General features: G+C 40.8%; 15 protein-coding genes, 5 long non-coding RNA genes and 2 pseudogenes across 58 annotated transcripts; 12 read left to right on the top strand and 10 right to left on the bottom strand.

Annotated features, from left to right (window-relative positions):
• The first annotated feature begins 4,331 nt into the window (after positions 1-4,331).
• MYO5C (myosin VC) lies at positions 4,332-99,530 on the top strand. 3 transcript variants are annotated; one of them, XM_049104235.1, is made up of 42 exons: positions 4,332-4,458; positions 15,128-15,238; positions 20,062-20,227; positions 20,804-20,948; positions 23,795-23,951; positions 25,734-25,877; positions 26,854-26,935; positions 28,499-28,606; positions 35,291-35,397; positions 38,605-38,870; positions 42,514-42,595; positions 43,968-44,108; positions 45,803-45,928; positions 48,163-48,246; positions 50,858-50,992; positions 51,421-51,518; positions 52,660-52,746; positions 53,225-53,336; positions 54,131-54,342; positions 56,504-56,669; positions 56,997-57,143; positions 59,003-59,167; positions 60,444-60,537; positions 62,889-62,952; positions 64,945-65,125; positions 67,221-67,314; positions 67,620-67,683; positions 67,770-67,850; positions 68,712-68,892; positions 69,652-69,774; positions 70,549-70,642; positions 71,302-71,365; positions 72,429-72,597; positions 76,219-76,306; positions 79,356-79,454; positions 80,715-80,869; positions 82,413-82,502; positions 85,112-85,262; positions 86,171-86,453; positions 95,901-96,075; positions 96,471-96,551; positions 98,096-99,530. In XM_049104235.1, exons 1-42 carry the CDS (start codon positions 4,432-4,434, stop codon positions 98,246-98,248), a joined length of 5,352 nt encoding a protein of 1,783 aa, XP_048960192.1. In that variant the 5' UTR covers positions 4,332-4,431; the 3' UTR covers positions 98,249-99,530. The 3 variants fall into 3 exon arrangements, with proteins under 3 accessions (XP_048960192.1, XP_025328553.1, XP_048960193.1); XM_025472768.3 differs by lacking the exon at positions 69,652-69,774; XM_049104236.1 differs by lacking the exons at positions 79,356-79,454; positions 80,715-80,869; positions 82,413-82,502; ... (3 more) ...; positions 96,471-96,551; positions 98,096-99,530 and adding an exon at positions 78,207-78,371.
• Positions 99,531-99,746: 216 nt separating this feature from the next.
• On the bottom strand, positions 99,747-109,355 carry LOC118352887 (uncharacterized). 2 transcript variants are annotated; one of them, XR_004810789.2, is made up of 3 exons: positions 108,539-109,355; positions 107,990-108,139; positions 99,747-99,983 (listed from the first exon to the last, which is right to left on the bottom strand). It is a non-coding gene; the product is annotated as an uncharacterized LOC118352887 (long non-coding RNA). The 2 variants fall into 2 exon arrangements; XR_004810790.2 differs by lacking the exon at positions 108,539-109,355 and adding an exon at positions 108,290-108,513.
• Positions 109,356-110,963: 1,608 nt separating this feature from the next.
• GNB5 (G protein subunit beta 5) lies at positions 110,964-153,045 on the top strand. 3 transcript variants are annotated; one of them, XM_035708804.2, is made up of 12 exons: positions 110,964-111,085; positions 111,495-111,606; positions 121,568-121,704; positions 124,731-124,772; positions 127,214-127,290; positions 131,454-131,586; positions 141,782-141,925; positions 143,858-143,949; positions 146,289-146,337; positions 148,284-148,380; positions 149,348-149,514; positions 150,823-153,045. In XM_035708804.2, the coding sequence occupies exons 2-12, from the start codon at positions 111,495-111,497 to the stop codon at positions 150,832-150,834; spliced, it is 1,062 nt and encodes a 353-aa protein (XP_035564697.1). In that variant the 5' UTR covers positions 110,964-111,085; the 3' UTR covers positions 150,835-153,045. The 3 variants fall into 3 exon arrangements, with proteins under 3 accessions (XP_035564697.1, XP_025328556.1, XP_025328557.1); XM_025472772.3 differs by lacking the exon at positions 110,964-111,085 and adding an exon at positions 113,468-113,510 and having other exon boundaries at positions 111,516-111,606; XM_025472771.3 differs by lacking the exon at positions 110,964-111,085 and having other exon boundaries at positions 111,395-111,606.
• Positions 153,046-172,011: 18,966 nt separating this feature from the next.
• LOC112675531 (T-complex protein 1 subunit delta-like) lies at positions 172,012-174,000 on the top strand (annotated as a pseudogene).
• Positions 174,001-217,238: 43,238 nt separating this feature from the next.
• Positions 217,239-229,137, bottom strand: LOC112675920 (uncharacterized). Its single transcript, XR_003146159.3, has 3 exons — positions 228,810-229,137; positions 219,620-219,777; positions 217,239-217,772 (listed from the first exon to the last, which is right to left on the bottom strand). It is a non-coding gene; the product is annotated as an uncharacterized LOC112675920 (long non-coding RNA).
• LOC112675919 (methylsterol monooxygenase 1-like) lies at positions 220,143-221,326 on the top strand. The gene has a single exon (XM_035708802.2). It carries the CDS (start codon positions 220,192-220,194, stop codon positions 221,068-221,070), a length of 879 nt encoding a protein of 292 aa, XP_035564695.1. The 5' UTR covers positions 220,143-220,191; the 3' UTR covers positions 221,071-221,326.
• Positions 229,138-250,483: 21,346 nt separating the features above from the next.
• Positions 250,484-286,685, bottom strand: MAPK6 (mitogen-activated protein kinase 6). 6 transcript variants are annotated; one of them, XM_035708800.2, is made up of 7 exons: positions 286,523-286,668; positions 274,956-275,027; positions 265,052-266,245; positions 263,201-263,345; positions 259,505-259,669; positions 254,970-255,171; positions 250,484-252,847 (listed from the first exon to the last, which is right to left on the bottom strand). In XM_035708800.2, exons 3-7 carry the CDS (start codon positions 265,604-265,606, stop codon positions 251,746-251,748), a joined length of 2,169 nt encoding a protein of 722 aa, XP_035564693.1. In that variant the 5' UTR covers positions 265,607-266,245; positions 274,956-275,027; positions 286,523-286,668; the 3' UTR covers positions 250,484-251,745. The 6 variants fall into 6 exon arrangements, with proteins under 6 accessions (XP_035564693.1, XP_025328560.1, XP_025328558.1 ...); XM_025472775.3 differs by lacking the exon at positions 286,523-286,668 and adding an exon at positions 285,805-286,042; XM_025472773.3 differs by lacking the exon at positions 274,956-275,027 and having other exon boundaries at positions 286,523-286,685.
• On the top strand, positions 286,573-307,268 carry LOC112675459 (translation initiation factor IF-2-like). Of its 3 annotated transcripts, XR_003145890.3 has the most exons (5): positions 286,720-287,955; positions 298,358-298,524; positions 298,890-298,997; positions 305,716-305,986; positions 306,879-307,268. XR_003145890.3 is itself a non-coding variant. In XM_049104233.1 (2 exons), the coding sequence occupies exon 1, from the start codon at positions 286,573-286,575 to the stop codon at positions 287,203-287,205; it is 633 nt and encodes a 210-aa protein (XP_048960190.1). In that variant the 3' UTR covers positions 287,206-287,955; positions 298,890-299,520. The 3 variants fall into 3 exon arrangements, 2 of the variants coding, with proteins under 2 accessions (XP_048960190.1, XP_048960191.1); XM_049104233.1 differs by lacking the exons at positions 298,358-298,524; positions 305,716-305,986; positions 306,879-307,268 and having other exon boundaries at positions 286,573-287,955; positions 298,890-299,520; XM_049104234.1 differs by lacking the exons at positions 298,890-298,997; positions 305,716-305,986; positions 306,879-307,268 and having other exon boundaries at positions 286,573-287,955; positions 298,358-298,866.
• Positions 307,269-333,276: 26,008 nt separating this feature from the next.
• On the bottom strand, positions 333,277-336,141 carry LOC112675532 (natural cytotoxicity triggering receptor 3 ligand 1-like). The gene has a single exon (XM_035708799.2). It carries the CDS (start codon positions 334,098-334,100, stop codon positions 333,303-333,305), a length of 798 nt encoding a protein of 265 aa, XP_035564692.2. The 5' UTR covers positions 334,101-336,141; the 3' UTR covers positions 333,277-333,302.
• A 22-nt stretch (positions 336,142-336,163) lies between these two features.
• Positions 336,164-372,789, top strand: LEO1 (LEO1 homolog, Paf1/RNA polymerase II complex component). Of its 2 annotated transcripts, XR_007407300.1 has the most exons (13): positions 336,164-336,424; positions 344,522-345,274; positions 347,492-347,596; positions 351,939-352,033; positions 353,017-353,162; positions 353,935-354,019; positions 359,767-359,861; positions 360,420-360,554; positions 361,665-361,800; positions 364,367-364,553; positions 366,462-366,559; positions 367,650-367,811; positions 372,565-372,789. XR_007407300.1 is itself a non-coding variant. In XM_025472777.3 (12 exons), exons 1-12 carry the CDS (start codon positions 336,367-336,369, stop codon positions 372,667-372,669), a joined length of 1,998 nt encoding a protein of 665 aa, XP_025328562.1. In that variant the 5' UTR covers positions 336,164-336,366; the 3' UTR covers positions 372,670-372,789. The 2 variants fall into 2 exon arrangements, 1 of the variants encoding a protein (XP_025328562.1); XM_025472777.3 differs by lacking the exon at positions 367,650-367,811.
• A 1,343-nt stretch (positions 372,790-374,132) lies between these two features.
• LOC112675923 (RNA polymerase-associated protein LEO1-like) lies at positions 374,133-389,540 on the top strand. The gene is made up of 10 exons (XM_025472779.3): positions 374,133-375,222; positions 377,299-377,401; positions 378,035-378,180; positions 378,865-378,949; positions 380,455-380,549; positions 381,038-381,172; positions 383,138-383,273; positions 384,213-384,372; positions 384,893-384,979; positions 389,048-389,540. The coding sequence occupies exons 2-9, from the start codon at positions 377,321-377,323 to the stop codon at positions 384,973-384,975; spliced, it is 921 nt and encodes a 306-aa protein (XP_025328564.1). The 5' UTR covers positions 374,133-375,222; positions 377,299-377,320; the 3' UTR covers positions 384,976-384,979; positions 389,048-389,540.
• A 3,396-nt stretch (positions 389,541-392,936) lies between these two features.
• On the bottom strand, positions 392,937-477,624 carry TMOD3 (tropomodulin 3). The gene is made up of 10 exons (XM_025472780.3): positions 477,486-477,624; positions 443,682-443,882; positions 438,632-438,788; positions 421,480-421,602; positions 419,594-419,683; positions 405,579-405,709; positions 403,859-403,966; positions 400,787-400,930; positions 399,610-399,754; positions 392,937-395,895 (listed from the first exon to the last, which is right to left on the bottom strand). The coding sequence occupies exons 2-10, from the start codon at positions 443,805-443,807 to the stop codon at positions 395,861-395,863; spliced, it is 1,059 nt and encodes a 352-aa protein (XP_025328565.1). The 5' UTR covers positions 443,808-443,882; positions 477,486-477,624; the 3' UTR covers positions 392,937-395,860.
• Positions 423,315-424,975, top strand: LOC118352886 (V-type proton ATPase subunit E 1-like; annotated as a pseudogene).
• A 7,961-nt stretch (positions 477,625-485,585) lies between the features above and the next one.
• TMOD2 (tropomodulin 2) lies at positions 485,586-561,303 on the bottom strand. Of its 2 annotated transcripts, none has more exons than XM_025472781.3 (10): positions 561,198-561,303; positions 530,663-530,857; positions 528,695-528,851; positions 524,033-524,155; positions 519,819-519,905; positions 515,360-515,490; positions 513,363-513,470; positions 505,678-505,821; positions 496,182-496,326; positions 485,586-494,277 (listed from the first exon to the last, which is right to left on the bottom strand). In XM_025472781.3, the coding sequence occupies exons 2-10, from the start codon at positions 530,786-530,788 to the stop codon at positions 494,243-494,245; spliced, it is 1,056 nt and encodes a 351-aa protein (XP_025328566.1). In that variant the 5' UTR covers positions 530,789-530,857; positions 561,198-561,303; the 3' UTR covers positions 485,586-494,242. The 2 variants fall into 2 exon arrangements, with proteins under 2 accessions (XP_025328566.1, XP_025328567.1); XM_025472782.3 differs by lacking the exon at positions 561,198-561,303 and adding an exon at positions 543,378-543,527.
• Positions 560,761-577,099, top strand: LYSMD2 (LysM domain containing 2). Of its 8 annotated transcripts, none has more exons than XR_007407299.1 (4): positions 560,771-561,177; positions 561,618-562,098; positions 562,515-562,672; positions 564,496-566,451. XR_007407299.1 is itself a non-coding variant. In XM_049104229.1 (3 exons), exons 1-3 carry the CDS (start codon positions 561,068-561,070, stop codon positions 566,637-566,639), a joined length of 759 nt encoding a protein of 252 aa, XP_048960186.1. In that variant the 5' UTR covers positions 560,761-561,067; the 3' UTR covers positions 566,640-566,681. The 8 variants fall into 8 exon arrangements, 6 of the variants coding, with proteins under 6 accessions (XP_048960186.1, XP_048960187.1, XP_025328568.1 ...); XR_007407298.1 differs by lacking the exon at positions 564,496-566,451 and adding an exon at positions 575,109-575,245 and having other exon boundaries at positions 560,772-561,177; positions 561,618-562,085; XM_049104229.1 differs by lacking the exons at positions 562,515-562,672; positions 564,496-566,451 and adding an exon at positions 566,472-566,681 and having other exon boundaries at positions 560,761-561,177.
• A 2,694-nt stretch (positions 577,100-579,793) lies between these two features.
• Positions 579,794-677,658, bottom strand: SCG3 (secretogranin III). 5 transcript variants are annotated; one of them, XM_035708795.2, is made up of 14 exons: positions 677,500-677,653; positions 677,245-677,299; positions 672,802-672,884; positions 612,136-612,335; positions 611,445-611,497; positions 610,835-610,880; positions 610,526-610,741; positions 605,443-605,585; positions 604,464-604,613; positions 601,867-602,044; positions 599,013-599,129; positions 596,641-596,724; positions 584,795-584,875; positions 579,794-580,375 (listed from the first exon to the last, which is right to left on the bottom strand). In XM_035708795.2, exons 3-14 carry the CDS (start codon positions 672,819-672,821, stop codon positions 580,257-580,259), a joined length of 1,407 nt encoding a protein of 468 aa, XP_035564688.1. In that variant the 5' UTR covers positions 672,822-672,884; positions 677,245-677,299; positions 677,500-677,653; the 3' UTR covers positions 579,794-580,256. The 5 variants fall into 5 exon arrangements, with proteins under 5 accessions (XP_035564688.1, XP_025328574.1, XP_025328575.1 ...); XM_049104228.1 differs by lacking the exon at positions 579,794-580,375 and adding an exon at positions 580,996-582,323 and having other exon boundaries at positions 677,500-677,658; XM_025472789.3 differs by lacking the exons at positions 672,802-672,884; positions 677,245-677,299; positions 677,500-677,653 and adding an exon at positions 594,846-594,977 and having other exon boundaries at positions 612,184-612,633.
• LOC118352885 (uncharacterized) lies at positions 675,161-677,123 on the top strand. The gene is made up of 3 exons (XR_004810786.2): positions 675,161-675,316; positions 675,986-676,066; positions 676,739-677,123. It is a non-coding gene; the product is annotated as an uncharacterized LOC118352885 (long non-coding RNA).
• A 232-nt stretch (positions 677,659-677,890) lies between the features above and the next one.
• On the top strand, positions 677,891-830,822 carry DMXL2 (Dmx like 2). The gene is given in 45 exon segments (XM_035708792.2): positions 677,891-678,352; positions 711,339-711,464; positions 713,914-713,985; positions 717,283-717,361; positions 718,158-718,293; positions 718,944-719,010; positions 743,411-743,589; positions 745,277-745,460; positions 748,506-748,680; positions 752,155-752,394; positions 753,048-753,319; positions 753,962-754,658; positions 754,981-755,102; positions 769,154-769,243; positions 771,411-771,528; positions 776,856-776,975; positions 780,224-780,451; positions 782,030-783,706; positions 786,655-786,765; positions 790,697-790,866; positions 794,195-794,292; positions 794,718-794,883; positions 796,145-796,409; positions 800,785-801,863; positions 802,251-802,442; positions 803,956-804,032; positions 807,748-807,878; positions 810,101-810,349; positions 812,521-812,699; positions 815,089-815,219; positions 815,756-815,841; positions 816,444-816,645; positions 817,481-817,598; positions 820,825-820,887; positions 821,652-821,708; positions 821,710-821,739; positions 821,815-821,936; positions 823,518-823,656; positions 824,327-824,387; positions 824,516-824,643; positions 825,166-825,243; positions 826,457-826,548; positions 827,195-827,247; positions 828,486-828,703; positions 829,410-830,822. Coding segments are annotated over 45 exon segments (9,174 nt in total). The 5' UTR covers positions 677,891-678,265; the 3' UTR covers positions 829,620-830,822.
• On the bottom strand, positions 818,748-837,696 carry LOC112675930 (uncharacterized). Of its 3 annotated transcripts, none has more exons than XR_003146165.3 (6): positions 837,342-837,695; positions 834,640-834,886; positions 834,329-834,437; positions 831,211-831,283; positions 828,431-829,537; positions 818,748-819,200 (listed from the first exon to the last, which is right to left on the bottom strand). It is a non-coding gene; the product is annotated as an uncharacterized LOC112675930 (long non-coding RNA). The 3 variants fall into 3 exon arrangements; XR_003146166.3 differs by having other exon boundaries at positions 834,329-834,434; XR_003146164.3 differs by lacking the exon at positions 834,640-834,886 and having other exon boundaries at positions 837,342-837,696.
• A 3,397-nt stretch (positions 837,697-841,093) lies between these two features.
• Positions 841,094-904,534, bottom strand: GLDN (gliomedin). The gene is made up of 10 exons (XM_025472792.3): positions 904,157-904,534; positions 872,914-872,965; positions 865,527-865,544; positions 865,070-865,177; positions 854,571-854,708; positions 852,757-852,885; positions 849,956-850,039; positions 849,733-849,858; positions 848,562-848,712; positions 841,094-845,507 (listed from the first exon to the last, which is right to left on the bottom strand). Exons 1-10 carry the CDS (start codon positions 904,517-904,519, stop codon positions 845,030-845,032), a joined length of 1,647 nt encoding a protein of 548 aa, XP_025328577.3. The 5' UTR covers positions 904,520-904,534; the 3' UTR covers positions 841,094-845,029.
• Positions 904,535-910,594: 6,060 nt separating this feature from the next.
• LOC112675933 (aromatase) lies at positions 910,595-1,034,376 on the top strand. 11 transcript variants are annotated; one of them, XM_025472794.3, is made up of 11 exons: positions 930,505-930,733; positions 970,608-970,849; positions 998,873-999,056; positions 1,004,727-1,004,877; positions 1,016,002-1,016,156; positions 1,019,951-1,020,127; positions 1,022,568-1,022,682; positions 1,026,585-1,026,699; positions 1,027,135-1,027,297; positions 1,028,754-1,028,995; positions 1,030,220-1,034,376. In XM_025472794.3, exons 3-11 carry the CDS (start codon positions 998,912-998,914, stop codon positions 1,030,466-1,030,468), a joined length of 1,512 nt encoding a protein of 503 aa, XP_025328579.1. In that variant the 5' UTR covers positions 930,505-930,733; positions 970,608-970,849; positions 998,873-998,911; the 3' UTR covers positions 1,030,469-1,034,376. The 11 variants fall into 11 exon arrangements, with proteins under 11 accessions (XP_035564682.1, XP_025328579.1, XP_025328580.1 ...); XM_049103985.1 differs by lacking the exon at positions 970,608-970,849 and adding an exon at positions 930,786-930,884 and having other exon boundaries at positions 930,546-930,573; XM_035708789.2 differs by lacking the exons at positions 930,505-930,733; positions 970,608-970,849 and adding an exon at positions 910,595-910,927.
• Positions 921,351-945,296, bottom strand: LOC112675935 (uncharacterized). Of its 2 annotated transcripts, none has more exons than XR_003146170.3 (9): positions 945,257-945,296; positions 943,142-943,209; positions 938,921-938,959; positions 937,651-937,751; positions 937,237-937,516; positions 932,213-932,626; positions 924,365-924,545; positions 923,394-923,596; positions 921,351-921,680 (listed from the first exon to the last, which is right to left on the bottom strand). It is a non-coding gene; the product is annotated as an uncharacterized LOC112675935 (long non-coding RNA). The 2 variants fall into 2 exon arrangements; XR_003146169.3 differs by lacking the exon at positions 921,351-921,680 and adding an exon at positions 921,727-922,172.
• Positions 1,034,377-1,127,763: the final 93,387 nt, after the last annotated feature.

The raw sequence follows: 1,127,763 nt of genomic DNA, 5'->3' as shown, positions 1-1,127,763 counted from the left end.
ATGAAATTGAAATTATAAGTTACCAAAATTTGTCAGGTGCAGTGAAAGCTGTGTTTAGAGGGAAATTTATAGCATTGAATGCTTGCAATAGAAAAGAAGAAAGGCCTATAATCAATCGTTTAAGCTTCTGAGGAAACTTAGGAAGGGAATATTAAATGCAAAGTAAGCAGAAGAAATAAAAATCAACAGAAATCAAAGACACCGAGGATAGAAAATCAAGAGAAAATAGATGAAACCAAAAGGTGGTTCTTTAAAAAATCAATAAGCCTCCAGCCAGTTTAATGGAAAAAGAGAAATGACCTACAGTAGATTAGTGGTTGTGTAGGGCTGGGAGGAGTTGGGTTTTGGGAATTGAGAGGATGGAGCCATAACCAAGAGACATGAAATTTCTTTTTGAGATGATGAAACTTAAAATTAACTGTGGTAATAGTTTAATCTGTGAATCTACTAAAAACCACTGGTACACTTAAAATGGGTGAAGCATATGCTATAATAATTATATCTCAATAAATTTTTTAAGTAGATTTTTGACTTCTGGTATGACAGACTGAGAAGCTCAGCAAATTCTCTCAATAAAGGAAGGACAACGCTGGACAAAAGTGTGAAAAACAATTCTAGGGCTCTAGAAATTGATGAACATCATACAACAAACTAGTAGTGTCTATTCATGAAAAGCCACTAACCTCTAAATAAGAACAGCATTTGTCTGACAACCTTGCTCAGGGCTGCTGCCATCATCCTCACCTCACCCAGCTCAGATAGTCTGGTAGTTCTACCAGAGTCCTGCAGGCTAGGAAAACCAGTGGCTTTGCCTTTGAAGGGGCTCACTTCAGTTGGAGTGGAGTGCAGTAAAACCCCTTACCCAGCAGTGATGCTAGTAATCTCAGAACTGTGAGAGAATACCTTTCTATTGTTTTAAGCCACCCAGTCTGTGGTTGTAGGAAAGTAACACAGTATTAATCTCAAGTATCTGTGATGAATTAAGATGCATATTTTCAGCCCTAGAGGAACCACTAGGAAATTAACTCAAGAAATAGAGTTCTTGGGGTGCCTGGGTGGCTCAGTAGTTGAGTGTCTGCCTTTGGCTTCGGTCTTGTTCCCGGGGTCCTGAGATTGAATCCCACATCAGACTCCGGCTCAGCGGAGAGCCTGCTTCTCGCTCTGCCTATGTCTCTGCCTCTCTCTCCATGTCTCTCATGAATAAATAAATAAAATCTTAAAAAAAATAGAGTTCTTTTAAAAGGTAGGGATTAAAACGGTGCGCGCGTGCACACACACACACACACAAACAATAAAAATCCCACTATCCTGAAACAGGAACAAAAGATAGCCATATAGAAAATAAAGACAATCATAACTCCAACCATACCAACAATTACATTAAATGTGAATGGATTATACACTTCTGTCACAAGGCAGAGATTGTGAGGTATATTACCACAAAGAGAAGGACTAAAATTTTAAAAACTGGCATTATCAAGTATTGATGAGGATATTAAGCAACTGAAACTTATACACTGTAGAAGTAAATTGAGGCAATTTTAATATTTTTTAAAAAGCCCCAACGTGGGGCTTAAATTTACAACTCCAAGATCAAGAGTCACATGCTCTACCGACTGAGCCAGCCAAGGCAATTTTTTTTTTAAATTAGCTATATCTAGGGGCACCTGGCTGGTGCAGGGGCTCCATCCCAGGACCCTGGAATCATGACCGGAGCCAAAGACAGTCACTTAACCAAATGAGCCACCCAGGTGCCCCTTTCCTACTCTACGTCTTGTCTTTTTTTTATGTTATTATTTTGGACAAGAGGTACATAACATTGAATTTACCATAATCCTCTTTTTGTGGCACCTATCACTGTTAGTCTGTGCAAGGCCCTTTAAAATTTTTTTGGTTCCTTCACTTTCTTTACTGTCAGTCTAATTTCTCTCAACCTCACAGATATTCACCCTTGCATACTTCATGATGATTTTGTATTTTATCATCCATTCTTTTTCTATGTACACTTTTGTCCATGAACAATATATAATATTGCAGTTTTTGCTAGTTTTAAAATATATATAAAGGCTTTTGCTATACATCTATTCAATATTGCTTTTTATATGTCTCTGAGTCAATAGAAGTAGATAACATCCATTCCTGCTGGCAGCTGTAGAGTATTATACCATATGCATATACTATTTATTCATCTCCCATTAATGGATATTGATGAATATCTCCTTTGATATATAGAACTGTGTTGATGAAGTTATGTGTTATGATGAAGATCTATTTAACTGTCTTGTTCATGACTGTGATAATTTATCTGCCTAAACTTATTTTCAATAAATATTCTCAAATTGCTCTCTAGAATGGCATCAGTATAGTTTCCACCAAGTTGTGTGAGCAAAAAATTCTAGTAAGCATTTGATGTTGTTCCACCCAAATATTTTTGCCAAACTGATGAGTATAAAGTGATATCTCTTTGTTTTCATTTGTATTTCTCTGGTTACTAATAAGGGTGACATCTCTTTATGTGCTAACATAAAGAGTGTTCCCATATGCAAATTGCCTATTAATTTCCTTGGTCAATTAAAAAAAATGGACTTACTGTCTCTTTTTAACCAGTTTACAGTAGTTTCATATGTATCTTAGATTAATATTATAGATGGTGGGATGTTAATCATTTGTTGGTTATTAAGTTGTATTTCCCAGGCCACTGCCTTTTTTTTTATGAATGGTGTCTTTCACTGAGCCAAAATCTTTCCTTTTGATAACCTCAAATTCATTATTTATATCTTCCTATGATTGTGTTACCCTGTATCTTAAGATATTCTTTCCTGGGCAGCCCTGGTGGCTTAGTGGTTTAGCACCACCTTCAGCCCAGGGCATGATCATGGAGACCCGGGGATCAAGTCCCACGTTGGGCTCCCTGCATGGAGCCTGCTTCTCCCTCTGCCTGTGTCTCTGCCTCTCTCTCTCTCTCTCTCTGTCTCTGTGTGTCTCTCATGAATAAATAAAATCTTTTTTAAAAAGATATTCTTTCCTAACCTAACATTTAAAAGCTGTTACCCTTCTTTTTTTTTTTTTTTTTTGTTAAGAACAGTACACTTTTAGGGATGCTTGGGTGGCTCACTCGGGTAAATGTCTGCCTTGGCCCTGGGATCAAGTCCTGCATTGGGCTCCTCGCTCCCTGCTCAGCGAGGAGTCTGTTTCTGTCTCTCCCTCTGCCTTCACTCCTCCCCCAGCTCATGGACTCTCTGTCAAATAAATAAATAAAATCATTTTTTAAAAAATATTATGGTTTTACCTTTAAGTTTTGATCATGAGTCTAACTGGAATTTATTTTTGGATACAGTATTTTCCATGGATTTGCTTGCACCACCCCCCCAACACACACACGATGGACCCATCTATTAAATAATCTTTTTTCTTCCCACTTTGATCCTTAAGGCCACCATATAATATGGGACCCTGCTGTTGGACTCCCTTCTGTCCCATTATTCATTTATTCATTCCCATACCAGTATCACACTATTTTAATGATGATTGATAGCTTTGTGATATCTCTTAATACATGGTAGAGCAAATCTCACCTCTTTGGTCTTTGTTTTGAAGATTGTCTTGGTTGTACATAAATTTTATTCCATATAAAATATAGAATCATTGTATAATTTTCCAAAAGTCCCTCTAGGATTTTTATCCCAATTATATTAAGTTTATACATTATCTTACTAACCAGGGTAGAACTGATACCTGTACAATATAAAATATTCCCATCCATGAAAATGGCATTCCCCCGACCCCAATTTACTCAGGCCTTCTTTTATGTCCTTGCAGAGAAATGTAAACGCTTTCTTCGCAAAGACCAAGCGCATTCCAAGAGGGAGTGGAATCTCTAGACACTGTATGTTCGTTGATGTTGTAAATGTCTTATTTTCCATCTCTCGATCGCATTTTCTAAATGATTATTGCTCACATAAAGGGAAATCACTCGGCTTTGTGTTTGATTTTGGACACGGTCCCCTGGATGTGCTCTCTTGCACGTTCCAGCAGTCTGTCGATTCTCGTGGACGTCTCTGCGGCAGTGGTCACAGCCTCGGCGCTCTCCAGGGAGCACGCGCGAACCAAGGAAGCTGCAACCGGGACGGGGGCGGCTCGCAACGCACCTGGGCCCCCCGCGCGGCTGAGCGCTCAGCAGCCCCGCCAGGTGGACCCACTGGGCCGCCCAGCCCCCGCCGCGGGGAGGCTCCCGCCCCAGCCAATCGCGGCGCGGACCCGCGGCCAGGCCGGGAGGGGCCAGTCCGCGACGTCCCTCCGCCGAGGCCGCTCGCCCGGGCGGGCGGGGAGTCCGCGGCTGGAGCGCTCCCGGCGGGATGGCCCGGCGCTGACCCCGCTGACCCCGGCCGCACGCCCCCCGCGGAGCCCCGAGCGGCCCGGCCTGCGCCGCCCATGGCGGGGGCCGCGCTGTACACGCAGGTACCTACGGGCGGGCGCGCGGCGGGGGGCGGGGGGCGGGGGGGGCGGTGCTGACCTACCTGGCGCCGGGCCGCGGGCGCACCTGGCGCGCTCGCCGCAGGAGGGGCCGCCGAGGGCCCGGGCGCCCCTCGGGATGGGAAGGCCCAGGGCGAGGGCCGCCGTCCCGGACCCGAGCTTCCCGGTGCCCAGGGATCGCGCGTCCGGCTCCCCAGCCAACAGGTGCAATCAGAGCTGCCCACGGAGACATAGAAATCTCAGATACCGGCCAGGTATAGCGCCCGTAATCTTCCTGAGCCTCCTCGGAGTCCCCTTGAACCAGCAGCTTAAGGATTCAAGATGCTTCCTGGAGTTCCTGGGTCTCCAGAACCGCCCGCAGGTGCACTGAAGTCCACCTGACACCCGAAGCTGCAGCTGCCTGGGCGTGTGAGGCCTGCTTCGCCCGTAGAAGTTAGGGCTTCTGTGAGTCCGGGGGTCACAGGCTCTTGACCGCACACTTAAGCGCTACTTTACAATTTATAAAGCACCTTTCACTTACATCCTGATTCGGGGAGTCACTCTAGAGCATTCCTTGGAAACCATCTCTTCCCCAGGCCCGAGGGCTCCACCCCTTGTACAGAAAGACAGCATTCTGGAGCCCAGGACCTTTAGAGATGAACTTGGCTAATTATTTGGATAAACAATAATTTGAAAGTGCTGGTCTGGCCCTTTTGGAAAAAAAAAAATCCATTTGAATAGCCACAAAGTCGATAGATCCTCTCACACCTCAGTGGAGTAAAAATCTATGGTTGCTAATATTCAGATGGATGAGGCTAGAATCTATCCAATTTCTTCTGACACATGTCCTCACTTTATTTTATTTTTTTTCTTACTTTATATTTAAAAGGACACTTTGCTATAAACGTCAGTATAAACGATAGTTGTAAATAAGCGTTTCGGTGGTTTAAGCAAGCTTTTTCCTTCTACTTTGCTAAATTAGTAATACAAATACAAATCATCCAAACATTACTGTGCCCTCTAACACATCTCCATTAACTAGGCTTCTAAATGGGCACTGTTTGAACTAAACTATTCTAGAATAGTTTACCGATGAGAATGCAAGCCATCAGATATCCAGCAAGTCTTCTGAGGTCTTCAGCTTACTGGAGGTAAAAGAAAATTTTGACAGAAAGAAATTCTTGGAAGATACTTTGGAGAACAGAAATTTGTTTATGATTAACATATTTTTTAGGTAACATTTTTTTCCAGACGCAAAAATACACAGGTGTAAGCATCTATATATCAAGTGCCTTACACTACAGATATTTTTAAATATCAACTAGATAGCAGGCATAATGTAGGAAAACCAATATGGAGGAGTTTTCTAGAGAAGAGCTTGGATGGACAGAGAATCTGAGAATCCCAGAGCCAGAAGGAGTGTTGTTGTAGGCTCCCAGAGCCTACCCACTTTGTGTCCATGTAGGCCCCTTTGTCCCAAGGCTGCCTCTTCCCTTCCAGGTGGTCAGTCAGCCCTCACGTTGTCAGTTCCAGAGGGGGAAGCTCCCCAGTTTGTAAGAGCTGCCTATGTAAATTTTAGAGAGCTTGCCTTCTTACTGAAACCAAGTCTAAGCCCTCTCCCTTGCTTCCCTACCACTTCCCCCCAACACTCCCAAGTCCACAAATCTAGCCATCTGGCCTAGAATGCCAGCACATTGGATTGGCTTAACTCAAAGTTCATGTCTAGGGAAACTTGGCCACCTTTATGCCAAGAAAAGTGATACTTCTCTGCACAGTCTTAGCCAGACAACATTTCAAAACAGTCTGAGACCCATTTCTGCACCAACGGGCAAATAATGGCTCTGTAGCAGGGTGATGAGTGGGCTGGTCACGTGTGACAGCCATACCTACCCATGCTCTCCAGGCTCCCCCATTCACTCAATTTACACGGCTGTTCCCTGTCTGCCCCCTGTCTAATCATCCTTCCTGTGTATGCCTGGAAGACAGCTATATTATCTCCCATAAAACATTTATTTAGCACTTTCTGTATATAAAACGTTGTGCTTAGGGGAGGTTAGAAAGATTTTAAGTGATGGTCTTGCTTCTCGGGGAGTTTTCTGATTAGTGAGAAATGTCAAATAATTCAGTCTACGGAAGCCCTGAAGTGATGGAGGAGGCTGCTGGGTGATAGAGCTAAGAAGGGAGGGTCATGGCAGCTGAAGAGTCAGTTCAGGGCTTTATACCCTGGTGAAGATTTTGAATGTGGGGAGACAGGATCAGGGGCTGTGTCTTAGGAAGTTGAGTATGCCAGCTGTGCCCATGGGACTCAGGTGAATTCTCAGATCATCCTAAGTGTCTGAGAAAGTGTTAGGGCTGCAGTATTGGACAGGGTGAATGGAGGCCAAATCCAGAGAGGCTGTGGAGGTAGGTGACAGTAGGACTGGACTGGGAGGAGGGAGGAGCCAAGGATGTCATGGATTTCAGGGTCTGGATGATTGAGAGCAGGGGGTGCCGTTGACACACTTAGGCATACCAGAAGGAGATCTTGGGAAATCAGGAGGCAAAGTCTGTCCCTGTGGGGTTGAGGTGGTAAAGGGGTTTCCAGGAGCAGGTGCCCTGGGTGGTGAGAGAGTTTTTGCAGGGGTCGGGCCAGAGTCTTCTGCCCCAAGGGTTGAAGCCCAGGCAGTGAGAGCCTCCACAAAGGAGAGAAGAGAGCCAAGACAGTTCACTGGGGAATAAAACTCTTCAGAGGAGCCCCGAGATGGAGCTATCACAAGGAGGAGGTGGCGGGAGAGCTGCCATGGGAGCCACAGGAAGAGAGGTTCTGAGAAAGAGGAGACTCCTGGGAGGAAGTGTGGTGAGAGTAGCAGCTGCTACCTGAGGAAGTGTAAAATGACCCTTCTCTTTCACAAGCTATTTGGCAACATGCCTTAGAAATATCGAGAGCATTTGACCCAGCAGTTCAAACTCTTTGAAATCTCTTTGAGAGAAACCGGTTTGACCATTCACTTTTGGAACCTCTCTGGAAGCTCCTGTCACTCTTAGACTCAGTGACCAGCCAAGAGATCCCGCCTCTGCCTCTCGCCACTGCCTGCCCACTCCTGCCTCAGCTGGTGCTCTGCAAACTTCTGGCCAGCCCTTGGTGCATTCCTGCCGCTTCAACACTCTGTGTACCTCAGCTTGCAGGGCTCCCTCTGCTTGAAATAACTGCTTTGTTCAGCAGCAAATTCCCACCTTCCAAATTCAATTTGAGCAGTGCCTCTTCTTTTTTAGTTTCAGAGGTAAAATTTAGTGATTCTTCAGTTGCATATAACACCCAGTGCTCCTTGCATCACATGCTCTCCTTAATGCCCATCCCCCCACCCACCATACCCCTCCCCTCCAGCCACCCTCAGTTTGTTCCCTATAGTTAAGAGTCTCTTATGGTTTGCCTCCCTCCTTCTCTGATTTTTGTCTTCCCTCCCTTCCCCTATGATCCTCTGTCTTGATCCTTAACTTCCACATATGAGTGAATTCATATGACAATTGTCTGTCTGATTGACTTACTTTGCTTAGCATAATACCCTCTAGTTCCAACTATATTGTTGCAAATGGTAAGATTTCAAAAAGAAATCAAAGGCATCCAAATCAGCAACGAAGACATCAAACCTCTCACTCTTCACAGATGACATGATACTCTATGTTAAAAATCCAAAAGACTCCACCCAAAAATTGCTAGAACTCACACAGCAGTTCAGCAAAGTGGCAAGATATAAAATCAATGCCCAGAAATCAGTCGCATTCCTACACACTAACAATGAGACTGAAGAAAGAGAAATTAAGGAATTGACCCTATTTATTATTGCACCAAAAAAACATAAGATACCTAGCAGGAGTGCCTCATCTGAGAAATCTTTACACGCAACTCCTCTTTCTGGGACCCTTTCACATAGACTTGTAAGCACTAGTTAACTCTGTCTCTCCCACTGACCAAGAGTTTCTAGAGAACAGAGAAAAGTAGGGGCTCAATAAACATTTGATGCATGCATGTGAATGTGTCTTTCTGCTTTCAGAAAGAGCTGTGGGCATGAAGAAGATGATGATGGTTACTTTTATCTTGCAGTCAGTGAGCACTTCTTACGGCTAGATGCCACCCTCAGGACTGTAGGTGCCTTCTATCATTTAATCTGAATTGACAAACGTTATGTGTAGATGATGTTATCCCAATTTTATGAATGGCCCAGATGGAATAAGTTGCCTAAGGTTAGGTAGAAGTGGAGGAGGAGCCAGGATTAAAAACCTATAGTGTTTCTTTTTTTAGATCTTATTTATTTATTTATTTATTTATTTATTCATTCATTCATTCATTCATTCATTCACTCATTCATTCATGAGAGACACACACACAGAGAGGCAGGCTCCATGCAGGGAGCCCGACATGGGACTTGATCCCAGGACTCCAGGATCACGCCCTAAGCCAAAGGCAGACGCTCAACCACTGAGCCGCCCAGCTGCCCTAAAAACCTATCTTCTTAATACTGCCCCCTACCTCAACTGTGGTTCAGCTGCATTTACCATCTTCCTCCTCTTCTCCACATTCACACAGAGGACTCGTGGAAAGGCCATCCACTTCATAGCTGTCTATTTGGTGTGTGTGTGTGGGGGGGGTTCATCTAAGAATTAGTGAAAGTGGTAAATGGGTGGTGAGGCAGAGAGCTCTGTGGCATGGCTCTAGAGATCTTTCTTAAATTGTTCAGGCTCATTTATCAGGACTCAGGTTATAACTGGTTTTAGCCACAGATTCACAGGTTATCTTTCAGTCACCTGTTTCTCTTGCTTGTGTATGAGAAACTCACAAGACCTCTTCAGGGAATTTGTGCCAAAACTCAGAGGTGCAAGGTCAGGAGAAGCAGTTCAAGGTCTCTGTATAAAATAAGGTCAAAGTTAAGTTTAATGGCTTTCCATTAGGCTATTTGAAAGAGTTTTTTGACTTCTATATATCATTAACAACTCTGGAAAATTAGATTTATCCATTGTATTACATATGGGTACTTCAAAAGAGTGAAAAAAAGATATAAAGACTAAAATACCAAGTTTAGTCTTTAACTGGTGCAACTAAACTACTGGGAATTTGAATTTTTGTTCAATAGATGTTTGTGGAGTGCTAGTTACGGGGAAGTCTGTGTCAGGTTCCAGGTTACAAAGGCAAGACTCTTGAAGTTCAAATGCCAGTGGGGGAGATGGGAAGGTACCCAGGAACCTGGGGAAGGGGCAGAGAAAGCTCTAAAGAGGAAGCATTCAATCCTATTTGGGGTGGAGGGTGACAGGGAAAGTGCCACCAAGGAGAGGAGTTAGTGAGCTAAGTCTTGACTGTTCAGAGTGGTTTACTCACTGGCAGCGACAGGAAGGATGGCATTGGGGGTAGAAGGAAGAGAGCCAGGGAAGAGTTTGGCATGTTCTAGAAACTTCTAGTAGATTGGGTGGCAGCTGGCAGAGGGTGGACCGAAGACGGAGGGGAGCCTGAGTAGAAAAACTGGCTAGGACAGTGGCTCCCCAGGCCTGGCTGTTCACCAGAATCTATAAGGCGGGGGGGGGGTGGGGGGGACTCTTAAAGCTTTCATCTTGCCATGGAAATTTTGATTCAGGTGTAGGTGAGGGAATGTGTACATCCACAGAAACCCGGTGCTTTGCCTGGTTGAGGAAGCACTCAGCAGACCATGGTGCGGGCAAGGGTGGGGAGCTGACGGGTGGCCATGGCAGTGGGGGGGGGGGGGGGGCATGGGGCAGACAGGTGAGACTTGTTTACGATGTAGGCTTCCCAGCACCTGCTGACCATTTGGTTGTTGGGGACGGAGGGAGGGAAGGTTGCTCGGCACAGTCCTGAGTTTGCTTTTTTAGATTTAATTTATTGATTCATGAGAGACAGAGAGAGAAAGGGAAGGAGACAGAGGCAGGGAGTCCCTGAGGTGGGACTCAATCCCGGGACCCTGGGATCACTTCCTGAGCCAAAGGCAGCCGCTTAACCAACTGAGCCACCCAGGTGCCCCCAGTCCTGGGTTTCTGACTTGACCACCCCGAGAACCGAGGAGGAGGGGTGGGTGTGGGGAAGACATAATGGTCATCAGAGCTTGGAATTTGCCAGCGGCCGAGGGCATGTGGGGGCTGCGTCTGGGAGCCCCTTGGAAATAGGGCCTAGAGCTGCTGAGATCTGGGCCGGGAAGTCACTGACGCTGCGGGCAGGGGACACTCCCTGGAGAAAGCCCGTGGGGAGGGGAGGCTGGGGGGCCTGGGCAGGGCCTGGAGGGCTGAGGGGCGAGGGGGACAGGGAGCCTGGTCCGGCTGCCCTGGCCGGGCTGAGCCAGAGGTGGAGGCTCCCTTCGTCCGAGAGCCAGAGCCGCAAGGACAAGGACGCAGGTGGGCACTTTGCTTCCTGGAGGGCCTGCGGGCCTGTGGCTGGGGCCGCGGGGAGGAGCCTGGGCGCGGGGGTCGGCATGTTCCCCAGGACATGTCGCTTCCTGAGGGCTCGCCTCACTGTCAAGCCTCCCTTGGCTTGGAAATTGGGGTCCGGCCGGCTCTCCCTGCACGGGACAGTATTGGCAGGCGAGGCCGGGCCGGGGCAGCAGCTGTGCTCCGCTGGCGGGCTCGGCGGGGGCGGGGGCGGGGGCGGGGGCTCTGCCGGGAGGCGCAGGCGCAGTCGCGGGGTGCCGGCCGCGGTCCCGCCGTCCGCGTGTCTGAGGCTGCCCGGAGCCCCCGCCCGCCCAGGCACTGCCCCGCGGGCCGGGATGCCCGGGAGGAGGGCGGGCCGCGCTGGGCGTAACTGCCATGCAACTGGGTAAACTTTGTCGTGTTTACTTACCAGGCTGGGTTCCAGTCACGGGGCCCTAAGTGCCGGCAGAGACACCAGGCCTGTAGGTGTGGGCGGCCTGGGGGGGGGGGGGGCACGAGGCCACTTGTGTTTCGCCCCGAGAAGCAGACTTGGTCCGTAAGTCCTGATACCGCCCTCCACTTACTACTGCTTTTGGCCGAAACGAGCCAGTGAGACAAATCAGCCTGGGTACACTCAAGGAGATGGTTGCGGTTGAGAGTTCAAGACTCCTTTCTTTCTTCTTCTTCTTCTTTTTTTTTTTTTTTAAGATTTTATTGGAGAGAGTGTGAGCAAGGGGAGCAGCAGAGGGAGAGGGAGAAGCAGACTCCCCACTGAGCTCGAGGCCTGACCCGGGCCTCCATCCCAGGGCCCTTAGACCATGACCTGAACCAAAGGCAGACGCTTAACAGACTGAGCCACCCTGGCGCCCCGAGAGTTCCAGATTCTTTGCAAAGCCAGACTCCTTGAATTAACAAGTAGTCCGAAGTAGGAGTTGCAGGCCCTGGCTCCATGGAGTCCTGGCTTTTGCGACGTGGTATGGTGTTTGGTGAGTTACCGCTCTGGGCTTAGGTTTTGCGGTCAGTGAGGCAAAAGGCTTGGATTGGCTCAGTGACTTTGACATTACTTCGCAGAACTCCCTGCTTCCCTGGGAGGATCCCGGGAACCTCAGCTGTAGCTCCCAGCTCAGAGCCTCCTCGGAACACCTCCACTCGGGCAGCCCCGGTGGCACAGCGGTTTAGCGCCTCCTGTGGCCCAGGGTGTGATCCTGGAGACCCGGGATCGAGTCCCACGTCGGGCTCCCAGCATGGAGCCTGCTTCTTTCTCTCTGTCTCTGAATGAAAAAAAAAAAAAAAAAAAAGGAACACCTCCACTCTTACCTGTTTTGTATGGTAGGCTGCCACCATTTCATTTGAAGTAAGCCTTCTGTGGCTTTAAGAACTTTGACGAACAACTTGGAGTAGACAATCTCCCAGGACCCCTTCAGTTCTAAAACTCTCTAGTGGCTGGGGCATCTGGGTGGCTCAGTCTGTTGAGTATCTGACTCTATCTCAGCTCAGGTCTTGATCTCAGGGTTGTGAGTTCGAGCCCCACACTGGACTTAAAGCCTACTTAAAAAAATAATAAAATAAAATTCTATAGTATCCAATTCTTGATACATTGGGATATTCCATAAATGATTTCAGCTTTATGAGGTTAGCAATATTTTTGATATTATACCTGAGGTAGAAAATGGTAGCCCACGGCAACAAGTATGTGTGGAGGGAGGGTGGGTGTGTCTGTGTGTTTATGAGGCTTCTGTTCACCTGTTTGCATGGACATGTGTACCTAAGTGCATATCGTTGCCCTCCAGGTCATTCTTCCATTTTCTCTGTCTGTTTGTCTGAAATCTTACCCATCCTATGACACATTTCAGCAAGCTCCTGCTCTCCCAGCTAGCTGGCCAGAATTAAAGCAACCCAAATAATTAGGAACTCATAATTGATACCCAGCCAATGATATATATATAGATAGATAGATATAGATATAGATATAATCTATCTGTGTATCTCTCTCTCTCTCTCTCTCTCTATATATATATATATATATATATATATATATATATTAAAGATTTTATTTATTCATGAGATACACAGAGAGAGGGAGAGACAGGCAGAGACAGGCAGAGGGAGAAGCAGGCTCCATGCAGGGAGCCCAACATGGGACTCGATCCTGAGTCTCCAGGATCATGCCCTGGGCCAAAAGCAGGCACTAAACCACTGAGCCACCCAGGGATCCCCTGTCCCAGCACTTTAAAGGGATTCATACAGAACATGCTCATTTGTGTAATGCTTCTTTGGTTCAGCCTAATATTTTGGAAATTCATTTACATTCTTGTCAGTAGTTGATTCTTTTTTATTGGTAAGTAATATTCCATTGTATGAATATACTACAATTTTGTTTTTGGTTTTTTAAAAAAGATTGTATTTATTCATGAGAGATATATATAGAGAGAGACACAAGCAGAGGGAGAAGCAGGCTCGATACAGGGAACCCGATTCAGGACTCGATCTTTGGACTCCAGGATCACGCCCTTAGCCGAACACAGATGCTCAACCACTGAGCGACTCAGGCATCCCTACCACAGTTTTGTCTTTTAATTCATTCTCATATTACTGGACATCTAGTCTGTTTCCAGTTTTGGGCCACTATGAATAAAGTAATATTAAGATTCATATACAAGTCTTTTTGTGGATGTGTATTTTGATATTTGCCTTTAAAGATTATTCTAATTATAAAAGAAATATATGTAAATTGTAGAAAATATATAGGACTAAGATGAGGGAAATTAAAATATCCTACTTTTATTGCTCAGAATATTTTTGTAACTGAAAACTGCTGAAGGTATAATCTTTCAACACAGGAATATTTCCTCAGGGTCAAGAGGTAGACCAGTAGCCCGATGAGCAGAGAGATGCAAATATGCACATCCGCACACTCAGCCACCAATTAGAGGTTGGCTGGATTAACAAGAGGACCATGATGACTGAGCAAATGCCTTTCCTTCTTGGGAACCCAGCACAGACACATAATAGATCCTTAGCGAGTATGTCATTGAATGAACGAATACGTGAATGGATGAGCAAACAGATGAACAGCCCTGCAGGACAGTGGGAGGAGGAGCAAGAGTAGTCTGTGCACGCTGGAGACAGGAGGGAGAGGAATTATTCGAGAGCCCTGTGACAGCTGCAGAGTACAAACAGGGCAGCCACCTTGTCTCTATCTCAAGCAGTATTCAGCTGCCACTGGGGAGTTCTGGAGAGTGAGACCCCCCCTTCCCAGGTGCGAGTGTGAATATTAGACACATGGGTCGGTCCACTAGGGCTGCCTTAACAGTAGACTACAGCCTGGGTGCTTAAGCAACAGATGCTTATGTTCTCACAGTTACGGAGGCTGAGAAGTCCAAGGGTGCAGACAGCTGCTTTCTCATTGTGTACTCACATGGTCTGTTTTGGTGCGAGCAGGTGGAAAGAGGGTGCACAGGAGCTCTCTAGTGTCTGTTCCTACAAGGACACTAATCCCATCAGATCAGGGCCTATGACCTCATTTAACCTTAATGACCTCTTAAAGACCCTATCTCCAAATTCAGTCACATTGGAGATTAAGGCTTCAACATATGAATTTGGGGCCAGGTGGAGGGGTGGGGGAGAGACACAATTCAGTACTTAGCAACGGGTTCTACCTGAAGACTTGTATACCAGCACTGAGCCACGTATTGCAATTGCCTGCTGGGAATTGAGCTCAGCAGCCGCATCTGGCCTTCCTGTTTCCCACAGCGAGGATCCTTGGCTCCTGACCAGTGCAGCAAGACTGAAATAACACTGCTGTGGCAATACTTCCATAGCATCTGGCAGAGCGCTTCCAACCACACATCCAATTTCACTTTCCAGCTGACCTGTGAAGTAGATATTGTACCCATTTTGTGGAGGAGAAAAGGCACGGGAAATTGTCTGGCCCAGAGCCCTAAAGCCCATCAGTGGGTGGTGAATCAAATCCCTCTGCTCCAATTCTCATAGACAGCATTCAGATCTCCCCATTGAAGGACTCATGATTTCCTTTCCATTCCCAGGCTTTCAGTTTTCAAGGTATACTTAGGAAGCTTTGGGAATTCCATTGCCTCTGAAATGAGGCAGCTAGGTCTGTGCATCACAGACACACTAAAGATTCCCTCATAAGCAAACATCAGGTCAAAGTATTCCTGTTGAAGGAACTGACTGAGGAGACAGAAAGAAATCTCCCTGAGTCTAACTATCTAATGGTCTGTGTTTTTGTTTCAAAGTGCTGAAATTAAGGCTGTTTTTTTCTGTTGGTCAGTACAACAGGGTATGGATTCCGGATGCTGAAGAAGTTTGGAAGTCTGCCGAAATAGCAAAAGACTACAGAGTTGGTGACAAAGTCCTGCGACTCTTGCTGGAGGATGGAACGGTGAGGGTCCTTGCTGGCTGTGGCTGCCACAATATATAAGGGGGAGGTTGGCCTGTATGTGGAGGGCAACATATGGTCCCATGGGAGTGACCAGCTGGTGCCGTGGACCCCCTCCTGTTTGTGCCACACCCCGGACACCGCCCTAATGAAAGCATCAAGTGCCCTGCATCCCTGGGCCTCTCTCTGGAATGAGACATAGGAAACAGATCTGTGCCCTGTGCTCATCACCAGGGTTCCAGCATGGCTGGGGGAATGCTGAAAAGTGATTCGCTATTTTGGTTTTGTGGGTCTCAGCATAGAGATTGGGTGAAGATGAGAAACGTGGAAGGAGACAGTTGGCACCCAACCTGGTAGAGAGAAACTTCAAGTTAGAAAGAGGAAGAGAGGTAGAAGAGGGAGATGGGAAATAGGAGGGTAGAGGAGAACAGAAGGAGGGACAATCTGTCCACAGGTGGATAGAAACAGGCAAGCACTGGGATCTTGAGGGGGGTGTGGCAGGATAATTAGGGAAGTGACAGGAGGTGGAACAGGAGGACGGGAACACCCACCTTTGTGTGACATCATGAGGAGCCTGTCAGTGCTGGTGTGGCTGGATCACGTCAGCGGTGCTTCCTGTGCTCCAGTGTGACTGTGAGCAGGGCCTCCCAAAGGCCAGATATGTCTTTTGGATTATCATCTCCAGAAGAATCTACCATGGCTTTAAGTATGAGTTGTCCTTTGCCCCCATAGCAATAATGACACCCCCCTGGATCCATAGCTAGGGTGACCTTACTTTTTAGAGTCAAGTCCCTGGATGCAGAAGTGGACCAAGGTTTCGTGTTCCATCTGGTTATTAAGAGTTGGTCCAGGGGGATCCCTGGGTGGCGCAGCGGTTTGGCGCCTGCCTTTGGCCCAGGGCGCGATCCTGGAGACCCAGGATCAAATCCCACATCGGGCTTCTGGTGCATGGAGCCTGCTTCTCCCTCTGCCTGTGTCTCTGCCTCTCTCTCTTTCTCTCTCTGTGACTATCATAAATAAATAAACATTTAAAAAAAAAAAAGAGTTGGTCCAGAGAATATCCTATGAATAGTAAAATGCTGGAACTTTCGAGTCATGCACATGGTCTCTGTAGAGACAGGACACAATATTTACAATCAACTGTCCTGGATTGGGGAGTCGTTTCCTGAGATCCTTGGAAGGGAGATGAGCATATGAGTGCAGCGATTAAGGGCACTTTCTCGAGAATCATACTATCTGGATTCAAAGCCGGCCTTGGCCCCTCACTAGCCTGTAACTGTGAGCCCCTGGGTTTCTTCACGGGCAAATTGGAGTTAATAACTGCAGGACGTGACAGGGATGCTGAAGACCCAATGAGATGATCTGTGCTTGCGTGTGTGCAGACTCCAGAGAGACCCGAAGGAGGATGCCCTGCTCGCATGCAGCATGTCCTTTCCCACCCGTGGTTGCTTACAGCCTTGTTGAGCACCTCCTGCTCACAGTCCAGGATCTCATTAGGAGTGGGTGGCTCCAGGGAGAAAAATCTCAGTACTGCATGCAGTGGCGGCTCAGTGGCGGCTCTCACTGCTTTAGTCATGTCAGCAGGGCTGCAGGTAGCGACATACCTGGCTCTGAACCCGAGCCCAGGGGAGGCAGGTAAGCAGGCAGGCAGCCAGATTGCTCCTCACCTTAGCCCTTCTCTTCCATGGAGGACAAAGCCTGTATTGTGCCTCCAACAGTTAATCTAATGTTCTTTACATTTTCTCCCCTTCCCCCAAAGGCTCTCCTGTTATTTCTCTCTGTGTCACTCATCCATAACACACACACACACACAGTGGCTCAACTGGAAAAGGAGGTTGTTGATTTAAAACAGATAACAGAAAAACTTGAGGAAAGAAAAATCCTATGTGAGTAGTACTTTTCTTGATTTTATTCTCAAAATAAAAATGTGTAGATTAACAATATTCTGTTTATCTTGGCCCAATCTTACACTGGTCACAAAAAATTAACTCAACATGAATTAAAGACTTCAACATAAGACCAGAAACCACAACACCCCTAGAAGAAAACATAGGAATGAAGCTCCTTGATGTGAGTCTTGGTGATCTTTTTGGATTTAACACCTAAAGCACACGCAACAAAATAAAAAATAAGCGGGTGTGACCACATCAAACCAAAAATCCTCTGTGCAGCAAAAGAAACTATCCACAAAGAGAAAAGGCAACCTACAGAAGGGGAAAAAGTATTTGCAAACCATATATTTGATAAGGCGGTATTATCCAAAATATACTCATCTGTGGAATTTAAGAAACAAAACAGATGAACATAGGGGAAGGGAAGGAAAATTAAATAAGATGAAAATTGAGAGGAAGGCAAACCATAACAGACACTGAACTCTAGGAAACAAACTGAGGGTTGCTAGAGAGGAGGTACGGGGCGGGGGAGGGGTTACTGGGTGATGGGTAGTAAGGAGGACACTTGATAAAATGAGCACTGAGTGTTATATGCAACTGATAAATCACTGAATTCTACCTCTGAAACTAACATAAAAAATGTTTAAAGTTTTAAAAAATAAAAATTGATGCTACTGGAAAAAAGAATTCTTAAAACTCAACACCAAAAAAACGAAACAAAGCAAACCTACAACAGTGAGAAAAATGGCCAAAGGACCTAAACAGACATTTTTCTGAAGAAGACCTATAGGTGGCCAACAGACACATGAAAAGGTGCTCAACATGACTAGTCATTGGGAAAATGCAAGTCAAAATCACCGTCTATATCACCTTGAGCCTCCTAGAATGGCCATCATCAAAAGGACCAAAAGTGACAAATGCTGGTGTGGATGTGGAGAAAAGGGAAGCCTGTGCCCTGTTGATGGGATTATAAATTGTACAGCCACTATCGATTATAAGTTGCACAGCTGCTACGGAAAACAGAATGGAGAACCCTCAAAAATTTTAAAATATAACTACCATATGATCCAACAGTTCCAGCTCTAGGGGATATACCCAAAAGAAACAAAAATACTAACTCAAAAAGGTTCCGCACCCTCATGTTTAGAGCAGCATTATTCACAATAATCAAGACATGGAAACCACCTAAGTGTCCATTGACAGATGAACGGATAAAGAAGTTGTCATGAATGTGTTTACATACAGTGGAATATTAGTCATCAAAAACAAACCCTAACATTTGTAACAACACATAATGGAACTTGAAGGTATTATTCTAGGTGAAATAAGCCAGAGAAAGACCGATACTGTATGATCTCACTTACATGTGGAATCTAACACACACACACACAACTCAGGAAAAAAAAGATCAGACTTCTGGTCACCAGTGGCCGGGGGTTGGGAGGGGGAATTGGAGGAAGGTGATCAAAAGATACAACTTCCAGTTATGAGTCCTAGGTGTGTCCTGCACAGTATGAGGGGTGTGGCCACACTGCTAGGAAGATTCAACCAAATCCTGAGAGTGCTCATCTCAAAGAGAAAAGTTTTTTTTTCTTTTTTTTCTTTCTCCCTTTTTTTTTTATTATAACACTATGAAATGATAGATGTTAGCTGAACCTTAATCATTTCATAGTATATGTAAATCAAATCATCATGTTGGATGCCTTAAAATTATACAATGCTATATATCAATTATTTCTCAAAACAGGGAAAAGTAATACTCTGGGGCACACCCACAAATATATTTACATTGAAAACAGAGCAGGCTGCTATGATCCAACCCCGTTGGCCTGGATTACTCGGAGCTGATCTCCTTAGGCCACGCAGACCAACCAAGTAACCAACAAACAAAACGCTGTCAGTGTTGATAGGAGGCATCATGACACATGCTTCAGGCCAGATCTGCACTAAGGATGTGACCTTGGACAAGGAGCTTAACCTCTCGGAAGGTGTCTGCTTAGCTTTAGTTAGGATAGTCATGCCCTCCTTGGAAGGCAGTTTGGGGGAGTGCTGAATACGTGGCAGAGGGCTTGCGCAGTGGGCAGCCAGGTCCCCTTGTGGGGCTCTTTCAGGATCAGGTATTAAAAGGAGGCAGCCTAGGAAAGTGGAGGGGAAACAAGCTCGCTGGGTGATCTTGCTCAAGTCACTTCCCTGAGCTGTGAAATGAAAGTGAAACAGAAGAGGTGGTCATAAGGTCCCTTGATATTCTGACATTTGGAGCCCAGGCATGTATGGTGCAGATCACCGCAAAGCTTGTTAACCTCGCCTTCATTCTGCTCAGGCAGCTACTTTCAGATGACTGGGCGAAATGCAGCCGAGGAGAGGCCGTCCGCAGCAAGTTACTCAGTCCAGGGTTGAGGGTGTTGGAACAGGCAGCCAGCCCTCAGCTACAGACAGGAGTCAGGAGGACCCAGGTCCTCTCAAAGAGAGACCATCATTCACATGGGCTCCTTTAGACACCTCTCACCACCCAGCAGAACCCTTTTGCAAACAAAACTTCTATGGCGCTCAGCATCTAAACTACATACAGGTGGAACCTGTGCAGTAGAATGGGGGATGGCAGGCCCAGGTCCCTGCCCATGTGGCTCCCTGTCACCTTTCACTGAGGCTCCAAGGAGATCCTGTAGCTCTGGGAACTCCTGGTCTGGTCCACCCAGTCTTTTCACAGATGAGAGAAGAAGGACCCAGAAAGGGTGAGTGACTTGCCTTAGGGCACACAGCCAATACCCTGGTCCCCTGGCTCCCATTTCCCAACAGTCCGATTTGGAGAATATTTTCTCTTTGCTATACCTGAGTTTGTTTTTCAGAGTGTCAAGGAGATAGGACAGAGGATGGGAGTTCAGAAACACCAAGAATCGTTTTCTTCCAGAACTTCAGTGTCATCTTTGTTCACAGGAGCTGGATTATTCCCTTGATCCAGAATCTCTGCCTCCACTTCGGAACCCTGACATCCTCGTGGGTGAGAATGACCTCACGGCCCTCAGCTACCTCCACGAGCCCGCAGTGCTCCACAATCTCAGAATCCGCTTTGCAGAATCCAAACTCATTTACACCTACAGTGGTAAGGAGAGCAATTCTAAGAGCAGAACAACCTAGAAACACCATGTTTGCTGTCTAGAGTGTCCTGAGTACATTTTATATCATGTTGACATTAGAAATGTCGGCTTCTGCCAAAATGTATATTCAGACCCAGACATTAGCCCAGGTTTCTAACAAGCACAGACATTTGACCTTCAAGAGTCTGTTGTAAACAGAAGTGTCTAGAGGTGGGGAGAATCTTTCACAAGAGTTAAGATCAGACTCCCCACAATAATATATCTGGATAAAGCTTGTGTTTGAGCGTCTCGCTGGATTTGATACATTAGTTACTTATTTGGGGCAATAATGTTATCATTATATTTACATTGATTGGAAAACCTGTTCTGTTTGAGGGCATTCCCATCCGTCACCTCATCCAACCCTGATAGTAGCCCAGAAATGTGGGTGGCAGCCAGGGAGCTGAGATTCAGAGCATTCCGTGACCTACCCAGAGTCACACGGCAGGTCTAGCGACCGGCAGAGCTGGGCTTGCTCCAAAGCACCTGGAGAAGCAGGTGACAGCAGGAACCCCAGCTCTGCATCGGACGTCTCTCCCCAGGAATCATTTTGGTGGCCATGAACCCTTACAAGCCGTTGCCGATCTACGGAGATGCCATCATCCACGCCTACAGCGGGCAGAACATGGGCGATATGGACCCGCACATATTCGCCGTGGCCGAAGAGGCATACAAGCAGATGGCCAGGTAGCCTCCTGCTGCCCGGGGCTTCCTTTTTCTGACTTTGCTGGGCCCTCACAGTGGAGGGGAGACATCTGGCACGCTCTCCTCAAGGTGACCATGAGACCCGAGGGGGACGCCTGGGAAAGCAGACCCCCCCATCCTGTAGTAGCAAAGGACCGTTTGTGTCACCTGTCTAGACCAGGTTTCCAGGTCTTTCTCCCTTCTAGGTCAAAAGTCAAACCCATCAATCTGGGAACAGCAGCCACTTCTTTTGTGGTGTGTTTAGTTGGAGGAATATGGATTTCTTCTCCACTGTGAGGTGTTCAAGCTCTTTCGCCCATCCAGATCAGCAAAATCTTAGGATGGATAAGCACAGGTTTCAGATGTAGGAGATTTGGAGTTTTATCCTAATTTTGGCCCCTGTTTTTTCTGTATGGCCTCGTGGAGTTCTCATTTTGCTAGCAAACATTTATGATAAGCCTCCTGTGGACCAGGCACCATGCACACATTCTTGTACATCATCTTGGGTGCCCTCAGACTAGCCTGTGATGGAGATGCCTGGGTAGTAAGCTGAGACTTGGGAGTCACCCACCCAAGGCCACCCAGCAAGCAGAGCTGGGATGGGTGCTCAGGTTTTTTGAAAAGTATGAAGAATGAAAACACCATTTTATCTCTGTAGACCCATTATGGTTGGCAAAAGAACTTTCCAGGCAAGGGTCTCCTTTAAGTCTTGCAACACTCCTGTGAAGTCATTTGAGCCGCCATCATTGCCCTCATTTCATGAATGCAAACCCCAGACACAGGGCCTGGACCTGCTGTTTACCACATCCTGGGCACAGCATCTGCGTTTCTCTGCCTTAGGGTCTTCATGTATGAGCCAGATACTTGGAGAGCACTCATTCTAGGTAATAAGGAAGAAATAATGGTGGCGTAAACAAGGATAGAAGTATATGGCTCTCTCCTGCAAAAAAGGCTGATGGGCTAATGGGCAGACTGGGACTAGCATGGCACCTCTACCAGTCGTCAGGGACCCAATGCCTTCTACATCCTCTGTCCCTGGAGTGAGACCTTCATCCTGAGGGCAAGCTAATACTTAGCCATCCCCTCCGTACTCTAGGTTATAGAGTGTCAGGGAAGTATGTGCCCCTCTTGGTTAAGGAGACTTCTTGGAAACCCCACAAAACACCTCTGCTCCCAGTTCATTGGTCAGGACCTGCTCACACGGCCATGTCTAGTAGCAAGCAAAGCTAGAACGTGTAGCCTTTCATGTGGGCAGCAGTGTGCCCACTAAAAATTGGGACGTTGTGTTTAAGAAGGAGGAAAATGATGAATGTTGAGTAGAGATTTACCAATTAATAACCAGTTACTTTGGTCTTTGCCACAGCAAGTTTCCTTCCAACTATAAAATACCTATGGTTCTGGGATTTGCCCTGGCTTCCTGTAGGTCTCCTGGGCATCTCCGTGATTGAAGTCCACGGCTCACTGTCTGATGGGCCAAGGCTGCTCCTGGTGTCACAATATGATCTCACTGGAGCTAGAGGGCTGAGCTAAGTTCAAGCTTAAAGAGCCTGTTTTCTCTTGAGGTCTAACTGTAATAGCACTGAATATGATGTAGGCTTATGTTGGACTTGCTGATGCTAAACTGGAAGTCAGAAGAGCCCAGCTTTAACCCGTCCCACTCCCTGTTCTGTCTGGCCAAGGGATACTGGGGGTGTCTGTCCCTTACCACCTTAGAGGGTTAGTTTTTTGGACCAGGAGCTCTATCTCTGAGGTTCTCCCAATGTTCACAGGGAGACTGCATGCCATGCATCCTAGGTCAAGTCACTTTACCTGTCTGTGTCACTATTGTACTCTTCTGTAAAATGGGTATATATGGCATAGGATTTTTTTTTCAAGGCCTAAAATAGAATGCTAAAAATTGTCACAGAATGGCTAGTATATAAGCAATGCTGGATACCTAGAACAGCATTATGATAAGATTCTATCATCATGTTATGAGATGAAAAGTTGAATACATTTTTTAAAGATCTGTAAATTATGTGGAACATGCTGGTTTACTGAACACATATGTTCCCAAGCATATTTTCAATAATCGCTCTCCAAATAATGCCTTTAAGATGTTTCGTGTTTATGTGGGGATACAGAGAGGAACTGGCCTCGGCCCGCGACACCTATCTTTAGAGACCTGCTTACAAGGATGGTGCAGGGCTAGCCTCTGGGAACTGGGGTTTTAGGAAGTTTCCTACCCTGCCTAGCTGGTGAGAGTGACTCACTGTACCTAAATTGTGTAAATGATGTAGTTCATGCTGAGCACCTGATTTCCTTCTGAGCATCGAGAATTTTGTTATGTGCTCAGCAGAGGATGCCTACACGACCTGGCCCCAGTGAAAACCTGGGCACCGAAACTCTGAAGAACTGCCCCCCACCCCCAGTAGACAGCACTTCCCGTATGTTGTCAGGAGATGCTGGAGGAATTAAGTGTTTATGCCCAGCTTCCTCTGGCTTTGCCCCACTCTGCCTTTCCCCTTGGCAAATTTACTCTGTATCTTTTGATATAATAAATCTTAGCCATGAGTGTGACTATGTGCTGAGTCCTGTGAGTCCTCCTACCTAGCAGATCACGGGCCTAGGAGAAGTCTTGGGGACCATTAACGTGGGGGACAGAGCAGGAAACGGAGTGGTGTGTTCAGCTTGATTACTTAGGAAAAAAGACTAGGAGGACATTCACTGGAATGTTAAAAAAGAGTTACCTTAGAGTAATGAAACAAAGTTTGTCTTCTTTCAGCTTGTCTGCATTTTTCTTCCTGAATACATATTGCCTTCTTGATAGGAAGAAACAAGCATTTTAAAAACTCTTTTATTTGCTTTAGAAACAATAAAAATCAGTCAATAATTGTAAGTGGGGAGTCAGGTGCTGGAAAGACAGTGTCCGCTCGCTACGCCATGAGGTACTTTGCCACCGTCAGCAAGTCCAGCAGTAACACTCATGTGGAGGACAAGGTTCTGGCGTCGAACCCCATAACTGAGGTATGTACCTGGCGGGGGTGGGGAGCAGGGTCACCGGCAACAGTGTGTGATGATGGAGAGGTGGGTTGATTTGTGTATGTGTTATCTCCCCTAACTGGAGTCACTTCCCTTTAAAGATCATGGAAGTGAGGGCAGGAAAGAGCCAGAAAGCCTGTTCTCTGCTGGGATTTGAAGGAGCTTGGGGTAGAGACTGCTGCTGACAAGGCTCTCTCCTCAATCTGCTGGGCTAGACAGCAGACTTCAGGAGTCCCCTGTCTGTGTTTCTATCCCAAAGGAAATCTCTTCAACCACTGACAACTGGTTCACTGAGACCAGTGGCATTTTCCAGCCAAGCGCACCAACTTTCACGAGCCAATCGTTAAATATTCAGGAATTTTTTTGCAAGCTGACTGTTAAACCTTTGGTAGTTTGACATCAATCATGGAGGGAATGTTTACACCTTACAGATTGGTAAATGCCACATATCAAGGCTCTTCCCTCTCCACTCCCTGAGAGCTGATCCATTAGCACAACGTTCATGAGGTCAGCAGTGTGGGTGAGGCCAGCCATGATAGTACTCTGGAGTAGGAGATGAGTAGGAGACAGCCCTCAAGGAGGTAGGGGCATCTGAAGGGCTCAGGGGGTGCCCACAGGCCAACTCTGACTGCTTTGCAAAATGGGGAAAGGATTGACTTAGATTTCTTTGGAAGCCTAGCAAAAAATTAAGACCATTAGATTCCTAGACCTCCTCTCTCTGTTTTCTCAAATCAAAATCATCAATGAATATTTATCAGGCCATCTGTCTTGTTTAAGCTGCTGTGCCAGATAATACAGGAAGTGATGGAAAAGAATACGACCCAGTCTCCAAGTCTCAAGACTCCTCCAACATAAACATACTTTAAAGTTAATGGAAACAATAAATCACAATCTGAGATAGCAGTAGAAAAGTCTGGAGGCACTGCCCAGTGGATAAATTTATGTGGTTATTTGTTTAGGGTTGGTCTCACCCACTAGATTGTAAGCTCCATAAAGGCAGGACCATGTCCACTGGGTTCACCTTTGCCACCCAAGCACGTGGCTCATAGCAGGGACTCGGTACATATATGTTGTCAGAAAGCATGATGAGCTGGGAAGGAAGTGCAATTTGTGTGCATGAGAAGGGTGTTTCCAGATGGAAAGTGCTCAGGAGTGGGGAGGGGATGAGTAGAAGAGAGACAGAATTTAAGAGTAGAAGTAAAAAGCAAAAGTCATGCCCAGCATATGGAAATTATGGGAGAGGGCAGTTTTTTGGCTAAGCGGAAGGTCTGAGTACAGAAGTAGTAAGAGATAAGGATAGAAATGGAGCTTGGATGAAGGATGTGTTCTTTTAATTGAGCATCTATGATATTCAGGGCGTGGATGTGTTGAGGTACTTTATATTATCTTAGGTAATCCTCCCAACTCTGCAAGTTGCATATAATTCCCATATTACACATAAAGAAATTGAGGCTTAGAAAGATGAAATAGCTTTTCTAGCGTTATACAGGTAGCAGAAAAGGAACCTGAGGCCATGAAGCATCAGAACTGGTGCTTTTTCTAATCCTGCCCAGTGTCTCCCAGCAAGACAGAAGAGAACTTTGAATGGCAGGCTGAGGATGTGCCATGTCCCCTGCGAGTTTTGGACTCTGCCCTCCTCACCCCCCTAACCTCCCTCCGCCAGTCAGACCTTTCCCCAGCATACAGGACTGGATTTTATTGAAACTGCTCCAATAGTGTTGATGCAAAAATCTTCTCAAATGCTATCGAGAAGCCTGTGTTTTGTAGGCTGTCGGAAATGCCAAGACGACCCGCAATGACAACAGTAGTCGGTTTGGGAAATACACAGAAATCAGTTTTGATGAGAGAAATCAAATTATAGGAGCCAACATGAGAACTTACCTGCTGGAGAAATCCAGAGTCGTCTTTCAAGTAAGGATAAAAAAAAATAATAGTTAAATTTCCTTTTCCCCAACTTTTAAAGTACTGTTTACATTTACATAGTCATTAGACAACCTGTGTTGCTCTGTGACAAAGAATAGAGTTTCCCCGGGATCCCTGGGTGGCGCAGCGGTTTGGCGCCTGCCTTTGGCCCGGGGCGTGATCCTGGAGACCCGGGATCGAATCCCACGTCGGGCTCCCTGCATGGAGCCTGCTCCTCCCTCTGCCTGTGTTTCTGCCTCTCTGTCTCTCTCTGTGTGACTATCATGAATAAAAAAAAAAAAAAAAAAAAAAAAAAAAAAGAATAGAGTTTCCTGTCTTTCATTTGCATTTTGGCTTATTTCTTTCTGTTTCTTAAAAACAAAAAATTGACAGATAGATGCAATATCAGTGGAGTGAGATGAATTATGACTTTTAATTTCAGACACTTAAAAGATACTTAGAGTTTTAACAATCAAGTCTGTCTTTTTTTTTTTTTTTTTTTAAGTCTGTCTTTCTAGAACACAAACACTCCTTGAAACAGACAAAGCTGTTAGACTGGCTTTCCTACCAGGAAGGGAATGGGCTTACAGCTAGTGGTGGGGAGTTAAAGAGAAGGGCTCTTCTGTCAGTAAAGTAGAGAAAATTCTCAAAGTTTTGGCCCAAGAGAGTAAGACTAAGCCTTGTACTGCAGGGAGTTTCTTAAAGTTTTCAACTAATACAAATTACATTATTCTCATTTCACAGAATGTTTTCATTTAATAACATTTTCTCTCGGGTCCTTATTTGGGAGGTGACCTTGAGCCAGCCTAGGGGGAACAGATTGGGTCACAGTGTTGTTGACCAGAGAAGAAACCCAGGTAAGTGTCAGTGTCTGTGGGAGTAGAATTGTCAGCCAGGTTAGCCACTTAAGACCCTTCCATTAAAAACCTCATATTTTTACTTGTAAAGAGCTGGTGTAACTTCAAGACTTTTCTTTATTTTACAGTCGGAAAATGAACGAAATTACCACATTTTTTATCAACTTTGTGCATCTGCACAGCAGTCGGAATTTAAACATCTTAAATTGGGTATGTGGTGTGTAATATATGGAAATGTCTCTCTTCTATCTAGGGGCTTAAATGCTAGGTTGATTTCTTCTTCTTTTTTTTAATATTTTATTTATTTATTCATGAGAGACACAGACTGAGAGAGAGAGAGAGAGGCAGAGACACAGGCAGAGGGAGAAGCAGGCTCCATGCAGGGAGCCCGATATGGGACTCAATCCTGGGACTCCAGGATCTCCAGGATCACTCCCCTGGCCCTAAGGCAGGCGCTAAACCACGGAGCCATCCAGGGATCCCTGATTACTTCTTCTTTTTTTTTTTTTTTTTAGTAATTGATTTATCTTTTTTTTATATATATATATTATTTATTTATTTATTCATAGAGACAGAGAGAGAGAGAGAGGCAGAGACACAGGCAGAGGGAGAAGCAGGCTTCATACAGAGAGCCTGACGTGGGACTTGATCCAGGGTCTCCAGGATCACGCCCTGGGCTGCAGGCGGCGCTAAACCGCTGCGCCACCGGGGCTGCCCTCTTCTTATAGTAATATCACTTTAAAAATATTCTGTCCAAAGACAGATACTTGGGTTTTGGGGGTGGAATTGATGCACCTAACTAAGGAGATAGAATGAGGGGCAGAGTGATTCCAGGAGAGGAGACCCTTCAACTCTAGGATTTTTTTTTCAAAGCTCATGGATGATGGTGGTCATCTAGCTAGAACCACCTGAATAAGGCCTCCCGACCACTGGGATTCGGTGCTGTAAATCCTTAAACTTTTATCTGAACTTCCCTTGGATGTATGTTTTCTAATATGTATGACGTATTTCCCTGTCTTCTGAGACAGAGTACCTCTATCATAATTTGAGCTTCCTTGATGACTCAAGGTCATTATTATTTATAGTTCTAACTACTCCCCATACTATAGGGACAGAACTATTTGTCCTTTAGTGCAAACAGCTTGATTCCTGTGCTGTCACAGCTCTCCTCTCTTGATTGCTTGTGCTGTGTTGGTAGAATTATCCAGCGTGTTGGAGTTGAATGAATATACTCCAATCCTGGAGAAGTTGCTTGCACTTGTGAAGAGTCTAAATTTCTTCAGATTTCGTATAAAGATAACAACCATGCCTGTCTACCAACCAGAATGTTAATAGTGAATTTGGAAGGACTTTCTAACCTATTATTCAAATCTTAGGTGTGCATAATCGTTATTCTCTTGCTTGTGGTGATGATTTCATTAGGGCATACATTTATCAAAACTCACCAAATTATACATCTTAACTAGGTACAGTTTACTCTGTGGTCAGTAAACCTCAGCCAAGCTGTACAAAATAGATATGGGAACAAAACCTATGAGCTTTGCAGTCAGACAGGCCTGTGTTTAAATTCTTGCCCTACATCAGCCTTGAGCAAGACACTTCACAACTTTGGGCCTTGGCTTCTGTGTCTGTAACAGAATTCTAAGGAAGAAAGGGAATAATGTGTGTCAAGTGCTTACTGTGGTGTATTCCATGTGAGCTTCTTGTCTTGCTTCTGCTAAACATATATGTACAAATTTCTGTGTCACAGACATGACAATCTTTTGATTTCAGGGAGTGCAGAAGAATTTAATTACACAAGAATGGGAGGCAGTACTGTCATTGAGGGTGTGAATGACAGAGCAGGCATGGTAGAGACCCAGAAGACCTTCACGCTGCTGGGTAAGTAGAAATATCCTGTGCAAGGTGTGGCCATTTTCTCTTTTAAAAAAGGGGGGGGGGCACCTGGGTGGCTCAGTCAGTTAAGCATCTGCCTTTGTCTCAGGTCATGATCCTGGGGTTTTGAGATCAAGTCCTGCATCGTTCATGTTCTCTATCTCACGTTTGCTCTCTCTCTCTCTCTCTCTCTCTCTCTGTCTCTCTCTTAAGTAAATAAATTAAATATTAAAAAAAAAAGAGTGAAAGGCAGGGATGCCCAACATGTGTGTGTTATAAAGACTCCTAATAAACTCTAGTCTTAGGATGTGCCAATCAGAATATATTTGAGGCCAAGGGGTCAAGACTATGCTTTTTCCTTAAAAGATCTAGAAATTAACTCCTTTGCCTTCAGGCCCACTGGTTTGCGGTGACAAACATGGGCTGTCAGCCTTGTGGGTGCTTTCAAGCTCCTCTGGGCCGACTTTGGAGAAGACTGGTGAATCAGCCCAGGAGGGTCCTGTTGACCCTAGTTGGCCTGATAAAATAGCGGACACTTACATGGAACTTACCATGTACCAGGTACCATCCTAAGCACTTCACTACCTGTATTAGCTTGTTTAATTTACAAGCACTTTATGAGGTAGACACTGGCATTTCCCCCTTTTTATAATAGGGAAATGGATGAGTTTCACTTTTTGTGTGTGGGAGGGGTGTGGGAAGATAGATAAAGAGAGAGAGATCGCAAGGGAGCATAAATGGTGGGGAGGAGCAGAGGGAGAAGGGGAGAATCCCAAGGAGATTGCCCACTGAGCACAGAGCCTGATATGGGACGACCCCATGGCCTGAGATCATGACCTGAGCCAAAATTAAGAGTCAGATGCTTAAACAACTGGGCACCCCTCTTACAACATTTTTATATAGAAAACAAAATATTGGATTGCTTGGTTCTTTTCCACCTTGCTTTTCTCACATGGAGCTCACGTTTGGGAAGTGTCTACCAAATGGCATTGATAAAAATTATCATCCACTTTCCCATAGTGTATCAGTATAGACCTTAACTCATAACTGTTAGTCAAAGCTTCCAATCAGTGTGAGACCACAGATTATTTTTCCATCTTATAGAAAATACTTATTTTACCAAGTTGTTTTCATTGTCGTGGCTTGGGTGACTATATTTAAATTAAAAAGACGAAGAATTTGAAGTTAAATATATCAGAGTAATCGGCAAGATTACTCCTCTGGACAATTGAGGATGAAACATTTGGATAATTGAGAATGAAAGCCAGTTGGTTTCCTAAGCAGAATTACCATCTGATTCTGCCCCTTCCAAATCGCTCCTCCTCCTTCTCCTCTTCTTCTTCTTTTCTTCTCCTCCTCCTCCTCCTCTCTCCCCCTCCCCTCCCTCTCCTCCTCCTCCTCCTCCTCCTCCTCCTCCTCTTCCTCCTTCTTTTTCTCTTATTAGGCTCCACACCTAGTGGAAGTGTAAGGCCTGAACTCATGCCTCTGAGATCAAGATCTGAGCTGAGATCAAGAGTCAGATGCTTAACTGAGTGAGCCAACCAGGTGACCACCCCCTTCCAAACCACTTTAAAGAGAAGGATGATTTAAACAGTTTATAATAATAAGGTAAACACTTTTGGTACTGATTAACATTTTCCTAAAATAGTTAAAGTCATAATTTTATCTTTCTATAATGTGCTCTAATGAGAGGGATGTGTATGAGGTGGGATCAAGCAGCCTAGCTCTGAAAGGCCCCAGGGGAACCTTCATCCACATGCCCTGTCCTCCTGACCATCCCTGCACTTCTGTCACTCTCTCCTGCCTCTATAGTGTTTCACCTCATGCCAAAATGATATAAGAGAAAGAGAGTAAGCTTTGGAAGTGATTCAAAACCTAATTGGCAGAACTCTACGGAGATTGCCCTTTCTGAGACTCAGTTTCCCAATCTATAGAATGGCCGTATTCCTTACCCACAAGGCTCTCATAATAACTGGTAAGGAAATGTGTGTGGAAAGCCCCTGGTACCAGGCTGAGCATGTAGCAGGAGCTTGCTAAGTATAACTGCCTGCCCTTGGTCTCTATTCCCTATTGTCCAAGCCCTAACCGTCCTTTGAGCAAAACCATCCCCTTCTCCATGAAGCCTTTCCTAATCTCTGGAAATCATCAGCACAATTTTTTGCACCGTCTTATACAAATTAGATCATTTGCACAAATGTCCACACCAGCTGGGCCAGGACGAGGATGAAGCAGGAGAGACAATCGGGATATGAACTTGAAGGAGGCATTCAGGTGCTCATCTCAGGGTCAGCCCCTGGCACCTAGCTCGCCTCACCTGGCCCAGCCTTGCACACCTGGCCTAGATGTTTTGACAAAGCCTTCCAAAGCCTTATGGGGAGGTAGAGTAAAACAATCTACTGCCTCTGTGGTAGGAGCCCCATTCTCTGTAGGCTTCTTTCTCACATAGGCTGATATGGTTAGATATCAGCCTATGTGAGAAATGGCTGGTTTCTCACATATGATATGTGATATGTGATATGGTTAGAAGTACTGGGGGCTGGGCGGGCATCTCTCTCCACACGGACTTCCTCGCAGAACACTGGTCTCAGTTGTGCCATGTTGTGGCTGGCTTCTCCCAGAGCCAGCTACAGTAGGCTCTGGAGGAATCTGTCAGACTTTTTATGAACCAGCCTCAGAAGTCAGGCAGCATCACTACTGCCATGTGCTAATGGTCAAAAGCTCAGACTCATACATAACTCACTGTGAGGGACTGCACAGAGCATGAGCCCTGGGAGGGTGGTATGCTGGGGGCCTCTTTGGACAGTAGCCCCCATGCCAAGCTATTAGGCATATGGTGAGGATTATGAGATAATGTCTACAGTGGTTAATGGGGCGCCTGGGTGGCTCAGTTGATTGGACAGTCGACTCTTGATTTCAGCTCAGGTCATGATCTCACGGTCCTGGGATTGAGCCAGGCATCAGGCTCCCTGCTCAGTGGAGAGTCTGCTTGAGGATTCTCCCTCCCTCTCCCTCGGCCCCCTCCCCATGCATGTATGCAAACGCTCTCTCCTCAAATAAATAAATTTAAAAAAATAATAAAGTGATTTATGAGCTATGACATGCTGTATCAATATGAGAGATCAGTATATATTTAATGAAAACATGACTTCACTGCATGAATCACTAAAAATTGTCCTAGACCAGAGGTCAGCAGATTGCTGCCTGTTTTTGTAAATAAAGTTTTATTGGAACATAGACACTCATTTGTTTAAGTATGGTCTATGGCTGTTTTCATGCATTGGTGGTGGAAGGGCTGAGTAATTGTGATATAGACTATACAGCCTCCAAAGCCTGACAAGAAAACATTGACTGTCCTGTATCTTGATGATAGAGAGAGAGTAGTTGATGGATTCCTTAGAATTTTCTTACAATGTGTGAAGTTTCATGGATGGACTTCATGAAGCCATCTTAGCTTCGCCCCTATGTGTCTCGACATGGAAGTCCCCCGGTGATGCATGCCAGACCAAGAAATTTGAGTAGACTGCAGAGGTCCATTTATTGTCGTGGAGAGGAACCGGGTGACCTCACTGTGACTTTGAGATTACCATCACCCTGTGATCTCCACAGCCAATGACCTCATTCTGTGTGTGGTTTTCATGGTCTTTAAACCTGTGCCATACAACACAGCCACAAGTGAGTGCATTTCATTTTAATTAAAATGAAATAACCTTAAAAAATCAGTGCTCATAAGCACATATGGCAAAATAGCCCCCATATTGGACAGCACAAATACAGAACATTGTCTTCACGTCAGAAAGTTCTAAACAATAGTGCTTCCCCTAACAATGTGAGAATGTGCTGTACTGCCTGCCCTGCTGGCCGTGTCCTCTCGTTTGTGTCTCAGTGTTCTCTTTCTTAGCTGGAGATCTCTAGGGGAGACTGCCTAACTTGAATTAGGTACACTTATAGCATATTCGGGCAGACCACCCTTTTTAAAAATCTAATTGCTAGATAAGTACTTGGTTGATCTGTCCATTGCTGTGGTTTGTTATGGAGCTAGGATAGAGAAATTAGTGGCAAGGTCATCTGGTTCAGTATGCAAACCCATTTCTCCACATACCCAGGAAATAGACCTCTGGAGTCTGCTCAGATTCCTTTGCTTGGCATGAGGTTGTCAGGGAGCCTCCATGTTATGCACAAGGGGGTGAAGGTAGGATGGCTTCATGAACCTCACAGGTCTTTTCACATATTGTGGTGGTGGCTGGCATTAAACTGTTTAGCTATGACATGCTCAGGGTGACCTAACCCTTCTATGCCTTAGTTTCCCCCTCCATAAAATGGGGACCATAATGAAGCTTGCTTCATATGGTTGTTGTAAGCATTAGATGAGATGATACATGGAGAGTACTGGAGTACAGGGTTCCATTTGCTTTCCCTTCCAGTTCTGCTCCTAAGACACCTTAGCTAGTCATGGAATTACCCCCTGAGGAAGCAGAAGGGGATAACTTTGACCAAAAGCTCCTTTCCTTTGTTCGCTGTCTCTCATTTAATTTGCCCTCTGATCCTTGCCTGGCCATTTAATCTCTGACAGAAAGAACACCCTAGAAGGAATCACACTTAGCCTGGAACTCAAGCTCAAGGTACTTGACCATTGTACTTCATATTGAAATCAAACTCAGGCCAGCAGTGCTTTTGCATGACCTTGTCTCACTAAAGAGAATTACTCCACTAAGATCTTTTTATTTTTATTTTGTAAGATTTTATTTATTTATTTGACAGAGAGAGAGAGAGAGAAAGAGCACAAGAAGGGGTAGAGGAAAGGGAAAGGGAAGGGGTAGAGGGAAAGGGGTAGAGGTAGAGGGAAAGCAGACTCCCCACTGAGCAGCCCTCCCCGCCCCAACACAGAGCTCAATCCCAGGACCCTGGGTTCATGACCTGAGCGGAAGGCAGACGCTTAACCCACTGAACCACCCAAGCACCCCTCCACCAAGATCTTAAATTCTCTCACATCATTGCTTTGGAGTTATTTCACTTTCGTGGGTTCTGGAAGGCATGGTATAGTTAAGTGATTTAATTATAGACCAATGACGTAGTGAGTAGGAATGCTGAACCAAAGATTCCCAAAGGGCATGTTTTTCATTGCTTTTCCTCCTCACTTACCTGCCAGTTATCATGCTGGTGGCCTATGGAGAGGGTGGGGGGTCGGGGTGTAGGTGGAGCTGGGGGCTGATTTCTGTTAGAGGCATCTGTCCTTGAAACAGAGGTGTTAGCTCCAAATGGGAAGACAGAAAATGCCTGGACTCAGCCTGAGCTGGAGTCTTCCATATATTTTTGGTTTGATTTCATTTGATCTTTGAAGGAGATAAGACTCTCTAAGTTCTGAAATTATTTAAGAACCTGACCTAGCTACTACCAAAAGAATCCAGATATCCCCAAGTGAGAAGCAGAGGGTGGCTGTGGCAGCTCTTCCTCAGCATTTAGGGCCTGCTGCTTTTTGCTTGGGGGAAGGGGGAGGGCATCACAGGTGTCCGTGACAGCTGCACTTCCCACGCAGACCAGGGAGCAGGGACATCTACATGAAGGAGCCTCCCCCACCCTCCGAGGATATCTCCACGCTCCACAAGGCTCTGCAGTGTCAGCACGAGTCGGTGCCTCGCCCCACCCACCACACTCCTGCTCTGCGGTCCTGATCTAGCAAAGCCCAGCTCACAACTGGCAGGTTCCCTATTGTGATTTATGGGTCTTAGACACAAAGTCCTTCCTAGTAGCTAGTGTGGTTTATTTTTGGCTCCAGGACATGTGCCCATGCCCCATGGTGACTGAATATGTTATATATTCATAATTTATATGCCACCTGCAACAGCCAGGGTCCCAATGGGAAATACAGGGGCCATTTAAATTAGGATAGAAGGAGGAGGGTTTATCTATGAAAGGACCAACTACAAAGATGTGGGCAGGTCTAGGGGAGCTATAAGGGGCAGTAGGGAGCCAGGGTCAGCAGCAGAGCTGTTCGCTGCTTTTCACCATTTGGGCATGGAGGTATCGCTGGAGCCAGAAAGGAGGGTTGAGGAAAGTGAGCACCAGACCAGGAACAGTGACCTGTCAGTTGGCAACACTGACAACCTGAAGCAACTTTGCAGGGAGAGAAACCTCTCTAGTGCTTCTCTCCTCCCAATCCTGCTCTCCTGCAGGAGGTCCTCATGGGTCACACCCACCCAGAGGCCAGAGGATATGAGAGCCCATGGCCTTGATGCAGACAGTATAGCCCCCCTGGGGCAGAGAGCAGCATGCGGAGCTGCAGGGGCAAATGGAATCCATCTGGCACCCCACCACTAGAATTCAAGGAATTCAAGAAAAATAAAACAAAACAGAAAACCCAGAGTGAAAATAAAGGAAGCACATCACATAGAATAAACGAGACCTGACATGAGATGGTGATGTGGGTATGAATTCTTGTGTTGCACTTCTAGCAGCGATGGCAAAAGGGGAAACCTAGTGGGCTGTCGAATCCACATGTTGTGTCATCACAAGTCAAAGTGGCAAGGATGGTGAACCGGATTCTCTCCAGGGGCTGCTTCACGTTCCTGTCCCTGCTCTTGGCACAGACGGTTCTAGAGTGTCCTGAAAGAATTCAGATGCTATCTTACTAGTGATTAAGTAAGGGAAGACATGCAGTAATCCTAATCTGGAAATTTTTTTTTTTTTTTTCAGGTTTCAAGGAGGATTTTCAGATGGATGTTTTTAAGATCCTGGCAGCCATCCTGCATCTGGGCAATGTGCAGGTCACAGCAGTGGGCAACGAGAGGTCCTCAGTTAGCGTAAGACGCTGGCTTGTTTTTACCTTCCTGTGTTCAGAGGGTCACCCGTAAGGCATCTCATGGTTACCCTGCTTCTGCATTTTAGCACCAGGCCCACTGGGTCTTCTGGGGAGACCAGTTGTCAGGAGCAAGGAAGCAAAGAGTAAAGTGACTGGCTTGTAAGAGTAAAAATTCTTCCCCTTGTAATAGTAGAGAAGGGGAAAATACATTCTCTGTGTTTTTCTTTCATTGAGTAAATTTTACTAAGTACTTGCTTTGTGCCAAGCCCTGTTGCAAGCTCTGGAGAAACAGTAGTGAACAAAACCAGACAAGAAGTGCTTCATGGTGCTCATGATCTGGGGGTAGGAGGTGGAGAGGAGGAGACACGAGCACCACTTATGGGCTCTGGCCACTGGTGATGGCCATTAGAAAGGAAAATGAAGCGGAGTCGGGGGTACAGAGGGGCTGTGTCTTTTGTGTAGAGCATTCAGAGAAAGCCTTGCTGGTACAGTGGCGGTGGGCAGAGGCCTGACGATGAGAAGGTGAACTGTGCCTGTATTGGGGTGGGGAGAAAACATTCAAAGTAGAGGGAATAGCAAGTGCAGAGGCCCTCAAGCAGAAGGTGTTATTTAACAAATAGAAAAAATGTCAGGATAGCCAAAGAGGAGTGAGTGAAAGAAAGGGTGATAGATGAGGCCAGAAGATGTGTGGGGGTGAGGAGAGGGTGAGGTCATGTAGGGCCCTCAGGACACTGGATATTTTGAGCAGAAAGGACACCTCCCACCTCCTGACACTTGCCCACATCAGGCACCCATTGTGCTGACTCTGTCTCTCTGGAAATATATTCCCATGTAAATTTGTGACAGATTTTTTTTTTAATTTAATGAACACAGGTTAAGTTTATATGTGTGTCTCTTTGACGGAATCATGGAAAAGTAATCCTCAGTAGGGGCATGTGTCTGGTTCTTCTCATAAATAGCCACGCAAAGAAGAAAATAACACATAGTAAAAAATGCTTCTAAGGAATACCAGATCACCTGACGTTTCAAGCTTTATGTATCTCTCTCTCTCTCTCTCTCTCTCTCTCTATATATATATATATATATATATATATATATATATATATATATATATATATCTGGTCAACTCCCCTGACCATAACAAAATACCAAAGGCTGGGTGGCTTCAACAACAGAACTTTATTTTCTCACAGTCCTGGAGGCTGGAAGTTCTAGATCAGGGGAACAGCATGGTTGAGTTCTTGGTGAGGTTTCTCTTCCTGGCTTGCAAACATCCCCTTGCTTGCTGGGTCCTTGCAATAGAGAGAGGGACAGAGAGAGCTCCGGTCTCTTCCTCTCCTTAGAAAGGCATTAATCCCATTGTGAGGGCCCTACCTCATGGCATCATCTAGACCTAAGCACCTCCCAAAGGCCCCACTCCAAACACCATCACATTGGAGGTTAGGGCTTCAACATATAAATTTTGGGAGGAAGTGTTCAGTTCATAGTATAACGATACCTGTTTTCCTGTGCCCAAAGGAAATTCAGTGGGAATGGTAGATAATTTGGTACACTGGTCATTTTCCAGCTCTCTAGAACCTGCAGTTCAGGGAAGAGAAAGAACCAAACAGAGTGGATGGAGGATGTGGGCTTTGGCTCAGTGCTTCAGTCCTGTTGTCCTGTGACCAGGAAGTAATCCTCCTCCCTCTCCTCAAGCACTCACACTAAGTGCCCCCCACCACCACTACCCCCCCAGCCCCGTGTCCATCCCTCACCCAGTTGGTCAGTTTGCATGGGACTGGGAGGTTCTGGGAGGGGGGGACAGTAGGCCTGGATAGGAGCCTGGTGTGCATGTGGTGGTGGTTCTCCCTCTGTGCCTTCTCGATTACCTCCAAGAAACGGGTTTCTACCTTTGTTCTTCTCAAACTCCATAGACTGAAGGTATGATTTCCACCCAACAAATGCCCTTGCACCGATCTCTGTTCCATGAAGTTTGTTATGAAGGTAGTATTTTGGAGGAGGAGTTAAAAATGATAGACTAAAAATCCTTTGTCTATCAATCTGAGGAGACAAATTCTCTGAAAAAGATGTAGAATCTTGAGAGCAAATTACCAGTTCTGTAATGAGTGGTCCTATCTTTGCAACATACATACCATTGATTTGCATCGGAAACTTGAAATATCGAGCAAGCCCAATCTAGCTGAAGTCATTTTTTAAAGAATTGTTGCCCCTTACCCTTCCCCCTGCAGCTGCACTTGTACCTGAATGTTTTGGACTCAGATGGTTTAGTTCCTTCTTAGAAGGAAGAAAACCCATGGCTCTGCCTGTCTGTTCCCCAGTGAAGAGGTCAGGCATGTGAATACAAGCTTTGTGTTCTTGAGATGTTGGTCAGAAGGGGTGTAGGTGAGCAGCAAGGAGGCGGCAGGACTTTTTTAGATTGTTTGCTCTACTGTAATCTGATGCTTTTTAAATGCAACCTCATGGCTTTCCCATTGGCTGTGATGGTTTCTACAGATCAGCCTTCCCCGGGAACTTCCCTTGCCCAAGGGGAACGATTGTGCTCAGTCACAGGGGTCACATCTCCTTGCCATGTGACAAGGACTCCTTGCCCATGCGAGCTCAAGACAAAGAGGAACAGACCTCTCCTTGTCTCTGACCAGTGGGGCAGCTCTCATGCCCCAGCTGGGAGAGACGCAAGATTCACTTTGTGTGTCCAAAAAGTCTTCCACACATTCCTCCTCAGTTGAGAGGCCAGCTCTGTTAAAGGAGCCCCACTGTCAGGTTCTCTGACAATGACATCTATGTACCTCAGGGCTGGACCACCCACACAAACCCTGACCACACAGGTAGGGACAGGGTGAGTGACCATGCTGGCAGGTGGTCTGAGCATGTTACAAAGGGAAGAGCAGAGCCTTGAGGCTGTGTCCACATGCAGAGGAAGGGGAGGGTTGCATCTGTGGCCTTACTCACTGCTGATGTTCTTTGGCCAGAATGAAACCCCAGGTGGGATGCAGTCCAGAACTCCCTGGCATCATCATAGCCATGCCTTGATGCAGGCTCCATGCCGCTGCGGCCCTCCTGCTTTCCTCTGAGGCCTGGTCATTCTCAAGCCAGCTCATCCTTGTCTCTGGCACAGGCCTGGATGGATGCCCAGGGGCCCCTGCCGGGTGGGCTGCTGCTGGGTTAGAGGGCCAGACACCCCTGATGGGGCTTGTGCTTGTGTTTGAAGGAGGATGACAGGCACCTGGAGGTGTTCTGTGAGCTCCTGGGCCTGGAGAGGAGCAAAATTGCTCAGTGGCTGTGCAATCGCAAAATCATCACAACCTCCGAGACGGTGGTGAAGCCCATGACCAGGCCCCAGGCCATCAACGCCAGGGACGCACTGGCCAAAAAGATCTACGCTCACCTGTTCGACTTCATTGTGGAGAGAATTAACCAAGCGTTGCAGTTTTCAGGCAAGCAGCACACTTTTATTGGTGTTTTGGACATTTATGGGTAAGATTCTCTTCTGTGAGCCTGTCTTTCCTCATTGAAATGTCAAATGCCCATTATTTTTAGATCATTTTGTTCTGGTTTCTCATTTGTGTTTCACATGATCAGAAAGATGGTGGTGTCTGTGTTTGCACTTGTGGATGTTAGGTTCCGTCCCCTGGGCTACAGTGTGCTTATGTAGAGCAGGTTACATAGATGCTGAACTAACAGTGACCTGCACCAAGAGGCTTCTGTGCTGGGTGGTCCCCACGCACTTTCTGCCTCTCTAGCAGAGGCGAAACAACCAAGGCTTACATGCAGAAGTGTGTTGGCCGTTGCTCAGCTGGTGGTAGAGCCCATGTCTGGTTCTCTGCAGAGGCCTCATGAGGGGGTGGAGCCCTGACACAACTCTCCCATTTCAAAGGGGCCAAATGACAGCCCCAGACATCCTGTGCCCTGCCTGTGCTCACAGGGTCAGAGGTGGGCGCAAAGCCAGGGCTCTGACAGCCAGCTTCGCACACCAGAATCCTCTTCCATTCTCGGACCCCAGCCCTTCTCCAGCTGGCGTAATACCATTGAGGACAAAGTTCTCACCACACTGGAGTTGCTCTTCCTCCTCTTTGCCTGGTCCTCCTTTTTCTAAATCCAAGGCCACATGTGTGCCCAAGATGCTTATAGCATCCCCAGATGGCATGAGTGAGGGCAGGCCAGCGTGGAGGCAGGTTCTCAGGCTTCTTGGTGCTCAGGCTTTTGTTTGTCAACAGCTGCCTTCAGATGCTCAACGCTTCACCCCTCCCAGGACCAGTCCTGGTTTCTCAGGCAGATCATTCCATTCAAGGTGTCCCCCTCAGCCTGGAGTGTGTTCCCTCCCACCCAGTGAGCAGTAGGCCAACCCCTCCTCCCCGTACAAAGGGGAGAGCCCCCACAGCAGATGGGCCGTGATGATGCTGTTGAACTTTTACCCAGGTGCAGAGAATCGGCTTTCCCATAGCTGTGTAATGTGAGACAGTGCCTCAAGGGAGGTACTTTGTTTAATTTAGATTCTGAGTTAATACATGTGACTCCCAATTAATAGCGTATGTCAACAGTTCTAAAATATTGATACGTTACTGGGATAGTCTAGTAAATGATTTACCTTGTCTTGTGCTACAAAGAGGATTTGAGGAGCCAGTGAGAATCTAAGTAGACTTTTAAAAAGAAATAGTCTTTTTAAACAATGGTCTCTATTATTGGTAGAGTTACATGATTGCTATAGTATTCTGTTCTTTTCTGTGTTTTTAAATGTCTTAAAAATAAACAGTCCTCTAAGGATATATTATTCCATTCAGTCAACACCTATTTAAGTGCCAGACATGTGATGGGTGGGATTGATAAACAGAATAGGCATATGGCCCATGTCTTTTTGGGACTTAAATTTTAGTAGAGAAAGCCGGCAGGCAATTAGAGATTGGGATGGTTCTTGTGATGGGAATAAGTAGAGAGCAGATGGATGTGCCAGAGATAACGGGGGCCAGGGGAGAGAGGAGGCAGCTGAGTACACGAAGTGAGTGAGGAGTCAGGCAGGCAGGAGTCAGATCCATGAAGCCTGGAGGCCAATGGGATAAGGAATTCGAAGTTTTGGTTAAGTGAGCAAACCTGAGACAGTAACTAAATTTATAAGAACATGCTTAGAGTAGACCTTAAATTAAAATTTTAAAATTAAAATCCTCTTCAAAAACGCTAAAGGTTGAGTGCTTGCTGCCATGTCAGAACTAACAGGCCCCTCTAAAAGAATGAGGTCCTTTCTGAGTGCTGCTGCTGCTGCCTGGGGTGAACCCTTTCAGGCCTCTCCCCATCTGGCATGTTCCTGTGGATCAGCCCCGGCTCACGCACGCCAGGCAGCTTTTGAGAGAACTGGGCTCAGTTGGACCTGGAAATACAGCAGCCTCAAAGGAGAAGTTACGAGCACTGAAAATGATGACAGGCAAAGCTGTGAGCCTTGAGGTTTCGGCTCAGAACAACATGAAACCTTGTGGTTCCCCAGCCAGTTGGCGTCTACGTGCCGTGCACCCAGAGTGAGCAAGGCCCAGGGCTGGGGGTCGGGACCCGGAGAGGGAGTGCTGTGGCACCACTGTGTGGCCCCAAGAAAGTCACAAGACCTCTCCAAACCTCGTTTCTGCCTCTGTAAGCTGGGGCCCCTCGCGCAGGGTTATGATGAACTTCAAATGGAAAAAATTGTGAAGGCATCTTAAGAACCATAAGCATCATTCACACGTGAAGTGTTGTAATAGCTAATGTGCTTCTGGCATTTTAGGTCCAAGATTTAGGTCCTTCCGTGGGTTTTGAATTTCAGATCTGAGGGCCCGTTTTTGGAAGAAGGAGTATGTAAGAGGACAGGAAAATAATTGATATTTGATATTCCACCTCTGCTCTAGAAAGCCTCCCCTTTGGCCCTGGCTGTGGGCCGTGGAGCACCACGAGGCCCTCTGGACTCACCCCCAGCCCGAGCTATGTGGGTTCTACTCCTGCTTTGAGTCACCCTGGAGCTGTCTAGAGCACCATCCAGGTCCTTAACCCACTCAGAAATTCCTACCTGAGCCAACCTGGGTTAGTCAAGTGGGATTCCCAGGGAACCGCGGTTGGAGCCAGCAGGAACCACTCACGATTAGAGCCATTAAGAACCAAGGCTTTGGAGACCCCAGAGCTGGGGTCAAAATGCTTGTCTGGTACCGCTTGCTGCTGTTGGCCTCTGGCTGTCAGGTGTGACGAGGGGTCCTGCTGGTCCCGCGCCCTGCGCGTCAGGGTTAAGTGAGGTGGCGGAGCACCAAGCCCGATACCTGCAGCGCTCAGCTTCCTCCTGGCAGGAGCGTTCACCTGGCTGTAGAGTGAGAGAGTTCACGCGCCAGTTCACATTCCCAGCTTCCTTGGGGGTCGGGCGGTCTCACAGCCAGCCCAGTGCTAGTCCTGGTCGCGGCCAGGAGCTGAGCGACAGCTGCCCCGGGGGACAGCCCTGCTTGTGGCCCACGCACCGCTCACGGCAGCGCTGCCTCCACCTGCTTCCTGTTTCTCTCACCACCTGCCTCCTCCCAGGCCCTGGGTTTGCAACTCTAGAGACAAGTATTCAAAGTCTGAAAATAGACGCCTTGGCGTCTGCTGTGCTGTAGGCTCTTTACTGACCTTGCCCTTGTCTTCCAAACCCTGAAGCCAGGCCGTGGGGAGGCAGAGCTGTGCCGCCCCTCACTCAGCAGAGTGGGGAGCAGCGGCCTTGTCCGCCCCCCCAACCCCCCAAGCACAGGTGCTGTGAGCAGGCAGGTTCTCCACTGAGTCCGACACTCCCTGCGTGACCTCAGGCATGCTTCGTGACCTCTCGCAGCTTTAGCTCCTCATCCACAAAGAGAGTAATTGTTTGTGGGCGCTGTTATGTGAAGCAAACAGCCCACTGTGACCAGCCTGTCATGAGGCCGCCTCAGGGTAGGCGTTTTGTACACACCAGATTCCTTCCAGAGGCCGCCTGGAAAAAGATGATTTATAAACTGCCAGGATATTAAAACCAGAAGCTATGAAGCGTAGTTAAAACTTGCAGAAAACAGCCAACTTTTAAACTATGAAGTTTGTCAAAAAATGCTTATCTGTAAACAAATGCATGTGCCCTGCACGGATGTTTTAACTTGTTCAAACCATATTTCAGTTTTGAAACCTTTGATGTGAACAGCTTTGAACAGTTTTGCATCAATTACGCTAATGAGAAGCTGCAGCAGCAGTTTAACCTGGTAGGTGACTCTTCCGCCTTCTTGAAACTTGGTTCTCAGCCCTGCGTGTGCACCACGGCCTCTCCTCAGGAGCCCCACGCTGGGTCACTGCACCACCTTGTGGCCCTGTCTTGAAATCACACCTTCCCAGCCTATTCCATCCTGTTCTAGCCGCCTGGCATGAGCTCAGCCGAGTCCATCACCTGCCTACACCTGCTCACAGACCCTCTGAGCAGCAGGACCAAATGCTGGAGTTTCCTGAAGGCCCCAGGACCTTGCAAGCCTCTTTATGTTTGTACCTGCTCCCCTCTGTGCCATAACCCACCGGCTCCTGTCCTTTCCCCATCCCTTCTTCTTGATCTGGCAAATTCCTGCTCATCTGTTGAAATTCAGCTTCTCTCAAACAATTCCTGAGGAAAAAATAGTATGACATCATGGAGAGCATGGACTTTTGCTCAAAGAGAACTGGCTTTGACTCTCTGCTCTCCCGCCTTCTTCTTCTGAGACCTCAGGCTCAGAACCTCAGTTTCTTCTTTTGGAAAAACAAGTCACTGGTATCCGCCTGCCTAATATTGTTATGAGGAGTAGACCTAACATTGAATCATAGTAAGTGTTTCTTTTCTTTCCTTTTCTGCACTTTAGAATTAATCCATGTATAACATTAAATTTCACCCCATTGCAAATTTATGTTTTGTTAGCATTCTCAAGGATTCCCTAGAAGTTTAGTATTTCATAACTACAAGTAAAGCTTATTCCAGGTAGATATGCTGCATGACTCACCTGAAGTCACCCCACCATCCTTTGCATTCCCCTCCGCCCCCATCACTACTCTGCTCTCTCTGGCTTGTGTAAGAGTCATGTTTCACAACCTCCGATTGGGCTTCTGTGGTGGCAGAGGGATCTTCTGTGGGAGGCTTTCTCCTTGCTACCCCTTCTCTCCCCACCACTTGCAGTTAGGATGAGCCCAAGCCAGATCTCTGGGGAGCCTCCCTGGCACCCTTATGGCCTGAACTAGTCATGAACAAAGTTGTCCACGTGTTGGCTTCTGACACTGTCCTCACAGCCAGCATTCTCAGGCAGGCTGGCTCCCACCCAGCCCTAGAGGCTGCATCTGTCTTGGAAAGCGGCAGTGCTGTGAGCAGGGAGGGGTTGCAGGACCACCCTGAGTGGGCTCCGTGTTGGAGGCAACAGGATGTGGGGTCCCACTCAGACCAGGTGGGAGGATCATGTCAGGAACTCTGCATCATCCATCATGGGTATCTGCACCTCAAAGTCTTCCCTAAACATTACAAAACAGTCAGGTATCTGTGTTTTCCAAATGCTCACGTCCTGGACTTTGGAAGCACACTTTAATGTTCTGTTTTATTTACTCTATTAATTTCTGGATTTCCAGCATGTCTTTAAACTTGAACAAGAAGAATACATGAAGGAAGATATCCCTTGGACGCTGATAGATTTTTATGACAATCAACCAGTTATTGACCTGATTGAAGCAAAAATGGGTATTTTGGAACTACTGGATGAAGAATGCTTGGTAACTTAAATTTTTTTGTTGTTGTTCAACTTCTGCATAGTAACAGATGAGAATATTACAAACTGGATGTGTGTGTGTGTGTGTGTGTGTGTGTGTGTGTGTGTGTGTGAATTCCTGACATGTTACCCAATTGATGATGTTAATGTTGGGATAGCAGTCCATAGTAGGAACCCCAGAGGGCCAGCTGAGCTTCCCACCCTCTTCATGTGTAGCCCACCTTTAGGTACTGTGCACAACATCTCAGGTCATGTCCAGCAAGGAGAAGCCCTTTGAGGCTGTCCAAGGCGTATGTAGAATGGAAGTGAAAATAGCAGGTAACCTCATACCACTTGTTAATGACTAACAAGAATTGAGTTTTATTTCCTCTTTCTTGTGAGTCATCCACTGGGAGGTGTAGCTGAAAAATCAGTATCATACAATTCAAGAGAAGAGGTCTCTAGTTCTCCTGTTATTATCTCCCTCTAGGAAGAGCCACCTTTACAGTGGGCCAGCCTAGCAGTGTCCCTCATGGGGTCACAGGGACAAATAATCCCCGGGAAAGTACTCGTTTTTTGGTTTGAAGATTGTATTTTGGGGTGTTATGTGTAAGTGATGACTCAGTGAATTGGTTTCTACTCTAGATACCAATATGGCACTGTATGTTCACTAAAATTTAAATTAAAAGAAATAAATTATCCCCAAACTTGGTGGTTTAACATAAAAATAAATAAATATTTTTAAAGATTATATTATGATGTTTAAACATAGGTTTAGTTTCCTTTTCCAGAGATTTATTTCTTTAAAAAAAAAAGTAAAAAAAAAAAAAAGTCATAATGTTGAAGACTAACTGGCCTTTCTCCCTGAAATTCTCAATTCTACACTTTTTCTCACAGATTATCCTTTCTGGTACTGCCCGTGTTTCAGCCCCTGGAGTGATACAAGATTAAAGGGCTGGCAGCAGGGCTAAGCATTCTGGAATGATCTAGTGAGGGCAGGGTGCACAGGCCAAGGCAGCCTCTAGGAAATATTTGTACCTCCTCTACACAGATGTTCGCTAGGTGATCACTATCACAGAGCAGCATGCAGGAGTCATTTGGACACAATGGGGTATTCACTGACCCGGGGCTGAATATCACTGATTGCTTCCATATCACCAGTATGAAGAACAAGTTTTGCAACTAGCTTTGTTTGAGGAAGTGGTTATTCAATAGCCTGTAAAATGGGAAAAAAAAAAAAAAAAAAAAAAAAAGCTATTTTCCTGAGACGGAGGCGAGGTGGGGAGCACTACATTTAGGTTATTCGCCTTTCCCCATCCAACTGAGAACAGAACTCACATTCATGTAATGGAATCTATGCTATTTTTTCCCCTAAACCTTTTAGACTTCTTTGGGAAGAAATAATAGGAATACTGCCACTTTGCAAAAATAAATTTCTTCACTCTTGAGTCACTCTATGTCCATTTCCTTCTAGTTTATAACATTTTGTTCTTCTAAAAGGGCATCAATATGTCTGTTTAAATGACACTCTAAAGACTGTTGGGATCAAGGACAGACGTGTACCTTGAGCTGCTCTATAGAAAGGAGCCGCAGATGTAAGCAGCTCACTCTGAGGCATCAGTTCACCTTGGTTTGTCAGAATTAGAACTTTTCTGTGCCTCTATTAATCTCTCATCTCTACTTTTCTTCCCTACTATTTGGTTTGCTTTTCTCTTGCAGTTACCACAAGGAACTGATGAAAACTGGCTTCAAAAGCTATATAATAATTTTGTCAACAAGAACTCTTTGTTCGAAAAACCCAGAATGTCAAATACATCCTTTATCATCCAGCACTTTGCTGACAAGGTACAGTGAGGGTCTGGAGCAGTGCTGTCTTCCCTGGAGCTGGTGTGGTTTCCTAGGTGCAGCTAGAAGCCGGGGACTTCTCTGGCCAGATTCAAGCACACTTGGCACGTAGCTGTGATGAAGGATACGTGTGCATGTGTTTAACAGTTTTTAATTTGTTTTTATTACAAAATATGAATTTCAGCTGTACTGCTTTAAAGATAAGTCTGCTGCTAGTAGACCTCATTTCTGATTTTGGCTTTACCGTGAATTCATTAGTGTCTTATCAGTTTTTTTCCTCTATGAAATTGTCCTCAAAACAGCATAATTGTTTTCTATAATGAAAGCTATATCTTTTTTTTTTTTTTGAGGTTTTCTTTCTTTATTACATTGTGGTATATGTTTTACAGTGGTAACATAGGCTGGCCCAAGATGTTGCTTTTTCTAGGTGATCTTTATTTTCTTCTTTATAGATCTATTATTCTTTATTAAACATGTGACTTTAATAAAAAGAAGAAGTTATTTTAAAATTACATTACAGAAAGCTTAGGAAAGAGGGAAAAAAGAAAAATCACCATCACCACTTGCCATAAACATATGTTTCATTTTGTTTTCCTTCCCTAAGAAACTCCTGCCCTTAGCAGTTGGGTGTCACCCTAGGGGCCTGGTCAGTGCCTTGGGATCATGGGAACAGTGCTAGTGCTGGGAGTCAGAGTATTCATTGTGACTGAGATGGCAGGGGAGGGGACAACAAGCTAGAAATTCTGTGATGAACTTTGTGGACTAGAGGAGCACTGTAAAAACCTGGTAGCATTATTGATTCCTGCAAAGATGCATATGAAGTGAATGATAATATCTGAGGTTATATTTTCTAGTTGTTGTCTTTTGCAATTCCACAGCTGGGATCCCATGGGGGAAAGCAGGGGAAAAAAGGTATCAGACTTTCCCATACACATATGGGATTTACTTCAAGACCCTCTTCATGGTACTTGGTTTCTGCACATTTAATTCTCTCACCCCTGGCACTTCTAAGAAGAACCTCTTCAAAGCAGCATTTTGGGTGGACTGCAGGTTGGTAGGGAGAAACCACACGCACTGTGAGATTAACTTAGGTTCTCAATTTACTTAGCCAGGGAAATACAATGATTTTGAAAGTGAGACGGCTGTGCTTAGATGCAACAAGTCAGCACATTTTCCCGCAGCCCCCAGAGCTCCCAAGAGAGGCACCTGTGACTGTGCCCACAGATGGTCTCCCTGGATCAGGCCAGCTCTACATTATTATATCTTTGCCCTTTTAAACCAGAGGCTCACACCACCAGCCTGGAAGAATCTATACAGCAATCCAAGGTCTTCATTCACCAGGGAGTGTTTACACACAGCCAGAGTTCCTGGTTCTTAACCCAAACTCTGCACAGCAAGGACCCTTCCTCACTTAAGGGAACAAAGCAAAGTACTTGCCCATGGGTCTGTGAGCACTCTCTCTGCCTCCAGATTCCAGAATCTGCTAAAAGCCTGTTGATGAACAGTCATTAAAATTTTATTTTAGATGTGTTTTCTAACCTATGAAAAATATATATCACATAATAAACTATGTAACCCAGAGGCATAAACTTTTGGAGTTTGAATATTTAAGCAACTACCCTGGATATGTTGTTTGAGGGGTTCAAGAAGCCTCATGGATCAGAAAGGGTTGTGTGGAGTTTTTCGAAGCCAAATTCAAGCAGTGCAAACATTTACCCACTATACTTGATTCTAAGGGCTTCAGTGGCCCTTGAACACTCTGCGATCAAATGGTCAGATATTCTTTCTACCATATTAATGCTATTTAGGGAAATATTTCTGTTTGAACACAAAGGGCAACACTGAGGTTTTTTCCTCCTCCTGATGGCTTCAAAGGCAGAGTGAACCCCAAGCCAGTTCTTAGACTTATGTGTGTATTGACTGCACATATCGCAGGGAATGACCGGTCACCTGTGGCTAGAGGGAACCCATAGGTGAATACCGAGTGATCAGTGGCTAGTGAAAAATCCAGGATTGGGAAAGCCTGGCTCTTTCCATCAGATGACATATTCCCAGCTTTGAAGGTTTTATATAAATGATTTGCTGTAAAAAACAGAAACTGAATCTCTTTTTAGAAGATTGCCTTTTTAGCTCCTTCATTAGTCATTGTTGAAAAAGAAAAAGAGAAAAACTATGATATTTAGATGCTGTTTGCTTTTCTTCTTTGGAAATAATTAAATCCTTTCTCTACATAGGTAGAATATAAATGTGAAGGTTTCCTTGAAAAGAACAGAGATACCGTCTATGACATGTTGGTTGAAACCCTGAGAGCAAGCAAGGTTGGTAAGGTCCCTAAGAGGTAATTAATGTTATTCCTTATGTAACTTGACACGGACCTAGATGTTCATCAGGAAAGAGTAAGAAGTATGTGGGCGTGTGTACTGTCTTACAGTGGCAACCTGTAGCTCAGACATAGAAAAATAACTGTTTTGGAATTGGGACTAAAATATGTATCAAGCTTCTGAAAGCATCCAAATAATTATTCATTAGATACAAAATCAGAAATCAAATGTGTGGATACCAGAAAGGAAAGATAGCTAATATATAACCAGTTAAAGAGCCACAGTTCACATTTGATTCATTCATCCACAGATATTTATGGAGCACCTACCATGTGCCATCACTGGTCCTAGATTCCTGATGCAGCAGTGAACAAGGCAGTCAGGGTTCCTGCCCTCGTGAAGCTCACGTTCTAGAGGGAGTAACATACCCTAACCACATAAGTGGCAATGGCAGGTAGTGCTAAGCACATAAAAGAAACCAGGGCAACACAAGGAGAGGGTGACCTGGGGAAAAGGGTGCTGGTTCTGATGTGCAAGCTCCCTGAACCCACAGTTCTTTATGAGAAGTAGTGTCACCAAAGGAATAACTTCTGTTTTTTTCTTTTCCTCTTCGAACATTTCCTTATTAACATTTGAAAATAAGAATATTCCATACGTGGGACGCCTGGGTGGCTCAGCAGTTTAGCAAGTGCCTTGGGCCCAGGGCGTGATCCTGGAGTCCCAGGATCGAGTCCCACATCAGGCTCCCTGCATGGAGCCTGCTTCTCCCTCTGCCTGTGTCTTTGCACCTCTCTCTCTCTCTCTCTCTCTCTGTCTCTGTCTCTCATGAATAGATAGATAGATAGATAGATAGATAGATAGATAGATAGATAGATAATCTTTAAAAAAGAATATTCCATACACGAGCCTTCATTTTGTAAATATTTGGTTAGATTGTACTTATTTTTCTTTTGTATGTATGTGTTTTTTAAGATTTTATTTATTTATTCATGAGAGAAACACACAGAGAGAGAGAGAGAGGCAGAGACATAGGCAGAGAGAGAAGCAGGCTCCATGCAGGGAGCCTGATATGGGACTCAATCTCGGGTCTCCAGGATCACGCCCTGGACTGAAGGCGGTGCTAAACCGATGAGCCACCGGGATTGCCCTATTTTTCTTTTTCTTTAAAAGATCCTTGATCCTAGTGTATGTTCTCATTCATTTGGGGAATATAAATAATAGTGAAAGGGAATATAAGGGAAGGGAGAAGAAATGTGTGGGAAATATCAGAAAGTGAGACAGAACATAAAGACTCCTAACTCTGGGAAACAAACTAGGGGTGGTGGAAGGGGACAAGGGAGGGGGGTGGGGGTGAGTGGGTGACGGGCACTGAGGGGGGCACTTGACGGGATGAGCACTGGGTGTTATTCTGTATGTTGGTAAATTGAACACCAAGAAAAATTATTTTATCAAAAAAAAAAAAGATCCTTGATCCTTTGTTGATATTCAAGTATTTTGACAATTTCCCATATAAGCATGAGCATTTCTACTAACAGTCATAAGTAAGTCATAAGCATGACAACTTCAGTTATTAAAACCAATTTATGTTAGAGAATTCAATGTGGAAGTGGCCTGCATCTTGTGTACAAAATTAGTTGATCTAATTCACCAATTGCTTACTCGTCCCCAAGCATACCCTGGGGTCCAGTCTAGAAGATGGATGCAGATCACATGAAAGCACGGATGAGTCTCTGCTCAGCACAAAGGTTCTCAGAGGCGTGGGACATTCAGATCCACTGGTTTCACAGCCAGACATACAAGGATTCATTAGACAGGGATTTTCCCCCCACAGGAGATTGTCAGTGTCTGATTTAAAGGAAAAAAATGAATTTAACTCTAAGCAGATAAGACATTTAAAGAAGTAATTGATGCATGATAGAAAGTAATGAGTATCTTAGAAGACACTCACAAGTAAAGGATTTTTTCACTTAGAAGAAATCGGAATTAATTTGCGTTGAGCACAATTTTTTTTACTTTTTTTTTTAACATTAGTCTAAGCAAGTGCCAGAGATGGAGCTAGAAAATATTTTTTTTAGATTATTTATTTATTTATTTATTTATTCATGATAGTCACAGAGAGAGGAGAGAGAGGCAGAGACACAGGCAGAGGGAGAAGCAGGTTCCATGCGGGGAGCCCGACGTGGGACTCCATCCCGGGTCTCCAGGATCACACTGTAGGCTGAAGGCAGGCGCTTAACCGCTGAGCCACCCAGGGATCCCCTAGAAAATATTTTAATAGAACCCTGAATGATGGGTAGAGTTTGGATGTGCAGGGATGAAAATGTGAGGTAGGAGGGAGGAGATTCCTGGTGTAGAAACAGCATACAGACCCAGGTACCCACATAGACATTTGCACAGATTTACCCTCTGTTCATATTCCTGGAAAGAAGCCATGTGTCATCCGGAGGAAGGACAGTCCCCTTCTGGGATTCAGATTTGGCTGTAGAGATTGGTTGAGACTGCTGACCTCATCTTACCTGGGGTTGTAGTGGCCATTTACGTGGTTTGCATCAGCTGATAACTGTGAGTGAACACCTTTGGACATTAGAATCCTCTCTGTTCTTTCCAGTTTCATCTCTGTGCCAACTTTTTTCGAGAAAATCCGGTTCCTCCTTCCCCTTTTGGTTCAGCGATCACAGTTAAATCTGCAAAGCCACTTGTCAAGCCAAACAACAAGCAGTTCCGGACCACAGTGGGGAGCAAGGTACCCAGAAAGTATCTGAGGGTGAGGGGGCCTGGGGCCTAGGCCAGACCACCCCCGGGAGCCAGGCCACAGTAGTGCCCATCTTCCAGGCCTGGACATGGGCACTGAGCTGCTTCACATCCAGTACATATGGAAGTACAAAGAAAGGCCACAGTTCATCATCATCACACCTCAGCCTTCAATGTTACATGCACCTGAGCAAACCACATGTTTGCTAAGTTCCCTGCTATTTGGGATAATTGGATATAGGATATGCTAATAATCATAGTCATGGATTGAAATCTTTCATAATAGATGTTGAGACATGAAGAAGTTAACTTTTCTTCTTAATTTACCAATGTTGGGCCTTCCTTTTTTTTTTTTTTTTTTGGCCTCGATCTAAGCATCAAATTTCAACATGACATCTGTTCTCTGACCTTGTTTCCTAGTTCCGCGGCTCTCTGTACTTGCTCATGGAAACCCTCAATGCAACCACACCCCACTATGTCCGATGCATCAAGCCAAACGATGAGAAATTACCCTTTGAGTAAGTGTTCCTATGCAGTAGAGGGAAAACACCAAGGAGGTCATTTCTGTCACAATGTTGGAGAATTTGCTTATAATTCTCTTGCACTTCACTGTTTCTGGGTTTTTTAATGATTCAGAGCAACCCCATCCTTTACATAAACTGTTAGCCAGCACAGTGCCTCTAAGGAGGCTAAACCAGCTTGTCTCCAGGATGAAGCAAAGGGGCTAGCTCTGAAAGAATAGTCTGCAACTAAGGTTTGTGCAACTGAGAAAGCCAGAGCGTTTCCTAAGTTCTAAGAATAATTTGTGTATAGCATGGTGACTATAGTTAATAACACTCTATTGTGTGTTTGAAAGTTACTATGAGAGTAGATCCTAAAGGTCCTCATCACAAGAAAGAAACTGTTGTAACTATGTATGGTGATGAGTGTGATCCAGACTTACTGTGATTGTTTCACAACATGCACAAGTACCGTGTCACTGTGTTGTACACCTCAAGCTACTATGATCCTGCCTTTCGATGATAACTCAGTAAGAAAGAAAATGTGTTTTTTTAAAGGAAGGTGGTAGAGGAACAGAGGTTTCACCCTCAAATACAGCATGAGATGAGACTTGCTCTCCGGGGCCCCCAGGAAAGCCCCCAGACTAGGAGTGGGCGTTGCAGTGTCTTTGAGCTGGCTAGAGCTGAGAGGGGTCTGAGGAGTGTGCACGGTCCCTGGAGGTGGTGAATATGTGTGGGGGTGCCCACCAGGGGCTCAGACCTCAGCCAGGGGGTGTCCCATAAAGGTGATTCTAGCATCAGATGGGCACTAGGACGACGCAGGCGGGAATGTTTCTTCCGCTCTGGGTGTCATGCGAAGCTGACATGCATCAGCTTGTCACCGAAGGCCATTCCCCGCGAAGTCTCCCTGCTTCTGCTCTCTGAATCTGTCCTTTCCCCACCACTTCAGTCAGCTTCCCAAACTCTTCGCAGAGCTGCTGTTCTCATCTCCCCTGCAACAGGTGTCCGTGGAGTAGCTGCTGGGTGCCTGGTGTGGGGGTCCCAGAGGCGGACCCCACTCCCCCGGGGCGCACACTCCCGGCGGCTCTGCTGCGCTGCTCATGGGCATGTTTGTCTGTCATCATGGCTAACACGCATCCTAACACACATCTTCTTTCAGGTTCGACTCCAAAAGGATTGTTCAGCAGCTGCGAGCCTGTGGCGTTTTAGAAACGATTCGCATTAGCGCGCAGAGCTACCCTTCCAGGTTCACTGTCACTCCTTGCTTCCGGGCCGGTGGGGTGGGGAGGGGGGATCTTCCCAACTTCAGGCCTCCTGAGAACCAAGGGAGCGGCTGCCAGACTTTTTGTTAGATACTTGCATAAGATGCCCCCAAGATGCCCCCCAAGATTTTTCCCACTGTGCTTAGGGCGACCGGTGGCGGTGTGAGGGATGGGGGCCCCCCCGACCACCCCATCCCCCATTTCCACTGCCAGTGACTGTCTCCAGCTGCCTCCCCACTGCTCCTGGGAGAGGGAGCTGAAGGGGGGTACAGCACAATTGGTGAGGCGAGTGTTAGCAGAAATACTGCACGGGGAACACACAGGTGTACTCAGGGCGAGGTCAAAGGTCAGCACCATCACCCCACCAACTCCACCCCACCCCCACCCCATCAGCAGTGGGATCCACAGACAGGCCACACTTCCTCACTGCCACGCCGCCTCAGATCCTGTTTGACTTTACAGGTGGACATACATCGAATTCTACAGTCGCTACGGTGTGCTCATGACCAAACAGGAGCTTTCATTTGGTGATAAAAAGGAAGTGTGCAAAGTGGTTTTACACAGGCTCATCCAGGTCAGTCTTGCTCAGCTTTTCGAATGACGGGCTCTTATGAAGATGCCCACCTTCCAAATATGTTTCCCTACCTGCCTGCCTCAGGAAGTATTGCCATGAATGCCAAAGAAGAAAGAAAATATGCCCCAAACATTTGTGTGCTGAGATCAGAGCAGACACATGGGCGTACCATCTCCTGAGAGCAGGTGTCACCATAAGGGACCCAGACTCAAGCTCTGACCTCCACTACAGTCCTCCTCTCCTATGTTGTCTTCCCACGATCTAAGGAGCTTTGATGGACCTGGCTTAGAGCACCTGGTCAACTGACATGTCTCTACCCCAGGGGGGTCCCAGACAGGGCACTCTGTGTGGATTTGGGTCATTGCTGCAGCAATGAGTTGTGATCAGAAGGAAGTGGGGATGGTGGTACCATGGCCAGAAAAGGGGTGGTGAAGACAAACCGAAATGAAGACAGAAGCCAGGCCTTTCTAGGGTCTACTCTAATTGTAGAAACCACACATGAGAAGCTGAAGCTCCCCAGTGGCCCAACTAAGAATCACCAAGCATGCACACACCCCTGTCACCTCACAGACAGATCCCTGGACCTCAAGTCCATTTCTTCCCCCAGTGGCTTTAAACAGACATCCCAAAAAATAAATTTTGGGGTCATGATCAGAATTTTTCTGTTTTATGTCAAGGAACAGATGCATCAAAATAACAATGTTTTGGTGTCTTCGAATCTCTAAGCATCTTTTCCAAATACTATAGAAACTCTGAAAGATTTTATTTCTGATTCTCTCATTTTTCTCTTCCAGGATTCTAATCAATACCAGTTTGGTAAAACCAAAATTTTCTTCAGAGCAGGACAAGTGGCCTATTTAGAGAAACTCCGACTGGATAAGCTCAGGCAGAGTTGTGTTGTGATACAAAAGCACATCCGTGGCTGGCTCCAGAGAAAAAAGTTCCTCCGAGAAAGACAAGCTGCCTTGACTATCCAGCAGTACTTCCGGGGCCAGCAAACTGTGAGGTATGCTGGAGCCAAGAAGGGGCAGAAGCGGTGAGGCTCTCTTGACCTCTCACCTCAGGGGGAGGGGCTTGTCAAGGACAAATGGCCTTTGTCCTTGAGAGCCACAGGTGTGTGTGTGGGTGCCCTCCCATGGCGGCCAGGAGCCTGGAGATGAGAAGGTCATGTCCTTAGGGCATGTAGTGCTGACTCTGCCTCCCATTCCAATGGCAGAGATGACACTTAGGACCCTGAAGAGAGGAAGCTCCCATCAAGGTTTTGCTGAAGAAAGTCAGAACCTCAGTGAGACCAGGTAGAGGGACTGGACCCCTTTTCTGTGAGAACTTAAAATGCCTAAGACAATCAGGGTCCTGGTGAAGCCCCTAAGTTAAGACACCATGAGTAGCCACTGGCCAGCCTACCTGCAGATCGTGGGCTGGGAGGTTGGGGGGCAGGTCACACCTGAGGGGATCCCTGGCAAGGCTCTGCAAGCAAGCACAGAGCACCTCCCAAGGGGATGGCTGAGTGGAGGGCAGTCCTACCCCTCACTGAGTGCCCCCAAGAGGCTATGCTGGGCTGGCCAGTGAGACAGTATGCTCCGCGGACAGCACCGTGTGCTAGTGTGTGTCTGCACTGCCTCCTCCTTGGCTGCTGTGAGGATAGCTGAGAAGGCAGCTGTGTAAGGCTCAGGCTGTATCCCTGAACCTGACCTCTTCCTGAGCTTGAGGCCTAACCTCCAGCAACATCTGGGCTTCTTTATGCCTTCTTCTCAGCATGCTCCAAACTGGGCCTGCCATTCCACCCCAGGGGACCATCGTACCGTATCCGCAGCCAGTCTTGGCCTCCCATGCCCTGGGCCAGTCAACAGCAGCAGTCTCCAGGGCAGGAAAACCCAGGGCTATCTTCCTGCCCAACTCATGCCCCCTTTCTGTCTGGGAATCGCCATGACCGGACAGTTCTCCCCCTGCTTGCCTCTTGTGTCTGTCCCATCATTCCATTCCCACCCCCCTGCCCTAGATTAGGCCTCCACCAGCGCTTGCCTCATGGTCCCATAGCACAGCCTCCCCCTGCTGCCTGTCTTCCTAAAGCAGGCAGGGCCTGGTGGAGCCACTTGCCCTCAATGCCTCCAGTGACCCCTGTTTCCTACACTTAGTCTTTGACAGTGTTCAAGGCCCTCCATGGCCTAGGTGCATTCGTAGGGATGGAAGGTCTGGGAGGACCAGAACCTTTCTTACACCATAGTTGGCATTCACTAAATATATTTTTAAAATAACAAACGGTCTCTATTTTTCCAACCTCGCTATTTTTTTTCATGTGTCTTATATTCTGACAGTTACAGACAAATTCTCTTTTTCTGAATATTTCAGGCATTGTTAACCCTCTGTGTGTTCACTGGTCCTCAACTTGAAATGTCTTTTCCAACCTTCCACTGTTTACAGAAATTCCACTTTTCCACCAAGGGCCGGCTCACAAGCAGAATGATAGTTCTCTAAGACCTCTCTCACAGATCTTTTAGTAGTTATTTTATTTTTCCTCTTATCCCACCTGGCCATTTATAAGTCTGTCTGCTATGTGAAGTTGTTAACGCTGAAGGTAAGAACTTAACCTTCACCTCCAGTCCTTTAAATAGGACTTGACAAGCCTTTTCTGTAGGAGCCGAATATTTGGGCTTTGGGGGCCTTGCAGTTTCTCACAGGTATTCAACTCTGCTGTTATAAGCCATGGGTATTGTCCAAATACTAGGTGTAGCCATGTCCCTATAACGCTGGACAACACAGGTGGAAGGCTGGAAGGTCCCCAGGTAGTTTGCCAACCCCTGATCTAGAGCCTCTGGCGTGATTTCCCACAAGGCTGAATGAGCAAGTGCGATGCCAAAGCCCAGTTTTGTTTTCACATATGTGAGTGACGGTGGATTTATCGCCCTGGATGTGAAGAGTGTGTCAGCTGCCATGTTGTTCCCCTGGGCTGGAGCAGATCCACGTTCAGATCAGGGTGAAAAGGAGAGGTGATGAGAATGACTTCCAGTGGGCATTAGAGTCCATAGGTTTAGAGTTTAATGGGTAGATTTGCAAAACATTTGAATATTCCTCAGTGAAAAGGAAAAATGCTGTGCAAGCTCATCACTGTGCCCTAGAAGTCAGTGCTCTGTGGGTAACAGATTGACTCTGCACCCTTTTTAACCAAGGAAAGCTGTTACGGCCACAGCCTTGAAAGAAGCATGGGCAGCCATAATCATCCAGAAGTACTGCCGTGGGTATCTCGTCCGCAATTTGTACCAGCTGATTCGCGTGGCCACCATCACCATCCAGGCCTACACCCGAGGACTCCTAGCAAGGAGGAGGTATCGAAAGGTATGGCCGAGACCCCACACTTTCTTAGGCACGGGTTCCCCAGGGCTCCCCAGGTTATTTTTCACCAGTCACAGTGACTCATTGGTTTTCTGCGTGGAGACCTTCATAGACAGTAAGGAGACCTGTCTGTTCATATATGTCCGCCACAAGTAGGTTTGGTTATTATTTCAAAGCTCTAGGTATAGTGCGACTCTGGGGATTGATTACATGAAATTTGTATTTTACGCCGTGAGAATATTTTGGTAGTTGAATCTCTCAACGTTGGAGGAGTTGATGAGAGAAACAATTGGAAAGCCAATGTGCATTTCATAAAATCTTGTTTTGAAGATGCTGGAGGAACACAAGGCAGTGATCCTTCAGAAATATGCACGAGCGTGGCTGGCCAGACGCAGATTCCAGAGTATCCGACGATTCGTGCTCAACATTCAGCTTACTTACAGGGTCCAGCGTTTGCAGAAAAAGCTAGAAGATCAGGTAGGTGTTCCTAATGCATCTCTCATATGCACTTTTTCTAACAGATGTATTTTGTCCTGGGCCAATTCCTTAGCGAATGGGCTTAAGATTTATGCCTGTATCAAATAGTTTACCTGGACCACTTGATCTAGAAGACAGAAGTACACTGTAAAGGGCTACTACATGTTGTTGTATAGGTTGTACACTGCACAAGGGCAGCTGCCCAAGAGTATAGGTGGGGCTGAAATCCAGCCATGCTTGCTTTGGCCAAACCACGTGTCCCGGTACAAAGCTGGGCTGCCTTGAGGCAGGGGTGCCTTTTCCTCATCTGCACAAAGATGTCTGCATGCCATGCCAGGCTCCCTCAGGACTGTGTGCTCAGAGGAGTTGTTACTTTCTAATTTGCCCAACAGTCTATATGGTCTAACTGCAGCCCTGCCAGTCTTGGGGAGAGGGCTCATACTGTTCCCACCGGTAGGAAACAAAATCCACATGCTCTTAGCCCATGGGGAAGGGCTACATGCAGTACCCAGATCTCTAAAACTCATTCCTGGACCTGTCCCAAATAATACCAAGGTTCTCCCAGGGTAAGCTTGAATCAGCCACAAGTGGTGATGCAGGAGTCCTTAGTAAGTGGACAAATGTGCAAAAAATTGCTGCAGGTTTTGATGCAGTTTCTCCTTTATTGTGCTCTTGGGTGACAGGCCTGCATGTTACGTGGCTTGTGTAAAACAGCACCGAAAAACTTCCATGAGAGCTGGGAATGGGGCCCCTGGGGGCCCCAATGCTGCCTGAGCTCCATTCTAGGTATTTTCATTTGCTAAGGCTGCCATAACTGCCACAGCCTACGAGGCCTACACAACAGACATTTCTTTTGCCATGGTTCTGGAGGCTAGAAGGCCAAGGTCAAGGTGTTGGCAGAGGGGCTTTCCTAATGAGTTGTCTTTCCTTGACTTGCAGGTGGCAGTCTACTCTCTATGTGTCTTGATCTGTGTCCTGATTTCTTTTTTTTTTTTTTTTAAGATTTTATTTACTCATTTGACAGAGCAGGGGGTCGGGAACAAGCAGCAGAGGGTGAGGGAGAGGGAGAAGCAGGTTCCCCCCACACACAGAATAGGGAGCCCAATGTGGGACTTGATCCTGGGACCCCGGAGTCACAACCTGAGCTGCAGGCAGACACTAAGCCAACTGAACCACCCAGGCACCCCCCTAATGTCCTCGTCCTCCTCCTCCTCCTTCTTCTTCTTTTTAAAAGATTTTATTTATTCATGAGAGACACACAGAGAGAGGTAGAGACATTGGCAGAGGGAGAAGCAGGCTCCCCAAGAGGAGCCGGATGTGGACTCAATCCCAGGACCCCGGGATCACAGCACGAGCTAAAGGCAGACACTCAACCACTGAGCCATGCAAGTGCCCCCTCCTCAATCTCTTCTTATAAGGACAACAGTCATTCTGGATTAGGGCCCACTGATATGACATTGACTCATTTTACCTTAATTTTGGATTTAAAGACCCTATCTCTAAATATAGCCATATTCTGAAGGACTGAGTATTATGACTATAATATATGAATTTGGGAGGTACAGGGGATACAGTTCATCCCATAGCACTAGGGTTGTCTTGGAGCTCCAGGATCAGGCTGGTCCCACACCGAAAATGCCATCAGCCCAAGAAGTTTGCCAGACCACATCTGCCTCGCTATTTACCCTGGGATGAAAATGCTCATATGTGCCATTGTAATGATAAATGTGATCAGTATAAGTAAAGCTCTGATAGATTTAGATACCATGTCAAAGGTTGTAAGAGGCAAATGGAGCAGCTTCTTTATTTTGGATAAACCTCTTAACATCTGCTGGTTTGTTTTTTTTTTTTTCCTCTAGAACAAAGAAAACCACGGGCTGGTAGAGAAGCTGACCAGCCTGGCCGCTCTTCGGGCCAGTGACACGGAGAAGATTCAGAAACTGGAATCAGAGCTGGACAGAGCAGCTACCCATAGGCACAATTATGAGGAGAAGGGGAAGAAATACAAGGCTGCCATGGAAGAGGTCTGTGCTCGTTGTGATTATGGAAATACATGCAAGTCTTTCCTTGCAAGAGGTCAGGTCACAGCATTTTCCCACAAAGCAGATTTCTGCACAACAGATCAAATTTTGCTATCAGCTTCCATAACCAAAGGAAGCCTACCTTTCAGGGGAGGGGGGATCAGAGGCCTAGAGTCTGGGGGAAGAGGAGGAGGCTCATGCTTTAAGATGCACAACATAAGGTTTCCTCTTTTTTCAACTATGATGAAGTGATGAAAGCCCCTCCCTGGCTAGATGCTTCTTTCTCTTCTGGGATGATCTTGGTCCCCTGTCACTTGTCCATCTGGTGTGTGCCCTGAAGTATCTTCCCCAGAACAGCAGTGCAAAGTTTGGGGCGGGTTTTCATCTCTGTGGTGTAGTAGGATGAACAGTTGACAGATATCAGATGTCCTAGGCTCAAATCTTATCTTTGCTGCCATCTGGTTGGGCAAGCTTGGGCAAGCCACTTACCCTCTCTGATGTAAAATGGGAATAGCAAAAAGGAACCGACAGAGTCGTCGTTAGGATAAAATAGACAAAATAATTTAGCCAAGTGCCTACCACAGAGGCCTGCACCAGTGTGAGCTACTGTGTTCTGAAGCGGCAGGATTTACTACCCTCCATTCTCTGGTACTTTCCAGAGTCCTACAGCACCCAGGTTTGTGGCAGCCTGGAGCCCCAGGGCACCCTCCCCAACCCACACTGCCAGTCGCCAACCATCAGACCCAGCAGATGCTTTGCCAGGAGAACTAAAATAATAGAGCTTCTGTCATGATCGCACATCCTTCCTAAGTAGCAATACTCTTAACGTTCTCACCAAGCAGTTCTTTGATGACGTACAAAAAGAAGAACAACTGAGAATGTACGAAACCTAGTTTACCTTAAAGCTATTGAGTCTGCCTCTACTCCATTTTATATCATAAATTATTTATACCTATTAAATATATAAATACCTTGGCTATTGAAAAGCTTCCAGAAAAGATAGAGGCATTTTCTTGACTTTGAGGAGACCTTGGATTTGGTTCTTCCTCCTTGACTTTGGCCATTTCTGGACCAAGATGAGAACTAGTGTCTGCTTGAAGTCACAGGGAGCCCTTCTGTGTGAGATGGAATGCAGCATCCTGTGGTGGGCCGGCGCTGGCTGTCATCCATGATAGGAGCTGAGATGGATGGATGCATGGATGGATAGATAAAAATGCATCAAGGCTGTGGTGACAAAACTTGAACTTTTTTAAAAAGCTTCTTTTCCTCCCTTCACTAGAAATTGGCAAAGCTTCAGAAGCATAATTCAGAACTGGAAATACAAAAAGAGCAAATAGAGCTGCAGCTCCGAGAGAAGACTGAAGAGCTAAAAGGTAGAGCCCAAGGTGGCCCGATGCATGCTTCCATGTGCTCACCTGTCCAGGCATTCAGGAAATAACTAATGGGTGTGAATTGAGTTTTAGGTAGAATCCAGAATCTGTCATGTACTCATGAGAGTACAGTGAAATGAGATCATTTTTTGCCTCACAGAGAACAACTATATTTAAGTTGTGATAACTTTACCCTACAGACTCTTCTGCTTTATTTCCATCTTTTGTCAGATAGCTCAGCAATCGCTGCCTCAGAACCACCAGGGCCATTTGCAAAATATAGATGGTTGGGCCATAAGCCTGGAGCTCTTCCACCAGGAGACGGGGTGAGGGATGTGTCTGTGTATGGTACCGCCAGGGTGGTTCACACATCTATATTTAAAAAAAAAAAAATTTAGTGATCCTGATACACAGGATCCTCTGCTCTGGTTCCCCCTCCTCTGCTACTGCCCTGGCTCTGAGTGAAGGCCCTGCTGAGCACTTGAGCCATATCACCCTGGGCTCTCAGATGCAGACCCTGGGAACCAGCGGTATCACTTTCATTCAGGGGTGTGGAGCAGGCCCCCTTAGCCTACCTCTGTCCATCCGTAGATTTCCAACTCAAATTCTAATTGCAAGTGCTTGCTAAATCCCAATAGGAGCAGGAACCTGATGGTTCCTGACCAGATGGTTTAAATTGCCACATTTGATTATCTGTCCTGTCCAGAGATCTTTTCTGTAAGCTCTGATGGGGCGACAGGGTCGTGGGAGTTCAGGCCTGGGGATCTAGCGCACACCTTAGGCCCAGCAGGCAGGATTCAGGAACCCTAGGGGTTCAGGTCAGAGTATGGGAGAAACACATCAGTAGGAGGAAATTAACATCCTGAGTCCCGGCCAGCAGAACAGGAAAGGCTGTCCAGATAGTGCCAAGCCTGGGAGTAACCTCCAGCTACAGATAATCACACCCTGCAGCCAGTCTCAGAGGACTGATGATGTGAGTGGGGAGGAACACATGGAGTCAGAGGTCTCTGAGTAAACCTCAGACCTGAATTAGGGAAGCACTTGCCCACCTCTAACTTTTTTATTACAATATACTGCTCCTGAGTATATTTGTGCTTTCTTATAACTTTAAGTGGTTTTTCCTCACAAGAAAACTTAAATTCCTACAAGCGTGTCCTAAAAATTACATATTTGACAGCAATGACATGGTTGAGTCCATAATTTGATATTTCCTTCTAAAAAGTACCTGGAGGCTTTTAAACCCCTGTTTATAAACTGCTTATCCTGTGAGTCTCCCTACACATGGCCAACAGTGTTTTGTGAAAAGTACCAGCCTTCGCTTACCCTGTGACCTAAGGGATGTTCTCACACATTCCCCCTTTTTGAGATCCCAACATGGACACCATCCCATTGCTCCTGGGAAGAAAGTCACATTTGAGCAGCTCTTTCACCCCTTGGTAAATGGCCTGAGATGCAAGCATCAGAACTGAAGCCAATTCTGTGAGTGAATTAAAAATTGAAATTACATCAAATATGCGGGCTTCTAAATTAAAGCTTAAGCATTTTCCTAGTTTTTTTCTGGCTGACTCATGACATTCTGAGGCAGTCATTTTGATTCAGTGACATTTGATATCTATTTGACAAACTAATACCATTGGCCTTTTTTTTTTTTTTAATCAAGTAATTCAGGGCAGCTTTCATCACCTCCTCCCTGGGCTTCCCTCTGTGGTGGGATTCAGAAATGAGGTAGAGGTCAAGGATGAGGTATCAACTAAATACAAATAGAGATGTCAGGCTTTGATGGGTTACCCCCATTTTCAAGGGCACCTGTTGTGTGTAGATATGCTGGGAAAATGGGGCTGTCACGTCTTCAGAATGACCAGACCCCCAGCGATTATTGCCTGGCTGTCCAATGTCACCTCAACCTCACTCTGTTGTTAGAGACTCTTATACTAAAATGCACCAGCAGCTTTGTCATACTACCCTGTCCACAGATGAAGACAGACACACTTTATTATTTTCTTGGTTATCATGAATGAGTGGTTCGCAGCCAAGAGACCACTCTGGTTCCCCTCTCCTCATCAGGGGACATGTTTGGTGGTCACAGTGGTAAGACACCAGAGCTGCTGCCCAGCGTCCCACACTGCACAGGACAGCCCCCTCTCCACAACAAAGTATTGTCCAGTCTGAAGCATCAACAGTGCCAGGACTGAAACCCTGTCGTAAACTGGCCATTTTCTTCCTAAAACGTTTCTGTGTACTTTTTAATAATAATAATAATAATAATAATAATAATAATAATACATATATATGTATATGAAAACATCAAGGCATTGGTTTGCAGATATATTTCAAAAAACATTCTCTTTTCACAGGAAAAATGGATGATCTCACCAAGCAGCTCTTTGATGACGTACAAAAAGAAGAACAACAGAGAATGTACGAAACCTAGTTTGCCTCAGAGCTATTGCATCTGTCTCTACTCTTTTATATGTTGCCTCTCAGCTTGCAGATAGCAGGTCACAGATACAGGAAAGCTGGGGCAGGAGATGGGGTGTGTGTGAATGTTTTTAGGAAGTGAGAGACTCACATGTGTGAGAGCTGAGTCCCGCAGGGTGCACCTTTCAGACAGCACAGGTTCTGCAGCTGTGGGCGGTGGGCCCCTGGGAACTTCTGGCTTTCCCTTCATTGCTCAGACAGAAAAGGTCAGGCCCTGCTGTCCCTTTCAGCTTCCATCAAGTCCAAGCAGTAAAATTATTGCCTTGAAAATAAGCTTTCCTCCCTCCCCTGTGTGTTGTGTCTGTTAACTTGACTCTTGCCCCAGACAATAAGGGATGGAACCCACCTCACGATAGTAAAGGCAGGTTCCCAGGACCTTGTACTGCACCTGCCCCACCTTTCCTGTCTCAGTACCAAATTCTGTTAATCTGCAAAGACTGCAGTCTACACTCCCTTCTCTTCAAGAGTCAACGCAAAGCTTTTAGATCTCAAAGGAGGGATGCATGGCAGGGTGCTGGGGAAATACAAAATATTCCTGGCACATTTCTGTTGTCTAGAAGGCTCAGGGCTAGGTGGTAGGATATACAGCTTCCCTGTGCATTTAGTTGGCAGGAGAGCCTGGATCTTAGTAAGGAGCTGGATACCAAAACATTAGTGGAGAGAATGTAACTGAAGAGCATCAAGAGTTGACAGATACGTGTTTCCTGGTCCTGTGTGAGTAGGAGATTTTGCTCGTCACCTTGAAAATTTTATTTTTCAGTGAACTCTCAACTCTAGGAGAGGAGCTCAGTTCTTGGCTCAGTTCACTGTGACCTGGGGCCACTTGGGAACAATTATTTCAGGAAGGGGTTTGGAGAGGCAGGCTGAGGCCAGGTCACTTTGAGTTTCTTGCAGTCCTCATCAGCATTCATCTGTAGCTTGGTCTGATCCCGGGTCAGCTGACTCGAGACATTTTAGCACCTGTCACAACCCTCAACGGGCCTCCAGATGCCTGAAGTCTGTGTGTGACTCCCAACCAAAGTAGGTACAAGTCTGAGATTCTTTCGACATAGACTTCTGGTTGCGGTTTGCTTCTTTAAAGATGCTTTACTGGCCTCTTAGGAGCACAAAGTTGAGAAGCTTGTTAATATCTACAAAAGGAAACACAGACCTGCTGGGAATGTGACCCCCTTCCTGGGGGCTCTCCCTTTGTGCTATGTAAGTCAGTCATAAATGAACTGAGATGACAGCCTAGCAAGTAGAGTGGTGATCATAAAAACTGCTGGAGTCCCTAGGACTGCTTCTGTTCTGCTGGCCCCTCTGGGTTATGTAGGGCTGGTCTGGGTCATGTCTCTCTTTGGTTATTTTCTTCATCAGTCATCCCATATTTAATTGAGCAGCTGTCTCACAAGGAATTGGGTTTCCCTGGACTTTGGGGCACCTGGATTTGCTGCAGTTTATTGCAGAATGTTAGAAGGGCTGGCTCCTTTGACAGGTTAAATGGCTGTATTAACTTATTTAGGACCCAGTCAAACCCTTCTAGGATCCTTGGAACTCGGCAGGGGCTAGCACTTGGCAGAATGTGCCAAGGTCTTTGCCAAGGGAAGGGGCTCCTCCAAGAGACCACAGGGAACCACACAGAACTAGGGTGGCTTCTGGAGTGGAGTATCCCAACCCCACTGAGTCTTTGAGTTCAGCCTCCCTATCCTGTGTTTCCTCTGTGTGACCATAGTAGAGCCACATTTCTCAGAAGGTATAAAAAAATTTCTGTAACCTAAGGGGACAGGCAACAGTCAGCTAAAAATAAGGCCATTGTCTATTGGAAGGGTCACAGTGGATCCTAATTACATGTCTCCTTTCCGAGTCTCTTATTTTCAAGATGATGTATGGTTCTAATTCATGGTTAAGACTTGAGAAATTCTGAATTAGTTATTTCTTTTCTTTTGCTCCTAGACTTCTTGAAAAAAGTTTTGAACTGAAAACACAAGACTATGAGAAGCAGATCTGGTCTTTGAAAGAAGACATTCAAGCTCTCAAAGAGGAGAAAATGCACTTGCATCATCAACTAGAGGAAGAACGTGTCACCTCAGATGGCTTAAAGGGGGAGGTGGCCCAACTGAGAAAGCAGGCAAAGGTAGAAGGGGCTTTTCACTTGCAGATGAGCTCCCTGGCTCCGGTGGTCTTTGAGCCTCACGGAGGGAGCAGTTTCACACTCCCACAGGATCAGACATTTAAGAGCATCTGTGTAAAGGCCACAGTCAAAACGACCCTGATTCCTTCAGTTCTTCCAAGGATGAACTCCCAAGTTGCCTTTGACTTACCAATAGTTGCTTTTCATATTTTAAAAGTCCACTTTCTAACTCTTTTGAAATTATATGAATATGGTTTATGAAGTTATTCAAATATGTTTACCTAGAGAACATTTTCAAATTAAATTATAAATTGATTGTGAATCATTATTATACATTCCATCATGTTATATTTCTATAAATACCCGTATTAAAATTAAATTACCTTGTTATCAGAATCTTTTGTTTTAAGTTATTATCAGAAAATCCACAATAGTAATGATCCATGCTTGGACAATCGAGGCTTAACTGAATTCCTTCCCTACCAGGAAACACAAACTCGAATGTCCCTCTATTCTTCAATGCAAAACATTTCGGTATAAATTTGGAAAGCTTGTAAGCTTCCACTAAATAAATGAATTGCATGTTAGTAGAATATTAGCAAGATCATGTAAATATTCTCTGTAAATGTCATGGAATACCCACACGTGACTTAGAAGAACTTTAGGAATCACATCTGGGTCACCTCTTGACTTCACAAGAGAGCTGTCTATCTTCTCTGGGCCAGTTTCCTATTGTTTAAAAGAAGGAGTTCGGGGGATGCCTGGGTGGCTCAGTGGTTGAGTGTCTGCCTTCTGCTCAGGGTGTGATCCTGGAGTCCTGGGATAAGTCCTGGGATCGAGTCCCACATCAGGCTCCCTGCATGGAGCCTGCTTCCCCCTCTGCCTGTGTCTCTGCCTCTTTCTCTCTCTCTCTCTCTGTCTCTCATGAATAAATAAATAAAATCTTTGAAAAAAAAAAAAAAAAAGAAGGAGTTTGGACCGTGGGACCAAGGAGGACCACATATTGCTCTGACTGCTTCACTCTCAGGAGTCCCGTGAGGCTAGCATCGCATCATCTGACTAGTCTACATCTTGGGACATCACACAGCTGCTCTTGGAATGAGGCACCACTACTTGTAACTCACTTCGTCTTGGTAGCTAAAACTGTGGTCCAAACTCTCTGATGTGGTATATTAAGATTAGTCTGATTTTCACAGAAAATAAACATAATCAGTCTATAAGTACGTGCATGTATGACTTGGAACATTTGCTGAAACATTACCAAGAGCAGGGGTTTTGGATCGGACAGTCCTGGGGCCCCGTCAGCCCTGAGCATGCCATCTCACCTTCTGTAGCCCCAGTTTTCTCATCCATAAATTATCACCCCATCACCATGTGGCCTGTTATAAGGATTAGGTGATGTACCTAAAGTGATCGGTAAATTCAGTTAAATCTCCCTCTCATCCTCTGACGAAACTGGAGCTGTAGCCCTTAAACACTGAGACTGAGAAAAGATTAAGGAGGGCTTATTTCCCCACTGCATATCCCTCAATGCTATGAAAACACACACCTGTGATCCCTACTCAGGCTGACCTCACAAGGTAAATAAAGCAGAATACAACCTCTTCCCCACACCCTGTGCTCCCCCTCAGGACACCTAGTCGCACCCTCACAGCCAACTCCCAACCTCCTGGGTACCCCTGGCTCTGCTGTTGTGCCACATGTAAACCTGGCGGGAGCCCACACCCAATATTACGACAGTGGTGGCTTGCCCACATCCCTGCATCCAAGAGTTCATCATACAGTGAAAGAGAATTTAGCCTCTTCTGTTGGGCCCCTTTCCTCCCCACCCCACCCCAAAACTTAGTAATATCCTTTACAGAGTAAGGATATTAATTCTATTGCTGCAACCAACTATATCTGGGAATAAGTTACAATATTTTGAGCTGTTAAATATGCTTCAAGGCTACACTGTGTGGGCAGTGAAGTTTTAACAAGATTTTAACTGGGTGATGATGTCTTGGATAGACACACAATACCATAATAGTGTTCTCTTTGTCTGACATAAGCCATAATAGCTATTTTTTCTTCACCCGGTATGGTCATTGCTGTGATACAGACAATCTCTGAGTTTGAAAAGGAGATAGAGCTACTTCAGACACAGAAGATCGATGTTGAGAAACATGTGCAATCACAGAAACGGGAAATGAGAGGTAAGAAAAATATGAGTCATTGAGCCCATGGGTGCAGAAACAAGTTTATTACAGGTGTCACTGCTAAGGAAATGTATCCCTTGGTGTGAGCCTGGTTGGCTTGCTGTTTGGTTGGACATGTGGTAGGTTGAATAGCTGCTTGACTTCATAGCTGATAGGTTGGTTGGCTGATTGGTTGAATAGTTGTTAAGTTAGCTGTTGGTATGGTTAGCTGGACACTCTGCGTGAAATCTAGAGAACTAGGAATGGGAGAAGAGAAATCATGCAAAACTGTAATTTATACCAGTTCTGCCTTTTCCTCTCAGAAAAGATGTCTGAGATCACCAAACAACTTCTTGAAAGCTATGACATTGAAGATGTTAGAAGCAGGTAATCATTTTTGCGTTACCAGACATTTAGAAACATGTAGCACAGGAGTGAGATGATAGATTTTCTTACCCTTCCTTATTTTCCAGGCTCTCGTTGGAAGATTTGGAACATTTAAATGAGGATGGAGAACTTTGGTTTGCTTATGAAGGACTAAAGAAAGCAACACAGTGAGAAACTCCCCCCAGGGTTCTTTTTGCTTTTCAGAGATGATAGATACAGGAAAGTAACGAGTTTATCTTCCACAGATTTGACGCAGAGGAAACTCCTTATGGTGGGATGATCCAGTAATTACTGGAAATATTTCAAGAAATAAGTAATGAGTTTAATAATGAAAAAAAATATTTTTAGGGCAAACTTCCAAGTCCTAAAACCTGTAATCTGTGCAGGGAAAACTGATTATATCAAATAAGTTAGCCAATGTTGCTATAGACATAGAACTATGTTTAATTTTAAGGAATTTGCTATAATCTTTTATATACAGACATTATTTTTCAGAGAAATTTCAGGTCCACAGCAAAATTTAGCAGAAAGTATAAGGATTTCTCAGAGGTATCCCTACACTCACCCCACATAACCAGTATCAGTATCCCCCACCAGAGTGATACATTTGTTAAAATTGATGAACATCGTTGATCTGTCATTATCACCTAGAATCAATAGTTTACTTCAGGGTTTATTGTTGGTGTTATACATTCTGTGAGTTTGACAGATGCATAATGAATGTATATTTACTATTGTTGCATCATACAAACATATTCTTAAACTATGAAAGTGTAATTTTAACGTGTCTAAAATTTCTTACTAACTGCCTGTTAGTGCCACATAATTCTTCCTAACTAGCTAGAAGAATTTTATAATTCTATGTACCTAAGTCCATAGCCTGTCACTATGTGTACATAAGTAAACTTTACGTCCTTAGCAGGGCCTAAATTGTGAATTTTCGTAACTACTGCACATGTACATGCTCACAGTCAGCCGCACAGCAAAATAAAGACTATGTGGTTCATTTCTGACCCCTCCCCTGACAGCGTCTTGGAGAGCCATTTCCAGTCCCAGAAGGATTGCTACGAAAAGGAGATCGAAGCTTTGAACTTCAAAGTGGTGCATCTAAGTCAAGAAATCAACCACCTGCAGAAATTATTTAGAGAAGAGACTGACATCAATGAAAGTATCCGTCATGAAGTTACCAGGCTAACATCAGAAAACATGGTATGGTCTCAGCCATGGGCCCCGGGTGGCCATGTAATGTAGCCATTATTCTAGAGATGCCATTTGTTAGTGGGATAAAATTCAGTTTCCTGGCAGTAAACAATGGATTAGAATGTTTTCTAGGAATGAAATAACTGAGTCAGAAGATAAAACTATAAAATTACCCTGGGATGGAGAGCACTTTGATTTGAGAGTGGGTTTATTTACCATAGGATGGGTTCAAATTCTGTGATGTGTGTGTGTGTGTGTATGTGTGTGTGTGTGTGTGTGTGTTTAAATCTGTGTATTTTAAGTCTAGCCCTAACACTGTGGAAAGTGACAAAAGAAACCCCAAACACTAAGGTAGAAGGAGAATTCCTGAGTGGGGCAGGTGTTCGGGCCCGTCTCTCTGCTTATTTTCTCAAGGACTTCTCTCTTCTGTGATGCCTATTCTTTCCCTGAGTTTGTCTCATCCTTTCTTTAACTCAAGCCTGCAGCCATGGAGAAATGCTATAGAAATCTCCTGACTCAAAGAACATCCCTTTCTTAACCCCACATCACCTATAGCCACCACCTGTTTCTTGGGGGCAGCTGGCCAGGCTTCTCAGGGGCCACCTCACAGCCACACCAATCTGTCATGTGCACCGTGTGCACTGACCAGCTGCCTGCACATGGCTGAGCCCAAAGCATCCCTTTCCACCTCCATCTTCTCCCTCAGCAACATCTGGTGACGTTAATCATTCCCTCTTCCTCCCTCCGGTTTGTTCTGTCGCCTTGCAGGATACCACGCTTTCCTACAGGTCCTCAGCCCACCTCCCTGGCTACCCCTTCTCAGCTTTCTTACCACTTCCTTCTCCTCTGCCTCGCCTGAGAATATTAGGACATCTCTGGGCTGTGTCACAGGTGAGGAGGTGTGACCCTGGGCGCAGCAGGCATGTGGAGCAGGAGTTAAGGACCTTGTCTTTTTTAATCCTTTGGTTGAAGCTTTAATGAGGACCAGTGCAGAACATGCACCCAAATACACAATCAAGCAAGTATTCTTCATGTACACTTCAGAGAGGCACAGGTGTTTTTTAACTTGGACAACACGGGTTTTAAAACTTGGACAACAGGAAAACTGTTTACCTGACTGAGGATGGGCAGGAGTGACGTTTACAGAAATATGCAGATAGATGAGGACAAACTGGATCATTCCAGACCTCTACGAAAAGAGCAGTGCACTACCTGAAATTCATAGGGCATGGAGGGGCCTCTTTGAGACAATATTCGATATTCGTGTTCCTAGATGAGGAGATGATGTTTCTGGGCCTGGGCCGAGGAGGCTGGCTCACCTCAGCAGAGCCCCCCACACCCTCCCAGAGAGTGTACTTCCTTCTCCCCCAGGAGACCTTGGTCTGGGTCGGTCAGGACCCAGACCATGGTCATAGCCGCGTGAGAACCACTCCCTCCAAACATGCTGGTATTGCTTGTGGCTCTATATAGATCTTGAAGTAAAAAGCCATTAATGCCAAACCAGTCTAACGCCTTGGCTGGCCCTGCTGCACAGCTATACCAGATGTTTCCACTCCCTGGGCTTAAGCACCTAGACAGTCTAGTTTACTTCTGAGTAGCTCTGAGGTTTTGAAGTTCATAGACAAAAGTGTTTTGCATTCAAATATTTATAATTCTTCTCTAAAGATGATCCCAGACTTTAAACAGCAAATTTCAGAGCTGGAGAAACAGAAGCAAGATCTGGAAACCCGCCTGAATGAACAAACAGAAAGCATGAAAGGTAACTGAAACTGTCATGAAACCACTTCTAGAAAATGGATTCTCATGTCCAGGAAATGACAGAGAAATCATTATACCCAGGGATCTCGAACTCTGGTTCTCCAGGGGCCCAACCAGGTGACATAAATGTGAAAAGAGGGCTTTTTGGAGGGGACTGTAAGGTACACAGCATTCAGAGGTGCAGCAGCCTCCAAGCTCCATTGATTGTTGCCATGTGGGACTATTGGCCCCAGTGTCACTTGATATTCCTATTTGTAAGGAAAAGCCAGAAATCCAGATTTTTATGTGAAATGTCACAATTTTGGGATTATAGCTTGGGAAATAGTTAAACATCGTTCAGAGGGCAGCTTGGGTGGCTCAGCGGTTTAGCGCTGCCTCAGCCCAGGGCCTGATCCTGGAGATCCGGGATCGAGTCCCATGTCGGGCTCCCTGCATGGAGCCTGCTTCTCCCTCTGCCTCTCTCTCTCTCTCTCTCTCTCTCTCTCTCTCTGTCTCTCTTGAATAAATAAATAAAATCTTAAAAAAATAAATAAACATTGTTCAGAGCAAACAAAACCTCATCCCAGGCAAGAAACAACTTAGGACTGTTGAAAAGCATGACCAAACCCAAATCAGACTGCCATATGGATCCCAAAGTCATGACAGCTCTTCTCACGACAGGAAAACTGGAAGAATTGTCTAATCAGTTGAACCGCAATCGAGAAGAGGAGGGAACACAAAGAAAGTAAGTGTTAACGTGTATGTTCTTCAAGTTCATGCTCATGTAATGCTTTTCTTTTCTGGAATTGTGGAAGATAACCAAGATATGTTAATAAGGCAAAAAAGCAAGGTGCTGATTGAGGTATATATTACCATTCAGATGTGAAAGAAAGAAACACATATGTACACACAACACACACACGCACACGGGAGAACATATAAGAATCAAAACATTGCTTGGTTCCAGGGAGGGTAATTGGATGGCTGGTACACAGGGAAGGCGAGAGAACTTACTTTTCACCGTGTACCCTCTTATTCCCTTAGAATGTTGTGCCGCACACAGGGATTGTGTGTTCAAAAAACTGATGAAATAAGATTGTGTGAGAGAGAACAGATTTTCTTATAGCAGACCATTTAGGATAAGGCTTGAAATCCATGTTCAGAGTCTTCACTGATAATCCCCTCAAATTTGCATCTTGACCAGCAGAGGGCCTGGTGCTGTGGTGGGGCCTTGCAACGAAGCTGTCTTGCTGCCAATTCACTGACATACTCACTTTGCAGAGTGATACATGGACGTCCTATGTCCTAGAGAGCATTTTTAGTCATGTGACTTTATTGGTAGGATGGGGATGAAATGAGGGCCCCAAACTGTAGGAAAGCGGTGAGACACAGTCTGGGATCTCTTTTGCAAGCTACTACTCCTCTTCTTTCTGACCCCTGACTTTTTGAGAGTCTGGTCCCCAGGCCTTTCACAAAGGAGATAATCACTGGGCTTGTGGTCATAAGGGTGTGAGTGGGCGTGGATGTCCAGGGGGAACAGTCAACATCCTTTGGCAGAATGGATGCAAGAATCTCTTAACAGGTTAGAGACACCGGTACAGTCGTGGACAATTTTATACCCAGCCAGCCCTGATCTTCACCCCCACGCCCCTGCTTCAAGGACATTGCTATTCAAGTACTATTCACGTTACACATAAATTGGCCAAAGGATTTTTCTGTCTTGAAAATAATCAGCGTTTGCTCTGACAATGAATGAGTGACTTGTCCATGATGGTCAAACGGATACCAAAATTTCCTCTTTTTCTCAGGACCATAGAGGCCCAAAATGAAATACACATCAAAGAGAAAGAGAAGCTGATCAGTAAGATTCAAGAAATGCAGGAGGCCAGCGAGCACTTGAAGAAACAATTTGAAACTGAAAGTGAAGTCAAGAGTACTTTCCGGCAGGAAGCGTCTCGTCTAACTGTGGAAAACAGGGTAAGAAGTTTTCCAACTTTTTTTTTTCAACTTGTTAATAGATGATATGTGCAGGTGTCACCAAAAGCGGGGAGGGACCACCTAAAACATATGATGAACAGCTATAGACCAAAAGCCACTTCCATCAGAGCAATCTGTGTCCCTATCTCAGCAGACAGGTGGCCTCTGATGTGGCAGCCTGCTGCCAGGGAGCCTTGGGGACTTTCACTGGCCTGACGAGGGGAGTGTCCGATAAAGCGAAGAGATGATAAGCAAAGAGATGAGCACTGTCCCATGAATGGCACCCATCGAGATGACGATGTTCTGGTCTAGAGCAAGCCTTTCCCTATTAAAGGGACATGTTTTGGGGCTATGCCCTCCCTACAATTTTTCTAGTCAAAATGTTCCTCTATGAAGTGACCATGATGGCAGATGACAAATGTTTTAAAACATTAAAGTCTTCGTCAAATTGTAAATGCCCTTGTCAAAATGAAACCGGTCGAGTCTAAGTCAGGCCCCAGCAATTCTTTTGGAATATTTTTGGTGCGTGAAGCACCACAGTGGTAGATGGGTCACTTTCCTGGGAGTTGGACATGCTCAGACTCCCTCCTGGCCTGGCGACCTCCAAGACTGTAACCAGAAAAGGACTCCCCAGGGCAATGGTCAGCAGCCTGGACAGGCCCACAGGCCTTACACTCTGTTGTCAGGGTGCCCCATTTCTTGTCTCACAGGAAAACCATGATAGGGTAAAATCATATCTTGTAGTATCAGGATTTAACTTTAAACGGGTAATTATATCCAAAGGAATCCAAAGAGTTTAACATTGAATAGAAAGTAACACAATTCCAGTCAGGGAGACCTAGATAATAAACATCTTTTTCTGAGGGGGCTACAACTTCCTTGGAGAATGGCCTCCTCAGGTCACACCAGATAAGCAACTGCCTGCTGAACTTGTGTGAGAGGCTGTCCTGCCTTCTGCACTGGTGCCTACGTGTAGGTCCCTGGAGTCTCAGCTGGAGCCAGTCGTAAGGGAGGAGGTAGGTAGGTGGCTCATGTATGTTGCACATCTTGTCCCATGTGAACATTTGCTCTCTCACCATGAGCATGTGGCTCTAGGTTTTGTCAGTCCCTGAGTTGTGTGGGATTCATGTGTTGGTTTCTGATGCTCCAGTGTCAGAGGAAGGTGCAGTGCAGTCCCATCCAGTGCCTTTCCTCAGGAGCCCCTCTGTGTGTATGGCTCTGTTCCCAGGCGGGACGAGGCAATGCTGCTGCTTCCACCATGCGCTTAGCTGGGGAACAATCATAGCAACGTGTTCATTCTAACCGAGTATTCCCAACCCAGTGAGTGACCTCAGTGTCATAAATGAACAGGTTAATACACAACAAAAGAATATAATTTCTGTATATTAGGTGGTGGATGCTACCCACAAATGAGACTTACCTGTGTTAGTTTCTAAGATCTACCATAACAATTACCACAAACTGGGTGGCTTAAAACAACAAAAATTTGTTCTCTCACAGTTGTGAAAAACAGAAGTCCAAATTCAAGGGGACAGCAGGGCCACACTCCTCCAAAATCTCTAGGGGAGAATCCTGCCTTGCTTCTTCCAGCTGCTGGTGGCTCCCACACCCCTTCATTTGTGGCAACATAACCCCAACCTCTGCCTGTGTCTTCATATGGCTGTGTCTCTCTCTGTCCTTTTCTGTCTATTAGAAGGAGACTAGATTTAGGATCCATCCCAATCCAGTATGATCTAATATTGATCCTTAGTTTAATTGCAACTCTAAAGACTCTATTTCTTTTTTTTTAATTTTTATTTATTTATGATAGTCACAGAGAGAGAGAGAGAGAGAGAGAGAGAGAGAGGCAGAGACACAGGCAGAGGGAGAAGCAGGCTCCATGCACCGGGAGCCCGACGTGGGATTTGATCCCAGGTCTCCAGGATCGCGCCCTGGGCCAAAGGCAGGCGCCAAACCGCTGCGCCACCCAGGGATCCCTAAAGACTCTATTTCTAAATAAGTTCACATTCTAGGGTTTTAGGTAGACATGAATTTTTGAGGAGACACTATTTGAACCACTACATAATTTTGGAGTCAAAGAAAAAATCCTTATTAAAAAAGGGAAAAAATTTAAAAAAATTTAAAAAAAGGGAAAAAATAGTGATCATCTCACCATTTATCAAAGAAATTCAAAATTAAAACTACATGTTATTGTTGCCCTTCAAGTTATAGAGATCTTATGGTGCCGGTGAAAATACCTGGCAGTGGGCACTGTCACACATGGTCTCCAGGGATAGCAATTGGCATTAACTTTCTCAGAGGTAATGTGGAGGCAAATAATATGAACCTTTGGATTCACATTCTTTTTGACTCAGTAATGCAATTTCTAATATCTTATTATCCTAAGTAATTAGATCTAGGAACAAAGATTTTTGTTCAGAGTGGCCATCACAGTAAAAAAATGCATGTCCAACAGTAGTGGGTAGAACAAGTTGTTGTATATCATATGACTTAGGTATTAAAATGACAGCTTGCGTATATTATCAATGACATGGGAATGTGTCCTCAGTATAATGAGAAAAATATAGAATTGAAAACTTCATATGCAGTATGATCACAATTCTATAAAATGTGCAGGTGCCAGATTAGAAAAGAAAGAAAGGAATGAAATCAAAATGTGAACAGTGGTTTCCTCCAGGTTCTTGTTGACTGGTAACTTTTATTTTTAGATGTATTTTAGGATGGACTGAGACAAGAGGGAAGAAACTGAAGTTCCTAACATGTTTAGCCAGAGACCCAGAATTGTAGCAGAGGAGAGGTGGCCAAAGAGTGGAAACAGCACAGTCTCCCTTGGCACCAAGAGTCCCCAGAGAGCCCGTGGCTGTAGTGGCTGTGCGTGGGACACTGTGGGATGAGAAGCCTGAATCCTTTCTGAGTCAAAGCCCTTGGAATTCAGAAAGAACCTAAACACTCTACCCTTTCTGAGAAATATTTGTAGGCATCCGGGACTCTGCTGGTTCTTGAGCCAAATTTAGCATGGGCAGGGCCACCCCTTTATCATGAAGGAAATGCAAAACCAGGACCCAAATCTCTAAAGTTTCTCTGCCTCAAGCTTCTGATATCCAGAGAACCCATTTTCACACATTCATATTTTTCAATTCTCTCTGACAGGCATTAATTTAAGGGAAAAATAGATCAAGATCAATATTGCATATCCATACAGTAGGATATTATTCAGTCACAACAAGGAATGAAGTCCTGATGCATGCTTGAAACTGATGAGCCTTGAAAACATTATACTAAGTGAAAGAAGCCAGACCCAAAAGGCCACATATTGTATGATTCCCCTTATGTTCAGTGTCCAGAAGAAGCAAATAATAACGAGTCAGAAAGTAGATTGGTGATTATCAAGGACAGGAGGGGACTAGGGAAATGTTACAGGTTTCTTTCTGGTGTGACAAAAGTGTTCCAGAATTAGATGATGGTGATGGTTGCCATCGTATAGCTGACTTTAGAAAAGCACTGAGTGTACACTTCAAATGAGTGAATTGCACGGTATATGAATTATAGCTTAATAAAGCTGTTACCAAAACACAGATTGATGCTTCTAAGCTAATGTCTTTGTTTGTTTTGAATCTGTAGGATCTTGAAGAAGAGTTAGACATGAAGGACAGAGTGATTAAGAAGCTACAAGATCAAGTCAAGACTCTAACCAAGACGATTGAAAAGGGTAGGAAAAATAACATTCTCTTTCCTACCTTTTGAACTGTTGGCTAAGGGTAGCACGCATTGTTTGTTTCCTGATGTGGCCCAGAGTCTCTGAAACTCAAAGGAATAATTCTCAACTGGGGAATGTGGGGGATGGGTTGAGGCTCAGTGATGGGCTAATGGAAAGATCTTTTGGCCAGAGGATAACTCACCAGCCCTCAGATAATTCCATATGCACTCATGTCATCTTAAGGGATGCCCTGTAATGAATACTTTTAATCTCTTCTGTGATTAACTCTCTCCTTTTAAAAATGAAACTGTGAACAAGTTTCAAATATAACTGCTTTGAAAGTCTCTTCCTCTCCCAGTTACATAGGATCAATATCTCCATTTCTATTAGAAGAGAGAAGAGATCTAAGAAGATAGACAGTAGTCCTGAACATGGACTGAACTTCACACTTTGAATGCCCTCATGAGCTCCTAAGAAAAGGACCCCATGCCTTTCTTTCCCTTGGCTGTTACTGAATCAGTGAACTTAGCGGACTTCTCTCTTCTACGCTCTTGATTCTTATTGCATATTGCTTCCTCTTCCTCCCAGTCTGGATCACTAAGGCTGTATCTCCAACTGTCTGCTTCTTTTTCTGCATTCATTTCTTTGAAGAGCTCCTTTATTGGTATTTATTCCACTCTCACTTCAATCTCAAAATATCCACCACCAACATGAGGATCCTTCTCCTTCAATAATTAATGATAAATGTCAGTCTGCCTCATGAGGGCAAGGACCATGTCTGTCCTTCCCAAGCCCCCATAGTGTCCCCATTGGAATGGATGGATGAACCACCATCTCAACACACGGACTTCCAAAATCTACCTCCCACCTCTCACCTCTTTTCCTGAGTCCTGGCTCCTTTTTGCCTCCAAAATACTTTCTTTGCCTTTCTATTACCTCTTCCAACCCCACGTGTCTAAAGTGGAATACATCAGCTTCCCTTCCTATATTAGTTATCTATTGTCATATAACAAACTATCTTGAAATTTAGCAACTTAAAACAATGCATACTTAGCAACACACAGATTCTGAGAGTCAAGAATGTGGGAGCAACTTAGCTGTGTGGTTCTCTGAGCACCATCAAGTCGTCAGTAGGGACACAGTCACCTCAGGGCTTAGTGGGCTGTAGCATCTGCTTCCAGGCTCAGCCACATGACTCTTGGTAGGAAGCCAACATCTTTTGAACTCTCCATAGGTGCCGTTCACTTCCAGAGTCCCTGCAAGAAACAAGTCCAGATACAAGTCACCACATTCAAGAATACCCAAAGTGTAATGTCCTTATCAGATGTGTCTGCTTTATTTGTTGTTCATCCAGGTCCAGATGCAGGGTACCAATCAGACATCATGCTTACCATAAACAGTATTGCTTAGTAAAACGGTTGACCTTCTACCTTTATTAGTCTCCAAGAGAAAAGAGCTAGTATGTTAGCAGGAAAAAAAATTTTTTTTTTTTTTTAAGCAGGAGAAATTCTTATAGAGTAATAAGGAAGTTCTGTTAACTCGCTACCTGTGCCACCTTCTTTTTCACCCACCAGACCCTACTCACCCTTCTCGGCCCAACTACTGTGCTGCCTCCTTGACTTGTTAAGAGTTCCAGCCACTTCTGTGTGAATTCTTACAGCCCCTGTATTAATTTCTTATGGCTGCTGTAACAAATCAACATAAAATTAGTGGCTTAACACAACACAGATTTGTTATCTTACAGTTCTGGAGGCCAGAAGTCCAATACGGTTTTCACAGAGTTAAAAATCAGTATGTCAGCAGGGCTGTGTTCCTTCTGGAGGCTTTTGGGGAGAGTCTTTTCACTTGTCTTTCCAGCTTCTAGAGCCCACCCACATTTCTTGGCTTATGCATCCCTTCCTCTCTCTTCCAGCTCAACAGTATAACATCTTCAAAATTTCTGACTCTTGGGATGCCTGGGTGGCTCAGTGGATGAGCATCTGCGTTTGGCTCAGGGCATGATCCCGGAGTCCCAGGATCGAGTCCCACATCGGGGTCCCTGCATGGAGCCTGCTTCTCCCTCTGCCTATGTCTCTGCCTCTCTCTGTGTGTCTCTCATGAATAAATAAAAATCTTTATAAAAAAAAATCTTTGACTCCTAACCTCTGTTTCTGTCATTATATCTCAGAGTGGACATGAATCTTTGGCGACCAGAGGGCAGACTCTGGCCCACCCAAAGATGTCCACATCCCAATCCCCAGCACTTATACAGCAAAGGAGATTTGCCAATGTGATTAAATTAAGGATCTTGCGATGGAGGAGATTACCCAGGCTTATTAGGTAGACCCAGTACAATCATAAGGGACCTTATAAAGAGTGGCAGGAGTGCCAGCATGAAAGAAGGCGATGTGACAACGGAAGCAGAAAGAGAGGGGGCCATGGTGATAGAAGCAGAGGTCAGAGTGATGTGGCCACAAGCCAGGGGATTTGGGCAGCCTCTGGAAGCTGAAAAAGGCAAGAAACGATTCTCCCCTAGAGCTTCCAGAACTCAGCTCTACTGACACTTTGATTTCAGTCCTTCATGTGAGATCCATTTCAGTCTTCTGAGCTCCTGCACTGTAAGATGGGAAAGTCTATGGTATCATAAGTCACCAAGTTTGTGGTAACTTGTTAAAGCACATAGGAAACTAATACAGCCCCCTTAGGATCCTGCAGTTTAGTACTTTTCTCACCAACTGTTTCATAATCTTGTTTCCTTGACTGTGGCATCAGTATCATGAAAACAGAAGCAGTATCTTGGCTTGCTTTCTCCACACTGTGCTGGATTCACACCAGCACTCATCAGGATCCCTTCAAGGATAACTTCACCTTTTTGGCAGCAGCTTTACTCATTGATATACTCGCAAACATGAATCACTACCAGAGGAATTCTTCAGGATTAATAAAGTTTCCATATACCTGAAAGCCACAAGCGTTCATGTGCCAGCCAGCTGGAATGGGGTGGGAAGACAGCATAGTCTCATTATAAAGCCTATGAAAGCTGTTTCTGTGAATTTAGCTGATTTTTTGCCTCTGCCTACAGGCAATGATGTGCACTTGACCTCAGGACCTAAGGAGTACCTTGGAATGCTGGAATACAAGACAGAAGATGAGGAGAAGCTCATTCAAAACCTCATTCTTGGTAGTGAGACCCGGAACTCTGAATGTTTGTCTGTCAGTCATTGCTACTGTCCTGGGTGGGGCGGTAGCTTCTCTTCCTCCACTGCTGCTTCTCCTAGCCCAGATCTTCTCAACCTCCGCACTAGTGACCAGATCATTCGTTGTTGGGGTTGGGGGGGGGGGCGGTGGCTATGCACTGTAGGATATTAAGTAGTGTCCTTGACTTCTACCCTCTAGAAACCAGTAACAACCTCTAGTCATGACAATAAAAACCATCTCCAGACACTGCCAAACATCCCAAGGGAGCCAGAATTGCCCTCAGTTAAGAAGTGCTGCCCTAACCCCTTCCAGAGTCTGATCATAGAACCCAGATAGGATACACATCCTCTCATTTTTGTGTCTTAGCACAGGAGCTATGGTGGAAGTAACTGTGACTCCTTGTTCCATTTGACTTCTGTTGAGAATTTTATTTGCGGGCAATATGATGGGGGCTTCCCAGCCACTCCTACAGGGATGTTCTAGTGTACACACAAGGGTTGGTGGTCTCAGAGCCAATCTTACTAGACTGTACCATGAAAATCACATGGTTTTCCAGTGGCAGAGAGAAAAGCTGCCTTTCTATCAGCTGGTCTCAAGATCTTAAAGCAGCAAAACAATGTGGAGCCTAACTTCCTCTTCTTCTAAGTGACCCCCTCCAGAGCACATGAGCACCTGTACCCTGTCCTTTCTACCCTCACTGGTGCACACCCATGGGGACTCTCCATTCCCCTGGTTTATGCAGCTGTGGGGAGGTTTGCTTACCTTAGTCCATTCTATGAAGTTTACCCCTCCTCCCCCTGCCATTCTCTTCTCCTTGAGGCCAGTGAGGCCTCCTCTGCAGGGCTATTAATGTATCTGTTTTCCTGATTCAAGGCAGGTGCATGTGATCACTGAGATCATATCCCTCATCATAGAGGCTGGAGTCAAGTGCATGGACTTGGGGTTTCTCCCTTACATTGGAGGTCTGAAATCCAGGGTCTCCATGCTAGGGAGAAGCACGAACTCCAACTAAAATTCAACCTTTTAAAAAAAGACAAAGTACTGTGCAAATGAGAAGTAAGAGGATCAGATGGTGCCGGTATATTTTTGCCAGGAAGAGCTAGACTAAATTCCTGAAAGAGTAAAGGCATCCCTAGGCACTCAGGTGTGCATCATGACAGGAAAGCAAATAAGCCCTGTCCTATGGTCAGAGGCTCCTTATGGGGAGAGCTCACGATGAGCTCATCAACCCTTTCTGTACCAGACCTGAAGCCTCGTGGTGTGGTGGTGAACATGATCCCAGGACTGCCAGCTCACATCCTGTTCATGTGTGTGCGCTACGCAGACTCCCTCAACGACGCCGGCATGCTCAAGTCCCTTATGAACAGCGCCATCAACGGCATCAAGCAGGTGGTTAAGGTAGGAATGCCTTTGATACTGGCCCTCGGTATTTTGGTTGCTTTCAGAACCCCTTAAGGATTCATCCTTGGCGCACCTCTGGTCTTCGGTGAAGCACGAGATACCTCAGACTAGGCTCAGTCAAAGAAGCCAAGCTGTTTGGAAGAAACAAGTTTGGTTAGGGATTCCCAAGGCTACAGATAGGCCAACAGAACTCAGAGCCTTACCTTGAAGACCACAACCTGGTAGCCATGACCCCCATCGCTCCTACCCCTTCAGGGTGTGAGATGCTGGGCCATGAGGATTCATTATTCGTCAGGAGTCAGGAGTAGAAAATTAACATTTGTCTGGTGTTGAGTGTTTTCTGGTAGCTATTTTCATGAGAGCCACCAGAGTGCCCTTGGAAAGGGCCCGCAGAAATTGATGTTTTCCCTGCCCATAATTTCACAAGATGGGTTTCCTTAGGGCATGCGTGCATTGTGCCCCAGGCCACAGGCACACAGCGTTTGCCTCATCTTGCTGCTCTGGAACGTATAAATATTTAGAAAGTAAAAGATGCACAGCGTGCAGAGTATAAATCCTTTCCCACCACCATCTCCCATCCTGGCTTCCCCAGTGACTCCCTGCCCTCTGCCTTTGTGGGGGTCCGGGACCTGACCCTCCAGCACACAGCACACTGACCTCCCCACTCCAGCACACAGCACACTAAAGCAGCCCCCACATATCGTGTAGTCTCTCTGCCTTTCCGACCCTACCCCGCGCCCCAACTGCCAGGGGGCTTGCTTACTCTGGCAGGCTCCACCGGGTCCTGCCATCTGGCTTCCACCCCTGTCACTCCACAGAAAGATAACCAGACATTCCTCCTGCTAAATCCAAGGGTTTTTCCTTAATTTTTGTCCTTCTCTAATGGACTGAAGCATTAGGCACGCTTCTTTGAAACTCTCCTGCTGCGTTCCTCAAGCCCCAGGACTTTCCCAGTTTTCCCCTTACCTCTGACCACCAGGCCTCTACCTTCTCTGTTCCTCTTCCTGCAGCCCCACAGCAGGGCTGTTCTCCCCAGTGGAGTCCTGGATTCCGAGCTCTTGTCTCTGCACCTCTTTCCTTCAAGGACAGCATTCTCCCCCCTTCTCAGGAGACTTTCTCAGCTGCCCTCTCTTGCCAGTGTCTTTCCACCCTCTGAGCTCTGGTATAACCCATGTACAGGTGCTCAGCCACCTGTTTCATCATGTCCCCTGGATATCATGTTATCAGTGACATTCCTCCTGGTCACAATGTGAACTCTGGGCTCATCTTTACCAGGCATTCCCGCAGTGCCTGCCTCAAGTTTCATAATAGGTGACATAACTTCTACAGAAATACTTTGCAAACCAGATCCTGCTAAATAAATGTAAGAGCTCATTGTTACACTATATACGTAATAAAACCTTTGGTGAATAAAAGAATTCACTTTGGTCAAAAGCCACCAGCTAACCCAAACAGGTAAGATACATCTGTTTTTGGCTCAAAGGTACCAGTAGTCATCAAATCCAACTCTTATCTTTTTTTTTTTTTTTCTTTTTTTAAGGAACATTTAGAAGACTTTGAGATGCTATCTTTTTGGCTTTCCAATACATGTCATTTTCTCAACTGCCTGAGGCAGTACAGTGGAGAAGAGGTACGGATATTTGCCTGCTCTGTGTTCTGTGCTGACTGCTGGTCTAGAACTTCCTTGTTAGCCAGAGCTCACCACAGGGAGTGGGGACATGCCTGGCTCCAGGGGCAGCCTCTGCTCCAGAGGGCTTCCTGGTTTCCTTCTTAGCCAGGAGGCCAACTTCACATCACTGTTGGACAGAAGTCACAGTCAGAAGACTTACGGAAAGAGGCCTGGACCATGGGCATGATACTAGGCCTCAGTTTCCCTTGAGTTTTAAATCAGTGAGGTAGGGGAGCCTGGGTGTCTTAGTCAGTTAAGCATCTGCCTTTGGTTCTTCAGAGCTCTTCTCTCTGCAGGATTCCAATCATTCCTCCACAATCTATATGTCCTTTGCCATTCTGACTCTGCTCCCAAGGGGCTAGCATCATAAAGGAATCCTCCCTCTTCAAATACCCACAGAACAAAATGTCATTGACCTGAAATAACAAAGTAGCTTTTAGGATTTTCACTGCCCTCCCAAATGTTTGTACCGTTAATGGTCCCACCAGCAGTGCAGGAAGTTTCCAGCGTCATACCTTCATCAACACTTGATATTGAAGTCATCTTAATTATTTACCAATCTCATTGCTATAAAATGGTACTGTGTTGACTTAAATTGCAATTATCTGATCACTAATGAGATCAGGAATCACTCCATGTAGGGGCACATACGTGGCTCAGTTGGTTGAGCATCAGACTCTTGGTTTCTACTCAGGTCTTGATCTCAGGGTCAAGAGATTGAGCCTACATAGGGCTCCGTGCTCAGCAGGGAGTCTGCTGGAGATTCTCTGTCTCTCTCTCTGCCCTTAACCCTGCTCATTCACACACACACACTTTCTCTAAAATAAATAAATCTTAAAAAAAAAAAAAAAGGAATCACTCCATGTGCTCACTGATCATTTGGGTTTCTGTTCAAATTGCCTACTGACGTCAGTTCTCCATTTTTTCAGAAGCTATTTTTTTAAAAGATTTTATTTATTTATTCATGAGAGACAGAGAGAGAGAGGCAGAGACACAGGCAGAGGGAGAAGCAGGCTCCCCACAAGGAGTGCAATGCAAGACTTGATCCTGGACCTCAGGATCACACCCTGAGCCAAAAGCAAGGTGCTCAACTGCTGAGCCACCCAGGTATCCCTTGACTTTTTTTTTTCTTATTGATTCATAGGAGATATTTACATATCACGGATAAACTGTGGCCTGTCTTATAATTTTCTTTATGGGGTATGTTATGCACAATTTCTGAACTGTGGTGTATCAATCCTATTCATTTATGATGTGTGTTTTAGTGTCTTGTTCAGGAAATTCTTCCCTGCCCTGAGATCATGAACTTATTTTCTTGATTTCTTCTGAACCTCTATAATTCAAATTTAGAGCTCACAATTATGTTTTTATCTATCCAGAATTGGTGTGATTATTTATTCCATTATGTGTGAGATAATGATTTCATATCTTCTTCCGGGTGGCTAGCCAATTGTCCCAAAAAAGGAAAAGTAAAACTAAATATAGAAGCAACTCTACTAGTACTATAGAACAAAAGGAGAAATAAGTAAAGAAAATCCAACTTTTGACTAAAAGGAATACCAAAAGAAGCAGGGGGCACAGCCCAGTCCATTTAAGACAAACCGGTATGTGTGAGACATTAATGAAAGAGGATATTATTCAATACCATTTATTTGCCCCCCCCATGTACTTTTCCCAGTCATGTTTTTTCAATTACTATATTTTCGTTTATATTTCAATGGTGCTTTTTCACCTCTGCCTCTTATCATTACATGCTCTTCTTAATGCTCTCTTTTTCTTTTATTGCTTTGAACATGTTGAACCTACTATATTAGTCTGATTGGGCTGTTATAATGAAATATCACAGACTACAAAGCTTTTAAACTACAGAAATTTATTTTCTCACAGTTCTAGAGGCCTGAAGTCTGAGACCAGGGTGCCAGCATGGCTGGTTCCTGGTGAGAGTTTTCTTCCTGGCTTGTGGATGGCTGCCTTCTCGCTGTGCCCTCACACAGCCTTGGTGCATGGGTGTGGAAAGAGATTGAGCACTCTGTGTCTCTTAATAAAGGGACACGAATCCTGACAGATTAGAGCTTCACACTTAGGACCTCTTTTGATCTGAATTACTTTATTACAGGCCCCTTCTCCAAATACAGCTGCACTGGAGGTGAGGGCTCCAACATATGAATTTGGGAGCATCACGAACATTTAGTCCATAACACACATTTTAAAAAATTTCAGATTGATCAATGTTCTATAATCATTAAGTCATGAATCTCATGCATTGCACCAGCTGACCTCTTACAGCTCTTTGTTTCTGTAGGTGCTTTGTAGGGTTTTTTGATGAGCTTCCATGGGAGTTGTCTTCCACTGTATTCTGTAGGTGCTGGGGGCACATATTTGTAGGGTGAGGAGGCAGTACAGTGACAGTTACTTATAGAAAATAAGTGGCACCACCAACATGAAGAATTCATTTGAGACATTAGGCTTTAAAGTATAAGAGCTGATTAGAACATCATTAGTAGAGATAGTATTTTAATTTCCTACATGTCTATATCATTCTAATATTTATATGCTCACATTACTTTCAGGAATTCATGAAGCTCAATAGTCCAAATCAGAATAAGAATTGCTTGAACAACTTTGACCTTTCAGAATACAGACAGATTCTTAGTGATGTGGCTATACGAATATATCATCGGTTCATTGTTGTAATGGAAAACAACATTCAGCCAATAATAGGTAAGAAAAGAATAGATGACCAAAAATATTTACGGTAGCACTGAGACCTTAAGAAAGTAAATAAAAAAAATAAAAAATAAATTAAAAAAGAAAGTAAATCCAGTATAAGGAATGTTTACAAAGAATATAATTTTAAAACCAGAAAAACTTAATTGTGTGAATGTCTACTTTTTAATTCTTTTTAACTGCTTGAAATGACTGCTTTATAAAAGTACATGGTTCATAGGGATGCCTGGGTGGCTCAGTGGTTGAGCGTCTGCCTTTGGCTCAGGGTGTGATCCTGGGATCCAGGATTGAGTCCTGCATCAGGCTCCTTGGGGGGGGGGGGGGGGGCAGGGGCCATGGGGGCCTGCTTCTCTTCTGCTTGTGTCTCTGCCTTTCTCTGTCTCTCATGAATAAATAAATAAAATCTTTTTTAGAAAAAAGTACATGACTCATAGTTTCCTACCTGTAAGGCTGATTCACCCTGAAGGGAAAGACTGGTGAGACCTGCTACTACTTATGTAGCTAATCTTAGGTCATGACTAAGTGTGTTTGAAATCTTAAAGTCCCCCTCAAATTCTTGTATACTTTCTTCAATTTTCTGAAGTTTAAGTACTTCAGGCTTTAAATGGTCCCAGACCATGAGTTATGATGTTAACCTGCTCCCTTTCCTGTGAAGTTGAAAGAAGAGGCGCTCCAAGCCTCCAAGCAGAGCTGCTGCCCTGTCCTAAGCAGCCCTGCCTTCCAGCCACCTCCTGCCCCACAAGCTCCCCAGTCCTGGATCCTCTCTCCCTGTCACAGCCGAGGCCCCTGCTAACCCTCACGGAAAATGTCCCACCTTAGAACAGACCCAAGAGAGCAATGGAAAATGTCCTCTGGTTGTCTCCACTGTGTGTGCAAGAAATGCTTGTGTTTTCCTGTCTTAGTGCCCGGCATGCTGGAGTACGAGAGCCTGCAGGGCATTTCTGGCCTGAAGCCCACAGGCTTCCGGAAGCGCTCGTCTAGCATAGACGACACGGACGCCTACACCATGACCTCCGTCCTGCAGCAGCTGAGCTACTTCTACAGCACCATGTGCCAGAACGGCCTGGACCCCGAGCTGGTGCGGCAGGCCGTGAAGCAGCTCTTCTTCTTGATCGGGGCAGTCACCCTGAACAGCCTCTTCCTGCGCAAGGACATGTGCTCCTGCAGGAAAGGGATGCAGATCAGGTAAGGCCCAGGCCGGGGGCCGCGGGGAAGAATGCTCTTGACCTCCAGGGCCGCACGCTGAGCCCCTGCACGGGCCGCGCTGCCAGGGTGCGGGGCCAGAGGCCTCTCAGGCCGGGACGATGAAGTCGCCAACAGGTGCTGCAGAGAAGAGCAACCAACGATCCTCGCGGACAAGTTAAGCCCAAGAGCTGTGCACTGAGCGATTTAACAGGGAGAAGGGCATTCCAGGCAAGGGGAAACGAGACGGGCAAAGGCACGTGGGGGAGCTGAGTGGGGTGCCCCCCTCCGGCTGTAGTAGGAAGCTCTGTCTGGATCAAGCAGAGATTTGCTTGGGGAGCAGCAGGACCAATGTCCCCAAGGACATGATGAGCCACACTTTTGGAGTGTGTCAACTTTTCTTGATCTCTTGGTTGGGGAAACACAAGCCCTGAGCTATCGTAAGAGTTAACGCTGCCACGTGACTAGGAAAAGACCATATATTTAAGATTTTGGTAATTTGAACAGGGATTTGATACCTGCGCGTGGCATGAGAAGCTGAGGTCATGTTGATGACAGTGATGTAAGGGGAGATGGCAAAGTACCTTAAGCCAAGAGATAAACGAGGCATCCATTAAACCATTTTAGCAATAATGAAGTTTGGAGTTGGACATCCCCACCACCAGGCTGGCGAATCCCAGGACACCAGGTTGTGGTTTTCAGATAAGAAGGAGTATTCTGAAGGGCTGGCCTTTGTGGATCTTTTTCTCATCCTTGAGAAAAGAAAGAATTTTATTTATTTCACAAGCTCCAAGCAGAAAGCCCTGTAGGCCTCTGAGGTAGGATTCAACCCTATTCAAAGTAAACCCGTAAACCTCAATGTGCCATTTGAGCCTTGACTAAGGCAATTCTCATTCCTTCTGTGGGTCTCCACAAGGGAGGATGGTCATGAGCAGGACACACGCCTCTAGGTCCTATGACAGCTGCCCAGGGGATAGGCCACATCTGTCCCCATAGGTGTTCAGCGCCGCCTTCTTTCACCAACTGAAAGTGGTCATCCGAGAAGTAATCCCCTTACACTGTGTTGCTCTGAGTAGCACATGAATTTGACAGAGATTTGTTCACTCAGATATTTATTAAGCTCCTGACATAAGCAAGGTCCATAAGGATTTGAGGTGGCTTTACAATGAAAAACAAGCCATGAAATAATAAGACATGAATACAAGTAGGAAATCAAGACCAAAGGGGGAAAAAATCATAAACACTGGACAGAGTGGCTTGAAAACTGTTTCTGGGCTTTCTGGCTGGCAGGACAGAATGCCAGACATTGTCAGCAACCTGGTCTTGTTGAGTCTGGTGAGCCAGGTATTCCCAGGGAAGAAAGAGATAAATACTGTCCTAATTACTTTTTTGTCCCTAGTCATGAATTATAAAAATAAGATTTTTAAAAAGATTTATTTATTTATTTATTCATGAGAGAGAGAGAGAGAGAGAGAGAGGCAGAGACAACAGGCAGAGGGAGAAGCAGGCTCCATGCAGTGAGCCTGATGTGGGACTCGATCCCGGGACTCCAGGATCATACCTTGGGCTGAAGGCAGCGCTAAACCACTGAGCCACCCAGGGATCCCTAAAAATAAGATTTCATGGGGAACTTTATCCCACAGTCTCTGCAGTAGCATTTTTACAGCAAGTTTCACTGCAGCTGTTTTGCTCAGTGATCTTTGATAAAAGCCCCCATAGGGTGACAGTTCTGTCAGGAACCAGAATAATGTGGCCCAAGGATATAACACTGCTTGCTGGACTAAGGGAACTAGAGAAGAACATGAAAGGCATTGATTTGGGCCTGAAAGGACAGATAGAATTTTAGGAGATGCAGACTTGGAGGAATGAGCACAAGCCTCAGTGAAGGAAAACTGATGGAGTTGAATGGAATGCCAGGGGGGTTCCAAAGAAAAAGTGGAATGCCAGCGTGAGCAAGGCGCACTCTAGTCTCTCAGCAGTCATAGCCACCACAGATTGGATTTTTTCCAAGAAGGCTTTAAACTTGGAATTCAATTTCTTTAATAGTCATAGGACTATTCAGGTTACATATCTCATCTTAGATGAGTTTTTTTTTTTTTTAAGGAATCAGCGTACTTCATCTAGTTGTTGAGTTTGTGTGTAGAACTATTAATGATATTTTCTTATTATTTTACTTTCTGCAGAATTTGCAGTGATATCCCTCCACTTACATTCCTATATTGGTAATCTGTGTCTTCTCTTTTTATCTTGATCCATCTTGCTAGAGATTTATCAATTTTACTGATGCTTTCAAATAACCAGTTTTTGCTTTCCCTGATTTTTCTCTATTTTAAAATTTTTAATTGATTTCTGATACTGTATTATTTCATTCCTTCTTCTTACTTTGGACTTATTTTGCTCTTTTTCTAGTTTCTTCAGGTAGAAGCATTGGTTATTGACTCTGAGAACTCTCTTTTCTAAGATAAGCATTTAATGCTATAAATTTCTCTCCAAGCACTAACTTTATCCCACCATTTTTGAGATGTTGTATTTTCATTTTTGTTGAATTGAAAATAATTTCTAACTTCCTTGGAGTCTTACTCTTTGACCTGTGGATCATTTAGAAGTATATGGTTTCATATCCAAGTATTCAGAGACTTTCTTGCTGCCTTTCTGTTACTGACTTTTAGTTTCATTCCATATGTTCAAGGAATGTATTCTGTTAGTCACACTCTTGGAAACAGAAGGTAGAATGGTTTTTGCCCAGGACTGAAGAGAGAGGGGAAAGGGGATGTGGTGTTCTATGGATATAGAGTTTAAGTCTACAAGATGAAAGAGTTCTGTTGCATAATGTGGTGCATACAGTTAAAACTTGTACCATACACTTAAAAATGTAAATTGGTAAATTTTATGTGTGTCTTTATCATAATAAAAAAAACATCTCAAGGTGCACGGAGGTTGAAAATGTACCATAGATTAAGACACCAGAGTCACCAACCATCCCACTTTGCCTGAGACTTTCCCAGGTTTATTTGTTAAATAAAAACTTCTAGGGGATCCTTGGGTGGCGCAGCGGTTTGGCGCCTGCCTTTGGCCCAGGGCGCGATCCTGGAGACCCGGGATCGAATCCCACGTCAGGCTCCCGGTGCATGGAGCCTGCTTCTCCCTCTGCCTGTGTCTCTGCCTCTCTCTCTCTCTCTCTCTCTCTCTCTCTCTCTGTGACTATCATAAATAAATTAAAAAATTAAAAAAAAAACTTCTAAATATTTTTACATTAAAAAAAACTTTGTATGATTTTAATTCTTTTTAAATTTATGAAGATTTGCTTTTATGACCCATAATATGGTCTGTTTTTGTGAATATTCCACATGCAGTTGAAAGGTATATTCTGCCATTGGGTGGAATGTTCTATAAATGTCAATTAGACCCATGGTTGATGGGTGTTGATGGTATCTTTCATTCCTGCTATATCCTTGATTTTCTGTGTATTAATTCTGTTGACTACTGAGAAGAGTAGAAGTCTCCAACTGTAATTTTGAATCATATGTTCTTTCAGTCTGTCAGTTTTTGCTCCATGTATTTTGAGGCTCTGTTGTTAGGTACATACACATTAAGAATCGTTATATCTGGGATGCTTGGGTGGCTCAGTGGTTAGGTGTCTGCCTTCGGCTCAGAGCATAATCCCGGGTGCAGGGTTCAAGTCCCATATCGGGCTCCCTGCAGGGAGCCTGCTTTTCTCTCTGTCCATCCTCTGCCCCTCTCTCTGTGTCTCTCATGAATACATAAATAAAATCTTAAAAAAAAGAAGACTCGTTATGTCTTCTTGGTGAGTTGACCATCCTAACGTTATATAGAGTCCTCCTTTATCCCTCTAATGGTAATCTTCTCTCCTCTGAAATCTACTTTATCTGAAAGCCTACTGTTTCTTTTGATTAGTGTTTTCATAGTGTATCTTTTCTCATCTTTTTTACTTTTAACCTACCTGTATCATATATGAAGTGACTTTCTTAGAGGCAGCATATATTAGGGTCTTGTTTTGGTTTGGGGGTTTTTTAAGCCAGTCTGACAATCTGTACTTCTTAATTGGGGTGTTTAGGCCATTTTAACTTAATGTAATTATTGATATGTTTAGATATAAGTCTACCATTTTATTATTTTCTACTTGCCTCTTCTGGTTTTTATTTCTCTGTTCTCCTTTCTCTGCCTTCTTTTGAGTTCTTTGAACATTTTTTGGTACCCCTTTTAAATTTATCTACTCTCAGGGTGCCCAGGTGGCTCAGTCAAAAGTTAAGTGTCAAACTCTGGATTTTGTCTGGTCATGATCTCAGTGTTGTGAGATGGAGCTCCATGATGGAGCCCCATGACAGGCTCTGCGCTGGATGTGGAACCTGCTTAAGATACTCTCTCTCTTTCCCTCTGCCCCTTCCCCTCTCTAAAAAAATTTATATACTGTGTTTTTACTATATATCTTTGTATTTTTAAAGTATTTTGTAGGATTACACTATATATATACTTAAGTTTTAAGTCTATTTATTTAGTTATTTTTAAGTTAGGCTCCGTGCCCAACATGGCACTTGAACTCACCACCCTGAGATCAAAACCTGAGCTGAAATCAAGAGGCAGATGCTTAACTGACTGAGCTACCCAGGTGCCCCTTATTCTATATTAGAATCATTATCTTAACCGTATCAAGTGGAATGTAGGAAGCTTACCATCACATAGGCCCCTTTTCCCTTTACATTATCGTTGTCTTATGTATTATATCTAGAGACATCAAAAATTCTGCTAGATAATGTTATAATTTTCATTTAAATAATCTAATATATTTTAAGATGCTCATTTGAAGAATTATTATATTTACCCACATATTTACCATGTCTGTTACTCCTTCATTCCTAATATTCCAAGTCTTATTTTTTCCTCAAAATCTCATTTTGGTGTCAGGAAGGTATCTTCTGCCTGAAGAAATTCTTTCGGGAGTCCTTATACAGCAGGTTCACTGGCAATACTTTGTTTTCTTTCATCTGAAAAGGTCTTCATTTCACCTTCATTCCTGAAGTATATTTTGTGATATAGAATTCTGGATTGACATTCAGTTTTATCATCACTTTAAAAACATGAAACATTTTCCATGGTTTCTGATGAGAAATGTCAGGTTATTTGAATTATTGTTTCTTTACGAGTAATGCATGATTTTTCTCTGATTGCTTTCATGATTTTTTTTTTGTCTTTGATTTTCCACAGTTTAATTAGGATGTGTTTGGGCGTGGATTTCTTTGGGTATGACCTATTTGAGATTCCCTGAGCTTTTTGAATCTGTAGGCTCATACATCTCACTAAATCTGGGAACTTTTCAGTCATTTCTTCAAATATTTTGTCTGTGCCACAATTTCTCCTTTCCCCTGGAACATCAATAACACAAATGTTAAATCTTCATTATTGTTCAGTGAGTCCATAAAGTTATGTTTATTTTATTAAGTTTTTTTCCCCTCTGTCTTTAGATTGAATCATCTCTCTTGACCGTTTACTCTGGCATCTCTATCCTGCTGTTGAGCCCACTAAGAGAGTTCTTTATTTTTGTTATCGTATTTTTCACTTCTAAAGTTTTTGTTTGGTTTTTCTTTATATCATTTTTTTCTCATCTGAGACTATCTTTACATTTATTTCAAGATAGTTTGTCTTTATTTTTTGGAGGATTTTTATGATAGCTTCTTTAAAGTCTTTATCAGATAATTCCAACTCTGTGTCATCTCAGAGCTGATATCTATTGATTGTCTTGTATGACACAAATTGAGATTTTCCTGGTTCTTCATATGCCAAGTAATTTTGAATTGTATCCTGGACACTTTTAATACTATACTATGAGACTTTGGGTCTTTCAGCCTTATGGAGAATGTTGCTATTTTTTATTAGATAATCCATTTGAGTTCAAGCTGCAAGTTCTGACCATCCTTAGTGGCTTGTCATTCTCATGTCAGTTTTCAAAGGCTTTGTTATGCTATTTGGTTCTGTCTCATGTGTGACACCTCATGGTCAGCTGAAACTCGGATGGTGCTCTGTCCCATTGTTTATTCCTCAAAGTCTATGTGAGCTGTTGAGGGTTAGATCCATGCATGGACCCAGGTGTGCACTAAGGAGTTCATGACCAACTTTAAGGGATTACTTTACCAAGCTCCTCCATCTCCAAAACACCCCTGATACTTTCCAGATCCCTGGGAATCCCCATTTTGGTCCTCCAGAAAACTGGGAATTTATTTAACCCACTATGTGGTGAACTTCCTGCAAATGTCTTCATCTGGGGCTAAGTGGTGGTGAAATAGAACAGTGGGGATTCACCCCCATTCTCTTGAACTATAGTTGCTCCATTTGGAGAAGGTTTTCCTGCCTCAGAATTTGAGCTCCTTACTGGACCCTGTGGACCACAGTGAAATTGTTTGGGGCTTAAACACAAAAAAGAAAAAGTAGAAAAAAGAAAAAAAGAGGATTTCTGCCCTCTCTTAAGAGCAGTAAGACCCATCTTTTCAGTCCCTCAACCCAGATCTAGAGGGCTCCTACTGGAGATCTTTATTGCCATCAGCACCACCTGCTGAGTTTCAGCTCCTTTGAGGTCAGGCTAATGAATAGTGGACAGAAAAAGCTAGTAAACTCACTATCCATTTGACAATACCTCAAATTCTGGTCTTCTTCCCCAATCTACCTTGTCCTGTTTACTTTTCAGAGTCCTCAAATAGCTGCTTCAGGCATTTTAGTAAGCTTTAATAGCTGCATTCAACGGGAGGGGCAAAGTAGAGTATGTTCTTACCAAGAACTGGAACTCCACCACTGATTTCTCCACCATTTTTTTTGAAGATTTTTATTTATTTATTCATGAGAGACACAGAGAGAGAAAGAGAGAGGCAGAGACACAGGCAGAGGGAGAAGCAGGCTCCAGGCAGGGAGCCCGATGTTGGACTCGATCCTGGATCTCCAGGATCACACCCTGGACTGAAGGCGGCACTAAACTGGTGGGCCACCAGGGCTGCCCTCTCCACTTTTTTTTAATTGAAGTATAATCAACATACAGTGTTATATTAGTTTCAGGTATACAATATAATGATCCAACAATTCTATACACTACGCAGTCATCATCAGGATGTGCTCTTAATCCCCTTTATCTATTTCATTCATCCTTCCACCCACCTCCCCCCTGACAACCATTAGTTTTGTTCTCTGTACTTAAGAATCTGTGTTTTTTTGTTTGTTTGTTTGTTTCTTTTTTCCTTTGTTCTGTTTCTCAAATTCCACATGTGAGTGAAATCATATGATATTCTTCAACTAACTTATTTCACTTAGCATTATACCTTCTAGGTCAATCCATGTTATTGCAAATGGCAAGATCTCATTCTTTTTTATGGCTGAGTAATATTCCATTGTATAGCTACACTACACCTTCTTTATCCATTCATCTATAGATGGACACCTGGGTTGCTTCCATATCTTGACTATTAAAAATAATGCTACAATAAACATAGGGGCGTATATAGGTTTTTGAATTAGTGTTTTCATTGTCTTTGAGTAAATACCCAGGAATGGAGTTACTAGATTATATTTCACTACTGATTTTTGAGTGGGAGAATTAACATGCTCAACATCCAGTTTAAGGAAGGACTATGGCAGGTTTATTTTTTTTTATGGCAGGTTTAAATAGTATGGATTAGAAGGGATAAGATGGGAGGCCCAATAGGAATCTATCATAATAGGAATCCAAAATAGTGGGACAAAACTGACAGTGTAAAAAAGGGAGGAAACCAATGGAAGATATGGTATCTCACATTCCTTACATCCCTGTGGAATATATCAATTCAGAATTATTGTCCCAGTGTTATAATCAAAGAGAAGACCCACATAGGGAGTGCTAATTTAGAAGGCCAGAGCTGGAAATGACCTTAGAGATCACTTGGTTCAACACTTAATTTTTTAAAGTTTATTTATTTGTCTCTATACCCAACGTGGGGCTTGAACCCATGACTCCAAGATCAAGAGTTGCATGCTCCTCCAACTGAGCCAGCCAGGTGCCCCTGGCTCAACACTCAATTTTTATTTATTTATTTATTTATTATTATTATTTTTTAACACTCAATTTTTAAAAGCAGCTTCATTGATAGATCATTTACATGCTGTACGGTTTATTAATTCTGTAAACTATATCTGTACAGTTCATTGGGTTTTGGTATATTTACAGAGTTGTGCAAACATCGCCATAATGTACTTTTAAAACATTTCTATCACTGCAAAAAGAAACCTTAAACCCATTAGCGGCATTCTTACCCCCTACCACATCTCACTTCCCCCGTCCCCTCTCCCTTAGGCGAGACAACCACAAATATATTTTCTTTCTCTATAGGTTTGTCTGTTCTGGACACTTTTATAAATGGAATCATAAAATGTGTTGTCTTTTGTGACTGGCTTCTTCACTTAGCATAATGTTTTCACAGTCCATCCACGTGGTAGCATGTATCAATACCTTATTCCTTCTTATTGATGAATAAATGTCCCACTGTATGGACATACCACAATTTGTATATCCATCAGTTGGTGAACATTTTGGGTTGTTTTCATTTTTTGGAAATTATGAGTAATGGCATAATGAACATTTCACTACTGATTTTTGAGTAGTGAAACATTGTGTGGATATGCTTTCAGTTCTCTTTTTTTTTTTTTTTTTTTTTCAGTTCTCTTAAGTATCTACCTAAAAGTGGAATTGCTGGGTCATGTCGCAGTTCTACGTTTTATGTTTTGAGGAACTGCCAACTGTTATCATTAGCAGCTCTACCATTTTACATTCCCACTAGCAACGTATGAGGGTTCTCAACACTCTCATTCACCCAGAGAGGTTCAGTAACTTTCCAAGCTCACACAAGTAGATTGGTGGAACTAAAACCATGCTTCTTAACTTGTAAACTTATGATAATTAGTGACAGACACAAGAATGAAAACCCCAGTGGACTGAATGAAAGCCTTCTATCAACTGGAAATTTTCTGTCAATTTAGGAAAACAGTTTTTTACACCAATATTAAGTCTTTAAATATCACTATGATTTTTTCCTTAAGTAGATTTTCAAATCTATTATTAAGTGTATTTTATTTTCCTTAAGTAGATTTTCAAATCTATTATTAAGGGTATTTTAATAGATCACTTTATAAATGATTGCAGTCACTGCTTTTTACTCAGATTTTCCCCCAAGTTTATTAGCTGGTATGACCCCTCACCCTAGACCATCAAGATCCTTAAAACCACGGATCATGAGAGCTAATCATCTGGTCCAACCTCCTGGTGTTACAAATGAAGAAACTGCTGGACCATGGTCCTAAGGTTCTCACTGAACCCGGGTACCCTCTTAGGACACACTGGGGTATTGGGCACCCTCTCCTGAAGTGGAAAGATCTCAGTGGGTCATCCACTATTGTCTGTTTCTCTGGCTTTTACTCCAGGTGCAATATCAGCTACTTAGAAGAATGGCTTAAGGATAAGAATTTGCAGAACAGCTTGGCCAAGGAAACTTTGGAACCTCTCTCTCAGGCAGCCTGGTTGCTTCAGGTCAAGAAGATCACAGACAGCGATGCCAAGGAGATCTATGAACGCTGCACCTCACTGTCTGCTGTGCAGGTGACCAGGCTGGTTAAGTGTGTCCCTGATCTTTGCCCTCTCTAGCTTAGCCAGCCATAGGATGTGTCTGAATCTCTGTGTGCTCTTTGGGGTGCACACAGATCTCCCATGAACCACCTTCTTATCTAATAAGCATTTATTTAATATTAACTTAGGACTTAAAAACAGGAAAATGTATATGATACATTTCCTGCCCACTGAACTCACAGATGTCTATATATGAGGGGAAGGAATGGGAGGAAGGAAAGAGGTTAGAGTACATGGTTCCTAAAGCCAAATTACTGTATCAAAAAACTACATGTGGTTCCCAATAGTTCCCAAACCATCTGAATCATTATTTCATGGACAGGCTTGTGATTTTTCATGGTCAACACCATCTTATGTGCTGTTCACAGATCATAAAGATCCTTAATTCATACACACCTATAGACGACTTCGAGAAAAGAGTGACTCCATCCTTTGTTCGCAAAGTACAGGTAAGATCCTTACGGATGTGCCTTTTAGTTTTCCATATAAGAAATTAAGAGGACACCTGAATGGCTCAGTCAGCTAAGTGTCCAATTCTTGATCTCAGCTCGGGTCTTGATCTCAGGCTTGTGATTTCAGGCCCCACGTTGGGCCCCACATGGGTGTGGAGCCTACTTTAAATGAATGAATGAATGAATGATTGATTGAATATTGAATTAACATTATAGAAATCTAAGATTAAAGTGCATTTACCAAACATGCACAAGAAAGGCACTTAGCAAAAGCAGCAGGAGTTCTCCCTGTCAAATACCCCAGTTTTCAGAACCCATTTTAGCCTCAGTGGGAGGAGAATGAAACACCACAACCATGATTCACCTGCTGTGTTCCTTCAGCATGTCTTATTTATCATCAATCTTCTTATTAGCACTGTGCAAGGGAGCAGAGGCTGAATGGAAAAACATAAACCCATTTGTCTTATTTTAATCCCTAAAGTATTTTCTCCAATCTGCTAAGGCATCAGTTCTCTGAGTTTGGTTCAAGGATCCTGTGGGTCCTTGAGACCCATTCAGGGGGTCTGCAAAGTCTTCCTTTTTCCAAATACATATGTGTGAAGCAGACTTTTCTTCATATACTTCAACCAAAACAACACATCACCATAGGTTGAATGCAGAAGTGGATACAAGATTCCACTGGTCTCATTAAGTCAGATGTTAAAAGATTTACAAAAATATAAAACAATACCACTTCCTACTAATTTTTTTTTGTTTTCAAAAATAGTTATTTTTCGATAAATGTTTACATGTGTTGGGTTTGTTACTTTAATGAATTCATATTTTAAATTATTGTCTTAATTACTAATATGGTGGGATCCCTGGGTGGCGCAGCGGTTTAGCGCCTGCCTTTGGCCCAGGGCGCGATCCTGGAGACCCGGGATCGAGTCCCACGTTGGGCTCCCTGCATGGAGCCTGCTTCTTCTCTGCCTATGTCTCTGCCTCTCTCTCTGTGTGACTATCATAAATAAATAAAATTTTTTTAAAAAAGAAAGTTATAAAAAAAATTACTAATATGGTAAATATCAGTAGTTATACCCACATTCACAAAAGCTCTTTGGAGTCCTCAATAATCTTTAAAGAGTTATAAAGGTGTCTTGAGACAAAAAAGTTCATAAACTACTGAACTAAAAAGAAGGATAACTGCTAGAAAGATTTACTACTTCAGATCTACTCATGTTTGGGCTTAGAATTATGCCACAAGATGATAAGAATAGAAAACAGATCCATTTACAGTCAGTCCCTCCTGTAGGAAATTAACATCTGAAGTGAAACAGAACACGAAAGTAAATATTCACAAGAGCTGATTGGAAATCCTGCGTAGACCATCTCACCATGGGACTGTGTTATCAAAAGGCTCTTTTGTGCATTCTCTCACATGATTTTGAAAGGAGCTTTTCAGTGAAGGTTGGGATGTGTTTTCCTTACTCTGAACTTCTAGATAGTCATAAAGCAGAATGCAATGGTCTCCGTATTCATTTTTCTTCTGGTTTTAATTTCAGGCTCTCCTAAATAGCCGAGAGGACTCGTCACAGCTGATGTTGGATACGAAATATCTCTTCCAAGTTACATTTCCTTTTACCCCCTCTCCACACGCTCTGGAAATGATCCAGATCCCCAGCAGTTTTAAGCTAGGCTTTCTCAATAGATTATAACAGGAGAAAAGAGAGTAAGTGTACTTTCCCCTCAGAAGCTATATGAAGATCAAATATGAGGGATGTGGTTTATTCATTGGAATGGGAATGCTTTGGGATGTGATGTGAGGAAGAAAATGGGAATTCTCCAAGATGGGCCACATCTCTTGTTCCCAGGGATGGTGTTGCCATTGTCATTTTGTAAGAGTTAACGTACGCCAGCTGGGGTTGTAAAGGCCACATCTACCTTAAGAATCACAACCAGCTTTTCTTGAAGTTCCTGGAAGGCCTGTATTTCCTTCCAGGTGCCTCTTGTCCTGCTCTGTCTTATGACAGGACTCCCCCAAGAGGAAGTATGATCTGAGGACACAGTGTCTCCTAAGTTTTCTAACATTTCTGTGAAGCCCAGGTACATTTATGAAGCCACAAGTAGGTTCCAGGGTTGGGTCTTCCAGGAGATAATCCCATTTGGGCCACAATGTCCTCTCACCCCATCCCTCCTGCCCAGGGTGGGTGGGGTGGGGCCCACTGGTGTTTTACTAAAAAACACTCCTGCATGAAAAAATATTTATAATTTCAGACCCCTCTAGTTTTTAAGAGAATATTCAATCTGAACTGAACTATATGAAGTATTTTATGTATATGTCTACCTAAAACAAATATATTATTAAAATTAATTGCCATGCCATTTATCATCTCTTCTGAAAGAACTTTTCTTTACATTTTATCTGCCAACGTATTTGCCATAACTTTCTTCATTGTTCATACAACGTCTTTAAAAACTAAGTTTTAAAAGACAACTTAAATGATTTTCTCTATCTTTTCAGCATTCAAATAGGTCCTTAAATTTTCCCATAAAAATAACTGAAGAACTATGTCAGTTCCTTCTTTTGAGAAACCAATGTTTCCCAAGTTTTATGGAAACTGACTATCCCTTGTCTCCCACCCACCCCATCTCCCTGCCTAAACCTTCTCTATCCTTCCTTTCAGAGCATACAATGTTATTTGACCAGCACTGCTAGCCTTTGGCCAGTGGCCCCAGTGCTCTTCTGTACCATTCCAAGAATCCCAACTGGCCCTATGCTTCTGACAGACTCACAGGCATTGGCTGTGATTCTGTAACACAGATACATATCTTAGGAGTAGAAATGATACTTGATTATGAAGCAACATCACCCTACTTATATGTAATGATATCTTTTCATATTATAAATGATTTAGTTCATTTAGATACATTATGTATGAAGAAATGAAAAGTGAACTTTTGAAATATTTTAATCAATAAAATAAATCACCAAATGAATTGGATCAGGTTCTTCTTTTTTTTTTTTTTAAAGTAGGCTTCACATCCTGCGTGGGGCTCAAACACACAACACTGAGATCAAGACCCGAGGTGAGATCAAGAGTCAGACGCTGTACTGACTGAGCCACCCAGGCGCCCTGCGTCAGTCAGATTCTTTTAATTGCTAGGAGACTACATTTTTATTAAGTGCACAACATTTATGACTTTTTTTAAGGATTGTATTCTTAAAGATGCTGGAATCTTTATTAGATACATAGTATCTCATAAAATATGTATAAACACTTTTAGAGGGGAAATAAATATGCCCCAAGTCCCGACCCAGGCTGTGTCTCCATGGGCTCCCCAACGGCGAGAGAAGGGGCCATCAGCAGAGACTTGGCTGGGTTTCTGATCGGCATCCGCAGACTTCTCTGTTGCCACGGAGCCAGGATAGTCAGAGGCTATAAAGAGAGACTGAGAGAATCACTGAATTTTAATCTGGGGGCACATGAAACACTTATCCGAGACTCGGACTTCAACTTGGACCAGACTCGAACCCTGAGGTTTTGTCTCACCCAGCTTTTATTAAGAGGGCTAGCAGATTGGCTATAGGAATGATCAGCTTTGAGAAGCAGAGAAAAGGTTGTTTACTTCAAAGGGTAGAACAGGCTATTCCCTCAAGGAGAGGGAGTGGAGGAACCGTATCTGGAGAACAGTGTGGCCAAGTCCCTCCCGTCCCACAGTGTGCCACGAGGGACGGGACCATGAGATTCAGTTCTCAGATAAGTTCCGCAGCTGGTTCCCTGTACTCTGTGCCCTTTCTCTGCTCCCCATCACCCTTCCTTTCCGGTTCCCATAAGTTGGGGCTGCCTGTTTTTCAACATGCACCCCGGGCTCTCAGCTGATAACATTGCCCATCTCCTTTGCTACCCTGTGAGCTCCTGGAGAGCAGCTCCACATCTTGCTCATCCCCTTGCTCATCTCGATGGGATGGGATGAGCTGCAGGAGCAAGATCCTATTAGAGGCAGCAGGATTGGCAGAGGGGGGTAGGGGGGTGGGGGGCGGAGGGTGGGGGGAGGGTGTTGGTCAGCCTGGGGAAGGAGCAGATCTTGTTTGGGAACAAGATGAGGGGGCCTGCAGAGGCAGAGAAAGTCATGCATGGAGAAGGGAGAGGAGCACGCATCTCCCATCCCCATCAGCCCCACAAAACTGAAGGTGGGAAGAATGGCCAAAACGAAGAGGTGCTGGTGGGACGAGGACTGAGCGGGCCCAGAAGAGTGCTGACTACAGTTAGGGGTGAATGTCAGAGTTGCTCAGTGGGGCAGAGCGTGGATTCATCAAGGCCAAACCTGCCAAGGCCAAACCTGCCAAGGCCGCCTCTTGCTGTGGAAGGAGAACAGCCTGTGAAACAGGTGGAGAGAGGTGCCGAGGGCGTCTGCTGTGGACGGGCAGGAGGTTGCCATCGGCAGTGAGTGCCCCTGGGAAGGGACAAAGCCTCTGAGCCTGGATGCCCAGATAAGGAGATTAGAGGTGCAGCTTCTGCTTTTGCACCTTCACCTTCATGCTGCAGCTCTGACTCCTCAGCTGGGGGCTCCGAGTGTTGACCCTGTGGAAGGTATGTATGTGCTAACAGTATATTAGCATACTCAGGCTTTCCTGCATGCTCACGTAAGTGTTTCGTGTGCACACACCAAGGTGCTAACTGGGCATTCTGTGAGGAGGGAGCATTGGTGAAGGATGGTGGTGGTGGTGAATCCGCATGTTGTAATTGCTCTACAACCCACATGGATTTCTTTCAAAATAATAGGAAGGTGTTTTGTTTTAAAAATACATTTCGTGTGGGGATGCCTGGGAGGCTCAGTGGTTGAGCGTCTGCCTTCAGAGTTCCGGAATCGAGTCCCACATCAGGCTCCCCACCTGCTTCTCCTTCTGCCTGTGTCTCTGCCTCTCTCTCTCTCTCTCTCTGTGTGTCTCTCGTGAATAAATAAATAAATGAGTAAATTAAAAAATATATTTAGTGTTAGCCTAAGGGGGAAAAATTAGGCATCTGTAAAAGTCATATAATCAGTTTAAAAAAATTGATCCAGGTAATACTTTACATGTCAATATAAGCCTCAGAATGCAGCTTATGGAATAGGAAGAGGATTTTTTTCTTTTTTAAATTTTTATTTTATTTTTTATTTAATCATGAAAGATACAGAGCAGGAGAGAGAGAGGCAGAGACACAGGCAGAGGGAGAAGCAGGCTCCATGCAGGGAGCCGGATGTGGGACTCGATCCCGGATCTCCAGGATAACGCCCTGGGCTGCAGGCGGCGCTAAACCGCTGTGCCACCCGGGCTGCCCGATTTCTTTCTTTTTTAAAGATTTATTCATTTTAGAGGGAGAGCAGAAGTGCATATGAGCCGGAGGAGGAGCAAAGGGAAAAGAGGAAAGAAAATCCCAAGCAGACCCACCTCCCCTCCCCAGCTCCCCTTTCCTGCTGAGTTTGGAGCCCTTCATGGGGCTGGATCTCAGACCATATTTATTGAGTATTGAGACTCAATATTTATTGAGTATATGAATGTCTGCATTTGTGAAGTGTCTGTTCAAAGTCTCATGTTTTAAAAATAATTTTTAATGGGATAACGCATATAAAACTCAGCATTTTGTTTATTTTAAAATTGATTAGAATGACTTATTTATCTTAGAGAGAGAGAGAGAGAGATTGAGAGAGTGCAGTGGGGAGGGTCAGAAGGAGAAGGACAGAGAGAATCACCAGCAGACTCCCCGCTGAGTGCAGAGCCTGATGTGGGGCTCGATCCCCGCCAACCTGAGATCATGACCCAAGTTGAAATCAAGAGTCAGATAACTAACTGACTGAAGCACCCAGATGCCCCAAAACTCAGCATTTTAAAGCACACATTTCAGTGGTTTTTAGTATATACACAATGATGTGCATTATCTAATTCCAGAGCATTTGCATCATCCCAGACAATAAACCTCATACCCATTAAGCTGTCACTTCCCATTCTCTCCTCCTCCAGTTTACTGGCAACTTCTAATTTACCTTTGATCTGTACGGATTTGCCTATCCTGGATATTTCATATAAATGGAGTCACAGTTAGTGGCCTTTTGTGTCTGGCTTATTTCACTTAGCATATGTGCAAGCTTCATCCATGTTGTAGCGTGGATCAGAACTGCATTCTTTTTTATTGCCAAATAACATTCTGTATGGATATACCACATTTTTGTTTATCTGTTTCTCAGTTGATGGATCTGTGCTGTTTCTACTTTGGGCTTAAATGCTGCTACAAACGTTCCTGTATAAGTTTTCATGTGAGCAGGTGTTTTCAGTTATATGAGCATATATACTTAGGAGTGGATTTGCTGGGTCATGTGGTGACAACTTTGTTCAACTTTTTTTTTTTTTTAAGATTTTTATTTATTTATTCATGAGAGACACAGAGAGGCGGAGACACAGGCAGAGGGAGAAGCAGGCTCCATGCAAGGAGCTCGATGTGGGACTCGATCCCAGGACCCCAGGATCATGACCTGTAACACCCAGACACTGAGCCACCCAGGCACCCCTCTGTTCAACTTTTTAAGTAACTGCCAAACTGTTTTCCACAGCAGCTGCACCATTTTACATTCCTGGCAGCAATTCATGGGGGTTGTTTTGCTCACTTTTAATTGGGTCAATAAAGCATTATTCTAAAAGTAAAATTTGATACCCTATATATTCAGTAATAAGAGGCTGGCTTAACAAATTATGATACTACACGGTACAGAGTAAAACTAAAGCTGTTACCAAAGAACAGTAGATCTAAGTAGATCAGGTAAGTACTAACAGAATAAATTAGGTGAAAAAAAGCAAATAGCTGACAGCCGTATTTGTGTAACTCACAAGCTTTATCTATGATGTTAGAAAAGTCTGGAAGAATATACAATACACCAAATCTAAATATGGAGAGAAAATGCGGAGCAGGTAGGAGGGACTTTGACTTCTGACTTTCTATCTTTCGTCTGTACTCTTATAAGAATATATATGGGGTGGTGGGGTTTTTGGTAACTTTAAAGTATATATTTAGGTAACACACTGCAAAGAAATTTCATGCTTGTCTTGGGGTTAGGGGAAGGTTTGATAAGTTCTAGGACTACTGTAGAACAACTTCATGTCAAGGCTTATTAAAATGCAGCATTTTTATCTTGTCAAAATGCTCATTGGAAGCATTTGTTCTAGCTGTTAGAAGTTCCTTCATCATAAAAAGGATTATTGACAATGAAGATAGTAGAATGCACTACGATGAAATTTGGCCACGATAGGGGGACCTGGGTGGTTCAGCAGTTGAGCATCTACCTTTGGCTCACGTTGTGATCCCAGGATCCTGGGATCGAGTCCCACATTGGGCTCCCTGCAGGCAGCTGGCCTCTCGTCTCTGCCTCTCACTCTGTGTCTCTCATGAATGAATAAATAAAATCTTTAAAAAAAATTTTGGCCATGACATAAATGCTAAATGAAAAACATCAGTATATAAAAAATATAAAACCTACTCTTGCATCTGCCAAAATGTGGACCAGGAGTCTCTCTGGGCAGTGGGATTATAGGTGATTATTTTCTTCCTTATGCCTTCTTTATTTTTTTTCCAGACTCTACAATGCCCATGTAGAATATTTATAGTTTTAAATATCGTAATACTTCAAATTTACTTTGTAGCTTGCCCATGCTTAACCAACCACATCTAAAATGCTAGCTGCATGAAGCAATTTAAGGTCAATATGTCTTAAGACTTGTGGTCTCTGTGAGAAAATGATGTTTTCTAAGAATACATAATGGCACAAATGGCACAACGTGCCATACACAATGGTAGACAAAAATACTAGTAAGCAAAAAACTAAAGTTCAAAATTGTATATGACATACAGTTCCAATTTTTTAAAAAAAGTATAAGCATATGTTTATGGAGACACTAGAAGAAAATGTAAATGTAAAATGTTAATCACTGTTAGTACAGGGCATGTAGGTGATTAATTTTCCTTCTTCACATCCTTCTGTTCCCAATTATTTATGATAAACATGTGCAGCTCTCATCGCTTGAAAAAGTTTAAAATTCAGTCTGGGAAGGAGAAGAGTGTCTCTCTCCAGATTTGGAATATTGGCGTTTTTTTCTCCTTCCCTTTTTCTTGCTCTCCCACAACTTCTAGCCATCCTTGGATTCCTTCTCCACTCAGCCCCAGCGTTCCTCTCACCTTCCGTTCCCACAGCTGCCACTCTGCCCAGAGCTCATCTCCTCTTCCCCAAAACATGATAACAATCTATTAACCTAGTCAATTTTCCTGCAGTACATTCTCTCTCTGACCTACTTCTGGAAGCACAAATGCTGGAATAATCCACTTGAATGACGTTGCTCCCTTGCTGAAAAACCCATGGCTCACCTTCCTAATGCTCTTACTTGCTGTCTTCAGCATGCCCTTGTGACTGGCAGGCGTGGACAGTGGGGGACATTACCAGGTCCTTGCCAAAGGCTAGGCTCCAGTGCCCAGGCCCTTTTGCTTGCTTGCTTTTTTCTCTCTTCTTTCTTACCTTTTGTTTTTAAAAATTTGTTTATTTATTCATGAGAGACACAGAGAGAGAGAAGCAGAGACATGGGCAGAGGGAGAAGTAGGTTCCCTGCAGGGAGCCTGATCAGGACTCGATCCCAGGACCCCAGGATCATGCCCTGAGCTGAAGGCAGATGCTCAACTACTGAGCCACCCAGGTGTCCCCCATTTTGCTTTCTTTAATTCATGTTTTATGAAAAGGCAGAACAGCCTGCTTGTGCCAGCTCCACGAGAAAGGTTGTAGAGTCCCACCACATAAAGGCCTCACTGCTGACCTTGAACGTATTTAATCCCGAGGCATGTCCTCGGCTACACCACCGATGTCTGCTTCCTTCCTAGGGTGGCTGTGAGCAGTCAGGGCAAGCACGCTGTGGTGGTTGGTCAGTAGCTGGTTTCCTTCTGATCTCTCATCCGTAAAGGACTATCCTCTACTCCCCTGTTCCTTAGAGATCTCATGAACTACTGCCCCTTTGTTGGAGGAGTTCAACCCAATTCATTCTCCCCATTCTTCCTCTAGTCCGATGGTGACATCTGTATGGTAGACATTCTCCCTTCAAGGTGTCCCCGCTGCTACCTGCCCTACAAATATGTTCCTCAGAAATTTGGCTTTCTTGAAATGTTCAGACCAGTGTCCCAAAGTCTCTTTGTGGGAGAGGGGACAAAACCATCCTCTACTAAGGGGGTCATTTCTTCAAACCCCGATGTGGCCCCCTCTTCGAAACACCTATTAAATTGGCTTGGTTACGATGGCTGGGCCCTCCCCCCTTTAACCTGCTTGTCGTCCTCTCCAACAGTAGCACTGCAATGTCTAGCCTCCCAGAAACTCAGAAGGCATCATAGACCTCTCCCCCTCCTTGTCCCCACACATCACCAAGTCTAGCTCCTTCTTTGTAAGCATGGTCAAATCCATCCTACATCATTGCTTCATGTAAGGCCTTCATCGTGCTCTGCCTGAAATGTGGTCACAGGCTCACCTCTGCTTTTTCCACAACTCCAGCCTCATCCCCCGCCCCTGCTGCCGCTGCTACCACAGCCACTCTCAGGGCAGCTTAACATCTATGGAGCACTCACTCTATTTCCTCCTTGAGCTAAGCTTTATGCACTTTTATAAATCCCCCAATGATCCTGTGACTGTGGATGTTAAGATCCCCATTTGATTGATTAGCAAAGATCCAGAGAGTTCGAATGACTTGCTCAAGTAGTGGCACCAGGATCTGGTCAGCCAGAGCTAGCACCCTCAGCCACCAGATGGTTTTGCTTCTGTAAGTTTACCTTCCCTTCAGTGGCCTGGGCCTGTCTGTTGACTTCGGGATGGACAGACAGGAGCCCTGGGTCTATGACTGTCAAATGTTTAATAAGTGGGATGTGTCCCTTGCAGAGAACCAATACTGTGTTTACTCAGCCTTACAATATTAGTTGAGATCAGGCTCTGCCATTTTCTAACTCTCTTCTTTACTCCAAATGTTTACCATCAGGGGAGGATTTTTTTTAAGTTTTAAACTGTAGTATCCATTATAATAATGCTCTCCACCGTGGAGCCCCACAGGATTAATATTGTGCTGCAGAGATCAATTGTGTCCATGTCTGTAACCTGCCAAAATAGCCAGTTAAATGGTAACCCCGGAAAACCTATTGTCTGATGCTTTCTTACTGATTAAATAAACAAGTTGGTGTTGACCCAGCACGTTGTAATAAATCAAAGGTTATAAATTAACTCATATACTTTATCCCACATGTAGAAAGGCTGAGCAACCATCGTGACCAAAGGAAGATGAGATTTTAAAAAGCTGTTTCTGTTGGCTTTTCTCATGCACCTACATCCCTTTCTCTCTCTCTCTCTTTCAGCCTCATTTTGGATAAAAAATGTGTGATCAGACCTTTCTCGTTAATGTGTTTGGCTCCTGTGACAAATGTTTCAAACAACGGGCTCTGAGACCCGTTTTCAAGAAATCTCAACAGCTCAGCTACTGTTCAACATGTGCAGAAATCGTAAGTGCCATTTAAAAAAAAAGTGGTTATCTGTTTTAAAATGATGTCTCATGTCAGGTTCCTGTGACAGAGGAGTTGCCATAAAATCAGCTTACAACCAAACATTTTCAGCACACTGAGGCTAAGTGAGGCAGTATAATAGCACGGTGGTTCAAGGTGTGGATTCTCTGACCTCCTGGGTTCAAATCCTAGCTATGTACCTAGGTGGCGGAGGTCAGTTTTCCCCTATATAAGATAGGAATACTAGCATTTGTCTCATAGGGTTTTGTCAGAATTAAATGAGTTCATTTGATAAAATATTTAAAACAGTACCCAGCACAGGCTGTGTTCAATGAACGTTTTAGCTATTGCTACTTTTTTAGTGCTAATGCTTCTTGCTACTGCTGTCTGTCTGCTAGGCAAACAACCAAGACAAAAGAGACTCTGGCAAACAAACAGCCTGGAAATGCCCCTCCAAAGGCCATGGTCCAGCTTTCCCTAGGAACAGCTCTATTGAAGACTGAACCCTACAGGGCTTCCCTAGTAGCCAAAGTTAAGTTCAAGGAAAAGTGTTCCTTAGGCCTAAGATTTCAGGGAGGACTAAGGACTGACTGAATATAAATCCTTATGTTTTTCAAAGAACACAAATCAGTCCTCACCAGAGGTGGTTACACACAGGCTTTATTCAGGTTTTGCAGCAAAATGCCCATAGAATGGCGGAAGCCCCAGAAATCAGTCCTTTCTCAAGAGTATTTGCAAAGCAGTAGTGCTAGGTATTATGGCTGAGCAGAGCCCTCACCTGGCCAAAAATGGTAAAACATGCTTCTCCAAAAGTCCAATTGGAAACCCCCAATTAGCCACACATTTTAAACAGCCCCCACCCCCCCACCCCCCAGCAAGGATTCTCTGCACAGTTCATGTCTCCATACCCACCGGCTCTTCCCCAGAGACCCCCGCCGGGGCTGCCTCCACACCAGACAGGCTTCATCCTCCAGTGAGCTGCCCCATCCTTCCTGGGAGGCTGTGGGGCACCTGCTGGCCAGGGTTCTGCACGCACAGGCTGGGAGGACCAGGCGCTGGTGCCTTGGGGCAGTACATCCATTAAAAAAAATAAAAATAAAAAATAAAAAATAAGAAAAAAGAGGAAAGGTGATTTTTTACATTTTATCCAACTGAAGAGGAAAAGGCAGTATTAATTCTCTTGGTCCCATTGTAACTCCTGATAGTAATTACATTTAAAAAAAATATCCCCGTGGGCAGCCTCGATGGCCCAGCGGTTTGGGGCCGCCTTCAGCCGGGGGTGTGATCCTGGAGACCCGGGATCGAGTCCCATGTCAGTCTCCCTGCATGGAGCCTGCTTCTCCCTCTGCCTGTGTCTCTCTCTCTCTCTCTCTCTGTGTCTGTCATGAATAAATAAATAAAATCTTAAAAAAATATATCACTGTAAAGCAAATGGCAAGTAAACAGCCCAGAGTGACATACAGGCTTTGGGACAGCATAATAATCCTGATATCACAAGATCAGGCTTAGTGTAATGGACTTCTCCCTGCAGCAAGCACATTGTGTTCTAAACATGGCTCTGCACATCGTCAAACAGAGGACGTTCAGTTCTTAAAATAAGCCTGTTTTCCGGTGGCCCTACCATCCTGGAGAAGTGCTATTTATTCATCTTAGCTCTTCTATTTTTTAAACAACTTCTGTGGACACAAGGAGCCCAGAGTCCCCATCGTCATATCCTGCAGCATCATAGATTCTTCCCAGGGCAGAGGCTCTGGCCTGGAGATATTTTCCAGGAAACTGTCACAGGCTATCTCCACAAGCACTTGAGGGTTCCCAATATTCATTCCCAACTATTCAGACACCCTGTTGTGGGTGAGACATCCAAATGACTGGTAGCTAATTTTTACCTGGGTGTTTGCAAACGTGTAGCCCCCAGTGGACCCTTTTCATGAACAGGGAACTGTAACTCCACCCCTGCCAAAATGTAGGAGACCTCAACTTTTCTCATTTCTAGCTTCCTTACCTATAAAAAAGTTAAAACCGAAGTACAGAAAGGCTCTTTGCAAACTTTCCCATCTATTAAGAAGTCGCATGGCCTTATCTCTAGATGGTAGACCCTTCAGAATGGAGGGTGTTTGGGATTTGTTTAACAGAGAGAACCTCAGAGGAGGGCACACACCAGTGTGAATCTCTGCTCACCCCAGATGACACACAGGCAGACCCTGAAGCAGGCACACATCCCATGATGGGCCATAAGGCATCACGAGGAAATGAGGAGAGGAGGCTATTGGGCTAGGCCTTCTGAGGTGACCCTGGTGAGAAGTGCCTCCCAGGACCTAGTGTTTCATTTAAATTACTTCATGTGAATTGCTCAAGTGTATCATGGAGCCTTAATAATAATGAGCAAATACTGTGTGTCAGGCACAGGTCTGAATGCCCTGCGTAGCCCCTGACGAGGCCTGAGATGTTATCCATTTACAGATAAGGAGCCTGATGCAGAGAAGTTAAGTAAATCACTCAAGGCCACACAACACAGCCTAGATTTATCCTCAGGCGATATGACCTAGCTACAACTTCTGCTCTTAAACTTTTGCTCTGCAAACTCTGAGGCAGATGTAATAGTTTTGCTTTTATAAATAGTTGTATATATCTAAGCATTTATATTTTATATTCATATTTTATATTTATTTTATTTTTAATTATATATTGCATATATTCTGTTTTATACATCCACTTAATGAACTAACATTAACTGAGTACCTACAATATACCAGTAATCATGCTAAATACTGAGAATAATTGATGAATGAACTTCTACTGATGGGAAGGGAAAGGGGAGCTGGTAGTTAATAGTATCTGCTATGATGGAGAAGCTGCTAAAAAGTTCATTCACATGATCTTATTTAATTCTCCTAATAGCCCTAGGAAGTAGATTTTCCAGCGAAGGAAACTGAGCTCAGAATCTAACCTCTAGACGACCATGTATAGATTAATACAGATTACTTCCAACTTTTCTTTGGTAAACAGCTGCCCAGGACAGCAAGTAGAAGCTGGATTCCTCAGGCAGGGAGGGGTGAGGACATACCCCCAAATCCTGTTTGGGAATGTTTGCTCTAGAGTTTTTTTTTTTTTTTTTTTAAGATTTTATTTATTTATTCATGAGAGACACAGAGAGAGGCAAAGAGAGAAGCAGGCTCCACGCCGGGAGCCCAGTGCGGGACTTGATCCCAGGACTCCAGGATCACGTCCTGAGCAGAGAGCAGACTCTTAACCGCTGAGCTACCCAGGCGTCCCATGCTCTAGAGTTTGTAACCTTAATCCACCTTCCCATTTTGCACACATGCACACATACACACATACATGCAAGGTCATGGACAGGCAAAAGGGAGAAGCAATGCGTTGGCTCCTCCACACTTAAGTCGCCAGGCATGTAGCTGAATGGAGCCACATTGTCTAGGTCCAAATCCTACCTTTACCTCTTTCTTGGGAGTGTGACTCAAGCAAATCATATAACCCTTCTGTGCCTCAGTGTCCTCATTTGTGAAATGGGGATAACAGTATCCATTCAGGGTGACTGTTGTGATTTATTAACGCAAAGTGCTTGGAACAGTGCCTGGCACCAGGACTTCTACGTAAGCGCACAGGGAGGCAAGTTTCGGGTTCGCTGGGGGGGAGCACCGGGGCTTCCCAGGACGAGGCCGGGTCTCCATCCGTGGTGCGGCCTGGGCCTCGCTGCCCGCTCCCCGCTCTCTGCGCTGCAGGAAGCAGCCGCGCCGCAGCCTACCAAGTCCCCCTGAGCGGAGACGGGTGCCGGGGACGCGGGCGCCAGGAAGGCCGTGCTCCGGGACCTCAGCGGCTCCCGGGGGCCGGGCAGTACGTGCGCGTCCTCCGCCAGGTCATCTCATCACCTCTGCGCCTCGGCTCTCCCGCCGGTGAAATGGGCACGACGCTCCCCGCTTCCCGGGGCGGGGTGCGCAGCAGCGCCACGGCGGGCATCGCCCTGGGCACGGCGCCGGGCGCGCGCGGCAGGTGCCCGGGCGGGGGCGCGGGGGGCGCGGGGGGGGGGGGGCGGCGGGCATCGCCCTGGGCACGGCGCCGGGCGGGGGTGCGGGGGCCGCGGGGGGCGCGGGGGGGCGCGCGAGGGGGGGCGGCGGGCATCGCCCTGGGCACGGCGCCGGGCGCGCGCGGCAGGTGCCCGGGCGGGGGCGCGGGGCCGCGGGGGGCGCGCAGGGCGGGGGGCCCACGGCGGGGGGGTTCGGCCGCCGCGGCCCCGCTCGCACCGCCCGCGTCAGCGCCGGAGGGCGGGGCCGCGGCGGGGCGAAGGCAGCCGGAGCCGCGCCGGGGGCCGCTCCCGCCCGCTCGCCGGCCAGGCCTCCGCCGCCCGCGCGCCCGCTCACCCGCGTCCCCGCTTCCCTCCCCGCCGCGTCCCGGCGCGAAGATGGCAACCGACGGGCTGCACGAGAACCAGACGCTGGCGTCGCTGAAGAGCGAGGCCGAGAGCCTCAAGGGCAAGCTGGAGGAGGAGCGGGCCAAGCTGCACGACGTGGAGCGTGAGTGCGGGCCGGGCGGGGGCTGCGCGCCGGGAGGCGGCCGAGGAAGCCAGGAGCCCCCGGGGAGCGGGCCGGGGCGGGAGCTGGGCCTGCGCCCGCCGCGGAGGGGCGCCCGGCCCCCGGCCCCCGGCCCCCGGCCCCCGGCCCCCGGCTCCCGGCCCCCGGCTCAGGGCGCGGGGCGAGGCGAGGGCTGCGGCCGCGGCCCTGGGGCCCGAGCCCGGCGGCCCCGGAGGCCCGGACGCCTTGCACAGGCCGGTCCGCTGGCCGAGGCCGCGCCGCCTCCGGGCGGGGGCGCGGGGGTGGGCCCCTGGCGGCCGCTGTCCCCACCCGCGGCGCCCACCTGGGGACCTCGGGACCTGTGCCCCTTGCCCTGCCTGGAGGATGCGAACCGACCGCGGCGGCGGGGGCGGCGGGGGCGGCGGGGGCGGGCTTTCTCCATCACTGTCGTGTGTGTTTTCTCAGTTTTGCTTTTACAAGGAGCCAGACTCTCAGTTAAAAAAAATCTCATTTTTCCAGTCTGCCCTCTTGGCTTGGGGGTGGAGACCCGGATGAGGGAAGAAGAGCAGAGCAGCTTTTACCAAATCCAATGACTTCGTTCCTTTAAGGCTATTTAAGAAGCTTTTGAATGGATGCGGGTGCGATTGGCAGAAGAGAGCAACAGCAGTCTTAAATAAACGTACTCATTGGCCACTAGATCATTCAGAAACCGCTCTGTGACTTTTATGAGTGAGCAATTAAATAGACAGGTGAAACGACTTGGTGGGACCAGCTTTCCTTTACTGTCAGATGGTTTGTCCCCAGCAGAGTTTGGGCTCAGGGCCAGACTTGGGGAAGTGGCTTTTACCTGCTTATCTTTCAGCTCTGAGAGTGGCAGCTCCCAGTTTGCTGAGCACAGCCTCCCCCATGGTACCCTCAGGCACTCCTGTGCATTGTGCTCCTACCATTCCTATTTGGTGCCACCCCTTTTAATTTCTATTTGGAGCAGAAACATGGGGTTCATGCTAGGTCCTTTAACGCCTGACTCCTCTCTTTGAAAATCACTTGATGGAAGCAGGTGACCTGAATCTAGAATGTGCTGTGCTTTGTAGGGACTTCCTTTAAATTAGACGTGCTAAACCCCAACATCATTTAGGGATGTGTCCAGCTACAATTAACTATAAACCCCAAATAAAGTAGCTAAGCAAATTGGGAGTTCTTTTCCTTATATAACAGGAAGAAGTGTAGGTGATCACCAGCTCTGGTCCAGCTGCTCAGCATGCCATCAGGGACCCACGCTCGAGTCTTTCTCCACCACCACCCTGAGAACATTGGCATTAGCCCTGTGATTATGATATGACCTCCACAGCTCCAAATATAACCTTTGTATCCAGGACAAGAAGGAGAAATATGGGCACCAGCCCCTGTTTCTCCTTCTTTTTTAAAATATTTTATTTATTCACGCGCGCGCGCGCGAGAGAGAGAGAGAGAGAGAGAAGCAGAAACATAGGCAGAGGGAGAAAAGCAGGTTTCCTGCAAAGAGCCTGATGCAGAACTTGATCCTGACCCCAGGATCACTCCCTGAGCCAAAGGCAGACGTTCAACTGCTGAGCCACGCACGCATCCCGTCTGTTTCTTCCTCTTATCAGAAAAGCAGAAGTCTTCCCCATCACCTCCTTTCTCCCAACAGATTTTGTACTTTATTGGCCAGAAATAGGTCACAAAGCTACTGCAATGAAGCTGGGAAAGAAAGAAGTGAGCTGGACACATTGTCACCCCCAAATAAAGCTGGCTTTCCGTTGTCAGGAAGCATTGTGGAACAGAGATTGGGAGGCACTGGACAAAGCCTGCCTCATTTCACTCTGCCATTTCCTACATTCTGCAGATGTTATCGATGATGCTGTGAGGGCGGTGTTGGCACCCCTGAGGTAGGTCTGAGTTCTGCATATTACAGGTGAGGAAACTGAGGCACAGCAAGGTGAAAGGACTTGCCAGAGGACTGCAGCCAGTAAGCAGTGGGACCAGGATTCCAGCCCAGACAGTCAGAACCTCAGCCCGGCCTCACTTCAACTTTGTGTCCAATCCTTTTGGGCCCTGTGCAGAGGAGGTTCCAGAAACTCCATCAGCTGGGCAGACTGCCTGCCTGGAGCCTCTCAGCCTTTTCTGTGACTTGGGAAATGGCTTTAAGGCAGAGAGATAGTCAGGATAGAGCTTTTCAGCAGGGAACCCCAGTCCTGCCAAGGATGTGATACCCTCAAAAGCCAGGGCCAGATTTTGGGCCCACAGTGGAAAGATCTATCCCCACCTGCATACAAATCAGAATTTTAGAGTCAACAAGACCAGCAGTCATGTGGCCATGATCCCCATTATTTCCCCTGCAGCTTCCCAGTGGCTTCGCCTCTACTTCAGTATAGTACCTTTGCTCCTTTGAGGCTCCTGTCACTCAAATGACATCTGTTTTCCCCTCCGCCATGCTGCTGGCTCCTGACCTCCCAGCCAGACTGCCTAGTTTCTTAAGGATTCGCCACATGGCTTGAGCCTTCCTTTTGACCTAAGCCCTGCCTCATCCCTGGTGTCTTCAGGGTTCACCAGGGGGACTTCCTCACACACTGGCCTCTCATTCCATCACAGTATCCTGGATCTCGTTAGCACTCAGAGATGCTCCTCCTCTGACCACACTGTCTCCTCCAGAGAGCTCCATGACCCATGATCACTGAGCTCCTCCCTGCCAGTCTCTCAGCCTTTTATTGAGCCTGTCATTTTTGCATTGTGGTGGTGTTAGACAGATGGCCCTGTAGGCCCTACATGAGCTGGGGAACCTTTTCAGGCCACAAGCTGAGATGGCCAAGTCATTCCAGATTGCCTGGGACTCTCAGTTTTAAAATGGAAGTTCCTACATTCTGAAAACCCCTGTAGTCCTTGGCAAACTGGGACAGTTGATCAGCCTTCCATTAGCTCTGACTTGCCCAAATTCTTGCCTAAGCACACAACAAAATAGCATGAACTTGGAGGAGAAGCAAACTTCATCCAACTCCACACCCTTGCCCCTTCAGCTCTCATCCCTTTGACCCTTAGACCAGCGTCCATACCGTTGGACCTTCATCCCCAAGTCAGACCCTTGACCAACATTAAGTAGAGGAATTGGCTTATATGGGTGGCCCAAGGGGAAGCCAACCTACACCAGACTCCATAGCCCCAGGCCCTGTGCCCCTGCCTTTCCCCTTACTCCTCCAGAGCTTCCTCCTTCTCCCTACATGTCTCCCCTCATTGCCTTCTGCTTACCTTCTGCCAAGGGTAAGTGTTCCCTTGCTTGATTGTAAGACATTTTAGAATTATGAGCCTATGGCTTGTATGTTTCCTATTGCTATTGTACAAATCTCCGTAAACACAGGACATTAAAGCAAATTAAATTTATTTTTTTATAGTTCTGGATGTCAGAATTCTAAACTGGGGTCAACAGGACTTCATTCCTTCTGGAAGCTTTAGGAGAGAGTCCCTTCCTTGCCTTTTTCAGCTTCCAGAGGCTGCCTGCAATTTTTGGCTTGTGGTCCCACATCCTCCGACCTCCTCTCTGTCATCACATCACCTACTTTGACTCTGCCTTCCTTGCCTCCCTCTTATACGGACACTTGTGATTACAGTGGGCCTACCTGTATAAACCAGGGTAATTAATCATCCTATCTCAAGACTCTTAATCACATCTGCAAAGCCCCTTTTGCCGTGTAAAGTACAGGCTCCAAGAATTAGGACATGGATGTCTTTGGAGGTCCTATCACACAGCTCTCAAAACTAGAAGGGTCTGACTGCTTTACCTTTAGTCCATAGGTGCAAAAAGTTTCCTTCTCCTCCCCACGACCTGTATGGGCAAGGAGACTGCTGAGCTCCAGGGAAGGGTTAAGGGGATGCCCTACGGTTCTGCAGCTACTCTAAGGAAAAATGGGGAGTAGACACCAGAGTTCAGGCTGCTAGGGTAGCTCTCCTTCTCACCCTGCTAGGCCATCTCAGGCAGTTGAGATTTACATTAAAAGGGGGAAAAATCCATGTGTGTGTATGAAAAGGTATCAATATTAATTTAAAAAGTCCCAAGCATATATATAACATGATCTCATTAGCTTAAACAAGGAATGCTGGTATATGCATTGAATTTGTGGCAGGATACATGAGAAACTAGTTACCTCTGGAGAGGGCCCAGCAGAGTGAGGGGAAGTAGAGATACCTTTTGCTTTATATCCATCTGTGCATTTACTGCTTTTATAATAAAAAAAAAATTATAAGAGTACTGGAATGGGAGTCAAGATCAAGAACAAAGAAGAGAATTCAACGTTACAGACTCTTTAACTTGAAATTAAACTGAAGAATGATCCAGAAAACAAGCTGAAAGCAGAGCAGGAGGCATGTGGTTTATTTCAGCCAACATGTATGGCAGCCTTATGGGGCTGTGGGGGGCTTCTTCCAGATTCCCAGCTTCATTGGGGCAGATTCTAATCTAGTCTAGGAACAAAGCAACTCAAAGAAGATTTATGTAGTTTCTCTAAGAACAAATGCAGATGAAATTTGGACAAGTCACAGGACTTATCAGATGCTATTCACTCTTCTATCTGTTCTAAATGAAACCTCGTGAAAAGTTTTGTTTTCAAAGGTTATATTATGGGCAGAGCCTTGAACTGTTCTGATTTTATGATGTAGCGAGAAATCGAGGAAAACTGAATTTCTGGATTAGTCTGAAGCAAATATATTGATTGACTTTTTCCATGTTCTAAGGAGATATGCTGCGTGTCCTGAAGCTAGAAGTGAGTTTCCCTATAACCTAATCCTCTCGCTGCTGCTCTTCCACATGCTGCCTGCAGCCATGAGAGGGAGCAGAAAGCAAACCTGCCTGGCTTTGGCTCTGCATTCATACCTGCACACCAGCTAGCTAATACAAGTGTCTCCAGGGTACCATCATAATAAACTTAATGCCCACTATAACAAATTTAGAAATATAGAAGGGGATCCCTGGGTGGCGCAGCGGTTTGGCGCCTGCCTTTGGCCCAGGGCGCGATCCTGGAGACCCGGGATCGAATCCCACGTCGGGCTCCCGATGCATGGAGCCTGCTTCTCCCTCTGCCTGTGTCTCTGCCTCTCTCTCTCTCTCTGTGACTATCATAAATAAATTAAAAAAAAAAAAAGAAGAAATATAGAAGAAAAGCCATTCATAACCCCACCACCCACAGGTGCTCACTTTTAATATTTTGAGGTATTTCGTAGCTTAGGATTTTATATTTGTGCATATTATTTGTGAGCATACTTTAAATTGCACTAGATTTAGAGTTGGAGCCTAATTTTAATTTAACACAACGGATTAAATAACTCCCATGTCATTTTACCATTCTTTTTAATGTCAGTATTTTGCAATAATTATATGGAGCCATGCAGTACTCCATCTGAAGGACTGTACCATAGCTTAGCCTATCCAGCTTTTAATTAGGGAATGCTGAGGAGACTTTTTCTGTGTGTAGCTAATGTATGTTTTGAAACAATTCCAAAATCTCAAGCACAAATGAGGTAATATGATTGCAGATGATTTCCTTCCCTCCAAATGTTTGTGGGTTTTGTTTCTATCCCATCCTATGCGATCCAGGGATAGAATCAGACACAATTTTTAAAATATTTGTATTTTTTAATTGAAGTATAGCTGACGCACAATGTTACATTAATTTCAGGTGTACAACAGTGATTTGACAACTCTGTGGGTTATGCTGTGCTCACCACAAGGGTGGCTACCATCTGTCACCATACAACTCTATACAATATCATTGACTGTATTCTGTCTGCTATCTCCTTCTATCCCCATGACTTTTTACTCCATAGTTGGAGTCCTGTATCTCCCACTCTTTACTCATCTTGTCCATCCGCCCACCTCCTCCCCTCTGGAGGCCATCAGTCTCTTCTCAGTATTTATGGGTCTGCTTCTGCTTTTTGTTTGTTTGTTTTGTTTTTTTTTAGATTCCACATGTAAATGAAATCATATGATATTTGTCTTTCTCTGTCTGACTTATTTCATCTAGCTTAATACCCTCTGGATCCATCCATGTTGTCATAAATTTTAAGATCCCATTCTTTTTTTACAAAACGTATGCCATTCTGTGTGTGTATATATATATATCTCACATCTTCTTTATCCGTTCATCTACCAATGGACACTTGGGTTGCAAAATGAGTTTTTTAGAATTAGCTTTGGATAATTTTTCATCCTTAATTCCTTAGATCTTCTACCAAATAGTGGCCATCAAAGACTATGTATTGGTGCAAAATTTGGAAGGCAGTTCAGCCTCCCCTTGCTTTTACTCCAATTCCTATGGATCCTTCAAAACCAGGTACCTGGGACATCTCCTCCTGATGGCACACCTGCCAGCAGGGTCAGCCATGTCACCTTTGGCTCCGTGACACCTCTGTCATTGCACTGCAGTTGTGATCTGTATGCAGGTCTGTCTGTCCCCTACAGATGGTGAGCGCAGGAAGAGCAGGGACTGTCTCATTCTTTTCTGTACCCAAGCATCCAGCATAGAACTTGGCATATACTAGGGGTTCTGGAGGCATCCTTCAGGCTCTTTAACTTAACAGATGTGAGATTTGCCAAATAGAAGCAGGATGGAGTGGGTTGGGAGTAAACCTATATATGAGAAAGGAAAATGCAGTGAGAATAAATAATTAGTAGCTGGGATGCGGTCAGATTCACATTATATAAGGAAGGCCCCATATCGGTTGGATGAGCCATCTTTTTAATTAATTTTTTTATTTTTGTGAGAAGAACATAAAACAGCTGTGGTTGTCCCAAGGCTGAATTGGGGAAAGCAGCAATAATATCAGTGTGATGTTTCAAACCAAAACACAATATGCTCACAGCTCTCAACTGGTTCACACTTAGGTAAATAGTCTATAAGAGTTTAGAGAAAAAAAAAAAGAGTTTAGAGAATTCACTATCTTTAAACTATATTCAGTATGTTTTTAAGAATGTATCTATGAAATACTAGTGTGCCATTTGTGGCAATAAATAATGCAATGTTTTAGCAGAAGTGATAGCATAATAACTGCACATTCATGTAGTACTTTTTTAAAAGATTTTATTTTTAAGTAACCTCTACATGCAGCGTGGGGCTTTACCTTATGACCCTGAGATCAAGAGTTGCATGCTCCACCAGCGGAGCCAGCCAGATGCCCTTCATATAATACCTTAGAGTTCAGCAAGTATTTTTTATAGTTTGGGTTTTCACAGAGACTTTTAACTTATTCACACTCATTTTCTTTTATCACACAAAAAAATGGGTTAACTAAATGAAACCAAGACTTCTTGGAGAAGTAGCTGATTCTAGGGCCAGAGCAGGGAAAGAACCTGAGCCTGGAATAAGAAGTGCTTAGAGAGATAGGGACATGTCAGAGGTCCTGGGTGCTTGCTTGATGGGGCTCCTATGGAGCAAATCGGGGACTAGTTGAGCATCAAAATAAATAATAATACTAAAGGATTATAACCCCTTGAATAAAGTGAGAATCCATGAACCCATCTAATATAGATGGATGAATAAATACATTGAAGAGGAGAGGAAGCTCCTTTTATTAGAAAGGCAACTAAAAATGCAGAGGGTATGATGGTATTAGGAAAATCACTTGCCAACTATCATTATAACCCATTCAGGCAAGAATCATTAACAGATGTTAAAACAGGATATTCAAGTTTGAAGAGTGACGGGGTATTTCTGTAGTCTCAGAGTACATCCCCACAGGACACTTTTTCATTACACAAGACAAAATGGTAACTCTCCACTGAGGAAACCTGGCAGACACCACCTCAACCAAATGGTCCGCGTGAACAGTGCCAGTGATAGGACCAACGGACAGCAGGTGCTTCCTGATGGGGCATGCTGGTGGGGACTCAGCATCAGTCTGTGGTGTACCTGCCAAGTACGCATCACCTGAATCTGATCTTGAGCAGACCAGCCCACACTGGGAAACTAAGTAGCTGGAAACTAAAGAAACATGACAATTGAATGCAGCACCTTGTCTTGGATTTTCTTTTGCTGTAAAGATATTATTGGGACAATGGAGAGTATCTCAGTAAAGTCCATAGATTGCACATAGCATTGTTTCAGTGTTAATTTTCTGACTTTGGTAATATATTATAGTTATGTAAGAGTTCCTTGTTTTTAGGAAATACACAATGCAGTGTTTAGAGAGAAGGAGGGAGGATTTCTGTGAAGGGGCGCTGTTGTCGTGGCCTTAAACCACAGTCCACCTCAATGTTCGTAGTGGCAATGTCCACAATAACCAAACTGTGGAAGGAGCCACAATGTCCTTCAACAGATGAATGGATTTTAGATGTGGTATATATGTATACAATGGAATATTACCCAACAGAAAGGATGAATACCTACCATTTACATTAACATGGATGGAACTGGAGGGTATTATGCTGAGTGAAATCAGTCAACTGAAGAAAGACCGCTATCATATGATTTCACTCATATGTGGAATGTAAGAAATAGTGAAAGGAACTATAAAGGAAAAGAGGGAAACTGAGTGGAGAAAAATTAGAGAGGAAGACAAACCATGAAAGACTCTTAACTCTGGGAAACAAAGAGTTGCAGAAGGGGAGGTGGGGGGAATGGGGTAACTGGGTGACGGGTACCAAGGAAAGCACTTGATGGGATGACCACTAGGTGTTATACTATGGGTTGGCAAATTGAATTTAAATTTTAAAAAATGAATTGAAGTAAAAACAAAACAAAACCACAGTCCAGTCTGGACCTCTCTGCCCTGTTTCTATGAGGGAAGTGGTACTTCCCCAGCAAGTTCCAGCAGCTCCCGGGAAGGAAGAGGATCAGCTGCCTTGCCTCCCACCACCCATGTTGTGCTGCTGTGCTAAGATACCACACCTTTCCTGGGGCTGTCCCTTGCCTCAAATGCCCCTTTTCCCTCCCCACCTGCCTAGGGAACAGCCCAGCTGGGAGGTTTGGAGGAGGAGAAGTGGAGGGGGTTGTTAGGTGCCCCAGTTTTTCCTTCTGGCACAGCCTTTAACCAGAGGGCAGGGGCACTGCCTCAGTTTCCTCACTTCTAGATGTGAGGCCAGGACTAGACGGTCTGTTCATGGGAACATGGCTCCTTCTGGTACTGCTCGGTGACAGACTCTAAGATAAGCCCTTGAAAGGTCTTCTTGATTCTCGGGGAAGAGGCCATAGGTCCAGCCCCTGAAAGATTCCTTTTTGGAGTGCCTCCCTGGTGTGGGTTGCTTGTGTAGATCATGTGTTTAGACTTCTAGAATATTGATCTCTACTGACACCATAAGTTTTCAGTAAACCCATGGGTGTACCATTTAGTGGCTGCCCCATTCATTCTTGCCTGCGGCATGTGAATAGAGCACCTTCATGTCCCAGGCCAGAGCTAGGTACGGGGGAATCACTTAGGATCTGTCAAGCAGCATGGGTGCACATTCTGGCACCTAATGGGACAGTTTTTGTAGAGTCACTTTTCCATGTGATTGGAAAGGTAGGTAAAAGAACCAGAAGCTGCAGCTTTACTCCCAGTTGGTTGTATGAACTTGTTTTAGCCAAAGAACCCCTGTGAGCCTCAGTCTCCTCACCTGCTAAATGGGGACAGTGGTCTCACTCTGCTGCTCGCCCTGCCCACCCCACAGAGCTGTAGCCCTCCAGTGGGAGAATTCTGTAGAGTGGAAGGAGGGAAGGAAGTCTATGTATATGAAGTAGTCTTGTTATAGATCTCTCAGCATACAGAGATGGAAATGCTTTGAAGATTGTAGGGTATTAAGCACAAAGACAGAATGACAGTGTTGTCTCTACCCTCTCCTGAGTTTAAGAGAGAGCGTTGTGAAAGTATAATAGTAAAAAGCAGGAAAATCTATGGCCACAAAGAAAGACCAGTGTCATCCCTTTGCCAGCATATGGCTCAGAATCTGGTCCTTGGTGACAGAACTGATTGTAGCTTGTCCTTCTAGTGCACCAGGTGGCCGAGCGGGTGGAAGCCCTGGGGCAGTTTGTCATGAAGACCAGAAGGACCCTCAAAGGCCATGGAAACAAAGTTCTCTGCATGGACTGGTGCAAAGATAAGAGAAGGATCGTGAGCTCATCCCAGGTATGTGGCACCTGCTCTGTGATGGTGAGCATGTGTCTAACTTTATAGCTAAAGAAGAAAGAGCACTTTCCTTTTCAAAAAACCTTTTTTTGCCCTTTATGACTGCTTATTCCCCACAGGATGTGAGCTAGCATAGTTAAGAATTCTTTGCATACTGTAGAATGTCAGTAACTTTAGATTTGGAGTTGGTAATAACTGAAACGTGAACTCTGTTTGAGAAACTATTCAAAATTATTTCTTCCTCGGCATTTTTCAGGGTTGTATTTGTGAATAAAACCATTTTTTTAGAAAGTGGGTTTTTTTTTAACCCAAAATTGAGCACATAAACGGCTGTGGCTTTGTTCAGTTTAAGAGTTCATCAATTTTTATGCCTTAAAGAACAAATGTAAGGTACATATTTTGTAGAGTATTGTTTTTTTCATTCATTTTATCTAGTTGACATAGTTTATTTTACATCTTATGTATTAGTGTTATCTATTGCTGCATAACAAATTACCCCCAAATTCAGCAATTAAAACCACAAATATTTATTATTTCACATGGTTTCCAAGAGCCAGGAATCTGGAGCAGCTTGTGTGGGTGGTTCTGGCTCAGAGAACCATGGGGGTGGTGACAGCCAGGATGGTGGTCAGGGCCGAGGTCATGGCACAGCTCGGCTAAGGCAGAAACTCACTTCCAAAATGGCTCGTTGGCCAGAAGCCCTAGTTCTTCAGCACGTGGACCTTTCCATTGGGCAGCTTACATGATCGTAGCCAGCCTTCCCCAGAGCAAGAGAGGGAGCCAGAGGCTGAAGCCATGAGTGACACTCCATCACTTCTGCTATGTTCTGCCAGTCACACAGACCAACCCCAAGACCACGAGGGATACAAAAGTATGGCTATCAGGAGGCTGTTATCACTGCTTGGTACTTTTTATGCCTATTTTGATGTAACATGAATTGAATATAAAATTATAAACTGAAGTCATAGATTTTTATGGCCAGTTTGGGCTCCCCCCATCCCTGCCTTCAGCCCCACTCTTCCAAAGGACCATTTGGGGTTTTTTATTAGCCCTTTTATATATAAAAACTGCATATTCTAAATAATCCACACACTCTAACGTCTATGTCAGCTTGTGTTTGATAAGGACAGGTTTCATTAGTCTCCTATATTACCCACAGATCTAATATGTCACTTTGTACTTGCTTTCTTTCATGTTCATAAAAAATTTTATCTCTTAGGTATTTGACCGCATTAAAAAGACACTGCGAAAGAGAATAAATCCCCACCACTCTGTCGCAAGCATTATTACTATTTTAGAGCATTTCTTTCCAGACTTTTTTTTTTTTATGAAGTGATTCTCAAGATATACATGTTGCTACCTAGCCTTTTTGACTTTCTTTATCCTTAAAAGTATAATATATGTTGGATTTTTCTGTCACTCGTGTACTGTTCTTATTAGGGAAGAGGAACACCACTGACATGCTCCATCCATCCACCTCTGCTATAGTGGGGTGGGTGTGGGAGGAAGCTGGAAACAGTAGGAACATTCTGGAGCAGACGCAGTGACTCAGAGCAGCCCTTCTCCCTTGAAGGCAGGAGATTAATCAGCCTGACTGCGTAGGTTAGGGCTTGGGTGGAGGCGGTCTCTCCAGGTACATGGGCTCCTGATGTATAAATCTGTGCTCGTGGAGAGGCCCACGTTTGGTTTTATGGCTGATTTTAGGCTCTTGGGTACCTTTTTCTCTCCCGTGAACACAGTGGGTGGGCAGTGGGACAGACAGGCAGGCAGTGTGGTGGAGGAAGACACCAAAGGGAACACCAACTTGGGCAATGCACTGAGTCAGTCCCCCGGCACAGCAGGCGAGGCTCCGGGTGTGGAGGACCCCAGGGTGCAAGCCTGAAGCTCCATCTCTGTTTTTCTGCTCTGTTACCTTAATCTACCCCATATGTTGTTGTGTTTGGGCGTTTAGTTAGAGAAATGAGACTGGAAGAACCAGTGTGCTTCGGAGTTTTGAAAGGCTCCAGATTGCCCACTCTGACTTTGTTTCTGGGCCCTTCAGCCACACACAGAGGGAATATGGAAATCTTCCAATAGATTATACAAAGAAAGCAACTGTGTCACTTTAGATAATCAGACCTTGCTTGTACCTCTAAGCGGCATCTCTTCTACCCTCACCTCATTGTTCAGATTTGGCTCCAAATGGCTTCAATGATTACAAAAACCAAGTCTGCCATGGAGGCTACAGAATCTTCCATATTCTTCCTCTGCCAGGCAGAGCCTGGGGGCCCAGACGACCTGCACACCATGTGCTGGGCAGGTGACAGCATTGTAGGGACCAGGGCCTGTGTGGATTTATCTCCAGTGGGTTTGTATTACACATAGATGACACCTTGGTGACTCCCCACAGCCCCAGTGTGGTCTGCAGCAGCAGTTACAATGGAGGTTGCATTGCCAACCCAGGCCTATCCTCTACAGGTTCCCACAAGGGATCCCTACCATGATAGATGTCGTTCTCACCATAGATGTGAAATGTCAGGGGAAGTTAGGCTGATCTCAGGCCCACACAGCTCCAAGAAGTGGGCTAGGAATGAGGGTGGGGCTCTGACACAGCCTGCAGGGAGCACAAGGCACAGTACCCAGGATGGCTAGTGGGGGTGGCGAGGAAGAAAGTAAGAGACCATTAGTTACCTGTCAAGTACCTGGAGATAATTTCAGGTTTGTCTCACCCCCATATAGCTTTTTGACAGGGTATGGTGGGTGATGACAATGTACCAACAATTAGGGCTTGGTTTCTAAATGGTATAGAAGTCTTTGTATTCCTATGATGAGTATAAAGTTGAGAACTGAGCCTTTAATCAGGCTGGACCATTCGGTCCCCCATTCACTCCCTATTTGTTCAAAGATAGGCTGGAGGGTGTTGATTACCCAGGTACTTCCCCTGGCTTTGTCCTGCACACTGCCCACCCAGACATGGCTCTTCTGAGCAGTTCTCACCTATAAGGACTGGCTGACAACTCCTGAGCAGTTTATTCTTTTCCCTCCAGGATGGGAAGGTGATCGTGTGGGATTCCTTCACTACTAACAAGGTAAGATATTGTTCCTGGTGCACTGAGTAGCACCCCAGAACCCCAGCCTTGTCCTCTTCCCCTCCAAATACCCCTAGTCATGGTCATCCTGCTTCTTGGGTGCCTGTCTGGGGACAGAAACCTCAGGAAGAGGCCCATCTGTGTTCAGATAGCTCAGCAGCCCATGGCAGTGTCGGTTCCTCTCCTGGGCTGAAGCCCCTCACCCGGGAAAGAGCATGCAGAGCCCCCAGAGAGGATGCTAGCACTAAAACCAGGCAGGCTGGCCTGGAAAGCTTGTCACCTTCACACGTGCATTTATTATTTTTCTTCTAAGTGATGGTAAGAGGTTCATGAATCCCCAGCTTTCTCTGCCCTCTGTGCCTTTGACCAGACTCTGTAGCACTGTGGACATGAGCCGACAGTGGTGGGGAAGTTGAGGGTGTAGGGGGGGTTGAGGTGACTGTCCAGTGATATCCAGGCAATCTGACCTGGGCGTGCTCAGTTCCAAACTGGACTTACATTTAGACTCTTAACTAAAGTGAAAGGCCAAAATCTATGTGTAGATGTGCTTACAAGCCTGCATCAGGTTGCCATTTGTAGTAACAACTATTGAGTATTAAATACTGATTCTGTCATTTACATATAAAGGTCTTCTTTATCGCTATATAAGACAGACCTCTATCTGCCTCAAACTGAACAGCATCCATATTCCGCATTACTGAATGTGTTTAGTTAAGTGTTGTGGTAGGCAGTTGCTACACAACCTGGTGGGGGGCGGTTCTGGGTGCCAGAACCATCTTTTGGAGCAGAGTCCCTAATGGTCAGGCCCCCGGGGAATAATAAAGATGGCAACTTAACAGTCTGCAAGGGGCTTTCCCATCCCGCACCTCCTTCCACGGAAGCCTGTGCTTCTCCCAGCGCACCTTAGCGTCCTCAGTAGTGTGTGGGGTTCTATTGCTACTGTTTAAGCCTTACATGCCATTGAGCACACACCGTCTGATTTCTGGGGAGCCGTGGTGTTGCCACTGTGGCCTCTGGCAGGAAACATAGTTATTACTTATAAGGAATGGGGCCTGGGGTGCCTTGTGGTGAGAGTGGCCATTTGCCACAGTGGATTATTCTTGGCATCTGAAAGGCTATAGACTATGTCAGAATTTCCACAAGCAGTATCAGGGCCTGTGTTTCTCCCACAAAAACACGGTGAATCATAACAGGAAAGAAGACAGGCACTCGAATGTACTTTAGGAATCATCGTCTCCCTTTACTGATGGTCTCCCCAGATGGCTGGCCTGGATGGGGCCATACATCTTGCTGGTGTTGGAACCAGGAACCAGGGTCCATGTTTCTCATGAAAATAAGACCACAGACTCAGAAGGTTTTACATTGTGGCTTTGTTGTTTGCCTGTTGGCATTCAGGAGAACGTGGTGACCCGACCACCAGCCAGGAGCAGGAACTGCCACACCTAGTTCTCATTGCTTCCAGTTACAGGTCCTCTATCACCTGTGAGCACAACTCAGGATCACTCTGCCCACCCCCTCCCCCACTCAGACCTTCCCAGGACTGCTTTCAGGGCCCATGGGGGACAGAGGCTCTTGTATACTCCCAAGGAAACAACACAACACATGTGTAGAATCATTTAAGAATAGATATTGAAAATAGGGGGAATCTAAGTAAATAAGGTAAAGCAAATAACTGAAGTGAAAATCAGACCTTTCAAAGAAGATGGGGCCCCCTATTCATTCAGAAGACCCGGGGGAGTATAACATTAAGAAATAAGTAGGGGTGCCTGGGTGGCTCTCTTTGTTGAGCATCTGACTCTTGGTTTCAGCTCAGGTTGTGATCTCATGGGTCGTGAGGTTGAGCCCCACAATGTAGGGGCTCCATGCTCAATGGGGAGTCTGCTTAAGGGTTCTGTTCCTCCCCCTGCTTGTTCTCTCTCTCTCTCTCTCTCTCTCTCTCTCTCACAAATAACTAAATCTTTCTAAAAAGAGTGAGGGCAGCCCGGGTGGCTCAGTGGTTTAGTACCTGCCTTTGGCCCAGGATATGATACTGGAGACCCCAGATCGAGTCCCACATTGGGCTCCCTGCATGGAGCCTGCTTCTCCCTCTGCCTGGGTCTCTGCCTCTCTCTCTCTCTGTCTCTCATGAGTAAATAAATAAAATCTTTTAAAAATTAATTAATTAATTAAAAAGAGTGAGAGAGAAATAAAATGTTACAAGTGTTGTTTTGCTGGCTGGGATTTTTAGCTCTCAGAATATATGACCTGCACTTTAGTTGATTATGAAGGGCTAAGTCTCCTCATCAGTCCCAAACTGATCTTCACCCCACACCACTGCCCTTTCAAATGGTAATGGGATTTAGCAGGAACTCCGTAATTTCATTTTGTGAAAAGTAAACTTTAATACATCTGTGAGGAAGCACTGCTCATTCCTTCTATGAAGCTTGCATTCTGTGTTTCAGGAGCACGCGGTCACTATGCCCTGCACATGGGTGATGGCCTGTGCGTACGCCCCGTCGGGATGTGCCATTGCATGTGGGTAAGTAGCAGCAGCTTTTCAGATCTCCCATTAGCCATAAAATACCATTTGATGGGCAAAAACAAGCAAACAAACAAGAACTTACTGTTTTTGCTGTTTACTGACTACGCGATGTGATGTGTTCAGTTCCTCCCTGAACTTCATGAAAGAAGAAACTACAAATGCTTATCTTCGGTACAGACCAAAGGTAGCTTGAGTTTCAAACCTGCCCCCTCTACTCTTGAATGCTGTTGGTGGGGACTATAAATTGATGCAAACATTTTGGAAAACATGTTGGTAATGTGTATCAGAAGCCTTGAAAAATTTATAACCTTTTATCTAGTGATTCCGCATCTAAGAACTTGTTTGAAAGGAATGACCCAAAATATAGAAATTCCATACAAGCAATAATATTGTAGCATTATTTAAAATTAAAAAAAAGAAGGGTGGGGAGGGATAGTGTGTCCATCAAAGGAAATCATTAAGTGAATTGTAGTACATGAGTTGAAGGGAATATTTTATACAACCATTAAAAAGGGAACTTCTTAGTTACAGTAAGTGAAAAGAACATCCAGGTTGCTAGGGAGATTGTGTTTTATTCCCTATTCTCCTAGAGCTCAGTTTAACAGAGTTGGCAGTGAGACCTGTAACTAACATAATTTTCTGTCCTTGTGTTAAACAATTCTGGAACCATCCAAAATGTCTCTACCATAGGTTCCCAGCCATGTTTAGAAAGGAGGCACTAACAAGTCTGTGATGACCAAAAACATCCAATAATAGTTCTTTGTGGATGATGGGACTATGGGGTTTTTCTCTTTTTTTTATAATTTTTGTAATTTTCTCTCTCTTTATAATTTTCCATCTTTAAAAATAAACATAGGGATCCCTGGGTGGCGCAGCGGTTTAGCGCCTGCCTTTGGCCCAGGGCGCGATCCTGGAGACCCGGGATTGAATCCCACTTCGGGCTCCCGGTGCATGGGGCTTGCTTCTCCCTCTGCCTATGTCTCTGCCTCTCTTTCTCTCTCTGTGTGACTATCATAAAAATAAAAAAATTAAAAAAAAAAGATTCTTTTAAAAAAAAATAAATAAATAAAATAAACATATTTATTTTTATAATCAGGAGAAAAAAGTTTCAAAAATCCAAAAATGAAAACCCTTGGTCTCCAAGCAAAACGTTTGGAGCCTTCTCCAACCAGAGTCACACCAGTGGTCATCCTCAACATCCCTCCCTTTTCGTGGATGTTTGGGGGCATCTTTCCATTCACTCCCCATTTGACAAGACCCTGTGTACCTTTGGAACCCATGTTCACACACATGTATTTTATATTTTCTAATTTTTTTAATAATTCAAAAGTAGGCTGTATTTCCATTTTATAACGGAATGGTAATATTTATATAAAATTCATTCCCATTTACTTCTTGTAATAATATGAGGTAAGCACAATAAAAGACACACATACACACATGATATATATAGATGTATATGTATTTATATATGCTACATATATAATACATTTAATTAGCTGTAGGTGTGTATATACACACATACACTAAGATAAGTGTAAGGGAGTTCGGCCAGCTGTATAGTTAGGAGACACAGTCCCCGCAAAACTTCTGCCACTTTAGATATCAGCCACAAATTTGGGAGTCCCCACAACCACCCTCAGGTTTGATAATTTGCTACAACAACCACAGAACTCAGGAAAGCGCTATAATACTTAGGCTCACAGTTTTAAAACAGTGAAAGGATACAAATTAGAACCAGCCAAAGGAAGAGGTGCACAGGACAGGGTCTAGGAGGGGTCTAAACCTAGAGCTTCCCATTGTCCCCTCCCTGTGGAGTCACGGACGGCATTACCTCCTGCCCACTACGCATGATGGTACACGGAGTATTATCAGCCAGGGAAACTCGCCTGAGTCTTTGGTGGCAAGAGTTTTTACTGGGCCTCAATCACATACTGCCTATGTGGCTGGCCGTCAGTCTCCAGTATGTCCTCGAGGTTTAGGCAAATATCTTTAGTTTCTTGTTCATCTGAGGAGGTCAGAACTCACCATGCATGTCCTGAAGCCCCCACCAAAAATCACACTGTTAGATTGTCTATTAGCCAAAGCTGTTCTCCGGGCAGGCAGGCCATTCCAGGGGCTCAGGGATGACCTCCCAGCAGCCAAGGATAAAAGCTGACCTCTCCTATGAGAGGACAGCTTTTCTTTTTTTTTTTTTTTTGACAAGCTTTAGATTTTATTTATAGTTTATACTTGAATGAGATCCATCTCCTCAAGTCTAGCTTAATGCTCCTTAGCTATAAATGATGGCTTCGTGTCTTTGGCCTGGGGGTCAGGAGAAATCAGTAAAAAAAAAAAAAAAAAAAAAAAAAAGAGCCATGAAGATGATTATTTTGCCCCAATGCATAAGAGATTTTTTTTCTCCTTGAAAGAAAGAGCCCTTACTCATTAGAAATAGTAAATACATTTTTAAATACTCTGGGATAATATGTTTCTAACTGGGCATTAATGGTAGCACATGCATAGAGTTGGAGGAGTTACATAATTTCTCAATATTTGATACTGAGATATCAGCTATCTGATCCTATATTACAAAAAGAATATATTGGGTAGATCCTTCTGCAATACGCAATGGATATATAACATAGTGACCAATGTCTTTATTGTTTTATATTTATTTTTTTAGAGAAAGCAAGGGGGGTAGGGGCAGAGGGAGAGAACCTCAAGCAGACTCCCCACTGATCACAGAGCCTGATGCAAGGATCCATCTCCTGAACCTGAGATCACGATCGGAGTGGAAATCAAGAGTCAGCCACTTAACTGACTGAACCCTCCAGACACCCCGTGAACAATGTCTTTAACAGTAGTTTGGAAAATGGTTCTGTCAGTTATTTCTTGCTTGAACCCAGTGGGAAAATTTTCATGAGGGCAGGGGACCAGCAGGGAAGAGAATAATTTGATAGGGCCCAGGTAGACAGGTTGTTGGTAACAGCATGGTGCAGAGTGAGAGCTCAGGGAGGAGGAATGGCTGTGCCTTCATCTCACTCATATCTGTCTCCTGGCCCCGGCATGTGATAGATGGTCAGTGCCTGCAATGACTGCCTCACAGCTTGTTAGGAAACAAAAGCAGAGGGAGCTCTGGGTGTAAATATTGGTGAAATATCAACAAACATTTAAAATATGGGGTCCACACATCGGGCTCCCGGTGCTTGGAGCCTGCTTCTCCCTCTGCCTGTGTCTCTGCCTCTCTCTCTCTCTCCGTGTGACTATCATGAATAAATAAATTTAAAAAAAATAAAATAAAATAAAATAAAATAAAATAATAAAATAAAATAAAATAAAATAAAATAAAATAATAAAATAAAATAAAATAAAATAAAATAAAATAAATAAAATAAAATAAAATAAATAAAATAAAATAAAATAATAAAATAAAATAAAATATGGGGTCCAGTGGATGAGAAAAGAGCATCAAAAACTAAATTGAGCAGGGGCGCCTGGGTGGCTCAGTTGATTAAGTGTCTGCCTTCAGCTTGGATCATAATTCCAGAGTCCTGAGATGGACCCCCAAGTCGGGCACCTTGCTCAAAAAGGTCCCTGCTTTTCCCTCTCCCTCTGCCCCTCCACCTCACTCATGCTGTCTCTTTCTCTCTCAAATAAGTAAAACCTTAAAAAAAGAAGAAGTGGCAGCTGCTATAAAAGCTGAATGCAACGTGTGAACCTTGATTGGGCCCTGGCTCCCAAGGACAATGGGGAAGATTGAATATGGATGGCTTATTACCTCCTGTTATGAAATTTGTGTTAGTTTTTTCAGATGTGATAATGATCCAGTGGCTACCTAGGAGAGTGTTCTTTTTTTTTAGAAGAGGTAAATTTGTGAATTAAAGTACTTAAATGTAACATGTCATGTCTGCATTTACCTTCAAATGGGTTCAGAATTTGCTGCCACAAATATGACAAAATGCTAAGTTAGTGAATATAGATTAAGGTATCTGGGTGCTCATTGTACTATTTTTTCTTTCAGTTTTACAATACATTTAAAATCTTCAAAGTTGGAGGAAAGCTTATAATATATGATGCAGCCAAGGGAAAACATTCTGAAAAGATTACATGAATGAGAAAGTATACATGTATTCCGTTCTCTTAAATTAGCATTTGACACTTTTTTCTTCCCATGCTAGTGGCTTGGATAATAAGTGTTCTGTGTATCCACTGACGTTTGACAAAAATGAAAACATGGCTGCCAAAAAGAAGTCTGTCGCGATGCACACCAACTACTTGTCGGCCTGCAGCTTCACCAACTCAGACATGCAGGTACGTTAAGAGGTCATGTGGTGGGTCAGCCTGCCAGAGAGCAAGGGAAGTGACAGAGAACTAAGGAGAGGGGTAGCAGGGAGAGGAAGCTTTCCAGTGTCCCTGTTTATTATTATTATTGTTGTTGTTATTATATCTTATTCAAGCATAGTTAACATATAGTGTTATATTAGCTTCACATGCACAGTATAGTGATTCAACAGTTCTATGCATTTCTCACTGCTCATCTTGATAAATGTGCTCTTAATCCCCTTTATCTATTTCACCTATCACTAGGTATTTACCCCAAAGATACAAATGGAGTGATCTGAAGGGGCACCTGCACCCCATAGTTTATAGCAGCAATGTCCACAATAGCCAAACTATGGGAAGAGCCCAGATGTCCATCGACAGATGAATGGATAAAGAAGATGTGGTATATATATATGTGTGTATTTATGTGGTATATATACATATATATATATGTATATATATATGTGTGTGTATATACATATATACACAATGGAATACTACTCAGCAATCAAAAAAATGAAATCTTGCCATTTGCAACAATGTGGATGGAACTGGAGGATATTTTGCTAAGTGAAATAAATCAGTCAGAGAAAGACAATTATATGATCTCATTCACATGTGGAATTTAAAACCAAGCAGAGGGTCATAGGGGAAGGGAGGGAAAAGTAAGATGAAATCAGAGAGGGAGACAAATCATAAGAGACAATCATAGGAAACAAACTGGGGGTTGCTGAAGGGTGGGGGCATGGGGTAAAAAAAATCATCAATAAAGAGTCTTTTTTGGCTTGTCTCTTCTTTTTTCTGTTTCTTAAATTCCATATGTGAGTGAAATCATATGGTATTTGTCTTTCTCTGACTTATTTCACTTACCATTATAATCTCTAGCTCCATCTATGTTTTTGCAAATGGCAAGATCTCATTCTTTTTTATGACTGAATAATATTCCAGTGTGTAAGTGTGTGTGTGTGTGTGTGTGTGTGTGTGTGTATCTATATATATATACCACATCTTTGTCCATTGATCTATGGATGGGCACCGGGGTTGCTTCCATAATTTGGCTATGATAAATAATGTTGCAACAAACATAGGGGTGCATACATCTTTCTTAATTAGTGTTTTTATATCCTTTGGGTAAAATACCCAGTAGTGGAATTACTGGTGAGGAACCTCCATATTCTTTTCCACTGTGGCTGCACTAATTTGCATTCCTACCAATAATACAAGAGGGTCCTTTTTTTCTACATCCTGGCCAACACTTGTTATTTCTTGTGTTTTGATACTAGCCTTTCTGACAGGTTGAGGTAATAGCTCATTGTAGTTTTCATTTGCATTCTCCTGACAATGAGTGATGTTGAACATCTTTTCACGCGTCTTTTGGCCATCTATATGTCTTCCTTGGAAAAATGTATATTCAAGTCCTCTGGCATTTTTAAATTGGATCATTTGCTTTTTTTGGTATTGAGTTGTGTAAGCTCTTTCTTTATTTTGGATATTAACCCCTTATCAAATATGTCATTTGCAAAATCTTTTCCCATTCAATAGGTGATCTTCCTGTTTTATTCATAGTTTTCTTCACTGTGCAAAAGTCTTTTATTTTGGTATAATCCCAATAGTTTAATTTTGCTTTTGTTTCCCTTGGTCAAAGAGACATATTTAGAAAAATGTTTATATGGCCAATGTCAAAGAAATGACTGCCTCTGTTTTCTTCGAGGAATTTTATGGTTTCAGCTCTCATGGTTAGGTCTTTAATTCATTTTGAATTTATTTTTTGTGTATGGTAGTTCAGTTTCGTTCTTTTGCATGTACCTGTCCAGTTTTCCCAACATCATTTGTTGAAGAGACTGTCTTTTTTCCATTGTATATTCTTGCCTACTTTACTATTGACTGTAAAAGCGTGGATTTATTTCTGGAATCTCTTCTGTTCCATTGAGCTATGTGTCTGTTTTTGTGCTAGTACCATAATTCTGTGATTGCTACAGCTTTGCAGTGTATTTTGAAATCTGGGGTTTCAGTTTTGTTCTTTCTCAAGATTGCTCTGGCTAATTTGTGGGGTCTTTTGTGGTTCCATACAAGTTTTAGGATTGTTTGTTCTAGTTCTATGAAAAATATTGTTGGTATTTTTTAATATTGTTAGTATTTTAATAGGGATTGGATTAAATCTGTAAAGTCCTTTGGCTATTGACATTTTGGCAATATTGGTTCTGGAGTATGGAATATCTTCCCATTTGTGTTGTCTTCAGTTTCTTTCATTGATGTTTTACAGTTTTCAGAGTATAGATCTATCACCTCCTTGGTTAAGTATATTCTTAAGTATTTTCTTCTTTTTGGTACAAGTTGTCCATGGGCTTATTTTCTTAATTTCTTTTCTGCTGCTTCATTATTAGTGTATAGAAATGCAACATATTTCTATGTATTAATTTTATATCCTGCAACTTCACTGAATACATTTATCAGTTCTAGTAGTTTCTTTGCTGGAATCTTTAGGGTTTTCTATATATGCTCTCATGTCATCTGTAAATAGTGACAACTTACCTTCTTCCTTACCAAATTAGATGCCTTTTCTTTCTTTTTCTTGTCTGATTGTTGTGGGTAGAACTTCCAGTACTATGTTGAGTAAAAGTGGTGAGAGTGGGCATCCTTGTCTTGTTCCTGATCTTAGAGGAAAAGCTCTCAGTTTGTCCCCATTGAATATGATGTTAGCTGTGGCTTTTTTATAGATGGCCTTATGTTGAGGTATGTTCTTTCTAAACCTGCTTCATTGAGAGTTTTTTATCATGAATAGATGTTGAATCTTGCCAAATGCTTTTTCTGCATCTACTGAGATGATCAAATGGTTTTTATCTTTTCTCTTGTTATGTGAGGTATCATGTTGATTGGTTTGTGAATATTGAACCACCCTGCATTCTGGAATAAATCCTATTTCATCATGGTGAATGATTTTTTAGTGTGTTGTTGAATTCAGTTTGCTAATATTTTGTTGAGGATTTTTTGCATCTACGTTCATCGGAGATATTGACCTGTAGTATTCTTTTGTGTGTGTGTGTGTCTGTCTGTCTTAATCTGGTTTTGGTATCAGGATAACCCAAGTTTTGTAGAATGAATTTGGGAGCTTTCCTAGGTTTTGGAACGGTTTAATTGAATAGGTATTAACTCTTCTCTAAATATTTGGTAGAATTCATCTGTGAAGTCATCTGGTCCTGGAATTTTGTTTTTTGGGAGTTTTTTTTTTTTTTAATTAGTGATTCAATTTCATTGCTAGTAACCAGTCTATTCAAATTTTCTATTTCTTCTTGATTCTGTTTTGGAAAGGGATGTGTTTCTAGGAATTTATCTGTTTCTTCTAGATTACCGAATTTGTTGGTATATAATTTTTCATAATATCCCTTATAATCCTTTGTGTTTCTCTAGTGTAAGCTTTATTTCTTCTTCTTTATTTCTGATTATTATTTAGAGTTCTCTTTCTTCTTTTTTTGATGAGTCTGGCTAAAGGTTTATCAATTTCGTTGATCTTTTCAAAGAACCAGCTCCTGGTTTCATCAACCTGTTCTATTGTTTTTTTAGTCTCTGTGTCACTTATTTCTTCTTCTTTTTTTTTAAGAATTTTATTTATGTATTTATGTATTTATGTATTTATGTATTTATGTATTTATTTATTTATTTATGAGAGAGAGAGAGAGAGAGGCAGAGACATAGGCAGAGGGAGAAGCAGGCTCCCTATGTAGATAGAACCCGATGTGGGACTCGATATGGAACTCGATCCCGGAACTCTGGGATCACGCCCCCAACTGAAGGCAGACTCTCAACCACTGAGCTACCCTGGTGTCCTGATTTCTTTAATCTTGTTATTTCCTCTCTTCTACTGGCTTTGGCTTTTGTTCTTTTCCTAGCTCCTTTAGGTGTAAGGTTAGGTTGTTTATTCAAGATATTCTTGCTTCTTGAGGTACACCTGTATTGCTATAATTTTCCTTCTTAGGACAGTTTTTGCTATATCGTAACAATTTTGGGCTGTTGTGTTTTTGTTTTCATTTGTATCCATGTATATTCTATTTCCTCTCTGATTTCATGGTTGACCCACCCATTATTTAGTGGTCTGTTATTTAGCTTCCATTGATTTGTGTTCTTTCCAGATGTTTTCTTGTGATTGTGCTCAACTGTTGTACTTGGAAAAGATGAATGATATGATTTCAGTTTTTTTTTTTTAATTTATTGAGACTTGTTTTGTAGCCTAACCTGTGATCTATTCTGGAGAATGTTCTTTGTGCACTTGAAAACAATGTGTATTCCGCTGTTTTTGGATGGAATATTCTAATGTATGTTAGGCTCATCTGGTCCAATGTGTCCCTCAAAGCCACCATCTCCTTGTTCATTTTCTGTCTGGATGATCCATCCACTGATGTAAGTGGAGTGTTAAAGTCCCATATTATTATTATTATTGTATAACTGTCGATTTCTCCCTTTGTGTCTGTTGGTAGTTGCTTTATCCATTTAGGTGCTCTATGTTAGGTGCATAGGTGTTTACAATCGTTATATCTTCTTGTTGGAGTTTTCTCTTTGTCATTATGTAGTGCCCTGCTTTATCTTTTGTTACAGTCTTTATTTTAAGGTCTACTTTGTGCAGTGTAAGTGTCTTTCTTAACAGGAGAGGTGTGCTCTAGCAGCTGGCTCTAAGAGGGAGCTCCCGTTGTTTCTCATTGGTTATTATTATTTTTAATAAGTCAAAAATGGGAAAAGTCAGGGCTATTAATAAGAGAGAGCTGAGATAAACTGCATACCACATTCAACATCCTCCTCTAATTTACTTGGTGGTTATGGGAGTGGAACAGAGAACCTTCTAAGGGGGTGGAGATGCCTATCTTTCAGTCTGAGCAGTGGCTGCAACATGCTTAAATGTGTAAAACTTGAATGAGCTGCTGAGCTCCAGAGTTGTGCACTTTATACACCTCATTGTACTTACTTTATACTCCTGTTTTAACAATGCCAAAAGAAAAAGCTTTCAATAGTAAATCTGTTCCCTACTTCGAATAAACTGCAAGGTGAAAACAGTAGAATTTTAACACTTTGACTAAGTTTTTTAACAAGTCATAAAAGGATCCTTAGTTTATTCATTCATATCTATTTAGCAAATCTTCGTAGGTGCCCACCACCCACATTGCCAGATACCGCCGGTTCTGGAGGTGGACTCGCTCACACTCAGTCTCTGTTCTCAGGACCTTCATGGAAACCATCTGTGATTAACAGCGGGGGAAGCTGAAAGTTCAGAACGGGAGGGGTGGTGGCAAACTTGCTGAAATGGCAAGCCTTGGAGAAAGGGGGTGTTGCCAGTGAAGTGTGAGGGCAGCCCAGTGGGAGACAGGCAGCCTGAGAGGTGGGCAGGGCCAGATCAAAGGGGCCCCTGAGTCGGCCTGACCCTCGAGATGGACAGGGAACCATTGCAGGAGCTGGGTCAGATTTGGGTTTCTTTTAAGGAGAGTATCTGAGTCAGATTAAAGCCTTCCATGGCCCACTCTGGTTTCAGCTGGCTGAGGTCAGAAGGGGAGGCGAGTCTCGTGGCAGGGAGACCAGGTGACTGGCTGTTTAATTGCTGAGCAGAAGGGTGTTCGGACTCGGTGTGCAGTGTTTGCACCTGTTGTTTGCGACCAGGATTCTCATAGACCTGGACGGTAGAGAGCACTGTGGCTGGGCTGGCTGCAGTGGCCAGAACCAGGTGTCTTTGGGTCCCAGGAGCAGCCAAAGTAACACAGAACATTTAGCCTGGATGAAGGAAGGCTCAGAGGGATGCAAGAACAATGAGTCTTCAGATATCTAAAGTCCCTCTGGTGGAGTCGCATCACCCTCACCCTGTGTTACCACAGGTGCTGGAGGTGGAGATCAAAAGGGCACCTGTAAGCTAGAAAGTGCTTTCCTGCAAAGCAGGAGCTAGCCCAGGGTAGAGGTGGCCCTGCTGGCTACCACCGTGCGGATGCACCCTGGAAGACAGAGCAGGGTGAAGGTCTTGGCTCAGGGTCAGGCAGCTGGGATGAAATCCCGGCTTCACTGTGTTCTAGCGGCTCAGTCCTGAACAAAGTTGGGTTTTTAAAAGATTTTCTTTATTTATTTATTCATGAGACACAGGCAGAGGGAGAAGCAGGCTCCCTGGGGGGAGCTCGATATAGGACTCGATCCCGGGTCTCCAGGATCACTCCCTGAGCTGAAGGCAGATAGGTGCTCAACTGCTGAGCCACCCAGGTGTCCCCTAAACAAGATTTTATTCTGTTTTTTTATTCTTGGTTTTGGGGTTTTTTGTTTTGTTTTTTCGTTTTGTTTTGGTAGGCGGCACAGCAAAGTTTATTGAGCAATAGTAAAGTTCATCAAGTGATAGAGCACAAAGCTCTCGAAGAGGGCGGGGACCCGAGAGGGTTGCCCTTATTCCGTTTCCTGTTTCTCACTTTCAAGAGACAATGGTAGCAAATTCTTCTCTCATAAGGTATTCTGAGGATTGAATGGGATGATTTGTGTAAAATGCTTAGGATAGCCCCTGGTAAATATCAATAAATGTTAGGTTTGATTACTTCATTATTATTATTATTTTAAAGATTTTATTTATTCATGAGAGACGCAAAGACACAGGCAGAGGGAGAAACAGGCTCCATGCAGGGAGCCCAACGTGGGACTCGATCCCGGGACTCCAGGATCATGCCCTGGGCTGAAGGCAGGCGCTAAACTGCTGAGCCACTCAGGGATCCCTGATTACTTTATTTATTTTTTTACTTTATTATTATTAATAATCATAGCTTCCTGGGTGATTCAGATGCATGGCCTGGTTTGGGTACCTTAATGAATCTTAAGTTTCCTTCCATTTTGATAATCAAGGATGGAAAAAGAAAAAGTCAAGAGGCTGTCGTAAGATTACAATGTTAGGCCTACAAATTTTTTTTTTTTTTTAGATATATATACCATTGTTTTTTTTGTTTCGTTTTTGTTTTTGTTTTTGTTTTTATGATAGTCACAGAGAGAGAGAGGCAGAGACAAAGGCAGAGGGAGAAGCAGGTTCCATGTACCGGGAGCCCAACGTGGGATTGTGGGATTCGATCCTGGGTCTCCAGGATCGCGCCCTGGGCCAAAGGCAGGCGCTAAACCGCTGCGCCACGCAGGGATCCCAAATTTTTTTTTTTTTAAGATTTTATTTATATGGGAGAGTGAGAGACTACAAGTAGGGGTGAGGGAGAGGGAGGAGCATACTCTCCACTGAGCAGGGAGCCCAATGCAGAGCTCAATCCCAGAACCCTGGGATCATGACCTGAGCTTACCCAACTGAGCCACCCAGGGGCCCTATAACCTACAAATTCTCTACATTCTGAGTAAATGACTGACAACGTGTTAGAAGTTCTGTTTAGTGCATTTATCGTGATGAGCATTTGGTTTTTAAACTCAATTTTTACTTGTAATGAAGATCACAAAAATATTAAGTTTTTAAAAATATTTCTTTACTATTTACTTATAACTTTTAAAAACCCTTCATTTCTTTGAAGAATATGGTATGGAAAATTTGCAAATTAAAGAGCTAAGCTGAGGTAATCATTTAAAGCAGATTGTTTGGATGTCCCAAAAAAGACTGGAGATTATTGGCTCTCTGCAAGTGTTAGGGCAGGAGTGGGTGTGGGCCAGGAGAGAGTAAAAGGAATTACAGTATATTATAAAATATAAGTACCCAAATTAAGACCCAGTCTAAGTCTTGTGTTTTCATAAGCTGCTTTTATAAGCCTGGGTGTACCCAGGCCAAGGTTTGAGGGAGTCCCACAAAACAGGAGCTTTGCAGCCTTGGAGATTCCTCAAATTTGAGAGCTGCTCCGGAGTGGGAGCTTTGAGAAGGGTCTTGGGGGCCACACCCAAGAAGCCTAAGCTCTCTGGAACTCATCTAGCTCTTGCTTCAGGGAGGAGCTCCAAAGTGGCTTCTTCTAGCTGCAAGGAGATTCTAGGCCTCCCCAGACTGCTGGCAGGCAGGAGGCACCAGGTCAGGGTGAGAGTAGATTCCTCTTCCTGAGTTGTGTTTCTCTCCTGCATAGAAAAAAAGATTCTTTGTAAGTACCTGTAAGAGACAAGGGAAGAGAACAGGAAGGAAGGAGAGAAGAGAAAACCAGGGATCCCTGGGTGGCTCAGCAGTTTAGCGCTTGCCTTCGGCTCGGGGCGTGATCCTGGGGTCCTGGGATCGAGTCCCAAGTTGGGCTCCTTGCATGGAGCCTGCTTCTCCCTCTGCCTGTGTCTCTGCCCCTCTCTCTCTCTCTCTCTCTCTCTCTCTCTCTCTCTCTGTCTCTCATGAATAAATAAATAAAATATTAAAAAAAAAAAAAAAGAAGAAAACCACCACCAGCAGGAGGGATTTGGAGGCGCAGTGCAGTCAGTGGGTGCGCTGAATGCTAGCAGTCCTTAAGCCTGGTGCTCATTTCCTCTCCTCAGCCATTGGTAATCTCCACTCACAGAGGGCTCTCTATGTGGCACTGACCCTACAAGAGCCTCTTCCTGTAGTCTTATCACCTCATCCAGGCCCTGTGAGCAGCAGGAAGGTGGGGGTGCAGGGAGGCTGTGCCATCAGCACCCCAGGCTCTGCAGTACCGCCAGCTGGGTCTGAGAGGCTAGGAGCCCTGCACCTCCTCTGCCTTTCCCTCAGCCCCACGAAGCTATGCTCAGCCTGAGCCCAAGCCTCACACACTGTGAGGCTGTGGCAAAAATTAAAACCCTAACTCCACCCGCTGAGCCTCTCCCCAGGCACTGCAGGCTTCCTCTCACTGTATGGCTGGCCCTTGTACTTGGAAGTTTGCAGAAGCTGTTTGAGGGCTGGCTGCACTGACCTGAGATACATTTTCCTAAAACCTGCCTTTGATCTTATCTTCTGGCTTAGAAGCTTCCCACAGCTCCATCTTGCCCGCGGGTCAGAGTCCTCCGACCTCTCGTTTTGTGCAGGCCTTCACCTGGCCAGCTCTCATGCATCCTTGGAGACCGGCCTGGATGTTGCCAGAGTGGGCTTGCTGTCCATCCCACGGGCCTGCCTGGATCTTAGCACTTCTCACTCTATCGTGATCTTGTCTGCTGAGATCCTCGGGAAAACGTGCTATCCGTCAGTGCCAACTTTCTTAGACCTACTGCAGTCAGGGAGAACCCCAACTTGACGATCTCCACAGCACCTCAAAATGAAGAAATCGAGGAAGAACACTTGGAGGGGTGGGGGGTCGAGGCTGGGTGATGTTAAGGTGTGTCTCTCAGGCAGGAAACTGGCAACGACATCACTAGCTTTTGATTGGTGAGCCCCGTTAGGTGGAGGTCCTGAAGTGAGTCTGGATGAGCAAGCTAATAGTCCTGGTTACGTTCTTTCATTTGGGTTCCCAGTCTTCCCTTGCAGGAGCAGGTATGTCCTGAAGCAAGCCGCTAGATTGTTTTCACTCGGTCTCGTGTTGCCTCGCAGAGCACCAGGAAAGTGTGCCTGGTCTCGGAATTAGGTCAGTATCAAGACAGCAGAGACCAAGGCACAATCTTTGTGCAAACGCTAACGAATGCCTATTAGCAGAGCACCTGGATGTCATCAGCACACTGCAAATGCTTGTTGAATCTCGGTGGCCCTAGGACCATCTAGGGCACTCCCCTGCTCCTAGGAGAAGCAACCACCGGAGCGCATGTCTAACAAAATGCTGCCTGACGGGGTCCAGTGCTGCCCCAGGCAGAGTCCCATGATTGGCACTGCCATCAGCTGAGGGTTAGTGAGAGCTGTGGGGACTCGGGCCCCACCCCAGATGCAATATTAGCAAGCAGCCCGGTGGCTGGGGAGCATATTGAGAGCTGAGAAGCACTAGAAGTGTCTGGCCTGCTCATGGGAGCTGAGCAAGTTCTGTCCAACAAACGTTCACAGAGTACTTCCTCCATGCCAGGCAGGCGCAGAGCTCTGCGGAGACAGCACAGAGGCCTTCTCGATTTCATACTCTGGAGGAGGACAGGCACATAAACACACATCTCGAGGACAGTGAGGGTGTCGTAAATGAACTTTTTTTCTTAGTACAGGAGAATATTTCTGTGCTTGGATCCAGATTTAGCAAAGCATGTGTCTGTGTGTGTGTTCCAAGAGCCTCCTTTTCCCCCTTCAAACTTCAGCATCAGAGTGACTTCCCCCAACAGAGGTCATAATGACAACGCTCTTGCTGTCCTTTTCTGTGGACAGATCCTGACAGCGAGCGGCGACGGGACATGCGCCCTGTGGGACGTGGAGAGCGGACAACTGCTGCAGAGCTTTCACGGGCACGGGGCTGACGTCCTGTGCTTGGACCTGGCCCCCTCAGAAACGGGCAACACCTTCGTATCTGGGGTAAAGACCCAAGGGAAATCCCTAGGGGCCCTTTGTCTCTGTGGGAGGATTATGTTGGCAGTTCTTGTCAAATTTAGGGGGTGGATCAGACATTTCTCTAGAAGGATTTGTCCTCCACTCACTATCACACCCACGGCAATGCCAGTGCTTAGTGGGTGGTTACAGTGCAGGGCTCTGAGGGTTCTCCTGTTCTGCTGCTGACATCCAGTCTACACTGGGATCTGGAATGTTCTCATGTGAATGCTGTGACTTGAGGTGCATATCTACCACATTTTAAAAGGTTATTCCTCAAGCAAATAGCAGAGTCAGCATCTGAAATCACTGGAGACGAGCCACAAGAGTACCAAGCCAGTCAGATGGCTGCCGAAGTGAGGCAGCATTGTGGTGTGATCCGGGCATGGGGCTTGTGGGACCCTGTCCCACCCTGCCCTGCCCCTGCCACTCACCGTCACCCTCCTACCCCAGGACACGGAGAGCAGAGAACATTTGAAGGCCACGGTGGCACAGAGGAACACTCCATCAGGATGCCTGAGTCCCAGCTTTACTACTTGACTAAATTTCCTCATCTGTAAATTGGGCGTGATGCAAAACAGTACTCCCACTCCCCCAGGATATGACGTGGAGTATACTAGGTGGGAGAGTTGACAATATGTTACGCAGATGTCAGAGGCCAGTATGTCTGTGGACAACCAGAAATAAGAATGGGGAACTGACCCAGCTGACCTGGCTCAGGTCCTCTGTCACTTTAGTCAGGAGGGAGGTGAGAGAGGACATGCGGACAGACCATTGTGTGGCATTTGCAGCTGGAGGACAGAAGGGCCCTTTGCTCCAAGCTGCCTAGGTCTTAGAGCTGAGCATCAGGTGAGGGCTGTGTGGCCTTTAATCAGCAGGAACCCCATTTTCTTCTTGGGTATTTGGCCCCATCTGCATATGTTTCATTTCCGTGCCTTTGAATAAGTGTATTTATCCCTCCTCAACTGCACTGTCTTTTCAAATTGTTGATATCATTGTAGATTCTATTGTGTCTTTCAGAGCACTGACCTCCGTTTGATTTAGTGTCCTTAAAAGATTTAAAGACACTCCTGATTGCTTTGTCCACATCCTCATTAAAGATAATCAGAGTGCTGAACCCCCACAGCGGGGACTTCTGAAAAGTCAGTTATGGTACTTCATCCCGCTCTTTGCAGCTGAAACCAGCAGCTTGAACACCAATTTTAAGCCATTACTTCTGTTTAGTGAGTCTGCATTATCCTACCCAAGCTGGATAACAGGATTGCTCTGCAGGAACTTGTCATATGCTCCTAGAACCATGATGGTATAATGTGAAAACCTCATGTTTATGATTCTCTGGGTCATGTCGGCAACCTAGAGAGGGTTTATAGGTAGTGAGGCAGAAGCCCAGGACGGTGACTTGTTAGGACACCCAGCTAACTGCTGGCGAGGTCATGACGCCCAGCCAGCATGCAGCAGAGGGCCCCTGGTGCTCTACCTTTGCTCAGGGCTGTCCCATACACCTGAGACAAAGCAGGGTGGTCCCACCGTGCACCCATTGTCTGCCTGCCCTTCCCCCTGGGCTTAGGGAGGCAGAGATAAGGAAAAGGGAGAAAGGGAAGGATAGAACAAAGAGAAAAGTGCCCAGGAGGAAAGCAAGGAGTCCTTGGAGGGTTTTGCACCCCTTGGAAAGGTGCAAAAGAAGAAAACATGCTGAAGGGGAAAGCTGGGTGCCCTCCCTTGCTCCCCCACACCCCAAGACATAGTCTCATCTTCTCAGGGCTTATCCGTTGAGGAAAGCAGCCTTAGGTGAAGCTAGTCTCAGAAATGCATCTTTTTGGCCAATGGGAGGTAAACAGCTCTGTTACATAATGAGAACTCGTGCTTGTCCGTAGACAGGCCTTGCAGTGGCCATAACTCTGGGTAACTTTGCATTTGTAGGGATGTGACAAGAAAGCCATGGTATGGGACATGCGCTCCGGCCAGTGCGTGCAGGCCTTTGAAACACACGAATCTGACATCAACAGTGTCCGGTCAGTGAGTAGAATATTCATGTAAATTCTCCATTCTGCTGGTGATCCCTGGTGTGGGGTAATGCTCAGCCCAGAACCCACATCCAGACTCCTTTTACTCGGCTGAGAGAGGTCTCCCCAGCAAGAAAGGCTGATTTGTGGTGGCCCTGACGGTGCTCCAGATCTCTTGGAGATATTTAATTTCATGCCACTCAGAGCAATTGATATTAACTTCTCTAAACAGAGTCAGTATTTCTCATTCATTTATTCAGTAAATACATATTGAGACTTATGTGCTAGACATTGTTCCAGGAACTTGTGAACAAGATAGAGAAGGTCTCTTACTTTCTTGCAGGAGATAAGACAAAATACAAATAAATAAATGTACAATTTAATTTAAGGTGGTGCTAAGTGCTAGGAGAGAAGTAAAACAGGCAGATGGGATGGGATGGGTTATTGCTTAGAATGGTCTGGGAAGGCCTCTCTGAGAAAGTGATGTTTGAAAGAGACAGGCTTGCACATAACTGGGTTAAAATGAGATGTGGAAGGACCTAACCAAAGGCCAGTTTGGGGGGTGGCTGACGTGGTCTCTGCTTTGCCTTTAAAAGATCACTCTGGCTACTGTTTGGAGAATAGACTGTAGGGAAGAAAGAATGGAAGTGTGATGACCAATTAGAAAGTTGTGTGAGTTCAAGAAAGAGGTGATGGTAGCTGGAACTAAGGAAGACATTGTGGAGACAGAAATGTCCAGAATGTGACATTTCTGAGATTTTACCCTAGCTGCAAGCTATCAAGTTAGGCTGCCACAGTTTCATGGATGCTAGTAGAAGACACAAAACTCCGGGGTTTGAGATGAAGGACAGTTTATTACTCCCAGCAGTGGCAATAGCCAGGGTATTGGCGTTTTTGTGCTCGTTGCCAGAACCCCAAATCCACAGGGTGAAATAGAGAGGACCAAATGACACCTGCACAGGCCAGAGTTTGCATTACAAGAGAAGGACCTTGAGCTTGGGAACCCAAACCATTCATAAGGGGCAGTAAGCAGTGATCCATTTACTAGGGCAGGGAAGACTGGAAGAAGTACAGGTAGGATGTGGTTATTGCACATGGTTCTGGAGCTCTGCTTTGGGACAGTTACATTTAAGATGCTTATCATACAAAAAAAAAAAAAGATGCTTATCATACAACCAAGTGGAGATGTTGAGTAGGTAGCAGGATGTATGCACTGGATCCAAGAGAGAAGCAAGGACTCGACATGTAAATTTGGAAGATGGCACTGTCAAGATAGTATTTGAAATAGAATCATCTAAGAAGTTTCATTATACTTAATGGGAAAGACACTAGACCTGTTCCCCTTAAAAGGAAGAACAAGAGAACAGTTCTTATTTACATTAACAACAGAAATGTTATGTTAGTAAGAACTTTCTAGGTCCTTGCCCTCAATTGTAGGATAGAGAAAAAGGGAAAAGACTATTACTTTTGGCAAATGTGCAGTAATTACCTAGAAAATCAAAGGAAATTAATACAGATAATAAATGAAGGCGGTACAATGCAGGACAGAATATAAAGCCACAAAAATAAACTAAACCCCTATATATTCACAGAATATAGTTTTAAAATGCACCATTCTCTCACTCATGCTGTTGCCCCTACCCTGACCCCACTTCCTCTAACATCCACTAGGTCTCAGTGTTGACTTCCCTTTCCCCAGGAAAAGGAGAAGACAATGTCTTCCCGAGAAGACAATGAACAGTAATAAGCATTAGTTGTTGAATGCTTTTCATTTGGCACCATGCCTAGGTCTTTGCCTATATGATTCGGTCTTTACAACAGGGAAAATGCATGAGCATCCTTGCTTTTCAAATGCAGAAACTGAGGCTGGGCAAGGTAAAGTCCCTCACCAGAGGTATCACGTGGAGGCAGGCAGTGGTCAGTGCAGAGGCTCTGTACATAAGGTTCCAGTATCTGTTCAGATGATCACTTTCTTATCCCCGAGCTGCCAAATCTCAGGAATGAGGGGTGTACTCAGTGGAAACCATGGTTACAGACCGCCTGCTCTGTGTTCAGTGCCTGGTGCAGATACACACATCATCTCAGTTACTCCTCACCAACGCTCTGCAAGGCCCCTACTTAAAAGGGGAGAAAACTAGAGGCCAGTGGGCCAGCCAGATGAGCCTCCCTTTCTGGCCTCTATGAAGAGTGGTCCTTATGTCCTTAGAAGTAGAGATTCAGATTCAGATTCCACAGGCCTGGCATGGGACAACCTTCCCAGGTGATTTCCAGATGATTCTGATAGGCACCCAGGATTGAGAATCACCACTCTAAATAAGGCTCTTTCTATCCAAACTTTCTCTCTGCAGGTACTACCCAAGTGGAGATGCCTTTGCTTCAGGATCAGATGATGCTACGGTATGTTTCTATGTTATGACAGCTTATCCTATTCCAAGAGAGAAGCAGGGGTGCCTGGGTGGCTCAATCAGTTAAGCATCTGCCTTCGGCTCAGGTCATGATCCTGGATCCTGGGATCCTGGGTTTGAGGCTCCTGGCTCAGCACTGTGCCTGCTACTCCCTCTTCCCCCATTTGTACTCTTTTGCATGTGTGCTCTCTCTCTCTCTCTCTAAAATAAATAATTTTTTTAAAAAAAAGAGATATGCAATGATCTAATTTTATTTTTCAAAATTAATGTTTTTTTTTATTATAGTAATAAAGTGAATTCATTTAGGCAAATGGTAGGGGATTAAAATACCTTAACCTCCCAACCCAAGAAAATCACAGTTGGGTGAATTCCTTTGTGTCTTTTTAATTTTTAAACAAAATGCTTTATAATTTGCTTTTGTCACTTAGCAATTGATTGTGAACATTTTCCTATGCCAATGTAGCCAATCTACATTGTATTTTCTTAGTGATTGAATAGTATTTCATGTTATGGAAATGCTGTTATGTACTTAACTAGTCAATTTTTAGACACTTGGGTTTTTCTAACTGTTAAGTGTTCAGATGATCACTTTCTTATCCCCGAGCTGCCAAATCTCAGGAATGAGGGGTGTACTCAGTGGAAACCATGGTTACAGACCGCATACAGTATAATTAATACTTTTGGAACTTATTTCTCCCATATCTCATCTGCCCTACATGTTCCTTTTGCTGTACCTCTATAGGCAGCCTGGGGAAAGTGGTTGGCTCAGGATTTGACGGAGGGAAGACAAATAAACTGAATTAATAAGATCTTTTTTAAAAATGAAAATGAAAATGTAAAACTTCCATATGTCAAAAAATGTATAACAAAATATAAAGGCATACATCTATGAAAAATTTTTGCCATCTATATGACCAAATTGAAATCCTTTAGATATGAATGGAGTTGGATAATCAATAAGATAAACACCCCAATTTTTAAAAAGGGGATAAAATGTAGACTTTTTACAACATGGGAGATCCAAAATGGCAAATCAACACCTGAAAAACATTTTCAGACCATCAGACCACCCATATTCCAATAAATGCAAGTTTAAGTGATAACTGCTCATTTAGATTAGCAGTGAAATGCTGCATTGTGGAGGTGATGTGGTCAAAGAGCTTGGAGTTAGGCCCATTGGTACCATTCTTTTGGAAAACAGTTTTGCCATATGATCCAAGAGCTTTCAAAACATCCCTATTCTTTGATCTGGCCATACTATTTCTTGAAACAGTTTTATTCTGCGGATTCTATTCCTTAACTATTCTAAGGAAAACATCAGAGATATGCATAAAGATATTTACCTAAGAATGGTCCCCCAAATTTTAGTTATAAAGGAGAAAAATTAGACATAATTAAAACTCTTAACAGGGTATGGTTAAACAGATTCTGATATATCCACATAAGAAATATTCAGCAACCATGTTAGTCATGTCTTTTTGAAGATTAATGAGAAAAATGCTCATAACCTGATGTTAATAGAAGTGATAAGGAAATACCCACTCCATTTAAATATATGCATGAAATGGAAGTAGACTGAAGGAAATAGCCTCGATGTGTAAGTAAATACCTCTAGGATTTGGGGTGATTTTTATTTAGGCATTTCTGAGTTTTTCTGAATTTTCTACTATGAGTATGTATCCTTTATCAGAAAAAAAGAGGTTTCATTTTCGGTTTTGATTCCTCTCCCAAATCTTCTGTATTTGCTGTTTCTTTGAATCTCCACTGATCCATGCCAATTAATAGGAATTGGAAGAAAATACTAGAGGAAGAAACCAGAGGTATTTCCCTCATCCTCCAACTACACAAGCCATAGGCACCTGCCTCTAGCCCTGTGGCCCTCTCTTCACCAACCTGGAGCCAGAATTAAGTGTTCCTTTATCTTCTCTGTCACCCCAGTGTCGTCTCTATGACCTCCGGGCAGACAGAGAGGTTGCCATCTATTCCAAAGAGAGTATCATATTTGGAGCATCCAGTGTGGACTTCTCCCTCAGTGGTAAGATTTTCTTTTAGAAGCTTCCCTGGGGCTGTAAGACAGGATATAAATGAAACCCAGCTTTCCATCAAGCTTTCCCTCAGCTGAACTTCCTGGGAGCCAATGTGTTAAGCAATCTGCATTTGCACTGGTTTTCTTCCACGAGCCCCCACCCCCACTTCACCGCACCTGAAGCGGCCTCCCCACTCCATTCATTTTACAGGAAATGAAGGCTGTGCCACCTAATGCTGTTCTTCAAGACAACGATGCATGAAACTTCACATCTGCAGAGCCATTCACTAGGCATTTCCTCCTCTGCCTTCCATTCTCCCCTTTTTCCCTGAAAAGGGACTTTTTCCAGCTGTAGGGGGAGTGAAGCAAGAGCCCTTTTCTCGATGCCTTGAAGCTCATGCCACCTGTGCCTCACAGCTGGGGATGCGGCTAGTAAGAGTTAGGGCAGCACAGATAGGAACATTCAGTTTCCCCAGACACAGCTCCCCAGGCTAAATCTGTGCTTTTAGGCATGCATGCTGCTGCTGCCTACAACATCTTTTGCCTCCCTTCTCTGCCTGGCAAACTCCTACTCAGCCCTCAAGAGCGAACTCATGTTACTTCCTGTGTAGTGCCCTCCTTGATTCCCCTTCCTCCATGAGCACATAGCATTGTACACACAGCTAAGCATTTCCAATACAGCCCTTATTACATGGTGTTACCATGTGTCCATTTTTTGTCTACTTGCCTGCCCACCACCACCCTCCACAAGGGACAGTAACCGTGCTCTCTTCTCAGAATCCCCAGGGCAAAGCATAATGCCTGGCACATAGCAGGCCCAAAATCACTGTTGATTGAATGAATGAATGAATGAATGAATGAATGAATGAATGAATGAGCGAGCAAGTGACTGCATGATCGCATGAGTGAAAGTCATGAAAAGAAAAACAGAAAGGGAAGAACTGGTTCAATAACCATCATATCCTCCTACTTTGAGGTCGCCTACTATTTGCTGGATACAACGATTATACCATCAATGTCTGGGATGTTCTTAAGGGGTCCCGAGTCTCCATCCTGTTTGGACATGAAAACCGAGTCAGCACTCTGCGAGTTTCCCCTGATGGGACTGCTTTTTGTTCAGGATCATGGGATCATACCCTAAGAGTAAGAGACACATTTTTTTATTTTACTGTGTGTGTGAGAGGAAGAGTGATTGGCCTTCTTAAAGCAGAGGCTCAGCGTAAACATGGGGCATGTCAGCCAGACAGTGCTCTAATTTCAGCTCATGGCCCCAGAACCGATCCATTGCCCCAGAGAGGTAGGGAGTCCCCCCATCAAGGCAGGTGTTCAAACTTGGTTAAATAACTATGTATCAGCATGTAATTGAAGTAATAATTGGGCCAGGTGACTCAAGCAGTTCCCATTGATCCTGAAAGTAGGATTCTTCTGATTCTATCTTGGGCAAACCACAGTGTCAATCTCACCTCTCAGTGGTGCAACCTTCTTATTCCATGGTGACACACCTTTGTGAGACCCACAGAGGGGCTTTAGGGAACTCATGAAGTCCCCAAAATTATAGGTCACATTTAATGTGTCCATTTTTCTGGGAAGAGTTGTCCTCATGGCTTTCATCAGATTCTCAAAGAGCTCTATGACCTTGTTGGATGTTGGCTCCTCATAAATAGCTCCAAAATAGCCTATTCATAAAGCAAAGTTTATTTCTTAAGTTTCTAAGTTTATTTCTTACCTCGGTGGGGACAGAGCACAAACTTGACAGTCTTAGTGGCCTCTCAGAATATAAGAACAAAGACATATGTTTAGGAGGTATGGGAAGGGGGGGTCTGGTTTAAGGCCAGATGCAGGGATTTAATTAGGATCGGACATTTGTGGAATAATAATTTTAAGATTGCTGGACACATAGTTAGGGGAGGAAGAGGATTTTGAAGACAGTCTTGAAAAGTAACCAGTCATTTGTTGATGCTCTGGGTAGGCCTGAGAAGTGAATGTCTTTTCTAAAAAGGGTAGTTTGAGTAGTCTACTCTTAGGATAAATAAAGGATTTTTGTGAGGTTCCTAAAACATACAACAAAGGTATCTGTGAATTCATCTTCCAGGGCAAGAGTTTCCTAAATCAGTAAAGTCACCTTAATGTACTCAGTGAGGTGTGTGGGTACAGATGGTTTAGGTGCTCAGCCTAGGAGTTACCAGTCCCTGGTAGGAAGGCCACAGATGCCCTGCAGATGATTCAGCAGAGCTAGGGGGAGAGGCAGGTCCAAAGAAGCACCTTTGAGTTGCCAGGAGTAAGGTGTTATGCATCCAAAATACGAGTGCTTTATTTTGGATGGGGCGTGTGTGTGTGTGTGTGTGTGTGTGTGTGTGTGTGTGTGTAAAACATTGTTTCTGTCTTTAAACTCAAGTTTCACAAGTCGTTAATTACTAAGGGACTAACAATTATCTGTTGGTGGCTTTGCAGGTCTGGGCTTAATCATCTCCTCGAGATGCACACGTAGGCACCTGAGAGTAGAATTTGAAATCGTCATATGTAAATAGTTCTTTCTTCTAGAGAATCTGAGGGTTATTGCAATGTAGATTACAGGAGCAACTCCACGGATGCAAGTTCACTCTGTGTCTCTGATATTCCTATTACGACTTCCACCCCTGGAAACACACCGGTGTGGGCCTTCAGCACTAGAACACCTTCAAGTACAGTGTTTTGCATTTTAAATGCTTTTTAAAATGTATCCATTTTTAAGGTTATTCTAATTATACAGTCTCAATGCATCCTATTACCAGTAGGATTCAGCATATAATACGTCCCCAGGACTTTCTTGAATCAGATTTGTTTTCAGAGCACTTTAGAATCTGATTCTCTCAGCGTGCACTGTGTCTTTTGGAAACTTCCTCTGGAAGTGCTGATCTCAGCGGACTATATGAGGCAGACCATGTTGATTGGTGATCTGTGATAGAAAATTCGTAATTGGACAAAATCCCTTTCTAAAAAAATATTTTTATTGTAAAATTTTCTTTTTCAGTCTCACATCTTTTTTCAGAGCAAACATTTCCTTCTGTGTGAACGGTCATAAATAGAGGAGAGAGATCCATCAAGTGGACAGGATGTTTGATTTATGAATTCCATGAGTGATGCGATGAATCGCTTGGACAGGATCCTTCCTGTCATTTGAGAGAAAAGCGGTTTGTGACACAAATGCTTCCCAGAGAAACCAAAACCTTTCTTGTGTGGGAACATAAGACAGTAAACCTACTTAAAAACCTGTTAGTAGTATTAGATGTATTAGAACTAGTAGTATCCACTCAGGCTACAGTAGATCATATCCATATGAAGCATATTCATATTTATTGCACTGAAAATATAATTACATACACAAATTAGTTGATAGGCCCCGAGTGATAATGTCTCTGTGTGTCTTAGATTGAGAAAAAATAACACAGAAAATACCTGTCTTTATTTGAAATTCAGCATTTCCTTCTGGAAGACACTACCTGTTTTTGTTAGGAGATTCCCTCTTTTCCTTGTTCTTAAGGTGTTGAGGCTTAATCTTTGTTTTAGCAAACCCCTCATTCATAAAGATAGCATGCATTACTTAGAGAAATAGAAAGTTGCCTCACACACCGAAAATCACTCCTGGTGGAGGCCTGCCCTGTGGGTGGTCTGGGGTCTTGTGGTGCCCCAGGGCTGTGTGTGCTAGTGCCCTGGGTCCTCCAGACCCCTCTCTTGTCCTAATTCTGGCCCTGCAAGCCAAGCCCAGGCCCTGCTGCTTAGAGAGGCCCTTCCAGAGCAGGAGCAGGGCATGGCCATCAGACAGGCCTGGATCTGGCTGGTGCTCCTGCAAACATCAGGATGTGTGCCAGGCCTACCCTCAAAACCACTTGTTCAGGTATCATAATGGGCCAGTCAGTCAAGAAACAGCCAGGCTAGCTTTTCCACCAATTCTTTTCAAGTAAATATAATGGTTAGATTCAGTCATTTGCCAAGCAAACATTTTACTGAGGGTTTTACTGTGCAGCACACCCTGGGGTAGAGAAATGTAAAAGGCTCCTGCTTGACTCCAAAGAGCCCAGAGGTGGGAGGGAGGTGGTCCACAGAGACCATTTCTCATCCACCTTCTTGATCATTCCCCAGTGGATCTCAGGCTGGGCAGGGGCTCAGGGATATGGACACAGGATCTCCCCAGCTCCTGCCAGCTGCTGAGAGAGTCAGCCCCCAGAGTGCACCTTATGGGATTCCCCAGCTCCACTCCCAGAACTCCCAGAGTTTGCTCCTGATCTCCTGGGTATGGGATCCCCTTCCCTCTCTCCTACTGACCCTTTAGTGTCTCTGCTCTCTGACCTGGACCTCCCACAAGTAAACGAAGATGGGACAAAGGAAAAGTCACCTAGACTAAAGGAAAGCAAATTCAATGGTACATGTTTGGAGAGGCAGAGAGCATCTTCAGTATATGTGCAAAAATGATCATAACTTTCCAATCAAAAAAGCTATGAAAAAAACTGTGAAGTATTCCCTAGAACACTCACTTATCCCCACTGGCAGTAAGCTACCTCCCTAGAAGTATTTGATTTTGTAGTGGGTGTTGTTTTAGCATTTATCGATGGAACACGTGGTTTGGAATATGCTACACCATGTGGGGCCTCTGGGGTAACTCCAGATAATAAATTGTATTTTGCATATTGAAAATAATGCTGAGTGGAGTCTTGTCATCGGTTTTTCTTCTTTCTGGAGGACTTGGGGGCAAACCTATGAAACCAGCTGCAGGGAAGGGTCCACACAGATGTGTCCTCAGGTGTGCACAGCCAGAGAAGAGAAGGGTTAGGCAGGAAGGGGAGTCAGATAAGGAGGAGTGTGGTGATGGGTATGTATGGGAAATACCTGTGAACCGAAATCAAGGCAGCTGCTTTGGAAGTGGGTGGCTGGCCCTGCAGAAGTGGGGCCGAGCTGCCGGCCCAACTCTGGAATGAGCCAAAGGTAGGCATTCCATATCCATGTCCCCCTTCCACCCCTTGCCCACCTCTATACCTTCCCTCGATTAGAAGGGGCAGCCCGGGTGGCTCAGCGGTTTAGCGCCGCCTTCAGCCCAGGGCCTGATCCTGGAGACCCGGGATGGAGTCCCACGTCGGGCTCCCTGCATGGAGCCTGCTTCTCCCGCTGCCTGTATCTCTGCCTCTCTCTCTCTCTCTCTCTCATAAATAAATAAAAAATCTTTAAAAAAAAAAAAAAAAGAAGTGGCTTCAAGACAGCAAAAAGGTCATAAAAGTGTTTGTACCCCGGACTCTCAGCTAAGCTAGAAGGTGGCACCACTGGCACTAGGACTCATCTGTAAGTTAGAAGGGGGCAGCACAGTGACAAAGGATGTGCGCCTACGTTCAGATCCAGCTGTCCCACTCTGATAGCATCTATGATATCTGACTCTCAGCCTCAGTTTCCTCGTGTGTGGAGGGACAGAGCTAAAATACATGAAGGCCCTACCTCAGCCTTTGGCTCATCTTCAGCAGGGGTTAGCTCCCTGCTTCCTGCCTTCTCCCTTCTTGCTCTCCCATGCCTACCCCCCATCTTCCCTATGTCCCTTTCCTTCCTCTTTCTTCCCCTCAGCCCTCATGCCGTCCTCCCTCCTTAAGCAGCCCCTATTCATGTATCCAATTAGTTATTATCATCAATTAGAGATTCATCTAGGCCAGTGGTTCGAGGTGTTGGGTCTTGATGAGCCCTCTACACTTTTAAAAATTATTGAGCTTTTGGTTATGTGGGTTATATCTATCAATATTTACCATATTAGAAATTAAAACTGAGGAAAATTGTAAGAGACAAGAACACAGACACACACATTCCATTGGTGAGGCTTTCCCCACATATTAGTAGGCTCTGGATAACTCCTCAGAGCATGAGAGTCTTAAAAAACGCACACAAAGAAAGAGTCAGTATTATTATGGAAGGAGTTTTGATCCTGGGCCCGCCCCCCCTCCCCTGAAGGGTTTTGGGTTGGGCCTCTACTTTGAAAACAGCTGATAGGGCTAATGAGCCCTTCCCAGGCACCCAGTGAAAAGTCCCTAAGGAGAGTAATACCCTTAAGGGAGCATGAACAAAAAGGGAGGGGTGGGGTTGAGGGTCATTCAGGAGAGGCCTTCAAAGGAGGTTCAGGCAGTGGGAAGGCACAGGTACCGGAGGCTGGAGACCAACTGGGGCCTGCGGACTGCTGAAAAGCTTTTCAGAAGAGGACACTTAGGATCCTGGGGTGAGCCCTGCAGACAGGTTTGATTAACTGGGCTTGGAGTTGGGGCCTTATTGCTGCCACCTGGCTTCCTCCCAAGTCGTGGAGAGCTGGCTGCGCAGGGATTTGTAGATCTGCCACCTCCCAAACTTACCTGCTGAGAAAACCACTCGGGTCAATTGCAGGTTAAAAATACAGGTCCTAGGGGGATCCCTGGGTGGCTCAGCGGTTTAGTGCCTGTCTTTGGCCCAGGGCGCGATCTTGGAGCCCCAGGATCGAGTCCCACGTTGGGCTCCCGGCATGGAACCTGTCTCTCCCTCTGCCTGTGTCTTTGCCTCTCTCTATGTCTATAATAAATATTAAAAAAAAAAAAATACAGGTCCTAGGGGTGCCTGGGTGGCTTAGTCAGTTAAGTGTCTGACTCTTGGTTTCAGCTCAGGTTTCAGGGTCCTGAGATTGAGCCCCAGCATAGGCTTCCCACTCAGTGAGGAGTCTGCTTCTCTCTCTCTGTCTGTCTCTCTCTCTCCATAAATAAATCTTAAAAAAAAATACAGGTCCTACAAATATAGATACAGTTCCTAGAGATCTGGACTGGGCAGGACTTGAAGTGGGCCAGGAATTCTGAGGAGGCAAGTTGGGGAAAAGTTCTCAGGGAATATTTTTGTCTCCATGGATCCTTTGTAAGAACGTGAGGTTAATCCATTCACCCTCTCACCTGTGCTAGGAGAGCACTGGGTTACTCTTCAAGGCAGACCACAGACCCGTTGCTCTCTAGATGGGACGTGGCTGGAGTGGGCTGGACTTCAGGACTGCTCATTCTCCACATGGCTGACTCATGGCCATTTCTGATGGCAAAAATGAAATGGATATGTTCATGTCATTGTAAAAAGAATGCAGACCCTCTAGTAAGGAGATGGGATCAGGAATGATGCTCTGGTTAATATAAATAACTATGAACAGCTAAATATCTAAGGTAAGAGCATTTACGCAAAGATTGTAACAGCAGAAAAATGCCTCTCTTTGAACCTATGGTTATGTAACCAATATACCACCGGTGAACACTTGACTTTTTCATAAACCAGGAACCATGAAGCAGAGGTCAACCTGTCCGTGCTCCCCAATAATAGGTGGCTTCACACCATAGGGTCTATACCCAAGAAAAATGAAAACATGCCCACACAGAAACTTGAACACAAATGTGCACAGTTGCCCAAAGTGGAACATCCCAAATGTTCACAACTGATGAATGGATGAGCAAACTGTGGCATAGTCATACGGTGGGGTATCATTTGGCAATAAAAAAGGAATGAGGTACTGATTCATGCCACATGGATGAACCTTGAAAAAAGTGTGCTAAGTGAAAGAAGCCAGATGCAAAGGAGTACACAGTATATGATTCCATTTATATGAAATATTCAGAATAGGCAAATCCACAGAGAGAGGAAATAGTTTGGTGGTTACATGGAGCTCAGGGTGGGATGAATGGGGAGGGGCTGCCAATGGGTATAGGATTTCCTTTGAGGTCATGGAATTAGTGATGATGGCTGCACAACTCTGGGAGTATACTAAAAACTGCCATTATAGACTTTGCAAGAGTGAATTTTATGGTTTGTGAATTCTATCAGAGTAATGCTGTTAAAAAATATATATGGAAAAATAGTAGGTAGTCTGTAGCTATTTTCCGTATTTTAAAAAACAAACCACCAGGGACGCCTGGGTGGCTCAGTGGTTGAGCATCAGCCTTCAGCTCAGGTTGTGATCCCAGAATCCAGGATCGAGTCCCGCATCGGGCTCCCCGCATGGAGCCTGCTTCTCCCTCTGCCTGCGTCTCTGCTTCTCTCTCTCAGTCTGTGTCTCTCATGAATAAATAAATCTTAAAAAAAAAAAAAAAACACCAAAACCTTCTGATTTTCAGTTAAAGGTAGGACAATGAGCATGGTAATCCTGGTTAGTTCATATTAATAATAAAAATTTCTCTGTAAAGAACTTTTCCGAAAAAAAAAAAAGAACTTTTCCTATGTGCCGAGCACTGTGCTAAGCGCCTTGCATCCTCCAACTCACATAATCCTTGTAACAGCTGTATGATGTAGACAGTTTATTACCTCCATTTTTTATGTAGGGAAATTGAGGCCAGGAGAGCTGAATAACTTGCTCGTGGCTGTACAGCTTCTAAGTGGCAGAGCTAGGATTTTAACCAAATCTGACTGCAAACTGCCTCCTTGCATTGTGTGGGTCAGAAATTCTGTGTAGAGGTTAATTTGTTCATTTGCTATTTGGTCCAACTGATAATTATTAAGAGTTAACCAATGGCAGGGCCAGATTTACCACTCACCACCAAACTACTCCAAATCTAAGAAAAAACTGTGCTTGTTGCTAAAATACAATGTTCAAAAAAGTAAAATCATGACTCTCTGGCAAATAAAATATGAACATATATCAAAACATTTAATTCAGGGAATCTGGGTGGCTCAGTGGTTGAGCATCTGCCTTTGGCTCGGGTCATGGGGTCATGATCCCAGGGTCCTGGTATCGAGTCCCTCATCAGGCTCCCTGCTTCTCCCTCTGCCTATGTCTCTGCCTCTCTCTCTGTGTCTCTCATGAATAAATAAAATCTTTTTAAAATTTTTTTAATTCCATAAGGAACCCATAAGATGTCAAACACAGTTAAAATGGGAGCTTAATGTAGGGAGATTCATATTCCTTCCTGATGAAATTCAGTTGGCTCACTATAAACTGCTGGTAGACCTGTCACCCAGCAGTACCAATGGCCATTTCAACCTCTGTAAAGAGAATTCCATCGTCGTCATACACTCTCCCTGCTGCCATGGCCTCTATGTTCACAGGGCCATAGGACAAGCACTGTGCTGGCTGGGTAAAGAAGCTCTCTGACACCCACAGAGCACAGCATTTTGTCTATCTGAGTAAGAGTCTGCTCTTAATCTGCACATGGGACGTGAATACCTTCAGTCTGTAACCATTCAGAGGGATCCAGCTACATACCTCTAAGATTCCTTTGTCACCAATCTTCCAATCTTGATCTTTTTAAGGCCCTGACCATCCAGCCAAACCATCAGCAATTCCCCAAGAGTCAATGCAGATAAGCACTCTGGCTATCTCTCACTCCAGACAAAGTGGACAGTCAAATCTCTGGCTTAAATCTCTGGCCCCTGCGAGGATTTTCCTTTACCAATGTCTTCACAGTCACCCCTGAGTGGGTCTGTTATGCTACAGCTGTCCACTTTCATGTGGTACCACCACATCATATAGGCCCATCCATAATCTAGGCTTGAGGTTTTTTTTTTAATTTTTATTTATTTATGATAGTCACAGAGAGAGAGAGAGAGAGGCAGAGACACAGGCAGAGGGAGAAGCAGGCTCCATGCACCGGGAGCCTGACGTGGGATTCGATCCCGGGTCTCCAGGATCGCGCCCCGGGCCAAAGGCAGGCGCCAAACCACTGCGCCACCCAGGGATCCCTAGGCTTGAGTTTTTCCTCTCTCAGTCCACTGATCATAAGCAATCCTTCAGAGGCCATAGGCATGGAATGAGGGAGGAGGCAAAGCAGTAAGAATTTGTGTTGCAGGGCTCTGAGCCACCTACTCATGCAATTTACTTGTGCCTAATGGACTCCCTGAGTTCAGTCCATTATATATAAATTATAAATATATATATATATATATATTTCCACTTGATGACAGATTGCTGCTGTGCATGCCCAGCCTTATGTCTGGGTAGGTCAGACAACATCCACATGCTGAAAGCTCAAGCTATATGGTCACCTGATATCCCATGATTAGCCATTCAGGCTCTACCATGATCCAGTAGCAAGTCAGAACCTGCTTCTTGAAAGGAGACTAGCTATTTGCAGAAGAGGACACAGATTTTCTTTGAAAATCCAGAGGTCTGTGCTGTAATTCTTCTACTGGTATTTGCTGGAGTCTCCATACGGGATCCCTGTTTGACACATCACATATCATTGCATCTGTTGGAGCAAAAGACCCAAGTGGGACAGCAGCTTGTACTACAGCCTAAACGTGCTGCAGAATGTTCTCTTGTTCTCCCCAATCCGCCGGCCTGTAGATGGTCTGAATTCACACACTCATATGTGGTGGATGTTGCCTCCAAAATCCAGAAGGACCTACCAAGGGTCTTGCCTCTTTTTTCTTATAGGTGATGCAAAGTTCACCAACTCATCTCTCACCCTGGGTGGGATATTTCAACATAGTCCAGACCACTGAACCCCCAGAATTTTCACTGCTGGTACGAGTTCTGTATTAGTGCGGGTCCAACCAGGAGAAAGAAGCCATAGAGTATCATGGACAGAGAAAGATTGGTATAAGAAGTATTAACTATAATAGAGGAATTGGCCAGTAAAATAAAGAGAATTCTAAGAAATACAGGAATGTATTTCTTAGAAGCAGCCATTATCCTGGAGCTGAGTACTCAACTATTCCCACTATAGTGATTATTAAACTCTGCTGTAGGGGGGCTTGTTTCATCACTAGAAGGCAGGGTTCTTGAGAGCAGGGGCCACATGCTAGTTCTCCCTTACATCTCCAGTGCTAACAGGTTCTGAATAAACGTGAGTGAATGAACAGCCTGCAGGAGAACACTCCGCAGCCGCAGGAGAAATATCCCAGATCCAAAGACAGGTATCTCCAGCACACACCTGGATGCTTCTGTCCAATCGAGAGACGCTGATAACCCTTACAAGGGAGTCGTCTGCGGAGGGCTGTGCGTAGCCTTTGTCAGTCTCTCTCTCTCTTTTTTTTTTTTTTTTTTTTTTTTAAGATTTTTATTCACTTGTGAGACGGGGGCGGGGGGCAGGCTCCATGCAGGGAGCCCGACGTGGGACTCGATCCCGGGTCTCTAGGATCACGCCCTGGGCTGAAGGCGGCGCTAAACCGCTGCGCCACCCGGGCTGCCCTGTCAGTCTCTTCTCAAGTGGAGGCAAAAGTCTAGCCCAACTTTCCAGACTGTCGCCTCCGGGTTCTTAGTCCCCAGGCGCAGGCTAACCACCCCCCCAAGTCCCAGTCTGTCTCTGAGGCCTCTGCGATCGCGCGCACGCCTCTGGGCCTGGCCTTTGCGGCCGGAACAGGTGCGGACGGGATTCCCATCAGAGGCTCTTCTCGGGACTTAGGAAAACAACTGCCCCGCGGAGCTGGGGCGGGGCGGCCCCTCCCCCCTCCCCCCTCCCCCCTCCCCGGCGGGGGCGCAGCCGGGCCTAGAAAGCCGGACGCGCTGAGCGAGCTGCTCGCCGACTACCTGCGGTCCTGCGCCCGGGAGCCCCGCGCCCCCGCGCCCTGGCCCGAGGAGGTGCGGCGGCGTCACCAGCGCTTCCCGGGGGAGCCGCGTGGAGCTGGTGGCCCGGCTGGAGCGGGAGATCCCCGCCCACCTGCAGGCCCTCAGCTGGGGCCGTGACGTGGCGCTCTTGACCTTCGCGGGGACCCCCCGGAGCCGGGCGAGTGGGAGGCCAGGGTCGGCCAGGCCCGCCGGCACCTGGTGGCCCTCCTCTGCCGCCGGCTCACAGGCCAGCACCGCGCCTGGCTGGAGGCGCACGACGGCTGGGTGAGCGCTGGGGGCGCGGGGGAGGGGGGCGCCCAGGTGCCCAGGTGCCCAGCACCCGGAGGGCCCTCGCCGTCCGTGTTCGCCCGGTTGGGGCATTCCTTTCAGCAGGAGGAGGACCCTTGGAAGTCTGGCTCTCCCCCTCCTGGTGGAGTGAGACAGAGACGGCCCTTGCTAGAAGGCTCTTATTAACCCGTTCCGGAGCGGCTGCGCGCCGCCTGGTTTGCACACTTCGGCCTTCCCCTGCGCGTCTTCAGGGCTTCAGGATGCACCCACGTTAGGTCTGGATGTTTGGCTCATAGAGAGATCCCCAAACTGGCGAAGTCAGCAGCGGGGGGGCCCTGGGCCAGGTGGATTCTTTCTCCTCTGCCTGTTAAGCCACCTTTGGAGAGACAGACCCCAGAACGCTGCAGGGTGGAGAGCACCAGCCTAAGTGTGAAAAGCCGTTCCCTTGCCCAGCCGCCAACACCTCTCAGGAAGAGCCAAAGCCAGAGGTGTTGGCGGGTGGGTGCAGGCACCCAGTGGTGGTACCGACTCAATGTTCCTTCACTTCTGTTCCATTGCACCCAACCCTTAATTGGGTGATAACCAGGTGCCCTGGCTTTCAGCTGTAGGTCGTTGATCTCTGTGGTCTAGACTAGAGGGGCAGGCCATTGCCCTGCAGCTCCTAAACCAATTTAATGATCAAGGAAAGCTCATCCTTCAGGAAGAGGGTAGCATGCCTCTTGGTTTCTGAGCTAGACTCCTGTTTCTTTACTCTTTTCCTTACTGGAGTTGAATCAAGGACCCACGTTGTAGAATAAATACGGCCAAAGTATTAAAATCAGCTATTAAAAAAGAAAATCCAGGGAATTAAGGAAGACACTACAGGAAATTTAGCCTCTTGTTGGCAGTTGGCCTCACCTGTCGTGATGAATTCAGCTCCACTTGTGGAGGAGAGGTAGTACCTGAATCAGAACCTTGACCTTATACCAACACGTTGAGGTATTAGCATTCTTCTTGGCCTGTGTGCTGTCCTTCAACCATCCAGGCCTGTGAACTCTAAGAACCAGACCTGAGCCATTGTCTTAAGTGGGCATTTGGCCTTTGAGGGCCCTCGGCACTTAAAGAGGAAATTGATTGGGAGGAGGTCATTTTTTTATTTCTCATTTTAACTAATTAACATTGACTAAGGAATCCTCCTTTAACATCAAGAAGCCCAGATTCCCCCAACTGAGTAAACTGGATAGGCCCACACCTCTCCTAGCTACAGTTAAAAATGCCACTATCTCAGGGCACCTGGGTGGCTCAGTGAGTTAATCCACCGACTGTTGAATTCAGTTTAGGTCCTGATCTCAAGGTTGTGAGATAGAGCCCCATGGGCGAGGCATGGAGCCTGCTGAAGATTCTCTCTCTCTCTCTCTCTCTCTTTCTCTCTCTCTCTCCCCCCCCCCTCCCTGAACACCCCCCTCCCCCGGGTTCCTTACTTTAAAAAAAAAAAAAAAAGCCACTCTCTGGACTTCCATTCCTTTCTTCTCCGTTTTTTCTGAATGGAGCTACTTGTTTTATTGCCTTAGGTGATCGTTTTCAACGTAGCGATTTGCCAGTTCCCCAAATGGCCTCTGCCTTTCCCTGGGAAAAGAATGTGATAGTCTACCTTCCTCTTAGTTTTTTTTTCTTTGAAATTTTGTTATTTTTACTTAAAATTTGGTATGTTAATTAAACAATGTTACTAATTTCAGATGTGCAATACAGTGATTGAAATGCGGGGTATGGGGCACCTTGGTAGTTCAGTGGTGGAGAGTCTGCCTTCCACTCAGGTCGTGATCCTGGGATCCTGGGATCCAGTCCCTCATAGGCTCTCCACAGGGAACCTGCTTCTCTCTCTGCCTATGTCTCTGCCTCTCTCTGTGTGTCTGTCATGAATAAATAAGTGAAATCTTAAAAAAAAAATGTGGGGTGTCTGGGTGGCTCAGTCAGTTGTCTACTTTCTGCTCGGGTCATGATCCCAGGGTCCTGGGATTGAACTGCCTTGGACTCCCTGCTCAGTGAGAAGCCTGCTTATCCCTCTGCCCCTCCACCCTACGCCCATTCATGCTCTCTCTCAAATCTAAAAACAATAATGAAAATCTGTAATGCTTCATGATTTAATTTGCCCATCTCCCCAGCCACCTCCCCTCTAGTTTTCTGTATAAGTCTATTTTTGCTCTTTTGTTCAGTTCTTTAGTTTTTTAGACTCCACATATCAATGAAATCATGCTTTTTGTCTCTGGCTTATTTAACTGCGGATAATGTCTTCTAGGTCCATCATGTTGTTGCAGATGGAAAGATCTCATTCTTCTTTATGGCTGAGTAATATTCTATTGTATAAATATATCCTATCTTTGTCCGTTCATCTATAAATGGACACTTGAGTTGTTTCATAGTTTGCCTATTGTATATACTGCTGTAATGAGCACAGGGGTGCATATTTCTTTTCAAATTAATGTTTTTGTTTTCTTCAGGTAAATACCCAGAAATTGAATTACCGGGTTGTATGATATTTCTACTTTAATTTTTTTTTTTTTTGAGGAACTGCCATAGTATCTTCTATAGTTGCTGCACCAATTTACATTCCCACCAATACTTCCCTTTTCTCCACATCTTCAACTCTTGTTATTTCTTGTATTTTGATACTAGACATTCTTACTGGTGTGAGATGACCTCCCATTGTGGTTTTGATTTACATTTCCCCTGATGATGAGTGATGTTGAGCATCTTGTCATGTGTCCATTGATCACACCTGTATATCTTTGGAGAAATGTCTGTTCAGGTCCTCTGCCCATTTTTAATCAGATATATTGGTGGGTAGGGAGGTTAGTATCCTCTTAGCTTTTGAAAAAAGTAAATCAAAAGATGAGTATTCTTGCTGTGACAAACTGTCTCCTATGTCCTTCTTTCCCCCATGTTGGATTACTTAAAAATCCTAACTCGGTTTCCTAAGTACAGGTTGCCTCTTGGTCAGTATTTACTTTTTCGACTCTTTAAATCCAGGAGTTGTCTTGCTGTTTAATTCAGAAGTTCGAGGGATCCCTGGGTGGCTCGGTGGTTAAGTGTCTGCCTTCAGCTCAGGGCGTGATCCTGGAGTCCCAGGATCGAGTCCCACATCAGGCTCCCTGCCTGTGTCTCTGCTTCTCTCTCTCTCTCTCTCTGTCTCTCATGAATAAATAAATCTTTTTAAAAAAATTCAGAAGTTCTAGTGCATCTTATTGAGTTCAGGTGTAGAGCATTCTGAAACTATCTAATTCCCTTCTCCTTCCCCCTTGTAGGATGGCTTTTGTCTCTTCTTCACACCCATGCTGCCATCTTCTTGGAAAAGACTACTGGTCAAGGTTCTTCTGTCATGCTTTGCCACAATGATCTTAATCTACTTCTGGAAAAGATTATCATGAGTTCTAAAATAATTAACCCATTTCTACCTGCCTGTGACCAGCCAACTGGATTTGAGATGTGAAAGAATAGAACAGAGTAAACCACCTTCTGAGACATTTTTACCTGCATTCATCTGAGGAGTCCTATGGTGATGATTCAGCCAGTGTTTTAACTGCTGGCAAGCTCTCAGAGGTATTAGGACAAAGGCGCAAGTGGCTCTTTGAGTGGGAGAAATGGATTCTACGGGTTCATTACTCTAAAGAATTGCAGTAGAAGCTACATTCTAGTGAGTAGGAAACCTGGTGCTTTTTGCTGCATTTGGATAAGAATGAATATGAATCTCTACCCACAGTTTTGTGTGCTACTGCTGACTCCTTTGTCAGGTTGGTTAGTCAGGGGTAGAATGCCAGAAGGCCTCCAAGTCCCAGTTTGACAAGGAATGTAATACTAAAAACTCAGATAAGGAATCCTTTCTCAATCCTTTGAAATCTAATTTCTGAGCCTACCTTTCTAGATTTTTATATATCAAGAATTTTTTTCTGACTTCAATAAATTGTTAAATATTCAAATTTTTAATAAACTTAAATATCTCTAAAAATTTTTGTTGGTTATCTTTGGGATTTAATAAGACTTTAAGAGTAACTTGAATTGATGAAAAGTTTCTTTGCTATTTCTTTAAATACAATACATATAATTCTTGATTTTATTTATTTTTAAAGATTTTATTTATTCATGAGAGACACAGAGGCAGAGACCTAGGCAGAGGGAGAAGCAGACTCCCTGCAGGGCGCCCAATGTAGGACTTGATCCTAGGACCCTGGAATCATGACCCAAGCCAAAGGGAGACCCTCAACCACTGAGCCACCCAGGCATCCCCAATTCTTGATTTTTAAACAATCAATACACAAGCTCATAAATAGTCCTTTACTTCCACCTTTTTTCTGCAGTCAACTGATAACCTGCAAGGTGTTGGAGAGGAAAACTTTAACTCTATGCTCTTAGAATCCCTGTGAATTTAGCAGTCCAAAGACAGATTGATGAGTGAAAAACATACAGATCTTACTTTGTTTTTATAGGAGACTTTATAGAAAAGTGAAAACTTCAAAGAAGTATGTAGATTTGGGGTTTATATACCATTTTAACAAAAAGTGATAAATTGTGAAGTAGACAAAAGAAAGGGGTTAGACTGGTAGGGGTAGTATATTGTGGGGAAAGTTACCAGAAAACTAATGTGGAAACTAATGGAAGAAAAAGGTTATTTTAGTCCAGTTTATACAGACTTCCCTTGGTATTGATTTCCATTTCCAGTGATGAGTGTTCCCTCCTCCTGGGGTAGGAGGACACCTTTCTCAAGGTACCTGGCTGGCTCAGTTGGTGGAATGTGTGACTTTTAATTTCGGTTGTGTGTTTGAACCCTATGTTGGGGATAGATATTTTATCACCTTCTTTTTTATTTAATTTCTGTTTTTACAGTTACATTCTACCCTTTTGTTGTATTTAATTTTATAATGTGTGTGTGTGTGTGCATGTGTATGAGTATTTTCTGTCTTTATAATTTGGGGATGCAGTTTCTTCCAAAAGAGCAAAATATATCCAGAATCTAGTGTATGGCTCTATTCTCTTCACCTGTCTGATCATGTTTGCTGTTTTGTTTTGTTTTTTCTTTTTTTGTTTTGTTAAAGCCTTTTTAAATTTTCATCTTTACAGTCACATTCTATCCTCTCAATGTATTTAATTTTATTTTTATATAAAAATGTTTTTTTCCCTACAACTTTGAGATATAATTTCTTCTAACTGACCAAAATACAATCAGTATATAGTGTTTTGTTCTGTTCACCTATTTACAGTTACATGCCATCCTTTCATTATACTTTTTTTGTACATAGAAGTTTTTCTTTCCTCTCTTCTTTCTTTCCTCTCTTCTTTCTTTCCTCTCTTCTTTCTTTCCTCTCTTCTTTCTTTCCTCTCTTCTTTCTTTCCTCTCTTCTTTCTTTCCTCTCTTCTTTCTTTCCTCTCTTCTTTCTTTCCTCTCTTCTTTCTTTCTTCTCTTCTTTCCTCTCCTCATGAGAGACACAAAGAGAGGCAGAGACCCAGGAAGAGGGAGAAGCAGACTCCATGCGGGGAGCCCAATGTGGAACTTGATCCCAGGTCTCCAGGATCATGGCCTGGACTAAAGGCAGCACTAAACTGCTGAGCCACCTAGGCTGCCCCAGTTTTTCTTTCATTACAGTTTTGGGACTTGTTTTCTAACAAATGGACCAAAATATACACAGGACCTAGTGTATTTCTCTATTCTGTTCACCTGTTTGATTATATCCTCTTGCACTCTTATTTTTTTCCTTTGGTTTTGGCTCTTATTTTTTTTAGTGTATATTTCTCTGGGGTTGTTGCCATTTTGTATTTTGTTTCCTTGTCCATCTATACTTATCCAGGTAGAATGACAAGATGAAAAAAATTCACCTCAAAAAGAACAAGAGGCAGTACTAACTGCCAGAGACTTAATCAGTATGAACATAAGTAAGATGTTAGAACTAGAGTTCAGAATGACAACTATAAAGATACTAGCAGGGCTTGAAAAAAGCATAGATGCTAGAGAATTCCTTTCTGGAGAAATAAAAACTAAAATCTAATCAAGTTGAAATAAAGACTATTAACAAGGGATGCAATAAAAAATGGAGGCTCTAACTGCTAGGATAAATGAGGCAGAAGAGAGAATTAATGATCCAGAAGACAAAATGATGGAGAATAAAGAAGCTGAGTAAAAGAGAACTACTGGATCACCAGGGGGAAAAAAAATCAAGAGATGAGTGATACCATAAAGTGAAACAATATTAGACTAATTGGGATCCCAGAAGAAGAGGAAAAAGAGGGGCAAAAGGTATATTGGAGCAAATTATAGCGGAGAACTGTCCTAATCTGGGGGAAGAAAACAGACATCCAAGTCAAGGAGGCATGAAGAACCCCCCCCATCAATAAAAATAGGTCAACACCCTAAATATAACAGTGAAATTTACAAATCTCAGACAAAGAGAAAATCCTGTAGGTCTGTATGAAACCCACAAGGGTTAGAAACATTAGACTGGCAGTTGACCTATCCACAGAGACCTGGCAGGCCAGAAAGGACTGGCATGATCTATTCAAGGTGTTAAATGAAAAAAACATGCAGCCAAGAAAAGTTTATCCAGCTAGGATCTCGTTCAAAATAGAAGAGGTAAAAAGCTTCCAGGATGAACAAAAACTAAAAGAATATGTGACAACCAAACCAGCCCTGCAAGAAATATTGAAAAGGATCCTTTAAGCAAAGAGCCCAAAAGAGACCAGGAAGGAACAGAGACAATATACAGAAACAGTGACTCTACAGTTAATAGAATGGCACTAAAGTCATATCATTCAATAGTTACTCTGATTGTAAATGGGCTAAATGCCCCAATCAAAAGGCACAGGGTATCAGATTGGATTAAAAAAAAAAAAAAGCAAGACCCATTGATGTGCTGTCTTCAAGAGACTCACTTTAGACCCTAAAACACCTCCAGATTTAAAGTGAAGGGTGGAAAACCATTTATCATGCTAATGGACATCAAAAGAAAGCTGAGGTGGCAATCCTTATATCAGACAAATTAGATTTCAGAACAGAGATAACAAAGACTGTAATAAGAACACTATATCATAACTAAAGGGTCTAACAAGATCTAGCAATTGTAAATATGCCACTAACATGGGAGCAGCCAGTTAAATGAGCCAATTAATAACAAGCACATCAATAATACAATAATAGTAAGGGACTTTGACACCGCACTAACTTCCATGGATGGATTATCTAGAAGATCAATAAGGAAACAAGGGCTTTGAATCACACTCTGGACCAGATGGACTTCAAAATATATTCAGAACATTCCATCCTTTTAAAAAAGATTTTATTCATGAGAAACACAGAGAGAGGCAGAGACAGGCAGAGGGAGAAGCAGGCTCCATGCAGGGAGCCTGATGTGGGACTCAATCTGGGGACTCTAGGATCATGCCCTGAACTGAAGGCAGACGCTCAACCACTGAGCCACCCAGGCAACCCAGAACATTCCATCCTAAAGCAACAGAATACACATTCTTCTTGAGTGCACATGGAACATTCTCTAGAATAGATCATATACTGGGTCACAAATCAGGTCACAACTAGTACCAAAAGAATGGGATTGTTCCATGCATATTATTAGACCACAAGGCTTTGAAAATGGAACTCAATCACAAGAGGAAGTTTGGAAAGAACTCAAATACATGGAGGCTAAAGAGCATCCTACTAAAGAATGAATGGGTCAACCAGGAAATTAAAAAAGAATTTTAGGGATCCCTGGGTGGCTCAGCGGTTTAGCGCCTGCCTTTGGCCCAGGGCGCAATCCTGGAGTCCCGGGATCGAGTCCCACATCAGGCTCCTGGCATGGAGCCTGCTTCTCCCTCCTCCTGTGTCTCTGCCTCTCTCTCTATGTCTATCATAAATAAATAAAAATAAATCTTTAAAAAAAATAAAAAAGAATTTTAAAAAGTCATGGAAACAAATGAAAATGAAAGCACAACTGTTCAAAACCTTTGGGATGCAGCAAAGGCAGTCCTAAGAGGGAAGTATATAGTAATAAAATCCCTTCTCAAGAAACAAAGTTCTCAAATGTACAACCTAACCTTACACCTAAAGGAACTAGAGAAAGAATAGCAAAGAAAGCCTAAACCTAGCAGGAGAAGAGAAGTAATAAACATTAGAGCAGGAATCAATGAAAATAGAAACCAAAAGAACAATAGAACATATCAACAAGATGAAGAGCTTGTTCTTTGAAAGAATAAGATTGACAAGCCCCTGGCCAGACTTGTCAAAAAGAGAAAAGATCCAAATAAAATCATGAAAGAGGAGAGATCACAACCAACACTGAAGAAACACAATTATAAGAACATATTATGAGCAACTATATGCCAACAAATTAGGAAATCTGAAAGAAATGGATGCATTCCTACAGATGCATAAATTACCAAAACTGAAACAGGAAGAAATAGAAAATCAGAGCAGACCCATAACCAGCAATGAAATTGAAGCAAAAACCTCCCAACAAAGAAGAGTCCAGGGCTGGATGGCTTCCAAGGGAATTCTACCAAACATTCAAAGAATAATATTGATTCTTCTGAAGCTATTTCAAAAAAATAGAAATGGGAGGGAAACTTCCAAACTCATTTTTTAAGGCCAGCATTACCTTGATCCCAAAACCAGACAAAGACCCCACCAAAAAGAATTACAGACCAATATCCCTGATGAACATGGATGCAAAAATTCTCATCACAATACTAGCCTAATATGATCCAACAGTACATTAAAAGATTATTCACCACAACCAAGTGGGATTTATTCCTGGGCTGTGAGGGTGGTTCAACATCCACAAATCAATCAATGTGATACACTACTTTAATAAAGGACAGGAACCATATAATCTTCTCAAAGATGCGGAAAAAGCATTTGACAAAGTACATCATCCTTTCTTGATTAAAACTTGTCACAGTGTAGAGATAGAGGAAACATAGATCGGTGTCATAAAAGTCATCTATGAAAAGCCCACGGTGAATATCATTCTCAATGGGGAAAAACTGAGGGCTTTTCCCTAAGGTTGGGGACATGGCAGGGATGTCCACTCTCACCACTGCTGTTCCACTTAGTACTAGAAGTCCTAGCCTCTGCAATCAGGCAACAAAAAGAAATGAAAGGTATCTAAATCGGCAAAGAAGTCAAATTCTCACTCTTTACAGATGACATGATACTCTGTATGGAAAACCCAATACTCAGCCCTAAAATTGCTAGAACTCCTACATGAATCCAGCAAAGTGGCAGAATGTAAAATCAATGCACAAAAATCAGTTGCATTTCTATGCACTAACAATGAGAAGAAAGAGAAATTAAGGAGTCAATCCCATTTATAATTGTGCCCCAAACCATAAGATACCTAGGAATACACCTAACCAAGGAGGCAAAGGATCTGTACTCAGAAAACTCACTAGTTTTCTGACAGTCATGACAGTCATGAAAAGAAATTGAAGAAGACACAAAGAAATAGAAAACTTTCCATGCTCATGGGTCAGAAGAACAAATATTATTAAAAAATGTCTATGCTACTTAGAGCAGCCTATACATTCAATGGAATCCCTATCAAAATACCATCAACTGGAACTGGAGGGTATGATACTGAATGAAATAAGTCAGTTGGAGAAGGACAAACATTATATGGTCTCATCCATTTGGGGAATATAAAAAATAGTGAAAAGGAATAAAGGGGAAAGGAGAGAAAATGAGTGGGAAATATCAGAGACGGAGACAGAACATGAGGGACTCCTAACTCTGGGAAACGAACAAGGGGTAGTAGAAAGGGAGGTGGGTGGGGGGTTGGGGTGACTGAGTGACAGGCACTGAGGGGGGCACTTGATGGGATGAGCACTGGGTGATATGCTATATGTAAGCAAATTGAACTCCAATAAAAAAAATTTTTAATACCATCTTATTTTACAGAGTTGGAACAAATAATCCTAAAATTTGTATAGAATCAGAAAAGACTCCAAATAGCCAAAGGATTGTTGAAAGGTGGCATCACAATTCTGGACTTCAAGTTCTATTACAAAGCTGTAATCCTCAAAACAGTATGGTACTGGCACAAAACCAGTCATATAGATCAATGGATAAAGAACCCAAAAATGGACCCTCAACTCTATGGTCAGCTACTCTTCAACAAAGCAGGAAAGAATATCCAATGGGAAAAAGTCTCTTCAATAAATGGTGTTGGGAAAATTGGACAGCCACAAGCAGAATGAAACTGGACCATTTCCTCGCACCACACAAAAATAGACTCAAAATGGATGAAAGACCTACATGTGAGACAGGAATCCATCAAAATCCTAGAAGAGAACACATGCAGAAATCTCTTTGACCTCAGCCACAGCAATTTCATCATGATAAAAAGCTTTTGCACAGCAAAGGGAACAGTCGACAAAACCAAAAGGGAGAAGAATGGGAGAAGATATTTGCAAATGGCACATCAGATAAAAGGCTAGTATCTAAAATCTATATAGAACTTATCAAACTCAACACCCAAAGAACAAATAATCCAATCAAGAAATGGGCAGAAGTCATGAACAGACATTTCTCCAAAGAAGACATACAGATGGCCAGCAGACACGTGAAAAAATGTTCACATCACTCAGCATCAGGGAAATACAAATCAAAACCACAATGAGATACCACTTCACACCAGTCAGAATGGCTAAAATGAACAAGTCAGGAAATGACAAACGTTGGCAAGGATGCAGAGAAAGGGGAACCAGCCCTCTTACACTGTTAGTGGGAATGCAAGCTGGTGCAGCAACTCTGGAATACAGAATGGAGATTCCTTAAAAAGTTGAAAATAGAGCTACCCTATGTATGACCCAGCAATTGCACTACTAGTTATTTACCCCAAAGATACAAATAGAGTGATCCGAAGGGACACCTGCACCCCAATGTTTATAGCAGCAATGTCCACAATAGCCAAACTATGGAAAGAACCCAGATGTCCATCAACAGATGAATGGATAAAGAAGATTTGGTATATATACACAATGGAATACTACTCAGCCATCAAAAAATGAAATCTTGCCATTTACAACAAAGTAGATGGAACTAGAGGGGATTATGCTAAGCAAAATAAGGCAGACGGAGAAAGACAAATACCATATGAGTTCATTCATATGTGGAATTTAAGAAATGAACCTAGGGGAAGGGAAGGAAAAATAAAATTGATGTGATGATCACTGGGTGTATATGCAACTGATAAATCACTAAATTCTACCTCTGAAACTAAAACAGCAGGGGGCATGGGCACCTGGATGGCTCAGTCAGTTAAGCACCCAAGCCCCCAACTCTTGGTTTTAACTCAGGTCATGATCTCAGGGTCATGAGATCAAGCTCCTCGTTGTGCTCTGTGCTGTGTGTGGAGCCTTCTTTAAAAAGTCTCTCTCTCTCTCTCTCTCTCTCTCTTTCCCTCCCTTTCCCTCCTCCCTTCCTCCCTCCTCTCCCCCCACTTCTGTACCTTCCCCCATCCCCAACTTGTGTGTACATGTGCTCTCTCTGTAAAAAAAACAAAATACCTTTCTCCTAGGAAATTTATGCCCTGGTTTTAGACAGAAAAGTAGAGGGCAGAGAGCTCCTCCTGTACATGCTATTTTTCAGTTGCCTTAAGCTCAAGATAATATGCAAAAATTTCATATTTTGGAGTGAAATGTTCTAATCTACATGGTTAACAGTGCATGCCATTATTCTGCAGCCAATTGGAACCCACACCCATCTGTCCTTTCTGAGCTCACCCAAACTCTCCAGGCTTACCATGTCCAAACAGTGGTGCTCTGGAATGGATGCTCCCCAGGGCTGCTAGCAGCTGCAGGAAAAGCACCTATGAGAACTGCAGAAGCCAACCCAAATTTACTTCAAGTTCTCCATGGTCAAAGCCATTGCCAATGCTATTAGAACAAGCCTAGGACAAAAAAAGATAAAAATAATTGACACAGGAAAGGTGATGTGACCATTACAAACGATGTCATCACTGTTCTGAAGCAAATGCAAGCATTATAACCCAACAGCCAGAATGCTGGCAGAGCTGTCTAAGGCTCAAGATAAAGTAGGACGTGGTACCACACTTATGATGATCATTGCTGGTTCTCTTAGATTCCTGTATGAAGCTTTTTCAGAAAGGGATTCATCCATAATTTCCAAGTCATTCCAGAAGGATTTGGAAAAGGGTATTGAAACCTTAACTCGTCTTGACCCGTGGAACTGAGTGACAGAGAAACTGTTAAAAAATGCAACCACTTCACTGAACTCAAACATTTTCTTCATGTTCAAGTCTGCTTTCCCCATTAAGTGGAAATGCAGTGAGGGAAGTGATGGACTTGGCTGCAGCTACTGGTGTAGAGGTTAGAGATACCAAACTAGTTAAGAAACCTCAAGGGTATTATGCCAAGTAAAGTAAGTCATATGGAGAAAAACAAATAATTATGATGTCTCTCCCAGGTGGAATCTAAAAAAAAAAAAATTTAAAAAACAACCTCATTGATAACCAGAATGGTAGTTGCCAGGGTCAGGGAATGGGGTGAATAGTGTTTTTGTTTTGTTTTGTTTTGTTTTGTTTTGTTCTGGTTTATTTTTATTTTTTTATTATTATTCTTTTAAGATTTATTTTTTTACTTGGGAGAGAGGGAATCTCAAGTAGATTCCCTGCTGAGCAGACTTCCTGCCAAGTGTGGAGCCCAGTGAGGGACTTGATTCCATGACCCTGAGATCATGACCTGAGCCAAAACCAAAGGTCAGACGTTCAACCAGTTGAGCCACCCAAGCACCCTAAGTTTATGTATTTAAGTAATCTCTACCCATGATATGAGGCTTGAATTTACAACCCTGAGATCAAGAATCTCATGTATAGTTATGTGTACAGTTTATGTACTTTATATAGCATATATATATATATGTATATATAATGAAATTGAGTGAGACAAATGATGACTACAAATGTAAAACAGCTGGTTGTCACCCAAAAGATGACCTAACCAGAGTTAAAAAGGCTAAGATTGGGCTTACTCAGTTTTCCTTATGTGCTCCCAAAACAGATAGGGATAATTACATAGTAATTTCCGATATGTCCAGATGGGCCCAATGCTAAGAAAGAAGAGAGCCTATATTCTAAATTTAGTGAAGCAAAATTTTTAAGCCGGATATAATGTTCTTATACAGAAGTTTATTCTTAAGAGATGCTGCTCTTAGTGATCTTGCATTACATTTCCTGAACAAAATGAAGATTACGGTGGCTAGAGATATTCAAAGAGAAGACACTGAAGTTCTCTGTAAGGCAACTGGAACCAACCCAGTTGTTTAATTTGACCAGTTCACTGGGGACATGTTGGATTTGGCTGAGCTAGCTGAGGGGATCAATTTAAGTGATTCTGGCAAACTGCTCAAAATCACTGGGAAAGAAGTTACAATTGTGCATGGTTCTAACAAATTGGTGATTGATGAAGCTGAGCGTTCCATTCACGATGCCCTATGTATCAATTGCTGTTTAGTGAAGCAAGAGCTCTTCTTGTGGGGAGTGGTGCTCCAGAGATAAAGTTGGCCCTATGGTTAACTGAATATTCATGAACATTGAGTGGTATAGAAAATTCTGTTGTGTTCTAATGCAGATGTAATGGAAGTCCTTCCAAGAACACTAGCTGAAACTGCTGGCCCGAATCCCGTTTCTGCAGTATTAGAATTAAGAAACTGGCATGCCCAAGGAGAAAAACTGTAGACATTAATGTCCAAAAAGGTGGTATTTTCAATGACTTTGAAATAACAGGTTGTCCAGCCTTCATTGGTTTCAGTCAGTGCACTTATCCTAGCAACCGAAACTGTCTGGAACATTGTACAAATCGATGACGTGGTAAACACTCAGTAATCTGGCTAACACTTGCTCACTTGGCATCATCATGGCCACTGACAGTGTGGTTGGAGTAGAAGACTGCCTTGGTGTTTCTTGTTCAGAAGACTCTTTCCAGGTCTTGGTCTTCCATTTGGCACTTGCTTGAAATGGTATTTATACACTTTAATGACAATACTAAATACTTGGTTTCAGAAAATAGTATGGTATCCCTCCAGGTCTTTTAGGCCATTATAAAAACTGGACCTGCTCTTTTGATTAGTCTTTTTTTTTTTTTTTTTTGAGAGAGAGAGAGGAGAGAGTACAAGCAATGGAGGTGAGGGTGCAGGCCAGAGGGAGAGGGGGGAGAATCCCAATCAGCCTCTACAGTCAGTGCAATGAAAGGTTACATTAACTCTCCAATAATGCAGAATGCACTAGGATGGAAGAACAAGACAGAGCTCCATGTTCTGAAGAGAAAGGGCTCATAAGACTAGTCAAGGGCGCCCGGGTGGCTCAGTCAGTTAGGCATCTGACTCTTGATTTTGGCTCGGGGTCACGGTCTCAGGGTCAGGCAATTGACCTGATGTAACCTTTCATTGCTTTGTATTTTAGGGTGTTTCTTCCCTATGACTATGAGAAACAGTGTCTCACTTTTTTTTTTTTTTTTTTTTTTTTGTGCATAGCCATGCATGACTATGTCTGTAGGAGAGACTCCTAGAGATTCTAAATCAGTTTATGTGTATTAAAAGCTGGCTACTACCAAATTATTATTTGAAATAGAGTCTATCTATCCACACTTATGCCAGGGTAGGGAATATTTAGCTCTTCACACTCTTGCCAGTATTAAATTTTCCTAAGTTTTTGCCTTTATGGCTTTTGGAGTTTGGGTCTTTTTAGGAAGGTCATCCTTGTCCCAAGATTATAAAGAAAATCTGTGTTTTGGGTCACCAAAGCAGTCTGTAATTCTTTAAGTATAGTATGAAGTAGGATTCACTTCTTCTAAGAGTTGAGGTAGATATTTCAGCATTGCAGGTAGATCATTTGCAAATATCTTCTCCTATTCAGTAGGTTGTCTTTGTTTTGTTGTTTCCCTTGCTGTGCAAAAGCTTTTCATTTTGATGTAGTCTCAGTAGTTTATTTTTGTTTTGTTCCTTTGCCTCAGGAGAAATACCTAGAAAAAGTTGGCATGGCCAGTGTCAGAGCAATTACTGCCTGCACACTCTTCTAGAATTTTTTTTGTAAGATTTATTTATTTATTTTAGAGAGCACACGTGCAAGTAGAAAGGGGAGGGGCAAAGGGAGATAGAATCCAAAGTCAACTCCCCACTGAGCATAGTGCCCAACTTGGGGTTTGATCTCATGACCAGAGATCATGACTTGAGCCAAAATCAAGAGTTGGACACAACCAACTGAGCTACCCAGGTGCCCCTTTTCTAGGATTTTTATGGTTTGAGGTCTCACATAAAGGTCTTCATTCCATTTTGAGTTTTTTTGTTTGTTTATGGTGTAGGAAAATAGTCCAGTTTCATTCTCTGCATGTAGCTGTCCAGTTTTCCCAACACCATTTATCAAAGGGCCTTTTTCCCATTGCATATCCCTGCCTCCTTTGTCATAAATTAATTGATCATATAATCATGGGTTTATTTCTAGGCTCTCTATTCTGTTCTGGTGATCATACTGTTTTGATTACTAAGCTTTTTTTTTAAGATTTTATTTATTTATTCATGAGACACAGAGAGAGAGAGTCAGAGACACAGAGGGAGAAGCAGGCTCCATGCAGGGAGCCTGACATGGGACTCGATCCCGGGTCTCCAGGATCAGGCCCTGGGCTGAAGGCGGTGCTAAACCACTGAGCCACCTGGGCTGCCCTGATTACTAAGCTTTATAATATATCTTAAAATCTGGGATTGTGATAGCTTCAGTTTTGTTCTTCTTGCTCAAGATTTCTTTGGCTATTTCCATGGTTCCACACAAATTTTAGAATTATTTGTTTTGTGAAAAATGCTGTTGTATTTTGATAGGGATTACATTAAATCTGTAGGATGCATTGGATAATGTGGACATTTTCACAGTATTTATTCTTCTAATCCATGAGCATAGAATATCTTTCCATATGTTTGTGTCATCTTCAATTTCTTTATCAGTGTTTTATAGTTTTCAGAGTACAGGTCCTTTACCTCCTTAGTTAAATTTATTCCTAGGTATTTTGGGTACAATTGTCTTAATTTTTCTTTACTACTTCATTATTAGCATATAGAAATGTAATTCATTTCTGTATATCGATTTTGTATCCTGCAACTTTACTGAATTGATTTATGAGTTCTTGTAGTTTTTTGGTGGAGTCTTTAAGGGTTTCTATATATAGTATCATGTCATCTGCAAATAGAATTATACTACTTCTTTACAATTTGGATACCTCTTATTTCTTATCTGATTGCTGTGGCTAGGACTTCCAGTTGTGGTAATAAAAGTGGTAAGAGTGGACATCTTTATCTCGTTCCTGAGCTTGGAGGAAAAGCTCTCAGTTTTTCATCATGGAGCATGATGTTAGCTGTGGGTTTTTCGTATAGGCCCTATATTATGTTATGTTTCCATAAACCTACTTTGTTGAGGGTTTTATTATGGTTAGATATTGTACTTGGTCAAATATTTTCCTGCATGTATTGAAGTAATCATATGGTTTTGATCTTTGTTGATGTGAAATACTATGTTGATTGATTTGCCAATATTGAACCACCCTTGCATCCTAGGAATAAATCCCACTTAATCTGGTGAATGATTTTTTTTTATGTATTATTGGATTTGGTTTGCTAATATTTTGTTGAGGAATTTTACATCTATATTCATGAGGGATGTTGGCCTGTAGTTCTCTTTTTTTGTAGTGTCTTTATCTGGTTTTGGCGTCTGGGTGACACTAGTCTTGTAGAATTAATTTGGAAATTTTCCTTCCTCTTCTATCTTTTGGAATATTTTGAGAAGAATAGGTATTAACTCTTCTTAAAATGTTTTGTACAATTCATCTCTGAAGCTATCTGGTCCTGGACTTCTCTGTTCATTGAAAGTTTTTTTGATTAGTGATTCAGTTTCATTCCTGGTAATCTGTCTGCTTAAATTTTCTGTTTCTTCCTGATGCAGTTTTGGGAGTGTATATGTTTCCAGGAATTTGTCCATTTCTTCTAGGTTGTCCAATATGTTGGCATATAATTCCTCATAATATTCTTATAATATTTCTCCTTTTTCATTTCTGACTTTGACTGTGTACTCATTTCCCCCTCCTCCCTTTCTCCCTGTAGGAGTCTAGCCTTTTGTTGATCTTTTCAGAGCACCAGCTCCTGGTTTCATTGATCAGGTTCTCTCTTTTTTTTTAAGTTTCTTTTTTTTTTTAAGAGTTTATTGACTTATTCATGAGAGACACAGAGAGGGAAACAGAGACATAGGCAGAGAGAGAAGCAGGCTCACTGTGGGGACCCCAATGTGGGACTCAACCATTGAGCCACCCCAAAGCCATTGTGTCCCTTTTTTAAAGTTTCTATTTCATTTATTTCTGCTCTAATCTTCTTTCCTTCTATTGGTTTTGGGTTTTGTTTGGATTAGGTTGTTGATTTGAGATTTTTCTTCTTCAAGTAGGCCCATGTTGTTATAAACTTCCTTCTTAGAATGAAGAAGGAACATCCTAAACATTTTGGGTTATTGTTTTTATTTTCATTTGTCTCTGTATATTTTTTATTTCTTTGATTTCTTGGTTGACCCATTCATTATTTAATAACATGTTGTCTGACAAAAATTTCCATATATTTGTGTTCTATATTTTTTTCTTGTGGTTGATTTTGAGTTTCATACCATTGTGCTTGGAAAAGATGAATGATACAACTTCATCTTTCTGAATTTGTTGAGACTTGTTTTGTGGCCTAACATGTGATGTACTGTGGTGAATGTTTTATGTGCACTCAAAAAGAATGTGTATTCTGCTGTTTTAGGATGGAATGTTTTGAATATATGTTAGATCCAACTGGTCCTTGTGTCATTAAAAGCTATTTCCTTGTTGATTTTGTTTAGATAATCTAACCATCGATGTAAATGGAGTGTTAAAGTGCCCTTCTATTATTGTGCTACTTCCAATTACTTCTGTCATGATGATTAACAGCTGCTTTACGTATTTGGGTGCTTCCATGTTGGGTGCATAAATATTTACAATCGCTTTGTCTTCTTGTTGGATTATTTCCTTTATGATTATGTAGTGTCCTTCTTTGTCTCTTGTTACAGTCTTTGTTTTAAAGCCTATTTGTCCAATATAAGTACTCCTACCCCAGGCTTCTTTTCCCCTCCATTTGCTTGATAAATGATTTTCCATCCTTTCACTTTTTTTTTTAAGATTTATTTGTTTAAGAGAGAGAGAGAGAATGAGAGTGCAGGGGGTGAGACGGGAGGGAGAGAGAATCCCAAGCAGACTGCCGATTGTAGAGCCTGACTCAGGGCTTGATCTCACAACCTTGAAATCATGACCTGAGCCACAAGCAAGAGTCAAACCCTTAACTGACTACACCACCAAGCACCACCCCTTCACTTTTTTAAAAAAGTTTTATTTATTAAGTAATCTCTACACTTAATGTGGGGCTCAAACTCATGACCCCAGGATCAAGAGTTGTGCACTCCTCCAACTGAGCCAGCCAAGCATTTCCATCCCTGTACTTTCAGTCTGATTATGACTTTAGGTCTGAAATTAGTCTTATAGACAGCATAGGTCTTGCTTTTTTTTAATCCATTCTATCACCCTATGTCTTCTGAGAGTTTAGTCCATTTGCATGTCAAGTAATTATTGATAGATGTGTACTTATTGCCATTTTGTTACTTGTTTATGATTATTTTTCTAGTTCTTCTCTGTTCCTTGTTCTCTTCTCTCATGGTTGACTGGATTTCTTTAGTGATATACTGGGATTCCTTTCTCTTTATTTTTTGCATATCTATTACCAGTTTTTGATTCATGGTTACCATTAGGTTGATATGTGTTATGCATATAACAGTCTACATTAAGTTGATAGTCATTTAAGTTTGAACCCATTCTAAAAGCACTAAATTTTTACTTTTCTCCCACACGTTTTTAGTATATGATGTGATACTTTATATCCTTTGATATTTTTGAAGCCCTTCACTGATTTTTATAAATATGCATTATTTTACTGCTTTTTGTACGTTGTACTTTTCTTTTATGCTCAAAGAGTGCCCTTTAACATTTCCTATAGGACTGCCCTAGTGGTGATGAATTCCTTCAACCTGTGTTTGGGAAACTTTTTATCTGTTCAACTATTCTGGATGGTAGCCTTCCTGGGTAGAGTATTCTTAGTTGAATTTTTTTTTTCCTTTCAGCACTTTAAACATATCATGCCACTCTCTTCTGGCCTACAAAGTTTCTGCTGGAAAAACAGATGATAGCCCTATAGGTTTTTCTTGTATGTAACTGATTTTTCTCTTGTTGATCATAAAATTCTCTTTTTAGCACTGCTTTTTGCCATTTTACTTACTATGTGTCTTGGTGTGGACCTCCTTAGGTTGATTTTGCTGGGGACTCTGTGCCTTCTGTATCTGGATTTGTTTGCTTCCCCAGATTTGGGACATTTTCAACTATTATTTCTTCAAAAATGTTTTCTACTCCCTTCACTCCCTCTTCCTCTTGCAGGATCCCTATATTGGAAACCTGTTAGCCAGGTTTGTGCAGGTCTATGAGAAGATACCTGGAGCCATTTTGGAGAAGTTGGGGATAAAAGGATGTTGGAGAGAGTAAGTGTGCAGTAGAGTGCAGGGGTGGGGCACACATTAGCAAGCTAAGTGGAGAGGTTTGTGCTACACTGGTTCCCATGGCTGTCCATGCACCTAGGCTTGAGGGGCAGGGGAGTTAAACAGTGCCCACTGGCTCTTCTGTTCTTGGAGAAGTCTCCTAAAGATCTCTGCCCCTCCAGTGCATGCTCTGAGATTAGTAAATAAATCTTCTTCCCCTATCCCCAGCCATTTTTCAAACTGCTACTTTTATGCTGTATCTTAGCAGGGTTGTTTATTATGCTCTCTCTTTAAAGGTGGAATCTCAGTTTCCTATCATCCTCCAGCTCTCCCAGAGCTGAGCCACTGATTTTTTTTTAAGGTTTTATTTATTTATTCATGAGAGACACAGACACAGTTTCCCTCTGAGACATAGGCAGAGAGAGAAGCAGTCTCCCAGCAGGAAGCCTGATGTAGGACCGGATCCCAGGACCCAGGGATCACGCCCTGAGCTGAAGGCAGACATTCAATCACTGAGCCACCCAGGTACCCCTGAGCCACTGATTTTTTTTTTTAATAGTTAAGAGATTTTATTCTAGTAGCTATAATTAAGTGCTTGTTTGTCAAAATGAAAACTGAAAACAGGTATACAAAACAGTTGATTACTAATCGTGTATTGAAAGCAGTAAGAGGTTCCACAACACCAAATAAACCAGTTTTGAGGACTTCCCCAAGATAAAGTTGAACAGCTCCAGCTTCTTCAGTGTTTATCAAAATACAAAAGTAAACAGTAGAGGTCGTCATTTCGATGGCCTTGACCCTTGCAGGCTGAGGGAGTGAAAGCATGTGTAGACAGGGGCTCCCAGGGCTCCGGGGGCTGAGGTGCTGGGATGACTGGCCTGCCCGCGAGCACTCCTGCTGGTGAGACCCCAGGCAACCCGGAGCAAGCCAGAGTGCCCACACTGCCCCCAGGGAGACCAGGGTCCCTCCGAGGGGTCCGTGAGCAGTGATGCAGCCCCCAACCCATCTCCTGGGTGGCCGTGTAAGCACAAGTACAAGCACAAACGCTAGGGGATGCAGGATGACCTGAGACCAGAGCGATCACAAGGACCCTATCGTGACCATGCAGAATGGACCGTGAGCCACTGATTTTTAAAGTTCCAGATGTTAGGCCCCTCAGGTTTTCAACGGCAAATTTATGGGACTCATCTTCCCAGTGCAGGTCTCGCATGTCTGGGGTGCCAGATGTGGGGTCTGCTCCTTTCCCTTCTCTCCCTCCTTTCCACAGACCATCTCCTGGGTCACGTTGGTTCCTGGCTACATCTCCACCCTTCCCAACATTTTTCCATGTGACCTCTTAGCCCTGGTAGAACACTTAGCCCTTAGCCTTAGTGTTCTACCAGTCTTTGGGTCATTTTGGGGGCTATTTACACTGATGTCAGTCTTATCTAGGTATATCATGGGGCAAGATGAGTTTAGGATCCTCCTACTTCACCATCTTTCCCAGAAATCTGTTGTTTTCTATTAATGTTCTCCATTCTTCTTCTAGAAGCTGTTCCCTGCCCCCATACTCCCTTATAACTTTAAAGCCACCTTCCACTTTCTTAACACATTTCAGTCTTACATACCAAATCCGGTTGCAACTCTGCTACCTAGAGTAACTAGTAAGATACTTGTCAGGGATATGTCCTTGTTGAAAAATCTTCCTGGGGTCCTCATGGCCTACCATGGAACCAGTCTAAACCCCCGAGAGAGCTTCCCCTCAATTCTCCCTAATATTCCTTCCTATCACGTTGTTCCATGGATTCATGTTATCTTTCCTCGCACTAATTTTTGTTCATGCCATTTCCCTTCTCATCCACCATCATCACTAGTTAAAATATTTCAATACCCAATTTAAATTTTATCTCTTCAGTGAATTTGCAAGAAACCATTTTCCCTCTTGATTCTAAGCAATCTTTGTTCTCCATGGTTCACTTAAATTGCTGCTTTGTATTGTCATTATTTCTTAGTACTTTCATTCCTTACTCTCATCTCCATCAAATGGGCTGTAAATTACTAAAAGAAGCACAAATTCCTGATGACTACTACTCTCCCCAATTCATTATCAACACAAAGGCAAGCATTTAAAGTTTCAGAATACTTAATAGTGAGACTTAATTAGCTTTTTTTTTCAAATTGAAGTATAATTGACATAGGGTATTACATTACTTTCAGGTGTACAAAATGATTCTATATATGTATGTATTCCAAAAAGATTGTCACACAAAGCCTAGTCAACATCCATCACCATACAGAAGTACAAAAAAAAAAAAAAACTTTTTTTTTTAATTTGAAGTTTTACTTTCCTAGCAGTTTTCAAATATGTAATACAGTACAGGCATAACTCGCTTTATGGTGCTTAACTTTATTGCATTTAATAGATGATGCGTCTCTTAAAAAATTGAACGTTTGTGGTAGCCCTGCCTTGAGCAACTCCATCCACACCATTTTCCCAGCAGCATTTGCTCACTTGATGTCTCTGTGTCACATTTTGGTAGTCCTCAAAGTATTTCAATCTTTTTCACTATTACTCTGTTTGTTCGGGTTGTCTGTGATCAGGGATTAGGACTCACGGAAAGGTCAAATGATGATTAACATTTTTTAGCAACAAAGTATTTTTAATCAAGGTGTATGCTATATTTTAGATCTAATACTGTTGGACACTTAATAGACTGCAGTACAAACATGACTTTTAATATGCAATGGAAAACAAATTTATTTGACTCACTTTATTGTAATATTCACATTATTGTGGTCACCTGGAGCTGAACTTGCACTATCTCCGAGGTATGCCTGAATTTTAACTATAGTTGCCATGTGTACAGAACATCCCCATGTCTTAATTATTTTATAATTGGCATTTTGTACCTTTTGACTATCTTGACCCATTTTGTTCACCCACACACCGCTCCCCCACCCATCCTGTGCCCAGTCTCTGGTAACAACCTGTATCTGTAAATTTTTTTCCTTTAAATTTCACATATAAGTGGGATCATAGGCTGTTTGTCTTTGTCTGACTTATTTCACTTATCATAATACCCTCTAGGTCCATCCATGTTGTCTCAAATGGAATGATCTCATCCTTCTTATGGATGCATAATATCCCAGGAGGCATGTATGTGTGTGTGTTTTTATCTATATATACAGATAGATATATGTATACATGTGAATCATATATTACATTTTCCTTCCCCATTTGTCTATTGATGGACACTTGAGATGCTTCCATAATTTGGATATTATATATAATGCTGCAGTGAACATAGGGGTGCATATATTTTTTTCAATTAGTGTTTTCATGTACTATAGGTAAGTATACAATAGTGGAATTACTGCATCATATGGTATTTTTAACTTTTTGAGGAACTTTCATACTGTTTTCTACAGTGGGTGTAACATTTTAGATTCCTACCAACAGTATACAAGTGTTCCTTTTTCTCCATATCCTTGCCAACACTTGCTAATTCATGTGTCTTTTAGCCGTTATGACAGGCGTGAGATGATATCTCAGTTTTGATTTGTATCTCCCTGATGAATGACGTTGAGCATCTTTTCACGTGTCTGTTGGCCATCTGTATGGCTTCTTTGAAAAAGTGTCCATGTTCTCTGCCCTTTTTGTAATTGGATTTTTAAAATATTTTTGGTGTTGAGTTGTAGAAGTTATTTTTATATTTTGGATACTAACCCCTTATTAGGTAAGTCATTTGCAAATATCTTCTCCCATTCAGTAAGTTGCCTTTTTGTTGTGTTGAGGGTTTGCTTTGCTCTGCCAAAGTATTTGGTATAATCCCAATAGTTTATTTTTGCTTTTGTTTCCCTTGCCTTAGGAGCTGTATCTAGAAAAGTGTTGCTATAACCAATTTCAGAGAAAATAACACCTGTGTTCTTTTCTAGGATGTTTATGGTTTCAGGTCTCACACTTAAGTCTTTAATTCATTTTCAGTTTATTTTTGTGTAAAGTGTAAGAAAGTGGTATAGGTTCATTCCTTTGCATGTAGCCATCCAGTTTTCCCAGCACCATTTGTTGAAAAGACCATCTTTTCCCTATTGCATATTATTGCCTCCTTTGTCATGAATAAATTGACCATATAATAATAGGTTTATTTCTGGGCCATCTATTCTGTTCTATTGATCTATGTGTCTGTTTTTGTGCCAGTACCATACTGTTTTGAGTATTATAGCTTTGTAGTATATCTTGAAATCTCAAGTTGTGATACATCCATCTTTGTTCTTTCTCAAAATCACTTTGGCTATTTGGGATCTTCTGTAATTCCATACAAACTTTAGCATTATTCTGATTTTGTGGGAAAAAAATGCTGTTGGTATTTTGGTAGGGTTTGCACTGAATCTGTAGATTGTTTTGGCTATAATGGAAATTTAACAATATTTTTCCAGTCTGTGAGCATAGAATATCTTTCTATTTCTGGCATTTTCAGTTTTTTTTCATCAGTGTTTTAAATTGCAGAGTAAAGTCTTTCACCTCTTTAATTAATTTTATCCCAAGTCATTTTATTCTTTTTGGTACAATTGCAGGTGGTATTTTTTTAATTTCTCTTTCTGCTACCTTGTTATTAGTGTATAGAAATGCTATTGATTTCTGAGTATTAGTTTTGTATACTACCACTTTACTTAATTCATTTATCACTTCTCATAGTTTTTTGGTGGAATCTTTAGGATTTTCTTTATATAGTATCATCCAGTCTACACATAGTGACAGTTTTACTTGTTCTTTACCACTATGGATGCACTTGATCTCTTCTCTGATAGCTGTGGCTAAGGCTTCCAATACTATGTTGAATAAAAATGGTGAGAGTGGACGTTCTTGTCTTATTCTTGTCCTTACAGAGAAAGCTCTCAGTTTTTCATCATTGTGTATTATGTTAGCTGTGGATTTTTCACATATGGTCTTTATTTTGTTGAGGTATGTTCTCTCTAACGCCACTTTGTTCAGAGTTTTATCATGAGTTGACATTGAATCCTGTCAAATACTTTTTCTGCATCATTTGAGATGATCCTATGATCTTAATACTTTGTTTTGTTGATGTGGTGTGTAACATTGTTTTTTTGCAAAGAGTGAACCATTTTTGCATTTCTGAAATGAATCCCACATGATCTATGGTGAATGATCTTTTTAATGTATCATTTTTTAAAAGATTTTATTTATTTATTCACAAGAGACACAGAGAGGCAGAAACATAGGCAGAGGGAGAAGCAGGCTCCCTGCAGGAGCTGGATGCAGGACTTGATCCCAGAACCCTGGGATCATGACCTGAGCCAAAGGCAGATGCTCAACCATTGAGCCACCCCGGTGCCCCTAGTGTATTATTGTATACAGTTGGCTTATATTTTGTTGATTTTTGCATCTATATTCTTTAGGGATATTGGGCTGTAGTTTTCTTTTCTTGTGATGTCTTTGGTTTTAGTTTCAGGGTAATGCCTCATGGAATGAATTTAGAAGCTTTCCTTACTCTTTTTCAAATAGTTTGAAAATAATAGGTATTAATTCTTCTTTAAATAAGTAGTAAAATTCACCTGTGAATCCATCTGGCCTTGGATTTTTTATTATTTTTTGGTAGTTTTTTCATTACCAATTAAATGTCATTATTAGTAATTAGTCTGTTCAGGTGGTCTATTTATTCCTGGTTCATTTTTGAAAGGTTGTATTTTTCTAGGAATTTCTCCATTTCTTCTAGGTTGTCTAATTTGTTGGCATAACATTTTTTATAATATTTTCATATAATCATTTGTATTTCTCTGGTGTCAGTTGTTACTTCTTTCTTTTCTAATTTCATTTATTTGGATCCTTTCTCTTTTTGTTATGAACCTGGCTAAGGGTTTATCAATTTTGCCCTCCCCCCACCTGTGCTCAATGGTTTCTTAAATTACACATATGAGTGAGATCACATGGTATTTGTCTTTCTCTGGCTGACTTATTTCTCTTAGGATTATATTCTATAGCTCAATCCAGTGTGGTTGCAAATGGCAAGATTCCATTCTTTTTATGGTTGAATAATATTCCATTGTGCATATATACCATATGTCCTTTATTCATTCATCAATTGATGCTTGGACTGCTCCCATGGTTTGACTATTGTAAATATGCTGCAATAAACATAGGGGTGCACGTATCCCTTTGAATTAGTGTTTTTGGGGTTTTTTTTACTAAATAGTAATCCAATTACTGGATTATAGGGTAATTCTATTTTTAATTTTTTGAGGAGCCTCCATTCTCTTTTCCACAGTGGCTGCAACAGTTGGCATTCCCACCAATAGTACAAGAAAGTTGCTTTTTCTCCACATCCTCGCCAATACTGGTTTCTTGTGTGTGTGTGTGTGTGTGTGTGTGTGTGTGTGTGCGTGTGTGCTTTTTTTTTTTTTACTTAAGCCATTCTAACAGGTATGAGGTGATATCTTGTTGTAGTTGCAATTTGCATGTCCTTGATAAGTGATGTTGAGCATCTTTTCATGTGCCTATTGGCTGACTATATGTCTCTGGAGAAATGCTTGTTTATGTCATCTGCCCATTTTTAAATGATTTGTTTTTTGGGATGTTGAATTTTTTTTTGGGGGGGGGATGTTGAATTTTTTAGTTCTTTATCTATTTTGAATACTAACCCTTTATTGGATATGTCATTTATAAATATCTTCTCTCATTCAGTTAGTTGTCTTTTAGTTTTGTTGATTGTTTCCTTTGCTTTGTGGAAACTTTATTTTGATGTAGTCCCAGTAGTTTATTTTTGGTTTATGTCCATTGCCTCAGGAAACATATATAGAAAAATGTTACTACAGCCAATGTCATAGCAATTATTGCCTGTGCTCTCTTCTAGGAGTTTTGTGATCTCAGATCTCACGTTTACATCTTTAATCCATTTGACTTTATTTTTGTGTATGGTGATAGGAAGTGATCCAGTTTCATCCTTTTGTATGTAGCTGTCCAGTTTTCCGAACATCATTTGTTGAAAGGACTATGTTTTTCCCATTGTATATTCATTCCTCTTTTGTTGAAGATTAATTGACCATATAGCTGTGGGTTATTTTGGGGTTTTATATTTTATTCCATTGATCCACATGTCTTTCTTAGGCCAATACCATACTGTTTTATATACTACCACTTTGTAATCTGGAATTGCGATACCTCCAGTTTTTGTTTGTTTTTCAAGATTGCTTTGAGTACTTGAGGTCTTTTGTGGTTCCATATAAATTTTAGGATTGTTTGTTCTGTGAAAAATGCTGTTGGTATTTGGATAAAGATTGCATTAAATCTGTAGATTGCTGGGCACCTGTGTGGCTCAGTTGTTGAGCATCTGTCTTTAGCTGAGGTCATGATCCTGGAGTCCTGGATCGAGTCCCACATCAGGCTCCCCACAGGGAGCCTGCTTCTCCCTCTGCCTATGTCTCTGCCTCTCTCTGTGTCTCTCATGAGTAAATTAAATCTCCAAAAAAAAATCTGTAGATTTCTTTGGATAGTATGTTCTTCCAATCCATGAGCACAGAATGGCTTTCCATTTCCTTGCACTGTTTTGAATTTCTTTCATCAGCATTTTATAGTTTTCAGAGTACAGGTCTTTTACCTCCTTAGTTAAATTTATTCTTTTTTTTTTTTTTTTTTTTTTTAGTTAAATTTATTCCTAGATATTTTATTGGTTTTGGTGTAATCGTAAATGGGATTGTTTGCTTAATTTCACTTTCTGTTCCTTCACTATTAGTGTGTAGAAGTGCAGCAGGTTATTGATTTTGTATTCATGACTTTACTGCGTTCTAATGGGTTTTTGGAGTCTTTGGGGTTTTCTATATATAGTTTCATGATATCTGCAAATAGAGTTTTACTACTACTTTACAAATTTGGATGCCTTTATTTCTTTATGTTGTTTAATTACTGTGGCTAGGACTTCCAGTATTGTGTGGAATAAAAGTGGTGAGAGTGGACATCTTTGTCTTATTTCCCATCTTAGAGGGAAAGCTCTCAGTTTTTCCTCATTGAGTATGATATTAGCTGTGAGTTTTTCATATATGACCTTTATCATGTTATGTTTAAACTTACCTTGTTGAGGGTTTTATCATGAAAGGATGTTATACTTGATCAAAGGCTTTTTCTTAAAAAAAAAAAAGGCTTTTTCTACATCTATTGAAGTGATCATATGGTTTTTATCCTTGTTGATATGAAGTATCATGTCGATTGATTTGCCAATATTGAACCATCCTTGCATTCTAGGAATAAATCCCACTTGATCATGGTGAATGATTTTTTAATGTATTTTGAGGTTCAGTTTGCTAGCATTTGGTTGAGGATTTTTACATCTATATTCATGAGGGATGTTGGCCTGTGTGGGTTTTGTTTTTTTTGTTTTGTTTTGTTTTGTTGTTGTTTTTGTGGTGTCTACCTGGTTTTGGTGTCTGGGTGATACTGGCCTTGTAGAATGAATTTAGAAGTTTTTATTCCTCCTCTGCTTTTGGAACAGTTTGGGAATAGGTATTAACTTTTAAAATATTTGATAGAATTCAGCTGTGAAGCTGTCTGGTCTTGGACTTTTGTTTTGGAGGAACTTTTATTATTATTATTACTGATTCCATTTAATTGCTGGTAATGGTCAGTTCAAATTTTCTCTTCCTGTTTTAGTTTTGGTAAGTTCTATGTTTCTAGGAGTTTATTTCTTTTCAGTTGTATAATTTGTTGGCATATAGGTTTTCATAATATTTTGTTACAATTGCTTGTATTTCTGTAGTGTTGGTTATTATTTCTCCTCTTTCATTTGTGATTTTAGTCCTCTCTCTCTCTCTACCTCTCTCTCTATTTAATGAGTTTGCCTAGAGGATTATCAATTTTGTTGGTCTTCTCAAAGAACCAGATCCTGGTTTCATTGATCTATTTTTTTAGATTATATATCATTTATTTCTGCTCTAATTTTATTATTTCCTTCCTTTTGTTGGGTTTAGGTTTTGTTTGTTCTTCCTCTAGCTCCTATTAGGTATAAACTTAGATTGTTTGAGATTTTTCTTGCTTCTTGAGGTAGGCCTGTGTTGCTCTAAACTTCCCTTTTAGTGCTGCTTTTACTGGATCTTAAAGATTTTGGGGCATTGTGTTTTCATTTCATTTGTTTCCATGTAATTTTTTATTTTTTGATATTTTTGGTTGACCCATTCATTGTTTAATAGCATCTTATTTAATTTACATGCATTTGTGTTCCTTCCAGATTTTTTTCTTGTGGTTGATTTCTAGTTTCATAGCATTGTGGTCAGAAATGATGCATGGTATGACTTTGAATTTTTAAAAATTTATTCAGACTTATTTTGTGGCCTAATATGAAATCTCTTCTGGATAATCTTCTATGTGTAGTTGAAAAGAACATGTATTCTGCTGTTTTAGAATGGAATGATCCCAGTATGTCTTGTTAAATCCATCCAGTCCAGAATATCATTCAAAGCCACCATTTCCTTGTTGATTTTCTGTTTGGGTGATTTGTCCATCGATGTATGTGGGATGTTAACATCCCCCTACTACTGTTGTGTTATTATCAATTATTTCCTTCATGTTTGTTATGAACTGATTTATGTATTTGGGCACTCCCATGTTGGGCGCATAATTATTTACAACTGTGATAACCTCTTACTGGATTGTCTCCTTTATGATTATATAGTGTCCTTTTATGTCTCCTGTTATATAGTCTTTGTTTTAAAGTCTATTTTTGTCCAATATAAGTATTGTTACCCCAGCTTTCTTTTGACATCTATTTGTATGATAAATGCTTTTCCATCCTCTCATTTTCAATTTGCAATTGTCTTTAGGTCTGAAATGAGTCTTGAAGGCAGCATTATGATGGATCTTGTTTTTTATTTACTTTGTCACCCTGTGCCTTTTGATTGGAGCATTTAGTCAGTTTACATTCAAAGTAATTATTGATAGATATGTACTTATTGCCATTTTATTACTTGTGGTTATTTCTATAGATTTTCTCTGATCCTTTCCTCTCTTGCTCTTTCATGGTTGATTGGCTTTCTTTAGTGATATACTTGGATTCCTTTATCTTTATTCTTTTTATATCTATTACTGGTTTTTCTTTTGTGGTTAACATTAGGTTTCTATATAACATCTTCAGCTTATAGCAGTCTATATTGATGGTTCTTAAATATGAATATCTTCTTTACTCATCTCCCTACTATGTGTTAGCTATATAGTGTCATACTTTACATCCTTTTATGAATCCCTTGACTGGCTCTTACAGAAACATTTACTTTTACTGTTTTTTTATTTCCTGTCTTTGTACTGTCACTTTTGGTCTTGCCTTTCCAAACAGTCCCCTTTCCTATTTCTTGCGGGGCTGGTTTAGTGGTCATGAACTCCTTTCATTTTTAAGATTTTATTTATTTATTCATGAGAGATGCACGGATACTGGGAGAAGCAGGCTCCTCACAGCCTGATACAGGACTTGATCCCAGACACAACATCATGGCCCTGAACCGAAGGCAGATGCTCAACCACTGAGCAATCCAGGTGTTCCTGAACTCCTTTCATTTTTGTCTGTGAAACTATTTTTCCTTCTATTGTGAATGATCTACTTGCTGAATAGAGTATTCTTGGTTGCAGATTTTTTCATGTCAGCATTTTCAGTATATCATGCCACTCCCTTCTGGTCTACAAAGTTACTGCTGAAAACTGCTGATAGCTTCATGGGTTTCCCTTGTATGTAATTGTTTTCTCTTCTCACTGCTTTTCTTTTTGCCATTTTAATTGCTATTTGTCTTGGTATGGACCTTCTTTGGTGATTTTGTTGGGGGCTCTCTGCCTTCTAGATCTGGATTTCTGTTTCCTTCCCCAGATTAGGGAAGTTTTCAGCTATTATTTTTAAATGAATTTTCTGTCCCCTTTCTCTCTTCTTCTAATATCCCTATAATGCAAATGTTACTACATTTGATCGAGTCAATCAGGCATGTTACTTGTATCTGTTTCACTTAGGTTTCTTGCTATGACTTGATCCTATTCTTTCATTTGGGACATATTTCTGTGTCTCCTCTTTTTGTCTCTGTGTCTGTTTCTCAGTGTTAGGAAAGCCAGCTACTTCTCTTGCTCTTAGCAATAGTAACCTTATGAGGAATAGGTCTAGTAATGCACTGTAGTGTCCCCTGTTCCCTAAGGCCTGGCACTTCAGAGAGTGTCTCCTATATGTACTGTGCTTGTGCTGCTCTTGAGTCTTGACATTTTCTTCCTCTGGTCTAGTTGTCTGCAGATGTTCTCTTTGCCTATTGTGGGCACTATTTGATTCCTAGCAGGGGAAAAGCACATTTTAACAAGGTGTGCAGTGGTATAGTTGTGAAATGTGACCTGCCTCCACCAGAACTGAGGTCCCACAAAATGCAAGGGTTGATAGGTGGTGCTGGTAGGGTTTGTATTGGTCTTCCAGGGTAGAGGGTCTGACTTTTTTTCTACCTTTTTTTTTCTTTTTTTAGTTTCTGTCATTCCTGCTCTGATCATTATTTCTTTTCCTCTACTCCCCCTGAACTTTGTTCTTTTTCTAGTTCCTTTAGCTTTAAGGTTAGATTATTTGGGCCTCTTTTTTTGTTGTTTTGAGTTAGGCCTGTATCACTATATATCTCCCTCTTAGAACTGCATTCTCTGTATCCTAAAGACGTTGGACCATTGTTTTCACTTTCATTTGCCTCCATGTATTTTTTATTTCTTTCTTTGATTGCCTCATTGAACCATTGATTGTTTAGTATCATGTTGTTTAGTCTCCCTATGTTTGTGTTTTTTCCAGTTCTTTTTTCCTGTGATTTATTTCTAGTTACCATTGTGATCAGAAAAGATAGATGGCATGACTTTAGTCTTCTTAAATTTATTGAAACTTGTTTTGTGGCCTAATATGCACTTTATTCTGGAGAACATTTCATGTGCAATTAAAAAGAATGTATTCAAAGACACTGTTTCCTTACTGATTTTCTGCCTCAATCATCTATCAATTGATAGAAATGGAGCTTTAAAGACTCCTACTAATACTATATTGCCATCAATTTCTCTTTATGTTCTGTTAATACTTGCTTTATGTATTGAAGCGCTCAGTATTGGGTGCATAAATATTTATAGTTGTTATATCCAATACTATCATTATAGTAATGCCCTTCTTTTTCTATTATTACAGTCCTTGTTTTAAAGTTGTTTATTTTTCCTGGTGCAACCACTCTAGAAAACAGTATGGAGGTTCCTCAAATAGTTAAAAATAACCACCCTATGATCCAGCAATTGCACTACTAGGTATTTACCCAAAGAATACAAAAATAGTAGCTCAAAAGTATACATACACCCTGATATTTATAGCAGCATATCTACAATAGCCAAAAATATTAAAACAGCCCAAGTGTCCATTAACTAATGAATGAATAAAGAAGATATGGTATATATTATATATTATATATATAATGGAATATATATTATATATATAATGGAATATTATTCAGCCATAAAGAATGAAACCTTTCTACTTGCAAGGACATGGAAGGAGCTAGAGAGTATTATGCTAAATGAAATAGGTTTAAAAAAGACAAATACCATATGATTTCACTCATAAGTGGAATTTAGGAACAAAACAAGCAAAGGAGGGACAAGCAGAAGAGAAGCAAACCAAGAAACAGACTCTTAACTATACAGAACAAACTGACAGTTACTAGTGGGGAGGTGGGTAGGGGATGGGTTAAATAGCTGATGGGGATTAAGGAGTGCACTTGTGATGAGCACCAGGTGTTGTATGGAAGTGTTGGATCTTTATATTGTACAGTAAATGTACTGTAGGCAGTATGTAGATGGGTCTTTTTTCTGTTCTACTACCCTATATTTTTGGATTAGAACACTTAGGTCATTTACATTTCAACTAAGTATTGATAGGTATATACTTATTGCCATTTTTTGTTGTGGTTTATGATTGTTTTTATAGTTCTTTGTTTCTTCTGCTCTTTTTCTTTGGATTGATGAGTTTCTATAGTGTTATGTTTGGCTTTCTTTATTTTTGTATCTATCATAGGCTTTGGGTTTGTGGTTACCATGAGGTTCATATATAACATCCTAAGTAAATAACAGTCTTTATTAATTTGATGGTCATTTCAGTGCAAACAAATTTTTTATTTTTTTAAGATTTATTTATTTGAGAGGGAACATGAGAGCACACACATGTGTGGGGGCGGGTGGCAGATGGAGAAGGGAGAGATCATCTTAAGCAGGCTCCACGCTCAATGTGAAGCCCCAGGTGAGGCTTGATCCCACAACCTCAACATCATGAACCCAACCAAAATGAAGAGTTGGATACTTAACCATGTGCACCATCCACTGCACCCCTCAAACAAATTCTTGGGAAAAAAAAAAAAAACAGCAAAAGAACATTTTTTAGCCCTTCTCTTGCCTTTTTTTATGTTATGTGTATGTTGTCATATTTTACATCTTTTTATTCATAATTTTATGTCTAATTATAGCCATTTTAGTTCCATTTAAAGAGGAAACATGTCTGATAAGTCTGATTTAGTGGTAATGAACTCTTATCTTTTGTCTGGGAAACTTTTTATCTTTCCTTCAAATCTTTTTTTTTTAAAGATCTTATTTATTCATGAGTGACAGAGAGAGAGGGAGAGACATAGGCAGAGGGAGAAGCAGGCTCCTCATAGGGAACCCAACTTGGGACTCGATCCCTAGACCTGGTATCACACCCTGAGCTGAAGGCAGACACTCAACCACTGAGCCACCCAGGTGTCCCTCTTTACTTCAAATCTTAATGATACTCTTGCCTGGTAACGTAGTCTTGATTGTAGAGTTTTTGTCTCACAACACTTTGAATATATCATGCCACTCTCTTCTGGCCCACAAATTTTCTCTTGGAAAATTAGCTGAAAGCCTTATAGACTGTCCCTTGCTGGTAAATACTCTTTTGCTGCTTTTACGATTCTCTTCATTTTTAACCTTCAGCATTTTAATTTTTATGTGCATGGTGTGGACTTCCTTGAGTTCATCTTGTTTGGAACCCTCTCTTGGAGTGGAGTATCTATTTTTTTTCCCTAGATTAGAGAATTTTTCAGTTCTTATTTCTTCAAATAAGCTTTCTGCATCTTTCTCTTTGTTCTTCCCCTGGGACCCATGTAATGCAAATGTTTGTTCACTTGAAGTCCAGAAGATCTCTTAATCTTCATTTTTTTAATTTTATCTTTGCTGTTTAGCTTGTGTGCTTTCCCTTAGATACACTCTTCTGCATCTTCTAATCTATTGATTCCAATATATATTGGAATCTATATTACAATATAGATTGTATTCTTCAACTCTGGTTCTTTGGAATATTTTCTACTTTTTCCTCCACCCCAGTAAGTATCTTTATGATCATTATTTTCAACTCTCTATCAGGCATATTATCTGTTTCATTTCTTTTTCTGGGGCTTTTTTCTTGTTCTTTCTTTTGGAGCATATTGCTCTATCTCCCTATTTTGCTTGACTTTCTACATTTGTCTCCATGAATTACGCAGAATGGCTACTTCTCTAAACTTGAAGGAGTATTGTCTTGTATATGGGTTTCCCCTCTGTAGACTGTGTGTGCTTGGTGACTGGCTGGCTGGCTGGAGCTGTGGCTGCATATGCTAGTTACTCTTTTAAACTGGTGCTTTTTACAGAAAGAAGAAAATATCATTAAAGAATAAGAAAAAAGAGGAAAAAAACATGACAAATTTTAAAAAGAAAAAATTTAAAAGAATTATTTTTTTTTTAAGTGACTTACCTTCTGTGCCCCAGCACTACAGAGATTATTATGAGCTATGGGCCCTGGGTTCACAGAAGTCACAAGTTCACTGTAAGTCAGACCTTTCTCAATTCTGGGTTTTTAAAGTGGAGTAGGGGAGGAAGCATCCTGCAGCTCGTCGGCCCTTTTAAACCACAGCTTTTTCTGTGTCTCAGCACAACTGAAGCTGGTGTGGGCTTGTGTGCCCTGGGCTCCCTGAGGTCCCAAGCTGACTGTGACATTGGACCAGCTGTTTGTGGTGTCCAGACCTTGCCCCACTCTAGGCTTTTAATGTGAAGTGAGAACATAAACCACGTTGTTCTCCAGTCCCTCTGATCTAGAGACCATTCCTGCAGCTCCTCTGCCACTTGACAGAGTTCTAGTGTTGCCTTTTTTATAATATGGCTTTTTTTTTCGGTGCCCAAGACAGAAGGATCTGTTCCTGGTCCCTTAGTACTGCCATTCAGAGTCCAGGGTGGGGATTCCTTTGGTTACCGTGTTTCCCTCTTGATGTTCTTTTGCCAGTCTATCTTTGGCCTTTTAATAACTGTTTAGTCAGCCCTCAGTTCTTCCCAGGAGGAACTGTTTTACTAACAGGTGTAATTTGGTGTGTTCTGTGGAGGATGTAAGCTGAGGGTCTTCATTTTGGATTAGAACTATACCACACATTTTTTTTAATCAGTTCATTCATAGATGGACATTTATCTTGTTTCCATGTCTTATCTATTGTAAATAATGTTGCAGTAAACATGGGGGTACATATCTTTTCTAGTTTTTTCATTTTCTTTGGCTGAAAACACACACATGGGATTGCTAGATCATACAGAGGTTCTATTTTTGTCAAGGAACCTCCATACTGTTTTTTTTTAATTTATTTTTTATTGGTGTTCAATTTACTAACATACAGAATAACACCCAGTGCCCGTCACCCATTCACTCCCACCCCCCGCCCTCCTCCCCTTCTACCACCCCTAGTTCGTTTCCCAGAGTTAGCAGTCTTTACGTTCTGTCTCCCTTTCTGATATTTCCCACACATTTCTTCTCCCTTCCCTTATATTCCCTTTCACTATTATTTATATTCCCCTCCATACTGTTTTCTAAAGTGGCTGCACCAATTTACATTTCCACCAGAAGTGCACAAGGATTCTCTTCTCTGCATGCACATCTTGTCTTTTTTTGATACTAACCATTTAAATAGGTGTGAGGTGATATCTCATTGTGGCTTTGATTTGTATTGCTCTGATAGTGAGGTTGAACATCTTTTCATGTGCTTACTGGCCAACTCTGTCTTTAGAAAAAATGTATTCACATCCTCTGCCAATTTGTTAATTGGATTTTTTTCTATTGTGTGAATTCTTTATATATTCTGGATATTAACCTTTTATCAGATACATGCTTTCCAAATATTTCCTCCCACTCTATATGTTTTCTTTTCATTTTGTTGATGGTTTCCTTTGCTGTGAAGCTTTCTAGTTTGATGTAGTCCTGTTTTATTTTTGCTTTAGTTAGCTTTGCTTTTGGTGTGGGCCAAATGTCAAAACTCATGGCCAGGACCTTTGTTACACAGCTTACCACTTATGTTTTCTTAGTTTTATGATTCCAGGCCCATTTGATTCTTTAATTTTGTGTATGGTCTAAGATGATGGCCCACATTCATTCTTTTGCATGCAGCTGTCCTTTTTTCCAACACACTAAATAGACTATCTCTCCCCTACTGTAGATGCTTGGCTTTTTTGTTGTAAATTAATTGACCATATATGCGTGGATTTATTTCTGGGCTACATGTATTATTCCATTGATTTGTCTGGTTTTTTTTGGTGTTTTATTTGAGAGAAAGCGTGCATGAACAGGGGGGATGGCAGGAGAGGGAGAAGCAGACTCCCTGCTGAGCACAGAGCCCAAAGTGGGGCTTGAGCCCAGTATTCTGGGATCATGACTTAAACCGAAGGCAGATGCCTGATTTTTTTTTTAATCAAAAGTGTGGCTGAAGATGAGGCATCTTAAAATAAGACTCAATGCAGATAGATACAGAAAACTACAAAATAAAATGTAATAGATTTGACTGCAACAGCTAAGTTGGCTTCTGATAGTCTATGCATAATGCTAATGAAGCACACAAATGATTGTGCATATCTTGCAATATGCCAAATACCTAACATTCATCTGCTTAGTACGCTCAGCCTTCCTGGCCTGCAGCCTATGCCCATGAGATCATGATCCCCAACCTCTAAAACTCAGAGTGAAAACTGTATTATTAGTCTACGAGGGCTGCCACAACAAAATAACATGGACTGGGTGCTGGAGGCTGAAGTCCAAGATCAAGGTGTCAGCAGCATGGTTTCTTCCAAGGCCTCTCTCCTTGGTTTGCAGATGGCCGTCTTCTGTGTCCTCACTGATGAGGAACAGAAGCAGGAAAATGTTTACCTTTAGCCCAGAAGGCTGACCTATAGCCTGCATAGTTGCAGTAAGGATCAAATAGGTGCTGGCTGCTATGGGTCTCATGACTGCCTGTACAGCTCACCCAGTTAATATCAAGCTAAATGATAAGCACCAAAGACATCTTGGGAAAATATTAAGAGTAGAAAATAAGACATTTAGGACTAATACTCCCTGCACATCCCCTTCCCCTTGTGCAACTAAGCATATAACCACCAGTTTCATGTAGCAAAAGTGCAGCAGCCTCATCTGCCAATGGGTCCCCATCCCCATGCTAGAATAAGAGTACCTTTTTGCCCTGAAAAAGTCTTGAGAATTCTTGACTGTTCGCTCCTGACCAACATCATTTTGGCATCCAACATGGGGCCTGTATTCTCATCTGGACTCTGAGTTTTGGTGTAAACTTGATGAGTACTTTCTCTTACTTTCATTTCCAAGGCTTTTCAAGGAGTAAGCTTGTATTTATTCATTTGAGAGGGTGGGGGAGGAGTCACAGAGGGGGAGAGAGGCAGAGAAGCAGAACTCTCTGCTGAGCATGGAGCCTGCTGCAGGATTCAATCCTAGGATCTAGAGAGATCATGACCTGAGCCAAAACCAAGAGTCAGAGGCTTAACCTACTGAGCCACCCAGGCGCCCCTTACTAGAATACTTTCATGTTAACTGTTTAGGCTGCAATCCTCCAGCCTGTGGCTGTTCTATGGAGAGGAACACCTGCCCTCTGACTAGAAGCTAGTCCGCCCACCAAAATGAGACCCATTATAATAATAATATTACTTGGCCACTAACTAAGCTAATAAACCCTCCTGCTCCTACTAGACCCAGGTTACCAGAGGAATCACAGGACATCCCTAACGAAGGAGACTTGGGCTCTCTCATTTCTCTACCTCGTAACAGACGCAGGTTACTCTTGTTATGGGGAATGGGACAGGACTTCTCCCTCATTCATTTCTTGAGTCAATGGCTATAATAATTGGAGCCAATTGTTTGTAGTTAGTCTACCGCAGGAGAGGATCTTAAGGAATATTCCCAAGCAGCTGCTACAACTCTTTTTCATTTCTGGGAAGTGCTGGTCTTCTCCAGCATGATTTGCACTACCTATATTCACTTTTTGTTGGTGCAGAAAAAAAACAAACGTGTCTGCTCATCTGTCTGAACTGACAAACTTTGGGCTTTTATCCACCTCCAGCCTTCCTGGTAGCACTTCACCTCTTTGCCTCCCTTCCCCCCACCCCTCCATTCCTGCACCACTATGGGTGCAGCCTGCATAACTGGCTCCTATACCATCTCAGTGTCTCCGACCCATCTTCCCCTCACTATCATGGAGCAAAGAACACCCCTCTCTGGACTTATACCCCTCACTTCAGGTTTCGCCACTAGGGTCCCTGCAAAATTTGACAATGGGGAGCAAATTGAGCTAAGTAGGTGTAACATACCTGGTATTTAAGATAGGTCTTTAGAGTTATCAGCAGTAAATATAATACTTTTATCCTACCAAGACTTACTAAAGGTCGAGTAAGCTCATTACCTCTATTGCAATTTATCAGCAAAAAAGATGGCTTAAAATGACAGTTAATTCTGTCTCATGAAGTTATCATGAGTAATTGTTAAGCTAGCTTACAAAATCTTTAGTAACCTGAAACTTTGAAGTTTTGCTTAGATGACCAATGGGGTTAAATTCATCAGCTAGCTAAATCTTCCCCAAGAGATACTGAAGCACTGATTACTGAACATGAGGTTTAGCTGCTTTTAGCTTCCTATTGCAGAGAAGCTGAGGATACTGGGGTCTGTTGGTAAACATGCTTTATTGAAAGATTGTACTGTGGAAAAACATGTTTTTAGAAATTATGAAATGCATCTATAAATTTGCTGATCTAAAGAATTCTGATGTAACAGTTCACAATGGGTTCCTGAATTTTCATTGGAGACTAAGGTCTCTAAGAGTTAAAATTCTAATGTAATTAAGACTGGTGAAAATCAGGAAAGCAAATCTGTATACAAGGAAAGATGTGTTTTTAATAGGAAAGATCTAAAGAAGGGGAATATATTTTGTTGAGGAAAAAAGGTAATTTTGTCCTAAAATGAGTTGGTTGTTTGGAAACAAAAGGCTTAGGACAAAATCTAAAAGCAAAGAAAGTTGTAGAAGGCTTGTGAAGGAAAAGCTTTAGAAAATAATTTTATGTATGGTCAGGACAGACTCAGAACTGAAACTTCTCAGTATTAAAGGAGGTAAGTAGGGACACCTGGATGGCTCAGCGGTTGAGCATCTGCCTTCGGTCCAGGGCGTGATCCCAGGGTCCTGGGATCGAGTTCTACATTGGGCTTTCCGCACGGAGCCTGCTTCTCCCTCTGCCTACGTCTCTGCGTCTGTCTCTCTTTGTGTGTCTCATGAATGAATAAATAAAATCTTAAAAAAAAAAAAACCTAACAGTTGTAGTAAAGTCTACAATTGTAGTAAGAGTCTATAGACTCTTACTGCCAGCTTGGGAAAGCAGATCATTATAGATCTTAAATGTAGAATGATCTATAATCCTGTCTAGACATGTGCTTTAAAACTTCCTGAGATGTTTGACAAACTCCGCCGCCCCCCCCCCAAGATTTGAAATGGTAAATGAAGTATTTTTGACTAATTAGGCTTGTTTATTTGGTATATTAAGTTAATTGGAAAGCCTGTCGAGGCAACAATGAAAAACCTTAGGTGGTTGTTATGTGGGTGAATGCTATAACTATTCTAGAAAATATATGAAATTCCTTAAGTTTTAGTATGTCCTAGTAAAAAGCCATTACTTCAGTTATTTCTTTGACATAACATTTCAATAATTTGATTTCCTTGTCAGTTGTATTATAATGAACATTCAGATCTTTAACCATGTCCATTTGAGGGGTTTGTGTGTTTCATTTATACATTTATAGTTTTTTTTTAAATTTATTTTAGAGAGAGCCCATGAGTGGGGTGGGGGGCGTGCAGAGGGAGAGAGAGAATCCTGAAGCTGACTCCCGCTGACTTGACTGCAGCGCTCAATGCGGTCCTCAGGACCCTGAGATCATGACCTGAGCCAAAATCAAAAGCCAGCCGCTGCTGACTGAGCCACCCAGGTACCCCTTATTTATAGTTATTCTGATACTCTTGCAAAATGTGTTTCATCTTTGAAGAGATTATTAAAGAACTGATGAATACAGGTTTTTGATATTTAAAAGTCTTAAAACTGAACTGGGTAAGAATTTCCAGAAATAATGGGAAAGCCACATTCAAAGAGAACAAAAATTAATAGGACTGAATGGTGGAAAATGGTAAAATATTCCTTTGTGAACAAATTGAAACATTTAGCTTCCCTCCCTCCCAAACCCTCCAGAATCTAGAAACTCTCAATGAACATTCTTTCTTCTGTGGCAATTACAGTTATTTGCATAACTTCAGTAAGACTGTTTTCCTTATAACAGGACACCATTTGGAAACATTGGTTACATTATCAAGGCTTTGATTGGGATGTCTTATTTGAGAGAGACATGCAAGGACTCAGATCTAGGGTCCAGATAGCTTTAAGGAATTAAGGTGGACTTTATGGAACCTACAGAGCCCCTTGGAAATGCTGGCCTGATACCTTGCTTGTAGCGTTCCCAGCCACCTTACTCCCTTCCTGGAAGGGATATTTTGGGGATCTAAAGAAGAGGAATTCACTCAGATCAACAGGTATTATAGGCAAGTCTGACAACCAGAATTTAGCTTGTCTCTGGCCTCAAGAGGCTATTAGAAGTTCAATCTAGAGATTCCTTAGAAGTTCCAGCAAGGATCTATATGATCAATCACTATTCTTGCTGACCTTATGTAAATAATTAGGCCAACCTCGTTGGCTCAGCAGTTTAGTGCTGCCTTCAGCCCAGGTTGTGACCCTGGAGTCTCAGGATCGAGTCCCATGTCGGGCTCCCTGCATGGAGCCTGCTTCTCCCTCTGCCTCTCTCTCTGTGTCTCTCATAAATAAATAAAATCTTAAAAAAAAAAAAAACTGGACTTCTTTTAACATGAATTAGTTTTATTTGGCTATTTCTGGAAAGAAGGGTGAATTTAGAAAGAAAAATCATGTTCCAATAATGTATCCTTATTGATTTTAGATTCTAGTTTTGTCTTTAAATGTTGTTTGTCTAAGCTAGACAACTTGAGATAGACTTCAGAGAGAAGTCATAGCTCATATGTAAACAATCTTCCTGCTTGTGACACTGTGGGGATAATAAAAGGGAAAAAATCATATACCCATAGGGTCCATTTTTTAAAAAAAATATTTTAAGTTTTATTTAAAATTAACATTATTGGTTTCAGAGGTAGAGGTAAGTGATTCATCAGTCTTATATAACACCCAGTGCTCATTACATCACATGCCCTCCTTAATGTTCATCACCCAGTTGCCCCATTCCCCCTACCACTTCCTAGGTAGATGATGATTTAAACAGCGGGACAAGGGGGTGGACTCCCCAACAACTGTATAACATCAGTTCTCTATGACTGGGATAACAAAATCGTTCCGTAAAAATCAGAGCGTATCCCACTCCATGGGGCTAACTATGAAATGGTGCAGATAATGGATGGCCCCACTTTCCTTAAAAACTGGATTGGAGAATGCACTCAGGGATGCCCTTCTCTCCGGAGACAAGTCATCTCCCACTTACCTGCAATTCCTCATTACTAGGATAAATTAAGGCTAGACATAGGCAAAGAGGGCTTCTTGATGGTCTTATCCCTCACCCATATTTGTCCCAGGAGGTACCTCTATTGATGTAAAATTACAAGTAGAGGCTTTAGCCAAGCATAAAGTAGAGGGGCCACTTTTAACCAAACCCAACATGAAGCCACCCACAAATTTGAAAAGTGGCCCTCTAAAACCTAATGGCCACTGCTAATCCTGACTGCAAATCAAAGAGGAAATTATTATGCTAATACTGAGACTCAGTGTTGTGTTTATAAATATCCCAGACAACTCTGCCAATGTATCCAAAGCTTCAGCGGACTTGCATACATACCATACCTAAATGGTGATTATTTTTTTTTTTTACAATGGACATAATAGTATACTGAACTACAACACCAGCCTTGCTAGATGTGTGGCTTACTGCTGATAGCAAGCACTTCAGGCCTCCCTTAATGGTTTTTCTCCATTACACAGTACAGATAAGCATTATTTGTATCCATACATGGCTGCTCTGATGCATCACCTAATACCAGCACATACAGGGATATTTCCATTACTAAAATAAAATGTTTCTTGCTGGCCTATGGAAAAAGTAAGAGGCCTTTCTCTTATCTTCAGGCTATCAAAATTTTAACTGAATATTCCAGCCCACAGACGGGCTCACAGCAATGATGGACAAGATTCATGTTCCATTGGTATGACCACCTGACATCTCTTTTTTTTTCTATCAAGTTTAGAAAATGTAATATGGCACATGAAAGCCCTTGATAAATGCACAATTTAGGCCTTAAGTGCCTCTCAAAATAGCATTATACTATTAAACACTGAAATGACTCAAATACATAAAGCTGTTCTACCAAATAGAATGACATTAGATGTTTTCATAGCAGCACCAGGAGGAACAGCTGCCGTTATTAGAGCAGAATGCTGTGTCTACATTCCAGATCCTAACCAAACTATAACAGTCACTTACTGATGTAAATAACAAATCGGTGCTCTTAAAGACCCGACATTGTCACTTAATGATTGGTTACAGACCTGGTTAGGAGGTGGACTAGGAAATAGAATGAGGGGGGAGGGGCAAGATGGCACAAGAGGAGGGTCCCCAAATCACCTGTCCCCACCAAATTACCTAGAAAACCTTCAAATTATCCTGAAAATCTATGGATTCGGCCTGAGAATTGAAGAGAGACCAGCTGGAACGCTACAGTGAGAAGAGTTCGCGCTTCTATCCAGGTAGGAAGACGGGGAGAAGGAAATAAAGGAACAAAAGGCCTCCAAGGGGGAGGGGCCCCGCGAGGAGCCGGGCTGAGGCCGGGGCGAGTGTCCCCAGGACAGGAGAGCCCCGTCCCGGAGACGCAGGAGCTGCACCGACCTTCCCGGGCGGAAAGGGGCTCGCGGGGAGGCGGAGCAGGACCCAGGAGGGCGGGGGTGACCTCGGGCTCCCGGGGACACTAACAGACACCTGCGCCCCGGGAGAGTGCGCCGAGCTCCCTAAGGGCTGCAGCGCGCACGGGGGACCCGGAGCAGCTCGGGGGGGCTCGGGGGCGGCTCCGCGGAGGGGGCTGCGGGGCGGGAGCAGCTCGGGGGGCTCGGGGGCGGCTCCGCGGAGGGGGCTGCGGGGCGGGAGCAGCTCGGGGGGCTCGGGGGCGGCTCCGCGGACGGGGCTGCGGGGCCGGAGCGCGAATCCAACAGCGCAGGCGCCGGAGCACAGGGCGCCGGACACAGCCCAGGATCCAGCCTCCCCCGGGACAGGCAGAGGCCGGGAGGGCCCAGGACAGCAAGGACGCTCCTGCCCCGAGCTGAGCAGATCAGAGGCCCCGCCCCGGAGCCTCCAGGCCCTGCAGACCGAGAGCTCTGGAGCTACTGCGGGGGCTGAATCCAGGGCTCCAGAGCTGGCCCTGCCACTGCGGTTGTTCCTCCAGGGGCCTCACGGGGTAAACAACCCCCACTGAGCCCTGCACCAGGCAGGGGCAGAGCAGTTCCCCCAACTGCTAACACCTGAAAATCAGCACAGCAGGCCCCTCCCCCAGAACACCAGCTAGACGGACAAGTTCCAGGAGAAGCCAAGGGACTTAAAGTACACAGAATCAGAAGATACATCCCCGTGGTTCTTTTGTTTGTTTTTTGTTTTGTTTTGTTTTGCTTTGCTTTTTGATTTGTTTCCTTCCCCCACCCTTTTTTTTTCCTTTCTTTTCTTTCTTTTTCTTTTCTTTTTTTTCTTTTTTCTCTTTCTCTTTTCTGTCCTCCTTTCTCTCCTCTCTTTTTCTCCTTTTCCCAATACAACTGGCTTTTGGCCACTCTGTACTGAGCAAAATGACTAGAAAGAAAACCTCACCTCAAAAGAAAGAATCAGAAACAGTCCTCTCTCCCACAGAGTTACAAAATCTGGATTACAATTCAATGTCAGAAAGCCAATTCAGAAGCACTATCATACAGCTACTGGTGGCTCTAGAAAAAAGCATAAAGGACTCAAGAGACTTCATGACTGCAGAATTTAGAGCTAATCAGGCAGAAATTAAAAATCAATTGAATGAGATGCAATCCAAACTAGAAGTCCTAACGACGAGGGTTAACGAGGTGGAAGAACGAGTGAGTGACGTAGAAGACAAGTTGATGGCAAAGTGGGAAACTGAGGAAAAAAGAGACAAACAAAAGACCATGAAGATAGATTAAGGGAAATAAACGACAGCCTGAGGAAGAAAAACCTACATTTAATTGGGGTTCCCAAGGGTGCCGAAAGGGACAGAGGGCCAGAATGTGTATTTGAACAAATCATAGCTGAAAACTTTCCTAATCTGGGCAGGGAAACAGACATTCAGATCCAGGAAATAGATTCCCCCCCTAAAATCAATAAAAACCGTTCAACACCTCGACATTTAATAGTGAAGCTTGCAAAATCCAAAGATAAGGAGAAGATCCTTAAAGCAGCAAGAGACAAGAAATCCCTGACTTTTATGGGGAGGAGTATTAGGGTAACAGCAGACCTCTCCACAGAGACCTGGCAGGCCAGAAAGTGCTGGCAGGATATATTCAGGGTCCTAAATGAGAAGAACATGCAACCAAGAATACTTTATCCAGCAAGGCTCTCATTCAAAATGGAAGGAGAGATAAAGAGCTTCCAAGACAGGCAGCAACTGAAAGAATATGTGGCCTCCAAACCAGCTCTGCAAGAAATTTTAAGGGGGACTCTTAAAATTCCCCTTTAAGGAGAAGTTCAGTGGAACAATCCACAAAAACAAGGACTGAATAGATATCATGATGACACTAAGCTCATATCTCTCAGTAGTAACTCTGAACGTGAACGGGCTTAATGACCCCATCAAAAGGCGCAGGGTTTCAGACTGGATAAAAAAGCAGGACCCATCTATTTGCTGTCTACAAGAGACTCATTTTAGACAGAAGGACACCTACAGCCTGAAAATAAAAGGTTGGAGAACGATTTACCATTCTAATGGTCCTCAAAAGAAAGCAGGAGTAGCCATCCTTATATCAGATAAACTAAAATTTACCCCGAAGACTGTAGTGAGAGATGAAGAGGGACACTATCTCATACTTAAAGGATATATCCAACAAAAGGACCTAACAATCCTCAATATATATGCCCCGAATGTGGGAGCTGCCAAATATATAAATCAATTATTAACCAAAGTGAAGAAATACTTAGATAATAATACACTTATACTTGGTGACTTCAATCTAGCTCTTTCTATACTGGATAGGTTTTCTAAGTACAACATATCCAAAGAAACGAGAGCTTTAAATGATACACTGGACCAGATGGATTTCACAGATATCTACAGAACTTTACATCCAAACTCAACTGAATACACATTCTTCTCAAGTGCACATGGAACTTTCTCCAGAATAGACCACATACTGGGTCACAAATTGGGTCTGAACCGATACCAAAAGATTGGGATCATCCCCTGCATATTCTCAGACCATAATGCCTTGAAATTAGAACGAAATCACAACAAGAAGTTTGGAAGGACCTCAAACACGTGGAGGTTAAGGACCATCCTGCTAAAAGATGAAAGGGTCAACCAGGAAATTAAGGAAGAATTAAAAAGATTCATGAAAACTAATGAGAATGAAGATACAACCGTTCAAAATCTTTGGGATGCAGCAAAAGAAGTCCTAAGGGGGAAATACATCGCAATACAAGCATCCATTCAAAAACTGGAAAGAACTCAAATACAAAAGCTAACCTTACACATAAAGGAGCTAGAGAAAAAACAGCAAATAGATCCTACACCCAGGATAAGAAGAGAGTTAATAAAGATTCGAGCAGAACTCAACAAAATCGAGACCAGAGGAACTGTGGAACAGATCAACAAAACCAGGAGTTGGTTCTTTGAAAGAATTAATAAGATACATAAACCATTAGCCAGCCTTATTAAAAAGAAGAGAGAGAAGACTCAAATTAATAAAATCATGAATGAGAAAGGAGAGATCACTACCAACACCAAGGAAATACAAACGATTTTAAAAACATATTATGAACAGCTATACGCCAATAAATTAGGCAATCTAGAAGAAATGGACGCATTCCTGGAAAGCCACAAACTACCAAAACTGGAACAGGAAGAAATAGAAAACCTGAACAGGCCAATAACCAGGGAGGAAATTGAAGCAGTCATCAAAAACCTCCCAAGACACAAGAGTCCAGGGCCAGATGGCTTCCCAGGGGAATTCTATCAAACATTTAAAGAAGAAACCATACCTATTCTCCTAAAGCTGTTTGTAAAGATAGAAAGAGATGGAGTACTTCCAAATTCATTCTATGAGGCCAGCATCACCTTAATTCCAAAACCAGATAAAGACCCCACCAAAAAGGAGAATTACAGACCAATATCCCTGATGAACATGGATGCAAAAATTCTCAGCAAGATACTGGCCAATAGGATCCAACAATACATTAAGAAAGTTATTCACCATGACCAAGTAGGATTTATCCCCGGGACACAAGGCTGGTTCAACACCCGTAAAACAATCAATGTGATTCATCATATCAGCAAGAGAAAAACCAAGAACCATATGATCCTCTCATTAGATGCAGAGAAAGCATTTGACAAAATACAGCATCATTTCTGATCAAAACTCTTCAGAGTGTAGGGATAGAGGGAACATTCCTCAACATCTTAAAAACCATCTACGAAAAGCCCACAGCAAATGTCATTCTCAATGGAGAAGCACTGGGAGCCTTTCCCCTAAGATCAGGAACAAGATAGGGATGTCCACTCTCACCACTGCTATTCAACATAGTACTGGAAGTCCTAGCCTCAGCAATCAGGCAACAAAAAGACATTAAAGGCATTCAAATTGGCAAAGAAGTCGTCAAACTCTCCCTCTTCGCCAATGACATGATACTCTACATAGAAAACCCGAAAGTCTCCACCCCAAGATTGCTAGAACTCATACAGCAATTTGGTAGCGTGGCAGGATACAAAATCAATGCCCAGAAATCAGTGGCATTTCTATACACTAACAATGAGACTGAAGAAAGAGAAATTAAGGAGTCAATCCCATTTACAATTGCACCCAAAAGCATAAGATACCTAGGAATAAACCTAACCAAAGAGGTAAAGGATCTATACCCTCAAAACTATAGAACACTTCTGAAAGAAATTGAGGAAGACACAAAGAGATGGAAAAATATTCCATGCTCATGGATTGGCAGAATTAATATTGTGAAAATGTCAATGTTACCCAGGGCAATTTACATGTTTAATGCAATCCCTATCAAAATACCATGGACTTTCTTCAGAGAGTTAGAACAAATTATTTTAAGATTTGTGTGGAATCAGAAAAGACCCCGAATAGCCAGGGGAATTTTAAAAAAGAAAACCATAGCTGGGGGCATCACAATGCCAGATTTCAGGTTGTACTACAAAGCTGTGGTCATCAAGACAGTGTGGTACTGGCACAAAAACAGACACATGGATCAGTGGAACAGAATAGAGAACCCAGAAGTGGACCCTGAACTTTACGGTCAACTAATATTCCATAAAGGAGGAAAGACTATCCATTGGAAGAAAGACAGTCTCTTCAATAAATGGTGCTGGGAAAATTGGACATCCACATGCAGAAGAATGAAACTAGACCACTCTCTTGCACCATACACAAAGATAAACTCAAAATGGATGAAAGATCTAAATGTGAGACAAGAGTCCATCAAAATCCTAGAGAAGAACACAGGCAACACCCTTTTTGAACTCAGCCACAGTAACTTCTTTCAAGATACATCTACGAAGGCAAAAGAAACAAAAGCAAAAATGAACTATTGGGACTTCATCAAGATAAGAAGCTTTTGCACAGCAAAGGATACAGTCAACAAAACTAAAGACAACCTACAGAATGGGAGAAGATATTTGCAAATGAAGTATCAGATAAAGGGCTAGTTTCCAAGATCTATAAAGAACTTATTAAACTCAACAGCAAAGAAACAAACAATCCAATCATGAAATGGGCAAAAGACATGAACAGAAATCTCACAGAGGAAGACATAGACATGGCCAACAAGCACATGAGAAAATGCTCCGCATCATTTGCCATCAGGGAAATACAAATCAAAACCACAATGAGATACCACCTCACACCAGTGAGAATGGGGAAAATTAACAAGACAGGAAACCACAAATGTTGGAGAGGATGCGGAGAAAAGGGAACCCTCTTACACTGTTGGTGGGAATGTGAACTGGTGCAGCCACTCTGGAAAACTGTGTGAGGTTCCTCAAAGAGTTAAAAATAGATCTGCCCTATGACCCAGCAATTGCACTGTTGGGGATTTACCCCAAAGATACAGATGCAATGAAACGCCGAGACACCTGCACCCCGATGTTTATAGCAGCAATGTCCACAATAGCCAAACTGTGGAAGGAGCCTCGGTGTCCATCGAAAGATGAGTGGATAAAGAAGATGTGGTCTATGTATACAATGGAATATTCCTCAGCCATTAGAAACGACAAATACCCACCATTTGCTTCAACGTGGATGGACCTGGAGGGTATTATGCTGAGTGAAATAAGTCAGTCAGAGAAGGACAAACATTATATGTTCTCATTCATGTGGGGAATATAAATAATAGTGAAAGGGAATATAAGGGAAGGGAGAAGAAATGTGTGGGAAATATCAGAAAGGGAGACAGAACGTAAAGACTGCTAACTCTGGGAAACGAACTAGGGGTGGTAGAAGGGGAGGAGGGCGGGTGGTGGGAGTGAATGGGTGACGGGCACTGGGGATTATTCTGTATGTTGGTAAATTGAACACCAATAAAAAACAAATTAAAAAAAAAAGGAGGTGGACTATGGTCCACACTAAAGGGTCTTCACATTTCTCAGTTTCATTATAATAACCCCAATGTGTTCTCTTTTTCACTTGGTTCTCTCCTTTTGTCCAGATACATGCAAGCAGTTCCTGACTCCTTCACCCAGCCAAAGGATGATCCTTAGTACTCAAAACAAATCCATCCCGATGTCCCCTCTGGACTCTACAGCAATGGCCCTCCTTAATAGTTACTTGTAGGGACAATTTTGGTCCATAGGTAGGGACATCTCTATAACCCCTGTTAGCTTAAAGAAGTTACAGAAGACAAGCCCTTCATCCTTCAACAACCTTAAAAATTTGAGGACCAAACATTGGTCAGAGGGGAAATTATGATGGATAGAAGCGAAAAAAAATGTTCATCTTTAACCCAGAGAACCAAGCATGGAGCCCAGTTCAGGATTCAAACTCACAACCCTGAGAAAGAGTAGGATGCTCAATCAACTGAGCTACCCAAGCACCCCAACGGGCTGCTATATTCTTAAAGGGCCTCACAACTGCCTGTACAGCTCACTGATAGCTAATATCAAGCTGAATGATAAGCACTAGAGAAATCCTGGTAGTTTTATAAGCAGAAATTCAAAGAAAGACACTTAGAATCTAGTACTCGTGCACTAAGCATATAAGCACCAGCTTCATACAGCAAAAGTGCAGCTCTTTTGGCCAATGTCCCCATGTTGCAATCAAAAGCACTTTTTGAACTAAAAACATCTCAAGAATTCTTGACCATTCACTCACAACTTCACATCACTCACATGGACTTTCCTCTGCTTGCATTTCCTGGATCTCTGTTCTCATCAAGATACTCGGCCTATTGGACTAGAACCCCGCCCTCATGATCTCATTTAACATTAGTGACTTGAAGTACTTTCCAAATGCAGTCATACTGGGAGTTAGGATGTCTCTGTATAAATGTGGGGGTGACATAATTCAGTACTTAACTGTTAATCCCTCCTTCCCTTTGAAGTGCAACCCAAAAAAGGCTCTTCTCTCAAGGCCCTCCACGTTACAGAGAGAAAGCTCTTCTTTAAAAAGCCAGTGTCAAGCTTCTCAGCTTTAAGTACAGCAATGGGGATCCCAGTTTCCACAAGCAGTTCAGATTGCTTACTTGACAAAGATCTGTGCCATTGGCATCTGGCTCAAATCTCTGGCCTTAAACCACGTTATGTAGAAACCACCCCATCCCACACTTGGTCTCTTTCTGACCCTTCCCTTCTGTATTGCTTTAAAAAACTTTTGAATTGGGACACCTGGATGGCTCAGTGGTTGAGCATCTGCCTTCAGCCCAGGGTGTGATCCTGGAGTACCAGGATCGAGTCCCACATCGGGCTCGCTGCATGGAGCCTGCTTCTCCTTCTGCCTGTGTCTCTGCCTCTCTCTGTGTGTGTGTGTTTCTCATGAATAAATAAAATCCTTAAAAAAAAAAGTTTGAATTATAGTTGACATACAGTATTATTGCAGGCATGTGACATAGCTATTCAACATTTATATACATTACCAAATAATGCTCACCAGGTAAGAGTAGTTACCATTGGCCACCAAAGTTAATACAAAATTGACTATATTCTGTATACTGTAATTTTCACCCCATGACTTATTTGTAAGTCCAAGTTAGTACCTTTTAATCCCCTCTACATACTCCACTCACCCCACCCCCCAACTCCTTACCTTCTGGTAACCACAAGATTTTTCTTTGTAATAGGCGTTTCTTTTTTTATCTTGTTTGTTCTTTTAGATTCCACATATAGGTGGAATACTATGGTATGTGTCTTTTTCAGACTTATTTCACCTCACATGATATTGCCTCAGTCTAAGTTGTTACAAATGACAAGATCTCAATCATTTTTACAGATGAGTAATATTGTATATATAACCATTTCTTTATCCATTTGTCTATCTATTCAACACTTATGCTGTTTCCATATAGTAGGTGCTTGTGGGGGCCCAAGAAACTCTGGCTTAAGTAATTGCTAGGGTCTAGGAGCCTGTATCCTAAACCATTGTCAGGGACCCAAGAGATTGTATAGTAGGCAATGAGGGAAGTGGGCAGGGGACAATACCTTGTTAGACAATTGTGGGCCTAGGAAGCTGCATCATAAGCAATTACCAGGCACAAGAAAAAAAAATTTGGTGATTTTATTTAATTGATGTGAGGGTGAGGAAACTGTAGCTGTAGGTGATTTTGTATAGCCACAAGACACTAGCTTAGGGAAATGTTGGGGGCCAGTGCAACTCTACCTTGGGTGATTATGGAGCACAAGAAAATCTGGCTGTTTATGGAGAGCCAGGAAATGCTCTGGTAAGTATTTAGAACAAAGATCTTGAATTCTGGGGGTTATGGAGGCACAAAAAAACAACTGGAGGATTTTAAGGAACCAGTAACACTATCTTATGTGATGGTGGGGCCCCAGTAATTCTACCTTATATGATCAGGGGTACCCAAGAAACAGGACCTTATGTAAATAGGGCGGCCCCAAACACTCTACCTGATGAGTTTGTACACTCCCATGAAACTACCCTAGGTGACTAAAGGTGCTGAGGACCAACCAGCTTGGTTCAATGTGGAAGCCAGGAAACAATAGGGGGGAGATTCCATGGGACCTAAACAGTTCTCCCTCAGTTGTGCTGGGATTCCAGGAGACATTACGGTAGGAATTCTAAGCCCACAAAATTCTATATAAGTGATTATGGGGGCCAAGAAAGTCTGTGTGAGTGGGGGTACCCAGGAGACTGCACATTAGGTGATTTTACAGCCAGCATTGATTGTGGGGGCCCAGAGACTAGAGCTTTAGGTGATTTTGTGGAGTGAAGACACCCCTTTAGAAGAATGTTGGGAGCTTATAAAATTCTACCTTAGGTGATTGAGGAGAGCCAGGACATACTCCACCCCTGCTTAGTTGATTGTTGAGACAAGAAAGTCACCTTAGGCAATTGGCCCGGGGAGGGGGGGCATGCAGGTGCAGGAAACTGTAACTTAGAATATTGTAGGGGTCCCAGAAAACTTGACCTGAGGTAATGTTGGGTACCCAGGAAACTCGACCTTAGTTCTCTGAGGTACACAGGGTCAACCCTTAGTGATTGAGACTGCCAAAAAACATCTGTCTTCAGAAATATTGAGGACCCTGGAAACTATACCTTAGGTATTTGGGGGAGCCAGGAACGTGTCCCTTATACAATTAGGGGAACCCAGGAAACTCAATTAGAAAACTATAGAGGCCAGGAAAATGCATCTTAGTCAATTGTATGTGGAAGCCAGGAATATATCTCCTGGTGATTTGGGGGCCTGAAATGTTCTACCTTGGGTGATCTGGGGGACTAGGAAACATACCCTTAGTTGATTAAGCCCTGGACTGTCCTCGGCTCCCATAATTGCCTCAGGTAGAATTTCTTGAGCCCTCCATAATCAACTAAGAAAAAGTATCCTGGGCCCCCTAGATTACCCAGGGCAGAATTTCCTGGGACCCCAAATCACAAATATATCGTGGCCCATACACACAATGAACTAAGGTATAGTTTTCACAATACCCCAATTTCCTAAGGTAGAATTCCTGGCAATGTACAAACCCCAATGAGATAGTTTTCTGGTCTCCCCAAATCATCTTAGGTACAATTCCTGCCATCACCTAGAATTTCCAGGGCCCTTGATATTTTAAATGTAGAATTTTTTTTAAGATTTTATTTATGCATGAGAGAAACACACACACACGGGAGGGGGAGAGAGAGAGAGAGAGAGAGAGAGAGAGAGGCAGAGGGAGAAGCAGGCTCCATGTAGGGAGCCCAACGTGGGACTTGATCCCGGGTCTCCAGGATCAGGCCCTGGGCCGAAGGCAGCGCCAAACCGCTGAGCCACCAGGACTGCCCCCAAATGTAGAATTTTTAATGGGCTGTGAGATCACTAAAGCTTAGTACCCTGTCTCATTCAAAGACATAAGGCAGGTTTACCGAGCCCACACTGTTATAGGTACACGATCCTGGCCCCACACAGCCCTCTCAAATGTAAGATCCTGCCCCTCGCATGAGTGGATTCAACTAGGGAAGATTATTCTGGCTCCCACAATCACCTCAAGTACAGCTTCCCGTGCCCCACATTCAAAAAAGCTAGTTTCCTGGGCTTCCACATTCACCTACAGAAGATTCCTGGGACCTACATAATCACAGAAAGGTCTCTATTAATGGTCCCCATCATCATCTAAGGTAGAGTTTCTTGATTCCAAAAGAACTAGTTTCCTGGGCATCCAGAATCACCTAAAGTAAGTTACCTAGTACCACGCATCAACCTATGGAGTGTCCTTGGCCTTCCACCATCACCACAGCTAGACTTTATGGGGCCCCTTGCAATCGCCGAAGCTATATTTTCCTGGGACCCCCCCCCCCATTCACTGAAGCCAGAGTTTACTTGACCCCCTAAATCACATAAAGTTGCAATCATCCACCCCCCCCCCAAAAAATCATCTAAGCTCTAATTTCCTGGGCCCCTAGAACACCTAATGTAGAGATGCATGAGCACACACAACTACCTGAGATAAAGAATACTGAGTCCCCACCATCACCTAAACTACAGTTTCTGGTATCCCCCCAACTATCACCAAAGTCACAGTGACCTTGGCATCCACAATCACCCATGAAAAAGTACCCTGACCTTTCATCATCAAAGGGTAGAATTCATGGACCAACCCCCCCATCCTCCCAGCACTTACCTAATGTACAGTTTAATGGGCAGCACAATCAACTAAGGAGTGTTTCCTGGACACTCACAATCACAAAATGTAGAGATACTTGCCCCCCCCCCACCCAACCTCCCACCTAAAATCTAGTTTCAGGGAACTCTACCACCATCACCTAAGGCGGATGGTTTTAGGTGCCCACAATCATCAAATTGTGTTTCCTTGATGGCTGATATCAACCAACAGAGTGCCTGGGGCTCCCAAAATCCCCTGAGAGTGTTCAGACTCCCCAAATCACCTAAAGATAAGAATCCTGCCCTGCCATCACAAAAGTTTCGTGGGTCCTGAAGATCACCTAGAAGAGTGTTTTCTGGACCCCAGTGTCACCTAAGGAATAGATTCCTGGCCCCCCATTATCAATTAAGGGAGAGTTTCCTGGTTCTCTAGATGACTCAAGAATTTCCTGATACCCCCAAATCATTAGGGGATACATTCCTGACCCCCACACACCATCAACTAAGGTATGGTGGCCTGACCACCACAATCCCCTAGGTAGAAATCTTGGCCCCCACTATCCCCTGAGAGTTCCCTGGGCTCCCCAAATTGCCTAAGGCACACATTCTTGGGTCCCCTAAAACCTAAGGTTGAAATTCCAGGACCTTCAATATTTCCAAAGGTAGAATCGGGAGAGAGCTTGGCAGGGTGTGGAGTTGCAAAAATCACTAAGGTTTATTCCCTGTCTTCCTCAAAGACCTTGGGTCAAGTTTTCTGGCCCCCACAACCATCTAAGCTCTAGTTTTCTGCCCCTTTATCCCCGCCCCCACCCACCGCTCATGAAATATCCTAAGCTGCAGTTGCCTGGACCCCCTATAATTGGCGTAAGGTGAATGTTTTGGGCTCCAACAATTAACTAAGCTTGAGTATGTCCTGACTCTCCACAAAAATCACCTAAAGCTACAATCTCCTGGGCCCCCACAGTCAATCTAAGCAGCACCGGCTTGGATCCAATCACCTAACATTCAGTCTCCTCAGCCCCTCAGTTACCTAAACTAGAGGGACCTGGGCCACCACATCATCTAAAACACACCTCACTGAGCCCCCAACATCACTTCTAGACAGTTTCTAGACCTACAATTCCTAGGTTAATATTTCTTGGGGCCCCATAACACCTAAGGGAAAATTGCCTAGGTCTCTCACAGTCACTAAGGTATGGTTTCCTGGCCCCCAAAACAGTTTTCTTGGCACCTTCAATCACCTAAGGTGGATGTTCCGAGGACTCTACAAACACATCAGGTACAGTGTTTGGGGCCACCTTATTCCCATAAGGTGCGTTATCTTGGCCATCCACAGTCATATAAGGTAGAATTTCTGGGGCCCTACAATCACCAAGGCCCCCACCGTTACCTAGGGTACATGATATTGGCTCTACACAGTCATCTTGGGTATACTATCCTAGCACTCTCATTCAAACTAAGGAAGATTATTCTAGATCTCACAGTCACCTAAGATATAGCTTCTTGTTCTCCCATAGCCACAAAAGCTAGAATTTCCTGGGCTGTGACATTCACCTATGGAAGATTCCTGGGACCCCCACATTCACATAAAGTCTCCATTAATGGCACATAATCACCTAAAGTAGATTTTCCTGGCTTCAAAATAACTCAGAGTTTCCTGGGCATCTAGAATTGCTGAAAGTAAGTTACCAGGTACCCCACATCAACTTTGGTAGTGTTCCTCACCCTCCACCATCACCTCAGCCTCAATTTCCTGGATGCCCACAATCACTCCAGCAAGTCTTTCCTGGGGCTCCCATAATCACTGTAGCTACATTTTCTGGACCACCTACAATAACCAAAACTAGTGTTTATGGGCCTTCTCAATCACCTCAGTGTGGGATCATCGGTCTCCAAAAATCATCTAAGCTCAAGTTCCTAGGCTCCTTCATCACCTAAAGTAGAGATTCATGAGCACACAACCACCTAAGTAGAGTGTCCTGGTATTCACAGTCACCAAAGTCATAGTGACCTTGGCACCCACAATTACCTATGAAAAAATAACCTGGTCCCTCATCACCAAAGCATAGAGTTCAACGCACCCATTTTCCCCACAATTACCTAAGGTACAGTTTCATGGTACATATTAGCTAAGTAGAGTTTTCTTGGCATGCACAATCACACGTTAGCATAGTTTCCTCATCCCTACAATCACCTAAGGTAGAGATACCCGTCATCCACCCAACCTCCCTCTACCCCCAGTAATCACCTATAATCCAGCTACCTGAGACCTGTTGGAGACTCCTGGGTGCCCACAATCACTTAGGATTGTGTTCCACTTATGACAAATAACCTAGAGTTTTTTGGTCCTCCAATTCCCTAGGATAGTGTTCTTAGGCTCCCCCACCCCACTACCAGTCCCCTCAAGGTAAGAATCCTGACACTCGGGATGTCTGGATGGCCCAGCGGTTTGAGTGTCTGTCTTAGGCTCAGGACGTAATCCTGGAATCTCAGGATCGAGTCCCACATTGGGCTCCCTGCAAGGAGCCTACTTCTCCCTCGGCCTGTGTCTCTGCCACTTTCTCTGTGTCTCTCATGAATAAATAAATAAAATATTTAAAAAAAGATCCTGGCCCTCTTCATATGGCTATAACTTTTTGGGCCCTTAATATCACCTAAAGGAGTATTTTCTGGGACCCCCAAAGTCATTGAAGGGAGCGATTCTTCCTTTCCCCACCCCAACATCACCTAAGTTAGAATTTCTTCTGTTTTTTTATAGTTAATTAAGGTGGAGTTTCCTGGGCTTCCCAGATCACCTAAAGTTGCTTGTTTTGTGTTCCCACAATCACCTAAAATAGAGATTCCTTCCCCCACCCCCACATCACTAAGATGAGTCCTCTGACCCTACATAAACTATGGTGGCATTTTCTTAGACAATTCCCTAAGGAAAAGCCTCCTTGGCCTGCACCATCACTTAAGGTAGACTTTCCAGGGCCCTAGAAACACCTACGGTAAAATCACTCTTGCCCCCTCTACAACCCAAGGTAAAGTATTTTGGGTCCACTATCACTGGAGGTGGAGTTCCTCGTAAAAAAAAAAAAAAAAAAAAAAGGTCACTTCCAATTCCCCCTCCCCAACCCCTAGCAACCAGAACATCTACTCTGCCTCTATAGATAGGCCTATCTGGATATTTCATATAAACTGAATCACACAACAAATGGTTTTCTGTGTCTGATTTTATTTAGCGTATTTTCAGGATTTATCTATGTCCTAGCATGTATCAGTACTTTATTCCTTTTCATGGCTGAGTAATACTCCATTGCATGGTTATACCAAACTTTGTTTATCCATTCATCTGTTGGACATAGATGGTTTACACTTTTTGGATATAATGAATAATGCTGCTATGAATATTTTTTAACATTCTTTTACAAAGTTTTTGTGTGGACATATTTTCAATCCTCGAGTGTATTTCTAGGAGTGAAATTACAGGTCATGTGGTAGCTCTATGCTTAACATTTTGAGGAACTGCCTGTTTTCCAGAGCAGTTGTACTCTCAGACATTCTCATCAGCAATGTATGAGGGTTCCGTCTTCAGGTGTATTTTTTTTTTTTTAAGATTTTATTTCTTTATTCATGAGAGGCAGAGATACAGGCAGAGGGAGAAGCAGGCTCCATGCAGGGAGCCCGACATGGGACTCGATCCCGGGTCTCCAGGATCATGGCCTGGGCTGAAGGTGGCGCTAAACTACTGAGCCACCCGGGCTGCCCCCCCTCCCCGCACCACACACACACACCCCTGGGCATCTAGGTTCTTCAGCTTTTAAACCTCAGGGTTTCAAAGGGGAAAGGGAGAGAACTGACCAAGGAGAATCTGGGGAAAACACACCTTGTGCCTTTAACATAGAATGGATGACCTGTGCCCCTTGCCCCTTACCCGGGGTGTCACAGAACCCACCCATCCTGACTTACCATCCTTGCAGCTGGAGGGTAGGGCACCTCTCCTAGACAAGGTTGAAGGTCAGCCGCTGTCATCCTCCCTCTGCCCCTACAGAGCCATGGGCGCTCCTATTAACCCACCACACTCAGCTGCGGTGCCTTAAGGCCTTCATCTGGATTTGTTTGCCTTTCAGCTGCTCAAGGGGTTTCTCTTTATGTTCAGCCACGCCTCTTTGAATCTCACTGAAAAATCAAAGGGATTGAAAATGAGGCGACTGGGTAGCTCAGTTGGTTAAGTGTCCACCTTTGGCTCAGGCCATGATCTCAGGGTCCTGGGATTGAGCCCCAAGTTGGGCTCCTGCTCAGCGGGGAGCCTGCTTCTCCTCCTGCCCCTGCCTCTGCCCTGCTTGTGCTCTCTCTGTCAAATAGAGTCTTTTTAAAAAAGTAAAATCAAACAAACAAAAAAACCCAAAGGAATTGAAAATGCTGGTGACCACAGTTTATAAAAACCTAGAACAAGGCACTTCTGTCCCCATCTAGTCAGGCATCCACTTAGCTACAACTTTCTAAGTCTGATCACCAATTTATAAGGTGATGATCCTGAGTCTGGTCTGGGAAGTGGCTCCCTCTGCAACACTAACATCACAGACCTACATTTTACCATCCTTCCTGAGCTCAACATCCCACTGAGGCCCCAGGCTTGGTAAAGCAGGTGCAGAGAACACAGCTGGTCACATCACCCAAGAGGGCCCTGACTGCAAGTCCACTGACCCCGTGGACCTCGGCACCAGGTAGGAAGCCATTTGCCTCCCACTGCACATTGACACAGCCGTGTCCACCCACTCTAGAACCCACCCGGTCCTGGGATTTTTCCCAGGACAGGATGAGAGGGCAAGCAGCAGAGATGCGTGGGATAGGTGGGTTGAATAAAAAGGAAAGAGAAGTCGAGAAGGAGGGCCCTCTGGCACCATCACCTCTACCTTCTACGGCCTCCCAACAGCCCTCCCTCACATCTTTTCCATAGTCCCTTTTGCCCTGTGGATATTGAACCTAGTGCTATCCCAGCCTGAGCCTTCTACCTTGACGTTGGATGCTTATTTGTAACTACCTGAAGTCCTCTGCAATGATAACCCACACAAAGCACTTAGAACATTGCAATTATATCTCCATTTCTGATCTCAAGGCCAGCCTCAGAGAAATCTAGCAAAGCCTAGAGGGAGTTTATACTCCAGGAAGATGAAAGTCTCTATTTTGCTTACAACCAAGTTTCTCTCCTGTGCCTCAGGTAAGGGCACCCTATCACTGCCAAAACTACATCCTAAGAGTTGAGACCTGAGGCCATTGCTCTTGACTTGGGTTATAATGATAATGACCTTGATTTCTTGATACAGCCCTAGAAATCCTGGCATATCTTGCCTCCAAGTGTTTTCTGCATTTGATTTATGAAGAATGCCAAGTGGGACGTTGCTGCTGACCTAATGCTTGTCCATAAAATGTGTTCTTAAAAATCAGATGCAGACCTGGGGCACCTGGGTGGCTCAGTCAGTTGAGCATCCAACTCTTGGTTTAGGCTCAGGTCATGATCTCAGGGCTGTGAGATCGAGCCCGGAGTCAGGCTCCCCACTCAGCAGCAGGTCTGCTTGAGAGTCTTCCCCTCTGCATCTCCCCCAACTCATGTCCCGTTTCTCTCAAATAAATAGAAAATAAAAACTAGGATGCAGACCCGATGAATCATGAAGCCATCCTGCCTCTAAGACTAATAAAAAGTGGTCTGCCAGCCCAAATCCCCCTACCAAAGACAGGTAGGGGGCTGTAATGGGGTCATCAGGTATACTTATCATCTGCTAAAAAATAGTGATTTTAAAGGCTTGTTCTTAAGTGTTTGTGTTTTCAAGGGTCACTGACTAACTCATGGTCCAAACACCAGGTAAAGAGGAAATCTTCCAGCATTTGGTCTTCAGGAGGAGTTGAAAATGGAAAAAAAAAGAAGAAAGTAAATAAATCTGTGATCTGCACCCTGAAACCCTAATCTCATGTTGAAACCATGAAGACCACTGCTCTCCTGACCTAAGGATTGTAACGACACTGACCTTGACTTCTCCATGTAGCCTAGATAGCCTGGTCCAGTCCCGCCTCATGCTGGGTGTGCATGTCAGCTTCCACTTACGTCTTCCACATCACCTCCTCCTCCTGGAAGTGGGGCCAAACTCTTCAGTAGATCATGTGCCACTGATAAGTATCATATGAGCTGCATCAAAAGGAAATGTCAGGCTAATTTTAAAACATGTTCCTCAGGTGGTCATTAGGCCAGTTCTCAATCTTGTTACACATTAGAATCACCTGAAATACTTTAAAAACCTAGGGCTGCCCCTGCAGGCTCTGGAGATTCAGTTAGATTGGCTTAGATGAGGTGTGGCTTGAGCAGGTTCTAAAAGTTCTCCAAGTTCTCCATGAGATTCTAATGTGCAATTAACCTGAGTTGTGCAGTCAGGGCTGGGAATCACTGCATTAAATGGGAACCTGATAATTAACCTTTCAGGATGATGTGGTTCCATTTGTGTTCCACTAAGTTAATTGACCCAGGTAAGACTTTATTTGAATCTTAAGATGGGGTTCCCGCCACTCAGCCAGAATTCTAAGGCTTCCTGCAGAGATTTGAAAAATGGCAACAAATGAAAGTATCAGCATCTTTAGTTCAGCATCCTTGGCTGTGGAGTATGTAGATTCACTTTTACCTGAGAACCCTCTACAAGAACCATTTAAAAATGCTTGGAACTATATGTTGAATAATTATACAAAGTTCCAGATTGCAACATGGGGATCCTTGATAGTTCACGAAGTTCTTTATTTCTTGTTCTGTTTACCTGGATTTTTGTTTCAATTTATACCTTTCATGAAAAAGTACAAAATTCAAAAGGATAAACCAGAAACATGGGAAAACCAATGGAAATGTTTTAAAGTGCTTCTCTTTAATCACTTTTGTATCCAGCTTCCTTTGATCTGTGGAACTTATTATTTTACAGAGTATTTTAATATACCTTATGATTGGCAAAGAATGCCAAGATGGTATATGCTTTTGGCAAGATGCTTTGGCTGTGCGGTGATTGAGGATACCTGGCACTATTTCCTGCATAGGCTCTTGCATCACAAAAGAATATATAAATACATTCATAAAGTTCATCATGAGTTTCAGGCTCCATTTGGAATGGAAGCTGAATATGCACATCCTTTGGAAACTCTGATTCTTGGAACTGGATTTTTCATTGGAATCATGCTTTTATGTGATGTCATTCTCCTTTGGGCATTGGTGACCATTCATTTGATAGGAACTATTGATGTCCATAGTGGCTATGACATTCCCCTAAACCCTTTAAACCTGATCCCTTTCTATGCTGGTTCTCGGCATCATGATTTCCACCACATGAACTTCATTGGAAAGTATGCTTCCACATTTACATGGTGGGATAGAATTTTCGGAACAGACTCTCACTTTACTGCCTATAATGAAAAGATGAAGAAGATTGAGAAAAAGATGCAATAAATATCTCATCTCCACCATCCTGAAAGCACACACCTCCCTGAATTGAAGCGAATAGCTAACCTTGCTTCTGCGGAGCAGAAATAAACCTGTGTCTTGGCTGCTAAGTGATACAAAGAACATTAACAACCTTTAATTATCTTCCTAGCGGGAACTTTTTCTACTTTACATAAAAGTTCTGTATGTGTAGAAATAAGTAAATCTATAACGAAGTATGATTTTCGTGAGGAGGTTGTAGAGGCCGTGTTGCTAACCTTACAGAATGGTTCTAAGTAATGGAAGAAGGATCAGTCTGTCTTTCCCCCGTAACAGCAGAGGCCTGAAGCTAAGATGGGTCTTTAAAATCTTGTAAATATATAGTGGCCATTTCAGTATCTCTTAGCAGGGTGTTGGCCTCATATTGAACTTTAAACATTTTCTAGAATTGGCCTAAACATCCAAGTATCATGGGTCGAACCATATCGATCGACAGTGAGTTCTTAACCCACCCCAAGAACTTCCACTCTGGTCCTAAGCTGACTGGGTTGGGGTGATTCTCCTTCTTTGAGAAGCCCTTTCGGATGGCAATGTGCTACTGGTATCTATAAATTAAGATGTTTCCGAATTGTTGTAAATGGGATATTTTAGTCTAAAGGTTTTCGGGTTACTTGAATTTTTTTTAAAAAATTGAGCTTTATTTCTGCTATTTACCCTTTCATTTTTGTATATCAAGTTTTCATTATACTTAAAACTGTATCTTGAAACATTGTGAACTGACTTGCTGTATTTGCACTTTGAACTATTGAAATAAATGTGATTTTTTTTTGGTCTGATAAAAAAAATCTTAAGATGGATAAAATAAGGATATCTACTTGAATTAGATGAGTGTCAACTTTCTTCTCTTTTTACTTTTTTGTTTTGAGGTTATGTATAGTGATGATTTTTAAAAATATTTTTATTTTTATTTATTCGTGAGAGACACACAGAGAGAAGCAGAGACAAAGGCAGAGGGAGATGCAGGCTCCCTGCAGGGAGCCTGATGTGGCACTTGATCCGAGGACCCCGGGATCATGACCAGAGCCAAAGGCAGACACTCAACCACTGAGCCACCCAGGTGCCCCCATAGTGATAGTTTAAAGAGTCCAATAGTTCAATAAGATCTGTCAGAAAAACAACAGTCTCTCTTCCCTCTTCTTCCATTTCCCAGTCCCAGATACAACTTCTTTTAACTCTTTTAACCAATTCTTTTGATATTTGCCTCTGTATCTTTAAATAGAATGCTTGGATTACTACTTCATTTTCAGTTTGGGATATAAGCTATTGTCTTCATACCATGACTGGTGAAGACATATGTCCTTTATCCCTCATCTCCTGCCACACTAAGATTTCTGTCCCCTATCCAGCCCGATACAGTTATGCCATAATTTTATTTACATCAATGTTCATTTTTATGTTATTATGATTTTGTATGTCACTCAGAGCTGAGCCATGTAACAGGCTATGATTATTTTTCCTTTCTTGTACATTTATTTCCTTGAGTTAATCATGGTCTTAATTTTTTACTTGGCGACCTTTTATTAGCTGTTAATGAACTTTTCAGCAATCCATTCTTAAATTCTCCTCCAGTTGTTTAAATCTCTTCTCAAGGCATGTGTTCACAGAAGGCATTTTATAAATCTCACCTTTCTGAGGAACTCTCTCCCAGAGCCTATGATCTGAGCAAATCTAGGCTTGTTGTCCTCCATGCCTGCTACACACTTGTCATCTTGCATTATCCCTTCAGTATCATCCTGGATTTTCTTCACTTTTCACCTCTGTTGGGTCTCCTGTTTCTGTATCCCTGCCTTTTTTCTTTATTTTTTTAAATTTTTATTTATTTATGATAGTCACACACACAGAGAGAGAGAGAGAGAGAGGCAGAGACACAGGCAGAGGGAGAAGCAGGCTCCATGCACCGGGAGCCCGACGTGGGACTCGATCCCTGGTCTCCAGGATCGCGCCCTGGGCCAAAGGCAAGCGCTAAACCGCTGCGCCACCCAGGGATCCCTTTTCTTTATTTTTTTAAAGATTTTTAAAAATGTATTTATTTATGAGAGACACAGAGAGAGAGAGAGAGAGAGAGGCAGAGACACAGGCAGAGGGAGAAGCAGGCTCCATGCAGGGAGCCCGATGTGGGACTTGATCCCGGGACTCCAGGATCACACCCTGGGCTGAAGGCAGCACTAAACCACTGAGCCACCCGGGCTGCCCCCTGCCTTTTTTCTTTCTTGCTTTACTCCCCCATTTTGCTGAAACACATCCTCCAGTAACTTCCTGAGAAAGAGTATGAGAAATAACAAGAAGCCTCACATGTTTGAAAATGTCTTTATTTCACCTTCACAGTAGACTAATACTTTGGGCATAAGTTCTAGATTGTAAATTATTTTCACTCAGAATTTTATTTTACATTTTATTTTATTTTATTTTATTATTATTTATGAGAGACACAGAAATAGAGGAAGAAACATATGAAGAGGAGGAGAAGCAGGCTTCATGAAGAGAGCCTGATGCGGGACTCGATCCTGGGACTCCAGGATCATGCCCTGAGCCAAAGGCAGATGTTCAACCGCTGAGCCACCCAAGTGTCCCTTCACTCAGAATTTTAGAGGTATTCTTCCATTTTCTCTCTCTTTTTTAAAGATTTATTTATTTGACAGAGAGAGAGCACAAGGAGGGGGGACAGCAAGCAGAGGGAGAGGGAGAAACAGGCTCCCCACTGAGTAGGGAGCCCCAATGTGGGGTTCAATCCCAGGACCCTGAGAACATAACCTGAGCCAAAGGCAGATACTTAACCGACTGAGCCATCCCCAGGCATCCCATGTTCTCTATTTTCTTCTAGCTTCCACTGTTAAAAGCATTCTTCCAATGTTAACTTCCAGTGTTGGTTCCTGATCCTTTTTTTGGTAGACTGTTTTTTGTTGTTGTTTTTTTTTTTCCTTTCTCTCTCTAGAAGCCTATAGGATCTCCTCTTTGACCCAAGGGTTCTGAAATTTCACAACGATATATGATATTCTTTTTTTTTTAAGATTTTATTTATTTATTCATGAGAATACACAGAGAGGAGAGAGAGAGAGAGAGAGAGAGAGAGAGAGAGGCAGAGACACAGGCAGAGGGAGAAGCAGTCTCCATGCAGGGAGCCTGACGTGGGGACTCGATCCCGGGTCTCCAGGATCACACCCTGGGCTGCAGGCGGCACTAAATCGCTGAGCCACCAGGGCTGCCCCAATATATGATATTCATCCATGTGCTAGGCACTTAGGTGAGACTTTTTACCTGGAAACTTAAGTCCTTCAACCCTGAGATTTTTTTTGAAGCATTTTATTGCTGATGCCATCCTCTCTGCTTTTCTGTTTCCTGCTCCCAGAACTCCTAATGTTTGGATGTTGAACTTCCCTGATGCCATTTACTTTTCCAAATACAGCTGGAAGAATTTCATTGTAGACACTGTAGGACTAACCCAGTCCCACTAACCAACTTCCTTCTTTCCTGGGCTGTAAGTTTAGAATGGGAAAAGCTAAATAGTTGCTTTCCCAGCTACTCTTGCAGCTAGAACTCACCATGTGACAAAGTCCTGGCCAATGAGATGTTCGCAAAAGTGTTGGAAGGTTCTGGAAAATCTTGTTCTTTCCTAACATTAAAGCACAGACAATGCTAGCATGGCTCCTCTCCCTTCTCCCCACCTTGAATATGGAGTCATATGGATGAACATGGAGCTCAAGAGTTATCTTGAAGTCATGAGGAAATGGCAAAACAATCACAGATGTTATCCATAATATTTTTATATCAACCACTGAACCAATTCCAGAAGCTCCATGTCTCCTAAATGTTTGTTACATGAGAAAAATGAGCATTTCTTAAGCCTCTATAGGTTAGTTTTCTTGTTACTTGCAGCCAAATTTATTCCTGATAGATTCCTGCTAACTATAGACACTTACTAAATATTTGTCTGGATGAATTTTACAGAGAGTATGAGAGATTTGAGCCCATGGATGTCATATGTAAAATGTTTTCCTAAGAGACAAAACAGTAAATAAACAAACAAACAAATAAAAGGAAAGTGCCCAGGTCTCTCTTGGTGTCTTCAGAACAACTGTAGAAAAAGGTTAGGAGGACCAACAGGAAATTTTCTTTCAAGTAGGCAGAGAAAGATACCAGATGAGTCTGGGGAGAATGGCAGGATAGCAATGTCATGGCAGGGAAAGAGCACATAAAACCCCACTGCACACACACACACACAGACACACACACACACAAAAATTTCTCTTCACAGGCTTAGAGAGTCACAGTATTTGGACAACAAGGGTGTTACTTGCAAAGCAGCAAGAGAGGAAAAAGACCCAAAATGTCTGGCGAAGGAACACTTTGTTTTATCTAAAATACAGTCCTAACCATTTGTTCTTCTTGCCTTATATGTATGTTGAACCAAAATAATTACTCTGTAATTTGTGCTCCCAAGGCAGACCTTCCAGTGTTTTAACAGGAAGAAGTAGAATCGCATAAAAAGTAAAGCTCAGGGGATCCCTGGATGGCTCAGTGGTTTAGCGCCTGCCTTCGGCCCAGGGCGCTGATCCTGGAGGCCCGGGATCAAATCCCACGTCAGGCTCCTGGTGCATGGAGCCTGCTTCTCCCTCTGCCTATGTCTCTGCGCCCCCCCCCACACCATGTGTGTGACTATCATAAATAAATAAAAATTTTTAAAAAAGTAAAGCTCATGTCATTCTAAAAACTAGACTCTAAAGTTTTTTAGAAAGAAATGTTTTTCAGCATGATTTTAATTGTGTTTCCATTACCCAAAAAATCAAGGGGCTAAAGCAAGAGTAAATTTGATTTAAAAGATATGTATTAGGCACCAGTTGCATATCCAGAAAGGACCCAACTTGGCTATGACATTAGTTTCCTGCTGACAAGTCAGGCAGGGTCAGATAAAGTGAGGTATCATCCACCACAGGATTCTTCTGCACCTTTAGGAACTAGAGTTTGCCCCACTGGAAACAGATCATTTCTCAGAAATGAGATTTCAAGAGAAAGAAGTTGGCTTTGCTGTGGTTTGATGGCTCTGACCACAGTTTTTACCACAGCTATTTCTATTTTTGAAACCTGCTTTCCAGTAACTATGAGCAGACCTCAAGTCTGGCAATTGTCCAGAAGGCCTTCAACCGCAGAGACCCTTCTGCTGAGGCCCAGGGCGTGTTCCACAAGTAGACGGAAGGTGGGGGGTGGGATGGATAAAGGAGGGGGCCAAAGGATAGCAAGTGGAATTGTGGGGGAGAGGGTACTTCTTGGGCGAGGGGCATCTTGGTAACCTGGTACAGGCTGAGCCACAGTGTGGGGCTTGCCAGCATCTACACTACCCGAAGAGGGCACTCAGATACAGCCCTGCTGTCCACCTGTGACGCAGTACAACTTCCTCATGGGACCTGAACATATGAGAAGAGACTTTTTGAACAGTAACTCTTAGTAACCCTGGCTCCTCTAATGAAGAAGTATCCTCCTTCATCAGGGTCACTTAACTATTGTTTAAGAGGGTCCCTTTGTGGTGAGGCGCAGTGATGACTTGCCCTAGGAGCCCTGTATGTGCAGAGGCAGGAAAGTTGCCTCAACCTCAAGACTCACAAAATTGGTCTTCTTGGGACCCAGGGTGGTTGGTTTGCCCCATCTCTGCTCCCAGAGGAAAGAACAGGGAGCTCAGAGGTGCACACATCCCACAGTGGTCACTGCTTCCTCTGGCTTATTCTATTGAACAGAATTGAAATTCCCTCTCATCCGCCTCTCTCTTTCTGTGTCTCTCATGAATAAATAAATAAAATCTTTAACAAAAAAAAAAAAAAAAAAAAGAAATTCCCTCTCAGCCTTAGCTCCTTACTTGTTAAAGCTAGTTTTTCACTTATGTATTTAACTTTATTGTAGTTGCGTCTCTGCAATTTTTTACAACTCGGTCTTTTTATACTCAGTTTTCAAACTCCCAACCTAAATAACAACTTGTTGGTGGCACCAGGGTGGCTTACTTGGTTAAGCGTCTACCTGTGGCTCAGGTCATGATCCTGTGGTCCTGGGATCAAGCCCTGCATCGGGCTCCCTGCCCAGTGGGGAGCCTGCTTCTCCCTTTCCCTCTGCCCCTCTCTCCTGCTCATGATCTCACATGCTCTCTCTCTCTCTCTCTCTGATAAAAAAAAAACTTGAAAATTTTTAAATAACAACTTGTCTTTAAAAATATATTTAACTGGGTGTTATTCTGTGTGTTGGCAAATTGAACACCAATATAAAATAAATTTATTATTAAAAAAATAAAAAATAAAATAAAAATATGTTTAAAATAATAGAAGGAGGGGTGCCTGGTTGGCTCCGTTGGTTGAGCAGCTGCCTTTGGCTCAGGTCATGATCTTAGGGTCCTGAGATAGAGCCCCACATCGGGCTCCCCACTCGGTGGGGAGTCTGCTTCTCCCTCTCCCTCTGCTGTTCTCCTTGCTTGTGCTCTCTTGCTCACATCCTCTCTCTCAAATAAATAAGTAAATAAAATCTTTTAAAATAAAACAATAGATGTATAAATAATTTATACTACTTCAATCCTGTACAGACATTTTAAATTATAATTGTCATTTTACAATTCCTGGAGGGAATAGAAATTGGCACAGCCACTTCTTATTTTATTATTTTTAGATTTCTATTATGGACAATTCCAAAAATACAAATTTAGAGGAAATGACATAATGAATCCTCACATACCCAATACCTGCTTTATACCCTTTTCTCATAAGCAAATCCTAGCTTCTCCATACAAGCTCCTGAGTTCTCTAACACAAACATAGTCACCTTCACATGGTCCTGCTTTAAAAAAAAAAAAAAAGATTCTGTCTATTTATTTAAGAGAGAGCAAGAGTGAGGTAATAGATATATCCAGAACAAACAGGGGAAGCAGCAGACGGGAGAGGGAAAAGCAGGCTCCTCACTGAGAGCCCAACGCAGAACTTGATCCCAGGACCTCAAGACCATGACCTGAGCCAAAGGAGATGCCCAACCAATTAAGCCACCCAGGTGCCCCTGGTCCTGCTTTTTTTAGGACAAGACATTCCAAGTTCATCCTGTACTTTTGCTGTCCTAATGGAATCAGCCATTTCACTTAAATAAATAGTATTTAGAGATCCCAATTTGGGTTCTCAGGGTAAGAATGATCTTGAGCTGGTCACTGTTTCTAAGTTACAATGCCTACTTTCACATTCTTTTCTTTAAAAAAGGAAAAGATTTTATTTATTTAGTTGAGAGAGAAAAAAAAAAAAACATAAGCAGGGGAAGACGGAGAGGGAGAAGCAGGTCCCCACTGAGGAGGGAGCCAGATGTGGGGCTCGATCCCAAGACCCTGGGATCATGACCTGAGCTGAAGGCAGATGCTTAAGCGACTGAGTCACCCAGGCTCCCCTCCTACTTTGGCATTCTTTTCTGGCTCTTTTAAACATCTGGACTCACATAACTACTCTAGGTCACACTTGACATTGACTTCACTTAGAGTAAGGATCCCAAGGACAGGAAACACAGCACACCAGCCGAGCAGTGACAGGCATTTCTCTAGGCATTCCACTCCCTGCCCTCATTGGTCATCAAGAGATGCAGACTGCTGGTTGACCCATGAGCTTGACTGGGAAAATCAGAGGCTCCTTACCACCACTCACCCTCTCCATTAATCTACCGCCAACTCCACCTCCAGTCCTTGGAATGTATGTTCTGCTTACCCTTCCCACAGTGGGAGCTATTCCAAGGACGTATCCTTGAGAGAGTAAGGTGTGGGGACCATCTGGACCGTGCGTGTAACTGAAGCCAGTCAAGGCAGCAGGGTCCAGCACTCCGCCTGTGCACAGTGACAGTTTGTGTAACGAGCTGCCGCCTCTGGAGTCCACCGTGGCCATCCTAGTGTCTGGGTCTGTGGCATGAGTTTTGGGCTCTGGTAACAGAGACTTCCCCATTCCTGCCCAAAGCAGAAGCTGGTTCGCCACTGTTCCCACAAATCCGTGACTGTTCCATGTTCTTTCACTAAATTCTTTATTGTTCTCTCTCTCTCTCTCTCTCTCTCTCTCTCTCTCTCTCACACACACACACACACACACACACACAAAGGCCTCTGTATAAACTTTTAAGATTCTGGTAGGTAAAGATCTGCTCATCTTGCAGCCACATAAAACAAGCCTCGTAAGTAAGTTCTCTTGATGAAACTGGCCACCTGCTGACCCGGAGTGGTCTGCCATTCTCCAATTTGCCCTTGCCCTCTGGTACAGGGGCCAGTTTGTGACCCCCGCCCCCCAACAGTTCCCATCATAGGGTTGCCAGCTAAAACACAGGATGCCCAGTTAAGCCTCAATTTCAGATAAACAATGATTAAAAACCTCTTATCCCAATTAGGAACCAATATCTCTAGCAACAGTTCTATAGGACAAGCTTGTTCCCATGTCCCAACAAGGGACATGCCCAGTTCCAAGTCATGATTCTCAGGGAACCCCCAAACCATAGCTTCCCACTAGGTCTTTCTAATTCATTCACTGTCCTCACTGTCCAGATACAGTGCACCATTTTTACCACAAGCCATGTTGCCTAGTAACGCAGCTGACATTCCACTCTTATCAGATTCCCAGGAGAACAGAGCTATAGAAAGTAAACTCCATGGAGAATGAGAAATAATTTTTTTTTAGCCCTGTATATATACAGGCCTTTTTTTTTGGTGGTCAGAGCTAGGACAATATACAAAGATAGACACAGATTATAGAGGAAAAGGAAAGACTCAGTTTTCCACCTAGGGAGAAAACCCAGTTCTTCCTTATTATATCTTTGTTTTCTATGTGTTTCCTTTCCTACTCACGTGAAACACTTCACTCCTGACACTTCTGGTCGCGAAGTATCTGGAGGTTATTCATCACACCAAGCAATTCTCTGCAACACCAACTGGGTGTCACAGAGTCCAAATCAATTCAGACACTATCTACCTGAAGATAGTGTCAGATCCCACAGATTAAGGGCTCAGTCCCATAAGATTGTCTCCCCACCCCATACACACATGCACACATACACAAGCACATGCATGCGTGCATGTGCACACACACACACACACACACACACACACACTTTTATGCCATTTGCAAGCCCTGATAATCACCTCCTGACCAACCTACAGATCAGTTAGTTCCAATAAGCTATAGATCAGAGGTTCAAATGACTCCCTCCTTGGGTTCAATTAATTTGCTACAACATCTCACAGAACTCAGAGAAACATTTTACTTACTAGATTATCAGTTTATTATAACTGAGGAACAGCCAGATGGAAGAAATACATAAAACAAGGTATGGAGAAGGGACAGGGGAGCTTCCATGGCCTCTTGGAATGCACCATTCCCCCCCACTTCTCCACATGTTCACCAACCCTGAAGCTCTTTGATCCCCATCCTTTGGGGTTTTTAGGGAGGCTTCCTTATACAGGCATAACTGATTAAAACATTGGTCACTGGCAATCAACTCAACCACCCAGCCCCTTTCCCCTCTCCTGAGGTCAGGGGGTGGGACTGACACACTTCCAATCCCCGTCACATGATGGATTCCCCTGGTCCCTATTTTTAGGTGGGGTCCAAGAGTCACCCAATTAACATAACAAAACACACCTTTAACCCTCTCATCTCTTAGGAAATTTCAAGGGCCCTAAGAGCTATGTGCCAGAAATGGAGACAAAGAGCAAATATATATTTCTTGTTATAAATCACAATATCAGAGAGAGAGAGAGAGAGAGATGATAAAGATAATTCATAAATATAGAGATTAATAAATATGGATAAATAAAACACATTATGGGTTCATATTGATACTTCCAATTCCAATACAGGATTATAAGGTTGTTATATTGATCTTTATTTCTTCCTTCTTTCTCTCATGCTAAAAACCCCAGTCCTCAACACAGAAACACTTATTTACTCTTTCATATAATATATCCAACAATCTTGGGGCACCTGGTTGCTCAGTCACTTGAGTGTCTGCCTTCAGCTCAGGTCATGATCCCAGGGTCCTGGGATCAAGCCCCACAGCGGGCTCCCTGCTCAGTGGGGAGCCTGCTTTTCCCTCTCCCTGATACTTGTGCTCTCATTCTGTCTCTCAAATAAATAAATAAATTCTTTAAAAAAATACATATATCTATATCTATATCTATCTATCTATCTATCTATATATATATATACACACACAACAGTCTTGAGATAAGAGTATCAAAGCTATCACTAAAAATATGATTACTGAAAACAGCTTAGGATATTTTTGTGACTCTTTTTGTTCTTAGGGATATATAATCAAATAACTGTTTTAAAGTCACTAGGAAAAAAATAATAAAGTCACTAGGAAGGGGGGCACCTGGTAGCTCAGTCAGGTAAGCAACTGCCTTCAGCTCAGGTCATGATTCTGGGGCCCTGGGAGGCTGCCCTGCCTCTCTCTCAAATAAAGACAATCTTTAAAAAAATAAATAAATAAAGTCACTAGAAAGAGATCTTCTTTATACAGTTTATACACTTCTAAAGAACTATAACTGATACAAAGTTCGCATTGCTTTTAATTGTTTAAGGATTTTTTAAAATGTTCTATACTTATACATTTTCATGGTTCCAAAGTCAAAACTACAAAGTCTGTTCAGAGAATTCTAGCTTCTATCCTTGATCCTTTGCTCTATCCTTTTCTTTTCCTGTAGGTAATAATTTATTTTTACCTTATGGTTCATCCTTCCTTTGTGATTTTTTTTTACTGTAATTTTACTCCCCCTCTTAGGAAAAAAGTGGTATATTATGTAATTCTCTACTTGACTTTTGTTTTTCAAATGTGATTTTTAATATAAAAGCTTTATTGAGATCAATTCACAATTCAACAATTTGAAGTGTACAATTCCCTGGTTTTTAGTATATTTGAAGGGTTGTGCAACCACAATCAATTTTAGAATATTTTCATGCCTCCAAGAAGAAACCATGTATTCATTAGCAATCACCCTTCTTTTCCCAACCCCAGCCCTAGACAACCACTAATCCACTTTCTCTCTTTGGAACTGCCTGTTGTAGATATTTCATATAAATGAAATCATACAGTATGTGACCTTGTGTCTGGCCTCTTTCACCTACCAAAATATTTTCAACATTTATCCACACTGCAGCACGTATCAGAGCTCCATTTAATTTCATTGCTGAGTAACATTCCGTTATATGGAAATACCATGCTTTATCCACTTTATCTTGCTTTTACCATTTTTCCATTTGGAGACCACCCTATGGTATTAAACTGAGTTATTCATCCTTAGCATACTCTAGTGCAGATTTGCCATAGTTGATTCAACAAGTTCCCTATGGATGAGTATGCAAGTTTGTTTCTAGTGTTTTATAAATAGTAGTGCAAGAATCTTTCTGCTTACATCTCTCTGGGGGGCAATGGAAAGCTGATTCACACCTTACTATGTCCTTAAGTTTCCTTGCCTGTTCGATGATAATGACAGATGGGCTGGCCTCAGCAACTGCTAAGGAGCCTTTTAGCTTCAAAGATCTCTGATCCAGGGAGACTGACATTAGCATTCTTTGGGCTTCTGGGGGTTGAGATGGTGGCTGACTCCTTTCTATGGCAAGCACAGAATACATAGTCTTCATTTGTTCTTGTTTGGGTAGTCTTTGTTTATTTCCACAGGACCAATGGGAGCATTTTTATACTAAGGAATTCCTGGAGTTTAAAGCTCAGGGACCATTCTCACACCTGAACTTTCCCCTGAGGACCAAATGCTTGCTTTTGTAGAAATAACCAAAGACCTGTGGAATATCAGTGGCAATCCCCACTACTTTCCTTTAGACAAAATCTCAACTTTGAAAGTGGGTGTTCTCGGGTACCATAGCTAGGAAAGAGTGGCTCACTGTTGTCTAACAGAGAGCAAAGGCGAGAGTAGGACACTAGAAAACCAGAAGGAGCATCACCTGGGAAGGAGAGCAAGTGACGTGACAACCTCGCACAATATTTCTCTACTAGATGCACATTCCCTTATTCAAGCTGAGGGAGTCAGTGAAGGAGGGACAGACCTGTAGCTCTGTTCCTGGTCCCCAAGACTCTGGGATTGTCCCCTCAAATGCCTGGAAGGCCAGGCGAGAAAAGAAATAAGTGATCCAGGGAACACATAAATTATCTGAAAGGGGCAGCAGTTCCCCCCAATTTTTGCCAGGTGAACGCCAGCTTCTCTTGTTCTTTTCCAGAAAAGTTGGAAATCTACATTTTTATGTGAAATGTTCTGATTTATTCCCAAGTTTTGCAAATGTGTTTGGGAGTCCTACCCAAATCTCTGTGAAAACGAGAGAAGATGAAGGGAACTGACCCAGTTGAGGATTTAACTCAGGAAATCCATGTGGGTGTGTCCAAACTCACCACCCCTCCTGCAACCAGAGGCACACCAAGGGCTTAGAAAGGCGGACGTCCCACCTGCCCACCCACCCACCATTTAGTCTCCAAGAGCTCCAGAGGACTCTCCAGAGCTACCACCTGACACTTCTTCACCTTTGCTTCCTTATCTTTAAAAGGGAGAGAATAAAGTCAATGACCGTAGCCCTGAGCTACATGTAATTTGCACAATGCAGCGCAGATGGGAAGTGTCATCAAGCCTGAACATGTTCAGAAGTAATTGCATTGAATCACCTCCTTGGTTCATTAAAATTTTGGGAAATGGAGAGTAGATAAAAATGTTCTTGAAAGATGAGAAATTTGAAAAAAAAAAAAAAAACAAGATTAAAAGTATTATAATGCTACAATAATCAACACAGTATAGTACTAAGGTCATAACAAACTAGCAAATTGATAGCTATCCCAAGAATAAATCCTAATATACTTACGTACTTTATATATTATAATGAAATAATTTAAAAATCTATCAAAAAAAGATATTATTCCTTTAATAAATATTATTGGAATCCCCCCCAATCATTTGGGGGGAATAAACTGGCTGAGGTAGCCATCTTATACCACATGATATATCATGATCAATTTAAGAATTAAAAAACTGGGCCACAAAAGAACTTTCTCTGCATTTAGAACAACTTCCAAAGCACCAAAGCAGCACATTACGTACCAAAGAAAGATACTGATGGATCAAAGCACAAAAAGACTTTTAACTCCTAGGGTTTTTTTTTAAAGCCATAATTAAATTTGAAGTGAAACAATAATCTGGGCAAAATAGAAGTGACAAATATAACACAGGGTACTACCTAAAAACACAGACATTATTATCAGTATTAAACACAAAGCTCTCACATAGTTCAATAGGAAAACAAATCCCCCTAAATACATAAATTGACATTTCAAGGGGAGGGAAAAAAATCAAATGGACAATACCTGTGACAATTTTGATGACTTCTTTAGAAATCAGAGATATGCATTAAAATGAGATATAAATTTTCTTTGCTTGGAAGTTAGCAGAGGTTAAGAAGAGGATCTATCCAACACCAGCATAATTTGATATAAGCATCGTGGAAAACAGCTTGGTATTGTCATCAGGAAAGCTTTAAATCTTACCACCTTATAATTCAGAAATTAACCTTCTAGGAAGGTATTCTAAGAAAATAATAAGAAATAGCAAAAGATATTTGAGTACAAAGAGGTCTATTGAAATATTGTTTATCATGATAGAAAATTATATCAGCCTAAATGACTTATAGCAGGGGAATGATTAAATAAATGATGAAATAGCTATAAAATGGAACAGGATACATTTTTGTTTATTATGTACATTTACAACTAATTTTCAGTAATAAAAAATAGAGGATATAATCTTGAGGCACTTTCCACAAAGATTTATGAAGCACCTACTATGTACGGGGTACTGCTTTAGGCACTTGGGATACATCATTGAGCAAAACTGAAACGATCCTGTCTTCTTGGAGTTCACACTGAGGGTGTGAGGGAGACAATAAACAATAAAAGGTTAAAGGTGCTGTGTTGAAGGAAACAAAATAAGAGCAGGGTAAGAGGGACACAAAGACTTGAAGGTATAGAGTTTAGCCACACTGGTATCAAGAGGAGTACATCTATGTACAAAAGAGACCTATGTCCTCACCTGTTAAATGTATATTTTATTTTTTTTAAATGTATATTTTAATACCCATATTATATATATATATTTTTTTAAGGTTCATTTATTTATTTCAGAGCAAGAGAGAGTGCACGAGTAGGGGGGTGGGGCAGAGGGGGAGAGAGAGTGAGAGAGAGAGTAAGCAGACTCCCTGCTGAGCACAGAACCCTTGTGGGGGCTCTATCCCAGGACCTCGGATCGTGACCTGAGCAGAAACCAAGAGTTGGACGCTTAACTGACTGAGCCACCCAGGTGCGCCTATATTTATCCTTAGGTTGATTCTTTACATAGCTCATATATTAAAACAAACAAACACCAAAATATCAATAGTGGCTATCTGTGGAAGATAGGATTGTGGTGATCTTTTATTATATTGTTTATAGTTTGCTGTATTTGCTAATATGAGTAGGCCCAGTTTCATTATCAGGAATGAAACTATATATGATGTTACATGTCTTAAAAAGCGCAGTTCCAGACGCCTGGATGGCTCAGCAGTTGAGCCTCTGCCTTCGGCTCAGGTGGTGATCCTAGGGTCCTGGGATTGAGTCCTGCATCAGGCCTCCATGCTTCTCCCCCTGCCTGTGTCTCTGCTTCTCTCTGTCTCTTATGAATGAATGAATGAGTGAATGAATTAAATTAAATTAAAAATAAAAAGTGCAGTTCATCTACCCATTCCCTACCCAGGAAGGGTTTCCAGAAGAGGGCAAGGTGTAGTTTAAAGGTGGTCTGGTGTCTGACCTTTCCGAGGAGACAGCGTTCCTCCACAAGAGGGCGCCTGGCTTTCGGGTAAGGAGCGGGTGGAGACCCGAGTTTGGAGTCGGATTTGAAGGGAGCCGTGTGTAAAGCATCAATCTTACCTATTTCCACGTCCACACCTCGGAACCATGCCCAGCGTGGCTCAAAAGCCCTTGGCACTCGAAGGCCTGGCTCCCGGGTCAGTAATAATGTCAAAGTCCATTTCCCCCGAAACCAGTTAGTACATACAGTTTAGCAAGACTTGGCCTCAGCCAGTACAAGTGGGAAGAGCATGTTCCTTGCCCTCGGGAGTGAATAACCAAATGTAGGACCTCACTGACCTGATTCCCTCGTTCTCTCTCCATCGTATTCATACCCACGCGATGACATACCTGATCCCAACGACGGGGGGGCTTGTTCTGCCCTTCCCTGAAGTGGTGCACAGAAGGCTCCACTTTAGATAACTCCTAGAGGTGGCTGGCGCCCAGATGGTGCCACTTATGGATAACCACACTACCATATCCCTCACTGCATAAAAGCTGGGGATTAGGGCCCATTGGGGGGAGCGGTTGGGGGCGAGGGGAAGAAGGGCTGCATCGTGTCCTGGGCTGTGCACCTGCCCCTGTCAGTAAGTCACGCTGAATAAAACTGGGTGTAAATGGTATAGAGTGGCTTGTATTGTTTTTCAGTCTCCAGGTGTCTTCTCAGTCCAGGATGCGTCTACTGTCCCTCCTGCAACTTTTTTTTTTTAAGATTTGTATTTATTTATTTATTCATGAGAGACACAAAGAGAGAGAGAGAGGGATCCCTAGGTGGCGCAGCGGTTTGGCGCCTGCCTTTGGCCCGGGGCACGATCCTGGAGACCCGGGATCGAATCCCACGTCGGGCTCCCGGTGCATGGAGCCTGCTTCTCCCTCTGCCAGTGTCTCTGCCTCTCTCTCTCTCTCTTTTTTTTTTTTTTTAAGATTTTATTTATTTATTCATGATAGTCACACAGAGAGAGACAGAGAGGCAGAGACACAGGCAGAGGGAGAAGCAGGCTCCATGCAGGGAGCCCAATTTGGGACTCGATCCTGGGACCCCAGGATCACGCCCTGGGCCGAAGGCAATGCTTGACCACTGAGCCACCCAGGCGTCCCCCCTCCTCCACCTTTTAACAACAAACCCAAGAGAACTAACTCAGTTCCTTTTTCCCAGTGGGACCGCTGGGGGAGAAAAAGGAGGTCTGTAGAGCAAGAGAAGATCCAGCAGAGATCGATCAATGCAGAAGCAAATGTGAATCAACGGGATGCTCTCCCACGCTGGAAAGATAGGCGCATAGAGCAGGGAAAGGCAGGTGGAGAGGGCAAGAGAGGTAGAGGCACAAGTAACACTGCAAAAAGCCATTGACCTGGATGGTGCTGGAGATTTTGCAACCTAATGACCCCCGGTTATCAGAAATTGTACCCCTGGCCCCCAGTCTCTTAGCAAACCTGACCTACATGAAACCAAAGAGCAAAGAGACTGTCCATAGCTCAAGGCGCTGACGCAGTCACTCTGTTGTGCCTGCCAATTTGGCCTGCAGGTGTTTACTTATCTGATCTTGGCTGGATGAGCCCTCACTTCCATCATCCAAGGCTTGCTTCCCTACATGTTCGGGAACATAGTGCTGCAGGCACTGGCCAGAAGATGGGAACGAAAGTAGACATAATGCCCAAGAAATGTACCTGACTCATCCCAGTACATGATGGGATGGGAAAAGAGAAGAGGGCCACCCAGCCCAATCTGGGGCTCAGGGAGGGCTTCCTGGATGAGATGGTACTTGAGCTTGTTGGGAAGGAACATGGGTGTGTTTGAGAGGAGGAGAGGGTTACCGGCCAAGGGAACAGCACAGGGGTAAGAGAGGATGACCTTATGTCCATGCAAGCAGCGTGTCATGACTGGAGCCTGGTGTGAATGCATGAAAGTGGTAAGAGGCAGGGCTGAAATGGAGGCTGTTTTTATTTAGGGTGTTGGTGACCATCCTTGAGCTATGGATGGTCTCTTTGCTCTTTGGTTTCATGTAGGTCAGGTTTGCTAAGAGACTGGGGGCCAGGGGTACAATTTCTGATAACCGGGGGTCATCAATGGAGGCCCTGGGAAGCCTTGAGCGTTTTAAACAATGGAGCTACCTGAACATTGACAGTTTGCAAAAGTCACTGATGAGCTTTGTGTGGCCAGATCCACCAGATACTTTTCAATCTGTATCTTATGTGAAGTTTCTCAGGAGTATTTGGTACTGCTGCCTTCTCCATCCCCCCTGGAGCAATCTCCTGTCTTCTCGGTCACTAAGTTCTGCTTTTTCTGTCTGGTTCTCTGATCACTTTTTCCAGCTCCCACTCTGGCTGCTCCTCCCCTCTCTGGCCTCTGATTGGTGTTTACAGGCCCTGTCTTGTTTCCTGCTCACCATCAGCTCCTGCTCTCAACCACCTCATTTTATTATTGTGGCATCACATATACCCATATAATAGTGTCAGGGGAGAGGGAAGGGTCCAGAGTCAAGGGTCATAGCTCCTGGTGTCATGACTCAGTGAGCATGTTCATACTGAATTATGAGCAATTGTGGGATGAGTCAGGGTGGAGGGGTCGTTATGGATTCAGGGATACTTGGAGGCATGTATTGGAGGAAGAGAGAATTGCTGATTAGAATAGTCAGTGTCCTGAATCTGAAAGAAAGTAGACTACAGGGCTCACAACTATTTCCAAGTGTAGAGGGAGTGGTAGACACCAGCATGTTTTAAAAAACCAAGTATAGGGTCTGAGAAGAATGTGAATGCAGGAAGGTGCAGGGAAGATGAGTAGGCCCAACAGAGCAAGCTGACTCCAAAGTCTGGGAAGTCACTGGAGACAGGGATCCAGGCCACAAGAGCAAGGCCAGCAGAATGAGTGGTAGCCTCTGGTTTGGATCTCGGCTCCATTGTGGGCAGGCAGGCATCCAAGGGCGTGCACTTAGCCTTGGGGACAAAGGCTTAGGGTGTTGGTGAGCCCTGTGTGCATTCCAGACCACACTGACACATCGACGGTGAGGCAGGGAAGTCGTGAGCTATTCCTGGTCCCTTCTGTTTTCCAACCTCACATGCCAACAGGACAGAATCTCTCAAGGCTCTGACATTACAGTCACTAATAAAACAAATTTGTTTTGTGCCTCATCAAGAGTAAAGTGGCAGTCAAGATCCAAAATGTTCTAAAGAAGTTTCTGTGGCATTAACAATTAGTAGAAATGGGTAGGATATTCTGTAAATGGTGTTAGAGCAGTTGGCTTTCATTTAGAAAAAATTAAGTTAGAGTCCCACTTTAACATCACCCACAAGAAGAAATCTGATAATTAGTAATTAATTTTAAAGCTTCCCACAAAGAAAGATCAGGCCCAAATGACTTAACTGACAAATTCTACCAAACACTAAAAGGACTAATACCAATCCTTCCCAAACTCTTCCAAAAAATAGAAAAGGAAGGAATATTTCCCAAGTAATTATTATGAAAAGACAACACACAGAATGGGAGAAAATATTTGCAAATCATTTATCTTAAGGGAGGGTCTATCTAGGATATGTAAATAATTCTTACAACTTAATAATAATTTTAAAAAACACAACTTACTGCTTCTCTCTCTGCCTATGTCTCTTCCTCTCTCTTTGTGTCTCTCATGAATAAATAAATAAAATCTTTTTAAAAGTGGTGGGGGCGGGTACACCAGGGTGGCTCAGTGGTTGAACGTCTGCCTTTGACTCAGGTTGTGATCCCAGGGTCCTGGGATTGAGTCCCACATTGGGCTCCCTGCAGGAAGCCTGCATCTCCTTCTGCCTATGTCTCTGCCTCTCTCTCTGTATCTCTCATGAATAAGTAAATAAAATCTTTTTTAAAAACCCCACAACTTAAAAATAGTCAAAGCATTTAGGTAGACATCTGTCCAGTGAGGATGTATACAAACAGCCATTATAGCCATGAAAATATCTCAACATCATTAGTCATTAGGGAAATGGAAAACAAAATTACAAGGAGATACCACTTCATACTTACTAGGATAGCTATAATAATTATTTTAAAAACCAGGTAATACCAAGTACTCGCAAGGATGTGAAGAAATTGGAAACACCATACATTGTTGGTGGTAACGTAAATTGGTACAGCCACTGTGGAAACAAATTTGGCGATTCCTCAAAAAGTTAAAAAGAGTTACCATGTCATCCAGCAGTTTTACTCCTCTGTGTATATACAAGAGACTTGAAAACATACTTCTGCACAAAAACAGTATGCAGCCTCATTGCTAATAGCCAAAAGTGAAAACACCAAATGTCTACCAAGTAATCAATGGATAAACAAATTGTGGTATATCTTATTATTCAGCAAAAAAAGGAAATGAGATAATCAATATGCTAACACCATGTTAAAACATGTTGCTAAATGAAACATAACATAGGGACGCATGGGTAGCTCAGCAGTTGAGCATCTGCCTTTGGCTCAGGGCATGATATCCCAAGTCTGGGAATCGAGTCCCAAATCGGGCTCCCTGTGAGGAGCCTGCTTCTCCCTCTGTCTCTACCTCTCTCTATGTTCTCTCATGAATAAATAAACCTTTTAAAAAAAATAAACATAAAACATTATGCTACATGAAAGAAATCATTCACAAAAGACCACCTGCTGTATGAATCCATTATATGAAATGTCCAGAATAGGCAAAATCTAGAGATATAGGCATAGATTAGCGTTTGCAGGGAAATGGAGGACGGTTGGAGATTGGGGAGTGACTGCTAACAGGGACTGGGTTTCTTTAGGCGAAATGAGAATTTCTGGAATTAGAGTGTGGTGATGCTTGCACAACCCTGTGAATATAGTAAAAAAAATTTTCATTATACTTTTTTAAAAGGGTAAATTGTATGATATATAAATTATACCAATTAAGCTGCAAAACAAATCTGAGGTATATTAAATATATAAATTAAAATAAGCCTTAAAAATAAAACAGATTGAATAATCTTGGAGGAAGGCCATTCTAAGTATGATACAGAATTCAGATTGTATAAAGGACAGTATTAATAGATTGAGTACATTGAAATAAACAATCTTCAATGAAACAGACACTATAAATTTTAAATATAAATCCTGAAGAACTTTTGCAACATGTGTAACATATTTATAGAATGGTCTTTAAAGTCATTATGAAAGGGGCACATGGCTGGCCCCGTCAATAGAGCATGTGACTCCATCTTGGGATTGTGAGTTCAAGCTCCACATTGGGTGTAGAGATTGCTTAAATAAATAAATATTTTTTAAAATAAAAAATAAAATTATGAACTCCTCCAATAATATGCAACACAGGGCAGAATGAGGGGAAATGGGCATTTGTATGAAGATATTTCACAGTGAGTGAAAATTGGTGCAGCCACCTGAAAGGCAATTTGGTACACGGGAGAGATGTGCAAAACACTCTAGTTCTGATGCTACCACTGCTCAAATTGGGGAAAATTACTTAATATCTCTATGTATCCTTAACTTGCAGATGGAGATAATAATACCTGCTCTACTTGACCTCATACAGTTGTTATGAAATTCACACAAACTATAGAAGTATGCTCTAAAAATCAGTAAACACTATATACAAGTCAAAGAATTGTGATTGATAAAGCTATAGATTGTCTTGATGAATTCAACAAGACAGAAGGTAGTGAAACTAATGCCTTCAGGACCCCAGTGGGTCCAGTTGGAGAAACAGCACCCTTCTGAATGGTCGATAGCTGGCAAAAAAAAAAAAAAAAAAAAAAAAAAAAAAAAACAAGAAGAAAGACATAGTTTATTACCATGTGTTGCAGGGACATTTGGGGACAGCCAGCTAAATATGATTCTCCTCCCTGCCTCCCATTCTCCATCAATAAGAGCTGACTCTAGCAGTAGTGTTTCTTTAATATCTTCCTACCACCTGCTCATAGTTGACTGGACTAGGGGTGGGCCAATATGATTTTCTTCCAGAGAAACTGTGAACTGGGGGAGAGAATAGATGGATGGACAGCCAGACAGAATTCTACATAGCCAGAACAGTTACATTTGAATTGGAAGTTATGAGCGACATCTTTGGACGAGGAAGCCCAGGTGGTTGAGAATGAGGCAGAGATGAGAAACAGCCTGATCCTCTTTGGGCTGCCAGCACCCAGTGGCCTGATTCTGATTCTTCCTGAGGCCCAGTTCTTGGCTCCCTGAGTCACTCTAAAATCCTGATAAATTTCTCCTTTTCTCAAAGGCTAGCATGAGGTTTCTCTTGCCAAAGATCCTTAACTAACATAATCTAGGCCTGGCTCATTTAGCAGGGTTACGATTAACAGGAACAGTACAGAGGCGGTTAAGAAACAAACCACCTTGCACTGTCTTAACTAGGTCATGAACATATTGTGCAACCTGGACAGGTATAGTCATTCCAATAAAGAGAACAGGAAAACAGGAAAGCAGCTGAGTCAGGAGCAATACAGTCATTATCCTAAACTGCACCCACATTTGACAGCACAATTCAGGATAATAAGCCTGCCAGACCAGACTACATTTTGTGAGAATTTCTAACTGCTCTTGGACTGCAACTTAGAGCTTGCTGGTTTGGGAGAGTCCCTTTTGTCCAAGGAATCCAAAATTTATAGACTCATCCCTGCAAATTATAGAAAGTTGAACCATGAATACTAAACTTAAACTCAAAACTAACAGGCAAACCCCAGAACTATCAATAGAGCCTCACTGCTCCCAAGCCCCATCAGTCCAGAAGGAATTTAAAAAAACAGCAGTTATCATTCGTTTCCTTCAAGCCCTCATTCAACAAATACTGGGTGCTTACTATGTGCCAAACACTATGCTAGGGGCTGACACAGCAGTGAACATAGGTGATGAAATCCCTACCTCCAGGAGCTTATATTCCAAGTAGAGAGAGAAGGGCAATATAAAATAAGGATATAATAGGTCAGGCTATGTGACGGAAAGAAAAGTCATGTAGGGTAGCTGTGTAGGAGTGATGGATGAATGTTATTTTTTACGCACATGTACCGGTCAGGCACAGCCTCTGTGACATTTTGAACGCAGACTTCTCTGAAGGGAGGGAGAAAGTGATGCAGCTCTTTGGGCCAAGAACTTTCCAAGCAGAGGGAAGAGCTAGTAAATACCCCATGATAGGAGCCACACAGGTGGCTGGAGCCATGTCAGCTCAGTAAAGAGTAGAGGAGGGATGTCCTATAGGCCTCAGTAAAGATTTCTAACATTTACTCTGAGGAAGTCATTCAGATTTTAACTAAAGGAGTGATGTTGTTTGACTTGATTTAAAAGAATCACTCTGCCTGCTATATTGAGAATAAACTGCAGTGGGGCCCTGGGGGCCAGTTAGGAGGCTATTGCTGTGTCCAGCACGCACACCAGCATGATGGTGGGTTGTAGTAGTGGTGGAGATGGTGAGAAGTGGTCAGATTCTGGATATTGCCAAAGGATTCACTGAGAGATTGGACATGAGTTTTTCAGAGAAAGGATTATAAAATGAGTCCCAGGCTTTTGGCTCCCAAATGAAGATGTTTGTTTAGGGCCATGGGTGAGTGGTGTTGGGGGCGGGGTCGAGGGGGGAAGGCAATGAAGTCTTTAGGGATCTGAGAGCTGCCTATGCTGAAGTACTTTAGGCAAGGTTATGGGCTGGAGGAAGGACCAAAAATTGCAGCCAGGAGTTGGGCAGAGCTGATGAGTGCTATGACTAGAACAGAAAGCCATCGTGGGTCAAGGCCAGAAGTTAAGATACTTTGGTAAGGGAAGATACTTAGGTAAGGGAATGCAATGTAGAAAGCAAAGTCACAGTCAGAATTTCAGTCCAATTTGGGAGACAGTGGCAATAATTCAGAGGGTAAGAGTAGTTATTATTTACAAAATACCAGAAATTATGCTACAAGGCTTTTTGTACCACATCTCCTTTGATCCTTACAACAGCCCCGCAAATTAGCCCCGTGTTATGAACCCTACTTTACAAATGAAGAAAATCAGGAGATTGAATAACCTATACAAGGCTGGTCAGTGGAACCCAGTTTGAAGCTAGTTTGGATCGGATTCTTAAGTATGTGTGCTTAAAGACTATGCAATACCACAAGGTTCAATGTCTCTGATGACTTCTGTACAAGTCATCTCAGAGGTTCAAGTTAGGTTGTTGTGGGAGTGGTGAGCTCAGGTGGAAGCAGAGTCCAAGTATACAGACAAATGTGGATCCAACTTTGTGGTTTAATCTGGGTGTGATGAAACAGGTTTGGACAGGAGTGTGAACCAGGAGCCCAGGATCTGGCACGCCACCACCCTCAAACTCCTACAGCAGCACTGAGAACGAGGCAAAGCATTGCAGATGCTGGTGGTTGCCACGGAAGGCAAGCATTCTGTGTAGATATGTAACATGGCCACTATGTTATCCCAAGGTATCAAAGATAAACATGCAAATCCCATGTAATTTGATTGTTAGACCCTCTGCATTGGAACTGAGACAGTGCTCAGTCCCCACAGGTAATCAAACATCCCTCTCTTCTCTAAGATACTTCTCACATACCAACAGTTGGAAAAGCTCACAAAGGTCCCCTTTCTTCACTTGGCTAATTTAAAGAGACCCCTTTCAGGGAGTATGAGGAAAGAGCTTGGTGAATTCACACTGCTCTTTCAAAGGTAAACAATCTCAGTGTTCCAATACTTTTGATTCTTTCCCTCCACCAAACGGTAAGGGTGCAGTGAACACAAAATTTCATTCTTGGCCTACTTATAAGACGATTAGCACACCCAGTCCAATAGAGATAACTATAAGACTTATAAGCAGTATACACCAGTACAAGCTAATCGTTGTGGCTATTACATTGCGTTAGAATTCAGCAAGGCGACCCTGTTCAGAAGTTGTCCCAGGAAGACGATGTTGTTAGGCTCAGCAATTTGCATCTAGTTAATAAGAAGCTTAGGCCCATAGAGATAAGTGACACCCAGGTGACAAAGAGTCAGTGTTCAAAACGATTCAGAATTCAGATCTCCCAAATCCCAGTCTGTCCTTTTTCTGCTCTATCCTGAAGATTTTATTTTAAATTTTTATTTATTCATGATAGACAGAGAGAGAGAGAGAGAGAGAGAGAGAGGCAGAGACACAGGCAGAGACAGGCTCCATGCTGGGAGCCCGACGCAGGACTCGATCCTGGGTCCCCAGGATCGTGTCCCAGGCCAAAGGGAGGCGCCAAACCGCCGAGCCACCCAGGGATCCCCTATCCTGAAGATTTTAATGTAAGATACTAGACTTTGATAAGCAATCCTAACATGAACAGGCAGAGGCTAAAACCACAATATTAGATACATGATAAACTCATTTAGGGTAGAACCTCTATTAGTTTTTAATTCAACAGTAAACAGGAACTGAAAAAGCTGACATTAGGAGATGAGCAATTCCGTTCAATAACACAATGGCCAGCCACTAATTAAACATGCTATTGAGTACACAGCACAGCATCTGATAGAAAACAGTGCTTTTAAATAAAACAATAATTCTACCAGGAGCAATACTGTGGACTATTTTAACCTAGAAGCAAAAGTGATACCATGTTGAATCTTATTCTGAAAACACCATTTGAGTCACGATGCTCTACTTTTACTCCTTGGATATAGGCCCCAGTGTAAATCATATAATTAGCTCAGCCTTTAAGGCTTCAACCACCTGTTCCCAACCAAAACTGCAATGGGAAATAAGAAACAATACTATCTCATCATAATCGAAGTGGCTGTGTAAGGTTCCCTAAGGTGTAACCATAGCTGTCATGCCGTTGTTTGGAATTAGAAAGTCTGATTCCTATTGTAGCTAAAGTAAATGACACATGGCAAGCCTGCTAAGATTAATTGAATGGAAAAGACTTGGTTTCCTGTGTGGGAGGGTGTGGATGAATAAGAACTCTCATATACTGTTGGCAGGAGTGTAAATCAGTACAATCATTTTGGACAGCAATATGGCATCTCATAGACTTGAAGATATGTATTCTCTGGGACCCAGCAACTAGATCTATACCCTAAAGATAGTCTTATACATGTTCACAAAAATTCTCACTGCAAGCATGTTTAGGAACAAAATTTTGAAAACAAATGTCATTTTGAATAAAATGTGAATAAAAATGATCAAGAAGTGGATAAAAACATTGCAACACAGCAATGAAAATGGAATTAGAGCTACATGTATCAACACAGTTAAATTTCAGAGACACATTGAGTCAAAAATGCAAGTTGAAGATGTGAACAATATGCCATATGGAATTTTAGAACATGTAAAATTATTTACAAAATCACATATAGTGAAAGTATAAAACTGCATTAGAATAAAATTTAGCAAAGTGTTTACCTCTGAGGAGAGGTAGGAAAATGTAATGTGGGAGGGTTAAACAAAGGGATTCAATTATACCTGTAGGTGTTTATCTGATGCAAGTCAACACTAGATGAGCTAACAAAGCAAGTGATATATATACGCTTTTTAAAAAAATTCCACACTTCTTCTATATACTTGAAATTGCATGTAAAAAACAAAGTGTGGGAGTGGGAGGGTGGGGAAGTCTACTGGCTCCAAATTAAGCCTAATATTGAAGCTTAAGAAATAGCTCTAAAAATTGTAATACCACATTAGTTCAGTAACATGACAAACCTAGTCATTTAAAAAAATAAATTATTGGGATGCCTCGGTGGTTTAGTGGTTGAGCATCTGCCTTCGGCTCAGGGCCTGATCCTGGGTCCAGGGATTGAGTCCCCCATCTGGCTCCCTGAGAGGAGCCTGCTTCTCCCTCTGCCTATGCTTCTGTCTCTCATGAATAAATAAATAAAATATTTAAAAATAAATAAATACATAAAAAGTAAATTTTTTTAAAGTAAATTATTTTTAAACATAAGATGGCAGAACAGGAAGCCCCAAAACTCACCACCCCACAGAAACACTGACTTAACAAAAAGACTTAGTATGGTCTCCTTTATGAAAACTCTAGAAACCAATTAGGAAGTCACAGTTTTCAAGACAATCTCAAAGCTAAGAACAGGTGCACTGAAATGGGTAAGAAAAGAGGTTTCATTTCAACCATGTCAGTCCCTTCCCCCCACCTCCTGCCCTGGTGCCAGCATAGCTCATGATTGGGAGGAAAAGCCCACCTCACAGCTTCTCCCTTGAAAGGGAAAGAGAAAAACAGAATGATCACCCAGTGTTCCAGATTTGCAGGGTTCCCCAAGAAACTCGCTCCAGTCTGGCCTGACTCACAACAGTACTTTGGATGCCTGGCGGTCACTGAGAACACAAGAAAGCTTGTGGGCTGCTGCAGTGCCAGAGAACCTACAATACCTCAGACTCTTGGCAGAGCAAGGGGCGACAACCCCCTGAGCTAGAACTGTCAAACCTGGGGTGAGGAAGGGGCTGGATTACACAAAGTACAGAGATGACACATACCCATACAAAGTTTGAGATGCCCCCAGAAACTCTAGCTGGGATGAATGGTGAAGATCTTCCCCAGTATAAAGCAATCCTAAGCAGAGGTGGCTATTTTTTCAAAAGCAAAAATCACAACAAAAAATAACAAGGTACATAAACAGGGAAACATGGCCCAATCAAAAGACAAAATAAATCTCCACAGTGATCAAAAAGAAAAGAAGATCTAGGAGTTACCTGTTGAGAATTCAAAACAATTGTCTTAAAGCAGCTTAATGTGCTACAAGAGAATACCAATAGGAACTTCACAAAATCAGCAAAACCATGTGCGACCAAAATGAGAAAACAACAAAGATATCAAAACTATACATATATGTAAAAATGAATAGAAATTCTGGAGCTGAATACAAAAATCGAACTGAAAAAATCACTAGAGGGAATCAACATCAGACACCATCCAGCAATCAGTGAACTCAAAGGCCGTTCATTTAAAGTTATCAAGTCAGAAAGACATAAAAAACAACAAAAGTGAAAAGTCTAGAGACTTACGAGACTTATGAGACACAGTCAAGCAAACTGACGCATGTGACTAAGTGAAAGAAGCCAATCAGAAAAGGCTTGCATACTCTATGATCCGAACCACATGACATTCTGGAAAAGGCAAGAGTATGGAGGGAATAAAAGACCAATGGTTGCCTGGGGCTAAGGGAGGAGGAGGAAGGGGCAAGTAGGCAGAGCACAGGATTTTTAGGGTGGTGAAACTACTCTGTATGATACTAAAAGGGTGGATACATGTCATTATACTTATCTAAATGTACAGTATGTACAACATTAAGAGTAAACCCGATGTGAACTATGGACTTTGGGTGATAATAATGTGTCAATCAAGGTTCGTTGATTTTAACATATGTTACCACTCTGATAAGAGATGTAGAAGATGCAGGACGCTATGCATGTGCAGGGAGGGGAGTAGGCATATCAAAAATCTTTATACATTGTGCTTAATTTTGCTGTGAACCTAAAACTTGCTCTAAAAGTAAAGTCTACCCAATTGGAGAAGGACAAACATTATATGGTCTCATTCATTTAGGGAATATAAAAAATAGTGAAAGGGAATAAAGGGGAAAGGAGAAAAAATGAGTGGGAAATATCAGAAAAGGAGACAGAACATGAAAGACTCCTAACTCTGGGAAACAAACTAGGGGTGGTGGAAGGGAAGGTGGGCGGGGGGGGGGGGGGGCGGGGGGGGGAGGGTGACTGGGTGAGGGGCACTGAGGTGGGCACTTGACGGGATGAGCACTGGGTGTTATTCTATATGTTGGCAAATTGAACACCAATAAAAAATAAATTTATTAAAAAAATAAAATAAATTAAAAAATAAAAAACAGGAATATGAAAAAAAATAAAATAAATAAAAATAAATAAAAATAAAGTCTACCTTTAAAAAAGACCTCAAATCACCTCAAAGAACTAGAAAAAGGACAAAAAAAAACCCCTCAAATTATCAGAGGGAAGGAAATAAAAATTAGAGCAGAAATGGAGAATATATCAACCAAACAACAGACTATTAGCTACACTAAGAAAAAAAGAGAAAACATTCAACATAAATCAGAAAAGAGGACACATTACAACTGATACAGAAACAAAATGGGATCATAAAGACTATGATAAACAATTATATGCCAACAAACTAGATAATCTAGAGGAAATGGACAAATTTCTAGAAACCTGCAACCTACCAAGAGTGAACTGTGAAGAAGTTAGATATCTGAACAGACTTTAACCAGTAAGGATTGAATCAATAAAAAAATCTCTCGGGCAGCCCGGGTGGCTTAGTGTGGTTTAGCACTGCCTTCAGTCCAGGGCCTGATCCTGGAGTCCCGGGATCGAGTCCCACGTCGGGCTCCCTGCGTGGAGCCTGCTTCTCCCTCTGCCTGTGTCTCTGCCTCTCTCTCTCTCTCTCTCTTACTCTGTGTCTCTCATGAATAAATAAATAAAATCTTAAAAAAAAAAAATCTCTCAACAAAGAAAAGCACCGGACAAGATGGTTTCACTAGAGAAGTCTATCAAACAGTTAAAGAATTGTTCTCAAACTCTTCCAAAAAATTGAGGAGGGAATACTTCCAAAGTCATTCTGAGGCCAGCATTAACCTGATACCAAAATTAGACAAATGTGTTACAAGAAAACTACAGACCAATAACCCTAATGAGTACTGATAAAAAAAACCCTGAAAAAAAAAAAATCTCAAACACTAAGCAAACCAAATCCAACAGCACATTAAAAGGATTACATAATCAGAACCAAGTGGGATTCCTGGAATATAAGAATAGTTCAACATATGAAAAATGATCAGTGTAATTCACCACATAAGGACAAAAATCACAGGATTACCTCAATATATGCAATAAAAGCATTTCAACAAAATTCACCACCTTTTCATGAATTAAAAAACACTCAACAAAGTAGGAACAGAAGGAAACTACTTTAAAACAATAAAGGCCATATCGAAATCCACAGCTTAATATATCTAATGGTGAAAACCTGAAATCTTCCACTCTAAGAGTTTTCTTTCTTTTTTTCTTAAAGGTAATTGGAGTGTGTATTTAAACTCACAACACATGACTAGGATATTCAGCCAGAAAATAGTTGTATTTTTAAAGGTCTGTGAATCCAAATGAAATCAATGAATAGGTCACTGGGAAGGTAGAAGTCTGGATATTAATAGAACTGGTTTTATATAAAACAAGGATGGAAGACAAAGAGAAAAGTGAGGGTAAAGGAAAAAGGGTTTTATATTTGGATAGGTAAACAGACAAGTTCTTGATCAAAGGAAGGATGATGTACTGTAAACCAAATACACTTAAGGAGGCTCCTCTGTCTGTCCTTCAAAGCTTCCACATGAATCTGATAGCTTTGAAATATATAAAGCCTTATTCCATATTAACGTGTGAAGGCAAATCAACAAGAGGTTTCCGCGTGGACCAAGAACCTTCTTTTAAGCTGTTTAACCTAAAATAGCTTAAAATACAGACACAACTTAAAGATGCCAAAAAGTGGAATCAAATAAAGGTTTTGCTAGTGATTTTTATTCTTTCTAGCAGGTAATCTGCATTACCTAAAGAGTTCGACAGGAGCCATATTCGCTGGCCATGTTTTATTTGTCCTTTTCTTTGAACAGGATAACCAAAGATACAGACAATATTCAATAAAATAAAATAGATGAAACGAATTCTAAGAGACTGCAATGCCACATGCTACATTTAACCTAATTTTATTCATGCTTGCCTTGGGATGGGGAAGAGATCATTCAGTAAAAACATACAGTAAAAACAAAATATGTCTTATCATGTACAACTTTTAAACTACAATAATGATGTACCTTAATTACTTCCATGCACACAAGTCTAACATTACAGTTTTTTTTTTTAAAAATAAACACAGTTAAGACTTCTAGGAGCATTTTATAATAAAGTAATTCCTAATGTTTCTTTGTAGATAGATCAAGCACCTCCAAAATACAAATTCCTATACACAGTGAGCGCTTTACTTAAAATGAATACTTAAGTAAATTAAGTACGTGGACAGCCTTAGGATGAGCTGACATTATATATTCAGCTTAAGTAGGCAACAAACCATAGTGCCAAATGGAAAAAGTGTATTTGCAAATAAATTTCAAAAACTAAGTTAACTTTTTATAATTAAATACAGAAAATATACTGATTTGCTAAAATAAATAAGATGTGATGTAGTAACACTTCACTATAAAGAATGCATACCAGAACATTTATAAACGGTGCGTGAATCTTATTAAGAATAGTTTACTACAATAAACGCTGGCTAAATAGAAGTGCATATGTGAAGCACTATGGGTGGTCTATGTTTTGCCACATACTTTTGTTACCTTGAGGTAGATAACACATGTGTACCAAATTCGGCATTCATTTTCAGTTGCTGCTGGTATCATGTGTTTTAAGAAATGTGTACAGTATGAAAAACTTGAAAATACTCATGAATGAAAAATGTCTTAGGAAAAAAATAGATATTTTCATGCAATTATGTACAGTCTCACTGTGTAAATTTCAAGGCAAGATTTTGTTTCCTGTAAAACAGATCATTGTTCTATGAGAGAATGTTTTTTACTTGTCTTAGTGCATTTCTTTTGTCTCCTCCTGCATTGCATTATTTTGCTCTACTCTTTATTTTTGTGTGCAAACGACATGCCAGTTAAAATGAAAACCATCTCACATGTAGAAAAAAAAGTCTGGATTTTAAAAACCAAGAACTAATAAAATCCTTTCTAAATGACACCATATGATTCAAGTAAAAAAAATGAAACACTAGTAATAAAAAAGACAAAACACATTTCATGAAGCATACAAAGAGAAATGTCTGCTGAGTGTTTTAGTTCAGATGTTTCAGAATGCTGCTGTATGTCTTATGAGGGATCTGAGGGGAAGATTTCATAGCAGAAGGTGTTAAGGTGGCCTGTATTGACTTAAGTGGGGACCCAACCGGACTGTGAAACTGCGGGATGCCTATGGATTCGAGCTGCTTGTTAAAGAGGAACTCCCCACTGTTGTTCAGAAACCCTTCCTCATTTCCTCTCTCTCCAAGCTTCCCATCCTCTACTGGCTCAGTTTCTAGCATTTCAGTATCCTCTTTCCTGCTAAAGAACTTGTCCAAATAACTGGTGTAAGTGTTTTCCTTCTCAATTTGTTCATCCTTCCTCACCTCACAACAAAACTGATTTATGAGAAAACAGTCCTCCCCACCACCCACAAACTGGCTATCCCAAGAAGATTGGTATAAGGCTTCCAACTGAGCCAAATTTGCCATTCCCTTTTCCTGTTTTTCTCGGCTGACTGACTTTGATATCAAACTTTTCAATTCTAGTTGGGACACTGAGCTATTCAAGTCATTTAATTTATCAACAACATCAGTAGGCTCATGTTGTGAACTAAGCTGAATAGTTCCTGCAATAAAGGAATCAAAGTCAAATCCCTGATTCTTTTCCCTTTCTTTCTCAGCCAGTTGCTGTGATGCCTCCTCTAGAGCTATCTGGGCTTTAACCAATCCATTCCTTTCACATTTTGACTTGCCTTTCTTATCAGACTTTTCTTTGCTTTGTTCTTTCCAATTGGAAAGATCTATAATAAGCTTGGGTTCATAATAATGGTTAACTTCACTCTCTCTCCAAACTAAGTTATCTAAATATGATGATGACCTTGTTTTGTAGTTACACGTATGGCTACACTCCAGATCACAGTATTTGTTTTCATGATGATCTGGGTACTGCCAACAAGGATCAGTAGAATAATTGGTATCAAAAGCAGGATCCTCCAAATACTTTTCACGATCTCCATCCAAATATTTTCGAGGATCAACCTGTACTTCTTCTTCATCAGTGACATCAGACAGAGCTCTTGGGTCAAGCTGAACTTCATCAATATCAAAGTTGTTATGTATAGGCCAATCATGCTCTGAAAATTGACAATCATGGTACCTGAAAAAATTAATGCATCACTGTTAGTCCAGGTATAGGATTTCTTTTTCAAATTCACTGAGTCCCTTTTAGGTGAAAGCACTCTGCTAGGTCTATGGAGGGACAATAGGAGTATAGCTCATAATTTTAATGGATAGGTAAGATCTGTTACTAAATAACGTAATATGAGGCAATTTTGGTAATTACCAATGAAACATAATTACAGTAAAATTCTGAGTCTTCCATTCTTAAATTTTAAGACCAAAGATCATTTCACATTTACTCCGTCTTTTCTCTATTCTATTTTTCATTTACCTTCAAACACAAATGCAGATAAACATCTGAGTAGCTGGCATGTCTATGTTCAATACTAACAGTTTCATACAAAGAAAAAATACTCTGTGTCCACAAAATCTCAATCAGGGATTGTGGCTATCTCTAATCTCAATCAGGTCTCCTACAGATTTTCACTCTCCTGGTAACAAGTCAGACTAGAACATGAGGAATGCTTTGCTGGAGTTCATGAATAGAAAAAAAAAACTTCTCCATGTATATGTACTACTGAATGTGATATTCTCTTATTGACACATCAGAGCAAGGTGACCATTCCATGCCCAAGTAGAGGCAGACTGAGACACAGACGCACACAGCTGGGGGATGGGGAGGAAGGCCTAGAAAAGAGACTGGAAGACATTTGAGTATGTATGAAAGAACTATATGTTGACAGTAGAAATGTTCATGTGGACCAACAGGTCATTGCCAGACATGTAAATGTACAAATACCTCAACTTTTTAGGAGGGGAAAAAATGCAATAACTAAACAAATTAATTTTAATATTAACTACTTATTTAATTTTAAAATACTGTTCTTTTAAACATAGAAATATATGAAATTCTAAAGTTTTAAGACTGTCATTCATAACTCTGACACCTGGCTAAATATCAAAATTACCCGAAGATTTTAAAAAATATTGATACATGGGGAGCTTGGGTGACTCTGTGGGTTGAGCTTCATTCAGACTTTTGGTTTCAGCTCATGTCATGATCTTTGGGGTTGTGAGATCAAGCCCCATAAAGGGCTGTGCGCTCAGTACGTAGTCTGCCTGAAAGATTCTTTCTCCTCCTCCTCCCCCTCTGCAGCTCCTCCACACATACTCTCTAAAATTAACAAAATCTTTCAAAATAATAATATTGATTTATGATTACATGCTACAATCCTACTTTGTAGCAAAATTGTATCTAAATTTCCCTGGAAACTTAGAAATCCTAAAAGAAAGCTGGGGGGGCAGGGGTGGAATTTTGAACTAAAATGTAAAATGTTGGGCGGCCTTGGTGACTCAGTGGTTTAGCACCACCTTCAGCCCAGGGCCTGATCCTGGAGTCCCGGGATCGAGTCCCACGTCAGGCTCCCTGCATGGAGCTTGCTTCTCCCTCTGCCTGTGTCTCTGCCTCTCTCTCTCTCTCATGAATAAATAAATAAAATCTTTAAAAAAATAAAAATAAAAAATAAAATGTATAATGTTACCTGTTTTGATATTTTCTACTATTCAAAATAGAAGAGTCCCTTATACTGAGCCCAAGATTAATTTTGTGTCATTAGGAAAATAGATTTGAACAGCATGTACCATGAAACAAAATAATTTCTATTCTAAGGTATAAGAGATTTTACATAAAATTTGAGCCATTATGAAGATATCTATTTGGATAAGGATCAGTCTTGTCATCCAACATCTTAAAAAAAAATTGTGGCATTTATAAAAGCAATAGTTTAAAAGGGTTCAGATTTCTAACCTTCAACTCTCAAGTTTAAAGGACCTTATATTTGTTAACTAAACATGCCTTAACAGCTTAGACATATTTCAAAGTAGAATTTACATTTTCCCATTATGTATATCCTAACCAGTTAACTATTAAATATTTAAATTACATAAAGGCTATTCAAAGATATTATAAGTTTAGCACAAACCCAAAGAGACCATCATTAAATTTTGAAGACATCTACACCGTTTTGTCATATGTAATTTAAAAATAAAACTTACTGCATTACGGTTTATTGAAAATACAATAAATGAGCCATAATTATATAGTATGTGCATTGTGAAAATACAATAAATGGTATTTTTCTAACTTAGGATCAATTTACCTTTCCCAGTTATAAATGTGACTATGAGTTTCATCCATAAGTAAAATATCATCAACTTCATCTTCAATATGAAAAGGATGACTTGAAATTGGCTCATCCATTGGAAAAGAATATATGCTCATGTAAGGATGGGAAAGCGCTTCTTCTGCTGTCAACCTATCCATTGGGCTAAATGTCAAAATTTGTTCCAGGAAATCCAGTGCTGCAAAAGAAAGGGATAATACATCTTAACTGTATTAGAGGTCATCAACCAAAGAAGCAAAAAAAGGGATTATACAATTAAAAACTTAAGTTTATCAGAGAATAAAATTTACCCGATTTATAGATTAAAAAGTAAAGACATTCACTCAATACAGTACATATTTGAAATCTCATACTATGGTCTCATACTATGGTCAGTTACAAAGTAAAAGAATATATTAGGTTGAACCATATGAAACTTCTATTTTTGTCAGTCAAAAATGGTCAAAGAACAGCAATTTCACATGGTTCAACCTAATACTATAGGTCATAATCTCAGCTCTGCAACTCACTAGCTTAAATGAATTACTAGCTGTAAAGGGTTTACTTAAACTTGCTGAACTTTAGTCTCTTCATGTACAAAATGGATATATAGACAGATATCTTAAAAGGTATAAAATTAAATGTAAAGCATAGCGTCTAGTGCTTAATAGAAAATCATTTACCCTTTCCTTCCCTTACCTCACTGACGAGCTGTTGTACTAATTTGTTGATCTCTGTTTCACATCAATCACACTCCAACATATTACACAAATGCACTTGTTCATTTTAGGGCTTTGGAAGTTACCTATCACATACCCAATTCTTCCCACTAACTTAGCTCATAAGCACCTAACTCATCCTGAACAACACCTGTCTTCAGCCTGAAGGTTGTCCTTATACCACCGCACGCTTGTATGCCTTATGATTTACACCAACCCTCAACTTTGAATCATTTGCTCCATCTACTTTCCCTGTTCCTAGCCATACAGCACTGATGAAAGCTCAATGCAAAAACCACACACACACACACACACACACACACACAGAGCTCACTACAAATTCATATTGTAGAACTGCAATTTGGCCTTTGCTACTGCTCAGCAATGTTCCACACCATCTCTTTATGCTCTTAATCTTAATCATACCTAAACCCCCTTGACATTTATCTCAATCCCTACTTCTTCACTATGGCCTGTCATATTGTCCTCTTATTCTTACCTCTGTCTCACAGGAAAAGACAGTCCTTCTTTCTAAAACTAAGCTATATTCTAGAAAGAACACTAGTCTCAATTCCCAAATTTCTCACTAATGTAAACAATAGCTAATTTTTTATAGCCTTTAATATTTTACAAAGTGCTTTCATATACATTATCTTATTCAATCCTCAAATCATTCCAATAAAGACTAAAGAAACCTATGGCTCATTGCTACTCATGCCCTTCAGTGGCCCATGGCTGAGGCCTCTTCCACTCCTCCTCTTTACCCCCTCCTATTATATTTCCCTAATCTAGTAACTTATTTCACAATACCTCAAGCTATTATTGATTTTCTCGCAAAAGAGTCCATCTTAGTCCAGGGCTCTTGTGTCTCAAGGCAAGAGAGACTCTAAAACAGTTATAAAGGGCTGACCCAGCACAATCACCATTCTCAGAGAGAGGGGAGATATATATCCAGCCACACAAGAGGAATATACTCTAAAATCCCTAGCATTTAGGAACTGTAGGCAGCAGGAAGAGGAAGAGGTAAGAAACTAGCCAAGCTGAGCTCCCAAGTGCATGCAGAATATGCATATACAGACTATTTCCATAGTTGCAGAAAGTTCTATTGGCCAGCACTGCACTCAAGGAAATCAATCTATTTGCTTTGATGGTGCTGAAGTATACTAAGATATAGAAATACATGGTAAACTACAGCGGAAGGGAAGATGAGAGGTTAAGTACAGAGGAAAATGAAAAAAGGAGATTTCATCTAAAGATGAAAGACCACCAGGGTTCCTAATTGTATAAATGTGTTAATTCATATGTACTTAATCTTCTTTTTTTTTTTTTCCTCTGGAGACCATGAACATGTGAGAAAAGAACATGTATTATAAGTCCCATTGCCTCATAATATGCTCTGCCCCCAAATAAAACTCCAATATTAATCAAAAAGAAACTGGTGTAGAGCATATCTACAGAGTAAATCTTTAGTCTCAGGAATTTAAAAACTGCATTGACTTGTATGTGAGCATAGCTCTGCCACTTATGAATACCAAAAACTTTTGCCTGATAGTTAATTAACCCATTATCAAACATATATTCAATGCATTATGAATAATTCCAGCTGTCAGCCAAATATTCAAATTGGCTCACAGCTAAGATATGGTCCCAATCCTAATGAAGGTAGGGAAAAAGATGATTCAAATTTGGCTAGACTGCAAATGCTTCGACAGCAATGTCCTATATTACTAGCCTGCCTCTTTTGATAAGACACAGCAATAGCAACAGTGACACCAAAGGCAATCAAGGCTATTCTTGTACCTCAACCTGGCTGAGCAGGGCCATACCTGTAAAGGGTTTTAAAAATACACATGTGGGATGCCTGGATGGTTCAGTCAGTTTGAGCATCCGATTCTTGATTTCGCCTCAGGTCATGATCTCAGGGTCATAGAATCAAGCCCCATATTGGGTCCCATGCTCAGTGAGGAGTCTGCTTCTCCCTCTCCTTCTGCCCACCCCCGTTCACACATGCCCTTTCTCTAATACATAACCTAAATAAATAAATAATTTTTTAAAAGACACATGTTCTGCTCCCCACTCTACTTCTGAATTCTAACCTAATAGTCTGCATTTTTAAAGAGCTCCCACAGGGATCCCTGGGTGGCTCAGCAGTTTGGCGCCTACCTTCGGCCCAGGGCGTGATCCTGGAGTCCCAGGATCGAGTCCCACATCAGGCTCCCTGCATGAAGCCTGCTTCTCCCTCTGCCTGTGTCTCTGCCTCTCTCTCTCTCTCTCTCTCTCTCTCTCTCTGTGTGTGTGTCTCTCATGAATAAATAAAATCTTAAAAAAATAAAAATAAAAAAAATAAAGAGCTCCCACAGAGGATTCTGAGGCATGGTCAAATGCTATGTGATTACTGTTCAGTTATGAACAAGGATGTCATGACAGTGGCTACAAGATCAGGAGCAAGATAACCAGCATTGGAATCTGATTGTGAAGATACACTTGAAGGCCAGTTAGGAATATAGAACTAGTGAAAATGAATCCTGCAAAACCTGCTGAAATTAAATACATCTGCCTCCGTTTTACTTAGGTATCCACTATATGAGTTTTAAGCACATTTGAGAAAAACAAAAAATGTCATTATGATTTTGCCATCCAGTTTTCTCAAAACACTTGCTACCTAATTTTAGTATTTTTACTAAACGTGGACCTTGAACCCTTAGATCAAGAATCAGACACTTAACCGACTAAGCCACCCAGGCACCACAAAACACGTGCAATTTTAAAACACTTTGATACATAATAACCTGAACCACATATAATGATCAGAGTGGGTGATATGTATAATGGTTATATAATTCAAAGCTTAAGATGCTTAGAAATCTATATATCCCTAAACTTGTTGATTCATGAGAGAGCTATACAATCCTGACATTGATGTGTCTTAATACAATAATTCTTAAATATGTAAGACAATCAACTTTTAGGAAAGATGTTTCTCATGTCTAACGCTCTTGCTTAAAAAAAAATGTTATACTGGGGCACCTGTCTGGCTCAGTCAGTAAAGCATACAACTCCTAATCACAGGGTGTGAGTTCAAGCCCCATGGTTGGGTATAGAGATTACTTAAAAATAAAATCTTAAAAATCTTATTACAGGTAACTACTACAAGAGTTAGACTTTTGTATATTATGTATAGCAACAAATCCTAAAGACATTTCACTCTGAGACTTGAAATTATTTGCTTTAGTGGTCAACAAAGTTTTGATTCTCTCCAAGTTTCTACTTCTTTCAAGCTCGCACAAACTCTCACATTTAGCACCTAATATTAACACAAATCTACAAACTCTTATTGTAATGTGTTTGCTCATACAGAGTTTTGCTCTTTCCCCCATCTCTCCCTTGCCCTGAAGACTTTGCTTTCCCCCAACTCAATTCACTTTTCCATATCTAAGTCACATTCATATTCATATCCACACTTATCATATAACCTTCACAGGACTCTGTTTTAGCTCAGTGAGGGACAGTATTGTAGATGCTTGTCTATAGTAGATAATATCAGAGGTGTAAGCTGAAAAACCAAGATGGGAGTTAGAACCAGAAGAGAGGGATACACTTTATGGAATCTGAAAAATCATTAAGAGGAACAAAGAACCAGATCCTAGCCTAAGAGCCAGACCAAAAAGGGAAAAGCACTGAAGTTTTAGATAAAGTATAGCGTCTGAAGACTTTTTGGGATACAGAGATCCTACCTGAATGAGTGCGCATGCACACACACATGCACACTCACACACACCCCATTACATAATGGTTACTCTTGAGTAACCATACCTTCTCGACTAATTCCTGGAAGCAGCTGAGTTAAAGGTTTGTGTGGCTCAGTCATGTCATTTCTAATGTAAACTGGAATTACGCTGAGAAGCTCCTGACGATCTTCCTCATGTACAACAGGAATAGATTCTAAAATCAGCTGCATCTGTTCAAGTTCATGTGCACCTGGTGAGATAAAATAAACATCAAATACAATATAAATAAACACATTCTTCAATATTCACTTATTTGGCAACAGACATTCTAAGGCTATAAGAAATTAACTTAAATACTGTCATGACCAATGGGAAGAAACTGATGTTAACTGAATCCTTAACCAGCAAGTTTCTCTGCTTTGAATATCATCAATCTACTCAAAAAGCACATCTATTTCAATTTCTGCTCACTGACATATTTACTTTTGACTGCTTTGATTCTATAAGATACTGACCCTTTAAGTTTAGCCTCATATTAAGGTATCACAAAATAGTGAAAAATTTGGATTCAAAAGATGTAGATTCTAGTCTTGGCTATACCACTAATTAACTGGCTAGATCTTTGGAAATCTTAGCATGGTAATCACTTCATTTCATCATCAGTAAAATGGAATATTGGCCTAGATTTACATAACAAGTTTTTTTTTTCCAGGTAGCATTTCAGGACCACTATTCAAGAAATAATAGGGGGAACTTTAAGCTAAATGGTGACTAGAAAAAAAAAAAAAAACACATTGTTTGCTTTTCCATGAATTTCTAGAATTCATTCAACCTCTACATTTTTCTTGAGTACCTGCTATAAGCAAGGCACTTTAAAATACAACTGTGAAACAAAAGAGACCAAGTCCCTGCCTTCATGGAGCTTACAATCTAGGAGAGGAAGATAGATAATAATTGTCAACATTTATGTCAAATGTAGCAAATGTTACGAAGAAAAATACACTAAGCAGGGAGGATAAACAGCACTTTCAGGGGAGGACTGCTAATTAATACAGGATGACCAAGGAAGGCATCACTGAGAAGCTGAAAACTGAGGAAGTTGGAGAACACATCATGCATTCAAATGGAGGAAGGGAGTTCCAGGAAGATGGAAAAGGTGCAAAGGTTCAGAGGAGATTGGGCTAGGTGTGTCCAAGAAACAGTAATTAGGGATGCCTAGGTGGCTCAGCGGTTGAGCATCTGCCTTTGGCTCAAGGCATGACCCTGGGGTCCTGGGATCGAGTCCCACATCGGGCTCCCTGCATGGAGCCTGCTTCTCCCTCTGCCTGTGTCTCTGCCTCTCTCTCTCTGTGTCTCTCATGAATAAATAAATAAAATGTTAAAAAAAAAAAAAAAGAAACAGTAATTAGGTTAAGTGTAGCTGAAATACAGTGGCCACAGGGGAAGTATTGGAAGATGAAGTCTTGGAAGTATTGGAAGTCTTGGGAAGTATTGGAAGATGAAGAGTGGTAACACAATAAATACAAAGGGTTTGCTTTATCCTGAATTTGATAGGGAGACATGACAGAGTCTAAAGAAGAAAAATGACACTTTCTAATTTAGTTTTCAGAGAACTCTTATGGCTGCTATGTGGTAACTAGGCTACAGACAGCAAATATTAAAGCAGAAAGGCAGTTAAATCCTACATGAGGGGGCACCTGGGTGGCTCAGTGGTTGGGCATCTGCCTTTGGCTCAGGTCGTGACCCTGGGGTACTGGGGATCAAGTCCCACATTGGGCTCCCCATGGGGAGCATGCTTCTGCCTCTGCCTTTGTCTTTGCCCCTCTGTGTCTCTCATGAATAAATAAAATATTTAAAAAAAAAATCCTACATGAGACCAGGAGAGACATAATTGACTGAACTATGAAAAGGTGGGTAGTGATAGAGATAATAATAAGTAGTTAAAAGTCTTAATATATTTCAAAGGAAGAACCCATAGAATCTCTATGAAGCCAAGATTTTTGACTCAGCATCTAAAAAAGTGGATCTGGTTTACTAAGATGAGGAAGATAGCAGAAAAAATATGAGGGGGAAATATCAGGAGCTCAGTTTGGGTAGGTTAAATTTTAGATGCTATTAGACATCTTAGTCCATGCCTTTTTGTTCTGTTCATTTGGGGCCTATACCTAATAAACAGATCTCCCACATGCTTTTATTGAATGGTTCACAAATCTACCAATAAAGCAGTGAAAGGAACTAAAATTTGATCTTTCAAATCATTTCACAAACAATTTCCATTAGTTGCTTAAAGTTTACATGGATTTAAGATCAAAATTATGTTATTTAAATGTGCAGCAACAAGTAATATGATATTTATTGTACGTATGTTGGAATGTACCTGAATTTTAGCAATTTAAACTCTAATTGTTCCTAGGAAAAAATTCAATCCACTTAACCATTTAGTTTCCAGGAATCACTGGTATTTTCTCACTCTGCCTAGTGGAAATTCAATCACTATCACACATCACAGAAGAAATTTCAGATAAATTTAAGGGGAAAACTACAAAAGATTGGTTAATGTTATGTAAGCTGAGTGCTCTTTAAAAAAAAATTCAAGGGCATTTATGGATACCATCCTTTCTTCAATAATGCTTTTCTGTGTACCCTTATCTTTTTTTTTAATTAATATTTTTTTGTAAGTAGATCCTGCTCCATTCCCTTTCTTCTGCTCTTAGCACAATTTGGGAGTGGTGAGAGGGTCATTCTAAGATTGGTTAGAGAGAAAAACAGTAACGTCAAAAGGGAGAAAAGACCTAATTCACCACCATGTCAATTATCAAACTAAAAAATCTTTAATACCCTATTTCCGAATGGGAATTCCTCTGCCTACTTTTCTAAGTATTCTGGCTCCATCTTAAGTAGTCATAAGTATGTTCATTATTTGACAGCTTTTTTCATCCAACTTTTCTCACTAATTCATGCATGTACATGATTTCTTTCATCAATCTTTTCTCACTGATTCAGGCTCATACCTTCATTTATATAGTACCATTCTCTCTCTCTTCCTCCCACCAAAATTCTTCACTATTCCTATGTAATGAAAAATCTTTTTACTCCATTATACCTTTTGTTTTAGCCATCATTGATGAAGACTCTAAGCTTGTAGCTCTTATACTCTGCACTAAATAATTTTATACAGACTCCTACTTTGCTTTACAACACTTGATATTTTTCATGGACTATTCACCCTTTCCTATGTTGGACTAAATTCTCTCTCATACTTCTATAGACTCCCTCATAGCACCAAACTCAGCAAAAAATTCCTTGTTTGGTTGTTTCTGAAAGGTCACAGCAGTCAGATGACAGGATATGGCAGTTCAGACATCAGAGATGATAGAGGACAAAGAATTACTGGATTTCCAATGACAGCTAAAAATTTTCACTAAGAGTAACAAACACTGACAACACTGGGCAACTCAGGCATCATTTAAGATTACCAACACGTATTGTGAGTCTAAAAAATAAAAAATTATGTTTAAGAAGAAAAACAAAATAACACTAGAATTTTGACTAAATTTGCTGAGTGAATATATTCAGTGAATATACGGTTTCTAAACTTTTTAAAATATTAAAACACCATTTTATCTTTTCATTTTAGTATCAGACTATAATAAATTATGTTAAATCTTATATAAATCTTGATTCATAGATACATACAAAATTATTTCTCTTTGAGGTAATTTTTTCCAAATATTTTTTTTCCAAATATTTTTTTTTCTCCAAATATTTTAAAATTTCTAACCTGCAAAGAGGGTTTTACCAGTCAGCATTTCAGCAAAGATGCAGCCTGCAGCCCACATATCAATGGCTTTAGTATAATTATTAGGAGACAGTAAAAGACGTGGAGACCTGTACCATTTAGTAACCAATCCTTCAGAAAGATGACCCTGAAAAAAAAAGAAAACACACATACTTTAGTATTTTACTTTAGCTGAAGAACAGTACATAAAACTTGACTCATTAAAGAATCCCTGATCTTAAAAAAAAAAAAAAAAAAAAGTGATATCCTAAAACAATACAGTTGATTTATATGCCTATTTTCGAGGCTCTTGCACTTTTCAGGCTCAATAGGGGGTTAAACTCTCCCTGGGATATATGATCCATAAGATGATGTTCACATGAAGTCTGCTGACCAAAATATACTATATATACTATACAAGATTAATGCTGACTATATCACATATTCAAAGCATGTTTCGAAGAGAAGCTATTTTTCACTTCAAGTCTTAAGTTACTTGAGGAGGAGGGATGCTTTAAATCAATGAGGGAAAGGTAAAAAAGAGCACCTAGGGTGCTACTTATAAACCAATGCCAACCTCCTGACAACGCAGGGGACCTGGCTCTATTATGTATCCCATTCCTAATCAATTTTACTACTTTACGTTTATAAAGCACTTAACAAAAACAGTTATATACGTATACGACCTTACTTCGTCCTTAAAACAGGGTCAAAACAACCCTGAAAAATTATGAAGGTAGATATTATGCCATTTTAGAGGGACGGTAACACTCATAGATTAAGGAATCTACTTAAGGTCAGAAATGGAACTCAATTTTAACTAGTTTAACTCTTAGTTCAGTGTTCTATCCACAATACTTCATTGTTACCCATAAAAAAGATGTGATGGTTGCCCATTTCATTTTAATACTATATTTCTACATTAAAGTTTTAAAAAAATTAAGTTACACTTAATGTGAGATGCTAACATGTGAATGAAAAGATCTGTTTGTTTAGGCATGTACTATGGGAATCCAAGCAAGCAGGGAGCTCCAAGGGGTTCTTTATAACCAGAGGAGTTCCACTTTAATATTTTAAACAGCAGGATCCCACAGACAATTTCATTTGAAAACTAAAAGACCAAAGTTTGGCTCAGAAAACAATTTACTTCTTATATAAAGTTAAATTGTTACCTAAAGTACAGTTACTATGGATCCCTTAAGCTATTCTTACTGCCCATTTTATCTCTATACCAATTTAGATATCAAACTTAATTAAATTTGCCTAAACAAAGCATAACAGAACAGTAAAGACTCAAAAGGACAAAAGACCTAAATATTGAAATAGCATCCCCTCTTACCTTCGGATAGGACCACAATTTTGCCCTAAACACATAAGAATTTATCTCACTTTTAAATAAGGGAGAGTTTCAATTATAATAAATAACCATATACTTTTAGGATCCCACTCCAACTTCCTTTAAAAAAAAAAAAAAGATGTATTTATTTATTTATGATAGACACACACACACACACACACAGAGAGAGAGAGAGAGGCAGAGACACAGGCAGAGGGAGAAGCAGGCTCCATGCTAGAAGCCCGAGGTGGGACTCGATCCTGGGACTCCAGGATCACTCCCTGGGCCAAAGGCAGTGCCAAACTGCCAAGCCATCCAGGGATCCCCCCAACTTCCTTTTAAACATATGGAGATTCTGAATGAAAGTAGATCTGTATCAGAAAAAAAGGTACTACATAAAGTTTAATACAATTAATGGAGAAAAAAAATCTGTCACAGTATATAAAGAAAATACAAGTACCTAATTCCTGATGATGTACACCAGTTTAAAGGTCTGTCTCAGCTAGCTTTCCACATACCTTATGGGAATAATGGGGATCCATGATCCGTGCAAGACCGAAGTCACCTATCTTCAGCACCAAGTCTTCAGTATTAATGAAAAGATTAGCTGGTTTGAGATCTCTGTGCAGTACGTTTGCAGAGTGAATATATTTGAGCCCACGTAGCAGCTGATACATGAAAAGCCTGGCATGCTCTTCCAGTAAAGGGCCCTGCTCCAGCACATTAGCCAAGTCTGTCTCCATGTACTCCTGAACAATGTAAACACTGTTCAGTTCAGTAAGAGAGCCCACATCGTCTGTTAACTGGCTTCCGCTAGGACCAAGAATTTCAAACACTTTCACAATGTTATCATGGTCAAGTCTTCTAATAATTTTGATTTCACGTAGAGCATGTTTGACACTCTGGGGATCAGTAAGGACAATTTTCTTGATGGCTACTCTTTTGTCACAGTCATTGTCTACAGCAGAAAAAACCAAGCCATTGCCTCCACAACCCAATGGTTTTAAGTCCATATATCTAGAGCCCAGATCAAAACCATGAATGTTCATGAGACTTTCAAATTTCTCTGCCATTTTGAAACCTTTACTATTGCCTTTTTTTCCTTTCGAATTGTTGAACTTGTGTAAACAAGGAAGAAAACTGACATCAAAAGGAAAGATCTTTCAAAAAAGGAAAAGAAAAATAATTTTGCTTCCACAGCAAGATGATTTCTTGATGTTCATTGCATATGCCAACCAGGCCCGTTGAGTTCCCCTTAGATTTAAAGCTCAAAAAGCTCTACTCATATTGAGAATTAAAAAGGTTGCAGTACTCATAGTTCAAGAAAGGGGCAGCAACTCTGCAGACATTTAAAGAAAACACTCAAGAAACTCAAACGGAATGAAATGACATACTATGCACTCAGATTTAACTGTGCTAAACGATTTAACATTTAACAAAAATGTGAATAAATATGCACACAACAGGCTTCTATGAACATTCTCCTCACAGTGCAGATACATTCAGTGTTGGACTGGTCCTGAGCAGCATCATTCTAAGGTGCTGATAAGCACTATTTCCGTTTTGCCTCTTCTCTTCCTTTGTTGCTGTATATTTCAACAGGAAGCCCTGGTGGCTGTTGGTTAACAGAAGATGTCTTTTGTTAGTGATCAGGTGGCTCCAGCTCACCACAATCACAATCAAAGCTACCGTCCATCTTACTCTGATAAAACCTAGAGGATGAGAAAAAAAGAAGGAAAAGAGTCACCACTGCAGGAAATACTAAGTACTCTTCAACTTTGTAAAATGACACGAACTGGGCATTTAGCTATAAACGACTACTGGTACATTCAACTTATTTATAGTTACTAAATGGAAAGATGACCCTCAATCAAAAATAGCTATGCATGTTGTAAGCAATTCACATGTACTAGGCTCAGACTCTAGGTCCCACCATACTAGATTCTTTGTAATATTTAGTCATTGGGTTGTAACATTTCTTAAATGCCAATAAGCAAAGGAAAGAAGGTTCACGGCATTTTTACAGAATCTTTAGAATTTTTTTTTTTTGAGGAGTACAACATGAGTACCATTTCTCTAAAAAAAACAACAACAACATAATAATAAGCCTGCAAAGGGTTAGTTCCTTAAAGAACATGTTTACTTATTAACTATGCTGATCAACATCCAATGGACAAAAATCTAGCAGTACAAATGAGAAATCTGCAGAGTATGCTCTTCAATTTACAAAAGAGTGAACTTGGGGGTGCACAGTGGCTCAATTGGTTAAGCATCTGACTTTGGCTCAGGTCATGATCTCAAGGTCCTGGGATCAAGCACCGTGTCTGGCTCTCTCCTCCCACCAGTGAGTTGGTTTCCCCCTCTCTGCACTCACATGCGCTCTCTAAACTCAAATAAATAAAAATCTGGGACGCCTGGGTGGCTCAGTGGTTGAGTGTCTGTCTTTGACTCAGGTCGTGATCCAGGGGTCCTGAGATCAAATCCCGCACTGGGTTCCCTGCAGGGAGCCTGTTTCTCTCTTTGCCTATGTCTCTGCCTTCTCTGTGTCTCTCATTAATAAAAAAAAAAGTCTTTTTTTAAAACTTAATAAATAAATAAAAATCTTTATTAAAAAAAGTCAACTTAAAAAAAAGTCAACTTGAACAGTTAATAAGCCAATGAAAAGGTATTTAGCTTCACTGATAATCAGAAAAATCAAATTACCTCAAGAAGATAACATTTCAGATTAGAAAAACATTTTTAGGAGTCTGTTACTATCAAGTCTGAGGAGGAATGTGGAAAAACAAGAACTTTTGTATAATACTGGTGAGTTTAAATTAGCAAAAGAATGTCAAAGAGCAATTTAGAATAAATAAATACATAAATGAATAAGTAGCATATCTATGACTTGGAATTTTTCTTCAAAAAGCACTCCCTAGAGAAATACTTGCAAATGAACATACAAAATGCCTACCTTTTTTTTGATAATCGCAAAATATTTAAAATAGCCTAAACTTTCAACAATGTGAGAGTGAGTTATATTCATATAGTGGACTATTATATAATCGTAAAAATGAATAGAGATGGTTGAAATCATCATAAATTAAATTTAGAAAGCAAGTTGCAGATAGAAATCTATATGCTGAAACCACTTATTTCAGGTTCATAAGCATGCACAATAATGCTACTTTTAAGTGTATATATGTGGCAAAAGTATTAAAAACATACATGACAGATAAGTACCAAATTCATGATAATCATTACTTTGAGGAATGAGAGAAGGGATTACCATCAGAGTGGGGTTACACAGTATGCTCCAACTACATCTTTAATGTGCTAATTCTTTTTAAAAAATGTGTGGAAGTATGACAAATTATTAGAATCTTATAGACCTGGGCGGTATGTACATGAAGAGCTCATTATCATAGTGGGGCAAGACAGGTTGATAAATAAGCAAAATACAGACATCTGATGGTAATGAGTGATATAAAATAAATAAAAGAAAGGACAGGGAGAGTGGTTAGGGAATGCCTCTACTAAGGTGGTACTGGGAGCAAAGCCCTAAAGTGGGTGGGCCTTAGGGGTGCTACGTGGGAGTAACTATTGCAGACAGAGGGGCAAGCACACAAAAGCAGAGGTTAAGTATGTGTCTCAAGTCTGAGGAACAACTAGGTGGCCAATGTAGTAAGTAGCTCATTTAAGTGTATATGCCTATAAGCAAGTAATACAGACTAACCCTTAAATGTAAAAGCTTCTTGATCTAAGCTTCTTGCTGCTTTCTGATCTAAAAGCTGGTATAGGTGTATATACAATGTTATTTTCTGAATGAGTCTGAAGAAATTGAAGTGGGACAGGTGCAATATTCATTTATTCAAAGAGCTAATCATCAAAAGGCAATGAAAAACTCTATCAATACATGAAATAAAGCAGCCCATTCTGAACTTGAAATATGTAACAACTTTTTTTTTTTTTTTAAGATTTCATTTATTTATTCATGAGAGACACAGAAAGAGAGAACCAGAGACATAATAGGCAGAGGAGCTCTGCTCCATGCAGGGAGCCCGATGTGGGACTTGATCCTGGATCTCGGGATCATTCCCTGAGCCAAAGGCAGAAGCTCAACTGCTGAGCCACCCCGGCGTCACATGTAAAAACTTTCAATCAAAACAAAACAAAACAAAACCTTTCAATCACCTTCAGGTGTGGCTTAAGAGAACTGTTAGGAATCACATACACATCAGCTGTTTTACAAGAGCATTATACAATAGGGAATCTGCCTTTATTTCCTTCTTGCTACATTCTCCTACATGATCCACATGTGGAAATACAAGATTTTGAAAAATACAAGGTAACAGCTACTTGCCACAATCTAAGCAAATCTTCAACTACAAGAAATCCACAAGCATTGCAACTGTGTGAAAGAGAAAATGATGATACCGATAACTCAGAGAGTAAGTAGATAAAAAATAAAGCTGTTGCCAAAAGGATCATTTTTTTTTTTTTTTTAAGATTTTTGAGAGACAGAGAAAGTGGGGAAGAGCAGGAGAGAATCACAAGCAGACTCCCTGCCCAAGGTGGAGCCTGAAGCCCGACACGGGGCTCAATCTCATGACCCTGAGATCATAACTGGAGCCAAAATCAAGAGTTGGACACTTAGTCAACTGAGCCACCCAGGTGCCCCGACAATAGCTTTATTTAATAAAAATTGATATTTACTACTGCTGAGTTATTTTAATAAATACAAGCACTTCTTGTATCTGCTTAATGTTGTAAAGGACATTAATTGCATAACAGCTTTGTTTTTTTACTCTAACAGAAATAGTTTCTTCTGTTTCCAAGTTTTTGTCTGCTTCACAGAAATCAAGGGGGAAAAAAAGCAGACTCTTAAAAATTCTGTACCTTGTCAGTCTGTATAAAACATTTAAAAGTTAAATGTACGAAAATAAACTTTTGAATTAAAAAACATTTCAGACTTAAAAACTTCAGACTTTTTAAAGGTCTTTAATTAACACTGTCTCCCCTTCCCATTTTTTCTATTTAGATTTATCTTGATACTTCCAGTCCCTACTAAATATCCTTTTATAAAAACATTATTTTTTAAAAGGCTCCAGTATTTTTGAGATTTTACGTTTCTTGTCTCCACCTGAAATAAAATGTTTGTTCATATTTACCTTCTTGCCCTTCTGTAGACAATCCCTTGAGGCTCAACTTTCAAGTTTTTGATAAATGTACATTTTAAAATCAGTTCTAGAGACTTAACATAAGAAAAGTAAGATCTCTAGCACTCTTTTAAACTTCTAGTTCACTAGTAAAGCAATCAGAGTCTGGCACAAATAATTTAGCTCTGCTAAAAATGACACTACTATTATGACAGAATAGCACTATAACAGGAACTGCAGCCAGATAATTGAAGAGAGATATAAGAATGAGAGATCTCCACTCAAGACCTCCACCCAGATCTGCTCTCTTTAAATTATAATGAGACCAAGAAACATCACAGACCAAAAACTACAAGGATGACAATGTTTTCTCAGAAATCTCAGTGACTGGTCAGCACTTAATAGGGGTAGAGTGGGTAAAAATTCATCTTGGGGAAGGCAGGAACTTGTACCTAGGCTGAGAACTGCAGAGTCCTCATTTTATTTTATTTTTTTAAGATTTTATTTATTTATTCATGAGAGACACAGTGAGAGAGAGAGAGAGGCAGAGACACAGGCATAGAGAGAAGCAGGCTCCATGCAGGGAGCGCGACGCAGGACTCAATCCTGGGTCTCCAGGATCACGCCCTGAGCCGAAGGCAGATGCTCAACCACTGAGCCACCCAGGCATCCCCAGAGTCCTCATTTTAGATTCACATGATGACTACTGAAAGACTTGAACAGACTTCATAGAAATATGAGGCCATTCTAAAAAAGAAAAGAATATTAATCACCAAAACTATAATTCTACAGTGAGGATTACACAATAAAAAACTGGGGGACAGGGGAGACCAATAGCAGCGCTTGCCCAGTGATCTGCCTGACTGCTCTGCACTATTCTTCAAAATCTTTCAATAACTATTAGGACAAAAGCTATTAGAGCATATTTTCATCTGGGAGCTTGGAAAGTTAAGTATGCCCACCTTTATCAGTAAGTTGAAGGTAATGGTACACTTCTGCATGATAAAGTGGATCCAGTAATGTTTCCAATTCAGTCATGCTCCATTCAGCAAGTATTTGCTAATTATATGTTATATACCTGTCAATATACTAGGTACTAGGGATAAAATGGTAAGTAAAAACCGACTAGTGCGCTGCCTTCATGCAGTTTACAGTATGGCTAGAGATAAACAAGAGTAAACTAAGAAAAAGAGGGAGGCAAAAGGGACAAGCAATACCAAGGAATGGTACAGGATGCGAAGACAGCCTACACACTGAGGGATCTGACCTAATTAGGGATGTCAGGATGTATCCCTCTGGAAGCCATAAAAAGGCTGAGTGACCAGGAAAACAGCTTCCTCATTATTATTATTACCCTGATACCAAATCATAATGTCTCCAACTACCTCCATTTTTCCCGCCAATCATGGAGTTCTGTGGCCTGACTAAAGTATGCAGGTACAATCAACCAGATTACTGCTCAGAGCACTCTCCATCCATATCAATAACCTCTAGAAATGTCCCATTTATATCACTTTCTCTACCATCGTTCACATTTAACTTCATAAAAGCCAGTTCAAGGCTTAGACTCAGGAAAAATCTGGGGTTCCATATTCCTTTTGCATTTCCACACACTTCAAGAGAGGAAAACATAAACTAAAATGAGACAGTAACTTAAAACAACCCTTCCCAGCATCCTTCCAATTTCTCTGCCTCCAAATGTTACCCATTCCTACCAACCTCAGTACTGATATTGTGTTGCTTGGATAGGGATCCTTAATTAAATTTTAATTAGCTGTGTCAATGTTATGTTTTTAACAACTGGGTGAATAAAATGAATTATAGGGAATGATTCATAAGAATAAAGTTGGCGTGGAGCATCTGCGAGGTTCAGTCAGTTAAGTGTCCAACTCTTGATTTCAGCTCAGGTCATGATCTCGGGTCCTGGGATGGAGCCCTGAGACAGGCTTCCCGTTCAACGGAGAGTCTGCTTGAGATTCTCTTTCCCTCTCCCTTTGCCCCTCTCCCCACTCACACTCTCTTAATGAATAAATCTAAAAAAAATAATAAGTTAGCTTTATGCTTTCTCTTTGATCTTCCTTCAGTGATCCACCATAAAATGGAAGTAAAGGTTTTCTATGTAGCCCAGCCTGGGTACCAGCTTCCTACATTTATAAAGCAGTTCCCTGAAACTGTATTAGCCGCACTGGTCTTCTCAAGCACTCCTTTGTTCCGTTAATCACCACCTGCTTTCTATCACTTAGCCTATCCCCACCCAAGCCAAGAGAAATACAGGTACTCTGAGTCAAGCCTAAGTATATTCAGAAAAGTTATAAAATGCAAAAGAACGAAGACTGTAAAATAACTTCTCATTCTATCTCCCCATTCAATAGAAACTGGATTTTCCTTCCTTTTCTTATCTAAGAACAACTTGGTCCCACATCAGAAAAGGAGTCTAGATGTGCAAAGCAAGTTTGAAGTGAGAGCTTTAAACATAAGGTTACTTATCTGGTCTTCTCTTCCATCTTCTACTCTGCTGCTTATCAGGTTAAATGTTGACATGGGTCATCTGGCCTGATCACATGCACTGACAGCTCCCCCCCTCCCCCAATGGTTTGTGCCTATTCTGCTCTTCTCCAGGGTCAAGTCAGTAACTTGAGTTAACTGGAATGTAGCCATTCTCACATCTCCTCAGCCAAAACCCAGTTGCTTTTGGAGAGAAGGGAAAGGTTGAGCTCTACTTAAATTCACATAGGACTATCTCTTAACCCTGGCACAGAGAGGTGTTGTTATAGCAAATTCATCCTAAGATCATATCTCAAAGCTCTCATCAAAGCTACTAAGTTTCTAGGGCAGAGAAGGCCAAAGGCTACAGCTTAACTGCTTGTTCATATGCATTCTTGACAATGCCCTTGGCTCCTGATGTAAGGTAGTCCTTAGAGTTATCAGGGATCCCTCTCAGGATTTGGACCTCAAAGATGCTCATGGTGTAAACTAATGTCAATGAATGATCTCAGTCATCTGAGGGGGAGGGAAGACCTTAAAACTAAACTCCAAAACCTAACAGGTCTTACATGCTATCAGTGACTAGTATGTGCTATAGACAAACTTAGGAAGTCAAAGACAGATGATTACTTGGCTTCTAACAAAGTATCCAATTTTTAAAAAACTCTTCTACTCTTGACTGCTGTTCTTAAATTGTCTGAACCTTTGCCTAAATACATTTTATTTTTTTTTAATTTTTTTTTAATTTTTATTTATTTATGATAGTCACAGAGAGAGAGAGAGAGAGGCAGAGACACAGGCAGAGGGAGAAGCAGGCTCCATGCACCGGGAGCCTGATGTGGGATTCGATCCTGGGTCTCCAGGATCGCGCCCTGGGCCAAAGGCAGGCGCCAAACCGCTGCGCCACCCAGGGATCCCGCCTAAATACATTTTAACATTATGGTCTTGCATTTGCCTTTGAGTATTTAAAAAGTCATTACAAAATAAATGTCATTATGTTTATTTTGATGCTCGTCTCTAGCTGCTATTTATTCTAGGGTACCCATATTAGCATATAAGAACTCCACAGACCAAGGAGGTTGGTCAAAAGTCTTTAAAGACTCTTTCAATTCTCATTCTATTACCTATGAAAGCATTGTACAAGTCTTTTACTTTACGGTCATTTGTTTCCAAGCACTTTTTATGGTGGTATGCCAGATTGGGGGACATTATTAAAGTTGCTATAAACTAAATAGTAAACAAACATAATCCTCTCTACAAATTTATGGCTGGAAATTTACAAATTATAATAGCTCTTCATCCCCTCTTCCATCTTTCTCCTTCTTGAGCCCTTCATTTCTTAGACTTCTCTTCTAACTAATGTTAAGGAAACATTGGAGCAAATATAGGAGACATGTAGACAGCCTCCTTCCTCAATTATCTTTGGCTATATGAGAATTCCAATCAAATGAAAATTAATATAAATTTCTGTAGCAGTCAGGATAGGTTCGAAAATTGTATAGTAACAAATAATCCCCAACATCTCACTGACTTACAACCAAAGTTTTAAGTCTTGCTAATGCAACAAATCCAACACAGCTGTCATCCAAGTTGTCAAAGTTAACTACCAGCTCTGTCATTGCCATTCAGTGTGCCAGTAGGAAGGAAGAAGTGCAACTATCTCATTGGTCTAAAGCTTCCATTAAAAAATGACACATCTTACTTCTGCTCATATTTAACTGACCAAGGCAGAACACATGGTCACGCCTGCTTCAAGGGAGTGGGAAAATGCAATCCTGACATGGTCCCAAGATGTTTTGAAGAGCTTTGACTGCAGCTTCAATCCTGCCATCCAACCATTATATTTTTAGTCTACAAAACCTTATTGAGTATTTACCATATGCCAGATGTTGTTTTAGGCATAAAGGTCTAGCAGGGATCAAAACAAGTTAAAAAAAACAAAAAATCACGCTGACCTTATGGAGCACAAACTCCTAGATTATTGTAGTAGATTCCTCCCTATCCCACTAACATTTCTTCCTCCTCTCTTTTCTAATACTATTCCCCCCCTTCCCTTATCTTAGGCCATCCTTCCCCAACTAGTCTTATCTCTATTCTGCAGATCCCTCTACTCTTCTACCATTTTCCAGGGCACCACCTTACCATTTTCCCCTCCCTTGGCTTCATTGTATATTGCTCTATTTTAAAATAAAAGGTCTGGGGGGCAGGGGAGGGGGCAGCCCCAGTGGCACAGCGGTTTAGCGCCACCTGCAGCCCGGAGCGTGATCCTGGAGACCCAAGATCGAGTCCCACGCCGGGCTCCCTGAACGGAGCCTGCTTCTCCCTCTGCCTGTGTCTCTGCCTCTCTCTGTGTCTCTCATGAATAAATAAATAAAATCTTAAAAAAAAAAAAAAAGTATACTCTTAAAAAAAAAAAAGGTCTGAGGGGTGCCTGAGTGGCTCATTCAGGTCACTGACTGGCTCTTGATTTCAGCTCAGGTCATGATCTCAGTGTTGTGGGATCCAGCCCCACATCAGGTTCCACACTCAGTCAGCATGGAGCCAGCTTGAGTTTCTCTCCCTCTGCCCCTCCCCTACTCTCTCTCTCATAAATAAATACATGCTAAAAAAAATAAAAGGTTTGAGACTCAGTTGCATTACTAACACTTTCTGAGCATAGTACCTGGGTACTTAGTAGGCACTTAAAAACTGCACTGAATGAATTAATGTAAACAGTATTATTTTATTTGATAGTAGGAAGTTTTGGAGAAGACAAGCTCTATCCTTAATTTTTTCAGAATCTGATCATACTCTAACCTACCATGGGGAACATCAGTGATGACTCCTAGACATGGTACTTTCCTTTCCAGGAACTCCCCGCAGGAGCTTCACCCTATGGTAAACACATAGGTTTGTCAACACATGAAGCAATGACTTCAACTCACTCAGACTGAAGAAAAAAAGAAAACTTCAGCTTTGTTATAGCTCCTGTTTTATTTTGTTGAGGCAGTAAGAAGAGATTGTGCTATTGAAATAGTGTCTTATATTAGCAGACAAGCAGGTTTCTATAAAAAGTCTCATTAGCCCATGTGATACCAACTAAGTATCATGAAGATACGTGAGACCTTGACATTATTCTGATTATTCTTCAGTTCACCCTAGCAGGCTCTATGGCATTTAACACCACAGCTTTCCAGATTGCACATCAAATATAACTGCTGTCATTTTTCAGCTAAGCCTGGTAAGGGTATGAAGAAGGCCGCAACATGCAAGCAAGACCATCCATAAGAAATATTTCTGGTCTCTCATCAAATGGAGAACCACATGCTTGATTGGAGAGTATCCAATTTTTAAAAAATGAACTGGAATAGCATATAACTTTCCTGGAATGTCCTTCCTCCTTTGTTTCTCCTTTTCTCCAAGGCTGAACAAAGCTTACAAGATTAAAAAAAAAAAAAAAAGTGTAAGTTTCCTATCAGATTCATGCTAAACATTGGCACTACTGAAAAATTCCTGTCTGGTTTCATGAAGACCATATTAAAAGGAAAAAACAAATGAGATAAAGAGATCTGATAACTAGTCCATGATCCATGGCTAAATTAGCTTATACTCAAAGTGGTTCACATTTTAGGCCTCAGTCCCACCATCAGGAAAATGAAGCAGCTAAACTACAGGACTTCTATGGCCTCTTCCAGCTCTAAAGTTTTATAATTTTAAGAAAAGGTTCAGGATTTCCACTTCTGATTAGAATGCAGAAATGTAAAAGACACCATTACTCTCACCCTATAAACCATGATGAGCTGGATAAGCTACAATACTGTAGTTTGGAAAACCCATCAGGAAAGCTAAAGATGCAAAGAAATATAAATAAATTAAATTCTGGAAAGTCTTAAGCCCTTCATAAAAGAAGAGACCAGGACTATTCTCATTCCTGGCAAAGTGGCAAAGCAAGAAATTTTCCACTAACAGAATTGAGAAGAAGCCAGCCAAATTTATAACCAACTTTTAAAAGCTGTATGTGGTTGCAGCTAACAGATTAGAATTCAAAGGAGGTCCAGCTACAAGTCCCACCTGCCAAACTCTTCCCCATGGGTCCTCACTGAGAACAAAAGTCTAGAGCAAGGCAGGAAAGCGGAGAGAATCTCATGGAACACATGGGCCTCCACCACATTCAAGGCAGCTGCCTCTGAAGGTGAGGGAACAAGTCAGGAAGCATAAGATAAACCTCTCCAATGCATTCTGAGTACAAGGGAGATACTCTTCCTAAGACAAATAAACAGGGCACAAATATGAAGTAAAGAAAACCTATGGTGGTACTAGAAAGCAAAGAAAATGTCCAAACAGTCCAAAGAACTGGCAGCTAGGCTAAATAGGTTCAGAAAGCTGACAGGATAGAAGCAGATAAAGAAATAATCTAACAAACTTTCCAAAACTGGGGAGTCTGGGTGGTGCAGTTGGCTAAGTGTCCAACTCTTGGTTTCAGCTCAGGTTGTGATCTCAGGGTTGTGAGACTGAGCCCCACATTGGGCTCCAAGCTCAGTGCAGAGTCTGCTTGAGATTCTCTCTCCCTCTCCCCTGCCCCTCCCAGTCATGCACATGCACGCTCTCTAAATAAATCTTAAAAAACAAAATTAAAAAATTTTCCGTAACTGACAAAAGACACCAACTCACAGACTCAAGAACTCAATGAATTGCAAGCAGGATAAATACAAAGAAACCCATACCAAGGTATACTATAGCCAAACTGTGAAAATGGGGGGAAAAAAAGAGCAACCAGGTAAAAGAGAGTTAACTATATATAGTAGGGAAGTACAGTAAGAGTGATGGCTGATTTATCACTAGAAATGATGAAAGCCAGAAGACAACAGAACATCACTTTTCAAGTGCCAAAACAGGGAAATAACCCAGAATTCTGTGCCTAGGGATATGAAGATGAAATGAAGATATTCATTCAAAAATGAAGATGAAATAAAGACATTTTCAAAGAGACAAAAGTGGAAAGAATTTGTCTCCCTCAGATTTTTGCTAAAAAAAATGCTCAAAGTTCTTAGGCTGAAAGTGAGGAGTTGGGGGGGGGGGGGAGAAAGAGAGAACGAGAACACAGGGAGAGGGCAGAGGGAGAGGGAGCCCAATCCAGGGCTCCATCCCAGGACTCTAGGATCATGAATGAACTCAGCTGAAGGCAGATGATTAACCAACTGAGCCACCAGGGCACCCACCTATCTACGTTTAAATGTCTTTAAGAAACTACTGATTATTTTAAACAAAACAATAATGTATTGTGGGGTTTACAGCACATTTAGAAATAAAAATATAAAACAAGAGCACAGAGTGCTGGAAGGGAGTGAACTGAATCATGTGATCATGTTTACAGTACCGGTGAAGTAGTTTATATTATTTTAAAAAGACTATGATAGCTAGTAAAAGGCTCATGGGTCATCTTAAAACACCTTCCTTTCTGGCCATTATGTTTACTTAATAAAATGCCCATCAATGGAGAGTAAAAGGAAGGATAAAAAGAAAACTAAATAAATCAGCAACTGCAAGTAGTTTTTGTGTACTTTTACATCAACTATAATATAAACCAATATGTTAACATTAAAGCACTATCATAAAAAAAACATTAAAAAAAAGCAGTATCATAGATTCATGGATTATACCAAAGGAAATGAAAATTAACCATGTTAATCAAGATATACATATTTTAACTGAAATAACTTTGAGGGGCTCTACTTCCTGCTTTAAAAAAGTATGCACTTTTAAGATATTAAAAAATTATACTATGGAATATAGCTGTAAAGTTCAAACTGGAGGATATAAATATGTCTGGTACATATTTATCCCACATTATCTACTATTATAAAAGCAATTAATGAAAAAAGGGCTTATATAATAAAGGCCCTGAACCTGATAATAGAATTTTTAATATCTGAATTTTCAGAGAATATAAATAACAAATAGCAAGCTTGATTACGAATGTATTATATGGGAAGCATTGTACTGGACATATATCTTATACTAAATCCAAACTACACTGTAAAATGGGTTTTATGATCTTTATTTCAGAGAATTTAAATAATGCATTCAACATCACACATCAATGAGATAGCCATGATTTGAATCTCAGGTTGTAAACTAAGCCCATGACCTTCTCTCAAATCATAAAATTTTTTTTTATTGACCAGTAAACACTCTCCCACCTCTTTGAGAATACATTTCCCACATTCTTCTGCAAACCAAAAAATGTAATCATCGAAATCAGGAAATTAACACTGGTATAATGCTACCATCTAATACTCAGATTCCATTTAAGTTTCTGCAATTACATCAATAATGTACTTGACAGCTAGAGGACCCCATCCAGAATCACATGTCACATTGACTACAATACAATCTTTAACATATTTTTCCCTTTAGAAGTGTAAAGGAATCAAACGTTTTCTATAGTCCACAAAAATTTACTGAGCAATTGGCATATGCCAGACACTATTTGATGATACAGTGGATAATAAGACAGCTAAGGTTCTTCTACTTCCAAAGAGTTTACATTCTAGTTTACAATCTCGTGAGGAGAGATTAACAAACTAGTAACATAACTTCCGATTTGTCTAAATGCTATGATTGAGTGACTGGGAAATGGCCATCTATGGAGCTAAAATCTAAATAAGAAGGTACCAATTCCAAACAGAGGAAACAGCAAATACAATCTAAAACAGGACAGAATATGGTATTTGGAGGAAAAGATGCCAATGTAGCCACGGCATGCTAAGCAGAAGGAGAGAGGAATGAGGTGAAGATGGGACAGGTAGAAAGAAACACCTGAGGCAAGATTCTGAATTTTATAACTCACCACCAAAGGAAAGCTATTGAAGGATTTAAGCAGACAATTGCATGGTTTCATTTACATTTTAAAAAGATGAATTCTGGCTACTGGGAAGACAATAGGCTGAGGATAATAGAGTGAAAGTAGGCAGAGTTAAAAGCTATTTCAATAGGTCAAGTAAGATGTCGGTGGCTATCACTAGGCTGGTAGAAATAAAGATGTAAAATAGGAGACAGTTTCAAGTAATATCCTGGAGACCAAGAGAACCTGGTGAGGGATTAGATATGGGGGACAATGGTAACAGAATTTAAGGATAACTCCTAGGTGCCAATTACTGAGATGGGGAAGACTAGGGGAATAATATGGGAAAGAGAATTCTATTTTGAATACATTAATTCTATTCATATAGTGTCTATTTAGATAACTAACTGGTAACATCAAGCATACAGTTGGATAATGTGTCGGGAGCTCAGGCGAGAAGTCTAAACGTAAATCTGAGAATTACCCACATATAGATAGTACTTAATAAATTGAATGAGGGGATCCCCGCTCAGCAGTTTGGTGCCTGCCTCTGGCCCAGGGCGCGATCCTGGGGTCCCAGGATCGAGTCCAATGTCGGGCTCCCAGCATAAAGCCTGCTTCTCCCTCTGCCTGTGTCTCTGCCTCTTTCTGTGTAAATATTTTAAAAATTATAATAATAAATTGAGACCACTTGGGAAAGAATTTTGAAAGGGGAGGGGGAACAGGACTAAATTCTGGGATATGTCAATATATAAGGGCAGGTAAACTACAGAAGCTTGTAAAAATTTATGACAAGGTGTGAGGTAGGAGAAAAACAAAATGTCTCATATGCTAAGAAAAACAGGTGAATATGCAGAAAACAACGGTCAACTATATTTCAAGCCGTCACAAGATCCTATAAGATGGATTTGGTAAATCAAAGTCACTGGTTTCCTGATTATAGCAATTTCAAGTGGTAAGATGGTTTAACAGAAGCCAGTCTGGAACAGGTTGAGGAGCAAAGTGGAGAGGGCGTACAAAGACAACTCTTGAAAATCGGTCTGAAGAGGATCGGAGAAATATGAAACTAGACGATAGCTAGAGGAGAAAATGAAATCAGAGAGGATTTGTAACAGATTTCTATATCCATACTGTTCAATATGGTAGCCAATTAACTATAAATGGTTACCAAACAGATGAAATGTGGTTAGCAGGGCTGAAAAACTAATTTTTTTCTAAATAAATTTTTATTTAAATAGCCACATATGGCGAGTGGCAACCAGACCAGACACTATAGTTCAGAGCACCTTTGTACACTAATAAAGATGACCCAATAGGAAGGGAAAAACTCATCATGTAGGCAAGAGAGGAGTCCTTAAGAAGAGAAGAGGCACCTGGATGGCTCAGTGGTTAAGCATCTGCCTTCGGCTCAGGTTGTGATCCCCCGGTCCTGGGATCAAGTTCTGCATCAGGCTCCCCCGTGGAGAGCCTGCTTTGCTGCTTCTCCCTCTATGTCTCTGTCTCTCTCATGAATAAATAAAATCTTTAAAAAAGAAAAAAAAAAGGTCAAGAGAAGGAATCCAAAGCACAAGCAGAAGAATCCACAAGGGATAAACATGAGTGAAGCAAACCATGAAGTTATAGCAACTGGTGGGAACCCATAAAATTTAAAATTAGAGTATCTCTAAAGCCTAGTTGAAATCTCAAGCATAAGACTAAATTACAGAAGGCTGTAGAGGCTAAGCAGGAGTACTTGGGAAGATAATTTATATCTACTAATAAGTATTCATTGCCAGGCATTTCCAAGTGACAAATTATTTCTGCTACTCGGAACTAATACCTTGTAAGTCTTATTTTACAAATAAGAGTACTGACGCTCTGAGAAGTAAAGCAACTTCACTGAAATCACATACATAGTGAATGTCAAGATTTGGACACAGGCCAGTCTGATTTACTTTAGGGTCAGATGCTTACCACTACCTAAGTTGGGAGGTTAAGGACCAATGTTTCTGACCTGGAAATATAAAAAATGGCAGATCAATCTGGCAGCTAACAAGTACCAAAAAGCACAGAGGTCCTAAGCCAGAGGCAAAAACTGCCCCGTCCATGCTATCTACAAGATAATTAAGGAATATTTATTTAATAACTATTTTTAATTTTTTTTAAATACAAGTGAAAATATCTTTGAGACAAACAGTAAAATAAACATTTTTTGCAACTTAGATTATCTACTTTACTGAATACAAGACTATCAATCAGAAAACTAGCAGTGCTTAAAACTACTAAAGTCATATCTGGGCATATTGAAAAAGTAGGCAGAAACTGACCATCTCTCCAATTTGTAAATGAAGGAGGAAATTATTAAACTGAGCCTAATCAGTTAATAAATTACAGCTTAGGTTATTTTAAATTTAGTGTCAGTATAAATCATCCAGATCTGAGCTGTCCAATATGATAGCCACTAGCTAGCTATTTAAATATAATTAAAATTAAATTAAAAATTCAGTTCCTCAGGTGCACTAGCCACCATTAAGTGCTCAACAGTCACATGTGGCTAGTGGCTATCTCGATGGACAGCAAAGAATATAGCACTTCTATCACCACAGAAAGTTCTACTGAACAGTGATTAATTAATTATCTTCAATTTTCCTTTTGATTTTTTTCAGGAGAGCCAATAAAAGGAGTAACTCAGAACTATATATGCTTCTAGAAATGCACGTGAATTTGAATCACCTGAGAATCCTGTAAAAATCCTGTAAAAATGTAGATCCTAGTTCAGTAGGTCTTGGGATGGGGTCAAGAATTCTACACTAACAAATTATTAGGTGATGTTAATACTGGTGGTCCAGCAATCACACTTTGAATACTAAGATCTTAGTTCTTTCTGGGTCTCAGTTTCCTCAGCTGTCATGTACCTGGGGCAAGATAATAGCCACGATCCCTCTGTAAACATTAACATTGTATAGTTTGTACAGAATTAAATGCAGAGGGATCCCTGGGTGGCGCAGCGATCCTGGAGACCCGGGATCGAGTCCCACATCGGGCTCCCCGTGCATGGAGCCTGCTTCTCCCTCTGCCTGTGTCTCTGCCTCTCTCTCTCTGACTATCCTAAAATAACTTAAAAAAAAAAAAAGAATTAAATGCAGAGATTTCATTTTCTGCAGAGGAAGTTTCTTCCCTGAAGTAAATGCTATGATTCTAACACGCAATTTTTGCGCCACCATTCTTTTTCCATGGAAAGACATACTAAATTTAAATAAAAATCAATGGGAAAACGTGATTTGCCATGTAAATATTCAATCTCTGTACAACTTTTCAGAAATGGGTTTAAAAGACTAACATAGGGGATCTCTGGGTGGCTCAGTGGTTTAGCGCCTGCCTTTGGCCCAGGGCATGATCCTGGAGTCTCAGGATCCCGGGACTGGATGCATCCAGTCCCACATGGGGCTCCCAGCATGGAGCCTGCTTCTCCCTCTGCCTGTGTCTCTGCCTCTCTCTCTCTCTCTCTCTCTCTCTCTCTCTGTCTCTCATGAATAAATAAATAAAATCTTTAAAAATGTTTAAAAAAAGATTAACGTATACGAAAGACAAACCATTTAAGAATCACAAGAGAGGTATACTATATTTTCTAAATACACAGCTCATGGAAGAAAAAAAACAAAAAACAAAAAACTTGATGCTGGACTCAGCCTGTACCATCGTTACCTTGAAAGCATCAGCTCCACATGAAAAGCGACCGTCTGGAAAAAGCCATTTACTACAATAACATTATTGTTGTTTTGTTTTTGTAAGGTTTTAAGGCTCTGAGCAATAAAACTCACCAAAATCCCCATACCACTAGCAGGCTACAGAGTAACATAACCATCCTCAAAACAGGCTGAAGGAGCTGACACGGGGCAGCCAACAATGCCACAAAGAACTTACCTTTGGGACATCTTATATTTTAACAAGGGTCCTAGGGTCATACACGGTTCAAATGGGCAATGCAAACAAAGAAATGGACTGTAGTGGTGTGGCTCACCATTTCATTAGGCAGTACCTCATAGAAAAGAGACAGGCTAAAATATCCAGTTTGTTTATAAATTCTGAATTATGTTTATGCATGACAGGTAATTATCTATACTCAAACTGGAAATACATGTTCAACCTCTAGGTAATAGGATGTTTTGAAAATCTACAATACTTTTTTTATATTTGTATTTTTATATTTCCTTTAGGAGGAAATATATTTTAAAAGTTTAAATTAAACTGCACTACAGTTCTTCTATATAAATCATGCCAGACTTCCAAAATCTTTCCAAAGACTTAATACAATACATTTTACTACCTACGAAACTCTTCAAATAAATTACTTTGAGAAAGTAAATAGTATACAAAGAAAACCTAAGAGATAGGGAGTTTTTTCTTCTCACTTTTAAAACAAACTGCTAGTCTCAATCTTTTTTTTCCCTCAATTTTATTTTAAGTCAGCCTGTTAAATGGTAGCTTTAAAAAATCAGTCAAAATATCTTATTACCCAATTTCAGTGTGAGTCCTAAATTTGGAACCGTACATTCTGCCTATTTTAAAAAATGAACTGATGAGGGGCACCTGATTGGCTCAGTCAGAGCATGGAACTCTTGATCTCAAGATTGTGGGTTCAAGTCCCATGATGGATGTAGAAATTACTTAAAAAGTAAAAAAAAAAAAAAAAAAAATTAAATCTTAAAAAAAACATGAGATGTCTGAGTGGCTCAGTGGTTGAGCATCTGCCTTCCACTCAGGGCATGATTCTGAAGTTCCAGGATCAAGTCCCACATCGGGCTCCTTGCATGGAGCCTGCTTCCCCTCTGTCTGCCTATGTCTCTGTCTCTGTCTCTCATGAATAAATAAAATCTTTATAAAATAACTAAATACATCTTAAAAAAAAAAAAAACCTGATGGAAAAGTGCCTATCACAATACTTACTTCAAGTTGTCTTTGTTAAAACAGAAAATTCATATAAATCAGGAGAAAGAACTACTGTATCATTCTGTCAGAGTGAAATGCTCATATTCAGAGTTATATCCGATTAATACTTCTGCACCTTTGCAACACTAATTTCTAGATATTATAAAGATAACTTTTACATTACCAATGAGAACATAAGGCTAATTTCTACTTCAGCATAAACTTCTGTCTTTTATAATCTGTAACAAGTCTTTCTCAATAAGGCAAGAATTGCTAGTATCAAACATTTAGTAGTAGCCACTGACCAGCAATTAATTTTACCATTCCTCTCAACAAAATGTTATAAAATTCCACCTGTAGGATATTTGATCTCCTTTTAAAATGCAATTTAAGAAGCCATTACTCTTAAGAGAAACTGCGGCTCCTCTAGAGAGAGAATTATAATGTGGACAGAAACATTTTAGCCCTATCATTTAAAAAAATACAGTGTATAAAAAAAAAAAAGGGCCACGTAGCAGTCCGTGGGCAGTATGAGTCATCACCCAACTCAAAACTTGCAGCACTTCTAAGCTTCCTCCTACCAGACCCCATCCCCTTCAGCAATGTACCCTGAGTCAGCAAACCTCACTATTTTGTCAGTTATGAATTCTCACGATGTTTAAATGAACTTATGCAAAACACTGCAACACATTTAGTACTAACACTTGTCATTAGAACATGTGCTGTTTCCACTTCAAAATTAACTCCTCTTCAAATCAATCTTTAGACTCTTTCTTAATCATCACAGAGTAGCCAAACACTACATTTCATTCTCCTTTGCAAGGAACCAAGCTCCAAACTATAGTCATATATGAACGTTTTTATAAACAATTCTCCATTTCCCAGAGGTTTTTTTTTCCCTGAACAGTAATATCTAAATAATAAAACGTCCTGCTCAAACCCTGCATATTTCCTAGATGACTGCAATTACTGAATTTAGAACACCAATAAGCAATTTTACAAGTTTCACCCGGCAATTCTTATTAAGTGATGTAACATATATATGTGAAAGGACTTTACGCTCCTTGGCACACAGAAAGCAAGCCCTTCATAAACGTGTTTGAACAACTACTCGTAAGAGAGGTGAGAGATTCTTCCACTCAATTCAAGATCATTTTTCAAACATTAAAATCTGACATTTCTAAGAAGAAACTCTAGAGGCGGTTCCTCTCCAGAGCCAGGCCCTGTCTGGCGCGACCCTCCAATCTTCTAGTCAAATTACTGTTTCCACCTCAGTTTCCCAAGGTTGAAGACAGAGAACATGTCCAACCAGAACCTTAAAAAAAATAAAATAACAAGGCTAGAAGAAATCCATCAGAAAATTACTATGAAGCTGTTTGCGTTCCATTTAGTCCCTCGTCAAATTTTTTTCCCCTTGACACATCATCTCGTCTCGTTAAAAAAAAAAAAAAAAAAAAAAAAAAAAAAAGTTAATACCGACTTTTAAGAGCATTTTTAGCATGGAGGAAAAACAACGTGAATGTGCTGCAAATGCAGGAAGGCTTCTAATTCCACCACTTCACTGGGCGTTCGCCAATGAGCAAGCCAAAGAAGAAATAAAACGGGAGAGGAAATCAAAAAGATCCTGCTTCACAGAGCTCCCACAGGACACCTGAACCGGCTGTCTTCCTAAAGCCGAGAAACAAAAGGCGCCCCGAAGACCTTTACTTTTCAACGCATCTCACCAAGTCAGACAAACACGCTCAGGCGAAGCGAAGAGGCCCTTTCTGGTGAACTGACAAAACAAGTTTCCATTTGGGTACTTGCACAGCCCAGCGCTCAGCGTCCCGAACGCCGCCGAGGCAAGGCTGCGGCGGGCTGAGGGGGCTTGAGGGGGAGAGAGGAATCCGGAACGCCGGCTCAAACAAGTTTCCTGTACCTCATGTACGGCCAGAGCTCAACACTCGGGCAGAGGACCTCGGGGCTCTGAGACCGGCCGGGGGAGCCGTGCGCGCTACGCAATTCGCCGAGTCCACTGGAGACTTTGCCCGGCCGGAGTCAGCTGAGGCCGAGTCACCGGAGTGGGAAGGGGGAGGAGACGCGGGAGCATTTCGAAGGCGGCGTGCCAGGAAGGCGAGACTCCGCGCCACCTCACGCTCCCGGGCCGCCCCTCCCGGCCGCCGCCCCTAGCCCGCCGCCCGCCGCCCGCCGCCCGCCGGCCGGGGCGGGCTTCGAACCCGCGGAGCCGGGCGCGGGCGGCGGGCGGCGGGCGGCGGGGCCGCAGCCGAGCGGCGGGGCCCCGGGGCCGGCGGGCGCGGCCCGGCCCGGCGGCCGGCGAGGGGCGTGCCGGGTGGGAGGGGCGCGCCGGCCGCTCCGCCGGCCCCACGCGGGGACCCCGGCCCGCCGCCCGCCCGCGCGGGGACGCGCCGGCCAGGCCCGAGCGGGCGGGCCGGCGGGCGGGCGGGCGGACGGGCGGGCCGGGGACGGAACAAAAGCGCCTTTGTTGAGCGGCGGCCGCCGGAGGGTCACACACAATGGAGGAGGGAGCCGGCTCCTCCGCCGCCGCCGCCGCCGCCGCCGCCGCCGCCGGGCCCGCCGCGGCGCCCTCCCGAGCCGCCCCACCGGCGCGCCCCGCACACGTACACACACACACTCACGGGACTTCTCCGGCTCATCGAGGGAGTGCGGGGCCCGCGGACAGCCCCCAATGTCGGCTCAGGTCTCCGGCTGTGCTGGCGGCAGCGGCGTCTCCGAGGCTCTCGCTTTGCCGCAGTCGCCGCCATGTAACCCCGACCCGCGAGAGAGGGCGAGGGAGAGGGGGCGGGGTCTCCGCGAGCCACGCCCCCTCGCGTCACAGGCTCACTCCACGGGTTCCCCCGCCCCCGCCCCCGCCCCCGCCCGGCCCCGAGCGCCTGCACGCGCCGGAATTTCCAACGCTGGTGACTGGGCTCGGCGCGCTGCGGGGGCGGCGGGAGAGGCACGCGGTCTCGCCAGCCGCCTCGGGTGGGCTGCGCTGGGGGCTGGCGGCTGGCGGCTGGCGGCTGGCGGGGAGGTGGGCCCAGGGGCCCTCTTTGCCCTGCCTTGGCCCCAGCACTACTGCGCAAAGCGACCAGCCTCCTTGGGGGCGTTTCCCGCGCGCCTAAGGCGGGCAAGCCCCTGGGCGCCCCAAGAGGAACGAGCCTTCGTCCAGGAGCCCAGGGATGGGCTGGGAACAAGAAAGGCTGGGCCTGAAGATGGATTGGCTAGAAGGCAACAGCCGAAGTACAAGGCAAACGCTGTTAGAGGCCAGATGCTAAGAGGGTCATTAATTCTGCCTGAGGATACGGAGGAAGGCTTCTAAGTGAGGTCGCCACGGGTGACCTTTCAGCTCTTCAGAAGGCGCCCATATAATAACCGGAGGAGGCGAGGGGGAGGGTGTTCTTGCGGAGGGAACTGTGAGAGCAAAAGCAGGAAGGAGGAGAACACCTGGCTTATTGCTGAGCTCTGGGACTAGGCCTGAATCAAAGAATTTGGGAAGGGGTGTACTGTGAGATGCGGTGGAGAATGTGGATTGATGCCTTCTTGGGACCACTTGGATGAAAGCAAACTTATTTACCACGGCTTATTAGGTCCAAGGTGCCTTTCCAGTGTTTACGGGAAATTTATATAGGTATTAAATTAGAGACGCGGGTCAGCATATTTTTTTCAATGACTTAATCGTTTCTGATGAGAACCAAACGTTTGACCATCCCTTATCCATTATTAGCATATCTTCAAGCTTCAAGCTTGAGGCATATGACCACTTTAAAGATTACATAGTAACTTCAAGTTAAGTGGTTGGGATGGAACTTGAAAGTTTTCTATTTTTTTATATTTAAAACAATACCATCCGAGTACCAGGTATGAAGAGGAGATGGTGAGCAGATAAAAACAAGAGAAAGGGGATGCCGGGTCCAACTGCAGCATTCCTAGTTTGTGGATGCAGCCTCTCTGCAACAAGAGCTCCTTACCTGTGACCCAACTATACATCCCTCCTGCCCCTGCTATAGAATACTCTGATTCCTAAGACATCTTTCCTTCCTTGTCCATCAATGTTCATCATCAGGAGGAGGTAGGAGGAAAATAAATACTGCTTTTTCCCTTGAGAGCTTATAATGTAGTATCAGCTCCTGATTTCCAGCAGAGACCACCAAAGGAAACTTGGTCAAACAAAGCTATGTTTATTGCTTAAAACAGCAAGTGACACCACTGTGTTGACAAGAGTCTCTGTAGCACCTCAAAGAGGGAGGTCAAGTGTAGAATAGTTATAAGATTCAGGGCAATCTGATTTAAGACTAGTCCTTCACTGAAAGCATGATTGAGATTGGACCAAATTTGTGATATAATCACTTAAGGTGATTACGGAGAGGGAAGAGTTTTGAAGCAAGCCTAGAAGAGTAAAGAGTTTGATAATAAACCCAAGAGTAGGGATCCCTGGGTGGCGGAGCGGTTTGGCGCCTGCCTTTGGCCCAGGGCGCGATCCTGGAGACCTGGGATCGGATCCCACGTCGGGCTCCCGGTGCATGGAGCCTGCTTCTCCCTCTGCCTGTGTCTCTGCCCCGCCCCCCCCCCCTCTGTGACTATCATAAAAAAATAATAAATAAATAAATAAATAAAGATAAACCCAAGAGTAATCATGTTGAGGAGCAGGCTGTTTACCCTGTTGAAGGCTACGTTAGTCAGGAGTCTGTTGTTCAAATAAATAGACTTTGAGGAAGTTCCTGAAACTGCAATTAAGTTATTTGCAATTTCATTTTCTTGGGCAAGAATTTCTTGGAATTAAAGTCATGTTTATGCAAACGGTGGAGTTGTAAAGTCATGCTAATGTAGTCAATCTTCGTTCTTAATCCTATTGTGTGGCAGTACTTTCAATTCTCGGTAGTTTTTCCAAACTACAAGTTAGGATCCAGTAGTGAATAGTGAACTCATTTTGGTGGATTATGACCTGCATTTTTTTTTCTTAATGAAATAGAGCAAAAAACTAGAGAGCATTGTCCACAATAAAGGGTAAATACTGTTTTGTGAAACTTTTGTTTCCATTATGTACTATGTTTCAGCAAATCTGAAATGTCATTAATTATGAGACATCATTATTTTGTGTACTGTTAAAGAGAAAACAAAAAAAAGTGAAAACTCTTATCAAAATGATACTCTATTGCTACATCCTGCTTTCAGAAATAGTAACATAGAAGAAGTAGTTCTTAAAACTGAGGAAATAAGGTATATACAAATGTGCCAAGTGGGTAACAATGTAAAATGTATTTCTACTTATCACCCATTATTGCTACAAACTATGCTATTGTTAAAAGACTCTGAAAGCCACTTTTATAGTGGAGTAATGCAGGAGAGGATCAACTCCATAAAGTGGAGTTGGATATACTCCATAAAGTAGCATGAGATGAGTGCTTTCAGAGCAGGAATGGAACTTATCTGCTCTTATTGGAAAGAACAATTAATGAGAACATCAAGAAAGATTCAACTGAAAGAAAAAATATCTGAGCTGGGCTTGATTCCATCCGGAAGGATCAGGAAAGGAATTTCTGAATGAGAGAGCAGAACGTACAAAGACAGAGCACTTGGATGGCTCAGTCAGTTAAGCATCTGACTCTTGATCTTAGCTCAGGTCTTAATCCCAGGGTCTTGATTTCAAGTCCCACATGACACACAAAAGCATGAATGTGCCAGGCACACTTTGGAAATGGAAGAAATTGGACAAGGCCTAGGGAGATAAAAGCAGGTTAGCACCAGACTGAGAAGGCCTTGATTGGATGCCAAAACATTTGGATTTATGCTAAAGGCAGTAAGAGATGCATTGAGATGATATAACTGGTATTTCAGACTGATGATTCTGGCATATAGGGGAAAGGGAGGTTAGATGAACAAGAAATTGGAGACAGGGAGAGGGTAGGAGAATCCATTGTTTTTTTCTGCTCTGCATCCTTAATCTGATAACAATACTCTGGTGTCCTCTAAGAGCTGCCCTATCCTGAGTAAATCAGAATTCTGTCAAAGTGATGGAAAACCCAATCCAAACTCTGGTTTAAGCATGAGAGAAAAAGAAAGGGAGAGAATGCGTCTCTAGTGAGCATAGGAAAGGGATGACAATACAAGTGATATTCTTGGGGCAAAACCAGCTGGTCTCGCTGAATGCTTAGATGATCATGGGGTGATTCTGGAGTCACCTAGTAGCTCCCACTTCACTTGCTTGAGTTTAAATTTCCTCATTAGGCTACTTGTTTTATCTTGTTTGTTTTTTTTTTAATTTATGATAGTCACAGAGAGAGAGGCAGAGACACAGGCAGAGGGAGAAGCAGGCTCCATGCACCGGGAGCCCAATGTGGGATTCGATCCCAGGTCTCCAGGATCGCGCCCTGGGCCAAAGGCAGGTGCTAAACCGCTGCGCCACCCAGGGATCCCCTTGTTTTATCTTTTTACAGTTTGATTACTATCTTCCTGTTAAGATAATTGTAAATATCGTTATTTGCAAGGTGCAGAGAAAAACAGATTTTAAAAATACAGACTGCTAAGCTTGATGCCAGTCCCTGGAAATTTTACAGTATAAATCATTGAACACAATGTGTTAGGGAAAATGTAACTGTTAATAGGAGTCGTGGATTGTTTTCAAGTAAATCATTACCAAAAAATACCACTTCCTGGGGCATATGAGTAGCTCAGTCGGTTGAGTGTCTGACTTCAGCTCAGGTCATGATCTCAGGGTCCTGGGATCAAGCCCAGCAGGAGTCTCCACACTAGGCAGGGAGTCTGCTTGTCCCTCTCCCTCTTCTTCTGCCCCTTCCCCTGCTTGAGCTCTCTGTCTCTTTCAAATAAATAAATAAAATCTTTTTTAAAAAAGAGAAATACCACTTCCTTTCTTGATAGAATTATTACATTACTGAACAAGTAAAAAAGTCAAGACACCTTCTGGATGAGATGAAGAGATATGACTTTATATTGTTACAGAGAGGTTAATTCAAACAGTGCTGAATAATGGAGTGATATAATTCTTGAGGTCTTAAGTTCTCAAAAAAAAGCAATACAGATTTTTTTTTCCCTTTTGGCCAGTCCTGAGTAATATTTTTGTCAATGTTTTGAGTTAGGATACCAAATTTAAGAACTCAAATCAAATTATAGATGACTGAATTACTCAAAATCATGTTGTTGTTGTTGTTTTTTTAAGAGATGACATTAGGGGATCCCTGGGTGGCTCAGCGGTTTAGCGCCTGCCTTTGGCCCAGGGCGTGATCCTGGAGTCCTGGGATCGAGTCCCACGTCGGGCTCCCGGCATGGAGCCTGCTTCTCCCTCCTCCTGTATCTCTGCCTCTCTCTCTCTTTCTCTCTATCATGAATAAATAAATAAATCTTTAAAAAAAATAAGAGATGACATTAATGTTAAATGTAACTACAGTATCTTACTATAGTAAGTGTTGTATCTTTGTTCAGAGAGATCATTTGAAAAGGGCTACAATTTGGGAGATTCAGCTTGACCTGCTATTGTGACAGTAAGTTACAGATACTCATGCAGTGCAAGCAACCAATAAAAAACTAACATAATGTAAACTGTGTTAAAGTAAAACAGCAGTCAAGGCACAGGGGTACCAGACCTGTGCTGTTGAGCTCAGGATTTCTGAACTTATGTGTTGCAATATAGGTACCACATAAAAAGTGCTACCATACATAACAAATTAGGATTCATTTGGAAAAGACATCCAGGAATAGTGTGGAAATCTTATACTCTGAAGAGAATTGAGTCTACTTAACCTGCAGGAAAGAGATCTGATAAAGGGTTCTTACAAGGAGCAAGTAGATTTATTCCATGTTGCTCTGGAGTTCAGATCTAAACCATCAGGAGGGCAACTTCCAAGAGGAAGATCTTGGCTCAGCATAAGAAAGGACAGTTTTGAATATTGGAACTGAGCCACAGTAGACAGGACTTCCTGGTGAAGTGAGCTCCACATCACTGGAAGCATTCAATCAGAAAACAATGGCCACCTGTCAGGGATGCTATAAAAGGAATTAATGGGAGGTCAAGGGGCCTGCAGAGAGGTGATAACATCCAAGGTCTTCTCTAACTTAAAGCTTTTATGTGTCTATGTTTATACTCTTTTCTTTTCTTTTTTTTTTTTCTTTTTTTTTTAATTTATGATAGTCACAGAGAGAGAGAGAGGCAGAGACACAGGCAGAGGGAGAAGCAGGCCCCATGCACCGGGAGCCCGATGTGGGATTCGATCCTGGGTCTCCAGGATTGCACCCTGGGCCAAAGGCAGGCGCCAAACCGCTGCGCCACCCAGGGATCCCTATGTTTATACTCTTTATTTAAAATGATTGCTCTCTTAGACATGGTTTCTAAAAGAACATATTGTAATTTGATTTGTAAATAACTTTCCATTGAAGAAGTTCATTGCCAATGTACAGTTGATTCTTTGTTCATAGTGGCTTTGTTCTATAAAGTCACCAAGAACACTGAATTAGTGACTGCTGAGCCATTGCTCCTGGGGGAAATACAGGATTAGGTTCCTGCAAGCCTCTGGCCACAACATTTGTGTCAATCAGTCAATATATAATTTTGTTTTATGGGTATTTCTGTTTAAAGACACCTAATTTAATATATATGTTGATTTGTTAACATTTAACTTGTTGCCAAAAGCACTATAACTCATATTAAATGAGGATTATCTAACATATTTTCTCTAGAAGGCATATCACACCTTTCTTACACTAAGGGACACTCGCCAGCACATCAGTATTATGCTTGGAGGCCATTCTAAACAGCTAAATCACAACAAAGAAGAAAAAAAATGCAAAACACATGGCACTAAAGAGACCATGGAAGAGACACTTGTTTATAGCATGAGAGTTAGGACAAGAAGGCAGAGTACAGCCTTGTTCAACCTCAATGGGATCACACACATAGGGCAACTAATTTTTCACCACTCTGTGCATGTCCATAAATGACTGAAAATGATGACTGCCGATTTTGCTTTTCTTGTGTTCTTAATGGATTGACATCTAGTTTACAGCACATACTCTTTGGGACAAATAAATTGAAACAAGTGTTCAAATTTGCACACAGAATTTGTGAATAATGAGCATCAACTGCATTTAAAAATTATGAAGAGGGACTTCACCAGGAACATCATATCTATTCTTTCCTTTCCAAGTCCCTGGTGAAGTCCCTCTTCATAAATGGCTTGGTTAGGCAGCCAACTCTTGGTTTCAGTTCAGGTCATGGTCTCATGGATTGTGGGATCAGGTCCTGCATCCAGCTCTGAGCTAAACAGGGAGTCTACCTGAGATTCTCTCTCTTTGTTCCTTCCCCTGTGCACATGCACAAGCATGCTCTTGATCTGTCTCTCTCTCTCTAAAATAATCTTTTAAAAAAATTATGGAGGGGGCACCTGAGTGACTCAGTTAAGTATCCAATCTTGGTTTCAGCAGAGGTCATGATCTCATGGGTCATGAGATGGAGCTCCACATCTAGCTTCATTCTCAGCAGGGAGTCTGTTTATAATGGTTCCCTCCCTCCGCCCCTCCCCCACCCCGTGCATGTGCTGTCTCTCAAGTAAATAAATTTAAATTTATTTTTTTTTAAAGATTTATTTATTCATGAGAGACACACACACAGAGAGAGAGGCAGAGACACAGGCAGAGGGAGAAGCAGGCTCCATGCAAGGAGCCTCACGTGGGACTCAATCCCTGGTCTCCAGGATCAGGCCCTGGGCTGAAGGCAGCGCTAAACCACCGAGCTATCCAGGCTGCACAATAAATTTAAATTTAAAAAGATGATGGGGATGCCTGGGTGGCTCTGGCTCAGTAGTTGAGCATCTACCTTTGGCTCAGGTCATGATCCCGGGGTCCTGGAATCGAGTCCCACATCCAACTCTTCACAGGGAGCCTGCTTCTCCCTCTGCCTATGTCTCTGCCTCTCTCTCTCTTTCTCTCTGTCTCTCATGAATAAATAAATAAAATCTAAATAAATAAAATCTAAATAAATAAATAGATGATGAAGAGAATGTTTTCAGTCAAAATCAATTGAAGTTGTATGTAAAGTTCATTAAGAGAGATCAGTTCAATGCTTTTTTGCAGTGGGAGACACCTATAAATGAAAGGCAGAGATCCCACATTTAACTTGATGGGACAACAAAGAGCTTGACCCTTGGGAGAATGGTAATGGTATCATTTATCAAATTCCCACCAAGTAGCCTATTACAGGTAAACACTTTATATAAACATCATATCATTCTCTCAGGCTATGATAAATGGGATTTTGTAGAAAAGCTGCAGTAAGCTACTTAAATTTTTTAGACAAAGCCAGGCTTTTTGTGTAATAAAATTGCTTTCAGAAACAAAAATCTGTACACGTCTTGAATAATGGTTATGTAACTTAACACTTAAATGTACTGGGAAATACCTATTGGAGTAATTTTGAGAACAGCCCAGGCTTCTGACACATGATCACTGTAAATAAAAGGAAAGAATAGATATGATGTCCTTCAGCCTATCCACAGGGAGTGATAAATATTTTGAACTGTGGGGACAAAGCAGCTTTCACTATACAAGGTCATTCCCTTCCCTTTTGCGCTCCAAAAGAGACAAGCTATCTGACACTTGGAGAAGAAGGTAATCACTATCTGTAACTCTAAGTAAACTTGTGCAGAAGATTTGTTTACATTGATGATTCTGAGTACTTAAGTTATCAACTAGTTTCTAATATGGTTTAGTAAGTCTGCCTTCCACAATCCTCTCACCTTCTATTTGACTAATATTTTGCCACCCAGTAGTTGCCACTACTAGAACACCCTTTTCTGAAAATGTCATCATCCTTTAGAGGTCAGCGTCCACCTCTGGGGTTTTGACTAAAGCCATCACAGTCTCTAACAATACCCTAGGTGTGGTATCCTGAAGGAAAAAATGCCCAGGCCCTCAGAAGGTCTAAGATCCATCTGTGCACCCTGGGTAGCTCTATCTTTGTAAATGCCCAACTCTAGGCTGTCACAGCCATCCGCCCCGTTCCCATACTCAGAGCATTATACAGGACCCCATATTCAGAAAGACTCGATGCTTGGTTTAAATTCCTAATAATTTTATCTTTGAACTCATGTTTCATAGTGCAGTTGATGAGACAATGGAATGTGCGTGTGAGCAAGAGAAGACACAATATGCACATCCTGCTGTTCCTCGCCGACCCATTCACAAATAGCATTCTCAGGGTCCTGTGAGCACAGAATTCTGGTAGATGCACAACATGCTGGATGGTGTGCAGCAAAACCAAGCAATTAAGTTCAAGGTGTGTTATGCTTACAGCTGAGTAGTGCTGATAGCTCTAAAAGACCTTGCTTTCCATTGAAACCAGAACTTGCTTTGAACTCAGAAAGAAGGCAATAGCATTCTAAGAAGCACACACACAAAAATAAGGAATCCTATCGTATTCTTTCTTTCTTGTGTTTCTTCCCTGCATTAGCCAACTACTTATGCTGAAAACATTTTCATTTCCTTTCAGTCCTTTTTCACTCCTCAGTAAGGCAAAGGCAGACAGTATTGGTGGAATGTGTGTGTATCAGGAAGTGAAATAATAATGGTTAAGTTACTTTTCTGCAGTGTTCCCCCTGCTCTGGTAAGAAGAAAACATATACATATATGAACTACAAAACAGAAATTGTGGGCAGCCCAAGTGGCTTAGCAGGTTAGCGGTTTAGCGCCGCCTTTGGCCCAGGGCGTGATCCTGGAGACCGGGATGGAGTCCCACATCAGGCTCCTTGCATGGAGCCTGCCTGTGTGTGTCTCTCTCTCTCTGTCTCTCATGAATAAATAAATAAAATCTTTTAAAAAAACAAAAAACAAAAAAAACAAATTGCGTCATTTTGGTGATTTCACGGGGGAGTTAAATGCTCTTATATTTCAAGGAGGCATTGTACAATATAAAAATTAATTATGAAATGCATGCTAATTCTTGGAATGATATCAAATAGTTGTCTATTTAAAAAGAAAACACTAGGACAAGTTGAGAGAGAGAGACCAGAAGAAAGGAAAAAAAAAAAAGCTTTCTGTTTTAGTACCTTTAGCTACATTTTTTTTCCTTTTTGAAGAAGGGGCCCCAGAAATTATGTATCTGGCTGTGAACCCCTCAGTGGAATCCCAAGAGCCCTATTCTAAAAAAAATCAGTTGGGGAAAGATCCCACCACCACCACCTTTCCCGACTCCCCTCACTGTCAGGCTTAGGGCAGGAGAGGTGAGAGACTATCTCTGCCCAGTGGATAAGGCTGATGCAGAGCCCAGCCACCCACACTAGGAGCTGTATTTCCTGTAGTAAACACCCAGGCTTCATTACTCATGGAGGTTGGAAGTCCGGGAGGAAGGAAGATCTTGTTGTGCTCCTGGGGCACATTTTCCCCATAGAAACAATGTTGTGGTCACAGTTCTCATCCTCTCATAGAGTTGCATATGTGCTAATGGGCTCCTAGAAGTGGGCCTGGGAACCTAAGCCAGGTTTATCACATTGTTTCTCTGGGGGAAAATGCATTTTCAGTTTCAAACAACTAAGTTAGAAGTCAACTTTTGGGAATATATCTTGGTCATGCAGGGGCTGTATGTACCTTCCTAGCTCACAAATGCTAACCACAGAGAAGGATGCTGTCTGTAAAACCAGGTAAACAACCAAACATTAATGAGAAGATTATTAAAAGTAATAACTTCATAGGGCGCCTGGGTGGCTCAGTCAATTAAGCATCTGACTCTTGATTTTGGCTCTGGTCATGATCTCAGGATCGTGACATAGGGCTCCTTAAGTGTGAAGCCTGCGTAAGATTCTAAGATTAAGATAAATCTTCCTCTGCCCCTCCCCTTGCTCACCTATGGCACACTGTCTATGAATGAATTAATTAATGAAATATCTTCACTTTAAACTCTCGATGGTATGAGGAATCCAAACCTTCAGATCTGTAGCTCGAAGAACTTGACTGCAGGTTCACCAGGGTTGATTGGTTTCTGGCAACCGGCACACACCTACCAAACCCAAGAGACTGTGTACAAAAACTGAATGCTAATCCACTAAGAATAGAACAAAAGCTGTGCTCATTTGGACTAAAGATCCATCCAGTCTGGTATTCTCTGGCAATGGTTGTGAATTTCTGTGTTTTATTCATTGTAAACTTTAGCATTGAGTGTAGGGCCTGAATATAATGATTTCTTGATAAATGTTTGTTGAAAATGAAATGTTTTTGAACATTGTAATTGCTCTCTATGACATAAACTTTAGAAAGCTAAGGATTTCCTCCAAATATCCACTTATTTAATACTTTTTTAAAAGTAACTTTCTTTTTTTTTTTTTTTTAAAGTAACTTTCTTCTTGGGAATATTTTTGATTATTTTAGTTGTCCTTTACTATGACCTCATGTATCTATTAGGCTCTTTTCTTTCAACCTTTGAGGCAGAATTCAGTGCATGATTCTGGGTATAGCTTCATTATAATTTTGTCAAATGCAGGATAAAACTATGCTTTCAGTTTTATTTTCCACATTCTTAGCAACAAGACCAACATTTTTATATGACCTTAAGAAACCATTAACAATAACCTGTAATCTTCTTTCTTTTTTTTTTTTTTTAAGTAAGCTCCACGCCCAATGTGGGGTTCAAACTCATGACCCTGAGATCAAGAGTTGCAGGCTCTACTGACTGAGCCAGCCAGGTGCCCTTCGTGGTTCTTTTTCTTGAAATAAAACATAGCTCCAAGCTCATCTTCTTTTAAGTATGCTTCAGACAATCCTAAATACATTATCCAAAATTAGTGCAGAATGAAACTCATTTGCCATGCTTCTGTCCACTCACATAGCTTCATGCAATTTATCTTTTCTTCAATTTAGATCTATCTGCTTGGTATTTACTACTCTGGAGATCTTAAGGACATCACAGCCCAGTGACTTTTTTTTTTTTTTTTTTTTTTTTTATGAGCCTGCTTCCAAGCAGTCCCTGAAAGTTTTAAATCAGACAAGTCCCCCAACAGCTATTCTTGAGGGCTCCACTCTGAAATCAGAAGACTCCTGACACCAATAGTAGAGAGCAGACCTGGGTACTGGCCCTAGTTCTGCCATTTATTAGTTGTTGGGCTTCAGGCAAATACTTTAATTATTTTTTAATGGTATCAATAATGCCTGCAGTATTGTTCCAAGGATCACCTGAGACAGTGTGTGTGAGAACACTCTGAAAATGCTGACCAACTGCGTAAGTAAGGGGTGTTATTCATATTTTCATCCAGAAGCTTGCCGGGCTTAAAGCATGGTCTCCTGAAGTTAAGCCAGCTCTTTCTTTTTTCATTCAATTCATTCCACAGATGCTAAGATAGAACTTTCTCCCCACTTTCTTGGTAACTTAATTGGATAAGGGTTTTTTTTTAATCATTGGTTTTTTGTGTGTGTATGTTAGCAGAAACTTCTTAAAAAGTGCAACGTTCACCGTTTCCATGCTTATTTCTCTCTCAAAGAAATGTGGTCAAATACTGAAACATGAGACATGTTCAAGCATGTTGCTGCAAAGGTAGATGGCCAGAACACAATCTGTGCCTGCATCTCCCCACAGAAAGCAAGAATGCCTTCTACTACTCATGCTAGGAGAGACAGAAGGGAAAGCCCAGCAGAGGTGCAGCAGAAGGTACAGTGAAAGAATGAAATGAGGAGTAACTATATACAACCCCTCAGATCCCATCAGTATTACAATCAATAAATTTACTTACACGAAAGTAGCTTAGGGCAATCTCCTTTAATTTAGCCTGTGGTCCATTCAGCAAAGACAAATCTCCTCCATATTAGAAGCTTCTGATGAAGATTGATAGATACTGTTTCCAAAGAAAAAAGAAAAGGCAAATGATTGTTGGGAAGAGGGCAAAAAGACAAAATTTTAGAATGATTTAGCTGTACAGCAGGTTATGAAGGAGGGGAAAGGAAGAGATTAAAATGGTTCTTTCCCTCCTCCCTCTGTGACTCAGAGATTCATCCTAAAAATAATTTTCATTTCAGTTTGGGGAAGCTGAGCAAAGACACATCTCACCATTCCAAGTTCCATGATGGCCTTGAAGAGGGAGGGAACAAAGGGAAGAGGAAAATAGGAAACAGTAACTATTGAAGGTAATCTGGAAAATACTTTACCTACTCAGAAGAGGTGAGGTGAAATTAAAGGCCAGGCTAGCTGTGGTGAAACAGGCATTTTATGTTCTTGCCCTACTCCCAGGTATGTTGTGTCAGCAAGGATGAAGCCTCAACTTGCCTTTCAGCCTTATTTCCCACCAGCTTTTCTGGTGATCCGTGTTTTACTCATTCAAATGAATTTTTGTCTTTCAACATCACTCCCCTTTCTTGTTTTTGTTTTTGTTTTTATTTTTGTTGTTATGTTTTTATTTAGGTTAATTGGTTATTCCTCTTTCTTTGTTTCAGCAATAAGAGGTTCTTTTTTAGGTATTTCTTTAGTCATATTTAATTTATATAAGTATGTTCATTAAAAAAAATATATTTGTAGGCAGCCCCGGTGACACAGCGGTTTAGCACCGCCTGCAGCCCAGGGTGTGATCCTGGAGACCCGGGATGGAGTCCCACATTGGGCTCCCTGCAAGGAGCCTGCTTCTCCCTCTGCCTGTGTCTCTGCCTCTCTCTCTGTGTCTCTCATGAATAAATAAATAAAATCTTAAAAAAAAAAAATATATATATATATATATATATATTTGTATTTTAAACTTACAGAAAAGTTGTATGCATAATGTTTTTTTTTCCTGACCCGGACAATTTGAGAGTAACCTGACATGGTATCTGTGGCAGACATTAAGATGCATGGATTAGATGCCCTTCAAGGAAGGACTTGTTGCCCTGCTGTGAGGGCTATGGTCAGCACACAGCTGTCAGCTGTCATTTCCTTCAGGGTTTGCTTCATCTGCAGAGGGCCACCTTGCCCAAGGAGATGCCCCTTTCCCAGGTGGCCCAAATTCAGTGACTGATCATGGCAAGGATAGAAAGGACTGGCTATTTTTATGTCGTTCAAGACCTCTTAGTAGGCCATTTCCACTCAAGAGCTCCCAGTGGGGGTAGCTGAGGCTATCAACCTGCATCTCAGATCAACTTCTACCTCTGCCCAATCCTGTTTGCTTCCCCTCCCATCCACAGATGTTGATCCCAAGAGCTCTCCCTAATAATTATCCTGAACACTCAAGTCCACCTCAGAGTCTGCTTCCTAGGAAACCCAAACCACTGCAAATGGAGCCAGGAGAGGTCTGAGAAAGCAAATAATAAAATGGAGTTTTGGATGTTGATCACCACTCAGCTAGTAGGAGAACCTCGCCATTGGTGATAGATGGAGTACAGATAGTCCCTGCCACAAGGTAGTAGTCCAGTTATTAAGACTTTCAATAGTGGTGAACTGGGATAGTATACCAGTGAAAGAGAATGTATTAGCTGGTGTACTATGTGGAGGAAAGAGTAACTATAAGGGGATTGAATGGTTATTGTTTAGCTCCATTAAAACTTCAGGCAAAGAAATAAAAAAGCTGATACACTGACTAGCAGTCAGCTGAAAGCCAAGCGTGAGAGCTGGAAGGTCTCTTTCATAGCAAGAGGCTCTCCTAACCTGCAGTAGAATGACAGAGAAAGCTGAGGACCAGATCGAGCTAAATCATCATGTAGCCAAGCTTCAAAGGTTAATCTACCAACTAAACAAGGTCACCTATGCTAGAGACAGCACTGTGGTTGGGAAAAAATAAGGCCCTGGCACATGGAATGGGTACATCTGAGTGGGTGCTCCCCAAAATCTTGAGTTCCCAGATTTTCATTGACCCTGAGTCTGCAAAAGTGAGTTCCCTTCCTTTCCCCACACATTCCCTTTGCTCGAAACAATGCCAAGGCCTCTCAGCAAGACAACATGTAACCCCTCAGGACCTGCCCCTACCTATCCTCCTATTCACTAAATCTATAACTAGGGTTAAAGGACAGCATAACCCAGCTGGGGGCATGCTAGGCATGATAAGGGAAGCAAGAAACCAGACCTCAAAGGAGCAAAAAGATCTAACCAGCACAGACTGCAGGAGGTAGGGGAACACTTGATTAAGGGGGGATAGAACATGAGATTAGATAGCAATTTGAGTGTGCTCTCCCAAAGCACAAAATTCACACCCTGATAAAGCCTCCAGGAAATGGTGCAAACTTGCTATTAAGATGGCTTCTTTGGGCAGCCTGGGTGGCTCAGCGGTTTAGCATCGCCTTCGGCCCAGGGCCTGATCCTGGAGACCTGGGATTGAGTCCCACTTTGGGCTCCCTGCATGGAGGCTGCTTCTCCCTCTTCCTGTGCCTCTGCCCCCCGCCCCCCGTCTCTCATTAATAAATAAATTAATTAAAAAAAAAGATGGCTTCTTTGAAACATGGTAAAAGTGATGGCCCATGCTAGGTGAAGTCAAAATACCATAAATGTTTTGGCAGGTGGTAGAGGAAAGGATTAAAATGTTAAAAGAAAGGCAGCCCCAGTGGCGCAGCGGTTTAGCGCCGCCTGCAGCCCTGGGCGTGATCCTGGAGACCCAGGATCGAGTCCCATGTCAGGCTCCCTGCATGGAGCCTGCTTCTCCCTCTGCCTGTGTCTCTGCCTCTGTGTGTGTGTGTGTGTGTGTGTGTGTGTGTGTGTCTATGAATAAATAAAAAAAATCTTAAAAAAATAAAAATAAAATGTTAAAAGAAATTAAAAAATAATAAAACACCTAGGAGTGAATTTAATAACAAGACTTCTACACTGAAGTTTAAAAAAAAAAAGGGAGGGAAAGAGGGAGGGGTAAATTTAATAAAACCTATACGCTGAAGATTAAACATTGTTGAAAGAAATTAAAGAAAACCTAAGTAAATGAAAAGATATTCCAAGTTCATTTATTGGAAGACTTGCTGTTGTTAAAATGGCAATATTCTCCAAACTGATCTATAGATTCAATGCAATCCCTTTCAAAATTCTGCTGGCTTTTTTGCTGAAATGAACAAGCAGATCCTGAAGAGCTAAAACAGTCTTCAGAAAGAACAAAGTAGAGGACTCAATTTTTAGTTTCAAAACTTACTACAAACAGTTGGCATAAAGATAAGCCATACAGCTCAAGAGAATAGAATTGAGTCCACAAACAAGCCTATATGTTTATATGCAACAGATTTTCTTTTTTTTTAAGATTTATTTATTTATTCATTCATTCATTCATTCATTCATTCATTCATGAGAGACAGAGAGAGAGAGAGGCAGAGACACAGGCAGAGGGAGAAGCAGGCTTCATGCAGGAAGCCTGATGCGGGACTCGATCCCAGAGTCCTGGGATTATGCCTTGAGCCAAAGGCAGATGCTCAACCACTGAGCCACGCAAGCGTCCCTGCAACAGATTTTCAACAAGAGTTCCAAAACTATTCTTGAGGAAAGAATAGTTTTTTTTAACAAATTGTTTTGGGCAACTAGATATCCCTATGCAAAAGAATGTGGTTGGGCTTTTATCTCACACAGTAAACAAAAGTTGACTCAAGATGAATTATAGACCTAAATTAATAAAATTCTAGAAAAAATTAAGTAACTGTGATCTTGGATTAGGAACAGTTTCATTGACATGGCATCAAAAACATAGCCAACCAAAGAAAAATAGGTAATTTGGATTTCATCAAAATTAAAAGCCTTTGTGCTTCAAAGAATATCATCAAGAAAGTGAAAAGACAGTCTACAGAATAAGAGAAATTATTTGCAAATCATATATCTGATAAGAGTCTAATATCCAGAATATATATCTGTATAACTATATCTTTACTCAATAATAAGAGAAATAACCCAATTCCTTTTTTAAATTCAATTTGCCAATATATAGTATAACACCCAGTGCTCATCATATCATGTGCCTTCCTTCATCCCTGTCATCCAGTTACCTCATACTCCCACCCACCTCCCCTTCTGTAACCCTTTGTTTCCCAAAGTCAGGAGTCTCTCATGGTTTGTCTTCCTCTCTAATTTTTCCTCACTCAGTTTTTCCCTCCTTCTGTTATGGTCCCTTTCACTATTTCTTATATTCCACATATGAGCGAAACCATATGATGATTGTCCTTCTCCAATTGACTAATTTCGCTCAGCATAATACCCTCCAGTTCCATCCATAATGATGTAAATTATAGGTATTCATCCTTTCTGATGGCTGAGTCATATTCCAGTGTATATATGTACCACATCTTTTTTATCCATGCATCTGTCAAAGGACATTGTGGCTCCTTCCACACTTTGGCTATTGTGGACATTACTGCTATGAACATTGGGGTGCAGGTGTCCCATCATTTCCCTACATCTGTGTTAGGGAAAGAATTTTAATAGGGATCTCTCCAAAGAAGATACACAAATGGACAAGAAGCACATGAAAATATGTTCTTCAACCTCAGTGGTCTTTAATTAAATGTAAATCAAAACCACAGTGAGAAGATGTGAGTGGCTCAGTCAGTTGAACATCCAAATCTTGATTTGGGTTCAGGTCATGATCTCAATGTCCTGGGATCAAACCCCATATCAGGCTCTTCTTGGCACCAGGTCTGCTTGGGATTCTCTCTCTCTCCTTCTCCCTCTGTCCCTCCCCCTGCTTGCATGCAGGTGAGCTCTCAAATAAATAAATAAATAAATAAATAATTCTTTTTAAAAACCCACAGTGAGACACCACTCAGTCCCAAAAGAATGACTATAATTTAAAAAATGGAAAATAACAAATGTTGGTGAGGATGTGGGGAAATTGAAGCCATCATATGTTGCTAGTAGAAATGTAGAATGATGCAGCAAGTTGAGAAAACAGTGACAACTGCTGAAATAGTTAAACATAAAGTTACTATTTAGCCCAGGAATTCCAACCCTAGGTATACTCAAGAGAATTAAAACATATGTCCCCACAAAAACTTGTATACAAAAATCTATAGCAACATTATTTATAATAGCTAAAAGATGGAAACAACCCAAATGTCCATCAACTGATGAAGAGATAAATAAAACATGCTATATCTATACTATGGAATACTATTCAGTTATAAAAAAGGAGGGACTCCTTTTTTATAAGTAGTATAAATGTAGTATATTTATATACTACATGTATATAGTAGTATGTATATAGTAGCATGTAGTATATCCATGCTACAACATGGATAAACTTTGAAAACATTATGCTAAGTGGAAGCAGGCAGACATAAAAGGCCACATTTATGATTCTATTCATAAGACATGTCAAAAGAGGCAAATCCATAGTGACATAGAGTAAATGAGTGGTTGCCAGGGGCTGTCAGTAGGGGACAATGAGGATTGATTGCTAACTGGCACAGTGTTACGTTTTGGTGTGATGAAATATTCTAAAACTGATTATTGTAGTGGCTGTACAACCTTGTGAACATACTAAAAACCACTGTTGTGTACTTCAAAATGGAGAATTTTATGTATATTCATGTTATCTCAATTTTGAAAAAGGGTTTAGGGAAGTGTGAGTGCTGGTGTGCATATATTATGTAAGATCAGAAAACCCACCAGACGACTGTTCCACAGAAGGATCTGGAGTAGTGTCCACCAAAGGAAAAAGAATGTGTTGGTAAATAACACCAGAATCACTGTGAAGTCTAGTGGTGGCTTTTTTTTTAAGGCTGGACCTTATGGTAGGGGAAGCTGTTGTAAAACTGAGCTCTTCATTAGCAATGGAGGAAATATAACCCAGAAATAATTGAGCCAGATGGCATCACGCAACTATCAGAAATCATGTGGATGCAATTATGATAATGAGTGGCAAGATCAAAGTAGCAACCATGAGTACCTGACCTACAGAGAGTTATGGAAATAGTTAATAAAACATGGTATCACTTGCTGAAAAATAGATGGGCAGCCAATGAGGGTGCTACTCAGTCTGTATAAGCAAAAGAAAACAAAAAGGGTGAAAGGAATGGAATATTTGGGAGCAAAGTCCTTATATACTATGGAAATTAAATTGGGATTAATCTGGGATGCCTGGGTGGCTCTGCAGTTGAGCGTCTGCCTTTGGCTCAGGGCATGATCCTGGAGTCCCTGGATCGAGTCCCACATCCGGCTTCCTGCATGAAGCCTACTTCTCCCTCTGCCTATGTCTCTACCTCTCTCTCTCTCTCTCTCTCTCTCTGTATCTCTCATTAATAAATAAATAAATAAAATCTTAAAAATAAATAAGTTGGGATTAATCTGAACTGGGTTGTTATAAATTAAGATGTTAGTAATACCCCAAGCAACCACTAAAAAAATAACTCAAAAGATAGATACATATGCACTAAATAAATAGAGAAATGACAAAGGAATTAAAATGGTATATTGAGAAATATCTTTTTAGCATGAAAGAAGGCAATAATATAGTAATAAAGGAACAAAACAGACATGGCATATATGAAAGAAAGCAAAATGGCAGATGGGCAAATATAAATCCCACATGTGTAAAATGACTCAACCAGTTGATTCTGCTTCTGTCACTGACCACACCATAACTGGCACAATGGATACGTGAATTAAGTGGCCACAGTGACAAAGATTGAGGTTATTCTGGGCCAATAGCATGGGTTCGTACTTATCAGGACTCATGTAGCTATTGCCACTGCCAGATGTTCAATCTGACAGCAAAAGATTGATCCTGAGCTCTTGATAGAGCACCATTCTTCAAGGAGACCAACTAGACAATTGGTGGCAAGTTTACTACTTCGGGACATTTCTACCTTGAAAGGGCCAGTAATCCATCATGACAGGATAAATATATACTTGGGGTGAGGGTTTAAATGTCTCACCTTTGGGCATTTCCCTGGGCTAACACAATGTTTTCTCCACCAGCAGAAGACCTCCCATAACATTGAATTAGACCAAGGAACCCAACTTACAGCAAAAAAAGGTGTGAGAGTGAAACTATGACACTGTTATCTACTGGTCCTATCACTTATTGCAGCGCTCCGAAACCTCTGGCCTGATGGAGCATTGGAATGCCTTGCTGAAGGCACAGCTGAAGTACTAGCTCAGATGAAATGCTCTGACTGGCATCTTCCAGGATACATTAAACCTACTGAATAAAAGATCTTCATATGGTGCTGTGTACCCAACAGGAAGAAATGTGAGTCTATGAGGCAAAATATGGAAGTAGGAGTGGTCCTGCTTATCATCACTTCCAATGGCCCCTTGGGGAACTTATGCTTCCTGTTCCTGCTATTCTGGACTCCACAGGGTCAGAGGACCTGGTTCCTAAAAAAAGGAATAGTTCTACCAGATGGGACAGCAAAAGTCACTTTGATATACTAGCTACAACTGCTGCCTGGGCACTTTGGGCTCCTAGCATTCAGGAACAAGAGGGCTGTAAGTAGAGGAACAATCTTGGCGGGAGTATTTATCCTGGTCATCATCAGGAGTTAGGTTTGCTGTTATACAATAAGGATAGGGAAGGATATTGATGAAAGGCAGGCAGGGACAAGGGTCCCCACCCTAAGAGGAAAACACCTTTAAGAGAATTTCCTTCCACCCTGGAAGGAGCCCTCCACTCTTTCCCATGTGATAGATAAATGACAAAAACCTGATTGGATGACAGATGCATGGAGCATTAATCAGATGAAAACAGCCCATCCACAAGCCCATAAAAACCCCTAGATGTAGAAACTCCATTGGCAGCCCTCTAAGGTCCCCTCTCACTTTGGGAGTTTTGTACCCTATCATTCAGTAAACTTTACTGGGGTGCCTAGGTGGCTCAGTCAGTTAGGCATCTGCCTTCAGCTCTGGTCATGATCCCAGGGTCCTGGGATGGAGCCCCGCATCAGGCTCTCTGCTTAGCAGGGAGTATGCTTCTCCCTCTCCCTCTGCCCCTTTCCCCTGCTTTTGCTCTCTCTCTCTCTCTCTAATAAATAAGTGAAGTCTTTAAAAAATAATAAAAATAAGAAAATAAACTTTACTATCACTCAATAAACTTTGCTTTGCTGCCCACCACTCTTCATCTGATCTACCTCTTCATTCTTCAGAGCGGCATGACCAAGAACCTCAGGCACTAAAGGAAAAATCCTGTAACTCCCTGAGACCAGTAGCAGCAGAGGGCTATAGACTTGTCCTACAAGCCTTCCTCTTCTAAGTTTTCCCAGAGGGAGAGGCTTATCAGAAACCCGGAGAAGCTACTCCTCAACAAAAATGATGAAGTAACAAAGGGAATGTAACCAGAGCGTAACAGTGAATGAACATGGAGATGAGCCACTGAGATTTCCTTTTGCAAGACTTCTTGTCCAGGGATCCCTGGGTGGCGCAGCGGTTTAGCGCCTGCCTTTGGCCCAGGGCGCGATCCTGGAGACCCCGGATCGAATCCCACGTCGGGCTCCCGGTGCATGGAGCCTGCTTCTGTCTCTGCCTCTCTCTCTCTCTCTGTGACTATCATAAATAAATAAAAATTATTTAAAAAAAAAGACTTCTTGTCCAGGCTACTTGGAGAACTGTCAGCAGACAGCCTTCACTTACCAGCTCCTACTGGGGTGGAGAGCTGCTTCCTCAAAGCTCACGCCCCTTGGGAAACAGCCCAGGCCTGATCAAGGCCTAAATTTAAAGCCCAGCCTTTTCAGCCTGGTGTGGGACAATCATAAAGGGCCACTTCAGCTCCAGAGCTCCTCATGGGGTTAATTGAGGCTGCTGGGCCTCCCTTATACATAGCTTGCTTTTCCTCCCGTCCAAACCTGTTTCCGTCTCTTCCCTTCCACAGGTGTCAATACTGAAAGCACTCCCTAATAAACATCCTGGATGCTAAACTCTGACTCAGAGTCTTCTTCCTGTGGAGCCTAAATTGTGAAAATGCCCTGTCATTCCAAATACTTCCAGTGTGTTCCTAAGGAGAACCTTCATCTAGATAAGCTCAGGAGAACTACCAAAATCAGGAATTTAACATTGATCTATGTTACTGTCTAATCCTCAGAACTCATTCAAATTTTGTTAGTGGTCCCAATAATGTAGTTATTGTTGTTCTTCTTCTTTTGCTTTAGAGAGAGAGTATGTGTACATGAACAGGGGGTTGGGGAGGTGCAGAGGGAGAGAGAGAGAGCATCTTAAGCAGGCTCCACACTCAGCACAGAGCCCTATAAGGAGCTTGATCTCACGACCCTGAGATTGTGACCGGAGTTGAAACCAAAAGTTAGACAATTAACTGACTGCACCCCCTTCCCAATAATGTCCTTCTTAGAGGGAAAGGATCCTGTCTAGAAATTACTATCTCAGAAATTACTGTCTCCTGTCCAGAATCCTGTCTCTTTAATCTTCTTCAGTCTTGAAAATTTGCCTAGTGCTTTCCTTTTCTTTCATGACCTGGACTCTCTTTAAGATTACAAGCCTTTTTTTTAAAATTTATTTATTTTTTTAGAATATCCTTCATTTTGGGTTTGTCTGAGGTTTACCTTCAGGTTATGCATCACTGGCAGAGCTATTAGAGGGGTCATGCCACATTCTTGTCATTGCATACTATAGCTGGCACATGATTGTGATTTGTCCCATCACTGAGGAAGTGATTAAGATGGTGTCTGCCAGGCTTTTCCTCTGTAAAGCCACTCTTTTTCCCCTTTATAATTAAGTATTTAATAGAGAAGTACTTTTAGGCTATGTAAACATCCCATTCTTCATTAAATTTCCTATTTATTCTTTTATTTACATCCATATTGACTCTGTCATCCATAGACTTACCTATACTGTCATTTTTTTTGATACTCAAACTGTTCCACATTTGACCAGTGGGAGCCCTTCAAGTTCGCTCCTTTATCCTTTTGACATATCTCCACTGTTCCTTTTTCCTGCCTTGCTTGCTGCCCTAGACAGTCCAAGCTTATTTTATACTTTCCCTGCCGCAGCCTCAGAATCAGCCATTTCTTCAAGGAGCTCTGGTTCCCTTTGGTGGAGAATGGCATTTAGAAACCAAGATCTCAGCATTAGGTGTGCTCATTGCTATTGAGGTGTCATTGTCCTCAGGCTCTTTCAGTGGATGGAGTTAGGGACTACATGAAATACATGTATATATATATGCAACTACATGTGTATGTGTGTGTATATGTATTTATGTATGTTTACATAAACACACATTTGCATCTATATCTCTTTCTGTATGTATACATATTCAAAATCATGAGTTCACACTGATACCTCTAATTCCAATCTAACACCAACTAATCCATTCCAGTTTTTCACTTTTCATGTATTTCACTACCATCTCTACCAGTGAGAAACCTGACTCTCATTATCCTGAGTATTTCTACTTGTTTAATCAATCCTTCTGCACATAAACAACATCCTGTGATTGCTCCTTTCTCCCAATGTAGACATGCTCTTCTCCCTGCATTGGGCTGCAACTCCACCCAGATACCTTCTACATCTCACTTGGGCTCCAAAGCCCCAAGATGGACCACCAGGATAAGGAAGCCTACATGGTCACCTTCCTTTCCCTAATCTGACTCTCAGACCTGTGCCAGATGGCCTTCCTTCATGGATGCCCCTCTCACCCACCTGGATTTCTATACTCACACTAACTCCACTCCCCTTCCCTGTCCCTTGAGCTTCAACACCTGGCACCAGGCTGCCCCTCTACAGGGACTCTGTTCTCACTCTGCTCATCATATTACATTGGTATCCCCCTTCTTATGGGGACACCCTCCTCCATCCCAATTAGTTTACCCTCTATGCAGATGCCTTTCTCACCCTTCTTGAGTTCTGACACTAGCACCAGGCTGACCTCTTACCTAGATGCCCTCCTTTCACCTCTTGACCACCATGACTCCACACCCCTACCAAAGACATCCTCCTTTCTTGGACTGTGTAATGACTTTTGGACTCATTTGTGCAGGAAGAAGGATGAGAGTGGAAAAATGGAGGAAGAGGCAGCAGAACATTAGTTCACCTTTTAATTTTTAATAATGTAATTTTTCTGAGATTCACTTCCATTTTCATTTTTGGATAGATCTATTTCTGTCATCATGTCAGTTAAATTTATATTTGCCAGGAGACCCAAAGCTGCCTGCTTAGGTCATTCCTTATCTATGACAATTACCATCTCCTCTTCCAGAAACATTATGGCTCACTCAGGCCAATACATAACTGAAAATCCCCCTCTCTCATCATTCTTTTCAGTGAGGTTTTCAGGATAAGACATAAATATAGGCATGCTTATTTGGAGGAAGGGCATCTTGCTTCCATACTATCAACTTCTCCTCCTTGTTTCCTTTCCTCCTCTTCCTAACAATATTCTGTTAATTCTGTCAGGGTCATTTAAATGGAACCTCAGTTGTTTTAACTTTCTGCTAGCCTTTTTCTCATAGGAAGGTACTTTAAATGTCTTAAAGCTCTATGTACCCCAGATCCCAGTAAGAATGGATTATTCACTCCTCTTCAATGTGTCCCAAGCTGTTCTACCTGTGTGCCTTTATTCATGCTGGCACCTCTGCCCAGTCCAACCTCTCATTGCTTCTCCAAAGGTCAAAGCCCTACATCCTGCAAAGTATACTTCACATGCTACCTCCCATCAAAGCCTTTGCCAATATCCCCAATTCAGGAACCACACACACACAGAACTTTGTATGCAACTGTGATAAATATTCTTTTCTGACATATTCTAATTATCATTCTTAGGAAACCAGAAACTAGTTCCCTAGGTACAGGTACCATTAATTTTTCATATCTACTCCATGAAGGACTTGCATATAGTAGAGGCCCTATACATGTTTAATTGAAACATAATAAAGGCTTATCTACTTTATATCATTTCTTCTTTGCATAGTTCAGTCTTCAAAACAGTTAAACTTTCTAGTAGTCTTCTCTGGCATAAGAACCTAAATTTTTGACCTTATAGAAGAGAAAGATGCTTACTTTTATCATCTAAAGGACAAGAAAATGAAGATGTTTGTCTTCTTTCCCAGTGTGATGCACTAGGTTGCATTAATGTATCAAGAGATAAAATCTACTCTCAAAGTAAATTCATATTTGCTTATGGACACCTGTATTTTTATCCTGCTCAAATGGCATTCTAAGTTTTGAAGTTTTTTTTTTCCTTTGGAGGTGAAAGCAGAGTTTGTTGAGAACAGATATAGATGGAGTGTTCAGGAGACTTGGAAAGGAAAAAAAGGAGAATGAGTCTCCAGTTTTGAAGCTGTTAAATATTGACATTGTCTTTAGAACATATGCATTTACTTTGCATAGTGAATAAAATCATATTTTCATCTGCAGAGAGATGGCCCCAATTCCTCACTCCCCATAGGAATTATGTAACTACAGGAGGAGACCGACCTGCTTCTTTTGTGTTGGTCTTAGCCTGGATTCTCATAATCTGTCCCAAAGTAGGGCATTATCAAAAATCTAGGCTGCTTTGTCATTTTTTTTTTCTATTTAACTGTTTACTTCAAGGGCAATCATTGGATTGTAAACACTTAGACTTAGAGGTGTCTTCTAACTCCTTTGTATTATTTTGTGTATGATAATAGCACGCTATAGACGTGCAATGAATAATTTTGCCAAATTACTCTCAGAGTGCTTTGCTTCCTTAAGCTATCACTACTGATCTTACTGTGTTCAATAGCCAAAAATATGAACTTCTGTTGTTTTTCTCCTCATGTTTGATCCTACTGGTTTTAGACCTCTCTTCATCCCTAGTGGTCTGATAGACATGGCACCAAGGTTTCAGAGTTGGCAGTTTGAAGAATTTTAGACTTCTCTTTTTATATTATGGCACAAAATAGTAAGAGTTGGGTGAAAAAAAAAGGGTTGGGTTCCACGAAGAGCTTTCCTGTATACTAATAGAACTCCTGAGGGATGCCTGGGTGGCTCAGCGGTTGAGCGTCTGCCTTTGGCTCCGGGCATGATCCTCGGATCCAGGATCCAGTCGCATTAGGCTCCCTGCGGGGAGCCTGCTTCTCCCTCTGCCTCTCTCTGTGTGTCTCTGCCTCTCTCTGTGTGTCTCTGCCTCTCTCTGTGTGTCTTTCATGAATAAATAAATAAATCTTAAAAAAAATAAAATAAAGAACTCCTTCTGATAGATACCTGTGGTAGGCTGAATCATGGCTCCCCAGAAGACATCTTCGCCCTAATCCCTGGACTCTGTGAACGTTACATTGTATGGCAAAAAAAAAAAAAAAAAAAAGTTTGTAGATGTGATTAAAGATTTTGAGATGAAGAGATTATTCTGGATTATCTGGTGGATCTTACATGCAATTACATGTATCCTTTGAATAGGAAGACAGAAGGAGATTTGACACACAGAAGAAGAGAAGATACTATGACCATAGAGGTAGAGATTGGAGTGACAGGATCACAAGCCAAGGAGTGCTGGCACCCATTAGAAACTGAAAGAGGTAAGAAACAGGTTGTCCCTATAGTTTCTGGAGGGAGAACAGCCCTGCTGACACATTTATTCAAGCCAGTGAAACTGATGAACTTCTGGCCTCCCAAAACATAAAAGAATAAATGCTGTTTATTAAACCACCAAGCTTGTGATAATTTGTTACAGCAGCCACAGGAAGCTAATACTTATAGACTTTGTGGGAGAAGGACATAAAGAATAAACATAAACTCCATCCTTTAGTGTCTATAAATTAAATCAAAAATAGTTTGCAAAATATATGACCCAGTGGGTGGTAAAATGCAGAGATAAATGCCAAAGTCAGGAAGTACTGTAGAAATTCAGAAAAATGAGGAATTTTTAGTGAGGAGTTAGAATAGATTAGTTGGGTTTTACTGTATAGGTAGATTTTTTTAAAAAGATTGTATTTATTCATGAGAGACACAGAGAGAGAGAGAGACAGAGACATAGGCAGAGGGAGAAGAAGGCTGCCTGCAAGGAGCCTGATGCAGGACTCGATCCCAGGACCCTAGGATCACGACCTGAGCCAAAGGCAGATGCTTAACCACCGAGCCATCCAGGTGCCCCATCCATAGGTAGATTTCTTTTTAAGATTTTTTATTTATTTATTCATAGAGACACAGAGAGAGAGAGGCAGAGACACAGCAGAGGGAGAAGCAGGCACCAGGCAGAGAGCCTGATATGGGACTCGATCCCGGGTCTCCAGGATCAAGCCCTGGGCCACAGGCGGCACTAAACCGCTGCGCCACTGGGGCTGCCCTGCATAGGTAGATTTTGAAGGTAGGCACGCTTGGACTAAAGGAGAGGAGTTTAGATTTCATCCTCTGGGCAATGAGAATTCAGTAACAAATTCCCTCTTCGTTTTATTTATTTATTTATTTATTTTTATTTATTTTTTGCAGTAGAAAAGTAATCTAGGTTTTTCTTAAAACATTTCAGAGACATAAAAACTAGAATGTAAAATTCCCCTATAATTCCAGTATTCCCAGAGAAAAGCTTTGCTAATAACTTGGTATATATTCTTCCAGAATTTTTCTGTGTATATAGTAGTATGTTTATATAATTATTACACAAATGGGATCATGTTGTAAATATTATTTTGCAACCTGCCATTAAAGACTTTTCAGCAAAATAAAAAGGAAGACTATATTTTAAGATGATTAGTCTTTTGGCAACATGTTCATAGATCTCTCTAATCTGTCCTAATTACAGTATGGACTGTACTGAGCAGAGAGATGGAAACAAAGAGAAAGAGTAGCTAATGTTGTTACAATAATCTGGGAAAAAATTAGGGTAGGGTCTATTGCAATAACTGATAAAGTAAGGGATTGGGAGATTTTTCTAGTATGAGTCAGGAAATACATATATGTAGTTCAAGATCTTGGGCCATAAAAATAAAAACTAATTTTTCCTTTTACCTTTGAGAGAGAGGAAAAACAGGAAAGATTCCACTTACCCACATTTGAAGATAGTCACGTGCTCTGATCATAGTAATAGTAATCCTAAAGGGAAGAATTGCTTTCTAAGCAGTGACAGCAGGGGTAAGTATTTTTATATACAGTTATGTCTTTTCTGATTATGAAAGCATTACATATTTCTAAAAGCATTTGTAGAAAACAAGGGAAATATTGAAAAGTAAAACAAAACCCAAAATCCTCCACGGGAGCCTGGGTGGCTTAGTTGATTAAGCATCTGCCCTCTGCTCAGGTCATGATCCCAGAGTCCCAGTATTGAGCCTTGCCTATGGCTTCCCTGATCAGTGGGGAGCCTGCTTCTCCCTCTCTCTGCCATTCTCCCTGCTTGTGCATGCTTGCTCTCTCTCTGTCAAATAAATGAGTTAAAAATAAAAAGCACAAAACAAAATCACCCAGAATTCCATCACTCAACCATAACCACCATGTGATTTTTGGCTTATTTCCTTTCAGACATTTTCTTGTGTAAAGGAACATACATATATATTTTTCCAATGAAATAGAGATAATACAAGATGCTGCTGTGTAACATATAATTTTTACTTGATAATGTGTCATAAGCGTTTTCCCATGTATATAAATATGTGTGTGTATATATATAAATCTATATACACTATGATTTTATATATATATATAAAATTTTTTTTAAGTAGGCTCCAACACAGGGCTTGAAATCATAACCCTGAGCTCAAGACCTGAACCGAGCTCTAGAATCCGATGCTTAACTGGTTGAGCCACCTAGGCATTCCTAAATATTCTTTTAAAAATCTTTGTTTTTCCAAATTGTCATTTTGTTGTTGGTTGCAATAGTACATTTTCATTGTAAAAAATGCAAACAAGGGACACCTGGGTGGCTCAGCAGTTAAGTGTCTGTCCTTGGCTCAGGGCGTAATCCTGGAATCTCAGGATCGAGTCCCACATTGGGCTCCCTGCATGGAGCCTGCTTCTCCCTCTGCCTGTGTCTCGGCCTTTCTCTCTGTGTCTTTCATGAATAAATAAATAAAATATTTTTAATGCAAACAAATATAGAAGTAGTTAAGGTAGAATATTGAACACTTTCTCATAATGTCACCTCCAAAGGTATAGAGATATGCTGGAACAGGCTCACATAGACTCATTGAGCTAATTGTGTACATCTCTTCCCAGATCTATGTTGCATTACTATAGCTTGAAATCAGCCATTGCAAGAGTATTTACACAATGGAAATTGGCAAACATCATTTATCAAGGCTTTATATTCTGGAGAGCTGGATGTTACTTTTACCATTATATGATGATGTATATCTTCCTAAACATTTTGTATATAAATGTTTGTTTATATAAACATAGAAAATATTCAATTTTCTCTTTCCCCCAGCTTTATTGAGATATAATTGACATGTAACATTGTGTAGATTTAAGGTATACAATGTAATAATTGATATGTGTATATATTGCAAAATGATTACAATAGTAAGGTTAGTTAACACATCACCTCAAATAGTTACAATTTGTGTGTGTGTGTGTGTGTGTGTGTGGTGAGAATACTTAATATTTATTCTCTTAGCAGCTTTCAAATATACAATTCAGTATGTTTTTTAAAGATTTTATTTTTAGGGCAGCCCTGGTGGCCAGCGATTTAGCGCCACCTTAGGCCCGGGGTGTGATCCTGGAGACCCGGGATTGAGTCCCACGTCGGGCTCCCTGCATGGAGCCTGCTTCTCCCTCTGCCTGTGTCTCTGCCTCTCTCTCTCTCTCTGTGTCGGTCATGAATAAATAAATAAAATATTTAAAAAAAAGATTTTATTTTTAGGGTGCCTGGATGGCTCAGTTGGTTGTGTCAGTCTTCAGCTCTGGTCACCGTCTTGAGGTCTTGGGATCAAAACCTCACATCATGCTCCCCACTCAGCAGGGAGTCTGCTTTCCCTCTGGCCCTCCTTACACTGGTGCTCGCTCACTCTCTCTATGAAATAAATAAAATCATTTTCAAAAAATAATCTTTAAAAAGTAATCTCTGCATTCAGTGTTGGGCTTGAACTCACAACCTCAAGATCAAGAGTTATAATCTCTATCAACTGAGTCTGCAAGCTACCCCTACAATTCAATATTTTAAACTATAGTCACCATGCTGTATATTACATCCCCAGGACTTACTCATCTTATAACTGGAAATGTGTATCTTTTGACCCAGTTCACCTATTCCCCTCCCCTCACCCCCTTCCCAGACTCTGGCAGCCATCAGTCTGCTCTGTTTCTGAGTTCCTTTTTTGTTTTGTTTTGTTTTGTTTTTTGTTTGTTTTTTTAGATTCCACACATAAAGAAGGTCATATAGTATTTATATTTCTCTGTCTGACTTATTTCAACTTTGTATAATGTCTTTAAGTTTCATCCATGTTGGCCATGACAGGATTCCCTTCTTTTTTACGGCTAAATAATATTCCATTGTATATTTACCAACTTTCTTTATCCATTTATCTGCTGAGGGGCACAGGGTTTTTTTCTACATCTTGGCTATTATAAATATTGCTGCAGTGAATATGGGGGTGCAAATGTCTTTGAAATAACAATTTCATTTCCTTTGGATATATACCCAGAAGTGGAAATGCTGGATCATATACTAGTTCTATTTTTAATTTTTTGAGGAACCCTCATATTGTAAAACACATTTCATTCTCTAACTGGTTTTGGCAATCCAAAAATATATAATGTTCCTCTGTTTAATACACATTCACCTACCTAATCCTTGCTATTTAGTATTTCACTGTATAACTGCATTATAATTTATTTGAACAATCCTTCACTGACGGCTGTTTTGATTGGTTACAATTTCTGGCTATTATAAACAAACTTTCAGTGAATATTTTGTACATATATATTTGGATATCTGTCATTATTTTCTCAGGATAAATATCTAGACATGGAAATGTTGAATCAAAGCATATACCCATTTACAATTTAAATAGGTGGTGCCAAAGTGCTCTTTCAAAAGTTGTCTCATTTTATTACTACCGTCACCAGTATATGACCATGCCCTGAAAAATGTAATTTAAATGGTTGGATAGGATTTCAGTTTGTGAATGTTTGCTAATTTATTTGATCTATTCCCTGCTATGGTGTTTCTAATATTTCTGATTTTTTTTTTAAGATTTTACTTATCGGGATCCCTGGGTGGCGCAGCGGTTTGGCGCCTGCCTTTGGCCCGGGGCACGATCCTGGAGACCCGGGATCGAATCCCACGTCGGGCTCCGGGTGCATGGAGCCTGCTTCTCCCTCTGCCTGTGTCTCTGCCTCTCTCTCTCTCTGTGTGACTGTCATAAATAAAAAAAAAAAAAAAGATTTTACTTATCTATCACGAGAGACATACAGAGAAAGGCAGAGACATAGAGGGAGAAGCAGGCTTTTCACAGGAAATCCGATATAGGACTTGATCCCTGGACCCGGGACGGGACCACGCCCTGAGCCAAGGCAGACGCTCAACTGCTGAGCCACCCAGGTGTCCCTAATATTTCTCATTTCTATAAATAATGCTATAATAAATACCCTATACATCTTCATGCAAATATCTTATTTTCCCAAGATAAAGCTTTTGATATGGAATTACAGAGTCAAAGGTAAGAATATGTTTACAACATTTTGATACATATTATCAGATTCAGGTCAGTATTTGGAACTTAAGAGTTGTTTTTAAGAATAAACTTGCTGCTAAATAATAAAAAAAAATTTTCTAATGACTACGATTGTCTTTGGAAATAAAGTCTTGTGGCCCTCAAATAACCTTTATGCTATTTTCCTTTTAGTTTCTTCTTTAGCACTTAGACCCAGGATTCTATCCTATTCCCCTTCCAAATTTTGTTTCTGTTTTAAATGGCAGATAAAAAGTATGTACATGTGTGTTTGCAAGTTGGAAAATTAAAGGTATGCATACATCAATGTGAATCATTGTTAATCAAAAATGTCACACCCATTTATGGGATTAACTCTGTCATTTCCTTGATGAGTAAGAAAATAAATTGCAGCCAAGGAAATAAAATCTTTACTGGAGTCTAGGAAAATTTCATCTTACAGAGCCCAAGGAAGAAATTGAAATTTTCCAAGAAAGATAATAGTTGCTTTATTCTAATGTATTACTTTATCAGTAGATACATAATAATCAGATACAGAAAGAATTTTCTTGGTGTCTACCAGTCTTAAGAGTACTGCTTTTGTTTTTGTTTTTGTTTTTTTTAATTGGGAAAAGAAGAGAAACCAAAGATATAAGTAAGTTTTATTACAGGAAATGTTTTTATTGTTATCTGAAGTTAGTGTTTTCCAAATCTCTTCTCTCCTTCATGCCACTGTCATTTCCTTGGCCAATTCTTCATTAAGGAAGAGCTAATAAAGTTGTGTGAGTGCCTGTGTGTGCACACGCGCGTGCGCGTGCTGATGAATTTTGCTGATGAATAAGGTCTCTCCAGGGTATACCATCACCATCTTGTGGCCTTTTGCCATATTACCACTAAAGGTTTTACTTTTACTTCCTTTTTTTTTTTTTTTTTTTTAAGATTTTATTTATTTACTCATAAGAGACACACATAAAGAGGCAGAGACAGAAGCAGGCTCCTTTAGGGGAGTCCGATGCCGGACTCAATCCCAGGACCCCAGGATCACACCCTGAGCCTAGGGCAGACGCTCACCACTGAACCACCCAGACGTCCCACCACTAAAGGTTTTAATACCGGAATTCTTTTTGCAATTGCAAATGTGAAATACAGTGTATCTCCTTTTGGTAATCCTTCTGTGGATTAGATAAAATATGCCCAGGGCCAGATACAGCCCGCATGCCAGGAGTTCCCACCCTGCAGTGAGATGGTATCTCTGCACTTGTGCTGTGTTCTCACCTGATTCTAAAACAACCAATTGAATAAGGAAATCTAGTGAGATTTTTATCAGAGTAGCTTTACTGGAAAGTGACATTTTCAGTTCTGTTTTAGGTTTGAGCTGAATCTGTTCCAGTGGTTCCTTTTGATTTGTGAAAATATTGGTTGGCAGGGCAGGTTGTAAGCCTAACTTGTCTTTCTATTTGTTTATAATGTTATAATGCTGAGAATGCCTTCTTACTTTTGTTTCAATAGTCCTCCACTTTAGTACTATTTTATTATGTTCTTTAAAAAAGAGTGGGGTTTTTTTTCCATGCCCTTTCTTGTGGATGGTTCCTCTTTCCCTTTGTCTCTTTAATCTATTTCTTCTTTTCTTTCCTTCCTTATGCTTCTCATTTTGCTTCTTTGCTATCCTTGCTGCATATCACTTTACTTCCTTGGCTTCCTCTGCTAACACCCACCAGCACAGCGCCCCGCCTCCCCTCTCTGTGTCCTTTCTTTGTTCCTTCTAATTCCTTCTCCCAATCAGTAGTTGTTGTTCTGGCTCTTCTAGTGTCGAGTGCACCAACCTCATGTACTCGCTGCACAGGTCTTTCAAGGACATAGCTCCCTGGTAACCCTGAAGCTTCAGGGAGAAACCTAAATCCTACCTATTCAAGGAAGCCACTCTCTAAACCTAACCTTAGATTCAAGAGGAAATATTTCAAAAGGACAACCTTTGCTTCAGTCCTGAGAAGTGCTTCATTATCTGACTCATTACTTTTCTTCTGTTCTTTTTTTTTTTTTTTTTTCTTGACATAAGTGCAAATTTTCATAGGAAGTGCACGGGAACATTTTCCAAGCTCATATTTGCTGTGCAAACTCTCATTTGCATAGGGAACAATCACTGACTAGTGCTTTGGAGATGATACTTGAATCTTATAAAAGTGAGTTAGATTAATGATGCTGAGAGGAAAGAGATTTGGGAAAAGGGCTATCATTTTGGAAAACAGCTTACATTTTGTTGTTGTTTTGTTTTGTGTTTTATAAATTTGTTTTTTATTGGTGTTCAATTTGCCAACATATAGAATAATACCCAGTGCTCATCCCATCAAGTGCCTCCCTCAGTGCCCGTCACCCATTCACCCCCATCCTCCCCTCCTTCCACCACTCCTAGTTCGTTTCCCACAGTTAGGAGTCTCTCATGTTCTGTCTCCCTTTCTGATATTTCCCACTCATTTTTTCTCCTTTCCCCTTTATTCCCTTTCACTATTTTTTATATTCCCCAAATGAATGAGACCATATAATGTTTGCCCTTCTCCGATTGACTTATTTCACTCAGCATAATACCCTCCAGTTCCATCCACGTTGAAGCAAATGGTGGGTATTTGTTGTTTCTAATGGCTGAGTAATATTCCATTGTATACATAGACCACATCTTCTTTATCCATTCATCTTTCGATGGACACTGAGGCTCCTTCCACAGTTTGGCTATTGTGGACATTGCTGCTATAAACATCGGGGTGCAGGTGTCCCGGCGTTTCATTGCATCTGTATCTTTGGGGTAAATCCCCAGCAGTAACAGCTTACATTTTATTTTGAGATGTATATTTCTGTCTTTTCCTGGTAGCTGGAAAACCATTCCATGAGGTAATTAGCTTTACAATTCAAATAACTTTTTTGTTTGTTTGTTTAAGAGAAGAGGGGCAGAGAAGGAGGGAGAGAGAGAATCTTAAGCAGGTTTCATGCCCAGCACAGAGCCCAGCTTAGGACTTGATCCCACAACCCTGAGATCATGACTTGAGCAGAAATCAAGAGTCAGATGCTCAACCAACTGAGCCACCCAGTCATTCAAAAAACTTTTGCAGCTACAAAAAAGTTAGAGCTTCTATAAAAAATTATTTGAGGCCCACTGTGGATTGTGACAATAACAACAATTGTCATTTATTGTTAGTGGAAGAGTCCAAGATTTACTCATTCTTCAGAATCCAAAGACTTCTATGTTCATAGGATCCTGGATAGCAAAGTAGTAGGAACAATATAGTTGAATAAAGAATGTACTTCCTAAAGAAAGATTTTTCCTCACTTAGTCTAAAACTAATACATGCTTATTATAGAAAATGTAGAACACATAGGAAAGAATGAAATACTCTAGTTTCCTCATTATCTGCTCCAGTGAATGCTATATATACACTATTTTTCCTGTACATATATATGATAAAGCTTAACTTATAAATTAGGCACAGTAAGAGATTAACAAAAAAAACTAATAACTAGCATTACTAGTGACTTCATAGAATTCAAATATGAAGTTTTGTTTTGTGCTCTTTCATTATTTATCACAATAATTTTTTTCCTGCAGGATGACTATTTGTAATCTTTAGTTCATTTACTCATTTTGCTGTTTTGGTTTCTGATCTGTTCATGTTCATTAACATAGAATTTTGTGTGATTGTGGAGCTTCTAATACAACTTTCACTCTTCTGACAACAATAAAAAATGTTAGTACGAAAAAATAGGACAATTATAACAATGTACTGTAATAAAAATTATGTGAATATGGTCTCTGAAAATATCTTATTTTGGACTCATTCTTCTTCTGGTGATGATGTTTGATGATACAATGCCTACGTGATGAGTTGGAGTGAAGTGAATGACGTAGGCTTTGTGATATATGTTAGGCTATCACTGACCTTCTGAGGACTGTCAGAAGGGGTATTGTCTACTTTCAGATGGCATTGTCTGTGAGTACCTGAAACCTTGGGGGGTGAAAGCAAGAATAAGGCAAGATTACTGTAAAATAAAATCTGAGCATCCAGAGTTAACTAAGCAGTACTGATATATTGGTATCTATCTTCTTACTGTTTTTAAATTGAATTTGATTGAATCTTGAACACAGTCACTGGGTATAAAATTCAAATGTTTTGAAAAGTCACAGTGAAAAGTGAGGTTTCTTTTCTTTCCTCCTCCAATTGCCTGCATGTTCTCCTCTGTTTCCCAGCTTCTACTGCAGTCTTCCAGAGACAATGTATCCATTTACATGTTACACACACACATTTTTAAATGTGACAGTAGCTTTATATATACACTATTCAGAGTGTTTTTTTCTCTGAACTCATGTGTCTTGGATCTTTCCATATTAAAACGTAAAAATATTCCTCACTAAAATTATGAGTGTGTGTGTGACATTTTAAAAGTCAAATAGTACTACTAAACTTAAAACAGTCAGTGTTTACATAATTTTGACTAAGCCAGTCTTGTTAGCTGTGTAACCAAGGGCAAAGCCACTTAGGTTCTCTATGTTTTCTTCAGGCTCCTTATGTATAAAATAGGAATATAATAGGATTGAATATGTCAGTTCTGGCCCAGAAGCCCTTATCTACAATTCTGAAATCCAAAAAGCTCTGAGATAGAAGGTACATGACATTTGGTGGCAAAGCCTGCCTGAAACTGCCCTAAAGCTATTTAAAGTTTTGTTTTTCCCTCTTAGTTTGGATTTCTGTACATTTTACCATAGAAATTTAATTTTGATTTAGGATATTCCTCAGATCTAACTGGATGTGTTGAGTAATAAAGATTATATATGTGCTGTATTCCCTTTCTAAAATCTGGGAAAGTATCTGAATTTTGAAACACATATGGCTCCAAGAATTTTGGCTAAAGGACTGTGGACCTATATAAAAAGCACTAAAAACCATGCCTACCACAAGGCATAAGTGTTATGTGTTACTGGTTATTATCATTACCAGCCAAGCCACATAGCCTTCTGTATGTACATTCATTTTCTTTTTCTTGGAGGTAATAATTGCCTTGTTTTTATGTTTGCTTAGTTTTAATGTATCAGGTACAAATTTTTTATATACTAATTACAGAAAAATACCCATTCAAAAAATTCAAATGCATCAGATATAAATATACAAAACTAAGAGTGTATATATATTTATAAATGTATTAGCATATTCCCTTATTGTGTCTCATCTTCCACCAAAATGCAAGTTTCTGAGAACAGATGCTTGGTCTATTTTGTTCTCTGTTGGATCTCAAGTGCCTACAATAATTTCTGGCAAAGAGAAGGCACTTAAATCCCTATTGGATGAGTGAATGTAGCAGGTATTCTATTAGCTTCGTTTCCTTTTCAGACTGCTCTCTCACAGAGCATTCTGTACTCTTGCTCCATTCTGGACCAGCAGCCTTCTAGGATAATAGGGATTGGTTGTGCCTCTTTCTTTCTTTCTTTTTTTTTTTCTTTTCTTCTCTTCTCCTCTCCTCTCCCTCTCCCTCTCCCTCTCCCTCTCCTTCTCTTCTTCTTCTTCTTCTTCTAAGTAGGCTCCACACCCAACATGGGGCTTGAACTCATGACCCTGTGATCAAGACCTGAAATCTAGAGTCAGGCACTCCACCGACTGAGCCACCCAAGCACCCCACCTTTGGGCCCTCATGACCCTGCAATCAAGACCTGAAATCTAGAGTCAGGCACTCCACCAACTGAGCCACCCAAGCACCCCACCTTTTGCCTCTTTCCAATCTTTGGCTTCCTTTTTCTCTTCCTTGGTTTAGTTCTTCATCTTGGTGGGTCACAATTCATAGATTGTAAAATGTTTTACTAACCCTTCCAAACTGTTATTGCCATATAATGAATGACTTCAAAACTTAGTGGCATTCTCCCCCAACACCCACTCATTGTATTCTTGATTCTGAAATAGGAATTTTAGAAAGGCTCAGTTGGGCATTTGTGGCCTGGGGTCTCTCATTGAGATTGTATTCAGATGGAGCTGGAAACACAGGAAGTCTACAGCAGCTAAGGGCTGGTTACATCTCTCTCTCCCTTTCTCTTTCTCTTTTTTTAAGGTGTCTCTTTTTATATAGTTGGGGCCACTCCATTTGGTCTCTGTGTGTCTAGTTTGGGCTTCTTCCCAGCATGGCAGCCTCAGGGCAGTTAGACTGCTTACATAGAGGCTGGTTTACACAGAATATCATTTTTCTTTCCTTGTACTCAATGATAGGTTGGTGGGTATAGAATTCTAGAATGGATCATTTCCCTTCAGGATTTTGTTTTCTGACTTTCAAAATTTGTTGAGAAGTCCAATGTCATTTTAATCCCAAATCCTTTCTATGTCAGCTGATTTTTCTCTCTAGAAGCTTTTAAAATGTTCTCTTTACCAACTGTATTTTGGAATTTCATATACATCAGGGAATAGATTTGATTAAGTTAATGGAAGTTTTGCTTGGTTGGATTTTAGGTTCTGCTTAAGTTTATACCCCCAAAACTGGGCTCCTTCCCATTACTTCAATAATCTACTTTGATTCAACCTGAGTCCATTTGGACTGCTTTAACAAAATACCACAGACTGGGAAGCTTATACAGAACAGAGATTTGTTTCTCACAGTTCTGGATGCTGGGAGGTCCAAGATCAAGGTGCCAGCATGGCTGCATTCTGGTGGGGGTCCTCTTTTCCTCCTGGTTCATAGCCAGGACCTTCTGCTGCATCTTCACATGATGGAAGGGGCTGGAGAGTTCTGTGGGTTTTGTTTTATAAGAATATTAATCCTATTCATGAGGGCTCCACCCTCATGATCTAGTCACCTCCCAAACTTCCCATCTCTTAATATCATCACTTTGGCATTAGGATTTCAACATGAATTTTGAGGGGACACAGACATTCAGACTGAGAAAACTTTACTGCCATTCATGTTGATTATTTTCTGGCTTTCCATTCTTCAGCACCTGTATGTAGTTTAAAGTTGATTTTTTTTTTTCAAGATTTGAGAGAGAGAGAATGAAAGAGCACACATGCACACACCCATGAGTGGGAGAGGCAGAGGGAAGGGGAGAGAGAATCTCAAGTGGACTCTGCACTGATCGAGGAGCTTGACTTGAGGCTAGATCCCATGACCCTGAGGTCACAACCTGAGCTGAAACCATGAATCTGATGCTCAATTGGCTGCACCACTAGATGCCCCAACCTGTGCATAGCTTATAATTTACCTTTTAAAAAGATTTTATTTATTTATTCATGAGAGACACAGAGAGAGAGGCAGAGGGAGAAGCAGGCTTCTTGCAGGGAGCCTGATGCAGGACTCAATCCCAGGACCCCAGGTCACAAACTGAGCCAAAGGCAATGCTCAGTTACTGAGCCACCCAGGTGCCCCTATAATTTACTTCTAAAACTTAAATGCTTCAGATGTTTTAGACTATGTTTTATTTCCCTCAAACTCATATACATATCCCATATTTGCTATTATTTTTATATCCTTATAGTACCGATTGCAGGGCCCCAATTCAGTAAAAAATCTAATTAAGACAGATTGTGAGTGAATGCTCTCCATCTTCCAAGAAATAAGCTGCCCCATTGTTGATTTACTGCTATAGACAGAAAGTGTAGGACTTCTCTCTTCCTCTCTAGTTCAGATCAACCTGTCCCTTTTATTTTTTAGATTTTATTTATTTATTCATGAAAGACACAGAAAAAGAAAGGCAGAGACGTAGGCAGAGGGAGAAGCAGGTTCCAGACCTGATGTGGGACTCGATCCCGAGACTGCAGATCACGCCGAGCCAGGGGCAGGTGCTTAACTGCTGAGCCACCCAGGCATCCCCAACCTGTCCCTTTTAAAGGCTAGCTCCTTCCACAGTACTCAGAAAAAAGTCACATGATCCTCCTGTGGAGCAACAGTTCACCAGAAATGGAGTGAAATTTCAACCAATGTATTGTTTAATCATGCTGTTGTTTTCCCTCTAAGTCTTTAAGATGTCATACTGTTTTGCAACTTGGTGTGAGCATATACTTTATATATCTCAAAGGTATTCTTGTCACCTTGTTAAGAATGTAATGAAATGATACAATAATTGTGTTGTGTTATGTAATCAACCTGTTGATTGAATCTCTGTTCTTTGGGGATATTGTGGTGTCTCAAAGGTCACAGTTCTGAGAATGTGACCTTATGAAGGCAGAAAACCGGGAAAAAGAGATAATCTTTTAAAATTCTGGAAACAAGGGAAAGCTGCTTTCAGTTGTTTAATTGCTCATCTAATAGATGAAATTTGCCATCCCCGGGGGCAAATCAAGGTATAATCTTAACAACCAAATTTAAATTAATCAAACACAGGGACACCTGAGTGGCTTAGTGGTTGCGCATCTGCCTTCAGCTCAGGGTGCGATCCCAGAGTACCAGGATCCAGTCCTGCATTCAGGCTCCCTGTGGAGAGCCTGCTTCTCCCTCTGCCTATGTCTCTGCTTCTCTCTCTCTCTCTCTCTCTCTCTCTGGGTCTCTCATGAATAAATAAAATCTTAAATGTTTCTTTAAAAAAAAAACAACACTCAACAATGAAAATGACCTGAGTGTAGCCTCAGGCAAGTGGTACATACATATATCATATCATACATATATGATTGTGACTGATTTAGCTGAAATCTAACTGAATGTACTGAAGTCTGTATGAAGAAAGTGAATAGAACAATGATCAGCATAAAGTATAACAAAAACAAAATTTAAAGAATTGTGAGTTCTTTGCTTTGCACTATTCATATGAAATAAATACAAATTCTGTTAGTCATGAATATAGGCACAGTGATGCAGTAACACCTCATTATAATTCAATTTGTTGAGATTTAGTGCACTTTTCAAAGAGTATTCTGAATGAAACTGAATCACAAATAGAATGCTTATTTTTCCACTATTTCCAGAAGTTTTAAAGTGATCCCATCTACCAAGTCTTCCATTTTCCACTTTATACACAACAGCTCTAGGATTGATAACATTCCAGTGTAAGGTTTTTTAGGCGAATGAAGGAGACCCCAAGGCAAAATGATCCGTAGGATGAGCTTTATTGCCAGCACCCTCGGGCGAGGTTCCAGCGACTCGGGAGAGGAGAGTCAGGGAAGTCGCGCCCGGGTTGGGGGTGTGTGGGGTTTTTTTTTTAAAGCCTTGTCGGTTCTGGGTCTGGATCCAGGTGGGTCCCTTGCCAATTTAGGCTGGGGGTGGGAAAAGTCCAGGCGATGGGGAGTGGTCCCGGATGGAAAGTTTCGGTTTCTCATCTAGGTTTCGATTTACTGGAGAGGACGTGGTGGTCACGGGGGCTTTGGCCGGAAGATCAGCCATCTTGACCCAATTTGAGATGTCGGCCATCTTGGGTGCTCCTGTCTCTCGGCCAGCCCAACATTCCGACCTTTTTTTTTTTTAATATAATGGTGTGTGGGGTGTCGACTGTATTCTGGCTACTTCCTGCTGACAGTTGGGCGTCGTGATAGGGGCAGTTGGAGGTGGGCAGGCGAGAGCAGGGGTAGGAGGAGTTGATTCACTGAAACTCGCGCCATCTCTCGAAGGCGTTCCTGTAGATACCTACCAAGGCAGGGAGCAACCGAGGTTTAGGAACAGGATTAAGCACAGGGATCCCGCTAGGGGAGGAGCCAAGTTACCCAAGTGTGTGTTTGTGGGGCGGGGGGGGTGTCTGGACTCCACAGGTGGGAATCCTGGCGTCTGGATTGTATCCGGTCTCTGAGTTCGCGAATTTTGGAGATGACTATGCCCGACTGGTTAACATAATAGCAGCATTCTTCATTTAGGTAGAGGCAAGTGCCCCCTTTTTTTGCTGTTAGGAGGTCTAAGGCTCGCCTGTTCTGCAGGGCGACGGCTGCAAGGCTGGTAATCTGCGTCTGCAGGGCGCTAAGGGAATCGGCGATCCGCTCCATGTCATCATTAAGTGCCTGGGAAAGCTTGTAATAAAAGTTTATTGAGGTTCCAAGGCCTGCCGCTCCGGTGGCAACACCTGTGGTCAGGCCCGCCCCAGTAAGTAAGGGAGTGAAGGCTGCCCGTCTGTTTCGGTGTGTAGGGAATAAGACATGAGGTGAGAGTGGGAATAGATGGTAGTGGAAGCAGACAGTAAGATGAAGATGCGGTCTAGGGAGTCATTGGCGGTTAAGCATCGGTAGATTCCTCCAGGGCATGAAAGAAATACCCCAGGAGGGGTGCAGTAGGGGAGAGAGAAGGTAGCGGTGGAGGAGTTGATGGTGAGGATGTCCAGAGTTGAGGAAAGGTTAAGAATACGTGTGTATGGGTCTTCCTATGGCCCCTGTGTGGACCGTCTGGTTAGTAATGGTGGTGTTGGGTAGGGGTCACGTTGTCGGAATGGGGATCCCGATGATACTGGAAATGGTAGAGAAAGGGAAGCAGGGGATCCCTGGTAGAGAAAGGGGAGCAGGGGATCCCCCAGCGCAGCAGTTTGGCGCCTGCCTTTGGCCCAGGGCGCGATCCTGGAGACCCGGGATCGAATCCCACATCGGGCTCCCGGTGCATGGAGCCTGCTTCTCCCTCTGCCTGTTTCTCTGCCTCGCTCTCTGTGTGACTATCACAAATAAATAAAAATTAAAAAAAAAAAAAAAAAAAAGAAAGGGAAGCAGATCCAGCAGTCGCGGTCCTGAGATGGGTTCCGCCACAGGTTATAACTGGAGTTAAGGAGGGTCATTGTTAGTTGGTCAGTGGGGGAAGATCTCTGTAAATTATTGAGGTTGATTCCCTTGTAGGTGGGGATAGCTTGAGCCTGCAATTGGGTATACACGGCCTGGATCATCCGCTTGGTTTGATTGTGTTTAGCCTGGTCCTGGACCCCTCCCCCTTCGGAGAGTCCCATCTGGGCCAAATAGGTCCAACAGACTGTCCCAGTTTTGGGGTACTGCGTGCAGAGGGACTTTTTTACTTTGTATTAAGTTCTGAGGTCCAGAAAGTTTTTCCCGGGGCATGGGAGGAAGTGCATGTGGTTGGAGTTTTTCCCTGATAACAGTCCTGGGGCATGAAAGTATAGGATTGGGAATAGCAAATAGCAGTCCTTTCCTATGCCGCGCATGCATTGGCTACAATCAGCTGCTTCAGTCAGGGTGGGTAGAAGGGTCAGGATTAGGAGTACGTACCAGCCGCAGTTGGGTTGGGCCCACCATTTGGGAGGTCCACTCGTCCGAGGTTGGTACTCATTTAAGGTTGTTAATATGTACCCAGGGCTGATGTCCCAGCAATTTTGCTGCAGCTGGGGTGGTGAGGATGACTGTATGCAGTCCTGACCACCGTGGCTGCAGGGATCCTGGCCGCAGGTCCCTGAGGAGGACCTGGTCTCCAGGGAACAGGGTTTGAACAGGGACCTCCCTCTCGTCATGGTCGTCTGGAGCAGGTATGATCGCGTCAGCATGGGCTCTTGAGAGGGCTCGCAGAATAGTTAGGTAAGTAAGAAAGAAGGGGTTGGTTGGGGAGCCTGGAAGTTTGTGGGTTAGGAGATATGGTCGGCCATGCAGGAGTTTGAACAGACTTAATCCCTAGGGCCCCTGAGGAGTTGCCCTGAGTCGAGTGAGGGTGAGGTGCAGTAAGGTGGGCCACGAGAGACAGGTTTCTAAAGTAAGTTTGGTGAGTTGGTCCTTGAGTAACCCGTTGGCCCTTTCTACCTTACCCTGACGATTGGGGATGGTATGGGATGTGGAGCTTCCAGGTGATATTAAGAATTTCCACAACCTGGTTGAGTCACGCTGGAAATGAAGGCAGGTCCGTTATCCGACTGCAGGGTTCGAGGCAGTCCAAATCTTGGGATGATGTGTTCGATGAGGACCGTGGCCACGACATCCGCTGTCTCTTGGGCTGTGGGATATGCCTCAATCCACCCTGTGAACGTATCCACTATGGTTAGTAAGTACTGGAAGGACTTGTGACGGGGCATTTGGGTGAAGTCCAGTTGCCAGTCTTCCCCAGGCTGGTGTCTACCAAGCTGATGGTTGGGTCCTGGCCTACAGATCCTGCCTTGAGCATTAACAGCCACACCGGTTTTGCAGGCTCTATGTACTGCCTCTATCACTTTGGAGAGGGAGAGGTGATGAAAGAGGGGTGGTAGGAACTGGTGGAGAGCCTCTGGGCCAATACGGAGGATGGATGTCAGTTATCAGGGTGTGGGCCAGGCCTTCCGGTAGGGCAATTTTATCTTGAATATAGATCCACCCCTTCTCTCCCGACTTTCCTTCTAAACTTTGGAGGGTTTGTATTTTTTTTTTATCAGAGTATGATGGGCTGTGAGGGGTGTTGAGGAAGAGAATCGGGGCCAAGGAGGTATTTAGAGCCGTCTGCCTGGCCACTGAATCAGCCTTATTGTTTCCCAGAGAGATAGGGTCCCTGGAGGCCGGGTGTCCGCGGCAGTGGACCCCCGCAACCTCAGCAGAGAGGTCGAGGGCCTCAAGTAATTTGGTGATAAATGGTCCATTGACTATGGGAGTTCCCTTGGTGGTCAGAAACCCTTGCTCCTGCCAGAGGATGGAGTGTGTGTGTGTGTATGTGTGTGTGTGTGTGTGTGTGTGATGAGGTAGGCGTATTTAGAGTCTGTGTAAATTGTGACCCGCTGTCCCTTTGACAGGTGGAGGGCCCGGGTAGAGCTATTAGTTCGGCCTTTTGGGAGGCAGTCCCAATGGGGAGGGGGGGCCGTCTCTACCACTGCATCTGAGGTGACCACTGCATAAGCTGCACGCCTCTGGCCGTCTGGGGTGGGGAGGGAGCTCCCGTTCACAAAAAGGACACGGTCAGGACTAGAAGCAGCTGATCAGAGTCCTGGGAGGGAGGGGATTAGCTCTTCTAGGAGTTGTGGGTAGGAATGAGAGGGCTCAGGGGTGGACGAGGGTGTTGGCAGCAGGGTCGTTGGGTTTAGGTGAGGACAAGGGGAGAGAGAGAGACCAGAGGATTTTTGATAAATAGTAGATGATACAGCTGGAGGCGTGAAGGGGTGAGTTGAGCCAGGGATTGGTGACTAACCAGATCTGAGAGTCGATGGGGAGAGTAGACTGTGAGAGACCTTCCCAGGGTGAGCTTAAGGGCCTCCTTAGTAAGAGAGGAGGCTGCTGCCAGTGCTCTGAGGCATGGCTGCCATCCCTGAGCAGTGGTGTCCAATTGCTTTGACAGGCTAGGGCTCTGTAGATGGGTCCAACCGGTTATGCTAGAAGGCCGGTTGCTGAGCCAGAGCATTCATCAGTAAAGAGGTGAAAGGGCTTAGAGGGGTTGGGTAGTGCCAAGACTGGTCCAATGGTGAGACAGTCCTGCAGCTTAGAAAATAGACGCCGGATGGAGGTGGGAATTGGTTTGGGGTCCTTGGGGGGTTTCGTTTGCTGCCTGGTATAGGGGTTGGGCTAGGATGACAAAATTAGGGATCCAGTGTCTAAAGAAGCCCACTAGTCCCAGAAAGGAAAAAATTTCCTCCACGTTCTGGGGAGGCTGGAGTTCCCAGAGGAGAAGGATGCAGTCTCCAGTGAGGGATTTGTTAGTAGGGGTTAAGGAAATCCCCATGTAGGTGACCGAGGGGGTACACAGCTGACCTTTAGAGGGGGTGACCTGGTATCCCTTAGTTCCTAGGAAGTTGAGTAAGGTGGCAGTATCTTCTTGGGATAGGGAAAGGGATGGGCTACAGAGGAGAAGATTGTCCACATATTGGAGTATGGGGATTAAAAATATGGGGACTGTCCGGAATCCCCCGAGGCATGCGTGTCGGGGTCCTCCCAGGTGAAGGCGAAGAGATAGTAGGAGTCGAGATGCAGAGGAATGGTAAAGAAGGCATCCTCCAGCACCGTGAAGTGAGAGGTCTTGGGTGGGATGTGAGATAGTAGGGTGTAGGGATTAGGGACAACTGGGTGGAGCGGGATCACGGCTTCGTTAACAAGTTGCAGGTCCTGAACCAGTTGGTAGGTTTGCAAACAGGCAAGATAGGGGTGTTACAGGGGGAGTTAATAGGAATGAGGAGTCCCTGCCGTTTTAGGCGGTCGATGATCGGTTTAAGGCCCTGCCGGTGGGCCAGGGGGATGGGAAACTGCCCCCAGGAGGGGAACTGGGAGTTGTCCTTCAGCTGTATTTTTACGGGGGCATGATGGGATGCGATGACTGGCTTAGAGGTGTCCCATACTTTTGGGTCTACCGAGGGGAGGCACACCGGGGGTGGGGACGGCGAGGTAGAGAGTAGGGGTAAAACGAGACATTCTGAGGTCAAGGGAGAAGGTGAGAGGCAGATGGTAGTTTGCAGTTTGTGGAGGATGTCCCTTCCTAGTAGGGGCACCAGACAGGAGGGAATGACTAAGGAGTGTGAGAAGGGAAACCTCTCCAGGCTGCAGTAAGGGGAGGAGTTACCCTGGGTGACGAGGAGGTCCCATCAATCTCCATAACAGTGACGGTGAGGGTTGGGTTGGTCCCAAGTAGGATGGCGGAACTGAATAGGTAGCCCCCGTGTCCAGCAGAAAGGAGGTGGACTTCCCCGCTACCTGGAGTATCACCCTGGGCTCGGCCTGGGTGAGAGGGGTGTCGAGTCTGGGCTCTGTCGGTCGTCCTCCAATCCAAGCAACTGGAGGGCAGGACTCACCATCTCAGAGTTTCCCCCGCGTTGAGGCGCCAAGGATCCCCTGAGGCTTGGGCAGTCTGATTTCCAGTGTCCCATCAGTCGGCACTGAGTGCACGGTCGGGTAGGGTCCTTTGGATTAGGACACTGACGAGCCCAGTGTCCCTCGGCCCCGCATTTGAAGCAGGCCCCAGAGGGATACGGTTAGTTCCTGCTTTTTGCTGGCTCCCGGAGCCGGCCGGCCGCAGGGCTGCCACCAGGGCCTGGGTCTGCAACTGAACCTTTTGCTGGAGCCTGGCCTGTCGTTTAAGTTCGGCCGCCTCCTCTCAGGAGTTAAAGACTTTTATTTTTTAAGATTATATTTATTTATTAATGAGAGACACACACACAGAGAGAGAGAGAGGCAGAAACACAGGCAGAGGGAGAAGCAGGCTCCATGCAGGGAGCCCGACATGGGACTCGATCCCGGGTCTCCAGGATCACGCCCTGGGCTGAAGGCGGCGTTAAACCGCTGAGCCACCTGGACCGCTGAGCCACCTGGGCTGCCCGAGTTAAAGACTTTTTTTTTTTTTTTTTTAATTTTTATTTATTTACTTATGATAGTCAGAGAGAGAGAGGCAGAGACACAGGCAGAGGGAGAAGCAGGCTCCATGCAGGGAGCCCGACATGGGACTCGATCCCGGGTCTCCAGGATCACGCCCTGGGCTGAAGGCGGCGTTAAACCGCTGAGCCACCTGGGCTGCCCGAGTTAAAGACTTTTTTTTTTTTTTTTTAATTTTTATTTATTTACTTATGATAGTCAGAGAGAGAGAGGCAGAGACACAGGCAGAGGGAGAAGCAGGCTCCATGCATCCGGAGCCTGATATGGGATTCGATCCCGGGTCTCCAGGATCACGCCCTGGGCCAAAGGCAGGCGCCAAACCGCTGCGCCACCCAGGGATCCCCGAGTTAAAGACTTTTAAGGCCATTTTCACTAGGTCAGAGATGGGCGTCTGGGGTCCCTCCTCGGCCTTTTTAGTTTCTTTCGAATGTCCGGCGCCTTTGGGAGATAAGATGGGTAGCCAGGACGGTCGCCCCTGCCGGTGAAGCCGGATCGAGGTGAGTGTACTGAGTTAGTGCCTCGGTTAACCGGCTGAGGAACACGGCCGGGTTCTTGTCAAGGGTCTGGATAATTTCTCTGATTTTTGTCATAATTGACCGCCTTGTTGGAGGCTGCCCGCATGCCGGCAGTGAGACGCTGGACCATGTGGTCCCGATGCCGGCGCCAGCTTGGCCATTCTGATAGTCCCACCCGGGCTCTCCAGCTGGGACCGCCTGAGTGCCAGCGGGCGTGGCGGCGTCAGAGGCGGACCTGATCACCATGTTCTCGGGCCGCAGCCTGAATGCGTTCCCTCTCTTCAGTAGTGAGCGGGTGGTTTGGACAACGTGGAGGTCGTGCCAGGTAAGGTCGTAGGCCTGAGCTAGGTATCGGAACTCTGATAAAGTTGTCTGGGTTGGCGGAGAAGGAACCCAGACGCTTCACTATTTGGGAAAGGTCTTGGAAGGAGAAAGGTGCGTGGACCGGACAACCCCTTCTGCCCCTGCGACCTCTGGAGGGGGCAGACTGAGTCTGGAGAGGGCTTATGAGACCCGGTGCGAGTGGAGATAGGAGGGGATGGAAGGGGGTCCTCTTGAGGGGTGGGTTCTGCTGCGGCCTTCAGTTGGGGGGTTTCAGGTGTGGTAGGGGTGAGCGAGATAGGGGTTGGATCGGGGTTTTGCTGAGGAACGAGGGGTACGGGAGGCTGGGGGACAGGAGAGTGATAGGGTGGAGGAGGAGGTAGGAGAGGGGCCCTCACTGGGGGGCTAGATAAGATTTCGGGAGGCTCGGAAAGGGGAGAGAGAGCAGAGGGGTCGGGATCCTTGGGAGATGTAGACAGGAGGGTCAGAGGAGATCGGGCAAGGAGAACCTGAGATGTAGAGCAGAGAGAGCATAGTGAAGGGCGAGAACGTAGGGTCCAAAAGGCCTGGACGTAGGGAACCTCAGACCATTTGCCTTGGCATCTGCAGAGGCTGTCAAGATCCGTAAGCACCTGGTAATCAAAGGTGCCTTCGCGGGGCCATTGAGATGGGCTGTCTAACTGATATTGGGGCCAGGCGACAATACAGTAGCGTATGAGGCGCCGCCTGCGCAGGTCCTGGTCCAGCTCTAAGGTCTTGAGACCGGCCAGAAGGCAACCCGAGGGCGTTTTTGGATCAGTTTTGGACTGGGAAGTTCCCATAGCCGCCTCGCCTACCAGTTCAGACCACGGAGGAGAGCGTCCCTTCGTCCGTGTGCTGGACCGCAGACCAGAGAGAGGGGTGTACCTGCCACAGAATGGGGACGTCTCCCGATTCTTTGGAGCTCCGGAGGCCACCTGGTAGCCGGAGGGGGACGCCCTGCCCTAATCGCGGCCGCGTCAGGAGGAGGCTTGGGGCTGCGGACACTCACCGCAGGCTTGAGAACGGCGCTCAGAGAAGCGGTACCGGGCCCGGATGGGGAGGAGGGAGCCTCCTCACCGGGGTGGGGGCTCGATCTCCTCCCGGGTTTCGGCACCAGATGTAAGGTTTTTTAGTCGAATGAAGGAGACCCCAAGGCGAAATGATCCGTAGGATGAGCTTTATTGCCAGCACCCTCGGATGAGGTTCCGGCGACTCGGGAGAGGAGAGTCAGGGAAGTCGCGCCGGGGTTGGGGAGTGCGGGTTTTTTTAAGCCTTGTCGGTTCTGGGTCTGGATCCAGGTGGGTCCCTTGCCAATTTAGGCTGGGGGTGGGAAAAGTCCAGACGATGGGGGGGTGGGGGGGTCCCGGATGGAAAGCCTAGGTTTTGTTTTTAACTTTTTTTTAATAATAAATTTATTTTTAATTGGTGTTCAATTTGCCAACATACAGAATAACACCCAGTGCTCATCCCGTCAAGTGCCCCCCCCAGTGCCCGTCACCCATTCACCCCCACCCCCCGCCCTAGGTTTTGACTTACAGGAGATGACGTGGTGGTCACGGCTGCTTTGGCGGGAATATCAGCCATCTTGACCCAATTTGAGATGTCCTCCATTTTGGTCGCCCCCATCTCTCAGCCAGTCCAACCACCAGGTCCTACCACTTGCCCATTTGAACCCCGTCAGGCCCTTTTATTTGCAACAAAAATGTATCTCCTAATCTCCAAACTAAAAATCCATTATGGCTGGTCCAACATCAAAACCCTTATGAGACTAATCAGATAATAATTTAACACAAGATGTACATTTTTTAAAAACCAAAATATAAGCTTTAAAAAAAAAAACAAACCTAATCTTTAACAAGTTACTTCATTTCTCTAAGCTTCTGTGAGGCAAGGTTTACCTAGCACTGCCCTATTATGAAAATTACTGTTTGGCTTTATAACATACAATTATATATTGTATGTCGCTCCCGAAGAGGTTTCCTACCTTTCCTACCAAAACTAAAACTTTTTGCCAGCAAAATAAACACAATGGAACTCTCTGAATAGTGTTTTTCTAGCTGCGGATTGCAATCCATTAGCAAATCACAAAAGCAATTTAGTGGGCAGACCCCTTGCGAGCCTTAAAACCAAACCGTAACAAAAGCTGAAATAGAATAAAAGAATAATAAATCCCAGACTGCACCTTAGTGGTAAAGAAGTGTTGTTTTGCGAAATATTTATTTCATCTTACACATTCAACGTGTACTTGAATTGAGATGGGAAATCTGATACGCTGCTCTAAAGCTGCAGTTGTCAAAAGGTGGTCTGAAGAAGACCCTCTCAAGGAGGTTGAGATCCTCCCTCCCCTTAATTACGCGCATTATCTGCATGAAGCCAGATTTTCTTCACATGCTTCAACCAAAACATTTCTCCAGTAGATTGAATGTAGAAGCAGCTATGACAATTAAGCTGTCGTCTTTAAAGTCAGGCATTAAAGATATTTTCAAAATCATAAAACGATTCCACTCTTCTGATGTTTTGGTTTTGGAAGGAATATGGTCATTTACGACTTTAAAATGCTATTTATGTTAACCTGCTTACTCTTTAAAACACCTTGAATTTAAACTTAATATTTGAATTTAATTGCTTTCATGACTAATACGGTAAAGAGCAGGAGACACAACCTACAGGAAAAGCGCTTCGGAGCTCTCCTTTGGAGAATCGCTGGTCAACATGAAACAAAGGACTTCGGGCCCGACTCGTGGCAGGTTTAACTAGGTCCGAGGCCCTTCAGCCGAGCGCTCAAGCACCACCCACCCCGCCGACCGCGACCGCGACCGGGGACGCCCCGCCCTCGGCGAGAGTCCTTGCAAATAGTTACGGATGCCGACTAGAGGGCGGGATTTGTCCCCTGAGCGGACGTAGAACAGCGTTCACGTAGAGGTTCCCACTGCAGAGGAAAACCGGGTCACAGAAGGAAAGGAGCGTTTATGAGTCTTTGCGACACTGTCGCGTTTCGTTGGTTCCTTGCCGTAAAGAGAGTCGCGGAGCCGCCCCCGGCCGAGGCAGCGGCAGACGTGCGGGGCAATGGCGGATATGGAGGACCTCTTCGGGAGCGACGCCGACAGCGATGCTGAGCGTAAAGGTGGGATCGGCTGGGCTTGGGGGCGGAGGGGGATGCGCGTAGGGTTTCTGCGGTGGGAGCCCGACGGCGGTCCAGTTCCGGGTCTGCGAACCCCTGGGCGCTGCGGGCGAGCGGCGCCGCTTCCTCCTTCCTCAGCGCCCCCTGCACTCCCGGCGGTGCCAGCCTCGCGGCTGGCGGGAACACAGCGGCTTACAGCGGGAGCCTCGGGGTTCTTGGTGTCCGTGGAGCATGCGGTGGCTCGGGGCGTGTGGGGCGCCGACGAGCCTGCCCAGCCCGCGGAGGAACCTTGCGGTCCTGCTTGCACAAGCCAGCGCAGAGTGAGAGCTCCCCGCGAATGAATGGACCTTAGGTGCTCGGGAACAGGGGGATGACACGGATGAATCTGCAGAGGGGCTCGGAAAACCCGCTTGATTGAGCCCAGAGTGTGGCCTGATGCGGAGTTTGAAATGTCTGGCCGGGGAAGACTGGCAGGATAACGCGGTTAGGGCTTTCCCTAGGCGTTACGCGCCGGAAACAATGTGTCTTCTGAGAGCTTGTGCAAAAACTGCAGTTTCTTGACTGTATGGTATTAGATTGGAGAGCATATGGGATCAGTGCTTGCAGAGGAGAAATAAAGAATTCATTAGTGCATGCATGAAAGTACTTCTGGCACAAGGACTGTAGTTTGAATTTGAAACATGAATGGGAGGGGCGCCTGGGTGGCTCATTCGGTTAAGCATCTGCCTTGGGCTCAGCTCCTGATCTCAGGGTCTTGGGATCGAGCCCCGCGTTGAGCTCCCTGCTCCGCGGGGAGACCGCTTCTCCCTCCGGTGCGCGCACGCTCGCACTCTGTCAAGTAAATAGATCTTAGAGATAAAAAGAAAAGATAGAGGAATGGGAGTTAAGGGCCCCAAGATCAAGTTCAAAATTCTTGCACCCGTCAAAGTAATGTATCTAAATATAGCAGTGTTGTTATTCTTTTTTCCTCTAACTCCAGTTTATTCGTGTTTTTTAGGGTATAGTGAAGGGGAGCCTTAGATAGAAACCTAACGTGAGGGCTCTATGGAGGTGGGTATCCAGGAGGTTCTAGGCAGAATGAACCTGGAAGTATAAAGTTTTGTATACTGTTGTTTCATTTCCCCCTCATTTTTACTTGACAGTATCCCATTTGCCTTTCAAGGCGCAGTTCCATGTGCACTATCCCATGGCTCACTGTCGTGAAGTTGTTCATTCAATAAATATTTATTGAGCCTCATATCCTGTTCCAGCTACTTTGCTAGGTGTTGGGAATAGAATGATGAAAAGATGGTCTCCCCCATATCCCACCGTCTTATGTGGGTGCTTAATACCTACTTGATAGTTGGACGGGTAGAAGCAATGGTTTAGTGAAGTGCACCCTTCATTATTTAACTATGGCAAACTCGGTGTATGGGGAAGTGATGCATGGAAATGGTTGCTTCTCTGGGCTTCATGTTTTACTTTCGTTTGAGTCTGTTGCTGCTTTCTTCCATGTTACCATTAGATAATGGGATGCTATAGAATTAACTTCCAAATCTGGCTTTGAAGGTTGCTGTTGGTCTGTGACACAGTAATGCCTGTTAGGCCTAGCATATTTCATTATCTCCCCGTACTAAGGGAGTTGTGGAAAATAACTACACCTGACAAATCTCTTGCCCTGTAATGGGTAGAATCTTTACCTAGGTCCAACGTGTTTCTTTTATATGTAATTGTCCCAGGTGTCTTTAATTTCAGCACTGTTGTGTAGCTTTAATTGTAGAAGTCTTGGACCTCAGTTAAATTTATTCCTAAGTATTTTATTCTTTTGGATACTATTGCAGGCGAAATTGTTACCTTAATTTCATTATTTCATTTTTGGATTGTTCATTGCTAGCATATAGAAATACAGCTGATTTTTTGTGTGTCAAGTCTTGTATCTTGTAACCTTGCTGACTGTATTAGCTCTAATTGTTTTTGTGTGTGTGCATTTTTTTCTTTTTTTTTTTTTTAGTATTTTCTACATATGAACTCATGTTATCTACAAATACAAATAGTTTTACCTCTTCCTTTCCAATTTGGGTGCTTTTCTTTTTCTTGCCTAATTGCCCCAGCTACAACTTTCTGTACAATGTTGAATAGAAGTGGTAAGAATGGACATCCTAGTCTTGTTCCTGATCTTAGGGCAAAGCATCCGTGCTATCACAATTACATGTGTTAGCTATGGTTTTTGTAGATGCCCTTTATCAGGTTGAGGGAATTCCCTTCTCTTCCCAATTTGTCGAGCAGTTTTATCACAAAAGGGTGTTGGATTTTGTCGGATACCTTTTTTGCATCACTTTAGATGCTCACTTTTCTTTAAACAGTGCACTCAAGAGCTCAAAGATGCTAGATGCTCACTTTTCTTTAGTCTGTTAGTATGGTCACATTGATGTTGAACTACCATTTCCTTCCTAGGATAACTCCCACTTGGTCATAGTGTATATCCTTTTAATATACTGCTAGGTTCAGTTTGCTAGTATTTTGTTTAGTATTTTTGCATTTGTATTCAAAAGGTATATTGGTTTATAGTTTTTTTTTTTTTTTTTAAGATTTTATCTATTCATTTATGAGAGAGAGGGAGGGAGGCAGAGGCAGAGAGAGATGCAGGCTCCCCACAGAGCAGGAAGCTCAATATGGAACTCTATTCCAGGATTCTGGAATCAAGACCTAAACCGAAGGCAGATGCTTAATCCACTAAACCCCCCAGGCACCCTTGTAGTTTTTCTTTGTGTGGGACATCATTTTTTTGGCTTTGGTATTAGCGTAATGTGGGCCTCATAGAATGAGTTAGGAAGTATTCCCTTTCAAGTTTTCGGAAGACTCAAAAGGATAGGCATTAATTCTTTAAACATTTGATAGGATTCACCAGTGAAACCATCCAGTCTGGGCATTTCTTTATTTATTCTTTTTGTTGTTGTTGTTAAAGTAGGCTTCACACACAACTGGGGCCTGAACTTGGGGCCCTGAAATCAAGAGTCACATGCTTTACCAATTGAGCCAGCCAGGTGCCCCGTGTTTGTTGGAAATTTTTTGATTACTGATTCAAACTCTACTTGTTACAGCCCTATACAGATTTTGTGTTTTGTCTTGTGTCAGTTTTGGTAGTCTGTTTATAGTAATTAATCCATTTTATCTAAATCATGTAATATGCTGGCATAGAATTTTTATGGTATTCTCTTTAAATCCTTGTTTCTGTAAGGTTGGTATTAATGTTCCCACTATCAGTAATTTAAGTCATCTTTTTCTTGGTCTGTCTTGCTTAAGGTTTATCCATTTTGTTACTATTTCAAAGCACAAATTTTTTGTTTCATTGATTATTTTTCTATTCTCAATTTCATTGATTCCTACTCTAATTTTTATTTCTTTCCTTCTGCTTGCTTTGGGTTTAGTTTCCTTTATCTAGCTCCTTAAAATGAAAGGTTAGATTATCAGTCTCAGAGTTTTCTTTTTTTTTAAGCTCTACACTCAACACGGGGCTTGAACCCACAACTCCGAGATCAAGAGTTAAGAGCTCAACGGACTGACCCAGCCAGGCTCCCCTGAGACTTTTCTTTTTTAATGTAGGTGTTTACAGTTAAGATTTCCCTTTCAGCACTGCTTTCTCTACTTCCCTTACCTTTTGGTATCCTGTGTTTTCATTTATCTGAAAATATTTCTAATTTCCCTTGTGCTTTCTTTGAGCTCTTGAGTGCACTGTTTAATTTCCGGATATTTGTTCATTTTTCAGATTTGCCTTTGTTACTGAATTCAGTTTCATTCCATCGTGGTCAGAAAAAATACTTCATATGTTTTCAACTTTCTTAAGTTTACTGAGATTTGTTTTGGGTCCTAACATACGGTCTATTCTGGAGAATGTTCGATGGGCACTTGGAGGGAAGAATGTATACTCTGTTGGTGGTGGTGGAGTGTTTTATTATGTCTGGTTGGTTTATAGTGTTAAGTCCTCTGTTTCCTCATTGATCTTCTGTCTAGTTTTGGCTCTTATTGTAAGTGGGATATTGAAGTTTCCAGCTATTATCTTTGGACTGTTTCTCCCTTCAGTTCTGTCAGTTTTGTTTTTAGGTGTCTGCATAACATATCTTTATGTCACATTGACACGTTTATCATTTCATAATGTCCTAACAATTTTGTGTTAAGATTTATTTTGTCTAATATTAGTATGACCACTTTAGCACTCTTTTGGTTATTATTTACATGAAATATCTTTGTCACTTTCACCCTCTTTGGGTATGTGGTTCTGAAGTGAGACTTGTAGAAAGGATATGGATGGATCATTTTTAAAATGATCCAATTTAAAATGCCAATTTTTGCCTTTTAATTGGTGAAATTAATTCATTTCAAATGGTTACTGATAAGGACTTCTGCCATTTTGTTTTCTATATATCATATCTTTTTTTGTTCTTCAATTTCTATATTACTGCAGTCTTTTAAGACTGATTTTCATTTAGTGTACTGTTGATTTCTTATTTTTTTTTTGTATAGTTTTTAGGGTTTTTTCCTTAGCATTTACTCTGGTGATTACAAATAACATTTTAATTTATAATCTAGTTTGGATTAATACCAACTTAATTTTAGTAATAAACAGTTTTTTCTACAGTTCATTCTCTCTTACCTCATGTTGTCATTGCCACAAACTAACATCTTTATACATTGTCTCCCCAGTAATGTGGTTTTATGATTATTGTTTTGTGTTACTGTGTTTTAAACCTCATCAAAAAAGGAGCTACCAGAAGTACATTGATATTGACTTTTATGCTTACCTATTTAGTTACCTTTACTCTTCTTTATTTCTTCATGTGGATTCAAATTGCTGTCATCTTTTCAACTAGAAGTGCTACCTTTAGGAGGCAGGCTTACTTGCAACAAACTCTTGTTTATAGGGGAATGTCTTAATTTTGCCAATTTGTTTTTATTGAGGTAAAATTCATATAAAATTAACGGCTTTAAAGTGAGCAATTCAGAGGCACTTAGTACATTTACAGTATTTCCATCTTTTGACTGTTTGAATAGTGCTGCTATGAATATTTGTGTACAAGTATTTGAGTGTCTGCTTTCAATTTTTTTGAGCATATACATAGGGGTGGAATTGCTGAGTCCTATGGTAATTATTTAACTTTTTGAGGAACAAGTAAGCGAACCATTTTCCACAGTGCCTGGACCATTTTACAGTATTACAAGCAATGTTCATGGTTTCATTTTTTTCACATCCTTGCCAACATATAGTTAACTTCCCTTCCCTTCCCTTCCCTTCCCAACCCCTCCCCTCCCCTCCCCTCCCCTCCCCTCCCCTCCCCTCCCCTCCCCTCCCCTCCCCTCCCCAGGCTCCATGCCTAGTGTGAAGCTCAGCATGGGGTTTGAACTCCCAACCCTGAGATCAATATCTGAGTTGAGATTAAGAGTTGGATCCTAAACTGACTGAGCCACCGAGGCACCTCTACATTTCTTCTTTTCTTAATGTAGCCATCTCTGATGTGTGTCAAGTGGTATCTCATTGTGGTTTCAGTTTGCATTTCCTAATGACTAATGAGGTGGAGCAAATTCTCATGTGTTCATTGGCCAAATATTTGTATGTATAACTTTGGAGAAATGTCATTGTCCATTTTTTAATTTGGTTGCCTTTTTTGTTGAGTTGTAAATATTCTTTATATATTTTGGATATTAGACACTTAGCAGATATGTGGTTTGCAGATATCCCCCCATTTTTTTTTATTGTTTTTTCACTTTCTTGATAATGTCTTTTGTTGCATAGAGAATTTTCTTTTTGAAGAAGTCTAATTTACCTATTTCCTCTTATGTCACTCATACACTTTGTTCTGAAGTATAGTTTTACTGGGAATAGGATTCTTGGTTGACAGTCTTTCTTTCAGTGCTTTGAATATGCCATGGTTTCTGATGAGAAATCATTGTTACCAAGGATTCCTTGTATGGGACAAGTTGCTCCTCTTGATGCTTTCAGCATTCTTTTTTTTTTTTTTTTCTTTTTAACACTTTGATAATGATGTGAGTAGGTGTGGATCTCTTTATCTTATTTGGCATTCACTGATTTTCTTGAATGCCTTTCATCACATTTGGTATGTGTTTGGCCATGATTTCTTCAAATAATCTTTCTGCCCTCTCTCTTCTGGGACTCCCATTATGTGTATGTTGGTACACTTGATGATATCCCACAAATTTTATAGATTTTATTCATTTTTCTTAATTTTTTTCTCTTCTGTTCCTCACTTGATCTTTATTGACTTTTTTTTTTTTTTTAAGATTTTATTTATTCATTCATGATAGAGAGGCAGAGACACAGGCAGAGGGAGAAGCAGGCTCCATGCCAGAGCCCGATTCGGAACTCAATCCCGGGACTCCAGGATCTCGCCCTGGACCAAAGGCAAACGCCAAACTGCTGAGCCACCCAGGGATCCCCTTTAATGACCTATTTTTAAGTGGTTGAGTGTCTGCCTTCAGCTCAGGGTGTGATCCCAGGGTCCTGGGATCAAGTCTCACATTGGCTCCCCCAATGCAGGGAGAAACCTGCTTCTCCCTCTGCCTATGTCCCTGCCCCTCTCTCTGTGTCTCTCATGAATAAATAAATAAAACTTAAAAAAAAAAAAGTTTGCTGATTGTTCTTGCTTACATCTGCTATTTAGCTCCCTTAGTGAAAATTTCACTCCATTTATTGTATTTTTCAGCTCCAGAATTTGTTTGGCTCTTTTAAAATAATATCTTTTAAAAAAAATATCTGTCTTTTTATTGATATTCTCTATTTGGTAAGACATTTTCAATGTCTGGGATTCTTTAGGACAGTTTCTGGCCTTTTTTTCATATATATGGTCCATACTTCCTTGTTTCTTTGCATTTCTTTACATTTTTTTGTTAACAACTGGCCATTTTGAGTATTATAATGTGGAAACTCAGGAAAACACATTCTCTCCCCTCCTCAGAATTTGTTGTTGTTTGTTGTAATAGTTATTGTTTAGTGATTTTTTTGAACTAATTCAGTAAAGTGCACAGTCTTTTTGTGGCCACTAAAATCTGTCCTGTTAACTTAGTGGTCAGCTTGTGATTGGACTTTCCCAAAATGCCTAGGCCTAAAAGCAAAAAACAAAACAAAAACCCCTCCCAGGCTTTGCTGATTGGCTCTCTGTACTGGACATGCTTTAAACACTCAACTGGACAGTTACACCTGTTTTTGCCTTCATTTCTTGCTTGTGCAGAGCCTGAAAGTCAGCTGGAAGTGAGAGCTTAGTGCCCTCTCACTTCTTTCCTGAGCATGTCCACACCCTTGGGCAAGTGTGTGGCGTTCAAGATCTCTAGTAATATGTGAGAGCTTTTAAAAGCCCCTACTCCCCTAGTATGTAAATCTCTAGCCTTTCCTCCCAAGCTTTTTAGTTGCTCTGACTACTACTATCCATTGTCCAAGGCAGAGGCAACTAATATGTTTGCCTGTAAATGTTTTTGACATTCTTGGGTAATTGCTTCAGCACTGAGGAAGTCCTAAGTGAGCTAAAATCAGACCTTTGAGCTATTCTCTTGATCCACCGGGTAGATCAGAACAAACAACCATGATTCTTTGTGAATGAGGTCCCTCTGCTCCCTCTAGTAGTGGTCCATGTACCAGGAATTTGGTTTTGTTTTTTTTTTAAAGATTTTATTTATTTATTCATGAGAGACACACACACACACAGAGGCAGAGACATAGGGGGAGAAGCAAGCTCCCTGTGGGGAGCCTGATGTGGGACTCGATCCCAGGACCCCAGGATCATGACTTGAGCCAAAGGCAGATGCTCAACCACTCAGCCACCCAGGTGCCCCAGGAATTTGGGTTATCTTTAAGGCTTTATTGAGCTGGGGAGCTGAGATTTGGGGTGGAGGAACAAGTTAAAACACTGCAAAGTTTTATTGAGATTCAGCTGTTTATTCTTGTTAAGCATACTCCTGGTTGTTCTAACTTTTGATTAGTTTCCTGAGTAGAGAGAAAATTGATTCTGACAGTTTTTAACATGTGTTTTTGTTGCTTTATGTTGCGATTGACTTTTGGTGTTCTTTACTCTGTCATTTTCACTGACATCACCCTGTATTTGTATGATCTCGTAGATTCTGATTCTGGATCAGACTCGGATTCTGATCAAGACAATGTTGCATCTGGCAGTAATGCCTCTGGAAGTGAAAGCGATCAAGATGAAAGGGGTGATTCAGGAAAGCCAAGTAATAAGGAACTGTTTGGAGATGACAGTGAGGATGAGGGAGCCTCACATCACAGTGGGAGTGATAATCACTCTGAAAGATCAGACAATAGATCAGAAGCTTCTGAGCGTTCTGATCATGAAGATAATGACCCCTCAGATGTAGATCAGCACAGTGGATCAGAAGCCCATAATGATGATGAAGATGAAGGTCATAGGTCAGATGGAGGGAGCCATCACTCAGAAGCAGAAGGTTCTGAAAAAGCACATTCAGATGATGAAAAATGGGACAGAGAAGATAAAAGTGACCAGTCAGATGATGAAAAGTTACAAAATTCTGATGATGAAGAGAGGGCACAAGGATCTGATGAAGATAAGCTGCAGAATTCTGATGATGATGAGAAAATTCAGAACACGGATGATGAGGATAGGCCTCAGCTTTCAGATGATGAGAGACAACTGTCTGAGGAAGAGAAGGCTAATTCTGATGATGAACGGCCAGCAGCTTCTGATAATGATGATGAGAAACAGAATTCTGATGATGAGGAACGGCCGCAAATGTCTGATGAGGAGAAAATGCAAAATTCTGATGATGAAAGGCCACAGGCTTCAGACGAAGAACACAGGCATTCAGATGATGAAGAGGAACAGGATCATAAATCGGGTAATGAATGCATTTAGGAGAACCAGAATGGTTTAGTACAAGCACCCAGATGCAGCAGGGGCCCATTTATTCTATGTTCCCACTTTTATTTAGTACCCTGTTTTTCTCTTCTGTCCCTCAATTTCAGCCTTTTCTAATTATACATTTTGCTTTAAACATTTTTTCCTAATCCATTTATTATTTCTATCCTTTTTCATTTGTTAATTGATGATAGGTCAAGAAGAAGAAGAAAAAAAAGGACAGCCTTAGGGAAAGATGTATGGTGCTTAAGTAGCTAGATAATGAATAGAGTTGGTTCTTTTTCTGTGGGTAACTGAGAAGCATGCCTCAGGTGAGAATAGATTTGCTTGGGGGAAAAAGCGGTGCTCTTGAAATACCTCCATAGGGTAGCTGTACTGAGGTGTAAATATGTTCCAGCTCAGTTTTTTGAGACCCAAAATTTGATCATCCAGACGTAATTAGGCTCCAAGGAGTTCACTTAGACTAATCAAATGCATTACAAACTAGTTTATAAAAATCAAGATGGAAAATTGTTTCAAGAGGATCGGTTATTTCTCTCTTGTCCATTGTATCCTTGCCCTTGGGGAAAATCGACATTAGATGCCAAATGATAGTATCAGGAGGTTGCCTGCAGAGTAGAACATCCAGAAAATGTGAAAACATGGCTGGATGATCTCAGTGAACTATCGTAGCTTGATACGTGCATCTTCCTAGAGAGATATATTTTGGTCAGAATATTTATTCCTTAGAGATTATAGAAAACACATAGCCAAACTTTGGCTTCTTGACCACCTTTTATAATAGCCATTTACACTATTCTCAAGTTAACACATTCTTCATATAGAATATTAAATTTAGAGGTCTTGTTTCATTATATTGTAAAATGATTAGGTTAGAATTCTTCCTCAAGTAATTCTTGGATTGCTTCGTTTCCATATGTGATTGATTATAATTACATGTTGATCCTGTTTTAGCTTAAATATGGGGGAGGAGGTCTTTAATCCTGTCATACATACCTCATAGGATAGCACTCAAGACCACATTTTGGCATTATTTACAAGAAGAGGCCAGAAAATTTTGAAGAGATGGATATAGATCGATCTGGACTACAGGGCTGCAATAAATATTCAGTAACCAGTTCTTTATAGAGTTATTTTTACCAGTAGCAGAATCATTAAAGCTCATGCATTACCTAATACTAGCAGACTAACACAAGAATAGGGTTATGGTAGAGGATCTTACAGTTTGTCAGTCTGCTTAACTCTTCCCTACATCAACAGTGATTTTCTTGAAGTTTACAATTAGGTGAACAATTGTACCATCCAGAGCTAATGATATACAGTTGACCCTTAAACAACATGGGTCTGAACCACAAGGTCCACTTACGTGGTTTTTCATTAAATACAGTATATTATTGTAAATGTATTTTCTCTTACTATTTTAATATTTTTTCTAGCTTTATTGTGAGACTACAGCATGTAATACATATAACATACAAAATATCTGTCTACTATTTGTTATCGGGAAGGTTCCAGCCAATAGTAGAGTATTAGTTGTTTTTGAAAAGTCATACATGGATTTTTGACTGTGAGTGGATGAGGGGAGGACTCTGTGCCCCTGCCCCCATGTTGTTCAAAGATAAACTTTATCTCTTCCTTGGCAATATTTTTACTTCTTTTTTTTGTAATGAGTCATATAAATTAGGTCATAAGTTTACTACTTTTCTCATTCTATCAAGTTTTTCTGCTTATAGAAACCAATGTTACTTTGTTTTAATTAACCACTGTTTGTATGTGTATATACAGTTCTATTAATGTTAATTCATGTATAGATTTGTGTAACCACCACCACAGAACAGTTCTGTCACCCTGAAAAACTCCCTCGTTCTATCCCTTTTTTAGTCCCATCCTTTTTCCACCCCTGACAACTACTGACCTCTTTTTATCACTGCAGTTTTGTTTTTTTTGAGAAAGTCATCAGAAAAATTGAATCATCTAGTATGTAGCCTTTATTCTTTCATTTAGATTTTTTTCACTTAGCATAAGGCATTTGAGATTCATCCAAATTGTTACATGTATCAATAGTTCCTTCTTGTTACTGAGTAGTTTTCCATTATAAGGCTGTACCACAATTGGTTTATCCCCACTGTTCCTTTTAAAGCACAGAATTCAAAGAAATGATTGTGATTATGAAGAACCTAAAATTCTACTCTTACAGAATCTGCAAGAGGCAGTGATAGTGAAGATGAAGTTTTACGAATGAAACGCAAGAATGCAATTGCCTCTGACTCAGAAGCAGATAGTGACACCGAGGTACCAAAAGGTATTCCAGTTGCTTCTTTTACATACATATGTATATACTTGTCTCTCTGCGTTACACTGTAGTGCACTGCCAACTCTAGGCATTTACCCCAGACTGCAAAACCCACAAAAAAGAGTGTAGATATATTTGGTGTACACAGGGAAGTTGTATGCATATTAGAAACTGTGCTTAATCAGTTGAAGAAGAGACTTTTTTTTTTTTTTTTTTTTTTATTAATGTAAACTGTATGCTCAATACAGGCCCTGAACTCATGACCTTGAGATCAAGAGTCTCCTCCTCTTCCAATGGAACCAGCCAGGAGCCCCCCCCCCCCGCCCAACCACATTTCATTTATAGGGAGATGAATATGTTATTAGGAGGCTAAGTCTCTGGTTGAGGTGGTAACCTTCAGTTCTTTGGTTTGAATACTGATAGTTCCAGGACAATTTGTTCTTAAGTCCTTAAGAACAAGTGTTTTTTTTTTAAGATTTTATTTTTTTATTTGTTTATTTGCAACACACAGAGAGAGGCAGAGACACAGGCAGAGGGAGCCCAATGTGGGACTTGATCCTTGACACCGGGATCACTCCCTGAATCAAAGGCAGACGCTCAACCGCTGAGCCACCCAGGTGTACCATCAAGTCCTTAACAAGTTAATAACATAAAGAACTTGATTCTTCAAGCTGTGCGTTAGATGAAGAATTCATAAAAACCCAGGGTTAGGTAAGGAGGTTTGTTGTAAGGATAAAAGATTGACTTATTCATCTCCATGTGTGACTATTTCAGATTTTACTGATTTGAGATAGAGAGTGAGGGTGAGAGGAAGAGCACAAGCAGGGTAGGGAGGGGCAGAAGGAGAGGGAGAAGCAGGCTCCCCACTGAGCAGGGAGCCTGAAGCAGGGCTCCATCCCAGAACCCTGGGATCATGACCTGAGCCACCCAGGTGCCTGAGAACTTTTTTTTTTTTTTTTTTTTTTTTTTAAGATTTCATGTATTTATTCATAAGAGACACAGAGAGAAGCAGAGACATAGGCTGAGAGAGAAGCAGGCTCCCTATGGGGAGCCTGATGTGGGATCTGATCCCAGGACTCCAGGATCATGACCTGAGCCAAAGGCAGACCCTCCACCATAGAGCCACCCAGGTGCCCCTGGAACTTTTTTTTTGAAAAAGAATTTATTCATTAGAGAGCATGAGCTGGTGTGGGGAGAGGCAGAGGGAGACGGAGAAGCAGGCACGCCACTAAGCAGGGAGCCCGATGTGGAGCTCAATCCCAGGACCCCAGGATCATGACCTGAGCCAAAGTCAGATGCTTAACTGACTGAGCCACCCAGGTGCCCCTATGTGTGACTGTTTCAAATGGCAGATTGCTATACAATAAGGATGTTAAACGTTTCTTTAAATATAATTTTGATAGTTTGTTTATGCACAACCATCATTGTGCTGAATGGTAATTAGACTTTAATGCTATATAGCTTATATAAATTATCATAAGTAATACTGTAACTAAAGCAAGTAATTAGAGGGTCAACTAGAGAAAAGGAGACAGCTGCAGAAGAGCAAGCTTTGGGATTTACTTAAAGGTAGCTAGTAGTTATGTGCCTGGGCTTTGGAATCAGATGACCCAGGGATCCCTGGGTGGCTGGCTCAGTGGTTGAGCATCCACCTTCCGCCCAGGGCGTGATCCTGGAGTCCTGGAATCAGTCCCACATCAGGCTCCCCGCATGGAGCCTGCTTCTTCCTCTGCCTGTGTCTCTGCCTCTCTCTCTGTCTCCCATGAATAAATAAAATCTTAAAAAAAAAAAAAAAAAAGAAAAGCTATCAGATGATCCAAGTTAAGGTTTTTACGGCTTTACTTTCCAGCTGTATGAGTTTTTTCAAATTACTTACTACACTTTAATTTTCTGATGTATAAAAGGGGATGATGCTAACCATCTTTGTGGATTATTAGAATTAGATATATTCATTCTTTGATTTTATTCAGTTATTTATTAAGCATCTACTACTGTGCAATAGTACTCTTCTGGACACTGGGAATATAGCAATGGTCAAAACAAATAAAGGCCTTTTCCGTGTAGAACCCACATTCTGGTGGGGTCAGGGTAGGGTAGAGAGATTGACAATAACACAGGAAGTAAATATGTAGTATGTCAGGTGGTGATAAGAACTAGGAAAAAATAAATCAAGTGGGACATGAGGGGCATCTGGGTGGCTCAATTGGCTAAGCGTCTTGACTCTTGATTTTGGGTCGGGTCATGATCTCATCAGGGTCCTACGATCAAGCCATCATCAGGCTCTGTGCTCAATGGGGAGGCCATTTGAGATTCTCCCTCTGCCTCCCCCAGCACCCCCCACACTGTGCATACACACATGCATGTGTGCGCCCTCTCTCAAATAAATTTATTCATTCATGAGAGTCAGGGACATAGGCAGAGGGAGAAGCAGGCTCCCTAGGGGAGCCTGATGTATGACTTGATCCCAGGATCCTGGATCACAACCTGAGCTGAAGGCAGATGCTCAACCACTGAGCCACCCAGGTGCTCCTCTCTCAAATAAATTTAAAAAGAGGGGGGGACATGAGAGTGTTTGTGGGTGCGGTTTTCATTTTTATTTTATCATATAGATAACTTTCAGTACCCTGACCTTCCTTGCTGCCTTTTTTTTTTTTTTGTTATGGCTTTCTTTTCTTTTCTTTTTTCTTTTCTTTTCTTTTCTTTTCTTTTCTTTTCTTTTCTTTTCTTTTCTTTTCTTTTCTTTTCTTTTCTTTTCTTTTCTTTCAAGATTTTATTTATTTATTCATGGAAGACACAGAGGCAGAGACACAGGCAGAGGAAGAAGCAGGCTCCATACAGGGAGCCCGATGTGGGGCCCAAGATCATGCCCTGGGCCGAAGGCAGATGCTCAACTGCTGAGCCATCCAGGTGTCTTTTTTTTTTTTTTTTTTTTTTTTTTTTAAGAACAGTTTAAGGATCACCATGAAATTGGGAGGAAGGTGCAGAGATTTCCCGTATACCTCCTTCCTCCACACATGCATAATTTCCCTCATTATCAGCATCTTCCACCAGAGTGGTACATTTGATAGAATTGGTGAACCCACATTAATACATCATTATCATCCAAAGCCCATAGTTTGTTATGGTTCACTTTGGTATTGACATTCTGTGTGTTTGGACATAGGTGTAATCACAAGTGTCCATCATTATGGTATGACAGCTAGGATCCTCTGGAGTAGTTTCACTGCCCTAAAACCCTCTGTGTTCTACCTTTTCATCTCTGGTGACTGGCATAGTTTTTGCCTTTTTCAGAATGTCATATAGTTGGAATCCTAGAGAATGTAGCCTTTTCAGGTGGCTTCTTTTACTTAGTAATATGTATTCCCTCCATGTCTGTTCCTGTCTTGACCATTCTTTTTAGCACTGAGTAACATTCCATTGTCTGGATGTACCAATTTACCCATTCACCTACTGTAGGACATCTTGATTGCTTCTAAGTTTTGGCAGTTATGAGTAAAGCTGATATAAACATCTGTGTGTAGGTTTTAGTGTGGACATAAGTTTGCAACTCTTTTGGGTAAATACCAAGGAGCATGATTGTTGGAGCATATGGTAAGAGTTTTTTAAGAAACTTCCAGGCTGTCTTCTAAAGTGGCCATAACATTTTGCATTCCTAGGAGCAATGATTGAGAGTTCCTGTTGCTCCACATTTTTGCCAGCATTTGGTGTTGTCCATATTCTGGATTTGGGCCATTTCAATAGGTTGACTCTTCTTTTTCAGTGATCTGTCTTCCCACCTTGTCTCAGTAGCGTTTTATTCTAGACTATGTCATTGCCAGTAATTGTAACTCTTCTAAAATCCTGGTTGCAAGCAGTCTATTTTCTCACCCTCCTATCTTTCTTTTTACCTCTTCTACCCTACCTTGGTTTACTAATTACAGATTATTGTTGTTGTTTTGCCAAACCTAGGTGAAGTTCTGCCTCAGATGGTAGACAGGGGTCTGCAGGTTTAAAACTTGAGGGAATATGTAGATAGGCCTGTATTGAGTGCTTACGTCCCAAATGTGATTATCTAGACTATAGGAGCACGTTTGGGCTCCTGGGGAATAAAGGAAAATGGAAAACAAGGTTGCAGTAAATGAAGGGAAAAAGACCTGGCTCCTGTGCAGCTTTGCCTCACTGAATTTGCCCCCTTCTCTCTAGGCAGTCTGGTCATATCTTTGAGAGCCGGTTTCAGAGTTGTGGTTTTTTGGCGGTTTCCTGGCAGTTTCCTGTGTGGTTTTCTGGTCCTGGTCCAGAAACCTTGGGAATATGTGGAACTGATAGCTTTATTATAGATATTAATACTGTGAATTTTTCCTCAATATTAAAGATAACAGTGGAACCATGGATCTGTTTGGAGGTGCAGATGATATATCTTCAGGGAGTGATGGAGAAGATAAACCACCTACCCCAGGGCAACCTGTTGTAAGTAAAATGACCAGTGTGAACTGGGCTCTTATTGAAGGCCAAGTAAATGTTTCAGAGATTTCAAGTCATAGTTATACCAAGAAGAGGAAGTTGCTAACTGATTTGCAATATGAAAATACAAGGAACAGATGATCTTTATAGGGAACTCTTGTTTATAAGTGGGAGTAAAATAACTACCCTAGTACATCCATACCATGGAATACTATTCAGCAATGAAGAAGATTAAAGTATTCATATACGCAAGAGCTTGGATGAAATTCCAGGATATGCACAGTGAGAAAAAGCCAATCCCAAAAGGTTACATGCTGTGTGATTCCACTGACATAGTATTCTTAAAATGACAAAACTATAGAAATGGAGAAGAGATTAATGGTTGCCTGAGATTAAGGAGGGGTGAAGGCAAGAACAAAGTGGATGTAGCTAAATGAAAAGGTGATACGAATCGTTGTGGTGATGGAAATGTTTTTTATCTGATTGTATCGGGATCAGTCTCCTGTTAGTGATGTTGTACTATATAGTTTGCAAAATGTTACCATTGGGAGAAACTAGATATGAAAAGAAAGAAAAAAAGAAACAACTGCCTAGCATGAGGTTGGTGTCACACCCGAAGAGACAGGACTGCAAGGATTTGTGATTTGAGAACCATTGATTTAAGTGTTTTTCTTGTTCATGCCAAGAAGTATAGTGTGTTGAAAATCATCCTTGATTTTAATTGATAGAGTGGCTTCTATTGGTGAATATGTAGAACACAGATTTATCACAAGAGATCTTTTCTTATATTGATGCTTCCAAACTGATCTTGTTTTCCTTGTGGTTTTTGGTGGGGGCTTGGGTGGGTAGAGATAGGGATTGAGGGCTGCTTTAGCTCCAGAGTCTCAATATGTTTCTTGTCTACCTCGGTCATTTAAAGTATGGAAGTTGAGCTAGAATAGACCATTTCTAAGATCTTTCAAATTCTAAAATTCAGACTCTTTTACTAGGATGAAAATGGATTGCCTCAGGATCAACAGGAGGAGGAGCCAATTCCTGAGACCAGAATAGAAGTAGAAATACCCAAAGTAAACACTGATTTAGGAAATGACTTATATTTTGTTAAACTGCCCAACTTTCTCAGTGTAGAGCCCAGGTAAGGGGATCAGTTAAAAGTGTTTTTGCATGTTGGATAGAAATATGTGGAATGTTGATATTTTTCTGATTTTACACGAGGTGACTGATCACAAAATGGAAAACTGATCATGTGTCTCTGAAAAAAATAAATCAAGCATATCCTGTGATTAAAAAAAAAAAAAATGGACCAAAAAAAATTTTTTTTTAATTAAAAAAAAAAAAAGAAAAAGCATGGACCATTACTTTTAATGCTTGTAATTGTTTATGGCATTTTGATACTTTCTTATGTATTAACAGACATCACAGGCCTTTGGGTGTTCTTGATTAGTTCAGCCCTGAAATAGCTGAAATCCAGTGTGGTGAAATTTGCTAGAGAAACTACAAATGTCCACTCTGCCATTGTGGATCTAGAAAAGCTAACATTTTAAGACAGTGTTGTTGGGTATTATTCACTAAGTAACATGGAAGCTCTCATGAGATTTAAATTTTTTTTTAAATGATGTGGAAAGCTACAGCATGTGTGACTTGTTCTTTGGACGACTTATATAAAAGTAAGAATATTTTGAATATTTAGCCTTGCTTTTCAAGCAGTATATATTAACACCAAATTTTAAGAAGATGGAGTGATTTGAATACTTCCTTAAAGTTGAACAGGAAGATATTTGACCATTATGACTTTAATTATAATATGATTTTTAGTATAATGGTGTCTATTATAGAGAGATTGTTATTAGCTGTAACAATATTCTTTAAAAATATGATTAATTAGTTTATTTTAAAAACATTTGTAGACCTTTTGATCCTCAGTATTATGAAGATGAATTTGAAGACGAGGAAATGCTGGATGAAGAAGGTCGAACCAGGTTAAAATTAAAGGTACTGTTCCAGGCTGTACTTAGGTTTTTTCCTTTGTAAAGTGAAACCTCGGGATAGTCACTTGAAACTTGAGCTTTTAAAAATGATTTTTTGTTTTTTTGTTTTATAGACAAATGAATTGTCTTTTCAGAATATTTTTAGGAAGAAAATATATAGCCTTTTCTCCGTAAAGGTGGCACTTTTCCATCATTTTTTCCCAATCTTATACTTTTTTAATGCTTTAAAAAATTATTAGTTTCTTCCTTCAGAATAAGTTGCATGGTGGTTTGGTGTTTAGAATGACTACCTCCATATGTACTGTGGGTTACATTCTGGTAACTTCCTACAAGAGAAAATCCTTCAGGCTCTTTGTTCCATGGATAAACAAATCATACAAGAAGGAGAATTTATTACAAGTACCTTCCAGTTGCTCTTGTTGACTTTTAGGAACGATTTTTATTGTACTACGTTCCTATTAATGTTTTTCTTTGGTATGTTATGGTGTGTGTTCAAGGAGGGCCTCTAATCTTCCTTTCATCAAGGAGAATGTAGGTTAAGCAGATGCTTTAAAGCTGAGTTATACCAGAAAATGAGAAGCAGTTGAACTCATGGTACTATAACTGGAGATATGCTTTTTGAATTCTTAAATCCAAAAGATTTCCTGTAAATACTTCATTTCTCAGTGGGTATTGTGTATGGTGTTTGAATGGTAAGAAGTGGCAGTCTGGCGTTCTTACAGTTCAGGGGCTGAATTATTAAAATAATTCCATCTCTTCAAATGTGATCTATAATATCTAAGAAAACTTATACAAGATGGTTTCTATCAAAAATGTGTGGGCTTCCAAAGCTTTTTAGTGAAATTTCACTACTCCTCTTTTTTTTCCCCTCCACTACTCCTTACTCTTAATGGAACTATAAATCAAATGAGAAAATGGTAATAGACACCAATAACTTGCTCCAGGACACAGTTAATAGGTATAGTTCTCAACTATTATTTATTTATTTTTGCTCTCCTTTTTCTCACCTATTCTTTTCCTCCATTAGCTCATCTGTTAATATTTTCCCTTTGAGCATGTGTATCTATTGATATACAGGGTTAGCACTGTGAACTTTTCATGTCTGTTTTAGTGCCTCTGATATTATTCTTTTCATTGTTTCTCATCATTTATATAAATTAATGTGGTAGTTCTTTATTTACTCTATATTGATTTTTGCAGTTTTGTCTTACCTTCTATTAGGATGCAGGAAATATCAATATATCTATTTTCAGGCCATATAGTATCAGACTAGAATAGGCATCAAAGATTAGAAATGAGTATTTTACTCCAAAACCTTGATACTTAGGGGTGCCTCGGTGGTTCATTCAGTTAAACATCCTCTTTTTTTTTTTTTTTTTTTTTTTTAGAAAGTGTTATTTTAATTGATTTATTATTTTTTTAGATTTTATTTATTAATGAGAGACATGAGAGACACACAGAAAGAGGCAGAGACACAGGCAGAGGAAGAGGCAGGCTCTCTGCGGGGAGCCCTATGCGGAATTTGATCCCAGGGTCCTGGGATCATGACCTGAGCCTAAGGCAGATACTCAGCCACTGAGCCACCCAGTTGCCCCAGCACCCTCTCTTGATTTTAGCTCAGGTCGTGATATCAGGTTCCTGGGATTGAGCCCCACATTGGGCAGGGAATCTGCTTGTCTTCTCCTTCTGCTCCTCTCCCTGCTCGTGTGCTCATTCTCCCTTCTCTTAAATAAATAAGTCTTTAAAAAAAAAAAACCCTCAGTGCTTAGAGTACAGAAGGTCAGTGTATAACAGACTGGTGTTTTTTTAAGCCTGGGTGTGTGATCAAAAATAACCCTGGGCCCTTTGTTTCTTGAGTGAATTTCCTGAGATGAGGATGATCATTCTTTTAAAAAGACTATCCATTTTTGAGAGAGAGAGAGCACCACAGGGGAGGGGTGAAGGAGGGAGAGGGAGAAAGAATCTGAAGCAGAGTCCTCACTACGCACAGTCTGAAGTAGAGCTCAGTCTCACAACTGCTAAATCATGACCAGAGCCGAAACCATAAGTTGGACATTGAACCAACTGCACCACCTAGGTGCCCCCTAGGATGACCATTCCTAGAGAGTGGGTTGGTGGTTTAATTCTTTAAAGAATAGGGAACCTGAGTGCCTGGCTGGCTCAGTCAGAAGAGTGTGCGACACTTGATCTTGAGGTCATGGGTTTGAGCCCCATGTTGGGTAAGAGAGTACTAAAGAAAATGAACTTAAAAAAAAGTAAATAATAAGGAACCAGGTATAGTTTACATATCTCTATGAGGTCCTCGGTCTTAAAGGTACTTTATTGTGTCTTTCACCCCAATAGGGTAAGACCTAGCAGTGTATCTTATCATAGCATCATTACAATTTGAATCACTTTATGTAATAGCATTTTTCAAAATGGCTTCTCAGTTTGTAATGGCCCATATGTGTGGGCATATTTTTTGTGTCAGAAGGAAGGTAGGAATAGTGATTGTTTTGTTTTTATCCCTTTATTAAGGAAAATTTTAAACACCTTACAAATAAGTGAGAACCATATAATGAACTCTTATATGTATCCATCACTCATGTCAGTGATTGTCAGGTTGGACAGTCTTGTTTCTTTTTTCTTGTTTAAGATTTTATTTTTTCATAAGAGACAGGGAGGCAGAGGGAGAGGCAGGCTCTCTGCTCTGATCATGGAACTTGATCCCAGGATCCGGGGATCATGACCTGAGCTGAAGGCAGATGCTTAACCGACCTGAGCCACCTAGGTGCCTGAACAGTCTTGTTTTATTTATATTCTCTACCCCACCTTACCCAGACTTTTGAAACAATCTCAGATATATATCATATTTAATTAATGAATATTGATTTCTTTCATCAGTTAGCTTCATGGTTGTTTATTTATTTATTTAGTTTATTTTTTTTTGTAATCTCTATACCCAGTGTGGGGCTTAAACTCACAACCCTGAGATCAAGAGCCACATGCTCTTCCAACTGAGCCAGCTAGGCACCCCCATAGTTGTTTATTTAGTGAGGAATAAAGAGGAAAGGGAAAAAAACTGGAAGAGAACCATTAGGACCTGTTGCAAAGACATTCTCAGCTAATAGTGGGGATCCAGGAAATCTAAGTGGGAAAGGGAGCTGCTGCTATTCAGGTTGAGGGGATAGGCATAGGGAAGCATGGGCTTGACTTCTTTTTGTTGCCATCTTGGTTCATAGTCTCTATTCCTGTGATTATAGCCTTTTTAAATTTCTTCACTGCCATTTCATTGGGTTTCCAGGATGCAGCAGTGATAAACTACATGCATTTCATGCGCTGTATTTTCCTGCTAGGTCCCACTGAGTGTTTTTTTAAAGATTTATTATTTTTAATTTTTTTTAACTTTAAAAAAATTTTTGTTAGTGAACATACAGTGATCAGTTTCTGGAGTAGAATTCATTGATTCATCATTTACATATAACTCCCAGTGCTCATCACAAGTGCCCTCTTTAATACCCATCACCCATCTAGCCCATCCTCCACCTACCATCAACCCTCAGCTTCCTGTCATTAAGAGATATTTATGGCTTGTTTCCTCTCTCCCCTTTTTTTTTGTTTTCTTCCTTCCCATATGCTGTTTTCTTTCTTAAATTCCACTTATGAGTGAGATTATATGGTATTTGTCTTTCTCTGACTTATTTCACTTAGCATAATACACTGTAGCTCCATCCATGTCACTGCATGAAAAGATTGCATTCTTTTTGATGGTTGAATAATATTCTATTATACGTACACATACACACAAACACATATATAAACCACATCTTCTTTATCCATTCATCAGTTAATGGACACTTGGACTTTCTCCATGGTTTGGCTATTGCTGATAATGCTGCTATAATTTTCGGGGTGCATGTACCCCTTCAATATCGCTTGTATCATTTGGGCAAATACCTAGTAATGCAATTGATCATAGGATAGCTGTTTTTAACTTTCTTAAATTAAAAAGTTTTCCAGAGTGGCTGCATATTTGCATTCCCACCAACAGTACAAGAGGGTTCCACTTTCTGCACATCCTCACTAATACCTTTTGTTTCATGTATTGTTAATTTTAGCCTGACAGGTGTGAGATGGTATCTCTTTGTGGTTTTGATTTGTATTTCTCTGGTGATAAGTCATGTAGACATGTTTTCATATGTCTGTTAGCCATCTGGATGTCTTCTTTGGAAAAGTGTCTTCATTTCTGCCTGTTTCTTAACTGGATAATTTCTTTTTGGGGGGTGTTGAGTTTGGCAAGTCCTTTATAATTTATCACATATATTATTTGCATATATCTTCTCCCATTCTGTAAGCTGCCTTTTAGTTTTGTTTGTTTTCCTCACTGTGCAGGGCTTTTTATCTTGATGAGGTCCTAGTAGTTTGTTTTTGTTTCTCTTGTCTTTGGCAGTGTGTCTAATAAGTTGTTTATAGCCGAGGTCACAGAGGTTTCTGCCTGTGTTCTCCTCTAGGATTTTGAAGGTTTCCTGTCTCACATTTAGGTCTTTTATCCATTTTGAATTTATTTTATGTATGGTGTAGGAAAGTGGTCTAGTTTCATTCTTCTGCATGTTGTTGTCCAGTTTTCCCACGCCATTTTTTGAAAAGATTGTCTTTTTTCCATTGGATAGTCTTTCCTGCTTTGTTGAAGATGAGTTTACCATTTAAAGATTTATTTATATATTTTATTATTTTATTTTTTAATTTATTTTTTATTTTATTTTTCTTTTATATTTTATTTTATTATTTTATTTTTTAAAGATTTTATTTATTTATTCATGACAGATAGAGAGAGAGAGAGAGAGAGAGAGAGAGAGGCAGAGACACAGGCAGAGGGAGAAGCAGGCCCCACACAGGGAGCCCGACGTGGGACTTAATCCCGGGTCTCCAGGATCACACCCTGGGCTGAAGGCGGCGCTAAACCACTGGGCCACCGGGGCTGCCCATATTTATATATTTTAAAGAGAGTCTGAGCAGGGGGTGGTGGGAGGGACAGAGAGAAGAGGAGAAAATTTCAAGCAGACACCCCACTAAACATGGAGCCCCGACACGGGGCTTGATCTCACAACCCTGAGATCATGACCTGATCTGAAATCAAGAGTTGGATGCTTAGAGCCACCCAGGCATCCCATTCCCACTGAGTTTTTAAATTTCAGTAGCAGTGATTTTTATTTTAGGAAGCTCTTGAATGATTTCCAGAACTACCTGGTATTTCCTCCACATGCAATCAAGGTAAAGTTAGACTCTAAACCTCCTCAAAAACCTGAGGTTTTATTCTTCCTAGGGTGTTGCTTTTTTCTTAACCCATATTTGGGGAGCTTCCCTCTTTTCCCTGGGCAAGATTTTTGGTCCCACATTTCTTCAGTTTTCAGCTCTGTGAGAAAACCTGTTTAATAGATCTAAACTGTTACCTCCTATGGCCTCAAGCCTTATCTTCTGTTCTTATAGCTCTTACTGTTTCGTAACACATCCCAGTGCTACTATGGATTTAGCATTAGCTCAAATGCTCTGGCACACACTTCCTTTGTGATTCCAGCTCTAGGAATTCAGAAATTGAGCTAATTGTTTTTCCTGTTGTTAATTTATTCAACGTCACTAGGTGATTAAAACAAGAGGGTTTTGAGGTTGTCTGTTTTTCTGTCAGTGTGTGACAGAAATTCTATGATTATGTGTCTCTTGAGGAGAAAAGAATCATAAACTACAGCATTCTAAGGCACTTGTATTTTGAACCAGGTAGAAAATACGATAAGATGGAGGATACGCCGGGATGAGGAAGGAAACGAAATCAAAGAAAGCAATGCTCGGATCGTCAAGTGGTCAGATGGGAGGTGAGCCCAAAATGCCTTGAAGAGAATTGAAATACTAGAATGTGGCTAGTGGGGGGTCAAACTTCACAATAAAACCTTATTTGGGGCATATCTCATATTAAAGCATTTCTATTGCTTGGTCTCTGCCATTGCACAGAAGACCTGAAAGAAGTAAATAGGTAGTTGAGGGTCAGACAGGGTGGTGAAAGACATTTAAAGTAGGCCAAGAACGTGGTCATCCTCTCTAGCTATAGCATAGTGGTTTGGAAATACTCAACTATCTCCCCTCCCCATTGCAAGCCACTTACTGTAAGATGACATGTTAGTAAAATTCCCTTTCACTGGGAAAGTAATAGAGACTGAGTACATGTTGGAGCACGGTTTTCTTCTCAACATGCTGTGTGTCTAAACATAAACATACAACATGTTTTACTTCTATGTAGATGGTTTTCACATCATGCCTCCTTTTTTCTTCTGAACTCTGTGTAAGGAGAGATAGTAGCAATTGAATCAATTTAAAGTAAAATGGTAGAATGAAAGCTTTATGACTTTAATACGTGAAGTGTTCCTTCTTTTCAGCATGTCTCTGCATTTAGGCAACGAAGTGTTTGATGTTTACAAAGCTCCACTACAGGGAGATCACAACCATCTTTTTATAAGACAAGGTACTGGTCTACAGGGACAAGCCGTTTTTAAAACCAAACTCACATTCAGGTAACTGTTGTCAACTACTATTTTTACAGTAAAAGCAGTGAATATAGATACTGTCCAAAATCATTTCACGCCTGATTGACAATCTTCTGTATAGTTCACCAAAGACCAAGTTCTGGTTCTCAACTCTGAAGGTTCAAAGGCTATTTTGTCAAGCGCACCAAAAGTTGCTGTTTCATAAGGAACCAGGTCATGCTAATCAAACTTGAAAGAGACTATTATGTAAACTACAGTGTTAATTTATTAATTCCAGTGATTACTTAACTGCCAGGGGGCCTAGAATACTTGCTGGTCAGTGTGTCTTATTTTTTTTTTTTTTTAATTGATCTGAAAGACTGATAACTGGAGGCTGGTAGTGTGCATGCAGTCAGAGCAAAGGCAGTGAGTCAGGTGTGAAGGCCGGGGTCATCCTCCTGAGGCTGCTGCATCCAATACCTCTCCAGGGATGTGTCCCCCAAGCAGCCCAGGACACTCAGGTCAGCTGGTGAGAGAGCATTCCCCTTCTTTAAAGTGGTAGACACTACACTGAAATGTCTATATTTTTCTTTTCTTGACTCGAAGCAGATCTTCCTCCTTGGGTATCTTTACAGAGGGCACAGTAATCTTGATGACTTAGCTTTTTGAGAATTGTTGTGGTCAGAAGTAGAGGCTTCAGAATCAGACCTCTATGTCTGTCCCATTTCCCTTTGTGTGGCCCTGTGCAACTTTCTCAACCCCTCTACTTCACTTTCCTAATACATATAAAATGTAATAATTGTTTTATAGGCTAGCTGTGACAGTGAAGATGTAGAACCTGTAAAATGTGACGCACATTTCTTGGCACTTAGTCTTCAGTACATGCTCCCCGAACCTGTGTATTTATGATTCTGGAGGGTAATTGTGTGCTACAAAGACTTATTTATTCCAGCTTTTGTTTTTTACTTGTAAGATAAGAATGTCTCGGTGAGTCACAGAGTGGGGAAAGTTTGGAATCCCTTCACCTGGTATATGCCCGTTTTTGTTTTTTTTTTCTAGGGAAGAGGAAATGGTCTCTGGTCTCTTGTTTTTGTGATATCGATATGACTGGCTCACAGATGTACCTGGTAAACAGGCATTTTTGTTCATTTCTTGCAGACCTCACTCTACAGACAGTGCCACACATAGGAAGATGACCCTGTCACTTGCAGATAGGTGCTCGAAGACACAGAAGATTAGAATATTACCAATGGCTGGTCGTGATCCTGAATGCCAGCGTACTGAAATGATTAAGGTACATTTGCTAAGGTTTATCCTGGGATTTTTGGTGCAAGCATACCTCAGAAAAACTTGAGGTTTGGTTTCAAACCTCTGCAATAAATTGAATATCACAATAAAATGAATCAAATGAATTTTTTAGTTTCCCAGTGCATGTGAAAGTTATGTTTACACCATAGTGTGCAGTAGCATTATGTCTAAAAAAAAAAAAAAAAAAAAAAAGTATGGACCTTAATTTAAAACTTTTTTACTAACCATCATCTGAGTTTTTCAGCAGGTCATAACCACTTATCACAGATCACCATAACAAATATAATAATGAAAAAGTTTGAAATATTGCAAGAATTACCAAAATGTGACACAGAGTTAGCAAAAACTGTTGGAAAAATTGTGCCTATGGACTTGCTCGGTGCAAGGTTGCCATAAACCTTCAATTTGTAAAAACTACAACAACACGGTATCTGCAAAGTGCACTAAAATGAAATATAGCTGTATGTTAAGAATAGCATTTCCCAGAACTTTGTTTCCATCTCTTATTGACCCACCTTTTCTCTTTCTCGCCAGCGTGAACTGAGAGCTGGTTTAATTCCCTGAGCATTTGCCAAATGAGTGGTGTGATGATGGTCCTAAAACACACAAGGGCTTGGGTTTTTTCTCACTAGGTCCTGACGGTTCAGGAACAAGCTGGTGACTAAAGGATCTGAGCTTGGGCATATCATTTCAAAGATGATTTAGAGAGCTATGTCTGGCTTAGAATCTGTGTCAATAATTAGTGAAAATGCTAGAGATGTAGTAAAATAGAATAAAAATAGATCAAAAGTTTGGGAATATGCCTAAGGAGAATCAAACAAAGAGCAGCTGGCAGTTTTTAAGGTCCATTTATAATGTTCTACCTGTTAGGTTTTCAGACTTAGACACAGCTACCAGTTAGGCACAAATTCAATTCTGGGGCACTGTCAGTGATGGGAGCGTAGGCTTGTATCAACACCACTGGCCTTTTGTGCAGCACTTGCTTTAAGAAGCCGAATGCAGCAGAATAGTTTTATTCTCTGTCTTCTCCATCTTCTCTGATAACTGCTGGATCTCCCTGCCTGCTTTCATGTGGTTCTGTTCCCTTGTGCACCAGGGAGGTGAAGACATGCTGATTGCCTCAGGGTATTTCTTACCGGTTCACTGTCAGACTCTGCTGATGGTCTGACCCTACGCACCTGCTTTTTCTTCATCCTCATGTTTCATTCATAGAGGCAGGTTAACTAAAGTAGATTCACAGCACTGCCTAACCCAGTGGTATGTAGGTGCATTAACTTTGGAACCTGACTTCTTGCTCCATTTCCCTACCTTTTCTCCTCAAGCCAAGGTAGCTGTAGGAACCTTTAGGCCTCAGTCTCAGCATTATTGGAAGAGCCCTCTTCCACTTCCCCAGTTTCCATGGAAATGCACAAGGAATGAGCTAGTTTTTTTTTTTTTTTTTAATTTTTATTTATTCATGAGAGAGACAGAGAGGCAGAGACATAGGCAGAGGGAGAAGCAGGCTTCCTGTGGGGAGCCCGATGGTGGGACTCAATCCCAGGACTCCTGGATCATGGCCTAGGCCAAAGGCAGATGCTTAACTACTGAGCCACCCAGGTACCCTGTGAGCTAGTTTGTTCTTACTACCTCTTTTACCAATAGTGATTTTTACTCTATACTCTGTATAACCTTAATGAAAAAGTTGCTGCATGGAATGTCTAGCAACATAGAGTTGTGTGCAGTAATACAGAGCAATTAAATTAAGAATTCAAAGAAATGCTATAATATCCTTGACCTCTCTTATTCTGTCTACCTTATAAATGCTTGTGGATTGCCAGGCAGAGGAAGGGTATGAGTGTTCTGCTTTGGGCTCAGAGACCCTCCCCTATGCCAGCGCCTCCCCATCCTGTCATCCGGAGCTCTGGGGAAGCTCTCTGGAGTGAGATGCCCAGACAGGAACATCTAGGCACCAGTGTTGTTTGGTGGTGCCTGATCAAGCCGGGGGTCTGTCAAAGGGGTTGGCAGACACAGCCTCCCTCAGGCAGAAACACACTGGGCATGAATGAGGTTCCTCAGGCTGGTTGCTGCTCTCTGGGCTCTGAGCGGCTGGTGGTGTAGGGGATGCTGCGGCTCCCGAGGCCACGTTTGTGCCAGTTCTGATTGGGTGGTTGGCGCGAGGGAACCTACTGCCTCCTCATCCTGTGTTGTCTTCACTCCTTAAAACTAAACAGGATCGCTGTGTATGGTAATAGGGTTAAAATGGAGAGAATTGCAGAAATAGGTATTATCCTGGGCTGGGCATTTACGTGTTCTTTATAGTAAAAGTAGTTTCAAGTGGTCAGTAACCTAGTTCACTTTTTCTTTTTTTTTAAAGATTTTATTTACTCATGATAGACGCAGAGAGAGACAGACATATAGAGAAGCAGGCTCCTCGCAGGGAGCCTGATACGGACTCGATCTCCCGACTGGGATCATGCCCTGAACCTAAGGCAGATCCTCAACCACTGAGCCACCCAGGCGTCCCTAAGCTAGTTCATTTTTTAAAGTTCAGTATTTTATTTGCTTCTTTACAGAAAGAAGAAGAACGTTTGAGGGCCTCTATTCGTAGGGAATCTCAGCAGCGCCGAATGAGAGAGAAACAGCACCAGCGGGGACTGAGTGCTAGTTACCTAGAACCTGATCGCTATGATGAGGAGGAGGAAGGCGAGGAGTCCATCAGCTTGGCTGCCATTAAAAACCGATATAAAGGGGGCATTCGAGGTGAGTATGTAGAGCTTACATTTCATAATTTCTGGGTTCAGGAATTTATTTTTGCATTTGGCCTACTCTGAATGCCCAGTCACTGGACATTGTATTTTATTTATTTATTTATTTTTAGAGAGCAAAGCAGGGGGGAGGGGTAGAGGGAGAAAGAGAGAATCCTAAGCAGGTTCCACATCCAGCACAGAGCCTGAGCTGGTGCTTGATCTCACGACCCTGAGATCACGACCTGAGCCGAAATCAAGAGTTGGACACTTAACCATCTGAGCTACCCAGTGCTCCTGGACATTTTACTTTTAAGGAACCAGTGTCAGTGAGTGATACATTTCAAGGGCTACTGAACTAAGTAAGACATTGCAGAATTCTTCTTGGTGAGCCTGAAAGGGTGGGAACTGCTGTCTTGTTCTTTTTGAGGGAACAGAGACTTCGGGAGGTTGAGTAACTTGCCCAAAGACAGAGTTGGTAAGTGGACAGTTGTTGAGTTAGGGTCATCTGACTTCTGAGGCATCCTTTTTTTTTTTTTTTTTTTTTTTTTTTTTGAGGCATCTGTCTTAACCACAATCGGGCATCCAGGGATTTCCCCACATCACGGATTTCCCCTGCATCAAGGTGACATGCTGAAAAGTAGACTTAACCTAAAGTAGAAGACTTGGCCTGGATCCCTGACCCGACCTTGCCTGCTCTCAGTTCTGCCACTTTTTAGTGCAATGAGTTTTGGAAAGTTGTAATACATACCTTCTGTTACCTCATCAGGAGAAAACCAACCTATTAATAATAATAGTACTTATAAGATGAGGTTGTTTTGATAATTAAATGACATAATACACATAAAATACTTTGCCCAGCACCTGGCACATATGAATTCTAAATAAATGTAACCTAAAACCATTGTTACTATTCTTACCAATTGTTAGCTTCAGGCAATTGACTTCATATCTCTGAATATCGTGTTTCCCATCTGTAAAATGAAATTCTAATCTTCTCTAGATTAGCCTGATAGAGCTTTTGGAATCACTGTACAGTGTAAGGTATACCACAGGTGACCATGCATCCTAGTTTTGTCCCTATCGAGTGACAAATTTTAAGAACACTCAAATTTCCCTTCTCTACCATCTATAAAACTCCTTTCTCCTTTTCTTCTAGTGACAGCATTTGTTCTGGTGAGCTATTACACCCTTCCTGCCTACTTATTAATTTGGGACTATAGTACAGAGACTATTTTTGTTGTTGTTAGTGCTGATTTCTCGCAGAAATGATTAATTGTGGAAGTAAACCACATAAAAACTAAAAAACAAAAAAATTGAGGGTGCTCTTAGGGAGGGAGATCTATAATACCAGAGATTATAAACCTAACTGATATGTTCATTAGCTTTCAGTTTCATGGAAGGCTCTGGGTTTTCTTGCAAAGGGGTTGGTCTAAAGTCAGTTTAGTTGTATTTTATTCCATCCTGAGGTTCATCTAGCCTGGGGTATCAGTGCAGACTGTACTTGTCTCTCTCCTTTTGAAATGTCCATCAGACAACAAATGGTCTTTATAGGACTAGGAAGCCTCCACTTGATTTTATCTTCAAAGCTTATTTTGAAATTCAGTTATCCATCATGAAAGAATGACTCGGGTATCAGTAGCTTGTTCTGGAGAAGTAGTGGTGTTTGTGTCTTTAGTGACATTGCACACAGCCTTTTTAATACTTAAAACTGGTCAGATGAACCATTCTTGTATTTGGAGAGGGTAAGTGCTTTATTTCAACATGTTAAATCTTACATTTTTAAGTCAAAAATATTTTAATGATCTGTTTCTTTTGGAAAAAATGTACAGAAGGACCTAAAGACCTCTGTCAGAAGAAAAATCCAGAAGTGAACAAATCATTGTCTTTGAAAGTCACTCACAAATCATTCCTTTGGTTTCAGAGGAACGAGCCAGAATCTATTCGTCAGACAGTGATGAGGGATCAGAAGAAGATAAGGCTCAAAGATTACTCAAAGCGAAGAAACTGACCAGTGATGAGGTAAAACCAAATTTATTCGATGCTAGAGGTTTACCGTTTCCTCAGTCCACTCCTGGAATGAAGAGTAGCTCCCAGCCCAGGAGCACGGACAGATGTCTGTACACTTCACTGAAACTCAGAGAGATAAGTGCAGTGATTGGACCAGGAGTGGCCAGAGGAGAGTCTGATCCTTTGTTCAGGTGGGTGTTGGAAGGCTGCTCAGAGGAGACCTCAGAGCAAAGTCTTAGGTTGCAGGGCACTTGGGCCTGGAGGGCGTCCTGGGGGGGATGGAAAGGCCTGTGAGGAAACGTGTGGGGCCCTGAGATATTAGGACTTGACTAGTGACTAGAAATCATTCGGTGTGGGTAGATCAGAGGGTTTATGTCGTCTTTCTCTTGTTTTCAATGTATTTTTAATGTTTTTTAATTTTAAAGATTTTATTTATTTATTTGAGAGCATGAGAGAGAGAAAGTGAGTGAGTACAAGCAAGGTGAAGGGCAGAAGGAGACACCTCCCTGAGCAGGGCTCCTGATGTGGGGCTTGACCCTGGGTCTCTGGGATCATGACCTGAGCCAAAGGCAAATGCTAAACCAACTGAGTCACCCAGGCCCCCCATCAATATATTTTTTTAAATTATAGAAACAATTCTTTGGGTAGAAAAACCTGTTTCTTTTTCTTTAAAGGAAGTAGTATTTGAATAGTATTGAGTAATTCAATAAATTAAAATGCTATTAAAATAATATTTCAAAGTAATTTAAAAATATATTTTTAGCAGTATTCTTTCCAAATTATAAGAGTAAATGTGCTGAAAAGTTTTAAGTCTTTCTTGAGTTATAATTGACATTAATTTTAGGTATACAGTATAATGATTGAATCAATACATGTATATATTACAAAATGATCACCACAGTAAGTCTAGTTAACATTCATCACACATAGTTACAAACTTTTTTTCTTGTAGTAAGACCTTTTAAGGTCTATACTATTAGCAACTTTCAAATATATACAATACTATGTTATTAATAACTATAGTCACCATGCTGTACCTTACATCGCCAGGACTTCTTTTAATGGAACTTTTTTCAATCTTTTTTCTTTTCTTTTTTTTAAGAATTTATTTATTTGAGAGAGAGCAAGTGAGAAAGAAAGAGCATGAGTGGGGGGAAGGGGCAGACTCCCCACTGAGCAGGGAGCCCAACTTGGGGCTTGACCACAGGACCCTGAGATCATGACCTGAGCTGAAGGCAGACGCTTAACCGACTGAGCCACCCAGGTGCCCCTTAGATCTTTTTTCATCTTTGATGTTCTTAAATTGTACTGTGATACCTATTTTGTATTTCCTTTTATTTTTCTGGTTGGGATTTGTTCCTGAATGTGAATTTGCCAGTTCTGAAAATTTCTCAGTCATCAGTTCTTCATTCTTTCTGTCCTTTCTTTATGAAACTGATGAAATGCATGTTATTCCTTCTCTGTCTTCTGTGCCTCTCAGACTTTCATGTTTCCCTTGTCTTTAAAGGTCTCTGCATTCTGTGATATTTTCTCAGGGCTGCCTTCTAGTTCACTGCCCCTGTCTTCAGCTGTATCTCATGTTGTTAATCTCTGTCATTGAATTTTTACTTTTAGTTTTCATCTGTAGAGGTTTAGTTTCTTTCTCAAATCGGCCATTTAAAAAATGTTTAGTTGCTGTTTCTTTTTCAAATTGGTCATTTTAAAAACTCCTTTCCCCTAACTCATATTACCAATTTCTCCTTTTTATGTCTAAGTGTTTTAAACCTATATATATAGTCTTTTATGTCTGATAATTCCATTGTCTGAAATCTTGACAAATGTGATTTTATTGCCTATTTACTGGCTCTGTCTCTTGATGACTTATTTCTCTGTGTTCTGTGATTAAATGATTGATTTACTTAGCTCAGATCAATGAGAATTTTTGAGACCTAGGTTGATGGGTTCCTATAAAGATGATTTATATTTGCCTCTGGCTGTTGTGTTAAGCATCAGCCACCTAGGATCACTTTGTTTGTTTAAGGGAGGGGGAATGGGAGAGGAAGAGGGAGGGAGAATCTCAGGCAGTCTCCACCTAGTGTAGAGCCCAATGGGGCTCGATCCCACAACCCCGAGATCATGACTTGATCTGAAATCAAGAGTCAGACACTTAACCCACTGAGCCACCCAGGATCACTTTAAAATATATACTCTTGGAATGAAGTCTTTTTAGATTACTTGGAAATAAGAGTTCTGACTTGAAGTTATTAATCTTCCCAGAATCAATTAGTTAATTTTTCTGTTTTTTAATGATGACAGATAACTCTTTGATGTGAACAGTGGCTTTAACTCTCATTCTGTGAAAGCAGCTTTCTCATAGTATTTAGTTCTAGTTTATTCTTTTTCCTCCAGAATCCTGTTCATTCTTCAAAGAACTCAATTGCACACAAACTTGTATATGTGAGAAAATTGAGAATGCCAACTTTTTGTTCTAAATTGAAGTATAGTTGACCCACAGTGCTACATTAGTTTCAAGTGTGTATAATATAGTGATTCAACAAGTATATGTTATGCTTTGCTCATACAAATTTGCTCATGGCAAATTACAGCTCACTGATCTAATCTAGCCTGCCAACCATTTTTTTAAGTAAAGTTTTATTAGACAGCACCATGCTTATTCATTTATGTAGTCTATAGATTTTTTTTTTTTTTTTTTTGCTACAGTGTCAGAGTTGAGTAGTTAAAACAGAAACTGTATGTCTCACTAAAGCCTAAGACATTTGTTATTTGGTCCTTTACCAAAAAAATTCACTGACCGCTTCCTCATAGATGTGAGCCTGGGCTTATTTCTGGTTTGCCTTTATACTAAAGCATTAGTGCTTTGGGGTCTGCTCTATAATCTGCTCCAATTGGCCTTTGTCTACTGTCCCCAGCACCCACAAAGCATAAAAACCAAAGCTCATGTTGACAGTTTGGTAAAGGCCTTCAAGGACAAAGCCCATGTTAGTACTCTACTTACCTCTTGATTTCACCTAATTTTTGGCTTCTCTTTCATTATACTTTATTTTCTTGCCATCATATTGATTTGTTTATATTTTCATTATTGTTAGTTATTTTCCATGGGAGAGAGGGATTGTTTTGTCATATTGAAGGAAATAGATGTTGTGTTTCTGTTATCCATGGTTTTAATGTATTTTGATCATTTTGGTTTCTGAGAACTATAAACTTCTGTGACACTCTTATGTGAAGCAGAATTCTGTGTTGCATTATTATTGGTTAATCACAACAGCTACTGTTTGCCAGTCATTGTTGGAAGAGACATACTATGGAAGATAACTGGACAGAAATTGCCATTATTCTGCAATATACTTGTTTTAAATTATTTATTTTTATTTTTTTATTTTTAAAGATTTTATTTATTTATTCATGAGACACACACAGAGAGAGAGGCAGAGACCTAGGCAGAGAGAAAAGCAGACCCCATGCAGGGAGCCCAATGTGGGACTCGATCCCAGGACTCCAGGATCATGCCCTGAGCCAAAGGCGTCCCTCTGCACTTGTTTTAAATTAGGTAGGAAACATCTTAATGATAGTTTTATAGTGTGTTGCACTGTTGGCAAGTGGGAAGCCTCATGTAAGCAGATTACTGTTTTATTTCTTGGCAAGCAGGAGCTGTGAATGAAAATTGAGAATTGCCATGGAACTTCTGTTTATCTCTAGTATTTTCAGAAATGAGATTTTTAAATGTGATCCATCAAATATCTGCCTTCTAGGCTGGTTAAAACCTGTAATTGCCTGACTTAAAAATGCCTCTTGTGAATGCCTCCTAGCTATCATATTATGGGAACTACCCTCTACCTTCCTCACCCAAATACTCTGGTAGGTCTTCCTGTATCCGTCCATTCCCCTTTCATGACAACGAAGATATATTTCTTCTGCCTGGACCTCACATCCTGTGGCCACTTTCTCCTCACTAAAGTCTTTCCTATGGGTGACAGTGGGAGAGAGAGGCTAAGGGCTCCAACCTGCTTTAGGTCCCTCTCCCTGTTTGTACACTAAGCTCCATCCAGACAGCATGAGCCTGGGTGAGATGCAGGGGAGCTTGCAGATTCTAAGTTCCCAGAGAACTACCATTATTAGCAGAGCTTTCTGTGATATGGGGGGGAAAGGGTATGAGTCTGGATTATAATGAACTGGATTATTGAATCTTGGTCACTTGTATGGCCTTGATCAAGTCCTCTCACATTTCTATGTCTGTTCCCTCCTCTCTTCAATGGGATTTATGCTTGCTGCTTGCAAAGTTGTTGCATAATAATAACACATACAAAAGTACTTAGTTCAGTGACATATAGTATCTGAATAGGAAATATTAGTTTCCCTTCCCCAACAGGGTCTAAGTTACAAGAAAGGAGAAAAGTAGCTTTTTTTTTTTTTTTTTTTTTTTATCCTTCCTTATTTTTGTAAGCAATAACAACTTTAGAAAACCTAAATAACTTGAAAGGTAGAAAAATGGGTAAGAGGAGAAACTGGAAAAAGGAAAGACTCAAGTGTAAAGAAACACAAAGAAAACAGAAAAGAAAGGATCACGACCAGTCCTCAGCTTTCTTAGGTAGAGCAGGTGACCTGCGAGGATTACTTAGAAAGTGGTATCCAGGGACACCTAGGTTTGGATAACTTCACTGTTGTCACCTGGGAAGAACTAAGTGTAGGAGGACATCTGAGTCTCTTCTGGATTCATAACTTTCCCTTTGAATTCTCCTATGGCACTTCAGGTCTGTGGAGATACATTTGGAAAAAGAAGGCAGGAAACAAGTGTGGGATGGTATCTTGTTCTTCAGAGAGCCAGCCATAGAGACCATCAGAAAAAATAGATATGCCAGCTTGTACATCCAGAAGCATTCTCTGGTCATCGTGAGAGGTGCTTGGCCTTCCCCAACTTTAGTCTTCAGGCTATTCATCCTGTTTTATTTTCGCTGAGGAAGCTAGTTAGGGCAAATCTGGAGTGTCATATTCTCTATCAATTCATTTTAGTCAGTATTCGATATTATTTAGATATTGATATATTCTGTCTGTAAAAATTGTTTTTAGATAACTTCCTGAATTATTTATTTCTATTAGAACATTGTACATGGTTTTAAATAATGCAGACTTGTATAATAGGCCTTTAATTTCTTCAAATATTTTTTATACCTGTATGATGTGAGTTTTTAGTATATTCAAAACAGGAAATCATTATTTTTAAAAATTGGTCTTTAAAATACTGAACTTTTATTTTTTAAAAAGGTTTTATTTATTTGAGAGGGAGAGTCAGAGTGAGTGAGAGAGAGCATTAGGGTTAGGGGGGCAGGGGGAGAGGGAAAGACAGGTTCCCCACTGAGCAGGGATTTTATTTGAGAGAGAGCATGTGTGGGAGAGAGATCACAAACAGAAGGGAAGGGTAGAGGGAGAAGCGGACTCCCCACTGAGCGGGGAACCTGATGTGGGACTCAATCCCAGGACCCTGGAATCATGACACGAGCCGAAGGCAGGTGCTTAACTGACTCAAATGCCCTAAAATACTGAATTTTAGATAATGAAGAGGTGAAATGCTAAGGAAGCAGAGGGAACTTTAATTAATTGCCTGTTCATAATAAAAATATTTGTCAGGGCCAGTGGTTATACAGGCAGACTTCTTTGGACAGCCCTGACTCTTCCCAGTCCTAGTTTCTGGTTTCGTATATGCCCCTTCTCTCCATGTACAAGGCTTTCCTTCCAAGAGATTGCTTATAATTTCTTAGCTCGTCCTTGTAGTCCTGAAGTTGGGTTGTTTATATTTAGTTTGTAATTAGCTCTGGATAATTGTCATTTTTAAATGCTTCTAGTACTTGTAGATTTGGAAACTGGCCATGACCTTTACCACTGGTTTTATTTATCTGGTGAATGTTCTTATTTAAAAAATTATTTTGTGTTTTCAGAAAATTATTCAGCTTAGAGCTACTTTCGATAAATCTTCCTAGAAATGTTCTCTATTGACTTTTAGATTTTTAAAAATTTTATTTTAGGAAGGGGAACCATCTGGAAAGAGAAAAGCTGAAGATGATGATAAAACAAGTAAAAAGCATAAGAAGTACGTAATCAGTGATGAAGAAGAAGAAGATGATGATTGAAGCACAATGTGGAAACACTATGTATTTTTTGTACAGTTTATTAAATATGTAAACATGAGTTATTTTGATGGAAATGAATTGATTTGCTTTTGTGTAATTTTAATTGTAATAAAAAAAATTTTAAAGCAAGTATCTGTTCAGGAAATCTACTTTTTTCTTAAAGCAAGTTGATTCTGTGTCAGCCTCGCAGGAAATCTCAGGTTTCAGTGAGTTCCTGTTGCTCTGCCTCTCCCCTGTCCACCCCAGAGAAGTCTCCTAGTTGGGGCCAGGTGAGGCAAGCGAGGCTTTCCTCTGAGGTGCAGAATTTAAAGGGGGCCCCAAAAGAACCTCTAATCATTTCAGTTTGCTAGGGCTGCTATAACATAGTACCACAAACTGGGTAGCTTAAAACCACAGAAATGTAATCTCTTGCAGTTATAGAGCCTAGAAATCCTAAATCAAAGTATTGACAGGTCCAGGCTGCCTCTGAAAGCTCTAGGGAAGAATGCTGCTGTGGTTTGTCCTAGCTTCTGGGGGTTTCTGGCAGTCGTTGGCTGTTGGCTGCATAACCCCAGTCTTTCCTTGGTCTTCACATGGTTCATTTCCAAACTTCGTTTGCTCTGTCTCTGTATGCTTTCAGATCTTCTCTTTCGAAGGAATCAGTGGATTGAGGACTGACCCTAATTCAGTGGACTTAATCTTAACTAATTATATGCAAAAACCCTTTTGCCAAATAAAGTCGGTTTCTGAAGTTCTGGATAGACATGAACTTGGCGGCAGAGTGGGGTAGGGGGAGGAAAGGGTGCCCCTCATTAGCCCATTATAGTAATCAAGATAAATAAAATTGTGATACAACACTTTAAAAAATTGGACTAATGCAAAAAAACCATGATGGACAAAATGTCAGAATTTTATGTAAACAGGATCTGATGGCTGGAATTAGGGTAAGGCAACTTAGGAGAGCTGCACAAATACAGAGCTGGATGGATCCCCACTTCAATTAAACTTTCGATATTTTGTTCATGGTTTTTCACATGAAGTTTTATTATTTTAATTTTTTTTTTCAAATGAAGTTTTAAAAAGATTGTATTGCAGTATCATTTATCTTGATGACTGAGATTTTGGCACCCCTTATATTTTTCACCCAAGGTTAAGTGTCTCACTTGTGCATCCCAGTCCTGGCCCTACTTTCTCACAGCATGATGGCTGGGATGCAAAGATGAGCAACCTCAGAGAGGGAACCACATAAAAGCTGTATTACCTTTTTTAGGTTTTCTGGCTAGCACGGAAAGTCACATCAAAATCCAACACAGGGATCCCTGGGTGGCGCAGCGGTTTGGCGCCTGCCTTTGGCCCAGGGCACGATCCTGGAGACCCGGGATCAAATCCCACATCGGGCTCCCGGTGCCTGGAGCCTGCTTCTCCCTCTGCCTATGTCTCTGCCTCTCTCTCTCTCTCTCTCTGTGTGACTATCATAAATAAAAATTAAAAAAAAAAAAATCCAACACAATCTCTTCATTTAAAGTGAGTCCTTAAGGTGAGCCTTTATTCAAAGGGAGGGAAATTTGGTACCTCTTGATGGTTGGAATGGTAAAGGTATTTTTTTAATTTGATTTTTTAAAAAAGATTTATTGATCTATTTGAGAGAGAGCGTATGCGCACAAGTACAGGGAGGGGCAGAAGGAAAGGGAGAGAGAAACTCCAGCAGACTCCCTGCTGAGTGTGGAGCCCAATGCCCAGGGCTCAGTCTCACAACCCTGAGATCATGAGTGGAAATGAAGAGTTGGACACTTAAACTGAGCCACCCAGGCACCCCTGCAGGTATGTTTTAAGTTTACCACACATACTTGTCTTTTCTGTGGTGTTGTACATGTACTAATTAATCTTTCCCTTACAGATGGACTACCCTACTTCCTTTCTAGTGCTGTTGGTACAATCTGGGGTGGTGGCTGTGGAGGCTTACCTGAAGCCTAGCAATAGAGAAAGAAAAATGACATAAAAAAAGAAGAAGGTCCTAAATCACCAATGTGCCATTTTCCTTATGCCATTCTTCAGTCTCTTGCTGTTTGTTGGCTTATCAAGTTGAAACTCCTATGCCTGGCTTTTAAGAGCCTTTATCCTGGCTGTCCTTTTTAAGGCAATATACTTTTTGTTTTTGTATTTGTTTTTAACTAATAGTCATGTGTATCTGTTACTAAGCTCTTTTCTTTCATCTCCAAACCGACCCATTTTATAGCAAGCTCAGTGATACTGGGGCAAGATTCTGCAAGCACATTTCATCTTTGCCAGCTGCCCCCTGTTAGGGGGCGCTGGAGGGAGACTGGAAGATTGAATAACAACGAAGAGATTACTCCTTCCTGTTTGTTTATGGAACTTTCTGGAAGCTTCCTGTCAACTTGCAGGTTTTCTAAGAGGGTCCACAAACACTTCATTACCTCAGCAGAAGCAGTTCTTTTCTACAGCAGCTCAAACAGTTTGCAGCTTTACCAACACTTGGAGAGCCAGTTTCAGTGACAAACACCCCCCCACGCCCCCCAGAGGCATCAGTGCCAGCTGGATACTTCTCTTCCTCAGGTATGAGTTTCAGCTCCATACTGTAATTTTTTAAGCTTAATAATTCCACCTCTTCATTTTGTTCCCTCATTTCTAGGAGTGAGTGGAAAATTTAAGTAAAAAATTTTTAAATTCTATATGTACAGACAGCTGGTGTTTTCTGTTGCCCAACTCAGACCTAATTGAGTAGTCGAGACAAATCCTTAAAGATGTGATTTGTAGGTTAGTTTGGGTTTCAATGCAGGTCTGAAAGGTGTGAAAGGGTGTGGTGGTAATGCATGGTATGGTGGCATGATAAATCAGATTATCCCCCCTGGTTGAGGGCTCAAGTGGCTTAGGCAGTAGTGATTGTGTGGACTGTGGTATGGGGTAGATACTTCTGAGTGCCTTACAGAAGGAAATTACAAGCTTAGGTCTTTAAACGTGTTCAGCTCAGGTCGTGGTCAGAGAACCAGTGAGCTTTCCTAACAGCCCTAAAAGAATCTCCTATCTCATAGTCAGAGGGCTGAGATAACTGAATATTAAACATTTAATTGTATGGTTACAGAATTGCAACATTAGTTGAATTCCCAGCATTTTGAAGTCTCATATGAAAGGGCATTTTTTTTTAATTTTTTTTTTTTTTTTAAGATTTTATTTATTTGAGAGAGCACATGAACTGTGGGGAGGGGCAGAGGAAAAGGGAGAAGTAGGCCCCGTGCTCAGCCTCAGCTGGATGCAAGGCTCTATCCCAGGATCCTAAGATCATGGACTGAGCTGAAGGCAGATGGATAACTGACTGAGCTCCTCCAGGCACCCCGAAAGGACATAGAGAAAGAAGCTGGGAGTGAGATATCTGTTTGGACTCATGACACATTTCCTAATTCAATTTCCTAGTCACCCTGAGCCTCCCTTACCTGTGAGAAGCAGTTTGCTCCCCTGTACCTGAGGAAACTGGGTTTTCCTTGCTTGAAAACACTGTAATGTCACCTGGGGCAGCTTCCATTCTCTAGACTCAGCCAGCTGCATGCTGTCTGACCCACTTGTTACCAGTAGACCCATCACTAGGATCTCTGCATACTCTGACAGAGAAAGCACAAACTCTGAAGAAGAAATAGCTTATATACCAAAAGAACTACAAGCCTTTGCTGATATAGGGAGAAGCCGAGGGAATATGTGTGGAAGCGTATTTAAGAATGTGAGATGAAGGACAGACTATTGGGCCAAATTGACTGCTTTGGGCACACTTATATATTCAGGATCCGATGTTTTCATAGCAAGACATGGCTCCATAGTTGGTTAGCTTAACCAAACTCATTGGTGGCCTACTTGTAATGAAGCTTCCCTGGCATTGTGTGGAGGGAATCCAAAGGCGTAGGGAGATAAGAGTTGGATTAGACATGTCTTATGTTACATGCGTATCACCCCCTCACCTCCAGTTACATCCCCTGAGAAGGCCAGATGAAAACAACAAACATTTAATTTAATATTTTATAATTTCTGACGGTCGTGATTGGCTTAGCAGGAGAGTTGTGGCTCCGGGTTTTTGTGGCAATCAAGATACTGGCTCTGAGAATGTATTCTCTATAGGTTTGCCTGGGACTGAAGGATTTGTTTCAAAAACAGCTCACTAATATGCTCTTGGCAGGAGGCCTCAGTTTGTCGCCACATGAGCCTCTCCATAGCAGTTTGAGTGTCTTCACATCATGGCAGCTGGCTTCCTCTAGGGCAAGTGACCTAAGGAGAGAAAGAGCAAGGCAGAAAAACCATAATGTCGTGGCCTAGCCTTGGAAGTGAAGTTATATTCTGTTGATCACATAAACCAACCATGACACGTGTTGGAGGAGATTGCAGGGGGCAGGAATATCAGGCAGGAACCACCAGGAACTATGTTGAAAACTGGCTATCACAGCAGCTTTGCCTTCTACCAACCATCTTGGCCACCTTCCTTCTCTATAGATGCTTGTTATGCTTTTGGGGGCTAGGCTCAGGGAGCCAGATCAAGGTTGGCTTAGTGGAGATTTGGTTTCTGAATCTTGAGAAAATGTTGAAGTGATGGGCTAAGAACTGTGTAAAGAACTTCAGTCAGAGAAATTAATACTGTACGTGTTCTCCCAGCATTGAAGATTATAGTAGGACCATGGATCTGTTTGGAGACATAGATGACATTTCTTCAGAGAGTGATGGGGACAATGAGCAACCTATTCCAAGGCAGGCTGTTGTAAGTACAATCACTAACCTCAACAGGTTCCATTATTCAAGGTTAAAAAGAAAGTTTCAAAGGCTGAAGGGTCTGCCTCCTATGAAAAGAGGACATTGATAATTGAGTAGAATTGAGTAGTGGTCTGAAACACTTGGTGAATCAGGGTGACTTTCTCAGCTCTGTTGGGAATTGTGGGCATTTGAGGGCACAGAAAAACTGATCAAAATGAGGATGATGCCAAACTTTTGGGGCTAAACTGTGAGGACTCATTATTTGAAAACCTTTAAGTTTTTCTTAATACAAACTTGTGCCAGAAAGCATGTGCTATTTGACTTTCTGCTCTGATTTTAATAGTACTGAGAGGTTACACAGTTCCACAGTTCTTTCATTTAATGTCTTATGCAAACTAGATAGGTCAACAAAATAGATATTTTTTCTGGTAATGAGGGCTAACAGATCTTGTTTCTGTGGTGGTATTTCTGGGGGAGAGGATGAAATTTTAGGGAGAGGCCTGAAGGGGTTATGGACTGCTTTGTCCCTAAAATGGCGTCTGAATTTACTTCTGGTTATACCTACATCTCCTAGTACCAGAGAAGAGCTGGAGCATTTTTAATTTCACTTCAAACCCTCACATTCTGATTCCTCTCTTAGGATGAACATGGATTGCCTCAGGACCAACAGGAGGAAGAGCAGATTTCTGAAACCAGAATAGAAGTAGAAATCCCCAGTATCAACTCTGATTTAGGAAATGAATTGTACTTTGTTAAACTACCTAAATTTCTCAGCATAGAACCCAAGTAAGAGGGCTGATTAAAGTTTTATTTTCAAGATCTTAAATAAAAACATGTGGAATATAAATGTTTTTTCTTATCATGAGTTGGCTAATTATAAAGAAGGGGGATTCCTCATATACCTCTGGAAAAGTAAATTTAGGATGCGCTGTGGTAGAAAAATGATGAGTTACTAATGTGAGAATTTTAAAGTGAATGATTCTTCCAGCATTTTGGCACTTATAAATAAACAGACTTGACAGCTGGTAAAGGTGTTTTTCATTATAAAGCTGAAAAATCAGAAAATGAGATTGACAAAGTTTGCTAGAGAAATCATAAATATTCAGTGCAAAAGCCACTGTAACTAGAAAAGACGATTTTGGACAACAAAATAGTATTGATGAGTATTTCTCATGAAGGTTCATGAGTTTAAACAGGATACCTTTTCTTTAAAAAAATAGAAAGGTAGACTATGTCTTATTTTAGAAGACATTTCTTCAAACAAGACTTAAAATTATTAGTCACAGTTGGATTTTATTTCAGATGTTTTAAAATCAAATTTCAAGAAAGTATGCAAACTGGCATACATGAAGCTCTTTGCCTCCTGTGATTTTTAATATATTGGTACATGTTGTAAAGATGATTATTTTATGGCATTAATAATATTCATTACTAAATATGGCTAATATGTGATTAAAAAACGATTTTTAGACCTTTTGATCCTCAGAATTATGAAGATGAATTTGAAGGTGAGAAAGTGCTTGATGAGGAAGATAGAACCAGGTTGAAATTAAAGGTACTATTCTATACTTCCTTTTTTTTTTTTTTTTTGAGGTTTTTCATTAAAACAGAGATAATGATTTGAGACTTGAGATTATGAAATGTTCTTTTATGTTTACTCTTCAGTCAACAAATAACTGTTTGGAACAAGGACTGAAATGTCTTTTCAGAATCTTTTTAGGGGAGAAGTTACATACTCTTTTTAATCCCTGCAGTTGTCACTCTTCTAACCTTTTTCTCACAGTTGTAATTTTTCAATTAAAGTAACAATAAAAATTCTTGAAAGTTGTTAGCTACTTCCTTTAGGATAAATATAGTTAGGTATATGGAACTGCCTCTACTTTTATAGTGGGTAGCTTCTCACAACTTCCGACAGTAGAAATCTCGCAGACTCTTTATGGAATTCAGATTATGCACAAGGAGATGCCTTTTCTTCAGGCGATTCCTCTCAGGAAGGCCTGGGATGGCAGGACACTCCAGTGCTGTCACAGGGATGTTGTCTTGTTGCTTGGGGTTGCGTATGAGCTTCTGTCACAGGCAGAACCAATTTTTTTTTTTTTTAAGATTTTATTTATTTATTCATGAGAGACATAGGCAGAGGGAGAAGCAGGCTCCATGCAGGGAGCCCAATGTGGGACTCGATCCCGGGACCCCAGGATCACGCCCTAAGCCGAAGGCAGATGTTCAACCGCTGATCCACCCAGGCATCCCAGGCAGAACCAATTTTTCTGCTACCTTTGTGATTTGGAGTTCCTACTACATGGGTAGGACAAATTTGAGCTAAAAACAGGGCAAAGTGTAAGTGTTAGGTTTTAATTTGTTAATTTTTTAATTGTACATTCTTTTATTATTTTATTTTTAATTTAATGCCCAGAGCTTCCCTGTCTTACTAGGCCAGGCTTACTAGTCCCTCTTTCATTGGGCTCATAGCCCTTCATAGACTTGCAATAGGCAGACTTCCATTTTAACTGCCTACCTCACGTGGACCCAAAGTCTCATCTTCTCTCTTTTGAAGCTCTTACTGGGATCCCTGGGTGACGCAGCGGTTTGGCGCCTGCCTTTGGCCCAGGGCGCGATCCTGGAGACCCGGGATCGAATCCCACGTTGGGCTCCCGGTGCATGGAGCCTGCTTCTCCTTCTGCCTGTGTCTCTGCCTCTCTCTCTCTCTCTCTCTCTCTCTCTCTCTCTCTCTCTGCGACTATCATAAATAAATTAAAAAAAAAAAAAAAAAGAAGCTCTTACTGTGTGTGATAATACTTCCATCTTGCATTGTACTCAGCTTCTGCTTCCACTGCTGTGAACTAGAGCTTAGGAAAGATTTAAACAAAATGGTTAGTTTACTCAGTATTTCTAGATATTTGTGGCAGGAGTGTTTCAGTGTTGCCTGATGGGCTATTTATTTTGTGAGCTTCCTTTGTCACTACCTATGAATTCTTGGCACATGATTATAAGTCACTTGAGGAAAAAAGAACATGCAGTTTAGTTACATTGGTTTTCTAATGCCCTTGTGTTTTGAACCAGGTGGAAAATACGATAAGATGGAGGAAACGCTGGGATGAGGACGGAAATGAAATTAAGGAAAGCAATGCTCGGGTGGTCAAGTGGTCAGATGAGAGGTGAGCCCATAATACCCGAAGAGCACTGAAAGACCCAGAGTTCTCTGTGCAGGACCTTACTTTGGGGCCATCTTTCCATTAAAGAATTAACAAAATCTAGGCCTCTGGGAGGAGGACACTTTAGGAGTAGGCTCAAGATGTGATCAGATTCATGGTAGTTGCCTTACTGGGGTGAAAGCGTAATGCTAGCTCACATGCGTGAGGTGCCATTGCACAGTATAAATTGGTATTTTGGGGAGAAATGTTTCTGTTTTAGTAACGACATGGTAGAGATTGGGAAAATGACAAAAACAATTTCAGGTTAAAGAAGGATGCATTTTACCACCTTTTGCTTTAAAGGGAGTAAGTTATTGATAGCATCTCTGTTTTTCTCATGAATTGAGTATACAGTCCCATAGCATTTTAAGTAAAGCCAGGAGGGGAACATGGAGATGGTAGGATTTGTTCAGTGCCCCGCCCCCCAGTCCTGAACGGTTTCTTCTTTGCAGCCTTTCCCTGCATCTAGGCAATGAAGTGTTTGATGTCTACAAAGCCCCAATGCAGGGCAATCACAATCACCTGTTCGTTCGAGAAGACACTGGTCTACAGGGACGAGCCGTCTTTAAGTCCAAACTCACCTTTAGGTAACCGTTCCTGCTGACATTTTGTTCCTGGTAGGTAGAGAGCAGTGGGGCTGAGAGCTGTGCAGAGAGCCTGACTTGGCCCTGACTGACATGATTTCAGGGTGCTCACCAGGGACGTGGTCTGTTTCCCACACTCTTTTTTCACCTTTACTACGAATTGCTGTTTCTCAGGGAGCCAGTTAATGTCAAAACTGGCAGGCGACCACTGTGTAAACCAGACCAGTGAATGAATTCACATTGGTTGGTGCACCTGGCAGGAGGCCTAGAAGACTGGTCTGTGCTGCTCAGCCGGTCTGTGTCCTTTCCCTTCAGCTGGGAGGCCAGCCGATCATGAGCATGTTGTCGGGGTGAGCACAGAGTAGAGGAAAGGGCTAAATGGTGTGAGGGGCTGCAGTTTGACCCCAGGCAGGCAGGTGCTCCCTGTCTGTGCTGCAGCCTCTTCACTGGACACTACTCCCTGCGCTCCTTAGCATACCTTCCCTCTAAGGACACAGAGCTGTTGTCCTTCGTGTGGCTCTCCTTGAAGTGGGGCACTTAACAGACTACCTGTACACAAGGTCTCTTTTTGAGATCACGAAAATGTTTTAAAAGCAAATTGTAGGTCCTCCTAGGTAGCTCTGTTAAAGGTTTGCCTTTGGCTCAGGTCATGATCCCAGGGTCGTGGGATGGAGCCCTGTGTCGGGCTCTGCTTAGTGGGGAGTCTGCTTCTCCTTCTCCCTCTGCCCCTCTCACCCACCCCCAACTTGTGTTCTGTCTCTCTCTCTCTCTCTCTCTCTCTCAAATAATATCTTTATAAATAAAATCAGATTATAATAATGGTCACACAACTTTGTAATTTAAAAAATCATTTAATTGTGTATTAAAATGAGTGAATTTGATGGTATGTAAATTATGCTCAATATAATGTTACTCCATTTTAAAGACTAATGGACAGTTTTGAGGGTGTGCCTCACTTCTGTTTAAGCTGAAGAAGAGTCTCAATCTCACAACCTTTTTTTTTTCTTTTATTTTTGTAGAGAGAGAAGGTAAGTTGGGGAGAGGGAGAGAGCACCTTAAGCAGGCTCCACTCTCAGCACAGAGCCTGACAGGGGGCTCAATCTCACGACCCTGAGATCATGACCTGAGCCGAAATCCAAAAGTCGATGCTTAACCTACTGAGCCATCCAGACGCCCTTCACTCTCACTAAATTTTAGTTTCCTTATCTACAAAATGGCGATAATATCTACTTCACAGGGATATTTTGTCAGTTAAGTCAAATAATACATAAGATGTCATGCAGTGCAGAGACCTGGCATAATAAATGCTGTTCAAGTCCAGCCTCTTAATGAGCTTTCTCAAATGCTGCTATAAAAGACAAACGATTCTACAGCCTGCTTTTTTCCATTGTGGCCTATTTTCCACATTCCTTAAGTCCCATCTCTCTACAGCTTCAGAGACCCCCTCCTGAGGATCACCCTTTCTTCTTTCTGATGTACTAAAACCTACCTTCCTTTAGTCAGGAATGTACGTTTTCCGCACCAGTGATTCCTGTTCTTGGTACTGTCCTGGGCTGTCCTGAGGCCTCCTTGCTTTGACCCTCCTTCTAATCGTATTCAGATGGAGAGACTCTTCTTTACTTCTTGAATTGCGACTTCTGGCCTCTGCAGCACCCTCATGGAACTGAGATTTCATATCCTTTTTCTGTCTCTGATTGTTGTCGGGGGTTTCTTTGGACAAGTCCTTGACCCTGCCACCTGTTCTCTTCCTTCCTCCACTTGCACTTCACCCCATCAGCATCTCCTGGGAAATGGGACGGAGGTTGGAACCAGAGAATGAGGAAGCCTCAGAGCCCCAGGACCTGTGCCCCGCTTCCCTCATCTGCTGCAGGGGAAGTGGTCACTGTCCACAGCTGTTTGTGCCGTTGAGATAATCGCCTCTAAATGTTCTTAGTCTACAGTGACACATTCTTGTCCATGTTCCAGCAGACCTCATTCTATAGACTGTGCCACACAGAGAAAGATGACCCTGCCACTTGGTAATAGATGCTCAAAGACACAGAGGATTAGAATCTTACCAATTGCTGGTTGTGATCCTGAGTGCCAGCGCACAGAAATGATTAAGGTACATTGGCTATGTTTTATCCTGGGATTTTTTTGGGGGGTATTAAAAGCTGTACTTTCAAAAAAAAAAAAAAAAAGCTGTACTTTCCAGAATATTAATTCACAATTAATGCCTAACCATTTTATTTCTTACAGTTATCAGGGAGCCAACCTAAACCAAGTGTGTAGTTAACCATAGTCATGTCAATGGCCACTGGTAGGATAGAGCAAACCAGCCACTCATGGGCTCACTCTCCAGTTGATGAGATTTCAGGGGAAACCTGATAATTTAGAAAATACCAACTTTGACAGATACCATAAAACTTTGTTAGCCAGACAGGAAATGCTAGGAAGGTCAAAAAGACATTCCTGACCCAACACTGGCTCTGCTTGTGAACAGCAGTGTGTGGATTGCCAGGCAGAGGAAGGGTATGAATGTTCTGCTTTGGGCTCAGGGACCCTCCCCTATGCCAGCATCTCCCCATCTTGTCATCCAGAGCTCTGGGGAAGGTCTCCGGAGTGAGATGCCCAGACAGGAACATCTAGGCACCAGTGTTGTTTGGTGGCGCCTGATCAAGCCGGAGGTCTGTCTCAGGGGTTGGCAGACACAGCCTCCGAAACACACTGGGCATGGATGAGGTTCCTCAGGCTGGTTGCTGCTCTCTGGGCTCTGAGTGGCTGGTGGCCCAGAGTGGCTGGTGGCGCAGGGGATTCTGCGGCTCCCAAGGCCACGTCTGTGCCAGTCCTGATTGGGCGGTTGGCGCGAGGGAGGAGCCTCCTGCCTCCTCACCCTGTTGCCTTCACGCCTTAGAATTAAACTCTACAAAGTGATCTCTGTGTTGGTAGCAGGTGTGGAATGGAGAGAGCCGTACTCTGAAGACAAGAAATATAGTAAATGTAGGTTCAAATGGGCACAATGGTAGTTGTTTTTCAGTTAAAAAGTTGGCTTGCTTCTTTATAGAAAGAAGAACGTTTGAGGGCTTCTACTCACCAGACAATCCATCTGTGGGAGAAGCAGAGCCAGCAGCGGCTGAGTGTCCCCTACCAGGACCCCAACAGCATCCATGAGGAGGAGGATGGTGCCAAAGCCATTAAAAACCATTACCAACGGGAGCTCCAAGGTGAGTTGGGCATGGAGATCCGATTTCATCACCTGAGGACCACAGAGGTTGATGATGGGCATTTACTCCCCGTCCTGCTGTGATTTACTTAGAACAGTAGTACAAAGGCCTTTTATTTTTAGTTAGGGCTACTTTCCCACAGAAGAGCTTAGCTGGGAAAATAAGGCACCTCCAAAGTAAAGTCAATTAAATAATTTATGTCCTTACAGAGGAAAATGTGTGATGAGCAGTTTGCCTGCTTGTGTATTGAGCCGGTATTTAAACTTTGTAATTTTTAATGTGTGCATAAACCCTTTTAGGTGTTTAAAAGCCTTGCCTCTCTCTCAGAACAAAATCTCTCAAATCAAAGTCATTTTAGCATGTCTGAAAGTTATATACATCTCATCAAAACCTTAAAGATGTTGTCGGCTCCTCAAGGGAAAATGTATAGTGGGAAGCAACAACAGGGAAAAAAGCTCAGGAATACACAGGTCTTTGTCTATGAGGGAAAATCTCACGTCTGAAGTTCCTTTGCTTTCAGAGGAACGAGCCAAAATCTGTACTTCGGACAGTGATGAGGGATCAGAAGAAGAAATTACTGAGAGCAAGGAAACTGACCAGTGATGAGGTAAAACCAAATTTATTCGATGCTAGAGGTTTACCGTTTCCTCAGTCCACTCCTGGAATGAAGAGTAGCTCCCAGCCCAGGAGCACGGACAGATGTCTGTACACTTCACTGAAACTCAGGGAGATAAGTGCAGTGATTGGACCAGGAGTGGCCAGAGGAGAGTCTGATCCTTTGTTCAGGTGGGTGTTGGAAGGCTGCTCAGAGGAGACCTCAGAGCAAAGTCTTAGGTTGCAGGGCACTTGGGCCTGGAGGGCGTCCTGGGGGGGATGGAAAGGCCTGTGAGGAAACGTGTGGGGCCCTGAGGCACCACCACGCTCAGTAGTAATTCAGTGTGGTAGAGCAAGAAGCATCCTGGGAACTGGGTGTCTTTATTGTTTGGGTATAATAGTAATTGAGGGTTATTCCGTTTTCACATTATTGAAATATTTTTCCTTTAATTATTTCCTTTTCCACTTATGTCATAAGTACAAATAACATTTTTTTAAAGGTTTTATTTATTCCTGAAAGACACAAAGAGAGAGGCAGAGGGAGAAGCAGGCTCCACACAGCCCAATGTGGGACTTGATCCTGGGACCCTGGGATCACACCCTGAGCCAAAGGCAGACGCTCAACCACTGAGCCACCCAGGCGTCCCTACAAATAAATTTTAAGTCTTAAATATATAGGGAATCACTTTATTTCCCATATGCCAGTTTAATTGATTCACTGTTTTCTTTCTGAATGTTTAACATGCTTCACTCTAGGTTTGGAGTCACAGATCAGAGTAAACATCACAGTAACAGAAATGTTAAGCATGTCAGTTAAGCACTGGTCACCTAAGGGAGACATTCACTTTTCATATAAAAATATATATTTAAAACTTCAGGGGCACCTGGTGGCTCAGTCTGTTGAGTGTCTGACGATTTTGGTTTGAGTTGTGAGATTGAGCTCCAAGTCGGGCTCCATGCAAGTGCAGTCTGCTTGAAATTCTCTCCCCACTGCCCTCTGCACCCCTACCCCTGCTCACTTGCTCTGTTTCTAAAATTAGTAAATAAAATCTTTAAAAAAAAAACTTTAAAAGTATAATGAAAACACATAAAATGCAAGCAGTCCTTTTTTAAAACCAACAGGCTTTATTTTTTTATTTTTATTTTATTTTTCCACAGGCTTTAAAATACTAAATTTTAGATAGAAAAAAACGAAATACTGAGGAAGCAGGGGAATGTATTTCAAGCAATATGATCAGAATGTCAGTCAGTATAGTGAGGAGGAATTGTCCCTCCTGGCCTGACAGCTGCCCAGGGGAAGCCCGGGTTCATGGGGCCTGACCAGCTAGACATCGTGTCTGAGGACCTGGGTTGTTGCTGCGGGGTGGCCTTCTAATGTGAAGGGCTGGCTCCTCCATCAGTTCAGACCACTTTATTTTAAGTTTTTTTTTTTTTTTTTTTAAGTTTTTAATTCCAGTTAATTAACAGTGTTATATTAGCTTCAGGTGTACAATATAGTGATTCAGCACTTCACCAAGTGCCCTCTTTATCCCCATCACCTGTTTCACCCATCCCCCAACCCCCCCTCCTGTCTGGTAACCATCTGTTCTCTATAGTTAAGAGTCTCTTTCTTGGGTTGTCTGTTTTTTCCTTTGTTCATTTTTTTGTTGTTGTTGTTTCTTAACTTTTACATGAGTGAAATCATAGGGTATTTGTCTTACTCTGACTTATTTCACTTAGCATTGTACTTTCTAGTTCCATGTCAAGATTTCATTCATTTTTAGAGCTAAGTAATATTCCATTGTATATATACTACATCTTTTTTATCCATTCATCTAGTGATGGACACTTGGGTTATTGTAAATAATGCTGCTATATGTAAACATCAGGGTGCGTGTATCCTCTTGAATTAGTGTTTTTATATTCTTTGGGTAAATACCCAGTAGTGCGATTGCTGGATGGTAGCTGGATGGTAGAGTAGTTCTATTTTTAATTTTTTGAGGCATCTTAAAACTGTTTTCTGCTCTGGCTACACCAGTTGGCATTCCCACCAACAGTGCAAGAGGGTTCGTTTTTCTCCGCAACCTCACCAACACTTGTTTCTTCAGTTTTTGATTTTGATGATGAATGATGATGAGCATGTTTTCATGTGTCTGTTGGCCATTTGGATGTCTTCTGCCCATTTTTCAATTGGATTATTTGGTTTTTAGGTGCTGAGTTGTATGAGGTCTTTATATACATCAGATATGTCATTTGCAAATCTCTTTTCCCATTCAGTATGTTGCCTTTTAGTTTTGTTGTTTCCTTTGCTGTACAAAAACTTTTTATTTTGATGAAGTCCCAATAGTTTATTTTTGCTTTTGTTTCCCTTGCCTCAGGGGACCTATCTCAAAAAAAAAAGTTGCTGTGGCCGATGTTAGAGAAGTTATTGCCTGTGCTCTCTTCTAGGATTTTTATGGTTTCAGGTCTCATATTCGGGTCTTTAATCCATTTTGAATTAACACACACACACACACACACACACACATACATATATATATGGTTGTTTAGTTTTCCCTACACCATTTGCTGAATATGCACCATTGCATATTGTTTCCTACTTTGTTGAAGACTAATTGGCCATATAATCATGGGTTTATTTCTGGGTTTTCTATTTTGTTCTGTTGATCTATGTGACTATTTTTGTGCTACTACTATACTGTTTTAATCACTACAACTCTGAGATAAAACTTGAAGTCCAGAATTTTAAGATTTTATGTATTTATTCATGAGAGACACAGAGAGGCAGAGACACAGGCAGAGAGTGAAGTAGGCTCCTCACAGCGAGCCCAATGTGGAACTCGATCCCAGGACCCCAGGATCACGACCTGAGACAAAGATAGACACTCAACAACTGAGCCAGCCAGGTGCCCCTTTGCTTTTCTTTTTCAAGATTGGTTTGGCTATTCAGGGTCTTTTGTGATTCCATACAAATTTTAGGTTTATTCTATTTCTGTGAAAAATGCTGTTGGTATTTTGATAAGGATTGCATTAAAGGTATAGAATGCTTTGGGTAGTATACACATTTTAGCAATATATGTTCTTCCAACCCATGAGCATGGAATGGCTTTCCCTTTATGTCTTCTTCACTTTCTTTCATCAGTATTTTATAGTTCCAGAGTTCAGAATTTTCACCTCTTTGGCTAGGTTTATTCCTAGTTATCTTATTTTGGGTACAACTGTAAATGGGATTGTTGTCTTAATTTCGCTTTCTGCTGCTTCATTATGGTGTATAGAAATGCAACAGATTTCTCTATATCAATTTCGGATCCTGCAATTTTACTGAATTTGTGTATCAGTTCTAGCAGTTTTTTGGTGGAGTCCTGGGTTTTCTAAATACAGTATCATGTCGTCTGTAAATAGTGAATGCCTTTTATTTTTGTGTTATCTGATTGCTGTCCTTAGGACTTCCAGTACTATGTTGAGTAAAAGTGGTGAGAATAGACATCCTTGTCTTATTCCTGACCTTCGGGGAACAGCTGAGTGTTTTTTTGCCACTGAGGATGATGTTAGCTGTGAGTTTTTCATAGGTTGCCTTTATTACACTGAGGTACATTCTCCCTAAACTTATTTGTTGGTTTTTATTATGAGTGGATGTTGTACTTTTATCAAATGCTTTTTCTGCACCTACTGAAACGATCATACGGGTTTTTAAAAAGATATTTATTTGTTAGAGACAGAGAGAACCAGAGAGCACAGCAGAGGGAGAAGCAGACTTCTGCTAAGCAGGGAGCTCAATCTGGAGCTCAGTCCTAGTACCCTGAGATCATGACCAAGGCAGACACTTAACTGAGCCACCCAGGTGCTCCATGATCATATGGTTCTTATCCTTTCTCTTATTAATATGATGTGTCATGTTGATTGACTTGCAAATATTGAACCACCCTTGCAACCCAGGAATAAATTCCACTTGATCAGTTGATTTTTTTTTTTTTTTTTTTTTTACATATTGTTGGATTTGCTTTGCTACTGTTTTGTTGAGGATAGCTCAAAACTACTATAGACAAAGTTTCTAGAAATGTTTGAAACTGAATATTACCTCTTATCTCTTGTATCTGTTCAGGAGTTGAGGCTTCCAGAAAGAGAAAAGCAGGAGGTGAAGAGGAAGAAAATGACTGAAGTATGAAATGTGCGCTCGTTGTATACATTGTATTAATCCTTGAAGAACACAGGTTTGAACTGCTTGGGTCCACTTACAGCTATTTTTTAAAAAATAAATATGGTACAGTACTTTAAATGTATTTTCTCTTCCTTATGGTTTTCTTAAGCTTACTTTATTATAAGAATATATAATACATTTAACAACCAAAATATGTATGAATCAACTGTTTATGTTATCTGTAAGGCTTCTGGTCAGTAGTTGGCTAAAGTTTCCTTGGATTTTCAACTGTGTGGGGAGTGGGGGGTACTCCTAACCCCAACATTATTCAAGAGTCAACTGTATATTATTAAGTGTCTTTTAAAGCAATGATGACACGACTTGTTTTGACTGAAATGATGAATTGAGTCGTTTTTGCATAATCCTACTTGTGAATAAAGAATATTCAGAAGCAAGACTATGACTTTAGAAAGCCCATTTTTCCCCCAAAAGAAGCTTATTTTGGTAACTGTTTGCTCTGGGTCTTAGGTTTTTGTGCATTTTGGTTGCTCTACTCACCTCATTCTCCTGGCTGGGCCCAGGCATCGCCTCTTCTGGGATGTCCTCCTGTCCTGCCTAGCTGGGTTTGGAATCCTTCTGTGTTTTGTCATTTATTTCCATGGGCGTGGCACTAACCTACCTTCGGCCACATTGCTCTGTAGTCCTGTCAGCGCAGGTAGAGCATGGAAGGGCTTAAGGACACTGAGTGCTTTGCCAAGTGCTGCACTGGCCCTACCAGTTCTAATCCTCAGAACAACTTGAAAGGCAGGTATCGTTAGTTTCCATTTTACAGACTTGGAAGCTGAGGTTTAAAGAACTTTGACTATCTGGGGGCATCTGGGTATCTCTGTCGATTAAATGTCTGCCTTTGGCTCAGGTCATGATCTCAGGGTAGTGGGGTCGAGCCTTGTGTTGGGCTCCAAGCTCAGTGAAGAGTGCTTGCGACTCTCTTCTACCCCTCCCTCCCGCTCACATGCTCACTCTCTAAAATAAACTCTTGGGTGCCTGGGTGGCTCAGTTGTTAAGTGTCTGCCTTCAGTTCGGGTCATGATCTCAGGGTCCTAAGATCAAGTCCCACATTGGGCTCCCTGCTCAGCAGGGAGTCTGCTTCTCCCTCTCACTCTCCCTCTGTGCACTCCCTCCCTCTCTTGCTTTCAAATAATAAATAAATAAATAAATAAATAAATAAATAAATAAATAATCTTTACCAAAATATTAAAAAAAAAAAGACCTCTGTCCAAAGCTTTTTCTTCCCAAATAAAAAAAAAAAGGCATTTTAGAGAGAAGGGTCATGATCTTTTATATGGAGCAATCACAGTGTTAAGTAGATCCTTATGGAGAAAGACCCAAAATACCTGAGATGAATGTCATCATCAAATTTAGAGGAAAGGGTAATGGGCAAGAAAATACTAGATTTGACTCCTAGCTTTGTGACTGGTGCACTAGCTGGAACACATAGCAGGTACCTAGTATTTATTGAACCAACAAGCCAACGGTATTATCTTGGGTAAGTTATATGACTTTTCTGAAGGTTTCCTCAACTCACTGGGGTTGGGATTTGATTGACCATGTAAATCCCTCATGATTCAATATTTACTTTTTTTTTAAATGATTTTTAAAAAATTTTTTATTTATTTATGATAGTCACAGAGAGAGAGAGAGAGAGAGAGAGGCAGAGACATAGGCAGAGGGAGAAGCAGGCTCCATGCACTGAGAGCCCAATGTGGGATTCGATCCCAGGTCTCCAGGATCGCGCCCTGGGCCAAAGGCAGGCGCCAAACCGCTGCGCCACCCAGGGATCCCTACATTTCTTGATCTCTGAAAATTGATACTAATTAGATATATCTTTCTTTTAAAATGTCTTATTGTTAAATAGATATGGTCAAAGAAAAAAAAGGCCCATCATCTCACCATGCAGGAAATTCCAGAATTGTATTTCCCTTCCTTTTATAACTTTAAAAGCATAATTTCATGGTTGTATAGTAAACATCCATAATTAGCACTACCTCCTGAAAGGCTAGACTCCTTCAGAACGCCAAGAGGTACCAGCACCATTTCTTTGTAAGGTCAGCTGTTTTTCACAGGGGTTGGCCTTGAGGCTCTGCTAGACCTGCAAACAGGCCTGAGGCTGGGATCTCTAGGCCCTCAGGCCTGGCAGACATGAAGGAAAGCTTCACAAAGGACAAAAGATGTTTGATGACTTGACCCACATATGGTTGGCCATGCTCATCATTTGGTCCCTAAAAGAGCAGGGGCCACCGTGCTGGGCATGAGGACACTGTGTCCCCAGGGCCACTCGTACTCACAGGAGCTGGAGTGCCAGAGCCTCCTTACTTGCCCAAGAGGACGGGCATCAAGACCTCCTGCAGGAGAACGTCAGCCCAACAGCCATCCTCGGAAGGCCGGCCAACAGTAAAGATGCATGGGAAAGGTCTTCATTCCTCTGACACTTATCAGATTCCTCAAACCCATTATAACACATTACGCAGATTTTCTCTTTCGCTTGGTGGCTTTGGGTGCCAGGTAAGAAAGTTCTTGCTTTGCTGTAAAAATAATCTTTGGTTATCGTAAGCTTGGTTCCTGTCAGGTCCACAGAACCGTTTCTTCATGTTTTGTCAATTCACCTTTATGGCCAGACTAGACAGTACTGGTGGGATTTCAACTGTAGGAAATTACTATTTTTATGGGTAAAAATGGTGAAGTATTAACAATTTTATATGGCTTCATAGAGCAGGATAGAATAATTACAGGAAATAAGCTTGTTCCTGAAGGGGTATGTAAGAAAGTTTAGAACACAGGAACTAAAGGGATATTTCAAAAAGTCCAAGTCTATAGAATATTTGATAGACTTTATTGAAATTATTTCAGTATGATGTGGTAAGTTCTAAATGCCTATAGTACAGTTTTCAAAAGAAACTTCACTATTATGAACCAAGTTTAATGACATTTGAGCATCAGACTTTGGAGCTGAATTATAATGCAGAAGAGATAAGAATGACCAAATTAAAATGACAGAAAAATCTTTGCTAATATGTTTTCTTGATTAAAAAATAGTATAGAATTTCTTTAGTAAGCAAGTCTTGTGGTGAGAATTATCTAGAAACATGAATGCTCAGTGAAAGGTGACAGAGAAGATAGTTCTGTAGATCATTAGACCCCAGAACTTACACCCTTGTCTGAGGGCAACAGGAGTTGTTCTGGTACGTCCATGAGTTAGGCTCGTGGGTGCCATGTGGTCAGTTAATGCTCTGCAAACATGAAGTGGCTATAAGGGCATCGTGCCAAGTAAAATAAGCCAGAGAACAAGTACTGTATGATCTCATTTATATGACTATCTAAAAAAAACTGAACTCAGAGAAACAGAATAGCCAGAGGCAGGGGCGGGGAGTGGGTGAAGGTGGTCAAAGCTATAAACTTCCAGTTAGAAGATGAAGAAATCCTGGGGACGGAATGTACAGCATAGTGACATATTAACCATACCTTATTACATATTTGAAAGTTGCTAAGAGAGTAGATCTTAAAATTTTTCATCATAAGCAAAAATCATTTTTTTTTTTAGCTGTGAGAGGTAACAGTAACTAAACTTGGGGGTAGATATTTTGCAATATATACATGTCCAATCATGTTGTACACCTTTAATACAGTTATGTTAATTATATCTCAATAATATTTTAAAGACTTATGAAGTTGGGATAAAGGAACAAAAGGATAGGACTGAACTTACTGCTAAGGATTCCAGAGAAAGCACAGCCCTCAGATCTGCAGGAAGAGGAAGTAAGACACGCTCTGGGAGCACAGAACCAAAAATATCAGATTTTATGAAACCTCATGAGACTATTTTATTTTAATGGCAGCAAGGATTAAATATAATGTACAACAGAACAGGATTAACATTTTATCAAAACATTTTTTCTTTTAAAATTTTTATTTTATCATGGAATCCCCTTTTTAAGTGAAAATACATCAGATACTGTCAATGGAAAAACAATTTACAAAGTTCTATTTACATGTAACTTTTCCAGAGTGCACCTATTGCACAAAGGGAGTATGTGGGTTACTTCATTTAAATAGGAATTTGCAACTTAATGACCAAGATAATTTCTCCTTGAAATTACTAACAATCTGCTAGTTTTTTTTTAAAACACAAAATGTTTATTTGGTCTTTTAAATGACAGGCACCCTTTGGAAATGTATTTTGCCTATACTTAAGACTTCTACTAGATTTAAGCTACAAGTTTATAGCACCAAAATCCTTTTTAACAATATCAGTATTAGTTATTAATATTGCTTTTTTCAATACATACAATTTCATGTAGACATACTTGCAAAATTAGAACTTCAGACAAATAGGAATGTAAAATTTTACAAAATGGGGAAATTAAAAGATTCTTTAAAAAGGCAATTTAAAAATGCAAAGAATATCCTTTGATGAGATAACTAGATAAGTTTAAACTGGTTAGTGTACAGAATGTTTTAAGGTCTTAGAAAATCTTTGGTTTTAAAAAAATCAAGACTATTTCAGAACCCTAATCTATTACAACATTTTAAAGCTATACAAGAACACTGGAAGTTACTGAAAGGTTAGGTGCCAGAATTTTAAAGATCAAAGTAAACATCAGTTTTCTCCCTTGTAATTACAATTCTTGACTTTCTGTCCTCAATTGGATCAATGTTCATCTTTTTAAAGATATTTATGAAGAAATGTTTCTTCAGCTATAAAATGAACTGTCATAGCTCAGGACTAGAATGGTAGAAGCAAAACACTTCTTCCTACTGTGGTAAGTAACAAATGAAAAAGATCCTAGCCTCAAGTACATACATAGACTGTGTAGGGCCCCATCTATGTATATTTTTTAAAAAAAAAACTCACAGTAGAAGGGGTAACATACTTCTCAATTCATTGACTTACAGGACAGTGCAAGCAAGGAAGCCTTGCTGGAAGTATAACGGGTAGCCTTAGACTCTCTCCACACTGACTCTCCACCCTGCTGCAAGTGTACAGTCTCTAAAATCAAGAACATTTCCAAAGTTGTATATGAAGAGACACACACACAAAAACACTTGCTAACTTGGAGAAAATATATATCAGTTGTCTCTAACTGAAAAGTAATAGTGCAAAGTCTGTCTTTGGCCCCTTGGAAACACTGGATACTGATTTAACACAACAAAGACATTCGGTTCTTATAAGGGAAGCTTTGGCCTGCTGAGGCGGCCTATAACCAGAGCACAGAAGACACTGCCTACCTAGCTCATTAAGTAAACTGTCCAGCCCAAGCCAAAGGAGTAACATTTTGTAATTCAATTTAAAAAATCCTTGCCTAAAGAATCAATAGACCTATCCCCCTCCTCTTAAATGGGGTTCTTCCCTTTACTCCCTGAAAATGATATAGCCAGGCCTGAATTCTTCCTGCCTGTCTCCTGTAGCTGTGATAGCTCTGCGCCCTTCTGCTCCAGGAGCTGCCCTGAGCCAGGGGGTGAATCCAGGTTCAAATCCCGTCACTCCGCCTGCACTGGAGGCAGCCTTCACCATGCGACACTGTTCAAGTGTTCATTTGAATACTGTGAGCAGGAGTAGTAGGAAGAAACTTTTCTCAGGAGAGATTACTTTTACACCATGTGGACCAAAAAAGATAAGATGAAAGGAAACATAATAAAAATTAGGCTTATTATGAAGGACAGTTTTCCTTACTGGTCAGACAATTTGTAGTGAGCCCTGAGTCACTACTGTCTTTGCAATTCTGCAGCACATGCACGAATTCTCACAATACTGTGCAACAGTAATTCATACCCAGGCCAGTTTCTAATTTACAGTAATCATCAGTTTTGATGACCATTTTGCAATATGCCTCAAACTCCAATTCCATCACGTTTATTATCTTTGATTACACATGTTTAATAGCCTTTTTTTTCTTAAATTACCAAGAGTTGGCAACATGCCTTTTACAGGGAAGAAAATAGCTTGCCTACTTACATGCTTTTTATATGACCTTTCACAAAAATTTAATAATGCCCAATTAAGATAAACTACAATGAATTTAGACATTTTGAAACGACGTATGTAACCTGGCCGTGCTGATGGCTTTGTTTAAACAAGTCCAGGTGTTTCTGACGCACATACGCCAGACAAGTGCAATGACCTGGAACATGCAGAAGGCACCTTTCTCTCTCCCAGAGATGTGCTTTTACTCCTGAACAGATGACCTGATTTGGAGTCCTCTGTTTTAAAATCCTGGCATTTTGCTTTCTTGATAGAGGCAAAAAGCATACTCTTGCCAAGTTCACGTATTCTAAAACATGGAAAGGGCTCCCCGTGATGGAATAAAGAAAGCTTTGATGAATGTCTTGTACCTAACAGGTACAATAGCAATTCTCATATCAGTAATGTCCCTTTTTGATTTTAAAAAGATTGGTCCCTAAAATGTTCATATTCTACATAAATGATTTCCTAAACTTCTACATTTGTATTTTTAAACTCATGACTCATCACAAACCATTTAATTAATAAGCTAAATTAAAATTGATTTTAGCAGAAGAAATGTTATAAAATACAAAATACCACCTACTATTGATTTTACAATTTGAAACTAATAACAAACTAGAAAGAAGATACATGTAGTTTAAAAAAAAAAAGATTTCCAGTCTTTTCCCTTCTACCCAGGAAAATGTTACATCTGACACCACCAACATGAGCTCTTGGTGACCTCTTAAAAGTCTCCCAAAGATTGTATCTTGGTGGACTTACTGGTGGTCTCCTTCAACTCGTCTTTTGCGAACTGTGAGGAAAAAAAAGAAAGGTTAGAAATCCCTGTTACTTTGTACAATGTTAACTTGCCTGTAACCAACAAGTTTCTATATAATCAATACAGTTAGAGTTGCACATAAATGTCCATTTGTAGTTAAATAAAAAAATAAAAGGCCATTAAAATGGAATATTCACATCCTTCATCATTGCCATTTCCTTGCTGAGAACTGAGAGGTTTTCAAAATGAGAACCATGTGTCCTCATCTCACCTGAACTCCCACAGGAGTGGGGGAAATCTAAACTACTGCTCTGCAGTCACCTTCACATCACTGTATCTGTCTCATTTATTATTATAAGCATTGATACCTATTAAAACTGACTTATACACATAAAAATAAATTCACAAAAGATATGGAAGAAAAAATAAAACAATGACTTATAAATTTACTGTGTTAAATTCTGAAGTGACATTCAGATAGCTGGGAAGAGAAAGTACTAAAAGTAATGATTTGCATGCTCTCCTGACTAGGCACTGCAACCTATTTAGTTTGTGAAAGAACATGCCATTTTACCATTTTATTTTTTTCATTTTACCATTTTAAAGGTAAATGACTTGCTACCGCTTTCCAAATTTTCCTTCTACTGTCTCCTACAAAATGAACCATGTTCTGACAAAACAAAGTAATGAACTCTCAGACCCTAGCGATGTGGTAAGATCATATCTGGCGATTGTATAAACTGGACACCGAAGTGCTCAATCAACTAGTTCAACGGATGGAGTAAAAGAAAGGTGCATATGTTTCAGGAGCCCCCAGCCAATTCAGACTGGTGACCCCCAAACCAGCAGGCCGTACTCAGAGTAGGATAGATAGGGCCTTCAAGCAGACATTCAAGTTTACGCGTATTAAAGCTTGTCCAGCCATTGGCTGGGTGCCTACTAGAAAGTAAAAACCAGGAGAGCTAAAGTATCAGGTTTCCATGAACCTTTTTATACTTAGCTAATTAAGTACAACCTTCACTCTAATTTTAGCCCATGTTAACGAAAAGCAAGTTTTGCATGTTTACTGGGAAAAAAGGGGAAAAAAATCAAAGACTTGAGTCCCCAAATAAAAATCTAATTCATATATATAGAGCTCTGAAAAACACAAATATTTGAAAAGCTAATCACATTAGCCCTTTAGGGCAGAATATTTCCAAGAAAATGTTGAATTGCAGCAGAATTTGGATGTTATCGACAGACCATTTCAGATGTTAAAACGCATGTTATAAAAAGTATACATATAAAGGAGATCTGTGACCGTGGAGCCAACAAAAAAGGTACGAAATGATGTGGTTAGCTGGTGTCAGGACAGTAGTAGGAGACTCGAGTTCAAGCAACTACTGCATGTGTGCCACAGAACCTCTCTGCTGGTAACAGCTAGGATGCTTCTCGGCTGGGGAGATGGGAGTAGGTGGGATTATTTCAATGAATAGGAAACAGTGAGAGGTAAGACATTATCAAAATCAACACTAAAGATCTGATATAGGCCCATTTGCAAGGTGAAGAAAACCTATATGCCCAGGAGATACATGCTTCAAGTTTCGTACAGGTCTGACGGGTCTTTCTGGTGGCTTCATGTTAGACTGCAGGTAAGAAAGCGGCCTTTATGCTGGCCGCCCTGAGCTGGCGCAGAGGTCAATGCGTGGGGCTGGAGAAACCAGCTGAAGCTGCCATGTGCACGCGCAGCAGAAGATTGGGCAAAGTGCTGGGCCTGCCTCTTTCTCACTCGGTGCCCTCCTTGCTACCAGCAATTCCTCCGTTCAGCCCCTACAGGAGAGGCTTATAAATTTGGCCCTATTAACAATTCCTTGGCAATATCTTGCCAAATCCCACTTCATTAATATATGTTCTCAATACTTTATGATCAATTGCAAGTAAGTTCTAACCTCATGTCCTATCCCTACAAGAATAGAAAGTAGAGGTTTTTTTTGAAGTATCCTTTTAATCAGACATTCAGGGGCCAATAATGGCTCTCAAATGCCTCTCACAAAAAATCCAAAGAAACTAAGTTTCTTCTCATCTCATTTCAGTGCCTTCTAGAGGCCAGCATTCCCACTGAATCTGGTGGCAACATTTTTCCATTGTGTTAGCTTCAAGCATCAAGTTCTTACTGAAAGTTTACTTCGGAGGCAGCATCCTGCAGTGAGAGTCCATTTTCAAAACTGCAAGCTGCCCTCAGCATATAGATAACTAGCTTGATCCCAAATGAGAGCTTTTATCCATGTAATTCCCCACTCCACAAATGTCTTTATTCTCATTTCATGTCTGAAACTCTGGCTTGGTTCAGACCTAAACAGCAGGAAGTGGGGGTCTTGAGAGCTACCCACACAAAAAACTGCTTTCTCCTGGTTTTGCTTTGCATCAGACTGCACCTACAGTGTGGCCGCCTCACCCTCCATTACACACGGACCCCTCCTCACTAAGCTGCGGTGTCAACATAAAGCAGCCCAGGAAACAGTTCTCCGGGGTTCTCTCATCTTTTGGTACACTGTTGATTCTCGATGGAAATAGCATGACTGCAAAGGACACTGCGAATCAACAGTACACCACACACACCAATTTTCTAAAATGCAAGAGGCTAAAATCTTCTATGGGAAACTAAGTCATCAAAGACAGAAAGGTTTCAACTAATGCTCTTCACAGTGATCTGGGTGAAGGCAAGGAAGCTGTAACTTTTCAGCTTTAGCAACCTTTAAGGAGGGATCCCTGGGTGGCGCAGCGGTTTAGCGCCTGCCTTTGGCCCAGGGCACGATCCTGGAGACCCAGGATCGAATCCCACGTCAGGCTCCCGGTGCATGGAGCCTGCTTCTCCCTCTGCCTATGTCTCTGCCTCTCTCTCTCTCTCTCTCTCTCTCTCTGTGTGTGACTATCATAAATTAAAAAATTAAAAAAAAAAAAAACCTTTAAGGAATGCAAACTTGAATATGGCTGAAGCTTAGAAGAACTGCATCACTTTGAAGTGTTACTCCCTTTAAGAAGTCTTACTTTAATTCTTGTCTAAACACATCTTTAAAATATTTCAAAGACAAACACCAAACTTAAAAGAGTCAATTACTGGAAACCTGTAGAAACAAAACTACATAGTATTCTTTAATTCAGCCTTGGCTGGAAAACTTATTTCACATAGAAGCACAAGCCTCAGCAGTATTTTCAGCAGGAACCAGGGAAAAAATGGGCAATGGCTGACCTTGGCGTATATGTACAGCAAGAAGACAAACTGCCCAGTCGTGGCTGTGCAGGGAGACCAGTAAGGATGATAGACACGTGCCACATGCTATAAAACCTGGATCAAAACTATAATGCATATTTTTTCATGTAAAAATTAATTTCTATCTAGGCCTGCTTGATAAAAAGGGCAAAAAATTTTCCTGAAATGTTGAAATATTTGATAGCTCCAAGAGGGGTCTTGTAACTGAGAACAAAATATTTGTTTCAGGAAGCATTTATCACATTTATGGTAGAAAATTGTTCACTTAAAGCTGTGAAATGTTCGTGACAGAAGATTTCACTCACCCAGTAATCACTACCACTGTGTGTAAACTCAAACTCTAATTCAATCAATATAAAAAGGACTATGCAGATTTTAAAAACAAAGGCCAGAAAAATCTGTGTTGAAGTTTATTGTAAAAATGTTTTAAAATTCCTCTAATACATTAGCTTAATGACACAATTCAGAAATTTGATTATGAAATGCATATGTCTTACCTAAGTCATTGTTTTTTGTTATAGCATTAGCTGCCCTGGTTCGAGGTCCCTGCTGTGTAAACTGATATCCAAATTTAAGGATATTTGTATTTTCCTCAAGCATCTTGGCCATTTCCAATTCTACAGCTGTCCCCAGCTGCTGCCTCTGGAATAATTAAAGAGCAGTATTAATAAACTAGATCAAAATACTTTTCAAGGTAAGTCAAGACTGAGACATTCACGTACATGCTGATTCTGTTGGTCATTTAAAATTTTCCCAATTCTTACAATGTACACACATACTTAAGAGAAACAAAACTTTAAAGCTCAGTATATGTTCATAGAGACATCAAAAAACTGGATTACCACAACAAGATACCACTTCATACCCATTTTTTTTTTTTTTTTTTTTTTTTTTTTTTTTGTTTTTTCATACCCATTTTTATAGGATAACTATAATCAAAAAGACAATAACAAGTGTTGGCAAAAATGTGGAAAAATCAGGAACTTCACACATGCTAGGACAAATGTAAAATGGAACAGTTACTATGGAAAACCACTTGGCCATTCCTCAGAGAGTTAAACAGAGTGACCATGTGACCTAGCAATTCCACTCCTAAGTATGTACCCATGAGAAATGAAAACATTAAAAAACAAACATATCTTCATATAAAAACTTGTATGTGAATGTTCTATCAGCATTATTCCTAATACTGAAAAAGCAGAAACCACCCACATATAATATTTCAGCCATAAAAAAGTATAACTATTAATCTATACTAAAACATGGATGAACCTGCAGAATAATTTGCTAAGTGAAAAAAGGTGGATACAAAAGACCACATTAAAAAAAAAAAAAAAAAGACCATATATTCTATCATTGCATGTATCTGAGCTCTCCAACCAGGCAAATGTGTAGAGACAGAAAGTAGCTTAGTGGTTGCCAGAGGTTGGGGGGAGGGCTTTTGAAAACATTCTGGAATTAGTGGGGATGGCTGCACAAGTCTATAAATATGTTCAAACCCATACTAAAAATATTAAGTTAATATTCTGGATGCTTCAAATGTCCTCATCTCCTTTTAGGCCACCACCTTCCCAAAAGGCTCCCCCAGAAGACCCCCTCCTACCTCCTGAGTCCCAAGCCCCTCCATGGCAGAATGGGCTGTGGCTTCCTCAGTCACTGCTGTAGAGCACTAACCTGATTGTCAATCTTGAGCTCTGCCAGGGTTTCATTATCTCTTAAAGCATCAATCAGTGCTAGAACCCCAACTCCTGTAATAAAGTTGGACTCCATATTTAAGCTCTTCAAATTTTTGTTCACTCTCAACATATCTGCAAAAGCCTAGAAGTTAAAGAACATATTTAGAGATAAAATTGATGGTGTCTATCACATACTCTACCTGCCACAGACAGATACAATAATTAGCATAACTGCTTTGATGTTTCTCATTAGATTGTTTTGGCTGGACACACTATGTCACAGGCCTCATGTGTATCTACTTTTCACACATACCCTGTCACAGAAGTTATTTATTTATTTATTTATTTATTTATTTATTTATTTATTTATTTATAAAAATTTTTTAAAATTTATTTATGATAGTCCCAGAGAGAAAGAGAGAGAGAGAGAGAGAGAGAGAGAGAGAGAGAGAGACATAGGCAGAGGGAGAAGCAGGCTCCATGCACTGGGAGCCTGACAGGATTCGATCCTGGGTCTCCAGGATCACGCCCTGGGCCAAAGGCAGGCGCTAAACCGCTGCGCCACCCAGGGATCCCTGTCACAGAATTTAGATGTGTCACATGTAATCCTCTGTTGGTGATATTCTCTGCTGCTATTCATGCTATTATGTTCACTGATACCCTAACTCCTCCTACTTTCTCCTGTGTCTCACACTTTCTCTAAGTTTCTATGTAGGACTAACTTCATCAAGGTCTCTTTGGAATAACTTTTCTTACTTGAGTCCTACTGCAGCTGGGTTACTGTGCAGCCAAAATGAAGATAATTTATGGACTGATTTTCAAGGCTGAGATGGGAAGGGATGCCTAAGGCAGACGCCAGAACTTAAAGTCAAGTTAAATGAAAAGGCAAGAGGGGGCAAAGATTCTAGAAACAAGTTGGGACAGATACCCATACACATGTACTTTTTATTGGTAACTACTAGCTATGTAGAACAAATCCCTTACCATCCATCTGTATATATACACATTTCTTCAAATATTACTGGTGGCTGATTATTTGACTAAGTACTGCTCTGTAGATTTAGAAATAAAACATAGAAGTCCCTGCCTGATGGAACTTATATTCTAGTGGGGGGGGGGGGGGCAGGATAATAAGATGGTAAAAGGGTTATAGATGAAGAAACCAGGTAGAGAGGAGTGCTGGGGGGAGGGGCAGAGGTGGGGTTGCTAATTTATATCAGGTGGTCAGGAAAGGCCTCACCAGGTAGGTGACATTTGAAGAATGACTCAAAGGGATGACATAAAACGATATGAAATATCTTTAGGGAGAGAGTTATAGGCAAGAAAAAAAGGATAAAGGCCCCAAGTTAGGGGCATGCATGGCTTGTCTGAGGAAGAGCAAGAGGCTGTATGTCTGCTGTAGAATGTAAAAACGGGCAAGTAGTGGTGCCTGGGTGGAGCAGCTGGTTGAGCATCTAGCTCTTGGGGTTTCAGCTCGGGTCTAATTTTGGGGTCATGAGACCGAGCCCCGCATCAGTCTCTGTACTCAGCAAGGAGTTCCACTTGAGATTCTCTCCCTCCGTTACCCCTCCACCACTGCACACTCACTGCTCCCTTTCTCTCAAATAAACAAATATTAAAAAGAAAAAGGGGGCAAGTATAAGACCACTGAAAAAAATCACTGATTGTGATTTTTATTGTTAGTGAGATGGGAGCTGCTAGAGGGTTCTGAGTATACGAATGAGGTAACTAAAGTTTTTTTTAAAAAATCCCTTCTGATGCTATATAAAAAAACTGGCTTTGAAGTGGGAAAGATGGGACACAGGCAGCTCAGTAAGGAGGCTACTGCAATAATCCAGATGAGAGAAGATAGTGGCTTAGACTGACTAGCATGGTAGTTGAGAAATGGTGAGAAACGGTTAGATTCTGGAATATCTGGAAGACAAAGCTGGATATACACTTAACGTTGTTGAGAAAGGAAAGTCAAGGATAAATCCATTTCTTTTTGTCTTGAGCAAATAAAAGAATTAAGTCTTTTGGTGAAACAGGCAAGAGTGGAAGAGGAGCAGGTGTGAGATGGAAGCCAGAAGTTTGGTTTGGGACTACATGGGATGTCTGTTAGACAGCCAAGCAAGGTGTTAAGTAGGTAGGTGGACATGAGCATGGAGTTCAGGAGAGGGGTATGACCTGGGGAGAACAATCCTAGGAGTCAAAAACATAGCAATGCAAGAGAGGGACATCATCCAAAAAGTGAGTGTAGACAGAGAAAAGAGGAGGACCTAGGACTAAGCCCTGGGCCATTCCAATGCTTTGGGGTTAGGGAGATGAGGAGGAACCAACACAGGGACCAGTGAGGATGTTCAGTGAGGAGGAAGGAGAATCAAAGGGAGTGATGTTGGGAACCCTGGGTGGCACAGCAGTTTGGCGCCTGCCTTTGGCCCAGGGCGCGATCCTGGAGACCCGGGATCGAATCCCACGTTGGGCTCCCGGTGCATGGAGCCTGCTTCTCCCTCTCCCTCTGCCTATGTCTCTGCCTTTCTCTGTATGACTATCATAAATAAATAAAAATTAAAAAAAAAAGGGGCGGGGGTGATGTCCTCAAAGCCAAGTGAAGAAAAAGGTTCATACCATGATCAAGTGGGATTTACTGCAGGAATGCAAGGTTGACTTAATATGCAAAAATTAAAAATGTAATACATCGAATTAAGGCCAAAACCCATTGACCACCTCAATACATACATGAAAAGCATTTGACAAAATCCAATACTGTAGATCCATAAATGGAATCCTCTGCAGATGTTAAAAGAATGGTGTAAAACTTTATGTAGTGATATGAAAAGATCTCTAAGATATACTGTTCTCTGAAAAATTAAGTGGCAAAACAGCATATATTGTATGACTTATGTTTTTAAAAATTACAGGGAGGAAAAATAGGAAAAAATAAACATAAAATAGTAAATAATGCTTTGCCTAATAGTGAGCTAAACACTGATTGAAAAAAGAAAGTAAATTGTGATCATAAAATCAGTTTAGCCACCTCTGTAACATGCCAGCGTTTTAATTTCAGTATTATCAGTAGCAGCTTACTTACAACAGCAACAGGATCATTGCTCCGGGTGGCCGCGAGACTGAAATATTTCACATGTGTGTTGGTTTCCAAAGCTTTTGCAAAATCTTTTAGGGTTGGAATTGGGATATTCTTGAAAGACAAAATATGACATTTTAGTTTTCAGGAAATTTGGTCCATTAATCAAATGTGCTTACTATTTTTTCATTAAATGTATTCAGAAACTATATAAACAAAACATTTAGTCTACAGGTGAAAACAGCCTCCTTCATATCTATTTCATTTCTCTATTATGGTACATTTGCACAAACTGCTGGCCTACAGCAGAGTATGTATCACTATTTCTCTAGCATTTTGATTAAAATATTGTTCATTATCCTACACTTAACTATTTGGATTATAAAACGTCAACACCTGAGTATTCAAAATGGATCCACTTTTCTAGAGAGAGAGAGAGATGTTACTTAGTTTAAGCTACAAGGCATTAAGAGAGATTAACCCTGCATTACCTGAAATGTGGAAAGATACAATTTTAGAAGGCACTAATTTCTCCCTTCAATACCAAGACTGCAATTCCCTGTAGTCTGGTTATTTTCAGGTCTTTATTATTGATTTAGATATGTAAGGACTGAATTTTTTAAAGTTAAGATTAGTGATCAACTAGGAATGTTAGCTTTTTCCAAGGCTTGCTTTCTTCTGCTTACAGGAAGGAACGCCTGCTAAAGGAGCACAGAGGTCTTATTCCCTATGTTCTTGTAATTCCCAGATGCTCTCTCAGCCCTCAATTCAGATAAATCAAGATTTAAAATGAGGAATTCTTAATGCAGCTATTATACAATGACCAATACTCAAGAGATAATCTGAATTCACTCTGGTAATTAATCACCCCTATGCCCTCCTAACTTATTCTTCCTTACTCTAAGGAAGAGTTACATTTTCTAAAACTCAAGATCCCAGAAAGCCCACTACTAGGTTCCACAGAAACGAAAACATAGGTTCACACGTTCACATGTGTTTAGTGGCTTTATTATAATCATCCAAACCAGAGGGAATCCATGTCTATCAACTGGTGAATAAATTGTAGCATATCCCTACAACAGAATACTGTTCAACAAACTACCACATATACAACCACACAGATGAATCTCAAGTGCATCATGCTAAGTGAAAGAAGACAGACTCAAAAGGCTACATACTATATGATTCCATTCATATGACATTCTGGAGAAGGCAAATGGAGAAGGGAAAGAAAACAGATCAGTGGTTGTCAGGGACTAGAGCTGGGGGCAGAGAATGACAACAAAGGGGAGTGACATGTCCTACATCTGTGGTGGTGGCTGTACAATTTATGCATTTGTCAAAACTCATCAAAGTATACACTAAATAGGCAGAGTTTCACTATGTATCAGACTTTGGTTTAATGCAAGGAATACCTAAAGAAACCTGATTAAAAAAAAATAAAACCCCAAACACGAAATACTCTTAGAAGTAGGCAGTACTTTGGAAGCCAGAAAGATTTATGCTGACAATCTGTGTGGCTGACATTTATATATGGTACTCTTTAAAAAGCAAGTCAGAAGCATATACTTTAACTTCTGAAATATAAAGGAATCTAAGCATACTGTTAGGAGCAAAACCTTTGCCTTTAAGTAAAAAGAATTATACTATTTCAAAACTGCCCAACTCTCATCCTAGATCTTACTCAAAGCAACTCAAAACTTTATTGTCTGCTTAGCACACGTACCTTTATATTATTCAAATTAACTTCAACAAGACGAACATCATTTTCTTTAATTCTCTTTAAACTCTCTTCAACATTGGTTGGATTTGGTGGCTCATCAAATACTGGAAGAATCTTTTCACCTTTTACCACATCTGCAGTAACAAATGAAAAGGAGAGTCTCACTGGTTGATACTAAAATAGTGAACGCATATAGGAACTTGATAACACAAAGAATATACACGCACGTTCAATACAACTAACCAGAACGTTCTCCCCCACAATTTTTCTTTTTTAAAAAGATTTTATTTATTCATTTGAGAGAGAGAGAGAGAGAGAGAGCAGAGACAGCAGCAGGAGGGGCAGAGGGAGAGGAAGAAGCAGGCTACCCTTGGATCTTGATGTGGGGCTCGATCCCAGGACCTTGGGGCCAGGACCCAAGCCGAAGGCAGATGCTTAACCAATGGTGCCACTCAGCTGCCCCTTCCCCACAATTTCTAAAAGATCCTTTACATGTTGACACGTATTTAAAGCACTCAAACTGTTATCCTCTTGTATCATTTTCTCTGAGATTTAACTTGTAATTACTGTAAGGGCAATATGAATCACAGACTTGAAGACAAAGCCTCCATGAGAAGAATGAGGTGATGGAAGGACACATGACTTCTTTCTCTTATGGGGAGAACTATGCATGGGAAAAGGGGGAGTAGGAATAGGGAATGGGGAGACAGGTAATGGTACACAGAAGAGCTACTAAGACAGAAATCCCCCAAATTACTGCCCTCCTTCATTCTTATCCCCCAATCTTTCACCATATCCACATACATGGCCAAAATACAATTATGCAAAGCTGAAAGAAGACCCAGGAGCCTTGAATCCTTTAATGACATGTAAGTGCACTTTGATGTGAATATGAAGGTCCATGAACACAGTATAATAGGCAAACTTTTATGGATAAATTTTCTGGGAGAAAACCTATAGCATCAGATTCATGGCAAATGACCAAAAAGTTAAGAGCAACTGACAGAAAGATTGACAGGGTCACTCTCTTGTAGTTCTTCCTTTCTGTCCTCCTCTAGCTTTTAGGAGCAAAATTTCCCTCAAGACAAAGTATACTGAATAAATTCCCTCTGACAGTATCTTGTTCTTTTCAAATACAACACACACATGCACACACACAGCATCCTGAGGAGATCAATTTAGATGATGGTCTGAAAATTCTTTTCCTGAGGAAAGTGGAAAGATCTGGATATATCTAGCCTAGACATACATATTAAAAGAAAGTACATATTCAAAGAAAGTATGCTCATTGTTTTCAGATTTATCCTACAGAAGGGGAAGAGAGAAATTTCAAGTTGTTCTGAAAGGCTAGGTTAGAACAGGTATAGACTGCCTGGAGGCAGAATTTGGTTCAATACAAGGATAAGCTTCCTACCAGAGCTCTGCTCTAAGGACAGAGTAGGCTCCTTCTCACCTAAGTTCAGCAAGGTAATCTTCTTCAAGACCATAGATCAAGGAGGCTGGAGAAGAGCCTCCTTACTACAAAGAAAACTGAGTAAGTTCTATCACAATACTAAATTTTATAAAACCAAAAGATTTCTTTCCTTATTCCGCAGAATTGTGCATTTAAAGAGCACTGCTTCTGAATGAAGTAATGGATCCAGCAAATGGGATGCTGAAACTATTAAGAAAGGCTCATGGGACAGTTTAAAAAAAAAAAAGATTTTTAAGATTTTATTTATTTATTCATGAGAGACACAGAGAAAGAGGCAGAGACAGAGGGAAGGGAGAAGCAGGCTCCATGCAGGGAGCCTGATGTGGGACTCGATCCTGGGATTACGGGATCAGGACCCCAGCCGAAGGCAGATGCTCAACCTTTGAGCCGCCCAGGTGTCCCATCATGGGACATTGTAAATGGATGGATCGGGCTGCTAACATCTGAATACACTGATGAATTTTGGCACATTCCCCAAAGAGGAATGACTAGACTTGATATGCTTCCTAATGTGAGTCAATCATCACCTAGGAAACATTCTTGCCCCTCCTAAAGCCCCTAAACAAAAAAACTGTACCAGAATCTCAAAAAGCCACTATTTACTATAGAAGATAGAAAAATAAGTAAAATGATACCACAAGGGGAAGATGGTGGCAGAGTAGGAAGACCATGGGTTTGTTTCATCCCATAAATACAACTAGATAACTATCAAATCATTCTAAATACCCCAGAAATTGACCTCAAGACTGGCAGAACAAACTCCACAACTAAAGGCAAAGAAGAGGCCACATCAAAGAAGGTAGGAAGTATAGAGACTTGATTTGGGAGAGAAACAGATCACGGCCGTCTCAGTGGGGAAGGAGCTGCAGTTGCGAAGGATGAGAGGCGGGCTAGCACACAGGCGAGCACATGGGAAAAACAAATCTCCATAGCAACTGGCCTGGAAGGCAAGAGGGCCCAAATTTCTTGAGTTCTTGCAACCAGTGGGGCTTAAAACCTGAAGTTTTTTTTTTTTTTTTTTTTTAAGATTTTATTTATTTATTCATGAGAGACATACACAGAGAGAGGCAGAGACACAGGCAGAGAGAGAAGCAGGCTCCATGCAGGAAGCCTGATGCGGAACTCGATTCCGAGACTCCAGGATCACGCCCTGGGACGAAAGCAAACGCTAAACCACTGAGCCACCCAGGGATCCCCTAAAACCTGGAGTTTTAAAGGTCAGTGTGCTTGGCTGTGGGAGACCTCAGAGGGCTTTGGGGATGCTATTGGAGAGAAAGCAGGGAAACGGCTTGTGGACATACAGCATGGAAACAGCAATCTGCAGAATGCATGGGGCACAGTGGGGAGGTTAGCTGTTCATCTCAGAGTGTGACCCAGAGAAGCAGCATTCACAGAGATAATTCTCAGGGAACAAAGAAACTGGCAGGCACAGTTTCCTTCCTCTGCCCCTCAGCATAAGCATAGGACCAACACTCACTACCTGACTTGCTTACACCAAGCCCTACCCCTCTGTGCTCTGGTGGATCTGCCCTTCCCTGGCACACTTATCTCAGTCCCAGCACAGCGGACACCCTTCCCAGAAGACCGGCCCAAACCCCTGTCAATACTAAGTCTCTCAACATGGATGTTTTGCAAGGTAGTGGTGGTGGTGACAGGTCTCATTTCACAAGCAGATCAGAGTACATCTAGTTAAAATGTGGCACATTCAGGCCAAGGACTAAACATTGCCCACAACAGGCAAAGAAAACCTCTGCAGACGACTGGCCTGTAGGATAAAACCAGCACAAAACAGCAGAGTACACACAGCACACATTGGAGACACTCCTAGAAGTGCCAAGCCCTGGGGAACAGGGGACACTGTGTGGTAGAGCACTATAGGACCTCTTTATAAAGCCATTACCCTCAAGAACAGGAGACACAGCTGACTTTCCTAACACAGAGAATAGGAACAGGAGACACAGCTAACTTTCCTAACACAGAGAATAGGCACAGAGATTAAACCAAATGAGAAGAGGGAGGACTTTGTCTCACATGAAAGAACAGAACAAGGCAATGTAAAACTGGTATAGGTAACATGCCTGATGGAGAATTTAAAGCAATGATCATAAGGATACTCACTGGACTTGAGAAAAGGAGGACATCAGTGAGACCACTGCCAAAATATAAGGAATACATACCAGAGATAAAGAGCTCAAAAAACAAAGTGAGAAATAGGCTTGATGGAATGAACAGCAGAATGGAAGAAGCAGAGGAATGAATTAATGACACAGAAGACAGAGTAATGAAAAGTAAACAAGCTGAATGAAAGACAGAAAAAAGAATTATCCAAAACAAAAATAGGGAACTCAGTGACTCCACCAAACATAATCTTCATATTACAGGAGTCCCAGAAGTAGAAGAGATGAAAAGGAGGCAGAGAATTTATTTGAAGAAATAATAGCTAAAATCTGGGGCACCTGGGTGGCTCAGGTGGTTAAGTGTCTGCCTTTGGCTCAGGTCATCATCCTGGAGTCCTGGGATAAAGCCCCACATTGGGCTCCCTGCTCAGGGAAGAGTCTGCTTCTCCCCCTCCCCCTTGTACTCTCTCTCTCGCTCTCAAATGAATAATAAAATCAGGAAAGAAAGAAAAGAAAGAAAGAAAAGAAAGAAAAGAAAGAAAAGAAAAGAAAAGAAAAGAGAAAAGGAAAGAAAGAAAGGAAAGAAAGAAAAAAGAAAAGAAAAGAAAAGAAAAGAAAAAAGAAAAGAAAAGAAAAGAAGGAAGAAAGAGAAAGGAAAGAAAGAAAGAAAGAAAGAAAGAAAGAAAGAAAGAAAGAAAGAAAGAAAGAAAGAAAGAAAGAAAGAAAGAAAGAAAGAAAGGAGGGAAGGAGGGAGGGAGGGAGGGAGGGAGGGAGGGAAAGAAAGAAAGAGGAAGATGAAAGGAAGAAAGAAAGGAAAGAGAAATGATGGCTGAAAACTTCCCCAACCTATGGAAGGATATTGAAATCCAGATCCAGGAGGCACAGAGAGTCCCCAACAAAATCACCAAAGAAGGTCCACCACATACTGTAATTAAAATGGAAAAATACAGTGATAAAAAATATTAAAAGCAGCAAGACAAAAGACAGTCACTATACAAAGGAAACTTCATAAAAGCTACTGGGATTTTTCAGCAGAAACTTTTCAAGCCAGAGGGGAGTGGCATAATATATTCAAAGTGCCAAATGAGGACAGCCCCGGTGGTGCAGTGGTTTAGCGCCACCTGCAGCCCGGGGTGTGATCCTGGGGACCCGGGATCAAGTCCCACATCGGGCTTCCTGCATGGAGTCTGCTTCTCCCTCTGCCTTTGTCTTTGCCTCTCTCTCTCTCTCTCTGAATAAATAAATAATCTTTTTAAAAAAAGTGCCAAATGAGAAAAACTTGCAGCCAAAAATACTGTATCTCAGCAAGACTATCATCCAGAAAGGAAGGAGAGACAGAGTTTCCCAAACAAAAACTAAAGTAGTTTATGACCACTAAACCTGCCCTGCTAGAAAAGGGGACTCTGTGTGGAAAAGAAAGATAAAAAACGATACTGTAAGAGTAGGAAACACAAAAGCAGTAAAATAAAAAAAATGAACATTTCTGTAAAAAAATCAAAGAACACACAAAATAAAAAGATGTAAAATAGGACACCATATACCTAGAACATGTGGAGGAGAGGGGTAAAGAATAGATTCAAACTTAAACAACCATCAACTTAATACAGACTACCATATGCAAATGTTATATACCTAATGATAACCACAATCAAAAACCCCTAATAGATATGCAAAGAATAAAGAAAAAAATCCAAATAAATCACTAAAGAAAACCAGCAAATCATGAAAGAGAAAGACAAGAAATGATCAGAGAAAATCAGAAACAACCACAAAACAATAAAATGGCAATAAGTACACAGCTATCAACAATTACTTTGAATGTAAATGGATTAAATGCTCCAATCAAAAGACAGAGTTACAGAATGGATTAAAAAAAACATGACTCATCTATATGCTGCCTACAAGAGACTCATTTTAATGATACCTGCAGATTGAAAGTGAGAGGATAGAGAAACACTTATCATGCAAATGGATGTCAAAAAGAAAGTTGGAGTAGCAGTGCTTACATTGGACAAAACAGACTTTAAAACAAAGACTGTAACAAGTGACAAGGAGGACACCACATAATCATAAAGGGAACAACCCAACAAGATATGAGAAATGTAAATATTTATCACCCCTATACATAAAGTAGTCATTAACAAACATGAACTAATCAATAACACAATTATAGTAGAGGGCTTTGAACCCACTTACATCAACGGACAGATCATCTAAACAGAAAATCATCAAGGAAACAATGGATTTGAATGACATACTGGACCAAAAAGACTTAACAGATATATTTGGAACATTCCATCCTAAAACAGCAGACGGAATACACATTCTTTTCAAGTGCACATAGAGCATTCTCCAGAACGTATCCCATATTAGGCCACAAAATAAGCCTCAACAAATCCAAAAAGATTGAAGTCATACCATGAATCTTTTCTGACCATAACACTATGAAACTAGGAGTCAACCACGAGAAAAAAATCTGGAACTCAATGGGATGAGCACTGGATGTTATGCTATATGTTGGCAAACTGAATTTAAGTGCAATATTTTTAAAAATCTAGAAAGACCACAAATACATGGAGGCTAAATAACATGCTACTAAACAATGAGTGGGTCAACCAGGAAATAAAATCAGAACTTAAAAAGTGCATGAAAACACAAGGGTTCAAAGCCTTTAGGATGATGCAAAAGTGGTTCTAAGAAGGAAGTTTATAACAATACAGACCTATCTCAAGAGGCAAGAAAAATCTCAAAACAAACAAAAAAAACAGACAAACCCCAAAACAACCTAACCTCACACTTAAAGGAGCTAGAAAGAGAACAACAAACAAAACTTAAAACCAGCAGAAGGAAGGAAATAATAAAGATGAGAGCAGAAAGAAATGATGTAGAAACCAAAAAAACCAATAGAATGGATCAATGAAACCAGGAATTGGTTCTTTGGGGGAAAAAAAAAATCATTAAAACTGATAAACTTCTAGCCAGAATTATCAAGGAAAATAAAAGGACTCTAATAAGTAAAACCACAAATGAGAGAGGAGAAATAAGGAACACTACAGAAATACAAATACAACAGAATAATATGAAGAAGTATAAGCCAACAAATTGGACAACCTAGAAGAAATGGATAAACTCCTCTACATATATAAACTACCAAAACTGAAACAGGAAGAAATGGAAAAATTTGAACTGACTGATTACCAGCAAGGAAATCAAAAAAATCCAAGTCCAGGGCCAGATGGCTTCACAGGCCAATTATACCAAACATTTAAAGAAGAATTAATACCTATTCTTCTCAAACTATTCAAAAAAAAAAAATAGAAAAGGAAGGAAAGCTTCCAAATTCATTTTATGAAGCCAGTATTACTCTGATATTAAAACCAGATAAAGACATTAGGAAAAAAGAGAACTAAAGTCCCATATCTCTGATGAACACAGATACAAAAATCCTCAACAAAATACCAGCAAATGAAATTCTACAATACATTAAAAAAATCATTCACACAATCAAGTGGAATTTATTCCTGGGCTATAAGGGTGGTTCAATATTTGCAAGCAAACCAATGTGACACATCACATCAGTAAGAGAAAGGATAAGAACCATATGATCTCAACTGATGCAGACAAAGCATTTAATGAAGTACATCCATTCATGATAAAAACCCTCAACAACGTAGGTTTAGAGAGTACATACCTAAACATAATAAAGGCCATCTATGAAAAACCCACAGCTACTATCCTCATGGGGGAAAAACTCAGAGCTTTTCCCCAAGGTAAGGAATAAGACAAGGATATCCACTCTCACCACTTTTATACAACACAATGCTCGCTCCACTTTTATTCAACACAGTCCTAGCTATAGCAATCAGACAACATAAAGAAATAAAAGGCATCCAAATCAATAAGGAGGAAGTATAACTCTTATTTGCAGATGACATGATACTGTATATAGAAAACTCAAGGGATCCCTGGGTGGCGCAGAGGTTTGGCGCCTGCCTTTGGCCCAGGGTGCGATCCTGGAGACCCGGGATTGAATCCCACGTCGGGCTCCCAGTGCATGGAGCCTGCTTCTCCCTCTGCCTGTGTCTCTGCCTCTCTCTCTCTCTCTCTGTGTGACTATCATAAATGATAATAAAAAAAAAAAAAAAAAGAAAGAAAACTCAAAAGACTCCACTAAAAAACTGCTAGAACTGATATACAAGTTCAGTAAAGTCGCAGGATCCAAAAATCAATATACGAAATCTGTTGCATTTCTTTTTTTCTTCTTTAAAGATTTTATTTATTTATTCCCGAGAGACACACAGAGAGAGGGAGAGACAGGCAGAGGGAGAAGCAGGCTCCATGCAGGGAGCCCGATGTGGGACTCGATCCTGGGACTCCAGGATCACGCCCTGAGCCAAAGGCAGACGCTCAACCACTGAGCCACCCAGGCATCCCTCTGTTGCATTTCTATATGCCATAATGAAGAAGCAGAAACTAATACCAGGATCCCATTTACAATTGTACCCAAAATAATAAGATACGTCGGAATAAACCTACCCAAAGAAGTGTATGACCTGTACTCTGAAAAGTATAAAACACTGATAAAAGAAAGTGAAGAAGACATAAAGAAAGGGAAAGACATTCCATGCTTATGGACTGAGAAAGCAAAATTGTTAAAATTCCTATACTATCGAAAGCATTCTATACCTTTAATGCAATCCCTATCAAAACACCAACAGCATTTTTCACAGAATTAGAACAATTCTAAAATTTGTATGGAAGACCCTGAATAGGCACACCAATCTTGAAAAAAAAAAAAGAGACCTCACAATTCCAAACTTCAAGTTCTATTAAGAGGTGTAGTGATCAAAATAGTATGGTACTGGCATAAAAACAGACACACAGATCAACAAAATAGAAAGTCCAGAAATAAACCCACGATTATATGGTCAATTAATCTTCAACAAACCAAGAAAGAACATCCAATGGGAAAAAGACTCTTCAGCAAATGGTGTTGGGAAAACTTACCAACAAAACACAAAAGAATGAAACTGGACCACTTTCTTACACCAAACACAAAAATAAATTCAAAACGGATTGAAGACCCATATGTGAGATCCGAAACCATAAAAAAAACCTGACAGAGGGGCACTTGCCTGGCTCAGTCAATTGGGCAGCTGACTTTTGATTTTGGCTCAGGTCATGATCTCAGAGTCCTGGGATTGAGCCCCGAGATGGTTTCCACACTCAGGGGGGAGTCTGGCCTGAGGATTCTTTGTCTCTCTCTCCCCCTGCTCCGTCCCCCTGCTCATGCTCTCTCTCTCACTCTAAAATAAATGAGTAAATTTTTGTTTTAAGATTTTATTTATTTATTCGTGAGAGAGACACAGAGAGAGGCAAAGACATAGAGGAAGAAGCAGGCTCCCCATGGAGAGGCTGATGCAGAACTCGATCCTAGACCCTGGGATCATGACCTGAGCTGAAGGCAGACATTTAACTGCTGAGCCAACCAGGTGCCCCAATAAGTAAATCTTTTTTAAAAATCTAAAAGAGAATGCAGGTAGTAATTTCTCTGACATTGGCTATAGGAACTTTTACCTAGATAGGTACCGAGTCAAGGGAAACAAAAGCAAAAATAAACTACTGGGACTACATCAAAATAAAAAGCTTCTGCACAGTGAGGTAAAAAATCAACAAAACTAAAAGGCAACTTACAGAATGGAAGAAGATATTTGCAAATGACATATATGATAAAAGATTAGTATCTAAAATATATAAAAAATTTATACATATAAATATATATAATTCATACCACTCAACACCCAAAAATCATATAATCCAATTAAAAAATAGGCAGAAGGGATCCCTGGGTGGCGCAGCGGTTTGGCACCTGCCTTTGGCCCAGGGCGCGATCCTGGAGACCCGGGATCGAATCCCACATCGGGCTCCCGGTACATGGAGCCTGCTTCTCCCTCTGACTGTGTCTCTGCCTCTCTCTCTCTCTGTGACTATCATAAATAATAAAATAAAAATTAAAAAAAAAATAGGCAGAAGACATGAACAAACGTTTCTCCAAAGAAGGCATCCAGATGGCCAACAGACACATGAAAACATGTTCATCATCACTCATCAGGGAAATGCCAATCAAAACTATACCTCATACCTGTCAGAATGGCTAAAATAAAAAATATAAGAAACAAAAGTGTTGATGAAGATGTGGAGAAAGAGGAAACTTCCTCTTACACTGTTGGTGGGAAAGATGTGCAGCCACAGTGGAAAACAGTATGGAGGTTTCTTAAAAAGTTAAAACAACAACAACTATGACAACACAACAACTACCCTACAATCTAGCAATCACAGTACTGGATATTTATGTAAAGAATACAAAAACACTAATTCAAAGGGATGCATGCACCTCTCTGTTAATGGCATTATTTACAATAGCCAAGATATGGAAGCAGCCCAAGTGACCAGCAACTGTTGAATGAATAAAGAAGTGGTGTATATGTACGTATACAATGGAATTATTCAGCCATAAGAAAGAATGAAATCTTGCCATTTGCAATGACTTGAATGGAGCTAGAGAGTATAATGCTAAGTGAAATAAGTCAGGAAAAGACAAATACTCTATTATTTCACTCATGTGCAATCTAAAAAAACAAAAAGTAAAGGGAAAAAAGAGAAAGAATAGACTCAACTATAGAGAACAAACTGATGGCTATGAGGGGGAGGTGGGTGGGAGGATGGGTAAAGTAGGTGATTGGGATTAAGGAGAGCACTTGCTGTGATGAACACCAGGTGATTAAAATAAAAACTAAAAAAAAAAAAAAATGATACTACAAGCTTGCAATTAGCCAAATTTAGAATGTGGAGAAGTCATCATGACAACCCAGTTTCTTTTTTTTTTGTTGTTGTTTTAAAGATTTATATATTTACTTGAGAGAGAGAGTGTGTGTGTGTGGGTGCACACACACAAGCACAGGGGGGTGGGACGTGAGGGGCAGGGGGACAGAGAGAGAGAATCTGAAGCAGACTCCACACTGAGTGTGGAGCCAGACATGGGGCTTTATCTCATGACCCAGAGATCATGACCTGAGCTGAAATCAAGAGTCGGATGCTTAACTGACTGAGCCATCGGGGCACCCCATGACAGCCCAGTTCTTTAAAGTAATGAACAACATGAAGAAAGGGGGAGAGAGTTTTAGGAGGGAAACTGTTAAGAAATTAAAAGGAATTGAAACCAAGTGACAACCAAATACAATGTGTGACCCTTATCTGCATCCTGATTTGAACAAACCAACTATGAAATAATGTTTTTGACAGAACAGGGGGAATTAAAACATGGACTGAGTAGTAGATGACATGAAAGAATGATTAATTTTTAAGCTTGATAATGGTATTATGGTTATGCTAAAAGAAAAGCCTTTATTTGTGAGAGACATAAATGGAAATATTAATGAGTGAAGTAACACAAATGAATAGCATCTGCTTTAAAATATTCCAGAGGGAGATAAGTGGAAGGCGTAGGGAGGGAGGCAGGCAATGGATGAAAGAAGACTGATAAAATGTTAAAAATAGCTGAAGCTGAGTAATGGATAATATTATTCTCTCTTCTGTGGGCTTGGACATTTCTATGATAAAAAACTTTAAAGTAAGGGGAATAGCCAAATTATAAGACATTCATAAAATAGAATATTATACAGATGTCTGAATTAGGTAGATCTATATATACTAACTAGGAAAGACGATACACTGCTGAGTGATACACTACATAGTGAAGGTTTAAAATCCTTACCACTTTGTGTGACATTGAAGTTAGTTATCTAATCATTCTAAAACCTCAGTTCCCCACATACAAATTAAGAATAAAATCTGTTTCACAGAACTGTTCTAAGGATTAAATGAAAACAATTCACTTGCAAGAGCTATGCATAGAACATGGCCCACAGTCAGTATTCAAGGAAATGATTAATAATAGTTACCCTTTAACAACACAGGTTGGAGTGCCAATCCCTCTATGGAAGAAAATCTATGCATAACTTCTGACTCTCCTAAAACTTTACTAACAGCCTGCTGTTGACCAGAAAGAAGCCTCACCAATAACATAAACAGTCAATTCATATTTTGTATGTTATATGTATTATATATTGTATTCTTACAATACAGTAAAGAAAAGAAAATGTCATTAAGAAAATCATCCCACACCTATATGGTCAATCTACGACAAAGGAGGCAAGAATATACAATGGAAAACAGTCTCTTTAATTAATGGTGTTGAGAAAACTGGACAGCAACATGCAGAAGAATGAAACACTTTCTTATACCATACATAAGGATAAACTCAAAATGGATTAAAGACCTGTATGTGAGATCTAAAACCATAAAACTCCTAAAAAAAAAAAAAAAAAAAAAAAAAAACAACAACAACAACAAAAACCATACGCAATAATCTATTGACCACAGCCTTAGCAACCTATTTATTGGTATTTTATTCCCTCAGGCAAGGGAAACAAAAGCAGACACTATTGGGACTACACCAAAATAAAAAGTTTTGCACAGTGAAGGAAACCGTCAATGAAATAAAAAGGCAACCTAGTGAATGGGAGAAGATATTTGCAAATAATATATTTGATAATGGGTTAATAGCCAAAATATATAAAGAACTTATAAAACTCAATAGCAAAAAAACAAATAATCTAAAACAATGGGCAAAGGAACTGAATAGACATTTTCCCAATAAAGACATAACAGATAGCCAATAAACATGTAAAAAGATGTGCAATATTACTAATCAAGGAAATACAAATCAAAACCACAATGAGATATCACTTTGTATCTGTCAGAATGGCTAAAATAAGAGACACAAGAAATAACAAATGTTGGTGAGGATGTGGAGAAAAGGGAACCCTTGTGTACTGCTGGAGGGAATGTAAATTGGTGCAACCACTGTAGAAAACAATATGTAGATTCCTTAAAAAATTAAAAATAGAAATACCATACACTCCAGTAATTCCTCTAGTAGGTACTCACCCAACAAAAACAAAAACACTAATTGGAAAAGATACATGCACCTCTATGTTTACTGCAGCATTATTTACAACATCCAAGATATGGAAGCAACCTCAGTGTCCATCTATAGATGAACGGATAAAAACATGGTATATTCATGCAATGGAATATTATTCAGCCATAAAGAATAATGAGACCTTTCCATTTGTGATATGGATGTAGAGGACATTATGCTAACTGAAATAAGTTAGGGGAAGACAAATACCATATGATTTCACTTATATGTGGAATCTAAAAAACAAAACAAAAAAACAGGCTCTTAAATATAGAAAACAAACTAGTGATTGGCAGAAGGCCACAGAGTAGTGCGGGGGTAGGCAAAATTAAGAGGATTAAGAGGCACAAACTTTCAGTTATAAAATTAAGTCATAGAGATGAAAAGTACAGCATAGGGAATATAGTCAATAATATTATAATAATGTTGTATGGTGACATGACGACTACACTGATTGTGGTGAGCACTGAGTAATGTATAGAATTGTTCAATCAATACACTATACACTTGAAACTAATAACATTATATGTCAACTACACTTCAATAATAAAAAAGAAAATCATAAGGACAATACATCTACAGTAGTATACTGTAATTATCGAAAAGAATCTATGTATAATTGGATCCACATGGTTCAAACCTGCATTAAGGGTTAAATGTATTATTATTGAAAAATTAAGCTACCAGAAAGAGCCATAGTATGATCTTATTTTTGTAAAAAACAAGACCATGTGTAACATGTTTGTATAAATGTGTATATACATAATATGTATGTATATACATATATATTAAGCTTGTATGAACACAGTATAAGTCTAGAAGGATATATACCAAATTGTTAACAGTTAAGGTTGGGGGTGGGGTGAGGGGAAGGCATGATGGCTATGAAGGGAGACACTTCTTATCTCATTTGCTTAAGAATTGTTCAACTGTGTTACAAAAGTATGTATTACTTTGGCCCTTTTAAAACATCCTATATATGAATTTTTAAAAAAGCCTTGCTTTGGGCTATTTAAATCAATATTAGATTAAAAGGTTTAGGGATTCAATGATTCTGTGGTTTCTCCTGAATCTGATTTTATAAAATGGTTTCTTTGTCAGCATTGTTGTAGATTTCTTGAAAATCAGTAACACTGAAAATAAAATGTTAACAAAAGCCAAGTTTGATTCGTTTTATAGTGGTTCCTACTACATTTGCTGACATTATTAAGAATATTTAATATTCTATTTATAATGGTTTTCTCTGTCAGTACTATCAAACTAGAATCCTAGGTTTCAAGTACATATACAAAACATTTGGTATGTATACACTGAAGTTAATACATGGAGAAGACAAAATATATTTAACAAAGGATTAGAATCACAATGCATTGCAAGTACTCACTTGAAAAATGTTCTTGGTCAACACCATTGCTACTGCCCACTATATTACATAACTGTGCATTTGTTATCAAGTTGTGCATCCCAAGAATAGCTATAAATACAGAAAAATAAATTTTATTTCTATCAGTTTTAAACATAAAGAATTGATTTTATTACCAAAAAAATAGATTTTAACATTTTCTGAACATTCTTCTACTCAATTAAATACAAACTTTGCAGCCAAAAAAGGAAACAATGTGATTTAAAAAATCACCTACAATCTCTTTATTAATATCCCTATCACTTCCCCTCCTCATTTTAATATTTAGATTTCCCCAATTCTCCCATTGAGAATTGTCTTCTCAATTCAGACACACAACTGGAGCCAGCCTAACCCTAAAGGTAAATCTATACTTAGCTCCATCTGGTGGCTAAGAGAGAATATTGAAATGATCTATTTTTTGCTGTTCATCCTTCTCAGGAGGGTTCTAGGAAGAGTGCAATATAAGGCAGATTTTCAACTTAATCATTATTTTTACTTTTCTTAACTTTCATGTTAATTCAAATTCATATTTTATTTAAGAGTAAAACACCAAAAGTATAGCTGAATTTTCATCTTTAAAGTAGCATTCCTCAAAAATGACAGGAAAGAGAAATTTGGGTTTTGGTTTTAATGCCCTTTTGCATAAATATGGCAGAAGCTACGGTATGCCCCTGGCCCCTTCCACTCTGATGAAAGCACCATTTACAAACTGAACAGTCCTCAGCAGCCCAAGGAATAAGCCACCTGTTCTGGCTATAGCACCACACATTGTTCCTTTCCTGGGTCCTTCCTGAAGAACCATCACTCTTCCTTTCAAACAGGTTAGCTTTTGGGGTTCCTTGGTGCTAAATATCCCCAGGTGTCATATTATTTTACCTAGGAAAATGGGTACATACAGAGGCAGGTGGGGGAGATACTTGTCCAAATAAGAAACCAGCAATGATGAAAATAATGGGGAGGTGTGGAGTGTTTCAGATATACATCAGAAAGCAGGGAAAGTGATGAGTGTAGCTCAGGACTTTCATCTGCTTTCCAGTTACTCAATTTGGGGTCTTCCTTTTTTTCTCCAAAGTTTATTTTACTTATTTTTAGTAATCTCGACACCCAAGGCTGGGCCCAAACTCACAATCCCCAGATCAAGAATTGCATGATCTTCTGATTGAGCCAGTGGTGCCCTTCATCTTGGGGTCTTCTGATAAAATGGAATAGCAGTTGACCCTAGAGACTCTTTTTCAATGCTTAAATGGGACAGCTTCTAGCTGAGCACCAACTAAAGATTTTTATAAAGACTCTCAAATATGGTAATATGGGAAAAGATGCCAAATAATACAATATATTCCATTAACACAAAAATTTCACCATTAAGAGCATTTTAAAATATGAAATCCTTTATGTCAGATTTATAGTGTATAAAACAAAGCCAAATATGTGGTTACTGATTCAATAGCACTTTGCTAAGCAAAGGAAGCACCTATATGCTATTTTTTTTTTTTTTAATGCTGTATTGTCATGGTGTGCAAGGTCCTGCCCAGTAGACTCCATTTTCATAACCTCACACACAGGACGCCTGCTGGAGATGCTGTGAAATGATCAGATGAACAAATGACTATTCCAAGTTCTGGCTACTTTCGGTTTCCCTAGCCTGTCCCCCTTCTTCTTGACACCACGGCCCAGCCGGGATCTGAGACTGTGCTGGGGCCATACTCAGGATCTGTCAGCGGGTAAGGAGTCCCCATTCCCCTGGGAAGCCTTCTTGCTGGAATTCTGGAACAGGGGGAGTCTGCTGGTCATCTGCCAGACACATAAGTGTCTGCTGGTATTCCCCTCCCCTCCATACTCATTCGCAAAATTGCTTTAGAAGATACCTGCAAGGTCACACAATTCTGTATCAGAAGCACTTGTCAAAGCTTCTTCTAATTCTGGATCAAGACATACTTTTTCTTCTGTGAACGTCTGTATAGGTTTCTGTTTCGGGATAAATATTTTCCCTGTAAAATAAAGCAGTTTGTTAATTTCAATACTACTGCTATGAACTCATTACCACCTTACTCTTTTAAAGATTGTATTTATTTATCTATCTATCTATTTATTTATTCATTCATTCATTCATTGAGAGACAAGGAGAGAGAGAGAGAGGCAGAGACACAGGCAGAGGGAGAAGCAGGCTCCATGCAGGGAGCCGGACGTGGGACTCGATCCCAGGTCTCCAGGATCATGCCCTGGGCTGAAGGTGGCGCTAAACCGCTAAGCCACTTGGGCTGCCCCCACCTTACTCTTTTAACAAAAATTATGAAAAGTATGTATAACCGAAGCTGAAGGAAAAAGTCAAGATAAACAACTACAATAATATTTCATCTCAATATATATTTTAAGTTTCTAGAGCAATACTTTGGCTGTTCAAGATGGAATAAAGGAAAAAGAACCCAACTGAGATACTGTCCTATTTGTGAAAATAAAAATAGGCTCTTTTTGGAGTAATTATGAGTTACTCAACAAATACTGAATTAAAAGATGAATGTAGGAATTTTAAAAATCTATAAAACTTTAGAGATTAAAAAAAAAAAACAAACCCACCAGGATCCACTTTTTTTTTTTTAAAGATTTATTTATTTATTCATGAGAGACACAGATTGAAAGGAGAGGCAGAGACACAGGCAGAGGGAGAAGCAGGCTCCCCGCAGGGAGCCCAATGTGGGACTCGCTCCCGGATCCGGGGATCACGACCTGAGCCAAAGGCAGGCGCCCAACCGCTGAGCCACCCAGGCATCCCAGGATCCACTTTCTTACTCTTAAGTGACACAACTGTTGGCAGAGGCAACAATCAAGTTTATGATTCCAGAAATTCAAGATCTAATTGTAAAGAAATTCCTATATGTCTTAAGGGGTATTCTGAAACTTTACGTCACTGTTCTTCTAAGCCTCAATAGACACTAACAAGGTTACTTAATAGGCTTTTAGAAAACTAAAACCTTTATTATGTGAAAATCAGTATTTTATTAGCATACAAGATTGAAAACATGAAGGGAATGGAAAATGATAACAGTATAACTACAGTAAAAGCGGATTAAACAAGACATACTCACGTATGTTGGGGACTGTGTACAAAGAATACCTCTGGTTTCTCTCCCGAGACAAGTGGAAAGTCTTACTAAATGATCTAAAAAGGCCTATGCATAGATTTACAGAAGTGCCAATTACTTTCTCTTCTATTAGGAAACTACCAGGAAAATATGCAAGAATATGTGGCCTGATGAATCAATGCAGTGCTCTATCAAAAGAATGTCTGTGGGTTTATAATTCTAGCGTGTGTTGTATACTTTTTATCCAAGGGAGATATCAATCAGTGTAACCAAAAGGAATGCTTCCACAACACAGACTGCTTCTAGCAATCTGGCCAAAACTGTTGAGGTATTTTCTGCTAAGCCATCTAAAGGATCTTAATTTCTGATACATTTTTTATGGTTAGCATTTCCATTTGGTTCTTATCAAAGAAAATAGCTTCCACATCTCTGCTGAAATTCCTCATTTGTTTATGCATGCTGTGTACCTTGTCTACTAGATTCTTTGGCATTTTTGTCATAGTTATTTTAAAGTTCCTAGCTGAAGCACCAGTATCTAGGTCGTGTCTAAGTCTTCCATTGACTGTTATTTTCTTGAGTATGGGGAATATGTGTCTTAAGATCTTTGCATGCTAGGCATTTTTATATAAAAGTAGAGCAGAGACTGAAGGAAATGATATTTCTTCTTAGAAGCATGTCCCCTAGGTCAGGACTGAATCAATACAGTCACAGTTGAGCTTAATCTGGGCTTTGTCACAACTTTGAGTCAGTTCCTCACTAGCTTCAAACATTCTGAATATAGGATCAGGACTTTCTCTTCTGCAAGGCCTCAGATTACAACCCTAGTGGGGTTCTGGACATCTCCTGAGTTCCCTCCTTTTTTGAACTGAGAGAGATTTCTACTGATATGCAGGCCAGGCTGCCAGCTTTCTGGATGACTGGGGAACTCTCTTTGTTTTCCAGTCCCACTCCCTGAATTTTGGCAGATTTCTCAGGCCCCCTCATCTGTCTACTCTACACTCTGTGAAGTTGGGGTTGGCCTGGAAGGGATGTCTTCCAGAGCTCCTGCCTCTCCCTCAGTGTCTCCCAGCTGAAAACCTATGCATCAGGAATTTTCTCTTAGCTCTGCTTCATTGCCTTTGTTTTTCTAGTATTCCTAGCCCTAAATGAAGACCTGAAGAAAAGAAGTGGGGGTAGTGCAGTCTTATTGTCTCTAAGGCTGTACTGTCCAATATGGCAGCCACTAGCCACAAATGACTATTTAAATTTAAATTAGAAATTCAGTTCCTTAGTCACAGGAGACACATTTGAAGTACTTGATAGCTATATCTGGCTGGCATGTAGCTACCATACTGGTTAGCATAGATACTGAACATTTCCATTAAGGTAGAAAGTTCTAGTGGATAGCACTGCTGTAGGGCTACTCTGGATTTCTAACCTATCATTCAGTTCATACATAATCATTAAAAATTAAAAGTGCTTTTCCTGCTTTCCACTGCCGCCTTCCAGACTAAGCTCGAGCCAGTGGCCTTCCGGCCTAGCACAGCTTTCGCCATGGCCCTCAGCGATCCTGACGTGCAGAAGCAGATTAAGCATATAATGGCTTTTATTGAACAAGAAGCCAACAAGAAAGCAGAGGAAATAGATGAGAAGGCAGAGGAAGAGTTCAACATTGAGAAAGGTTGTCTTGTGCAAACCCAAAGACTGAAGATTATGGAATACTATGAGAAGAAAGAAAAGCAGATTGAGCAGAAGAAAATTCAGATGTCTAATTTGATGAATCAAGCAAGGCTCCAAGTCCGCAGACCAAGAGATGACCTTATTACAGACCTACTAAATGAAGCAAAACAGATTCCGCAAAGTGGTAAAAGATACAACCAGGTACCAAGTGCTGCTGGATGGACTGGTCCTCCATCCAGCAGCACTATCCAGCAGCACTGGATTGGAACAATTTGTACCAATTGTTGGAGCCCTGAATGATTGTTCGTTGCAGGAAACAGGATTTCCCTCTGGTAAAGGCTGCAGTGCAAAAAAGTGATTCCTATGTACAAAATTGCCACCAAAAAAAGATGTTGATGTCCAAATTGATCAGGAATCCTACCTGCCTGAGGAAATAGCTGGTAGAGTGGAGATCTATAATGGGGATTATAAAATAAAGGTTTCCAATACTCCAGAAAGCCAGCTGGACCTCATAGCCCAGCAGATGATGCCAGAAGTATTGGGAGCCTTATTTGGTGCAAATGCCAACAGGAAGTTTTTGGACTAAAACTTTGGGAGAGGTAGAGTTCATCCACTGCTCTCCTGCTGTGGTGTGCAAGTTTCTGATATTTGAAGAAATGAGATATCTGTGTGGCTTCCTCTTTGCCATTCTCATAGTCTGTATTTGTCAGTGAATACTCTGGGTAGCTAATGCTCTTATCCTAATTGGTAACAATGAGATAAAGTTTCACTTCATATAATCAGGAAAGCTTTTAGCTTATCTAAAAGTAGCACAACTTTCGTCAGATTCTGTAGCATGAAGGTGAGGGTATCATGGTGGTCACGGGAACTTCACCAAGTCTCCGCTCTTCCTTCAGTCCTCTGCTTCAGTTCTTGAGCCTAGAGGTGATGTGTACGGTGTTCTCTGACATAAAGTCTCTGCTCTTAGGCTTAAAATGCACGGGGGCCGTGCATTCCTCCCAGCAGTAGTCACTTCACCGCTAGCCTGTTTGGGCCTAGAAGGGTTCCTCATCTGTAAATGTGATTTAAAACCTAAGCCATGAATATGTCTTATTTATTAAAACAAAAGGTTTAAAAAAAATTAAAAGTTATGCTGATTTCTCCAGACTCCTTTCCATGGTGGCTTTCTGCTTCTCCTTATATCTCAGTCAGAAAAGAGAATAGAAGTAGATCACTAATCTAATGGAGGGCTTGTCACTTTCTGGAGTCATTTTAGGTTTGTGTCCTCAAGCTCTCCGATAGGTTTTTAAAAACTATAATAATAATATAATATAATACCGCGTTTATGCTGCTCATTTGGGTTAGTATATAAGAATAGTCTCTTGCAATTTTCTACATCCAAGTTAGATCTTCCTGGTCAAGCATTATTTAAAAAATGGCATTTGGTCAATCCACAATGTATCTGTATTAGTAAGGATGTTTTTAACTTCATATAATAGAATACTCAATTAAAAGTTGTTTAAACGGGTCCTTCTCAAGCTTTAATGCATACCTCACTCATGTGGTGATCTTATTAAAGTACAAATTCTGATCAGTAGGTCTGACGTGGAATCTGAGTTTCTGCATCTTGACTAATCTCAGAGGTAATGCCAATACTGATCCACAGACCACTTTTAAAGCAGTAGGAGTTAAAACAACAAGTATTTTTATAATCTCAGTAAACCCACATGTAGGTGGTTGTACACCTGGTTCAGCAGCTCAGTGCTGATATCAAAGATACAGACTCTTTCCATTTTTCTCTTTGGCTATCATCAGCATAGAGGCCTTTGTTCTCAGGCCATCAGTTTCAAGGTGACCTTGGCAACACTAAATGTCAAGTACTCATGCAACAAGGTCAGGGCAGGAAGGAGGGACATAACTGTCAATTTTTATAAGAAAGGAAAGCTGTCCAGATTTCTCCTCAGGTTTCACTGACCAGCGCTGGAAGAGTGCCATCCGCAGGAGTGCCATTTTCATTCTCTTTCAGAGATAGGTTCTGCCAGGATGAAGGGATTTGTGTATTGTTACTGCACAGGCAACTATTGAGTGTATTCAATATTGAACCAGATGAAGTACATCTCTGTGCTCCCTTGATTCCCTGAACATTTTGATATAGCTACACAGACATTCTGCATTTTTGTCTGTCTTCTGTGAGCTTTTCAAGGGCATAGTTTATTATGTTCTCTACTTATTGCTACATCCTTGCCTAGCACACAGCAGCCAAGTCAATTTGTTGAATAACTAATTTGGTGATCATCTCCAGTTCAACTACACCATTTTATAAAGTATAATTTAAATACCCTGGTTCCAAGTTACACAGCAGACTGAATACTGGAACACAGGTTCCCAAACTCTTAATCCAGTGCTTCTTTCAATAAACTGGTGGCTTTCAAATCTAATTTTTTTTAAGCAGTGGACTTTTCCCCTTAAACAAATACCTATGTATAATGATGGAATCTATAACTGATCTCAGTACCAAATTCTGGAGTTCTAATGATTATTAGATAATCTTTTATTATTGGTTCACAGATGAAGGTAAATCCAAATCATTACATCCTGATAACTCCATAGTACTTTTCTCAGTGGTTGACAGTATAATTAAAGTGGCATAGAATTCATGCCTTTAATTGCCATTTTAGGATAATTACATTTTCAGTCTCACCCACATTTTCAACAGTCTATGGTGGCGGGGGGTTGTAAAGATTGGCCACACACTGGGTTCACCTGAGGAACCTAAACAATTCTTAAAACAAGTCCCACCCTAGGGATTCTGATTTAATTGGCCTGGTGTGCTATATGAGACATCTGGATTTTTAAAGCCCTCCTGGGATTCTAATGCACAACAGTCAAGGTTGAGAACCACCAGATTATGGTATTCACTTACTAAACAAAATTACACAAGCTATCAAATAGCTGTCCATGCCTTATTCTAGGGACCAATGGAATCTGAAGCATTATAAAAATCTAAAATGTTTATTTTGTAATCCTCATCTACATTAGCAGCATTATTCATAACTAATTTTTTCCATATGTAAACTTTAGATAATACTTAAAACATATACAAAATGAATTTCATCATAAAAAAACAAAGCAAAACAATAAAATTTCAAAGGGCTTATGGAAATTTTCCTGTGATATAAAATTCTGTTTTATACAGCCCTGAGATAGTTTGGTACCTCACCTGACACTCCTCTTTATAATAAATTCTCTCTATATAGAGGTATTTAGATTGTAGAATATTGTGTTTTTACTTCCTATTTCTTCATGGTTAGTTTAATAATAACACTATAAAAATGATCTTTTAACATATATATATGTTTAGTTATAGAAAATAGTAAGGAGATTTAATTTTATAAGAAAGAATAAACTAGACAGAAATGAAGTTTAATATTATAAGTACAAAGTCTAAGGAGATCCCCCAAATTAATTTATAGACTTAAACAATCCCTTTCAAAATCTCAGCTGACTTTTTTTTACAGAAAGTGACAAAGTAATGCTAAAATTCATATGGAAATCCAAGGGACCCAGGACAAATAATCTTGAAAAAGAACAAAATTGAAGGACTTACATTTCCCAATTTCAAAACTTAATACAAAGTTACTGTAATCAAGACAGTGTTATGGGGGCAACCTGGGTAGCTCAGTTGAGGCAGGCTGAGCATCTATCTGCCTTTGGCTCAGGTCATGATCCCAGGGTCCTGGGACTGAGTCCCACATCAGGCTCCCTAAAGGTAGCCTGCTTTTCCCTCTCCCTCTGTCTCTGCCTCTCTGTGTCTCTCATGAATAAATAAAATCTAAAAAAAAAAAAAAAAAAAAAGACAGTGTTATGGTATATAAGGAAAGACATCTGGATCAATCAAATAGAACTGAGAGTCCAGAAATAAAAAAACCCTTTATGTTTATGGTCAACTGAATGTCTATAAGGGTACCAAGACAATTCAATGGAAAAAGAACTGTCTTTTCAATAAATGGTGCTGAGAGAACTGGATAGCTACATACAAAAGAATGAAGCCATCCCCTTACCTCATACCATATAGAAATATTAATTCAAAATGGATTATAGGTCTAGATTTAAGAGCTAAACCTATAATACTCTTAGAATAAGCTGTAGGGGGATCCCTGGGTGGCGCAGCTGTTTGGCGCCTGCCTTTGGCCCAGGGCGCGATCCTGGAGACCCGGGATCGAATCCCACATTGGGCTCCCGGGGAATGGAGCCTGCTTCTCCCTCTGCCTGTGTCTCTGCCTCTTTCTCTCTCTCTCTCTGTGACTATCATAAAAAAAAAAAAAAAAAAAAAAAAAGGAATAAGCTGTAGGAGTAAACCTCCATGACCCAGAATTAGGCAAGGGTTTTTAGATATGATACCACAAGCACACGTGACAAAAGAAAAACAGATAAATTGGACTATACCAAAATTTAAAACTTTTATGGGGCAAATGATACCATCAAGAAAGTGAAGAGGAAAATCTGCAGAATGGTAGATCTTTTTCAAATCATATACCTGATAAGGAACTTGTATACAGAATATATAAAGAAAGCTCATTAATTTTTTTTAATATTTTTTTTTATTCATGAGAGACAGCGAGAGAGAAAGAGAGAGGTAGAGACACACAGGCAGAGGGAGAAGCAGGCTCCATGCAGGGAGCCCGATGTGGGACTCGATCCTGGGACTCCAGGCTCACGCCCTGGGCCAAAGGCAGGCGCTAAACTGCTGAGCCACCCAGGGATCCTGAAATCTCATCAATATTAAAACAACTGACTGATATAAAACATCAATAACTTTTTTTAAGGTTTTGTTTTAATCACTCAGTGCTCATCATAACAAGTGTACTACTTAATCCCCATTGTCTATTTCACCCATCCCTTACCCACCTTGCTTCTGGTAATCATCAGTTTGCTCTATAATAGTCTGTTTCTCATTTTTTCTGGTCCCCCCACCTTTGCTTATTTGTTCTATTTTTTAAATTCTATATATGAGTGAAATCATATGGCATTTGTCTTTTCATGACTGACTTATTTCACTTAGCATTATATCCTCTAGCTCCATCCAAGTCATTGCAAATGGCAAGATTTCATTCTTTTTTTATGGCTGATATTCCTCTGTGTTTCAGAAAAAGGGAGAGAAAAGGAGCGAAAGAGAGATCTTCTTTATCTATTCATCTATTGATGAACACTTGGGCTATTGTAAATAATGCTGCTATAAACAGAAGGATGCATGTACCCCATTTGTATTAGTGTTTTTGTATGCTTCAGGTAAATACCCGGTAGTATGACTCCTGGATCATAGGGTTCTAACTTTTTAAGGAACTCCCATACTGTGTCCCACCATGGCTGCACCAGCTTGCATTCCCACTAATAGTGAAAGAGGTTTCCTTTTTCTCCACAACCTCATCAACACTTGTGTTTCTTGTGTTTTTGATTTTAGCCATTCTGACAGGTATGAGATGACTATAGTTTTGATTTCTATTTCTCTGATGAGTGATGAGCATCTTTTCATGTATCTGTTGGCCATCGGAATGTCTTCTTTGGAGAAATGGCTGCTCATGTCTTCTATCCATTTTTTAACTGGATTATTTGGTTTTGGGGTGTTGAGATATATAAGTTCTTTATACATTTTGGATACTAACCCTTCATCAGGTATGTCATTTGCAAGTATCTTCTTCTGTTCAGTGGGTTGCCTTTTAGTTTTGTTGATTGTTTCCTTTGCTATGCAGAAGCTTTTTACTTTGATGTAGCCCCAGTTTATTTTTGCTTTTGTTTCCCTTGCCTCAAGGGACCTAGCAAAGTAATTTTTCAAAACCCAATTTAAAATAGGCAAAAGATTTGAAGAGACATTTCTCCAAAGAAGATATACAGATGTCTAACAGCAAATGAAAAAAATACTTGATATCATTAGTCATTAGGGAAATGCAAATCAAAACCACAATACACTATCACTTCACACCTACTAGGAGAACTATAATCAGAAGGACAAACTAGTGCTGACAAGGATGTGGAGAAACTGGAACCCTAATATATTGCTGGTGGGAATATAAAATGGTTCAGCCACTTTGGAAAAGTTTGGCAGTTCTTCAAATTGTTAAACATAGTTACCATATGACCCAGTAATTCCACTTCTAGGCATACGCCTAAGAGAAGTGAAAACATGCTACACAACAACTTGAACACAAATATTCACAGCAGCTTTATTCATAATAGCTAAAAAGTAAAAACAATCCAAATGACCATAACTGATGAAAGGACAAAATGTGGTATATCCATAAAATGACATGTGATTCAGCCATAAAAAGAAATGAAGCACTGACACATGCTACAACAGGGCTGAAACCCCAAAACATTTTATTAAGTGAAAGAAGCCCATTGTAAATATATAGTGTATGATTCTATTTATGCAAAACGTCCAGATAGGCAAATTTAGAGAGACAGAAAGTAGATTAGTGGTTTCCCAGGGCTGGGAATAGAGGAACGGAGATTGACTGCTAATGGGTAGGTACGTGATTTCTTTTTGGGTGATGAAAATGTTCTAATCTGAAGACTGTGGTAATAGTTGCACAACTCTGCAAGCATACTAAAAACCATTAAATTGGATATTCCAAATGAGTAATCTTATGATGTGGATTGCATCTCAGTAAAGATGTTCAAAAAACCACTAAGGGGCTGATATATTAAATATGGGTTTTCTGTCTTCCCAAGGAAATTTATGTTCACTCCCTAAAATATAAAAAAAGAAGATAATTTTCTGAGGCATATTGAATCAGATAGCAGGTTTGTGCTTCTTACTCAAAATCAGGTGTTTTCTGAGAAATACATCATTATTAGCAAATTACTGGATTGATTCCATGTAACAAAAAATGAGTTTCTAAACATGTGTCCTAATTCAGTCTTTTATCAGATTTAAACGAAAAATCTTAATGACTATGAGATGTTGACAAACATAATAGATCTTTATAATAGTTCAGTTTTGTGCCCTCAATATCTTGCAGAATGAGTGAAATGTTAGGCTTCTATTAGACAGAGGTGTTTTTTATGGTGTTGCTTTTGTAGAGTATGGAAATATACAACAAATTTGATACTGCTTTTACATAAAACTATTAATCGATTAGTATTCCACTTTATTATGATCATCTCGATTCTTTTTTGTTTTTTCAAATCATGGATTATTTCTTTAAAAAAATCTCCATCTCATTCTGGTTAAATGATTTAACACATATGAAGGAACTAGTATATTATAAACATAATAGACACATTAATTATTTCCCCTGCATGTCTTTTTTTTTAAAGATTATTTATTTATTTATTCATAGAGACAGAGAGAGAGAGAGAGAGAGAGCGGCAGAGACACAGGCAGAGGGGGAAGCAGGCACCACGCAGGGAGCCTGATGTGGGACTCGGTCCAGGGTCTCCAGGATCACACCCTAGGCTGCAGGCGGCACTAAACCGCTGCGCCACCGAGGCTGCCCTCCCCTGAATTTCTTGCATGTGTGTGTGAGACAGAGACAGAGATGGAGTTTTCCAAAACAAACTAACAACCCAAGAAGACTGAAAACCATATAGTCCGAAGTACCTCTACAGTGGTCCTTAAACTCAGGGAATGAAAATAGGCTAGGCATGGATATTTTTGAAAAAGCTCCCTAGTGAGCTATTTAATAACTCAAATTGATAACCACTAATCTATATGATTAGAGTTCTGAAAAGACTAGAATGAGTTATCCTGGACTATATCTAATTGTACTTTTCCTCTCCTTGAAATATGGTAAAAAAGCTCTTAAAATTAATATATGAATTTATCTGAAATAACATAATGTCTGAAGAAATTACTGTTCATTTTTGTCCTTCAGTAGCCAGCATGCTATCTAAATGACTTTGTTTTCCTTGTTTCACACAGAAAAAGTCCAAAACTGGAATTTTTTAAAAACTGAAATTACTATTTTTTATATTAAAGCAAAATAAGAAAATAAACAATGACTGGATCAGAAAAAAATCTCAGACAAATGAAATGACATGCCCCCCACCCCCACTCCCAAAAGGAACAAAACAAACAAAAATAGGATTATGACTCTTGGTTGCTAAGAATGTTAAAATAGTTCAGTAATGTTTATACAACTATGAATGACAGCTAAGGAAATACAAGAAACCAAGATAAGAATTCATATAATAGCAATTTAAATGCATGGCACTGAGCCATACTCATGTTTGCTCTAAGCGGGGGCGGGGGGGTGGGGAGATCTTGCCAAGACCCTTGTTATTGTCACAAAATCAGTAAGAGATATTGCTAACCAGAGTTAACAATTTTATTGCCAGAATCTTTCTCCACTAGTCCTCATCTCTTTTGCTATGACACTGTTATAGCTACCACAAATGTTGAGAATTATCTTAGTCATAGCTTCCAACCTTGTTGAGCATATAAAAGGTATAATAACAAGAAGCAGAGATGGCTCTTATTTATTATATTTCTACAGAGGTAAAAGGTCCTAGATAATTTTACTGCTTGTTGGTTTATAAGCTACCTGTTCCAGAACAGAAACAGGCAATTAGGCCACTTTAATCTCCAAGGGACTTTGGGATATGCCTGTTGAGCAGATGCACACCAACCTCAAGTCAACCAAATTAAAAAATGAAGGGCAGGTCCTGGAAAGGCATTTTTGTTTTTACCCAATGACACATGATAGCTGCTCAATATTGCAATATGATCACCAATAAACACTCATATATTCAACAAATGTTTAGTTGAGTTTGTGAATACTAGAGACACTGTAAGGAAAATAAGAGATCTTTACTTTGGGGAGATATGATTCTGGAGAGTTCTACTTCTAGCCAAAGTGAAATAATAAAGAGAGGATTTACCCACATGTCTGAAACCCAAAAACGGACAAATATATGAAAGAAGTTTTCAAGGCACTAATAATCATCAGGCAACTAAAGACAGGGATCCATGAGAGATGAGAAACAAAGTGAGTCCTCTGACCGCTCAGCTTCCAGCCTGGAGAAAGTGTCCAGCTGCAGCACGGGGAGCAGGAACCCAGGCAGGGCCTGGGAACATTCTGAACTGAATAGACAGAGCCGACAGAGAGACCAAGGCAGTTGGCATCTGCAGGACAAAATATCACAGAAGAGAGCTGCAGGATCTGGAGATCTACAGAGGGTTGCCTTTAGGTCCTCAGCAGAGCAGTACTTGGCAAATGGTTGAGGAAACTACCTGGGCCAAGGAAAACATACCTGAGAAGATGCCAGATAATAGTGCCTGTGCTCATGCAGGGCTGGGAATAAGACCTGTTCCCAGCAGCCAGACTGTAAAACCTCATAAATCACAGGGCCCTGGGGAGGGAACTCAGAAGGGTCTTTCCCCAGTAGTAGAGAAAAAATTAGCCCTACAATGAAATCTGCTCCAGTCCCAGCAAACAAATCTTAAAAACAAGACCCTAAAAATCAAATCGTTCCCAAGTAACTTAATCATGTCCCAGAATGAAAGTCATGAATATTTACAGAGATACCAAAATATCCAGCACCCAACAAGTTAATTCATAACATCTGAATCTTATTTAAAAAAAAAATTACCAGTACGGTAAGAAGCCCGAAAATTTGATCCATAAGGAAGGAAAAATAATCCACCCATTACTGACTTAGATTGCTAAATCAGATGTAAAGTTAGCAGGTAAATATAATAAACGTAATAAATATAATCACATTCCATAGGTTCATGTAGTTAAGTAGAGGCATGGAAGACATGGAAAAAAACAAAAGGAGGAAAAAGGAAACAAAGAGCTGATGGGACAACAGAAAAGATATACCATCCATGTACTAATGAAAAGTAAGATTGGCTGTTTTAATATTAAACAGTGTAGGTTTCAGAGTAAAGAATATTTTACCAGGGGTAAAGAAGATCACTTTCTAATGACAAATGGTCAATTCATCAAGAGGACTTACCAATCCTAAATAAACAACTAATAACAGAACCTCACAGTAGATGATTCTGGAACAATTAATACCAGTATTCAATATAGTATATAAATTATACACAAAAACATCAGAAGGAAAGGAATATTCATTCCCTGGGTATGATTATCCAGGGAAAGTTTCTCATGAAAGGAGGTCTTAATATGAGTGATGAATAATCCATCTGGCTAACTCCTTACCCCCAAAGGAGTAATGAGTGAATCATTCAAAAGACAGAGTGACCATTCTGAAAAGGAGATACCAGCATCTTGCATTACTAACTTAAGCAGCCCATTTCAAATATCAGCTTCGTTGGTAGGGAAAATCACCTTTTCCAGGTGCATATAAGGGACGTTTAGACTCATAAGATATGAATACAAAAATAAGAGCCCATCTGCATCTTGGATTTAGTGGAAACCAATTGCCCATTGGCAGTTACAAAATCCTGTTGATTTAGGCATTATTACCATCTTTCCAGTTTATTGAGGGATGAGGCCTGCCTTTTCTCTAAAGAAATCAGGTATTCAGCAAGGTGAAGGAAGTGAGGGGAAAGTGACTACAGTAAGTTTTCTGGAAAGCTAATGTTATTGTCAATATATAACTTGGAAAGTGTATGAGGAGTTTTTAGTTTAAAATAATCTAAACTTTAAAGGTTAAATTCACCTTTAGTAATAAGCAGGGTAAGGTAGGGCATATGCGGTTTGTGGGAAAGAAATCCAAAGTCATTCCCTTCTCAGGAAGGAGAAGGAAAAAAAAAAAAAAAAAAAGCATAGATGACTCTACCCTAAGGGCCAATAAGGAGAACACGAGGCTTGGCAAGGAAGGGAGGAGCCCCACATGGGTGAGTCAGGGCTCAAAAGGAATTCTCTGGTGCACCTAAGTATAGTGTACAAAGTGCATGCAGCATGGCTCTGGTTCACCCGTGAAATAAGTGACACTCAGGGGAAAAACTTAGGCTAGGTTAAGGGTGAAGTGTGATATTAGAAATGCAGAGGAAGACTCCTGGCAAAGAAAAGCAAAATGAGAGTCAGTAAGAAATATTAAAGACCAGGGCAAATTATTTCTCCAAGTGTCAAATTCAGAGTATAGCTCTATACTCCATCTAGGCTGGTAGTATATGCTTCCATTAGATGGACTGCTGAAATTCAAAAACTCATTTCTTTGGTTCTGGACCACTCCTTCAGACAGAAAAATGGAAGTCCCTCATTTGGTAATAACATCACCCGTATGATCCTTTACAGTGACTACATAGTAAAGGATTTTTACAGTGGTTTCACTGTACTCATTAATAATTTTGGTCCACACAAAAACCGTATGAAGTAGGCAATGCAAATATTTAGACTGTATGATTCCTTTTATAGAAATTTCAAAACAGGTAGAATTAACTTATCGTATTAGAAGCTAGGATGATGGTTACCTCTGAGAAGACGGGGAAAAGTGAGTAAGAAGCAGCTGCGTACATGGCTGAGCTCACTATATAATCCACTAAGTGATATCCTTCTGATTTGTGCATTTTCTGTAAGCATGTTACGCTTCAATAAAATGTTTGTTATTTTTAAAAATGCCACAGTCTTAGTCACTGTATCATAGCTGCCCATAAATAGTATTTAACAAACATACACAGCTAGAAGAAACAGTAAAAATATTGAATGTATTTTTATAAAAGATTTTATTTATTTACTTTAGACAGAGAGAAAGAGAGAGAACACAAGGCAGGGTAGGGGCAGAGGGACAAGCAGACTCCCTGCTTAGCACAGAGCCCAACACAGGGTTTGATCCCAAGACCCTGAGATCATGACTTGAGCTGAAATCAGACACTTAACCAACTGAGCCACCAGCAAATACTGAGTGTATTATAAAAAGAAAACTACTGAGGGGCGCCTGGATGACTCAGGCAGTTATGTGTCTGTCTGACTCTTGATTTTGGGTCAGGTCATGATCTCAGGGTTGTAAGATCAAGCCCTGCATCAGGCTCCATGCCAGCCGGGAATTTGCTTGAGATTCTCTCTCAGCCTCTCCCTCTGCCCTTTTCCCCGACGTGCACACACTCTTATCTAAAAAATAAATAAAATCTTAAAAAGAAAACCACTTATTATGAATGCAAAATTACTTGCTTTTTTTAACTCAATTACTTCTGTTTATTTCATATCCATCCAAAATCTAAGAAATAAGGTGAAATTTTAAAAAGTTATAAAAGGAAACAAAAGTTAATACACTCCAGTTGAAGATAGTGTTTTTTGACTTGTCACTCATATTCCTGGAAAGCCCCTATCATTTCTCCCCTCTAATATTTTGTTTTCCACAATTCTTCTCTACCTTCTTTCCTACTTCCTTTAATCCTCCAAGATCTTTTCCTAGGCAACTGGAGATTATGAAACAAGAGCATACTGGGAAGCTTCCTGGGTCAGCTTAGGACAAACTCTGTTCTTTCACATCTCTTATTTTCTCTTTGTCCTCAAATTCCACATTTTTTTCTGCCATCTCTTTTTCTCACATTTCCCCCTCTGCTTCTACCTCTATTCTTCTTACTAGTTATACTCCAAGTTCACTTGAAACACACATAATAGTAAAAGGTGATCAACCAATTATTTATTCTCATAAAATTGTGTTTTCCTATATAAACGGAATTGAAACTATAAACACTGGGTGGTTACAGGTATGGCTATTCAGATGAAAACATAACCAGTAGTCTTTTCTATAAAAAACACAAAGGAACTGGTGCTTTTGCTCATCTTTGTGATTTTTCCACACTTTAAAACTATGCATTGTTTTTTTTTTTTTTTTATGCATTGGTTTTCAATCATTTTTTTGGCCCTAAATATCTGAGGGACAAGACATTCTCATCTTCAACGGTAGTATCATGGTGAACTTTATGAACCAATGTGGCTGGGTATGGTGCCCAGATCATTGGTCAAATATTATTCTGGGTGTTTCTGTGAAGGTGTTTTTTTAATGAGACTGACATTTATATCAGTGAACTTTTAGTAAAGCCATATGTGGTGGGCCTCATCCAATCAGCTGAAGGCCTTAACAGAACAAAGACTGATCTCTTCTGAGCAAGAAGGAATTCTAGGGCCAACTGCCTTTAAACTTGAACTGCAGTTCTTCCCTAGGTCTTTAGCCTGCTGGCCTATCGTATAGATTTCAGACTTAAAAAGCCTCCATAATCACATGAGCCAACTCCTTAAAATAAATCTCATCCCCTCACCAATACACAGCTTTTTGGTTCTGCTTCTGTTTCTCTGGGAAACTCTAATACAAGTAGCTACGGTAGTGATGGTGAAGTAGAGATAAGGGAATTGTGGGGTCTAGTGAAAGAGCAGAGGAGTTGGGGATGAGATAATTTTTGAAAGGCTCAATGCAGACCTCATGAATTACCTACTCAAAAGTCATTTGCTAGATTTCTGCTATTACAGAGAGTAGAATGCTAAAATGAATTTTCCAGCTTCCCTTGCCACTAAGGATAGCCATGTGACAGAGCTGTGGCCAAATTCTTGAGGAGGGCTTCCTTCCCAAGTAAAAAGCTAAAGCCTAACTAGGAGGAAACACTATGCTCTGTTCTTCCTGTCTGGATAACCAAGGATTCAGATGTAAAACCAGTGGCCAGAAGAGCTAATCTTCAGATCTTGCAACCACTGCCACTATTCTCCAGTGCTCCAGACAGATACCCTCAACAAGAGTGCAAGTAGATTCTGGCTTCTCAGGCCAATTGGTACTGAAAGTTGAAAAACTTAACCTCCTTCATGTTGTTTTATATTCAGAACTTGAAAACATATAGCTGTACTCAGTCTCTACTGAGTTTATCTAAGGTCCAAGTCTGCAATGGGAGAGATCTGGACTAGAACACTCCTGAAAGTAATGGGTACAAAACGCTGACACTTATGGCTATGATTTACTCAGGAATGCTGTAGGATAGCCTTTAAAAAAGGGTCTTTGAAAATATGGCCTGAATTATTTTATGGCATTTCTCCTTAAAGAGAGGAGTTAGAGGGGAGCAGTGCTTTGACATCATTTGCATTCTGAAACACACACAAATTTTAAATTTTACCTCAGCACACTCTTAAATTTGTCAGAGAACTACAGGGTTATATATAAAATCACTATAATAAAACCTCACTTACAGATCATTAAAAAGGAACTTACTGGTCCAATTGATGGAAAATGAAAATAAAGTACCAGATTACCTAACAAGTTTTTAAGTCAACAGCATCACAAATCTTTAAGGCTACTAATGATGCATCTGTAAGAACATTATTTCCCCAGACCTACCCTACCTAGAGAAAGAAAAATCAAGTGCTATAAAATAATGACCTCAAAATTCTATGTTTACCTTTTTTTTCTCCAGTGTAGGGCACATAGTCTTCCCTGTCCTTATGCTCCAATGCCTCCTTCTCCAGGTATGAAAGGAGGTGTTCTCTATCAAATGGCCCTGTGGCGGACTTTGACGTCTGGTTCTTCTGCCGGAACCCTGCAGGCAGAAGGGCATTCTGCCAAAGAGAATGAATCAGCCATTATGACCACCAAGAATGCCAACACCATATGCTTCCACAGATTACCCATTTAAGAAAGAATTATAGGCCAGAATGTGACACAAACATACAACACTTCATTAGAGGATTTTAGGGTAGCAATGTAAAAGTGTTCCACACACAGTTTTTATTTATTACGCAGAATTCACTCATTTTTAAAATAAGCATATACCTGTATTCTTCAGAAAGTATTCTACTAGAAGAATACTTTTACTTTTTAAATGTCCTGGATGGTCATAAAAAGGTTTTCTTAATGATTAATAGCTGCTAAGCATAAATGCATATACAGAAAATAATTCTATTACAAAAGAATTTTAAATGATACACGTATTCTTTTATAATGATTTCTATTTCATGGTAAAGACCTTTCAATATAAAAACATGTATGTTGTACAGTAAGATATCAGGACATTAATGTTCACTTGTTTGTGTTTAAACACAAAAGGTTCAACTTTTTATGTAAGTATGTACACATCAGTAAGAGGATGTATTTGCAGCAACCACTGTCACTGCTAGTCATGCATCAAGGCACACCAGAGGTACTCAAAGCAAGAGCTATATCCCTGGGTTTTCATGTAGGTAGTCTTTTTTTTTTTTTTTTTGTAGGTAGTCTTTTTGAGTGCCTGGAGGGACTGAGAGTGGGGAAAGGGTGGGAGGCAATGGATTAAAGTTGTCTCTTACAAGAGAATTTTCTGAATTTTCACCAAGTCCAGGAATAACAAGCAGTGATGAGACAACATGAGCTCCATCCTTTTGCTTGACAGAAGGCAAAGTGGTGATATTGCTTGTCTCACTATTCCTAGATATTCCTTTGCTTTGGAAATGGAAGGCAGCCTGAGAAGTCACACAAAAGGGCCAGCCTTCTTTTGCAGCACATCCCAAAGTTGGCAATAATGCTGAATCTCCCGTATAATTTTCATTATAAAGGTAGATCTTATATAGATAATAATAGGGAATATACATTTTATAACTAGAAAATACAGCACTTCAACTGTGGCTATTTGCTGAGAACCGTAATTTTCATAAACTTCACCTTTGTATTCTCCTCATGTGATGGTATGCATTACACAGAAAGCTCACCTATAAATATGAAACACAAAGGTCTGTTCTTAACCCTGCACTAAGAGTGTATTTGTAACACAAAACTGTCAGAAACATAATAAGATTTCTACCTACCAACTTTAAATAGAGAGCTACACATGAAGAATACATTCCCAATGAACCATCAAGTCCTACCCATTTTTACTTCCCAAAAAACTCATTCATCTGTTTTCTTCTAACACCATTACTGTTGTTCAAGCTATGATCAAGCTGGCATCGAATATCACGTTAGCTTCTCAACTGGTCTCCCTAGATCAGTTGTCTTATACTCTTCATCCCTCACTCCCACTCCCTGATCTGTTAAGCCTTACCTGACACACCCACCCCATTCTAGCCACACCAGCCCTCATTCTTCTCTTGTGCTTGCCACACACTTCCTTCTACCAGAGGCCTTCTCTAGAAACATTTTTTGTCTATCATTTTTTATTCATTTTGTTAAGATTTTTTTATTTATTCATTTGAGAGAGTGAAAGAGCAAGAACACCAACAATAGGGAGGGTCAGAGGGAGAGGGAGATGCAGGCCCCTCATTGAGCAGGGTGCCTGACTCAGGGCTCAATCCCAGGACCCCGGGGTCATGACCTGAACCGAAGGCAGACACTTAATTGACTAAGCCAATCAGGTGCCCCTGGCTACTCATTTTTAAGACTGCCGCTCCATTTCCCCCAAGACCTTCCATTATATACTCTTATATTAATATGGCATGATTATTTGATTAATGCCTAGCTCCCCCTACTCCTACTAGCCTGCATTGTGAGGGCAAAGACCATATTTGTTTTGCTTACTCTTATATTCCTAAGCCTAGTATATAGTATCAGAATCTATTGTTTGCCCCCCCAAATATTTACTGAATAAAGTTTTGGGGATACTTTTAAAGGAAAATGCTCGTTGAGGCGAATGAATTAAAATTACTTTCCATCACCATTAATAGCGTAAACTGCTCTTTCATGGTGGTAATGATGGAGTTGCACTATTCCACCTGCATGCTGAAGCCCATGTAAAACATTTAAGTTCTAAGTGATAATGTTAGCTGGAATCCAGACTCCTTAAATACAGTTTTTGAACACAAAATAAATGATGGGTATCAGGCTTTAGAGGCTATAATCCCATCAACAACTATACTTTATTAGAAGTATACATTAGTCAAGTTAATAGATCATAATTACTTAAGAAACAGGTAAAGAGCTCATTAGAATGACTGCTACTAAAAAAGTATATGTTTCTTCATCACAGTAGCATTTTGTTGTAATGATATACTCCAAGCTTGAAACTGAAAAAATGGCTTTTGCCTAGGCTGGCTGTCCTTGGAGACGTACATTTTGAAAAAATGCACTAAGCTGCCAAATAAAAATATTGAATGAAGCATAAGGAGAGTAAAATAGTCCTCCAAAATATAACAAGGAACTATATACAACCTCTATCTGTTCTTCTCTTACTATCTTCTGAGACTGTATACATTACAGTGGTTTCTCTGCCTGAAGGAGCTGCTACTACCCTTGTTCTCTTTCCTCACATCATCTTTCACTGGCACTCTTCCCCCAAATTTTACCCAACAAGAGGCATGCTATCAATAAATATCACTGTTCTTCTGGTCTCAACAAACAGCATCTGAGGTTGGAGGAGTTGCAACTGGGGTTGGGGAGTTGGCAAAATATGTCCAGACATCAGAACTCAAAGCTTCCCCATACAAGAAGCAGGCCATGGTTTTGCCAATAAGAAAATATAAACCATCAGCTTATACACATCTAGCATAGTGTATGCGTTAATAAGGGTCTCACTAAAAAAAAAAAAAAAAAAAATAAGGGTCTCACTGCAGTTTAAAAGAAAGATCACTAGACTCTACCAGAGAGCAGCAAGGCAGTGAGGGATCCACTCTCAGTTCTTTCCCTGATTGTAGTAACTGAGCCAAGTCACCTAACAGGTGCTAGACAAATGTTTCTCAACCGAGGTGTTTCCATAGGGGACAACTGGCAATGTCTGGAAAACATTCTTGGTTGTCATGACTAACGAGAGGAAGTATTAAGTTTTTCATCTTCTGTATTTTATGACACTTTGCCATCTTGGGGGCCTTGTTAATGCAAAAAACTCTCTCTCCCTACCCCTGCCCAACAGTGTGCTCTACATATGAAAACCAACCAATCCAGAGCTCATACCTCAAACTAGCTCCTTTACTGCTCTCAGTCCAAGTCAATATTCCACCTCCTGCCCCATCCTGCTGCCATAAAACACCCAGAACCAGGTAACTGGACAACTGGAGACTACTCCTATGGCCAATGCCCACTGAAATTACTAAGTATCCAATCCTAAACTTGCTCAAACTTGCCAACCCTATCTCATCCGTTCCTTCTCTTGGAAACCATAAGAAAGGTTGTGGGCTAAACTCGCTTCTTCCTGCTTGCTTCTGCTTCCTGACCAAGACAGGTACTTTTTCCTTTGTGGCCCTGTATGCTTCCTGCTCTTGGGAACTGTATATAATAAACTCTTTCTCCATGTTTGTAATCTTACCACAGCTAATTAAAACAAAATTCCAGGTACACTTTTAAACAGGGAGGTGTGCTATTGGTACATAGTGAGTAGAGACCAAGATGCTACTTAAAACACACAGGAGATAACCCCTAAACAAAGAATTATCGAGCCCCAAATGTCAACAGTGTTAAGGGTAAGAAACTCTGGGCTAGATGACCTCTTAAGTGCCTGCCAGTTCTACAACCACTTGATTCAAACAGGTCTGAATTGCCTGTAGAAGATATTGCTGTGGCATGATCAAAACAGTACAGTTATCCTGAATTATCCCCCAGACTTAAAAGTACTGCAAACTTTTCCTTGTGATAACAATTATGGTTAAGGGTTTTGGTCTATGGTATAGATACATTATCCAAGTGCTGAAGTAATGCTGAGAAAAGGAGTATCATTCATAATAAAAATTCAAAAACATTCCAGCAGGAAATAAATGTGTTGTAGTAACAAGAACAATTTTATAAAACGAACTCTATCTCAATTCTTAAAAGGCACTAAAAATCAATGTCTCAGCATAAAGAAACATTTGTAAAAAGAAGAAGCCTAGCAAATAACCCTTACATTCAGGTTAAGTAGCCGTAACCTTTTGGGTTCTCTCCTCAATCACTACCCACCCCCGCTCCCCACCATATATACCAGGGAATAACAATTCAGGCCACATGGGCATTACCTTAGCTTTGTGTAATTTATAAGACAAATAACACCCACTCTGCAAATTAAAACATATATACATATATCCAGGTCTGCTCCACGTGTATTACAGTATTGCGGAATCTAGTTAGATCTAGTCTACTAATGACTAGAAACATTCCATTTGGTCAGTATGTTTCAGAAAGGTAACAGGTAAGGTCACAAAGAACCTTCTAGAGACACTCTACACAGTAGAGAAGTATAGAAGTTCTGAAGAGGCACAGAGGTTGACATACATCAAAGAGCTAATCACCTGCTTCATGACATCAAAAATGTTCCTGCCTGCCCAGAGAGAAAACATTTCTTACAGGACAGAAGATTTCAGAAGTTTGAAAATAAGGGTGTTAGTGAAAATAGTTCAGAATAGGCATATCAGTGGAGGCGTGGAGGCAGAAGTGGGGGAACTGAGAAGAGGCAGAAAGTTCATTTGGATAGAGAGAGACGCAGGAGGCGGGGAGTGCCAGAGGAGTCAGGAGAAGCTAACTGCTCAAAAGGAAGTTATTTAGTTTGAAACGGTTTGAAAACGTACTTCATTACCACCTACCTCAGGGTCAAGATCATCCAGAACAGTTTCCAGTTGTTTCAGCTCTGTTTCTGATAGATTCCCGAGGAGCTCATCTTCATCGAGGTCCTTGTACTTTTCTAGGTCCTTCCGGAATGGTAGTGCCATGATTTGCAGTACAGGAAGTCACTTAATTTTTTGCTGTTCAGTACAGGCAAGAGTGATTTCTACTTTTTCTTAAAGCTATAGAGAGAACAAACACATTTCAAATATTAAGTCATCTCCACCTACTTAGATCTATCATTAGGTGGAATGAAATGTAATTTCCACCTGTCATATATTCTTTGTCCATCTATCACATACTACCCTCCTCTATGGATCATTCAATATCCTTACCTTTTATTTTTCATCGATGAAAAAATCAACTGGGAAAATACGCGGAGGAGAGAATGTAAAATTCCAATCTATGAAAACAGCCATTTGGTAGAATTTAGAATTTCTAGTAACTGAGTTTTAGGAGGAAAGAACTCATCATGTGTGCCAAAATAATTTTCCCTTCAATGACTTTCAAATTATTGCTACCAAAGTACATTGCTTAAGCAGCACGTTTAAGACACATTTTTTTTTTTTTGCTGTAAATTGTGTAGGAGAACATTATTTTCAGACTCAATATTAATAAGGGGGATATCAACACACTCTGCCAGTGAGGAGTGGACAGTTGGCACAGGGGAAAAAACTGGTTTTGAAAATGTACACCAAAAAATTCTTTTCTGAAAAGGTGCTTTTAAGGGAAAAAGTACAGCTTTCTGAAAATGTTTCTTTTTCTTTTTTTTTAATTTTTACTTATTTATTTATGATAGTCACACAGAGAGAGAGAGAGAGGCAGAGACACAGGCAGAGGGAGAAGCAGGCCCCATGCACCAGGAGCCCGACGTGGGATTCGATCCCGGGTCTCCAGGATCGCGCCCTGGGCCAAAGGCAGGCGCCAAACCGCTGCACCACCCAGGGATCCCTCTGAAAATGTTTCTATAACATACTCCAAACCATGCAGAGATATGTTACCCACTGACTGGCAAGGGTGGTCACAAGCATCTCACTATAGGAAAGGACCTTTACCATTTCTTTTTTTTCTTTTTTTAAGGATTTTATTTATTTATTCATGAGAGACACAAGCAGAGGGAGAAGCAGGCTCGCCTGATGCAGGACTCGACCCCAGGATCAGGACCAGAGCTAAAGGCAGACGCTCAACTGCTGAGCCACCCAGGCATCCCTACCAGGACCTTTGCCATTTCCTCACTGTCTTAATCTTTCCTAAATGGGCAGCCTCTTTCCAGGTACAGCAGAACTGTTCCATAAGGAAAAGATACTTCAAATAAATCCCACAAAATGTGCAAAATAAAAATAAAGTATTTCTGTAAGTTTTAGCCATAAATGTGGATCATTTGTTTCATAAAATATTCCTATGAACCCTCTTGCACTGTTGGTGGGAATGTGAACTGGTGCAGCCACTCTGGAAAACTGTGTGGAGGTTCCTCAAAGAGTTAAAAATAGACCTGCCCTACGACCCAGCAATTGCACTGCTGGGGATTTACCCCAGAGATACAGATGTGGTGAAACGCCGGGACACCTGCACCCCGATGTTTCCAGCAGCAATGTCCACAATAGCCAAACTGTGGAAGGAGTCTCGGTGTCCATCAAAAGATGAATGGATAAAGAAGATGTGGTCTCTGTACACAATGGAATATTACTTAGCCATTAGAAACGACAAATACCCACCATTTGCTTTGACATGGATGGAACTGGAGGGTATTATGCTGAGTGAAATAAGCCAATCAGAGAAGGACAAACATTATATGGTCTCATTCATTTGGGGAATATAAAAAATAGTGAAAGGGAATAAAGGGGAAAGGAGAAAAAATAAGTGGGAAGTATCAGAAAGGGAGACAGAACATGGAAGACTCTGAACTCTGGGAAACGAACTAGGGGTGGTGGAAGGGGAGGAAGGCGGGGGGTGGGGGTGACTGGGTGGCGGGAACTGAGGGGGGCACTTGATGGGATGAGCACTGGGTGTTATTCTGTACATTGGCAAATTGAACACCAATAAAAAATAAATTTATTTAAAAAAATAAAATGTTCTTATGTGAATTAGAAATAATCCTTGACTTAGTGATTTGACTCAATTTTTCTCTGTAAAACACCCAGTACTTCAAAGTCTGGATATATATTTCCTTTAATACTCTTTCTCCCAAGTTTTTCCGACTTAATATTTAAACAAATATATTTTCCTCCTCAAACCAGTAACAGTTTATGGATCCTTTTACGTGTTTTCATCTCCTAAGAAGAAAGGAAGGTTCACCACAAGGGTCTGTCAGCTAGTGACCTGACTAGCAGCCACCTGGGTCCAATAACAAGCAAATTAACAGAACTGTGCTGATGCAGATGTTAAACTGCAGGCATTTTGTGTAACTGCCCAAGACAGATCTAGCTTACACCTGTTCTACTTGACAGCTCATCTGGTTTAGCAATTACCCTGATTTTCTAATGGGTATTTTTTTTTAACAAATTATTATCATTGTTGTCATTACTAAGTTTGGTAAATCTCCCTTTCATACTTCCAACTTTAAGATACTAAGCTTATTAAGTATCTTGAGAGTATACTTTCTCAGTTAAAAATAATACACTCTGAAGATTCAACAGAAGGGGTAAGCATTTTCAAATACATGAACCATCAAATGCAATTTTAAAGAAGGTGACAGGCAATTTTGGGGGGAAGAAATAAAAAAATAAGAACATTTGGAAGAGATACCCCCTTCATAAAAATATTAATGAATGGTATTTGAGACAGATAAGGGTAAGAAATTGATAAAAAGTATATGAACACACACCAAGAGTAATTATTTAGCTTATGCTATTTTTAAATGCTTAGACAATCGTTATACAAGTTTTTAAATGCAGTTTGACAGAATTTCTTTTTGAGGTTTACAGTATATAATAAAGCCAATTTCTCAGTCCATAAATATTTCAAAAAATACTATTTTGAGCATCTCTTCCCCTTTACTATCAAAAGTGTTCCAGTATGGGCCATAAATTCAACAGTCATCCTATTAATAAGGTACTATAACGGACAATATGAGAGGGGCGCCTGGGTGGTTCAGTCAGTGAAGCGTCTGCCTTCGGCTCAAGTCATGATCCTGGGGTCCTGGGATCAAGCCTCACTTTAGGCTCCCGGATCAGCAGGGAATCTGCCTCTCCCTCTTCCTCTCTGCCCCTGCTCCTGTGTTCTCTCTCTCTCTCTCTCTCTCTCTCTTTCTCTCTCGCTTAGTCTCTCAAATAAGTAAAGAAAATCTTAAAAAAAAAAAAAGAAAAATCAGCCATTAGAAATGACAAATACCCACCATTTGCTTCGACGTGGATGGAACTGGGGGGTATTATGCTGAGTGAAATAAGTCAATTGGAGAAGGACAAACATTATATATGGTCTCATTCATTTGGGGAATATAAAAAATAGTGAAAGGGAATAAAGGGGAAAGGAGAGAAAATAAGTCGGAAATATCAGAGAGGGAGACAGAACATGAGAGACTCCTAACTCTGGGGAAGGAACAAGGGGTAGTGGTGGAAAGGGAGGTGGGCGGGGGGTTGGGGTGACTGGTTGACGGGGCACTTGACGGGATGAGCACTGGGTGATATACTATACGTTGGCAAATTGAACTCCAATTAAAAAAATAATAATAATAATAAAAGGAATGGGATATTAGAGGCGAAGGCAATGTTTTATCACCCAGGTTCTACAGGTTTAGAACACAACAGTCCTTGGAATGGGTAAATAGCTTACTCCAACAGACTGCTCTTTATCTCAGAGTAAACTCTGTCACACAAATCATATTTATAGTATGGCTTAAAGAATAATAAAATGAACCCTCACAAATGTACTGCTTTGCTTCAGAAAGAGAACATTACAATGACTCATACTTTCCCCCAAAGAAGTAGCTACTGCACCGCATTTTGAATTAACCATTCTCTTTCTTTCTTCTACAATTTTACACTACATGTACATATCTGTTAACAGGTAAGGTTTGTTCTTTTTTTGCACTGTATACCAACGGACTCCATATAGCATGTATCTTTTGGTGACTTGCTTTTTTCACTCAACCTTGTTTTGAGTTCATGCTTAGAGCTGTACTTCTTTCATTTTCATTTTTGCATAGTATTTCATGGTATAAATGAACATTTGACTGAACTTGTAGTCTCTCCCCTCTATTTTTCTGCTATAAACAATCTTGTTATCTATTTCTTGGTATACATGTGCAAGAGTTTCTCCAAGTTATTGAAACCTAGGAATGGAATTGCTAGGGAAACAATATGGTAATACTCAACTTTACGAGGTATGTTAAACTATTTTTGAAGTGGTTGTATCAATTTATATTCCTAGAAGATTCAGTACATGACGATTCATTGTTGCTCATCCTTGCTAACAGGTTAGCTATTAGCTAAATGTTGGTCTTAATGGTTTTCTTACTTATTTTGCCATTATCCTTGCATACACCTCCATTAAAACCACAAATTACACCTAAGTATCTTCAAAACTTAAGGGTATAACTGATATTTATCAACATACTATGGTAAGAGATTGTTTCCCAAAGAAGCGGATAGAATATAGTACTACTGAATGATGGCATTGTAATTAAAACAGGTAGTAAGCATGCAGATGTAAGAAAATGGGGGTCATCGGGATCCCTGGGTGGCGCAGCGGTTTGGCGCCTGCCTTTGGCCCAGGGCGCAATCTTGGAGACCCGGGATCGAATCCCACGTCAGGCTCCCGGTGCATGGAGCCTGCTTCTCCCTCTGCCTATGTCTCTGCCTCTCTCTCTCTCTCTGTATGACTATCATAAATAAATTTTTAAAAAAATTAAAAAAAAAGAAAATGGGGGTCATCAAGCAAGATCTGGCCATGTTCATTAAACACAAGGGAGGCACGGTGTCCTGACCAGCAGATGTGACTGGCTGGCTCCCATCCAATTACAGTCCTGGTATGGAGAAAAAGCATCAGGCCACCAAAGCCTAATGTCATTCAACACTTACATCACCCAATTACTTCCCTTTATTCTTCTCCATGCTCACCAAGTAATCTCATTAAAACTTGGCTATTCACATAGTTTTCCTCACTGTAAATTAATAAACTGATATTTTGGCTTATGTACCACTCTTTTATGAGTGTGGTTAGTATGGGCCACTTTTAAGAGATTAGGCATCTGCTGGTAGATTGAGATCAGGTCTCTAAAAAGGCAAAGCTGAGGACCACCATGTAAAATCCTAAGCATAGATTGGCTGGCCGGCCACTCCTAAAGATACCTATCTCGTGTCAAACCAACAATAACATATTAGAATTCATCATTCATCAGTCTTCCTTGCTAGATAAGACTCTGAGAGCCCCTGAAGAACAGACATTCCCTCCTATACCTCATTCCTTACTGGGTTGCCATCACCAGGCACATTGTACCTGGTGGTAGGTAGTTGAGCCAAATGTGATTGTATTGGATCATATATCAGTCTTCCCTTTTTTGGTAGTTCCCTCTTCCTCCCCCAGATATATCTAGTGTCCGTCTTGCTCCCTACCTCTATTCCCCTTATCACAATTTAAAAAGCACTGATAATTAGTCTTTGATAATTAATATAATTAATCCTGTGCGTTTTTTACATCACTCACCTCTCTTCCCTCACTGTCAACCCATTTTGGCTTGATATTCAGTTCTCCAATATCTAATCTTCTCCAGTTAAAACAAAACACATCTGATGGTCAGTCACCAGAGCTCTGGAGTTAAACATAAGCCCTAATGAAAAATTGATTTTCTTTTGGGTAAAGAAATGAGTTTCCTCCTCAGGAAGCACCACGCCTCACTCTTCAGATGTACTAGGCTCAAGACTGTGTGTCTTTTCTTCAATGGCTTCTCCTAGGACCCTTGGGTGCTGAACCAAGCTGATATATCAGTTTAGAAATTTTCTCTGGAGATCTTGGATGAGTATTTGTTTTCCAATATATTTGCTGTTCATTCAACAAGTATTTTGAAGGAATTGACTTGTTCCAAACAACAAACATATACTGTATACAACAGACCAGTTCCTTGCTCTAACTTATTTTGAAAGTGGCATACAGACAAAAAACAACAAAGGAACAAGATAATGTCAGATAGCAATAAATATTATAAAGAAAAAACCCAGGACAATGCTATGGGGAGATGAGTGTCAAGAAGGTTACTTTAAGTGATTCAGAAAGACTGTTCTGAAAGGTGACTTTTGAGCTAGGACCAAAAGGTCCCTAGCAGCTCTCCCAGTCTAGAACTCTGCTATCTAGGTGAGAAACAATGGTTGTAGGATTGTAGCTGTGAAGATGCAAAGAAGTGGATAAATGTGTGGCATAATTTGGAAGCAAAACTAAAAGGACTTGTTCACAGATTAGTTTTAAGGGGTAAAGACAAGAGATACACTAAGGGATGACTCCAATGTTAGTTTCAGTTAATATTTAGTTTTATCTTTTTGTTCCATACCTATTTTTTTCTGAATAGTTTAATACGGCCGAGGGCACCTCTATTTCTCAGTCTGTTTTTTAAAAAAAGTTTCTTGGTTATTCTTTTCTTTTTTAAAGATTTATTTGAGACAGAGGGAGAGAGGGTACACACAGGCAGAAGAGGCAGAGGTAGAGGAAGAGAGAATCCAAAGCAGACTCCATGGTCAGCACAGAGCCTGATGAGGGGCTCAATCTCATGACCCTGAGATCACTACCTGAGTCAAAACCAAGAGTTGGATGGTTAACCGACTATAACACCCAGATGCCCCTCTTGGTTAATATTTTCATAATGATTTTGAGATCCACACTGTGAACTATTCTAATGTGACTACTGAACGAATTTTTGAACAATTTTTGGACAAATTTTTGAATAATAATAAGCAATGAACTAATCAAATAAAGTAAATAAACCAACTGCAAATTACTAATTACAACAATGGCTGGCTATGGCCTTTAATATATTCGTATGCTAAACTAAAGCACGTGTCTTTGTTTTTTGTTTTTTAAAAGATTTTTATTTATTCATGAGAGAAACAGAGAGAGAGAGAGAGGCACAGGCACAGGCAGAGGGAGAAGCAGGCCCCACGCAGGGAGCCTGATGTGGGACTCAATCTCGGGACTCCAGGACCACGCCCTGGGCCAAAAGCAGGGGCTAAACTGCTAAGCCACCCAGGGATCCCACGTGTCTTTGTTAATACAATTTCTGGTATTATCTTTTACAAAGCGCTAAATCTAAAAAGTGAAACCAGAAAATAATTTGTCATGATTTTAAAAAAAAAAATACTACACAATCACTCTAATTTATTTTCTTTCCAATATTTTCCAGACTTAGAGTCAAACTGCTTAAAGAGATGGTGATGAATTTGGCACCCAGTGATCATAGTGATTTTAAGATCTACACAGCTACCCTTCAACACCTAGTCCCTGAATTCCTTGACCTTCTCTCTTCTGATAGTCCAGTCCTCCGCCCTACCTCAGACCTACCTTCCCATGGTGGTAACCTAGTCTTTATCATTATCAATAATTGTACCACTCCACTACTCTCAACAACTTTGATCCTCTGTCTCTGAAGTCTTCTGTCAAAACCTCGACCCTAGTTAAAACTTTCTTCCTATTCCTCCCCTGCACCAGGGTGACAGATCAAGTGGGAGAAAAACACACATACTGAATGGCCGTAAAATTGATCACCGCTAATATCCAAGAGTGCTGCCTCGTAATCCTATGGCATGTCCCTAGCTCAGTCACTCTCCCCCTCACTCTCTTATATAACTATTTTGCCTCTTCTTCTTCCTCAAACCCTTAATATTTCTTACTGCTCAAAGACCTAATCTTAATATTTCACTGAGATTGTAGACACAATCATAAAAGGACATCTAAGTTGCCACTGATACACCTACCAGCCTACAGGTATACATCTATACCTGTATACTCTACCTTCCTTTTTGCTGCCCCGCCCCCCCTTTTTTTAAGATTTGAGAGAGAGAGAGAGAGAGAGAGACAGAAAGAACATGGGGATGGGAAGGGAGAGGGAGAAGCAGACTCCTCACCAACCAGGGAACCAGATGTGGGGCTTGATCCCAGGACCCTGGAACCATGACCTGAGCTGAAGATAGATAGATAGATAGATAGATAGATAGATAGATAGATAGATAGATAGATAGATAGATGTCTAACCAAATGAGCCACCCAGGTGGACTTTTGTTTCTATAGATGAACTGTTTATACTCTTACCTAAGGCCAGTCTCACCTCTTGTGACCACATCCCACCCTTTCTCCTTTATAATGACTGCTCCAGTAACTGTGACCTTTCTTTACTGGATCATGGCCATGAGCATACAGACTGTAATATATCCCCCAAATTAAAAACAACCTTTCCTTTGACTTCATATCCACCTCCAGATACTGTCTTACTTTTTGGTTCCTCTTTATAGAAAACTCCTTGGGGCACCTCGGTGGCTCAATCAGTTAAGCATCTGCCTTCAGCTCATGGCCCAGAGTTCTGAGACTGAGCTCTGCATTGAGCTCCCTGCTCAGCAGGAAGTCTGCTTCTCCGTCTCTCCCCTCACTTCTGCTTTCTCTAATAAATAAAATCTTAAAAAGAAAAAAAATTCCGTGAAAGAAAAATTCAGTATCCCTAGTCCTCTCTTATTCTCTCAAACCTTCTCCAACCTAGCTTTTGTCCTCAACACTCACTCCACCCAAACTGATATGGCTAGCAATCATCTGCACAATTCCAAATCCAACAGTCCATTCTTATCCCTCATCCTATAAGCCCTATCAGCATCTGACAACAGATCACTCCTTTCATCCTCAGTCAGTCTTGGGGATGCTGTTTTCTCTTGGTTACCCTTTACCTCTTTGGCTGTCCCATCTCATTCTCCTCTACTGGTTCCTCCTCATTTTCCTTATCTGTAAGTGTTGGAGTATCCCCAGGACTGAATTCTTCAGACAGCTTCTTTCTACACTCTCTACCCAGGTGACTTCATTATTGATAGTTCTTGAATTAATATCTTCAATCTGGACCTCTTCTGAATGCCAGACTTAGAAATACTAATTTTCTTCCCTGTACCTGATCTTACTATATTTTTCACTGTTTAATAAATAAACTCCATTCTTTTAGTTGGTTGGGCCAAAAATCTTAGTGCTCACTTTGACTACTCTCACATGCCACATCTAATTCATCAAGTAAATCTTGTTGGCTCTAACTTTAAAACATCATGTCATACTACCTCCACTGCTTCGACCAAGGTTCAAGTCATCATCATTGCTTACATGCCTCCTAACTGGGGACCACAATCCCACTCTAACACTCATACAGTCTATATAGACTAGTCTATCTTCTGCAAAGGTGCAGAACAATTTTGTTCTTTTTAACTGAAGTTTTTATTGAGATAATTATATATTCATATGTAAGAAATAATACAGAGGGATCCCTTGTATACTCTGTCCACCTTCCCTCAGTGGTAACATTTTGCAAAACTATAGTATACCACAGTGAGCATACTGATGTTTATATATAGTCTGCTGATCTTATTCTGATGTCCCCAGTTTTACTGGTACTCATGGCGGTGAGGGTGCACATACAATTTTATCACCCCGTAGGTTTGTATATCCACCACCACAGTCAAGATACAAGGAGTCCTCATGTTGCCGTTTTATAACCACACCCGCCTCCTTTTCTAACCCCTGACCAACTATTGATCAGTCCTTTTTTTTTTTTTTTAAGATTTTATTTATTTATTCATGAGAGACGCAGAGAAAGAGAGAGGCAGAGACACAGGCAGAGGGAGAAGTAGGCTCCATGCAGGGAGCCCGATGTGTGACTCGATCCCCAGACTTCAGGATCACACCCTGGGCTGAAGGCAGGCGCTAAACCACTGAGCCACCCAGGGATCCCCTGCCCTCTATTTCTAAAATTTTGTAGTTTCAAAAGTGTCATATACATAGAATCATACAATATGCAACCATCAAAAACTGACATATCATTAAACATAAATCTCTAGAGATTCATCCAAGTTGCTACATCAGTAGTTTATTCTTTTTTATTGTACTCCACGATATGTATGTACTGCAGTAAAACCATTCAGACGTCGAAAAGCGTTGGGAATGAATTCCAGCTCTTGACTATTAAAAATAAAGCATCAGTGAACAATCATGTACAGGTTTCTGTGTGAACATAACTAACTAGTCAGACTGCATTAACTCCATGCTCACAATCTTCTACAGGCATCTCATCTCAATCAGAATAAAAGCCAAATGGTCCACAAAGCCCTACGTGATCTCCCTGCAAGCCCCAACTCGTTTCTAACCTTTCTACCCTTGCTCAAAGCATTTGATATTCTTGCTCTTCCTCCAGTAAATTGGGCACACGCTTGCCTTAGGGCCTTTGCCCTTAATGTTCCTCTGCCTGGCACACTCTTCCCTAACACAGCTAAATAACTTGCTCCCTCACTTCCTTAAGGTCTCTGCTTAAATGACAACTGATTAGAGAAGACTTCTGTTTATTAAACATAAAACAAAAACACCACAGGTGCCCCTCCCTCAGTGCTGCTCTAGGCAATCTCTTCTTACCCCATATTTCCCTCTATATCATTATCTGACATTATGTATTTATTATCTGTATTCTGTCACTAAAATCTAAATTATATTCAAGCAAAGCCTTTGTTTTGTTCACTCCTGAATCCTCAACAGAGAATAGACTGTGGCACATGCTAAGTGCTAAAAAATAGCCAGTATAATTAATTTCAATGCTAATGGTAAACTTATAAGTCATATAAACTAACCTGGAATCATCCAAGATTATTGGAATACTAACCTCTTAATTTTATATGACAGTAACTTTGTTTTAGGATGATTCTTCCTAGATCAGTTTTTTTTTTTTTTTTAAGATTTTGTTTATTTACTTATGAGAGACCAAGGGGGGGAGGGGGGCAGAGACACAGGCAGAGGGAGAAGCAGACTCCACGCAGGGAGCCCGATGTGGGACTTGATCCCAGGTCTCCAGGATCATGCCCTGGGCTGACAGTGGTGCTAAACCGCTGAGCCACCTGGGGTGTCCCTAGATCAGATCTTTCTAAATTAGGAAGCTATTTAAGGGAAAAAAAAAAATCAAGATATGCTTATTTCTTTTTTACAGTAAGAATTGATAGGAAACTTAACCCTCGATTAATACAACTCACTCCATATTCTTTAAGTTTTTCATGTGAAGCTGGTAGGCTTAGGTTTGTTTTTTTTCAAAATTTGCCCTCCTGTAAAAGTTTTATTTATTTAAGTAATTTCTACATCCAACGTGGGGTTCAAACTCATGACCTCAAGATCAAGAGTCCCACACTTCTCCAACTGAGCCAGCCAGATGCCCTCAAAATTTGCCTTTTAAAAAATAAATATACAAACCCAGTATAACTAATTATAAAATGATGACAATACCAAGTGGTGACAAGGGCGTGAAGCAACTGAAACTCTCATAAATTGCTAGTGGAATACAAAATGATTCAACACTTTTGAGAAGAGTTTGGCAGTATCTACTAGAAATAAACACACTTGTACCATAATAACACAGCAACTGCATATGCCCAAGAGATGTTAGTGTGTTAATAAGATGTACAAAAGTGTTTAATGGGGGGGAATCCCTGGGTGGCTCAGCAGTTTGGAGCCTGCCTTTGGTCCAGGGCGTGATCCTGGAGTCCAGGGATCAAGTCCCACGTCGGGCTTCCTGCATGGAGCCTGCTTCTCTCTCTCTCTCTCTGTGTCTCTCATGAATAAATGAATAAAACCTTTTTAAAAAATGTTTAATGGGGATATTCATAGTATCCCAAACTAGAAATGATGTAAATGTCCATTGCCAGGAGAACACACAAATGAATTATGGTATAGTCATAAAATAGAACACTCATAAATTTCTGGACATGTAAGAACATGAATGAACCTCACACATATTATGCTGAAAGGAATATAAAAAACTACACATGAAATACATACTATGTGCTTTTATGTATATGAAATTTAAAAACAGGCAAAACTAATCATGGGGATGGAAATCAGAATAGCTATTGAGGGGAACTGATTAAGTATGGAAATTTAGAGAACACTCTGAAGTGATGAAAATGTGTTATATCTTAAACTGGGTGATAATTACACAAGTATATACAATTTATTAAGCTGTCCACTTGAAATTTTCTTCCATTACTCTAAGTTATACCCCCCCAAAATTAAATATACACTTGCTTTGTGCAAGTAATTACATGCATTTGATGTTGGGTACTAAAGTTCCCATAAACATAGAAAAGACTGATTTTTCTGTAGCCATGATAATAAGTAGTCATCAAAAAACCCTAAAACCAAAACCAAGGATTTGCCTTAGCAAGCAATCAATCACTGTCAGCGTCTCACTTCTGAAGTCAGCCAATCAGGAATAGAATCACTCCAGTAAACTCCTCAGTGCCAACCAAACAGACTCACCGGAATAATCATGCTTCTACAGATGATGTCATTTTGGCCTTGGAAAAGTTTGCCAGTCCTAGAATTCCACATTTTCCAAAAACCCTATATAAAAAATTGTAGTCTCCTCTGCTTAGACTATACCTAGCAGCACAGCTTTCCCTTATCACAGTATTATTTAGCTTTGTCTTGTTTCAGATACTACTGATAGTCTCATTATCTTTTCCTGCTAAAGAAAAATTTTAACCATTACATATGTTAATTTAAAAAAAAAATTTTAATGTTGATACACAGTAGATAATAGTAGGTAGGATAAAATATCCCCCAAATATCCACCCAATAATTTGAACTGGATTATAGCTCACCACCCAATAATTTCATAAGTATCTGCTTCAATTTGCTTTGGTTAAAAAGAAATTCAAATCAACATTACGTCTTCTTTTTTGTTTGAACCTGACTTCAGAATTAATCTGGAAACAATTTTAGAGTAAGTTAACTCCACTTGGAGATTTTAACATTTAAAACATCTAAAATGCTCTTTTATTTGATGCCAGGCCTGAGTTTCATCTCTGCTGGTTTGAGGAACATTCTCTTTGATGGAGAAGGCTGGAGTTAAAGAAAGTCATCTATTCATTCCTGGCATTATTAAAGGAGAGGCTGAGTATGACTATCTGTCAGGGACACTGTGCAGCAGCTTCCTCAACTACAAGGGAGTTTAAGAGTCTCATAAGGTCATTTCCTTTTGATGAGTTTACGGTTCTAGATAACACTAATTATAACCAAAACATGTACTTTGTGTCCACTGCATCCAGAGCACTATCCACACTGTATTTACCTTGTAAAAAGTAAAAACTATTTTCTCTTAGTTATAATAATTATATATAATATGTACTACTAAGTATGTATAATATGTATTACTTTTATAGCAAATAAGACCTTTTTCAAAGAGAAAAAATTGGAAGCTAAATCCATCCTTCTGTTTAGTACATGTTCTATGCAATGAAGCCTAAAAGACAGTTTATTAAATAATTTTGTGGAGTTCCTGGGATGCAGTGGTTGATCCAGTTGGGGGCACATCTGAATGAGGTAGCTGCTTTGCACACAGAAGTTTGAGAAACTGGTGGCTGATTATTCTGTGTAAAAATTCCATGGAAACGAAGCAACTCACACAAGATTAGTTAAGTAGCCCCATCTTTCCTGCCACTGCCACTGACGCCATCTCGAATTTTTAAAAATGAGATCTATAGATCCCAAAAGCATAATTTTAAAAATGAGATCTATAGATCCCAAAAGCATAAAGAAAGAAAATCAAATCTGAAGTCTAAAGGCAGCCCAGAAAAACAAAGAGATTTAATTGGAAGGTCACTGAGAGCATCCTTGAAGTAGAAAGGAGCCAGATAATTTCTGTGACTACTACAAAAAAATACTTCACAGGTTGCTCATAGCACTTCCAAAACAATCTTTGGCCAAACTGCTGAGAGACTCTGTGGCTCCCACACACCCTACTTCCTTCTCTAGCTCAAAGCAACAAACCAGCTCCCAGCCCTAGCCCACCTCCTTGCTTTTTCTTCTTCTTGCTGGTGTTGTGGCATCAGAGATCCAGGGCGAGGTCAGAGAGGCGACCACTCTGTGCACACCACTGATGAATGCCAGAACAGTCACACCCTTAGCACACCCAGTTTCTCAGAAGCAAATGTTTTACAGTCATTGCCTTCTCCTCCTCCTTCTTCTTTTTGGTTTGTTAAGTAGATTGGGTAGGCAAGGAAATGCTGAAGCTTTTCTAAAAACTGTTGCAAACTCAAAAAAATCTTAAAATAGAAATTACATCATATGAACATGTCTCTTGGGGGTAATAAGGTTGCAGAGCTCTTTATCTTTGCTAGTTAACCTAAAAGAGCCTTCTACCAGTCATACTGTGGACAAAACCAGATACGATATGAGGTAGCGTGGGGAAGCTTAACAGTACTCAGCCATCAATCAAACTGCTGAATCGATTCCAAGTATATAATGGAGAGACCAACATGAGGGCTTTCTTTCTTTTTCTCTCCCAAAGGAAGTATCGCTATGACTCATTCTTCCTCTAGCAAGAATTTTCTTAATCCACTAAGTTAGTAAGCACTGAACTATATACAAATTCTTAAACAAGGCGAGGTCTAGAAGAAATTATGCTGAGAGCAAGCTGAATTTCACGCAGTGAACAAAAGGTAAATGGTAAAATCTTTCCTCGGCTTCATCCCTTCTGAATTTCCTGGGCTCAGATCAAATTCTTTTTTCTTCATTCTGAAAAGTTCTCCCTTTTCAACCTTACCAATTGCTGCATCTTCAAATCAATATATTTGTATACATTCATGAAATCCTATTACATTTAACGTACTATCCTGGAGTAGGGTTGAGCATTGAACTGGAGAGGTGGTATATGGGGGGAGAAAGGGACCATAGGAAAGGGAGGAAAAGAATGACAAAATTTCATAAAAGTTTTTTTTTCCTCCCCACTTCACAAATGCTTCCCAATGATGCTTAAGTCATCACAAGAATCAAAGATAGTAGAAAGAGGGCACAGAGACTATAATATTCAAGTGTAGATTTAATGTTAAAAATCAGGACACACTTAATACTTTTTAATTTTCTTTTGATACACTGTTGCTCTCTCAATTTTCAAAAGTGGTGACCAGCAAAGTTGGGTATACAGCAAAAGTAAATCTGACTCCCCCTCAGACCTTCCTGCCACTTTGCTATCAGGGTACAGCCTCAGTGGCACACTGAAAAGAACCCATCACTGGAATGTCTCCTCTCTCTCTCTCCATTTCCCTTTTACATACATGGGTATGTAGAACCCTATCCTCTAGCAATGCTGCATATCAACAACTGTGCCACAGTAAAGATTAAGAAGCAAACTGCTATTAAACTGAAAACAGGTTTACTGTAGAAAAATATATTTCCAAGTGAGGAAACTATCTTGGGAGAAATCAACAAGATGTACCTAGATGAAGATATACATAATGGTTATTAGCAATGCCTGCACGCCTGCTGATGAATAATAAGGCGTTGAAATAATTTGTATGAAAGTTGACCCAGCATTCTAGAGACTGTAAAAACTTAAGGTTGGGCAGCCCCAGTGACGCAGCAGTTTAGCACCGCCTGGAGCCTGGGGTGTGATCCTGGGGACCCAGGATCGAGTCCCACATCGGGCTCCCTGCATGGAGCCTGCTTCTTCCTCTGCCTGTGTCTCTGCCTCTCTCCCTCTCTCTCTATGAATAAATAAATAAAATCCTAAAAAAAAAAAAAAAGTTAAGGTTTTGGTAAAACATGGGAGGATGGGAGGAAGTGCTCTAAGGGGATTGCCACAACTAATTTAAACCACCAAAATAAACCCACAAGATGTGGACAATGTCAGAGTATTTTTTATATTAAGATATCCCAAATCAATGATTAAGAAAACACTAACGTAGACACAGTGTAGAGTTACTATTGTCTTTTGTGTGTATTGTGTTATTTGTAGTTGTAAGATAATGCACTATCTTGACCAAAATGGCAAGCATTACAATAGACAAATGCCTAAAAATAAAAAGTTCTTGGGTTGCCTGGGTGGCTTAGTCAGTTAAGTATCTGCCTTCAGCTCAGGTCATGATCCCAGGGTCCTAGAATTGAGTCCCACATTGGGCTCCCTGCTTAGGGGGAGTCTGCTCCTCCCTTTGGCCCCTCCCCCAGTTTGTGCTCTGCTCTCTCTCACCCACTCTCTCTCAAATAATAAATAAAATCTTTAAAAAAGAAAAGTTCTTAAAGTTTCTCCCCATCCTGTCTCATGCTACTAGTGTTTTAATCCTTCATGACCAAATTTTGTTTTGAACAATCGATCTTTACATAAAATTCATTCTTTCTAATAAAATTCTACTTTTCCCTCCTTTTTGGGAAGGGTGGGTCTGGTTGGATTATTACAGGGATAAGATAGTACGAAGTTTTTAAGTTTTAATAGAAAGCCTTCAGTCTTAAATAAAAAGCAAATTCTCAATTTTAGCTAGACTATGTAACTTCAGCCGCTTTTCTCTGCTAGACCAAGGACAATCCTATCTTTAGACCACCTGATGAATACTTCTCAGTCTTTCCTAAAGATACAACAAACTGACAAACTTAAGTTCCTGACAGAATTCAGTTTTTACTCAAGGTGGAAAAAGGACAACAAAAAATCCAGAATGCATACCAGCATTCTTAGGGAGAAAACACCTACCACTTCGCTCCTAGCACTGAATTGGGCTGAAGAGCTCTGTGACTATGAGCAATTCACTTCACTTCTCCGTTTGCTTAGGTAAATGACTAAACTATGGCTCCAGTTCTGACAATGGACTCATCCACATCCACATATAGTAGACACTGCAAATCAGCCTTTTCCCCAGGGCGCACAGACTCCGCTTCAGTCCTTAAACAGCCACTATCAACAGATGAGAAGTGGCCAATGGATGAAGCTTGGTCACTTTACCCCTGGGCTCAAGGGCCTTAGGTCTCTTCTAGCTCTAACAGTCTGTCATCTTAAGGAAACCCTACTTAACTCAAGCTTGGAAAAAAATAGTAACTTGTCCTCATCATTGCCAAAATGAACAATATATAAGTAGGAAGGAAATATATGAAAGCTGAATCATGGTAGATAAGCACAAAAACAATAAAGAGTAAAATATTTCAGGAAAAGAAACTTGAAAAACCAGAACAGATAGATTAAACAACAAAAAGAATAAATAACGAAGTCAAACATGGGCCAATGTTGTGTAATAGAGGAAAAGAAGTTAAAGTGGAATGACCATATTAATAAATGCTTTCCTGAAAAGTCACCAAATAAAGCAAACTTCTATCATTTTCTATTTTCCTGTAATAAAATAGAAATGGTTTATGAAAATACATATTCCCAATACATTATAAATCAGAAATGAATGCAAAAAAACTAACTGCAAAATATAAATTTTATTAATAAAGATACTAGAGTAGCACATTCATTTCTGCCTTGTTCTTTATTTCGTTTTCTCTTTTTAAATTTAAAAGTATCTAAACGGGGCAGCCTGGGTGGCTCAGTGGTTTAGCGCCGCCTTCAGCCCAGGTTGTGATCCTGGAGACCTGGGATCGAGTCCCAAGTCAGGCTACCTGCATGGAGCCTGCTTCTCTCTCGTGCTCTGTGTCCCTTGTGAATAAATAAATATAATTTAAATAAATAAATAAATAAATCTACATATTATCTCTATTTTTATTAAATTTTAAAATCAAGATACTCAAGAATACGACATTATTGGGAGATATTTCCAAAGACTTTACAGTAAGGAAAACCGGTTGGGAAAATAGATTTGGAATTCAGGAAAGAGACCTTTGGGAAACAGATTTTATAGAGAAACAGTTTCAGATGGTGATACTCTAAGGAGTTTTAGGTCACCCAACCCCGTTATTCATCCATATCTATTCCTCAAATGTGGTCCACTTTTCCTTTTAGCACAAGAAATTTTAAGGGTTAACAAATGACTCCTAAGGTCCTTCCAGATGTAAGAGTCTAAGATCACTCAACTTTAAAAAATAAGTGCTTTGGGAATAACTCTGGAAAGATTCACAAGAACTAAAGACAAACCAGAAAGCTAAAGACACATTTATTCAGTAGTCACTATATATATATATCTATCCTATCATTTGTTGCATTGTGATGCTGTATATGAAAAAACAGTAACACTGTCTTTGACTTTTGAATTATGCATGATACTCCCAGAAACAGTGAAAGTACTTTGGTAGAAAAGCAAAACAACAAAAAACATTAGCCATCAGAGTCGTAGTAAAACAATTTCAAAATGTTAATTAAGAAAAAAACTAATGAGCAACTGGGTGGCTCAGTCAGTTGAGCATCTGCCTTCGGCTCAGATCATGGTCCCAGTGTCGATCCCAGGACCAAGGTCCCTCATGGGGTTCCCTGCTCAGCGGGGGTCTACTTCTCCCTCTGCTGCCCTTCCCCTCTCCTTGAGATCTTTCTCTCTCTCATTCTCTCTAATAAATAGGAAAAATATCTTTAAAAAATAAAGTAAAAGAAAAAAACTAACAATCTATGAGAATAATAGTAAAACCATTTTAAAGAGATAGATGATCATATATTCCCTCAAGTTTCACAGCTTGGGACCAAAGGCCCTACTTATATAATTGAAAACTCTGAACTTAGACTGGGGCCAGTTTTAGGATGTTTTTTTTTTCCTTTTCCTTAAAGAAACATCAGGAGAAAGAACTTCAACTTTTCTGAAGTTCTGCTCAGGCCCTCAAAGCCTTGTGTATCTGGACCCTGCCCCTTCCCAGGAACAATTCCAATACCTAGTGAAATTTCTGGAGCCTTATAAAGAGAGGAAGTAAAAACAATGCCTTACCAAGCCCTCTCTCCCAGGGACAAGCAAACTCCCTGCCTGACTCTAGGCTCTTGTTTTCCTGCTCTAATGATTTTGTTTACAGTCTGTTACAGTGCTTTTACACTTCATTCTTTGCTTAGAATTTTTTCTTTGTTAGTTGTTTGTATTTTGACAGTTTCTCATGTGATTTTGACAAAACTCCACCTTCCTACTTTTGCTAAGAATTACTAGGAATCCTCTGCTGTAATCTGGCTGGCTTCCTCAGGGTCTCACAGGTAAATTCACTACATCCCTTTGCTTCATTTGTTTCCCACAGTGGGTGTATACTTCTCTTCAACAATCCTCGCTACCAGGGCCTCAAATTTCACTTCTCCATTCTATCCAAACCCTCCATACCCTTGACACACAGGCTCAAATCCATCTTCTCCAAAGCCCTTCCTAGCTCTTCTAACCCTGCTTAGTCTCTTCTCTACTCTGAAGGTCAACAACGCTCAGGGTGCACCACACCATTTAGCCCCAATATTTGCCATCGATTCAAGGTGTTGGGTGCCCTGACTGATATAAATTCATGCTCCTCCCGACCATGCCTCACTCCTGTATGGTAAAGACATTTCATATGCCTTCAGAGAAACAGCACACTTGTGAGTTTCAGAGACACCACAAGTTTTACTCTAATTAATTTCAGGAGACTGGGGTCATACCAAGCTTTGCTATAGCAATTAAATTAATTTTCAGACTGACAAGGAAAAGCAGTTATAATGTTTAAAAAGGCACGTGCCTACAATATGCATAATGTGTCCTGATGTTTCAAGGGGGGGATGGGGACTACAGTACCAATCAGAGAGACTATAAGCCCTGGAGTTCTTCTGGTAGAGATTATTAAGAATGAGTTCCATCAGTCAACAGGCAAAAAGGAGCCATTCTTCAAGAAAATGGCACTACTCTCCCTGCCCTCCAACCTTGACCCTGAATCCCAAGTGTAGAGAACCTCATTCTTAACAAGTTACTATAATATTTAGAATGAGTAACTGAAGGAATAACCAACAGATGTAGTACTTGGAAGTAAACACGTGGCACCCAGAAGCAACACCCACACATTCCAAGCAAGTGATCTTGGGAAAAAAAGATGGAAAAGAACAAGTTGACTACCATCTTCTAGACCAAAGGTAGCCCTGAAGAGTTTTTGAAAGGAATATTTGGTATTACTGAACTGTACACTTAAAATGGATAAATTTTATGGTATAAATTATGCCTCAATAACATTGCTTAAAACAGATTGGGTGGGTAGCCTGGGTGGCTCAGCGGTTTAGTGCTGCCTTCAGTCCAGGGCCTGATCCTAGAGACCCGGGATCGAGTCCCACATCAGGCTCCCTGCATGGAGCCTGCTTCTCCCTCTGCCTGGGTCTCTGCCTCTCTCTCTCTCTCTCTCTCTCTCTCTCTGTGTCTCACATAAATAAATAAAATCTTTAAAAATAAAAAATAAAAATAAAAAATAAAACAGATTGGGTGACTTGAACTGGAGTGTCTGCATGTGGTGAAGCATCCAACAGTCCAGTAAAGAGAGGGTATCGCGGGTTTTTATTGGGGTTTTAAGACAGAAGGCAAAAAATGTCTGGTTAGAAAACTGAAACATTCATGATGTTAAGATAGGAGAGTTCTCTATAAATAATGAAAACTACAAAAAGATAACCTCTGAAAAATGTATATATACACATACTATTAAAATCAAACTACATAAAACTACCTAAATAATGAGGACCATACAGTTAATGGGAATAGTTCCTGAGAACAGAAAAATGGAAGGGAGTGGGAAAGAAAAGAAAAACTAGTATTTAAGACTAGCTAAAGACTAGCTATTTAAGATGGTAGCTTAAAAAAAAAAAAAAAAGCAGAACTGATGAAAGAAGGGAAGTCTTAGAAATCATTGCTATTGGCCAAGAAGCCTGGTTTACTGCCCTAAAGGTCATAAGGTTTGCCTTGACACAGGTTCTTTTAAAAGGGGCTGATGGACAGTCTTCCTTTATTTATTTTTTAAAGATTTTATTTATTTATTTATTCATGAGAGACACAGAGAGGGAGAGAAATAGAGAGAAAAGCAGGCTCCTCACAGGGAGCCTGATGCGGGACTTGATCCCTGGACCAGGATCACACCCTGAGCCAAAGGCAGACGCTCAACTGCTGAGCCACCCACACGTCCCGACAGTCTTCCTTTAATAGCAAACAAGGGGAATCAAGAAAGCCACACAGAAGAAAAGGCAATTTAATGCAAGGAAGAGGAGGAGGTTGCTGAGAGGACCCAAAACAAAAGTTCAGGATAATAATTCTCAAATTAACACTTATAACACCAACTGAAAAATAATATTTTTAAGTGATAGAATAAGACGGTCTTTATCTTACATCTTAAAAACACATTTCTTTCATTTATCTGAGTTTCTCCAATAAACAAGAAGCCATTGGCCATTTTCCGATATAATAGGGGAAAAAAGGAATCACCTTTTATTTGCATACCCTTATACGCCAGGTAGTTTACCATATACATCTCCTCATATTAATTCTGCAAAATACTACTATCCTCATTTCATAAATGAAGGAACTGAGACTCAGAGACAATAAAGTACCTGCCCAAGGATATATAACTTCTTTCTCAACATCGATGTGAGATTTGAGCCTGACCCCAAAATTCACGCTTTTTACACTGCAACACACTGCCTCTATAAAATACTTTCTACTGTGATTTTACTTTTATATTACAACACACCACACATTAACAGAAACAAATTACTAAAGGGACAGTACTTGGCAACAAGAAGCCACAGCTAGAGGCAAAAGAGAAGGATAAAATAACTAAAACACAAAACTGTGGAACAATTTAATGCAATAACCAACAACCTATAAACATCAACAACCACAGAAAGCAAGTCAATGGCACAGAATATTATCCAATGCACACAACGAACTTTAAATTCTATATCCTCCAAATCATCTTAGTTAAATTAAGTTTGAAGGACTCCATTTAAGGTCAGTTGTCAACAAACGGTGCTGGGAAAATTGGACAGCTACATGCAAAGGAATGAAACTGGACTTTCTTTCAAATACACAAAAATAAACTCAAAATGGATTAAAGACCTAAATGTGAGACCTGAAACCATTAAAATCCTTGAAGAGAGCACAAGCAGTAATTTCTCTGACACTGACTATAGCAACACTTTTCTAGATATGTCTCCAGAGGCAAGGGAAACAAGGATAAAAATAAACTATCAATAAACTATCAGGACTACATTAAAACAAAAACCTTCTACACAGTAAAGGAAACAATCAACAAAACTAAAAGGCAACCTACTAAATAGAAGAAGATATTTGCAGAAGCTATATCTGATATAGGGTTAGTACATAAAGATATCACCTCACACCTGTCAGAATGGCTAAAATTAAAAAAAAAAAAAAAACAGAAGAAACAATAGTGTTGGTGAGGATATGGAGAAAAAGAAACCCTCCTGCAGTGTTAGTGGGAATGCAGAGTTCAGCCAGAGTGGAAACAGTATGGAGGTTCCTCAAAAAGTTAAAAATAGAATTACCCTATGATATAGCAGCAATTGCACTACTAGGTATTTACCCAAAGGATACAAAAATACTGATATGGAAGCAGTCCAAACATCCATGAATAGATGAATGGATAAAGAAGATGTGGTATACAATGGAATATTGCTCTGATTGGTCTGTTACGCTCATGTTTAATCCTAATGGTCAAATGTTCAGAAAGTCATAGATACTAAATAAGAAACACAGCGCTTTTTAACTGTTTATCTGCTAGATGCAGTAGAGATACAAAAAAAGTAAAGGCCCAGTCACTTCCTTCTGATGTCAGGTACCAAAGTAAGCACGTTTGGGGATGACCAACCCTAAGTGTCCTTGTCTGGGACCACCCTTATCCCGGGTCCTGTTTAGTATAAGGTCTAAGCAACCAACCACTAATGCCTCCTCTCTCATAGGTATTTGGTGTAGGGGATATCCCTAGTCCTAGCAGGATAGAGCAATCCAATTCTTCACCAGGAATACGGAAAGCTGGGAAACAAAACCTAAATGGAGAGTTCAATACTCTGGTTTCTCTTCAGATCGTATAAATCTTTCGCCTCTTACTAAATGGAGAGTTCACGTGTCATCCAGTCTGGAGTCAGCATCACAGCAAGTTTAAGTCACATTTATGCTGAAGCTAAGGGGAAAGCAAAAACCAAGAGAAAGCCAGTCCAAAAAGGAGAGGATAGAGCAGGGCTGAGTCTAGGATAAGGAAGAAAGGCACTTGTTTTGGGTGCATGATTTAAGAGGACACCAAAACAAAACAAAAAACAAAACAAGAAACACCTCAGTAATCAAGATAGGTAAATATTGTACTGCATAGTATTCTTAAAAATCCAAATTAATGTCCTACAATGGAGCAGAGGCACAAAAGGAAGCTGAAGGCAGAGGAAAGAGTACAGGAGCTTTCCAACTGCCTTCTCTGGGTTCCAGCTGAGAACCCAGCTGTAAGGGAGCTCAGTGGTCTACAATAACAATCCACTACAACTCCCAGCCCTGCCATACTTTCTGGAAGCTTAAGTGGGTTGTGTTCCCTAAGACCTCAGAGCCTTGACTAATACACTCTATTTTGGAAAATGAAACATGCACATAAAGCTATTTAAAAAAAAAATCAAAGCAATATAAAATTAACTGATAGAAGAATGGGATTGGTAAATAGCGCTACAAAAGTTCAGAGATCACTGTGGGTGGTCAGGGAAGGACAGATTTAGCTAGATAGAGAGAGGAGAAGTATATACTAAGGAAAGAGATCAAAGTACAGTGCAGGTGGGGAACAAATGGGAATGAGCCAGCAAAAGAAGAGGAAGAAAAGTAAAACAGAAAGAGTGATCTTCACACACCCTGTGTTCTGGTCAAAGTCATACGGTTTCTTGTTTTTCTGTTTCCAACCCTCCGATCACACGGTTCATTACACCTTTCCCCTTTTCTCAGGTTTAAGTCCTTTCACATCTTTCAGGGACAGTTCAAACAACATTTATCTGAAGAGGCTTCCCTGGTATCCTACTCAAAAGGAGATATATGCCAGTACTAAGGTTTTGGTAGTGGGAAAAGAGAGAAAGAAAAGAGGATACGGCAGGAGGAAGGCTAAGGAGCTGAATGCAGTGAAAAGTGCTACTCTCTGGAGAGCAAACTATACCCAGGAGTTCACCTGGGATGCAGTACAATGTCTTAGGAGAGTAGAAAGATTGTCTGAATAGCCAAAATATGGAAAGAGCCCAGATGTCCATCAATAGATGAATGGATAAAGAAGATGTGGGGGCTGTTTGTGTGTAGATATATTTATCTGTATATATATATCTATATAGATATATATATATCCGTATATATCTACACACACGCACACACACACACATAATGGAATATTACTCAGCCATGAAAGAAAATGAAATCTTGCCATTTGCAATGATGTGGATGGAACTAGAGGGTATTATGCTAAGTGAAACAAGTCAGTCAGAGAAAGATAATTATATTTCACTCATATGTGGAAGTTAAGAAACAAGGCAGAAGATCATAGGGGAAGGAAGGGAAGAATAAAATTAGACAAAATCAGCAAAGGAGACAAACCATAAGAGACTCCTAACTCTAGAAAACAAACAGAAGGTTGCTGGAGGGGAGGTAGGTGGGTGGGGGATGGGGTAACTGGGTGATGGGCATTGAAGAGGGCACTTGATGGAATGAGCACTGGGTATTATATGCAACTGATGAATCACCAAAGTCTACTTCTGAAACTAAAAACACACTATATGTTAATTAATTGAATTAAAAAACAAAAAAGAGGGACACCTGGGTGGCTCAGCGGTTAAGCACCTGCCTTTGGTACAGGGTGTGCGTGATCCTGGAGTCTCAGCATCGAGTCCCACATTGGGCTCCCTGCATGGAGCCTGCTGCTTTCTCTGCCTATGTCTCTGCCTCTCTGTTTGTGTCTCTCATGAATAAATAAATAAAATCTTAAAAAAAAAAAAAAAGGCGGCTGTTTGACAAGGAGGAGTAATAATGGAGGCTCAAAGTGACAAAGTAAAGGCAGGTGTAAAGGGGGTACGAACAAGGCCTTGCAGAGGTGAAAAAATGTGCTTGACTTACAAATAATCACATACTTATTGACAATTGCCAATATACTTTTTAAAGATTTTATTTCTTTATTCATGAGAGACACAGAGAGGCAGAGACATAGGCGGAGAGAGAAGCCTGATGTGGGCCTCAATCCCAGGACCCTGGGATCATGACCTGAACGGGAAGGCAGATGCTCAACCACTGAGCCACTCAGGTGTCCTAATATTTGCCAATCTAAGGAAGCATTTTTCCCTACCACCATCCCACCCCACCTACTCCCACACTCCCCCACTAAGCAGCTATAATACCCCAGTGACCATATTAAAGAAGAAACAGGAAAGAGTACTTTAAGAATACTAACTTTGGTTAATATTCACCTGACATGAACAAAAATAAATTTGGGGTTTATTATTTCAAATTTTGCCATACCTGCCCTAGAGTAAGGCCTTTCTGAATAGATGCCAGACTTAAATATATTTGAGGGAACCAAAATATTTATTTTTATTTTTATTTTTTTTAATTTATTTATTTTTTATTTATGATAGTCACACAGAGAGAGAGAGAGGCAGAGACACAGGCAGAGGGAGAAGCAGGCTCCATGCACCCGGAGCCCGACGTGGGATTCGATCCTGGGTCTCCAGGATCGCGCCCTGGGCCAAAGGCAGGCGCTAAACCACTGCGCCACCCAGGGATCCCGGAACCAAAATATTTTGTTAGTTACTGTTTTCCATATGGAAATCCCTTACCTTACAATATCAATTAATAACCTCCTGCTCAAAAGGACTGCTATGCAATAGGCTCAGGAACTCCAAAACTCCTGCCTATAGGTCTATATACATATTAAATAATATATAAGTGTCAGACCGTTGCTTCTGGTTGAAACAACTAAAAGCTCTAGGAAGTGTCTTAAACACCCAGAGAGATTACACGCGAAATAAATTCAAACTGCCATCGCACTCTCATTCACTCTTGTCCCTTGAGCCCTCATTTTCTCACAGCTTGCCATGTTGTCATCCATGTTTTCTCACACACTTCAGAAACTGTATTCACTTGTATGTACTTGTGGTGATCTTAGTGCTTAGATATGCTCTGATAGAAAACTGTTTATTTGTAAAGGGTTATCTCTGTGTATCAAGTACCTTAGTTTGCAAGTCTGTCTTGGTGTGTTTGTGTACTTTAGTGAGTAGGCGTAGGTGTTTGAGCATATGTACCTGAGGGAGTGTATATCCTTACAGGTCAAAAAGTGTGCACATCTGTGAGGGAAACTTGTCTGTATTTCAATGATTCTCAAACTATTAAGAGTATAAGGGCAAAAGAAATCAGTCACAAGAAACTATATGCTGTATGATTCCATTTTTAATGAAATATCCAGAATAGGCAGAAAGCAGATTAATGGTTGCCTGGGGGGTGGGGGTGGTGAGGGACAAGAGAAGCTGGTGAAAGCCAGCAGCAGCTGCTAATAAATAGGGGTTTCTTTTTTTGGTGTGATGAAAATGTTCTAAAATGGACTATGGTGATGGCTGCTCAACTCTGTGAATATACTAAAAGGTACTGACTGGTACTCTTTCAATGAGTGAATTGTGTGGTGTGTGAATTTCAATAAAGATGTTATATATTAAAGAGGAAAAAATAAGGGGTGTCTGGGTGGTTCAGTGGTTGAGCGTCTGCCTTCAGCTCAGGTCATGATCCCGGGATCAAGTCCTGCATCAGGCTCCCCACAGGGAGTCTTCTTCTCTCTCTGCCTCTCTGCCTGTCTCTGATGAATAAATAAAATCTTTTTAAAAAATAAAGAGAAAATAAAGAAACCAGAGCTGTCCCATATTTCCATAGAAATATAATCTATCTGAAAATCTTCGTTTCTGTTTTACTTAAGTTTTGGATTCAATATTCCCCACTGGTAAGTCTCCTAACTGGTCTTTTCTCCGTCTCCAGCTTTGTCTTTACTAACAACAGTAACACACACGTGGAAGGCAATGTTCACTGATTATTGCTCAGCGTTTGAAAAGAACGGGTACATTATGGTTACATCCATAGAAAAACATGGATATGGATGAACAAAATCTGGAAGAAAATGAGGAAAAATTCAAATAGTTACATTGGAGTGAAAATTTGAGTGGGATGTGGGAAACAAAGGCAAAGGAAAACTAAGTTTCCTTACTACTTGCAGCCCCACTGACAAGTCCTTAAGATAGGCAGAGTGACAATTCTCTAGGAACTCAGCTGCCTTGATGTTAATGCTTTGCTAGGGGCAAAAGGCAATCTTAGCTCAACCCCCAGGATCTTGTGGGTCTACTTTAGAGTATGAAAGTTCATTTGGAAATTTCCCTTACCTCTACCCGCCAAGATGTATGTTGGCAATCACCTCCAAGCATATAACCAACCGATATGAAGGGTCTCATGACTAAGGTTTATTGGACAGGAATAAATGACCTTTTCCTAACAATAGCTAGCCCCATCAAGGTCCTGGAAACCTTGCTTCCAAACTCCCTTAGAGACTTACGTCATCCCTAACCCACTCCCAACCTGAAAGTATATAATGGGCCACTCCTCATGACCCAGTGCAGCTTTCTGCCCATGTCCCATCTTCGTGCTTAAACAAACACTGTTTTGCACCAAAGACATCTCAAGAAATCTTTCTTGGCCATTCGCTCCGAATCCCAACATGTTTCCTACCTCACATTTGAGGTGACACTCTTTAAAAAATAATATTGTTTTATGTTATCAGTCAATACAATCTGGGAGAAAAAATAACCAACCTTTTTAGAAATTGTTACATGACAAATTCAGGAATTAATGCGACACAAAGGACTAAACTGGAGTAGGAAAGCCATTTCAAATTCAAATTCGTTATTAGCATTCCTCCATCAGAAAATATAAGGTAACCAGCTCTGGATCAATCTCAGGGTAGCTGCAGTCTGGAAGAGGGGCATAAAAGGTTTTTTTTTTTTTTGTATTTTCCTTTTGTTTTTAAAGATATAGGGCCCATGCTTAAGAAACTAAAAATAAAAGCACAAGGAAAATAGAAAATAGCTCTACTGATTTTCAGTTAAGATTCCAAGTCCATCTAACCGAGAAAGGAAAAATTTTTTTAACCCATGTTGCTGGAACCACAGATATCTGTATGAAGGGAAAATGAACCTAAACCCCTACCTCCCATCTTAACACAAAAATTAATTTGAGACAGATCACAGACTTAAATGTAAAACCTAGAACAACGATGCTTTTGGAAGGAAACAGGATCTCTCTGCAACACTGGGGACAGGCATAAGAAACACTAACCATAAAGTTAAAAGTTGATAAAATGGACTTCATAAAAATTAAAAATTTTTGCTTATCACAACATCAAGAAAGTAAACAGAAAAGTCACAGACTAGGTAAAAAATATTGTATATTTGACAAAGGACTTGTACTCAGAATATATAAAGAACTCCTACAAACAATAAAAAGATGAACCACCCGGTGAAAAAATAGGCAAAAACTCTAACAGATACTTTAGAAGAGAAGCCAATTACTACCCAGTAAAGCATTCAATATCCTTAGTCATCAAAAAAATACAAATTAAAATAATAACGAGGTACCATTTTACAGCTTCCAATGTGGCTAAAATAAAAGGGGCTGACAGCACTAACATTTGGCAACGTTAAAAATGTGAAGCAACTGGAACTCTAATCACTTTGGAAAACTGTGGGGCAGTTTTTAAATAAAGTTAAACATACATCCACCCTATGACTCAGTAATTCCACTCCTAAGTATTTATCAAGAGAAATGAAAATATCTATCCACAAGAGACTTGTAAAGGAAATGTTCATATCAACTTTATTTCTAATAACCCAATCCTGGAAAAAAACCCAAACACCCATCAGGATAAAACATAAAGAAATTAGGCTATATTCATACAATGGAATACTACTCCTCAATAAAAATGTATCAAGTGGGATGCCTGGGTGGCTCAGTTGGTTAAGCATCTCTGACTCAGGTCATGATTTCAGGGTCCTGGGATTGAGCCCCACCCCCACCCCGCCAGCTCCCTTCCTGTTGAGCCCAGAGCTGAGTCTGCTTTTCCTTCTCCCTCTGCCCCTCCCCCTACTTATTCACTCTCTCTCTCTCAATAAAATCTTTTAAAAAGTACCAACCACTGACACAACACAGGTGAATCTCAAAAACATTACATGAAAGAAGCCAGACACACAAAAAGCATATACTACTGTATGACTCCATTTATGTTAAGTCCAAGACAAGGCAAAACAAATCTATGGTGTCAGAAATACAGAGCTGAAACTGGTTGCTTCCACTGGAGGAGAGTGGGTGAGAAAAATGACTAGAAAAATGATGGCATGAGAGAACTTTCTACAGTGATAAAAATGTTTTCTATCTTATTTTGGTAAAGTTACAGTGTATAAAATGGTTAGAACTCCTTGAACTAGATGCTTAACATATGTGTATTTTATTGAATGCTAATCATACCTCAATAAAAATACAAAGTAGCACTCTGCTTCAAGATAGAAGTTCATAATTTTGTTTTAAATGAAATTCTACAATATAATAGACACATACACTTTCAAATATTTGCCACTCCGTATTATTCACATCTCCATTCCTTCATTACTGCAAATTACCTAATGGATTACAGACACAGATATTAGAATATGTGTTCATGTTTAATATTGCATAAATAGCAGATTTGGTTTGATTCTTCACAATTTCAATATGTACCTAATGGACTGTTAGAAGTCCAGTAGACTTTCTGTTTTCTGTAGCATTTTCCTCTCAATATGAATTTAAGGTTGTGATTTACAGTTGAGTGGATCTTCTATAAAGATGAGAATAAATGGCTGGGTGGGTGGAGCATGACTCCCGAGCTTGGTGTTGCAGGTTCAGGCCCCACACTGGGTGTAGAGATTACTTAAAAGAACAACATTAAAAAAAAAAAAAAAAAAAGAGTAACAACATTTAAAAAAAAATTGAGACTAAGTAAGACAAACGTCTTCAAGGAAAGTCACTGAAAGGAGAATAATAATACTTTAGGCACTATGACAGCCTAAAAAAGAATACCCTCCTCAACTATTTTAATCAAGACAGAGCCGATACATATTTAAATTTAAGAACTGAAAAGCATGATGGATAGTTTGTCAGCTAATTGGATTTTTAAAAAATTATTTATTTGAGAGAGAGAAACAGAGTGTGCATGCAAGCATAAGCAAGGGGGGGAGCAGGAGAAGCAAGCTCCCTGCTCAGTTGGGGCTGGGATCATGACCTGAGACAAAGGCAGACGCTTTACCGACTGAGCTACCCAGGCACCCCACTAATTGGATCTTCAAAAGAAAATACAGCCTAAATAACAAGACTTATTGCATTAGTAATATATACTAGGTACATCAGACTAACACCCAAAAACCCACAAAGCCCTTTTCTCCTGTTTTACTAGGATCTCTTTTGTCTTTCCTTCTTCTTACCTTTTCCTCTCCCTCTTTTGGTCTCTATCCAGATTACTTTTATCCCCACCACCCCTCACCCTCCCTATGAGATCACTAATTGATTTTCATATAGCCAGCTCACCACAAGTTTTGAATAAATTTACAAAATCGTACTGTATTTTTATATAGATTTGTCACAATAGACTCAAACATTAGGGGGGTGGGGGAGGGGAGGGAAGCAGCGATGACCAGTGAGTAGAAAAAAAGATAGTTTTGTTTCCCAGCCCCACAACTGTAAAAGATCTCTCCTTTTGAATACCTACTACAGGCTTTTATTCCCTACACATGGCTCTTACAATAGTGCTCTAAACTATTAAACAAGTACACATGCCTAAAATCAGAAAGAATAAGTTCCCAAAAACTATGTTTTCTATGTCTGTATTCACCATCAGCCTAAGATGGGACAAAACACATATTTGTTGAATTAGTGAATTACTGAATTAATCGAATGAGAACAGTGGAGGGTGGAAGAAGATGAGAAAAAAAAAAAGCTGAGACAACACAGCAAAGAGAAAGGAGAAAGGAAGGACAGAGGAGAAAAAAACTTGTGAAGGCACTTATTTTTGTTAGAATGACCAGAATTACTTTTAAAAACTGAGAGTTAAAAAAAAATAAAATAAAATAAAAAAAATAAAAACTGAGAGTTGGGAAAAGCTATTGCTATGTATTTTAGTATCATAGCAATCAGTACCAGTCATTATAAACACCTTAAAACACCTCCAACCCCTTGATATTTGAAGTGTGAGAGACAACAGCATTCCTTATGTGACACGCAGATTCTAGGGACCTTCTTCAAACCTACAAGATCCTGGGTCATTTATGCATATTAAGGTCTGAGAAGCACCACCCTACACCCTTCAGGTCCTTTCTGTTGTACTGAACCTGTGTTTTATTTAAATGGACCAGTACTGGGACTTGAAAAATCTCTGATTAAAGTGAAATTGATCTTTTTTTTTTTTTTTTTAAAGATTTATTGAGGGGGGGGGACGGGATGCAAGCAGGGAGAATGGCAAGCAGAGGGAGACGCAGACTCCCCACTGAGCAAGGAGCTTGATGTAGGACTCCATCCCATGAACTGGGTTCATGACCTGAGCTCAACCAACTGAGCCACCCAGGCCTAGAGTGAAATTGATCATTGTAATGGGATGTGACTTGGATGTGTTTAATGTGATCTATGTATTTAACTTTAGGTGAAGTTATTCAAACTGTAGAATTTGGCCTGGAGGAAAGACCACAAAACTTTGGAACTAGTCATAAAAATATGATCAAAAGAAATTGAGCACGGGACAGTAACATCCTCAGGAAATCATTTTTGTTCCTTTAGGCCTACACAGGGCTTGGAATGACAAATGTGGGGTTTCCTGAATGAATAACTGAATTTTAAAAATCAGAGATATTTAAGGCTAAAATAATCTTGGGGTCATCTGGTCCAATGACCTCATTTTATTTTTTACTTTTTAAAAAAGATTTTAGGGATGCCTGGGTGGCTCAGTGGTTGAGCGTCTGCTTTTGGTTCAGGGCATGATCCTGGGGTCCTGGGATCATAAAGTCCTCCCTGAGAGGAGCCTGCTTTTCCCTCTGCCTGTGTCTCTGCCTCTCTTTCTGTGTCTCATAAATAAATAAATAAAATCTTTAAAAATATTTATTTACTTACTTGGGGGGTTGGGGGGGGGAAGGAGAAGCATTTTCTCCGCATAACAGGAAGCCCTATCATAGGTCCCTAGGACCATGACCTGAAATGAAGGCAGATGTTTAACAGACTGACCCACCCAGAAGCCCCTAATAAACTCATTTTAGGAGCACCTGGGTGGCTCAGCTGGTTAAGTAGCTGCCTTTGGCTCAGACCATGATCACAGGATTCTGGGATCCAGCGCCACATGGAGCTCCCTGCTCAGTGAGGAGCCTGCTTCTCCCTCTCCCTCTTCCCTGCCCCTCTTGCTTGTGCTCTCTCTCTCTCAACTAAATAAAATCTTAAAAAAAAAAAAAAAAAAAAAAAAAAACCACACCCTATTTTAAAGATGAACAAACCTGGGGCACCTGGCTGGCTTGGTGGTTAGAGCATGAGTCCTGATCTCGGGGTTGTGGGCTCCAGCCCTACAAGAGGTGCAAAGATTATGTAAAAAAGTAAAAGATGTGCAAACTAGAAATACGGAGCAGATGTAAAGCAAGCAAGCTAAAAGAATCAGAACACACTGGGTCTCGCATTTTAATTGTTTCTTTCTTACAAATTATAAGAAATTTTAAATATAATGAAATGATTATAGATTCTGAAAGAAGCGGTAGGGTAAAAAGTGCCAAGGACTAGAAGGGAGAGACTACAAAGAGTAAATGAGGCTGGACAAAACTATCTTTCCAAGCTTAGTATATTTTTTGACAGCCCAATTAATTAATCAACCAACCTAATCTGCCAAAAAATTAAACTGAAGGATTCTCAGGAAAAGAAACATGAGCTGCACGAAAATGTTACAAACCAAGGGAGACCGCACAGAACTCACTTAAATCTCCACAGGCTTATTTCCTGTTCAAAAATGACCTCCTGGGATAAATTTTACTGCAGTGTTCATTACCAGGCGACTTTTGGTTTTAAGAAAGGCCAAGGGCAAGTTGGAAACGCGATTCTTAACTAAACATTAAAAAAAAAAAAAAAAAGGCAAAAAAAAAAAAAAAAAAGGCGGCTGTTTCCCATTTGTTTGTAATTAGATTGCAGGCTTGCAGAGGAAACACACCAACTCTGTAAGCAAGAAATACAACGACCCAGTCACGTCCTCAAAACAAATCAACACACAAACTTTACAGCTGGATCCAGCTGTGCTGCACAGGAGCCAGGAATTTATTTTAAGGCAGAGGATATAGATCAATAACAGCGAATGCAAGACAAGCCAGATTTTAATCCCCACCCACCCACCCCCCCCGCCCGCAAAAGGGTGTGACCTAAAGGTTTTGGGGTTTGTTTTTTTTTTTTTTTCTTCTCTTTCTTTCTTTTTGCAGAAGCCTTTGAAGGAGTCTCGGCGAGGAAACCTTCAGAGGATCGCCCCCCAGCTGCGCCTCGGTGGAGTGGAAGGGGCGCAGCGGCACGGCGGGCTCGCACCGCTCCGGCGGGACGGGAAGGGGCCGGTCGCGAACCCGGGGAGGCCGGGCCCCCGAGTGATTCACCGGCCACCGGGGGTTCGCGCGCCTCCACCGCGGGCGACGCCCAGGGCGCCCCGCAGCCCCCACCCGGCCCGCCCCACCGCAAGCAGCCACCACCGTGTCCCCGCGCCCCGAGACACCGGTAGGTCGGGAGAGCCGGGCCGGCGGTGCAAGGCAGCAGCCTCTCCCTCCTCAGCCACCATGGCCGGTGCGGCTCCCAGCCTGCGCCCGCAGACGGACTTCCCGGAAAGCACCCGGCTGCGCTTACCTGAACGGCACCCGCCGCGGCCGCCGACCTTCTTCACAGACCCGCGAGGACCGCCTGCCCCTCGGTCCCCAGCACCCGCCCGTCCGCCTGCGTCTGCCTCCTTGGGAGTCGCCCGACCCACTCCCCCGCGACCGCCCCAGCCCGACCGCGCTGTCGGTGCTGCTGGTTCCCCCTCCGCCACAGGCGCGCGTGCGCACTCGCAGCGTTCGGGGCATCTTGGGAGTTGTAGTCCAAGCGAGGAGGGCGACGCTCAGCGCGGACCCTAGTCTTTGCAATCGGCAGGCACCACATTATAAGAAACTGCGGATAGTAAGCCTTACTCCAGCCGGGGACAACGATCTCGACTAGTGGGAACATCTACCCTCGACCTTGGGGGCTATAAACAGCAACTCGAGGCTCTACAGATTTCCTCTTTTCACTTTTATTAAAGAGGCACACAAGGCACGGCTTGTATTGTGCACTTGCTTGCTAATGCGAGGGTTTGACATCGAGACCAATAAACTCGTCATGAAAAACTGCTGGAAAAGTAGACAAAGGCGAAGACACTTAGGGGCATAAATCAGGCAGATTTCATCTCAAGGGCGTAGTGACCCTGGTGATTTCCTTGGGCATGCAACCAGGGATGATGTCAGAGGGATGGCCCCTATATTCCCAGTTTGGGTCCCAACCCATATTTCCATTCCAGCCTCAAGCTCTACAGCAGGTGGTGAAACTGGGTTAATATGGGGGGGGGGGGGGGCGGAACAGCAGTGCTGCTCAAAGGAGGGAAGTGGGACACATAGGTAGCCTGGAGGGGAAGACGAGAGTGGGAATACCTCAGAGGGCAGTTCCAAGGTGGCATACAAAACGGCTGCATTTTGGCAGGGCTCTGTGAAGAGGGAACAGCAATGGCTTTCCATTCCTCCCCTTAGTCACTCGTTGGTAATTTTTCTGGCCTGCTCTTCATGACTAAACCATTGCCAGGAGTAATGCTCAGCTTTGATACACCTTTGAAGAATGCAACCAGGAAGAGGACAACATGCCTGCTTGAGGTACATTCCAGCTACTCCTAGTGTGGAAACCTACTAATGGTTAAACTCTCCTGTCATTTACATCTTCCCTTTAGAGCAGAAGCGCCCTAGGTAAAGTAAACACCCTGGAATTTCGTGCAACTAGTACCCATTAATCCCTGAAGTGAAAATCACTGATGATTTGGAGTTTTTAAGGAAAAAACCCTTCCAGGTTGCAAGCACTCTTAGAAGACCATCAACATTAACTCTTGTAGCCGCTGTATCTTATTTTCTTTTTTTTTTAATCTTATTTTCTATAGCATTTTAGTGTTTACGGATTTCTTCGATATTCTTGGAGACAGCAACTGAGAACAGCTTCCTCCAGAACTCAGGTTCAATGAATATTGAGTACTTAATCCACACCAAGTACTGTACCAGCACTTCATTTATAATATTTCATCCAATCCTCAAAATAACCCTACAAAGAATATATTGTATCTTCCGTTTCTACAGATGAGAAAACTAAGGCCCAGAAGAGTTAAGTAATTTGCACAAGGTCACACAATCAATAATTGGAGATCCAGAAATAAAGCATGAGTGTCCTGACTCAAATTCGAGCATGCTTTCCACTGCTGATCAGACTAATGTGTCTCCTAAATCTCATTAAATTCTTGAAAGTAAGATAATCTGTGACCATGTGCATGGTAGGTGAAAAAAAATTCTCTAACACAGTTCAGGGACATTGTACTCTGATTGGATGAGAGATTCATTTGATCTGGATTCATTTGATACTTCTATATCTCATTATAAATTAATATATAGGTATTTTGGCTTACCAGCAAATCTCTTGTGAATTCCTCTGACACCTCTGGGGTATCACCCTTGAAGAAAATCACAAAATGGAGTTCCTGAACAAGAAAAGCAAAGGACTACAACCATCTTCATGGTTTGGTTTTTTTAGGCAGAAAGGGCTTTTAATTCTGTGTTTGACTGACTGAATCTATGACATGTTCTCTCCCTAATCTTCCAATATGGGGTGCTAAGAATACCTTCAATGTACTTTTTTCTCTTTTTTTTTAGAGGGAGAGAGTGTGTGCACATATTTGGGGAAGTGAGAGAGGGAGAGAGGATCTCCAGCAGGCTCCGTGCTGAGCTAAGCATAGAGCCCCATACAGGGCTCCAACTCATGACCCTGAGATCATGACCTGAGCCAAAATCAAGCATTGGATGCTTAACCAAGCTACCCAGGTACCCTTGTATTTTCTCCTTTCATTTTAATTTTTTCCTACAAATGTCTAAATCTTTTTTAGTTGCTTTTTTCTAAAATAATGTGATTTGGTGCTGGGTTTTTCCCCCATTCCTCAGACAAATAGTAATGTATTATAACCACAAGGTTTACAGACATGAATCTCCTGAACCTCTGTGATTTAAATATTACACGTGTATGTGTGGGGGCACCTGGGTGGTGCAGTCGGTTAAGTGGCCAACTTTTGGTTTTGGCTCAGGTCCTGACTCAGGGTCATAAGAGCAAGCCCTGCGTGGCACTCCACGCTGAGCACAGAGTCTGCTAGTTACTCTCTCCTTCTGCCCTTCCCTGCCTCATGCTCTCTCTCTCTCTCAAACAAACCTTTAAAACATAAATAAAAAATACTACACATGGGACCAGAGGTGTTAAGAATAATATCCTCGTATTGAATAAAACTGTAAAAAATAGAACCTTCCGGGATCCCTGGGTGGCGCAGCGGTTTGGCGCCTGCCTTTGGCCCAGGGCGCAATCCTGGAGACCCGGGATCAAATCCCACGTTGGGGTCCCGGTGCATTGAGCCTGCTTCTCCTTCTGCCTGTGTCTCTGCCTCTCTCTCTCTCTCCCTGTGTGACTATCATAAATAAATAAATAAATAAAAATTAAAAAAAAATAGAACCTTCCAGGGATCCCTGGGTGACTCAGTGGTTTAGCGCCTGCCTTCAGCCCAGGGCATGATCCTGGGTCCCGGGATGGAGTTCCGCATCAGGCTCCCTACATGGAGCCTGCTTCTCCCTCTGCGTGTTCTCTGCCTGTCTCTCTTGAGTAAATAAATAAAATCTTTAAAAAAAAATAGAACCTTCCTGTTTCCACTTTTGCTACAATCTGTTCTCTATACTAGCAATTTCTGATTTAAAAACATCATGTCACCTTCCTGCTCCAAACCACTCATGGCCTCCCATCACATTTTGAATAAAATCCCAAGTTACCACCCCTATAAGTTCTTTTGTGACTATTTCCTTCCACACTCTCTCACTCTGCTCCAGTACACCGGTTTCCCTGAGGTTTCTCAATACTATCAAGTACTTTCCCACCTCGGATTTTTGCACTACACAGGAGAATGCTTTTCCTCCCAAATACTCATGGCTCATGCCTCATTTTAATGAAGCTTCTGCTCAAGTGTCACCTCTTCTGATCACCTTACCATGTCTTTCTCCCCTTTCCTTACTGTCTTCATAGCACTTGTCTCTACCTAATATCATCTTGCTTGTATACTTAGTGTAAGTTCATGGAGGACTTTGTGCTATTTACCCCTCTATCTTTAGCATCTGCAACAGTACCTGACACAAGCAGGATATTCAATAAATATTTGTAAATATATGAATACTGAATCCTTCCTTCCCTCTCCTCTTCTCATTATAGGACATAGAACAAGAGGGTTTGCCTGTAAATGCCAGCCAATGACCTAATGCAGATATAAACACCAGCTGTGAGAGGGTTGGCTCCACAGGACAAGACACAGTGAAGCTCATCCTGAAATGGAGACAGAGCTGTCTTTTTAAAAAGACTATGCTTTATGGCTTGCTACTATTTGCTTACAGTTAGAAAAACACATTCTTAAAGAAGGGAAAAACCTGAAAATTAGATTTATATAAATTAGTGAAAAGATAAATCCACTGAAGGCCTGTGGTAGATTGAAATATTTTTCCCAAATATTTGCTGTCCTCTAAAGGACAGGACAGCCCTACCCAGTGCTATGTGACTTGCAACGCCTTCCTGTAGACATTCTCAGGCTTGGCTATGATCTGGTAATGTGTTTTTCCTTTTTTCTTCACACAGATGTTGTCATACTGTAATCTCAAAGTTTATAAACACAGACCTTGTTTGGGCCAACGAAATGTGAGTGGAAGAAACAACAGCACAGCTCTGAGTGGAAGCTTTAAGAGTCATTCATGTTTCCCACTAGTATGCTTCCCCTTTCTCTCCACCAAGAGAATGGCATACCCCAAATGGAGATTGGTCCTTCTGCTTGAGCTGGGTTGTAGAATAAGAGTTCCATGGGTCAGCACCTCAGCCAACCACAGGTGCTGACATGAAATGTGAACAAGAAGTAAACTGAGATCTAGGCTTATTTGTTACTATAGACCAACCTAGCCAGAGCTGAATGCTGCATGCCTATTCAGTGAAAGGCAATAGAAATAGAAGCGGGGGGACACCTCAGTGGCTCAGCAGTTGAGTGTCTGCCTTCAGCTCAGGGCATCACTCCAGGTCCAGGGATGAGTCCCACATAGGGATCCCTGTGAGGAGCCTGCTTCTCCCTCTGCCTGTGTCCCTGCCTCTCTCTCTATTCTCTCATGAATAAATAAATAAAATCAGAAAGAAAGAAAGAAAGAAAGAAAGAAAGAAAGAAAGAAAGAAAGAAAGAAAGAAAGAAAGAGAAAGAAAAAAAAAGAAAGAAAAGAAAAAAAAGAAAAGAAAAGAAAAGAGTGATATGGCACCCCTCCCCCATGCAGTGAATCCCTCCTTTGGAAAATGGAAAACAGTAAATTCAGCATACTGCCCAGAACAGATCTGAGACTGTTAAGAAAATTTCTGAATAAGGGAAAGAGTATGGTTCCTATTAGTTTTTGGGGTTTGGTTAGAGTGAATGTGATTGATAAAAATGACTGTAACTCTACTTAATACATTGTAAACCCTAATTACTGTTAATCTGTAAACTTCCAGCCAGACTAACTCATAAAGCATGTCACACTGAATCAGCATATGCAAATCAATGCCAGCAGCACTGGAAGTTCTTTTAGGAAACAATTTCCTTGATATACTTAAAGTATTTTTCTTTTTTTTTTTTAAGATTATTTATTTATTTATTTATTTATTTATTTATTTATTTATTTATTTATTCATGATCGACAGAGAGAGAGAGAGAGAGAGAGAGAGAGGCAGAGACACAGGCAGAGGGAGAAGCAGACTCCATGCCAGGAGCCCAACACGGGACTGGATCCCAGGACCCCAGGATCGCGCCCTGGGCCAAAGGCAGGCACTAAACCGCTGAGCCACCCAGGGATCCCCTTAACGTATTTTTCTTAAACATGTGTTTTATAGGAGAGCTAAGAAAACTTAAGCCAAAGACATGAAACTAAAAGGTAAGGATTTCATTCCAGGAGCTTGGAGTTGGTTAAAGTGGGAGGTAGGAATCAGAGAAGACAAACACCATGGTTAGGACATAGTTTTATAGAAAGGATTCAAGCAAACTAGTTTTTTTTCAAGCGAACTCTTTAGCTTGAAATGTCCTTACCTATATCACCTACCTCTGTCTGTTAGAAGCCTCTCCAGGGGGAAAAAAAAAAAAAAAGAAGCCTTCTCATGTTTCATTGTGCATCTCAAATGTCTCTTTCTCACTCAAACTTCCCTACTGCCATCAGCTGGAATTAATTTTGCTGTTCCTTCTATTTTCATGTCCTGTTATGCCTTCACCAGAGGTGCACCGAATATACACTTCAGCCAATTGCCAAAAAGCCAAGAACTAAAATTTTCAGTTGAAGCCAAGGTCGCTGACAAATACCACTATCAAAGAATAAACTTCTAGAATATACAAATAAACCTCAAATTTTATGCCAAAAGTTAAATTATTCTTTTAACATTATTATGTAAACTATTAGTGCTAAAGTTATAAAGTTTAGCATCGTACTATAGGAACAATGATTTCCCAGCAGTGTTAGCTGTTAAGACACTATAGAGTCAAATTCAGCTGATGTAAGGTGATGAACAAGATCCATATCCTAAATGGAATTAAATAATAATTAAATTCTGGTTTTAAATTATAAATGCTAGTTGTTTAAGTCTTCATAAACATTTGTTGACTAAAAAAAATACACTGTTCTTCTTAAGTTAGTCAATGCATTCTTTCTATATTTTTGTATTACTCTCAACTTATTTATCTTACTTGAAAGTTCTTAATAATTTTTAGTAATTTTGAACTTATTTTTAAATTAGTTTTGTATATAAAATAAACCTATCACAATCAGCAATTATTACAGCATTTCACTTATTTCACTTATCCACTAATTAGTATACCTTTATACTTAAATAGAATTTCAACAAATAAATAATATAGATTTTTCATTCAGATTATATCTAGAACACTTGCCTATATCTGAAAATGAGTATTAATATAATAACAGTAAATCTAAACTACATACTTTGTTCTTATCAGTGATACTGTTGACTGATTAACTATAAGAATAACCTTTATAAACACATAAGTACTTACCATGCCAAAGTTCAAGGATAATGGAAATAATATTGAAAAACCGATCCCAAAAGCTGAGGCCCAGCCCAGGACAAATAGACTTTTGGCCAAATATCAAGATTCTTTGTCTAAAGTGACTTAGAATAGTGTTAGATTTTAGGCAGGACATTCTACTTCTTATTTCACAGGTAAGCTTTTAGGCAAGCCCAAAGTTTTGATCCACACACGGCACTTAAGTCATATTTCTCCCATTCTATCTTTCATAGTTTTTTTTTTAAGATTTTATTTATTTATTCATGAGAGACAGAGAGAGAGAGAGAGAGAGAGAGAGAGAGGCAGAGACACAGGCAGAGGGAGAAGCAGGCTCCATGCAGGGACCCGACATGGGACTTGATCCTGGGACTCAAGGTTCACACCCTGGGTGGAAAGCAGGCGCTAAAACGCTGAGCCACCCAGGGATCCCCTCGTGGTTTGTTTTTTTGGATTAAAAGTTGACAACTATACCATTACTTGTATTAAATTTTACCTGATTTCATACGGGCTTAGACTTTGGCCTGTCCAACTATTTTTGAACCTCTCAAAGAATTCCTTGTTCCTCCTAGTACCCATCAGTTGAAGACTCAGTATTGTCAGGATACCTCCAAATCACTGATAAACTGTTGACCAAACACGTCAAGGAAAGAGCCCTGTGGTGGCTACTAAGCCCTTCTGGGTGAAATTCTTCCATTCATGAGCATCTACTTAAAATCAAGAGTCAAAAAAGATGGTTTCAACCAGTCATTTAACTATTTAGTTTCATATTTATGCAACCCACATTTCTCAAGGATGTTGTGAGACTGTCAAATGTCTTGCTGAAAAATACAATGTGTTCTTTTCCCTGGACTCCCATGATTTTCTATTGTCTCTAAATGAATCTGTGCTGCATCTTAGAGACCACTGCTTCACTTCTAAGTGCCTAAAACCCACTAACACAGATAATACATTTTTCTAAATTTTTGCGCAGGATTGGTAAGTTGAGTGTTCTACAATTTGGAGAGCCCCCTCCCCCAACACACAGACATACCTGTGGAGTCATGAAGCTACCTGATTTTTCTATTTCACCTCCTTAGGTTGGTTGGGCCCCACACAGAGCCCAATCTCATTCAAGCACATATACATCTAATTTTCCCACTGAGGTCCTATGACATGTGGGACACTTGCTAGAGGCTGTGGGCATCTGATCGTGTTCCCTGGCTGGGGGAAACAAGACATGGGTAAGTACTGGGGCAGAGGAGACGTGGGGTACCACTTCTCATAGCCACAGAGGAAGGCTGAATAATCAAACAACCCAAGAGAAGGAGGTCCATAACAGAGGCAAGTCAAGCACAAAACAGACCCAAAAGTCAAGGAGTTGCTCCTAGAGCTTGACTACCAAATGCAAAGGAAGGTACCCAGAAAGCAAAGCAGGTACAAACAAAACAACAAGGAAGTCACAGGAAGCAGAGCTAAATGAGAGCATGTCATAAGCAACCCCTGAGTCAGCTCTATCTTGTTTATATTCAATTACTGGAGTGATGAGGGAGGGCTTGTTTGCCAGAAGGAACGGACAGTAGAAACACAAAAATAAGATATGGTCCTGCTTAAATTTCTGACACTGTCAGCATAAAACGGACAACTTTATTTGCATTAATATCCACGGATATTTATTTAAGTCACAGTTTAGGATAGTAATACCTGAGTGCCTTCTACATGTCAGGCACTGTCCTAAGTGTTTTACACATTAATTACACATTTTACACATAACGGTACCACTGTCCCTACTGTCAAATATGATTCTGATTCCTATTTTACAGGTGAAGAAACTGAGGCTAAGAAATAACAGAAATTTACATAACTAACAGGTGAGATTTGAACTAGGCATGTCTGATGTCAAAGTACATATTTGTAGTTCCTATTCATTACAGCCCCAGAACCTGAAGGAACCTTTTTTTTTTTCAAAGATTTTATTTATTTGAGACAGAGGAGAGAGAGAGAGAGAGAGAGGCAGAGACACAGGCAGAGGGAGAAGCAGGCTCCGTGCAGGGAGCCCGATGTGGGACTCAGTCCCGGGTCTCCAGGATCACGCCCTGGGCTGAAGGCGGCGCTAAACCGCTAAGCCACCGGGGCTGCCCCGAAGGAACCCTTTAAACAAAATAATTACCACATTTCCTTGTGCACAAGAAGGTATGCAACAGCAGATACAAAAATTAGACATCAGCCTTCTGTGCTTCTTCTTGGACTTTCCCCTCAGTCTAAATAACAAGGCAGAATTTGGCAGGACAGCAGGAAAAATAGTTTTTTTGTTTTGTTTTGTTTTGTTTTTTCTAGGGCAAATCTTTACAATATAATGTCATTATTTTTAGAGTTCTGTGTTATCAATCCCAGTGAAGATTAAAAAAAATCTAAACCCACAGTTAACATAAAAAAATCAACGTAAAACAATGAACCCATTGGGATTATCTATATTCCTGCTCCCATTTATTTTAACAATTTTTAACTATTTAGCCACATACATGCATATTTGTTTTAATAATGAGTTCTTTCTCCCTCTAGCTACTTCTTGTTGTCTACTTCTTATCTTCTTCATAATAAGGACACTTTATAGTCCTTTCTGCAAATGTACTTATCTAATATGAGAACATGGTGCCAAACATTCATTTAAAAAAGACGTGTCTAAAAATTTGCTAGCTTAAATCAATCTTTGCTTTCATTTTAAAAGGAAAGTTTATTAATTCCTAATGTTCTGTACATTTACACTTGGAAACTTTATTCCAGACATAAGTGAATACATTATATCTTTGAAAGCAGAAAGATCTTGATGAATTAAAACAGTATACATTTACCTTAGTGTTACATCTGGCTGGCTAATTCCAAAGGGTCAAACATTGCACCTATTTGTGTCAACTGGAATTCTTATTAATTATGAGGGTAAAAGGATTTCACACTTCATACATTTTGCTTTATCACACACTTATTTCCCACAATGTCCAGTTCACATTTAAAGGCAAATTAGTCTTTAATTCCTTAGTGAATAAATGTCTACCTTTGAAAAGTTTCAAAACGAAAAATGAAATTATGTGAATTTTTTGATAACTGCTTAGCCAAATAAATGTTGCCCATATAGGTTTAAACAGTTTACAAAGTATTACTTCCTTTGTTTTCTTCAAAAACAATACAGGTACACATAAGGTCACACATTACAGGCATTCAAACTGGTAAGATATTACAACTGGTGGCATGCAAGTATTTTACATTTTTAAATGCAATGAAAAATGCTGCTTGTTTTCCTTGAGTAGATGAAACAGAATTAAGATAAAGACTTAATTAAAATATAAATATTATACCATGAATATAGTGGAGTTTTTAAAACCAAAATGGCAGAGATAAGAATCTTAGGTCAGAATAATTTAACTAAAGATTGTCACTGGCAATGTTTGGTACTAAAATAAAATTTCCTTAAAAAGCACATTTTCTATTCAACTCATTTCACCATATGGCCAATTCCTATCTATTCGCATTTAGATTATCCATGGGAAATTTTAAGTCCTGGGCCAGCTTCTCTCAATTGCACAGTGTATTTCTGATTGGCTTCTGTTATCCAGTCAATATGTGCTCAGAAACACACACTCACTCACACACACACACACACACACACTTTAAGTAAAAGCCTATTAAAAACATGCTGTGTTTACTGTGCTGTTTCTTTCTTTGCATTTCTTCCTCTTCTCCTCCACCAATTTTGCAGATAAAATATTATAAATTTTAAAACTTCCTTTCAGAATAGGTTGCTCCTCCAGAACTATTCTGAAGCAGTAAAACCTGCTGAAGAGGAATAGATAACTGTCTGTGGAGTGTTCAGACCTCTTCCTCTGGACAAAACCTTCTCAAGAGAGATGGAGCTGCAATGGAGGCATTACTCAGGCATGCTCAGAGGCAATAGAAACTTCAGAATCACAGGATTATTGTAATGCTTGGGAGCTGGGAGGAACCTAGAGAGCATCTAATCCACTCATTTCATTTTACAGATGAAATGAAGACAAGAGAGATGGAAAGTCTTACCCAAAGTCACACACAGTTGGTATCCAAATCAGTACTGTTTTCCAAATATTATATGATGACAAATGAAGTATAATTCTTGTGGGGTGTTTATGAAGCACCTGTTATATACAAAGCACCTCACTAGATGCTACTGAAGACACAAAGATTTATGAGACAGTCCCTGCCTTCACATGCTTATGAAAGTCCTGTGAGGCCATGTTTCAATATCTTTCTTAGCACAAAAAATACTGACTGGGGCAAAGGTTGCTGGTGATAACAAGGCAGTTGCTGCCTGGGAGAGCTGATCTCACAGGTGACACTTTCTCCCCTTCCCCATCAGGGTTTGAGCCTATGATGCAGCTGCTAGGGCCTTACGGACAATATTCTCTCCTAGGTCTCCTGTCACACCTCAAGTCATAGCCTACCATTATGGTGACAGAGCCTGGCAGGAAGGTAGCAGTGCCCCAGGCCCTCCCCTCAATTCTTAATCACCTTTTGCTCTTCCACTTGTGTCCAGCCTTAGACACACTGCAAGAGTCCTGACCATGTCCTAGGGTACTGTCAAGATGACCCAGGAAAATGCTCTACCATACACATCACTGGTACATAACACCCACCCATCCATCAACTACCTCTCCCGTCTCTGTATTAAAAATGAAATAATTTCAATTCCAGTTCCCTATGTCATACCCATGCTGTGATTGCTCATACTCAATGGTCAGAAGAAAATAAAACATATTTAAGAGGCAGTGGAAAACATTAGTGAATAGATGATGAAAATGATCTCCCACTTTGTATAGCCCTTTCCAGTATAGTGTTTTCATCCCATTATCTGATTATTTTCTCACCACAACTCTGTGAGGTAGTTAGTGAAGATATTATTCCCATTATAATATAGCTGAAGAATCTTAGGCTTGAGAGACTAAGTGGCTTGCCCCAAAGTCACCCAGCTAAGAAAGTGTGGAGCCAAGTGTCCAGGTTTCTTGACTCCAAATCCAGTGCTCTTCCCCCTATGTAGTCTATAATTGTCAGGCAATTGAATGAATTGCCCATGATCATATACCTGCTAAGTGTTGGTGATGGGATTAGGAGTCAGCCTCCGAGTCTGTTAGTATGGTGCCCTTCCACCATACCAACTAGCAGAGCCAGTGTGCTGAAAATGACTACCATGGAAGATGTCAGAGAAAAGTGTGGTCTCCTTCACCCTCTCCCAAGTCAATGATGCATCACAAAACTCAAATAACTTCCGGTAAGTGTATGGCCTTCCTAGAAAAGTACCCAGAGCCAGGTTACAAATTTCAAATACTTCCTTCATCCATTTACTGGATGTTTAATTATTTTTGTTATAGGCAGATGGGAAGGTGGTGAGCTGAGCAGAGTTTACTTCTCCCTTTAGGCAAAAAAAGATCTTTAATTTCCATCTTCCTCCCCACCGCACTCAGCCCCTTCACTTAACTTCTGAACCACAAAAACAAAATTCTATCTAATCTAGAGTTGGGAGCAAGAGAACAACAAATATACATCTTGAGGTTCTGGGCATTCTTTTCTTCTAAGCTTGTTGCCGGGAGGCCTAATCATGTGACTTTAATCCAGAGGGCTCAGCCTGATGGGGCCAAGCATTCTCACACCTTGCCTTTGCATGTGTCCCAATCCTTTAGCTTTGAGGATAGTCTGGTAAGTGGCAGGGATATGTGAAGTGAGGAACAGTAAGTGGAACCTGCTGCTGGAAGGCAGAGCTAAAACATTCCTTTTTCATTCTCTGCTCATTAAAGTGAAAATAGCTATGATTGCATCATTAGTGGAAAAGTGAAAGGAAGCTTCAGGATCATGACTTAAAATCTGATACCAGAAACAATTCCAACTCAGTAGAGGTAACACACCACAGAACCCAGTATTCACAACTTACTGCCCCCCGCTCCACTCACTTCCACTATTGCTATCAATACCTGAACTAAACAAAAGATGGTATGTATCCATTTTGCAAAAAGGTACTCTACCCCAAGATCCAGAAACACATATCAAATTGTATTAAGCCAGAGTTCTTATACTTCTCCTCTGTCTCCTTTACACTGCCTGTGAGAGGGCTAAGGACATCATATCCCTGAAAAAAGGAAGTATATGCAAACTCTTGTAAATTTAAAGGGCTATCTTACGTTTAAAGCATGCTGATACTTAATGCCAGTTTCAAGTTTGAGTGTCTGAAATGTTCTCATGGTAATTTTTTTTTTTTCATGGTAGTTCTTCAGAGCACACTGGTTTCCCTAATGCTGGTGACCTGCCAGGGGCCACATTTCTGTCTAGAAGAGAAGCAGCTGTTCTTTTGGTTTGGTGTACCAAGCTTCCCTTAAGGAAATTGTTCTGAGGAGTATAGGCATTGGGATGATTTCTGAGTTTTTAAATGGAGATGGGCTTTTATTGTAAGATGAACTAATACTCTAAGATGGGTGAGCTTGTGCGTGCCCCTTCAGGCTAGTGATTCTCTAACAGAGGCCCGCAGCAGCTCCAAGAGGGGTAAGGAAAGAGGGACCGGGAGACAGCATCTCCCTTCAATCAGTCGTCCAGCTTTAGCCAAATACCACTTACAGTATTTGGTGATCTTTATGTACAAAATATTTATATACAATTTACCCTACCGAGATGGAAGGAAGGGGCTTAATCATGTTGATGAAGATGAAAGTGCTTCCACTTACACTTTAGGCATATAAGGAGTTTTGGTGCTGGAACAATAAAGTTATTTCCAGGCTTCTAATAATTATTCCCTAAGAGTGGTCTTCTATACCTGCTGTGAAATTTGATGATCTAAGCTGCAAAGTCCAGGGACTGATTCACATTGAACCTGGGCTGGCAGCAATGCTAGAAGGGAGTAGGAAAATGGAGCTGGGGAGAGAGCATCTCCCTTCAACCAGTGGTCCAGATGAAGTCACATACCTCATTAGAGTATGAGATATTTGGCCACACATCACACACACACACACACACACACACACACACACACACACACATTTATTTACATTATGCCCTACCAAGATGAAAAGAAGGAATTTAATCATGTTAATAAGGATAAAACTTCCATTATACACTTCAGGCAGATGGGGAATGTAGTGCTGGATTAATTATATGATCTCCAGACTTCCAAAACTCTTTCCTAAAAAGTCATCTTCCATATATGCTGTGATGGGTGCTGGTGATATGAGCCTGCAAATTCTGATGAGTGATCTGGCACTAGCATGAGCCTGTACAAGTCTAAAAGGGGAAAGGAGGTGGTCTGGGGAGAGATTATCTCCCTTCAATCAGTTGTCCAGATGTTGCCAAATATCTCAGCGTAGTATTTGGCAAAATGCATACATATAAAAATATTTTATATACATTATGCCCCACCATGATTGACGGTAAGGGATTAATTATGTGCAGGATTATGAAAAAGCTTCTACTTACACACTTTGGAAATGGGGAAATGAAGTCCTGGGTTAATTCAATGATTTATAGGGTTCCCCAAATATAAGTTTATTTTCTAATAATTATCTTTAATATGTGAATACTCATGGAAATGTCACCTTACAAGCGACTTTAAAAACACAAGTAATGTTGGTAAACCAATTAGTAATAAATATTTGATTTTATAAACTCTATTACGTGTGATCAAACTATTTCACAAGCTAAAAAGAGGGCTAAATTTTGTCAATAGCCCACTATTTTGCTTTAATACTATCAACAACCACAGCATAGTCACCATCAAATTCTGACATTTTTTTCTTGCTTTCTGTCAGTTTGTCAGGAACTGCTTTAGCCCCCAGGCATTGGGGCTATGGGGGACACTGTAGGATACAGGATTTTGTAGAGGTGAAGGCAAGAAAGAGAGTGAATGAAGAAAGAAAGGAAAAAGTCTTGCTTGAAGGGCATTTCAGGGACTCAGCACTTATAATATATCTGCAACAAATCTAAAGGGATAGGAGAAAGACACTTAAGAGAAAGGTTCTTCCCTTTGGCAATATGGTAACCTAAATATATGATACAGAAAAAGAATTGTGTACATTCTACCCTGTGGTGTGCTGATGAATGTTTATCAACCTGCAACCTAGCGGGGAAAACGTCCTGATTTGTAACATTTGTTAATTTCCATAGTTCAAGTTCATAGTCAAGTTCAAACACCAACAAGGAGTTCTGAACTTCTGAGTTGGGAAGAGATGCACAATAGCACCTCATTATATAGCATTTCTGTCATATAGACACAAGAAATCTAAATAACCTCAAGAGCAAAGCCAATTAAAACAGATTTTTGAATATTACTTTTGTTTTTAAAATAATTTAATTATAACTGCATGCCATTCAATTTTTAATAATGGCTGTATTTAACAACGAGTTTGCAAAATTCTTGAAAATTTAATAGTTGGTAAGCCTGTATGAATTGGCTCCAACATATCATACCTAAATGAGTAAAAGGGATGGAAAAAATCAAACTGAAAATCATCAAATGGTATTTACTATGTTTTTTACAGACAGTCAAAAGCTAATTGAAGGATTTTTAGGATTCCAAATATATCAACATATTTTGCTCATTCCCGCAAAAAGATATAAAATTTTGTCAAGAAAATGAGATGTTTCAAAGGATTTTAGAAATACATGTGTGAGTTCTTATAATATATGTAAATGTCCAATTTTATGAAGGCTATCTCTCCTAACCAGATTCCATGTGTTTTACAAGCTAACTAGAATAATGCACGTATTGTTTTCCCATTAACTTGTTTTACTACTACCAAGTAACCCAGGAACACTCAATTATTAAACAAATTCCGACTTGGGCCCATCTTATGCTCGAGTCAGCAATCTTTTTAGCTCCAGGTGTCACCAGCACATGGGATGTCACCTTTACGAGGCTCAGAATTTCAGACAAAAGAGGAAAAAAGAAAGAGTTGGAAGGAAAGGAGGGGAGAAGAAAGAAGAGAAAGGGAGAGAGGAAGAGGTGCCTGAGGCAGTGTCAAAGAGCCACCAACTACAGCCTCAGGCAGTGTCACCAAAGGCATGTGAGCTTGAGCCAAAGGCTGTAGGCCTGTGTTTCCTTAGCTTACCATCACACTGTTGCACTGCTAGATGAAAAGTTACTGAACACAACCATGAGATCATCTCAACTGTCCTTTCACAGGCTTTGTCCTTGAGATGACAAACATCTGGATAAGTGATAATTCACATCTTTTTTTGATGTTTGCAAAGGTCTGGATAGATCATGCCATGTGGACAAATGTCTGTATAATTAATGAACATTCACATTTTATTCTGTGATCTTGTCACACTAAAGATAAAGCAATAAATGCTTCTAAAATTTGCCAAAATGATGTAATCATATGTATCAGACAACTCTGGCTATGGTACAATTATTATTGTTTTATTTAGGAATGTACTGTTTTAAAAGCTACCCTCTTATTAAAATTTAAAAATTTCCCATTGCATCCGGAAAAGTTTAAAACAGCTTTGTAAAAAGTTATCTGTTAGTCATGTTAAAGATCGAATTTATGTTGAATAATCAATAAAGGTAGGTGTGGTAATTAATTTTGCTGCCTATAAGTCTGCTTTGAAGACTATTCATAGGTTACTGTTTCATACTTATTTGCTGATGCTGTGTTAAAGTATCATAATGCTACCTTGCTTTCAATGAAGATGACACCACTGATCTTCAAACAGTGGGACATGTGCATTTAGTGATTTTTCTGGAACTAGGAGAGAATTTGTGCTTTCTCCCCCAGTGAAAGATTGGCAATACTAACTTCTTATGTGGTCAGAAGAATACTTCTGCTGTATTTAGCCTAACTCAAAGCTATGCATGTAAACAGAGATAGGCCTCTATCATAATCAACAGTTACAAATACACTTATATACTAAATTCCGTTCAGTGATTAAAAAAAAATTCACGTAAGAGAGCCAGAGAATCCAATATGGAAGTGGTTAAATAATTTTTCGACTGCTATTACCCACTACGGTCTGCTGAAGTCCACTGGTGCAAGTTGCCAGAGGTGCCCATGTGCAAATGAAACGATTGTATATATTTAAAAACCCAAGATAAATAAGTAGTGCTAAAAAAAGAACACAACAATTAAACTTTTAGCTGTGTGGTTAACGGAAATGCATAACCTCGGATAAAATGGTCCTGATGGGGAAGGAGAAGAGTTTTTGCTTGCTTATTTTTCAATGGCCACCATGGTGAAACTTTGCCGCCTCCTGTGAAAGTTTACCTTCGGTCTCCTTCGACTCGCTTTTTACGAACTAGGTAAGTCAAAAGAAAAGGAAGAAAATAAATAAATTGAAGGAATGGTCCTTAACTTCCAGACAAACAACATTAATCACACGAGCTAGCAATCCCACACATTTAAGGATATAGTTATCTTAAATTTCAATACTCATTACCCAATAAGTGATTTAAATCGAAAGGATATAATAATCTAGTGTCTTGTGGAATTTACATTTTAAAGAAAGTTATGTCTGATATTTGGGAACTTGAATGTGAGAAATTTTTATGGAGTACAAGGACCAGAATAGACCCGTAAAACAGTGAACTTCTGAATATTTCCATGGTCGCTTATCCATGCACATCTCAGCCTCTGTGCCACTTGACCCTCAGCTGCCTTTAACTCCTGAGGAGGAGACATTCATGATCTATGAATTCTGTTTATGGCTTGAAGACCAGAAGGAGTTGCAAACAAATGTTCAAAGTTTCTAAACCTGATTAAACATAAACCGCCAAGTATCATTCCCCAGGAAGGGGTGATTCAGATGGCAGGCAAACTCAGACACAAAGGTTCCCTTAAGTGGGGAATTTGTATCAAAAAAATTGCCCTGACTGCCCATTCCCAGTTTCTGTAACCCATTTCCCCCTTCTACCTCTCTACCTGGAGGCCTGTCTGGTGGATAGGAAGAGGGTTACCCTAACCTTCCTGGATTGGGCAAAAGATGCCCTTGCTGTGGGCCTGCCCTAACTCTCTAAATAGCCCAGCCTGCAGAAAATGAGACAAAAGCTCTTGCCCACCGCTGCCACTCTTGGGCTCATGATTATTTCTCCATTTACCTGAAGCCTCTTCTTTTTACCCTTTTCTCTTTGGTCTCCGTGTTGTGCAGCTGTGGACTCTATGCAGTTTTCCTAGGTGCCTTCTGACCACTGCCTCTACCCTCTTTCAAAGCCTAGTTTGTGGGGTTGCTCCCTTAGCCTCATCCTCTACAGCCCAGCGGCAAGCACTGCCATCTGCCTGGCCAGCTGCTGGAGGCCATACAACATACCTCAGCTGAGTCTCAGCATCTTGGCTAAGCATGCCCGGGCAGGGAGATGGACACTAATCTCTACCTACCCCCCTTTGGGTTCCAACTCTTTGTTTCTTTCTCATCTACTATCTGAATCCTCCCAGTGGCCAGTACTCTACTTGGTGGAACACTGTGACCAGTTCTCCCGTCCAAGGTCTGGCAATCTGTCCTTGAACCTCAAACTGGGGACCGAGTTCTGCTACTGGCTGACTGCTTGCCAAGTGACTGCTCCTGGGTGTCCTTTTGCCATGCAGCTTCAGGTGACTGAGCTGTGCCCAGACCAAGCTTTCCCAATCTGTCCCATTCTTCTGTGCTATGGTGGACCAGGATATCCTCCCTCCCATCCTAATGGAAGAAATGTCATGGATCTTCAGCAAAGAGTGGGCAGCAGGAAAAATGAAGGAGGAGTTCACTGAAAAAGCTACTTCTAAGTTTTACCCTTATAACATAGCTCCACAAAAATCACCAATGTATCAGACATAACTGTATTTGAACCCAAGTGCAAAAGCATGGTCAGGGGTCAAACTTAAATGAACTGGGAATTTCCACATCACTGCATCCATCTTCTGGTGCAGATAACATAGGGTGATTACATGTAAGTAGTAAGCAAAGGAGAACCAAATATATAAAGGAAACAAGCAGAAATCAAAGACTATCTGAAAAAAAAGAACAAACAGTTCTTAAGAGAATGCTACAATAAAACTGAAACACTGTGGAAATTGATGAGAATTCCCAGGATAATATAATAATGTGCCTTTGATCCAGGGCTGACACCAAAGGCCAGGAGAATGTCTGCAATATTGTATCTGAAGTGGAGAAATAAACAGTTGTCATGCTCTTCTAATTGCTAAGGGCACACATTAGGGCTGCATTACCCAGGTCATTATTCTTTGTGATGGCGGCTGCCACCCTTGTTCGAGGGCCTTGCTTGGTAAACTGATATCCAAACTTGAGGATCCTTGAATTCTCCTCGAGCATCTGGGCAATTTCCATCTCCACAGCTGTTCCCAACTGTTGTCTCTGGGTACAGGTGCAGACACATACACAAGAAGACCAAGAAGAAAGAGGAAAGAGTTACTTGCATGGGAGAGATGCATGGCTGCTTGCTGCACAAAAAGGTAAAAGGACAGATGGAATAAAATACACTGAAAGTAATAAAGTCACTTGAGGTATTTTCTCCCATACAGTCACTTGAGATCTGCTCCTTGTCTAGAAGCAAAATCCAACAGACAGCCAAATCTGCTGGCGTGCTAAACTGGAAAGACTAGGCAAATTATTTAGAAAGGAAAACATGATTCCACGTGTAAAATTAAAGCAAAACTAATATTCGGTGCTTTCAATTTACCCCAGTTTCCATGTTTTGTTTTGTTTTTTTTTTAAGATTTTATTTATTTATGAGAGACACAGAGAGAGAGAGGCAGAGACACAGGCAGAGGAGAAGCAGGGGGAATGCAGGGAGCCTGATGTGGGGCTTGATCCCAGGACTCCAGGATCACACCCTGGGCCAAAGGCAGACACTCTACCACTGAGCCACCCAGGCTTCCCACAGTTTCTGTGGTTTAAACAAAGGGTGTTTTTAAGTAGTGAAACTGTCTTAGAGCAATCAATCCAATTACTGAATTTTCTATTCTAGGATCCATATCCAAAAATAATTAAAGGTTATCAACCAGATGGCCATTCTTTCTCAGCAGGAGATCCCAAAGAAACTTCACTGTGGTTTGAACCATGGCCAGGTGAATTACGAAACCCCAAAGGGGTTATTAGGCTGTGGAAAAAAATTCCCAAGTTTTTTAAGTTGGTAAAAAGAAGCTTCCTGGTTTTTTTGTTTGTTTGTTTGTTGTTTTTTAAAGTGAATCAGAATAAAAAAAAAACTGAAAGTAATTTTTAAATGGGGTGTGTAAATATAGAAGTTTAAAAATTAATCAAAATTAAATAAAAATTAAAATTCAATTTTTCTGTAATATATTTTAAAATTTTAAGTAAAAAATATAGGTTTATTTAGAAAAAAACACACAAAAGTGTGTAAAATACAAAAGCTCCCTTCTCCAGTATTTCCATTCCCTATAGAGAAAGCCAGTTTGGCATATGGTATGTGGTCTTTTTAAACATTTTCTATGCATTCATATGTCTACCTAATCATAGGTACATATCTGCTTTTTTCTACATAAATGGATTATACCAGCATATTGTTCTGAAACGTATTTTTATTTTTCATTTAACATTAGAATACCTTTTCACATGTATGCATGTATCTCATTCTTATTAACAGCTGTCCAGCCGTCCATTGTAGTGATGGAGAATAACTTACTTAAGCTAGGTTCTACCGACTTTTTGTTACATTGCTTTCCATTGCTACTATTCCAAACAGTGCTGCAGTGAACTTCCCTTGTACACATAGTATATCCTAGAACATTTCTGCAAATGTGCCGGTAGGGCAAATTAGGGCTGGGCCCGAGAATAAGCATGTTTCAAATTTGGATATATTACTCACTTACCCTAAAAAATATAACAGTTTTTTTACTCCTACTAACAGTGGTTGAGATTTTTTCCCTACCCTGGTCAACATGGGATATTATCAATCTTTTCTACTTTTGTCAACCTAATAGATGAAGATTTATATTTCATTTATATTTATTTCATTGCTTTAATTTGCATTTCTCAAATTATGAATAAGAGCAATTAAATTTTCTTATGCAGCTGTACTTCTCTTTTTGGAAACTACCAGTCTCTGTTATGTGTGTGTGTGTGTGTGTGTGTGTGTGTGTGTGTATGTTTACCAGCTTACGGGTCCTTTTTTAAAAAAAAATAATTTCTAAGTTTCTTATATATTAAGGAATTAGCCTTTTATCAAATGTGTTGAACATATTTTATTCAGTTTGTCTTTTGACTTCTTGATTCTTTTTTCATTTTCATATGGCTAAATTTATATCGGTCTAGATTTTATACCATGTTTAGGCTCTTCTGATTTCTTCTATCAGAAATCCTTCTGATTTCTTCCATTTTATGATTTCATATATTTTCATATTTAAATCTACATTTTATTTGAATGAATTTTAGTATAAGAATCAAGATAGAGCCCCAACTTAATCTTGTTCCAAAATGCTAGTGGATTTTTTCACTATCTTTTACTTTGGCCTTTCCTCTCAGAGTTGAAATACTACTTTGCTACAAAATTCTCAGGTGTACTTGGATATGATTCTGGAATCCATTGTTCTGCCAAGGCTATTTTTGTGCCAGCATCATTTTTTAGTGCTTTATTATATTTTAAAAATACACTTTTTAATTTTGGAAAATTTAACTATTGAGTAGATGAAGGAGAAAAGTTTAGGGAGAAATTTTTGTGTTCTAGGTGAGTTCTAAGGTCTAATTCTTTGCTCCTTTTCTTTGTTTTCACCCAACAACCTGTCAAACCAGTCTCTCCCCAAGAAATTAATAAAATGTGGTATTTCCAGTCAGACAATAACAACTGTGGGTATCCAGTGTAGAGATTAGCATTGTAAGCTCATGAGAGGGAGAGGCAGCAAAAAATAGATTCTGACCTCACAGTTCCATGACCAACTTTAGCTCACGACATGCTTTAGAACAGTGGGCTAGGGGATCCCTGGGTGGCACAGCAGTTTGGCGCCTGCCTTTGGCCCCAGGGCGCGATCCTGGAGACCCGGGATCGAATCCCACATCGGGCTCCCTGCATGGAGCCTGCTTCTCCCTCTGCCTATGTCTCTGCCTCTCTCTCTCTCTGTGTGTGACTATCATGACTAAATAAATAAAATCTTTAAAAAAAAAAAAAAGAACAGTGGGCTGTACTAAGGATTGAGACCTGAGCTAAGGTTGGGCTGCCATAGCTATGCCTTATGCCCCTGGAATGGGCCAAGTGGTGCTATCAGGGGCAGAAGGAGCTTATGGTGGATGTAGCTGATGGGGAGGGATGACATAAAAGTTCCTTACCTCCCCTCACAAATCTCAAGACTGTGGAGTCCTGTGCTTGGGTAATTCACAGGATGGGCATCTATCTGATGGGTATATAAAGGATATAGGAGCTGCAGAAAATTATATTGGGAAGGGGCATAGCAAATTAGGGGAGAAAGTAATGTAACATAGGGCACCTTTCTTTCTCAGCCTGAGTCTTTTTATTTAGGGTCTTTTGTGGTATATAAACCCAGGGCAACAAATGGAGGCCAGAATTTCTTATAATTTGTATAGGTTTCCCTTTTAGGAGTCACTAAATACAAAGAGAGAAATAAAAGTTTAAGCATACATTTCTTCTGTTTTTTTTTTAAATGACCTTTTTTCGGTTTTATTTAGCAGTTACCCATCTGTTTCATTAATATGCATCATGGATTGTTGTTCTCATAGGGGGCATCTGATTAAATCATTACCTTTTTACCTGGAGCCTCGCCACAGCAGCCTGCCCCAGTGACAGGCTCTCAGCAAGCCTTCATTTTGGTGCAGCTGCCTGCCACAAGGATGCTAAATTGGTCTCAGCTGCTGGCCCTGCCTGAGGAAACTGTCTTACAGATTATTTTATTTTTTATTTTTATTTTTTTGATTTGCTATTTTATTTTTTATTTAAAAATTTTATTAGAGTTCAATTTGCCAACATATATCATAACACCCAGTGCTCATCCCAAGTGCCCCCCTCAGTGCCCATCACCCAGTCACCCCAACCCCCCGCCCACCTCGCCTTCCACTACCCCTTGTTCATTTCCCAGAGTTAGGTGTCTCTCATGTTCTGTCTCCCTCACTGATATTTTCACTCATTTCTCTCCTTTCCCTTTATTCCCTTTCACTAATTTTTATATTCCCCAAATGAATGAGACCATATAATGTTTGTCCTTTTCCGATTGACTTATTTCACTCGGCCTAATACCTTCCAGGTCCCTCCACGTCGAAGCAAATGGTGGGTATTTGTCGTTTCTAATGGCTGAGTAATATTCCATTGTATACATAGACCACATCTTCTTTATCTATTCATCTTTCGATGGACACCGAGGTTCCTTCCACAGTTTGGCTATTGTGGATATTGCTGCTATAAACATCAGGGTGCAGGTGTCCCAGCGTTTCACTGCATGTGTATCTTTGGGGTAAATCCCCAGCATGCAATTGCTGGGTCATAGGGCAGATCTATTTTTAACTCTTTGAGGCACCTCCACACAGTTTTCCAGAGTGGCTGTACCAGTTCACATTTCCACCAAGAGTGCAAGAGAGTTCCCCTTTCTCCACATCCTCTCCAACATTTGTGGTTTCCTGCCTTGTTAATTTTCCCCATTCTCACTGGTGTGAGATGGTATCTCATTGTGGTTTTGATTTGTATTTCCCTGATGGCCAGGGATGCGGAGCATTTTCTCATGTATTTGTTGGTCATGTCTATGACCAAATTTCCTCTGTGAAATTTCTCTTCATGTCTTTTGCCCATTTCATGATTGGATTGTTTCTTTGCTGTTGAGTTTAATAAGTTCTTTATAGATCTTGGAAACTAGCCCTTTATCTGAAAGGTCATTTGCAAATATCTTCTCCCATTCTGTAGGTTGTCTTTTAGTTTTGTTGACTGTTTCTTTTGCTGTGCAGAAGCTTCTTATCTTGATGAAGTCCCAATAGTTCATTTTTGCTTTTGTTTCTCTTGCCTTCATGGATGTATCTTGCAAGAAGTTGCTGTGGCCAAGTTCAAAAAGGGTGTTGCCTGTGTTCTCCTCTAGGATTTTGATGGATTCTTGTCTCACATTTAGATCATTCATCCATTTTGAGTTTATCTTTGTGTATGGGCTAAGAGAATGGACTAGTTTCATTCTTCTGCATGTGGATGTCCAATTTTCCCAGCACCATTAATTGAAGAGACTGTCTTTTTTCCAGTGGATAGTCTTTCCTGCTTTGTCGAATATTAGTTGACCATAAAGTTCAGGGTCCACTTCTGGGTTCTCTATTCTGTTCCATTGATCTATGTGTCTGTTTCTGTGCCAGTACCACACTGTCTTGATGACCACAGCTTTGTAGTACAACCTGAAATCTGGCATTGTGATGCCCCCAGCTCTGATTTTCTATTTTAATATTCCCCTGGCTATTCAGGGTCTTTTCTGAATCCACACAAATCTTAAGATGATTTGTTCCAACTCTCTGAAGAAAGTCCATGGTATTTTGATAGGGATTGCATTAAATGTGTAAATTGCCCTGGGTAACATTGACATTTTCACAATATTAATTATTCCAATCCATGAGCATGGAATATTTTTCCATCTTTTTATGTCTTCCTCAATTTCTTTCAGAAGTGTTCTGTAGTTTTTAGGGTATAGATCCTTCACCTCTTTGGTTAGGTTTATTCCTAGGTATCTTATGCTTTTGGGTGCAATTATAAATGGGATTGACTCCTTAATTTCTCTTTCTTCAGTCTCATTCTTAGTGTATAGAAATGCCACTGACTTCTGGGCATTGATTTTGTATCCTTCCACACTGCCAAATTGCTGTATGAGGGATCCCTGGGTGGCGCAGCGGTTGGGTGCCTGCCTTTGGCCCAGGGTGTGATCCTGGAGACCCAGGATCAAATCCCACGTCGGGCTCCCGGTGCATGGAGCCTGCTTCTCCCTTCTTCCTGTGTCTCTGCCTCTCTCTCTCTCTCTCTCTGTGTGTGACTATCATAAATAAATAAAAAATTAAAAAAAACCCAAATTGCTGTATGAGTTCTAGCAATCTTGGGATGGAGTCTTTTGGGTTTTCTATGTACAGTATCATGTCATCTGCAAAGAGGGAGAGTTTGACTTCTTCTTTGCCAATTTGAATGCCTTTTATTTCTTTTTGTTGCCTGATTGCTGAGGCTAGGACTTCCAGTACTATGTTGAATAGCAGTGGTGAGAGTGGACATCCCTGTCTTGTTCCTGATCTTAGGGGAAAGGTTCCCAGTGTTTCCCCATTGAGAATGACATTTGCTGTGGGCTTTTCGTAGATGGCTTTTAAGATGTTGAGGAATGTTCCCTCTATCCCTACACTCTGAAGAGTTTTGATCAGGGATGGATGCTGTATTTTGTCAGATGCTTTCTCTGCATCTATTGAGAGGATCATATGGTTCTTGGTTTTTTCTCTTGCTGATATGATCAATCACATTGATTGCTTTACGAGTGTTGAACCAGCCTTGCATCCTGGGGATAAATCCCACTTGGTCATGGTGAATAATCTTCTTAATGTACTGTTGGATCCTATTGGCTAGTATCTTGTTGAGAAATTTTGCATTCATGTTCATCAGGGATATTGGTTTATTTTTGGTCTATACCTCTTTTTGGTGGGGTCTTTGTCTGGTTTTGGAATTAAGGTGATGCTGGTCTCATAGAACGAGTTTGGAAGTACTCCATCTCTTTCTATCTTTCCGAACAGCTTTAGTAGAATAGGTATGGTTTCTTCTTTAAATGTTTGATAGAATTCCCCTGGGAAGCCCTCTGGCCCTGGACTTTTGTGTCTTGGGAGCTTTTTGATGACTGCTTCAATTTCCTCCCTGGTTATTGGTCTGTTCAGGTTTTCTATTTCTTCCTGTTCCAGTTTTGGTAGTTTGTGGTTTTCCAGAAATGCGTCCATTTCTTCTAGATTGCCTAATTTATTGGCATATAGCTGCTCATAAGTTTTTAAAATAATTTGTATTTCCTTGGTATTGGTGGTGATCTCTCTTTTCTCATTTATGATTTTATTATTTTGAATCTTTTCTCTCTTCTTTTTAATAAGGCTGGCTAATGGTTTATCTATCTTATTAATTCTTTCAAATAACCAACTCCTGGTTTTGTTAATCTGTTCCACAGTTCTTCTGGTCTCTATTTCATTGAGTTCTCGAATCTTTATAGATTATTTTATTTTAAATCCTTCATTATGTAGATGAGGAAACTGAGGTCTATTTCAAATAGCTTATGAGTTGATAAAATTTGGATGGAAATCAAGTTCTGGCTCTTAATTTCCTCTTTCCTGGAATAAAGCAAAAATTTTTCCAATTGCTCTAGAAGGTCTCAATCTTCTTTCTTGTCAAAAGGGAAAAGAAGCTATTTCAGAAACATACTGGGGAATAAAGTGGAAAGACTACACAATTCTATCCCAGATGACTGAAGAAGGCTGATAAGATTGATGTAAGTAAGGGGATTTGAGAGAGCAAATTCAGGCTTTGTATGTCAGGGTTCTTCCTTCACATGCATTATGAAAAGCCGCTCTATTCTCAATGTTCAGGATTCTAATCCATTAGATGCAGCGTTGCCAGATTTACCAAATAAAAATACAGGACACTAGTTAAGTTTGGATTTTGATTACTAGTAATAAATAATTTCAATAAATAAAAAGAAATATATACATTTTTAGTATAGTATGTGCCAAACATTTGATGGTACATACACTAAAAATTATTTGTTGTTTATCTGAAATTTAAATTTAACTATATTGTATCTGGGAATCCTAACTAGGTGGTATCTTAGAAGGAGCTAGGAACAGAGTATCTGGAACATTATATCAGATATGGGCTTTCATAATGGCCTAAACTAACATAAGAGGTTAAATATACTTTGCAATAAGGTATCCACCTCTGTCATAGATGTCCTGGAAATAATATGCTAAGAACTCAGTTCACTTCTTTCTGATACTAGTTCATTTGATAAATATTCCTGAGCTATTGCTTCTTTTCTTCCCATTTTTTTTAAAAGATTTTATTTATTTATTCATAGAGATGCAGAGAGAGAGGCAGAGACACAGGCAGAGGGAGAAGCAGGCTCCATACAGAGAGCCTGACATGGGACTCGATCCCGGGTCTCCAGGATCACGCCCTGGGCTGCAGGCGGTGCTAAACCGCTGCACCACCGGGGCTGCCCACCTTCCCGTTTATATATCTCTCTGGCTCATTTTCCTACTCTCCCATTCCCTGATGCCTCTTTTTAAATTTACGAGGAGCAGTACACACAGCTTCCTGAATCACATTGAGTTTCCTGAGTGTGTACAGCTGGATGTGTATATCCCCTTCACAGATCTTCATTTGGGAAAGCTGTGTTGGTGATGCATCCCTTCTGGGGAGGGTGAGAGTAAAGGAGCACCTGTCTTCGGTAGGTTCCCCAGCTCCCCTAGCAGCAAGTCTCTGGAGGAGCCCAGGGGCAGAGGACCTGCACTAAAGCAGCCCATGTGTCCTAATTAACAAAAAAAGTACTGTAGAGCTGTTCATGGGACCTGCTGGGGGTTTCCAGACTTAAGCAAAATCCTGGGTAGAGTCCTGATGCTTTGTCAGGTCTTGGAGGGTTCAGACTAGGGAATTTCCAGACGTGCAGGGGGCACTCTCAACAGGGCACTCTCCTCACTGGCCCTGCCACTACCCCACAAGTGAATGCTCACAGCACAAAGTCTCTGTGTTCTCTCCTCTTTCTGGGCCATGGCAGGGCCCTTTCTTCCACTAGACAGTGTCTGGACCTTTCAGATTCACTTGAGTCCCATGGCAGACGGCTCGGCTCTCCGTGGTGAAAGGGGCAGGACACAGCATCACACTGAGAACTGAGAATTGCTGCCCAACAGCAGGAGCCAGCGGAAGCTAGCAGAGCAACCAGAAGTGCACACCAGGCGGATGCTGGGAAAAGGCCTTCAGGGTACAGGAAGAAAGATGAGGCTCTAGAGTAAAGCAGTGTGCTTTGGCTGTTGATGGGAACCTAAGAAACACTGCAACAGGGCTGAGACTGTGATCACACTGTGGGTATGGCCTGCTTCTCTAAGCCAGACCATCTTCTAGAACCCGGATTCCTCTGAACAGGCTCTGTGGCCAGCCCAGACTACAGGAGTCCAGTTCTCCCTGTTTTTGTTTTTGGTTTTTTTTTTCAGTTCTGGCTGCCTCCAACCAAGAGCAAGGAGTCTGTCTCTGGGTATGGCTAGTGTGCTTTCTCCTTGCAGCCACAGTCCCAGTGAGAGGCAACAGTAAGGCTGGGACAGGACTGGCTGAGATTCCCGCTAGGAGGCAAGGGTGATTGATGGCTGCACAGAGCAGCTATCAACACCTGTGGTCCCACCTCCTCTCTCCCCCGCTGCCTGTTTAGCTGAGGGCTGGGGGAGAGCTAGCCCTTTCAGTCTTGGGCGGCCTCACTGTGCGTAGTGTTTAGTTACCGACATGCGCTCCCACACACCCTCTACAGGCCAGAAGCTGGTATAACTTACAGGGAAGCCAGAACCTCAGAGTAACAGAACTTTGGCTTTTAACTCACTGCCTTGCGAGACACTTTTTCTTCTTTCTTCTTCCTTCTTCTTTTAATTTTTAAGTTTCTCAGATTTATTTATTCATGAGAGACACAGAGAGAGAGAGAGAGAGGCAGAGACATAGGCAGATGCTCAACCACTGAAGCACCCAGATGCCCACAGCACCCCCTTTCACATGCACCCTCGGAGTCCTACCTGGTTGTCGATCTTGATCTCTGTCAGGGTGTCATTTTCTCTTAGTGCCTCCACCAGAGCCAGGATCCCAGTCCCAGTGATAAAATTGGATTCAATGTTTAGGCTTTTCAGGGTCTTGTTTACTTTCAGCATATCTGCAAAAGCCTTTGATGCAAAAAAGAAATAACCATTAATGCTTCTAAAGATTTATTTACTGAACTCCCCACTCCCAAATTAAACACAGATGGTTTTTATAAACTTAAAGAAAAACTGAGTCAAGTCAAACTAAGAATAATTCAGTCCAGCAGCCCAGACTTAGGAATCTTATGTACCTAAAACCAAAACCAAAACCAAAATATCCTGATATAGGATTACCAACTTTGTTCAGTAAGGACATTGAGTAAAATCCCACTACCATCTGTTATCATTGTCAGTTTCTATTGTGTGTGTGTGTGTGTGTGCGCGCGCGCGTGTGTTTTGAGAAAAAGGCATTTTAATATTAGGAAAAAATGTGGAAAGGACATGATCTCAGAATTTTGTGCCTTTTACTATGAATGGATAAGAGAAACTCTACTGTTGACTGGCATGTGGGCACTAGTCATATTGTTTAGGTCATCTATAAATCAGAATTCCTCAAAGTGATTTTTGGAATATAATCACCATTCAGAGTGGCAAACCCACTGGAGACTCCCAGTTCAAGACAACAGATACATACATGCACCTGCCTATTCCTCTTGCACCCAACATTTCCCACTGTTATGAAGGGAAGATAGCATTTTTAAGTGAATGGAACTCTCACAGTGCAGGAAAAATAAAACAAAAGAGAGGGCCACTACCTTGAAGAATTGCTGAAATACAGAAAAGAGGACATTGGTGGAGAAATGATCACAAAAAAAGCTGTTGCCCAGGATGCCAGAGGTAAGTCCTGAATGGGGTATTTCATTAAAGAACTGCCTTAAGAACAGAGGAACAACTAGATGGATAGCACATTGCCCCTCCTGCAGTTTCCCCAGAAAAGAAACCACTGCCAGTGCAACCATCAAGAAAACTTTTCCAGGAAGATACTCTGGTGAGGCTAGGACCTGAGACAGAAGCCGTACATAAAGAGGCACCTCTGTACCTCTCACCAGATATGGTGTGGGAGAAATAGAGAGGAGAGGCAGCTATGTCCAGGAGTGAAATATACTGAAATGTACCCCTTCCCAGAGTGATGCCCTCTTAGCTGTACAGTTGTGGGGGACTCCCTGCCACCTGTCAGCTCCTCATGCACACCCTTCAGAGAGGGCTGCCAGTCAGTCCACCTGCCTGCTTACAAAAGCGTTCATTCATTCATTCATTCATTTATTCAAAAAAGACTATTTATTGGGCTTCTATAGCAGCCAGCAGCAGAGAAAACATAAATCCCTTTCCTAAGAGGGCAGTTGATAAATTAATAAATAAAATACATTGCCTGTTGAATGGTGACAAATGGGAAACAGAAAGGGCCCTCCCTCCCTTTTAAGGGAGAGCTCTGTTGGCGAAACAGATTGACACAACTGCAGAGGAAATGATCCTAGTTTACACAAAACAACCTCGTTCTCTATTTGCAAGTCTGGCAACCAGACTGCCAGACATATTAGGAAAACCAACATCACGGAAGAGAAAAGCCAAGCTAACCAAATAGGACAACATACTGTAGAGATTATTCAAGGAACAGAAACAAATATAAAAATTCCAATTGTTATTCTCTCTCTTCTCTTGCCCTAAAAAAGAAAAGAAAGAAAACACATTGTATCCATAAAATAAATACTTGCTATTATGGGGGGGGGGGAATATGAACAAAGAAATGTTTTGAAAAATTTAAATATTATATTGAAATAAAGAAAAATAATAGACATCCAGAATTACAAAACGAGCATGGCTGAAGACCAAGTTGGTGAGTGAGAACATAAATCTAGGGATATTCCCAAGAATGCAGAGTAAAAAGACAAAGATAGAAAATATGAGACAAATATTAAAAGATATGGGGAAAGATACAGAAGTTCAACATTCATCTAGTAGGAGTTTCAGAAGGATGAAAGAAAAAAAGACAATAGAAGGGAAGAAATTATAAAATAATAGGAAAAAAAATTTCCTAGAGTTGAAGGGGGTTATGAGTCTTTATCTGAAAGAACCTACTGGATGCTCTGCAAAATGAGTAAAGAAGACTCATAAGTGGGGCACATACAAGTGAAATTTCAGAACTCCAAATGAAAAGAGAGAGTCCTAAAAGTTTCTAGCAAGAAAAAAGAAGTTACTTACAAAGAAACAAGACTCAGACCACCATTAGTCACTAGACTATAAAGCCCATGAAGACAGAGATTTATGCATTTACATAGCCAGGTAATTGTTTTTTTTTTTAATATTTTATTTATTTATTCATGAGAGACACAGAGAGAGAGAGAGAGAGAGAGAGAGAGAGAAAGAAAGAGGCAGAGACACAGGCAGAGGGAGAAGCAGGCTCCATGCAGGGAGCCCAATGTGGGACTCGATCCCGGGACTCCAGGATCACGTCCTAGGTCGAAGGCAGGTGCCAAACTGCTGAGCCACCCATGGATCCCCAGCCAGGTAATTTGTAAATATGGGTGAAAAGTTTAAGATTTTTGCAATCTATATACAAAACACAGACTATAATGGCAAAAAACATATAAAGCTGAAATGTGTGAAAATAATGGGATAACTACAATTTGGAAGTAGAAAAAGGAGGGATGAAGACAGGGTATAGAACTCTCAGCTTTTCTCATGGAGAAATAAAAATTATCAAAGTATGTATACCAAGGGGTTTTCCACTCCGCCTACATGTTAGAATGATCTGGAAGCTTTAAAGTATATACCAATACTTGGGCCCCACCCCAGATAATTAGAATCTCAGGCTATAGCTTGGACTGCTATATCTTTCTTTAAGTATGTATGTATGTATTTAATTAATTAATTAATTAATTAATTAATTTATGACAGAGAGAGACAGAGAGAGAGAGGACTAGCTGTGGGGAGGGAGAGAGACAAGCAGACTCCTTACCAAGCACAGGGCCTGACACGGGGCTCATTCCCACCACCCGAAGACCAGGACCTGAGCCAAAACCAAAAGGTGGGACACCTAACCAACTGAGTCACCCAGGCACCCCTGGATTTCTGGGGTGCCTGGTTTTTAAAAAGCTCTCCAGGTGATTCATGTTCACCAGGATTGACAAGCACTTTAATTAAAGTCCTAAAGACAACAACTAGAAAAATGAAATACAAATCATTAATACTGATTGCTCTGGGAAATGGAACAAGGAACTTCTTAATTATTTTAATTGTTTTTATGGTGGAAAACACAGGAAGAAGGAAGAGAAGGACTAACTTGGGACCAGAACAGGATTTCTCGACCTTGGCATCAATGACGTTTGAGGCCAGAGGATTCTTTGTTGTGGGATGTTGTCCTGTGTACTACAGGATGTTTAGCAGCTTCTGAGACCCATTAAATGCCAATAGTACCCTTCCCAGTCATGACAACCAAAAATATCTGCAGATACTGCCAAATGTCCCCTGGAGGGCAAAATTACGGAGTTGAGAAGCACCAGACTAGAAGACTAATCCTGTGTGTTAGTCAAGCAGTTGCTTTAACTGCAAAGAAAGCTCAAAGATTTGGACTGACATTATTGTACCCCACGTAAATTAAAGCATATTTATTCACTGCTAGGTCCTTAATTGGAATTAAACAGTACACATTTTAATTAGAGCATCAGAAGGAAATGCATTAGGTGTTCCTTATGGACATTCCAGGCTTCAGGATTTACGTTCATTATTAGAATAACAAAATGCCGGAGCAATTAGGCCTTTATAAAAAAGTTGCAGGACTTCCTGGCAAGTAGCCAGGATCTTGCCACTTTCTTTTAAACTTGAGAAAACACTCTTCTCATACTGAACAAAACAGGGGAGACCCAGCCAAACATAACCCTGGGCTGTAGGCCCAAGTTAATTTCAGTTCAGCAAATATTTAAGCATCTATTACATGTGCTGGGGATAACATCAGTAAAACAAAGACTAGATTTCTTAAATGTTATATAAATAGTTATAGTAGAAATACATTTTTTAAGAGAAGGTTTTTGCTTTCTGTACTTTACAGGATTATATGGAAATCCAGTTTCCTGCATTGTCCAAATCTGCACCATCCACAGGGTAGCCTCAAGACACATGTTCCTATTAAGCCCTTGAAAAATGGCTGGCCTGAATTGAGACGTGCTGTAAAACACATACTGGATTTCAACAATGTGGTATGAAAAAAATAATGTAAAATACCTTAATCCATTTTCAAATTATATTTTGAAATGATAATATTTGGGATCTATTGGCTTAAATAAAATTACTAAGATGAGTCCCATCTATTTCTTTTCTTTTTTAATGTGGCTACCAGAAAAATTTAAAATCATACACATGGTTTATATTCGTGGCTCTCATTTTGTTATGGACAGTGCTGTACTAAACTCTTGATTTTTACTTGACATCGTTGTTAATAACAAATGCATTTTTGAATGTATATGGACTTTTTCTGCTCCCTGCTAGAGATGTGGTCACACAGGTGTGCTTGGGGCATGGTGAGCTGAGCCTGATAATAGGTCACTTAAAAGCACTTCTTGGCTCGTCTACATGCTGTGTCATCTTAGTTAAGTTACTCAAGCTCTAAGAGCCTCAGTTGCCTCATTTGCAGAATGGGGATAATGCCATCTCACATACACATAATTTGCCTATGTTCACAATAATCCCAGAAGTGCCTCACTGAATCTGTTTCTGAACCTTTTTTTTTTCTTTAAGATTTTATTTATTTATTCATGAGAGACCAGAAAGGGAGGCAGAGACATAGGCAGAGAGAAAAGCAGGCTTCCTGCTGAGAGTCTGATGTGGGCCTCAATCCTGGGATGCCAGGATCAGAGCTGAAGGCAGACACTCAACCAACCACTGAGCCACCAAGGCATCCCTGCTTCTCAACCTTAAAAAGAAAAATCTCTTGAAACTGTTTGCTTTAGCACTGCTCCTTAGTTCTTTTTTTCTTTTAAAGTAATCTCCACACTCAAAGTGGGGCTAAACTCACAACCCTGAGATCAAGAGTCACATGTTGTGCCATCTCAGCCAGCCAGCCAGCCAGGTGCCCCCATCTTTAATTCTTTGCAGCAAGTTATTTAGTCATAATCACTAAGATCTCTATTGCCTCTGGGGCAATCAACCAATTTTCAACCTACAGAAAAGTTCTTTCTCAACTCTGGCATGACTAAAAGGAGAACCACCCAAGGGCTGCCAGGTGAAAGGTGAGCCATAGGAAGCTACTGAGGAATCAGGCCAGAGAGGCATGTCTCTTCACACCCTTAAGGACTGCAACTGTTCCTTACAATTGTGTGGTGTGCTTGTCACATGGTATGCACTCAATATAGAGTTATTGCATTAAAAACAGTATCAAAGACTTTATTAGATTTGGAATTTATTTAGTCCATTTAGCAAGTTATTCTATTTGGCTGGGTAGAAGAGTGAGATTATTTGCTAATGGTGCTGAAAATGGACTATAACCTATTTCCATCCCTGCAATTTTACTGTAATGTTTTACATTGAAGTGGTAAATCATTTATTTATTCATCCCTTTAGTCAGTTACATACAAAATGTACTGTGAATATTTTGCTTTATTGAAAACAAATCTAAACGACAGAGATTATATAAATCATATACTGATAAAAATCCTTAAATTGTTAATTTCACCTTTAGCAGTGACCTGGTTCTGCTTTTTCTATTTTAATGACAGGTTTCAAACTCAAAACTGCTTTCAATCTACATATTTACATACGTAATAACTGCTAGTGAAAACACCAATTTTGTAGCTTAGTCCCTCTTACATGAGTGCTTATTTTATATTTGCTGTGGTCATCATGGAAATATACTGGATTGCTGAGAGGTTAGAGGGTATGTTCATTCATTCATTTAATAAGCCTTGTTCAGGGGCACCTAGGTGGCTCAGCTGGTTAAGCGGCTGCCTTTGGCTGGGTCATGATCTCGGGGTAGGGGTGGGGTCCTGGGATGGAGCTCTGTGTCCTGCTCCCTGCTCATCGGGGAGTCTGCTTCTCTTTATGACCCTCCCCTATCCAGTGGGCTCATTCTCTCTCTCTCTCTCAAATAAATAAATCTTTTTTTTTTTTTAAAGTGTTGTTCAAACATCTATTCACATTCAGCTTTGTGATAGGCAGTTATTACTTACATGTTGTCTGTTTTTATTTTTATTATTATTTCATTTTATTTTGTTTATTTTAATTGGGGTGGAGGGAGAAGGAGAGAGAGAGAATCTTAATCAGGTTCTACACCAAATGTGGAGTCAGACACAGGGCTAGATCTCACCACCCTGAGATCATGACCTCAGCCAAATTCAAGAGTCAGAAGCTTAACTGACGGAGCCATCCAGGCACCCCTATGTTATCTGTTTTAATGCTATTTTAGGTCTTCCAACAGACATGTGACTTTAAATCACATCATCAAGCCAAAAAAACTTGTTTTTCTAGCTGGATTCAAAAACTGAGCATTAGGGATCCCTGGGTGGCGCAGCGGTTTAGCGCCTGCCTTTGGCTCAGGGCGCGATCCTGGAGACCCCGGATCGAATCCCACGTCAGGCTCCCGGTGCATGGAGCCTGCTTCTCCCTCTGCCTGTGTCTCTGCCTCTCTCTCTCTCTCTGTGACTATCGTAAATAAATAAAAATTAAAAAAAACAAAAACAAAAAACAAAAAAACCGAGCATTAGATGCTATAGAACCACAGGCTGATGTCCAGGCTGCCCCAAACGGACATATTTTAGCAAATATATGATAGGACACATTGTGTATAAATATAGCATAGGCTGATGGTTAAAGCATCCTGGTTGTAGAACCAGAAAAACCTGGTGGTTCCACTTACTGGCTGTGCTACCTTGGGGAAGATATTTAACCTTTCTGAGCCTCAGACTGCTCATTTGTTAAAGTGAGAACTAATAATAGTACATACCTCATAGTATTACAGTGAGGATTAGATGAGCTGACGTGTGTAAAGCACAGAGATTACTGCTGGCATTTACTAATTGCCCAAAAAATATTAGCTATTAATAGTAATAACACTGACTGGTGGTAATAGTTGTAGTACTTTTTGGATTCAGGAGCGTCCTCATTTAGCTGAATTATCTAAAATGCATGGAAGGAACAGAGCTTTGGTTGGTTTTTTTTTTTTTTTTTTTTTTTTGCATTCTGGTTGACAGTGTCAAAAAATGTTTTAAGATCTGGCTGTTTAAAATTTTTGAAATTTACTAATCCATTTCAAAGATTAAAATGAAATACACTTTCATATGTGCTGAGTTCCTGTAGGATTTGGGAGTCTTATAATATTCATTAACTATGACAGAATGTAATGTAGATACAAAAGTTTTGGAAAATACAAAAGCACAGAGCAAAATCTAAATATTTATTTAGCTAAATGCCTAATTGAATCTTATTTCTTTCTTCTAAAGTGTAGTGCTAACAAAATTTTAGTTAATTCAAAGTGCCTGACTTTTGAGTTGTTTTATTATCTCATTGGAACATTTAACTGCGTAGAAAATACATTTACCAGATCTAAAAATTGTTAACTGATAAAATAAAAATAGTTCCTACTGAATTAAATATTGTCATATTTCTAAAAAAAGTTTTTTTCTTAAGATTTTACTCACAATTGCCACAGGGTCATTGCTGCGGGTTGCAGCCAGGCTGAACTTCTTTACATGAGTGTTGGTTTCTAGAGCTTTTGCAAATTCCTTCAGGGTTGGAATTGGAATGTTCTAAAATGAGGAAGACACGGATAGTTGATAAACCATTCTGTAGCTCCCCCTACCCCAAGTCAAGGACCCACAGCTTTTAAATATTTTATGGGTTTAAATGACTAAGTGCCAGACATCCTTTTTAAAAGACTCATTACCCATCATCTTCCAGCAACTGAGCCATCCTGGGCCAATAGCACCCTATAGTGTCAAATGAGGGAATCTAACACAATACAACATTTTGGTATATCACCCTTCCGTTCACTCTGGCCAAGATATTATGCACATACCAAACTTCCCTCCTTTTCTCTTTTATTCTCTATATTCTAGCCAGACTGACCTACTTGCCATTCTCTTAACATATCGTGGTCCTTCTCTCCTCCACATTCTTAGGTATGCTTTTCCCTTTGCCTGGAAATTCTATTGTCCTTTCCTCTGATTAATTCCTATTTGTCTTTCAAGACCCAGCTGAAATATCACCTCCTTTGTTTACTCACTCTCCTAGGCAAGATAAAAAATTTCTTTACCTACAATTCCACAACATTTGGGGTTTTGCCATATTATGTTGTAGTTTACTTAGTGTTGAGTGGCTATGAGCAACTCAACCTCTTTAAGTGCCACCAAGGATTAAATGAGATACTGTGGTCTTCCCTTATCCATGGGGATATGTTCCAAGACCCCCAGTGGATGCCTGCAACCATGGAGAGCACTAACACTGTACAGATTTGTTTTTTCCTGTACATACATATGATAAAGTTTAATTAATAAGTTATAGGCATAGTAAGAGATTGACAATAGTAACTAGTAATAGAATAATAGTAATAATATAATATAATAAAAGTTATATGGATGTCTCTCTTTCTCTTTCAAAATACAGCTATACTCACCTTTCTTCTTGTATTGATGTGAGATGATAAAATGCCTTTGTAGTGAGGTAAGGTGAGGTGAATGGCATAAGCATTGTGATATAGGGTTAGGCTACTATTGATCTTCTGACAGTATGTCAGGATCACCCACTTCTACACTGTGGCAGACTGAGGGTAACTGAAACCATGGAAAACAAAACTACAATAATAGGGGGCTACTGTAATGAATTCCAATTATTTAGCAAAGGACATGGCACACAGTGAGTACTCAGTACAAGCCAGTTATTATTTTTAAATGGCAGATGTTGGCCCAAAAAGAAGTAACAAAATAGATACCAGGCAATGTTCTCTCTCTCTCTCATGCACACACACATCCTTCTTTCCCATCCCTTTGAGAGTAACACGACTAATTACCAAATAGAATAAAGCAGAAATGACAATGTGTGACTTCAGAGAATAAGCCATAAAAGGCACTGTGGCTTCCTGCTTGCTCTTTCTTTTTCTCTTCAACCACCGCTCTGGGGGAAGCATGCTGTCATGATGCCAGGACACTGAAACAGCCCTATGGAGACGTCCATGTGGTGAGAAATTGAGGTCTCCTGCCAAGAGCCACATGAGTGTGCCATCTTGAAAGTGGACCCTTCTGCCCCACTCAAGCCTTCAGATGATTGCAGACCTTGATGACAGCTTTATTACAGCCGTGATCACATGAGATCCTGAGCCACAACTACCCAGCTAGGTGCTGATTCCTGACACTCAAAAGCTGTGTGAAATAACAAATGTTTGTTGTTTTAAGTCTCGAAGTTTCAGGGTATTTTATTACCCAGCACTAAATAACCAATATTCTACCTTTAACATAAATAGTATGATTGTTTTTGAAGAATTCCAGAAATCAATTTTTAAAAATTTCTTCTTTGAATAGGATACCTTGTCTCAACATCAGTGACTACAGGGATTGGAAACAGGCATGAAAGCAGGCAGTCAATGCTATTAAATTTTCTAACTTCATGATACATCAAGCAACTGATTATCATAATGAAATACCTTAATATTGTTGAGGTTGACTTCTTGCAGGCTGGGATCATTGGCTTTCATCTGCTGCAGGCTTACTTCCACATTGGTAGGATTGGGTGGTTCTTCAAATATTGGCTTGACCTTCTCACCTTTGACCACATCTAACACACAAATTTTAATTTTAAAAAGAAAATGTAAGGGCTCTCCTCTCAAAATCGGAAGTGACTTCCCCCAAAACGACCCTTCCTTCCCATGCTCTGATTCCAATTATACTGTAATATCAATGATAGTAAAGTTTATTCTCAACTAAGCAAGCATGGGAATGGTATGGTTCTGAGTTAAAGTTTCAGAGACTGATGTTTCTCAACTCCAATGAGAAGTCTCAGTAGCTGATGCTACATGGAACCAAAAGTGCAGTAGGCCCTATAGCAACCTCCACTCCCAAAATCACAGGCAGTTATTGCTGCTGTATATGGACCACTTTCAAACTATAATAATCAAACCACTGGATTTGAGATGCAAAAAAGAAAGTTTTTTCATTTCCAAAACCATACTATTCCTCTGGACTCTTTTTTTTAAAAATATTTATTTATTTATTCTTTTAAAATAGACCCCGTGCCCAATGTGGGGTTCAAACTCATGACCTTGAGATCAAGAGCACATGCTCTACCGACTGAGTCAGGTAGGTGCCCCCTCTGGCCTCTTGACCATACCTCACCCTTCTCTGATTTCTATTTTAGATCTTTGATTTTGACAAAAGTATGGGGAGAGAAAGGGATAGAAAGGCAAAGATGGAACAATTCTCAAAAACAGTTATCAGAAAATTGTTTCAGGAATATATTTAACAAACATAGTGTTAATATCCCAATATACACAGAGCTCCTACAATTCAGTAGACAACCCAATTAAAAATCAACAAATAATATGACCAGAAGAATCTCTGCCCATCAACCAAAAATATAAAAAGTAATTAAACTGTGAAATTAAAAAATAAAATACCTTTTGGCTAGCCAAAAAAGTGTAAAAAGAGATAACATGTAGAGCTGGCAACAATGTGGAGTAAAACACATCTCATGTTCATGAGAACATAAACTGATGCAAACTTTTTGGGGGAGTAATTTGGCCTTACCTATCAAAATGTAAAATGACTCAGTAATTATGTATCTAAAAGTCTAATCTATAGAAAAATAGCATGACTACATAAAGACATATTTAGGAACGTTCACTGATGTATTACTTGTGACAGCAAAGAGTGATAAACAAAATGTCCATCAATGTGAAAATGGTTAAATAACTTACAGCATAATTACATAATAAGATGCTACCTTTTCAGTAAAAGAATGAGGCAAACCTACGTGTGCTGATAAGAGAACCACAATTTGAAAAAAAGCTAATGAAAAATGAAATATGTATAGATATAACATATGTACAAGATCTGTATGAGGAAAACTACCAAACTTTACTGAAAGAAATAAAAAGAACTAAATGGAGAGATATTGAGAGAGACTCAATATTGTTAAGATGTCAGTTCTTCTCAACTTGAGCTATAGATTCAATGCGATCCCAGTGAAAATCCCAGCAAGTTATTTTGTATGTAATAATAAACTAATTTTAAAGTTTATATGAAAAGGCAAAAGACCCAGAATAACCAACACAATACTGAAAACAAAAAACAAAGAGGACTGATACGATCAGACTTTAAGATTTACTATAAAGTTACAGTAATCAAGACAGTATGGTAGTGGTGAAAGACTAGACAAATAGATCAATGGAACAGAATAGAGAGCCCAGAAAAAGATCCACATCAATATGGTCAACTCATTTTTGATAAAGGAGCAAAGGCAATGCAATGGGGGAAGAGATAGTCTTTAAAAAAATGGTGTGAGAACAACTGGTCAACCACATGCAAAAACAAAACAAAAAAAAAAAAAGAATCTAGACAGAGAACTTATACCCTTTACAAAAATTAACTCAGAATGTATCATCTAAATGTAAAATGCTAAACTATAAAACTCCTAGAAGATAATATAGGAGAAACCCTAGATAAACCTAGGGTTTAGCAACAACTTTTTAGATACAACACTAAAGGTATGGTCCACGAAAGAAAGAACTGGACTTCACCAAAATTAAATTTTTTTATTCTGAAAAAAGATATTTGCAAAATACATATCTAATAAAAGATAGTTATCCAAAATATACAAAGAACTCTTAAAACTCAACAATAGGACAACAACCTGATTAAAAACTGGGCCAAAGACCTTAACTGGCACCTGACAAGAGAAGATATGCAGATGGCAAGGAAGCATATGAAAAGATGTTCCACATAATATGTCATGTCATTGGGGAAATGCAAATTGAAATAATGAGAAACTACTACACGCTTATCAGAATAACTACAATCTGATTTGACAAAAACAAATGCTAACTAGAAGTGGAGCAATAGAAACTCTCATTCTTTGCTGGAGAGAATGCAAAATGTTACAGCCACTTTGGATGACAGTTTGGTAGTTTCTTACAAAACTAAACACACTGTTATTATAAGATCCAGCAATCATGTTCCTTGATATTTCCCCCAAAGGAATTGAAAGCTTATACCCCACAAAAATATCCACACATGGATGTTTATAGAAGCCTTATTCATAATTACCAAAACTTGGAAGCAACCATGATATCCTTCAGCAAGTAAATGGATAAATACATCCCTATAATAAGATATCATTCAGTGCTAAAAAAGAAATGAGCTATCAAGTCTGAAAAGGCATGGAGGAAACTTAAATGTATATTACTAAGTGAAAGAAGCCAATCTGAAAAGGTTACATGCTGTATGATTCCAACTATATGACAATCTGGAAAAGACAAAACTATAGAGACAATGAAAAGATCAGTGGTCATCAGGAGCTAGGAGAAGATTTGAAAGATGAATAGGTGAGCAGAGAGGATTTTTAGGATAGTAAAACTACTCTGCATGATACTATAATGGCGGATGCATGTCAGTATATATCCATCCAAACCCACAGAACATACAACCTCAAGAGTGAGCACCAATATAAACAATGGACTTTGGGTGATAATGCTGTGTCAATGTAGGTTCATCAAGTTAACTAATACATGTACCACTCTGGTGGGGGGGTGTTCATAATGGGGGAGGTGATGTACAAATTGGGGGCAGGGAGTTTATGGGAAATCTTTGTGCCTTCTGTTCAATTTTGCTATGTACCTAAAATTTCCCTTAAAAAACAGTCTTAAAAAAAGTTAATGATCTGTGTATGCATAAAAGCCCAGGAGACAATACATCAGACTTTTAATAACAAACATGCTGTCAGAATGTTACCCTTTTTTTTCTTTAAGATTGTATTTATTTATTCATGAGAGACATAGAGAGAGAGAGAGAGGTAGAGACACAGGCAGAGGGAGAAGCAGGCTCCATGCAGGGAGCCCGACGCAGGACTCGATCCCAGGTCTCCAGGACCAGGCCCTGGACTGAAAGCGGCGCTAAACCGCTGAGCCACCCAGTTTGACCCTTACCCTTTGATACTGAAGTTAAAAAGTATAAACATTTTTCATCTGTATAAACATTTTTCATCTGCACCCATAATGAAGCCAGAAAGAAAACATTTAAAATTAACATTGCTTATTGCCTGAATAAATAGCCCAGCATAAGTGATAGTTTGTAAATATGCTGCTCAGACTAGAAAGCACCTGCTCAGACTCCTTCAAAGAGAATAAAATATAATTATTCTAATAAAAGCTGTGATCTTCTGTAAGTTTTTACAGCTCCTGGATCACACTGTAGCAAAATTACCTGATTATTGGTCTGTCCTGACCATGGACAGATATGTTCCTTTGGGCAGAGACCATTTTTAATCTTTGTACCTAAGCCTAGAACATTCATGACACACAGTAGGTATTTAGTAGATGACTAATTAATGAGTCCATGAGAGAGTCTAATAAACTGTATACTTCTCCAAGAAATGCTAATACAGAGAATTGTGGCCTCTCACTTTCTGGGCCAGTAAGTTCATGCCAGTGTGTCTTTCGCACTGTCTGGGGGAAGTGGGTATTCAAATTCTAATGACCTGCATCCATTATTGAGACAAAATAGACACTCAAAGGGAACTTATCAAAAATATTATAGTTGATTAAAAAATATCGTTAGGAACATGAAACTCTGGAATCTATGCTATGTCAGTCTTTTTATCAGCAATTTCATACTTTTAACAGATCTACCAAAAAGTATGTTCTGGGCAAAACACACAGACTACTGGTACATTATGCTGCAAAACAACAGAACTTTGATTATTGGCTTCCCTTTTCTGGTTTGACTGCTCAAAGCCCAGTGATCGATCCTTGGTGAAGTGATAGAATCTGCCCACACAGCCTGCAAGATGGAAATCTGGATTCAACAGGCAGCCAGTTAACAGGCCTCCCTCCTATCAACAACACCTGGAGCTCCCAAGTTGCACAAACCACAGACTCCACACCAACTTACTTCTCACGGGTACTTTGCCACCTTTAGTGCTGGCCACTTCTTCATCAAACTTTGGATTGTTGAGTAAATTGTGTACTCCAAGAACAGCTAGAAACAAAGATAATCAGTAAATATATATTAAGTTTGGGAAGGCATGTTAGGATGTCCACAATGTTAATTTGCCCCTTGAAGATCAATTCTTCATATCATAAAGTAAGCCTCCAGCACCTCCTAGCCTTGCACAGTGTGTGGGACACATATAGTGTTAAATGAGCTTACATATTTTTAAAAATTACTTCCCAATCCTTTTCCATTGCCATCAGCAATCTTCACATGTCTTTCTGTGGCTATACAGGTAGAATCATTTAGGATCTGCATGGCAATGATCCAGTTATGTCCCCAAATTACTGAAAACTTGCTTAGGCCTCCTAGTTAAGTAGACTCAACATTTCTGTTTTCTCATCTGTAAAGTGTGAGGGTGGGACTGAGGCTAAGGATACTTTAAGATCTAACATGATACAGACTACAGCAAATAGCAGAAATATCATGGGCCTCTTTCAATGAAAGCCACTTCAGTCTCTCAGTACCAATAGGAGTTGTCCTCCCCAGTTGAGAACATCCTAGGATGGGGGGAAAAAGAGAGAGATAACAGCAATAAAGGGTCAGATAAGCATACTGAGATTTTGCATCTCCTGTATTACGGGGAGCTTGCACCAGGAGGCAGCAAAGGATGCAAGAAACAGCACTGGGCCAGAATGAGCTCTGCGCAGGCTGAAAGGCAAACTGCCCCCTTTACTAATGAAATTATACGGATGAGATTGGCCATCTGGAGGAGGATCCCAGAACAGGTAATCTGTCAACAGGAGGCAGAAGAGTATCTCAGAGCTCCTCATCATTTGTACTGTAATCTACACATCAGGAGCAGGGAGGCAGCCAACAACAGCCCAATAAAGGGCAAATGTTTAGAGCCAAAAGCTCTGGGTTAAGAGTGGCACTCAGGAGCCATCAGCCAGAGTTGGAATCCTGGTTCTGCCACATACTACCTGTGTGACTTGGGAAGTTACTAAATGCCTCTGACCATGTTTCATCATCTGTAAGGTAGGGATGAATAATAATTATACTTTAAGTGTTACAAGGGTCAAATGACTTATGTGCCAGACACTGTTCTAAGCACTTTACAAATTCTTATTAAATAAGTAAGAATTTGTCACTATGTCTCTGGCACTGCCGAGGGAGAAGACATCCTATTTGATAAACCCAAGCCACTGAGATCATCCAAATGCATTTTGTTTTGGCCCCATATCCACTAAGCAACTTCTAATTATAATTTGGCTCCCATTGCCAAGTTGTAATTCTTGTTTTATCTGTTTCCAATGAATCTGGCTAGTGGGTCAGCCCCAAATTGACATCTTTTATGTGCACTACAAGATTGAGTCTCTAGACCAGCAGAACTGGGGACCATGCTGAGCTATAGTTGCTTGAGGAAGTGCTGTCTTGGAGGTCAGCTGCTACTCCCTTGACTGACATTCTGTTGTCTACCTGCCATTACAACATGCGAGGGGCAGTGGCACTCTTTCTTATTTAAACCTCACTGGCTACCCACCCATCCGCTCATGGGGCTGCTCTTGATCTTCCAGAAAATACCATCCTAGAGAAGATACTGTCACCCAATCCCTGGTGGGCTTCTCCCCTCCTGAGTTCTGAAGGAGCACCCGATGAGGCAGTGAGGTTAAATAGAGATGAACAAGACAGTTTTCTATCTCAATTATTCCTCTGGTTTTATTGTATGAATTTCAGAATCTAGATTCTTCCAAATGACTGGTGTTTTTCCCTTTCTCCTTTCTTAAGCATTTCCTGGGAGTGATGCAGCCCTGCATTCTCCCCTTGGGCAATTCCAGTAGAAACCAGGACACAACCCTTGAGAGGAACAGTAACCATAACAGGATCCCTCCACAGCAACAGAAGGCCACTGCAAAGCACCGGCTTAACTGTGTGACGCAGGTGCCTCAATTCCTGCAGTGATTTCTTCTTTCTTTTCTTTCTTTCTCTTTCTCTTCTTTCTTTCTTTTCTTCTTTTTCTTCTTTCTTTCTTTTAAAGATTTTATTTATTCATGAGACACACAGATTTCTTTCTTTCTTTCTTTCTTTATCTCTCTCTCTCTCTCTCTTTCTTTCTTTCTTTCAAAGATTTTATTTATTTATTCATGAGACACACAGAGAAAGAGAGAGAGAGAGGCAGAGACACAGGCAGAGGGAGAAGCAGGCTCCCTCTGGGGAGCCTGATGCAGGACTTGATTCCAAGACTCTGGAATCATGACCTGAGCCAAAGACAGATGCTCAACCACTGAGCCACCCAGGTACCCCTCTTGCAGTGATTTCTGAGAGAGATTTAAACACATGAACTTAGAACTGAACACTGATATCATCACAGAAGGAATGAAGATGTAGCTGAGATGACAGACATGCTAATAGAATAAGGTATAGATGGTTCCCCTGGGAGGGAGGGTTAATTATTTATCTATTTATCTATTTATCTATCTATCTATCTATCTATCTATCTATCTATCTATCTATTTATTTATTTATGATAGTCACACACAGAGAGAGAGAGGCAGAGACACAGGCAGAGGGAGAAGCAGGCTCCATGCACTGGGAGCCCGACGTGGGACTCGATCCCGGGTCTCCAGGACCGCGCCCTGGGCCAAAGGCAGGCGCTAAACCGCTGCACCACCCAGGGATCCCAGGGAGGGTTAATTATTATTACAAATGTGTTTCAGTGAAATAAAGATGTAAGGATTCTTGCTAAAGCTTGTGGACTGTTTTTTTATTATTTTTTTATTTAAAAATTTTTAAGATTTATTTATTTTTAACAGAAAGAAAGAAAGAAAGAAAGAAAGAAAGAAAGAAAGAAAGAAAGAAAGAAAGAAAGAAAGAAAGAAAGACGGAGGGAGAGGGAAAGAGAATCCCAAATGGACTCCATACTGAGGCCGTACCCGACACGGGGCTTGATCTCACAACCCTGTGATCAGGACCTGAACTGAAACCCAGAGTTGGATGCTTAACCAACTGTGCCACCCAGACACCCCAGTATGGGCTGCTTTTTTAAATCACCTTTATTCTGTAGTGATCTAATAACTCTAATAATCCAAATTTACATTCCACTTGGAAAAAAAACCACATTCCATTAATGCACAAATATGCTGGTATATTCATGGAACCTTTCTTGTAGGATATAGTAGAAATGGGAGAGGACTTGATTAGGGTGAGAAACTTATAACTTTCATGACATATTCTTTGGTTATTGTTGCTCTGTTCCAATAAAAGTTTATTTACAGAAACAGGAGGCAAGATACAGTTTGCTGGCCCCTAATCTACCCCCATCTTGACTACCCATTTATGTTTTGTCCATCTATATATAACCAATTCAAATCACACCATCAAATATTATTTTGTTGCTATTGTTAAGAAAACTAGAAAAAGAGGAGAGATTGGGCTGAATGGCTTTAATTACTTTGTGGATGCAATGGTAAGTCACTCCTGCTTCATGGCTAGGCTGACAGACCTCTTAGTGGCAATCAAAATGGAATTGTGACTGTGAGGAAGACCAAGAAGTTCATGGATACTTTCTGATGATAAAATGTGATAAAATGCCAAATGTGAAAGCTCCTTAGAGTAAGGGCTATTATTTCATTGCTTAAGTTCTCAACACTCCTTTAGATTTCTTCTCTTTGGTTTCACAAACTCTTGTATTTTGTAGGATGGGTATTATTGGGGCATTTTATAGCTAAGATAAGAATTTACATTTTATAGCTGAGACACAGCAAAATAAGATTTGCTCAGAGAGATGAAGTCACTTGCATCAAGTCTTATAGCTACGTAATAGCTGAAGTCAATCTGGTATTGCAGTATTTAGCAGTAGTTACTGAGAAACTCAAAGGCTGCTGCCATGCATGCCAGTGTGTGCCTAGAGGTCACAGAGCCAGACAGGAAAGTTTCCCAGAGCTGAGGACTATTTTTTTTAAGATTTTATTTATTTACTCGGGAGAGAGAAAGCACTTGTGAGAGAGTATAAACAGGGGGAGTGGAGTGGCAGAGGGAGAGGGAGAAGCAGACCCCAACCCCTGCTAAGCAAGAAGCCTAACCATGTGGGACTCCATCCCAGAACCCTGGGATCATGATCGGAGCCAAAAGCAGACAATTAACTGACTGAGCCACCCCAAGAACTGAGGACTAACCTGCAAGATCGTAGAGTTCGGTGTCAGAGGCACTGGCCAAAGCTTCTTCCAGTTCTGGATCAAGGGTCACTTTTTCTTCTTTATGAGTTTCTACGGGCTTTTCTTTGGGGATGAAGACTCTCCCTTTAAATCAAAAGGAAAACAAAAACTATTTGTGTACTGCTGACCAGGGTAGGGTAAAAGTACTGACCAGACCACGCATCTCTGGCCACTAAGAGGCGAATCATTAAGCCATGGCACACCCATGGGATTCCTTCATTGCTGGAATGATGGCAGTATCAGTAATCCACTATTGGAGGGAAAGAGTGTCAGAAGAGGAATCCTGTGTTCTGCAGAGCTGAGATCTGAGGAGACTACAGTTCTTAAACAGAGAAGGAAATGGTGGTTTCTACCTCTCTACCATCAATCGCCCTTAGACCCGGGCAAGAGAGGTCCTGCCATGTGCCCCACACTTTACAGGGCTCACTCTGGTCCTACTCTCCTGCAATCTCCCTCCTCCCCATGTCAAGGGAGGAGTCATGGGGCCAAAGGGACATTCCTATCCAGAAACCAGGCCACCTGCTAGGCCATGTTCCAGGCATCTAAGACCATGGAATTCCCTGCTCAAAGAACTCAGAACTTGCTTCTAGGGCCTACATGACTCCCTGCCCCATGTTCATCCTCCTGAAGGCATGTCACACTGCTGGAGTGGGCACCCCCAGGCCAAGGGGAGGTCATTTGTGGGTTTATATGATGAAGCTCAGATATGTAGGGTGGGTGTCAAATATGTGTAAAGCCCTAGGATATAGGACAGACCCATATGCTAGCACGGAACTTTTGGAAGCCCAAGAACCCTGGGCTTCTAGGTCTATCTGTAGGAGGACAGAACATATTTTACCAGTTCATTAGCTTTTAAATACTTATAAAAGATGGCACATGGGCTTCTATTTGTGTTCTTGCCTCAGACCCTGTAAATATTGGAGGGAGATCATTCAAACAGCCCCAGGGGTTCTTGAGGGACAAACTAGTGCTCTCCCAGAGTTTTTCCCCTTAGATTGAGACTGTAGACCACTGGGATGCTATATCTGGGATCACTTGGAGTAGTGTAGTAACCTGTGGACACAGCTACCTCTCTAGAGCATACCAAAGGAAGTCAGATTTAAAAGGAGAAATCAGGATTGACATGCTTAGAAATTGTGGAGGTCTGTGAGCAGCAACGTGCTCTGTGCTTCCCATATGTGCATACCCTGCCATCATCTCCAGCCTCATCCTGTCAGTCAGATTCCATTTATTTTGCCCCTAACTCACTTCTGAATATGCTGATATCTGTGCCCTACCTCCTCAGCCCCAACCTCTGAACTAAAGATTACATTGCTGAGAGGATGGCATGTTATTTGCTCTTAATTTTTAGCTAGGAAAAAAAAAAAATTTTAGCTAGGTCAACGCACCCACATCTCACAGATTCAATGACTCATAGGGGAAACCCAGGACACTCCAGAGCTGCCATAGCAATACTGCAGACCTACTTACGCTCTTTTCCAATTCCTTCCAGCTTTTTTTTTTTTTTTTTTTTTCCTTCCAGCTTTTAACTCTTGATTTCTTCTCTGGAGCTGCTCTCACTTCTTGGCATAATCTTTGAAATTGGTCTCCTCCAATTTGATCTTTGGAATTCCCTAAATACTTGCCCTTCCTCTGCCTTCCTTTCTTTGTCACCTTGGGTAGAACAGAGAGCTGGCTCCAGCTTCAGCCAATGGAGACCAACACTGTTTCCAGGTCTCTCTGGCTAGCCAGCCCTTCTTCATTACCATTGGAATGGTAAGAGTCAAATCCAAAGTCAGTAATTCTCCTTTAGAATTCCTCTCCAAGAGATGTCCTTGGTTGCAGGGCTGCAGACTTCCTGACAGTTGACCAGATCTTCAAATGGCTGGATATGTAATCAGGGACCAGGCAGAGCTGGGCACCCTAGAGAGACACCACTGCTTGTAGGCAGTCTGGGGTATCCTGGCTACAAGGTCTCCACCACTGACCATCAGCCTGCTTCCTGCCTCAGCATCACAAAAGCTGCCACATTTCCCAGAAAGAAGGAAAATACACTGGAGAATGATGCAAAATACAAGGAGAATGGCCAGAAGACGGAATATGAGAGAAGAAAATAACCAATCAATAACATTTCAGATACTGGGGTTCAGCCTGGACTTATTTTTCATAGTATCTGCAGCCTGAAGCATTTTCTTTGTGGCTCAGATTCTATTGGCTCTAGAGTCAAAGAGGTTTCTACATTCCTCCCTCCTGGTAATGTTTAGGATTACCCTAAACACCATGTGCATAGGTGGCCCACAGCTGTCAAAATTTAGGACAACTGCCGCCGCACATCCATTCCACGTGGGGAGGGGGCAACCAAACAAGTTCTAAATGGGTAAAGCTACTGCAGAGAGTGAAACATGGCCCAGGAACCCAAGGGCCCAGAGCACACAGCCTTCAGAACGGAGGTTATACAACCCTTCCCCTGAGGCCTTTATGACAGCCTCCACTGCTTCCAGGTTACCCAATGGTCCTTCCAGGGGCCCTGCAGGCTCTACTCTGTTCCCTCCACTCTGTTTGGAAAACTTGCTCTCTGCTCATTTCGCCCAACTGTGTTGCTTTCCAACCCTCTCCAAAGCTACACTGGGCAACTGTGTACCCCTTTCGCATCCCCATTTACTACTCAAACTACTCCTGGACTCCTAACTCCCCTGTGAATCACCTGTAGATTAATGTGGATGGAGAGATCATTTACAACTGCTGCTCCTCAGACCTCTATCTGAGAAGAAACGATAGCTTTCCTCTTATTATTCTGTCACTACCCTAATATTGGATGTTAACTGGGATTTTGTTGAAGATTTGACATTGTAATTTTTCTTTCACAATGAAATTAATACGACAGCAGCTATGCTGCCATAGAAATAGCTCTGTATTTCTATGGCAATCCTTAGTTATTTGCCCAATTTGTCACTGTCTAACTTTCTTAATAAATTGATGTGATTAGTGGTGCACGATCCATCAAATGTGCATGATTCAGAGGAGAGCCAGATGTCAAGGAAGAGAAGGCAGCAGCACTCTGACTCGTGCCAACTGAGGAGTGGTGCTCCTACTACCTGTGGTCCCATACAGAAGCTCCCAGATGGCACTCATTCGAACCTGTATTTATCAAGTGCCTCCCCTGTGCCAGTTTCTATGCTGGGATGCAAGAGAGACACAGTCCCACTGTGAAGATCTCATCTAAGGTAGGAAACACACAAAACCCAGAGTAAATCAACAAAATGATGCACACAGTGCTTTGAAAGCAATAAATTAGTGTCATGGCAGAAAGAAGGGATCTATTTTAGAAGAGGGTCAGGGAAAGCCAGAGGCCCTGACATTTAAGCAAACTGAGACTTTTAGAATGTGAAAAATGGGGATGTGGGTCAGAAGAAAGAGATTATGAAAAGACCCTGGGATGGGAAAAGAATTTGGCAGGTTTGGAGAATTGAACACAGACAGTGTGGCTGAGGCTTGGCAAGGGAAAGAGGTACGGTGATCAGACAGGTGGGCAAGGTGAGCTCTCCCGAGTGATGAGGACCACAGTGAAGATGTGAGACTTTAATCATGGAAGAGACATGGTCTGATTTGCATTTTAAAAAGACTGTAGTTGCCATGAGGTTATTGATGATTCCATTAGTACCTGTGGGCCCCGAGTCCTTGGCTGTAGCTAAGGAAACCACACAGGCTGTTGGAGCCCGGGGTTGGGAGCTGAGGAGGAGGCTTTTCATTGCCTTGGTTCTGAGCTCAGTCCTGGCATGGAGGAACATCCCCTTGCTCCTCAGAGCCTCTCCAGGACTGTCACAGTGCTTCTCTCACCAAACCACAAGCTCCTTGAGGCCAAGGTAGGGTCCTATTGACTGTGGTGCCAGCACCTGTCACATGGTTCTGCACAGAATGGGTGCTTGGTAAATGCGGGATGAGGGAATGGTTGACTGCTCTCGTCTCTAAGTCTCTAAGGGTAACATCTTAGGCTAGAGTTCTGGTGCCACAGCAATCCCAGAAATGGAATAGAAAGGCCCTGAGGGACGTCTGCTGCTGGTAAAGCCCTAGGCTAAGAGAAACACACCAATATCCCTAGGGTCTTCTTTCAGGCATGACACTACCTCACACTGCCAAAATGTTCTTTGGGGCTTAAGATGTTTTTCATAGGACTAATTTGAGTGCCTCTACCCTCTAAGTATTCATTTAATTAGCTTATACATTCTGCTGTAATTTTTTTATTATTAAACTTTATTTATTTATTTATTTATTTTATTTTGGAGTTTTAGGACCATAGAGGACAGTACAGAGAGTTCCCATATACTCCTTGTCCCATGCTTACAACCCCCTCCCCCAGCAACATCCTACAGTGGAATGGTACTGTTTGTTATAACTGATGGACCTACACTGACTTCACTATTATCCAAAGTCCAGAATTTACATTAGGGTCCACTCTTGGTGGGACACATTCCATAGGTTTGGACAAATGTATACTGACATATCTCTACCAGCCATGATTCTTTTTAACCACAAATCCAGTTCTGGGCTTATTTCCCACTTTCAGGTCAGGTACCTTGCTAGACTCTCCCATGACAAGGTATGAGGAGTACCTTCGTCCCAGAATGTGACATCTGTGCCCCTTACCTTTCTTTTCTCCAGTGAAGGGCACAAAGTCTTCCCTGTCTTTCTGTTCCAAGGCCTCTTTCTCCAGGTACATGAGGAGGTGCTCGCGATCAAACGGGCCAGTGGCTGCTTTCTGGGTCTGGTCTTTCTGTCGGAATCCAGCTGGCAGCAGTGCGCTCTGATGAGACAGAGGTGTGAGCAGGAAGGAAGGTGTTTGTCTTACTGATTCTGTTTCTCCCCAACCCCGCCCTGCTGTATACTGGGGAGGCAAGGAGAAGGAGACCTGTGCAGAGGCAGAGGTGTACACTGAGAGCTGGGGTCTCTGGCATGTCTCCGAGGCCCTATTTGCTCTAACATCCTATGCTGAGAGGAAGGCTCCCAACGAGCACAGGCAGAGCACAGATGGCTAGAGCAGCCTCTGAGCCTTCTGCAGCTGCATTCCAGAATGTGGTAGCTAAAAGCCAGTCACCTTTCATGGCCTCCCTCCTCATAGATCACATTTAGGTTTGGTCAGGTCTGCACCTGAGGTGCTCCCAAGCAGCTATACAGAGACTAACAAGGAACCACCATTTCTGGCCTCTCTCCTAGGAGAACATCCAAGCATGTAAGCAGATATTAGGGTAGATGCGGATACCTACTTAAGCTTTAGTGATCCCTTCCTTAAGTTTCAAAAATAAAAACGTTTTAAAAAGTGGATAAAATAGGGACGCCTGGGTGGCTCAGTGGTTGAGCGTCTGCCTTTGGGCCCAGGGCAGGATCCTGGAGTCCCGGAATCGAGTCCCACGTTGGGCTCCCTACATGGAGCCTGCTCTCCCTCTGTCTGTGTCTCTGCCTCTCTCTTTCTGTGTCTCTCATGAATTTAAAAAAAAAAAAGTAGATAAAATATCCTAAGTGTCTGGCATATTGGATATCACATAAATAATTTTTAGTAATGTAATTATAAAAACTTTTTAGTAATATAAATATAAATGATTTTTATTTATAGTAAAATCACTATTTTGGATGCCTCTGATTCTAATTTTAAGGTAACACTATCAGTGCTAAAGAAAATACCTGCTAAACAAACACTGTAACAAACTTCTTTGCTTTTCAAGAACTCACAAAAATACTAGAATCTCCACTTAAATTTACATATTATTGTTATAATAATTCAAATCTGTTGTGAGATCACCAAATATTTCAAGTTATTTATGCATTTTTTAAAAAAATGAGATTAAAAAATCTGTCTTTAGGGTTTAAAGGCCTATTTTATTTTATTTTTTATTTATCTTCTTATTTATTTTTTAGATTTTTTTCCATTTATTCATGAGAGACAGAAAAAGAGAGAGGCAAAGACATAGGCAGAGGGAGAAGCAGGCTCCATGCAGGGAGCCCGATGTGGGACTTGATCCCGGGACTCCAGGATCACGCCCTGGGCCAAAGGCAGACCCTCAACCGCTGAGCCACCCAGGCGTCCCTAAAGGCCTGGTTTAAATACCATCTCCAATGTTTACTAGTAATGAGATCTTCTGTATGTCCCCTCATTTATGAAATGGGAATAATATAATTTACCCCAAGGGCTCTGTGCCCAGTGGAGTGTATGACCTCACAGAAGAAATCTGGTTTTTTTTTTTTCCCTTTTCCTCTTCCCCCTCTTCTTTCCTAAGTCAGACCAGTCCTTTCTCAAACAATGGAAAATCTTTTACCACTGACATTAAATTGGTCATTAATCATTACCATTATTAATGGTAGTAAATCATTACCATTGACATTAAATTAAAAAATACATTTACCATGTTAAATTATGGCTTATTATATATTATATTATATAGATGTGGCTGCTAAGGTTCTTTATGAATTTGTCAGAGTAAGTGAGCCAGAACCAATCAGGGGAAGGACACAGAATTTGTATTTGGAGTAAGGGATTTCTAAACTATTGTTTAAGGAGCAAGCCACACCATTTATCCCATACTACCATTAACCACTCGGCTTCAGTTCCAGGTCACTAACCTTGGGATCTAGGTCATCAAGAACATTTTCCAACTGTTTCAGTTCCTCTTCTGAGAGTTTGCCAAGCAGCTCATCTTCATCAATGTTCTTGTATTTCTCCAGCTCTTTTTGAAAAGGGAGTGCCATGGCTTCTTATTTGCCCTTCTCATGGGTCTTGAACATTTAAGCAGGCCAGCTTCCTGAGACCTCAGAATACTACCAAAAAGAAAGAAACACTGTTATCTTATTCTGCAACCAGGACTTATTAACAGGAGACCAGGCTCTGCTATCTGCCAATGGAGTCCTTATTGGACGAATAATTCAACGAAATGGTAAGATCACCTCCAATGGCAGAGCAAAACCCTGTTGACAGCTTAGAAGGTGTTTGCATATGCATTCTTTCACCTATTTAGGTCTTTACAAACAACCCAGAGAGGAAGCCTGGGTAGATACTAATATGCCACTTTACAGATAAAACTTTTAGGCAAAGGTGGCTGAGTGCCTTGCCCGAGGCTCCAGAGCTGGGATGTGCTAGGGTCTCCTGACTCCCAGCATAGTGGGTGCCTTTCCACCACACTACTCTGCCTCCTCCAGTTTTCCATAGAAAATAGTGAAAAACAATGAACTAATTGTAAGGCAGCTGTAAGAAGCACATTTGTGTCTTCAGGGAGAGAGTGATGTGAAGAATACAAAATGGGGTTCATTCAGGAAAGAGAGTTTGGAACGTCTGTGTGAGAAAGCGTTGTCCACTAACGCCCTGCAATTAATCCAAGATTCTAAAATCCTGACTATGTACTCTCCACGTTCCTCTTCTCTTTTTTTTCCCCCCTCATCTCCTGTTTTCTTTCTAGCCCCAATTCTTTTTTTTTTTTTTTAAGATTTTATTTATTCATGAGAGACACACAGAGAGAGAGGCAGAGACACAGGCAGAGGGAGAAGCAGAGACACAGGCAGAGAGAGGGAGAAGCAGGCTCCATGCAGGGAGCCCAATCACACCCTGGGCCAAAGGCAGATGCTCAATCGCTGAGCCCCAGGTGCCCCTCCTTTTTGTTTCCTTGGTCATGCTTTTTTCCTTTTCCTTTCCTTAGTCATGCTGCCTAGTTCGTTATACTTCCTTCATACCACCTCACTCCTAGACTTCCGCTCAAAATGAAATTCTTATGCAATCCCATCTTTCTTGCAGAGGATTTTCCATCTCTCCTCTAGAAAGATAATGTTGCAATTAGGAAATAGCAAGGTACTTAGCTGACTGTGTTTCTCCTTAGGCGGTACTAAACTCAATCAGATCTTTCAAGGCAATTAATATTTGTTGCATACCTACTATTTGCCAGGCACTCATCTAAAAGCAGTAATACAAAGATAAACAAGACGTGACTCCTTCTTCAAGAAGAGCACAGCTCACCGAGACACACAAGTAGAGAAAATACTACACGATAATGCTATAACAAAAGTAAAGTGTAAAATAGGTTTAAAAACATATGAGGAAGTAATCACTAGGTAAGGGGGAGGCTTGAGGGGAAACTAAAAAAGAGGTTCCCTTTGAGCCTTGAAGGAAGAGATCATAGGCAGATGTGGGTGGGGAAGGGTTATTCCAGGAAAAGGGAACAGCATAAACAAAGGCACAAAGATAAGAAGGTGTCTGATGGTGTGCTGGTGAATGGTTGGTATGCTACAGGGCGAGGAAAGAACTAAAGGCAAGAAAGGGACATGTGTGCAGCGCCTTCCCTATAAGCCCTGCCAAGGAACCTGCGCTTTATTCTCTTGGAGATAGGGAGCCACCACAAATTTTTAAAGCAGAAGAATCATCTGAGAAACACTGAGTTTTTACGTAAAGTAATTCAAGGGGCTCCTGGGTGGCTCAGCCAGTTAAGTGTCTGCCTTCAGCTCAGGTCATGATCCCAGTGTCCTGGGATCAAGCCCCAAGTCAGGATCCCTACTCCATGGAGAGCCCGTTTCTCCCTCTCCCTCTGCCAGTGCTGCCTGTCTCTTCCTCTGCTTGTGCTTGCTTGCTCTCTGTCAAATAAAATCTTTAAAAAAAAAAAAATAAATAATTCAAAATGTAAGAATGAAGAATGGGAAGAACGGTTTGGGAAGAGATCAGTTGAACATGAGCCACTGACGGGTTATTAGAATGTTGCTTCCCTCTCTTACTAATTCAACTGCTCACCACATTCACGTTTGTGGTTTTCTATTTGGCTGTCTTTTCCATGTATAACAACTCTCTTTCCCATTAGCCAGCTTTCTTTCAAGCTTCCATTGCTATTAGTACAGTAAAATGAACAAACAAAACTCTCCCCCCAAAACCATCCCATTATAGTCAGAGACCAATTAGATCATAGGCACTTTGTTTTGGTCTCAGATACCACTACTTTATCATGTGACCCTGGGCACAGATCTAAATCTGCCAGGCTCTTATTCATCAAATTAACTGGTTGAACTATCCTTTTTAATGGACTTGAAGTTACACAGTTTCCTACATCTAACATTCTGAAGTTCAGGTGTGTTTTACAATTGATGATCCTAGGATTACTGTTGGCCCAGCACCAGTCAAGATGTACTCAACATTGCCTACAAAGGCATAATATCAAAATCACCAACTTCAAAACTAGAAGGGTGAGTGCCAGGGGTTTGGAAAAAAAAAATCCAAGGGACTTTAAAAAATGGTGGACCACTCTTTTAAAGCCTAATGGGGAGGGGAGTAAGAGAGGTAGCAACTCAGGCATGTTTAGCAATGCTCCCAAAGGAAGATCCACATTAAGCTAGTTCTACATAATTACAGAGTGGGCTTAAGAGCCTAGCATTAATGGCTTTTAGTTCTTTTTACAGGCTTTTAAAAAAAATTACCACTCTGGCACAGAGGAGATACTGCATGGGAAAAAACAGACATTAATGACTGAATCAGAAAGTGATTCAAAAAGTTACATTCTAAATGTGAAGAACTTTTAAGAATATTAACCAATTCTTTTCACTTGCATTTTCCCTTTATGCCCCAGGGTGATCTATAATTTAAAAAATCTATTCATAGAAGCTTTATTTCAAATAGCCAAACACTGTGAATAAACTGAGTGATCATTGGTGGGTAAATGAATAAACAAATCATGGTATATACATAAAATGGAATCTATTCAGAAGTAAAAAGGAATGAAGTATTGAAACACACAACAACATGGATGAACATCAAAATAATTATACTGAATGAAAGAAGCCAGACCCAAAAGAATACATATGGTATGACTCTATCTAAAATGCTAGAGAATGTAATATATGTTTTTAAAGATTTTACTATTTATTTATTTATTTGAGAGAGAATGCATGAGAGAGAGTGAGCACGGGGTTGGGGGGGAAGATAGAGGGAGAAGCAGACTCCCTGCTGAGCAGTGAGGCTGACACGGGACTTGATCCCAGGATTCTGGGATCACAACCCGAACCAAAGGCAGATGCTTAACCGACTGAGCCACCCAGGCACCTAGAGAATGTAATTTATATGACAGAAAGCAAATTAGTAGTTGCATGGGGATGGAAGAAAGAGAAGTAGGGAGGGGCAGAGGAAGGGATCATGACAGGGCATGAAGAAAATTTTGAGTTATACATATATTAATTCACTACCTTGATTGTAGTGGTTTCACAGGTGCATGCATACATTAAAACTTAGCAAACTATACACTTTAAACAAATGCAATTTGTTGTATGTAAATTAAAAGATTTCAAAAGAGTCTGTGTAAATCTAAAACTGCTCTTTCAATAAAGTGAAAACTATTTTTAAAGAAAGCATGCATTATATTTTAGCTGGCAACATTTTTTCCCTTAGTGGTACATAAATATTGACGTGTTTCACAATCGGTAGTACCTGAGAGCTATTTGTATTTCTAGTCCAGGATTCTACAACTATACTCCTAATTTCACATCCTCCTGTGAAATTGACTTGCTGTCCTGATTTTCTAGATCATACCATTAATCTACCAGTCATGCACTTTAAAAACTGAGACCACCCTTAGATTCTCTCTCTTCTTTCCATGGCCACTTGGTTAGCATCTCCTGTGGAGATGTACAGAACTTTTCACACCACCCCTTCCCATCCCTCTTGTTTTGGACCTTTGTCCTTTGGGCCTGAACTACTCTAATGGCATCTTGAAAGATTTTTCTTCTTCCCTCTAAGCTGCCAGAGCACCACAATCGGGTCATCTTTCTTTATACTGCTAACAAGCCACTTCTCTGGGTAAGGGCTTACAATGGCTCCCTCTTGTCTACAGAATGAAGTTCAGACAGTCTAGCATCCAAAACTTCCATAATTTGGCTTCAATTTGCACTTTCTGTTTTCTGTCTTTATTACTTTCCCAGGGAGTTATTCTACTCCAGCCGAAAAGGCTCATTGGCTCTCTGAGATCGGCAGAATAATGACCCCCTACAAATGTTCAAATGCGAATCCTCAGGACCTGGGAATATATTACTTTACATGGCAAAAGGGACCAGGTGGGTTAAATCAAGGATCTTAAAATAGGGAGATTATCCTGGATTATCTGGGTGTGTCCAATATAATCACAAGGGCTCTTAAAAGATGAAAGAGGAAAGCAGAAGAGCCAGAGGAGATGTGATGACAGAAGCAGAGGGTCAGGGTGATGTGATTGCTGGCTTTAAAGAGAGAGGAAGGGGTTGAGAGCCAAGAAATGTGACCCGCCTCTAGAAGCTGGGAAAGAAAAGGAAATGGATTCTCATCTAGAGCTTTCAGAAAGGAGTACAAACCTGCCAACACCTTGATGTTAGCCCAGTGAAACCTGTTTGGATTTCTAACCTCCAAAACTGTAACACAATAAATCCTTGTTGTTTTAAGCCACTGGATTTGTAACAGCAGCAACAGGAAACGAATACACTCTCTTACCTACATATTTCCATTTTTCAAGATAATTGTTCTGGGTATCTTCTGTTTGCCACTCTACATCCGCTCTCCACCTTGCTCTGTGCTCAGGAATATAATGTATTTATACTGCATCGGGGCTCTCTTGCTCTCTGGCTTATGTTTGGCCAGCAGGAGGCCCTGGCAAGAAACTGGAGGGCAGGGAGAGAGGAAGGTTGGTCCAGAAGGCCACATCTCTTAGGCAGCTCTTTATATTTGGCGGCTCTCCCCAGGGGTTCAGGCCTGGGGGCGGTGATGGGTCTTTGTTGTGGCTAGTGCCAGATTTCTGCCTTACTGGATTCTCTAAACCCACCCTACATCTTTGTAAATAGCCTCTTTATTTAAACTTCTTCAAATTATTCAGTTTGAGTGTGTCCTCTGTTTCTTGTTGGGGCTTTGGCTGCTAGAGTAATATTCCTCGGAATGCCCTTCTCTATTCTCATGGCCTATCCATGTGCTCTGCTTTGGAGACCTGGCTCAAATCCCAGCTCTGCAGGACCATAGAATGTCAGAGCCGACTGAGGCCTGAGAAATCAGCCAGTCCAGCAACATAGACAGCTTTTCTTTCATCACTTTACCTTGCTGTCTTTTGGCAATTCCACTTCCTCCACCTCAAAGTCCTGTTTCAGAACTTCTCTTTTCACCCTGTAATTCTCCCTGGGGGAACTCACCACCTCCAAAGTTTTAACTATGATCCATATGTTAAAGCCCCCCAATCCATATATTTGTCCCAGACTTTGCTCCTGAGGGCCAGGTCCAGATATTTCTAACTGGCAAACAAACATCTTTACTTGGCTGCCTCAGGCACCTCTGGGTACTCTCATCATGTGTCCTCCCAAAAAGCCTCTCCTACTCTGGAATTTCCAGTTGGTGCCAAGAAACCAGGGAGCCATCCTTGACACCTTCTTTTCCATGTCTCCTCCACACCCATCAAACACCAAATCCTGTCCTTATCTAAATGTGTCAAAATCCACCTCCTCAACTTGTCTGCACCCCCACAGCCAGTCTTACCCACTTCCGATCCATTCTCCATACAAATGGCCAAAGTGATCTTTTTAGACAACTCTGCCATATTATTTAAAATTCTCCAGTGGCCTCCCTTTGCCTTAAGGATAAGGATCAAACTCACAGTCTGGCCTGTCATCCTCATCAGCCTCATCCTGCACCACACTCCCCATCTCCTCCTGGCTCCAGCCTCCTGGACCTCTTCCAATCCCTGGATCATGCCTTATGTTGCTCACTCTGCTCATAGAGCTAGTTACCCCCACCCTTCTCAGTTGAATGCTGTCTTCTTTGTCTTCTGGTCTCATGTAAGCTTCAATTCCTCAGGGAGGCCTTGTTCAGACAAGGTCTGGGGCACTTCCTTCCCCCATGTCATAACCTTGATCAAAGCTCTTGACTTTATTACCATTGCTTGTTTTATCTCTGTCTTGCTAATCTCTGTGAGGATGGGGACTATCTCAGTTTTATTCATTGTTATAATCCTGGCTTCCAACACAAGTCTTGACCCAGAGTAGGCATCCAAAAAACACAAATGAAGAAAATTAGCTCAGAGAGGTGAAGTGACCCATTGGCCTAGGAGCTCATTCCACTATATGCACTGCTCTACTCTCTGGCATGGAACTTGCCGAGGCCACCTAAGACCACCGATATTGCTCCTTTTCCTAAATTCACATTGCCTATGTCACCAATTTGGTGTTCATCTCTTGCTGTCTTTTCATGTTTGTTACATGTAAGGTTTTCTCTCCAACTATATATACTAGGAACTCCCAGAGCATAGGGACAACATCGTAATTCTTTATATTCTTAGGTTTCTCAAGCTCAGGTTTGTATATTCATTCAACAAATATCTACTGAAAGCTCATCCTTTCCAGATACTGCTGGGAAAATAGCAGCCAACAAAGCAAATGATATCCTGTGCCCCAACCAAGCTTACAGTTTAGCCTGGCAAGTAGTTACATGTTAATACTATGTAACAGTACCTGTTAAAACAAATTGCATGTGTTGCATAAATAAGTGAGTGTCAGAGCCAGAGGAGAAAAAAATAGTGCATCTTCCTGGAGCAAAACTTGGACTTGAAGATTTGGGGGAGAGCCAGTTACTATTGTTTAATAAAAAAAAACACAGATATACTGTGGAGAAGAATGCAGCACTCACAGAGCTTTTAAGGTCAAACTGCAGATTTCTGGCTCATGGCTGGCTGGCCTGCTTTAACTCCCGCCAGGGCCCCACAAGGGTTCACATTTGTTCTCTCATCCTGATAGCGATGCCACAGTGGAAAGTCTGCAAAGCACTGCTGCAGCCTCACCTCTGGCATAGTCTGCCCCATGGCAAGCACTCAACATGCAATAAGATACTAATGCACATGCTGGAATGAAGCAAGTGCCCAGTAAGGCTTCCTGGAGTCTAGGGGGGAATGTACACTAAGTCAGTTAGGAAAACAGAAAATAGCAGTAAGGACCCGAGCAGAAGGAAGAATGGCAGGGCCCTCCACTAACTCTTCTGTGACACAAAGACACAGGCCCTATGAAGGAAAACAAGGGGTATAGCTTCCTATGCTTCTCTTTCCACTACCTAATTCGTATGAGAATGCAGTATGAGAGAGGAAAATCAGATACCACACCAAGTGCCCAGTCTTTGGCCCTGCCTACACACCAAGACTTGGAGCCAAAGCCAAAACAAGCAGCCCTATTTATTAAACCCTGTCCAAACCAAAGACTAATTTTTACAAGAGTAAACAAAAAAAATACTCTTAAAAACCTAGTGACAAGTTTTTAAGTGGGCAAAACAGTGCCACAAGACCTGCATTTCTAGGAAAGCTACAATAAGGATGGCTCATTGAAAGGACATATACCACCCTGGGAGAAGTGGGGGGTGGGATGGGAGAATTGGGCTTCAACTACAGTGGCGATGATTTATTCCCAAGTAGGAGTAGAGAAATGAGAAAGCTATTATTCTTTATTATAAATCTTTAATATTTCAAGACAGTTTTTAAGTAATCATAAAACCAAACTGCATAAAGGCCAAATCTACATTTTCTAAAATTAGTAAATCAGAACAAAATCAGCATATCAACATATCCTCCAACAAGACATGAGTTGTTCCTATATATTTAATTCCTTTCTACCTGTGGGCACATACAAGAATGTGTACAAAACACACAGTCTGTGTTTTGAAATCTAGCTGTTTGAAGATGGCCCAGTCATGTCTATTTCTTTTTCTTTTTCTTTTTTTTTCCTTCTTCCTTCCTTCCTTCCTTCCTTCCTTCCTTCCTTCCTTCCTTCCTTCCTTCTTCCTTCTTCCTTCCTTCCAACAACCAAATGGCTCCTGTCCTATTCTGGGAAATACTTGCAGGTGACAAGGTACAGAGAATGGGGTGGGATAAGGAGAAATTTCAGGCAAAAAAGTATAACAGGGCAACTGAAGGGAATAAGCTGAAAGGGGAAGGAGGAACAGATCTTACCAGAATCAAGAGTTTGTATCTGAGACTATTTGGTCTTAACTTCCCAGACTTACCACACAAAAGTTGCTCAAATTTTGCTTGAAAACAGTCTCCTTTTAAAATAATGTGCCCACCCACCAGAATCAGCCCCTCACCAGGTTCAGAAGACTCAAAGCATGGACCTTGGAGTCAACCACCCCTGGGTGTGATGGTTACAGGTGTGAGTGAAAATTCTCTAAGCCTCTGTTCCTTCCTCTGTAAAACAGGCAAAAAACAGTATTTATCTCAGAAGGTGGAGGGACGCCTGGGTGGCTCAGTGGTTGAGCATCTGCCTTCAGCTCAGGGCGTGGTCCCGGAGTCCCGGGGTCCAGTCCCGTATAGGGCTCCTTGCATGGAGCCTGCTTCTCCTGTCTCTGCCTCTCTCTCTGTCCCTCATGAATAAGTAAATAAAACCTTAAAAAAATAGCTAGGCTCATTTCAGGACAAAATTATTTAAAAAAAGAAAGAAGAAGAAGAAAGTGGAGATGATGCTTAAAGTGATATGAGTACAGGCATGTACTAGTACACACAATGTCTAGTACACACACACATAAGCTCTAAGAATACACACACATGCAAGCCATTTCTCTTTTGTCCTTGGTCTCAGAATAGTCTTTTATTTGGGGTATTTGTTCCCTCTGTTATCCTTGTTGGGATCTGCTGAATATAGAGAGGCAGCATCTTCTAAGAGCCCTAGCTCAGCATTGCCAGGTGTAGTGAGCCACCATGTATAGGCTGGCCAAAGGAGATAGGTTTCTACCTGGGCAGGAAGCAGCCAAGAAGCTTCCTGGCTGCAGCAGAAGCTCGTTAGCCTGGGAGTCTTAGATTCTGTGCAGACTGCTACCTGGTTTCTAATTCTCTTGGCAGGTCCCACTTCCTGCCGCTGCCTTATCCCTTTGTCTGGCTCTATTCTCTGTTTTCTGAGGAGCTCCTATTTCCTGACTTCCATCTCCTTGCCTTGCACGTGGGTGGCTGTGTCTTTTTAATTTTTAACTGCCTCTTGGTTCTAGTCACATTCCCTCACCTTGCCTTTAGGAATTGACGGCTTCTCACTCCCCCCCCCCTTTTTTAAAAGATTATTTATTTATTTATTCATGAGAGACAGAGAGAGAGAGAGAGGCAGAAACATAGGCAGAGGGAGATGCAGGATCCCCACAGGGACCCCGATGCAAGATTTGGTCCTGAGACTCCAGGATCACTCCCAGAGCTGAAGGCAGATGCTCAACCACTGAGCCACCCAGGCGTCCCAGCTTCTCACTTCCTGACTAGCACTATGGGTTCTCTATTTTCTTTCTTTCTTTCTTTCTTTTCTAAAGATTTAATTTGGGGCAGCCCTGGTGGCTCAGCGGGGGGCAGCCCTGGTGGCTCAGCGGTTTAGAGCCATCTTCAGCCCAGGCTGTGATCCTGGAGACCCAGGATCGAGTCCCATGTCGGGCTCCCTGCATGGAGCCTGCCTCTCTCTCTCTCTCTCATGAATAAATAAATAAAATCTTTTTTAAAAATTGGGTTGTATCTTAAGAGTTGATTCTGTTTTCCTGGTGTGGCAACAGAAGTCTCTTCTGCACATGCCTTCTATGAACCTCTTTGAACCACTTACAGTCTATAAGCAACCATTTGATTGTATGTGACTTACAAATAAAGAGAATGAGAGGAAACCCTACACCTTCTATTCTGTCAAAAGGCTGGATCTGTTCTTTCCCCAATGCTTCCCTAACTCAAAATAAAAAGAACCATTACCAGGAACTTCCTTCTATACTGACACAAGTCTTGAATGTAGAGAGTAAAGGGACAGTGCTTTCAGGATGGTTCTTGAGTAGAGCTAGCATTTCAAAGGTTTGGGAATTATTAATACTTTGAGGTTGGAGTTAGGGGATGCAGTATCTTTCCCCCCCTTTTTAAAAAGTAGTTTTCATGCCTTATATGGAGCTCCAACTGACAACCCCAAGAACAAGTGTCATCTTCTACCTACTGAGCCAGCAAGGTGTCCCAGAAGATGCAGTATCTCAAGAATAAATGATTGATAGTAACCAAAACAAACCAAAAAAAGGGAACTTGCCCTGAGCTGGCTCACACCTCCAGTAGGATTTAAATATTGGAAACACAAAGCCACAGATTCAACGCAGTTGTGTGTCACTAACCACGTAGTTCTCTACAATCCTTTCTCTTAGTTTACTCTTTAATTTCAACGATCTCCCGCACTTTTTTAAATTTAAAAAGTTCAAACTTACAGAAAAGAAAAAAAGAACAGTACAACAAATACCTGCATACCATTCTCTTAGATTCACCGTCCTCATTTTGCCACATTCCTGGCTTGCTCCCGCACCCTTATACTTTCTGCCCCTGAACTAGCTGAAAGTCGCAGCTGTCATGACACATTTCCTCTAACATCTGTACTTCACACAAAGGACAGTGTCCTACATAACCACAATACCACAATTGTGCCTAAGAAAATGATAAAGTAATTCCATAATATCATTTAACATACAGTCCATGTTAAATGTTTTCCGATTGTCTCCAAATCATCTTTTAGAGCGATTTTTTTTTTCTGATCTAGGATCCAAAGTTCACACATCTCAAATGGTTGTTACATCACTTGAGTATTTTATTTTATTTTATTTTTTTTTTTCACTTGAGTATTTTAATCTACATACTCCTCATCCTCCTAGCCTTGACTTTCCTGTCTCTTTGGCAGGACCTGCATAGGCAAAGTCATGATCTTATTGCATCCCAACAGGAACTCTTAATAGATGTTGGTAAGCTTGATCACTAGGCTGAGGTGATGACCTCCTCATCTTTCCATTGTAAGGATACATTTTTCTCTAGGTAATCTACGGTGAGATAATCCTGTTCTCCAACAACCTCTCACTCAAAGGGTTTCAACCCAGGGATGAGTCCTTGCCTGAATCAGTTATGTTAGGGTTTGCATAGCACTGGTTTTCTGGTTCTTTCAGTCCTTTTGTTGTGTATTATTCACCAATGACCCAACAGTACCCATCTTCTCTTTCCTCAGGGCATATGCTCTCTGGTTACTTCTTGCTGGGGCTTTCCCCACTGTTCTTCTTGACCACATTTGACCACTTTAGCCCAGACCTGGGGGTGCCATTTGCTTCTCCCCAGATCCTTCATGATCTCATGACTTCACCTTCAGCAAATTAAAACAAAAACAAAGAAACACAGGCTGCCTACCAATTTACAGCTCCGCAAAAATTAAAGTGTCTATAATACATGTTGATTGGGCTAGATGGAAGAGAGTGGATGGAGAAAATCAGTTTTATTTTTTAAAAATCAGATTGCCTAAGCCTCGAGAAATCTTTCCTCCTCACTAGGGTAGAGCCACTTGTTCTGTCACAATCAGGCTTTTTGTAATGGTGTTGAACAGAAGCAACCTCATCTCTCCAGTTCCCTGATAGGAGAATCTTGGAAGAACAGAGGCTTGGAAATCATGTAGCTCAAAAGCCCCATTTTAAATGGATAGAGAGACTCAGAGAGATGAAGGGGAATGCCTAGAGTCCCTCAGCTCCTTAACGGTAGAGCTAGGACAGGAACCTGGTTTGAAAAATACCTCCTCTGATGTTCTTTTCATTCCCTTCCCGAGTGCCTTGTGATTCGGCTGTTTAACCGGCAAGATGAAGCCAGTAGCATTCACGGCCTCCTTCATTGCTAATTTGCATTTTGCCTGCATCACCTTCCCACCTTTGAAGGCTCTGAGTAAAAATTCCCATTAAGAAGAGCCTTTTATTAATATTATTATTTTAAAATCAATCTTCATTCCTGCGGACCAAAGGGGAAAATTTAGGCAGATTCAGAGAGCACATGCTACCATTACTTTGACCAGGGGGTAAAAAATAAAGGTCTCGAGGACCTGCATCAAGGCCGCTCCCTGAGCGCGGCTTTCCCGGAGGCTGAAACGCCCTGCGGGTGCGGGTGCGGGTGCGGGTGCGGGTGCGGGTGACAGCTCCAGGGATCCCCGGCGCCCGCTGGAACGATGCGGAGGCAGCACCGGGCTCCCGGCGCTTGTCTCACGGGCAGAGTAGAGGGCAGAGGCGGGAACAAAGCCCAGCGTGGAGAACCCCAGCCCCGCAGCAGACCGCGCCCTCGCTGCAGCCGCCCGGAGGGCTGCCGGGGCTGCGGAGCCGCAGTGCGGAGCGGGGAGCCGAGCCCCGGCGAGGCCTCCCGCGCGCGCCGCCCCGCACAGCCCGCAGGGCCGCGGCTCCGGGATGGGCGCCCGCCGGCCGAGCGCCGAGCATCCTCCGGCCCGCGGGCAGGGCGCGCCCCCCCCGCCCCCCAGCGCTGCGGGCCGGGGTCCCCAGACCGCGCCCCCGCGCGCCCCGCCCCGCCCCGCCGCCGCCCCAGCGCGCGCTCACCGGTCCGTGCGCCCATCCCGGGCCGGCGGTGCGGGCCGTCAGTCCGTCCGTGCGCTCCGAGGCGGCGGGGAGCGCCGAGCAGGGGCGGCGCCGCGGCCGGGGCGAGCGCGGCGATCAACAGGCGGCTCCCGGCCGGGCGCGGCGCGGGGCGCGGGGGCGCGGGGGCGCGGGGGCGCGCGGCGGAGCGGGGCAGCCTGGGAAGCGTAGTTCGCGGCGGCGCGGAGGCGGGACCCCCCGCCGGGTCCTCCCCTGCAGGTGTCCCCTCCCGGAGCCCGCGCCCCGACCCCGTCACCGCGCTGCGGGCGACGAGGACCTCCGCCTTGGGGGGAAAGCGGTGCAGGCTCTTCGGAGAAGCTCGGGGCTCCTGCGGAGAGGGTGGGCGGCGGAGGCTCTCCAAGCCTGTGAGCAGCGGTTGGGTGAGTGCGCATCCTTACGCGGAAGCCCCTAGTTATTGCGGGGGGGGGGGGGCTGGGGCGGGGACCTGGGGCGGGGACCCGGGAAAGAGGAGCAGCTGGGGTAGATGCCTGCAGGGAGCGCGGTAAGCGAGGTGGGGCTTAGCCAGGCCGATTTAAAGTTTGGGGTTAGGGTATCGCAGGGCTCATGCACACGCAGGGGCTTTAACTAGGCGTGAGACTGGACAACGCAGCCCATCCCGAGTCTTGGCATCCTCAGCTGTAAAACAGGCTTAAAGCCTGAAGACGCGTGGTGAGGACTAACCAACCCCGTATCAGGTGCACATATGAAAGCCCCTGTGTTAGGCACTTACATCCGCCACAAAGGCTCCTTCCTTGGGAGTCACAGGGGTGTTCCTGGGCACACTTCTTGCCTGCAAAGTCCTACCTATATTACTAAGTTAAAACGAGGTGAGCCTCGTTGGGTTGGGTAAATAAATGTTAAAATCCACCTCTCTTGGGATCCTTGGGTGGCGCAGCGGTTTGGTGCCTGCCTTTGGCCCAGGGCGCGATCCTGGAGACCCAGGATCGAATCCCATGTCGGGCTCCTGGTGCCTGGAGCCTGCTTCTCCCTCTGCCTGTGTCTCTGCCTCTCTCTCTCTCTCTCTCTCTCTCTCTCTGTGACTATCATAAATAAATAAATTTAAAAAAAAAAAAACACCTCTCTTGTTAGTCAGCCATTTAGCCAGTTCACTTCATCCTGGAAACGTACTGAAATGTCCTTTCCCCCAGGTTCTTGGGAGCTACAAAGATAGAGAAAATACGATCTTGTCTCTGAAGCATGAAAGCGGGGTGGGGTGGCATAGGACTAAGACTGAAATTACTAAAATACATGGCATAATGGAATTATCTTCCAGAAGCTTTCTCCAATTAGATGTGTTCTCATTCCTTTTTGAACCCTTTGCATACTTCTAGTGCCACTCTTGTATGTAGCATTTATCTCGACAGTTTAAGTATGTTGAGTTTTGTAAGTAGCTCCTATGCAGTATTTCACCTTATGGTGAGATTTGCCTCTCAGGGTTGCAGTGGAAGGAAAATAAACCAAAAAGATGGATGGAGCACTGCTGCTGTCATCTGCCTGAAATACTCACAGGGTGAATGGAGGTGAAACAGCATCAGAACCTGGCATGACCTGCAGTTATCATGTGGCAAAAAAAAAAAAAAAAAAAAATGCAGAGGAAATTTCATATTTGAAAATGATAACGCAATTTTGCGTTTGTGAAAATACTTCCCTATTCGTGTTCTTACTTGATTTCAGCAACAATCTGTGAGATACAGAGTAAGGATTTCCCCCAGATTTCTGAGAGGCACAGAGATGATATAACTTACTCAAGGTCATCCAGTTGACTATTAAGCCTATCTTCTCTTCTTCCACCCTGCTTGTTCTCAGCCTTCCCCAAGGAGACACTCTCAGCACCCTTTCGTTTGTACATTTCAAAAGAGAGCCATGGCTTCCCCAGAAGGTGGGCTGAATCAAAAAACAGTTAATTCTCTATGGCTCTTGGAACTAGTAGGATGAACAATGGCACGTAGGAGGTGCTGAGACACCAGAGTGCTTTCCACTTTCAAGAGTGGTAATGGATTGTACTCTCTGCTTCCTAACTGAAATGACACATTTGCTCTGGAAATAGTGCAATGAAATGGAGGTGTGACCAAACCCACTTAAATCATGCTCCCAAGTTTTCCTGTCATTTGTTATTCCAAATGTCCTGAGAGGCATGATATCTTTGACTTTTTTATGTTGTACATTTATCACAAATCATAGCCTCTGTTAAATAAGAATAGGAGACTGGGTGGCTCAGTGGTTGAGCATCTGCCTTTTGCTCAGGGTGTGATCCCGGGGTCCAGGATCGAGTCCCACATCGGGCTCCCTGCAGGGAGACTGCTTCTCCCTCTGCCTGTGTCTCTGCCTCTCTCTGTGTGTCTCTCATGAATAAATAAATCTTTAAAAAAAAAAAAAAAAGGAACGGGACTGCTTACAAATCAAGCCAGCAGTTTTCCCAGAGAAAGTTGATGGTAGGCATAAGCTGAAAGTAATAAAGCAATTTTATTCATATTGGAAGAAAGCATAGCAAAGGTTTGAGATAACAACAATACTCAGTGGTCTTTCTTCTTTCCCACAAGGAAAATGCCTGCATGTGATGAAATGAATGGAGCATTATTTCAGGTGAAATCTCTGAAGGTAGCAGGCATAGAAATTATTTCTTAAGGTAAAGTCATAGTTGGCAGCAAAAGCAAAGGTATGAGAGCCCCCATGACAATCCCAGAGCCATGTATGAGCTCCAGGAGGATGCTGACACCAAACTAAAGGAAGGAAGTTGTGAAAAAGAACCTCTAATCAACCTCTGTCTCCTCTGTCTATACCACAAGGGCTAGAAAGCTAGGAGATGTTAACAAAAGAGGCAGGAAGGTAGAACATTTAACCTTTCTATTTTTAATGTTAAAACTTAATGGAAAGATATGATCTGTTTGTTTGGTTCTTTACATCTGCTATCTATGTCTAAAACTTTTGCAGAGAGAAAGGATGTCAGTCATGCCTGTAACTGGTCAGCTGAAACCCATCATCATTTCTGGACCATATCTTGTAGGTTTAATTTTTCACCCTGCTTTTTCAAATATGAAAATGTAAAATTGAAACAGTTCAAGCCAGAAGGGACCTTACATATAATATTATCTAGTGTCTTTGTGTAAGCAAGGAAGATGATATGTCAACAGTAACTGTCACTTGATAGAAAGTAAAAAATTCTGTGTGGCACTTATCATGAAGTATTTTCATTATTCACAGTGTAGCACACCTCATTAGGAGTGTGTAGCAGATACTGTTTCTTGCCTACTCAACATCCATTCACCCCTTTTCCTCTTTTTTACAGAAGCCTATATAGGTATTCACCCACTAGGGAAGGTGACCTTATTACCATCTCAGAAGTACACTCCTAAACTATCACAGGCAAAGGGAATAAGATCCTCTTGACTGGTCAGTGAGAGGTTAGAGGTGGGCACGCAACCCAGTTCTGGTAAGTGAGACTTGAGTAGAGGTCTGATGAAGGCATTCTGGGAAAGACTTTCTTGCTGTTAAACAGAGACATAGAGGAAAACATGCCACAATCTCCACTGGATGTTGTTGCATCTGGCTGTGTTATGTGAAACTTGACCCTCAGGACAAAGCCAACACATCGGTGATGGCAGAGTAAAGAGATAGAATGAACCTGGGTCTATGATGTTGTTGTTAAGTCAGGAAACCAATCATATCTGCTGCTGTCCCACTCCTGGATTTTTTTAAAAGATTTTATTTATTTATTTGAGAGAGGGAGAGAGAGAACAAGTAGGGAGGAGGAGCAGAGGGGGAGGGAGAATCAGGCTTCCCACTGAGCAGGGAGCCCAACATGGGGCTCAATCCCAGGACCCTGGGATCATGACGGAAGCTGAAGGCAGATGCTTAACCAACTGAGCCACTCAGGCACACCTGGATTTCTTGTTATGTGAGATAATAAATTTTTTTAAAGATTTTGTTTATTTATTCACGAGAGACACACACAGAGAGAGAGAGAGAGAGAGAGAGAGAGAGAGAGAGAGAGGCAGAAACATAGTCAGAGGGGGAAGCAGGCTCCATGCAGGAAGCCCAATGTGTGACTCCATCCCGGGACTCCAGGATCATGCCCTGAACCAAAGGCAGATGCTCAACCACTGAGCCACCCAGGAGTCCCAAGATAATATATATTTTTATTTGTGAGTCAATTTGAGACATTTTGTTACTTGAAACTGAAAGTATCCTAAGTGTTACAGATGAAATGTAAAAGTAAGTTCATTGGATGAATTGAAGGACTATTTCTCAGAGTTTATAAAAACAAACAACAACCACAGCCACAGGCAAAGGATGGGGATATTATCATGTAAAGGATAGAAGTTTGGGCTGTAACATCAGACAGACTTGGGTTTGAACTCAGATATTTACTGCCTCGGGGGTTGATGGTGACAAATTTTTTTTAACCTCTCTGAGTCCCGTTTTCTTTATCTATAAGCTGGGGATAATAATACCACGGGGTTGTTATATGGATTAAATGAGATAATTTGTGTCAAGTATACTACAAAAGATATGACGCCTAGTAAGCACTAAGGCCCGGCAACTATGTTGATGAGCTATGACTTAAGTCACATTTATAGTATATTTGGCAGCAAGCATCTAATAGTGAATCACTATATAATAGCAATCATGTTAAATGACATTTTGCAATCAGCAAAATCCAAATTATGAGAAACTCTACACAATCACTTATTTCTCCTATAAATAAAGTGTAAGAAAAGGGAAAGTTTATAGATACACAGACACATAAGAGACAAACAACCAAATGCAATTTGTAGTAGATATTGATTTGAACAAAGCAGCTGTTAAAAAAAATCACATTTATGAGGTAATTGAGGGACATGTGAATATAGGATATTTATTATATTAAGATATTATTTTAAATTTTTAAAATGTGATGATACCATGTTTTTTTTATAACAAAGTCTTTATCTTTTAGAAAGATACTACTGAATACTACTGAAAACATACTGAATACTACTGAAAACACACTGAATATTTGAAGAAGAAATAAAACTGGGGTTTACTTTTAAAAATAAGCCAGTGAGAGTGGTAGTAGAGTGGCAGTATTGGGTTATAAATGAAAAAGATTGGTCATGAGTTGATAATGGTTGAAGCTGAATGTTGGGCCATTATTAAACCATTCTCTGGACATTTTTCTTTTTCTTTTTTTAACTTTTTGTTTATTTATGATAGTCATACAGAGAGAAAGAGAGAGAGGCAGAGACACAGGCAGAGGGAGAAGCAGGCTCCATGCACCGGGAGCCTGACGTGGGATTCGATCCCAGGTCTCCAGGATCGCGCCCTGGGCCAAAGGCAGGCGCCAAACCGCTGCGCCACCCAGGGATCCCTCTGGACATTTTTCAAAACAGGTTCACGGAGATATATTTAATGTATAATAAATTCACCCTTTTAAAGTATACAATTGAATGGTTTTTAGTACATTCACAGAGTTATGCAACTATCACCCAATCTAACTTTAGAATATTTTCAAAATTGCAAAAAGAAAACCCATACACAGTAGCTGACACTTCCTCTTCCCCTCTGGTGACCACTAATCTATTTTGTCTTATCTGGAGTTGCTTGCTCTGGACATTTCACATAAATAGGATATATAATATGTGGTGTTTGACGACTGCCTTCTTTCACTTAGCATAACATTTTCATGGTTCATCCGTGTTATAGCATATATTAGCACTTCATATTTTATGGCCAAATAACATTCCACTGTATGGATATGTCATATTTTCTTTGTCCAATGATGGGCATTTAGGTTGATTACACATTCTGAATATTATGGATAATGCTGCTATGCATATTTGTGTATATTTTGTATAGACATATTTTCATTTCTCTTGTATATACCTATGCATAGCGTTGGCAGGTCATATGGTAACTTTATGTTTAGCAGTTTGAAGAACAGCCAAACCGTTTTCCAAAGTAGCTGAATAATTTTACATTTTTACCAGAAATGTATGAGGGTTCCAATTTCTCCATATCTTTGCCATTACTTCTTAATGTCTATCTTTTTTTGTCTTTATTATAGCTATCCTAATGAATGGAAGTGGTATCCCATTGTGATTTCAATATGTATTTCACTAATGACTAATGATATTGAGCATTTCTTCATGTTCTTATTGGCCATTTTTATATCTTCTTTGGAGAAATGTCTATTTAAATCCTTTGGCTAATTTTTTCCAGGTGTAAAACTTAGTGATTTGATAATTCTATGCGTGAAATGCTTACCACAAGTGTAGTTACCATCTGTCACCATATAAAGGTATTACAATATTATTGACTATATTCCTGATGCTGTACTTGTCCCATGACTTATTTATTTTATAACTAGAAGTTTGTACCTTATATTCCCCTTTACATGTTTCACCTATCCCCCCACAACTCTCCCCTCTGGCAACCATCAGTTTGTTTTCTGTATTTATATCTATTTCTATTTGTTTTGTTTTATGTTTTAGATTCCACATATAAGTGAAATCATACAGTATTTGTCTTTCTCTGACTTATTTCACTTGCCCTACTCTCTACATCTATTCATCTTGCGAAATGGCAAGGTTTCATTCTTTTTTATGGCTGAGTAATATTTCATTGTGTGTATATACCACATTTTCTTTATCCATTCACCTATTGTGAATACTTAGATTGCTTCCATATCTTGTCTATTGTAAATATTGCTGCAATAAACATAGAGGTGCATATTCTTTTTGAACTAGTGTTTTTCTTTCCTTCAAGTATTAGTACACATAATAGTGGCATTACTGGATTATGTGGGATTTCAATTTTTAATTTCTTGAGGAACCTCCATATACTGTTTTCCACAGTGGCTGCATCAATTTATATTCCTGCCAACAGGGCACAAGTTTTCCCTCTTCTTCACATCCTTCCCAACACTTGTTATTTCTTGTCTTTTTGATACTAGCCATTCTAACAGGTGTAAGGTGCTCCTTGGGGTTTTGGTCTTTCCTGATGACTAGTGGTGTTGAGCATCTTTCCATGTGTCTGTTGGCCATCTGGTGTTCTCTTTAGAAAAATGTCTCTTCAGGTCCTCTACCCATTTTTAAATCAGATATTTTTTTTTTTTTTTTTTTTTGGTGTTGAGTTGTATGAGTTCTTTACACATTTTGGGTACTAACCCTTATTGGATATATCATTTGCAAATATCTCCTACCATTCAGTCAGTTGCTTTTTCATTTTGTTGATGGTCTACTTTGTTGTGCAAAAGCTTTTAGTACAATGTAGTCTCAATTGTTTATTTTTGCTTTTGTTTCCCTTGTCTAAGGAGACAAATCCAGAAAAATGTTGCTAAGGCTGATGTCCAAGAGCTTATTGCTTACTTTTCTTTTAGGAGCTTTATGGTTTCAGGTCTTACATTTAGGTCTTTAATCCATTTTGAGTTTATTTTTGAGTATGATGTAAGAAAGTGGCACAATTTCATTCTTTTTTTTTTTAGTTCCATTCTTTTGCAAATAGCTGTCTAGTTTTCCCACTACCATTTATTGAAGACACTGTTTTTTCCCCATTGCATATTCTTGCCTCCTTTGTCCTAGATTAGTCAACCATAAAAATATGGGTTTATTTCTGGGCTCTCTTCTGTTCCATTGATCTGTGTGTCTATGTTTGTACCAATATTGCACTATTTTTGATTACCATAGCTTTGTAGCATAGTTTGAAATCTGGGATTGTAGGTACCTCTAGCTTTGTCTTTCTCAAGATTGCTTTGGCTATTTGGGATCTTTTGTGGTTCTTTTTTTTTTTTTTAAGATTTTCTTTATTTATTCATGAGAGAGAGAGACAGAGAGACATTGAGAGAGAGAGAGAGAGAGAGAGAAAGGCAGAGACGCAGGCAGAGGGAGAAGCAAGCTCCATGCGGGGAGCCCGACGTGGGACTCCATCCCAGGTCTCCAGGATCACGCCCTGGGCTGAAGGCGGCGCTAAACTGCTGAGCCACCTGGGCTGCCCATCTTTTGTGGTTCTATACAAATTTTAGGATTTTGTTCTAGTGCTGTGAAAAAAGCTATTCCATTTTGATAGGGGATTATATTGAATCTGTAGATTGCTTTGGGTTTTATAAACATTTTAACGATATTAATTATTTTAATTCGTGAGCATAACATGTCTATTTGTGTCATCTCCAGCTTCTTTCATCAATGTGTTATAGTTTTCAGAGTACAAATCTTTCACCTTCTTGGTGAAATTTATTCCTAGGTATTTTATTCTTTATAATGCAATTGTAAATGGGATTATTTTCTTAATGTCTCTTTCTTTTTTTTAATAATAAATTTATTTTTTATTGGTGTTCAATTTGCCAACATACAGAATAACACCCAGTGTGTCTCTTTCTTTTTAATTGGGTTATCTTTTTATTATTGATCTATGAAAATTTTTCTATATGTTGTGGTTATATATCTTTTATCAGACATGCGATTTGCATGTTTTTTTTTAACTTTCTGTGGATTGGTCTTTTTTTTTTCCACTTTCTTGATGGTATTCTTTCATAAGCATCCTTTATCAGTTTGAGGAGGTTTTTGTCCCCACTTTGTTTGATATTTTTATCATGAAAGGGTGTTGGATTTAATCAAAGACTTTTTTTCTGTATCTGTAAAGATGATCATATGGGGTTCTTCCTTTTATTCTATTAACATGGTATATTATTACTGATTTTCAGATGTTCAAGTAACTATTTACTCCAAGGATAAATCCCATCTGGTCATGGTGTATAATCCTTTTTACGTGTTGTTGGGTTTAGTTTGCTAGTATTTTGTGGAGAATTTTTGTTTCCATATTCATAAGAAATGTTGGTCTGTAGTTTTGTGTTTTTTTTGATGTCTTTGACTAGTTTTGGTACCAGAGTAATATTGGCCTTATAGATGATTTAGGAAGTGTTCCCTCTTCTTTTTTTATCTTTTGGAAGTTTTTGTGAAGAATTGGTATTAATTCTTTAAATTTTAAGTAGAATTAACTCATGAAGCCATTTGGGCATTGGCTTTTCTCTATTGGAAATTTAAAAATAATTCAGAAATGTAAAAATAATTATTATCATTAAATAATAATTTAATAATAATTTAAATTTAATTCAGACTGCTTTTTCTACATATATTCAGAATATGTATTTTTTCTTTTTTTTCTTTTTTTCTTTTTTTTATTTTTTATGATAGTCACAGAGAGAGAGAGAGAGAGAGGCAGAGACATAGGCAGAGGGAGAAGCAGGCTCCAAGCACTGGGAGCCCGACGTGGGATTCGATCCCGGGTCTCCAGGATCACGCCCTGGGCCAAAGGCAGGCGCCAAACCGCTGCGCCACCCAGGGATCCCCAGAATATGTATTTTTTCTTAAGTCATTTTCAATAGTTTATGTCTTCCTAGGAATTTATCCATTTTATCTAAGGTATCTAGTTTGTTGGCATATAATTTTCATAATATTATCTTTTTTATTTCTGTAATGTCAATAGTGATATCCCCTCTTTTACTCCTAATTTTAGTATTTGAGTCTTTTCTCTTTCTACCTTGGTCACAGTCTAGCTAAAGGTTTGTCAATTTTGTTAATCTTTTCAAAGAAATAACTTTTTTTTTCATTTTCTCTATTGTTTTTCTAGTCTACATTTAATTTATTTCTACTATAGTCTTTATTAGTTTTATCATGGCCCAGACAGTTTCACTCTGAATTCTACCAAGCGCTTGAGAAATAAATGATACTAAATCTCTGTAAATGTCTTCCAGAAAAAAGAAGCATGGCACATACTTCCTAACTTGTTCTTCCTAACTTGTTCTTAACTTGTGCCAAGAATCAACCTAATATCAAAACCAAAGACATTACAAGAAAGAAAAATTACAAGCCAATATCTCTCAAGAAACTAGATGCGAAAGGTTTCAACAAAATGTTAATAGATTTAATACAACAATGTATAACAAGAATTATGCATTAAGACAAGTGGGATTTTATTCCAGGTATGCAAGTCTGGTTCAACATTAAAAAAAATCAGTTAATGTAATCCATTAAATAAATTAACAGACTAAGGGAAAATAATCATATAATCATATCAATAGGTACAGAAAAAGCATTTGACAAAATCCAACATCCATTCATGATAAAAAGCTTCCAGTAAACTAGGAATAGAGAGGGGAACTTCCTTAATATGACAAATAGCAGTTTTAAAAACTCTACAGATGACATCACACTTAATGATGAGAAGGGAAATACCTTCTTCCTAAGATCAGAACTAGGCAAGGTTGTCCCCTCTTGCCATTTCTGTTCAACGTTGACTAAAAGTCCTAGTTAGTGCAATAAGACAGGAAGGGTTGCAGGGAAGATGTATAAAGATTGGTAAAGAAAAAGTAAAACTGCCTTTGTTTGTAGATGGTATAGTTGTCTATGTAGAAAACCCCAAAGAAGCATTGAAAACAAACAAACCCTGGAACTAAGAAGTGACATCTTCATCAATAAGTGGTTTTGAACAAGGGGTGGTGGAAAGGGAGGTGGGTGGGGGGTTGGGGTGACTGGGTGACGGGCACTGAGGGGGGCACTTGACAGGGTGAGCAGTAGGTGATATGCTGTATGTTGGCAAATTGAACTCCAATAAAAAAAAATAACTGGTTTTGCCAAACTTAATTTTTGTCAATCTGGTGAACGTAAAATGTTTACTCTTTGTGGTCTTACAGCAAATTTTTCTGATTATTAATGAGGTTGAACATTTTTCTTTTTAAAAAATATCATTATTTGCTTTTTAAAAATATTTTATTTATTTATTTGACAGAGAGAGAGTATAAGCAGGGGGAGTCATAGAGGAAGAGGGAAAAGCAGGCTCCCTGCTAGCAGGAAGCCCCATGCAGGGCTTGGTTCCAGGACCCTGGGATCATGACCTGAGCGGAAGGCAAATGCTAGACTGACTGAGCCACCTAGGCACCCTGAGTTTGAGCATTTTTTGTGTTTTTCACCACTAGGATTTTTTTCTTCTATAAAATTCTAGTTACGCTATTGGGGTTTTGTTGTTGTTGTTGTTATATAGGAAGTAGCTTTTCAAATATTCTAGATATTAACTTTGGTTGGTTGTGTATGTTACAAATTAAACATTCTTTATTATCAGTGTTTGTACAGTTTCTGAATTCAGATAACTGAGTTCAGATAATGAAGAGTACCTAGATTTCAGAATCTATTTGGTTCCTGATTTTCATATAAAAGCTAGCTTGGCATTTGAATGATAAAGTATAATTCAAAGATTTCATTCGAAGTTTTTTTGTTTCCTGGGATGCCTGTACCTTTCCTAGTTTCCAATTTAATTTTTCTTTAAGGTATCTTCTTGTTAGCAAAAGATCTTAATTTTAAAGTTTTTATGCTTACCAATTTCTTCTTTATGAATAATGCTTTTTTGTCTTGCTAAAGTATTTTCTTATCTTGAGATCATAAAGATATTTTTCCATATATTCTTCTGAAAGTTTAATGAGTCTTATCTTTTATTTTGAAGTCTGTAATCCATTGGAAATTAGATTTTGTGTTTGGTAGGAGATCCATCCATGTGGATGACCAATTGTTCTGACATCATGTATTTCATAGACCATTCCCCGGTGATCTGCAGTGTCCCTGTGTCATGGATGAAGTTCTCATACATTTGTGACTCTATTTCTGGGTACACTAGTGATGTTCATTAGTCTTCCAGCATGAATAACAGCCTGTCCTAAGTATTATATCTTCATAATATATATATATCTTCATAATATTCTTCATAATATATATATCTTCATAATATATTCATAATAATTCTCAGTATCTGGTAGGAGAGTTTCCATTTCCTTATTCTTCAGAAGCATCTTGGCTATCTATGGGTCTTTGCTCTTCCATCAACTTTAGAATTAGCCTGTCATGTTCCCTGCAAACTCATATTGCGATATTAATTACTGCTGCATAAAATATATGGGTCAATTTCTAGAGTATTTTTTTTTATGATTTTGAGTCTTCCTGTCTAGAAACATGGCATAGTTTTTTTTTTTCATTTCAGTCTTCTTTAATGTATCAGAGTAAACTTAAATTTTTCTCTTTATAAATTCTTACTCATTTTTTTCTTAGATTCATTCCTTTGTTCTATCTATTCTATCATATAATCTGTTAATGTTTTAATATTAAGGCACCCTTGAACTTCTGGAATAAAGTCATCTTGTTCACAATGGATTATCTTTTGTATGCATTGTAGATTTGGCTTCCTAATATCTTAAGATCTTACAACCATGTTTCTGAGTGTGATGCCTTTCTCAGCTGGTTTGGGTCATGATTATATCATTAGATTGGGTGTGTGGTCATTCTATGAATTGAGTTGGGCATTGTTCCTGCTTCTTTTGTTCTCTGAAATAATTTACATAAGATTGGACTATTGTTTTCCTTAAAAGGTTGATAGAAGGGGTGCCTGGATGGTTCAGTTGGTTAATCATTTGACTCTTGATTTCGGTTCAGGTCATGGTCTCAGGGTAGGGGGATCAAGCCTTGCCTGGGGGTTCTGTGCTCAGCACAGAGTCTGCTTGTCTCTCTCCCTCTGTTCCTCCCTTTGCTCTCTCTCGCTCTTTCTCTCTCAAACAAATAAATAAAATAAATTTTTTTAAAAAAAGTTCTTATCACAAGGGAAAAAATCTTAAAAAAAAAAAAAAAAAGAAAAGGTTGACAAAATCTTCCAGCAAGGCTGAATTTTTTTTTTTTTTTTTTTTTTTTTTTTGGTACCAAGATTTTTAACTCTAGTATTGATCTGGTTTCTTAATGGTTATAAGAACTATTCAGACTTTCTATATATTTATATGTTAATTTAGGCAAGTCGTTTATGTTCTAGCTTTCAGGTCCTTCTTGTTTTGATACATAAGGCTGTCCCTTTTTTAAATTGCCAGTTTAGTTATGAATTTCATTTAAAAAATTTATCCAGGGATCCCTGGGTGGCGCAGCGGTTTGGCGCCTGCCTTTGGCCCAGGGCGTGATCCTGGAGACCCGGGATCGAATCCCACATCGGGCTCCCGGTGCATGGAGCCTGCTTCTCCCTCTATGTCTCTGCCTCTCTCTCTCTCTCTCTCTGTGACTATCATAAATAAATAAAAATTAAAAAATAAAAATAAAAAAAATAAAAAAAATAAATAAAAAATAAAAAATTTATCCAAATTGAAAATACTTGTAGTAGGAAGACTTCATGTAAGATAGACCCTCTAGCTTGCCAGAACCAGAACTCCAGATAGGTGCTTCTTCAACTTTCCTAGATACTGATGCATAGCTCTTTAAAGTGGTTGCCCCAATTTATATTGATTGCTAACACCGGTTGAGATTTCCTTTTGTTTGGCAGTCTCACCAGTACTTAGAATTATTTAGTTCTTTAATTTTTACCAATTTTGTGCCTATAAAATTGTAGCTTTAAATAGAATTTCTCTGCTTATTGATAGCATTGAGCATCTTCCCATAGGTTTGTTGGCCATTTGAATTTTAGCTTCTGAAAAATTTTGATCATTTTTTCTAGTGTTTGTCTTTTTATAACTCATAGGCATTTTTAATATATTCTGGATAGTAATATTTAGTTATATGTATTCATATATTTTTCCCATTTTATACCCATCTATTCAAATTTTAAAATACCTTTTATTTAAAAAAAGATTTATTTATTTTAGAGGCAGGGGGAAGTGCAGAGGTAAAGAGAATCTTAAGCAGACTCCTCCCTGAGCGCAGAGCCTGATGCAGAGCTGGATCATATGACTCTGAGATCAACCTGAACTGAGTTTAGTCAACTGCACCGTCCAGGTGCCCTAAGGTACCTTTTAAAGCATAGAAATTTTTATTGTTGATTATAGAATTTACCAGTCTTTCTTTTCTTGTGGTTTGTAATTTGGTATCTTGCTTAAGAGATCTTTTGCTATCCCAGGGTTATAAAGATATTGTTCTAAGAGTGTTATAGTTTGTTTTTTCCCAATTATAATCTCTATCTCTAACTGATTCTGGTACATGGTATAAGATAGAGATATAACTTGATTCTGTTTTTCACATGGTAACAGTGCCAACAGCATTTATTGCTATAGATTAACTTTCTCTGATATGTATGGGCCTGTTTCTCGGCTTTCTTTGTTGCTGTTTTGTTATGTTTGTCTACCCTGGCAGCACTACTGCCATGGTGTAGTTCTCATTGCTGCATTGTAAGTCTTGATGGCTGTGAAGGTAATTCCCCCTTTCTCATTCTTCTTCAGGACTGTCTTGCTCTTCTTAACTCTTGATCTTATTTTAAAATAAGACTGTTATATCCTTTGAAGAACCCTATAGGGATTTTTGTTGGAACTTCAATGAGTATATGTTAGTTTAGGAAGGAAATGATATTTTCATTATTTTTCATCTTCTCACCCATAAGTGTGGTATATATCTGCTTTATTTGCATCTTATTTTGTATCTTTTAGTCGAACTTTATAGTTTTTTCATTGTAAACGTGCCTTCCTTTTCATAACTTTATTTGTAATTTTTTTTGGTATCTAGATCATCTTTTCCACAATTATATTTTCTGATTGATTGATGCAATTGATATGTGCATATTGATGTTCTTTCTGTCTTATAACTTTGAAGTTTGAACAGTTCTAATGTAGACATTATTTGTATTGCCTATAGACATTTTAGTATTGTCAATTATCAATAATCAACAGTTTATTTCTTTCCCATCTTCCTTTCCCTTTCTTCTCTTTCTTATTGCATTGGCTAGGGACTCCAGAATAAAATTAAATAGAAACAGCATTAGAAGGCTTTCTTTTCTGGGGTGCCTGGGTGGCTCAGCTGGTCCAACTCTTGGTTTTGGCTCAGGTCGTGATCTCATGGGCAGTGAGATTGAGCCTAAGGTCGGGTTCTATGCTCAGCAGGGGTCAGCTTGGATAGTCTCTCCTTCTGTCCCTTCCCCTGCTGTGCTCTCTCAATCAAATAAACAAATATTTTTTTAAAGGCTTCTTTTTCTTATTCTTGACCTCAAAGGAAATTTAAAAAAAAAACTTTTAATTTTGATTTTAATTAATTAATTTTTAAAGTAGGCTCTGTACCCAGCATAGGGCCCAATGTAGGGCTTGAACTCACAACCCTGAGATCAAGATTCAAATATATAACCAATTGAGCCACCCAGGCACTCCCAAAGGAGATGCTTCTAATGCTTCACCATTAATTGTGAGATTTGTTCTGTGTTGTAGATAAATACACAAAACACCAATATTGAAGTTCTGGTTGAAGGAGGAGAAATAAATATACATAAAATTCATTCTAAGCCACAAATTGTAGATATTAACTTTTATTATTTGGATTGTGGAGAATTCAGTATAAAGTTTACAGGAAGATTAAATATTTGCCAACAGCCCCCATATGGAAGGAAAAAAACCTTACAAAGAGCCCTAATTATAAAATATCAAACACGTGTTAATTCAAGCTGATTAATTCCTGAGATCTACAGGACACTAGTGAAGATCACAAAAAAGGAGTCACAAAAAATGGAGAAAATTCTGAGAGTGGTGTAGGATTTATTTCAGAGCATTTTACAACTGTTTTGGAGATGTTTTATGATCCAGGATCTCTTAGGGCAGGAGAAGTGGAAAATAACAGGGACAGCTTAGAAACTTGCCCTTATCAGAGGGAAATGGGATGTCTTTTGAATCTCTCTGTATTTTTTTTTCTTTTTTCACTTTTACAGAGGCCTTGATCATTTTGCAAAGGAATTAAGTGATCATCAACTAGCCTTTTCCCTACCCCTACTTGGCTCATTTTCTGCCCCTCATTTTAGGTACCTACTGTTCTGTCTTTTGGTAATACCTTTCTTCTCAAAGTCATCTTCCTGGTTACTTAGACCTATCTATTTTTTTTTTTTTTACTTTTTTAACTTTTATTTATTTATGATAGTCATACAGAGAGAGAGAGAGAGGCAGAGACACAGGCAGAGGGAGAAGCAGGCTCCATGCACCGGGAGCCCGACGTGGGATTCGATCCCGGGTCTCCAGAATCGCGCCCTGGGCCAAAGGCAGGCACTAAACCGCTGCGCCACCCAGGGATCCCTTAGGCCTATCTATTGCCCGTCTATTTAGCATTTCCCAAACAGACATTCTGAGAAAGAGGGATACCATGGTCAAATGAGTTTGGGAAATACAATGTTTTTTTTTTTTTAATTTTATTTATTTATTAGAGACAGAGAGAGAGAGGCAGAGACACAGGCAGAGGGAGAAGCAGGCTCCATACAGGGAGCCCGATGTGGGACTCCATCCCGGGTCTCCAGAATCATGCCCGGGGCTGAAGGCGGCGCTAAACCTCTAAACCACCAGGGCTGCCGGGAAATACAATGTTAAGCCAAACCCATAGCTTACTTTACTGTAGGCCTTCTAGAACCTTCAGTATCCTAATGTGCATTGTGAATCTCCAAAAGGAAAATATAGCTTGTAGTTTTTCCCCAATTAATTGATCGATCATGGAACTTTTTCCAAAGAATACCTAATAACACCTCATATAACCCAGCTCATTAATCTTCAAAAATGTCCAGCTCTTGTAAACTTTTCCTTAGTGGAAGACATGCTATATGCTCTTTCACTACTAAGTTGTAAATTCTTTGAGGACAGTTTTTTTTTTTTTTTTTTTTGAGGTATTTCCTGATTTCATTACATATTAAAACTCTGGCTTTCATGCTCTCTTATAGTTTCCACGATGGGCACAATGGATACCACTCAAGAGATCATGTATGGACAATTTTGCTAAATAATCCAATTCAGTTTTCAAGATCTTTTTACTATATCTCATTCCAACTACTTTTGATGCTTTATTAGAGGCTCTGAGATAGGCACTGCTGGTGCTAAAAAGATGAATAAGATCTAGTTACACCACACTGGAGAACATGTAGAGGAAATAAGTACATGACATAAAGCTGAAGTTAAATGCTAAACAAGAGGTACAAACTACCTTTGAACCTCGGGATTCAATGAAGAAACAATTGAGTAGTTAGGGAAGGGAAACACGTGGTAAGAATCAGAAAAGATTTCTTGGAGGATGTATCATTTGGGATGGGCCTATTTAAAAAAAAAATAGAGACAGGGCATTACAGGTGTGTGGGGGTATAACATATGCAAACAGGAAGGTAGGGAAGAGGGGGCAAGTTCAAGTGGTTCTGTCTGGCAGGATGTGTACAGGATAAATTGTAGATGGGATATGACCAGAGAATGGATAATAAAAGTAGAAATACTTTGGGTGCCAATGTGAGTGATGTTAGTGCTGCTGTCCACAGGGAGCCTTTGAAGGATCTTTGAGTGGGAGCAAGTGATGTGAGGACCACTTGTTCTTCTATCCTTTGTGGTGTCTCCAAAGCTCTAGAGCCTTTGCCTCTGTCCAGCTCAGTGACATCCAGTCTCCCGACTTGCATGTAGAGTACCTCCTCTTGTAGAGCTGTCCAGAGTACAACAGGATTCACGGCTTCAGACTCTAGTAAATGCATCCCCACTCCACTCTGTGTAGGGTACTGTCAGAAACCGGAGTGTTGAGGAGAGAGTGTTCAGATGAAGAATACAGATAAGAGGTCTTTGGTGGATTTAATGATAATACTTTGAAGAGTTATGATTTCAGCATATTAAAGAGGAAACTGATAAGAAAAAAAATGATGGGTGCAGATGGCACATTTTAAGTAGGGAGCCACGAGAATGGATGTACGCAGTGAGCCTGGGGAACTGGCTGACTAGTCACTCATTCCAGGCCGCTCAGGACCAGAACTGGCACGGGTGTGCAGGGAAGCGTGGAACCCCAACAGCCGGAGGGTTAGTAGGAGGTTACCCACCTGGCTAGTGTTGAAAGGCCTAGCCCTCCCGCTGTGATGCTGCAAGGCCCGGCCCCTCTAGGCTGTGGAGATGGGCCTGGAGAAACTGTGTGTTTAATGAATGGCCTTAATGTTTCTCTGTGACGTGGACTTTGAGGTCATCAGGGCAGTCGGGTGGGGGGAGAGAAGCCTCCTTCACCGGAGAGCTTGGGGGGCCGAGAGGGCCGGCGCCTGCCTGCCGGGATCCACGTGGGAGGCGGTCGCGGCAGGGCTCCCTCCGGGGAGGGGGAGGGGTGGGGGAGGGGGAGGGGTGGGGGGAGGGGGGGGCAGGCCGCCCCGGCCCCCCGCGCCCGCGGGCGTCAGAGCCCCCGCCCCGCCCCCCGCCCCCCGGCCCGCGCCGCCCGGCAGCCGCGGGAGCCCGTCTCGCTCTTCCGCTTGCAGGTGCGCCCGGGGAGGGGCGGCGCGCGCAGGAGGGGGCGCCCGCCATGCCCGGCCCGCAGCCCCCCGCCGCGGCCTCCAGCCCGCCGCCCCCGCGGAGCGGCCGGCCGCAGCCCCGGTGAGGAGGAAGCGGCGGCGGCGGCGGCGGCGGCGGCGGACGAGGCGCCGCCCCCTCGGCGAGCTTCGCGACCTGGCGGCCTCCGCGGGACCCATGGCGGCCTCCTCGCCCGCGCCGTCCCCGCGGGAGGGCGGCCCCCGAGCGCCGCGGGCCCCCGGCCCCTCGCCGCCGCCGCGCCCGCGCTCGGGCTCCGAGGCCGAGGACGCCGAGCTGTCGCTGAGCCTGGCCCGCACCAAGACCCGCTCGTACGGCAGCACGGCCAGCGTGCGGGCTCCGCTGGGCGCCGGCGTCATCGAGCGCCATGTGGAGCACCGGGTCCGCGCCGGCGACACGCTGCAGGGCATCGCGCTCAAGTACGGAGTCACGGTGAGCGGGGCGCGCCGCGGGGGCGGGGGCGGGGGCGGGGGCGCGCGGGCCGGGGGGCGCGGGGCGGGGGCGCGCTGGGGCCGGCGGGGCGGGGGCGCGCGGGGCGGGGGCGCGCGGGGCGGGGGCGCGCGGGGGCCGGCGGCCGGGGGGGCGCTCGCCCCGCGCGCTCGGGGCCGGCTCCGCAGCGGGAGGGCCCCGCCGCCGAGAGCCCCCGCGCCCCGCCCAGGGCGCTGCACCGAGCTCCGGGGGACCTGCCCGGCCTCGGCCCGGACGCGTGAGCGAGGCCCGCGAGGACCCGGGAGCGGCGACCACCCGATCTCCAGGCCGGATCACACCACCGTAGTGCGTGTTTACTCAAAGCCGAGCCGAGAGGTGTGCACTCGGGCTCCAGAGGATTTTGTTTTCTCTGTAAACAGGCGCTGTGCTGAGTCAGGGATGGTAGTTGTTTCCGCAGGATGGTTCTGGTTCTATCGATTATGCTGCTTTATTTAGAAGTGAAATTACACCCCTGGGTTCACTGGCAACTGTGAATGTGACACCTGTCGCTTAGCAGCAGCCCAGAACTGAGCTCTAGGTGAGCTGGAGAGCTGTGCTTATGATACATTTATAAGCGTGTGTGTCCCAGGTATATTGCATTACACCTCTGGGAAGAACATGGAAATCCGAGGGAACACACTGTCGCATTAAAATTACTTATAATTAACTCTGAGCCATGTGACGGCCTCTTTACATTGAGTTCTGTATCAGTTTTCAGTGTTCTTTCCTGAAACACTTTAGACAGCAATGGGAAGAAAGGCGATCTTATCTGTATCCTTCTCCTAAAGTGAAACTTTCTGGCCCTTCACAGAATGACAGAGACTAATTTATTTTGCACCTTTGACTTGGTGCTGTATGTTGATCCAGCGGGTCTTACGATTTAAACATTTTAAGACCAGGGATCTCACTGTGCAGGCATATACGGCTATTATCATGCCAGGAATAGCCCCTTTCCCTCTTCCTGGGAGTTTCTAAATGTGAACATAGAACTACAATTCTTAGGTACATCAGTAAGGCCTGGTTCGGATGAGGGTCAAAGGGAAGCAGAGTTGGGGAATATCAATAGCCACTTTCTGCTGAATGCCTTGCTGCATGCCCGGCATTACATATGTCCTGTTCCATCTTGTTTTTCTTCAATTTGATTATCCTAATAAGCCTTGGAGGTGGGAGTAATTAACCTTTTTACAGTAGGAAAGACAGATGAGAGGTAAGGGTATTATCTGAAAATGTTTATCCATTGAGAGCAGCTTGAATTAGCACAGTGATAAAGCATTTGCTTTTATCAAGACGTTACTTCTGATTTCCACCGCAATTTCTATCCTAGTCTTAGCAAAAGCTCTCTTAGCACCTTGGTTACTGAAGAAGGAACATCTCTTCTGTATGGTTTCTATGTGTCATACCTACTGGGCCAGGGAGACTGCGCCAGGAATCCACAATATCTAGAAAAGTGTTATTTCCCTGGTCCCTACCTCACAGCCGTCTCCCTGCAGCCCAAAGTCCTCTGCACCTGCACCAGAGTGGTTTAGAGCTCCTAAACATCCGCTCACGACAGTTCCCTCCCTTTGATCAAATGCTTTCTCATCGGTGTTTTCCCTTGATACAGATCCTGTTACTCATAACCTTATCACCCCTTTTGGTTAAAGCATAAACCAGATTTGTACTACTTTCATCAAGACTTGATTTAAAGATATTAAGCTCCAGTATAATGAATTGGAAACTGTAACATATAGCCACAAATAGCCTCTAACTGATCTTATGGACCTTGTAATTCTTTGCTGTGGGGATTGTGCTGTGTGCATTGTAGGAAGTTTAATAGCATCTCTGACCTCTGCCTGTTAGATGCCTGTAAGACGCCCAACTCCCATCCAGATATTGCCAAATGTGCCCTAGGAAGAAACTCACTCTTCATTGAGAACCACTGGTTTATTACATGTATTTCACTTACTTTGGGCCTGAACTATAGTTGATGACATTTTTAGAGACTCTCCCACTGATTACGTAGAGCTAGTGAGAGTGATAATTCTTACTTTCACAGTGAAGTGATAGTATTGCTTTAATTAACATATGCAGATATCAGCTGAATTTATTCATTATTGAGATTTGAGGTGGAAGCTAAAAAGACAGAAAAGTTTTTTTTTCTGTTCCTGACTGAACAGAAAGAAGTTGAGGTCGTTAAGTTTCTCATATTGACTGCCAAGGTCATAAGCATATTTAAATTATTGTTTAAAGGAGTAGGTGATGATATGTTGCAGATTTAGAGACCCAAGAAAGTACACCTGGAAATTAAGAATCAGTCCAGGCGAACTTTGGCTTTAACATCTCATGTCTGGCAAAAGCCAATGGCTCTGCTGTCTTACTTAGAGGAGTAGGAGCTCTCAGGGAAGCCTGTCTGCTGATGACAGCTGTCCAGCCCCCCAGCAGGGAATCCAGGCACAACTTCAGTCCATCAGCACAGAGAGACTGCTAAGAACCAGGTACAAGAATGTTCCCAGAACAAATATTCTGACAAGGGGTGAAGATGGAGATCTATCTGGTTGTCAACCCTGGGTTTCCAGGGGAACAAATTGGACACTGGTTATCTGAAGTGATGCTCAATGGCCGGCAACAGCAGGGTACATCCCAAGATGTGGGAATAGATGTGTTCCTCAAACTTGCCTGAATAGGAGAATGCCCTGGGGCAAATGAAAAATAAAGAATCCTATCTGACCTTGAGCCTACTGAATCAGGATACCCAGAAAAGGAATCCAGGAATCTTCATGTTTTACAAGCATGGCCTCTTTCTTGTTCCCAAAGCACTGTCCTTCCTGGTTTGTTGTTGTTGTTGTTGTTGTTTGTTTGTTTAAGATTATTTATTTATTCATGAGAGACAGAGAGAGAGAGAGAGGCAAAGACACAGGCAGAGGGAGAAGTAGTCTCCATGCAAGGAGCGCAGTGAGACCCAATCCCAGGACTCCAGGATCACGCCCTGGGCTGAAGGCAGGCCATAAACCGCTAAGCCACCCAGGCGTCCCCTTCCTGGGGTTTTTGCACTTGCTGTTCCATCTGTATGGAACACTCTTTCCCTGATAGCTGCAGGGAAGGTTCACTTTATGGGTGTATGACCTGTGCAGTCACATAGGGCCCCGTGCTTAGAAGAGCCCTGTACTTGCTGTAATGCTCTACTATTGCCATCTTGAAAAAAGTTTTTTTTTAAATATTTATTTGAGAGAGGGAGAGAGAGAGAGCATGAGTAGAGGGAAGACGCAGAGGGAGAGGGAGAAGCAGATCCCCTGCTAAGCAAGGGAGCCTGGCGTGTGGCTTGATCCCAGGACCTGGAGATGATGACCTTAGCTGAAGGAAGGTGCTTAACCAACTGAGCCACCCAGGTACCCCACCATCTCGAAATTTTTAATACTTTGTGAATAAGGGCCCCGCATTTGCACTTTTCACTAGGCCCTGCAAATTATGGAGCTGATTTTGGCTGTAACTAGCTCCCTCACTGCCTTCAAGTTCTTGCTTACATGTCTCCTCCATGAGGCCTTCCTGACTACTCTCTGTGAATATACAGCCCTCCTCTACACACCCTCTCCCCTTCCCTGTCTTGTTTTCCCAACAGTATTTACTATTCATCTCATTTTCCTTTTTTTCCAGATTCTTTTTGGTAATACATTAGTGAATAAGTAGAAATCCATGCCCTAATGGAGCTTATATCTTAGTCAGTGGAGACCGTAAGTAAGCAAAGGAAATATGTTACATGTCAGGTACTGATAAGAAAATGAAAGAAAATTAACCAGGGAAGGGAGAGAAGGAGGGCTTCTGGAGCCGGCCGTAATTTAAAATGGTGTGGCTGTGAAGACCTCACCAAGAAGGATGCAAGGAGGTGAGGGTGTGCAGACATCTCAGAACATTCCAGGCAGCAGGAACAGTGAGTGGTGCAAAGGCCCTGAGGTGGGAGCATATTGGCGGGTTCCAGGAATAGCATACCTGGTGCTTAGAGTGCAATAGGGTGTGTTTGGACCAGATCACTTTGGGCCTTGGAGGACTTGAATAACTTTGGCTCTTTCTCTGAGTGAGATGGAAAGCGTTGGAGGAATTTGAACAGAATTAGATGATCTGATTTATGCATTAAGAGGATCAGTCTGGCTGCTTTGAGAACAGGCTGTAGTGGAGCAAGTGCCAAGGCAGGGAGGCCAGATAAGATGAAAGCTTTGTAATAATGCAGGTGAGAAAATGGCAGCTTAGACCAAAGCAGCAGACAAGGCAGTGGTGGGAAGAGGTTGGATTCTAGATGATTTGCCAATATGCTGTGTATTTTCTGCTTATTTATTTGCTGTTTCATTTGAGTATCTCTGCCCTAGAAATGGGACCAGGGATCCAGGAGGCTTCTCTGTAGGAAAGAAGAATGCAGATGTTCGAGAACCTGGCCAGCTCTGACACCTGATGGACTCCAGTTCTTCTGTCAGTGCCTTAGAAAACATCTGAAGGACCTTTCCCACATCCTTTTTAAAGTCATTATGAATTATTAATAACTGGCATTTTAAAAATTATTTTTTACCTATTTTTATTGAGCCTGGTTTGTTTGAGTCCTTGTGTTACACGTTAGGGCTACAGGATGATACATGCTGTCCTCTTGTTATTCATGGTGAGTTTATCTACTAACTGCTTTCCACTAGCCTGTAGCTACTAGAGAAGCAGGTTGCTTGTCTGACTCATCACTGTACATCCTGTGCCTAGCCTGAGTCTGGCACATGGGGGGCCCTCCCCACACGTATAGATCTAATCCAAGGCCTGACTGGTGTGAAATCATGAAGTCCTGGAGTTGAACAGACCCTGAAAGACGGAGCCCAGGTTAGGGATTGAGTGACTGGAATTGCAAAGTGTGATTTGAGGCTGGCTCTCCAGTCTACAGAAAGAATGGTGCTGGTTTTCTTACCTTCTACCAGCAGGACGTCTTAACATTGAATTACTATTTTAAAAAATATTTTATGTAAATCAGTTTGCCAACATGTAGTATAACACCCAATGTTCATCTCATCGAGTCCCCTCCTTAGTGCCCGATACCCAGTTACTCCATCCCCCCAACATTGAATTAAACATAGGTTTATATTTGAGTATCTCTACTGAAGAGACATTTGAGGAAGTGGTCTGGGAAACTGAAACTATTTGGGCTGAGTTGAGAAACTATTAAATACAGTTGAGCTCTCAGACTTGAATTTGCTTGGGCTGGAATTTCCCTGGCTCTGCCTATCACTACTGAGACACTAAGGCCCTTTCCCTAACCCCGTGCTCTAGATTTACCTACGGCGGCGGCGTCTGTGGTGATCCTTGCTCCTCTCAGTCGGATGCAAGCTTCTGGAGGAAACTCACCGGCTCTAGACAGCCACTGTGGACTTTTTATTTGGAAACCCTGAAAAAATATCCAGAGAACAGTATTCAAATGAAAAATGAACAGGAGGCAGTGAGGGGAACCTATTATTTGCATAAACTTTTTCTTTGTTTCTTTGCTTCCTCCTGGAAGCTTACTTGTCCTCTCTCCTCTCCAGAGGCCAACGCCCTCAATCACTTCGTGTCTGGTTTTATTCCCAGGATCTTCTTGCTTTCTTCCAGGAAGCTGCTAGCCCTAGTCACTTCCTAACAGTTCCCTGAAAAGAAGTTACCTTGCTGAGAAAAGGTGAAATGATTGTCATTTTAGGGACAAGCGTTGCGAATTAGAAATGTAAATGTATGTAAATCTTTCGTGTTCATGATGTTAGCCCCTGCTGCTGGTAGATATTGCCGATCCTTGTTGATCAAAGGCAAGAGAACCATAAATAAGTGGTGCAAATTGTAGTGAGAGGTATGATAAAATTGCCTTTAGTAGCTTGGAGTTTAATAGATCCTCATATATCCTTTTTATTATATTATTTTATTTCATTTTTTTTAGAGGGAGTGGGGCAGAGGGAGAGGGGCAGAGGGAGAAGGAGAATCCCAAGCAGGCTCCACAACCATCACAGAGCCCCACTGGGGCTCAGTCTCACAACCTGGAGATCATGACCTGAGCTTGAAATCAAGAGTCAGATGCTTAACTGACTGAGCCACCCAGGCAACCCCTCATGTATTCTTTTTAAAGAGCAGTTTCATTGAGGGGTGCCTGGATGGCTCAGTTGGTTAAGTGTTTGCCTTCGGCTCAGGTCATGATCCTGGGATCCTGGGATTGAGCCCTGCATTGGGCTCCCTGCTTAGCAGGGAGTCTGCTTCTCTCTCTGGCACCACCCACCCACGGCTGCTCATGCTGCCTTTCTTTCTCTCTCCCTCTCTCTCAAATAAATAAAATCTTTTAAAAAAAAGTTTCTTTGAAGTATAATTTATATACCTCCAAATTCGACCATTCTAGGTGTACAATTCAAAGACCTTTAGGGCATTTACAGAGTTGTGCAACCATCATCACAATCGAATTTTAGAACAGTGCCATCACTCTGAAAAGAACCCTGTGCCATTGACCTTACTTCTGTCTCCTTCTCTAGCCCCAGACAACCCCAAATATACTTTCTAATCTATAGATTTTCCTTTTCTGGGCATTTCATATAAATGGAATCTCTTATGTTCTTCTGAGATAGTATGGAAAAGTAATAAATCCTTTTCCCTATTAGCTATTCAGTCCTGGTTGGGAGAGACTGGAAATGAAAGCAATATGATTGCTATAACTACCCCCTATTCATCTGCCTATGAGAAATAGAGAGTAGTTCTGTGTCACTCTAAAAAGGTCACACTTTCTATTCTCAACATTAATTGGGTATTAGAAATTAGGAACAGAGGGGTGGGAGAAGTAGGTGAATTTTTTTTTTTTTAGTTTGAATAAATTGAATAATAATTTTTTTAAAAAGCCCATGGAGTTGGGCTCTGTTTTGAAGGCAGCATGGTTTCCCCAAAGGTAATCCCTTCTCCACCATCCACCCAAGGCCTGGTGTGATCCAATCTTGTTTTAGAAGGATAACTAGCAACAGAGTAGAGGAAAGATTATATATTGAGGAGAATGGAGAAAAGGGATCATAATGTCTTCTAAGAGTTCTAATTTACTGCTCTTTGCTTTGTGTGTTCCTGACACAACCCAGGTCTGCATTGTGACATTTGCCAGAAAACTGCAATTTTCAAAGGCTGTAACAAATCAAATCCTTGTGATATCCAAAACTTGAGGCAACTATAGTTATTCTCTACATGTTTTTAACAACAAAACTTGATGACCTTCTATTACAGTTGCAGAATTTGAACTCACTGGGACATTTACCATTAATGTAATCATTTAGTCTTGGTAATGGTGGACTTCCAGGGTTAGAGTAGTTCTAGAGCTTTAGTGTTTAAATTTTTTTCTGTAGCATTCCTGACAAGTGTGTGTGCACTGGATGAGATTTAATGAAGGCTCCTCTTTATTTCTCTAGGAAGCCCATTTGTACACAGAAGAAATCTGTTAGAGGCCTCTTCATGTATTGAATTTTTTTTTTCAATTTTTTGAGAGAGAGACAGAGAAAGAGGTAGGGGGGAGCAGGGACAGAGAGAGAGAGAGAATCTCCACGCCCAGCACAGAGCCCTACATGGGGCTTGATCTCACAACCCTGAGATCATGATCTGAGCTGAAATCAAGAGTAGGATGCTTAACTGACTGAGCCACCTAGTTGATCTGAAAAATTTTAACTTTTAACAGGATCTTTCAACCCCAGGTTTCTATTTCTGAACCTAGGAGACAAAAGTTCAGAGGAATTTCAAACTTTCATAGGATAGCATCTGAGCTACTTCTGTCCTTGGCTAAATAAATAACTAATAAAATAAAATTTGGGTATTGGGAAATGTTGAACAGAGGGCAGGTGGGAAAGTCATAGAATTTTCCAGCGCTTCCTTGGGTTGGATCAGCTTAATGACTCAGCTTAATGTGAGGTGACATTCCCAGAACATTAGATCCATCTATGTTCAGATAAAAGTATATAACCTTCCTAAAACATCATTTCACTGTTTGAGATTATCTCTAGTCTCTTGTCTGTGCTGGTGAGGTTTTCCCCCTGACTAGGCTTCCTGTTTCCATTAATGCCTTTTTCTTTCCAATTCATTTTCCACAAAGCTGCCGGAATGATCTTTAGCTGTAATCAGATTGTGTCACTCCTTTTCTTCACCCTCCAGTGGCTTCTCATCACAGTTAAAATAAAATTCAAGTTTTGGGACATGTGGGTGGCTTGGTCGGTTAGTCTAACTCTTGATTTCAGTTCAAGTCATAGTCTTGGGGCCCTGGGATTGAGCCCTGTATCAGGCTCTAAATTCAGTGGGGAGTTTGCTTGGGATTCTCTTTTCTCTGCCCCATCCCCTGCCTGCCCCCTCTCTCTGTCGTTCAAATAAATAAATAAATAAATAATAATAATAATAATAACTTCTTTAAAAATAAATAGAATAAAATCCAATTTTTTACCTTGGTATTCAAGGCCGTATGTGGCCTGGAGTTTTGCTCATTACTCCCTACACTTCAGCCACACTGTTTTTTTTTTTTTTTTTTTTTTCCTGGCTGGGGTCTTGCAGCTGCTCTTTCTGTCTCACTGGAATGCTTTTTTTTTCTTTTCCTGGCTTTTTGCATGGCTGGTTTATTCCTTAACTTTTCTACAAATCCTGAGTTTGCAGCCTGTTCAGTTGGTTTAAGTCACTACTTGTAAAGGAGAACAAGTTAAGATCAAATTTATCACCTTTGTGGGGGGAAAAAAAAACATAAAGCTTACACACCTCGGGGCAACAACATATAATGTTATTTATCTGGGCTTGGTCTTATGAAAAATATTTTTATGTATTCTTACTTTGTAGGAGAAATATTTTTTATTGTGAGAAATTCCTACCTCTCTCCTTCTCATTTGCTGAATACATATTAGGACCTGCCCTTACTTGTTACTTTCTCACTTTTAACCCAATTTAATAATAATATAGTAGCTATTATCATTTTTGAGGACTTTCGGGGGCTATGTATTGTTCTGAATACTTTACACGAGTTAATTTGCATAATCCTCATAATGATCCTATTGTGTGTATCCTTACTTTACAGAAAACAGAAGAGGGAATGATTAGAAAGTGGCAGAGCTGGGATTTGAACCCAGAAAGTATGGCTCTGAAGCCCATGTTTCTAACTACTACCTTGTACTAAGTTCATTTACCTATTTTCATCTTCAGGCTCAAAACTGCCAGTCCTTAGATTGGTCCCCACCTTGATGCTAACTGTATCTGGATATCCCTTATGTCCTGTCTAGACCATAGGGTGAATGTACATCTTACATAGTTGCTGCTGACACTGACAGGGAGATGGCACAGTATCTGGCTTGAGGAAACTCGTAGGCTAAAGATGCACATCGATGAGTGAATTCATGGGATGATGCACAGGAACCAAGGGAGCCCTGCCCTTCATTCCCTGTGCTCCTTGACTACACCCAGCTGTTGACTCAGTCACCTTGTCTTATGCTCCATCATTGGCCCTTTTCCTGGCTGTGATGGCCTGTCTTGTTTTAATGATAGATGTATGGGTCAGGGTTCTGGCTGGAAACAGTGTGCTCGGCAGGGGGTGGTGGTGTGTGGCCAAAGAGAATTTAGCTAAGGAACATTTATAGAAGTGTGAGCAGGGTTGATGGAAACAAGGGATGGTGAAGGATCTGAGACTAGCAGTAGCTGGGAGACATTACCCCTAGGCTTGAAGGGTAAGGGGAAGAAGTGGTGTCCCTGCCAAGAGGAGGGCTGGAGCCTTGGACGAGTGACCATATACCTGGCAGGAACTCTGCCATAAGGGAATGCAGCCACTGGACTCCTGCATGGTGCTGTATCTTTCTGCTGATAACTTCCTTTGGAACACCCACCAGAATTCCAAGGACAAGGGGGCTTAGATAATGCAGCTCTTAAGAGGTCAGCCTCTTGGGATTCAGAAACAGGCTCAAGAAGACTTGGGGATGGGTGGGGTGGTGGGGGTGTGTTGAGAGGGAGAGTAACACAACAGATGACTTATTGTCCCTTTCTGGTTACTTCCGTGGGTTCATCTTTTATGCCTATTTCTCTGACCTGTTTTAATTAATTCATCCATCCATCTATCCATCCTTCTATCTTAAGCACTTAGGGGTGTCCAAGATCTTTTTAGCCCCAGGGAAGCTACAGAAATAAAAGTGCTGCCCTGAAGGCACTCACAGTATATGCATGATGTTCTCAGCCCTGCCTCAACAATCAGATCTGGTGTTCCTGTCAGTTTCTGTCCTCCATCATTATTCTGGGAAAGAATAGGCCCCTGCCAATAAGCACTTCAGAGAGTGCTGTATCACGAAGGCTCTCTGATTCACAAGCGGCAGAAAACCTAACTCACATTGGCTTAAGCAAAAAACAAACACAAATGGTGTTTATTGGCTCATGGAACTGAAAGACCCTAGGGTATTCTGGCTTCAGGCTTTGATTCAGAGGACTGATTGCTCTCCTCCAAGATGGCCTTGTTGTCAGTTTCCATGAAGTGGAGGGATGGATGCTCTTTCCAGTGGAAAAAATAAGGACCTTTCCCCTCCCAGACCCAGAAAAAGTCTCCTTGCATCTTTGAATTGTTCCATGTTGGGACTGTGACCTATCATGAAAGCCAGGACACTGTGGCACTCCAAAGGGCAAGAATGAGTCATAAGCTCACCCTGGAGTGTGTGTGGAGGGGGTTGCCAGTGCCTTTGGAAGCCCACAGACTAAGATGGAGGATGTGGATGCTAGCTGGCAAAAAACAAGGGGTATTAAAGACAGAGTAGAATATACCTGAACCTGCTATGGATAAGGTATCCAAGTTATTTAAATCTCTCAAATCAAAGACCAGAGATACCTAGGATTTACAGATTTTAATTTTGTCTTCTAAATGCACCTGCCTATCCATGCCTCTCTCTCACCCTTTTCTTCTTTAGCCAGATACTAGAATACAAAAGACCACCCCACCCTACCCACCCTACCCAAGAGATAGGTTAATGTAATATCTTTAAAAGAAAAAAAAAGCTTTAAGTGTGCCATTTGCGTAGATTCAGCTTAAAATAAGAAATCAGGGATCCCTGGGTGGCGCAGCAGTTTGGCGCCTGCCTTTGGCCAGGGCGCGATCCTGGAGACCCTGGATCGAATCCCATGTCGGGCTCCCGGTGCATGGAGCCTGCTTCTCCCTCTGCCTCTCTCTCTCTGTGACTATCATAAATAAATAAAAATTAAAAAAAAATCAGGAGATACAGGGTTCATTTAGTAATCAACTATAGTTTGTTTCTGGCGCTTAAAAAAAATCTAATTTTTTCACTCACAATCAACTTGGCATTAAAGGATCCCATAACTTGGTCCCATTAGTCATGCGCTTTTATCCTGGTGTTGTATGGACTTCAGAGTTGGACAGAAATCCCACCTCACACATTTATTATTTTAAAGATTTTTTTTTATTTATTTAATCAAGCAAGAATATGGCAGCAGCGGGGTGGGGGGCACAAGGAGAGAGAGAAGCAGACCTCCTGCTGAGCAGGGAGCCCAAAGTGGGGCTGGATCCCGGGATCATGACCTGAACCCAAAGCAGATGCTTAACTGACTGAGTGATCCGGGTGTCCCTCCAGCTCACACATTTAAAGAGCCATAGGCCCTTGGTCCAATCAGTCATCTGTTGTGTGCCTTTATTTCTTCATTGGAAAACAGCGTAATATCATCTGCCAGGTGCTCTGCTAAATATTTTCTTTCTCTCACCTGTATCCTGTCTGTCCATGTGTCTGTCAGTCTCTTCTATGCAAGTATGTGTATGATCTCTCATTTAATCTCTCCGACAACCTTGTGACAGGTAGGTGACACCTGTTTTACACACAAGGACATAGGCTGAGGGAAAGAAGCAGCAAGCTCATGTGGAGATGGTTGGTGTTGGCAGAGCTGGGATTTGAAATCCAGATTCCCAAGCCTGTGGGAAGGTTAAATGAGACCACGTGTGTGATTCCATCCTCCCTTTCCAGCCCCACCTCCCATCCCCATCTCTGGCTCTGTGGGAGGCAGCCACCGGCTAGGAAAGAGTTTGAGGATATAGAAATTATATTAAATTCTCACTTCTTAGTCTTATGATGATGGTTCGATGGTCCACAGTCTGTCTGAGTTTTGTTTCTTTTATTTGTAAAATGGAATTTTAAAAAAGATTTTATTTACTTATTCATGAGAGACACAGAGAGAGAGGCAGACACATAGGCAGAAGGGGAAGCAGGCTCCCTGAGAGTAACCCAATGTGGGCCTCAATTCTAGGACCTCGGGATCACTACCTGAGCCAAAGGCAGATGCTCAACCCCTGAGCCACCCAGGCATCCCTGTAAAGTGGATCTTCAAATGCCTACTCCAAAAAAATAAAAAATAAAATAAAAATAAAAATAAAAAAAATGCTACTCCATGGGTGGGTGGGTGGAGACACAACAATATGAGATATACTGTATGTAATGTACTCCCCTCTTCTTTTCCTTACCTGTACTGCTTGGACCCGTTCTTCAGGGCCCATCTAAAGTCAAAAGAATCAAAATTGGAACCCCACCTTCTCGGTGAGGCCTTTCTTAATGCCTGGAGCCCCAGTCTACACCATTCTTGCATGTGCAATGTGCAATGTTGTGTTTATCTCTGTACCAGCTCCTGTATCCATTTTATTTACCAAACATAATTCCAGAGACAGCGGAAGTACTCTGTAAGTAAAATAACAGTACTGTTTTTTTTTTTAATCAAATGATAGAAATGTTTAAACAAGAATGGAATTTTTTAGATAAGTGCTAAAAATTCTACATTTTTCAACTTCAGGAATCTAAGGCTGCTTGGTAAAAGCTGTCGTAAGGGAAGTATTTTAGTGGGGGAAATTAGACTTTTCAGTGACTAACCCCAAATTAGAAATCTGGAATCCAGAGAACGCATTGCACATATTCTGAGCCTGGATATTTTTAGTTCTATTTGTGTAATAAACCCTATTAATGGATTTATTTACATATAACTGTTTTTTTCTATTTTAGATGGAGCAGATTAAAAGGGCAAATAAACTGTTTACCAGTGATTGTATATTTCTGAAAAAAACTTTGAACATCCCAGTTATATCAGAGAAGCCTTTGTCGTTTAATGGGCTTAACTCAATAGATTCTCCAGAAAGTGAAACTGTTGGTAGCAGTTTTTCTCATGAAGAAGAGCCGACAGCAGCTGGGGAAGACCTCTCTCCTCCTAGTCCTCAAGAATCCGACGTTCAGCCAGTACAGCCTGAAGAAGTATCAGCTAGAGATTTCCTGCAGAGACTAGACTTGCAGATTAAGTTGTCAACACAGGCAGCCAAGAAACTAAAAGAAGAGAGCAGGTAAAAATACGCTGGTAAAATGTCAGAGGCTGAATAAATTACAATGTCCTTGCTTAGCTACGTTTTGTTTTGTTTTCTCTTCTTTGCTCTTCTCTTTCTTTTTCTTTAAAAACTTTAACTCTGGAAAGTCATTTTCAACATATGAAGTCTAAAAAGAGCTACTACATTCTGCTTAGGGCTTTATCTGTTGCAATGTACTTGTTTTTGTCTCTGTTACTTATTATAAAAAGTTTGCTTCTTTGCTTTAGTAGCATAACTGTCCAGCCAGCAATTCTGGATAGCAGCCAAGCGAAACATCTAGTTTACCCCTTCAAAGGAAGCAGTGCCCGAGGGAACATGATCCTAATGCAATTTGTCAAAGACATTGTCCATTATTTGTTACTGGGTGTTTTTCATGTGAACTTTTTTCTTTGTTCTTTAATTTGATACTAGGGCAACTAGTTTTCTACAGAATTGGTTTTCTTTTTCCTTTATGATTCCAAGAATGGCACAAGCTGTTGTATTTCCTTTTTTGCCATGGGTGTCAGGAAGCTTACAAGTAAAACTGGCTTTGAGTTCAACTACTACAGTATTTCTTATGGTTAATAAATTTGTATCCTTCTCCTTCCCTTAATCCTGATTTTTTTATTTCTATCTAATTCATCTTATTATATGTATGCCCTTGGTTGTTAGCACATCAAGTCCTTTTGAGAAAAAGGTGGAATGTAAACAAATATAAACAAATATGAATATAATAATTTTATAATTTAATGTTTTTTAAAAATGTAATAGAGAAATATAAATATATAACAAGTACCATTCTTTTTTTTTTTACAAGTACCCTTCCTTATTCCAATAACTGAGATGCCAATGAAATGTAGATAATATAATCTACATTTAATATAATATAATATAATATAATATGGTATACCCAAATGAGTATTTGAGTATGAGTATGAGTATTTGCATTTCATACAACTTCCCAGACCTGCAAAATATTATAAATAATAAACTCTTACCCTTCTTTGGCAAGTGGATATTAAGTTACATATAAGTATATGTATTAGTTTTCTGAATATCGTTTTTAAACACTGATTTATGCTGAATTTCTTTTTTTCAGAGATGAAGAAAGTCCCTATGCAACTTCCCTCTATCAGAGTTAGATGATCAAGGGTGATAATCTAACCTGGATTGAGAGCTGTTTGGATCATAACGAAAACAACAACTGAAGATTCAAAAGCATACATCCTTTAAATCACAGTTTAGTAGTTCCACCTACTGCAATTGCACTGAAATGATTATTTCCCTCTGGCTTTCTATAATTTTAAGTCTTTATTATGGCATGAGAGCAAAATTATATCCTAAAGCTCATCACTTTTGTAGGTGATGGTAGTTTTTAGACTAGTTTTTGTAAATACTAGTTAACATAAAGCATCAAAGACTATATACATATTCAAGCTGAAAACAATGTTGGTCGTCTGAGAAATCTTAAGTATGTGAAATACATGGTTGCTGTTTAAGTGATGCTGATTTTGCTATGTATTTATAACTTAAGTGCTATATATATATATTTCGATATGTATTACATATTCTGTATTAATATAAAGAACCAAATTTTGTCTGCTATTTTGTAAAATAAACTACAAAAGCCTGAATGAGAAAATAAATTATGTTTTCATATTTGAGTCGTCATTTTTTTAACAAATGGAAAAGTAAAATCAATTAAAAAATTTTTTTGTAAAGATTTTATTTATTTATTCATGAGACATAGAAGGAGAGAGGCAGAGACACAGGTAGAGGGAGAAGCAGGCTCCATGCAGGGAGCCTGATGCGGGACTTGATCCCAGGACTCCAGGATCACGCCTGGAGCCAAAGGCAGACACTTAACTGCTGAGCCACCCAGGCGTCCCAATTTTTAAATTATTTTTGAAATAGTAACAGCTTCTCCTCCATTTGAATTGCTTTATTATTATATTTGGAATTTTAAAAACATTTCAATAATCTAAAAGCAAATCGATTATAGGTATTAGTAACCTTTGCATTTTCATAATATTTGACCTGATTTGTTTGAGATATGGTATAAACATAGAATATGATCAGAAGGAGAAATTAAAAATGCCATGCTCTGATGCATTGGTGAATTCTAGTTTAGATTTTACTAATAAGTCATTTTGTAGGGTGTTTTGTAGTCATGGTGCTCATTTGGATTGAGGGTTAAGTTTTTATTCACATAATTTATCTTTTATCACATGTATGTACAGGTTATAGCTGTAAATCTTAAGCAAAATATTATTTACAATTAATTTTGGGGGGGCGGAGTCTTAGTTTTTATTCAAGTACCAGGTTAGATAAATCTTTAAACTTCCACAATATCCCCTATATCCCCAAAGGAATGTACTTTCTGTGGGGGCAAACAGGATTCTTCCTTCATTTTCTTTTCCCCGTCTTGCTCCTCCAGGTCTTCCCTTAAGCAAGAAACCGGTGCCCATAGATGTCAATGCAGCAGAGGTTGTAGGACCAGAACTATACATACCCAGCCCTTGAGGTGCATGCGTGGGAAACAGTAGTCGAATGCCCTGGTCTTGAATTTCTCGTTTGTTCATAATAGACATAATCCCTGGTGTTTTGACTTCTCTTGCTGTTATCATCTTTGATATAGGGTGATCTCTTGATCGTGCTTTGCCACTACCTGATGAGAGGGAGTTAGTTGGCAGAGGAGAAAACAAAAAGAAAAACGAAGGGAAAACGTTGTGTATGCAAGGCAAGGTCTAGGCCTCTCTGGAGGAACAAGAACTTTAAAAAATGTAAAGTTATCATATTGTTTAACATGAGTTGATCTTAAACTTGGGAGTAACCCAAAAGATAAAAATCCAAAAATGCTACCTAAAAGATGTACTATAAGCAGAAATTTAAAATTAAGACTACCATCTTAAAAAATATTCTTCTGAGTTTTTCGTTGTTGCCTAAGGTCTACTCTAAGAAGTGTCTGGCCAACACCTCTCTCTCCTTCAAGTTATTTAAAACTCAGGATTTGTTGTGGCCACAATTGAACTGTGTTGGGTCAGAGGACTTTAGTACTGCCTTGGAGGAGTGGACTGAGTCACAAGAAAGCAGGTTTGAGGCCCAGTTTTAACCACTTACTGGCCACCCGAGTTTAAGCACACCCTGTGCCCTTCTTTTTATGAACCACTTTCCTCATTTCTAAAACAGGGCTGATGATCTCCCTTTTGTCTTGGCTACTGCCGGGAGCTAATGAATGTGTGTCAGAAAACTACAATAAACCCCTAAACAAATGTCTTATTTAAAAATAGACTGCATAGATATCTAGATTAATTGTAGAAAAGTAAATAGATCAAATGCTTTAATTGTAGCCAGATTTTTTTTTTTTTCCTGATGTACGAGCAGCCTATTTGGACTATAGAACAGGGGTGAAGTAGTTGGTCATGTTATCAAAGATGACATTAAAACAATCTGACTCACTGTGTTTGGCAAAGATAGTTTGGGCAGAGGTGTGTTTAGTTCCTCTTGCTGCTCACCAGGGAGTACTGGCTTCTCTAGAACATACTGAGTTTAGTTTTTGTGGGTGTCAAGCTTTGGTTTTTGTTTATTTTTACAACTCTAGAGAGGATGGGGAGGAAGAGCAATGGTTTCCTACTTGTGAGAAATAGCCTCTTACATTACAAGTTCCCCAGCCCTCACCAAAAAGTAGATGCCAAGTAGGGGCATTCGAGACAAGTATCAGAAGGTCATTTGAAGCCATGAAAGCTAATACTCAAAGCATTATATAATTTTTAAGATTCTCAACTGAAATTTAGAAAAATATGTTATTACTTTATACTGAATAATGCATTTTCAAAGCATTCTTTGGTTTGGAACCATTGCCCATTAACATTTTGGGAGGACCCTGGGCCACTGTATGTTGTTTCCAGAGCTGTGTTTGTGATGGCAGCTGAAGAGGAGTTGCAGGGACCTGTAAGTTCATTAACATTTTCCTCCCGGAAAGCTCATTTCCCAGCTTGGTCCACAAAGAAGGGAATGACTGTTTTCTTTACTTCTGTTCTACTACTGGGCCCTCTTGCTCTCTGTTGAGAAACCTTGGCCTGGATTAAATTCAGTTTAGATAACTCAGATCTGCATACATACATAGTTTTACTTTGCTTTTGTAGTGTTAATGAACTCATTTTTCTTCTTGGAGAGCACATAGTCTTCTCCACTAAAAATCTCCATGTCTGAAAATTCAAGAGTGGGGAGATATTGTTAGTGAATCTGGCCAATCCTATGCTTATCTTTCAGGTTCCTTTTTGCACCACTGGGCCTGATAACCAGTAGGAACAGCCAAAAAAAAACCAGAGTTATCCTTTAAGCTAGAGAGGCTTTGAGGAAATGTTAATTTATTTTAACTCCCAAAAGGGAACTGGTAGTGGAAACATCTTGTAACAGACATATTCTATGAGGTGCTTTGGTACCCAGCATGCCTTGAAAACAGAACCTCCTAATTCCTGAGGAGGTGCCTATGGGTGTGACACAGTGGGAAGAAGCGACAGTTTCAAGTTCTGTCCATTACAGGTTTTCCAAAGCAATATATCTCTGGTTATAAAATGTAAATCTATAAGGAAATAAGGATTCTATATACAAAATCTTAGCTTACATACGACTTTACTTTTCAGACAGTTTTTATGGCAAGAAAGCTATGTTTAACCACTTCTAAAAGGTTAACTACTGCAATTTCATCACTTTCTAATAATCCTTGGGTAAAATAACTTCAATCACAAAATTAGAAGTGTTATAAGCTATGTTTTCTGAAACAGTCTAAAGACTCCTGGATCTTTTGCCATTTTTACAGGCTGCTGTAAATACGCTTGATGGCATTGGCTTCTTCTTTATCAAGGATGCCTTTCTCCACATAAGCATCAGCTTGTTGGTTGATGAAGTCCCTCATCTTTGAGAGGTCATAATCTGGAAAATATCATTAGAGTATCATGAGCAGAGATCAGGAAAGAGACATCCCATTATAATGATGACCATTAACTAAGAAGCTTTTTATGCAACAACGCCAACTACCATTCCATCCCCATCTTTCACATTGGATAACATATTAAGTCTTGGCATTTGTTCAGTCTTTACAATTTAAAATCATGTTTATATGTATTATATTATCTCATTTGCTGTCCATCATCACACCTGCAAGGTGTTCAGGTGGGGAAGTGTTCCTCATTTGACCATAGAGGAAATAGGCTCACAGACCAGGGCTGTGCAAACTTAATATTAATACCAATCCTCTGGGGGCTCTTGCAGATTGGTATTCAGTAGGTCTGAGGTGGAATTCCAGATTTTGCATGTTAAATAAGCTCCCAGGAGATGCTGATGCTACTGGACCAGGAATCACATTGGGGTAATAAGATCTTAAAGCTTAAGTGTTGAGGATCACATGGTTAGTAAGAGTTACAAACAGAACCAGGTGTTTCAATTTTCTGCAAATGTTATACAGGTTAAGTGACTGTTGATATAACCCACTTTTTTTTTCAAATTAAGAATTACCATGATTTTTCACACTATCTGATTTATATGCATGGAGAAAAAAAATATATGTATGTATAGAGGTTTTTTTTTTTTTTTTTTTTTTTTTAAAGAGAAGCCTCTTTACAGCTCTTCTGTCCTTCTTAAACAAAAAAACCTGTGCAAACCATCAAACCACCCATCAAAAACAAAGTGATCCCCCAGTAAGGAGGATGCCTGTGGCATGTTTCTGAAGGCTTAAAGAAAACCCACATCCTCTCTTGATGCTTATTGTCATAAAAAATGGAAAATACAGAAACATGGAAATAAAACTTAAATCATCTGAATTGTATTAATCATATAAATAGCCACAGTTGGTTTTTTGTTCTACTTTTTCACTTTTCAAATATATCTCAACCCAGAATTGAGATCACAGTAAATATACAATCTTATTAACGAGCTCCTTTCACTTCACCCAGTGAGCATCAATATTCTTCAGCAACACCACTTTTAATGGCTACATACAATGCATCCTCTGGATGTACCAGAATTTATGAAGCACGTCTCTTGGGGTTAGACATGTGGGTCTTCCACACCATGGCGTACTTGGGGAGACCTCCCTGCCCAGATTTTGAGTTGCCCGGAGCTGAGTTTCCTTGAGAACAACACTGTTCGCCTTGGCTATAGCAGCCCCTGGGACAGAGCCCTGCCTTCTATCAGGTTGTGAAGGAGGAAAAAAAAAAAAAGGAGAGAGAGGGGAGCAAAAGCCCAGAGCACCCCAGGAAAGGAAAACTCTAAAGAACATCTCTGTAAGTGCCAGGTGTTTATCATATCAAGTGAGTGGAGGCTTAGAGAAAGCCTGTTTCCTCCCCACCAAGAAAGGCATCTGCTGCCTTTTTAGGGCTTGGGCGTTAAGATTCAAGAGATAACTGTCAGCCCTGGGCACTTTACCACCATCATCTGACTCGCTCTTCATGAAACTCCATGAGGTAAGTGAGCATTAGTAACCCCATTTCAGGCATGAAGAAACGGGCCAGACGAGGTTAAGTCACTTGCTTGGGTCATGGCCGAGTCAGGCTCTGATCCCACGTCTGTTTGTGGGACAGTCACTGCTTTGGCCATTCTACGGCCTTGAAGCAGTGAACATGAAGCAACTATCAGGTGTAGAAGAAATGCGCAGTAAAATGCTCGCGGTTTTTGTTGTTGCTGTTCTTTTTCAGTTCCCTTACTGTCAGGACAAAACAATATATTTGTGTGCTCCTCACAAGCTTCCTGACCGGCTCAAGGGGTACAAAGAGGTGCGTCTTGAGTATCACTGGTTCCAATTACTACTGGCCCTCCCGAGTTGGTTGCAGGGTCAACATCTTTAGTGGGACGCGGGGCAGCCCAGGGGCAGATGTGAAGAGGTCTGGGTGATATGAAAGACAAACAGGAAAATACTTAGCTTTCTTTTGAAATGGAAAAACTGCATCATTAAGACATGGCTATCACTATGTCTTCTTTTTTTTTTTTTTTTTAAAGCACAGATCTTATTTTTAAGGGTGCATAAAGTTTTATTCTCCTCCTCTGCCTATCACATGGCCTTCCTTTTCCTGGATCTGGGAAGGAGACGCCGGTCACTCAGACCCCTGCCCGGCAAAGGGCATCGCAGAGGTTAGGGAAGGTCAGAACTAATAGAGCTAATGGACACCCCTTCACACAGCTGCAGCCACTGCCGCCCCAGGAACTAGATCCCCACCCACTTCACGAGATGACCGAGGTCAAGCAGAGCACATATGAAGCCAATGGAGGAAAAGCTCTCTGCTTCTGCCTTCAGAAGGGTACCCTGGATGTCACCCTCACTTCCTAGAGGCAGAGGGGAGCATCGCACGCAACACCGTCTTTCAGAAATTTGCTCACAGCGCCTACAAGATGCAAGCGCTAGGGTATCCGTGCTTCCCCAGTTGGTCACTTCTGGAAGTGGAAGATTAGATCACAGGGTGTTGTGGGTTATGACCAGGAGTCTGGTTCATGTGAATCAGCAAAAGAAAGAACATAAGTACTCCAAATTGTTGGGCCATAAAATTAACACTGGCTTCAGAATGTATTTTGGTGCCTACTGTATTAGATTGATCCTAAGATCAACATCTTTTTGATTTGAGAGTCTTCAGTCACTGATGGCACCTTATAATTTTTCTTCCTTAGTGGTATATGCAACAATGGTGTATTTTTCAGTCAACGACAGGCTTGATGAAATATGGTTTCTGTGAATTTTAGTGGAACTGACAGCCTGGAAATTCACACCATTTTGAACCACATTAAATAAAATATGTGTGGAGAGCTGATAATTCTTTCCATCTCACTCCATTTAACAAGATCTCAGGCTGAAGAGGGGCTAAACAGATCCCCTTCTCCCACTGTGCTCTGTCTCTCAGTGGTTCTCAAATTTGGCTACACAATGGAATCATGGGGAAGGGGAGTTAAAAATACTGATGCCTGCGTCCTTCCTCTTTCTGCTATAGTGGTCCTGAGATGCCACCTGGGGACCAGGAGCTTGAGGAGCTCCACAGGTGATCTGAATGCACATTCAAGTTTGAAAACACGGCTCATCTCATTTTAAAAGCATCACTTGGCAACTGCTCAGCCAAACACCGGGGAGTCTTACTGACTCCTCTCTCCCCACGTTCCTCTCAAGTTTCTCCTTTCTTTATTCCTCTGCCTTGGTTTAAGCCCCATCATTTCTGCTCCAGATCCTTGCCTCCAATCTCTGTCCAATCCTCTGGAGTCCTATTTCTTCAATCTGTAACCATATTGCTACGAGATAAATTTCTTAGTTCTTAACCTAATTAAGCCCTAATTTGGGCTCTTCTGACTAAAACTTACCTCCTTCTCAGGGTGCACAAGCTCCTTCCAGATCTGGCTGCCACCCACCTCCCCAGCTCTGGCTGTAGGTCCTCCCCACAAACACCCAGTGTTCCTGGGAAACCGAGTGGCTCCGGTTCCCAGAACGCGTGACTCCCTTTCGTTCCGTTATGTCTTGGCACCCAGTGTTCCCTATGCCTTCATCTCTTGTCACTTAGCTTTACAGCAAAGGCTTTTCTGCAGACCTTTCTCCAAGTGCTGGCCATCCCTGCAAAGAGATGGGCCCTCACATTTGTACTACTACATCTGTCTGTGATGGCAGTGAGCAGGGCCACCGGTAGCTCCAGTGATGCTGGGAGCTCCTTGGTGGGCCACAGAGGGCAGGCGGAGACTGCATCTGACATTTCTACATCTCTGGTACTCAGAGCAGAACCGAGTCTCATTCTGTGCTTTCGGGAAGTGACAGCCTTTATGATTGCAGAGTGCATCTCATGTGTGGTCAGAAAATGCCTTTGTTTAAAATACTCTAAGGGCACCTGACATTCAGTCAGTTAAGCATGTGGCTCTTGATCTCAGCTCAGGTCATGATTTCAGGGTTATGAGATCGAGCCCCATGTTGGGCTCCATGCTGGGCATGCAATCTGCTTAAGATTCTCTCTCTCCCTGCCCCTCTGCCCCTCCTCTCAGCTTGCACGTGCGCACACACACTAAATAAATAATATTTAAAAAATAAAATACTCCAAGGAAAGTCCAAAGTGTTAATTATTGAACGTGGTTGATGAACACATGGGGATTCGTTATGCCATTCTCTCTACTTTTGACATTTTTTACAATAAAATGCTAAAGAAAAGGTCTTTGCTTGAGAGCCTGCTTTGAAAAATAAGGAAATGGAAATTTTATTCCTGCATCTGCATTCCTGAATCTTTTGGGGCCCTGACAGGAGACTTTAGCCCAATTTGATTGTGAGAAACTTTATTTAACAAGAATCCCTGACAAATGGGGTGAAATTGGTAATTTACAACCATATTAAATCCTTACCTTCTTTATTTCCTTTTTTGTTATGTTTCTTCAACCATTCAATATTTTTTCTGATGGCTTCCAAATAGGCTTCGGTTTTCCCTGGAAAAGGGAAGAGAACCCATATCAAACACTCATAAACTATCACTGCATTTCTTTTGAAAGACCACACTCTTGTTCGGAACCATAAACACTGACCTTGTGGAGCATTTGTGAAGTGGTGTCCCTAATGAAGTGGGGTGCATATTTGTGTGCGTGGTGGGGAGGAATGTCGAGGAGAATGGGTAGGGATAGGATTCCAGGAGATAGGACCAGGCTCATGCCAAGGAGCCATTACACACACTCACATACACACACATGCGCGGTCTGAGGTCCTAGCAGAGAAGAGTTTTGATTCCGTTCACTGGATGCGTGGATGTCTTCAATTCTCAGACTGCATCATTTCTGGTTCAGAATGGTTCTTCAAAACTGAAGAGTATTCTCAGGTCAAGAATTAAATCGGAGTGGCAGATACTGCAAAGCCTCCATCAGCAATTAAATGATGTTAAATATGTCTCAGTCTGTGGCTTTGTATTGGCCCTTATATAAGTCTCCTGCCCAATCTGGTAGGGAGCATGGAAAAACTCAGGTGAAGCGGTGACCTGGGCCTCCTTTCAAGGTTTGGATGCGAACCTTAGAACTCACTCTAGTGGACGCCTGGGTGGCTCAGCGTTGATTGTCTGTCTTCGGCTCAGGGTGTGATCCCTGGGTCCTGGGATCAAGTCCTGCATCAGGCTCCCCACAAGGAGCCTGCTTCTCCCTCTGCCTAGGTCTCTGCCTCTCTGTGTCTCTCATGAGTAAATAAATAAAATCTTTTTAAAAGAGAAAGAACTCACTCTAGTAAATTTCCCCTGAATATAAACACTGTCCCATGGGCCTCAGGTGCAGCGAGAGAAAACTAGTCGGCACTGAAGTGCCTGCTTCATGATGCCCTTTATATACACTGGGGTCTGCAAGTGGGTATTATCAACCACTTAGAGATGAGGAAACTAGCACTCAGAGAGGCCAAGTGACTTGGCTGAGGCCACACAGGAAATAACCAAAGTAGAATTTAGACTCTGGTCTTACCAGGTTTCTGCTACCTACACTATCCGAAAGAAAAGCTCTGTCTTTAGACATGGATACTGACGTGCCCTAGTCTTTTTCAAAGAAAGCAACCACACCTGAAACCAGGTGAGGTCTCTAGTACTCAGAAGGTCTGTACCAACGGACCAGGTGGTCTGGAGGATACCAGATGGCCCGAGAAAAGCCTTCAAAGTCCAAGAGCTCTGCAAGAAGCAATGGCTACCAAAGTTCAGTGGTGACTATGGATTCTGTGCCCCCTTTGAGCCCTGTTACCTCTGGTGTACTGCCCAGACTTACTGAGTTACCTGTACTGTGTGCTTAGGATGTGCCAAGGGGTGTGCTTTGCGCTCCAAAATGCGGTTATCTCTTTTACTCTTCACAACAACTTCTTAGGGCAATCTCGTTTCATCCCCACTTTACAGATGAAGAAACCAAGGTGAAGAGAGACAAAGTAATATGCTGAAGATCATATGGCTAGCAATTTGGGGAGCTAGGCTTGAGCCCGGGTGCATCTGACTACAGACCGTGAACAGTAACACTGCCTTTGGTGTTCCAGTTACTGGAACTGGTGTTCCGGTTTCCACTACAGCATTTACCTAAGTGATCTCCTGAGTGAGCATCTTTCTTCCTCATCTTATAAGCCCATACTTGTACCTCACCACTGGGGCTCCATGTTATCTGGACCCCAAAAAAGCACAGAGAAGCTCTTGTGCAAAAGCAGTGAATGGAGAAGGGAAGAGATCCACGATTTTCAGCTCCTATTCACTGCAACCACCTGTATAGAAAAAGTCTTTATTTCAGTGCTTTGTTTTTAAGAATGTTGGAGCATGTGAAAGACCAAGTCCTCCTGGCTGATGTTATAACATTACAGTGAATATACTGAAATTCATTGTCTGTTGCCTGTTTGTTGAGAAGGTCAGTTGGATTTGTTAACATAAAAACAGTGTTCTCTATTTCAAATTAACTCAGATAGAAACGGCATTTTGAACAAAGAAAGAAATCTTAGTGTAGACTATTTCTAAAGAATGCAGCTTCATTTTTTTTTAGTTTAAATCAAATTAGTAGCTCTTATAGGACTAACAAATAGATAATTTGTCATTAGCACACTAATTAGGGCTTCTGAAACTTTTAAGAATGTTTGAAAATGGTCTTGTTATTTTATTTAAATGTTAGGCATTTGCCCCACAATCTTATTTATGATATATTATCATGTGGAAAGCTTAGTCAAGAAAAGGAAAACCTGGGTCACCTGGGTAGTTTAGTCAGTTAAGCATCTGCCCTCAGCTCAGGTCATGATCTCAGGGTCCTAGGATTCAACCCCACATTGGGCTCCCTGCTCAGCAAGGAGTCTGCTTCTGCTATTTCCTCTACCCCTTTACTGTGCTCATGTTCTCTCTCTCAAATAAATAAACATTTTTTAAAAAGTATTCAACATATGGAGAAATAAAAATTATTAAGAAAAAGGAAAACCTGAACTTAGCCTCTGTATAAATACTGTGTTAAAAGTCTGAATTATAAGAGCACCTTGGTGGCTCAGTCGGTTAAGTGTCTGACTCTTGGTTTTGGCTCATGTCAAGATCTCAAGGTTGTGAGATTGAGCCTTGCATTGGGCTCTGTGCTTGGCAGGGAGTCTGCTTAAGATTCATTCTCCCTCTCTGTTCCTGCCCCTGCTCCCTCTCTGTTCCTCACCTAATGATGGACAGAATTGGTAGATAAATACCCAGTTTCCTTTTGCTTCAGGAACATTCCATACAGCCTCCCAGAGATCCCCAGTGGGACTGAGCCCCAACTGTCCACAACTGACGCCCACTTGTGAGTCCACCTTATATGAGCTTCTTTCCTCTCCCTGTCTCATGTACCTCTTCCCCCCAGTGGTGCTTCCTGGGGTCATCTTCAGTCAAACTTGACCTCAAATCCTTCTCTCGGCATCTGCTTCAGAAGGAACCCAACCTAAGGCAATTTTAAATGGGGGACTTGGCATCATCTTGTTGGGTTGCTTTTTGCTCAGGAACCAATTTCCTGAATGTTAAATTTTAGGGACACCTGGGTGGCTTGGTTGGTTAACCATTTGCTCTTGGCTTAGGGTATGATCACAGGGTCCTGAAATTGAGTCCTGCATCAGGCTCCCTGCTGAGCGAGGAGCCTGCCTTTCCCTTTACCTCTCCCTCTGTGCCTCCTCCAGCTCATGTGCTCTCTCTGTCTCTCTCTCAAATAAATAAATAAAATATTTTTAAAAATGTTAAATTTTAAAAAGTATGAAATGCATGAAACTAATTTCATTCACTATATTGATATTACCAACCCATAACAGAATGAGTTTACTGCAGCTTATAGGAATCTATACAGCAATCCATAAAAAAAAAAAAATACTGTCTTGTAGATCATAACAACATATGACTAGGATAGTTTCTCTAGTTTATTTATTGTTTAGGATTTATTTATTTATGAGAGAGTGAATGAGTGTTGGGGGAGAGGAAGAGGTGAGAGAGAATCCTCAAGCAGACTCTGCAATGAACTCCGAGCAGCACTCCATCCCACAACCCTGAGATCATGACCTGAACCCAAACCAAGAGTCAGATGCTCAACCGACTGTGCCACCCAGATGCCCAGTTTTTCTAATTTAAAATACCCTCATCCCCCTCATCCCCCTCTTTTGCTTTTTTATCCATTGTACTTATCACTTTCTACCAAATCATATAATTTATGTGAGCTTATTGTCTTCCTCCCTTAGAAATATTTGTTAGCTGATAAAGCCTGACATGTAGTCTACCGATAAGTATTTGTCAAATAAGTGAATGGGTAAAGGCTTCTTAGATAGAAGCCAAATTGTAATCAGAAGGATACAATTTTTTAAAAGTATAAATGGTATAGATTTATTTTTTTAACCAAAAAAATGAATTATTTGAAAAACTTGAAGTTTAATGAATTCTGAATGGATAGTTATAACAGACACAATTTAAAATACCTACAAATAGGCTAGACATACTATATCCATATACCATTTAATCTTCATAGACCTCTATGAAATTAGCATTATTATTCTCATTTGACTCATGAGAGAACTGACACTTGGAGAGGTTAAGTGACACATCCAAGGGGACACAGCTGAGTAAAAATCAGAGCCTGGTCTTGAACCAGAATGAATCCAGAGCCTCTACTGCGTGTAGCTGGGTAAAATCCACCTTTTAGACTAGAAATGATTTAGTGCCCGTTGTTGTTAACAAGCTGGCCAACAAGGCAGTAGTTATCAATCTTGGCTGCACACTAGAATCACTTAGAGAAGATTTTAAAAAATTCTATGCCAAGGTTACGGTTCATACCAATTAAATTAGACTATCGAGAGCTGAGGCCAAGCATCGTTAAAAAAAAAAATGGTCTTGAGGGGATTCACATGTGGGGGGAATTTGGGGAATCACTGCCACCAGCATTGAGACCTCCATACATTTACCAGAGTACTGGTGACAAGGTGAATAAAGTCAGGTGTCACTCTGCTATTGGAGAGAAGCAGCTGGTTCCTGTTTACATTTTCTCTTCTCAGGAGCTATAAAGCAAATCTTTTATTTACACAGTGTGCAGTAAAAGCCGATGAGAGTCCACTTTGGAAAGCTGGACTATTTTTTTCAAATTTATTTGAGTTTCCTTTGGAAAAAAATAGCTCATGGTTGAGGTAATATGGCACAAGCTTTAAAACATATGCTGAAGCAGATGGGAAGAGAGCCAGAATCAAGACACAGCCCTGCTTTTCTGGCTGTTCTGGTTTTCAGCAGTGAAAAATACCCTTTCTTATACATCAATGGCCCTGTGATATATACTAACCTGATCTGTTCCCCCAGCCCTGTATAAAAACAACAACAAACTTGTAGAAATCAATAGAATTAACCTATTGAATACTGAACATACTAAAGATAATAGATCTTAAGAGTGTTTATAAAAATTAAGTTTGCTACCCTTAAAATTCTGTAAAGATTACATGATTACAGTTTTGAACTGCATAAAACAAAGTAAGTGATAATGGTATCACAGATGCCAACATGGGCCTCACAGACATTCAATTCAAGAATTCCTGTACAATGATGGCATTTTACTAGCCCCAAAGAAAAGCTCAGATGAGTACTGGATAGGAGTCAAGGGAAAAGGGTTCATGGCCTGGCTCTGCCACTCTTTGGCTAGATCTTGGGTGAGTCACTTCATCTTCTGAGTCTTGGTTTATTTATTTACAATTTAGGAGTAAATTCAAAAAAGAAGATTTATGGTTTCTATGGAAAGAAATTCTCCTTTGCTATCCTTGAAAAACCTATGTTGATGGTAGGTCTCCTGTGCCTGCCCTTAGCTCCTGGCACACTTGCTGACTCACAGGGGAGACTGGACTTACTATTTTTGGACATTCTTAGCAGAATGCCTTGGGCTTGAATACAGGCACAGATTTTCTCCTCTTACGTTGCTTTAAAAATAACAGCATCCACAAGTGTTAGCCAATTTATTAATTAAAGAGGCTACCTTCTCTTTTCTGGTTTCTGTAAGGAAGATAGGGGAATGGTAGGCTATTTCGGTGAAAGATGTCTTAAAGATCAGTTTTTTCACCTATTTCCATTATCTGGCCACAAACTTGACAAAGGACACCTTTGGAATGAGTTTATGGATATGATAATGCTTATCTTATCCCTTGGATGGTTTAAAAAAAAAAAAAGGTTTTTTTTTTCAGTGACTCATAGAGCAGGAGTGAATGAGTAAACATCAAATTGGCAAATAGAGCTGCACTGAGATAATGGAATAAAGTTTTCAAGTACATTTCTTTAGTCTCCAGAGAGCAATTTACTTGAAAACTTAGGCAATTTTATAAATACTGTTGAAATTAGAATAAATTTGACTTCATTGGCATATCCCTGAATATAGGAATAACTACTGAATCATTCAAATGATTGTACCAATGAGAAATCAGTATTTTAAAAGATTATTCTTAATGTGAATACCTGTAGAATCAAAGAGTTTAAATAGTCTAACTCAATTATATTCAAAAGTGGATATACCACTTTTCATCGTTGGTAATTATATTTTTTTACATTAAACCTAAAAAGAGAGCCATGGAAACATGCTCTGTAAGTTGAAGGGTGATATAAATTTAAGGTATTATTGTTATTCCTATTCCCATTATTATTCCTATTCTTCACAGGATCCAGCATATGCTTGGCATGGTTAATAAATATTTGCTGAGGTTTGATGGGGCCATCGCCCCACATCACCAGACCAAAACAAATTTTTTATAGATACTCATGACAGTGTGCTCTGCTTATAATTACTTTTTTAAGTGGTTTTAGCTGGACTATTACCTCATTCCTTGCTCTGCCCTGTAATGTCTTCCAACTTTCTCTCTGTTCTACATACTCCTAACTCATCAATCAGGAAGATATGTGCACATGTATGTAGCTTGTGTTATACTTGCCTACATATGGGTTAAGAACCATTCTCAAATTATTTCAAAGCTTGCTTGGGTCCTCAGAGGTAAGAATTAATTCTTATGTTACTTGTATAGGTCTACTTCCTGAGCACAGTGCCAGGCATGCTATCAGGATAGATGTTTATTTATAATTGAATACATGTCTCAGGAAACCCAGTAAGCCCTGTTTTTACCCAAATGGATTCTTTTATTTTTCTGTCCAGAGACAATATGTGTTGTCTCAGTGGGTTTTATAATAGAGAAACAAAACAGCCTCTGAAAAAGTACAGCAAAGCAATTGTCAATATAAAAGTATATGTCATAATATGCCCTTTTGGGGATTACATACTTTTCAAGAAATGTTGGCCCTTGGCTTAAGCTGAGGCTGATATTCTCTAAATTGTACTAAAATCAGTTTTCGTTATCTCAGAGTAATAGGAATCAGGGGTATGATGAATAAATTAAATCTCCAAATAATGGAAAGGAACTAATTTTAGCTCCAAATCCCTATCCTCTAATGTTTCATGAGAGCCATTACAAACAAAAACGCTAAATGGACAGAGTTTTACTCTCTTTTCTCCCTATTAGTATCTGATGGAATTCCTAATGGGAAAAGAAATCTGACCTCATTAGTCTCTAAACACTCACATCCTAAATAGGAATAGTAGACTACCAAGAACCAACTTCTTTATGTTTCTTTTTTTATACAGTGTTTTCCTAAAATAAGCAAAGATACCTGTCAGCATCCATTCCCATGGATATTGGCATAGTGGTCATAGAAGGTGTTGCTTCTGCAAGTCAAGGGTCTCAGATATGGCTTACTGTCTTTGGGAAATGCAGTCATTACACATGGGTTGCTCCCAGAGGAGATGACCCAGGTATGCTGGTTTCCTGTGGGGGTGAAGAGCAGTGCTCTGTCCTGCCCAATTCCTGGCTTTCTATCTCAGGTCACAGGACTCTTTTCCTGGTTAGCTATCTTTTAAAAGTTTACCACTCATCTTCTACCTCACATCCATCAGTGTTGATGAGGATGTGGGGAAATTGGAACCCTTGCACACTCTCGGGAGGAATGTAAAAAGGTGGAGCTACCTATAGAAAACAGGACGATGGCTCCTCAGAAAATTAAAAGAATTAACATATGATCTAGCAATTCCACTTTTGGGGATATTCCCCCCAAATCGAGTGTAGGGTCCCGAGGGGATATTTGTACACTTGTATTGACAGCAGCATCATTTACAATAGCCAAAAGGTGGAAGCAACCTAAGCATCCAGAGACAAACGGACAGATAAACAAAATGTATATACATGCAATGGAATATTATGCAGCCCTAAAAAGGAAATTCTGACACATGCTACAACATCGATGAACCTTGAGAACAATAAGTGAAGTAAGCTGGTCACATACGATATGATTCCACTTATATGAGGCTCCTGGAATAGGCAAATTCACAGAGACAGAATATAGAATGGTGGTTGCCAGGGGCTGAAGAGGAAGAAGAATGGAGAGTTTTGTTTAATGAATATAGGGTTTCAGTTTTGCAGGATAAGAAGAGTTCTGGAAATGGACAGTAGCAATGGTAACACAATAATATGAATGTACTTAATGCCACGGAGCTGTACACTTAAAATGGTTAATATGATCATTTTTATATGTATTTTACTATAATTTTTTTTACTATAATTTTTTTTAAAAAGACATTCAAAAAAGTTTACCACTCATCCAGAGTAGACCCAGGGAAGTATCAAGGCAGTGTGACTCACTGGTCTACAGAGTCTGCAAACATGACATTTATATTACCCATTCCTCCCTTCTTATGGCCCTTGATAAACATTACTAATTAATCATCCCAAGTTCCTTCCTCCCAAGCCCAGATGCAATATCATAACCTTTCTCAACACAGGCTACTATGCCAAATTATTAGAGCTGATCCATCAGCTGCGTCGATGTAGGAGAAAATTGTGATGGTCTATGAAATCTGTGCTAGAGAAAAAAAATACAATGATATAAAGCTTCATAAAATAGGAAAAATCGACATGAACTTGATATATTAAGAAAAAAAATGATATTTCCTATCTCAAAAAAGTCCCAATAACTGAACTAGAGGCAGTACTTTTGGCCCACATTACTACTCATTTGAACCCATATAACCCAGGTTCAGGTTTCTATATTTTCTACAAAAAGGAACTAGAACTCTGTGAAGCAGGACCTATTATCAAGTATGAATATGAATATGCACTTGTTTCTATCTGTATGAGCAGGTGAGACTAGGAACCTGTAAGTAGGCCAAGTAGCCCCTTCAAAATGAAGAGCAATACCATGAACATGAGCAGCTTTTGTGGTCTTATGTCATCCAGAAAGGAATACGGAGCCCCTCAGTTCATTAACACTCATGATTGCACATAATAAATAATGAAAAGAGAGCCCAATGGCACATCTTCAGATGATAGATTAACTGGATGTCACACTTCCCCTGGCCTTGAGAGAGCCAAAACTGGGGACCCACTCCTCCAGTTTCTATGGAATAAAATCTCTAGATGACCCTACTAATGAGACACTGATAAGATATAAGTAATGTTCCAATTATACCACAGAGGTCAGTATATCATAACGTCAGAAAAATTAGTTAAGTTTAAGCCATCTGTTCACAACTTCTGGTAAAGACATTGAGTTTCAGCAGAAGAGTATCTATCTGAGGGGTAGATACACCTTCCAGGATATAACGAGCAGACTTCATAATAAAAGGGTTTTGAACCATTGGACTGTGCAACCAGATTCCACATCCTGACCTGAAACCGAAGGGTTAGTGATTTAGAACTTGCATCCTCAGAGGGTCTTCTTTCTTTCTTTCTCCCCACATCCCCTAACACCTCTCCCAATAGGGTCTTTTTCTTTAAGGCTGTAATAAAATCTCTAAAATCCTAGGAAGAAGTAAATTTTATACCACATAGACTTCTAAGGCAGAGTAGAAATTGGACCACAGGCATGTGTAAAAGGATAAAAACTTAAGTTTTGTAATTATTGGGCTAGTGCTTTTGTGCTTAAGATATTCAGGTTATTTAAGGAAATGTGATTTATTTGATTTGTGATTCTTAATCAGGTCCTTAAGAGCGCTTGTCTCATTTCAATCACTATAAATAAATGATCGAGGAAATTTGCTCTGTTAAATCCACAAATTTTGGTGACTTTGTTCAATAAGTAGTATATGGCTATTTGGGGAATGTTAATTATGTTTAAAGAAATACTGCTTAATAAATTATAAATTAGACATTAAACAATGTACGAATGGTCATAAGTATTCTTCTCCAAGCATAAAAATCCACTGGACAGTAAAGACCATCAGAAGATGAAACCAATTTGCCATTCCAGGAGACTCAAGACTGTTAAAGAAGATTGTTATTCAAATAAAGATATCATGTGCTGAATCTTTTCTATACAGATGGTGCCAATTTCTCAGATTTGGTGGGGCTTGCATTTTTGATCAACTTATGTGTGGTGCCAATTTCATTGCCGCCTTAGAGCTGTTGATTCCATACCTTTTGGCTCATCTGTCTTTCCTCTTGGGTTATCATCTTTTGTGGAATCTTTCAAGGTTCCATATTCCTTTTCCATCTTAGCTGCTTCTTCTTTGGTACTATCTGTTTCTTCATGACTCTTTTCTGACGGTGCTGTAATCAGATTGTGCACCCTGTGGTTATAACCCTATTTCCTATTAATTAATTCATAATGTAGAAATAAGCTTTATTGAAAAGGTACAGTTTAAGGTCAGATAATTTTTCAGGCTGAAAGGGATCTAGTGATTATCTAGGCAACTTCCTCCAATTTTGCAGAGGAAGAAACTGAGGCCACAATGGGGAGAGATGTGAACGGAGTTGGCAAAAGAGCTGGGCCATAGCCTTAACTTGCCAGATTGTGGTTTAGTGTTCTTTCCCTTCTGCTACCATGTTGTTGGAGCACAGACTATTTTCTTTACTATAATCAGTGTAGGCAGTCAAGTAGGATATCTCAGGTCCCAAAGTAAGGTTGAATCTCCATTACAAAGTAAGAGAACTCTGTAGTTGTTCAATTTCTCCATGATGTTGTCTTTTTGAAGAACACTCTATAATTCGGAGTAGCATCTAAGAATTTGGGGCTATGGCAAGACTTCTTTCCTTCTGCCTCTTTCTTCATACTCCCTTATCCATGGTCGCCCTACTGCAAAGAAGAGAACTGGACCCTTGCTGTCAAGATGGGATTATCTTTGTTCACTTGTGTACTTAAATATAACTAATTTCCATATCAATTATACTTCAAAAAAAAAAGGTGAGAAAACAAGAATTGAAAAAAACTGCATTTCTCCTAACAATCTTATGTTGAATTAAAAACATCATAAACCTTAAAGTAGCTAACTGCTTGAAAGCAACTATAATGTATCCCTGTTTAAGTAAAATAGGAAACGTCAAGCAGCCTAACAAATAGCTTCGCTTTTTCAATAAAAGGGTTATTACTATAGAAAAAAGAGGAAAGAAGAAAGAAGTCAGTTGTTTCCTCTTTATGCAAACATCCATTCCTAGTGCTGTGGTCTCTCTATTTTTTGATGTGCAATTTTTTTTCATAGTTGCAGTACAATTTTGTTCCTTGCTTTTGCCATTAACATCATTACAGAAAGATGTTTCCAGGTTATTAAAAACTACTTGGAAACATCATTTTAAGGTGCTGCATAATGTTCCATAAAATATATGTACATAACCTTTGTGATAGGAACACAAGATTAAGCATATGAACGTGTGATTTTTGTCTTTTTGTTCCTCCCTCCCCACTCAAAGCAAGCTCCTTTGCACAGCTTGGTTCCGTAGGGTGATGGGCAGAGATGCACAAGTGAAGAAACCAAGAGAAGGGGGTAAATCACATTACCCAGGGGCACAGACTGTCTCAGAGGAGAGAGAAGACTTGGAAGGGGAGAGCCAGGAGAGGGGCAGCACAGAGTGGATGCATGATCAGGGATAGTGCACTGGAGAAATGGTGATCTTAGAAGAGGAAAAAAAAATGGCTAAAGGAGATTTGCAGGAAGAATGACTCAGTTTTGTGATACAGTCTCCTCCCTTCCCTGTCAGCGACCTCCTAAGAATCTTCAGGAAGACCTGCATTTCTCTTCAATGCTCCTTGGGATCAGATTTCTATGCTGAGTCTAACGCAAAATAGCCAAGGTTATAGCTACTTGGTCCTCTGGTTGGATTTCAGATTTTAAAACTTTTGAAATCTAGAATTGTTGATCAATGTTTGTTGAACTTATTTACCACACAAAGATCAATTATGCTCAAAGGTAGAAAAAAATAGTTAAATAAATCATACCTGGGAAAAGTTTGCTTTTATTGTCAGTAACATTTTTTTCTAGCTTGTTCTTAGTCTGAAGAGCAATAGTTTCATCCAAGTTTTCTGGAGGGAGGAGGGGAAGAAATATGAAATATAATTTTATTTCCTGAAAGATGATACCAAACTTCTACTAAAACTGTTTAAACCTCATCAGAAATATCACAAAGCATTAACACTGCAATTAAGATACTTTGACATGGATATTATTTCTAGGAATGCACTATTTGGGATCCTTAATTCAGCCTCCTACTCAGTTAATTGCGGAAGTTCCTTCTACATCTCTGTGGCCGCTGCTAGAACACATCCGGGGTTGAACTTTTAATGGGAACCTGTGGTTTGGACTTCCTCAACACCTTCTGGTAACTACACCTCGATTTTCCTTTGAAGAACCCAGATCATTTCCATTCTCAGCACATTTGACTCAGGAGGGGCCTAATAACCCAAGCCTGGCTCCTCAGGGGCTCCACCACGCTGGGCTGAGTGGTTGGTTCAAAGGCGAGCTCCTGACACAAGCCAGGACAATGAGATTCAATGCTGGGACCACTGGGGGAAAGAGGATCTTTTCTTGCCAGGATTGCTGTACTGTGAGGATGGAGATTGCCAGCCATCTTTTTCCCATAACAGAACAGCTTGTCTGGAATGAATCAACACATGGAAAATCAGTGCCGGGAGATGGGGAGGGACAGATTCTTCACACTACTGGTGGACTTTACAAACCCAATGTCAGACTACCCCCTCCACACACACACAACTCTCCACCCCTAGACTCCTCAGTTACATGAGGCAATGAATGCCTTTTCCACTACCATGCTGCATAGCACAGTTATAAACAGTAGTGGAAATACCTACCTCACACCTAAGCCCTGGTGGCATTTCTAATCTATTTCCATTGGATGAATTACTTCAGTGTGGAATTTTGGAGTCATAGGGTATTGGTATGAAACAATGACTGATCTGAAACAACTGCTTTGATCTACTGTTGAGCAAAGCCGGGCACAAAACATTACATATGATGTGAGCTCATTTTTTGTTAAGCAAGATAAAACAAGGAAAGAAACAACAAAGGTATATACATATGTGTGTGTGTGCGTGCACAAACACACAAATATCTAGAAGGATGTACACCAGAACATTACCTGGGTACCAGTATTATGAGTGATTTTTTTTTTTACTTTTTTTAAACATCATTTTGCATTGACTGATTTTTTAAAAATATGCTCTTTTGTAATCAGAAACAAAACAGTTAAACAATTCTCATGTGGAAAAAAATGGAGTTCATAGAGAGTCTTCTGGATTATTCTGTCCTATGAGATTTTCTCTTCTAATTCTCCCTCCTCTGTCAGAGATCAGAGTAAGGGGCCGTGAGGTCATCTTGCCCAAAGGACATCAGGGAGAAATGGTATTTGTTGATTAAACCAAGCAGGAAAACCTAAGGCTTTTTTTTTTTTTTTTTTTAAACAACCTGTATGCACAGAGAATGTCCAAGCTTATCTACAAAATCCAAGGAATCAAAGGTCAGCAAACTTTTTTGGTAAAAGGCCAGATAGTAAATATTTTTTGGCTTTGTGAGTCGTATGGTCTCAGTTGCAACTACTCAACTCTGCATTGTAGCACAGAGCAGTCATAGACAACATTGAACAAATGAGTGTGGCTATATGCCAATAAAATTTTAGTTACAGACCCTGAAATGTGAATTTTATATAGCTTTCTTGTGTCATAGAATACTATTCTTCTTTGTTTTTTTTCAAACACTTAAAAATGTAAAAGCAATTCTTAGCTTGGTTATACAAAAATAGGTAATGGGCCAGATTTGGTCCATGGGCAGTAAGTAGTTAACCAGCCCCATCATAGATCACAAAGTCCTTTATCTTACAGATGCAGAAATTGAGGTCAAGAAAGGTGAGTGCCCTCCCCCATGGGACAGAGCTGGTCTCTGCAGAGCTGGACCAGGAGGCATCACTTCTGCTGCTCAGTCCACTGCTCTTTCCTTCCCACCACACACAGACCTCACTAGTTAAAATCAACTATTTTAGTCTTCGCCATTCAAACACAATTGAGAAAAAGAATCAAATTTTAATAAAGCTATTTCCATGAAGATATCTAGAAAATGTTAATAAGGCAAAGTGTAATAAATGTGGCATGTTTGTACTCAAGCTATATCTATAAAGAGTTGAAAACTTCTGGTTAATTTTATCTGTATGCATTATCAAGTTGGTCAATTCTGGTTACTCAGATGATTCGGGCTATTTTGGCATAAATGATCACATTTGTGAGGGAATTATTGCCAAATCTCTAATTCACTTTGGACAATGAAAATTCTTACAGTAAAACAAAACAAGTAGGACTCTCACCAAGGTAGGAAACGCCTTCTTCTGGAGATATTGTACCATATTTTACCATCATCTTCACAAAGTCAATCAATGTTTTCATGATAGTAATCAGTGTTTCTTTCTCTTTTGCTTCTTTTTCTATATAAAAGGACAAAATACTTAAAAATATATTTTATTTATTCATGAGAGGCAGAGAGAGAGAGAGGCAGAGACATAGGCAGAAGGAGCAGCAGGCTCCATGTGGGGATCCTGATGTGGGACTTGATCCCAGGACCCTGAGATCACGACCTGAGCCAAAGGCAGATGCTCAACCACTGAGCTACTCAGCCGGTTCCCTGCTTTTTTAAAGATTAAGATAAAAGAATTAAAAACAAAAAAACAAAAAACTAGTGGAGTATAGCTTCCTCTTTCAGTGTCAGTTTATGAAGTATGGCATTTATTGTAATATTTCTCCTTACATTTATAGCTGAAACCACATATATTTAATTTATAAAAAGTCTAAGATTTGATTGGGAATACAGGATAATGTACAGGTGTACTGAACTTTTCCAGAAATGGGCAATTATAACTTCTCCAAAAAGATTTACTTTAATCTAAAATACTTTATTAATAGGGTAGAAAACCTGAGGTAATATGAACTCAGAAAGAAGATTCATGACCCAACAGGTTTTTCTTTACTCAGGCTATATGTTTTTGAGGGCAAGAATGACCCCATTAATCAAACTTAATATTTGAAAATAAAAACATATATGTATTTTTATTTTTTAAAACTTAAGGTTGATTTTTAAACAGTAAATATTGCTTTCTAAACTTTATTTTATTTGAAAGAATATATGCATATAGCAAAAATATTCCGACAGTAAAGAAGTAAATAATAATGGAAATAACATCCCCCCCCCCCCCACACACACACCTAGTCCCTGTAGGTAACCACTATTAAGTTTCTTAGGAACTCTTAGGATTTGACATACTGTTCTGTATCTTGATGGAAGAGGATGGCTGATTATTCCATAGTCATTCCATACACACACACACACACACACACACACACACACACACACACCATCCAGAGACACATATATATAGAACCCACATATATATAGAATATATATAGATGTTCTAAAATGTTTAAAAAATCTATTTCCATTTTTGAAGAAAGGTACTAGACAGCAGCCTATTTTCCCTATTCTTTTAGCTGCCATGAAGGATTTCTCTTAAAAACTCCTAGCCTCCACATCCCCCCACTGCCCCCTCTCACCACCGATAATCTTTTCATCCTTCCCACAGATGAGGTTAGTAGACAATGACCATTAGTCTACATCTCTTGACTTATAGGGATTTGGAATATTTCTTTTTGCTCCCCAGGAACAGTGAAAGGCAGTGTCCTGAGATAAATGCCTGCTCTGTAGAATCAAACTATCCTTGGTATTGGCTGTTTCAAAAACTAGACTGAAGATTGGGAGTGAACAAGCCCATTGTTGGATCTCACACGAAGCTGCATCTTAACAATCCTTATAACCCAGACTTCATTAGTATCAGAAATATTTTGGTTTTCTACCTGTTTTATGTTAGTTCAGACCTTGGGTGAGAAAGATGGGTTTTGTTAAAGACTTTAGTGTAAGTATTTAAATTAAAATTCTATAAAAATAAAGGAAATAAAGAACGGGGTCAAGGAAACTGCAAGATAAAAACAAATAAAAAGCATTCCATACAGTGGAATCTTTAAAATATCATGAAAGTCCCAAAGTTGGGAGAGAAGAAAGGTGAGAGAGGAGATGGGGAAGAGATCCTAGAAAAGCGCTGGAAAATAACTTCTGCCATCACAGTATTTGTTCAAGGTCACATCTGTATAGTATTTGGTGTCATGCTGATGCTCTTCACTGACAAGAAGTGACTCACCAAGATGAGAAAGGTTCTGAGCTGGACATTTGCCATCCAATGGGGCAAGATGGCTGAGAATGGACCCTCAAGATGTATAAGCCCTGCAGACACCAGCAGAGGGGCTGGTGCCATCTGGCCAATATCTGGAATTAAAGGACAATGGATGTTCTCCAGAAATGAAAGCTCACTTTACGGTCACTTCTTGGGGACATATTTATCACAAATGTTCAATCTGGGGCTGAGTCTTTAAAAAGGGAGAAGAAAAGCCATAAAGAAGAGTATCTATCTGGACAATAGTAACAACAGAAAATTTGCCCATTATTAACTTCCTTGAAGATTTATCAAAATTAAACATGAATCGACATTTTCAGCTAACTTATTTTGGTGTATATTTAAGAGAAAAAGCACATTAAGGGCTTTATTTTTAAAAAACAAACCATTTCCCAAGTGTGTTAGTTTATTTTAACTCATCTCAAGACTGAAGCTGAAAATGTCTAAAAAGTAAAAATCTGAATTATTTTTAAAAAGGATAAATTATGTTATACACACTGCTCCCACTAAGAGGAAAATGAACACAGCCTTAAAAAAAAAAAAAGATTTACAATAAGATTTGAGGCTTGAAAAAAAAAAAGATTTGAGGCTGAGCAGGTCAGGCAGGGACACGGATTTCTCTCCTTATCTGCACAGCACTCACTTCAACGTCACAAACACCATGCATACCTGGTAACTATTTGTTGAACAAATAAATGAAGCCTCTGGTAGCAAGAAAATTAAATTATCCAAAAATTCCACCTTTTCTGATTATCCTATCCTAAATACTTTCATGACTAGTATACTTCTTTGAAAAAATTGGACATGAACTCTTTTCCCCCGAGGCCACTGACAATATATGTCATCCAAAATTGTATTTAGAAACTGAAAACAGGAAGAAAAAGAACCCACCCACACATTTCCTGGAATTGATGTTTCTATTCCACATGGTCACAGTGTTTACCTGAATCAATACTTTTCAGTAGTGCATAGAAGTTTGGGAAATATTGGAGTTCCTCAAAGTTATCTTCATTGTAGATTTTAGTTCTCCTTTCCAAGCCATTTGTCAAGGTTAAGGTATTAGAGACTGTTTCATCATTTTGTCCATTAGTAAAACCATCTTGAATTGCTGCCATTGGAGTCTCCATTGGGGGGGAAAAATCAATAAAAAATAAAATTTTGTTAGAACGAATCACACTCCAGCTCAGTTCTTTCCTCTGTGGTGCCCTTGAATGTGAAGTACAAGAACATGTCCTCCTTTGCAAGCTCCTGGAGGATCAAACCCATTTCCAGGCATGGGCATCTAGCCACATGGAAAGGTCATTGGGGCTAAGAGACATATGTTTCACCTGAGGACCCTGGCTCCTACTCCTGGAGAATAGACAGGGAATTTCTAGGTTCCTACTTGGCCAAGTTCCCCTCTGTCAGTTCTCATGAGTGTCTCCTCATAAGAGTGCCTTTTACCAAGGCAAGCTTTGAAGTCACAGACTCTATGACAGGATACAGGAAAGCCTGTCAAAATATCTAACACCAGCAGAGCAGTCATACCTTGGGGACTTTGCAGTAAAATTTTAAGGGCTATCTGGAAGGGTACACAGGACTCTTTCTGCCAGACCTGCTCCATTTCTAGTGTTAGGTAATGATCCATTGTCCCTTCAGTGGACTAGACAGAAATTTAAAAGCCTTTCTTGTCTCTTCCTCTTCATTTCCTTCATCTAATCCATCAGTAGCCTTGTTTGTCCTACTTTCAAAATTTATCCCAAATTTATAATTTCTCTCTTTCTCCATTACCTGGCTCTAGTCCAGGTACCTTCATCTCTTGCCTTCTAACTGGCACATCAACTACTTCTAATTGATTCCCAACACTGCATTTTCTGTGTTATAGCCAGAGTTATCTTTTTTAAAATGTGATCACATAACTCCTTTGCTTAAAATCCTCCAGTATTTTCCTATTAGTCCTACAATGAAGATCAGAATCCAAGGCCTTGCCTGGTCTGCCCTGGGTCCACCTCCTCAAGCTCATCTCTCATTGCTCTTTCTGTATGCCAGCCAACCTGCCCTTATTGCAGCTACTTGGATACTCCACACATTTTTCTTTACATACTGCCTCTCACACTCAAAGTGAACTCCTATTTAGCCTTCAGTTTGGGCTCAAGTCACTTCTTCAGGGAAGCCTTCCCTGAGCTTAAGTCCAGAAAAAGTTCCTTTTTTACAAGGTCTCATAGAATCAGGTTTCTTTCCTCAGAAAACTTAAGGCAGTTGTAGTTAAAATAGGTGACTATTTGAAGACCATCTACTTCTTCCATTAGACCGTAAGATACATGAGAGTAGGGATTCTATCTCTTTAAATGAGTATTGTATCCCCAGTGCTTTGTTCATAACTGGTACCTCAATAAATATGTATTGAATGAATATTTCCTTTGCTTTAATGCATTTAGATGACATGAGTGAACAGGTCAAGCATATGAATGTTTTAGAGATGGGTGAATAAGGAGTACAAATGGGAGTGAAAGATCAGGACAATACAATAGCTATGTCACTTTCAGTTCAGATGGTAAGCTTGAGTGAATGTCATGAGTTCTTTGATAGATCAAGAATGTTTTGGGTGGATTTTTAAAAGCTGTTTAAAAAATGAAAGCTGGTGATTAGAAATAGGGAGACCAAAGAACTTTATGTTACCTAGTAAAAGAAAAATTCAGACCCAATTTCTGTTTTCTAGCTTCCTCTAAAACATAATCATAGGCCTATACATTCTTTTTCCTTGTATTTGGGATACGATGTTGGAGGGGATGAAGAGCCATGGAATCTGGGTCCTCTGGTGGAGAAAACAGGAGAGATGAAGAGTTTAATATTTTCTTATATCCTTCTGTGGTCAGCTCCAACTAGAGTTTTACAGGGATTCAAAGACGGGAGAAAGACTTTAGTAGCTTGGCAGATGCCAAGAAAAGATGAAGAGGCACAGAGTCCAGGAACAGGAAGGAAGGATGAATGCTTAGTCGAAGTAAAGGATGGTTCCAGATCTCCAAACCAATGAGAAGAGGATAGAGCAAGTGGAAGAGCTCAGAATATAACAGGCAGTATCAGGCAACTAGCTCTGGGGATATACAGGATGGTGTGGCAGAGGATCAAATCAACCCAGGTTTCTTTTTTTGGGTTCTGGAGGCAGATGATGACACTCTGTGAACAGAAGTTGTATACTGAAAGAGCTGCGAAATATTTGGTTCCAATTCTCTGACATTATACAAGCAGCTGTTATGTGGAATGGTTATAACATTTCCACATAACATTATGGGTTAATTTACTGAGCAGTATAAGACGTAGCCTTTACTGTAGAATATAATATAACGTGTATCTTCATTTTCAACATAGAGTTGATTTATATCTTTTAACTTAACAGTATTTTGTGAGTATATATTTTAATTGGGTCAAACGAATCACATACCAAATCTTCTTTGGTATCAAGGAAGATATTAATTATATACAGATTGTATTAATTATATACAAATACAAGCAGACACATACACACATCTATAACATGCAGATGATTTCATATATACATACCACTTTCTCTGGTATTTTTCCAGCCTGACTCTCAGTCACACTTGTCGGTTTATTGGGTTCCTCCTCGTAAGTGTTGGCTTCCTTTGAGATCAATTTCTGTAAAACTTCTGCTACTTCATCTTCTAGTATGTGTGCCTGGCTTTCTGTGATCTGTTACAAAGAGTGAAAATATATATAACTGTTATTCTCAAACTTGTGATTAAAAAGTCTAGATTAAATTCTGCAGTTGAATAGATTTTTAGAAGTTGAGAGAATCTTTTGGTCCTTCTTTCTAGATAACCCTTGTTTATACCTGTATTAGTTGCTGGCCATTCTAGTGACTACCCCAGCACTCCTGGGAAAAAGTGCCTTTGGTCATGCAAGTGATCAGGCCTGTCTTTTGGAATCCATGGAATATTTATTTTGAGAAACATCTTGAGGGTTATTTCTCAACCCTCAGATGCAGGTCATGCCTAGGTAACCACTGAAACAGGCAAATTTAGTACCCTACTAAAGCCTGATAGGGCTGTATAAAGGCTGGGAGCCAGGCTGAGGGACTTAAATTGCTTACAGTTTCCCAAAAGTTGCAGGTCTTTGCTCCTGTTATTCTTTTCTCACAATTCATGTATCTGTTATCATCATGTATCACAAAACATGTACTGCTGTTCATTAAATCTTAACCATCCTTTTAAGCTGACTTCAAACACCTGCTTCTCTGAAGCTCTTACTTATTCCCCAACTGGATATAGTCCATCCTCTGGCATGCTGAACTACTTTTATGGTTCTGATGCAGCTTGCATTGTGGGCATGTGTGCATATGTGTAGTTCCTCTGGTAGATTATAAGTTCCTAGAAGAATGTTGTCTTACTTGTTCTCAAAACCTATGTTTAATATAAAGTAGATGTATTATAAATATTTGGCTATTTGGATCACATGGCTTGGCTTCTTAGCCCATTCCAAACTGTACTAAGAAATGGGTTTATTCTCATGCATGACTTACTAGACCAAGATTCAGCAGTTTAGAAACAATCTTGTCAAATACTCCTCTGTCATTTTCCTCATAAATCCTGGTAGCAATTTTCTGGACGATGTCTTCAGCAGTTAAAGGAGTTCCATCTAGTTGATGAAGGCCATCTGGATCATCTAGACAAAGTAATCACAGCCTCACATTGTAGTTATCACGGGCCTATTTCATGGATATTATATTTTTAATTTGTACACTTAGATTTATTTGGAATGTATTTATGGTGTTACTTGGTCCACAAAAACCCTGGTTTGAAGTAAAATTTTACTTAAAGGGAAGAAACTAGGATGATAATGGAAATTCTGAAAGCTTCTTATGTGATTTTTAAGAAAAAGGAAGATCTTAAGACAACACAAAAGGCCTCTCCATTTTTTTATTTTCATTAATAATAAAAACAAGATTGTATATTAAGATTTTACAGTGTGCCATATTTATGCAGTATGCCGTATTGGCCAAAACACCTTTCCATATAATTTGATATTCCATTTCCATACAAGGAGTGGACTAGTAATATCTACGCATGTATTTCTTCTGACAAATTCCTGGGCTGGGGACGGGGAATCTGCCTCACACTCAGAATCAGAGAGGATGTATCGAAGATTTTATGACTTATCTGGAATAAATATTTACTTCTAACCGAATGTGTGTCAGAACTCCTTTATGGAAGACAGCTTAATTTGATAAGCCCCTTTCTCTAGAGAATAGGGAACTTAGTGTATGTGTCTGAAATTTAAATTTTCAAAATGAGACAATAGGGACGCCTGGGTGGCTCAGTGGTTGAGCGTCTGCCTTTGGCTCAGGGCATGATCCCCAGTCCCAGGATCGAGTTTGGCATCATGCTTCCTGCGGGGAGCCTGCTTCTCCCTCTGCCTGTGTCTCTGTCTCTCTCCGTCTCTCATGAATAAATAAATAAAATCTTAAAAAAAAAAATAAAATGAGACAACAGATTTGTACAAAGCAATATGTAAATATATGTAAATCTCTGCAGAGATGCTTACAAATATGTATCCTTGGCTTTCCTGGGAATACACTTGGCAGCACTAATTCAAAGTAAAGCAAGAGCTCATCCTGAGAGAAAGGGAGGACACAGAAGAGTTGGTGGCAAGGAAGCATTGCACCAGGTCCAAGACAACTCTCAGGAATTAACTGGTCTTTTCTAACATATACCACACCAAGCAATATATTAATATGTGCAAGTTTAGAAAGCATTTAACTCTTCCTGTCACCTCTAGACAGATGGGAAAGATCAGAATTTTAGCCTACGATACCACTTGTTATCTATATATCCTTGGACCACTGTAAAGGGAAATAATAATATTATTTGTTTCATGTGATTATTATGAGTATCAGATGGAATAAGATCTAAATGCACCTTTTAAATTGCAAGGTACTATATGAAAGCTAATGTGTAGTATTATATGAAAGCTAAAAATGATCATATATAGTGGATTTGTACCAAATGCAGTTATCTTCTAGAGAAAATGGAAATTGAATCTCTGGTCAAATTCTGCCTGAATAATTCTGATCATATTTCCTCAAAGAAAGAGGAGCCTAGTATTTCTATTCTGATTCTGTCCTTTTCTTCCATGTCTTTTGGGATTCAAATGAGAAATTTCCCTAACAACCTTTCTTCCAGAACCTATATAGCTGAAGATATATGCTGCCTTAGGCAGAACATTTTCTTGTTGTTTGAAAAGCTTAGGAAACTGAAAAGGGTGATTATACATGGAAGACTGGAAAATTCCTGGCAGTATATTATTGCTGAACTGTCGACAAACCCATTAGCTATGAGCCCTTTGATGCTTATGTACCAGGGTGACTAATAAACAGAAAAGATCCTAAGAAAAAAACCATAAAATCAGTTCATCTCCTGACTGACTGAAAATTGGGTTCTTCATCCATTTTTTTCAGGAGCAGAGACTCACTGTTATTTAGGTCTGATTTTTTCCTTTTGCTGATTGCAAGGCAGACTCTGGGGAATATGTGGAGCAGAAACTACCAAGATCTATGCAGAGGTGGAAAAATTTATTTCCCTTCCCACTTAATCCCTCAGGATCTGAAAAAAAAGAAGAGTACTGGTTGCCTGCCGGAGCTGGAAAATAACTGAGATGACTGTTTTTTCAGTTCATTTACTTCATAACAGGGAGAACATAACCAACACTCAGAAAAAAACAGCCTCTTTGCTCTGCTGCACCGCTGTGTTCTCTTGAGCCAGGAGCTTAGGACTCCCTTAGCAGACCTTTGCTGGATGAAGTTAATAGTTGACCACTTGGGCATTGCTCTTTACCTTCCACTAATTTTCCTTGGCTTTTCTAAAATGGACAGAATCATTCAGAGTGACTTTTCTACTGCTCACGAAGGTATATTTTACCCTCTTATATACCCTCGGAGGGAAACCAAACATGAGTTCAACATCCATATCTTTTTTAAAGCAGCTACAACATTCTAGGTGGGTGTAGAAGGACCATTTTCCAAGTCATTGAATACTTGGCATCTATTTATGGCACCTGACATTCATTTGTCCAATCAATTTTTTATCTTTATTTTTAAAGATGTATTTATTTATTTATGATAGAGAGAGAGGGAAAGGGGGGCAGAGACACAGGCAGAGGGAGAAGCAGGCTCCATGCCGGAAGCCCGACATGGGACTCGATCCAGGGACTCCAGGATCGTGCCCTGGGCCAAAGGCAGGCACTAAACCGCTGAGCCACCCAGGGATCCCCTGTCCAATCAATATTTACTGAAGTCTTAATATGGGCCAGAACTGGAAATAGACTTATAGTTTAGGCATGATGCCTAACTACACAGAGCTTATTGTCTAGTTCATAGTTTGAAACATAGTAAACATAGCTCAATGAATATTCATTTGGTAAATGTACATAGGCGCCCCAAAGCACTACTTCATAAAAGAAACTTGGAAAAATCCTGAATCACATATACTGTAGAAAACACAGAAAAAGCCCATCTGGAGGTTTCCTAAAGGTGTAAAAGTACCCTGCAGAAGTTTGGCACCCTCACACTGTCTTCTGGGGTATAAGTCTGCATGCCTTTGACGTTCCAATTAACTTGGTGACCCCAAACCCACCTGGTTCCAGGACTTCCAAGGTATAAGAAGAGGCCAGTAATCCACTCATAGACTATTCTCCCCAAGAGTCTTCTCTGTAGTCTCAAGAGGACTTGAAATGACTTCTAAAGTAAACCTAGAGCTATCAGGTCTAGTAATTGATAGTTCTGAACCCATTTGGGATGGTAATAAAATGTTGAACAATTAAAAAAAAATAAGTTACTCAAGTTAGTGGCCAGATCACAAACAGAGCTATGCCGCTGCCTGGACATACAACCAGTTTGAGCAAAAAAAAATGTAGTAAAACAAGCATTACACTATTTTTTAAAATTTTATTATATCAAACAATTGGTTTAATCAAAGTGGTTGAAACTGTTTTGTATGTAGCTATACCCAGTGTCTATTTATTTCTAGGCCAAATATTTTAGGGTTCTTTTTAAAAAGATTTTATTTATTTATTCATGAGAGACACACAGAGAGGCAGAGACATAGGTAGAAGTAGAAGCAAGCTTCCTGCAGGGAGCCCGATGCGGGACTCGATCCCAGGACCCTGGGATCACACCTGTGCCTGCGAGCTGAAGGCAGACACTCAACCACTGAGCCACCCAGGTGCCCCCCAAAATTTTCGGTTTAAAAAGTAGAATTCAAGAGAAACAAATTTCCAGTAATGTTTCAAAATATAAGCCATCTCCTCTATCCCATTCACTTACAACACACTTCTGAATTTTTCTCAGGCCATGATATCCAATGAAAATCATATTTATTTAGTAGTTGTTCCCTGGCAGAGAAAACTAGCATAATTCTCTTGTGACCATACAGCAGAATAAGAACATTAAAGAAAATCTGTAGTCACTCTTAAGCAGTGGTCTTCAGCACTGAAAATACACTCTCTTCCTCTCTTTCTCAATGCTCAGATATAGTGGTTCATTTATTCCCTGTGTATGAATTTATTTGCTCATTTATACATCTATTCATAGTGATTTCATAAGCATTGAGACATTGGGTATACAACTAGTGAAGTTTTCAGTTTAATTAAGGAGAAAGACATAAATCATAAGTAGTCACACTTAGGATTGTAAAATTATAAATTACAGTAAGTGTCAGGAATGAAAAGGACAGGTTTCTATCAGATCATGTGTACTGGATGAATATAGAAATCTGTCCTTCCAGGACTATAGAAGCCACGTTAAGGATTTTGGGTTTTATCCCAAGAGAAATAAGAATCTACTAATGGATTTTATGCAAGAGTGACAAGTTCATACTTGTGTGTTGAAAAGATCACTCTGACAGCTCGGAGATGTTGAAAGGCCAAGTGGATGCTGGAAGATCCATTAGAAGATTTTGCTGTAGTTCAAGTGAAACATGATTAGAGTTTGGACAAGGATGATAGTGATCAAGGATGGAGGAAAAAAAACCCATTTTATATATAGGTTATATATATATATATATATATATATATATATATATATATATATATATATAATCTTGGAGAAGAAGTCTGGGCTAGTGTTACAAGACATTAGGCTATAGATCATAATTAAGACCATGGAAAGGTTAGAATGACCTAGAGAGAAAGGACTACGAAAAGAGAGAAAGGACTACGAAAAGAACACTGAAAAGAAAGTAATGGATATTTTAGCTTTTGCGAGGAGTATTTTATTGATTTAGTTATTTGAGAATTATGATATTTTCTTTGTACTAATAATTAAAATAAATTGGAATGTTAAAATGAATTCAATAACATAAAATATAGATAGCAGATTTAAACTGATTTCAAAGCATCAGTAAAGGAATCTTAAAAAGAGTAAATAAAATTCGGACTTTTGTAGAGCTAAGGCCTCACCAAAATTTGGGCTTTGTCTAATTTTGGTCCTGACTAATAAGGGACTACGAATATACAAAGTCTATTTTTAAAACATAGGACTTTCTCTTAAACCACAATGGGGAGACTCCAAGAGAAAAAATAGGAAGCAAAAGTTCTTTTTCCTCATTTACCTTGAAATTTATGATTCAGTCCACTCTTAGTAGAATCATAATCATCAATCAGTCTTCGATTCTTGGTTGAATCAACATCTTCCACATTCAATTTATTATCATATGGGGAGCTTCTAATGGATTGTCTTTCTTTCTCAATTTTTTCCTTTTCTGTTATTGCCTTTAGCAGGTTCAAGTTATCAACAAAGGAATAATTGCTTTCACCTGGCTTATTTTCTGTAAGAAAAGCCCCGGAGCCAAACACATCCATTTTAGTTAAGATTTTCATAACCTACATTATTAAATTACATCAACATAATTTCTTTTTACCTGGAGGGTATGTTTTTTTAATCTTGTCTGCTTCTGCTTCAGCAATCTGGGAAGTAAATCGGAGGTAGACCTGGTTTTAAATCATTGCTCCACCACTTAACAAATATGACAGCTAAATGATTTAATCTCTGTGGGATTTAGTTTTCTTATTTGTAAAATGTAGATAATACTTTCTATTTCAAAGCATTGCCATAAGGATTAAATGAGATGAAATAAAGGGCAGATGGTCTATAAATATTAATTCCCTTCTCCTGTAATATTGGTAAAAGATAAATCTGACAAGCAGTCTTAGAGTGGAGGTGATGTTGAGCTTACTCAGTAATTATACTGAGTATTAAACAGTTATTATACAGTCAGTTCTATGTATTATACATTATTCTATGTATATTATACAGTCAGTTCTATGTATTATACATTATTCTATGTAAATAACTGTTAAGACATACAATTTCCCAAACCATATTTTCCATTCTAATTTCTGTCAATTTATTACTAAGCTCCTGAAGTTTGTGAATTCAAAATGGCTAAAAAGCCACAGCATAATAACATTAAATATAATAACTGAATGAAACTGCATGAAATAGCATTTACAGTCTGACTTTTGACCTACCTGTTCATTCAAAGGTCTTTCTGCACTTAATTCTCTATTATGTAGGGGTTTGTCTAGAATAATCAAACACAAATATAAATTTAATTGTGCAGTGGAAAGACACAATACGTCTCTTACTACATAAAATCTCCAAAAAAGAGAAATTATTAGGAGAAATGTCTTTGGATGACTGAGAAACAAAAACATGTATTAACAAAGATAATCAAGATTATACATAATGATGATCATCAACGTTGCCTTGCTTCTTATCCTGGTGTACTTGCTAAGTTAATAGAATTACACTTTTATTTTTCTGCCCAGAAATGTTATCAATCTAACATATAGTTCTAACACTTGGCTTAACAGCTGTTTCCAACTAGAGCATAATCTGGAGTGGAGTGGCATTACTGGCACATTGAAGGCTCTTTTGTCATATGCTGCACATATTACGAATACATATCTGAGAAAGGTTGTAAGACAACTAAAAAAAGAAAAAAAGTCACTTTTTTTTAAGGCAGAGAAACCACCACCCCCCGACCAGTTTCAAAATAAGATATTTCAAAACAACTCATTATTACTCTATCATTCAAAAAGTGTGAGGGGAAGAAAAAAAATCTTTCTGTCTCTAAATTCCAACTGATTTCTCCATCAATATGCACAGATACGACCTGATCAGAAAACGAGGCAAGGCAGTTCACGGTTCACGCTTTACCTTTTCTTGGCGAAATCAAAGGAGGTGGAAAGACAAGTGCCCGCGTACCTGGACTGCCTCCCGGCTTGGGGAAAGCTTGAGTTGGGCTGCTTTGGAGCACCAACACCAGAATCCAAGTGCCGGTCCAAAGGAACCCCATGCTTCCACGCTTGGCTTCCGAAACTGCCTGGCGCCGGGCTCCCGGGCTCCCGGAGCTGTGGCTTTTGTTATGAATGAAAAGGAGGAGTAAAAACAGGAAGAGCTAAGAGGGCGGGTGAGGGGAGGGAGGGCGGCAGGCGCCCGGCGGCCGCTGGAGCTCTGGGCTCGGCTGCCGGGTGCAGGGATCCCAAAGGCTCGGGGCGGGCGGGCGCTCCCGAGTCAGGTCCTCAGGTGGAGGAGAGCGCTGTCCGCGCTCTGGGTGCTGAAGTTCCTGTGACGCGGGGCCGGCCGCGGGTCGCCTAGGGCGTAGCCTTACTCTCCCCTTCCTTGAGAGGAAGTGAGGACGGAGGCGCATGCTCCCTGACAGCCAGAGGCGGGAAGGGATGGCGTCAGCGACTCCAGCTACTCCAATCCCCCGGGAAGGCGAGGGGGGAGGGGCGACTGGCAGGCCAGCGGAGGAGTCTGTGCCGCAGTCCTACCGGGCTCCTGCGCTCAGGGTCACCTGGATTGCCATAGACTTGGACGTCATTGTCGTAACTTCCCAACTGAACGTTACTTCAAGGACCAGATGCCTCCCTGCCCTTGTACCTGTCAAGGAGAGCTAGATAACCTTGTATGAAGGTTTCTGCCTTCGGATAGTTCTGGGGTATCTGCTCCTGAATCCCGTATTTGCACTCTACCTCCTGTACCCAAAATGTAGACATGATTCTTACATCCTTAGAAAAGCCCTGCCTTTGTGATGAGTTGGCATACAAAAAGTCCCTTGGTGCTCTTATTTCTGTCTTAGCTCTACGCAGTCTTTTGAATTGGGGAATTCAAGGGACGTTCTTTCAGGTAGATTGCTGCGATGCATTCTCACTCTCCTAGATGCTGAAGCAGAACTAAAAAAATTATTACCTGTTCCCCTAAGCATGGATGCCCTCATCAGTCGCGGGTAGGTAAACATCAAGGGCCAGTTTCATTGTAAAATTTCCCCTTCCCCACTAAGGGGAAAGCTCCCTCTTCATCAGTACAAGCACCACAAAACCAACCAACCAACCAACCAACCTGCATTTCAGTAAAATTCTTCCCCAGGGTTCAATTATGCCTAAGGGCCTGGCTGTTCCAAAGGTCTTTGAAGAGAGGGGAGAGTCACAAAAAGCATTTACATCGTAACTAGGTCAACTAGGTCATCGTAACTAGTATGTTGCATCGTAACTAGGTGCTTCCTACCTTCTGAGAATATTCCCCCAAAGCCTAACATTATAGCATAAAAGAAGTTATCAAAAGACTTTTAAATGATGAATACAAGAAACAGTAATGTGAGCAGGATGCTGAGTAAGCTCTTTAGTTTCTGATTTTTAAAAGAAGCTTGGAACCTTTCCTTTGGACTGTGGCATTCTGGGAACCAATCTGAATAATGACCAAATAGAAGGATTCAGCACAATCAGGCCTTTGATTTCTGCACCCTTGCTTTTCAAGGAGCAAGTTAGTAATTCAAGTACCTAAAAACAAACAAACAAACAAGCTAATAAACAAATCTCCCTTTTTCTGAAGGTTTTTGAGTTTGGAAGTCACTCAAATACTTTCCTTAAGAATCTGAAGAGTACTTTCAATCTAACAGCTATTTCAAAACAAATAGTTGTTTCTTGGCAGTGATAACACAGCATTATTATCCCAGGATACTGCATTAAAAAAAATTGTAACAATTTAAGATCCCAGCTGATTGAAGAGTAAATTTCCTCAGGTTCCGCTTCTTTAAAACAGAGATGACAGGCTCTGTTTATCTCATAATGTTATTGTGGGGATCAAATGGTACATGTTTTGATCAAGTCCTTTTGATGCCAAGAATATTTTGACACAGCCTAAAAATAGGTTATGAAATGTTTTCAGCACTTAAGAACATTGACGAATATTACGTGAAATAGCCATTCACTAATCCTGACATTCACTCTTGCTTACCTCATTCCTCAGTCTTACACTATTTTTTAAACCATTTTCTCCCATTTTTTAATTGAAATATAGTTGACACACAATGTAACACTAGTTTCAGGTGTACAACATAGTAATTCAACAATTTTATATATTATGTTGTGCTCACCACAAGTGTAGTTACCATCTGTCAACATATGACACTATCACAATACAATTGATTATATTCCCTATAATGTGCCTTTCATCCTGGTGACTTATTCATTTCATAACTGGAAGCCTTATACCTCCCACTCCCTTTACCCATTTAGCCTCATTCTTTTATTTGTCTTGTTTCTGACTTATCTCTCCCCTCAATATATATTTGCAGTTGAGAGAGAGGTTCAGGTGGAGTGAAGGTAAGGGATAGCTACTAAGTACGTTGCATCGCTTACCAAAAATTTTTTAAAAAGGTGTTTGACCTTTCTCTGCCATTTCTCAAAGTGACTGTGTTAAATGTACACTGAATCTAGGTACATGTTATGTTTCTTATCAAATGAGCTGTGGAACACTGAATAAACTCTAAGGCATGGATTTACATTCCTAAGTCTTATGGATGTTTCTGCTGGACTCAGTGTAGGTCTGAATGGAGTGATCCTAAGTTTCATTATTCATTTAGCAGATATTTATTGAGCACTTGAAATGTAGCAGGTATTGAGATAATTGCTGGGTGTACCAAGACAAATAAGATGGCCACTGCTAGTCTTACAGCCTAATAAAGACAAAGGACTGTAATTATAACAACAACAACGAACATAACTATTTACTGTGTAGTTTTCATGTTCTACACATTGATCTCATTTAAATATAAGAGAACAAATATGCACAGACATGTGTTATGGGTCCTCTCTTTTATGTGCAGATTTTAGGTGGTGTGCAAATAATGGAATGAATGGTCAGGCAAAATTTCAAAGAGAATATATCTCTTTTCTTAATAATAAGATTAAAATATTTGATTAGGGATCCCTGGGTGGTGCAGCGGTTTGGCGCCTGCCTTTGGCCCAGGGCGCGATCCTGGAGACCCGGGATCGAATCCCACATCGGGCTCCCGGTGCATGGAGCCTGCTTCTCCCTTTGACTATGTCTCTGCCTCTCTCTCTCTCTCTCTCTCTGTGACTATCATAAATAAATAAAAATTAAAAAAATAAAAATAAAATAAAATAAAATAAAATATTTGATTAGTGTGTATACCTACACTGTAAACATTGAATAGTGTAAAAAATGTTGAAACTACAAGTGTCATTGACACAGATCAGAGTATCATAAAATAGGCATCATGTAATGTACAGGTAGTTTGTCAGTGCTTTCTGTGTATAGGTGAACACACACGTGGATTGTTTGTCATGCTCTCATTCACTGGTGGAGAAGATGCCTTTTTAAAAAAAAGATTTTATTTATTTATTCATGACAGAGAGAGAGACAGGCAGAGGGAGAAGCAGGCTCCATGCAGGGAAACCAACGCAGGACCTGATCCTGGGTCCCCAAGATCACAACCCTGGGCTGAAGGTGGCATTAAACTGCTGGGCCACCAGGGCTGCCATTTTTTAAAAAGATTTTATTTAAGGATGCCTGAGTGGCTCAGCGGTTGAGCACCTGCCTTTGGCCCAGGGCGTGATCCTGGAGTCCTGGAATCAAGTCCCACTTTGGGCATGGCTGCATGAAGCCTGCTTCTTTTCCCTCTGCCAGTGTCTCTGCCTCTCTCTTTCTGTGTCTCTCATGAATAAATAAAATCTTCAAAAAAAGATTTTATGTATTTATTTGACAGAGAGAGAGAGAGAGAGAATAAGCAGGGGCAGCAGCAGAGGGAGAGAGAGAGAAGCAGGCTCCTCATTAAGCAGGGAGCCACAGGTGGGACTCTGATTCTAGGACCCTGAGATTATGACCTGAGCTGAAGGCAGACACTTAACCAACTGAACCACCCAGGTGCCCTGTGAAGATGGCTTTTGAGCTGAGTCTTGAATATAGAAATATTTGAAGGATGTTTTTATTCATTATTGGAAAATAATTATATTAGTTATTGGATGTTTTATTATAGGAAACTTCAAACAAACACAAAAGTAGAGAAAATCCTGAAATTAACACCCATGTATTCATTATCCAACTTTAATGGTCATTATCTCATGACTACTCTTTTTATTTTATATTCCCAACCACTTTGCACCCTCAATGGATTATTTACCTGTAAAAATCCCAGACTTCATATCATTTCATCCATAACTATGTCAGTATATTTACCTAAGAGATAAAGTTTCTTTTATCCTAACATTACTGTAATACCTTTAGCATACATCATAATAATAATATTACCTTAGTATCATCAAATATCCAGTCAGAATTCAAACTTCCCCACTTGCCTTATAAATATTTTGACAGTTGGTTTGCTTGGACCAGGACCTAAACAAAGCTATGCGTTACATTTGGTTAGCATGTGAGAGACACATATGAACATAAGATTGGAAAGACTCATGTTTCAAGGTTTTCTTTGAGTTCCCCAGACAAGTTAGTTTCTTTCTTAGAATACTGTGCACACTTCCAATGTGGCATGTAGCCCATTGCGCTGCTTTTTGAATATGCTTCTTTTTCCTATTTCAAAAATAATAAATGTACATCAAAGGAAAATTCTGAAAATACAGATAAGCAATGAAGGGGAAAATCTGGTAGAGATAACTACCAACTTTTGGTGTATGTTCTTTTGGTGCCTGTTTTTTTTTTTTCTAAGAAAATATTTTTTATATATCTTTATAAAACTGTATTTCATACTATATAATTACTTACATAATTTATCCCACTAGCTATTTATCCCACTAAACTAGGAAATCCTCAAAGGAAAGGATCTTGTCTTACTTATCTTTCATTTCTCAGCCATCCTTACAGCATCTGGAATCCATTTGCTTAAATAAATGAATAAAATGACAAGAATTACCAGTTCACCTTTGGTATTCAAATGCTGAGATTATGATGGGTGTCCCACACTGGAAGTCTTACAGTGCCAGGAGCTGCCGGTTGCCAAAATTGCTGTTAGCCCTTCCATCAGTTTGAATTTCCACTCAGCAATTTTTTTTTTTTACACGAAAGAGTAATCTTGCAGAAGAGGTGTTCTTGAAAGGCCTAAGAATAGAGAGGAAGAGCTGGCAAAGGACCTTACAGCTACAAAGTTATAGGAATGAATCTGTTACAGTGAAAGAAACTGACACAGGATACCAGCACTAGATATAGTTGCTGGTATAACTCAACAGAGAAGTAGATGTGAATCTGGAAATTCACCATCAGAGGAAAGTTGAAATAGCCAAGGGTAATGGAAAAAAAGCAGATAAAAAGACTAAGACAATCAAGGAAAATGAAGGCATGGAAATGGAAAAAAAAAAAAAAGTATACAAAGAAAGTGGGCCCAAATGACAAGATCTTATAGGTTACCTACAGAGTGGGAAGTGCCAGAACTGAATCTGACAGTGGGAAGGAGAAGGTAGCTGAATGGTAAACTACTCTTGTTCACATCTTTACCTTGGTTGTACCAAGGTTGAACCAGATGGAGTCAGTCACCTGCTCAAGGCACCATGGAGAGAGGTGTGAGATACTATAATGGAAGGCTCCCTCCAGAACTACAAGAGCAGAACACTTTCAGAAGGAGTCAGGGTGAAGATATAAGACAAACACTGCATTGTGGAATACAGTATTTAATATGGATTAAACACTATTGAGTGAAAAATATCAGGTTTCCTATTAGCACTATGATTCCTATTTATAAAAATTGTCCATGAGTGTGTTATGTTGTGTGCACAGAGAGTTATCTAAAAAAATTATTTCCCACAATATTTACAGTGGTTTCCAGTTAAGAGTTTTTTCTTTGTTAATTAGGCAATTTTGAATTCCTTGAATTTCAACATAAGTATATATTGGTTTTGTAATTAGAAAAAAAGCAATGCAATCTATGTAAGTAATAGATTACATACTATATACTATCCTGTATACTTCATGATGTTTCAGAGAATTGAAATGAATGATTTTCTTCTGGGATATAGGAATAAATTGTGATAAGATCAGCTGAGAGAAAATTAAAATCTGGTGGGATTTTTTTTTTTGAGATTTTATTTATTTATTCATGAGAGACACAGAGAGGCAGAGACACAGGCAGAGGGAGCAGCAGGCTCCACGCAGGGAGCCCGATGTGGGACCCGATCCCGGGTCTCTGGGATCACACCCCCAGGCTGCAGGCGGCGCTAAACCGCTGCGCCACCACCAGGGCTGCCCATGGTGGGATATATTTTTTGTTTGTTTTTTGGGTTTTTTTTTTTTTTTTTTTTTTTGGTCTTCTCTGACCTTCTGCCACCACTTGAATGCCATTCTAAACAATTTCCACAGTGCATTGTCATTACTTATATGTCTTTTTATTGTGACCCCCACTTGGGAGAAGAACTTGGTCAGGATTCATCTTTTAAAAACTCAGTGCCTGTAAAGAAGTCAATAAATGTTTGTTGAATAGAATTTTATCATCTTGTGAATCTACCTATAGCAGCTCGTTTACATGAGACTTGGCACCCTTTTCTAAGCCACAGGTTTACCTCAAGTAGCCAAATTGCACCATTTCTCCCCACCAACCCTGCCCAACTCCTCCCTTTCCAGGGGCCAAACTGCTAGGTGGTCAGGGGCATGCTTGGAGGGCTAAGGCTTCCCAAGTACTCCTCAGGTTAGTACATACTCTCTCTATCCTACTGGGCCCTGCAGCTGGCCTTTTGGGCACCGGGAATTAAGAATATTCCAGTTCCTGTTCAATGGTAGAGGTATGGGGGTTGAGGGCAAAAGAGATAAAGGGTACAAACTGGGATTCCTTTATATAGGGTCCAGCCTTGGGGGATTTGCTAAAATACTGATGACATGGACTCCCTTGTGGATCTTCACAAGGTATTAGCCATTCAAGGTGTGTTCAACTTGCATGAGTCAAGCCATTCTTGACTTTCTTACTAATTTGGTAGTCAGGTTGATCTTGAGTAGCTACTCCAAATCCTTAGGAATGTTGGATAGGGTCATCTAGGTTTCCCAGGAGGAGAGAGTATACATCAGAAACTTGCTCTCTAACTGCTGGAAGGCACTCATCTTATTTATTTTTTTATAATTTTTATGTATTTATGTATTTATTTATTTAGGATAGTCACACAGAGAGAGAGAAAGAGGCAGAGACACAGGCAGAGGGAGAAGCAGGCTCCATGCACCAGGAGCCCGACGTGGGATTTGATCCCGGGTCTCCAGGATCGTGCCCTGGGCCAAAGGCAGGTGCCAAACCGCTGCGCCACCCAGGGATCCCAAGACACTCATCTTAAATTTGTGCAGAATAGTAGGTACATCAGAGTCATCCTGCTGGCCCCTGAGGTCAGGTAGAGGACAAGGTTGAGATGAGTACCCATTACCCCTTATGCATATCCACGAGGTCATGCAGGGTATGCATTAATAGCACAGGAGTATGGCACTAAACGAGTCAATGGCTCTGTCCTAGGTAATTGGGCTCCATAAAATTGTCACTATCTGGGTGTCTTCTGACTGTTCAATGTGAAGGAAATTGGGATCCTTCTCTCATTAGGTGTGGTGGGCTTAAACATGAGTTGTTTCTGACCCATAGTTGCATGAGTGGAGACAATGGACAAATACTAAGAATCACATCTTAAAGGAGGGCATGATTAGAGCTGTGATAAATAGTATAAGTCAAGTCACCACACTGGGGGATTCAGACACAGGAACCAGAGCTCAGAGCTGAAAGGGCAGGGAAACTCAGAGAACTGATGAATCAGAGTACCAAGAAGGGGGCCAGTCTAGAAGATTTTCTGACATGGCTGATGGGCACCATAACTTTTTATGCAGTTCTTTTTCTGGTTTGCCTGGTTGTGCAAGGTGAATTAAAGGAATAAAATGGACTGGCCAGCGATATATGGAAATGGGCATGAGTCTTAACTGTCACTGTAGAACTCATCACAGACCTTAGCACTCCATTCTTCTTTTTTTTTTTCCATTCTTCTTCTCATCTTCTGAACAAGATGAGAGAGATCCACAGTGCAGAAGAATTACCATTTTAAGTTCTCAACTGTGTATTCTCAGAGGGTCTCAATCTTCTAAATGTCAGGCTCTATGATGAAGTGTATCCATTGGGTCCTTATCTGGGCCCTGGATATGAAGATTCCAAGAGATCTCTCTGTAGGTCAGCCTAACCATGGACAGTAGAAGCAGTTTCTCCCAAGTTGTATCAGCCTTTGTTTGACTGTAACCTATCCAAGGGACTGAGGAATCAATGTCCATATACAGGTAGTCCACTCTCCAATGACTTAAAGGAACAGGCAGTTATATTTGTTCTTTACCACAATTCATGTTAAGTTGCCCTGGAGGGGGGGGGGGGTCCTAAGACTTTCTCTAAGAAAAATGGTGGCCTGGAGACTGGTAGGACCTGGGCCCAGTGGAAATAGAGCATCACTTACAGCTGGGTTCTCATATGCCTCATAATGATGGATTAGGACCTCCCCACCCCAGGTATGGCTGGAGGCTTCCTTGATGCCTGTGGTTTAATTCATTTATCTGACTCATGCATCCGGAAGATGAGGAAAACCGGAAATCTTGCCTAGAGAGCTGAGTCTTTTCAGGCAGCCTGAGAGGGAAAGGGTATGAGAGAGAGCCTTTAGGAAATTCTCAAGCTTAAAAAAAAAAAAAAAAGAAATTCTCAAGCTCTCTGCTTTACTCTGAGAAAGATTCATATATATATATATATATATATGTATATATGTATATTTATTACATATATATGTATATATGTGTATATGTATATATATATACACACTATTTGAATTTCTATCACATCTTTGATTTCATCTTTTATTCTTTTATTTCATCTTTTATTATTCTCCCCTTATTCTTTCCAATTTAGCCTCATTAGATTCCTTGCTGTTCCTTAAATACAGCAGGCCCACTTCTGTCTCAGTGCCTTTACACCTGCTCTTCTCTATTCCTGGAATTCTCTTTCTCCAGATATTCCCAGGGCTCTATTGCTTACGTATATCATATATTTGCTAAGAAGTCCTGTTCTTAGAAAGGTTTACCATCTCAAGTTGGGTTCCTTGAGATGCAGACTCTGAAATGAAGATTAGCAGTCTAAGAGGTGGAAAGGTGGAAAACCAAGGTACCTTACAAAGTTTCAAACAGATTGGAGGCAGATGCTGTAAAGTTTAGGAAATAGCAGGTACAGAAGAAACAGATTGCTGCGTTCCAGTTATATAGAAGAGCTAAATAAGTGGTGCATCATCATGATGGTTTAGATTTGAATTAAGAAAGCGATCATACCAACAAAAAGAAAATGTGACATTATAAAGCCTTTGGAATTAATAAAACAGCAAATAAATTGAAAAAAAAAAGCTTAAAAGCTTAAGCTTAAAAGGCATAAAGCAAAGCTTTTCATAAGCTTAAAAGGCAGAAGCAGTTGCCATTAATTTATATGTAAAAAAAACTTTTGAGCATTCCCATTCCCAGACCTCAAAAATAACCTCTTTGGGGTTTTTCTGATACTCTTGGACACATCTTGCTAATGGATACACAAGATAAATTAAGATAAAGCACAGATGCTCACAGACACAGTTGAAAGCTATGGCAGCTTGATGTGGACATGTTGAGTGTATTTCCTGGGGAAGGGGCTCAGTGCTGCCCTGTTTACATAGTGCTGCCTCTATAATTGATCTGGAAAACAAATGCTGAATGCCGCTTTTTTTTCACCTTTGTGAAAGCAAAAATCCTCTTTGGATTTTTTTCAGTTAGCAAAAACAGGTACAGATGTACGTCTTTTATAAAAATGAACTGGCATAATGTGAACTTTTGAAAAACAGAGGATACCTGTATGCTTTTGAATCAACATCCATGGAAGGGAAAGAATGGGGAGGATACCAGGTTTGCCAGTGGGAGAAGTTGAGCTAGAAGGTCTCAGGAGAAGCTTTAGTTGATTCTACAAAGGAGTTCTGTTGTTGTTGTTGTTGTTTTTTTAAGGATTTATTTATTAATTTATTTTCTTCTAAAGATTTATTTATTCATGATAGACACAGATAGAGAGAGGCAGAGACACAGGCAGAGGGAGAAGCAGGCTCCATGCTGGGAGCCCGATGCGGGACCGATCCCGGGACTCTAGGACCATGCCCCGGGCTTTGCAAAGGCAGGCACCGAACCGCTGAGCCACCCAGGGATCCCTGTATGTATGTATGTATGTATGTATGTATGTATGTATGTATTCATTCATTCATTCATTCATTCATTCATTCATGAGAGATACAGAGAGAGCGAGAGAGACGCAGAGACACAGGCAGAGAAAGAAGCAGGCTCCATGCACGGAGCCTGATGTGGGACTCAATCCCGGGGCTCCAAGATCACACCCTGGGCCCACCGCAGGCACTCAACCACTGAGCCACCCAGGCGTCCCATGGAATTCTAAAGATCTAAAGGAAATGATCCTTCAGAGCTATCCTGAACTGGGGAGAGAGGTGGAGGCCTTCATAATCCTGCATTGGGTATAGGCTTCCCCAGAAGGAGTCATGCATGACCCTGGATGAGATAGCTTTTTCCAGCATCTGTGAGAAAAAGTACTTTGGTCCTAAATGGGATCTGAGTAGTATGTCCCAGTGTTCACCACAGGTATCCTGACCTCTTATTTAAAGTTACCCCTTGCTTCCTGTACCCTCTCTCCCTCTCCCCTGCCTTATTTCCATTCAACTTATTGCCTAACATACTGTACATTTCACTTATTTATTTTAAAGATTTTATTTATTTATTCATGAGAGACACACACAGAGAGAGAGAGAGAGAGAGAGAGGCACAGACACAGGCAGAGGGAGAAGCAGGCTCCATCCCAAGACCCCGGGATCACAACCAGAGCCAAAGGCAGATGCTCAACCCATGAGCCACCCAGGAGCTCTCACATATTGATTTAGTTATTATCTCTCTTCCCTACCTAAACCATGAGAGATTTGCAAACAGGGATTTTTTTTGTCTACATACTTTTTTTTCCATTGCTATATTCAGAGCATCTAGAGTAGTCTCTTATATATAGTAAATACTCAACATATATCAATGTATGGAATATGCTATGAAACACCCCAGGAAAAAAAACATTGCTAGACAAATAGAAAAAATAAGATTGGCCATTCATGAATAATTATCAAATCTGGGTATTGACTATACAGAGATTCCATATATTATCCTCTAATTTTGTATATGCTTGAAATTTTTCATAATAAAAAGCTTTAAAATAAAAGGGTTATTTGAATTTTACTGTGCACTGGTAGAGAGAGGAGTAAGAGAAACTGTTTTCCTTTCTTATTTCTCCCAAAGGTATTCTGAAAACACAATTAAACATCTTCCTCTGTGGAACAGAAAATCAATCGCTTTTCTCTGGTGCTCCAAAGCCCATCCTCCAGTCATCCCTGTAAACATGCGGCTGCCATGGAGATCCTGATTGATTTAGCTACAAATGCCCCGCCTGGTTAGTGGTGCAATTTCAGGTCTCTTCTCCCAGGATGCCAACATTTTATAGGTATTAGAGAATTAGGCCAGCATTTCTTGCTAGACACCACACAGAAACAGAGAGGGCTAATGCATTCTGAGAAACTAAGAGTGATTACTGGATTTCCCTTCCTATCAGTCTTGGACCGTGGGTAGAAACAGAGGCTATGGGAGAATGCTCAAGAGTACACCTCTCCCCAAAGTGGAGAGCTGCTTGACCTGCACAGGGAAGCAGTTCCCTCTTCTCTACTGCTTCTACTCCAAACAAATCCCCCCAAAGGCGTCACATGACATGTCTCCTATGGCCTCTCTGACTTCATTTTTTCCCACTCACTGCCAGGCTCCTGAGCTCCAGTTACACTGGCCTCTGATGTTCTTGATACGGCGAGACATGCCCTTGTATTGGTGCTTTTATAGTGACCTCCTCCTCTGATGGGAATAATTTTCACCTCCTCCAAACCTTAGCTCAAATGTCACCTTCTCAGTGATGGCTCATTTAAAATTGCACCCACTGCTGCCACTCCTGTTTTCTCAACCCTATTACATTGCTCTACTTTTTCATTATTCCTCGCCACTTACCTCTTTTAAACATACTATGAAATGTGTTTATTTCTCTATCTCAAATGCCTATAATGGTGCCTGGCACATAAACAGTTACTGAAAATTTTGAACAAATGAATGGAACTCAGAGTCCTGTGTTTCTCCAGTGTCCATACATTCAAGAATTTTCAATTCAGTACTAATTTTAACTCTGTTGCTGTCAAAATCTCTCTGCTCCCTTTCTCTTGTCCTTTATCTCCATCCCTCCAGTTTATACTTTATTTTTTTTTAAATATTTTTTTTCTTTATTTATTTATGATAGTCACACGGAGAGAGAGAGAGAGCGGCAGAGACACAGGCAGAGGGAGAAGCAGGCTCCATGCACTGGGAGCCCGATGTGGGATTCGATCCCGGGTCTCCAGGATCGCGCCCTGGGCCAAAGGCAGGCACCAAACCACGGTGCCACCCAGGGATCCCCTCCAGTTTATACTTTAAAGCAACCAGACCTTTTAAAAATGTAAGTATGATCAAAGTAAGGGTGGAGCTTGGGCAAAGCAACATGAAAGTTGTAGCAGCCTGTGCCTAGTCACAGGTGGGAGCCATTACCACCCAGCTTGAGCCTGGTGTGAGCTCTACCAGAAGGCCCACTGACAGGGAGTATAGCCTACAGTAGAGGATGCAACCAACAGGAGACAACCTAATAGGGAGGGAGCCAGGGAAAAAAAATCTCATGACTCCACACTTTCCTTTATTCCTCTCATCTCCTGCCAGTGGCTCCTTGTGGCTAAACTCAGCCAGAAACCAGACAACAAGGGAGCCATTCATACAGTCCTCTGAGGTCAGCCTTCTTGGGCATAGGTTTGAGTGGACAGTGGATCTGGCAGGAAGGAGAAAATGGAAGATACCCACTTTTCTCTTGTTTCATGCAGCTCCACTCTCAGGTCCCTTCCTATCATTCTCGGAATATGACCAGCTTTCTTCCCACTCAGGGCTTTTGCACTTGCTTTTCCTTCTGTCTGGAGTGTTCCTTCTGTTAGCTCTGTCTCATCCCAGGAAATTTCCCCTCCTCAGGCCTTCTCAGATCTGTGTCTTCACTCAATTATTTTCTGTTATATCATCCTCTTTCTTTCTTAGCATTTATCACAGCCTTTAATAAATTTCTTTTATTGTCCATCTCCTCCTCCAGACTATGCAAGCATTTCAAGAGCAGGAACTTGGTCTTTTTTTTTTTTTTGAATTCTAACACCTGAGACAGTCTGGCATCTAGTGGGCACTCAATAAATATTTTTTTGAATAAATGAACAAATACATGAATAACAAAAAAACTCTAAAAGCAAAAGTAGGGGAATTTCCTACTAGATATTATAAATATATAATAACTAAAACATTTTGACCCTGCATAGGAATAGAATTCCACAGTTTAGAAGTAGAACCACTGCAATAGCTTCCTAATTGGTTTCTTTCCAAATGGATTTAGTACATGATAAAAGTGGCAATTAAAATTGATGAAGATTAGAGAGGCACCTGGGTGGCTCAGCTAGTTAAGTGTCCAACTCTTGATTTTGGCTCAGGTCATAATCTCAAGGTCATGAGACTGAGCCCTGCATTGGGCTCTGTGCTAAGTATGGAGCTTAAGATTCTCTTCATGTCCCTCTGTCCCTCCCCTAGCTCTCTCTCCTTCTTTCTCTCTCAAAAACAACAACAACAACAATAAAAACCAGTGAGGATTAAATAATTAATACCTAAATGATGTTGGGATATTGTCTAGAATTTTGTTTAATGATGGATATATTCCTCATGCCTTCATTGAAATAAATATTTAAATATAAAGCCATGATAAATTGTGTGAATACTTTTATGATCTTGAGAAAAGAAATGCTACTCCAAACATTAGAGACAAAGCAGAAGACATAAAAGAAAAGAACAATATATTACCACCTAAAATTTTTATTTATTTTTTAAAATAAATAAATAAATAAATAATTTTTAAAAAGATTTTATTTATTTATTTATTTAGAGCAATACATAGAGAGAGGCTGAGACACAGGCAGAGGGAGAAGCAGACTCCTTGCTGCAAGCCCAAAAGGGGACTCCATCCTGGGACCAGGATCACACCCTGAGCTGAAGGCAGATGCTCAACTGCTGAGCCACCCAGATGTCCCCTAGAATTTATATTTAAGAAAATGGTAAAATGTTATAGCAAATTTGAAAAACTGGGGACAATGCTTGCAGAAATTAATTTCTGTAATATATAAAAGGCTCTTATAAATCAATAATAGAATAGTCTAAAACAAAATAGGCAAAGGACACAAACAAACTCAAAAAGGGGAAGAAAAGGGCGGCCTGGGTGGCTCAGCAGTTGAACATCTGCCTTTGGCTCAGGGCATGATCCCAGGATCCAGGATCAAGTCCCACATCAGGCTCCCTGCATGGAGTCTGCTTCTCCCTCTGTCTCCCTCTTCTTCTCCCTCTGCCTCTCTCTCTCTCTATCTCTCATGAATAAATAAATAAAATCTTTAAAAAAAAAGAAGAGGAAGAAAATCCAGGTGCCTGGCTGGCTCAGTTGGTAGGGCATGTGACTCTTAGGGTGGTAAGTTCAAGTCCCAGGTTGGATGTGGAGCCAAGTCAAAAGAAAAAAAGTTAAACTTGGCCTCTGTCATTAAAGAGTTCATCATTTTGTATATTATTTTTTGCAAAATATGTGCCTGGCTCATGGTGGAGACTCCAGCTTACTGAATGGATTAATATAAATGTCTAAAAAACTATGGAAGAGATGTAAATCTGCAAAATTTCAGCACACAGTGAAGCCTATTAAAGCTCACTTATTAGTAACAGATCTCATAATAAAACTGAGGGCTTTTATATACATTTAATTATGTATATGAAGAAAGTTTAACAAATATGTGAAAAAATGTTCACAACCACCAATAATCAAGAATGCAGGTAATATGACTATAAAATATCATTTTTGATCTTTCAAATTAGCAAAGATTAAAATGACTCACAAACGTGAATGTTTACCAGTGTATTAGTTGTAAGCTATTACCACAAATGTAATGGCTTAAACCTTCATAAAATTTATTACCTTACAGTTCTTTAGGTCAGAATTATGCCATGAATTTCACTGGGCTAAATCAAGATATCAGCAGGGTTGCATTCTTTTTGGAATTCTTGGGACTAAAAAATCCTTTTCTTGCCTTTTCCTGCTTTTAGAGGCTACTACATTCTTCAGCTCATAGCCCACTATTTCCATCTTCAAGGCCAGCAAGATTGCTTCTTCCTCTGATCCTTTTTTAATAGTCAGGTTGCAAATTTACAATGCCAGAATCAGGATGTCGTCACATATTGTATGCTTCTATGGATGTACATGCAATGTTTAGAATCAACAAATCTGTAGAGACAGAAAGTAAATTAGTGTTTGCCTGGGTATGGTGGGGGGTAGGTTAGGAATTGGGGGTGACTGGTAATAGGTATGAGGTTTCTCTTTGGGATGATGAAAATTTTCTAAAAATTATTATGGTGATGGTTATAAGACTCTGAATATACTAAAATCTACTCAATTGCATACTTTAAGTAAATGGTATGATATATGAATTATATTTCAATAAAACTATTATAAAACAAAAGAATCAGGCTGACACTATCCAAATCTAGGGATAAATCTTAATATCACAAATAGAACAACCAAACATATGGATGTTCTGTTATGATGCAATTTAAAGTACCTCTGAAGTATTCTTGACAAAAAATAAAAAGTTTTTTGAGTCTGATCAAGGCTTTAGACCTAAGTTCCAGAGTACTTTTAATTCCAAGGATACATTCTATTTCCACGATGAAGCAATGAGACAAATCCAGAAGGTGGCAAATCCTACCAGGCAACTCTTCTAGCCTTCTCAAGAAATCACTGTCATGGAAGGAAAAGTGTGGATGGAAACAGTTCCAGATTTCATAAGATTTAAGAGATGTAACAAATGCAAAGTGTGGGCCTTGAAGTAGATGTTACTTTCAGTAAATCAACCAGAAAGGACATTTTTTATAAAATTGGAAAATTTAGATATAAAATCAGTATTTTATGATAAAAGAAATATTAATTTTGTTAGGGATTGTGGTTATTTATCCTTAATTATTAGAGATCTCCACTGAGTGAAATGACATAATGTCTGTAATCTACTTTTAAAAAATCAGGGGGTACCTCACTGGCTCAATCGATGGAGTGCGTGACTCTTGATCTTGCGGTTGTGAGTTCAAACCCCACATTGAGTTTAAAGATTACTCTTAAAAAAAAATCTTAAGAAAATAAAACAAAAAATAAAAAATCAGAAAAAATATAAACGAAGCATATATGGTAAAATGTTGACCATTGTCAAATCCAGGTGTGTATATGGGGATCTGTTTTACTAGTTCCTGTTTTCTCAATATGAAAATTTTCATTATATAAACTTTTAGAGCCAGGAAATTGTAACATCTGTAATGATAACCAAAAAGAATTATCCAAAGAGTTTTCCAAGAGATGTTTTTGTTGTTGTTTTTAAAAGATTTTATTTATTTACTCATAGAGGCACACAGAGAAAGAGAGAGAGGCAGAGACACAGGCAGAGGGAGAAGCAGGCTCCATGCAGGAAGCCCGACATGGGACTCGATTCCAGGTCTCCAGGATCACACCCCGGGCTGCAGGCGACGCTAACCCGTTGCATCAGTGGGGCTACCCTCCAAGAGATATTTGAATAAATTAAGGAATATAAATAATACTTAGCAATTCTGAGTTCTATATTAAGCTATCAACTTCTAAGGCAGACACATATATTACAAAATGGCAGCCCAAATATTATTGAATTTTGTACTGCATTTGATAGAACATATTCCTTTTTTTAATAAAGGGAATTGAAAATATATATAACTAAATATTTAATATCTATACCCATATAAATGCGCATAAATTTAAAAAACAGGAAAAGTTCTTTATCACATTATGATCCCTATGTTGTGATCACAAAATATGGAAATTTTAACCACATATAAGAGTTAGAAGCATATTCTTGAAATTTCAGCAGATGTCAATGACAACAGTAGGAAAAAAGGAACTAGTTCTGAATTCCTGACATATTGGTCTAGTATTCTACAGTCCAGTTGCCTCTCTTGTCCTATCCACTCAAAGATCTCTACCTCATTTCTGGAATTTCTTTTTTTTTTTTAAATTTTTTTTTTTAATTTATTTATGATAGTCACAGAGAGAGAGAGAGAGAGGCAGAGACATAGGCAGAGGGAGAAGCAGGCTCCAGGAGATTCGTTCCCGGGTCTCCAGGATCGCGCCCTGGGCCAAAGGCAGGCGCTAAACCGCTGCGCCACCCAGGGATCCCATCATTTCTGGAATTTCTTATCATTTAGATGGTCTAGGAAACTGAGTATGTAGTCAGGTTCTCTCAGCAAGGTCAGAGGCAAATCATAAACAAATGGCTATTTTTTCCTACTTCTGGTCCAGCCATTGTTTGCTACATTCAAATACAGATTTACTGTGAAGCTAATGAAATCTACTTGTCCAAGTCCCTTCTAAATCCTAGTTATTATTCACATAGCCATAAGCTTTTGTAAAATTTAAAGAAGTTTTAAAACACAACTGATAAAGACTTTGTCTTTGTACTCCAACCTTCCACCAAACTATTCTTCATATTAAATGTTGGATAAATAGCTATTGGCATTTCTGGAAGTTGAATTGGGGATACATTGAATTTAGTTCATAAAATAATTTAAGTGGTTCATAATCATGTCTGGGTAAAGTTATTGCTAGTCTGCTGGATATAGGAATGGATTCCAGGAACACACCCACTACCAGCTGTGCCAACTCATGAAAGTGCAGAGCTAGAGGCCTTACCACAGTATGAACATGTCCTAAGCTTGTGGCACTAAAATATGTTGGTAGTGAATGAAAATCAAAGTCAAGAGTGTGATGGAGTCACTGAGGAATGATCAATGCTGCTGCAGTGAGAACAACCCGTTGAGCATGCAAACAGACTACATACTCCAGTAGAAAACAAAGATTATTAGACTGGGTAAAAGAAACAATCCAACTACTCACTGCTCACAAGTACATAATTTAGGTAAAGACACAGAAAGTTTGGAAGCAAAAAAAGATAGAACCAAACCAAGCCAGAGTTAGTATGTGGAAAATTGTTCTAGTCATCAGAAGTGTAAAACTCTAAATGCAAAATTCCCCTTAAGGTGGGAAGGAGTTTAGTGAGCTTGAGAAAAAGAAAGGAGGCCAGTGTGCCTGGTGCAGAGTGAACAATAGGGAAAGTGCCAAGAGATGAGATTGAAGATGTTGGCAGGGATCCGATTACTTGAGGCCTTCTAGGCCATGGCAAGGAATTTGTAATTTATTCTAAAAAGTATTGGAAGATATACAGTGTTTTTAATTTAAAAGAGAGACAAAACCCATTGACTACCTTGAGCTACTAGGTAGCACCAGCTTTGTACCAAGGTGTCCAACAGAACTCACAGGATGTATTCATTTTAAAGAAAATATAGCAATACATCTGTCAGATATCATACTAACTGGTAGCTCCAGATGGTTAACAATTTCAACATTAAGTTGAGCTATATTAATTTGGTGATGTCATATCCTTGAGAATGTGAGTTTTCAGCACAGCTGTGATAAAAACCAAGTATTGCATGAAAAACATTGTGCAACAGGAAACAACCATGGCAGCATGCAGTCCAATTGCAAGGTTTGGGAAATTGTGCAGTGCCCAACAGGTGCACACATCTCATTAGTGATTAACTGCAAATACTTAAAAATGAAGTAAAAATATTTTTCTTGTACATATGTTTACTGTGTTTTCAAAGAACTATTAAGTTGTTAGAATTAAAACTTATGAAGTTATTTGAACCTAACTACTTAATAAATGGAACTATTCCCTTTTTCCAGAGGCATTGTGAAAAAGTCACTGAGACACTAGGGCACCATAATCCAAGTAAGTTTGGGATACATCTTTTTTATTTCTTTCTTTCAAGCTTTTATTTAAATTCTAGTTAGTTAACATATGTATATAGTGTAGTATTAGTTTCACAAGTAGAATTTAGTGATTCATCACTTGCATATAACATCCAATGCTCATCCCAACAAGTGCCCTCCTTAATGTCCATCACTCAATTATCCCATCCCCTCACTCCCCTGCCCTTCAAGAACCCTGTTTTTTCCCTATAGTAAAGAGTCTCTTATAGCTTGCCATAAGAGACTCTTAACTGTTATAGTTTGCCTTCCTCTCTGTTTTTATCTTATTTTATTTTTCCCTCCCTTCCCCATGTTCATCTGTTTTGTTTCTTAAATTCTACATATGAGTGAAATCATATGGTATTTGTCTTTCTCTGATTGACTTAGCATAATACACTCTAGTTCCATCCATGTGTCATTGCCAATGGCAAAATTTCATTCTTTTTGATGGCTGAGTAATATTCAATTTTATATATATTCTTCTTTATCTATTCATCAGTTGATGGACATTTGGGCTCTTTCTATATTTTGGCTATCATGCACATTGGTGCCATAAACACTGGGGTGCCTATGCCTCTTCAAATCACTATTTTTGTATCCTTTGGATGTGGGTGTGGAGAAAGGAGAACCTTCTTATACTGTTGGTGGGCATGCAAGCTGGTACAGCGACTCTGGAAAACAGTATGGAGGTTCCTCAAAAAGTTAAAAATAGAACTGTACGACTTAGGAATTGCATTACTAGGTATTTATCAAAGGGAACCTTTGTTTTAAGCACAATTTTAGATTGATGAAGGAGGCCAAGGAAACCTAAGAATGGGGCTAGAAGAATCATTTGCACAAAGGAGTTAGCTGTGGAAAGGAAGAAGTATGTTATTTTCTTCTAAGGTAGGAATAAGTTAGATAAGTAAAAAAGAAGTGAAGGTAAAGGTACAAAGATAAAGACAAAAATGTGATAGACAAAAGAAAGAAGCTAAAGGATTTTCCTCTGTAGGGCCATGATTTTCTTGGAATGATCTGCAAAGAACAAAGGAGTTCCTGTGGGCTTTAGAGCATGAGAAAGATTGGGTAGAGAAGACAGAGAAATCTCCACTTTGAGGTACAATGTAGTTTGATTTCATTTTTCTCTGATTATTTATTAAATATAGAAATTGTACTGGGCAATGCTATTTTTTCTCTTTCTTTAGCTATTATTTTTTTCCTAGAAAGAAGATATGCCCATTTTCAAAAGCATTTATAAAAATTTTCATAATACAGAAATTTGAGAATAGTAATAATGAATCCTGATACACACATCATCTAGATTTAACTGTTAACATTTTGCCAAATTTGCTTTTTTTTTTTTTTCTAGAGTATATTAGAGCAACTTATAGTCATCATTGTATTTTATATCTAGGCACTTTAGTAAGCATCTCTGAAATATTAAGACATTTTCTTTTGTGCTGTCAGAGGATGAGACCATTACTCAACATTTGAAACCCAAAGCTTTATCTATCACTTAAGTAAACAAGTGGTATTCTGGGCAAGGACAATTTATCTGGGTAGAACAGATTGCTGATCCTTTGGAGGGTTTAGAGGGGGATGGAGTTCAGAGATTAATGGATGTTTGGGGGAATAGAGGGATTGGATTTTCAGAGATGTGGAAGTTACTCCAGTGAGGCTATTGCTGATTAGGTGGCATTTGGAGCCCTGTTCTTTGGAGTAACTCAATTGACTGATTTTCCAGAGCAAGAGACTGTCGCAAATGAATTAGATTACAAATTGAATTGAGGCAAATGGTCATTGTCAGACTAAATGGATGTAAAACTAGTTCTGGTGGTTGTTACCACAATTATAGAATGATCATTTACTGTGGTGCCTGGGGGGCTCAGTCGGTTAAGCATCTGCCTCTCGATTTTGGCTCAGGTCATGATCTCACGAGATCATGAATCTAGCCCAGCATCAGGCTCTGCACTCGGTGCAGAATCTGCTTGTCCCTCTACCTTTGCGCTCCTCCCCTTGTGCCCTCTCTTTCTCTCTAAAATAAATAAAATCTTAAAAAAAAAAAAAAACAACAAACCTGCCATTTACTGACCAAGCAGGTTTAGAACCATTTGTGGTGGCTGCTTATTACAATAGTTAGGGTACAATCAGTCTTTTCTCAGGAACACGGGAATTTTTTCTATTCTCAGTATCATTATTACACCTAATATAATTAACAATAATTCCTTAATATCATCTAATACAGTGCTATATAAAATGTGACCCATAAAGTAAGTGGTGTGAGTCCATAAATTATTACCTGACTGTGAAGAAATGAGTAAAGAAATTAAAAGTAAGCATTTGTAAGGATAACAATTTCATGGGAGTTTTTCCATCTGATGACTAATAATAATCATAGACTTTGTTGTACATCTTTCTTTTACAGTTGATCCTTGAACAACATAGGTGTTGGGGCACAAAGCTGTGCAGTCAATAATCCACATATAACTTTCGAGTCCTCAAAAACTTAATTTACTTAAGTAAATTTAAGTAAATTTACTTAATTCTACTGTTGACTAGAAGCTTCATATGTCAATGAACACATATTTTATATGTTATATGTATTATTATCATATTCTTACAATAAAGTTAAAAAATGTTTTTTATAAAATATTTTATTTATTTGACAGAGAGAGCAGGAGCAGGGGGAAGGGCAGAGGGAGAGGGAAAAGCAGACACCACCCTGAGCAAGGAGCCCTATGCCTGACTGGATCCCAGAACCCTCGGATCATGTGACCTGAGTGAAAGGCAGACGCTTAACCAGACACCCAAGAAAATGTTTTTAAGAAAGTCATTAAAAATCACTTACAGAACTGTATTTACAAAAAAAAAAAAAAAAAAAAAAATTCTACAGAGTAAAGACCCACATAGTTCAAAGCTGTATTGTTCTAGGATCAATTGTACTTCACTTTTCTAGCAATTAAATTTTATTTCATTTTTATTTTTTTATTTTTTTTTTAATTTTTATTTATTTATGATAGTCACAGAGAGAGAGAGAGAAAGAGAGAGAGAGGCAGAGACATAGGCAGTGGGAGAAGCAGGCTCCATGCACCGGGAGCCCGATGTGGGATTCGATCCCGGGTCTCCAGGATCGCACCCTGGGCCAAAGGCAGGCGCCAAACCGCTGCGCCACCCAGGGATCCCCTTATTTCATTTTTAAAATGTAGTGGTCTGCAGTAAATTGGGTAAAAAATTTCTTCACTACACTTGAAGCAGTAGTGATCTCATACCCAGCCCATATTTAAATTTTCCCAATTGTTCCCAGTGTGTCTTTTAAGGTTGGTTTGCTTAGCCCATTTCCTTATTATGTTGCTTAAGACTCATAATCTTGGAGGTGCCTGGTGGGCTCAGTCAGAGCAGCATGCAACTCTTGATCTCAGGGTTGTAAATTTGAGCCCCTCATTGCATGTAAAGTTTCCTTAAATGAATAAACAAACTTAAAAAATAAGACACTTATAATCTAGTGCATCCTTCTAGCACCACTTCCTTTTTCATGCTTTTGACTTGTAAAGAATCCAGGCCAACTGTCTTAAAAGATTACCCAACCCACTTTGTGGTTTGATTGCTTCCTCAATGTATTTTTTTCCAGCCAATAGCTTGCTTTTTCATTTTCTTAATATCTCTTGAAAGGCAAGATTCCCTTCACCCTTTTAACCCAACCCCCACTCCCTGCCTCTGGCAATCACCAATCTGTTCTCTGTGTCTGTGAGCTTGCTTGACAGAAGTTGTTTATTGTTTGTTTGTTTTTTTCTTTTTTTAGATTCCACATATATGTAAGATTATACAGTATATATCTTTCTCTGGCTTATTTCACTTAGCGTGATACCCTCAGGGATGTTGCAAGTAATAAGATTTCATTCTTTTTTTATGGTTAATATTCCATTCTCTATTTTTTTTAATGCATTCATCCATTGATGGACACTCAGTTCAATATCATGGCTAACATGGGGGTGCAGATATCTTTCTGAATTAGTATTTTCATTTTGTCAGATAAATACCCAGAAGTAGAATTGCTGGATCATATGATAGTGCTATTTTTAATTTTTTGAGGAACCTCCATACTGTTTTCCATAGTGGCTATACTAATTTACGTCCCAACCAACAGCACAGGACGGTTTCCTTTCTCTGTGTTCTCACCAACACTTCTTATTTCTTTTCTTTTTTATACTATCTACTCTGACTGGTGTGAGGAGATATCTCTTTGTGGTTTTGTGGTATTTCTCTGATGATTAGTCATGAGCATCTTTTCATGTACCTGTTGACCATTTGTATGTCTTCTTCGGAGAAATGTTAATTCAGATCCTATGCCCATTTTTAAATCAGGTTGTATTGTTTTGCTGTTGAGTTTTATGCGTCCTTTATATATTTTGGGTATTAACTCCTTATCTGATATATGAATTGCAAGTATTTTCTCCTATTCAGTGGGTTGCCTTTTCATTTTGTTGGTAGTTTCTACTGCTGTGCAGAAGCTTATTAGTTTGATATAGTCCCACTTGTTTATTTTTGCATTAGTTTCTTTTGTTTTTGGTGTCAAATGAAAGAAATCATCATCAAGACTGATATCAAGAAGCTTACTGCCTATGTTTTATTCTAGGAGTTTTATGGTTTCAAGCCTTACATTCAATTGTTTCACCTATTTTGAGTTAATTTGTGTGTATGGTATAAGATAATGGTCCAGTTTTCCCAACATCACTTACAAAAGAGGTTGTCCTTTCCCTATTCTATATTTTTGCCTCCTTTGTCATAAATTGACTGTATGTGTGAGTTTATTTCTTGATTGTGTTCTGTTCCATCAATGTATCTGTTTTTATGCCAATACCATACTATTTTGAATACTATAGTACTGTAATATAGCTTGACATTAGGAAGCATGATGTCTTCACCTTTGTTCTTAAAATGAAAACAAATTAATACAATTTATAAGAGCATCAAAAAACAGCAAATATCTAGAAATATATCGAATGAAATGCACAAGATCCTTCTGCTGAAACTGCAGTACATTACAGAAAGAAATTTTAGAAGACTTAAGTAAGTGGAGAGGAAGAGCACGTTTGTGAATTAGAAGATCAATACCGTTAAGGTATTGGTTCTCCCAAATTAACCCATAGATTACATGCAGTCCTAAAAAAAAAAAAAAAAAAAAAAAAAAAACCCTGCAGCCTCTTCTGAAGAAATTGATAAGCTTAGTTGAAAATTTATTTGGAAGTGCAAGGGAATCGAATAACCAAAATCATCTTGGAAAAAAACAAAGTTGGAGTTCTTACACTTCCTGAGTTTGAGACTTACCAAAAGTTGTATAATCAAGACAGTGTGATATTGACTTAAGGATAGATAAATATCAACAGAATAGAGAATCCAGCAAAATACCCAAGGTGCCAAGACAATAGAAAAATGAAACTCTTTTTAACAAATGGCTCTGAAACAACTAGATATGAGTGTCATAAAAAGTAAATCTTAACCTTATCTCACTCTATACACGAAAAATTAATTCAAAATGAATTAGAGGGATCCCTGGGTGGCGCAGCGGTTTGGCGCCTGCCTTTGGCCCAGGGCGCAATCCTGGAGACCCCGGATCAAATCCCACATCAGGCTCCCGGTGCATGGAGCCTGCTTCTCCCTCTGCCTATGTCTCTGCCTCTCTCTCTCTCTCTCTGTGACTATCATAAAAAAAAAAAAAAAATTAAAAAACAACAACAACAACAAAAAAAAACAAAATGAATTAGAGAGGGTACAGCTCAGTGACAGGGTATTTGACTGCAAGTCAAAATGTATAATAAACCATATGAGAAAAACTGGAACTATGAGGCCTGCACTATTCAATACAGCGGCCACTAGCCACATGTGACTTGAGCACTTTGAATATGGTTAGCTCAATTTAAGATGCGCTATAAATGTAGAATATACACCAGATCTCAAAGCTTCTGTATGAAAAAATTATAGTGTAAAAATCTCATTAATCAATTTTTGATAATGCGTTGGATACATGAATTGAATAAGATATATTATTAAAATCAATTTCACTTATTTTGTTTTACTTTTTTTAAAAAAGAAACTACCAGGACATTTAAAATGACATATATAGGATATAGAAGCAATGATACTCTGGTAGTGATGGGCATGTCTAATGCTCAGATCCGGTTTTTTTTTTTCTTTTTTAAGATTTTATTTATTTATTTGACAGAGAGAAGGGGGGAGAGAGAGAGAGAGAGAGAGCACGCACAAGCAGGAAGAGCTGCAAGGAGAGGGAGAGGGAGAAGCAGGCTCTCCACAGAGCAGGACTCAATCCCAGGATCCTGGCAGATGCTTAATTGACTGAGCTACCAAGGCACCCTCAGAACTGGTTTTCTAATGCCATTCTTCAATAAAAGAAAACTTCTGCTCCTTGTAGAAGCGAGGGATTCTAAAACCGAGGCAGGAAATTTTCAAGATAAGCCTGGAATTTTATAGCATTTAGAAAGTAAGAAAATGCTCAAATCAAAGAAATTTTTAAAAAACCTAACCTACCTTGATGGGACATACCAAAGGGGCATAGGAGCCAACTCAAAGAGCTCCACTGGCCAAAGCTGGAACAATTTGAGCAACAAAATAAAGTAGTATTGGATTATAATCAGAAGTAGAAAATAAATATCTGGGAGTCCCTACTGATATAAACAATTAATTGAATGAATGAATGAATGAATGAATGAATGAATAAATGGGAGAGATGAGACAAGTTTCTTTTGCAGAAGAAGTCAATATAATTCATGCAGATACCTACCCTCAAGGAGAGGGAGCATGCATGACTCCCTGCTCCTTAGATATGGGCTGCGCATAGTTATTTATGAAGAGTGTATTCACATAAAAGTGAATGAAGTACTGATGGGAAAACATGGATGTGCCTTGAAAATACTATGCTAAGTAAAAAAGTCAGAATGAAAAGGCCATATATTGTATGATTCCATGGATATGAAATGTCCAGAATAGACAAATCCACAGAGACAGAAAGTAAATTAGTGCTTGCCAGGGACTGGGAAAAGGGGGATATTGGGAATGATTGCTAATGGGCACAGAGTTTCTTTATGGGTGATAATAATGTTCTGGAATTAGTGTTGATAGTTGCAACAGTAAGTACACGTCCTAAAAACATCAAATCATACAATTTAAAAGAATGAATCTTATAGTATGTGAATTACTTCTCAATTTATTAAAAAGTTTTAGAGAATGGCCAGGACTCATCTTACCCAACTAAAAATACGCTTTGGGGGTGGGCCCCAGGCATTTGTATTTTTAAAAAGACTCCTTCAGGGCAGCCCTGGTGGCTCAGTGTTTTAGCCCTGCCTTCGGTCCAGGGTGTGATCCTGGAGACCTGGGATCAAGTCCCACCTCGGGCTCCCAGTGTGGAGCCTGCTTCTCCCTCTGCCTGTGTCTCTGCCTCTCTCTCTCTCTCTCTGTGTGTGTGTGTGTGTCTCTATGAATAACTAAATAAAATCTTTAAAAAATAAAAAAAATAAAAAGACTCCTTCAAGTAGCTCTAGTGGGTGGCTAAAGATGAGAACTACCAGTTTAGACCAAAAGTATTCACCACCAGAGCACTGGAGGTTAAAAAAAAAGGGAGTTTGCCAGCAAAAAAGTTGAGGGAGGAATGGCTGACAGAAGGCAACCAACAGTGTCAGCCACACTGTGTAATAACTTGGATTATGTTTCAGGTAGAATTTCTCTCTCCACAGGAGCTGAATATTTATTAAACACCTACTATTTGCTAATGCTGAGTGCATGGTGGTGAACAAAACATGGTCCCTGCTTAGTCCCATGGAGCTTAGTCATGGGGATTAGCTGTTCTAGTATACAGAAGTGTTGCTAAGGTAAAGAGGCAGCAAAAATTCAGGAAGTGAGAGGGTTGAGGGTGGGTATGTCCAAGGTAGTGAACAAGGGACGGTCTGGGGCTCATTCTTAAGGCTTAGGACCTTCACATACCAGGCCACCTTCCCTCAGTATGCATGTGCAAGGAAGTCCTGAGATGGTACTATAACTCAGATTACAAAATTAAGATCTAACCTTCTATAGTACTCATGGACATTCTCTTTAAATTAATTCCATAGGGAAATATTAAGTTAAAGGAGTTTTGCAGCCTTTTGTTGGTATGTAGAATTCTATGTGTCATCTGTTTTTATGACTGCTTGGAATTTGCCTGTCTCTGAGGTTGTCCTTTATACTTCAAATATTTATTATGACCATTTATGTAATCATTAAAGAAGACAAAGTAGCAAAGATAGGCTTATATTTGGTAGATTCTTAGAAAGCTTATGACAACTACCTACATAGGATTAGCCATCCGAAGCAAGCTCCCAGATGAAACTCATTTCTTTTTTTAAAAAAAGATTTTATTTATCTGAGAGACACACAGAGAGAGGCAGAGACACAGCCAGAGGGAGAAGCAGGCTCCCTGTGGGCAGCCTGATGCAGGACTTGATCCCAGAACCCCGGCATTACAACCTGGGCCAAAGGCAGATGCTCAACCACTGAACTACCCAGGAGCCCCTCAGAAAAAACTCATTCATTCACCAAATATTTATTAAGATTCTACGATGGAAATGTGGGTAAATATGTAACATATTGGTTATTGACATTATCTTACATGATAGAATTTTATCTATATTTCTAGACTTTAAGGTTATCTTCTGTATCTCCTTCCCTGACCACTTCCCTGACCTCATTTCCAGGCGCACCTGAATGACCCACAAACATCTCAGGTCCCGAATGAAACTACTCGAGCTCCTTCTACCCTCATTCCTCCTGTATCTCAGACGATGTTAGCCAAGTGTCCACTGAGGCACTGAGGGTCATATGTGACTCCATCCTCACACTCCATGGCCTACCAATCATTTTCATTCTCTTTGTCCAATCCATCTCCCTCTCCTCTATCCTCCCCCCACTCAATTCATACTTTTGTTAATTTAGTATTTTTTGACCATATACCATGTAGGTTTTGGAACAAAGTCTCAGTGAACAAAAAGTCAGTGAACAAAACCAACAAAGCTCTTGCCTTCATGGAGCTTACATTCAACTGGAAAGAGAAAATAAATATAATAAATAAGCAAAATATACACCATTAGAAAGTAACTGGTACTTAGGAGAAAAAAGAAAGCAGGGAACCCTGGGTGGCGCAGCGGTTTAGCGCCTGCCTTTGGCCCAGGGCGCAATCCTGGAGACCTGGGAACGAATCCCACGTCGGGCTCCCGGTGCATGGAGCCTGCTTCTCCCTCTGCCTATGTCTCTGCCTCTCTCTCACTGTGACTATCATAAATAAATAAAAAATTTTTTTTAAATTAAACAAAAAAAGAAAGCAGGAAGAGGGGTATGATGTGTAGGGGTGAGACTGAAGGGCTTCAGTGGAAAGGTAACCTTTGAGTGAAGACTTAAGAAAGAAATGAGGGAGTTAGTCCTGTGGCTATTTGGAGGACATCTCCACAGGAAAAAGTACATGAAAAGGTCCTGGGGTAGGACTGCACCTCGTCTGTTTCAGCGTGGCAAAGAGGCCAGTGTGGCTGCAGGAGGGTGAGCAAGGGAGAGAGGAGTAGAAGGGATGGAAAGAAGTGAGTGACTTAATAAAGACAAGATCCTATAGGTCACAGCAAGGAGTTGAGGTTTTGTTCCAAATGGGCAGCCATCAGAAGGTTTTGGGTAGAGGAGCGACAGAATCTAACTTTACTATTGTAAAATAAAAGGATCACTTCAGTTGCTACCTTGAAAACAGACTGACAGGCAGCCTGGGTGGCTCAGCGGTTTAGTGCCACCTTCAGCCCCGGGCCTGATCCTGGAGACCCAGGATTAAGTCCTCCGTCGGGCTCCCTGCATGGAGCCTGCTTCTCCCTCTGCCTGTGTCTCTGCCTCTCATGAATAAATAAATAAATAAAATATTAAAAAGATAAAAACTTAAGAAAAAAAAGAAAGGAAAACAGATTAAAGTGGGGAAAGAATAAAAAGAAGAGAAGCGAAGCTATTTGAGTAATCTAATCGGGAGCTGATGGTGACCCCACACCAGTGTAGGAGGAGTGGAAGTTATGAGAAGTGATCAAATTCTAGAGCCAACAAAATGTGATGATTAACCAGATGTGGGGTGTGAGAGAGAGGTCAAAATGACTTTAACACCTGGAAGGATGGAATTGTCATTAGTGGAGTGAGGGAAAATCGCAAGGGAAACGTGTATTAGTGGTGGTGAGTAACTTTCAGGATCTCAGTTTTAGACATATTAAACTTGAAATGCCTAGTAATTATCCAGATGGAGAGGTCCAGAAAGCTGCTAGATAAAGAGTTTGGAGTGCCGGGGAGAGGCCTGGGCTGGAGATACACATTTGGAAGTCAAATTAAATATGAATGGCATTTAAAGCCTTGAAACTAAATGAAATCATCATCTCAGGGAGGGTAGGTTGAAAAGAGAAGAGACCCAGTTCAGCCTGGGGGCCTTCAAACAGAAGTGAAATAAGCTAGAACCAGAAAAGGAGATTTAGAAGGAGCAGTCAAAAGGATAGGAAGAAAGCCAAGCAAGTGTGCTGGGAACAAAGTGAAGAAAATATTCTAAGGAAGAAAGAGAGTGATCATCCAAAACAAATGTTGAATGAGGTCAGAGAAACTAACTTAGGATTTAGTAGTGTGGAGGGCTTTGGTGACTTTGAGAACAGTCTCAGTTTGAGTGCTGGTATCCAGCCTGATTGGACAGGTTCAACAGGGAACAGGAGGAGAGAAATTGGAAACAATGAGTAGAGGCGTATCTTCCACTGAGTTTTCTTGTAAAGGGGCAAAGGAAAAGGAGTAAGAGCTGGAGAGGGAGTTGAAGTCAAGAGAGATCCTTTTAAGATGGAACAAATAGTGCATATTTATTTGTACATTGATGGGAACAATCCAATGGAAAGCAAAAAAAAAAAAAAAAAAAATTGATGTAGGACAGAAAGGAAAGACTTGCTGGTACCTATGTTCTTGAACAAGTGAGAGGGTTAAGATCTAGCCAGGGCACAGTCCGTAGGCTGGCCATGCATGATCACTCCATGCACTGTGACAGGGGCGAGGCCTGGCACATGAGTGCAGTTGCCAGTGGATGGGAGGTGGTAGATGCTTGTGGAAGCTCTCTCCTGATTGTTCAAAAATTTTCAGTGAGTAGGAACGAAAGTCATCATCTGAGAGTTGAAATAATATTGCTATAAACAATTTAGTTCCTGCCTTTTTTTTTTTTTTAAGATTTTATTTATTTATTCATGAGAGACAGAGAGAGAGGCAGAGACACAGACAGAGGGAGAAGCAGGCTCCCTGCAGGGAGCCTGACTCGGGACTCAATCCCAGGTCTAGGGATCACACCCTGGGCGGAAGGTGACGCTAAACCGCTGGGCCACCGGGGCTGCCCTAGTTCCTGCCTTTTGAAACACATTTATATATCTTTCTGTTGGGAATAAATCTAGAGATAGAAATGTTGGGTTGGATAGAATGCAAATGGAACCATATAGGATTTTAAGGATTATTTTTTTTCTGATTTTATTAATTTTTTTTCTTGTTTTTAAGAATTTTTTTTTTCTGATTTTAAAAGTAGAAAACACAAAATTGTTTAAAGAAGCAGATACAGGGCAGCCCAGGTGGCTCAGCGGTTTAGCGCCGCCTTCCGCCCAGGGCGTGACCCCGGGGTCTCCAGATCGAGTCCCATGTCGGGCTCCCTGCATGGAACCTGCTTCTCCCTCTGCCTGTGTCTCTGCCTCTTTCTCTCTCTCTCTGTGTGTCTCTCATGAATAAATAAATAAAATCTTAAAAAAAAAGCAGATACAAGTAAAATCCATAACCACCACTCCTGGAAAAAAATGTCATTAACATTTTAATATATTTTATTTCAATATATTAATTTTTCAATGTGATTAATATTAGGAGGAAAGTAGAAGTCAATTTTATATAAAGTTTGATTGCAATGATAAAAATATGCTTAGAGGAAAAAGGGCCAGAAATATAACATGCTAACAGTTTCTATTAGTAAAAATAAATGCAACTTCTCTTCTTTATCTCAAAAAATTTCTGCAACCTGATATTTTTAATGAGAAAAATTAACATAAAAATTGTAATAGAGGCAATTTTTTGAAGCAATCCTCAAAGAAAACTTCTAGAATTACCATACAGTTGTACTGACCTAGTTAGTATTTTCTGTAACAATCCTATCTCTTTCCGTTCATGTGACATTGGACATCACTTTAAAGGATTCTGTTTACCTGGAAAGTACTTTTGAAATAACAGAAGGTACTTTTGGTCTCCTCGATATTCTACCCAATATTTAGGAAATACCGCCACCACGTGGCTGGTAGGAATTTAGTTTCAGTTCCTGTTTTCATTCCGTATGGAAAAGTCGGAATATAACAGACAAAAGGTGTGTGGGGGTGGATTTGAGGAAACTGGGCGGTTGGGTTGAATTAGGAGCATTAACTTAGACAATTGCACATGAATATGGAGCCAAATAAGAAAGATGAAATCCCAAATAGGAGGGAAGCTGAAATGGAAATCTTCAAGAGACTGACTTGTACATCTAGTAGGCTGAGTAGTGTGTCCTGATTCTAATTTTAGAATCTATCCTAAGGAAATAATCATAGCTGTATAAAAATATAACAATGTTGCAAATATTTGATGCTGGTGTTTATCATGTTTGCTTTGTAAAAAAAAAAACAAAAAATGTAAATTTCCAGTGACTGAGGATTAATTGAAAAAGTGATACATCTTTACAAGTAACAATTCCATGTTTTTCATCACAAGCATCTTTGTTGTAGCCATCTTTGCTGCAAGCATTTTTTTAAATTAATTTATTTTTTATTGGTGTTCAATTTACCAACATACAGAATAACACCCAGTGCTCATCCCGTCAAGTGCCCCCCTCAGTGCCCGTCACCCATTCACCCCCACCCCCCGCCCTCCTCCCCTTCTACCACCCCTAGTTCATTTCCCAGAGTTAGGAGTCTTTATGTTCTGTCTCCCTTTCTGATATTTCCCACACATTTCTTCTCCCTTCCCTTCTATTCCCTTTCACTATTATTTATATTCCCCAAATGAATGAGAACATATAATGTTTGTCCCTCTCCGACTGACTTACTTCACTCAGCATAATACCCTCAAGTTCCATCCACGTTGAAGCAAATGGTGGGTATTTGTCGTTTCTAATGGCTGAGGAATATTCCATTGTATACATAGACCACAGCTTCTTTATCCATTCATCTTTCGATGGACACCGAGGCTCCTTCCACAGTTTGGCTATTGTGGCCATTGCTGCTAGAAACATCGGGGTGCAGGTGTCTCGGCGTTTCATTGCATCTGTATCCTTGGGGTAAATCCCCAACAGTGCAATTGCTGGGTCATAGGGCAGATCTATTTTTAACTCTTCGAGGAACCTCCACACAGTTTTCCAGAGTGGCTGCATCAGTTCACATTCCCACCAACAGTGTAAGAGGGTTCCCTTTTCTCCACATCCTCTCCAACATTTGTGGTTTCCTGCCTTAATTTTCCCCATTCTCACTGGTGTGAGGTGGTATCTCATTGAGGTTTTGATTTGTATTTCCCTGATGGCAAGTGATGCGGAGCATTTTCTCATGTGCATGTTGGCCATGTCTATGTCTTCCTCTGTGAGATTTCTCTTCATGTCTTTTGCCCATTTCATGATTGGATTGTTTGTTTCTTTGCTGTTGAGTTTAATAAGTTCTTTATAGATCTTGGAAACTAGCGCTTTATCTGATATGTCATTTGCAAATATCTTCTCCCATTCTGTAGGTTGTCTTTTAGTTTTGTTGACTGTATCCTTTGCTGTGCAGAAGCTTCTTATCTTGATGAAGTCCCAATAGTTCATTTTTCCTTTTGTTTCTTTTGCCTTCGTGGATGTATCTTGCAAGAAGTTACTGTGGCTGAGTTCAAAAAGGGTGTTGCCTGTGTTCTCCTCTAGGATTTTGATGGACTCTTGTCTCACATTTAGATCTTTCATCCATTTTGAGTTTATCTTTGTGTATGGTGAAAGAGAGTGGTCTAGTTTCATTCTTCTGCATGTGGATGTCCAATTTTCCCAGCACCATTTATTGAAGAGACTGTCTTTCTTCCAATGGATAGGCTTTCCTCCTTTATCGAATATTAGTTGACCATAAAGTTCAGGGTCCACTTCTGGGGTCTCTATTCTGTTCCACTGATCTATGGGTCTGTTTTTGTGCCAGTACCACACTGTCTTGATGACCACAGCTTTGTAGTACAACCTGAAATCTGGCATTGTGATGCCCCCAGATATGGTTTTCTTTTTTAAAATTCCCTTGGCTATTCGGGGTCTTTTCTGATTCCACACAAATCTTAAAATAATTTGTTCTAACTTTCTGAAGAAAGTCCATGGTATTTTGATAGGGATTGCATTAAACGTGTAAATTGCCCGGGTAACATTGACATTTTCACAATATTAATTCTGCCAATCCATGAGCATGGAATATTTTTCCATCTCTTAGTGTCTTCCGCAATTTCTTTCAGAAGTGTTCTGTAGTTTTTAGGGTATAGATCCTTTACATCTTTGGTTAGGTTTATTCCTAGGTATCTTATGCTTTTGGGTGAAATTATAAATGGGATTGACTCCTTAATTTTTCTTTCTTCAGTCTCATTGTTAGTGTATAGAAATGCCACTGACTTCTGGGCATTGATTTTGTATCCTCCCACACTGCCAAATTGCTGTATGAGTTCTAGCAATCTTGGGGTGGAGGCTTTTGGGTTTTCTATGTACAGTATCATGTCATCGGTGAAGAGGGAGAGTTTGACTTCTTCTTTGCCAGTTTGAATGCCTTTAATGTCTTTTTGTTGTCTGATTGCTGAGGCTAGGACTTCCAGTACTATGTTGAATAGCAGTGGTGAGAGTGGACATCCCTGTCTTGTTCCTGATCTTAGAGGAAAGGCTCCCAGTGCTTCCCCATTGAGAATGATATTTGCTGTGGGCTTTTCGTAGATGGCTTTTCAGATGTTGAGGAATATTCCCTCTATCCCTACACTCTGAAGAGTTTTGATCAGGAATGGATGCTGTATTTTGTCAAATGCTTTCTCTGCATCTAATGGGAGGATCATATGGTTCTTGGTTTTTCTCTTGCTGATATGATGAATCACACTGATTGTTTTACGAGTGCTGAACCAGCCTTGTGTCCCGGGGATAAATCCTACTTGGTCATGGTGAATAATTTTCTTAATGTACTGTTGGATCCTATTGGCTAGTATCTTGTTGAGAATTTTTGCATCCATGTTCATCAGGGATATTGGTCTGTAATTCTCCTTTTTGGTGGGGTCTTTGTCTGGTTTTGGAATTAAGGTGAGGCTGGCCTCATAGAACGAATTTGGAAGTACTGCATCTCTTTCTATCTTTCCAAACAGCTTTAGTAGAATAGGTATGGTTTCTTCTTTAAACGTTTGATAGAAGTCCCCTGGGAAGCCATCTGGCCCTGGACTTTTGTGTCTTGGGAGGTTTGGGATAGAGTTTGAGTATAAAGCTAATAGCCAATGAAACCTCCATAAAACCCAAAAGGACAGAGTTCAGAGAGCTGGTTTGGTGAAATGTGGAGACTGGGGAGAGTGGTGGCACTGGAGAGGGCATGGAAGCTCTGCACTCTTTCCCCATACCTTGCCCTATGCATCTCTTCCCTCTGGTTGTCCCCGAGTTATAATCCTTTTATGATAAACTGATAATCTAGTGAGTAAACTGCATTCCTGTGTCCTGTGAATGGCTATAGCAAATTAATAGAACCCAAGGAGGGGTTTGTGGGACCTCTGGTTTATAGCTAGTCAGAAGCACAGGTGACAACCTGGAGTTGCAATTAGCATCTGAAGTGGGGTGGGGTGGAAAGCACAATTTTGTAACACCAAGCCCTTAACCTCTCGGATCTGCCACTATCTAGGTAGATAGTGTCAGAATTGAGTTGAATTGTAGGACACACAGCCAGAGAATTGCTTGGTGGTGTGGGAAAAAGTCCCCATACACCTTAGAATTGGATGCAGAACACTTAACTAGTCATTTCCTTATGAATTTACTTATTAGAATTAGAATTTCTCTTAAGTTATGGTAGCTAGAATTGAAAAGTGTTCCCTGGATACAGCCTGAATCAATGCACAATAGAATAAATTTATGCTCCTACTAATACTGCAGTTTTTACAAAACTTTATATTCAAATGGAAATTTTGACAGATCAGATTTCTCCAAAACTATACTTGTGGTTAATTTTTTTCCAACCTATGTCTAATTCTCTATATTTATATTGTTGGTTTGGCTCTGTGTTTTAATCTGCTTAAATTATTTTGCATTTGATTTTGTTATTTCCCACATCAGTTATTCTTGCCATCTGTGTATTTGGCAACATTCAGTATCTTCCTCCAAACATTTCAGATTAAGGCAGAAAGAGGGACTGACTCCCTATGACTCAGGTGGCGGGAGCACCACTGACCCACACTTATTGGATGCATCCTGTAGGTGATCCTTTTGGCCAAGGAAACAGGAAATCCCCCACACAAGAACTGGAAGTGGCAGGAAAGGGGGACTTCAGATAATTCAACTGAAACTCAACAACTGAGATACTCAAAGCATATTCTTCAAGACGTAGATGCCTGAGATTTTTTTCCTTAAAGATTTTATTTATTTATTCATGAGAGACACACAGAGAGAGGCAGAGACATAGGCAGAGGGAGAAGCAGGCTCCATGCAGGGAGCCTAATGTGGGACTCAATCCCAGGACCCTGGGATCACGCCCTGAGCTAAAGGCAGACACTCAACCACTTTGCCACCCAGGCGTCCCGATACCTGAGATTGAATTGTTTTAAGAGAGGATGTGTCAGTATTAAGGATATGGAATTAGCTGTGCAGAAACAAAGGAAGATCCCTGAGGTAAAATATTGGTCCTATTCATCCAGCCTTATGTCAAGCCACTTAATAGAATAGCTCTGTGAGAGGTGGATATTTGAATCATCTGACAAACTCCTTTTGTTCTATTTGATTCCAGACTCAAGCAAAGACTTTCTGAAGATTCAGCTTCCCATATAATTGACCCACAGGGAGAAAATAGATTGGTCAGATTGACCCCACTGTCTGGGCCACCAGCCTATTATATTTTTCACTGGAAGTTAATAAAGCGGCATGTGTTTCAACAAAATATATAGCCACTGATGTTCCAACAAAGGATATATTCATCAATAAATTATATAAACTGCTATATTAATACAGTGAAGCTCTGCTTAGTAGTAAAAAAAAATGATGAATTGTTGGTATATGCAATAGTATGAATGAATATCAAAATATAATGTCAAGGGGATCCCTGGGTGGCTCAGCGGTTTAGTGCCTGCCTTTGACCCAGGGCATGATCCTGGAGTCCTGGGATCGAGTCCCACATCGGGCTCCCTGCATAGAGCCTGCTTCTCCCTCTGCCTATGTCTCTACCTCTCTCTGTGTGTCTCTCATGAATAAATAAAATCTTAACATATATATATATATGTGTGTGTGTGTGTGTGTATATATATATATATATATATAGTCAGTAAGAAACTAGATACAAAAGAATCCATACTGCATAATACCACTTATGTAGAGTTTAAGAACAGATAAAACTAACCTGTGATGGTAGAGATCAGAATAGGGGGTTGTCTCAGGAAGGTGGAGATATTGTCTGGAAAAGGAGAATGAGGGACACCTGGGTGGCTCACCCGTTGAGCGTCTGCCTTAGGCTGAGGTCGTGATGCTGGGGTCCAGGATTGAGTCCTACATCAGGCTTCCTGTGGGTAGCCTGCTTCTCCCTCTGCCTGTGTCTCTGCCTCTCTCTCTCTCTCTCTGTGTGTGTCTCTCATGAATAAATAAATAAATCTTTAAAAAAAAAAGGACGAATGAGAAAATTTTCTGAAATTATGGAAATAATCTATATCTGAATCTGATTGTTGGTTATATAAGTGTATACATTTTTAAAAATTCACCATGCTATACAGTGAAGATGTGTGCTTTTTTCTTTACATAAATGTATTTTAATATAATATTGTTAACATTTTAACAAGCACCTGTGTTTTTTTTTTAAGATTATATTTGTTTATTCATGAGAGACACAAAGAGAGAGGCAGAGATGCAGGCAAGAGAAGCAAGCTCCCTTCAGGGAGCCTGATGCGGGACTTGTTTCCAAGATCCTGGGATCATGACCTGAGCCAAAGGCAGTTGCTCAACCACTGAGCTACCCAGGTGCTCCTAAGTATTTAGTTTTAATTATTAGTGTCTTATGGATTTTGAAGGCATGTAGAGATTGAGTTTCTGAGCTGGCCGGGTGAAGGTCAGAGTTTCAGTGATGGATTTACCAAGGGATCTTGTCATTTTGTAGAGGCCCCTGGGACCTGATTTCAGTGTGATAATCCAATAAGGATTTTGTCAAATTTCTCACTGAAAGAAGATAAAAGTTGTCTGTGGCATTAATTATATTATTCAAAGTAGATGTTACATAAATCTGACATCTTCTGTTCTCATTGAGCACTTACTGGCTTCTGATAAATATATTCCTTTAAAAAATTGCCACAGGATATGTATGTCTCATTATCCATTGAGGAAATTCCCAGATTTATTGGTGTGTAGTGTTTGGTATCCCACTATTCTTTCTAGAAAATTAAGATAGCATTTGCCTGCATTAAACCCGATGGCACTTCTCACTAAGAAGCAAGTTTGAGTCAGAAAATGTATTTGCTTTTTTTAGAGAGAAATGTCCTAGAGAAGATCATTAACAATCCGAAGAAGAACTTTTTTTGAGGGAAGCAAACAAGAATAGTAATCAGGTTTTTTTTGTTTTGTTTTGTTTTGTTTTTTTTTTTTTTTGCTTCCAAGTTAGACCTGGTTTGACTCCTACCTCACAGATAGGTCACCTTAGGCAAGTTCCTTTGCTTTTCTAAACCCCATTTTCCTAATCTGTGCAAGGGAATTGCTATAGTGATGATGAAATTTATATAAAGCACTTAACACAGCATCTGACACATAGCTATCATCATCATCACTGTTAGTGGGAATACTAGCTAGTCACACATGAATTGGCTTTCCAGGGCAATCAATATTGTGAATTTCCGTAGAGTGCTTCATAGGTCCAAAACTTGATCTTTCTGCCAATTTGGTGACTGGGTTCAGAAAGATCAACTTACATACACACCAATTCACAGGAAACCCGCTATTTATGTAATCACAAAAAATAGCTGCAAGAGTACATTCTTTCTATATGTAATTGGGAAGCCAAACTATCTGTGAGGGTGATAGATGTATAGTCCTCAGTGCTTAGTATAAATGATCTCCATAGATAGTTGATCTTATTACCTGTTCATCTTTATAATGTAATTTTCAGGGGAAACCTTATCTCTAGGCTTTGGGGGGTACATTGCTGTCTTTAATTGTTCAGACTTTAATTTTTTTTTTTAATCTCTGAAGATCTGAATTTTGAAATGGTTCTTACAGGACTAAAATCAAAGACTGTTTTTTTCTGGAGGCTCCAGGGGAGAATTTGTTCTTTGACTTTTTCACCTTCTAGAGATTGCCCATATTCCTTGGTTCATAGCCACATCATCCTGACCCTGCTATCATTTTAACATCTCTCTCTGTCTTGGACCTTTTTGCCTTTCTCTGTCTTATTTTATATGCCTGAAAACCTTGAATCATGAAAAAGATGAGCAAAGAAACAAACAGCCAAACAAAAAAACTAGGTCACTGTGACTTGACATGCTTGTAAGCAATGACATTTTGTTCCTACTGACCTATATATAAACCTCCAATCCTAAATAGCATCATTTCTCTACAAAAGGCTACCTCCACATTTCTTAAGCACTATAACATAGCTAAAGAGCAACATGATTGTGTCTGTCATATAATCTCCTAAATCTACATTTGTGAAATAATATTTATTTATTTATTTATTTAATAAATATTAAATAAATAAAATAAACATATTTATTTAATAAAATAAATAAATATTTATAAATATTATAAATATTTAAATTTAATTTAATATAAATTTATTTAATATTTAAGTGTTTAATATTATAAATATTTATAAATTTATAAATATTTATAAATAAATAAATAATTTATATTTATTTAATAAATAATATTTATTTTTTATTTTTAAAAATGTTATTTGTTTGGGGCACCTGGGTAGCTCAGTTGGTTAAGTATCCAAATCTTGGTTTCAGCTCAGGCCATGATCTCTTGGTTGTGAGACTGAGCCTCACGTGGAGCTCCATGCTCAGCATAGAGTCCACTTGGTTTTCTTTTCCCTCTCCATCTCCCTCTCCCTCCTCCTCTTCCCTTACCTATCCCCCACTCTTTAAAATAAATAAAACCTTTAAAAATGTTACGTGTTCTTTTAAATTCTATTATAATGAACATACAAATAGTAAATTAGCTTCAGGTATATAATAGTGCTTCAACAGTTCTATACATTCATTACTCAGTGCTCATCATGATAAGGATACTCTTTAACCCTCATCAGCTGTTTCACCCATCCCCCTACCTCTCCCTGGCAACCATCAGTTCTCTATATTTAAGAGTCTATTACTTTGTCTCTTTTCTTCTTTGTTTTGTTCTTAAATTCCACATATGAGTGAAATCATATTGTATTTGTCTTTCTCTGACTTATTTCACATAGCATTATACCCTCTAGATCCATCCAGGTTGTTGCAAATTGCATGATCTCATTCTTTTTTATGATTAATATTCCATTGTGTATATATGCCGCAACTTCTTTATCCATTCATCTATTGATGAACACTGGGTTGCTTCCATATTTTGGCTATTATAAATAATGCTGCAATTAGCATGGGGGCTCTGGCCCCCACAACCCCCTAAGTGAGAGTTCCCTGGGATCCCCAAATTGCCTAAGGTACACATACTTGGGTCCCCCAAACACCTAAGGTAGAAATCCCAGGACCTTCAATATTTCCAAAGGTAGAATTTGGAGAGGAGAGTGTTGCAAAAATCACTAAGTTTACTTCTCCCTCAAACACCTAAGGTCTAGTTTTCTGCCCCTTTCTTCCCCTACTCCCCATGAAATATCCTAAGCTGTAGTTGCCTGGACCCCCTACATTTGCCTAAGGTGAATTTTTTTGAGCCCCAACAATTAATCAATTAAGCTAAGTATGTCCTGGCTCTCCACAAAATCACCCAAAGCTACAGACTCCTGAGCCTCCACAATCAATCTGGCAGCATTGACTTGGATCCGATCACCTAAAGTTCAGTCTCCTGGGCCCCTCAGTTACCTAAACTAGAGATACCTGGGCCACCACATCATCTAAAGCAGACCTCACTGGGCCTCCACAATCACTTCTATAGAGTTCCTATATTTACAATTCCTAGGGTAGTGTTTCTTGGGGCCTAATAACACCTAAGGGAGAATTGCCTAGGCTCTACACAATCACTAAGGTATGGTTTCCTTGCCTCCAAAATAGAGTTTTCTTAGTACCTTCAATCACTTAAGGTAGATACTCCTGGAACTCTACAAACATACCAGGTAGAGTATTTGGGGCCACTCTATTCACATAAGGTACATTATCTTGAACACACACACTCAAATAAGACAGAGCTCTAGTTACCACGCCCTGCATCACCTAATAAAGAGATTCATGAGCACACACAACCACCTAGGTAGAGTCCTGATATTCACTATGCCTTTGTAGGTTATCTTGAAATCTGGGATTCTGATACCTAGCTTTTTTCTCTTTCAAGATTGCTTTGGCTATTTGGGGTCTTTTGTGTTCCATTCACATTTTAGGATTATTTGTTTTAGTTCTGTATAAAATGTTGTTGGTATTTTAATGGGGATGGCATTGAACTTGTAGATGCCTTTGGATAGTATCAACTTTTTAGCAATATTTGTTCTCCTAAACCATGAGTTTGGAGTATCTTTCAATTTGTGTCATCTTCAATTCCTTTCAATAGGGTTTTATAGTTTTCAGAGTACATGTCTTTCACCTCTTTTGTTAAATTTATTACTAGGTATTTTATTGTTTTTGATGCAATTATAAATGAGATTGTTTTCTTAATTCCTCTTTCGGCTATTTTGTTATTCATACATAGAAATGCAACAGATTTCTGTGTATTGATTTTATATCCTGAGACCCTCCTGAATTCATTTATCTGTTCTTAGTAGTTCTTTAGTGGAGTCTTTAGGGTTTTCTACATACAGTATCATGTCATCTCCAAGGAGTGAAAAGTTTTACTTCCTCCTTACCAGTTTGGATACATTTTCTTCCTTTCTTTTTGTCTAATTTGTGTGACTAGGATTTCCAGTACTATGTCAAAAGAAGTGATGAGAGTGGTGGTGAGAGTTGTCTTCTTCCTGATATTAAGAGAAAAGCTCTCAGTTTTTCATTGTTGAGTAGGATGTTAGCTCTGGGTTTTTCAGAAATGGCCTTATTATGTTGAGGCATCTTCCTTCTAAACCCACTTTGTTGATAGTTTTTATCATAAATTGATGTTGTATTTTGTCAAATGCTTCTTTTGCATCTACTGAAGTGATTTATAGCTTTTGTCTTTTCTCTTATTGATGTGATTTATCACATTGATTGATTTGTAAATATTAAACCACCCTTGTTTTTTTTATTTTTTATTGGTGTTCAATTTGTCAACATACAGAATGACACCCAGTGCTCATCCCGTCAAGTGCCCCCCTCAGTGCCCATCACCCATTCACCCCCACCCCCCGCCCTCCTCCCCTTCCACCACTCCTTTTTTGTTTCCCAGAGTTAGGAGTCTTTCATGTTCTGTCTCCCTTTCTGATATTTCCCACACATTTCTTCTCCTTTCCCCTTTATTCCCTTTCACTATTTTTTATATTCCCCAAATGAATGAGACTATATAATTTAAACCACCCTTGTATCCCAAGAATAAATCCTGCTTGACCATGATGAATGATTGTTTTTAAATGTATTTTTGGATTCCGTTTGCTGACATTTTGTTGAACATTTTTTTGTATCTATGTTCATCAGGGATATTGTCCTATAGCTCTCTCTCACTCTCTCTCTCACTTTTTTTTTTTTTTTGTAGTTTCTTCACTTGGTTTTTGGTATCAAGGTGATGCTGTGTAGAATGGATTCAGAAGCTTTCCTTCATCTATTTTTTGGAATAGTTTGAGAAGGATAGTTTTGACTGAAGAATAGGTGATACCTATTCTATTGAGAAGAATAGGCATTAAATGTTTGGTAGAATTCACCTGTGAGGCCATCTGGTCCTTGACTTTTGTTTGTTGAGTTTTCGAATGACTGATTCAATTTCATCGCTGGTAATCAGTCTGTTCAAATTTCCTATTTCTCTCTGACTCAGTTTTGGTAGGCTATATATTTCTAGGAATTTATGTACTTCTTCTAGGTTGTCTGATGTGTTGACATACAATTTTTCATAGTATTTTCTCATAATCTTTTGCATTTCTAGGTGTCAGCTGTTATTTCCACTGTTTAATTTCTAATTTTGTTTGTCTGAGTCCTCTCTCTCTCTCTTTTTTGATGAGTCTGGCTAAATGTTTATCAATTTTGTTGATCCTTTCAAAGAACCGGCTTCTTATTTCATTGTTCTGTTCTTTTTTTTTTTTAAGTTTTTTTTAAAGATTTTATTTATTCATGAGTAACACAGAGAGAGAGAGAGACAGAGAGAGAGAGGCAGAGAGAGAAGCAGAGAGAGAAGCAGGATCCATGCAGGAAGCCTGACGTGGGACTCAATCCCGGGTCTCTAGGATCACACCCTGGGCGGCAGGTGGCACTAAACCACTGTGCCACCAGGGCTGCCCTTGTTTTTTAGTTTCTATTTTGTTTATTTCTGCTCTAGTTTTACTTATTTCCTTCCTTCTACTGGTTTGGGGTTTTGTTTATTCTTTTTTTCTAGCTCCTTTACATGTAAGGTTATCTGAGATTTTTCTTGCTTCTCGAGGTAGGCCTATATTGCTATAAACTTCTCTCTTAGAACAGATTTTGCTGTGTCCCAAAGATTTTGGATCATTGTTTTCATTTTGATTTGTCTCCTTGTATCTTTTTATTTCCTATTTGATTTATTGGTTGACACATTCATTGTTTAGTGGCATGTTATTTAATCTCTGTGTATTTGATTTCTTTCTAGATTTTTTCTTGTGGTTGACTCCTAGTTTCACAGTGTTATGCTTAGAAAAGATGCATGGTATGACTTCAGTCTTTTAGAATTTGTTAAGAATAGTTTTGTGGCCTGCCATCTGATCTTCTGGAGAGTGTTCCATGTGCACTTGAAAAGAATACATGTTCTGCTGTTTTAGGATGGAATGTTCTGAATATGTCTGTTACATCCACCTGGTCTAATATGTCATTCAAAGCCACTGTTCCTTGTTGATTTTCTGTTTAAATGATCTCTCCATTGATGTAAGCAGGGTGCTAATGTCCCCTACTATTATTGTATTGCTATTGATTACTTCCTTAATGTTTCTTAAAAGGGTGCTTTATGTATTTGGGTGCTCTCATGTTGGGTGCATAAATATATACAATTGCCATATCTTCTTTTTGGATTGTTCCCTTTATGATTATGTAGTGTCCTTCCTTGTCTCTTGTTAAAATCTTAGTTTTAAAGTCAGTTTTGTCTGATTTAAGAATTGCTACCCCATCTTTCTTTTCACTTACATTTTCATGAAAAATGTTTTTCCATCCCTTTGCGTTCAATCTGTATGTGTCTTTAGATCTGAAATAAGTGTCTTGTAGGCAGCATATAGATGAGTCTTGCTTTTTTATCCATTTCATTACCCTGTGTCTTTTGATTGGAGCATTTAGTTCATGGATATTCAAAATAATTATTGATAAGGTATGTACTTATTGCCATTTTGTTACTAGTTTTATGGTTGTGCTTGTAATTCTTCTCTATTCCTTTCTTCTTTCCTGATTTGTTGCTTTCTCTATTCATATACTTGGATACCTTTTCTTTATTTCTTGTGTGTCTTTACCAATTTTTTTTGATTTGTGGTTACTATTAGGTTTATGTATAATATCTTGAGTATATAATAGTATATATATTAGTTTATTTATTTGACACACACAGAGAGAGAGCACAGCAGGGGGAGTGGCAGGCAGAAGAAGAGGGAGAAGCAGGCTTCAGAGCTTGACATGGGGCTCAATCCCAGGACCCTGGAATCATGACCTGAGCTGGGGGCAGACACTTAACCAACTGAGCCACTCAGCCACCCCTATTAAATAGTATACATTAAGTTGATGGTCATTTAAGTTTGAACCGATTCTAAAAGCACTAGATTTTTACTCTTCTCCTCCTCAAGTTTTAGGCATATAGTGTCATCCTTTATACTGTTTTATTTTGTTAATTCCTTGACTGAACTTTATAGATATGTTTAATTTTATTGCTTGCGTGCTTCCTACTTTCTTACTCCTGCTTATGGTCTTTCCTTTTCACTCAAATAGTCCCCTTTAATATTTCTTGTAAGGCTGATTTAGTGGGAAACTTTTGTTTGTCTGGAAAACTCTTTATCTCTCTCACTATTCTGAATGATAGCCTTGCTGGATACAGTATTCTTCATTGCAGGATATTTTTCATTCAGCACTTTGGACATATCATGTCACTCCTTTCTGACCTGCAAAGATTCTGCTGAAAAATCAAGTCATAACCTTGTGGGATGTCTCTCTTATGAAACTATTTTCTGTTCTCTTGCTGGTTTAAAAATTCTCTGTCACTACTCTTTGCTATTTTAATTATGATGTGTGCTAGTGTGGACCTTTTTGGTGACTTGGGAGCTTTCTGTGCCTCCTGGTCTGCATTTTTGTTTCTTTCCCAGATTGGATATCTTTTTAGCTAATTTTTCTCCAAATACATTTTCTGCCCCCTTTTCTCTTTCTTCTTGTTCTGGTGTTCCTGTAATGAGAATGTTGTTATTCTTGATGGTATTGCTGAGTTCCCTTAATCTATTCTCTTTCTTTAATAATCTTTTTTCTCTTTCCTGTTCAGTTTGATTGTTTCCCATTTTTCTGTCCTCCAGATTGCTGAACCATTTTTCTGCTTCTTTGAGTCTACTGTTTATTCCCTCTAGCGTATCTTTAATTTCAGTTATTGAATTCTTCATCTCTGATTGATTCTTTTTTATATTTTCTATCTCTTTATCGAGGGTCTCACTGAGATCCTTTACTCTTTTCTCAAGTTCAGTGAGTAGTTTTACTTAAAGTTCTCTATCAGACATATTATTCATCTCTATTTCATTTTGCTTTCTTGTTGTAATTTTGTCCTTTTGTTTCATTTAAGACATAGTCCTCTGTCTCCTCATCTTGGCTAACTCTCTCTGTCTGTTTATATGTGTTGGGAAAGTCAGCTATGTCTCCTGCTCCTCCTGCAAGTGGTGCCCTGAGGTGCAATGTCCCCTGTTCTCCAGAACCTGGTCCTTCAGAGGTGTCCCCTTTGTGTGTTGCATGTGCCCTTCTGTGGCACATTTGCCTTCAGTCCAGTAATCCACACTAACCTATTACTAATCTCCAGTAATGGCTTTCTTTGCCTGGGTAGGGTTTGGTCCTTGTGTTGTTAAGGGGCCATTATGGGGGCCACCTTGGTCTTGAGTTGTGCTAGAGCTGTGGCATTTGCCAGAGCTGCAGTACAACTGAACTGCAGGGCACTCTCCTGCCACTAGCCAACCACTGGGTCTACAGTCAAACTGCTGTGTGTGGTTATCTTCCCCTCTCCCCAAGGCAGAAGTCATTTTGGACTCCTTTGCCCTAGCTTCTGTTGGAGCTGGTTGCACAATGCCAAGATTATGGTGCTGTTTTGGATGTACTCTTGCTGAGGCCTGGTTGGAGAAGGTAGGTGTGTAGAATGGGGTGGAGGAGCAGGGTGGGTGGTGTTAGCAAGGTTTGTGTGGGTCTGCTGTGGGAAGAAGCTTGGCACCAATTTGGAGAACTGCCAATGACAGGTTGAAGGAGGCAAGTCTATGCAGAAGAGTGCAGGGCAAGGTCACACTGTTGGCAAGCTAAGTGGAGAGTGTTGACACTATGCTGTTTCCTGCAGGTGTCTGTGTATCTAGGCTGGGGGTGGGGGAGGGAAAGTGCCAGCCAGCTCTTTTGTTCTTGCAGAACTCTCCCAAAGATCCTTGTCCCTCAGTACATGCTCAGATTAGTAAATAAGTCACTTTCCTGTATACCCCAGGTGTTTTTCAAACTGCTGCTTCTATGCTGTATCCTAGAAGGGCTATTTATTGTGCTGTCTCTATAAGGGTAGGGATTCAATTTCCTGTTGCCTTCTGGCTCTCCCAGATCTTAGCCCACTGATTTTTTAAAGTTCCAAGTGTTAAGCCCCACTGATTTAAAACCAAAGGGGCTTGCAAAGTGAAGCCCTTTTGGTTTTCAAAGCCAAATATTATGGAGATTCATCTTCCCAATGTGGGTCCCCAAGGCCTCGGGTGCCAGTGTGGGATGCTTGTGGTGCTTCTCCTTCCCACAAACAGTCTCATGGGTCAGCTTGGTTCCCAACTATGTCTGTACTTTTCCTATTGTTTTCAATGGGGCCTCTCCTCTATGTTTAGCTGTGGAGAGTTTGTTCTGCCAGCCTTTGGTCACTTTCTAGGCTATTTACATTGATGTAGGTGTTATCTAGTTGTATCTGTGGGATAAGGTCAGTTTAGGATCATCCTTTGCCATCGTCCCCATAAGTCTTTGGAAAATAAGGAAAATAATACTAAAAACAAAATACCTACATTTCATCCCAAAAATTAACTAGGAGATTTTGTGCCTAACAATAAAGTGGTATGATTTCTGTGGAAAGAAATGTTTAGGTTTTTAAAAAATAAGGTAAAACCTCATACGAGTCAGAATGACTAAAATTAACAAGTCAGGAAATGACAGATGTTGGCGAGGATGCAGAGAAAGGGGAACCCTTGTACACTTCTGGTGGGAAGGCAAGCTGGTGCAGCCAATCTGGAAAACAGTATGGATGTTCCTCAAAAAGCTGAAAATAGAGCTACCTTACGACCCAGCAATGCACTACTGGGTATTTACCCCAAAGATACAAATGGAGTGATTCGAAGGGGCACCTGCACCCCAATGTTTATAGCAGCAATGCCCACAATAGCCAAAATATGGAGAGTCCAGATGTCCATAGACAGATGAATGGATAAAGAAGACATATTACTCAGCCATCAAATAAAAAAATGAAATCTTGCCATTTGTAGTGATGTGGCTAGAACTAGAGATATTATGCTAAGTGAAATAAGTCAATCAGAAAAAACAATTTTTTTAAAAAGATTTATTTATTTATTCATGATAGAGAGAGAGAGAGACAGAGAGAGAGAGAGAGAGGCAGAGACACAGGAGGAGGGAGAATCAGGCTCCATGCTGGGAGCCCGACGTGGGACTCGATCCTGGGACTCCAGGATCGCGCCCTGGGCCAAAGGCAGGTGCTAATCCGCTGAGCCACCCAGGGCTCCCCCCCCCCTTTTTAAAAGAGTTCAATCAGGAAAGACAATTTATGATCTTACTCATATGTGGAATTTAGGAAACAAAACAGAGGATCATAAGGGAAGAGAGGAAAAAATAAGATAAAATCAGAGAGAGACAGACAAACCATAAGAGACTCTTAATCATAGGAAACAAACTGAGGGTAATTGGAGGGGTGAGGGGTGGGAGGATGAAGTAATTGGGTGATGGACATTAAGAAGGGCACTTGATGTAATGAGCATTGGGTATTATATAGGACTGATGAATCACTGATCTCTACCTCTAAATCCAATAATACATTATATGTTAATTAATTGAATTGAAATAGAAAATAAAATAAAATAATAAAAAATAAGGAAAATATGTAAGGCTAAAATAGGTCTGTACCTACAATGTAATTTATAAGGCATAGAGTGTCTCAAAATAGATACATATGTGAAGAATCCATTTTGAATATGTCCTGCATTTTTTTTTAAGATTTTATTTATTTATTGATGAGAGACAGAGAGAGAGAGAGAGAGAGAGAGAGAGGCAGAGATATAGGCAGAGAGAGAAGCAGGCTCCCCACAGGGATGTAGGACTTGATCCTGGACCCAGAGATCACCCCCTGAGCTGAAGGCAGATGCTCAACCGCTGAGTCACCCAGGCAGGCATTCCTTGTCCTGCATTTTGGTCTGACATAACCAGTGGTGATTTATTTGCTTTCATTTTTATAGTTCTCCAACATCCTTTTCTGAGTCAATCCAGAGAGAAATGTCTTTCTTCTGGTTCTCTGTTATTTGCAGTCTAGCAACCAGTAATCTGTTCTCTGTATCTATGACTTTGAGGGTTTTGTTTTGTGTTTAGATTTCACATATAAGAAAGATGACGCCATATTTGTGTTTCTTTGACTTATTTCACTTAGGATCATGCCATTGAGGTCATTCTGTGTTGTCGCAAATAGCAAGGTTTCATTCTTTTTACAGCTGAATACTATTTCAGTGTGTGTGTGTGTGTGTGTGTGTGTGTGTGTGTGTGTATCAAATTTAACTATTTATCCATCAGTGGACCCTTAGGCTGTTTCCATATCTTGACTATTGTAAATAATGCTTCAGTGAACATGGAGGTGCATAAATCTTTTGAAGTTAGTGTTTTCATTTTCTTCAGATAAATACCCAGAAGTAAGTTGCTAGATCATGGTCATTCTATTTTTTGTTCATATTTTGTTTTTGACCAACTTTAATAACTTCTTACTTAAAGACTGGCTTTGAAATACCATGCAATGTACTGGATAAGAAGGTGGTGAGGAGTGAGAGGTGGGGCTAGAAATACATAACTACTGTTTTTCTGTTAAAAATGTCTTTGTGTGTTTATATTATGAAAAAAAGACTTCAAAACATTTCAATTATGTTGTAGCAGTAGTGCTAGTAAATAGGTAAAATGGTTACTTTTATTGAGCAACTATTATGTGCTAGATCTTAAACATGGGACATTATTATATTTAATCCTTACAATCACATTTTCAAAAGTATAGTTTTATTATCATTATTCATATGAAAACATTGAAGATCAGAAAAGTAACTCACCTAAGGCTACATAGTGAGTAACTGACAGAGGCACTATCTGAACATAACTCCTAATTTTATTTTTTTTTTAAAGATTTTATTTATTTATTCATTCGAAACACAGAGAGAGAGAGGCAGAGACACAGGCAGAGAGAGAAGCAGGCTCCCTATAGGGAGCCCAATGTGGGACTCGATCCCAGGACTCCAGGATCACACCCTGCGCTGAAGGTGGCGCTAAACTGCTGAGCCACCCGGGCTGCCCCTGATTTTAAATCCTGTGTTCTAACCTCCAAATTATATCAATGAAACCTGTCCAGTCCTATTTTTTTAAAGATCATTGGTCCTCTAATGTCTACATGTTGAATCACAGAAGAGTAGAGTTGAGGAAATTTCCATTTCTGGTATTTATTACAAATTTGCAGTGTGAAGTATAAAGATATCATTAGTCATTTGTTTAGGGTGGTAATTGATCTTTGAGTTCTCTAAGTCCCACTTATTAGTATTTGGACGTTAGCCTGAGCCAGGGTTGACTTAAGCACTAGCAGGAACTTCTCAATTTATACATCTTGAAAGAAAAAAAACAGGGGAATTTTACCGCTTCAGCCAAATATTATTATTATTTTTGAAAATATTTTATTTATTTGAGAGAGAGTATAGTATGCACGCGAGTAAGTGGAGAAATGGAGGAGGAGAAGAGAGACGAGCTGACTCGGAGCTGAGTGTGGAGCCCACCATGGGGCTCAATCTCACGACTCATGAGAGAATGTTGGTTAACTGACTGAACCACCCAGCCACCCCAGCCAAAAATTATTAAGTGCTTATTTTAGTGTTGGGCATAGACACTACTAATCTAGTTTATGGGGCCCCTAGACTCCTGGCTTAGTGAGTGTAGAGACTTTATATAGCCCCAGCTGCTAACTGAGGTCCTAGGGCAAGTGAGGAGTTTAAAAAAGTTAGTTGAATGAATGGAGAATAAACAAAAGACATTTATAAAATTACAACAAAGACAGAATGAATGGAAGCTTGTTTACCCAACTATGGCAAACTAGAATCAAGGGGATACTCCTTGATTTATTTAAGAGAAATAAAGGAAATGCCACAGATAAAATAAAGCAACATAGAAATGAGCAAAAACAAACCAATCCCAACCCAAAGCCCAAAACAAATTCCCTGCCTTTAGTAGCATTGGATTCAGGAGTGAGAATTGACCCTTATTTAAGAGAACTGGAATTGTGGATTCTGATCACATACTATATTAAGTGAAGTTTTACTACTATAAAAGATATATAGTATTTGCCTGAGAGGGCTCAGTAACATGGACACCTTTTCTGCTGATTTAATTAGGATGCAGGAATCAGATGATAGTTTTATTATAAACTTCTGTTGAATTTTCCAAACACACAATGCAAGAGGTGCCATTTTTTGAGCACCTAGTTCATAGTAAATGTTCAAAAAGTGGTCTTCTGATAATTTTCACCAGTACTTTCACTAGGCTTGATAGTGTCTCCTTAGTGATATAAATGTATCAGTTTATCAGTTTATCAGTTTCACGTTAGGTGAAATTTAATAATTATTATTACCATTAAATTTGATCTGAAACACTTACATAGCACTTATTCTGTCTCTGCAGTGTCCTAGGTATTTTATATGTGTTTATTTAATTCTTACAACAAGAAGAGATAGGTGCTCCTGTCACCCCCATTTTACAGATTAGAACACTAGAGTATGGCATGGTTAATGTGCTGAAATCACATAATTAGCATGTGGTAGATCTAGGATTTGAATCTTGCATGTTTCACTAGTCTATGTGTTATATTGCTTCCCACCTGGGATTTTGTTCAGGAGAAACATCAAGAGAACCCTGTATCAGCCTCCTTAATAATCAGAATCTCTAGGAGTAGTACTTACATGTTAGATTTTAAAAGGCTTTCCAGCTGCTTCTACAATTAGGACAGCATCAATCAATGGGAAGACATTAAGGAACTAGCCCTAGGTTCCTCTTGCCATCATTGCTTGGGCAACTATCATGACAGAGTTGTCATCACCTATGCATGTATGTCAATTCCTTAGAATGATGTCAGAAGCTTGGAGAAAATTCCAGAGACAGTAATGAAACATTCTTTTGGAATTCTGTAGCATTAATGCTTGTGATCACTCAGAGAATGATAATGGTGGAGAAAGACTTGACATTGATAAATCTGAGTTAAAAAGTGATTCAGTAGAGTTGAAGTCTGAATAAGATCGAGTTTTAGGAAATTTTGACCCATTTACTTTATTTATATTTCTCTTTTTTCTTTCTTTCCTCTCTCTCGTTCTCTCTCTCCTTTTTCTCTTGGACTTGGTACTCATGCTTTCAACTAACATCAGTGCTAAAGTCATTCAGCCAGCTTGGAATAAGGAGTATAGGTGTGCAGAAGCACACTCACACTGTAGTGGGTAAAGAAACCTTTAGGTGAGAGGCAGACAGGGAGAAGGCTTGAGAAGAAGGAGACGATGCAAGTGAACAAATGCTACTTGTGCGGAACGTCAGTCTGGAAACTTATGGACATAACAATATAACCTGACCATCAGTCTCTAGGAGATAACTGGCCTTCTGGGAGTATAACATGTACCTTGTTGCTTCTGTTTTTGTATACACCCTTCACACTTCTTTGTCTGGTGGATACTCCAAGAATCTGACAAATTACAACTGATTTAGTAAAACACAAGGGCAAGGAGAAGGTTTCTAAAAGATACAGCAGATGGGGTACCAGGGTGGCTCAGTCAGTTGAGCTTCCAACCCTTGGTTTCAGCGTGGGTCAGAGTCTTGAGGTTGTGGGACTGTTGGGCTCTGCACTCAGCGGGGAGTCTGCTTGAGGATTCTCTCTCTTTCTCTCTCTCTCTCAAATAAATAAAATCTTAAAAAAAAAAAAAGATACAGAAGCATCTCACAGACATCTAGAAAAGAAAGGCAATTGGGTCATACAGATTTCTGCCTGGAAATGCCAGAACCTGCTACCTCCAGTACTCATGGCCTCTGATCTCTGCTACTGTTTGTGCTCTACATTGTTTCCTGCTTCTCTCTGCTGCCCAGCCTTTTCTGCTTATGTAGGGTTCTCCTCTGCTCCATAGTTTGGTCTTTCTTGCATTTACATCAGTCCAATCTACAAGGCATTTCAAGTCCTACACTCATCCTGAATCATCTCACAGTCTCTGTGTCCTAATGTCATATTCCCAGCTCAAAAAAGGATTGGTTCAGCTGGCCTATATGTTGGTTCTTATTTGAATAGTTGTATAGCCCTGATCTAATCAGATTATGCAAACCTTTGTGGGGGTCAGATGGGACAAACATGCTTAGGGTTCCCTTTTTAGATTGGAAGGCAAGTGGAGGCAATTTCAAAGAAAGGGGCATGATTTTGATTGGCATCCCAAAATGTCTTTTATTTGTGGTAGAATCAGTCATTACTCTGTAGTTCTCAACACCATTATTGCATTGTATATGACTGAGATTTTTGTGTTTTTCCTACTTCATTAGACTCTCAGCTCCTAGAGGGCAAGATTTAGCATTGTATGACCTCAATATCCTTCTGTTTCCTCATTTATAAGAAGGTATCTATAAAAGTATCTAGGTAACCAGGTGTTTGGTAGCATGAAGGGTAATGTGCTCAGTAAATATCTATCAATGTTATTTTCTCTTCTTTGTAGCATAATTTAGTCTTCCTGTTCCTGACATACCAACAGTAAGTGGCATTCAAAATTTTGTGAATGTGTGTGTGGTTGAACTGCATTCTTAGTAAGTCATGAATGGGTTTAGCCATAAGGGTACGTGTGGGATCACTTCTTTCCTAAGAATTATCTTAATTGTTCTCTCTCTCCCGGTTCATTCACTGTTCCATTATGTAAGTGCCACAGGTTAATCTCCCTAAGTCACAGCTCTTATATAGCATATGTAAATTATTTGTTTCTATACCTTTAATCTATACCAAATATGTCCTTGCGATCAGAAAACCTATTTTTCTACCTTTGTATGTTTGTATCCTCTACCTTTGTATGTATGTGTACCTGGTATGAAGGAGCTCAGTTTTTGTCTTTTTTTTTTTTAGGATTTTGTTTTTATGTGATTTCTATACCCAACATGGGACTCAAATTCACAACCCTGAGATCAAGAGTTGCATAATCTACCAACTGAGCCAACAGGCGCCGCTGAAGGACCTCAGTGTTAAACCAGTTTCTGAATATGTGGCTTTGAGCTCATATTCTAGCAGAAATAGATAGCTAAGAAAATATTATCCAACATTTGGAAATGAGCAAAAGAAATGATTGGATGTCCCTTCGGTGAAGTGTTAGGCTTTGCCTGAGGGAATTTTAGGGATTATTGGATTCTATTTGATTGATTTGCTATTGATGAGGCTTTTTTTTTTAAGATTTTATTTTTAAGTAATCTCTCCACCTAATGTGGGGCTCAAATTTACAACCTGGAGATTAAGAGTCACATCTCAACTGAGACTATTTTAAAACTGTGAGAGTAGAAGTTAAATTTTACAGTATTGATAGTTTACAAATAATTCATGGTCATAGCAATGCAAATAAACATTAGAGAATATAAATTCTGTAAGTCAAATTCCCATTTGAACTAATTTTAACATCTTACCACTTTCCTCATTAATGAGTTGAATGAGATATTTGGCACGATTTCATTTTATATTTGCATGGAAGTAGAGCTTTTTAACTTTTCAAAAAGTGTAGTTTAATAGAAATAATGTGATAAATCCTGTAACGGAGACCCTAAGATTTGTGGGATCATAAGGTGGGATCAATTTATTTGATATCACTGGGGAGAGAAGATTTTACCCAGGAGGTGATTTTTGAGTTGGGGTTTGAAGACAATGTTGAATTGATATCTGGTTGTGGTGGGGAGAGGGAAGTGAGCAAAGAAAAATTGACAGGCCAAAGCAACTGTAGATACGGTGAGTCTGTCTCTGGCCCCCACTGCTTAAGAAGTATGAGCTTTAGAACTACCACTGTCTCCTCAATCACTTTTCAGAGATGGTGACATTTCAGAGTTAGGCCTCCTGTTGCTGTTGTAAGGCTATGGAAGTCATCACTGGCTCCCAGATCAAAGGCCCAGTAGGGATTTGACTCCTTTAGGTATCCCAACACATATTCTGTGTAGACTTATTCAGGGTATAGTATTCACTGAAATTTTAAAACAAATTTAGACATGGCATTTGTATTCATATTTGAAATTCTGTATATAAGTGTGTGCAAATGATTACATTTTAAAAAGAGTAAAATATATTCCTTCAATCTCTTATATTCTCATTTAAAATCTAATTCTGCAATAGGAAAACTGACATAGATTACATACTAATCATGGTTTCCTAGTTTCTTAATTTAACCTCTTCATAGACTTGAAAGGCCACCCTTTGTTTGAAAACTTAAAATCAGGGGCATCTGGGTGGCTCAGTCAGTTAAGCGTCTGCCTTTAGTTCAGGTCATGGTCTTGGGATTGAGTCCCTCACTGGGCTTCCTCCTCAGAGGGTAGTCAGCTTCTCTCTCCCCCTCTGATCCTACTCATGCTCTTTCTCACTATCTCTATCTCTCAAATAAAATCTTACAAAAGGAAAAGTTTTAAATCATTATATGTTTTCTCAATTTAAAAGCAATGTATATATGTCCATTGTGGAAAAATTGGAAACAAATGTACAAAAAGATTAAAATTAAACTTGTTCATAATTCTACCAACTGGACACAGGACCTGTTAAAATACTTTCCAGATTTTTTCTTTGTACTAGTTTGTTTTTAATTTACAAAATATGGCTGTTTCTTTTTTTTTTTAATTGAAGTGAAATTCATATAACATGTGAACAATTAAAAATGAACAAGTCAAGGGCATATAGTTAAAAAAACATTTTCATCACCACATAAGGAGACCTAGTACCCATTAAACATTTACTACCCATTTCTTCCATTCCCATGCTCCTGGCCATCACTCATCTGTTTTGTCTCTATGAATTTACATATCCTGGATATTTTGTATAAATGGAATCATACAATATGCAACCTTTGTGTCCGGCTTCTCTCATTGAGCATACTTTGAGGTTCACTCATGCTATATAGCATGTATCAGTACTTCATTTTTCATTATGGCTGAGTAATTTTTATAATATATATATATATATATATATATATATATATATATATACACATACCACTTTATCCATTCATCCATCAATAGACAGTGATTTCTTTTGACAATCTGTTTTTAAAAAATATAAAACCTTAATATGTCCTGAATATTTTTTTATAATCTTGCTTCTGTAGTCACAGGAATATGCCTATACAAATGTGCTTGCAACATTTAGAACGAGATTGAAAGGAGAATCAAGTTAGAACTTCAGTTATTTTGTTAACAACTAATGCATGTCAGCACACCCACACACGTACATACATGCCATCACTACCAACACCTCTGGAGTCAGACCCTCCTGAGTTTTCTCATTTCTGCCTCCAGATATGAATTTTTTCTTACAGAGGGGACACTATGAGGAAATGTTGATTCCTGTCCTCTCTCACCTCTCTTTAGGGGTATGGAGTTAGGGGGGTCCAGTCTTTTGGTCATCTTAGCCATGCCTAAGAGTATTGTACTGTACTTGGTGATCTCAATACCACAGTGCCTGGTCTCTAACCAGTAAGAATACTAAGTTCATTTTATTCTGTAAGTCTAGGGTGAGATTAATTTATTACTCCCTATTTAAAGTTTTATTTTTCTCAAACACCATGCCAACAAGACTAATTCATTTCTCCAGAGCCATTGAGTGGTCTGTTTATTACTTGGTAGGCCATACCTAGCTTCAATAACTAATTCCAAGTATTGTTTAGTTCTTACCCCTTATCTTAATGCCACTAGCCTTCTTTCCCAATAACCACCATCTGCCACTCCCCAGAAGATGAAGTATTTTGTTTTCTGAGGCCTTGGGAAGCTATGTGAGTTTTAAAATATTTGTGATTTGGGATCCCTGGGTGGCGCAGTGGTTTAGCGCCTGCCTTTGGCCCAGGGTGCGATCCTGGAGACCCGGGATCGAATCCCATGTCAGGCTCTCGGTGCATGGAGCCTGCTTCTCCCTCTGCCTGTGTCTCTGCCCCTCTCTCTTTCTCTCTCTCTCTCTCTGTGTGTGTGACTATCATAAATAAATACAAACTAAAAAAAATTTGTGATTTTTACTAATTCAATTTACATAATGTACCCCTAGTACAGTTAATAACTACTTGGCTTAATAAACATTTCTTGAGTTCCTACCATGTTCCAGGCACTTTGCCAGGCTTTAGAATTAAAAAGAAAGAAAGCTAAAAATGAATTAGGATTAGGAATAATTCTAACAGAGACACAAAAAAGTAGTGCCTTAAACAAGACAGAAGTTTATCTTTCATGTAAAAATCTAGATGTAGAAAAAAAAAATCTAGATGTAGAAGCTCATGGCTGATAAGGGGACTCCATGAATGTCTGGGACTCAGTGGAAAGCTTACTTCCAACTTTCTACTATGCCATCCCTAGGAATGAGCCTCATTCTCATGTTCCAAGATGTTGCTCCTGCCATCATATCTATATTTTAGAGAAATATGATAAAGGAAGGATGAGACATAAAGACTATGATAGCTATCTTTTAAAAAAAATTTCCAGATACTGCTATATATTTCATCTTCAGCTAATATCTTATTTGTCAGAAGTTAGCAACATGGGACACCTGGGTTGCTCAGTGGTTGAGCATCTGCCTTTGGCTCAGGTCATGATCTCAGGTCCTGGGCTTGAGTCCCACATTGGGCTTCCCCAAGGAAGCCTGCTTCTCCTTCTGCCTATATCTCTGCCTCTCTCTGTGTGTCTCTCATGAATAAATAAATAAAATTAAATAAAAAAAAAAAAGCGAGAGAGAGAACTTAGTAACATGAATGAATAGCAACACATAGGCTGGGAAATGTAGTCTTTATCCCAGGAATCGGTTTCCCAGCTAAAAACTGGAGATTCTAATGAGGAAAGAGCAGGCAAGGAAGAAGAAAATCAACTGTCATCAAGACACAGTCCCTGCCCTCTGGACAGATAAGGGAAGGAAACACCTGTAAGAATGCATAACAGGGGATCTAATTCACACTGGGCAAAGCTCTCTAGAGATATGGGCTTCTGAACTGAACTTTTAAGGAAGAGTAGAAATTAGTCAGGCAAAGGGCATGGTGGTGGTCGGTGGTGCTGATGGTGGTAAGGGAAATCCTACATAGGGGAAGTAGCAACTTTCCAGAAGCTGAAAGATTAGAGGAGTGAGTAGCACTTCAGTGTGGTTGCAGTGTATGTTTAAAGGTCAGGAATACTAAAAGATGAAGTTGGAAAGATAAGCAGGTAGGTTAGCTCATGTCATATCTAGTCTACATTGCATAATAATTATTTAGAGTGACAAAATATTTTGAAAAAAAAGTTCCCTCTCAAGCTCTCATTTAAATGTTTATGAAACCACTAAACATTGATATTTAAGAAAATCAGTAATATTTGTAGAGCATCTTACTTTTCACAGTACAATCATAAATAGTGCAAAGATAGAAGCCATTTGCTACAATTCCTCTAAGATGATCAGTCTTCTCTGATCCTAGCAACAAAAGAATCCAACTAGATCAAAATTTTCCTTATTTACCTGCTTATAAGATTCATAAGGATTAATCTCTGCTTCCTCACAAAAAGTGTCTAAAAATTGCTCTGTGTTCAGTGTATCCATATTAGAGACAAAAAGCTAAAAAGCCTAAGGTGTGAGTTACATAGCAAAGATTCTGAGTGGTAGTCACCAGGAAGACAGTAATTTGATGCTGCCTCCAGCAGAGGACATTCTTTTAGAGTTCCTGGACTCAATTCCAATGCCCCACCCTGCCAAAATCAAGCAATTCTCAGACACCAGCAGGGTGTCCAAGAATTCAACTCAATTCTGACACTATCTACCCAGAGATAGTATCAGATGATTCTACAGGTTAAGGGTTATCCTGAAAGACTGTCCTTCACTCCCCACTTCAGATGCCAGTTGCAAGCCCCGGGCTGTTACCTGTGCTTCTGAACCAACTGGCTACTGATGAAAGGTTCCAGTGACCTTCTCCTTAGGTCAGATTAATTTGTTAGAGGGACTCAACAGAATTCAGAGAAACATTTACATTTACCAGTTTATTAAAGGATATGACAAAAGATACAAATCAACAGATGAGATACATAGGGCAAGGTCACAGACAAGAGAGAATCTGTGTTCTGGGAGCCTGAGGCTCAGCTTGTTGGTACGCAGAAATGTTCTGCTTCCCCAAGCATGGGAGTTCTCAAAAAAAGAACCAGTAAGCTACCTTCTTGAGTTTTTCACAGAAGCTTCATTAATAGTCATGATTGACTAAGTCATTGGCCATAGGCTCATTCAATCCCAAGCCCCTCCCCCCTCCTTGGAGGTGTGGTATGGGGAGAGGTAGGGCTGAAAGTTCTAACCCTCTAATCACAGGCTTGGCTTCCCAGGCTATCAGCCCCCAGCCTTAGGTGGGGTCCAAAAGTCACCTCCTCAACATGACAAAAGACACTTCGACCCCTCTCAATACATAGGAAATTCCAAGGGTTGGGGAGTTCCTGTGACCAGGAACTGCAGATGAAGACCAAATATATATTTCTGAGTGACCAAATACATATTTCTTATAAATCACAACACTGCAAGCATCATAATAAATATGTAAACATTTTCATCCTATAAGTGCATTCTTTTTTTTTTTTTAAGATTTTATTTATTTATTCATGAAAGACACAGAAAGAGGGGTAGAGACACAGGTAGAAGGAGAAGCAGGTTCCCTGTGGGGAACCCGATGCAGGGACTCAGGCACTGATCCTCTGGGACTCTGGGATCACGCCCTAAGCCAAAGGCAGATGCTCAACCACTGAGCCACCCAGGTGTCCCCTATAAGTACATTCTTAACTCAAACAAAGCAAAAATAGTAAGTCGGTGGCCATGGAGATGACCAGAGGTAGAGTTTGGGTCTGTGATAAAGAGGGTTTGCACAGATGGCTACAATAATTCTTCCTATATCCTTCTGCAATATGACTTTTCTGCTCCTCCCATCGAAAGATGGAATTTATTTCCCTCTCTCTTGAATCGTGATGACCCTGTGACTTGTTTTGACCAAGAAACACAGTGGAAATAATTCTGCGTATTACCTTTGACACTGGGCCTGAGGCTGGTATGGAAGTCTGTCTAGCTTAGGAATGATGAGAGGCCACGTGGAGGGAAAGTAAGGCACCCCAGCTAACAACTAGCATCAATTGCCAGCCATTATGCCATCTTGTACCTTCTACCCCAGTGACCCCTCCAGCTGAATGCAACCATATGAGTGAGCCCAAGTGAAACCAACAGAACTCTTTATCCAATGCACAGAGCATAAGAAATAATAAATTGTTGTTTTAAGCCAAAGTCTTAGGGTAGTTTGTTACATAGCAATAGGTAACTGAAATAGGATCATTCCCTTGGTATTTTAGATTAAAATACATTACCACTATAGCATACGACTCAAAAGCAATGAAGGCAAGGGTGCTTGAGTGGTTCAGTCAGTTAAGCATCCAACTCTTGGTTTCAGCTCAGGTCATGGTCTTATGGGTTGTGAGATGGAGCCCCATTTAGGGCTCTGCACTCAGCAGGGAGTCTGCTTGAGATTCTCTCTCTCCCTGTCTCTCTACCCCTCCCCTCTGCACACTCTCTCATAAATAAATAAATAAATAAATAAATAAATAAATAAATAAATAAATAAAATGAAGGCTTGCTATCACATCCATTTCAAGTTTAGTATAACAGACTACAAAATGAACTGGTAATAAGGAGTCAGAGTGTTCATTACTAACAACTGAAGAAAACAGCAGCTTAAAGTGTTAGATATCTGTAAGACACCTGTAGGGGTCTCCAGAACTAGAGGGAACATTTAGACATGGATATTAGAAATAGAAAGCAGAATCAGACTTATACCACATGATCTTACTCATGTGGAACCTAAAAAATAAAACATGAGTAAATAAAAACATGGGTATTAGATTCCTGAAACAAACATACTCACTTGGAAAATTCAATATTTAAAACACACAGTTTACCATTAAAAAACTGATAACAGATATATCAAAGAGCATTACGGCACTCCAGATTTATGAGTAGAGATTCCAGTTACCTTTGTAGGTAAGAATGAGAATGACAAAAATGATGCCCCTTGACGCATGAAGATAAAATCCTTGAGTTCTGTGGTATGGCAGTTACCCTCCAAGAAGGCCCCCAGTGATTCTCATTTCCTGGTACTCATTCTCTTGGGAAATATGCTCCCTAAATTATGGCTAACCTGTGTATCCAGTAAAATATGGTGGAAGTAGTGGTGTGTGAATTCTGAGGTTGGGTTATGAAGATATTGCAGTGTCCAGCTTGATCTCTCCCTTGATCACTTACTCTTGGGGAAGCTGGTATGTCTTGAGTACACTCATGCAGCTCTATGGAGAGGACCTCATAGTGAGGAACTGGGGGTTCCAACTAGCCACTAGGATCACCTTACCAGCCATGACAGTGTGTCATCTTGGAAAAAGGTCTTCTAGTCTCAGTCAAGCCTCCAGGTGACTGTAGCTCTGGCTGACACTCCTTTAAAAGAGGTTTATTAAAATTACCGTTTATTTACCATAAAATTCAGTGATTTTAAGTGTACAATTCAATGATTTCTAGTAAATTTACAGACTTGTGCGGTTATGACCATGATCTAAATTTAGAATATTTTCATCATGCCAAAAGAAATGCCATGCCCATTAGCAGTTACTTCCCTTTCCACTACCAGCCCCAGGCATTCACTATGTATTTTCTGTGTCTACATATTTGCCTTTTCAGAAAACTTAATCTAAATGGAATCATGTAATATATCATCTTTTGTGTCTAGCTTCTTTTTAGTGCCTAGCTGACATTTTGAGAGACTCTGAATTAGAACCTCCCAATGAAGTCACTACTGAATTCTTGATGCACAGAAATGGTGTGTCTATTGTTGAAGTTAGCCACTAAGTTTGGAAGTAATTTGTTATACAGTAATAGACAAATAGTACACATGAGTGTGTAATTACTGCTGGGAAACTAAGTCCCTCTGACATCCATGTTCCATTAAACCCAACCCCAAAGGTTCAACATTTGTTACATTAAAACTTGTGGACATGAAAAATTATAAAATTAAAGTATTATAAAGTAAAATTATAAAAATTATACTTTACAGTTGTATTGGCATGTTCTGTTAGTGACACAAAACTGTTACCTTTCTATTTTTTTTTTAATTTTTTTTTAATTTATTTATGATAGGCACACAGTGAGAGAGAGAGAGAGAGGCAGAGACACAGGCAGAGGGAGAAGCAGGCTCCATGCACCGGAAGCCCGACGTGTGATTCGATCCCGGGTCTCCAGGATCGCGCCCTGGGCCAAAGGCAGGCGCCAAACCGCTGCGCCACCCAGGGATCCCACCTTTCTATTTTTTAAAAGAAGGTCACTTCCAAATCAGAAGAAAAAGTCTCCACTTTATTTTTAGGTCTACACAGAAGATAGGGTAAGTGAGGAAGAAATGAATTATGGATAATTAAAATGGGGTGGGTGGGCTACTAAGGAAACTTATTAGCCTGGAAGGAGATTTGGTTGGTCACTTTGGATAACAAAAGACTAGGCTGTAATTGCAAGAGACTTAACTAGCCAATTGCACACTTAGATTTTGCTATCAAGAAGTCTTTTAGGGGCACCTGGGTGGCTCAGTTGAGTTAAAGCATCTGACTCTGGATTTTGGCTCAGGTCATGATCTTAGAATCCTGGGATTGAGCCCTGCATTGGGTTCCATGTTCAGTGCAGAGTTGGCTTGACATTCTCTCTCTCCCTCTCACCTCCTCCCTGCTTGTGCACACCTGCTCTTTCTCTCAAATAAATAAATCTTAAACAACAACAACAACAACAACAACAACAACCACCACCACCACCACCACCACCAAAACAAATGGGGCTCCTGGGTGGCTCAGTCAGTCAAGTGTCTGCTTTTTGCTCAGGTCATGATCTTGGGGACCTGTGATCAAGGCCCATGTTAGGTTCCCTGCTTGGAGGGGAGTTTGCTTCTCTCCCTCTGCCTCTCCACTCTGCTAGTGTTCTGTCTGTCTCTCTCAACTAGATAAATAAAAATTTTTTAAAGTTATATAAATAATTCAGGAGGGAAGAGAGGAACAAGTAGATGCAGGCTCCAGATTTTGAGTTGAGACCAAATGGAAGAAGGAAGAGGCTTACAATTTTACAACTGTGGAATGAGTCAAAACTTCATGGAATGCTGTAAGACAAGAGCCAATTGTGAAATGCTTTAAATAATAGCGAGTTAATAAAGCCTTGATAATAGGAGTATAATTTATTGTTTGATGATGGTCTTTACTTAGTTTCTAATGTCGTGAAGGTTGAAGATTAAGAGATTCATCTAGAATCCAGAAGTAGCAATGGTTTTAAAGCTTGGAAAATATTTATATTTTTATTTTTTTAAGATTTTATTTATTTATTCATGAGAGACAGAGAGAGAGAGAGGCAGAGACACAGAGAGAGAAGCAGGCTCCATGCAGGGAGCCTGACGTGGGACTTGATCCTGGATCTCCAGGATCACACCCTGGGCCAACAAGTTCATTTCTTGTTATGCAGCTATTATTCACTAAAATACTAGCTTCTATAACACATATACCATTTTTTTTCTGTTTTTCAATATGTATTATTGTTTAGTAAGATATTTGCCTTTAAGTATGAGCATGATGTTGAAATTTTTTCAAATTTATTATTTTGCTGCATGTTTCCAGTTTTTACTGAAATGTTGTCTACATGTATTGTTTGTCCACATGTACTAAATATCTTATAAAAGAAATTTATTTAAATTTGTTGTATTTAACCTTGATTGCTTTATACCAATTTTTACTGATATGTGCTATACATATATAAGAATTCTCAAAAATTTGATATGTGGCATGCTTTTCTGTTGCTAGTACCAAGATGTAGCACCAATATTTGCCTTCACGATACTTCACATAAAGGTGGGGCTCCATTTACCGAATATTTTTTTGTGTGTTTTGTTGTCTGTTATGTTTTCACTATTTTTTTTAGCTATATGACTTAGTACCTTTATTTGTGATTATAATATATAAATATACAAAACCTGTGATTTCCTAGAACTTAATGTACTGTACATTGTATACTATATTAACATGAGCATGTAATACTTCCCTCCACAAAACCACTGTAAAATCTTTTAAGTACTTTCACAAATATATACATGTATAATGAAAGGTATTTATTTCCGCCATAAATTTTTCTTGCAAGATTGGATGCTTTTATTCACATTCAAACCTTGTATTTCAGTGAATAAAGTACAGTTGACCCTTAATCAACATGGGTTTGAAGTGTACAGGTCCACTTATACATGGACTTTTTTTTGATAAATACAGTTCAATACTGTAAATGTGTTTTCTCTTGCTTATGAGTTTAACCTCCTTTTTTCTAGCTTACTTTATTGTAATACATATAACATACAAAATATATGTTAATTGACTGTTTTTTATTATCTGTAAGGCTTCCTGTCAGCAGTACGCTATTAGTAGTTAAGTTTTGGGAGAGTCAAAAGTAATACAGGGATTTTTTACTGCACTGGGGGTTGACTTCCCTAACCCCTGCATTGTTCACGGGCCAACTGTGCTATGATTCAGGTGCTGCAAAACAGAGAAAATAAGACTGTGATCCTGACATAAAATATCTAAGACTCTAGAGGAAGAAACAGACACAAAACAGTAAGTGATATGTGTGTTTCAAGAGGAAGAAGCCTTGAGGTATTTGGGGGTGGATAAGGAAGGCTTTATTGAATAGGTGATTTTTAAACTAAATTGTGGTTTACCAGGTCAATAAGAGGAGGAAGGGCATTCCAGAGAGAGCAGAGAGCATGAACCAAGACAAGGAAGCATAAAACAATATAGTACGCTCTGGAAATGGCGAATAGCTCAGTGAGGCTGGAGAATAGGGGGTGTGGGGGGAACATTCTGAGATAAAACAGAGGACTCCACAGAAGTCATGCATGGGTCTGTCTGCCAAACTAAGGAGTTTAGACTTCAACCTCCAAGGAGAGGGGATTATAAGTGGGGGAATTTTTTCCTTAAAAAAGATTTCTCCAACTGCAGTGTGCCAGAGAGCAGAGATGGAAGGCAGTCAAACTAGTTAGGAAGCCATTACGGCAATTAAATGAGAATGGTGAGGTCTGGAATGAAAGTAAATAGCATGGGGGAATGCTCAGGGTCATGAATGAGGGACCTTGATAAGTGACTCTTAGATTTGGGCAGGAGAGGAAGGAGCCAAAAGTAGCTCTGTGGTTTCTAGCCTGGGTGACTTGGGGGAGGTTATAGCACTAAACAAAAATGAAAATGTCCTAGGTCTTTGGAAATTAATCTTGGACTCCTTCTCTCTTCCAGGAACATACTACCAATCTCTGGCAGGCCTGTGCCTCCTATCTTCCCCATTCTTCTAATTACCTTTCACAGTGGTACAAAGTCATCTTCCTGAAGCAGCTCTGATTGTAGACGTTTCTGCTCAGAAACATTTGATGGAGTCCCCACTGCATGCAGGATGAAATCTAAACTTCTTCAGGAACAGTCAAGACTCTCCTTGTTCAGGCAGGCCACAGGCTACCTCTTGGATACCTTTATCTTGCTAAGCATCTTTTCCTTTCCCTACTCTATGTAGCATTTGCTCCAAACATTAATCTTTGTTCCCTAACGCATTCTGTCATTTTATACCTTGAAGCCTTAGCTCCTGCCATTTCCCCCATTTGAATGCAGTTTCTTGCCCATCTGAAGTCTCAATCACACTTTTGGCGTCCTGCCTGGTTTTTTAGACAGTTGGGTCTTGGAATCCCTTCTATTCCCTTACCCTAGTGATTTCTACGCAGTAGAGGTTCAAAAATTGGTGATGGATTTACCTGGAGCCGGGATCTGAGTCTTGCATCCCAACCCACCGAAAGTTCAGCGTACAGTCTGGAAAAATGAGACGATTCTGCGAATCCATGACATCACTCATGAAAAAGAGTCTAGGGGAGTCACCTGTCTCTAGGGCTTCCTTTCGCTATCTAGAACATCCGTGACAAAAGGTGGAAGCAAAATAATTTGCGGTCAGGGGAGTACGGCTTCTCCAAATAGTTGGAAGATGCCTTTATTGTTTATGTAAAATAAAATACCTGGCGTACTGAGGCCCTACGGGGATCTCAGAGCTTCCGAGACGGAATTTCCCGGTGACTGGCGTCCTCCTGAGGTCCACTGCCCTGACCGTCGCGCGGTGTCCTCGGGAGTGGGTCAAACCCTCGGCCAGCGGGAACCGAGGCGCACCCCCAGGGCCCTGCCGGGGCCCGGCCCCGCCCCGCCCCCGCCGGCCGCAGCCCCGAGGCCCCGAGGAACTCCCGCACGTCTGCGCGCGCAATCCCGGGACAGGGTCCACGCGGCGCGCGCAATTGCCCTGGAAACCACTGCGCGCGCACGCGCAAACGCGGGGCGGGGAGCAGGACTGAGCTAAGAGCTCAGCGGCTGGAGGAGGGGTTTGCCCTCCCAGTCTCCCGTAGCTTCCCTCGAGGGTGGGCGCGCGCACCGCCCTTCTCCCTCGGGCGGAGCGTCCTCTCCAGCACGCTCCCGGCTCACGCGCTACCCCGTCCCCCCGCCCCCCCCGCCTCACACGCACCCTTGCGCTCCTCCCGCAGTTGTGCGCCGGTGCAGCAGGCAGTGGGAGCATCCGGGCATTTCCGCTAGCGAGCGGCGATCCGGGCGGCGGCAGCGGTCGACGAGCTTCCCATGGCAGGGACGGGGAAGGGGGACGGCGAGAGGGGGGCGAGGCGTTAAGCCGGAGCCGCCGCGGGGTGGGTCCCGAGGGAGGCGGAGGGGGAGGCGCTCTCGCGGTCCGGCGCGGGGCTCGTCGCTCCTCTCGCGCGGTCCCTGCCGGCCCGGGCTCCGGAGATGCATCTGCATCAGGTCCTCACCGGGGCTGTCAACCCTGGAGACAACTGCTACTCCGTGGGCAGCGTCGGGGATGTCCCCTTCACGGTGAGCGGCGTCCGGGAGCTCGGGGGGGGGGTGGACCGGGGGCCGAGATCCGCTGTCCCGGCCCACGCCTCTCCGGGGAGGCTGTGCGGTGTTGGCGGGCCCCACCTGCGCCCCCTTTGCAGCCCTGTTTCGGGGGAGGGGGAAGCGGGCGTGGGACTGCGAGTCCTGCGGCTGCTGTAGGAAATTACCCTTCAGGGAGAAGGATTAGGAATCCACCGCACCGTCCGTCCTCAGCAAACGGGCCCCGGGGGGGACTGGACTAGAAGGTTCCTCTCCTAGGGCGGCCCCCGGGTCTGCGGTGCAGGAAGATGGTTGCAGTCGCCGAAACCCCGGAGTGTCCGTTTCGCACCTGCTCTGGGCGTGGAGGCGAGGACTTGGTCTCGTCTCGGAGCAGGGAGGCGATGCTGCACCTGGCTCCCTCTGCCCGCCGTGTAGGGCAGCGAGGAGCGCCCGAGCCTGTGGCTTTAAGCCCCAGGCGGCCCGACCTTCTTCATTTCCTGACATGCAGAGTCTTAATTCCAGCAAGGAAATAGAACATTTCATTCTTTGCCCCCCGAAAAGTCTAAATGGAAGGCTTCGAGTGACAGTGGCCTGGAAAGCTAATTATCACGAGATCACAGTTTGGTGACCTTCCTAGGTAATGTTTAATCCGTTTGCGAGGTAGGCTGGTTTGTTTTTAAACTAAGGCAATGCAAAAATTTTATAACTGTTTTTGTTCTTGTTGTTCGTACGAGTAAAGTGTGTGTAAACAGTAACGTGTTAGAACCTCTTTCAGATCTCCATGAAAAAGACATGTTTTCTCAATGAGCTTGGACGGATCAGTGCTTTTGGAGAATGGATGTCGTTAGTATAGCTAATTCAAACTAAGCCCTAGAGATTCTTCTTATCCATAGATAGACTCCCTTGGAGCAACGTGAGTTCCTTTTCCGTATGAAATTTATACAGGGTCCCCCTTAGAAGGCACTGTAGGCACTAAGATCTTGATTAAATACACATTGTTATTGATGACTTGTGCTTGATAGAATTGGAAATAGCATAATGATACGCTTTTTAGACAAATAAAACACTTTGGTCTGATGTCTTCTTCCAACAGCGTGTTTTGAAAGCTGCAGAAATAAGAAAAGGTCCAGCAAAACTGCAGAATCATTATGTAGCACAGTGCATTCTGGAACAGAATTTGTCTATCATTATGATACATTAAAAATAACCCCACTAGATTGCTTTTGGCCGTTTTAATTTTTAAAGGTAATCAACTTGGCTTTGTTTCAGTTTAGAATGAACCTTTAAGGATCTAATTTGCCTGACTTATATTGTTACACATGCCCCTATCAATGGTGTCATCTGTGTTTTGTGTCCATGTGACCTAAAAATCCATATAGAATTGAGCTTCGACTGCAGGTGTATAGAGGCAATTTGGGGCATAGAAGAAATTCCCCTGATGCCCGGTTGTATAGGTGAAGAGGAAGTTCCCGAGCTAAGAGGAGTAGGCTTCCTCCATCAAGAAGTCTGGAACCTTGGGTTATGGGATATTTCCGCGCTATTCTGGTGGTAGTAGTTTTGTGTTTCCATCTAAACTTGAGCAGTGTCTCATTGTAGGAAGGGTGAACTAAACGAGTTCAGATGCGGTCTGGAAGAGCCAGTGCAGGAACTCTTAGCATTGCGCAGGTGTGGTTATGCTGTAGGCCACCCATGACCAGTGGTCCTTGAAATCATTTTCAAGTCTTACCACCTCCTTAATTCAACCTATCACTAAGGATGACTGACTCTCTGCAGTGTCTATCAAATTTATCCCTCTTCACCTTAGTTACCGCCTGACTGTAGAACCTAAATTGTGTTAATATAAACACTTCTAAACTGGTTTTCCTCATACTCATCTCTGATCAGTTAATCTTCCACACAGCTACTGGAATAATTTTTCTCAGACACCATTTCACCGCACCGCATTTTTTGGCTTAAGAATATTAAGTTCCTAATAGATGTGTTATGAAATTTAAGCTTGTCAGATATTCTTCTTCCATCTTTGACTTTATTTTTGATTATAAGTACTCCTCATCTTGCCCTTCTGCTATAGACCTAATCATCTTACTCTATTTTACATTTTAAAGGATAGACCTACTAATTATCTTACTCTACCATACATTTAAAAAAATATTTATTTAAAAGAGAGAAAGAAGTGTGGGGATGGCCAGAGAGAGAGAGCGAGAAAAGCAAACTCCCCACTGAGTGTGGAGTCAAATGTGTTTGGGCTTCATGTCACAACCCTGAGATCATGACCTGAACTGAAATCAAGAATCAGATGCTTGAACAACTGAGCCACCCAGGCGCTCCATATCCTACATTTTTATGTTGCAACACAAGAATCCTTGCTTTTTGTTTTCCCAAATATGACTCAAAATTTACCTGGTTTAGGATACTTGCCTATGATTCTGATTATTTTGGCCTTTTGGCATTTACAGAGTCATGCTGCTCACCATCTCATTTTAATATTTTAGTTTTGAGTGCACTGATCCAGTTATAGTTTCACTGTGAACTAGAAATGACCTTCTGAACCCTACGAAGAACAGATTTGCTTAAAAAAATTGAGAACAAGCTGTTTTCAAGTACTCTAGTATCAACTAACAATTATTTGAATGCCTACATTAGTATATTAAAAATAAAAAAAAACCCACAAAAGTAGAGCTCCTTTACATAGAGTGTACCATTTGATTTTATAGCAATCAGATGAAAAACTTTAGTTCTGGGTCAGATGACTAAAAAGGGGACCAGCCAGGACTGGAATGGAGGTCCTGTGACTTCTCCTCTGGGAGGCTTTTCTTTGTAGTATGTTTCTTTTCTAGCAGAGTGCTTGCTTTGGAGGGTGTGTGTATGTTTAGAAGGAACAGTCACGGCCAGTGTAGAAAGAAAGACTGTCTTGCAGCTAGACAGTGGTTTTTAGCTAACGTTATCTTTTTTTTTTTTTAATTTTTATTTATTTATGATAGTCACAGAGAGAAAGAGAGAGAGAGGCAGAGACATAGGCAGAGGGAGAAGCAGGCTCCATGCACCGGGAGCGCGACGTGGAATTCGATCCCGGGTCTCCAGGATCGCGCCCTGGGCCAAAGGCAGGCGCTAAACCGCTGCGCCACCCAGGGATCCCCTAACGTTATCTTTTATGATAACTTGAGGATCTTTTCAAAATAGTGTAGATCATTTATTTCAGTCTGTAAACTACAAAGTTTTTGAAAGGAATTATTGTTTTTTTTTTTTTTATTGGTGTTCAATTTACTAACATACAGAATAACCCCCAGTGCCCGTCACCCATTCACTCCCACCCCCCGCCCTCCTCCCCTTCCAACACCCTCTAGTTCATTTCCCAGAGTTAGCAGTCTTTACGTTCTGTCTCCCTTTCTGATATTTCCCACACATTTCTTCCCCCTTCCCTTATATTCCCTTTCACTATTATTTATATTCCCCAAATGAATGAGAACATATAATGTTTGTCCTTCTCCAACTGGCTTACTTCACTCAGCATAATACCCTCCAGTGAAAGGAATTATTGTTAAAGGATTATGAAGTGTTCATGACATTGTAATTGAAAAACAGTGTGTTATATATATATCGCACTGTGCGTGGTGGGTAGTGGGTGGTGTGATTATCTGGGTTGTGAATGACTACTTATGTCACCATGGCCCAATCTGTGCTATGTTGTCATGATGGTGCAGTTTATAGTGGACAGTCCCAGTGATGTATGTATCTGTAGTGCTAACACACGCTATGATGGTTTTCACTTGTGTTTGGGCAGTTAGTGATTTTTAAAAACAATTGCGATGTTATAAATGTAGTTGTATATATCACCTTTTGTAGTTGTATATATCACCTTTTGATCATTTTGTTCATTTCAGTGTAAGAGCTAAGTTATGGAAATACTGTTATTCTGTGATAAATCAGGACCCAGATAATCCAAGGAGATGATCTTTTACTATGTATGAACTTTGTTGTAATTTATTTTTCTGAGACATTCCCAGCTACCTTCTTCTATATGAATGTTTTAAGGTTTAATACAACAACAGATAGTGTAAATTTTCCTTATTTATGTTTTTTATTGCTTTTCCTGAAAAATAGTATTTAGTTTTTCAAATTTTTTCCTGTAAGCATTAAAATATTAATTAAGATAATGATTATTAATATAATTATTTTTTTTCACATGTTGGCCTTAAGGGATACAGCATATTTTCACGTGTATAAGGGCAGTTCATGTTATTCCAGTCTGATATGAATTCAACACATTTAGTAAAGTTTGCAAAAATTAGTCATTTCCACTCAGTTTATCATGTGCTGGTAGAGATTAAAAATGATGTACATAATTATAATGTAAGGCAGGTGAAAGAGATCACATATAGTTGGGAAGATAAAAGATTTCATGTAAGATTGACAGTTGTAAAGACAGGTATTAGGCCTTTCTGGATGGCAGGAACAACACAAGCTGAGGAATAGTGTGAGGATAAATTATTGGGTGAATATTCCTTCACAAAGAAATTAAAAAAACACAAAAGACTACCTAATTAAATAAGAAAACACCCTCAGAATGTTGAAAAATATAACTTGCAAACATTACTCAAAACTTTTTAGGAAAATGTGTTCTGATGCTTCCTAACTTTTGTTGTTTTGCCTTTTTCTTAAAGTATCACCAGAAGGTTAGTAATGAATGAAAAAACATTTCATTTAAAAGTTAGAAGTTACTGTTAAGTGACCTCTTTCTCTGGCTTTTAGATATATTTTAATTCTGCAGTATAATAATATTCCAGTCGTAGAATTATGGCAACACTAAACTTTGAAAATGACCAGCCTATTTATACAGTTAGCAAATATTTGTGAAACACATAGGTGTGTGAGGCTCTGGAGGTCATCAACAATGGCAACAACAGAGGAATAAGAACACAGTACTGATTTCTGGGAGTTTATTCAAGAAGTATAGGAACCTGGTAATCTACTTGGAGAGTTAAGACATGTACTTAACCACAGCCAGCTGGCTGTGTAGTGTTGTGAGGCACTTCCATTCTTGTGGGAATTCAGGAATAAGGGATTGCATTTGGCCAGGAGAATGGAGAGGTTGAATGAACAGAAAAATGCTTCTGTGCTGGTCAGTTATCAATGCCTATAACAACTCACAGCTATCGACAGCCTGTGCTGATAAGTAAAGGGAAAGACAGCAGTCAAGAATTCAGAATGGAGTTGTTTTCTAAGAGAGGTTGGCTTGTTTGTTCCTGGAGAGTAGCTTCTTAATTGTTTAAATTGATCTCTTTCAGAGTTTGTGGGCTTGTGTTTCGTGTGAGCCTATAGGTAAGTATGAGGTTATGTAAGTTCTTCTGTCCCTGTGGAGATTGTTAGTTAGCTTTCCTTCTTATAGTGGGGAGACTCTTAGAGGCTACCCAGAAATTCTGGTACAAGTCTCAAATAATACCTCCTTAGAAATGAGAGGTTAGAGACCAATAACTTCTATGGCCCTGGCTAAATCACTTAAACTTAGGTTTTTCATCTGTAGAATGAGGTTCTTAAATATTTTCTTTTTCTTTTCTTTAAAGATTTTATTTATTTATTTGACAGAACGATCATGGGAGTGTGCACAAATAGGCAGAGTGGCGGACAGAGGGAGAGGGAGAAGCAGATCCTCTTCTGAGCAGAGAGCACAATATGGGGCCTGATCCCAGGACCCAGGAATTGTGACCTGAGCCACCCAGGCACCAGTTTAATAAGGTCCTTAAATTAGGTTTTTAAAAAGTATTCAGACCTTAAATGAACATTATATGGACTTCTCTAGAGATTTGCAGGAGGCAAAAGGGAAGGTGGACCAGAAACATAAGATGATTGTGATAAAGTTATAGGTTTAGAGTCAGCTGTATATTGCCCCCTCCACTTACATGTGTAGGATTGTTCGTCTGACTTTACAGTTAGGGAGTTTGATCTCCTTTCAGGCTCAGAGAATAAGCCATATAGAGTGTTGAAGTAGTGCATGTTCTTTGGGTCCACAGTTGAGAAAGTGGCTCTTGTTCATGATTATATCCTCAGCATATGGTATGTGGTAGTTGCATGGGACTGTCATAGTGCAGTATGAAGTGGAAGATGGGGAAGGGTGATTGTATTGAGGTTTTTTACCCTCTAGATATACTTACTCCTCTACTTTATGTTCTTAGGATTTGGGGTATTTAAAAGATGACTTTAGGAATTATAATCAGTATCTTACCTTGGTTCTTGGGAAATTTCTAGAGCAAATCAGAGTCTTAGGTGTTTAATTATCAAAAAGAGCACAGGGTGTTGGGTTACAACCGCAGTGGCACAGTGGAAAAACAGGTCATGCCTGACCAATTTAATTTCCTTCTATGATAGAAAGCAAAGCAGTATTTAAAAGGATAATGATAGGAAATATCTGTTATTCACATTTAATAAGGCTCTTCAAGCTTGTGGGTTATTTTTTAAAACAACTTTGGAAGCCAAATATTTTAATAGAATTTTTAGGGTTTTCAGTCTTCTTAAATTTGTAGAATCCTTTTATACTATATTTTTGCTCTGAAACTATAATTCATTAAGTAACAGGATATAGAACCTGCTATTGATGAAGCAGGTGCAACTTACACTGGTGGTATTAATGTATTTTCTTGCTCTTGTTATCATAGCTTATGTTATCATGGAGCTTATATATGTATGTGAACCCAGTTGCCTGGGCTTTTTATTCTTAAACCTTCTTATTTCGTGATTGCTAGGGGCTTGTTTAATGCTTCCCTCTCCTCCCATTCTAAGTGCCTGCAAATATGATTGTTATTTCGTATCCTTCTGATAGTCAGTAGGCATAAAAGGCTCAGTGAATAGAATGAGAGTCCTTTAGCACTGTACATGGTAATTTGGTGGGATGATTTGAGAACCATAAATAATATCCTCTTAGATATTATTGTCATTGAACATGTTCCATTAGGGATGCTTCCTCTAAAAATGAGGAAAACTTCTCAGAATAGTAACATTTATTTAATTAATTTTTAATTTTAATTAGGCTCCATGCCTACCATGGCACGACCCTGAGATCAAGAGTTCCATGTTCTACTGGCTGAGCCAGCTAGGTACTCCTAGTAACATTTAATTTAATTTGTATTAAGTTGTGATGTTTTCATCCTGTGATTTTACCTAGGAAACTTGAGACTATGTGGTCATTATGCAAGGGGGCGCATAGATGGACCCCAAAAAACACGTTAAAGCTTTGGCGTAGACTCAGTTCAAAGATGACGCATAAAACTTATATGGTAGTTACAGCTAAAAAACAAAATACTGACATATTCCTAGGAGTAATAACTTTGGTTTTATGATATGCTAATAATTCCGTATGTTTTCTCTGGCCTTGACTATGTATATACTTAGGAGGATTTAATCAGAGGGATTATTCAGATTATACTGTACTCTACCCATAGCATCTTCTGTCATGCCTTTAATATACATGAATTGTCAGTATTTCCAGCAAAGGCTGTTTCCTCTCTTTGTACTTGTGGTTTTAAATTGGGAGTGATTTTGCTCCCTAGGGGACATTTGACAAATCTGGAGACATTTTTGATTGTTGTGACAGGGTTATTGGAGGAGGACAGGCATCTACTGGAGAAAGGCTAAGGAATCTGATACATGGCATACAATGCAAAGGACAGCCCCCCCCCCCCCCGCCCCGACCACCACCACCATGTTAATACTATAGAAGTTTTGAGAAATCCCAATTGCTATCCTAGTTCCTATCCTCTCTAATCTACTCGAGGGCACTGTGCTAGCAGTTTCTCCTTTTCTTTCCTGGAAAATTATTTTTCTTCTTTATTAAAATACTTTTCTTCAATAGCTCTCTTGGTTTTCCTCTACTTCCTTACTTGCTCCTTCTCAGCCTGATTCCAGACTTCTATATACAGCCATTTCTTTGTTATCTCCCTCTTGAATGTATAATAGCTATCTCAGAATCCCTATCCTCATAACATTCTCTTTCTCCAGCCTTCTCTAAATCAGTAAATGGCTACTTTTTTTTTTCTTTTTCTTTTCTTTTCTTTTTTTTTTTTTTTTTTTGCAGTTCTTTTGGAATCTTTCACTCTTTTCTTTCATTACACCTCATATCTAATACTGGCAAATTCTGTTGGCTGTACGTTCAAGATGTATCAAGAGTCTGACCACTTCTTATTTCATGTGTACTGCTACCACCATGATCTAAGACACCATCATCTCTATATTATGGCAGTAGCTTCTTAACAGGCCTTGTTTGCCTTTAGTCTCATCCTCCTTTAGTAAATTCTAAATAGTAGGCAGAATGATCCCATTAAAATAGAAATCATGAGTGAAAATATCAGTGAGGATGACAAAACATGAGAGACACCTAACTCTGGGAAAAGAACAAGGGGTGGTGGAAAGGGAGGTGAGTGGGGGTTTGGGATGACTGGATGATGGGCACTGAGGGGAACACTTGGCGGGATGAGCACTGGGTTAGTTATGCTATATGTTGGCAAATTGAACTCCAATTAAAAAAAATAGAAATCAAATCTTACTAATTCTGTGTTCAAAACTTTTAATTGACTTTTCTTTTCCACTCAGAGAAAAGACCTGAAATGTCCTTTAGTTTTATTTCTTTAGCACCTAGAATAAAAATTTATTGGGTACAAAACGTACCCAATACAATAGTGAATGGAAAGGGCACTTAGTGTAATACAGAATATGCTTAAGTAAACATAGTGACCACTTTTATAATACTGTTTTTTATAATATTTTTTGATATAGGTCAGTGGCATTTGGCCGTGTTTACATAAATGAATTTTATAAGATGGAGGCAGGGAGAGCTGATAATTACAATCCACGTATAAAACTTTACTAGTCTGGTTTAATCTAAGGATTATATTGTGTACTGAGAGGAATTGACAGTGTGCCCATCAAGCAGTTCTCCCATTTTCCTTAATTATACTTTTAAAAGACTTTAATACATAAAAAATTAGAGATAACCTAATACTTGGAGTGTATAGATTTTGTGTTTTAAAGAGTTACATGTTTTAACAATCGGCTGAGCTGGGCCTGGAGTTGAAAACTCTGGAGCCTACAGAGACATGAAAGAGGTGGGTGCTCTACTTGGTGGTAAAGAGAAGTCAGTCAAAGGAATATGGGTAGAAGCAAGATTATCTTTAGAACATAATTTTGATAATGTTCTAATATATAAACAAATGGAGTATTCAAATAGGGCTATCATAATTTTATGCTGGAAAAATTTTATAAAATTTATATAAAAATCAAAAGCCCAATTTGGCCATTAAAAACAAAAAAACCCACAAATAACATACATTTTTTATTTTAAAAAATCATTAATGTAATATTTGCATTATAAAAAACTCATAATTCAGATGGTGTTGAAAATACAGAAAATAAAAAGGAAAATAAGGAAAACTTCCATTCCTTGGTAGAATTTTAAAGCATAACTTTGTGGTTATTTTTTACTCAAAAGATATTTGAGCAGGTAGGCATTTTGCTCTCAGGGTAACCAGCTGTTTAAATGTGCATTATTAAACAAGAGAACTTAGTATATGTTGTTTTAAGCTATGAACTAACATTTATGAAAGTAATGATTTGGTTATAGAGGAAATGAACTGTAGCCTGTCTTTTTGGCAGGATTTAATAGTGCCAGTTGTATGTAGTTGGTATATAAAAAACACACACATTGTTTTCTTTTTGAAATGGTAGTATTAATGTCAATCTTGTACGTTAAGTTGGTACATGAAATGAAATGTTTCAGTTTGATATACTACAGGAATTTTAGATCCAATAATTAAGGGATTTAATCAAAGACACAGCTAGACCTGTGACATAATTAACACTGGAACCCAAGCTCATTCATACGGCCTTGTAGATAATTGGAAATGCAGAAGAAAGATAAAATCATTTGTGATGGTATAATCCAGAGATAACCCCTCTTAACCTTTTGGGAAATTAGACATAGGCCTTGTGAAGGTGGCTTATATTATTGATATGAGAATGTTTATGTACTTTTTTTCCTAAATAAGTTTTAGATATTTTTCTAAGATTTATTCTTTTGTGTAGATTTTCAAATTTATTTGAATAAAATTATTTGCAGCCACCTCTTACTATCTTTTTAGTTTGTAGCATCTTTTGTATTGCTTCTTTTCTCCTTACTGCCATTTATTATTTGTGCTTTCTTTTTTTCTTCAGTAGATGTTTATCAACTTTATTACTTTTTAAAAATAACCTGCTTATACATTTATTAGTTTTATTGCATACTTTTCTATTTCACTAATTCTTATTTTTAATTATTTCCTTCTCTCTATAATATTTGGATTAATTTTGCTATTTTCTCCTGCCCTTGTTGAGATAAATACTTAAACTCATTTCAGTCTTTTTTTTTTTTTTTTTGAGAACGTAAGAAGGTAAGTTCTTTTCAAGAACATGAGTTTTATATTCTTAAGACCTGTTGTATCTCATACAAAGCTGTTTTTTAATTACTAACTTGTAAACAAGTAGCTTGGAAGTATGTGTCTAAATTTCCAAGTATACAGAACTTTTCTAGTTGTAATTCTGCTTACCTCTTTCTAGCATAGCTGTATTGTTTAAACAACATACAACATATACTTCAATTTTTTAAGTCTGTTGAAATGTATTGGTTAGTCTTTATGAATGTTTTGTGTATGTTTAAATGTGTGCTCTATAATTGATAGGTATAGTGTTCTATATACATCCTTTAGGTCATTTGTTAATCATGTTGTGTAGATCTAAGACTTTACTGGTTTTCTGTCTGCTTATTCATTCTCTTACTGAGAGATGTGTTAAAATCTGAGTATGGATTAATATCCCTATTTCCTTGTAGATTTGCCAATTTTTGCTTTATTTGTGCATACAAAGTTAAAATTATTATATTCCTGGTGAATGACTTGTTTATCATTATGAAATAGTCTCCTCTTTTTTAAATCTATAGTAATACTTTTTGTTGTCTACTTTATCTGGTATTAAAGTAGCTTTCTCAGCTTTCTTTTGGTTAACATTTTCAAACCTTTTTCCATCCTTTTACTTTGAATTTCTCTATGTAGGTATATTTCAGAATTTTGTTTCCTAAATATCCTATAGCTAGATTTTTAAGATTTTTCTGTTAACTAGAATTTTTAATTCACTCGCATTTAATGTAATCACTGGCATATCCGTGTTTAAATTTGTCATCTTACTATTTGTTCCCTTTGCTCTTTGCTTCCCTTTTTCTCCTTTTTACCTCTTTTGAAGTGAATATTTTTTTCATTCCATTTTTTTCCTGGTAGTAGTCCTAAAGTTATATACTCTGCTTCTACTCTAGAAATTATAGTATGCATTTTTAAGTTGCCATTTAACTTGCCAAAGTAAAGTCTGGTGAGGCTTTATAGCCCTTCAGGCAATACAGAATCCTTTGGTATTGTTTTTTACTCTCTTCCTGATTGTAGTCTATCCTTCTGTGGTAAGTCAATTCATGTTTATTAATCCTGTCAGACATCATTACTTCACATAATCAGTGCTTATTTACTTTTACTTACGTATTTATTATGTTACTCTTCATTCCTTCCTGCATCTTTCACCTTCCATTTGGGATCATTTTCTTTCTTTCTGGAAAACCTCTTTATAATTTCCTTTGGTGTGCATCTTTTGGTGTTTTAATGTCATCTTTTGTTTGTACAAAACTATCTATTTTGTTTCATTCTAGAGAGATAATTTTGCTAGGTAGGGGATGACACTATTTTCTTTTCTGCACCTTAAAGATGGCTGTCCTCTGTCTTCTGGCCTCTACTGTTTCTGTTGAGAAGTCAGCTACCAGCCTACTGCTGCTTTAAAAGTTGTATTTTTCTCTAACTGCTTTGGGATTTTTTTCTTTGTCTTTCTGAAGTTTTACTATGTTGTATCTAGTTGTGCGTTTATTTTTTTTAACCCCATTTGGGGCTTTAGAGATTTTTGAATCTGTGAATTGATGTAGTTTTATTTTTTAATATTTTAATTATTTATTCATGAGAGACACAGAGAGAGAGGCAGAGCCACAGGCCGAGGGAGAAGCAGGCTCCATGCAGGGAGCCCGATGTGGGACTCAGAGGATCACGCCCTGAGCCAAAGGCAGACGCTCAACTGCTGAGCCTCTGAGACGTCCCGGATTGATGTATTTTATCAAATCTAGAAAAACCTCAGCTACTCTCTTCAGAAATTGCCTCTACCCCATTGACCTTATGAGGTTTAATATATTGGACCTTATCACTTTATTTTTATGTCTAATGTCCTTTCCTTTTTATCCTCTGCAGCATTCTGAATGATTTCTTCTAATTCGGTCATGTCTAATTTGCTTTATTGTATTAAATGCACTGACTACTGACTAGTATTAGGTTTTGTTTGTTTTTGTAGATGTTCTTTATAAGATTGAGCAAGTTTCCTTCTATTCCTTTTTTGCAGAAAGTTTTTTTTTATCATTAAAGGGTCTTAAATATTGTCAAATGTTTTTTCTTCACTGATTAATATGGTCATGTGGTTTTTCTTCTTTAGGCTTTTTTTTTAAGATTTTATTTGTTTATTCATGAGAGACAGAGAGAGAGAGAGGCAGAGACACAGGCAGAGGGAGAAGCAGGCTCTACAGGGAGCCCAATGCGGGACTTGATACCAGGACCCTGGGATCACGTCCTGAGCCAAAGGCAGACACTCAATCACTGAGCCACCCAGGCCTCCCCTTCTTTAGGCTGTTAATGTGGTGGATTACATTGACTTTTGTAAATTGAATTAGGTTTGTATTACTGGTATATTATCTGTTTTATGTCTGATTAAATTCAATTTGCTAATATTTTATTGAGGTCTTTTGCATCTGTGTTCATTAAGGATGTTGATCTATAGTTTAATTTTTTAAAATATGTTTATTTGAGAGAGAGAGAGAAAGAGAGTGTGCAGGAGGCAGAGAGAGGGAGAAGCAGATTCCTTGCTAAGCAGGGAGCCTGATGTGGGGCTTGATCCCAAGAACCTGGGATTATGATCTGAGCTGAAGGCAAATGCTCAACCGACGGAGTGATGCAGGGGCCCCTGTAGGTATTCCGTTTTTTGTTTTGTTTTTTTTTTTTTCCTTCCTTGTATTGTTTTTGTTTGGTTTTGGTATCATTGTAATGCTGGTTTCATAAAGTGAGTTTAGAGATACTCCTTTTCTATTTTCTGTTGGGTTATATAGAGTTCATGTCATTTATTCTTTAAATGTTAGTAGAATTTGCCAGTGAAACCATCTGGGCTTGAAGTTTTCTTTTTCAGAAGGTTTTTTTTTTTTTTTTCCCAGAAGGTTTTAAACCACATATTTGATTTCCTTAATAGTTAAAGGACACTTCAGATAATGTATTTCATCTTGGGTATGTTTTTGTAGTTTCTGGTTTTGGAGGAATTAGTCTTTTTCATCCATTTCTTTGTCATATTTATGTGTATAGAATTGCATATAGTATTTTAGTATTATCTCTTTAATGTCTGCAAAATTAGCACTTGTAGTCTCTCTTTTATTCCTCATTGTGATAATGTTTCTTCCCTTTTCTCTTTGTCTTCTAGAGATTTATACATTTTACTGTTCTTTTTCAAAGAACCAGATTTTGATTTTGTTCACATTTTCTATTATTTTCCTGTTGTCAGTTTCATTGATTTCTTTTCTTTATTATTTCCTGCCTTCTGCATGCTTTGAATTTGTTTTGCTTTCCTCCACTAATTGATTAGGATGGAAGCTTAGATTACTGGTTTGAGAGTGTTCACCTGTATTTCTTTGAACATTTTTATCTTCGCCACTTTAATGTTTTGTCTGATAATCTCAACATATGGGTCTGTTGATTGATTTTTCCCTTGTGAGTTGAGTTGGGTTTTTTGGGTTTTTTGTTTGTTTGTTTTCTTGAGAGAGAGTGAACAAGTGCCTGAGCATGGGGCAAGGAGGGGTAGAAGGAGATGGAGACTCAAGCAGGCAACACGTCCAATGTGTGGAGCCTGATATGGGGCTCAATTTCATGATCCTGAGATCATGACCTGAGCTGAAATGAAGAGTTGGATGCTTAACCAACTGAGGCACCTGGGTGCCCGAGATTCTCTTAGTTCTTTGTATCACTGAATAATTTTGAATTGTAACCTGGACTTTTAAAAACATTATGTTATGAAACTCCGTAAATCCTTACAGAGGATAACTCCCTTACTCTCTGTAAAGAGAACATTGATATTTAGCAGGCAGTGTAACTTAATTCAGGCTGAAAGTTCTGACCAGCCTTCTATGGGATGTCATTTCAATGTCAGTTCCATTTTTAAAGCCTTTGCAGTGCTAGTTAGATATATCCTGTGTATGTTCCACCTAGTGGCCAGTAAAGCATCTGGTCAGTGGCCTCTCCTGGAGTTCAGTTCTTCAGGTTTTTGCTCTTTTGTTTAAGGTATGATCCATACATGTGCTGCCTGGGAATGAGCCCAGGAGTCTATAAACAAAGTTTGTAGGATTGTTTTCCTGAGCTTTTCTCTTTTCTGTGATTTCTCTGGTACTTCTGGTTTCTGGGGCCCCCCTTTGTGGTTCTCTGGCTGCAAATGTTTCAGTTACTCTGTAGTATACTTCTTGGGAATATATCTGTATTTAGTACCAAGTAGCAGTAGGATAGCACAAGATGAGAAGCAATGGGAGTTTACCCCATTCTCTTGGAATAATAACTCCTCACGTGGAGCTGTGGGACTGCTTGGCGGCTAGGATATGAAAAAATTGAGAAAGAAAAAAAAGGATAAATAGGAAATTCTCCATCCCTCTCTGAAAACTAAGTCTTTCTTCCCACTTCTTCAGCCAAGAGTAAATGGCTTCTTTTGGAGCTCTCTTTTTGCTTCTTGTTTACATTCTAACTTTAGTTAAACTGTGCTGGCACAGTGGACTTCAAATTCTGATTTTTTTTCCTAGTTTACCTGCTATCATTTACTTTTCAGAGTCCTCAAATGGCAGTTTCTTACATTCTGTTCATGTTTTATGGATGCATTCAGTGGGAGAGACATAATTTATTGCAGTTCTTACTTTGAATTGGGACGATGATACCATTTTTCATACTAATAAAAAATATCAAGGACCTAGCAATAAGTCTAATGATGTATGTAGAAGACTTATGTGGGCAAGATTAATAAAACCTTAGGGAGATAAATCCTGTATTTATGGACTGGAAGATTCATTACTGTAAATATGTCAATTCTTCCCAAGTATATTTTTAGCTTTGATGTATTGCCAGTCAAAATATTAAGAGGATTCTGTGAAATTTGAAAGAATGATGCTAAATTTTATGGAAATAGTTGGAGCCAGGAATAGATAAGGAATCTTAGGGAACAATAAAATAAGAGGACCACTTTGAGCTGCTCAAGACTTAAAAGTCATGACCATTAAGATAGTGTGCTGGTATCCTAAGAACAAATACATGAAAGTAATAAAACAGAGCACAAGATACAGACTTGCACATTTTTTGATGTTTGATTTATGTCAAGGATGACAAGGTAGAGTAGTACAGAATAGTTGATCTTTTGGATTAGTGGTGCTGGGACATATATATAGCAAAGAAGCATAAATCTGTCCCTATGTCACTCCATATACAAAAAGGAACTCCAGGTAGATTATAGGTGCTGAAGTGAAATATAGAAAAATAAAGATTTTAGAAGGCAATATAGAAAATTTATTGGTGTTGTGTCGTATTATACGACTATATTTTGGATATTAACACCTTGTTAGATATATCGTTTGCAAATATTTTCTCCCATTTAACAGGTTGTCTTTTTGCTTTGTTGATGGTTTCCTTTGCTGTGCAAAAGCTTTTTATTTTGATGTGGTCACAATAGTTTATTTTTGCTTTTGTTTCTCTTGCCTCAGGACACACACCTAAAAAAATGTTACTAAGGCCATTTTCAAAGAAATTACTGCTTATGTTCTTTTCTAGGCATTTAATGGTTTCAGGTCTCATTTTGGTCTTTAATCTATTTCTTTTTAAAGATTTAATTATTTATTAGAGAGCAAGAGAGAGCATGAGTTGGGGGGGGGAAGGGTAGAAGATGAGGGAGAAGATGAGGGAGAAGTAGACTCCCCACTGAGAAGAGAGACTGATGTCAGGTTCAGTCCCCTGGGATCATGACCTCTGAGTTGAAGGCAGATGCTAAAAGTGTTTACACCCTGGGCTGAAGGCAGACAGACGTTCAATTGCTGAGCCACCCGGGCGTCCCTATTTTTTTCTTTTTAATAAAGATTTATTTATTTGACAGAGTTCTGGGGTGGGAAGCAGCAAAGGAAAAGGGAGAGTCTTTTAGGCAGACTCCATGTTGAGCACAGAGCCTAATGCAGGGCTGGATCCCACCACCCTGAGATCACGACCTGAGATGAAACCAAGAGTCAGATGGTTTACTGACTGTGCCACCTAGGCGATCCCAATTCATTCTTTGCACATAGCTGTCCTGTTTTCTCAACACCATTTGTTGAAGACACTGTTTTCCCCATTGTATATTCTTGCCTCCTTTGTCATAGATTTCTTGGCCATATAAGCATAGGCTTATTTCTGGGCTCCCTATTCTGGTTCATTGATCTATGTGTCTGTTTTTGTGTCAGTACCCTATTGTTTTGATTACTACAGCTTTGTAATAGATCTTGAAATCTGGGATTCTGATACCTCCAGCTTTCTTCTTTTTCAGGATTGCTTTGGCTTTTCTGGGTCTTTTGTGTTCCATACAGGTTTTAGGATTATTTGTTCTAGTTCTGTGAAAAATGTTGTTGGTATTTTGATAGGGAGTGCATTGAATCTGTAGATTGCTTTGGGTGGTATGGACATTTTAACAATATTAATTATTCCAATCCATTAGCATGGAGAATCTTTCTACTTTTTTGTCCAATTTCTTTCAACAGTGTTTATAGTTTTCAGAGTACAGGTCTTTCACCTTATGTAAGTTTATTCCTAGATATTTTATTGTTTTTTGTACAATTGTAAATGGGATGGGATTGTTTTCTTCATTTCTCTTTCTACTACTTTGTTATTAGTGTAGAGAAACAGAATTGACTTTTGGTTATTAATTTTGTATGATATTACTTTACTGACTTTATTTACTATTTCTAGTAGTTTTTTGGGGGAGTCTTTAGAGTTTGTTATGTAAGGACTCCTGTCATCTGCAGATAGTGACAGTTTAACTTCTTCCTCACCAATATGGATACCTTTATTTATTTTTCTTGTCTTATTGCTGTGGCTATAGCTTCCATACTGGTTGGATAAAAGTGGCAAGAGTAGTCACCCTAGTCTTGTTCCTGATCTTATAGGAAAAGCTCTCAGTTTTTTTTTTTTTATCATTGAGTATAATGTTATGTGTGGGTTTTTCATATATATACTCAACACTGAAGAAAATCTGATTAACAAATGGGCAGAGGACCTGAATGGACATTTTTGCAGAGAAAACATACAGATGGCCAACAAACACATGAAAAATGATCAGCATCACTAATCAGAGAAACACAAATCCAGACTACAGTGAGGTATCATCTTATACCTGTCAGAATATCTAAAATAAAAAAGACAGAAATAACAAGTGTTGGCAAGGTTGTAGAGAAAAAGGAACCCTCAGGCATTGTTGGTAGGAATGTAAATTGGTACTGCCATTATGGAAAACAGTATGGAGGTTCCTCAAAAAGTTAAAAACAAAATTACCATATGGTCTAGTAATTCCGCCACTGGGTATTTACCCAAAGAAAATGAAAACACTAATTTGGGAAGATACATGGACTTACATGTTTACTGAAGCATTATTTAGAATTGCCAAGATATGGAAGCAACCCAAGTGTCCATTAATAGATGAATGGATAAAGAAGATGTGAGGTATCCACAGTGGAGTATTACTCAGCCATAAAAAAAGAATGAGCTCTTGCCATTTGTGACAACATGTATGGACTTACAGGGTGTTATGCTAAGTGAAATAAGTCAGAGAAAGTCAAATACTGTATGATTTATATGTGGAATCTAAAAAACAAATGAATAAACAAATACAAAGCAGAATCAGATGAATAAATACAGAGAATAAAAACTGATGGTTGTCAGCGGAGTGGACGGAGATGGGCAAAATGTGTGAAGGGGCGTGGGAGATACAGGCTTCCAGTTACAGAATGAGTAAGTCATAGGAATAAAAGATATGTCATAGGGGAATGCAGTTACTTGTATTGTGATTGCATTGTATGGTGACAGATCGTAGTTATCTTGTGATGAGCATAGCATAACAGAGTTGTTGAATCATATGTTATATACCTGAAACTAATGTTGTGTGTCAATTATAGTGAAATTAAAAATAAATAAATAAAAAAGGTTTATTCATGACTTTAAGGTTGCAAAAGATTTCTTAAAATGCTAAATATAGGGCAGTCCGGGTAGCTCAGCAGTTTAGCGCCGCCTTCAGTCCAGGGTGTGATCCTGGAGACCCAGGATCGAGTCCCACGTCGGGCTCCCTGCATGGAGTCTGCTTCTCCCTCTGCCTGGGTCTCTGCCTCTCTCTCTCTCTCTCTGTGTCTCTCATGAATAAATTTTTACAAGAGCTAAATATACCACAGTTGCAGATAAATAAATGTATCTTGGGTGATGGGAGCCAGGTTTCCCATTATTGAAGAGGGAATTACAAATTTGGAAAGTAGGAAGACTAGAAGGAATCCTGTGTTAGAAATAATCAGATTGGGGCATTAGTGTGTGTGTGTGTGTGTGTGTGTGTGTGTGTGTATACGTATGTATATGTTATGTGTTTGTAGTATAATATGCATATGTGTGTATATTATATATAGAGAGCAAGAGAGCAGTGATGTATCAGTATAGAGATACATAGATAATAGTAGGGATGTATGTGTGTCCTGGGGTGTAATTGCTCTTAAGCCTTTCAGTGGAGAGTTAAAAGTGTATGTGAGTGTCTACATACAGACATGCACATATGTGCCCATCTATTTCCTAGTCTCTTGGCTGAGAGGCCCTAGAGGCAGTGATACCCCAGTAGCAGTAGACACAATTGGCATCAAGATGTTGGTTTCTAACTACCATTTTCCACTAAAAGGAAACAACATTCCTGGAGAAATAGCAGACTCTAGGCTGAGGCAGGGAAATCACAAAATGAGCCCAGAATGTTTTATGCCAGAAAGTAAGGAATTGTTCAGAGGAGATGGAACCATGTGAAAAGAACATGGGAGCTAGCTTGAAGAGTTACTAGCCAAATCTGGGACAATTTGAGCATATAAATAAGTGATAGTAATGGATTATAACCTTTTGAATGAGATAGGAATCTATGACTCTTACTAATATAAATAAGTACAGAAATAAATAAAACTCTTCCTTACAGAGGAAAGCCAACTAATAAATAATGAAATGTGAGAATTAGATAATTGCCATTTGGCAGCCATCATAGTAGTAACTAATCAGGTAAGAATTGTCCAGTAAATAATTCAAAACTAGCGGGTAAAAGTTTGATAAGTAACAAGATATTTATATAGTCTCAAAATATCTTTCCACAAGATACTTATTAATTATGAAGGAAAAAAATTATGAAGGAAAAAATAATTTTACAGCGGAGAAACCCTGCAGATACCACCTTTATCAACCAAAGTTAATATCACCAGAAATATGGTAAATTGACAGTTGTGCCTCTTGATGAAATGCAGTAAGAACATGCCACATTTCTGTGATATTCCTGCTCAAAATGTATAACCTGAATATAATCATGAGGAAACAAAAGACAAACCCAACTTTTGAGACATTCTTCTACAAAATCTTTTCTAGAAAACTTTGAATTTATTTGGCCCAGATCCATCAAAGGAATCACTACCTGTGGCAGCTGTAGCCTTATGAAATGTATTTATAGGACTTGAAAATAAAATAATAATAGGACTAAATAAAATAATAGGACTTGAAAGTCAAAATTACTCTTTGATCCATGGACTGCAGAATGGATGTTGAGTGAGCAGGCATGAAAATAACACTAATCTCATTGTACGTCTGTATCAGAGCTCTTGGATGACCAGGTGCTTTGACAATGAGCAATAATATTTTGAAAGGAATCTTTGTTTCTGAGCAGTAAGATTGAACAGTGGGCTTAAAATACTGAGTGAACCATGTTGTAAACAGATGTGCTATCATCTACACTGTGTTGTTCCACTGACAGAGCACAGGCAGAGTAGACTGAGCTTCATTTTTAAGGGCCCTAGGATTTTCAGAATGGTAAGTGAGAAATGGCTTCAACTTAAGTCACCAGCTCCATTAGCCCCTAATGAGAGTCAGTCTATCCTTTGAAGCCTTGAAGCCAGACATTGACTTCTCTCTAGCTATAAAAGTCCTAAACAGCATCTTCCAACATAAGGCTGTTTTGTCTACTTTGAAAATCTCTTGTTTAATGTAGTCATCTTCATTAATTGTTATAGTTAGATCTTCTGGATAATGTGCTGCTGTTTCTACGAGAGCATGAGCTGCTTCACCTTGCACTCTTATGTCGTGGAGATGACTTCTTTCCTTAAACTTTATGATCCAACTTTGCTAGCCCCACACTTACCTTCTGCAGCTTCCTCACCTCCTTTAGCCTTCAGAGAATTAGAGTTAGGGCTTTACCTTGGTGTAGGTTTTGGCTCAAGGGAATGTTTTGGCTTCTTTGATCTTCTATCCAGATTGCTAAAACTTTCTCCATATCATCAATAAGACTGTTTCACTTCATTATCATTCATGTGTTCGTTAGAGTAGCACTTACAATTTCCTTCAAGAACTTTTCCTTTGCATTTACAACTTGACTAACTGTTTGACCCAAGAGGCCTGCCTTTTGGCCTGTCTTAGCTCTACACATGTCTTCCTTACTAAGCTTAATTATTTCCAGCTTTTAATCTAAAGTGAGTGATGTGTAACTCTTTCTCTCATTTGAACACTTAGAGGTCATCAAAGAGTTATTCATTAGCCTAATTTTAATATTGTGTCTCGGGGAATAGGAAGGCCCAAGGAGAGGGGGAGTTTTGGGGGAATGGCTGCTCAGTGTCTGCAGTCAGAACCCGTACAACTGTTATTAAATTTGCTGTCTTATATGGGCATGGTTTATGGTACCCCAAAAAATCACAATGATCTTAAAGATTGTTGATCACAGATTGGCATACCAAATATAATAATAAGAAAAGATTTGAAATATTGTGAGAATTGCCAAATGTGACACAGAAATAAAGTGGCACATGTTCTTGGAAATATGGTACCAGTAGACTTACTTGATGCAGGGCTGCCACAAACCTTCAATTTGAAAAAACATAGTTTCTCTGAAGTACAACAAAGCAAAGCACAATAAAAGGAGGTATGTCTGACCTGTGGTAGATCCCAAGGAATCATAGATGACTGCTTTGGTAACTGTATCTTTTATACATCCTGTTTGGCTAGCTTTCCAACCTAGGGTCCTCATTATGTTCTCTACTTTAATTCCCTAATCTAATCATAGCTGATTCCACTTTTTTTTTTTTTTTTTGAAGCCCTGCTCTGCCTATTCCCAATCTTTGTATCAGTTTTAGTTCAAGTCAGGGGACAGATGAACTGAAGTAAAAGCAAGATTTATTTCAATGAACCATCAAGGAGGGGCAGTTGGATTTCAGGGTGATTGGGTAGAATCAAGACTGCCTTCTCTTAGGGATTTTATGTACTTGTATTTTCATGAATTCTTTGTTTTTGGATATCTGATCCATTCATTTCTTAAACTGATGGTTTTAGTTTCAGATTGCTGATTTATCCCTGAACATTAATGACTTTTCAGCTTAACTTTCCTGCTAACCCTGGGTCTTTGATTTAGATTCTTCAGAGTAGACTTTGCTTGGCATAGACCATCTCTGTCAGCTGGCTGATAGCCACTGGTCATTACTCTGGACCATCCTCACATCCTGTCAGTAGTAAGGGAGGGAGTTACAGCATATAGACCATTTATCAGTGTCTCTGTGCAGAATAATGCACACTAGATTATTTGATCTTTTTAGCAGGACTTTTTTTTTTAAGATTTATTTATTTATTCATGAGAGACACAGAGTGAGAGAGGCAGAGACACAGAGGGAGAAGCAGGCTCCATGCAGGGAGCCTGACGTGGGACTCCATCCTGGATCCAGGGTCACGCCCTGAGCCAAAGGCAGACGCTCAGCTGCTGGGCCACCAGGTATCCCTTATCTCAGGACTTTTTGAAGCAAATTTGTGCACACAACTGAAAAATTAAAGGGATCTCAGAAGCGATCTAGTTACGGTCTTTCCATTTTACTGATGAAGGAAATATCTATAGAGATTGTTATAGTCAGTATTAGCATTTCTAGATTCTCAGGGATATATTCTTTCCATCAAATTGACAGAATTGAGAGTAACAATGTAATAGTTTAATCATTTGGGAAATATTTTTTGGAACACTGTCAGGACCATCTCCCTCAAAATATCAATACTTAGGTTAAATGAGTATCTTGAAATTTCCATTAGTTACAAAATAAGTGGAAATTGTCAAATATTACATATTAATTTTGGTATATATTAATGTACTATTAACTTTAAAATTCTTTAATAAAATGTGTTAACAATTAACAAAATACTGAGTCACTTATTTTCTGTATTTCTCATAATTTAATGTCAAGAAATTATTCTATTTCTTTAGAAGTAGCCATTTAAAAAAAGTAGTCTTTTACTTCATTATTCTTTATGAAGTAAATTGTTGTGTATCCCAAGCTTTAGAGAACAAATCTGAAGCTGAAAGGTGGTTCTAGGTTTCTATACATGGTGGCCAGCCATGTATAGACTTATTTTTATCAATACTGCTGTGATTTCCTTTAGGAATTTTTGGTAAGTAATACTTTGAATGGTTTATTCTTAGAACTGACAGATTTAGAATAGATGATTTTTGATTTCTGCTTCCAGACCTACTTTTTGTGAAAATGCATGTAAGCTGGAGATAGAGCTGATTTTGTAATAGCTTATTAAAGCAAACTAATTAATTATTGCATATTTCTCTTTATAAGGTCTCATTTGCTTTTCAGATATTACCTACTAGCATCAGTAAATTAAAAAAAAACCCATATATTTGTACTTTGTTCAGGGTGATAGAAATAGGCATAGGTTGTGCTGCAGGTGTCTTTCTCTCTAGTGTAGTATTTAGAAGTTTGTTATAGCTCCATCTATTTTGTCAGTAAATTATCAAAATTGGCTACTTTCTAACTAATATTTAAGATTTTTTAAAATACAAAGTTTTAATTAAAGTTTTACTTTCGGATCTGTCATTTCTTTGGGGTTGTTAGGAAGAAATTAAAACAAGAATTATTTTGTTTCTTACCATTTAATCACAAGTACTTGTAATATTTCTTTTTTTCCCCACTCATTTCTTAAATTTTCTTCGATTTTTTTCAGCCATAGATTTTTGTTTTTATATATTATTAAGTTTTGTATTTCATTCAGCTTGCAGCTTGGGTTTTTTTCTACTATAAGTAGTCTGTTAATTTTGCATTTCCTGATGTGAGTTGTTTCTAAAGAAACAATCCCCTTTGTTTACCATGCATGTAATTAACTTCACCTGTCTCTTGACCTAGGGTGATTTTTTTGCTCTAAGCTTTTTGCATACTGTTTAGTTTCTCATTTATTTATTCTGTTCATTCAGCATTTTTTTTTTCCTCATTCAGCATCTTGAGTGGACTTTAGGCTGTTAGGATGATTGAATCATATTAGTAAAGTCTATTCTAAGTCATGTGGAAAGAAGAACCGTTTGTTTAAATACTATCTTCTCCTCCTTTTCTAACTGTAGTATGGGCTTCTGCCTCACTGGCAGAAGGCTTATCTCTTTCCGGGGGGATGGTGTGGGGGGCAGTCGTTGATAACGGTTAAGGCTTTGATTTTAGGTATAGATGCTTGGAAGGACAAAGGAGGCTGAATATATTACTGATAAATACTGTTATTTTGTGGACTTAAAATTCATTTTGAGAAATCTCAATAAGTTTGTATATTTTTTGTATGTAAACATATAAAGTAATCCATTAATTGGGCTTTTAAAATAGTCCATGGCCTATTGTGATCTATTTATAAAACTTTTCAAATTGGAATTGTGTACTATATAAATATATGATTTCAATGAAAAATAATGATTTGTCCTTTGCTTAATATATTTTTAATTCAGGCATTTGGTCTTTTTTTTTTTTTAACTTATTAGCTACATATGACAAAGGGTGAGTTTCCTTAATCTATAAACTGCTGTTATAAATAATTCAGAACAACAGTACCAAAAACTCAGTTAAAAAAATGGACCAGGGATCCCTGGGTGGCGCAGTGGTTTAGCGCCTGCCTTTGGCCCAGGGCACGATCCTGGAGACCCTGCGATCTAATCCCACGTCGGGCTCCTGGTGCATAGAGCCTGCTTCTCCCTCTGCCTGGGTCTCTGCCTCTCTCTCTCACTCTCTCTCTCTCTCTCTCTCTCTGTGACTATCATAAATTAAAAAAAAAAAAAAAAAAAAAAAAAGGACCAGTAGCCTCAGGAAGTTAAAAATACAGCTATCGTATGACCCAGCAATTGCACTACTAGGTATTTACCCCAAAGATACAAATGTAGTGATCTGAAGGGGCACCTGCACCCCAGTGTGTATAGCAGCAATGTCCACAATGGCCAAACTGTGAAAAGATCCCAGGTGGCCATTACGGATGAATGGATAAAGAAGATGGTGTGTGTGTGTGTGTGTGTGTGTGTGTGTATACAGTGCAGTATTAGCCATCAAAAAAGGATTAAATCTTCCCATTTACATCAACGTGGGTGGAACTAGAGGCTGTTATTTGCTAAGCAAAATAAGTCAACCAGAGAAAGACAATTATATTGTTTTACTCATATGAAACATAAGAAACATAAGAAACAGTGCAGAGGATCATAGGGGAAGGGAGGAAAAACTGGGAAGAAATCAGAGAGGGAGACAAACCATGAGAGACTCTTAATTATGGGAAATAAACAAGGTTCCTGGAGGGGAAGTGGGGGTGGGGTACCTGGGTGATGAGCATTAAGGAGGGCATGTGATGTAATGAGCACTGGGTGTTATATATAACTGATAAGTTAGTGAACTCTATATCTGAAACTAATGATGTACTATGTGTTGGCTAATTGAATTTAAATTAAAAAACCAGACAATAACAAGAATAGTTTTCAGAGAACAGAATATAAGTGGTCAATAAATGAATAAAATAAATAAATGGAAAGGTGCTCAATTTTCCTCCCAATAAGAATACAAATTAAAACAACAGGATGACACCAGGTTTTGTTAGAATGGAAAGATAAAAACATTTGATAATTATCTGTTAGGAAGTGGAGAAAAAGGTACTTTTTATATATGGGGAATAAAATCTTTGGAGGGCAATTACCAGTAGTTACTGATATTAATCACTCACCCAGCAAACTATGTCTTAGAATTTATCCTTTGAGTATACTTGCACACATAAGTGTAATATCATAAATACATAGGTGTTCACTGAAGAACATTTTATGATAGTGAAAGAGTACAAACTAATTATGACAAAGCCATGAAATTGAAGATTTTGCAGCTATTAAGAAGAATGAGACAATTCTTTCTATGCTATTAAGGAAAGTTCTCCAAGATAAATTGTTAATTAAGTGGAAAACTGGTTGCAGAATTGTGTGTTGCATAATCCCTTTATGTAATAAAATGTTTACACATAGATACACTTATATATACCCTAAACATTTCATAGGTAACTGAAATGATTGCTTCTTGGGAATGAGAAGGAGTGGCCAAGGGTAAGGTGAACTAATTTCCCTATTTAGTTTTTAAATTAGTGTTGTTACTTTTTCTATGAAAAAAATCTTAGTGAAAATATTAAAATTAAACATTTAAGATGGTTATTTAACTTGTAGGTGGATTTTGTGGATAAGTGATACATGAAAATTCTAGCTTAAGAAGGGACCCATTCAAAAATTTGTTTTAGAAGTTAATTTTTTTTAAAGATTTGATTTATTCATGAGAGACACAAAGAGAGGCAGAGACAGGCAGAGGGAGAAGCAGGCTCCCCAAAGGGAGTGCAATGCAGGACTCGATTCCAGGATGCCGGGATCACAACCTGAGCCAAAGGCAGTCACTCAACCACTGAACCACCCAGGCATCCCAAAGTTAATTTTTTCAGAGTAATCTTTAAATCCAATAGGGGGCTCGAACTCATGACCCCAAGATCAAGAGTCAAGTGTTCCAGTGACTGAGCCAGTCAGGCACCCCTACAAGTTAATTTTTAGTTCTGAGGAGTATAGCAGTTAGGTATTTAATTACATAAATAAAATGAAAAGGGAAAGGATGTTTTCTTGGGAAATTTTTGTTAATCTGTGCTTCATTTTCTTGATTGTAAGATTTTTCATAGGTCAAGACTGGTCCTCTTAAGATGTTTTCTGTAGATAACTCGGCATAACCAAGTGACTCTCAAAGCCAGACAACCCTGTCTTGTCTTTAGCTTTTTGTTATAGAGCAAAGATCACAGCAGCATTGAAGAATTTAAATGAATTTGTGTAATTACCCAACCAATGAGAAGAACAAAAATTTGAGCAATAGAAAACAAAGTGAAAGAAGGTGGTCATGGGGCTCAGTAAATAAGTCTTAAAAAATATGTGTGTGTGTGTGTGTGTGTGTGTGTATATACGCGCACACACACACACATATATATATAAAATCTTAAAAAAAAAAAAGATGGTCATTCGTGAAGTGGATAAAACAGTATAAAGAGACCTGAATTTGCCTCCCAGCCTCGTATTTACCTTGCTACTTAAGAATTTGATTAAATCCTGTGAACTTCCCTTTCCGCATATTAAAGTGGAAATGATAGCTAACTTCTGGGATTACTGCAGTCTTGAAAAAGAGACTAGGAATGTAGAATGCATAGTATAGTATCTGTTACCCAGTAGGCTTCCAATAAATGGTACCTCTTAAAATGCTTGTAATTATTTTTTTAGCTCTTAATGACACATGCCCTCATTTGTAGAAGGGTTAATGTATTTACATGAGTCAAAATTCACTATCAGGGAGAGGTGGGAATTTAACAGTGACACTTGGTATTCTTGGTAAGACCACAATACCTTGTTAAATTAGATAAACCTCTCAGCATGCTTAATACCTCTTAATTCACCAGTGCTTTTCTTCTTTTAAATTTAGGTACATGTCAGCAGTTGTCAATGACCTCTAACTTTGACCCTGTAACCACCAGAATATTAAAGCATCCAAGTATTCCATAGAAAATGCCAGTGTAATTTATCTATTTGTATTTTATATTCACATAGGAAAATTTATATTTGTGTAGGATTTTTTAAAAAATGTTTCTTTACACTTTAAGACTTAAAGGAAATCTAAAAAATTAGAAGTTTGTGGGATATGAGTATTAGTTTACTTTTCTTAAAATAATGTTAAGGCAATCATACATAAAACCTAAGTTAGGACAATAATTGTGTTATGTCTATTCAGATACACTTAATCACAATGACATTAAACCCTCTAGGGAAGGCAGCATTACTTTATTATGATAATGATAGTATGTTAATTCAGAGTACTGTATGACTTTAGAAGATATTTAATTTTAAAAAAAAGATACTTAATTTTTTCTTTAAGTGAAATTTTGGTAAGGAAAAAAAGAGCATGACTTTGTTGTTCACCCTCAACTAATTGACAAGGCTCTTCTAATGAAATTTTGGGTGTCACAGCTAAAAACAGAAAAGAATCTTGGTAATAAGAAATACTCAAATTTTTGGCTTCTGTAGAATTACTGTGAGAAAATAGGACATACCATGTCACTGTGTCTAAAGGAGAGGTTCTTCTGGACAAACTAATGAGATCTGTGGATTCAGGAAAACAAGCATGTTCTTATGACTTTCAATGTAATTTCCAGGAATTTGGAGACTTTCTGAGACCATCTATGACTTACATCCATTAGACTTTGGGTTGAAAACTCGGTTTCATTTCTCAAGGCACATACTACTTTTCTCTTTCCTAAAAGGATGGTTTAGTGTCCTGAAACTACAGTTTTTTTTTTTTTTTAAGTGAAGATTAATTTATTTAAAGCATGTCTTTGACATTAGGGCTTGTACTACAGAATGATCTCTTATTATGACTCACTGTTGTCAGCTTGTTATTCTTTATCATCATAAAGACAGTTCAGTTCTTCCATAAAAGAAATCCTCCCACATGAATGGAAGGCAAGTGTGTTTTTCTAAAATGCGTTCTCTTTTCTTAGGCCTTATCTATCTGTTGGGGCCAAACCGTATCCTTGACTTTGAGATGAAAAATTTTATAGGTCAGTAGTGTTCTTAGTGCAGGACACTGGTATGTGGTATTGTGGCACAGGAGTGGTTCTGCCAAGAACCCAAGGGAAGAAGAACCTGGCTAAGGGATTCCATTTGCTGCAGGCTTGCTGCCCCTTTTCCTGCTTTACAGTAATGATCCCGTGGCTTATCTCCCACATGTGGAGTAGTTTATACTCCGTTAAATCAGTGATACATCATTTACCTAGTACAAAGGAACCCACTCCCCTATTCCCTGGGTTCATTTTAGTATTTGTGTGTAGTCTCAGTGAGTACCCTCTTTTCCTCCTGCACTGCAGTTTCTTTCTCTAGTAAGACTGAATTCTGAAAAAGAAGAATGGAAACAGAATTGCTTTTGACCTAAAATTGAGAGAATGGGAATCTCCTGCGTAATTGTATTTTTTTTTTTTTTTTTTGTAATTGTAGCTTTTGTATAACCTTCTTAGCAGTTGTTTTTTTACTAAGTACTTAACTCTGTGCTAGGTGCTGTGGTAAATACTTGAGATTACAAAGATGAACATGGGCCTTCTAGCACTAAGAAGACAGAGTAAAGATGGAGTGATGTAGTGGGAAAGAACAGAAGCTTTATTATAAGCAAATGAATCCTTACTCTATGACCTTGAACAAACTACTTACCCTTTCTGGGCTTCAGTTTCTACATCTTTATAAAGTGGCCTGTGAATATACAGTGTTCATAAAGACCTAGCAGATGGCCTTACTATAGTAAGTTTTCAGTAAATAGTGAATTATTAAGGAGGGCTTTGATAGATTCCCTTCTGGTAGATCTTCTAAATCCATGATACTATTAGGCTGGAAATCAGCCCAAATCTTTCTTTCCTTGTGTAGCTACTATTGTAAATTTGGCCAGATTATTATTAGCAATGACGTATGTCATCTGTCTGAACTCCATGTTCTTTGACCTTGTTTCTAGGTATTGAGACTTCTGGAACCAGAAATTAGGAAGATTTGGATCATTTGTTTGTTATACATATATTTATCGAAGGCTGCTTATGCTAGGTGCTAGGAGTACAGAGATAAATAAGACATGGTTGCTTGCTCTGATAGACATTCCAGTATAGTGGGAACCTGACAGATACTAAACACATTTATATAAATAATTAAAATCTCACGAGCCTTCAGTTATAGAATGCATGTGATTCAATCTTGACTGATTATGAGGTTCCCATTTTTCCCTACTTTAGACTCTTTAAAGAGTAATAATAGTCTTCCCTGTACTTTTGCAGGTTGTTTGCTTGCAGTGGTTTAAGGGCTTCTGTTCTAGCTATGACCATGGATATTGTATAAAATTGTAGGCATTGCCTTATTGTGGATCTAGGAATCCAGTACCACACACATTTGTTCTATTTTTATGGGAATTACTAGTTTGATAAGGAATTCGAGACCATTTTATTTTTATTATTATTTTTATTTTTTAAAAAGATTTTATTTATTTATTCATGAGAGACACACAGAGGCAGGCTCCACACAGGGAGCCGATGTGGGACTTGATCCTGGGACTCCAGGGTCACGCCCTGGGTTGAAGGTAGGTGCTCAACTGCTGAGCCACCCAGGAGTCCCATTGAGACCATTATAGACTAGTGGTCTCTAAACTTTTAGTAGCTACATAGTGATTCAGTGTATGGATATTCCGTAATTTATTTAACCTCCCCTACTGATGGACAGTATGATTATCTTCAGTTTTTGCTGTTATAAATAATAAGCCAGTTACTATCCTTCTACGTATGTTTTGGCAGAGTTTTGTAAGTGTGCTTATAGTGTAAAATAAAGATTTGTTTGAGTGAAGGGTATATTTAAAATTTTGGTAGATATTCTCAAATTCTTTTATCCATGAAGATTGTGATTTAGGAAGTTGGTGGGACTAAGCAAATTGTGTTAAATAGGTTCCTTAGGTGATTTTGATGGAGCCAGGTTTGAGAACTATTGCAGGATCAGAAAAATGGCAGGATTCCCTACAGCTAAGGAGTATGGTACATGTCCCTTGGAAAAGATCCAGCAATTATGAATATCTAAGGAAGAGTAAATATCCTTTTTGGTGATTGAGCAGTAAAAGCCTGTCTCTAGTACCAGTTGCTAGGAATGGCCCATCTTTAGAGAAGCAGGTATACTAATATCTGGAATATTTTAGTGTCTTTGACATATAATATAGGGGAAAATAGCCCAAGAATTGTAAGAACCAGAATTTGAACATCTTCTGCTTACTATGTAATCTCAGGCAAAGTAATGAATTTTGTATAAAGAAATGATACCTTCCTTTTAGATTTATTGCAAAGATTAAAGGGGGAGTGATATATTTATTGATTACCTTCTGTCTTCTGGTAGTTTGTGGATATCTCTGTCATGGCAGTTTGTCATTTAATTGTGCCTGGTGATTCATTTAGTCATCTTCCCACTAGACTCACTGGAACCACATCCTGTGGCTGTGTAGTCCCCGTCTCTGGCACAGGCTTGGAACATCATGCACTGTTTTTTTGTTTTGTTTTGTTTTTCTTAACGAATGATGTGTGCTAAGCACTATGCAAACAGATTTTCTATTTTAATTTTCATAATTATCCTAAGAGGTTAATATTATTTCTCCCATTTTACCACAAGGAAATTCTCAGACAGTTCGAGTAACTTAAGATCATTAAGTATGGCAGAACCCAAATTGAAAACCCTGCACATGTGATTTCAAAGTAAAGTTTATGCTCTTTTCATCACTTTGCTTTGTTGGGCTAATACTATAAAGCACTTTGGAAATTTTGAAATATTGTTTAAAGGTAAGATTATTTTTGTCATTTTTTAAAAAAGATTTTATTTATTTGTTCATGAGATGCAGAGAGAGAGAGAGAGATGGGGGTGGTGGTGGTGCAGAGACACAGGCAGAGAGAGAAGCAGGCCATGCAGGGAGCCCTATGTGGGACCCGATCCCTGGACTCCAGGATCACACCCTGGGCCAAAGGCAGACGCTCAACCGCTGAGCCAACCAGGCGTCCCTATTTTTGTCATTTTAATGTAATTTTTTCTATTGAGGTTTAATTGACATATACCATTATGTTACTTTCAGAGGTACAACTCTGAAATAGTGACTCAATATTTGTATACATTGCAAAATGATCACCACAGTAAGTTCAGTTAATATCTGTCACCATACATAGTTACAGAATTTTTTCCCTTTTTTTGTGGTGAGGACTAATAATATAATTTTAAAAATCAACAGAGTGATGCAAACATTTCTTTTGCCTGCACTCAATATTCCCTTTCAGGTTAGTTTTTTTGAATGCATGGTATACCAAATCCACCTTGTCTGTAAGAGTGTAAGTAGTTACTTCTTCCCATAAGTGATTTTTTTCTATATTTCCCTTGCCTAAAATTCTTTGTTTTTCTTTTGGTGAACTTTCTGGTATTTATAAATACATGAGTTTAAGATGGTTTATATTAGTTACAGCGGGATTTTGGCAACGTTGGAAATTTTAGGCATCAGTAGAAGTAGTGTTTGTCTTCCTGCCTGGTCTTTGGTTTCATTTCCCTCTTTCATTAGCAGCTGTATGTGGACCTTTCCTATCCACATACGGCTGGTCATGTCATCACATGTCAACCCTGGCTGTTGGATGTCTATATTTTGTAGGACAGAACTGTATTGCTTAAAGGTGTAGAGATAGTGGGATATATTATTGTTAAATTATTTTGTTAGTGTATATACACACATGTATATATATGTAGCTTTTAACAGGGCTTTTTCATTTGAGAATTAGATTGTTAGGTTGTTTAGAATACTTACTCATAAGTTGAGTTCCAAAGAAAAAGGAAAAGTATCCTTTAATCTCTGCCCTTTATGTCTTCATAAAATTCACAAAGTTGCAAAACAGGAATAGTACACATCAAGAAGTGTGGCAATAGGAAGAAACATTTGGTTTTACTTATTATAGTTATGTTGAACAAGGGACTTTTCCAGGAACTTAATTTTGAGTTTCATTTTGCAGATTGTATAGTTACACTTATCAACATTTTAAATAAACTAGTTTACTTTTAAATTAAGTTAAATTTATTTTAATTAATTTTTTTGTGTGTGTGTGAAACCACTTTGGGTTCATTTCCTCTCTCCCTCATGCCTCATGATGTTGAGGGGAGGGGGCAGGCAGGCTGCCTCATGGATTCACTGATAGGCAGTTGGTGAGTTTGCCTTAGTGCATGTAATTCTGCCTTGAAGGTTCATGCCTACTTCACTAGCTTTTTAAGCCACGTGGATTTGTGTTGGAAAATGCATCTAATTTCTTTCTTGATCTTTCTCAAGCCTGGTTTGAACCCTGGAACACAATTGCAGCCTTCACTGCCTTATTACCCTCAGATGGAGGTTATATTCTTTGGGGGTTTACTAAGATGAGCTTAGTAAAAAAGATTAAACAGGAAGATTTATGATCTGCAGGGATAGAAGCTGTAGTGTTTAAGAATTAGAGGAATTCTTTCTTTGTTAGTACTATTTGTTGAAAGATAATGCATGGGGTGTCATCATCCTGTTTTTCTTTAATGTGACTTTTACTTATTTATTTTTGATGTGACTTTTATTGTCTTATTTGTAAATTGATATCTTCATTTTTTACATTAACTATTTTTGTAAAATGTGTCAAAGTATTGTGGCAGTAAGATCTAAAGTATAATTCACAAGTTTCATATATACTGTAAAATTTTTCTCTTTTAGGCGTATGGATCAGGCTGTGATATTGTTATTTTGGCAAGTGACTTTGAATGTGTGCAGATCATTCCTGGTGCTAAGCATGGAAACATTCAAGTCAGCTGTGTGGAGTGTTCTAACCAACATGGAAGAGTAAGGGATTTAATTACCTTATTAAATGTCATCTTTTAATGTATTCCTATCCTTTTATACAAGGCTTACCTACAGTTTCTTATTAATATGCTTGCCTAGATGGTTATTGGTGGATAAAGTGATAGGATGTCTACAAATTGAAAGGAGCCATTAAGCTGGTAATGTGATAATTATTCTACCCATTATACGGTCTTAAAAGATCCTTAGGCCTCACAATTCTGTGCATACTGATATGCTAGTTGATAGTTCTAGCAACTATTAAGCCAATAGTAAGGAAGTAAACTTTCATCTTCTCTGCATAGCATCCCTTATCTCACCCAAATTATAATAACATCAAATTTTTTTATCAAGTTTAGCTAATTGTTAATGTCTAATATATTCATCATATAGCAGCTGCTTTGTAAAGCTTCTGTTAATTTAATGAAAGTTTGTTGAATGAAGAATTTTAAAGTTTATTCATTTAGACTTTCAAACAGAGGCCTTATTTTTGAGATAGTTTCAAATTGAATTTAAATTTAAAAATGAAGTAATTTACATTTCATCAAATGTACCTCTTCCCCAAAATACACATCAAATGTAATATACATCAAATTTTGGTTATATGTAAAGTAAGTATAGTATATTTGCTGTGTACTCTAGCAGTTCAGTAAGGCCAGTATTGTATAGAAGGGTTAAATGTCTATACAATATAAAAACGAGACTTTTCATGTAATTAGGGTAATAATTTAAATAGTCTTAATGTTCGAAAACTTTTTCTTTACTGAGAAGTAACAAATTTTATCAAAGATATGTAAAATCGGAATTTTCATGGAGATAAATAGTAATGATACAAATTCATGCCAAATAATAAATTTTTATTATACTATTTTTTAGTGTCCCACTCTGTTGCTTGTATCAAGCTTTAGTATTTGTATGAATGTGGCATGATATGACAGTCTAGTGACATAATTGACCTGGTATTGAAACACTGAATTTCCTGCTGTTTTTGATAATTGCTTCTTGCTTTTCTGATTTTTTTCCCTCAGTTTTTTTCCCCTAAATGTTGCTTACTCTTTAGAAAGCACTGACAGTACCAGATTTCTTTCATTAATTTTTCAGTGCTCATCTCCCTAAGCCAAATAGAGTATCTTTAAACCTGTCTAGAATTGTATGGTAGTTGTCAGAGATGGGTTTTAATAAATTATTTATGTGCTGGTGACAATCACAATAAAATTATCTGGGAGCAAAGTTTTTTTTCACATGTAAGGCTTTGGTGTTCATAACCATGTTCCGACTTTTCCTTACCTGGTTGAAAATAAAAAAGCAAAACTGGTACTTTTGATTTATTGTTTTTATTTCCGTCTTCTTTTATTTCCTTTATTCCCAGTCCTTGTGGTGATAACTTTGCATTTATGACCTTATTATGTTAGGTAATTGTAATCATTTATTCATTCACTGACATGTTGAATGTGATCATTCATAACACTTTTTGCCTGAGTGTTTACCTCAGCTGGGCATTGTAAGTAGCTTCCTCCCCACCATTGTGGAGTAAAAGCTTTTTCTTGGAAAGAGTGTTAGATATTAAGTAACAGTGAAAATCACTCTTACATGTGAGAGTGCTCTGAAATGACAGACCTTTTTGTCTGGCCTTAAAAGAACATATATGTGATTTCGTTTTATAGGTTAACCTTTGGGGATGTCAGCAGAGGTTGTTTTTGGTCTATTCCTTGAAGTTGATTCCCCTTTGAGAAGAGGACGAGCTGAGAATTAGCTTTCAAGGAATTACTGTAAAACAGGTTCTGGTATCTTCTAGGAACAGAGGGATTTATGTCCCTTTTTATCAGATGTGTGTCCTGAAGCAAAATCCAGCTGGCCCCCAAATCTCTAACTTCAGTTCATTTAGATGTCTATGTCAGCTCTTTCTCTTCCAGTTGGAGAGGAGTCTGATTTCTCCTTCATCCATTTTCTCTATTCCTTCTAGATGGCTTTCCCCATTGGTGTTTTTTGTTTTGTGGTATAATTAATGTCATTTTATTTGATATATTTTGCATACCTGTTTAGTACTTTTTTGATGTCTTTTACTACTTTTCGTGGTTTTTATATTATTTTCTCTGGATTATGAAATTTCTGACAGATGTGCCATTGAAATGTATCTTTGTTAATAAAGTTGCTCCTATGTTTAAAAAATTCTTATAGAAAAGGATGATTTCTTTGAACAGATCAACCTGGTATTTGATATGTAAAATAAAGCCTGCTGAATTTTGGCAACGGAGAAGAGATTCTTAAGTCCAGTACTTTTTCACTTATATTTATGGAATGGAATAAATCATAAATACTATATTGGGATTATATTATATGTAATTGTATTATATATATGTATATATATTGTATTACATATATTATATATTTATTAATGTGAAAAGGATGTTTTCTTTTCCTAAATGTTAATGCTTTGTTCATTTCTTTTTAGATTGCAGCTTCATATGGTAATGCTGTTTGTATTTTTGAGCCCTTGGGCATAAATTCTCACAAGAGAAATTGTGTAAGTATTAAATGGTAGTAGACGTTTTTTAGAGGTAAGTGTAGAATCCGGTGGGTAGCAGTAAGGAGCTCCTTAGAAGCTAGGGCTGAAGGTGAATATCCATGTGAAGTTGGTCTGGTGCCATATGGTGTAAGATCTTTTACATTCACTAGGGATATAGATATTTTAGAAGTCCAGTTTTCTACAGTACTGCTAATTGAGATTTCCTGTGTTAAATATAAAAATTAGTGAAAGGGAATAAAGGGAAAGGAGAGAAAATGAGTGAAAATATCAATGAGGGTGACAAAACATGAGAGACACCTAACTCTGGGAAATGAACAAGGGGTAGTGGAAAGGGAGGTGGGTGGGGGGTTGGAGTGACTGGGTGATGGGCACTGAGAGGGGCACTTGGCGGATGAGCACTGGGTGTTATGCTAAATGTTGGCAAATTGAACTCCAATAAAAAATTTTTTTTAAAAGATTTCCCATGTTAATTTGGATCTACCTTAGTTGAACTACTGTTATTTCTTGTCTAGATTACTAGCATAGTCTCTATGTTTTATGTTCCTCTCTCCCCTTCTCTATTCTCAGCAGCAGGTCATGACACACTTCTCTCCTGAAAACTCCGTGTTTCTCTCAGCCTCAAAGCCAAAAAGCCTTAGAATAGACCGTAGCCTTTCTTTACTTCAGTAACCACTTACCACCTCTCAGAGCTCAACTCCTACTCTTTCTGTCCTCTCTGATGTCACTCCAGCCACACTGGCATTCTCACTGTTGTTTGAACAGTTACTTTTCCCCTCTTAGGGTCTTTGAGTTGTTTTTTCTCTTCTCTGGAAAGTTTGTTTCTCTAGCTAGCTTCAGGGCCCGCTCTTGCAGATCCTGTAAATCTCTGCTCAGTAATACCTTCTAGGGGGGGTCCACCCATTTTAAAAACTGCCATTTGCTTCTACCACCTTTATTTTATCCCCCCATCCTCCTATTTTTAACTTTTTTCCGTAGCACTTATCTTGTTTATTTGTTATTTACTGTTTAAAGTATGAACTCCATGAGGGTATGTATGGAACTCTGTTTCGTTTGTTCACCGACGCTTCTGAAATACTTAGAACAGGATCTGGAACATAGTAGATGCTTCTCAATATTTGTTTAGGACTCCTGGGTGGCTCAGTGGTTGAGCATCTGCCTTAGGCTCGGGTCATGGTCCCAGGGTCCTGGGATCAAGTCCCACATTGGGATTCCTGCAGGGAACCTCCTTTCCCTCTGCCCGTGTCTTTGCTTCTCTCTCTCTGTGTGTCTCTCATGAATAAATAAATAACATCTTTAAAAATAAAAAAGTAGATAAATACTTGTTTAATGAAGGAGTTAGGAACTAGGTAAACTAATCAGCTGAGTGGTCTAGCATATTACATTGAGAACCATTTAGATTCATTCTGGTGCTATGTTTAATTCCACTTAAAATTGAGAAAACCTTATATGGTTGGAATTGTTAAGCCCTTAAAAAATTACTATGGACATTAAAACGCCATTATCACTTATGAATAGTCAAAAGTACCAGCGTGAAATCTGAATGCCAAGAGTATATATATATAGTTAGTAGTAAATTAAAAAAATATTCATAAATGCATTCAAAAAGTAGGTTTGATATTTTTCATTAAATATATGTATTTGATAATTTCTTTTCATATTTCAAAAAAACAGTTTTTAAGTTAAATTTATAGATGCAATTTAAAATATGATAGTATTAGGAAGTGGATGTCACATCTTAGAGTGCTTGAGTCACCTAGGGTACATATTAAAATTCAGATTTCAGGTCTCATCTTCAAAATTTCTGCTATGGAGTTGGCCCACATATTGCACTGTGAGAAATGCTAAAGAAAAGACTATTAGGGATTTCTCTAGTTGTAGGAATGATTTGATTATTACTCTAAAAATAGATGTTAATCAGTGTTTGAAATACTGTTTTGACTTTTGTTTGATCAGCAGTGGTAGGGTTAAAAAAAACATTTTCTTTAAAAAATATAAAATTATTTTTAGATAGTGAAATTCAGGTTTTGCAATTATTTTAAATAGTTTTGGATAATGAAATTCAGGTTTTGCAGTTATTCTCAATAGTTATGATATCTTGAATGAAGTATTAAGTATTTAAAAAATATGAGTAGAGAGGGAATTGTTGTTTATTAAACTATTATTACTTGCCAAGCAATTAATGTAGAACTTGCCTAGGGTGACATGGCTTTACATTACACTATACTTTCATAAAAGGACATTTTATATTTATTTACACAAATAAATGTCTGAACTTTGTTTACTTACTGTATTTCATGGGAAAGGCCTTTGCTTTTTACATTTTAAATCTTTTTAAAGCTTTTAGAATGTAAATGGTAAGGAAAAAAACGCGGAAATATTCAAATAAATATGACATGTGTAATATAGGTTTGTGGATTGTATATATTGTATAGTTCAAATTTATTGACTTTGGGAACTATATCTAGTTTTATTTTAGACCTTGAGTCCATCAGATTATGATAATTTACATTTCTTTCTAATGTGCTTTTATTTTGTTTTCACAAACATTTACTGAGCATCTGCATATGTTCCAGCCATTACAGGACACAAGTTCCATTACTCAGGACACAAGCTTATTATGGAATAATTACTGCTCTGCAGAGTTAGAATTTAATAGGAGAGTCAGACATATGAATGGATAATTCTCCAGTGTGACCACTGTTATAATGGTAGAATACAGAGTGCTGAGTGCTGCCAGGGTGTCAGAAGAGGCCACACCGCAAAAGGGATGATGTAGCTGGATCTTGATGTAAGCATAGCGGTTTGCAGGTAGAGGAGAGAGAAGCAGCATATCCTAAGTATGAGAATTTGTTTATAGACATGGAAGGAAGCCTGAGATAATATGCTTTGTTTGGGTATGGCACGCGCTTGTTATGGTAGAATAAATGATAAGTGGAACTATTGGATATTATTTTAGAAACAATATTTCGAATATAATAGTGAAGTATTTACATCTTTTATTTTTTAAATATATTTTTTAGTTTATTTATTCATGAGAGACACACACACAGAGAGAGAGGCAGAGACACAGGCAGAGAGAGAAGAAGGCTCCATGCAGGGAGCCCGATGTGGGACTCGATCCTGGGTCTCCAGGATCACACCCTGGACGGTGGCACTAAACCGCTGAGCCACCCTGGCTGCCCTACATCTTTGTTTTAGATCATAAGGTCTTAAGTCAAAGAAAATTATACAGTGGTAGTGTTTGTGGAAATTACTTTAAAAAGCCTATGTTTTTTTTTTCTTTCTATGTTTCAGCAACTCAAGTGTCAGTGGCTTAAAACTGGGCAGTTTTTTTTGAGCTCTGTGACGTACAATTTAGCATGGGACCCTCAAGGTATTTAATAATTATATTTAGAGATTATGAAGAGTAAATGTGGATTTTAAATGTATGATTACAATGTGATATAGTCTCATAATAAGAAAATGATCAGTAGTATATTTATTTTTTGCTAGTGGATAAGTGTTGGTATGCACTGCTTTGTACAGTGCTTAATTTACTATTAGTTCTGTGCTTTTTCCTATGCCTTTGAATGTCTTATTACAAGAAACAGTGATGATTTGTTTTCTTAGTTAATGTGTGCTGTACTTTACTGTTACTGAAATAAAATCAGAAATAGGGCCCATAAAACCCCTATCTCATTTTATTATTTGTGTTTTAGGAAATTAATTGTCTTTAAATTTGAAAGATTAGAAGCCTCTAATGATAATGGCTGTTGCCTCTTTTTACAGTCATGATTAATGAGGGCAATTTTTATGGTCCGCATAGAAAAACAAATTTCATTAATCTTTAGTTAAGTTGTATATCCTGAGAACATTCTGTGTTTATATATCAGAACTTTTTGGGTTTGTTTTGTTATACTTTTTTTTTTTTTTTTAAGATTTATGTGACATACAATAGCCCTTTGCCAGTACTATCTTTTCTTTTTTTGTTCTCATGTCTCTCCTGAGAACTACTCTTTCTTGGGTAGTGGATTCTTAGAACTTTAAAATGGATATGCCCCAACTATTTTTCATAGACAGTATTGCTTATTCTTTGCAGAATAGTTTATAGACCTAAAGACAAGCCCACATATTCATTTCTTTCTCCATATAATTCTTGTTTATTCATCAGAACTTTCTTTAAATTTCAGATAACAGATTGTTGACAGCAACTGATTCTATTCAGCTGTGGGCTCCTCCAGGAGGTGACATTCTGGAAGAGGAGGAAGAAATTGATAATAAAATTCCTCCAGTTTTAAATGATTGGAAGTGCATCTGGCAGTGCAAGTTAGTATCTGAATTGTTTTGTTCATTAATTTTAAAAAAAGCTTCCTAAAATATATTCCCTTTCCACAGTGATAGTACTATTACATTTAGAAGCCTAGGAAGTGGACCTTTTCTAACCAAAACCCATTATAATATTACCCTTCAGTCTATGTTGCAGTTGATTATTTAAAAACAAAAATATTTACATAGTTATAACCTCAGGACTTGAGTAGATAAGGTTGACATATGGAAATTACTCATTAATGGATGAGATATGGGTGGGGAAGGGGAAGATGTGATGAAAGTTGCCAGCTGTTCTTTAGTGGAAGAATGGCTGTACCATTGACAATATGGATTATGTGAAGGGGACCGATTGGCCAGGGAGGATGGTGAGCTCAATTTTTAACATGTTATATTTAAGATGTTGGTAGGACATATAGGTGAAGATATCTTTTCTGCATGTTGATTGTATTCTTTGGACCCCCAAAGTAAACTTCAGATTAGTTTTATTAATTAATTTATATTTTTGGGGAGGTGAAATTTTTTATTTTTAGAAAACACTCTAGTTATGAAAATCTTATTTTGACCATTTATATATAGATTTTGACCATTTACATATACAGTGTTCTAGATTTTTAAAATGCTGACTGTTTAACATTGTTTTTTTTTAGGACCTCAGTATCTGTGCATTTGATGGAATGGTCCCCTGATGGTGAATATTTTGCTACTGCTGGAAAGGTAAAGGACCAAATAAAACATAAAAGAAACAAAACATTTAAAAGTGTTCCTTTTTTATTTTCATTTTCAGTTTTCTTGTCTGTGAAATTGGGATAATCCTACTTTGCAAAACTGACCTGAGGGAATAGTAATAGTATTTATGAAAGAATCTGGCATGTTTCCCATAGGTAGTATGTGCTTGGGAAAATAAATGGCTATTATTATTATTATTATTACTATTATTATTATTATTTAACCTTTCTTTAATATTTACATTTTTTTGAAATTAATTTTTATGTTTAAAGAACAGTATATGTAAGTAACTTAAAAAGCGAGATAGTACTACTAGATTCACAATGAAAAGAAGCACTTTTTTGACCCTGTTGTTAATTTCTGTGTCCTAGAGGCAGTTATACATCAAATTGCGTATTTTGGTATTTCTTTTCATGTGCCTAAACAACTTGCTTATGCTCTATCTCTTGACTTTTTTTTCCTTTGTTTTATGTATCTCCTCTTGCCTTCCTACTATGGAAGCTGAGATCTGAGCCCTTTAGCTGCTTGCCCCCATCCCCATCTCCACTTCTACCACATACACATGTTCACTTCCTTTCCTCCTATCTTCCTGCTGTAGATAGCTCATGATATTTGGGTAAATGTTCACATTATTACGATTGGGTAAAGTACTCTTCACAGAACAATTACTTTGGAGTTACCAGTTACTTTGTTTTACTATTTGCTTCATTTTCTACATACTTAATTCATCTGCAAACTTCTGACAGTCTTTGGATCTCCTCTCCGTCCCCACCTAGAGGGGGTCCTGAAAATGTGTGTTCTCTCTGCCCTACTCTGGCTTAGTTACTCTCCAAGCTTAAAATAGCAGAATTTTCTTTTACCAACCTTAGGAGATTCTCTTTGCCCTGTTTCTTAGCATCATTTATCTTCTTTCCTTGCTCTGATGGAGATACCCTCTAAGTAAGTTTCTGAGAAGGGTGAATGGGCAAAATTTTTTTAAGGTGTTATAAGCCTACACAATTATTCTTCTTTTATGCTTGATTTGACTGGACATAGAATTAGTTTGAAATTTTTCTCTCATAACATTTTATGTCCTGGTTCCGTTCCCTTCTAGCCACCAGGGTTGCTATTTGAGAAGCAATCTCCCACTCTGGCGTCCCCCCCCCCCCCCGCCCCCCGCCCATCTCCAGTTTGTAGGTTTTAAAAACCTTCCCCTTATTCCTAATGTTCTGAGATTTCCAGATGATGTCGTGGATGGGTCAGTCATGTATAAATACTTTAAGGGTATACCTCTAAGGGAAAAAGAGTTTTGTGCTCAGGTAATTTGGTAGACTTGTTTAATCTGAAAACTCTTCAGTTCAGGAGATTACTTTGTATTATTTCTTTTTTTTTTCCTTCTCTTCATGTTCTCTTGGTTTCTCTTTCTGAATTTCCCCTTAACTCAGAGGTGGATCGTTTTTTACTGACCTTCTAATTTACCTTTTCTCTTCTCTTCCAGTTTTTTCATTTCTTCATTTTTTAATTTAAATTCCGGAGCATTTTTCCATTTTAACTTTGAAGTAATTTTTTTCTGCTGTCACATGTTAATTTTCAAGAAGTTTTTCTTCTATGAATGTTCATTTTAGTTACAAAATATTTCATAAGTGTAAAGGAATATATATGAAATATGAAATATATATATGTAGTATAATACACATTTACCTACCATCTAATTTGGGGCAAAGAACAATAAAACTGATAGGTTCCTTATCTTCTTGCTTGCATCATCTGCTTCCTCCCCCACCAGACAACCAGAATCTTGAATTTTACAGTTTAATTGTTTTTTAAAATAATTTCACATGTATAAATTTCCCAAATAGCATAATGTTTAGTTTTGCATGGTTTTAAACTTACAAAAATTATACCGTAAAGTTATTGAAATACAGCATCAAGATATAAAAAATAAATTTTTGATAATCATTTGTGTAATTCTTAGTTAATGCTTCAGTAACAAAAAATGACGTTTAAAAATCACGAGGTAAAGTTTAATTGTACATAGTTGTTGTATATGAAATTAAAGCTTTTATATTACACTACAAGGCAAGAATAGGTTTTCCAAGAATTCACCCTTTTTGAGTTGATCTCTAGTTGTAGAACACTTAACTGTTTTGTGGCTGAGTAATTAGTTGGCCCAGAGATAGTTGCTCAACAGGTGACATAATAGACAGGAAGAATGCACAATATTATAGGCAGAAAGACCGCAGTTACATGCATTTCAGTAGTTACTAATAACTCACAATTTCAAAGTAGCAAGGGATGTAAAAAACATTTTGAGATATTTACAGCAACTGTCATGTAATATTAAAATATCTGTAATTTCTGTTGGAGACAAGGTCGTGGGTGCCACTAACACTGCTTTGGTTTGTTGCTTATATGCATAACTGGAATTTAGCATTTCCAGTTAGCAGTTATGAAAATAGAGAAGTAATTGTTTTTCACCACTCAAGTTCATGGTAACTTTGGGTCTCAGATGTCTCAGTTTCTCAAGAAGCAGATCCCGAGACAAGAATTCGAGTATAAATAATTAATATGGGGAATGATCACCAAGAAATATATTGGTTTTGAGGCAGGGAAGTGAAGGTGCTTCATAAAGGGAGTGTTATCATGCAAGGAATTAACAGACTTGGATCTCTAGGTAACTGGTTCCTCACAACATTGTCTTTGTTCCTCACCCATATTCCTCATATATATCAGTTGTTGGTTGGAGCTAGGAGCAGGGCATTAATTTTCAGCACTCGAAACAACTCCTAGAAAACCTCAGGCAAAAATATAGACACAGTCACTTAGGTTTGGCACACTAAAATGCTAAGACGTGAGAGGATACAGGATCTATCAGAAATACCTTTTATATCTTGAATTCTATCCACAGGCCCCACGGGTTAGGAGATCTCAGACAAGAACCTATGGCCAAACTCTGAACATTTGTTTGGTTTTTTTTTCTTTTTGTCTTCCACATTTATGACTAAAATTCATGTGGAATAATTTTTAGATTTGGTTTGAGGAAGAAGTCAAGTTGGATTTTTTCCTTTGTGGATATCCAGTTGTCCAGCACAATTTATTGAAAAGCCTCATCTTTCTCTATTGCTCTGTGGTACCACTTTTGTCACAGAATCCAATGTCCATGTTTGTGTGTCTGTTTCTGGGTTATTTTCTCTCATTGTCTTTTCTTATACCAGTGCCACCTATCCTAATTGTTCTATCTTCATATCTGATGCAGCAAATCTTCCCAACTTTAAGATGATCTTTTCTATTCTTAGCCCTTTGTATTTTCAAAATAGTGTTTGGATAAGTACCCAGTAGTGGAATTTTTACCAGACAAGATGGTATTTCTGTTTTTAATTTTTTGAAGAACATCCACCCTCTTTCCCACTGTGGCTGTATTAGTTTACATTTCCACCACCAATGCAGGAGGGTTCCCTTTTTTTTCAATCCTCACCAAGGCCTTTTGCATTTTCATGTAAATTTTAGGATGAGCCTGATAATTTTTAAAAAACTAACAAAAATCTCTTGTGATTTTGATTAGTTTTTCTTTTTTTTTTTGAAGATTTATTTTTATTTATTTATTATAGACATAGAAAGAGAGAGAGAGGTAGAGACATAAGCAGAGGGAGAAGCAAGCTCCATGCCGGGAACCCGGGAGCCCGGGAGCCCGACGCGGGACTCGATCCTGGGACTCGATCCTGGGACTCCAGGATCACGCCCTGGGCCAAAGGCAGGCGCGAAACCGCTGGGCCACCCAGGGATCCCCTGATTAGTTTTTCATTGACTCAGTAGGTCAGTTGGGGAGAATTGACATCTTTACAGTTGAATTCCCATCATGAATGTAACATAGCCCTTCATTTATTTTAGAGCTTTTTATTTTTTATTTATTTTTTAGAGCTTTTTATTTTTATCAGTATTGTGTTAAAATATTTTTTTGTAGAGGCCCTAAACATTTATTAGACTCATTCCTAGATATTTCATACTTCCAGTGTTGTTATAAATTGCATCATTACATAAATTTCATTTTATAATTGTTAGTAGTAGATAGAAATACAATCGATTTTTATATATTTGGTTTAAACCTAGCAGTCTTATTAAAGTCCCTGATTCTAATAAACCCTCTGTAGATTCCTTTGGTTTTGTATGTGCATAATCATATTATCTGTGAATAATGAGAGTTTTATTTCATCTTTTCTCTCAAATGTTGTATATCTTTTCCTTTTTTTATTATGGTGTTTAGGACCTCTAGTATAATGTTGAATAAAAGTAGTAAGAGTAGGTATCTTTTTCTTGTCCCCAGTTTCAAAAGGATACCTTTTACTCTTTGCCTTTAATTATGTTTACTGTAGTTCTTTCTCAGATAAAGTACATTACCTTATTTATAGTTCCTAGAGGGGTTTTTAAAATTTTATTTTTTTAAAGATTTTGTTTAAAAAAAAAAGATTTTGTTTATTTATTCATGAAAGACACACACAGAGAGAGAGAGAGAGGCAGAGACACAGGCAGAGGGATAAGCAAGCTCCATGTAGGATGCTCGACACGGGACTCGATCCTGGGACTCTGGGATCACACCCTGGGCCAAAGGCAGATGCCCAACCGCTGAGCCACCCAGGCGTTGTGGGTTTTGTTTTTTTTAAAAAGACAAATGTTGTTGAATCTTAGGAAATATTTTTCGTGAATCTAATGAGGTTATCATTTTTACTCTTTGAATAAGGAAATAGATGGACTTATTTTCAAATATTAAATAAACCTTGTGTTTCTGGAATAACCCCAACTTCATTATAATGCATTATCCTTGCTGGATTTGGTTTGCTAATGTTTTATTTAGGATTTGTGAGAGCTATGTGTTGGAATGAGATTTGGCAAATAATTTTTCCTTTTTTTGAAATGTCCTTGACAGATTGATATCAGTGTCATGCTGGCCTCGTAAAATGGATTGGAAAGTTTTCTATTACCTACTGTATGAAAGAGTTTATGCAAGATCAGTGTAGTCTTTTTTTAAAATTGTAGGATATTTAAATTTTTAGTAAACTTCTTATGTTAGAATAGTTTTAGATGTACAGAAAGAGGGATCCCTGGGTGGCGCAGCGGTTTGGCACCTGCCTTTGGCCTAGGGCGTGATCCTGGAGACCCGGGATCGAATCCCACGTCGGGCTCCCGGTGCATGGAGCCTGCTTCTCCCTCTGCCTATGTCTCTGCCTCTCTCTATGTCTCTCTCTGTGTGACTATCATAAATAAATAAAAATTAAAAAAAAAAAAAGATGTACAGAAAGATTGTGAGGGTAGTACAGAGAGTTTCCATATATCCCACACCCAATTCCCTCTATTCTTAACATACGTTAGTATACATTTGTTATAATTAATGAACCACTATTGAAGATTGATGTAGTTTTATTCTCAAATATTTGCTGGTAAAGCCATCTGGACCATGAGTTTTCTTTGTAGATTTGGTTTTTATTTTTTATTTTATTTTATTTTTTTAAGATTTTTTTTTTTATTTATTCAGAGACAGAGAGAGAGAGAGGCACAGACACAGGCAGAAGGAGAAGCAGGCTCCATGCAGGGAGCTTGACGTGGGACTCGATCCCGGGTCTCTGGGATCATGCCCTGGACTGAAGGCGGCGCTAAACTGCTGAGCCACCCAAGCTGCCCAGATTTTGGTTTTTAAATAGTCATAGGGCTATTCATATTTTATATTTCTTTTTTTAAAAAATACTTTATTTAAATTCAATTTGCCAACATCTAATATAACACCCAGTGCTCATCCCATCAAGTGCTCTCCTTAGTGCCCATTACCCAGTCACTCCATCCCTTTACTCTCCTTCCTTTCTGTAACCCTTTGTTTGTTTCCCAGAGTTAGGAATCTCTCATGGTTTGTCTTCCTCTCTAATTTCTCCCTGCTCAGTTTCCCTCCTTTTTCTTATAGTCCCTTTCACTATTTCTTATATTCCACATGTGAGTGAAACCATATGATGATTGTTTTTCTCCAGTTGGATTATTTCACACAGCATAATACTCTCCAGTTCTATCCATGTTGAAGCAAATGGTAGGTATTCATCCTTTCTCATGGCTGAGTAATATTCCATTGCATATATATACCACATATTCTTTATCCATTCATCTGTCAAAGGACATTGTGGCTCCTTCCAGTTTGGCTGTGGTGGACATTGCTGCTATGAACATTGGGGTTCAGTGTCTTGTTTCATTATGTATCTTTGGGGTAAATACCTAGTAGTGCAATTGTTGGGTCATAGGGTAGCTCTATTTTAACTTTTTGAGGAACATCCATACTGTTTTCCAGAGTGGCTGCACCAGCACCTGTAAGAAGATTCCCCTTTCTTCACACCCTTGTCAACATTTGTTGTTTCCTGTCTTGTTAATTTTAGCTATTCTCACTGGTGTGAGGTGGTATCGTATCATTGTGCTTTTGATTTGTATTTTCCTGATGGCAAGTGATGTGGAACATGTTTTCATGTGTTTGTTGGCCATGTATAGATATTCTTTGGAGAAATGTCTGTTCATGTCTATTGCCCATTTCATGATTGGATTGATTGTTTCTTGGATGTTGAGTTTGATAAATTCTTTATAGATCTTGTATACTAGCCCTTTATCTGATATGTCATTTGCAAATGTCTTCTCCCATTCTGTAGGTTGTCTTTTAGTTTTGTTGACTGTTTCCTTTGCTGTGGAGAGGCATTTTATCTTAATGAGGTCCCAACAGTTCATTTTTGCTTTTGCCTTTGGTGATGTATCTAGCAAGAAGTTGCTGCAGCCAAGGTCAAAAAGGTTGTTGCTTTTGTTCTCTAGGATTTTGATGGATTCCTATCTCACATTTAGATCTTTCGACCATTTTGAGTTTGTCTTTGTGTATGGTGTAAGAGATTGGTCTAGTTTCATTCTTCTGCACATGGTTGTCCAATTTTCCCAATGCCACTTATTGAAGAGACTGTCTTTTTTCCAGTGGATATCCTTTCCTGCTTTGTTGAAGATGAGTTGACCATAGAGTTGAGGGTCCATTTCTCGGTTCTCTAATCTGTTCCATTGATCTGTGTGTCTGTTTATGTGCCAGTACTGTACTGTCTGGATGATTACAGTTTTGTAATACAGCTTGAAGTCAGGCATTGTGATGCCTCCAGCTTTGGTTTTCTTTTTCAACATTCCTCTGGCTATTTGGTGTCTTTTCTGGTTCCATACATATATTTCTTTTATGTCAGTTTTGATAAGTTACCTAGAATTTGCCAATTTTCTCTAAATTTTCAAATTTATGGGGATAAAATTTTGCAGAACATCTTACCTTTCTAATATCTGTAAAACTGTGATGATTTCATTTTCATTTTTGATATTTGTTATTTGTGCCTTCTCTTTTTCTTGATTCATCTCACTAACAGTTTATCAATTTTTTAAGTCTTTTTGAAGAACTAACTTGGTTTTGTAGACCTGTGTATTATATGTCTGTTTTTCTGTTTTATTAATTTCTGTTCAGTTGCTCTTCTATTTTTTTTCAAACTTTTTTAGATGGATATTTAGCCGTTTTTAGAAATTTGTGGTATATGTGTTTAACACTGTAACTTTCCCTCTAAGCTTCAGTTTATCTTACAAATTTCTTTAATTCCTTAAGTATTTATATGTATTATTTTCAGTAATTATTCTAAGCATACATTTTTCCAGTTTTTATTGTGACTAATTCTTTGATTTGTGAGTTTTCCATAGAAAGGGTTAGAGTTGAGTTATGTGGGGGGTGAGGGTAGATGGTGCAGGAGTACTTTAATGGTAGTGACAATTTTAATTTTTTGTTATTAAATAAAACTTGCAAGTAGTTTATAATTAGAATAATTACTACTACTATTATGACAGCAACTACTAATGATTGAGTGTTATGTACCTGTGCCTCCACAAAGCCTATGGGGCAGGTACTACTCTCCTTGAGCAATAGAAGAGGAAATTGCAGCTTGAGAACTTTCTGGAGAAGCTAGAACTAATCAGGAGGCAGACCTAGGGTTTTAGTCCAGGTGTGTTGGGTAGCAAGGCACCATTTTTCACTGAGAAAATGTTTATTGCAAGTGTGTTTGTGGGATTCTCTGAGGCCTTGGTTGAGAGTGCATTCTTTTAGCTTCTACCAGGTACGTGGGGGACAAATCCAACTCAATCTAAATTCTCAGTTTGGAAGTTGCTGTGCCATGTAGGTAGTGTGAGTTTCAGGTCTTGTGAGGCCTGCCTTGTGGTTATAAATGCCCAGTGGAGCCTCCCTCCTCCGCTCAGAGTCTGGGTGTAGATAGACCTTTCCTTGCCATATCCCTTTTCAGAGTTTTTTTTTCCTCCCTCAGTTTCATCCTTTCACTTAGGTGTAGTCCTTAGTGGTTTTCTTGGAGTTATGCAAGTGCCTCTGATGTGACTTCTCACCTTGCATGGACTCTAGGCATTGTCTATGTGTAGCTCTGTGTTATTGAGTATTGGCAGATTCCCTTGTAGCAGTCCATTTGCATCAGCATTTGTTTATGGTGGGTTCTTGCCTGAGAAAATAAATGCAGTCAGAAGAGGATTTTGGGAAGCTCCTACCATCTACCTGTATCTGTTTACTTCCTAATATCTTTGCCTATGTGTACTGCCTGCCTTTGTGTTGCCATGGGTGAACTGTCTGTGCTTTTTTTTTTTTTTTAAGAGTGCATTTGAGTGGGGGGTGGAGTGTAGATGCAGAGGGAGAGAGAGAATCTTAAGCAGGCTCCATGCCCAGCCTGGAGCCTTGATGTGGGGCTCAGTCTCACAACCCTGAGATCAAGAGCTGAGCCCAAATCAAGAGTTGAATGCTTAATCAACTGAGCTATGCAGGTGCTTTTATAGAAGGCCTTTCTTTCACTTGTTTGCTAGATCCCATGTGCTCTTGCTTACTCAGGGACATCACTATTTCAGTTGTCTCCTCTCTTCTCCATGAGTTTTCCCTTCTCCACTAGGCCATCACATTGGCATATGTTATGGGCTGAACATGGCCCTCCAACCCATTCATATTTTGAAGCCCTAACCCCCATTGTGATGGTATTTGGATATGGAGCTTTTGAAAGGTACTTAAGGTTAGATGAGGTAGCATGAGCATGGCCCTCATGATAGGAATAGTAAGTACTTTTATAAGAAGAGACACCAGAGAGCTTGTTCTCTTTCTGCAACGTGAAGACACAGCAAGAAGGTAGTCACCTACAAGCTAGAAAGAGAGCTCTCATTAACTTACCCATGCTTGCAACCTCATCTCAGCCTCCAGGCCTCAGAACTATGAGAAAACACATTTGTTTAAGCCACCCAGTCTATGGTATTTTGTTATGGTAGCCCGGGTTCACTAATACAGCATAGCATACCAAACATGCTATAACCTTGTCCATTCCCATTCTGAAACAACCACAATACCAAAAACCCTCTCTTGACCTTCTCTCAGGTCACATTTCCTTGTCCTTATGGCACCTTCAAAGAGTTGCTTATAGTTGCTGTCTCCCAGTTTTTCTCCTCATTTTCTGTTTTGTATACTCACTACTACTCTTCTGAAAGTGTCATTAGTGAGTTCCTGTTACTGAATCCTGTGGTTAGTTCTTTCTTAACCTAATTGCATGATTTAACACAGTTGGTTACTTCCTCCCTCTTGAACACTTTCTTCACTTTACTTCCAGGACACACAGGACACTCTTGATTTGCTTTTCAACTCTGGCTGCTCCTCATTAGTTGGCTGGTAGGACTTTTTCTCCCCTACTTTTAAATGTTGGCATTCCCCAGGGCTAATTTCTTAGACCTCTCCTCTGACCGTACTCACTCCTTTGGTGATCTCATCTTATCTCATGGCTTCAAGTGCATTCAGATTTGTATCTTTTGCCTGTACCTCTCCTCTGAGCTCCAGGCTGATTGTTTTATACATACATACATATATATGTATATACACACATGCATACATACATACACACATAAAATTAATACATGTCTTCAAGTAAATGTATCTAAAATGGAATTCCTGATCTCTGCCCCTGCCCCGTACTCCCTTGACGTTTCTACCTTCAAAATATATCCACAGTCTGCTCACTTCTATACCACCACCATTGTTATTATCTATTTGAAGCCTCCATCACTTATTACGTGTATTATTGTATTAAATTCTTAATTGGTTCTCCCAACTTTTGCTGTGCTCCTGTACAGTGTGTTTTCAAACCAGTGGCTAGAGTGATCTTTTCAAAATGTTTGTCAGATAATGTCACTCCTCTGGTCAAAGCTGTCAAAAGCTTTCCCATTACATTCAGTAAAAACCCAAGTCTTTATGATGGCTTTCCAGGCCGCCCTATGCTTACCACATTCCTATCACTTCTTTGACTTTATCTCCTGTTATTCTCCTCCTTGGAAACCTTACTTCAGCAACACACCCATTGTGATTATTTTTTAAAGATTTTATTTATTTATGATAGAGAGAGAGAGAGGCAGAGAAACAGGCAGAGGGAGAAGCAGGCTCCATGCCAGGAGCCTGACGTGGGATTCGATCCTGGGTCTCCAGGATCATGTCATGGGCAGAAGGCAGGCGCTAAACCGCTGAGCCACCCAGGGATCCCCCCATTATGATTTTTTTTTAAACACAGCTTTTGTACTTGTTTTTCCCTCCATCCAAAAACTTGTCCTTCCGGAGACCTACATGGCTTTTCCCTTGAATGTCTTCAATGTCACCGTCTCAGTGAAGCTCTTCCTAAAGCACCTTTTTAAAAATTATATCCCACCTCCCATGATACTTCTTATTCGCTTTTCCTGTTTTAATTTTATTCCTAGTACTTATCACTAGGCGTCTGTTTTAGTTTTCTCTTATTGCGTAACAAATGACTATAGACAGCAGCTTAAAACCACACATCTACTATCTCAGCTTCTGTGGGTTACATGTCTAGGTGTGGCTTGGATAGATGCTCTGGTCTGGGACTTTAAAGGCTGCAGTAAAGGCACCAGCTGGACTGAGTTCTCACTCAGAGATATGACGAGGACAGAATCTTTTCCACGCTCACTCAGGTTGTTGGAGAGTTTATTTCTTTGTAGCCATATAATTGAGGGGTTGGTCTTTTCCTGGCTCTTGGTTGGAGGGCTCTTTCAGGCCCTAGAGGCTGCCAGTAGTTCCTTGACATTTTGGCTTTCTCTTTTGTCTCCCTTTTCCCTACTTTCTCCTTCTCCTTTCTCCCTCTCCTTTCTCCACACAGATAACAGAGCGACCTATACAGTTTGGCAGAGTAGATAGTAAGGAACCAAAGGACAATAGGAGAAAATAAATAACAAGTAAATTAGAGGAAAAAAATTAGATTTTAAAAACAAACACTGAAAAACTTGATAAGCCAGTTAAATCACCTGCAAATTAAAAAAGGCCCTAATATTTAATATTTCTGGGTAGAATATGGAGATACAAGAATTTTCCATGTCAGAGAAAAGCATGGTTAATAAAAAGAAAACATCCAAATAATAGGAAAAATAGTTTGAAAAAGAATATAATTCTTGTCTTTGATCTCTAAAACTAGGCACTTTTAAAGCCTTGATCTTTAAAAACCAGTGTCCCATTACTTCTAAAACTTGATTTAGCCACAGATTTGTTCTTTTTGTTACTCATATGGGTTAGCATATACGCACAGATGATTAGTAAACTTAGTCTCCTTTGATTTAATGAATCTGTCATAGGTGAGGTCGTGATGATTTAATATAGGACCAACTCATTGTGATCAGAGAGGTACTCTAGTAGCTGGAATGCAGCTGTATAATATTCCTAGTTAGTCATTCCCTGACATCAGCTTGGGCATTGTTGCGCATGCTATGCTACATTTGAAGCATATCTTCCTTCTACCCTTTTTCAAAAAAAATTAACGGCACTATTGTATAAAGTCAGGTTTTCCTTAAAACATGTATTTTGACATATATATTGTCTGATGTACCTTTTATCTTAGAAAATTTATCTAAGAAAATGCACTTCAGGATTTCAGTAATTGATACTTGCAAAGTATACAAGAATCTTATCACAGTTGTATTCACATCATGATAGACTCTGTCATATTTATGTAAAATTTTACATATGTGCATGCATATATATGTATATATATATAATTTGTCCTCTATTTCATAGTGCATTTTTGAAGAAAATTTTACTTGAAATTAACAACTTTCATGTGTTTAGCAAATGTTTTTTGAACACCACATGCCCTGAGCTGTTCTGTGTTGTCTGTCTCATGATGAAGAGGATAGATAAGGTTGCTGTGTGCATGCAACTTAACTTGTTGTGAGGAAAGACAAAAAAATCATGTATTAATAAATGCTATCCAGAAAATTAAGACAGGATGACATAGTAGTGTGACTTGGTGTCTGTTAGAGTGGATGATCTTTAGAGAATGCTGTTCTGGGGAAGTAACTTTAAACTGAGAACTGAATAATTGGAAGGGGTCAACTGTATGAAGTTTAGAAGAAAGGGTATTTTTGGCCAAGAGGACACCAAGTATAAATGCTCTGGGATAAGAATTAGGGCTTGTTAAAATACAGCAGAATGCTGGAGTGTAGAGGCTAGATTAGAGTATGCATTTTGGTTAAGATATGAAATAGAATAAGATAGGAGTTCCCCCCAAAAAATAAATAAATAAAAATAAAAATTAAAAAAAAAAGGTAGGAGTTCCCTGGAGAGGTCAGAGTTATGGATTCCAACTTTGAATTCATTAGGCAAAAGATGGTGTTTATAAAGTTATGGGGCTGGGTGAAATTAACTAGAAAATGTATGCTGGAGAAGGGAATAGGGTTTAGGATGAAACCCCAGAATCCTCGAATACTAAGAAGGGGAGGAAAACGGGGAGAAGCCACTGAGAAGGAGTGGCCACTAAGATAGATGGAAAACAGGAGAATGTGACACTAGAGAAATCAGAAAGAGAAAAAACTCTAGAAAGAGGCAGTAGTTAATTATGTCAAATGACCTATAACATGGAGAAGACAGTGTAGATGTGTATTGAAAGGTATGTGCATAAATTAAAATATAAACTTAAACACTTCTAGAATTACAGGATTCCAGCCATCTTTGAGATCATAGGAAGCTGAGGTCTTTAGGGGTAAAGCCCACTTCTCTGCCCCTTCACTCCCTCTAAGCCAAGTTAGCATCTTCTTGCCTCTGGAACCTTACAGGCATTTGAAACCTTCCTGTAATCCTGTGTTTTCCCAGAGGCCAGGGTCCCCCAAATGTATTACTCTCATAAGATTTTCATGACTCCTGTTGCTCCTGGGATAAAGACCATAGTCCTTACCATGCATGGTAAGGCTCTGCTGTAGGATATAGCAGTGTGTACTCCAGCTTGTTCCCACCTTAACACCTGTCATACTACTGGCTTTTCAGAGCCTTGAATGTGCCAAACTCTCGATTGCTTTCAGGCCTTTCTGTGCTCTCTGGGGAAGCATCCTTCTCTATTCTTTGCTTGGCCATCTATGGTATCTTTCAGCTCTCCATTGAAATATCGCTTTTTTTTTTAAAGATTTTATTTATTTATTCATGAGAGACAGAGAGAGAGAGAGAGAGAGAAAGAGAGAGAGAGAGAGAGGCAGAGACACAGAGGCAGAGGGAGAAGGAGACTCCATGCAGGGAGCCCGACGCGGGACTTGATCCTGGCACCCCAGGATCAGGCCCTGGGTTGAAGTGGTGCTAAACCGCTGAGCCACCTGGGCTGCCCCAAAATACCACTTCTTTAAGGAAACCTCCCAAAGTCAAACCTCCCAAGGAAATACATTATGCTTTTTCATTTGTGGCACTTATCATAATTGTATTAAAACAATAATTTGTATCTTTATTTATTGTTGTCTTTACTTCTAGAGTATAATCTTTGTGCAACTAGGAAAGATATTTTGTTGTCTCTATCTCTTCCTTCCCTTGTTCCAACTATATCTGCAGCAGTTCATATAGTGCCTGCCTGCATTCACTAAATGTTTGTGTGAATGAGTCATGTGACCATTCGGTAGTATGTAAGCAGTTACTAGCACATCATTATTCATTTATATGTTACAGACTAATTTTGATTTTAAGTCTGAGACAGACTTAAAGATACTGAATTTGCTCACTGTACAGTTTAGCTCTTTAACAGGTCTGTATCTGGACATGATCAAATGAAATATAATTCTTCTAAAAAATATGTTAAAATCCATGTAATTGGATTGAATTCAGAATAGTACATTAATACAAATTATAAGATGCCCACCCTTCTCTAAATGAGACAAATGAACTGTTAAAATTACTTATAAAAAGTATTGTTCGTTTTGTAGCTTCTTCTTTTGTAGTTGATTTCCCTCATATATTCATTTTTTAAAAGATTTTATTTATTTATTCATGAGAGACACAGAGAGAGAGAGAGAGACAGAGAGACAGAGACACCGGCAGAGGGAGAAGCAGGTTCCCCACGGGGAGCCCGATGTGGGACTCAATCCTGGGACCACAGGATCACACCCTGAGCTGAAGGCAGAAGCTGAACCGCTGAGCCACCCAGGCATCCCTATATTCTTTTTTTTTTTAATTGAAGTATTATTAGCACACGGTTATGTTGATTTCAGGTATACAATACAGTGATTCAACAATTCTATGCATTACTCAGTGCTCATCCTAATAAGCAGACTTGTAATTTCTTTTACCTGTTATACTCATTTCCCCACCCACCTCCCCTCTGGCAACCACTAGTTTGTTCTCTGTATTAAGTCTGTTTGTTTTTCTTTTTTTTTCTTTGTTTTGTTTCTTAAATTCCACATGTGAGGGAAATCATGTGGTATTTGTCTTTCTCTAACTGACTTATTTCCTTTAGCATTTTACACTCTTGGTCCATCTCTGTTCTTGCAAATGTCAATATTTCACTCTTTTTTATGGTGAGTAATATTCCTCTGGGTGTGTACATGTACACCATATCTTCTTTATCCACTCATCTATTGACGGACTTTTAGGTTCCTTCCGTATCTTGACAATTCTAAATAATCTTGTAAATATAGGGGGTGCATTTATCTTTTCAAATTAGTGTTTTTTCTTGGGTAAATGCCCATCAGTGGGATTACTGGATTATGTGGTGATTCTGTATTTAAGTTTTTTCAGGAATCTGCATACTGTTATCCACACAGTGGCTGTACCTATTTGCATTCCCACCAACAGTGCATGAGAGTTCCTTTTTCTCCACATCCTCACCAACACTTGTTATTTTTTGTGTTTTTGATTTTAGCCATTCTGACAGGTGTAAAGTGATATCTCATTGTGGTTTTGATTTACATTTCCTGATGATTAGTGATGAACGTTTTTTTTTCATATGTCTGTTGGCCATCTGTATGTCTTCCTTTGAAAAATGTGCACTTCCTCTGCCCATTTTTAAATTGGATTATTTTTTTTATGTTTGGATTTTTATAAGTTCTTTATATGTTTTGGATATTAACCCCTTATCAGATCTGTCATTTGCGTGTATCATTCAGTAGGTTGCCTTTTTTGTTTGTTGATGTTTTCATTCACTGTGCAAAAGCTTTTTATTTTGGTATAGTCCCAATAGTTTAATTTTTGCTTTTGTTTCCCTTGCCTCAGGAGACAGGTCTAGAAAAGGTTTCTATGACTGATGTCAAAGAAATTGCTGTTTTCTTCCAAAAGTTTTATGTTTTCAGGTCTCACATTTAACTCTTTAATCCATTTTGAGTTTATTTTTGTGTATGATGCAAGAAAGCAGTTCGGTTTTATTCTTTTGCATGTAGCTATCCAATTTTTCTAGCAGTGTTTATTGAAAAGATGGTCTTTTTTTCCATTGTATATTCTTGCCTCCTTTGTCATAGGTTAATTTGACCATATAAGTATGGGTTTACTTCTAAGCTCCCCATTCTTTTCCTTTTTTCTATATGTTTTTGTCTCAATACCATACTGGTTTGATTAATTTACCTTTGTAGTATATTCTGAGGTTGTGATACCTCCAGCTTTCTTCTTCTTTTTCAAGATTGCTTTGGCTATTTAGGGTCTCTTATGGTTCCATGCAAATGTTAGGATTATTTGTTCTTGTTCTGTGAAAAATGTTGTTGGTATTTTGATAGGGATAACATTAAATCTGTAGATTGCTTTGGATATTATCGACATTTTACCAACATTAATTCTTCCAATCATGAGCATGAAATATCTTTCCATTAGTTTGTGTCACCTTCAGATATTTTTTTATCAGTGTTTTATAATTTTTAGAGTATAGACATTTCACCTCCGTGGTTAAGTTTATATGTATTTTATATGTATATGTTAAGTTTATATGTATTTTATATGTATATGTAGTTTATATGTATTTCTTTTTGGTGCAATTGTAAATGGGATTATTTTCTCAATTTCCCTTTCTGCTACCTCATTAGTAGTATATGGAAACCAACAGATTTCTGCATATTAATTTTGTATACTGTGATTTTACTGAATCCATTTATCAGTTCTAGTAGTTTTTTTTTTTTTTGTAGACTCTTTAGGTATTTCGTAGATAGTATCATGTCATCTGCAAATAGTGAAAATTTTACTTCTTTCTTACCAATTTGGATACCTTTTATTTCTTTTTCTTCTCTGATTGCTGTGGATAGGACTTATAGTATTATGTTGAGTAAAAGTGAGAGTGGACATCCTTGTCTTGCTCCCGATCTTAGAGGAAGATCTCTCAGTTTTTCATCAGAGTATGATGTTAGTTGTGGTTTTTCAAATGGAGTCTTTATTTTGTTGAGGTATGTTCCCTCTAGATCTACTTTGAAGGGTTTTTATCATGAATGGGTGTTGTACATTGTCAAATGCCTTTTTGTTCATCTAGTAAGAGTATCATATGTTTTTATCATTTCTCTTGTTAATGTGATGTATCACATTAATTTGTGAATATTGAACCACCCTTGCATCCCTGGGATAAATCCCACTTGATTGGGGTGATTTTTTAAAATGTATTCTTTGATTAGTTTGCTAATATTTTGTTGAAGATTTTTGCATCTGTTTTCATCAGAGATGTTGGCCTGTAGTTTTCTTTTTTTGTGGTGTCTTTATCTGGTTTTGTGTTGGATAATGCTGCTACCTTCATAGAATGAATTTTCCTTCATCTTTTATTTTTTGGAATAGTTGTTCATATAATCTTAATGTATGTGATTCTCTCTCTTTGCTTACTCAGTGTGTCATATTTGCCTCAGCTGTGTGTCACGACTGGTTGAACTTCAAGACTATTTTAGGATGTATGGTCTTTTGACAGGGTCATGTGATACATTAAAAACTATTAATGACCCATGTAAGATGATTAGTATTTGTTATTTGAACATCTACTGAATTTGAACTCTCATCTCTGATGAATTCAAAAGATGCCTTTGTACTTTAAAAACAACTGAGTAATAAGACTAAAAGCACATCCTCTTAATGGGACATCTAGATTTTAAGCTCCTTGAAGGCGATTCTGTTTGCATGTTCCATAATGCTCAGTATCTTTTCTTTGAATTTTTATTACAATAGCCTTAGCAATTGACTATTGAGTATTTTTCCCCAAGTATTAGTCATACTTTCCTTGCATTAAATTCACCAGTTCTTCTAAGAGCTAAGTGTCCTGTAATTGAAATGGAAAGATAAGAGTGCCTTACTGGTAAGGATACTTTGGAAATTAATAAAATGCTTCACAGGTTTAAAAAGCTTATTTCCTCATATTTTTGAGAAGATACCATGTCTAATTAAGGTCTTCTTGAGAAAAGAACAGAAACTAACTTTGTAATGTTGGCATTTCCCCCCCTCCACAATCTGTTCTGCTTCTGTTAATAAAGCCAAGTTTGCCTGACTTGATGAAACAGATGGTGACTGTGTGATCTACCACTAGAAGGCATTTTCCTCCGCCTCTGCTACATATGACAGGATTTCGGTTCAGGTGTTGTGGGACTCAGATTCAGTTACCTTCAGGATTTTTAATATTTCAGTTCATTGAGCACTTTTGCTGGTAAGATCTATTTTTTTAAGTGTGGTAAATTAAATTTTCTTGCACTTAATAGTATGTTAACTTTTTATCTGAGCTTTAAAGTCTTGTTAAAGAACTTTTTTCCCCCCACAAGGTGTACCTGATTACATTTTCAACTCAAGAATTGTTTTCTTCAGTTTGCTTGCTGTATTTATTTAAATTATTCATTTATAAAGTTTGTATCTCATCACTTTGTATAACGTTTATTTTGTAAAATTTGAAAATGAATTAAGATACTATTTTCTTGGGGCCCCTGGATGGCTCAGTCAGTTAAGCATCTTTCTGACTCTTGATTTCAGCTCATGTCATGATCTCAGTTGTTCTGAGATCGCGCCCTGCATCGGGCTCTGTTCTATATGGAGTCTGCTAGAGATTCCTTGAGATTCTTTCCTCCTTTCTTTCCTTCCCCCTGTTCACATTCTCTCCCTTTCTCTCTCTCTCAAATAAAATCTTTCAGAAAATAAAATACTGTTTTCCTCAGAAACTTTTTTTTTAATAGAAGATTATGCTTTTCAGTAAAAAAACTGTTGTTGTTTTTTTTTTAAGGGCTCAGATAAGAATTTTTGAGGAGGGTGATTTTGGCAGGAAGGAAAGGAGAAGCCTACAAAATGATTCCAGAAGGTTTTCTTCCTCTTGAAAGCACGTCTCTGTTCCTAGATTCAATGTTTTGATTATTTAAGGGTTGCCTTCTTAACCTTTTTCCTTCCTTAAAATGGAAATACCTTTATTTTTTAAACATGATATGTATTCATTATAAAAAGAATGCAGAGAAAATGAAAATCTCCTGCAAAATAGTCCTACTTACAATAAAAAGGTCACTGTTTTCGGTTCAATATATATTCTTTCAGACTTTTTGATGTCTTTGTAAACCACACACATATACATACATACACAAATTAGGTCATATTCTTTAAATTGGTTATTTTTTCACTTAGTATATCATAGATTGCTGTGTAATACACATGTATGTGTATTCCTTTTATTTATTTATTTATTTTAAAGATTTTATTTACTCATGAGAGACACAGAGAGACAGGTAGAGACATAGGCAGAGGGAGAAGCAGGTTCCCTGCGAGGAGTGTGATGTGGGACTCAATCCCAGAACCCTGGGATCACGACCTGAGCCAAAGGCAGACACTCAATCGCTGAGCCACCCAGGTGCCCCTGTGTATTCTTTTTAAAGGTGACATAATTTTCCATTATATGAATGAATGTTATTATATTTTGACTTAACCAGATGACTATTAATGAACATTAAGTAGTTCTCATTTTTCTTTTGCTATTAAAAATAAACATCCTTGTATATAAATCTTGTCCTGTTATTTCCTTTTTTAGAATTAACTTTATTGAAATACACTAGAGATAAAATGTGTATTTTAAGTGTACTGTTCAGTGAGTCTTGACAGATTTATAGACTTTCTCAAGATTACTTTGGCTATTCACAGTCTTGTGGTTCCATGTAAATTTTAGGATCTTTGGTTCTAGTTCAGTGAAAAATACTATTGATATTTTGATAAGGGTTACACTGAATCCGTATTTTGATAAGGTTTCCTTTGGGTACTGTAGACACAATAGTCTTCCAATGTATGAACATGATGTATTTTTCCATTTATTTGTATCTTCTTTGATTTCTTTCATCAGGGTCTTACAGTTTTCATTGTGTAGGTCTTTCACCTTTTTGGTTAATTTATTCCTAGGTATTTTATTCTTTTTGATGAAGTTGTAAATGGGATTATTTTCTTGGTTTCTCTTTCTATTTTGTTATTAGTATATAGAAATGCAACAAATTTCTGTATATTGATTTTGTGTTCTCCAATTTTACTGAATTCATTTATTCTAATAGTTTTTGGTGGAGTCTTTAGCATTTTTCAAATGTTTTCTTTGTATCTATTGGGATGATCTTAGAAATCTTATCCTTCATTTTGTTAGTGTAATGTATCATGTTGATTGATTTGCATAAATCGAATCATTCTTATATCCCTGGAATAACTCCTACTTGATTTTGGTGAATGATCTTTTAATTTGTTTTTGAATTGGTTTGCTAAGATTTGGTTGAGGATTTTTGCATCTATGTTCATCAGGGTTATTGCTCTGTAATACAGAGTTGTATATAGCTTTATTTTATGTTTGGTAGAATTCACCTGTGAAGCCACCTAGCACTAAGCTTTTGTTTATTAGGATTTTTTGATTACCAGTTCTGCTTTGTTACTAGTAATTGGTCTGTTCAGATTTTTCATTTCTTCATGAGTCTTAGGAGGTTGATGTTTCTAGGAATCTATCCATTTTTTTCTAGGTTGTTTAATTTGTTGGCATATAGTTTTCTTTGTGGTAAACTGTAATTTTTTTTATATTACTGTGATGTTGATTGTGATTTCCCTTTTCATTTCTGATTTTATGTTCTCTCTCTTTTTTTATTGATTAGCCTGGCTAAAGGCTTAATAAGTTTATCTTTTCAAAGAACCAGCTCTTAGTCTCCACTTGATCTTAGCCAAAAGGCTGAGAAGCAGTGAACCAGCTCTTAGTCTCAATTGATCTTTTCTATTCTTTTTTAGTCTCTATTTTATTTGTTTAAGCTCTGATCTCTATTATTTCCTTTCTTCTACTCTACTCATTTTGGGCTTTGTTCTTCTTCTAGTTTCTTTAGTTGTTAAGATTAGATTGTTTATTTGAGATTTTGTTTATTCCTTGAGGTACACTTGTATCTCTCTAAACTTCCCTCTTAGAACTACTTTTGCTACATCCTGCAGATTTTGGACCTTTGTATTTCATTTTCATTATCACCATGTATTTTTTTTAAGATTTTTTAAAAAATTATTCATGAGAGACACACATAGAGAGAGAGTGTGTGAGGCAGAGACACAGACAGAGAGAGAAGCAGGCTCCATGCAGGGAGCCCAACGCGGGACTCGATCCCGGGACCCCAGGATCAGGCCCCGGGCTGAAGGCAGGCACTAAACCGCTGAGCCACCCAGGAATCCCTCGCCATGTATTTTTTAAATTAACTCTGTTTTTTTCATTGACCCATAGGATGTTGTTTTGCCTTTCTGTCTTTATTTCCTCAGGTGTTTTTTTTCTTTTAATAATTGTTCATAATGTTGTGATCAGAAAAAGATGCTTGATATGGTTTCAGTCTTCTCGAATTATTTAAAAACTTGTTTTGTGGCCTATTGTCTATCTTGGAGTATGTCCCATGTGTACTTGAAAGGGATGTGTATTTTTGCTGTTTTTGGGTGGAATGTTCTGTATATATGTTAAATCCATCTGAATGTGCTATTCAAAGCCACTGTTTCCTTAGAGATTTTCATTCTGGATGACCTATCCATTAATGCAACTGGGGTATTTAAGTTCTCTATTATTACTGTATTACTGTCAGTTCCTCCATTTATGTTTGTTACTATTTGCCTTATATATTTAGATGCTCTTGCATTGAGTGCCTAGATATTTATAATTGCTATATCTTCTTGTTGGACTGGAACCTTTATTGTTAGGTAAAGCCCTTTTTTTGTCTTGTCAAGGTGTTTGGGTTTTTGTTTTTGTTTTGTTTTGTTTTGTTTTGACAGAGCACATGTGAGAGAGTGCAGGGGTGGTGAGGGAGAGAGACAGACAGACAGACAGAGAATCCCAATCAGGTTCCATACCCAGCATGGAGCCCAACTTGGGTCTCAGTCTCACAACCCTGAGATCATGACCTGAGCCAAAACCAAGAGTCAGATGCTGAATGGACTGAGCCACCCAGGTGCCCCGATAATTTTCTTACTTCTAATTATGGCCTTTTCTGTCCACTTAAGGAGTTCTCCTCAGTACTTCTTGTGAGGCTGATTCAGTGGTGATGAACTCTTTTTTTAACTTTTATTTCTCTGGGAAAGTTTTTTTTATCTCTCCTTAATTCTGAATAACCTTGCCTGGTAGAATATTCTTGGTTGTAGGTTTTTTCTTTTCGGCACTCTGAATATATCATGCCACTTTCTTCCGGTCTGCAAAGTTTATGCTAGGTCAGCAGCTGATAACCTTTGGCGTTTCTCTTGTATGCAACTGTTTCCTTTTGCTGCTTTTATGATTCTCTCTTTAATTTTTGCCATTTTAATTGTTATGTGTTTCCGTGTGGACCTCCTTGAGTTCATCTTGTTCACAACTTTCTTTGGTTCCTGGGCCTGGATATTTGTTTTCCTTCCCTAGGTCAGGGAGGTTTTCAGCTATTATTTCTTCAAAGTCATTTCTTCCTTCTTCCAGCCAAGTCTCTGTCCTTCCTATACTTTTCATTGTGACCTTCTCTATGATTAGCTGTGAAAGATCTGTTCTGCTAGTCTTCAAGTTGTTTTTAGAGTTGCAGTATATGTAGTTGTTGCCTCGGTATGTCTATTAGAGGAGGTAAGCCCCGGACACCATCTTTCCTACTTTCCATTGCTTTATAGTAAGTTTTGAAATTGGGTAGTATGATGAGTCCTCTTTGTTTTTTCTTTAAAAATCGTGTTTGTGGGGGTGCCTGCTCAGTCACTTGAGCATCCAACCCTTGATTTTGGCTCAGGTCATGATCTCAGAGTCGTGGGATCAAGCTCCATGTCAGGCTCCCTGCTCGGCATAGAGTCTGCTTGTGCCTCTCTCTCTGCTTCTCCTCCTGCTCACTCATGCTCTCTCTTTCAGTAAAATCTTTAAAATCTATTTTTTTGGTGGTATTGTTTCTTTGATGTCCTACAAATTTTAGAATAAGGTAGTTTCTGCCAAAAAGCTTGCTGTGATTTTGGCTGTGTTCACATTAAATCTTTTTATAGATCAGTTTGGGAAGAACTGGGTCAGTAACATTTGTTTTTCAAATCCCTGAAGATGGTATGTTTCTGTTTTTATTTAGATTTTCTTTCTCTTAGCAGTGTTTTGTAGTTTTTAGCATATATATCCTATGCCTAATTTGATATCTTCCTAATGTAAAATAAAAGGTATTTAAACAAATTACATTTCCAATTATTGCTAACATATAGAAAGAGAATTGCTGTTTGAGTTTTGGTCTTTAGTCTTATGTTATCAGGTCTAAGTCTTTTTTTTTTTTTTTAGATTCCTTAGGATTTTATGAATAAAGACTATTTTATTTTTTTCCCCCTAATTTGGAAATTTTCTGGTTCTCTTTCTGTTAATGATTTCTAATTCACTTTTGTGTGGTTTTAGTTTTAGGCAGTAACAGATGAAAGTAAAACTGTTCTGTTTGAGTGAGGGGTTGCTAGTGGGATGGGAGAAAGGAGCTAGCATGCCATCTGCTCATGGAAGCACTCGGCTTTTTCTTTACGAATGCTGAGGGGGCTCTGAGGTGCCTCTGTGGTTTTTATGGTATGTGGCCTGAAACCACTGCTGTAGGTTGTGCAGTAAATTTGGTTAGATGAAAATGATGCTAGGTTGAAGAAGTTCTTGGAGGAAAGCAAGTAGTACACTGTTAAGTGGTTTTCTCAGACTAAGCACTTTAAAAAATTTGCTATATAATTAAAATACCCAAATAAATGAGACCTTAGTGGAAACATACATTATGCAGTATAAATTGAAAATGAGTACTGAGATGATGATAAACAGAAATATTTGTCTAGTCCAGAAGACAGTATTTGGACCTATACATACTTTACAGGAATAAATAATTTGTTTCATAGAGTAAGATTTTTGCATGAATGGTTATTTTATTATTTCCCTTAAGACCCTATTCACTATTGAGGACAAAGCACTAGAAAGAGAATGATTTCTATTAAATAAGATAAAATTATTTTGACCTTTAACAAAATTCATAGAACTAAGTTAAGTGATAACTTAGTGCCTATTGTTATTTTTGTATCTTATTTAAGTGGGCATAGAGGTGATCCCTGACAACTACCTGAGTGCCTTCACTTCATTTTAAGTGGGGATCAGAAAACTATGATTTTTATGTTTTTAAAGGGTTGTAAGAAAAAAAGGAGAATTTGTGTTAGAGTCTATGCGGTCCACAAAGCCTAATAACTTCCTTACTGTCTGGCCCTTCACAAACTTTCCCTGTGAATACTGATTCCTGACATAGAGTCTAAGAAGCATTTCTATTTCAAAAGGACTGGTTTAACCTTTACAGGTGTCTTCAAAAAAGGAAAGTATGTTAACAGTGACTAATAACATGGCTTCTTTCTTATCCAAGGGCATCTGGTTTCAGAATCTTCCCTACAGTGACCCCTACATGTTTAAATGAGAGAATTTGGCTTCAGTCTCTCTTTGTAAACCACCATTATGCAGAGGAGATTGATAATGAGAAAACTGTCCATTTATTTTTCAAGAGTAGTGTTCTTTGAGGTCATAAACATTTTACACATAAGTTTGTGCTATATAAAACTCACACTTTAGTTTTTACAGATAGCTTAATTTTTAAGGTTTCTCCAAATCACATTTTGAATTGTGTAATGTTCAGATTAATTTTATTGACTTATATATTTTTGCAGGATGATTGTCTTTTGAAAGTATGGTATCCCATGACTGGCTGGAAATCCTCAATTATACCTCAGGATCATCATGAAGTGAAAAGGAGACAGGGGTCTACTCAGTTTTCCTTTGTTTATCTGGCACATCCCCGAGCTGTGGCAGGTTTCTCTTGGAGGAAAACTAGCAAGTATATGCCCAGGTTAGACAAATATGTACTATAATTTTGGTTTGTTTACTTATATATTTGTAAAAATAATGAAAGCAAAGATTACTTTTAGTGCATTGACTTGGTGGAAATGAAAAGCATAAGCTCTGGATGTAAACTGCCCGAATTCAAATCCTGCTGTTGTTACTAGCTTGGTGAGCTCTTGCGTAAATTTTTTAAGTTCTCTATACCTCAGTTTTCTTCTCTGTAGGTAGTGGTACCTACCTCAGAGAGTTGTAGTGAGACTCACTGTGCTAGTGCATGTGAATATTTACTGCAGGCCTTTGCACATAGTCTGGGCTTAGGCTGTGTTAGCCAATACTGTTAGTAATAGCAACAGTAGTACAAGATTCCAGGAAGGAAATGTTTGCAAGTAACAGGAAGCACAGATGGAAGGAAAATGAAACATAGTAATAAACTATCAAAAATACATGTGGTGGGAAAGTATATCATAATAAAATGGCCAGGTTTTTCTTAACATATGAGCATCAAAGAATTTGTTATAATTTTTTCCTCATTGTTCAGCACTCTTAAAAGTATTTAGAAGGTTAAATAAAACTGCAGAACAGCTCATACAAATGATTCCTTTATCATATATATATAGTTACTAAAAAACTTGCTTAGAAATCTGTCTTCATTTTTGAGAGAAGGTTATTTCATCTGTGAACTATTTACACTGGATAGGAAATATAGCACATATTATAGAGGTAGGTGCTCAGGAAATGGGAAATTCATTCATTTTTGGAATCTGAATAAAAAGCTAATTCTGCTTAAGTTATTTGCGTCTATTGAAAACATTTGCAAAATACTTTTGACTGAGTCAGAGTCCATGTAGACATTTTTTTTTTTTAAAGGGAGAATGGTTTTTTTGTTCTATAATGAGTAGTTAAGTCACTTCAGCTGCTTGATGCTATAACATTTTGCTTATTTTAACTTCATGGAAATTGATTTATAGTTTGAAATTACATTCTCCTTGCAGTTTTATTTTGAAGATTCTCATTTGTTTATCTGTTTATAATATTTTAGATTATAAGGATGACACAAGATGACACAAGTACTGCCATAAGCCATGCAGTTTAATTACATTTAACAAACTTTTTATTATGGTCATTCTATAACCTGCCACGATTAGGTTTTCTTTTGCTGTATAGTTTGTTTAGAAGATACTAATATTCCCCCAGAGGCTAGTTTTCAAGCAGCATATGTGTGATCAATCATACATTTCTGTTTCCTTTGTCAAGAAAGGAAGTTTTTATGGTGTTCACCTTCATAGTGATACTGTGTATGATTTTAAGCTCTTTGACCTCTTTTTCCATACACTGTAATTTTTAAGCAATTGGAAGCATACTAAACTGTCATTTAATGGAGCTGTTCAAGGCATAGTTTTAATGAATCAAAGTATCAGTGACTGCTAGGTTGTTTCTGTTTTATGGTAACTGATTGCAGCCCTTTATTCAACTTGCCACCTTGCAAGTATGAACAGGTAGTAAATGGGGTTTGGTGAGAATGTGAAATAGCCTGTGTAAAATCTGTTACCATGACTGAAAAAGTAACTACTCTTGATCATACTGTTAGTTGTGTACTGTTATTTTTATACCTGAGAACCAGATATTAATAGCCTTTAATTAATTAATGGCACTACTATTCATAGTAACTTTTATTTACTTCTCTTTGTCATTAGAGGTTCTGTCTGTAATGTGTTATTAACTTCATGCCATGATGGTGTGTGCCGACTCTGGGCAGAAACCGTCTTACCGGAAGATTGTCTTTTGGGTGAACAGATTTGTGAGACTACTACTTCTAGTGTTGCCAGTAACCTCACTCATGCTGGAAGACACAAAGACAGAATACAACATGCTCTTGAGGTACGATATTCTTTAAAATGGTAAATATATTTTGAAGATAATGTGAGTTTGGTGGGAATTTATAAGCTGAGATGCAGATAATACACATGGTACATGTAATGATGAAATTAATAACAAATAATTCTCACTAATTTGTTTTATGCTTGTAAGACCATTAATTTTATGCCACTTAGAAGCCAGATACAGTAGAAATAATTTCAGACATGTAGTCTAGGGAGTATAATTTTAATTTTTTCACTGTGCATGTCAAATACAGTAATCTATAGGAATAGGCAGCTTTGGTTACTAAAACATATAAAGACTCAGAAACTAGTTGTAATGAAAAATGTTTTGCTTTTGTTTCATGGGATTAAATTTTACATGTGTGTTCTAATTAAAAATGACTATTTTGATTCTTAAGATAAAGATGTTAACATATACACAAGTCAACTATTTTTTAAAAGTCAACTTTTATATAATTACTTTATAATTTCCATAGTTTAGTATTTTGAAGGTAAACTACTTTTTAAACATTTTTTTTAAAAGTTTTTTTTTTTAATTTATTCATGAGAGACACACACAGAGAGAAAGAGGCAGAGACACAGGCAGAGGGAGAAGCAGGCTCCATGCAAAGAGCCTGATGTGGGACTCGATGCCAGGACTCTGGGATCATAACCTGGGCCAAAAGCAGGCGCTAAACTGCTGAGCCACCCAGGGATCTCCTTTTTCTAATTTTTAAATGCAATATGTATGAAATAAAAGTGTGTCCTATGAAATTATATTATAATATAAACTGTTGTGTCCATTATGAGTAGGGATAAAATGAGGTAAACACATTTTTGAAAATTACCAGAAGTTTATCAAAGCAAACCTAGATTACTAATTTTCTGAATTTTTCACGTGACTTATTACTACACAAAGAATATGTGCTTATTCTAAAACTAGATTAGAAAAATAATGGAATTTATAATCCAACTACTCTGGTTATGTATGTGTATTTTTTCTTTATGTATAAGATTGAGATCATATTATGCAGTAATGTTTTATAACTTGCTTTTTATGCTTATTATGTTATAAACATCTATGTTACTAATTATGTTTTTACATTATACTTTTACATTAGCAGTTTTATGGTTGCATAGATAAAATGTTTTGCTGTTTCAGCTAGCAGAAATATTTTTTAGGTTTGGTAGTCTGAAGATACGCTCCTTAAAAATTTTTTTTTTTTTTTAAAAAAAAAAAAAAAAAAAAAAAAAAATTTTTTTTTTATATATAGTAGGCTGGCTCTGATATCTAATACTATCTGTGATTGGGCTTTGTTTATACATTTCCCCCTCCCAACTTAAAGTATAAATGAAATTAAAAGCAGAGATAAGAACAGTTAAAGTTATATTTTGTTTTAATATTTATTGAAATTTAGTGAGACAAAGTACTCAATTTTTACTACGTTTACAGTCATTTTTATATTCTTATATGACATTTTATCTTTAAATTATAAATGAGCTTTTAGAAACTAAGGGCTTTGAGACATCCTTGTGTCCTCCATAGTACCTAATATGTTGCCTTTCAGGTGTTAAATTGAATTACTAATTGCTGCATAAAATAAAAGCAAAAATTATAAGTAAACATATATAGTCAGTGATTTGGCAAATTTTTGCTACCCTTTAGTAGTGTTATTAATTAATTAATAATGTTAAGATTGTTTCTAATAGAAAAAGCTTAATTGTCTAATGTATAAGCTACCTTGCTTTTTGATATCCTTTTGTCTTAAACTCCTAACTGTAAGGTCTATAATTCTGTATATTCTTATACATTTTGTTCCTAGGAGAAAATAATCAGCCAATATTACACCAGTCTTGCCAATATAATTTTTAAAATAATGATAAATGTCAAAGATCTAATGAAAATAATTTTATAGGTGTTGTGGTACAGGAGGTCTCTAATATATCCATCTTAAACCTATTATCAAAGAAGTAAGCAGCTCTATAGCAGGGTGACCAGAGGTGAAGGATATGCGATAGATCTGATACTGTTTTCCAAATGAAAAGGGGTAAAAGCTTTGGAAATTGAAAGAAAGGACCAGATATTACTTTAATGTAGGAAGAACTGAGAGAATGCCACATTTTATTTAACTGACTATGAGGAACAAAAGAATAAAATGGGAAATTATTGTAAAGCATGGCATTGGGGGCAGGTTAAGTGACAGAATAAGGAAATACTGTGAGTTGGGGTTATTGGTGTGGAGATCTTTTCTTTTTAAAATAGTTGAGATAATTGGGTGTGCTAGTGGAGAATTTTTGTCCTACAGTCATACCTCAATTTAAACAAATTTCATATGTCAGCATTTTCATGAGAGCTTTCTTGGCTCCTCTTACCTAAATAGATTCCCCTTATTCTATATTTTTATTTTTATTTATTTATTTATTTTTTAAAGATTTTATTTATTTATTCATGATAGTCACACAAAGAGAGAGAGAGGCAGAGACACAGGCAGAGGGAGAAGCAGGCTCCATGCAGGGAGCCCGACGTGGGATTCGATCCCGGGTCTCCAGGATCACGCCCTGGGCCAAAGGCAGGCGCCAAACCGCTGCGCCACCCAGGGATCCCCTATTCTATATTTTTATACTCTATTTTTTCTTCTTTATAATAGTTGTAATTTACAAGTAAACAGCTGTAATTGTTTACTTGTAAGTGAGAATATTGGGGAGAAAGGCTCTTCTTCCTGCTAGAAAGATTCAGGAATTTTTTTTCTTTTTACTGTTGTGTCGAGTAAATTTCATTTCATAGTGGAATATCCTGAAAAACTTAGACTTTGGACTTCTCATCTTAATCAGAGTCTCTATAAATAATGAGTATTTTGAGCAACTACTTCTGCCTTAAATTATAAAATTTGCAAAAACTGGAGTATATAGTCAGGATTGTTCAGCTGTAGTTAAGGAAATTTCCTTTAAAATGTTCAGATTTTTCAGAGAGGAAAATTATAAAATCCTTAATAATAAAAGATACTTGGATCAGCATTTATTAGGCTTTCCAGAGTTGAATTTAACCATTATTTTTCTATTTTAGACAATACACCATTTGAAAAATTTAAGAAAAGGACAGAGGAGGTCTTCTGTTCTTGTAACTCACACCGAATTAATGTCTGACCAGATGGCAACACATGAAGTTCAGAGACACATTTCCCACCATGCAAATGCACTGTGTCATTTCCACATTGCAGCAAGCATCAATCCTGCCACAGGTAAAGGATAGTAAAGTTTTAGTTCCTATAAATATGCTGAAATAAGATAAGTAAATAGAAAAGTAGGACTATTTTTAGAACTTGTTTTTAATTTTATGTTAATATTCCGCGTTTCCTTTCAAAATAGCTCTTAATTCAAACAGGAATATAATATAAAGTACCGTTTCTTCAAGTGAGACTATGTGATTCTCAGGAAACAATTGCATGTAAGTATTTTTGAGCACCTCTGTGTAGTATATATAGCAAGGTTCTAAGTCAATTAGAGCGTTAGTTGAACTTGGGAACACACATGGTGGCAGTCCGGTTCAATTGATTTCCCTCATTTTTATATTTTCACTACTAAACCTTCTTTTCAACTTTTCTTTATAACTATCTAAATATATTTTTACATACTTTTCCTTGTATTTTAGCATATCTTGTTTTCTACTTCCACGGACTTACTTTTTTTTAAATCCAAGATTTACTTATTTATTTATTTGAGAGAGAGAGAGGATGAGCACGTAGTGGGAGTCCAACATGGGACTTAGTCTCATGACTCATGAGATCATGACCTGAGCTGAAACCAAGAATTGGAGTCTTAACTAACTGGCCACTCAGGTGCCTCCTCATGTGGACTTTCTTATCCTACACTTAGGGAAAGATATTATTTCTTCTAACCTTAATATTTTCTTTTTTCTCTTTTCCTCCTGTGAGGTTGAGCAGTATTTTGAGGCAAGTTGTGTTGGCAAAAGCATATTTGAAAGCTTCTATTTAGGGGGATTGTTTTCTATATGCATGAAAAACATGAAAAGGCTCATAGATAATTTCATATTACATTGCCAGTAGAACTATATTTGTGTAAAGTTACAGTCATATTTATTGAAATGAAAGTCGATATATTGCTTCAGGATGCAGAGGAGTTTATTTTTAAATGTTTGTTAATATAGAGGTGATACTCAGTAAATACAGTTCTAGAAAGGTGATCTTTAGGACACTCCCCCCCCCTTTGTAATAGTGGCTCTAGATATGTGCTGTCTAGTATGGTAGCTCCTTGAGCACTTGAATTGTGGCTAGCCGTATTGAATTATGCTGTAGAATACACACTGAATTTTTAAGACTTAGAATAATAGGAGGATGTAAGATCTCTCTAACAATTTTATTTAATATTGATTACATGTTGAAATGATGATATTTTACATATATTGGGTGAAATAAAATATTAAAAATAAGTTCACTTGTTTCTTTTCTTACCTTTTATAATATAGGTATTAAAATAAAAAATGTATGCCTTTTGTGATTTGCATTATTTCTATTGAAAATTTTTGCTAGCTGGTTAAATGTCATTTTGCTTACTGATCTCACATCTTAACTGTATTCTGAGATTGTCTTTATAATATGGACTTGTTTACAAAATGTTAGTGGTTTCAGATTTTTATACATTTTTAACTTTTTTAAAAGAACATTATCCTGAGTTATTGATGATGATGAAGATCTAACTTCAAATAGAATGTAATTAGTGATTGCAGTAAATTCAACACATATTAGAAAGGTTGCTTTTTAAAATGTATACACTGTGCTAAACAAGTGGAATAAGATCACAGGATTGTCCCTTGTGGATAGATATTCTATCACATATTTGAGTCTAAGTACCGGATATGTTCTTTTAGCCATTCAGCCTTGTCTTGCAGCATCTTTATTAAATAGCCTTCACCTTTTAACTAGTTCATCCATTTTTACTTTAACTTACTACATACTATTTTAAAAATCATTTTGTAAAAATATTTAACATCATGTATTTATAGGTGTTGTATGTAAATATAGCATATAGTTTGACCAAATGATTGCTAAATACAAATAATTTTGTACTGTAGGACTCTTCCTCTTTAACTTTTTTTGAGGAAACTTTTTTGAATCTACATTAAAGCTGAGAGCATAGTTCAGTGAATACCCATATAACCTTCACCTAAATTCACCTGTAGTTAGTATCTTTTCCTGCAAGCTTTTTTTCTCCCCTTCTGCTCATGTATGTATGTCGTTGCTTCCTCTCCCCCTATATTTGGTTGAGCCATTTGAAAGTAAAATTGTCACCAAAGTGATCCTTTATCTCCTAAATTTTATGATGTTACCTAAATATTTCAAATGTGCTTTCTAATAGAGAGTTTTCCTCCATTATCACATTATTGTTATTGCATGTAAGGAACATGGATAAGATTATATTTAATATACAGTTCATATTAAAATATACATTCTTCTATGCATTTGTCATTTTTTTGAAACTTCTAATCTACAGCAGTTCCTCTCAGTTGTCAAAAAAAGTCTCTCAGTCTCAACTTCTCTCTTAGTTTATCTTTTAAAGCATCCTGTGGTCTGAATATTTGTTCATGATAAGGTTTGGGTGAAACCTTGTTAGCAAGGATAGGGGGCATATTGTTTTATAGTATTCTTAATTTAAAAATCCTATTTTATGTGATTTGTTTCATTTTTATTAGAAAAAAAGGACTGTCACACAGGAATTAGAAAAAAAGAACAACTTGGAACTTTATTTAACACTGATATTTACTAACAAAACACTATTAGAATATCCTGTGTATTTTATCTTTAGACTTGGCATGTCTTTTTGTAGAGGACAGTGGTTTTTTGTTTTGTTTTTGTTTTTGCTTTCTGTTGAATGCATTATTGATAATATGAATTGGGATCAAGGAGATTAATTTTTTTAGTTTTACTATTTTACATGAACTAATCTATATTGTGAATTTCAGATACCCCAAATGGAGGAACCCTGTTTGTCTTCCTTGTTCTTCTTTGGCATTATTTTCTCCCAGCTTTTTAGTTTCAAACATTTAGAAAATTTGGAACAATAGTAAAGTGAACACTCCTGTCTTCTACTTTGAACAACAACTGCTAACATTTTGCCACAGTTGCTTTATTCTCATTATATACTTGTGTGTGTTGGGGGGGGGGGGGCGGGTGCGGACATGTGTGAGTGAAATTCTTTCTTCATCTTTTTGGAGTAAGTTACATATGTCATGGCACATCATGCTTATATACTTCAGAAACTAACTCCTAGAATAAGGAAATTCTTTCGCATGATCACAATATCACTATTATACCTAAGAAAATTATAGGTAATTCCATAATCTCTAATATCCGGTTCATATTTTAACTTAAATTTCTCCAGTTATCTCAGATGTCTTTTATAGCTGCTTTTATATTTTATTTTTCTGTTCCTCCATACCCAAATTGGGATTTAGTAAAGGTTCATGCATTTGATGTATTTGGTTTTTAAATCAGTAATTTAATTCCATTTATTAATTTAAGTGTGTGTCATTAATTCCTAATAATTTACTTTTACCATTAAATTCAATTAAAGTTTTTATAAATTCTGCTAGAGTTATGTTGACCTTTTATGTGTAAGTATATAGTTTTTGTAAGCACTTGGTAATCCTTTTAAAGACATGAAAAATTCATACTGAAATACTATCTTTTTTCCCACAGATATTCCAAATGTCTTGGTTGGCACTGTATTTAACATTGATGATGGAAATGGGGGCTTTGTGGTTCATTGGTTGAACAACAAGGAGTTTCATTTTACATCATCTACTGAAATATTTATGCAGCAATTACGAAAACTTTCTGAGAAGCAGATAGATCATGAAAGTGATGAAGGTGATCGAGAAGATGAGGAACGTTCACAGGAGGAAAGAGAGAGGGGTTTACATATGAAACTAGACCATGGTTAGTATTCCATGTTCAGATTTTTTTTTGATGAATCAGCAGCTTTATTGTGATACCATTGTTAGTTTGTAATCCATCCTTCCTGGGGTGCCTGGGTGGCTCAGTCAGTTAAGCGTCTGCTTTCGGCTGGGTCATGATCCCAGGGTCCTGGGATTGAGTTCCCTATTGCAGGGAGTCCCAGAGCAGGGAGCCTTCTTCTCCCTCTGCCTCTGCCTACCCCCCCCACCTTGGTCTCCCATGAATAAATAAATAAAATCTTAAAAATCCTTCCTTCCTGCTCTTCTTTTTCACTTTTCCAACCATTTACTAACCATCTACTATGGACCATCTGCCATATAGCTCTATATGCTTTGTTATGCATATTGCTTTGAGTAATATATAACTTTGGAAGCCATGTCCTTTTTGGGAGGATAAGTTTTGCTAATGATAATATGAATGAAATTTTGATTTCTTTAAAAATAAGAAATAGTCATTTTCAGTTTATACCAGAAAATGGTTTTCTTCTTTTTTTTTTCCTTCCTCCCCTCCCCCTGGCCATAAATTGGAAAAGGGATTTATAGTTTCTTAAGATAGTATGCTATTGGTAATCCAATATGTAAATGAATTTTTATAGTATTATTGGTGTGTACTGATAAATGTATTTTCTGATTCAGAATTATCCTTGGATAGAGAATCTGAGGCAGGTACAGGATCATCAGAACATGAAGATGGAGAAAGAGAGGGAAGTCCCAGAACTTTTTCACGACCTAGTGTACCAATGCCACTGCCCACCGTCCTGCTTGATCGGAAGATTGAAATGCTGCTAACTGAATGGAATAAGAATCCTGACATGCTTTTTACTATACACCCTGTAGATGGTACCTTTCTAGTGTGGCATGTGAAGTATTTGGATGAATATAATCCTGGAATATTTAGACAAGTCCAGGTATATTTTGCTGATGAAGATATTATTACATTTCTTTTAAAAAAAGATGCTATTCAGATTTACCATATATTCAGAAATACTTGAAAGATTTTGTTTTTGAGAAGCAACTGAGAAGAGAATACTTATTCTTGTTACCAGAGCAGGGGATCAACAACCACAGATTTTATAAACCTGGTTAATTGAAAGTAAAATGAATTTGGCTTTTAAATGTGGTACTGAGTATTTGAATATATGTGCGTTGGCTTTTTCCCTGGGAATTCACAATATTTTGAATAAACTTAAGAAATCATCCTAAAAATGTGACTCAGGATCCATGCCCCCCCCCCCATTTTTTATCAATTAAATCCAGCTACCTTTATCTGTTATCTTTCTGGACTTCATTTCTATTTAGATTTGTGGTTGGGGTCATTTAGCTGTATAAGTAAGACATTTGAAACTTGTTTTTTTTCAGGATTCTTTTGGGCCACAAATAGAGATATGGTATTACATAAATAGAGGAAGGAATTAGACCTTAAAGGGGTTGAAAATGATAGTTTTTCTAGGAAACTAAGATTTGACATTTTGAAAATGGAAGTGTTTTTGGAAGACATTTTTTTGAGAGGAGGAAAACTACTTATATTGAATTCATACTGTGTTTTCCAGGTTTCTTTTTCTTCTCGGATTCCTGTTGCATTTCCATCTGGTGATGCGAGCTCTCTTAGTAAAAATATCATGATGTATGCCTGCATAAATGCTACAAAAGATACTCCCCACACCCCGTTACACCAGGAGATGATGGCAATAGGCAGTCCTCATGGATCACAGCTGTACTCCAGATCACACACTACAAATATGAATATTTTAGCTCCCACAGTAATGATGGTCTCCAAACACATAGATGGTTCTTTAAATCAGTGGGCAGTCACTTTTGCAGATAAGTCTGCCTTTACCACTGTTCTGACCGTATCTCACAAATTTAGATACTGTGGTCATCGATTTCACCTCAATGACCTGGCATGTCATTCAGTTTTACCATTGTTACTGACATCCTCTCATCATAATGCTCTGTTGACTCCTGAATTAGACTGTCAGTGGGACTCAGACAACAAATTAAGTAGATTGATGGATCCTGTAAGACCTATAAAAGGTTCCTCGAAACAGCCTCTTAGAAATGCAGCGACACGTACATTTCATGACCCGAATGCAATTTATAGTGAACTAATTCTGTGGCGTGTAGATCCAATAGGACCTTTGTCCTATACCGGAGGAGTATCAGAATTGGCTCGAATTAACTCTTTACATACATCAGCCTTCTCTAATGTTGCTTGGCTTCCGACTCTTATTCCCAGCTATTGTCTTGGTAAGTGTTCATTTTAATTCTGAAATTAATAAAAGCTTTTAAACTTTTTTCATACACACATGGTTTATATTTGTCATTATTAGGATTTTTAATAAGTATTGAGAATGTGGGCATCAGACTTATGTTTAGAATTTCCAGAAGTTTGTTTTTAATTTTTCCCCTTCGTAACATATTTCTATTGAATTTTTCTGTTAATAATTTCATATCCATTAATTTTATCTATTTAATTATGATTCTGGACCATGGTTGTACCTAAAAAGAAAACCTCAGCCCAAAATAAAAATAAACTACGTATTATAATGCAAAGCTTTTACTCTTTCAGGCACATACTGCAATTCTGCAAGTGCTTGTTTTGTTGCTTCTGATGGCAAAAATTTGAGACTCTATCAAGCTGTGGTGGATGCAAGGAAATTATTGGATGAATTATCAGATCCTGAATCTTCGGTGAGAATTTCCTAATCTTTATTAAAATATCTGGCCTGATAAAGAATTCTCTTTTTTACTTTGGGACTTTTAGCTGGTATTTAGGGAGTGAACACTTGTTCTAGCGTCTGTATGAAAAATTTACTATTTTTCTTAATTTCTGTTTCAAGGTACATGAATCAGTATCACACATCAGTACATTTTACATTTAAATAAATAAACCTGACTTTTCCCCTTAAATATAATGATTTCTGCTTGACAATTTTTGCTCTCTGGTTCTGTTAATCTTTCTTTGCTTTAAGGCAGCTTTACCAAGCTCTTTGTTTAAGTTGGAAAAATTGAGCTTTTCTGAGCTTCATTGACCATCCTATGGCTAGAATATGTTATCAGTGGTTGGCAGTTCTGTATCTGAAGTGGAAGTCGTGTATATTAGTTACCATTCAGATTTGAATGCTGAATTTTACATTTACCTATGAAAACGTGGCTTTTTATAAAACACTTGTTCTAACAAAAGTGTTTCCAATATTGAAAACAAAAGACATTTTTGAGTACTATGTGTCCTTCAAAGTGTAGGGAATACAGAGTATAAGTCTCAGTGTGTGGCTTTAAGGATCTTTTAATTTAGCTGAGGAGAGAAGTTACTAGTAAAAGGTTAAATAATAGTTTAAGACAGAAACAGTGTCTGAGGGTGGTATGTAATTAATTGTCAAGCAGATGGCACTAGAAGTATTCCATAATCCAAAGGAGAAAAAGATCAGATTAGGGAAGGCATAGAAGTCTTTATTAAGGACAGTATTTAGGTTTGTTTTTGATGGGTAGATAAGGTTTAGAAAGACAAATCCTTTCTCTTTGCCTGAATAAGAGAATGACCTGAAAGTGTGGATACAGGAAAGTGTGCTTATAAGTAAAGCTTGTTCCAGGAATGGTGGGAAAACCAATTGGACCAGAGCCAGAGGTTTGGCATAGAGGAAGTAACATCTTAAAATCATAGAATTGGAAGATATTTTATAGGTCACCTAGTTTAAACCAGCCATCTGATGCTTTATTCCCCTCTACCGTATTCCTGCCAATTTGTCATCTGGCCCTGGAGGGGGGAATCTTCGACCCTAAATGCTGCCTTTGAATTACCCTCACTATTAGACTGAACTTAAATTTATATTTCTTAGATTCTGCTTGTTAGCCTTGGTTCCATTTAGAATAAGTTTGGTATTTCTTGTATGTGAAATAACTTAGATAATTAAAGATGATGGTCTTTATTAAACCTATAAAACATTTTTCCTCAGGCCAAACCTGGCCCCCTCCACCAATAAACTTATTGTGTTTTATATGTGACCCTGATTACTCTCTTTAGCAGTTTTCGGTTTGTCTATGTTCTGGGCGTTGTAGGACCACTAGAATACAACAGGATTGCCTCTCTCATTAGATTCTATTGTGTTTTTGGTAGTCATGCCAGATTTTTTGTATGTAATTGATTCATACTGAGCTAACTTATTTAAATATTCCAAAGTCTCTTTTTGTCAGCAAGCCATTCTGTATTTGTGTAATTTGAGTTGTGGCCCAAATGAAGGCTTATTTCACTATTACATTTCATCTTGCTAGGTTCAGTCTTTCAGTATCTTTTTTGAATCCAGATTCTGTTATTTGTGTTATTGCTTTATGACTTATATCACCAGTCTCTTGGATGAATGTTTCCACATCTTTATCTGAATCAATTACAAAAATGTTAAACAGGATAGGACTAAAAAAAGAGCCTAGCAGTGTACATTTGACATCTTTCTTCATTTGTATTGTCTGAAAAAAGAGCCTAGCAGTGTACATTTGACATCTTTCTTCATTTGTATTGTCTGTCTTTCCTTGAAAGACCAGAGACTTTGGAATATTTCAGCTTGTTTCTAGAATTTCCATGAGGCAGCTTGTCATGTACTTTGCTGAAATAAAATACAAAATACACCGTCTGCTAAAATATTCTGTAGTCAAAAAAGAAGTCAAATCTGCATGAGATGATTGTTTTAAAGTATAGTGGGTTAAATGTACCTACCCTGATGTCTGTTACAAAGACATTGTACAAATAGACATCAAGCTTAGTTTGCCTTACTGAATTATATTGTTTTCCTTTTTGAAAATTGGAACATTTACATATTGCTAGTATTTGGCTCTGACATTTCCCATTATTTCTCAGAGAACATCTTCTGTAGTTCATTGATTTCACTTGCAAAATTTCCCACTAACCCAGGCATTACTTTTCCAAAAAATATCAAGTTATGTAGAGCTGTTAGATATGTTCTTGGAATTTCTTAATTTATCCTGGCCTTCTACTCTTCCCTTACCAATGTACATTTTTTCTTAAACCTATTTTCATTAATTTTTTTAATGTTAAGAAGTAATATGTATTCATTGTAGAAAATTTTTTGTTTATTTCTATTTTGGCAAGCTAACTTCTTTTTTTTCTAATTAAATCTTTAATTTTTTTTAAATTTTTAGAATGTGAGGGTGCATGTGCATGTTGGGGGAAGGGCAGAGGGAGAGGGAGAGAGAGAATCTCAAGTAGACTCCACACACAGAATAGAGCCCGACTCAGGGCTTGATCTCACCACCCTGAGATCATGACCTGAGCCAAAGGGTCTGTTGCTTAACTGACTGAGTCACTCAGGCATCACCCCAACAAGCTAAAATCTTGAAATGAAAGACCAGAGACAAAGCAGGAATTAGGAGGTCTTATTCTCTGCATCTTTATTAACATTAAAGTATCAGCCTCTACTGATAAGCTTATCTTTTCCTGTATCTCTGTACTCTGAAAACAGTAATTTATTCAGTTACTTAATTTTTAAAATAAATTCTTAGTTTTTGAATAGTTACAGATTTATTGAAAAGTTGCAAATACGGTAGAGAGTTCTCATACACCCCACAGCCAGTTTCCCCTATTGTTAACATCTTATATTACCAGAATGCATTTGTTACAATTAAGAAACTATCATTAGTATGCTATGATCAATTAAATTCTAGACTTTTTAAGATTTAACTGACTTTCCTGCTAATGTCCCATTTGTATTCTAAGATCTCATTCAGAAAACCACATTATATTTAGTCATCACGAATCCTTAGCCTTCTCTGATCTGGTATAGTTTCTCAGTTTTCTTCATTTCTTTCTTCCTCCATATTTTCTCATGACTTTGACAGTTTTGGGTAGTACTTGTCTGACATTTTGCAGAATTTTCCCTTGATTTGGGCTTGCTATTTTTCTCATGGTGAGACTGGAATTTGTTTTTTTGGGGAAGAATACCCCAGATGTGAAGTACCCTTCTTGCTACATTATATGATGGATATATGCCATCAACGTGGTAATTACTGTCTTCCTTTTTTTTTTCCTTTTAAGTCTTGCACAGATTTGTTCATTTTATTGATACTATCAAAGAGTGAATTCTTTGTTTCGTTGAACTCTTTGTTTTTGTTTTCATTTTCATTAATTTCTGCCCCTTTACCATTTTTTTCCATCTTGTCCTTTCTGGGGGTGGGGGGTAAGGGAGGTTCTTTTTCTAGGTTTTATAAAATAGTAGCTTGGAGTCTTGTTTTGAAACTTTTCTTATTTTCTAACATATGCATTGACTGCTGTAAATTCCCCCTCTCAGCACTGCTTTGGCATTTTGGTAAGTAGTATTTTAATTTTCATTCACTTCACTATATTTTTAAATTTTCCTTGAGAATTCTTATTTGACCCATTGGTTATTTAAAGTGTGTTGTTTAACTTCTAGTAAATACTGGGGAGAGATTTTTCTGTTATTCTGTTACTGATTTCTAATTTGATTCCATGGTGGTAGGAGAGCACCCTCTGTGATTTAAATCCTTGCAAATTTACTGAGGTTTGTTTTATGACCCAGAACATTGTTTTATTTTAGTATACATTCCATGGCACTTGAATATATTTCTGCTGTTGTTGGATGGAGTGTTCTAAAAATGTCAATTAGATTTTGTTTTCATAATAATGGTGGCATTGAGTTCCTCTAGATCTTTGCTAATTTTTTGTCAGTTCTATCAATTCCTGTGAGAAGGGTGTTGAAATTCTCAACTGTAATTGCGAATTTATCCGTTTCTTCTTTCAGTTCTTTAAGTTTTGTGTTTCACATATTTTCCAGCTCTATTTTTTGCATACACATGTAGTCTGAAATCAAGGTGTTGGCAGGGCCATGCATGCTCTTTCTCAAGGCTCTAAGAGAAGATCCTTTCTTGCCTCTTCCTAACTTCTGGTTCCTTCTACCAATCATTGGTGTTCCTAGGCTTGGAGCTGCAACACTGTGGTCTCTGCCTGTCTTCACATGGACTTCTTTTCTCTGAGTGTCTCTATGTGTCCTCTCCTCTTTTTAGAAGGACACCCAACCTATCCTAGTATGACCTTATCTTAAACAGATTAGATCTGCAAACATCCTTCCTCTAAATAAGATGGCATTCTGACATTCTGGGTAGACCAACTCGTTACACTAACAGGCCTTTCTTTCTCATCAGTTGTGTTTGCAGTTGCATAGTCAGGAATGTCCAAGTCACTCTAGCCTCCAGATTCTCTTAAGCCATTTTAACTTTTAGAGCCATATGTTACAAGGAATTCTGAGATTTTTGTCTTTCTAAATGTTAAGACTATAGGGCCTCACCCTTATTGTTAATCTTAAACTCTTAACATAACATGATTGCATCCTGTCAAGTTCTCATTATTTCTGCTGATCTTTTTCTTTTTTTTTTTTTGTAAGTCAGAGCTGCAGTTCTTCTAGTTACTTCCTCTACTAATTGTGAGTTGAAATATGGCAAGAAGTTGTCACATGCTGTCCTTCCTCAAAGGAGATTTTTCTTAGATGCTGGGTAGAAGCTAGCTTTTCCTTTCTTTTCTTTTTTTGCTATAAGAAACTTCTGAAAAGATTTGAATTTTATTCTGGAAGTGAAAGATGGATTTAGAGGACAATAAACTTCTTTGGACAGGGAAGTAAAGAGGTTAGTTTATAGGATAGAGTGTAGTTGGTAGGCACTGGAAGCATTGGAGATAGCAGGAAATCTGTTGAGGTCATCAAAGCATGTGGTAAAATAAACCTGAGCTAAAGTGAGATTTGGCTTGGTAGTAGCTGAATATGGATACTAAAATAAATGATTCTAAGGTTTCAAGTTTGGTAGTGGATCCACTAGCAGTGGTTAGGTATTTGTAAGGTATTGATGATGACTTAAGTTTGAGATACATTGAGTGTGAAGTGATTGAGGTTTTAGGTAGCAAAATGTAGTTTAGATAACTTTTGCAGACGTTTGGAAATTCCTAATGTTCCTTGTCAGATACCAGTGTACATTTGGTACTTATTATTAAGGGCATGCTTGAGATCTTTTAGACCTCTAAAGACACAAGTAACAGTTAATGTTCATAAATGTGACTCTGAGTCATGAAACGGATTTATGTTGAGCAGACTGTTTATGAAGGCAGTAATTTAAAGACTTTATTTTTAAGTAATCTTTACACCCAGTGTGGGGCTCAAACTCACAACCCTGAGATCAAGAGTCGCACATTCCACTGACTGGGCCAGCCAGGCACCCAGAAGGCAGTGAATGAACTTTAAGAAAAAATCTCCATCCAAAATACTGAAGATACCATTGTTTTGGTGCTTGGTGTAATGTCCTTTAAGTTTCTCTTGTAGCAAGTGACACGATCTTTTTAAAGGCTGCAAGATACTCCATTGTATGCACATACCACAGTTTCTTTATCCATTCACCTGTCAGTGGGCATTTGGGTTGCTTCTATCTTTTGACTATTGTGAATGATGCTGTGGTGAACATAGTTGTGCAGATATCTCTTCTCAGTCCTGCTTTTAATTTTTTTGGGTGTATCTCCAGAAGTGAGATTCCTGGATCATATGGTCACACTATTTTTGCAAATCTCCATACAGTTTTCCATAATGGTAACACCATTTTACATTCCTGCCAGCAGGGCATAAGGATCCAACTTCTCTGTTTCCACTCCAACACTTATTTTCTATTCTTTGATAGTGGCCGTTCTGATGGGTATGAGGTGATATCTCGTGGTGCTTTTGATTTGCATTTCCCTAGTGATTAGTGATATTGAGCACATTTTCATGTACATATTGGCCATTTATATATCTTCTTTGGAGAAATGTTCTGTTGAGGTCCTTTTTTGTTGTTGTTGTGGTTGTCGTTGTTGAATTGTAGAAGTCCCTTCTGTATTCCGGATGTTAACCCCTAACACATGGATGATTTGCAGTTACTTCCTCCATTCTGTAGGTTGCCTTTTACTCTGTTGGTTGTTTTCCTTGATGTGCAGAAGTTTTTAAGTGTGATGTAATTCATTTCTCTATTTTTTATTTTGTTGTCTGTGCTTTTGATGTCATATCCAAGAAATCATTGATGAAAGCAGTGTCCTGAATCTTTCCCCCATGTTATCATATGAATTTTAGGATGGTTTTTTCAATTTGTGCAAAATATGCCCCTGGGATTTTGATAGGAATTATATTGAATCTGTTTATTGCTTTGGTAGTATGGACATTTTAACAATATTAAATCTTCTAATCCACAGCATGCAATATCTTTCCATTTATTCATATTTTCTTTTCTTAGTAATGTTTTGTAGTTTTCAGCATATAAGTCTTTCATCTTCTTTGTTCATTTTCTTAAGTCTTTTGTTTTTGACACTCTACTAAATGAGATTGTAACTTCCTTTTTGGACTTGTCATTTTTAGTATATAGAAACACACCTGATTTTTGAATGATGATTTTGTATCCTGCAGCTTTGCTAAATTCATTTATTAGTTCTAACAGGTTTTTGTGTGTGTGTTTTGGGCAGTGTGTGTGTGTGGATTTTTGAGGTTTTCTGCGTATAAGATCATGTCATCTGCAAACAGGTAATTCTATGTCTTTTTTTTTTAATGCTTATATTTTGTCTAATTGTGTTGGCTAGAGCTTGCAGTCTGTGTTGAATAGAGTGGTGAGAGTGGGCATCCTTTGCCTTATTCCTGATCTTAGAGGAAAAACTCTGTCTTTTCCCATTGAGTATGGTATTAGCTTTGAGCGTTTCATCTCTGTCTTTTATTATATGGAAGTAGTTTCTTTCTCTTCATAGTTTATTGGGTGTTTTTTTTTTTTCATGAAAGCATGTTTAATTTTATCACTGTTAAATCTGTGTGTCTGTGGGGGAAGGTGGTCTTGGACTTCCTATTCTCAACATAGACGTCAGAATGCTATTTTTAAAGTGTAATTTGTTTGGGTCATGTCACTCTTAAGCCATTGCCTACCGTGAACTGTAATACTGTACGGGCTTTACCTCTCACCCCCATCCTGCCTTCCTTCACTTGTCTGATACTATATTTTTCTACTTTTTGCCCCCCTCATTTTGGCTCCAGCGATACCTGTCTCTTTAGTGGTCCTGGAGCATGGCCAACAGTCTCTCATCTTAGTGTCTTTTACTTACTATTCTCCCGACCTGGAATGTTCTTCCCTCAGATAACGTATGGTTTGTATTCTTGCCTCCTTTAGGTCTTCAGTCGAGGGAGGGCTTCCTGACCACCCCTGCGAAATACTTCTGCCCACTTCCCCACTTTATTTTCCCCTTCACACTTAGTACCATTTCATAGTTTGTTTTACTTGTGTGCTATTTGTTTGTCTTCAGTTAAATGTGAGATGAAGGCAGTGCTGTATTCCCAGTGCCTGATATCTGATAAACACTCTATAAATATTTGTTGAGTTAATGAATAAGTTAATGAATATCATGCTTAAGAGTTTTATTACCTTGTGAAGGCAATGAGAAGCTAGCTGTTCTACCAATTTGTACTTCATCAGCAAAGTATGTGAGTACAGGTTTTCTCTGCCCTCTTTTTCTTTCTTTTTCTTTTTTAAGATTTTATTTATTCATGAGAGACACAGGGAGAGGGGGAGAGAGAGAGAGAGAGAGAGAGAGAGAGAGAGAGAGAGGCAGAGACACAGGCAGAGACACAGGCAGAGGGAGAAGCAGGCTCATGCAGGGAGCCCGATGTGGGACTCAATCCCGGGACTCCGGGATCATGACCGGAGCCAAAGGCAGATGCTCAACCGCTGAGCCACCCAGGTGTCCCCCTCTTTTTCTTCTTTCTGTCAAAATCATTGTTTTGAACTGATACATACTACTTTGATTTATGCATTTTTTATTATTGCAGGAATGGAATGATTTTTCATATTTTTTTGGCTGTTTGTATTTCCTCTTGAATTGGTTGTTCAAGTTTTGTGGGATTATAGTATTTAAATTGAGAGGGATGAGTATACTAAGTAGAAGAAGCTACACAAAGGTCTTTGCATATTGTGGGGAGAACACATTGGTAAAGGTTGCACTTTTTCAGGGAGAGACAATCAGTGCCACCTTGATTTAATCTCTGTCAGTCAGGGCCTGTGTGGGAAACAGATGACACACTTTTAAAAGTTTAAGTATGAAGAGTTTAATGAAAGAACTCCTGAACGATTTGAGCTCATGATTCACCCACTAGTGATAATAAGGCACTCAGAGTCTGGCAGAGGGATGAAGCTATTATTACCATTATTAAAATAATGGCCTCAAAGATGCTCATGCTAATCCCCAGAACCTGCAGATATGTTACCTCACATAGCAAAGGAGACTTTGCAACTTTGCATATGTGAATAAATTAAGGACCCTGAAATGTCAAAATTTCCTCAGTTATTTGGGTAGGCCCAGCCTAATCACATGAGTCCTTGAAAGCAGAGAACTTTTCCTGGCTGTAGTCACAAAGAGACGTGATAAAAGAGGAATGATCAGAGATGAATTTACTAACTTTGGGGAAGGAGAGAGGGGAGCCATGAGCCAAAGAATATGGATAACCTCTAGAAGCTAGAAAAGGCAAGGAAATTGGGCTTTTCTCTCAAGTCTCCAGAAAGAAATGGAGCCCTGCTGACAAATTGATGTTAGTTCAGTGAGACTCATGTCAGATTTCTGACCTACAGAACTATAAGGTAATACATTTGTGTTGTTTTAAATCGCTAAGTTTTGATAATCTTTTGCAGTGACAGTAGAAAAATAGATCCCTGTGCCTGCGGGACAAGAGAGCAGTAACAGTATACCAAAGTCTGGTGAGAGAAAAGCCATGGAAAAGGAGCTGCCTGTTGGGAGAGGTAGCCACACAGGAGAATAGCCACTGCTAGAATTGTGGGGAGCAGGGGGCATAAATACCCCAACTAATCTCTCTCTTTTCTCTCCAATCTCTGACCAGTCCCTCCCATGGAGTGAATTCAGCCTGAAGCTGAAGTGGGCTTGGGAGCTAGGTGATACTGTCCAGAAGAAAACCTCTTGGGGCACAGAATAAGCAGACAATGCATATCAAGTTTAGATGCAGAGAAAGATTAGCTAGCAAAGTCCACTCTTTTTGCCCCCTAGCATCTATTCCTGATTTTTATTTAGATGGAGAAACTTTTATCTCCAGCACAGGGGAAATGCAGATTCCTGTTTGGCATTGTGTCATTGTGTAATGATGCCAGCTTAGTCATGGTCCTACTTGGAACCTGAATTGAAGCTGTTGCACTCTCAGTACTTGTCACAGTTGGAAAATCAGGGGAAAGAAACAATGTCAAGGAAAGCTCTTATAGCCCCTGCTTCTACAGATAGTCACAGAGCCTGAATTCAGTAATCATAGTTTCCTCCTCTCACCACCAAATTCTACATTCTCTTACGCTCTTGTCAGCACCTTGGGTATTTGTCTTTTTTTTTTTTCTTTTTAAACCTGGTGGGGGGGCCTAAACATTAGTGTTCACATTTTCTTTGAGTAAATGTCCAGTAGTAGTGGAATTACCGGGTTGGGCAGTTTTAGTGCTGTATTTCAAACAATCAAAATAAATGCAGAGAAGTCCTTGATGAACAAAATGACAAAATTTTAAATACAGATCCAGCAGTGCCACGATGAGCCACATTGAAGCCTGTGGCAAAAGGAAGCCTCTATAAACATATGTTTCTGTAATTTCTTAATGGTTAATTTTTTACCAGAACATTAAAGTAGTTGAAAATTAGAAGTAAGTATATTAAAATTCATGGTATTCTTTTAAGTTTAAATGTTACTTATGCCCTAAACAGAATTTATTATAATTTTATTTTCTTGGCTTTCATGAAGGCAAACACTTCAATAATGTGATCAAAATTTACTTCTTTGCTAATCCAGTTTTCAATTGAGATTTGTTGGATATAGTGAGAGAGTGAGAGAGTAACTTTGAAATTATGTTTGGTGAGTGTAAATTATTAGCAAGAGGTATGCGTATAGTCCCTGAACCGAAAATGAATTAAAAGCAAAAGGGAAACTGGAAATACATGAATTATAAGATGTGATATTCTTATTGGAAAAAATGCCTATCAAGTAAAGATTACAGAGATTGTGGGAATCTGTATTAGTTTCCTACTGCTGATATAACAAATTGTCACCATCAAATTGGTGACTTTAAAACAATACATTTACTATCTTATGGTTTTGGAGGTCAGACATTCTAAAACCAAAGTGTTGGCAAGGCCATATTCCCTCTGGAGGCTGTAGGGGAGAATCCATGTTCTTGCCCTTTCCAACTTCTCCCCCTGTGTCGCTTGGCTGGCTCATGGCTCCTTCCTCCTTTTTAAAGTGAGCATCAGAGCATTTTCAAATCTCTTTCTCTGGCCTTTGTTTCTCTCTCTGAGTCCTTCCATACTTCCTCCTTCTTATAAGGACCATCATGATTATGGTGGACCCTTCTATCTAATCAAAGATAATTTCCCATCTCCAGACGTTTAATTTAATCACACACAAAATCTCTTTTGTCATGTAAAGTAACATATTTACAGGTTCTAGGAATTAGGATGAGAACATTTTGGGGGCCGTTATTCTGACTACCAAGCATACTAATTTCACATTCAAAATGGAGGTATAGGGATCCCTGGGTGGCGCAGCGGTTTGGCGCCTGCCTTTGGCCCAGGGCGCGATCCTGGAGACCCGGGATCGAGTCCCACGTCGGGCTCCCGGTGCATGGAGCCTGCTTCTCCCTCTGCCTGTGTCTCTGCCTCTCTCTCTCTCTCTCTCTGTGTGTGACTATCATAAATAAAAAAAACAAAAAACAAAATGGAAATATGAAAAATTAACTTAATTGTTTTAGATTTTGAATTTTTAGCTGGAGAAAAGTTAATCTTGTTTTTCTTTTTTTAAGATTTTATTTATTCATGAGAGACACAGAGAGAGAGGCAGAGACACAGGCAGAGGAAGAAGCAGGCTCCATGCAGGGAGCCTGATGTGGGACTCGATCCCGGGACCAGGATCACACCCTGAGCAGAGGGCAGCCACTCAACTGCTGAGCCACCCAGGCGTCCCTAGATAATCTTGTTTATAAAATGCAGCTACTGACTTGCAGTCTTGTGGAAAATTCATCTGAAAAAGTTTTAAGTGTCATGCAATGTCCATAATTTGTAATATAAAATCAACATTGTGTTTGGGTCTTCTAAAACTGATTCACAAATTTTGCTTAATGCAGTTTTATTCAAATTTGGAAGCAGACTTCAGAACTTTAAAAAAAAACAATACTAGTCATAATGTTGTCCTGCAAAAGAAATTTCAGTAAGCTGAAGTTAATTAAAAATAATTTAAGGAGGCACCTGGGTGGCTCCTTCAGTTAAGCATCTGACTCTTGATTTTGGCTCAGGTTATGATCTCAGGATTGTGAGATTGAGCCCTACATTGAGCTCCACACTGGGTGTGGAGCCTGCTTACGTTTCTGTCTCTCCTTCTCCCTCTGTCCTTCCTTCTCCTCCCTCTCGGGGGAAAAAAAATTAATTAATGAAAAAAATTATTTAAAATTGTCATTCAGTTAAGAGACTGCCAAATAGGGAAGTTCTCTGTAGTTAAAACAAGATAAGCAAAAAGTAGATTTAAAAAATATTGCTAAATTAGCTCCCACTAAATCCAGGAAAGTAAAATAGTCATTAATCTTATTTTGGTATAAATAAATTTAAGCTTAAAATAATATTGTGAGTTTTAATACACCTTCTTTTCAATTTTTCAGTAGTTTTCAACCATTTTAATGTTCTGGAAAAAAGCCATTAAAAATACATAAAAACATGTCTCAGCTCTAATATGGCTCACTGAGGCATTTTTTTCTTTTTAGTTTTTATTTAAATAATCTCTATGTCCAATGTGGGACTCAGACTCATGACCCCAAGATCAAGAGTCACATGCTCTTCTGACTGAGCCAGTCAGGTGCCCCATAACACTGTTGAATCCTATATTTAAAATTTTGGTATTTTGTTCATTATAAATTTTTTTGCATTACTTTTGATTTTAAGAAATACTGCATTGGGAAGCCTGGGTGGCTAAGTCAATTAAATGTCTGACTTGTCATTTCAGCCTAGGTCAGAGTCTCATGAGTTGTGAGATTGAGCCCCATGTGGGGCTCTGCACTCAGCAGGGAGTCTGCTTGAGGTTCTCTCTCCCTTTCCCTCTGTCTCTCCCCCAACTTGCACAGGCATGCCCCCCTCCTCTCTAATAAATAAATCTTTTAAAAATACTGCATTAAGGTATTATTTATCTTGATTATTGATTTTTTGGCACCTCCTTCCCCACCCCCTTAATTTTCACACCTAAGGTGAGTACTTCATTCACTTTATCCTAATTCTGGCCCTGTCTTCTGCTGTTAAAAGGGTTCTTTTGTTGGAGGTAAAGTTGAGTAAGATCCTGTAGTGTTGAATAAGGCATTTGGTAAGGCCTTAGTCACAGTGCTAGCAGCAGAGTTGTGGGCAGGAAAGGCAAATCCTTACCTAAAATGGGTATCCCTGCAAGGAGATTGCAACTTTGATTTCATATTAGAAGCACTGAGGAGTTTGTAAAATGCCTGTGATCAGATTATACTCTAGACCAATAAAGCAGTCTCTGTGAGTGAGAGCTGAGCAGCAATGATTGTTAAAGCTCCTCAGGTGATTGAGTGTGCAGCCAAATCTGAGAACCATTGATCTATGTCAGTACATATTAAACTTCAGTATGTACAGGAATCATCTAGAGATTGTGTTAAAATGCAGATGTTTTAGCTTCCGGGCCTGAGAATTGTATTTACAGAAAGCTTCCAGACACTGCTGTTGTTGTTGGTCCATTGACCACACTTGAGTAGCAAGGATTCATGGTGTGTTAGAGGTATTCCAGTATTTTAACCTCACCACCTGTAGGCCAGAGTTGCATCCAGATTTCAGTTAACAAACCCAGCAGACAGATGTCTGAGATAACACTTCAAATCCTGAATCTTGGGTGAATGTACCCAACAATAAATTCAGCCATACCCAGCCATGTATTTTGCCTCCTTGGTCTAATAACCATAGAATCTGTTCTCATACATGTCTCTGGAATTCTGCTGATACAAATTGGAAATATCCTTCAACCCCAGAGTATATGTTGTTTTTCCAGAGCCAATCTTGTATTTATATCCCTAGGCTAAGCTGGGATCTCACCCCTCTTACCAGCCCAGAGTTCATAAATAATAGAGGTGATATAGAAGAGAATGGGCATCTCCTTGTTAAGTAACTGCTTCAAGTGAAGTTACTGAAAGGTTTTTATGCAAGGAAATCCTGTTTGGAAGGATGGAGAAAGGACTGCTTTTTTCAGCAGAAAGGTTTGGGAGTTTGGGGACTCATAGTTAGGCTTCCCATATTCAAACATCTTCATCTCAAGTTGCAGAGTCCCACTTCTTCTCAACCATTGCCCATACCTTCTAACTGGCAGCGTTGTACTTTTACTTGGCATTGCACATCTGCAGACCTTACACATGGGCGTTGGGCCAAATACCCAGCCGTGTCTGTCTTGGAGCTTTAAGATTGCAAAATGAAGGCATGTTAAAAGAACCAGATGCCTTAAAATAATATGCTATTTAGCTAAACGCTGTAGAATTTTCTACCTGGTTAATTTTAAAAATGAGAATAAGAGTATAGAAATTTGAAATTTTTTTTGAATGTATGAATTGCCATTGCCAATCAGTATTTAGAGGGGCCTTGAATGTCTCAGATGCTGTATCATACTCACAATAGATTCATAAATTGTTGATCATTCGCATTTTCTGTTTTTTATTTACAGAAACTTATTGGAGAAGTGTTTAATATTGTGAGCCAACAGTCTACTGCGCGGCCTGGCTGCATTATTGAACTCGACGCAATAACCAACCAAGTAAAAACATGCTTGTGAATGGAGATATTAATGTATTCTATTCCAGAGTGCTTTATGTGCATATATTTCGTTGTCAGAATAATTCTCTTGTTTGATACTAAATATAGCCAGCTTCTCTTGATTTCCACAGTAAAAATCTAATGATTTAGGAATTATTCTCCAGATGAATTATATCTGTAGCCTTGTTTCCTGTTTAAAGGTCATTTAATTCAGGCAGGGAAACCATAAAGGAAAATACAGTACAGCTGCATAGAGGCTTGGATTGTGGTTTCCCTTTTTACGTTATTCCTCATTTCAACTCAGCTGATAGTTCAATTCAGCTTTAGTGTTTGCCTTGCTAGGCTGAATATTAGATATTTTTATGATATCCAGTAAAATTCAGCTGAAAGTGGGATCCAAATATACATTTACTTTCCAATCACAGGTCTTTTTTGTAGTTACTGTTCTTCCCCAGAAAATACCTAGGAAATGGGGAGAACCCTTCTCTCTACAGTAAATTCATAAATCCCTTTCTAGTTCTCAGGATATTTGTTTCTTCAGGATCATGTTGGTGACCTAAAGGATAGACCTAATGTATTTATTCCAAATAAAAAAAAAAACAAGATTGTTGTGAGGAAGTTATACCAGTATTTTTAAACAAGGAAATGAAGAAAGAGCTGACCATTTTAAAAAACAAATATAATTGTGTTATTTTTTTCCCCATGGTGCCTGGTACATTCTGTGGGTGAAAATGTAATAATTTTCACCAATGTAGAGAAATTACCATGTCAGCTCTTGGCAACAGAAATGTGGCTGCCAGACTCAAACTACAAATGCCTCCAAGGAAATCCTTAACCTGTGATTTCCTTTTTCCACTCCATAGGGATATGAGAGAAGAGTGGATTGTCTTCATTCCCATAAAGGCCTTGATTTTTAGTGGGCTGGGTGCTAAATTCATCTCCCACTTCAGCTTCATCTCTTCACCAAGGGTTATTAACTGAGGCCACTCTTCACTTAGCATTATGCCTTTAACTTCATACTTGTTCAAGAATTTTCACCCTCTAGTTGTGGCTGTCTTTAACACAAGGATTGGTAAACTGCAAGCACTGATAAATGGCTTAGGCTCGTAAATTACAAAGTTTAAAATACATTCTAGGTTTGTGTCTAGTGTGCTGTATGATTTCTGTCTCCGTAAAGACCTTACCTTTCCCTTTTCATTTATTTTTTTCCTTTGGGGAGGTGACCCAAATGAAAAGATTTTTGGTTTCTATATAGAGAAACATAAAAATACCATATAACTTTCATAAAACTTCAGTGGGTTAACCTAATACTACAGTCCTTTCATTTCTGTGTAGTTTGTAAGGAGGTTGATTTCCTTTATTCTGTAAGATTTAGCCCACTCATCCAGTGCTTCCCTTTCCTAAAATCTGTGGGGTAGCCATCTAATTGTCTTGACACACTTCCATAATAAGATTTAGTTTTTCCTTGAATTTCAGCTCACTTTTGTAATTGTAAGCGGCCATTTGTATTATTTTTACTCTTTTTCTCTGTGTTGTTAAAAAACGTGCTCACATAGCATAGCAGTAGCAGCTGACAGTGTTGTCTCATCCATCCTTCTAGAAATTCTAGTTACTTACATGTAAATACATTAATCCAGAGGTGTGTCACCCAACCCCAACTGGCTGTCATAGGGCCCCTCACAATTTCCACTAGACAGTCAGGGAATACTTTGAGGACTTTTCTGGTTTTCCTTTTCTTTTTTTGGTTCTCAAGTGGAATTAGAAAACTAAGGGAATCCTGTACTAGTTGCCTCGTAACATAGCATAGTGCTCTCCAGCCATTCATGAGACCTAGTATTTTTTAGCTCAGAGTGGTGTAGATCACTTGTCGTGTGTGTGTGTGTGTGTGTGTGTGTGTGTGTGTGTGTGTGTATGTGTTTAAAAGCAGATCTGTTGATTTTTTTTAAATTAAAGCTCTTCAATTCTGCCACTGGCTATCGTATCTTTGAAAGCGATTTTCTCTGCCCAGGTGATTCTAATGATTTTTTCGTTGTTGCTTTTTCCTTTCTAATTTGTCACTTGATAAAGAATAGAAATTATTTGTTTATTTCTTCTACAATAGTGTTCTTGGGGAGGTGGTGGGTGGAGGCAGGGAATTGAAAGATTAAATTTTTTTTTCATATTTGTAGTGTGGCTCAAATACACAGTTGCTTCATGTGTTTCAAGAAGATTTCATTATAGGATACAAACCACATAAGGAAGATATGGAGAAAAAGGAAACAGAAATATTTTTTCAGCCATCACAAGGTACTTTTAAGGAGTAGACTTGAGTTTGATACTTTAATCCTAAAAAATGTCCTCCAAATTCTTATTGAGTATGGATCTATATTATCAAAAGTCATCACTCTTGTAATTTTTAGCAAATAATATCAGTTCTTTAAAAATTGCTTGTTTGTATGTGAAGAAAGCATTTGGATGAAAATTACATTTTGAAAGAGAGTTTTACCAATGACATAGACTTTTGCCAAGAAAATATTATTTTTGAATCCTAGTTTGTTTTATTTTTATTTTTTTTAAAGATTTTATTTATTTATTCATGAGAGACATAGGGAGAGAGTCAGAGACACAGGCAGAGGGAGAAACAGGTTCCCCATGGGGAACCCAATGTGGGACTCGATCCCAGGACCCCAAGATCACACCCTGAGCCAAAGGCAAAAGGCCAACCACTGAGCTACCCAGGTGTCCCAGTTTAATTGTTTTAAAAAGTAATTTTAAGTGTTCAATCTTACAATTAAATTATCTCTTATTGGTATTAAGTTCCCTGTAGTACCTTAAGCAAACTAATTTTAGTGTAAGTTTTTAAAAGTCCCTGATAAATTGATAAAGACCATTGATGAATATATAATGTAAGACATTGTTTTTTATGGTATATCAGGGACCTTAGGTACACTGTGAATTAAAGATACCATCTCACGATGTTGCCCTCTGATATGTATTTGTTTTTTTGTGTGTGAAAGAAAGCAATTCTCCATAAGAGCTTTCAGGAGTAGAACCCATATGATGTTTAGTTTAAACTTTATTATTTAGCTTAAAATGTTCCCTTTAAAAGTTCTAACTTTGTAATTATGAAACAGTCATGTGCTATTTGAATATAGAACATATGTGAACATAGAACAAATAGAATATTTTCTGTTTGAAAGAAGGAAAGATATGTTCTGCTTTAAGAATTCATTTTACAGGGGATCCCTGGGTGGCTCAGCGGTTTAGCGCCTGCCTTTGGCCCAGGGCCTGATCCTGGAATCCTGGGATCGAGTCCCACGTCGGGCTCCCGGCATGGAGCCTGCTTCTCCCTCCTCCTGTGTCTCTGCCTCTCTCTCTCTCTCTACGTCTATCATGAATAAATAAATAAATCTTAAAAAAAAAAAGAATTAATTTTACAGGGAATCCCTGGGTGGCTCAGCAGTTTAGTGCCTGCTTTCGGCCTAGGGCGTGATCCTGGAGTCCCAAGATCGAGTCCCACGTCGAGTCCCACGTCGGGTCCCTGCATGGAGCCTGCTTCTCCTTCTGCCTGTGTCTCTGCCTCTTTCTCCTCTCTCTGTCTCTCATGGAAAAATAAATAAAATCTTAAAAAAAAAAAGACAAAAAACAAAAGGTTTCTAGATCCTTTATCTAATTTGGTTATAGATCATAAGTTTCTAAATAGACAAATAGACATAATAAATTTTCTTGATATAGCTTATATCACAGAATTATATATAGACATTTATGAACAGTATTTCTACCAAATTTATATAGTTAGTGTCTTTTATTTAGTGAAAAATAAGAGTGAATTCTTCTCTGACATGTCTTTACCACTAGTAAGTTTTTCCTTTCATGCATCTTCTTATATTAATAGTTTTCTTCTTAATAAGTTATTCAGTTGTCACATTGTCTTATTTCACTATCAATAGGGCATAACAGGACTGCTTTATGGATTTAAAACATGCTTTTCTGTAATATTTCACCTTTATCTGGTTTGAACTTTTTAAAATGCTTTCCCAAAACCTAGCTACACTTTATCATCTTATTTCTAACAAGAAATTCATGCTAACCTACTAGAGATAATGCTTATAGAAAGTAATTATTTTATCATAATATTTTTAATTGAAAGACATTTAAAATGTTTTTTATTTACCTCCTTTTATATTTCTTTATGTCATTGTAAAATTAGGTCAAAAGATTTCCTAATGCCCTTCTTGGTTTTCCCTTAGATTTTGGTATTCTTCTTGATTTTATAGCTATTTTATTTCTTTAAAGGACTTGATAGGCATATGTTCTCTCTTCCTTGTCCCTGCCTTATTTTGTACTTCTTAAGTTTTAGTTAAAAATTAATTTCTTTTAATATTTAAAAAATTTAAAAATTTTTTATTTTATGTAGGCTTCATGTCCAACATGGGCCTTGAACTCATGACCCTGAGGTCAAGAGTTGCGTGCTCTACCAGGCACCCCTTTAACTTCTCTTTTAATTAAGAAAAATGCCTATTAGAGTACAAAGTTTAAAGATTTTGTTTCACTTGCTTTATCCTATTTCCTTTTCCTTTTTTCTAGAAAAAAAATTATTTATTTATTTTAGAGAGAGTGCAAGCAAGGGGGGTGGTGGGGCAGAGGGAGAGAAAGAATCCTGAAGCAGACTCCCCGCTTAGCGCAGAACCTGATGCAGGGCTCCATCCTACCACCCCAAGATCATGATCTGAGCCAAAATCAAGAGTCGGCTGCTTAACCGACTGAGCCATCCAGGTGCTCCTTTCTGAAATATTTTAAAACAAACCCAACCATCATGTTGTTTCACTCCTGTGTACTTCCACATGCATTTCTAAAAATGACTTTCTTTTTTTTTTCTAAAAATGATTTTTTAAATGAGTGCTGTTATCACATTGATAAATAACAAAATTCCTCAGAATTGTGTAATAACTAGTCCATGCTTACTTTATTCAGGTGTCTCAAAAATGTCAAAAGTTACTTGGTTTTAATTTGTTTGGCTCTATATCCAAACAAACTCTCTACATTGTTGTATTTCATTGTTTAAGGGTATTTTAATCTAAAGTGATGCCCTCTTTATACTCTCATCATGCCACTTATTTGTTTTAGAGAAAGTTATTATATAGGAATTTCCCTAATTACCTACAGTGTTATTCAAACTTTCTCCTATTAGCATATTACCTATGTAGATTTTATTAGATCCAGGTTCAGATTTCTAGGTGATGCTGTGCCCTTCATAGAAGGACATCTCTTAGGATGTCTCATTTTTAATGATACTAGATGCAGAAGACGCAGGTGGTGGTTTCAGTGTAATGTTTGCCACCAATCTGCTATATCATGGTTTCTCCTATTAATGTTGTTGTCTTTAGATCCATTATTTCATTTAAGATCGCAAAATTACATTTTCCTAACTTTATCAATTCTCATTTATTTATTAGCCGGAAAGTATTTGTAAAGAAAGGCTTTCTCTTATCAACTAGAGCTATTTGGCTACTTTGAAATACAGAATTATTTTTAGGAAAGGCAGGTAAGTATTTAGTTCTTTCCCTTTAATTGGGAATTTTAGAAGAGGGAGTTTGTACTCAAGTTATTACCAGGGATTACTGGTGAATATATTATTGTTGTTGTTGGCTTTCTTTTTCTTTTGAGTATCATTATGAATCCATTTTTTAAAAACACTTTATTGAAGAATAATTACATAGAAGTACTTATCACTCATGGATTTTTATGTACTCAGCATATATCAGCCAGTTTTCAGTCATTATTTTTATTGCTTACATTGTCCCATATTAGGCTAGTGAGGGCCCTTTCAAGTTGGTCCTGAGTCCTTTTGTCACAACTTTACTATTTTTACTAGTTTACCTTCTTTCAAGTACCATAAATTATCCTAAGCTTGTGTTGTAGATATCCTTTGCAAGAGTGGAGTTGTCACTCCACATTGTTCTTTTTAATGAGATGTGGTATTTAGAGACAATTAGAGCTCTAGCAGTGCTCATTGCCAAGAGATTGTCGTTACGGATTTTCATTTTTAAGGAAAGATTTGTTTAATATCATTCTTCAGGGAAATGCAAATCAAAACCATAATAAGATATCACCTCACAACTGTCAAAATGGCTAAAACAGAAAACATGAGAAATAGTCTTGGCGAGGATGTGGAGAAAAAGAAACCCCCATATACCCATAAACTATACTATTGGTGGGAATGCCAACAAGCACAGCCATTGTGGTAAATAGTATGAAGGTTCCTCAAAAAATTAAAAACAACCCTGTGGTGCAGTAATCATACTACTTACTGGGTGTTTACCCAAAGAATACAAAAACACTGATTTGAAAAGATATATGCACCCCTGTGTTCATTGCAGCATTGTTCACAATAGCCAAAATATGGAAGCAACCCAAGTGTCCATTGATTGATGAACGGATAAAGAGAATGTGGGGGGAGTGTGTGTGTATACACATATACACACAGTAGAATGTTATTTAGCCATAAAAAGAATGAAATCTTGTCATTTGCAACAATATGGTTAAAGCTAGAGAGTATAATGCTAAGTGAAATTAGCTAGTGAGAGAGAGACAAATACCATGTGGTTTCACTTGTATGTGGATTTAAGAAACAAACAATTGAACAAAGGGAAAAAAAAAGACAAACCAAAAAACAAACTCTTAACTATAGAAAATAGATGGTTACTAGAGGGAAGGTTGGTGGGAGGATGGGTGAAATAGGTGAAGGGGATTAAGAGTACACTTATGATGAGTACCGAGTTATGTATAGAATTGTTGAATCACTAATTGTACATCTGAAACTAATATAACACTGTATGTTAACTACACTAGAATTAAAAGGAAAAAAATACAGAAAGTTTCTGTTTTGTGTAGATTTCATTGTCACATATGAAAAATAGAATTGTCAACAGGGAAAATTATATCCACAGTGTCTTTTAATTTTAAAAAAATGCATAAGATTTCTAAAAAGTCTCTTCTGTACTGCCACTACTGCCCTTCCCCCAATGCATTTAAATTTTTTTAAAATTGTGTTTTCATATAGGAAAAGGAGGATACATGTTTCTTCAATTTTCCAAATAAGGAACTAGTGTCTCATTTACTATGAGAGGCATCCAGTGAAGCTGACTATGCTCTTGCACATTCTCTTCCTCTTTTGCTCTGTCTCCTTCTTCCTCTGTCTCTGTCTCTGTCTCTCTGTCCTTCTCTTTGTTTCTCTTCCTTTTATTCCTTCTGTTTTTTCTTATTCTTCCTTTTCCTTTTTTTCTTATGTGCCCTTTTTTTTCTCTTTTAATATTTAGGTACTCATGGTTTTTTTTAAGTGTCAGTATGTTTTAATAAATTGTATTCATTTTTATTCTTTGATACTCAGATTGTCTCATCTTTGACCAATAGGTATACCTTTGTGTTGGCTTTGGTGTACTTTTGACAGAGTCCCATTAGTCCTTGATAGCTACCTAATTTTTGGCACAAAAATGACATAAAACTCCTACATATCTATTTTTTCCTCTTCCTTCTGACTTGTATACATATCAAGAGATGTTTTTAAAAACTGTCTTTATTTTATTTAGCCCAATGGAAATATGACTTAAATGTACTTTTCTTTTGAATAATAGGATATCGTCCACCACCGTTTTCAGAAAAGTTCTTTCTAGTAGTAATTGAAAAGGACAGTAATAATTACTCTATTCTCCACATGTGGCACCTTCACCTTAAATCTGTACAGGCATGCTTAGGTAAGTAATTATATTATAATTTTATGCACAGGTGAATGTGAAATCATTTTACTGAATATGTTTTAGTTTGGCTAATTCTTTAAAATGAAGATCCAGTAAACTATAAATTGAGTTGCTGGATTGAAGTATGGATATGCCAGACTTTTAATTACAAGATCATAAATAATTGATGAAACAGATTAATTTAAAACCAAACCAGTCTGTGGGCACATTAGACATATTTTTTAAAAGTTTGATCTTTATTTTTTTCAATTAATATTTATTGAATGCTTACGATGACCATGTCCTAGATACTTACTGTGTCTCTATAAATTTGTTTTGCCCATAGAATTAAAATTGTGCTTTTCTGTGAATTAATGCATGCTTTAATCTGACACAGCGTACTTAGCTTCAGAATCACTAAGAGAAGCAGATTTGCTATTATTAAAATACAGTTGAGCATCTGAAGCTCATAAGTAGAACTGTTTTTGTAGAATATTAAGAAATCCAACAGTGATAAGTTACATTAACCATGCTTTTGCTATACACATTCATACTGATTTCTTAGCAAATTAGAAAATCTGTAGTATGAAGCAAAGAAGTTGATCATGGATCCATCTTTTTAGAACAAACTTTTACTTTCTGAGTAAAATGAAAATAATTGTAAAAATGAACTGCACAGATAGCTATATGAAGCTGAATCTGCGTTAAGCTGGTTAACTCAAAATATTTTGTTTTTAAAAGATTTTATTTTTTCTAAGTAGTTGTATAATATAACTGATTTTGTATGCATTAAACATTTAATACAGTCAACTAATATTTTTTGTTCCCTTTGTAATTCATATTATCACATAATAAACAGCAGTTCTGACTGGGCCATGAACTAGGGTTAGAAAAGCCAAATGATTTGATTAATCTTTACCTGTGCCCATTTGAGCCTAATCTTGAGGTAGCAGGAATCCAGAAGTTCTTTCAAAGCCTTTGAAGTTCACTCTTGGTGTTACATGTTGTTTCACAAAAATTGGAAGAGTAGAGTGAACTAAAACCAGCTTGTCATGAAGAGAATTTTTAACCCACCAGAGAATACAGTATTTTCTAGAGTTGGACACAGAGCTGGGAATGGTTCTGAAGAAATTAATAGAGGTAGTGACAGATCCTTGTGGTAGGACAGGAAGAATGTGATACCTTCCATCCTCACTGCTCATGAAGGACGTTTCCCACTGCTGCTCCTCTAAAGCCAGGCCTAGTGTAGAGTTGCTTGCTTACTCGGTTTCTGATAGCAGTAAAAGGTCACAAACAAGATTACAGTAGAAACAAACAAATATGTTCTCTTCAGCTATGACTGAAAGTGTCTATCTTTTGGTTCTAACATTCACAACAGGTTTAACGTAGTGTATGTTGTCATTCACAGCAAATACTTGAATTTATCAGTATGTTGAAAATCCTGGCAGAGAATGAAATTAGACGTTTAAACTTAGATGGAGAAGGAACATGTTGACTACCTTTAAGGTGCCAGGCACTGAGATTAGTGTTTTATACACATGAGACAGACATTATCCCCAGTTTACTAATGGAATAATATTAAGTAACTTGACCAAGTTCCACATCTGGTTTGTCATAGGACCAAGTTTCAAAATCAGGTTTTGTGTCTCTAAGGCCTTTGCTTTTTCCCCCTGCTCTTACTTCCTTTGTTAGCATGAGATATATATTAGAAAATGTGGCTATGAGAAAATAGCCAGAGATTGTGAAGTGAAGCTTGAGGAGGCATACCCTAGTTAGTGGTAGGGCCAGGAGCAGTCCTTTTTTCTGCTGAGAGGCTGATGCAAGCTTGTGGTATCATTCCATTTTATGGAATATTTCTCATCTAGTGGTCTGCCATTCTAAGATAGATTGATATATTTAACATCCATCAGAAGCAAAAGGGGGATTACTCAATATCTCTTAGTATTCTGATGCTTCTTGGGCTATACAAAGCAAGCATCATCCTTGCCTTTGATAAATTAATAGTCTCATGGAGGGGGAAACAAATAAATGTAATTCTGAGTATCCCTTACATGTAGCAGAAGCACAGATAATTGAATCTGCTTAGAGATTTACATTCCACTCTAATGTAAGAGCTGGACTCTTGGGAAGAACCTCCCCCACCTATTTTTTTACAAAAAGGTGATTGTTTAACAGCATGGGAAAAGGACCGATGGGCAGAAAGAGCTGTCCTAGGATTGTGAGGAGTGACTGATTATATACTTTTAAATTTGTGGAGGTGGGGGTAATAAAGATAAAGTAAGTTCCTAAGGAATTAAGGAAATTTGAAACAAGGCTTTTAGGACCTTAGGTTAGCTGCTGTTAAGATAGGGTTACTTTTAGTCTTTAATAAAACATAAACATTAAGACATTAAGGTACCCATGAGTTCCTTGAGAAATGTCATGCTCTGCATGTTTCTGGATTCTATCAGTGGGCTGCAAGCCAGTCAACTAATACTGTCTTAAATTTGTTTAGAACTTTTATTTTTTGTATCTGTTTTTGAAATCATCTTGTTGTAGTGCTTGCTAGTTAAGACCTGGAATTTTAGTGTCTTCTTTGCCACTAGCTAGTTATATGACTGTAGGAAAGTTATTAAGCTCTCCGAACTGAAATTCTTTCATCTACTATGTGAGACAATACCTTGCTATTTCTCAAAGTTTGACTCATGATGCTCTGTTTCAGAAACACCTGGGCTGCTTATTAATGTGGATTTCTGGGGTCTACCCCAAAACAACTATATCAGTCTCTAGATGGTGAGGCCCAAGAATCTGCTTGTTAATAAGTTCCTCCTCAAGCTTTGGATATATGTATGTGAGCATGAGAGTAGGAGGAAGAGGCAGAGGGAGAGAATCCCCAAGCAGACTCCCCACTGAGCATGGAGCCTGACCACGGGCTCGATCCCATGACACATGAGATCATGACTTGAACCTAAACCAACAGTTGGACACTTGACTGAGTCAACAGGCACCCAAGCTTTTGATACTTTTTAAAGGTTGAAAACACTGGATGAAATAATTTGAGTTTTTTTCCTAGTTTTTATGTGTTGGGATTAAGTCTCTGTGATGGAGTTGGTGATGCTAAGAATAAAATAGAAGAAAAATTCTGTCAAAGTAACTGAGTGAAAGTCTGAAAATTGACCTTGTCCCCTAAGTATTTTTAAAAAGCCATGTTTCTTAAATGGTAACAAAATATTCTAGCTAATGTATATAGTAGTGATAGTAATATATTTCATAACTTATCTTCAAAGCTAAAGCTTCAGAAGGCATTTCATCAGAGAGTCTACTTTCAGTCCCTGGACAGAAGAATATAGACTCTTCTCCAGAAACTTCTCCTAGTGTAAGCCCCATGCCACACTCTGCATCAATTGCCAATCTTCAAACTGCTAGTAAACTTATTCTGAGTTCTAGACTGGTATATAGCCAACCTCTTGATCTCCCAGAAGGAGTTGAAGTAATAAGAGCAACGCCTTCAGCAGGTAAGGTAACTTGAAGAGTGGTAACTTGAGCAGTTGTAGCTCAGAGTGGTCTTCAATGGGTCAAATGGATGAACCTTTCTGAAATATGTATGTTGACAGCTCTAATTTTCTAGTAACGATGTATCTCTTTAGAAACATATACTTATTAGAAAGTTTCCTGTGATAAATAAATCAGTCTGACAGGAAATTATATGAATATTTTAATGCAAAGTTTCTTGCCTGCACTCTGATTTTCTATAAATAGGAATAATATGATAGTACAGTTGCGAAGAACAAATGTGTTCATTTACAGATCATAGAAACTTTTTTTAAATTGAAGCTTTTCATTCACGTTGTGCTAATCATGTATCACTTATTAAATACTTTTGAGCAGGAGTTGGCAGATAAATGGGGGAAAAATGTAGGATACAAGATTATAGTCTGGCTGCCCTAGAATGACACTGAGTTTAACAAGGTAGGTAAGATAGTTTGGAGGGCAGGTAAATTTAAAATGAACTGTCACTTGTAAACTGTAATTAAAGAGTTCCTAGAATAGTATTTTTGGGGAACTGAAATTGAAGGTTCAAAACCATTTCAGTTAATGGTGAATTATTTTGAGTATGAGGGTTCTTTATTGATCCATAAGATAGGTTTGAATTCAGAGTTGGAAAGATCACATTAACGGTTTATATCTGGGCTTTTGTGGCAGGTACAGATCTGGGCCAGTTTTTGGGTCGAAATTTCAGAGTATTTGGAAAGTTTGGGGTATACTCAAAATAAGTTTATTGGAATTAATAATAATAAATTATATTTTGCAAAGGCTTTATAACATTCTTGTAAATGTGTTACTTAACAGTAACACTCCAAAGGAAGTAGTAACATGATGCCTAATATTTAGATGGAACAGGCTTAGATGTTGAAGTGGCTTTCCCACCATTGCAATGGGCTGGAACTTGAATCCAGGTCTTCTGACCCCAGTCCTAATGTCTATCACTCTTCATGTTGTAGTTGACAGTGGATGGGTGGTATTGGTCTTCAGCTGTCAGGGTTCTGGTTCAGTGTTAAGAGAGTTCGAATTAATCATGGTAAAATGGTGAGATCTAGCAATCTAACTATCTGAAAACATTTTGATGGTAGGGGCAGATATAGAGTCTGTATTATTCAGGGGCAGGTTAGGGGCATTTGAATGGGAAACTGTAGTGATGACTTAAGCATCTCTGATGAAAGCAATAAGTGGAAACTGAAAATCCAGTAAGGCATGTGGTGAAGCCATATATAAATTATAACAGGTAACAGACTTCATGATTAAGGGTTGACTTGTTTTATTACATTTGAGTTTTATTTTAGTGGAATACTAACCTCACTTAAACTTAAACATCTAAAAACTGATAGATTATTATTGCATATTTTGATTTCACCAGTGGGCTGTTCAAGACTTGTAGTTACCTTGGCCAGTGGACACTTAGTATTAAGGGGAGTTTGCAGAATTACAATGAAGAAGCTTACTCTGACTTTGGATTTATCACATTGTAGAACTTGATTATTAGCATTTTATATTATAGTTCTATTATCATGACTATCTGCTTTTTCTTTTTTAAGGCCATCTGAGTTCTTCTTCAATTTATCCGGTGTGCCTTGCACCTTATTTAGTGGTAACAACTTGTTCTGACAATAAAGTTCGCTTCTGGAAGTGTAATATGGAAACCAACCCAGAATGTAAAAGTGTTGAGAAGGAAACTTACCAGTGGAGGAGATGGCCCTTGATGAATGATGAAGGAGAAGATAATACCAGTACAGTGAGCATCGTGGGAAGACCAGTTGCTGTTAGCTGTTCATACACAGGTCGCCTTGCTGTGGCTTACAAACAACCTGTCCACCACAATGGTTTTGTTTCTAAAGAATTTTCCATGCATGTTTGCATCTTTGAATGTGAATCTACAGGAGGATCAGAATGGGTTTTAGAACAAACAATTCATCTTGATGATTTGGTCAAGGTTGGAAGTGTACTTGATTCAAGGGTCAGTGTTGACAGTAATCTGTTTGTGTACAGCAAATCAGATGCACTTTTGAGCAAGGATAGATATCTTATTCCAAATATCAAACATTTAGTGCATTTGGACTGGGTATCAAAAGAAGATGGCTCCCACATTCTCACAGTGGGGGTCGGTGCTAATATCTTCATGTATGGGCGGCTTTCAGGAATTGTGACTGAGCAAATCAACAGCAAGGATGGAGTAGCTGTCATTACTTTACCACTAGGTGGTAGTATCAAGCAAGGAGTTCGGTCAAGATGGGTTCTTCTTAGATCTATAGACTTGGTATCTTCTGTCGATGGTACACCTTCTCTGCCTGTTTCTCTCTCCTGGGTGAGAGATGGGATATTGGTGGTAGGAATGGATTGTGAAATGCATGTATATGCACAGTGGAAGCATGCTGTCAAATTTGGAGACATTGAAGTTGATAGTCCTGATGCAGAAGAGACAGCGTTACAAGATCATTCTGCCTTTAAATCTAATATGTTGTCAAGAAAAAGTATTGTTGAAGGAACAGCTATTGCTGATGATGTTTTTTGTTCACCAACTGTAGTTCAAGATGGCGGCTTATTTGAGGCTGCACATGTACTTTCCCCTACTCTCCCTCAATATCATCCAACTCAGCTGCTAGAATTGATGGATTTAGGGAAAGTTCGAAGGGCTAAAGCTATTCTCTCTCATTTAGTAAAATGTATTGCAGGTGAAGTTGCAATAGTTAGAGATGCTGATGCTGGAGAAGGGACTAAGCGACATCTTTCCCGAACCATTAGCGTAAGTGGCAGTACGGCAAAGGATACAGTCACCATAGGAAAAGATGGTACTCGAGATTATACTGAAATAGATTCTATTCCTCCACTACCATTATATGCACTGCTTGCTGCAGATCAAGATACAACCTACAGAATTTCAGAAGAAAGTACAAAAATACCACAGAGCTATGAAGAGCATACCAAAAGTGAACCAGAAGATCAATATTCAGAGCTGTTCCAAATCCAGGATATAACCACAGATGATATAGATTTAGAGCCAGAAAAGAGAGAAAACAAATCAAAAGTAATAAATCTTTCTCAATATGGACCTGCTTACTTTGGCCAAGAACATGCTAGGGTACTTTCAAGTCATCTTATGCACTCAAGTCTACCAGGCCTTACTCGTTTGGAGCAGATGTTCCTTGTAGCTTTGGCTGATACAGTGGCTACCACCAGTACTGAGCTTGATGAGAGCAGAGATAAGAGTTATTCAGGTAAATATTCCCACTAAAATTTACCAAGTTACCATGAATAGAACCATTTGTATAATTTATATAATGATTCACATTAAATTGCAGTCTTTCTTTAAACTTTGTAGTGAGAAGACCTCTCTAGTAGACAGTTATTGTTACCTAATATGATTAATTGTGAAAGAAAAGACAGTTGGGGATAGGTTATGACTTGCAAATATGACTTCATGGGTTTGTGGTATCTGCATTCTCACATGAATTTTTACAACGAAAGCTTTGTGTAATTTTAGATATATGTAGTCTTGTTTTTTTCAAACATATTTACTTCTATAGCTTGTTTTAATTTTTATTTTACTTTTAGTAATAATAATGGCCCATTTGATAATTTTGCTATTGAACTAAAAGGCTTATACAGACCTCATGAACTCAACTTGTTCATCTTCCCGTTTCTAGGTATATATATTTTTTATAATTACCTAATTTTCTCTGAAAATCTTGAAAAAGAGAAAAAGAGGTTTTAATACATTTTACTATAATGTGTGTCTTGACTAATTTGCTCTATAACCAGAATATTTTTGGCTGTCTCCTGAAACTAGATTCCATTCTCTTTTATACAGATAGTTGAAGGTAATGGTGTTGATTGTAAATGATGGCATTAGCCAAGGAAACCGAAAATTATTGATCATTCATTCATTCAGTAAATATTGTGGAGGAGTGAACAATTGCTATGTGCCAGGCACTTTATGTACTTTATCATACTTAATTATCACAACAATCTTCTGGTAGGTAGCTATTATTATACTAAATTTTATAGATGAAGACACTGATCCATAGGGAGGCAAATAGGGTCACACAGGTAATAAGTGGCAGAACTGGGGTTCATATGTGGATACATGATTGCCTCCCAGCCTGTACATTATTTCACAAGATTTCCAAATTTGAAAAGAAAGACTGTTCCTCAAAGCTACCTGGAATATATCTCTTCATACAGGTTTATATCCTTATAATATATCCCCTAAGTTTTCTGTGTAGATTAAAATAACTAGAGACCTTAGAAAGTTTTGCCTCATGACCTATTTTCTAAACATGTTAATTAAACAAATCCTAATGATTATGAGGTGTTATGTGCAATAGAGCAGAATTCTCCCCAGGAGAGTCTTAAGACTTTTTTGAAAACTTTTAGAGTTTTTACTCTGGGATATTAAGAAAATAGGTATTTATAATCCATGAAAAATAGTTTATAAACTTTCTAACTCAGAACTATATGATTGGCTGGGCAGTATAAAAATGGCTCATGCTGGTCCCAGTGTACTTTCATGAGGTAGATAAGGGAGGAATTAATGTCTCCCATTTCACAGGTGGGAAGCTGAAGCTCAGAGTTTAAGTATGTTGCACATCTCAGTAAATTATTTCTAAGTAAATGAATTCTTCCAAATGGAATTAAAGGTATTCCTGACTCTGCTTTTTTTTACCCGCCATATCCAGTTTTGTGACAACTGCTACCAATTCTCATATATCTAGGATCCAGTCATTTCTCACTACTTTTTTTATTACCACTCTAGTCCAAGTCACTGTTACCTCCTGCCTGGTTATTGACAAAGTCTCCCAAAACTGCTTCATTCTTGTTACCTCAGTCTGTTGTCTACATAGGAACCAGTGATTAAAAACATTTAATCTCTTTTCTGCTCAGCATATACCAGTGGCTTGCTATCTCACTTTAGAATAAAAGCCAGATCCTTACGGAGGTCCACAAGGCCCTGTGTGATCTGTGTTCATTTTCATTCCACTACATTGGCCTCCTTGCTGTCCTAGGAAGACACTAAACACATTCCTGTCTCAAGGCCTTTGCATATTTTGTGTTCTCAGTGTGGAAAGCTTTTTCCAAGTTTATGCCTGGCTCATTCCCTCACCTCCTCAAGTTTCTGCTGAGACATCATCGTCTTGGAAAGTTCTTCCCTGGGTATACTATATAAAATAGAATCCCCTTGTTCCAGTACTCCCTTTCTGTCAAGCCTACTTTTTATTTCTCTCCATAGCATTACTTTCTGCCAGACACATTGTTTTTTGTTTTTGTCTCCTAAAATGAAAGCACCATGAGAGGAGAGATTTTGTCTTATTCACTGTCAAATCCCCAGCACCTACACTGTGCCTTTCCTGTAGTAGGTACTTGATTTGTTGAATAAATAAATGAATGGGTGGATGAACAAAGATAGCTAATGGGAAGTAGAGCTGGAACTTAAACTTTGAGATTTTAAAACATTTTATATTCTTCTAGAAAATATTATTTGATTCAACATTCTTAGTACTTCCCAAGTGGCAGTTACTGGACTGGGTGCTGGTCATAACTTTTGTGTTGCTTCTCCAACAGTGTCTATAATTTTAATGAAACTCCTCACACTTCATACCTTTGTGCAACTTTTAAATAGGAGTTAAGTTTGTGAAATCAGGTTAAGGGTCAACCTTAGCTTTGTAAAACTAGCCTAGGGAATCGAATTTTAAATCTTTCATAGTACTATATTTCAATTGAGCTAACCAGACTAGAAAATATTAGCTTTTTAATTAACAGTGATAATAAATAATGATTTCATTTTAGATATGTAATTTCTATCTTTTCAATCTCATCTAACTTCATGTGGGAAATGCTTCTTAAAATTGTACCTAGCTTACTATAGTTAATATATTTTTTATTGGATTTCAAGATTTCATTTATTATGAATAGCTGTAAGTACTGTTATTACCTATACTAATAGGGAATTATATTTTCCCCAGTCATTTTTCATTTGGGAGTTTTTGTATTTACAAATACCTTTTGTAAAGATGTATTTCTTATAAAGATATTTGACTGTTAGCAAAGGGATACACTCAAACATACATCTTGTGTAAATCGTTATTATTGAATTTAATGCTTATTTCCTAATTATTTACTGGTTTGTGACAGTTTTCCTGAAACATATTTTCTATTTGCTTTATAGGAAGGGACACATTAGACGAGTGTGGTTTGAGATACTTGCTAGCTATGCGTTTGCACACGTGCCTTTTGACATCGTTGCCTCCTTTATACCGAGTACAGCTACTTCATCAAGGTATTTAACTCCTTGTTTGGACCTTTCCACAACTTTTATTTCATATTGTAGTGGAATACTTGTATTTATATTTGTGTATAAGAATTAGCCAAGTCATTATATACATACATCCTTAAGATCTTCTAGCCACATAGTTTACCCACTTACCCTTTTTCTGTGCCTCTTTCAGCTCTGTTCTGCAACTTTTACTCTTCTATCTCAGTTTCTCAGACTTACTAAAGTCATAGTAGCTTAGTAGTAAACCCTAAGGCCATAAGGGACTCCTGGGTGGCTCAGTTATTGAGCACCTGCCTTCAGCCCAAGACGTGATCCTGGAGTCCTGGGATCGAGTCCCACATAGGACTCCCTGCATGGAGCCTGCTTCTTCCTTTGCCTGTGTCTCTGCCTCTGTGTGTGTGTGTGTGTGTGTGTGTGTGTGTGTGTCTCATAAATAAATAAATAAAATCTTTTTTAAAAAAGTGGCCCTGAATTTCTTTGACAACTGATATATTTTCTTTAAAAATTGGGATCCCTGGGTGGCGCAGCGGTTTGGCGCCTGCCTTTGGCCCGGGGCGCGATCCTGGAGACCTGGGATCGAATCCCACATCGGGCTCCCTGCGTGGAGCCTGCTTCTCCCTCTGCCTATGTCTCTGCCTCTCTGTCTCTCTCTGTGTGACTATCATGAATAAATAAATAAATAAATCTTAAAAAAAATATTAAAAAAAAAAAAAAAAAAAATTGTGTGATTTTTGCCCTATGTATTATTATTTATGTTTATTTTAATATAAGCATTTTGTTATAAGTCATATACTCACAAGGAAAGCTGATGTTTCAGGAATATCTGCCCGATAGCAATGCAGTAGATTTACATACTTGTAGTACACTGTCACATACCCTGATTTGAAATGTAAGGATTTATGTCAGCCCCCTAATTGACAGATTAAAAAAACTATAAAGTGACCTGCCAAGATATAGGGCTACTGATAGAGTTCGGAGCTAGAATCCCAGCCCAGTGCAGTTTTTATTAGGCTATATTCCTTTTGAAACCAGCATCCTGGATGCAGTCCTATAAATAATGCTTTAGTATTATAGGAACTAGAATACCAGGCTCTATAATTTCTTGGTCTTACCCATAACACTTACCCTTTACCCTCATGTAATTCTAAATAGCTGTCTGATATCCATTGTGTTTCTAAACTGTGCTTCATCTATCCAGTCCTTTAATTTTGAAACAGATTTTGCTGGTTTTCTTTTCTATATGAATGATCACTGTGATGAATGACCATATTACTTTGCATATAGATATTTATGTATATATCTGATTATTTCCTCGTGTTACTTTCCAACAGTGGAATCCGAGGGCTTGAAAATTCTTAACTCTTTTTTTTTAAGGTGGTTGTTTTTATTTTTAATGTTTCAGTCAACAGTTTACAGTATTACCAGGCTGATATTCTAAATTCTGAATGTAACTGTACCTTACTGGTTTTTTTTTATTCAAGTATAATTAATATACAGTGTTAGTTTCAGGTATACAATATGATGATTCATCAATTCCATATACTTTTCAGTGTTCATCAAGATAAGCATACTCTTAAATCCTGTTCTGTTTCACCCATCTGCCTGCCCACCTCCCCTCTGGCAACCACCAGTTCTCTGTATTTAAGAGTGAAATTTCTTAACTCTTGATAGGTATTGCCCCAGACAGAAACACTGTCTTCCATTATATTCCCAGAAGCAGTGTTTGATGATTCCAAAGTTTAACCCATTGTTGACACTTGATACTATCACTGTATTGTTTTTTATTTTATTTTTTTGATATTAAACAATCTGTGCCATTTGATTAGGTTTTAAACAATCTGTGCCATTCGATTAGGTTTAAAAAGTGGTATCTCAACGGTTCTTTTATATTTTAGTTTTAAATGATAGTGCTGAATCACTTAATGACCATTGAGGAATTGAAAATTCCATTTTTCCCTTTGATACAGGTAAAACACTGGACATAAGACGTGATTGGTATTATAGGAACAGTTTTCAGGGAAAGTTAAGTAGCCAGTATATAGGTAGAAAGGCTAAGAACAGAGAAAAACTGCAAAGAATAGTTGTTATTGGTAGAGAAAAAATAAATTGATAAATAACTAACTACATGTTGGTGCCCCTGTTCTTTTTCTTCTTAATATCTTTTCTTGGTATAGGATATGGGGCAGATCACCTTAAACTCTGAAGTTTTGATTTTTTAACCTGTAAAATAGGGGGCTGATATAAATCCTTGTATCTCAAATCAGGGTGTGTGGCAGTGTGCTACAAGTATGCAAATCTACTGGATTACTATATGACAGATATTCCTCAAACAACAGCTTTACTTGTGAGTATATGACTTATGATACAATGCTTGTATTAAAATAAATAGGCTTCCACATATATTCACTGCACTTTTAATCTTGCCTTCTGAACCTAATTCCCCTGACATACCTGTGTGTTTATTGTTCCCACTTAATCATACTAAAAGTTTAATCAATCCCATTTCACTTACAGGTATGAAGTGTAATATATTTTATATTATTCTTTATATGATAAATTTGCAGTTAGCAAAGTTATTCTGTGTGTATTGCTATGTAATAGCAACTTATAAAGCAAAGTGTCGGTAGTTTGATATAGTGATTATTTCTTAAATTGGACAAAGATTTAAAAAGTGAGAAAATTAATCTGCCTTTTAGATTCCAAAAAACTACAAATTGATGTTATTAAATCTTGACCATTTCCCCCTAAATTTTTGGTGGCAGTCAAGGCTTGTTGCACTAATTTTTTTGTGCTGTGATTTCAAGCACAGTTGTATATAAATGTTAGCATAGGAAATTTAAAAGATTTAAGATTATTACTCAAAATAGTCATAATAAGTTTTCCTTTTATACTTTCTAAAGGAACTGTTGTAAAGCAGTAATGGTTAGAAAAGCTTGAAACTGTATTGGAAGTCTATATAGTAGTTGTTAATGAAAAAAATCATATGTAGTAATATTGATGGTCTTAGAGCATTGAGAAGCCTGTACTGTAATGTACAGTACATCATTGACTTCAGACATGAGGTCCAAAATAGGTCCATATAGATGTCTATGTTGACCAGTTTGGCCTCTTTCCTAGGCTCCTCTGGTTCTTCCTGGCATTCCCGCTATGTGTCACCAATCAGTGTGTCATTTTCCTTGTTTCCTCTTCACCTGCTCTAAGTGGAACGAAGTGTTATCAGAAGTTCAGCTGCTGATAAACTCTCTTGTACTCCCACGTCTGATAGTGTTGCCTCTAAAAGCGGCCTAGAGCCCCGTCAGTCTTCTACCAGGGCAAAAAGAGTTTGCCATATATCACCAGTGTTAGGCAGCTTTAAACTACTTTTAACCAAGATGCCGGAGGCAGAGAAATGTGTTCCCTGCTATTCCCTGCAACTCTACTGCAGGTTAGACTTCACTGTGAAATACGTAGTTCATTGGCTGTTTGGTTAAGTGGCGCAGTTTCCAGTAGTCGGTGCTAAGGAATATGGTCTGCAAGCAAGGGGCTTGCTGTGAAGAAACTGAAAAAAACTCCCAAGGACACAGGCCGAGATATTTTGACTTGACCAGAGCTTTCACTGTTGATAAGTGTGGTGCGTGTACGTGTGTGTGTATGTATAAATGACCCGATGTCCAAATATCTTTCCAGTGGTTAAGTTTTAGTGCCTATGTTTTTGCAGAGAAAAAAGCAAATATTTTGGAAAAAAGAAGTTTTTGGTTTTGTATATTCTGCTATTGCTCCATGTGTTTAGAAGCGTGTAGTGTAAAACTGAGTGAGGAAAGACCTCCTTTTACCTTTTTTTTTTCCTGCTTGGAAATTCTTCCCAGAGTGAATAAATGCATGACTGTGTGAAAAGTTGTTTTGTGTTCTTTTTTGATATAGTTCTGAAGGTTATTATTTTGTATTTCTAATTTAGGTGTGTCTACCTGCCACTTTGCCTGGGCTTTTCATTCTGAGGCTGAGGAGGAACTGATTAATATGATTCCGGCCATTCAGAGAGGGGACCCTCAGTGGTCTGAGTTAAGAGCTATGGGAATAGGTTGGTGGGTCAGAAATATTAACACTCTTCGAAGATGCATTGAAAAGGTAACTTTACTTCATTGGATGCTTAAGTTAAAAAAAATCTTGATGGGACACTTGGGTGGCTCAGCGGTTGAGCATCTGCCTTCAGCTCAGGGCATGATCCTGGAGTCCCGGGATCGGGTCCCACGTCGGGCTCCCTGCATAGAGCCTGCTTCTCCCTCTGCCTGTGTCTCTGCCTCTCTCTCTGTGTCTCTCATGAATAAATAAATAAAATCTTTTTTAAAAATCTTAAAGGATAAAAGATACTGTCTTCCAGAAAATCTGTTGTAGGGAATTAGTTTGTACATCTTGAGATCTTGAGAATTTCTTAAATAAAAAGTTTTGGAGATTCCAAAAACTTGGCCTTTATGAAATGTTTCTGTAGTATATCAGTTGCCTTTTACCATACATACTGAGTTTATAATATTTATAGAATTGCATGTTTTCTGCTATCAGTTGAGGTATGTCCTAGCTTGAGAAAATTCAGGGTTCTTTTTTTTTAAATAACTGGCAGTATGTCATGGATATGAAAAGTACAACACAGGGAATATAGTCAGTAAAGTTGTAGTAACATTGTACTGTGACAGATGGCAACTGCACTTACTGTGGTGAGTGCTGCATAATGTATAGTATTGTCGAATCGCTGTTATACATCCAAAACTATATTTTAACATTGAATGTTGGGTGGGAGGATGGGGTAACTGGGTGATGGGCACTAAAGAGGGCCCTTGATGGGATGAGCACCAGGTGTTACACTGTGTGTTGACAAATTGAATTTAAATAAAAATTAAATTAAATTTAAAAATTAAGAAAAAAACATTGGATGTCAACTATACTTCAATAATAATATTTACAAAAGAAAACACAGAAATCTAAATTTAGAAAACAAACTTCAGTTCTTTTCAGATATGTACACTATAGATATAAAAACTTTTTTTATATAAAGGATTCTCTGTGTGGCTACATTAATAAATAGCAAACTTCCTTTGCATACTTAAAATACCATTCAATAAAAGGTTTTGATTTGTGTGCACTTGAGGAATATATCTGTGGCAACAAATTAAACATGCTATAAAATTTTTTAAGACAGGCTTTTGGAATCCATTTTCTGGTAGATTCCCTTTAGAAAAAAATTTGTCCCATAATTTGTTAGTGGAAGCTGAAAGTTCTTTCAGTGTTGCAGTAACAGACTGTTGGTGAGCACCTACTGTGTGCCAGGTTGGTGCTGGTTGCTTTTCATAGATTATTTCATATAATCTGGCCCTGTGTTAGCATCTCCATTTCCACATGTTGGACTAGATCTAGAGAGGTTAAGTAACCCACACGCTCCTGGCATTTTTAAGTATTAGACTGAGTCTGTGCCCTTTCTACTCTACGGGGGTTAGAAAGGTGAAATTCTCACTTATTGTTTACTTGTAGGAGTTCATTGAAATTCCTCCAGGTACAATTAATGATACTACATTTGTGAAGTATAGATTTATTTCTCCCAAGAGGAATTCATTCCTCTACAGTAGTCGTCATCAAATTTTAGTGTGTCCAAAGAATCACCTGGCAAACTTTATTTAAAGTGCATATTCCCTCAGGCCCATTTTCATTTGGTAAATTGAGGGTGATTAGAGATGTGCTGTCTTCATCTCAGCATCCTGAGATTCTGGTGTTCATCATGGCCCTCAGATCAGTTTGAAATGTAAGCACAGAAGTGCCATTTTCTTGTTACATGTAAAATTGACAATAAGATACCAGTATTTCTCTCTTGAAAATAGGCACAAATGTAAGAAGGAATTTATTCTCACACCAACCAAGTAATGTAGTTTCTGGTGTGTAGGGCAAGTTAATTGTTACAGCATGTACATAACACAATACATTAAATTTTTTATATTCTAAAGCAATGAGAAAAGGACATCTTTGAAATGTTTCAGATGTCTACAAAGATCTTTTTAATTCCATCAACAATTGGTTGTGTCATATAATTATTTCTGATATGTTACATACAATTTATTTCCACAAGAGATTATCTCTTAAAATCGCATCAAAGAGTTACAATAATTTTTTGCCTTAAGATATATATTATAAATCCTTAGCTAAAAATGAACAAAAATTTCTCTAAAATTATTAAACATCAGAATTAAAATTATTAAACATCCGAATACTAAGTTAAATGACTGAAGGCAGAAAAAAATACCAAAAAAGTAGAAGAGAAATAAGATAAACAAGTATTGAGAATACAGCATTTTTGTGACTCAATTTCCCCCTCTCCCATGCCTTGGTAGTTTCTTTACTATGAGTCACTGTGAGCTAATTGTTGTTTCTTATTATTATATCTCTCAACTTAGTGATTTCCAGAAGTTTTCTAAGTGTCTTTGAAAAACTTAGATATGGTCTGTATGGTAATCGTGTTCAAAACAATATAATTATATACAATAATGTTACTGGCTTAATTCTTAAACTTAACACTGAGTTGATTGGTTCTGCATGAATTCGGCAGTTTTGGTTATAAGCTCCCAAGGAGAGTATCAGTCATGTGCTCACTTAGACTCTTTCTCATGGAATTTCTAAGAACTGAAATATGTAAGCTCTTCAAAATAATGGAGCTTCAGCCTTCTGTATTTTAATTACATGCCAGAAAGAAGGTGTCAGTCTTTTAGAATTATTAAAATTTGATTGGAAAAATACCAGCAAAGAATGTTTTTAAAAAACAGTGGAACACTTATTTTTGTCTGTAATTTTTTAAGTGTGTGTGTTATAGTTGATATTCACAGATGTCTGTATCAATATGAGTTGAGAAAGCTTAAATTGTGAAATTGCATAGCCTGTAGAAGTTATTAGCATTTTGGCTTTTATAAAACATTAAGAAATGTAACATTTAATTTTCATGAAGAAGATCCTATCTATTGAATATTCTGCCTTTTTTGTTGTTGTTGTTTCCTAGGGTAGATAGTTTCATTACCACTGGGATTCTAATCCCTTTTCCACACTTTACTATGTAGCCTTAGGCAATTCATTTAACTTCTCTGTGTCTCCATTGCGGCCTATGTAAAAATAAGGATAATTCTCATGAATTGTGGTCGTTTAAGTAAGATAAATAAAAGGCAGTTAGATTGGTGCTTGGTACATGGTAAGTAATCAGTAAATGCTAGTTGCTATTATTATTTTTATTAAAATTACGTACAAATGGTTGTCTCTCAGAGTATATATCATAAGCTACTGGAGATTGTGGAATAGAGCAAACTTTTTTCAATCTCCATGGTTCCAATCAGTCATGTAAGAGCAGGGAACCAGTAACTCTTGGTTAATTGGTTGTAATTCTTTTATAAAATAGTCAACTTAATAGAATATTTTATTTACCATTTAGGTTGCCAAGGCTTCTTTTCAAAGGAACAATGATGCCTTGGATGCTGCATTATTCTACCTTTCCATGAAGAAGAAAGCAGTGGTATGGGGTCTGTTTAGGTAAATTGCCTCAACATTGTACATGATTTAATGAAATGAAGATTGTACTGCAAATCTCTGATGCTAATACTTTTGAAAGTACTTAGATATATGAGCTTGACCAGATCAGCTTACTTTTTTGTGTCTTGGTTTCTTTATCTGCAAAAAATGGGCATAATATTGGTTCAGCTTAACATAAAGGGTGACATATTGTTAAAAAAAAGTTGATAAAAGCATTTTGAAAAGTACACAATGCTCCTGTGTGCTGTTTATGTGTATATAAGGATTTTGAGCTTTCCTTATTAGAAGTGAAGCTTGGTAACAGACGCCTATTACTGAAGTTACTGTTTTTGATGGATGTTTGGGGTTATTTTCACATATTGTGCAAAGGATTCAAAATATTTTAGATTTCCTTTAACCGCTGATACTTGTGTTCTCGTTCCCAGGTCCCAGCATGATGAAAAGATGACAACATTTTTCAGCCACAACTTTAATGAAGATAGATGGCGTAAAGCCGCTTTGAAAAATGCTTTCTCTTTACTTGGAAAACAACGCTTTGAACAATCTGCTGCCTTTTTCTTGTTAGCCGGCTCATTGAAAGATGCCATAGAGGTATGAATAAAGAAAACATGTTGTGAGATATTTGTAGGAGATTGAAAACCTGAAAAGTTTGTAGAGTAGACTGTAATTTTCTGTCTGGTAACTACAGAGGTCACCAAACTTAAACAGTGGTGTAGTAACAAGCAAAATTATAAATCAATTCAAGTGTGAAACATAAACCAAAAATTTTATATAGGGAATATGGTACACTTCAAGTGTATATGCATGAAAAAATGGCAAAAAATGGTTTATGAATACTTTCTTCCTAGCTATTTTATGATTCTAAACTATTTCAAGTCTGCATAGGTCACAACCTCCTCCTTTGGGGTAGATAGAGGCAGCTACTTTTAAGTTCTTTTTTTTTCCTAAATGAAATTCATAGATAAGGAACTGGAATTGCTATTTGTACTGTTTGTAATGTAGTCTTAGGTATTTGAAAATGAATGAAAGAGGTAAGACTTTGCATTTTTTTGATATATACTCCTGGCAGCTGATTAAGAGAGAAATCATGAATGTTACTGTTATGAGACCTTCCTCCTAGGATAGTTATTGTCATTATGAACAATCCAAACAGGTGAAGGAAAAATAAGAAATAATTGGAAATAATATATTATAGAAGAAATAGGAAGTGTTCAATGAAGAGAAGTTCTCTATATTTAGGAGTAGTCATATATTCAAAATTATCTCTGGTGTATGATTTTTTAAATTAACAAATATTTATAATTTTGACATGGGAATTTTAACCTAAAGATAATCAGGAGAAGAGAAATAGTGATTGAGAGATGTTTATGTTGCCTGAATGATCTCAAATACTCTATATAAGTAATTAAATTAGAATATAAACTCAGAGAGAGTAAAGAATATGTTGCTTTATTTCATGTTATTTGTTTTGTAATTAGAATGTCCTTTTAAAATGGTAGCAATTGTATTTATGTGGAAATGTATTTGGAAATTAAGAGGAACTGATGTATATATAAATTCAAAGTTGTAAGTGTATTTAATTTAAATTGACAAATCTGAAATGATGTTGATATTTGTCTTATGCTTATTTTTAAAATGATCTTTCTAGGCTAGAAGCTGCTAAGTTCTAGTTTCTTTTTTTCTTGCTATTCCTTAATCTCCTATCAAGCAGTCATTTAACTGCCTTTTACTGTCTCAACCTCTGGACCCCTCCCACCACTAGGAGAATATAAATGGTAGATTTCAGGGTATTAGTGGAATATTTCATATATCTAAGTAGTTATTAAATAAGTATTAATATTTGAATTTATAGGTATGCCTTGAAAAAATGGAAGATATTCAACTAGCCATGGTTATTGCTCGTTTATATGAATCTGAATTTGAGACTTCATCCACTTATATATCCATCCTAAATGAGAAGATTTTGGGTTGTCAAAAGGATGGCTTAGGTTTCGATTGCAAAAGATTACATCCTGATCCTTTCCTGCGTAGTCTTGCCTATTGGGTAATGAAAGACTATACCCGAGCTTTGGACACGTTATTGGAACAAACACCAAAGGATGATGATGAACATCAAGGTAGGACATTGTGGCTTTCTCTTTTTAATTATTTTTTTTTATTTTTAAAGATTTTTATTTATTTGAGAGAGAGAGAATGAGCAGTGGGGTGAGGCAGAGGGAGAGAGAGAGGGAAAGGGAGAAGCAGACTCCCTGCTGAGCAGGAAGCCAATGTGGGGCTCAGTCCTAAGACCCTGATATCATGAGCTGAGCTGAAGGCAACTGCATAACTGAATGAGCCACCCAGGTACCCCCTTCCCCCCGTTTTTTAAGATTTTATTTTTAAGTAATCTCTACACCCAATGTGGGCCTCAAATGTACAACCCTAAGGTCAAAAGAGTCAAATGGTCCATCAACTGAGCCAGCCAGGTGCCCCTCTTTTTCTTTTTTAAAAGAAGCCTGTTTCTTTTCTTTCTTTCTTTCTTTTTTCTTTTTTAAAGATTATTTACTTATTTATTCGTGAGAGACACAGAGAATGAGGCAGAAATACAGGCAGAGGGAGGAGAAGCAGGCTCCGTGCAAGGAGCCTGCCATGGGACTCGATCCCGGGAATCCAGGGTCATGCCCTGAGCCAAAGGCAAAAGCTCAACCGCTGGGCCACCCAGGCATCCCAAAAGAAGACTGTTTCTAAACTTATGTTTATTTAGAAAAAAAAATACAAAACAAAAAACAATTATATTAAGTTGAGGCATAAATAATTTTTACACATTGTATAGCTCTTTCCATATAATTATACACCCAGTTTTCATTTTTCTTTTTTAAAGTAGGAATTTTGGCTGTTCACATATTGGTTTTGTGCATGAACTTTTTTATTCTTGTGTGATAGATAAGCTTTCTTTACTTCTAGTTAACCCAAATAATTTAGATTTTTTAAAAGCAGCTGGAGGACATTTATTAGTACTCTGCAATACTTTTTTAAAAATGGAACATTTTAAGTGTCAATAGAATAGTTAAATGATTTATCGTATATCCATACCACAGAAATAGTGTGCCATTAGAAAATGAGGTAGATCAATGTATTAATATATGCTGTATTATTAAGTGAAGCAAGTAAGATGCAGAACAGTGTGAAAGAGCAACATTCTTGTTGCTTTTTATTTACATGTGCATGTTGCAAATGTGTTTGCATGTACATACTGCATCTAGTTTCCCTCTTCCTCTCCCTTTGCTGTTTGCTGGAACAAATCAAAAGAAACTGAGTACTGGAGCACCTGGGAGGCCCAGTCAGTTAAGCCTCCGACTCTTGTTTTTGGCTCAGGTTGTGCTCTCAAGGTGGTGAGATTGAGCCCGGTGCCAGACTCGGTGCTGGGTATGGAAACCGTTTAAAATTCTCTCCCTCTTTTTCCCCAACCCCACTTCTGCTTTTTATTGCTTTCTCTAAAATAAATAAATAAATAAATAAATAAATAAATAAATAAATAAATAAATAAATATTAATTTAAATAAATAAATAAATATTAATTTAAAAAAAAACCCTGAATTACTTTTGGGGAATAGGTGTGGGGAGATCCATGCTTTTACTTTGTATTTTGTGCTTTCTGTAGTTGTAATTGGATGATGAGTATTAATACTTGGAGGGCACTTGTGATAAACACTGGGTGTTATATGTAAGGGCTAAATCACTGAATGCTACTCCTGAAACTAATATTACCCTATATGTTAACTAACTTGAAATTAAATGAAAACTTGAAAAAAAATTTTTTGTCATGTATTATTTTTAAATGCTAAAAAAACTTAACTTACGGGGTACCTGGGTGGCTCAGTCACTTAAGCGTCTGCCTTTGGCTCAGGTCATGATCCTGGAGTCCTAGGATTGAGCCCCTCAGAGGGAGTCTGCTTCTCCTCTGACCCTCCTCTCTCATATGCTCTCTCTCAAATAAAAATATAATCTTTAAAAAAATTTTTTAAGAATAAAAAGGCTTGCTTACATGGATAAAGAGATTAGGGACCCATTTTTATATTCTTCTTTATAAAGAAGAAATATTTTAATAAACAATATAAATTTTAAAGGAAAGGAAATAAAACCATTAGAAGAAAAATAAGTATCTGAGTTTCCCAGGTAATTTTAATAAAATGTGCACAGTCTCCTACCATTCTCATCATAGATTTATCTTGAAGCAAATTCCAGCATATTATTTCTTTTGTAAACATTTCAAAATGAAATCTCCAGAAAGTAAGGACTGTTAAACGTAACACATATCACTGTAACAAAATTTGATTAATAAATCATGAAATGGGTAATGTTCAGATTTTCCTGTTGTCTCATAAAATCTTATACAATTGATTTGTTTGAATCAAGATTCAAAAGAGGCATATATGTTATGATTAGTTAAGGTGCCTCTTTTGCCTACTTTAATTCATAGTTTTTCCTTCTTTTTCTTGTCCTTTGAAATAAAGTCAGATTGTTTGTTTTGTGATTTCTCACTTAATAGAATTTGTTGGTTGTGTCCCTTTTCTGTCACTTCATGTGTTTTTTTCCCCATGTTCTCTATATTTCCTATAAATTGGTAATTAATATCCTAGATGCTTTTTTTGGATTTTTGGCAGAAATATTTTATGGTGATATGGAGTACTTCTATCAGGGAACTCATAATGTTTGCTTGTTTTGCTTATTGTATAAACAGCCATCAGTGATCACTGCATAGATTTTTTATTTCATCAATGTCTGTAAAATTACGATATTCTAATTGTGTCATTTTATTTTTCCTTTATGAGTTGGAATTCTTCTCTAGGAGTACAGTCTCCCTTAGCTGTTTGATTACTCTGAAATTCAGTAGTATATGTAGTGAAGGGAGCATAAATGTTTGATTCTTTCTCTTTACCAGTTTTCAAAATAATAGTTTGGTTCACTAACATACTACAAAGGTGACTAATTAGCTTTTATATTCTATTTGAGTTATTTGAACTCACAGATTTAGATAGATTTGTGTTTGAATCCATTGTAGTTTATTATTATAGAGGCTCAGACTATCTCATTTCTAACCAGGGGAGCCTCTACAAGTTATTGAATCCTATCGATATTATTCCTTGATAGTTTCTTTGCTTTCTGCTATGGCACGATGTTTCAGGCTCATCTTGTACATTTAATGCCCCAGAGCTGGAAATGGCCATCCTTCCAAAGGATCCTGGTTCCTTTTAAGTGGGGGAATAATAGAGACTACAGCCTGGGCATAGGGATCCTCATTTGCTATTGATTTTTTTTTTTTTTTGCTATTGATTTTGATTATTGTGTCTAAGCTGTTTTAATGAATGGAGCTAGTATATATATGTATTTTTTAACCTGAGAATTCATGAGCTCACACTGAAAATTTTAATTCAATATAGATTATAGATTTCTTTTTTTTCTTTTTTTTTTAAAGATTTTATTTATTTATTCTCTGTCTCTGAGAGACAGAGACCCAGGCAGAGGGAGAAGCAGGCCCCATTCAGGGAGCCCGACGTGGGACTCGATCCCGGGACTCCAGGATCACGTCCTGAGTCGAAGGCAGACCCTAAACTGCTGAGCCACCCGGGCTGCCCCAGATTATAGATTTCTTTTTAGATTTTACATTTCTGTCTTATAATGAAAAACTTGAATTCTCATAGCATTAGCATACTTGTTATTTTATACATATATGATCGCTTGAGAATAATGATGCAAAAATTTTTCATAGCAACATGATTACTGAGAGCAGTTTAAGCTTTTTTTTTTTTTTTTTGCAGTTATTTTTATAACTTTTTTTATGGTATATCCCAGTAAGAATGTATAGCCAAATTACTTATTTTTTTAATTTTTTTTTATTTATTTATGATAGGTACACAGTGAGAGAGAGAGAGGCAGAGACACAGGCAGAGGGAGAAGCAGGCTCCATGCACCGGGAGCCCGATGTGGGATTCGATCCCGGGTCTCCAGGATCGCGCCCTGGGCCAAAGGCAGGCGCCAAACCGCTGCGCCACCCAGGGATCCCCAAATTACTTATTTTAAAGTCACTTTATAGTTCCTCTTTGTGTAGTTACACTACCAGCTTGATATACAGAATCACTTTTTAAAATTTTGCTGTTTTTTTTTCAAATTTAATTTTTCTTTCTATATAAAATGTTGACATGGTTTTGAAATGAAATATATAAAACCATGATATTTTCAGAGAGATCTAGCTTCTTTCCTCATCTCTCCATTCCTGTTCTTCCCTCTCTTTTTAGGGAACCAATTAAACATTTTTTAGATGTTTTCTTTCCATTTAAAAAATAAAAGCAATGTTTATATATATGTTTATATATGTTTATATATATATGTGTATTATTATATATATAATATTTGGGTATTCTTATTTCGAGGAAATGTTGACATATTTTATTCTTTTGTAATATAAGTGCAAATTAACATAATATCTTGTGACTGTATGTTTTATTTCTATAGTTATCATCAAATCTTGTAACCCAGTGGTGTTTAGTTTCTACAACTACCTTCGAACTCATCCTTTGCTTATTCGAAGAAACCTTGCCTCCCCTGAAGGAACTTTGGCAACCTTAGGTCTCAAAACTGAAAAAAACTTTGTTGATAAAATTAATCTTATAGAAAGAAAATTATTCTTTACCACTGCAAATGCTCATTTTAAAGTTGGATGCCCTGTTCTAGCCTTGGAGGTACTCTCCAAAATTCCAAAAGTTACCAAAATATCAGCCTTACCTTCAAAACAAGGTCAGCCTGACTCAATTTCTAAAAAAATGGATGATTTACCTTCAGAATCAAAGATTCTGAGTGATGACAATAAAAGTTCTGGCATTGATTGGTCAAATGTAACTTCATCACAGTTTGACTGGAGCCAGCCAATAGTGAAAGTTGATGAGGAACCTCTTAACCTTGATTGGGGTGAAGAGCATGATAGTGCCTTAGAAGAAGAGGAAGAAGATGCTGTTGGTTTAATAATGAAAAGTACAAATGCCAGGGAGACAGATAGACAAGATGAGAAAGTCTCGGACCCTAATGTATTACTGACTCCTCAGGAAGAGGACTGTCTGGAAGGTGATACTGAAGTTGATGTGATTGCTGAACAACTGAAATTCAGAGCTTGTTTAAAGATCCTTATGACAGAACTAAGAACATTGGCTACAGGTTATGAAGTAGATGGTGGAAAACTCAGATTTCAACTCTATAACTGGCTTGAAAAGGAAATTGCTGCCCTGCATGAGATATGTAACCATGAATCAGTTATTAAAGAGTATACCAGTAAAACATACTCCAAGGTAGAAAGTGATCTTCTGGACCAGGAAGAAATGACAGACAAACCAGACATAGGTTCCTATGAGCGGCACCAAATAGAAAGACGGAGATTGCAGGCAAAACGAGAACATGCAGAAAGACGAAAGTTATGGTTACAGAAAAACCAAGATCTTCTGAGAGTGTTTCTTAGTTACTGTAGCCTTCATGGGGCCCAGGGTGGTGGACTGGCCTCAGTAAGGATGGAACTCAAATTTTTGCTACAAGAATCCCAGCAGGTATGAACTTCACTTTTGTTTTCAGGCTTGGTTATTTTAATAATTTTAATAGCTCTTTTTATTAGCTAACCTAAATATGTCCCATTTCTCTGCTTGTAGGAGGCAGATATTTATACTCTGCATGGGTCTTTGTTGACCAGAATTTTAGTGATTATGAGTAGGCTTAACAGTTTGAGAGCACAGCTGTGTCACATTCAATTCATCTTTGTATCTTCTGTGTCTCACATAGCAACTGGTACAGATTGGGTGCTCAATAAATTTTTGTAGAATGAGTGAATAAGTACATGCTGCTCTTATTCAGTTGTTCATCACCAGTATTTTTATCATGTAACTATTAGTTTTTTCATTTTAACTACTTTGCAAAAAATAATCTACTGTAACCCACAGGAGACCACAGTGAAGCAGCTCCAGTCTCCACTTCCATTGCCTACCACCCTACCTCTGCTTTCAGCAAGTATTGCTTCAACAAAAACAGTCATAGCTAATCCTGTATTATACCTAAATAATCACATCCATGATATACTTTACACTATTGTTCAAATGAAAACACCACCTCACCCCAGTGTTGGAGATGTGAAGGTATGTAAAGTTTATGATCAGTTGATATTGTACACATTGAGAAGGTAAATATGTTATACTTGTCTTCTGGTTTGAACTTAAAGGAATATTTTAAAGTGCTCTTAACGTGCTACTTTCCAGTCCTGATCAGTGGAAGACTCTTTATGGAAAAGTAATTTAAGATAGGCAAATAATTTTTGATTATGGAATTTTCTAGACAGTATTCTTGCCTCTTAATATTTCTTTAAATCCTCACTCTCCTTAAATGAACCAGTAATTGAGAAATGTTTATGACTATATGCCAAGATATATGAAAATATAAGCTCAGGGAATATATTTGAGAGAACCAGAGCTGATCAGAAATATCCCAAAGTACCCTCACTACTATTTCCATGGTGATTGTGTTTATTGGAGGCTCTGCAGTATTAGGGGCAATCAAGATTTTGACAGACTTACTACCCCCAAATAAATCCATACCCTGTATTGAAAACCTAAGAACAGATAGATTCCAAGAAGCACTAGGAAGGAAGCTTGGTAGGATTTGAAATTGATCAGACTACCTCTGTGCTAGCCTGTGTGTTGTGCTATGCTTTTCCAGTTCCAGTGGCTGATGTCATTTCAGGTCCCTGGCGTTTTTTTTGTTTGTTTGTTTGTTTTTCTTTTGTTTGAAAGGCATGTTTGACCTCTGGTAGTATATTCTTCTGAACAATTTACTGGTTACATCAACCTATTAGAGACTTCTAATCCATAGCATGAATTAATCTGTATCAGTATTTTAGCAGAGATTACTTAAATTATTTGTTCGGTGAATATGGACACTTAGAAAAGGCATTAAATGCATATAAATTATAAGGAAACATTTCCAGTTTCTAGAAATTTGGATAAGGCTTTGAAAGAGTATTAAACTGATTTCTAAGGTCCCTTCAAATTTTAAGATTTTATGAATCTGAAAATGTTGATTCAATATGGCATTTTTAGGATGTAGTTTTTATATTGATAATTTTTAAACTTTCTAAATTTAAAATTCTAAGAGTATACACTACTCTTAAGTATTAAGTAAACTACTTGCTTTCTGAAAAATCAGCCATTTCACACAGTGATTGATATATCTAAACATTTAATTCATTCTTCTTGGTAAGATCAACTATTTATTTCATCAAGGGAAATTTTATAAGGCAGTTTAAATAAAAGCTCTGAAAATTGTATACTTATTTTGGTTCTGCTTTTTTTTGGAATATTAATCTTGAAGCTAATCATTAGGTATAACAGCCCATTGGCACATTACTCAGCCTGGTAAATGGCAGGGTCACAGTAAGTAAATATTTGATAAAGATGTGTTTGAATCAATTAGCTTTGTTTTGGGCATGCATATTAAGTTAGGTGTTATTTTAGAAGTTTTAAAGTAGAATTCGTTAGTCTTAGGATCTAGTCTTATGATATTGCTAGTTTGATGGGTATTTTCTATAATATATAAAATCTTACTATTGTATAGAAATGTTAGTATAAAATGTAATTGTGGCTGTTTTGGTTTTAGGTGCATACACTTCATTCACTAGCAGCATCACTTTCTGCATCAATTTACCAGGCATTATGTGACAGTCATAGCTACAGGTAAAAAAAAAAAATCATGTTAAATTATTAATATAGCAAAAATATTAAACTGTCCAGAGTTTATACCAAGTTCTATATCCTAGTGACAGAAAAATCCTCAAAATATGACTGCCTTGTAGGGTAGCCCAGGTGGCTCAGAGGTTTAGCACCGCCTTCAGCCCAGGGCCTGATCCTGGAGACCCAGGATTGAGTCCCATGTCGGGCTCCCTACATGGAGTCTGCTTCTCTCTCTGCCTGTGTCTCTGCCCCTCTCTCTCTCTGTCATGAATAAATGAATAAAATCTTTTAAAAAAATGACTGCCTTGTATACTTTGATAGATGAGAAAGAATGAGAAATAGAATAACTGTTTAATTTAGCTGTCACCTAGAAACAACAGAGGCATATAGAAACTGATAAATAGTAAATAGAAATGATGATCATCACTGTCTTTTTTATTTTAAAAGAATTTTTCACTATTCAAAATAATTTATAATACGAAGTTTTCTAATTTTTTTTTTCCTTAAGACCGGTTTCTTTTAGCATTGGATTAGCTCCTATTTGTTTAACTGGTTTTCAGTTGAAAGAGAAAATGCTTTTAAAAAACTCAAAAAGTACGTTTCTTACATAGAATTATTAAAATCATAGATTGTACATAGAATATAAAAGTCTTTGGAAGTGATATCAATAAGAAATAATGCTTTAAATTTTCCTAAGGATCAGATTACCTTTATCAGTGTATACTGTGCATTTTAACGATGAGGGGAATGTAAGTAGTAGGAAATCCAATCACTTGGAAAGATGACCCAGATTTATTTATTTATTTTTATTTTTTTTAATAATAAATTTATTTTTTATTGGTGTTCAATTTGCCAACATACAGAATAACACCCAGTGCTCATCCCGTCAAGTGCCCCCCTCAGTGTCCGCCACCCAGTCACTCCCACCCTCCGCCCTCCTCCCCTTCCACCACCCCTAGTTCATTTCTCAGAGTTAAGAGTCTTCCATGTTCTGTCTCCCTTTCTGATATTTCCCACTTATTTTTTCTCCTTTCCCCTTTATTCCCTTTCACTATTTTTTATATTCCCCAAATGAATGAGACCATATAATGTTTGTCCTTCTCTGATTGACTTACTTCACTCAGCATAATACCCTCCAGTTCCATCCACGTCGAAGCAAATGGTGGGTATTTGTCGTTTCTAATGGCTGAGGAATATCCCATTGTATACATAAACCACATCTTCTTTATCCATTCATCTTTTGATGGACACCGAGACTCCTTCCACAGTTTGGCTATTATGGACATTGCTGCTAGAAACGTCGGGGTGCAGGTGTCCCAGCGTTTCATTGCATCTGTATCTCTGGGGTAAATCCCCAGCAGTGCAATTGCTGGGTCGTAGGGCAGGTCTATTTTTAACTCTTTGAGGAACCTCCACACAGTTTTCCAGAGTGGCTGCAGTTCACATTCCCACCAACAATGCAAGAGGGTTCCCCTTTCTCCGCATCTCTCCAACATTTGTGGTTTCCTGCCTTGTTAATTTTCCCCATTCTCACTGGTGTGAGGTGGTATCTCATTGAGGTTTTGATTTGTATTTCCCTGATGGCAAGTGATGCAGAGCATTTTCTCATGTGCGTGTTGGTCATGTCTATGTCTTCCTCTGTGAGATTTCTCTTCATGTCTTTTGCCCATTTCATGATTGGATTGTTTGTTTCTTTGGTGTTGAGTTTAATAAGTTATTTATAGATCTTGGAAACTAGCCCTTTATCTGATATGTCATTTGCAAATATCTTCTCCCATTCTGTAGGTTGTCTTTGAGTTTTGTTGACTGTATCCTTTGCTGTGCAAAAGCTTCTTATCTTGATGAAGTCCCAATAGTTCTTTTGTTTCTTTTGCCTTGGTGGATGTATCTTGCAAGAAGTTACTGTGGCTGAGTTCAAAAAGGGTGTTGCCTGTGTTCTCTAGGATTTTGATGGAATCTTGTCTCATTTTTAGATCTTTCATCCATTTTGAGTTTATCTTTGTGTATGGTGCAAGAGAGTGGTCTAGTTTCATTCTTCTTCATGTGGATGGATGACCCAGATTTAAATGAGTTATATAAATAAGTGAAAAGTTTGTAATATAAATAGAATCACATTAAATGTATATTAAACATATGTCTAGGTTTTTTTCTTATAAATTCAGCAGTTTTTTTTGAGAAGACTTGATATTGCAAAAGGGATCAGCCCTTCAAAATGGCCTGTACTCTGCTTTTAGTCCAGTGAGGCCATGTCTAAGTAGTTACAAAGATTTGGAAATGTAAATGAGGAACAAAGTTTATTTAATTTTTTTTTAAATTTTTTTATTGGAGTTCAATTTGCCAACATATAGCATAACACCCAGTGCTCATCCCACCAAGTGCCCCCCTCAGTGCCCATCACCCAGTCACCCAACCCCCCGCCTACCTCCCTTTCCACCACCCCTTGTTCATTTCCCAGAGTTAGGTGTCTCTCATGTGTTGTCACCCTCACTGATATTTTCACTCATTTTCTCTCCTTTCCTTTTATTCCCTTTCACTAATTTTTATATTCCCCAAATGAATGAGACCATATAATGTTTGTCCTTTTCCAATTGACTTATTTCACTTAGCATAATACTTCCAGGTCCCTCCATGTCGAGGCAAATAGTGGGTATTTGTTGTTTCTAATGGCTGAGTAATATTCCATTGTATACATAGACCATGTCTTCTTTATCCATTCATCTTTCAATGGACACCGAGGCTCCTTCTTCAGTTTGGCTATTGTGGACATTGATTGTCTGAATGATCAAAGACAACTTGTTTGATATAAGTCACTGGTTAAAATGGCACCAGATGAGAGTTCAAATAAATATTTTTAAAATGTGTATTTTCTTATTCTTAGGCTATGATTGACTCAAGGAAGTTAGCTTTACTTTCTGCTTTTGTATTTTCCCTAGCTCCACAAAGATGAGGGAAGTAAATATAGAAGTACATTTGACTTTAGGATCAAATATTTCTAATATGATTCTCCATATTTTAGTTCATACTTTAATTCAAGGTTAAACTCGTACATTTTACAGAGCTAAGAAAATAGTACCCAGAAACTTGAGTCTAGTACCAAAAAGTAGTCTCCTTACTCTCAGATTTTCTTTTCTTTTCTTTTTTTTTTTTTTTTTTTTAGATTTTATTTATTCATGAGAGACAGAGAGAGAGAGAGAGAGAGAGGCAGAGACAGAAGCAGGCTCCATGCAGGGAGCCCGACGTGGGACTCGATCCTGGGTCTCCAGGATCACGACCTGGGCCAAAGGCGGCGCTAAACCGCTGAGCCACCCGGGCTGCCCCTCTTTTCTTTTTTTTAGTAAAAATGGGTGAATTTAGAAAAGATTTTCAAGTATTAAGTAGCATCTGGAAAAGATTTTTAAAAAGACTAAATGTCATACTCCTGAAACCAATATTACACTATATGGCAACTAACTAGATTTTTTTCTTCTTCTTTTTTAAAGTAACGTCTGTGCCCAATGTGTGGGGGCTTAAACTCATGACCCCAAGATCAAGAGTCACATGCTCTACCAACTGAGCCAGCCAGGCACCCCTTCACTAACTGAATTTAAATGAAAACTAGGAACATGATTTAAAAAAAAGCCTAAATGTCATCATGATAAACATCTAAAGATACTATATATATATATAGTACAGTCTATCTCTGTTAGAATTTTAAATAACTGAATCTTATTTGTATTAGCAGTCAAACAGAGGGAAACCAGTTTACAGGAATGGCTTATCAAGGACTTCTTTTAAGTGATCGCCGAAGACTAAGGACAGAAAGTATTGAAGAACATGCAACACCGAATTCTTCTCCTGCTCAATGGCCTGGTGAGAATTTAAGTGTTTTTTGTTTGTTTGTTTTTGTTTTTGTTTTAAATCTTCTATTTGGTAATTCCATTTTAAAAACTTACTAACTGGTTTCCTGATTGTTGTTCTTTGTGGATTTGGTGAATGGTTTTTTATTTGTTTGTTTTTTGATGATGTTTTCTGCCATGGATTAGGAATTCTTAAGTACTGTAATGTTGTCTGAAGACTCAGAAAGTTAAGGCTTCAAAACCCAGCTGTGTTGACCTGCATAAAAAAGCAAGGTTTAACATCTTTCATAAGGGTGAGCACATCCTCTTCCTTATCCGTAGAAATCCTAAATTAGAGAGCAGTATCACAGAGATATTTTCACAGTTATATCAGAGAGACTGCAATTATTCTTGAGTGTAAATTTGTATGTGGGGATAAGAGTGACCATTATGTGACACTTCTGTCCTGTCAGTCCTTCTCTGTCTCTGGTTAGCTTTCTCTCTCATTCTCCATATCAGTTATTTCAGACCTTCTCCACTTTATTCACACCTTTTTCTGGTCTGCTGTGTCATTTAGTTTTTACTGTGTTTGCTCTATAACTGTGAGTTTACATGTTAATCATGGTAGTGAAAAATGGCAGTAGAAAAAAAGTGACAAACTCACGGTGTTTATTTAAAATTCATTTATACAAAAAAATAAAATTCATTTATACATGTTTCCAGAAACATTGTCTTCATTTTAATTTTTTTATTGAAATAAGTGAGACTTCCAAAAAGTTGTAAAAACAGTACAAAGAGTTTTTGTTTAGCCTTCACCCAGATTCTCCAAATGTTAGCATTTTGCCATACCTTCCTTACCATTCATCCCTCTCTCATTCTCACCCTCACTGTGTGTATGTGTGTGTACGTAGGTATTTTTTCTGAAGTGTTTGAGAGTAAGTTACAGATTATGATATCCTTTTACATCTAAGTATACCAATGTGTCTTTCCTAAAAACAGACACTCTCTTATGTAACCATAGCACAGTTTTTTAAATTCAGCATCTTAACATTGATACAGTATTGTTCTTCTAACCTATAGATCTTTCAGAAATTTCACCAGTTGTCCCACTCAATGTCTTCCATGTAACATTTAGTTGTACTATCTCATGAGTCTCCTCTGATATGGACTAGTTATTCATTCTTGTTTTTGGTCTTTCATGATTGACACTTTGAAGAGTACTAGCCAGTTATTTTTTAGAATGTCCCTCAATTTGGGTTTTGCTGTCTTTTTCTTTTCTTTCTTTCTTTCTTTTTTTTTTTAAAGATGTTATTCATTCATGACAGAGAGAGAGAGAGAGGGGCAGAGACACAGGCAGAAGGAGAGGGAGAGCAGCAGGCTCCATGCAGGGAGCCCGACATGGGACTCGATCCTGGGTCTCCAGGCTCACACCCCGGGCCGAAGGCAGTGCCAAACCGCTGGGCCACTGGGGCTACCCTGTGTTTTGTTTTGTTTTTTCTTTCTTTCTTTCTTTCTTTCTTTCTTTCTTTCTTTCTTTCTTTCTTTCTTTCTTTCTTTCTTCCTTCCTTCCTTCCTTCCTTCCTTCCTTCCTTCCTTCCTTCCTTCCTTCCTTCCTTCCTTCCTTCCTTCCTTTTTTTTTGTCTTTTTCTTAATATTAGATTCGGGTTATGTATTTTTGGCAAGGTTATCACAAAAGAGATACTGTGCTATTAGTGCAGAATATTAAGAGGCACATGATGTCAGTTGGTTCCATTACTGGTGCTATTCACTTGTTAAGGTACTTTCTGCCAGATTTCTCATTTATTAAGCTACTATTTCTTCTTTGCAATTATTAAGTTTCTTTTGAAGAGATAGTTTGAGACTGTAAAATACTATACTTTTACCCACTAATTTTAGCATCCAGTGATGATTCTTGCCTGAATCAGATTATTACTGTGAGGATTCCTGGATGGTGATTTTTTTTTTTATATAATTTTATCATTCCTTCTACTTTTAGTTGAAATTGTACTATGAGGAAGAGCTTTCTTTTCTCTCCTTATTTATTTGTTCACTCATTAATAGCATAAACAAATAGATTCTTATTTCATTCCATAAATTATAATCCATTTCTATCATTTATTTTGTTGCTCAAATTATGGATACAATATATATTATCTAATATAGATACATAATTTTGGTTAAGTTACAGATTTGGATTTTTTTTTCTTCTAGAGCTTTCTTCTGATATACTTACTATGATATTATATACCCTTACAGGTGTGAGCTCACTCATTAATCTCTTGAGTTCGGCTCAAGATGAAGACCAGCCAAAATTGAACATTTTGTTGTGTGAAGCTGTTGTTGCTGTTTACTTAAGTTTATTGATACATGCTCTTGCTACAAATTCCTCCAATGAATTGTTCCGACTTGCAGCCCATCCATTAAATAATCGAATGTGGGCTGCTGTTTTTGGAGGTGGTGTGAAACTTGTTGTGAAACCTCAAAGACAATCAGAAAATATTTCTGGTAAGATAAATTTGATACAATAATGTATATAAATGTAAATGATTTCCAGGATTTTTTTAAATCTTTTTTTTTTTTTTAATTTTTATTTATTTATGATAGTCACAGAGAGAGAGAGAGGCAGAGACATAGGCAGAGGGAGAAGCAGGCTCCATGCACCGGGAGCCTGATGTGGGATTCGATCCCGGGTCTCCAGGATCGCGCCCTGGGCCAAAGGCAGGCGCCAAACCGCTGCGCCACCCAGGGATCCCGATTTCCAGGATTAAAGCTAAAGTAAAAAGTTTTAAGAATTTTTATTTTGAAGATCAGTGATCTTCAAAATATATCACTTTGGTTAGGATAGTAAATAACTAAACTCATGTTTGAATAAAAATATTTTTTCAGTTCAATATTTTTTAATAAACCAGGACAAATTTGAGGAAGATAAAAAAGGAAATAGAAGATAGGTAAAGATAAGTAAGAAGAATGTTAAGGAATGGAAAGGGAAAAGGATAGTTTTTAGAGAAAGATTTAAATAAAACCTCATAATCAATATAGAACATATCAGCAATTGGCTTCAGATTAGGTTCATGATAATGTGCAAGAGAGCCTTTCCAGTCATGCCTATGGTTTTCGAAATTCCATTTCCTGTCTTTTATTCTCTCCCTTATGTACAAGAATGTATTTTTTAATCCCACTTTTTAAGATGGTAGGATATGGTAAGATGTAGACTGATGCTGTGGGAAAGGTTTCTATCTTGGTGCCAAAACATCTTAATTTATCCTTAAAAATTATCCCGGGATCCCTGGGTGGCGCAGCGGTTTGGCGCCTGCCTTTGGCCTGGGGCACGATCCTGGAGAACCTGGATCGAATCCCACGTTGGGCTCCCTGCATGGAGCCTGCTTCTCCCTCTGCCTATGTCTCTGCCTCTCTCTCTCTCTCTGTGTGACTATCATGAATAAATAAATAAAATCTTTAAAAAAAAATTATCCCGTTACAGTGAGGAACCAGTGGTACAAAGAGTTTAAATGGAACTGGTTCTAATCTCTGTCCTTTCTGCTGAAGGTTAAATTCTTTTTTAAAGAAGTTATTTATTTGAGAGAAAGAGCATGTGCATGCAGGTGGGGGCGGGGAGCAAAGTGGGAAGGGTAGGTAGAAGGAGAAATGATCTCAAGCAGACTTCATGCTGAGTGTTGAGCCTAATACAGGGCTTGGTTTTACAACCTTGAGATCATGATCTGAGCCAAAATCAAGGCTGACACAAAAGAGACTAGAGTTGTTTTTTAAGATTTTATTTATTTTTTCATGAGAGACACAGAGAGACAGAGAGGCAGAGACACAGGCAGAGGGAGAAGCAGGCTCCATGCAGGGAGCCTGATGTGGGACTCGATCCTGGGACTCCAGGATTACGCCCTGGGCCAAAGGCAGCACTAAACCGCTGAGCCACCCAGGGATCCCGAGACTAGAGTTTTTAAAGAGGAAAGAGGGAATTCACCTAAATTGTTTGAAGGAGAGATGATTGGTGCTGGTATAGCTACAGTTCCCCTGATCTGTATGTGATTGGTTGCTAAGACTAATGCTACCATTTATGTTCTTTCCAAATGCGGCAGGTGCCTTGGCTTTTAGTGGAGTTCAGCAACAGCTACGAAAATTGGAGACAGGACATAAACCCCACTTCTTCAGGATCCTCCTGGCTCCATTTTAAATAACCTTCTTAGCGATACTGACTCCATTTTATTCTATCATCCTCTTTCATTGAGGTTTTAGTCACTGGTTTCTGTCGTCCCTTCCTCTTTTCATGTTGAACTGCTGCCTTCTTTTTAAAAGGCATGCCTTATACATCCTGTATCTTCAGTGAATCCTTGAACAGCATAACCAGAAATAGTCATTCAAGCATTAATGAATATGCCATTTATTTAATTCGTTATACATAGAATTACTTTATTACTCTGTATAGCATGCAGGCTCCTTCATGGCAAGATACTCTTTTATGTTCTATCCTCATCTGCATCTCTGCCATGATTGCTGGAAAACAGATGCAGTAACTTGGAAAGTTTAGAAGCACAGATAGAAGTAATTTAGTCTAAATTAAAACATGGCAAAAATAGGTTGAAAAGAAAAGTTAATGTTAACTCTTTGAATTAGTAATGGAAAATAAATGCTGTCTTTTTTTTTTCTCTTCTGTCTTTATTCAGCACCTCCTGTTCCTTCTGAGGACATAGATAAACACCGTAGGAGATTTAACATGCGAATGTTAGTCCCTGGAAGACCTGTAAAAGATGCTACCCCACCACCAGTGCCTGCAGAGAGACCATCTTACAAAGAAAAATTTATTCCTCCTGAACTTAGTATGTGGGATTATTTTGTTGCAAAGGTAAGAGGTATGAGAAGCACAAGTTTTATATGTGTTTATTTTATTAATTCTTTTGTAGGCATTACATAGGAATGATAAGGCAGCTTCTCAGTTGAATAACTACAGTTTATTTTTATTTCTATTATTTTTTAAAGATTTTGTTTATTTGAGAGGAAGAGAGCTGAGTGAATAAGAGAGCACGAGCAGAGGGGAGGGCAGAAGGAGCCGGTGGAGGGGGGAGCAAACTCCCCACTGAGTGCAGAACCCAACATGGGGCTGCATCCCAGGACCCCAGGATCATGACCTGAGCTGGAGGCAGATGCTTAACCCACTGAGCCACCAAGGCACCCCAAGTAACTATAGTTTAGATATTTAATTTCTCAAGTCCAACTGAATAGCCATTCAGGGATGATCAGATACATGGTGATTATCAGATACTTGATATGAGTGAAACTGATGAAAATCTGTATGGGATTTAGGTCTTAAACAAAAGTCAGATTTATTAACATATAATCAGCATCATCATTTTCTAGTGATTGAAATACTTGTATCTGCCATCTACATTCTCTTCATCTAATTATTAGTAGTTCCCTTGGTCAGCATGAAATTAGAGCAAGAGGAGATGGATGGATATTTGGGGGTTTCATGAGGCCCTAGTTTAGCCCCATGACATACCTGTTTCTTCAAAGCAGTCACAACTCTGGAGATCAGAATACTCCTGGTGACTAGACCCATTGTAGTTCCATTTCATACCACATTGGGTACATGCTGCTAGTACTTGCTTTCTGCACTTTGCTTTTTCAAGCTGATCACCTTCCTTCTATTAATATTTCCCTCTTTTCATCATGCCTCCTCCCATTTAAAAATTTTATTAGACCTCAGAGTTCTTGAGATATTGATCCCACTCAGCTTTTGGTAGGCTAAGCTCATCTTTAGAAAGTCTTTCAAGGTGAGTTTTAAAGATTTGTTTTTGTTATCCTGTCTTTCCTTTCCTCCCACTTCTGTTATCTTTGTCATAGATTAAATATACTTTTTTTGGACTATATATTTCCATTGATAAGTTATTTCTTTTAATTACTTACTTTATTATCCACTAAAAAATGGTATCTTTCACCTTAAGAAGATTTCTCAGCTAACCTTGTCTATTTTTCTTCCCTATGAAACTTTAGAATCATTATGAAGCTTCAAAAAAGGAAAAGAAATCCTCAGGGGGATTTTTATTACAATTAACTTAAAACCTATAAATTAATTTGTAAAGAATTATAGTTTTACATGTCTCAGTCTCCTTATATAGCTTTTAGAAGGATTTATGATTTCCTTCACTATAGCTCTCTGACAATTTTCATAGTTTTTCCTTTGGTATTTATGTTTTTCAGTGTGTCTTTTTTTCTTTAGACTTTTCTAACTAGTTATGTAGATATATAAGAAAAAGTCTTGATTGTTAATATTTCTGTCACATATATTTTATTATTTAATTTTTTATTGAATTTTAGGTGACATACGGTGTTAAATTAGTTTCATGTATATAACACAGTGACCCAGTATTTGTATATACGTTATATTGTGCTCACCACAATAACTGTAGTCATTAGCTGTCACCATACAATATTATTACAGTATTATTAATTATATTCCCTTAAGCTATACTTTTCATCCCCATGGATTATTTATTTTATAACTGGAAGTTTGTACCTCTTAATCCCCTTCGCTTATTTTGCCCATCTCCCACCCCCTGGCAACCACCAGTTTATTCTCTGTATGATTCTGTTTCCATGTTTTGTTTTTTATTTTTATTATTTTTTTAAAAGATTTTCATTTATTTGTGAGAGAACACACATGATTGGGGGAGAGGCAGGGAGAGATAGAGGGGGAAGTAGATTCCCTGCTGAGTGCGGCTCAATCCCAGGACCCCGAGATCATGGTCTGAGCCAGAGTCAGCTGCTTAACCAACTGAGCCATCCAGGTCCCCCAGTTTGTTTATTTTTTAGATGCTACATATAAGCGAATCATGTGGTAGGTACTTGTCTTCTGTGTCTGACATATTTCACTTAGCATAATACCCTCCAGGTCATCCATGTTGTTGCAAATGGCAAGATCTCATTCTTTTTAATGTCTGACTAATATTTCTCTGTGTGTGTGCCATGTCTTCTTTATATGTTCATCTATCAATCAGTGGACACTTACATTGCTTCCATTACTTGGCTATTGTAATTAATGCTGCAGAAATGTTTACATTGTATCTAGCTATTCACTTATTTTATGGAATTTGAGAATTTTGCATAGTCTTTTTTACTTTTCTAGGTCTAGTATTACTTGTGAAAGGAAATTTTTACTTAGAAAACACTTAAAATGTTCAATATTAAGATAAACACCAATTATGTATTTAAAAAATAACTGTCTTTTATTGCAGCCGTTTCTCCCTTTGTCTGATAGTGGTGTTATATATGATTCTGATGAAAGCATTCATAGTGATGAAGAAGAAGATGATGCTTTTTTTTCAGACACACAAATACAGGAGCACCAAGATCCAAATTCTTATAGGTAAATAAGGATTCTCTCTCTCTCTCTCTCTCTCTCTCTCTCTCTCCTGGTAAAAAAAAAAAAAATCCTGATGTTAGTAATTTTAAGTAATAGTATGAATTTATACAAGAACTGACTTCTATTTTCAGGTTAGTAATTCTGTACCTTTGAGGTAAATTTCTAGACAGTAGAATCTTTCATATCTGGTTTCAAAGAATAGCTTACATGTAGAGGAGAAACACATTTTTAGTGAGAGAAAATACATAACTTATTTGATGTGCTTTTAGAACTTATATATATTCATTGATATGCTATTAGATTCCATGTGACTGTGTGGTAAATCTTTTTCTATTAGGTAATTTTCAGATCTTCTAAGTATGATATATTGTTATATATTTTCTATTTACAGAGCCTACAAAGGTTTAAATTTTAGAAAAAAAACAGCTTTTTTCTGGGTTGGATATTGGGTTAAACAATTGATAGGAATCATTATTATGCTTCTCTCCTGATGTTATTTTCAGTGAAGGAGAATTTGTTTGTTTATTTCCTTTGAACAGCTGGGCTCTTCTGCATTTGACAATGGTTAAGCTAGTACTTCACAATGTCAAGAATTTCTTTCCCATTGCTGGATTGGAATTCTCTGGTAAGTAAGTAATGTACTTAAATACAGTAAGTAAGCATCAAGTTTCTCTTCATAAAAATCTATACAAAAGAGCATTTGGTACTAAAAATGGGAGATTTTTAGAAAGATTTTATTTATTTGAGAGAGAGAGCATGAGCAGTGGGGAGGAGCAGAAGGAGAGGAAGAAGCTGAGCAGGGAGGCTCAATCCAGTGTGATCATGACCTGAGACAAAGGCATATTCCTAACCGACTGAACCACCCAGGCACCCCAAAAATTATAGATACTATGTATTGTGTGTATTTTGTATACAAATTGTGTATGCTTGTATATTTTGGGCTCTGGTCTATGGTTTTAATTCATGCAAGCCAAGAATCATTGTTTACCCACAGGGTTCAAAGAGCAGGAAATCAGACTAGAGAAGCAACACATTTTTCTCAGAGAGCTGGCTTTCTGTTTGTTAAAAGCACTAAGAATCCAATATGTATATAAGATTAACATTTTCAGATTTATTTGTATTTTTAGAGGTTTGGGCTCTAAAAATTCAGATTTTTAAAATATGTGGATGGTGATCAGCATTTTTTTTTTTAATCAAAGCAAGATGACATTTTCTATTGCCTTTTAGAGTTGCCTGTGACATCACCATTAGGTATTGCTGTGATTAAAAACTTGGAGAACTGGGAACAGATTTTGCAAGAGAAAATGGATCAGTTTGAAGGTCCACCCCCTAACTATATCAATACCTACCCAACTGACCTTTCAGTAGGAGCTGGACCAGCTATTCTTCGAAATAAAGCAATGCTAGAACCTGAAAATACTCCATTCAAGTAAGGATGCTTATAATACTCATGAGAGTGTAACCTGGTTTAATTTTTCTGGAGGATAGTTTGGCAAAATATGCCCATATCATGCTTATATATAAAAACACTCACAACTTTGAACCTGCAATTCTGTTTCTAGCAGTATATGTTAAGGAAAACAAATCTGGATAGAAAACATTTTTCCCAGTATTACCTATAGTTCGGTAGATGTTACTTTTATAATCAGAAAAAGCAAATATTGTATTTTTGCCATTATTTTAAGAACACATACAGAAATATTTTGGAATAATAATCTACATATGCAAACAAGGTGCTGCTGATGTTTTGGCAGTAGTTTATCAGTAAACACAGTGGGTTTTTTTTTCACATTAAGGTTTTTTTTATTAATGTTTTGATTTTCTACCTGCCCCCTACCTGTCCTTTGGATTAGCAGCATGCTTTTTGTGAGGCACCTGTCCCATAACGAAAAGTATTGCTGATAAACTTGGAAGAACAAGGCTTTTTAGCTTTGTCGGGCTATTAAAAAATGAAATCTGTGACTTTATATTCATTGGTGATATTATGTAACCAACAGAACCAATTCTACAGTATGATTTAAAAGGAGAATAATAACTTTTTTTTACTTTCAACCTGTTCATTCAGAGAACCTGTAATTAGAGAATTAATTGCTAGATGAAGGAATGATTTTTAAAATAACTAAAAATTAAAAGAAAGATAAATTATAAAATTTTGTTGAGCTTGATGATGCAACTTATTTGCAATAGATAATGGATTTTTTTTTAAAGTTTTGCAAGCATATTTTCTACAGAGTAAAATAGGATATGTTAATTTTTTCTAATAGATCCCGGGATTCTTCCGCACTTCCAGTCAAACGGCTGTGGCATTTCCTTGTTAAACAAGAAGTCCTTCAAGAGACATTTATTAGATATATTTTCACAAAGAAAAGAAAACAGAGTGAGGTATTTGAAAAAAATTTTCTGTTGTAGTTTTTGTTTAGTTTTAACATTTTTAATGAAGTCAGTGCTTGATTTACTTTTTGCTTGGAGTAAAAGCAAGCATACATTGCTTGCTTTTCATTCATTGTGGGTAAATAGTTTGCCAGACTACAATGAATTTCTTTTCTAAGACTAAATCTCATAATTTTCATTTTATAACAAGGAAGCAACATAGGTCTCTTGGTGAATCATGTATAACCAAGTGAAAATTGGTACTTCCTTTGCAGTACTTGGCCATTGGGCTTTTACAATTAATAAATCCTGTGATGGATGATTTGGGTAATTTAATATATAAATGAGCATACTCTATATTATGATTCTATGAATATCATTTAATTAGAAATCTAACATAGCCCATTAAAAGCCTCTTATTTATTTAACAATTAAAAATGAACAGGATAAACTTTAGAAGCAGGAAATTCAGGATAATTTTGTGAAAGAATAAACTACAGAAATACCAGTATGATATGAAGTTTGCTCTTACAAAGTGAGGCAGAGTTCTGCATTGCACAGTGATTTTTAAGCTAAATATAAATTAGGAATGTAATGCCATACAGGGTTCAACAAGAATCAGGAATTTGGGCGACTGGTACTTTAGAACTTAAAGTTATCTCTTCCTTATAAAATGAGTGGTGCACAGTTCTGTTATATGAGCATATCAGTCCATTTGACTGCTTAATGAGGTAATGGGCATTTTGGAGAGTGTTCAGAATAGAGTATCAGATGACGTTAAAGATTTGGCAAACAAAATCTATGAGAGAAGAGCAATGAATTATATTTCACTTAGAAAAGTGAAAACTGAGAGGGACACTTTACATGGCTCAGTTTTCCAAGGTAAAATATAGAACTGCATCTCCATTTTCCCCATACCTGGGGTAGCAGGACCTACCCAACTCATTCTCTTCATTAGTCACCCACACCTAGATGGTAATTGTGGTCAGCATTTTGAATAGTCATTTATTTTCTGTATGGATTTAAGGTTATGTACCTAAATGAAGTAGGGGAAATGAGCTGTGGGGATTCTTTTGAGTCTTAGAGAAGCCTTTTGGATAACAAGATCCAGATGGTATTGAAATCATTGGTGTGTAGGGTTTGTCAGGGAAATCACAGAGCCAAATTTTTCGCCTCTTTTATTCAGTCCACTGTTACAGTATTTCCTATATGATGCTGGGTACAAATTCTGTAAAATAGGATCTAGAAATCTAAGAAATAGATTTAACATAAAAGATATGTTATTTCCAGAAAGCCAATATACTGAAGGATCTATTTTTTTGAGTGTTTAGTTCTTCAAATTATTAAATATAATGACTCATTGAAAATATACTTTAATTATTCTTAAGGTTTGTAGCAGTGATTTGGTTGGATTGTCAGAGCTTTGGAATACAGTGGGAAGCCAGGGGTCTAGACTGCTGGGACCCTCAGTCTTGTTCTTCAGGATCAGACCTGTCCTTTCAGGTTTCTGTCTTCTTTAAGCTTCTCCCTCTTTCTGCCTCTTAGTCTCTGTGTTCTTGGGATCAGCAGTCCACGCTGTGTGTTCTCTTCAAGTTTTCTACCAGCAGAGGGTCTCTATGAAGAGGGAGATGGGATACAGATAAATTGAACATTTCTTAAAATGCTGTGTAAGCATTGGTTGGCTCCACAGTTGGGAGGTAGATGGTGAGAGTTTGGACGGGGGGAAGAATTTTTATCATAGACCCTTTTGTATCTTTTCAATTTCAAATTATTGAAAGGAATTACTGTCTTGTCCAGTGTTATCCAATTGAACTTTCTGTGATAATGGAAATTTCTATCTGTTCTATACAATATAGTAGTTAGCAGCCATATATAGTGAGCACTTGAAATGTGGCTAGTGTGACTTGACTTTAATTTAAATGTATGGTCATATATGGTCAGTGGCTATTGTACTGAACAGCACAGATCTGCTAAAAATTTGTTTTCATTAAGGAAAAAATTGAAAAAATGTTAAAGGTGTTAAGACAAAATAAAAACTGGTCACTAAGCTCAGAAATATGGAACATTTATTAAAACTATCTAGTAAGAGTGGTTTATTTTTTTAAATTGTTAAATAGGATTTTGGTACTCATTAATTTGATAAATTCAGTGAATTGACAAACTAATCCTAAAAGTTCTAAAATGTTGCCTTATTTTAAAAAATTACTTAGAAAATTAACCTGCAAAAAAAAAGAAAGAAAATTGATCTGCGAAATGCTGATATTTTAGATATATTCATCAGAAGATACTTTTACTCATACAATATATTAAAGAAGAATATTCTGTAAGACAATTTTTTGTGAAATCAATAAATATTGCAAACTCAACTACTTGATTAAAGGCAAACAGGTTCTTCAGCAGTTTGGTTTTTGCTGATTGGGCCTTGCACACATTTACTTTTTTGTCATTGTCCATTGCAGCAGCCCTTAGATTGCTGAAGGCATGCACAGAGAATTTGGCCCTTTTGACTAAAAGTGAAGCAGCCACTTCTATAAAGGTATTAGGAGGAGTGTGTTGCTCTGATCAAACCTTCACAGGTTTCCACAGCAGAGCAGAACTGTTATTTCTGATTGTAGCCATCCTTCATCAACCAAGAGCAAGATCTTTATGTGATTTCTTTCCTGTGCCCCATTTAATTAAACATGTCTTTACTTACAAGGAGAAAAATTCGATTATAGTAAATAACTGATGGGAATTCTAATCCCTGACTCCTCCTTCGTGGATATATTTCTTATGAGTATGAGTGAATGATTATGATTACTTTGAATCTGTGTTCAGAAATAGTTTTAATTTGTACTTGAAATAGCCTGTAGGATAGGGATTTATATTTATGTAGTATAGAATGCAACTTCTCATTCAGGTAGGTTTTATTTTAGAGATTGTAGCTTAAGATAGTATTTTACGTTACATAACTGGTATGCAAATAACTCATTTTTATTTTGAAACACAGCCTTTTATATATGTAGTAGTCACATTAATTTTAATTTTGCTTGTTTTGCTTTGTGTTGTGTTCATCTGATGACATCGTGTTTTACTCAGTTTTTCTTTCTTGATTTTGTGCTTTAAAAAGGAAAGTTTACAAATTCATTTTACCATCTTTAAGTTATGGATTGACCATTTTAGTTTGAAATTTTTCATTCTCTTTGTAATTTCATTTCACGCATGTGTTTTGTATTTGTGACGGTGTGGTGTTATTTAGTCTGTAGAAGAACATGTGGAACAGGTCAAACAAAACTACGTAGCAGAAGATTACCGCAGCAAGGTAGTGTTCCATGCTCTTGTATTTAGCTCATTCTCAATGTTCAAGGAGCTAACCTTCATCTCTAGTACTAACCATGTTGGCTAATCAGAATACTCATTGCTCCCATACACGTCAGTGGCATAGGTTAGGAAATATACCACTGTTTCCGACTTGTTCTTCCTAAGCATTGGTGCTTCTCTTTCCTTCTTCCTGTTCCATCTTCACATGTTCACCTTGCCAGTCTGTTCTCAAACATGGTTGTTTTATCTTTCCTCCTTGATTCTGCATCTTCTTTCCTTCCTGTCACCTTTGACCCTAAGCCAGTGCACCTTCTCATCAGTCTCTTTTATCCTTTTCTAACTGTTCTTTACAGCTTTTACTTATTCCTATCTTATTATCCTATTTTTAAAATGTTTAATTTCTCATATGACTCCTTTGACTTACCCTCTTTCTCCTCCACTCTTTGCCTCTTGATGCATTCACATTCTTACTGCAGTATCTGCATGCTTTTGGAAGAGATGCGAGCGGTATATTGCTGTTACAAATACTAATGAAAAGTATGCTAGCTATCTCTCATCACGATGGAAATCTTTATAATCGGGGTAATAACAGGGCATCAGAGAATTTAAGCTAATTCCAAAGCTAATTCTCAACATACTAAAATTCCTTTCTTCTTCCTGCTGCTATTACATTTTCTTCGTACCCTTCTTTTAATTTTTGTGGAATATGTGTGTGTGTCACATGTTGCTGTATGACAACTGAAACTGCCAATAAACATTTTGTAGGTTGAAGCTGATCTGGGCTATCCAGGTGGAAAAGCGAAAATCATTCATAAGGAATCAGGATATGATCATGGCATTTTCCATTAATAAGGTAAAATTAAAATCATTATAAAGATTGTACTTTTTTTTTTAAGTGAAATTGCTTTAATTATTGACTGCTTTACAGGCGAACTGTAATGAAATTGTCTTGGCTTCAACACATGATGTACAAGAACTCGATGTTACTTCTCTTTTGGCCTGTCAGTCATACATATGGATTGGAGAAGAGTATGACAGGGAATCCAAAAGGTTAGTCTGTCTTGTGTAGTCCATTTAAAATGAGGCTTTCTTAAAAAAGAACCCCTTGGGATCCCTGGGTGGCACAGCGGTTTAGCGCCTGCCTTTGGCCCAGGGCGCAATCCTGGAGACCCGGGATCGAATCCCACATCAGGCTCCCGGGGCATGGAGCCTGCTTCTCCCTCTGCCTGTGTCTCTGCCTCTCTCTCTCTCTCTCTGTGACTATCATAAATAAATAAAAATTAAAAAAAAAGAACCCCTTAAATCATTATGCATATGATTTGAATTATCTTGAAAAGTATATATGTCTCTTCCTTTATTTAGGTAGGAGACAAACATATAATTTGTTTAGCTGCCAATAAAAGGCTCTTCTTACATCAATTAACAAATTACCCATACTTCTTCCATCAGACATGGAAGTATTCATAGTTTTGGAGTCAGAATAATCATGAACACCAAAGCCTAATGCCAGTAATTACAACATTGACATTTAAGCTCAAAGAAATGTCAGGAATTACATACTATTCAGTAAATTTGGCTGATTTGGCTGATTTAGTTATCCCAATCAGATAACTAAAGTAAATAGCAGAATCCAACAACATATTAATTAGACTAAGTCACATTTACTGAGTAATTATCACTTTTTCCTTGATTATTACCTGATAAACATACCTTTTTTACAGATAAAAATGTAGACAACTCTGCTTTTCATTTTTTAAAAATTTTTATTTATTTATGATAGTCATCACAGAGAGAGAGAGAGAGAGGCAGAGACATAGGCAGAGGGAGAAGCAGGCTCCATGAAGGGAGCCCGACGTGGGATTCGATCCCCAGTCTCCAGGATCACGCCCTGGGCCAAAGGCAGGCGCCAAACCGCTGCGCCACCCAGGGATCCCCAACTCTGCTTTTCAGTAAAGCTGTGGGTACTGCACCAACAGTATCTCACAATACTTTCCTATTTTGGGGTTCCTCTTCCATATCTGTCTTCCCTCTTGCTTTTATCCAGATTCTTGGACATTTTATGTGCTTGAGAATAGTGCATCGTAGCCTCTCACCTTGTTTTGTTGGGTTTTCTGTTTTGTTAGCATATAATATTAGTAGGTTTCAGTTTCCTGCTTCAGAATTGATGTAACCATGTAATATGATACAATCCATCATAAAATTTGCTTTAACATTTTTATGTGATGATTACTAATACTTGAAATCTTAAAACTCAGATTTCTTTAAAATGTATGAATTTGATGCATGGGATACCTGTATTTGAAGAGACCTTATAATCTTTTCCCATACATGATAAAAAGAATGCTTGTGTTAAATCCTTGAAAACAAACATTTGTTCCAGCCTGTACAGCAGTAAAATTGCCCCTGAAGAACATTAGATCTATACATTTTGTCTTAAGAGAAAAAAGTGAACTAGTACTAAAATTTAAAATTGCCTTTGAATAGAAACTACAGCTAAGTTTTTCTTATGGATATTTTTTCATTCTCTATAAGTAAAGACTGTTCTATTGGGTACATAAGCAGTCCTGTAATTGGAATTTGTGTTTAAGAGAAAATGGAACTTTCACAGTAACACACGAATATTTTTCACAGTTCAGATGATATTGATTATCGTGGTTCCACTACAACTCTTTATCAACCCAGTGCAACATCCTATTCAGCAAGTCAGGTGCATCCACCTTCATCTCTGCCATGGCTGGGCAGTGGACAGACTAGCACTGGAGCTAGTGTGGTATGTTTTTTTTTTTTTTACTATTAGGTATGGTTTCTGGATATGGACTCAAAAATAAGTTGAAATCACTTTGACTTAGGAATGACCCTAAAGATCAGGGGCAGTGACTCGTTATAACCCCATCATAATAATAGCTAAGATAGCGTGACTGTGTCAGGTGCATGCTTTCCCTCACAACAACCCTAGGTGGTAGGTGCTTTTATTATCTCCCATTATCATTTTATTTTATAGATGAGCAAACTGAGAGGCACCAAGTGGTAAAGCAGAGAAAGAGGAGTTGTGGCTACTACAGGTGTTTGAAAAATATATCTATAATGTTGTTGTTAGTCACTGTAGCTGAAGGGGTCCCACTGTCATGTTCTGAAGACTCTAGAGATACTCCTGATTGTCCTCAGGGAGGGCACTTGGAGGAGAGTTCCCTTTGTCACTCGGTGAAGCTGCTTGGTATCTGCCCAGTCCATAGGGGCCAGGGCTATGCAGTAAGTGACTGGTTCTGCAGCCTTTTTGGACAGATGTCAAATGTGAAGTGGTTCCAAAAACCTACAACAGGGCATGTGTGAGTAATAATCGAATTGTAAGAGCATAAAGATTATGAGAATTGGAGTTGGCCTGAAGTGTATTATTATCTATTCTGTGATGCACAAAATGAATTTTTTATCTTCTTTTATAGCTTATGAAAAGGAATCTACATAACGTTAAGAGAATGACGTCCCACCCAGTCCATCAGTACTGTAGGTGTTTTATTTATGATCCAAGGCATTGTATAGGCCTCTGTCGTTTTGAAGTTCATTTATAGAATGGGAAATATTGGAACTCCTGTAGCTTTTTCATATATTGTGCTTTTCCTTTTGTGTTTCAGATCTTACAGGTGCTCAGGATGGTAGTGTACGAATGTTTGAATGGACACGACCTCAGCAACTTGTCTGTTTCCGCCAAGCCGGCAACGCAAGAGTTACCAGGTTATATTTTAATTCACAAGGCAACAAGGTTGGTTCTTGAGACTTACTGCTTAATTCATGTGAAAAATATATTTATGAGTATATGGTTAGTAACACTACATCTAAAAACCAATTCAGTGATCTGGATTTATGCTGGGCAGGCAGTTTATTGGTGTCTGCTTAAATACACCCTTGGCTCCCAATAAAGCACAGCTCTTCAAAATTCTGTATGGCTCAATCATCCACTTAAAGATATTAAATACCATGAAGGTAAAGAACTCTTTCTGTTGAGTGTGTTGGTGGTACCTATAAGCACAGTCAAGCACCTGAGAGAAACCTTCCAGTTTCTTACTAAATTATCTTAGAGATGTTTGGAGGAAAATGAAATGGGTACAGAAAAACACTTAAAAGGTTGCAGGATATTTATAGGGCCTGACTTTCTTGGGAACTACAGTAATAGAAATAGGTGTTGGCAGGACGTTAAGTGATGTTTGAGTGACTCTTCATCAATGATTTTGCCTCCAATATGCTTAATAAGAAGCTGTGTTTAATATTTATGCCATTCTTATAGTGTGGTGTTGCAGATGGAGAGGGTTTTCTGAGTATCTGGCAAGTAAACCAAACTGCATCAAATCCTAAACCTTACATGGTAAGTATCACTCAGCACTCCCAGAGAACATAGAGGCTTTTTTGAAAACTCTAACTTATTGATAGATTTCTAATATAGTATCGAAAATGAATCACTATAAAATTCTAACAGGTTCTGTGTATTCTAATTTGCTCCCAAATTTTTCTTACTGGTTATAAATTAACCAATCCCAAGAGGGCATTTCATTCATTAATCCAAACCATATTGAAACATTTGGTGATGCAGACAAATATATCTTTGCTTGGTGGGGGCTCCGGTATAATAGGAAGGGTGGGAGGTAGTGCTATCTTGTGCAGAACTTCTGGCTTCATATATATTTTAATTTTCTTTTCTAGACTATATATATGTTTTTAATTATGTAGATGAGACAAGATATTTCTCTTAAATTAGTACCCTGTACACTCTCATAAAGGCTTTACATAATTGGAAGTAATCTTGAATCTATCCTTTTGCCTTCACTCAGATTAATACCATGATAATTACAAACAGAATAATGTCTCTTTTAAATACCTGGACACCCCCGAGTCTTTGCCTCCAAATTTGTATTCATTCACCTGATCTAACAAGAAAACTCATGACTGGCTCAGTAAATCATTTCCCCTGGTGCTTGGAATATCCTTAGGAGTGGTTGTGGGCAGCCATAAGCCTGCAGATTATTTGCAGGACCTCTTTTGACCTTGTTTTTATTATTGCTAAAAATCCTCACGTGGAAGGGAAGGCGAGGGCAGGAATGTGGAGGTGGTAATAAAGGGTGGATATTTGCATGTTACAAAATTAATATGACTTGAGTTCTTCACATTGTAGTCTCAGACTACTAGAGGGGCATGTAGGAGTTTCCCTCCTTGGGTTATTATTATTATTATACAGGTTATTATGGAAAGTTTATTAAATGTATTTGAGATTATTAACACTGAGTTTGGGCCCTTAATGTAATGAAATGGCTTGGTTAAGTTCATCCTGTTCCTTTGCTAGATAATCTAAAGAAAAGCCCTTTAATTCTATATTTTTACCAACTCTTCCAATTTTAAAATATTATTGGATATTAGCTAAATATGCAAATAATAGGTAATTTCTTTTATCACTTATTCTTTATTCTAGGTTTTTAACAACTGTTCTTACTTCATGCATATACTACTAGCAGAATTGTGTGTTTGTGCGATACTGGAATATCTTGGACTTTTAGGTAACATCATTTGTACTTTGTTTCTTGTAGAGTTGGCAGTGCCACAGTAAAGCCACAAGTGACTTTGCATTTATTACCTCTTCAAGTCTAGTTGCCACATCTGGACAGTCCAATGACAATAGGTAAGTTGACAGAAGCATAATAAGAAATAAGCACATTTTAAGCAGAAAGGTATTCTTGCTACAAAATATGGATTTTTTTTTTACCTAGAAAGGTTTTTCCATCTCAGGAATATAAAAACTTTGTTGCATAATTCTTAGTAGTTTTCCTTACCAAAAAGAGAAAAGCAAATACTCCTAAGGTAGGCTTTCAATAAGCATATGTGATTATGTTAAAAGCTTTTTTTTTTTTTTTTTTCCCTTCCTGTCAGGTTCTTGAGACTCTGTAGCCATCATTGATGCTCAGTATGTTTCTTTGACCTGACACTGCTTTCATTTCATTGGCAACATATGCCATGAATAATACCTCTAATTTCCTGGCAGTGGTAACCCCTGGGGCTCAGAAGCATCCCTTCCCGGGAAATTGTGTCTCTTTCCCTCGAGTGGTAATGGAAAAGTTGAGGGGTTGGGGACGAGATGGCAGAGACATGTGGGACAATGTGAGACAGGACTGTGTGGTTCAGAAAAGATAACTCTTAGACATATCCCCAGCTTCTTCCCCTGTCCTAGTTGCTTAATAAATAAGTATAAACAAAAGAGGTAGTAGGATGCAATGAGTAAAAACCAGTAACAAAAAGCACATCATGAATCGTTGTGTTCTCTCTTTAAGAAACGTTTGCCTCTGGGACACACTGATATCACCTGGAAACAGCCTCATTCATGGTAAGTGAGTTAAGGTCTGTGATCATGATTTTAATACAATATGAAGGAATGCTTTCCTGGTTTTACTCTAACGTGTTTTGTTTTTTGTGTGTCGTAAATGAGTATCTGGCTATCTCGCTGAGGTAAATACCCAGCTAGCATAGAATAGTCTTTGTTTTGTGTTCCATTTAGAAAATATGGTATGGAGATTGGTGCTACTACAAGGCTTTTTAGGAATTAGTTGCAAAGTATTTGGGCTCAATAGAAAGGAAATATTTTAACCTTATAAGAACAAGAAATATGAAGAATGCCATTTAAGTATTATTAAGTATTATTCCTTTTATTCCTTTTAAGACAGTTTTCCCAATTGGTGCCTTAAAGATCCCTTTCTCACATGATACTGTTGAGAGAAGGCCCCATGTTCCAGTATATTTGGGCTAAACATAGCTAGGTGGATTCTTTTAAAGAAAGATTTTTCAGTCTTTTTTTATATGGATAGACATTTTGAAAGTATAGTTGTTTCTGTTTTATCTCTTTGCAGTTTTTAAACGTTTTATTTGAGAGAGTGAGAGCGCAAACAGAGGGAAAGGGAGAAGCACACTCCCTACTGAACAGAGAGCCCAACGTGGGGCTCCATCCTAGGGCCCCGGGGTCATAACCTGAGCCGAAGGCAGTTGCTTAACTGAGCCACTCAGGTGCCCCATGATTGCAGATTTTTTTTTCTGTGAATAATTAACAGTTCTTAAAGATTTACCACATACTGGTTTAAGGCTTTAATTATATTAAAATGCAGAGAATCCTGGGAAAGCTAACTCCTTATCTTGTAGCTGGTCATTTTCACACAACTGTAGTTGAGTTTGTTACTTACCTGACAACAACTTGCAATGAGTCTGTATGGGCAGGAACTAGGATACAGTATATTCTTGTCATGGTGGGGATTAATGTGGTGGCTGAGTGGATCACAGAGAAGCTTGGTCTCCTCTACAGGTTTTGCTTCTACAGGCTTCTTACAAGGCAGTGTAACTTAGTTTGGGCTTAACATTTAAACTCCCTGCATGTGTTTTCATATTGAGGTTACAGATAAGAACATTTTTTCTGTCCCTGCTTGGGATCTTTTTTAAATTCTTGGATCATGATTATAGAAATTGAAATGAAAAATTTGTCAGTAGTTTCTGTATTATCTAAATGTGCATTTAAACATTACCAGAATTGTCAGGATAGAAATTATTTGGGAAGACTTCTTATGTTTCCTCCTTCAGGCTTCACATGCCACGATCATGGTGCCACGGTACTCCAGTATGCGCCAAAACAGCAACTCCTCATCTCTGGAGGCAGGAAAGGCTATGTCTGCATTTTTGACATCAGGCAAAGACAACTGATTCACACCTTCCAGGCACATGACTCAGCTATTAAGGCTCTGGCTCTGGATCCCTGTGAGGAATATTTTACTACAGGTTCGGCAGAAGGTAACATAAAGGTGAGTCAGTACAGGAGGTGGCATGTGCTAAGTGTTATTTGTACATGCTGCTGTCAAGATTGGGGAGCAGCAGCCCCCCTGCAGTCCTTGAAATGAGAGTGTAAAGTGATGCTTTGCAGAGATATTGAAGGTCTCTTGACACCTTTCCTCGCTTAGTCCTGTGGAGTTCTTTCTAAACGGTAAGGGTCTGGAAAACCAGACAGTCAAGCTTATTAGGTCACTGAAAAGCTTTGAAGAAGTCTATTTTGTGTAAAGAATAAGTTAATGCATAGGATTTTTTGCAACGCTCTTTTGGCTCCTCAGACCCTCCTCTCTTTCCCACATTCTGCCCTTAGTATCATCTTTGTTTTGTACAGTTGAGGTGAGGTTTCTGGGGAAATGAGACGGTGGTATGTTTCTTCCTCTATTGCCCCAGGGCTTCCCTTGACATTAGCCATGCATTAAGTTAACTTAAATATCTAACTGAATTAAGAGGGGAGTATCTGTAGTTAATATGAAACTACAAGAGAATGTGAAGAGACAGTGAAAGGTAAGAACAGTAAATGGATCACTATCCCCCGGGCCAGGGGCTGTTAGGAAAGAGGCAGTGGACTAGAAAGTTAGGCCAGTTCCAGGGCAATAGAAGTGAAGGCCATGTTTTTGCTTTTGGTCTTTTTCTTTCTCTTTTTAATGACGTACACTTGGTACTTTTACTCTTTTAAACTAGGTTTGGAGATTGACAGGCCATGGCCTGATTCATTCATTCAAAAATGAACATGCTAAGCAGTCCATCTTCAGAAACCTCGGAGCCGGAGTCATGCAGATTGACATCATCCCAGGCAACCGGATCTTCTCCTGTGGGGCAGATGGCACGCTCAAAACGAGGGTTTTGCCCAATGCTTTTAACATCCCCAACAGAATCCTTGACATTCTGTAGACTTAACGATTGGGGCTTTATTTTTATAAACATTTCAGTTTAAATACACTGTAGTAACTGATAGGCATTTCTGCTTTCCAAGCAGCTGTTCACACACTGGAAACAATACAGAGAATCTCTGTGTAGAATTTGAAACTGATCCAAGCTGAGCATTGCCCATACAGGCTGGTAGAGTGACCGTGCATGTACCTTGTTATCATGCTGACATACTTAAAAACAAAAAACCCTAGTGTTGTATGAAGGGTAGCTATTCTTTACAGCATTTAGCAAGCCTGATTCAGAGAACATTTGAGGTTAGAAATTAGCATGTTAGTAAGTTATAATGGGAAGAACCTTTATACCAAATTAAGGAAGAAAATGTTGCTGATTCAGGTTTTTCTTCCTAGTCTTACCACTGATGGAAGCATGCCTGCAGGCTCCTGTGTTCAGTGAAGGATAGTCACAAGGTGTGAGATGCTCTAGGTCACCAGAAACACTTTCTAAGCTGTGGTGCAGCGTGAGTGACTAGTTCTCTGCTGGGAGAGGTCATTTCCATTCTTTCCTGCTGATTATTTTTCCTGTTAGTGTTTATACTGAGCTAGTACTGTACCTTGCAATTGAGTGCAAATTTAAATGCAATGTTTTCCTTACAATTTGCACACTCACATTTTTTGGACTGCTAGTTTTTCTATTTAAATATCTGCCTTCATGTTAGGAATGTAATACGTGAACATGACGTATTTGTAGTTGACCAGCATACCAGTTGAGTACTTTTTCTTTCAGGGTTAAACACCCACAAAATTTAAGGCTATGTTGAAACTACACCAATAGAGCATTTCATATCATAATTTAAATGAATGTTAGGCTTTTTGTGGCCAGTTAATAGTTGATGAGATCGGTGATATTATTTATTACCACAGCCTATTGTATAAACTATGCAGAGTTAAAATATTATTTGCTTATAAATTATTAGCCAATGTTGTCATATTTTGATGTACCTCCTTGGTTATGACCAAAAAAATGTTCTTGATATTGAAACCAATGTCTGTGTGTTTAAATGTTTACCAGCAAATTGTCTCATCATGTTAATGAGAATGTTTAATGCCTGTGTGGTAAATAGTAAAATATAATGGCATAAAAGTACCTTTCTCTGAAGGCGATGTGATGTTTGGGCTGTGAAATACTTATGTAAAAGAAAAATAAATGTTATTTGTTAGAGTTTTACCTTAGTTTGGTCTGGTGTTCTTTGATAGTATTTTTAACTACTTATTTTAAATTTGAATAAATATTTAACTGTTAAAAGAATTAAGCTGCTAGGCCGTTCATTTATTCACAGATCCTGAGTACTTCCTGTAGCAGAAGCCACTCTAGGCAACAGGATGCAGTGGTGAGCCAGACAGCAGGCACTCAGCATTGAGGCTTAGTTGGGGAGGAACTAATGTGAATGGTACCTTTTCTCATTTATTGAATCAAATGCTGATTTTAGGGCTGACACTGGTGAAGGCGCTGAGCTGGGAATAGTGTTTTTAGGTGGAGTCACTGCGAGGAAAGGAGGTCTGAATGCATGGAAACACAAATTTGACAAAAATTGCAAATATAGACGTAGACTTACCACAGTTTAGTACGTAGTAACCAGTGCGTGTTGCATCTCCTCCATCTTTGTACTGTTACACTGTAGTACCAGTCTGCATGAGAATAGAATTTTGAAATGAAATTCAGATTTTTACAGTAGCTGCCACCTTCTTTGAGCATTGCTTTACAGTAATCTGCCATGTGTCACAATAATTTGTCTTAAAAAGTTCTAAATACATTTTAAAAAGTTTTAGGTTTACAAAAACAAGTGAGCCAATACTAGAATTTCTATTTTTCCCCTCCCCCTCAGTTGCACTTACTAACATTTTGCATTTGTGTGATACAATTTGTTACTGCTAGGGAACCAGTACTGATGCATTAGCTAAAGTCTGTGGATTATATTATGCTTCATCCTTTGTGCTGACACTTCAGTGGGTTTTAGCAAATATATGTATCATGTATCCATTACAGAATCATACAGAATAGTCTCTTGGCCCTGCAAGTCCCATGTTCACCTATTCATTCCTCCCCAGGTCCCCCCAACCCCTAGCACTGATCTCTCTACTGCCTTTCCCAGAATGGCCTATGGTTGGAATCCTAGATGATGCAGCCATTTCAGATGGTCTTTCACTGAGCAATATGCAGTAAAGTTCCTGGAGGCTTGTGTGTAGACATAAGTTTTCAACTCTGTTGGGTAAATACCTTAGGTGACATTTTTTGATCTTAGATTAAAACTTTTTACCTCTGTGAAAAACTGCCAAACTGTTTTCCAAAGTGACTGTACCAGTTTGTATTCCTACCAGCAGTGAGTGAATTCTGTTGAGTTGCTGAATTCTGAGCAGTCCTGTTGTTGGACATCCTCATCAGCATTTGGTAGGTGTTTGGGAATTTTAGCCCATTATCAAAGACGTACAATGGTATCTATTGTTTGAATTTGCAATTCCCTAATGATATAGGATGTTAAACATCCTTTCTTAAACATCTTTTCATCTGTGTATTTTCTTTGGTGAGCGGTCTTTTTAACTCTTTTGCGCATTTTTTAATTGGGTGGTTCTCATACTGTTGAGCCTTGTTTTTTTGTTGTTTTAAGATTTTATTTATTCATGAGAGAGACAGAGAAAGAGAGACAGGCAGAGGGAGAAGCAGGCTCCCCACAGGGAGCCTGATTCAGGACTCGATCCCAGGACCCAGGGATCATGCCCTGAGCCACTCAGGTGTCCCTTATCCTGTTGAGTTTTAAGAGTTCTTCATGTATCTAGAATCCAAATTATTTTATCAGATGTTATTTAGCCAATATTTTCTTCCAGCCTGGGGCTTAGCTTTTCATTCCCTGAATGGTGTCTTCTAGAACATAAGCTTTTAATTTTAATAAATTCTAACTCATGCTTTGCTTTCATGGATTGTGCTTTTGCAATTATGTGTAAAAACCCATTTAAAAAAAAAAAAACCTAAACAATGTCACCTAGATTTTCTGCTTTGTCGTCATCTAGAATTTTACATTTTATATTTAGGTCTATGATCCATTTTTGAATTAACTGTCACTAAAGACCTGTGTCTAGATTCATTTTTCTGCTCCTGAATGTCCAATTGTCCTCACACTATTCTTTGGAAAGGCTAACTTTTCTCCACTGAATTGTCTTTGCTCCTTTGTCAAAGATTATTTGACTATATTTGTATAGATACTCTGCTGATCTATTTGTCCTTTTGCCAGAACCACACTGTCTTGATTACTGTAGCTTTGTAGTAAATCTTTCTTGAAGCATTTTCTGCACCTATTGATTAATCTGATTTTTCTTCTTTAGTCTATTGATATGACAGATTACATTAATTGGTTTTTAAATCTTGAACCAGACTTACAAAACTAGAATAAATCTCAATCATGGTTTATAATTCTTTGTATGCATTTCTGGATTCAGTTTGCGAATATTTTATTGAAGGTTTTTGCCTCTATGCAAAATAGAGAAGTTGGTCTGTAGTTTTCCTGTCTTGCAATGCCTTTAGCTGGTTTTGGTATTTAGGTTAAGACAGGACAAGTTAGGAAGTAGCTCTGCCTCCATTTTCTCAAAGATTTTAAATAGGTCTTGTTTCTTCAAATACTTGGCAAGATTTACCAATGAAACTTCTCTGAGCCTGAGGCTTTCCTTTTGGAAGGTTAGTTATTTATTTAATAGATATAAGCCTCTTAAGATACTTTTTTTTTCTTTTAGATTTTATTTATTTATTCATGAGAGACACACAGAGAGAGAGGCAGAGACACAAGCAGAGGGAGAAGCAGGCTCCATGCTGGGAGCCTGACGTGGGACTCAATCCCAGGTCTCCAGGATCACTCCCTGGGCTGCAGGCGGCGCTAAACCGCTGAGGCATCCGGGCTGCCAAGATACTTTTCTTGTAAGGCCCTGATCTCAGGGTCTTTGGGATGAAGTCCCTGCATGGGGCTCCCTGCTCGGCAGGGAGTCTTCCTATAACCTCTCTATCTGCCTCTCCCCGACCTTATTCTGTCTCTTTCAAATAAACTAAATAAAATCTTTAAAAAAAGATACTTCTAATTTTGTGAATTCTGGTAAATCATATCTTTCAAAGAATTAGTCCATTTAATTTAGATTATCAAATATGGGCATAGGTTATTAATATATATTTTCCTTTTAACATACATGGGATCAATAATGACCCCTGTCTCATTTCTTTTTTTTTTTCCTCATTTCTAATATTAGTACTTTCATGTCTTTTATTTTCTTAGTTCACCTAGCTACAGGTTTTTTTTTTTTTTAAGATTTTTTTTTTTTAAGTAATCTACACTCAGCTGGAGGCTTGATCTCACAAACCCAAGATCAAGAGTTGCACACTTGTGGACTGGGTGGCTCAGATGTTTAGGGCCACCTTCAACCCGGGGCATGATCCTGGAGACCTGGGAATAAATAAATAAAATCTTTCAAAAAAAAAAAAAAAAAAACCTAAGCTACTTTCAAGTAACCTTATACCACATCATAGGTAGTACAGGTACCTTATGACACAGTATTCCCAATTGCTCCCTCCCATTACTATAACATTGCTGTCATTTCTTTTCCTTGTCTATAATCCCAATATATTGCCACTGTTATACTTTGAACAGTTATCTATTAGATCAATTATGAATATGGAAAATAAAAGTTTCATTTTACCTTCACATTTCTTTAATGCTCTTTCATTCTTGATATAGATCTGTTTCTGACTCATAATTTTCGATCTCTCTGAAGAACTTCTTTTAACATTTCTTGGAAGACAGGCCTACTGGCAAAAGAGTCCCAGTTTTTACTGATCTGAGAAAGTCTTTTCTTCACTTTGGAAGGGATAACTTTACTGGATATAGAATTCTAAGTTGGTATTTCCACCCTCCCCACCCAATACTTTAAATATTTCACTCCACTCTTCTTCCTCTCATGGTTTCTGAAAAGAAGTAGGACAAAATTCTTATTCTTGTTCCTCTACTTACCTTAATATGTTGGTGGGCTTCTGGTGGTAAAACCCACAAGTGTGGGGTCCCTTAAGACTTTGCTCCAGGAGTCTTTAACCCTTAAGCTGGTCCACACTTAGCCTCCAGGAATTACTTTTTAAGTCTTCCTACCAGTAACTGGCTCTGGCAGCTTCTACTTGAAGTAGGTGGTCATTCACTGTATTTGCAGGTCTCTTCAGTTTTTAGAGTGGCAGTTTCCCCTGTGCTTTCACATCCTCTAATGGATCTAAGAAAATGTGTTGATTTTTATATTTTGTGCTTTTCTTCTTGAGATATGGACAGGAATGATGACTTCCAAGCTCTATTTATTCAGGCTGAAACTGGAAGTTCTACTTAAGTGTTTTTATAAGCATTATCAACTGTGTCTGTAACTAAAATTTTATTGTGCCAGGATATAGTTTATAAAAAGGTACATTTGTATGAGTCAATGTTATATACCTAGAATACTTATATATTTGGGTTCCACTGGAAGTTTTAGAGGAGATTGGGATGCAATTATGATGGTATTTTCTCCAGGGAAATGATTATTTATGGATTACTGACTGTACACACTAGCCCTGGGCTAAGCTACTTACATAGATTATCTCACTTCCAAAACAAGCCTATGAGAGGTTGTATCTATTGTTAGAGATAATGCATTTTTAAGATCCCTATTTTCAAATGAAAAATTGTTGAGACTTAGAGAATTACTATAACTCAGTTGTACAGGGATTCTAAATTAGTTTGACTCCAGAGTTCACACTCCCTTAATCCTACATTATATTATAAACATTCCCCACAGATGTGGAAGTCTTCTCCACAGATTCCTGAAGCCCCTGACAGAAATCTATGCTAGATATCTAATGCTAGGCTACTAGATCTTTGAACTCCATGGGAGATTATTTAACATAAGCTATATAGACACAAAAGCTTAGGACCCAAAGCAGACAAAAACAAAACAAAAACCTTTGACTTGCTTCCTACTCAAAACTCAAATCTGAGTCTTGGTTCCTGTGTTGCTCCAAAGTAAAGGAGAATATACACAATGATGAGAAGAGCTGGAGGGAAAAAGCTTGTGAGATTTTTATTACCCCAATCCCTAAGAAAAACTGACCCCCGCTTCCTCCTCAGGGTAGGAGATTTCAAGCCTAAATGCTCTGAGAGAGAGATTTAAAAGGAGGTAGAGAACTTCCTACTGTCAAAGCAGTAAGAAGTTCTAGATTTACCTGCTTACTTGAAACAAAAAAATTATATAAAACAAGATATGGGACATCAGGCAGTGAAGGACAGGGATCCCACAGAGGTAAGCATTATTACTGTCCCAACTTACTACCTGAAGAAAATTTCTAAGCCACAAGCAAGGAAGGAAAGCCAGCAAAGCTTGATGGTCTCTCCAAGTTACCAAATAGAACTGGGCATCTGGGGGAGCACAAGATAGAGTGGACTGAGAAGGCTACGAGAGAGGTCTGCAGAAGTGCCTCTTCATGTGTTCAGCTGAACATGAATCAGTGCATCTGTAGGAGGAAACTACTGGTGGTCAGGAAAAGGAAACCTCATAATTCATAGGGTGTTAGGTACTAATAAGAGTTTTGCTGCATTAATGGGACAAAAATCAGCGAAAGACTAAACACTGCAGTAGTGTCACCTAAGAAGCCTAAAAAGGAAAGAATTAAGCTATTTCCAAGTTAATTGCAGCTCAAAATATAGTTCCAGAATCTTTACAGAAATACAAAAAGAACCAGTAAGGTAAAATTCATAATGTTTGACATTTAATAAAAATTACCAAGCATGAAAAGAAGTAGGCTATGAGCCTACTGAGGAGAAAATTCAATCCATCAAAAAATAGTCCAGAAATAACACAGGTGATAGTAAAGGATATTAAAATAGTTATTATAAGTGTATACTATATGTTCAGAAGCTTTAGACTGGAGAGAATAAAGCATTAAAAAATCAAAACTTCTAGAAATGAACTACAGACTACAATATCTGAGATGAAAAATACACTGGATGGGATTCACAGATTACACACTGCAGAAGAAAACATTACTAAATGTGAAAATAGAACAATAGAAACTCCCAAAAGAAACAAACATTAGAAGAAAGTAAACAGCCTCAGTGAGTTGAAGAAAAACCATTAAAAGCCCAATATATGCATCCTGGGGTTCCTACATAGGAGTAAAAAATTTATAATTAAAGAAATAAAGGCTTACAACCTAAGGGAAGATGGTGGAGAAGGAGGACCCAAAGCTCACTTCATCCCATGGATACAGCTATGTAACGTTCACATCAGTGTAAATAATCCAGAACATGACCTGAAGACTCGCAAAACAAACTCCACAACTAAAAGTAGAGAGGAGACCACATCAAAGAAGGTAGGAAGGGCAAAGATGCTGTTTGGAAGTGAAACAGACCATGGCCATTCGTGGTCTGGAGAGAACTGGTGGAGCAGAGAAGGCTGATAAACAGCCTATCACACTAGAAGACAGATCCCCATTACACTTAGCTCTGAAGGCAACAGGGGCCAATTCTTAAGTTCTTAATAACCATGGGACTTAAAGCCTGGAATTTTAAAACTCAGGCTTGGCTTTGGGCTCTGGGTGAGTCCCCGCATTTAAAGGGACAACACAATAAACAGCCAGTGAAAATCCAACATGGACACAGCAGATTGAAAAAGGCGTAGAGCAGAAGGGAGGGTGACTTACTCATCTCAGAGTGTGGTTCCAAGAGGCAGGGAGCACAAGGAGACTCCTCCAGGAACAAAGGAGCTGGCATGCACCATTTCCCTGCCCTACCCCCTCAGCATAGACACACGGTCACCTACAGAAACCATGACACTCACTGCCTAACTTGCTTACACCAAGCCCCACCTCCCTGCCCCACACTTTGGTCTCATTTTCCAATATGGCACACACCTTATTAATATACAACCCACCCAGCCAGGGGCCAAACATAGCCTACAACAGGCAAAGAGCCTCTGCTGAGCCACCCAGATATCCCCAGGAGCTGTTTTTTTTTAAAGGATCAACAAAATAGCTAAATGTTTAACCAGACTCATTAAAAAAAAAAAAAAAAAAAAGAAGAAGAAAGAGAAGGAAAGAAAGAAAACCTGAACAAAACCAGAAATGGTGGTAAAAAAAAAAAAAACCCACAGAAATAAAAAGAACTATAAGAGAATGTTATGAGCATTTATATGCCAGCAAATTAAACAACCTAGAAGAAATGAATAAATTCCTAGTAACATATAACCTACCAGAACTGAAGCAGGATGAAACAGAAAATTTGAACAGACTGATTACCAACAGTGAAGTTGAATTGGTAATCAAAAAACTCCCAAACAAAAGTTGAGGACCGATGTCCTCATAGGTGAATTCTATCAAACATTTAAAAGACAGTTAAAACCTATTTTTCTCAAACTATTCCAAAAAATACAAGAGGAAGGAAAGCTTTCAAATTCATTCTGTGAGGCCAGCATCATGCTGATGCCAAAATCCGATAAAGGACACTACAAATAAAGAGAACTACAGGCCAATATCTCTGAAGAATGCAGATCCAAAAATCTTTGAGAAAATATTAGCAAATGGAATCTAACAATATATTAAAACAATGATTCACCATGATAAAATGGGTTTTATTCCTAGGATGTAAGGGGGGTTCAATATTCACAAATCAATGTGATACATGACGTCAAAAAGAGAATGGACAGAAACCTTGTGACCACTTCAGTATATGCAAAAAAAGCATTTGATAAAGTGTAACATCCACTCATGATGAAAACCCTAACAAAGTAGGTTTAGAGGAAACATAGTAAAGCCCATATATGAAAAACTCATAGGTAACAACAATGGTAAAAAACTGAGATTTCCCTCTAAAATTGGGAACAAAACAAGGATGTCCACTCTCACCTCTTTTATTCAACATAATACAGAAAGTCCTAGCCATGGTAATCAGACAACAAAAAGAAATGAAAAGTGTCTAAATCAGCAAGGAGGAAGTAAAAATTTTACTCTTTGTAGATGACATGATACTATAGATAGAGAACTCTAAAGACTCTACCAAAAAAAAAAATCAGTAGAACTGATATATGAATTTAATAAGGTCATAGAATACAAAATCAGTATACAGTAATCTGTTGCAGTCCTATAACTAATATTGAAGTAGCAAAAAGAGAAATCAAGAAAATAATCCCATTTACAACTGCATCAATAATAATAGAATCCTTAGGAATAAACTTAACCAAGGAGCTTAGAGACCTGTACTCTTAGCACAATAAAAAACATAAAAGAAACTGAAGGTGATGAGCACTGGGTGTTATTCTGTATGTTGGCAAATTGAACACCAATAAAAAATAAATTTATTATTAAAAAAAAAGAAACTGAAGGTGAGACAAACGGAAAGCTAGTCCATGCTCATGGATTGGGAGCACAGTATTATTAAAATGTCTACACTACCCAAAGCAATCTACACATTCAATGCAATCTCATTTAAAATAATGCCCCCGTTTTTCACAGAACTAGAACAAACAATCCTAAAATTTGTATGGAACCAGAAAAGACCCCAAATAGCCAAAGTAATCTTGAAAAAGAACAAAACAGGAGGCATCACAATCCCAGACTTCAAGATGTATTACAAAACTGTAATCATTGAGGCAGAGTAATACCGACACAAAGACAGGTAGATTGATGGAATAGGAACAGAATAAGGATCTCAGAAATAAATCCACAATAATATGGTCAATTAATCTTCAACAAAGCAGGAAACAATATCCATTGGAAAAGAGACAGTCTCTTCAACAAATGGTGCTGGAAAAACTGGACAGGGACATGCAGAAGAATGAAACTGGACCATTTCCTTATAATACACAAAATGAAACTCAAAATGGATGAAAGACCTAAATGTAACATAGGAATCCATCAAAATCCTAAGGGAGAACAGGGCAGCAACCTCTCTGACCTCAACCACAACAACTTTTACTAGATATTTCTTTAAAGGCAAGGGAAACAAAAGCAAAAATGAACTACTGGGACTTCATTGAGATCAAAAAAAGAAAAAAAAAAAGCTTCTTCACAGCAAAGGAAACAATCAACAAAATGAAAAGGCAACCTATGGAATGAGAAAAGATATTTGCAAAGGACATATTGGATAAAGGGCTAGTATACAGAATCTATAAAGAATTCATCAAAATCAACAGCCCAACAATAATCCAGTTAAGAAATGGGTAGAACATATGAACAGACATTTCTCCAAAGAAGACATACACATGGCCAACAGAGACATGAAAAAATGTTCAACATCACCCATCATCAGGGAAATGCAAACCAAAACCACAATGAGATAATCACACTGGTCAGAATGGTTAAAATTGACAACTTAGGAAACAACACATGTTGGTGAGGCACTGTAAAGGAGAACCCTCTTACACTGTTGGTTGGAATGCACACTGATGCAGCCACTCTGGAAACCAGGATGGAGGTTCCTCAAAAAGTTGAAAAAAAAAAAAAAAGTTAAAAATAGAGCTACCCTACAACCCAGCAATTTCATTACCAGGTATTTATCCAAAAGATACAAAAACACTGACTTGAAGGGACACAAGCACCTCAATATTTATAGCAGCACTGTCAATAATAGCCAAATTATGAAAAAAACCCAAATGTCCATCAACTGATGAATGGATAAAGAAGATGTGATATAGGGATGCCTGGATGGCCTAGTGGTTGAGTGTCTGCCTTTGGCTCAGGGCATGATCCCAGGGTCCTGGGATTGAGTCCCACATCAGTCCCACACTGGGCTCCCTGCATGGAGCCTGCTTCTCCCTCTGCCTATGTCTCTGCCTCTCGCTGTGTGTCTCTCATGAATAAATAAATAAATAAAATCTTAAAAAATGTATGTGATATATACATATAATGAAATATCCCACCCATCGAATAGAATGAAATCTGGCCATTTGTAGCAATGTGGATGGAACTAGAGGTTATTATGCTAAGTGAAATAAGTCAGAGAAAGACAAATATCACATAATTTCACCCATATGTGGAATGTAAGAAACAAAACAGATGAACATTGGAGAAGGGAAGGAAAATTAAGATAAAAAACAGAGAGGGAGGCAAATTGTAAGAGACTCTTAACTCTAGGAAACAAACTGAGGGTTGCTGGAGGGGAGGTGGGTAGGAAGATGGGGTAACTGGGTGATGGCATTAAGGAGGGCTTGTGATGTAATGAGCACTAGGTATTGTATCTAAGTGATGAATCACTAAATTCTACCCCTGAAACCAATACTACACTCTATGGTAACTAACTTAATGATAAAGGAGCGATACTACTATTTTTTAATGGGATTTTTTTTTCTTTTTGCTTTGTAATTTTTTGTTTACAAAAGTCATCATCAGTTCATGCGTGGGCTACCCAACAGCACAGACCCTTTAGAGGAGGTTAGAAAGAAGCAGGTCAGGGCAACAGGTTCTCAAATAGTATTTTTCATTATTTGGCCCAGTTTTATTGTAAATTTGTTGTAGAACTAAGAACTCTTTTTGCTTATGCTGGTATGAAGTGTTAACTACCTAATCGAACAGGCCAATGGACAGAAACCGTGTGGCGTGGCCCTGATCCATTTCTGTGGCCCCTGAATCAGGCTGTGAGAATAATGGGATCACTCTGATTCTCCCTAGGGATGAACTATAAATGTAACAATAATTTCTCAAGAATTGTATAATTTTCATAGCACTTTTCATTTCTCATAGAAAAATGCGAGGAAGTAAGAATACTATTATACATTATACAGATGAAACAGGCACTGAGGGATGAAGATACTTGCCCAAATTCACACAAAGTCAGGTTTTATTGTTTTTTCTTTTTAAACCTGTCCTTTTTAATGTTTAGGCCAAAATGTTATGTTCAAGTTGCTTTGCCTATGCCAATAAATTAGCAGATCTTCATTGCATTTATCTGCTTCTGGTTCTAGTTACTAGCTTTATATAGTTTTCATGTTTTCCTATAGAGAACACAGTCCACATCAATGACTTTTGAGTTTTCCGGAGTTAGCAAATTGCAAGAGTTTTAACAGAGGAGCAACCAATATAATTCTTCCATAGTACTGTTTTGGGTTGTTATTTTTTCTTTTAAATGTTACATGTAAATTAACAAGAAATAAGAATACACTTGTTTCAACATGTGATTGTATTTAGCAGTGATTATTGTACTGGCTAACGTGAAGTAATGACAACCAGAAAAGAGCCATTCCTCAGGATTCATTCATTGTTCAGAATGGTTCAGACCTGTGGTTACAGACTGGAAATTATCGCTTTTAATAGCTTGCTATACTAGGTCACAGCAGTGGGGTGAAAACTGAAAAGCCCTATCTACACGCTTCTTCAGATGGTTTGACATCAAATAGTCACAGCCCACCTGTGTAGTAATGAACTTGGAAGGACTTGTGGCTCCTTCAAGGATCATAATATCTTATTTGAACCTTCACTTTGCAACCTTGAAGGTAATTAGACTGTGAAAGGGCCTAAGACCAGAACATTTCATTTTAAAACTTCCACCCCAGGGCTATTTCTCTCTCATAACATCTGTGCTTAGTGATACGCTGAGCCCATCACCGCCTGCATGGCTTCAATAGGACACATTATCAGTTTGAGAGAAAACGCTTTGAAACAGGGTCCAGCCTACATTTGAGGTTGGGAGGATGGTGTTATTTACTTTCCAGAGGAGAGCTATCTACATTAGATTAAAGAAGCATTAGAGTATTATCTGCTTTGATTCTGACATCAGAAGTGCAGATATTTGGAAAGTGCTTTAAAGCAACTTTGATTGTAAGTGACAGTGTAAACTTCTAAAATGATATCTTGGCTTTAAAACATTAGGCCTGTATGATCTATTTTAGCAGTGAGCCCAAACTTTTTTTTTAAGTAGGGTTTGCGGGCAAGAATGAGTAAAATCTTAATTTTTTGTACACGTAAAGACAAACTTTCAACCATATTATAGCATTACCCATTATACCTTGGTCAGACTCCATTGTCCCTCTGCCATGGGAAAAAAAAATCCCAGTATGAGTTTTTCTAGAAGTATAGGATTCCATACCCACAGTCAAAGGAGCCAGGATAGCTCAGATATCAAGACTGAGGCTTCTAAAAATTTTTTTCTAAAAGGAATATGTGCTAATTCAATAACCTGTTTTGGTTTCTACCATATATACAATTAGTATTGTATACTATATTATTACTAATACCACTGTTACTATGAAACTGTATTCATATCCAGGTCCCCTGTGTGCAGAAACAGCAACACATATATTTAAATACTTTAAAAGAAGACTAGTATTCATCAGATGCATTGATCTTAAACATGAAACTATTTTACTTTGTTACAAAACATGAATTCGAAGAGTTTTTTAAGAAGCTATGCTGACATGACACAACCAATGTGATAAAGTGGAGAACAAATTTCAAATATCTGCTATTTTGAGAATACAACAACAACAAGTCCCCAGTAGCTGCCTAAGTGTTTTCAGGAGTTAGGAGGATTTAAATATTCAAATCTGTAAAGCCTCTAAGTTTTAAAATGCTTCTTTTAATAAGGTATAAAGCCACCAACTCAGGACTGAGTATGAATTGAAACTTATGGGGGGAGAGGGGGGAACCTGGAGCATGTAGCTCTCCTCCTCCACACACAGGAATTCAATAAAGGCAAATTGATGAAAAATCTTTGCGTAAGATTTTCCCTAGGCCCCCTTCCTGGCTGTAGGACCCAGTAACTCTCCAGATTCCTCTCTCTTCTTAGCAGCCCTGCCTGGACCCCAGGCTGCATAATGTTTGAAGAACTGATTTGGCAGAAACATAGGGTATTCAGGTGCAAGTTAAGCTGGATTGGTCTCCTGGCGTCCAAGGAGACCAGATCATATTCTTTAAAACTTTATCAGTGGGATCCCTGGGTGGCTCAGCGGTTTAGTGCCTGCCTTTGGCCCAGGGCGTGATCCTGGAGACCCGGATCAAGTCCCCACGTCGAGCTCCCTGCATGTAGCCTGCTGCTCCCTCTGCCTGTGTCTCTCTCTCTCTCCCTGTGTCTCTCATGAATAAATAAATGAAACCTAAAAAAAAAATCCAAAGACTATTAGGGAAAGAGCAGTTTACTAACTGCTTTCGGGGAGGTCCCCTTAATTTTATACTGTTCTCACCCTTCCCCTCGACCAAACACTCAAACCATATAAATTATGCCTTCTTAGGGTGGAATAAAACAAAACATAACAAAGAGCCCGCGGTGAAGAAGCCCTTCCAACAGTCAGGCTCACTTTACATCCTAGACCAGGGGTCGGCAAACGTTTGCTGTAAAGGGCCAGCGGGTGAACGTTTCAGGCTTTGCAGGCCCCTGCTCAGATTCTTTGCAGCGACTCGGTTCTGCCATCGCAGAGCAAAAGCGGTTACAAGCTGGGCTACGCAAGCAAATGCTTGTAACTATTCTAACGCAACTGACAAAAACTGGCAGTGGGCAAGTTTGGCCGAAGGGCCATAGTTTGCCCGTCCCTGTTCTAGATAATAACCACATACGGTACCTCTCCCCGAAAACCACAAAGTGCTTCCCATGGTTCTAGCCAGACGAATGCTCCTTACACAATATTCTGTGCTCTGAGAGCAGAGGCGTCGCAGAGCAAGAAGCAGCTAGGGGGGCCTGAGGAGTCAACGTTTACCCCCAGCTGCAAACCAGCACTACCCGAGATGGACAGGAGCCTGAAGGGCCTGTTCCCGGTTCATTAGCAAACCCGAGCACGTAGCTGTGTCTGGCTTTTGCTTATCTTGAGCCGCAATCAGGAGCCGAGGGTAATTTTCATTCTGGTGCTGTGGTGGCAGGTGCAGAGGCAGAGGAAGGTAATAAGTTACGGTAATAAGGTCCCTCCGTAGCCTGAAAGGGTCCGTGCGGCCGCCCAAGACACTGAATACAAGTCAGTACTAAGGCTTTCACCGCTCAAGCAATCGGGCTTATCAGCTCCGACGTAAATTTGCTCAGCATGTGGCTAAATACCCCAAACAAAATCAAATATATAACAGTTGTGAGAGCAGCAACAGAGTTTCCTACAGGTAGAGGAAATCTTGCTAATCAGTTCTCACCAGCCCTTTCCTATTATCAGTCAGGAAAAATAAGGCCCTAAAGAGGAAGGGGTATAACTCACCCAGCCAGTCTGTGGAGAAATCACCAAATCTCAGCTATTTTGACTGCAAGTCTTTGCTATGTTCCCCTAAGGAATCTGAACTGCAGGGGGATTCCCTGACCATATCAACACTCACCTCCTGAGACTACGACAGCTAAATACCTGGTTACCCTAAAGACAAGATTTATGTTGGGGTATAAATGGTGCCAGAGAACATCTGAAAGTTACTGAGGGTGAACAGAATGAATCTTATCACTGGTTTAATGCCGATGACAAAAACTGCACAGGATAAAGCATTAAGTGGCCATCTTCCCACGAATATAAATACTGGTCTCTCATATTGTATGATAACATGGCAAGAACAGACTGGGAAGTTCTTAAATCAAAGTTAGCATTGATCTGTTTCCCTCCTAACAAATCAAAAGCAAATGTTATCCTCATATCCTTGGTGTCTGTGACATAAAGGATCCCTCGGGCAATGAAGGCGTTGCCGGCCTTGGTTTTGGGGTACGTGGTATTGATATGTTGCATCACAGAGAATGTCCTCTCATCCAGCTGGGCGACCAGAATGCTCGAGCCATCCACACTTGAAGCATAGATAATCCAAAGGCCCTTCTCATCCACAGCTAAATTGAAGTAAGTCTTGGAATTGGCAAAGAGGTATTTTCGATCAAAATACAGGGCGTTTTCAAGCTTCAGAGTTTGGGATGTTTCTTTGCCAAATTCAAATCTGAAATGCGTAAAAAGGTAGATATGAGTCAGCATTTTCGTGGACAATGGTAGTTTGGTTTGTTTGTGGCTATCTAGTAAACTGAGTGGGGCCTAGGATTATGCAGTTTTTTTTTTTTTTTTAAGGTTATTTGACAGAGAGACAGCATAAGCAGGGGGAGCAGCAGGCAGAGGGAGAAGGAAAAGCTCCCTGCTTTGCCAGGAGCCCAATATGGGGCTCGATCCAAGGACTCTGGGATCATGACCTGAGCCAAAGGCAGATGCTTAACTGACTGAGCCACTAAGCACCCTGGGACTCTGCATTTCTACATTCTAGGCCACGCTCTTTCCACTGGTCTACCCTATGCTCTGTACATCAAGGATGTAAAGGATAGGGATCCCTGGGTGGCGCAGTGGTTTGGTGCCTGCCTTTGGCCCAGGGCGCGATCCTGGAGACCCGGGATCGAATCCCACGTCGGGCTCCTGATGCATGGAGCCTGCTTCTCCCTCTGCCTATGTCTCTGCCTCTCTCTCTCTCTCTCTCTGTGTGACTATCATAAATAAATAAAAACTTAAAAAAAAAAAAAAAGGATATAAAGGATGGTGACTACATCTCAGTGTGCACCTGTGAGCCATGTAGCCCCAGGAAAATTCCTTACCCTCATGACTCTTCAGGTGTTTGCTAACCTCCTGAAATGCCCTAAGATTCTTAGACCTGCAAGGGGCCTTAAAAATGATCTAGTCCAGCCTTTTCATTTCACAAATGAGAAAGGAGAAGTGACTGGCCTGAGAATATAAGTGAGTAGCCAGAGTTTGAATTTAAGTTTTCTAACTGCAAGTTTGGGAGTTCTCCTTCTAACCTATGCTGGAGGTTTTTGTTTTGTTTTGTTTTTTAAGATTTTATTTATTTATTCATGAGAGGCAGAGACAGAAAGAGGCAGAGACCTAGGCAGAGGGAGCAACAGGCTTCCTGTGGGGTGCCTGATGTGGGACTCAATCCCAGGACCCCGGGATCACACCCTGAGCCAAAGGCAGACGCCTAACCACTGAGCCTCCCAGATACCCCCATGCTGGAGTTTTTAAGACAAAAGTGTCACAGCAGTCTCAATGAAGAAGAAAAGTGCCCGCTGAGAACAGATGTGGCAAAGTCATGGCCATGAAGTCCACTTTCTTGTCAGGAGAGTGACAGGATGTATTGAGCTACAGCGTGGACTCCCATGGCCCTCCGCTCCTGCAGGTGGCCTGATTTGCAGACTCTAAATCCAGACTCTGTCAAAAAGTTGATTATGATTCAAAAGTTACCTAGCTCCAGGAATGAAAATTCAGAAACATCAGGCTAAAATAAAAGAAAGGCACAAGAGGGAGCCATTGAGCAGCAGAAGAGCCGAGGAAAGCATGACTGTGGCTAACCAACTGGAAGCCAATTAAGTAAGTGCGAAAAGAAGCCAGAAGAAAGTGAGGGCTTGTAAGCGCTGCCTGCCCAGCTCAGCTCAGAGGCTTCTCCGTCCTCTGACGTCAGGACTGCCATCTGGTCCATCCTACCGTTGCTCTGGTCCTGGTGCCTAGCGGCTGCATTCCAAAGGGCTTATCCCTTGCAGGAGAAACAGGGTCTGATTCCAACCTGCCCCCCACCCCCATGACCCTCCATCCCCGACCCCCTGCCTGAGGCCTGGTAGAAGGCAGGGCTGCAGGACAGGCCTAAGCAGTGCATCACATGCTAAGCTTCATTAAAAGACTATGTCTCTCATGAATAAATAAATAAAATCTTAAAAAAAAAAAAAGACACTTTTTCTTGGAGTGGCCAATCCTCTTTCCAGGGCTCATTCACCCCAGAACTCCCTTATGGCCCTCATCCCTACGTAAAACCATCCCAGGGCCAGTAGGGAACTGCAGGATTTAATGAGGAGGAGTCACAGGGAGGAGCATGCCGGGAAGTGCTGACTTCTGAGCAGGAGGTGGGCTGGTTGCTGTTTTCTGTAGCACAAGACTCATCCAAATGATGTAGCCAGGGAGATGTTGAAACGATGGGGGCTCTGGTAGAGGGGATGAGAGGCCAAGGCGGGGATGCTTCCAGCCACAGCTGATGTGTGTCCTGTCCCCAGCCTGACCCACACTCTAACGCCAGCAAAGTCAGGTCCAGCTGGGCCTCTTCCAGGGGAGGAAGGTGGTGAGGGAGAGAGATGACAGGCCTAGTTTTCCCTTGGGTCCTTATCTCTTGTTTTGAATGACTGGGACTGTGGCTTTCATAACACTGGCGTCATTTCAGATAGGGGTACTGCTGGAAGGCTGCAGAGGCTCTGGGCCCTCCTCTCAGTCTGATGAGGACCTGCAGCCCGCAGGAGGTGGGGTCTCCTCCAAAGGCACACAGTGAGTAGGGGAAGCTGGACCCTGACTGAGTTCCCTGCTTTCTTGACTTGCCCAAGATGACCTGCTTCTGCCTCTAAAGCCTAGAGCTTGATTTCCTCTTGAGCCACAAAGACAAAATTTTAGCACTTCTTTTGGGGAGCCAGGAAGACACTGCTCGGTCTACTCAGGGGACCACCTCCCTTGGGAGAGCAAAGAGGAGGAGAGGTAGCCTGGTGAGGGTCCCGTCAGGACAACAGGTCAGTCAGAACACAAAGACCCCTGACTTCACACCGTCTTCAGTCTTTGGTCTTCAATGATTGGAGCCGTGATGGGACATTCTTCACACCCAAGGGTTTTCAGGATAAAACTGACTTCGGTGTGTGACACCTTCCTGACAAGGGAGCCCTCGGTTCTTCCTGCCTCTTTTCTCAAAGGATAAGAAGGCTTATCCTGATCTCTCTAGGTCTACTCTCTGGCTCTGTCCTCACTCTTGGTATCCCCACCAGCAATACGGCAGACCCCAGGCCAGGGCTGGGTCCTGGGGCTCACTCATTGTGTCCTGTGGTTCACTCAGTCAGCAAACCCTGACTGGCCCTGTGTGCCAGGTTCTGGGGACAGAAAGTTGAGGGAACCACCGTCCCACCCCCTAAGTAGCTCTCAGATAACTAAAGCACCACACAGGTGCGGTCTGCGATGCGTGGGGAGGGCGGCTGTGGCCCGGATGACTCACCTCACTATGGTGTTGGAGCCTCCTTTGTGGTAGTAGAGCGAGTTGTTGTGAACGGCATGCCCGCAGCCATGGAAGTAATAGGGGAGGTGCACGAGTGTGTAACTGCCATTCAGCAGTGAGGGTTGGTCTTTGAATTCCTTCACCCTGATGCCTGCAGGGGAAAAGCCAGGGAAAGGCATGGGAGTGAGTCAGGGGAGGGAGTTACAGGAATGGAAGTCAAGAGTGAGGTGTCTTGCAAGGGTCCGTGTCCAGGTTGGAGTCTCAGACCCCCAGACCCAAAGTCCAATTCTCTTCTCTGGATTCCTGAACTGTCCTTCAAAGATAGAAGCCACAGAGTTGGCTTTGCTCCTCCCAGGCCAACTGTATCACTCCTTCCCAGAACTCTCTAGATTGTTTATGAAATCTTCTATCAGACTGATATAGGCTGTACTGGGAACAGCAAATAGTTGGCACTTGGGCAGTCACCTCCACCTTCTCCTGCCACTGCTAATTCAGTGTTCCTCTTTCTTTCTGAGCCACCGAGTCCCTCTCCATTGGAATCCGGGCAGTCACTACCAGCTGATCACTGAGCCCTGAGGAAATGAAGCAGTGTCTCGGCAACTGCTCTGCCCAGTGAGTGTAGTCAGACCCCTTTAGGAACGAGGCTACTGCTACCACCACTGGCAATCCCTGACCATGCCTCCAGGATAGCATAACCAGGGCCATGCTCAGATGCAGCATGCTGCACGATGGCACTTCACCTTGTCCCCTGGACTCTCTGTCCAACAGGCATCTAGGAAAGATGGCCAAAAGTACTCTCCTTACAGAAAGATGGACGGTGCACGAGAATTTGTTTCTGACATTTCTTCCACATTGTGGTTTTGGGCTTTATAAGGCTGTAGTCATAATGCTATTTGTTCCCTTTTAGATACTTTGCCTAAAACTGGATAAGCTACACTGGAGCACCCTGGTCATGCCCCGGTGATTTGAGCTGTGAGGCTTGTCATCAGTGTGCTCAACTGAGAAAAGTGGTCTGCCCATTCCTTCCTTTGTGCTTTTGAAAATAACGAGCAGTTCTGTGACACCAGTCGGTAGGGATTTCAGACACACAGAAATAGAATAAGCCTGAAGGCAGGCAACAGATGAAGAGCAAACTACAACACAGACACGAGTCATTGCCAAGTGAAGGTACCTGAGAAGTGTTCAGTCACCCAGATCCGTTCATCACTGTTGTTCGCAGACTCTCTTATCCAAGTCCCAAATGTCTCTGTAACTTTCAATACTTGTGTCGGACTTCCGATGGAAGCGATCATGGATTCTACCAAAAGAAGAGAAAGGAAAATTAGTCATCCTCCAGTTATGACTTTAAGGCATCCAATATCTGAATTTCAAAACAAGATGCTTTGCTTCTGAACCTGCTGGTGGAGAATGGTGTTCCCCGACTTTCTCATCAGCTTTTCCAACCAAGGTGTCATCATTTGGTATCACACATGTCTCACCTAAAACAACGATGACAAGGATCAGAGCAAGTGCAGTGGCATAGTGAGATTTGTGTAATGTTATAACTGGTGCTTCCCCTCACTTCATTTCAGACTCTAGTCCTATAAGCAGCCCCTACAATAGGCCCACCAAGTTCTTTGGTGGCTTGCTTTTTTAAGCAACAAGTCATACACTTCTAATTCCCCCACCTGGCCCCCACCCTCCACTTGGTGAGTTCCCCACAAGCTTTCCATAATCACAGCTGCTAAGATAATACAATCCCAAGAGGATGTCAATGAAAGGGGAAAAGTGGCCTGTTCAAGCCCTCAGCATTCTGGGGTTGGAGGGAGAGGAGAGCCTTTCTGACACTTTCTTGGCCCATCTGGCTAGGTGGTATCACCATCACGGATTCCATTTTCCTGGAAGGATTCTCACTTTCAGGGAAGCTGATGGGGCCTCTGGATAGGGTAGTCACCTTTATCTCGTCTTCCTGGACTGCCAAAGGGAGGAACCACAGAGGAAGAAGGAGCCCAGAGATGTTGGAGCTCTCCTCCACCATCTCCCACCTGTGTCTGCTTGAAGGTCTATGGGACAGAGGTCCTCGACAGGCACCTGATTCATAGTTGGCTGGAAGCTATACCCGAGCTAGAAGTCATCCTACCTGGGTTATAATTGATCCCTTTAACAGATGTGCTTCATTCACACCTTTAGTGAAGAGGTGTCTAAGGTTAGCCGAAGCAGGACAGAAGGGAGGAACATGGCCAGTGTGAAGACAGAGGGAGTGGACTGGCTGGGGAGAAGGACCTGGTCTGGGGCTTCAGGGGAGCAGACGCAAATCAAGCTTTTTGGAGAAGTTCAGCCCACTCACCTAGACCAATTCTGAGAGATTCAAATCACCTGTAGTTGCTAGATAGAAAGGGGCACCTCTGTTGTCCCAAGCTCTCAGAATAATCTAGAAAGGTTTCTTTACTAGTGAAATAAAGGGCAGGACCCCATGTACTCTAAGCTTCTTTCTAGCGGGATGAGCCTGTGTCTCCCTCAAGTCCTCCTGTCCCCTGATGAGGGCAGTCTTGGGGTTCTGTTATGACTCCCCCACATGCAATCCTGCTGCCTCTGAGTTTCATCTGGAGTTTCTGTTAAGGAACGTGGTTGCACAGGAAGGGGACAGAGAGACTCCCCTATTCTTAGTCTGAAGAAAAGGCTCTCATTAATTCATCTTGTACCAACCTGCTTCTAGAGCTGTGGGGGAGGGAAGGGGCCTAAAGAAATGGGACTGGAGGAGGAGAGAAGGCAAGTTCAGGTGCAAGATGCGTGGCAACTGAGGACTTATTTCTAGGAGGCAGAGCAGAAGATTACAGCCTCTCATTCAAAGCAGTTTTCACAATACGGAGGCCCAGCCCCTGCTGACCAGCCTCTTACGCAGGTGAGGCAGGGACGGGTACTTCTCCTCCAAGCACCTGTGTCCTGGCTGCCACAGCCTATGGCAAACCAGGACTCTGTAAAGGCCCGGGTCAGATTCCCCCCTTCTCCCAGGCGAAGGTTGCAGCTCAGCTCATTCTCTGAGGGCAGCTGAACAAAGAGCTGGTGCTAATGGAGTGGGTGGCAGAGGGTCATGGAACTAACTGCTGGGCAGAGTTATAGTCAGTTTCCACTGACTGGGGGGTGAGGGGGGTGACATCTTTGAAAGCACAGATTCGCCCACTCTGACAGCTGAGCATGTGTGCCCAAAATGTCTTCCTGCAAAAATAGGGCACCAAACAAAACTAAAGACAGCTTAGGGAAGTAGGCAGTGAGATTCACAATGAGTGTGCAAGAAACTCCAGGCAGGATCCTCCTTTCTCTGTTTGCCACTGAAGTGATGGCATCAAGTTGTGCCCTCTCATGGCCTTAGCAGGTGAGTAGGTCCCAGGTCACCACTCTGGGGAGAAGTTCTAGCATCACATTAGAAGTGTTTTTCATTCATATGGCCCTTCATCGTAATTAGCTTTCAATCCTATGGCCACCTCTGTCACAGACTGGCCAACAAATAAGTCTCTTGGCCTTCCAGAGATCAGGTGTCCCTAGCCTTTGGTTGGCTTAATCTCAAAGTCAGAATTTCCATCTCTGAAAGGAAAGCTCTCTAAGAGCAGAGCTTCAGAGCCAGGCAGACGTGAATCCCAGCTCCGTCACTTACTAACGGAGTGACCTTGGGCAAGCTACACAGCTCCTTGGGGTTTCAGTGTTGGATCTGTATGTTGGCGGCAATACCAATTCCTGTGTCATGACACTGCTGTGAGAATCCAATGAACTAAGCACTTAGCGCTGTGCCCCACGCGTCGTTAGCATGAAAAGCTTAGCGGTGGTGAGGGCTGAACTGTAGTACTGTGGGGAGTTAACCAAGCTGAACCTCCCCCTCATCTCCCCAGCATCATCAGCCAAGCCCTTCACACTCCCAGAGTGAATGGCTTAGCCTTTGAGACTGTTTCAGGGGAAGGGATGATGGATTTGGCAAGGAAGAGAAACAGGCTGGTGATAAAAGACGGGAGGGTGAGGAGGCCCAATTCTAAACCTGCTACAAGTTCTCACCCTCAGGGCAGACTGCCCAAGCAGCCTGTCTCAAGGGGGATCTCTCACTTCAGTCAAAAATCTCCTCCCTCTGTTTAAAAAATTCTGATTGCAAAGCCTGAGTGAAGCCTGAGAGTTTGGGATCATTAGCCAAAGAGGTGGGCTCCCTGGGGCAGGGGCAGGGGCTGGTGACCTGTACACTGGCCATTGAACATGTTTGGCTGCCGAGGGCCTTTAGCTCGTCTGCTTCCAGGAGGTCCTGGGGGACCTGGAGGGCCTGGGGGTCCTGGGAGGCCAGGAGGGCCTTGGTCACCTTTGGCACCTGCAGAGAAAGAAGGGGGCAGGGAGAGAGATTGATTCAAGCATAACAGAGATGGTTGCTCCTAGGGGAAAGGACAATGGGTAGCTCCAGGGAGGATTGCTGAGCCCCCCTTCCCTGACATAACTGTGTCCTAGCACTTGTCCATGCAAAGTTGAGGAAGCACCCATAGTGGATGTTGAGTTCCAACTATGTGCCAGGAACTGTGCGAAGAATTTTACAAATCTCCTCCTCATCGTTCTTCCCAACCATTCTGTGAGACAGTATTAGTAGCTCCTCAGTGACCCAAGTCTTGGGGAAGTTTGGTACTTGGACCAAGGTCACAACTGGGAATAGGGTTGGAACTCAACCTCAGGTATGTCTCGAGACAAAGCTCATGCTCATGTCACTGGCCATGTTGAAGGATCTCAACCCTGACTGCTTATTAGAATCATCTAAGGAGCTCTGATACAATTCTAATGCTGGGACCCCACGCAAAATAGTTAGGTCAAAATGGTGGGGAGACTGGTCATCCATAATTTTTAAAGCCTCCTCATATGCTGCCAGGTATGTGAAGCACTGCTCTGTGTGTTAGAAGAAATCAGGGGAGCCTGCCTACCCTTGACCTTGGGCAGGCAGCTTAACCATTTGAGCCTCTTTCTTCAAATGAAGAATCTCATGATTCTGACTGAATCTCATCCTCTCTGTCTTGCCTATGAGAATCATAGGTGACTGGCGTGAGTGCTCTACCTTTTAAATTTTATTTTATTTTTATTTTTATTTTTTTTAATTTATTTTTAAAATATTTTATTTAAATTCAATTTGCCAACACATAGTATAACACCCAGTGCTCATCCCATCAAGAACCCTCCTTAGTGCTCATCACCTAGTGGTCAAGCTTCTGCTCAGAAGCTTCTAGCATCCTAGTGTCCTAGCTTCTTCAGGACAGATGTCCTGTCTCGCTCACTTTCATATTCATATTCCCAGCTACTAGCAAAGTCTCTGACTCATAAATGGTGTTCTTTGACATTCAAAAATATTTATTGAATACATAAGGATAGTTAGGTTTTTATGATATAAATGGTCTCTGAAGTACTGTGCTTTTAAAACTCTTCAGCCTCTTCCTCCTCCATGACCATCAGCTGTCATCTACTCTTTCCACCATGTGACTTTCTGTGGTTTGTTATGTCTCTACAACCCTGCCACCCTCCCAGATGCCAACTGTCTGCCGGAAACCAGAAAAAGGAGATTGGCAACCATGTCTGCTCTAATTGTATGCCAAAAGGCTTAGGACAAAGATCCTAAGGTCTTCAATGACCCTCCCTGGACTGGGAAGAGAATGCCTGAGCTTTCTGTTAGTTGTCCCCTGAAGTATCTTAAATTGCTGGCTTCTTTGTCTTGTTCTACATTGTGCTAGACTTAATAGCTATTTGGAATAAAGGAAGCTCCCTCCATCCTAATTCAATCTAATCATGGTGTTTAGACTGGAATTATCTAAACTACTTATGCTTAGATCTTAGATTTGGTCTCGCCAACGTTGGCATAACATTCATGGTTTCCCCCTTTTTGAAGGCACAGAACTCCAAACCAGGCTGCAAAGCAGGTGGGCACTACAGCAGATAAGGAAGACTGGAGCAGCCTTTGTACTAAAAACCAGGCTGGTCGCTGGGCCCGTTCACCTGGGGACAGCCCACGTGCCAGCCCCTTACCTGTGAGGAGCACGTCATTGGACACGTCCCCTTTGTCTCCTTTGTCTCCTTTTGGCCCTGCTGGGCCCTCATGTCCAGTCAAGCCCAGCTCACCACGGTCTCCCTTCTCCCCCGGAGCTCCTGTGGCTCCAGGCAGCCCTGAAGGAGAGAAATGATTTTTTAGCCTGTAGTTCAAGTTATTCTGGTGTGTGCAGCTTTGTACTATTATTGCACATTGTACTTTTAAGGTGAAGGAACTTCAACAACCAAATACCCAAGACTCTGTGACCATTTTAGGATAGCAGCATGATATCAACTCAGTAAAGACTTGTATTTCCAGGTGGCTCTTCTGAATATTTTAGGGACCTTTGGCTAGGCCAACAGGTTGGAGAGAGGAGTGGTCCAGAAAGGGGGCAATCCCAGCAAGAGTGGAAGGAAGGTAAGGCCTGAGCAAAAGTTTGCCACACAGGAAGGTTGGAGCGCTCAGATGACTACATTTGGTGCCCTAGAAGGGTGAGTGTTATTTCCCACGTTATTGGTTTATCCCTCACAACATGTTGGAGTGGCAGGTGGGTAAATCATCCTTACTCTCATTTTTGAGAAGCTGGGACTCAGGCTTACAGTGGTCATAACTGATGCCACTATGTGAGCAGCAGAGATCTTCCAATTCCACCACGGGTGCCCTCTTCTGTAACATTCCAGTGCAAAATGCTTTTACTCAAAAGTGCAAAACAGGTAAAGTTGCTCTAGCACAAGCGTTAAGAGGGATGGTGGTAGTGTGAACAAAATGCAGTGGGTGGACTGTCTGCCTCTGTTCATGGGGAGCCATAACTTCAGGAATTGCGGACCTGCCCTCATGGTTAGAAATGGGTAAAAGTCTATGCAATGGCCCATCTCAGCATGGATTATGGACAGCACAGCATTCTGATCCCTAGGAGAAAGGAAGCAAACTAGTTGCATGATATGATTGCCCTGGTCACTGCTGGCAAGTAGTTTCCAGAACACAGGGAGTGGTACCCAAAGAGAGCCTAGCAATTTCACTGAGGTGAGGAGACAAAAGCCAGAGCCTGGGGAGATAGAGGTGGCTGGGATCCAGGAGACAGAAGGAGGTATTTGTGTAGATGGAGCTCTGGAGAACTTCAGAGGGGTCTCCTTGAGTCTTTGGCTGAGTAATGAATGATCGGCAGGGTGAAATTCTACAAGGCAGGGAAAAAACAAACAGGAAGTTTGCTATACAACTCTCAGTGCTTGCACAGGGGAAGGGCTCCATTCCTACCAGTCAAAGTAGAGAGATTTCAGAAAAAGATGTGATATCAGGTAAAGTCCTTGGAAAAGTCCTTGTCTCAGCTGTGAGCTTAAATTAGCCCAAGAGTCAGGCTGCTGTGGATCCATCATAACTAAGCTTAAAAACCAGCTTCAGAAATGTTAATGAGAGGTGAAAGCAGTTTCACTGCCAACATAGAGTCCATGATTTGAATCATTTAGTGAATGTAATGCAGCACATTAACAATTTAAGCAAGAAAAGGATCATCTCAGTGGATGCAGAAAAGGCATTTGGTAAAATTTAACACCCATTCTTAAAAAAATTCTTATCAAACAAGATAATACCTATGAAATACCTATAGCAAACCTCATTCTTAGTGATGAAACACTAAATGTTTTCTCCCTAAGGTCAGGAATGGAACAAGGGCATCAACACTCATCGCTTTTATTTCACACAACACCAGAAGTCCCAGCTAGTGCAATAAAGCAAGGAAAAAGAAAGAAAAGGCAAAAAGATCAGAAAGGATGCATTCGAATTGCCTTTATTTGCAGGTAGCTGATTGTTTTTGTAGAAAATCTCATGGAACCTCTAAAAAAGCTACTAGAACTCCTGAGCATGGGGACACTGGAGGCCTGAGAAGGAAAGGGATTGCCTAACACTGTGCTGAAGTCCTGCCACACAGGACTCTATTAACACAGTCTCTAGACGCAGGACCCACATGCTCATTTTCACAACGGCTTCCTGGAGATATTGCTCAAAGTGGCAGAGATCTCAGGCCACAAGGAAGAGCCAGAGCATGTTTTAGTGCAAACAGATCTTTAGTTCCACTCAACCTCTATAACCAAGAGGGCTTAGGATCCATTAATTTTATTTTATAATTACTCTGCTAGTGTCCAAGCCCCCCTTTTTTGAAGGCTTTTATTTATTGGAGAATGAGAGAGAGAGAGAGAGAGAAGAGGACAGGGGGGACAGAGGGAGAGGAAAAGAATCTCAAGCAGACTCTGGGCTGAGCATGGAGCCCAATGTGGGGTTCCATCTCATGACCCTGAGTCATGACCTGAGCTGAAACCAAGAGCTAGGTGCTTAACTGACTGAGCCACCCAAGTTCTCCCCCACCATGCTTCTTCTTATAGGCTCTGGCTAAGTGACTGCCCATTCACCACCCCTCTCTTATGCTCATCAACTTACCCAGTCTCCACTTCCCAGCTGTCATCCTTTTGGCATTGCAATTGTCCTCCCTCCAGATTAACACTCCAGGTTTTAAAATCTGGACCCACTCCATCCCCACTTCCTACCATCCCCACTGTGCCTAGAGAATCAGAGAATTCAGGATTGGAAGGCACCTTGGAGATCATGCAGATTAACCTCGAGTTCCACCCTAAAAGCCCCTCTATGCTACCTGATTGGTTCTTCTCGAGTCCTTGTCATCAGTCAGAAGGTTATTATGTCACATCATATCACAGCATGTACTGGAATATTCTGCACTGCCATCAGAGGCAATATTCCCTAAAACCTACATCTGGAGCTCTTATCACCCTTTCCTTTATGTTGGGTGTGATAAATATTCAACGTGGTCTTTTCTCTTCCAAATCCAAGGGACCCTACATGGACCATCCCAAGGAAGACAGCAGTGTACTCAAGAACCTTCAAGTATTGATCACTGTTAGACAATGCAGTGAACAAAGAAGTGTTTGCTAGATTTCAGCCAACCATAAAAACCACATCTTCAGAAAAACCATGAAATTCAGCTGTTGCATGGGCTTGGAGGCCCGAGTTTCCTCCCTCTGCTGGTGGTGATGCTGGGGCATCGTACACTGGTGGAGGTGTCGGGACACAGTGGGAGAGGATGTGAGGAGGAGCTGGGGCAGCCCCCCTGTGATGGCACTTGCCCAGCATGGATTCAGTCCCATAGATGGCAAACCAGGCCTGTTGGGAGGGGCAGGGCTGCTAATGCGTCTCTCACAGCAACACTGAAGACCCGTGGCCCCGGGTCCCCCCACCCCTGCCCATAGTCATTAGGATGGCAGCTTGCTGCAAAGTGGTTCACTCACTTAAGAAGAGTCCTTAATCAGGGGCCTCTGCATAGGAAGACACATCCTTTTGTTGGGATTTTAAATAGGCAATTTGGCACATTATCTGAAGGACACAAAAGACTAGAACGTTGCCATAGAGTCCAGCCAGCACAATGCACCCAGTATAACTGATACCTTCTAAAGGTTTCACATGACCCAGATTGGGCAGTGCTCTGGGAAATGGTGTCTTCTGGTTACTTCAGGCTTCTCTTTTCCGGGCATTTATTCTAGTCACAAAGAGCCTCTCTGCATCAGCATCCGATTTCCCCTTTATTCCTCCCTCTTGTGCCTTTTCTTTCTCAAAGAGGCCGACGATGTGTGAGACAGGAACAGCTTCATACCAGAGCGCAGCTGTTATAAAGCCGCCCCCCTCCCCACCCCGCCCAGGGTGAGTCTCTAAAGCTCAAGATATTAAAGACCTTTGCTTCAGAATATATTGCGGCGGAGCTGGGTGCGCGCGATCGTTTTGCAGCTTTCGGGAAGAACGGGCGGGGGCCCTTCTGTCTCCATAGGGTCTGTCTTTCTCTTAGACCAGTGCCTCCCACCAAGTTTCCTCTGGGCCCCCTTGGCCGTGCCCTGGCCCTGGGCCTGGCCCCTCGGAGGCCCTGGCACCACCGACCCCTGGGGGGCACCCCGGGGGCTTGGGCTCAGCACATTCTGTGGACCAGAAGGGCCAGAGTCGGCTCGGCCGCCGCGGGGGCTGGAAGCCCATCCCCGTGTTTTCCGTCCCGGTGGCGCCCACTCAACGCGAACTGTCTCACCAGCTTTAGAGTTGGGGGTTGCACGCTGTTGTCGGGGGTCAACTCCAACGCCAGCATCTTCCCAGCAGGGGGTGAGGGAGGGCGGCTTATTTTTGGCAGGACCGGCTGTCACTGACTGAGGCAGGGCGGCCAGAGGGGGCCAGAGGGGGTCGCCCGAAACCCAGTCCTGAGATCGGAGTGAATAAAAAGGAGGGCATTCCTCTGTTTCCCGAGGATTTTTAGAGAAGACGATGCAGAATTAACCCTTAGTGGGAAAGTGAGAGACAGATGGGAAAAAAAAAAAAAAAAAGCAAATGCTTGGTTTTGAAGCAAGGGAATGCCAAACTACACAGAAGATGCAAGATGGACAACATTTACGTCTCTTTAGTTCTTCTCTCCAAGTCTAAGTTGGGGTTTTCAAATGAATACAGGCATTTCAACTAAGATTCCCTTCTGGGTTGAAACCAAGTTTTTGGAAACAATAGCTAACATGAATATGGCACTTACTATGTGTCAGGTCCTATTCTCAGCCCTATATATATTTCTCATGTAATCTTCTAAATGGCATTATGAGGTGGATATTACCATTGTTCCTATTTTACAGATGCGGCAGCTGGCACAGAGTGATTAAGTAGCTTGCCCAAGGGCACAGAGGAAATAAGTGGAAGAGCCAGGGCCCAAACCATGCCCTCAGGCTCTGGCTCCAGGCTATTCCACTGTTGTTCTTGGCATTGCCGGATCAGAAAGTGAAGGTTATCTCCAACACTTCAATTTCCCAAACACAGTGGCTAGGCTAGAGCTCTATACTCTGGTTTCTGCTCGTTCTTCATCTCCTCAAGAGCCCACAGTGGCTTCCTGCCACCTCCCACAGACAGGCATCTGGCTAGCCTGGGTCTCTTCTAGCGTCCCGGGCAGTGTCACTAACAGTCTCCCCAGGCCAGGCCTTCTTCTCCTGCCCCTGCCAAACCTTCCACAGCTCCCCACTAGTTATTTCTAAGATGTTGATCACACTTCTCTCTCTCCCCTTACACTTAGCCCTACTATACAACCTGTCTTCTACACAGGGTCCTATTTGTCCATTATGCGCACAGGGAAATTGAGCTTTCTCTTCTGGGAGTGTTACCTGCTGTGCACTATTACAGCCTCCTTCTGGTCAGAATAACCAGCTACTACTCAACAGCTGTGTGTGGGATACATCTTCTCTTTCACCTGGAGGGGCAGCCCTCATGGATGGAAAGTATGCTCTCCTCTTCTCATGCATGCACGCACGCATTCTTCATTTGTCAATTATTCACAGAGCCTCACCTGAGCCTGGCAGAGAGCTGTACCAAATAATAGAATATAGAAGACATGGTCTTTTCTTCATGGACAAGCACTGGAGGAGACTATTTAGAAAATGGAAACCATGTCAGAGTTGTGGGAACCCGACCTCCTCAGTCTACAGATGAGACCAAGCCTCAATGATGAAGTGACCTGTCCAAGGCCTCGGAGCTAGTTGGGACCCAAGGCAGGTGCTTCTGGGACTCCTTCCATTGCCTTCTTCTGCCTGGAGGGCAGGAAATAAGAGGTGCAAAATCAACTCTGCATGCCTGCCGGGCAATTATTCACTAAACTGGTGCATATGAACTATGTGCATATCCTTGCACATGTCCTGGAGGCTTTTCTGAAGGGCTGGCAGCCTCTGGCGCTCCCTGTAAGACTTAATGGCACCAGCTCCCAAGACCAGGCCTTCTGCCCGTCTGCTCCTGCTCTGTGGCACCTCCAGCGATGCTGCTCCCACAGCTTGGGGCCAGCCCCTCCAGCCTAGAAGCTCGGTGTAGTTGTGTTTAAGAGCAGGGGTCTGGGAGTCAGAGAGACCTGGTTCGAGTCCTCCACTTCTTACCTTTGTGACATTGGACGAGTTATGTCCATTCATGTCAACAAAGACTTAATTGCCCATCCCCCCTTCACTGGGTATTCCAGGTCCCGCAGGTTAGGACTAAGCAAGATTTACATGGCTTGGCTGTCATGGACCTCAAATTCTGCCTAGGGGGTCAGACCATCAGTGTATCAACAAGCAAATGCAAGGAGAGAATTTCCGGGAAGGGATATGTGTTTTGGAAGAAGAGAGAATGTGACCATGTTCATGAGGCAGGAGCTAGGCACAAAGGTCGGGGACAAACTTGAGGACAAACTTGAGGAGAGATGATAGTAGACTTGAGACCTGCACCAGGACCAGCTGCAAGAAGAACAGGGAAAGAGTATTCCAGGGAGTGGGCACAGCAGTGCAAAGGTCCTGGGGCAAGGACCTTGGCCTGTTTGAGAAACAGAAAGGCCTTCTTCATCTGGAAAAAATAAGGCCAACAAAAATATGCATCTCCTTAGGGTTGTTTTGAAGAGTAAATGAGAAAAATATAGAGAGTACTCGGTAGCATGCCTGACAATAAATATTAGCTATTTGCATCCTATTGTTCAGAGGATCACTGCTAGAGGGCACAGTCCAGCCTGAGTCTTCTCTGTGGAACACAGGCTCTTTTTCCTGTTTTTAGAAATAGCACTTGTTGTTCCTTCTTTCTGGAATGCACGCCCACTCTTCCTCTCTCCCACCCCAGCCAGGCAAACCAGGATCCTGGAACGCTCAGTTGGAACCACAACACTTCCTTCTCCATAGACATGATCCTGGCCCACCAGGTCACATCCTGTATGAGACCCTGCAGTGCCTTCCTGGGAGCTAACCAGGAGACCCAGATGACTTATCAGAAGGCTCCGGAAGGGCCTGGTCCCTGCCTCCAGCCCCACCTCCCTTCCCACAGCCACACCTGTGGGGCCTCTGCAGGTGCTGTGCGCTCCACCTGGGCCACCCCCTGCCTGCTCTCATCCTCCCAGTATGACCTCGGACTTTCCCTCCCTGACCCTCCCTCTCTGGACTGAGTCTCTTAACCCCCAGTTCTTTCCTTTAAATGGGTGTCTCACATCGTGATTGCAGACATACTTGATTATCGACTTTTAATTTCTGCCTTCCCACCAAAGATGGAAAGTTCCAGAAGATGGGATGCATCTGTTTTGTTTCCCCACTATTGCTGGGAATCTGCTCAATAAATATTTGCTGACAGATGTTCCCACTCTCTCCTGGTATTCTTCTTGTTACTCAGTCCCGTTCTTGGCCTCCTTTGCTGGCTCATCCCCCTCCTTCTTGGTCATTCGATGTTGTTGCTCCTCAGGGCTCAACCCAGGCCCTCCTCTCCTGTTAGCTCCCTCCAAAAGTGACGGTGCCCATGCTCACATGGCCCCTACCTCAGGTGGTCCCCTCACATATACCTCTAGCCCCAGGGTCTCCTCTGACTGTAGTCCTGCCTGCATCTCCAAGGCCCCCGACATCCCCTCCAGGACTTTTCAAGGCATCAGACTCAGCACATCTCATGCTGAGCCATGCTTGTTTTCCTGGGCCTGAGTTGATATGGGGCTCCCCTCCTCAGGAATGGGCAGTCATCAGGGACAGAGCTCTCAAAGTCAGTCTTGGCGCCCTCCTCTCCCTTCCTCCTTATATCTACCCACCCCCAGATACGGCTGATTCCCCCCAGAATATCACTCAGCTCCACTGCTGTCTCCAGACCCTGGCCTGCCATCCCTTCTACCTACACACCAAGTAGCTTGTGAACCAGCTCCCTGCTTCTGTCCTTGCTCCTCTGCTGTCTTTCCACGCAGCAGCCACAGTGTCATTTTAGTGAAGCAGACCTGACCTCGTCACTCTCTCCTACTTGCAACCCCTCGGCGGCTTCTCCGTGCTCTCAGAACAGAGAGCCCAGGCCCCTGACTAGCTCCGCTCTCTTCTCCCTGCTGGAACCCTGGGTGAGGGTAGGATGTGAACCAACCCTAGGGCTAAGGAAGGAAGCAGAGGAGGGAAAGCACAGCGTCAGGGCCCTGGCAGGGTGACTGGACCCTTGCATGGGTGTTCATGGTCCGGGTCGGAGCTTGAGCTGCCCATGGCCAGCCAAGCAGAGCTTCCAACAACCTCTCCCTAGCACCAGGCTCTCAGATAGATCAGTTTAGCATTTGCAATCTAGGATGGTGTTAGTCTCCCCTCCCCTGGCCTGGGGCAAGGACGACCACGTGGGCTCTTAGTGACTCAAGTTCTCTGCTCAACCTTAGTGGGAAGCTTCTCCTAATGGGGCTGACTCCCAAAGGCCCCCCTCACTGGGAGACAGCTGCAGAGGGCGTCCCGTGGGACCCCTAGGAGACCAAGGATTTGGTCAACCCCCCCTGAAGAACAGATCAGGCCCCCTCTCCCTGCTCTGCCACTGCCTCCCCCTGCCCTGTCGCAGCCTCCCTCGGCCTGGGTGCTGGGTGATCCTTTCCTGGTGAGGCAGGGTAGCTCTCTGCACTGCTGCCAATCCTCCCAGCTTGCCCTGAGTACAAACCACAGCTCTTAAGGTTCCCCGGGGCCAACCTCATTCCAGGGCTATCTCTCTGGTTTCAACTCCACCCCATTCGTTCTGGCTCCCCTCTGTTGGCCGCCCTGGCTGTCTTGCTGTTCCTCAGACCCTGTGGGGACACTGGACACCTACACACTCTGCTGGAAGCCCCTTCCCCAAATAGCCCACAGCTCCCTCTCTCCCTCCCTCCAGGTGTTTGTTCAAAGGTCCCTTCTGGGTGGGGGGACTTCCCTGGCGTTCATCCCTACTCCCACCCCACACTTGTCATTCCCTCTCCTGCCACCATATTCTCTGTAGCACTTAGCACCATGTAACATGATTCTTTTCCACTGATTTAGCTTGTTCATTGGCAATCTAGCCTGGGTTGGAATATAAGTTTCACAAAGGTAAGGATTTTGTCAGCATTCTCAATTCTGGATCTCCAGCATCTAGAACAGCACATGGCACAGACAAAGGTGTTACAGAGATGAATGAACTTTTTCTTTCCTGGCTTCATTGGGTCGTGGGCTGCATATCAAACACACCTCTTCAAAGCCAGGGCTCTGTAAACTTTTTGAAAATCACCCCCGTTCCCACCTGCTCCATACCCAGGGCTAGCATGGTGGTTTTCTCCCCCTCAGAGCTGGCCCTCACAATACTCATTGCTGAATCCTTAGGACTAGATTACATTTCTGGGGCCTTTCTGGGATAAACCAAATGTCTGCACACTGATGGCCATCATTATTCAACGCTGACGCTCATTCATAATTATGATTATTATCCAACATGTAAGGATCCATTACTGCTCCGTAATTAAAGCTGTAATGAAAAAAAAAAAAATAAAGCTGTAATGGCTGGCCTTTGGAGGACTGAGCTGACTTGGACCGTGTGGGCCCATCTTCAACAGAGGCTGCCCCCTGGGAATATGAGCAACTGGCAGAGCCAATTAACAATTTTCCCACTTTCCGCCAGCTCTTATTTAAAGTGCTTATGGTATCGCTTCTCGGCCTTTTGGCTAAGATCAAGTGTAAAGTGCTTATGGTAATAAGAGCAGAGGTGCTTGAAGAGGTTACTGCCATCTGGAAGAATGTTCTAGTAGTTATTCTAGTCCAGGGCCTATCTAGGTGAGTTGGTGTAGCAACCTTAGAGGTTGAAAATAAACAGGAGGGTTTGGTACAGTCTGTACCCTCTGTGGGTACAGGCCTTCCCAGAGGCCTCTGGGGGAGTCTCTCTACTCCCTGCACTGGAGCCTCCACGAGCCATGTGCCAGCTTACTTCAGGTGCATCTCCCAGGCCTTCTCCAGGGATTCCCCAGGATGGGTGCTCAAAGCCCTTCAGAACTTACCTACCCTGTCCTGCAGCCTCCCGCCAGGTCCTGCATGAGCCCCTGTTTCTCATTGCTCCCTGGACACATCTGACACTGGTGTTTCCAGGGCTTTGATTGGGGGATGGCAATGGTGCCACTCACGGCAGAGCAGCAGAACTCCTTCAGAGATGCCAGCTGCAACTGTGTCATCATCCTGTGCTGCCTGGACACATGATGTGAGTGCCAACCAGCCTAAGGGAGGCTGGATGCTACCTTGCTACTCAGATGGTTCTAGCTATTCCTCTAGCCCAGAAAACCCAGGGACTGACATCAATCAGTTGATTTCAAACACAAGGATTTGCTGGGCAGGAGGTAGTGAGAGCGCAGGGCAAGACCTGAGCTTCAAAAGAACTAGGGACCTCAGCACACAGGGCCACCACACAGCTCCTGGAGGGTCCCTCCCCAGGGCTCCCTGCTCCCGCCTCTTCCACCTGTCAGCCTGCCTCAGAGCAAGCAGAAAGATGGGAATCAGTTCCCAAGGAGGCCACTCTCTGGTTAGATATAAACCAGTGTTGCACTCAAAAGAATGCCCTCGGTGCCTCAGCACACAGCAGCTTCCAGGAGAGAATTAAACCAGTCCTGCATGTAAAGACGCAACATGTTCTCTCCTCTATGTCCAGCTTTGGCCCAGCCAAAAAGCAATATTTGAGATAAGCAGTAAGTTATCTAGCAAAGTTGCCAAAATACCCATTTTTCCTCTTTTTCCAGTTGCTCCTTTTTCTCCTTTTGGGCCCTGGGGGCCAGGCTGTCCATCTGAGCCATTGTGTCCTGGTAACCCGCCAACTCCCGCAGGTCCTGCATCAAAACATGGGAAGTAAGCACATCTTAAAACATCTCCACTGAAGTTAACATGATTTTCTTGAGCCAGTGAAATTGGACAGGCATCAATCCCTTTTCCAGATCTTCTCCTGCCTTTTCCACCTTTGCTGCCCCCACATAATGCAGTGACAGACAGGGAAGACTGATGGCAGGTTCTCAAGTGGGAGGAGACAGGAGAGCTGGTGATTTGGGTAGAGACAAGGAGGGGGACACACTCATAGTCAAGACTGCCTCCAGATTCTTCCCCATTTCCCGCCTCAGTCCCTTCTGAGGGGTCCTAGGGAACTAGCCTCCCCACAAAGTAGGACAGTCCATGGGTTCTTACCTGGTGGGCCAGGTGGTCCTGCAATAGAAAAAGAAATTTAGATGAAAAAGCATGGCTGGAAGGAAGCAAAGTCAGCACCATAACCCCTCAATCAAAGAGCACCTTCTCCCCTTATAAGTATTGATCATCTACTGGCTCTAAGCATAGTCTCCATGCCTTTTATTTAGAACCCAGAATATTCACTTAAAAGATCCTTAAAAGCAACTAGCCAGTCCAAACCACTTTTGCTCAGGTTTCCATGGACTAAGAATAATTTCTGAGTGGGCTTCACCATAGATTTGTAAATCAGTTATCAATCAAGCAATTAGCTTCATTAATGAGGTTGGTAACAAGGCAGGAGGGCTCTGGTGCAGCCCTGGCACAGGTAAGCATCATGGGCATGCTGTCACTGCAGGGCTGAGACCTGGCTGTCGTGAGAAAGCAGTCCCAAGGGCTCTCACCCAGCCAGCTCATCCCCTCCAGGCCACCAAGGGGATTGAAAGCAGAGCTGGTTCTCAGGTTTCTATTCTGTTGCATGAAATAGCCTGAGAACAATTGAGAGGCCAGATCAGGTAACAAACACCTTGCTTAGTGTATAATTACCTGAGGATCTAAGGGGTTCAGATGAACCATTTACACATAATCTAACAAAACAATTTTGTTTCCACACACAGGAGACGCTTTTTGTCAATTATTTTATTTAAGCACTCAGACAAGCCAATGGGTTTTTGACATGAGAAGCTGAGGTCCTTTTGTTTCTCTAGAACATATATAATGACACCCATGTTGGAGTAGAAAGGTCTTTCTACAAATCCAAGTATGTGACTTTTAAAACCACCATTTACTAAGCACTTACTACATGCACTAAAATCTGCCAAACAGCAGAAGTCTTGGTCCGTGTGTCTGTCGTGTTTACAATCTAGCTGGAGAAGGTAGACACTCTGAAACCACAATGAAATATGAGGGAGGGAGTTACAGAGAAGCAGTGCCTCAAAGGTGCCCCGGGGCAGTCTGGCACACAGCAGGCTGAGAAGGCGTCCAGAGAGCGTGAGCCTAGAGCTGTGGCCCTGAAGAAATAATGGGCCTGGCAGCCCAGGTAGGACACCAGCAGGAACAAAGCCACAGGGTGTGAACTTGCATGATTCAGGGTGAGAGAAAGGAGGAAGACTGGCCAACCTGGCATATGCGGAGATGAGGCTGAGTAAGTCCTTGGTGGGGAGGATGTGGGGCAGCAGCATTTGAATGCCAAGAAGAGAGGTATAGGTGGTATCTGCAAGGCAGTAGGGAGCTACACTAGGTCTTAAGTGGGGGATAACACTGTGAAATCAGTGTGTTTTTGAGATCCTCCCTGTAGATGGAAGTTAAATACAACTAGGGAAAAAGATGAGAGAGAGAAAAAGAAAACACCCTGAGGATCTTTGTAGTTAAAATTAGGGGCAAGGCTGTGGACAAATTGTTTGGGAACTGTAGAGTTGTAGAGAAAACTAGAAGTTTAAGAGGTATTTCAGCAGAAGAATGAGCAGGGCTCCATGTCTGGGTAAGATCAAGGGGCAAAGACGAGGAATCTCAGATGATGGGGAACCAAGGATACTGATGGAAAGAGACATGAGGATTCTTGGAAGAAGAGTCTGAACATGTGCTTTCAATACATGCAGTCCCACTTTGGGCAAAAATGATTTGCTGAGAAGGGCACCACATGGTCTAGGGTGAGGTAGCCTGTGGCTGCTACATGACTTTACCACCAGATGGCGCGTGTATATACGTGTGTGTACACAGGCTTCAACATACACGGGCAAGGAGGGCAGCCCCCGTGGCCCAGCGGTTTAGCGCCGCCTTCGGCCTGGGGCCTGATCCTGGAGACCCGGGATGGAGTCCCATGTTGGGCTCCCTGCATGGAGCCTGCTTCTCCCTCTGCCTGTGTCTCTGCCTCTCTGTCTCTCTGTGTCTCCCATGAATAAATAAATAAAATCTTTAACAACAATAAAAAACATACACAGGCAAGGAGGTGATGTGACCTATTGATAGACTACAGAAGAAATCAATCATCATTCCTGACTACAGATGGGGCCAAATTCAGATGTGCAGAAAAAAGGTAGAAAAAAAGTAAACAGGCAGGAATTGGCCATCTATATACGTTTCAAGAGATCTGAGGACCATTTCCATGCAGCAGGAGTACTGGAGAGAGGTCCTGGCCAGAGCTGTATATTTAGGACACTTTTGCCATGACCAAGAGTGTCACTATGGTGAAATGTCTAGATTAGGGTTTCCTGACATTGACCTGAGGTTCCTTGACACCTATGGCTACAGTTCTTAGTCATTTGAGTCCACAGGATCACCTAGAATAATTGTTAAAATGCAGATACCCAGACCCCAGCTGGAGATTCTAATTTCACTTGGATTTAGAGTGAGCGCCAGGGACACGCATTTTCACCAGGCACCACAGGTGACTGGAAGCAGATGGTCCTGGGTACCTGTGACCAGACTTGGAACTTTTCTGGAAAAAGAACTGGTCACTACCAATGGACCCCTAAAGGGGCCCCTGACCCTAGAAAGCCCGAGAGTTATTAATCTGGAGGCGAGAGTAAAATGTCGAGCCAAATTTGGGGATGGAGAGAAGGGGGACACACATCATATCTGGAAGGAGGCCAGTGATAGGAGAGGCACCAGGAAAGAGAGAGTGAACTGCAGATATAGGAGGGAATCTAGGGGGTCCTGAGCCCTGAAACTAATGGAGAAGAGAATTACAGAAGAGAAAGGAGACAAAACTTTCAAAGAGCTCAAAAGCAGGATGCTATAGTGATGGCGAGCCTTGAACCCAATGCCTGTTCGGGATACCGACAGAGCTGCCCAGGAGCCCTGGCGCCTGAAAGAAACCCTAAATATGTGTTGTTATACTAATGTCAAAGGTCAAATAATATGTGCCAGCTGGGCCGGTAGAAAACTGTTTTCTCAGGTTGTTTTCTCAGCTCTTGACTCTTTTCTTCTTGCATAACAGAACCCCTCGGGATACACTGGACAGCCAAGCTCACGTTGGCACTGGAAGGAGGGCTGGCCCCTTGGGATCATGGAGCATGTCTTGGGGACTTGGAGCCTTGGCTCATATGTGGCCCAGCCTCCTACTGCCTCCCGGCCTCCCCAGGACAAGTTTTCTGCTGCCTCTCTTGCTTCTGAGTCATCTGCCCCACTCCCCGCCCGGTCTGTGACTGCTGTCACCTTCCACATTCGTGGAGGCCTGGCTGCGAGTGCAGGGCAGGCCAGGGGTGGACACGTGCGCTGCATGCTTCGTCACAGAGTGGGGTCTCCTGTGCTTGTGAGAGCCTGTGCTCGTTTGGTGAGCATCCCACGCCTTGAGCCGTGTGACACTGCATAGCAAATAAAAAGCCCCACCATAGCAGGTGGAGAGTAAAGCCCTCTAAGAAAGGAGGAAGCCCTTTTCCTGCTTCTTGAACAAGGGGCCCCGCATTTTCATCTTCACGGGGCCTGCAAAGGCCTCGGGCTCTGCCGGCCCCTCCCGCCTTCCCAACCAGAATCGGTTACAGGTGGGCAGGTGCTATAGGAGCCGAGCCACTTGGAGTCTTTTCTCTCCTTGAAATCTAAGACCCACAACGCCCCTGGTTATGTAAGTTAGAGGGCTGCGGACAGACGGACGGACGGAAACGGTGCCCTCTGCAGAGAATGACGAGCAGAGGCGGTGACTGGCGTTGACACGATGGGACCACGAGATGGCAGCACTGGGACCGCGCGGACTGTCCCGGACTTTGCTGCGTTAGCCCCCGGGATGGTAAGGTTGCATTGCCCCCCGGCCCCTATCTTGACCAAGACACCCCTCTATCCTTACAGTCACGGGTAACCCCTTCACCTCTTTCCTCTCAGAGAAGTTCTAGCGGGCCTCTGCTACTAGCAGAGAGAGGCATTTCACAGCAGATCCGAGGAAGGAGTAATAAGGAAGTGTGAGCCTCACTTCCAGTCTCTGGGTCGGGGCCCTGGCCCCGGGCTCCCCCCGCCTCGGCCATTCCAGATCACAGGAGACGGTTTCACTCCCCTTTCACCCCAGAGCAGGGTCCCACTGGCGTTGTCAGACCCAAGACACCTGTTGAGCGCAGCAGTGACCAGAGGGGCCATGGGGACACATTTCCCAAAGTCTCTCTGTTAGAGGAAAACAAAGAAGCCCCCAAATAAAAAAATGCAAACAGCATCCTGTCAGAGAGTGAGGTCTGGTTCTGCCGCTTTAGAAAGAGCTAGTAAAAGACGCAGCTCATCAGCCTGATCAGGCCAGGCCTGGCGCCCGCCCGCCCCTGAGCTGTGAGGTCCATAGACCCGATTCGCTTCCTCTCCTATTCCGGGCAGGGACTCCCCGGGGCTTGGGATTCAGGCCAGCCGCAGCTTCAAGGCCAGACGGGAGCTCCAGCCAAAGGGAGTGTGGCTCCCCTTTCCCTTGGGAGTCAGGAATCCTTGGCTGTCCTTCAGGGATGGCCTGAGAGGGCCTTAGCTCTCACACGTGGGGCTGGAATCTCCCAACTCTTAACACAACAGACGAGCTGCTCAGTGAGGCCGGCTGAGTGAGAACACGACCAGCTCCACCAGCTGTTTCTGAGAACAGCCTGTCTGTCAGTTTACCACATGCTGTACTGGCCACAGCCCTGAGGCCCCATCCCCACCCTACGAGTGCCCGTGCACCCTCTGCGGCTGCCCCCGCCACCAACTAGTGGGCCAGTCCCAGGGCACCTAACTTGGCAAGGCACCTTTCCTCATACGTCCCTGCTAAACTGCATCTTTGGTCCCATCCCATGTATTTGGTGCATTTCAACTTTGGACCATGACAAGAATTAGAGTCAGGATGGCAGGTAGGTTTTATTTCGAGTGCCAATTCTAATCAATGAGTACCGCTTTCTGGAATGCCAGGAAAGAATTACAGGAGGCTATGCTCAGTGGCGGGTGTGATCCATTCTTAATGTCTACCTGGGTACAGGATAAGGAGGGGTGACTAGTGCCAGAGTCACATGGCCGTAAAGAGGACAGGCACTGTGGATCTGAAGCGCCTCTACCCCGAGAAGCAGTTCAGTAACATGACAGTTTAGAGATTTTCCAAAAAGCCCACATGCAGTATCCACTGGCAGGAAAGAATTACCCAGGAACCTGCCTTCTTCAAGACACCTGCTATTCCAAAAGATTTGTTTCTGAGATCCCAAGGAAATCTGGACTTAAGGAGAGCATACATCCAGAAAAGCATGCTGTTTTCTCAGGTGCACACAAAAACTCTTAACTACTCTAGCTACCGACTTGCCCTCACTATTTGCCTGAGGAGTTACAGGCTGCACACATCTGTCCTTGTCTCCATAGCAACCACAGCTGCACGGAGTAAAAGGAACAGGGATGGGGTTTCCCGGTCATACCTAAACTAGCCTCCAGTCAGTACACCTGCTTTTTCAAAGAAGACTCTAGGGTAGAGCTAGATTTTGTTCTCAGGCCCCAGGCCCCAGGCCCCACGCCCGGGGTCTGCTCTGGCCGCCCTCCCTGGCAGCATCTTCCTGGGGCTCTGGACCAGGGCTCTGTGCCCGTCCTGTGCCACTGGCTCTGTGGCCAGTCCAGTCCTGGGTCCTGTCGCCCTCCTGCCCCCAGACCAGGCAGTTCAGTCTACCCCGGTGGACCTGCCTCGCTTTGCAACTTGTACTTCTCACACCGAAGTTGGAATTGAAGAGCCTGCTGTGGTAAAAGGGGGCCCGATTTCAAGCTGGCAGGAAAGGAGAAGGTGCTGGCTTTTGACAAGATTTCGAGGTGCCAAAGAATAGCCTCCTCAACCCATTTCCAGCACAGATGCGATGCCTGCCGCCCCTCAGTCTTCCCTAAGTGGTATTGACAGCTCCATCTGCATTCACTGAGCAGCCTGGCTCTCCTCCTACCACTTCTATAATAAATATCAAAAAGGAAGAGGCTTTTCCTGTGCCTCTCGACAGGGCTTTTGTGCCTGTAATTCCATCTATCTGAGCACATCTCTGGCACTCATTACTGTCACACGGGAGGACTCTGAAAAGGCCTTCCAAAGATGGAAGGAAGGTGCTTAAGACACAAGAGTTTCAGAATGAAGGGCTGAGCTGTCCTGAAAATATTTAATTTTCTGTGAGGGCCTAAATGTGACTGGAGTAATTCAATTAGCATTTCCCAAGAAGCCACAGGATTACAGCTTTTCTCTCCAAGATCAGACTAACCCCACAAGCGGCAGACTTGGACTCAGGGTTCCCCAGGGAAGTGTCTGCCTTACCAGCCCACCACCCCTGATTTAATCAGCTACATAAACCATAGGTGTAGTGGTTCAGCAAACTCACACGGAGCTCCTAACACGCGGCAGGGGACGAGAGGTCATGGGGACAAGGTTGCTTATGGCCGGATGCACACTGCAGGGTTTCGGAGCCTCCGCCACTGGCGCCCTGTGAACCGGGCCTTCCCTGGGCCCTGAGGCCAGAGACTGAGAACGTTCAACAGAAGCTTCATCTGGCTTCAAAGTTTGCGGTTATGTTTTCAAGCTCACGAGAACTGTGCATTTACTCCATATTAGACTTTGCAAAAATCATTGCCCCATTTTCTCAGAATGGGGGAGAGGCAGGAAATGCTGTGGTCTGAAATCAGGATCCATGGGCCCATCCTGGGGCCCGGCCAGGGCCTTTCTTGATCTGGGGTGCGACAAACTGGGTGACCATTCTGGGATCCATGTTCTTCCTTGCCCTCGGCTTCTGAAGCCAGGAGGCAGGCACCTCTCCCCTCCGGCAAGAGGCAGGACACCTTGAGGCTCAGGTGTACATGATCAAACCAACAGCATTATCCTCCTCCCCCATCCAACCCATTAGCCATTCTGTGGCCTTTCGCTTGATACACCTCCTGGCTGATTCCCTTCCTCCCTCATGTTCGTTTGATTTCCTGAGTGGAGGGGAGCCGTGACATAACCTCCCATCTCATCTAGCACACAGTAGACACCACACACAGAGCACTCTTCATAAAGGGTGTTTTCTTGGCTAATTAGCAGTTCTCTTCTAGAACTTTCCATGCATGCCCTCTGTAAGATGGAAGGAAATAATTGCTTCTGATAAGAGAATATCCCTTTCTTTCTTTTCTTTTTTAAAAACTAACGTGAATAAGGAAAACACCAATGGCCCTGGTTCAAGGTACCACACGTTTCTAATTATCCAAGACCTAGTTATTTTCCAGGGCTATATTTCTCTGGCAATAACAAAAATATTATTTTTCATAATTATATTATGATGGGTTTTCAGCTTATGAAAAACATCTGGTAAAAGTAAACCAACATGTGTTTTTATAACCCACAGCGTTTCTAGGTGTTCATTCGGTGTTGGCCCTTGGGCTCACACATGTGTTTGCCGTGCAAGCACCACTTGCTCAGTGCCAAGCTGCCTACCTGTCAGGCAGATGCCCTTGGTGCTGTTGCAGAGGTCCACCATCACTCGGATCTGCAGGGAGAGAGGGCAGTTAATAGCAGGACAGAAGACAGAGGGCCCTGAACTCGCCCTTTAGCAAGACAAGAGAGTAGTTATAAAGGTTCACAGAGTAACCTCAGAGGAACATGCAAAAATCTGAGGAAAAGTTAACCTACACTGAAAGAGAAACTATTAAAATACCTAACGATATATAACAGAAGCTCATCTATCAACATTGTCCACTAAATCTCCTTGATTTCTATTCAACTCCGAGAAGACAGAGGATGGTGAAGGAATTGCTAAATTCAATTTTCAAGGCTGTCAAGCCAGCCCTCCAGCAACTGAAGGCCTCACTCTGCCTGGGGTTTGAAAAAGGAGGGTGGGCTTGGTGGCTGGGAGGAAGCACCTTCTAGCTGGGCGAGCACAGGCAAGGGACCCAACCTCTGGACACTTGGGTTTCCTCTGAAAAGTGTAAATACTATAAGCACCTTTCTTGAGTTCTGTCCCGGGCACACAGATGCTGCCCCAGATGCTAGTACTTCTTGGGCCATTTGGCTACTGTCGACTCATCACTGGATGGCCACCTGTGGTAGGTGGTCACTGCAGCATGATATTAGCCTGGTATCTGATATCCCCACTCCCATTTTGCAGCCCCTCCCTGCACGCACTCGCCTGCAGCTCCCAGTGAACTTCTCGTAAACCCAATCTGGAGGGGAAAAAAAAAAAAGAAAACCCAGTCTAATTGGGTGAGCCCTGATTCACACACTATTATGATTCCTTGCTGCTCTAACAGTAGAACAAAAGTCTTGCTTCTCTGGACTCATCTCACACCACTCCACTATTCCTGTCTTCCAGCTATTCTTTGCTTCAGTTTGCTCAACTATAAAATGGAGATAGTAATAGTGCTTAATTCTTAGGATTGCTGTGAAGAGCAAGCAAAATCATTTTAAGTGAAATTCTTAGTACAATGTTGGAAGCACACACAAAAAGTGATTTCCATTTTGTGGAGGCCACAGAGAGTGCAGACAGAAGCATGGATTCTGAAGTCAACCTCTTTGCCACTCACAAAGAGTGTGAGGTTAGAAGAGTTACTTAACCTCTCTGTGCTTCCATGTTTTTATCTGAAAATGGAGCTAATAGCACCTACCTTATACCACAGTTATATGGATTGAATGAGCGAGTACACATGGTAAGCACACTCTGTTTATGCTATTGTTTTAGATAGCTCTTTACCCATGCCAAGAATGACTTAGCAAATTTATCAATTTACCATCCAATTGTTTTCAACTTCTAGATTCAGTAGTTTTTAGATCCCCCAAATGTGACATTTGAAAACCATGGAGAGAAAACTTATTAGTTAACAAATGGATTTGAGGGACGCCTGGGTGGCTGGCTCAGCAGTTGAGCGTCTGCTTTTGGCTCAGGGCGTGATCCTGGTTCAGGGATGGAGTCCCACATTGGGCTCCCTGCAAGGAACCTGCTTCTTCCTCTATGTCTCTGCTTCTCTCTCTGTGTCTCTCATGAATAAATATTTTTAAAAAGGAAAGAAATGGATTTGAGACAGTTGGATAGACATCTGGGGGAAAGACAAAAAATTGAATCCTTACTTCACTCCCTACACTAAATAAGTTCCTTAAGTAATATTGATAAAACAGTTAAAAGTGAAAAACAAACTTGGAAAAGCACTGGAAGAAAACTTGGAAAAAATTTATAATAGCATTAAGAAAGAATTTTCGAAGAAAGAAACTACCCCCATATTATATAGGAAGAATGTATACATTCAACTAATAATTTAAAATTTCTGCAATAGGCAAAATACTACAAGCAATAACAAATGAGAACCACAGACCTTGAAAAATAACTGCAAAGGGCTAGTATATAGAGAGATGTAACAAAGCAATAAGGAACAAGAAATCAGAAGAAAAATGGGCGATGGACCCAAACAGGAAATTCAGAGGAAAAGAGGAGTGCCTCATTTTCACTTGTAAAGAAATACATTCAAATGATAAAGCACTATTTCCCATCTCTTAGATTTGTTAATAAAACCGCTAACAGAGCGCATATCATGGGAGTGGCAGGAAAGCAGCCCTGTCTTGTCCTGTTGACCAAGTGTGAAGGCATATTATCCCTTTGGAGGGCATTTTGGCAATACCTACTAGAATTTTTATGGGTCTACCTTCTAACCCATCATTTGCTCTTTGGGACTTATTCTTTAGATAGATTCATATATGTGTGAGGAGATAGAAGTACAAAGAGGATTATTGCAGAAATGTGGGCAAGAGCAAAAATAATCTAAGTATTTATCAGAGGAGTCTGGTGAAATGAAGTATAGCTTATCCATAGAATGAAATACTGTCAAAAAGAATGCATTTAAATCTGTAAGAATGATATTGAAATATCTCCAAAATAAATGAAAAAGCAAAGTATCAAGCATCAGGCATAATGTACTCTCATTTATGTAAAAAAAAATGGTATGCACACAAATGTTTCTATATGCTTCTCTTTCAAGATTATCTGTTTTTGGCTTTCCAGAATATTTTTGGAAAGAAACCTAAGAAGAAGAAAAAAAAAAAAAGGAAACCTAAGAAGCCTCAAGTGAGCAGGGGGGAAATGGAGAACCAGGGTGGGAGGAAGCCGAACTAAGTATGATACGCTCTTTTGTTTCATTGGGCATTTTCACTGATTACTCTTTCAATTAAACTCCTTTTAAAAAGAACATGTTTTGATTTAAGGGGAAAAATTGTTTTGTCTTCTACATAGGCTTAATCTGTTTGCTAGGAGATCCAGAGGAAAATTTGTACTGTGTTTCCTTTGCCAAGTATATCAACAGGTATTTATTGACAGCTTTGGAAATTTATTGAGAAACATACATATCACAGATATATGAAATGCGTACAACTTAAAGATGAATAATAAAACAAACGTATATTTTGTCCTCCCAAGTAAAGAACTGGAGGTGCTTCTTCCCATAACACACCAGCCCCATCAACTCTGAGACAAAGTATATTGTTAAGTGTTCCTCTCCCTTTTAAACCAGTAAGAACACAGAGGCTTAGAGGGGTGACATCATTTATTCAAGGTCACATCACTTGCTCATAGCAGAGCTGGACTTAGCTTCAGCTCTCCTGATGCCAGGTCCGCTGTGCTTTCTTTTATGGCTCTGATGATTCTCTCAACACAACCAGACAGAAGAAATTTCGACTCCCTATTTTTAGTCATTTTCATAAATGAATGTAATCAGCTGCGCTATGGACAAGATTTATTATCTTAAAAAATGTATAATTGCCCATTGAGAGAACCATGAAACACTTCACAATGCTTCATTTGTTGCCTGGGGGATCACAGCAGAAGGAATAGTTTGAAACAACGAAGCATCAATAGGGAAAATTAGCCTTTCTCTCTCCTCCTCATCATGGGCCCAGGGTAGGCACAGCGTCTATAAAAGACGATGAAGAAAGGAGTTTCATTTCCTGACCTTTTGGCTCCATTCATATGCTAAATGTCAATTGAGAATTGTCAGTGAATTGTGTTAATCTTCATGCAGAAATATTCCTCTAACAGACTTGAGCTATAGAATTGTGGGAGGAGGGGCGGCGGGGTGTGTAACATATGAAAAGGTGTGGCCATAAGAAAGAAACTGTTTTTTTCTGATAATGATTAAGAACTTCGATCAAAATAAGAGGAGTCAAATTGATTGTCACACAACCTAGGTTGCCAAATCAATCACATTTGGCATTGAAGAACTTTCTAAATCTTAGTTTAGGACTTGAGAATGGTGAAGCTGGGAGAGGCCTTACTGCTCATTGTCCTGGGGGTGTCAAGCATAAACTGTCCATGATGTGGCCCTGCCCCCTCCCAGAGTCCAGCTTCCACCACTTAGCCCTTGTCACTCTACTCCAGTCACACCGACCATTGTCTCTGGCCTTGGCTCTGCCTGTAGGCTGTGCTCACATCTTTCTGAGACCTCAGCTCGAATGTCACCTCATCAGGAACATTTTCCCGACTACCCAGCTGAAAATAGCCCCAGCAGCCACTCTCCATCACCTCACCTGGCTTTTTGCCTCTGTCACACTCATCGTTATCCAATGGTATTTTACTTATGTCTGCATTTCTTTATCATCTACCCCTGCCTCCCAAAGAATGGAAGCATTTTGAATTTGCTCTGTTTTGTCTCTATCCCCTATGGATAAAACAGTGCCTGCTCCCAGACCTAGAACTTCTCCACCGGAGAGCTATAGTTCAAGTAGGAAAGTAAGTCAGTGGTCTAGAAAGGGAGAGCTTATCCTGAAAGTGACAATAAATTGCTAGCCTGGGTTTCTGATGTGAGAATCTGATGGTGCTGGAAAGAGGGTGGGTGAGGTGCAGATAAAGCTCCATAGCAGTGGTGGGAAGGCCCTCCCAACCCACCAACACTATTTCAAGGACACATTTTATGGGAACAAATGGCTGTCACCCTGAGTGCCATATAAAGAATGGTACCCCTGAGAACTCAGGCTTAGTGTACCCTTTGGTCGACATGTCAGTGAGGTGGAATCATCTCTCCAGAAGAAATACCATGGCCTGTCATGGTCATCTCCCCAGTAAGAAAGTCAATATAGTAAAGGACAGGGATGTATCACGTTGTATGGGGACTTGCTCTTAGCAGGGACAACATGTGGTAGTGATGGGAGGAAAGACAGTCCAAATGGGAAAGAGGGCCTCGGGTTCCTCCCCATGAAGTTCTTGGCTTTGCTTGAGAAAGAATTCAAGAGCAAGTCATTTAGAAGATGTGACAAAGATTTATCAAGTATAGAAGTCAGAAACAACAGAAGCATCTTCACAACGTAGCAGTCTCTCCTCCTAGAGGGGGAAAAGGATCCTCCTATGCCTCTAACAAAAGGCTTTCTACATTTTTAAGTTAGCTAGCCAACTAGTTGGAGGGGCTTACTCTTTAACTTTGGGTTTATCATTGACATCGGGCGGTTAATTTTTCCATTGTCCTTGGGTTGTGCAATTACCTACAGGGAGTAATTTTAAAAATGTCCAGCCTTTGTGGCTTTTACCGCTAGAGGGAGTGGGGTCTGGTGGTCTTCCATGAGTTAGATCCTATGACTCTTTTTTTATGACCTTCTGACTTTTAAGTTAAGGGTCAGCCAAAATGGCTTTACTTTGGTTAACTTGTCTCCTGCATCTTCCTTCCCCTCCTGCCTCAAAGTGGCTTGCTCAGTGATCTTACATAACTGAGTTTCAGCTTTTCCAGAAGCGTTCATCCATTACAGTGGGTGGTGGTGGCCACAGCACAGACACCTCCCTGCTCCACTCAAAGGGAGCCAAAGGTTATTTTTTTATCAAGAACAACTTTGGCCAGAGAACCTAAGGATCTTTGTTGGCTAGAGAATCTAAAATCCAAGGATCTTGGCACCAGATTCTGCAATAATTTCAAGAATTATGAAGTTAGTCTCTATATTTATCCCTAACCAGGGAAGTAGGGCAATTAGAGAATCTTCTGGCCGAAATAAAAGGTTGTTCTAAATTCCAGAGGTTACTCACCCTGATAATCGCCTGAGAAAGAAAAATGAGGGTGTTATTTTTCCAGGCCAAAGCCAGGGTAAAGGGAAGGAAAATAAAGAGAAAGGATCTAATGCTTAGAGTATGAAGTTTTGATCTGTCCTCTTGTGTGGAAGCAGCCCACCTTGATTTCAGCTGCTTTATTTCCTTGTCAATCTGATTTAGAGGTCTCCAGATTCTGTACAGCTGGAATCTTCTTTAGCCGTGTGATGTGTACCCACAAATTTAAACAGCCATTGACTATCAAGGTGGACATTGGAATAATAATAGTGGGAGTTACTTTCCAATACCTTCTAGTTTTGCAGCAGTGTCAGTGGTCAGGCGCACTTGGTAAGATCCCCTTTCCAATGGGGCTTGAGGGCTGTCTTTTTCAGAACACCCAATCAGGCTCTAACTTGTGGCCAATTTAGATTCTCTGAAGTGGGACCTGGGAAGGCTTCTTTAACCTATTGATGATACGCTTGAGTATAAGACATTAGAGACCTCAGGCTTGAGTATAAGACATTAGAGACCTCAGTATAACATGACAAGGGACAAGCAGAAGGTTGTATCCTGATCAAATTTTAAGAAGTTTGTAAGGTTTTAATTAAGGTTTATATGATTTGTCCAGTGAAGTGGGTGCCTTAATCACTGGAGATCATAGAAGGTATACTCCCAGTGGAAAATGTACTTTTTGACAGTTTCTTTGCTCTTGTGAGGAAGGGCGTTAACCTTGCAGGTGGGGGAAGCTTTAGCTCATCTGGAAAACACACATATTGTAACAAGAACATATCGATAACCCAACGAAAAAGCAGTTGAATGAAGTTCAGCAGCAAGTGTCGAAAGGGTCCAGATGGAGATCTGAGGTCTCTGGGAATAAAAACAGTTTTTTTTGTTTTGTTTTGTTTTTTTTTTTTTTCATGATTATGGCTGGATCTGACAAGTCAGAAGGTAGCTGGTAGACTGCTTTTGCAATTTGATAGAAGTCTCCCTATCAATGTCTATTCATAATCTGAGTCTTCTTAAATGCACTACTGTGGGTGAAGGAATGCAGAAACAAAAAGTGGGGTTTTCCAGGGAGCTAGGAAGGACCAAGTGATCTGGGCTTTCCCATAGCCCCGACTTTTCATTTAGAAAAAGTCTACTTTTCAAGTAGAGCCACTGTTCACTCATCTTAATTTCCCTGATTTAGGAGCAGACTGTTGCCATGTGTTATAAGGACATCAGGATGGCAAAAGCCTTCTTAATATCTGTGGAGAAGATTTTTAAGGCTTGTGTTCGTTCCTGGAATTAAAGAGGCTGTGCTAGAGTTTAGGTATAAGAGCCCTTTTAACTGTTTATATGTTAAAGGCTTTGCTTCCTAAGCTGGGGGTGTTTGACAACAAAAAACATCTCCAGATATTGCCTAACATCCTCAGGGGCAAGAGGAATGGGTACAAAAGTCACCTTTGGTTGAGAACTGAGGTTCTAAATGTTAGTCACTCCAACCAGTAACACTGTGCCAGGTTTCTCCTTGGTATCCTCTTATTTTATCCTCAGGCAATGTAAGAGGTAGGTTTTATTGTTCCCAAGTTACAGAGGATTATCTTCCCCTGACTGACTTGCCCAAGACCCCACAGCTAATTATTATTATTACTTTTTTAAAGATTTTATTTATTTATTCATAAGAGACACAGAGAAAGGCAGAGACATAGACAGAGGGAGAAGTAGGCTCCCTGCGGGGTGCCCGATGTGGGACTGGATCCCAGGACCCCAAGATCATGCCCTGATGCTCAACCACTGAGCCACCCAGGTGCCCAACCTCATAGCTCATTAAACTGAAGCATGGAATTCAATGACATTGAGCTGAAGCAACCTTCCCAATTGGTGTGAAATATGACCAAAGTTGACCACTATGGATTTCAGGGAAATGTGTTAGCTGTGAATTCTTCTGTATGGGATGTGGTTTTCCTCAGTAGGTTTCTAAACATGCCATACTGTTGCTTAAAAAACATCACTGGAGTTTTGCTATCCACAGGATAAAGTCAAACCTTTGGTTAAGGACCTGATGTCAACCTACTAGCCTGGTCAGGGTGAAAGCCCTCTTCTCTGAGTGCCATGTGGCACCACTACATTATTCTCAATTGACTTCTTTCTTTCTCACTGGCACATTAAGTCCCCCCAGTCCTTTCCTCTGCAGTCCTTCAGGTGGACTCTTGACCTATAGCTAGAAGGAAAGTGGGGCTGCATTCTTTTTGTAGCTGTCCTTCTTGGAATAAAATGGATATCTGCAGTGGCATGCCTGGGTGGCCTCAGTCAGTTAAGCATCTGACTCTTCATTTCAGCTCAAGTCATGATCTCAGGGTCGTGAGATCAGGCCTCATGGGGAGCTCTGCGCTGGGCATGGAGACTGCTTGAGAGTCTCTCTCCCCCTCTGCCCCTCCCCACTTCTCCCTTTCTAAAAAAAAAAAAAAAAAAGCATATTAGCAAAATATCAGAGTGGCTCCTGCCTTTGGAAGCTAAGTTGAGGACCTCCTAAAATTTTTTTCTCTTAAAAGCTTTTGTCTTGAAAATTTCAAAGAGCATTGGATTTTAAATCCATTTTCTGGGATGAGATTAATTAAGCATGTATAACCCAGAGAGACAGCAGATTAATAGATTGCCACCCTACGAGACATGGGGTGGGTGGGGAAGGGGCAGTTCATACTCAAGGGGACAGGGTTTCCTTTTGGGGGGCTGAAAAAGTTCTGGAACTAGACACTGATGATAGTTGTACAGCACTGCAAGTGTAAGTAGCACCAGAAAATTACCCTTTAAAAGGGTGAATTTTGGGACACGTGGGCTCAGTGGTTGAACGTCTGCCTTTGGCTCAGGGCCTGATCTCAGGGTCCTGGGATCGAGTCCCATGTCAGGCTCTCTGCATGAAGCCTACTTTTCCCTCTGCCTCTCTCTGTGTGTCTCTCATGAATAAATAAATCTTAAAAATAAATAAGTAAATAAATAAAACAATAGGGTGAATTTTATGTTATGTGTGTCTAACCAAAATAACAAAGTATCTGTTTAGAAGCTTAACTCTTTTAGGATACTTTTGTGTCCTTCCTTTCCTGGAACAACTTGATATCCTGGGATCAATAAGGAAATGTATTGAGGGATAATCTTAGGTTAACATTTCCAATGTTACTATGGTACACGAAATCCTTGGGTTGTGAATATTTTTCAATATTCTGTAGAGTTATGACTAACACAGTTTTGCTTTGTATCTTGTTCTGATGGGAAGATATAAAAACTGACATTGTTAAATTGATTTTAGGAGCTTCACATGTAGTTATATTTAATTTATAGTAAAAGAACAAATTTGTCCCAATTTACAGGTGAGAACTGAGCACACTTCTGTACATTTTAGAGCTAAAATCTAGGGGGCCAGTCAGACATTTAAACTGCCATTCACTATAAAGGTGGACATTGGAATAATAATAGTGGGAGTTACTTTCTACAATATTAAATATGGGACCAGTTGGGGATGGTGTCTAGAATTGGGGTGAGGGGTTTAGAGGGGAGGTAGAGTAAGAAACTAATCTGGTTCAGAAGAAAAACAAACAATAAAAGGCCTCATTCCCTTTCATTTTTTTCCTTCAGTCTCAGGTGATTGTGGGCTGTGTTTATATTTCAAAGACATGATTTAATGTATACATCAAGGGACAGAGAAAGAATGGAAGTTCTCCTAAGAAGGGCTTGGGTTTTCTAAAGCTAATAATTTATAAGTCTTTTGAGATAAACAAGGGATTGGCAAAGGAATAGGTGAATTTTAAATTCCCTCTTGAGCTAACTTCTGTTTTGTGAAAAATTTGTAATAGTAGGATAATTGCTTTCAATTCCTCCAAGAATTGGATTATAACTTAAATGACATCAAAGACTGAGCCACCCATGCCACTACATTATTCTCAATTGGTTTCTTTCCTTTTGGATACATACTTCTAATTTTAAATTCTTCTGGCAGTATTGCATAACTCCTCTTGGGTATAAGACAGGTCCCCAAAGAGCATACAAAGGGTATTATTTTCCCCAAATCCAGAACCACTCCCAAACACAGCCCAAAGAAAGAACCAGCAATCTGCTTGTCCCAGTCAGGCAGAAAGCCAAACCCATTTATGCAAAATAAGACAGGCTAGAAGGCAGTAAGTATCCTCGGGAAAGAAAGGATCAATCAACAATGGTTTGGGATTTGGAAAGGAAGACACAACGTGATATTTTATTTTCCTCTCTTGACTGGGTACTACAGACAGAGATTCAGAAGCACTGTTTCTGGTAAGAATTTTCACCTCTTACTGGCTTCTGCCAGTGTTCCTCAGATCCCCTCTGCAGGCTCTGGTATCTACCAGAGTGTCCCCTTGACTGTTTAAATGAATAATTAATTAGCAGCTTGTAATAAGGAAACCCCAGTTTTGTCAACCTTGGTAGGGAGACACCCCCATTTATGGGCCTTCTTTTGAAGGAAGAGATGGGGGTGTCTCTAAGGCCATTAATTTGGCAGCCTTTTGTTTACAGTTGTATAGTCTTTTTAGAGTGAAAAAACAATTCAGACAGGATTAGTAGAATGAGTACTCAGAGGAAAGTGGGGAACAGTAGGAGTTACGTCAGTCTTATGTTGTTGTTTTTTTAAACCACCTCTTACATCTTTAATTTTCCTTTAGCCTTTTGCAATGAATCTTTTGATGAACTATTTTGGAATTCTGAAACCTTTTAGAGATGTCTGCTTGAGGTTAAAACAGGTATCCCGTTCTGTTTAATTTGGCAACCCTTGCTTTCAAGATCAATGTCAATGATCTTATCTAATTGGAACATTCCCCATCATGGCCATTGTATTTCTAGGTTGTAATTCCTCTGAAAGATGGCAGCAGTTTGGGAGGACCCTAGCTGCAAATAGAGTTAACTTACATTTCTGTCCGGCCATATCTAGCCATGCCTGGGGGGCAACTCACATTTCTATTTGGCCTCCAACATTGTAGGCTATCAGCTAATGCTTTATTTACATAACTCAAGACAAAACAAACATGAGCACCTAAACACACCAGCAATAACCAAAAGAAGGTACCATGGACTGGCCAAGAGAAGGCATGTACACCAACAGCATTCCCAGCATGGACTAACCCAGCAAACCGGGACTGTAGACTGTAAGTGGGAAGGGATCCCAACATGAAACTGTGGACTGAACCGAGGGCTAAAGACTGGTGCTCTGGTAGCACCTCCCATCAATCTAGACTGACCTGTTAACTCTGGACTAGAAAGCCAATTGGATTGGTAGCTCAAATGCAAAAAACAAAAAACAAAAAACCAACCTAAACAAACAAAAAGAAATGAGAGAGACCCACCAATGGCCCTCAGAAACAGCGAGAAAGACCGTGAACCCAAAAGCTCGCAGAGCACCAGGACTCATTGTCCCTGAATGCCATCAGAAGTCAGCTTCAGATCCCACCACTGCTGTCAAATCTGTTAAAAAACAAAATTCAACTGAGTAAATTTGAAGATTTAATTGGCTTTGTTAAATGATTCATGAATGGGGAGCATCCCATCTAGCAAGCAGAGGGGTGCTCTGCTGAGCTAAACAGAAGAAAGGGTTTTAAAGGTAGAGAGAAGGCATTAAAAAAGAAGAAGAAAGGAATTTATTAGCAAAGAATGCATTGCTTAGGCAAGGTTGCTCTCTTAAGGGGAGCTAAAGGGATCTATAAGTAAATCTAATATTGACCAGGAAATTCCACGTTGGCTAGCTGAAGATTACATTCCTTGGTGGTGGTGGGAGGTGTTGAAACTGCTGTTAGGTCAGGTAGTAAGTCTTGGTTTGCTGACTTGGCCTAAGTGATGCCATTTGGGGCCTGCAGTTTTCCTTTTAACATAAGGCTATCCTGGACGAGAATGCTCATGGCAACGCTGTGATGGCAAATGCCAACAACCTAAATGCTCATCAATAAGGCAGTTGTTAAACAGATGAAAAAGAATGCTATGAATGATATGTCCTCATCTGGAAAGATGTCCTTAGCATACTCTTAAGCAAGGTGCAGTCAGAGCCACAACACATAATACAACTTTCTGGTTAAAAAAGGATATCTAAAAAAAAAAAAAAAAAAAAAGGATATCTAGAAAAGTCTGGATAAGCACAAAGAAAAGTTGAGCGCGTAATGAACCAAACCATTAATTGAGAATCTTTTTTTCTCCAGACAGATGAGATCAGGAGAATAAAAGGGGATTGTCACTTCTCAGTGTATACAGTTTTTAAAAATATGTTGGAATAGTGAGTGATTTTTTTTTTTTTTTTTTACTTTGTTAGGTTTTTAGTAATTCAGAGGGAGAGAAGAGAGCATGCAAACATTATAGAACTCAAAAGATAGGTCTAATGGCCCAACTCTCCCTGGGAACCCAAACATCATACCTTCACAATTACTCTCATCACTTAGAATAATACAGACCCCTGTTGCTTCTACACAAATGAACATAGAATGAACTAGAACAGTTGTCTAGTCCAGTGGTTTTCAAACTGTTCATTAGTCATAAGATTTTTCTTTTTCCCACATAAATTGCCAAACCCCAAAATATAAAACAAATAAAAATTGAGTTACTCTGGGTGAACTGGGGTGAGGCTGGCCTTTTTTATCTGTAAAATGAGAGGTTTGGACTAGACATGATTTCAAATTCTGCTCCAAATGGAAGAAGACAAGGGAGAGGGGGTGGGGAGGGACACCCAGAGTCCTAGAGTCATGGGAGGACGGAAGAGAAAGCTGAGGACCAGAGAGAGTAAGTGGAGTAGCTGCTCTAGGTTCACTGAGCAGGCTTCCTGAACTAAATACTACTTTCTTTCACATGTACCTTTTTGTATTGCTAAGCCTCTGCAAAAGAAACTGTCTGAATTCCACTCGAAATGCAAATTTTTGCTTTAGTTTAATTTGAATTTGAATAGGATATTTGATTTTTACTATTTGGAAATGCATCAATCTTAAGAAATCTTTTCTGTGCAAAAGTGAAAGATTTAATCAAAAGTGTTTCTCCTCAGAATGAGTATTGCTAACTGCAGCGAGTTCACTGAACACAAAACTGTGCGGTGGTTGGCTGGCTACCTCTTGAACTACCTTCCCCTCACCTTTTGCTCTCAGGACTGATTAATGGAAAAGTAAGAGAGCAAACCTACACATCCATACCAGCTTGCTCTGGTTTGAGCACTGCTTAAACAATGTATGTTGCTGTGGCTTCTTCCTAAGCTCCCCAAGTACAGTCTCTGGTTTGCCAGCTAGAACACTGTTCAGATTCCAAGTTACCTTTCAGACCTGACCTATTCTATAAGTTAAATTCCATTTTTCTTAGACAATTGAATACTCTTTATGACTCTCTGTAATTATGCAAATTGCTGTTATTATGCACATAGAAATGGTCCTTTAGAAATAGCTCCAGGGAGCTGATAATCAGCCTGCCATTGACTGCAGGGATGGGGCTCTGAATGTGGCAGCCCAGCTGCTGGAGGTTTAGACCACAGGTGTTAGAGGAATCCCTCGTGGGGTCTGAAGCTGAGGTCAGGCACCCTGGATTCATCACTGTGAAAGATAAGAATTCATACTAGGGCCAAGACATGGTGATGACAGCCTACAAATCCCAATGGGAGTTTGCCTCATACGGGGCTGAAATTCTTGAGTATGACCTTATTCCTGCAGGCCCACAGGAAGATCAGCCAAAGGTCCAGGCATTTGTAAGCTCAAATAAGCAAGCCTTGGCCATCTCATACCAATGGCCTTGGAGCTGAGTTCTCCATCAGTTCATCCTGACTGGAATCCTGAGAGTCCAACTAAACCCTGTCCAGTGTTCCACAAAGACCTTTGTTCCCACTGATTGCCCCCTTTTGAGCCCAGCAGCATCACAATATGGCTGGTTGCTGGCACACTTTTCATGTGTTGCTCTGGCTTCTCAACCAGATGGGCTCGTTGGTAGGAACTGTTTCATCCTTTTTCTGTATGCCTTACTCACTCATTAGTTCTCTTCCTCAGCATTTGAATGGCATTGGGCACAAAGTAGATGCTCAATAAATATTTTATAATTGGTTACTCACTCAACTGGGAGGAGAATGTACTCCTCAACCAAGGATATTATTCCTTTCTGACCAGCAGTAACTTTGTTTATGGGAAGTGAACATCTAGCATGTGGTTACCTATCTCTCTTTGTGCCTGCTTGTTTAAGATAACTTTATTTTGGCACACATGCCACTAATGCCTAGAAAACAGGAGCTTGGAGCTGCTAGGATTATCCTATTAGGGTTCCTGAGACATGGCTGTCCTCTGCCCATATTAACATCATTGCAAAACCAGAAACAATTGATGTTCCCCTGGTATTCCGGGTAATAAGCTAAACCTTTCATGCTCTCTTGAGTAGAGGCACCAGCATGAGCTCTGTACCCAGCTGGTTAGGGCTGGGTTAGCTAGGCAGAGACTGGGGTGCTGACATTGAAGGAGTCACAAACATCAATGAAAATCCAATGCCATGGGGAAAACATGCTATTTACTAGCTACTCTTGCTTTACTAAATGGATTATTTTTTAAAAGATTTTATTTATTTATTCATGAGAGACAGAGAGAGAAAGAGAGAGAGAGAGAGAGGCAGAGACACAGGCAGAGGGAGAAGCAGGCTCCATGCAGGAGCCTGATGCGGGACTCAATCCCAGGACTCCAGGATCATGCCCTAGGCCAAAGGCAGGCACTAAACTGCTGAGCCAGCCAGGAATCCCTTACTAAGTGGATTAGAATGGGGGTAGAGGCTAGTCTGCCCTCCAAGCAGGGGTCGGACTACTTTTTCTCCCTAAGGCATTTATTTTCCAGAGCAGGGTCTAAACTGAATTCCTGGAGACAGTACAGCCTCCTGCCACCCTCCTTCTCACTCTGCCTCAGTCACTGCACAGACTCTAAAAAAAATGCTGAACAAATAATTAAGGAGTGTTGGTTTAGAGTCCACCCAAAAGCCTTGGCCAGCCCTTTTGCATGCAAAGTCACAGAAGCTGAAGCAGCTTGGGTTGGGCTCAGGACTCATCAACAATCCCAGTTGGAAGAGGTGGTTCCAGCAAACATCCTCACCCAATGTCTCTGGTAAAATTGCTTTCAGCTGGGATCAGGGCCTGGGGACATTAATTAATACTGGGAACATCTGAAAATGTGCAGTGCAAGTTCCTGAAGGAGCATTTCCTTCCCTGGGTATGCTTTGAGGCCTTCATTGGGCTCTGAACTCAGGTCAAACAATGATGGTGGCAGGTATTTGTTGTTTCTTGTTGACTACACAGGGCCTTGTACAAGTGCCCCAGACCCTTGACAAAATAGGACCCATAACAATACTTACCCCATGGAGCCTCTGGGAGGAGTAACGAAGTCCTCATAAAAACAACTTTATATGTTTGTATTGGTGTTAAAGATATCGTTTCATGATTTAAACATAAATGAGGTGGTCCTACTTTTCGAAAAATCATTAATTCATACTATTTTAATAAAAATATTTGACTAAAGTCTAGTTGCTAGCTCTAAAATGTTCCTAGCTTTAAAACGGAGTAAGATTTATGAAAACAGCCAGACAAATCAATAAGCTCCCTAACCCACTAAACAGAAGTTGCCCTTGGCCATTATGAGGGAATGGTCTTAAGCCTTTCCCTTCTCTTACCAGGCACCTCTCAGGCACCAATAAGCCCCAGGTTCTCAGTCTTATCCTGTCTGGAGTTCAAGTAGCTGCCCCTCAGGAATGGCCAGACCTTTTGCTATTTCTTCTGTTGACAGGCTGGGTGAGAGTCATTGGCAGCAAGAAACACTGCTCACACCAACAGGCTAACTCTGCTCCAGAACCAGAAACCTGGCCACTCTCAGAGAAGGCTCAGAACACGTTCTCCTGTGCTCACATCATTCTTCCACCAGATGGGAGACAGATGCAAACAAGAGACAATGTGACATTTTTATTTATCCTGAGACAGCTCTCCCCACAGCCCCCATCATAAAAAAAGTAGCAGCTTAAATCAAGCTACTAACCTCAAATCCTTATCCATACTTTAAAAAGCTTGTTTTGTAGTGAATGGCCTATTTTCAAATCCAGCAATCTATTGACTAATTCTGGCTGAGTATTTCTTAAAGGGGAAAGAACGTTTCTTCTTACTTCTGTACAGTTTAAATACATGCAAATGTAATGGAATAGCTCCCAAATGAAACTATATGTAATTATGAGAAAATAGAGGTGATGATTTGATCTTAAGATCTCGAGATAGGGAAGAACACTCTAAGTGTAAAAGCAAAAGAAGAACCCATAAATGAAAGACTATAGATTTGACTATATGAAATGAAAAAATTTCAATCCCCTTTGAAAGGGAAAAAACCCTATAAATAAAATGAAAAGATAGGAAAGGTGTGGCATAAAGAGCACAGACTTTGGAGTCAGATTCAGTTCCACCTGTTCTGAATTCTATTTCTTTTACTCACTGGCTCTGTGATCTTGAGCAGGGCGCTTAACCTCTCTAAGCCTCACTGACCTGTCAACTTGGGAAGTTACCCAAGGCCATGTGTTTTTTTCCCCCTGGTATAATTAAAGGGTGCCTAATTGGGGCACTTGGGTGACTCAGTCAGCTGATTGTCTGACTCTTGATCTTGGCTCAGGTTTTAATTTAAAAAAAAAATGCCTAGTTAAGCTATAAGCACCCAAAACAAGGTAAAACTCACAATGCATAGCATCCAATAGCAAACTATCAGACCTGCAAGTAGGAAAGTAGGAAAACAAAGGAAAGTTCCTCCATAATGAGGAGAAAAAAATCAATCGATTGAAACTCACCCAGAAATGACATAAATGAAGGAATTAGTAAACAAAGACAATAAAACAATTATTTTAATTGTATTCCAAATGTTCAAGGAGCTAAAGGCAAGAGAGACTGTGTTAAATAGAAACAAAAAATATTAAAAAATACCTGGTTCAAACTTCTGGCAATGAAAATTACAATGTCTGGATGAAAAGTGCCCTGAATGGGACTAAAATCAGATTAGATATTGCAGAAGAAAGATTAGTGAATATGAAGACACAGCAATATCAGCTAGCCAAAATGAAGGCACACAGAAAAAAGACTTAAAAAGTGAACAGATCATCAATGAGCTGTGGGACAGCTCCAAGTCGCCCAACACATGAGTAGAGTCTCTGGCTGGCAGAGTGATGAAGAGGGTAGAAAAATATTTGAAGAAATAACAGTAGAAAACTTTCCAAGATTTCAAGAAAACTATAAATCTGTATCTCCAACGAGTTCAACAAAACCCAAGCACAGGAACCCTGAAGGAAATGACACGAAGGCATAGCATAATAAAACTGCCTAAACATATATTAAAAGGAAAATCTTAGGGGTAGCAGAGGGGAAAAAAAAGACACAATCCATATATAGGAACAAAGATGAGAATGCCAACAGTCTTCTCGCTGGAAACAAAGCAAGTAAGATAGTGGGATAACATCTATAAAGTATTGAAAGGAAGATCAAAATAATTTTCAACAATGAGGGCAAAAACGTCATTTTTATGTCAACCTACATCATGTTGGAGCTGAAACAAACCACCTGCTGTTCAAGTGCCTTCTTGCTTCCAGCCAGCACTTACCTTGTGAAGTCCTGCCCATCCTTCCAGGCTTGGCTCAAATGCTGCCTCCTTCTTGAAACCTTTCCTGACTGCCCACTGGATTTTAGTCTTACTTCTCTAAGGATTCTATTATCCTTTGCTTTGCATCATAAGTGTTTGAGGATTTGCCTTGTCCTTCCCTAGCCAATAAATGTTAGGGGCTCCTTTCTTGTTCTTCCTCATCACCCACAGTGTGCACCCACACTGCCCAGAACAGGCACTTAGCAAGTTGTTATATTAACTTGCACATAACTTAGTTGCTTAAAGGCTTCTTTTAAACTTCTAAAATACTTCTGACCGATTTAAAGTACCTATTTATTCATCAGCAAACACCTGATAAGCCAGGTCCTGTGCTTATAAAAGTAAGAGAAAAAATCTCTGGGCTCGCAATACAGTTAGTTGGTTTAATTTGGTTGTTTATAAAAGATTTTTTAAAAACCACCCTGAGTTTAATATGGAGTGGATAGATTCTTGGTCAGAGCCTCCCAGTGTCCAGGTAATGAGAATTCTCATATTCAGCATTTCCATTATATCCTAGGACACTTCCAACTGGGACTGCTTCTCAGACTCTGGAATGTAAGACCTCTTCATTCGAACATCTAAAAGAATCTCAGTGTTAACATGCCCCATGCCAAACTCCTGACACTCCAGTCAAACATCTATAGTTCTGCCATCTTAGTTAAGGGCCATTCTATCTTGCATTGCTCAGTCACTAACCTTGAAGCCATTTAACCTCTGTTTTCCCCCTCACACCTATAATCAGGATGTCAACAAATTCTATCAATTTGACCATCAGACATATCTAGACCCTATCCACTTATTATATCTGTGCCAGCTCCCTGGTCTAAGCCACTATCTTCTTTCACCTGAATTGTTGCAATAGCTATATAGAAAGCCTCCCTGCTTCCACTGCTCACCCTGACCCCTCCAGACACTAGTCTAATCACAGTGATTTCTTTGAAAAGGCAGGTCACATCATGCCACTCTTCTGCCTAAAATCTTCCAAAGGCTCCCCCTAAAGATCAGTGTCCTTACAACTGCCTGCAAAGGAACATGGAAACTGTTCTCTGATCTACTTCTCCCTCCCATTCATTCTGCTCCCATCTCCTTCCTCAGGACTTTGCACTTGCTGTTCCCTCTGTCTGAATGGCCCTTCCCCAGATATCCACATGGCTTACTTCCTCTTTCTTCAAGTTTCTGCTCAAAAGTCACCTTCTCAATGGGGCATTTCCCACCCACATTACTTGTAATTCCACCTTCATCTTCCTGTCTCTAATCCCTACCCCTGATTATCGTTTTCTTTTTTTTTTTTAAGATTTTTTATTTATTTATTAGAGACAGAGAGAGAGAGAGAGAGAGAGAAACAGGCAGAGGGAGAAGCAGGCTCCATGCAGGGAGCCCAACGTGGGACTCAATCCCTGGTCTCCAGGATCACACCCTGAGCAGAAGGTAGCACTAAACCGCTAAGCCACCGGGGCTGCCCTGATTTTCATTTTCCATAGCACTTATCACCTTCTAATACTGTAGGTAATTATGTGCTTTGGTTTTTGCCTGTCCTTCCCTTCCAGAACATAAAGTCCAAGAGAAAGGGGATTTGTATGCTTTATTCCAGCTGTTTCGCATGCACTCACAATAGTGCCTGGGACATAGTAGGTGTTCAGTAACCACATACTGAATGAATGAATCTCTGACAGGCAGAGTAGGCCTCTAAGTCGTACCAGTTCCTGATACCATCTCTTATTTGGTGGGTAGCATGAATTCTGAGGAAGGAATTTTAAAAATGTTCCAGGACCCACCTTCAAAACTCTTAGCAAGGCAAGAAACCAAATTCAGAAACTGACAGATACCTTACTTTAGATTTGCACTTGTTGAGTTGTGGATGAATTCATCAGTAAAGAAGTATTCATCAACTACCTCACTTGAGGCATAGCAAAGAATGGTGAGATGTATTTAAAGAGACAAGGTGACTAGAGGTGACAAATTGTAGACCAAAACTGTACATAGTTTTAGTTTGTGTGATATAGACAAATAAATGCAGAACGAGTTAGGGAAGGAAAAGATGAGTGTTTTGAAGTGAGCTGAGAATCACTTGTCTCCTGCTGGCTTCTAATAGGGTTTTCTGAAGCATGAGTGCTGTTGGAATAATCTTTCACCAACTGTTAATAACAATATTTTGTGCTCACATTGTTCAACAAGCATCTTCAGATAATTTCTGATTTTTATCTAAGCATTCTTATCCTTACCTTATAGTTGGAAAAGTATACATACCATAGCAAGTAATTTGTCTGTGTTGGTGGAATTAAACCCTTAACCCAAAAACTCTGCCCTGCGGCATTCTTTGCACATAGCAAAAGCATTTGTGAAGATGTTTTGTCAACCTACTCCTTGCTCAGCCCCCTCCTTCCTCCTCCTTGTATCAGGGAATAACTATAAGTGGTTACTCCAGAAAACATTTGGAGGATGTCCTTAGGGGTGAGATGTTTACCCACAAAATAATTATCGATGCTGTTAGCCTCAGAACACTGGCTGGATGGGACCATTGGTCTGACAAACATGCTGCTCCTATGGGGTTCAAAACATTTTGGTCATTGAAAGAATGAATGCATGAGTTCACATTGGACATGAATTAAGATATTTCAAATTATGCTCATAATCAAATTCCCTAAATATCTAAAATCTGTATTTTTTCCTTTTTGGACCCAATAAACAGAAAAATAACTATCTAGGAAACAGCATTCTTTCTAGAGATCTGTGTGTTTCCCCAATCACCTGAGATTCCAAACTTTAGAGTCATCTGGGATCTGCCCTTTCTCTGGCAAATTCTGTTGATTCAATCTGCATTGTTTTTATTATAAGGTTTCAAAATTCCCTGAAGCACAAAGGAAGCATTTGAGAAATACTAAAATATCAATAATAATAAGCTAACATTCTGAGTTGTAGGCATGATACTGAGGACTTTACATGGATTCCTGAATTGAATCCTTATGGTAACACCTAAGGTAGATACTGCTATCTTTGTTGCCTATTTCTTTTTTTAAGATTTTATTTCTTGGGACGCCTGGGTAGCTCAGTGGTTGAGCATCTGCCTTTGGCTCAGGGAGTGATCCTGGGTCCAGGGATGGAGTCCCACATCGGGCTCCCTGTGGGGAACCTGCTTCTCCCTCTGCCTGTGTCTCTGCCTCTCTCTGTGTGTGTGTCTCTCATGAATAAATAAGTAAAAAAATTTTTAAAGATTTTATTTACTTATGTGACAGAGAGAGAGAGAGAGAGGAGAGTGAGAGAGAGAGTGAGCGGGAGCACACAAGCAAGGGGAGTGGCAGGCAGAAGGAGAGGGAAAAACAGACTCCCTGCTGAGCAGGGAGCCAGATGCCAGCTCAGTCCCAGCAGCCTGGGATCATAATGTGAGCCAAAGGCAGACATTAACCGACTGAGTCAACGAGGCACCTTGCCTTCTTAAGGATGAGAGAACTGAGGCACAGAGAAGTTGACCTGTCCAAGGCCACATACCTAAAAGGGAGCCAGGAGTAAACACATAGTATGATTCTAGCACTCACTATAAAGGTTTTGGGTCTGCCTTTTACTTTTTAGACTCGTAAAGACCTCTCTCTCTCACAGCAAAGACAGAGTTTTGAGAAGGAGGATATTTTCCTTTCCCTAAATGCTCTTTCTTTCTTCAGTTTCCCTTCCTTCTTTTTTCCCCCTCTCTTTTCAGTCTCAAATTCTGCATCCTCATTTAAAAATTAAAAAAAAATTTTTTTAGAGGGTGGACAGGGGCAGAGGGAGAGGGAGAGGAAGAGAGAGAAGAATATCAAGCAGGCTCTACACCCTCCATCTACTGTGGAGCCCGATGTAGGGCTCAGTCTCATAACTCTGAGATCATGACCTCAAGATCATGATCAAGAGTCAGACGCTTAACTGAATGAGCCACCCAGGTGCCCTGTTAGCCTCCTCACTTCTAAATTAACCTCTTTGGGTGTTTACTCAATTTTGCCTGTGATGCCTTCACCCTCCTCAGTGTTGGATGGATCTGGACCAGATGGTTCCTTTCTCTTTCTTATACCCAATTAGTTAACCGTTCAATTCATTCTTCTGTCTTGGTATTTGTAGGATATACATCTTCTTCATTTCTGATGCCACCACCTAAACCAGACATGAATTCTTTCTTGCCTGGACTAAGGCCATCTCTTCTTGCCTCTGGTCTCTCCCCTGCCTGTCCTGCAGCACACTACCAGAGTAGTCCTACGAAACCATTTTCTCCATGACTCCTTCTTGATGAAAGATCTACAATGCTCCTCGTTACCTATCAGATTCATTCTCAACTTCTCAAAAGTGTAAATTTAAGGAATTCCCTTCTCCCTAGCCCGAACTTCCCAGTGCAGGAAGATCTTGATTCCTTGCTCTTCCAGCCTGGTACCATTGTTATCCTAGTCCCTCGAGCATGGTGTAAGTTGTTATCTGCCCTTGATATGACTCACTCTCCTTGCCTCCCCAAATCTTACCAACTCTACACTGCCCACTTCATGTTCTGTCTCCTCCATGAAACCTTCCTTCATCACTTTAGTGAGAATCAATTTTCTCTCTTCTTGACTGCCCTGATGCTCATCACCTAGCTCACTGCAAAGGATTTTTCTCTAAAGGTCTCCCTGTTCAGAGGGATTGATTCCAACATCCTCAAGTGTGGCCTAGAGGGAGAGGGCATTTTCCACCTCTGAGTGAAAATAAATCTAGACTCTACTACTCACCCATTAAGTTACTGAAAAACTGAGGAATTATTTTGCACTTGCACTTCATTTTGGCTTGGGTATAGTTATCTACAATTTTTTCTCAAATACTTCACAGTTTTTGCATACAGCCCAGGCAAGGTCTGGAAAGTTCCCAGCACTTTGGTTGAGCACAGGAAACTTTCTGAATGGCAGATGAAAGGTTACTCTACCTATTGCATTCAGAACAAACTCCACAAATTGCATTTTGAACAATCTTTAGTTGGCCTTGTTATTTTAACTCTACCTTTCAGTAAAGAAAATTGTGGCTTGAACCTTAGTTAAACTAGAAGTAAATTATATCTACTTAAAATATAGAGCTGTTAGAACCCAAAGAGCTATATAAAAGCAATTGATGGGCTGAAAAATGCTGTCTTTGTAGCAGAATCACAACCTAAAAGCTTCAGCTTATTTCACACAACATGACCTTTAGTCTGCAGATAAAATGCATGTAAATTAAGCTTGAATGTCAACTAGATTTGGCCAAGGATTTCTTTTATGGGAGCAGGGAGGGGTGAGTTTGAGGAATGTAGAGAAAAAAAATACATTTTTTTTCCAGATAAGTGTGTTTTGTCAGATCTGAAGTCCGTTCTGATAGTTCCCCCACAGGTAATCATATCCTGGAGAACCTGCCACCCCTAAGAAGTAAATTGTTCTTCTTTCTTAGAAGTTGTTTTTGCTCTGTCTTCCACTCACATTTTGTCAATTTTCCAAATGAAAGCATCCAAAACATTTTTTAGGACTGCCACCAACAGTAACCAGTTAAGTCAGTCAGAAAGGAGATCAAGCTGACTCCCTTTCAGTGGGCATCAAACCTTGTCATCAGTGGCTGTGTAGAAGGGGTGGGGGCCCAGGAAATCCTGACCAGCTCAAGAAGCCCTATTACCACATCAAGGCTAACTCTATTTTGCTTTCATGACAAGATGATTTAAGCTGGTGTGATGTCAATCTGGTGTCAAGAGACCAAACACTATCCCCAAGCAGCAGCTGTTAGAAGCACATAGGAACAGACAACTTGGCATTCTGAAGGAACTGGCAATAAAGAATGAAGCCAGAAACAAGATGCTGAGATAATGGGGCAAGAAGGGCTAATGATAAAGTAATAGTGAAAAATCTTCATAACAGTAATAATGAATAGGCACTGGGAACCTGACTCTATTAGGTGCTATACTTTACCAACATTTCCCTTAAGCCTGCTAGGGACAAACACTATGAAGTGAACGCTATTATCTCAATCTTGCAGATGAGGAAACTGAAGTTTGGAGAAGTTAAAAGACTTGTCCAAGGTCGCCCAGCTACAAATCTGTGAGTCCAGGATGTGAATTCATCAAACTCCCTTGGTCCACACTGCTCATCAGCACAACATACTCAGGGAAGCATCAGGGAGAGAGAATTTGGCTGGGAACCTAAGAGTGAGGAAGGAATCCCAGGTGCCTCAAATTAGGGCAGGCACACAATGACTGAAGGTGGCAGGAGTACCACATGGAGGTGAGCCTGGGCCAGTCATAGAGAGGATCCTAGGAAAAGGGCATTTGGGGGAGGAAGGATAAACAATCTCTTGGCATTGGAGGACTCATGATTTGAGAAGTTGTTCTGGAACTCACCCAGAAAGGGCCCTCTGCCCAAGGATCTCTCAGTCTGTAGTCTAGTGGGCAATGCCTGTAAATGACAGGCTGGTCTGGGGGTTCTGCTGTCTCCCCAGAGTAGAGTGGCACTGTTCCAGGGGGCATGTGGCTTTGAGTTCCAAAGGGAAAAAAATTCTTTTTTATCGCTGGCATAGAGGCAGTACAGGTTGAAGGAAAGGCAGGACATAGAGAGAGGGGACAATTGACTAGGTCCCAGAAGGTCCATCCTGTTTGGGTTGTAGAAGCTTAGCAGACTTGTTCTTGCTTCTCTTACCTCTAATGCTTTGGCTAGAAAGAGACTAAGGGCTTTTTAATAGCTCTAGGATCTGGGAGTAGTTCCGAATGGCTTAATGCCATTCATGTCAACACAACTGCCCTGTTTCCATGGGTCCAGATGCTCAGTCTCGGCACACTTGTCTTTCACATACATCCTTAGAGAATCATGACCACTGTATATCTACATTGAATGTTTTATTTGCATGTATGTAAAATGTATTTTGATAAAGTGTCTGAAGGATGTAACTAAGGAGCTAGCTCTCACCTATCTTCCTCAACATGCCATCATGAGTTAAGTTTATGGATGTGTTCACAGTACCAACACCAGTCACAATCTTAGCAGGCATGTAGCTTCAAGTTCTCTCTCACTCTTAATTGGCACTCAGAAAGGTCTTCTGACAGGCAAACCAACCACAGTGTCAGATGTGACATCCCAAGTGCCCACGTGCACATGCAGCTATGCAAAAGGCCACGGAAACATGTCTCTCAGGCATGATATGTGGGTTTGTGTCTTTTCTTGTTCTTCTCATCAGGCCTCTAATCTCTCTTCAGGGTCCATAGGACCTAATGGGGTATAAAACTTCCCCTTCCAATTGAAGAGAATGATGTGGTTTGAAACAAGGCTTAGACATGGGATTAACAGTGGTTAAGAGCCTAACATAACTGCTCTTGACTTGGGGAGCTGGCCTAGAAGGAGCAAAAGGCCTGAGGACCAGCTTGGCCCTGCAACCCCCATCCAGGGTGAGACTGCACTTTGGGTCAGCTCCATCCTAGATTCTGTCTCCTTGGAAGATGTCTTAAAACCCTGTCAGAATGGCTAAAATTAACAACTCAGGAAACATCAGACATTGTCAAGGATGTGGAGAAACCCTCTTATACTATTGGTGGGAATGCAACCTGGGGCAGCCACTCTGGAAAACAGTATGGAAGCTCCTCAAAAAGTTAAAAATAGAACTACCCTACAACTCAGCAATTTCACTACCAAGTGTTTATCCAAAGGATACAAAAATGCTGATTCGAAGGGGTGCATGCACTCCAATGTTTATAGTAGCAATGGCCACAATAGCCAAAATATGGAAAGAGTCCAGATGTCCATCAACAGATGAATGAATAAAGAGGATGTGGTATACACACACACACACACACACACACACACACACACACAGGAATATTACTCAGCCGTCAAAAAGAATGAAATCATGCCATTTGCAATGACATGGATAGAACTAAAGGGTATTATGTTATGGGAAATAAATCAGTCAAAGAAAGGCAAATACCATATGATTTCACTCATGTGTGGAATTTAAGAAACAAAACTGATGAACACAGGAGAAGTGAAGGGAAAAAAAGATAATAACAGGAAGGGAGGCAAACCATAAGGCATTCTTAACTCTAGGAAACAAACTGAGAGTTGCTGGAGGGGAAGCAGGTTGGGGGATGTGTAAATAGGTGATGGGAATTAAGGAGTACACTTACCGTGATGAGCACTGAGTGTTACAGTATAATATGCAACTATAAACCACTAAATTTTACCCTCAAGCTTTTTAAAAAAAAAAACTCCAACAAAACAAACAAAAAAACGGGGTTAGCCCAATCCTAGAACAACCCTGATTTAGTTGCTTAGGTTCTCCAAAGGAACAACTCCTAGTATCTCCTCTGCTCCAGTGGACCACTGTCTAATGAGGAGTTGGCAAGCTTATTCTGTAAAGGGCCAAAAGGAAAATATTTTAGGCTTTGTGGGCCATATGGTTTATGTTTCAACTACTCAGTTCTGCTGTTGTCATGTGAAAGTAGTCACAGGCAATATGTGAACGGGCATAGTTGTATTCCAACAAAACCTTATTACGATTGCTAAAATTTGAATTACACATAATGTTTGTGTGTCACGAAATATTATCCTTCTTTTGATTTCCCTCCCCCCAGCCCTTTACAAACGTAAATCATTTTTACTTTGTGGGCTGTACAAAATCAAGTGGCCCACTTGATTTGGCTAGAGGGCGTAGTTTGTTGACTCCTGGTCTGAACCCTCAACTTTTAAATCTTTTAAATCTGGAGTGAAGTTGACTCACTCCAAGCGGTAGAAAAAGGAGGTGAACCCTGACACAGCCAATCTAGGGCTTTCAAGGAAGTATAGCATCCATGGAAACAGGAGCTGTGACTACAGGTAATGTGATTTTCCCCCTATAAAGAAGATAATGTATAGATCCGTATAAGTGTACCTCACTGCAGTCATCACAAAAAGCTCCACTTGTTACAAGAATGCGTTATACAGCTCGACACAGCTGGCCTCTCCTCCTTGAGAACTATCCTCAGAACTAGAGCATATGACTTTGAAAAGCAACAGTGCCGGGAAATCTCCATCCACTGAAGGTGGAGCTGAGTTTTAGAAACAGCCAAAAACCAAAACAAAACCCAAACCAAACCAAGCACACAAAGAAACCCATCTCACTCAACCAACAATAACAATGGCACAGTTACTAGTATCCTTGCAGAACCAGGGTGGGAAAGACATGGGGGGAGGGGGGCGTGGTGGAACTAAATAAAGCCATTTTTGTTCAAAACCACTCATGATTATAAGACGAGACTTCTGGAAACTAAGCTTGGTAGTCCTAACATGGTCCCTAACAATGCGAGTGTTGTTTGGCCAACACAGTTAGCCAGTTAAACACATTTTTGCGGGAATTTTTGTCAATATTTCAAAGCCAAGAGATTTCGCATAAAAAGTCAGATTTTTTAACTTCTCTTGAAAAAAAAAAATTCAAAAGACCAGGCACACTGAGCTCTTGCTCTTGTACAGCAACAATCGGTGAGAGCCTCCCCTTAGACATAACACATGAATTTCAGGCCAGGCCAGCCTCTGCTATGCCCTACGGCCCCCCAGGCCGGGGGCAGCAGCCATGTAACCTTGTGGTCATGGCCTTTTTACTCACAGATAGACTAACACAATCACACGGTTCAAAAGTCAAAATAATATACAAAGCTATATAGTGAGAGGCTCGTTCCCAACTTATCCCCACCCTTCTTTATTAATAAAGCACTTTTGTTAACATCGTCACTTATTTTTCCACTTCTTCCTTACACGAGGTAATACAATATATATATTTTTCTGTCTTGCTTTCTTTACTTAAAATATATCCTAAGGATTATTCCAATAATAGCACATAAAGAACTTCCTCATCCTCATTTTACAGCTACCTATTCCAGTGAGTGCATAGGTTGATGTATTAAACTACTTCTGTATTAATGAGCACAGGTTGTGAATAGTCTTTTGTTCTTACAAATATTCTACAACAGATATATGCATATGTCACTTCATAGGTGATAAAGTATATCGTGCAGGATAAATTCCCACAAGTGAGATTTCTGGGTTACAGGGTAAATGTATTTGTAATATTTTTAGGTACTGCCAAATCGCCTTCCACGTGGGTTGTGCCATTTTGCAGTCCAAAACAGCAATACAAAAGCATGTTTATTTTCCTTCAGCTTCCCCAGGAGACTATGTGGTCACATTTTTGTAGTTTTGTCATTCTAACAGGTAAAAACTATATTTCAGGGCAGGTGTAATTTGCATTTTTAACCAAGACATCTTTTCTCACATGTTTACCTAGAGACATTTGTATTTCTTTTTCTGAGAACTATGTTCCATTTTCCTATTGGATTCCTATTTCTGTTGATTTTCCTATTAAATTCTTGGGGTTTTTTCTTATAAAATTATAGGAGTAATATATAGATTAGCCCTGTATCTATGATATGAACTGTAAATGGTTTTTTTTTTCAGTTTGTGCTTTATCTTTTGCCTTTGTTTATGAGATGTGTGTTTGTTTGTTTGTTCTTTGTGCTTTTTAAATGTAGGTAAGTTTATTTACTCTTTGCTTCTGGCATTTACATTTTTAGACAGATTTCCCCATTCCAACATTAAAAATGAATTTACCCATGTTTTCCTCCAGTAGTTTTAGAGTTTCATTTTTTAAAACATGTGAATCGTCAACCCATCAACCCAGAGCTTAAGACACACATCACTAGAAGTAACATCTTTTTCCTACTGGGAGCTTGGGCCTAGATTTTGGACAGGATGATGAGGCTACCAGAAGATCAGTAAGTGTAAGACCTGAAGAATGGGAAAAAGAAGCAGTTGATGGGAAGAGAAGTGAGACGGGACTGGGGTGAGGTGGGGTGGGGAGTAAACTGAGGCACCCTCTCCTGCAGGAGTTCCTGGCAGATGGCTTCCTATTGTTGGTCTAGCTCAGGGGTACCCAGGGCCCTTACTACTTTTTTCCAAAGTATCCACTTACTTTCAAGGATTTAATGTTTTTGCTTGTACCGAACTAACTGTTCTTAGGTAATGACTACTTACTCTGCCCTTTTAACAACCAGTTTCTGGGCAGAATGTGCTAATCAGAATTACCATGCTGAGCTGATATGCTTTCAGCCCAAAGCACAGAACTTTGAAGTGTCAGTAAGCTTGAGGAGGCTCATCTTGGATAAATGAGCCTTTGGGAAGACTTTCTGAAATGCTGACATTAGTCTGCCTACAACATATTTCTTTGTTCCTAGATTTCTAAGGACACGGACTGTCAGTGGGGGGACCTCTGATCTCATCCCCATTCAAACCTACTGGTGCTGTAGATAAGGGTAGGGGAAGGTGTGACTTCAACCATAAGAGGTGTGCACACCGACCTCCATGATGTATACTAAATAGTTCTCTTAGCAACTTTTCTACCAGAGGTGCCCTTGAAGGTGCTTTAAAAAAAAGATTATTTATTTATTTATTTATTTATTTATTTATTTATTTATTTAAGGGGGGGCATGAGTTGGGGGGAGGGGTAGAGAGAGAAGCAGGCTCCCTGATGAGCAGGGAGCCAGAGGTGGGGCTCTATCACAGGACCCAGAGATCTCCACTCCAGCCAAGGCAGAATTTAACCAACAGAGCCACCCAGGCACCCAAAAAGTGGTTTTTAAAACACTGTTTCCTCGTGTGAATTATTCTCTATTCTGAGAAAAATGGAGAAAATTTTGCAAAGATGAGTGAGAATATTGCTAGAATAAAGCAAAAGCCTTTCAGCAATAAAATGGGCTCCTCTGCTTTGAGCAGAGGCCTCAAAAGAGACCTGGTGGGAGTAAGATGCTTCATGCTGCTCACTGTCAGCAAGAAGGCATGCCAACGTCCAGGCATGCCAGACCGCACCTCTAACGGTGAATTCAGTCTCTGGTGGTGGGATCTGCATACAGTCCTGTTAGAGCCCCCCATGTGATTTCAATGTGCAACTACTGCTCTTGAACCATGCTATTCAGATTGTGGTCCTCAAACCAGCAGCACTGGTATGTGGGATCTCCAGCCTGAAATTAGACCTTCTGAGTTCAGAATCTGCACTTGAACAAGGCCATCAAGATATTCGTATACATATTAAAGTAGAGAAGCAGTGATCTACAGCAATTTCTCAAAGTGGCACCTGGATCGCTTGTATCAAGCTCACCAAGGGGGTGGGAAGGTGGGGGAATGGGGATCAGGCGACTTCTTAAGGAAGACAATTCTGGAGATGACCACTTTGTAAGTGTGACAGTGGGACCATGGAATCTGCATTTCAATATGCTTCCAGGTGACCCCCTAGCCTACTGCTTGAGAACTACTCCCAATGGGGAAGCCGGCAATATGACAGCTACTTTATCCTGATCTGCATGGAAATTCCTTCAATGATGCTATAAGGTGAAAGCATATCCATTAGAAATGGGGGGTGAGTGGGTGATAATCTATGAACGCTTCTCAGCCTGACAAATGTGATGTTTCTGCTCTCTGATCTATAACAGAGCAGGTGGTGATAGTTAAATCCAGCTTTCAGACTGACACAGAAATGGGTCTCTCTGTTCTCTTGCGTTAGTGACTGAACAGACTGCAATACACAGGCTTCTACCTTAAAAGCAGGATTAAAAATATAAAATGTTGATGCTCAGATGCATCCTTCCTGAAGGGTTTCAAAAAACCCTCAAAATGCATGGTAGAGAGCCAAGAGAAAGAATAAATTCCCTGAAAGGAGATTTCTTCATTTTACAAAAGTCTTTTTTTTTCTTTTAAGATTTTATTTATTTATTTGACACAGAGTGAGAGAGTGCAAGCAGGGGGAGACTGAGACGGGAGAAGCAGGCTCAACTGGGGCTCAATCCCAGAACTCTGGGTTCGTGACCTGAGCCTAAGGCAGATGCTTAAACTAACTGAGCCACTCAGGTGCCCCTACAGAGGTCTTTTGAAAATTCTTTGCTTGGTCCCAGATTTTTAAATGATGACACAAGTAAAAAAAAAAAAAAAAAAAACAGGAATAGAGATTTTGATCTCTCTGAAAAGATGTATTTGCAGTATGCCACATTTCCATGATGTAGTTGTAAAAGCATTTCAGGTCATATAAGATATTTAAAAGCTTCTATGATACAGAAGCTTTAAGTGAGTTTATCTTCAGAATACCTAGGATTCCGAAGTACAGCTCACACTTGACTTGGGGGTGACAGAATTGAAATCTTTGTCATTATAAAATGAAATAAGACCATTGTGGTTGAAATGGGTAATGAATGGAATGGGGACCTGCAAGGTGATCTAAATGCAATTGTTAGATAATTATTGAGTTAAAAATCCGCAAAAGCAAACTTTGAACTGTAAAAAAAAAAAAAAAAAAAAAAAAAAAGATTTTTGAGGCTTTACTCTAAAGACTTGGAGCAGAGTTTCTTAAACCTTTTTTGGGGGAGTGCAATTCTAATGAAAATCTAATGGAAAGCTAGGGACTCTCCCTCGCTCCACGCCCCCTGAGTGCACACTGGTAATCTCTGGGGTTCCATAGACCCGCTGGAGCCCGTAGGAGAACGTGGGCTTCCTCAGTGGATTTCAAGAAAATTTCTCTATTTTGATCTCTTCCATCTGGAAAGCGCTTTAAGACCCAAGAGCAACTTTATCAGCAGCACCAAGATTCCAGGCGACTCGGTAAAATTGGGGCTGTTTTCGCTTCACCCAACCTCACGAGGATGGTGGGAGGCCAGGTGAGAGGCCGGAGCCCTGGACAAGCCAGGGGAAGACTCTCCGAAATGTGCCCTCTCCGCGGGGCCCGGGCCCGGAGCGCGAGGCTCCCCTCACGCCAGGCTGCGAGCGCTCTCTTCCGAAGTCAGGGGCGCAAGTGGACGGTCCCGGACGCCGCCGACGCGGGTTCACCTGCATTTACCTGCACACCCAAGGATGCCCGAGGGGGGAGACAGCCCCTGACCCCCTCCCCCTCGCACGGACCTCCGCGGGCTCAGGTGCAGGGGCGCCTGCCCGGGTGCCAGCCCCCGCCGGGCCTCCCTCTCGGCGCCTCGCCGTCCGTCGGGGCCTGTCTCCCCGCCCTGCCCGCCGCCCGCCCCGGCGGAGGCGCCACGGGGAGCCGGGCCCCCGCCTACCGGCACCATGGAGTAGGTCATCAGCATCAGCATGTCGTGGCTCTCGGCGCGGAGGTGCGGCGCGGGCTCCCCGCCGTGGCTGCGCTTGCTGCGCGCGGCGCCGGCGGGGTCCGGGGGCGGCGGGGGCGGCGGGGGCGGCGCGCGGCTCAGCTCGGCCAGGAAGGAGCGCAGGGCGCTGTCCTCGCGCCGCTCGCGGCCCCGCTGGGCCTCCAGCGCCCGCACCGCCGCGCTCAGCCCGCGCCACTGGCACAGCGCGAACACGGTGCCCGCGGCGTTGAGCGCCGCCAGCAGCGCCACGGCCGCCAGCGCGCCCCGCAGCCCGCAGCCCGCGCCCCCGCGGCCTCGCTCCGCGCCCCCGGCCATGCTCTGCGCGCCTCGGCCCGGCCCGGCCCGGCTCGCCGCCGCCGCCCGGCAGCCTTTATACGGGGCGGGCAGGCCGTGGGCTGGTGGCAGCGCCGTGAGTCACGCTGCCCTCTGCCCCGGCTGGCGGGACGCGTTGGGGACAGCAGTGGCGGCGCCCGAGCAGCCCGGAGGGACCGGCGGGCGGGGGGGCGGGGCGGCGGGAAGGGGAGCGGGAGCAGGGGGCGGGGGCGGGCCAGGAAGCCCGGCAAACCCAGGTCCCCTCCTTTTCTCACTGCCCTGCGTGTGGGCATTGCTGTGGCCCGGGCGGGCAGAGGGAGGGGCCGACTGGGGGGAGCGGGGATGCTCAAGGCTGACAAGTCCCTGGACTCCACGCCGTTGCCCCCACACTGGCCTCCCCGGAGGAAAGGATCCAGATGCCCAGATGCCAAGACATATGCCCGCTGCCCCAGGGTTTGCTGCTGGGTGGGGGCCCAGGCTGCCCATCCCGTGGCCACTGAAAACCCCATGAGATATTTCCGGGGAAGGGGATGGATAGAGGTTGGCCGCCCATAGAACCAGAATAGCTTTGTCCTGCCGGAGACGCAGGAGTCCTTTTAGAAGGGAGATTTCCTAAAACGTGACAGGCCAAGAACTCCCCCATGAGACCCATACCTAGGAGGCACCGGGGTGAGGGGGGGGAGAGAACTCAAGGGTAGAAATCAAGAGCCCTGATTCTAACCCCGTTCTGCTACCACTCAGCTGAAGGGCTTTGAGCATGTCCCAAGACCACTCTGAACTGACTCTGAGGTGCTTTCTGGCTGAAGAGTTAGGACTCTGGCCAGGCCCTTTCTGGAGCTTACCTAGCCTTCCTTGCTTGAGGGGGCAGTTGACTCATGCCTCCTAGTTACTCCTTCACAACACCCTCTCTTTTCTGTCCGCTCAGGTGCCTGTACCTCAGGGATCACTATCCCCCCAAAGGCGGAGTCAATTTTCAGCCTCCTCACAGGACCCCTCCACTCTGTTCCTCATCTTTCCCCAGAATGGCTCTGCCTCCCTGGGGCCCCAAGGCCCCTAGGAGACCCTCATGGTGTTGGAAGACCCTAATCAGAAGCCAAGATCGCGGTTTCCACCGCCCATTATTTCAGAGGAGGAGGTGGCCCCCTGCCATCAAGCCAGCTGGAGCTGTCATGGTTCTGGGTCAAGGTCTGGACTCCTGAGTTTTAATTGGGACATTGACCAACTTGCATATTCTTAGGAGAGCATTCAGAATGAGGAGGAATTAGGAAAGCAAGCAGTTTCAAGTGGTTCCTGAAGAACCTCAACTATGGGGACAGGATGTCTAGGAGGAAATGGAAGCGATACAGACAGATTTGTCAAGTTTCTCCCAATTCTAACGTATTGTGATCTATTTGAAGAATGCCATGTTTCCTTATGTCATCCAGGCTTAGGATGCCAGGCTTAAACTAATGGGGAGAAGTCACAGAGAGACAGAGCTAGGAGTCAGGCGCAGTAAGATCTTTATTTAATTCACTGAAAATTTACTGAGCACCTGCTGTGTGTCAGGCATAGTGACGGACATGTGAGGTACAGAAATGAACAAGGCAAGCAGCTTGCGGTGTGAGCAATTGGAGTCCCATGGAGCTTCCTAAGCTTCTCTTTATCCTGGCATTCGTTATAATTACTATTTCTTGATCATGTCATCAATGCCCACCAGCAATAACAGAGTATTAAGCTCCTGAGGTTAGGTTATAACCTAACCTATATACAAGCATATTGTTTGACCTAATCTCCCCCAATACCGAGCACAAGTCCCTGACTTGAAATGACCATTCAGTAATTTACCTCTTGAATGAGTGAACAAACAAATGAATGAATAAAAGGCTGTACAGTAAATATATGTCTATGTAACATGATGTGTACCTAGCGGTAGTAAGGCTTAAGCATGAAACTCTGCTTGTGCTACCAAACTGGAACTACCTTCTTTGGAAGGCTGCCTGTCCAGGGGTTGGGAGAGTAACTGTAGCCTGACACACTTGCCCCCACCCCTCTGGTTCAGACTCCACAGTCAGTAGAAGGAGTGGAGTTCCAGTTCCATTTGGAGTCAGCCAAGCTTTATCTGACAACCTCAGGCAAAGATGCTACCCTTCTTCGGATGTAGGACTTAAAAGGTTTGTAGCACTGACTTTGGGCTCCATAGGTGGAACGCCTGGGATGCTGCACTCAGAGCAGAGAGGCAGAAAGAGATCAAAGGAAAGGCAAGATTCCTCTTCCACTCAACACTTCTTCTAGTTCCCTCTCCAAGTCTTTCTGTGTAGGAATATAGTATTTTATTGAAAAGGAGAAGAGGGGGCAAGTTGTTACGGCACACAAGGCCGGTGTCCTCACCCCTCTCCCCAACATGGCTGTACCAAGCAACCGGCCTTGCTCTGTTCTCTTTCCCCTTTCTTCAATGTCTTCTCCCTACAGCCTTGCTCCACCACAGCTCCATGCATTGACTCTCCTCCTTCTCTGTCCTGTCTCAGAGTTGTGCCTGTTTCAGGCCTATCTCGGAACCCTGTCCTTCATCAAGCCTTGCCTTCCATACCACACTCAATTCTCCCTCTCCCTGAAGTCTGCAAGCCCTCGCAGACTCAGAGGCTATAGGCATGAGCTTTGGAAGCAGATAGAACTAAGCTTGAAACTGCTCTAAACTTGCAGCCTTAGGTGTGTTACTCAGCTTTTCTAAGGAGAGTATAATCATGTCTATCTCATAGATTGTGAGGATTTAATGAGAAAATACATGTAGAGTGCTTGGTATATAGTAAATGCTCAGTGGTCATTAGTGCTATTGGCTATGGGCTGTCTGTATTGCCAATACCCATGTTGTGCCTTGTGCGGCTGACCAACAACTTAGCTCATCCAGATGTTACTTCTTTTATTGGGGTATAGTATGCTTAGGAAAGGGACCACTCTCCATTGTGACACAGCAGGGGCTTATACCAAGTAGGAATATTCGATTAATAAATTGATTAGCTAATTACACTTTTTAAAATGCTTTTTGAGGAAAAAAGTGTTCAATGGATGGTAAACTTGGCCTCTTTTCTGTATACAGTGGCTTTGAGATTGGTTATTTGGGGCCCTTCCATCTCCGGCTTCCTAAGCCTCCCGTGACTCCTGGAGGGGCAGATACATCTGTGTAGACTGCTCTACCTAGTGTTTCTCAGGATGGGCTAGTACTTTTAGTAATAAGTAATTCTAAAAAAAAGTTAGCTATTAATCTGGCCTATTTTGTTGACATAGGGGTTCAAGATATAGTGAGGACACAGGGAAATATCTGACTTTCCTTTTCTGGATACCAAGGAAGCCAAGAACATTGCGTGCTATCTTTACAATGAGAAGTAGCTTTTCTATTAAAAGACAGATGCTTCATTTTCAAAGGTTAAATGGAATGGTTCCGAAAAAATGATTCCAGCTAGTAAACTTTAGGGCCCTGGAGAAAAGCATCCAATTCAAGAATATACTCCAACTTTAATTCCACAGCATTTCCTCCTGACTGTCAAGTGAATAATTTTCATTTACTCTCAGGCCTGATCTTGGGTATTGTCATTTTCTGTAATGAGGTTGGGAGGTATGCTTGTTCTGATGGTGCTGTCCTCCCTCCCCATCCCCATCCTTTCTCCTTGCCAGGGGTTAGGGAGAAAATCTCTGTAATAGTTGCCACCAAATATATCTTCCCCAACCATGTTGGGTTTTTAACTCAACATTTCTACGTTTTAACCTCATGAAACTTCAAGCTCCCCAAACAAAAAAAAGTCAGAGATTTCTTTTCTTTGTTCATACACTCATTCATTTATCTATTTATTCAACAAATTGGGTGTTTACTATCTGTCAGGAACTGCGCTAGGAGCAAGGAATAGGATGGAGAGCAAAACCAGACACCATTCCTGCCTTCCTGAAGCCCATGGTCTAAGTGGGGAGATGGAATTAGCCCAGTAATTGTGTGAGAGTATAATTCTAAATGAGACAGTGAGATAGATGATCTGAAGGAAAGGAGTGCTATTCTGTGAGATCATATCACTGAGGAATCTATCCTAGATGTGGGGTATGGGGTCAAGGAAGGTCTCCCTGAAGAAGCGTGGTGTTTGAGCTGGAATCTGAAGACCAGCAGTAGTTAACTAAGTGGAGGTGTGGGTGGGAGAGTTGTAGTCAGAGAGGACAGCACATGTGGGATCTTCTGGCAGGAGGCACCATGGATTATTTGAGGAACCATAAGAAGGCCAATGTGGTTATAGCATAAAGACCATAGGGAGCAAGGAGAAAAAGGGAATGAAATGAAGCTGGAGACTGAGTTAGGGGCCAGACTCTGTGGGTGGGACTTTGTAGGACTCAGGTCTTTATTGTAAGAGCAACGGGAAGTTAGTTAAGGGTTTTAAGTGTGTGTGTTGAGGTGGGAGATTGGGTTGATGAATGACAGATTTTCATTTTCAAAGATCACCTTTTATTGCTAGGATTTGCAGTGGCTTCTGTCACTACAGAAACTATCTCTGATCTCTACTCGGCTAAATCTCAGCTTTCAAATCCATCTTTCTAAATGAAATAAGAATACATTGAGTTCTAGAAAATGGTATTTTCTCTTTCATTGCACATTTAAAGGTAGTTGAAAAATAGAACCATGACTAACATTTAGATGATTTGGCTAATCTTGATACTAGCTGGAGTTTTTGTCTGACAACCAGCACATATTTGCACTTTTTGGTACTTCAAGGTGAGATCATCAAATCAAGTCATCTCTAGCATTGGGAATAAGATAGATGTTGCTTCCCTTCTGAGATTTTGGTCTAAGTAAGGTAGGCAAGTAACAACAGCTTTCCACCTATCATAAGTGCATATCTGAGAGTCACTCAATCATTGTTAGACATGGAGTTGTCCAAAGTTGTAGAGTAGGGCTATTTCAAATTCTCCCTCTACCTTTTCTGTACTTAATTTGCTGTGTTTGCGATAAAGATGGCCCTCCCCACCCCATCCATCCTGCCTTCCCCAGTGCATCTTAGCCAATTATCACAGATTGAGTTCTCTGGAACAGATGCTGAGATGGAATTTGGGGTGCAAGATGTTTTTTAGGGATCAGCATCTGTGAAGGAAATAGAGGAAGCAGGATTGGGTAGAGGAAGAAGTCCAACTCAATGTAGTCTTGCAAAGTCTCAGCCAACCCTATGGGGAACTCTGAATCGAGTATTAGCCATTGGAGTGTCCCTTGTCAAGCCAGAATAGACTTGGCATTCGCCCCCCTCTCACCTAGTCACAGGGCAGATGTGGGCTACCTGAGGAAGAGTGTGGCCTTGGGCCAGGTGGCTCTCAAAGCTGAGGTATACCCTGACCTCATTCCCTGCAGCTGGGCAGCAAGTCCTTCCTTGAAAGGGAAAGTGGGGCACATCTCCACATCTATCATATCAACCACCTGATCAATGTTAAAGACAGGTCTGCAATTCCAGTATTAGCAAACCCAAACCTTAAATTGTAATCATATCACAGTGGACAGAAGCCTTCTTTTTCACCTACAGTTATGGCCTTTCAGTACATAAAAAAGTGATTGTTTTTAGAAACAGAATGAAAATATGAAGAAAAGCTCTACTAGTAGCTTTGACATGGTTAGATCCATGGAAGTAACTTAATACTTCAAAGCTCCACTTAAGAAACTTGAACCACTGTTTTTGAAAGGACAAAACAAAGTTTTACATGTGTAGGGCACTTCAGTTTTCAAAGTACTTTCTCATGTCATCTGAGCCCCATAATCAGCTTGTGAAGTGAGCAGGGCAGGTCTTATAACCACTTCACAGACGAGAAAGCAAGGCTCACAAAGGTTAAGCAACTCACTCAAGATCATACTGTTGAAACCTCACCAGCATTCATCGAAAGTGGGAACCTTCTCGACTCAAATCTTGGGCCAGTCAGGAATGCTCAAGATGATGGACAGGAAGTGGAAAAATAGGGCAGGGAAAGGATTCAAACTGATGAAATGGAAAAGGGCTTAGAGCGGCCCCTGGCTCCAAGATTCTAAAACAAAGGCGGAGCAAGCCCTGATTGTTAGACTATGTAAACTATGCAAGAGAGAGAAAGCCAGTCCCCAGTCTAGCAATTTATGGAGGGTTCAGGGAGAGCAATGATGTCAGACGATTTCCTGGAGACCAAATAGGGGAACTGTCATCCCTGCATCTCAGAGATGAATATGGAACCTGAACAAAAGGTGAATTTGGGGCCTGAGAAACCAAGACTTTTCCTCCTTGGGGTTCAGAAGCCAGAGTGAAAAGCAAGATTAGATATGCCTCACCTCTCCAAAGTCCAAGTGAAAGGGAACAAAAGGGATTCCTGCCAATACCAAGTCTGGAGAGATGGCACTCCATCTGCAGAACCAGGGGCCTGGAGGATTGTCCCCAGCCAGGGGGAACACAGGTCAGACTATAGACCCTGAACCAAGATGACTTCTTTTTCTTTTTTTTTTTTTAAGAGATGCGCATAACTGTGATATTAGGCTATATCTTACCTATCCTTTCCTTCCTTCCTTTTTCCCTTTTCCTTCCCTCCCTCCCTTCCTTCCCTCTCTCTTGTTTTACAGTCTCACAAAGTTATTAGGAATGAATTATTCTTGTATGTCATTTTACTTTGTCTCTTCAAAAAAATTTATTTTATTGTGGTAAGAACACTTACATGAGATCTACCTTCCTGACAAACTTTTTAGTTATATGATATAGTACTGTTGACTGTAGGTACAATATTGTACTATAAATCTCTAAAACTTACTTATCTTTCTTAATTAAAACATTAGGTCTTTTGATTAGCAACTCCTCGTTTTCCCCTTACCCCGGTTCCTGACAACCACTAATTCCAGTCTTTCATTCTACAAATTTGACTATTTTAGATAGTCACGTGGTATTTATCTTTCTCTGACTGTCTTACTTCATTTAGCATAATGCCCTCAAAGCTCATCCATGTTGTTTCATATTGCAGAATTTCTTTTTTAAGGTTGAATAATATTCTATGTATGTATATGCCATAGTTTCTTTCTCCATCCATCAAAGAATATTTAAGTTGTTTCCACATTTTGGTTAATGTGAATAGTGATGTAATGAATACTGGAATGCAGATATCTCTTCAATATTCTGATTTCAAGTCTTTTAGATAAATACCCAGAGTGGGATTACCGGATCGTATGATAGCTCTATTTTTAATTTTTTGAGGAAGCTTCATACTGTTTTCCATAGCAGCTGCACCATTTTACAGTTCCACCAATAGTGTCCAATTTCTCTACATCCTCAACAACACTTGTCTTTTTTTTTTTTCTTGACAATAGCCATCTTGACAGATGTGAGGATGAGAACTCATTGTGGTTTTGATTTGCATTTCCCTGATGATTAGTGATGTTGAGAATTTTTTCATATACCTATTAGCTATTTATATGTCTTCTTTGGGAAAATATCTACTCAAGTACTTAGCCGATTTTTAAATTGGGTCATTAGGGTTTTTGGTTTTTTTGGTACTCAGTTGTAGAGGTTCCTTATATATTTTGGAGATTAACCCCTTATCAGGTATATGGTTTGAAAATATTTTTCCCTTTTCACATGTTGCCTTTTCACTGTTGATTGTTTCTTTTGCTGTGCAGAAGTGTTTTAGTTTGATGTAGTCCCACTTGTCTACTTTTTTCCCCACTTCTCTATTTTTGCTTTTGCTGCCTGTGCTTTTGTGTCAGATCCATGATTATTACAAAGACCACTGCCATGAAGCTTTTTCACTGTTTCTTCTAGGAATTTTACAGTTTCAGGTCTTACATTTAAGTCTTTAATCATTTTGAGTTGATTTTTGTGTATAGCTTAAGATAGGAATCCAGTTTAATCACTCTGCATATTTACACCCAGTTTTCTCAACATTGTTGAAGAGATTATCCTTTTCTCATTGTGTTTTCTTGGTACATTTGTCAAAAGATCAGTTAATCATATATACATAGATTTATTTCTGGATTCTCTATTTTGTTCCATTTGCCTATATGTCTTTATGCCAGAACCATGCTGGTTTGATTATTGTAGCTTTGCAATATATGTTGAAATCAGGAAAAGTGAGGACTACAGCTTGGTTCTTCTTTCTCAAGGTTGACCTGGCTATTCTTTTTGTTGTTCTATATGAATTTTAGAATTGTTTTTTCTATTTCTGTAAACACCATCATAAAGATTTTAATAGAGATTGCTTTCAATCTGTAGATGACTTTGGATAGTATGGACATTTTCAACAATATTAAGTCTTCAAATCCATAACCTTGAGATGTCTCTTTCTGCTTATATTTTCTTCTATTTCTTTTAACAGTGTTTTGTAGTTTTCAGTATAGAAATCTTTTACTTCCTTAATTCAGTTTATTCCCAAGCACTTTATTCTTTTTGGCACGATTGTAAATGAAACTGTTTTACTTCTTCTTTTTCAGAAAGTCTGTTGTTAGTGTATAGAAATGCAACTGATTTTCATATGTTGATTTTGTATCTTGCAACTTTACTGAGTCATTTTATCATTCTAACAGTTCTTCATGGAGTCTTCTGTATTTTATATATATAAGATCATATTGTCTGCAAACAACTCCAACTTCCTTTTTTTCTGATTTAGATGCCTTGTATTTATTTTTCTTACCTATTTGCTCTAGCTAGTACTTCCAATGCCATGTTGAATGGAAGTGGTGAAAGTGAGCATCCTTGCCTTGCTCAAGGTGAAAGTGAGCATCCTTGCCTTGCTCAAGGTGAAAGTGAGCATCCTTGCCTTGCTCACTTTAACCACTGAGTATGATATTAGCTGTGGGCTTTCCATATACAGCCTTTATTATATTGAGTCAATATCCTTTTTAAAAAAATATATATATTTTTTATTGAAGTTCAATTTCCCAACATATAGTATAGCACCCAGTGCTCATCTCATCAAGTGCCTAGGTGAGGGGCACTGAGAGTCCATTTCCTTTTATTCCTAGTTTGGTGAGAGTCTTTATCATGAAATGGTGTTGAATTTTATTAAAAAAATTTTTGTGGGATGCCTGGGTGGCTCAGAGATTGAGCATCTGCTTTCAACTCAGGGTGTGATCCCGGGATCTGGGATTGAGTCCTACATCGGGCTCCTTGCAAGGAGCCTGCTTCTTCCTCTGCCTGTGTTTCTGCCTCTCTCTCTCTCTCTCTCTGTGTGTGTGTGTATTTCATGAATAAATAAATAAAATCTTTAAAAAATTTTTTTTTGCATCTAGAGACAATCATGTGATTTTTAGCCTTTATCCTGTTAATATGATGTATCCCATCAATCGATTTTTATATGTTGAACTATCCTTGCATCCCAGGGATAAATTCCACTTGGTTTTGGCATATGATCCTTTTAATGTGCTGTTGGATTCAATTTGCTAGTATTTCACTGAGAATTTTTGCATCTACATTCACCAGGGATACTGGACTGCAGTTCCCTTTTTTTTTTGTATGTGGTGTCTTTGTCTGCTTTTGGTATCAGGATTATGATGGCCTCATAAAATGAGTGTGAAAGTGTTCCTTTCTTTCCAATCTTTTGTAAAAATTTGAGGATTGGCATTCAATTCTTTAAATTTTTGGTAGAATTCACCAGTGAAGCCATCTGGTGTTGGGCTTTGGTTTATTAGGAGGTTTTTGATTACTGATTCAACCTGCATGCTATAGGTCTATTTAGATTATCTGTATCTTTGTGATTCTGTCTTCCTAGGTTGTATGTTTCTAGAAGTGTATCGATTTCTTCTAGGCTATCCAATCTGTTGTTGTATGATTGTTCATAGTAGGTTGTTAATCCTTTTTATTTCAGTGGCATCAGTGGTAATGACTCTTCTTCCATTATTGAATTTATTTATTTGAGTCTTCTCTCTTTTCTCTTTAGTCTATCTAGGTGTTAATCAATTTTGTTTATCTTTTGAAAGAACCAACTCTTAGTTTTATTTTTTTTATTATTAATTTCCTATTCTCTATTTCATTGATTTCTGCTCCAATCTTTGTTATTTCTTTCCTTTTGCTAATTTTTGGCTTAGTTTATTCTTTTTCTAGCTCCTTGAGATATAAAGTTAAATTGTTTATTTAAAATCTTTATTCTTGGGGATCCCTGGGTGGCGCAGCGGTTTGGCGCCTGCCTTTGGCCCAGGGCGCGACCCTGGAGACCCGGGATCGAATCCCACGTCGGGCTCCCGGTGCATGGAGCCTGCTTCTCCCTCTGCCTGTGTCTCTGCCTCTCTCTCTCTCACTGTGTGCCTATCATAAATAAATAAAAAAATTAAAGAAAAAAAATTAAAAATAAAATAAAATAAAATAAAATCTTTATTCTTTTTTATTCCTTCTTTTTAATCTCAATAAATTTCCCTCTTAGTATTTGCTTTTGTTACATCCCATAAATCTTGGTGTGTTATGGGTCTTGTTGTTATTTGTTTGACCTGAGGTATTTTCCAATTTCCTTTTGATTTCTTCTTTGAACTAATTTTTGTTCAAGGCTGTTGTTTAACTTCCACATATCTTTGAATTTCTCAGTACTCCTTCTGGTATTGATTTCTAGATTCATTTCAGAAAAGATACGTGGTATGATTTCACTCTTCTTAAATTTATAATGACTTGTTTTGTGATTTAACCTGTGATATATCCCAGAAAAAAAATCCCATGTGTATTTGAGAAGAATGTATGTTCTTCTGCTGCTGGTTAGAATGTTTTGTTGGTCTACAGTGTTTGTTCAAATTCTATGTTTCATTATTACAAGTGAAGTACTGAAGTCTCCTACCATTACTGCATTGCTATATATTTCTTCCTTTGGTTCTGTCAATGTTTGCTTTATATGTTGAGGTGCTCTGATACTGGATGCATGTATACTTATAATTGTTATATCTTCCTAGTAAATTGACCCTTTTATCCTTTATATAATGTCCTTCTTTTCACTTGTGATAGTTTTTGACTTGAAGTTTATTTTGTGTAGTCTATCTATAGCCACCTCTGCTCTCTCTTGGTTACCATATGTATGGACTATCTTTTTCTATCTCTTCACTTTTAGCCTATCTGTGTCTTTACATCTAAATTGTGTTTCTCATAAATAGTATATTGTTGGGTCTGTTTTCTTATCTATCTTGTCACTCTATATCTTTTGATTGGGGAGTTTAATCCATTTATATTTAATTATTTGTAGGCATGGATTTACTGTTGCCATTTTGTTGTTTTTGTTGATCTTATAATTTTTTTTATCTGTCTTTTCCTATCTTACTGTCTTATTTTGAGTTTTGTTGATTTTTTGGTACTGATAATTTTATTTTATTTTATTTTTTTTTTAAAGATTTTATTTATTTATTTATTCATGAGAAACACACAAAGAGAAAAGCAGAGACAAAGGCAGAGGGAGAAGCAGGGTCCATGCAGGAGCCCGACGTGGGACTTGATCCCCGGTCTCCAGGATCACACCCTGGGCTGATGGCAGTGCTAAACCGCTGAGCCACTGGGGCTGCCCGGTACTGATAATATTAAAATTCTTGTGTGTGTGTGTGTGTGTGTAAATTCTATAGGTATTTTTGGTGTTGGTGGTTTCTTTGGGGCTCATAGTTAAAAGTCTTTCTTAAGCTCATAAAAAAGAGTCTATTTTAAGCTGTTCAATCACATATAAAAACTCTACAGTATAATTTCTCTCCTCACATATTTTGTTGTTGTCACAACATATTGTTTCTCTTTTAAGATATTTTTAGTTATTTTTAATACTTTTATCTTTTTGTTTAACTCTAGAATTAAAAGTAATTTACCCAGTACCATTACAGTAACACAGTATTCTGTATTTGTGTTTATATTAACCTTTACCAACACATTTTATACTATGCTATCATGTAGCTGTTTGGTGCACTTTCATTTTAACTTGAAGAACTTCCTTTAGTATTTCTTTTAAGGAAGTCTAATGGTGATGAACTCCCTTTACCTTTTGAAAGTCTTTATCTCTCCATCATTTTGGAAGGGCAGTTTTGCCAGTACAGTATGCTTGGTTGGCAGCTTTTTCCTTTGAGCACTTAGAATTTATCCTACCATTCCCGTCTGGCCTGCAAGGTTTCTGCTGAGAAATTGCTGATAGTCTTATGATGGTTCCCTTGTATATGATAATTTACTTTACTCTTTCTGCTTTCAAAATTCTTTTTGCCTTTGAATTCTGACAATTTGATTACAATGTGTTTCAGTGTGAATTTTTCTGCTTCATTTTTTTTTCATATTTTTTTTGCCTCTTGGATTTGGTTGTCCATTTCCTTGCCCAGAGTCAGGGAGAAATGTTCAGCCATTATTTCTTGAATAAGCTTTTTGGTGCTTTCTCTCTTTTATCCTTCTGGAATTCCTACAGTGTGTATGTTGGCCTGCTTGGTGATGTCTCATAAGTCCTTTAAGGTTTCTACACTGTTTCATTCTTTTTTTTTTTTTTCCTTTTTGCTCTTTTGACCGAATTATTTTCAATGACTTATCTTTAAATTCACTGATCCTTTATTCTGCTTGATCTAGCCTGTTATTGAACCACCTCTAGTGAATTTTTAAGGTTAGCTATTGTATTCTTCAGTTCCATGATTTCTATTAGCCCCTTTTTATATTTTATATTTCTTTATTGAAATTATCACTTCATTCATGTTCTCTTGGCCTCAGTGTGCATCTTTATGACAGTTATTTTGAATTTTCTGTCAAGTATATCATATAACCCTATTTCATTAGGGTTGTTTTGTAAAGATTTTTGTGTTATCTTTGCCTGATTCTTCATTTTCCTGGACTCTGTGTTGGTGTCTGTACATTAGACAAAACAGCCACCTCTCATTAGTCTTCACAGACTGGCTGTATATAGGAGAAGACCTCCATCAATCAGCCTGGCCAGAGATTCTAGGGGATCCTCAATCTTTTGTATTAAACCAACCCACTTTCTACATTCTTTGCAGATCCCAGATGTCTAGAGTATGCTGGGACAAGTGAAATTGAAGTGAAAATTGAAGCCAGTGAAATTGAAGCCAGTTCCTTAGATAGTACTCAGAAAAGTTGTATCATTGGACACTCTGTCCAACTTTTCCTTCCCTAGGGAGAATCTGGGAACAGTTACTTATCTCTCTCTCTCTCTCTCTTTCTCTCTCTGTATGTATCTATCTATCATCTCTCTCTCTCTCTCTGCTTGCTCTGTGTTGAATCAGGAAGGGGTACTATGGTGACTGCCAATCTAAATCTCTGTTTCTGTTCTCACTAGCCCCCAGGAAGCTACAATATTTTAGGTCATATCAGCCTTCCAAGACAGGCAAGTCTTTTGAGAAGCTCCCAGAAAAGTTTTGATGTTGGAAGCCTGGACCAACTCCTTCCCTCACCAGGGAGAAGAAGGCAGCTGTGGTGTTTCCTATTTTCTCTGTGTTGAGCAGAGTCATGGCATTTACCAATCCAAGTCACTGTCTCTGTTCTCCCCTGGGTGGCTAGACTGTTGGACCCATAAGAGTGCCAAGGCTGGCAAGACAGAAGCCAGTTCTCTGAGAGGAGCCCTTTTGAAAAAATTGGGCCACTGGATGCATAAACCAACTCTTTCTCTCCCCTTTGAAAACCTGGACCTGGAGAATCTCTTCCTGATCATACAGTGCTGTGCTAGGAGTAGGAATTCTGGCAAAAGGGTGTTCTGAATTTTCCTCCTGGCTTCAATGAGCCCAGTTTCATGTTTGCCTGGGGTGCAAAAACCTTTAAATTAGTTTCTGAATTTCTCACAAAAGGAACTTGTCTGTGAATTGTTGAATCAATATATGTATAGAGGAAGAAGGTCTTTCTACTCTGCCATCTTGCTTGCATCAGTGCCATCACTCTGAGATAACTTCTTGAATGAGACCTGTATTGTTTTCTTAAATCTGTACATGTAAGCACCTAGATTCCAGATTGCCCCTTCTTCTATGATCAGAAGGCGGCCCCAGTATCTGGGTACCAGTAGGTATCCTAGCAAAGAGACCCAGCTGGATGAGAGGGAGGGGAATTGTACAGGTGACTGTGTTCTATCTCTATTCCTAAGACTTGACAACATGATAAAGTGGGGAATGAGAGTATTCCTTCTGGCATCTTGCCTAGGTGAATACTGCCCACCGCTTGTGGATCTGCTCCTCTTAAAGCACCTCAGTGATTGACACTGACCCCAAAAGCAGTCAAAAGAAACTACTATTAATACCTAAGGAGGGGATTCCTGAGTGGCTCAGCAGTTTAGCGCCTGCCTTTGGCCCGGGGCGCAATCCTGGAGTCCTGAGATTGAGTCCTGCGTTGGGCTCCGGGCATGAAGCCTGCTTCTCCCTCTGCCTCTGCCTCTCTCTCTGTGTGTGTATCTCATGAATGAATAAATAATACCTAAAAAAAAAAAAAAAAACCTAAGGAGCCCAGCAACACTCTTAGGAAAGAGACTTGCATAAAAACAAGCCACTAAAGAACAATAATAACTTTAAAATAATAAGAACATTAGGATGTAAAGATTCCAGTAGAACACAAAAAAACCTTTCTGGAGCCAAAAGACAAGATCTGCACACAAATTAAGTAGACGGAAAAGAAAGAGATAATATTTCAGTAATAGAAAATACATTTCCCAAGCTAAAAAAAGGCCCTAGACTGCTGATTGGAAAGTTTTGGCAAGTTCTGGGCAAGACAAATGAGTCAGAGTTTAGCAAATTCTTGGAGTCTAAGGATTAAAAAAAATTTACAATCATCCAGAAAGAAAGTACAAGTTACAGACAGAGGAAGAAGGATCATGGGGCAATCAACTGTCTCTTCTATAACACTTGAAGCAGAGAGGAGTGTGGTGAATCATGTGAAGATCACTGGAGAAAAAAATAGTGCATACCAAGAACCCTATAGCAAGACTTTGTTCCCCTGTCAGAGTGAAAGAAGTATATTTAAGGATATGCAGAGATTCCAAGGACATGTCACCCACATCTTCCATCAGAGAAAAAGATATTAATAAAGGATCTAATCAAACAATAAATGAATCTGTATAAGGGCTTTAGGATGGATGGAGGATAAAAAGGAAAAAAATAGTGATGAGCAAGAATCCTTACAATATATAACTAGTTACATTTGTATGAATAATAATAGGCTGTTTAGGGATGTGTAATTGAAGTACTCAAAATAGAAGAGACATATTTCAAAGGAAATGTTAGAATTGCCTGGAACTGAAAGTACTAAAGGAGAAAGAGAGGAAGGAAAACTTTCCCACACGTCTCATGTTGGTGTGAGAGTGGGAAGTGAAAGCATCCTTTAGGGGAGGAAGAACAGCAGGAGAATAGAGCTTGGGGAAAATAGTTGGAGTCTTATCTTCATGCAATGGAAGAACAGTATGAGTCTGACTATTAGTGACAAAAAGGAGAAGTCAGTATTATGAAAAAAATAGAGACCCCAGATTAAAAAGAAAAATAACTGAATAACAGCTCTAACAGTACAACTAATTAGTACAAGGAAATGGAATGGGAAGATGAAATAAAAAATAAACAAAATAGAAGAAACAAGTCACTGATGACTTGTTTGCTGAATACAATGCATACTTCTCAATCTTACTGGACTTCTCTCTGCAACCTTCAGTGGTCTTCAACACTCCTCCCTTCTTGGCATTCCTTCCTATCCTGGCTTCCATGACAATATTTTCTTCCAGGTTTCCTCCTACTTTTCTGACCATTCCTTCTTAGCCTCCTTAAGCTGTTCTTTAACCTCTGTTCACCTTGATTGCTAGTATTCTCCAGGGTTTTGCCTTACTTCCTCTCTATACAGACTCTCCCTTGGTGATTTAGTTCACTTCCATGGTAGGTGGTGGTCACTCCACCTAGAGTTTGGGATGACTCCCAAACTCTAACTGTAGTCCAGACCTCTCTCCTGAACTCTGGACCCACAGGGTCAACTACCAACGGAGTGGCTCCATTTGGAGTCCCAGAGGGACCTCAAATGCAACACATCCTGTATTCCCTAAAAACAAAAACCCTTATGAAGTCAATGGAAGAAAGTACTATCATTTTACTTTTTGCTTTATTAGTTATAGCAAGATTTTTTTTCATGTTTTATTGATCAGCAATGTGTATGTGTATATGCAAATCCTTTCTCTACTTGATATTCTGCATTCCCCTTCCTCCCTCCCTGACTTGTGCCTTAAGTGGGGCCCCCATCACAACTCAAATTTCTACAACACTTTCCTGAGTGCTCTTCCTGCCCCTGGTCCAGTTTAAAGACCAGACTTGATTCTTCAGTCTGAGTAATATGTTTATTATATAAATCTGATCATGCCCCTCTTCTGCTTAAAATATTTCATTGGCTTCCTATTGCCTTCAGAGTGAAAACCAGGCAGGCTAGCATGATCCACACAGGGTGCCCCATGATCCAACCCTTGTCTGTTATCTCTAGCTTAGTTCGCACCACTCCACACCTGTACCTTATATCCCTTTCTCTAGCTTCTAGGAGGTGCCTGCTCCCTTCTTGCTTTGTGCCATTGCAGCACGCATCTCAGCCTTTTTTCCTTTTTCCCCTTCTCTGTTTAGTTAGCTTTAATTCATTCTTCAAAACCCACCTCTGGTGTTCCCTCTGGTGAACTTTCCAAATTCCTGACTCCACCTCCTGGGAGGGTTAGCTGCTCCCACTGCAATTGTATTTACCCATCCTGCTGTACATTCTGTTGTTTTATAACTGCCTTTTACCTGTCTATCTCCTTGCCAGTCTGTGAGCTACTTGTGGATAGGTCTATATATTCCTCATCATTATATTCTCAAAACTTAATGTGAGCCTGGCATATAGTAGACATTGAATGAGTAAATATGTGATAAAATAAAATACTCTTGCTATATTTTCTGAGACTCTTTTCTTGATTACAGATTTATTTACTTAGAAGGGGGAATAATCAAAGTAAATCAAAATAATTGAAATGCCACCAGTCTTTTCCTAAAGGCCTTCCCTCCCTGTTTCACAAGAGGACCCAAGTCTGAGTGTCCAAGAAGACACCGAAAAGGGGCCAAAGTCTCAGGGCCAGTCAACTTTAAAGGGTGCCTTGTTGTGTTCCTTCCCCTTTCTGTTGGCCATTGCTTGCTTCATGCTATGTTTGGGATGGGATCCTATTTGCTGCAGCTGGAGCCTCCTGATACAGTGCTTCAGTGTCTTATGGTGGACCAAAGGCTGTGATATCAAGAGCTCAGCACTCAGAAGTGGGGAATCTGAGGGCAGAAGGCAGTACAAGGCAAAGACATTGCTCAGACTTGAATGGTAATATATTAGAACTCTTCAGAGAAACAGAAGTATCCCATCCTATTGGTTGTATATAGTTATGTATAAAGGATGTATATGTAGCTAAATGTAGATTATATATATGTTAACCCCATCCAAAACACACAGAAATACTTGGAATAATGTTTGACCAAATATCTGGGCACCCCCTGGCTCACAGGTTGACACTTTTTTTTTTAAAGATTTTATTTATTTGAGAGAGAGAAAGAGAGAGACAGAGAGAACATGAGTGGAGGGAGGGGCAGAGGAAGAGGAAGAGAGACAAGCAGATGCCCCACTGAGCCGGGAGCCTGATTCAGGGCTCTATCCCAGGACCCCAGCTGAAGTCAGACACCAAACCGACTGAGCAACTTGGGTCCCTCAACACATGAAATTAACCATCTCAGGAGGCAGTAGGGTGAGCAGGTGATCCCTACCTCCAGCTATTAGAAGACATATAAAAAAAATAAAAAAATTAAAAAAATTAAAAAAAGAAGACATATATAACCTACACAGACACACACACCTGCCCTCTGATCTAGGCTTCCCACAAACAGTAGTTTCACTCCCTAAGAGGCATTTTTGGAAATTCATGGAGGCATTTGTCACAATCACACTTTGTTACAATGATGAGGGGGTGCCCCTGGATGGGGGTGTCATGTTATGCCATGGTTAGGACAGTCTGTACCACAAGGTACTGTCAACATGACTTTCAAATGTCCCACCAGTTGTTTATGTCCAGGAAAACCTTGTTCATAATTATCTTGGTCTAGCATCCAACTCCATTTTACATATAAACATGAGGATTTTTTCACTTTTAATAGGGACCAAATTTTTCTAGGAATGCAAAATTGAATGAAGGTGGCACATTTTGTTCAGGACTTTACTAAGAGTTGTTCCCCAGGATCCCTATGATTCTGGAAAATCATATAATAAATAGCAATGCCAATCAGTATGCGAGTGGCCCTTAAAATACATGTGGATCTGTGCATTTATAAGTATTGTTTTCATGGTGATTCGGCATCTGTCTACTAATCTAACTACTAACTAGGTCTTCCAGTGTCGCTGTGTATACATTTTTTTCAGGTACTAAAATACTTACTATTTTACTATAAAATTGCTTTTCTTTACTCTTTGATTATAACATAGTGAGTGCATTATTTATAATTTTTTTAATTATAGATTTTGGAGGGGAAATTCTGTGTAGGCAGATTATATTATTTATGGTTTTCATTTGAGCATAACAAAGAGAGAGGTACACATTTTTTGTTATAAAAAGAGGCATTGGGTCCAATGTGGATGAGAGCCATTATTCTAAATTAATCAGTGCCTCTGAAGAAATGCTTATTTATCTGTCAGGCCCTGGCCCAAGGGGCCTGCATACAGTGAGGAGCCTAGGTCTCCAATAATCTTATCTTCCATTTTGGGGGAATTTCAGAAATTAATGAGTCCCAGGGCACCTGGCTGGTTCAATCAGTGGAATGTGTGACTCTTGATCTCAGGGTTGTGGGTTCAAGCCCCACATTGGGTGTAGAGATGATACTTAAAATCTTAAAAAAAAAAAAAAAAAAATCCCCAAGCAACTGGCTAATGTCACTGAGTGTCGTGGAGATATTTCTTTGTTCAATTAAGAGCTGGGAAGATCAAGAGGGCTTTCGGCCTACCTTCCAGGGGCTTATAGGCCCTGATTCCTCCATAAAGGCTTCTTCCACCTTGAGGAAGCAGTCTCTCCTCCTCTGCTTTGCCTACACATGCTCCACCTTAAATGTTTTTCATGAGTTCATTTCTTATCTCCTCAAATTGGACTGTAAATTCCTTGAGGAAAGAGATTGATGTGTCCCATGTCCTGAGGTGCTCAGTAAGAATGCTGAATGAACAAATGAATGAAAAAATTAGTGAATGAATGGATGAATGAATAAATGAAGGCATGATTTGAAGGAATCTAACAGATGGCTCTACCAATATCTTTGGAAATCAAATGGGGGGACTGTTTTGTCCTTTATATTCAGCCAGCTTGCCAGCTGAATTCCCAGTGATGCCTTGGGCTTTAATCAGGAATTTAATTAGCCCTGGCACCTAATTCTGGAAGAAATAGAGAACAATGATGAGCATAAGGAGAAGAGAGCTAGGCTGTTAACCAGCCTGACATATGGTGCCATGTATCACCCACTGGCTTTCATTTAGGGCGGGACTAAGTCCTAAGTTACTTTACTTCTAAATGTTAGACTTGTTTATTCTCTTTCCTGATGCTAGATAATTAGGACCTTTTACTGACTGCCTGAAGCCAAAAGCATGAGATACTTTTAGATGTTTAGGTGTATATACAAAGTAGTTGCAGATGTTGCAGGTATAAGTAACAGTTCTGCATAGGAGTTCAAAACACAGGGCTTGATCCCTGACATTTTCCACCAACAACTATCTGCATGGCAATGAACAAGCCAGTTGATATTTCCACATCCAAGAGTCTATGAATCAATGAAATGCAATATATGACTATTTAAATGAATTACATGGTGATTCATTGACAGAGGTAGGTATACCATGAAACTGAAGATGCTCACACTGTAAAGCCCCTCATTGCACACTGGCCTCTTTCCAATGCCCTATGCTTCACTTTGTCAGATGGTATTATTACCTTAAACCCGAGTCTCCAGTTAAGGTTTCTTCCAGGTTCAAAATTCTATGGTTCTGGCCAGTGGGCTTGAGGAAGGGCATTTTCCTCTCCAGTTTTATGCTACTTTTGAGTGTCAAGGACAATGCTATGCCATAGGTACATTGTTGCTTTCTTTAGGTACTTGGAACGATTTTGGATAATTCTGTAAAGAAAATAAAGACACTGAGTGAAAGTCTAGATCTGTGGGATTTACTAGTAAAATGCTTAACTCAAGCCACAGTTTATATTTTGTTGTAGCTGAGACTTCTACCAGCAAAATTCTTTGACTGTAAGGTCCATGTCATGTTCCTCATTTCTTGTGGAGTCTCAACATTTGACTTAAATATTGCAGAGATACTTCTCTTCCTTCATTTTCCTAGAAGAGCTTTGACTCTGGCCTCTTGAAAGCAATGGCTGGGAGGTGCAGGTAAATCATGAATTGAGCTAACAGTGTTCAGTAAAACAGGTCTTCACTATGTAGCAACCTGATTCATACACCTACACTAACAGAACTGGGAAAATTTGGGGGCGTTCAGAAAGTCTCTTCCCTATTTGCCTGATGAATATAAGGCAAAAGCCCCAAGGTTAAGTGTCACACTGCTAACCCAAGAGGACAGAGCAGAGAAGGCAGATTGTGGAGGAGGTGTCTTCAGGCTGGAAGTCCTTACAATGGAAGCTTTCTTCTCTTGTCTCTGTCCTCACAACCTCTTGCCCTGCCAGCAACAAGACCCACAGGACCTCTGTCCTCAGTAGCTTTCCAGAACCACCATAAGGGCCTTGCCCTGAAGCAACCTGGTTTGGACACACCCCAACAAACGGAGTTGATGTGGGCTCAGGAATTTTCTGAATTACACTGTTTTTCTTATTACTGGCATTTTATTCCTTTTTGTGGAGAGACGAGCAAGAACGCTTCTTTCATTTATTTTTCTTGGTGATTTCCACCAAAAATGAGATTACAGCTCCACTTCTGCCTTCAATTTATGTCAAACACAAGCCCCGGCATTCTGTTATTTTTGTCTTTAACCTTGTTTTCCCAATATATAATGACTTCTTCCTTCAATTATGACCCACTAGGATCCCCAGAGCTGACAGTAAAAAGTCCAGATCAATGGACAACTTAAGTGGCTCCAGTTAACATTTACTCTGTCTGAAATTTGCATTTCCACTTATGCTTTTCTTCATTTAAATTTAATTTCCATCTACTTGTTTGTTAGTTGGATTTAGATTGTTTAGTTTTGAACCAGCTTTGAATTTCCCTTGTTATATTTTTGGCTTATAATTATCTTTTAGTATGTATTATTTTATTGCTGTTACGTTCTCAGCCATCCATGAAGTGGATTAGAAGAACTGTGTTTTAACCCAGCTCTGATTAGTGTGTAGTGTAACCTCGTTTCCCAGCATGCACGACTTAATTTCATCATACAGGAGCTGAACAAACATGATGGTTCCTCTCTTTGCAATGTTCTAGTGTCCTATGAATTGGCTTAGTTTTTATTCACTTATTTCTACGTTAGTATTTTTAGACCAATTCCCAAACTTGTGTGGGAATACATTGTTAACATATAAGCCTAATGGTAATTAGGAATAGCTAGAATAATTCTCATCAAATTATGACTTTGTAAATATCAATCTTTGGAAATGATAAGAAATGTCTACATTTAAATAGAGTGTCCATTCTGTTGGGAGCTGGAGAGGCATATGTGGGAATAGCCCCATTCCATGTGCTGCCTGATTATAAAATAGCACCAAGTTGTCATCATGCTGCCCCGTCTTCAAGGGAACCGAGAGATGTTGGGCATAGTGTCAGAAGGGACACGTTTTTGTGTAGGTTTTTTAAAAAAAGAAAGCATGACCCTCAGGTCTCCTGATTTTGTTCACCAGGCAAATCCTTCTCTTTCCCAGCCTGCACACCAGTCTTCCATTGTCCTGTTGCAGAGCATGCTTCAGAGATTTGGAGTGCTTCCTTTGAGGGGTAGGGGAACAAAGGGAAATCCACATACAAAAACAACATTCAAAATCCCTGTGATGATTAGGAGGTGGGGAGGGGATGAAGCATGGGGAAGGCTGGAAGGGAACATGCCAGCATCTTTTTCTCCCTTGTTCTTCTCTCAGAGTAGTAAGAGTGAGTAGTGGAGCTAAGAAGGAGAAAATGGGACGGGGGGCGGGGGGGAGCATAAGCAGGGGGGTTTATACTGAATTGTACAGTTTTCAAGCACTTTCATGTTATCTCATGGGGGTTGGTCAGTGGCTCCAGAAGTCATTTTATCGTTCTAGAAATCGGATTTCAGAGTGGTTAAACAAATTTCCCAAGAGCATACACTTGTAAAAGAAAGGGTAGAGCCACACCCAAATCCAAGCTCCCATGCCATAAAACATCTTCCTCTCTTGGTTCATCTTTAATGCCTCAAGTTCTCTTTAAAATTAATTTCTTTGGGAACTTAATGCATTTTTTTTCTCCTATAGGACATCTGCATTTTAATTCTTTAGAAAGCATTATGTCTCAGTGTGAATTAGTCAGTTCGCTCCTTCCCACCTGAGAGCAACTTCCTACAGAAGGAGCTTCTCAGCAGGCAAGGAAGGAGAGGGCTGGAGAGGGCCAGGCACAGTGGGCATGTATAGGCCACCCAAGAGCCCAGACTCTTGCAGTGGTGATGGCATGGTGGTAGGGGTGTGGAGAGAGGTCCAAAGAAGGTGGTCCAGGGAACCACTGGAAGGGAACACAGGAAGAGAGCAGAAGATCAATTTCCTTTTTACTGGGCCAGCTAACTAAAGCCTGTACAGGACCCTTGTCATTCCAGCAGTCATTTGGTAGAAAACACTGAATTCCTTCAAGCCATTATTGAGGCTTTAAAGTTTGGAGCCTCTGTGTTAGCAGCAGTCTGGGAACAGTTCAGCCAGAAATGGGATATGTTCCCTGTAGACTCATAATTCTAGGAGCTGCATTGTTTCCTAATGGGATCACTGGTTCTCGACTTGGTGCTGAAAGGGGACCCTTTCAGAGAGAGAGAGACTTAGAGGTTCAATAATCACCAACTGAGACCCACAGGGATAGGGACTTGCCTAAGGCCACACAGTGGGTTAGCTTGGCCCAAAGTTGTTAGAATCAAGTACACTTGAAAAATCCTAATGGGAGAGGTTGGGGAGGGAAGGTGGAAAACATTTTGTTAAGCATTATATTATGACAAGTTCTTCTCAGAAGGTTCCCTATACTTCCAGAAGTTTGAAAATGTGATGACTGAAGGGGACTTAGTGGATATTTTTAAGCATTTTGGTGGTATTACTGACATCTGAGAATTTCCACTTGGCTTTTACTGTTTGGATGGTTAACAGCAGAAGCAGCAGTAACAAACTCTTATGTAAAACTTATCTCTAAATGCCAAATCAGTTTCTCTAAATATAATATCCAAAAAAGAGAGAAGTGTTTACATAAAGTACTATTAATTTCCCTTTGTGCTTCCGGATCAGGTAAGGGGCCGCATGGTTCAGAGAAAGCCCCTGCTTATTCTCCACTCAGTAGGAGATCAGGGAAGAACACTGGACCCGGAAATTAGGCTTCCTTTCTCTGAAGAGATCAGGGTCCTCGAAACTCAGGAGTCCCCCACAGTGAGGCAGGAAGGTGGTCACAGGTCTCCCCTCAGTCTACTTCAAGTGCAGGAAATGGCACCTTCACCTATGTAGCCCAGCTCCAGCTGGTGGTGACCAGAACGGAGTTGCTGTGCAACCTTCCTGCCTCTCACACAAGGGATGATTTGCTACCTGACAGTTGCTTCTCTTAAGAATTTCACTTATCAGGTTTTTTCCTAAATGGCATTTCTCTCCATTTAGTTCATAGAATGTTAATTTTTTTTCCTTTGGCTCCTCCATGAGGTCTTAGACCTCCTCCTTCCCAGGACAGAGTCCAGCCTGCCTGCACACTCTCCTTCATAGGCCCCTGAGACCAGAGGATGAGTCCCTAGTGTTGTCCATGTGCTCTATTTACATCTGCTCAATTCAGCAGATGTTCACTCTGGATTGATCTAGAGTAAGTCTGGAGCACATGGCAATGGAAACATTTGCTGACCTTGTGGAGCCTATAGGCCAGTGAAGGAGACAGCTTTGGGGACAAGGGACCTCAGCAGTGGCATTGAGGAAAGAGGGGGGATGATGCAGATTCCATGTCTCCTCAAACTGAGGTACTTCTTGGGTTTGTTGGCCACAGAAAGCTTCAGCAACTTCCAGTGTTCCCAAATGGAGCATCTGGGAATGTCCCTCTGTCCTGCCTACTCATCTGGCACCTGAACATGTACTGTTTTGTGTTCAGCTGTTTCTGTGTCTTGAGTTCTTGCCCCAGCCACATGACACACCTTTTCAGGGCAGTGCTACTGAATCCCATCTGCTTTCTGCAGGGGCGGAAGTGGAAGCAGGTACTCCACAAGTACATGGCTAACACATTTGTGTTGGGAAAAGTCAGGAAGCTGGGCTGGAAATAGGATTTATGGACAGGATGAAGGGGCTTAACTGCCTTCCCTTGATCCCTTTCTCCCCCTGTGTGGCTCTTAAGGACTGATTTGCTGCCAAACTTAAGGCCAATAGCTCAATAATGTGCTGTTTGTAGTGTGCAGAGGACACAGCCATGAGCAGGGATGGTGCCATGGAGTGTGCCTCCCTCAGAGAAGAGCATTGGACAGGGAGACCACAGTTTGGACTCCAGGCCCTCCAGGGCTAATTCACTTGAGTCTCCACATCTGTAAAAGGGGAAAATGACCTCTGTGTCCTATTGTTGTCAAGATTAAAAGTTAATGTGTGTGGTAAAACGGTTAACGTTTGAATATTGAAGGGATTTCCCAACTGTGATCTCATTTGAACCTTGTGGTAGGGCAAGCATTCTCATTTCCATTTCATAGATGAAAAACCTGAGGGTCAGAGAGTGTAAATGACCTAGTAGAGATCACACCATGAGTAAGAGGCAGAGTGGGCCTTGCACCCAGCTGGACTTTGGCCACCATCTGTTACCGTGTAAAAGGATAGCTGACACACGTAGTGTTATACAGGGTTTCAAAGTCCTTTCATGTCCACCAACTGCTTATGCTTCCAGGGGGGGACATATATGTGTAAATTGTTGCCATATATGAAACATCTAGGGCATAATTTTAATGAGAATGCTGTAGTCAAGGAAGCAGCGAGCCTTTGGTAATCGTGTGGATCCAACTACTTAACTGGCCATCACTTTTGGGTGACAATGACGGATTATAAGGATTGTATAAGAACTATTGATAAGAATGTCTACAAGGTATAATGACAAGATATAGTGAGATAGTTTAACTACATTACATTGCAATGCATGAAAGTGTAAGAATTGTGCTTCTGCATCTGACAATCTGCTTATATCTTCAGAAAACTGTTATGAACAAATTTAAATTACTGTTTCATGTCTGATTTCAGATGCTTTAAGTGGTACATCTGAGAATAGGAATGTTGATTATGATGTTTGCAAAGAAAGGATGAGTATTCTATCAGTAAATTAAAGTAAAAAATATTAAAATCTGCTGTACTTAGGCTAAGCCTAACAGATCTAATTAAAATAAGGAAAATACATTCCATCTTTAGCCTGATTAGGAAAAGAGTGTGGGGTGAGAGTCTTAGGCTGAACTTAGAAAGGAAGAGTATTTTGCCAACAGGGAGGGAGGTTGCACAGAATGGGGCGGCCTGGTGATGACCCAGGGCAAAACCTGGCAAAGTAGTTGGTCTCCTGTGGTTGGGTAGAGAATGCAGAGGGGATGGGTGTCCATCTGTCGCCTTCAGCTCTGCAGGCCACATCTCATGGTGTTTCCTATGGGAAGTTCCAGAAGAAAACCAGTGTGGTCAGCTTAAGGGAATATGTGGTTTGTGTTAGAACTCTGGACATACCACATTACTGGAAAGATGCACACTGGATAACTGGCAAAATAAAACGCAACTTTCCAAACGTTGGCAATGATAAGAGATTCAGTTCCAATGACCAGTTGTTTATTGAATGAATGCCAGTGCAAATCATAACAAATGCATTCTAACCATGACAGCCACAGGAAGGACACAAAGAATGCAGTGTCCCTGATTCCATGAAACAGCTCACTGGAATCTGTGAATTCTAGAACCTAGAATGGGAGGACTCTGACATCCTTGCCACATGACCAACCAAGACAAAGAACCCTGGGAAGCTTGAGGCCACAAAGGTCTGGAAATCTGTGGGTCTACCTCCCTAAGAGATCCCTCACCCCTGTGAGGGTTACATATAGGGCATGGGTGATAAGATTATTGGATAGGACGCTGACTCCTGACTGCAGGTGGAATGCTCACAGTGGGAATCTGGTACTGGTCAACCTATCAAACTAGGTAAGTCCTTGGTATCTGAATAGTAATAGAAGACTATTCCATGCTTTGGCAGGGATTGAGAAGACATTAGAATGTGGGGCTAAGAACACAGCTTGGTGATGAACTGATGTAGCTTTGAACTTCAACTTTGCCATCAACTGAGTGACTTTGGGTAGGTGGTTTCATTTCTTAGAACTTCAATTTCTTCATCTTTGTTGTAAAATAGAAGTGGTATAACTTTCTTGTTAGACTATTTAAGGCAGCAAATTAGATAATGTGTCCAGCACTGTTCCTGACACATGGGCACTTACTATATAGCAAAGCAGCACTCTGGGCATTATAACCTCATGGAGGTGGCTAAGCAGGAGGCTGAGGAAGGGTTCTCTGACTTCAAGGTAGGTCTGGATCCTAAACTTCTAGCAACCCCCCAAAGCTTCCTCTTAAAGGTGTGAGGGTATGAGCAGGGGTACAGTCTAGTTCCCTGGCTGTGTGAGAATACAAAACCTCCATTCCTACTCTTTTTGCCCCAGATTCTTTCAAAGACACCAGAACTATGAAATGGCACTGGGCCAAGTGTCAGTAGAACTGAGATTGGCTCTGCAGTTTACCGGCTGGGTGACCTTGAACAAGTCCTATAATTTGCCAAGGTCTGGGTTTCTTCATTTGCAAACTGGAGACAAGCTTACCTGCTCTGTTTGCCCATCACTGGGTCGAGTTCAATGTCATTAGCCTGGCATTCCAGCTCCTTGCATCATATTCCCAGTTCTCATCTCATAAAATCCTTTTCATTTCCACACAGCCCTGTCAGGCCAAACCTTTCTTAGCACTTCCTTCATACCAGACAGAGCCTTCCTGCCCAACAATTGGTGTATCTAAATCCTATATACCTTTACATCCCCTGCAGCATCTAGCACAGGGTCTTGAATAAAGTAGATGATGATTTTATCAATTAGTGTTACATTTACATGTGACAGGAAAACTAAAATAACAGTGGTTTAAAGAAAATAAAAATTATTTCTCTCTTATGCTAAAGAGATCCAACAGAAAATAACCCAGGGATAGGATGGTGGCTCAGGTGTCAGGGACCCAACTCCTTCTGTCTTGCTGCTCCACCATTCTTAGCATATCACCTCATACTCTACTATGGCCACCAAGTTCCAGACATCTTATTCTCATTCAGCCAGCAGAGAGGAGAGGACAAAGAGGGCAAAGAGTGTATTCTCCCCCTTTAGAGAAGCTTTACAGGGATGCTATACAGACATTCCTGCTCATATCTTATCTGTTAGAACTTAGTCATATGATCATCCTATCTACAAGGGAGGCTAGGGCATACATATTGCCATTTCTAATAAGTTGATAGGCAATAGTGGAATAATAGATATTGTTATACCCATATAGCTTCCCCTACCACAGTCATTTAAAAATTTTAAAATATGAAAACTCACTACCAAGTTTAAAACATCATATAAGATGTAAGATGACAATTCCCAAAACACTTACCTCATTTGTAAGGATATGGGTATCCTGATCTTTAGGTTGGAAACAGCCCAATTCTTCCTCACCTCTGGTGGGAATGTGGTGACATGTTTATTAATGAATGATAACTCAGAGCTGTAAGTGAAGATAAACTACCAGTCCTTTACCTTACCACACTTTACCAATAAGGAAACCGAACTCTGGTGGCTAAGAGAGTTGCCTGTGGTCATGGAGGTAATGAATGAAGGTGCCGGGATGAGAACTTGAATTTCTGGACTCCATCAAGGCTATTTCCAGCTCCTCCTTGATGAGTAGCCCATTTGGCTTCTGAAGGCCTTTTGTGGGTCTTCCTGCTCATCTAGAACCCCTGGGAGCAGATCTAGGTCATTAGGTTGTCAACTGCATTCCTGTTAGCACATAGTTCAAAAAGCCTTCAGTCTGGAAAAGGAAAACACCAAGAAATAGAGGAGCATTCTATTCAAATAATGAGAGCATTACCTCTTTCCCTTTGTACCTAGAATACACAGGGCCCTCAATCAGGCACTGATGGGATAAACAGAGAAGCATATAAAATGTTTATTGTTCTTGAAGATTTGGATATATAGATTCTTTTCATTCATTTATTTAAAAAATTATTTCTTGAGTATTTATGAAAGGTAGACACTGGGCCGAGCACTGGGTATGCAACAGTAAAACCATGCAGATATGGTTTCTGCTCTGATCTTGCTTAGAGTCTACTGGGGCACAAAGACCAGTAAAAGGCACCTATTAAGTAGAATTAAAAGTATGGTGATGTGGAAGGGACAAAGTAGATCACCTAGACTGGGGTATGTGTTTGGGGGCAGGCAGGCTTAGTGGAGGAGATAACATCAAACTGGAGACCTGAAGACTGAATATGTGTAGGTGAAGCAAGAGCCGTGTGAGAGGCATGGTGTGTGGCAAGGAAGAGGATTCCAGATAGAATATCCAGGTGTGTGTGTGTGTGTGTGTGTGTGTGTGTGTGTGTGTGTGTGTAGCTAAGACGGATGTATCATGACCAGAATTGGCAGACCTCAGTGATAATGATGGAAGGGACTGGGGAGGAGGGGAGTGTTAAGAAATGTGACCACAAAGGTGGGCAGGGACCAGTAAACGAAGGTCTTTGAAAAGTCTGTTGGAAAGTTTATATTTTGTCTTGAGGCCAGTGGGAAAAAGACTTGAGGCAGATTCGTACCTTAGAAACAATCCCCTGGCCTCAGGGTGGAGAATGAATTAAAAGGGTTGGCCAGATGTAGGAGACTTCTTAGGAGGATGTTGCAGTAATGGCAGCCTGAGCCAGAGAATGACCCTGAGAGGTCATGAGAAGTTGATGGATTTAAAATAATTTTGAGAGGTACAACCAATAGGCTTTGATGACCTAGCTAGAAGAAAGGAATGAGAAAGATGGAGGAAACCAATATTTATGAAGAAAAAAAAAATTAAAAATACCAAAGACAGATGCTGACAACAAAACTATAGAATAAAAGCTATCCAGAAAGAAAATGGTGGCATGACCATGTGTTTTGAAGAAGGGATAATTGCTGTGGGCTAGAAAGATTTTGGAGGACTTCCCAGAAGAGTTAGTATTGCTACTGGGCTTTTTATACGAGTAGGATTTGGGTGAGTGGAGAGGACATTCCAGGCTGTGCAATGATGCAAGTAAGATTGTTGAGACAGAACAGTGTGTGATTTATTCAGCAGATGGTTTGGTCATGGTTTTTTGGGGAGAGATACTGAGACTTGGCTCTCCAGGGGGTACAACTAAAACTTGCTAAAGGGAGGGAATGAGGAGATGAATCCCATTGTTTTCCCAGGTTGGTTCGGAGTTTTTTGTGTACCCCAAGGCCACTTTTGTTGGAATCTTAAGAGGTCTGTGGATCACTACACAGCTCAGCATGACCAAAACCCCATAGATCCCAGTTTCCACCAGGAAAAAAAAAAAAAAAAAAAAAGGTATTTCTTCCCTCCCCAAAAGGAATGTTTTTATATTTGTGAATCTTCTGTAGTGACCTGGGTACTCATGTTGAGAGCTACTGCCATAGGGTGCTACCCTATTTCTAGGCCTCTGCAGAGCCCTGCCTGGCAGCTTGTATTGTGAGGCCTATGAGCCCATCAGGGAGACTGCTTGAACCCAAGGCTGTAGAAAATACAGCTGTATGAGTGGGTATGTGGGGCAGCCCCTCTAGTCCTGGTGTGTGAACTCTTGCCATATATACAATGGGCACTCTGTACCATACCTCTAGGTACTGGCCCTAACTTGTGTGCTGATGGTAGCTTGGTCCCACCTTCTCTGGCTCAAAACCCACTGATGTCTCCTGCTTTGACCCAGTACTGGCCCTAGGTAAGGTAAATACTCATAACCTCTACTTGGCCAGTAGCACCACTTAAGGTCCTAGTATTGTGCTGGACTCTTTAATCATTTCTAATATTCGCAAACCTCTGGCAAAGCACCTGTTATTATCCCAATTTTACCAAAGAAGAAACTGAGGGATGTAAAAGACTGTCCAAGCCCACTCAGCCTACCTGTCCTCTGTCCTAGATATCCTGTATGTGAGTCATGGAAGTCCCTGAGATAATTGTGGCAGATGTTACATTTTATCCTCACAGTGACCTTATCAAGATAAGTACTATACTCTTTTTATAAATGAGAAAACTAAATGAGACACAGAGAACTTAAATACTTATCCCAAGGGCATATAGCCAGGAAGTGGCAGAGGCAGGATCCAAGCCTGTCTGCCAGCAAAGCCTCCTCTCTCCACCTCTTCAGGTAACTAAGCCATGTGAGGGTTGAACCCCCTTTCTTGAATCAAGGTTCCTGGACAGGAAAGCACAGGGATTCAGAAAAATAGTTACAGGGAGGTCATGTACCCCAGTCCCAACCCACTCTTCTGTGATCCTTTTGAGGTTTTTATAGATGTGAAAACAGAGGTCCAGAGATGAACAAGGGCTTCATATGGTACCATGCTATCATTCTATTTTCTCAGTCCCTTCTGCCCACTCCATGCCACATAGACATGGCCCCAGCTTGTGCAGTACCTACACCCTGCTTCTCCTCTTAACCCCCCAGCCTCCTGTTCAAAGGCCAAGACTACTCAGCTTTGATTCAGGTTGAATGAGTCATTAAGGGTGAAACAAAGAAAAGAAGGCCTTCTCTCTTGCTAGATGAAATGAACCCGCCCACCTTTTGACATCTTTTTGTTCTGAAATGATGATGGTATGCAATGACTCAGAATTATCATACTCAAAGAGACTACTTTGTATTTTTCTTGAAAATAAAGGGACAATGTGTGAGTAAATGAGCTGAAATTGGCTCATGAAGGGAGGGAAGGATGACCTCTGGGCACATCAATGCAGAGTGGAGGCTGAATGAATGTGCAAGAATGGGAGGGAACAGCAATTCCTCACTGGAGAGGTTAGCACGGAGGAAGCCCACGTGGGGCCTAAGCGGCAAAGCTCTTCAAGGCCCCTCAATGGCAAAACCTGAAGAAACACCCACTAGATGGCCTGGGGTAAAACTCTCAACCTCTCTCAGACTGTTTCCTCTAAGGAAACAGAAGGTGATTGCTACAACCTACTGCAGAGGTTGGTGGTTGGATGAAATGAGAGTTTACATGAAAGAGAACTGCTCTGTTAACTGCAAATGCTATACAAGTGGTAGTTACTGTGTTTACAGACACAGGAGATTTAACCTACTCTGACAGACTTGACATCAAACTAGGAATCTGAGGCCATGGCGGGTATTCCATTCCATTCCTTAGCCTCTGTCAAACATGATGAGAATGGAAATGTATTTATTGGGAGTACAAAGTTTTCTGCAGAGCTTCCTTTCCTTTGCAATGAATTCCAGGTTTCCCATGGTGCTCAAAGAGCTCTGTAGGAAGCTGCTGGGGAAAGCTAACCTCCATTCTAGTTGCTACGAAACTTCATTTTTTGTTCTGTTCTGTGAGCATCTCCATTTCAGTCATTTGCACCATTACAAAGGGTATAAAGACTTGGCAGCAAAGTGGTATCTTGATTCATAGCACTAGGTTTTGGTAAATAATGTTATTTTGAACAGAAAAAGTCCACAGAGGAGCTGATAATGAGTGATATTTTAGAGCTAGAAGGAAATTAGAAAATCTTGTAGTTCAACCCTGAGATTTTCTAGATGAGGACCTGAGGCCCAGGCAGGGGAATTGGTTTTCCCTAAGTCTCACACTTCAGTCAGTCCCTAGGAGTCTGACCCCCCATTCAGTGTTCCTTCCCTGACTCCAGGGTCAAAAATGCAGATGTCTTCAGGGTATAATCAGGAGGGCATTAGTGGGTAGGATGATAGAGAAAATGGTGAGACATTTAGTTCACGTTTTCTTTAAGTTTATTCTGTTTAGAGTTTCCTGAGCTACTTGAATCTGTAAACTTACATCTCCCACCAGATTTGGGAAATCTTCAGCCATTATTTTTTTTCAACTACCTCCTTTTATGCCATTCCTTCTCCACTCCCTTAAGAATTACAATGGCATGGACTTTAAGACCATACGAAACTGTTCCTGAAGCTCTATTCATTATTTTTCAAACATTTTTCTCTGTGTTTTGCTGATTGCATAATTACTATCGATCTATCTTCCAGTCTACTGACTCTTCCCTCTATTGTTTGCATTCTGCTACTAAGCTCATCTAGTGAATATTTTATTCAGATGTTGTATTTCTTAGTTCAAAAATTTCCATTTCAAAAAAAGTTTCCTATTTCAAACCTACTGAGAACTTCTATTTATTTTTAAGAGTATTTACCTTAAAATCATGAAGAATGATTATAACAATTGCCTTAAAATATTTTTTTCTTGTAATTTCAACATTGTCTTATCTTTTCCCTTGAGAATCGGCCAGATTTTCCTGGTTCTTATCACATCAGGTAATTTTGGATTGTATCTTAGATATTTTATATTAGATGTTATATAACTCTGGGTCCTGTTAAAATCAGAGCATGTTGATTTTTTGTTTTGTTTTAGCATTCAAGTAAACCAGTTAAGTGCAGGCTGCAAGTTCTGTCTCACCTTCTGCAGACGTTCCACTGTCAGTTCAGGTTTCAAAGCCTTTGCTATGTGTTTGGGTATATTCCACACATGCACAGCTTGGAGGTATAGCCCAGGACTTATGTTGGTTCATACATGGAATCCCTTTGTCCTATTCTTTCCTCTTCACAATTTTCCTCACATTCTTCAGCTTCAAGGATCATCGTTCACTAGATGATCTAGTGATCATCTAGAAAGATAGGGCTCTTAGAGTTGTAGCCACTAATGACATCGCAGAGTTTCATTCTACTATGCCTGCCATCTGAATAAAGTGGCAAGAGAAAAAAAGAATGAGATACAGTTCTGGGGAACCTGGGGCTTGGCTTCCCAGTAGGCTAATTTTACCAAAGAAGAAACTGAGGGATGTAAAAGACTGTCCAAGCCCACTCAGCCTACCTGTCCTCTACCTGTCCTAGATAGCCTGTGAGTCAGGAAAGTCCCTGAGGTAATTGTGGTAGCAGTGTAGTTCAGAAGCTACATCTGGCCTTCAGACTGAACTGTGAGAGAAAGACATATAAGGACAAGAACAAGAATTTCCCCCACCCACTCTGGCTTGCAAGGGCCCCCTTTGCAGGTCATTTGTCCAGAGAGATGGGCTATTTCATACAGTTGTTGCTGTCTATGACTTCTGTCCAGTTTCAGGAGTCAGCTAGCTCACCTTCAAGTCAAAGCCAGGAGAAAAATTCTAAGAAACTCACTGCCACCATATTGGTCATGTATTGAGTTTTTCTTTCCCCAATCCACCTGCTTTTGCTTACTTTTCAGAGTCCTCAATTGATTGCTTTGTGTATTTGTATTTTGTTCAGAGTGTTTAGTTGTACTTAGTGTGAGAAAGAGTACAGTGTCCTTCCTCCATTTGGTTGGACCTGCAAGTCTAACCACATACTTGGAATCCATCTCTTTTGGTTGGTGCTCCCCTGGGACTTACTGGCAGAGGCCCACTGATAGAAACTGTTATATTTAGGAATCCTATATCCCCTGGTCTGGTGGTGCCAGGTCCCAGGAGTCTATGGTTCCAAGTTTTCTGCCTTATTTGGGTTGATACTTGACATAGATGTTCACTCAACAAAGGTGCATTGAATGCCCCTATGTGCTGTATCTTGGAGCTACAAAAATGGCTTAAACATCATCCCTGTCCTAAATGAGCTCACAATTCAGTGAAATAACATAAATTTGGACTAGAAATTTAGGATCCAAGGTTGAAATCTTTCTCAAGTTCTCTTGTGTGCTTCAGAACTGCAACACATTGTTAGCATTTCCCAGATTGATTCTGGGGACTTTCCCTTTCTAGAAAACATCTTTGATAGTCTCCCTCTTCTGAGGAGAACCAATAGCAAATCACTTTTACAAAATGGTATATAAAGTACTATTTTTATAGTTTTGTGAACCCTACAAAATGTTGACTACTCCGTGTAATAGTCTTTTGCCTAATAAACATAGTCTTAGAGAATACAGTCAGGTTTGGGGCCCCAGAAGTCAAAAGGGAAATGAAGACATTGGACAGTGTCCAGAGTAGCAATTGAAGTGGAAAAAAGATGAAATCTGATATTAAAAAAAAAAGAGTGGGAGAAGCTGAGGCCATTTGCCAAGGACATAATTTTTCATAAGGAAGATTAACTACTCCCCCAGCCCATCTCTGCTACCTTTTCTCTTTGAAAGCACTTACCTTCTCTTTCTGCATCAAATTAATGCCAGTGTGTTAAATCTGGGAAAGGAGACAAAAAGTGGAAGAATAAGTGTTAATCATTTAGCTAGCACAAGTAGATGCCTTGCATCAGCAAGAGTGTTCTGTGTATTAGTTATCTTATCATCCTCATGACAGTCCAGCACACCTTTGTGATAAGCTTTGTGATTCCTATATGGTTGACAGGGAGACAGACTCAAAGGTGATGTGATTTTCTCAGGGTCCTAACAAGGAAAATGTAGGCTAGAGCCTAGGTATCCTGAGTACAGGTTCTGTTTTCTCCACTGTACCAGCCTGTAAGACTTTGGGGTCTGAAGGTTTTCCCTTCTCACACCACTACAGCCACAGCAGTTTTCTATGTAACACATGGGTCATTCTGAGGAGTTTGAGGAAGAGATACTACTGTCAATAGTGGGATCTGGAGTCTCACAAGAGAGAAATTAGTCTACTGGGAAGCCAGATCCCAGGTTCCCCAGACCTGTATCTCCTTGGGAGTATAATTCAAGCAAGTGCTTATCTTCCTCTCTCAAAAATGAAAAATTCAGAAATTGACCATGAGACAAAGGAAGGAAAGGTGAAGAAAGGGTGGAATCATTTTCCAGGACTACTTCTTCTGATGAGGAAGGTGATTTGGGGATGGAGGAGGGAGGGACTGCTTGGTGGGGATTAGTAGAAGCAGGGGGTAGAATCATCCCTAGTTCCCACTGGGCCTCAGTGCTGGCCTTGGCTCAGGACGGCTGGGAGTGTTAATCTGAAAGTCCTCTCTCCCTCCTATGTGATCCGTGAAGAGCAGCTTTTCTTCTATTTCTCGGAGGGTTGGTGGAATCTGCTTGTTGCTTTCCGGAGCACACACACTGAGCTTCTCTTTGTCAGTCTTCTTTATGGCTCCTGCCTATCACCATCTCATGTCCTCTTTCTAATTTAATAGCCAGGAGAAAAGAAATGAACATTGACTGAGCCAAACTGTATTTAGCACTATGCTAAATTTTACATTGATTAGTTTCTAGCAGAGGACTTGGTACTCTCTAGGTGCTCAATAGATGTTGGCTCTTACCCTTAGTGTCCCCGTCTCCTCCATTTTACTAGTCTCCCAAGGAGGTAGTGGGTGCCTACTCAACTTCACGACTGCTGAAGAGTGTAGGTGAAAACAGTGTCAAAATGTGTGTGTGTGTGTGTGTGTGTGTGTGTGTGTGTGTGAAAATAAGACTAGCATTTGGGTTAATCACTCTGGCTTCTCAGGGTTCTCCTCTTGTATGAGGCAACATAGAAACCAGCAGCCTAGCAGGGTACTAAATAAAAAGATATGTGGAAGCCTAGGAAATTTCAGGCTTGAGCAGCACCTCTAGGCACCAATTTGTCCCCGAAGAGCACCTTTAAAAGTTGTCCCAGAGCAAGCAGACTTTTACACCATGATAATGCTTTGTTCCAGATGTGACTAATTTTTAATCTCTGAAGTTCTCAATTCATCATGAGCTAATTCTCTAAAAATGTCACTGTAAGCCCACACAGAATTATATTTCTCTGCAAAGAAAAAGGAAGGTTGCCTGAGATCACTGGTCCCCCACTAAACAAGCTGAGTCTTGGCCAAAATCTTTGAAGGTTTGTGACATCAATAAATTCCCTAGAGAGGTATCATGTCTTTCAGATTTTTCTGTATATTATATTTTGAATGCCATCTTCCAACCTCCTTTACCCCGGCCCCAGCTGGTCCTTATCACTTTTGCCATAAACTCTCAACAGGCTCCCTGCTGCCAATCCAAACAAACACAGCTGACCACGGATCTTCATGAAACACTTGCTTTTGTTGGATCCAGAAGACTTCAGTGGCTTTCCATTGCATACGGGAAAAGCCTAGACTCACTAATATTTTCCAAATATCTCCCTACTTCCTTTGAGATGAATCCCACCTTCAACCCAGCTGATTTTATTGCTACACAAATAGGCCTAAACTCTTCCAACTCCTTGTGCCATATATAATCATCCTGTATTGTTGTCTTTATATATCTGTAATTTACTTTCCACCCATGGATGTGACAACACTATCCCATACTTTTCTCACAGATAGGCAATTGATACTCTATTACACAATTTACTAGAGCTTTAAAATTTCATATGAAGATAACTTTGTCATTAAAAACATTTTATTATTTTCAGTGAAGATTTATGGCCCTTGAGATGGTAGAAGAAAAAGAGATGTAGGGATTTCTTTTTTAAAGCTATTTGTCCATCCTATGTATATTATATAACCCCTGATTATTTCCAGTGTTAAAGAAATTGTCTCTCTGGACCTTCTAAAATGATTCAAACATTGAAATGATTCACCAGTGTGACCCAATTTTTTTTAAAAGAACAAAAAGAAGAAATAAAACCCAAACATTGGTTCCTTTGAGGGGAAAAATAAACTGGCTACACTTTTATTTTTTCAATATTTTCTAAGATTGAAAATGTACCACAAAATGCAAGAGTTTGCTTTTGCATTTTTGGTAACAAGTAAAACATGAAAAAAAAGCTCTAGGACACAACTAAATTTCAGGGAAGAAACTTGCCAAGTTTCATGGCACAAAAATGAAGTATTTGTCTTTTAAGGAAATACAATTTTGATGTCTCCCCAGGATATAAACATCATCTCTGGGTTCTTTCCTTTCCACCAGTCTCTTGTTGGGCAGGAGAAGTCACAGAGCCTCAGCCTTCACCACTCATCTGAGCATTCCTTTTGAGAAGGAAAGACTCATAGGTTTAGTTCCTATCACAGCAATCCTTAGGAAGTAGGCAGGGCTTTTTCGCCAGACTTTATACTTCAGCATAAGTATATGCTGACTCACGGACTGACTCGCTGAACAGAATGCTTCTTGCTTTCTAGCTTCTCATGGGGCTCTAGAGCTTACCTCCTCCTGTCTTCAACATTTACTCCATCTTTACCCACTGAACTAATTTTCTGTTGCTACATAACAATTTACCACAAACTCAGAGGCTTAAGACAGCATAAGTTTATTATCCCACATAATAATTTTCCCATACCAGAACAGGCACAGGTATGGGATAGCTGCTCAGGATCTCACCAGGCTAGAATTAAGGTGTTGGCCAAGGTTGTAAGCTCACTTGAGGCTTAGGGTTTTCTTCCAAGCTCACTGCTTATCCAATTCATTTCCAGCTCCTAGAGGCCACATGCTGTTCCTACCCATATAGTTCTCTCCACAACATGGCATTGCTTCCTCAAGGCCAAAAAGGAGACCCTCTCAGAATTCTACTTGGAATCACTCTGACTTCTAGGAAGTCCTGAAACCTTTTTAAAAAGGTCATGTGCTTAATTCAAGCCCAGGATAATCTCCCTTTTAATATATTTAAGGTCAACTGATTAGGGACCTTGATTACACCTAAGCCCCCTTTTACCATATAAAGTAATAAAATCACAGGTGTGAAATTAGATCTTCACAAATCCTGCTCACTCTCATGGGGAGAGGATTCTATAGGGGACTGGAATCTTGGAGGTCGTCTTAGAATTCCACCTACTATATCTACCCCCTCATCCTTAGTCCATGGGGCTCAGTATTCCATTTAACAGTTTGGCAGAATAGGTCCCAGATAAGTTCCTTTGTGATTCCTGAGCCTTTCTCTTGATGCGGTGTTTCGGATTTCCTCTCTGGGTCCCTCTACCCCTAGATCCTCTCCCATTGCCCCTCCCTAGTATACCTAGTAAATAAATGCAAGTGTCCCTTCCTTTGTGATCCTCTTCCCTCTATTCTCCACCCTCTTTCACCAAGCAAAATTAGGAGCTCTTTGTGCTCCCTAACATCCTGTATGAGCCTCTGAGCCAGAAGTCATCTGCTTTACTGTCACCTTGACATAGCTGCCTCTCCTCTTGGCTCATAAGTCTCTTTAGAAACGGGATCTATCATGTCCATTTCTATTATCTCAGAGCAAAGGTGCAGTAAAAGGCACACCAGGTACTCAGTCAAGGTTGAATGAATGGAAAGCCCAATAGTAGTCCAGCAGAAAGTATGTGGAGACACAAGGGACATTGTCAGCTGGCTCAGAGCATGGAGGTGTGAAGACCACAGTGGAGGGCAGTGCACTTGGTGCTTCCTGTCAAGTTCATAGTATCTGACTTTGGTTTTGAGACAATCCTAAGCACACGACTATGTTCTCCATTCATTCCTGCTAGCTGAATTTTTCCTAGAGATATGACATAAGCTGTGATCTTACAGTGTTCTCAGGAATCATCCAAAATTTTCCTGTAATGCATTGAAGAGTTGATACTCTTGGGTGATGTTCTACATTGGAAGGAAGAGAAGCAGTCACTTGGGAATAGTAAACTATTTTGAATTACAATCCTAAAGCTTACCTTATTAAAAAATACATTTTAGGGGTGCCTGGGTAGCTTAGTTGGCTAAGCATCCAACTCTTGCTTTTGGCTCAAGTCATGATCTCATGGGTTGTGAGATGGAGCCCCACCTTAGGCTCCTCGCTCAGCAAAGAGTCTGCTTGATAATTCTCTCCCTCTGCCCCTCCCCCCATGTGCGTGCTCTCTCTCTAAAATAAATCTTTAAAAATGAATAAATTTTAAAAACCTAAATATTACTAATGCTGAGAATTTTCCCTTAAGAGAGATACAGAGGCAACGCCATGTCACTGAGAATTTCACAGCTTATGAGGATTACCTTACAAGAATTTCTAAGAGTAATAACTCTATCTCCAATCTACTTTTCTTTCTTTAAAAAATATTAACTATGGAAGTAATATTTGGAAAATGCAGAAAATGTAAAGAAAATAAACATTCCTCATAAAACTCACCACTCCCCTGAAAACCACTGTTAACAAGATTTGGTTTGGAAAAAAATAGGGAGTTTTATTCCTGAAAAGGACTGTTGTCTCCATTTAAAACTTTGCAGCGAATGTTAGCCTTAGTGATGCTGGGTGGAGGAGAAGCAAAAATCATGTAAAGGTGATTTATTTGGCAAGATTTAGTTCCTGGCTAGCACCTAAAGGGAGATGAACAGGGAGAAAGTCCGTGGTTTCCATTATACCCCCAAGACAAGGAAGGAATGAACTATGCAAATCCAGCACCAGGGAGAGCGCCAAGTGGGAACTTCAACTCAATATCTTTTTTCAAGATTTTATTTATTTATTCATGAGAGACACGGGGTGGGGTGGGGGGTGGGGTCCAGAGACACAGGCAGAGGGAGAAGCAGGCTCCACACAGGGAGCCCGACGTGGGACTCGATCCCAGGTCTCCAGGATCATGCCGTGGGCCGAAGGCAGCGCTAAACCCCTGAGCCACCCGGGCTGCCCAACTCAATATTTATAGAGCCTTCCGTATGTCTTCCAAACCAGAAAAACAACAAAAATGTTAATTCTTTAAATCATTAAATAAATACAATGTCAAAATTTAAACAAAGTTGCTGTTGAAAGAGTACACTTAAGGTTTCTAATGATTTCCTTCTCCTCCATCTTGTATTTTTTTCTCCCTGGCCTTATATTTCTCCTTGTACTTTTCTGCTGCAGAGCTCAAAAGCACTGAAAGCACTGCCACCACTATCATGATCACCTCTCCTATCCCACCTTTTTCATTTGAACACCCCCTAAGCACACGACTATGTTCTCCATTCATTCCTGCTAGCTGAATTTTTCCTAGAGATATGACATAAGCCGTGACCTTACAGTGTTCTCAGGAATCATCCAAAATCATCTGGGCCGAATGTTGCCCAGATGAAAATAGGCTATTATTTATTTATAGGGAGTAATGTGACCTACCAACAACACAAAAGTTGAATTTCTCATGTCTCTCTTCAACTTGGCTCCCCTCTCCCCTCTCACTCCTTCCTGCCATGTAACCAACTCCATTTGTTAGTCTCTTAGGAAGGTCCTTAGTCACTGGCCATTCCCTCTGCACACACAACCTGCTGGTTTTCACCTCATCTTTATTCAGATGGTTTCCACCACCAGGAAACAGAGGTTTCAAAACCTGGACTGGCACTTTGGAAACTAAATCCATCTACATCTACTTGGCACCTAAACTTATGTGTTTAGGGTGGGCTATGTGTCTATGTTTTTTATGCTATTGATTTATTAGTAATGACATTAATGATTATAACTTAAAGGCTACTCTGTGCCAACACATACATCTTTTTTAAAAAGACACAGGCAGAGAACAAAAGTAGCTCGGGATACTAAAGGGCTATGATTGGAGGGGTATCAATAAAGAAGTCTCCCAATCCCCCAAATTCCTTTCCTGCCCAGCCTGTCATGCCTAAATCCTCTAATAAGAATACATTAAAAAAAAAATACATTTCCTTGGGGACTGAAAGTTCGCACCCTCACCTCCTTCAGCACTCCCCCAACTCCACCCCTATCCGACCCCTACTGTTGAGTGCAAAGATTTCTGGGAGCAGCAACATTCTAAACTGTTAACAGCTAAAACCTTCACAGAGGATTCTGTCCCACAGCAGCAGTTGGCTGAAGACAGTGAATGAGAGAGGTCTTTCAGGAATGGGTTGGGAGTGAGAATGGAAGGGGAAAGGTAATAACCACCTTTATGAAGAGGGAGACCCCAGGCCCAGGCTCCTTTCAGCCTACTGACAGAGTGTGCTGTGCCATGTTTAGAGCCTCACTCCTTCCACAGCCACTCCTGCATGCCTCCAAGAAGGTCTATAGGGCTCAGCCCAGCAAGGGACCCAGAGATGAATCAGACATGGATCCTGCCCTCGAGGAGCTGTCTAGTGGTAGAAAGTGCCAAATACCATAGCAAAGACAATTCCAAGGGCCATGGGACTTCAGAAGAGAGAAAGATACAGGCTGATCATCAAGGCAGGCCTGCCAGAGGAGGTCGCATTTGAGCTGGACTTAGGAAGGTGACAGGGATCCACAGGCAGAGATTGGAGGTGGTGTTAGTTATGGTGATGGACACCTTTAGTCCAAGACTGTGATCTGTAGGGGTGGGCAGCTGGAGAAAGGTGAGAAAAAGCCCAAGGAGACTCTGGGTGTGTTCTCTAGTAAGAGGACACCAGGAATGACACTTTGCCTGCTTTAACATTTTGCCGAATGTTGCCCAGATGAAAATAGGCTATTATTTATTTATAGGGAGTAATGGTTAAAAGTTGAGAAATGAGGGCTAGAATGACAAGTGCTCTCTGAGGGTGGTTAGGCTGACCCTCAGCGCCATTCTATTAGTATTTGAAGGGAGAGCCAATGATATACCTCTAGGCCTAGGCAAGGTCTCTCAGTGAATGTCCTCAAGCAAGCAATGATGTTTCACAGAATGGGAGATGGGACCCCAAAGAGTGAATATGCAACACTGTTCACTTGAATTTGCAAGAGTATCAGGTTGATGTTTAGTTCATGTCTGCCAGCAGGAACAATATGAGCACATGTTTTGAAGAGTCTGTAGGCAGAAATGAGAAAGAGGAGGACTGGAGCTGACATGGCGGGGAGGAGTTGGTAATAATTTGATGAGAACAACAACAAAAAATTGGTTAAGAAGGGGCAACTGAATGATAATATAAAGACAAAAGGGAAAACTTATTTAAGAAGTCCACACTCTAAATATTTAATCTAGTTATTCTTTTCCCTTTGTTGCTGTTTTAGAATCCTAGCTCTACCTAGCTCTGTAGAGACTACAGAGAGATCTATGAAAATTTTTTTGGCAGGGAAACTACACAAATATTATTCCTTTAAAAATGTTTATGCAACTTACAAGAAGAATTGTTAATCTCTGGTAGCATCATTCCCTTTGGACTTTGATCTTTAAGCCCAGACATAACCAACATTTCCCCATGATTATAGTCATTCCCAGTGAGCTGAATTTAGTCAGCAGTAACCCTAGCCTTGGAAAGATAAAGCAACCCACTGATACTTGATGGAAGAAAAGCTGGCAGATAAATAAGGTCTAGTCAACCAAAGGATGAAGAGCACAAGACTCAGGCCTGAGAGAGTAGTAGAATGCCTTGGATGGAGGCATTAAAAAAAGGAAGGCAGGCAGGAAGCATAGTGGGTCAGCCAGAGTAGGGTCAGCATGCAGACCTGTGGCTCCTGATCCTAAGAATCCTCTGGACAGAGGAGGAGACATTCTCTGCTTGACGTTTTATATACCTGGTTGGACCAGGAAGGGGTGGATCCTTGACCTTAGAGGTGTGGCCACCCACTCCCCACTCTGCCCCTTGCCCCCTCCCCGCCCCCCCCCCCCCCACCATCCAGAATGAGGTGAATCCTACTTCTGGTCAACCCAGGATCTAAAAGGCTAAATTGACCTAATTTGGAAAGGAACTTTTATGCTCTCTAAGTTTTATGCTTAATGTCTGCCATTGTTGGGCAAAAACGACCATAGAATAGTGCAAATAATGTCAGTATTATCAGACAGGGAGGCAAATGACAAGGGACAACATGGCCAGGTCAACTACTTGGGCTCAGGATTGGCAATTTTCCCAGTGTGAGAAATTGCCTTTGAGGATTTTTCCACATCAGTTTTTTCAGCCTCCAAACTCAGCCTTTCTAGCCTCTGCCTCCTGTAAGTTGCCTTAAAATTCCAGCTTTTCTATACCCACTCCCAGCTCAAGCAAAATGCCTCTTTAACTCTTAACTGTGGCAGGTCCCTTTGGATCTGATTTCTCTTCTGACAGCTTCTCTACCCTCTGGTCTGATTGTATTATCTCACCTGGGGAGGTAGTTTCCTTTCTTAGCTTTCTGTTCACTTCTCTTCGCCTCTTTCTCCTTCCTGCTGTTTCTTTGATCACACTTTGCTGGCCTTCAGTCCTATTGGTGTCCAGTTCAACTTGTCCCCTACTATTATTTTCTGTTTCTGGGAGTGATGATTTTCTTAAGGGGAATGTTCTCATTGCTATACTTTTAAACAACAACAACAAAAAACCAATAGCTGCACTAACAGGGATCTTCAATCATTTGATACACTAAAAAGGCACTGAAGATGGATGGAATCTGGGAAAAATGCTCTTCCAGCAGGAGCTGGTTCCCAATGTAGGGCTAGAGGAGGAGCTGGTGGTGATACTACTCAGACTCTGCAAGTGGCACAGGAGGCACTTCCAGCCTGGCAGCTATGGTGGAACAGGCTCTTTAGGGTTTTATTCTTGAAAGTCTCTACCCTGACTATTGGCAGAGTGAAATGGACTCCTTCTAGTGCACCTGATCATTTGCTCCAGAGATGATTTCCTATGAAAGAGCTGAAAAGCACCACAGTGATTTCTAGAGAGTCTAGGCTCTCAAAGACTAGCTAATAGGCTGTTTGTGGCTCTTCTGGTTAGTTGTGGTTTGGCATATAAACGCAGAACATTCAGTAACTTATGTAGAAAAATGTTGGAAGACTCCAAAGAAGCCTAGACAGGGAGGGAGTCAGCTGAGTTCAGATCATGGAGTTTCCTTTTAAGGATTCCTTAGGGATTACTTCCCTCTCAAAACCCTCTATGAATTTCTATGAAGAAATGGGTCTAAAGAGTTTTACTCAAACTGGGCTCAGGACTCTTGGTGGCTCAGGACCCTTAGGTGGGCTGACTGATAAACTGGAAGAGCGGCTTTGTGGTGGCATAGTCTGTTTTGCCTCATTGGCTGCTCTTCCACCTGCCCTGCTGCTCAGATTGGGTCTGCATTCTATTACCTTCACACAGAGGCAGGTACATAAATGAAGGCTCTCCCATCTCCACTTTTTTTCCCAATGAAATTCTACCTCTCCTCTGGCCCAGCTCAAATGTCACCTCCTCTGTAGAACCTTCCATGAGTTGTCCTGTTGGAAGTCAACATTTCCTTCTCTGGGCTCAACTATTTGGTTGGGCACTCCCCTAGATGCTTAAAAACTGGACAGCATGGTAGCAAAGGTCTTTTCTCTCTCCCCTCCCCCCAGGCTGTAAACTACTAATGAAAAGAAGATTATGAGCCCCAACATCACGATAAAGCTAGAAAGGTGGCACTTATTTTTTCAGCCATTAAATTCCAACAAAGGGGCTTCACCTTGCTCGCTCTCTGGGGAAGTGCCTAAAAGGGGTCCTCATGGCTTTGTCTTTGTAAAGACACAGTCAGGTCTGCAGAAGGATTTGAGCAGCTGTGGCAAGGCAATCCTTACCACATGGCCTTTTCATGCTCCAGCAGACCTGATCAAAGGCCACTTTGGGAACAGCTTTGCCACTAAAGTTGTGAGGGCAGGAGTGGGGGAGGAAAGGCAAATGTCAAAATCCTTGTATGATCCTGTGTAGCAACTAGCCAACTAGGGGATGAGAATGGGTGACAGAGCCTTTCACCTTTAGGGTCAGCAGCATGCTGGGCTGCAGGGCCAGAAGGCCAGAACATCTGTCAGCTGGGCAGCAGCTACTATGAATGAATCGCCTTTGTCTTGTTGGGGGTGAGGATGAGTTTGTGTTTATTTGCTCAACAGAAAGCCATGTAAACCAGGATCAAAAGGAAGCCCCAGTGATGACAAGAGAAGCCCAGTTGCCATCAGACAACAAATGCCACCAATAATGGAAAGAAGTACATGGGAGGCTCTGGAGGAAGGGTCCTCTGTTTTGGCAGAGGACCCTTGTCTCTCTATGAAACCTTTTGAGACAAAGGATTGAGGGATCAGAAGTGCCTTTGCTGGCTCCAAGAAACCTAAAGAGATGGAGCTGGCCAGTGGGACCCGGCCCAGCCACCTTCTTTCCCAGCTTCCCACTAGTCATGTGAGCAAGATCACATTTGCAGTCAGCTCAGGATTTATTTTTAATTTAAGAAAAATAGTACTCCATTATCCTGGCGATGATTCTTTGCCTCCAACCCAGTTCCTTTTTCTCACTTTCTCAGCAACAGCTAAAGTGGGACAATGATCATTAGCAGTTGAGCAATTTCTGAGTCAGTATACTAGAAATGGTAAGAGTTACTGAGAAAGCAAGGGTTCAGAGTTTTAGAAGCAAATGATGCACAAGATAGGCATGGAAGGAAATGTTCTGGACCACTGTTCAATAAAGGAATCCCTTGAATTTTATCAAAAAAACGACAGAGCCGGAAGGGTCCTTAGAAACCATCTATTCCATTTTTCCCCTCCCTAGGCAACTGCTTCCTTTCTACAGATGAGAAAGTGGGTGGTAGTCAGGAATGAGACACTTAGTGCCAGGAGCTGAGCCAGGGTGAAAAGCCAAGTCTTCCCAATTCTCACCTGATCTTTCCACGAAGAATGTTTCTGGATTCCTTTACGTTAATTTCAATGATACATATCAGCTTTTAAAAACACAGGTTCATGACATACCTCCACCTAAACACTTTATCATACCATGCACCATGAAGTAGTCATATCATTACATTTAATGATCACCCAAGGCCATAAATGGTAGTGAGATATCAATATATTTAGTCAATATAACAATTAAAACAGTAATTTCTTAAACTTAATTTTTCATGGCATTGAGTCCATAAAAGTGTGAATTATTCTACAAGCTCTAAAAATAAATGTCAAAAATACAAAGTAACTTAAATATCGTTAGAGCATTAACTCTCAGCTTATAGTGAGTGGACAGATAACCTTATACCATCAGCTGGGGCATAACCCCAATCAGTAAGGAAGGACCATTTGATTCTATGCTACCCCAAACAGTAGCTACATCTCAGCCAGTGAATCCTCCCTGGCTCTTACTGTGCTTCTTCTCTCCAGTTCCTGCTTTGCTCTCTGAGGTCAGTTCTATGACTGGAGGCAAAGAGCTAGGTTTAGAAGATCCTTTCTCTGCCTCTAAATCATTCTTCAAGGCCCAGCTCAAATGTCTTCTCTGTGAAGCTTTCCTGGGTCCTCCCCCCAACTCCTCCCCCATTCCTCAGAGTGACCTAAATCTTACTCTTCTCTTCTAATGCTCCCACGGCACCCTGTCCACAATGTCCCTTACAGTCACAGCATCAGGTGACTCTACTGGGTCTCCACCAGCCCTACATGTGTTCTTGTTTGTAATTCCTGATCTTTTGGCCTCAAAGACTATTATGAAAATATTAGCGCTAATTGGTAATACTGGGATTCCCACAAGGTCTGGATCACTAGAAACAAGATGCCACTTCCTGCAGTTGGCACAGAACAGTTCAGTGAGAGAGGAAACCGATAGAGGAGGTATATGCAGGAAAGCCTTGTTGAAATCATGGAGGTTGAGGTGGGATATGAGAGCCTGGTCCTTAGAACTGACCTCTGGGTTGTTGGAAGAGAAAGAAGCCCCTCTGGAGGGAACTAAGGGTCTGTAGCAATAGTTCTAAGTGATACAATCAGGAAGACATTAAACATTTGAGGCAATAGCCATTATTATAAAGGAGAAAATGGCACTGTACTCTGTGTACCACCCTGTAGGCCAACCACGCTGGACCAAGGCTGCTGTTGTTTGGCTTGAGGCTTACCTATGGAGAAAGAGGAGATTGCCATGATCCTAAGCCAGGAGCAAGTAAAGATGGGACAGGATGGCTTGGGGATTTGGAGATGGGGCCTTTCCTGTTGACTCTGCTGCTAGTAGGTTATGTGGCTTTGGGCACATATGCTCCCTTTCATATAGGGCCTAAGATAGACTAATCTAAAAGAGAAGACAAAACAAATCCTAAAGTTCCTTCCAGAGGCCTAAAGGTCTGGGATCCCAGGGCTGCATGAGCTAGATTTCCACCACAAACCTGTTCATTGGTGTCTCTGGAGGGAGGTGTACACAAAAATCACCATGTCCTTTTAAAAATCTTTGAGTCAAAAAGACTTGGTTTCCCACTCATTTTTAAGGTAGTCCTCAAAGGAAATTATTCTCAATTTAACTGATACACTGGCAGGAAGTTGTAAGCCCTAACCAGGAAGACCAAACCAGAAATATCTTGTCTTGGGTGGCTCAAAAATACTTCATTTAAAATAATTTTTTTTAATTATTCATGAGAGACAGAGAGAGGTGCAGACATGGGCAGAGGGAGAAACAGGCTCCATGCAGGGAGCCTGATGTTGGACTCAATCCCTGAACTGGGATCACACCCTGAGCTGAAGGCAGATGCTCAACCCCTGAGCTGCCCAGGCATCCCTAAAATAATTGTTTTCTAAAACTATATTTTAGAGGTATATAGACATTAGTGTCAGAACAATTGTTCTCCATAATTTAAGTCACAAACAGGAACATGAAAAATAAGTGGTGGTGGTAACATAGGGAGAACACAGGGAGTAAAAGGAAAAGCATTGTTTTCTCTTGCTAAGTAAAGTCATGGAGGGAAAAACCAAACTTTGATCTATTATCATTGTTTCATGTTCAGCAAAGAACATATTAATACCAAAAAAAGCAAAGATGATGTAATCTCAGCATAAAGGACAATCCTTTACATTGAATTGAGTTCTATATAAAAAGAACCTCATTTCAGTGATTAGTTTACCATGGAAGTTCACTGGTCCATGGATTGGCCCCAAGGATCACCATTTTAGAGGTGATAGCGTCATTTGGTGAAGGCCAATAGATCCACACCACTGCTTGGTCTTTTTTAGTGACCAGCCCACACTACTAAGAAGTGACTGTGAAGGTCTTCATCCCTGTCACATCCTGTGTGCCATCTTGACTTGGAAGAGGAGGGGTACTTGTGAAAGCATGTCAAATCTACACCCATTCTTTTCTATTTCATCCTCCAATCTCAGAGGAAAAATGTACTTCATTTCCGCTCTTCAGAGTCTTTCTCTCAAGGTCCTTTCTACCATAACCCCTAACCCAGAGGTTTGCTGTAAAATGAACTCCAGCATCTGCCCCCTCCCCTAGCCCCAGTCTGACAGAGACCGCCCCCTTCCCCATCTTACCTCTTATCCACTACTGCTCTGGAAATGTGTGGTCTTTGCCCTGATGCCTCTCATCCTCCCAAGCCCCTCTTTTACCTGCCATCTGGCTTCTAGCCTCACCTCTTTGGAAACAACGGAAATATCTTGAAGCAACTTCCTGAAATCCAGGGGCTTTTCCTCGAGTTTGGCCTCAAACTCAACCTGTCTGTGATCTTTAAAATGCTCTCACACACCTTGAAACATCCTTATGTCTGCCTTGCTTGGCCTGGCCATGTTTTACTGAGCCACTTCTCTCTTTTCTCACTCTTCTCTCCACTCCCCCAAATTCTCCTGCTGCCAGAGCTTTGTGATCTGTGACAGGGCCAGTTTTCTTTCCCAAAACAGTCCTGACTCGCTGGCATCTCATTTAGAATCTTCCCAGAAAATGCAAAGAAGTTGACTGACTACTTCAGTCAAGTCCAGAGGGATGGAGGAAGCATCAGTCTGTCTGAAATTGGACTTTTTCCCATTTTTATTCCAGTCTCTCACTTAACTCTACATCTCTATACTCAATATCAATGCCTTCCTGAGGGTCTCCCAGATGTAAGTACTCTGTTGTGTGCTTTTGAGGACTAGGATACTAATCGCACATGGTCTCTGCCTTTATAGGGCTCCCCAGCTTATGGGAGGGTGTGGGGGAGTAGGTGAGCAGAATTGATATTTTGGTTTCCTGGAGGCAAGGCAGTTCCATGGGAACTCCGTGAGAGATGGGCAGCAGGTTAGGGGAGTATAAATGTAAAGGAAGATCCTTGGCAGGAACTGAGAGAAAAGTGGCCAGAGTAAAGTTGGTCTGGACTCCTGCTTAATGCTTTGGCTAACGTTTCACTTGTCCTTCTGAATCACCCTGGCATTATCAACAAAGAATAATGCATGATCCTTCTGGGAATAAAAAGCATTTAGTAACGCTTCACAAAAAATTCTTTTGTAAATATTGTGTCCTATCTCAAAATTATTATTTTTTTTTAAAGAAGAGAACGTTAATTCACTGCAAGCCCACTCAAACGCTGAAGAATTTAGAGTATTTGGCTAGAGAGCTTTGTAATGAACAAGTGGTTCAATTATTCTAGTTTCATTATACAACGTATCAGACATTCTTTGGCATCAAGGAATTAAAGCACATTTTCTCTGGCAAATGGCAATAATATTTGAAGACATATCCTACACAAGTGGTTCTTGACTAAATGTAGTTCCATTTAAAAATAAGGGTTTTCACATGATTTAACCTCTTAGAGTCTGGTCTCATCAGCCTCATTCAAGGAGGCAGGTAGCTCGGACTTGTTAATTTTCTGTTTAAAATAATTTAGGCAAATTCTGCAGTTGACACTATTTGGCACAAGCTTATTCCGACAACTCGGCAGGTCATCTGGGCCCCCTTCCCTATGTTAGCCAGTATTCCTCCTAGAGGCAGTCCTTTCTACTCAAGACCACCATGGCCTGTGGAGCATTGACACCCAGATCTCCCAGCAAGCCCCTCAACACTGTCTCTGTGGACTGGGCCTGTGGCCATGAAAAGGGCCCCCCATTAGACAAAATAGCTTCCCTTGGGGAGAGAGCTGCTCTCCACCATGTAGAAGGACCTCAGTCTTCCTCCTAGCATAAATGTTTAGACAGGCCCCCACTAGCCCACACTCCTTTGTGCAATTTAGAAAAAGGTGTCCCATCCAGAGGGATACAAAGCTTGGCAAGGAAACAGGGGCTGGATTTTACTTCCAATTGGCTCCGGTATGTGTGGTCCCAAGTAAAGGGAGCTTGTCCCTTGGCTTTTAACGTCATTCTCCCTGGACAGCCTCCTCTCCAATTCGAAGGCAGAGGCCAAGGAACAGGCTAAATCTGTGAAAGTTATATATGATTTGCCAGGTTATGAAAATGCTCAAAGCCTTCTATGGGATTTTTGGATCTACAAGACCCCTTGCCAGTGTGAGCCATTCCCACTGCTCCATGGAGGGTGAGGCAGGACCATCTCCCAGATCCCAGCATTGCATTAGAGAGCTACTACCTTTAGAGGCCAGTGATGGTGGCCGAATTACAACCAGTGAGGAGTTGGGGTTAAAAGGTGGTGTCACAAAATCGCTGAATGAAGATGTGGTCTGTCCAGGGGTAATACATCATCCAGTTGGGGGGTGGTTTCTCTTTTTGAGCATGGCACAGATTAAGAAGTGAGCGATCAGGTCTGTGCAGTTCAGTTGTTAGACTGGTCTACAGAGATCCGTTAGCCCTGCCCACCTTTTCCAGTCCACTCTTCTCTTACTGCCAAATTTCTTGAAAGAAGAGTCCACACTTGCTGTCTCAGCGGCTCCTCTGCCCACCGTCTGACTGGATCTGATTGATGGAGAGCACCAGTGTGTTCCTTGCTGAAACTGCTGGCCTTTTATTGTTTTTTAACTTATTTGTCAGTGTCAAGTGTTCTAAGCTGATGGTTTCTCTTTCCTGTTTTTATACTCTCCTCCTTGGACTCCAGTTAAATGGCCCTCTCCTGGTTTTCCCTCTACTCTGGTAGCTTCTTTTCTGTTTTCTTTATTAGTTCCTAAGATGAGGGTATCCCTCAGGGCTCCAGCCCAAGCTTTCTTCCCTGATCTTTACCTTCTGTATTGGAGATTTGATGTGTCCCGGAGTCCTGATCTATTTCCAGATCTCTGTGCTCCCATTTCAAACTGCGGGCTGCACTCTATCTTGCCGGTCCCTCGACATGTTCAAAGCCATTTTCTACCCTCTATTTTGCTTCTCATTTTGGCTCCTCTAGAGAAAAACTCTGCAGCACAAAGGGCCAAAGAATTTGGGGTCACATCCCTAGGTTAGAATCCTGGTTCTACACTTTTCTGTAGCCTTTGAAGTAAGGTCTTTTTTTTTTTTTTTTTTTTTTTTACCTGTTCCACGAATGCTACCAATGCTCGTTCTCTAATAAGCACTTGTTAAATGTTGATCCTTTTGCCTATTGCTTATTAGCATGAACATTTCCCTCTAAAATGGGCTTGCCTCATTCTCAGGTGATTCCTGGGAAACTGAGCAGGAACCTCAAGTTAGATAGAAACCCCGAAGAGAGGTGAGTGTGGGCTTGCAGGGACTGGGACCAGCTAGGGAAGACAGCATTCAAAAGATGGTTTTGCAATTGTCCAATTAATGTAATAATTATTTTCCTTCCCCTACACTTCTCCAAATCCAGATCAGTTCTTCTGAACCACCTCTCACATTGGTCCCCTCCTTTCCACCTTGAGGGGAAGTTACCTGGATCTGGAGCTAGTCTCTCTTTTAGGCTCTGCCCATTTCAATCCACCTTTCCCATCACCACTGCCTAAAGCACAGCTCTGATCATATGAATTCCCTGTTTAAAAACCTTCAGTGTCCCTACCCCTGATTCCATACCTTCACTTTCAAGGTTTTTTTAATCTGTCTCCAACCTAGTTTTCTACCAAATTTAGGCTGGCTCAATCAAGGCATGCTAGGACTAAAATGATACATAATCTGGGGGCCAGAAGAGAAAAGGAGAAAGATAACTAGTGTCCTACCCAATGGCATTCAATCTAGAGCTTGGAGACAATGCTGTGTGGGGTCCTGGGGATGTTCAAACTGGAGTGGATGCTTCACCTGCACCTAGGTGCTGGGATCTAGCCCTCAGGGCAATAAACATGGCACATCTTAGGCAAAGGATCTGAGCCTCTGCCGCAGCTAAGCAGTTTAGAAGTCAAGGCACTGCTCGAGGACCAGTTGGAAGTCCAGAGTCTAGGAGATGGAGGCAAAATTCCAACCTCTCTGGGCAAAGCAACATGATAGGGGAGGGGGGAGAGAAAACAGCAATGCTGTCATCCCAGGTTTAAGGCAGCAATATTAATTCTGGACTCTGAAGGCAGAACCTCGGCTGTTTCTTTTTCTGTTCCCTGGCTTCAGGTGAGAATCTTGCAGATATTCCTTGCTTAATTGGGTTAACACACCTCACTAGCCTCACCTCCTTTTGTAGAAGGTGCCAGGTCCTTTGAAAGTTCTCTGCATCACCTGGCCAATTGGAATTCTCATAGCCAAGACAGAAGGCAGATGGCTTGTGTTTTGGTCCTAAATCTCCATCTTAGGCATTGAGTAGAATGCTTATTATTGCATGAAAAACTTTTTTTCAGATTCTCCTGGAGATTTAGGAATAACGAGTCTTAATGTCATTTGGCCAATGGACATTCTTTTTCCATTTTAAAGAAGTGAAACTCCCTCCAGGAACATGAAATGAATAGTCTACCATGAGGTGAGAAAGTAGAAGCCTACCACTGTCTCAGTTCCTTGACTACTCCTAGCAGCTTCTATGTAAGCATCTCAAGGATCCCATTCTGAATTGATTCTTTTTATTATTAATAGCTAACATTTACTGAGTGCTTACTATGTGCCAGGCACTATGCAAATGGAAACACATTGCCTCACTCCCAGGTGGCTCCTGGGAAACTTAGTAGGAAATGTGAAGCCAATAGAAACTCTGAGGAGTTAGGGCTCACATAGCCTGGGGCCAGCCAGAGAAGATGGCCTTTAAAAGATGACCTCAGTGTCACACACCTGCTGTCTGCCCTCCACTCACCCACTAGTGGGCCTGAAGTTCAGTGGTGGGGAAGGGGCATGGTGGAGGGATGTGAAGGCTGTCCATGTTAGGCCCTCACCAGCTTCTGCTTGGTCTGGCTGCATGAGTGTGTGTAGGATATTGGAGCACTGGAAGAGAGCGCTCCCCCCCTCCTCCCTGCCAGCAACTCCAGCCCCCTGAGGGTCAATGCTAAAATGCCTTCAATTGGGGATAAACTTTCATTCTTTAATTCACTGGAAAAAGGCTTAAACTACAAATTGCTCTTGAGAAGGTAAAAGGGTTGCCTCCCATTTATAAGAAGAGGTGAATGATGACTCAGGAAAGTTTTCTGACAGAGGCTAGGGAGGATGCCCAGGAATCCTATCCTGGCTGTCTGAGGAGAATGGGGAGAAAATGGGGGCACACAGTGCGCAGCTAAGAGTTTTGCAGGCAAACCTGCCCTCAAAGCGTTGCATAAGGTCCCTAAGTACCCACCCAGCTAGAGAAAGGATGGTGGTTTGCAGCCTTATGTGGGAAGAAGCCAAGAAAGATGACAAGCAGAACCAAGTTCACACCCCTGTTGATGAGAGCACAACTCTTGGAACATGGAGCCTGGAACAGGGCTCCGGAACAGGGGCACCCTGGGAAAGTGGCTCCATGCCCAGAACTGTCCCATCCAGAGAACTGCACAAGCAGTGACCTGGTCACCTACTCATCCAGGAGCCTTATTTTCCTAAACTCATGATTTGAGAAAGAAATTCTTTGAAAACGTTTTTAGAAATGTGTATGAAGTCTAACAAGGCATTTGAAAAATAGACATGTGTATTTAGTAAAAGCATAAAATAAATGCCCTTCATTGACAAAAAAAAAAAAAAAAAAGACACTAGGTAAGTGGGACTGTCCCAGATAATTTCAGTATTCTCATTGTCAGAGATCTATCTGTACCCCCAGATCCCCCTGCTTCCACTAAAAATGTAGAAATGTAGGTAACCAAAAACTCTTATTCTATATATAGCAGTAAACTCATTTCAGAATAACTCCTCTGGCTTAGTTCACCTTCCATTTCTCTTGGTAGTGCAAGAAGGAAGCTGGAATATGTGTATGTGTGTGTGTGTGTGTGTGTGTGTGTGTGTGTGTGTATATATGCTGGGGAATGCGGCTATTAACCACCATATTACAGATCTCTTTGCCATGTTCAAGGTTGGCAGGGAAGGCCGGGAGATTGCAGGACCCTCTCATCAACAGTGGGCAGATGGTACGCTAACTGGAGGGCCAGCTGGGAGGGCAAACGGCTCAGCAATCTTCTATCTTAACTTAAACAAACAATCAACACCAGGGATTCACAAAACACAGTTGAGAGCCCCATTGGAGGGGCAAAGCAAAGACCAGGCCTAGGGCAGAGAGGTAGCTGTCACCACTGAAAGTAGTGAGTTTAACAGGAAGTGAGCTGTTGGGCCAGGGGTTCACATCAAGGCCTCTGTTTCCAGGCAGTGGGGTATAAGGTGAAGGCAGAGTGTGGGGAATAAAAGCAGAGGAACAGGCTGAGGGGAGAAGGGAACTTGCACTGTCTAGTGGGCTGCAGGAGCATACGACAGAGCAAGGAGGCAGAGCTGGAGCACTCACTAGACAGCTGGCCCAGAACCAGGAAAAGAGGTCGGGTGTAGTGTAGGGCCCCTTGGTACCCAGTGGTAAAGAATCTAAGTTTCAGCAGGAGAATCCCAGGGGTATGGGATGGTGGAGAATCTGTTACTTGAGTAGCAGCTATGGAACACTACAAATCAGCTCTGGGGCAATGAGAACCAAATTAGACTGCTGGGGGTGGGCAGTGAGTTGGTACCACAGAGATGTGGCTGCTTGAATGAGAATTCTTCGGAAGACATGACTGGTCTGGGAATGGGGCAAGATTGACTGGTCAGATACCTCAGTTATCAGGATCTAAAGAAAACCACGGAAGGTAAGGGCTGGGGGGCATGAGGCAAAGAGTAAACCATTTCATTCTTTCAAAAATCACTGCCCAACCACTGAGTGGTATAGGTATCAGCAGCCCAGGGGTAGGAAGATGTCCTTACTCTTGAGAGGTTCATGAATTTTTAGGGGAGATAGGCTGGGGAAAATAGACTCCAGTGCCTTAAGATTATTTGTCAAATACACGGTGCTTTTAATTATTATATGAAAGCAGCTATTATTTACATTTTGCTCCAATAATATTCATTAGCTTACATGTATCAAATCTAGTCAACCACCGACTGTTTCCCTGAGGCACTAACTTTTTAACATTCCATCTTAAATTCACACCCCACCTCCCAAGATGCACATACTTTGGAATTTCCTGTTACCAATAAAATCAACTGGTTTCCTGGACCTGCTTTGGGTTGGACAACAAGAAGATGGTGCTTCTGTTTCTTTTAATATAGCTTTAGCCCTGAATCACTGAAGAAAATCAGGAGCCTGTTTAATATTACTTTGGTAGTTTTAACTGAATGACTAGGGGGAAAGAGGGTGCCATTTGAGAGTAGGGTGGAGACCTGGCCAGGGTAGACTCGGGGTAAAGGTATTTGGGGTTCTGTGTAGGAACAGATCTTTCTGCAGAGCTGTGATACCAACGTCTGAACTACAGCTGCCTGAGAACCTGAGAGGAGGCTCACAGCATCCTCAAGGAACCAGCAGTAGAAGAAGCCCCAAGTCCACGTGGGCTCAGTTTTTCCTGGTTGACTCAAAACAGACCTGCCCTAATTTGCCAAAGAACATGCCACATCAGGGTTCACCCTGCTTTACCGTGCCTCTTGGAAACCATCAATGAGTTGCAGGCTGCCTTTCTTCTTGGCCAAAAAGTGTTGTTTTTCCTTCATCTTTAAAGAACATATTTTCCATTACTTTGATTGGGATTAGTCTAGGGGACTGGGAAGGACAGGATGGGTAAGGAAAGAAAGACTGATAAATTTTCTTGCTCATCCCAAAGGTCTATGTTTTGCTTGGAGTGGGTGTCACTTGGATGAGTTATGGGTGGGGGGAACACAAGAGTAGCAAGCCCCACTCTTGTCCATCCTGCCTGCTATCAATGGCACCCAATGGATGGAAATGATAGGTAGGATGAATGGATGAATTGAAAGCGTTCCCTGCTGGAATCCTCCTCAGCAAGACTGGAACAGGACCTCCTGTCCCCTCTAGAGGCCTCCTAGAGGGATATTCTGAATCTGCCACAGCTTACCTCTCTCAAGATGTCAGGGGCATGAGGTGTCAACTTCTTGCTTGTGCATCAGCCAATGCTATCTCCTGTGCATATATCCTTGCTTTTTATTTTCTTCTGGGTGATTTTCATCAATCTTCCACTGATTGCCTGCTCTCTGTTTATAAATCAACAAATTCCCTGAAGAATGAAAACAGTTGGGAAACCCTGAATGGGGTAGGGAGGAGACAATGATGTTTGGAGCACACACAGCATGAAAACATTTGCTCTGCTTGGGAGGATTCCCTTAAGCTATCAAAGGACTGGGAAATACAGATAGAAAACCTGCTCTTTCTCCTTGAGGAAAATTCCCTTAAGCTCTCAAGGCCTGGGACCCCTTATACAGTGGGCTTTGGACATACTCGCTGTAATCAGGGCACACTTGGCCTCAAAATGTGATGTGCTGAATGAAATAAGAAGCACTTTGTATTGTATCCTGCTGGTTGAAGGTTGTGGTTCAGACAGGAATCAACCTTTGAAGGAAGAAAAAAAAAAAAAACCTCCCAACAAAACAAGTGCCTGAAGACAGAGCAGTTAGTTTAGTGTTTCTTGGCCTTTATCTTAGCCCGCCTCATTGAAAGATGTGTATCTGTCCTAGGCTTGAACAATGGTGTACAGAGGGGTGGGAGGCAGGGTGCTTACCCGCAGGTGAGAGGCAGCTGGTGGGATGTACAGGTAGAGAGGAGACAGAGATAGATTCAGAGGTGGGTCAGAGAAGAGACAGGAGGACAGACACTAGTTCTGTGAGAATTTTGCTCAGTTTAACTGTACTTTGGTGAAACAATATTGCTGGTATTTCAATTAGTAACTCCCCAATTTTTTCTCTGGAGGATTAGAAGATTTCAGAGTCAGTAGGTTACTATGGAATTTGTTCAGTGTGGATACTAATGTATGCACCTTGTGGGGGGCACATCACTTTAAGTACGAGAGGACCCTTACCTTCTGTTTGCTTCCACGTTTCCCCCACCACATCATATTCTTCTCATTTCCCATCCCTCTCCCCAGCCTTTTCTCATTCAGTAAACTACCCAATAGATGGGTATAATTAATACCTATAAGCTGTCAAAGGCAGTGACTATATGGGTAAATTATTAATTTAGGATCAAACTGAGCCAGACAATGTATGAGAAGAACATTGTGGTTCTTTGTTCAAGTGAAGCAGTAAGACTGGAATGTGCGGTGCTGCCCATTAGGCTGTACTCTTTCGTTACGTTATCCCACAAACTGCAGTCCAAGAGCCCCCTGCCTTGAATGAATGTTGGACACATGTGCTTGCTCTGGAGTAAGCAGTTGGTTGATGGGTTCTTTGTTGTGGTCTTCAACATATCAGAGCAAAGTATCTCAAAGGCCTTCCTGGTAGAAGGTTCCTGTACCTCCCAGGAATGGCAAGCTAGCTACCAGAGTATTGGTATGACCACAACATTGGGAATTTAGTGTGGGTGGAAGTCATATTTTCTATGGCAGGGGTGGAAAAGAAGAGAGCAGGGAGAGAAAGGGATGTTCCAGCATGAGGGAAGGGACAGAGTTGTTACAGGTAAATTTTCCTGGATAGCTGGATCACGTCTATTGCTGGTGACAGGTGCAAGAGCAAATCTTTCCCGAGTACCCAAGTGATACACTGTGTCTGGCCTTGCTCTTTAGGTAATCATTAGAGAACTGGTGGGTGTTCATGTGAACAGTTGTCCACCCCACAAAGCTGGGATGCAATCTGGAAGGGGGAGCAAGATGTTTAGAGGAATTTTTGCTGAGTAGGGCTATGATGATGTGCCAAAAGGGGAGGATGAAATGTGATGTCTTAAGGTCTCCATCACTGCAAGGAGGAGGCAAGACCATAAATGGGGGGAGAGGGGGGAGATGTGCAGGGGGCGCAATCAGGAAAGGGAACTATAACCACGTGTCTTGAGGTCTGTGCGCCATTGACCCAGGCCTCTGTGTCTCAAGGTCTTAGCATGCCAGAAGTCCCTAAGGGCTATAATGAAGACTTTTGAGTACAGAGAGGCAATCATGATAGCACAGGGCAAGCTTGGTAGCCATACCTCTGGCCAGGCTGAGCAGCTGTCTCCTGAGACAGCAGACCTTCTGCCGCTTCACCTCATCCTCCCAAAGGTACCCCAGAGTTCAAATTGAGGCGGTTGTGCTTTGCTGCCCTCGCTGCCTAAACACTACTCTTTAATGGCTGGGCTGGGTGGCTGGAGGCGCCTTTTCCAGGGCAGGCCTCCCTCTGCTGCCCCCTGGTGTCCTTGCTTATAAGAGTAGCTTTCTGCCTAATAACTTCGAGCATCTGGCAAGGTAAAGTTGCTTGGAAGAAGCAACCTTGTTTAGCGCTGGTCAAGCTTCTACTAGTTGCATGCAGAGGTCTGCCTTGAGAGACACTGAGCACTTGAAGCAGCCTCCATCCCTACGTAGCAGGTCATGCTTCTCTTTAGGCCTCTTCTGGAATTTCCTGAAGAAATATGAACAGAGTTGCAGGCCTTCCCAGGATTGAGGTGGATCCCACCTACCTCCTAGCTAAAGGGGGACCTGTGTAAGCCTTTTCTAGAAATGGTGTCTTGGCTTTTCCTCCAGGACAGGCAAGTCCTGGAGGAGCTACTAGCCATTGGGCAGTAGGCAGTGGATGGCATCAGAATTTTTGAGCGCTCAGGAGTAGGATTGGGACACTGGTTTCTGCAACAAAAGGTACCAGTGGTGGCAGCCACTTCTGCAGAGAATGACTTGGGGCTTGATGTCTCTCAGTGTATCTCCTGATTTGGAGGCAGGAGCCCACTGTTCTGAGCCCCCAGCTGCTCCCCCCCTAATTCCTGAAATTGGGAGATGGAGCTTGCACGGGCTGGGCAGCTTCCCAGCAGAGGTGGGATCAGGGTGTAGGGACTCTGTGGTTCCACGTACCTGAGATAACTAGTCTGCCATACTGCAGGACCAGACCACACTCCTTGGTACAGTTATATGCATGCAAAAAATCTCCTTTCAAAGCTTCAAGTTGGGACATTTGGCAAAACCCTTATGGATCCAAGCCTATTTCCTTCAGCCACACAGTGTTGACAACTGCGTGGATCCTTCATAGACAACTACATTTCCCCACCTCCACCCAGGTAGGTGAGTGCCTGGAGCCTGCAAGGACTGGGTATCCAGAATGGTGCTTCCTCATTGGCAAAGAAGGTGGGGAGCTTCATATCTCAGAGGGAAGCTAAGAATCCAAAGCCAATGGCCACAAGGCAGGGGAGAACCAAAGAGTAGAAAGACTACAATGGATGGATAAGAAGGATGGGCTTTTATTTTTGGATTGAAGTGTAAAATACAAATGTCTACAGAATATGCTCCTTTGGAGAGAACCAGGCACATGGAATACAGGGCCAAGTAATAGTTCAACCCCCTCAGGTCCATCCCTTTTCCCGTTTTTATCCTTTGACTTGAATTTACAAAAACATTTGATTGTGTTCTAAATGCAAAAGCCCTGTACAAGGTACTTGGAACCAGGAAAAGGAAAAGTATAAGGTGGCTTCTGCCTCAGGGAACATACAGTCGAGTTCATGACCTCTTTCCCCCTTAGCCTCCTCCTCATTCTTATTCTTTTAAACTAGCATTTCCTAAATACTGATTATATATTTGGACATTTTTATTTCTCTTGCTTCTTTCCACCCATAATTCCTCTAATCTCAGATCCCCTTCCTCTCTGCTTCCATTTCTCTCTCAAAAAAAAATAGGCAATAAAGAGAAATTTGGGGGATTAGAAGAAGAAAAAAGACTTAAAGAGAAAATATATGCTTAGTTAGTACACCTGAGTTTATTCTATGACACTCAAATGTTCTGTATCCATGTCACTTGCAGCTTGGGCTGGGGAAAATGAGCACTTCATTTCCTCCTGTAATGAACTTCTGCTGAGCATTAGCCTCTTTCCATTTGCACAGGCTGTTAATATTTTTTTAACTGCTATATATTCCTAAATAAATTCAGGCTGGTTGTGGGTCTTACATCTACTCTGTAAATGAGTGATGGTATGATCTCATCTGACAGTTACCAGAGCTAAAGAGTGAGAGAGCCAGACCTGTCTGCTCTCCTACCCGGTGTGTCCACCCCAGCCCACAGCCCTCACTCCACCTTCTCCCATACAGTGTTTGTATCACAATCAAGCCAAAGGGATGAAGTCTTCTATGATGACAAGCATTTTGGAGGCTAGTAAAGGGGAAAAATTTCTAGGATCCTAGGTATTCTTTTACCTCTTATCTTGTTTTTTAATTTGCTTGCTTGCTTGCTTCTCACCTAAGATGAGACCACAGAGACCCATGAACGATGGAAGGGGGAGAGACAGGATGTGGACGAGGGGCTGTGTTATGGAGTCATACAGTAAAGGGTTGTGTCCAGCTTTAACTGACTCCTAAACATATCCCATCCTACCTATTAAGAAGTTTGGAAGGGGGCAGCCCAGGTGGCTCAGCGGTTTAGCTCTGCCTTCAGTCCAGGGCGTGATCCTGGAGTCCCGGGATCGACTCCCACATCGAGCTCCCGGCATGGAGCCTGCTTCTCCCTCTGCCTGTGTCTCTGCCTCTCTCTCTCTCTCTCTCTCTCTCTCTCTGTCTCTGTCTCTCTCATGAAAAAATAAATAAAATCTTAAAAAAAAAAGTTTGGAAGGCCACCATTTCTTTAGAATGGAATTTAAAAGAATTTAAAGGTCTTTCATTTTTTAAAAAAATAGTCCTAAAAAGTCAATGTCCTTGGGAGGGGTAACACTTAGGTGACAGTTTGTGGGGACAGAGGCTTTGTGGGACAGCCACCACTAAGGGGAAGAGGAAGAACCCCAAAGCCAAACCTTACAGACTTAACCAGTGGTATGTACTCCTATCTCCGGATTAGTGCTGTGTCTGAGTACAGGGGAGATGATAAAAAGCAGATTTGTGTCTGAGCCCCCTCCTCATGGCCCATGCACACCTGGACCTGAAACACTGACAAGTTGTTCAAACATGAAAACATCTGGCTGGAGGCTAAGATCACTTCAGATTTTCACCCTATATTTTCCTAATCTCCCTTTTGGAATAGACTAAAGTGGTTCTACAATTCCCACATGTTTTCATACTCTAAACTGCGCTCAAGTTTGCCTGGGACAGGCATGTGTGTATATGTGAATCTATATTCCCTGAATGTGTCCAGGACCCCCACAGGGAGTCAAAGTTTCCGAGAGCCTCATGACGATACACCTCCTTCACAGGGAATCTGTGGCATTACTCTCTGCCCATGAGAGCGTACGCACAGATCCTTTCTCCTCCTCATGGTCGGTTTTCTATTTGTGATTAGTAATTGGCTTCTCTTGGTACGTTACGATCTATTACAGAAGCCAAACATTCAGAGGGCCAGCTGAAATGACAAAATTTGGTTATAATTTATGTTGGCCCCTGACATATATATTTTTTTTAATGATTTGGTCTCTAAGCAACTGATCTCTTAGCAACAAGAAGCACCTTTATAAAAGATGGCACACAAAGAGTGATTGCCAGAAAAGCCACCCGGTTCTTAAACAGCAGCGCATCATTAGCAAAACTCACCATCTTCAAGAGTCCAAAAACTAGAAGTGACCAGCAGACCCAGGTAACCTTGATATTTGCACATTTTCCTGAAAAAGAAAAAAAAAACTCATGAAACTATTGAAGAGAACAAAATTCTTTGAAATATGTGCATTTTTTGAGATCTTATTAGTTGGTTTTGGCTAACTTTTAATAGAATGTGTTCTATTAAATAACTGCTTCTTGATTTTGTTATACAACTTGGACATAAATTTTGTGATCAGAAAACAGTTCACTCAGAATATTTCATTGACATGAGGATGGAAGGGGGGAGCAATCTATTCTTTTCAGAGTTTATTTCTGTAGGTTTTCATTTGAAGGGAAAAAAATCCACGCTGTGGCAAAATAGGAGCGTGCCGAATGTCACCTTGAGTGGTGTGCACTGCTAGGGGGTTGTGTGTATTTCCCCTCCCTGGCTATTTTTAAACTGCTAAAATATTTAAAGAATAGCAAAATTATGTTACCTCCAAACTTCAGCATTTTAATGCAGTTGTCAATTCCAGTGGCAAGTGATGGTCTTTTGTTGCAAATATTCAAGGACTGGTTTTTCTTTTCTCTCACAGCACAAAAGCAAGCATTTTTCTATTTGTTTTCCTTGCTGTTAGGAAAAGTTTCATTCTAAAACTAAAAATAGGAGAGATTCCAGCCATCTGTACCTTGTTTGTTTTTTCAGGTACCCAGGAGTTAAAGATTTAACTAAATGTCTTTCTAGAAAATTGGAGCTGGAGATGAGGAACAATTGTTTTTCATCTGTATCCCTTTGATTAGGACGCAGAATTATGAACCTACTGGGGGTACTCATGGGGTAGAAAATGGGGACGTTTTGTGAGAGTGAAATAAAAATCTCCCCGATTGAGCTTGGCAACATTACACAGAGACATCACAGATCCAAGCAAACAGACTTCAGAAAATTTCAGTTTCAATAAACACAAGTTAGGATGGTGATACTTTGTTTTTTATGAGAATTGCATGTGCCACTTTAAATTGGGAGGCTAGCTGAAATAAATCTTTAGAACCAGAGGGGACAGGGTATGCTGTCATCTTCTGAGAATCAGAAAATGGGATACTTTGTCTCAAAAACAGAGCTTGGCAATGGGTCCAGAATCAGGACAACCCCAGAAAATTGGGACTTGTTAATCTTCTGCTGAGAAAAGTCTCTTTATGATTACACTTGATTTAAAAGGCTGCTCATGACTTGTATTTCTGTTATTGCTAACAACTTCAGACAGAAAGAATTCCTTCTTGGTGGTTGTTTTGCTTGGAAGTTAGCAACTTGAGTATGTTAAGCTGAATTGCGGAAACTCTTTTTAAAGCAATGTAATACAAAAGAACGGAGAAAAACGTATAGCTTTGTCACTCAGAACTAACGATTGTATGTACCTGTAGCGTGATCATTATTGTAGAAACATGTTTGTGGCTTTAAGGAACTTGGGTAAATAACCAGAAGATATGGCTTTTGTTGGCTGTGTCTGAATACATTTCCAGTTTTAGGTATACCTAGGTCTCCTAAATATGAAGGGGAATTAAAATAAGCAAAGGTATGGTAACTGCAAGTGGCAGCTAAGTCATTGCAGTGTTCTTGAAGATTTTTCAAATCCAGACCCTTTATCTTTTGAGGTTTGTGTCATCTATGTTTTGTCTACGCATAAGGAAACAAAGAGCGCCGGCGGCACTGTAGAGCTTGTCATTTTGGCTGTCTTAACGAGCCATCTGATGAAGACGGACAAACGATGGCAGGATTTAAAATCTGCAATGAAATCCTCTGACTAGACTGGCCATTACAAACGAAGCCAACTCCTCCTGCTCTGTCGGGATTAGTTACTTCTGAGATAAACACACACACACACACACACACACACACACACACACATGATCTCAGTATAAATCATAAATCGGGAAATCAAAAGTCTCTCCATTAGTGAAGGCTTCTTAGGAAAAAAACGGCAGTTTTAACTTCATGAATGAGAATTTCCATCATAAACCTTATTTGGTGTCTAAAACTCCTAGACAAAACTTGATGGCTCTTTTCCTTCACACCTTGCCTGGGATGGGGTTGGTAGGGGTGAGGGTTTATTGGGGGGAGGGAGGGTGACAGTAGGCAAACCCATTCCCAAACACTCGTGCTGCATGGGAGATCCATGCTGCAAACAAATCTGTCTACTCTGGACACCTGAATACCTGAATTGAAATGATTAGGCAGGAACTTGGTCAATTACTACTTTTAGAAGAAAAATTTTAGCCTTCCTAAATGAATCATACTGGGGATAATTTGGTCTTTCTCTAGTGAGAAGAAAGCAAGGAAAAAAAAAAAAAACCTCTGGAGCAGCCACTGTGAGCTAGGCACTTTGTAACGTGCAGTTCTGTTTAATCCTTAAAGCAGTGGTGCAAAGACACCAGCATCTCTATTTTACAAATGCGTAAACCAGGTTCATCAGCTTGCTGATATGCTACCTAAACAGTGAATGGGCACGCTGGGCTTTAAAGCCAGGCCTGGTCTGACGCCCCACCCCCCACCCCCAAGCCTCTGCACTTTCCTTGTGCCACAATGGCACCAGCAATTATTTTAAGCCGATATTTAAGTAGTCTGTAGTCTTAGTGAAGCAAAAGCTCTGAGTAGTTGGGCTGGCAGTGGAGATTCAGGTAACTTTTCACAGAAGAGACTCCTTAATGCCTGGTTCTGTTGACTGAGGTGACTCAGATACTGCATTTTCAATGTCTGCCACAGGCTCTGAACTGGAGGTGAGCACTCACCTGGGCTGCGGCAGTGGAGTGGTGGCCACTGGGCATGTCGCCATTCCTTGCCATGATGCACATCCCAAATGAAGTGGGATGTAGGACTCCTTGAGGTACATTTTCTGTGAGGACAGAGCCTGAGATGGGGCTCTCGGTGGGGCATCCTCACACCACAACAGTTAGGGACTGCACAGATAGAGAGGAAGCCAAACCAAGATCCTGAATGGGTCAAGCAACCTGCCACCAAGTTAAGGTGGCAGAGAAGAGGACCCAGGTGTGGCTGGAGCCAGGCAGAGGGGTGCGGGGGTGTGTGAAATCATGCTCTAGAAAGCAGAGCTTTGCCCCAAGGACCTTGCTTCAAAATTACAAGATGACAGCGCCCTGTCCCCTCTGGTTCTAAAGCCTCTGGCTTATGCTGTAGCCCCTTCTTCAAGTTTCCCTAACAAAGGGATCAGTCTTAGAGAGATAAATCTTCTCTGAATCAGATTTTGGGTAGAAGTTTTGTAAAAGAATTCAGCCATGACTAGCCCCGAAACACAGCACCCTACACATCCCCATTTCTGTTGATCCTTGTATCAATCAGCTCAGAGACCAACACTATCTTGCCCAAAGGCAGAGAGTTTGTACAGATGGGACTCGAACTCAGGTCTTTTGATTAAAAACCCTGTGGCTCTTTCCTACAACTGGAAAATATGATGGTATTTATAGGCAGGCACATAACAGATTCTAAGTTGTTATATGGATCCAGAAAGGTTTGGAGCTGAAGGTGATATGACCTGAATGCATCCCTGGAGAAGGGACTAAACACATCAATAGGTATAAGAGGCAACCTTCCACTTCTTTTTCCAATCCCTCTCTGCTGGAGTATGCCTAAAGGGAATCCCTCCAACCATAAGTCAGAAGACTGGTGCACAGCTTAGGAAGTCTGAAAAGAATGCATAGTGATAGGTTTTATTTTTGTACAAAAAATAATACTTTTTGTGCAAAAGTATCCCAAGTAATGCACATGCCTCTATTTCCCTGGGTTCTTACACGCAATAAGACATGCATACACTCTTTGAGCTCCTGCCTTATGTGTGCTGCTACAACATACATGGTTGGCACATAAATGCCACATACCTACTATGGCCAGCACAGGTCAACAACCTCCCCCCCCCCTCCCGTATAGTGCACAGAAAGTCTCATCTGGTATTCTTGGGTAGAAGAAGGGGGCCACTTGACCCATTTCCTTTCCTAAAAAACACATTTTTAATTTGAGAGCTGACTTAAAAATTGCTTACTTTACACATTATTGTGGAGATGAGGGGACCGAGTTGAATGATATGCCCAAGGTCTATGCAGCTAGTCATAATGAAGGACAGAGCTCAGTTCTCTTGACTCCCAGTCCAGTGCTCTTTCCTCTGTATCATGAAAAATGCTAATCCTAAAGGTGTGAGGGTACAAATTATTACCCCTAGTTTACAGATCGAAAAACTGAGGGCATAGCTCAGTTTAGGGACAATTGCCACTCTAAAAGTATAAAGATCATTAAATCCATGAAATTGATTTAACAGAGCTTCAGGATTAATCATTTTCATTCTTCCTGCAAGATACAAATATGCAGAGTTCAGTGTTACAGTGAACACAGTGGAGTGTTCAAAGGCTATTTAGCCTGTTGATAGTATTTCTCCCCCATGTGAAAAGTAAAGAAGGGGAAAGGAAAATAGTCTCCACTGTTAATGAAGCCTGGCATCCAAACAGAGTATGCATTTATGGAAGCCCTTAAAAAGATAAACCAGCATGTAGCTACGTATCAGAATTGTCACAGCCAAGCCCTACCCCAAAAATTAACAGTAGTCCTGTTGGGTCAAGATTTTATTTTCTTACAGATTACTACAACTCCCATAGTTGCATTTGATACTGCCTCAAAAGAGGGGCTAGCAAAAATACACTGACATCCACAAGCAAGTGTGAGAACTCTACAACTCTGACAACATTTCTAAAAACTTATTGGGAATATGTGAACTCACATGGATGGAGCTCTCTGTGCCAAGTTCTGTGCTAGGACCTTTACACCGGTTTTCTTTCGTTTCATGACTTCTGATGTCAGCATCCTAAACACATTCTCCAGGTGAGAAAGCTGAAACTCTTTTGTATTTAAGGAACTTGCTGAAAGGGCCAGCATCATAAAGTGGTGTTTATTTATTCAACATATGTTTACTGTATCTAAATGATGTGCCTTGCAATAGACTAGATGCTGGTGATATAAAGTTAAATAAGACATGGTCCTTGTCTTGAAGAAGCTCACATCCTCATGATATTCATTTCATTGGGAACTTCTTCTCATCAGAGCTAGTTTAATAGCAACTAAGATATTTACAAGTGTATTCTAGAAGATTTACTCTAGAATACACATCTTGAAGGTGGAAAAGGTTAGAAAAGAAATCCTAGGATAGGAAAATAGAGGCCTAGGGTTTACAATGAGGGGGAAATTGAAGATTGGAAGAATGCTAGCATTCATGGCATGTAGAATAAAACAGGCCAAAGCATGCACAAGAGAATGATCAGGTCACATAAGAGGACCAGCAAAGCTTGAGTTTCAGCTCTTGGCTGAAAGAATTCCATGTTGAGCAATGGTATGAACAATGAAAGTGGTGACACAGGACACTGATAGATGACCTGAAACATCTGACAAAGGAGATCAGGTTTAGTGAATAGAAAATGGGGAGCCAATACAAAATCTGCTGGCGCAGGCTCCTGGCTTTTGACTATCACTAGATTGTAGATACCTGTGACAGAAAGCACCAGAGGAAAATATTCTTGTCCATGTATTATTGACCTTGGCCAAGGGATGCTACAGACTAGATCAGTCTTTTGATATCCTTGACTCAATCAAAAGTGAACTGATGTGGCCTTGGCCTGGGCAATAGCTGCAAAAGATAGAAGTCAACCCAAAACACGTTTGAAGCAAATGATGGGCTACGCTCACTTGGTGGTTTAATGGGAGGCATGAAGGAGAAAAGGAAACAAAAAGATGGTGAAATCCCTAGAAGTAGGAGAGATTAGGAATTAGCTACCCATTCAGGTAGAATTATGATCTTGTTTTCAGTGAGGTTTAGATACTTTAAATGTGCCCATCCAAGTAGGGATATTTCCTTAGAAATGTTAACTATGCCCCCCCAAGGTACAAATCAGAAGGCAGATAGAAGGTGACCAGAGACTTTAGAAGAGAACCAGGAACAAACTGGATCACTCTGTTCAAGATTTTCTGTGCTAAGGCAGCAGAAAAGTAAAAAATGCTTAGACTTGCAAACAGTCCATTAGATGGGTGAGAGAGAGGTCATGGACATTCTCAAAAAGCAACGTGGGTGGAAGAGGAAGCTGGGAAACCAGACTGGGTGTTAGGAACCCTGGGGGTGGAATACCAGAGCCCTGTCAGGCCTCCTAACCTGCAAGCCCATGTGCTAAATGAATGCCAACATGAGTCAGTCTAAAGACCTGGCTCTCACAGAAATCCAGTTTGAAATCTGTCTGCCTCAGTCAGCCTTAGGGATAGCCAGGTTGAGTCAGGCGGAAAGAGCATGAACTTTGGAGTCAGATAGATATATTTTAATCCTCCTGCAGACGGAAACCAACTATAAGACCATTTCAAGGAGATTTAATCACTTATTTCTTCACCTTTAAAAGGGAACCACTTCTACTTACCTCACAAGGTGTTTTTGTTTTCTTTTTAAAGATTAAAATGGGATAAAAGACATATAAAATATAAGGGGAGATGCTCAGTAAATACCAACTTCTCTGGAACAGTAGATTGTTCAGCTATGTTACTCAGAGTCTTGGAGCTCTTCAGGAGTTCCTTAAATCAGTTTTGAAGGTGGGGGGCGGGTTCTGGGAACGGAGATAGAAGCTAGTAGGAGGAGGAGCTCCAGCTACCCACACCCACTCTTACTACAGTTCTGGAGTCCCAAGAAAATTTTGTTTCAAAAGGTAAGAGGAGCAGATACAAAACTACTGGCACTAGTATTGTAGCAAGGTTTCAGGATGCACAAGGTTGATATGCAAAATTCAATTGTACTCTTCTATATGAATAGCAATCAACTGGAAAATAATTTTAATTCTAATATAGAAGTCCCCAAAATCATAAAAATACTTAAAGGTAAATCCAGTAAAAGATATCTAAGACCTCTATACTGAAAAGTACAAAACATTCCTGGGAAAAATTTAAGAATACCTAATAAATGGTGGTATATATATACGATGTAAGGCTCAATACTGTTAAGGTAACAACCCTTCCCAGATTGTTTGTAGGGTCACTGAACTGCCAATTAAAATTCTGGCAGGCTTTTTTCTTTTTTCCTTTTTTTTTTTGATAGAATTTTATAAGACGATTTCTAAAATTTATACAGAAATGCAAAGACCTAGAATAAACAAAGTATGTCATTTAAGGACCTTTAAGAAACAGGCAACATGACTGGGTTAGATATGCAAGAGATTTATAGGGGAAAAGACTGGGAAGGATAAAAAAAAAAAAGAGGTAGCAAGAACAGGTATGGAAGCAGTCAGATCCCAATGCCAGTCTGACACCTGAGAGAGGGAAGGAAGAATTGTATAGAAAGGGTTTCAGGTCACACTAGTCCTGAAAAGGAGCTTTGGCCAGAGATGGGAATCCTCAACCAAAGATTTTCTATTGGAAGAGTTCTTCACTGCATGGGATGGGCTAGCACTGCATCCCCACTATACCTAGTCACTGGTTAGAAGCTACCCAGAGAAGTGGGCCTTTTTGTGAAATCAGTTGGGAATCCATGGGGGCAGGGCCATCAACTACACTCCCAACAGCACGTTTTTTTTGAAGGAAATCTAAGCAATGCACTTCCATTGGCTACCATGCAAAGTAATGTTTAAAAAGAACAGAGCTGGAGAATCTATTTTCCAACTTGCTAACCTCACCTTTTATATCTTAAGACTTACTGTAAAGCTACAGTAGCCAAAACAATTTGGTATTGAGAAAAAAATAAGCATAGATCAATGGAACAGAATAGAGAGTCCAGAAAGAGTCCCACACATATATTGACAATTTTTAACAAAGATACTGAGGCATTTTCAACTGGGAAAGGAAAAACTTTTCAACAAATGGCACTAGATCAACTAGATATCCACAAAGTGGGAATTTATCTCACACCATACAGAAAAAAAGAAAAAATAACTCAGCATGGATCAGTGACCAAAAAATAAGATCTAAAACTATTAAACTTCTACAAGGAAACAAGAGAAAAAATCTTTGTGACTGTGGAGTGGCAAAGTTTTCTTAGAGCACACACAAAAAAGCAGGAACCATAGTAAAAGAAAAACTTTTGATAATTGGGCCTCATCAAAAATGAAAAACTTTCTATCTTGAATAGACATCAGGAAAATAAAGCAGATCACAAACTAGGAGAAAATATTTGAAACACATATCAAAGAACTTGAATCCAGAATGCAGTTTTAAAAAATCTTTTGAAATTCAGTAAAACAAACTAATTTTTATTTGTTTGGTTTTTAGAGAGGGAGATGAAGAGAAGCAGAGGAAGGGGAAGAGAGAGAATCCTAAGCAGATACAACTCAGATCTTGATCCCACAAGCCTGAGATCATGACCTGAGCCGAAATCAAAGAGTCAGATACTCAACCAACTGATCTATACCCGGGTGCCCCAAGACAAGTCAATTTTTAAAAACAGGGAAAGTATTTGATCAGACACTTCACAAAAGAAGATATATGAATGGCCAGTAAACTACTAAAAATTGTTCAAAATAATTAGTAATCAGGCAAATGCAAATTAAGACCCCAATCAGATATTTCTAGAACGGCTACAATTAAAAGACTGACACATACCAAGTATTGGTGAGAATGTGAAGCAATTGGAACTCTCATATACTACTGGTGGGAATTGTAGGGATACTTGGGAGGTCATTTAGTAGTTTCTTAAGAAGTTAAACACCTATCTACCATACAACACTCTTGTATACTAGTGTTCATAGCCGCCCGGACAGGGAAAGAAACCAAATGTTCATTAACAAGTGAATGGATAAATAGTGGTTTAACTATGCAATAGGGTCCTACTCAGCAACATTAGGAAACAAACTATTGATATGCAAAGCAACATGAATGACTCTCAAAATCAGTATACTGTGTGAAAGAAGCCAAACAAAAAAGAGCACAGACTGTACAGTTACACTGCTATAAAAATCTAGAAAATGCAAGCTAACCAATAGTGACCGGAAGCAGATCAGTAGTTGTTTGGGGATGGGGTGGAGGAAGGAGGGATGGATTACAAAAGGGTGATGGAAATGTTATCCTGACTCTGGCAGTGATTTTGTATGTGTGTACACATATGTTAAAACTCGTAAGACTATATACTTTAAGTATTTGAGGTTTATTGTATGTCAATTATGCCTCAGTAAAGTGGTTTTAAAGGGATGGAGGGAGATGGGATCTGATGTGACCAATGCACCCCCCCCCCCATACACTAAAACAGTTTGAACGGTGTCCTAGAAGACACCTTAGGGAGCAGTGAGTCTGCTACTTTGCTCTTTCCCCTTTTATTTAGTATGGACACCTCCCTCAGGCTGGGGGAGGGAATGGGAAGGAGGCGCAATGCCTAGTGCCACCAACCAGCTGTGGCGTTAAAACTCCCTTGAGACAAATACCCACCATTTGCTTCAATGTGGATGGAACTGGAGGGTATGATGCTGAGTAAAGTAAGTCAATCGGAGAAGGACAAACATTATATGGTCTCATTCATATGGGGAATATAAAAAACAGTGAAAAGGAATAAAGGGGAAAGCAGAGAAAATGAGTGGGAAATATCAGAGAGGGAGACAGAACACGAGAGACTCCTAACTCTGGGAAACGAACAAAAGGGGTAGTGGAAGGAGAGGTGGGCAGGGGGTTGGGGTGACTGGGTGATGGGCACTGAGGGGGGCACGTGATGGAATGAGCACTGGGTGATATACTAGATGTTGGCAAATCAAACTCCAATAAAAAAATAAACACAAAAAAGAAGTAAAACTACTTAAGTAAAAAATACAAAAACAAAAACAAAAACAGAAATCCTCCCTTGAGCAGGAAGGGGGATCAGACAGGCCAGCTGCCTGGGCAGTCAGTCGGTCAGTCAGTCTGCAGTTGCAGAGGGCTCAGCATCCAAGAGGGGCACCCGCTGGCAGGTTTAGTGCTCTGCAGTCACCGTATGGGAATTCTTAACAATTTTATCTTTGAACGTGTAAGTGAAGTCCAGTGGGAACCTGGCTGGGTCTTAGCTCATGCAGGGCCACCTCTTCTGTGGCTTCGCTGGGAACAGGGACGAATCCTTTGCTGCCTGATCCTACTCCTCTCTGCCCGGCCCAGTGGACACTGCTGCCCTCTGCCTGGCAGTGGCCTGGAGCTGAGGGGATCGGGGCTGGGTGCACAGCCAGGGGACTGAGTCACAGAGTGGGGGCCCCTGGGCAGCTGTGAGAGTCCACATTTGCCCATCGAGGATCCCTGTGCCTGAGGTAGCACAATATTAAATGGTAAATAAAAGACACCAGGACAGAAAGAAAGACTTCAAAAGGAAGGAAAAGTCCTTTTGCCTGCTTTCTGAACAAGGAAGGGGCTCTGCATTTCCATTTTGCACTGTGCTCAGCAAATTCTGTGGTTCAGTCCTGGCTGCAGATCACTGCAGTCCTGGCTGCTCCAGATCACTGCACTTCCCCACCCTGCCCGGCCAGGGGCTCCAGCTACTGATTACCACAAGGAGAGAAGTTGGGCTGATTCTGCTCCAGGAAGCTTTCCCTGGTGCCCGTCAGGGGAAAGATTTGGCTCAACTCACCCTGCCCAGGAGTGACAGAGACCAAAGTGACACCCTGCCCAGGAGTGACAGAGACCTTGTGATGGAGAGTCTGGAATGGAGGGCAGACTTGCCCTCCAGAGTAGTCAGGGTAGAAGAAGCAAGGCAAGTCCTGCTCTCTCATTTGATTCTTCTGGTTAGAGTCCTCCCTGTTCTTTGATTTCCTCTCCAGTGTAGAATAAGGGTGAGAGTCCCAATTTGTTGTTTTGAAAAAAGTAACCATGACAACAGCTGAGTCCACAGAGAGTAGTAAAATGCATCAGGCTCACTTTCAATGCTGTGCCTTTCCTTCCAGAATGAATGCACCTAGTCAGACAATGATCCAGCTACAACAAAAGATCAGATCTTAGAGAAATTTCATGTGTCCTGGCCCATCGCGGATTAGTGGCCCTACCTCTTTCATTTGCCAGTTCTTTGCCTGCAGCTTTTTCCACGTAGTCCAGGGCAGGTTTAGAAAGCTTATTCTAAAAGGGCCAGAGCAGATATGAGCTCTTTTTAGGAAACATGCCCTTACAAGTCTGTTAAACTCATGGATTTAGAAGGAAAAATACACTTGGGAAGTTCTATTAAATGAGTCAAGGCATGACAGAAATTTTGGACTAATCCTTGACTCCACAGGTTAGAGAATGAACTAGAAGTCTTATCTACCTCCATCTCTGTGAGGAGGGAAGGGCTTTTCCTTCCCCCTGGTGGGGAGGGCCTCCCACCCAGCCCTTCTCGGAGGCAGGATGCAGCAGGATGATCTGTGAGGGCATTGGCTGGAAGAGAGCAGGTCTGCATCTTTAACTCTGTCACTGATTAGCTGTGACACCTTGGGCACATACAGTTTAACCTCTTAAGATATGCCAACATTTGCCACTCTATCAGCACACGAACAAGTGCCTTTTAGTGAGAGGAAAACATCGTGAGCATAATGTGACATAACGTGACATGTGAGAGCATTATCACACATTCCTCTTTGCTCTTTTCTGCTGAGCCTGGCAGGATAGGGTTGGATCTGGCAGGTTTTTGCCCAGTTAAAAAGCTAAGTCTTCCTCACCTGAGTCTGGGCTGTGCATGTCGGGTCAGATTTACCAGAGGCAACAGAGGCTTAGTGTACCTTTGCACAAAGGAAACCCACGATTTTTCTTGGTGTTAGGGGAAACTAGATTTGCATTGTCTCTGAGGCCATCACTAGGTTTATCAAGCCTGGTCAGAGTCACTAACCCGTAGCCTGGCACTCAGCCTGTTGGGCATCAGGATACCTGAAGCTCAGAGAGCTACAAAAGGTCAGGCAGGTAATGATCAGAAGTAAGGGAAGGTGCCTGCCCCTTCGAAAGGAACAACAGACTATTGCCACAAGGGAATGTGAGTCCAGTGTGGTCAGATCTTCTGAATTTTTCTCAAGACAGGCCTAAAAAAAAAAAAAAAAAAAAGACAGGCCTGAAATCTGGACTTTCAACATTTGAGATATTCAGAATTTTTACATAATGGCAGCAAAAGCACATTTAAAGCCCAGCATAAGCCAAAATGAGACTGGTCAGCAGGGTGAATAAGTTAAAGATAGAAGCTTCAGGGAAGGCAGGGACATAGGGCAAGAGGCTGTCCGGTGCCTGCTTCCTATAGACAGCCACCTCCTCCAGGCTGCCCAGCTCCTGCCTCAGCTTCTCCTTTACCCTCCTCCCTCCTGCCTGAGGAGATTTCATCCCTCTGGGGGAGGTGGAGATGAGAAGCCTTGCTCAGATAAGCTGTGCCTTTCCCCAAAGCTACTCGTGTGGCCAGTCCTTGCCTACCCCTACAGGGCCTGGATTTTGAAACTCAAAAACCAGGAAGATATTTTTTCCCCTTCTATGTTCTGCTTCTCTGAGGCAATGAAAAATCCTCAGCTGACTCACTAAGGAGGGGGCCTGAAGAGTGATGAGCTAACACTGGCTAGCCTGCCCCCACCCCAGGGCCTACACTGATGGAGGAACATCACATACACAATCTCAAGAGGAGGTTCCCCAAAAGGGGATGGTGTGCTTGGGAAGTTAGGACTAGTTTGGTATGGCTGGTTGCAGTGTAGGGCACATGGCAGGGGAGGAGGAGACTGGAAAGGCTGATGAAATAGGACTTAATATAAAAAATTTTTCTTTCACTGGTTCAGATGTCTGATTACTTCTGTTATTTTTGTGAAGTTCCTTTGTAAAGTTGGTGACTAATCCTTCCTCCTGTTTGGTGTAATTTATCATCTATGCACTTTGAAGTGACACAAAGAGCTTCCAAAACCATGATTTGGAAACCATGCACATCATAATTTGGGTGGTCTGGACCTCTACGACGTATCCAGAACTGCTACAGGTGTGCACTCCTCTGAGGGTATTAGGTGCTGCCAGACGTCATGGAGTGGTATGCCACAGCTGTCACTAAACTTTGCTGTTCCTGGAACTGCTACTATTTTCTGCCTGCCCTCTACCCGCTCCAGCTTCCTTTCCCTATTTCCCTTGGCTCCAGCAACTCCTCTTCTTCCCTAGTGACCTTTCTAGCTCTGTCTCTGCACCACAGTTGGGCTGATGTCTGAAGACCCTGTTTTCCTGTGTGCCTGCCCAAGTAAAGGATGTGTTTCCAATCATCAATCTCCCAGTGTCAGCGTGGGGAACTGGGGTTGGTGTCTTCTAGAGTGTTGCCTCTGGACCTTTTTGTTTGTTTGTTTGTTTGTTTGTTTCTTTCTTTCTTTCTTAAAGATTTATTTATTCATGGTGGTGGCGGGGCAGAGACACAGGCAGAAGGAGAAGCAGGCTCCATCTGGGAGCCAACACGGGACTCGATCCCGGGGCTCCAGGATCGCGTCCTGGGCCAAAGGCAGGCGCTAAACCGCTGAGCCACCCAGGGATCCCCTGGAACCTTTTTGTTTCTAAAGAGCTGAAACCAGCTTGAGGTTCACAGCATCTATACACTCACCCTGTCTCCCCTAGTCACGGAAGCCTTTAGTCTCTTTCTCCATTTCTTCCTCTCTACCTCATCATTTGAAGCAGCTAAATGTCCCTGTGGCTGATAAAGGCCACCAACACCCTGGCTGCAGCACTGCATGACACTTGCACCTTGAGTGACCGTCTCCCTCCACCTCAGCACAGTCCCAGGGGCACAGCAGGGATCTTGGCGTCATTCCAATCTGCACCTCCTCTGAAATCAATTCTCTTGCCACATCTTCCAGCTCCTTTGCTCAAGTGCCCTCACTGTGAGATCTCCACGCCAGCGGTCCCTCCACTTTCTCTCTCCGTGAACCTCCTCCTGTCTTTACTTCCTTCGCATCTACCTGAGAGGCAGTAGTTCTTCCCAGGGTACCCTAAATGGATTACTTCTACTTCACCCCTTGGTGGAAAGTGCTCTTGCTGGGGTCCTAATAGCTTCCTTATTTTATCAGTACAAAAACTATCTTCATCTGACTTGACCTCCAAGCAGTATTCCATGCAGTTAACCATATCCTTCTTCTTGAAACACTCTCTCCTCTTGTCTTTGGTGATAAAATGCCATTTCTTCATTATACCCTCTATTTTTTCCTTAGGATTCTTTGCCTGTTCTTCCTCCTCCCAAATACTGAATTCTTGAGTTTTGGGGGAGCTTCTCTCATACCACAGTTGCCAATCCTTAGGCAATGTCAGCTTTTCCCAACACCATAAATGCCACCTCTAACCTTGTTTATTATATTTTCTGAATCCTCACCTTTTCTACCACAGAACTGTAATTAAGTACTTACTTGAGTGATTATCTGAATACTATTTGTTTCTCTTACTAGAACTGTAAGCTTCCTGAGGGTGGGCAATAATGTCTTCTTTGTTCACCTCTATAATCCACTGGGCCAGCTCAGTGACTGAGCTTCACTGCTGACTGCTACTCAATGGGACCCCACTCTGCCTGCCAAAAGGGAAAGCAAACATCTGATTTCCTTGGATTGTCTAATAGTCAGAATGTGTCACCGCAGTCTGTTCTCCAGATTAAGTATGCAACCATTCTTTTCTTTCTTGCAGAACAGGAAGTCTAGATGTTTTCTTTTGCCCAACATAGGGGAATCTTGTATAAATAAAAGTAAAACTAGCACTGAGGAGTGGGGGAGGTCTTAAAAGTTTTTAAGCAGGGATAGCCCGGGTGGCTCAGCAGTTTAGCGCCGCCTTCAGCCCAGGGCGTGATCCTGGAGACCCAGGATCTGGTCCCACATCAGGCTCTCTGCATGGAGCCTGCTTCTCCCTCTGCCTATGTCTCTGTCTCTCTTGTGAATAAATAAATAAAATCTTAATAAAAAGTTTTTAAGCAGAGCTGAGCTTAAGAGATGGTGAGCTCTACAATTTGAAAAGCTATCAGCAGAAAGGAGGAAGAATTGGTTGAATTCTGGAGAGAAGAGGGGTAGGGGGATTTGTGTGACTCTGTCCCAGGGGAGAATTGGGGAAAGCCTTAGCTCACAGCTGGCATTGAGAATAGAGACGAAGGGGAGAGGTGAGACTTGCAGAGATAAAATAGCAATTGAATACAGGGGTGGGATGGTGGGCAGTGAGAGATTGCCCAGAACCAGAGGATTCTAGTATTTTGCCCATCACCCACTTCAGTGGCCCGTCACACCCATGCTGTCGTCTCTCCTTGGAAGGACTTGCCCCACACTTCCCTCCTTGGAATCCTATTCCTCCATCATGATCTCTCTGAAGCACTCCTTGGTTACCCCAGGAAGAATGACTCCCTCTCATTACCACAGCACTTTGTTCAAATGGTAAATGTTACTGCTGGTTATGTATAACACAGGTGCTTTTGTAGTTGACTGTATCAAGGCATTGCGCCATCTGTGATGAACTAGCTAGTTCAAACTGAAACACTTGCCAATAAAAAAATTAAGAGAAGCATATTTACTATCTTTATTTCCTTGACTTATAATTAATCAAAAATATCTCTTACATCAAAGTTCTGGTGGGGTGTGTTACTGCTAATTACTCATTTCTTTGACAAGATTTCTATTTGACAAGATTTCTATAAAGGTTTTGGCCTATCCTAGCCTGCTCCTTACTTTGGTTTCAGAGTCAATAACCTCTTAACTCCAGAATAGCCTGACATACCAACTCCAGGCTTCTAAATGATGCTTATATTCTGAAAACCCATGGTAATTGCTCTCCAGCTCAGCTGGTTCAAATTAACCTCTTCTCAAACTATCTGTGCACGTGCGTGCTTTAGCAATTTAGCCTTTTTAAAGGGGCCAGACACTTTTAGTCACACTGGACGCATATTATAACATGGTTTAACTCATATATACTTCTGGATTGATTTACACAGACTTCCCCATATTTAATGCTTCTCCTAAAATTTCCCAACCCTTTAGGACCAATGCCTTCCAAGAAAATGATCAAAATACATCGGAATTCGTATCATACACCATTGCCAAGAGCACTCTGCCATCTAGTTCCAGCAGAATCCTAATGATTTCACAAGACCAGGAAGACTGCCTCCTTGTGAGACAGTTAGTTCCCCATTCCCATCTCTTTCCTTTGATCAGAGTCAATCCCTTTGCTGTTCTACTGTCATAATTTGCATACTCCTCTCCTGTGGAGTTTATCACATAAAGTTTTCTTGCTATTTTTATTCGTATTCATGTCTTTTTCTCTAGCTGTATCAAAAGCTCTTTAATGGCACACACAGTATTCTTTTAGTGTCCTTCCTACCTGCCCCCCCATACTGGAAGCTTAATACCATGCTTTGCACCTAATTGGAGTTCAGCATTCTAGAAAAGTCAATAAATGAGTCATAAATATAATTTGGGTCATTTTTGCCACAAAATGCATCACCCGTCTTTGCCCACATAGAAAGTCCTCAGCCACGTTTCTGCCTACTTCTACTGGCTTCCTATAGTTTCTCCTCATCTGTCTGGGATTTCCCTCTACCTCTAGAGAGCTTTCCAATCTGCTCCCTCTTTTAAGTCATTTTTAAAGCTTTTTAATAGGGCTAGTTCCAGGGTTTAGCATTTTTCCATTTGGAGAATTGTCCTACCACTCCTGGTTTCTCCAATTATTCCTGAACTTAAGCATTTGCTAGAATCTGATCCTTATGCAATGAATTCACCATTATTTTTCACTTTTTTTGTTTGTTTGTTTGGTGATTATTTGACTATTTAACAGATGTTCTGGGGGATAGTAACACTAAGTCTTAACTCTCCCTATCATGATTCTCTGGGTACTTTTACTACTGAGTCCCTAGCTCCTCTAGTGATTACATCATCCTCTAGATGGTGAGAAGGCACGGATCATTAGCCCCATTTTACAGATGTACAATCTGGGGCTAGGAGAGAGATTTTGTGATTGCTACAGCTTATAAATCATGGTAGGGTTTGCGGGTGGGGGGTTCCTTAAACTCACAGCTTCCTAAGTCTTTTCTCACTTTCTCAAGCTTTTGTCAAATTTGTCGTGAGCAGCATTTGCTGTGGCTAACTTTGGTTCCTTGGACATTTAGTCATCTACTTAAGCTGGATGACCTCCCTACTTTTTTGGATTTGAACTCTTCTAACTGAATAAATCAGATTTACATTTTTAAGAGAAAACCACTCTTATAGTCCTCTTAGCTTTTGTAAATTTTTGTAACAATTTCAACAGGTCCTACCTTAGAATTCCAGGGAGCAAACACATAGACAGGTATTGAGCACCTCCTTATTAGCCCTCCTCTATGGTATGGGGTGGGAAACGGGGTGAGGAAGGAGTGTGGGGGCAGGAGGAACCGGAATCTAGTCCAAGACCCACCGAAAGGGAGCCTTTTTCCAAAGCCTATCATCCCGGATGTGGACTTTTCTAAATCACACAAGTGTGCTATACAGGCTGATAGGGGTCCTGCTGGGAAGTGACTGGTGAGAGAGGCACAATAATTTACAATTTAGTCTGAGAATCAAATCACATGCTTAAAATAAGCCTCTAGGTTACAATGCGATGAAGATATGTTAGAAATGTCACCGAAGCAGTACACTCAAGTGCTGACCATGGTCGTGGGCAATAAAGAACACAGGTGGGAGAGGTGACTGGGGAGATAATGGAAAGCTTTCTGGAGAAGAGGCAGTAATTTGGAAAGCATGCAATCCTGCTAAAAGGAGGAGAGCATAGTTCCATCCCGACAGTCCCATCTAGAGTCCTACCTAGTGCCTGCTCAAGGAGCCTCTGGTCCTTTGGAAGTAGGTAGGATATGTAATGTTAGCTACCAGTACAAAGCAGAGGAGAGAGAAGAAAACAAGAGGAAGTAGAGAGGATAAAAGTATGCTTCTGAGCCACACTGCCTGGATCTGAGTCCTGTTCTACCACTCAGTAGCTCAGTGAACTTGGGAAAGCTGCTGCTAGTTTCTGGACTTCAATACTAGTGCCTATCTCCTAGAGTTGGTATAAGGATTAAGTGAGAATACCACCTACAAAGTGCTTTGAACAGTGCTAGGCACACAGTAAGTGCTCAATAAGTGTTAGCTATCATTATTTACATTTACTGATATATACACATATGCATGCACAAAATGCCTGTTGTGATCTACAAGTAGGATTAGGATGCACAGATTGAGAGTATAGTCTAAGAGATACCACAAAAGGGAAAAAGGGCTTGACTTTCGTATCGCTGCTGTTTTTATATGGTTTAGCACTTTGGTAGTGTTTGGAATAAAATACTGTAGTGAAAATGGTGCTATTTGAGACTGACCTCAGTGCCCTGGGATTAGGCACTGGAGCACAGTGTCTAAGAAGCCAAGGCCTCTATTTGGATTTCCTCATGCTCTGGCATGGAGGCAAAGCTCCTGTTGGCCACCAACCCAAGAGTCAATATTCTTTTTGAGCTCTGCACCCTTCTCAGAGCTGTTTGTGGTTCAGACCCTGGAGGTCAGGGAAGACGAACTCCATTGACAAGGGAAATTTCCAGAGTGGCTCTCCTCACCCTCACAGAATCACCCACATGCTCTGCCCTTCCCTGGATTGAAGGCCACACAGAAGCCTGTTATTACATTTATACCTAAGTTCTACACTTGGCAACATCTGGACTCTTGGGCAGGTTACTTCATCTCTCTAAGCCACATATGTAAAATGGATGTAAGAGTAAAATCTTTATGGGACTGGTTGTGAGGCTTAGATGTAGTAAGGTAAAGCTTGGTGTTCAAAGGTAGCCATTAGGGGATCCCCAGGTGGCTCAGCAGTTTAGTGTCTGACTTTGGCCCAGGGTGCAATCCTGGGGTTGCCGGATCGAGTCCTGCATCAGGCTCCCGGCATGGAGCCTGCTTCTCCCTCCTCCTGTGTCTCTGCCTCTCTGTCTATCATAAATAAAAAAATAATAAATCTTTTTTTTTAAAAAGGTAGCCATTATAATAATAGGTCCAGTCACTGTAGTGTGATGCTGCAGGCAGAGAAGTGGCTGCTTCTGCAAGTACATTGGAGAATCACATTAAGGGGATTATAAAATTTATTGCCTAAACTGGAGCACTTTGAGAGTAAAGGGAGTGCTATTAATAATGATGCAGGGACAATAGGCATAATTGGGACTGTTGGGGGCAGAACAGTCCATGAGTGTCTAGCCACTGTCCACCCCTCATCTCCAACGCCAAGCTACCCTACTATACATCTTTCTTAGATGTATACATAGTTCTTAGTTGAGTATTTTTCTTCTTCTTGACATCTTTGTCTTTTGACAGGTATTTATTTTACCATTAAGGTTGACTATCACTTATTAGGGAATGAATATGTGTTAGCCCTTGTATTAGGTGCTTTAAGTAAATGAGATATAAAATCCTCACCAACCATGACAGAAGGTAGGTGCTACCTCCATCACAAAGCTATGGAATCCGAGGCTCAGGGAGGTTAAGTAACTTGCCCAACCAAGGTTACACGTCTATTAAATGGTATATTGGGGATTTACCACATAGGCCAAAGCCAGGCCTTTACTGGATCAGAAGTTTTAGAGGTGAGCCCAGAATGATTTCTTTGCAGGGCCCCCATGCCCACCCTCACCTGCTGGACTTATGGGGTGGATGCCAAGGTGAATGAATATCTTCCTCTCCTATAAATGAAAATTTCTAAACCCTCAGGTCAGAGAACTGGGCTAAATAACCAATGACTGTTATCTTGATTTTCACAGAAATGGGAGTTTCATAAATAGAGGTTATTGAACCTGCTCCTGGATTCTTTGTAAATGGAATTGTGTGTGGTTTTCATAAGACCTAAAGATTACACAGCTAAGCTGGTAACAGATTTTATCTTTATTTTCTCTATTTTAAAATTCCTAGGGTGGTGGCAGGGATGGAGAGCAGTTTCTCTAGGCCCGGTGCCTTTATCGATAAGCTATACAAGAACACTTCTTTCAGGAATGCCTACTTTGGATTCTGCTGTGGTGATACAGATATACTGCCTCACCCAATAAGTATCTGTTGGTGGAAAATATTAACTCTGAATGTCTAGTTCCATGTGAGCAAAGTTAGGGCTCTCATAAAACAGAAGAATAACACTCAAAATTCAGCTGAACCATTCGGGCCACTTTATCATTTCTGGGGCCATAATTTCCAGGAGGATGGTTTCCATGGTGTGAGGAAATGACAATTTCCTATAGCGCTGGTGTGAGTGTGAAAAGAGCTCTTTGGAAAACACCTTACTCATCCATCTTAACAGAGCCTGTCACCTCCAGGGTGCTTTTCCAGAAGTAATCTCTACCTACACCCATGTCCTAGCTAGTGGAGTGTTCCTCTGCACCCCTTAGCTGGTTTCTTAGGACCCACATTAGCAGCTTCCATGTAGAACTTGGGATTGATAGCAGGCAAGTCACAACTTTTGTCTCAGCTCAACTTGGGCCTTGGGGACTGTTTCTATCCATGGGGTTAAAGGAGTGGAAACACCAGAAACCCTCCCATCCACTCGTAAGCATAACAAACTGAAAATGAAATTTCATTTCAAAATACTCCATTGAGTAAAGATTCGTTTGAGTTACTGGGTTTTTATGGGAGACAGGGATCCCTCATTGTGTCCCTGGTCATGAGTGACTTCAATGAGAAATGGTGGAAGTTGATTCAAGTGAGCCCACCTGCACATGGGGCCAGTCCCCCACTTCACTCCCCCAGTGAGTCAGGAAACCATGTAAGAATGTACAGCCCAGCTGTTCCAGAGACCCTCAGCACAAATAATGTCTGCCCTCAATTACTGGAATAGTGCCTGCATAATTTGGAAAGAAGTTTTCCTACTTTTGGTAGAGCATTGTCTTCTTAACCATGAGAGCATTTGTACACACTGTTCCCTCTTCCCTAGAATAAGTCACCCCTTTGCCATTCTTTCTCCTGGAAAATATTATCTTTAAGATTGAGCTTAAGGGGCACCCGACCTCATCTGGGGAATATGGAAGAGGTTTTCTGTTACATACTCCTATAGGACCCCACGTGCTCCCTCCGATAAATCTCATCTCAATTTTATGCTTACTAGTTCAAGGCCTGCCTTCACTACTAAGGTCATGAGCTCTAGGGACCAGGCCTGTCAACCATGTTCCTCTGGTGCCCATCACTTGGCGTGATACCTAGAACAGAGACCCCTGGTGAAGGAGTGGACTCCTTGGGAGAATGTGTCTCTTTCACTGGCTGTGGCAGTTCAGAGCCTTGCAGGGATCCCTGGAATGCTTACCTGAGGCTTTTTCTCTCTTTCAAGGGACGCTAGATTGTTCATTTCTGCTTGGCTCCTAAACTCCAAGAGAGTTAGAAGGAGCCTCAGGCAAAATCCTGCCTGCCACTTGTACTCTATCACAGTTTAAGCAAATATTTCACCTAAGTTATCTCAAGGCAAAGAAGGCTGTATTATCTCCATTTTACTGGGTAGGAAACTGAAGGCTCAGATTGGTGTAGTAACTTGCCTCAAGTCACACAGTATGGAGCAGAACTATAAAGTACTATTCTCCACTATAACAAACTACATTAACAATATAATATCATAAAAACTATAACAATGATGATTGTTTTACTTCCAAGTTCCAACTGGTCACAGAGCATTCAGGGCCTTTTGCAACCTGCTTCTACCATTTATGAAGGATTCACCCATTGCCTTGTTCCAAGTTTACCCTGCCTCACAGAAATGTTGATTATTTTATTATATTTCTCACACCTGGCCAAAATCTCTCACGTTCTCTATTCCATCCACTCTTGGAGAAGCCATTTTTATGTGCTTGCATTTCTGCTTCTTTTCCTTCCAGCTAGGTCACTGACCTCCATGTCTAGCTCATACTTGTTATTCTGGGTCTCTAAAGTATAGCTCTCTTTATTCTTTGTCCCCTGCTGCCTCCTCTGTTTACCATATCCAACTCTGGGCCCTCCTTGGGTGAAGTCCAGAGCAACTCTGACATCAATGATACTGCCTTATTGTCACATGGCTCTGACCTCAGAGCCATGAGACTGATGGTAAATATTATATCCAACACTACAAGACCAAACAGATGATACTCCTATGCAGCCTACTCATTTCAATGATATAAGGCAAAACATCTCCAGAGCCCCTTCTTTGGAATTGCTTTCAGAAGTCTGAGGCACTAGACTTTTAATATCCTCAGTAAACTTCTGGTTCAAGATGTGGATGAAGCACATGCCTTTCTTTGTCATTCCAAATCTCTGGAATTGATAGAGAGGATACATATTTTTTAAAGATTCTATTTATTTATTTTGATAGAGGCGGGGGGGTGCAGAGACACAGGCAGAGGGAGAAGCAGGCTCCATGCCGGGAGCCCAACGTGGGACTCGATCCCGGGACTCCAGGACTGCGCTCCGGGCCAAAGGCAGACACTAAACCGCTGAGCCATCCAGGGCCCCGAGAGGATATTTTTTAAAAAGATTTTATTTATTTATCCACGAGAGACACACACAGAGAGGGGGGGCGGGAGGCAGAGATACAGGCAGAGGGAAAAGCAGGCTCCATGCAGGGAGCCCGACGTCGGATTCAATCCCGGGTCTCCAGGATCACACCCTGGGCCAAAGGCGGCACTAAACCACTGAGCCACCTGGGCTGCCCAGATATTTTTAAAATCTATAGCTGAACTACAAAACAAGAAGGGAGCTCCCCTTGGGCCAGAAATTCTGAAAGTACAAAAACTGATGGGATCAACACTATAGAGGAAAATATTCAAATACACACAGAAAAGTATTCCTAAAAAGGCCAGACAAAACCAAATGGGGCTCTGTACATGGAGAAGGGTACATTATGAGAACAGGAAGAAACTAGGGGCAACAAGCAGATTGAGGAACTGGCTTCAGGAGTACCTGTATATCTCCTTCCCCCTTATCAAGCAGCAGTGAGATAGGGGCTCTTTCCAAAGAAGATATTGGCACAAGGAGTGGGAGCTGGAGATGTAGAGTACATCCAAGCCCAGAAGCCTAACTCCAAGATATTCTGATTAGTGGCATGTTTCACCCCTTTCTCACTCTTCCTGTAAACAGCCTGTAATACAAACTGCACCAAAACATCCTGTTTCTTCTCTTCCTCTCCCAAAATGTGGACAAATAGAGGCAGCTGGATGACTAACTTGAAATTTCAGCCACAAATTAATTAAGTGCATAATTAAAACTCACCAAAATCTGATGAATGCTAACACCATGAGAGGAAGTCACAAACTAAACAGAAGAGTTTGCACCAGAGGAAACAGACTTAGTGATCAATGAAAACAAGGCCCTATAATACATTAATAACAGCCTCAGAGACATCAGCAGATCTTGCCATCCATAAAGAAATTAACATATAATGGACATTAATATTTTGATTTTTGAAATGAAAATCTGAATAGATGGACTGAAAAGCCAAATAACAGTTGAAAAGCTGGGAGACTCAATCAAGAAATCACCTCAGAATGTAGCACAAAGAAATAAAGATATGGGAAATATGAAAAGAACAGGTAAGAAACATGAAGAATGGATCCATAAAATTCAAAACTTGTCTAATTAGTATTCTAGGAAGCAAAAACAGTGAGAATGGAGGAGAGACAACATCCAAAGAAATATTATCCAAGAATTCCATAGAAATTAAGGGGACTGCCTGAATTCTCAGCAGTATAAGAGTCACATACAGATATCTCAGTGGGCCAATTCTTCACTCACCAGTGATAGACTTGATTTGGGAAGCAGTAAAAGATCATTTGAAGCCAAGTGTGGTGGAACGAATGATCAAACCCAGTGCTTGTTGACAATGAGCTGTAAGTTAGATATGAATTCAAAATATTTTTTCTTTTTTTTAATAATAAATTTTTTATTGGTGTTCAATTTGCCAACATACAGAATAACACCCAGTGCTCATCCCGTCAAGTGCCCCCCTCAGTGCCCGTCACCCTTTCACCCCCACCCCCCACCTGCCTCCCCTTCCACCACCCCTAGTTCGTTTCCCAGAGTTAGGAGTCTTCATGTTCTGTCTCCCTTTCTGATATTGCCTAAATATTTTTTCAAGGCTCACAAATTAGTTCTGAACATGCCTGCCTCTAGTATTAGCACTCACAGATACAGTTTAGCTAGTAGAATTTTCTCTCTCTTCAATCCTTCCTCTAGTTTCCTAGGAGTATATGAACAAACTAGAAGCCAGGGGGTCAACTAAGAGAATCATACCTCTCCTGTATCCTCCTTCATCATCCCTACCCCTACTTAGAGCTCCACCAGTCGATATTGATGCTTCCCAACAGGGATCCAGCTTCTTCGGTCTCATTATCCCAGGTCTCAACCACCTTACTCATTCTTGCCTCAAAACACAAAACCTGTCCTCTTTTTACTATTGAAACTCCAACCATATTTCAAGGCCCAGAACAAGTCTCACCATCAATGCAAAGCCTTCTTTGGCCACATCTCTATGCTAATATCTCTTTGTACTTGTCAACAATGTCATGTTTATTAGTTTTTTGCTCCAACTAGACTGAAGGCTCCCATAGAGCTGAGAGAGTGCCAAACATTTCTTTTGTGCTCTCCAAAAAACTGCTCCAGGTACCTGTTAAAATATCCCTAGGAGGGAGAACAAATTGAAAGATTAGCCCCTGGAGACCAATTATTTTGGTAAGATGATTTCTTATGACTGAGGAGAAGAAAGTGGGTGGATAAAAAATGTGGGCAAATGACACAGAAAAGGAAGTCCGAGTGAGGAGGAGCATTGGAGGAAAAAATCAATTATTCTGCAACTCTGCAATTCTGTTCAGGCCACCTCAGCCTCTCTCACATATCCCCAATTATTCCATGAGGAAAGGGCCATAGAGTCACTGACCTTCAGACACCTACCAACGAGCATAGAGTGCCCAAGGAAGCTGTGGTGACCTGCTCCAAAGCAGAGATTTCTTCAGTGACCCCCAGGACACTACTCCAGTCCAAAGACTGCTCTTTCCAGCTATTCCCAGGACTGTCCCTTATGACTTATGCTCTTGCTGGAGACTGAAGACTAATAATATTTATTGAAATCTTACTATGTGGTAGATCCACTGATAAGGCCCCAACATGCTTTATCTCTTTCGTTCCTCATAGTTACCATACCAAGAAACACTATTTCTCCCCTTTTTCTGATGAATAAACAGAGGCAGAGCTGTAGCAGTGAACATACACAGTGATGGGAGTCCATCTGAACCCAGTAAAACTAATGTCATGGGAAGGGAAGCGGGAGCAGCTTTCAGTTTCCCCTGTCAATTCTTTTCTCATTCTCTTAACCTGCAATGCCTTTCCTTCAACTTGATACCTTTAAAATAATGCTGCTCCTCCAAGGCCTGCTCATTAAACCATAGCCAACCTTCCCAAGATAATCGGTTTCCCTTGTCCTCCCATGGCTACTTATATCCCTGGTTAAACTCTTGTAGTTTGACTTATATGAATAGTAATACAGGTGGCTCTGTCTTGTCCAAATTAACTCCTTGAGGGAAAGGACCTCATTTTGTTCATTGCTATATTCCTAGAGCCTAGAACAGTGCCTAGGACACCGTAGATACTAAATTTTTGAGTGAACACAGTAGTTTGCATGTGTGTGTGTTCTCCCATGAGATGGCACCTTCCGCGCACAAGTGTAGAGATCCTATGAGCTTTGATGCCTACCAAGGGTTAAAGTATAGCCATAAGCAGTGTCAGTGTGAGGCCACAAATGGGATTTCAGAGTATCACACATTCTCCAATTAAATTTTTCTCACAATTCCATTGGCTGCATAATCTACCATTTTATCATCAAGGCTTCACCTGTGGATTTAGAGTCCAGGTAAGATAAAAAATTCCCAAAGGAAATTTCATTCATTTACAATCTGAAAATCACACTCTACTGATCAGTGAAGGTAGTTTTGATGTGGAAAGTGCCTCTGGGATATTGGGAAACTGAGGTGGAAGGTGGAGAAAGGTACTAGCCGCAGGAGCCGTTAATTTCAGGGGGTGGGTCCAGAACCCAGAACTGCATTCAAAAGCATTGCATGTTGATTCCTGAGTGTGTTTCTCCAGAGTGCAGTTCCACAAGTTCTTTCACTAGGTTCTCAGAATGGGTCTGGGGCTTTAAGAGAATGAGAAGAGCTAGAGGAGATGGCCAAAGCTGGCCATTTGCACTCCAGCTTCCCTGACCTCCCAGTTTTGCTCTGGACACCTGGGCCTACAGGCACCACTGGCTGGCCTACAGCAATGGTGCACAAGGAAAAAGAACCAAGGAAGATGAAGAGAGAGCCAAGGACTGGGCAGGGGGTGTCGGGGTGTGGGGGACACTATAATAAAAGGTAAGAATGTTGGGCATCAGACATGGAATTAGAAAAGGTCATTGGCCCAATCCCTGTGTTTTAGAGATAAGGAAAAAGGTCCAGAGGGGTTAAGTAACATGAGCACTTGGGGTTATCCAGTGGCTCCCTTGCCAGAGACTGGCCCTGCTCTAGGCCATCTCTGTGGCCTCACAGTTTGCTCATTCAACAACAGATAAGCTTACAAGGAAAGGCCAGCTGTTGTTATCTGACTGTTTGGGTGGTGGCCGTGGGCCACTGCATTGCTGAAATTTGGCATGTGCAATCACAGATAAGGAAAACATTCCCTTGGGGATGTGTGTATACATCATGCTTTGATGACCCCAAGCCCCAAAAGTTTAACCTGCTAACCATTCACTTCACTGACATTTACTGAGCACTTACTAGGTACAAGGCACTCATGTAGCCTCCATGGGAGCCACAGAGAGGAGAAAGATGTGACTCCTCGCCCTGGAAGAACTTATGCTGTGGTAATGACAAAAGACATCTCACTGCAGAGGCAGCTGGGTGTTCCATAGAGGAGGCAGTTATATTATTGCGCTTATAAGAACTTATCACATCCAGGTAGGTGAGCTAAAGCAAGGCCACTTGGGACCTCAGTGTGGTAAATCTTGGACACCAAGACTCAGGTAGGGCTCTGGATCTTGCCACAAGAAAGAGGTTCTCTTTCTGGGCCCTCTCCAGCTGGTGGCATCGTGGCTACCCTCGGCAGTCCCACTTGAGGACCTTGCATAGTGCTCCCAGAGTCATGGAATCCCACAACTCCATGTGCCACAGAGAGTTTAAGCCGAAGAACACAAGCCAACACCACTGGTGCGGACTCTGGAGCTTTCGCTTTAACCCTTGTCTCCATGTCCTAAAGTAGAACTGGCTTCCTCAGCCAGGGCTCCGGGAGGCTTGGGAGGAAAATGAGCTAGCTCTTAGAGCTGGTTAGCCACTGAGACTTGAACTCCGGACCCAACCCCAAGTCCTGCTCCTGTGACACTACTGTCACTTCTGCTTTTTTTCCTCTTCAGGTTAAAAGCCAAGATTAGGCTGAAAAAGTCCACTACCTGTTCCTCAGAGGCCAGACAATATGTTAGGTCTTATAAAACTGAATTGAAAAGTGAAGTGGGAGAGAACTTCTTAGAGAAATGGCTGCTGCTGTGGGAATGATACCCAGGATGGCCCTTTCTGCCTCCACGAGACAGGTCCTAGTGCGAAAAATGTGTAGTTTGATGTGAGGCAGCCCCTGCACAAGAGCATCTTAGGGCCCCATGGTGGGCCTCTGGTCCCATTATACCCACACCTTGTCTAGTGGCCTGAAGATCTAGAAGGCTTTGCAGGCAGTCTCTGCTGACTATACTTTAAAACAAATTCTCTTGAGAGAGGATATTAGATATAGTCCACTGGGAAGACAACAGATTAGGTATCTGAGGCACAAAAGGGCACCCTCAGAGGGGCAAAGATGAAAGCTAAGGCAAAAGAACAGCCAGGCCTGCTGGTAGTTGACTAGCAAGCTATTTCAAAGAAAGGAGCATTTCTAGAAACATGCATCAACGTCATGGGACCTCATAAATGAGTAAGAAAGCCTTAGTCCTACCTGTTGCCTTTTGGATCTGCATGCTCATGTGAAATGTTGGTTTTGGCAGCAACACATTTACTGGAGAGGGAAACTTGCCTCTCATGCACGATCAATAGTCTTCCCTTTATGGTTGGAAATGCTAGTGGTTGAAGTCTTGCCAGTGGTCCCTAAAAGGTCCCTAAAAGGTTGCCCAGGCCAACCACACAATGTTTATCCTTCCAGGTTTCCCTTGTTGGTTCCTATTATCTCTCCTGCTCCAGAACAAAAAAATTCGCAGGGACTTACTTGGAAGCTTGCTGGGAAGAATGACTAGAAACTGCAATGTCATGAACCCAGCAGGAGGGCATCATGGAAATCAGATTGCAGAATGTGTACGTGGGTAAACCTTCCCCACTTGTAAGGGACCACTGACATGTAGCTCTTTACTTCCCTGGACCTCATGAGGTTGGTTCATTTTTCAAGGAAGAGAACTGTACTCTTGGAGGATCTCAGAGTTTCTTTCCAGCTGTGTTCCCTTGATGTAGAAGTTCATGGGCACCTCTGCCTATCATCCTAGAGACCTATGGTCCTCATACCATGCCCTGGCTTAACAGCACCTTCCTTGGAACTTATGCTTCTCATGACCAAATGTAACACCTTGCTCAGACAAGATCCTTAATAAATGTTTGTTTAATGAAATCAATTATGAGTCGAGTTATAGAGTGACTTCACAGTCAAAAGCAAGAGTGTCCCAGAACTTATGTCAAAGAAAGGAGGAGGGGTGTTTATATCAAGTAAGAGATGGCTCAGAGATGCGAGAGGAGGAAGCAAACCTTTCCTCGGAGGCCTGCGGGGCAGAACCAACCAAGCTGGGGAGACGTGAGGGAGGCATGAGGGAGAGTTCTCAGGTATGATGTCTATAGGTCAAAGAGGAGTCAGAATGTTGGTGCAGAGAGCCAAGAAATAAGTCTGAATGAGGATGAATTTGGAAACATTGCAATCAACTAGAAGCAAGGAAAAGTTTAGTAAGGAACTGATGTCATGAAAAATGAAATGAAAAACAGTCTGGCAACAGTGTGCAGGACAGACTGAAAGGGAGGATCTGAGAAAAAGTGTCTTGGGGAGGTTGCAATGGGGAGTAAAATCTGAATGAATGTGGAAACTGCAAACCCAGGCAACAGGCTTGTAGTGAGCATATACAAAGTAAAGTCCAGGATACTATTCTGGGAGTGGGATATAGTTGTGAAGGAGACAGGCACAGATTTTTGGCCTTGGAGAACTCACCTTCTAGAAGGAGAAGTAACAAAAGGAGAGAAGTTTTAAGAATGAGTGCCTCACTTAAGTCTGTAAGGGACTTAACAGGGAGAACCAAGGTAGCCGGGTTACATTTCTCTGCAAGTAGGGATGTGAAAGAGGGTCAGACCGGGTGTACTGAAGAGAATGAGAGGAAGTGCAGGCTTGGTACCTGGCCCTCAGACCCAGAATGGCTGGGTCCTCTGGACAGGTTTCTCCCATGCTGCAAGGTAGGATTGGGTAGGATCTGGCCAGACTGGGCAGCACTCCTGCAAGGCTAAGGCCTGCTTCCCCACCCTGCAGAGGGTCAAGTAAGTGAAGGTGTTAGGATACCTGTGGTTTCACACAGCACAGGAACAGAATGCCAAAGCCCCTGTTCAGTACCACGCCCAGTGTGGGATGCCCAGTGAGTGAAGAGTAGAGACTGCTCAGCAAATGAATGCCTAGAGACCCAAGTACTTGGGATGACATTTGAAGGAACATGGCACTTGAGGGCTATGTGTATGTACATGTATGTTTGAGGGTGTGTAGTGGGTATTCTTGGCACAGAGGATATATAAGCAACCCCTATGAAGTTCTAGGCCCTTCCTATATTCCTATACCACCATTCAACCTGTTCAACCAACCTGTCTGTGCAGCACATTAGAATGTTCTCCTGAACGGAAAAACAATGTGCAAGGAAGAAAGAATTTGAAAAGACCTTTCCAGCTGTGGTATTTATTCAGAGGTCTGAAAAGCTTGTTCCTTTAAAGGAAGACTTTCTGAGTAGCTTAGAAACAAACATAATTAGTTTAGGATTGAAACGTCCCTGAATGTAGAGACCAAATAAATCCCAAAATAGGCATCAAAACAGCACGATTAAGAGCATGGGCTCTGCAGTGGGGGTTGTATGTGAGTGATGAATCACTAGATCCTACACCTACAACTAATATTACATTGTATGTTAACTGGAATTTACTTTTTTAAAAAGATTTTATTTATTCATGAGAGACACAGAGGCAGAGACACAGGCAGAGGGAGAAGCAGGCTCCAGGCATGGGCCCGATGCAGGACTCAATGCTGGACCTGGGATCACACCCTGAGCCAAAGGCAGATGCTCAACTGCTGAGCCACCCAGGCATCCCTGGAATTTAAATAAAAACTTGAAAACCGAAAGAGCATGGGCTCCAGAGACAGACTACATGGACTCTAATCCCAGCTCTGCACCAAACAAGCCGGGTGCCCTATATATCACACTTCCATTTCCTCAACTGTAAAATGAGGATCATCTTACTTCACTTGGGGTTGTTGTGAGGATGAATGGCTTAGTATTTATAAAGCACTTGGAACAACATCTGACACATAGTAAATGCTTTGTAAGTGTTAAAAAAATTCTCATACTCTTTGGAGCATCTTTAGGACATACTTCTGAGAAAGACGAGGAACTAGGCTTCTAAGCCCTATTAAACATTTAGACATACAGGCAGTACAAGATGTAACAATGACCATGCAAAGTGAAACTACAAATTGAGAGAAAAGGGCACCTGGGTGGCTCAGTTAAACATCTGCCGTGGGCTCAGGTCATGATCCCAGATCCTGGGATAGACCCCCACATCCAGCTCCCTGCTCAGCAAGGAGTCTCCTCCTTCTCCTTTTGCCCCTCCTCCTGCTTGTGCTCTCTCACTCTCACTCAAATAAATAAAATCTATAGAAAAATAGAAAAAATACAAGTGTTCCACAACCTATAAACTTTTTGTTGAGGCATTAAAAACTCTCTAACTACAGGTTTTGAGTGTATACGGAAATGAAAAAAATACTAAGACCAGTCATAATAAACTGTAATTTAAACATTAGAAATACTGCAATTCTTAAAAAGTGCTTTGTTAAAAATAGAGTAAACATTTCTCGTTGCCATCTCCTCTTTGTATGACTTATGGAGGGAGCATCATTTCTATGCCTCGGTGAATTGTTATACTCCTTTATAAATTTGCATCAGCTCCCAACATTTTAATCCTTTGTGATTTTAGTGCTGTGAAATATCAGAGGTTTGTTTTTTTTTTTCTTTTCTTTTTTTTTTTTTTCTGAGAGCTTCTCTAATATGAAGTTTTCTGCTAGAATCACTTCCTCTGGGACATCTTCCTCCCTTTTGTTTCCATCACCTTCTTCACTTATGCTTTTAACATTGGCTTCAGGTTTTGTCAATATCAGAAGAGACCTTGAGGATGCTGGCTGTTAAAAAGTCACAGGGAGCTTATTTAAAATGACGTAAAATTCCACATTGGAAAGTTAATATCTAAAATTCAATCTGTTCAAAGCAGCTTCTTATCAATAAAGGAACCAGATGATAACAGACACATCGCTGACTCTTCAGACTTATACATATTTTTGAAAAACAAACTGCCCACCATGTATGCAGTCATTTTCAACACCTTGCACTGAACTGTTAATGATTATTTAAATGGTGCAATAGAAATGAATCAGTAATGTGAACCAAGCAACTGAATAAATTCAACTGTATTACAACATTTCTCTAATTGCCAGAATGGGTTTTTAACTGGATATTTAAGATCTCATGTAGATCACGGAGAAATGTAATTCTATACTCTTTAAGAATCTAATGAGAGTTCTTTCCCTCTAGAAGTGCAGGTACGCAGATACAACTTTATGCAGCATTTCAGGGAGTTCACAGAGCACCCCAAAACTAATTAGAGGCCCTGGTTAAGCGTCTAGAACTATTCCTAGATAAAATCCTGCCAAACATCTGTTTCAGAACAATTACAAGTCCTACAAATGAAAGGTCACCTTTCCATGGGAGGCTAATCCTCAGAACAGTCACCTGGCACCAGAACTGCACTGAATGGTTGCTCTTGCCTTGCTATGCAAGGATATTCAGTCTAGGTCTCTTCAACAAACCACCATCCCTGAAACTCTCCTCTGTGAGTATTGGTCTTACACTACGTTATTCAGCAACACAGCAGAACCAGCAAATCAAACTGAAAAGGTCAGGAGATTGGCTGCTGGGGGGCAAAGCATGAGTGGCACCTGAGCATATTGCTGGTGGAATTCTACTCTTCCTGTCCTTTCTTTCCTTCCTCCTCTTTCTCCTCTCCCTTTATTCTCTCTCTCTCATTCTTCTCTCCTACTGCCTCTGACATTGGCCTCCATGGGCACTGCTTAATCCAGCCTGCAGTGCAAGAGATTTTAAGCCTTATTAAAATCCAATAGAGAAAGATCGTTCTGAGTGAGCCACGCTGGATTCAGCAACCTAATGGGAGGCTCTGAGGATACCTTGACAATGCCCAGGCAACTATTCTTGCTGGAGAAGCTTACTCTTTGGGGGGTGGGGGGGGAAGGGGGAGTAATTTTGAGCAAGGAAGGAGGTTGGGGATTTCTTTTTTTAAAAAATTGATTTGGCTTCAAGAGAAAAAGCACTATGTGTTGATGAAGTCACAGAATGGCTTCAACTCTGGAATGAGCTTCATTTTCTTATATTTTGGTAAGAAATAGGACTCTCAATTGGGAATTCAGTCACTCAAGGGCAAGACGATAAGGTTCTATCAGACCAAGCGTCGAAACGAACCTGAGATTCTACCAAGGTCAGAAATGCTGCACTTCAAGCCAAAAGATCTCCCTTTAGCTTGCTTGTTTTGACTTGTGACCACAACTTTGTCTTGTCTAGGTGTCCAATCACATAAAACACATGCTAATTTCTGTACTACAGCATCCTCTAAAGCAACGGGAGTCCTAATTGTTCCCTTAGAGGGATTCTCTAATTTCTTTGCTCCTCTGATTTCTACAGGACTTTAAGTTGTTTCTCCTAAGATCAAAGAACAAAACAATGGTGTTGGAAATGCTGAACCCAATGCATTACAACATCACCAGCATGATGCCCGAAGTCATGCCTGTGGCCACCATGCCAATCCTGCTGCTCACAGGTTTTCTTCTTTTGGTTTGGAATTATGAAGACACATCCTCAATACCAGGTAAGTCAGTCATTTAGCTATGTAATTAAGGAGATTGTTTACTTGGGTTTTTCGTCCATGAGCGTAAAGACCATTTTGCAAAAGGACAAGGAGCAAACATGAGGAGATGACCGAAGCCCATGGCAATGTGAGCAAATAAAAACTCAGGTGAAAAATTTTATACCAATTATCTGCACATTTCAAATGAAAGTATTTCAAAAAAGATCTTAGATAATTCCTTCCAGTCTGTGCTTTGCTTTGGTGAAGTAGTCTTGGCACAACTATCCTTTAAAGCAAGTTTGAGATGGGGTGAAGCAAGGTAAACCAGGCTTTTTTTTTTTTTTTTTAATTCAAATTCATTCCAATGTTGCTCTGAGGGTAAAAATGTCTCTGGGATGCCTTCTTTAAAAAACAATAGTTTTATTTTTAAGTAATCTCTACATCCAATGTGGAGGTTGAGCTCAGAACCCCAAGATCAAGAATGACACATTCCATCAACTGAGCCAGCCAGGCACCCCTGAAATGCATTCTATACTCCTCTCTTTCTCCCTTCTGCTTTGCCTCATCCATGTATTCTGCCCTCTCCCTTTCTTGACCTTATTTCCTCTCATTATCCCACTCTTCATTTTCTCTTATTCTTGGGGGTAGGTGTGATGGTGGTGCCACTGTAAGGGCTGGCTGGGACCTGGGAATTGGAAGAAAAATGGAGACCACTGTGGTTCCCTTGGAACATCATACCCTGATAGAATCTTCAACAAGGTCTGTGGATTAACCAAAAAGAGAGTATAATTATCTAGATAATTCCAATGGAAACCCCCACCCCTCCACACAGATTAATTCAGAATTATCAGAAATATCCAACTATTTCTTTAGTTTTCAGTGAAAATTCTTCATGGTAGTATATATCCCCAGTCCCATGAGATATCCAGTAAGGCTTTGCTTCAAGAACATAGTCATACACTTCCAAGTGCAGTGGGTCTCATCATAGAGTGATTTAGGGTAGGAGTTTGAAGCTTGTGCAAAGTCCCCTGTGTCTGGATTCTTCCAAATCTTCCAGAGAACTGTCTGCCTATCTATCTGATTCGGCCTGGTATTTTGGGTTGCTTTAATGTCCAATTAAATAGAGCATTTGGTTAATGTTGTTATCTCCTCCCTGAGGGGTCTGAAGGAAGACTCTTTCATGGCCTTAACTTTAACTCCTTTCCCACTACTGCCTCTTCCTCACCAGATTTCTTCTCCCACAGTGGGCTCCCAGGTCAGGATCCATGAATGGAGGGTGAGGTGGAGAGTATTTTTTTTTTTTAACAAGTCTCCTCAGATGTTTATGTTGCAAGTGTTAGAATAAGTCCTTCAGACCTTTGAAGAAGGAGGTCAGCCTAGAGGGGGCAAGCATGAGAGCTGGCATCCCTGAAGCTCTGGATCAGGAGCCCAGGTCAGATCACTCTGTGATCAGGACAGATCACTCTGTCCACCACTCCTGAGCTGGGGACATTGTGTTGTCACACACTAATAGTACTATGGTTATCAGTCATGTCTGGAGCGGGGTCTGCATGTTTATATTTTTAAAAAATCTGGGGTGCCTGGGTGGCTCAGTCAGTTGAACATCTGATGCTTGATTTTGGCTCAGTTCATGATCTTGGAGTTGTGAGATCAAGTCTGCACTGGCCTCTGGGCTGGGCATAGAGCCTGCTGAGGATTCTCTCTCTCCCTCTCCCTCCTGCCCTACCCCCACTAAAAATCAAACAATCAATCAATCAATCTTCCCAGGTGATTTTTCATGAGCAGTCAGGCCTGAGAGCCATAGATATGAGCCTCAACCCTTCATTTGACAGAAGAGGAAATTGAGCCCCAGAGAGGTGAACTGCCTTATCGAAGCAAACCATTATAACAAATATAGGAAACCATGCAGTTCAAACTTTTCATTTTACAAGTGAGGGGTGAAAGCCCAGAGAAAGGAAATGGCTTGTCAGCACCTCAGCTTGAAAGGAAGTGGGAATGCAGGCAAGGGGCCAACCAGGAATTCCTAAATCCCAGGGTGGTGGTCATTTTGCTAGCCAGGGAGCTTCTTCCATGCTTTCCTGTTGAAAATGTGAGCTCTGGTCAGAATCCTCTCGTGGCACAGACTAAGGTCCCATGGTGCCTGTGGGGAAGAAAGGTGAGGAAACTTGGGTTTGTTGGGTTGGTTCTTCCTGACCAATACTTCTGTACTCCTTTTGTTGGTTTCCTCAAATCACTGGTTGTCCGGGTTCTTGGTTTTAAGGTTTGGAAGAAACTCAGGGTCAGGGAAAAAAGCCAAAGGGAATTAAGAAGGTATAATGATTTAAAAGCTCTTAAGTAAGTAAGTAAAAAAAAATAAATAAAAATAAATAAATAAATAAATAAAAGCTCTTAAGTTAGTTACAATTTATAAAGCAGTTTCACGTTCATTTTTCTCTTGTGATCCTTCCAGGATTCTGGTGAGGTAGGTGTTGTTTATGCCTATTTTGCAGATGAAGAAACTGAGATGAAAGAGGGGAGATGGTGCACAGCTAGTAAGTGATGAAATTGGGACTCAGAGCTAAGTTTCTTGTCCTATATTCCCTGAAGGGCCCTGCTATATCCAGGGCTGAGGAGTATGCGTAGGTGACACCCATAGGCAGATGACTTAGTGCCAGGGAGAGATATAGGAGTCTAGGGGAGGACAGAGTCATTCCTACCTTGGAGTTTTGTAAGTGCCAGTTGTGGGAAATTGCCCCATGTTCACTGATGTCTATCCAGGACCCACAGTTACCAACTACTTAGCCCCTGGCAGCTCTCCTTTCCTCAAGGACACATAGCCATCCCCAACCTTGCACATGGGTTCACTCCCCTCTCTGCCCTGGGCACCATGTCCCCAGAGGGGATCACTGGGAAAAGGACATGGCAACACATTCCCCCTTCTCCTACTGAAAAACAACTTCACAGAAAAGTACACAATTAAATGTCATCACAGTCCAGGACAAGAAACAGGATGTTAAACAGCATCCGGGAACTTCCCTTGTGCCTTTTTAGTCATACCCCTCTCTCACCTCCAGAGGTAAACATTCTTCTATTTTGTGATAATCATTCCCTTGCTTTTTATAGCTTTGCCATCTAATTTCATATCCCTAAACAATACAGATTAATTTTGCCTGGTTTTAAATGTTTTAGCTATCAGAGTCCTTCATTACTTCTTCTATAGGGCTTCTCTTGCTCAATATTATGTCTGTAAGATTCATCCATGTTATGACATGCCTCTATAGTTCATATGGTATGCAGTAGCTCAAACATCTCGTGGTTTAATTACTGATGCTGTTGGTGGACATTTGGTTGTCTCCAGTTTGGGACTATTGTGAACAGTGCTGCTAAGACCCTTTATGTGCACAGGTTTCTCTAGGGTATACACCTAGCAAGGAATGCAGCAGCTTCTTGATTAGGGCAGTGGGTGAGAGATCCCAGATGTTTGCTTCCCAGAAGCCGCTTCTGCACAAAAATGCAGTGTAGTATTTATTGCTCCTCTTAGGGTGTGAAAGAGGCTCCCGCAATTAGTACATGCCCAGGTCATCATTCCCAAATCTGAGAAGCAGGGAGCAGCTTAATGTGGATGCAACCAGAATATTTCCCTAATATCCTACCAAAATTTCTCCCCTCCTAGAGTATTCTTTTCTCAGCTTCTCATCTGTACGGTATAAGATACATATGTAAATCAAAGGATCACATTGTGTTGTAATTATTCAATACTGTGCTTTCTCTGCACATACTCTCCTCTCCTGACAGGACTCTGATGGGAACCTAGTTATGCTTATCGTACCATCTCCAGTCTCTGATGTGTAGCTAGTGTCTATACCTAGTAGGGTCTCGGTAAGTGTTTGCTGAATGAAGTAAGCTGTCACACGATTCATCACTAGAAACCCTAGACTTGAATTCCCTTCTGGTTAGAACATTCAGGTTTTCAACCTGAGAAAAGTACATCATCATTTCCCTTTCTCAGTGGATAGTTAGGCACTGTCATGTTTCAAAACTGAATGGTGATTCCCTAAAATTAAGACTCTCTACATGGCACCAAACTGTTAGATAAAAAAACAAAGAGTGTAGCCTTTCATTTGTATGTCTTTGATCCTCATGGGCCTAGGATATTAAGGAAGTAAACGTTTGTTGAATGAGTCTATTCCCAAATAGCTGGGTGTCTGATCTCGTATGGACTAAACATACATGAAACAATATTTTTCCATTTTATCAAAATGTAAATACAACCCAAAATACTCTAAATGAGGATGATATTTAAGACTTCATCCTTTATATAATGCACACATATCTAGTTAATTTAAAAAATTCACCAGGAAACCTTTATTAAGCATCCACAACGTTTTATGCTGTTAAAGACTCAGCAAAGTAGTTTGTTACTATGTGTATGTTAGAGATCTGTATATCTGATGACCTTTTAAGGAAAAACGTATTCAAATTTGCTTGTTTTAATCTTTTGAAGAACTTAATGAAATTATTTAACATAAAGTCAGTCATCTATTTACCATACAGTGTTACTGCAACAATCAGAAGATTAAGGAAGAACCCTCTCAAAATGTTTTGGTTCTACAGATCTTACCAAAGACCTTCACTTTAAGGGGGGAAAAAAACAAAACAAAGAAACAGTCTTATTCCCATTAATCCAGCTATTGCAAAGTTAAAGACTAAATCTTATTTGCCGAATTTGGGACTTAACATCCAATTTAGATGATTTAAGAAAAATCTTAGATTATCTAGATTTATTTACACAGATGATGGAGTGAGAATACTGTCTCATACAGTTGTGCATGTTGGCTTCCTATTTTACTGCTGGAATGGAATTAGAGGAGAAAGATTTAATTTAGAAAAGCTACTACTTCACAGGAAAACTCCTAAAACCATTCCAAGAAGTTTTTGTCTAACTTTTTACCACCATCAGTAAAATCAAGCTACTAAGTTTGTTCTCTGGCCTAAGTAATTGCAAATTCCTTTTTTTTTTTTTTTTTTTTGTTACGTAAGCATGCACATGAGTGGTAACTGCTCTTGAGTAAAACCACATCACTGGACCCAAATTCTAGTTTAGACACTGATCAGACTCATTGCCTAATTCCTCAATGCTTAACTGTATTTTTTTGACTAATGAGATTTAGCTTAGGATTCTTTTCTTAAACCGAGTTCTTTTTGAAGGAAAAAAAAGAAATGGATATTCTTTATTTGGACATTATCTTTGCAGACCATGTCCCTCAGTTAAAAAGATTACACCAAAACTACAACCTAATTTTAACCCACCAATTCCATCAGCTGAGGCATTCAAACCAAAAGTTTTCAGACATAACTAGGCAGCCGAACAGATCAGCTTGTCACATGTCCTGGTTTCCATGCTTGTAACTAGAGGGACTGATTGACTTGTGTTTAAAACTCACTGACACTGTTTAATATGGCAAGAAAATAGTAGACACATACCCTGGTTCAAACAGACTGAAATGATCAAGACCAAATGGAACTAGTGTGGTATGGACACTGAACTACTGTTTTTTCATGTTAAGCTTGTTTTCTAGTGATTCACAAATACACATCAGAATATGTAAAAGAACTTTTAGATATATAAAAACACAAACAGCAATAACATAAAGCACTTGTTCTTCTTTGGTGTTTACTAAAATTCTGACTGTGATCTGATAACTCTCCTAGGTCCTGGCTATTGTATGGGAATTGGGCCCCTAATTTCCCACTGCAGGTTCCTATGGATGGGGATTGGCAGTGCTTGCAACTACTACAACAAGATGTACGGAGAATTCATGAGAGTCTGGATATGTGGAGAGGAAACACTCATTATTAGCAAGTGAGTCTGTTAATAATCGGAGACATATTTTTTAAAACCAAGGCTGTGTTTTTTCCTATTAAGTAACAAACTTATTCTGGTATCTTGATGCTTTTGTTGCTAAAGCTGTGTTTTTACTACTTAAATGAAGATGAACAATTCCCAGGTAGAAATCTAACCCTATGAGACAAGTGCAATAATTGGGCTTTGCCTAAACCCAGAAGTACATGGATAAGGAACTCTGGAAAGCTATTTGAAATTTCTCTGAGCAGTGAGTGTGGAAACTTAGAATCCAAGGATTTGGGTTTGACAAAATATACTTTAGAGAGAGGTATTATCTTTTCTACTCTCCTAAGATCTGATCTTATCTCTGTACATAAGCAGTTCAAACAAAACAAAACACCTGAGAGAAAGGAAACTGTACCAGTTTGATAATGTGCTTCTAATGGCAGGCTCCTGAGCACCACTAGAGGGGTAAACGGGAGGAAAAAATGCCAGTCATATGCTCCTAGTCTATTTATGACTGTGGGCCTACGTCTCAGCTGAGTTATCTTAAATAAATTAGGAATATTACCTATTTAAAAAAGTGATTTATCTTTTTTGGATAAGTTTAGCAGATTGAATTCATCCAGGGTTAACCAAATAGGCATCAACTGTAGAGAACTAGTTTTGTGAAATACTAGTTTTCTTATTTATTGAGCATAGAAAATGGAGAATTTCAGAGAACACATTTCCCTAGACTTTCAGTTATCTTTACCGAGTATCTTACAAGGTTATATGCCAACACTGTCTCATTCATGAGTTTTTATATTCCCTGACAGGGCTTTACCCACAAACTGAAACCAACTAGGGTTTTACTTATTTGTTAGAATTTTTTGTCCAGGTTCGTAGACTATTGCCCAGAAGTAACTGAAGCATTTCTGGAAACTACATTGATTTCTTTTAAGCCAAGATTACATACATCATTTCATAAAATACCACAGTAATCTCAAAGCCCAATTCTTTGACCCAAACAACTGACAGAATGGAGTAGAGGACAATAATTACCCCTGGATTTTACTTTGATTACTCTGGTCAGTCAAATTTAGGTGATTTTGGTAAGTTCTCATTTTAAAAATCGATACTTTACTTACCTTAGCAACTGGCTACAGTCTCAAAATGTCCTGGGACTGATGACACGAGGGCTTGGGGGCTTGGGACATTTGCCCTTGTTCTTTCATCCAGCAGCCCAGCGAGTTGCCTTCCAGGCTGCCTCAGCAGACAGGTGACATGATCCACAGGATATTTATCCAAAACAATATCTGTCTACAGCTCAGGATCTTAAGCCATGGTTCTCACCCTGGCTGCACATTGAAATCACCCAGTGAGCTTTTAAAAACCCCAATGTTTGGGGGTTTGGGGTCCCAGCCACAGGCCCAGCTTTCAGAATCTCTAGCGGTGGAACCCATGCATCAGGTGTATGTAGAGCTCTCCATGTAATGCCAGTATACTGCAGAGCCTGAGACAAGAGAGCAGGTAAGTGGCTTCTAGCACAAGGGGGCCTTTCCTTGCGGTTGGGGGAGCAGCTAAGCAGGGTTGGAGTGCTTTGTCTTGTCATCTTACTCTTCAGTCTAGCTCAGGTGGTGGTAGTGTAAGATGAGAACTAGAGTGAAGAAGGTAACAAAAGACCAGAGGACCAGAACAGAAATCGCTCTTAGATGACACATACTTGGGTCACCAAAGACGATCCTGAAGCCCAAAGGCGCTCCTGAAGTAGGATTTTTGTTACAGTGCAGGATGGCCTCTGACCACTCTGCTGCCTTCATTAAGAAAGTGGCCTTAAAAAAAAAAAAAAAAAAAGAAAGTGGCCTTAGACACTTGACAGGATGAGGACTGGGTGTTATTCTATACGTTGGCAAATTGAACACCAATAAAGATAAATTTATAAAAATAAATAAATTCTAACATCATAAAAAAAAAGAAAGAAAGTGGCCTTAGAGACTCAGGCCTGACCAACTCAGGTGCTGATTCACGCTGGAGATGTGCACACAAACCATCTCGCCCTTCCCCCAGCTCTCCCAGTTCTCTCCTCCTCCTGTCCTCACAGGCTTTTCACCGGAGTCTTTGTGTTCTCCTTAATTGCCTCCCAGCCGCTCAATTTTGTTGTTAAGGGCTGAGCTCCCTGAGGGAATAGGATGTGTTTGTCCCCATCTCCTTCCCTTGCCTACTCTTCAGGTCCCTTCCAGAACTACCCGTGCCTCTTGAAAATACCCCATTGGACCTCAGAAAGCTTTTTATTTTTAGTAGAATAGTTTGCTAGGGTTTTTTTTCCCCCTTTTGAAAAATTTGAGATCTGCAGTCATTACAACTGAGCAGAAATTATGACCCAACTTTTCCTATCAGCATAGTCCCGAAGAGGGGCTACAGAACTTCCTGGGGGGAGTCAGGCCCAGAGTGCTGCCAGGATGTTGCCCGAGCAATTAGGAGTTTGGGGGGAAATTTTATCTCGTCATGGGTAAAGTATGCACAATTCCCCAGGCAGGTAAACTCTAAATTAATGAGGGTCTAATGGATGCTGTGCATGACACTGTATGCTGTGTGGATATATTAGTTTTTGTAATGAATACAATAAAATATGAGCAGCATCCATAAAGGGAGTTAGCAAATTAACATGCTAATTAGGGTTATATTTGCAAACCTCTTAGTAATTAACATACTAATTAAAATTACATTTGGGGACACCTGTGTAGCTCAGCGGTTGAGCGTCTTGTCTTGCCTTTGGCTCAGGGCGTGATCCCGGGGTCCTGGGATCGAGTCCTGCATCGGGCTCCCTGCGTGGAACCTGCTTCTCTCTGCCTATGTCTCTGCCTCTCTCTCTGCCTCTCTCACGAATAAATAAATAAAAATCTTTTTAAAAATTACATTTTTATATCATGCCTACATTTATAGGGAATGCATTCATGTATTCTTTCAACATATATTTATTGGCAATTTACTATATACTAAGCACTGGGTGATCCTAACATATAATCTTTATTGGTTCCCATTCATTCATTAAATAAGCATTTGTTGAGGACTAAACTATGTACACTGGGTATCATGAACAAATCTGCCAAATATCCCTATTCTCCTGGAGAAATACTTTGTTGTATTGTTAGTAGTATACCAACAATAGATGAGTAAAACATAGTATATGAGTAGGGTGACAATTGTCTTGGTATGCCTGGGACTAGGGAGCGTTTCTCAGGATGTAGGACTTTGAACGCTAAAACTGGGACAGTCCCAAGCAAACCAAGATGGTTGCTCACACTATCATCAGGTAAATACATGCTATATAGGAAACTAAAGTAGGGAGAGCCAGTTGCAGGGATGGAAGTGCAATTATGGTCAAGAAAGGCCTCATTGAGAAATTAGCATTTGGATAAAGACCTAATGGAAGTAAGGGAGTGAGTCATGCAGAGAAGCAGAGGAAAAGCATTCTGAGCGGAAGGAAGAGCAAGTGCAAAGGCACTGAAGTGGAAGGCTGTCTGAAATGTTCAAGGAACACCAAGGATACCAGTGTGGCTAGGGAAAGAACAGTGGAGATGACATTAGAAAGGTATTAGGCTACCCAGTCATGGTGGGCCTTCTTGGCCATTGTAACAACTCTGAATTAACAACCCTGCATGGGATGGGAAGCCTTTGAAGAGTTTGAGCAGAAGAGTGACATATCTGACTCATTCATGTTTCAGCACATTCCTGGCTTCTCTACTCACATTCTACCCCCATTCTACCCACATTCTTTAAGAATAGGTGCTAAAGGGAACAAGGATGAATGCACAGAGAGCAGTTAGGCAGGAGATGATGGTGGCTGGTAGACGTGAGAGCAGTAGAGGTAATAAGAGCACTGGGTGTTATTCTGTATGTTGACAAATTGAACACCAATAAAAAATTATTAAAAAGTGAAATTCTAGACATATCTTGAATGCAAAGCCAATAAAGTGCTAAGAGACTGGATGTTGGGTGTAAGAATCAAGGCAATAGCATAGTTTTTCCCTTGAATACCTAGAAAAATGAGGGTATCATTACCTCAGATAGGCGGAGCAAATTTGGGATGGGAAGAAATAGGGATTCCATTTGGAATATTTTGACTTGACAGCTGAGTGGAATGTTGTGAAAGAAGGTCTGAGTCTTTAGGCACCCTCCCCAGCTATAGTCAGAAACTAGAAAAGTAGGCTGAGAAGGATAGCCATAGAAGGGAAAACCAGAAGAGTGTGGTAGTCTGAAAGTCAGGTGATGAGTGCATATCAAGGAGGGGGGAATTGCCAGATAGTGCCTGGTGAATGGAAAATTTGAGTGTTGCATTTAACAATAAGTCATGGGTGACCTTGAAAAGGATAGTTTCAATAGAGTGGTGAGGGCAAAAGTTTGACTATAGTATAGAATGAAAGGAAAGAATTAGAAGCAGCATGTGTAGACAACTGTTCCAAGGAGTTTGTCATAAGGGCAGCAGAGAAGTGGAACAAAGAAATAGAAAGGGATGTATGGTCCAATGACTTTTTGTTAAGATAGATACACATCGCATCGTGTATTGCGATGGCAATGTGGGATTACAGAAAAAAATTGCTGATGGAAGAGAAAGGAATGTGTTAGGTGAGATGTAAAAGGCATCCAAGTGACAAGTGGAGTTGGTCTTCACTAGAGACATGGAAGTTTATCCACAGTAAGTTTGGGAAGTTTGAATCTATAAGCATGGATCCTAAAAGTTGGAGCTTGCAGAGTTTCTAGTTGTTTCTTTTTCCTCAGTAAAATAGGAAATAAAGTCTTCAACTCTAAGACTGAGGAAGTAAAATACTTGAGGATAGAGGAGGCAGAACAAAATAGTCATCTAGAACAGTGACTGTGAATGGACTTAGGGAAATGTAGTAGATTTGCCAGCTGCACTAAGGGCTCACTTGAATTTAACTGGGACCTGTCCGTGTGTGTGTGTGTGCACGCATGTACATGAACATGTGCATGTATGTTTTTTTACCCAGCCACATTCAGCTGCCAGGGGCAAGCACAGAGTCAGCTAAGAGTTGGATTTAGCCAGGGGTGAGCTTTTATGAGGCAACTATGACAAAGTAAGGAGAGGGTCAAGGGAGTTGAGAATGCATGGAAGAGAGTAATTTTAATGATTGATGATAAAATGGGTTTTCCCCCCCCAACTTTCTATTAAGAAAATACTCAAATGAACAGGAAAACTGTGAGAGGAATCCTCCCTCCTCTGACATTGACCTTTTGAAGAGATTAGGTCAATTGTTTTATGTGATGTTCCACATTTCCAAATTTCATTATATTATGGTGTCACTTAACATAGTCCTTGATTCCCTATATTTCTTATAAACTGAATATTATGTCTTAAGGCTCAGTTGCATTCAGGTTAACACCTTTGTAATTGTCGTAGTAGGCACTTCATGTTGCATCACATCAGGAGACAAGGAATGGTTGTCCCACTAGTAGGGATGTTAAATGTGATCATTGGGTAGGGTAGTTACAGCCAGATCTCTCTGTTATAAAGATTGTTTTTCTCTTACAGTGACTCCAGTATTTCAGCTGGGTGAGTGCAGATAGTAGAGGGGCAAAGGACAGGGGAAAGGCAATGGGATCGAAAGACTCAGGCACAAGACAGGTCTACACAGGCAAGTGCTTTTAAATGTTTAACACCAATTATTCCATTAATTTTTCCTCCATATTCCTAGTACTCATCATTCTTGAGCTTGGCCACAGATATGAGTCCTTTTGATTTTGAAGATTTTGTTTTTTTTTGAAGATTTTATTTTTTAGGAATCACTATGCCCAACATGGGTCGAACTCACAACCCCGAGGTCAAGAGTCATAACAAGTTCCATCAACTGAGCCAGCCAGGTGCCCCTGTGTGAGTCCTTTAAATTCAGAACTGAAGGTGGCTTCCTCCTCACTACCCAAGAACTTACTCTGGCTACTTTTCATTTTGAATAGATAATAGGTTTGCCAACTTTGGCAATATCTTTTGACTTCAGTCATGTTTAAAGAAGAATAATGAAGGGGACTGGGGATACAGGCTTCCAGTATGGAATGAATAAGTCACAAGGATGAAAGGTACTGTATAGGGAATACAGTCAAAGGTATTGTAATAGCATTGCATGATGAGCAAGGCATAATGTATCAACTTGTTGAATGACCATGTTGTACACCTGAAACTAATGTAACACTGTGTCAACTATGGAAGGGAGGGAGGGAGAGAGGGAGGAAAGAAGGCAGGCAGGCCCCAGTTACCATACAACTTACACTGCCCACTATCCCTTCTGAGCCTGGGGACTCCCTTGGTCTCTCTTCCCAGTCAGTATAACATCTCCCTTAACTGGAGTTATGGGGCAGGCCCACAAGGCTGGAGCAAGGTCTCTACTATTTTCCTGAATGCCCTGAGAGCTCTGGGCTGGAGTCCCTAGTTCTTTACCAATTTTCTTTTCTTCACTTTCTTGATGTACTCTGGCTAGACAGAGCCAGCCTATTTTGATAAAAGACTTTTTTTGAAATCCCTCACCTGCAGCCGGTCAGTCTTCTCCTGCCAGGTGTATCACATTTGTCTTGTCAGCTTTGTCCCTGCCAAGTCTGAGCCTCTGACTCCAAATCAATGAGATGTTGGCGCCCCCTAAAGAACACATTTACTAATACACATTTAGTCAGGTTTAAGGTTGGGGTCTCTTGTTCTCTTTTTAAAATTGATTAGTATTTTATCTTTGTGTATCGTGTAACCATTTGCTTCGACTTGGATAGAACTGGAGGGTATGATGCTGAGTAAGTCAATCGGAGGACAAACATTATATGGTCTCATTCATTTGGGGAATATAAAAAATAGTGAAAGGGAATAAAGGGGAAAGGAGAGAAAATGAGTGGGAAATATCAGAGAGGGAGACAGAACATGAGAGACTCTTAACTCTGGGAAATGAACAAGGGGTAGTGGAAAGGGAGGTGGGCGGGGGTTGGGGTGACTGGGTGATGGGCACTGGGCAGGGAACTTGACGGGATGAGCACTGGGTGTTATGCTAGATGTTGGCAAATCAAACTCCAATAAAAAAATACAAAAAATACATTAGTAATTCTTCAAAGTAAATGGACAGGTTGATGTGATTAATTTAATGCAGTATATAGAAGCTCCAGGTGTCAAAGCAGAAAAAAATAGTGTACTGCTTTACCTCTGAGCACTTAAAATTTTTAGATATGAATTTGTGAATGAAGAATGTACAAATTACTTATTTTCTGCTGTAATTATAGAATAAGTTGGGGAAGGTAAGAGAAGGCTAAAGTCCTGAAATATATTAATAAGCTTTTAAGTCCTCTTATAGAACAATTTTTCTGTACAGGACAAAATTTTAGCTGTTTGTCAGTCAAATTAATTCCTTGGAATACAAACAGAAGCATCTGGATTTTTGTTTTTATTTTTGTTGCTAGGAAGAGAAAAACTTGTCCGAAACTCAGGGATCATTTGATGAATGTTATCTGGAATCAAATCGAGAGAATATTTGACCTAATAGAGAGTATATTGATTTGAAAACAAGATTTTTTTTCCTGAAAGAAATTATCTAGTATACAATTTATTCATATAATAATTCTATTTTCATTTCTTGACATTGCTATTATTTCAGGGTCTTCCTCTTAAAATTTAAATAGAACTATGGAACCATCATAAATGTGAGGGTTTAGCTAATACCTAGCCTTTAGCCTAATCTACTCAGCCAGAGCACAGCTCCTTTGTCCCAATGTCTTCTTTGGGAATGTGTTTTCACAGGCATTAACTGAACAACCTCATCAAGGCAAAGTCATCCTTTTAGGAACCAAGTATCAACTTTAAGAGGGAAGAGCAAGTGGTAGGATGGCCACTCCAGCCCAGCGAAAGAACCAGGTGCCTATACTACAAAGGCTACTCCCCATCTCTGAGAGTTATGTGTACAAAAGCCCCAGAGTAGGAGAATTTGCAGCTGAGAAACAAAATTTCAGTGGAGAAGTAGAGAGGAAGAACCAAAGTTGCAATGAACATGTAAAAACTTGTATAAATACTAAGTTCACCAAAATTAAAAAATAACAGCATCTAAAATATAACATTGATGATATTTTATGTATGTTGGATTTGCACATTTAAGGCACCATGTTGTTTGTTTCTTTCTCTCTCTCTCTATTCCTCCCACACCAGAAAATATCCTCCTTTGCAGTATCAGAAGTTTATAAATATATTTTGCTTTCTTGCAATAATGTGCATATGTCCTTCCTCTTCCTCTGCTCAAATGTTTAGTCCCTTTCTAACTTTATGATCTCTGCCTCTGAACTCTGCTCTGGTCTCAGAGACAGGGGGTAATTTGTAATCCTCAGGTGAAAAATGCTTTGGGGGAGCTATTTTATCTAGCAGACCTGAGCAGTTTAGTTCTTAAGGCCCGAGATCAAAGGTTATGTTACTTGAGCTCTACCTACAATCCCCACCAGAGCATACACAGGTAGGCAACATTTATACATGGCCTGGCTCTAGCACTGTTAACATGGCCAAAAGTCACACTCCTGACAGTCTACCCTGCCTCAGCTTTCTTCACGCCTCCCATGGTCACACTGCCAAAAAACCTCTACTCCTGTCTCTGCTAACCACTCCGCCCCTTGTTTTAATTCCCAAACTCTGCTCCCTTTTTCTCCCCATCTCCAAGAAAAATGGCAATCGATTTAAATATACTTGAGTGGAAATATTTTGAAGTTACTGAAAATATATATGGAGGAAAGTAAATCTGCTTACGCTTACAGTTTACTAAGGGGAGTTTGCATTTGTCCATGTTGTCCACATACAAATACTGTGACATCACTCTTGTGATCTGAAGAGCCTGTCGTCGTGTGCCTCAGAGGAGTCTGGGTAATATATGTACTGGATAATATGTACATGCTCTGGTAGTACAGGGAGGCCGAAGATGATAAACAAGACTTTGTAAGTGAGCACAAACTCTGTGGTCCTCTGGGTATTCTGTGTTCCTAGCATCTACTCAGCAGGACAGGGATGTTTGAGGGCCCAGAGCCTCTGAGGCAGCATGCTCCAGCCTTCTGTATGGAAGGGCAGGGCCTTAGAAGGAAGTGGCTGACATGTGACCTTCCTTCCCTCACTCACTCAACCATGAGCATGCGCCCCTGTGGGTGAGGATGCACCCTCTTCTGCAGTGTTTTGTCTGCCTCTTATCCTCACTCTTCTGACTTTCTTCCATATCCTCTAGATAACCTTATTTGATTTTTCCAAGTGGTGTCTGTGTCTGGTCTACACCTACAATATGATATTGGCATTTATGGAGATAACAGACATAGAGGCACCATAGGTCCTGTTTGTTATCTTCTCCATCCTCCAATAAACACTTGTCCTGTCTGTCTGCATGGAATGTCCATCTTGCTCAGCTTATGAAGGCTTAGCCACATAGTTTATTAGCCCATTCCATCTTGGAGTTCCAGTTTCCTGACCCACACCATCCACAGCCTCAGCTGTCATTCAGCTCATGTCCAGCTAGCCTGCTTCCCCATGAGCCCTGCATGAACCGATTTTCCAGTCAAAGTCCCATGCAGTCACCTACAGCATTTCTTGACAGGTGGAAAAACCAATTTATTCCATAATTCTCAACTCCATAAATTCCTGACAGACTTCCCTTCCTGAGCACTGAGCTAGGAGTCCAGTCTCTCCAAATCTTCACTCTACAGCATTCATCTCAGCTCTCTTCCCCCTCACTCCCCATGCTGCTTGCACCTGCCCTCCAATAAACCCACCTACCATTTATCCTGAAGAGAGTAATTTTTATTTTGTCCTTTATCCTTTTGATTAAATTATTCGAATTACCCATTTATCCTTCTAATGCCATAAGCTTACTTCCAAGAAGTCTTAACATCTCAACAAAGTAAGTCAGTCTCTCTCTACAGAAGAAGAGAATACTGGCCTCACATGTGCAGGCTCCTATGCCTTCTTCAGCTAGAATTTTATAACATTTCATAACTCTCAGTGCCTTATCATGCCTAAATTGCCCCCCTCCTGGGATGTGGGGTGCAGGAAGCAGCTTTTAGAGGAGGAAATGGGTACAGAGGGGCGAGACAGAAGGAGCTGCTTCTTCCTTCCTAGTTCCTCCACGGCCTTAAAAGCTGGGCATGGTGGGGGATGGAGGTAAAACAGTGAGGAGGAGCTGAGAAGGTCAAGGAAGCCTGTTGGCAAGGTCCCCATGTTGCTACCTCAAGTGCTATCTAATGGCTCACCATGCCCTATATCCTGAGAGAACTCTGTGCCCCTGGAGACCTTGATGAGTCAGGATGGAATGCAGAATCCCAAGATAACTGCTGTCACTAGCCCAGACAGCCTTCCAGGCTCAGCCCAGCCAGATAAGCCGAGAATCAGGAGTGTCCAGAAGATGTCCTTCATGCCCGGAATGATACCCACTGGAGGGGCCAGTCCTGATTAGAGATTCTGAGGATAGGTGGTTCAAGGCAGAACCACCAATTCCAAACTGAAGAAGACTTCAGCATTTCCAGGAACTCTAGATTCTGAGACTCACTCCTGCAGGGAGTGGCAGTGTCTGGAGTCGGGCAGGAGGCTTTCTGGACTCTCTGGTGGTGTGAAGGTCTCAGTCTCTCAAGGCCTTGCAGCTCTGACCCCAGCAGTGGGTAGTATTTTGGTGAGTTGGAGTTGTTTTTTTTTTTTTTTTTTTTTAAAGGGAAATAAGGAATAGTGTGTGTGTGTTCTATCTTTGGTGATGCTTAAGCAGGCACTCAGTAGGTAGAAATATTTCAACTGGAGAGGGATGTTCTTATGCTAACAAATGCTTATTCAATATGACTACTAGAATGCCTTGTATTTATATTTTTTAGATTATTAGAGAGAAGGTGCAAGTGGGGGAGGGGCAGAAGGAGAGGGAAAGAATCTCCAGCAGACTCCCCACAGAGCACAAAGCCAGAAGGACATGGAGCTCAATCTCAGGACCTCGATGTCATGACCTGAGCCAAAACCAAGAGATGGACGCTTAACCGACTGAGCCACTCAGACACCCCTAGAATGCCTTACATTCAGATCAACAGGCATTTGCTAAGAGAGCCACCTGGTAGTCAAAATCATCACCATGAATTCTCCTAACCCTTAAAAATTAACACTAAGGTTTGCTGTCTCTGCAGGTCCTCTAGCATGTTCCACATAATGAAGCACAGTCACTACAGCTCCCGATTTGGCAGCAAACTTGGATTGCAGTGCATTGGCATGCATGAAAACGGCATCATATTTAACAACAATCCAACACTCTGGAAAGCTATTCGACCCTTCTTTACAAAAGGTAATCAGGTGCCAGTGACATTCTATTTTATCTATAAAAATGCCCCCTTTTCTGGAATTTAAGTTTTGCTGCTTCACTTATTTTGAAGTAATAAGATATGGTAGGCACTATTCTAAGTACTTGATATTTTAATCCCACAGCAACCCCATGTGGTAAATACTCTTGTCATCTACATTTTACACATAAGAAAACTGAAGCTTAAATAAATAGGCTAATTTACCCAACATCCCCAAATTAGTAAATGGTGGCCCAGAAGACAATGTCAGTGCCTACATTTTTAACCACCACAAGCTCCATTCTTCCTATTGATGCACAAAGCAATTCCAAGGACATGAAGAAGAGATGGAGCTCTGTACTTAGGATCATTTCAATTAAGAATTTAATGTTGTCAGTCACATGTTTGATTTAAACATAGCCACACAATGTGTTTGCTGAATCACTGACTGACATCCCAGATGTTTTAACAGAAAGCTATTTATGAATAAAATTAGAGAATTTTAGAACTAGGAAGGAATGTATATGTCATCTCATCCAGTCTCTGAATTTCATAGTTGGGGAAATATAGTCCTAGAGAGGTTGTGATTTTTGCTCAGACAACATAGCAAGTAATAGATGAGCACGGACCTGATCCCAAACTCCTTGTCAGTGATTTCCCCCTTTACTGTATTTTGCTAGAAATGAAGCATTTGAGGAATATACATGTCCAGTCTTTGACATCAACATCAAGTAAGATAATCATGTCCTGTAAACACTGTCAGTGATAGAATCTGGGGATAGATGGATTTTAGGTCTGACCATGCACCATTAATATTTTTCCCTCTAGTCAGCCCTGTAGTGAATGAACTTGGATGCTTCCCATGTGGCTACTGAGACAGGGAAAAACTATGCCTGTTCTGCTGAGCATTGATTACCTCTACAGAGTTGCCCATAACCAAGACTCAGTACAACTCTATTGTAGACTCCACTCTATTTGTCTTCTATTGCTGCTGTAACAAATTGCCACAAACTTAGTGACTTAAAACAACATATCGATTAATTTATAGTTCTATAGGTCAAAAGTTTGGCATGGGTCTCAACAGGCTAACATCAAGGTATTGGCTGAGCTGTATTGCTTTCTGGAGGCTCCAGAGGAGAATCTGTTTCTTTGTATTTTCCAGCTTCAGAAGCCACCTGCATCCCATGGCCTATGGCCCCTACCTCTGTCTTCAAAGCTAGCAACAGTGGGTCGGGTCCTTTCTATATCATATATCTCAAGACCATCCATCTATCATCACATCACTTTTTGACTCTGATGACAGCTGGAAAAGGTTCTTTGTTTTTGAGGACTCATGTAATTAGGTTGGGCCTACTCAGATAATTCACAATACTCTCCCCATCTCAAGCTCCTTAACTTGAATCATATGTGCCAAGTCCTTTTTTTTTTTTTTCCATGTAAAGTAACATATTGAGAGTTTCCAGAGACTAGGACCTAGACAGCTTTAGGGGGCTATTATTCTGTCTACCACTCCTGTTGGGGCAGATCTATCCTCTCATACCTTAGAAAACTGCAGACTGAAATAATGGAAAGACTATAGGACTCAGGATTATAGGTTGTGGGTTCAAGTCCTAGTTCTGCCACTTTACTAGCTATATGACCTTGGACAAGTCACTCAACCTCTCTGAGCTTCGGTTTCCTTCTCCACAAAAGGTGATAAATACAACAGAACATTAATTCTAGGACTATCATGAAGAATAAATGAAATAACGCTGTAAGATCCTATAGAAGTATGTTTTTTGTTTGTTTTTGTTGAAGTATAATTGACATACAGTATTATATTAGTTTTAGGTGTACAAGTTAGTGATTCAACAATTATACATGTTATGAAATGCTCTCCACGATAAGTGTAGTCACCATCTGTCAGAATACAAAGACTTGACAATATTGCTGCCTGTATTTCCTATGCTGTGCATTATAGCTCCATGATTTATTTTATAACTGAATGTTTGTACCTCTTAATCTCCTTTACCTATTTCACCCATCCCCCACCATCTCCCTTCTAGCAACCACCAGTTTGTTCTTTGTATTTGAGTCTATTTCTTTCCATTTGTTTGTTCATTTGTTTTGTTCTTTGGATTCTACATATAAGTGAAATCATGTGGTATTTGTCTTTTTCTGTCTGACTTACTTCACTTAACACAATACCCTCTAGGTTGATCCATGTCATTCCAAATGACAAGATTTGTAAGTTTTATTTTACTTTGCTGTTTGGCCCAGGTACATTAGGAACATGTGAACTAGTATTTAGGAGCAATTAATTCTCACATACCAACATCCTCCGCCTTGCCATGCAAAAATTAATAGAATTTAAAAATATTTTAGATTAATAGAATTTTCTAAACTCATCTGGTACAAGGGCCTACTTACAGTGCCCTGGGCATACAGTGCTGATCTACCCTTCTCTGTCTTGGAGTATCCTGTTCTTTCCTTCTGTGGAATGCATCCTTGTCAAATTTTCTTAATGTAGGTAGTTTTTACCTTCTTTCAAAACTTATCATAAGCATCCACTTCTCAAAAAGCCTCCCAGACCCTTCAGGATCCTTTAGTAGGCCCATTTTTCTGTACCTTATAGCACTCTGCACGCACCTCTAGCATAACACATTACCTAGGATGATATTTGGTGAGGTTCTGATCTGCCACTTTGCCCCTCACCCCATTATAAATTCCTTGAGGGGGACAGCCCTGTTGGCCCAGCGGTTTAGTGCCGCCTTCAGCCCGGGGTGTGATCCTGGAGACCCGGGATCGAGTCCCACGTCAGGCTCCCTGCACGGAGCCTGCTTCTCTCTCTGCCCTCTCTCTCTCTCTCTCTCGCTCTCGCTCTTGCTCTCTCTCTGTCATGAATGAACAAATAAATCTTTAAAAAAAAATTCCTTGAGGGTAGGAACTATGTCTTGACTATCATTGTATTTTGGGTACCCAGTTCAGTGATGAGAACCAAGGGGTACCTAGGAAGCTCAGTCAGTTAAGCGTCTGCCTTTAGGTCATGTCATGATCTCAGGGTCCTGGGATCAAGCTCTTTACTGGGTTCCCTGCTCAGCGGGGAGCCTGCTTTTCCCTCTCCCTCTGCTCCTCCCCATCATGTTCTTTCTCTTTCTCTCTCTCTCTCTTTTCCTCCCTCCCTCCCTCTCTCAAATAAATAAGAAAATTTGCTTAGCTATCATGACCTTGGTTGAGTAAAACAAATCTAGAAGTAGTTCAAAGGGAAACTAAAATTAAGAGAAGAACACTTATGGTAATTTTAAGACCAGCATTTTGAACCTCATAAACCACAAGTAAACAGGAAGCACTTTAGATCAAATAGCTAAAGTCTAATTTGAGTAGTTCTATAGCAATACCCTGCCACCTGCTGAAGCATGAAATAAATATCACCCTTGCCAAATCCAAACCTTTAGAGAAATATATATATACAACAAATATGGAAAACCACTGATTTGTGATTTATGACCACAAGTACTAAACATTTCACTTGCAGTCTCACAAATGATTTGCCATAATGTGAAAAGTTTAATTTTCAATATTTTGTTTAAAATATTTAATTATTTATTCATTCATTCATACACTTTCACCCATAAAGGTAATGTATATTTGTAGAAAATTAGGAGACTGCAGAAAGGTATAAAAAAGAACATGAACACTTCTGCCAAATTACTGAATAAAAAATCGTGTACAGTAAACTCCAAACATAAAAGGCCAAAATAACCTGATTGTGTGTGCCCCTGAGTTCATAGTGACTCATTCTCTGATGTGTTCCCCTCAGCTTTGTCTGGCCCCGGCCTCGTGCGTATGGTAACAGTTTGTGTTGGATCCATCATAACGCATCTGGACAGGTTGGAGGAAGTCAGCAACGAACTGGGTTATGTCGACGTGTTGACTCTCATGCGGCGCATCATGCTGGACACCTCTAACATTCTCTTCCTGGGGATCCCCTTGGACGGTACTTGAGAATTAACATTCTGCCCTTTATTGAACAAGGGGATGAAAGGGTAACAGACCCAAGGAAAGATATACTGTTTTGTACAGCACTCTTGTTAGAACATCTCTAAGTATCCTTATGGGTTTTTTTTTTCCTAGTGTGTCTGCCTTGTTCATTTATAAGATATAAGTTTCTCTAAATAGGGTCCATCTCCTCTTTTGTATATCTCCTCATTGCTCTGGGAAATACGATTCTACCCACAGTCAAAACTTAACAAATGTATCAGTTCATTTGGCCATTAACATAACCTACCACCAATCAAAATGATATATTTAACCAATTCCAACCATTCTTTTGGATGCATACACACACAGATATACAAACACACATATATACATAAATATACATACACACACCTCCCTCAAAGCTACTAAGCATGAAAACTGTCTATACAATGATAATGGTGCTGGTGCTACTGCTGGAAATAATGAAAATAGCTACCATTCATTTAGCATCTACTATAAAAAAAAAGTTGCTTTACATACAGTTTGTCATTTAGCATTATAACAATTCTGGCAAGAATGTCTCACTCAAAAAGCCACTCCCTTCACTATTACAGAAACTAATATTAAAACACGTACATGCAACTCTATCATCATCAAAAAAAACCCCATTAATCAGTTATGTTAATTCCATTCTGCTGTTGTCCAGCTTAATGTCCAGCTTAATGTAATTTTCCCTGAATTCTAGAATGTTCACTGACTCATTCGTTCATTCAAAAAATATTTGCTAATTGCCTATTTTCTGCTAGGCATCATTCTGGGTTCTAGCGATAGAACAGTGAACAAGATAGATCAAGTCCTTGCCTTCAAGGAGGTTGCATCCCAGTGGCAATATAAACAGCAAACAAGTAAATATCTAATAATACATTAAGCAATACTAACTGCCCTGAAGAACAAATGAAGCAGGGCAAGGGGATAGAAAGTGAAGGAGAGGTGTCACAGGGAGAGTGGGTAAGGCTATCACAGAGAGGGTTGTCAGGAAAGGCCTGCGCAGGGAAGACACCTAGACATAAGCTTAAATGCAGTAAGAGTGTGAGCCACATCCAGGTCTGAGGGAGGAACATTTCAGGCATGAGAACAGGGTCTTGTTTTAACACTGGCCCAAAGCAGCTGAGCTGACACACTTGCTGCCTAATTGGCCACTTTTGGACGAACAGACAAGCTATAAGCACTTCTTTTCTCTTCTCTAGCTCTGCTTTCTTCCTCTCCCCTGCTCTTTACTTACTCCCTACAAGAGTCATAGAAACCTCATCTGACTGTCATTTGGATGGGAGCCTCAGTCACTCTTGAGTATTTTTAGTCACACTCCTTGTCTGATCCTTTTCAGACAGGAACTCTAATCCCAGCTGGCCTGTTCTACATGCAGCTCTCCTAAGGTTAGGCAAGTCCATTATTTTATAAGTCCCTGTGTCATGGTTCCCTGTTAACCTCAGTTCTTAGGAAAGATGAAGTAAAGAGAATTGTAAATCTCTGTTAATTTAGGGATCAGGCTATGAGGCTAAGAACCTACATAACCCATGCAGAGTTATGTTTCTACCCTTCTCCATATCCCATCCTTGTTAACCTCTCAATTTGCCTGAGAGAGCCAGTGCAACAAAGAGGAAAGAACATTGCTCTGAGGTCAGGTAAGGCTGGGGTCCAGCCTAAGGGCCTGCCTGCCACACTGGCTGTATGGTGTAAGGCAAGCTTCCCAGTTTCTATGAACTGCAGTTTCTTCATCTGAAAAAGTGATGACACTACCACTCCCCTAGCAAGATTATAAGGATTAAATGAGGTCTCTTTTGTAAAGCACTTTACATGGTGACTGGTATTTGGCAGTTGAAAATAAATGCCTATTTCCTTCCTTTTTGTACAATTTGAAAAAAAGAAGGGGTTTTCTTTCCCCAAACATGCAATTTAATTAAAGGACATCCATTAATAGCTGACTATGCATGAGCCTTGGGACAAGATATTAGAGATACTCAGATGAATTCTATAGTCTGGACCAAAATGTAAACAGGAAAGTGGCGTGGCTTTTTTCCCTCCCAGGTGCCAGAATTGAGGAGAATAACAGCCATGATTACTGGTGTCCCTCTTATTTCCCATCATCCAAAAAAACAGGAGTTGAACACTCAGTCAAGGAGGGGCATTTGAGATTCTAGGCTGTGCCTCTAACACAAACTTGAAAAGTGGCAAATCTCTGGTTAACTTGGTTGATTTAGATGCCAAGAAGAATCAATCAACGTTGATTTGTCTAGTGGCATTCATATGGCTCAAACACCCACTGAAAGTGGGACCTTGCCTAACTTAGAAGCCCAGGCTGTAAGAAACTCTACACAGGGGATCTTCTCTTCTCAGAGTACCCTTCTTGGGCTCACATTTTTGCTCAACTACTCTGCTCTTTTGTTTTGTTTTTCCAGAAAGTGCCATTGTGGTTAAAATCCAGGGTTATTTTGATGCGTGGCAAGCTCTCCTTCTCAAACCAGACATCTTCTTTAAGATTTCTTGGCTATACAAAAAGTATGAAAAGTCTGTGTAAGTAACACAAGTTTGGAAAACTTATCAGTGAGATTGGATTGACTTTGGGTTGTGTCTTTGCTATTGTTGGCCTCTTCAGCTAGCTTTCTACTCTTCAGAGCCCACGGGGAAGCTGTGAAACACTTTATAGCAATTTGGCTGCATGTGGCCAGACCAAAGAGTGAGGGAGGCCTTGGGCCCAGGCAGCTTTTCAACAATGGGGCCAAGTGGGTGGCCTGCGAGCCCCATGTCTGGAATTAGGACACTGCAGTGGAGTTTGAGTTGAAGAGAAGGGTTGGCTGAAGCCTATCATTATTATCTGTCAAAACTTTCTTTTCGTATCTGGAAATTGGAAACACAAAATCATTTTATAGTCATGTTGCTTCTGAATGAATTTAACATAATTCAACTTGTAGGAATTGACAGTAGTCTCAAAAGAATTTTTGAATATAATGGACTTCAATAAAATGTGGGATTTCCTTTTCTTAGTCATGTATATTATGTCTTTGGGGGATCCTGAAGCTGTTGTTAAATGGCTTTGCTTTGGTTATAAACGATTCTGACAAAAACTGGAAAAATGCCCAATAGCCCACAGTCTAAAAAAAAAAGGTTTTCAGAGTGTAAGTAGCCAGCCACCGAACACTACCGGCTCAGACACCATTAAAAAGCCCATGGGGTTTAGAGGCAGACAGACCTGGTTTATATCCTGTCTCTACCACTTAGTAACTAAATGGCCTTGGGCAGTTATTCAAAGTAAAATGTAACCTACCATTTAGAAGAGAGATACAGGTTAATGAAATCCTTTATGTAGGGCAACTAACACAGAGGATGGCACATAGAAGGCACTAAATATGTTAGTTTTCTTCTTCCTTCTGTTCATATCTTCCACCAGATGTCCCTGATGATCTTAAATCCTCCATCTCAAAAAGTTCCCCAACTTGTTTGAAGACCCAACTTTTTGTGTACTTTGTTTGTATATTTTGAAATTTAACAGTGTTAGCTTCCAGGAAGGAAGACATCTTGTTGCTTTATATATTCTCATGTGGTTGGTGAGTATTAGGTGGGTGATTTGGCCACTTGGGTCTTTACACATTTCATTTAGTTTCCAAAAAGTTTATAGTGACTTGAATCAATGAGATAAAGGATCCATCACTTCACTATGTTCAAATTTGGCATGGGTCTAAAGAGTCTCATTTTATAGTTCCTAGTCATCAGTTTAGCTTTGGTTTTGGCCAGCAAGCTCATAAAAACTTACTGCATGAAACTGTATAATGGTTTCTCTTAGGTTTCTATAGAAATTAGCTCAGCAACATTCCTTCTACATGGAATATTTGCCACTGGTTAGTATATGAATCTATATCGCCTATGTCCTAGAGCAGTAAAGACCTAGAGAAATCTTTTAATCTCCTTTCCCAACCATGTCCATTGCAACAATGCCAATATTTTTTTAAATTTGAGGTATAATTGACATATAACATTGTATTACTTTCAGGTGTACAAGCAACATCATGACTCAGTATTTGTATATATTGTGAAATGATCACCATTATATCTAGTTACAAAATTTTTTCTTATGATGAAAATTTTTAAGATCTATTCTCTTGGTAACTTTCAAATCTGTAATACAGTATTGTTAACTATAGTCACCATATTGTATATAATGTCTTCATAACTTATTTTATAACTACAAGTTTGTACCTTTTCATTCCCTTCAGCCATTTTGCCCATCCTTACCCCCCACCTCTGGCAGCCACCAATCTCTTCTCCGTATCTATGAGCTGGGGTTTTTTGTTTTGCCTTAATACTCCACATGTAAATGAGATCATGTAATAGTTGTCTTTCTCTGTCATAGCAATACTTTTTAGAAATACACTGATGGAAAGGATTCTGGGACATCTACTCCCATCCCTAATTATTCAATTTTATATTTCTGCCTGTCTTAATTCCCAATATTACAGCAGTACATTTTCAACTTCTTATTCTGGCAAGTTTAAGGCTTTTAACCACAGAACACCTTAAATAGTGTTTGTAGCCTGGACTGATAACCTAGCCACCCTTGTTTTAGTATAAAAGTTCCAAACCACAGACTCACAGATATATTCTTGTATTACGTGTTTTTGTAAGTCAGAAATTTCCTATTCCCTGAAAATTGTCACTGAACTCAATTCTCCCAGTTTTTACAGGCATATAAATTCAGATGCACAAATTTATGTAGGGCCAGCTTCTAATCCAAATAAGAAGGATTCCCAATTAGCATTCACGGGCCCCCTGATTCTGGCCCAGATGTTCAGAAGTGACTGCAGTTCCACCAAGGAATTCTCCATGAATTCATAGTCTAAGGGCATTTCAACAACTCCCAGACCATTCAGGGGCCACTGCTCAGGTAGGAATGCTATGAGCATTCACAGCCCACCAACTGAGTGAGTTATCTGTTCCTTGTAAGAGCATCAACAAATATTTGCTGAATAAATGGACTGATAGATGAATGAATGAATGAATGAATGAATGAATGTGACTATAACCCTGGTGTATATCGGGAGGTAGGTGTATTTCTGCAGGCATGCTTACAGAGATACACAAAGGATGGCATCCTTATTTAGAATAACACAATTACTATACTAGCCTGAAGAATAGGTCTTCAAATGTTGAAACACCTTCCTTCCTTGAGATGCCCAAAAGAAACTTTAAAAAGTGGGTAGAATCTTCCCTTACTTTTCCTGCTAAGCTGGAGTAAACATAGAGGCTATCTGCATCAACATCATCAACATGGTTGTACAAGTGACCATGTCAACAAAAATTTGAAAGAAAATTGTACATTTATTGTACATTTACTATAATGCAGAATGAGACTCCCCTGAGTCTCCCCTGAGACTGGGCAACAATATTTACATATGGATGTATACACTTCAAGACAAATGCAAGAATAGCAGGGTTTAGATCTTACAGAAGACTTACTGTTCATTGAGTCTGAGACCTTCACTTTAAAAGAGATGTAAGAGACTTAAAGTAGGTTACATAGAAAGAAAACAATCCAGACTAGAAACTGACTCTCCCTTCCCAATGTGCTCTTCCCTCTTCCACCCTGTCAAAATGCATATACTCTACATACCCATGTGGCTAGTCAGTCAGTCAATAAATATTTACTTCACATTTACTATGTGGCAGAAACTTCAAGGTAAGAGAATATCAAGAATAATACTCAATCCTTTGCGTTTACTTTCTAGAATAGAAAATCTTAAACTCAGTTGTTTCCAGAGCTGGGCCAATAGAAGTAGGCTGTGTGGATACGAAGTAGTGAAAGGGACCATAAGGAAAGGAGGGGAAATTGAGTGGGGAAAAATTAGAAGGACAAGACAAACCAGGAGAGACTTGACTCTAGATAACAAACAGAGGGTTACTGATGGGGAAGCTGGTGGGGGGATAGGGTAACTGTTTACTGGCATTAAAGAGGGCATGTGATGGGATGAGCACTGGGTGTTATACTATATGTTGGCAAATTAAATTAAAAAAAAAAAACAGGAAGTAAAGGTGCCTGGGGCAAACTGTGGAGAGTATGGTTTGCCTTTGCTGGTTTTTTGTTTTGTTTTTCAATTTAGACACTGTACTGGCCACATCAAAAGTCAGAAAACATGATTGGATTTACCATTTGGGTACCAGCTTTTAACCTTTCACTACAAGTTATGGCCTTCATTTTGCTATCATTACCTAGAAATCCTAGCTAAATTTGGTTCCTTAACATGAAGTATAATGAATACGTAATTTCAGGATATTTGTGAAGAATTAAGTTTAAATTCAGTTATTCATGAGCACTAATAGCTTCAATTAAAGCAGATAATTTTATTAAACAAATGGCAAATGAATATACTTTCTACATGTCTTAACTAAAGATAGATTATAAACCCCCCCCCCTTTTTTTATAGCAAGGATTTAAAAGATGCCATGGAAATTCTGATAGAAGAAAAAAGACACAGAATTTCCACAGCAGAGAAACTGGAAGACCATATGGATTTTGCCACTGAATTGATTTTTGCTGAGGTACTGACCTAGATTAATCATAATTTCCACACAACATATGTATTTGACTGTTTGTGTGTAGGTTGTATAAAGATTCCCTCTTGTAATTGTTGTATACTTCTGCATATAAGTATTTATTTGCTCTTGTACTTCTATAATGGCAACCCCAAGAGCCCACTCATTAGACATTCTGGTAAGAATGACCTTTAAGATAGAAACTTCTGTATCTGCACAATACAAAATATGAAAATAGAGGAGCCTAAAGACAGTAAATACATAGACAATTGGTTAAATTTGTCCTCTTTCAGCTGAAGACTATTATAAAAAAATGTCAATTACAGAGGTGTAATATTTATGACTCCATTTTGTTGATACTTTTGATCATGACTGTCCCTTCCCCCTCCTTTTTGGAAGCATAAATTTACTTTTCCAATTTTTCTTCCCTCTTTTGTTCAGAAACGTGGTGACTTAACAAGAGAGAATGTGAACCAGTGCATACTGGAAATGCTGATCGCAGCACCAGACACCATGTCTGTCTCTGTGTTCTTTATGCTATTTCTCATTGCAAAGCACCCTAAGGTTGAAGAATCAATAATGAAGGAGATCCAGGCTGTTGTAGGTAAGAACTGATCAACTAGTAATAGAGCTTAGTAACCGTCTTCTAAGGTCAGCTTCTTATGTCCTAAGAATATGATTTCAAACAAAATCTTTATTACAATCCACCCACAGAACAATAATGGTAGTCATTTTGCCCCATCTGGTTATGCCACATGGATTGAAAAGTTAGTTCCATTCTGTGTTTTTGTTTTCATTATAAAAACAATGCATGCTCATTGAAAAAATTTTAAATAGAGATAGGTATAAAGCAAAAGGTGACACTCCCTGACCCCTTCCACTCTCCTCACCAGCCTCATTTGCATTCCCCAGGGGGAACCACTATTCATTCTTTGCTGTGTATTCGTCAATGTTTTTCTTAATGTGCACATAAATGCTCTGCCTACCTTACGCAGGCCAAATGCTTTTGTGGGTCTATCCAGGGAACTGGCTACAGTAATTACTTACTATGGAATGCCTTTGGTTACCTTCTCTGTCATCTTCCCTTCTACCTCCCCATCCCAAATAAATGTACCCCATTACACCCTAAAGTATACAAAGAGCAGCATACAAGGGGCAGGGCTGTCAGAGTTCTCTGACCAAATGAGACCCTTTCTGAATGATATGGCTGTACAGGAGACAGAGCTGCCTTGGGACTCTAGGCTTCTAGGCTGATTTTGATTCTGCAAATGTGGTAACTCATTTGACGATGCTCTGAAGCTTTGCCAATTCTGGGAATAATCCAAGCCTCTCTGACCAGTGTCAGACCAATCTGAAACAGTGCCAAGTATCTGTCAATCCCCAGCACACTGAGAGTTTAGCTGAAGCACCTATTTTGCTGTGGCAGGGAGAGGAGGTTCTTGCCCCTCTAGTACAATAGGTTGTTCTTGATGAGATGGAAGGAGGGACTATCAGTGATGCATTCTGGGCAGATGACTGCACAGGTAACCAGAGGAGAAAATTTCATTGAAAGGGATTCAATTCACCATCTCATTTTGACTAGAGAAGGAGTAAATGTCCCCTAGAATTTACAGTAGGAGACAAAATTCGAAGACCTCAGAGACCAGGAAAATATATGTTTGAAGCAGATTGTGTAGGTCTACATAAAACTGAAGGTGGATGCCCCTTCTAAAGGGCTCATTGGCCTTCAAGTTCAGCCCATCATTGCCATGTAGTGTTGTGGGCCCAGTTTTATCAGGTTTTCTTATTTTTCCAGAAATCCAGACTTTTCTATGAAATCTCCTAGGTTTTATAGTAATTGGCTTCAAATCTGAATTTTTACAAAGCACTCTTTGAACCAAATGACCTATTTTGCCCAGATTGCTGGTTTGCATTAAAACTATAGGAAAACAAACAAACAAACAAACAAACAAAAACGTTCAGCCAGGAGCAGACTCTTCTGTGGAAACTATGGGAGTTTTATTGCCCATCACATATTGAAACTATCATTATCTCCTTGTCCTATTTATCTACTCCCACAGGTGAAAGAGATATAAGGATTGATGATATGCAAAAATTAAAAGTGGTGGAAAACTTTATCTACGAGAGCATGCGGTACCAGCCTGTTGTGAACTTGGTCATGCGCAAAGCCTTACAGGATGATATCATTGATGGCTACCTAGTGAAAAAGGGGACTAACATTATCCTGAATATTGGAAGAATGCATAGACTGGAGTTTTTCCCCAAGCCCAATGAATTTACTCTTGAAAACTTTGCAAAGAATGTAAGAGCCCTTCCTTAAAACCAAGTGTGCCACTCTCAGAAATGTCAACTGTTAAATCCTCTCTTGTTCTGTGTTTGCACCATGTACATTTCATTCTATTTACTTATTCCCCTCTATTGCCTCACCAGAAGCACATGCTTCCTCTAGCTTAGAACATGACTACCATATTCATCCTCAAGCCAAGGATGCTAGGTCTCCAGCTCTGAGAAGTATCCCACATGGTGGCCACACAATGGGTCAAAATGTGAAAAATCCAGGCCCTTAATTTGGCTACAATGAGGCAAATGTTATTTAACCCAACCAACCTACTGTTCCATTTCAACTTGTCACTTTGTAATCATGTAGAGTCAACTTTAGCACCACCTAAGCAAAGGAAAGTCCAGTTGTGTTTCAGATGGATATCAAATGAGACCAAAAGATTTAGTTTTTGCAGTCTGCCTTTGGTTCACCAAATGGCCCCATAAACACTAGTTCCCATTCTAAATAGAACTCAGTAACCAGAAGAGCTTCAGCTTTTTCCATCCTTGAAATATACTGTAGATGCAGCTTCTATTATGTCAAATTTTAGGCACTGATATTTATTAATCAAAATTTTCCAGATATTTCCCTCACTGTTCTTTCTTGCATTTGCATATGATATAGAAACATGATCTTAATTACTCCAGTTCTCTAATTCATTCTGCTCCTAGGTGAGCAACCCATGCTATCTATGTTGACAACTGGTCAACAAAAACTTCCTGAGCCTCTACTTTGAGCCAGGTACTATGTAAGCACAGATGGTAACAAGACAGACAGATGTGGTCCCCATTAATTTTTCACATAACTAAAAATATTTGGATGCTTGGCACTAAGAGGCCAGGCAGGAGTCAACATATTTGCACAAAAACAATCTTTGCCTCAATGACACGCAGAAGAGTAGTAGAGCTGTGGTCATCCCATAGACCTAATTGAGTATGCTAACACTGGCTGTAATATGATGATGTGCATTGCTTTATCTCAGCAAATTGGTGTGAAAGGTAAAGGTAGGGACTGTCCAAGGTTGGGCATATATCAGAGGGGGTGAATAATATTGGATGGATAAAAGAACTTATTTGAGTTACAGTCATTTCATTGAGGGAAGAGCACGGTTTAAGCCCTGTGACAGCGTTCTGATTGATCAGTGTTTTCATAGTGAATCAAACAGAGATTGCATGACTCTGGCTAACTGTCTGATTATTTTCATAGGTTCCTTACAGGTATTTTCAGCCATTTGGCTTTGGACCTCGTAGCTGTGCAGGAAAGTACATTGCCATGGTGATGATGAAAGTTGTCCTGGTTACACTTCTGAGACGTTTCCACGTGCAGACATTGCAAGGAGAGTGTATTGAAAATATGCAGAAAAAATATGGCTTGTCCTTACACCCAGATGAGACTAACAACTTGCTGGAAATGGTTTTTGTCCCAAGAAATTCAGAAAAGTGCCTCAAACACTAAAGAAGGTTGATCAGTATCTACTCTGAGCATTTCATCAGTAGTTCACATGGAAACTGCCTGTCTTTACCAAGTAGCGTCATCCTCGCAGTGAACATTTGGTGGCCTATGCCATTTTATAGCCATACCTCATATGGACTGTCAGCAAGTCAGGAGACATTGGTCATCTGTTTTTGTCCAAACCAGAGAACTTGTCTTTCAGAGAAAATAGAGGCCAAGAGATTGCAGGGAAAATGCTCAATTCCACAAAACATGCTTTGGAAAAGTTAGGCCATCAGCAAACTTTCTGTCCTCCTTCCCACAAAATTTCCACTGCCCTGCCCCAAGAGCATTTTGAGGTCTCGGGCAGAAGCACTCAAGTCCATTAGAAAAGCTGGCTGATGTCTGGGTACTTAGGGCCAAACATACCTGCTAATGTGAATAAAAGTATTTTGATTTAGTTTTCAGTGATAGGCTCTACAACATTCATATTCTTTGGAGAAATGCTTATAAATTCAGCATTTGACTTTTCCTACAAGTTATTCAACTAATTCTTGATTGATTATTCATGGTGACTTAACTGGCAAAAATTGAACAGGGGGACTATCTTTTCCCAGTCTCTCAATTGATGCCTCAGCCACTCACCTCTGCTACAATAGATATAGATTCAGGTAATATAAAGTAATTTAGTAATAGCCTGAGTAAAATACAATCAGGACCACACATCTGCTGTAGGGGGGAAAAAAAAATCACACAATGCATTTCAAATTCACATAAAATTTTCTTCATGTTTGCATCATTGCTTAGCTCCACTAGTGCTAACCAAGAGTAACTTTAAATAATGACATCTATTAACTCTTAAAATGGCCCCAATGATTTGAGGAAGGAGAACTCTACATCTATATATAATTCCACAAACCAGTGGATTCAAACCTATTCCATCCTCTTTCTCCCTCAACAGTTCCCCCCCCCCCCTTTCTTTCCATAACCTTGAAGTCAATAGCAACAGATCAGTGGAGAACATGGTCAGGGTGGAGGCCCTGCAATCATTTTTTATCCTACCTCGGATTTAATAGTTATCTTAAACATTTAACAACTATGGAGTTCATTGAATCACTATACATAGCCATGAATAAAATACACACCTTGTAAATTAGTTCTTTATGGGGCGCCTGGGTGGCTCAGTCGGTTAGGCATCCGACTCCCAGTTTCAGCTCAGGTCATGATCTCAGGGTCATGAGATGGAGCCCTGTGTCAGGCTCCATGCTGGATGTGGAGCCTGCTTAAGATTCTCTCCCTGCAACCCCCACCCCATAACTCACTCACACTCTTTCTCTCTAATAAAAAAATTTAAAAAATAAGAGAATCAAGTAGAAGTTAATTTTCCATGTGCCACTACTTGTGTTAGATAGCCAATATGATTGTATCTAAGGAATGCCATTTAAAAATTGAAAAATTACAAGTAAGTAAATGTTTGCCATTGAATCAACTGCCATCAAAACATTTGAATACTCTTTTCACCCTACCTTTTGGTAATAGAGCAGCAGCTGAGTATTAAATTGTAAGCACTCTGAGAGCATGAGCTCTTTATTTGGCATCCTCCCAATCCCCCATTCTGACTCCCTATATTTACTGTGGAGGAAGGATAGCACTGAACAGAGACACTCTTGCTCATAGATAATCTAACTGAACCCAGAATCCAAGTAAACGGGAAGCAGGTATTCTAAGACCTCAAGGATAGCTATTAGTAAAGAAAGAAATATTTAAACTTTGGATAATCTATATGGCCTAAACATATACAGAAATATGCCTGTGTACCTGGATATATTCATAGTAAGGTCGGGACAATCATCCAAATAATTCAGACCCCTGAAAGAAAGGCCAGGATTTTAGATTTAATATATCCAAATCAATTCACTTGATGACTATTAACACACACTTTGCTTTGCCTCTGGCAAGAGATAGCAGAGGAAAAAAGACTTCAGATCAGTGTACACTTCACCCATCCAGTTCCCTTGGAATATCTACTGTATTTTGTATGTATATATGTAGCCGAGGTCTATGTCTACACAAAGTCAAATGGAAGGTTTATATAGTTATATAGAGACATTGTAGATATAAAAATATGCTGGGGGAAAAATTTTGAAAAAATTAAAATATGCTGGGGAAAAGCTAGGGATGGGGGTGGGGGGCAGAGGAAGGACAAGAAGAGGGAAATGCTGGTTTGATCCAAGCAAATTCTCAGAATCAAATTATCTGGGTAATCAACTTTTTACTCTGCTTGGTCTATACTGACAAACCCCATATGTCTGTACAGGCTTTGCCTAGGGAATTTGGAATACCATCAACTTTTCATTAAGCTGATCAACATATACTTGAAAATCCTGTTTTCTCTTCAGAATTTTGCCTCATTGTTATGTACTTATCACTCTTGAACATGCTGTAGATTCCGTTTTCACCAGTTTTCAAAGAAATTGTCAGTGAAATGCATGTATTATAAGGGCTCTATTATTGTGAAATTATGAAGATAATTGTGCCCTCCTATCCTCAGGTGTACTAGACACCCCCATATGCCTTCATTAACATCACACTTTTTCCTCTTCCAAGTAGAAAATAATCCCATACAGAAAGCCCCCACATACTGACAAATGTGAGTTAGAAGTTGTCAGTTTTATTTATAAACAGCACCTTTGGAAACTCATGGTGCTAATATTCCCCTAAGTGTGTGGCATTGGCCCATTAGAAAGAATGCTAGCTGGATCCTCCTTAATCTCATATATCAGCTGGGCTCTGTGATTGAATCTTTCACCCATACCTGCAGAACAATTTGCTAAATTAAATTCTGTCAAAGTAATGAGTGGAATGGAATTTGTGATACTTTCAGTTGGACTTAGCTCAGAAAAATCAAACTCTCCAAGGCTAAATGGACAGGGCTTACCTAAATGAACTTTTCTTACTACCATTACAGTTGTTCTATTTTATTACTAGCTATTGTTGTTAATTTCTTACTGTGCTTAATTTATAAATTAAACTTTATTATAGGGATTCTGTACAGGAAGAAAACTATGTACAGGGTTTGTTACTATCTGTGGTTTCAGGCATCCCTGTTGGGTTTTGGAATGTATTCCCCATGAATGAGGTGGACTACTGAATTAGTAAAATATTTCTTGCGATGAAGATCTTAAATTACAAGACCTGGAGGTTGAGCCTGTGGTCCAGGTGGATTTTTTTTTAAGTTCCTTTCAGTTCCATGACTCTATAAGTAAGGAGACAGTGAAGACTTGAATCCAGATTCAGCCTTTTCTTAAATAAATAGTTGGGCAAGCTGTTCAATCTCTCCATACCTCAGTTTTCTCATCAATCCAAATGGGATAATAATTACTTGAGAAGGTTGCTGTGAGGACTACAAGGGATGATTCATGTGAAACTCTTAGGACACTGTCTGGTACAGGGAAACCTCTCAATAAGCAAAGGCATAAAAATGATGATGCTCAGTAGTTAGGCTGACTCATGACACCCTCAAAGCTTTTCGCATGCAGTGGAGAAAGCAAGAGATGTGCCAGATGCTTCTACATCCATTTTCTCATTTTAAGCTTCATGACAACTTTCATATTAAAAATTTCCCCAGGAAGCTCCATGTTGTATCCATGAGAACAGAGACCCAGGGAGTTTAGGAGACCTGCCCTCAAGTCCATCTCTCCTTCCAAAGTCCTTGGGCCCTTCATCAAGCTGCTTCTTTGCAACAGGACTCACTGCTGGAAGGCTAAGGAGGCCAGGCTCAGTTTCCCAACTCTCCCACTTTGTGATGTTAGGTAAACCCCTTTCAAGATTTGTTCATTCCTTGCCTTCTTACCCAAGGAAATATGACAGCAGGAAATATCTCAGTTCCTTCATCAATAAAATCTGAATGATTCTGCCTAAGCTACCTCCCCACACACACACACACACACACACACACACACACACAGGTATGTTTGCAGGATCTTTCTCAAAAAACGATAGTCCATGGGAGAGCACTATAAAAATTATCTTAAAAAATAAAAAAAATAAAAATAAAAATTATCTTAGTGTAAGGTGGGGGATCTAACATGTGGATGACAATATCGCCCTCAATAGGAAATTATCAGATTCCATTAGGCTATTCCATAACCAGTAGGAGCATTTCTAGTTTTGCACAATTGCAATTCATTTCCAATGCAGTACTATGTAACTGAGTAGAGTTAAGAAATAGTAATTTACTATAACCACATGTGAACAAATCAGAGCTGATGATGGCCATAAAATCACCTCTATTTTGGCCAAATTGGAAGATGCTTCTAAGAAGTCCACTATGATGGACAGCTATTTCTTCATTTGACAAGGATTCCAGGTATCAGTGAACTATTCAGTCCCTCATCTCATTATTTCCAAATAGCCAAGTGTTTGGCATGGAGGAGACACAACCAGACACCATGTACATGGGCTTCCTCTGCTAGCCTAGCTAAGCTTGGTTGGATAAGTAGCTGAGCACATCACCCTTCTGCCTCCCTCCTACTCCAGGCTATTGTGAAAGTATGTTTCTTCCTTCAGACCAAGAAAACAAAAATGACTGCATTTACTTTCTTATTCTATTAATCCCTTTACATTACCATTTAATTCTCCCAACTATACTATGAAGCAGGTACTATCCTCATTCCAGAAAAATTCCTCCATCCACCCAATTTACATTCATTTGCTACTTGTTTGCTAGACTTTCTCTCTCATACCCACACATAACTCCAATACACATGGTCAGTGTCTCAGATTCTTTTATCAAAACCTGCTCTAAAATTTTTTTAAGTCTGCTTTTATCTAATCTGTTTTTAAAGATTTTATTTTTAAGTAATCACTACACCTAATGTAGGACTCAAACCCACAACTCTAAGATCAAAAGTCACATACTCCACCACCTGAGCCAACAAGGCATCCCTCTAATCTGCTTTTCAGATCTACCTAAGATAAATGATAAAGCAAAGCTAAGGATTGAAAGGTCATCCTCCCTTCCAACATAGGCTTTTGTTTGCCCAGAGGATTTCCCAAAAGAATTCTAGGCATCAGCAAGCCGGGCTCATGGAAAGAGAAGAGGGAAAAGGAGATAGTGCCTTTGAGAACCCCTTAAAATGATAGCACCTACTTCACCCATACATGAAGCTGGTTCTACCTATACAGTAGTGTCTAGGTTGTTAGGAATCTCGAATCAGAATGTCTAGAGGTGACAGGCAGGTAACATAAATCAGATGATCAGGCCAACTCTTAGAGCTTCTATGAACAAAAGGAGCATTCTCACCTAAAGGCATTTGAGTTCAGTGTTCTTAATACACAGTGCCAGCCAGACCAGTCATCCTTGGGCTGATTGGACCCCAAGGCTTAAGGTCTCCAGCATCAATCACTCTCACATTCATTATTTTGGGGGAGTGCCCCCTTCCCATCCAACCACCTGGTGAGGAAAGCCAAGAAGTCTCCACTTCACAGATGAGGAAACTGAAGCACAGGGAGGTCAAGTGATTTGTTCAATGTCAATAAAGGCCACATCTGGGAAATCCCCCCCAGGGATTCCAGGTCCAAGTCTAGGAGTTGTTTGACTTCAGCGAGCCCAACTTCCCTTCATAACTGTCTATCTCATAAAGGGTCCTGCGGTGTCTTCTCACCAATCTGAATGTTAGAGGACCATCTATAAATGCAGATTACACTAGAGGACTTCCAAGTCATTTCCAATGCTTTCGTTCTAACTTGTTATTTTGCTTCATAAACATAACACCATTTCCCCCTTTATGCATAAGCTCTAATAAACTGAGTGTATATAAAAAAAATAAATAAAAATAAACTGAGTGTATAAGGCAATGTTACTTCCAGGTCAGATATGCAATTTGGCTGCTGAAGGAATGACCTGGGCATTCACTACACATCGATTGCAGAATACAAGCCCCAAACACTAATATGTCTGTATGTAGCCCTAACTTACTGCTACAGGAGCATAAGGATGTTCATGGAACACATTTCACTCACATATAATCACTTTATGCCCTATTGAACTTGCAGGCAAACCAATACATTTACTGAAGCAAATTTTTTTCTGAGGGGCTTTGGTTTCCCACTTAAACTAATGGATCACTAAGGTCAACAGTACCTCCCTTCTTTCCTGAAATTAATGCTATCTCTGGCATGTGCCTATCACTCTTCCCAAATGCAGCTTGCTGCTTTTACTGCTTGTATAATTCTAGAAACAATCAAAAATATGCAAAAAGAAATGAACTCTCTGCCTGTGATAATGCAGGAGTGCCTGACGCATCTTTGTGTGTGGTTCTTGAAACAAGCGTGAAGAGGAAAGAAATGTTATACATCATTAAGATGTCACAACTACGGGGATCCCTGGGTGGCGCAGCGGTTTGGCGCCTGCCTTTGGCCCAGGGCGCGATCCTGGAGACCCGGGATCGAATCCCACGTCGGGCTCCTGGTGCATGGAGCCTGCTTCTTCCTCTGCCTATGTCTCTGCCTCTCTCTCTCTCTCTCTCTCTGTGTGACTATCATAAATAAAAAAAAAAAAAAAAAAAAAAAAAGATGTCACAACTAATAGCTTTCCATCCAACTTTTCTCATTTAAACCTTGAAACAATCATGCAGATTATTCCCAATTTTGCAGATGGTAAAACTGATTCTCAAAGAGTAACTTGCCCACAGTGTCTTACCTAGACATTTGAACCCTCTGACTTATCCTAAAATTTATGATTTTTTTTCCTGTATGTTATACCAACTAAAAGTGGGATTTGGTCCTTTGTAACATCAAATACAAATATAAATAACAATGCCTATAAATTTTCATTGGTATAGATATTAAAATTGGGGGATGAGGTAGCAGAAAATCAGGTCCTGAGAATACTATGAATCTTTGCCTCTATCTGTGCTTTGGCCAGCCTTATCTCCATGGAAGTAAGTCCAAAAACAGTGAAGTGGGACTTTGTCCTGTCTCTCCAACCACCAGTCAATGATGGGTCAAACCAGTTATATTAATTTGGCTATATTAAGGAGTCAAAGTAAGTTGACCTTTATGTTTTCTCTAGCCATCCATGTTTTTATTCATCTTGGTGTCTGGTACACAGAATGAACTCAATGCATTTTTGGAGGATAGAAAATTGGTAGAACATTTGAGCAACTAAGAGAATCACGTTCTACTAGATTCACGAAAATAACTGGTATCATATGTACACCTTCTAAAATGGGCCACTGAACCAGTCTGAAACTCTGAATGAACTGGCTACACATTTAAAACAAGAAAAACATAGCCAAACAGGTGGAGCTGTATACTTCTTGGTCAGAGCTATTGGGGAGGGGGTTCCTGCCCACTAGGGAGTTGGACTTGATGAATCTTGGTGCCCCTCTTACAACTTGAGATTCTACAAGTTTATGGGTTAATAAAGAGTTGAACATTCTCTAATGGAAACCAAAAAGCTTGTCCTGTGGCACACATAGCCTTAAAGAGGTCATCTTTCAGAAGAACCTGTCTTAGCTTCATAATCAGTCCAAATTCATAAGGATCATGAATACATGGTATTTTTGTGCTTAATGATCAAATGTGATGCCCACTGGTTATCAGGAGAGGTAACACTGTACATATTTAAAGTCTAACTCAGTTCCAAATAAATCCAAAAAATCACATTTCATCATATTTCAACGTGATTATTTCCCATTCTCCTTCTTAGGTCTCATTCTGGTCTCTAATTCAGTAGCCTGCATCCCTGCTTCTCATAGATCTTTTGCAGGGCCTTCCACAGGCATCGTCTTGGTAGCCCCTACACTGCCTCCCTGCCTATCTCAGGTCCAGTGCTGAGGAGTGTGCTCAAGGGACTCAGCTCCTGTCTCCCTGCCTGGAACTGCTGTTTTTGCCCAGAGAATCAGGTATACATGCGCTTTTCATCCATCTCTTTCTTCTTCCTCTGCAGATCCTCCTTCCACACACCATTGTGCTTTCTGAATCTCTGTTATCTCTTTCTTTTCTCATACAATCCCCAGTCACCTTCTCTAATTGCTCTGGGCACAGGTCACAGGTTCAGCAGCTTCATGGAGGGTTTTATTCAGCACTGGTGGAGCTGAGTTGTCCACTCCCCATCTACACCACAGGCTCTTGCCTCAATGAGGGGTAATCCTTCCTCACTGGGTCAGTTTCCTAGGAAAGCCAAAAACTACCAAAAGCGGGGAGATTCTCTCATGGTTCTGAAGGCCAGAGGCTGAAATGAAGGTGTCAGCCAGGCCATGCTCCTTCGGATACTCTAGGAGGGACTCCTTCCATGTCTCTCCAGCTTCTTCTAGGCCTCCTTGGCTTGTAGCCTCATCACTCTAATCTCTGTCTCCGTGGTCACACTGCCTGGTCCTCTTCAACCTGCCTCAAGTCTCCCTCTACCTCTCTCATAAGGACACATCACGTGATTAGAGGGCACCAGGTAACCCAAGATGATCTCATCTCAAGATTCTTACCTACATCTGCAAAGACTCTTTTTCTCCAAGTAAGGTCACATTCACAGGTTCCAGGGATTTGGACATGGACATATGTTTTGGGGGTCATCATTCAATTCATATAGTCCCTCAGGACATGACTGGTAGTTCATACTTCTAGAGCAATGTTTCTTAAAACTTGAATTTACATCTTAGTTACCTGGGGATTTTGTTACTGTGGATCCTGATTCAGTAAGCCTGGGCAGGGCCTGAGACTCTGCATTTCTCCCAGGTCACTCTGATGCCTAGATAGGTGGTCCAAGATGAGCAAAGCATTTAGGCGTGTGGTCCACTAAGCAGCAGCAACAACACCCGGGAGCCAATTAGGATGGAGACCCTCAGGCCCTGCTCAGGCTGGCTGACTCTGAATCTGCATTGTAGCTAGATCCACAAGCTGTAAAGCTGGGGATTTGGTTGCACATTGAAGGCTGAGAAGCATCAATCACACTAGGAAATGTTTTTCGTCCTGCATTACACCCAAGACCACTCCTGTCACTCTGTATCTGTTCCTGTGGAGTCTTCAGACCTGGCAGGGCAGGTCTTTGGGTGTTCCCTGCATGAATGTAACTCCCCTGGGCTACTGAGGGGAAACCCCTGGAAGGAAATCAACCCCACTCTCTCTTGCATTCAATTCTATTGCACAAACTGCCCTACCCTAAGCCCCAAGCCAGGCAGTTGTTTGTCCTGAGACTAAGAATGCATGCTATATGATTCCACCAAGCCACAGCAGTTGTGATGCACCAGACTCCTGCCCAGAGAAATCACTACAAAACCCTTCCAGGAATCTGTATTCTTGATATAAGGATCAGTTAAATGTACTTCCTCTGCTCTTTTGATGCTCATGTCAAACTCTTTACTTCCAAGGAGTCAAACTATGCAAATACGTCCCTTCATGAACCTTTGTGAAATAAGAAAGGAGGTTCTCACAACAAAAGTCTTCTGTCCGGTATCTGCCATCATCATTTGTGTGGTTTCTTTGCTCAGGGAGTTTTCCTTGAAAAAGATGCACCCTTCAGCTTGATGCCTCCACACAGGGTATGCAGTCAGGCAAAGGCTGAACTCAGTCAAACTAGAATTAAGTCCTGGCTCTGCAATGTATGAGCTGTGTGTCCTGGGACCAGCTGCCTAACCATCTCAGAGCCTAGTTTTATCTGTTTATAAAAGTGAGTATAACACATACCTCAGAGGATCCTTCAATTAGATGGACCTTGTGTAGTAGTAGAATAGTACACAGAAGGATCAGCAAAGGCACTCACAGAGGATCAGTTCCTTTCTTCACTTCTTCCTGTGATTTTTTCTCTTTCTGCAGCCCTTAGGGCAATGAACAGGTCAACTGCATCTTTCCTTTTTCTTCCTCCTTCTCCCTCTTGATGGCTCAGTGATCTTTCAAATACTCCATTTTATATTTTTGAAAGACATTTTTGGAGAGAGAGAGTGCAGGGGGCAGGGGAGGGACAGAGAGAGAGAGAGAGAGAGAGAATCTCAAGCAGACTCCCCACTCAGCACAGAGCCCAAGTGGGGGCTCCATCTCACAACCCAGAGATCAGGACCTGAGCAGAAACTAAGAGTCAGAAGCATAACTGATTGAGCCACCCAGGCACCCCTCAAATAGTTAATTTTAAATAAAAGACTGACATGATCTTGTCTTAAAAGGTTTATCTACATTTTTCTCCACATCAAAATAAAATTATGCCAATTAAAAAAAAACTCTGAAACCAATGTTATAAATCTCCAGAGGTAAGTTTTTCCCTAATGCTTATCACCTCTATCTTGCAACAAAAACAATTTATTCTTTCCTTATTCTTAATTTACTTCAACAAACATGCTACGTACTGGGCCCTGTTCTAAGTGCCTGATCCCTTGCAGTTCATATGTTGAAAGAGAAAATAATAAGTTGACAGATAATAAACAAGATTGTTTCAGATGGTGGTAAGGACAGTGAAGGAAATAAGCTGAGTGATGAGATATGATGGGGGAAGGGGCTCTATTTTAGGGTTAGATGGTCAGATGAGGCTTCTCTGAGATACTGAAGTTAAGACCAGATTGACAAAGAGTAACTGGCCAAGATCGGGAAAAGAAAGTTCTAGATAGAAGGAATGGCTCATGAGTAGGCCTTGGGTGGGATGAAGATTGGAGTACTTGAGGGCTCACAGGCAGTGTAGCTGCAGTGCATAATCAGAGGGAACATGCAACAGAGTTGATGAGGTAGGCAGATGCTATGCAACCCCCCCCCCAAATTCATATGCTGAAGCCCTAACCCTAATGTAACTGTATTTGGAGATAGAACCTTTATGGAAGTAATTAAGTTAAATGAAGCCATCAGGTTGGGCTCTAACACTGTAGGATTAGTGAGCGCCTTGCAAGCACATGAGGACATAGTGAGAAGGCATCCATCTATAAGCCAGGAAGAGAGTCTTCACCAGGAATTGACTTGGCCTGACCTTGATCTAGGACTACCAGCCTCCAGAACTGAGAAAATTGATTTCTGTTGCTTAAGTCGCCTAGTCTATAGTATTTGTTCTGGCAGATTCAGCAGAGACAGCAGACCAAGCTGTACCACAGGAGTCACAGTAAGAAGCTGGGTTTGAGCAAGGGTATACTGGGTCTAGCTCATTTCAGCTCAGGAAGGTCAATTGTTGAGCTTTCAGGAATTTTGTGAGCCAGTAAATACCAAGTTGGTAGCTTGAGATTGGCTTTAGTGGGAGTATTTACAATACGGAAATTGGCAAATTTTACAAATCAAGGCTTCTCCTTCATCTCAGAACACCCTTCTCAAGAAGGCCAATTGTTTTTTTTTTTTTAAGATTTTATTTATTTATTCATAGAGATGCAGAGAGAGAGAGAGAGAGAGGCAGAGACACAGGCAGAGGGAGAAGCAGGCTCCACGCAGAGAGCCCGACATGGGACTCGATCCTGGGACTCCAGGATCATGCCCTGGGCTGCAGGCGGCGCTAAACCGCTGCGCCACCGGGGCTGCCTAGAAGGCCAATTGTTAAACACTAACCAGTACACGATGAGATATGTGCAACATTAGTGCAATCAGAAATCACTGGAAGATTTAAACAGGAAGATGACACAAACTAATTAATGGTTTGAAATAATCACTCTGGCTGCCACATGCAGAATGGCTGTTGGGCGGCAAGAGTGGAAGCCAGGGACCCAATAAAGACACTTACACCCAGATCTTCTGACCCCAATTCCAGTATTCACTTTACTGTCACACTGAGGCCTGCACTCCGTATTCTCTTCCTGAAGCTATAGAAATTCTGCCCTTTTAACCTTTTGCTCCTGGGCCTGATTTCCTGACATCAGCAAACCAGCTCTCTTCATTCAAAATAATCCTAAGTGTCAGGCTTCATAGTCAAGACCCCCCAAAACAAATCAGAGCCTAAAGATTCTCAGAGCTAAAGGGCCTATAAAGCCATCTAGCTGAGCTCTTGACCCACTCTCACTCTGCTCAATGTGGAACCTGAGGCCCAGAGCTTAGCAGCTTGTTCATGAATGTACTGACAAATGGTAGGGGAAGAGCACAGATGGCAGTGGCTCCTTGTCCAGTATTGTTTCTACTACATGGAAAGGCTGAACCAATAGTGAACACAGAAGACCGTCATGCCATTCTTACTTTGGTAAAGGCCAAAGCCAAATAATAATTGCAGGAAATTTTTACAAACTGCAAATCACTAAGCAATCATAACTTATGCAGTACCTGAGTGGCTCAGCTAGTAAGCGTCTGTCTTCAACTCAGGTCCTAATCCCAGGGTCCTGGGATTGAGCTCCACATCAGGCTCCCTGTTCAGCAGAGAGAGCTTTCTCCCTCTGCAGCTCCTCCTTCTTATACACACACTCTCTCTCAACCTCTATGTCAAACAAATAAACAAAATCTTTTAAAAATAATAATTTAGGATTATTATTACTTATGTCTACTATAGAATCTACACTACAGAGAACAATCTGCTTTTTACTCAACTTTAGGAAAATATACACTCAATGCTGATACTTTCTCAAAGTTTCCTGTTATTTATGACATGAATTCAGATAATTTAAAGGGGGCCATATGAGCAACCAAAGAAGCTTCCCTCTTTTAATCACACACAAAGAAGAAAGTACGTTAATCTACCCCCTTTTTCTTTTCTTTTTAAAGATTTTACTTATTTATTAGAGAGTGCAGGAGAGGAACGGAAAGGAGGGGAGAAGCAGAGGGAGAGAGAAAAAGCAGATTCTCTGCTGAGCAGGAAGTCTGACACAGGACTCAATCCCAGGACCCTGGGACCTTGACCTGAGCTGAAGGCAGACACTTAACCAACTAAGTCACACAGGCACCCCAATCTACTACCTCTTTCAAAAGATCTTACAATTATATATTAGGGAAATAAAAGTGACTTAAGTTCATTAGGATGAAACACTTGCACCTTGTCTTAGGAATTAATGGTATCTCAGGGTTTCAAGAGAAATTCATTATATGATTTTTACCATTTTCATAGATTTACGGAATGTCATTGTCAGGGCAGACACAACCCACCATCTATAAACCCTGGACGCCAAGAGATTAGGAACTCTGCCTAAGGCCTCACAGCTTCTGGGCAGCAAGATGAAGAAGTTCAGTCTCCTGATGTTCAGTCCAGCGCATGCTAATGAAACTCTCGTTTTCCCTTCAAGATGGGTATCCTCTGCCTAGCATGGAGGACTGCTCATTGCCTCTGCAGTGGTACTGCCACCCCAGGATGTGGTCTAATTTCATTCAGCCTTCAAGGCCACCTCCCAGTAGAGGGGCCTGTCCTCTGCTCCCAGCCTGGCCCTGGCCCTGCCTCCCACAACCATAAAGCAAGATTGTGCTTCAGCCGGGCTGTGCACAGCAATATAGAAATGGCAAAAGACATTTTTTCCCCATTGATGAATGCAGCTGAGTGCTTCTACACTTCCTTCTACCAAGGTCTGGATGTGGGCCAGCCTTGGTCTACTTGGCCCAAATTCAAATCACTTTTCTTTTCTTCACCATGAACTATGGCTCTATTCATTACGGAGGAAATTAGAGGAAATGAATTGGCACATGAAGTTTTCAAGTCATCCTGTGTTTCTAAGGGACTGGCATCAAGCTTGTAGTAAAAACACAGTCATGAGATGCACAGATGGGGGAGACACGAACTGAAAATTCCTTTTTCTCTTTTTCCTTTTTTAAAAAATTGCTATCATCATAAAATCACATAACATAAAATTTACCATTTTAATCATCTTTAAGTGCACAGCTCAGTGGTATTAAGTATATTCATGTTGTTATGTAACCATCACCACCATCCATCTTCAGAGCTCTTCCCATTCCCTCTGTCCTATAGCCTCTGGCAACCATTGTTCTACTTTCTGTCTCTATGAATTGGACTATTCTAGGTACCTCTTATAAATGGAATCCTACAGTATTTGTGCTTTTGTGACTGGCTTCTCTCACCAAGAGATTAGGAACTCTGCCTAAGGCCTCACAGCCATAAGGTCCTACCTAGATTCATCCATGTTGTAGCATGGGTCTGAACTTCCTTTCTTTTTAAGGCTGAATAATATTCCATTGCATGGATATACCACATCTTGTTTATCCATTCATCTGTTGATGAACATTGTTATCTGGTCTATGGAGTCCAAGTAAAACAAAGGCAAACATCAGTTTTTTTCAATAGCAAAAGGTTTACCTATCTGATTTGAATATTTGCCTCAGGGTGGCAGGTGTGGCATGACCATGGTTGGGAAATTAGCTCAGTGAAGCTAGAGGGTATGGGATGAAGAACCTAGAAGACACTCTGCATACAGGGAAGCAGACGGGAGGACCAAAGTAGGTTGTGTGATGGGGCAGAGGAGGGATTTTTAAAAGTGCTAACATAGATTAACCCTGGGACCCTCGAAAGCAATGAGTGCCTCAGACTTGGCAGGTGAGCTCAGACTTCTGGATCTCTGGTTTGTTTACAAGCATGTGGAAGCTATACCTTAAACTACTGTGCTGCCCAGGCATAAAACAATAAAGATGACATTATTTGAAAACTCAGTTATCTGCAGAAGTCTTGAAGAGATTTTGAAAAATTATAAATTTTTCTGATTATTTGTTCCACACAATTTTCCAGGGGTTCTCTTATCTATACCTGAATGGACATAACCTGAGGGTAACCCTAAAATTCTATTGGTAGCTTATGTTCCTAGAAGATCCCATTTGAATTATTTCCCTAAATCTCAAATTATTAGACATTATAATGAAAAAGTTTATTAATGTATGTCAATACCAAGGGTATGGTCCTCTGAACACAATTCTAAAAAACATTGCAAAAACGTTCTGAGCAGTGACAGCATCATTAGAATAACAGTATGATCCCCAAGCTGAATATAGAAGCTCCGAATTTCCATTGAGAAATAGTCTCATTCCTGTAAATTATATCTCCCTCAGGGGCTTAGTACTATTTTTTTTTTAGTATATTAGGATATTTCCCAACAAGAGGATTATTTTGAAACCAGATTACTAGTGTACCTAATTTTTATTTTTCAACGAATAATGTATCATTAGCTTTGTAACTGAAATCAAAATAAAAACAGATTAAATTCAGTTACTAAGATCCAAAGCTGAAAATAACCAGAAAACCAGGAAGGATAGGCACAGAGTTGGCCACTGTCCAGTCCTGTCCCAGAGCCAGTTCCTGCCTGTTCTCATTTCTAGACATGTTTTTTTTTCAATATCACAATACGGATTCGGAGTTTTATGCTAAGTCTGGTAGAGTTTTATTAAAATGTGGTAGTGTGGTACTGTCCCTCTACTTCTTAGTATCTGGTATCGTAAATATGTTCAGGTTTAAAGTAGGAAAGTAATACTTCTGGTGATGCTGAGAAACAATATTAGAAATCAAAGTGCATGGCCATTGGACACATAAATGTCTCTTTAATGTAACTTTCTTTTGGTAAATGTGATGCTTCCAAATTAAATGCTATGAATTTTCCTTTTGCTCCTTGTGGAAATTGTCCATTTGTTAAAAAGTACTATCTCTACTGTAATTATGAAGATTGTTTTCCTCTCCAGAGAATCCAAAACTCAGAATTCACAAACTGGGACTCATGGTAAGATAAATACAGGTATAGTGAGTCAACATTTAGAAATTTTATAGGAATATGACGCAGCCACATAATGCAAGTATGTGATCAGAGGACTCATATCACTAAAGAGAGTAGGCCACTGGTATAGGCATTTTTTCATTTCATTTTCTAGTATTTTTTTTTTAGGTATTAATCCATGATGGGCTGAAAATTAAGAAAAATAATTTGTCCTTCATCACAAAACTCTGCTTTAGACCCTATCTAGGGTTGAATAAATGTGTATCCTATATGTGCTCCAAAGTAAATAAGAAAAATCCTTTGGAAACTCTTATTTCCCCCAGATACTACCAGGGTTGAACATCAGGTCACATTCATAGCAATAGCCACATCCGCTGGTTCTAATTTCCAGCCCTGCCCCACAGGAACTCCAGCCCCCACATTTCTCTCAGGGATCTCTGGGCTTCAAAGGTAGCCACCACTGAACCACAACAATTTTATATGTCTCTCTAGATTTCCTTGGCCTCAGACTTTCCCAGAACCTCAAACATTTGCTCCAATGGAAAGTGCCAGCAGTCATCATCCCCTCATTTCTTGATATCCTTGGCTGTCCTAGCTTTGTCTGGATTGAGGGCCTGGTGCCAGCTCACTCCCCACCATGCTTGCCAGAGCTGGAGCCTCAGCAGCCATGGACCCAAGTCCAATCCAACCTGACCCATGGGACTCTGGTCTCTTTCAGTGCTTCTGGATCCTTGAAAGAACTCTGCATAGGGCATAGGGTCTGGCTTCCCCAGAAGCTGCTGGAGAGGATCAGTGACCCAACCTGGAAGTACAGGGGTAAAACAAGAGACAGAGGGAGCTGGCAGGTACATTCCTCTACTTTCCTCCCACAAGTTCTAATGCCTAATGGTTCTGCACATTGTAAAAAGCTTTTCCCACACAACCTGTTTTTATTCTTCACTATACCTGTGTGGTGGGTCTCATCACCCCCACCTTACAGTCAAGTAAACTGGGGTTCAGGGAAGATAATAGTTGTCCAAATACACCACACACAGATACAGGCTGGTCAGTGCAGGACAAGCCACTGCCAGCTTAGACTAGGATCTGTACCAGGAGGCCTGAGTAAGGGACATCTAGCCATGTAAGAAATCCAGGTGCAGAACTGTTCCAGAAGGAGAAGAGATGCTCCCATTAGAAAGAAGGGGTGAGAGGGCTTGTCTTGCCTGACATTGCCTTCTTCTGGAACTAATGACCAATGTCAGAACTCTCAGGCCTTGCACATTTCTGATTGGGTAAGTCCTGAGCCTGGTGTGGACCTAATCCTGGGTCCCAGCCCAGCCACATACTAGCTAAGTGACTGTGGACCTTGCAGATCTCTGGGCTCAATTCCTGCCTACATATGTGGGTGATAGAAATGCCTTCTTCACAGAGTTGTTCTATGACTCACAGAATGCTTTGTAAGTTGTCACATTGTGCAAAGGTTTGTTATTACATCAGACTCCATCTTTAGTGCCTGACGAAATCTCATATAAGCTGTTGGTTTCGGCTCCTTCTCTCTTTCTACATCTTGAGTTTGGTCTTGCCAGTGGGTGGGAGGCAAACTGGACCAAATGCTAAGTTCACCCTAGTTTACTTTCTAAACCAGAAGATTCTCATTTTCAGTTAGTGTGAGCTTGGAGACCTCATACAAAGTGCCAAGGCCTAACTTAGGGTGGGGAGGAATATGGGGCACCTAGGGCGAAGTTAGCTGGCCACAGAGGGATGCAGGTCAGCAGGCTCAAGAAGCGGAATAGCATTTGGAGAGGAGGTTTAGGGTGAGGAGGTGAGGTCCAAGGATACCCAGCTGAGGGAGATCTTTAAAGGATTTTACTTAAAGGTCAAGGTTTGGGGCACCTGGGTGGCTCAGTGGTTGAGCGTCTGCCTTTGGCTCAGGTTGTGATCTCGGAGTCCTGGGGTCGAGTCCCACATTGTGCTCCCCACAGGGAGCCTGCTTCTCCCTCTGCCTGTGTCTCTGCCTCTCTCTCTCTGCCTCTCATGAATAAATACATAAAATCTTTTAAAAATTTTTTAAAAATAAAGGTTGAGGTTTAGGACAAAAGGCCCATTTGAGTCATAAAATAATGCCTCATTTTGCAAATGAGGGAACAACTCTAGAGAGGACACTGCTACTCTGGTAGGTGGTACTCCTGGGACTAGAACCCAGATCTCCTGACTCTTGCTCCAATGCTTTCAAAACTGACCTGTAGTTCTTCCACGCCACCTCAACCCTACGCCAAGAGACCAGGCCAACTAGACTTGCCAGGACAGCAACCAACTTCAAACAGCCTATCCTAAGACATTTCACATTGTCAGAGCACAGGTTGCAGATTGAGGTTTGGGTAATACACCCACTTCCTCACAAACCACCTGAAGGACCACACAGAGGGCCTCACTCTGAACACCTCTTCCCACAGGCTAGGAGAATATCTTATTATCTGACGTCTGCCAGCAGGGGGCAGACATGGAAAAGGTTTAGCAGCTTCGAGATTTGGCCAATTCTGCCAAGGGGAGGGCTGCCTAACTTCATTTCCTGCAGGGCCTCTCACCAAATTGGGCTCCCAGCCAGGGACCAGCAGTAAAATGCCAATATGATTGGTTTTACCGTCTAGTAAAATAAAAATATTCATGAATGTTTATTTACTCTATCATTTCAGATTCCTTAGTGCTTTAGCTGGCTGGTTCCAGACCGGGCACTTGATTTTAAATCTTTACCAGAGAAGAGCTGTGCCCTTGGGGAATTACTCTTGACACTTGGCTTACCCATTTGAAAATGAAGGGGGAGATAAAAAAGAAAGAAGGGGGGAGGAAATAAAGGGAACCACAGTACCCACCTATTGGGGTTATTGCCTGGCACAGATTAGGATCTGCCTGCCACATAGTAAGGGCTCAGGTGTATTAGCCAGCACTTAATAGTGATTTTACTTTATTAGCTTATGTCTGAAATACTTATTGAGCATCTACTATACATGAAGCCCTAAGCCATGTGTATAGGAGATAGAATAATGAATAAGATAATTCTTCAAGAACATCACAATTATCTTTTATCTATTTTTATTTTTTTTCTTATCATAACAGTATCTATAATCTCTTTGATTTCTTTTATTGTTCTGCTTAGGAGGAAGCTCAGTACCAGATCTGAAGGCCAATCTGCTGTTTTGTCCACAGTGGCCAGCAGATTTGTGTTTTTCTTTTTGGTTGTTTCTCATATTCTATTTATATTCATTTTTTACTAAGTCACCATATAAATCTTGGACCTGACCTATTCCATCCAGGGGTGTGGGCTTGCTGCTTTGCTGACAGGAAGCCCTGATGAAAGACTAGAGTGCTTTGGGAAGAGAAGGGTGCCAACCCCGAGGAAAGAAAACAAAACAAAACCAAAAACCTTATTTACAGGTAAGGAAATGGCTAATGAGGCCTGAGGGAAAGGCAGAGGAAGCAGAAACAGCAACGGTCAAAACACCTCTGAGAAAGACAGGGTCTGGGCTCCTCTATAGGAAGAAAGAAAAGTGAGTGAAATACACACCTCCCACGGCCACCCTCCAAGGTGACAGAGAACAGAGAGAAGAGAAGGCCACGGGAGCTGTATGTGAGCTAAAAAGCACAGGTTAGAAGTTCCTTTACAGGCATTACAGGGGTGTGGGGAAGGGAAGATGAGCCGCAGTAGGTTTCTCCTCAAGAAATAGAGTGTTACAAAAAAAAAAAGAAAGGAAGAAAGGAAAGAACATAGATAACTTGTCCCCACAGAAAGAGCCAGGCACCTGAAGGGAGATGCTCCTGGGGTCAGCTCATCCCATAGCTGAGTCTCCAGGTTCCCCTGTGATTGTGAGCAGACCTCAGATCACTGCTGTTCCAGGCACCCCCACTCTGCCCACCTCCCATGAACCGGGATGTGTATAAGGAGCTAGTCACCACATATGTTAAAAATACAGCAGGGCTGCCATTGGCCTTGTGCGGCACATGTTGAAGAGGCCTGCAGATGGGCTGGCACATATGACCTGAAGCAAGAAAAGGAACAAAAGCCAAATTGCTGACTGTGGCAAAGGAGAAGCAGACTGACCCATCTGTTAAGAAAAGGTCAGGGCCAACCAACTCACCAGTTACTCTTATAAACTAAGCAGACATCACAAAAAACGTGTATCTCTGTGGGCCAAAAGGTATGTGCGAAAACCATCAAAATGTCTATCAATTACGGAATGGATAAAAGGAGTTGTATTTTAATACAGCAACGAGAATGAATAAACCACAACTACTTACCACAAAAATGGGTGAACTTCATATGCAGAATGTTGAATACAAGAAGCCCGACACAAAAGAATGCAGACTTTGTGGCTGCCTTTACATAAAGATCAAAGATGCAAAACTGTGGTGACAGATGTCAGAGCAGTGGCCACCCTTGAGGCAAGTGACTAGAAGGGGACATGAGCTGGTTTCTGGGGTGCAGGGTCATATTTTTACATGCTTACATGCATAGGTATTCACTCTGAAAATTCACTGAGCTGTGCATTTTTCTATAAGTATATTCGATTTCAATAAAATATCAAAATAACAACACAGTAGATCCTGGGGTCTTGACACAGCGGGTCCCAAGGAGAGCAGTGAGCACTATGGCACCTCACCTATGTGCCAAACAGGAGTAGAAGGTGACCGGGGAATGTGGAGTGGCCACCAATCCAGTAGCTGGCTTCTTAGCATAATCAGCCAACTTCCCCAGAGATCACAACTTGGTTGCACTAAAGAAGCTAAGTAGTGCCACAGCACCTGCTGTTTCTTGAGTGCTGCTTGAGTGTGGCAGCAGAGCCAAGCTGCCCAGGTTTGAATTCCAGCTCCACTGCATGACCCAGTAGCATGACCTTAGGGTCAGTGCCTTAAATACCCTGTTGCCTCAGTTTCTATATCTATACAATAGAGGCAGTGACAGGCTAAATACATCAAATTTGGAACCGTGCCAAGCGCTTTAACCCTCACACCCACCATATGAGGGAGATTCCAGAATTAAGTGATTTCAATGGAGCCATGTGCCTAGTAAATGCAAAATGGAGATTTGAATTCAAGGTTGCCTGGTTCCAAAGGCCACAGTATAAGGAAGAAAGAGAAGGAAAATTCTCTTCCAAGAAACCACAGAGAAGGAAGATGACCCAAGGAAAATCATTCAAACATAGGGGAAAATGTCAGACTTTGGAAGATTACAGACAAAGGAGATTACTGGAAAGCCTTTGCAAATTATCTGACGCTACAGGGTTCGTGCCTTTCATTGTGTTGGAGTTATTTTCCAACTCTGAAAATTGCATATGGGGATAGAGGTGCAAAGAATTCTTGTCTAAAGACATGGAAATAAACTCTGCAACCTCCCCATGAAACAAAATAAAGCAAGTTTCAAGTCCACATAAAGTTACTTCAACATTCCTTAACCCCTTACAAGCCTGTGGTTCTTTTGACTTCTCCTTTGAACATGTTACAACATCTAACCAGTTCCCTCATTCAATTAATAACTTAAATAAAATATTTGACATGTGTTCACTTCATGTTTGCATCAGAATCATGATTTTTTTTTTAATTCTCTAACATTTGGGAAACAGGTTCAGATTTGTGGTCCTAGGATTTTCTAAGGAAGACCTACTCTTTGCTCTACTGAAATCTGCTAGCAGGAGGCCAGGTGACCCTCACAGGGCAGGTGTGAGGCCGGGGCCGTAGGTTTGGCCCTGTGCTCTTCTTCCTGGCCAGGGTTGGCAAGGAGAGCGGAAGGCTGTCTATACCTTGGAATGAACTCTGGTCAAACTGAAAGCAATGAACAGTGAGAGGGGACAGATTCTGGCAAAGCCAGGGCACCCTCTCAAGCTGCCTAGTGACTCAGGGGCCTGCAAAAAAGAAAAAAAGGGGGTCTGAGTGAGAGGCATAAGCACTGAACCCTGTACAATTAGGGGTTTAAGTCTTTCTCTGCCTATTTCCTAGATCTTTTTTTTTTTTTATAAGATTTTACTTATTTATTCATGAGAGACCGAGAGAGAGAGAGATAGAGAGAGAGAGAGGCAGAGAGGCAGAGACACAGGCAGAGGGAGAAGCAGGCTCCATGCAGGGAGCCCAGTGTGGGACTCCATCCCGGGAATCCAGGATCACGTCCTGGGCCAAAGGCAGGCGCTAAGCTGCTGAGCCACCCAAGGATCCCCCTATTTCCTAGATCTGTGACCTTGACAAATTATTCAAATTCCCTAAATTTCATTTCTTCCTGCTTAAAATGTGGATAATACCACAGTATCTACCTTCTTTGTGGAATGAAGGATGTGCAAATGAAGCAAAGTGATATATATTGAGCCCTTAGCACCATCTCTGTCCTTACCATGTGATAAATGGCAACTATTTTCAATGTTAACATCCAGTAGGGGACTTTGCAGCTCCTGGTAGAGAATGCAATGAGGAAATGCTTGCAGTTTTAGGGTTTTTTAAATCAATGGAACATTATTTATTACTATTCTTTTCCTTTGACATAAAAGAGGCACTGTAACTCACACCAGGTGAAAAATAACCCAATCTAAAAACAAGTTCTTGTTAACTTACCAAAGCAAGAAGTAAATACAGTTCTTGGCCCCATGAACAAAGGTGAATATAGGATTTCCAAAAGAAAAAGTAACTAGGGGTGGGAATACTACTGGCTGGCATTTATTGAATATTTGCTCTCTGCCAGGCATACCTAGGGCTTAGCACTTTCACCCTTTATGACAACCTCAAGAAGTGGGAAGTGTTATCTCAACCTCTCTTGCTGGGAAGTGAAGTGGAACTGAGATTTAAACCTAAGACAAAAAAAATAAATAAATAAACCTAAGACAATCAGCTCTACTGTGTATAGAGTACCCTGAAAGACCTGATTCTAGATCTTAGGTTATGAGGATGTGTATCTAAATGAAGCTGGAAAGACTTCCAGGTGGCACTGTCCAGAGCCAGAAGATAGATGCTAAGGAGAAGTCAGATATTTTATCCATTCAACAAATATCTATTGAGGACTCTTACACGTTAGGCTCTGTTCTAGGCTGAACACAATAGGTAAAAAGGCTGCTCTCATTGAGCTGAAATTCCAGAGGAAGCAGTTAGATGCTAAACATACACAAAATATATAGCATGTTAGATAGAAATAAGTTCTATAGAAAAAACTAAAAAAAGAGAAAAAAAATTTGGAGAGCCAGGGGTGGGGTGGTAGGTACAGCTTTCCTCAGTGTGCTCAGGGAAGGCTTCAGCTGGGGCACATCTGTTTAAGACCTGAAGCTAGATGAGGTAGTAAGTCATCGCAGCTGACTTGGGGAAGAGCATTCAGAACGGAGGGTGAGAGGGTACTTGGTGTGTCTGGAGAACAGAAGGAGGCCATTTTTGACTGGACCAGAGTGGATGAGGACAAGTATGTCAGCGATGAAGCTGGAGAGTAGCAAGAGGTACAGATCAAGCAGGGCATTCTGTGCTGAGGGAGATGGGTAAGGTTCTGAGCAGACCAACATGAATGGACTTCTATTTTAAAGAACCACTCTAGCTGCTTCATGGACAATGACATGTAGTGGAGCAGGGGAGAAGCAGGGAGGTCACCTAAGAGCCAAGTGCAGAAATTCAGACAAGACACGATGGTAGGTTGGAACAGGGTGGTAAATGGATGTGGTAAAATATAGTCAGGTTCTGGATCCATTTTGAGGATGAGGCCAAAGGGATTTGGGACTTTCAGAAACTTTTTGTCACTATCTTTTAAGGAACATCCCAATGTGGGCCCCAATCCCAATAAACTTCTTGGAAAGCCCTCTCTTGGTGCCTCCAGGGTAATAGAACACATTACCCATGGAAAGAAGCTTCCCTGGCCCTTGCCAGGTGTCAGGGCATTGTGCCAGCCTTCTTCTGCCCCCTGTGGGTTCTGGGCCCCTCTCTGAAATGTGGAAAAGAGCAGGTAATGAGCATGCAAAACCCCTCTACTTCCCTCAGATTTCTCTCAGGATGAAGGCAAATGCTAGTAAGAGTGCTGTTTCAGTTCTTGTTGCTGTATAAAAAACCACCCCACAACTTAATGATATAAAACTATATTATGCTCTTGGATTCTGTAGATCAGTAATTCAGGACAACACGACAATGGCCGATCTCTGTCCCATCACTTCTGAGGCTTCAACTGGGAAAACTCACTAGCTGGGGGAGCTGGAATCATCTGCAAGTGTCCTCACTCTTGTTGGGACCTCAGCTGGCTCTTGGCTAGAACATCTACACATGGCCTTTCCCTGCGGTGTGTCTGTGTGGCATGGTTTGAGCTTCCACATCAAGGCAGTGGGTTACAGAGTCGTGCATGCATGAGATCTAAACCTACAGCGGCCACTTTGTAAGAAAGGGAGATACCCTAAAACGAGGTCAGCACGCTGAAGATGGCAGAGATGGAAAGAACCTGAGCCACTGAATTTAACACTCTACCTCAAACTTCCTTTTCAGTGAAATAAAATTGATTTTCTGTTGTTGCTGCTAAAGGCAGTCTTACTGATACAGGTCTCTTAATCTGCCACTCCTCCGGTGGGCTGCACACTCCTGGGAAGGGAGCAGGGGCTGTAGTCCTTGCCAGTGACAACTGCATCCAGCAAGTAGCACTGCCTCCCAGACCAGCTGGGGCCTGGCGCCCCACGCCCATTTATATCACCAATCTCTGGGCCTAATGCTTGGCACCTTCATCCATAAAGGCAAGGGATCAATTCTTTGCAATTATCAAGAACTTACACCTGGGAGCAAGGAGGGGGGGATAAGAGTGGTTCTGATGTGGGTAACTTGATGGATTCAAACAAAAATACCCTAAAAACCCTTCAGAGGTGGCTCTGTTACTGACTTCATGTCAGTTGCTTGCCTTAAGCTGTATGTGTGATGAGAGCAGGTGTTATGAGTTCCCCAGACACGTCGCTTGAACCTTCCAGGGCATTCCAGCCAACCTCAACTTGTATACCTGTGCCCAGGGACTCTTTCCTGTGGAAAGCCCCTCAGCTCACATGCAAGGAAGTTCCATTAGTGCCCAGAACTAACACCCCAAGGAGCAGTCCTCAACTATGCTCTAGAAGTTAGAATACAAATGCCCCAGCTCCCTCACTCTGGGCGCAAGCATTCTGAAGTGTGTTTGGATGCTGCTTTCCACAGTACCGAGCCCTGTCACAGCTGGTGTGGGGATGCACCCCTTGTTGACTCCCTTCCTTCCCTGAATCACTTCCCTACTGGAGTTCTCAGTCCCTCCCAAACAATTACCTGTACCTAAACCTTTGTCTCAGCATCTGGTTCTGGGGGAGCCCAAACTAAGGAAGTGATCACCAGGGAGTGGTCAGGGAACGTGGGGAAGGCGTTGGACAAGGAAGTTCTTGAGGGATGAAGTAACAACCTAGCCACAATCTCCTCTCTATTGGGAAGTTCGAGAGGCATAAAACCAAGGCTTCTCAGAATCGCCAACTGGAAGATGAGCCTTCTAGGTTTGCAAGGCCCACTGGTTGATTATGACTGCCCAGTTGGTAAGGCCTCATATCTATTGGTATCAGGACACTGTTCAAGTGGTTCTGATGAGCTTCCAATCCTGACAGCACCCTTGGGTGGCATCTTACACTGACAATCCACTCATCCACTCGGCCCCCATCTCCCTGCAGCTGAGGGAACCTCTGAGCAGTGATCAGCATCAAGAATGGATCCTCTTTTGTTCTTATACATTCAATGTGTTTATTTTCAAGATTGCGTTTGTGGAAAGCATTTAAACAGCCCCATTTAGAAGAAAACAAAAGTCACCAGATGGAAAAATAGAATAAAAAACATTCACACACAAAAAATTCCCCAAGCAATATAGGCAGGGCAGCGGGAGTTATTGTCCTGCTGTTGTGGATAATGCAGCTGTGTGGGAAAAGCTATCTGCTTTTGACAACCTAGAATTTTCAAGAGAGAATGGAACACAGGTCAATAGAATTCCATGCTGCGATTCACTTCTTGAGAAAGTTTGACAAACCTTCCTTCTCCCTCCCTCTAGGAAAGACAGAAGAACAGTTACTAGGACTACCATATATATTGAATTATAAAGTACAGGAACTCTCTCTTGAAATATGCCTTGCAGTCAGCTCATATCTTATTTGGACAAGCCTTATTCTCAAGAGCCTGGGCAATACCTTTAGCCACGGGCTGGCTGCAAAGCCAGACTAATGGGAAAAGCAAGAGAGATCATGGCTGCTTCTGAGGCTAAGGCGCACATTACCTGTCTCTTCAAGAAATCCCCCTCTCACCCCACCACCAAACACAACACAATTCTGCCTATAATAGGGGTTGAAAACTGAACCAAATATGTCAAGGGTGGCAGAAAGGTCAACCTTCATTCACAAGTAGGCTCTAGTCATTGTTTCTTCCTTGCGTTCTATTGTGCCAGTGCCAACACAGGGAGAGGAAAGATGGCGGTGTGAAAAGATGCTCAAGTCAGGACTGTTTTTCTGGGTCCTGTGAGGAGTCCTGACATTAATTTTTCCTGATCATAACTAGACTCTCATCCTCTCATGCAGAGCTATGCCGAATGCAATGTTTCTGTGGCATTCCTCCATCTGCCCAGGAAAAGGAATCTGGTCACAGACAGCAGCAGTGGGATATTATGTAGGATGGTGGCTCTGGCAGTGGGAGGGGAATATATTGGGTTTGTAGTTAGACAGTCCCACCCCACCATTTATCAACTGTGTGACACTCAGTAATTTATTTAACTTCTCTGACCTTTGATTTCTCTATCTGTAAATAGTGGCTCCTACCTGAGAGTTAACTTGAAGATTGGAAGCGTAAAAACACTAGGGACTGATGCATCACGAGCTCTCTATAAACGGCAGCTTCTATTACTACTGGGGTATTTTGGCTATTTTGGTTTCTAATACTGTGAGCAAGAACGGACTAATAACAGCTGTTTCCACAATTGTCATTTTTAGGGGCAGTTAATGTGATTGCAACTGTGGGTCTTCAAGCAGTGATGATTATTGGAGAACTCAACTGGGATTTCACATTAAGAAACCAATCAAAAAAAAAAAAAAAAAGAAAGAAAGAAACCAATCACATTATGGAAAGAATGGCATGGTGATCCCTAGGTAGATGGTTAGGACAGCTGGAGAGTATGTGGAAAGTTACCAGAAGGTCCAGATGCCATCAAGAGGGCTTCCCAAGGGAACAGCTCATTCGGCCTGACAAGGACACAGGAGCAGAGGAAAAGACAGGCTCGGACAGATAGAACTCTGTGAGCCTTGGAGCAGAACAGGCACATGCAAGTCTCATTAAGCACGAAGTCATGAGAAAGATTTTATAGAGGCCCAAGCTCTCTGAGGAGAAAATAAGCTGAAGACCACAGGCAAAGCCGTCTGCTTCATATATGTGTGCTGCCAAGCCAGGTCCCTGGGCTCAGCCATGTGGCGTGCCCCCTGAAAAATGATCCTGAGCCCTCCTCCATCACAACTTATGTTTCTAAAGCATGAATCTGAATCTAATTTGAGAATACCAAGCACTTTCTTTTCCATCCTTTCCAGACATGTCTGTGTATGGCTGGGAAATACCAACAATGCCCTAGTGAGAAAATTCTAGAAATGGGGTAGATTCTTTGAGGACAAGAGGTAAAATAGAGATTTTAGAGGGGCTGTACGTGATGTGTGAAGAGATGAATACCAGAATACCCTAGTGTGATATTGTGATTTATAATAAAACTTATATATTCATCATCCTATTTCTGGCACAGAGCTCCAAAACCCCTTGGAATTTCCTAAGTGAGAAGAGGAATAAGGGGGTCTCTCAATATTCTTTTATTTAAAAACAAAACAAAACAAACCCTTTTAACCACACCTGAATTTATATCAGTGAAGTGACTTTTGGAAAGCTAAGTTTGGGGCTGGTTTTCAGGAGAACCAACCATGTGATTAGAGGGTTGGAACTCTCAGTTCTACCCCCAACCTCAGGGATGGGGCAAAGGACTGATATTGAGTTCAATCGCCAACGGCCAATGATTTAGTCAATCGTGCCCATGTAATGAAGTCTCCATAAAAAACCAAAAGGACAAGGTTCAGAGAGCTGCCGCGTTGGTGAACACATGGAGATTTGGGGAAAATGGCACTCTTGAAGAGGGCATAGAAGCTCCGTGCCCTTTCCCTATACCTTACCCTATGCATCTCTTTCATCTGGCTGTTCCTAAATTCTATCCTTTTATAATAAACCAGTAATCCAGTAAATAAAATGTTTCTTGATAGCCAATTGGTCAGAAGCACAGGTGACAACCTCGACTTGCTGGGGCCCAGAGCACCTTGTAGGAATGAACCCTTCACCTGTGGCTCTGAAGTTATCTCTAGGTGGATAGTGTCAGAATATAATTAAATTATAGGACACCCAGCTGGTATAGGAGAACTGTTATGTGTCAATCTTGCTTGGGGAACTTTTCATAACACAGAGAGGGGTGGTGATCTCTGAAGAGTATCAGATTAGGGAGAGTGGGGGAAAAAAGTTTTGAAAAATCTCCCCCACCCAAGTATATTTTATTTACACCCCTCCAAGCCAGGAGCTGAGAAGCCCCCAGAGAAGAACCTAGGCTACCAGAGAGAACTACAGGAAGTGGGAAAGATGCTGCCATGAATGTCTGAAGGCCAGGAACCATTCCCAATCCACATATAGTTCATTTATCTTAAATAATTTTTAAAAATTAACCTTGCTTTCATTTCTCTCAGAGATATAATAATTTCATTTCTCTCCCACCCTAACACTTTTTCCTCCATCCCACATGTACACAACACACACACAGCAAATCCTACATCTTGTTATATAATCCAATGCTAGCTCCTGCCCAGAAGCCACTGTCAGACAAGAGCAAGGCTGCATCCCACATCTGTTAACCACACTGATCATGACCACGTCATCATGGAGAGTTTTTAGTACATTTCACAAGCCTCTGCCTTCGTTCTGTGAATCTGTGGCACAATCAGGTCTGACTAGCAGATTTCCCTTTAGAAAAGCAAAAGAGAAAAATCTTTATAAATCTATTCTATCCTGGGAGAATAAGCTATCTTAAGTCTACTTAACACATTTGTTTCACTCCAGCCAAGCGAACCACACCCTCTACAAACTGCTTATGATTACCTCCTTGTTATTGCCGTGTACCCGACCTGAAACAAACTTCCCAGTCTGTAGATGTGCCATTGTGGCAAGAACACTTGTTCTGAAACAGGAAAGGACCACGTTCAAGCCTTGGCTCATGCTTACCCAGCTCTGGGTCCCTTTCCTTATTTGGAGAATGAGGATAATGGTACCTACCTACTGCATAGGGATGTCATGAGGCTTAAGTGACATAACTTCTGACCCCCGGATTCTATGATTTAGGAGCCAAGTCATATAAGGTTCTGAAAGGTGATCTCCTTGCCAAGTCACAACCAAACCACAGTCAACCAACTGAACTTAGTGAATTGAATCAGTATACTGACCTCCAAGGGTGGGGAGAACAGCAGGAGGGGACCCATGATGTCATAGCTTTCAACACAATGTGTGTACGTGGCAGGGGAGCAGTCCAAGGCAATGTGACCTGGTGAATAAAGGACAATAAAGGGAGATTATAACAGGGATGCTGGTGCCAATGTGTAAGCAAAAAAAGAGGAGGTGGGGGACAAGTCCTGGGGTTTTCAGATAGTGACCTGATGAAAAGACTAACAAATGATATTGGGCAAGTACCCAAAATGTGCCTTGATAAAGTATTAACTGAGGAGTGTGTTGAGAGTTTAGGATGTGTGCCCAGATCCTCCCCCCTTAGATTCTGTTAGGAGAACCATCTACATAAGAGAAAATTCTAAGTGTGAAATAGAATGAAGCTGTCTTACTCCTTCCCCCACACCCTTTCCCCAAACCTAAAAGGCAAGGACGGCAGCACTCACTCAGAGCACCCTTACGTGGGCTCCCAGGGGCCAGGAGCCAGCGGGGAGCTCAGACACCCTACCTCCTGAAGGAAGAAGCCTTGCCTGCATGCACTTTCCATACAGAAGTGGGAAATGCAAGCACTCTGGAAAACAAAAACCTTGTGACAAAACTTGACCTGAACGGAGTGGCTTAAACAACATACGTTTTCTCACAGTTCTAGAGACCGGGAAGCCCCAGAACAAGGTGCCAGCAGATTCGGTTCTTGGTGAAGGCCTTTTTCCTGCTTGCAGATGACTGCCTTTTCGCTGTGTCCTCACATGGTGGATAGAAGAAGCTCTGAGGTCTCTTCCTCCTCCTGTAAGGGCACCAATCCCATCACGGAGCTCCACCTTCATCACCTCATAAAAACCCAATTACCTCCTGAAGGCCCTTGCTCCACATACCATATGGGCTCAAATTTTTGCAGGACATAGAAATTCAGTCCATAAGACCATCTGACCCTAAAAGATTTAAAATTAAGAGTTGTGGCCATGTATCACACTCAGACAATCCCAATGTTAACATTTTGGTATCTAATCTAATTTTTAAAATTTCCCTGTTATTGGATATTTAGGAAGATGTTTTCAGTTTTCCCTATTAAACAAATTTGGGGCACCTGGGTGGCTGAGTGGGTTGAACTTCTAACTCTTGATGATCTCGGGGTCGTGATATTGAGCCTCATATCAGGCTCTGCACTCAGCAGGGAATCTCCTTGAGATTCTCTCTGTCCCTCTCCCCACTCTCTCTCTAAAAAAATAAATAAAATCTTAAAAAAAAAAAAAAAAAACAAGTTCTGGAGGTGGCTGTGTGGCACAGTCAGTTAAGGGTCTGACTCTTGGTTTCAGCTCAAGTTGTGATCTCAGGGTCATGAGATCAAGTCCCGTGTTGGGTTCTGTGCTCAGCACAGAGTCAGCTCCCTCTGCCCCTCATGATCTCTCTCTCTCAAATAAATCTTAAAAAATTCTGTAATGATTATTTCTTTATGATGAATTCCTAAAAGTAGACTAAAGTAAAGGGGAATGCATGTTTTAAGGCTCTCGAAACATATTGCCAAATTACTTTCCAGAATTGTTTTGGCCGGTATTTAAGAAAAGCTATCAGCACACTGAATCTTACTGTTACAGTCTTACTTTTTTATTTACAGAAAACCAGGACATGTAGTGTTGTACACCACTTATAATTCAATAAAAAAAAGAAAACCAGCATGTGTGTGTGATAAAGTACTCACCGAGTACAGTAATGTATACAGCCTTGTTTGCCAACTTTCAATTCCCTTCCCTAAAGGGAGGGAAGGAGGAAGAGAGATGGGGGGAGCTTAACCACGTTCCTAATGTCTTCTTTAAACCTCTCTTAGCCTTTGCCAGCTGCCTCCACTAACACTTTCTTATCCTGTGCCTTCAGAGGCCAGGTGAGGATAATGACTCTCACTATATTCCAAACCTGACCTTCTGTCAGCTGTTTAATTGCTGGACTTTGCTAATAATCTTCACTATTCTAAGGCAGCTAAAACTTCCCTTTCTGCCACTTATTTTCTTATTTTAGCAGAATTTGACCTCCCCTCTGTATCAATCTTGGCTGAGAAACTAGAAAAAAAAAATCAAAATTTGTAAACTCCATTAGCTCTCTACTGGATCTTACCAAATGTCTAGGGCCATATTTGAAAAGATGCCTGTTGCAAGGCTAGGCTGTCTCCTCTGGCTTAAGCAAAGACTATCTGCACTCTAAGCCAGATCTCTTAGACTGGAGTACAAGGGAGAGACAGGCCCTATGGTGGTGCCCCATGAGTACTACATGATTGGAGTGACAGCCATGGTTGGAAGTAAGGGTGTTCTGAATAGACCAGGATAAGTGTCCATCATAAGAGCCATTAGTTCTGCCCACCAGGGTCCTCACCCTCTGGTCAATCTACCCTCCTGTACCCTCAGCGGATTATCCCAGAGAGAAAAGGGAAACAAACAACCCCAAGTGGATTCATTATAATCCTGCTAGGTAGGTCAGATCCATTCATTTTGGATGATACATTCCCAGTACCTACTCTGAGGTCATAGATATGAATCAAACCCAGATACTGCCCTGGAGAGGACAAACCCTGTGATAGGTTTTTTTTTTAAAGTTCTTCTTTAAATCATAGTTGCCATTGTACAAAGCCATGTTCTGTAACAAGAAATAGGCTCCATGTAATGGAGCAGTTTCTGTACATTGTAGCTCTTGCAAGGAGAAACCATCAGGCCCCCTGAGATGCTTAAACAACTGGCCCCAGAGGAGTAAAAAGGAAGGTAAAGGAAGGGGCCTTGGGCACCCTTTCCACTTCCTATATCATCTCCTGACTCCTAGCACCCTTCTCTGGCCCCTGAGTCCCTGAGTCTCCATGCTGTGCTGTGGCGCTGCCCCTGGCCTATATGCCCCAGAATGCCACCATCCACATAACTGTATTCATTCCCTCTCCCCAGGAAAACCCCAGGCCTGAGATTGCCACATCCCATCCCCCTAGACTTCTCAGGTTCAGACCTCATTCCTTGGCCCTTATTTCTATCTGGTCTCTAAGACCATTACCCCCCACTTCCTGAGACTCCCTTTCTCATTTACCAAAGATGTAGTAAGACTGTTGGCTCCATTACACTCTTCAGACTTATAACACATAGAAGAAAGTCATCAAATCATATTTCCATTTTCTCCATAGAATTCATGTCTGCCAATATATTTTCAAGTATTATGTTTTTCAGAAATATATCTGTCATACCATTGGGATTTGACTGTGCAAAGTAAGATGCCATTGCTAACATACTGATTTTTTTAAGTGTTTTCAATTTATCCTCAGTTTGTAGCCAAATTCTCATTTGACAACAATTTCTTAGGTATCTTAACATAAATACTCTTAGGCCTCCTGCCTACAAGTCCGGAATAATTTGCATCATCAAATGATACAGTATTTTAATGGACACCCAAGTAGCCTATCTTTATATTTAACTATAAATGTTTCTATTTTATGAAAATCTATAATACAAAAAATGGCATAAGACTCAGCATACAGGGGCATCTCTCTGAAATGCTTTCTAGATTTTTTTCCTTACAAATTATTTTGTATCCTTGTTCTATAACTCCAGTCAGAGTTGTTCCATAGTCTGAGAAACATCTGCACCAGACAGGTATATTATTAAACACATCAATATTTAGGTTGATACTTTTCTTTGGGAAAACGTCTTGCAGATTGCTCCTGAGGATATTGCTTGAGCTGTGATGCCCTAACCCTTAATTAAGAACAAGGAATTAAAAAGTGGGATAAGGATGTTGGCACTGGAATGTGGACCCAGGCAAAGGGCCCAGAAATAGGATGGAAGCACCCTTGATATAAACTGAAATTCTCTGACCACAGAACCAGGAAGGAGAAGGTCAAGACATTATTGATGCTGTATCCAAGAGCAGAGGATGGGCTCAGGCGCTTGGACATTCCAACCCAGACGCTGGCCATCCTTACAGATTCCCAGGACATGGGAGTACAAAAGGACCTCCTTCAGGCCCCCATCCTGCAACTCTTTCTTCAAGGAAGGCTAGAGACACCCTGTTTCCCACCACGGCTCAGCTAAAGACATGTCCTTCTCTATGGGAAGCCAGAGAAGACATATAACCCTTCCTGAAAGTTCTGGAGTCCACTACACTCTCCCTCCAACTGAATACCGATTTTGCCTGTCCCTGGCTGGATCTGGCTCCCTGAGCTGTTCCATGGTGACGTCTGAAGCAAAAGAATAAGTTGCTTTAGGGCCAAGGAACACATGGGGCTCACTGGGAGGCCCAGCCTCTCCTAATGAAATCAGCATGAGCCACAACACAGACTCATTCACTTTAACTCCTGATCTGTTACCAACTGTGGGGAACTTAGACAAGTTACTTAACCTCTCTGAGGCCCCCATTTCTTTACCTGTAAAATGCAGATAATACCAGATGGGGATGTGGTAGGCATACTAAATGCACGCACAAAGAAAAGTATTATGAAAACACCCAGTGCAATTATCAGTCTGGCAATATGTTGATGCTAGCCTTGAACAGTTTGTATTATTTTCTAAAAATAAAAAAAGGCTGCTAAGAAAATTTTATGAGAATTCATCTTTCCACTTGTGTAATTTTCATAAAAACTCTGGAAGTGTTAGCATGTAAACAATGCCAGATACTCATTTTCTTTATAAATATCTATAATTGAAATCAGCTTTACAAAACAGAACAAACCCAAGTAAATTATATGCACGTGATTAATTACAAAATTTTTGTCTCATTAACAAAAGCTTATGTAAATCTGAATTAAGAATGTAAAGAGCATCCTTGAACTTTTTGATCCATTTCTTCAAGCTTGATTGCAAAAATCTTAAGAACCATACAACTACTCTTACTCCCTGAACTAAATCCAACTCAAGAGAGAGGAATGAAGAACGAGCCCAAACCCAAGCCTTGGGAATATCCATGCTTTAAAAGTGGGGGAAGGGTGCTCAAAGTCATTGGTAATCAAAGAAATAAGAATTTAAAATCCTAGGGTGGCTAAAGTTAAAAAGACCAAAAATACCAAATGTTTATGAGGATGTGAAGCAACTAGAACTCTCATACATTGCTGGTGGCGGTATATCACGGTGCAACTTTGGAGAGGTTAGTTTCTTATACATTTGAACACACACCTACTGCATTTTTACACTGAGAAGTTTACCCAAGAGAAAGGAAAATGTATATCCACTAGAAGACTCGGACAAGAATATTCATAGCAGCTTTATTCATAAGGGTCAAAAATGAAACACAACCCAAATTTCCACCCCCAGGAAAATGGATAAATGAACTGTGGTATATTTATGAGATGGAATGCTACACAGCAATAAAAGCAATAAACTACTGATGATGTGCTGGATGAATGTCATAGGCATCATGCTAAGCAAAAGGAGCAGTCATGAAAGAATAGATATTGTATGGATTTATTTGTGTGAAGTTCTCAAGAGACAAACCTATTTATAGTGGAAAAAATCAGAAAAAATGGTTGGCTCTGGGAGGATTAACTAAGAAGGGACATGAAGAACTTTCTAGGGTGATAGAAATGTTCTATGCTATCATAGGAGTGTGTGCTGTGTATGTGGGTGTTCATTTGTCAAAATATATCAAATTGTACACTTATGATTTGTGCATTTCACTCTGTATAAATTTTACCTTAAAAATAATTGAAAACAAATGCTGAACTCTAATTAGTAGGCTTGCTTTTTTCAGTAGCATGAGTTAGCAATTTTGAAACTGCTTTCTGTGTATCCAAGGCTTGAGCGAATGAGTAAATATATTTAGGGGAATCAGAGCCAGGTTTCTACTGTCAGAGAAGAGTCACAAATATGGAAAAGGGAAAGATTAGATGTTCTCCAATTCTATAGATTAGAAGTGGAGATAATGGTTTGACCTCATGCTTATTAGTAGACACATAAATGTATTTCCCTTTCTTAAGATTTTATTTATTCATGAGAGACAGAGAGAGGCAGAGACATAGGCAGAGGGAGAAGCAGGCTTCCTGTGGGGAGCCTGATGCAGGACTCGATCCCAGAACCCTGGGATCACAAACTGAGCCACCCATACGCCCAATAAATGTATTTCCTAGCTCTGTCCACTGAGAGCACCTAGAAGTAATGACACCCCTATAGCAGTGAGCACATTTAGCACTTACATCTGAGGTCCTAAATAATTCTCTGATTCTCCACTAAAATGAACGAGGTCTTCCTGGACAAAAGTCTTATATGTCAGGACTGGAGCATGAAAAGCACAAAGTGGACCCGGGATATCTTATTATACCAGAAACAAAGGAGATACTCAGTCACTAGTTAGAAAATCCAGAAGTGGGATCCCTGGGTGGCGCAGTGGTTTGGCGCCTGCCTTTGGCCCAGGGCACGATCCTGGAGACCCGGGATCGAATCCCACGTCGGGCTCCCGGTGCATGGAGCCTGCTTCTCCCTCTGCCTGTGTCTCTGCCTCTCTCTCTCTCTCTCTCTCTCTCTATCATAAATAAATAAAAATTTAAAAAAAAGAAAATCCAGAAGTACTCAGGATCAGCTTGAAAGAACTTCCACTGGCTAAATCTGGGAAAATTTGCGCATCACATATTATATTCCACTAAATAAAATAAAAATCCTTGAGACCACACTGTTATACATACATACATACATACACAAGCAGGAGAAAAAATAAAGCTCTTCCTTACAGTAAAGCACTACCCAATAAACATAGAAGGAATGATGGAATTAGAAAATCATCAATGAATGCTAAAATGAGTTGACAAGGGGAAAAGTTTGATAGAATATTTACATATCTTTAAAGAGTATTTCCCTGAACAAAGGGGAAGTGGTAAGTTTATTACTTATCAAGGGAAAATAGTATCTCTATGGTGGTGAATTTTTTTAATTATTTTTTTAAATTTTTTATTTATTTATGATAGTCACACACAGAGAGAAAGAGAGAGAGAGAGGCAGAGGGAGAAGCAGGCCCCATGCATCGGGAGCCCGACGTGGGATCCGATTCCGGGTCTCCAGGATCGCGCCCTGGGCCAAAGGCAGGCGCTAAACCGCTGCGCCACCCAGGGATCCCTGTGGTGGAGAAATTTGGCAGACACACTTTTCCAATTACTATGGCTACATAACAAATCACCCCCAAACTCGGCACCATTAAACCATCATGAAATTATGCTCATGCATTCTGGGGGTTAGGAATTTGGACATGGAACATTACGGACAGCTTGTCTTCTCTCCATGCTTTTGGAGGCCTCAGCCGGGAAACTTGGAGGCTGAAAGCCAGAATTATCCAAAGCTTCCTTTACTCACACACCTGCTGCTCATGTTCTGTCACCAGGAGCCTCGAATCCTCTGTGTGGCTAGTTTGGGCTTCCTCACAGGATGGTGACTGCCCCCAACTCACCATTGTGAAATTACTTCTCACTTTGCAATGAATGAATAACTTACGGGGACATAGTTTGAGGCTTTATAAATATCCTATTTCTCAATCATGCTTTCTTTTGTCCATGACTTTTAGCATCCACTGATGATTTTTGTTTGTTTTTTTTTGGCCTACAACAATTACTTTTGTGGTATTGCTGCAAACTCTTTTTTAAAATGCCAGTTGACTTCACAGACATCCCCATTTCTTCAAAAAGTCCAAAGCCCAAACAGAATAATTCTTGGAAGTATAGAATCCATTCATTCATCTCACAAACTTTCACCTTTGAAAGTGCCATCTTGATCATCTTTGCTAATCTGATAGGTTAGAAGAAAAAGATACCTCATCATACCTTTAACTGTATTTTTATTATTATAGATGCAAGTTGAGCATCTTTTCATGTTTGAATCATTTGTATTTCCTTTTTTGATAAACGTTTTTTATTATTTGTCCATTTCATATTTACTTGCACTTTTTAATATACTGTATAATATATACAGTATATTCTATATACTGTATACTTTTATATACTGAAATAATCGTGAGGGAAAAAATATTGGGTGCCTGAGTGGGCTCAGAGGCTGAGCATCTGTCTTCGGCTCAGATTATAATCCTGGGGTCCTGGGATCAAGTCCCGCACCAGGTTCCCTGCAGAGAGCCTGCTTCTCCCTCTGCTGATGTCTCTGTCTCGTTCTGTCTCTCATGAATGAATAAACAAAATCTTTAAATAAAAAAATATTATAGGAGACAATAATATTGTCAGTCCTTTATAGTTACATAAAGTTGCAGGCATTATTGCCAGTTCCATTTTAATTTTTTTGAGTATTCTTTTTTTGTACATAGCTTTTTATTGTTTCTATGTAGTAGAATTTACAAATTTTGGGTGTGTGTGTGTGTGTGTGTGTGTGTGTGTGTTTCTTAGACGACACTTCCCTATTCTGGTATTATTAGTTAAATATCTCATATTTTTACATACTACTTTATGATTTAATTTTTTATGTTTGTATATTTGATCAATCTGGAATTTAATATGGTGTAAGAAGTGAGTTAGAAATCCAACTTTCTTTCTCATAGAATGATCTAGTTGTCTCAACACCATTAAACGAATAATTTTCTTTTCGTTACCAAAGCCCCTTTTAACATATGCTAAATTCCCTTATTTATTTCATTTGACTTTCTAGTTCATGTTATCAATCTAGTTATGTGGGGGTTTTTTCACCAAATTTTAATTCTAGTAGATTTATAATGTTTTAACATCTGGTAGGACTAGTATCTCTTCATTACTGTTTCTCCCCCCACCCAATTTTTCTCTCCAAGAATCTATTTATTTTTCATGTGAACATTAGATTCAGCTTATATGCATTTCTGTATTTTTATCAAGAAAGTAATATATTGACACCTGAGTGGCTCAGTGGTGTAGCATCTGCCTTTGACTCAGGGTGTGATCCTGGGGTACCCGGATCAAGTTCTACATGGGGCTCCCCATGGGGAGCCTGCTTCTCCCTCTGTCCATGTCTTTGCCCCTCTCTCTGTGTGTCTCTCATGGATAAATAAATAAAATCTTTAAAAATATATATATATTTCTGGATTAGGGAAACCTGACATTATGGTCCTGAGTCTTCACAAGTATGAAAGCTCAAACATAACAGAACCTGTGTAAGCCTTCTTTGTGTTCCCCTTTTTTGTGTGTCTTAAAATGGCATTTTAAAAGTGTTTTTCATATAAATCTATGTGTATGGTTAAATTTATTTAGGGGGTATTTTATCTATTTTGTCATTATTGCAAATGGAATCTTTTCTCCCATCATGTCTTCTGATTGCTGCTTACACATAGTTAAATGTTTACAAATAGTTAAATAGTTCATATGTTCTCTAAGCTTATATAACTTAATGGGAGGAGAGGATTTTATTCTTTCTATATCAACCACCACAACAGTAGCAAATGAAACTAGGGCTGTATCCCACAGCAACTTCAGGTGGTTCTCTCTTTTTGTCTTGATAAATAAAATAGGACATTCAGCACTCTGGCTTTTGGATTACCTATTTATCACTGGCATTTATGTATATTTGTAAATTATATATTAAATTATATACATTGAATGTGTGTGTGGACAGATAGATACTCATTCAATAGATAAATCATTAAAAAAAAAAAAAAGACTGCTTCAGCTTACCTTAACTATATCAGCCTCAGTTAATATAAGTGAAGAGATAGTGAGAAAGGAGACTGAGTAATGAAATACAGAAGATTTTGCAGTGTTTTCCAAAAGTCATAACCACACATCCACTTAGGATGTGGGCTTTGCAGTCACCACACTGCCTTTACAAAAAAAAAAAAAAAGGAAAAAAATTAACATGATATGCATCATTCCCAGAACATTTCATCATCTAATTCAGACGTCACAAATCATAAGCCAAAAAAAGGCCAGGCAGGTGACATAAATGAGTGGGGCAGACTTGAGGATAATGCAATAGGGAAGGGTGGGGGCTGGGACAAACTGCCTACCTCCTGCCCACCAAAGGGGCACCTGCCCCTCAACACCAAGCCATGGCTTCCGTGTGGGAATTAAGATTCATGTTACTGTAACTTCCAATTTTTGAGAGAAGCCAGAAGTCTACATTTAACATATGAAAGTTCCCAGTTGTCAAATGCTATCTCAAATTTTTGAAAACAAAAAACAAAATGCAGGCCAGATGTAACTCAGGCACTCAGGTCAACCAGCATGAGTTCCTTCCTGCTCTGACCCTTACTCCTACACTTCCATGATGAGTGGCAGACACAGCCGTGAAAAGGAATCCACCTCCCAGGCCAGCTCTGGACTCTAGACTGAGTGTTACCACCCCAGGTTGATGAGATGATGATTAATAGCCTGCTTTGCACTAGAGACAGAAACGGAAACTTACTTCTGAATTTTAACGTTCTTTAATTATGGTGATGACCAGCTCCAGGAAACCACTGGTTTCCTAATGGCCTCCTCCCAGTTAAACTGCCAATGGCCACATCTTTGGGGCAGACTGCATGTGGGGCACAGCACTGGCTTCTAAGAGAATAGCAGCTAAGCCCAGTCTCTAAACTCCAGAGAAACAGTAGAGTGTATCCTCCACACTCCAGTTCCACAGGTGTCAACTTTATTGAAAGAATCTTCCAGGAAGGACAAACATTACATGGTCTCATTCATTTGGGGAATATAAAAAATAGTGTAAGGGAATAAAGGGGAAAGGAGAAAAAATGAGTGGGAAATATCAGAAAGGGAGACAGAACATGAGAGACTCCTAACTCTGGGAAATGAACAAGGGGTGGTAGAAAGCAAGGTGGGCGGGGGGTGGGGGTGACTGGGTGACGGGCACTGAGGGGGGCACTTGATGGGATAAGCACTGGGTGTTATGCTAGATGTTGGCAAATTGAACTCCAATAAAAAATAAATATAAAAAAAAAAGAAAGAATCCTCGAGGAGCACCTGGGTGACTCAGCCGGTTGGGCATCTGCCTTCAGCTCAGGTCACTATCTCAGGGTCCTGGGATGGAGCCCCGTGTCAGGCTCACTGCTCAGTGGGAAGTCTGTTTCTTCCTTTCCATCTACCCCTCCCCTGCTCTAGCTTTCTTTTGTGTTCTCTCTCAAATAAATAAATAAATAAAAATTTTTTAAAAAGCTAGCATGCTTTTTAAAATTAACTAAATGGTTCCTCTTCAGGCAGTCCAGGTGGCTCAACTGTTTAGCGCTGCCATCAGCCCAGGGTGTGATCCTGGAGACCTGGGATCGAGTCCCGCATCAGCTCCCTGCATGGAGCCTGCTTCTCCCTCTGCCTGTGTCTCTGCCTCTCTCTCTCTGTGTGTGTCTTTCATAAATAAATAAATAAAATCTTTAAAAAATAAAAACAAATTTTAAAAAATGGTTCCTCTTCAAAAGCAGTGGATTTTAAAAAGAGATCTATTGATCTCCAACATAGGTACAGAGATTTGCAATTTTCAGAGTGTCTCATGTCCTCTTCTTAGTCAATCTCAAAACAGCCCCAAGAAGATTTTATGATAACCCTCATTTTAGGTGAGAAATCTGAGATCAGAGAGTTTTGATGGCTTGCTCAAGCCCTACAGAGTAAGTGCTTCTGTTCGCGTAGCTTAAAAAGCCTTCTGTCTTTAAATGGTTAATCAAGTAACTGGTAGAGCAAGGCTTTGCCTCTGCTTTCTGTAAAAATCTATGTAGGAGGAAAGAGACAAATAGTGCAGTTTCTTTCAAACCTCAGGAAAAAGCAGAAATAACTCCACAATATCATAGGAGAGAAGCTGAGACCAAAAGGACTCTGAGAAGCACCTACTAGAACCCCTTGAGTTATGAATTCTTAAAGGAAGTCAGGCTGGATACTGCCTAGTTAAAGAAAAAAGATCATTAGATTTCTTCATATATTTTTTTCTCAATGGTTTTTAGATATATATTTAGATATATCTTTGGCAAATTTTCCACTGTTTCATAAATGAAGTTCTGCTTTGTTTTTTTATAGAGTAATGTGTTTCATAGAGCTGGAATGTGAGGCTAATTTTGCATCTCAAAAAGCAGGGCCTCGAGGGAGGCAAGTGAGTCTCTGTCGCCACCGGGTGGACATTTCTAAACGTGACACAACATTTAGAGTTGGTGCATGAAGCCCCTAACCATACATTGCACGGGTGACTTCATGTGACAGCCACTGAGAGGCTACAGCAGTCTTGGCAGACTGACCCACAATTGTCATTTCTGATTAGAAACACATCGTATTTAAAAGATCCTGAGAAACTGCTTGTAGCATTTGGAGTGAAACATCACAAATGGAACACATCCCCTCACCTAAACTGTGTGTCATGCTCCTCTTCTGCTTTCTAGTATCATTTTCACATTTCTCTTAACTACAGTGCTGCTCTGTTGACTTAAATATTTGTATCCAGCATGTGAACCATTTGAGCTGATTACACTGTACATCCAAACGTGAATTACTTGATTTTTCTGGCCTTCTAACCTTGTTTTCACCTAAATATTGTGCTACTTCTCCAGCTATGACAGCTTATCATTCAGGTGTTTTCAAAATATTTTTTAATTAATCCTTTCCTTCCTACTTCCATACCCCAATCGTGGTCTTTATCCCTGAATTCTGGATTCCTCCCTGAATTCTGGATTCCTTTATTTATTGAGTGCATATGACTGGGCACAGACTGTCAGTATATGCAGCTATGGGTCTGAGCATGAGATACAGAGATGTGGCATTTCCACCTGTGGACCTGGTACAAGACCTATTTACAGAAGGTTTCAGGTAAAAACTGGGTAGTTCAGGTTGAGAAGGATGAGTAGCTTCCTTGCTGGGCTTCCCGACATCAACTCTTTCCAGTTCCATGCACCATGCCTCCTCTTCAGCCTGACTTCTCTCCTGCATTCCTGACTCAAAGTCTTCCCAGGTCCCTTCTTCACCCATCAGCTTATCCATAGACTGTCTTGCTCTGCACTCAGATACACAGGTAAATAAGTCCCGTCCTGGCCTTCAGGATCTCAGCAGGAGGCAGACAGACTAGCAGACAAGTGTGGAGAGAGCTGCCCTGGGCTGGGATAATAGGCACTCTGGGTCCAGAGAGGGTGCGAGAAATTCTTCTGGGTAGTTGGGAGAGCTGGCAGGGGAGGTTTCCAAGGGAAGGTTACATTCACGCTGGTCCCTGAAAACTCCAGTCTATCAGGTAGAAGTGGGGGTAAGTGAGGCAGACAGCAACCTGGCCAGAGGGAGCTGTAGGTGGGAAGGCACAGATGAATGGAAAAGTATAAGGGTCAGGGAAGGCAGTCCTTCTGCATGATCAGAGAGGAAGTACATGGCTAGTATGACAATGACCCAGATTCTAAATGTATCACTGGATGTGATGGCCATATGTTCATCCCCACCATGTGGATTTATCATCCCTGAGGTTTCCCAAGGCAATAAAACTAATAACAAGATTTCAAATGAATGAAATCCCATGCAGCCACTTCTGACTCTCATTTCACATGCCACTGCACTGATATGGCTGGGGCTGTGTGGAGAATAGCAGTCATTGTTAATCAGGCTCTGGGAGCAAGGCTCATACAAGTCACAGTGAGGACCAAACTGGTGTAAGTTGTAGGAATGAGGTATCGATTGTTCATTGATGGCTGCAGGAGTGCTGGCAGCTGATGGCTCAGAGGAGTTTTTCTCCATGACTCTCTCTCAGCTGAAGAGAGCTGCCTCGTGCAAAGTCATGACCTCGTGCCAGTAAAGGAAGCAGGGAACAAAGCTGGGGCCCCCCAGCTTGATACAGAACAACTTGGAAGGATTATCCCAGCTCCAGAGCCCCCAGTGGAATTGGCTGAGACTTTTATCACATCTACATCACTACCCAATTTCCTCTTTCAAATACTTCACTCCACAATATGGTCCATCCCCAGAGCACTCCGCAGCACACAAATCTCTGTCTCAGAATCTAATTTCCAGAGAACCTGATCTGCAACAGATAGCTCAGAGAAACTGAGCTATTCCCCTTCAAACAAGATCTGAAGGCATCACCATAGTTTAAGAAAGACCTTGTCACTCAGAAGGAAGTTGATCAGCCATGGAAGCCCTGTAGAGGTCATCACTGGCAGAGCTCTCCCACTATGCTGGGAAAAGAAACCTCTCAGTGCCTCCCAAGCTCTGTTCCACCTGATAGGACTCTTCCCTCCTGGGGAGATGGGTGTGTAGGACTGTTAGAATCTGGTGCTATTAAATGAAACCCACATTCTAGAACTCCTCTTTCTCCCTACTCCTACTCAGCCAGAGACATTTTGGTTCTCATTTGCTTTTCTGTGTGCCTCAGCCTCATTACAGAGAGAAAATGCCTGAATGTGTGTCCATCTGGCCATTACAATTTCTTATTTCCAATCAGCACATTGACATTCAGGCTTGGAGTCAGTCTCCTGCAAACCCTGCTAGCCCGAGTGGACTGATCAGTGCCGAGACAGCGAGGAGGACATATGTCCAAGCCTGCAAGGCAGGGATCAAAACTTGGATGATGGTCAATTCACCATGGCAACGCCTTTCCAGGGGTCTCAGGGTAGACAACCAGTCCACTGCTTCTTATGATATCTCTGCCTCGACTTTCAAATGTCTACAGCCTTAACCCAGAGGGAACTCAGAAACAGCTCTGCTTCCCCTAGCGTAGCCACTTCTCAGTCCAAACTCTGTAGGAAACAGATCTTTTTTCTCCCAGAGGTCAAGGGAATGACTGGAAGTTTGGAAGAACTTTTTCACAAGTAAAGGAAACCCAAAGGAATTGATAGCTAGCTCCTCCCCAGGGGTAAGCCATGGCTCAGGTCCTATCATAAGGAGATATTATCAATATACTTAAAAGCAACAATTTCCATAAATAATCCCTTCAGAATAAAGGAGATGGTTTTGCTAGTAACTGCTTTCTGACTTCACTTTAAAACCTCAACAGTTAAGTGATTGATATTATAAGTAAACAGCCAATCAAAACTGTGTCTGCCCAGCCTGCTTGGTGCCACTGAGGAACATCCACTCAGCTTCCAGCCCCCGAGAGTAGAGGCCAGGAGGCCAGGCCAAATCCCATCTTTGCAAAATGGAATTTTAGATACACATTTCCTGTCTCTCACAAGCTAGGTGTTTCTTTGGGGGAAGTGTGGGTATTCTCCAAGTCTCTGCTTTTGCAAATTGACTTTAAAATAGAATTTAGGGACTTGCTCTCATCTCTATACCACATTTATCTCCTCCTTAAGCCCTACTCCCCCTCTAAAGTGTGGGTCCCCCAGAGGTCTACCACAGGAGAACACGTGTGGCCTCTGGTTACTTGGTCAGATGAGGGGACAAATTCTTCCAGGACAGGTCTAGGTGCCACCTGGGCCTGATGACATTATTTTACAGGTGCCAGCTAGACCTGTCTCAGGGTGGCAGAGCTAGCAGACAGCTCCAGTTATCTCCCCATGCCCATCTCCTACTCCTCAGAATAAGGAGGCCCAGGGAACAAAGTGAGCAGAGCCCAGATCTAATTCCTAGACCAGTGCCCCTCCTGCTGGGACATTCTGCTAAGTTGCTTTCACTCAGGCACTAGTCAATTACACATTTAGTCAACCACTTAGTCAACAGATGTTCACAAAGGCCCAACCATTGGCAAGCCAAGAGCTGGGTTCACTGAAAGGATTTGGAGCAAGTGTTGGTGCTAGGGGGGTAGAGCATAGGCATATGCAGGACGTGATGGCAAGCCCCAAAGATGCACCCAGAATCTGCAGGAAACCATAGTTCCAACACAACAGAAGAGGACTCAGAAAGGCTGGATGAAGGGGTCAAGGGCAAATGTTCCCACCTCACAGCTTGGCCAAAGGCTGGCATTCACTCATCCTCTAGTCCCTCAGAGCAGAGGACTGGTGCAGCAAGCCAAGACTGGCTACATCATCTGCAGGGCCTGATGCAAAATTAGAATGTGAGGCCCTTTGCTCAAAAATATTATGATTTTCAAGACAGTGACAGAAGAAAGCAAAATAAGTCAATCAGAGAAAGACAAATATCATACGATCTCACTCATCTGTGGAATTAAGAAACAAGACTGAGGATCATAACAGAAGAGAGGGAAAAATAAAACAAAACAAAATCAGAGAGGGAGACAAACCATAAGAGTTTGTTTCATAGGAAACAAACTGAGGGTTGCTAGAGGGGAGGAGGATGGGGGTAGGGGTACCTTGGTGATGGGCATTAAGGAGGGCATGTGGCATAATGAGCACTGAGTGTTATATAAGACTGATGAATCACTGAACTCTACTTCTGAAACCAACAATACATTAAATGTTAATTAAGTTGATTTAAATTAAAAATTTTTTTAAAAGACAGTGACAGCAGAGTATTAACCCAAGCATAGGTCACAGGTCACATGCCCATGAAGCTAGCCCTACTGTTAACTCAATTTTACCATTCTATTCATAAAGCCAAGGATTGCCAGACTTCCCACTACTTAATCCAGGCCCCTTCCAAACAAACAAGGAAGCTGAGGCCCAGAGAGATGAAATAACTTATCCACAGTCTCACAGCTGGTCAGGGGCAGCCAAGTCTTCTTAGAAAAGAGCCAATCTTTTGCCAATCAGAATTATATCATATATATTTGTCTTTGCTATTTCCTATTTCTTTCCCACTGTAAAGCTAGATATATATAAAACGGAGAGAAGAAAACATGTTCCTTTAAACATAAAATAAGACCAAACTCTCCAGCCACCACTGCCAGCTGCTCTTTTTAGGGAAGCAGCCCAGGTCCACCTGGGAAACCCCTCCAGTGTCCAGCTGCTCATGCATGGCACACGGCACCGCCATGTGTGAATGGCATATTTTTAGGGTCTCCTAACCATCCTTGATAAGGGCAAGGGACTGCAGAGCTACAAAACATGTCTCACAGTCCTAAAGAGGAACAAGTCCAGCAAGCTTCTTTGTCTTTGCACCCTCTGTGGAGTCGGATGTCACGTCACCACTGGAAGAACCTCAGAGTTGAGCATAACAACTCCCCCACTTTACAAAGAAGAGACCAAAGGCTCAGAGAAGGGATATGTAGAGTGGTGACAACTAATGTCTCCTGGTAGAGAGCTCCCCAAATGTCTGTTTTGGCTCAGAAACTGTATGTGACCATATTTCTGGCAAGTACTTTCTTCTCTACAACATGCAGAGGAGGGGTGGAAAAGAAGGATATGATGGAAGGAGCTTCTAGGCCAGATAGACCTGGCCAGTTCTGCAAACTCTGTTACATCATAGAAACCTCTAAGCCTCAGAGGTAATATTTACCTCAAGGGTGGAATGAAATGAGATGAGATGCCTAAGATGCCTAGGAGAGTCCTACCATTATAGCAGATGCTCAACAAATGTTGTATCCTGCCCGCCCTCCTTGCCTTCCTTCCTCTGAATCAGGGGTTCCAGCTGGGACAACACTCAAATTTGGACCTCTCGTGTGGTGTTAGATGAAGTGTCTGAGCATTTAGTTTATCCCCCACTGTATATGGCACTGAGGAGCTTTATGAGAAAATACTTAGACTGTGTACACAGTTGGGGTTCCAGCTCATAGGACAAACTGGGCATCAGTGGGAAGGGAAGGAACACAGCAGAAGGATGCTCTTTTTAGAGTAGTAGAGGCCCGGAGTCACATCAGATAACCCCCAAATGCTCAGAAATCCTTGAGGGAAGAGGGAACTATGACAGAGTTGCTATGACCCCTGGTCATAGGCTGATTAGGTGGGGAAGGCTGATTAAGTGGTAAAATCCAGGCATTCCTGTTCATGGACCCTTGAAGATTTCTCAGGTTGCTGAGGCCTGCGATGGCACTGCACCACACTGCCACTAGAGAGCCTGTAGAGGCCCCTATGAGTCGGAGACACAGAGGAGAGTCCACCAGCACTATCACTAAAGCTGCTCCCTCCTGGCCCTGACACCAGACAGGCTCCCCCAGTGGTGCTGATGGCTCCCCACCCCTGCCCCCTCACCTGCTCATGGTACCTTTCAGTGACAAGGCACATCTGCGGGTGGTTCCCATGCATAAGCTCTCCCCTTCTGATTCAGGAAGGAACCCTCAGTTGAGCAGTTTTCCCAAACATCCACCCTCCTACACCCCACCCAGCCATTCCCAGCCCTGCCTCAGCCTCCACCTTGTCCTGGATACACGGAAAGCATTCTCCTGTAATGGTGACTAAAGGGCCTTATGATTTGAGGGAACATATACTCCAGAGAGATCTGGAGTATATGTTGGTCTTACGACCTTGGTGGCATTTATGACTTTGTCGACCCTACAGGAGACTGGGGAATGTTCCCCTTCAGTGGTGGCTGGGCTCTCAGGAAGTCTGATTAGAGTGACAGAGAAGTTTAGGGCAGGATGTGAGGTCAGAACAGCCCTGACAGGATTCTGGTTCTGCCACTTGCCATGTGGCAACTCAGGCAGGTTACCACACCTCTCCAAGCCCGTTCCCTCATCTACCGCATGGCTAGAAGAGCAGCCAGTTCTGCAGAGAAGCGAATGAGAGGGTATAAGCACAGAACTCAGCACCATGCTTGGTGCACAGGGAGCCCTCGGTAAACATGCCATGTGGCAGCTGCTGCTCTGGACAACCGCCTGTGGTCTTGTCTGGTTGCTCATGCAGTTGACCTTCACTTGACTCTATCCAGTCTTGATTTTCTTCTTGAACTCCACTGAATAACATCACTTCAGAAATCCTGTCTCCCTTTGCCCACAGGAAACCTTCACAGATCTTAGCATGCTCTTCAAGCTGTGTGTGTGCAATGTGGCCTCACTGCCCATCCCGCTCACCTCCTCCCCATGCACTTTACCCCTCTTGCCCCCACTCCTGCTGACTACCAGAGACCTCTCTCCACTCTCAGTGCCTCTGCTTTGTGAAGCTCTTCCCTGCTCCATCTACAGAAACCCATGACACCTCTGTGGTCCTTCAGCACTAGCCTGGGTCCCTTTCCCCATAGCAGGCCTCTCACTGAGTGACACAGGCCTGTGAACCCCTCAGAGTGAGGAACATGGCACAGGTAATCACTGCACACCCCCCGGGGCCTGATACAGAGTTGGGTGGGTGTTGTTGGATCGAGGAAATGGAATAATTCATAATTGTCTAATTATTACAAACACATGCAATTCTCTGCCCTTGACATTTCAGACCCAGCTTTTTGAAAAACAGAAAAGGAAGGAGAGAAGCCAGATGCACACATGCCTATGCTCAAACCAGCATTTTGGGAGTAACCAGAAGCTAGTGGTGTCCCTTCCCACCCTGCCATACCACCCACACCAGCCAGCACATGCGCACCACAGGGCCCACTGTGTTCCACGAGAAATTAATTACACACAGCAATTCACTGCCTTTGCAGTTCTTCTGATGATAGCTATGGGCTCACAAGGAGTGGTCAACCACACAGCTCACAGCACTTCCCTTGCAGACTCACCACCTGCAGCTCTTCTGCAGCTCTCACCTGACCCAGCACCAGCCCTCAGGCCCCTTCACTTCCTCCTCATTTCCCACAGCTTCCTTGTCCAGCAACCTCCCCTTCCCAGAACCTCATGCCTCTGTCCCTGTGAATGCAAGCCATCACTCTCTCTACAGTGCCAAGGACTCTGATTACAGGCATACCCATCAGAGTCCCAGCAGAGGATGCAGGGAATGTTTGAAACCATGCACAGCAAGGACAAGCGCTGAGTTCTGTAGATTGGACACTCCTGGGAGAGAGGAAGGGGGTGGTAGGGCTTTGACTTACTGTTTTCTTTCTCTAAAGGGAGAGGCAGGGAGTTCTAAATCCAGTGTGGCAAACAGGAAGGGTCTCTATGGTTGGCTTAACGTTATGTGTGTATGTGTGTATTTCATAATATTAAAAATTTTTTTAAAGAACAAAAGCACAAGGAGACATAAGTACTACACACTTCAGGAGCGTAAGCCAACAACAGTACTCCACTGAGCCCTCTGCTCACTCTTAGGGGTGGAAATCATTCCAGCCTCAGCCTGCTCCCCAGATCAGCTCTCCAGAGGGCCTCCCCGCCTGCTCTTCCCCTGTCCACCCTGAAATCCCTATTTTTGCTTCCCTCCAGGCTGCAGCTCACGTACTCCTTGCCTTCTGAAACCCAAACATCTCTGCTTCCGAGATCACACCTGGCCCAGCCAGCTCCCAACTCTTCCCCCATCAGCACAGCCTTGCCTTCCTCACAGTGGCCCCTGGGCTGCTATCGCTGCCAGGCCACAAGAGCCTGTGGTGAAAAGAACAATGGGAATGCCTACAGAAGCTGCAAATATTTCTTCAAATCTCATAGGAAGAACCACCCCGAGGCTCCCTGGAACACAATGTGGGCCAGTTGAGCCCTTCACTTGTGCTTCTGGCTTGGGGATGCTTCCTTGCTGGCCTTCTAATCCCTGGGCTGATACACCTGGACCTCAGCCCCACTTGGGAAAGGGGGTACTGCAAGGATGAGGAAGATGGCGTGGAGGAGCCATGGTGGGCACGGGCTCCACAAAGGCCAATCAGGATCACTTCTCATGGGGACTTCCTGGACCTCGTTGCCTGCCTCATCACGGTGAACGAACCCCTCCCAAAAGCAGGTCTCAAACCAGCGGTGCGCTTCAGCTTTCTCCTCTGGGCCCTGCTCCTCCAGATCCCCTTCTTTCTCCTGATTCAGCTTCCTCTCCCTCCTTCTGTGGCTTTTTTTTTTTAAAGACTTATTTATTTATTCATGAGAGACACAGACTGAGGGAGACAGAGATACAGGCAGAGGGAGAAGCAGGCTCCTCACAGGGAGCCCGATGCAGAACTCGATCCCGGATCCCAGGATCACAATCTGAGATGAAGGCAGATGCCCAACTGCTGAGCCACCCAGGCATCCCTCTTTCTGTGACTTAAGATAAAAATCCTTCCTCATTCTGCTGGCACCAAAAGGAGCTTTGACCACATGATACACATAATAGTGGGAAGGGCTTTTTTTAAAGAATAATTTTTAAAACTTTTTTTTTAAGATTTTAAAAATTCATTTATTCATGAGAGACACAGAGAGATTGAGAGAGAAAGAGAGGCAGAGACACAGGCAGAGGGAGAAGCAGGCTCCATGCAAGGAGCCCGACGTAGGACTCAATCCCAGGACTCCAGGATCACAGCCTGGGCGGAAGGCAGGCGCTAAACCGTTGAGCTACCCAGGGATCCCCGTATGTCTGGCTTCTTTGCTCATCATTATGTGTATGAGTTTTGCCCACACTATTTCTTGCAGTTGCAGTTCTTTATTCTCATTGTTGTATAGTATTCCATTGTGAAACTAGGGTACATTTTATTTATCCACCCTCCTTCTGACAGACATTTAGGTAGTTTCAGTTTGGGCTCTTATGAATCATGCTACTTGGCAAGGACGGATTTTTATATTATTATTATTAAGATTTAGAAAACAAAAAAAAAAGAAAAAAGAAAAAAGATTTAGAAAACACACATAATATAAATCTACCCCTTAACAATTTTTAAAAGATATTACTTATCTTTTTGAGAGGCAGAGAGTAAGCGAGCAAGAGATAGAGAGAGAAAGAGAGAGCACGAGCAGGGGGGCTACAGAGAGAGAAGGAGAAGCGGGCTCCCCACTGAGCAGGGAGCTCAACTCAGGGCTCAATCCCAGGACCCTGGGATCATGACCTGAGCCGAAGGCAAACATTCAACCAACTGAGCCACCCAGGCAACCCCTCCCTTAACAATTTCTAAGTGAAGTGTACAGTATTGTTAACTATACGCATATTGTTGTACAACAGATCCCTAGAACTGTTTCATCTGCGTGACTGAAGCTCTATATCTAGTCAACAATCTTCACTTCCTCTTCTCCCCAGTCCCTGGCAACCACCATTCTACACTTTCTGTTTTTAAGAGTTTGACTACTTTAGACACCTCTTATATGTGGAATCAGGCAGTATTTGTCGTTTTTGTGATTGGCTGATTCTCACTTAGAGTAATGTCTTCCAGGTTCATCTACTTTGTAGCATATGATAGGATTTCCTTCTTCAAGCTGAATAATACTCCACTGTGTGTGTGTGCGTGTGTGTGCTCATACCACTGCTGGACATTTAGGTTGCTTCCACATCTTCACTGTTGCGAATAATGCTGCAATGAACATAGGTGTGCTAGCATCTCTTTGAGTTTCTGTTTTCAATTCTTTTTTTCTTAAGATTTTATTTAGATAAGAGAGAGATCTCTCCTGAGAGCAAGCAGGAGGAGTCACAGAGGAGGAGACTCCACACTGAGTATGGAGCCCGAGGTGGGGCTCAATTTCAGGACCCTGAGATCATGACCTGCGCTGAGACCAAGAGTTGAATGCTTAACTGACTGAGCCACCCAGGCATCCCTCAATTCTTTTGGATATGTGCATAGAAATGAGATTGCTGGATCACATGATAGTTCTATATTTAGTTTTTTGAGAAATCTTTATAAAGTTTTTCATAGCACCATTTTGCATTCCCACCAACAGTGCACAGGGCTTCCAGTTTCTCCACACCCTCACCAACACTTGTTCTTTTGATAGTGGCCATCCTAATGGTGTGAGGTGATATCACACTGTGGTTTTGAATTGCATTTCCCTGATCATTAGTGATGTGAGTTTCTTTTCATGTTTGTTGGCCATTCATGTATCTTTTTTAAAGAGATGTCTATTCAAGTCCTTTGCCCATTTTTTGTTTGTTATTGCTGTTAAGTTGGAAGAGTTCCTTATATATTTTGGGTATTAACACCTTATCAGGTATGTGTTTTGCAAATATTTTCTCCCATTCTATAGGTTGACTTTCACTTCGTTCATTGCTTCCTTTGCCACATGGAAGCTTTTAAATTTGATGTCATCCCATTTGTCTATTTTTGCTTTGGTTACCTGTGCTTTTGGTTTTATATCCAAGAAATCACTGCCAATTCCAATTTCATGAAGCTTTCCCTGTGTCTTCTTCTAAAAGTTTTAGTCTCAAGTCTTACATTTAGATCTTTAACCCACTTTGAGTTAATTTCTGTATATGATATAAAATAAGAGTCCATTTTCATCCTTTTGCATGTGATTATCCAGTTTTCCCACTGCCATTTGTTGAAAAGACTATCCTTTCCCCAGTATGTAGTCTTGGCACACTTGGAGATCATTTGGCCATATCTGCAACAGTTTATTTCTGAGATCTCTATTCTTTTCCATCGGTCTCAGTGTTAATCTTTCTGCCAATACCATATTGTTTTGATTAATACAGTTTTTTTTTTTTTAAAGATTTTTATTTATTTATTCATGATAGTCACAGAGAGAGAGAGAGAGGCAGAGACACAGGCAGAGGGAGAAGCAGGCTCCATGCACCGGGGGCCCGACGTGGGATTCGATCCCGGGTCTCCAGGATCGCGCCCTGGGCCAAAGGCAGGCGCCAAACCGCTGCGCCACCCAGGGATCCCCTTAATACAGTTTTATAATATATTTTGAAATTGGGAAGTGTGAGGCCTTCAGTTTTCTTCTCTCTGAAAACTGATTCTTTTGGTTATTCAAGGTCATTTGAAATGCCATATGAAATGTAGTTGTGGGATTGAGCCCCACATTGGCTCTGTGCTCAGTGCAGAGTCTGCCTCAGATTCTCTCTCCCTCTCCTTCTCAAATAAATAAATAAAATACTTTTTAATGACGTGATTAAATTGGACACAACATCCATTAACACACCAATGTAAATTCCTTTAGGAAAAGGAGCTCCAAGATCTGGTCAGTATTGACATGATTGCAGGAGCAGAGAGGGAGCTAGAACTGGGACTAATAGGGACTAAGGCCTCTGGGGAGCAAAAAGAACAGTGGTAGAGATCTCTAGGCAATGGGTAAAATAAAAGGGAATAGAGTTGATGGGGGGCGATGTAGACTCTGATTGAGGTGGGTACCTGTTTCCCAAACTCCCACTCTTAGGGTAACACTAGCATGATTTTTATTATATTCTAGTACCATCTTCACTGTTGTTGATTCTGTTTTTCTAAAAATAAATACACTTTAAAAGGAAACTTTTTACCTCTACTTTATTTTTTTAAATTTTTATTTATGATAGTCACACACACACAGAGAGAGAGAGGCAGAGACACAGGCAGAGGGAGAAGCAGGCTCCATGCACCGGGAGCCCAACATGGGACTCGATCCTGGGTCTCCAGGACCGCGCCCTGGGCCAAAGGCAGGCGCTAAACCGGGGCACCACCCAGGGATCCCTTACCGCTACTTTAAATCCCTATCACAATCATTTCCCACAGGGATCCCTGGGGATCTCCCAAAATTGCCAAGTGGTAAGTGATATCTAAGCTGTGTGTAGCTCAAAAGGTAAATTTCTCAAAGAATAGTAAGTGCCTAAACAAATGAAGCTCACAGTGCCCTGAAGTGTCATAACCATTGAAGACTCTGGATGCTCAAGAGGGAGGGTTCTCATAATAAGGCTGGCCTACAGACTCTCTCCATCCCACACATCTGCCTGAGCTGGTCCCATTCTCCAATCTATTATACCTCACCTCAAATACATAGGGAAAGATGGAGGGAAACCTTCTAATATGCCATTAGAGCTTATATTTGAAGATTGAGAATGGAAGGAGAGTGGGTTGATAGGGACTTTAGTTCATATATAAACCTTTATACCATTTAAATATTTTCTTTTTTAAAAAATATTTTATTTATTTATTCATGAGAGACACAGAGACAAAGGCAGAGACATAGGCAGAGGGAGAAGGACTCGATCCCAGGACCCTGGATCATGCCCTGAGCCAAAGGCAGATGATCAAGCACTGAGCCATCCAGGTATCCTATCATTTACATATTTTCAATAAATATATATACCAACTCAATTTTTTTTTTTTCCAACTCAATTTTTAAACATTTTCATTGATAGAACTACAGCATCTGAAAAGAATGACCTAAGAGTTAAGGAGGCATAGGAGGAAAACTGCAACATGACAAATAAAGAAAAGAAAGCTACTGGAGATGAATAGATATCAAGCAGCAAGAAGCAGTTAGCAAAAAAGCATATTTAAGGATGTCATCTCTTTTAAATACCAATAATGGATGATGCACTTAAAAACAACAGTGAGTAAGAAAAAGCAAATCATTTTCTAAAAGCTTTTGACAGTAGTTTTCACTATCATTCTCCACATTCACTCCTTCCTGCTTTTACATGGTATTTATCACAGCTTTAAATTATTTTAATTATTTGTCCATTTTCTTTTTGTTTGTCTCTCTTACACAGACTATAAGCTCATAAGAATGGTACCTATATCTGTTGATCACAGTCTCTGGCAAATAACAGGTACTCAATTTGTGGGATGAATGGATGGATGAATTAAAATAATAACAAAGCTCTTTGTATAAGGAAATAACAATCTGAGAATAATACATTGTGAAACAAAAATAGAGTAGAAAACTCTTTAGAGATCAAAAAGCCTACAGGACATAAGAAGAGAAATTTGGCAGATGGTAGAGAAGGTTTTCCACCAGTTCCTTAGTGAAGAGAAATTATGAATTATTGCCTTCATCAATACCTTAAACCTAATAAATTGTATATATACATACATTCAAGTTAAATGTAGGATAAACTATATAGATTTTTCATTTCATAATGTAAATTTGGTGTGTAAAAAGAGCATGGGTTTGGGGCCAGACCAGTCTGGGGTGTGAATTCCAGCCCCAACACTATGAAGGAGCATGTGTGGTCCTGATTCAAACAAACTGCAAGGAAAGATTTATGAGATTAGAACAGTGATAGAAAGTGGATGATGTTAGGGAGTTGCTCACTTGGACAGCTGGTGCTCACTTGGACAGCTGAAAGTGGATGAAATGGTGTGATGTCTGGGATTCACTTTAGAATAATTGAGGTGGAGCTGGCTAAGGGAATGGATAAAACCAAACAGACAGATGGATGGCTATTGAAGCTGGGTGTTGCCTGCACAGGACTCCACCACTCTACTCCCTCTACTTTTCTATAAATTTGAAAATTTTTCATAATCAGAGGTTAAAAAAACAAACTGGCATGAGTACAAGATAGAATAATACACTAGTCAGACACATAGATCAAAGTAATAGGATAGAGAACCCAGAAATAAGCCCACATTTATATGTGCAATTAATTATAACAAAGGAGGCAAGAATATACAATGGGGAAAAAAGACCATCTCTTCAACAAACAGTGGTAGAAAAGCTGGCCAGCTAAGTTGCAAAAGAATGAAACTGGACCACTTTGTTGCACCATACCCAAAAATAAACTCAAAATGGGTGAAAGACCTAAACGTGAGACCTGAAACCATAAAGAGATCACATAGAAGAGATCACAAGTGGTAATTTCTCTGACATCAGCCATAGCAACGTTTTTCTAGATCTGTCTCCTAAGGCAAGAGAAACAAAAGTAAAAACAAACTATTGGGACTACATCAAAGTAAAAAGGTTTTGCACAGCAAAGGAAACCATCAACAAAACAAAAAGACAACCTAGGGAGTAGGAGAAGATATTTGCAAATAATATATCTGAAAACGGGTTAATATCCAAAATATATAAAGTACTTATACAACTCCACAGCAAAAAAAACCAAAAACAAAAACAAAAAAACAATCTGATTAAAAAATAGGCAGAGGACCTGAATAGATATTTTTCCCAAGAAGACATACAGATGGCCAACAGACACATGATGATAACTAATTATCAGGGAAATACAAGTCAAAACCACAATGAGAAAAAAAAAAACACAATGAGGTATCACCTCATGCCTATTAGAATAGCTGAAATCAAGAAGACATACCAATGTTGGTAAGGATGTGGAGGAAAAGGAATCCTCATGTGTTATTGGTGGGAATGTCAATTGGTACAGCCACTGTGGAAAACAGTATGGAGGTTCCTCAAAAAAATAAAAGTAGAAATGCCATATGACCCAATAATTCCATTATTGAGTATTTACTCATGGAAAATGAAAACACTAACTGGAAAAGATATATGCACCCCAATATTTATTACAGCATTATTTACAATAGCCAAGACATGGAAGCAACCTAAATGTTCACCAGTAGGCAACTGGATGAGGAAAATGTGTGCATACGTGCATGCACACACGCGCACGCACACACATGGACAGTGGAATATTACACAGCTATAAAAAAGATGAGATCGTGCCATTTGAGACAACATGGATGGACCCAGAGGGTATAATGCTAAGTGAAATAAGTCAGATTGAGAAAGACAAATACCATGCAGTTACACTCATAAATGGAATCTAAAAAATGAATAAACAAAAAAGCAGAATAAGAACTATAAATACAAAGAGCAAACTAATGGTTACCAGTGGGAAAGAGCATGGAAGGTTGGGCAAAATGGGTGAAGAGGAGTGGTGGATATAGGCATCCAGTTAAAGAATGAGTAAATCATGGGAATAAAAAGCAGAAAATAAGGCATACAGCAAATGATACTGTAATAGTGATGTAGTAAGACAGATAGTAAGTAAACTTGTGATCAACACAGCATAATGTAAAACTTGTCAAATCACTAAGTTGTACACCTAAAACCAATGTAACGTGTGTCAACTACATTCAAAAACAAACAAAGAATAACACACTCTGGGTATATTTCAAACCTCTGCACCTCAGTTTCCTTACCTATAATATTAGGATAATAATAACTAAGTTAGAGATTGCTATGAGGTTTAAACAATGTAATACAGATATCCAACATAATAGTGACTAGTACATAGGGTTCATTAATATTAGCAATTGTTGATATTAATATTATTTGGGAGGGAGAGAGTATAGATAAATCTGGGCACATATGTACCAAATGTTAACAAGCTAGGTAGAGGGATCCTAACAAGCTAGGAGAGGGAGAAGAAGAGAGAGAGGGAGAAGCAGGCTCCCTACTGAGAGGAGAGCTAGATGCAGGGCTCAATCCCAGAACCCTGAGATCATGACCTGAGCCAAAGGCAGACACTTAACTGACTGAGCCACCCAGGCGCCCCTATTTTCTGATATTTTTACCAGTGAGTATGGATTACTTATATAATAACAATTAAGCTGAATGCTGCCTCTAATCCTTTTATGGATGAGATGTAATTATCTAATAAAAGTTTAATGAACAGGAAATTGAATTAGTCATTAATTGAAAGCTAGTGAGGACTAAGGAAAGAACAAGTCTCAGGAAGGGAGGTTGGCCAGGTCCAGGGGAGTGGAGAAACCTAGAAGAGTCAGAGGGGAAAGAGGCCTCCAAAAACTCTCAAGGACAGCCTGCCCTGCACAGCAGCCCTTTCTGCTTCCTCATTCTCTCCCTCAACTATAGAAATTCATTTCTGGCCCAGACTTTTTATTCTCAATGCGTTTTCTCCCAAGAAGCAAGTAGCCCCTGGAAAAGCCTCGGTTGTCACCCTCGCAAGGACAGCTCCCACACCCACAACTCCAGTCCCCACTGCTCCTCAAGCTTGTCCCCCAAGTGTCTGTGGAACAACTTCAACTTAGCATGCTTGTTTCACCTTCAATGTCAATACATCTATAGCAGCCTGAATTCTTTCCCATCCCCACCATCATACTTACAACTCTCTACTTCCACTAGGGCCTCCAGTCGCCAGAGCGAAAGCCTCCCTCTCCTTCTGCTCCCACAATTGATTCTATTTGACCACAACCATACAGTAGGCTATCGTGTACCAGGCCCTGGGGTTAGAAAGATGAAAGAAGATACGTGGGCTTTGCTCTCAGGGGTTAAGTGCTTCTGCCAGTATCCCTGCCTGCAGTGTCATTTGATCATTTTTTCCCTCAGTGAACTCTTATTCACCCTTCAATGCCCAGTCAGATGTTACTTCTTTTGTGATACATTTTCCAACTTCTTCCTCTGAGGCCTTAGCTTGGCACCTGTTGCCTTGTATTATAAATCACTGTGGAAGAGGCTACCAATTGTCCTCCAACATTTAGGATCTCCTTTTCTCTCATAGAAATAGACCTCCTAAATATTAGCATAAGAACTGACCTCCCAGAATAAAAATTACATTTCCCTGCCTCCTTGGCAGTTATTTATGGCCAACTGACTGAATTCCACTCAGTGAGATGTAAAAGAAAGTGAGGTAGACAACCTCAAGGGAGAAACTCTGAAGATAGGTGTTATATAGTCTTCTTACCCATTTTTTCCAGCCATCTAGTTGGAGCAAAGATGTAGTAAAAGCCATATTGGTTCATGCAGATCAAGTCGACAGAACCACCACAACAAACTGGGATGCCTACTCCAACCTGTTAAATAAAAGAGGAATAAAGCATTTATTTAAGCCACTATTATTCTGTGTCTCTGCAACAGGCAGCTAAATGTACTTCTTATATAATATACTTGCCTGATCCTTCTCATTCCTCACCAAGGTTGTATAATTCTTAAAGATATTACATACATGTAATACATCTCCAAACAAGAAGGAGAAAAGCATGAAGCAGATGACATATCTGAAGACATAATGATTGAGAATTTTCTAAAGCTACTGAAAAATCTCAAGTTATATATTTAGGAAGGTATATGATCTCTGAGCAGAGTAAATACAAAGAAAACCATGACCACACACATCATAATTAAGTTTCTGAAAACCAACCAAGACAAAGAGAATATCTTGAAAACAGAAAAAAAAAAAAAAAGACACACTTACTTGCCCAATGTTTGGCACAGAGCTGGTCCCTCAAAAATATTTAATGAGTGACTGTTGGCTTGGGTGAGTGTTTAATAGACTAAGATCACCTTGTTGCCCAACATACTGTGATAGAAACAACACTGGGATGGATATCAGGAGACCTGAGTTCTAATTCCAGCTCTCCCTTATTTTTTTTAAAGTTATTTATTTATTTATTTATTTACTCATTCATGAGAGACACAGAGAGAAAGGCAGAGACATAGGCAGAGGAAGAAGCAGGCCCCCACTGGGAGCCTGATGCAGGACTAAATCCCAGGCCACTGGAAACATGACCTAAGCCAAAGGCAGACGCTCAAAAACTCAGCCACCCAGGCGCCCCAGCTCTCCCTTAATCAGCAGTACAAAACTAGACAACCACTTCCCCTCCAGACCTCTGCTTCCTTGCTATAGTCAGGGAGCCAGATTTCTGTTCCTGATAAAGGCAGGGTAACTTGTTGCAGACCAACTCTCCCACTGAGAACATCTCAAAAAGTTAGACAAGATACAAAAAGAAAGAAAGGAAGGAAGGGAGGAAGGGAGGGAGGAAGGAAGGAAGGAAGGAAGGAAGCAAGTTAGCTGGAGAGAGACCTTGGCAGGCAGGCTTGAGGACACAGGATCTCAGAGAGAAGGCAACCAACAGAAGTGGTTGAGTTGATCACTTTGCCCCACAACGTTCTTGCTAATTCATAGTTTGTTCGCAGCAAGCAGATAAGGAGCCAAGCAGAAAGAGGAATCTAAGAGTTTAGTGAGCTAACCTTATTAGCTCTCAGCAGCTACACATGGTTGAGGAGACAAAAATTGGAATGTATCTAAAACAGTTGGCTTGCCCTGAAAGCTATAAAAGTTCTAATTTAAAATGAAATGTAGTAAGTCATGGATGTGTGTTGTAATCTCAGAGGCAACCAAGTTAAGAATAAATAATAACAAGATAATAGAAGAGGAAGTGGAATGATAAAAATATTTGATTTATGTATAATCTATGGAGACGGAATGCACATTTGAGGTTCCCAGGGAGGAGGGGAGAGGTAAATGGGAAGTGACTGCTTAGTGGGTGAGGGATTTCCTCTGGAGGTGATGAAAATGTTTTAGAATCATAGAGAGATGGTGATTGCATGACACTGTGAATGTACTAAATTGTTTGCTTTAAAATGGCTAATTTTATGTTATATAAATTTCACTTTAATAAAAATTTTAAAATACTTGATTTGGGGCACCTAAGCAGCTCAGCCAGTTAAGCATCTGCCTTTGACTTGAGTCATGATCTCAGGGTCCTGGAATCGAGCCCCACATCCAGCTCCCTGCTCAGTGGGAAGTCTGCTTCTCCCTCTCCCTGCCACTCCCCCTTCTGTGTTCTCTCTCTCTCTCTCTCTCTCATGCTCTCTCTCTCTCTCTCAAATAAATGAATAAACTCTTTTTTAAAGAATTAAATGAAAAAAATAAAATACTTGATTTGTCCACAAGAAGACAAGAAAAAGTAGAAAAAGAATACAGAACAGATGGAAGAAAAGAAAATAAGAAACATAAGACGGTAAAGTTAAACCCACTCTATCAATAATCATATGAAACGCAAGTGGTCCTAAAAGGTCTATCAAAAGACAGAAATTATAAAAGACACACTTTAAATATCAGGATACAAGAAGATCAAGCAAAGGAAGGAAAAAGATATGTCATATCAATATAAATATAAGGAAACTGGTAGAGCTGAACTAATGTCAAAGTAGACTTTGAGGCAAGAAGATTACGAGAGACTAATAATGGTAAAGATTCAGTCCACCAGGAGGCCACAGCAATTCTGTATTTAATTGTACCTCGTAGTACAACTTCAAAAGGATGAAGCAAACCTTGGCAGAATTAAAAAATAAATAGACACTCCAGAGTCATGATGGAAGATTTAATAATATGCCTCTCAGTAACTGACAGAACAAATAGGGGAAAAAATCGCAAAAATATCCAAGATTTGGATACTACAATATACAGACTTGACGTAATTAACTCACAAAGAATGTTGCACCCCACAACTCTCAGACCCACATGTTTCTCTAAGTTTATCAAATTTTTACATTTATCAAAATCAATCATTTGTAGGGCCATAAAACAAGTCTTGACATAACCCAAAGAACTGAAATCCTACAGAGTATGTTCTCTGAGCTAAAATCAATAACAAAAAGATAACAAGAAAATCCCCAACTGTTTGAAAATCAAGTGACATGCTTCTAAAAAGAGGAGGCTAGCATAGATACTCACAGGAGTCCCCTCAAGGTCTGAGGGTCTCTGAGTCTGGGCACTTCATTTGCGAAGTTTCTGCTTCACATTGAGTGGGGCAGGCCCTAAGGCAATTTTCCTCCTGTCTTTAGGGGCTAATGGGATCATCAGCCTTTGTCTCATTCTTTCAAAGAGACAGAGAGAGAAATTCCCTGGGTAGGGTGGGACAAGTTCCTACTTGCTCTCCCTCCTCCCTCTGCCTCCCAGCGTTCTGTGGACAACATTCAGGTAACCAGTTAAACCATTTTTCCCAACGTGGGCAGCGTGTCACATCACGAGGGAAACTACTACAGACCTTCCAGATTCCCATGAGGCTCTAACAGCCCAATGACAGCAGCCACTCCATTTTTGAGGCTGCTCACAGGAGGGGCAGCAGCAGCTTCCTGGACAGTGGTGCCTGGACTATGTATAGGTTCCTCAGACAAGGACCCAAAAGGACCAAAAGACCAACAGCTTAGGGATTTCATTATTTTCTGAACTCTCTGAGCTAGTCATATAAAATTGCCATCCCCCTATCGGGGGAGTCAGTAGGACTGGTGTAGACCAGCTCCCAAACTGACAAGAGCTCTCTTCAGTCACCTGTCCAGCCTTGCCATATGCTTATATAGTGGGAAAGACTGAACACTTTTTTTTTACTAGAGTAAGGATGTCTGATAAGATTTAGCAGGTATCTACACCTCATTCTTCAACATACATCTATTAAGGTCCTACTACATTCCAAGTACTCTGCCAGACACTAGAGCTACAAAAAAGAATCATAAGAATTTCTAAGAGAATTAAGCTTTGAAGTATTGAAGAAAGTCTTTTCAGGAGGTTTTCACTGGGACTCTTGCAATGGATAGATCTGAAGTCTGGGTAAGGTCTTATAGCTCCATAGTAAAAATCAAGGAGTGGCCTTCCCTCAACACTGCCCCCTAGTACTACGGCCCTTGATCCTAAATTACAGGATGCAGACATTTCTAGAGACCTCTCAAAACAGATGTATGGATATGGGCCATGTGCACTTAGTCACAATAGGTCAAGCCACTCTGACCCACAAACTCATATTACTGGCATTATAACAGAGTCTTCTGGCTCCAGGGGCTGCACTGAGGCCTGGTTAGGGCTCCCATGTCATTCTCAGGCAGCATGGCACTTGCAGTTTCAAAGATGGACAACATGAGCAGTGGGAGTAAGTGGGAGGAGATGGGTGCTTGGAGTGATGGCTATGGGGACTAATTCGGGAAGAAGGTACAATGGAATCCAAATGGCTGGATAGGCAGAAAAGGACCTCGACCTTCCATGCAGGTCTACTGGGCCAGCCTAGGGCTTCCCTACAGTTAGTTGTGATGTCTGGTGTCCTTTACCCACCTGCCCCTCAGGAGCCTTCTACCCAAACCTCTGCCATGGAGCTCCTGGTGGCTCTATACTCAGAGACTAGGGACTAGGGACTGCACAGATTTACCATCAAGCTGACCTCCTTAGCTCTGGAGCCAGGCCACGCTCTGGGCCACAAAGCTGACCTGCAGCCTTGATGCCCAGATGAGGTGTCTGGCAGCCAGCTGAGAGCCAATCACATGGTTCATCACAGAATCAAAGTAGAAGAGGTCATTTGGCCAATCCCGCATGGCTGGGTGAGGAGGCAGGGGTAGAGATCTCTTGGCTCTTCACACCCAAAAGAAGTCCTTCCTCCAGTCTCAGGAAGCTGTGAGAAATACACTCGGGGACACATATATGCAAACTTAAAACAGTTGGGCCCACACACATGTACATGCACAGACACACGCAAATGCACACACCAAGTGCAGAGCTGAGCCCTGACCCCTGGCTAACGGTTCTGGGTGTTGCCCATGTGACAGTGCTCACTTCCTGTTTGGCTCCCCTGAAGCCCCCCAATGGAGAGCACAAGGCACTGGGGTCCAGGGAGGGACCACCTCCTACAGGGTTGGGCAGAGGCTCCCCCAGAGGCCAGCAGCTAATCCAAGGGGAAATGACCAGCTCCTTCTCAGTGCCCTCCAATCCCTGCAAAGTCCTTCAACACTATTCTCCACCCTAACAAGAGTGGGCCAAACCTGGCTTCTTAGTGCCAAACCCCACTCCCAGCAGAAAGGGGGAGTGACAACATTCTGAAACAGAAAAAGATGGATGGTCTCCTCTATGAGAACAAATCCTTTGGGGCAGTCAAAGGGGAAGGAAATTCACATTTACTACACACTTGTCATGCATTTCAGATATAGTTTCACCAATAGTTTCCAGTTTTACAGAAAGGGAAACTGAGGCCTCAAATGCTAATTATGCAACCTGCCCAAAGTCATAGCACTACTGAAGGGTGGGGCTGGAAATCAAACTCAGGTCTCTCTAATGAACAGAACACGAACACCTGGAGGCCAAGGTGGTGATGTGAGAAAGAATGTGTGGAAAGGGTGGAGATGGATAGAAAAGCAAGGCACTAGGCATATAAGTTTTTTTGAAAAAGCCTGAATTTTTACACAACATTTCTGGTAGGCTTTTAAAAAGTAATCCATTTCTCCCCTCCTTCCCCAGTGAACCTATCCCCGGTCTAAGTCTAAATATTAGAACCCGTGATGGAACTGGCACACAACGTTAGACAAGCCACTTTATCTTTTGGAAAGAGGCAGACTGTAGACAGCCCAGAAAAGAGCCTGCAGAGGGAAGAAAGTGGAGGCTGTTGGCATGAACAAACAAATGCTGGGAACATGAATGTGCGGATGAGGATGCAGAAGGGCAGAGAGAAAGGAGCAGACATCTGGAAAGGACGGTGAGGGCCAATGGCCACGCCCTTCTCCCCGGGAGGCCTGGGATCAGGGGAGGGTGCTCATTAAAGTCTCCATGTTGCACTGGGTGTTATTCTGTATGTTGGCAAATTGAACACCAATAAAAAATAAATTTATTATTAAAAAAATTAAAATAAATAAATAAAATAAAATCTCCATGTTGCTAAAACATCATGTGACCCCACCACTGCCCTGGCAGGGCCTGGTGCCCAGAAAGTATCCAGTGATGAATTAAGAAAGGAGCAAAGAAGAGATGGAATCTTATCCTCAACTGGAGAAGGTGGGGTAGGCTAGTGTCTCTGGCGCAGAGTACATGCTCAATATCTACAGATATTTATACAATTAATTAATAAATGAGGATATCTTGTTTCTGACCCAACTCTGCTTCTCCATGAATCTAAACAAATCAATCTAGCCTCTCTGGGTCTCCACACTGAAGAGCTTGCACAAGACCACCTCTAGCTCAAGTGCTCTACGGCCCCAGGGCTGAGGGCCCCACTGCCACGGTGTCCCCTCTCATGAAGGAGAGTGGGGTTGATGCAATAGGCCATGGAGTCTGGACACCAGTCCATAGACCAAGAACCCTCTCTGAAATTATCATAGGAGATAATGCAGAAAATTTATCTCATCTTTCTCATTGTTTCTCTCTCTCTCTCACAAACACACACATACACACACACACCCCACTCACTCTCATCTCCCAGATCACCCTTACTATCTTGGCAAAGGTTTCAGCATGGAATGTCAGCTCAGGAAGGGCTGATTCTAAGCCCCCAGCAATGCCTCAAAGACTCCCGTATATGTGGCCCTGTGTTGCACTGAATATCGTCAGATCCATTTCCCTGTTTCTCCTCCTGCATCCCAGCTTTCATCTGTGCCCAACACTCATCAAGCCTCCCACAGCGCCAGAGGGGCATGGGCACAGGCTCCAGGCTCAAACTCCCTCCCTGACACTTATAAGCTGGTTGACTTTGGGCAGCCATTTAGCCATTCTGACTCAGTTCCTTATCTGTAAAATTAGGTAATAATGCCTGCCCTCAATCTTTTTGCAAAAATTAAATGAGAGAGTGAACATAAAAAGCCTTGCACGCTCTGATGGGGGTATTGCAGTCAAGGAGAGAGATTGGGCTCAACTCCCAAAAGAGCAAGGACAAGTAAGGATTTATAGCCAGTGAGTGGAGCAGAGTGAGGAGTCAGAGCACGGAAAAATACAAAGAAGAGACATCATAGGGAGGAGATTCTTGCTAAACCAACTTAACAGGATTCTTGCTGAAGGCAGGTCAGGGTGATTAGATACCAAGGGTGTGGGGAATGAAGAATCTGATCATATATCAGGGTGATCATATATCACAGATGGGGGATTTCTTTAAACTAACTTAGCAGGATTTAGGATTCTAAAACTAGGTTTGGCAGGAACAGACAAAGAAGCCCAAGGTCGAGGCCTAACCAAATAGAGGGCTCAGAGGAGCCTGACCACAGTGTGGTCAATGAGAGAGTATTGGTCACCTGCTGTGATGGTCCAGCTACCAGTTATCAAGCCAGACACTGGGACTTAGTGTTCTGAATCTTCAGAATAATACTGGAAGGCAGGAACCCGAATCATCAGCCCTGTTTCACTGATCAGGAGATGAAGGCACCAACAGGTTAAGTATCTCACCCAAAGTCAGACTGCTAGTCAATGACAGAACAGAGGTTGGAACCCAGAAAGTCTGTCTCGAAAGCCCATAGCCAGTTGACACAACTTCTCATCTCCTTCATTCTTTGATGGACTTCATGCTTAATTACTCTCTCCACCACCAGTTTGGGACACAGAGACCTAAAGAGATAGGGATCTCATATCATCCTGCTTTATGATGGACCTCCTTTCACATTCTTAATATGTACTTTGGGGCCTAGAAAGATAAGCCATTGTAATGATTGCTCCATAATGTGATTTGACCAACAAAAACATTGGTACACAAAAGAAGAAACCAGAGCAGATTTCTGCATTAGTTTCTATTTTCGTTGTGTTCTGCTTTTGTTTGATAATAAGGGGGAAGAGACTGAGCCTGAGCACTCATCTGCAGCAAGAATTTTTTATTACCAGGGCCTGGAAAACAAAATGAGTTTTAATTTCTTCCAATTTTATTTCAACTTTGCCAGTGGACATCTGTGCTCATGGGCTTGGAAGCCATAATACATGGCTAACACTTTCCAATAATTTTCTTTTGATAATTTCCTCTGACAGTGTTGAAAAAAAGGGGGGCCAAACATGGATTAAATATCACATGACAATACTTTCCCAATTCTATGTGGCAAACTGATACTTTTTTTTTCTACCAAGATAAGATGGAGAAAAAAATGATTTAATAGGAAAAGCATCAGGCCAGGCATCAGGGACCTTGGGCTCTCATTCTGGCTACCTACTCTTTAGCTATGTGACCTGAGATGGGTGACTTCAGCTCTCTGGATGTCTGTTTCCAAAATGCAAAACAAGATTTTTAGACTATCTTACCCCAAACACTCTCCCAGCTCTGAAATTTCCTGAGTGATAAAATATTGTGCCAAGAGACCTTCACAGTGTTAGCATTTTGGTTTGGGGCCTAGTTTGAGTTAACCTGGCTCCCCAGCTAACAGAGAGAGAAATCCATCATTAACTCTGCACTTTTATGAGCATAAAAACGGCAACATTTATGCCAGGGAGACCACATGACACAACATAAGCAAGGGCATCTGGCTGAGCAAGGAGACAATAGGGAGTAGTGGGGACAGTGGTGAAGACTGTGTCTCTGAAAGTGACAGCTGTGAAAATGCAGGGCTGGTGTGACCAGAGTTTGATTTTTCAAGAAAAGATAGAAGTCTAGATTTGTATGAGATTTCCCAATTTTTAAAACACTACTGGGACCTGGTTAGCCAATCCTAGGTCACACGTGCCAGATCTCTGTGCCCTTCTCTTGGCTCCCAGAGTGCTCTGTATTTCCTCTGTCAAGCAGACCATCCATCCTATTTATTCATCTGTCTCCTTGCTGGGCTCAGAACATTGTGAAAGTCACGGGTTCTATGTCAGTCTTGAGTAGCACATTTGTTAATACTAAATGGAATAAAGGGATCTTATTATTTACAACTAAAGCCTCATGAAATACCACAGAGTGCATGGCTTAAACATTAGAATTTTCTTTTTCTCAATTCTGGAGGCTGGAAAGTCCAAGTGAAGGGTCCAACAGGGTTTAGTTTTGGGGGAGGCCTCTTATCAGAGCTTGTAGACAGCCACCTGCTTGCTAGGTCCTCACATGGCCTTTCCTTGGTGCATAAGCTAAAAGAGAAAGTGAGCTCTCTGGGGTCCCTTCTGAAATGGACACTAATCTTATTGGATCAGGGCCCTACCGTTATGACCTCATTGAACTTTACTTCCTTAAAAGCCCCATCTCCAAATACAACTATGCTGAGGGTTAGGGCTTCCACATATGAATTTGGGCAGGACGGTGGGGAGGACACAAATATTTGGACACAAATATTTGGTAACACTCACCTAATTTTAATCCACAAGAATTTACTGAAGGGCTGGGGGAGGGACAGGACAAGAAGCTGAGTCCAGAGGGTGAAGGAGATAGGAGATGCAGAGTCCCTCTGCCAAGCTTGCTTCTGCCTTTGCCCTTTCCTAGTGGCCCATGCTTCCTTGAGCCAAGGCTGCTACAGAAGACAGCCCTCACTCCTCACCTTGCTGGTGCTCCTCGCTCTTCCGCTCTTCCATTACCCACTGAGCTCAGCAATGAGCTCTCCCCAGACTATGACCCTGAGTATTCTCCAAGCCACCACCAGCATCCACGTGCATCGTCTCCTTTCTTTACCACAAACCTGCTAGGGAGACAGCATTGTCCTCGTTTTTCTTTTTAATTTAATTTAATTTAATTTTACTTTATTTATTCGAGAGGGAGAGAGAGAGAGCAAGCGAGCACAAGCAGAGGGAAAGGGTGAGACAGACTCCCTGCCGAGCAGGGAGCCCGATGTGAGGCCCAATCCCAGGACCCTGGGATCATGACCTGAGCTGAAGGCAGATGCTCAACTGATTGAGCCACCTAGGTGCCCCTATCTTCACTTTTCTAATGAGAAAACTTGGGTCCAGGCAGGTGGAGTAATAGCTCCAAGGTCTCATGGCTTGTGAGTGGCAGGCCCAGATGCAAACCCCAGTCCTCTTGGCAACAATGCCCCTGCTCCATCCGTTGAGCATCATTGCTTTCCTGCCACCCACCTATCCACCAGGTGTCCTTTCTCTGACCTAAAACTTTCAGATGTTAGAAGCCTGCACCTAAACCCCAAGCTGACACTTACCAGGAGTCGATCCCTCACCTTCCCCAAACTCTGCCCTTTCCAAAGGAAGACACCTCATGTCCCAGCTGATCATTTCCCCCCTCAGAGCCAGCCTTTCATGCTGCAGGTAGGAAGTGGTTCATGGGGAATAGTTTCTGGGGTCCCAGCAAGACCCCCGCCCACAGAAGTTGTTTCTTAACACCCTGCTTTCTGATGCTTGAAATTCCATTTTTTTAGCTCCCTAGGTCAATCCCTAATAACGAAGGTTGGCTAATCATCAGAATCATTCAGAAGGCGCTTTTTAAATATGATGACAAAGTTTCACTGATTTCCCTCATGTTTATAAAAGTAACAGACATTTTTTGTAAAATTTTGAACAATATATAAAGATATAAAGAAGAGAATAAAACTCACCTGAAATGCCACCCTATATAAACATCACTGATATATCTATGATCATAAATTCATGCATTTCTTTAGGAATATATATTATATATACAAATAACATTTACGTCGTCTTATCACCCATGCTGTTTTTTAATTGCTACCTCTTTAAATGTAATATTAGGGGGATTACCTTATGTTCTACCTCTGTCCCCCTTTTATCCAGTCCTCAGGCCAGGTCACCAATGTTAACAACCTTTCTCTATGTTCATCAATCATATGTAAATATGCAGACCAGGACAGATTGATAATGACAATGATGTGCAATACTGAGAAGTTTAAAAGGGAGATATGGATTATCCTTTGATTTATCCCTTAAAAAATCATATACATTTCTCTGACTCTTGATTTTCTCATTTAATAACACTTCATAGGAATACCTCTTAGTCAACTTTTCTAAACCACAAAATCTCCCATATAGATAATTACAATCCATTAAACTATTCTCCTATTGATGGAAGCTTCATGTCCTATTCTTGTCACTATGAATGACATCACAGTAAACACCCTAGGACATATCTTTCTGTACACCCTGCTTTTATTCTATGAAAGAGGGTCTCTGGAATGGAACTGTTAGGTGAAATAATGTGTGTTTTTCATTTTCATTGCTAATTCCAAAATGTTGTAGCAATCTATATCTCTCCCAACAGTGTGGAACTATATTCCTTTACTGCTTCCCACTGGCAGGAAGTATTGTCAGGCTAACAGTTCACCTAACCCCTTTCTTTATCCTCCTCGGAGTAGTCACACCAGGCTCCCTAGTGCTTAGACATATCCATCCACAGACTGACTTATAGCTGGTGAAGAAAGAGCATGGGGAAAGCCTTGTGCTCTACTCCCAGGCTCAGTTCACAAAACTGCCCCCTAACTCCCTCGCTGCCTTTCTCCAACAGCTGTGGAAGTCACGTATTAAAGACAGAGGCGCACAGAATGGAGGGAGCCTGGGCTCCTGAATCCCTGCCTGGAAAAGAGCTGCTAGCCAAACAGGACCACCCACTGTGGACCACTTTTGAGCACCCAAGCTCATTTTTATTGTGTTAAGCCATAGAGAATGATGGGTTTATACGTATAGCAGTTAGTGTGGCACCCTAACTAATTCACACACCACCTGCCATGTGTGGCACAACTCTTTTCCTCAAATTATCATTTGTGTATCCACTTCGCTTATAGTAAAATGTAAATTTCAAAATGCCTATATTTTCTTGTACAACTGCATTTTATAGCTTCTATATTTTCTGTCTAAAATGGTCTCTTGGAAGTTTTTCAGAAATACTGATTCTAAGATCCATCCTAGAAAATTCTGCTATAAGCAAACTGGACTGGAGCCAGGAAATCTAGATATTTTTAAAGCTCCCTGGAGGATTCTTCTATTTTCCCAGGATTGAGTGTGTTGCTCAGGCCATTAAGGTGGCAGCCCCTACCACAGTGAAAGTAACTCTGGGGGTTATATCCAGCCTTATCACCCATTGATGCCTCTGAGAATCAGCTTACCTGTCTTCTAAAAGTAAATTCCTAGGAGCATCTGGAGAGAGCCTAACCTGAACCTATGTGTTACCCATCATTATGAGGAGGTCCTGAGTTCAAATCCTGATGACTCCTTTACCTCATACATGCCCTTGGGCAAGAAATTTAACTTCTCTGAACCTCCTTTCTCCTTCCCTACAAAATAGGGGTGATTATAATTCCTATTTTGTGATATGAATACTGACTTTAACTTTCAGGGTCAAGGCAAAGATAAAGATACATATAAAAATATTTAAGCCTAAACTTGGTATATGGGAGCAGCCCAAAAAATTGTTACTATTAACTTTAGGTTAGAGAGATAGTAAATACCTTACATATATAAGGTACCTTATATATGTATATATATACCTTACATATATATATATATTACACACACACACACATACAATTAAAGAACAGTTTAGCTTTACAAGCATAGAAATATTTCAGAAATTCTCTGAATTTCTCAAAGCCTGCTTAGTTCTATGTGTATTGTATTAGCATATTTATGCATGTGTGTAAGTTTGTGAGGTGTGACGTGTTGGTATAATTGTGTGTGTGCATGTGTGTGTCTGTGTGCAAAAAATAAAAAAAGCATCAGGTTAAGTATAAGGACTGCAAGCTCCTAAAAAAAATTTGGATGCTGTGACAATGATTTATGAATAACTGTTCAGAGTGGTTTCTGACTAGATGGACAGAAAAATAGCTGGTGACATTATATTTAGAGAACTCAAATCTATTGGGGGCCAACATTGTGCCAGACCATGTGCTAAGGGTGTTATTTACTCTCTCATTCACTCCTTAAATAAGCCCATGAGATTGTGTGTTACTATTTTAACTTATAAGATGAAGAAACCAGGGCTCAGAGAGGCTAAGTATGTTGCCCATAGTCACACTGCTGTGAAAGGATGGAGTCAGGATGTGTTCCCTGAGTGCAAGGTTTCTTTTGGGGATGATGAAATTTTTCTAAAATTAGATCAAGGTGATCTTGCATAACTTTCTGAACATATGAAAAATTGTTGCTGTATATTTCAAAACAGTGAATTTTATGCTATATAAATTATATATCAATAAAGCTGTTTAAATAAAAGTGCATCCAGGTCTGCCTGACTCCAAAATCAGACTTGTATAAAATGTTTTCTGGTTTAAAAACCTGCCTTTCATGTGCATCACTTTGTTAATGTCCAAACTGACCCCTTCTCCTAACACCATGAAGTAGCTGTCAAAATCCCGCATGCCAACAGGAGGGGAGGGATGGATAAACAAAGCTAAAACTGTCTTATGGCCTCTCAGGCCAGATGGCCAGCAAAACCACAGAGAGGCCAGGGGTGGGAATCAAAGTCAAGAATCAGAGTGAGGTATGTGGGAAAGCGGACAGTCAGGGCAGATGGTACCCTTCCATGCTCACCACAACTGCCACAAATCCTCTGTGGTCCATTTACAATGTGGGCTTGCTAGCCTTCATTTAAAACTCAAATCACATCTTGTGGATCCTACCAGAAACCCTCCATGACTCTCCTTTGTCTTCAGAGTTACACACAAAGCCTTCAGGATTAAACCCAAATCCCTGAAGACCCAAAGCCACATGTCCCCCTGCACTCTAGCCACCCCAAGACTGACACAGGCAGTGCCCCAACTGTAAATGGGCACTCAAGTCTTCATGCTTCTGCCCTGACACTGCTCCTTGTCTAACTAAAGGATCTTCCTACTCAGCACTGGATTCCATTTTAACATTTTCTCTGTGGTCCTCCTCTGCCTTCTCTCTTCCAGGGCCCCCACTTCCTAGTGCTCCAATTACATTTTCTTCATATCCCTGGGTTAGTACTTTTCACATGACATTGTCACCCTTTGTTTCTCGCCATCTTTCCCCCCTCTCTGCAGCACTACCACTACAGTTCCACACAGCCAACTGCCCCCTTAGCCACTCCACTTGGAAGGGACATAGGCACTGCATTGGGCTGAATTGTGTCCTCCAAAAAGACAATGTTAAAGTGCCAACCAACCCTAGGCTCCTGTAGCATGATCTTACTTGGAATAGGGACTGTAGATGTAATTAGTTAAAGATGAGGTCATATTGACTAGAGTGGCCCCTACCTCTAAATTTGACTGATGCCCTTATAAAAAGAGAAGGCAGAGACATAGATACACAATAAGAAGGGCATGTGATGATGGAGGCAGAGATCAGAGTGATGCAGCTATAAGCCAGGGAAGGCCAGAGATTACCAGCAACCACCAGAAGCTGTTAGAGGCAAAGAAGGATCTTTCCCTAGAACCTTCACAAGAGCATGGCCCTGCCAGTATCTTGATTTCGAACTTCCAGCCTCTAGAACTGTGAAAGAATACATTTCTGTTGCTTTAAGCCACCCAGTGTGTGGCACTCTGTTATAGCCCTAGTAAATTCATACAAACACTTTGTACCTACATCAAGGTGAAGGGTAGCAGAATAGACCACGTCAAATAATGTCTCTTTGACATAAGGATTATTTTAAGCTGAAAGCAATTGAGAAGAGGCAAAGACAAGCTTTTCCCTATTTGTCAAAATGCAGGACATAAACTTGTAAAGGTGTCCCCCTCTACCAGGATGGACAGAAGTTCATCACCAGAGACAATTCAAAACCGTCACCCACTCAGAGATGACACCAAGGAACCTATATAACAAACTATTAACTGGCCCTTATTTTCTACTAATTACTAATTATTTGCCTTCCTACAGCTTGTTGCCCTAAAACTCAAGGTCCTTTCCCTTTGTCTTGTCACTTATCTGAAAATTTCATTGGTTTTTTTTTTTAATTTTTTTTAAACTTTTATTTATTTATGATGGGCACACGGTGAGAGAGAGAGAGAGGCAGAGACACAGGCAGAGGGAGAAGCAGGCTCCATGCACCGGGAGCCCGACGTGGGATTCGATCCCGGGTCTCCAGGATCGCGCCCTGGGCCAAAGGCAGGCGCCAAACCGCTGCACCACCCAGGGATCCCCTCATTGGTTTTTTTTGTTTGTTTGTTTGTTTGTTTGTTAAGATGGTGTTTAACCCCAACTTCTAGCCACTCCTTTGAGTTAGTCACCTCTGGGTACTTCCATGTGCACATGTCAATAAACTTGTTTGTTTTCCTCTGGCTAATCTGTCTTTTGCTAGTGTAATTTACAGGGCTGCATGCAGCCAATGAACCCAAGACGGGTAGAGAGGAAAAGATTCTTTCCTCCTTGACAAGTGCCAAATCTGATTTCATGATCTTATCTCCAAACTGGCCTCTTCCATTGCTTTTAGCACACCCAGTCCTGTTACATTAGCCAGAAATCTACAGTGTAGCCAGCTTCCTCACCATCACCTTCCTATCCCCAATTTCAATTCATCACTGAGTCTTACTGATTTTATCTACTAAATATCTCTGGAACCTGCTCCCTTCTCTCTAGCTTCACTGCACCAACCTCCTTTATCATCTCTCACTGGACTTCTGCTCTCCCCACACACATCCTTGCCCCTCCAATCTTTCTCCACACTGCAGGCATAAGATTATTGAAAAAGAGCTCTGATCATGGGTCTCCGTGCCTGCTTAAAACACTTCCTGACTTCCCATTGCTCTTAGGGGGAAGACAAAACTTACTCCTCCAGCACAGTGGGTGTCACCTTCTGTCTCTCCCTGAGATCAGCTGCTTTTTTACCTTTTGGGGGTTCTTTTATTTATTTTTTTAAAGATTTTATTTATTTATTCATGAGAGACACAGAGAGAGAAGCAGAGACATAGGCAAAGGGAGAAGCAGGCTCCCTATGGGAGCCTGATGCGGGACTCTATCCCAGGACCCAGGGATCACGCCCTGAGCCAAAGGCAGACGCTCAACCACTGAGTCACCAGGCATCACTGGAGGGGGTCTTTTAATACACCACACCCCCCACACACAGACCTTTTACTTTCACCTCTCCAGTTGATGACTCCCAGTAACATTTCTTAAATCTCTTTTTTGTCCCCTCTCTTCCTCTGAACACATTACAGAGCTTCTTACTTGCCATATGCCCGTTTGCCCTCACATGTGTTTCTTTTCCTCCTCTCTCTGTCTCTCTCTGCACTTCACTAATCAACTTCAGTTTTCCAGCTAAACTCTTCCCCTCCCCCTCCAGTCTCTTTGCTCCAGTCTTTCTACAGCATAAAAGTCCTGGAACCCTTCTGACAAATGGAAACTTCCTAATCATGGGGGTGGGAAGAGAAGGGCCAGGAAGGTACATAGGGATTAAAAGTTAATGCATAAAGGCAGCATTATCCTAATCAAGAGGAGAGGAGAGAATATTCAAGTCTAAGTATCTTTTAAGATGTGGCAAAGAGAAAAAAATAGTTTTAGGAAGATGTCTACAATTTTTATCTGAACCTGAAATGCTGAATATTCCAAAAGTTCTCAGCTGGGGACGCCTGGGTGGCTCAGTGGTTTAGCACCTGCCTTAGGACCAGGGTGTGATCCTGGAGTCCCAGGATCGAGTCCCACATCGGGCTCCCTGCATGGAGCCTGCTTCTCCCTCTGTCTGTGTCTCTGCCTCTCTCTCTCTCTCTCTCTCATGAATAAATAAATAAAATCTTTAAGAAAAAAAAAAAGGTCCCAGTTTGTATGCTCCACGTGGAGAGAACATGACATAGATACACACAAAACCATGGTCAGGTAGATAGGATACCACACAGCATTTTGATGTTCAGGAGCCAGTGGCTGAATGGACAAATTCAGTGAGAGGAAGGCAAGTATGGGAGAGAGTGGTGAGCTGATAGATTATGGGTTTACAGAGCCAGGCATGAAAGATGGTGAGTGATAAGCAACATCGACAAAGAAAGCTAAATTTTTGTGATTTTTTCTGAAGGTTAATGAGTCATGAGTCAACCAGTTCTAAGTAAACATTTCAAGCTGCATTTATAGGTCTTTGGGCGGTAATAAAAATGAAGGCATTACATTTGTATTTTTATTCAATTTTACTTTATTTTAGATATAACTCCAGAATTGCAGAAAACTTGCAAGAATAACTATTTTGTACAATGTCCTCAATTTGGGTTTTTCTGATGCTTTATCATCATTAAATTCAAACTATGTCCTTTAGATAGGAATGCTATGTAAGTGGTGCTAAGCCTTTCTCATATCCCCTATCAGGAGGCAGTATATTTTTATTTGAAAATAAAATATAACATAATATGGAGAGATTGTTCTGTGAATGACTGTGCAGAGGTTATATTTACAGTAAAAATGAGAACAAACAACTCCTAGAGGGACCACAGTAGGAACAATGGAGTTGTTTTCCAAAGTCTGCGGTTGTTTTCTTTCTGTCTATAAAAATTTTTCCGTGGCTAGTCCTGAATCATGTAAGCCCATTTGGCCTTTAAAACTTTAAATTAGGGCAGCCCAGTGGCTCAGCGTGTAGTGCCACCTTCAGCCCAGGGCCTGATCCTAGAGACCCAGGATCTAGTCCCACGGCAGGCTCCTTGCATGGAGCCCGCTTCTCCCTCCGCCTGTGTCTCTGCCTCTGTGTGTGTGTATGTGTGTGTCTTTCATGAATAAATAAATAAAATCTTTAAAATTTTTTTAAATAAATAAAAAATAAAACTTTAAATTATGTAATTTAAAAAACAAGTATTTATGATATATCCATAAAATAGAATGCTATGCAGTCATTAAAATGGTGAGAAGATAAGAACCATATGAATAGACATGCAAAGATGTCCAGAATAGGTTTTTCTTTTAAGTAGGCTCTACATCCAACATGGGGCTCAAATTCACAACCCTGAAATCAAGAGTTGCATGCTCCACCAATGGTGTCAGCCAGGTGTCTCCAGAATAGATTTTTAAAAGAATGGTACAAAGTAGCAGTGAAGGAAACCATCAGCAAAACTAAAAGACAGCCTACTCAATGGGAGAGGATATTTGCAACTGACATATCTGATAAAGGGTTTGTATCTAAAAGATATAAAAAAAAAACTTATACAACTCAATACTCAAAAACAAAAAATCCAATTAAAAATGGCCAGAAGACATGAATAGACATTTTTACAAAGAAGACATTCAGATAGCCAACAGACACATGAAAAGATGCTCAGCATCACTCATCATCAGGAAAATATAAACCAAAACTACAATGAGATATCACTTTACACCTGGCAGAATGACTAAAATCAACAATCCAAGAAACAGCAGGTGTTGGTGAGGATGTGAAGAAAGGGAAACACTCTTACACTGTTGGTGGGAATGTGAACTGGTACAGCCATTCAGGAAAACAGTATGGAGGTTCCTCAAAAAGTTAAAAACAAAACTACTCTATGATTGATCAATTGCACTACTGGGTATTTACCCAAAGAATACAAAATACAAATTCAAAGGGATACATGCATTTCAATGTTTATAGCAGCATTATCAACGATAGCCAAATTATAGAAACAGCCCAAGTGCCATTGACTAATGAATGGATAAAGAATATGTGAGGTATACAGACCCCCATGCAATAACTCAGTCATAGAATGAAATCTTGCCATTTGCAATGACATGGATGGAGCTAGAGAGTATAATGCTAAGTGAAATAAGCAGTTAGAGAAAGACATAAATATGATTTCACTCATGTAGAATTTAAGTAACAAACAAGCAAAGGGGGAAAGGGGAGAGAGAAACATTGGGTTACACAAAGTTCAAAAGGTTTCTTAGTACAGAACTCATGGAAGTTCTTCATATTCTTGAATCTTCAAGAAAGAAGTTATAAGTACATTATTTTTCCAAATTATTTGATTTCAGAATTCCTTTTTTTTTTTAAATTCATAGAACATTCATACTCAGGAAAGATCCTTGTGAAGGGGCCATAAGATGGAACATAGGTCCCCAAGTCACTGCTTGGGGTTACCCAGGGCACCAACCCTACCAGAAATACCAGTGATGGGCAATTGAGTGAGTGGGAAAGACACTTTCATTGTGTTCAGCCAATTAACCATCAGGATTCTTTGTAACATCAGTTAGACTATGCTGCCCAATGCAAAAGCATGCAGGTATTTAAGTTATCTGCCAAAGAATAGATTATCTTTTTCAGTCTGAGAAGTTTTTGTCACAAACAATACTAAGCCACAAGGATTACAGCCTTATTAAGAATGGGGCACTGTAATAAGTATCTTACAAACATTAGCTGTTAATCCTCTTGACTCTTTAGTAAGGTAAATACTATCACTGCCTTATTTCACAGAAGAAGAAATCAAAGCTCACCAAGGGTAATAACTTGGAGGCAGGAAGTCCAGAAAAATGAATTCAACTGGCTTCTGGATCTTTGCTCTTTTTTTTTTATATTTTTATTTATTTATTTATTAATGAGAGAGAGGGGCAGAGACACAGGCAGAGGGAGAAGCAGGCTCCATGCAGGGAGCCTGACGTGGGACTCGATCCTGGGTGTCCAGGATCAGGCCCTGGGCTGAAGGCAGCACTAAACTGCTGAGCCACCTGGGCTGTCCTGGATCTTTGCTCTTAATCACATTGACATCCTGCCTTGTAAGCCCAGGTTACAAGGTTGGAAAACCTAGATTTCAGGTGCCATGTGTTAATTATGTAAACCAACAGCACATACAAATGACTGACTTCCAGCCTTTTTATTTAGGTGGGTGATTCTCAACCAGAGGTGATTTTGATTATATCCACAGACATTTTGGGTTGTCACAACCAGGGAGGTAGGTACTCCTGGAATACTAACTTTGTGGCCAAGAATGCCGCTAAAACATTGTACAGTGTAAAAGACAGCCTCCCACAACAAAGAACTATCTGATCCAAAATGTCATAGTGCTAAGATTGAGAACGTTGACCTAAACATCTTATATATTTTCCTGATAGAGCTCAAAATGTCCTACATTCTTGGTTGGAATAAGAAGCATGCTTAAAAAGTCTGCTCTCTGGCTCAATACCTTAAAAAAAAAAAAAAAAGCTGCAAAAGCAGTAACCAACAAGTGGCTTTTGGTGCTCAGAGATGTTGAGCCTTGGCCATTGTGGAAGGGAGTCCAGCCCAAAGAAGACTGGCCATGGATAAGGAATGTGGTTTGGCAAAACCTCAAGAACAATATATGGTGACAGAATAGAAATTCTCTTGAAAGAATGCCAAACCGTTTTGGTTTCCTAGTAACATAATTTTCCTGAGATTTCTCTTATATTTGAATTTGCAGCATCCCTACACCTATTTTAATCAAGGCAACAAAAGAAATTTTTTTAAAGATGACATAACAGAATCAGAACTTCCCAAAGAAGGAAGGAAACCTAAAAGACATCTTGTCCACCCCCTGCCCACCCCTCTGATATATGCTGCTGCTGTTTCAATATCATATGATTGCAGGGTGGGGATGTCACCATCACAAGGATCTCATTCCATTTCCAGAATATTCTGTAGAAAGTTCTCCTCCCCAAGGGCAGAAACTGAACTCTGCTGGTTGCCCCTAATTCAATCCAAGGGGGAAGGAATATAGGTACAAAGAGAACAAGACAGCATAGAAACTGCCCTTTAGTGAAAGCTGACTGGTCCCAGGCAGTATACTTGGGACTTTGGCATATTATTTTTATTCCTCCAAAAATCCTCCAGTCCTTTCAAGTCTCTGTCCTCGGCAACCTCAGGTTAATGATCATGCAGAGTCTCCTGCCAATGCCTGTTGTCTCTTTCATCGATGAAACATCACGAAATCTATTTTCACATAGAAACACCCCTTTGGCACGCTGTTTATTCATGCATTCATTCATTCATTCATTCAATCATTCATTCATCACACATTTAGTGAGCACCTTTGGTGTGCCAGGCTTGTGCCAGACATTGAGGATACCACTGTGGGCAGGCTGGTCTCTCGGGGCAGCAGGACTACCGCATACTGTTGGCAAGGGAAGCCCTCAGTTTGGGCAGTCATTATTGTGATCTGTGCCAAAGAATTCCGAGGCCAACACCCTATTGACTAGCCTACAACATTAGGGGCTCATCTGGGAGAAAGTGATGTCTAACTGGAAGGTAAAGCTCAGACAGAGGGCTTCACCAGGCAACGGGAATGAAGAGTGTTCCAGGCAAAGTGAGTCCCGCATGGATATCATGAGTGTACTTGGGGCACTGAAAACAGGTCCATGTGGCTGGAATGAAGAGCAAGGATCTCGGAGAGGCAAGAACAATGGGGGTGGGCCCAGACTGGGGTGAGCCCTGCACATCCTGTAACAGAACTGGGTCTTTAGCCAAAGGACAGGGAGGACCATTGAAGCTGGGAACAACAGGATTGATTCAACTTTCAAAAAGCCAGTCTTGAAAGCTGTGTAGAGAATAGGTCAGAAGGAGCAGAGGGTCCAGGGAGTCTGGGTCGGAGGTTCTGCAGTTGTCCTGTGTTCTGCAGTTGGCGGGGTGGGGAGGAGCCATGGTGACAGTGGGGAGTGAGAGATCTAACTATGGCAGTGGAGGGGTTGGGGAACCTTAGCCACTGCCCGTGATCTCCATCAATTCACCTTCAAAGTCACCCCAAGCAAACAGATGCTCAAATTTAAAGCAGGGCATTGATTATGCACCTATAGCTAATAAAAGACACCCCCATTCTGCCCCTCTTCCACCAGAAGCCCCCATATAGTGAATTTTATCCACTATAAAATGGGATTATTTGGGGTAGATAGGACTTGGTATTTGGACCTGCGACACTGAGAGGGAGAAGAAGTAAGAATGACCCCAATCCCTGGCTTAGGCAGCAAGAAGATGGTGGAGTCTTTCAGGAGCCAAGAGAAAAAGCATGTACAGTGGGGGAGGTGCCAGGTAGAGCAGGGGGGCATCTGTGGGTAGAGGAAGGATTGGGAACCCTAGGAGAATCAGGGTGGGAGAGAAGACAGAGGATAAAGGGGCAAGCCTGACAGTAGAGTGAACAGTCTTTTGACCTCCATGAAATCCTCAGGGATGTCTGTGAGATTCACAAAATGCTCACCACGATGGCTATCCCATGGAAACATGTGTGGCTGGGCTCTGCATCAGGGTGGATGTGAGAGAAAACAGGATGCTGGAGCCAGAAGCTGAGGATACCCCATGACTATCATAGCCAGGGCTTCATCAGGTTGTGGAAATACGCAGGATAGCAAGGACCAGGGATGTCTAGGGAATTTTACCTAAAAATGCAAGGATAGGGAGACCCATACCCACATCTGAATTATGTTCATGTGGACCTTTGGTACAAGAATTCACTTGCAGAAAGAGCTCCATTGCATTACTGTCATCCCTTCCAAAAGAAGTTTGAAAACAATGGCATCAAAAGGGAATATTACTTAGCCACAAAAATGAATTAAATCTTGCCATCTGCAACAATATGGCAAAATAAGTCAAAGAAAGACAAATACCATATGACTTCACTCAAATGTGGAACTTAAGAAACAAAACAAACCAATAAAGGGAAGAGAGGGAGAGAGACAAACCAAGATATAGACTCATAACTGTAGAGAACAAATGAATGGTTCCCAGAAGGGAGGTGGTTGGGGGGATGGGTAAATAGATGATGGGGATTAAGGAGTGCACTTGTGATGAACGCTGAGTGTTGTATGGAAGTGTTGAATCACTATATTGTACACCTGAAACTAGTGTAACACTGCATGTTAATTAACAGTCCCCCAAATGAATGATCTTCCCTCGGTGCCCTCTGGCGATGGCCAGACCCTCTCCCTGTGGTCAGGAGTCTCATTAGCAACCTCTGAAGAATACCTGAGTGAAATAACAATAGAAAACAACTTATATCGAGACATCTCTCATTCCAACCCAGGGAAATTGTGTACAATTCTGTGTTTTTGTCATTATTCCTGGAAATGAGGGCCCAACTTTCTCTCTGAGTTCTACATCTGGGGGCTGAATGAAAGCAAGCTTAAACAATTGCACAGAAGCTTCATAATCTCCTGGAAATCTCTTGGACAGCTATGAGGTAAATGTGGATTTTTTTTTAAGTTTGCTGAAAAATAATTTGCAGTTTGAATGTTATATGAAAACATTTTTATATTATATACATTTATTCTCATTTCAGGCTCCTCTTGTTGAAATAGCATTGTCTTTGTTCAATTGTTTTGTTTTGTTTTGTTTTGTTTTTAAGCACATCACTAAGCAAGAAGAGGCCCATGTTCTGCCTGCTAATAGAGTTTTTTGGGTACTTGTCTTGCCTGCACCTGCTTTCCCACCCCTCAATCAAGTCAATCAACTCCGTAAGACTAAAAGGGTCCGGTTTCTCAATGTATTCTCAGCAGGCCAAAGACCATACCTCACTGGTAATAGGTGCTCAAGAAGAACCTATAAATCTGGAGGAAACTGTGGGGGAAGACAGCAGTTGGCTTCGTCCTCAGAAAGAAAAGTGTCATGGAACAGCTATCTCAAAGGGCATCTGGTCTTCTGTTCTGAGGGCTCCATGACAATAGGGACCAAGCCCTAATTAGTTTTGTATCCCCAGTCCTTGACACCCAGAAAGTACTTAGCAAACATTTGATGTAAGATGCCAGGCATTAGGGTCAGGAAAAAGAACAATTATACATCAAAGGAAGTATTTCAAATCCAGGCCTTTTTTTCCCCTTGCAATCAGGGAACTCCAGGCCAGAGGAGCAGCATCACTTTGGAGGCCGGCATAACAGAACCATCACTGGTGAGGAATGACAGAAGAGCTTCCAGGATCTGCATTCCTGGTGGGTAAACAATGTGGACAAGGCACACAAATCAGCTCCTCAATGCCTGGAGTTATAGAGCACAGAGCCTCATAATCCTCAATTCAGAACTTCTTTCTGAATACACTCAACTGTTAACATTTTTCTGGGAGGAATGCTGGGGAAAGACAGATTTGGGTTTCAGCCAAAACTTCACCAATTAGCAGCTGTGTGACCTTGGGCAAATGACTTCGCCTTTCAGAGCCTCCATTTGCCCCTCTAAAATAGAGATAAAATTTAATAGTGCCTAACTCATCAGGAACTCTCAACACATGTAAAGCACAGTGCTTAGTGCTCAGTGAATTTCCCAAGGGCAGAAAAGACTTACCCAGGGTGGGTCCCAGCCAAAACTGCAAGGTGGGACATGTTTTCCCAATAAGCCCTCTCATGGCTCCTTTCCCCTGCAGTGATTCCATGCAAACAGGCCCAACCACAGGAATGGGGTGAGAGGACCAGCTGGGAACATACGGGTGGCACTGAAGCAGGACCTGAAAGGTGTGGGGCTAAGGGGAACCAACCTGCAAGTGGCCTGCTCCCACCTTAGTGTCAGGGGTAGGGAAGGGTGGTGGCCAAGTAAAAGTTGTAAAGGCCATCTCAGGGAGGCCCCTACAGGAGTTTGCAGAGGGATGCAAAGGGGAGGAATGGGGATTATAGCCCCAGGAGAATTGGCAGGCAGTTTCCAGGGCCTAATCCAGGCAATCTGGAGCTTTGGATAGAGCTCTTGGACCCTCTGGGAGGAAGGCTCTCATCCACCATTGTTTACTTCAAGCTTCCCAGGCATTTGGACTAGAAATCAGGAGTAACAGCTTCTACCCATCCCCCTCTCTGACTTCCTCAGGGCCCACCCTCCCCAAGTCCCCCCCACCCCAAGCTCCCAGACCCCCCGCTAGAGCAGCACACCACTTGTTCTCCTGCTTAGGTCTTTGCCCCAGCTGTGTCCTCTGCCTGGGGTGCCTTCCCTACATTGCTCACTGGCACACTCACTGCATTTGGCTTCTAGCAGGCTGTTACCTCATCTAAGAGAACTTCCCTGTCTGCCCAGGTGAAATATCACATACTTTCCCCCATTCCTATCACTCTCTAGCCTCCTTATTTTCTTCACAGCACTTATCACAGCTGACTCATGCTACATTTATTGGTGAATTTATTGCCTATCTCCTATGTAATATGTGCTCCATGAGGGTAGGAACTGTGTTTACTCCAATATCCCCAGTCTAGCCAAAAGCCTGGCACCTGAGTATATAGCTCAATAAATATTTGCTGAATGAATAATGAGTGAGTGAGTAAGTAGTGAGTGAGTGCCAAAGCCCACCAACTGCTAGGTGAAGGATACCGACATTCTAAATCAGCTCTAGAGGAGGCCAGGAGTGAGCCAGGACCTCATGAAGTTCACATGTACTAGTTGCCAGCTGGTGGCAGTGGGGAGGAGGAGCTGAGTGCAGAGAAGGCAGCAGCTCCCCTTGGGGCTTCCATATACCAGCATTGGCTATTCATCTGAGGATATTGTTATTAGGGGGCTCTTCTACTCTGAAAACTTGCTTTTGATCCAGTGGTGTGAACCACTGCTGGGGGAACTTCAGGGGTGAGGGCCAGCAAGAAAGAGGTGTTAAGCTGCAGGCCCCACCCAGATCAGATCTCTTGTATCACCAAAATGCCACTCATGCAGATGGGTAATTAGAGAAATTTGATAATCTAAGCCTTAGTTTCAGGGGCATTACCCAGATGAATGACAGTTTGTGGCTAGAGCTTGGATGGCATTCTCCCCACAGGTTAGAGCTCCTTGTCTCTGATGCTTAAAATCACTGTCTGGCAAAGGATGGTCTGGCTTGATCGAGCAATGGGATTTGATTCAGAGGAATCAATAAAATGTACCCTGCAAGCAGGGTATCATTACACTGAACAATCAGGACCCAAAGTGCAAGAATGTCCAAGTCCCACTCGGAAGCCTATGGTCACGATGCTTGACCAATCTGCTCATGGCTGAACCCATTGAGAAGAATTATTTCAGTAGCAGGAACACATTTCTCTAGTTCCTGTCCATATGTGGGAAGAAATGGCAAACATTTCTCTGTGACAGCACCCACCAGGCTCTCACACCAGTGAGTGTGTCAGAAACCTCACCCGCAGCCATGCCCGACATCTGAGAGGTTTTCCCAAGAGCCTTCATGAAGAAGCAGTGTTATTTTCCAGAGAAGGGTGTGTCACAGTGGTGATACCATGGAATGGAGAAAAGAAAACAAAACACCCCACTCTGGAAGTGATGGTTATGTAAGAGGCTGTCCCTTGGAGGTGTGTCACTGTTCCCTCTCCTGCAGCTCAGCTTCTTTGCCAGCTGCACCCCAGGGCACTGAATCCCTCCTTAGCCAAGGCCAGTTACAACACCCTATTCCCAGAAAAGTGATGCACCTCACAGTGTTCACTTGGATGGGATCTGATCTATGCCTGGGGAAATATTCTAACTTATGTGGGCCCCAGTTGTCATCAGCACCTGCTATAACTGGAAAGTGAATGGAATTTGAATTTCAGGGCTCCCAGTTAGCTGAGTGACCCTGGACAAATGTATTAACCTCTCTGAACTTCAGCTTCTTCACTTGCAAAATGGGACAACTCTATGCCCATGTGGTTGTTTTATCAGGCTTAAAAATGATTAAGTAAAATTGTGTACATAAAGGATCTAGAAAATGCCTGGGAATGCTCAATAGGCATTATTTTCCCTGCCCAAGTCCCTAGTTGTTTGCTTACTAATATTGTATTCCTTTGCAGTAAATAATTACTCCTTTTAAATTCTGGTCTAAATTGCTCTTTTTTAGTTTCTTGTATTTTATTTTGGAGAATGTTGAATATGTTTGGTTTTTAGCTATAATAGAGCTATATGTTGGAAACAGCTCATTCCAACTCTCTAGTACTAGAGTGATTTGAGGGATATTTCTCCCATGAACTCATTTATACTCACCTTGCTCCAAAAGTATTTTGAGGAGGCTTAAAAAATAAATGTAGCAGGACACAAAGAGATAAGAATAGTTATTCATAAAAAAATTTTAAAAATTAAAATTAAAATAAAAAAAAAGAATAGTTGTTCAAAGTTGGACACAAAGTTGATCTGAGCTTCCTAGAAGTCAAAGCAAACAGGGAAACCTGAGCAATGATAAGACTCACAGTGTTTGTTAGATACCAGCTGCTTCTGGGAAACAATTATTCCTACACTAAGCTCTAAGTGAGCTCGATCCCATGCTCAGCACCATCTTCACAGAAGAGCTGCCTCTGATCCTGCTGGTGAAAGCAGGGCACACGCCTGAGGGCTGCTCAAGAGAAATCTAAGCATAGTAGTTCTCTGCTGGTCGGCTTGATCCAGCAATAGGATTTGATTGAGAGGAATCAATAAGATCTATATCTGTTCCAGTTACTATAGATGCATAACAAATTGTCCCAAAACTTAGAAGCTCACAACTACCATTTTATCTTGCTTATAATTTCATGGGCCAGGAATTTGGACAGGGTACAACAGGGATAGTTTATTTCTGCTCTATGATGGTGGGGGCTCACCTAGGGGCAACTCAAAAGCTCGAATATGGAGACATCTTCACTTATATGTCTGGTGGGTGATCTGGTGCTTAAACATGGCCTTTCCATGGAGCCAAGGCTGCCTCACTGCAGGAAGCCCTCAGGGTAGTCAGAATTCTTATATGGCGGCTCAGGGCTCCAAAGACAAGAATCCCAGGGAACTAGACAGGAGCTGTATAGTCTTTTCTGGCCTACTTTCAGATGTTATGCAAGTCCCTTTCACTGCATTGGTTGGTTATAAGCAAGTCACAGTCCATCCCGATTGTGGGGAGAGGACATAGACCCCACTTCTGGATAGAAGGCCTATCAAGGTTACATTGTAGAAAAGCATGTGGATGGGAGCTACTGTTGCTGCCATCTTTGGAAAATATAGTCTGCTACATCATCACCCATAAATATTATATCCTACAATCAAACTTTTGGTAGGATTGGAGTAGATGTAAAGGGATTAGAGGTATCTTTCTGGTGCCAAATACCAGGTGACGAGGTCTTGGCTTAATCTAAAGGATATATAGCAAGTTTGAGAGTCACATTGACCATATGCTACATGGATCAACACATCTGGGTCCCTACATACATCATTCTGCTCGGGCTACCATAACAGAGTACCACTGACCTGGTGCTTCTCGTAGTTCTAAAGGCTGGAAGTCTAAGGTCAAGGTACCAGCATGGTCAGATTCTGGTGAGACCTTCCCCTTGGGTTGCAGATGACTAACTTCTCACTGTGTGCTCACATGATCTTTTCTTTTTTTTTTTTTAATTTTTTTTTTTTTAAAGAGAGATTTATTTATTTTTTTTATTTATTTATGACAGTCACACAGAGAGAGGGAGAGAGAGGCAGAGACACAGGCAGAGGGAGAAGCAGGCTCCATGCACCGGGAGCCCGATGTGGGATTCGATCCCGGGTCTCCAGGATCGCGCCCCAGGCCAAAGGCAGGCGCCAAACCGCTGCGCCACCCAGGGATCCCTCACATGATCTTTTCTTTGTATGAGGATGAATGTGGGGGTTTGGTGGGTGGGGAGGATCTCTCTCTTTTCTTATAAGGGCACTAATCCTATCGGAAGGGCCCCACCCTCATGACCTTATATAACTGTCATTACCTCCCAAAGTTTCCATATCCAAATACCATCACACTGGCGGTTACGACTTCAACATATAAATTAAACACATTCAGTCCATAACACCATGGTTATAGACATGCCACCATTTGGTAGAAAATGACAATTCCTGAGTATGTCCAAATATCTGGAGTCTTTAATCAAGTAGACAAATCACCCACACACAAGAATTTTTCACTTTCTTTCCAACTTAGTCTTATAGCTAAAATTCAAGCCAGAGACTATGACATAGATATAAATAGACCCAGAGAATCATTATATATAATTTGGAAAGGATTTCACTGGCGTACATCTGTAAGCAGTTCAGGCACACTTTCAAGCTGTGTTTACATGATATCAAACATCTGGATGAAAACTGAAAAAAATAATCAATTTGGATTGGAAACAAAACAGAAGTACAAATCTCAGTGCCTTGGCCCTTGGAATACTGAATGCAGGGCTGATCCCCACACCCGAAGAATGAGATAATGGTGCACAAGAAGAGCCATTGAAATGGCCAAGGGGCAAAAGGGGCTTCCATGGGAAGGCAGACTTTAAAAGAACTCCATTATGCAAACAGGGGATGGGATGGAAAGGGATGAAATCATGAAAATCATGAAGAATACAAATCTTAAAGAACCAAACTGCTGGAACCAGGAGCTTTGAAGCATGAAGGCAGTTATTTTAGTTCAACTGAAAACCCAATAACTCCTATCTATCAGGGAAAGTAGTGTCCAAGAAACTTGAGCTCCTAGAATCATTCATTGGAGAATGATTCCCTTACACATCACACCTATTTCCACTCTTTCAGGCAGAAAACTTTCTAAAATGTACTTCTTCCCCAACCTCCTATAGAGAATACACCATCCCTAGATCACCACTAATGCCCTCAATGTGTATAGTAATTATGTCACATAACCTCAAGTACAAATAGTCCCTGCTAATGACCCCCGGGCCGCAAAATACTTTATTTCTTGTCCCTGCTTTTTCAGAATTCTTCTACTTTCACTTTCCATCATTTCTCTGCTTTTTGTTCTCAGGGCATGATTAAGACAGGTTCCCTTAAACAAGGATCCTGAGATAAGGACTGGAGGGCAAGTTTGTTTGGGAGGAGATCAAGGAAGCACCAGTAGGGGCTGGACGTGAGACAGAAAAGGGGAAGCAGCCCACACAGGTGCATTACTTCCAGGTGTAAGTTCCTTGATGTCTGGGAGCAGCTGAGGCTCAGGGCACTGAGACTTCCACAAGACTCTGCAGAGCTGTCCCACATGAGGGGCAGGACCCTAGATCTTAACCCCAAATCCTGTCTGTTATTCTTTAAGAGCTGCTCCACTTAGCTCCCTGGCACTTCCAGAAGCCAGCAGGTGTTGCAGTAGGAAGCCAGCAGGATATAGGGGAAGGTGAGTGTGGAGGACAGAAGCTCCTCCACTGAGGCTCTGGAGCTGCCTGGAGTGATGGTCCACCCCTCCCTCTTATTATCACACCAGAATTTCAGGATTAAAAGGGAAGACCAGACCATGACTGAGAATGTATGGGCCCTTCCTTTGGGTAAAAGACATCTTCTGTGATAGCCCAGGGGCCTTTGCCGTCTACCTGCTTCTAGTTCTTGGTTATATTCTTAAAAAGAGCAACTAGTAGCTTTAAAAAAGTTTTTTTTTAGCCATTCAAAAATATCCAATCACACTAATTTCTGAAACTAAGTAAGAGTTTACAAACTGCAGGTTGAATTAAGCAAACTCTCTAGGGATGAAAACTGACTTATTTATATTACCTCAAATAATAGGATATGGCCAGACCTCAGAAGGAGTCAGTGTCCAGGGTGGGGTTACAGTCTCAAGAAGGACACAGGAGTGCAAGTGGGGAAACTGAGGCAAAAACAAGCATTCTGCTTCAAGCATACACCTTCTGTGGGGCAGAGTCAAAGGAGAAACTGTGGGTCAGTGGATATGTGGGGTCCAGGGTATGCTGGATGCCAGGTTACAAACAAGACTCATCCTTTCCCTCATCTTGGCGAGGGAGGGGACTTGGTCAGGACAGGCATAGGCGTTAGCAGGGAAGAGAGGAGTATGTTCAAGACATGTGAGATGGCAAGTTGAAGGTCCTTGGAACTGGGACAAACATCCCTGACTTAAAGTCACGTATCAAAAAAAAAGTCACATATCAAGTTCATGAACAGCCAAGACAAAAATCCAGGTGTCTTCACTCCACCACAGCAGAAATTACCCAACAGTTAGTGGTTCTGAATCAAAGCCAGGAAAAAGATGTGGGTTCCAAGAATACCAGGGCACACTGGCCTAAAGTTTCTGTGAGGATAATTTCAGGGAGAAGGGCCCCAGGCTAAGCCAGAGAGTCAAAACCTCCACCCATCATAGCAAAGCACCCTGGCTGACAGGAAGGAGCCAGGCTTTATGCTGGGGAGAAGAGGAGCAAGGAGCCCACACACCAGAGATGGGGCTGTGGCAAACAGAGCCAGAGAATTCAAGTGTGGTCCAGGAAAGAAGCAGGGAGAGTCTGAAATGGGGTGCACGCAGAACAAACGCATCACTCCTTAGACTGGCTAGTTTTCTGCTTTGATAGGTATTCAAGGCTTTTCTGTGTGTGGAGAGCAGAGCAAGATAGTAAAGACACTATCAGATGACACACTCAGATGAAAAAGATGGAGCTTAAGCTCTGGCTTGGATGTAGTAGGATTTGGGCAAGGCTGGACAAAGTGTTGTCACAGCAACCAAAGACATAGGTGAAGAGCTGAGAGTAGGAAGCTTGCAGATTTGGAACGGAAAAGGTCACATCAAGAGACCTGGAGATAAATAGCATTAGAATTTAATAGGTGCCACAGTGAAAGAAAAACAAAAATTTGGGAACAAATTTGAAAACTATGAGCCTGGGGAACTGGGGGCTGTTGACACCTTGGGTGCTGATAGAAACTTTGGAAAGATGTGATTATTTGGAATGAAGAATCCATGGGGCCCTAATCCCACCCTGCATTCTGAATCTAGGAGAGGAGAACATGATGGGGCTGGGATCCAGTGTCCAGGGCTGACCTCTCTCATGTATGCCACTCCCCACCCCTATTAATTCTTGCAGCAATGTCGCTGCACTAAGGAAGAAGATCCCAACACTTGTTTTCTGGGACAGAAACCCAGTATTTGATCCTTAGACTCACTGACTTCACCAAAAGAAATTAAAGTATGAGTTATAGGAATGTGAAGGGTGAACTGAGTTCCTGGATTCTTGACAATGATGTGACTTGACAAAATCCACATTGGAAAAAAGTAACACAGAGTTTGGAAGGGTAGAAGAATATAATTAAGCCAACTGGAAACATGGTGTCAACGTGTCTGCTCACGGGGAGGATTAGTGCATTGGAACAAGGTCACTTTGACTCAAATATTGTACTGTAATGATTTTATCCTGAAAAGGCTTCAATAAATCTAACCTCTTATGAATGTCTAGATAACACAAATGTGGAAAGATCTAAAAACAGCTAAAACTGATACTGACAGCTAATGAAGAAAGTTGTTGAAAGTGAAAACTATCATGGGATGATATGTATTAATGGTCTGAACTAAAATAAACTTGATATTTTGGGCTAGGGAGGATTTCCCATCCATACCATACTGTCTGAGATGTTAAGATGCTCATATCCACAGTCAAGAGGCCAGGGAAGTAATAGAGATAGGTCCAAGGGGTTCTTCCAAGGACTGACATTAATTTATGGTTATCCTCAGAGATTGAAGGTTTATGGCAACCAGGAATCAGAGCCAGTGGTTGAAAGATTTCTCCCTTAGAAGTGTTGATGGCTTCGACCAGGCAGATTGGCTTTGGACAGAGAAGGGAGGAATCAATTAAAGAACAATGCTAAGGGAAGACTTGGTGGGAAAGAAGATGTTGGCTAGTAAGGAAAGAGAAATGGAAAGTTTGAAAATCCACTAGAGAAGGATGGGGGAGAGAAGAGAGAGGGAAAGGGAAGGAAAAAAGGGAAGGGGAGAGAGGGGAGGGAGGGAGGGGAAAGGAGAGGAAGAAGGGGAGAAGAAAGGAGGGGAGGAAGTCTTTGATGAGATGAAGAAATTTAAAGAGGTGTTGGTCAAGTCCTGCTTTTGATAGTTCCATCTCCAGGTAGAGATGGAAAACACTGGTATACAGGATCTGATAAAAGAGGAAAGATCAGTACTGAGGAGAGAGATCTGGGAGCAGAAGTCAGAGGCAAGTCTAAAACCAGATGTAGTAAAGAGTAGTAAACAGCCCATAAAGGAGCATGGTAGTATAATGAGTGTCCTCAATTAGGGCCAGAAACCTGGGTTCTAGTCCCACTTCTGCCTCTAACTTTGGGCAAGTCACTCCATCTTCCTGGGCTTATCTCTTTATATGTATAGTGATGGACTTAGACTAGGTGACCTTGAACATCCTCTCCCTCTTCTACAGCCCATAGATGTGGTGAAATCAGAGACTTGCATAAACAGAACTTTCTAGATTGGAACATGTATTTAGCTTTTCTAAGTAAAAAATGCTTTGAATGGAGGGAAGAAAAGGTTCCACTCAACACTTGGCGAGCAGTATTTGTTCTGTAAAATAATTAGCAAGTAAGCATTATTGAACTGAGTTGTACCATAATTACAAGAGAATTAAAACAGAAAAAAAGAATTTAGAAGACTCAATTTTCCCCCCTAAATCAGAAGAGTGATTAACATAAACCATGTGTGGATGGTTAATAAAGATATATGCAGGAGGAGAGAGCTAAGATCAGATGAAAAGAGTGCTAGTCTAGGGGTCAGGAGCCTTGAGTTCCAGTCCCAACTTTGACATTTCCAGGATCTGGGCATATTATTTCCCTTCTGTGCCCCAACTTCCAAAGGAACCTAAAGATCATAGATGCCAGCCTCCCATGATGTGGTCATCCACCTGTACTCATTAAGATAGTCTTTCTGCTCTCTGTGTGTCTATACTAAGAGGGTCCAACTAGGAAGGCAGAAATTAGTTTATGTATTTTCGGGAGAAGTACAGGGAACTGGTCACAGAGTTGACTGAAGAGATGAGAAGCTGGAAAGAGGACAGTGAAGCAAGAGACATTAGCAGGGAGTCACTGCCACCCCGGGCTGGAGGGACAAAAAGGAGGAGGTGCTGTTGCTGGAGCCCAGAGGCCATGGTCACCCAATAGCAGCTGGAACCACAGTGGGTCCATCTGGTAGGAATTGGAGGAGCCACATAGGAGATACAGCCATTGTCTGAGGTGCCAATATCTAAAGGACAGTTGGGAGAGAATATCCCTGGCAAATGCAGACTGCAGGGGTCCGCATTTCTTCCACATAGAGCAGGGAAACGGCAAGGAATGGATCTGAGGACAAGCAGGCCAGGACTGGCACAAAATCCAAAGTCTACTTTCTTTCAATGCCCACCTATTGACCCTGCATCAGCCTAGAGTCCAAGTCTCCCACACATTTGAGGACATCCCTCCTGTCAGGCGTTTTCTTTCTTCCCTAGTATGATGTTCAAACCTCCTCCCACAGAGTGGTTTCCAAACCCCTCTCATCGTCCTAGTTCCCCTCCTCTGGGAGCTCCCTGGTATGTCTCCTTAAAACGTGGCAACAGATGTTCACAAGACCAGGTGTCCAAAATACCAGCTCATACACAGGACTATTCCCGCCCTTCTTGAGGCAACAGAACTTTATCCCACTGTTGACTCATCTTGAGTTTATGGACAACCAAGACTACATATCTCTTCCATGTGACTCCAAGTCTTCTCTGACTTGTCCTAGCAGGGTAATCTACCTATTTGATAAACACAACTAAATTCTGTGTTTAAATCACTGATTTAAAAAAAAAAAAAGTAGAATGGACCAAAGACACAGTTACCCAAGTGACTGTGTCACTCTGCTTGAGACTTCTGTCCAAATTAACTCAGAACAATGAAGCAAGGCTCACTGGGTAGGATTGCTCAACCGGCTCCAGATCCACCTAACAACAAGAGAATTGTGCAAGACTTCATCAAAGTCTTTATTTAAATAACAACTTATGGTATCTGTGGCAATCAGTTCCCTTCACTTTGCACCTGAAGCACAGAGGGTACTCAATTAATATTCGCTACTTTGAATAGAATTATCTTGATTTATACACCTAGACACCTAATGACTCTGTTTAAAGGAAGTCAGCATCGTCATTTTAATGAGACATGAGAATGTACCCATGTTGGCTGCTGGTGATCACCAGTTTCTTCTTTAAGTATGTATAAACCTGTTTGTTTCAGGGTTTTGCTAGAGGGCACCAAAAATGTCACCAGTCTGTTATTCCCGGCATCTATTCCTTTCTACCCCTTTTGAAAACTGAGGCAATACTGCCCCATCCAGTCTCTGAGTACTCTTTTTTTCCCGAAAACTGTAAAGACTGTTCCTGCTTATGCCTTGTGGGTCTTAACTGTTTTCCCCTCAGGGGAAATAATTTTTTACCCTTTCCATGCCACAGAGCCGCATAAGCATCCAGGATGATGGGAAGGCATGGGTACAGTTGAAATAGTCACTTAGGGTGCCCACATAGGAGCCCTGAGGATCCTTGAAAGAACAGCTCCAGTACAGCACAGTCACATCCCACAGCCCCCAGTGTGAATGCCATAAGTGGGACTAGACACCATATGCAATCAGAGAGACTCCCAGTGGGGCTGAATCCTATGATCCTGGCCCCGCTGCTTAAAATGCTCACAAGCCCATAGGAAGCTGGGCCAGAGCACAACAGAGATTGGGCCCATAGAGTTTTCTTTTTTCCCCTCTTTCTCTTTCTCCATTTCCTTTTCCCTCTGAATCAATGCTTTTTTTTTTTTTTTTTTTTTTACTTACTTATTTTTAGTGGGAGGCAGAGGGAGAATTCTAAGCAGGTTCCATGCTCAGCACAGAGCCTGACCCTGAGATCATGACCTGAGCCGAAATCAAGAGTCAGACACTTAACCGACTGAGCCACCCAGGCACCACTGAATCAGTGCTTTAGAGTCACTGTAACTGCATTAGCTGCTCCTATCTTGTAGGCAATCCATGAGGGCAAAAGCTAAGAATGTAGAACAGCTTGATGCCCAAATTGCCCAGTTGCCCACATCCCACCCCCCACGAGGTGTCTAGACTTGGGACAGGGCTGTGCAAGGACACACTGCCCACAAAGAAAATGTGAAAGGAAATTTTTTCTCTCCTCAACCTATAGGAATCCCCTCTGGGCTCAATCAATGCTTAATAAATGTAAGAATGAACTCAAAGAACTCAGTCCCTGCTGAGAGGGGATCATGCCCATAAAAATTCTTGATAACCTTAAAGTCTTGAGATATAGACAGCACTTAATTTGTTAGCTACAATTTTTGTCGTTTCTCTCCCTCAAGAATAAATGAAAGCTCCTGAAGGTTCACAGACATTGATTAAAGATGTATGCAAAGATTTAGACATGAAGATGTTTACTGACGATGTCAGTTATACCAGAAAATTGGAAACAACCTAAATGCCCAATAATAGAGGATTGTTTAACTACCTTCTGGTACACCCATACAGTAGAACACTGGCAGCTATTAAATACCATGTCAAAAGGTAGATGGAATGATGTTCACAATATGATGTTCATATTATTTTTTTTGACATATTATTTTTTAAAAAAGCAAACAAAAAAGCAGAATGCTACACACGCAAAGAGGGAAATTTTTCAAAAGCTGTCTAATTGCAACTAGTAGAATAGATCTTTAATTTTTCTACAGTGATACTTTTAGAATAAGGGATGGAAGACAATAAATAAAAGGTTATTTTTGCTAGCCAGAAAGAAAGAGGAAAAGCCCCCTCTTTCAAGGCTGTCTTCTGGCACCTTGTTCTGCCAGATGGATATGAAGCCAGTTCAAACCCCACTATCCAGCTTGCCTAGAGCCCTGTGAAAGCCACCTTGCTCTGGGTAAAAGCTTTCTTGCTGCCAGCATCCACCTTGAGACAAGTTATTTAAAATGGGGCTGTCCTGGCCAACCTCTTATCCCAGAATACCAAGGGCCACTTGAAAAATAGTGGTACTGCCTAGAAAAAATGGCAGTACCAGAGCCCTGTGGAGTTTTGAAGCAGAGCAGCAGCCCTAGCACATGAGAGGAACCTCCCTCCCCTCTCTAGGCTGCTTGCCCGAAGGTTTACAGACAGCTCCCTTTCCATCCCACAAGAGGAGACAGGCAGATGAGTCATAGCACTGGCTTAGATTAAAGGAGTATTATTGTGTTTGCAGAAATGGATCTATTTTATTATCTGCTTCTTGACACCTTACAAATAGGCTTTTCCCACCAGACAGGCAAAGTTCCTTGAAAAGCCAAGGACTTTTTTAGCTAAAACTAAGGAATGACCAATGAAAGTTAGAAACTCATGTGTCTGAAAAGCAGCCAGGCTGAAAAGATGTAGTGGAAACACTGAGGAAAGTGGTTTATAACCCTCAGACTCTAGATTCAAGTCTGCAAAGTGATGCCATTCTTCTAAAAATACACAGAGGAACTACGGAAATCCTTTCCTCTTTTCTAAGAGCTTTTCCTTTCCTTCTTTTTCTTTTTAAAGAAAAATACTAGAATTGGCTTGTAAAGGAGATTCACCACCTCAGATTTCACTGTTTTCGTGGGGGTATTGGTCGTGAGATACTATTTTAGGGACTTCCTTCTCTTATACAGATTTTTCCACACTGGGAGGACAGATAAGGTATGTTCCACTAATGTTCCTCATTAAACACACATGCGTGCCAGCAGTCATTTCCCTTTGTCTTGCTAACCCATGACAACAGATTGCATATCATAGGAAATTGGAATGGAGACCTTATTTGGTTTGGATCTCTCTTCTTCATTGTTTAATTCCACATTCAATTTTTCATTCTAGGTCTGCCTTTTTTTTTTTGGCAGAAATATACGATGATTGAATATAGGAACAGATAAATGAATAGGCATTATTTTTCTGAACACTCACATCATACACTTTTCAGAAGCACTTTGACCAGCATCCCCCACCCCCAGCATTTTATCTCTGGGCTGAATGTACTAGTTATTCAGTAAAGATCCATGACTGATAGGCCTATATATGTCATAAGTGTGTGCTCTCCATACTTCGTTTACTGTTAACCAAGTTCCATAGTGAGCCTTCCTATTTCCTTTATTTCTGTGATGTACAGATACCTCAGTGGGAGTGTATCTCTCTTACCCTTCAACCTAGACCACCTGTCCATTTCAACAAACAATCACAAGAAAGCTTCTACCAAGTGCCAGGAAAGGAGGCCTAAGGGAACAGAGAAAGTTTCACATTTCCTGTTGTTGAATCTAGGCTTGGCTTTCAGAGGAAGCTGGATGTCTTTTCTGTCCTATATACTCTGTTCTCTAATGCTACCATCATTGTTTTTCCTTAAGAATGCAAAGCTGTAGGGCACTTGGGTGGTTCGGTCCGTTAAGCATTCAGCTCTTAATTTTATCTCTTTTTGGCTCAAGTCCTGGTGCCAGGGTCCTGGGATGGAGTCCCGCATCAGGCTCCTTACAGGGAGCCTGCTTCTCCCTCTGCCTATGTCGCTGCCTCTCTCTGTGTGTCTCTCATGAACAAATAAATAAAATCTTTTTTAAAAAATGCAAAACTATGATGGCAAACTTTTTAAAGGATCTCAGCTATTTATTCTTCGAGTATCAACTTTTATACAAATGTTGCTGTTACTTTTCTTTTATTTAAAAATGTGACTTTAAAATATTTTTCCTAAATGAGATCCATTAGATCTAAGAAGTAATGTTCTTTCCACTTAGCAAATATCAACTGTGTGCCAGGCCTCAAGTAATAGCTGCCACACTCATTATTTCATTACAGCCACCCTATGAAGGAGATGCCAACAATGAGGAAACTGAGGGAGGTTAAGCCATTTGCCCAAGATCACACATCTAGTATGGGAGACTCTCTTGACTGTTCCACGGAAACCCATCCAACTTTTGTCAACTTAAGTCCGTGAGTTTGGCCATCTAGAAAATGTTTCCTGAGGACACAAAGTAGAATGGCATTTGTATTCTGTGAAGCCCATACCTTCACTAAAGAAGGCAGCCCTCAGGTAGCCAAGAGGCCAAACTCACTGTGGCACTGTACCCTACCCGTTAGGAGCAGGTGTGGACATCAGATAAACCTGATTTCAAGTCCCAGCTCCCTCACTTACTGGACGTGCGACCACAAGAAAACTATCTACTCTCCCTGAAATGGTCTCCACGTGTATTAAATGAAGATAACAATGTAAGTCGAATTCTATGAAACTGCCAACTTTCAGCTATTTCTGAACTCCAAAGAAAGCATCTGCACACGGTGCTACCCAAATCCTTCACTGGGTCACCGTGCAGATTAAACAAGTGCATGCAGGAAACAATTAAACGGGCGCTTCTTAGCAGACTTTCTCCTCCTGATTTCATTTTGCTCACCAAGTTAGTTTGCATTTCCTGTGGCACTTTGTATACAGAGAAGCTGGCGTGAGGTTCCATAAGTATTGGAGCTGATAATTCAGGGAGACAGTAAGACTGCACGGATCGCGGAGAATTAGCAACCCAGGGTCCCCTGAGGCCTTACCGCTCCTGCTCTGGGCGTTTCCCCCGCAGTTTTGCCGCTTCATTGCTAAGTAAACTCACAAATACCTCTTTTTGGAAAGTCAGAGGGTAGGGGCTGTGAAGCGTGTCGAGCGCTCTGTGTTAAAGAGAAAGACCCGGTGGGAGACTCGGTCCCTGGCCGGGGCGGGGGCGCGGGGGGGGGGCGGGGGTCCGCAGCGCGCGCCCGCCCCGGGGACCCCGCTCCGCAGGCGCCGCGCACGCGGGGAAGCAGCGCGGCCTGAGCGAGCGAACCTGCCCCGCGCTGCTCGCGGCCTCGCCAGGTGGGGCCTGCCCTCGGCTCCTCACGTGCTTTATCCTTATTTACTCCCCCACAACATTCCCGGCAAAAGGCATCTGGCACTTCTCCCTCCATCTGCCTGGTGAGGAAACACCCCCGAGAGGTCTGAGGCTCTCGCCCCAGGTCTCGGAGCGGCGGGCTCAGCCCCGGGACCCCCGCACCGAACCTCTCCTCTTCCTTACTGGGTAGAGGCGCTCTCTCGCCTCCAGATCCTCCCGACTCGGCCAGCGCCCGCCTGCGCTCGGCCTCGCCGCACACGCCTCCAGTCCCGCGCGCGGGGAGCGGGGCGCGGGGAGCG

This window comes from Canis lupus, chromosome 30 (assembly GCF_003254725.2).
Source record: "Canis lupus dingo isolate Sandy chromosome 30, ASM325472v2, whole genome shotgun sequence".
NCBI lineage: Eukaryota > Metazoa > Chordata > Mammalia > Carnivora > Canidae > Canis > Canis lupus.
Note: the sequence above shows the minus strand (reverse complement) of the source record. Positions and strands in the feature narration are given on the sequence as shown.

Excerpts from the sequence above, each read along its gene's own strand:
- TMOD2 (XM_025472781.3), bottom strand. The coding sequence starts at position 530,788 with ATGGCACTCCCTTTTCAAAAAGAGCTGGAGAAATACAAGAACATTGAT. Across the intron at positions 524,156-528,694 it reads CTTCACTGGAGAAAAGAAAG|GGAGAGTCTTCATCCCCAAA; the intron begins GTAAGGGGCACA and ends TTTGATTTAAAG. Across the intron at positions 496,327-505,677 it reads AGATCAAGATCGACAACCAG|AGACAACAGTTGGGAACAGC; the intron begins GTAGGACTCCGA and ends ACCTGTACCCAG.
- SCG3 (XM_025472790.3), bottom strand. The coding sequence starts at position 612,274 with ATGGGGTTCCTTTGGACCGGCACTTGGATTCTGGTGTTGGTGCTCCAA. Across the intron at positions 605,586-610,525 it reads ACTGAATCATAAATTTCAAG|ATGATCCAGATGGCCTTCAT; the intron begins GTAAATGAGGAA and ends TACTTTGTCTAG. Across the intron at positions 602,045-604,463 it reads GAAAAATACCAGAGAAAGTG|ACTCCAATGGCAGCAATTCA; the intron begins GTATGTATATAT and ends CCCCCAATGGAG.
- GNB5 (XM_035708804.2), top strand. The coding sequence starts at position 111,495 with ATGGCAACCGACGGGCTGCACGAGAACCAGACGCTGGCGTCGCTGAAG. Across the intron at positions 111,607-121,567 it reads CAAGCTGCACGACGTGGAGC|TGCACCAGGTGGCCGAGCGG; the intron begins GTGAGTGCGGGC and ends TTGTCCTTCTAG. Across the intron at positions 131,587-141,781 it reads TCACCAACTCAGACATGCAG|ATCCTGACAGCGAGCGGCGA; the intron begins GTACGTTAAGAG and ends TTCTGTGGACAG.
- LOC112675459 (XM_049104233.1), top strand. The coding sequence starts at position 286,573 with ATGTCGGCTCAGGTCTCCGGCTGTGCTGGCGGCAGCGGCGTCTCCGAG.
- LOC112675923 (XM_025472779.3), top strand. The coding sequence starts at position 377,321 with ATGGATCTGTTTGGAGACATAGATGACATTTCTTCAGAGAGTGATGGG. Across the intron at positions 377,402-378,034 it reads CTATTCCAAGGCAGGCTGTT|GATGAACATGGATTGCCTCA; the intron begins GTAAGTACAATC and ends TTCCTCTCTTAG. Across the intron at positions 383,274-384,212 it reads AGCGCACAGAAATGATTAAG|AAAGAAGAACGTTTGAGGGC; the intron begins GTACATTGGCTA and ends GCTTCTTTATAG.
- LYSMD2 (XM_049104229.1), top strand. The coding sequence starts at position 561,068 with ATGTACGCAGTGAGCCTGGGGAACTGGCTGACTAGTCACTCATTCCAG. Across the intron at positions 561,178-561,617 it reads GGAACCCCAACAGCCGGAGG|GTGCGCCCGGGGAGGGGCGG; the intron begins GTTAGTAGGAGG and ends TTCCGCTTGCAG. Across the intron at positions 562,099-566,471 it reads CGCTCAAGTACGGAGTCACG|AAATGGGACCAGGGATCCAG; the intron begins GTGAGCGGGGCG and ends TCTCTGCCCTAG.
- LOC112675919 (XM_035708802.2), top strand. The coding sequence starts at position 220,192 with ATGGCAACAAATGAAAGTATCAGCATCTTTAGTTCAGCATCCTTGGCT.
- LOC112675532 (XM_035708799.2), bottom strand. The coding sequence starts at position 334,100 with ATGGGAACTTCCCAGTCCAAAACTGATCCAAAAACGCCCTCGGGTTGC.
- TMOD3 (XM_025472780.3), bottom strand. The coding sequence starts at position 443,807 with ATGGCACTACCATTCCGGAAGGACCTAGAAAAGTACAAGGACCTCGAT. Across the intron at positions 421,603-438,631 it reads CTACACTGGAGAAAAAAAAG|GGAAAATATTTATCCCGAAA; the intron begins GTAAACATAGAA and ends TTTATTTTACAG. Across the intron at positions 399,755-400,786 it reads AGCTCAAGATTGACAATCAG|AGGCAGCAGCTGGGGACAGC; the intron begins GTTAGTGCTCTA and ends TAATTATTCCAG.
- LEO1 (XM_025472777.3), top strand. The coding sequence starts at position 336,367 with ATGGCGGATATGGAGGACCTCTTCGGGAGCGACGCCGACAGCGATGCT. Across the intron at positions 345,275-347,491 it reads GGAACAGGATCATAAATCGG|AATCTGCAAGAGGCAGTGAT; the intron begins GTAATGAATGCA and ends CTACTCTTACAG. Across the intron at positions 347,597-351,938 it reads TGACACCGAGGTACCAAAAG|ATAACAGTGGAACCATGGAT; the intron begins GTATTCCAGTTG and ends TCAATATTAAAG.
- MAPK6 (XM_025472773.3), bottom strand. The coding sequence starts at position 265,606 with ATGGCAGAGAAATTTGAAAGTCTCATGAACATTCATGGTTTTGATCTG. Across the intron at positions 259,670-263,200 it reads TGGTAAAACCCTCTTTGCAG|GTGCACATGAACTTGAACAG; the intron begins GTTAGAAATTTT and ends TTATCTCACCAG. Across the intron at positions 255,172-259,504 it reads TCCAGGAATTAGTCGAGAAG|CACTGGATTTCCTGGAACAA; the intron begins GTATGGTTACTC and ends TTTCTTTTGCAG.
- MYO5C (XM_049104235.1), top strand. The coding sequence starts at position 4,432 with ATGGCGGGGGCCGCGCTGTACACGCAG. Across the intron at positions 51,519-52,659 it reads GATGAGAAATTACCCTTTGA|GTTCGACTCCAAAAGGATTG; the intron begins GTAAGTGTTCCT and ends ATCTTCTTTCAG. Across the intron at positions 96,076-96,470 it reads CCTCACTGTCTGCTGTGCAG|ATCATAAAGATCCTTAATTC; the intron begins GTGACCAGGCTG and ends TGCTGTTCACAG.
- GLDN (XM_025472792.3), bottom strand. The coding sequence starts at position 904,519 with ATGGCCGGGGGCGCGGAGCGAGGCCGCGGGGGCGCGGGCTGCGGGCTG. Across the intron at positions 854,709-865,069 it reads TGGAAAAAGAGGAAAAATGG|GGCTGCCTGGAGCCACAGGA; the intron begins GTATTTTGGCAA and ends TCTCTCCTTCAG. Across the intron at positions 850,040-852,756 it reads GTTCAATGGCCAGTGTACAG|GTGAGACATGTGTGATACCA; the intron begins GTCACCAGCCCC and ends TCGTTGTTTTAG.
- LOC112675933 (XM_025472793.3), top strand. The coding sequence starts at position 945,405 with ATGAGAGAGGTCTTTCAGGAATGGGTTGGGAGTGAGAATGGAAGGGGA. Across the intron at positions 1,016,157-1,019,950 it reads TCGACCCTTCTTTACAAAAG|CTTTGTCTGGCCCCGGCCTC; the intron begins GTAATCAGGTGC and ends TGTTCCCCTCAG. Across the intron at positions 1,027,298-1,028,753 it reads GGAGATCCAGGCTGTTGTAG|GTGAAAGAGATATAAGGATT; the intron begins GTAAGAACTGAT and ends CTACTCCCACAG.